Genomic DNA, 1,153,433 nt, shown 5'->3' with positions numbered 1-1,153,433 from the left:
CAATACAAATCTCTTTGACCTCTGCCTACAAATAAACTTCCAACTTTCTTGTGCATATTTTGGTATAGAACATACAGTGCAGAAGGAGGCCATTCGGCCCATTGAGACTGCACCGACCCACTTAAGCCCTCACTTCCACCCTATCCCCGTAACCCCTCTTGGTCACTAAGGGCAATTTATCATGGCCAAAAATCCACGTAACCTGCATGTCTTTGGACTGTGAGAGGAAACCGGAGCACCTGGAGGAAACCCACGCAGCCACAGGGAGAACTTTCAGACTCCGCACAGACAGTGACCCAGCAGGGAATCAAACCTGGGACCCTGCGATGTGAAGCCACAGTGCTAATCACTTGTGCTACCGTGCTGCCCATATCATACGCCCATCCTTCGAAGTAGTCCACATGCTGTGTGAGCAATGAGATCTGCTTATGTCTGCAAACAGGGGCTGTGGGAGAGCTGGATTTTTAAACCCAAGGGGTGCGCTGGACATCGAGGAGGTGACTGCGTTATGACAGTGGTGCACACTTGTAACAAATTGGCAGCCTGTTTTACACCAGTTTTTAAATTTTCTCGAGCTTTTAAATTGGAGAGAAATTATACCGAAATTGGTGTTTGATATAGAATTGCCGACCAATTTGCCGTTAACTTACTTCAGATCAATTTTAGCTTCTGAGGTTATAACCTGACATGAAAACCTGATGGGGCCAAGACCTTGGGCAGGCAACAGCTGTTGGAGCATTTTAAAGACACATATACTTTCAATGTAAGTAAATTAGGCCTTTTAAAAGCCCTTCCTGTGGCTATTTTTGTGTGGTCAGCTGGTTGTTGGGCTTTCAATAACCTTAATGCCAGCTGACGTTATTTATTTTTCCCCAGCTGGCATTATGGTATTCAAGGGGTTGGTTGCCATGACGAATCATTCACACTGAGGTTTTTGAAGGAAAACAGCAGACAGTGGAAGAATGCCAGGCAGGATTCAGCTGCCTGACAAACACCACCCGCCTAATACTCACGCCTAAACCCACTCCCGCAGCACCCCAACATCCGCAGACTGAGGAAGCATAACTCACTTTTGACAGGTGTTGTCAGTGGGGGCAGCTCTTCTCAATGGTGCTGCACCAGTAGATCTCCCAGTAGCTTCAATAGTAACACCAACAACAAATTATATTTATACAGCACCATCAGCATAATAAAAGGCCAAAGGGTATACGCTTGTGTATAAAACAAAATATAATGTTGAGCCACGTTAGGAGCTTTAGGAAAGATGACCATAAAGACCATGTCAATAAAGAGCAGGTTTTAAGCAGCGATTTAAAGGGGGGAAGCGGGGTGGAGTGATGCACGGAGGGAATTCCAGACCTTATGACCTTGCAAACTGAAGGCGTGGTCAGCAAAAGTGGAACAATTAAAATCAGGGGCTGGATTCTCCCCTACCCGGCGGGGCGGGGTGTCCCGCGGGATGGAGTGGCATGAACCACTCTGGCTTCGGGCCGCCCCAAAGCTGCGGAATCCTCTGCACCTTTAGGGGCCAAGCCCTCACCTTGAGGGGGTAGGCCCGCGCCGGAGTGGTTGGCGCGCCACTGGCCGGCGGGAAAGGCCTTTGGCGCCACGCCAGCCGGGGCCGAAGGGACTTCGGAAGTCCGCGCATGCGCGGGAGCGTCAGTGGCTGCTGACGTCATCCCCGCACATGCGCAGGGGAGGGGGTCATCTCCGCATCGGCCGTCGCGGAGGCTGATGCCCAACGCGGAAGGAAAAGAGTGCCCCCACGGCACAGGCCCGCCCGCAGATCGGTGGGCCCCGATCGCGGGCCAGGCCACCATGGGGGCACCTCCCGGGGCCAGATCGCCCCGCACCCCCCCCCAGGACCTCGGAGCCCGCCCACGCCGCCAGTCCCGCTGGTAAGGGAGGTGGTTTAATTCACGCCGGCGGGACCGGCATTACAGCAGCGGGACTTCGGCCCATCGCGGGCCGGAGAATCGCCGGGGGGGGGGGGGGGGGCGTAGACAGGCGTGGCGTGATTCCCACCTCCGCCGAATATCCGGTGCCGGAGAATTCAGGGGCCGGCGGGGGCGGGATTCACGCCGGCCCCCGGCGATTCTCCGACCCGGCGGGGGGGGTCGGAGAATCCAGCCCCAGGTTTGCTGAAGAGGCCGGAGTTTAATAAGTGTGGATAACTCTGGTGGTGTGGGGTTAAGGAGGTGATGGGGGGAGAGGCCTAGGTGAACTTTGAAAACAAACTTGAGAATTTTTAAATGAAGATGTTGCTTCACTGGGAGTCAATATGTGAGATTCTCTGGTGCCGTCAGCTTTGTAAGTAGCCTCCCCGTGTCTGCGTGAGTTTCGCCCCCACAACCCAAAAATGTGCAGAGTAGGTGGATTGGCCACGCTAAATTGCCCCTTAATTGGAAAAAATAATTGGGTAATCTAAATTTTAAAAAAAAGCTTTGCGAGTAGCCAATGTACTAGGTCGAGAACCACGTTTGCATCCATTTGAATATCGTGAACACTCATTAAAAGGGAAACTCAGCAGAATCATGATCCCCCCCCCAAACCCCCCAGAGCAAATGGCCACACCAGTGGCAAATTAGGCTGCCGTTATTCATCACCAGGTATGTGACCTGGCCAGCACCACTTCTGTCATGACTCAGGTACCATCGCCTACCTTTCCTTCTGCTGCGCTCATGGCTGATCTGACTCCATGTCAAGGTGGCGCAGGCAAGACCAGCAGGAACTCAAGGGATGGTCAGAGCCAAGGATTACCATGCAGGACCAGTGGGAAGGTGGGGTGGTGGAAGGACCTGGAGGGCTAAGGCTTGACTGAGGGGGGATGATTAGGGTGCAGAGCATAGAACATGACTGAGATGGGGGCTGAAATTAGTTGGGTCCATAAAGCTTAGATAGTCCTGTGCAATTGAGCTATGGATAGTCAGCGCCAGAAAACATAACCCTCTATGATCCTACGATTCAGTCCTGTGAACCGCATCATAATTTAGAGGAATGCGCCTGGCGTGCCTGCAGTTTTGTGTGGGGCGGGGGGGGAGGAAGGGGGGGTCGATTTCTGTGAAGTCCTGGTGAATATTGGGCAGGCATGCACGTGGCATGCTTAAAGCCACCAGCTTCTAAGAAACTGCCAAAAAGCTCATATGAGCCTCTTTATCCAGTGCCCTCCATGTTGGATCTACCGAACCACCTTGGTTGTGATCTTAATCAGGTCAACACAGCATGTCCATTTCTGAATGAGGAGTCACAATCTTGCATCACCATGACCTCGTCATTGAAAACTATGACAACCCTGGGAGTATGTGGTCTTCCTGTAATGGGATAATAACTGCAGCATGGCAGTTTGTATGCAGAGGTGAGATGGCGCATCGCGCCAACATTCCTCTGTCAACAGCAGCTTTCAAGAGGCTGGAGATGCACTGCAACCCTCAGTGTTCTTGTGGCAGTATACCTGCAGTCTAGCAAGGTGCCTCAAGGAGGACAATCAGCACTCAGTGGTTCTCACCTTCATGTGTGAGATTGATTCTGAATCTGCATTATGTTTTGGCTGTCCAGGCAATCATTCAGTCAAGGCAAATGTTTGGGGGTCATTTTCATACTCAGTCAAAAAGAACAAAGAACAGTACAGCACAGGAACAGTCCCTTCGGCCCTCCAAGCCTGTGCCGATCACGTGTCCTATCTAGACCAACCACCTGTATCCTTCTAAACCCCGTCTGTTCATGTGTCTATCCATAAAGATAAAGCAGCATAAATCCAGCAGAGAGCAGCAGAGCAGAGCTACTGATCAGCTGTTCTGGGGAAATTTGCATACGTGCAGTGCGGTCAGCCTAAGTTGAAGGTGAATCTGCAAAGGAGACCCGAGGAGTTTGAGTGAAGGCAATCATCCAGCAGAGGGCAGCAGAGCAGAGCTACTGATCAGCTGTTCTGGGGAAATTTGCATACGTGCAGTGCGGTCAGCCTAAGTTGAAGGTGAATCTGCAAAGGAGACCCGAGGAGTTTGAGTGAAGGCAATCATCCAGCAGAGGGCAGCAGAGCAGAGCTACCGATCAGCTGTTCTGGGGAAATTTGCATACGTGCAGTGCGGTCAGCCGAAGTTGAAGGTGGTTTGTGGAGAGGCTGTTGGCAAGTGACAGTTAAACCTGAAACACTTCGTGAGTGTTTCCCACCCTACCTCCTCCTCTAACCAACCCCCCCACCCCACGGTGGTTGGGAAGCGGGAGCAGGGGCCTGTTGTGAAGGTGAGTGAGTGCCTTTAAATTTGCTTACCTTTCAGCGGGAGCAGGGTTTGAGGTAATATCAGGTAAGCTCTTCCTTTCTTTTTCTTTTTCTTGTTTTTTTAAAAAAAAAATCTAGAGGTGATGTCAGGGAAGGCAGTACAATGCTCCTCCTGCAGAATGTTTGAGGTGAGGGACGCCGTCAGTGTCCCTACTGATTTCATCTGTGGGAAGTGCACCCAACTCCAGCTCCTCAAAAACCGTGTTAGGGACCTGGAGCTTGAGCTGGATGAACTTCGGATCATTCGGGAGGCAGAGGGGGTCATAGATAGGAGCTTCAGGGAAATAGTTACACCAAAGACTGGAGATAGATGGGTAACTGTAAGAGGGACTGGGAAGAAGCAGTCAGTGCAGGGACCCCCTGCGGTCGTTCCCCTGAGTAACAAGTATACCGTTTTGGATACTTGTGGGGGGGACGACTTACCAGGGGTAAGCCATGGGGTACGGGCCTCTGGCACGGAGTCTGTCCCTGTTGCTCAGAAGGAAAGGGGGGAAAGGAGTAGAACATTAGTAATTGGGGACTCAATAGTCAGGGGCACAGATAGGAGATTTTGTGGGAGCGAGAGAGACTCACGTTTGGTATGTTGCCTCCCAGGTGCAAGGGTACGTGATGTCTCGGATCGTGTTTTCCGGGTCCTTAAGGGGGAGGGGGAGCAGCCCCAAGTCGTAGTCCACATTGGCACTAACGACATAGGTAGGAAAGGGGACAAGGATGTCAGGCAGGCCTTTAGGGAGCTAGGATGGAAGCTCAGAGCGAGAACAAACAGAGTTGTTATCTCTGGGTTGTTGCCCGTGCCACGTGATAGTGAGATGAGGAATAGGGAGAGAGAGCAATTAAACACGTGGCTACAGGGATGGTGCAAGCGGGAGGGATTCAGATTTCTGGATAACTGGGGCTCTTTCTGGGGAAGGTGGGACCTCTATAGACAGGATGGTCTACATCTGAACCTGAGGGGCACCAATATCCTGGGAGGGAGATTTGTTAGTGCTCTTTGGGGGGGTTTAAACTAATTCAGCAGGGGCATGGGAACCTGGATTGTAGTTTTGGGGTACGGGAGATTGAGAGTATAGAGGTCAGGAGCACAGATTTGACTTCGCAGGAGGGTGCCAGTGTTCAGGTAGGTGGTTTGAAGTGTGTCTACTTCAATGCCAGGAGTATACGAAATAAGGTAGGGGAACTGGCAGCATGGGTTGGTACCTGGGACTTCGATGTTGTGGCCATTTCAGAGACATGGATAGAGCAGGGACAGGAATGGTTGTTGCAGGTTCCGGGGTTTAGGTGTTTTAGTAAGCTCAGAGAAGGGGGCAAAAGAGGGGGAGGTGTGGCGCTGCTAGTCAAGGACAGTATTACGGTGGCGGAAAGGATGCTAGATGGGGACTCTTCTTCCGAGGTAGTATGGGCTGAGGTTAGAAATAGGAAAGGAGAGGTCACCCTGTTGGGAGTTTTCTATAGGCCACCTAATAGTTCTAGGGATGTAGAGGAAAGGATGGCGAAGATGATTCTGGAAAAGAGCGAAAGTAACAGGGTAGTTGTTATGGGAGACTTTAACTTTCCAAATATTGACTGGAAAAGATATAGTTCGAGTACATTAGATGGGTCATTCTTTGTACAATGTGTGCAGGAGGGTTTCCTGACACAATATGTTGACAGGCCAACAAGAGGCGAGGCCACATTGGATTTGGTTTTGGGTAATGAACCAGGCCAGGTGTTAGATCTGGAGGTAGGTGAGCACTTTGGAAACAGTGACCACAATTCGGTGACCTTTACGTTAGTGATGGAAAGGGATAAGTATACCCCGCAGGGCAAGAGTTATAGCTGGGGGAAGGGCAATTATGATGCCATTAGACATGACTTAGGATGTGTTGGTTGGAGAAGTAGGCTGCAAGGGTTGGGCACACTGGATATGTGGAGCTTGTTCAAGGAACAGCTATTGCATGTTCTTGATAAGTACGTACCAGTCAGGCAGGGAGGAAGGGGTCGAGCGAGGGAACCGTGGTTTACCAAAGAAGTGGAATCTCTTGTTAAGAGGAAGAAGGAGGCCTATGTGAAGATGAGGCGTGAAGTTTCAGTTGGGGCGCTCGATAGTTACAAGGAAGCGAGGAAGGATCTAAAGAGAGAGCTGAGACGAGCAAGGAGGGGACATGAGAAGTCTTTGGCAGGTAGGATCAAGGAAAACCCAAAAGCTTTTTATAGGTATGTCAGGAATAAAAGAATGACTAGGGTAAGAGTAGGGCCAGTCAAGGACAGTGGTGGGAAGTTGTGCGTGGAGGCTGAGGAGATAAGCGAGATACTAAATGAATACTTTTCGTCAGTATTCACTCAGGAAAAAGATAATATTGTGGAGGAGAATGCTGAGACCCGGGCTATTAGAATAGATGGCATTGAGGTGCGTAGGGAAGAAGTGTTTGCAATTCTGGACAAGGTGAAAATAGATAAGTCCCCGGGGCCGGATGGGATTTATCCTAGGATTCTCTGGGAAGCCAGGGAAGAGATTGCTGAGCCTTTGGCTTTGATTTTTAGGTCATCGTTGGCTACAGGAATAGTGCCAGAGGACTGGAGGATAGCAAATGTGGTCCCTTTGTTCAAGAAGGGGAGTAGAGATAACCCCGGTATCTATAGGCCGGTGAGCCTAACGTCTGTGGTGGGTAAAGTCTTGGAGAGGATTATAAAAGATACGATTTATAATCACCTAGATAGGAATAATATGATTAGGGACAGTCAGCATGGTTTTGTGAAGGGTAGGTCATGCCTCACAAACCTTATCGAGTTCTTTGAGAAGGTGACTGAACAGGTTGACGAGGGTAGAGCAGTTGATGTGGTGTATATGGATTTCAGTAAAGCGTTTGATAAGGTTCCCCACGGTCGGCTATTGCAGAAAATACGGAGGCTGGGGATTGAGGGTGATTTAGTGATGTGGATCAGAAATTGGCTAGTTGAAAGAAGACAGAGAGTGGTAGTTGATGGGAAATGTTCAGAATGGAGTTCAGTTACGAGTGGCGTACCACAAGGATCTGTTCTGGGGCCGTTGCTGTTTGTCATTTTTATAAATGACCTAGAGGAGGGCGCGGAAGGATGGGTGAGTAAATTTGCTGATGACACTAAAGTCGGTGGAGTTGTAGACAGTGCGGAAGGATGTTGCAGGTTACAGAGGGACATAGATAAGCTGCAGAGCTGGGCTGAGAGGTGGCAAATGGAGTTTAATGTGGAGAAGTGTGAGGTGATTCACTTTGGAAAGAATAACAGAAATGCGGAATATTTGGCTAATGGTAAAATTCTTGGTAGTGTGGATGAGCAGAGGGATCTCGGTGTCCATGTACATAGATCCCTGAAAGTTGCCACCCAGGTTGATAGGGTTGTGAAGAAGGCCTATGGTGTGTTGGCCTTTATTGGTAGAGGGATTGAGTTCCGGAGCCATGAGGTCATGTTGCAGTTGCACAAAACTCTAGTACGGCCGCATTTGGAGTATTGCGTACAGTTCTGGTCGCCTCATTATAGGAAGGACGTGGAAGCTTTGGAACGGGTGCAGAGGAGATTTACCAGGATGTTGCCTGGTATGGAGGAAAAATCTTATGAGGAAAGGCTGATGGACTTGAGGTTGTTTTCGTTAGAGAGAAGAAGGTTAAGAGGTGACTTAATAGAGGCATACAAAATGATCAGAGGGTTAGATAGGGTGGACAGCGAGAGACTTCTCCCGCGGATGGAGGTGGCTAGCACGAGGGGACATAGCCTTAAATTGAGGGGTAATAGATATAGGACAGAGGTCAGAGGTGGGTTTTTTACGCAAAGAGTGGTGAGGCCGTGGAATGCCCTACCTGCAACAGTAGTGAACTCGCCAACATTGGGGGCATTTAAAAGTTTATTGGATAAGCATATGGATGATAAGGGCATAGTGTAGGTTAGATGGCCTTTAGATTTTTTCCATGTCGGTGCAACATCGAGGGCCGAAGGGCCTGTACTGCGCTGTATCGTTCTATGTTCTATGTTCTATGTTCTATCCAAATAAGTCTTAAAGGTCGCTAACGAATCTGCCTTGACTACCTCACTTGGTAGTGCCTTCCAGGCCACCACCACCCTCTGTGTAAATAACTTCCCCCGCACATCTCCATTAAACCTTTCCCCCCCTCACCTTGAACTTGTGCCCCCTTTGTAATTGTCATTTCCGCCCTGGGAAAAAGCCTCCACCCTATCTATACCCCTAATAATTTTATACACTTCTATCAGGTCGCCCCTCAGCCTCCTTCTCTCTCGGGAGAACAATCCCAGTTTATTCAATCTCTCCTCATAGTTAATACCCTTCATACCAGACAACATCCAGGTAAACCTTTTTTGTACTGTCTCCAAAGCCTCCACGTCCTTTTGGTAGAGTGGTGACCAGAATTGGACACAGTATTCCAAATGTGGCCTAACCAACATTCTACATAACTGTGACATAATTTGCAAACTTTTATACTCGATACCCCATCCTATGAAGGCAAACATGCCATATACTTTCTTTACCACCATTTCTACCTATGCTGTCACTTTTAAGGATCTGTGGACCTGCACGCCCAGATCGCTCTGTGTGTCTATGCTCCTGATGGTTCTGCCCTTTATTTTATAACTCCCACCTGAATTGGATCTACCAAAATGCATCACCTCGCATTTGTCCCAGTTAAATTCCATCTGCCATTACTCCGCCCAATTTTGCAGCCTATCTATATTCTGCTGTATTCTCTGGTAATCTTCATCACTATCCGCAACTCCTGCAATCTTAGTATTATCCGCAAACTTGCTAATCAGACCAGCTATGTTTTCTTCCAAGTCATTTCTACATATTACAAACAGCAGAGGTCCCAGTACTGATTCCTGCGGAACACCACTAGTTACAGACCTCCATTCGGATAAACACCCTTCTACTGCTACCCTCTGTCTTCTATGGCCAAGCCAGTTCTGAATCCCCAGTATTTAGATGGACAAGATCTTCCGGCTCTCCATGCTGGAGGGACCTTTCGCCCCACAGACGGCACACCCCTGCTGCAGGTTTCCCAGCGGCATGGGGTAGATTCAATGAGAAATTCCATTGAGAGTGGTGGCACGGTTAGCACTGCTGCCTAACAGTGGCAGGGAACAGGGTTTGATTCCAGCCTTGGGTGACTGTCTATGTCAGGGGTGGGCAAACTACGGCCCGTGGGCCGCATGCGGCCTGCCAAAGGTCTTTATGCGGCCCACCAAGATCAAGTCATTAAAAAAAATTAAAAACATTTTTTTTTTAAATTTAAAAAAAAACTTTTAATATTTTTTTTATAAGGTTAATGGGGGGGGGGGGGCTGTTGGGTTACTGGTATAGGGTGGATACGTTGACTTGAGTAGGGTGATCATTGCTCGGCACAACATCAAGGGCCGAAGGGCCTGTTCTGTGCTGTACTGTTCTATGTTCTATATGAGGCGCCCAGAATCATAACCGGGTGAAGCACCATTTTTGAAAAGTAGAGAAAAAGAGGGCTAAAGGCAGGATGCCACCGGGGGAAGCGCTGAGGTATATGCCGCACGCTAATTTGTTACAACCGGGACTATTAATTAATATACTATGCGGCCCTTTAAAATTGTGAATTTCTGAATGTGGCCCTTGCACTGAAAAGTTTGCCCACCCCTGGTCTATGTGGAGTTTGCATGTTCTCCCTTTGACTGCATGGGTTTCCTCTGGGTGCTGCAGTTTTCCCCCCACAGTCCAAAGATTTACAGGTTAGGTGGATTGGCCATACTAAATTACCCCTTAGGGTGGGGTTTCAGGAATAGAGCAAGGGAGTGTGCCAAGGTAGGGAGGTATTAACCACTGCGCCACTGTGCTGCCCCTTCCATGCATGTTTCTCTACACAATAATGGGTAACAATCCATGATGTTGCAGGAATTTTAGGATAAACAGGTTTATGAATCTCATCTTTAAATTGCCTGCAATTTTCAGTTTTATGTAACAGGACCTGGTGTGTTTATTCAAAATCAGCACCCATCACATGTAGTAGGTCAAGAGGGAATTTGTGTTTTTTTAAAATTTAAAATACCTAATCTTTTTTTCCCTATTAAGGTGCAATTTAGCGTGGCCAATTGACCTACCCTGCAAAGCTTTGGGTTGTGGGGTGAGACCCACGCTGACACGGGGAAAATGTGCAAACTCCACAAGGACAGTGACCCGGGGTCGGAATCAGACCCAGGCCCTCGGCATCGTGAGGCAGCAGTGCTAACCACTGCGCCACTGTGCCAGAATTCAGGTTTTGAACATATTATGAAAGCAACATTGAGCCAATATAAAGTTGAAGAACAACTATCAATAAGTTATCAAATCTTAACTACAATGTACTTCAATATTGTTTGACATTTGAATCTAAAGACTGATGCAGGGTGTGCATTTGATTTTTCAGACAGTTGAAAAGCGTCAAATGCTTAATGTATGTCTTTGTGGTGTGGGAAGATGAGTGGCGAATTTTAGCAAGAGATTTCACCAAGTTTAGATCTTTAATTTTCATTGTTTGAATCCTGTACAAACTTTTTGTCTGTTTTGGTCTTTTTAATTAAAATAAGCAACATGCTGGTAACCATATTGAGAGCAGGTTTGTGAAGTCAGCCAACCCAGCAGATGAATTGCTATTAATAGCTGCAGTGCAGATAGCAATGTAATGGGCATTAATATTCAGTTTGTTTAAATTCTTTCACACCTTTGATTTCAGCAACTACTTCAGAATTGCCTCAATAAGGGTTTATAAAATTCAGGAACAAAACTACCAAAAAGAGAAACATTGAAATTATCAGCTACATGATCATTACAAAGGTTATATGTAAAGTCTGCATTCATGTGTAGATTAGGTGGATTGGCCATGCTAAATTGCACCTCGCATCCAAAGATGTGCAGATTGGTTGGGGCTATGGGGATGGGAAGTGGGGTGGGGCTTGGGTGGAATGCCCTTTTGGAAGGGCGGTGCAGACTCCACAGGCCGAATGGCCTCCTTCTGCACTGTTGGGATTCTGTGAGTCTATGATTCTATGATCCTGCCACCGGCCAATGGCAGGCCAACTGCCTCCTGCCGCCAAGCCACATGCCGCAGGGAGGCCAGAGAATCTTGCCCGTGATTTCTTCAGGATGTAGTCATCTGTAACTCTCAGTAATGGATGTGAGGTTGTCCTGTGCTGCCTAGCCATGCACTTGTGGGCCCAAAGGAAAATGATGACAATCCATCTGGGCGTTAAGGACCCAATCATGGATAATAAAGAGCACAGATGTCTCTGATACTCGCTCTAATTCCATTTGAGACTTACGCATTTTCATTCCAACACAGAATGCACACAGAACCCAGGCATACTGATGCGATGGTAAGCTGCACATTACCATGTAATTTGACTATCTTGGAACTGGCAGAGGGTTAATATGATGCAAAGCGAGGGCAACACCGTGGGTTCAATTCCATATTGGCTTGGGTTATTCATGAAGGCTCTGCCTTCTCAACCTAGCCCCTCACTGATGTGTGGTGATCCTCAGGTTAAATCACCGCCAGTCAGCTCTACCCTTCAAAGGAGAAAGCAGCCTATGGTCATCTGGGACTATGGCGACTTTACCTTTTAAATGTGACAAAACATTTGCCAGACCTACTATCCCAGCGCTGCCTCCTCTCATATTTAAGTCAGTGATCTGGGCCTTTGTACACAGCTCCTAGCACAGTATTACACATCTAGCAAAAATTGCAAGGCTCAATATCTTTTAGTGAGGTCCATAGCTCTAAATCATGGAGGTTGCAAGGCGGTCACTAGTATTGGTGTGATGTTCAGATGTGCACGCGGATATGAGATAACACAGCAGGTAGAAAGGAGTGCATAAGAGCTCTGAGTATGGTTTCAAGTGTAAAGCTCACTCAAGGCTTACGGAAAGTACTTGGAGGCCAATGAAAGATGGACAGACTCCATGTGCATTGCCATTCAATCCTGTAAGATCCGCCTTGAACACTCTACAGTGCAGAAGCACCGGGGACTAAAGCAGTCTCCAGGTTCTATGGATTCTATGGATACTTTGCCTGTGAATCTGCAGATAATGGATTTATAGATAAGGGCGATTGCGATTGGTAAGACATTCTTTGGATCACCTGGGCGGATGGCCTCGGGGTGTCCAGCTGATGGTTCTCCACCCTGTGGGTGCCTGAAGGCACCTGCCTGGAGTGTGGTTAAGTTTCCACGTCCGCCTTTGCTTAGTCACTGATGGGTGCCATCTATTCCTAGAGTGATGAAGTGCAGTTACTGGCGAATATCAGGTTCAATATCCTGTACTAAGATCTCCATGATGGTCATCATCCTACCAGTGTTGACCTTGATGTGCTGGCATCTTGGCATAACAGTATTAGACTTAACGTCCATTGTAATCTGATGATGGCAGGCATCTGACAACCCTGCCTGTTGTTCCTGTGTTTAACTTTGCAGTTGCAACATCTGTGTTGAGGCCCAGTCAAGAGGCTTGTCAATTGACTCAGACTCTGCAGGAGCCTCCTCTCCAACAGTTCTCTGACAAGTCCTTCATCCCTGGAATCAATCTACTGAACCTTCTCTGAACTGCCTCTAATGCATTTACATCCTTCCACAAGTAAGGGGACCACAACTGTGCACAGCACTCCAGATGCAGTCTCACCAATGCAATATACAGTTGCAACAGCACCTTCCTATTTTTATACTCTATTCCATTAGCCTTCCTTATTACCTACTGCACCTGTACACTAACTTCCTGTGAGGGCGCCCAGAACCCTCTGCACTAAAGCATTTTGTAATTTCTATTCATTTAGATAATAAGTTTCCTTTTTATTCCTCTAATCAAGATCAATAACTTCACTTATCCATGTTAAATTCCATTTGCCAAACTTTGGTCCACTCACCAAATTATACATATTCATTTGTAAATTTCTCATTTCCTTATTGTAACCTATTAGTGTTGTCTGCAAATTTAGCTATAGTTCATTCTATCCCTACATCCAAGTCATTAGTATGGATTATAAATCGTTGGGGCCCAAAGACCAAACGGTGCACCAGTAGTTGCAGCTTGCCAACAGAAAATTATCCATTTATCCCCACTCTCTGTTTTCTGTTGGTTAGCCAATCCTTTATCCAGGCTAATATATTACCCCCACCCCTTTGGGATTTTACCTTGTAAATGAGCCTTCTGTGTGGCACCTTATCAAATGCCTTCTGGAAGTCCAGATATACTACATCTATAGGATCCCCATTATCCATTTGGCTTGTTACATCTTTGAAGAACTCCAACAAATTAGTCAAACATGATTGATCCTTCATAAAACCATGCTGACTCTGCTGGATTGCGTTCCGACTTTCCAAATGTCCCATTATTGCATACTTAATAATGGATTCCAACAGTTTCCCAACAACAGACGTAAACTAACTGGTCTATATTTTCAATTTTCTGCCTTTCTCCCTTTGTGAACAGGGGAATTAAATTAGCCTTTTTCCTATCCACAACCTTTCCGGAATCCAGTGAATTTTGGAATATTATAACCAATGTCTCCACTATCTCTGCTGCCACCCTTTTTTTTACAAACAATTTTATTGCGGTATTTTAGGCATATAGAAAAAATGACATTGTGCAGTACAAACAAGAAAAGAAGTCAAGACACAAATTCCACATTAAACATAATGCAAACCACGGCTCTGTTCACGCACGGACCTGCCTCAATTTTCCCCTACTCGACTCTACCCTAGCCACTCCCCCCCCCCCCCCCCCCCCCATCCCCCGTCCCCCCTGCTGACGCTTACTCCTCTGCGAAGAAGTCAATAAATGGCTGCCACCTTCGGGCGAACCCTAGTAGCGAACCTCTCAAGGCGAACTTGACTTTCTCTGGGCCAAGAAAGCTCGCCATGTCCGATAGCCATACCTCAGCCCTTGGGGTCTTTGAGTCCCTCCATGCTAACAGTATTCGTCGCTGGGCTACCAGGGAAGCAAAGGCCAGAACATCGGCCTCCCTCTCTTCCTGGACTCCCGTGTCCTCTGAAACCCCAAAGATTGCCAACTCCGGGCTCATTACCACCCCAGTTTTCAACACCCGGGACATGACATCTGCGAATCCCTGTCAAAACCCCCCCCAAGTTTAGGGCACGACCAGAACATGTGTACATGGTTAGCCGGCCCTCCGGCGCATCTAGCACACTTGTCCTCCAGCCCGAAGAATTTATTCATTCGGGCCACCGTCATGTGGGCCCGGTGCACGACCTTAAACTGGATCAGGCTGAGCCTGGCGCATGTTGCGGTCGTGTTTACTCTGCTCAGGGCTTCTGCCCAAATACCGTCCTCCAGCTCCCCCCCCCCCCCCCCCCCCCCCACCCGAGCTCCCCCTCCCACTTAAGCCTCAGGTCCTCGGTCTGCGTATCCTCAGCTCTCATTAGCTCCTTGTAGACGTCTGAAACTCTCCCACCCTCTCCCTCCTCTACCCTGGAAACTACCCTCTCCTGCCTTCCCTTCGGCGGGAGATGTGGGAAGGACGGCACCAGTCTGTGTACAAAATCCCTCACCTGCAAGTATCTAAAGTCGTTCCCCCTCGTCAGCCCAAAATTCTCCTCCAGCGCCCTCATGCTCGGAAAGCTCCCTTCCTGGAACAGATCCCCCATCCTCACAATCCCCGCCATCCTCCACAGTCGATACCCCCGTCCATGTTCCCCGGGGCAAATTGGTGGTTGCCGCAGATTGGGGTCCTCACCGATGCTCTTACCTCCCCAACATACCTCCTCCACTGGCCCCAGATCCGAAGAGCCGCCACCACTATTGGCTGGTGGAGTACCATGCCAGCGGAAGCAGCAGAGGCACCCTGACCAGGGCTGCTAAGCTAGTGCCCCTGCATGAAGCAGCCTCCATCCACTCCCAAACCGCACCCACCATCCATTTCCTTATCATTGCTATGTTGGCCGCCCAGTAATAGTTGTTGAGGTTCGGCAATGCCAGCCCCCCTTCTCCTCTGTTCCTTTCAAGTATCACCCTCTTCACCCACGGGAACTTCCCTGCCCATACAAATCCCAGAATAATTTTATTCAGCCTCTTAAAGAAGGACCACGGGACAAAGATGGGGAGACACTGAAAAACAAACAAGAACCGTGGGAGAATCATCATCTTAACAGTCTGGACCCTCCCCGCCAATGACAGCGGGAGCGCATCCCACCTCCGGACCTCCTCCCTCACTCGTTCCACCAGTCGGGACAGGTTGAGCTTGTGCAACCTGCCCCAGTCCCGTGCCACCTGAATCCCCAAATATAGGAAACTCTCCCCCACTAGCCTGAACGGCAACTCCTTCAGCCTACTGTGATGATATGATCTGCATACTTGTCTGCCATTGGGCCAGAACGTCGGCTTACCATTGGCCCTGGTCGGTCATGTGCCTCTCGACCGATTGGCCGAGAGGCTGAGTTAACCACGCCTCTATCAACGAGGTATAAATGCTCAGAAGCCTGACGATCGTCCCTTTCCACTGTAGACGATCGCCAGGCTGTGTTCTAGTTAATTAAAGCCTGACATTGGTAAATCACTCGCCTCGCGTGCAATCGATGGTGCATCAATTTAATTAACTACAACTTTGAAGATGGAGTTCCGCATCAAGCCCGAATGCCTCCGCATCAGCACGCAAACTCCGAACTCTACAGAACTTTTCAAACTCTGGCTGACTTGCCTCGAAGGGTTCCTGGCATCTACAACAACCCCCCCCCACCGGGGCACAGAAGCTGCACGTCCTCCACTCCAGCGTGGGTATTGCCGCTTACTCAATAATCGAAGACGAAACAGATTATGATGACGCTATACGGAAGCTAAAAGGACAATTCCTCAAACCGATCAACAGGGTATTCGCTCGACATCTGCTGGCCACCAGAAAGCAGGTCCCCGGTGAGTCTCTAGACCAATACGCCCGGGCCCTCTGTGCCCTGGGGAGAGGTTGCGCCTGTGAAGCGGTGTCCGCTACAGAGCACATGGAGCTACTCGTCAGAGACGCTTACGTGGCTGGGATGCTGTCTCCCGTGATCCGCCAGCGGATTCTGGAAAGAGACAAACTCAGTTTAACGGAGACACTGACTCTCTCCGCCTCCCTGGAGGTCACAGATCTAAGCGCTCGCACCTATGACCCTGGCCAGGCCGCCTCCTGGCACACTTCCCACCAGCTACCCACCGCTCCCGGCCTCCCTCAGGCTTGTGCCGCGGGGCGCCCCGATAAATCCGCGGGGCCCCGCTGCTACTTTTGTGGGTACGTTAAGCACCCTCGCTCGCGCTGCCCAGCCCGCTCCGCCCTCTGTAAGAGCTGCGGGAAGAAGGGCCACTACTCCACGGTCTGCCAGGCCAAATCGCTGGCTGCAGCGTTTCTGGAAGCTGCACAGCACTCTCCCCCCCTCCCCCAGGCCTCTGCAAACGGCCTGTGTGCCTCCCTCTCTCCCCCAGGGCCGCCCCAGCCACTCCCGACTCGCGCCCCGCCGGCCGACATGCGCACCTCCCCGGCCCCTCCAGGCCTCTGCCTGCCCGCCGCGCACGTTTCTCCCCCCCCCCCCCCGGGCCCCGGCGCCCGACCGGCTTGCCTCTCCGGGCCCCCCTGGTCCCTGCCTGCCCGCAGCGGCCCTGCTTCCCTCGCTCCCGGACCCCGGCTCCCCCCACCCCCGGGCCCCGGCGCCCGACCGGCTCGCCTCTCCGGGCCCCCCCGGTCCCTGCCTGCCCGCAGCGCGACTCGGCTCCCCCCCGCCCCCGGCCCCCCGCACCCGGCCCGCGCGCCTTACCTCCGCCCACAGCTGATGCACCGAGCCGGCGTCCTGGAGCCGGCTTCCGCATCCCCACAGCTGATGCACCTAGCCGGCGTCCTGGAGCCGGCTTCCCCATCCCCGCAGCTGATGCACCTAGCCGGCGTCCTGGAGCCGGCTTGTGCATCCCCACAGCTGATGCACCTAGCCGGCGTCCTGGAGCCGGCTTCCGCATCCCCACAGCTGATGCACCTAGCCGGCGTCCTGGAGCCGGCTTGTGCATCCCCACAGCTGATGCACCTAGCCGGCGTCCTGGAGCCGGCTTGTGCATCCCCACAGCTGATGCACCTAGCCGGCGTCCTGGAGCCGGCTTGTGCATCCCCACAGCTGATGCACCTAGCCGGCGTCCTGGAGCCGGCTTGTGCATCCCCACAGCTGATGCACCTAGCCGGCGTCCTGGAGCCGGCTTGTGCATCCCCACAGCTGATGCACCTAGCCGGTGTCCTGGAGCCGGCTTGTGCATCCCCACAGCTGATGCACCTAGCCGGCGTCCTGGAGCCGGCTTGTGCATCCCCACAGCTGATGCACCTAGCCGGCGTCCTGGAGCCGGCTTGTGCATCCCCGCAGCTGATGCCGGTCACTCACCTCTTGGAGCCGGCCTGCGCCCTTTCCGCTCACAGCGCCGGCAACGCTAGCTCCGCCTCCAGCGGCCACGAGGGCTTCCTGGGCGCCGCCATCTTGGGGTGCCGACCCCACGTGCGGGTCCTGGGCGCCGCCATCTTGGGGCCCCGACCCCACGTGCGGGTCCTGGGCGCCGCCATCTTGGGGAACAGACCTCACCTGGGGATCCTGGCCACCGGCTTCCACATCTGCCACGCAAGGTCCCTCCAGCATGGAATCGGACAGCGACGACGGATTTTCTCCACGGCTCGCGGCCGTTCACCCCACATATGGATCCAGGCCACCGACTTCCACATCTGCCACGCAAGGTCCCTCCAGCATGGAATCGGACAGCGACGACGGATTTTCTCCACGGCTCGCGGCCGTTCAACTCGACCAGTCTCATCCACGCACGCTCGCCAAAACGACTACGCTGATCCACCTCAACGGCCACAAGACGGACTGCCTGCTGGACTCCGGGAGCACGGAAAGCTTCGTTCACCCTGACACGGAAGTTGTCCTCCGGATCCCCTCTCCCGACGTGGCTGGTCACCCCCGGGCCCATCTTGCTCCGGAAGCATGTGCGGGTGCACAAGTCCGACCCGTTGGTGGAGCATGTCCAGTTACTCCACGCTAACCCGCAGTACGCGTATGTGGAGTACCCCGACGGTCGGCAGGACACGGTCTCCCTCCGGGACCTGGCACCCGCCGGCGTACAGCCCCCCCCCACCACAGACCCCCCCTCCCTTTTTTCACCCCAGCACCCCACTCAGCTTCCCCATCCCTTATCCATGGCGTCTCCGCGGCCAGCTCAGGTGACGGAGACTACTCGAGGTCTATCGCTCCCGGACTCCAGGACATCAGCAGGACCATCAGCCGATCCGACGACACCTCCTCCACTACGGCGCTCGGCCAGGACGTCAAGGACCACCAAACGACTGATCGAATCCTTCTAGAGTTCTACGGTCCCATGGACTTCCTTTTGTAAATATTGTTATGTCTGGGCCAGTGGCAAGCCCCCAAATTCGACAAGGGTACGGAGAGAAAATTATTCTCCCGACGGCTACTCATATCATCAGTTCTCCCCCCCCCCCCCACCCCGGGTCTCGTTCACACCCCCCCCCCCCCCCCCCCCCCCCCCCACCCCCGCCTTCCTTCTCCGTAAGGGGTGAATGTGATGATATGATCTGCATACTCGTCTGCCATTGGGCCAGAACATCGGCTTACCATTGGCCCTGGTCGGTCATGTGCCTCTCGACCGATTGGCCGAGAGGCTGAGTTAACCACGCCTCTATCAACGAGGTATAAATGCTTAGAAGCCTGACGATCGTCCCTTTCCACTGTAGACGATCGCCAGGCTGTGTTCTAGTTAATTAAAGCCTGACATTGATAAATCACTCGCCTCGCGTGCAATCGATGGTGCATCACCTACTCTCCCCTCGCCTGAATTACAAACAACTCGCACTTAGCCATGTTGTTTGTATCCGGAGAACCGGCCAAATTCCCTCAGGGTTGCCATAATACCGTCCATCCCCACCATTGGGTCTGATACATATAACAGCAGATCATCCGCGTATAACGAGACTCTATGTTCCATTCCCTCCCGGACCAGCCCTTTCCAGCCCCTAGAAGCTCTCAGTGCAATTGCCAGCGGCTCTATGGCCAGCGCAAACAGCAGTGGGGAGAGAGGGCAGCCCTGTCTTGTCCCACGGTGTAGTCTAAAGTAGTCTGATGTCGTCCTGTTCGTCCTTACACTCGCCTCCAGGGCCTGATACAATAGCCTGACCCAGTCGATGAACCCCGCCCCGAACCCGAACCGTCCGAGTACCTCCCACAGATAATCCCACTCGACCCGGTCAAAAGCCTTTTCAGCATCCATGGATACCATTATCTCTACCTCCCTACTCTCCGGGGGCATCATAATCACATTGAGCAGCCTTCTTAGGTTAGCCACCAGCTGCCTCCCCTTTCCAAACCCGGTTTGGTCCTCCACAATTACATCCGGTACACAGTCCTCAATTCTGGTCGCCAAGATCTTGGCCAGTAATTTGGCATCTACGTTGATCAAGGAGATCAGCCTGTATGACCCACAAGCCTCCGGGTCTGTATCCCGTTTCAGAATGAACGAGATGGTGGCCTGCGACATCGTCGGGGGTAAACTCCCTGTCTTTTGCCTCGTTAAAGACCCTGACCAGCACCGACCCCACTATACCGGCAAATATTTTGTAAAACTCCACCGGATACCCATCCGGCCCGGGGCTTTTCCCGACTGCATGACCTTCAGGCCCCCCAATACCTCTTCGATCCTGACCAGGGCCCCCAGTCCATCCACAAACCCCCTCCCCACTCTTGGGAAGGTCAGCCCGTCCAGGAATCGGCTCGTCCCCCCCCCCCCCCCCCCCCCCCCCCCGGTCCCCCGGGTGGTTCTGAAGTGTACAGCTTCCTATAAAAGTCCCTAAAGACCTTGTTCAGCCCTGCTGGATCACCCACTAGATTACCCCCCCCATCCACTACCCTCCCTATTTCCCTAGCCACTTCCCCCTTCCTCATTTGCAGCGCAAGCATTCTACTGGCCTTCTCCCCATGCTCATTAATCGCGCCTTTTACCTTTCTAAGCTGCTCTACAGCCTTGCCTGTAGTCAGCACCCCAAATTCGGCCTGCAGCCTCTGTCGTTTCCTGAGTAACTCTGGCCTCGGGGATTCCACGTAACTCCTGTCCGTCCGTAGAAATTTCTTAATCAGTCGGCCCGTCTCTGCCCTGTCTGTCCTGTCCCTGTACGCCCGGATTGAAATCAGCTCCCCCTCACCACTGCCTTCAGTGCCTCCCAGAGCACCACTGCCCAGACTTCTCCAGTATCGTTCACCTGCAGGTAATTCTGCATGCATTTCCTCAGCCTCTCACACACCGCCTCGTCCGTGAGTAATCCAACTTCCAGTCTCCATGGTGGGCGCTGAAAGCTGTCCTTACAAAACTGCAGGTCTACCCAGTGCGGAGCAATTGCCGAATATTCTACGCCCACCATTCCGGCCAGCAGGTCCCTACTCACCACAAAGTAGTCAATTCGGGAATACACCTTGTGGACATGGGAATAGTACGAGAACTCCCTCGCTGTCGGTTGGCTAAATCTCCACGGATCTGCTCCCCCCATTTGCTCCATGAATCCTCTCCGTTCTTTTGCCATCGCTGGCAACCTGCCCGTTCTTGAGCATGACCGGTCCAGGCTCGGGTCCAGGACTGTATTAAAGTCCCCGCCCATGATCAACTTACACGAGCATCCTCCTAATAAAATCCACATCGTCCCAATTAGGGGAATACACACTGACCAGGACTACTCTCACCCCTTCGAGCTTACCCCTCACCATAACGAACCTGCCACCCCCATCCACGACTGTGCCCTCCGCCTGAAATTGTACCCTTTTATTAATCAGGATCGCAACTCCCCTCGTCTTAGAATCAAGCCCCGAATGAAAGACCTGACTGACCCAACCCTTCCTTAACCTAACCTGGTCTGCCACTTTCAGGTGCGCCTCCTGCAACAAGACTATGTCCGCCTTCAGAACCCGCAGATACGCAAACACACACGCCCTCTTCACTGGCCCGATTAACCCTCTAACATTCCAGGTGATCAGCCTGGTTGAGGGGGCACTTCGCCCCCCCCTTTGCCGATCAGCCATCCCCTTTCCTTGGCCAGCCCCCCAGCCATGTGTCGTCCTTCCTCTGGCCCGCCTCCTGGCCAGCTCCACCCATAACCTCCTCACTGTTACCATGCCCAGTTTCCATCCCCGTCAGCAGAACAGCTCCACCCCTCCCCCCCCCCCCTAGCAACACTATCCTATCACCTAACCCCTGCCCTAATCTAACTATATGGACACCCCCACCTCGGCTTCCGTTGATTAGCTGCACTCAGCTAGCCTGGGGCTCACAGCCTCGGCACCAGCCCGTCTCCCACCCATTGTTCCCAGTCACCCCTCCCCCGACCCCTCCACACCACTTCCCCAGATCAGCCCTACTTAAGCAAACGCTCTATACAAGTCATAAACAACCCCCACAATAGCACAATTCAAGTTAAACAAGAAAAAAAAGAGATAAGAAATAACAGGCACTCTTCAGTCCTAGCCATACAGACGCAGAAAAAGATGGCACAAAGTTCCCCTGAAGCATCCATTTTAACCCAAACCGTTTAACTGTTTTCTTTATTAATTCCCCCCAGCCAAACTCCAACTAAGCAAAGAGCCCAAGCAGGAAACATTCAGGTAAACCACGCAAAGGGCACACAAAAAACAACCACAAAAAAAAAGATACTTCGCAAAACGGGAGAGACACCACATATACTGAAAAGTTCTAACATGAGTCCAAACGTCCTCAGCTCAGGGCCAGCCCTTGCTTCTTAACGAAGTCCATCGTCTCTTCGGGTTCCTTGAAATAGTGGTGCTTATACGTAACCCACAGTCGCGCTGGAAAAAGCAGCCCAAATTTCACCTTGTTTTATACAGTATCTTCTTCACCGTCCTGTCGCCTCCCCTCCTCCTGGCCACCTCAGCGCTCAAATCCTGGTACACACGGAGGGTGGTATTGTCCCAAATACAGCTTCATGTGCTCTTTGCCCATTGCAGCACCCGTTCCTTGTCCAGGTACCTGTGAAAGCGTACCACAGTCGCTCGTGGGCGACCCTCTTGTCTCGGCTGTCTCACCTGCACTCTGTGTGCCCTGTCCACCACCGGCAGGCGTGGGAACACCTCGTTCCCCAGCAACTTCTGAAACATACCCTCCACAAATGCGGCAGCGTCCAGCCCCTCTGCCACCTCCGGGAGGCCCACAATTCTCATGTTCTGTCGGTGAGATCTGTTGTCCAGGTCCTCCAGCCTTTCCAAAATCTTTATGCAAGTCCCTCAGCCTCTGAATCTCCACATCTGCCACCGTTTGAAAGTCAGCCTGCTCCTCCACTGACTTAATTTGTTGAACTGTTTATTGTTTAGAGGGTTAAATTGTTCTGTTTGGTTGGCATGTTGCCCTTTTCTCTTTGTATTATTTTCCTTTTTGGAGTGTTCTGTAAAACCTTTTGAAAAACTTTGAATAAATATATTTTTTTTAAAAGTCACTGTGAGTCTGAAGTCACATGTAGATCACTCTGGGATCAGACCAGGGGCGGCATTCTCCCCTACCCGGCGTGAAGGAGGGTGCTGGCTTTGGGGAGTAGCGCCAACCACTCAGGGGTCGGGCCTCCCCACAGGTGGGGAATTCTCACCTGATCATCCAGCCTTTTTCCCATCCGGTCAATCGACTTCTGAAGCGGCTCCAAGCTGTCACGCTTCAAAGCCAAAAAGCCCTCCTGCATAGTCTGCAGCAACTGCTCCTGTCGGCTCCTTGCTGTGAACACCAGCCATGCTGGTCTCTCTCACAGCCTCCACTGTGCCCTTACTCGACCACTTCTTCTGCTGTTTACGGTCCCTCCGGCTTCTTAGGCCCATGCAATTCTGTATGGGTCCAGTGCCTGAGCACTATTGCTTTCCAGTTCCACGCTCAAAAAGTCAGGGGAAAAGGTCCAAAAGTCCGACCGAAGTGGGAGCCACCAAATGTGCGACCTACTCCCTCATAGCCGCCACCGGAAAGCGCCACTTCCTTTAAGATCCTAGGATGGAGGCCACCAGGCCCCGGAGACTTGTCTGTATTCAATCCCAATAGTTTGCGCAGTACTTTTTTTAAAACAGAGATTGTTTTAAATTCCTCTTATTCAACAACTTCTACATTACCTATTACCGTTGGGATGGTTCTAGTGTCCTCCACTATGTAAACCAAGGCAAAATATTGATTAAATGTCTCTGCCATTTCTGTGTTCCCCATTATTAACTCCAGAGTCTCGTCCTCTATGGGACCAACGTTGACTTTAGTCACTCTCTTCCTTTTTATATACTTACAGAATCTTATGCTATCCATTTTTGTATTTTGGGCTAGTTTTTTTTTCATAATTTACCTTTGCTCTTTTTATTACTTTTTTTAGTAATCCTCTGTTGGTCTTTAGAAGTTTCTTAATCATCCAGCCTGCCACTGACCTTTGCCATATGGTACACCTTAGTTTTTGCCTTTATATTATCTTTCATCTCAGATGTATTTTCCCCTCCTAACAATCTTTCTTCCTTTCTGGAATACATTTTAGTTGGGAGGAACTGAATATCTTCTTAAATGTCTGCCATGGCTCATGAACTGTCCGACCTTTTAGTTTTTCAACCTCGTCCACCAGGGCCAAATCTGTCCTCATGCCTATGTAATTATCTTGCTTTACCATCAGATCACTAGTGTGGGACTCAGGTTCATTGCCCTCAAACCAAATTTGAAATTCAAGCATACAATGATCACTCATCCCTAGAGGATCCTTTATTACAAAATCATTTATTAATTCCATCTCTCTATTCAGTACTAAATCCAAAACAGCCTGTTCCCTGGTTGGTTCAACAAAATATTGTTCCAAGAAACAATCTCTCATATACTCTATGAACTCTCCCTTGAGGCCAACCTTGCTAATTTGATTAATCTAGTCCTTTCTGAGGGTGAAGAGACCATGCCATTCTTGGTCCTTGCTCTTATTTTAATTTTATGGGCAAACTGGAGCACACTAACAGGTCACTTGATTCAGCCTCTATTGAGGCTGCCGCTGACGTCACTGCCGGCGCATGCGCCGACCAACGAAAGCCTTTTGGCCAGCCCCGCAGCCGGGGGCTCCGGTTTTTTGCGCCAGTCTTCTGGTGCAAACCGCTCCGGCGCAGGGCTGGCCCCCAATGGTGGGGAGAATTCCCCACCTTTGGGGAGGCCCGACCCCTGAGTGGTTGGCGCTACTCCCCAATGCCAGCACCCTCCTTCACGCCGGGTAGGGGAGAATGCCGCCCCTGGTCTGATCCCAGAGTGATCTACATGTGACTTCAGACTCACAGTGACTTTTAAAAAATATATATTTATTCAAAGTTTTTCAAAAGGTTTTACAGAACACTCCAAAAAGGAAAATAATACAAAGAGAAAAGGGCAACATGCCAACCAAACAGAACAATTTAACCCTCTAAACGATAAACAGTTCAACAAATTAACACCCAACTCAAAACAAAATAGGGCAAGCGCCCCTTTCAAAAAGGAAAATAAATCAGCACCCCCCCCGGGTTGCTGATGCTGTTGACCTCCACCTAACATTCCGCGAGAAAGTCAAGGAGCGGTTGCCACCGCCCGGAGAACCCCTGCAAGGACCCTCACAAGACAAACTTTGTCTTCTCCAACCTAAGAAATCCCGCCATGTCGTTGATCCAAGCCTCCACACTTGGGGGCTTTGCGTCCCTCCACAATAACAAGAGCCTTCTCCGGGCTACCAAGGAGGCAAAGGCCAGAACTCCGGCCTCTTTCGACTCCTGCACTCCCGGATCCTCCGATACCCCAAATAACGCTATCCCCCAACTCGGTTTTACCCGAGTCTCCAAGACCTTCGACATGACCTTTGCAAAGCCCTTCCAAAACTCCGCAAGCGCCGGGCATGCCCAGAACATATGAGCTCCCCGAACACCTCACACATCTGTCCTCCACCCCAAAAAAACTTACTCATCCTCACCCCTGTCATATGTGCCCTGTGTAACACTTTAAACTGGATCAGGCTGAGCCTGGCGCAAGATGAGGAGGAATTGACCCTGCCCAGGGCGTCAGCCCACAGGCCCTCATCCAACTCCAAACCCAGCTCCTCCTCCCATTTGCCCTTCAAGGCTTCAATCCAAGGCTTCCTCCGCCTCCTGCAGCTCCTGATATATCTCCGAGATCTTACCCTCTCCAACCCACACACCAGAAATCATCCTGTCCTGTCTCCTTCAGGCAGGCAGCTTCCTGACGAACGCCCGAACCTGCATGTACCTGAAGGCATTTCCCGGGGGTAACCCAAATTTCTCCTCCAGTGCCTTTAAGCCGGCAAAAGTCCCGTCAATGAATAGATCCCCCAGCCTTCTAATTCCCGTCCGGTGCCAGCTTCGGAACCCACCATCTATCCTGCCCGGAGCAAACCTATGATTATTCCGTATCGGGGACCAAACTGAAGCCCGGCTCCCCCCATGCCGCCTCCATTGCCCCCAAATCTTCAGCGTCGCCTCACAGTGGCTCTGAACTACGCTGCGAAATACTCTAGCAAACCACTCAGATCAAGAGCAATTAGTGATGTGTAACAAATGCAGGCCTTGACAGTGATGCTGATATCCCATGAAAAAATAAAAATAAAGTATAAAGCAACATAATTGCCATTGATAACAGAAGTAGAAAATGCACTCATCAGATGAGGTAACATCTGTGGAGAGACCAAGCTATGGTTAGTATTTTGAAGCCAGTGATAATCGTTGTCATCTATCTCTGCTCTCTGTTGTACTGGAAAATTGTTGCTACTAGATGGCACTATGGATTAATATTCATTAAACTGATAATAGTAACTTTATTAAAGTTGAAATGAATTTTAAAAGCGAACAGAAAAAGTAAAGGCAAATTAGATATCCAGTATGAATGTCTCTGAATGGATTAAGAAACAGTCCAGTCCTTTTTGTTTGCTTTGTTTATTCTGCTAGCGAAAGGTGCTGTCTGGGCAGCTGGTATCAATTACTTAAAGATTGAGGCTTGGGGCAAATGTACAATGTCTGAAACATTCAGGCTGCTTCTAGTAATAATGGGAAGCAGCATCCAAACACTAGCACACTGCAGGGCATTCTCAGCACCTGGCAGATAACATTGATGCTCATAAGTGACGGCATGTTGTTAGATTCTTTTCAATTACTTGTTTGCTTCATGACATTTATTTTCTACTATTCAGTGGTATGGTGCCCTCTTAAGGTGGAATTTAACCCAGGGTAAATTTAAATTGTGTCTGTTTCGAGTCCCTTTGGCTGGCATTAACGGGGTAAAGCAGGGGTGGGCAAACTACGGCCCACGGGCCGCATGCAGCCCGCCAAAGGTCTTTATGCGGCCCACCAAGATCAAGTCATTAAAAAAAAATGTTTTTTTTTAAAAATGTTTTTTTTTTTATAAGGTTAATGGGGGGGGGGGGGGGGGGGGGGGGGCTGTTGGGTTACTGGTATAGGGTGGATACGTTGACTTGAGTAGGGTGATCATTGCTCGGCACAACATCGAGGGCCGAAGGGCCTGTTCTGTGCTGTACTGTTCTATGTTCTATATGAGGCGCCCAGAATCATAACCGGGTGAAGCGTCATTTTTGAAAAGTAGAGAAAAAGAGGGCTAAAGGCAGGATGCCGGCGGGGGAAGCGCTGAGGTATATGCCGCACGCTAATTGGTTACAACCGGGACTATTAATTAATATACTATGCGGCCCTTTAAAATTGTGAATTTCTGAATGTGGCCCTTGCACGGAAAAGTTTGCCCACCCCTGGGGTAAAGGCTTCCAAGTGAGTCTGATCGCCTTACTGCACTGTTAACAACAGGCGGGAGGCTGGTTCCATTTGAAAGGGGGTACTGCTGCATGGTCAAACTGCCCAACTGTTTCAGGCGACATACACCTTTTAGGAACATAAGAGCAGGAGTAGGCCAACTGACCAGATTGTGGCTGATTTTCTACCTCAAGGGCATCTTAAGTCAAAAACTTATGTGATTACGTATATAGGTAAGAAAACAAAAAGAAAACAAAAAACAGACATATAAATCCTTACATGGTCCAAGCAAAAAGTTTTGTCTTTGACTTTAGATCTACAAGTACTTTTTAATAGTACTTTCCATATTTATATCTCTGACAAGGTAATTTTCTACTGGCTGTCTGACCTCTCGGAATCTCTCCAAATGGAGAAAATCAAATTCGCCATCCGAGGGTCAGACGACGGCTTCCACAGAACGTGGGAGCCATTCACGCGACTGTTCCGGGACCTGTTTGTGGCCAACGAGCAAGGGGAAGAATAGCCAGGTAGCCAAGAATCAGGGGAAAGTAGTCAAGAATCAGGGGAAAGTAGCCAAGGCATAAAAGGGAGAGATAGACCGGGAGGGAGGGGAGGTGGGGGGAAGCTAAACCTGAGGAAATAAAGGTGAACCACGGGGGGGGAGGGGGGGGGGGGGGAGAGACAGCTAAACCTGAGGAAAGAGAGGCGAACCGTGGAGTGGGGGGGGTGGGGGGGTGGCGGGGGGGGGGGGGGGGGGGGAAACAAGAGAGGAGAACCAGTGAGGTGGGGGGGAGGCAAGGAATTGGGAGCCGGAAGGAAGGCACGGGATACCAAAACGTACATGACATCTCCAGGAGCGGGGAACGAGGAAAATAAATTTACAAAGGGCACACCCCAACATACCAAATAGGAACGTCCCCTTTAAGGCAGACAGGCCTTTACTTTAAGGGGGTGGGGTTTCCCCTTTGTTCTGTAATTTCCACTTTTGTGACATGCGTTCTGCTTACTGCGAATCCAACACTGGCAATGAGAATTCAGTGGAGCTGCCGTCAACACTGCTTGCTACACGCCCAGCCTATCTTGTCTAAGCTTTGGCAGGCCCCACTACTAATCACCAAAATGCCACTCAAAGGAAAACTGGACCCTTTTGATGCAGGTACAGACGATTGGGGGGAATATGTTGAACGCAGGGACTATTTTATTCAAACAAATGATATTACTGGTGATGCATGAAAAACTGTTATATTACTGATGGCTTGCAGAGGGCCCACCTACAGTGTGATGAAGAGCTTGACTCACCCAGATGCCCCAGATTCCCCGTCATTCACTGCCCTGGTGACCCTGGTGGGAGAACATTTTGACCTGAAACTAACGCTCATCGACCGCCGTTTCCGGTTCCACACGCCTGGTCAGGCTCAAGCCGAGTCAGTGAGTGACTTCCAGGCCCGACTCTGAATAACTGGCTGAGACTTGCGTATTCGGAGTAACACTGTATAAGACACTCAGGGACCGTTTGGTGTGGAGACTTCATGATGCGGCCACGCAATGTAAATTATTAGCTGAGGCCCACCTAGACCTGCAATGCACGGTGGCTACAGCTATCTCCAGAGAAGGTGCCGAACAAGGGGTCCAGGAACTCCAGGGACTGACAGTACTCAGTCTGGGACGCAATCACAAGCACCTATCTAACTTGGCTAGACCTGAGGAGGCTGGCCCCCGACCGGAGGGTCATGGACCAACGTAATAGAGGTCAGGACGCCTCTGGACATTCTCCCCAACCAGGAGGAACAAGAATATGACCACCAGCCAGTGTGGGCCGCAATAGGCCGCAGAAACCAGAGAGACAGGAGAAACCAGAGAGACAGGAGGCCCCCTGGAGGATCTACTCGCCCAATGACCCGCTAGGCACAATCACCCCCCACATGACAGGGCTTACTCCGCTACTTTGGTGGTATTGAATGCACATTCCTCCCAGAGTTTCTCTACGGTGGTCTTGGCCATCGTCACCTGTATCCTGATGACCTCCACCCACTTTGTGTGGGCATCGACGAGAATGAGGAACATTGCCCCTTGAAAGCGGTCAGCAAAGTCTATATGGAGGCAAGACCACGTTTGACCTGGTCACTGAAGCCACCAGCTACCCATACCCTGGGATGCATGCGTTGGAATTCCGAACACACTGCGTTTTCTGTGCACACCGCTCCTCCCTCAGGCATAGGCCGCTCATAACCGCTGGGAGCGGGAGAAGTCTGGACTGGGACCACCGGACCTGTTCTGGACTGGGACCGCCGGACCTGTTCTGGAGTGGGACTGCCGGACCTGTGGCCCCTCATCGCAGCAGGTCAGAGGGCCCTGGATGCGGTTGATTGGCCCAAAGAAGGGCTGTCGCTGGGGTGGAGGTCGGCATTTGGGAGGAAATGAAACCTCACTGAGTTGCAGCTCCCCATGACAAGTGTCTGGCCCGCCCACCACCCCCCCATCACTCCCACAACCAGCTCCACCACCACCGCCAACACATACCATAGCCTGTGATGGAATCATGCGTCTTGTGTCTTGCAGGAGCTGCTGGTGATGGGATGGGCCCTTCTGGTGTCCCCTGCCCTGGTCCCAGCCGCAGCCTGAACCCCAGGTGTCGATGAGTGATGGGAATGACACTGACATGGGTGGGAGCCTTCAACCCACATCCCAGGACACCCCGGAGCTTGAATCTGGGGATGACACTGATTTCCCGACACAGCTGTCTCCAACACCTCCACCATCCCAGAGACACTCACCTTGGTTTCCCCTTTAATGAAGAGGCTCCTGGGACACTATCTGGTGTACACCACACACATGCTCCAGTACATCAGGTGGAGGTAGGAGCTCCCGAGAGGGCGTGTGGTCGGAGGGCAGACTGACCCCAGGGACTAGCTGCCGTCCAGCCGGGTTTTGCGCTTCTGGAACGGACGGTCCCATCGATCGTGGAGATGCAGTCTCCGAGCCAGGGACTACAGGAGGGGGTGTCAGTGAACATCCAGCACCTGCAGGTGCAGTTGGAGGAGTCCAACGGTGTGCAGGATCAGGAGGTGGTGCCGACAATGCATGCCACCCAGGCCAACACCGCACGGGTGACATATGCGGTGGAGACCTTGGGGGAGAAGGTTTAGGCCATGGATCAACATCTCAAAGACCTGGGGCAATCTGTGCAGGCAGGGCTGAGGCCCATGACAGGGCTGCTCTCTCACAGGCAGCCATTTTCCAGAGTCACCTGAACGTTGCTGCGGGCTCCTGAGCGGGGCCCAGTCACAGCGGGCTATGGCTGAGAGCATCGGCAGCATTGCCCAGGCACTGGCCGACTTTGTACAGACACCAGGAGGTGACTCAGTTCGGGAAGGAGAGGGTGCAGTCATTGGCTGGTCGTAGAATCATAGAAGTCCTACAGGGCAGAAGGAGGCCATTTGGCCTATCAAGTCTGCACTGGTCCATGCTCGCTAGAGCACCCTACCTAGGCCCAATCCCTCGCTCCATCTTCGTAACTCCACCCAACCTTTGGACACTAAGGAGAAATTTAGCATGGCCAATCACTTAACCTGGACATCTTTGGAGTGTGGGAGGAAACCGGAGCACCCAGAGGAAACCCACGCAGACACAAGGAGAAAGTGCAAACTCCACACAGAGAGCCATCCGAGGTCAGAATTGAACCCGGGTCCCTGGAGTGTGAGACAGCAGTGCCAACCACTGTGCCACCGTGCTGCCCATGCAGGCGTAATGTAGCGCAATCCCAAATGTGGTGGCACAGTCACAGCATGATGTGGCGCCGTCCCAGAGGGAGGTGTGATCAGGGAGCGGTCACATGACTGGTCTCAACCAACCGGTCGAGAGGCACATGACCGACCAGGGCCAATGGTAAGCCGGTGTTCTGCACCAATGGCAGGCAGCTATGCTAATCATACCACCACAAGGTGGTCCACTCCCTGTGCTCCATGGCCGCGAGCATGCAGATCCTGGTCAACGTGGCAGCGGGCCTCCAGGACTGGCAGCGGCAGGTGACAGGGGAGTCTCAGAGATTAGGTCTGCTCGCACCCCCGATCAATGGCGTCATCTGGCGGCCATCGGTCACTCCGAGGGAGGAGAAGGTGATGGGGCCCGTGCTGGTGACTCCCGTAGGAAAGGTGCCGGAACACCGCAGCACCTCGGATTCCCCCCCCCCCCCCCCTCCTGTCCCTGGTGCATCACATGGGCAGCGGGCAGAACAGGACGGCACCACGCCACCCGGGACACGCAAGCAGCAGCCTGGCCTATCCAGGCCCTGTCGCCCCAGACAACGGCCGTCAAAGGGGATCCAGGTCACAGTGCGGGAATTACACTCCTGATGTACCATCTGGGAAACAACCTAGGATTGGCGTTAGGACCGTAATGCCAGAAAGGTAGACACCAGTTAAGTTGGTATGGGTGCAGGGCACAGTTTAACGAATAGGTCTAGGTCACAACATGTCCACATGTTGTCACGTTGAACACCTGTGCACGTTACAACCAGTCGGTGCTCTGTCAGAAAGGTGTGAAGGGTGCTGGTGGGTTGCTGTGGATGTGGGATGAGGTTTCTGTGCCCCTCCCTCGCTGGAGAGCCTGGGATGGACCCGATTGATTCCTGCTTCCTTCTCCCTCGGAGTGCTTGCTGGCCCCTGGGCATGGGAGGGCAGGACAGGTGGAGTAATCCCCAGAGGCCTCAACATAATCTTGAGCTGATTGGGAACCAAAAAGGGGATTTATGCATAGAATTGGGGACATGGCATCATTGAAAAGAATGATAGAGGACAGACAATGGCAGACATTCGAGTAACTAATAGGTGATCTCAAGAAGTTGTTTATTCCTATTTGGCGCAAGAGTAGAAGGGGAACTGTGGCCAAACCATGGTTTACATGGGAAATTAGAGATAGTATTCAATTCAAAAAAGATGCATACAAGTTAGCAAGAAAAAGCGAAAGACCTGACGATTGGGAACAGTTTAAAATTCAGAAGAGGCAACAAGGGATTGATTAAGAAGGGGAAAATACAACATGAAAGTAAGTTAGCAGAGAACATAAAAACTGGCTGTAAAGTTTCTATATGTGTGTAAAGAGAAAAAGATTGACAAAAATGAATGTAGGCCCCTTACAGTCAGAAACGGGGGAATTCATAACGGGAAACAACGAAATGGCTGAGCAACTAAATTCGGACTTTGCTTCTGTCTTCACAGAGGAAGACATGAATAATGTACCGTAAGTTCTGAGAAACACAAGTTTTAGTCAGGAGCTGAAAGACACGAGGCGAGATTCTCCGCAAATGCGGAGAATCGTAAAGGCTGCCGTGGGACAGGCCGTGACCCACGACAGCCTTCACGGCCACTTCCGGGGCCGATTCTCCCCCCCGGGCGGGGCTAGGAGCGCGGCCCCGTGCGTCACGGCGGAGCGGCCTTGACGATGGTCGTCAAGGCCGCACGTCAAGCGTCACGGCGGCTGACGCGGCCGATGACGTTAGCCGCGCATGCGCAGGTTGGACAACGCCAACCCGTGCATGCGCAGTTGGCGTCTTTCTCCAAAGCCGCCCGGCAAGACGTGGCGGCTTGATCTTGCCGGGCGGCGGAGGGGAAAGAGTGCGTCTGTTTTGGATGCTGGCCCGACGATCGGTGGGCACCGATCGCGGGCCTGTCCCCTCCCGAGCACAGTCGTAGTGCTCCCGTGCCAATCGGGCCCCCAGATCCCCCAAATGGGCATCTGGCACCCGTGTTACGATGGCAGCGAGCAGGTGTGTTTGCTGCCGTGGTGAAACGAGCGTGAAGGCCCGGCCGCTCGGCCCATCGGCCTCGGAGAATCGCCGCTCACCGTAAAAAACGGCGAGCGGCGATTCGCGCCGTGGATCGGGCGTGGGGGGGAATAGCGGGAGGGTGTGAAAAATGTCGGGAGGCCCTCCCGCTATTCTCCCACCCGGTGTGGGGGGGCGGAGCATCGCACCCACCAGTATTAGTAGAGAAATGTTTTGTGAAAACGTATGGGATTCAAGGCGGACAAATCACCAGGGCCTGATAATCTTCATCCCAGAGTACTTAAAGAAGTGGTCCTAGAAATAGTAGATCCATTGGTGGTCATTTTCCAAAATTCCTTGGACCCTGGAGGGGTTCCTATAGAAGATTACTATGTAAAGTTAAAGTGCATAGGATTGCGAGTAGTGTCTTGAGATGGATAGAAAGCTGGTAGCAGACAGGCAACAAAGAGTTGGAATAAATGTTTTTTTTTCCCCAATTGGCATGGGCGTGGAGTGACTAGTAGGGCAGCGAAGGGATCTGTTCTAGGATCCCTACTGTTCATTTAATATATTAATGATTTGAATCAGGGAATTAAATGTATTATCTCCAGATTTGCAGATGACACAAAGTGGGTGGAAGGGTGAGCTGTGAGGAGGATGCAGGGTGCTTCAGTGGGATTTGGACAGGTTGAGTGAGTGGGTACATGCATGGCTGATGTAGTATGATGTGGATTAATGTAAGGTTATCCACGTGGGTCGCAAAAATAGGAATGCAGATTATTATTTGAATGGGTGTAAATTGAGAGAGCTGGATACTCAGCTAGACCTTGGTGTCCTCGTGCATCAGTCGCTGAAAGTAAGCACGCAGGTACAGCAGGTGGTAAAGAAGGCAAATGGTATGTTGGCCTTCATAGCGAGAAGATTTGAGTAGAGGAATATAAATGTTTTACTACAATTGTATAGAACGTTGGTGAGGCCACACTTGGAGTATTGTGTGCAGTTTTGGTGCCCTTATCTGAGGAAGGATGGGTAGGATTCTCGTGTCTGCCAGCCGTGTTTTCCTGGATGTCGCGCCCTTACCGGCAGTGGGATTCTCCGTTCCTGCCACCTGCCAATGGGATTTCCCATTGTGGCCACACCACACTGCCGGGAAACCTGCGGTGTGGGTGCGCTGGCGGAGCAACGGAGAATCCAGCCTGATGTTCGTGCTGTGGAGGGATTGCAGCAAAGGTTTACCAGGCTGATTCCTGGGATGGCGGGACTGTCATATGAAGAGAGAGTAAGTCAGTTAGGATTATATTCATTGGAGTTTCGAAGAGTGAGAGGGGATCTCATAGAAATTTATAAAATTCTAACAGGATTAGACAGAGCAGATTCAGAAGGAATGTTCGCGGTGGTGGGGAGTCCAGAATTATGAAATGAAAAATGAAAATCGCTTATTGTCACGAGTAGGCTTCAATGAAGTTACTGTGAAAAACCCCGAGTCGCCACATTCCGGCTCCTGTTCAGGGAGGCTGGTACGGGAGGTTGGTTGAACCGTGCTGCTGGCCTGCCTTAGTAGCCACCGATTTAGCCCAGTGTGCTAAACCAGCCCCAGAACTAGGGGTCATTTGAGGGTAAGCAATAAACCTTTAAGGACTGAGGTGGGGTGAAATGTCTTCACCAAGAACATGGTGAATCTATGGAATTGACTATCACAGGAGGTAGTTGGGGCCAAAGCTTTGTGTGAGTTCAAGAAGGAATTAGATAAAGCTCTTGAAGCTAAAGGGATCAAGTGGTATGAGGGGAAGGCAGAATCAGGGTATTGAATTTGATGATTAGCCAGTGGTGGCACGGTGGCACAGTCGAGATTCTATTCTATCTTAATGAATGTTTCAGCAGGCTCGAAGGGCCTATTCCTGCTTCTAGTTTCTCTGTATGTTTCTGTGTATGACTAATGTATTCAATGAATAACACGCACTATCTTTACCAAGGCAGAAGTTGCTGCCCAGGTCATGGTGAAAGAGGAGGTGTTTCAGACACTTGAAGGGTTTAAAATTGATAAGGACGAGGTATTGAATATGCTGTCTGTGGTTAAAGCTGATAAGGCACCAGGACAGAATGAGATAGATCCAAGGATACTGACGGAAGTGAGAATGGAAATTGTACAGACATTAGTCATAATTTTTCAATCTCCCTTGTACTCCTGTGTCAGGATCTTACGGCCCTTCCCATTCGGCAGGATATTACAATAAACAGTAATTTATATGCCCACTGAATTTGCCAGGTTGTGGGGGTGGGGGGGGGGGGGGGGGGGGGGAGCGCACAGAATCCTGACCATGGTGGTGTCAGAGGTCTGGAGAATTGCAAATGTTACAACTATGTTCAAAAATTTGTAAAGATTAGGGCAGATTGGTACCACAGTGGATAGCACGGTTGCATCACAGCTCCAGGGTCCCAGGTTCGATTCCTGGCTTGGGTCACTATTTATGCGGAGTCTGCAGAAACCCCGTGTCTGTGTGGGTTTCCTCTGAGTGCTCCGGTTTCCTCCCACAGTCCAAAGATGGGCAGGTTAGGTGGATTCGCCATGCTAAATTGCCTTTAGTGTCCAAAAGGTTGGGTTGGGTTACTGGGATAGGTGTGGGCTTAAGTGGGGAGCTCTTTCCAAGGGCCGGTGCAGACCCGATGGGCCAAATGGCCTCCTTCTACACTGTAAATTTTATGATTCTATGATATGACGCTCAGCAGCTACAAGATCTATTTGTTAGTTTAACCTTAGTTATGGAGAGGCTTTTAGTAACGATGACATGGGACAAAATTAATAATCACTTGGGCAAGTACAAGTTAAGTAAGGAAAGTCAGCATGCATTTGTTAAGGGCAAATCATGTTTAACTAACTTAGCTGAGTTTTTTGATGAGGTAACATAGAGGTTTGATGAGAGCAATGCTGTTGCTGTGACACACATGGACTTCCAGAAGGTGCTTGATAAAGTGCCACATAACAGACTATTGAGAAAAGTTAGTACTCATGGAATGAAAGGGACAGTAGTAATATGGATACAAAATTAGCTGAGAGACAGCAAACAAAGAGTGGTGATGAACAGTATTTTTTGGGCTGGGGGAAGGTTTGTGGTGGAGTTTCCCAGGGATCAGTGTTAGTACTTGCTACTTTTCCTGATACATATTAATGTCCCAGAATTGCAGAGGGCACAATTCCAAATTTGCAGATCATACAAAACTTGGAAGCATTAGTGAACTGTGAGGTGGATGCTGTAGAATTTCAAAAGGACATAGACAGGTTGATGGAATGGGTGGAAAAGCGGCAGATGAACTTTAATGCAGAGGAGTGTGTAGTCATTCACTCTAGTCGGAAGAACACAGAGAAACAAAACAGTGCAATTCTAAATAGGGGGGGGGGGGCTGCAGGAATGGAGGGATCTGGATGTATCTGTGCACAAACCATTGGAAGTGGCAAGGACAGGTTGAGCGCAGTTAATAAAGCATATGGCTTGATCAGTAGGAGCATAGTGTACAAAGATAAGCAGTTATGTTTAATCACAATTATGTATTACTCACAGGTTTGGCCTGAACTGGACTATTGCATCCACTTCTGGGCAACACGCTTTTGGAAGGATGTGAAGGCATTAGAGAGGGTGCAGAAAAGACTCACAAAAATAGTTCCAGGGGTGAGGGACATCAGTTAAGTAGAAAATTGGAAATGTTGGGATTTTGTTTTGTCGAATAGAAGGCTGAGAGGAGGTTTGATGTAGGTATTCAAAATCACGGTGGGTCTGGACTGGAGTAGTTGGAGAAAAACTGTTCGATTAGTGGAAGAATTGAGAATCAAAAGGCACATTTAAGGTAATTGGGAAAAGAAGCAATGGCAATGGTTGCCAATGGCGATGTGGGTGCAAAATTCCGCACGAGTCGCAAAACGAAGAGTCGCTGGCAAGATTTTGTTTTGTGACTGTCCCTGCCCCTTGCCAGTGATGCACCGAGGTTCCTGCCGAAAAAGGGTGGGAATCCATTTGGATTGGATTGGATTGGATTTGTTTATTGTCACGTGTACCGAGGTACAGTGAAAAGTATTTTTCTGCAAGCAGCTCAACAGATCATTCAGTACATGGGAAGAAAAGGGAATTGAACAGAATTCAAGAAAATACATGAGAATACATAATAGGGCAACACAATATATACAATGTACTACATAAGCATTGGCATCGGATGAAGCAGACAAGGGTGTAGTGTTAATGAGGACAGTCCATAAAAGGGTCATTTAGGAGTCTGGTGACAGTGGGGAAGAAGCTGTTTTTGAGTCTGTTCGTCCGTGTTCTCAGACTTCTGAATCTCCTGCCCGATGGAAGAAGTTGGAAAAGTGAGTAAGCCGGGTGGGAGGGATCCTTGATTATGCTGCCTGCTTTCCCCTGGCAGCGGGAGGTGTAGATGGAATCAATGGATGGGAGGCAGGTTCGTGTGATGGACTGGGCGGTATTCACGACTCTCTGAAGTTCCTTGCGGTCCTGGGCTGAGCAGTTGCCATACCAGGCTGTGATGCAGCCCGAGAGGATGCTCTCTATAGTGCATCTGTAAAAGTTGGTAAGGGTTAATGTGGACATGCCAAATTTCCTTAGTTTCCTGAGGAAGTAAAGGCGCTGTTGTGCTTTCTTGGTGATAGCGTCGACGTGGGTGGACCAGGATAGATTTTTGGTGATGTGCACCCCTAGGAATTTGAAACTGCTCACCATCTCTACCTCGGCTCCGTTGATGCTGACAGGGGTGTGTACAGTACTATGCTTCCTGAAGTCGATGACCAGCTCTTTAGTTTTGCTGGCATTAAGGGAGAGATTGTTGTCGTTGCACCACTCCACTAGGTTCTCTATCTCCCTCCTGTATTCAGACTCGTCGTTATTCGAGATCCGGCCCACTATGGTCGTATCGTCAGCAAACTTGTAGATGGAGTTGGAACCAAGTTTTGCCATGCAGTCGTGTGTGTACAGGGAGTACAGTAGGGGGCTAAGTACGCAGCCTTGCGGGGCACCGGTGTTGAGGACTATTGTGGAGGAGGTGTTGGTGTTCATTCTTACTGACTGTGGTCTGTTGGTCAGAAAGTCAAGGATCCAGTTGCAGAGTGGAGAGCCAAGTCCTAGGTTTTGGAGCTTTGATATGAGCTTGGCTGGGATTATGGTGTGAAGGCGGAGCTGTAGTCAATAAATAGGAGTCTGATGTAGGAGTCCTTGTTTTCGAGATGCTCTAGGGATGAGTGTAGGGCCGGCCAGGGAAATGCCGTCTGATGTAGACCGGTTGCGACGGTATGCGAATTGAAGTGGGTCAAGGCGTTCCGGGAGTATGGAGGTGATGCGCTTCATGATCAGCCTTTCGGAGCACTTCATTACAACTGACGTCAGGGCCACCGGGCGGTAGTCATTGAGGCACGTTGCCTGGTTCTTCTTTGGTACCGGTATGACGGTGGTCTTCTTGAAGCAGGTGGGGACCTCGGAGTGGAGTAGGGATAGGTTAAAGATGTCTGTGAAAACCTCTGCCAGCTGGTCCGCGCAGGTTCTGAGTGCACGACCAGGGATCACGTCATTTCCATACATTATAATAATTTTCCATCTAATTAAAGGGCTTCCGCTACTTTTGTGATGGTGTGAAAGAGAGCCCCCTCTATACTTCCGTTGTTTTGGGGGGTGAGTGGATGGGACGAGCCCCTGATACCTCCATGGTGTGTGGGGGGGGAGGGGGGGGTCACCCCAATGCTTGTGCGGGGGGACCTCGATGTCCTTGGGGGGTATGGGGTGGTGGGGATTGGTGGGGGGGGGGGGGAGAAGTTGACAGTGCTGATCAAGGTGCCCTTTTAAGATGGCCTGGCCCTGCCATAGTGACGGCGTAAACAACTCCCCCAGTTTACCTATGCACTGAGTGCCAGAAAATCTGGTTTGAAATCTCAGCTGTGCATCTGGAGAGACCTGACACTGACAAACGTTTGTAAAATATCCCTCCTGCAAATCTTTACTATATAGTGAATATAATTATCCCTCATTGCAAAGGAAAGTAATGCTTCAGGATATCGAAGCGATATCGATTTCGATCCCTTTAGAAAAAATAAAAATCTGTGATGCTTGTGTGGCACTTTGAAAATGCAAGTAGCACTTTAAGTTGCAAGAAAGGCAGTTTTGTGATTGCTTTAAATTCTGTCTCCATCTTGCTATGTAATGATAGCACTAGACAGCGTACGATAGTGTTTTACACTTCAGTGCTTCAGCCTGTTTTTTCATACGTGATTCACTGGGCACTGCTTATGCATGGTTGACTTTAGGATTGTTCACCAGAGGTTGTTTGAGCTTTTGTTACATGACACATTGATTTTTGCAATGGTTTCTCATTTTGAAGAGGATGCTAAACTGCGTAGCTCCGGGAGGAACAATGAGGTAAACAATTTGTTTGATAGATGTACTAAATTATGCATATGTAACAATTTCTGTTTATTCCTTCTCTTATCTCTTCTTGTGACTGGCATTGTCCTCTGTCATTCATTTCTTCCTTCATTTGCGACCTTCACTCGTCTTCCAGCCTTTTACTTATCCATGGCTCCTTCGTTTAGCCTTTTGTTTTGACATCTTCCTTTCACCTGTTTGAATGTCAAACATTTCTACAAGCCGTGCTATTTCAGTGTAACTTTACTGCAAATATAATTTTATGTTTGATGGCTCTACAGATCAATGTTGAAGTAGCTGATATTCAAACTAATGCTGGGAAATGTTTACTGTGGTAAGTATATTGTCATCAATTAAGGATGTAGGAAAGAATATTTTATATTAAAAGGGATACTGCAACAAATGGCAGAATGTAAGGATCATAGTACTCCTGGTATTTGGTTAATTTGCACATGGAACAACAGGTACTGAAAGATTTAGTAAGACCCCATAAGCAGGCATGGGAATTGGGATGTGCTTATGCTTATGTCTGTTGATTGCAATTCAGGCATTATGCCAACTTCATGCAGCCTGCTCATTTCAATGATTTCCAGCCAGTGCTGAATGAGTGGTAGGGGATGATTATCAATGAGAGCTAGCCTGCACTTCTTAAAGGGGTGACTGAAGCATTGTGACTTAAGCTGCTGCTGTCTGCCAAGCAAGAAGTGACTTTGACCTGGGCAACATTGAAGAATTCCACAATATGGGAAAACATGGGAATCCGTGGTTTTCAAACGCTGCGCTGGAGATCTTGCTGGATGAATTGGAAAGCAGGAGGGTTGTCCTGTGTCCGCAGGGGCCCAGGAACCCCTCCAGACATATGCTCACAAGGTAGTGGGAACAGATAGCCATGTCACTAGTGTAGCACCAACGTCCTGGATGGAGTGCCATAAGAAGAGCAATGATCTCATATAAGTGATTAATGTCAAGGAATGTATCTTCAAATGCTAAATCCTACCACTGGTTGTAGTCATACTTAACAGAAAGGAAAATAGCTGTGGTTGTTGGAGGCCGATGATCTCAGTCCCAGGACATCACTGCAGGAGCACCTCAGGGCGGTGTCCTCAACCCAACCATCTTCAGCCGCTTCATCAATGACCTTTCCTCCATCGAAAGGTGAGAAGTGGGGATGTTCACTGATGATAACACAATATTCTGTACCATTCGCGACTCCTCAGATTCTGAAGCAGCCCAGCCCCTTATGCAGCAAGGCCTGGACAATATCCAAGCTTGCTAAGTGGCAAGTAACATTCATAGAACATAGAACAGTACAGCACAGAATAGGCCCTTCGGCCCTCGATGTTGTGCCGAGCATTGTCCAAAACCAAGATCAAGCTATCCCATTTCCTGTCATTCTGGTCTGCTCCATGTGCCTATCCAATAACCGCTTGAAAGTTCCTAAAATGTCCGACTCCACTATCACAGCAGGCAGTCCATTCCACACCCTAACCACTCTCTGAGTAAAGAACCTACCTCGGATATCCCTCCTATATCTCCCACCCTGAATCTTATAGTTATGCCCCCTTGTAACAGCTACATCCACCCGAGGAAATAGTCTCTGAATGTCCACTCTATCTATCCCCCTCATCATCTTATAAACCTTAAGTCGCCTCTCAGCCTCCTCCGCTCCAAAGAGAAAAGCCCATCTCCCTCAACCTTTCCTCATAAGACCTATCCTGCAAACCAGGCAGCATCCTGGTAAATCTCCTTTGCACCCTTTCCAATGCTTCCACATCCTTCCTATAGTGAGGTGACCAGAACTGCACACAGTACTCCAAATGTGGTCTCACCAGGGTCATGTATAGTTGCAGCATAACCCCCACGGCTCTTAAACTTAAGCCCCCTGTTAATAAACGCTAACACACTATAAGCCTTCTTCACGGCTCTATCCACTTGAGTGGCAACCTTCAGAGATCTGTGGACATGAACCCCAAGATCTCTCTGTTCCTCCACATTCCTCAGAACCCTGCCGTTGACCCTGTAATCCGCATTCAAATTTTTTTTACCAAAATGAATCACCTTGCACTTATCAGGGTTAAACTCCATCTTCCATTTTTCGGCCCAGCTCTGCATCCTATCAATGACTCTTTGCAGCCTACGACAGCCCTCTACCTCATCCACTGCTCCACCAATCTTGGTGGCATCAGCAAATTTACTGACCCACCCTTCAGCCCCCTCCTCCAAGTCATTGATAAAAATCACAAATAGCAGAGGACCCAGCACTGATCCCTGTGGTACACCGCTGGTAACTGGTCTCCAGTCTGAAAAAATTCCATTCACAACCACCCTCTGTCTTCTAAGTGATAGCCAGTTACTTATCCAATTGGCCAAATTTCCCTCTATCCCACACCGCCTTACTTTCTTCATGAGCCGACCATGGGGAACCTTATCAAATGCCTTACTAAAATCCATGTATACAACATCAACTGCTCTACCTTCACCTACACACTTAGTTACCTCCTCAAAAAATTCAATCAGATTTGTGAGGCAAGACTTACCCTTCACGAATCTGTGTTGACTATCCCGGATTAAGCTGCATCTTTCCAAATGGTCATAAATCCTATCCTTCAGGACCTTTTCCATTAACTTACCGACTACCGAAGTAAGACTAACTGGCCTATACTTACTAGGGTCATTCCTATTCCCTTTCTTGAACAGAGGAACAACATTCGCAACTCTCCAGTCCTCTGACACTATCTCCGTGGACAGTGAGGACCCAAAGATCAAAGCCAAAGGCTCTGCAATCTCATCCCTTGCCTCCCAAAGAATCCTTGGATATATCCCATCTGGCCCAGGGGACTTGTCGACCCTAAGATTTTTCTAAATTGCTAATGCATCCTTCCTCAGAACATCTATCTCCTCCAGCCTACCCGCCTGTATCATACTCTCATCCTCAAAAACATGGCCCCTCTCCTTGGTGAACACTGATGCTTATATGTTTTAAACCTCTCTTGTTGACTGAGTGTAATTCATGTGAGCTGCACAGTTCCATGGAGAAAGAAATCTTAAATTTCGATTGCACCTTTCATGACCACAGCATGTCTAATATTCCTTCACAGCCAATTCAGTACTTTTGCAGTAGGGTCACTGTTGTGATGTTGACACTTTAGCAGCCAATCCCCACACTGCAAGCTCTCTCAAATAGCAATGAGATCATGACCAGATCATCTTTTTTTGTAATGAAGGTTGAAGGATAAACATTGCACACCAGGGAGAACTCACCTTCTCTTCAAAGAGTGCCTGGGATCTTTTATACCTGCCTTAGAACAGATGGGCCTGCTAGATGCTTATAGTTTAAAAATGGAGTTCAAAGATGGAACATTAATACATGGAACATGGAAAATAGAATCAGGAGGAGGCCATTTGGCCCTTTGAGTCTGCTCCGCCATTCATTATGATCATGGCTGATCATTACATTCAATACCCTGATTCTGCCTTCCCCCCATATCCCTTGATCCCTTTAGCCCCAAAAGCTATATCTATTTCCTACTTCAAATTACACAACGTTTTTGCCTCAACTACTTTCTGTGGTAGTGAATTCCATAGATTCACCACTCTGGGTGAAGAAATTTCTGCTCGCCTCAGTCCTAAAAGTTTACCCTTTATCCACAAATTATGACCCCTAGACTCCCCTGCCATCGGGAACATTCTTCCTGAATCTACCCTGTCTAATCCAGTTAGAATTTTGTAAGTTTCTATGCAATCCCCTCTCACTCTTCTGAACTCCAATGAATATAATCCTAACTGATTTAGTTTCTCCTCATATGACAGTCCTGCCATCTCAGGAATCAGCCTGGTAAACCTTCGCTGCACTCCCTCCATAGCAAGAACATCCTTCCTCAGATAAGGACGCCAAAACTGCACACAGTACTCCAGGTGTGGCCTCACCAATGCGAATACAATTACAGTAAAACATCCCTATTCCTATACTCAAATCCTCTCGCTATGAAGGCCAACATACCATTTCCCTTCTTTACTGCCTCCTGTACCTGCGCACTTACTTTCAGTGACTGATGTATGAAGACACCAAGATCTCGCTGAGTATCCACCTCTCTCAATTTCCACCCGTCCAAATAATAATCTGCCTTCCTATTTTTGCTACCGAAGTGAATAACCTCATCGGAACAACATCATGGACCGAAGGGCCTGTTCTGTGCTGTATTTTTCTATGTTCTCACACGTACAGTGACCCAGGGCCGGGATTGAACCCCGAATCAGCGCCATAGGCAGCAGTGTTAACCAGTATGCCACCGTGCTGCCCCAGAGCATCACATTCTCAGAGACAGTTGGTGGTGGACAACAAATGCTGGCCTATCCTGTGATGCCCACATCACATGAAAGAATAAAATGAACTTGTAGCATCAATCTTTTAGTGCTCAATGCACCAAACCTTAATTACCCATTTAGCAAAATCTATATTAATCAGGAATCGTACTTGAAATACATATTTCATTGTATTTTCACATGATCAGCACTGCTGCAAGCCTCAAACCCACACCTTACAGCTTGCACACACTGCCAGCTATTCAACCATGACAGACACATCACCCAAACAGATTGAACTACACTCATTGAGAAACCTCCCACTCTCTCATGCAGGAACAATGGATGTATAACTGAAGGGAATGAAGGCATCCGTTGATCTGGAATAGATAGTCAAGTAGTTACGATACCTTGAGTTAGTACGCGGTCTGTTTCAGCCCCATTTAACCCAAAGTTGCAATACAGTTGAAATCAATTCTTAATTTAAAAAATACCTTTTGGTCTTTGGCTGCCCAATAACTACAGTCACCAGGTTTGCAAATTTAAAAGCAATTAACTTTTATTAATAACAATAACTAAAATTAAATAGGTACCAAATATACCTGGTTAATTATTATCTAATTCCTAACCACGCCACCCCCCCCCCTCCCCCCCCACCTTTCACTAGCCTGGCCCTCTACACACACACACACACAAGCTAGACAAACACAGAGAGAAAAGAGAAGTGCAACAAAAAAAACTAAAAGTAAAAGGATAAAAGTCTCTGTTTCAAATGGACATCTTCCAGTTCGCTTTTTCTTCAATTGAGGCCTCCAGTTAGATGTTGTCGCTTTCAGTCTGTAATGATTTTCACTATAGATTCATCAGTGTCTCGAGACGTCTCTGCAGAAAACACTTGAGAGAGTGAGGGGGAGGGAGAGAGGGAAAGAGTGAGTGAGTGAGTGAGTGAGAGAGTGAGATAACAAAACACAACCCCTCCTCTCAATGTCCAGGAGCTTTCCCTTGGGTCCTCTGAAAACCCCCACTTGGCAGAACCCAATGATTGTCTGTTGCCGGGCAGAATATGAGGCTGGATTCTCCAATTTTATGGCTATGTCCGGAAGAAGTGTCTGGTCTGACGACCAAAACGTCACGGTGCCCCCACACCAATGCCCGGTGGGGGGCTAGCACCCATGCCATGTGGCTTTACCTGCCGATACGGACGCAGAATGGCCGGGTCCATGGCCGTGCATGTGCACGGCAGCTGCCTGTACTGGCCGTGCTGTACAACATGGAGCCGGCCGTGTGCGGACCCGGAGTGCCAGATAGTGGCCCCTATAACCCCTTCGTCACCCCCGGACCACCCTCCCACCAGTCCCTGCAGCCCTCACCGAACCCCCCAGTCAGCAGAACGGCTCACCCCCTCCCCCTCGACTGTGGTGGCACTGGACACAGTCAGCAGCCGCCACGCCAGATTCATGAACGTTGGGAGCACACGTGTCCCACGCCATCAGGAAGTTGGCCCATCGGTGCAGAGCATTTGGGGAGGGCCTCAGGTGACGTCCTGAGGCCGTCCCAATGGTGTGCGCCGTATACGTCAAGGATGCCATTTTTGAGTGGGCGGAGCATCTGAAAAACAGTGCCAACCCTGATTTTGGCGTAAAAACGGATTCTCCGGCCAATCACCGAAAGCGATTTCGGCATCGGCAATCGGAGAATCTTGCCCATTGTTTTTGGCAAATCCATTGGCCTCCAGCCAACCAATTGAACCAAATCCATCAAATCTCTCAGGTGCCATAAAGCCAGAGTTCGTCTGATCAAAGTCTATATCTTCATAGCACAATGTACTATTTTGCAACTTTTGACTTGCTCACTCGCTCTGCTGAACTTAAAGGTATATGCCCATTAAAGATCCATTAAAGATCCATGGACCAAAAATGATAACAACAAAGTAAAAGAAATAGGAGAAAAGGGAATCCATAGACCCTCAATCGTATGACTGTCTGCCGCTCGTTCTCCGCGATGTTGTTGGCCCGGAAGAAGTAATGCATCTCTTTAGCGTATCGGTTCCAGTCTTCAACACTACCATCAAATGTACCTAATCCCTCAAACAAAGGCATGGCAAATTAATTCAAATTCAGCTCCTAAGCAGGTGTTGGTGGTTGGAGGGGCTGAGCGGGATTGCGAATTGCATGAAATCTGAAAGCAAAGTTAACGAGCTGGATTATCTGAGTGACTGATTAAAATTTTCCTTCTGAGTTGCACGTCTCTTAGCTTTCATCTTCCTATACACTATCGCATGCAGATGCTGACTTACATAGAATTTACATAGAATTTACAGTGCAGAAGGAGGCCATTTGGCCCACCGACTCTGCACCAGCCCTTACAAAGAGCACCCTACTCAAGCCCACGTCTCTACCCTATCCCCGTAACCCAGTAACCCCCACTTAACCTTTTTGGACACTAAGGGCAATTTATCATGGCCAATCCACCTAACCTGCACATCTTTGGACTGTGGGAGGAAAACAGAGCACCCGGAGGAAACCCACGCAGACATGGGGAGAACGTGCAGACCCCGCACAGACAGTGACCCAAGCCGGGAACCAAACCTGGGACCCTGGAGCTGTGAAGTAACTGTGCTAACCACTATATTACCATGCTACCCTCACCTTCATCCCTGCCTCAACACAGAATGGGAGGGTCCCCAGCCCCCCTTCCAAAACCCACACCAGGCAACCCCAGCCCGATCACACTTGTACACAAATGCCAGCTTGGCACCTTGGCAGTGCCAACCTGGCAGTGCCCATCCCATATGGCACCAGCAATGCCAAGAGCACCACCCTGCCCAAATTGATCACTTTGGGAACCCCAACAAGTGTTGTTCCGTTTAGTTCCCATTTGTGGGGGCCGGTGCCAAGCAGCGCTCACCCAAGGTGTTGAGGCTTATTTAACATTATGTGAGTCAGCTCCTGATTAACATATGAGACAATAGGTCCCATGCGACCTGGCAACAGCATAAGATTGTAAAAGCTGATGTTCCATTGAATCGCTAATGTGCAGAAGGAGTCTGCACCGACCCTCTGAAGGAGCACCCTATCTAGGCCCACTCCCCCACCCTATCCCTGTAACCCCACCTAACCAGCACATCATTGGACACTGTGGGGCAATTATATCATGGCCAATCCACCTAACCTGCATATCTTCGGACTGTGCCACCATGCCATCGTTCAATGGCATGTTACCTTCTTTGGAAGGCAGGGTACCTGAGACACTCGGACATAAATCAGCATTCATGCTTTGCCGTCTTTTTGCTGTAGTTTGAATGGAATGCATGGGACATACCTTCTCCACTGTCCTGCGAAGAATTGGAATAAATTCACGTGACAGCTCCAAGTAAGTCAGCATCTACCATTGTCTGTGGTGGGAAGGTGACAACATGTGGGCATGGTCGCTATGAAAGTTGTCATGCTCCCCGACGACCTTAGGCTGCTCTCCCCTTTTTGAGAGAGAGCTGACTGGTGGTGATTCAACCTGAGGGTCACCACACCTCAGGCGAGGGGTAAGGTCGAGAAGATGGGGACTTCATGGATAACCTCAGCTGGAAGGGAATTGAACCCGGACAGTTGGCGACATTCTGCATCACGTACCAGCCATCCAACCACTGAGATAACCAAACTCATACAACTGGATAACTATAGTGACAGATGCCTATCATCATTCGTTGTCTTACTGCTCAAAACATCAAAATTGCAAAATTTCTGCAGGTAATTGTTCACACGTCCAAAACCATTACAAAATATATACAATGGCTGAAATGAGTACAGAGTTTTATCAGCAACTAAATGGTTACAGAAGACAAGGAGCAGAACAGAAGTGCAGAAATGCTAATGATAGCTCTTAAACCTCCATTATACGGTCTTTTGGTTCTTTAAATTTTAAAAGCTTTCTTCAGATGCAGCTGAGCACTTCTTGTGCTTGGGAGTAATTATGATCCATTTAAAATCGGCATAAATGGCCTAAAATTGTGGTGCAATCTAAATTATGCTATTTATCCTCCATTAACATCTGGGAATGAAGCTCCCACCTATTTCCAGCAGGGGCTAGAAGCATATGTTGAATACAAAGTAGATGAAATGTAGGTGCATAGGAGCCTCTGGGGGCAAAGAGTATGGGACAACTGGGGGAGTCAGAGAGTGCTTGCAGAGGAACCTGCTCAATTCTCTTCCATTTAAATTAATGATAAACATCTCACTCCAAATGTGACTGTTGTAAAACTATTTGTTGGATGATTACTGTTAAATGGAGTTTGTGTCCAAGCACAGCTAAGCGACCACATAATAACAACAACAAATAGTGCATTTATGTAACGCTTTCAATGTAACAAAATGTCTCAAGGAGCATTATCAAACAAAATTTGGTCAACACTGCTGTGGAATTGCACATTGGTATGAACTCCAATATCAGAGTGTTCCGAGGTTGTACTCCTCATTTATTCTTTTCTGGCTGAATATTTAAAAATCATTTGCCGGGATTCTCCCTTCTGGGGACTAAGTCCACAGGCCGGTGGGAAAACCGGCACCAACCACTCCGGCATCAACAGCCCCTGAAAGTGAGAAATTCTCCGAACTGTCGGGGGCTAGGTGGACGCTGGAGGGGTTGGTGCTGCACCAGCCAGCGCCGAAGGGCAGGCGCGGATTCGCGCATGTGGTGGAACAGCCGGCATGATCTTGTGCATGTGCGGAACGGCCGGCTTATTTCCGCGCATGCGCAGACTGGCCGGTGTATTTCCGCGCATGCACAGGGGTTCTCTTCTCCGTGCCGTTCCCCAGGCAATATGGCGGAGCCCTACAGGGGTCCGGCATGGAGGAAAGAAGTCCCCCCACGGAACAAGCCCGCCTGCAGATCGGTAGGCCCCAGTCACGGGCCAGGTACCATGGGGCCCCCTACCCCACGGTCGGATCCCCCCGTGCCCCCCTGAGGACTGCCTCCGTACACTTACCTGCCAGGTCCCGTCGTGCATGAGGTGAGTAATTCACACCGCCAAAACTGGGGCCCGGAGAATTGCCGGGGGGGGGGGGGGCAGCGTGGTGGGAATCCCGTCGCTGCCCGAAAAACGGCACCTGAGAATAGGGCAGCCAGCATCACGGCGGCGGGGTGAGATTCATGCCTCCCCCCGGGAATTCTACGACCCGGCAGAAGGGGTCAGAGAATCCCGGCCCACATCTCCCATTGGCTGTACACTATTTTGAAACATTGCAAATGTTTTTGAGATGAGACATCAAAATATATTTACCTGTTCTGAAACAATGACGACAACAAACATAGACTAATATAATTTCCCGAGAACATTCAACTAGCAGGGTACTTTAAGAGTTTAAGGGATCTTTACCAAACAGGAGCGAGATCAAGTTCGTGCTATACTGAGACAGGATGAAGCTGTTGCTCTCTGTCTGTCCGTCTCTCTCTCAGAAGTATTGAGCAAATTCTCCCATCCCCCTGTGTTGAAGGCAAGTCAGAAACTTGCTGGTGTAAAATCACGTGGTAATTCTCCCAATGTCAAGTTAATGGCAGGTCAGTCTTCCTGCTGGCTGGTGATGCGAATGCCATTTTCATTCATTTGTATCTCATGAATTCTCATTAAAAGAGCTGCCTGGACTTCCGGTGGAGGCCATGGAGTGAAAGTTCGCACATTTGACAGCTCCCGCTCTTGGTGGTCTTTTTGTGGCTTTTAAGCTGGATTTCCGCAGGAATTTTTCAAAATAAAAGTATAAAATCAAGAGGAGAAGGCGGTGACCCCATAGTTTATGGAGTTGCGCCCGAGGAAAAATCGGAAAAGGAGAAATCAAAAGTTGGTTGGAAGCGAGGATCAGAGTTTGAAGGAGGCAATGGCGGGGAAGCAGGGTTCAACCTCGCCAGCTCAATGGTCGATGGACCAGTTGGTTGACTTCTTGACTGACAAGTTTACTCAACATTGCAAGGAGTGTGCGGAGGACCTGGCCCGGGCGGTGGACTTGATCAGGGCGGTGGTTGACCGTGTGGAGGAGTGATTGACGACCCAGGGGCAGGCGATCCAGAAGTTGGAGGAGCTGATGGGGAGCATGAGGAGCAGTCCACTGCGATGGCAATGGAGATCGGGATGCTACACGACCAACAGAAATGGCTGCTGGAGAAGGGGAGGACTTGGAGAACTGTTCTCAGAGTCAGAATATCCGGATCGTTGGTCTACCAGAGGGGAAGGAAGGATCGGATGCCGGTGCATATGTGGGGAACATGCTAGAGAAGCTGATAGGGGAAGGTTCATTCCCCAAGCCATTGGAGGTGGGCCGGGCCAATAGGGCGCTTATGCGTAAACCCCAGGGGAGTGAGCCCCCAAGGGTGATGGCGGTACGGCTGCATCAGTTCCTAGATAAGGAACGCAGCATGAGGTGGGCCAGGCAGATGAAACGGTGCATGTGGGAAGATTCTGAGATCCGGGTGTGCCAGAACTTGGGAGCAGAACTCGCAAGGAGGAGGGCGTGTTTAATAAAGTCAAGGCGGCCCTTTACGAGAAGCAAATAAAGTTTGGTCTGCTTTACACGGCCTTTCTTTGGGAGACCTATGAGTGTCAGGAACTGTACTTTAGCTCGACGGAGGACGTGGCGCGCTTCATGAAGGCCAAAACTTGGTAGACAAACAAGGATCTTAAACCTTGACTGTGGAGAACTGAGTTAGAAGTTATGTGTTGCCCTTTTAAAAACCCTTAGTCTTTTAACACTGTAATTTAAGTTGCGATGTTTAAAAAGCTGTTTGAGTTTTTACATGTATAATTCCTTTTTCTTTGTCCAGTCTTTCTTATTTGGTCCTGCTTGAGGATGTTAGAATAGATAATATTTTGTTAAGGGAGGGTTTGGAGGGGGGAGAGCAGATGACGGTAGCAAGAGACGCACTTGAAACTGGGAGACCAAGTTCAACTGAAGAAGGGATGGGTCGGACAGGTGTTCCATTCGGGATTGTACTTTAAAACAAGGGGGTGGCAATCCTGGCTAATAATAAGGTGGCATTCAAGGTGGAAAAGATAGAGGCAGACCCAGGGAGTAGATTTATTTGGTAAGTGGGAAGCTGGGCAGAATGGCAGTGGTGTTGGTCTGTATATACGCCCCAAACTGGGATGATGTTGCGTTTGTCAGGAGGGTGCTGTGGAAGATTCCGGACCTCGACTTGCACCGGCTGATTATAGGGGGGATTTTAATATAGTTCTGGACCCGAGGCTAGACCTGTCGCGTTCCAGGTAGGGAAAAGTATCAGCAATGGCGAAAGAACTACGGGGGTTTGTGATGTTCATGGGGGGGCAGGATTCGTGGAGATTTGGGAGGCCAAGGAGCAAGGAGTATTCATTCTACTCCCATGTGCACAAGGTATATTCCAGGATAGACTTTTTCATACTTGACAAAACGCTGTTCGCGGGTGTGAGGGAGGCTATTTGGGGGTACATAAAGAGTAATGACATGGGAGAGACCGCGGCAGTGATGGTTTGGGAAGCATTGAAGGCGGCTATCAGAGGGGAATTTATTTTGATTCGGGCCCACAGAGAGAAGACTGAACGGGTGGAGTTGGACAGGCTGGTAGGTGAAATCTTACAGGTGGACAGGAGATATGCAGAGTCTCCGGACGAGGAGCACCTGAAGGAGCGTCAGAGACTCCAAATGGAATTTGGTCTCCTGTCCACAGGTAAGGCAGAAGGGCAGTTGAGGAGGGTGAAAGGGGCAATATACGAGCATGGGGAGAAAGCCAGTAGGATGTTAGCACATCAACTGAGGAAGCAGCAGGTGGCGACAGAAAGTGGGAAAGTAAAGGATATGAGGGGGAAGGTAGTGGTGGACCTGGGGGCGATAAATAATGTGTTTCGCGAATTCTATAGTCAACTCTATGAATCGGAACCCCCAGCCAGGGAAGAGGGTATGAAGCAATTTTTAGAGAGGCTGGAGTTCCCGAAGGAGCTGGTGGAATACCTGGTGGGCCCGATTGGGCTCGGGGAGGTGATAGACGGGTTGAGGGGCGATGCAATCAGGTAAGGTCCCGGGATACCCAGTGGAGTTTTATAAAACGTTTCCTGGGTTACTGGGGCCGCTCCTGGTTAAGGCCTTTAACGAGTCTAAGGAGCTGGGAGTGCTCCCCCCAACGTTACCACAGACATCGATCTCTCTCATCTTGAAGCTGGACAAAGACCCGGAGAGCTGTGGATCGTACAGGCCGATTTCCCTCTTGAACGTAGACGCTAAATTGCTGGTAAAGATCTTGGCCACACGTATTGAGGATTGTGTCCCGAAGGTAATCGGGGAGGACCAGAAGTGACTTGTGAAGGGTAGGCACCTGACGTCCAATATTAAACGGCTCCTGAATGTTATAATGATGCTAGCAGAGGGGCGCGAGGTTGATGTGGTAGTAGCCCGCTCTCCCCACTACTGTTTGCCCTGGCCATGGAGCCCTTGGCAATGACCCGTGAGGGATAGTGAGGGGGGGGGAGGGGGGGGGGGGGGGGGGGGGGGGGGGATGTGGGGGGTGGAGCACAGTGTCTTCCTCTACGTGGAGAAATTACTGCTTTGTATCACCGACCCGCTGGGGGATGGCTGGAATTATGGAGACACTGGAAGAATTTGGGCGGTTCTCAGGCTACAGGTTAAACTTGGGAAAGAGCGAGGTGTTTGCGATTCAGGCACGGGGGCAGGAAAGGAGACTGAGGGAGTTACCTTTTAACGTGGAGGGGAGGAGCTTTAGGTATCTGGGGATCCAGGTGGCTAAGGATTGGGGACAACTCCACAAGTTAAATCTGGGTAAAGCGGTCGAGCAGATGAAAAGGGATGTCTGCATGTTGTACATGCTCCCGCTGACACTGGAGGGGAGGGTGCAGACGGTAAAGATGACAGTCCTCCCGAGACTGATGGTTTTTTTTCAATGTCTCCCGATTTTTGTCCTGAATGCCTTTTTTTAGGAAACTGAATGCGGCGATCTCGGGTTTTGTATGGGCTGGTAAAACCCCCGAGGGTGAAGCAGGCACTCCTGGAATGGGGCCGCGGGGAGAGGGGCTTGGCCTTCCCGAGTTTTATTAATTATTACTGGGCGGCCAACATTTCGATGGTCAGCAAGTGGGTAGTGGGGGAGGGGTCGGTTTGGGAACAAGTAGAGGCGGCATCCTGTAAGGGTACAAGTTTGGAGGCTTTATTGACGGCACCCCTGCCGTTCTCTCCGGCTTGGTACTCCACAAGCCCAGTGGTAGTGGCAGCCCTGAGGGTGTGGGGACAATGGAGACAACACATGAGAGTGGAGGGGGCGTCAGAATAGTCACCGATCTGTGACAATCATCGTTTTGTTCCGGGGGGTGGGGGGGAGGGGGGGGTGCTGGATGGAAGCTTAAGGAGATGGCAGTGGGCAGGGATTGAGAGATCTGGGTATCTCTTCATTCAGGAGGGATTCCCGAGCCTGGAGGCATTGGAGGAGGAGTTTGAGTTGCCGGGTGGGAATGGGTTTCGCTACCTACAGATACAGGACCAGAGGCAGGTTCCAAGCTTTCCTCGCCTCCCCCTGAGGGGACTACAGGATAAGGTAATGTCAAAAATGGGGGTTGGGGATGGGAAGGTCTTGGAGATATATAAGGAGTTGATGGAGTGGGAAGGGGTCCCTATCGGGGAGGTGATGAGGAAGTAGGAAGAGGAGCTGGGAGGAGAGTTGGAAATAGAATTAGGGAAAAGGCTTTGAAGAGAGTTAATTCATTCTTGTCTTGTGCCAGACTTAGCCTGATCCAGTTCAAGGTGGTTCATAGGGTCCACATGGCTGTAGCCCGGATGAGCAGGATTTTTGAGGAAGTGGAGGATAGGTGCGGACGTTGTGGGGGAAACCCGGCGAATCATGTACATATGTTCTGGGCATTCTTAGGGAATTCTGGCAGGGATTTGCAGACGTTATGTCAGACATCCTGGAAGGGAGGGTAACTCCGAGTCCAGAACTGGCAATATTTGGGGAATCAGAAGATCCGGGGGCCCAGGGGAGGAGGGAGGCCGATGTTCTGGCCTTCCCCTCCCCGGTGGCCCGGAGACGGATTTGGCTGGGATGGAGAGACTCGGAACCCCCAAAGTCAGGAGTGTGGGTCAGCGACATGGCAGGGTTTCTCAAGCTGGAAAAGATTAAGTTTGCCTTGGGAGGATCGATTCAGGGGTTCGCCCAGAGGTTCATCGACTTCTTCAAGAAAAATTGAATGGCAGCAGTAAGGGGGGGGGGGGGGGGGGGGGGGGGGAGAATGGGAGGCATTGTAGTGTAAGACAAGGACAGGGAACTTAGTACACGGGTAATTAGGAAATAGGGCGGGGGTAGTAGGGATGTTGTTTTTAGGGTTTTTGCGTGCGTCGGCCCGTGCAATTGTTTATGGAATGTTGAAATGTTAAACCGTAAACTGTGAAAATTACAAATGCTTCAATAAAATATTTTCTAAAAAAAAAAGAGCTGCCTGTAAGGGCAGCACGGTAGCGAAGTGGTCAGCACTGCTGCCTCACGGCGCCGAGCCCCAGGTTCAATGCCGGCTCTGGGTCACTGTCCGTGTGGAGTTTGCACATTTTCCCTGTGTTTGCGTGGGTTTCACCCCCCTAACCCAAATGATGTGCAGGGTAGGTGGATTGGCCACGCTAAATTGCCCCTTAATTGGAATGAATGAATTGGGGACTCTAAATTTATATTTTTAAAAAAGAGCTGCCCGCTGGCTCCCCGTCAGGCCTTCCAATCTTGCGTCACGTCAGTGTGAAATTATGTTGGTCTTTAACCCGATTGCTAATTAATGGCATACACAAAGCAGGCCTCAGTTCACAAGATTCCTCAGGTTGAGTGCCGCACTACCATGGTGATGCACTGCTCCTGATGCACTGTTCTTCCATGCTGAGCTGGTCTTCATTGACAGCACCATGCTGTTGGACTCATGGACCCTCTTGTTACTGTCTTGATTAGTACTGTGCCTGGGGTTGGGGAGTACAGGGGTCTCTTTCTCACTGGTGCCACAAATCAATGCCAATATGGACAACACTGTGCTGAGGGGCTCATATCGCCACCATTACAAATATCCAAAGTTCGACCAGGAACAGAGTGAGGTGTGAGGCAGGGGTGGGGAAGGCGGCCAGATGAAGACAAGGGAGGGCAGTGTGGAAGGAAGGGGGAGCTCATAATGGCAGGCAGATGGACAAGGAGATCGTTGAAGAAGACCAAGGGAAGACAAAAAGAGGAATGAGGGGAGGAAAGCTGCAAGTAGGGCAGGGGCACCTCGCAAGTGGTTGCCCCATAGGGAGGGTGGTTGAATCTTGAGGCTGCTAACATTTTCCCCCAGGGTTGCTGACATCTGGCACGGTCTGGTGAAGATATGTAGACTGGAAAGAGCGATATGTGTCTGTTGGGCTGGAATTCAAATGTGACACTGTGGCGTTCGGACCCGCCACCCGATTGCAGGCCAACAAATCCGCTGCCAGGCTGCCAGCTGACTTGGAGGAGAACTCACCTGTGCATAATTAATGAGGTTCCAAGTACAGAATCTGGAATGGGATCCCACCATTCTGGCCAAAGGAAAGGCACCGCTGAAGCCACCCACCACCACACTAAGTCTCAAAATGGTAGATTTACCATTATTGTGTCTGGATTTGCAAAGAAACCCGCCAGGGAATGGCGATCATAGAATAGAATCATAAAATCCCTACAGTGCAGAAGGAGGCCATTCAGCCCATTGGGTCTGCACTGACTCTCTGAAAGGCCACTGCACTCAAGCCCAGTTGCCTGTCCCAATAAACCCTTGACCTAACCTACACACCCCTGGGCACTAAGGGGCAATTTAGCATGGCCAATCCACCTAACCTGCACATCTTTGGACTGTGGGAGGAAACCGGAGCACCTGGAGGAACCCACACAGACACAGGGAGAAAGTGCAAACTCCATACAGTCACCAAAGGCTGGAATTGACCCCAGGGCTCTGGTGCTGTGAGACAGCAGTGCTAACCACTGCTACTCCAAACTCAGATCTTTTGGGAATAAAATGTGGAAATTTCCTTCATACTACTACACCCAGGAAGGCAACTGGCCATAACTTGGTATCACCACATTGAGCTCAGCCATGGACAGCTAAAGGTACACTCCTTCGTTTAATCTTCTCTACCAAATCTAAACAATCTTTATGCCTCTCCACTTACTTTTCCATCTGTGTGTGTGTTGTGAGTATGTCTGTGGACCCAGGGGAGTGTGTGTGAGTATGTTGTGAGTGTGGGCCCAGGTGAATGTGAGTGTTTGTGAGCGGGTCCATGTGTGTATTAGTGTGCACATGTGTGTGTGTGAGTGTGAGTGCCGGTGTGTGTGTGTCAACCTAGGTGACTGTGTGTGAGTATGTCTGTGAGTACGTGGGCCTAGGTGAGTGTGTGGGCCCAGGTGAACGTGTATGAGTATGTGTGAGTGTGAGTGTATGGGTCCAAGTGAGTGTGTGTGTGTGTGTATTTGAGTGTGAATGGGCCCAGTTGAGTGTGTGTGAGTGGGCCCAGATGAGTGTGTGATTGTGAGTGTGTGAGTATGGTCCAGGTGAGGGTGTGTGAGTGTGACAGACAATGTAACTGTGTGTGGGAGTGAGTGTGTTGGCTCAGGTGAGTGTATGTGAGTGTGTGGGCCCAGGTGAGCGTGTGTGAGTGTGTTTGAGTGTGTGCATGTGAGTGTGTGGGCCCAGGTGAGTCGTGTGTGAGTGTGGGCCCAGTTGAGTGTGTGATTGTGTGTGTGAGTGGGCTCAGATGAGTGTGTGTTATTGTATGAGTATGGGCCCAGGTCAGTGAGTGTGAGAGACAATGTGAGTGTCTGTGAGAGCGAGTGTGCGTAATGTATGAATGGTGTGAGATTTACTCAGACTTTTTTAATTACGAAAGTAGTTTCAATAAACTTATCCTGTTTTTTGATTAAACCTCAGAAAAACTGCCTGACTAATCCTTCAAATTGGAAACATAATGGCATTCCTACAGTATTGTTGAAGCAGATCTTCTCTACATTCCCCAAAACCCATGTAACAGTCGAATCTGGAATGGGAGAATAGGGGAGTCATTTCACCCCTCCTCATATGGCTGTCACATTGGGGAATACAACAGATATCTGTGACTTCTGATGGATTGCTCACTTCAAATGAACATATTCCAAATGCCTCAAAGTTTAGATCCTTCTAACTTTCCAGGTTTCACCCTGGATTCATGGCAACTTGTGGTCTCAATCACTGGATGTACTATTGTTCAGTCTCAATCTATGTTATTCTGTGCAGGTCTATACAGGCTTCCTGGGTCCTCTCGGTTGTGCGTCACATTAAATTGTGATTGCTCATTGTAAATCTGCAATTACGAGGGTTAGATTGAATGTAGATTACATGTTTTTATGGAACAAAAATGTACCTGATTGAGTCATGGCAAGAAATCTCAGGGAGTTAATTCAGATAAGTTCTAAAAATTGGCTCAGGGATCAGGATACATGATTAACCTGTGCCTGTTGATTGCATTGCAGGCAGGATGCCAATTTTGTGCAGTTTACTTATTTCGATGATTGCTGTGTTGTGCCTGCACTCCCTGTGGCTGCATGCATCAGCAGGAGACTAAATAGAGTGAGTTGTTTTTTCTCTCCTAGTGATGCACGAGGCAAATTTTCATCTTATTCCATAGAGAGTTTTTCCTGGAACAGATCGCTATAGCCTGTCACCAGATGCTTAAAGCTTTAGGGCACCACTCAACACCAAGCATGGTTGACCAAGAATCTCTCTCACACTTTATGCCTGCCATTGACATGATGGAAGCATTTTCTAGGTTGATACTTAACCTGTTGACCATGCTATTAACACACATCCTTGGTCATCAAGTCCTGGGATGGCACTCAAACCCAAAGCTTCTGGAGACAGGGATGTTACCCATTGCGTCACAAGACAACCATAATACAATTGGCCGGGATTCTCCGATCCCATGGTCAAGTTCTGACGACAGTGTCAAAAGCGGCGCGAGCCACTCCAGCGTCAACAGGCCTCCAGACCCAGATATTCACCCCTTCCCAGGGGGCGAGTATGGCGCCGGTGTGGTGTCCGCTGTTCCTGCGCTCGAAAGCTGGCCCGCCACAACTGACGCAAGTTCGCACGTGCGCGTGGGTTCCCGTCTCCGCGCCGACCCCCGGGCAATATGGCGGAGCCCTACAGGGGTCCGACGCGGAGGAACATAGGCCCCCCCCCCACGGAAATAGTCCGCCCGCCGATCGGTAGGTCCCAATCGTGTGCCAGGCCACTGTGGAGTCCCCCTCAGGAGTTGGATCCCCCCGCCCCCACCAGGATGGCCCCTGCAGACAGAACTCCGAGATTCTGCCGGGTGTGACCATACATAACCCACGCCGGTGGGACTCGGCCGAACTCGGCAGGCACTCAGCTCGGAGAATTGCCGGGGGGCTCTTTCAATGGCCCCGACCTGCCCGGTGGCAATCCCGCAGGTGCACGAGAATTGGCGCTGGAGAATTGGCGGGCTGGCATCCGGGCGGTGTGGCGCCATTCTCGTGCCCCCCCCCCAAGCAATTCTCCGACCTGGCAGGGGATCGGAGAATCCTGGCCAATGAGTTCCTACCCCTATTTGAAGTTAGCCTGTACCTCTTAAAGGGAAGGTGTGGCTGCTGGTGGCGTTGAGATGATTTTGAACATTGTGCTGTGAAAAGTTCAACAATGGTTGATCATGAGTGAAGGTGTCCATCAAGACTTTTGAAAGCTACATTTGAGAACTTAGTGGAAAAGAGGGAAAGAAGGAAAGATGTGTTGCATTGTCATGAGACGGCAGCGGAAAGAGGTGGTCCCACAAGTGAAATATGGAGTGTAGCCTTAAGGGCATGAATGCAATGGGAGGAATTTTAATATACATCTAGCTATGATTGACAGCCTCTGACCACATCAAAAGCAGTTAAATGCTTTCTGCTGACAAAAAAAAGAAGTGAAAGCACTTAACTCCTATATGTTTATAAATGTTGTGGTTCGGTTCAAAGCAGGGTACTTGAGATGCATTCAAGCATGAGGGAAATGAAAATAAACAATCCAGATGCCTGGACGCTATTACCCTTTCAATTACAGCCTACTAAAAGCTTGCAGATGAAAGGATCGGGTGGATGGGGGGTTTAAAGCTTTGGATGTGGATTTAGCTTTGTATGAAGTTACAGCTGCTGCTTTCAACACTTCTGAGGCAGCAGGTGTAAGGGATAGGTGAGTTAAAAAGCAGTGATTTTTCACTGTTTCTGCCTGGACTGCTCTCTAGTTTCCAGGCAGGGGTGACTGATGCGGGTGGGGTTGGGTGCTGTGTTGGAGGGTATATGATATGGGGGGGTGTCTGATATGGGGGGCTCTCTGAGATGGGGGTCACTGAGATTGTGTGTTTCTGTTATTGGGGGGCCTCTTATGGAGGGTCGCTAATATGGGGGGGTCTCTGGTGGGGGCATCTCTGATATGGTGGATCTCTGATGGAGGTCTCTGATATTGGGAAGCTCCCTATTGGGGGGGGGGTCTTTGATATGGGAGGATCTCTGATCGGGGGTCCCTGCTATGGTGGGGGGGGGTCTCTGATATGCGGGTCTCTGTTGGGAGGGTCTCTCTGATCATGGGGGTCTCTGATGGGGCAATTTAGTGTGGCCAATCCAGCTACCCTGCATGGGGTGGAGGGGGGTACCATTTAAAAATGGCATCCCGATCTCTGAGGCCCACAAAAAAAATCCCAACCTCCCCCCCCCCCCCCCCCCCCCCCACAATACCCACACAGGGCAACCCCGGCCCGAACACACATACGCATAAAATGCAAGCTTGGCACCCCAGCAGCTCCAAACTGGCACCCTGGCAGTACCCCTTCCAGCTGGCAGTGCCACCTGGGCATACTTGCAGTGCCATGCAGGCACACAGGCAGCACTGCCAGGGTGCCAGACTGGCTCCGCCAGGGTACCCAGGTGGCAGCAACAGTGCCAGGGCATCACACTTCCCAAAGGGCATGCATCTCAGGCCTGGTGCATAACAAAGCTTAAAAACTGATCTGTTATACCTGATCCAAACCATAATATAAATATAATATTAATATAATGCCAGCCTCTGTAAAGCTCCGCCATGGCCGGCGCAGAGAAGAAACCCCCTGCGCATGCGCAGCAATCACGTCAGCGGTTCTGTGCATGCGCCACAACACGCTGGCGCTCCCGTGCATTCGCCAACATGGCCTGCAGAGGCCCTTCGGCGCCGTTGGTGCGATGCCAACCATTCATGTGCTGGTCTAGCCCCCGGAAGTGCGGAGGATTCCACAACTTCCGGGCGGCCCGACGCCGGAGTGGTTCACGCCACTCTTTGGCGCCAGTACGGCCCGCCCCGCCGGTTGGGGGAGAATCCCGGCCAATGACTCAACTTGTGATTTATGGTGTAATCTGACCCATGGCTTTGCACTCTCAGTGGTTATGAAGGCCAACTACCCCCCCCCCCCCCCCCCCCCCCCCCCCCCCCCCCCCCTTTAGACATGCTATACTACTGCCCATTTGGAAGGTGAGGCTACCATGGAGTGTCAAAAAGGGTGACCAATCTCATCTACCTCGGTAGCATAATATTCACTTTGTCAGCCATAGAACAGAGGGTTCATTACTTGGCCCCAGACTCTCAATCATACCTCCAGCTTAACTTACCTTTCCTGTGACCTCGTTCCCTAATTTGGCATTTTCGCCGTGACAAGAATTGCTAATGGGTTGAAATGCTTTGTGAAGCTTTCTAAAAGCTGTGGTATGTCACTTTAAATGTTACCGGTACAACTATTTTGTAGTCTTCCCAGTCAGGTACCTCCCTATACTTATGCTTTTCTGAAAATGTTCTTATTATAAATTGCCCTTTGCGGAGATCCTTTAAATTTTATTTGCGTTATCCATAATTGTTTCCTTTATATGCTCACGGGACGTGACCATGTGGGGTAGGTCATCCTAACACAATCTACCCACCCTCCCCACAGGGACTTTCAAACATTTGCACAATATAGGACTTATTCTGCCGATATATGGATAAAATGAAGAAAAAAAGCACAAAGAGCACTCTTGCACACTATTATGCAAATATTTCCTTCCCTGAAGGGTATTTATGGAGGGTATTAATAAAGCAGGTAGGATTTTACAACAATTTGGTACTTTTGTAGTTACCACAAAATTTTAACCTAGTTAAATTCATTGAATTGAAATTCTTTAATTACCTGATAAGACTTATCGTTTTGTCCTCCAGATCATTAATCCAGATTTCTGGGTTACAAATCCTGTGACATAACAGATGTTTATGTACCCGAATTTGCAAAGGCTTAATATTGTGTGATATTCAGTTGGCATTCATACTATGGGTCCAGGATGTTTGTTATTTTCAACATGGATGCAAAGAAGTGAGGACAGTTTGGTGCTTTAGATCCTAACAGACTAGGAATTTGGTTGAGCCTTAGGGCTGGATTATCCATCGGCGGGATTCTCCGTTGCGCCAGCAGCGCACCCATGTCTGCGGGTTTCCCGGTGGTGTGGGGTGGCCACAATGGGGAATCTCATTGGCAGAACATAGAACATAGAAAAATACAGCACAGAACAGGCCCTTTGGCCCACAATGTTGTGCCAAACCTTTGTCCTAGATTATCATAGAATTTACAGTGCAGAAGGAGGCCACTCGGCCAATCGAGTCTGCACCGGCTCTTGGAAAGAGCACCCTACCCGAGGTCAACACCTCCACCCTATCCCCATAACCCAATAACCCCACCCAACACTAAGGGCAATTTTGGACACTAAGGGCAATTTATCATGGCCAATCCACCTAACCTGCACATCTTTGGACTGTGGGAGGAAACCGGAGCACCCGGAGGAAACCCACGCACACACGGGGAGGATGTGCAGACTCCGCACAGACAGTGCCCCAAGCCGGGAATCGAACCCGGGACCCTGGAGCTGTGAAGCAATTGTGCTATCCACAATGCTACCGTGCTGCCCTTAAGAACAATTAATCTACACTCCATTATTCTACCATAATCCATGATCCTATCCAATAGCCGCTTGAAGGTCCCTAATGTTTCCGACTCAACTACTTCCACAGGCAGTGCATTCCATGCCCCCACTACTCTCTTGGTAAAGAACCTACCTCTGACATCGTCAAAAATCAAAAAGGGCGACAGTACAAGGTACAGTGACTGAGGGGAGCTCAGTGAATAGGCCCAGTAATACTAAAAGGACTAAAACTGGAGATGTTAAGATTCAAAACAAAGGTAAAAAAGACAACATAAGTGTACTTTACCTGAATGCTCGTAGTATTCGGAATAAAGTAAATGAGTTGATGGCACAAATCATCGTGAATGACTATGATTTAGTGACCATTACTGAAACATGGTTAAAGGATGGTCACGACTGGGAGTTAAATATCCGAGGGTATCAAACTATTCGGAAGGACAGAGTGGATGGTAAGGTGTTGCTCTGTTATTTAAGGATGACATCCGGGCAATAGTAAGGGATGACATCGGTGCTATGGAGGATAAGGTTGAATCCATTTGGGTGGAAATCAGGAATAGTAAGGCGAAAAAGTCACTGATAGGAGTAGTCTATCGGCCACCAAATAGTAACGTTATGGTGGGGCAGGCAATAAACAGAGAAATAACTGATGCATGTAGAAATAGTACAGCAGTTATCATGGGGGATTTTAATTTACATGTCGATTGGTTTAACCAGGTCGGTCAAGGCAACCTTGAGGAGGTGTTTATAGAATGTATCCGCGATAGTTTCCTAGAACAGTATGTAATGGAACCTACGAGGGAACAAGCGGTCCTAGATCTTGCCCTGTGTAATGAGACAGGATTGATTCATGATCACATAGTTAGGGATCCTCTCGGAAGGAGTGATCACAATATGGTGGAATTTAAAATACAGATGGAGGATGAGAAAGTAAAATCAAATACTAGTGTTTTGTGTTTAAACAAAGGAGATTACAATGGGATGAGAGAAGAACTAGCTAAGGTAGACTGGGAACAAAGACTTTATGGTGGAACAGTTGAGGAACAGTGGAGAACCTTCCAAGCGATTTTTCACAGTGCTCAGCAAAGGTTTATACCAACAAAAAGGAAGGACGGTAGAAAGAGGGGAAATCGACCATGGATATCTAAGGAAATAAGGGAGAGTATCAAATTGAAGGAAAAAGCATATAAAGTGGCAAAGATTGGTGGGAGACTAGAGGACTGGGAAATCTTTAGGGGGCAACAGAAAGCTACTAAAAAAGCTATAAAGAAGAGTAAGATAGAGTATGAGAATAAACTTGCTCAGAATATAAAAACAGACAGCAAAAGTTTTTACAAATATATAAAACAAAAAAGAGTGGCTAAGGTAAATATTGGTCCTTTAGAGGATGAGAAGGGAGTTTTAATAATGGGAGATGAGGAAATGGCTGAGGAACTGAACAGGTTTTTTGGGTCGGTCTTCACAGTGGAAGACACAAATAAAATGCCAGCGACTGATAGAAATGAGGCTATGGCAGGTGAGGACCTTGAGAGGATTGTTATCACTAAGGAGGTAGTGATGGGCAAGCTAATGGGGCTAAAGATAGACAAGACTCCTGGCCCTGATGGAATGCATCCCAGAGTGCTAAAAGAAATGGCTAGGGAAATTGCAGATGCACTAATGATGATTTACCAAAATTCACTAGACTCTGGGGTGGTCCCGGTGGACACCACTGTTTAAAAAAGGAGGTAGGCAGAGAGCAGGAAATTATAGGCCAATGAGCTTAACTTCGGTATTAGGGAAGATGCTGGAATCTATCATCAAGGAAGAAATAGCGAGTCATCTGGATAGAAATTGTCCCATTGGGCAGACGCAGCATGGGTTCATAAAGGGCAGGTCATGCCTAACTAATTTAGTGGAATTTTTTGAGGACATTACCAGTGCAGTAGATAACGGGGAGCCAATGGATGTGGTATATCTGGATTTCCAAAAAGCCTTTGACAAGGTGCCACACAAAAGGTTGCTGCATAAGATAAAGATGCATAGCATTAAGGGTAAAGTAGTAGCATGGATAGAGGATTGGTTAATTAATAGAAAGCAAAGAGTGGGGATTAATGGGTGTTTCTCTGGTTGGCAATCAGTAGCTAGTGGTGTCCCTCAGGGATCCGTGTTGTGCCCACAATTGTTCGCAATTTACATAGATGATTTGGAGTTGGGGACCAAGGGCAATGTGTCCAAGTTTGCAGATGACACTAAGATGAGTGGTAAAGCGAAAAGTGCAGAGGATACTGGAAGTCTGCAGAGGGATTTGGATAGGTTAAGTGAATGGGCTAGGGTCTGGCAGATGGAATACAATGTTGACAAATGTGAGGTTATCCATTTTGGTAGGAATAACAGCAAACGGGATTACTATTTAAATGATAAAATATTAAAGCATGCCGCTGTGCAGAGAGACCTGGGTGTGCTGGTGCATGAGTCACAGAAAGTTGGTTTACAGGTGCAACAGGTGATTAAGAAGGCAAATGGAGAGACGGCGCTGGTGACCCCCGCCCCGCTCGGGTCACAGGGGTGCTGACGTCTGTGGGAGTGATGGCGGTTTGAGGCCCGCGGCGGCAGAGTCTGACAAGAATCCAGAATGCCAACAGAGGGAGACCCTACTGCCCTGGTTAAAGCAGCCCACCTGATTATACTGTCTACCTCCTGGGGCATGCAGATATGGGTGTCGTTATCGGGTTTTGTTCTGATTAACACCGTTAGCAGACATAATTTTGGCTTAGTTCAAAGAAGTTTGTTTCCTTACTATTTCTACACTGTCCTGGGAGGCTCATTTCTCAACCTGGCTCTTTATGCCTTGTATCATCCACACGAGTTACTCAACAATGATGAAGCTGTTCAGATAACATCGTTTTTTATCTGCGTGATCCTCTGCATTTAATGCCCAATGGTTCAGTGAAACCACGACACAGATTATGTTGGAGATGCACCAGATCGAGAATGAGCACCACTTGGGTCAGGAGGTGGGGTTTGGAAGCCACCGGGAACTCTACAAGAAGCTGAAGAAGAAAGACCCTAAATATCAGAAACTGAGCCAGCGCTTTGTCAAGTACCATGTCCTCTCCATGGTGTGTAACCTGATCTGTGTTTTCTGTAATGGACTCAATCTGCTTTACACTGCAGCCAACCTGAAAACTATCTAGAAATTCTCGGTTACCTTCCTCTTGAGTCTGCCAAAATATTTCGTTTGGGATTTCACGATACTGTGGACATTGTCATCTCCTGTGTGTTATCTCCATTTTGATAATTGTGTTTTAATTATGCCAATCACTGGTGATCAACAGAAAGCAGTCCAACTTCTGAAAGCTTTTTACTGTGTGGAGCATTGACTTGTTCCAGCCCCCCCCCCCCGGTCATGTCAAAGGTAGCAAGTCTATCCCTCACTTGTAAGGAGGCTACATGAGCTGGATTTCTGACACTTCAGCTCCTTATGAGGGCGAGTCCACTGCACAGAACCCTAGTTAACGTTGTGTTGATGAAGTTGTCACGCCCCTGACATTGCAATCTTCTCTTGGGAACATTCACTGTAACTTGTTTTGCAATTCCAGCCTTCTTTTATGTGAAGTGTGACTTGATTCACCAGCTTCAGTTTGGCTCAGGATCTGACAGGGATCAGCACTGGGTAGTGATGTAAAACAGGCTGGTAGAACAGCTTGCGACTTCGAAACACCATCAGAAAGTGTATGGGGATGGTTAGTGCAGACAATGGAAACGTGGGGCACATTCCAATGAAGTTACGGTTAATGCACACGATCAGAGAGCTTTACTCTGACTCTAATGTGGTCTGTATCGTACATGGAACTGCTTGATAAAATTGACAAAGTTGAAAAGAGTTATATCCTAAGGTGCTGATATTCCCTCAATTGCCCAGGCGAGTTGCTTTGTTATTAAATGGTTGGATACAAAAAAAAAAAAAAAAAAAAAAAAAAAAAAAAAAAAAAAAAAAAACAAGAAGGCAAATGGAATGTTGTCCTTCATTGCTAGAGGGATGGAGTTTAAGACTAGGGAGGTTATGTTGCAATTGTATAAGGTGTTAGTGAGGCCACACCTGGAGTATTGTGTTCAGTTTTGGTCTCCTTACCTGAGAATGGACATACTGGCACTGGAGGGTGTGCAGAGGAGATTCACTAGGTTAATCCCAGAGCTGAAGGGGTTGGATTATGAGGAGAGGTTGAGTAGACTGGGACTGTACTCGTTGGAATTTAGAAGGATGAGGGGGGATCTTATAGAAACATTTAAAATTATGAAGGGAATAGATAGGATAGATGCAGGCAGGTTGTTTCCACTGGCGGGTGAAAGCAGAACTAGGGGGCATAGCCTCAAAATAAGGGGAAGTAGATTTAGGACTGAGTTTAGGAGGAACTTCTTCACCCAAAGGGTTGTGAATCTATGGAATTCCTTGCCCAGTGAAGCAGTTGAGGCTCCTTCATTACATGTTTTTAAGGTAAAGATAGATAGTTTTTTGAAGAATAAAGGGATTAAGAGTTATGGTGTTCGGGCCGGAAAGTGGAGCTGAGTCCACAAAAGATCAGCCATGATCTCATTGAATGGCGGAGCAGGCTCGAGGGGCCAGATGGCCTACTCCTGCTCCTAGTTCTTATGTTCTTATACCCCCTATACATTCCACCATTCTCTTTAAATTTATGTCCCCTTGTAATGGTTTGTTCCACCCGGGGGAAAAGTCTCTGACTGTCTACTCTATCTATTCCCCTGATCATCTTATAAACCTCTATCAAGTCGCCCCTCATCCTTCTCCATTCTAATGAGAAAAGGCCCTCAACATTTCCTCATAAGACCTACTCTCCATTCCAGGCAACATCCTGGTAAATCTCCTTTGCACCTTTTCCAAAGCTTCCACATCCTTCCTACAATAAGGTGACCAGAACTACACACAGTACTCCAAATGTGGCCTTACCAAGGTTTTGTACAGCTGCATCATCACCTCACGGCTCTTAAATTCAATCCCTCTGCTAATGAACGCTAGCACACCATAGGCCTTCTTCACAGCTCTATCCACTTGAGTGGCAACTTTCAAAGATCTATGAACATAGACCCCAAGATCTCTCTGCTCCTCCACATTTCCAAGAACCCTACCGTTAACCCTGTATTCCGCATTCCTATTTGTCCTTCCAAAATGGACAACCTCACACTTGTCAGGGTTAAACTCCATCTGCCACTTCTCAGCCCAGCTCTGCATCCTATCTATGTCTCTTTGAAGCCGACAACAGCCCTCCTCACTATCCATAACTCTACCAATCTTCGTATCATCTGCAAATTTACTGACTCACCCTTCAACTCCCTCATCCAAGTCATTAATGAAAATCCAAGTCATTAACAAACAGCAGAGGACCCAGAACTGATCCCTGCGGTACGCCACTGGTAACTGGGCTCCAGGCTGAATATTTGCCATCCACCACCACTCTCTGACTTCAATTGGTTAGCCAGTTCATTATCCAACTGGCCAAATTTCCCACTATCCCATATCTCCTTACTTTCTGCATAAGCCTACCATGGGGAACCTTATCAAATGCCTTACTAAAATCCATGTACACTACATCCACTGCTTTATCTTCATCCACATGCTTGGTCACCTCCTCAAAGAATTCAATAAGACTTGTAAGGCAAGACCTACCCCTCACAAATCCGTGCTGACTATTCCTAATCAAGCAGTGTTTTTCCAGATGCTCAGAAATCCTATCCCTCAGGACTCTTTCCATTACTTTGCCTACCACCGAAGTAAGACTAACTGGCCTGTAATTCCCAGGGTTATCCCTATTCCCTTTTTTGAACAGGGGCACGACATTCGCCACTCTCCAATCCCCTGGTACCACCCCTGTTGACAGTGAGGACGAAAAGATAATTGCCAACGGCTCTGCAATTTCATTTCTTGCTTCCCATAGAATCCTTGGATATATCCCGTCAGGCCCGGGGGACTTGTCTATCCTCAAGTTTTTCAAAATGACCAACACATCTTCCTTCCTAACAAGTATCTCCTCGAGTCTGTTTCACACTGTCCTCTCCAACAATATGGCCCCTCTCGTTTGTAAATACTGAAGAAAAGTACTCGTTCAAGACCTCTCCTATCTCTTCAGACTCAATACACATTCTCCCGCTACTGTCCTTGATTGGGCCTACCCTCGCTTTTGTCATTCTCATATTTCTTACATATGTATAAAAGGCCTTGGGGTTTTCCTTGATCCTACCCACCAAAGATTTTTCATGCCCTCTCTTAGCTCTCCGAATCCCTTTCTTCAGTTCTCTCCTGGCTATCTTGTATCCCTCAAGCGCCCTGTATGAACCTTGTTTCCTCAGCCTTACATAAGTCTCCTTCTTCCTCTTAACAAGACATTCAACCTCTCTTGTCAACCATGGTTCCCTCACTTGACCATCTCTTCCCTGCCTGACAGGGCCATACATATCAAAGACACGTAGTACCTGTTCCTTGAACAAGTTCCACATTTCACTTGTGCCCTTCCCTGACAGCCTATGTTCCCAACTTATGCACTTCAATTCTTGTCTGACAGCATTGTATTTATCCTTCCCCTAATTGTAAACCTCGCCCTGTTGCACACACCTATCCCTCTCCATTACTGAAGTGAAAGTCACAGAATTGCGGTCACTGCCTCCAAAATGCTCCCCCACTAACAAATCTATCACTTGCCCTGGTTCATCCCACAGTCCAAAGATGTGCGGGTTAGGTGGATTGGCCATGCTAAATTGCCCGTAGTGTCCTAAAAAGTAAGGTTAATGGGGGGGGGTTATTGGGTTACGGGTATAGGGTGGATACGTGGGTTTGAGTAGGGTGATCATGGCTCGGCACAACATCGAGGGCCGAAGGGCCTGTTCTGTGCTGTACTGTTCTATGTTCTATGTTCTATTACCAAACCAAATCCAATATGGCATCCCCTCTGGTCGGATAATCTACATACTGTGTTAGAAAAGCTTCCTGGACACACTGCACAAACACCACCCCATCCAAACTATTTGATCTAAAGAGTTTCCACTCAATGTTTGGGAAGTTGACGTCACCCATGACTACTACCCTGTGACTTCTGCACCTTTCCAAAATCTGTTTCCCAATCTGTTCCTCCACGTCTCTGCTGCTATTGGGGGCCTATAGAAAACTCCCAACAAGGTGACTGCTCCTTTCCTATTTCTGACTTCAACCCATACCACCTCAGTAGGCAGATCCTACTGGGGCAGCACGGTAGCATTGTGGATAGCACAATCGCTTCACAGCTCCAGGGTCCCAGGTTTGATTCCGGCTTGGGTCACTGTCTGTGCGGAGTCTGCACATCCTCCCCGTGTGTGCGTGGGTTTCCTCCGGGTGCTCCGGTTTCATCCCACAGTCCATCTTTGCAGGTTAGGTGGATTGGCCATGATAAATTGCCCCTAGTGTCCCAAAATTGCCCTTAGTGTTGGGTGGGGTTACTGGGTTATGGGGATAGTGTGGAGTTGTTGACCTTGGGTAGGGTGCTCTTTCCAAGAGCCGGTGCAGACTCGATGGGCTGAATGGCCTCCTTCTGCACTGTAAATTCTATGATCTATGATCCTCCTCGAACTGCCTTTCTGCAGCTGTTATACTATCCCTAATTAACAATGCCACCCCCCCCCCCCCCCACCTCTTTTACCATCCTCCCTAATCTTGTTGAAACATCCATAACCAGGGACCTCCAACAACCATTTCTGCCCCTCTTCTATCCATGTTTCCGTGATGGCCATCACATCATAGTCCCAAGTACTGATCCATGCCTTAAGTTCACCCACCTTATTCCTGATGCTTCTTGCATTGAAGTATACACACTTCAACCCATCTCTGTGCCTGCAAGTACTCTCCTTTGTCAGTGTTACCTTCCCCACTGTTTCACTACATGCTTTGGCGTCCTGAATATCGACTTCCTTAGTTGCTGGACTACAAGTCCGGTTCCCATTCCCCTGCCAAATTAGTTTAAACCCTCCCGAAGAGTACTAGAAAACCGCCCTCCCAGGATATTGGTGCCCCTCTGGTTCAGATGCAACCCGTACAGGTCTCACCTTCCCCAGAATGCGCTCCAATTATCCAAATACCTGAATCCCTCCCGCCTACACCATTCCTACAGCCACGTGTTCAACTGCACTCTCTCCCTATTCCTAGCCTCGCTATCATGTGGCACCAGCAACAAACCAGAGATGACAACTCTGTCTGTCCAGGCTTTTAACTTCGAGCCTAACTCCCTAAACTTGTTTATTACCTACACACTCCTTTTCCTACCTATGTCGTTGGTACCAATGTGGACCACGACTTCTGGCTGCTCACCCTCTCCCTTCAGGATCCAGAAGACACGATCCGAGACATCCCTGGCCCTGGCACCCGGGAGGCAACACACCTTCCGGGAGTCTCGCTCGCGACCACAGAATCTCCTATCTATTCCCATGACCATTGAATCTCCTATTACTATTGCTTTTCTATTCTACCCCCTTCCCTTCTGAGCCCCAGAGCCAGATTCAGTGCCAGAGGCCTGGCCACTGGGGCCTCCCCCCGGTAGGTCATCCCTCCCAACAGCATCCAAAATGGTATACTTGTTTTGAAGGGGAACGGCCACGAGGGATCCCTGCACTTCCTGCCCGTTCATTTTCTTTCCCCTGATTGTAACCCAACTACTCTTGTCCTGTACCTTGGGTGTGGCTACCTCCCTGTAACTCTTCTCTGTAACCCCCTCTGCCTCCCGGATGATCCAAAGTTCATCCAGCTCCAGTTCCCTAACACGGTCTCTTAGGAGCTGGAGTTGGGTGCACTTCCCGCAGTTATAGTCAGCGGGGACACCGATGGTATCCCTCACCACATCCTACAGGAGGAGCATGCAACTGCCCTAGCCTCCATCCCCTCTTACTTTACAGAATACAGCTGCATTGTGGACCAACTGGAACTCCGCCCTCCGACTCTGCTCTCAGCCAGCTGTACTCTCTGTAAACTCCCAGTTCCCTTCACGCTCTGAGGAAATGTAGGAAATGAAATGAAAAGGAGCACCTTACTCCCTCCTCACCCAACTCCCTCAGTCACCAAACTCTCACTATAGCACTCAAATGCACCAAATTCAGCACTCCCTCAGTCACCAAACTCTCACTATAGCACTCAAATGCACCAAATTCAGCACTCCCTCAGTCACCAAACTCTCACTATAGCACTCAAATGCACCACATTCAGCACTCAGTGCAAACAAAGTCTGCACTGTAGCTGGATCCTTTAATACTGTGAATCTAGCGTCTGAAAATTGGCCTAATCCAATTAACTAATTAACAAGCTCCAGTTGCAAGTACCTACAAGTAGAACCTTGTTTAAAGCTGATTGAAAATTCACCTTCTTCTGAACCAAACAGCAATTTTTAAGTTAATTACCTAAATCAAAGATAGACTAGACTTTAGATAAAAATGAACCCTGATACTCCCTCAGTCACCAAACTCTCACTATAGCACTCAAATGCACCAAATTCAGCACTCAGTGCAGGTGGTGGGAATGGAGATTCCCGCTGCCAGTGAGGGAGCGCTGCCCCCTAATCTTTCAATAGCGCACTAAAGGCTTTTGCAGTGAACAGGGTAGGTGGAAGTTACATTTCATCAGCCTGGGCAAAATTTTTATTCAAAACTGCAAGGCCTATGTCTAACCCACTGCCACCCCAGTTAACAAGCAAAAGTATTCTAAATATGCTGAATTTTTACAGCTGCCTTCACCAAAACTGCACAACAGTCTAATTTTGATCTATTGTATCATCATATCATCATTAGGATGTTGGTTTAGCTCAGTTGGGCTAGACAGCTGGTTTGTGATGCAGAACCAGGCCAGCAGCGTGTATTTAATTCCCGTACCAGCTGAAAATTCTGAATTCTCCCTATGTGTACCCGAACAAGCGGCGGAATGTGGCGACTTAGGGTTTTTCACTGTAACATCATTGCAGTGTTAATGCAAGTCTACTTGTGGCAATAAAGATCATTTACATTTAAAGATTCTCTTCCTTTTCTACAGAGAAAGTATGTGCAGAAAGTGCAGAAAGTGTGCACTGCACTTGCGCCGAGTGTGCAGTGCGCTGAAAGCATGCAGTCGACTGGAAACTAGTTTGTGATTGACCGGTCGACTGTGATTGGTGTCTGGGGCACCTCTGGTGTAGGTGCATCCTCAGTGCTGTCAGGGAGGAAGTTTCATGATTTTGCCCCGGTAACAGTGAAGGAACGGCAGTATATTTCCAAGTCAGGGTGGAGTCTGGCTTGGAGGGGATCTTGGTGGTTCCATTCATCTCCTGCCCTTGTCCTTCTAGATGGTAGTGGTCCTGGGTTTGGAAGGTGTCATTGATGTGACTATCAATTCACTCAAGGACACGAGTAGAAGTAAACTGTAGTTTTAATCGACTTACAACTGAGCCTGCCTGTGACTAGCTGAACTGAAGGCAGGCTCGCAAGACCGCAGCACTTTATACTTCCGGTTGTGGGTGGAGCCATGGGTGGAGCCATGGGCGGAGCCAAGGGTGGAGCCATGTACATGCTCCTCATCTCCCCCTGTGGGCAGAGCCATGCAACGGCTCACAGATGGAGCCCACAGGGACACAGTGATACACAGTGTGAATTTATATTATACATTCACCACATTCACCCCCTGTTAAAAAAGCAAGTCCGGCGGGGGTGACGGGTCTATAAGTTGAGTCGGTCCGGTGCTTGAATCGTTCGCTGGGACCGGCGGAGCACCGGAGTTGCGGCCGCTTCGGATGGCTATGTGCTGATGTCCGGTGTGAATCCGAAGGTGGACTCCGGGGGTGGTTCTTTCCGAGCTACGTTCCTGACCAGTGTGACGGGTGAAAGGGGGCGCAGGAAACCTGTAGGCACCGGGGCGCAGGGCGTGGGGGGTTGGGTGGGGTATGGTGTGATGGGTACCTCGGCGGTAGTGGTAGTAGTAGTGGTAGATCCTGCAGGCGCCAGGTCCCGGAGGGAAACGGTGTCCTGCCGGCCATCGGGGTGCTCGATAAATGCGTAGTGGGAGTTTGAATGTAGTAGTAGGACCCTCTCTACCGGCGGGTCTGTTTTATGTGTCCGGACGTGCCTCCAAAGGAGGAAAGGGCCCGGTGTCCTCAACCAGGATGGAAGCGAGTCCCCCGTGATAGTGCCCCTAGGGAAAACAAATATTCGCTCTGATTAGTGGCCGTACACAGGAGGGACCTAATTGCATGGAGCGCATCGGGGAGGACCTCCTGCCAGTGGGAGGTCGGGAGATTCCTGGACCGTAGGGTCAGTAGGAAGGTCTTCCAGACCGTCGCGTTCTCCCTCTCCACCTGCCCGTTCCCCCTGGGGTTATAGCTGGTAGTCCTGCTCGAGGCGATGCCCTTGTCGAGCAGGTACTGACGCAGCTCAACGCTCATGAAGGACAAACCCCTGTCGCTGTGGACATAGGGAAACCGAACAGGGTGAAGACACTGTGCAGGGCTCTGATGACTGTATGGGAGGTCATATCGGGGCACGGATGGCAAACGGGAAGCGAGAGAATTCATCTATGATATTAAGGAAGTAAACATTACGGTTGGTCGAGGGAAGGGGCCCTTTGAAATCGATACTCAGTCATTCAAAGGGCCGGGATGCCTTCACCAGGTGGGCCTTGTCTGGTCTATAGAAGTGTGGTTTACACTCCGCGCAGATCGGGCAGTTCCTGGTGACAGATTTAACCTCCTCGGTGGAGGAAGGCAGATTTCAGGCCTTGATGTACTGGGCGAGCCGGGTGACCCCCGGGTGGCTAAGGTCATTGTGGATAGCCTGTAATCGGTCGTCTTGCGCGCTGGCACATGTCCCGCGGGATAGGGCATCTGGGGGCTCGTTGAGCTTCCCTGGACGGTATACAATATCATAATTATAGGTGGAGAGTTCGATCCTCCACCTCAAGATTTTGTCATTTTTAATTTTGCCCCGCTGCGAGTTATAACATAAAGGCAACCGATCTCTGGTCGGTGATGAGGGTAAACCTCCTACCTGCGAGGTAGTGCCTCCAGTGCCCTATGGCTTCCACAATGGCGTAGGCTTCCTTTTCGACAGAGGAGTGTCGAAGTTCCGAAGCGGAGAGGGTTCTGGAGAAGAAAGCCTCTGGGCTACCTGCCTGGTTCAGAGTGGTGGCGAGAGTGACCTCTGAGGCGTCGCTCTCTACTTGAAAGGGAACGGATTCATCCACCGCCCGCATGGCGGCTTTGGCGATGTCCTCCTTAATGCAGTTGAAGGCTTGGCGGGCCTCGGCTGACAGTGGGAAGAGTGTGGCCTTAAATAGTGGGCGGGCTCTGTCCGCATACTGGGGGACCCACTGGGCGTAATAGGAGAAAAATTCGAGGCACCTCTTGAGGGCCCTGGAACAGTGAGGGAGAGGGAGTTGTAAGAGGGGGCGCATACTGTCAGGGTCAGGCCCTAGGACCCCATTTTCCACAACGTAGCCGAGGATGGCTAGTCTGGTTGTGCGGAAAACGCATTTCTCCTTATTGTATGTGAGGTTGAGTTTTTAGGCGGTTTGGAGAAATCGGTGGAGGTTGGCGTCGTGGTCCTGCTGGTTGTGGCCGCAGATGGTGACGTTATCCAAGTACGGAAACGTGGCCCGCAGCCCGTACTGGTCCACCATTCGGTCCACTGCTCGTTGGAACACCGAGACCCCATTCGTGACGCCAAAGGGGACCCGGAGGAAATGGAAGAGGTGGCCGTCTGCCTCGAATGCCGTGTAGTGGCGGTCCTCCGGGCGGATTGGGAGCTGGTGATATGCAGACTTCAGATCCACCGTGGAGAAGATGCGGTACTGGCCGATCTGGTTGACCATGTCTGCAATCCGGGGGAGGGGGTACGCATCGAGGTGCGTGAACCGGTTAATAGTCTGTAATCAACCACCATCCGGAACTTTTCCCCGGTCTTGACGACCACCACCTGTGCTCTCCAGGGGCTATTACTGGCCTCTATGACTCCCTCACGTAAGAGCCGCTGGACTTCGGCTCTAATAAATACCCTGCCCTGCAGGCTATACCTTCTGCTGCGAGTGGCCACGGGTTTACAGTTAGCGGTGTGGTTAGCGAAGAGTGGAGAGGGGTCGATTTTTAGTGTTGCTAAACTGCATATAGTGAGAGGGGGAAGGGGTCCACCAGTGTTAGGCTCCTGAGGTTACACTGGAAATCGAGCCCGAGTAGGAGAGGGGCGCCGAGGTCTGGGAGTACATACAATTGGAAGTTGGAGTAGCTGGCACCCTGTATCGTTAGTGTTGCAATCGTGCGCCCTTGTATCTGGACAGAATGCGACCCCGAGGCGAGGGAGATAGTTTGCCGTGCTGGAAATATCAGGAGCGAGCAGCGTCTTACCAGGTCTGGGTGAACGAAGCTCTCGGTGCTCCCGGAGTCGAAGAGGCACGGTGTCTTGTATCCGTTGACTTGAACGGACATTATGGAGCTTCTGAGGTGCTTTGGCCGCGACTGGTCCAAAGTGACTGCGTTGAGCTGCGGGTAGTCGGTGGCGTGGTCAGCGATGCTGGAGCGGCCCCATGATGACTGTTCGCAGAGGTCGTAGTCATCGATTTGCATATCGGGTGATGGCCAAGATGGCGGCCCCCGTTGATCACACGTGGCGGGCGGCGAGGAAGATGGCATCCAAGCTGGCCGCCCCCATTGATCGCACGTGGCGGTGTAGCCATGCTGGCCACGCAAAATGGACACTGAGCCAAACTAAAATGGAAGGCTGCTGGGAAACAGACAGTTCAGCCAGAACAGCAGTCTGCAAAGAGCAGTTTGCATTCTGCAGCAGCAGGAACCAGTTTGGGCTCAGGTGAAAAGACCTTAGCTAGGTGCAAATGGCAAAACGCTTTGCATGCTAATGAGGCCATCAGACTTGAACACCCACACAATAGATACATTTGGTTCTGAATGGACACATTCCAATCAAGACCCAGACATCGAGGCACCAGAAACCTCCAAACAAAAGGACATAAGAAACGCCCCCTCCATCACGGAGACCCCCTCGCATTGGGGAATTAATCCAGTATCGATAAGAAATTGATCCAATAGGTAGAGCCCGCCCGAGAAGAGGGAAGGACAACGGAACCCCTATAAAAGATAGGGACCTCGTGTTGTCCGGTCTGTTAAACCCGTGCTCCGGCTCCGACTGACACCTGGTATCCTGACTCCAGCCGTTGAGCACCAGCCGCCGAAACCGTAAGTTCAACGCTCGCTACGCGATCCAAGCCCGCTAGACTCCCAAGTGCCAGAACGCTTGCTGAAGGCTGCAGACAAAACCAGGACGAAGGCCTCGTTCTCTGACCTTGCCTGTTCCTGTTAGATAAGTATTCTGTTTGCTTATGTTTAGTTGTAGCTTAGTCTCTTAGTGTGTGCATGAGTATTTATTATTAACTGTATAATAAATATTGATCGTTTGAACTTGACTAATCGGTGTATCGTCTTTATTACTTTGAACTTGACCTTGGAATACTTGTGACGTTGCCTATACGGCAACTGGCGACTCCAGAGCTAAATAATTACATAGAACAGAGCCTAGCAGTGTTAAGCACACGTCGAACTCGGAGGCGTGTTAATACACTCCAATAAACGCGTTTTACGCCCATAGTAAAACGTGCAACATTTAGTGGCGACATCCGCCGGGACCCTGTTGTAAGTGGAAACACCACAGTGTCCAGGACCCTGAAATTTGAATTAGAACTCCAAATTGCAGAGAAAGAAAGAGATCACAAGTATTCAAGGTGTTCAAAATAATAAGCGAAATTCGGAAGTGTGTTTAGTGCATGCGTACTAACAGGGCTGTAAGGTAAAACTGAAAGCTTTTTGTTGCGACAAACTTTCGGTAGTTTTGTAATCGGAAAATAGCGTAAGCCGTACCCTTTTTACGAAACACCACCCCAACAACCCCCTGTTCCAAATTATAAAAAGAGAGTCAGAGAAAATGGCCATGCAGGCAATGGAACGTCTGATGGATCCAGCAAAGTTTGTGGTCGCAGCGACCAGCAGCAGTAGCAGAGTAGGCCAGTGTCCCACGTGGGAGCTGGAACTCCGCAAATATCTGCAGGGAAAGGGATGGCCCCTTTGGAAAGAGTTTTGTGCAAATGAGGAGACAGGTCCCGGGAGTATAGGTCATACTTGGTGGGAGAACCTCTCTCAGATACACAAAAAGAGTTTAGGTAAAGCACGCAAGCCGATGGCGATTGTGTCCTGCTTGGCACAGTTGCGAGGCGCAGAGGAGGTCATCAGGACGCTCCGGGCAGATTTAGAGGAAAGGAACCGAATGAGTAAGGTCGATGTCAGGGACATCGAGAAAGAAAACCTGGATCTTAAAGGGAAGTTGGCAGAGAAGGGTAGAGAGGTGGATGATGCCAAGAGGGCTCACCAGTCTTGTCTAGCTCATCTGAACAGTTCCCAGACCCAGTATGAGAAAGCCTATCAGGACGTGCAACGTGCCGTTCTGATAAGACAGGAATCGGAAAAGCAGGTGGAGGCATTGCAGAGGCAATGTTCCGATCTCAAAGCAGCTTTGAGAGCACTCCACGCTGCAACGACCGAACAAAGACAAAGCACAGTTGACCACGCGAAATGCAGGAAACAGATTGCGGAACTGCAATCTCTGCTTTCGGTGCAGAATGGCTTCCAAAGCACCTTTGGAGCTCAGTTAGATGGGGAAAATGCCCCAGATTGGCAGGAATTAAGCGAGACAGCGCAGCGTTATGTTCAGGGAACATGTGCGCCAGCAGCTCAGCAGAAACGACAGGCACCCCAACCCCCCACAGCTCAGATCATAAACGCACCCATGAATCCCGTAACCACACAGAGGAAAGCCGAATCAGAAGGCGCCCCAGACATAACTTACACCACCCCTTTAACAGTAACCCAGCTAAGGGACGCTTGTGAAAAGATCACTCCGTTCCTCCCCACCGCAGACCCCCACCAGTTCTTTGCTAAAGTAAAACAGCAGGCTACCATGTACGGCCTGGATGAGAGAGAGCAGGTTAAGCTCACCGTGCTGAGCTTAGACCAGAGTGTAGTGGCAGCCCTCCCCGACCCACAAAACGTGGCAGGAGGCAGCCTAGAGGAGATGCACACTGCCATTTTAGATGCCATCGGGTACAATAGAGGTGACCCCGTAGAAGGATTGAATAAGTGCAGGCAGAAGAGATCCGAACACCCCACAGCATTCGCAGGAAGGCTGTGGATTCATTTCAGCGCAGTTTTCGGACAGCTAGATAGAGCGCATTTAACCCGCGAAAACATGGTTAAGTGGACGCGCACAATAATCTCACACGCAACAGAAGCAGGACAGAGCGCTTGCAATAATTACGACCCCTCAGAAGAGGCCCATAACGAAAAATGGGTCCTGAAAAGATTGTCCCGCGCTTGGGAGCAATCGCTTCAGGCAAAAGGAAAGGTTAGATCCCCAGAAGAGGCTCAGGCTGCTGCAGATATCCAAGCAGTCAGAGAGCACCAGAAGCCCGCATGGGTAAATGAAGGCAAGAGCAGCCCTCAACAGAAAGGACAGGAATGCTATAACTGTGGACAGTTAGGGCATTGGGCAAAAGAGTGCCAAGCACCCCAGCGATCTCAGAGAGGCCAGCAGACAGGCACTCTGAACCGCAACAAGGCAAAACCCATCCACAATGTAGCAGTACAGTCAGGACCCACCAATGTGGACGAGACGAACTGACGGTGTTCGGGCTCCCCCACTTGGGTCTGTGACACACTATGGGACTCATCAGGGAGGCCCGTAGTCACGGCAAAAGTCAAAGGGAAGCCCATAGAGTTACTGTGGGACACAGGAGGATCCCGCACCACCATTAACTCCACAACCACGGCACACGCAGACACGTGGCCGACCACCTCCACCATCACACTTAGCGGGTTCACCGGACACTCGCAGCAGGGACATATCACAGCACCCGTAGCGATCCAGCTAGGGAACATTAGCACAAGGCACCCCGTAGTTTTAGTAAATCTTCCCCGGACAGCAGAGCACATCCTGGGGATAGATTTTATGAACGCTCATAGCTTGTCGTTCGACCCAGTGAACCAGTGTGTCTGGCGAATGGCTAGATCAGACAGAGCCCCAGCCACCCTCACAGTAGGAGACTACGCTAATAGGATTAGCGCAGTGGGAGAGTACTCATTCGACCTGACTACACTCCACACCGACAGACAAATTAAGGCCCTACTAAACAAACACAGGACAGCATTTGCAAGTCACCGTCATGACTGTGGCAGAATGACTGGACAAGTTCATGTTACCGGACAGGACCCCCGACCGCAAAAGCAGTATAGATTTCCCCTCGAGGCAGAGGTGGAAATAGAAAAAGTTATAGGCAGCTTGTTGGACCAAGGTGTACTGAGAACGGTAGCCTCCACCAACAATGCCCCTATTTGGCCAGTGAGGAAGCCCGATGGATCATGGCGCCTGACCATCGATTATCGGGAACTCAACAAAGTAACCCCCGCAGTAGCCCCAACGGTAGCTACTAGTCCCGAGACCATGCTCAAGCAGGGTCTCAACGCCAAGTACTTCACGGTATTGGACATCAGTAATGGATTCTGGTCAATACCATTGGCAAAAGCGTGCCAATACAAATTCGCATTCACTTTTAAAACACAGCAGTACACGTGGACATGCCTTCCACAAGGATTCCACAATTCCCCCTCCATTTTCCACCGACAGCTGGCAAGTGGATTAGAGAAATTTTCCCGACCCGATTGTCTGGTACAGTATGTAGACGACCTACTACTGCAGACAGACACAAAGGCAGAGCACATTTCGCTTCTGGCCGAACTCCTAGAACTCTTAACTGAAATTGGCTGTAAAGTTAACCCGAAAAAGGCCCAAATATTGGAAAGTAAAGTGATGTATTTGGGATCAGTCATCACGCACGGCCAACGCGAGATCGAATTCAAAAGAATTGATTCGATCGTCAAATTGCCCCTTCCCCAGAATGTTTCAGCCCTCCGGTCGTTTTTAGGACTGGTTGGCTATTGTCGGAACCACATCGACGGATTCGCGACAAAAGCCGCCCCACTTTCAGACCTCCTTAAGAAAGGAGCCCCCTGGGAATGGCTTCCGCAGCATACAGGCGCTGTGGAAGAGTTGAAACGAGCCCTTAGTGCAGCACCCGCGCTGCTAGTCCCCGACCAACTTTCACCGTACGCAATCGAGGTAGCGAGCACCGATCTGACCCTCTCGGCCGTGTTGCTTCAGGAACGGCACGAGCAGCTAAGACCAGTGGCTTATGCCTCCCGACTGTTAGACCCAGTAGAACAAGGATTTTCAGCCTGTGAGAGGCACCTCCTTGCTGTCTTCTGGGCAGTACAGTACTTTTCATACATCACCGGACTAAACCCCATCACCATCCTAACCGAACATACACCCACACAGCTACTACTAGACGGTCGACTGAAGGACGGTTCAGTTAGCCAGATTAGGGCAGCTAGGTGGACCCTACTTTTACAAGGACGGGACATTACTGTAAAACGGACACGCACACACACATACTTAGCCGACAACCTCCAATACCCCGGACAGCCCCATGACTGTGAAATTGTAGCTCCCCTGGATAACACAGGACCCTTTTTAGCAAAAACACCCCCCAGGAAGATAGGGAACCCAAAACAAAGCCCCCAGCCCACAGACACGTGTGGACCCTTGAGGATTTATGTAGACGGTTCCTCCACAGTTTTAAATGGTGAGCGTATCACAGGATGCGGCATCTATGTAGAGGACGCGCAGGGGCGCGCTCTCGAAGAGATAGCTCTTAAGTTACCAGGTCACTTAGGCGCGCAGGCAGCAGAGCTAGCAGCCATAGCGTACATAGTGGACCACCCCGATTCTTTCCCCAGCCCAGCAGACATATATTCAGACAGCTTATATGTCTGCAATAGCCTGACAGATTTTCTGCCCCTGTGGAGGACACGAGGTTTTGTCTCCGCAGACGGAAAACCCCTTCCATCAGCCCCCTTACTCCAGCATATTTTAGCAAAAGCGAAGGACAGGACCTTCGGCATAATAAAAGTAAGAAGTCACCATAGGTCATCACCCCCTGGGAATGTAAAGGCCGACGCATTGGCTAAGGCAGGTTCCAGGAGAGGACACTTATGGACCCCCCCAGCTAGCGCACCAGCTAGCGCCCCTGTGAGCGCAGTCCAAGTCTCACAGACTGATATTAAAGATCTCGTGGCAGCACAGAAACAGGACGGAGACCTCAGGGAGGTTTTCAAGGGAAACTTTGTGCCTGCTTACGAGCACTTTAAACACGCACTGACCACACATGAGGGTGTGATCATTAAGGACCAACTTTATGTGGTCCCACAGCAGGACAGGAATCAGATGATTGCCTTGTTCCATGACGGACACGGGCATCAGGGAATTGATGCAACAACGAGGCACCTCAGGCAACTCTGTTGGTGGCCTAATCTCAGGACTGATGTAACGCACTACATAGAGAATTGCCTGATTTGTGCTCAGAATAACCCGGAGAGGTATTCTAAGAAAGCACAACTTCGGCATACTCGCCCAGTTAACGGCCCTTGGACAAACCTCCAGATCGACTTTATAGGTCCATTGCCCCCTTGTAGGAATGGCTATAAATACGTTCTGGTGGTGTTAGATACCTTTACCAAATGGGTAGAGGCATTTCCCTCGCGAACAAACACAGCTAAGACAGCTGCAAAGATCCTGACCCACCACATCTTCACGAGATGGGGTTTACCCCGAAGTATCGATTCGGACCAGGGATCTCACTTTACAGGACGGGTCATGAGGAACGTCCTGACAATATTCGGCATCAAACAAAACTTCCACATTGCGTATCATCCACAGTCCAGCGGGATTGTGGAGCGCATGAATCGGACCCTAAAAACTACCCTTAGGAAAATGGTTCAAGAGAACAATTCCACATGGGATTCAGTGCTCCCATTTGCACTTATGTTCATAAGGAACACTGTCTCCACATCTACAGGATACACACCACACACACTCATGACCGGACGCCCTATGAAAGGTACAGAATTCCTTTTAGGACTGGACATGACAAGCCCCGAAGTGACGGCCCTCACACATGAAAAGGCAGTTAAAGAACTAGTTGAGACTGTGAGGTCTGCACAGCTCGCAGCCGCAGTCCAGCTAGGGAAACGCCGACAGCAACGTACTGCCTGTTTCAATAAGACCGTACACACCACAGAATTCCAGGTTGGGCAACAGGTAATGTTATCTGTTTATAACCCCAGCAGTTTTTTGGCTCCAAAATACTCCGGACCCTACTCAATTTCGGACAAAATTAGCCCCTCCGTTTACAGGATAAAGTATCCTAATGGGAAGACCGCGTGGTTCCATATCAACCAGTTAAAGGCATATGGAACACAGGCCAACCATGCTCACCATGTCCTGCTAGATGCAGCAGAACACTTCACCCCGCCCACCAGAGACACTTTTCCACCATCCCCCTCACAGACCAGTTCATCAACGGACTCGCCCACGACTCCGCCCCCAGACCACTACAGACCACGCCCCGACACGCCCACAAGCTGCCACAGCAGAGACAGCAGGACTGACACTGCCTCTGAAGACAGCGACACCACACAGCCATACAGCCCACACTGCACCAACTACGACCCCGACTCCAGTGACCCCATGGAAGTCACCTACCTCAAATATCCAGAACCACCACCCGACCCCGACTACCCCGACAACACACTCGACGCCACACAATGGCACAGGGACAATTCCTACAGACTTGTCCGCAATGATGAAAGTGACCCCCGGTCACACAACTCCAAAATAGCATGCCTGATCCACACAAGGGTGTGGGATCCGGGAGAGCAGGACGACACGGTGTCTGACTCCCGACACGGCAACCCCTTTGTGACCCTGTTCACAGAGGCAGAATCAAAGTGAGGTGTCCAGATGATGTAAAATAGGAATCGTTTGAGGGAAACGATGTCCTTTCTGATGGAACCTGCACGTATATTTGTCTTCGTTTCATGTTTGTTTGTCTCAGGATTGTACATTGTTCAGCTGGAGGATGGACATCTTCTTTTCAGCTGAAAAGATTGTGACCACCTCACATACACGTTAGCTTGTCCGCAGATATCTCTGAGAACTTCAGTGATGTCCTCAGTTGGAGCATCTTGGCTCCCTTGGTTTTTTTTTTTTTTTTTTTAGGTGCCCCTCTATTCGGCGAAATAGAGGCTGCAAGTCATGGTAAACACATTCGTACCCGTTTTCTCCAGGTTACTCAGGCAGTGGACAAACGGCACTGAGGACCCGCCCTGTCTGAGAACCAACCCTTGGTCAGCCAAGCTCGGGTATGGCACAACACGCCCTACCCGGGGATCCCATCCAACTCGTACCCGTAGCGGCCCATACGCAACTCATTTGGATGTTTGTTTCCAAGTTTGTTTTCATTTTACGTTAGGTAGCCCTTCGGCCGCCATCCCACATGCTATTTACATCCGGGAACATTCGGATGGTAAATCAGCAAAGCCTGCGAGACGGCTCGCAGAAGGAAGGATTGTTAGGTGTATGCTGGTCTTTAAATTCGCTTTTTGAAAAAAAATGAGGGGAGTCACAGGGTGTGACTTAGCCAGTCATTTTAAAGGGTCAATTGGGTTTTGAAAGACAGATGCACTAACAAGTAAAGGTCTTAAACTGTGTATTGACAGATACTGTGCTTGATCCCAAAGGTTTCAAAGGACGAGACAGAGGTCGAAGCCAGGATTGTCAATACCGGAGGAAGAAGGAAGAGAAAGAAGAAGAACAGCAAAATGATGGAAGCCCACTTATTACTATTTAATGTCATATGTATATGTGTGGAAACAAGACACGTTTCCCCCACAACCCCCACCGTAAATGTGTCCATTACAGCAAACCCCCAGTGCTCAGCTCTGATCAGCGAGGTTCAGACCTGGTGTACTAAATTCATGACGTGGTACTCCATGTCCTACATAATCGAATCACTGTTGGTGATCGCGATCCTCATCATCCTAGTGCAGACCCTCAGGTTGAGGAAATGGAAGAGGAGAGCCTCTCGTTCCAGCACCTCACCCATCTATAGAGTGCAATCCCCCATCTTCGGATTCCACCAAACCCCTCAACCCCTCACTGATTACAACACTCTGTAAATAAAATTCAGCCATGTATTATATTGTTCCATACTCGACTGCCGAGTTGGGAAGTGTGATGTTGTGGTGTGAATGGTTAAGATTTTAGAGTGATTAAATGTTTAAGTTAAGGTTAAGGTTAATAGTGATAGGTAGAGGTTCCCAATTGTAGTAATGCATGTCCCTTTTGACATAGGGCCAAGTAGAGATGTTAGTTAAAAAATTTTTTCTCTTCTTCCCATAGTTTAGAACAGAGTAGAACAGGAACTGGCAAGAGGTCAGAACACAAGGAGGCAAAGTACATAGGTGATCCTTCACAATAGTATGATTGTGAGGATCACAAGGAGGGAATGTAGCCATGCTGGCCACGCAAAATGGACACTGAGCCAAACTAAAATGGAAGGCTGCTGGGAAACAGACAGTTCAGCCAGAACAGCAGTCTGCAAAGAGCAGTTTGCATTCTGCAGCAGCAGGAACCAGTTTGGGCTCAGGTGAAAAGACCTTAGCTAGGTGCAAATGGCAAAACGCTTTGCATGCTAATGAGGCCATCAGACTTGAACACCCACACAATAGATACATTTGGTTCTGAATGGACACATTCCAATCAAGACCCAGACATCGAGGCACCAGAAACCTCCAAACAAAAGGACATAAGAAACGCCCCCTCCATCACGGAGACCCCCTCGCATTGGGGAATTAATCCAGTATCGATAAGAAATTGATCCAATAGGTAGAGCCCGCCCGAGAAGAGGGAAGGACAACGGAACCCCTATAAAAGATAGGGACCTCGTGTTGTCCGGTCTGTTAAACCCGTGCTCCGGCTCCGACTGACACCTGGTATCCTGACTCCAGCCGTTGAGCACCAGCCGCCGAAACCGTAAGTTCAACGCTCGCTACGCGATCCAAGCCCGCTAGACTCCCAAGTGCCAGAACGCTTGCTGAAGGCTGCAGACAAAACCAGGACGAAGGCCTCGTTCTCTGACCTTGCCTGTTCCTGTTAGATAAGTATTCTGTTTGCTTATGTTTAGTTGTAGCTTAGTCTCTTAGTGTGTGCATGAGTATTTATTCTTAACTGTATAATAAATATTGATCGTTTGAACTTGACTAATCGGTGTATCGTCTTTATTACTTTGAACTTGACCTTGGAATACTTGTGACGTTGCCTATACGGCAACTGGCGACTCCAGAGCTAAATAATTACATAGAACAGAGCCTAGCAGTGTTAAGCACACGTCGAACTCGGAGGCGTGTTAATACACTCCAATAAACGCGTTTTACGCCCATAGTAAAACGTGCAACAGCGGGCGGTGAGGAAGATGGCGGCCCCCATGAATCGTACATGGCCGGCCGCATGGGGGAGGATTGCCATGGTGGCGGCCCCCATGAGTCGCACATGTCGTGCGGAGGTGGAGTCGGCAGACACACTGCCACATTGTGGGGTCTGCGAGCCTGTGAGTTGGAGGGGCGATTGTTCTAGGTAGCGTTCGAGTTTGAGGTTTTGGTTTTAGCCAGGCAGACCTTCGCAAAGTGTCCTTTCCGCCCGCAGCTGCTGCAGGTCGCGTTGCGGGCCGGGCAGTGCTGCCGGGGATGCTGGGGCTGGCCGCAAAAGTGGCACGATAGCCCTCCGTGGTGGGTGGGTGGCCGCGCGGCGCAGGCCTGGAGTAGTCTCTGGTCGGGGGTCCACGATGGGGTCGCGTGGTCGGCTGGGAACGAGTTTAAGCTTTGAAAAGCGACCTCTAACGAAGTCGCTAGTGTTACTGTGTCCTCCAGGTTCTGGGCCCCTTTTCCGAGGAGACGCTGGCGCACATAATTGGACCGGACCTCTGCAACATACACATCTCGGACGGCGAGTTGCATGTGCTGGGAGGCTGTCACAGCCTGGAAGTTACATTCCCGTGCCAGAGCTTTCAGGTCGCACAGGTAGTCTTCTAGCGACTCTGCAGGGTGCTGGCGGTAGGTAGTAAAAATATGCCACGTGTAAACTTCATTTACGGGCCGCACGTACAGGCGGTCGAGTATCGCGAGGGCCTCGGTGTACGAGTCGGTACTATCAAGTTGAGTTGAAATATGATGGCTCACCCGTGCGTGTAGAAGACTGAGTTTCTATTCTTCAGTAACAGCGGAGGTAGTCGACGCAGCCAGGTAGGCCTTGAAGCACCGAAGCCAATGCAGAAATATTTCCTTCGCTTCTGCGGCCTGTGGATCGAGTTCCAGTCGATCAGGTTTGAGGGCTGATTCCATGGTAGTTTTTAAAGTTGATTAAATTGATGCGACCGTCAATTCACTAAAGGACACGAGTAGAAGTAAACTGTGGTTTAATCGACTTACAACTGAGCCTGCCTGCGACTAGCTGAACTGAAGGCAGGCTCGCAAGACCGCAGCACTTTATACTTCCGGTTGTGGGTGGAGCCATGGGCGGAGCCAAGGGTGGAGCCCTGTACATGCTCCTCATCTCCCCCTGTGAAAGGTGGAGCCCACAGGAACACAGTGATACACAGTGTGAATTTATATTATACATTCAACATTCACCACAGTCATCAAAGGAGCCTTCATGAGTTCCTGCAGTGCATCTTGTAGATGGTGCATATTGCTGCCACTGTGTGCCGGTGGTAGAGGAAGTGAAAGTTTAATGTGATGGATGGGTTACTGATTAAGCGGTCTGCTTTGTCCTGGATGGTGTTGAGTTTCTTGAGTGTTGTTGCATTTGCACTCATTCAGGCAAGTGGAGACTATTCTGTCACACTCCTGAGTTGTGCCTATTAGATAGCGCCCCGACTTTGCAAAGTCAGCTGGTGAGTTACTTGTTACAGAATTCCCAGCCTCTGACCTGCACAGTATTGATCTGGTTGGTCCAGTTTTATTACTGGTCAATGGCAAAGTCCTAGGATGTTGATGGTGGGGATTCAGCACAGGCAATGCTGTTGAATGTCGAGGGAAGATGGTTAGATTCTCTCCTGTTGGAGATGGTCCTTACTTGCCATTTGTGCGGCTTGAATGTTATTTGCCACTTGTCAGCCAAGCCTGAATGTGGTCCAGGTCTTGTTGCATGCAGACGTGGACTGCTTCAGTGTCAGAGGAGTTGTGAATGGCACTGAAGACATCCCTACTTCTAACTTTAGGATTGAGGGAGGGTCATTGATGAAGCAGCTGAAGATGATTGGGCTAGGATACTACCTTGGGGAACTCCTGCAGCAGTGTGCTGGGGCTGAAATGATTGGCCTCCATCCAGCAACCATCTGCAGTTTCCTTTGTGATAGGCATGACTCAACCCAAAGGAGAATTCCTCCAAGTTCTCATCAAATTGCTAAGGCTCCTTGATGCCACACTTGCCTGAATGCTGCCTTGATCTCAAGGGCAGTTGTTCTAATTTCATCTGCAAGTGTTTTTTATTTTACAAGTGCTCACTTACACTACCCTTATATCTACTTCACCAGCAGATCAAGATGAGTAATATGAAAAGTCCTTTGATATTTGGAATGGATGTCTGCGTTTTGCACAGGTGTACTCCACCCATCTAAGTTAAGTTAATGTTAGATGAAGTAAAATTTGGTTCAAATTGTAAACTACTTTAATATAAAGTGCAATTTATACAGCAATGACTATGATCAAAATGCATATCTGGATCAAACATACCTATCATATACTTGCTTCCTTCATGCAGTTCAGCTTGTATACACATGATACAAAAGAAAGAATATGCAACGCTCTGCCACTCTGGCGGATCACCTTAATTAATTTGAAACACAATGATATTTCTGCAGACTGTCCTGTACCCCTGGGCGGAGCCTCTCTGCTTGTAGTCTCCTGTCTGTTTAAGCATCCTGCTGCAATTGACTGCTTGACAGCCTGTGAAGCACCATTTTCAAGAAAAATAGATTGATTTCCTTAATATCTTTGTGTTTGCAGGTCTTGTTTGTCATCTGAGGTGATTTTGTGAGGGCCACAAGGAGTCCAACATAAGTTTGTAGAGTCAAACAGAAAGTAACATTTATTTACAACAATATTTACACAGCACCACTGGTTCTCTCTCTAGCCCAGGGGTGGGCAAACTGCGGCCCGCCAAAGGTCTTTATGCTGCCCACCAAGATCAAATCATAAAAAGAAAAAGGTTAATGGGGGGGCTGTTGGGTTACTGGTATAGGGTGGATACGTTGACTTGAGTAGGGTGATCATTGCTCGGCACAACATGTGTTTCATGTGAAGTTTCTACTTTAAAATATTAATTAATAAAAATTAATTGCTTTTTTTTCTTTAAACTGAGTTACTTTGTTTTTCAAATAAATGTGTTTCATGTAAAGTTTCTACTTTAAAATATTAATTAATAAAAATTAATTGCTTTTTTTTCTTTAAAAACCTTTTATTTTGGCTATTTTAAATATTAATTATTTTACTTAATATACTATGCGGCCCTTTAAAATTGTGAATTTCTGAATGTGGCCCTTGCACGGAAAAGTTTGCCCACCCCTAGCCGGTTCCACACTGGCCAGCCCTATTTATACAGCTGAAAGGTTAGCGATTGCCCTACCCCCTCACTGGGAGAGCACAAGTTCCCCAAAAGCCATGGGGTAACTACCCCTTCGTACTGCATGGAGGCGTTTCCTGTACGGGCTGCTGTTGCACACCTTTCACCTCCTAGCCCTCACCCGTTGCCATCCGGTGGCAGAGGTCCTCAGTAGAGGTTCCTCTACAGAGGTGCCCTCCCCCTCAATCTTGGGAATCTACACATTCTCCCCGTGTCTGCGTGGGTTTCGCCCCCACAACCCAAAAATGTGCAGAGTAGGTGGATTGGCCACGCTAAATTACCCCTTAATTGGAAAAAATAATTGGGTAATCTAAATTTATTTAAAAAAATAAAAAATAAAAAAAAATCTTGGGAATCTGGGCTGGAGGATGATGCACGCAGCAATACCGTGCTGCCAGCACCTGCACCGGTTCATGGACTCCCAAGAATCCTGCCATTTTTGTGGAGTCCGTGATCCATGTCGATGTTGAATGTTTTAGGCTGCACTCCCTTTTTAGTTTCTTGTCCATCCTTTTTTTGTAGTTTTGTTTGCATTTCAGCCACACGTTCCTGATCTGCAGGCATCTGGTGGGGAAAGTGGGTGGAGAAGGCAGAGGATCTGCTCGTGAACCTGCTCCTGGGCCTGGTGAAACTGGCCATTAACAGGTCCAGGTAGCGGGCGACTGAGGGGGTCATCCAGCTGGACAGTCTGCCACTCTTCCATGGCTATGTTCACAGCCGGGTGTCCCTGGGCAGGGAGCATGTCAAGAGGACAGTCAAGAAAGCCCAACAATGTCTCTACTTCCTAGGGAGGCTAAAGAAATTCGGCATGTCTGCATCGACTCTCACAAACTTCTACAGATGTGCCATAGAGAGCATCCTATCCGGCTGCATCACAGCCTGGTATGGCAACTGCTCAGTCCAAGATCGCAAGAAACTGCAGAGCGTGCTGAACTCAGCCCAACGCATCAAACAAGCTTGCCATCCTCCCATTGATTCTGTATACACCTCCCGCCGCCTCAGGAAGGCAAATAGCATTGTCAGAGACCCCTCCCACCCAGGCATTGCCTTCTTCCTGACCCTTCCATCAGGTAGAAGATACAGAAGTCTGAAGACCCCCACATCCAGACATGGGAACAGTTTCTTTCCCACAGCTACCAGACTCCTCAATGACTCTCCCTTGGACTGATCTGTTCCCTGTAAGAACACTATTCACAACGCCCTATGCTGCTCTAGTTTGGCCCTTGTTCCGCACTGTAACCAATCACTATTTGTTTTTTTTTAAAATAATTTTTATTGAAATTTTTTGGAAAATATATATCAACAAAACAATACAATAATAACAATAACAATAATAATAATAAACACCCCTCGGCACCCGTAACAACGCATATAACAAACCCCCCATCCCCCAACCCCAATAAACAACAGAATAAATTAACAATAAGCAAATTAACTTAAACACTATCCCCCTAAACCCCCCCCCCCCCCTTACCCCGCTCCCCCCCAGGTTGCTGCTGCTGCTGACCTAGTACCTTATCGTTGAGCCAGAAAGTCGAGGAAAGGCTGCCACCTCCTAAAGAACCCTTGTATCGACCCCCTCAGGGCGAACTTGACCCTTTCCAATTTAATGAATCCCGCCATGTCATTAATCCAGGTCTCCACACTCGGAGGTCTCGCATCTTTCCACTGCAGCAAGATCCTCCGCCGGGCTACGAGGGACGCAAAGGCCAGGACATCGGCCTCTTTCGCCTCCTGCACTCCTGGCTCCACCCCAACCCCCAAATATCGCGAGTCCCCAACCTGGCTTGACCCTGGATCCCACCACCCTCGACACCGTCCCCGCCACCCCTCTTCCAGAACTCCTCCAGTGCCGGGCATGCCCAGAACATATGGGCATGATTCGCTGGACTCCCCGAACACCTGACGCACCTGCCTTCGCCCCCAGAACCTACTCATCCTAGATCCGGACATGTGGGCCCGGTGCAACACCTTGAACTGGATGAGACTAAGCTTCGCACATGAAGAGGAGGAGTTCACCCTCTCCAGGGCGTCCGCCCATGTCCCCTCCTCAATCTGCTCCCCCAGCTCCACCTCCCACTTAGCCTTCAGCTCCTCTACCGATGCCTCCCCCACCTCCTGCATTACCTGATAGATGTCAGACATCTTCCCATCCCCAGCCCACCCCCCCCGAAAGCACCCTATCCCTTACCCCCCGTGGGGGCAACAAAGGGAACCCCTCCACCTGTCGCCTAGCAAACGCCTTGACCTGAAGGTACCTGAACATATTCCCGGGGGGAGCTCAAACATCTCCTCCAGTTCACCAAGGCTCGCAAACCTCCCGTCAATAAACAGGTCTCCCAACTTCCTAATGCCCGCCGCGTGCCACCCCAGGAACCCCCCATCCATGTTCCCTGGGACAAACCGGTGGTTCCCCTGCAGCGGGGCCTCCACTGAGCCCCCCACTTCCCCCCTGTGTCGCCTCCGCTGCCCCCAAATTTTGAGGGTGGCCGCCACCACCGGGCTCGTGATGTACCACGTTGGAGGGAGCGGCAACGGAGCCGTTACCAGTGCCTTCAGGCTTGTGCCTCCGCAGGATGCCATCTCCATCCTTTTCCATGCTGCCCCCTCCCCCTCCACTACCCACTTGCGTACCTTCGAGACATTAGCCGCCCAATAGTACCCAGAGAGGTTGGGCAGCGCCAGCCCCCCTCTATCCCTGCCCCGCTCCAAAAAGACCCTCCTTACCCTCGGAGTCCCATGCGCCCAAACAAATCCCAGAATGCTGCTGTTCACCCTCCTAAAAAAGGCCCTCGGAACGAAAATGGGGAGGCACTGAAACAAAAACCTCGGGAGCACCGTCATTTTAACGGACTGTACTCTACCCGCCAATGACAACGGCAGCATGTCCCACCTTTTAAATTCCTCCTCCATCTGCTCCACCAACCTAGTAAAATTGAGCTTGTACAGAGTCCCCCAGCTCCTAGCCACCTGAACCCCCAGGTACCTAAAACTACTCACTGCCCTCTTTAGCGGGAGCCTACCAATCCCCTCCTCCTGATCTCCCGGGTGCACGAAAAACAGTTCACTCTTGCCCAGGTTCAATTTATATCCCGAGAAACTCCCGAACTCAGCAAGAATCTCCATCACCTCCGGCATTGCCCCCACCGGGTCTGCTACATACAACAGCAAGTCGTCCGCATACAGCGACACTCGGTGCTCCTCCCCCCCTCGCACCAAACCCCTCCACCTCCTCGACTCCCTGAGAGCCATGGCAAAAGGCTCTATTGCCAGCGCAAAAAGCAAGGGGGACAGGGGGCACCCTGCCTCGTCCCACGGTGGAGCCTGAAATACTCGGACCTCCTCCCATTTGTCGCTACACTCGCCATCGGGGCCTCGTACAGCAACCTCACCCATTTAATAAACCCCACCCCAAACCCGAACCTTTCCAACACCTCCCACAAGTACCCCCACTCAACCCTGTCAAAGGCCTTCTCCGCATCCAATGCCACCACAATCTCCGCCTCTCCTTCTGCTGCTGGCATCATTATCACATTTAGCAGCCTTCGCCCGTTAATGTTCAGCTGCCTCCCCTTCACAAAACCCGTCTGATCTTCATGTATCACCCCGGCACACAGTCCTCTATTCTAGTGGCCAAGATCTTCGCCAGCAACTTGGCGTCTACATTCAGCAGTGAAATCGTCCTGTATGAACCGCACTGCAAGGGGTCCTTATCACGCTTCAGGATCAGGGAGATTAGTGCCCGAGACATCGTCGTGGGCAGAACACCCCCCTCCCATGCCTCGTTAAAGGTCCTGACCAACAGGGAGCCCAGCAGGTCCGCATATTTCTTATAAAATTCAACCGGGAATCCATCCGGTCCCGGCGCCTTCCCCGACTGCATGTGGCCAATCCCACTGATCAGCTCCTCCAACTCGATCGGCGCCCCCAGTCCCTCCACCTGCTCCTCCTGCATCCTTGGAAATTGGAGCCTGTCCAAAAAATTGTCCATTCCCCCTCCCACCGCCGGCGGCTCCGACCGGTACAGTTCCCTATAGAAGTCCCTAAAGACCTCATTGACCTCTGCCCCCTGCCGCACTACATTCCCATCTCTATCCTTCACTCCACCAATCTCTCTAGCCGCGTCCCGCTTACGCAGCTGGTGCGCCAGCATCCTGCTCGCCGTCTCTCCATACTCATAGACCGCTCCCTGCGCCTTCCTCCACTGTGTCTCCGCCTTTCTGGTGGTCAATAAATCAAACGTGGCCTGCAAGCTACGCCGCTCCCCCAGCAATCCCTCCTCCGGGGCCTCCGCATACCTCCTATCCACACTCAACAGCTCCTCCACCAGTCACTCCCTCTCCCTCCTCTCCCCCCTCTCCCTATGGGCTTGGATGGAGATCAGCTCCCCCCTAATCACTGCCTTCAGAGCCTCCCACACCATCCCCCCCTGGACCTCCCCAGTATCATTGACCTCGAGGTACCACTCGATACATTCCCGAACCCTCCTACACACGTCCTCATCAGCCAACAACCCCACGTCCAGACGCCAAAGCAGGAGCCGGTCCCGCGCCTCCCCCATCTCCAGATCCACCCAATGCGGAGCATGGTCCGAAATCGCGATAGCCGAATATTCGGCCTCCTCCACCCTCGGGACCAGTCCCCTGCTCAGAACAAAGAAATCAATGCGGGAATAAACCCTGTGCACATGGGAGAAAAAGGAGTACTCCCGAGCCCTCGGCCTCCCGAACCTCCAGGGATCCACTCCTCCCATCTGGTCCATAAACCCCCTCAATACCTTGGCCGCTGCTGGCCTCCTGCCTGTCCTTGAACTAGAACGATCCAGTAGGGGATCCAGCACCGTATTGAAGTCCCCCCCCCCCATGATCAAGCCCCCTACCTCCAGGCCAGGAATGCGGCCCAACATACGCCTCATGAAACCAGCATCATCCCAATTTGGGCCATACACATTAACCAACACCACCCTCTCCCCCTGCAGCTTACCGCTCACCATCACATATCTGCCACCACTATCAGCCACAATCTCAGACGCCTCAAACGCCACTCTCTTCCCCACCAGGATCGCCACCCCCCGGTTCTTCGAGTCGAGCCCTGAGTGAAAAACCTGCCCCACCCACCCCTTCCTCAGACGGACCTGGTCCGCCACCTTCAGGTGGGTCTCCTGGAGCATGGCCACGTCTGCCTTCAGCCCCTTCAGATGCGAAAACACCCGGGCCCGCTTAACCGGCCGATTCAATCCCCTCACGTTCCACATAATCAGCCGGATCAGGGGGATCCCCGCCCCCCTCCCCCGTCGACTAGCCATAACCCATCGACTGCTCGCCCCTGGCCATCACCCATTCGGCCCGTTTCCCACGGCGATAGAACCTCACCCCGACCCCCCCAGAACTCCTCCCTGGCCAATCCAGCAGCAACCCGGTATCCCCCCCCCCCCCCAGGCTAGGACCCCTCCTAGCCGCGACTCTCCATCCACTGTACTCCCGTGAGCCAGCTGACTTCTGCTGACCCCGGCAGCTCCCGCTCTAACTCTGACCCCTCCCGATATGAGGTCCCCCCTCCTCCCCTGCATCAGCTCCTGGGCACCGCTTCAGCGCGGGAAACCCAGTCTAATAGCCACGCCCCTCGCCACCAGCTCCACCCCCTCACCCCGCAGCGCGGGAAATCAGAGAAAAGCCCACGCTTTCACACAGCCCCACCAACGCAGCTCCCAAACCAACCACCAACTCCATACAAACAAAGACACAGATCAACCACAAACCCCAGCACAAACCCCAACAATGATACATGAATAGAATAGAAAAACTCCCACAGCCCCCAATCTCTAGTTCAAGTCCAGCTTTTCAGCCTGCACAATGGCCCACGCTTCCTCCGGGGACTCAAAGTAGTGATGCCGGTCCTTGTAGGTGACCCACAGGCGCGCAGGCAGAAACATGCCGAACTTCACCTGCTTTCCATGGAGCACCGCCTTCGTCCGGTTAAACCCGGCTCTCCGCTTGGCCACCTCCGCACTCCAGTCCTGGTAGATACGCACTACCGAATTCTCCCACTCACTGCTCCTCACCTTCTTGGCCCATCGGAGAACACACTCCCGGTCGCTGAACCGATGGAACCGCACCAGCACCGCCCGCGGGGGTTCATTCGCCTTAGGCCGCCTGGCCAGCACTCTATGGGCCCCCTCCAGCTCCAGGGGCAGATGGAAGGATCCTGCCCCCACCAGCGAGTTCAACATCACGGCCACATAGGCCGGCAGGTCCGACCCCTCCAGCCCCTCCTCGAGGCCCAGGATCCGCAGGTTCTTCCTCCGTGACCGAAGCTCCATCTCCTCAAACCGATCTTGCCACTTTTTAGGAAGCGCCTCATGTATCTCCACCTTCCCCACGAGGGCCGAAACCACCTCCTCGCGCTCAGAGGCCTGCTGCTGCAACTCGAGTATCGCTGCACCCTGGGTTGTCTGGGTCTCCAGCAGCTTACTCGTCGTCACCTTCAGGGATTCCAACAACTCCCCTTTCAGCTCCATGAAATAGCACAGAAGGGCCGCGTGCTGCTCCTCAGCCCACTGCCTCCACTCCTCAGGGGCTTCACCGGCCGCCATTTTGTCCACCTTCCCCCGCTTTTCCAGGGGAGCTGCTGCCGTTTTTCTCCTCACCCCCCTTTGAGTCTGAACCATAAATCCCGGGGGTTTAGCTCCAGACCCCTTTATCCACTGGGAATCGTCGAATCAGCGCCGTTTGGGGCCCTTAAAAGAGCCCACAAGTCCTTTTAAAGTGGGAGCTGCCGAACGCATAGCCGCAACCGGAAACCCCAATCACTATTTGTTGATGTACCATTGTCAATGTACTCTGTCGATTATTCTTTTGTCTCCAATGTATGTGCTGTGTACGATCCCTTGGCCGCAAAAAATACTTTTCACTGTACTTCGGTACATGTGACAATAAATATCAATCAAGCAATCAATGCGGTGTCCACAAGCACCATCGAGGCCTTCCGTGCCCAGAGGGCACTGCAGGGGCTGAATTGCTTTATCGACCGCATTAATCACAATTTAATTTGATGTTTGGCAAGTTTCCGTTGCTCTTTATTATGCTTGGCCAGTGTCCGCAGCAGGAGTGGCTCTTTTTAATTTGTCCCTGAGTTCCTTGCTGTTAGTATATTATGTTGACGGGACTCTATAAAAATTCATGGGATAACCAATTGTCCTCAGCCAATAGGATCTGGACAGGTTATATAACAGGTGAAGATGGCTATGTTCGCCATTGGGGTTGTTTGGTATGTTTCCTGTGGCTATGCAGGTGACTGTTGAGATCATTCTGCGCCTGGAAGGTTCTGCGGCAAACAGCACAGGATGTCACAAATGATTGAATTTTGGACAAGTCGCTGGCTCAGGATAACCTCTCCTTGTCTTTTCTATCTATCTCTGTTATGCGCTTGCTTTTGAAAGAGACTGCACAATTTGCAGGTGGGAAGAGATCAAAATCCGTCCAACATAATAGTGTTTATTTCTTACAAAAGTAAGTGGCATACTGTCTCATTTGGCACCAGCGGGACGCCAATTTGAATAATTAATTACCCATTTGCAGCTTAGTTGGAGATACAGCTAGCATGCTCCTGACAGGGAATGGACTGAGACTGAGGGCCTAGCCAGGAGAGACCCATGAGGTCTTGTGTTCTTACTCCCGCACATCAATTGGACCATCAGTGGACTACTGCTGTGGCCACTGAAGGGGTAGTGTGACCATTGTTTATTGTATTAAAGTGAGTAACTCTTCAGAGGGCGCCACAAGTTAGAGGCGCCCTTGCAGTCCCCCTCCTGCAATGGCTGGAACCACTTCTGCCTTTGATGGGGCCTGTGGTCCCAGGAACCTGCCTACCTTCCTTAATTGGATGGTGGACTTGGAGGTGGCCTCTTAATTGATTGCTGCCAGGCAGATCTTATAGGTGGACATGCTGACGGCCAGTGTGGGATTGAGACCCCAAAATGATCCTGACCCCTGATTATTTGTATACACAGGGAGAAAAGAAATTCAAATAATAGTGAAAATGTTCAGATTTTTCCATGCTAATTTTAAATACTAAATGTGCATGTGTAAAAAACTGTGATATAGGATGTGGAATGCTAATATGTAGTAGAAAGATGGTCAACATGCTGAGATTTTGAACTGCATAACAACTTAGTCAATTTAATAGATAGAATAACATTGATCGCTGCAGGATTTCACAATTACTGGACCTCAAAAAGTTGTAATTGAATGTATTTGACAGCAAATTGATCTTATAGCTCAATGTATCCGTACCAAATAGTTTAAGTACTTATTCAAATATACAATTCAAAGTCTCTCATATTGTATTCTGGACTGTGTGCTGCGTTAACTCTCAGCTAGAGCTGATGAATGATGGATGTTTTTGTGCATTATTTTCTTGCACTGCTAGAACATCCCTGAGGTGGCAGATAGCTAATGATTAATTCAGAGGATGGGCATTTCTTCTTTTTCTATAAAATTGTAGCATTTCACAGCACAGAGGGAAGCTAATTGACCTATCATGTCTGTGCTGATTCCCCAAAAAGACCTATCCTTCTATTCCAATACCTCAGGCTTTTCCCTCAAACTTTTAAATATTTATTTTCTTTAAATTCTCATTCATTTTTCTTCTAAAGGTTTTGCTGATTCTGCTCCCATCTGCCCCTGCTTGGCAGGACATTCCCTCTGCACGACTTATCACTTCTGCTCTTTACTTATGTTTATGTCCTCGGTATTATTTGTAAATTATTATTTTTTAACTGTATGCTGGTGATGGACATTGACTGGGATTCACTCGTGCCCCTGTAGATAATAGATGCAGACTAAAACCATGGTTGTTCGATCACGGAGTTGTGGTGAATGCAGGATTTTAGATGTTAGATATATTGGATTATAAACAGTTGGCAATTTAAGGGTTAATAGCCTGGAATGTGTTTGACTGCAGTAGTCATGTTTTAAAAAAATCTTCTTTTGCAAGACCAGAAAGCTTTAATGAGCCAGATGTGACATTGACTAGAGTCAAGACTAATGTTTGACTAGGGGGAGTCCCTGGGGAGTTAATGTATTTTCAGCCTGGGGAGTTATATTGTTTCCAGCTGGGGAGATGATGTCATTGCTGGATGGAGCTGAGGTATTCAGACATTTGAGAAAGCTTTTGAGTTGAGTCCTGATCTGGCTACCCTTTAGACCACAAGGAAAGTGTTTTGCTCTCACAGTAGGATAGTTAAAAAGGATTGATAGTATGTAAAGCAGAGCAGACATGTTTGAGGACAAGGGGGAAGCTGAAACAAATAAGTTGAAACAGCTTTTTGAAGACATCCAGCCAGAGTCTGCAGGGGATCTAACAGGAGCTAAATCTGTTCTGGAAAGCAAGTATTACTCTCTGCAATTGGAATTTGGGATGGATTCAGAGCTCTATGTTTTATTTTCTTAATGTTTAATTGGGACTAGAGATAGTAATCAAGGATATTGTATTTCATGTATTTAGTAGTACTGTTTAAGGGTAATTGTCAGCCATGACAGGGTGTAAGGTTTGATGCACTTTCAATTATGCAAAGACCAAAGTAGGATGTAATCGAGGCTTTATTACACTGAGATGTGTGGCCTCCTACAGCAGCTGACGAAATGGCTGCTGTACAGGGAGCACACATATTTATACTCCGTCTACTAGGCGGAGCCAGCAGGCAGGGATCTATCCCGTACATGTAGTACAGGGGCCTTACCGTAAAGCACCTATATCAACATCCTCTATATACAATATATACATCAGTGGTGACTACCACATTCACCCCCTGTTAAAAATGAGTCCAGCAGGGGTGGTGGAGAACTATATACAGGAAATTGGGTTTTAAAAGTACAGAGAATATTACAAATTGAGGCGGTCCGGTGCCTTGATCTGTTGTCGAGAGCGCCGCAGTGCTGGTGGTGACTCCGGTGGCAGTCTGGTCTTCGTTGACTCCGGGAGCGTGTCAAAATCCTCTTCATCCCTGGGTGTGGGCAAGGGGAGGACGGATTGTCCCGGAGCGGGGGCTGCGGTGGGGTGCGCCGCGGGAAGGGAGGGTGGCACCGGGTCGGAGGGGGGGTGTGTAGGGAACCAGCTGGTGCCAGGTCCCTGAGGGAGACTGTGTCTTGGCGGCCATCGGGGTACGCAATGTAAGCGTACTGCGGCTTGGCATGAAGTAGCTGTACCCTCTCAACCAACGGGTCCGCCTTGTGGAGTCGAACGTGTCTACGGCGGAGAATGGGTCCTGGAGCTGCCAGCCACGTTGGGAGCGATACCCCGGAGGTCTTCCTGGGGAAGGCAAAGAGACGTTCATGGGGTGTTTCATTATTCGCGGTGCACAGGAGCGACCAAATGGAGTGAAGTGCGTCAGGGAGGACCTCCTTGGGCGGCATGTGGCACAGTGGATAGCACTGGGACTGCGGCGCTGAGGACCCGGGTTCGAATCCCGGCCCTGGGTCACTGTCCATGTGGAGTTTGCACGTTCTCCCCATGTCTGCGTGGGTTTCACCCCCGCAACCCAAAGATGTGCAGGTTAGGTAGATTGGCCATGCTAAATTACCCCTTAATTGGAAAAAAATAATTGGGTACTCTAAATTTATTTTTTTTTAAAAGGGAGGACCTCCTGCCAACGAGAGACCGGGAGATTTCTGGACTGTAGGGCCAGCTGGATGGACCTCCAGACCGTCACATTCTCCCTCTGTACCTGCCTGTTTCCCCTGGGGTTGTAGCTGGTCGTCATGTTCGAGGCAATGCCCCTGTTGAGCTGGTACTGGCGCACCTCATCGCTCATGAATGAGGATCCCTGGTCGCTGTGGACGTAGGCGGGGAAACCGAACAGAGCGAAGATGGTGTTGAGGGCTTTGATGACGGTGGCAGACGTCATGTCGGGGTCTGGGACGGCAAAGAGGAATCGGGAATATTCATCGACCACACTGAGAAAGTACGTGTTGCGGTCGTGGAGGGTAGGGGCCCTTTGAAATCCACGCTGAGGCGTTCAAAGGGGCAGGAGGCCTTCACCAGCCGTGCACGATCTGGCCGGTGGAAGTGCGGTTTACACTCCTCGCAGACCTTGCAGTCTCTGGTGATAGCCCTGACTTCCTCGATGGAGTAGGGCAGATTGCGGGCCTTGATGAAATGGTAAAAACGGGTGACTCCTGGGTGACAGAGATCATCGTGCAGGGTCTGGAGTTGGTCCACTTGTGCGCTGGCACATGTACCTCGGGATAGGGCATCGGGGGGTTCATTGAGCTTACCGGGGCAATACAAAATCTCGTAGTTGTAGGTGGAGAGCTCGATCCTCCACCTCAAAATGTTATCGTTTTTGATCTTGCCCCGCTGTGTATTATTAAACATGAAGGCAATCGACCTTTGGTCAGTGAGGAGAGTGAATATCCTGCCGGCCAGGTAATGCCTACAGTGCCGCACAGCTTCAACAATGGCTTGGGCCTCCTTTTTGACGGAGGAGTGCCGAATTTCGGAGGCATGGAGGGTGCGGGAAAAGAATGCCACGGGCCTGCCTGCCTAGTTGAGGGTGGCGGCTAGAGCGACATCTGATGCATCGCTCTCCACTTGGAATGGTGATGTCTCGTCGACTGCGGCCTTGGCGATGTCGGCCTTGATACGGTTGAAGGCCTGGTGAGCCTCGGCCATCAGTGGGAAAACGGTGGATTGGATGAGTGGGCGGGCCTTGTCCTCATAGTTTTGGACCCACTGGGCGTAATATGAAAAGAACCCCAGGCATCATTTGAGGGCCTTGGGGCAGTGGGGAGGGGAAGTTCCATTTTTTTTTAAAATGTTTTTTTATTGAGTTTTCATATTTTATATATGACAAATTACAAGTTATTAGAGAGAGAGAAAAAAAAAAAGGAAAACACAAAAATTTAACATGAATATTTACAGGTAAGCATCTTCATAACAATAATTGTGGCCGCCCCCTTTAGCCAGCATACATATTTTACATTCCCCAATATGGCCGAGGCACATGTTTATAGGCATTTATTTATAGTTTGGTTTTGGGCCTTGGCTTGCCATCAAACCCCCCTCCCGAGCCCGTAGCCCCCCCCCCCCCTCCCCCCGGCTACCTTCCCCCGATTCCCGCCCATTTTCCCCTGGCTCTTGGCCACCCGACTATTCTTCCTCATGTACGTTGGCCACAAACAGGTCCCGGAACAGTTGCATGAATGGCTCCCACGTTCTGTGGAAGCCGTCGTCCGACCCTCGGATGGCGAATTTGATTTTCTCCATTTGGAGAGATTCCGAGAGGTCGGACAGCCAGTCTGCAGCTCTGGGTGGTGCTGCTGACCGCCAGCCAAACAGGATTCTACGGCGGGCGATCAGGGAGGCAAAGGCAAGGGCGTCCGCCCTCCTCCCCAGGAATAGATCTGGCTGGTCTGAAACCCCGAACACCGCCACTATCGGGCATGGCTCCACCCTCACCCCCACCACTTTGGACATAGCCTTGAAGAAGGCTGTCCAGTACTGCACAAGTCTGGGGCAAGACCAGAACATGTGGGCGTGGTTGGCCGGGCCTCTTTGGCACCGCTCACATCTGTCCTCCACCTCCGGGAAGAACCTACTTATACAATTCTCGTTAAGTGGGCTCTATGTACCACTTTTAGTTGCGTCAGGCTGAGCCTTGCGCACGTGGAGGTGGAGTTGACCCTATGCAGTGCTTCGCTCCAGAGTCCCCACCCTATCTCCATCCCCAGGTCGTCCTCCCATTTCCTTCTTGTTGCGTCCAGTACGGTGTCGTCCCTGTCTACCAGTCGGTCATACATGTCACTACAGTTCCCTTTCTCTAGGATACTTGCGTCCAGTAGGTCTTCCAATAGTGTCTGTCGTGGCGGTTGTGGGTACGTCCTTGTCTCCTTTCGTAGGAAGTTTTTGAGCTGCAGGTACCGTAGCTCGTTCCCCCCAGCTAGCTGAAATTTCTCTGTCAGTTCGTCCAGTGTTGCGATCCTGTCGTCCGTGTATAGGTCCCTGACTGTCAGTGTCCCCCCGTCCTGCCTCCACCTTTTGAAGGTGGCGTCGGTCAGTGCTGGTTTGAACCTATGGTTGTTGCAGATGGGAGCCTTGTCCAACATTTTGTACAGGCCAAATTGCTGCCGCAGTTGGTTCCAGGATTGGAGGGTGGCTGTCACCACTGGGCTGGTGGAGTGTTTTTTGGGTGGGGATGGGAGTGCTGCCGTGGCGAGGGCCCGGAGGGAGGTTCCCATGCAGGAGGCCTCCTCCGCACGCACCCACTCGGCTTCTGGCTCCTGGATCCATCCCCTTACTCGCTCGGCTGTTGCCGCCCAGTGGTAGAATTGTAGATTCGGGAGGGCTAGCCCCCCCACTGGATTTTGTTTTTTGTATGACCTTCTTTGGGATCCTAGCATTTTTACCCCCCCATACGAACGCCATGATATGTTTGTCCAGCGCTTTGAAAAAGGCCTTGGGGATGTAGATCGGAATGGATCTAAACAGGAAAAGGAACCTGGGCAGTACGTTCATTTTGATCGTCTGGACTCTCCCCACGAGGGAGAGCGGGAGTGTGTTCCATCTTTGCAGGTCCTTTTTAACTTCCTCCGTCAGGCTGGTGAGGTTCCATTTGTGGATCCCTTTCCAGTCATGGGCTATTTGGATCCCCAGGTAGCGGAGTTTATTTCGGGCTTGTTTGAACGGCAGGCCCATTAGTGCTGCCCCCCCCCCCCTTGCGGGTGTACTGGGAAGATCTCACTTTTGCTCATGTTGAGTTTGTAGCCCGAGAAGGCTCCAAACTCTTTCAGGAGCGCTATGATTCCGTCCATGCCGCTTTGTGGGTCCGAGATATAGAGGAGCAGATCATCCGCATAGAGTGAGACTCTGTGCTCTCTACCTCCCCTTCGGATCCCCCTCCAATTTTTTGCTGCCCTGAGCGCGATTGCTAGCGGTTTGATTGCTAGTGCGAACAGCAGCGGGGACAGTGGGCATCCTTGTCTGGTGCCCCTGTGCAGCTGGAAGTATTGGGAGTTGGTATTGTTGGTCCGTACACTCGCCATGGGAGCGTTGTATAGGAGCTTTACCCAAGAGGTGAACCCTGTTCCAAGCCCGAACCGCTCCAGTACCTCTATGAGGTATTTCCATTCGACTCTGTCGAAGGCCTTTTCTGCGTCCAGGGAGACGATCACCTCTTGTGTTCTCTCCCCGGAGGGGGTCATTATCACGTTCAGCAGGCGCCTGATGTTCGCGGTAAGCTGTCTACCTTTGACGAAGCCCGTCTGGTCCTCTGTGACCACCTCAGGTACACAGTCTTCTAGCCTTTTGGCTAGGATTTTGGCCAGTATTTTGGCGTCTGCGTTCAGCAGAGATATGGGTCTGTATGACCCACATTCCGTTGGGTCTTTGTCTTTCTTAGGTATCAGCGAGATTGAGGCCTGTGCTAACGTGGGTGGCAATGTGCCCCTAGCTAGCGAGTCTGTGAACATCTCCCGCAGGTGCGGGGCCAGCGCTGTCGCGAATTTTTTGTAGAAGTCCGCCGGGAATCCGTCCGGTCCCGGCGCCTTCCTCGTCTGCATGGAGCTAATGCTCTCCATGATCTCTCCCAGTGCTAGTGGTGCTTCCAGATCCCGTTTTCTGCCCTCTCCCACGACTGGTATGTCCAGTCCATCAAGAAACCGGTTCATCCCAGCCTTCCCCGTTGGGGGCTCCGAGGTGTATAGCTCTTGGTAGAAGGCCTTGAAGGTTTCGTTAATCCTCTCTGGTTCTGTTTCCCACGTGCCTCTGGTACCTCTGATTTGCGCAATTTCCCTGCTGGCTGCCTGCTTTCTCAGCTGGTGTGCCAACAGGCGGCTGGCTTTGTCTCCGTGTTCGTACAGGGCCCCGCGTGCCTGGCGGAGTTGGTGTACTGCTTTTCTGGTGGAGAGCAGGTCAAAGTTCCTTTGTAATTCTTTTCTCTCCGCCAGGAGCTCTACGGGGGGAAGTTCCATGAGGAGGCGCATACGATCGGGGTCGGGCCCCAGAACTCCGTTCTGGACCACATAGCTGAGGATGGCTAAGCGGTTCATGCTGAACACGCATTTTTCCTTGTTGTAGGTAAGGTTGAGGAGTTTGGCGGTGTGGAGAAATTTGGCAAGGTTGGCGTCATGGCCCTGCTGATCATGGCCGCAGATGGTGACATTGACCAGGTACGGGAAGGTGACCCGCAGTCCGTACCGGTCAACCATTCGGTCCATCTCCCATTAGAAGACCGAGACCACATTGGTGACGCCGAAGGGAACCCTAAGAAAGTGTTAAAGGCGGCCGTCTGCTTCGAACGCAGGTTATCTGCGGTCCGCCTTGAGGATGGGGAGCTGGTGGTAGGCAGATTTCAGGTCCACTGTCGAGAAGTCCCGATACTGTGCAATCTGATTGACCATATCAGATATGCGTGGGAGGGAGTACGTGTCGAGCTGCGTGTACCGATTGATGGCCTGACTGTAGTCAACGGCCATCCTGTTTTTCTCCCCCGTTTTGACCACTACCACTTGGGCTCTCCAGGGGCTGTTGCTGGCCTCGATGATGCCTTCCCGAAGCAGCCGCTGGACTTCAGACCAGATGAAGGTCCTGTCCTGGGCGCTGTACCGTCTGCTACTGCTGGCGACGGGTTTACAATCCGGGGTTAGGTTTGCAAAAAGGGAAGGTGGGTCGACCTTAAAGGCCCCGAGGCCGCACACAGTAAGGGGTGTTAGGAGCCCGCCAAATTTCAGGGCTAGGCTCCGGAGGTTGCACTGGAAGTCCAGGCCGAGCAGCAAGGCAGTGCAGAGGTTGGGGAGGACGTAGAGGCGGAAGCCTCTGAACTCCACACCCTGGACAGTGAAGGTGGTGATGCAGTACCCACGGATCACCACGGAGTGGGATCCAGAGGCCAGCGAGATTCTCTGGTTGGCAGGGTGAATCGCGAGGGAGCAGTGCCTTACCGTATCAGGGTGAATGAAGCTCTCAGTGCTCCCGGATCCAGGAGGCAAGAGATCTCATGTCTGTTGACTTTCACTTTAGTTGAAGCGGTCGCGAGGTTGTGTGGTCGAGACTGGACAATTGTGACCGAGGCAAAACGTGGCTGGTTGTCAGTGGTTGCAGGCGATGATAAGGTGCCCGACGGGGTCCTGAGTCGGGCAAGATGGCGGCGCCCATGAGCCGCACGTGTCGTGGGGGAGGCAGGATGGCGGCGCCCTGGCGCTGGATGCGTCGTGAGGAAGGCAAGATGGCGGCACCTGTTGGTCCTGGGAGGAGCAACATGGCGGCCCCCATGGTCCGCATGTGTTGTGAGTCGATGGCGGCGTCCACTGGCCGCACATGGGGGGTGCCGGGACAATAGTGGCAATTGAGCGGGCCTGGCACACTGCAGCGAAATGTCCCTTCTTGCCACAGGCCTTGCAGAGGGCGCTCCACGCCGGGCAGTGCTCTCGGGGGTGTTTTGACTGCCTACAGAAGTAGCATTTGGGCCCCCCAGGGTTAAGAACAAACAACAAAGAAAATTACAGCACAGGAACCGGCCCTTCGGCCCTCCCAGCCGGCGCTGATCCAGATCCTTTATCTAAACCTGCCGCCTATTTTCCAAGGATCTACTTCCCTCTGTCCCCCGCCCGTTCATATATCTGTCCAGATGCATCTTAAATAATGCTATTGTGCCCGCTTCTACCACCTCTGCTGGCAAAGCATTCCAGGCACCCACCACCCTCTGCGTAAAAAACTTTCCACGCACATCTCCCTTAAACTTTCCCCCTCTCACCTTGAAATCGTGACCCCTTGTAGTTGACACCCCCAGCTTGGAAAAAGCTTGTTGCTATCCACCTTGTCCATACCTCTCATAATTTTGTAGACCTCAATCAGGTCCCCCCCTCAACCTGCGTCTTTCCAACGAAAACAATCCTAATCTACTCAACCTTTCTTCATAGCTAGCACCCTCGATACCAGGCAACATCCTGGTGAACCTCCTCTGCACCCTCTCCAAAGCATCCACATCCTTCTGGTAATGTGGCGACCAGAACTGCACGCAGCATTCCAAATGTGGCCTAATCAAAGTCCTATACAACTGTAACATGACCTGCCGACTCTTGTACTCAATACCCCGTCCGATAAAGGCAAGCATGCTGTATGCCTTCTTGACCACTCTATCGACCTGCGTTGCCACCTTCAGGGTACAATGGACCTGAACTCCCAGATCTCTCTGTACATCAATTTTCCTCAGGACTCTTCCATTGACCATATAGTCCACTCTTGAATTGTAACTTCCAAAATGCATCACCTCGCATTTGCCTGGATTGAACGCCATCTGCCATTTCTCTGCCCAACTCTCCAATCTATCTATATTTTGCTGTATTCTCTGACAGTCCTCCTCGCTATCTGCAACTCCACCAATCTTAGTATCATCTGCAAACTTGCTCATCAGACCACCTATACCTTCCTCCAGATCATTTATGTATATCACAAACAACAGTGGTCCGAGCACGGATCCCTGTGGAACACCACAAGTCACCTTTCTCCATTTTGAGACACTCCCTTCCACCACTACTCTCTGTCTCCTGTTGCCCAGCCAGTTCTTTATCCATCTAGCTAGTACACCCTGAACCCCATACGACTTCACTTTTTCCATCAACCTGCCGTGGGAAACTTTATCAAACGCCTTACTGAAGTCCATGTATATGACATCTACAGCCCTTCCCTCATCAATTAACTTTGTCACTTCCTCAAAGAATTCTATTAGGTTTGTAAGACATGACCTTCCCTGCACAAAACCATGCTGCCTATCACTGATAAGTCTATTTTCTTCCAAATGTGAATAGATCCTATCCATCAGTATCTTCTCCAACAGTTTGCCTACCACTGACGTCAAGCTCACAGGTCTATAATTCCCTGGATTATCCTTGCTACCCTTCTTAAACAAAGGGACAACATTAGCAATTCTCCAGTCCTCCGGGACCTCACCTGTGCTCAAGGATGCTGCAAAGATATCTGTTAACGCCCCAGCTATTTCGTCCCTCGCTTCCCTCAGTAACCTGGGATAGATCCCATCCGGTCCCGGGGACTTGTCCACCTAAATGCCTTTTAGAATACCCAAAACCTCCCCCTTCCTTATGCCGACACGACCTAGAGTATTTAAACATCCATCCCGAGCCTCAACATCCGTCATGTCCCTCTCCTTGGTGAATACCGATGCAAAGTACTCATTAAGAATCTCACTCATTTCCTCTGACTCCACGCAAAAATTCCCTCTTTTGTCTTTGAGTGGGCCAATCCTTTCTCTAGTTACCCTCTTGCTCCTTATATACGAATAAAAGGCTTTGGGATTTTCCTTAACCCTGTTAGCCAAAGATATTTCATGACCCCTTTTAGCCCTCTTTATTGCGCGTTTGAGATTTGTCCTACTTTCCTGATATTCCTCCAAAGCTTCATCAGTTTTGAGTCGCCTCGATCTTAGGTATGCTTCCTTTTTCATCTTAGCTAGCCTCACAATTCCACCCGTCATCCATGGTTCCCTAATCTTGCCATTTCTATCTCTCATTTTCACAGAGACATGTCTGTCCTGCACTGTAATCAACCTTTTTTTAAAAGACTCCCGCATTTCAAATGTGGATTTACCCTTAAACAGCTGCTCCCAATCCACATTCCCTAGGTCCTGCAGAATTTTGTTATACTTGGCCTTTCCCCAATTTAGCACTATTCCTTTAGGACCACTCTCGTCTTTGTCCATGAGTATTCTAAAACTTACAGAATTGTGATTGCTATTCCCAAAGTAATCACTGACTGAAACTTCAACCATCTGGCCGGGATCATTCCCCAATGCCAGGTCCAGTATGGCCCCTTCCCGTGTTGGGCTATTTACATACTGCTCTAAAAAACTCTCCTGGATGCTCCTTACAAATTCTGCTCCATCTACGCCTCCAACACTACATGAGCCCCATTCAATGTTGGGGAAGTTAAAATCTTCCATCACAACCACCCTATTGCTCCTCCATTGTTCTATAATTTGTCTACATATTTGTACCTCTACTTCACGCTCGCTTTTGGAGGCCTGTAGTAAAGTCCCAACAATGTTACTGCACCCTTCCTATTTCTTAACCCTATCCATATTGCCTCAGTGCTCGAAACCTCCATCGTGCCCTCCTTAATCACAGCTGTGATATCATCTCTAACTAGTAATGCAACTCCTCCACCCCTTTTACCTCCCTCTCTATCCCTCCTGAAGCATCTATACCCTGGGATATTTAGTTTCCAATCGTGCCCTTCCCTCAACCAAGTCTCAGTAATACCATATTAATATCATATTTCCAGGTAGTAATCCAAGCCCTAAGTTCATCTGTCTTACCTGCTACACTTCTCGCATTAAAACAAATGCACCTCAGACCACCTGTCCCTTTGTGTTCATCATCTCTTCCCTGTCTACTCTTCCCCTTAGTCACATTGAGTTTATTATCTAGTACCTGACTGGCTTTAGTTGCTGCCTCTTTACTGACCTCTAACTTCCTAATCTGGTTCCCATCCCCCTGCCACATTAGTTTAAAACCTCCCCAACAGTGTTAGCAAAAGCACCCCCGAGGACATTGGTTCCAGTCCTGTCCAGGTGCAGACCATCCGATTTGTAATGGTCCCACCGCCCCCAGAACCGGTTCCAATGTCCCAAAAATCTGAACCCCTCCCTCCTGCACCATCTCTCAAGCCACGTATTCATTCTGACTATTCTTGAATTTCTACTCTGACTATCTCATGGCACTGGTAGCAATTCTGAGATTACTACCTTTGAGGTCCTACTTTTTAACTCATCTCCTAACTCCCTAAATTCTGATTGTAGAACCTCATCCCGTTTTTTACCTATATCGTTGGTGATTATATGCACCACGACAACTGGCTGTTCACCCTTCCCCTTCAGTATGTCCTGCAGCCGATCTGAGACATCCCTGACCCGTGCACCCGGGAGGCAACATACCATTCGGGAGTCTCGTTTTCGACCACAGTAACGCCTGTCTACACCCCTTACGATTGAATCCCCTATGACTATAGCCCTGCCAGTCTTTTTCCCGCCCTTCTGTGCAGCAGAGCCAGCCATGGTGCCATGAGCCTGGCTACTACTGCCTTCCCCTGGTGAGTCATCTCCCCCAACAGTATCCAAAGCGGTATATCTGTTTTGGAGGGAGATGACCGCAGGGGACACCTACACTGCCTTCCTGCTTGGTTGGCTGCCGCACGGCATAGGCGTGGGGCTGGCTGAGGGCGGTCGCTGATGGGGTCCACGATAGGGCGGCCGTCTGCAGAGGGTGATCCTGTGCCATAAACGTGGCCACCGCGGTCAGGCGCAACTGTCGTGATGTGGGCATCGCCGTTAGCGCTGTGGGGGCACACCCCACGTACTGGAGAGCAGTGCCGCAAGAAGCTCCATGACCTGACGAGGTCAGCCAGGGTAAGTACACCGAGAGTTCCCCTGGGCCACCCCTCCAACACATGTCGCGCCCCCCCCCGCCCACGCAGGAGGGGGGGCACCACGTTCCACCCGACCCACATGGGCATCACACCACCCTTGCGAGCCGTCGTACCCCCCCCCCAGCCGTTATGTTGCCAACATCTGCCCATCTTGCTGATCGCGTAACTCTGATGCTCTCCCCCCACCCCCCCCCCTCCCCCCCCCCCGCAGGATAAGACAGCCCACAACCATCGTGAGCGTACAAAGGGGGATCACTTGTTCTGCAGCCCCTCACTGTCCATGAGCAGAGGGCTCCGGACCTCACTGAGGGAGCCGCCACCCGGGAGGTAGCGCCATGCCAGATCGGAGGCGCAGCAGCAAGTGAGACTCCCCTGCCTGGCTACACTCCCTCAGCCCCTCACCTCTGCCCTCCACCCCCCCCCCTCACACTGCACCCCCACACACTGCCCCCTCCACACCCTAACCCCCTCTCTCATCCCACCCCCTCACACTGCCCCCTTCACCCCCTAACTACCCCCTCACACTCCACCCCCCCACACTGACCCCCTCCACCCCCCAAGCCCCCCCTCACACCCCCTCACACTCCACTCCGCGTGGCTAATGATACATGCTTTATTATGTATTCCAGGGGCAGCAGATGATTGTCCCGGCACATCTCAGACAAGCCACCGCCGTCCAGGTCCACGTCCAGCCGCCCACAGGGACGCACGCTAAGGAGGGGAAGGAAGATGGACAGGGGGGCCCTCGTCCGAAGCCGGGGCACAGGAAATGGACGCACAGAGGACAAACACTAACGACAGTGACGAACAGAGGACGGACAGTCAGGACACTGACGGCCATGAAACGGACGAAGAGAGGACAGGGAGCCAGGACAGTGACGCACAGAGGGCGGCCAAACAGATGTTGGACAGACCGGACAGGGCCCCTCACATGGGCCGGAAACAACATCCATCGGTTCAAGACTCGACCCAGGAGACCCCAGACCTGGGGTCCGATGAGGACATGGACCTTGCTTCACTGCTGTCACCCACACCCTCCACCACCGCAGATACCCTCAGCTCGGTTGGGCACATTAGTGATGAGGCTTCTGGGACACTGACTGGTGCGCACCACACATCTGAACCAGTACAGCAGGTGGAGGTAGGAGCAGCCGAGGGGCTGAACGGTCAGAGGGCAGCCCAGCCCCAGCACCCAGCTGCCGCCCAGACAGTTCCCGGGTTCCTGGACATACCAGACCCACCCACAGACCCGATGTGTTTGGAAACCCAGGGAGTGGACAACAAGATGACGGCCACCTTCCAGCATCTGCAGATGCGGTTGGAGGAGTCCATCCATGTCCAGGAGCATGGAGTGGTGCCGGTCATGGCTGCCACCCAGGCCGACACCACACAGGTGGCGTCCGCGGTGGAGGAAATGGAGGCAACAGTTTCGGCCATGGGTCAGGTTCTGCAAGGCGTGGGGCTTCATGTGCACACGTCATCCATGGCCCAGGACAGGGCTTCCCTCTCACAGGCAGTCATGTCCCAGAGCCAGCTGGATATTGCCGCCGCACTCCGGGGTCTGGCCGAGTCTCAGCAGGCCATGGCCCAGTCTCAGCAGGCCATGGCCCAGTCTCAGCAGGCCATGGTCCAGTCTCAGCAGGCCATGGTCCAGTCTCAGCAGGCCATGGCCCAGTCTCAGCAGGCCATGGCCCAGTCTCAGCAGGCCATGGTCCAGTCTCAGCAGGCCATGGCCCAGTCTCAGCAGGCCATGGCCCAGTCTCAGCAGGCCATGGTCCAGTCTCAGCAGGCCATGGCCCAGTCTCAGCAGGCCATGGCCCAGTCTCAGCAGGCCATGGCCCAGTCTCAGCAGACCATGGCCCAGTCTCAGCAGACCATGGCCCAGTCTCAGCAGGCCATGGCCCAGTCTCAGCAGGCCATGGTCCAGTCTCAGCAGGCCATGGCCCAGTCTCAGCAGGCCATGGCCCAGTCTCAGCAGGCCATGGTCCAGTCTCAGCAGGCCATGGCCCAGTCTCAGCAGGCCATGGCCCAGTCTCAGCAGGCCATGGCCCAGTCTCAGCAGGCCATGGCCCAGTCTCAGCAGGCCATGGCCCAGTCTCTGCAGGCCATGGCCCAGTCTCTGCAGGTCGTGGCCCAGTCTCAGCAGGCCATGGTCCAGTCTCAGCAGGCCATGGTCCAGTCTCAGCAGGCCATGGCCCAGTCTCAGCAGGCCATGGCCCAGTCTCAGCAGACCATGGCCCAGTCTCAGCAGACCATGGCCCAGTCTCAGCAGGCCATCGCTGAGAGCATCGGTGGCCTTGCCCATGTGCTGAATTGCGTCGCACAAGCCCACAAGGAGGTGGCGCAGTCCCAGACTGGGATGGCCCACTCCCTGAGCTCCATCACTGCGAACGTTCAAATCCTGGTCGATGCCACAGCGGGCCTCCAGGACTGGCAGCGCCAGGTATCAGTGGTGCCAAGGGGCTTGTTTCCACTCGCACCACCGTCCCATAGCGAGGCCCAGGGCACACTGGGCACCCCGAGGGAGGAGGAGGTACTGCGGCCCATCTCGGTGACTGCTGCAAAGGAGGTCCCAGAACACCGCGGATCCTTGGACTCCCCCCATCCCGTCCCTGGTGCATCTGGTGGGCAGCGGCCAGAACAGGGTGGCACCATGCCATCCAGCACGCCCGTCGAGCAGCCTGGCCCATCCAAGCCGGGCCGCCCCAGGAAATGCGCGCCGACGAGGAGCCAAGTCGCAGGGCAGGTGTCTCAGCCGTCCGCCTCCACTCCTGCTGTACCATCTGGGGAAACACCAAGGCATAGTGGTAGGGCCCGTAAGTCAAAGAAGTTTGACACATAGTAAGTTGGTACGGGTGCAGGGCACAGCTTAGTTATAGGGGCTAGGGCACTTGCAAGTGAATGTCACGATTAAAGTCACTGTTACACCAAACCTAGATGCCTCTGTGCTATGTCCGGTGCCTGAGAGATCGTGAAGGGGACCAAGTGGCGCTGGGGTAGAAGGTCGGTACAATGGTGAGGCTGGGTGTGTGTTCCCCCCCCAACCCCCCGTCGTCCTCGGAACACCACCGCCAACTACCCCAAATGGCCATGTGGTGGAGTGTCCATGACGCATACAGGGACCACCCAGGTGGAGGGTGTAGTTGTGGCCATGAATCAGACATTGTCTAACAATCTGGAGCTCACAGCTCATCGCAGAGCGGGTTGTCATCATTCAACATGGCACGGATCACACCCACTTCCACAAGCAATCGTGTGAGACCATCCCACTGTGCTACAGGTGTAGGGTGCTGTGTATGTGGTAGTGTGGGAGCTAGGGTTATCGGATGGTGTGGGAAGTGTTGGGTGCTGGGTGGTGCGTTTGGGCGGAACGTTGGTGCAAGTGCCTGTGCTCAGCGAAGCCCTCCCCCCTAGTTGGTGAAACGTGCGACGATCAACGCCTCGCCTGCTCGCTCGTCAAGCCGGTGGCGTCATGTATCATCCCGGCCATATCCAGCCCCCATGCCGCATCTGTGCCCTCTCCCCTGCTCCCCATCCTCCTCTTCCTCATCTAGAGATGCGTCACCCTCATCGGGCTCCCCCGTGCCTCCTCCTGCTCCTCCTCCAGGACATCGCCCCTCTGCTGGGCTATGTTGTGCAGGACGCAGCAGACAACAATGATACGGCCGACCCTCTCCGAAAGGTACTGGAGGGCCCCTCCAGAGCGATCCAGGCACCTGAAGCGCATCTTCAAGAGGCCAAAGCACCTCTCGACCACACCTCTGGTTGCTGCATGGGCCTCATTGTAGCGGATCTCCGTGTTGGTCTGAGGCCTTCATATAGGCCTCATCAGCCACGACCGCAATGGGTAACCCCTGTCGCCCAGCAACCAGCCCCTCAGCCGGGGGAGGTGTCCCTCGAACATGGCGGGGGTGTTGGATTGCGCCAGAATAAAGGCATCATGATCACTGTCGGGGTACCTGGAGCACACGTGCATGATCTTCATGCGGTGGTCGCAGACCACCTGACTCTTCATGGAGTAGGTCCCTTTTCTGTTCATGAACATGTCTCTGTTTTCCGCTGGTGGACGCATGGCAACGTGCACCCCATCAATTGCCCCCTGGACCATTGGTATCCTGGCCACGGAGGCAAATCCCGCTGCCTGGGCATCCTGGTGGGCGCGGTCCTCTGGGAACACGATGTACCGGTCTGTGATGGCATATAGGGCGTTGGTGACTGCTCGGATGCACCGGTGCACCGATGCCTGGGAAATACCAGACAGGTCCTCGCTCGGTACCTGGAACGACCCCGTTGCGTAGAAGATGATGGCCACCTTCCAGCATCTGCAGACACCGTTGAAGGAGTCCATCTGCGTCCAGGAGCAGGGAGTGGTCGGTCATGGCTGCCACCCAGGCCGACACCGCACGGGTGGCGTCTGCAGTGGAGGCAATGGGGGCAACGGTTTGGGTGGGGGAGGGTGAGGTCCACAGAGAGCCGTTTACGCAGATCAAAGAACAAAGGGTGGGGGGAGGGGTGGAGGGATAGATCGGAGGAGCCTTCGGGCAAGAGCTGCCACGTTGGCAGGTAATGATGACGAATGGAATTAAGGTGAGGGAGATGGCTGTGTCGGTTGGCCGTGGAGGGGATGGAGAGGAGAAGGGGTGGGGGTGGAAAGAGGTGCGACTTGGCAAGTTTGGAGGAGAAGCGTGGTCATTGGCGGAGAAGATGGCCGTCTTCGATGGGCCCGGTTTAGGATGAAATTAAAGGGGACAGAATCGGTAGCGGAAGATGGTGAACAGTAGAGGGGAATGGAGGCTCTAGCCTCTGGTAAGGCTCATAACATTGAACATGCGGGGGCTGAACAGGCAGTGAAGAGGTCTCGGGTTTTCACGCACTGGAACATAAAACATAGAACATTACAGCGCAGTACAGGTCCTTCGGCCCTTGATGTTGTGCCGACCTGTGAAACCACTCTAAAGCTCATCTACGCTATTCCCTTATCATCCATATGGCGCCAGAATGTGGCGACTAGGGGCTTTTCACAGTAACTTCATTGAAACCTACTCGTGACAATAAGCGATTTTCATTTTTCATTTCATGTTTATCCAATGACCATTTAAATGCCCTTAATGTTGGCGAGTCCACTACTGTTGCAGGCAGGGCATTCCACACCCTTACTACTCTCTGAGTAAAGGATCTACCTCTGACATCTGTCCTATATCTATCTCCCCTCAATTTAAAGCTATGTCCCCTCATGCTAGCCATCACCATCCGAGGAAAAAGGCTCTCACTGTCCACCCTATCTAACCCTCTGACCATCTTTTATGCCTCAATTAAGTCACCTCTTGTTCTGCATTACAAGCCAGCTGTCTTAGCATCAACTGTTTTCCCCTCGTCCACCTGTTTGGTCACCTTCTCAAATAACTCAATAAGGTTTGTGAGGCACGACCTACCCTTCACAAAACCGTGTTGACTATCTCTAATCAAATGATTCCTTTCTAGATGATTATAAATCCTATCTCTTATAAACCTTTCCAAGACTTTGCCCACAACAGAAGTAAGGTTCACTGGTCTATAGTTACTGGGGTTGTCTCTACTCCCCTTCTTGAACAAGGGGACAGCATTTGCTATCCTCCAGTCTTCTAGCACTATTCCTGTAGACAATGACGACATAAAGATCAAAGCCAAAGGCTCAGCAATCTCCTCCCTAGCTAAGGCGGGGTGGTCTTTCTGCAGGAGGCGCACCTCCGGGTGAGGGATCAGGTTAAGTTGAGAAAGGGATTGGTGGGTCAGAAATTTCACTCATGGTTTGACTCGAAGTCGCGGGGGGTGGCTATTCTGATGAGTAAAACAACAAGAGTTTTTAAGTGCCAAGGAAGTGCGGGACCAGATTGGAGATATGTGATAGTGAGCGGTTATAGATGTGTTGGAGGGGACGCCGGTGGTGCTGGTGAATGAATATGCACCGTGAGGGGCTGCAGGGAGTGATTCCGGACTAGGCCACAAATCAGTTGATTATGGGAGGGGACTTTAATTGTGTGCTGGAGGCGAGGGTGGACAGGTCGAGCCCCAGGTCAATGGGAAGGCTGCGAATGGTGAAGGGGCTGGGAGGGTTTATGGAAAGGATGGATATGGTGGACCCTTGGAGTTTTAAGATCCCGGAGGAGAGAGAGTACTCCTTCTTCTCAAATGTGGAGGCATGACTTGGGGCTGTTAGCAGACAGAAGATTCTGCAATAAGGTGAGGTCGGTGATTAAGGATTACCTGGAGTTGAACCAAAATGAGGAGGTAACGGCGGCCACATTTTGGGAGGCACTGAAGGCGGTGGTTCCAGGAGAGATTGTCTCGTTCAAGGTGCACGGAGATAGGAAGAGAAGAGAGGCGTGTGAACAATTATTGGGTGGGATAGATGAGGCAGGCAGGGAGTATTCGAGGGCCCCAACCATGGAGGGATTGGCAAAGAGAATGAAGTTACAGAAAGAAGCAGTTCAATAGGCTGATGACTGAAAGGGTGTTGGGAAACTACAAGGGCGATGGGGTGCAGTATGAATATGGAGAGAAGGTGAGCTGTATGCTAGCCCATCAGCTACGGAGGCAGGTTGCATCCATAGAAATCCTGAGGGTACAGGCAGGGAAGGGGGGGGGGGGGGGGGGGGGTTAGTGTTGGAGCCGGGGAGGATAAATGAGGTGTTTGGGGAGTATTATGAGGAATTGTACAGGGCCGATCTGGGCGGTGAGGAAGGAATATGGGGCAGTTTTTGAATGGGCCGGAATTTCCAAGGCTGGATGAGGAGAGGAGGTAAGCGCTAGAAGAGCCTTTAAGGTTGAGAACAGTAATGGAAAGCATAAGAGGGATGAAGTCGGGGAAGGCTCCGGGGCTAAACGGTTACCCGGTGGAGTTTTATAAAGAGTTTGTGGCGCAGTTGGCATCATATCTACTGGGGGCATTTAGCGAGGCGCTGGAGAAGGGGCAGCTGCCGGAGACAATGACAAAGGCGACAATTACACTAATACCAAAGAAAGGGGAGGACCCGTTAGAGTGTGGGTCATACAGACCCATATCAATATTGAATACAGAAGTGAAAGTGTTGGTTTAGTTAGTGACGGGGAGGATGGAAGGATGCATTCCGGGCAGTTGCAGAGGATCAAACGGGCTTCATGAAGGGCAGGCAAATCTCGCGTAATATAAGGAAACTATTGAATGTGATCATGACTCCATCGAGAGGCCGGGCACTGCAGGTAGTGGTGTTTCTGGATGCGGAGAAGGCATTTGACCGGGTGGAGTGGTGGTACCTGTTCGAAGTGATGGAAAGGTTTGGATTTGGGCCGAAGTTTGTGGCTCCAGTCCAATGAGATGAGCTCAGAGTGTCGGGTTGCATAGGGGAACGTGGCAGGGTGCCCGTTGTTGCCGCTGTTGTTTACGCTAGCGATAGAGCCCTTGGCAATGGCCCTTAGGTGGTCAGCAGAGTGGCATGGGATTATAAGGGGGAATAGGAAGTACCGGGTGTCGCTGTATGCGGACGACCTGCTGTTATATGGGGGGCTGGTTTACCACAGTGGGAGAAACAGCTTGCTTATAATGCAGAACAAGGCCAGCAGCGCGTGTTCAATTCCCGTACTGGCCTCCCCGAACAGGCGCCAGAATGTGGCGACTAGGGGCGTTTCACAGTAACTTCATTGAAGCCTACTTGTGACCATAAGCGAAGATGGTGATGTTGATGATGGTGATGATTATTTTTATTATATGCGTCATACCCACTGGAGAGTATGGGGAGGATTATAAGAGGTTTGGGGCTTTCTCGGGTTATAAGTTGAACGTAGGAAAAAGTGAGGTGATCCCGGTGAACGAGGTAGGTCGGAGAGCTAATTTAGGGGTGTTGCCATTTAGGGTAGTCAGGGATAGGTTTAGGTATCTGGGAATCCAGAGGATGGGGGAGTGGACGACATTGCACAAGTGGAACTGAACAAAGTTGGTGGAGGAGATAAAGGAGGACATTAGGAGGTGGGATACACTGCTGGCGGGAGGGTCCAAGTGATGAAAATGAATGTCCTGCCAAGGTTCCTATACGTATTCCAGACACTTATGATTTTTATTCCAAAGTCCTTTTTCCGGATGTTGGAAGCAGCAATTTCGGAGTTTATATAGGCGGGAAAGGTGCCAAGGTTAAAGAGGGCCCTGCTTCAGGGGCAGAGACAGAAAGGGGGATTGGCATTACCGAACCTGCTACACTACTATTGGGCAGTGAATGTGGAGAAAGTGAGGCAGTGGTGTGAAGGAGAGGGGGTAGAATGGGTTAGGATGGAGGAAGAGGGGGTCCAGTCTGAGGGTCATGGTGATGGCGGAGCTACCGCGATCACCGAGAAGGTATACCAAGAGCCTGGTCATGCAGTCCACGATTAGGGTGTGGAACTGTGAATTGCGCTTTCACGTATCTGATCGTCAGTCCAGAAGTAAAACACTCGAACACGTCAGTAACGAATATTCGTTTATTTACGGCCGGGACAAATCTCTAAGCAGTCGGGTAACCACCTTCAAGAAGTGCCAAAATCCCAGAATAAGGACGGTATCTTTATACATCTTACAGCTTAGGGGTGGTCCCCTTAAATTCCTAGATACACCTATGATTTGGCAAGGATCCAGAACATGTACATATATGGAATTATTCTTCGAGGTCGGGAGGTTATTTTTGACATAATCATTAGCACAAGTCACTATCAATATTAATACAAAGGTTTTTGTATCCCATGGCCATCTGGCTTATCTCATTCCAAGGCCCTTCCTTTTACATTTCAATGTTTATTTGTTCCAACTGGTCAAACGAGCTTAATTACGTTATCTCTGCAATAAAGTAACGGTTCCCATTCATTCCATTCTTTGCCTTTTTGACCTCTCTGCTTTCACAGATTTGGGTCAGGCCATTAAATGGAGCCAAGCTACACTCCCTATATTCCATCCCATAACCTTCTGACATCTTTGCTTTCACAGATGCCGGTCAGACACACTCCCTTTATTTCATCCCTTGACCTGTTGACATCTCTTTCACAGAGCTTTTCAGAACTGTTATATTAACCCTATCAGCGAAGTTCCAAATGAAATCCACTTCTACATTCCCCCCTTTGATCATTCCTTGATCACATAACACTCAGGATACTTTAGATGGAAATGAGAGCGAGGCGGAGGTACTCCTCCTCTACTAGGCTCCGGCAGGATGCCACTTCCTCATATAGGTCAGGGGTAGGTGGAACCAGTTTTTTTTTTTCGTCTAGGGCGGATCTCTGAAGCATCTGTGGTAATGCAGTGGCACCCAAACGGTTGCATAGGCATTTCACACCAGTAGCTATGATACAGAGCAACAAACAGATGGTAACGAAGATAATGAGCCCATGGAATAGGTAAGTGGCCCAAGAATTGGACCACATCCAGCTCCACCAGTCAGCCTGACCGGCGAGTCGCAAGCGCTGTACTCCATCTCTGATATGGGTTACCAGACGCGTGATATTCTCTGAACTGTCTGGAATATAACCCATGCAGCCGTCTGTTCGATCGAGAAAGGAACAGATATCAAGGGAACGCCTCCATGGGCATGGGTCGGGACCTGTGTACATACCCAGCAAGAGGAGACACCCACTTTCTTAGCATAGACATAGGACATAAACAGAAATGAATTTGCCGTTACATGGTGCGTTGCCCGCTTCCTTCTGGAAGGCGAGTAGGGGTGAGTAGTCCTTGATGGTAAAATTTGTACCCTGTCCTTATCAATGCACCGGTGGTTCCACCTGCATGTGCGGCGATCGTACATTAGAACCATGTACGTAATCAGGAATCGGCGCTTCTGGTCGTCGGGAGGAACGGTGGTCGGGCAGGTTTTGATAGCGGTGGTGATCCATCGGAGATCTGTCGTTGTTCCACATCGTGGGGTTCCTTCCCGGCACATGGGTGGGTGTCGGCTTCCGTACAGGCATCTCCTTCTTTCGGATGCAGCGAGAGAGAGCAGGGTGGCGAGTATTGTGACGGCGAAGAGGGGCCTCATCCTGGTACTCGTGTTCCTAGGACTTAAAGGAAAAGTTTAGAACATCATGGATACTTAATTAACTTACAATGGTGCATATGTACCCATGCGTTTCGTCCCTCCACTTTTACTGCAGTGGGGGTAGTGAGTAGAACCTGGAGGGGATCCTCCCATCGAGGTTCCAAACCTTTACGTGTCCAATTTCGAATTAGGACATAATCCCCAGGGTTGATGGAGACGTCATGAGTAATGGAGGGGACTTCTTCCTGGGTGGCACGAACTCGGGAGTGTAATCCTTTCAAAATTCTAGTTAGTGTTAATATATAATTAGCCACCTCGGTAGTCATGTAATGGAATTGAACATTCCGTGGAACACTGCTGTCCCAAGGCGTTCGAAAGGGTCTGCCATATAGTATTTCCGCTGGGCTTAGGCGAGTTTTTCCTGCGGGGGTGGCACGTAGCTGGAAGAGTGCTAAAGGCAGGAGTTTGAGCCAAGTGGCCCCAGTGTCTGCTTGTAGTTTAGCGAGTTTAGTCTTTAGAGTCTGATTAGCCCTTTCCACCACTCCAGCGGCTTGTGGTCTGTAGGCACAATGAAACTGTTGCTTTATTCCAAGCAGAGCACAGAATTCCTTATTGATTTGACCTATGAAGTGGGGACCATTGTCAGAGCTCAGCCGGGCTGGAATTCCAAATCGCGGAACAATTTCTCGCATTAACACCTTAACTACTGTCGAGGCCTTGTTATCCGTAGTCGGGTAGGCCTCGATCCATTTGCTAAAAGTGTCCACAATGACTAACACATATTTATAGCATTGACATCTTTCCAACTCAATGTAATCCATTTGTAGGGTCTCAAATGGACCCTCAGGTAAGGGGGTTGTGCCAGGATCACAGGGGACGGCCTTACCGGGGTTGTGCTGTTGACAGATTAGGCACCGACTGCTAATTTGTTGGGCCATTTCTTGCAGTCGTGGGTGCCACCAGCTTTTTAACAATATGTCCCCTGTGGCACGAGCTCCACAGTGAGTTGCAAAGTGTACACATTCGGTCACCCAGGCTGCTAATGCATCGGTCATACATGTTTGTCCTACCGGGGTGACCCACAGCTTATTTTCGATATCATATATACATCCTAAGTTTTTCCACATATTTACAGCAGTTGCAGGAGCGTCCTCCTGCATTTGGATTATGTCAGCAATGGTTGGCATAGGTTTTTCAGAGGGGGACTTTCCCGAGGGGGTTTTAGTCTGCCTCATCATTCTAGGCACCATTAGTTTGCCAGATTTAGAAATTTCTTTTGCCTTCTCGTCCGCTCTCCTGTTGCCCGTTTCCACCAGTCCTGTGCCTTTTGTATGCGCTGCGCATTTTATAACGGAGTAGTGACTGGAGCAGCCACTGCGGGCGCTCCCCTGCCCCGTCCTCCCCCTCTACGACCCCCTCCGCCGTGGTTAGGGTGCGTGGGACAGTTACGAGCATAATGCCCTGGCTGACCACAACTATAACAGAGCCTTGCCTGTTGTGGTGGTTGTGCGGGGGTAGGTGCTACCTGGGTCGGCGCTGGTGAATAATAGGGAGATGGGGGAAGGGGGGGGTACTGGTAGGGTGTGGCATAGGGATAAAAGGGGGGTAGCGCGTAGGCTGCCGCTGCTCCCGGGGGGGGCATACGGAGGCCCATAGAGCGGTGCTTCGGCCTCATATACACGAATTGTGCATTGGAGTTGGTCAACAAAGGCACTAGGGGACACTTTCCTATCTGGTATTCCAGCCAGTAGGGACATGATCTCATTGGGTTTCCACGGAAAATAAATATTCATGGTACGTTCAGCATTAGGGTTGCCCGCGTTTGCATTAGGGTCATAGGCAGGATTTGGCACCTGGCGCATTGGCATCTGTCGTGGTGGGGGTGAGGGATGGTCGAGGGCTGGTGGAGGAGGAGGAGGAGGAGGAGGTACCTCCTCGTCCTCATCCTGGTCTTGGAAAAGACTATCTAATTGTTTTCCCAATTCCTCCTTTAACTGGACTAATTGCATGAATGGTCTCCCTTTTCCCCTTGTTCTCGACCTTGTACTCATGGCCGGGGGTTGATATGCTGGTTGGGGCGGTGGTGCATAAGGTGGTGGATTCTGAATGGGCACGTTAGGTGGAGACTGGGGAGGCTTCTGACGTCCCCCGCAATTGAACAGATGTTCCTCATCCCCATCGTCCCCTTCCTCCCAACCTTGCTTCGCATTGCTGACCGGCGCCGGGGTAGGAATAGCATTCTTACGTTCTTTATATTCTTTACATTCCCTCTTTAAGACCTCTACTGTTTTAACAATTCCCCCTTTGGTGAGGCCAATACCCAATTTTGAGGCATTTGCCTGCCAGCTAGCCAGTATAGAGGCATCTTTCACTGACTGACAGTATTCCCTCCACAAGGCAATTAATTTCTTTGCGGTGGAACCGCGATTGGTTTTCCAGATTACTTGTTGGGCCTCCAGGACAGGACCCAAATCTTTAGGTCCCCCCAGAGGCCATTTATCTTCGCCTAGGCTCTTATGGAGGGCCCCCGACAATTGTCGGAGTTGCTTAGAATGTTCAGGGTATTGTTCACACAGAGTTTGGAGCGCACTGCCCGAGTCATTACAAGTGTCTACCGTATTACCCATGGTGGAAATCTAATTCGGTAGACAATTGGAAAATTAAACGATTTGTAATCACAGAAATAAAAGTTAACTATTAAAACTAAAGCAATTTTTAAATCAAATCTGTGAGGAGACGATATGCCTGAAATGAATAATTAGTTGTAGTAAGATGTTTACATCAAAGATACTTTTAAACTATCAAAGTGAAACAAGCCCATATACAATACAGTCGTTAAAACTTAATAACTCTTCGAAAGAGAATATAAACCCAGGGAGCAGAAGCAGCAGCACTCTGTCACAGCAACAGGAGAGAGAGAGAGAGAGAGAGAGAGGGAGAGGGAGAGAGACGCAGCCTGCTGGAGAAAGACAAGGAAAGCAGCCGAGTTTAAACAGCTAATACAACTCAAGAAGACCAGATTTTAAGTGGTTATTAGCTTACTTTACTTCCTTAATAACGCAGGACCCAGGACACCAATGCTATTAAGGGGTAAGTAGGTAAAATTCTTCGGTGAAGGTATGGGTTATACCGGGGGATAGGCTCCGAGAACCCCGCCCGTAACTTCCAGAGAACGCTGCCTGGAATCACGGCGGCAGTCCCGTCCGGAGCCCACAGCCCGGAATCGTCCCCTAGCAGTCCTGAGAACCCCGCCCGTAACTCCAGCGAACGCTGCCTGGAATCACGGCGGCTCCTCAGGCTGCCCCTAGCAGTCCTGGCAACCCCGCCCGTAACTCCAGCAAACGCTGCCTGGAATCACGGCGGCAGTCCCAGGCTGCCCACAGCCCGTTAACCGTCCCCTAGCAGTCCTGAGAACCCCGCCCGTAACTCCAGCGAACGCTGCCTGGAATCACGGCGGCTCCTCAGGCTGCCCCTAGCAGTCCTGGCAACCCCGCCCGTAACTCCAGCGAACGCTGCCTGGAATCACGGCGGCAGTCCCAGGCTGCCCACAGCCCGTTAACCGTCCCCTAGCAATCCTGAGAACCCCGCCCGTAACTCCAGCGAACGCTGCCTGGAATCACGGCGGCTCCTCAGGCTGCCCCTAGCAGTCCTGGCAACCCCGCCCGTAACTCCAGCGAACGCTGCCTGGAATCACGGCGGCAGTCCCAGGCTGCCCCTAGAGACGATAACCACAGGGTTCACTCACTTACCCTCTTTAAAACGGGTTCGCTGGACTGACCTGGATCTCGCAGAGGCTTCTCGACAAACCAACGGCAAGGCTGAGCAACGATCAAACTAGTAGTAGGCGAATACCAAGGTGGAAAAGAAATTTTTACTCACGTTGGGGGCCAAATTCGTCCTCTGCTTTGAACGAGCTCAGTCAATTACGCCGGTTAGTTGCGCAGACCCCTCTGGAGATCCCCGTACGGGCCACCAAATGTGAATTGCGCTTTCACGTATCTGATCGTCAGTCCAGAAGTAAAACACTCGAACACGTCAGTAACGAATATTCGTTTATTTACGGCCGGGACAAATCTCTAAGCAGTCGTGTAACCACCTTCGAGAAGTGCCAAAATCCCAGAATAAGGACGGTATCTTTATACATCTTACAGCTTAGGGGTGGTCCCCTTAAATTCCTAGATACACCTATGATTTGGCAAGGATCCAGAACATGTACATATATGGAATTATTCTTCGAGGTCGGGAGGTTATTTTTGACATAATCATTAGCACAAGTCACTATCAATATTAATACAAAGGTTTTTGTATCCCATGGCCATCTGGCTTATCTCATTCCAAGGCCCTTCCTTTTACATTTCAATGTTTATTTGTTCCAACTGGTCAAACGAGCTTAATTACGTTATCTCTGCAATAAAGTAACGGTTCCCATTCATTCCATTCTTTGCCTTTTTGACCTCTCTGCTTTCACAGATGCGGGTCAGGCCATTAAATGGAGCCAAGCTACACTCCCTATATTCCATCCCATAACCTTCTGACATCTTTGCTTTCACAGATGCCTGTCAGACACACTCCCTTTATTTCATCCCTTGACCTGTTGACATCTCTTTCACAGAGCTTTTCAGAACTGTTATATTAACCCTATCAGCGAAGTTCCAAATGAAATCCACTTCTACAGAACCAGCTGAGGAGACACTTTAGGTTGGAGGGAACGTTGGTGTTAATGCTGTTGTGTGAGAACTATGGGTTTAAGCTGGGGGAGATGGATGGTATCTACAGGAGGTGGAGAGAGGTAGGGTTCATGAGGGCAAGGGATTTATATTTAGAGGAGAGGTTTGCAAGTCTGGAAGAGCTGCAGGAGAGGGTAGCGCTCCCAAAGGGAAGTGAAGTTAGGTATTTACAAGTGAGGGACTTTGCATGGAAGGTGTGGAAAAGGTTTGCTGAAATATGCCCTTTTGGAACGGTTGCTGCTTCCCGACGTGGAAGGGGAGGGTAGGATAGGGGACATATATGGGGGAGCAGGAGGGAGCGCAAGTGTGCGGATCAAGGAGAAAAGGGAGGAGGAGTTGGGGGAGATAGGATGGGGAGTGTGGAGTGAGGCGCTGTGCAGGATGAATTCGACCTCCTCATGTGGGAGGATGAGATTGATACAGTTTAAGATGATACACAGGGGCAAATGACTCAGACGAGGATGAGTGGGCTCATTCAGGGGTTAGCAGATGAGTGTGAAAAGTGTGGGCAAGGACCAGTAAATCACACATATTATGTTCTGGGTCTATGAGAAGTTGGAGAGATACTGGGAGGAGGTGTTTGGGATGTTATCAAAGATTGTGAGGATAGAGGCTGGGCCGGACCCTATGGTGGCAATTTTTTAGGGTATTGGAAATGCCGGAGCTGATGGAGGGGAGGAAGGCCAATGTCGTGGCCTTCACCTCTCTGGTTGCCTGGCAAAGAACCTTGCTGGAATGGTGGTCGACACCGCTGCCGGGGATGGTGGCCTGGCTGGGGGATCTTTACGACTTCCTCTGGTTGGAGAAGATTAAGTTTGAATTGAGGGGTTCAGCAAAGGGCTTTGAGGCATGGTGGGGATTGTTCATGACCATGTTTGAGGAATCGTTGTGGGGGGTGGGTGATGAGGAGCGGGGAGTGGGTGAAAAAGGGGGAAAATTTGTATGGACTGTAAAATTGTGAGTTGGGGAGATTCCCTAGATTATTTATATTTTTGTATTTTTGAATATGTTTGGAACAGAATACATTTTAAAAACTCCCTTTTAGAAGTCCACATACGCCACATCAACTGCATTACCGTCATCAACCCTCTCTGTTGCATCATCCAAAAAACTCAGTTAAGTTAGTTAGATGAATTTGAAGATCTTGATATCTTGCTTTTAATTACATAAAATTACATGACAAATAATAGGCATCCGGTCTAACTAATCCATACTGGTGTTTACAAGCACATTTTTCTGTTCACTATTCTCTCAAGTACTTGCCTAATTTACTGTCAAAAGCATCCAAGCTATTTGCCTCAACTGCTTCCTGTGGTGGCAAATTGCACATTCACATTCTAACCACTCTGAATAAATTTATTGTTGTATGGAAGTAATAGTAATAATTATCTTGAATGGTTCCTAGTTTTAGAATCTCTCCACATCTGCAACTGCCATGTCGAACCCATTGAGAATATTATAACTTCAACCAGGTCTCCTGGTTGAGCCAACCTGTTCAGTGTTTCCTGGTAGGTGTAATCTCAGCCCTGGTACTATTCTTGTAAATCCTAAAGCACTTTCCTCGGTGAGTGCATGTGCTTTTTATCATATGAAGACCAGAACTGCACATTTGCTGAAAACCCCTTTGCTAGACTCCAATTCCGTTTCTTCTTATGTCATTTGCTCCGACAATGAATTACAATTCATCACTACAAAAAGAACAAAGAACAAAGAAAAATTACAGCACTGGAACAGGCCCTTCGGCCCTCCAAGCCTGCGCCGATCAATATCCTCTATCTAAAACTGTTGCCTATTTTCTAAGGATCTGTAACCTTCTGCTCTCTGCCCATTCATGTATCTGTCTAGATACATCTTAAATGGCGCTATCGTGCCCGCCTCTACCACCTCCGCTGGCAATGCATTCCAGGCACCCACCACCCTCTGCGTAAAGAACTTTCCACGCATATCTCCCTTAAACTTTCCCCCCCTCACCTTGAACTCGTGACCGTTAGTAATTGGGTCCCCCACTCTGGGAAAAAGCTTCTTGCTATCCACCCTGTCTATACCTCTCATGATTTTGTAGACCTCAATCAGGTCCCCCCTCAACCTCCGTCTTTCTAATGAAAATAATACTAATCTACTCAACCTTTCTTCATAGCTAGTGCCCTCCATACCAGGCAACATCCTGGTGAACCTCCTCAGCACCTTCTCCAAAGCATCCACATCCTTTTGGTAATGTGGCGACCAGAACTGTACGCAGTATTCCAAATGTGGCCGAACCAAAGTCTTATACAACTGTAACATGACCTGCCAACTCCTGTTCCAATTCCAAAATAGTTTGTGCCTACTCCCTAATATCCTCTCCCTGGGAAACAATATTTTGGAGCCACTGCAAAATCATCTGTTTACTACCCTGTTTGGGAGCCCCCAATTATGACTGTTTTTCCCTTCCTGCTTCCTGACAGCTACTTGCTCCATGGTGTTGCCGTTTTTCTTGTCATTTCAATCCCCAGAGTTATTATTATTGTCACCGGTATTCAGTACTCAATGCCTGTTTTCAGTTCAATACTCTCTTGAGATTCCAGCACTGCCTCCTGTCTATATTTAAACTTACAAGCACTTAGCAACCTCAGAAAGACATGAAATGTGTTTGAAGAACAGTTTTTTGCCTGTAATGACTCACGGTCTTTCCTTTCACAGTGCTCTGTGTGGTGGATACTTGTTATTGTTTGTTTGCCGGGGGCGTTGCGAGGCTGAATTACTATTGTCCTTGAAGATAAATTGTTATTTGCTGGCAAATGAGTGAATAACTGCCTTTATTAATGCTAAGATAAATTTTCATATTGGTTGTGAGTATAACTGATCACAAAATTGGCTGATGACTAAAAGCATGGGATTCGCCCATCGCCCATTTTCTATCCCTTACAATATTGCATTTGAACTTCAGATGACCCGGTAAAGTATGCATTCATTTGAGGCAATATTTTTAAGTTGATGCATCATGCTGTTATTCCATTGATTTTTCACAACTTTCGTCTATCCACACTTTGTTTTACTTGCTCATGTAAATTGAACATGCTGAACTCTGTTTAAGATTAGTCATTAGACTGCAAAATCATCAGGCTAATTCTGAGGTTTTGTCTCCTTTCTGTCGCTACTGAGATCTTTAACAAACCTCTTATGGCAATTGCTGTGGGAATATCTTTTTTTAAACTTCCCTTAGTGATGTACCATCAATTCGACTCAAGACACATTTAGGATCCGAACTGTGGCTTTAATCAGCTAGTTGTTAGCCCGGTGGTCAACTACAGATAATGGCCGACCGCCGGGAACTCTGGGTACTTATACCCCACCTACTTGCCTCTCGACCAATTGGAGAACAGTCACATGACTAGTCCCAACCAATCGGACGAGAGGCACATGACCAGCCAGAGCCAATGGGAAGCCAGTGCTCTGCACCAATGGCAGTGCTCATATCCATACCACCACACTTAGTAACCCAGAATAAGTATTTTACAGAATAATCATAGAACCATAGAAAAGTTACGGTGCAGAAATGGCCATTCAGCCCATCGTGTCTGCACTGAGCCAAAAAGGGAAAAAAGAAACCCCCTCTTCATGCCTCCCCAAATCCCTTTACAGCACCCCCTCCCATCTAGGAACCCCACCTATAACGCCCCCCCCCCCCCCAACCATCCGGTGGCCCCTACTTACCTGCCCTGCACTCCCTCACCCTTCAACCCCCCCATCTACCCTTATTTCATGGGCATGGCCCCCTCACCCCCTGACCCTTGCCACCTTGACAGTTGGGCATGCTTGCACTGCCACCCTGGCACCCAGACAGGTTTATATTTTGCTAGCCTCACACAAATGTGTGTCTGCTGCTGAGGAATGCAGCCACTCAGCAGCATGCTCAGTGTTGGAATGTATGGCATTATCATATAGATTAGGAGGCTGCACAATGTTTGCTCCACTTTGATGTTTAACAATATTACCATTGCTGAATTCCACATTATCAACATCTTGCAGGTTATCATTAACTAGAAACTTAACTAAACTAGCCATATAAATCCTGTAGCTACAAGAGCAGGTCAGAAACTGAGAATTCTACTGCATGTAACTCACCTCCTGATTCCCCAAAACCTGTCCACCATCTACAAGGCACACGTCAGGAATGTGACAGAATCCTCTCCCATTGTATGGATGAGTGCATTTCCAACAACACTCAAGTAGTTCAATGCCATCCAATGCAAAGCAGACTGCTTGATTTGCATTCCACCCAGAAGCCCAAACATTCAGTCACCACCAAAGCACACTGGCAGCAGCTTTCTTCAACACCCGCTGGGTGGGAGAATCGCGGGAGGGCCGGGGGAATCACGCCACGCCGCCCTGGGCACCCCCCCGTGATTCTCCCACCCCCCCAAAATGGCGTGTCACGTTTTGCGACAGGCCGCCTGGAGAATCGCGCTCGCCGTTTCTCACGGCGACTGGCGATTCTCCGGCCCGGATGGGCCGAGCAGCCTGCCGAACCCGACTGGTTCACGCCGGCGCTAACCACACCTGGTCGCTGCCGGCGTGAACAGCGTGCGATCGGTGAGTGTGGGGCCTGTGGGGGGGCGGAGGGTAGACATCAGCAGATGTCTGGCCCGCGATCGGTGCCCACCGATCGTCGGGCCGGCGTCTCTAAAAGATGCACTCTTTTCCCTCCACCGCCCCGCAAGATCAAGCCGCCATGTCTTGCAGGGCAACGGAAGGGAAGACGGCAACCGCGCATGCGCGGCCGACGTCACTTCGGCGCTGCCGGCCGCGTCATTCCCGGCGGCCGTTTTGACGCAAGCATCAAGGCCCGGCGCGCGGAATTCACGCACCGCAGCTCCTAGCCCCCGGGGGGGGGGGGGGGGGGGGGGGGGGGGGGGGGGGGGGGGAGAATAGGGGTCGAGGAGCGGCCTCCGACACCAGAGTGAAACACTCCAGGTTTCACTCCGGCGTCGGCTGTTTGTCTCCCTTTGGGAGAATTGCGCCCATGATCTCCACCACCTGGAAGGACAGGGCAGTAGATACATTAGAACACCATCACCTGCAAGTTCCCCTCCAAGCCACACACCACCCTGACTTGGAACTATATCACTATTCCTTCACTGCTGCTGAGTCAAAATCCCAAACTCCCTTCCTAATAGCACTGTGGGTGTAATTGCAAAACATGACTTCAACAGTTCAAGAAAGTGGCTCACCACCATCTTCTCAAGAAGAATTAGAGATAAATAAACTTGTGCTTTATGCCTTGGAGATATGCAGAGATGATACACTTCAGGATCTTTTTGTGCAGGAAGAGTTTTATTTAATGCTATAAAAGTTATGCTTTCGTGCTTTTAATATCATGACTACAATTTAGTTTCCACACCCAAGCTTAACTAACCATGCACAGACCACAGCTGCCAGGTGCACACAATCAAACACTGGACAGTTGAACAGTGCATCTTTTCTCCCTTAGAAAATAATTCATTGTAAATTAAAACTTCCTAAACATCAAATATATATCCCTTGAGTCATTTCTTAGAGCTCAGCTTATCCATTTTCTCCAAGAACAGAAATGGTCTTTCAGATATGAAGGGTCTTTGATGACAGTGTTGCGATCTATGAATTTGAGGTTGTGGTTCCATGTAGTCAGCTTGATGAGGTGGATAATCAACATCATAGATAGCCACTCATTAGAAAAGGAAATTAGGGTGGCACGGTGGCGCAATGGTCAGCACTGCTGCCTCACGTTGCCGAATACCGGGTTCGATCCCGGCCCTGGGTCACTGTTCATGTGGAGTTTGCACATTCTCCCCGTGTCTGCGTGGGTTTCAACCCCACATCCCAAAGATGTGCAGTGAAGGTGGATTGGCCACGCTAAATTGTCCCTTAATTTAAAAAAAAATAATCGGGTACTCTAAATTTATTTAAAAAAAGAAGGCCCATGCTACCGTGGGCAGCACGGTAGCATGGTGGTTAGCATAAATGCTTCACAGCTCCAGGGTCCCAGGTTCGATTCCCGGCTGGGTCACTGTCTGTGCGGAGTCTGCACGTTCTCCCCGTCTGTGCGTGGGTTTCCTCCGGGTGCTCCGGTTTCCTCCCACAGTCCAAAGATGTGCGGGTTAGGTGGATTGGCCATGCTAAATTGCCCGTAGTGTCCTAAAAAGTAAGGTTGGGGGGGGGGGGGTTGTTGGGTTACGGGTATAGGGTGGATACGTGGGTTTGAGTAGGGTGATCATGGCTCGGCACAACATCGAGGGCCGAAGGGCCTGTTCTGTGCTGTACTGTTCTATGTTCTATGTTCTATGTATGCTTATAATCACTGTCCTCAAAATATCCTTGTCTGCTTGCTATCAGGTATTCCACTTTGTGTCATCATCCAACAGATAAGCATTGGTACCAAGCAACCACTTGATCTGTTTTGGTCCAGATGGAGATGGTGCAAGTTTGTGGTCTTGATTTGGCCGTCTGCTATATAAACCATGAACAACAAGCAAAACGTGTTGATTGCTCGGGGCTGCTAGCACTTTTCCAGAAATATCTGCCTGGAGTTGTTACCATGGTTTTGTTGGCCCTGGGGACGGTTGTAGAGGAGTGGGTCATTGTTCAACTTATTTTTGCACTTGAGTATATAAGCTACAAAATTTCTAATAGACTCTTCTATCCAGTGTTCTATTACTGTTCCACTGGATCATGTTTCACCTTAGTAACACCTGGATGTCTTTCATGAGAAAGGTGCAATACACATTGCTGTAGCACTTTTGGATTAACTCCCAGGTTCCATGTGCAACAAACTTGTGTCAAATAATGGAAGTTCAATGTGTACTCTGTAGGGATCAATTCCTCTTTTACTTCATGAGCCCACTTGTTTTTTTTAGGTACAGGCTTACTCTCTGCAGTTATCTTGCACTCATTGGGACAATTTGCAAGAATACCAAATGTAAAGGGAACAAAAGTGATACTTCATCAGAAAAGAGTGCTGCTTGATTGGCAAGTGGACACTGATTGTTAGAGTCGTTGTCATGCTGGATGTACCAGTTCAGTGATGACTGCCAAGCTTTAAATTCAAACCATGCAGGTTGACTCGGAATAATTAAGGCATTACCCTGGGGAGTGAAGTAGAGAAGGGCTGGGTTTTGAAACTACTCTGATTGACGCATGCCATCAGATTGCCTCTGGAGGCAGATATCCTAAGAAGTTCAATAAAGCCTCCCATTGAGAAACCCTGATGAAGCACTGCTGTTTTTATACATGAAACATGGTGCCAAAAGTGGGAAATAAATAGACCTTTTAATGATGGAGATGATGCAGAGAAGACACTAAGAAACCAGGAACACAGAAAGGTTCAAATCTGCAAACAAAAAGCTACTGAAAAAAGACAAAAAGAAAATCTGAAGTAAAATACTGGCTGCGGCAAAGACACAAATAAAAAAGGCAAACAGAAACCGACAACAACTTCAAAAGGACAAAGGATAAGCAGACATGAAAGGACAAAAGGAACGCAGACAACAGTTGCAAGTAAATTACAGAATGAGTAAAAATTGCTGCAGTAAATTTTCCACTCTCATTTCCAGTTGAAATGGATGGTGATATGTGGAAAAACTGGCAGTTTTTCCTACAATGGCAAAACTATGAGATTGCAACAGACTTAATTAACAAGCCTGAACTGATAAGAGAAGCCTTATTTTTAACACTGTTGGGAAGAACTACAACAAAGTGTATACCCCTTTAAATCTAACAGATAAGCAAAGAAAAAAGATGACAGAGATTTTGAAAGCCTTGAACACACATTTTGAATGCCGAATGAATCTTACAAATGAATGTTATGTATTCAATACTAAAGTTCAGAGTGAAAATTAGACCATTGAATGGTACGCAATGACAGCAATGCAACTTGCAGAATCACATGAATTCAGACAGCTAAAAGATTATTTGATTTAAAATAGATTGGACTTAGGCATGAGAGACCTCTCAGCGACAGCAATTTTACTGATAGATGAGAAACTGACTCTGAAGAAAGTGATAGATGTGTGTCAAAATGTGGAAGTTGTGAAACACCAGTTCGAAAGTATATGGCAGAGCAAATAGGAAATACATTATGCTGCGAGACAGTCTAAGCTGAAAGAGCTGAGCAATTGCAGACAAAGGGCAGAGTGCAAATACCATGGAGCACAGCATGCACAGGAAAAGAAAGCTTGTCTAGCATGGGCAAAACAGTGTTTTAATTGCAAGAAACTGAATCAATGTTTACGCAAGTGCTTGGCCAGGAAAAAGCAAAACAAGTCTATACAGTTGGCCACTGGAAAGCCACCAGCAGATGAGTCTGATGAGGACCTATACAGGGTACAACAAGTTGGTTCAGTCATGACCATAGGCAGTAAATGGTTTGTGACTGTTGCAAAGGTGACTGCAGAGGGAGAGTATTAAGTGAACAATAAATGCCAATTAAACACTGGCGCATCATGCAACATAATGACCTTCACAGATCTGTGTGAAGTAGCCCAGTTTGGCAATCTGAGAATGATCCTGAAAAGTAAGTTTGAGACTATATGATGGCACAAGATTCGTACAGTGATGATAAATTAATCTGAGAGCCCAATGCAATGGCAAGCAGGAAGATCTCGAGTTCCAGATCATAGATGGGACACAAAGGTCACACATCTCAACTTGAGCAAGTTTACAGCTTGGTCTGGCTGTTAACCCTGACTGTATCACCAGAAAAAAAGGAAAGAAAATATTTTAGAGCGAGGAAGACCGAAGATATCCCAGATAGAGGAAACAAATATTTAAGTGAACCACAATATGATTGCAGACATGAAGGTAAATGGTTCAGTTCGACAGGAGTATGTTCACATCAGAGCAGAACTGGAAGATTTGAAGCACAAGATTCAAACTGAGCATGCACCTTAAAAGTGCATGATAAACTGAAATCTTCAATGAGCCAAACTGTGCGAGATCTGATCAAACACATTTCAGAGGCAACTCAAAGGTACCAGGAGGAAATAATGATCGTCCATTTCAAAAGTGGTAACTCAAAGCAGCAGCTGAAAATAATCAACCAGCTGAATAACCAGGCAAAACTACAGGCAGAAAAGGCACACAAAGAAGTTGCAACCTTGAAAGACTCTTTGAAGTCTCATATATCCATGAAAAACATGAGGAGCCAGTCAGGGTCCAAACCCTCAATGCTCTCAGGACTCAGCCCATGTGTAAATTTGAGACATGTGTAGAGAAATTGTCACCACGATTGTATATGGTGGAAGTGAATGACCAAATATTCTGGCGCAACCACAGGTGTTTTACAAAAACTAGCAAAGCTGTTCCTTCACAGAAATCAGCCGCTCAGGGAGAAGGGATCTCGCCAGCTGTACCATCAATACCAGATATCGCTGTGCCCCATCAACCCCAATGGAATAACAACAGTTGCCCCAATGCAACAAGTGCTTGAGGAATGACACTCTCCAGACAAATAATAATAATAAGCGCTTATTGTCACAAGTGGACTTCAATGAAGTTACTGTGAAAAGCCCCTAGTCGCCACATTCGGACGCCTGATCGTGGAGGCCAGTATGGGAATTAAACCCGCGCTGCTGGCCTTGTTCTGCATTACAAGTCAGCTGTTTAACCCACTGTGCTAAACCAACCCCTCAAAGAACTGTTATGGGCCAGAGTTTAGAGAATCCCAAAGTGTATCATGGAGTTCACCTGACCCACAATTTTTAATACATTGTGGTATGGGGAGCACACGGCTTACTCTACAGTATGGTACAACAGAAAATGGACATGTGGTTTTCAAAACAAAAGAATGTTTATTCTATGAACTCAAGTTAACCTTTCTAAAAAAAACAGTGAACATCTCAGCAACCAGTAAATTAAATACACCCCCCAAAGAATACAACACTAAATAACCTGTATGCTGTCCTTTTTACCATCCAAAAGACTTAACAAACCTTCAAACAGGAGCACATTAGATTTATATTCAATACTGAGAGCTTTTTACAATTCTGAGTTCTCTAAATCATCCACAGATAGTCTTTGGATGGCATAGATCAACAGCAGTGCAGCTCACAGACACACCCAAGCTTTTCTCAAACTGAAACCCAAAAAGCAGAAGTAGAGCTCAGCTCCACCCACACTCTGACATCACTCCAGTAACATGAGCAGCACTATTTCTTAAAGGTACATTTCTTAAACACCCATTTCTTAAAGGGTACTCTCACGTGACAGAACAAAGAACATCATCCAATTACAACATGCACATGTTCCATTAAGAGACCTTCACGAATTAAAGACTATAGGTGCATAAATTACAGTGATTGATTAGTCGAACAAGCAGTTGGTAATGCATTAGAACAGAGGGTGTATAGTGGGTAACTTGGGTGACTCAAAGGATCGGGCATGCAAGTATGTCTTTTGTTCACTAGGAAAAGGAAGATGTTTGTATCTTTTGTTCAATATTAAATATAACCAGTCTGATTGACACATCTGGCTTTGTGTAGTCATGTGACTATGCCATGAGGCTGCCTCTGGAGGTAGACATCTTAAGCAGCTCAATAAAGCCTCTCACTGAGAAGCACTAATTAGGCACTGCTGTCCTTATATATAAAATGCAAATAACTTTCTGCACTACGCTATCTGCCATTGATTCTGCTTTCTACTCATCCTGTCTAAACAGATGCATGGTTGTGTGCAAAATCACAATGATCACGTAGCCTTCAATGTCATAAGTCTATGGACAGTCTATGGGCATTCTAAAACGCCGATAAGGGCATTCTAAAATGAGAGGTCATAATCTTAGAATAAGAGGTAGCAAATTTAAAACAGATTTGAGGAAAAACTACTTCTCCCAAAGTGTTATGAATCTGTGGAATTCGCTACCTCATAGTACGGTGGATGCAGGGTCAGTGAGTAAATTTACGGATGAGTTTAACGGATTTTTAACTGGTAATGGGTTGAAGGGGTATGGAAAACAGGCTGGATGGTGGAGTTGAAGCCAGGATGGGAGCAGCCATGATCACATTGAGGGCGTTGGGCTCAGGAGGCTAAATTGCCTACTCCCGCTCCTCGGTCATGTGTTCTAGGGAGGAGATGCTCTGCATTATTTTGCAACCCAGCTCTGAGGAACATATCAACCATGATAAAATGGCGGAGCAGACCTGATGGGCCGAATGGCCTAATTCTGCTGCTATATGTTATGAACCTATGAACTTCACTATCACTAACGCTGTCTTGTGATAGTAGCACAGCTAAGCATGCTAGCTACTTAGTTGAATGAGCCTGTGGGTTTCTAAACCTCAAAGTTGTACTGATAGAGATGATCTGAGCATCTGTATATGCCTAGATCCTGATGTGACTAACAATATAGTTAGTGCTTGGTTATTAGTGTGGAAGTGAACTTTCTACCATAGATATACATGTGTCAACGTTCATACATGTAAATGCAGGCGAGTGCTCCCTTCACTACAGTAGAGTATTTGTGTTCAGTTTCTGATACCAGGCATGACACGTGAACGATTGGTTGTTCACTTCCTTCGTTGTACTGTGAGAGTACAATTCCTGTTGCATTTCCTTACGCATCTCTTGTGTCATGCGTTTCCTCATGTGAGTGGAAATGCACAAGGATTAGCAAAGATGCCATTCTCATTGTGAATTTTTATGTAGTTGCTTCTGAAGAGACACCATGATCTCTGGATAATTAGGAACAAGTTTGTGATAAAGGTTTGTAGTACCATAGAACTATGTCAACTCTTTCACATTAAATGGGGTTGGAAGCACATGAATGGCTTTGCCATTGTCTTGTGTAGGCTTTACTCCAGCTGCGGGCACTCTGTACCCTAGAAAGTCTGTCTCAGGTTCTGCAAACTTGCAGTTGTCCTTGTTGAGCATCAAATTGTGTTATGCAAGTTAAGTGAGCGCCATTGATCATGTTCTGCTCTGTACATTCCATGGACAATTACATTAACAAATAGATTGAGCATCCCCGCAATGTCTGATGAGACTATTGTCTAGAATGCTCGAGGTGTTGAATTTAGTTCATTGAGTATTCTATGGGACTGAAGGGCACCTTGTGAGTAAAGAAAGGTGTAAGATATCAGCTTTGCGGACTTCCGATGGCAGCCATGGAGTGAGTGGTCGCACACAGGGCAGCTCCGGCTCGAAGACATTGATTTGAGCTCTTTTTACCCGAAAGCATGGTAATTTTGACTGGAAAGTGTAGCTGAAGGTGTGGAGGAGAAGAACCCCACGGGAGAGGCATGTCTGCTGGTCATCAGACCCGCAGAAGATGTGTGAAGAATCAGACCAGATTGAGAAAGGGATCGGTGGATCAGGTATTTCACCCGGGTTTGATTAAAAGTCGAGGGGGGGGGGGGGGGGGGGGGTGGAGAGAGGGGTGGCCATCCTGCTGAACAAAAGGAACATCTGCGTGCTGAATTGGGACGGCGTGGGGTTTGTGAAGGGGTTGCTGGGAGCGATTCCGGACCTGGACACATGTTAGTTGATTATGGGGGGCAATTTTAATTGCGTGCTGGAATCGAGGGTGGACTGGTTCGGCCCTAAGTGAATGGGGAGGTTGAGGAACGAAGAAGCTGGGAGGGTTTATGAAAAGGATGGGAATGGTGGATCCACGGAGGTTTAGGAACCCGGGGGAGAGGGAGTATCCCCTCTCCTCACACGTGTACAATGTTGATGTGCTATCTGTGTTGGTCTAACAGCGACTGCAACTGCATGCAGTAAAATGAGAAACAGGCTTCCGACACAGGAGATGGTCCAACACTGTTTTATTGAACCTGTTGATTGCTGTACATAATCTGCTGTGGGTTGACACTCTATTAACCTAACTGATAACCTCCTACTGGCTTGACCAGACTAGCTTTCTACCACTTGGTGATGATGTTCATTGGCCTGTGCACTGTGACTATCTCCCTAGCCGTGTCCTGTGAGAGAGGGAGAGCCTTAATGCCCTGTGGGCTTTATAGTGGTGGTGTCCTGTCTGATGATTGGTTGTTCTGTGTCGTGTGTGTTCAGTGGTTATCCTGTGTGTCAATCACTGCCTGTCTGCATCTCATGATATACATGAGTGGATATTATGACAAAGGTATACTCCAGAATTGACTTTTTTGTAGTGAGCCGAGCAATGTTGGTGGGTGTGATGGGGGCCACATTTTGGGAGGTGTTTAAGGAGGTAGTTGTGGGGAGGTTATCTTGTTCAAGGCACACAGAGATAGGTGAAGGAGGGGGGAGAATGGACAATTGTTGGCAAGATAGTCGAAGTGGACAGCAAATATTCAAGTGTCCCCACTAAGGAGGGGTTGGCAGACAGAAAGAGGTTACAGGGTCAGTTCAACAGGCTGGCAATGGGGAAGACAGTGGGGTAGCTATGGAGGGTGAGGGGGCACAGTATGAATATGGAGGAAAGGCTATCTCCATGCCAACCTATCAGCTGTGGAGGTAGGCCATATCTAGTGAAATTCTGAGAGTACGGACAGGGAAGGGGGAGGTAATGTCGGAGCCAGGGAAGATTAATGAGGTGTTCAGGGAGTATTATGAGAAGTTGTGTATGTGACGTTGTGTAGGGCCGATCTGGTGGTGAGGAAAGGGATATGAAGCGGTCTTTGGACGAGTACCGGAGGTAGTGGTCTCTATGGTCGTGGAGAAGGCTTTCGACTGGGTGGTTTCGAGGTTCTGGGAAGATTTGGGTTCAGGTTGAAATTTGTGGCGTGGGTGCCATGTGGCCACGGTGGCGAGCGTATGGACAAACAAGATGAGTACATGGAACTTTGGGCTGTAAAGGGGAACGAGGAAGGGGTGTCCGCCTTCACCGCTGCTGTTCATGCTGGCAATAGAGCCTTCGGCGATGACCCTTAGGGGGTCAGCAGAGGGCCGGGTATTACAAGGGGAGTAGGGTACACCGGGTGTCACTGTACGCAGGTGACCTGCTGCTGTTCGTATCGGACCCATTGGAGAGTATGTGGAGAATTATGGACATACTAAAGAGGGTTGGGGCCTTCCCGGGCTATAAATTGAATGTCGGAAAGAATGAGGTGCTTCAAGTGAATATGGCGGGTCTGGGAGCCAAACTTGGGATGCCGTTTAGGGTTGCCAAGGGACAGGTTTAGGTATTTGGGGCTCCAGGTGACAGGGGAGTTGGCGACAATGCATAAATGGAACCTGACAAAGTTGGTAGAGGAGGTTGGGGAGGACTTTAGGAGATGGGATACATTACACTTGGCACTGATGGGGAGGGTCCAGGTGGTAAAAATGAATGTTCAGCCAAGGTTCCTGTTTGTATTCCAGATCCTCCCGATCTTCATTCCGAAGGCCTTTTTCCAGAAACTGGACGCAGCGATTTCAGAGTTTATATGGGCGGGGAAGGTATCTAGGTGAAGAGGGCCCTGCTGCAGAGGCAGAAAGGGGGTTGGCGTTACCAAATCTTTTTTTTTGTTAATCTTTGTTATGTACATTTACCGTTCGTTTTCATTCATTTTTTTTCTCCCCAATGTAGAAAAAAGGCTTTGTCCTACTTTTCTTTACTTTATTTACATACTGTTGCCGCCTAGTTTGGCGTGTCCTCCCCCCTCCCCACAAGCCCACCCCCCAGCCCCCTTTCCCTAACCCGTCCCCCTCTCACCCCGCCCACCTCCCCTGATGTTCTCCTTGGTCGATCCAGGGATGCGTGCCCCTTTCTCCTTGTTTCCACCCCCCCTTTGCAAGGTACATGGAGAGCCTGGTGGTACAGTCCATGATTAGGATGTGGAAGCGGTTGAGGAGCCACTTTAGATTGGAGGAGATGCCGATGCTAACATCGCTGTGCGGGAACTATGGGTTTAAGCTGGGGGAGACGGATGGCTTGTATAGGAGGTGCAAAGAGGTGAGGGATTTATATTTGGAGGAGAGGTTTGCAAGTCTGGGAGAGCTGCGGAAGAGGGTGGAGCATCCGAGGGGAAGTGAGTTAAGGTATATGCAAGTGAGGGACTTTGCGCAGAAGGAATGGAGAGGCTTTCAAAAGCTGCTGGAGTATGCCTTATTGGAACGGTTGCTGCTCCCGGATGTGGAAGGGGAGGGTAAGATCAGGGATATATCCGGATGGCTGGGGGAGCAGTGGGAAGCGCAGGTGGTGGGAATTAAGGCAAAATCGGAGGAGGAGCTGGGGGGAGATAGGATGTGGTGTGTGGAGTGAGGCACTGCATACGGTGAATTCAACCTTCTCGTGCACGAGGATGAGCTTGATTCAGTTTAAGTTGATGCACATAGTGCATATGATCTGGGCGAGGATGAGTGAGTTCTTTCAGGGGCTGGCAGATGAGTGTGAGAAGTTCTGGTGCTGTAAGAAGTTGGAGAGATACTGGGAGGGGGTGTTTGGGACCCTATCGAAAATTGTGGGGGTAGAGGCCGGGTCGGACCCTGTGGTGACGATTTTTGGGGTATTGGAAATGCTGGAGCTGATGGAGGGGAGGAAGGCTAACATTGTGGCCATCGCTTCACCAGTTGCCTGGCTAAGAATTCAGCTGGAATGGTAGATGGCAACACCGCCGGGGATGGCGGCCTGGCTGGGGGATCAGTACGACTTTCTCCAGTTGGAGAAGATCAAATTCAAATTGAGGGGATCAGCAGAGTGCTTTGAGACACGATGGGGACTGTTCATGACCATTTTTGAGGAACTGTTTGTCGTGGCAGTGGGGGGAGGGGGTGCCGGGGGGAGGTGAGGAGGGAGGGGAGGGGGTAAAAAGGGGGGAAAACTTGCCAACTGAACTGTGAGGCGTGGAGAATGTTCTTTGATTTATTTATGTTTTTGTACCTTTGAATATATTTGGAATAAAATATATTTTAAAAAGAGATAGCAGCTTTGCTCTGCAAAAGGTATTTGGCAATATCACCATCATATATCAAAATTTGTGAAGTCTGTGGAGTCATGGAATTATGCCAATTGTTCTTACAGCAGAGGAAATGGATACTTGTCTGGAACTTTATTGACTGCCTTAGAACATAGAACATAGAACGATACAGCGCAGTACAGGCCCTTCGGCCCTCGATGTTGCACCGACATGGGAAGTCAAAAACTAAAGGCCATCTAACCTACACTATGCCATTATCATCCATCTGCTTATCCAATAAACTTTTAAATGCCCTCAATGTTGGCGAGTTCACTACTGTTGCAGGTAGGGCATTCCACGGCCTCACCACTCTTTGCGTAAAACACATACCTCTGACCTCTGTCCTATATCTATTACCCCTCAATTTAATGCTATGTCCCCTCGTGCTAGCCACCTCCATCCGCGGGAGAAGGCTCTCACTGTCCACCCTATCTAACCCTCTGATCATTTTGTATGCCTCTATTAAGTCACCTCTTAACCTTCTTCTCTCTAACGAAAACAACCTCAAGTCCATCAGCCTTTCCTCATAAGATTTTCCCTCCATACCAGGCAACATCCTGGTAAATCTCTTCTGCACCCGTTCCAAAGCTTCCACGTCCTTCCTATAATGAGGCGACCAGAACTGTACACAATACTCCAAATGCGGCCGGACCAGAGTTTTGTACAACTGCAACATGACCTCATGGCTCCGGAACTCAATCCCTCTACCAATAAAGGCCAACACACCATAGGCCTTCTTCACAACCCTTTCAACCTGGGTGGCAACTTTCAGGGATCCATGTACATGGACACCGAGATCCCTCTGCTCATCCACACTGCTAAGAATTTTACCATTAGCCAAATATTCCGCATTCCTGTTATTCTTTCCAAAGTGAATCACCTCACACTTCACTACATTAAACTCCATTTGCCACCTCTCAGCCCAGCTCTGCAGCTTATCTATGTTCCTCTGTAACCTGCAACATCATTCCACACTGTCTACAACTCCACCGACTTTAGTGTCGTCTGCAAATTTACTCACCCAACCTTCTGTGCCCTCCTCTAGGTCATTTATAAAAATGACAAATAGCAACGTCCCCAGAACAGATCCTTGTGGTACGCCACTCGTAACTGAACTCCATTCTGAACATTTGCCTTTGTCTTCTTTCAACTAGCCAATTTCTGATCCACATCTCTAAATCACCCTCAATCCCCAGCCTCCGTATTTTCTGCAATAGACGACCGTGGGGAACCTTATCAAGCGCTTCACTGAAATCCATATACACCACATCAACTGCTCTACCCTCGTCTACCTGTTCAGTCACCTTCTCAAAGAACTCGATAAGGTTTGTGAGGCATGACCTACCCTTCACAAAACCATGCTGACTATCCCTAATCATATTATTCCTAGCTAGATGATTATAAATCGTATCTCTTATAATTCTCTCCAAGACTTTACCCACAACAGACGTGAGGCTCACCGGCCTATAGTTACCGGGGTTATCTCTACTCCCCTTCTTGAACAAAGGGACCACATTTGCTATCCTCCAGTCCTCTGGCACTATTCCTGTAGCCAATGATGACATAAAAATCAAAGCCAAAGGCTCAGCAATCTCTTCCCTGGCTTCCCAGAGAATCCTAGGATAAATCCCATCAGGCCCCGGGGACTTATCTATTTTCACCTTGTCCAGAATTGCCAACACTTCTTCCCTACGCACCTCAATGCCATCTATTCTAATAGCCTGGGTCTCAGCATTCTCCTCCACAACATTATCTTTTTCCTGAGTGAATACTGACGAAAAGTATTCATTTAGTATCTCGCTTATCTCCTCAGCCTCCACACACAACTTCCCACCACTGTCCTTGACTGGCCCTACTCTTATCCTAGTCATTCTTTTATTCCTGACATACCTATAGAAAGCTCATGTCCCCTCCTTGCTCGTCTTAGCTCTCTCTTTAGATCCTTCCTCGCTTCCTTGTAACTATCAAGCGCCCTAACTGAATCTTCACGCCTCATCTTCACATAGGCCTCCTTCTTCCTCTTAACAAGAGATTCCACTTCTTAGGTAAACCACGGTTCCCTCGCTCGACCCCTTCCTCCCTGCCTGACTGGTACGTACTTATCAAGAACATGCAATAGCTGTTCCTTGAACAAGCTCCACATATCCAGTGTGCCCAACCCTTGCAGCCTACTTCTCCAACCTACACATCCTAAGTCATGCCTAATGGCATCATAATTGCCCTTCCCCCAGCTATAACTCTTGCCCTGCGGGGTATACTGATCCCTTTCCATCACTAACGTAAAGGTCACCGAATTGTGGTCAGTGTTACCTTAAGGTCAATAAAGAGTTTAGGTTTGCCATTTGTTTTACACAGTGACTGGATTCAATATCTATGGCGTTGAGCTGATTTGCTCAGTGATATAGTCTGCTTCAAGTCATTTCAGTCCTGTGGCATTTGGCATGAATTTCAAATGGCAACTATCTGAACTGGCAAAATTGATGTGTCGACGCAAGGAGTGTGACAGATCTCTCCAAATCCAGTAAATAAGGAAGGATACTGGTGTCTACAGTTTAAGTTATCAATCACATCAATACATGCTCCAGTGGGGTCTTTAGGTTTGAAGCCAGGCCTATGAAAAAGATTTAGTGCGATAAGGATTCTGCCTTTCTTTACTTCGAACGATAACCTGTCTGGCGTGAAGCTTTTGTAGCATATTGAAACTCTGATCGTTCCAAAAGCTGGAGTAATTGGACTGTCGTAAGCTTGGAGAGTGTCAATCACAGGAGTGAGAGAAAGTTACAAAGAACACCAATGGCAGAGTTTGTCATTCGACTGAGATGCCTGCAATCTTGACTGAGTATTCCTTAAAAAAACCCAGGTGCTTTACCAGTTGTGATGGTATACACATACCGGGGCAACACGGCAGCACAAGTGAGCACTGTGGCTTCACAGCGCCAAGGTCCCAGGTTCGATTCCCGGCTGGGTCACTGTCTGTGCGGAGTCTGCACGTTCTCCCCATTTGTGCGTGGGTTTCCTCCGGGTGCTCCGGTTTCCTCCAACAGTCCAAAGACGTGCAGGTTAAATGGATTGGCCATGCTAAATTGTCCTTCGTGTCCAAAAAGGTTAAGAGAGGTTATTGGGTTACGGGGATAGGGTGGAAGTGAGAGCTTAAGTGGGTCGGTGCAGACTCGATGGGCCGAATGGCCTCCTTCTACATTGTATGTTCTATGTTCTATGTTCCATACCTCACTTTCAGGAAGAGATTCCTTTACATCTCAAACTGATGAAGTTTTCTTCTTCGATCAGCATAGCTTTGCAAAGTGATTCCACTTTAAGCATCAGTATTACATTTTTTTTAGCTCAATTGTGAATCAATCCCTATAATGAGAAAGTAGATTGTGAACCCCAAAATCCATAGATCCCACGACATGGGTGAACTCCTGGTGAAGCAAAGGGAAGTGCAGGAGTTGGTAAATGTAAACTTTTCTTTATCATGATCATTGCCTATGTCTCAGGGATAAGCAGAGATGAGGCAGTCCAGATTCTATATGTGCAGGAAGAGTTTTATTCAGTAGCACAAAATGTCTGCTCTCATACTTTCATACTTTCTTTTTCTAGGTGATTACATCCAACCTCAACTAATCACATGCAGAGAACAGATAACATATACCAGACACACACACTCAAACACCAAACATTTAAACCCTACAGATAACAAGTGCTTGCTTAGCCAATAATGCTCACATCTCTATGAAAGAATAAATTAAAATGAAATTACTTCGAACAGGCATGGGCCAGTTTGATATTCAATTTCTTTAAGGCTAATTTGACACATGTCTTCCAAATTTAGCCTGTGCAGACCAGTGAATACCTCTGTTAATTACTCTCAGTTTAACAAGTATGGAGCAGATTATTGTTGGGCTGGAACAACACTTCTTCTGCCTTCTAATGCCTGGATCACTTGGGAGGAGAGTTCAGTATTCAGTGGAGTATGTCTCTAAGTTTATGCTGGTCCGCTGCATCCTCCACAACACTGCCATCACGGAGATGCAGCTAAGACTGTCAGAAATCCTGAGGCCACCCTCAGGTAGAGCAGGAGGAGGCGGAAAAAGAAGAGGAGGAAAAAATGAGGAATCCAGGAAACCTTCACCACAGACTGGCTGTCTGAGGGTGCCCGCTGAGAATTTTCTTTCCATTGGACAATGTCACTTCACTACTATGGTCCCACAATTCCCACCTCCCCATTTATCGGAGCAGCACTTTGGCAAAAAACCTAAAGTAAAGGCCATCGACAATAACCTTTCCTTTACATTTTTATCCAAAAAACATCCATTTTTACAAACAAAAATGTATTATTCAAACTTCAAGCTTGACATTTGAAGGTTGATCATTTTTACTGGTGGAGACTGTAATTAGCTTTGCGGCTTGAGCTTGAGGGTACAGCTTGCGACAATGCCACAGCAGTCTTGGTTGGCTTGCTGAGAGGAAGCAGCAAGAGCACCAGTGGAGTGGCTGTGGCCGACCACAAGATTACTGACATTCTGAGACAAGACAGCAGGTTCAAGCTCCACCCAGCCACTGCCCGTGGCAGCATCTCAGCAATCCCAGCAGACTATTGGAGGACGTACGTGAGAGCCCACATTCCCCTTTGAGCACTGAGATGCCCGCAGTGTGTGTCATAATATCCACTCATGTATATAATGAGATGTAGACAGGCAGTGATTGACACATAGGATGACCAATGAACACACAACACAGAACAACCAATCACCAGACAAGACACCACCGCTATAAAGCCAACAGGGCATTAAGGCTCCTTCTCTTTTCGGGACCCAAACACTGTCAGAGTGCACAAGTCAGTGGGCATTATTGCCATGTGGTAGCTAGTGATGAGACCATCAATTCACAAGACACGTGATTGGAAGTGAAGAGTGGTTTTAATAGTCTTACAACTGAGCCTGCCTGCGACGAGATGAACTGGCAGCAGGCTCACGACTGCAGAGCTTTATACTTCCGGTTAGTGAGAGGAGCCATGGGCGGAACCATGGGCGGAGCCAAGGGTGGAGCCCAGTACAAACTCCTCATCTCCCCCTCTGGGCAGAGCCGTGCAACGACTCGTATACAGAGCCCACAAGGACACAATACATATAATACAACACAGTGTGAATTACTACGTTTATAATTCACCACATTCACCCCCTGTAAAAAAATCAAGTTGGGCGGGGGTGATGGGTCTACAAATTGAGCCGGTCCGGCGGTCGAGTCGTCCTTTCGGATCGGCGAAGCACCAGGGTTGCAGCCTCTTCAGGTGGCTGGTTGGTGACGGTTGGCGAGGGTACGATAGTGGACTCTGGGGGTGATTCGGTCTGAGCTTCGTACCCGACTGGTTCGACAGGCGACGGGGTGCGCCGGAAACCTATAGGCGCGGGGGCACAGAGCACGGGCAGTGAACCTGTCGGTGCAGGGGCGCAGGGCGTGGAGGGTTCTGTGGGTTGTAATGTGAGGGGTACCTCGGCAGTAGTGGTGGTGGAGCTGGATCCTGCAGGTGCCAGGTCCCGGAGGGAAACAGTGTCCTGACGGCCGTCAGGGTATTCGATGAAAGCGTATTGGGGGTTTGAGTGGAGTAGGAGCACTCTTTCTACGAGTGGGTCAGTTTTGTGTGCCCGGACGTGCTTCTGGAGGAGAACTGGGCCCGGTGTCTTCAACCATGCTGGGAGCGAAACCCCCGTGGTAGTGCCTCTAGAAAAAACAAATAGCCGTTTACATAGAACATAGAACATAGAACAGTACAGCACAGAACAGGCCCTTCGGCCCTCAATGTTGTGCCGAGCCACGATCACCCTACTCAAACCCACGTATCCACCCTATTCCCGTAACCCAACAACCCCCCCCTTAACCTTAATTTTATTAGGACACTACGGGCAATTTAGCATGGCCAATCCACCTAACCCGCACATCTTTGGACTGTGGGAGGAAACCGGAGCACCCGGAGGAAACCCACGCACACAGGGGGAGGACGTGCAGACGCCACACAGACAGTGACCCAGCCGGGAATCGAACCTGGGACCCTGAAGCTGTGAAGCATTTATGCTAACCACCATGCTACCCTGCTGCCCATGTTTGTGAGGGGTCTGGTTGCTGGCTGTGCATAGGAGGGACCTAATAGCATGGAGCGCGTCGGGGAGGACCTCCTGCCAATGGGAGGTCGGGAGATTCTTGGACTGGAAGGTCGGTAAGACGGTATTCCAGACCGTCGCGTTCTCCCTCTCCACCTGCCCGTACCCCCTGGGGTTGTAGCTGGTAGTCCTGCTCGAGGCGATGCCCTTGTCGAGCAGATATTGACGCAGCTCGTCGCTCATAAAGGACGAACCCCTGTCACTGTGTACGTAGCTGGGGAACCCGAACAGGGTGAAGATACTGTGCAGAGCTCTGTTGACTGTGTGGGAGGTCATATCGGGGCACGGGATAGCAAAGGGGAAGCGGGAGAACTCGTCGATGACGTTCAGGAAGTACACATTTCAATTGGTCGAGGGGAGTGGCCCTTTGAAATCGATGCTCAGGTGCTCAAAGGGCCGGGAAGCCTTTACCAGGTGGGCCTTGTCTGGTCTATAGAAGTGCGGTTTGCACTCTGCGCAGATCAGGCAATCCCTGGTGATGGCTTTTACCTTCTCGGTGGAGAAAGGCAAATTTTGGGCTTTGATGTAGTGGGCGGGCCGGGTGACCCCGGGTGGCAGAGGTCATTGTGGATAGCTTTCAGGCGGTCATCTTGCGCGCTGGCGCACGTGCCGCGGGACAGGGCATCTGGGGGCTCGTTGAGCTTCCCCGGTCGATACATAATATCGTACTTGTAGGTGGAGAGTTCGATCCTCCACCGCAGGATTTTATCATTTTTAATTTTGCCCCCTTGTGAGTTGTCAAACATGAAGGCAACCGATCTTTGGTCGGTGATGAGGGTGAACCTCCTACCTGCGAGGTAGTGCCTACAGTGTCGTATAGCTTCCACGGTGGCTTATGCTTCGTTTTCGACAGAGGAGTGTCGAAGTTCTGAAGCGGAGAGGGTTCGGGTGAAAAAGGCGACTGGTCTCCCTGCCTGATTTAGATTGGCTGCGAGGGCAACCTCTGAGGCATCGCTCTCCACCTGAAAGGGGACGGATTCATCCACCGCCCACATGGCCGCTTTGGTGATTTCCTCCTTGAAGCAGGTGAAGGCCTGGCGAGCCTCAGCTGACAGAGGAAAGAGTGTGGCCTTAAATAGTGGGCGGGCTTTGTCCCGAGGGACCCACTGGGCGTAATACGGGAAGAATCCCAAGCACCTTTTGAGGGCCCTGGGACAATGAGGGAGAGGGAGTTGTAAGAGGGGGCGCATACAGTCCGGGTCGGGGACTAGGACTCCGTTTTCCATGACATAGCCGAGGATGGCTAGCCTGGTCGTGCGGAAAACACATTTCTCCATGTTATACGTGAGGTTAAGTTTCTGGGCAGTTTGGAGAAATCGGTGGAGGTTAGCGTCATGGTCCTGCTGATCATGGCCACAGATGGTGACGTTATCCAAGTACGGAAACGTGGCCTGCAGCCCGTACTGGTCCACCATTCGGTCCATTGCTCGTTGGAACACCGAGACCCCATTCGTGATGCCAAAGGGAACCCGGAGGAAATGGAAGAGGCGGCCATCTGCCTCGAATGCCGTGTAGTGGTGGTCCTCCGGGCGGATTGGGAGCTGGTGGTATGCAGACTTCAGATCCACCGTGGAGAAAATGCGGTACTGGGCGATCTGATTCACTATGTCTGCAATTCTGGGGAGTGGGTATGCATCGAGGAGCGTGAACCGATGGTTTGGCTATAGTCCACTACCATTCGGAACTTTTCCCCGGTCTTGACGACCACCACCTGAGCTCTCCAGGGGCTGTTACTGGCCTCTATGACACCCTCACGTAGGAGCCTCTGGACCTTGGTTCTGATAAACACCCTGTCCTGCAGGCTATACCGCCTGCTGTGAGTGGCTATGGGTTTGCAGTCCGGAGTGAGGTTAGCAAAGAGTGGAGGGGGGTCGATTTTTAGCATCGCTAGACTGCAGATAGTGAGTGGAGGTAGGGGCCCGCCGAAGCTGAGCGTGAGGGTTTTGAGGTTGCACTGGAAGTCGAGTCCCAGTAAGAGTGGGGCGCAGAGTTCGGGGAATACGTACAGCTGGAAGTTCGAGTAGCTGGCGCCCTGAATCGTTAGAGTCGCGATGGTGCGCCCTTGGAGTTGAACAGAGTGTGAGCCCGAAGCGAGGGAGATAGTTTGCCATGCAGGGAAAATAGGGAGCGAACAGCGTCTTACCAGTTCTGGGTGTACGAAGCTCTCGGTACTCCCGGAGACGAAGAGGCACGGTGTACTGTACCCGTTGATTTTAACGGTCATCATAGAGTTGCAGAGGTGTTTCGGACGCGACTGGTCCAACGTGACTGCACTGAGTTGCGGGTAGTCGGCGGCTCGATCAGCTGTGCTGGAGTGGTCCCGTGGTGACTGTCCGCTGAGGTCGTCGTCTTCGAGGTGTTTCAGAGGGTGAAGAGGATGGAGCCCAAGATGGCCGCCCCTGTGGATCGCACGTGGCGGGCAGCGAGGATGATGGCATCCAAGATGGCGGCCCCTATGAGTCGCACGTGGCTGGCCGCGTGGAGGAGGGTTGCAAAGATGGCGGCCCCCATGAGTCGCACGTGTCAGGTGGGGGCGGAATCGGCATACAGGCTGCAGCATTTCGGGGCCTGTGAGTTTGGGAAGCGAATGCTCTGGGCTGCGGGAGAGTTTGGAGTAGGAGTTTTCTTCGCCAGGCAGACCCGAGCATAGTGTCCTTTGCGACTGCAGCTGCTGCAGGTCACGTTGCGGGCCGGGCAGTGCTGCCGTGGGTGTTGGGTCTGCCCACAAAATTGGTACGCTGGAGCTGCGTAGTGGGTGGTTGGCCGCGCGGCGCAGGCCTGGGGCAGTCGCTGGTCGGGGGCCCATGCTTGGTCCACGGGGAACGAGATGAGGCTGCGGAACGAGACCTCCATGGTTGTAGCTAACTCTACATTGTCCTCCAAGTTCTGGGCCCCTTTCTCAAGCAACTGCTGGCGCACATAATTGGACCTGAGCCCTGCACTTATACATCTCGGCCAGCGAGCTCCATATGTTGGGCGGCTGATACAGCCTGATAATTGCAGTCCCAAGCTAAAGCTATTAAATCACGCAGGAATTCGTCCAGTGACTCCGCGGGGCGCTGGCGGCGGGTCGTAAAAATGTGGCGCGCGTAGACCTCATTGGTGGGCCTCACGTACATTCGATCGAGCATGGCCAGGGCCTCCGTATACGAGGTAGTACTGTTAAGTTGAGTAGAGATACGGTGGCTCACCCTTGCGTGCAGTAGGCTGAGTTTCTGCTCCTCCGTAGTTTCTGAAGTGCTTGATTCGGCCAGGTAGGCTTTGAAACATCTGAGCCAGTGTAGAAAGATTTATTTAGCCTCTGCAGCCTGCGGGTCGAGTTCTAGTCGGTCAGGTTTGAGGGCTGATTCCATAGTAGTTTTCTACAAGTTTCCTAAGACTATTAAATTGATGAGACCATCAATTCACAAGACACGTGATTGGAAGTGAAGAGTGGTTTTAATAGTCTTACAACTGAGCCTGCCTGCGACGAGATGAATTGACAGCAAGCTCACGACTGCAGAGCTTTATACTTCCGGTTAGTGGGAGGAGCCATGGGCGGAGCCAAGGGTGGAGCCCAGTACAAACTCCTCATCTGCCCCTATGGGCAGAGCCGCACAACGGCTCATATACAGAGCCCACAGGACACACTACATATAATACAACACAGTGTGAATTACTAGGTTTATAATTCACCACAGCTCGTAAGTCTGGTCGAGCCAGTAAAAGGTCATGAGTAGGATTAGTAGAGAGTCAACCCACAGCAGAACATGTACAGCAGTTCATAATTAAATAAAACAGTGTTGGATCATCTCCGGTGTGAAATGTTTGTTTCCAGCTTCCCTGCATCCAGTTGCAGTCGACGTCGAACCAACCTGCCGAACACATCAGTGTGTGTCTGCATGGCAACAAACACTCATCTCATGACCTCCAGCTTAGTATCCACTGCAGCACTTCAGCACTGGGAGGATTCTGCCTGTGCTGCAGTGGAAGCTAAGATTGTGGCTATTGGACATGCATTGTAGCTGGGTCTGAAGGTGCTTCCTTGGAGTTGGCCATCACCTCCACTTTGGGAAGGATGGCATCCAATCACTATGATATTCCCTGTGCCACATTGGAGCCGGACTCCTCTATACTCCTTAACAATGACACAAGGCTGACTGGTAGGTCTGCCAATACACCTGTGAGGGCCATGAAGAATCCAGCACATGGTCGTAGAGTCAAACAGAAAGTAACTTTATTTACACAGCACAAGTAGTTCAGTACTAGTTCTCTCTCTAGCTGGTACCATACTGGCTAGCTCTATTTATACAGCTGAAAGGTTAACGCTTGCCCCCCCCTCCTGCTCATTGGGGGAGCTCATTCCCCAAGAGTCATGGAGTATCTACCTTTTTGTACCATGTGGAGGGGTTTCCTGTACGGGCTGCTGCAGCACACCTTTCATCTCCAAGCTGTCACCTGGCGTCCCTTGTTACTGTTCATCAGCGGAGGTCCCCACTGTAGGTCCCTCTACGGAGGTGTCCTCCTCCTCAATCTTGGGGACCTGGGGTGGAGCAGTGCCATGCTGCCAGCGTCTGCACCAGTTCATGGACTTCCAAGAATCCTGTCTCTTTTGCGGTCTTTTGGGGGGGGGATTCTCTGATATGGCGGCCAAGTGTTCGTGCCGTTGTGAAGGCCGTCGCGTTTCACGACGGCACAAACAGGGCCCGGGCACGTCCTATTCTGGCCCCCACAGCACGGCGCTGGAGCGGTTCACGCCGCTCCAGCCATTTGGCGTCGCGCCAACCCGCACATGCGCAGTTGGGGCAGCTCAATCCTGCTCATGCGCAGTTGGGCCGCGCCATCCTGCGCATGTGCGGGGAACTTCTTACGTACGCCGGCCCCGACGCAATATGGCATGGGTGTTCAGGGGACGGCCGTGGTGGAATGTAGGCCCGGGGGGGGGGGGGGGGGGGGGGGGGGGGGGGGGGGGGGGAGAGGCCGGCCCGCCGATTGGTGGGCCCCGATCGCGGGCCAGACCCCTTTGGAGGCCCCCCCCACCCCCGTGAAGGAACCCCCCTCTCACCCTCACAGGCCCCCCCGAGCCTACATTCAGGGGTGGATGGTGCCGGTGGGACCCTGTCGTGTCGGAGCGGCCGCGCAGCCCATCCGGGCCGGAGAATCGCTGCTCGCCATTTGCGGCGATTCTCCGAGCGGCCCGGCGCGATTTGTGCGGCGCTGGTTTCGGGGGGCTGGGAGAATCACGTGCGGGGGTCGGGGTGGCGTGATTCGCGCGGCGCCCTGGCGATTCTCCCACCCGACAAAGGGGGGGGGTTGGGGGTGGGGAGGGGGGAGAATACCGCCCATGGAGTCCGTGATCCATGTCTATGTTGAATGTTTTAGGCTGCAGTCCCTTTTTAATTTCTTGTTCATCCTTTTTTTGAGGTTTTGCTTGCACTTCAGCCACAAGTTCCTGATCTACAGGCACCCGGTGCGGGAATGGGTGGAGAAGGCAGTGGACCTGCTTGTGAACCTGCTCCTGGGCCTGGTGAAACTCGCCATTAACAGATCCAGGCAGCAGGCGACCGAGGAGGTCGGCTGGCCGGACTGTCACCCTGATGTATTGTCAATTACCCCGAGACGAGAATAGTGAAACAATCGAGGCTTTATTGCACAAGATGTTGGGCCTCCTGCAGCTCCCAGAATGGAAGTAGTGCAGGAGAGCATACACTTTTATACAGTGCCTGCTGGGAGGAACCAGCAGGCAGGGATTTACCGTTGTACCTGTAATATACGGGCAGTGCCGTAATACATACAATATATCACAAGTGGTGTTTACCACACCCACCCTCTTCCACAGCTATGTTTACAGCCGGGCATCCTTGGAGAGGGAGCGTGTGGTATCCACAGGCACCATCAAGACCTTCTGTGCCTGGTGGGCGCTGGGGGGACTGGATTGCTTTACAGACCCTCTTAACCACATTTTGATTGAATGTTTGGTAAGTTTCTGTTGCTCTTTGTTTTGTTTGGGCAGTGCCCCTATCAGGAATGGACCCTTTTAATTTGTCCCTGAATATGTTTCTTTTAGTATAATTAGTTGATCAAAGCTAACAGACCGTCATGGGGTAACCAATTGGCCCCAGTCAATAGGATCCGGGAAGGTTATAACAGCACCCAATGCCTCAATGTGCATATTCCTCAGATTTCTCCCTCATAACACCCCATCAAAGTGTTCATCTGAACTCCTTGTGGAAGACATGTCTACGACCTAACCCTCCAGTATGCAGGCAGTCAAGCTACCCAGCAGTGGTGAAAGGAGGTCCTTAAATGCTCATTAATTAGTTACCTAAGGGTCTCAATTCGTCCACTGGCAAGGGGGATGTCCGATGCTCCCCCCAAAATACCCTCAGGGTTGGCAGGGGTTGGATGCAGAAGCAAAGGTCATGGTGCTGCTGCTATCGTTCTCAATGTAACACCATCCCCATGTGTCATAGAATCATAGAATCTCTACAATGCAGAAGGAGGCCATTCAGCCCATTCAAGTCCAAAGGTCCCTTTGACACTAAATGGCAATTTATCATGGCCAATCCACCTAACCTGCACCTCTTTGGACTGTGGGAGGAAACCGGAGCACCCGGAGGAAACCCACGCACACAAAGGGGGAGAATGAGCAAACTCCACAAAGGTAATCACCCAAGGCCGGAATTGAATTCAAATTCCTGGTGCTGTGAGACAGCAGTGCCAACTACTGTGCCACTGCACTGCCCTTGCCATTGACCCCTGCTTGGGGGGGGGGGGGGGGGGGGGGGGGGGGAGGGGGGGGTCTTAAACTTGAGACCATAAGCTCATGAATTTCCTGTCTAACTGTCTCTGAACCGGTACCTCGCTTTTCCCCTTTAAGATGTCTTTGAGCAAGATTTTAATCATCTGAACTGGCAACTCCTTTTGTGACTCGAAGTCAAATTCTGTTTGATATTGACTTTGTGAAGCCCTTGAAAAGTTTTACTGTGCTAAAGATGCTATTTAAATGCACGTTGTTGTTGTTGCTTTGCTGTTTTTATGCTGCATAGAACTGTTATCCATTTATATGAGTTAAATATTGTGAGTAAATATTCTATCAAAAAAATGATATGGTACAGTGATTGTTCAGAATTTATATTACAGAGAGATAAACAAAAAAGTTCCTGAGTGCAAGTTGCATAACATGTGCAAACAGCATTTTGCAATCTTAATGTTATTAGCAACCCCAGCCAGTGTCTTATTAATATATTGTCATCCTGGAACTGTGAAACCTCACTGCCACTTTAAGAGGCGTATAGCAAATTGTTTCACTGATTTAGCTCCAATGACACTGTCTTTCTGAATAAATTAGGAAAATAGAACTGTGCCGAGGTTTGAAGGCACGGTGTCATCCACAAGAATAAAAATTCTGAAATCAAGAAATCATTCTGAACTGAAATTATTTTAATGGTCACTGAGATCAACTTGGATTACCTCGAAAGTCAGTGGAGAATTTGTGTTCCATCGACTGTGAGCCTCGCAGCAATGCCATACATGCAAAAGCCAGGCAGGCTGCTCTGAATGGAAAATGTTTTCCCAGAAGACACTGAGGAGGCTGTCAGCAAAGGGTTTTACTACATCACCTGAATTACAAAGCTTCAGTTGATATGTGGGGACTGTCTCCTTGTTGTATGTTTCCAGCGCTGAGATCTGCTTGGAATATTGCGGGAAGAGCCTGCTCTGCACTTCATGGCCTACTCAATACAAGCTAATGCAATAGATAAACACCACCAAACTAGGTTATTCCAGCTCTCTGGAGCCTTTGACTGCTGAAGCTGCTCTGAAAAAATGGAGAGCTTAGCTGATTCAATTTATGCTCATTTCTATAGTGGTCTCATGCGTCATGGCTTTACTAAGAACTGAAGAGACATCAGGGACATCTTCACTGACAGGTAAAGGGGTTTTGTAATTGATTCGAATCAGATTATTTTGTCAGAACTCATCTTGTAATTTACAGTATTTTAATTGTGATGTACCATTCAGCATAACAGTTTTTTGTAGCAGACTGCCACTTGATGTGAATTGATGACACCATTTCTTTTTACAAATAATAAACTTCTGATTCTTACTGATTTTGCACTGGCAGAGGTCATACAACTTAAATATTCCTGTGAGCCTGTATCTGTTATTCCTTGACAAATCCTTGACAAAAATAATTTGCACTGCTCCTGTGCTAAGGACCACAGATGCTCTTGCTTCACACTAGTCAGTTTTATTCATGATATTTAAAAGGGCACTGTTTTCGTGAAGAAGTTTGTAATAAATTGTTTAGTGTTAGCTTGCAAATATGCAAAATAGCAACATAGTGTGTAAAAATGCTTCAATATATTAATTGTGCGTGTTATCACTGTGGCATAAATGATGTGCAACTGATTTTATTCTTCTCCCACTGGAAGCTTTACAATTTTTAATGAGGATGTTTCTGTAGATTTGGTATCTGTAAATGCACAACCGTGATCTCTCGTAATCAACTCACTGAAAAACAAAAGGGACAATTGCAAAAAAAACCCCTCAATTTTTAAGTCAGTAAAAGATGTATTTGCCAACTGAGTAGTGAAAAGAAATATGTTGGAGTGCCTTTTTGTTGAGAACCTCTTTCAGTAATAACATTATGGTGTTAACTTGAGGTGATTGTGTTAGATATTAGGGTAAGTGGGGCAGCAGGGTGGCACAGTGGTTAGCATTGCTGCCTGTGGCGCTGAGGACCCAGGTTCGAATTCCGGCCCTTGGTCACTGTCCATGTGGAGTTTGCACATTCTCCCCGTGTCTGCATGGGTTTCGCCCCCACAACCCAAAGATGTGCAAGTTAGGTGGATTGGCCATCTAAATTGCCCCTTAATTGAAAAAATAATTGGGTACTCTAAATTTATTTAAAAAAGAAAATAAAAGATATTAGGGAAAGTGGCATATGAAGTTGGCTGAGTGACAGGAATCAGAGAGCACTGATGAATTCTTGACCAGGAGGAAGGTATGCAGCGGGTCAGTACTAGCAATAAAAGCAAAATACTGCGGATGCTGGAAATCTGAAATAAAAACAGAAAATGTCAGAAAGTGTCAACAGGTCGGGCAGAATCTGTGGAGAGAGAAACAGAGTTAACTTTTCAAGTCTATATGACTCTTCTTCTGAACTGAAAACTTTTTTATTTCAGTACAAGGAACACTCCTTTTCTTGATCTGTGTTAATGGTCTAGATTTTGTGTACAAGGCACAATTTCAAACACGGCACTAAACTTGAAAGTATTGTGAACACTGAGGAGGATAGCGATAGACTGCATAGGACATATGCTGCTGGAGTGGGTGGACATGTGGCAGATGGAGTTTAACACAGACAAATCAAAGTGGTACATTTTGGTAGGAAGAATGAGCAGTGTCACGTGTGGCCTCAACTGGAGCATTCTGTCACTTCTGTGCAATTCTAGGATGTGAAGGCTTTAAAGAGGGTGCAAATAAATTTTATGATAACGGTTCCAGGGATGAGGGACTTCAGTTGCATGGGTAGATTTGTTTTCTTAGAGAAAGGTGAGAGGAGATTTAATAGAAGGTGCTTAAAATCATGAGGGGTCTGGACAAAGTAGAGAGAAATTAACGGCAGGGCTGAGAACCAGAGCACACACAGTCTTCCCACCAATCAACTATACAGTTTGTACATATTTTCCTCCTTTTTCGCCCCCCCCCCCCCCCCCCCCCCCCCCCCCCCCCCCCCCCCGTACCGAACAGCTCTTCAAACACGGTCACAAACATCCCCCACCTTTTCTCAAACTCCCCTGCTGAGCCCCTTATCTCATACTTTATCTTCTCTAACCGCAGGAAGTCGTACAGGCGACCCAACCATGCTGCTACCCGCTGAAAGAACCCACTCATTCTCGCCCGAGTCATATGCACCCTGTGCACCACCTTAAACTGTATCAGGCTCATCCTTGCACAAGAGGAGGTCCCGTTTACCCTTCGCAGTGCCTCACTCCATACTCCCCAATTGATTTCCATTCCCAACTCCGCTTCCCATTTCTCCTTGATCTTCACCACCCGCTCGCCTCCCTGGTCCCCCAGCCACTTATATATATCCCCAATTCCTCCCTCCCCTTCCACATCCGGAAGCAGCAGTCGCTCCAGCAGGGTGTATCCCAGCAATCTAGGGAACCCCTTCCAGACCTTTCATGCAAAGTCCCTAACTTGCAGATAGCTGAACTAACTACCTCTTGACAGTCCCACCCTCCCCCTTAGCTCCTCCAGACTGGCGAACCCTTCCTCCAAATACAAACCCCTCACCTTGACCAGCCCCACTTCCCTCCACCTCCTGTATACACTATCCATCCCACACGGCTCAAACCCATGATTCTCGCACAGCGGCGTTAGCACTGACATCCCTTCCACCCTAAAATGCCTCCTCAGCTGATTCCATGGGCTGGATTCTCCGACCCCCCGCCGGGTTGGAGAATCGCCGGGGGGGGGGGGGGGGGTAGCGTGAATCCCGCCCCCGCCGTCTCCCAAAGTCTCTGGCACCAGAGATTCGGCGGGGACAGGAATTACGCCACGCCTGCTGGTGGGCGCCCCTCGGCGATTCTCTGGCCCGTGATGGGCCGAAGTCCCGCTGCTGTAATGCCGGTCCCGCCGGCGTGAATCAAAACACCTCCCTTACCGGCGGGACTGGCGGCGCGGGTGGGCTCCGGGGTCCTTGGGGGGGGGGGGGCGTGCGGGGCGATCTGGCCCTGGGGGGTGCCCCCATGGTTGCCTGGCCCGCGATCGGGGCCCACCGATCGCCGGGCGGACCTGCGCCATGGGGGCACTCTTTTCCTTCCACGTTGGCCATAGCCTTCACGATGGCCGACGTGGAAGTGACCCCCCTCCCTGCGCATGAGTGGGGATGACGTCAGCAGCCACTGACACTCCGCCGCCTGCGCGAACATCCTCCGGCCGGCGAAGTCCCTTCGGCCCCGGCTGGCGTGGCGCCAGAGGCCTTTCCCGCCGGCCGGCGGAGCGCCAACCACTCCGGCGCGGGCCTAGCCCCTCAAGGTTAGGGCTTGGCCCCTAAAGGTGCAGGGAAATCCGCACCTTTGGGGCAGCCGAACGCCAGAGTGGTTCACGCCACTCCATCCCGGCCCATATCTTCACCGTGGACTGCACCACTGGACTCCCTGAATACCTACTCGGAGCCATTGGCAATACTGCCATCACCATAGCCCTCAAACTAGACCCCTGCACATGTTGGCGGAGAGGGTCCAAGTGGTGAAAATGAATATTCTGCCGAGGTTCTTGTTTATCTTTCAGGCTCTCCCGATCTTTATACCAAAGGCCTTTTTTCGGAATGTGGACACAGTCATCTCTGACTTTGTATGGGCGGTGAAGGTGCCGAGGGTGGGGAGGAGGTGGGGACGACCCTGCTACAGAGGCAGAGGCAGCAGGGGGGCCAAAATGGTTCATTATTATTGGGCGGCGAATGTGGACAAGGTGTGGCGGTGGTGGGAAGGAGAAGGGGTAGAGTGGGTTAGGATGAGGAACTGATTCTATGTTTCGATGTCAGTGTAGCACCCTTGCCTTTGTGACAGGAGATTCTAGCTCAATTTCTAATATGGCATCAACGCATTGGGCTGGGTCTTCAGCAGAGATAACATTGAGGGTGCTGGAAAATAGGAGCGAGCTTCATTGGGACCTCTCCTTGATGCATTCTCACTGCCAGGGTACTTTTACCGGGCTGGTAACTGGTTTGGCTCACTGCTCCATGGGTGCGGGCAAACAATTAGAGTAGCCCAGCCTCCAATTTAGAGTGACTTTATACCAAGGCTGGAAGGATTCTGCAGGCAGAATCATATGGGCACTTCCTGTTCAATTGAGGTGGCCTCCCTGTGGCAGGATGGCATGGGGGAGGACTAGAGATGTTGCGGGAACCAAATTCAGAGGCTCCATGCCCTAATGGTGAAACAGTGTGAATGGAAGGCTGAAATCATTGGTGTGTTTGATCCTGAGCAGGAATTTCCCCTCTATTCCGATGCCCCTGCTGACAATGGAGGATGGAAAATAACCATGAGGGCATCCTCTTACATGGGTCAGCATAATCAAGAGAGGGGAGGATTTGAAGTAACACCCAAAAAATAAATGTAAACGTTTTGTGGTGATTGTCCCTTTAAGGGGAACACAGTCAAGTAAGGGTCACCTGGTCTGGGTGACCAATCAGGACTCAGAATGGAAATCACCCCAGGGGGAGGAGTTCTCTTTGACAGATGCATTCCAGAATCAGCTACAGCCATGCTGCTGCTCTTGTCGATCACTAATGAAGTCTCTGAAAGTGCATCATTACAGGGATCTAAAATGAAGGACAGAAAGTCCATTCACAGCCACAACCCTGAAAGGTTTCAACATGCTGCTCCAGCCAGTGCTATCAGAATCTCATGTGCTGTTCAAATAATTTCCTAATTCCCAAACCCTCTTATATCCTCACACTGCTGATTCTTTATTCTGTGCGGGCCAGTCAGGATGCCACCATGTTGAGGTGCCGTGCAGTCCCTCAAGCTGCCTCAGCAGTGGCTGCCTCTCCCAATGGAGCTGTTGGTCCTCTGAAGCGTTGATAGCTGCCCACCGTCCTGAATTGTACGGCAAGTGCAGAAGTGGCTAACTAAGTAACCGCCTTCCGAAGTTTTGGTGCCAGTCTCGTTGCTGGAGTGTGTGGGCTCAGGACCCTCATTTGGTCCTGACTCCGGAATCCTGATGCCCGTTGGAAAATCTCGAATTGAAGTTGACAATTCAGTGTAGCCTTGTGGGAGTCCTATATTCTCCGAGGTGGCACATTTCAGATAGAAGTGAGACCCCTGATAAGGAGTTGCAAAAGATTTAGTGGCTCTGTAGAAATAGGGGTTTCTCCCAATACCACAGCCAGCGTTTACATTGAAACAACATCACTAAAGTCCAATTATCTCATTGATGGTTGTTGGATTTTGCTGTATGGAAATTGACTCCTGTGTTTCCTTACATTCCAAACAGTGATTTCATTTCAAAGTATTTCATTGGCTGTGGAGCAGCTTGGATGTCATGAATGGTGCTGTGCAAATGTAAATTCTTTGGTTACTTTTGTAATTTAATGGAACCACCTTCTATGATGGTCCTCCGTGTGCAATCGTGTGATTGACACTTGTGCTAGTGAGTTAGAGGAAACCAAACCACAGGACAGAAACTTGGTTGCTCTTCTCCTTTCTGCACAGAAGAGAGATTGAAACCTGCCCCACTGGTTTGAGGATACAAGAGGATTAGGAAAATCTTTGAACAGTACATCAAAATCTGAAAGCATTGGCCGGAGCAGCATATTGCATGTGTGAGCTGTGAATGGATTTTCTCCCCTTCATTTTAGATACCTGTAATGATGCACTTTCACAGACTTTGACTGGAATTCTCCGGCCTTTGCGGTTCACCGTTCCCGCTGGCAACACCCCCCCGCCTGTGGATTTTCCGGTGACGTGGGGTGGCTTCAATGGGAAATCCCACTGACAAGTAGCGGGAGTATGGAATCCCGCCACCAGCGAACGGCGAGCCACTGAGAAACACACAGCTGGGGGAACGGAGAATCCAGCCCTTTATTAGTGAACAACAAAGGATTTATTTACAAGGATCTATAAGAGCAGCAGCATGTCCGTAGCTGCTTCTGCAATGCCTCCTCCCCCTGAGGTGATTCCCCACTCGGAGTCCCGATTGGTCACCCAGGCCAGGTGACCCTTACTCTGTGTTGCCCTTAAAGGGAAAATCACCACAAAACCTTTCCATTCTTTGTTTGGATGTTACTGTAAACCCTAGATGTCACTGCCTTTCTGGTCCCCTCTCCTGAATATGCTGAGTAATGCAAGAGGATGCCCTCATGGCTATTTTCCATCCTCCAGAGTGCCTTAACTAAATTACTGTTCTTTATGTGGAGACTCCATAGTGAATATTAGTAGGCCCTTTCAAAGTGGAGAGACTGTCCTTGCCCTTAACCAATGTTGACACACACACACTTTCCAGTAGGCTTACCGGATAGGAATCAGCGAGTAACTCAGAAGTTATTTGGCCAATCATTGCATTTGCTATTGCCAATTGGCTTAAATCAATAGGCCAGCTCATGTGGGGTATTTCAATAAAAAATGTAGCCTTGAGTTATCACTTACACTGGTCAATACTGACACAATGCATGATCCCAGTGAGTCTGTTGCTTGGTTGTCTGTTTCGCCTTTGCTTGTTGCTGCACTGATAACCCTTTCATTCTGTGTTTAAGATTTCATTGCATTACATTTCCTGACTGCCAGACAGATGTAAAATTGAACGGACTGCACAAACAGAAGGAGCCAGCAATGAAAACAGACACCCACATTAATTGCACTGCAGGAAACATTTCATTCAGACCAAAGAGTAGATTTGTACTTGTGAATGGATTAACCTTAAACAGCAGCTGAACAATTTATTGCAACATTTTAGTCCACTTTCAATTTAATTAGGTAATTACACAGTTCACATGGTTATGCTCCTTCTCAGAAGCACGTTATACATCTCTCCAGTGATATTGTTAAATTAATAGAGCGAACCAGCATGGGACAACCTAGTAAATGGTTTTGTACAGAATACTTTTGCAAAAATGTTCCATCTTTCACAATTTTATCTGGCTTATTTTAAACTTTAGCGAATAAATTGATGAACAATTAGAACAATTAACTTTAAGCCCTTCAGAGGTCTCCTTTGCATGCCTTAAGATTTGTGCACCAAAAACGGGTTTTGGGACCATCCCAGCACTTTACTGAGGTAAATGCACCACTTGATTAAACATCAAAGATTTCATACTTTGTGTTGAGTTAGCCGATCACACACAGCAGGATTACAAACACCATGTCCTTAGATTAAGGAGAGGAAAAATCAGCTAAAGTTCCTGCTTCTGATCATTAACCAGTGATCCAAGCCTAAAAGTGGATTTGCAGTGAGACTTGTTTGTGCTTCCCACTCTCCAATAGCCTGATAATAATCACAGGCACAGTTAATGAATAGCTACTTTATTAATATTGATATCTGTGCACCTGTAATACATCGCTGACTGGATAATCCTTATTGGAGAAAATTGCTTTCAGTGGATTTATAACAAGGTGACGTCAAATGCAAGATTATGCCTTTTAAACATTCTGGCAGATAATCAGGAAGACAACAACTGGAGAATGGAAATGAAAGTTCGATGCTCAAATAGAAAACTATGTTGTGATGAAAGTAAGAAATTGTCATATTTGATATTTTTTTGCAGTAGCGTTGTTAAAACTGGCGTTACGATGCATACAGACGGACGGCATGTGGCACAGTGGTTAGCACTGGGACTGCGGCACTGAGGACCCGGGTTCGAATCCTGGCCCTGGGTCACTGTCCGTGTGGAGTTTGCACATTCTCCCCATGTCTGCGTGGGTTAAACCCCCACAACCCAAAGATGTGCAGGTTAGGTGGATTGGCGATGCTAAATTGCCCCTTAATTGGAAAAGAAAAATAATTGGGTACTCTAAATTTAAAAAAAAAGATGCAGACAGACAGCATGATTATTAGAGCAGCAATTAAGGTATAATCGTGAGGTCATCATTGATTTGTAGGTGAAGTGTTCTGCTAATAGATCTTGAGAACCATTTCCTTGTTAACAGATAGCTAGCTAATTGAATATTATTTATTTTTAAAAATTAATTTATGGCATGTGGCTGTCGTTGGTCAGGCCAGCTTTTATTGCCCATCCCTAACTGCCCTTCAGAAGGTGGTGGTGAGCTGCCTTCTTGAACCGCTGCAGTCTCTGAGGTGTAGGTACACCCACAGTGCTGTTGGGAAGGGAGATCCAGGATTTTGCCCCAGCGACAGTGAAGGAACAGTGATATAGTTCCAAGTCAGGGTGGTGAGTGACTTGGAGGGGAACCTCCAGTTGGTGAGTTTCTCAGGTATCTGCTGCTCTTGTCATTCTAGAATCTTCTAGATGGTACTGGTCATGGGTTTGGAACATTTTAACATTGCTGAGTTAGTGCAGTGCAACTTGTAGATGGTACACACGGCTGCCACTGTTCATCGGTGGTGGAAGGTTTAATGTTTGTGGAAGGGGTAGCAATCAAGTGGGCTGCTTTGTCCTGGATGGTGTTGAGTCAAGCTTCTTGAATGTTGCTGGAGCTGCACTCACCTAGGCAAGTGGAGAGTATTCCATTACACTCCTATGCCTTGTAGATGGTGGGCAGGATTTGGGCGGTCAGGAGAATAGAATTCCTAGTCTTTGACCTGCCCTGGTAGCCACAACATTAATATGGCTAGTTCAGTTCAGTTTCTGATCAATGGTAACCCCCAGGATGTTGATTGTGGGTGATTCAGTGATGGCAATGCCATTGAATGTCAAGGAGCCGTGGTTAGATCCTCCCTTGTAGGAGATAGTAATTTCCTGGTACTGTGTACCACAAATGTAACTTGCCGTCCAAGCCTGGATATTGTCCAGGTCTCATTTGGACAAGGACTGCTTCATTATCTGAGGAATTGTGAATGGTACTGAACATTGTGCAGTCATCCGCAAACACCCCACTTCTGACCTTATGTTGGAAGGGGTGTCATTGATAAAACAGCTCAAGATGGTTGGGCCTAGGCTACTACCTTGAGGAACTCCTGCAGTGATACCCTGGAGCTGAGATGGCTGACCTCCAACCACCACAACCATCTTCCTTTGTGCCAGGTATGACTCCAGCCATGATTCCCATTGACTCCAGTTTAGCCAGGGCACCTTGATGCCATTCTCGGTCAAATGCTGCGTTGATGTCAAGGGAGTCACTCTCACCTCACATCTGGCATTCAGCTCTTTTGTCCACACCCCACCCCATCTCAAGCCTATGTGCATGGTCACACACCGAGGAGAACCCACTTCCCCAGGAGAGTTTGAATACCCATCTCTGCCTTACGTATTCCTCCTTTACAGGTTGCAAAGATCTCCTTGAAGCTTGACCATCCCATTTACAGCCCAGTACCAAGCCAATCAAGACCAAGGCTAGTGTCTGTAGGACCATGACCACTCAATTCCCACCAAGCTGTGCATTATCCGAGTTGGGCACACAGGCTTTGCCCCTCCCTGGATAGGGACTACACTGTACATGCCATACATAGCCCTGTAGCATGACCCGCAAAACCCCAGGACTGCCGTTAATCTCCCATTCCGACCGCTTGGCCCAAGGGCTATGATTGTCTTTCAATGACGTTTCCCGTTCCATCTTAACGGATGAAAACACAGTCTCCCTCCTTCACCCGCTCCATGAATCTCTGTGCATCCCATCCCTCATATATCATTTCCACTCCCCTACCGCTCCATAAGCCTCTGTACAATCCACCCCTTTTGTGCCACACTAACACAACCACCCCTGGGTCTGCGTGCGTCCCCTCCCATTCATACAGTTCAATTCCCAACCACTCTCTTCTGTGGTCTGCATTCTAGTCTTTCATGCCAGGCTTCAGCTTCCCCACCCTTGGTCTCCTCTCTGTCTGCTGTTATCACCCCTCCTCCTGGAGGGGCTGGTTTAGCTCACAAGGCTAAATCGCTGGCTTTTAAAGCAGACCAAGCAGGCCAGCAGCACGGTTCGATTCCCGTACCAGCCTCCCCGGACAGGCGCCGGAATGTGGCGACTAGGGGCTTTTCACATTGAAGCCTACTCGTGACAATAAGCAATTTTCATTTCATTTCACTTCCTCCCGCCAACCTCACCATAGCTCATTGTCCCTTATGCTTCCTTCCTCCACTACAACCCCACCATTGGCAATTATCCCCCGAGTTTCCTTCCTCCTTCCCACATTACAACCCCATCATTGGCAATTAACATAAAATCCCTACATTGTAGAAGGAGTCCATTCAGCCCATCAGGTCTGCATCGACCCTTGGAAAGAGCACCCTACTTAAGCCCGTGCCCCCACCCTATCCCCGCAATTCAGTAACCTTACCTAACCTTTTGGGCACTAAGGTGCAATTTAGCATGGCCAATCCACCTAACCTTTGGACTGTGGAAGGAAACCGGAGCACCCGGAGGAAACCCACACTGGGAGAATGTGTAAACTCCACACAGTCACTCAAGGCCGGAATTGAACCCGGGTCCTGTCATAATATCCACTCATGTATATCATGAGATGCAGACAGGCAGAGATTGACACACAGGATAACCAATGAACACACACGACACAGAACAACCAATCACCAGACAGGCACCACCACTATAAAGCCCACAGGGCATTAAGGCTCACTCTCTCTCTCACAGGAAACGGCTAGGGAGATAGTCACAGTGCACAGGCCAATGAACATCATCACCATCTGGTAGAGAGCTAGTCTGGTCAAGCCAGTAGGAGGTTATCAGTTAGGTTAATAGAGTATCAACCTGCAGCAGATTATGTACAGCAATCAACAGGTTCAATAAAGCAGAGTTGGATCATCTCCTGTGTCGGAAGCTTGTTTTTCGTTTTACTGCATCCAGTTGCAGTCAATGTTAGACCAACACAGATAACACATCAGGTCCCTGGAGCTGTGAGGCAGCAGTGCTAACCACTGTGCCATCATGCCGCCCATGTCTCCGCCTTGGATTGGATTTGTTTATTGTCACATGTACCGAGGTATAGTGAAAAGTACTTTTCTGCGAGCAGCTCAAACAGATCATTTAGTACATGAAAATAAAATAAAGTAAAAAGAAAGTTCATAATAGGGCAACACAAGGTACTCAATGTAAACACATAGACACTGCCATCGGGTGAAGCATACAGGAGTGTAGTATTAATCAGGTCAGCCCATAAGTGTCTTTTGGGAGTCTGGTAACAGCGGGGAAGAGGCTATTTTTGAATCTGTTCATGCGTGTTCTCAGACTTTTGTATCTCCTGCCTGAAGGAAGAAGTTGGAAGAATGAGTAGCCGGGTGGAAGGGGTCTTTGATTCCTCTTTCCCCTACTACAACCCCACCATTGGCAATTATCACCCATTTCTCCTTCCTCCTTCCCCCTGCCCTCTCCATCTCCACCATTACCCATTCTTACCCTGTCTTCTGTCTCCCCGCCTCCCCCGGCTCCACCCTGATCACAATGCTGGTCTATGTCTGATATGCAACTCTGCCTAAGCCCAGGTGATGCAGTTCTGAGGAACAGAGGAAGCCTGTGAGCAGGGCAACCCTATAGCGGCATACCTGTAGCATCTCACCGGCATTGGTATAAACCTGGAGGCAGCTCTGAATATTGCACTCACCCCAAAGTCGCGAGTGAAGAGAGGGCCACCAGCTGTATGCCACTTGTTTCAAAACAGTCTAATTTCCCACTGACGTGACAATATATTGGGAGGGGCTTTGTGATGCCGGCAAGTAACCATTTCAATGAGCAGTCATGAGATGGTAATATATGAAAATGGTGTTCCTGCCAAGGATAAGTGGGAAACCCCATCCACCATCAACCTGTCATGAAAGTAGGGAAGGGAAAATTCCAAATTTTTCCAGCTGACGGAATCTGATTTTTGGACTCTCCCCAAAGCTTCCCCTCCCAGTCAGCATGAAAACCACTGCAGGCAAGGTGGGAAAGTTTTGGCCAAGCGATGTCAAACTGTAGAATAAATCAATCAAGTTTCCAAGTACCAACTGGCATGACAGATGCCATGTAATGTGGATAATATGTGGCAGATGCAGTATAACGTAGGTAAATGTGAAGTTATCCACTTCAGTAGGAAAACAGAGTAACAGAGTATTATTTAAATGGTGATAGATTGGGAAGTGTTGATGCACAAAAGGGTCCTGGGTGTCCTTGACATTGTCATGGTCGAGACGTGAAAGAAAAAAATATGTATAAATATTTTGTCAGCTGGCCTACTTTATAAAGTCATTTTTTGAACTTTTCAAATTGGACAGTTGCTGAGCTGAGAATATGGTTGCGGATATTCACACACTGCCATCCAGGAATTTCAAAGTTAACAAAGACTAAAACCTCAAATGTTTGGAACGTAATGCTCCTTGCATTGCATCAACATTCCAGCCTAGCCAGTGTCTTGGCCCAGCAGACGTTCGGTCTGCTCCAGCCAATTTCGAACAATGACAAACCTTGTCTCCTAATCTCAGTCCAAAGTGGCCTACCCCGCATCCACAGACTGTGACCTCTTGTTCTACACTTACAAGCCAGAAAAAACATCATCCCTCATCTAGTCTGTTCAGCCCTGTCTGAACTTTGCACATTTCAATTAGATTTCCCCTCATTCATCCAAACTCCAGTCAATATAGACCTAGTTGACCTCTCCTCTCCTCATATGACCATCCTGCCAAACCAGGATTCAGTCTGGTAAACCTTTAGGACAATCTTAATCTCTGATAATTGTACTCATGGCCTAAGCATTAACTGTTCTAACACAATGGTTTTGACATGAGGACCTTGTTTAACAGCCTAAAACCCATATCACCTGACTGAGACTTGGGCTTGATGTGTTAGGCAGGTTGGATGCAGTGAAGCTAGAAACAGACGTCTGATTTAGGAGATGATCCAACTGTTTTATTTAACTAGTGGACTGCTGTACATGTTCAGCTGTGGGTTGACACTCTACTAATCTACTAATCTAACTGATGACCTCTTACTGGCTTGACCAGACTTACTAGCTACCACATGGTAATAGTGCTCACTAACTTGTGCGCTCTGACTGTCTCAGTAGCTGTGTCCTGAGAGAGGGAGAGTCTTAATGCCCTGTGGGCTTTATAGTGTTGGCGTCCTGTCTGGTGATTGGTTGTTCTGTGTTGTGTGTTCATTGGTCATCCTGTGTGTCAATCACTGCCTGTCTGCATCTCATTATATACATGAGTGGATATTATGACAGGGCTGTCTGAATTCCTTTTGACTTCCAATAAGAACAGAACTCCAGGTGACAGTCTGTGCATCTGACCATCAAGTCAATGACAGCAGAAAGAGTCTCGCCCTTATCAAAAATTGTAACCTGCTGGATGTCCGGTGGTGACATGTACGTGGAAGTAGCACATTGGGTGGCTCCCGCTAGAGCTTTCGTTTTTTTTGTCCCTTTTCAGCCAGTTGTGGGGGAGATTTTACATGAACGGTCTCCAGTAAAGTTGTGGTAATCAGAGGATGTTGAAAGCCCAATGAAAGAATATGGCATGAAAAGGAAAGAGCGCTAGTTTGCCTGAGAGCTCGGGTTCGGTGAAGAGTGCTGTGGGAGGAAAGATGGCGGGGGCAAGCTCGCTGGGTGGGGCTGCGCCCATTATGGTGGACAGGCTGGCCGAGCTGATGGTGGTGGCATTTGAGCGGCAGTTTGTCAAGCATTTTGAGCGGCGTGCAAAGGCAATGATGGGGACGTTCAAAACGTTGGTGGACGATACATTGGCCCCAATAAAGGAGGCTCTTGGAAAGATATTGACTGCGGTGAGGTAGCAAGGAGAGGTGTTGCAGTGGGTGGAGGAGGCATTGTTGCCTCACAGTGACCAGCTCGCCTCGATGGGAAAGGAGCTGCGGAAGGTGGAGGAGAGTAATAAAGAACTGGAGGCCTGGGGAACTGGTCACGGCAGAAGAATCTTTGGATCATGGGACTGCCTGAGGGGTTGGAGGGCCGGAGGCCGACAGAGTACTTTTTGGAGATGTTTGTCAACTTGTTGGGGGAGGAGGGGAACACCTCCCTCTCTGGATAGGGTTCATCGGTCGTTCTGGCCAAAGCCAAAAGCGAATGATCCACCAAGAGCTGTGATAGTCCATTTTTGCAACTATTGGATGAAGGAGGAGGTCTTGAGATAGGCCAAGCAGAATGGGTAGGTGAGGTGGGAAGGCAGTGTTATACGTATATACCAGGACATCATGGTGGAGCTGGCAAGATGACGGGTGGCCTTTACTCGCAAGATATGAGTACCTGTGGGAAACGCTGGGGAGGTTCGAGTTTGGTGAGGCCTTTATTGGCTGGGTGAAATTGCTGTACCGGGCGCCTGTAGCAACTGTATGTACAAACTGGCTGAGGTTGGGGTACATCGAGCTTCACCGGGGAACGAGGCAGGGGTGTCCCCTCTCCCCATTACTATTTGCCCTAGCTGTAGAACTGCTAGCTATGGCGCTGAGAGCCTTGAGGAACCGGCAGGGACTGGTTGTGGGGTGGGGGGGGGTGTGTGTGTGTGTGTGTGTGTGTGTGTGTGTGTGTGGAACATCAGGTCTCTCTATACGTGGATGATTTGCTCATGTACATTTCAAACCCTGTAGAGGGGATGAGCGAGGTTCTGCGGATCCTGAGGGATTTTGGTAGTTTTTCAGGGTACAAACTGAACATGGGAAAGACCGAGTTGTTTGTGATCCAGGCCAAGGGGCAGGAGGAGAGACTGAAAGAGCTGCCGCTCAGGATGGTAGAGAAAAGTTTTAGTTATCTGGGTATACAGGTGATGATGGAACCATCAATTCACTAGACACGTGCTTTAAGATATGAACAGTGGTTTTAATCTACTTACTACAGAGCCAGCCTGTTACCCGTTGAACTCTCGATGAACTGCAGGCTGGCTCTGGACAAGGGTATTTATACAGCAGTCCAGGGGGAGGAGTTGTGGGCGGAGGCAAGGGTGGAGCCCTGTACAAACTCCTGAGCATTCTCAGAGCTACTCCCCCTAGTGGTCGGATAACGATTCTGCGCTTACAATGGTATTGGTAAATACGTGTGAATTACTAAGTTACATTCACCACAGGTGGCCAGGAAATGGGATGCCCTGCACAGGCTCAACCTGATCCAGTTAGTGGAGCAAATGGAAGGGGACTTTAAAAGGTGGGACATGCTCCCGCTGTCACTGGCAGGGAGGATGCAGACCGTGAAAATGACTGTCCTCCTCAGATTTTTGTTTGTCTTTCAGTGCCTCCCCATCTTCATCCCTAAGGCCTTTTTTCAGTGGGTGAGTAGGATCATTACGGGCTTTGTGTGGGCGAATAAGACCCCGCGAGTAAGGAGATCGCTGTTGGAGCGCAGTCGGGGGGGGGGGGGGGGGGGGCGGGGGTTGCTTTGCGCTGCTACTGCTGGGTGACCAATATAGCTATGATTAGGTATGGGCGATTGGAGGGGGGGGGGGCGGGGGAGCAGCTGGAGGTGGCGTCATGTAAAGGTACTACTCTGGGAGCTTTGATAATGGCTCCTTTGCCATTCTCGCTGACCTGTTACTCCACAAGTCCGGTGGTGGTGGCGACACTGCGGATCTGGGGACAGTGGAGGAGGTACAAGAGAGTGGAGGGAGCGTCGGTCTGGACCCCGATATGCAACAACCACAGGTTTGTCCTGGGTAGGATGGATGGTGGGTTCCAGAGCTGGCAGAGAACAGGCATCAGAAGGATGGGAGATCTGTTCATAGCCGGATGCTTTCCCAGTTTGAAGGCGCTAGAGGACAAATTTAATCTGCCGCCAGGAAACGCCTTTCAATATCTGCAAGTACGAGCCTTCCTGAAAAAACAGGTAGGGGCCTTTCCGATGCTGCCACCACTGAGGATACTGGACAGGGTGGTCTCCGGTACCTGGGTGGGGGACGGGAAGGTGTCAGATATCTACCAGGAACTACAGGAGGCGGAGGAAACCCGGTGGAAGAGGTCAAGGGCAAGTGGGAGGAGGAGCTAGGTGAGCAGTTGGAAGTGGGTCTGTTGGTAGAGGTCCTGGTCAGGGTTAATTCCTCCTCATCATGTGCCAGGCTCAGTCTAATTCAATTTAGGGTGGTCCACCGGGCACACATGATGGCAGCGAAAATGAGCAAGTTTTCTGGGGTAGAAGACAGTTGTATGAGGTGCAAGGGCAGCCCTACAAACCATGTCTACGTGTTTTGGGCATGCCCGGAGCTGAGAGAGTTCTGGCAAGGGTTCGCAAGGGCAATGTCCAAGGTGCTTAACACACGGGTGGTGCCGAGTCCAGAGATAGCGATCTTTGGAGTGTCAGAAGACCCAGGAGTTCAGGGGGCAAAAGAGGCCGACATCTTGGCCTTTGTCTCCCTAGTAGCCCAGAGACGGATTTTATTAATGTGGAGGGACTCGAAGCCCCTGAGTGCAGAGATTTGGGTTACCGACATGGCTGGGTTTCTCAGCCTCGAGAAAATAAAGTTTTCCTTAATAGGGTCTACGCTAGGGTCCTCCCGGAGGTGGCAGCCGTTTGTCGACTTTCTCGGGGAAAATTAAAATTTCAGCAGTAGCATCAATCCATAGGTGGGGGGGGGGGGGGGGGGGGGGGAGTGTGAGTGCTTCATTGGGATGGTATGGGAAGACTGAGTTGCGTGGGGTAATGTATATTTAATTGTTATTGTATATTCTCTTTTTGCACTATGTTAATGTGCACTCTAGTTTGTTTTGTTATTATTGTTACTACTGTTTTATTATGAAAAATTGTGCAAAACCTTAATAAAAATACTTTTTTTAAAAAGAGAATGCGGTAGCTGAAGGAGTTCTTCTGGAGAAGATGGAACAGGCATTTATTTTGCTGTCGTTAAAAAAGAATAAGGGCCCAGTGGAGTGTGGGTTGTATCAGCCAATATCCCTGTTAAATGTGGATGCCAAGATTCATGCCAAAGTGTTGCCATTTAGGTTGGAAGAGTGCCTTCCGCAGGTGATTGGGGAGGATCAGACGGGGTTTGTAAAGGGCAGGCAGTTGTCTTCAAATCTGCGGCGCTTGTTCAACGTGGAGCTCTCCCCATCAGAAGGGGGGGAACTGGAGGTGTTGGTGGCACTGAATGCGGAGAAGGTGTTTGATCGAGTAGAGTGGAGTTATTTGTTTGCGGTGTTAGAGCGTTTTGGGATTGGGCCCAACTTTGTGGCGTGGATCACATAAGGAACCAAAGACGAGTGTTTGTACAAATGAGGTGAACTCAGGTTATTTTCAGCTGCAGAGCGGAACGAGACAAGGGTGTCCATGTCCCCCCTTTTTTTTGAGCTGGTGATAGAGCCCTTGGCCATTGCACTAAGGAGATTGGATAAACGGAGGGGGATGGTGAGGGGGTGGGTGTCCCTATAGCTGGCGACCTTTTGCTGTATATTTCTAACCTGGCCCCACAGTGGGGGATATAATAGGACTGTCTAAGCGATTTGTGGCTTTTTTGGGATACAAATTGAATTTGGAGACGAGTCAGTGCATTTTGGTTTCCTTTCTGGAGGTGGGAGCTGGCTTGGCTGAATTACGTTTTGTGTGGTGACTACTCATTTCAGGTACTTGGGGATGCAGGTGGCTCAGGACTGGGCCCAGTCCGTAAATTGAATTTTATGAGCCTGGTAGGTAGGGTCAAGGCAGAATTGTTGAGGTGGGACAGCCTCCCTCTATCATTGGCAGGCCGGGTGCAGGCAGTAAAGATGGATATCTTGCCGCGGTTTTTATTTTTATTCCAGTGCTTGTCGTTTTTGTTAAAGGCATTTTTATGAGGGTGGACTGGTTGATATGGTTGATTTAGTCGTTTTGTATGTGGTGAGGATTCGGAAGACGGTGCTTCAGAGAAGGCGACAGTCCGGGGGGGGGGGGGGGGGGGGGTTCTTCCGAATCTGATGTATTACTATTGGGCAGGGAATGCTGAGAAGTTCCAATGCTGGGGTAGGGAGCCAGAGGCAATGTGGGTGAGAATGAAGAAAGGCTGAAAGGCTCGTGTAGGAGGTCGAGGTTGCGGGCACTGGCTCCCGTTTGCCCCTGGGAAATGATTGGGTAGTTGGATGATGGTAGCCACGCCAAAGATTTGGAGGCAATTTCGGCAGCATTTTAAGTTAGGGGCGGGATGGAATCTGATGCCGGTTCAAGAGAATCATGATACGTTTGAGCCGGTGAGACAGGATGCTAGGTTTCGGGGATGGGGGGAGCGGGGAGTGATGGAAATGAAGGACTATTTTTGGAAAGGTGGTTGAAGTTTGGAGGAGTTAATGAAGAGGTTTTGAATTCCGCGGGGGGAGGCCTTATGTTGGAGACATTTTAGGGGTCTTTTATCAGCACCATGTCGGCGGCCTTGCACTTGGATTTGGAACCCAGTCCCCGGGCCATATTTGGGGTGTTGGACTTGCCGGAGCTGCAGATGGGAGCGGGGGCAGATGTTTTAGCCTTCACCTCGCTGATTGCTCATAAGCGGGTTCTCTTGAGGTGGAGATAAGCCTCTCCACCAAGTGCCTCAGTATGGCTTGTGGACCTGATATAGTTCCTGTATTTGGAGAAGGTTAGGTTTACCTTGAGGGGACTGATTGAGGGGTTGCACAAGAGATGGGATTTGTTTATTCTTCACTTTAAAGAATTGGTTATCGTCAGCTGCTAGGAGGACGGGGGTTGGTGCAGGGCTAGGGATGGGAGGTGCATTTTTTGAGTTATTGTGGTATCGGTTGGGAGAGTGGGTGTGGGGGGGGGGGGGGCGGGGGGGGGGACAGTTTGTTGTTCTTGCTATTTTACATTGTTTTTTTTGTTTTATGTATAAAATGACAGAGGGTGATGATAGACGGCTGCGTTGGTGTCTGGGAGCCAGTGACCAGTGGCATACCACAGGGATCCATCTTGGGCCCCCTATTGTTTGTCATTTATATAAATGACATAGATAACTATGTGGGGGTAGGATCAGTAAGTTTGAGGAAGACACAAAGATTAACCGGGTGGTTAACAGTGAGTTTGATTGTCTTGGGTTACAGGAAGATATAGACGGGATGGTCAAATGGCAGATAGAATTTAACCCTGAAAAGTGTGAGGTGATACACTTTGAAAGGAGTCATTGAAAAAGGAAGTATACTATGAATGGTCTGACACTGGGAAGTTCTGACAAACAAAGGGACCTTGGCATATTTGTAAATAGATCTTTGAATGCAGACTTGCAGGTTAATGGGGTGGCGAAAAGGCATATGGGGCACTCGCTTTTATCAATCAGGGCATTGATTACAAAAGCAAGAAGGTCATGAGTGGAGCTGTATAGAATTTTGATGAGGCCAGAATTGGAATACAGTGTGCAGCTCTGGTCACCACATTATAGGAAGGATGTAATTGCACTGGAGGGGGTGCAGAGAAGATTCACCAGAATGCTGCCTGGGATGGAACATTGAAGTTATAAACAGAGGTTGGATAGGCCTGGGTTGTTTTCTTTGGAGGAGGTGACCTGATTGAGGTGTATAAGATTATGAGGGGCAGAGACAGGATGGGTAGGGAGCAGCCGTTTCCCTTAGTTGAAGGGTCAGTTCAGAGGGGACACAAGTTCAAAGTGAGGGGTGGGAGGTTTAGAACATAGAACATAGAACAGTACAGCACAGAACAGGCCCTTCGGCCCTCAATGTTGTGCCGAGCAATGATCACCCTACTCAAACCCACGTATCCACCCTATACTCGTAACCCAACAACCCCCCCCTTAACCTTACTTTTTAAGGACACTACGGGCAATTTAGCATGGCCAATCCACCTAACCCGCACATCTTTGGACTGTGGGAGGAAACAGGAGCACCCGGAGGAAACCCACGCACACACGGGGAGGACGTGCAGACTCCGCACAGATAGTGACCCAGCCGGGAATCGAACCTGGGACCCTGGAGCTGTGAAGCATTTATGCTAACCACCATGCTACCGTGCTGCCCACCCTTTAGGGGGGAGTTTAGGAAAACCTGTTTGGTGATGGTCTAGAATGCATTGCCTGGGATGGTGGTAGAGGCGGGATGCCTCACATCCATTAAAAAATACCTGGATGAACACTTGGCATGGCATAACATTCAAAACTATGGGCCAATGCTGGCAAGTCAGATTAGGTGGCAGATTAGGGCCTTTCATGCATCGGTGCAGACTCGATGGGCCGAAGGACCTCTTCTGCACTCTAGTATTCTGTGATTCTGAAAATGTGTAAAACTGAATAAAAATATTTTCATAAAAATTGCATCCTGCTGGAACATTTGAACTTGTGCCTTCAAGACTAACTCACTCTTTGTGCCTTCTCCCATCATGCTAGTCTCACTCCAGACAAACAGATCACCCTATGATCAGTCAACCTCCCCTCGGAATAAACCTTCCATTGGTGTTCTCGAGGCTGGACACATGTAAAACACTAATTGGTATTTTATTGTAGTTGTGTCCTGAACCCTCTTCCTTTTTCCTTATCCCCTGTTTATTGTGAGTGTGAAAATGGGTGGACGTTGAGAAACTCCTCTCATGTGTATGTTAGAAAAATAAACCAATCCTTTATATTTGATCTTCACTCAAGTTTGCTGTGCAACTTATTCATAGAGGGTTGGAACAATCTACATTTAAGGGTTGGGAAAATATGCGCTTGTTATAAAGGGGGAAATCAGAATTTTTAAAAAACCTTTCTCTTTATGGATGGGTAGAGAGCGGGGAAATCAGGGCAGTTCAAATTGACCCCATCTCCTGTCTGTGCCAACACCAATCATTGAAAGCAACAATGCAGGCTCAGCAAACAGGAAGGCAAATGGTATGTTGGCCTTCATTGCAAGAGGATGGGAGTACAGGAGCAAGGCTGTCTTACTGCAGCTGTGTAGGGCCTGGTGAGACCACACCTGGAGTATTGTGAGAAGTTTTGGTCTCCTTATCTAAGAAAGGATACACTTGCCAAAGAGGAAGTGGAGCAAAGGTTCACCAGACTGATTCCTGGGATGGCAGGATAGTCATATGAGGTTCGGTTGGGTCAATTAGGCCTGTATTGACTGGTGTTTAGAAGAATAAGGAGGACTCTAATTGAAATGCGCAAAATTCATACAGGGCTGGACAGACGAGATGAGGGATGATGTTTCCTCTGGTTGGTGGGCCTAGAACAAGCGGTCTCAATCTGTGGATTCGGGGTACGCCATTCAAGACTGAGATGAAGGGAACCTGTGGAATTCTTTACCACAGAAGGCTGTGGAGGACAAGTCACTGAATACATTTAAGAAGGAAATAGATAGATTTCTGGACTCTAAAGGTGTTAAGGGATATGGGGAGAAAGCAGGGGTATGGTGTTAAAATAGAGGATCAGCCATGATCATATTGAATGGCAGAGCAGGCTTGGAGGGCCGATGAACCTACTCTTGCTTCAATTCGGTTTTATAAAAGCCAGTAATGAATCTTACCCGAACTGAAATCTTAAATATTTATAAAGCTGCCAATGACATTTAGTTCTCAGAGAGATAAAATATATCCTGGAAAAGCAGACGTAGAATATTGAATGTAAATGTTAAAGCCCTTTCTGACGTGGAACTTACATAGGACTGCAGGTAAGCTGTAAGATCAGTTGCTATTTTAGGTCTGTTTACATCTAAATAAATAAAGCGGCTGATGTCAGAGTATGGATTTAGCTCAACATGACTATAATGAGGCCCTACACTCCCTGTAATTGGAAGAGTCTTTCATCTCCAATCTATAATTAGGATTGAATATTTAATTTCACTGCTGGAAATGTATAGTTGATGTATTAATTTGAGGCCTGAGTGAATTAGCGTTTAGTAAAGCACATCCTTCAGGTAGCTTTTTCTCTTTTCAATTCCATGCTCTCTTGCAAATTTGTAACGTCATCTCGAGGTCTTATTCCGTTTCATACAATGACAACAACAATTTATATTTATATAGCAGTTTTGATGTAACAAACCGTCCCAAGGCGCTTCACAGGAGTATGATAAAACAATGTCTGACACCGAGCCACATGTGAGATGTCAAAGAGGTAGGGGGCAATTTTGAACCCGTGTTAGCCACCAGTGGAAACGATGACACAGGCAGAAAATTCAGCAAGAATCGGAAAACGCGATTCTCACTGGCGAGATCCCGGGCGCAATTCTCCGCACTCACGACAGTGCGGAGAATAGCGGGGCTCGTAAAATTTTACGGCCACGCTAGTGCAATGCCCTCCCGCTATTCTTCCCCCCCCCCACGCCCGACTCCCGATACGAATCACTGCCGCCGTTTTTTTACGGCCAGCAGCGATTCTCAGCTGTCCGATGGGCTGAGTTCCCAGCCCTTTACGGCTGTTTTTACGAACGGCAAACACACCTGGTCTGGCCGTTCGTAAAAACGGCCGTAAAGTGCCGATTTTTAAAACCATGGCACGGCAGTACCACGGCCGTGCCAAGGGTGCCATGGTGCCCACCGATCGCGGGCAGCGGGTCCGATACCCGCGCACTCTTTGCCCCTCCGCCGTCCCGCTGTATCACTTCGCGGGGCGGCTGAGGGGCATCCCGGCCCGCGCATGCGCGGGTTTCGCGCAAATGCACGATGACGTCATCCGCGTATGCGCGGGTTGGAGTCTTCCAATCCGCGCATGCGCGGCTGACATCATATGACGCGTCAGCCGGCGCAAACTCTGGCAAGCGGGCTTAACGAAATTCGTTAAGCCCGCGATGCCGGAGTTTACGGCGGCGGCATGCTAGCCCCAACCGGGGACCAGAATCGGTTCCCGGTCGGGGAGGGCGGAGGCTGGCGTCAAACCCGCCCGGATTTGACGCCAGCCTTACGATTTCTCCCTCTCTGGGAGAATCGCGCCCCCCCGTTTTCCGATTTTCCTGGCACCTCGCAGGTAGTGTAATGAGAAAAACACCACGGAAGACCGGGAACCTTATTTGAATAAATTATAATATAACTAGCGAGCTATCCTGTTGGGACTCTCCCCCCCACCTATTGAATATTCATTTGTTGCCGGTGTAACGTCACACCAGTGCGATTTACAACGATATAAAAACGAGAACCTGGTTACCTCAGCTCTGAAGGGGATATCGGAGGTGAACCCTGAGGTGGCCATTACCCTCCAGGGTGTCAGTTTGCTGAGAGGATGCGGGGACCCAGATACGTTCAACTCAGGGCCGGTGGGGCTGGGGTGGGGCTTGGGGGGGGGGGGGGGGTTCAGTATGAACACCTCCGGGGGTGGAGTTACTCTTAAGCCTTCATACCTGTGAGCTGCTAACTTTAAAGGGGTCTGAAAGCTGGTAAGTAGGCAGTTCTTTCTGTGTCCTGTGTACTGGGCTTGTGGCAATATAATCGCAGAGGGATTGGAGAATGGGTGGGAGCAGATGAATCCACTGGGAGCAACTGGGAGCTTCTTGGGCGGGATTCCATGAGAAGCCAAGTTGCATGGACAGAGTGGTAACACTGACAGAGGGGGTTTTCCAGCCTCACAAGGGATGAAGACTCTCACACAGTGGGGAAGCCGACTGCAGTGGGAAAGAACGCCTACACTCAGGCAGCACTGTGAAGCCAGAGGGCTAGAGCTGGATGAAGTTCAAGACCACTGGTTATTGAGGCCAGGTTGTCAGGGATTAGTGTTTGGGTGGCTGTTGGAATACTCATTTAATTTGCAGCCCATGAGAGCTGGGGGGATGTGGGCACCCTCTAAGAATGATGTTGACATCTTGCAGTCTTCAGACGCATCAGGTTGGCCTTGTCTGCTACAAGGGGAAGCCAGTTCCTAATCAGCTCCTTGACCCTTCCTTGATGAGCTGATTGTGCTAATTCAGTGAACATTGCAATGCTTGAGTGTGCCACTGATTCGAGCCCAATAAGTGTGTGTTTCCCTCCCATTCTCATTGGGCACTGACCACAGGGACTGGGGTTCCCTATCACCCCCGTTAATGATATTTTTGTTTGTTTTTTTAAGTTTCATTTGTGATTTGCTTTTTGTTTAAGGGAGGTTCCCTTTTAGGGCCTGCCCCTTTAATTTGTCCTTCAGTCTATTTGATTTTGTTTGCTTGATTATTTGTGTTGATCAAAATGGTTGGAAGCCAAGCCCCAAGCATTGAACTCCAAGGCTCACACTCACATCTACATAGAGAGATGACATAGATGCAGCCCCCAATGCAAGACATTATGGTGAGGTTGCTCATCAGTCACCCTGTTCAAGGGATGTTTGGGGGTGGGCAGCATCTTGTTCCCCTGTGAGGTTAAAAGCGTTTAATTTAGAGGGGCAACTGTGGTGAAGAGGCTATGTGTGACAGGGGAAGGAGGTGACTCAGTGGCAAGGCGCTCATGTAGGTGGATACACATGGGTAGATGTCCCAGATCCTGAGAGGCCTGAGGGGTAAGGCTTTGTCAGGACTTCTCATCGCTCACTTGATGTTCTCCTCCTTTTAGTTTGTGATTCTGGAGAATCAAGAAGACAGTCAAGCTGGCAATCTTTTTGATTGCAATCGACCAGCAGCAGTGACATCCGTGTGCTGATGCACATGGCCAGGACAAGCATCCTACAGAGAAGAATGTAGGGTCTGTTGATCTTCTGAGAGCAGGGCCACAGATGGAGGAGCCTGGGAAGAGACACTAAATAAAAGCTGGCCCAGCCAGTGATGCCCACATGCAATTAATGAAGAAAAAAACCTCCGGATGTCAGTGGTCCAGTGCTGGCGAAGACTATGTCTGTGCCTGGGGACAGTGGACCACCTGTGCCAGGTAACACAAGAGTTGGCACAACATGGACTGTGAGGTCACCCTTTGGCTGTGGCCCTGAATGTTCCACTGCTTGGATGTCTGTGCCTGTGGCTTGTTTCAGGGCAGCACAGGTGACCTGGTGGCATACCTCAGTCAGCAGCGCACAAGTGCATCAGGGAGGTCACAGATGTGCTATTGGGCCCACATGGACATCAACTTGGACCGGGGCTAGGTGAACCAGGATGCCAGGGCCATGGGCTTCGTACACATGGCAGGCATGCCCCTGGCGCAAGGTGTCATCAACTGCACCCACATGGCCCTGTATTCCCCCTGGCGCTGGGGGTGCCATCAACAAAGGATTCCACTCCCTCAATGTCCAGATCTTCTATGACCACGCGATGTGTATCCTGCAGTGTATCCTGCAGTTGTGTGTGCATTTCCCTGGGTGTGTTACATCTGTTCTGGGCAGCATGGTAGCATTGTGGATAGCACGATGGCTTCACAGCTCCAGGGTCCCAGGTTCGATTCCAGCTTGGGTCACTGTCTGTGCGCAGTCTGCATATCCTCCCAGTGTGTGCGTGGGTTTCCTCCAGGTGCTCCGGTTTCCTCCCACAGTCCAAAGATGTGCAGGTTAGGTGGATTGGCCATGATAAATTGCCCTTAGTGTTGGGTGGGGTTACTGGGATATTGGGATAGGGTGGAAGTGTTGAACTTGGGTAGGGTGCTCTTTCCAAGAGCTGGTGTAAACTCGATGGGCCCAATGGCCTCCTTCTGCACTGTAAATTCTATGATCTATGATCTCAGGGTGCTCGCAGATCCCACTTGTTTTTGAGGGAGAGCAGCAGCTGGAGGGATGGCTCCTCAGGTCACAGGGCACCTACTCAGGAGGTGGCTGATGACAGCAGTGGGGAGGCCACATACACCCGCTTGAGACTCGCTACAGTGACGCTCGTGTGACAACGCGTGCTCTGGTCAAGTAGGTGATTGGACTGCTCAAGATGCAGTTCTGGTGTTTAGACAGATCGGGGGTAACCCTCTAATACAGCCCCCAGAGGGTGCCTGCATCCTAGTGGTCTGCTGCGCTCTGCACAACCTGGACTGCAGTAGGGAGAGCAGTAGGATCAGGAGGCCATGGAGGAGTGCCACATCTCCTCGGGTGTTGAGGATGTCAAGGAGGGTGATGAGGGGTCTTTTGCGATGACCAGGGCCCATATGGTGCACAGGGCTAGGGATGCTCTTATTGACTCGTGATTTGGTGATGTCCAGGATTAGGTTGTGAAGAGCTCATCCACCATGGGGTCTGACATCCACTCACTACTAAGATGCCTGTGGGAGGTCATCATGATGGTGGCTACATTTATGGGCAGGGTGCTAAAGCAATTGGTCGGATGCTGCAGGAGATGATGATGACTTGCAGTGAGGACAGCGCAATGCTCCTCATCCTCAGTGATATGTCTGACTCCTGCCTGACTGAGAGCTGAACGCATCCTGGCAATGAAGGGGCTTATCATGGGGCCCAGAGACGCTGGATGACAAATCTCAGCTGTGACTGCCTCCTCCGAGGTCTGGGGCGGTCCTGGTGTTTCTCTCCACCTACTAACAAACTGGACAGACTCTCAACATGTGTTCAGCCCTTGGAAACCTCATTACTAGATGACGTTGAGAAGGGGGGAGGGGCGGTGTTGCATGGAGTAGGGTTTTGGGGAGGAGTGTGTGGCGAGTGGGCCTGTGCTAGCAGCGGAATCCCTTTACTGTATCATCCATGTGAGAGTGGGAGAGACAGAGCACTGCCATTGTCCCACTCCAGAGGGATAAGGTGCCGAGTGTACCTGGGGGTTTGCGGAGCATGGACCATGACATGACAGTGTGGAGGATCTGTATGGGTGAACAAGCAGATTTTTAATGTGTGCGATATTACAATGGTGACACCTCTACCAGTGCCTGGGTTCACTCCTGTCCACTAGGTGCCTGTAGTTTCATACTAGTCCTCATCCTCCCACTATGTCCAGGTGTAACCCCAAGATCCTCAACTGAGTTTGGGGTGAGCTGCTGAGATCCACACCCTATTGCCCAAGATGATGTTGGCAGGTGTCCCCTGGGGGCCTGGACCTTGAACCTCTGGGCCTACTTTTGGGCTGTGTGGGTGTCGCAGTGCTGCCCTCATTGGTGTTCAGGGCTAGAGGTGTGTCGCTCACTGGGTGGGGGGTGTCTGATGGGCTGGATGCCCCCAGGGCTCCTGGGTCCAAGGCCACGCTCTTGTCAATCCTCTTCCCTTCGGGATCCTGGTGGCCCCTGCCCCCCTCCATGGGATAGAGGGGTAGCTGGAGTGAGATCCAGAAGCCTCGCTCTCCTCTGGTGCTGACACTCGTGGATTCCCACCTGTGCCTGCACCATGCAGTTGAAGCCCTGCACCATTGACCTGCCCTCAGCAATGGAGTTCACGGGCTGAGCCATGGAGCGGATGTCTCCCGCCATGGAGTGCACATCCTGCGCCGAGGTCTCACTGCGAACGTCACCCTCAGTGTTGGCCTCATTGTGTCAGACTGATGGCACCATCTCCTGTAATGAGATAGAGGAAAGAAGATGATGGGACTCCTCCAGCCGGCCTTGCAGTCCGAGGAGGGATGTTGACATCCCTTCCTGATGCTCGTGCCTCTGCCTTTGTCGCTCCAGCAGCTGTAGGATGACTGGATCCAGGGGCATGCCATCGGCCAGGAGCTCGGCAGTGCACAGGTCCCTGGGACGTGCCTTCCTCTGCCTGCTGTGGATTGTCAGCTGTGAGGTGCTCACCAGTGAGTGACCCAGAAGCCTGTCTACTAGTTAATCCCGCTAAGGTGTGAGTATCTGCACTGGTGGAGGGTGTGAGTGACAAATGTGAAGCCTCCTCGGTGGCTCCCTTGGAGATACTCGGTTCTGTGGTGTTCAGAGGTTGCAAGGATGGTCCGGGCTGGTCGACAGATTTATCTGCAAGAGAAGTATCATGGGAATAAATAATGGGAGAAAGTTAACACATGTGAGGCTTGCTCCATGGCTGCATGTCTTGAAGCTTCTTATTTTTGTTTGCTGCCTCCACCTTTCCCTCTACAGATGCAATTCTGCTCCTCACCTGTAAGCCAAGGGCCCTCTCCTCATCGGGTGGTAGGTTTTCAGCTCAGACATGACTTTGGCAGACTGTGCCCACTCACACCAGCTGTTCTTGAGATGGTCCTGCAATGAGACAGATTGTGAGTGTGTAGACGGGGGTCCCGCTGGTTCAGATGGTCAAGGTGGCTGGCATGCGTGGGACTTGAGTGGGAGCGGGGGATGTGAGGGGCAGAGTAGCTACTGGGGGACCATGGGGAGTATGAGGTCAGCGGGTGGGAAGGGGTTAGAGGGGGATAGGGTGCCATTAAAAGTGATGGGGTCCCATGAGGTAGCTGGGAGAGAGATCACCATGAAGGTGTAATGGGTGTGTAGGGGTGCAGCGGTACACATCAGGGGCTGGTTTAGCACACTGGGCTAAATAGCTGGCTTGTAATGCAGGACAATGCCAGCAGCGCGGGTTCAATTCCCATACCGTCCTCCCCGAACAGGTGCCGGAATGTGGCGACTAGGGGCTTTTCACAGTAACTTCATTGAAGCCTACTTGTGACAATAAGCGACTATTATTACTATTATTATTATTATAGGATACAGACTTACCCTGGCTGCACGATGAAGGCCAGTCATTTTCTTTCAGCACTGTTGCCCACCTTATGGAGCAAGTTGCACTGACTACCCTTGCCACTGCCTCCTAAACCTTGCTGGCTGGACCTCTGGCCATCACGGATTCAGAATGGCACGCCTTTCTCGGCACCACCTAGGAGTTTGGTGATGGCTCCCTCTGTGAATGATGGTGCAGTCTTTCTGGTAGCCATTACCCCAATTGGACTTGGAAGAGTGCGAGGGAGGAGTTTAAAAGGAGCACCCCACTAATTATAGAGATTATGTTTTCCTGTTACAAGTGTACCAAGTGCGGATTGAATCGCGTGGAGGAAAGATTTGTGAAAGAGGTCGAATATTCGGTGAGGTTTCCTGCCATTGCCAAGGGCATTCTCCCCGGTTTTCTCACCGGAACTGACACGGAAAAGATATAGTAAGATGGTCCCACCAATGGCGAGATTTGTGGTGGAGGATTGAAGCGATAAGTCAGATTCCCGCCAGCAGAAAAAACATTCAGAGGTTTCCCCTTGCCACTTTCTCAGTGGGTTTGATGGCAGGACAGCTTCCTCGCTGACCCATGTCAGAAACGCCATATGCATGCGTTATGAATACTCATTAAAAATGCTACTTCGCTGGAAGAATGTTGCCAGCCAGCAGAAGATTAGACCAACAATCAGGACCAGATAGAAGTGACATAAAGCTGTCCATCTCCACTGTACTCATAACTTTGAACGGAGTGCAATATACAAAACCTACCTGCAACAATGCTGCTTTGCATTGTTAGTGATGCCAGTGTTATCCCACTTTGCTGTGGGTATATGATAGGGCTCGGGTGATGAGCCGGGATGTTCACTGTGTCCATCTCGGGTGTTGAGCTGGGATGTTCACTGTGTCTCGGGTGTTGAGCTGGGATGTTCACTGTGTCTGTCTCGGATGTTGAGCTGGGATGTTCTGTGTCTGTCTCGGGTGTTGAGCTGGGATGTTCACTGTGTCTGTCTCGGATGTTGAGCTGGGATGTTCACTGTGTCTGTCTCGGATGTTGAGCTGGGATGTTCTGTGTCTGTCTCGGGTGTTGAGCTGGGATGTTCACTGTGTCTCGGGTGTTGAGCTGGGATGTTCCCTGTGTCCGTCTCGGGTGTTGAGCTGGGATGTTCACTGTGTCTCGGGTGTTGAGCTGGGATGTTCCCTGTGTCCGTCTCGGGTGTTGAGCTGGGATGTTCCCTGTGTCTCGGGTGTTGAGCTGGGATGTTCACTGTGTCTCGGGTGTTGAGCTGGGATGTTCACTGTGTCTCGGGTGTTGAGCTGGGATGTTCTGTGTCTGTCTCGGGTGTTGAGCTGGGATGTTCCCTGTGTCTGTCTCGGATGTTGAGCTGGGATGTTCACTGTGTCTCGGGTGTTGAGCTGGGATGTTCCCTGTGTCTGTCTCGGGTGTTGAGCTGGGATGTTCACTGTGTCTCGGGTGTTGAGCTGGGATGTTCACTGTGTCTCGGGTGTTGAGCTGGGATGTTCACTGTGTCTCGGGTGTTGAGCTGGGATGTTCACTGTGTCTCGGGTGTTGAGCTGGGATGTTCACTGTGTCTCGGGTGTTGAGCTGGGATGTTCTGTGTCTCGGGTGTTGAGTTGGGATGTTCACTGTGTCTCGGATGTTGAGCTGGGATGTTCTGTGTCTGTCTCGGGTGTTGAGCTGGGATGTTCCCTGTGTCTCGGGTGTTGAGCTGGGATGTTCACTGTGTCTCGGGTGTTGAGCTGGGATGTTCTGTGTCTGTCTCGGGTGTTGAGCTGGGATGTTCACTGTGTCTCGGGTGATGAGCTGGGATGTTCACTGTGTCTCGGGTGTTGAGCTGGGATGTTCCCTGTGTCCGTCTCGGGTGTTGAGCTGGGATGTTCACTGTGTCTCGGGTGTTGAGCTGGGATGTTCACTGTGTCTCGGGTGTTGAGCTGGGATGTTCCCTGTGTCTGTCTCGGGTGATGAGCTGGGATGTTCACTGTGTCTCGGGTGTTGAGCTGGGATGTTCACTGTGTCTCGGGTGTTGAGCTGGGATGTTCACTGTGTCTCGGGTGTTGAGCTGGGATGTTCCCTGTGTCTCGGATGTTGAGCTGGGATGTTCTGTGTCTGTCTCGGGTGTTGAGCTGGGATGTTCACTGTGTCTCGGGTGTTGAGCTGGGATGTTCCCTGTGTTTCGGGTGTTGAGCTGGGATGTTCACTGTGTCTCGGGTGTTGAGCTGGGATGTTCCCTGTGTCTGTCTCGGGTGATGAGCTGGGATGTTCCCTGTGTCTGTCTCGGGTGTTGAGCTGGGATGTTCACTGTGTCTCGGGTGTTGAGCTGGGATGTTCACTGTGTCTCGGGTGTTGAGCTGGGATGTTCCCTGTGTCTGTCTCGGATGTTGAGCTGGGATGTTCTGTGTCTGTCTCGGGTGTTGAGCTGGGATGTTCCCTGTGTCTCGGGTGTTGAGCTGGGATGTTCCCTGTGTCTGTCTCGGGTGTTGAGCTGTGATGTTCCCTGTGTCTCGGATGTTGAGCTGGGATGTTCACTGTGTCTCGGGTGTTGAGCTGGGATGTTCCCTGTGTCTGTCTCGGGTGTTGAGCTGGGATGTTCACTGTGTCTCGGGTGTTGAGCTGGGATGTTCACTGTGTCTCGGGTGTTGAGCTGGGATGTTCTCTGTGTCTGTTTCGGATGTTGAGCTGGGATGTTCTGTGTCTGTCTCGGGTGTTGAGCTGGGATGTTCTGTGTCTGTCTCGGGTGTTGAGCTGGGATGTTCACTGTGTCTCGGGTGTTGAGCTGGGATGTTCCCTGTGTCTGTCTCGGGTGTTGAGCTGGGATGTTCCCTGTGTCTCGGGTGTTGAGCTGGGATGTTCACTGTGTCTCGGGTGTTGAGCTGGGATGTTCCCTGTGTTTCGGGTGTTGAGCTGGGATGTTCACTGTGTCTCGGGTGTTGAGCTGGGATGTTCACTGTGTCTCGGGTGTTGAGCTGGGATGTTCCCTGTGTCTCGGGTGTTGAGCTGGGATGTTCACGGTGTCTCGGGTGTTGAGCTGGGATGTTCTGTGTCCGTCTCGGGTGTTGAGCTGGGATGTTCCCTGTGTCTCGGGTGTTGAGCTGGGATGTTCACTGTGTCTCGGATGTTGAGCTGGGATGTTCACTGTGTCTCGGATGTTGAGCTGGGATGTTCACTGTGTCTCGGGTGTTGAGCTGGGATGTTCACTGTGTCTCGGGTGTTGAGCTGGGATGTTCTGTGTCTGTCTCGGGTGTTGAGCTGGGATGTTCTGTGTCTGTCTCGGGTGTTGAGCTGGGATGTTCACTGTGTCTCGGGTGTTGAGCTGGGATGTTCACTGTGTCTCGGGTGTTGAGCTGGGATGTTCTGTGTCCGTCTCGGGTGTTGAGCTGGGATGTTCTGTGTCCGTCTCGGGTGTTGAGCTGGGATTGCCATGTTTCGTGTCGGCACCCTCAGCTTGTAAATGGGGAAGGTTACTCAAATGTCCACAAGCATCCAGGTGAATTGAGAGAGGCTGGAGAATCACCTGAGGGTGATTTACCTGCATATCATGAGGCTCTAGGGAGATCGGCGGGATCCAATCTCTGACAGGGAGAATTGAAACTGGCTCAAATTGAAAATGCACCACCACCATCTTGAGATCCAAAGTTATGATGCAGTTTAAAATCAAAACCAGAAAGGATTCTGCAAGGTAGGAAGCTGAGGCAGTGTGTGAGGAGCTGACAGCTAGACTCAGGGGCTCTAACAGAATCACCAAATAATACAGTGCAGAAGTGGCCCAGCGAGCCTGCACAGACGCATGAAAGACACCTGACCTGCCTGCCCAATCCCATTTGCCAGCACATGGCCCATAGCCTTGAATGTTATAATGTGCCAAGTGTAACGACAACAATCAACATCAGCAAAATATTGACTTCAGGAAGCAAAGTATCGTACACACCCCTTTCTGCATCAATGGTGCCGAGGGGGAGATGGTCGACAGCTTCAAACTCCTAGGTGTGCACATCATCAACAATCTGCCCTGATCCACCCACATCGACACTACAACCAAGAAAGCACAACAGCGCCTATACCTCCTCAGGAAACTAAGGAAATTTGGCATGTCCACATTGGCTCTTACCAATTTTTACAGATGCACAATAGAAAACATCCTATTTGACTGCATCGCAGCCTGGTATGGCAACTGCTCGGCCCAAGTTCGTAAGAAATTACAGAAAGACAGCCCAGTCCATCACGCGAACCCGCCTTCCATCCATTGACTCGGTCTACACCTCCCGCTGCCTTGGGAAAGCGGGCAGCACAATCAAAGACCCCTCCCACCCGGCTTACTCACTCTTCCAACTTCTTCCATCGGGCAGGAGATACAAAAGTCTGAGAACACGCAATAACAGGTGCAAAAACAGCTTCTTCCCCACTGTTAGTAGACTCCTAAATGATTCTCTTATCGACTGAACTGATCTCTTCACACAACTTCTCTACTGAGTAGTACTAGACCCTGTAAGCTCACCCATTGCCTGGGCCTATGTATTTACATTGTGTATTTATGTATTTACATTGTGTATTTATGTATTTACATCGTGTATTTATGTACGTCCTATGGTTTTTTTTCATGTATGGAATGATCTGTCTGGACTGTACGCAGAACAATATTTTTCACTGTACTCGGTACATGTGACAATAAATTCAATCCAATCCAAATCTAATCCAGGTACTTTGATGTGGGGCATCCTTCCTCTACCACCCTCCCAGTCACTGCATTCCAGACCGTCACCACCCTCTATAGTAAAAGCTTTTCCGTCAAATCCCCCTACACCTCCTGCCCCTCACCTTGAACTTGTGTCCCCTTGTAATTGACCCTTCAACAAAGGGGAACTGCGAGCAGCACGGTGGCGCAGTGGGTTAGCCCTGCAGCTTCATGGCGCCAAGGTCCCAGGTTCGAACCCGGCTCTGGGTCACTGTCTCTCCGTGTTTGCGTGGGTTTCGCCCCCACAACCCAAAGATGTGCAGGCTAGGTGGATTGGCCATGCTAAATTGTCCCTTAACTGGAAAAAATGAATTGGGTACACTAAATTTAAAAAAAAAACAAAGGGGAACTGCTGCTCCCTATCCACCCTGTCCATGCGCCTCATAATCTTGGACACCTCGATCAGGTCGCCCCTCAGTCTTCTCTGCTCCAGCAAAAACAACCTAAGCCTATCCAACCTCTCTTCATAACTTCAATGTTCCATTTCACAGTAACTTCATTTGAAGCCTACCTGTGACAATAAGCGATTTTCATTTTCATTTCATTTTTCATCCTGGTGAATCTTCGCAGCACCCGCTCCAGTGCAATTACATCCTGCCTATAATGTGACGTTCAGAATTACACACAGTACTCCAACTGTGCCTCACCAAAGTTCTGTATAACTCCAACATGATTTTTCTGCTTTGTAATCTATGCCCCAATTGATAAAAACAAGTGTACCATATGCCCATCTTGCCACCCCGTTAATCTGCCCTTCTGCCTTCAGAGATCTATGGCCAAACACACCAAGGTCCCTTTGTTCTTTGGAACTTCCCAGTGTCAGACCTTTCATAGTATACTTTCTTGTTTAATTACTCCTTCCAAAGTGTATCACCTCACACTTTTCAGGGTTAAATTCCATTTTTCTGCCCATTTGACCATCCCGTCTATATCTTCCTGTAACCCAAGACACTCAACCGCACTGTTTTTTTTTTTATGTTTTTATTAAGGATGTTTAATCTTATTCAGAAGAAAGCTAAGTGTGAGCATAAATCGAAAATTAAAATAGATGTACATTGGTTACCTTCCAATATTTACATTGGTTGTCTTTCGTTATTTACAATGATTACAGCTTGTTTTATGTTCTCCAGTCGGCGTTTAGTTCTAGTTGGGTCCTCTGCCTCTCTCCCCCTTTTCATTCTGCCCCCCCCCCCCCCCCACCCCTTCTAGTCATCTGGTTCTTTTATTCTGATCCTGTTTGGTTGGCGTGACGCCCTGTATTTTATTATATGCTGGGCATGGTTGGGCGCCATGCCTCTTTATTCCCCCCTCCCCTATCTCTCACTGTTATACCGTGATTACCCTCTCCCTTCCTCTGGCCTATTGGCTGTTGGCCACAAACAGGTCCTAGAACAACTGAGTGAATGGCTCCCATGTTTTGTGGAAGCTCTCTTCAGATCCCCGGATGGCAAATTTAATTTTCTCCAACTGGAGACATTCCAATAGGTTGGACAGCCAGTCTGCAGCTTTGGGTGGTGCTGCTGCTCATCAGCCGAGCAGGATTTTCCGGCGGGCAATTAGGGAGGCAAAGGCAAGGGCGTCAGCCCTCCTCCCCATGAAGAGATCTGGCTGTTCTGAGACCCCGAAGACTGCCACTCTTGGGCAAGGCTCCACCCTCACCCCCACCACCTTGGACATTACCTCAAAGAAGGCTGTTCAAAACCCAATAAGTCTGAGGCAAGACCAGAACATGTGGGCGTGATTGGCCAGACCCTCTTGGTACCGTTCACATCTATCCTCCACCTCCAGGAAGAACCTGCTCATTCGGGTTCTGGTTTAGTGGGCTCTTTGTATCACCTTCAGTTGCATTAGGCTTAGACTTGCACATGTGGAGGTAGACTTGACCCTGTACAGTGCTTCGCTCCACAGTCCCCACCCTACTTCAGACACTAGGTCTTCCTCCCACTTTTCCCTTGTTTCATCCAGTCATGTGTGTGACCTTCCTATTAGTCACCCATACATGTCGCTGCAGTTCACCCTCCCAAAGATGTCCATATCCAGTAGGTCCTCTAGCAGCGATTGGTGTGGTGGTCATGCATATGTCCTTGTTTCTCTACATAAGAAGTTTTTAAACCTGCATGTATCTTAAATTATTTCCCCCTGTCAGCTGGAATGTCTCTGTTAGTTCCTCAAGTGTTGTCAGTCTGTTGTCAGTGTAGAAGTCCCTAACTGTCTGCGTTCCTCTGTCCTGTTGAAGGTGGCGTCCATTGTCACGGGCTTGAACCTGTGGTTGTTGCAGTTGGGCCCTAGTCAGACATTTTGGTTAGCATAAAATGCTGTTGTAAGGGGTTCCACGACCCGAGTGTTGCTATCACCACTGGGCCGGTTGACTGTTCGGTGGGGATGGAAGTGCCGGCGTGGCCAGGCCCTGGAGGGAGGTCCCTCATCAGGAGCCCTCGTCCATAAGCACCCACTCAGTTTCTGGCTCTTTTATCCACCCCTTTACACAGTTTCCACAGTTGCAGCCTGATGCACTATCAATTATGACAAGACGAGAGTAGAGAGTAATTGAGGCTTCATTTCGCAGAGATGTGGAGCTTCCCACAGCTGCTGCTGAAATGGCTACAACTCGGAGAGCCCACACATTTATACTCCACCTACTGGGCGGAGCCAGCAGGCAGGGCTCTACCCCCGTACCTGTAGTACAGGGACTTTACCGTAATACACCTTATATGTGATATATATCTGGCTGGCTGGGGCTGGTTTAGCTCACCAGGCTAAATCGCTGGCTTTTAAAGCAGACCAAGCAGGCCAGCAGCACGGTTCGATTCCCGTACCAGCCTCCCCGGACAGGCGCCGGAATGTGGCGACTAGGGGCTTTTCACAGTAACTTCATTGAAGCCTACTCGTGACAATAAGCGATTTTCATTTCATTTCATTTCATGTGATATATATATACAACAGTAGTGACTACTATATTCAAACCCTGTTAAAAAAGAGTCCAGCAGGGGTGGTGGAAAAACTAGTTACATGCATAGGTTAACATTTTAGGAAAAGTTTACAAATTCAGACGATCGGGCGCCTTCATCCTCCGTTGTGAGCGCCGCAGTCCTGGTGGCGATGCAGGCGTCGGTTCGGTCACCGGTGACTCCGGGAGCGTGTCGACCTCATCTTCATCCCCGGATGGGACCAAGAGGATGACAGATTGTCCTGGAGCGGAGGCTGCGATGAGGTGCGCTGGGGGGAGGAAGGGTGGTGCTGGGGCGGGGGGGGGGGGGGGGGCGTTGTGAGAACCCACCTGGCGCCAGGTCCCAGAGGGAGACTGTGTCTTTGCTGCTGTCAGGATACGCCACGTAGGCATACTGCGGAGTAGTTGTATCCTCTCAACTAACGGGTCCGCCTTGTGGAGCCGCACATGCTTGCAGAGGAGAATGGGTCCTGGAGCTGCCAGCCATGTTGGGAGCGAAACCCCGGAGGTGGACTTCCCGGGGAAGGCAAATAGACATTCATGGGGCGTTTCATTAATCGCCTTCCAGACCGTCCCATTCTCCCGCTCCACCTGCCCGTTTCCCCGGGGGTTGTAGCTGTGATGGAACCATCAATTCACCAGACACGTGTTTCCGATGTGAATATAGGCTTTAATCTACTTACTACAGAGCCAGCCTGTTACCCGTTGATGAACTCTCGGTGAACTGCAGGCTGACTCTGGACAAGGGTATTTATGCAGCAGCACAAGGGGGAGGAGTCGTGGGCGGAGCCAAGGGTGGAGCCCTGTACAAGCTCCTGAGCATTTCCAGAGCTACTCCCCCTAGTGGTCGGATAACGCTACTGCGCTTACAAAGATACAGTGTGAATTACCATGTTACATCCACCACAAGCTGGTCATCTTGCTCGACACGAAGCCCTTGCTGACCAGGTACTGGCGCAGCTCATCGCTTATAAATGAGGATCCCGGTCGCTGTGGACGTAGGCGGGGAAACCAAACAGAGCGAAGATGGTGTTGAGGGCTTTGATAACGGTGGCAGACGTCATATCGGGGCATGGGACGACGAAGGGGAATCTGGAGTATTCGTCGACCACGTTAAGAAAGTTCATGTTTCGGTCGGTAGAAGGGAGGGGCCCTTTGAAATCCCCGCTGAGGCTTTAAAGGGCCGGGAGGCCTTTACTAGGTGCATCGGTCTGGCCGGTAGAAGTGCGGTTTGCACTCCGCGCAGACCTGGCAGTCTCTAGTGATAGCCCTGACCTCCTGAATGGAGTAGGGCAGATTGCAGGCCTTTATGAAGTGAAAAAACCGGGTGACCCCTGGGTGATAAAGATAGTCGTGTAGGGTCCGGAGTTGTTCCACTTGTGCGCTTGCACATGTACCTCGGGATAGGGCATCGGGGGGCTCGTTGAGCTTACTGGGGCGATCCAAAATCTCATAATTGTAGGTGGAGAGCTCAATCCTCCACCTCAAGATCTTAGCATTTTTGATCTTGCCCCGCTGTGTGTTGTTGAACATGAAGGCAACCGACTGTTGGTCAGTGAAGAGAGATAATCTCCTGCCAGCCAGGTAATGCGTACAATGGCTTGGGCCTCCTTCTTGACGGAGGAGTGCCGAATTTCAGAGGCATGGAGGGTGTGTGAAAGGAATGCCACGGGCCTGCCTGCCTGGTTGAGGGCGGCGGCCAGAGCGACGTCTGATGCATTGCTCTCGACTTGGAAGGGGAGCGTCTCGCCAACCGCCTTGATGTGGTTGAAGGCCTGGTGAGCCTCGGCCGTCAGTGGGAAAACGGTGGAGTGAATGAGTGGACGGGCTTTGTCCGCATAGTTAGGGACCCACTGGGCGTAGTACGAGAAGTACCCCAGGCATTGTTTGAGGGCCTTGGGGCAGTGGGGAAGAGGGAGTTCCATGAGGGGGTGTATGCGATCGGGGTCGGGCCCTAGAACTCCATTTTGAACCACATAGCCGAGGATGGGTAAGCGGTTAGTGCTGAACATGCACTTCTCCTTGTTGTACTTGAGGTTCAGGAGTTTGGCGGTGTGGAGGAATTTGGAAAGGTTAGCGTTGTGGTCCTGCTGGTCGTGGCCGCAGATGGTGACATTATCCAGGTACGGGAAGGTGGCCCACAGTCCGTACCGGTCAACTATTCGGTCCATCTCCCGTTGGAAGACCGAGACCCCATTAGTGACACCGAAGGGAACCCTAAGGAAGTGGTAAAGGCGGCCGTCCGCTTCAAACGCGGTGTACGGGCGGTCCGCCTTGCGAATGGGGAGCTGGTGGTAGGCAGATTTCAGGTCCACTGTCGAGAAGACCCGGTACTGTGCAATCTGATTGACCATACCAGATATGCGTGGGAGGGGGTACGCGTCGAGCTCGTGTACCGATTGATGGTCTGACTGTAGTCAACAACCATCCTGTTTATCTATCCAGTTTTCACAACTACCACTTGGGCTCTCCAGGGGCTGTTGCTGGCCTCGATAATGCCTTCCCATAGCAGCCGCTGGACCTCAGACCTGAAGAAGGTCCTTTCCTGGGCACTGTGCCGTCTGCTCCTGGTGTCGATTGTGTTGGTCTGCTAAGTGTAGTTCTCCTTCAGTATCGCCATGGCCTCAGCGTAGGTAGGCGCGTCCCGGATGAGGGGAAAGATATCTGAGCTCAGCCGCTTATACAGGATCTGGAACTTCTGTGCATCTGAGGGTGGTTTTGTCTCAGATCCGATGAATGCTACAAAGCAAGCTAGCCAATGTGCGAAGGCCGACTTGGCATTGTCTGCTTGAGGGTGCAGCTGCAGGCGATCTGGCTTGATGCGGAGAGCCATCATTGTAAAATCTCTGCGTAATAAATTGATCCACTATCAATTACGACGAGACGAGAGTAGAGAGTAATCGAGGCTTTCTTACACAGAGATGTGTAGCCTCCCGCAGCTGCTGCTGAAATGGCTGCAGCTCAGAGAGCCCCCACATTTATACTGCGCCTATTGGGCGGAGCCAGCAGGCAGGGATCTACCCCCATACCTATAGTACAGGAGCCTTACCGTAATACAATCTATATCTAGATTTATATACAACAGTGGTGACTACCACACAGCCTAGTGGTAATATTGCAGGTTTGGAAGTGCTGGCCTCCCCTTGTCTCTCGTTCTCTGCATTACCTTTTCGGGGATCCTATGGTTTCCCCCACACAAACGCAATGATCAGGTTTTCTGATGAAGGCCTTGGCGATGTAGTTCGGTATGGATCAGAACAGGAAGAGGAACCTGGACAGTACGTTCACCTTGATCATCGGCACTCTCCCCACCTGGGCAAGTAGGAGTATGTCTCACCTCTGCAGGTCCTTTTATGTACTTCCTCCATTAATAATAATAATAATAATCTTTATTCTCACAAGTAGGCTTACATTAACACTGCAATGGAGTTACTGTGAAAAACCCCTAGTCGCTACACCCCGGCGCCTGTTCGGGTACACAGAGGGAGAATTTTCATAATGTATAATTCACCTAACAGCTCGTCTTTCGGGACTTGTGGGAGGAAACCGGAGCACCCAGACGAAACCCACACAGACATGGAGAGACCACACAGACTCCACACAGACAGTGATCCAAGCTGGGAATCGAACCTGGGACCCTGGAGCTGTGAAGCAACAGTGCAAACCACTGTGCTACCGTGCCGCCCAGGCTGGTCAGGTTCCATTTGTGGATCCCCCGGTCGCGGAATTTGTGTTGGGCTGGTTCAAATCGCATTCCCTCCAGCTCTGCGACTCCCCCTTGCGGGTTCACCGGGAAGATATCACTTTTGCCCAGATTGAGTGTTTAGCCCGAGAAGGCACCAAACTCTTTCAGGAGAGTCATGATTCCTTCCATGCTGCTTTGCAGGTCTGTGATGTAGAGGATCAGGTCACCCACATACAGCGAGACTCTGTGTTCTCTGTGTCCTCTCCGGATCCCCTTCCAATTCCTTGCCGTCCTGAGCGCGATTGGTAGTGGTTTGATCACGAGGGCAAACAGCAGCGGGGGCAACGGGCATCCCTGCCTTGTGTCTCTGTGCAGCTGGACGAACTTAGAGCTAGTGGTATTTGTCCATACTCTTGCCGTGGGTGTGTTATACAGGAGATTCACCCAAGCGGTGAACCCTGCTACAAGCCCAAACCGCTCCAGAACCTCAATGAGTTATTCCACTTGACTCTGTCGAAGGCCTTTTCTGCGTTCAGGGAGATGATCACCTCAGGTGTTCTTTCCCCAGGTGGGGTCATTATCATGTTCTGCAGGCGCCTGATGCTTGTTGTTTACCCTTGACAAAGCCCGTTTGGTCTTCTGCTACCATCCCTGGCACCAGTATCCAGCCTCCTGGCTAGGATCTGGGCCAATATTTTTGCATCCCCATTTAGCAGCAAAATGGGTCGTTAGGACCTGCATTCTGTTGGGTCTTTGTCTTTGTTGGATATCAGGGAGATTGAGGCTTGTGCTAGCGAGTCTGTGCGGGGCCAGTGCTGCCGCAAATGTTTTGTGGAAGTCCAGCTAGTTTAGGCACCTTCCCTGCCTGCATGGAGTTAATACTTTCCATGATTCCTCCCAGTTCTAGTGTTGCTTCCAGTCCCCGTTTACTATCTTCCCCCACAACTGGCATGTCCAGTCCATCCCCAAGTTCCCTGCTGGGGGCTTGGAGGTGTACAGCCCCTGGTAGAAGGTCTCGAATGCTTCAGTGACCTTTTCCGGCTCCACTACTAGTTTGCCTTTGCTGTCCCTAATTTGGGCTATTTCCCTTGTGGCTGCCTGCTTTCTCAGCTGGTGAGCCAGCAGCCGGCTGACTTTGTCTCCGTGCTCGTACAGGTGCCTGGTGGTGGTGCCAGGTGCCCAGCTTGGCTCCACCGTGCCTGGTGGAGTTGGTGCACTGTTTTCCTCGGAGAGAGCAGGTCAAAATCCATCTGGAACTTTTTCCTCTCCACCAGAAGCTCTATGGTTGGGGCTGTGGAGTATCGCCGGCCTACTCCCAGTATGGAGTTGAATAGTTGCTGCTGAGCCACCCTCTCTTCCATGTCAATGATCTGGCGGTTGCAACCTCAAACAGACCATTGTTTGCAGAAAACTACCCAGCCTTCAGAACAGCGACCATGACACCACACAACCCTGCCAGGGCAATCTCTGCAAGACGTGCCAGATCATCGACATGGCTACCACCATTACACGTGAGAACACCACCCACCAGGTACGTGGTACATACTTGTGCGACTCGGCCAACGTTGTCTACCTCATACGCTACAGAAAAGGATGTCCTGAAGTGTGGTACATTGCCGAGACTATGCAGACTCTGAGACAACGGATGAACGGACATCGCGTGACGATCGCCAGGCAGGAATGTTCCCTTCCAGTTGGGGAACACTTCAGCAGCCAAGGGCATTCAGCCTCTGATCTCCGGGTAAGCGTTCTCCAAGGCAGCCTTCAGGACGCACGACAACGCGGAATCGCTGAGCTGAAACTTATAGCCAAGTTCCGCACACATGAGTATGGCCTAAACGGGGACCTTGAATTCATATAACATTACATGCATCCCCCACCATCTGGCCTGGGCTTGCAAAATCCTACCAACCGTCCTGGCATGAGACAATTCACACCTCTTTAACCTGGGATTATCCCTTTCTCCAGTTGCTCCATCTGGACCTGTAAAGACTTAATTACCTGCAAAGACTCGCATTCAGCGTATTGTCTTGCATCATTGAATTTGTCTATATATATGTTTCTGGAACCTACCTCTCCATTCACCTGAGGAAGGAGCAGTGCTCCGAAAGCTAGTGATTCAAAACAAACCTGTTGGACTTTAACCTGGTGTTGTAAGACTTCTTGCTGTGCTCACTCCAGTCCAACGCCGGCATCGCCACATCGTGGCTACCATTGATATAGTTATAGCATATCTTTAGATTTTCCCTACTTTTACCAGCCAGAACTTTCTCATATTACATCTTTGCTCTCCTAATTGCTTTCATAAGCTCCCTCCTACACTTTCTGTACTCCACTGATGCCTCCGTTGATTTGCTCCCCTTGTACTTGCTAAAAGCCTCTCTTTTCCATCTCATTGTATCCTGAATGTCTCTGGTCATCCATGGTTCTCTGGGCTTGTTATTCCTTCCTATTACCCGAGAGAGAACATGTTGGGTCTGTACCCTCCCCATTTCCTTTTTGAACGCTCCCCACTGCTCTTTCCAGTCTACTTTGGCCAGATCCTGCCTTATTTTACTAAAATCCGCTCTCCCCAAATCCAAAATCTTTTTTTTTTTTTTGCAGCTTGTCTATTATTTTGTCCATAACAAACTTAAGTTGTACCATGTTGTGGTCGCTATCACCAAAATGCTCCCCATCAACACATCAATACCCTTCATTCCCCAGAATTAGGTCCAGCACTGCATCATCCCTTGTTGGATCCTTTGCCTGTTGAGCTAAAAAGTTCTCCTTGTATACATTTTAAGAACTCCACTCCATCTGAGCCCTTAACACAATGACTATCCCAATTAATGTTGGGAAAGTTGAAATCACCTAATAAAGTTACCTATTATTATTTTTACACACCCTGTGTGAACTGCGCACATATTTGCTCCTCAATTTCCCACTGACGATCTAGGGGTCTATAATAAACATCTAACAATGTGGCTGTCCCTTTTAAATTCCTAAGCTCTACCCTCAAAGCTTCGTTTGATGCCCCCTCCAAGATATCATCTCTCCTCACCAGAGTAACTGACTCCTTTAACTAAGAATGAAATGTCTCCTCCTCTTTTATCCCCTCCTCTGTCTTGCCTGAAGATTCTATATGCCGGGATGTTGAGCTGCCAATCCTGCCCCTCACTCAACCATGTCTCTGTGATGGCTACTAAAGCTCACTTTCACGTGTCAATCATCGCACCTAACTCATCCGTTTTACCTGTAGTACTCCTGGCATTAAAGTAGAGGCCATCCAGTCTTGTCTTACTGCCTTGAAACATTCTACCGCTGTATTCCCTCTGACTTAATTGCTTTTCTGTGTTCTGCGGTGTCCCTATTCTGCTAACAGTCTGCGTCCCTTCTCCCGGTCAAATTAGTTTAAACTCCTCCCAAAAGCACTAGCAAACCCGCCCGCAAGGATGTTGGTCATGCTGTGGTTCAGAAGAAGGCCATCCTGCTTGTACAGGTCCCACCTTCCCCAGAAACAGTCTCAGTGGTCCAGGAATCTAAAAGCCTCCCTCCTGCACCAACTCTTAAGCCATGCATTCCTTTGCATTATTTTCCTATTCTGTACTCGCTAGCACTGTGACACTGGGAGTAATTCAGAGATTACAACCCAGGGGGTCCTGCTTTTTAGTCTACTGCCAAACTCACTGAATTCTTGATGCAAGACCTCACTTATGTCATTGGTACCAACATGTGCCATGACCTCTGCCTTTTCATCTTCTCCTTCAGGATGTCCTGCAGCTTTTCAATGAGATCCCGGACCCTGACACCAGGGAGATAACACATCATCATGGAGTCATGTTGATGGCCACAGTGGCATCTATCTGTTCTCCTGACTATAGAATCCCCTATTGCTATTGGTATTCCTCATTTCCCCCTCCCCTGTACAGACAGGCTGCTTGTGGTGCCAGAAGCTTGAGTCTGTCTGCACTCGTTGGAGGAACCGGCCTCATCAGCCTCAAAAATGGAAAACATAGAAACATGAAAATAGGCCATTCGGCCCTTCGAGCCTGCAACACTATTCAATATGACCATGGCTGATCATGCAAATTCATATCTCACTCCTGCTTCCTCTCCATACCCCTTGATCCCTTTAGCCACAAGTGCCACGTCCAGCTCCCTCTTGAATATATCCAACGAACTGGTCCCAACAGCTTTCTGTGGTAGAGAAGAAGTTGGGGGCAGCAGGGTAGCATGGTGGTTAGCATAAATGCTTCGCAGCTCCAGGGTCCCAGGTTCGATTCCCGGCTGGGTCACTGTCTGTGTGGAGTCTGCACGTCCTCCCCCTGTGTGCGTGGGTTTCCTCCGGGTGCTCCGGTTTCCTCCCACAGTCCAAAGATGTGCGGGTTAGGTGGATTGGCCATGCTAAATTGCCCGTAGTGTCCTAATAAAAGTAAGGTTAAGGGGGGGGGTTGTTGGGTTACGGGTATAGGGTGGATACGTGGGTTTGAGTAGGGTGATCATGGCTCGGCACAACATTGAGGGCCGAAGGGCCTGTTCTGTGCTGTACTGTTCTATGTTCTATGTTCTAAGTTCTTCCTCATCTCAGTCCTGAATGGCTTACCGTTTATTCTTAGGCTGTGACCCCTAGTTCTGGACGCTCCCAACATCGGGAACATTCTTTCCGCATCTAGCCTGTCCAGTCCCATCAGGATTTTATATGTTTCTGTGGGATCCCTTGTCATTCCTCTAAACTCCAGTGAGTACCAGCCCAGTCGATTGCGAGTGGGACCCACGGGGTTGGGGGGGGGGGGGGGGGGGGGGGGGGGGGGGGGGGGGGTGGGGGTTCCTTCACACTGCTTATACAACATGGAACAACATGGAAATGGAGTCTGAGCTGATAAAAGTCAGGAAGAGTTTATTGAGAAGACGCAATTGAAGCCACTGATATTTGGACCGCTTCATCGTGAGGCTGTAGGAGGTATTGGGTTCACAGTGAAATTGATCAGTTTGTGCATTAACAGAGAGGAATGTGAGAATGGAAGATGCAGCCAACCAAGATGGGAGCGTGGCTGCTGGATGTCTGCAAGATGATCATGAAAGCCTCGAAGTTGCTTTCTGCAATTGGCATGATTAACAGGCCAAAGGGCATCCAGCCATTCCCAAAGTGCAGGTTAAGCATAATCAGTATACCACATCAGACATAGCAGGAGTATATTAGGTAAGATTGAACATATTCTGGATGTCCTCGAGCTTCTTCCAAACTCTGGGATTAAAATGTGAGGAAGGTGAGGTGGTATCTTGGTCACCTAGATCTGTGATGTTGTACCTCAGCTGGAACGTTGGATTAGGGAAAGGCACTTCACGCAGACGCAGCTCTAGGGCAATACAGTGGCTTTCTGGTTGCAATTGGGAGGTCTACTGTTGTTGGTCATTACTCCTTAATTTGTTGGAACTATTTGTCCACAGTGCAAATGAGGATTGAGTAATGGAGCCCGTGCTCAATGCTGCCTTCTTGGTGGCAGTGATCTGATTGAGGAGAAGAAGGGCCCGGCACCACCAGGCACAGCTTTGAGAGGAGGCCTGACCTGAGGTCCATAGTCCAGGGGACCCCCTGCCAGATCCAGAGGATGGGGAGGTCAGACTCATCCCATGGATACGACTCACAGGACAAAGGGTCTACTGAAGACACCGTTCTTATCTGGAGATGAGTGGGAGGAAATGATGCGCCTGTCCGCATTTGTCAAGCAAGGTGGCAGCTCATATCTGCCACTTTCTGTGGGAAGATCTAATGCCACATGGATTAAGGGAACATCCCCTGCCAGTGCCCCTAAAGGTCACAGCCATACTCAATTTCTTTTCCAGCGGATTGTTCCAGAGATCCACAGTGGTACTGTGTAGCATCTCTCAGTCCTCAACACATAAATGTATAAAGGAGATGATGGAGTTCCCTCTACAGTGAGGCTCATCATTATGCAATGTTTGTACTGGATGAAGCTAACCAGGCTGCTAGATTTCTGGGTTTTGCGTCAATCCCTGGCTTCCCTAATGTGCAGGTTGCAATTGATTGCACACATGTGGCTGTGGCTTTGAGAGCCTCATTAAGCAGTCCATGATGTTCATTAACAGGAAAGAGTTCCACTCATTAAATATTCAGCTGATATACGATCCTCGGAACCACATAATGCATGTTTGTGCTAAGAACCTGATGGTTCCCATGACTCCTGCTTCCTGAGGAACTCCCAGATGCCTCAGATATTTGAATATTGGCAGCACGTACAGGGTTGAGCACTGGGTGATAAAGGGTACCTGCTGAAACGGCACCCATGTGTCATCCTCAAAGTGCCTCGGAGGAAAGATACAACATGATGGATAATTCAACAAGATCCATCATAGAGGAGATCATTGAAATCCTAAAGAAGCACTTCTGATGACTGGACTGCTCTGTTCGGGCTCTGCAGTGTTCTCTAGTGAGTTTGTCTCATGCCATCGTGGTGTTATACCCAGCACAAACTGGCGCTTCAAAGGGGAGATCACTTGTCAGAGGGAGACATGGAGGAGGCTGAAAACTCCTCAGATGTTGAGGAAATGGAAGAGCAGGAAGTGACGATAATTGGAGGCTTCCACATGAGGATGTGATCAAAAGCTGCAAGACGTGGAAGATGTGGTGCTAACATTGAAAACAAATATGCAAGTAAAGCAAGCTCCTAAGAAGACATATGATATGTTGGCCTTCATTGCAAGAAGATTCAAGTACAGGAGCAAAAATATCTTACTGCAGCTGAACGGGGGCTTTTTAAGTCCACGCCTGGGGTTTCGTGTGCAATTTTGGTCTCCTTACCTAAGAAGGGTTATACTTGCAATAGGCAGAGTGCAGCAAAGGTTCACCTGACTGATTCCTGGGAAGGCAGGATTGTCATATGAGGAGAGATTAGGCTTACTAGGCCTGAATTCACTGGAATTTAGAAGAATGAGAGGGGATCTCATTGAAACGTGTACAATTCTGACAGCGCTGGACAGACTGGATGCATGGATGATGTTTCCCCTGACTGGGGTGTCTAGAAACAGGGTCACAGTCTCAGGATATGGGGTAGGCCATTCAGGACTGAGATGTGGAGAAATTTCTTCACTCAGAGGTAATTCTGTACCACATGAATATATTTAAGAAGGAATAGATAGATTTCTAGATGCTAAATGTGTCAAGGGATATGGGGAGAGAGTGCGAATATGGCATTGAGAGGAGCAGACCTGGAGGGCTAAATGGCCTACTCCTGCTCCTATTTTCTATGGTTTATAACCACAAGATCCCAAGAAGAGTAAACTATAGACAAAATATCAAAGTGCATTTCTTCTGTTGCTTATTGGCATGCCTGTGATCAGAAAGACGTTTACAACCGCTATCTTCAAGAACATTGCCAACATTGGGCCTTGGGCCTCCAACCCTCGTGTTTCCCCAGGCCCTAATCTTTGGGAAGGTAGGCAGTCCAAGCTGTATGTAGTTGGTCTGGGAAGTGAAAGGCAGCATGCCAGCGGAAAGCTTGTGTCAAGTGGACTTGATGCAGTTGTGGTCTCCTGAATGAGACACTTTGCTGCCGCAGAGATGTGCGCATGGCTCAAGAGACCATCATGGCTGCAGGACGTGTCCTTTGGCACCTACAATGAGGACAGCCATTTGATAATGAGACAACGTGAGTGGCAACCCTCCAATACAATTGACCACACATAACTCAATGGTGTCTTTAATAAATATTACTGCCTAATGACATTTTCAGTCACTTTCAATACAGAAGTTAGTACATCTCCCTAACATTCGACAAAGCATGATTAACTAACAGAAGTCAGCTAGACATCAGATGAATGTGAGGTTCACAAAAGAAGGCGATCACCGAATCAGAGCTTTGGTCACCCTTGCAATAAGAGGTGACATAGATACATATGCATATACACAACACATTCAAATGGCGAGACAACTGTCACGAACAGCAAATGTATTTACAAAGGTGCCTGATATATACAATGAGTGAACACCCATGACCCAAACGTGGTGTCAAGGTTTCTTCATCTTTCTAACCCTATCATTGCATTTTGGTGGATCCCGAATATTCACAGCAGAGATGGAGGCAGCCTGCTCGTTGCTAAGCCTTGTTGTCTTTGATGAGTTTGGCAGGGGTCTTTTAGAGATCTGAGGATCGGCGGGCCCAGCCTGCATTGCACCTGCCCCAAAGCAAGAGATCTAATCTCCTTGGCCTGTGCAGCTGGAGGTGATGGATCACAGGCAGAGAGGATTGGAATTGGCTAAACTCTTGCAGAGTCTCCTGAGTGGATGGCCCTGGGGTGTCCAGCTGCTGGTGCTCTATCCTGTGGGTGCCTGAGGGATGCACCCTGACTAGTTGAGGAGAAGGGGCATTTGGAGAGAGGTCTAGGTGCCCTGCCCACTCTCGCTTAGCCACTGATGGATCCCACTGATGGAGTGCAGGTCCGAGCACAAATTCAGCAGGATCTGCTGGGCTAACATCTGCGCAGTGGGTTAGCCCTGCAGCCTCATGGCGCTGAGGTCCCAGGTTCGATCCCGGCTCTGGGTCACTGTCCGTGTGGAGTTTGCACATTCTCCCCGTGTTTGCGTGGGTTTCGTCCCCACAGCCCAAAGATGTGCAGGGTAGGTGAATTGGCCACGCTAAATTGCCCCTTAATTGGAACATATTAATTGGGTCTCTAAATTTATTTTTAAAAAGACAGAACACGGATGGACTTCTCCATCCTTCGCTCTAGAATGTTGACCGCTTCTCTCAGCTCTACTTGATGTTGCACCGCCAACTATCTTTGCATCTCCAACATGTTTGCCATGACCACTTACAGAAACTGATCATCTGACTCAGCTGGTGTCTGTCCTCGAGCAGTCCCCCGTGTGCCAGAGACTTGGGCTGTCACTGTCTCTGACTGCTACGGAGATATGTCAGTGTTCCCCAGGATGTGAACCTGAGACTAATCTAGAACTATGAGCCATCGAGATGTGTGCCTCTGCGCTGGTGGAAGGTACAGGTGAATGCTGTGATGGGACTTCTTCAAGTGGCTACTCAGTGTCCTCCTCTGAGGGGTTCATGTGGTCTGGTCTTACGTTGCCTGTGTAAGTCTGTCCGGACCTGCTGCTGTCTGTAAAAGGGAGAAGATAGATTTAGTTCATGAACAGGCTGAATACAACATTGCATGTCACTCACTGGGAATGTCAGGATCTGATCAACTCATGGAGGGGTCATCCATACTGGCTTGCTGGGATACGGCGATCTCTCTCATTCCTCAAAGAGTGAACTTTGACCTCCCCAACCAACTCGGCGGCATCCTCCTTGAATTTGAAGGGCTCCTGGATGTTGACTGTCCCTCCCCCAGTCAGTGATCTCTCTCTCTCTCGTTGTGGAAAAGCTTGGCCTGCATGAAGAAACATGGGTGGGATGTGATGAGAAGAGATGGAGTAGAGGTTGGGAAGCATGGCTTAGTTCTAGATTAGTCTCAGGTTCACATTCTGGGGAACACTGACATATCTCCGCAGCAGTCAGAGACAGTGACAGCCCAAGTCTCTGACACACGGGGGACTACTATAGAACAGACATCCGCTGAGTCCAGATAAGATGATCAGTCTCTGTAAGTGGACATGCCTAATGAATGCTGAGCTCCCCTAGTGAGGGCTGAAGATGCTGTTTGTGCAGGATGATAGTTTTGATGCTGGTGAATAGGCTTTTGGTGCTGATATCTCTCCTGCTAATATTGTGCAAGATTCCTGAGCTGTGTGATGCTTTGAGAGTGTAATGCCAGTCTGGGAGTGAGAGTTTGGAGTGAGCTGATTTTATCTAGATGGTGTGGATAAGATCATTTATCCTCTTCCTGTACTGGATGGTATTTTTCTGGCGGTTTCCTGCAGAGCTGACCTCCTTTGCAACCAGCTCACAGGCTGGCCAGGTGAGGTCAGCGGACCTCCTGGGTCCATCCCTGGGAAAAAGAACCTCAAATTAAAGCCTCATGGCTAAACCTTAACACATTCTTCTTGTTCCTCGGGGCCACCCCTGCAACATTTGACCATACAACTGTGCTGCAGAAAGTAATGTGTGTGCTCGGGGGGCATTTAAATATGGCACCAGAAAATTGAACCCCAGGAGGTGATGTCGGGCGGACAGATCATGTGACTCAACAAGCAGCTTGCCTATGCATAATTGATTATTTGATGAGGCTTCACACAGAAGATCGGGCGTGAGAAGCCAACCCGCCGATCTGAGGGAAACTCACCCCAAATGGCCTGTGCACTTGGTCTCCATAGTGGAAAATTCTGCCAGTCGGCTGCAAGAATTACAGGAGGAAAGTGAGGGAGAGAGATATAGGGATGGAATTCCAGATCTATGGGCAAAGGCAACCTAAGGCATGGCCACCAATGGTGGAGAAAGTAAAGAATACTCACAAACACCAGAATTAGAGGAGCACATATATTTCAGAGAGTTGTACGGGATGGAGGAGTTTACAGAGATAGGGAAGAGTGAGGTCATGGACCGATCTGAAAACAAGGATGAGAATTTTAAAATCAAAATGTTGCTGTAACTAAAATTAACTACGCCTTCAGAACTACGACATTGTGCTGTAATTGGATCCCAACATTTTTTTTCCAAGAGCTTAATGATGCCAACACTGAGGAAATATAAAATCAATACATTACGGAAAATTATAATGGACACAACCATAGTTCTTATGGAGTAAGTAGTAATTGGCGGCTTTGGATTATTTCGGGACTAAAACAAGATTTGCATCGACATAATTATTTTTATTTTCCATGCTGTGGGCTGTATTTTATACTTTGGTTTTCGCAGCAGAGTAGGTATACGTAAAAGGCTGTGCAATGTGAGCAGAATGTTCTAAAGGTTATTATTTGTGTTTGGTCCTGCTCTGACAGCTGCTCCTACTTAAACATGGGTTCAGAAGCATTAGCAGCAAATCAATAGGAGCGATGAGGAGAAACGTGTAATGCAATAGATCATTCTGATCTGGAATGCACTGCAGAAAGGATGGGGAAAACAGATTGAATGGCAACTTTCAAAGGAGAATTGGATATATTTGCAGTGCTTTGGGGGAAAGGGTAAGGGTATGGGCCTAATGAATAGTCCTTCCCAAGAGTCAATACTGGCACGATGGGGAAGGTATTCCTGTGTGCTGAATGCTTAGGGAAAAAGATAGTTTCCATTTCCTGATCTACTTGATTCCACATTCAAGTAAGTATGATTTAACCACTTGTTTTGTCGATTGTGTCTTGCAGGCGTCCCTTCAAGGGCCACTTATTAGATAGTAGGTAGGCGATCAATATTGAGGGGGACAAGTCTCTTACTGTAATATGTATAGAGCCTATCCTCTGTTTCAGGTGTGAGCCCTCAACACTGCTTTTTGGGGCTGGGAAGCAGGGGAATGGAACATGATGTTGATGCGTTATCGGAGGAGGCAAAAGGATCTATTATCTCGGATATAGTGATGGAAGCTGGGTCATGGAATAATCATGGGTGAAGGACTTTGGGAGATAGGGGACCTGAGAGCATTTACCGAGACTGGATGACGGAAGTATTCAGAGAAATTAATTAAGAAAGACTTTCATTTATATAGTACCCGTAACAGCCTCCCCGAACAGGCGCCGGAATGTGGTGACTAGGGGCTTTTCACAGTAACTTCATTGAAGCCTACTCGTGACAATAAGCGATTTTCATTTCATTCATTTCATCACAGGACAAAAGCACTTTACAGCCAAGGAATTATTTTGGAAATGTAGCCACCAGTGTAATGCAGTGGTCAGTTTTGGAGACAGTAAATCTGTTTTAGCGAGGTTACTGGAGATATAAATATTGGCCACTGGGCAGAACTTTGTTTTTCTTTCAATGGGATCATGCGGGGATTTTTGAGGTTCACTTGAGAGAGTACATGGACCTTGGTTAATATCTTATTTGAAAGATGAGGGAAGACATGAGCAGGATGTTCAGCTGGGGGTCGGCAACACAATGCCAGAAACATTTCTGTGCCCTGACCCCACACGGGGGGTAGGGAAGTATGCACAGCCTGTGCCTTTGGCTCAGGTTGGCGACACTAGAGGGCAGGTTTGCCAACCAATTAGCATGAGTGGGTATAGGATGGAGGTGGTACTCTTAAAGTGCTGGCCTGATTGAAACGAATGAATGAAAATGAAATGAAAATCGCTTATTGTCACAAGTAGGCTTCAAATGAAGTTACTGTGAAAAGCCCCTAGTTGCCACATTCCGGCGCCTGTTCGGGAAGGCTGGTACGGGATGACAGCCATTAACATGCGAGTTGTCTTGTAGAGGTATGGTAGGCCGTGGCTTCACAGATGTAACTCTTGAGGTGAAGTTGGAGGCAGCGAGAAGCAAGTGGTCTTGTTCCCGGATAGTGTCATGAATGGCTGGAGAAGGCCACACAGCTAACCAAGCTGGCCTAGCTGGAGGTGGCAGAAGATCTGAGTAGCTGCAGTGTCACCTGGAAGACCTGGCTGCAGTACGCAAAACCTTAATGACCTTTGCCCTGGCAAGGTGAGTGCCCTCATTACAGCCTTAATTTAAACATGGACAAAAGCTGAGCACAAGAAGTGAGTTGAGAGTGACTGCACTTGACATAAAGGCAGCATTTGACCAAGTCTGACATCAAAGAACCCCAGCAAAACTAGAGTCCATGGGAATCAGTGGAAAACTCGCCTCTGGTTAGAGTCATACCTGGCACAAAGGAAGATGGTTATTGTTGTTGGATGTTAATCATCTCAGCTCCAGGACATCACTGCAGGAGTTCCTCAGGATGTGTCCCAGGCCCAACCATCTTCAGCTGCTTCATCAATGACCTTCCTTCTATCCTAAGGTCAGAAAAAGGGATGCTCGCTAATGATTGCACAATGGTCAGCACCATTCATGACTCCTCAAATACTGAACCACTTTGTACCCATATGAAGCAAGACCTGCACAATATCCAGGCTTCGATTGACAAGTGGCAAGTTACATTCATACCACACATGTGCCAGGCATTAACTATCTCTTAACAAGAGAAAATCCAATCACCTCCCCTTGACATTCAATGGCATTAATATCACTGAATCCACCACTATCAACATCCTGGGGGTTACCATTGACCAGAAATGGAACTGGACTAGCTATATAAATATTGTGGCTACCTCAGAAGGCTGGACTTCTATCAAAAGTTACTCACATCTTACTCACTTGTCCACCATCTACAAGGCACAAGTCAGGAGAATGATGGAATACTCTCCATTTGCATGAATGAATGCAACTGCAACAACACTGAAGCAGCTCTACATCTTCGAGGGTAAAGTAGCCCACTTGATTGCACCTCATCCACCAGATCCAGCATCCATTCTCTCCACCATCGATGCAGTGTTTAGCATGTACAACATACACTGCAGCAACTTCCGAAGGTTCTTTCAACAGCATCTTCCAAACACGTGACTTCTACCACCTAGAAGGAAAGAGTAGCAGATGCATGGGAACAGCACCATCTGTAAGTTTCCCTCCAAGCCGCTTACCATCCTGACTTGCAACTATAATGCCGTTCCTTCTCTGTCACTGGGTCACAATGGGGCATGGGGTTGTGGATTCTGGTCAGGGAAGAGTTGGGAGCATTCAAGAAGCCTTGCAGTAGTGATCTGGAATCCTTAGGGTCAGTGAGGGTCTGTGAATGTTCACAAATTTGTAGGTTTAGGTGCACTGCTTTAAGGGTGGTGCAGGTGGATTGGCCACACTAAATTGCCCCCTATCTGGCGTGCATTATCCTGGGGGATGTTCCTGACCTCTTGCTGGAACTTAGGCAGGGGATACGTAGAAGCCTCCAAAATATAGGCCAGGATTTTATGGCCCCGCCTGCCCACTGGAATATTATGGTTCGGCTGAAGTAAATGGTAATTTAAATGTCCTGCCACATCAGCTGGGGGGGGGGGGCACAAGGTGGCAGGTGATGTGTTATCTGTGTTGGTCTAACATCGACTGCAACTGGATGCAGTAAAACGAGAAACAGACTTCCGACACAGGAGGTGGTCCAGGACTGTTTTATTGAACCTGTTGATTGTTGTACATAATCTGCTGTGGGTTGACACTCCATTAACTTAACTGATAACCTCCTACTGGTTTGACCAGACTAGCTCTCTATCGCATGGTGATGATGTTAATTGGTCTGTGCACTGCAACTATCTCCCTGGCCATGTCCTGTGAGAGAGGGAGAGCCTTAATGCCCTGTGGGCTTTATAATGGCGGTGTCCTGTCTGGTGATTGGTTATTCTGTTATTCTGTGTCGTGTTTGTTCATTGGTTATCCTGTGTGTCAATCACTGCCTGTCTGCATCTCATGATATACATGAGTGGATATTATGACTGCAGGATCATAAAATCCTGGCCATGATGCGAACAGTTCATGGGCTGTTTCTCCAGGAGGAAACAATCTGATTCTAAAGAATTTTTGAGGCGCTTTAACTGCAATAAAATTTCTTGACCTGCAATGTGCCTTTGAAATGATTGCATTACAAATAGAGATAATTGAGCATTGATTACAAACAAGGTATAGGAGGCACTGCTCATAGAGTTAAAAGAGAAAAATCTTATTAAAGGGTTACAGAAAATGCACTGGTATGGTATTATTCAGAACTCCAGTTTCTTTGACACAGGATGGAATTAGAAGCCATTCAGCTGGAAGAGGCACACGTTCATAATGTATATAAACAAACGGCACCATACTTCATCGAACTTCGAAGCAAGGCTTGGCCTAGTGTCCGCCAGTTCCTCATGGACCAAGAACCAGGCAGCCTCATTGCTGATGTTGGTAAGATATTACAATAAATCTAACATTTACCAATGTATTAATAAGTGGGATTTTTCTAAGTATTGTTTCATTGCCTTGCTTTATATCGTTTGCTCATGTGAAACATCTTGCAAGCTACATAAAAGTAAGTTGTTGTTCTTCATATCCTCGTTTCTGTTCAATTGGTGCTCGCCCTCCCGAGAGTTGGTGCCTATCATGCAGCCGGCAACTCCCTAACTCCCATTGCCATTTAACACTTATTCGAGCATTGATTGGCAATGTTTGGGACTTCTGTCCACCCTTGGAAGGAAGCTCTGCCCGTGAGAGCCGGCACTTCAATCTGACAGGCTCAGCGCTGATTTGGCAGATGCGGTACTGCAGCGCTCCACCTGCGGCTAAGTACCATGTGATGTAGGAACGGTTTCAAGACCTGTCAGCTTCCATGTGGGGTTATTCCCTGTGGCTCAGCTCAGTACAGAGAGGAACAAACACGACAACCTGGACAAGATGGCTATTTAATCAAGCTTGTTACGTGTACACGGAGAACAGAATGGATATCGGCCAAGACCTGTTCTGCCGAACAGAGACCCGAACACAGTATTTATACAACGTTCAAAAATCAATAGCCCACCCCAGTTGAACGCGATCCAATCCCTGAAGTTGCTTCTTTTAAACTTATGCAATAGAATTTCAAGCAGTGTTTAAACTTCACCCAATAGAATCGCAAGCAGCGCATGATTGATCCTCATCCTGACAGCTGCGTACAATCCCAGCAGCCTGTGCTGACTGTTTGTGAGAAGCAGAACAACAGAACCAGCACCCTAAATTGTTTCACAAAGACAAGATGTCAGAAGTAATGTTCTTTTGGTCAAGTTAGTTATCCTAAATCCCATTTGATTACTTATTACTGCTATGTCCTAAAAATACATGTTTAATGGTTAATAATGATTACTCAGTCCGATAATTCACTCAATCCTTAATAAAACAACTTATGTAAAACTACTCTAGTGGCGTGCTGACTTCAGTTTTAAGAGGTATCATCGCTGAACCCCTCCTTTAATCACCCCTTTTGGCCCTTGGCTAGCCCAAGAATAGGCCATTAAAGAGACATACTGAATTATTTGGAGTCCAGCTGATGTGTGGAATATTGAACAGATAAGAGCTGTAACAGTTCCTCAGTCTGCCATTTCTTAATGCGGCGTCTGAGGCAACAGAGCATAATAAAAAGACGAACAATATAAACAGCTGCAAAAGTACAACAACATGCAATATAATACGTATCCATGGATGGATATTGGCATTCAGTCCCCAATTCCATATTGTAGAGAAAAAGTTCTGTGACTGAAACAGTTCCGCAGCCTTCTCGGCGTGAGTCTGGATGATCTCCCGCTCCTTGTTCCAGAGGTGGTCAATTAGCGTTGCCTCCTCCCGAAGTCCTTCCCAATTGGCCCGCAAGCGCGGGATGCATGGAAGCCCCTTCTGGACATATCGGCGAATCCACTGGTCATCGTCAGTTCGCTCGAGGTCATCCGCGTTCACAATGGACACATCCCTATATGGAGTCAGTTCATGTCAGCCAATGGTAATAGACTCAGATAAATTGGTTAGAACAACATTATGTCCAGGCAATTCACACACAATGCCTCGCTTGGTATAGTTGTTATACAAAGTAACTTATTAATTGTTGTCTGATATGGCTACAACTGTTTTAAGTGCCTTACACACAAGTTGATTGACTTGCTGGCTAAGGGCTGTAGCCATTTCGGCATCCTGGTATATATCCTGAACTGCTGCTCTTATTTACCCTTTCATAACCTCAATCCCTTCGCTTATCTCCGCAATGTCAAGGGTGTTCAGTTCCACTATGTCTCTCTATTGTTGCTTACGTATTTTCCATCAATTCCCATCCAAAATCCCTCTCTCCAAGGCTACAAACAATCCTAGACCACAGCAATAGACTGGTAAGTGTAGATTGGCAACATCAATCATAACTCTTACATGTCCATATCCTATAATTCATCAGCACTGATTCATCATCGTCACTGATTCATCAGTAAGGGTCAGAACTAACCCATGTCCCACAGTGTGGCGAATGATATGCTCATCACATTCAAGCTTAGGGGTTGTCCTTGGATTCGTGGTTGTAATCGAGCCAGAGCTCGCCAGTGTCACAGTGGTGGTGGTAGGCTTCGGCCTGGTCCCCACCCATACCCTGTGGAGTCCTTGCTTCCTACAATATCCCACCCAATTCTCGGTCTCCTTAGCTGACTGGCTGCCTACCTCACATCCCCGATACAAAGCTGTTAATCTATCACATATCAACTCATGATTGTCAGTATGGTTAGGTGCCTGGCAGGGATCCATACAGCGAATTACCAGACGGTCCCCCATAACTTACTAGTTCACAATCGGGTGATTTGGGCCATCGATGACATGTAGCATTCTCCTGCCTGTGGGCAAAGGTCCTGCATCCCAGCTTTCTGTATCACCTGTAACTCCCATGATCCTGGGTTCCCAACTGATATAGGGCCCAGGTATTTTGGAATTGCACGTAATTTGTAAAAGCCGCCCCACAGGGACATACAGAGTCCTCTTTGTGCATGCATCCTGCGTGTCATCATAATAAAAACCTGTACCACTCCTCCCATTTGCATCTCTCATAACATTAACAGTATCCAACGCACCCGGGTGAAATTAGTATACATGCGATCACTGGACTTGGCTTCAGCAATGTCCAGCTCCATCCTCGTCCCTGGCGAGGTGGTCGATGTTGATGGCTGCAACCAGAGATGAGATGGGATTCAGAGGTGTGCCTTCGTTAGAGCTATCAATCCAGCTATTTGTGCTGAGTGGTTCCCGGGGATCTGTTCTCCTGAAATCAACTCAATCAACTCACCTTCTGTATCCACTATGGCCCATGCCGTATGGGACTTCCCTCCCTCATACTTCCTTGCTCCATCCACATACAAGTTGCTCACTCCCTCTCCCACCAGTGGCTCTTCTGTCAAGCCTCCACTAGTGCCCTCCTCTACGTCCACAGCACATTCATGCTTCGTTCCTTGGATTGTTAACCCTATCGTCGGATTTTCCCTCATACCTTTACAGATTTCCACATGTCTGCCCCCAGGTAAAATATTAGCTTACCACTTTGAGCGTCTACTACCCGAGACACCCATCAGTCTTCCAGCCTCTAAGAGTTGAACAATAGTATGAGGGCTATGGAGGATTATCTTACCCATCAGGGCGATGGGTTCTGATGCCCATGAAGCGCACGCCAAGTCCCGCACACATCAGTGCATGCCTGTGGCTGCTACATTTGGGCAGAGTAATATCCCACTGGTCGTAATTCATCCCCATGTCTCTGGGCTACTACGTTGGCCTATATTCCACTAGCCCTCTGACAGGAGATGTGGAATGGCTTACTGAAGCCCAGCCACCCCAGGGTGGGCCCCTTCACCATTACTTGTGTAGATTGGAAAAGCCTGCATCTTCCCCGCACTCTACTTTGTCTTTGCTAGCCTTCCCCCCCCCCCCCCCCCCCCCCCTTTGCTAAATCTTGTAGGGGTTTCACAAGAGTTGCTTACCCCTCCACTAGATTTTAAATCATGCTGGCTATTGCTGCACTACTGAAAGTCACTTAGAAATTCTCAAATCCTTGAAGCTACTGCAAATCTTGCTCCACTGGCAGTTAGCTAGAAAGTAAAACACAAAAGATCCATTTGGACAAATCAATATTAAAATTCGCAATTCCTGTTAAAAGTAAACCTCTTCAGCTGTCAATTCAAAGTTAAAATTCTTAATGCCTGTAAAAAAAACATCTTCAGCTGTGATATACCTTCAATTCACAATGAGGCAGAGAGAGCAAGTGAACAGTAGGCTTTATTAGTCATGGGGCGCAATTCTCTGACCCCCAACGCCGGGTGGGAGAATCGCGGGAGGGCTGGGCAATTCCCGCCACGCCGGCCTGGCACCCGCACGCGATTCCCCCCCCCCATAACGTTTGTAGCAGGCGAGCGGCGATTCTCCGGCCCGGATGGGCCGAGCGGCCTGCCCAATCCGACGGGTTCATGCCGGCGCCAACCACACCTGGTTGCTGCCAGCGTGAACAGTGGCGAACGCTGCGTGTGCAGCCTGTGGGGGGGGGGGGGGGAGGGAGGATCGGGCACCAGGGGGGCTCTCAGTAGGCGGCTCTAAAGAAAGCACTCTTTTCCTCTGTCGCCCCACAAGATCAATCCTCCATGTCTTGCGGGGCGCCCACGGGGAGGATGGCAACCGCGCATGCGCGCGTTGGCGCCGGCCAATCTGCGCATGCGCGGGTGGCGTCATTTATGCGGCGCCACTCCTAGCCTCCTGGGGTGGGAGAATAGGGGCGAGGAGTGGCCTCCGACGCAGGAGTGAAACACTCCGGTTTTCACTCCGGCATCGGCACAAAGGGCGAAATTCTCCCAAAACGGGAGAAATCGTAAAACTGCCGTAAAACCCGGGCGGGTTTTACGGCAGCGCGCCCGTTCCCGACGGGGGACCGATTCTGGTCCCCCGTCGGGGCTAGCAGCCCGACGTCGGAGGCTCCGACAAGTCGGGCTTAACGAAAATCGTTAAGCCCGCTTGCCGGAGTTAGCGCCGGCTGACGCGTCATATGACGTCAGCCGCGCATGCGCAGGTGGGAAGACTCCACCCGCGCATGCGCGGGTGACGTCATCGCGTTTTTGCGCGAAACCCGCGCATGCGCGGGCCGGGTTGCCCCTCAGCCGCCCCGCGTATTGATACTGCGGGGCGGCGGAAGGACAAATAGTGCGCGGGCATCGGGCCCGCTGCCCGCGATCGGTGCCCACCGATCGCGGGCCCATGGCACCCTTGGCACGGCCGTGGTACTGCCGTGCCAATCGGTGCCATGGTTATTTTTTGCGAGTTTGTCACGACGTTTTTACGAACGGCAGGACCAGGTGTGTTTGCCGTTTGTAAAAAGGTCGTAAAGGGCTGGGACTTCGGCCCTTCTAACAGCTGAGAATCGCTGCCGGCCGTAAAAAAAACGGCGGCAGCGATTCTTGTCGGGATTTCGGCGGGGGGGGGGGGAGAATAGCGGGAGGGCGTCAAAAAAGTCGGGAAGGCCCTCCCGCTATTCTCCCACCCGTCGTGGGGGAGGGGGAGAATTTCGCCCTTAGTCTCTGATGGGAGAATTTCGCTCATGAACTTGCCTAGCCAGAGTCAGTAGTACAGAATGAATGCCGCCCACAAGAGGCCGGCTTATATATGGCCATGGTGTGGGCGGAGCCATACCTTGGTTACAGCACAGTTGGCGCAGGTGTTAACTCCACGGGCGTTGTGTCTGGAGCTTGAGCCTCAGTCCGGGGTGTCGGAGATGTTTGGGATGCGGGGGTAGGGTGGGGGGGCGATGGGTGGCGGCAGTGTTGGCGCGGGACAATACAGGAGACCCAGGGGAGCGTATGGGGCGCTGTGAGTAGCGGTGGGCAGCGGGGAGGGGGGTATGTGGGTGGGGGGGGCGCGTTGGCGGGGGAACCAGCTGGCGGCAGGTCCCATAGGGAGACCGTATCATGCCGTCCGTCCTGGTGCGCGATGTAAGCGTACTGGGTGTTGGCGTGCAGCAGCTGGACCCTCTCGACCAGAGAATTGGTCTTATGGCTCCTCATGTGCCTCCGGAGAAGGACTGTTCCCAGAGTTTTCAGCCAAGATGGAAGCAAGACCACAGAGATAGACTTCCTGGGGAAGATAAACAAATGATTGTGAGGGGTCTCGTTCGTGGCCGTGCAGAGGAGCGATCTGATGGAGAGAAAAGCGTCAGGGAGGACCTCCTACCAGCGGGTGATGGAGCCTTCTAGACCCAAGGGCCAAAATAACGGCCTTCCATACCGTTGCGTTCTCCCTCTCCACCTGCCAGTTTCCCTGCGGGTTATAGCTCGTAGTCATGCCTTTGTTGAGCAGGTACTGATGCAGCTCATTGCTCATGAACGATGTGCCCCGGTCACTGTGGACGTAGGCAGGGAAACCGAACAGTGTGAAGATGCTGTGCAGTGCCTTTATTACGGTGGCTGTGGTCATGTCGGGGCAGGGGATGGCGAAGGGGAAGCGGGAGTACTCATCGATGACGGTGAGAAAGTATATATTTTGGTTGGTGGAGGGGAGGGGCTCTTTGAAGTCAATACTTAGGGCCGGGAGTCCTTTACCAGGTGGGCCTTGTTTGGCCGGTAGAAGTGTGGTTTGCACTCCGCGCAGACTTGGCAGTCCCTGGTCATGGCCTTGACCTCCTCGGAGGAGAAGGGCAGATTGTGGGCCTCAATGATGTGGGATACCGGGTGACCCCCGGGTGGCAGAGGTCATTGTGGATAGCACGAAGTTGGTCATCTTGCGCGCTGGCGCATGTGCCGTGGGACAGGGCATCTGGGGGCTCGTTGAGCTTCCCAGGACGATACTTGATATCGTAGTTGTAGGTGGAGAGTTCGATCCTCCACCTCAAGATTTGATCATATTTTATTTTGCCCCGTTGTGCGTTGTCAAACATGAAGGCTACCGATCGTTGGTCGGTGACGAGGTTGAATCTCCTACCAGCTAGGTATTGCCTCCAGTGCTGCACGGCTTCCACTATGGCTTGTGGGCGTGACCCACTGGGCGTAGTAAGAGAATAGCCCTAGGCATCATTTTAGGGCCTTGAGGCTGTGGGGAGGGGGAGGTCTGTGAGGGGGTGCATACGGTCGGGGTTGGGCCCTAGGACTCCGTTCTCTATGACATAGCCGAGAATGGCTAGTTGGGTAGTACGGAAGACTAATTTTTCCTTGTTGTATGTGGGATTGAGGGATCGGGCGGCCTGGAGGAACCTCTGGAGGTTGGCATCATGGTCCTGCTGGTCATGGCCGCAGTTGGTCACATTGTCTAAGTATGGGTATGGAGCCCGCAAACCTTACTGGTCCACCATTCGGTCCATTGTTTTCTGAAAGACTGAGACCCCATTAGTGACGCCGAAGGGGACTCTGAGGAAGTGGAAGAGCTGGCCGGCTGCCTTGAAAGCAGTGTACTGCCGCTCTACCGTGCGGATTGGGAGCTGGTGGTAGGCCGACTTCAGATCGACCGTGGAGAACATACGGTACTGCACAATCTGGTTGACCATCTCCACTATGCGGGGGAAGGGTACGCATCGAGTTGCGTAAATCGGTTAATTGTATGGCTGTAGTCCACAATCATCCAATTCTTTTCCCCGGTCCGGACGACCACCACTTGCGCTCTCCAGGGGCTGTTGCTGGCCTCGATGATCTCATCACTCAACAGTCGCTGAACCTCCGACTTGATAAATGTCATGTCCGGCAAACTGTACCATCTGCTCCTGGTGGTGATGGGCTTACAGTTAGGAGTGAGGTTCGCAAAGAGTGAAGGGGAGGTGACCTTGAGGGTTGGGGGGCTGCACACCGTGAGCGGGGGGAACTATAGGGTCAGGCTTCGGTGGTTACATTGAAAGTCCAATCCGAGCAGTAGGGGGGGCGCAGAGGTGTGGGACGACGTAGAGCTTAAAATGCGCGTACTCTGTGCCCTGCATCGCGAGACTGGCGATACAGAACCCCTGGATCTGAACCAAATGGGACCCGGAGGTAAGGGAGATTGTTTGGGAGGCTGGGTAGGTGTGGAGGGAGCAGCGCCTTACCGTGTTGGGGTGGACAAAGCTCTCTGTGCTCCCGGATTCGATAAGGCAGGGGGTCTCGTGCCCGTTGACCCTGACGACCATTATGGAGTTCTTCAGCTGTTTTGGCTGTGACTGGTCGAGTCTGACTGCACCCAGCTGCGGGTAGTCTGTGTGGTCAGTGGAGTCACAAGATGGCGGCCCCCATGAGTCGCACGTGTTGGGCTGGGGCGAAGATGGCGACCAAGATGGCCGCCCCCATCAATCGCACGTGTCGGTCGGTGTTGGGGCTGGCAGCCAAGATGGCCGCCCCCATGAGTCGCACGTGTCGGTCAGTGTTGGGGCTGGTGACCAAGATGGCAGCCCCCACGAGTCGCACGCTGCCGATGACGCATCTGACGGGGTCGTTCAGGGCAGGCACGCAGCCGTATTGCGGGGTCTGTGGGGCTGCGAGTCCATGGGTCGGGCCTGGTGTGCTTTCGATTTCTGGGCCTTAGGCTGGCCCAGACAGACCCTAGCAAAGTGCCCCTTTTTGCCACAATCGCTACACGTTGATGTGCGGGCTGGGCAGCGCTGCCGGGGGTGTTGGTCCTGGCCGCAGAAGTAGCACTGCGGTTCCCCGGGCTGGGCTGGCAGATGTGCGGCACAGGCCTGCGACATAGTTGGGTCCGATGGGGGTCGCGACGAGGGCGTGCACAAGGGGTTCGGCAGGCCCGTGGGGAATGCGCTGAGGTTATGGTCAGCCACCTCCAGTGAGGTCGCTAGCTTTACCGGTTCCCACAGGTCAGAGGTCTCGTTTTCCAGCAGGCGCTGTCTGATATAGTTCGAGTGGACCACCGCCACGTAGGTGTCCCGGATCTGTGAGTTCATGTGTTCCTCCACCGTCACATCTCGATAGCTGCAGTTCCTCGCGAGTAGAGTAAGGGTTTCCAGGTACTCGTCCAGCGATTCTCCGGCGCGTTGACGGCGAGTAGTGAGGAGGTGTCTAGCGAACACCTCATTTACGGGCTTCACGAAGTGTGCCTTGAGAGTTACGACCGCCGCCTCGTATGCGGTCGCTTTGTCGATCATTAAGGAGATTCGATGGCTCACCTGGTCGTGGAGGAGTCGCAGCTTGAGAGTCTCTGTGGGAGGCGTTGTGGAGGACACGAGGTAGGCCTCGAAGCATCGGAGCCAATGTTCGAATATTTCCTTGGCTTCGGACGCGCGGGTATCGAGTTCAAGCCTGTTTGGCTTTAGAGCGGCTTCCATAGTGCTGTCTATGACTAATAAATTGATATACCTTCAATTCAGTGAGGCAGAGAGAGCAAGTGAACAGTGGGCTTTATTAGTCATGAACTTGCCTAGCCAGACCACAAGAGGCCGGCTTATATATGGCCCCGGTGCGGGCGGAACCAGAGGCGGAGCCATACCGGGGTTACAGTACGGTACCTTGAAGCAGTTCATATCACCACTTCCAGGTCACAGGTTACAGGTTATGGTATCATGCATACATTATGGTGAATACATTCACCATAAGCTGTAAACCGGCAAGGGTTAATTATCTGCTGTATGAAGAGAGGCGGGGTATAAGCCTTCAACTGGATGTCATTATGTCACCACCTTCCTTTGTTTGACTTAACCAGAAACACGAGGAGGGATTTTTATCAGTCTCTAATCTACACCCATTTTTGGTCCCTCAAACTTTGTTTCCTTTCTTCCATCCAACATTAATTGTGTCAGGAATAATTATTTTTGAAACTGACCCAAAGTTTTAACACAAAATCAATCCAATACAGGATCGGACATAATCAATTTAGATATCTCAAACTCCAATCAATCCTGTTAAATTAAAATGGCCTCATTCTTACATGTGTGAATTTATATCCGGATTAAAATTCCGGATTAAAATAATCCTGGAATCATGGGCAGGATTCACCCCTACCCGGCGGGGCGGGGGGTCCCGGCGGGACGGAGTGGTGTGAACCACTCCGGCGTTGGGCCGCCCCAAAGGTGCGGAATCCTCCGCACCTTCAGGAGCAAGGCCCGCCCCGGAGTGGTTGGCGCCCCGCTGGCCTGCGGGAAAGGGGCTTGGCGCCACGCCAACTGGCGCCGAAGGGCCTACGCCAGCCGATACAAGCCAGCGCATGCGTGGGAGTGCCAGCTCGTGCTGGCGTCATCCCCGCGCATGCGCAGAGGGATTCACTTCCGCACCGGGAATGGCGGAGGACCACAGTGTGGAAGGATAGAGTCCCCCCACGGCACAGGCCCACCCGCGGATCAGTGGGCCCCGATCGTGGGCCAGGCCACCGTGGGGGCACCTCCAGGGGCCAGATCCCCCCGCGCCCCCCCAAGAACCCCGGAGCTCGCCCGCACTGCCAGGCCCCACTGGTAAGGGACCTGCTCCAATTTACGCCGGCGGGACCGGCAACAGACGTGGGCCAAAGATTTCGGACAGCCCCAGCGCCCATTGAGTCATGCTGGACTCTGCCATTCCCCAACGCGGGCGGCGTGACTCACGCCAGGCTGATTTCTGGGGGGGGCGGAAGAATTAGGAGGACGGCGGGGGCGGGATTCACGCCGACCCCCGGCGATTCTCCCACCTGGTGGGGGATCGGAGAATCCCGCTCCATAAGTCTGGCCAGAAAACATGACTTCAGCTTTTTGTCAACTGTTTGGACTTGAAGCACTTAAATGATTAAACATTTTTTAAAAACGCAACTTCTCTCAGCAAGAGTTTTGAAATGAAAATAATCATTCTTCAGAAAGATAAATCTTAATAATAACATTACTTCATGTGGTGGTATGATTAACATAGCTGCCTGCCATTGATGCAGAACATGTGGTTAGCATAAATGCTTCATAGCTCCAGGGTCCCAGGTTCGATTCCCAGCTGGGTCACTGTCTGTGCGGAGTCTGCACGTCCTCCCCGTGTGTGCGTGGGTTTCCTCCGGGTGCTCCGGTTTCCTCCCACAGTCCAAAGATGTGCGAGTTAGGTGGATTGGCCATGCTAAATTGCCCGCAGTGTCCTAAAATGTAAGGTTAAGGGGGGGTTGTTGGGTTACGGGTATAGGGTGGATACGTGGGTTTGAGTAGGGTGATCATTGCTCGGCACAACATCGAGGGCCGAAGGGCCTGTTCTGTGCTGTACTGTTCTATGTTCTATGTAACACCGGCTTACCATTGGCCCTGGTCGGTCATGTGCCTCTCGACCGATTGGTTGAGACCAGTCACGTGACGGCTCCCTGATTGGTCGAGAGGCTGAGTTAACCCCACCTCCAGGGCAAGGTATAAATACCCAGCACGGCCTGCAGTCGGCCATTAACTGTAGTCGACTGCAGGGCTAACATCTAGCTTATTAAAGCCTACTTTTGTACAGCAACTCGTCTCGCGTTCAATTGATGGTTCATCACTCCACGAATCACCTCCAAACAAACAAAACATGATACTTCTGCCTGTAAAGTTCACAGCAGGCTTTTGTTCTTGTTGCACCGCAAGCTGACACTCTTTCTGTTAAAGCAATGAACAAGGTTCACTACCCTATTTCATTATAAAACTTAAACTGTTTGTTTTATTCATTTATCTTTCTTTTCTCCATTTAATCCAATCCTCAACACCTGATTTCATAGGCATCACCAATCCTTTAGTAAATTTAAATCTCAAAAGCATTTCACTCAAACACATTATGAGCGATTAAACCTTTGTTCCCTCACAGGGGTGATGCACGCTTAGAATTTCTACTTTTAACTGGCATTATTGAATTCCCATACATCCACAATTTAATCTTGTATCAAGTAATTTACTTATTACTGCTATGTCCTAAAAATACATGTTTAATGGTTAATAATGATTACTCAGTCCTATAATTCATCTCAATCCTTAATAGAACAACTTGTGTAAAACTACTCTAGTGGCATGTGGACCTTGAAAAGTTTCTGGGAATGTGAGGGTAGAGGACTCCTGGGGGGGTGGTGTCAGGAGGGGAGTGATCTCGGCATCAGGGGGTAGGACAGGTGGGAAGGGGCTCTTGGTGCTCCAACATCCTGGAGGGGAGGGCGCCTCAACGCTGAGGAGGCCTGCAGAGTGTAACACCCCCCACATTCCTCCCATTGCTTTCCGCCTGAGATGGGGAGTCGTTTCATTGTCACTTTCCCACCTAGCCTACACCCACTCCGGCCAGCCTAAAAATTGAGGCTGGGCAGAATAAGACCCCTAGGTGGCCATTAAGTGACCACTTAATGTCCTTAACTGGTGAATGGGCAAATTTCCTGCCCAAGTCTCTGCCCGCCAAAGCATTAAATTGCATCTGGATTTGGGCAGGCGGATTTCCATCAATTCAATTTTACCCTCCTGCCACCACAGAACCCACTTTGGGTGCATGCATAAAATTCTGCCCAATGAGTTGGATGGTATTTATATGGCTTGGACATTCTAAACGTGAAATTTTTAACAGTTTACCTATATTTATCACACATATTTCAATGTTTAACAGGGATTTTGAAGTTTCTTGCCAATTTCCCCCACCTCCCGCCCCCCCCCCCCCCCCCGCCTACTTCACTGAAGGCAATGACTTTCTCCTGAATATCCCCATAGCTCTCCTGAATAGAAAAACTGCAGTGCAGAAGGAGGCCATATGGCCCATTGAATTGGCACCGACCCTTCAAAAGAACACTCTACCCAGGTCCACTCCCCCATCCACCTCGCCCTACTCTCGTAACCTAACCAGCGCATCCCTGGCCACTAAGGAGCAATTTAGCATGGCCAATCCATCTAACCCCCACATCTTGGAATGAGGGAGGAAACTGGAGTGCCCGGTGGAAAGCCCTGCTGACACGGAGAGAACATGAAAACTCCACGCAGACAGTCACCCAAGGCGGGAACAGAACCATGGCACTGTGAGGCAACCACTGTACCACTCTACCACCCGTGGATTTGGATTCATACTGGTAGTAAGAACAATGATGCTGGAAGACTAGTCAACCACTAAATGAGGGCAAAAGATCACACAAATGAGCAAAGTGCTGTTCGTACTTGGCTTCCACACATGGGATAATTGGACAATAATTTAAAACATAGCTGATTTCTGTCTTACAGAGCCCAGGGACATGGTGAGCAATTGTAGCACCTCTACTGTTTCCTTGGCTGATATCAGTTAAGAATGAGGACTAAATGTGTCATTGTCTAGTTTCTAGGTTACAGACTGCCAATTTTAACTAACGAATGACACAACTGTAACCTGTTGCTGCTCAAATTCACTGGAGAACTATTCAGTCAAGTCTTGAATAAAAGGGACAAATAAAATGTGATCAGTCTTTAAAAACACCAAAGCTCTTATTACTGAAAGGTTCCCCTTTGGCTAGTACTAAGGCCTAGGAAGCCCAGTGGTAAGGTCGATTCATTTACAGTGGTCCTCTGAAGAAGGCTCTCGTCTCTTAAGATGGTCGATGTGCTTATGCAGGGTCTTGACCTTATAAGATACAGGACCTGCTTTCTCCAACGCCATTCCTGGGTGTCAAAGAGCATCATCTCCGAAGTTTCGGACATAAATAGCGTCCCCCAGTTGAAAGTTTTTCTCCTGTGTTCTGCGGTCATGATACCTTCTTTGCATGACTTGTTGCAGCTCGACCTTTCTGCCCAAACTTGGGAAAATCAGACTTAAATGAGTTCAGAGGCACCAGCCCATCAGCTGCTCTGCTGGTGCTACCTCTGTGATGACATGTGGCATGGTCATATAATGAAAGATGAATCCCGCCAGTCACGTGTCCAGGAAGCCCGTGGTTTACTTCCGCATGCCCCGCTTGAATGTTTGCGCCGCCCGTTCGGCCAAGCCATTTGAGGATGGGTGGTACTGGGCGGGGCAGGTGTGTCTTATCTTGTTTGTGTGAACAAATGTGGAGAACTCCTCACTTGTGAAGGGGGTCCCATTATAAGTGACCAGCATCACTGGAACCTCATGGATGCTAAAGACGCACCTCAATTTCTCACCTAAGGTTCTTGATGTGTTGGAAGTTATCCTATGTACATCTAGCCACTTGGAATTATCATCCACCAGGATTAAGAACATAGACCCCATGAAAAGCCCAGCGAAGTACACAAGTAGCATTACCCAGGGGCATGCTGGACATTCCCAGGGGTGAAGGGAGGCTGAAGGGGAGAGTTTCTGATGTTCTTGACACACCAGACAACCTTTCACTACCTGCTCGATGTCACCATCAATCCTTGGCCACCGGACATTGCCAACATCTTCATCTTTGAAGCCCATGGTGACTGCTGTGCAGATCCTATAGGATCAATTCCTGGCCTGGCTGTGGGATTACCACATGAACTCCCCACAGGAGGATGCCGTCTTTGACACTCAGCTTCTGCTGTTTCAAACTATAGACCTGCAGGGCTGCTGGGGCGTCTCCTGTAATCCGCCATGCAGTAAAATGTGGTGAAGCTTCACCAGGGTGGAACCTCTCTGTGCCCACGTCCGTATCTGTTCAGCTGGTACTAGCAGAGTATCTATGAATTTTAAAGTTTCCACGACTTCATCCACCACTGGTGGAGGCAGGGGGCTCCCAGGTAGCAGGAGACGGCTAAGGGCATTGGCATCGGCTATCTGAACCCATGGGCAATGCTGAAAAGTGCACTCACATGCTGCCAGCAAGTCATGAAGAGGTGGCGGCAGGATGGCCAAGTTTGGAATAAACCTCCTATAATTTATGAGTCCTAGAATTGATCTCAATTCCCTGGCATTTTGTGGAGTCGGGGTCTCTTTTATGGCCCGAAGGATTTCCTCCAATTGGTGCAAGCCGTCTTTATCCATCCGATAAACCAAGTACGTCACAGCCTTTGAACTTTAGAACCATAGACTTCTTACAGTGCAGAAGGAGGCCATTTGGTCCATCAAGTCTGCACTGACCATCTGAAAGAGCACCCTACCTAGATACGCTCTCCCACCCTATCCCATAACCCCTAATCTGTAAATCTTTGGACCCTAAGGGGCAATTTAGCATGGCCAATCCACCTAACCTGCACATCTTTGGACTGTGGGAGGAAACCGGAGCACCCGGAGGAAACCCACGCCGACACGGAGAGAACATGCAGACTCCGCACAGGCAGTCACCCGAGACCAGAATTGAATATGTGCTGTGAGACAGCAGTGCTAACCAGTGTGTCCTTTGGAAGGCAGATTTGCCTCTCTTCAGGCGGACGCCTACTTGGGAAAAGTGTCTGAGAACCTCTTCTTCATTGCCCATGTGTTCTTTTTCAGCGGTGCCCGTGATGAGTACGTCGTCTAAATAAACCGCCACATTGGGTAGCCCCTGGAGGATGCCTTTCATCACCCTCTGAAAAATTGCACAGGTGGAAGAGACACCAAAGGGAAGGAAAGTGTATTTGACTAGCTCCCTGTGGGTATTTATAGTCACATACTTCCAAGGTGCAGTGTCCAATTCTAACTGAAGATATGCACGACTCATATCCAGTTTGGTGAATCAGCTTCCTCCAGCCAGTTTCATGTACAAGTCCTCCAAATGGGGTAACGGTCCAGGCGGATGCCATGTTTACAGTCAGTTTATAATCTCCACTGATGTGATCTGAGTTGTTTGGCTTCATAACTGGGATCACTGGTGCGGCCCATTCAACAAATCCAACGATGCCTAAACTCTCCAGCGCAGCAACTCAGTATCCACTTTTGTGAGCAAGGCATAGGGGACCAGTTGTGCCCTGGAGTCTCTGGGCCCGGCCTCTTGGTCCACGTAAATTCATGCCTCGGCTCTTTTTACCTTGTCCAAACCCTCCTGGAATACCTCCAGATATTTTCCAAGGACCTCATACAGGTTTCCGGTGCCCATTTGGAAAATCTGCTGCCACTCAAAGTGGAATATTCGCAGCTAATCACGGCCCAACAGGCTGGGTCCTGATCCTTACACCACTATAAAAGGCAGCCTGACTGTTTATTGCCCATGGGTCACGGGCTCACGGGGTTTCAATGATGCGCAATGGTTCCACAGTTTACGTCACCAATCTGACCTTGGTTTTGTGCAGGTTCAATGGCAGGATTCCTGTGCGGAGATGGCAGCCCTTGTGTCAATCTCCGTCACTAGGGCGTGTCCATTTACTTGTAGCTTAACTCTGGTGGGAGCATGTGCAATGCTCTGGCTCGAGGCGACCTTATCACCTGTCCAGGGTGCCGCATTCTCTGCCAATTCTGGTGGCCTTGGTTGCTGCGTGTTCTATGCCCGCAGGCTTGGCAATGTTGCCGAACTCCTCCTTGTCCTCTAGGAAGGGTCCCGCTGGTCCATGGTGGCCTCGATCTTTGAGTCCAGAGGGGTTTTGTACTCTTGGTTGTGATTTCAGTTGTGACCTGGCCATTCACGTACTGCCCTGGGATGCTGCTGGATTCCAGTCTGGGGGGTCGATCAACACTATGGACACTGTAGTCTATGTAACCCAAGAGCTCCTGAACTCCCTTTTCCGTGTTCTCACAGGGCAGTGCTAGCTCTCTTCAAATCAAGCATAGACTTTGCCAACAGTTTCTTTTGTGGGCCATGTTATTAATTCTACAACCAGCCAATCCCTCAAGAAAGGGATGGCCCAAACCCGTAATACACAGCCAGCCTTCAGAGTCGAGTCAAGAAATCTGCAACAGACTTCCCTAGAGTCCGCACGGCAGTGTTGAAATGGTACTGTTGCATGAGTACAGATGGTTTTGGGTCGTAATGTTTGGACACCAGCTCTACCATTTTGAATCGGGAGCAGACGGGTACATGAGGCTTCTTATAATGTCGAAGGTTGGGGCCCCCCAGGCAGTCAGGAGAATTATTTTCTGCCGGTCTTTTCCAAGGATGCCGATGCCCGCAAAAATGTACTTCATACGCTCTGTGCACTGAGCCCAATCTTCCAGGCCTGCGTTGAAGACCTCTAATTTCCTGAAGAGTGGCATAATTAAAAGTCAGTCCAATGTACAGCCATCCCCAGAGCGGATGGGATGTCCAGAATCGGAGTTAGTTTCTTTTACCTCGTCACCAGTATTAAATCCCAGGAAGCTGAGCGGTCAGGCGCATGTCAATTTATTTAGAAAGTCTGCCATGGCAGCGAATATATTTACAGATTAAAGTCCCGTTGGGACAACCAACATACCTGTCCCTGTCTGGGCCGGCCTTTATACTGAGTTCTCATGAGCCCCAGCTGGACAGGCCTTTGTCGACTAGCAGGGAAGCTCATATTCCATGAGTCCGATGGGGCGATCTATCAGGATATCTCCGTGGGCCTCGTGGGGGCTTATTATAGCTAATATTGTGGAAATGCTGCCATTCAACACCAATTAGCAGAAGTAAATCTTCGTGTAGTTCAAGAATGAGCTTAATAAATGAAGATCACTAAGGAACAAAAGCTATCACAGACCTCGCAGGAACTTAGCAAAGCTGCTTTTCCGATTAATATTTTCACTTTTGGAAACTAGTTTTATTTTCGTAGGTCACAATCTGTTTCTATGAGTAGACTTTAGTGTGTTTGTCGTGAACTTTTCTCTGAGTTCCTCTCTTACTCTAACTCATTGGCTGATGCAGGACTATCAATAAATACTCTGCCTAAACTTTTTTTCCAAAACATATACTTATTTCAGAGAAATTGGAAAGGTACATTACATAACAGTTCAAATTTGACATTACATGCAGGTCAGTTTCTTACAATAAAACTAATGAGTTGTCTCATTATGATTGCCATTACAGATTTACAATGTATGCTTTCTGGTGCACGCTGGCCAGAAGTGTTTTACTCTGATTTGAGCCACTTCGGGTTTACTATGGCGAGAAGGTCTTTTAAACAATGGTTTGTTTCCATTGAACCTTTATAGTGGCTGCCCCCAGCTTTAGTGTGCCCCTCAGCATGTAATCCTGGACCTTGGAAAGTGGCAGTTTGCAGCAATTGGTCTTTAACAGCTTTGCTAAAAATGGATTTGACCCAATAATTAAGTATTTTGTTTATTATGTCATGGGATGTGGGCGTTGCTTGCAAGGCTAGCATTTGTTGCTCATCCCTAATTGTCCTTGAACTGAGATCAAGAGTGGTTTGCTAGGCCACTTTTGAGGGTTGTTAAGGGTCAACCACATTGCTGTATGTCTGGAGTCACAAGTAGGCCAGACCGGGTAAGGCTGGCAGATTTCATTCCCAAAAGGATATCAGTGAACCCAGATGGATTTTTACGACAATCAATAATAGTTTCATGGTCACCATCAAAAAACCTTATATTCCAGATATATGAATTGAATTTAAATTCCACCACCTACTGCATGGTGGGATGTGAACCTATGTTCTCAGACCATTAGCCTGGGTCTGTGAATTACTAGTCCAGTGACATTACCACTCCACCACCACCTCCCCTGTATATATGTAATAAATGTGTGAACCTTTCCTTTCTGTATCAGTCCTAAAGCCATGCATTGACCTTCTTAAATTTACTGTCTTCATCTTCGGTGTGAAACATGTGGAAGGAATCTGGAATTTGTGACCCTTGACGTTTTTAAAAGCCTGGTCGTTAACATGTTAGACTGGCCCCTACTTCCTTATAGGTAATTGGGTCTCGGAATCTAGGGAAGACTGAAAGATTACGGCCAGAGCCCCTGCAATTTCCACTCTTACTTCCTTCACCTCCTTGGATGTATCTCATCCGGTCCCGGTGCCTTGTCCACTTTAAATGCCGACATTTATCCAATGCCTCCTCCCTATCAATTTTGAACCCTTCTAGTGACAGAGATTCCTCCTCTGTCATGATGGCCTGCAAAGTATTAATTTAACACGTCAGCTGTGCCCCTGCCTCCATGTGTAAGTCCCTTTTTTGGAACCAAATCGGCCCTACTCCTTTTTAAAAATTAATTCATGGGTTATGGGCATAGTTTTCTAGGCCAACAGGGCAGCACGGTAGCATTGTGGATAGCACAATCGCTTCATAGCTCCAGGATCCCAGGTTCGATTCCGGCTTGGGTCACTGTCTGTGCAGAGTCTGCTCATCCTCCCCGTGTGTGCGTGGGTTTCCTCCAGGTGCTCCGGTTTCCTCCCACAGTCCAAACATGAGCAGGTTAGGTGGATTGACCATGATAAATTGCCCTTAGAGTCCAAAATTGCCCTTAGTGTTGGGTGGGGTTACTGGGTTATGGGGTTATGGGGATAGGGTGGAGTTGTTGACCTTGAGTAGGGTGCTCTTTCCAAGAGCCGGTGCAGACTCGATGGGCTGAATGACCTCCTTCTGTACTGTAAATTATATTCTATGATTTGTTACCTACCTCTAGTTGACCTTCAGAAACATAGAAAATAGGAACTGGAGGAGGCCATTCAGCCCTTCGAGCCTGTGCCAGCATTCATTATGATCATGGATGATTATCCAACTCAGCATGATCCTGCCTTCCCCCCCCCCCCCCACTCCCCCAAATCCTTTGATCCCCCTTCTCCCGAAGTGTTATATCTTGAAAACAGTTTGTTTTTGGTCTCGACTACTTCCTGTGGTAACAGATTTTACAGGCTCACCACTCTTTGGGTGAAGAAATTTCTCATGGAATCACAGGATCCCTACAATGCAAAAGCAGTGCACTCGGCCCACAGCGACCCTTAGAAATAGCACCCCACCCAGGCACACATCCCTGCCCTATCTACGTAACCCCACCCAAGCTACACATCTTTGGACAATAAGGGGCAAATTTATCATGGTCACTCCACTCAACCTGCCCATCATTGGACTGTGAGAGGAAGCCCGAGGACCCGGAGGAAACTCAACAGACACAGAGAGAGAGTGCAAACTCCACACAGTCACCCAAGGCCAGAATCAAACCCGGGTCTCTGGTGCTGTGAGGCAGCAGTGCTAACCATTGTGCCCCCGTGCTGCCCCTTCAAGAACTGCTGCAATCCTTGAGGGGTAGGTACACCCACAATGCTATTAGGGAAGGAATTCCAAGGTTTTGACCCAGCGACAGTGAAGCAATGGTGATATATTTCCAAGTCAGGAAGGTGAGTGACTTGGAGGGGAACCTCCAGGTGGTGGGGCTCCCAGTACCTGCTGCTCTTGTCCTTCTAGATGGGAGTGATCGTTGGTTTGGAAGATGCCGCATAAGGAAACTTGGTGAATTCCTGCAGTGCATCTTGTAGATGATACACACGGCTGCCACGGTTTTTTGGTGGTGAAGGGATTGATTGTTTGTGGAAAGGGGGGCAATCAAATTGGCTGCTTTGTCCTGGATGGTGTCGAGCTTCTTGAGAGTTGTTGGAACTGCACTCACCCAGGCAAGTGGAGAGTATTCCTTTATACTCCAGACTTGTGCCTTGTTATCGCCACAACATCATAATTCCACATGGCAGTCTGCGCCTGTAACTCCCCAGTTATATTAACTATACTCCATGCATTCACATAGATGCAGTATAACCCTGATTTAGCCGTCATTACTTTCTCCCTTACTCCGAATCTACCTATTAACTTTCTATTCTCTACTCTAGTGTTGCTTTGTACACCTTAGTATTACTCTCTAATATTCTCTCCTGGTTCCCACAACCCTGCTGAGTTAGTTTAAAGCCCTCTCAATAGGACTGGCAAAATGCCCCACAGGGAATGCAGTCCTGACTCTGTTCAGGAGCAACCTATCCATTCGCCTCCACCAGTGCCAGTCCCAGTGCATCATCTTTCCAGCCACACATTGATTTGCCTTAACCTTCTATTTCTGCACTCACTTACTGAGATACCCTCAATTACGACACAGGAGAGAAGATAGATGATTCAAAGGCTTTAATCATCTGAGAACTGTACAGCAGCTGAGAAATGTGCTCATCACATGTTGCCTGAGTGAGCCTTATCTTATATACCGTTTCCTGGGGGCGGAGCCAGAAGCGGAGTCCCCCAGGGTTCCAAACCCGGTCTTAAAGGGCCAATGCATTAAAGGTAAGGTACCATTATATCAGCTACTGATAACATTCATCACACTTACACATGGCAGTAATCTGCAGATTGCTACTTTTGAGGTCCAGTTATTGTCCACTTCGCGTTAAGGCACAGACAGCCCATTGTGAGCTGTTACCCCAAACTCTCCACTCTTTCAACATCCTGTGAGCAATGTGCTGGGAGTAAAATTCAATATTTTGATGAGGTAACCTTCCATTATCATGTCAGGTGGGCTAATGCACAGACAGGAAATCATGTTTGTTTGACATTTTCTTAAATGTATTCCCTGCCACCACGCTGAATGCTGGGTGTACTGGATTTTGGCATAATTCTCCCTGTCTGTCATATTTAGTCCTAATTCCTCAAGTGTGTTTGTAAGAAGCAATGAACTGGTATTAATGTTGGTCTTTCTCTACTGCAGGATGTGGGATTGGAAAATATCTTGGTGTAAACAGCCAGGTTTATAAGCTTGGCAGCGATTATTGCAGCCCATTGGCAGAGATTGCTAAAAGGCATGGACATGAAGTCATGGTGTGTGACAACCTTATTCTCCCCTACAGGGATCAGTGTTTTAATGCTGTCATCTCAATTGGAGGTAAGAGAAGAAATCACACGGTCACATGCAAGAAGGACTGATTATTTCAAGCATGCATCCTGAACACCCCTATGTGTTCTTATTATTTCTGTAACCAGGATTTAAGGCCACAGTGGGATGACATTTTCTCTGTGCATTAATTGTAGCAAAATTGTAAATCCTTCATTATAAAGGCAGTCCTGATTTTGTTATAGCTTATGCATGGAGGAAGGGCACACTGGATATGTGGAGCTTGTTCAAGGAACAGCTATTGCATGTTCTTGATAAGTACGTACCAGTCAGGCAGGGAGGAAGGGGTCGAGCGAGGGAACCGTGGTTTACCAAAGAAGTGGAATCGCTTGTTAAGAGGAAGAAGGAGGCCTATGTGAAGATGAGGCGTGAAGTTTCAGTTGGGGCGCTTGATAGTTCTAAGGAAGCGAGGAAGGATCTAAAGAGAGAGCTAAGACGAGCAAGGAGGGGACATGAGAAGTCTTTGGCAGGTAGGATCAAGGAAAACCCAAAAGCTTTCTATAGGTATGTCAGGAATAAAAGAATGACTAGGGTAAGAGTAGGGCCAGTCAAGGACAGTGGTGGGAAGTTGTGTGTGGAGGCTGAGGAGATAAGCGAGATACTAAATGAATACTTTTCGTCAGTATTCACTCAGGAAAAAGATAATGTTGTGGAGGAGAATGCTGAGACCCAGGCTATTAGAATAGATGGCATTGAGGTGCGTAGGGAAGAAGTGTTGGCAATTCTGGACAAGGTGAAAATAGATAAGTCCCCGGGGCCTGATGGGATTTATCCTAGGATTCTCTGGGAAGCCAGGGAAGAGATTGCTGAGCCTTTGGCTTTGATTTTTATGTCATCATTGGCTACAGGAATAGTGCCAGAGGACTGGAGGATAGCAAATGTGGTCCCTTTGTTCAAGAAGGGGAGTAGGGATAACCCCGGTAACTATAGGCCGGTGAGCCTCACGTCTGTTGTGGGTAAAGTCTTGGAGAGGATTATAAGAGATACGATTTATAATCATCTAGATAGGAATAATATGATTAGGGATAGTCAGCATGGTTTTGTGAAGGGTAGGTCATGCCTCACAAACCTTATCGAGTTCTTTGAGAAGGTGACTGAACAGGTAGACGAGGGTAGAGCAGTTGATATGGTGTATATGGATTTCAGTAAAGCGTTTGATAAGGTTCCCCATGGTCGTCTATTGCAGAAAATACGGAGGCTGGGGATTGAGGGTGATTTAGAGATGTGGATCAGAAATTGGCTAGTTGAAAGAAGTCAGAGGGTGGTGGTTAATGGCAAATGTTCAGAATAGAGTTCAGTTACGAGTGGCGTACCACAAGGATCTGTTCTGGGGCCGTTGCTGTTTGTCATTTTTATAAATGACCTAGAGGAGGGCACAGAAGGGTGGGTGAGTAAATTTGCAGACGACACTAAAGTCGGTGGAGTTGTAGACAGTGCGGAAGGATGTTGCAGGTTACAGAGGGACATAGATAAGCTGCAGAGCTGGGCTGAGAGGTGGCAAATGGAGTTTAATGTAGAGAAGTGTGAGGTGATTCACTTTGGAAAGAATAACAGGAATGCGGAATATTTGGCTAATGGTAAAATTCTTAGCAGTGTGGATGAGCAGAGGGATCTCGGTGTCCATGTACATAGATCCCGGAAAGTTGCCACCCAGGTTGATAGGGTTGTGAAGAAGGCCTATGGTGTGTTGGCCTTTATTGGTAGAGGGATTGAGTTCCGGAGCCATGAGGTCATGTTGCAGCTGTACAAAGCTCTGGTACGGCCGCATTTGGAGTATTGCGTACAGTTCTGGTCGCCTCATTATAGGAAGGACGTGGAAGCTTTGGAATGGGTGCAGAGGAGATTTACCAGGATGTTGCCTGGTATGGAGGGAAAATCTTATGAGGAAAGGCTGATGGACTTGAGGTTGTTTTCGTTAGAGAGAAGAAGGTTAAGAGTTAAGAGGTGACTTAATAGAGGCATACAAAATGATCAGAGGGTTAGATAGGGTGGACAGTGAGAGCCTTCTCCCGAGGATGGAGGTGGCTAGCACGAGGGGACATAGCCTTAAATTGAGGGGTAATAGATATAGGACAGAGGTCAGAGGTGGGTTTTTTACGCAAAGAGTGGTGAGGCCGTGGAATGCCCTACCTGCAACAGTAGTGAACTCGCCAACATTGAGGGCATTTAAAAGTTTATTGGATAAGCATATGGATGATAATGGCATAGTGTAGGTTAGATGGCCTTTAGTTTTTGACTTCCCATGTCGGTGCAACATCGTGGGCCGAAGGGCCTGTACTGCGCTGTATCGTTCTATGTTCTATGTTCTATGTCCTATATTTAATTTCTCGTGTCCAGTCTCCGAGTCCTGCTGCAAGTCCAGCAGATGGCATTGGAAATGTACTACCCATCTAGCTGCTGTAATGTTCTTATTGATGTCCTGGACTATTAGAATGTGCAGTGCCTTCTGCCATGAAATGGAGACAGAATCAAGAATGCAACTATAGACCAGGCTTCTGGTTTCTGACCTTCTCTGCTTGCTGTTGAAGCACAGAGGCCCCAAGGCCAGAAGACCAACTTGGTGCCTGAAAAGAAATGTAAACCGACCATCAACAGTCTCTTCACCTTGTTTCTGAGCTCTCCATGATCTTCTGGTCTGTGCGGGCCCCAGACACAAGTTTCAGCCCCAACCTCATGGAGCACCATGGACATTACCAAGCAGGATGTTGAGGTTGAAAGCCCTGCTTTGTCTATTTAGGCAAGCAGCAAAAGTCCTGCATAAGAGTAAAAAAAGGCAGTGACCTATTATAATTGGATTCCTCCACTCCTGCCACTACCCCACCACCCCCTACCCCTGCACCCGAAAATTTTCCTCTCAGCCCTGTTAGAAAATTGAATACTCCTCAGGCACAGCATAGAATTGTATCATTGTTGAAATCATCTCCTAGTATGTGTGACATTGTAGAATTCTTTCACACAGGCAAATATGGATAATCATACACACATTCTGAACATAAAACTCTTAGAAATGTTTTATCTTAGGTATGTGCTTTACATAATTGAAGATGTACTGAATTCATGCAATATATGTGTGGCGCTAACAATCGCACACAAAGACTCGAGTGATGTACAAGAGAGGCTTTATTACAGTGAGATGCTACTCCTCCGGTGGCAGCTGTAGGAGGGCATCTCAGTGAAGCTTATGAATATTTATACAACACCCTGTGGCGGAGCTAGGGAGAAACCTGTAATACAGGTACACACATATGTATAGTGGTTGGATCACCACATTCACCCCTTGTAAAAATGAGTCCGGCGGGGGTGACGTGGAACTATAATACATAAAGTGATCTATTTACAAGGGCAAAACAAAAGAAAACCAAGAGTCCATCAGGCAATCCGGTCACAGGTTGAGTCGGATCGGCGGTCGAATGTTTCTTTGCGAGTGATGTAGCTGTGGTGGCGACGTCGGCACAGGCGGCGTTGGGGACAACGTTACGGGTGCTGGTGGTGTTGGTGCTGGCCAGTGGCGGGATGACTCCGGGAGCAAGCCAAAATCTTCCATGTCCTCCAGCGTGGGCAGCGGAACAAGGGATGGACCTGGTGGGGACGAATACGGGGGCGCCGGGGAAAAGGAGAGTGGCGCAGGGGGGGAAAGGGGCGTGGGCATGGGATCGGCACCCGAGGGAGCTAGGTCCCGGAGCGAGACTGTGTCCTGGCGACCATTGGGGAACTCCACGTAGGCATACTGGGGGTTCGTGTGGAGCAGGCGTACCCTGTCCACCAGGGGTTCCGCCTTGTGGTGCCTGACATGCCTATGAAGAAGGACTGGGCCCGGAGTCGTGAGTCAAGTCGGGAGCGACACCACGGATGTAGACTTCCTAGGAAAGGCAAAAACACGTTCATGGGTGTGTTGTTAGTTGCGGTGCACAGTAGTGACCGAATGGAATGGAGCGCGTCAGGGAGGACCTGCTGCCAGCGAGCGGCTGGGAGGTTCCTGGACCATAGGGCCAGCTGGACGGCCCTCCAAACCGTCCCATTCTCCCTCTCTACCTGCCCATTTCCCCGGGGGTTGTAGCTGGTCGTCCTGCTGGAGGCTATACCCCTGCTGAGCAGGAACTGATGCAGCTCATCGCTCATGAATGAGGATCCACTGTCACTGTGGATGTAGTTGGGGAAACCGAACAGAGCGAATATTCAATCAAGGGCCTTGATGACGGTGGCAGACGTCATATCCGGGCATGGGATGGTGAAGGGGAACCTAGAGAATTAATCGACCACACTAAGGATGTAGGTGTTGGGGTCGGTGGAGGAGAGGGGCCCTTTGAAATATATGCTGAGGCTTTCAAAGGGGCGGGACGCTTTCACCAGGCGTGCGCGGTCTGGCCGGTAGAAGTGCGGCTTGCACTCCGCACAGACCTGGCAGTCTTGGTGACTGTCCGTACTTCCTCGACGGAGTGGGGTAGATTGCGGGCTTAGATTAGGTGGTACAAACAAAAAACCCCTGGATGGCAAAGGCTCTCGTGCAAGGCACGGAGCTGGTTCACTTGTGCGCTGGCACATGTACCTTGGGAGAGGGCGTCTGGGGGCTCGTTGAGCTTGCCGGAGTGATACAAGATCTCGTAATTATAGGTGGAGAGCTCGATCCTCCACCGCATGATTTTTGATCTTGCCCCGCTGCGTTTTGTTGAACATGAAGGCTACCGACCATTGGTCAGTGAGGAGAGTGAATCTCCTGCCGGCCAGGTAATGCCTCCAGTGCCGCGCCGCTTCAACGATTGCCTGGGCCTCCTTTTCAACAGGCGAATGTCGAATTTCGGAGGCATGGAGGGTGCGGGAAAAGAATACCACGGGTCTGCCTGCCTGGTTCAGTGTGGCGGCAAGTGTGACATCTGAAGCGTCGTTCTCTACTTGGAAAGGCAGTGTCTCGTCTACTGCGTGCATCCCGGCCTTGGCTATGTCAGATTGAATATGAGCGAAGGCCTGTTATGCCTCGGCCGTGAGGGGAAATTGTGCGGACTGGATTAGTGGGCGGGCCTTGTCCGCATATTGTGGGACCCACTGGGCGTAGTAAGAAAAGAACCCCAGGCATCGTTTGAGAGCCTAGGGGCAGTGGGGGAGGGGAAACTCCATGACGGGGCGCATGCGGTCAGGATCGGGCCCCAGTAGTCCGTTTTGACAATGTAGCCGAGGATGGCCAAACGGCCTGTGCGGAACACGCACTTCTCCTTGTTATACGTGAGGTTAAGGAGAGATGCGGTGTGGAGAAATTCAGCAAATTTGGCGTCATGGTTCTGCTGGTCGTGGCCGCAGATGGTGACAATGGCCCGCAGTTCGTACCGGTCACCCATTCAGTCCATTTCTCGTTGAAATACCGAGACCCCGTTAGTGACGTCGAAGGGAACCCTAAGGAATTGATACAGGCGACCGTCCGCCTCAAAGGCAGTGTAGGGACAGTCCGATTTACGGATGGGGAGCTGGTGGTAGGCGGATTTCAGGTCAATTGTAGAGAAGACCCGGTACTGCGCAATATGATTGACCATATCAGAAATGCGAGGGAGGGGGTACGCGTCGAGCTGCGTGTACTGACTGATGGTCTGACTGTAGTCCACGACCATCCTGTGTTTCTCCCCAGTTTTAACCACTACCACCTGGGCTCTCCAGGGGCTATTGCTGGCCTCGATAATACCCTCCCGAAGCAGCCACTGGACTTCCGACCTGATGAAGGTCTTGTCCTGGGTGCTGTACCGTCTGCTCCTGGTGGCGACGGGCTTGCAATCTGCAGTCAGATTGGCAAAGAGGGAGGGAGGGTCAACCTTGAGGGTTGCGAGGCCGCAAACGGTGAGGGGAGGTAGGGGTCCGCCGAATTTGAGGGTGAGGCTCTAGAGGTTGCATTGAAAATCCAGGCCTAGTAAGAGTGACGCGCAGAGGTTGGGGAGAATGTACAGGCGGAAACGGTCGAATTCCACGCACTGTACAGTGAGTTTAACCAGGCAGAAGCCCCGGATCGGGACAGAATGGGATCTGGAGGCCAGGGAGATCTGCCGGTTGGCGGGATGGACACCAAGGGAGTAGCGCCTTACCGTGTCTGGGTGGATGAAGCTCTCGGTGCTCCCAGAGTCGAAGAGGCAGGAGGTCATGTGGCCATTGACGAGCACCGTCATGGAAGAGGGTGCCAGGTTGCGAGGACGGGACTGGTCGAGCGTCACAGAGGCGAGTAGCGGGCGATCGGCCAACGAGTCTGACAAGTCCGACGAGTAGCGGCAGCGGACCGGGTCCCGTGGTCCCGTCCTGAGGGGAGGACAAAATGGCGGCGTCTGGAGTACCTGTGAGGAAGAAGATGGCGGCGAACATGATGGCGGCGCCCATGGAGAGCACATTGTGGGGGCGGGACAAGATGGTGGCGGGAAAGATGGCGGCGCCCATGAAATGCACATGGAGGCGGAGGGTGAAGATGGCGGCGCCCATGATCCCCACATGGCGGGGTCGGCGAAAGATGGCAGCGCCCACTGATCGCACGTGGGGTCGGGGGCAGTGGACGTCAGGGCCCATTGTGTGATCGCGATCGGCTGAGGCGAGGGGGGCGATGACGGGCGCGATAGCGCCAACCGTTCGGGACTGGCGCACCGCTGCAAAGTGGCCTTTCTTGCCACAAGCTTTGACGGTCGCGGTGCGGGCTGGGCAGCGCTGGCGGGGATGCTTCTGCTGACCGCAGAAGGTCCACAAGGCGTAGGACGGGTGGGCCGGGGGGGACCGGTTGCGGAGTCCACGAGTGGTTGGACGAGTAGGCCGAGTGGCCAGCTGGGTAGGATCGCGCATTACGGGAGGCGGCCGTCATTGATAGCACCAGAGTCTTTGTAGCCGCGAGTTCGAGAGTGGCATCTTCCAGCAGTTGTTGCCGGATGGGGTCCGATGCAATACCCATAACAAAGGCATCCCGCATGAGTAAATCTGAATGTTCAGTGGCCGTGAGGGCCTGGCAGTTGCAGTCTTATATTAGAGGTATAAGGGCCCTCCAAAAATCCTCAATTGACTCACCCGGCTGTTGGACGCGAGTAGAGAGTAGATGTCTCGCAACAGAGTGTTGGTCGACTGTGTGTAGTTCTCCTTGAGCAGTTCCATGGCCCGGGCATCTCGAATTAGCGGAAACACAATGGAGCTGAGTCTTGTGTAAAGAAGCTGTCGTTTCTGAGCCTCCGAAGGTAGAGGGTCTGCCGAAGAGATGTAGGCCTCGAAAACTGCAAGCCAGTGAACAAAGTCTTTCCTGGCATGGGGCGACTGCGGATCCAGCTGCAGGTGGTCAGGTTTAATCCTGATGTCCATGGTGTAAGGAAAATCTCACTGTAATAAATTGTGGCGCTAACAATTGCACACAAAGACTCGAGTGATGTACAAGAGAGGCTTTATTACAGTGAGATGCTATTCCTCCGGTGGCAGCTGTAGAATGGCATCTCAGTGAAGCTTACGAATATTTATACAGCTCCCTGTGGGCGGAGCTAGGGAGGAACCTGTAATACAGGTATACACATATATACAGTGGTTGGATCACCACAATATGCATAATATTTTATGATGATGTGATTGAATTATCCTTGCTCGGACTCAAATTTTAAACCTGAAGTGAATATATTTTATTTTGAATTTAAAAGTGCAATCTTATTGTTATTGGAGATGGATAGAAAAGTCACAATATTTAATGTGGGTGACAGTTGTATCTTAAAACTGATCCAAATTATGACTCTTCAGACTTATTTCAAATAAAATCTAATCTGATTCAATTTGAGTTCCAATATAGTTGTCACATTGGATAAAAGAGTGCATGAGTACATATTTTGGAATCAGGGCTGCAAATCTTCTCTATTATGGTCACCAAAGACAGGTAAAATAATTTTGCAGTGAGATAGTTAATCTTTAATAGATGTGCAACCATTGTCATTGTCAGGAGGAGGGATATGGATTTGGGCCAATCTAGAATTCAACCTCTGCTTTTACATAATAGCTACAATAAAAACAATGACTGCTGGAAATATACAGCGGGGTTATCAGCAGCTCAGAGAAAACGAATATGCTAACATTTCAGGTAGCGACACGAGAGGAGATTTTTCACTTTGTGCCTGGAGAAACTGGACCAAAGACCCTTTGTGCTTGAACTGCTGCAAATGCATATAATTGGGCCTGTGCCTTGACTACGAGCATTATAAAATAACATACCACTAGCATTATGAGTAGGAAGGGGCTTCTTGTCTGACTAGGCATTTTATCTGCTTATTGCACACCCACGTGGAGAGAAGTGCGTAGTGAGCTTTTTGGAAGGACTCTCAACAGATCATAAAACCTCCTGGGCTCCCGCGAGCAGCCCATAGACAGATAAATGTAAAATCAGCCATGATTTTAGGGATTCCTCTCATTCGCCACTGATCTATAGAATCCATAGAAATTCCTACCATGCAGAAGGAGGGCATTTGGCCCATTGGGTCTGCATCAATCCTCTGAAAGAGTGCCCTATCTAGGCTCACTCCTCCACCCTAACCCCACTAAACCTACATATCTTTGGACACGAAGGGTTACTTTTAGCATGGTCAGTCCACCTAACCCAATTACCTTTGGACATCTGTGGAAACTGGAGCACCCTCAGGAAACCCACGCAGACATGGGGTGAATGTGCAAATTCCACACAGTCGTCCAAAGCCGGAATTGAACCCAGGTCCCTGGCACTGTGAAGCAGCAGTGTTAATCACTGTGCCACCATGCCGCCTCTTCGTGTTTTTTTTTCTGATTGCTACTCTGCCATAGCAGTGAAAAAAATCCTAATGTTGCCAGCCAATCTTGCCTTATCCTTGTCAAATCATTAAATGTGTTCCTGCATTGTATTATTGATTCTGGGTTATGAAGGTGGTCGTTAATTCAACAGTTGCCACATTCTACTAAGCCCTCATCGTGACATGTGTTAGTCTGTTATCTGGATGTCAAGTAAACCTTATATACTCCTAACTCATATTCTCCAAAGGTATCTTGAACTCAGCTTTAGACATGTTGGAGAGTAGACATCAATGTTGTGAGGGATTCCACTGCTTCCAATGCACTGGAATGCATTACCTGAAAGGATTGTAGAAGCAAATTCAATTATAACTTTCTGATGGGAATTGGTTATATACTTGAAAAAGAAGAAAAATGCAGAGCAGTGGTGAAAGATTAGGGGAATGGACTAATTAGGCACCCAGTACAAAAAGGCCTCCTTCTATGCTACATGATTCTATGAGACACCATTGCATAAGAAATATGAAAGAGATTAGCTTGGCAAATAGTGTTACCTATCTTCCACAGTGTTGATGAAGTTGTTGAGTGTAATTGTATAAATTTGTAGCTTACAAGCCATGCAATCCTGACCAAAGTGCTCACATTTGTTTCAGTTCCTGTCCATCTTGTGTTATGATCCCAGTTGATGCAACTGAACTGGAAAATTGCAGAATGAAATCCTGGCCCAAAAAGCCGTAACTTACTTTTTTTTATAAAACATGGAGGAACAGAGTCACAAGACCACTAATTAGTCTTAACAAGAAAAAACATTTATTCAACATGAAAACTTGGATTACAGTACAATACTCCCTTACTCCATCCCTCAGCTTAACGAATACACACGGATTTAAAGATTAACATGGAACACAAAGTACATCTTAAACTACAATGGTCACATTAAAATAAAAAGTCCCTTTTAAGCACACAAGATGTGGTCAAATATATACTCTGCTCTGACCCCAAGTTAGTGTCTGTAATTTTCTCAGAATCTCCCCAGATGATTGCCACATAAGAATTGCCAAACTCCACTCCCAAAACAAACTTTAAATTATTCTCTCCTGATAATTTGTTCCCTCAGCGGTTTGCATTCTGAAATCTAATCTAAATTTTACAAATGAAACTTTCAGCCAAAGCTTCTGCTCACTTTTAACAGTGAATCCAGTCCAGGATTTCACACAAACCCCTGTGGAATTGTTTTGCCTTGACTGCTGTATCAACTGTTCACAATTGCTTTAACTCTCAATTCCCAGACTGTATCAAAATGACATCAAATGTTTCCTCTACTTTTGAACTCCACGTCCCACTTTAAATCTAATTACTGCGTTTGTCTCTTTAACTCAGAACAGTTGGTTTACTCTTCCTTAAATTCTTTTGAACAATACTTTGTCTCTGTTCACCTAACTCCAGACTTAGACACTCTTTCAGTCCCAATTACCTGGTTATCCGGACAGTAACTTGTATTTTAGGAAGCCCGGCTCTTTGCATCTCCCACCCTGTGCAGTCTTGTTTCTGGCAGATTGACAGATGTTCACTCCCATGATCCTGGCTGGGATCTGGTCTGCTCATGGCCGCAGGATTCTCCGGTCCCACTGCAGTGAATGGGAGATTTGGTTGAGTGCCATATTCTTCGTCCTCGCTAGCAGCAGTAGCGGGGCGGATTGCAACAGAGAATCCTGGCCCCTGTCTCCAACTACTCTCAAATTACCTAAACTAAAAATTAAAAGCTTTTTACCTTACAAGGACCTCCAGTTGCTAAGCAGCAACCACATGCTTATGCCTTTTATCTTGTTTCACACTGTCCTTCTCTATAAACCCGGAAACAGTTAGAGCTCAACCAACCCTACCACATACAAACACCTTTGCTCAGCATGAATCTGGCTATAGATTTTACCCTTCCAGAACCAGAACATTAAATTAATTATGCCTAAAATTAGACCTTGGCCGGGATTCTCCCGCAATTGGCGGGACGGCCCGGCGCTGGCTCCAAGAGCGGCGCGAACCACTCCGGCGTCAGGCTGCACGGAAATTGCAGAATCCTCCGCATTTCCAGGGGCTAGGCCGGCGTGAGCGAGGTTGGCGCCACGACAACCGGCGCCAAAGTGCCGCTGTGGGCTGGCGCGAGTTGGCGCATGCGCAGAACCGCCGGCGTGTTTCCTGCGCATGCGCAGCGGGTTTCTTATCTGCGCCAGCCATGGCGGAGCCTTACAGAGGCCGGCGCAGAGGGAAAGAGTGCCCCAATGGCACAGGTCCACCTGCAGATCGGTGGACCCCGATCGCGGGCCAGGCCACCGTGGGGCCCCTCCCGGGGCCGGATCTCCACTCCCCGAGGACTCCGCTAGCCGCTCTCCAAGCCAGGCCCCGCCAGGGTGGACCATGTCTATCTACGCCGGCGTGATGGCCGCCCGATCCATCGGGGGGGGGGCTGCTGCCAACCCCACGTCGACCGGCACGGCGTGGTCCCCGCCCCCACCCGGAGAATTCGGCAGCTGGGACGGAGCGGGGGGGGGGCGGAATTCACACCGCCCCCTGCCAATTCTCCGACCCGGCGGGGAGTTGGAGAATCCCGCCCCTTATCTCTAATTTTTACCAATGCAAATAAAAATCTCTTAAACGTACTTTTTTCCCCCTAAAATTTGTTTTTTGGTGATTAGTGATCATAGAATCATGGAATCATAAGGCTCAAAAGCAGGCCATTTGGCCTAATGTGTTTGTGATGGCTCTTTGAAGAGATATCCAATTAGCCCCATTTCACTGCCCTTTCCCCACAGCCCTGGAAATGTTCTCCAATAGTGATAATCATTATGAATCAATTCTATCATTTTTTTCTTGTAGTGATTCACCATTTCTCGACTAAAGGCAGACGTATTCGAGCAATAAAAGAAATGACAAGGACTTTGCTCCACGGAGGACAAATGATGATTTACGTGTGGGCGATGGAGCAAAAATACCGTCGTTTTGAAAAACAGGACATCTTTGTTCCTTGGAACCGATCCTTGTGTTCTCGACCGTCATCGGAATCTGGCCATAGCAACAACAAACCCACGTTTGTGAGCGCAGTCAAAGCACAAGATAAAGACAAAATGAAAACAGCCCCAAGTGAAGCCAGTGCGACATTGTCTCTCAGGCAGGATCAACGCACATTACTTCAATACAGAACCAACAATCACTCTTTGTTAGAGAACTGCTGCTCCAGGATGTCCAAAGATCAGGAGCACCGATTTTACAAGAATCTGGGGAAATCACTTTGCTCGTGGTTCTTTTCCAAATCACTCGACGAGGCCGCAATGCAGACACACATTGATCACCTTAAATCAATGAGGGATTCTCCAGAGCTGGAGAACACATGGAGAAACAACACAGACCCCACACAGCGAGTGGGGAAATTAAGGATATCTTCTAGGCACTGCAGTTTGGACGGAGATTGTCCACCATTAGTAAAGGGAGACAGTTTTGAAGATGATGAAGTTTTTGCTGAAAATCCAAAACATCAGGAAGTACAGTGGTTAGAGACCAGAAGCACTTTGAAAGAAAAACAAGGAAGACATACCAGTGAATGCAACGGGCAGGGATGCCTAAATCTTGATCAAGCTAACTCCATAGAAGACAGACAGATCTTTCAGAAAAATGAAGAAGCACAGAAATCTGAGGGAAGTGCAGCTCGGGCTTTTAAAAGGACTTCCACAACAGAATCAACAGATTCTGTGATTGACAGTATCAGAGCTGTGGCTTTAGACGATAAGCAGGAGGAAATTGCAGATGCTACAGAGTTCATGCGATATTATCATGTCTTCAGGGAAGGCGAATTGGCTCAGCTAATTGAAGAGAATGTACAGGAGCTTCACATTCTCAGTTCCTCTTATGATCATGGCAATTGGTGTGTTATAGCAGAAAAAGAATGATATGCGGAGATTATTCACTGATGTATACATTTAAATATAGAATCAAAGGTAACAGCTCTTTAAGCCATTAACTTTCAACACCAAGTTATTTATAACTCCTTTATGACTGTGGTAAGCACAATATTGAATATGTAATGCTAAAATATCTATTACATGACCCAGGTATTTGTACATTTGAATATTACAGATATAATTGGACAGCATTTCCAGCATTAATTCTCATTGGTGCCGCTAGAATTGAAGCAAAGCACAAGTGAGGAACATGGTAATGGGATTTAAAATGACCATTTCCATTTTGGTTACTGGAATGTTTTTAGGAGCAAAGTTTTAAGGAATGTCATAAGGACACTAAAATCTACCACCTCATCGGGACCAGGACACTTTGCACACTAACAGTCATGCTATACTAACCTTGTTCCACAAGGAGCAATGGGAGCTATTTCCCTCCTACGTTGTGTGAATGCAACCTACCTCTGCTAGGTCCCTCTCCATAACTTGATTGTCCCACACATTGAGGCACCAGTGTGCTGCACTATTGTGACACTCCATTATATTATCTATATGTTTACCAGAAGGTGAGTGGTAGCTTGCTGCTTTTGGGGCCAAAAACCTTTGTGAAGTTTTGGCGATATTGGTGACCTCTGACTCGGAATTCGCGGGAGTTTGCACGATTTGGGGAAAGTTAGCTTAGCGGGTTCCACATTAAGGGAGGCCTTGGAATCTCTCACTTGCCTTGAGCTGCTAAGAAATATGGCAACTTTTTCCAGGACCAGAAAGCGTGCCAGAGCATTGGCCCTCTTCCAGCTGCTCCCTTTATCAAGATATAAATACAGATACCGTGTGAGCCCCAGCCTTGATTGTGACTTGAATCTCTAAGTGGGTTCCAGCACCAGACTTTTTCTTCTTAAGGACTAAGTTCTCTACCGTGGACAGCATGGTAGCATAGTGGTTAGCACAATTGCTTCACAGCTCCAGGATCCCAGGTTCGATTCCCTGCTTGGGTCACTGCCTGTACGGAGTCTGCACGGTCTCCCCGTGTGTGTGTGGGTTTCCTCCGGGTGCTCCAGTTTCCTTCCACAGTCCAAAGATGTACAGGTTAGGTGGATTGGCCATGCTAAATTGCCCTTTGTGCCCAAAATTGCCCTTAGTGTTGGGTGGGGTTACTGGGTTATGGGGATAAGAACATAAGAACATAAGAACTAGGAGCAGGAGTAGGCCATCTGGCCCCTCGAGCCTGCTCCGCCATTCAATGAGATCATGGCTGATCTTTTGTGGACTCAGCTCCACTTTCCGGCCCGAACACCATAACCCTTAATCCCTTTATTCTTCAAAAAACTATCTATCTTTACCTTAAAAACATGTAAGGTGGAGGTGTTGACCTTGGGTAGGGTGCTCCTTCCAAGAGCCGGTGCAGACTCAATGGGCTGAATGGCCTCCTTCTGCACTGAAAATTCTATTATTCTCCAGAGTATTGAAGCTAGAGGTATCAATATGAGCTAGTTACAAATAAATCAAAAAGAGAATTCAGTAGAAATTTCCTGAATCAAGAATTTAGATTGTGGAATTCACTACCAGATGGAGTCATTGAGGCAAATAGCATGGCTACATTTAAGGGAAAGCTAGATAAGTATATGAGGGAAAAGGAATGGAATGGTTATGCAGACAGATTAAAGGATGGAGGAGGCGTGTGTTCAAAAGCAAAGCTCTTTCTTGACTGTATCTTCTTGGTAGTTCTTTACATCATGCACTTGTTTTTATTTTTCCTTTTTTTTTAAATAATTTTTATTCAAGATTTTCAATAACAAATTTTCTCCCCACAATTTAAAACAAACAAGGCATGTTTCCACACCAACACAAGAAAAGGACTCACTCCCCCAAAATAAATAATAACAAAAAACCAACAGCAATACAAGAAAGAAGAAAATAACAACATCGCAAACCCACCGCCGCAAAAACAAACCCCCTAACCATCCCCAAACCCTCCCCCCCTCCCCACAAGTTGCTGCTGAGACTGACCACTCTCTACCCCTTCGCCAGGAGGTCGACAAAGGGCTGCCACCACCGACAGAACCCCTGTACCAACCCCCTCAGGGCAAACTTCATCCTTTCCAACTTGATGAACCCAGCCGGGTTTGCCGGGCCTCCCGAACACCTCCCGCACCTGTCTTCCCCTCCGAAGAACCGGCTCATCCTTGCCCCTGTCATGCAGCACCTTCAGCTGAATGAGGCTGAGCCGCGCGTAAGAGGAGGAGGAATTCACCCTCTCCAGGGCGTTCGACCACGTTACATCTTCAATCTCTTCCCTTAGCTCTTCCTCCCACTTCGCTTTGAGCTCTTCTACTGAGGCCTCCTCCTCCTCCTGCATCAGCTGTTAAATAGCCGAGATCTTTCCTTCACCGACCCATGTCCCCGAAAGCACCCTATCTTGCACCCCCTTGGCGGCAGCTGCAGAAACTCCGTCACCTGCCTCTTAACAAATGCCCTGACCTGCATATATCTAAAAGCGTTCCCAGGGGGGAGGTTGCACTTCCCCACCAGCTCCTCCAGAGTCGCGAACTTCCCATCCAGGAAGAGGTCCCCAAACTGTCTGATGCCTCCTCTCTGCCAACTCCCAAATCCCCCACCCGTTCTCCCCAGCGCAAAACGGTGATTGCCCCGTATCGGGGCCCAAACTGAGGCCTTCACTTCCCCCCTATGCCGCCTCCACTGTCCCCAGATTTTAAGAGACGCAACCACCACTGGACACGTGGAGTACTTTGCCAGGGGGAGTGGAAGTAGGGCCGTCACCAAAGCCTCCAGACTCATACCCGCACAGGACGCCACCTCCAATCTCTTCCATGCGTCACCCTCCCCTTCCGTCATCCACCTGCAAATCATCGCCACGTTCACCGCCCAATAATATCCACACAGGTTGGGCAGCGCCTGGCCCCCTACCTCCCTTTTTTACTCTCGGGGCCTTCCGCGCCCACACGAACCCCAGAATCGACTTATTCACCCTTCTGAAAAAAGCCTTCGGGATCAATATGGGGAGGCACTGGAAAAGAAACAAAAACCTCGGGAGCACCGTCATCTTAATCGACTGGACCCTCCCCGCCAATGAAAGCGGTGGCGCGTCCCACCTCCTAAACTCCTCCTCCATCTGCCCCACCAGCCTCGAAAAGGTAAGCCTCTGCATGGTCCCCCCAGGTACTAGCCACCTGGATCCCAAGATACCTAAAGCTCCTCTCAGCCCTCTTCAACGGGAGTTCACCTATCTCCCTCTCCTAATCCCCCGGGTGCAGGACAAACAGCTCACTTTTCCCCACATTGAGCTAATAGCCTGAAAAGTCCCCAAACTCCTCAAGTATCTTCAGCACCTCTGGCATCCCCTCAGCAGGATCCGCGATATACAACAGCAGATCATCTGCGTACAGCGACAACCGGTGCTCCCCCCCCCCCCCCCCCCCCGCGCACAATCCCCCTCCAACTCTTCGAGTCCCTCAGCGCCATAGCCAGGGGCTCAGTCGCTAACGCGAAGAGCAGGGGAGACAAGGGGCACCCCTGCCTCACCCCCCTGGAAAGCCGACAGTCAGCCGAGCTCCTCCCATTCGTCACCACACTCGCCACCGGGAAGCTGTACAGCAACCTCACCCAGCTGATTAACCCCTCACCAAACCCAAACCTCCGCAACACCTCCCACTCTACTCCACTCTAACTCCACTCCACCCTATCAAAAGCTTTCTTTGCATCCATGGTTGCCACTATTTCTGACTCCCCAGCCGCCGGCACCATCATCATGATATTAAGGAGCCTCCGCACGTTGGTATTTAGTTGTCTCCCCTTTACAAACCCCGTTTGATCCTCATGAATTACCATCGGGACCACATCCTCCACCCTCCTGGACAGCACCTTTGCCAACAACTTGGCATCTACATTAAGGAGTGAGATCGGCCTGTAAGACCCACACTGAAGGGGGTCCTTGTCCCGCTTTAGGAGCAAAGAGATAATTGACCTGGACATCGTTGGGGCAGAGCCCCCCCCCCCCCTTCCGCCCCCACAGCCTCATTCAGGGTCCTCACAAGCAGAGGGCCCAGCAAATCTGAAAATGTCTTGTAAAATTCCACCGGGAACCCGTCAGGCCCCGGCGCTTTCCCTGTCTGCATACTTCCCAATGCCTCCAAAAGCACCTCCAACTCGATTTGGACCCCCGAACCCTCCACCCACTCGTCCCCTACTCTTGGGAACTCCAGCCTATCCAAAAAGCGGTCCACCCATCTGCTTCCCTGGGGACACTGCCCGGTACAGCCCCTCGTAAAAGGATCTGAACACCCCATTGATGTCCTTTCCACCCCGCACCAAGCTCCCTCCTGCATCCGTGACTCCCCAATTTCTCTAGCTGCCTCCCGCTTCCAGAGCTGGTGAGCCAACATCCGACTTGCCTTCTCCCCGTACTCATATACCGCCCCCTGCGCCCTCCTCCACTGCGCCTCCACTTTCCGGGTGGTTAAAATGTTAAATTCCGCTTGGAGGTTGCGCCGCCTCCGGGGTGTCTGCATATCTCCTATCCACCCTTACCATTTCCTCCACCAGCCTCTCCCTCTCGGCCCTCTCCCCCCTCTCCCTGTGTGCCCGAATAGATATCAGCTCCCCTCTGACTACTGCCTTTAGTGCTTCCCAAACCACCCCAACCTGCACCTCCCTGTTATCATTGGTTTCTAGATACCCCTCTATGCCCCTACGGATCCGCCCGCACACTTCATCCTCTGCCAAAAGCCCCACATCCAGCCTCCACAGCGGGCATTGACCCTTCCCCTCCCCCAGCTCCAGATTCACTAAATGTGGGGCATGATCATAAATGGCTACGCCGAATGCTCTGCCCTCACTACTCTCGGGATTAGCGCCCTGCTAAGCACAAAAAAATCAATCCGGGTGTACGCCTTATGAACATGGGAGAAAAAGGAGAACTCCCTACCTCCCGGCTCCAAAAACCTCCAAGGGTCCACCCCCCCCCCCCCCCCCCCCCATCTGATCCATGAACCCCCTCAGCACCGAGGCCGCTGCCGGCCTCCTGCCCGTCCTAGACTTCGAGCGATCCAGAGCCGGATCCAGCACCGTGTTAAAGTCCCCATCCCAGAATCAATTCCTCTGTCTCCAGGTCCGGGATCAGGCCCAGCATTCGCCGCATGAAGCCCGCATCGTCCCAGTTGGGAGCATAAACATTAACCAAGACCACCCGCTCCCCCTGAAGTCTCCCACTCACCATCACATATCGACCTGCACTATCCGCCACCACTTTGGACGCAACGAACGGCAGGCTCTTACCCACCAAAATTGCCACCCCACAGTTCTTCGCATCAAGCCCTGAGTGAAACACCTGTCCCACCCAACTTTTTCTTAGCCTCACCTGATCCGTAACACTGAGGTGCGTCGCCTGGAGCATAGCCACAGCCACTCCCAACCCCCTCAAGTGAGCCAAGACCCGGGATCGCTTCACCGGACCATTCAGCCCCCTCACGTTCCATGTGACCGGGGGGGGGGGGGGGGGGCATCCCCCTCCCCCTACGCCGATCAGCCATAGCCCTTCCTCAACCCGCCACGCACCCAGGGAACCCCCCAAGCCCGCTCCCCACGGCGGCAGACCCCCCTCCCAACCCCCCTTCACCATCCATTCCCTCACAGTCCCTGCAGCAATAACCCAGTAACCCCCCCTTCTTCCTCCCCCCCAAACCCCCCCCCCTCCCCTCCCAAGCTAGGGCCCCCCCCCTAGCTGTGTTACCCCTAACATTGTGCTTCCGTGAGTCATCTGACTTCTGCTGACCCCGGCTACTCCCGCCATAACCACGACCACCCCCCCCCCCCCCCGACGCAACACAGCCACCAATCCCTCCCTACCAGCGCTGGCCCCGCCCCCAATTCCTCCGGCGCGGGAAGAAAGCCCACGCTTCCAACCCGAGCTCCGCCCCTCAACCCAACACGCGGGAAAAAGACGGACACATGACCCATCGGGACCCCAAACTACTCACCAACCCACCAGTGGACAAAACAAAAAAAACACCACCATAAATAAACAACAGCCCAGAAAACAACCCCGAAAAAACCAAAATAGCGAAAACGAACAGGCAACATCAATCAGCAAACACAGCCAATATAAACGACAGGATACCTAGGAGGGCAAAGCCTCCAAACAAAGTACATCTTTCCCCAGCCCCCTAGTCCTCAGTTCGAGTCCAAGTTCTCTGTCTGGGCAAAAGCCCAGGCCTCCACCGGAGAGTCAAAATAGAGCTGGCGGTCCTTGTAAGTGACCCAGAGGCGAGCCGGCTGTAGAAGGCCAAATTTCACCCTCTTCCTATGAAGCACTCCCTTCGCTCAATTGAAGCCAGCCCTTCTCTTCGCCACCTCCGCGCTCCAGTCCTGATAAATCCTAACGTCCGTGTTCTCCCACCTGCTGCTCGTCTCCTTCTTCGCCCACCTCAACACGCACTCCCGGTCAACCAAGCGGTGAAAACGGACCAGTACCGCCCTGGGCGGCTTGTTCGGCCTCGGCTTCCACTGCAGCACTCGATGGGCGCCCTCCAGCTCCAGGGGACCACAAAATGACCTCGCACCCATCAGCGAGTTCAACATTAGGACCACATAGGCCCCCAAATCCGAGCCTTCCAGCCCCTCGAGAGGCCCAAAATCCGCAGATTCTTCCGGCGGGAGCGGTTCTCCATCTCCTCCATCCTCGCCAGCCATTTCTTGTGCAGTGCCTTGTGCGACTCCACTTTCACTGCCAGGCCCAAAAGCTCATCCTCATTGTCCGAAGCCTTTTGCCGCAAATCCCGAATCTCCACGGCCTGGGCCGTCTGAGTCGCCACCAGCTTGTCCAGCGAGGCCTTAAACGGCTCCAAGATCTCAGCTTTAAGCTCCTCGAAGGAGTGCTGAAGCAGCTCCTGCTGCTCCCGCGCCCACTGCTGCCACGCTGCTGCTGCTTCCCCGCCCGCTGCCATCTTGCTTTTTCTGCCTCTCGCCTTCCTCTGCTGTAAAGCTGACTTTTGGACCGCCCCACTGCGAGTCCAGTTCATCCACCAGCCGCTGGGCACACTCGCTGTGTTTCCCCCCGGGGAAAAGTTAAAACAGTGCCGTTGCGGGCTCTTTGTCCGAAAAAAGCGGGAGCTGCCGAACGTGCGGCTTAGCTCCGCATCGCCGCCACCGGAAGTCCTCTTATTTTTCCTTTTGACTGAAATCCACCACCCCACTGTTCATGGAATTATAGAATGATTGCAGCACTGAAGGAGGCTCTTTTATTACACTCCTGTATTATCTTGATATACGACAGAGTGTAATATGTTACACAAACCTTGGTTGCTGATGAGGTCTTCTGAATCTCAATGAAGAAGACTCAAACTCGCCCGGGAGTAACAAAAGGTTTATTGAGTAACTATAACAATAATTGTGTGAGTTCTTTACTTTAACATTGATCCTAGTGATAAGGTTAACAAGATCAAACTACAGTAACTGCACTTGATTCCACTAACCATCTGAGCTAATCTGATCCTCCTGTCCTGGTCACAGACAATCCCAAAGAGATAGAGAGAGACCCAATGTGGTTGCCTTTATACCTCTGTTGGTCCGGCCCTCCAGTGATCATGTGCTGCTACTGATTATACATTAACCCCTTATGTACATGCACATACTGAGATCACTAGATCCCCACTTTTTTCTTGTGTTACATATTTTCTGTATGTTGTAAAGAAAATTACAACCATAATGGATGCAGTTTGCAAATGCATTGCATAAAACCTATGGGTTAATCAGTCAAATGTTAATACATTTAGTCTCTTGGCTTTTTTTTCTCGTTTGCTTGAAACAGGTAGATAAATGATGTTTTGTACAAGTTGTGATGATATTGATGATTATACGAAGCCAATTAATATTTATGAGTCCAAACTTTATGAATTTATTTGGTTGAGTTGCTCTCTTCTTCTGTTGTTGAAGTGATGATGTTGATGTTGTCATTTCTTTGTGAAAGTCATCAGTGTTTTTGTGTTTAAGTAACCAACAAGTCATCATGAGTTGTTCGAATGGTCGAATCACTTTGTTGCCTGATTTTTACTTTTTTTTCCCTCTGCTTGTGGTAGCGATTTTGTGTTACATCTTTGTTGTCTGACCTGGACTTTTTCCTGTGTTTACAGTATTGATTCTGTATGTCATCTGCCTTGAAAGCTGGCTTGCTTGTTTGTTGTGGAGCAAATATGAATTTGTGAGATTTGTTGTCATGCCATGGTATGTTTGTACTCTTGCCATTGTTTTGAGCTGTGCTGTTACATTGTCCTTCATGTGCAGAGTTGTACCATGTCGTACAAGTTGTTGTTTAATTGTAGTTGTTTTTGTCATTTCTGTCTTTGTTGTTTCAGTTGTTGTTCTTGTTGTTTTTGTCGTGCTTGTTGTTGCTGTTGTTGCCTTTGTTATGCTTCTTGTTGTTGTTTTTGTTGTTGTTCTTGTAGTTTTGTTGTTGTGAATGCAGTTTTTGCTGTTGTGCTTGTAGTTTTTGTTGTTCTTGTGCTTCTTGTTTTTTAAAAATTATTTTTATTCAAATTTTTATCAAAACCTAATTTTTTGCATAACCATGAACGACATTTAACATAACAAAATAAATGTTAACTTATAAACAGAAAAAAGAACAATAATATGTAACCTCCCTCCTCCCCCTTGCTCCTCCTCCCCCTTTCCCTTAAGTTCCCCCACTGGGGCTTCCTCCACCTCCTGAAGTTCCTGGTAGATGTCCGACACCTTCCCCTCCCCTACCCAGGTGCCGGAGACTACCCTATCTTGTATCCTGCGTGGGGGTAGCAACGGAAATGTCACCACCTGTTTTCTGAGGAATGTGTGTACTTGAAGGTATCTGAAAGCATTTCCAGGGGGCAAACAGAATTTCTCCTCAAGCGCTTTCAAGCTATGAAAGGTCCCGTCTATGAACAGGTCCCCCATCCTTTTGATATCTGCCCTATGCCAGCTTTGAAACCCTCCGTCTATCTTGCCTGAGACAAATCTGTGATTGTTGCGTATCGGTGTCCAAACTGAGGCTCCCTCCACCTCCCTGTGTCTTCTCCACTGACCCCAGATCTTTAATGCCGCCTCCACCACCGGACGTGAGGAGTAGTGCACCGGCGAGAATGGCAGAGGTGCCGTTACAAGTGCCCCTAGGCTGGTGCCTTTGCATGAGGCCGCCTCTAACCTCTCCCACGTCGACCACTCCCCCAATACCCATTTCCCAATCATGGCTATGTTAGCCGCCCAATAGTAGCAGCGTTAGCCCACCCACCCCCCCCACCCCCACCCTCCCCACCCGACTGCGCTCTAGATACAGTCTCTTTACTTGTGCGGTCTTATTTGCCCATACGAATCCTGAGATGATCTTGTTCACCCGCTTAAAGAAGGACTTAGGGATGAAGATGGGAAGGCACTGGAAGACGAACAGAAATCTGGGAAGGACCGTCATCTTAACGGTCTGCACCCTCCCCACTAGAGAAAGCGGGAGCATGTCCCACCGTTTAAAGCCCCCCTCCATCTGCTCTACCAACCGCGATAAATTAAGCTTGTGGAGGGCATTCCAGTTCCGAGCCACCTGTATACCTAGGTACCGAGAGCCCTTCTCCACCATCTTAAGCAGAAGGTCTCCCAGTCTCTTCTCCTTCCTTTTAGCTTGGATCACGAACATCTCGCTTTTCTTCTCGTTTAACTTGTACCCCGAAAAATTGCCAAAGTCCCTCAAAATCTGCATGACCTCCCCATCCCCTCTAGTGGGTCCGAGATGTACAGGGGCAGATCATCCGCATAGAGCAAGACCCGATGCTCACATCCCCCCCCCCCCCCCCCCCCCCCCCTCCCCACCACCGGACCGGCCCCTGCCAGTTCTTTGAAGCCCGCAGCGCTTTGGCTAACGGCTCTATTGCAAGGGCAAATAATAACGGGGAGAGGGGGCACCACTGCCTTGTCCCCCGGTGGAGCCTAAAGTATTCCAACCTCACCCTGTTCGTGCAGACACTTGCCACGGGGGCCTGGTAGAGTAGCTGGACCCAACCTATGAACCCCTCACAAAATCCAAATCTTCTTAGCGTTTCCCACAGGTACTCCCATTCCACCCGGTCAAAGGCTATCTCTGCATCCATCGCAGCCACTATTTCTGCCTCCCCTCCCTCTGAGGGCATCATAATGATGTTTAGGAGCCTCCGTATATCGGAGTTCAATTGCCTGCCCTTAAAAAAGCCTGTCTGATCCTCCCCTACCATCCCAGAGACACAGTCCTCAATTCTAGCGGCCAAAATCTTGGCCAGCAGTTTGGCGTCTATGTTCAAGAGCGATATCGGTCTATAGGACCCACGTTGTAGCGGATCTTTCTCTCTTTTGAGGATGAGTGAAATTGAAGCCTGTGACATTGTTGGGGGGAGGGTCCCTCTTTCTTTAGCCTCATTAAAAGTCCTTAGCAGGAGTGGGCTCAGCAGCTCCAAAAATTTCTTGTAGAATTCTACAGGATAGCCGTCTGGCCCCAGGGCCTTTCCCAACTGCATGCTCCCTAGACCCTTAACAATCTCCTCCAGCTCTATCGGCGCCCCCAGTCCCTCCACCAGATCGTCTTCCACCTTTGGAAACCTCAATTGGTCCATGAATTGCTTCATCCCTTCCCCTCCCGCCGGGGGCTCTGATTCATACAGTTTAACGTAAAACGCTCGAAAGACTTTGTTCACTCCCTCCGGGTCTGTGACCCTGTTGCCATCCTTATCCCGAATTTCCCGAATTTCCCTGGCCGCCTCCCTTTTACGCAGTTGGTGCGCCAGTATTCTACTCGCTTTCTCCCCGGATTCATAGACAGCCCCTTTAACCTTCCTCAGCAGTGCTACCGCCTTCCCTGTGGTCAGCAGATCAAATTCTGCCTGCCGTCTCCGGCGTTCTTTCAGTAGCCTCATCTGGGGGGTCTCCATGTAACTCCTGTCTACTCTGAGTATCTCCTCAACTAGCCTCTCTCTCTCTGTTCTTTCTTTCTTCTCCCTATGGGATCTGATAGAGATTAACTCCCCTCTGATAACTGTCTTCAGGGCTTCCCACACCATGGTCGCCGTTACCTCACCCGTATCATTAGTTCCCAAGTAATTTTTAATGTTCCTCCTTATCTGCCCACTGTTGTCAGCTAGCAGCCCCTCATTTGTTGTTGTTTTTGCTGTTGCTGTTGTTGTTCTTGTTTCTGTTGTGCTTCTTGTGGTTTTTGTTGTTCTTGTTGCACTCAATGACTGTTCCATGTGGATAATTCGAGTCATTTTCAAAGTTATTTGTGTCAGTGTCCTTTGTGGTACCTGATGTTTCATTGAGCGTTTCTTCTTGAGGATTGTGAGAATGATCTGATGTTGTATTGATCTTGGTGACATCACTCCTTTGTGGTTGATGTGATTCCTCTTTGATTCCTTGGTGCTTCTCTTTTGGAGTCATTTCTGGTTCACTTGAATCATCGTTGATTTCTTGGTGCACCTCTTTTGGAGTCATTTCAGGTTAATTTGAATTATCTTTGGTTTCTTGGTGCTTCTCTTTTGGAGTCATTTCAGATTCACTTGAATCATCTTTGATTTCTTGGAGTCAAAATCCTCTAGATTTCATTTTCTTGTGGGTAGTTTAGAGTGGATGAGGTTTTAATTGATGTGGTCTCTCTGGACTCAAGAGTAGTGTCACTTTGATTGTTGAGTGCTTCTGTACATACGAGCTGAGATCTGTCAGTCCCACTGTGATCTTGCACATCCTGTATGTCGATCGTGATCACATTGTCACTATTCTCACATACAGTGGGTAGACATTCAGTGTCTTCTTGGTGGTTAAATGAGCTGGGTAGACTTTCATAGTCTTCTTCTGGTGGCTCAAATAAGCTGGGTAGACTTCCATAGTCTTTTTGTTGTTCACATGAGCTTGATAGACTTTCATAGTCTGCTGCTGGTTGCTCAGATAAGGTGGATAGACCTTCATAGTCTTCTTCGTGCACAGTTGTTGCTCTGGATTGCTTCCATTCTGGAGTCTTTCAACGAGCTCTCTGTGGAGTCTTGCATCGCTCTCTCTGTGGAGTCTTTCATCACTCTCTGTATGGAGTCGTGCAGTGCTCTCTCTTTGGAGTCGATCTGTGCTCTCTCAACAGAGTCGTTCTGTGCTCTCTGTGTGGTGTCGTTTTCTTCTTGGCTGATTGACAGTTTACTGTCATCAAATGTTTCAACGATCCACCATTGCATCATGGTATTTGATTCATCTACCATGAGTAGATTCGTATTGAGCTTTTCAACCACGTTGCTGATGCTATGATCATCATATCTGAAGAACTCAGCCATGTCTGAGTAGTATTCTTCAATATACAAACCATCTCTTTTTGTTCGCATTCGTTATTGTGCTCTTCATGTTCGTGATAAGGTTAACAAGATCTAACTACAGTAACTGCACTTGACTCCACTAACCATCTGAGCTAATCTGATCCTCCTGTCCTGGTCACAGTCCATCCAAAAGATGCCTTTATTCCTCTGTTGGTCCGGTCCTCTAGTGATCATGTGGTGCTACTGATTACACATTAACCCCTTATGTACATGCACATACAGAGATCACTACAGAGGCCATTCAGCCCACCATCTCTGTGCCCACTCACTGCAAGAACAATTCATCTAGTGCCACATCCTGCCTTTTCACCATAGCCCTGAAAATTCCTTCACTTCAGATAATGGTACAATTTCCTTCTGAAAGCCATGATGGAATCTGCCTCGACCACAAAACCAGGCAATGAATTCCAGATCCTAACGCCCTCTGCCCAAAAAACATTTTTCTTTATGTTGTTTTCATTTCTTTTGCCAATTAACTTAAATCAGTGTTCTCTGGTTCATGATCCTTCCATCAGTTTCTATCTATCTACCCTGAGCAGATTCCTCATGATTATGAACACCTCCATCAAGTCTCCTCTAAACCTTCTCTTTTCCAAGGAAAACCAACCCAACTTCTCCAAATTATCCTGGTAACTGAAGATCCTTATCCCTGGAACCATTCTAAACCCTCTCTGATACCATCACATCTGTCCTAAAGTGCAAGACCCAAAACTGGATGCAATCTTCCAGTTGAAGCTGAACCAATGTTTTATGCAGATTTATCAGAACTGCCTTGTTTTTGTTCTCTGCACCCCTATTTATAAAGCCTGGCATCCATGCTTTATTATAAGCTTTCTTAACCTATCCTTCAATTATTTCTGCAATTATTTATTCATTATATACACCAAGTCCCTCTGCTCCTACACCACCATTAAAATTGTACCCTCTATTTGATATTGTCTCTCCCTGTTTTTCCGACCAAGATTAATCACTTCACATTTCTCGACATTAAATCTCATCTCCAAGTTCACCACACTTTCTGCCAGACTGTCATGTCTTTTTGACTTCCTCGTGGTTACCCTACTCCAAGTCTCCCGGCGCAGACACAATGGGCCAATTAGGCTCTGCTGTGCTGTCAGCTTTCTGTGATTTTTGTGTCACCCCAGAATTTTGAATTTATGCCCTGTATGCCAAAGTCTAGACCATGCCAAAGTCTAGACCATTAATATATATCAAGAGTAATCCTCCTGAGTCAATATAGCAGGAAAGTGGGGGTTGGTTTCCAAGTCTCAGTGATAGTCCTAATCGATTGAAATTAAATGAAAATGAAATTAAGTGAAAAATTAAATGAAACTCGCTTATTGTCACGAGTAGGCTTCAATGAAGTTATTCTGAAAAGCACCTAGTCGCCACATTCCGGCGCCTGTTCGGGGAGGCTGGTATGGGAATTGAACCCGCGCTGCTGGCCTGCCTTGGTCAGCTATAAAAGCTAGTTATTTAGCCCTGTGCTAAACCAGACCCTAATTGATTGATTGAGTTCACTATCAATATGCAAGGCTCAAGTGAGACCCTATTGAAGCACAGTAATCGGGAATTGAATAGTACAAGTGAGACTGTTCATTAGGAATGTTTCAAGGCCAGCTCCCCATTTTGTGCTGGCCTGTTTCAGAAGCACACAGTTCTTGGATTTCACTTTACTTTTCAACACTTTGAATGTCAACTTTTGGTCTAATGTAGCTCCAAGGTAAACCAAATATACATAGTTCTCTATGATTGTACCATCAATGCAGGACAGATAAACTTTATTTCTAGCTCCCAGCACTCCCAACAACATTTTGAAGAATTCTTGGACCAGCACTGTTGAGGAAGGATTTAAGTATAAAACAATCTTTCTTTTTGCACTCAGAAATAGTGGCAACACCCTCATCATGATACCAATACAACTTAACAGTGGCATAACTTTAAGAAATACATGTCAATGTGAGAGAATCCAGAATTAGGAGCCATTAAGAACAAACAACAAAGAAAATTACAGCACAGTAACAGGCCCTTCAGCCCTCCAAGCCCGTGCCGACCATGCTGCCCGTCTAAACTAAAATCTTCTACACTTCCTGGGTCTGTATCCCTCAATTCCCATCCTATTCATGTATTTGTCAAGATGCCCCTTCAATGTCACTATCGTCCCTGCTTCCACCACCTCCTCCGGCAGCGAGTTCCAGGCACCCACTACCCTCTGTGTAAAACAACCTGCCTCCTACATCTCCTCTAACCTTGCCCTTCGCACCTTAAACCTATGCCCCCTAGTAATTGACCTCTCTACCCTGGGAAAAAGCCTCTGACTATCCACTCTGTCTATGCCCCTCATAATTTTGTAGACCTCTATCAGGTCGCCCCTCAACCTCTGTCGTACCAGTGAGAACAAACCGAGTTTATTCAACACTCCTCATAGATAATGCCCTCCATACCAGGCAACACCCTGGTAAATCTCTTCTGCACCCTCTCTAAAGCCTCCACATCCTTCTGGTAGTGTGGCGATAGATAGTTACCCATAAATCTAATAGAAAACTCAGCAGGAATGTCTTTGCCCAGATATCGGTTAAAGGGTAAAATTCACTACCACGAGAAGTAGTAGAGGTGATTGGCATGAACGCATTTAAGGGACTTCTGATTAAATATATGAGAAAGGAGTAAAAGGTTTTCCTAATAGAGCTAGTTGAATAGGGATTGGAAAGAGGTTCATGTGGCTTATACTGGGATTGACCTGTTGGACCATATGGTCTGTTTTAATGCTGTAAATTATACATTATGTCTGTAACAAATGGACAAACATAAGCCTGGAACTCACTGACAACAATGCCATAGTACAAATATATTTAGTGGGTTAACAGCTGTATTTAAAAATAAATTGAAGCAGACTCGAAGTGTTTCTACAGTAACCTCTTTCATTCATTTCCAATGTATAATTTTGAATATAAAATTTTAAAAGACAGCATGCAGGTTTACCTAAAGATTAAATTAGTGATAAAGACACATTGTATGGAACCAACAGCAGGGAGATATCCCCATCAGTTCCTTTATTTAAGCAATATTAAAAATCTTTATTGGGGACAGCATGGTGGCACAGTGGTTAGCACTGCTGCCTCACGGCGACAAGGACCTGGGTTTGATCCTGGCCCCGGGTCACTGGCCATGTGGAGTTTGCACATTCGCCCATGTCTGCATGGGTCTCACCCCCACAATCCAAAGATGTGCAGGGTTGGTGGATTGGCCACATTAAATTTCCCCTTAATTGGACAAAAAATTTAAAAATATATATCTTTATTGGTAATTCCTCATAAAAATGTCAGCTGTCTTACACAGATTCAGTCTTTTTGTAAGAGCGACTAATGGGGATCAATCAATGTTACTTCAGAAAGGTTAATATTTCTAGGAGCCACATGATAACATTCCAATATTTTAGTTATTTTAAATAATAAGTATGTTATCATTGATGTTGTGTTGATTTTGTTTGTAGTTAGACCCACAAAGGGATGATACTTTAAGTAATAGTATACAACAATAAGTATTTTATATTTTTTTCAGTTAGGTCCAGTTGAAAATTGGAAGATCGAACATTAACAATTTACATAGCATATCTTTATTTATTGATTAATAAGGGGATCGTGGGTTATGGGGAGAAGGCAGGAGAATGGGGATGAGATAAATATCAGCCATGATTGAATGGTGCAGCAGACTTGATGGGCCGAGTGGCCTAATTCTGCTCCTATGTCTTATGGTCTTACATCACTCTTGTTGTGTTATGTATTCTGGGATAACACAGGCTGGAACTCGATGCAGCTTTGACCAAAAGACACTCCAGACTTTGAAGTAAGTTCAATGTGATTTATTGAACCATTAGCACAGTTCTATATGAGTTCGACTCTCCTGCTAATCTTGCTATAGTAACTCAGCCTAACTAACCAGTCTGCTCGAAGCCATGTGGTGGGTGTGATGCTTCTGATCTGCCCCTGTCCTACTCTCTGTGTCGCCTGTGGAAAGAGACAGGGCATGTGTGCCCTGTGCTTATATCTGGGTTGTGTAATGCCCCCTTGTGGTAGTGTCACCTCTGGGTGTCTTGACTGTCCATTGGTCGTGTCCTATTTTATGTGTTCATTAGCTGTATGTCTGCATGTCATGACATCTCTGGTGCTCCCTCTGGTGTTTACTTAGTCATAGTGTATTTACATTAACCCCTTGTGTATTTACAGTGATGCATATCGCCACAACTCTTATTTGAGTTTAAAGCTAAACACCTTGCAGTACCATAGGCCATGGCAGATAAGTCGATCTTTGCAAGCTTGCAAAATTCTCCCAAAAAGTTGGTCAACTAAACGCTGAGTGTAAAATGTAAACCAGAGTTGGTGTGGGTCGCCATTTTGAAGTCTGAGCAATAAAAGACACATAATTCAAATTAAATCAATGTGACGCATTTTATTAAATTAATTAATTCTGCAATGCTACCTTTACCTGCAATCAAAACATTTTAAAAACCATCAAATTCATAGGGTGAGATTTTTCCAAAATTTGCCAGAATGCCAGATTCTGACTGAAAACCGACGTACTTCTCTCCAGAAACATAGCTGAGTTTTCAAGACCAGGGGTGCGATTCTCCGCTCCCCACGCCGGGTGGGAGAATCGCGGGAGGGCCGCTCTGGCACCCCCTGCGATTCTCCCATCCCCGCTCGGAGAATCGACACTCGCCGTTTTTCACGGCGACCGGCGATTCTCCGGCCCCGATGGGCCGAGCGGCCTGACGACCCCAATGGGTTCACGCCGGCGCCAACCACACCTGCTGTCGTGAACATCGCGCGAAAGGTGAGTTTGGGGCCTGTGGGGGGTGGAGAGGGGATTGAGCACCACGGCTGTGCTTGGGAGGGGACTGGCCCGCGATCGGTGCCCACTGATCGTCGGGCCGGCGTCTCCAAGAGACGCACTCTTTCCCCTCTGCCGCTCCGCAAGATCAAGCCGCCACGTCTTGCGGGCAGCGGAAGGGAAGACGGCAACCGCGCATGCGCGGGTTGGAGCCGGCCAACCTGCGCATGCGCTGCTGATGTCACTTAGGCGCTGCCGCCGCGTCATTCTCGGCGCGTCGGAGGGGGGGGGAGAATAGGGGGCGAGGGGAGACCTCCGAAGCCGTTGTGAAACACTCCGGGTTTCACGTCGGCATCGGCCGTTGCGGAGAATTCCGCATTTAGTGCGCAGAAAATCTGGGGACGTGGTTTACCCCTTCACTCTGGCAGTGCAGAGCCAGCTCCACAGAGATCGGGCGCCATTTTGTTTTTAATTTTTCCAATTAAGGGGCAATTTAGCGTGGCCAATCCACCTACCCTGCACATCTTCGGGTTGTGGGGGTGGGACCCATGCAAACACGGGGAGAATATGCAAACTCCACATGGACAATGAAACGGGACCGGGATCAAACCCAGATCGGCACTGTGAGGCAACAGTTCTAACTGGTTGTACTGGATGCTGGTTTGTACAGTAATAGCATCACTCAATTCAGTGACAAATCACGCAAACATTAAGCGGGGTAGGATACGTATTTTCGCTCTTTGTGAAGATTTTTTCTCCATCCACCTATTCAATTTGACATGAACACGATGGCTTGTTGATGCACCACGGATCCAAATGTTAAATTACGGATGTTAGGCCTCCTGGTACAACTGCAATGTGGGTTTTATTTCTTCACAGGTGCCTCTTGATCTCATTACTTAAATGAGATCTGAAAATGTCCCACACGAATAAGCTGTGTTCTTTGCGCAGGCTCCTGGGACACGTATTCCACACATTATCGATCCACAGCTTCGCTCCATCCTCATCCATCCACCCATGTCACAGACATGCACAAAACCTCCTGCAAGAAACTTGATATTCAGCATGGTTCTATGTCTATCATAGGCTTTAATTTCATTCCATCGGCCATGCAGGCTCGTACCGCCATGAATCTTGTTTTCTCATGTCCTGCGGTTCTCACTACAACTGTTTGTGAACCTTTCCACTCCCCAGTTTGACTGCTGGGCATATCGAAATTCATGTAATGGAATTCTCCATCGCTGGGATCCTCCTCCTTCTTCCATTCTCACACTAATTTCTCACAAACACCAAATTCCATCACAACACAGTTTCTCGATGAGTAAGCAAATTGTTTTAAGCGTTTTGCTTTTACTTCACAGTAGAGATAAAGGATAATCAGGTTGCCGCACTGTAGGTTACTTAACCAGTTTTCAGAGTTTATTGCAGAGGTGTTGCCTGCTTACATTCCTCGGTGAAAGAGAGGAAAATCTCCCAAGTGTCTCTGGTGATGTCATCACTTATCACATGACATACTATACAGAGGGACATTGGGTACAATACATAACACAAATGTTACAACTTTCAGCCTGAAACCAGTTTCATACTTTGTTCTTTTTGTTGGAGGACCATTTCTGTTTGTCATCCACCATGCACGCGGCCTGCTCTTAAACTCCCATGCGTCTTCTTGGCAGTGTGGCCCATATCACCTGCTTGATCTCATGTGCTGACTGAAAAGGTGGGTAATACATACATTTCTGAGGTGATAAATTGAGACCAACTCTAAGGTGAGCATAGCATTCCTTAGCAGAAAAAGAGAATCGAATTATATGCTGAGTACTAGGTCTAAATATGATCTTTGGTGCTAGAAAAACGAGGTCACCTTATTGGATTGGATTTATTGTCATGTGTACCGATGTACAGTGAAAAGTATATTTCTGCGAGCAGCTCAAATAGATCATTTAGTACATGAAAAGAAAAGAAAATACATAATAGGGCAACACAAGGTACACAATGTAAATACATAGACACCGGCATCGGGTGAAGCATACAGGAGTGTACTAGTAATCAGGTCAGTCCATAAGAGGGTCGTTTAGGAGTCTGGTAACAGTGGGGAAGAAGCTGTTTTTGAATCTGTTCGTATTCTCAAATCTATGCACCAAATCGACTTACGATCTATGATGGTTACTTTAAAACTATTAATGGCATGTAATTTATTAGAAAACTGCTAGCAATATGTATTAGTCTTGGAAGGGATATAATGCAGGTTCACGAGAATGATATCGGAGTTCAAGGGTTAAATCAGGAGAACAAGCATAAGCTTGCTTTGTATTGCCCTGAGCTCAGGAAGTTGAGGGGTGATATAAACAAGGTGTTCAAAAATGTTCAAAAAATGGAGTTGTGACACTCATGATCTAATTCGCTGTGTGCTTAATTCTGTTCCTATGTTCCTAAATACGTGACAAATACAAGCAACTACTAAAGAGGGTTTGAGGAGCAAGCATGAATGTGTGTTGATTAGCTGAACTGTTAAACCTCATCAAAGAGAGATGATCCCACCGATCTGACTAAAGTGCCTAATTTACCTTTCAATGATCAACACCCCTGACTTGGGCACCAGTGTTCCAAACGTGGTTAAAGTGGCACTGCTGCTGATGGAGCCATAAGATTCATTTAAAGAGTTGACATTTGCTGGGACCTCGACAAACACATCTGCCTCATCCTGTTGGGATTTAATCACTTCTACAAGAAGGAAAGGCCTAAATTTGTTCTGATACTGGGAAGGTCAGCAGCCGATCCTGATTGGACAGGCCCAGAACAGCAGTTTTGCCGTCACAGGACTGTTTGGATTTTCCCAGCTATTTGGAATTGTGACAGCCAAAACACAAAAGATTTTTTATGTTTCTTCCATTCAATTTTCTGGAAAATTCATGCTTCTTTTTATCACTTCATTCCACACATTTCATGATAAAATATTATTCTGCTTTCTGTTTGATTTTCAAATATATAAACACAATTGTAAGAATTTAGGCAAAATCGTCAGGACCTGTTCGCCGTGGACGCAAATCCCGTTAATCCACTAATTATGGTGAGAGGGCCATGATGGGATTTGCAGCGGCAAGATCTCAGTTTGAGGTCTCCCCGCACCCTCTCCGGTGATGTAATCAGGTTCACCCCCAGCGAGTGAATTAACCTGATTAACATTAATTTGCATGCTTTTTGATATTCATAAACAACTTAATGCCCTTGCTTCCGGGGTCGTCAGATATTCCCACCACTGGCTGACGTAATGCCAGTGGTAATCACTACTGGTTTCCAAAAACGGAAACAAGTCATGATGACCACGTTGGGGGCTTAGAGGTGAATATAGTCCCCGGATGGTGAGGGACCTGATTGGGCAGTGCCCTGGCACAGCCCACAGCACCCAGGTTGGCACTGTCAGATGGGCAGTCCAATGTGGCCAGTGGCAGGTAGACAATGCCAGGTTAGCAATGCCAGGTTGACAGCGCCAGGTTGGAAGGGCCAGCTCTGTGGGGCCAGGTGTATGGCGGGGTCCGGCAGCAGGATCTGGGGGAAGGGGGTGGGAGGGGAAGGCCTGTGGAGAACCCCACAGTGGGGCATCCAAATACATTGGTGGGGGGGAAACGATGGTGGAGAGGGTGTGGATTGTTCCTACATGGCCGTGGGTTGGAAGGGAGTGGAGACTTTGAATTGGGGGGTGCCCCGATGCCCGCGACAATGAGGGAGTGGGGTTTGGGTCATTCTGATGCCTACGTGGTGCGGAGGGGGAGAGTGACTTGACCATTTAGTGGTGGCGTGAGAGGTTGGCACTCTCTGTTGGAAGGTCGTGTGTGTTCCCCTTGTCTGCCGGGGGTCCCAATGTCCGGGATGGGGGAAAGGGAGGGGGAGAAGGAGGGGGGCTCACGGGGGGGCCTTTAACTTCACTTTGTCACAGGGGCGCCCTTTAACAGCAGCACCATGATCTCTGAATCCCGGCTTTGCCGGAGAGTTTAGGCCACGTCCCATTAACTGGCTGTGTGATCCTCACCAGCACTTTGAAATTGCAGAGAGCAGTTTGATCTGGCTGGGAACGGTGTGCACGAATCCTACGAGTTTCACATTTCTGGCTTTACTTGCCAGATCCAGCACTCTGCAATTTTGGGAAAATTCTGCCCATAATATTTTGGTTGCCTCAGTACCTTCCATAAAAGCATAATCTAAATATTCTAGCCCTCCAGTTGGAGGGTTGGTGGGAACCTATAAAGACCACCTTCTTTCTCAGGATTCTCTCTGTAACTGTGGTAAAAATTTCAAATCAAAATCTCATTCTGGTAAATTTGAAATATTAAACTTCCAGTAATTTTCAGAACCTAGATAACAAATACACCTATGTCAGACTCCTATTTATCGACTACAGCTCAGCCTTCAACACCATCATTCCTCCGAAACTCATCTCCAAACTCCGTGGCCTTGGCATCGGCTCCTCCCTCTGCGACTGGATCCTGAACTTTCTAACCCACAGGCCACAATCAGTAAAGATAGGCAACACACCTCCTCCACGATCATCCTCAACACCGGTGCCCCACAAGGCTGTGTCCTCAGCCCCCTACTATATTTATACACCTATGACTGTGTGCCCAAATTCCCCTCCAACTCAATTTTCAAATTTGCTGATGACACCACCGTAGTGGGTTGGATTTCAAACAATGACAAGACAGAGTATAGGAATGAGATAGAGAACCTGGTGAACTGGTGCAATGACAGTAATCTCTCCCTCAATGTCGACAAAACTAAGGAGATTATCATCGACTTCAGGAAGCATAGTGGAGAACATACCCCGTCTACATGAAATGAAAATGAAAATGAAAATCGCTTATTGTCAGAAGTAGTCTTCAAATGAGGTCTCCACATTCCGGCGCCTGTTCGGGGAGTCTGGATACTGGAATTGAACCGTGCTGCTGGCCTGCCTTGGTCTGCTTTAAAAGCCAGCGATTTAGCCCTGTGCTAAACTGTTCAATGGGAACGAAGTAGAAAGGGTCGAGAGCTTCAAGTTTTTAGGTGTACAGATCACCAACAGCCTGTCTTAGTCCCCCCATGCCAACACTATAGTTAAGAAAGCCCACCAACGACTCTACTTTCTCAGAAGGCTAAGGAAATTTGGCATGTCAGCTACGACCCTCCCTAACTTCTACAGATGCACCATAGAAAGCATTCTTTCTGGTTGTATCACAGCTTGGGATGGAGCCTGGTCTGCCCAAGACCGCAGGAAACTACAAAAGGTCGTGAATGTAGCCCTCTCCATCACACAAACCAGCCTCCCATCCATTGACTCTATCTATAATTCCCACTGCCTCAGAAAGGCAGCCAGCATAATTAAGGACCCCACGCACCCCGGATCTACTCTCTTGCACCTTCTTCTATCAGGAAAAAGATACCAAAGTTTGAAGTCACGTACCAACCGACTCAAGAACAGCTTCTTCCCTACTGCCATCAGACTTTTGAATGGACCTACCTCGTATTAAGTTGATCTTTTCTCTACACCTTGCTATTATAACATTATATTCTGCAGTCTCTCCTTCCTTCCCTATGTACAGTATGCATTGTTTGTACAGCATGCAAGAAACAATACTTTTCACTGTATACTAATACATGTGACAATAATAAATCAAATCAAATCAAACTATATTCTGGTGCATTCGCCTCCAATGCCTCAGCATCAATGTTCAGCTGTGTGGTACTGCACTCACCTGATTCCATTCCTATCTATCCAATTGTATCCAGAGAATTCCTGTGAACAGCTTCTCATCCCACTTTGGCACTGTTACTGCTGCTATCTCCCAAGGCTGTGCCCTATTTTGCACTTCCATGTTGCCCCTTGGAGACATCATCCAAAATCTCACTATTAGTGTCTATCTGTACACTGAGGACACCTTCCTATTACTTCTCTTGAGTTCTCTAAATTGTCAGACTGTTTGCCCAGCAATCTGAAGAATGACAATGAGCAGAAATTTCTTCCAACTAAATATTAGGAATACTGACGTCGTATGGGGGGATTTTCTGGCCCTTCCCGTTGGCAGCATCTTCTGGTCCTGCCGAAGGTGACCCCTTGCGGTGAGTTCCCTGGCGGCAGATCGATGGGCCACTCAAAATGTCGTGGACATTGATAGAACCAGAAGATCCAACCAACGGCGAATGACTGGCCGCTTCTTCTGCTGGAAAATACGCAGCTGGGAAATTCCGTCCATCATCGTTGATTCCTGTGACAAACTACTTTCCCTCGGCATGGATCCCATTCCACTCCTTGACACCGGTCTGAGGCTCAACCAGGCCGTTTGCAACCTTGGTATCACATTTGACCCAGAGAGCAGTTTGAAACACAAGTCCACGCCTTCACTAAGCTGCTAATCTCTGTAATATTGCCCAACTCCGCCCTTGCCTCAACTCATCTGCTAAAACCCTCACTCGTATCTTTTTGTTTCCACTTTACTTGACAATTCACAGCACACCTTGCTGTCTGTTATGTTCTACCCTCCACAAAGACAGTGTCACCTAAAACTCTACTTCTTGTGTCCTAACTCGTACCAATCCTGTTTACCTGTCACCCCTGTGTCACTGACTTTAATTGGCTCTCCATCCAGCAACACCTTCATTTCAAAATACTCATACTTGCTTTCAGGCACTCATTCCTCCCTACCTCTGTAATCTCCTCCAATCCCTCCAACCCCTATCTGGTCTCTTTTAACATCCTCCATTTTACTGCTTGATCATTGGCGGCTGACTGGAACCAGAGTTCTAATATTCCCCCCTCCCCTCCAAACCTCTCTCCCTCTCTTTCCATTTTTAAAGTACTCCTTAAAACCTTTGATCAAGCTTTTGGCCATCTGTCCTGATATCTCCTTCTACAGATTGGAGCCTTATTTTGTTTGATAACCTTCCTGTGAAGCACCTCAGAATATTTTACTATTATAGAGGCCTTATATAAATATGAAGTCCTTTTGTTGTTGAAGTGTATAATGTGATGTTCGTTTTACTGTTACCCCAGGCTGTTGAAAAATCAAGATTTTCCGATTAAAAATGACAATATTACAAGTCTCGCTGTGATTTTGATGTAATATCACATCCAAGCCCTTGTTTCACAATGTATTTCTCACAATTTATCAATCCGTAGCTGATGCATTTACATCTTATATTTATGTAACATTAAACACAAGAGAGATAACAATATTTTTGATCTTCGTTGCATTCTTTGGCTTTCCGATCCATTTCCTATCCTGTTTATATTATGATATTTATGCTTTGTTCCCTTTCCGGTTAGTCACCATGCAATGGATAAAATGTAGATTGCCCTGTTTCATACTTCAGGCACCCAACCTGGTCCAGGGGTTCACAACCAGGAACTGCAACCCCTTACTGGGTCTATGTGAAGGATTCAAAGAATCTGCCAAAAATAATTCCTATAGTCACTCTGGAAAGATCACTGAATTACATTGGGATCTGCGTGGAAACTGCCTTTTGGCCCCAGAGGTTCAACATCAATAGCTTGCATTGTCAAAGTGTACATTACTTGGTTTATTAGTAACAGATGAGAAGTGAAATGTGGTAGTCATTAACACAATCGGTCTCATCAGCACTCTATCAGCTGACACTTAGTAACAGTCTATTATTTTCGGTAAAACTTTACAAATCTTAGTGACAGTCTTTAACTTCAGTACAACTCTTAACAAACTCAACAGTCTACTAACTTAAGCAGTATTCCATCAACATTGATGGCACTTTCAATTTTATAAGAACTCTAGGAACCTCAGCTCCAACCTGCTAACTAAAGTAGCACTCAGGGTAAATGAGCAGGAACAAGATAAATTATAAAGAACAGGAAGAAATGTGGATGTAACTCATAAGTTTGATAAAGGAAATCAATAGATGTAGTAAACTTGGACTGTCAAAAGGCATTTGATGAGGTGCCACACGACAGGTTAATAGACAAGAAAAAGGCTCATGGAGTTGAGGGTAATTTTTTAGCATGGACAGAGAATTGGTTAACAGTGGAAAACAGAGTGGGGGCATAAATAAGGCTTTTCCTCAAATTGGCAGTCAGTACAGATTAGTGCAGGGGCCTCGGCTATTTACAATCTATATTAATGACTTATGAATTAAATGAAGAGACAGAATAATGTAACTAAGTTTGCTGATGATACCAAGCTAGGTGGGAAGGTAAATATGTGGTCAGGACGCAGAGAGCGCAATTCTTCGCTCCCCACGCCGGGTGGGAGAATCACGGGAGGGCCCCCCTGCGATTCTCCAACCCCCCGCTCGGAAGAATTGGCGCTCGCCGTTTTTCACGGCGACTGGAGATTCTCTGACCCGGATGAACCGAGGGGCCTGCCGTTCGCCACCGTTTAACGACGGCGGCAACCACACCTGGTCGCTGCCGTCGTAAAATAGCCGTGAGATGCCCGTTTTGGGGCTTGTAGGGGGCCTGGTGGGGAATGAGCACCACGACTGTGCTCGGGAGGGGACAGGCCCGCGATCGGTGCCCATCGATCGTCGGGCCGGCATCTCAATCGGACGCACTATTTCCCCTCCGCCGCCCCACAAGATCAAGCCACCACGTCTTGCGGGGCGGCTGAGGGGAAAGACGGCCACCACGCATGCGCGGGTTCGAGCTGTCAGCCGTTGTGACATCAGCCGTGCATGCGCAGGTTGGAGCTGGCCAACCTGCGCATGCGCGGCTGACGTCACATAGGTGCCGCCGTTGCGTCATTCTCGGCACGCCGCCTTGACGCAAGCGTCAAGGCCCGGCGGCCGAGAATAACGGAGCGCAGCTCCTAGCCCCCCAGGTGGGGGTGAATTCGGTGAGAGGAGCGGGCTCCGAGGCTGTCGTGAAACTCGTCCGAGTTCACGACAGCCTTCACGATTTTTCCCGGGAGAGGCTGAAAAGAGATATAGTCAGATTAAGTGAATGGGCAACAAGATGGCAGAAGGAGTATACTGGAGGGAAGTGTGAAGTTATTCACTTTGGTTGTTAAAATAGAAAGAAAATATTTTTTTGAGTGGGGTGAAACTTGTAAGTGTTGATGCTCAAAGAGACGAGGGTGTGCTCATTCACGGAATATAGAAAGTTCAGGTGCAGCAGGAATAAATAAGTCTTGTTACAATTATAGAATCATAGAATCCATACGGTACAGAAGGAGGCCATTCAGCCCATTGAGTCTGCACCAATCCTTCGAAAGACCACCCTACCTAGGCCAAATCCCCCGCCCTATTCCTGCAACTCCACCCTAAGGGGCATTTAGCATGGCCAAGCCACCTAACCTACACATCTTTGGACTGTGGGAAGAAACCAGAATACCCAGAGGAAACCCATGCATACACGGGGAGAATGTGCAAATTCCCAAAGCAGAAATTATACACAGTTTTGGTGAAGTAGTATGTGCAGTTTTGGTCTCCCCATTTAAGAAAGAATTTACATGCATTGGAGGTTGTACTGAGAAGGTTCAACAAATAGGACACTGTGATGAGAGGGTTGTCCTATGATGAAGGATTGGATTGGATTGGATTTGTTTATTGTCACGTGTACCAAGGTACAGTGAAAAGTATTTTTCTGCGAGCAGCTCAACAGATCATTAAGTACATGAAAAGAAAAGGAAATAAAATAAAATACATAATAGGGCAACACAAGGTACACAATGTAACTACATAACACTGTCATCGGCTGAAGCATACAGGGGTGTAGTGTCAATCAGGTCAGTCCATAAGAGGGTCATTTAGGAGTCTGGTAACAGTGGGGAAGAAGCTGTTTTTGAGTCTGTTTGTGCGTGTTCTCGGACTTTTGTGTCTGCTGCCCGATGGGAGAAGTTGGAAGAGTGAGTAGGCCGAGTGAGAGGAGTCTTTGATTATGCTGCCCGCTTTCCCCAGGCAGCGGGAGGTGTATGGAAAGCAGGTTCGTGTGATGGGCTGAGTAAATTAGGCTTATATTCACAGGAGCTTAATAGAATGTGAGGTGATCTGACTGAAACCTACAAAATTCTGAGGAGGCGTGATAGGCTAGAGGTTGAAAGATTGTTTCTGCTGGTCGGGGAATCTAAACCACAGGGGCATGGTGTCAGGATAAGGACCTGAATGAGGAGAAATTACTTCACTCAGATGGTTGTGAATATTTAGAATTCTCTTCCCCAGAGGGTTGTAAATGCTCCATCGTTGAATATATTTAGGGCTGGGACAGACAGATTTTTTGGGCAGGATTCTCCAGTCTCCGACGCCAAAATCACGTTCAGCGATTGGCCAGATAACTCTCTTTGTTGCCGAAATCGGGGGCGGTGCGCTTTTACAATGCCCGCCCCCTCCAAAACGGCGTACTCTAGGACGTTACCTGAAGCCCCCCCCCCCCCCCCCCCCCCCCCCCGATGCTCCGCCCTCAATGGGCTGAGTTCCCGACGGCGTCAATCACTCATGGTATTTATTTTCGGGAACTTGATGTGGCAGCTGCGGACGAAGTCCAGCGGCGCAACAGGCGGGGGGAACCGATCCGCAGGCGGAGGGGCTTTGGCAGGGACTAGTGGCACTGGTAGGAGGTGGTCCGGGGATGGCGAACTTGGCCAAAGGGGTCACTGCTTGGTAGACCTGGTCCGTGTGCGGCCAGCACCATGTTGTATGGCACGGCCGCAGCAGGCCGTGCTGTGTACATGTGCGGCCACGGACCCGGCAATTCTCTAGCCCTATCCACAGCTAGAGCCGAGAGCTCTACGCTGCGTGCCTGCTAGCCCCCACCAGATGGAGGATCAGTGGCCATTTTGCGCCGTTAGTTCGTTCATAAAATGCTACTGTTCCCCCGTCAGCATCAGCGCTTAGTCTCAGAATCGGAGAATCCAGCCCTTGGCCTTTCAGGGATTTATGGGATATGGAGAATTGACAGGAAAATGGATTTGAAATCCAAGATCACCCACAATCATATTGAATGGTGGAGCAGGCTCAACAAGTCATAAGATCAACAGCTGCTCCTATTTCTTGTGTTTTTGTGCGTGCTTTTCTTGCAGTGAATGTCTCTGCCTCAATGTAAGGCAGCTCCTCAATGGCTGACCTTTGCCTCAGAGGCCGGGTCTCGCCTGATACTGGAGCTTTTTAAATGGTCACGGATTTCATGGCTCATGATCACGGTAGCACAGTTGCGCTTGGGGAACCATCTGAAAATGTGATTTAAATCACAAACGTTGGATGGTTCTGACAGAGTTGCACCAACAACAACTCTTGAGAAGAATTCGAACCTCTTCTAATTCCTGTGTAACCAATGTAAAGACCCAGACCGGCAACCCCACTGGACTCTCCCCTCACCCCAGAATCCTCACAAGGCTCTCCCCAGTAACATAATTCCCCAAAGGAATTCCCCCCTCCCACTGTCCCCTCATATCCCGACGAACCACCCTTTTTCTCCTCCCCCCCCAGGATTCTCCACTCCCCTGGTCCCTGTGGGCATCCCCTACTTGGATGGGGCTTGCCCCTCCCTCCCGGCAAGCTTACCCGTCACACCATACCGTCCCCAAGCTCAACTACCCGCCTAGAGAATATCAGTACATCACTCGAATCCTCTCGCAATGAAGGCCAACATACCATGAGCCTTCTTTACCGCCTGCTGCACCTGCATGCTTACCTTCAGCGACTGGCGTACGAGGACACCCATGTCCCGCTGCACACTCCCCTTTCCTAATTTATGGCCATTCAGATAGTCTGTCTTCCCGTTTTTCCTATCAAAGTAGATAATCTTGCATTTATCCAAATTATTCTGCATCTGCCAGGCATTTGCCCACTCATTCAACTTGCCCAAATCACACTGAAGGATCTCTTCATCTCCCTCACAGCTCACCCTCCCACCCAACTATGCGTCATCTGCAAATTTGGACTTATTACATTTTGTTCCCTCATCTAAATCATTAATATATATAATCGCACGGCGGAGAATCCTGCTCGGCTGGCGATCGGCAGCACCACCCACAGCTGCAGACTGGCTCGCTGACCTTTCGGAATTTCTCCACCTGGAGAAGATTAAGTACGCCACCCGAGGGGGGAGGAAGGCTTCCTGGATACTAGGGGGCAGTTTGTCGGTCTGTTCCAAAACCTCTTCGAGGCCAGCAACAAGGAGTAACCTAATAAGAATTTTTAAAAACACCCAAGATAGATGAGGTACCAAAAGACTGCACAACCTGGGTGGGGAGGCGGAAGGAAGGCGGGGAAACCACGAGAGGTGATTCCATTCTGCCCGGAAAATAAAAGAAAAGCACAGCCGAAGCCAAGGGTGGGCGGGGTGGGGAGGGGGTGGTGCAGGGAGGCGGGGAGGGGGGGGGGGAAATGGGGAAGGGGGAGGAACCATAGACCAACCCACAAGACAATGAAATGCATGTATGGTCAGTTAAACGCAGGACAAACTAAACCTCTCTGTGTAATAAAGGAAATTAGCGCGGGCGTGAAAAATGTGATGTGGAGATATACAACTCCTTATAAATATGGGAAATGCCAATAAAAAGATTGAAAAAAAAAATGAATATATATAATGGGTTTCTTGTGTCCTAGCTCCGATCCTTGCGGTACCCCACTAGTCACTGCCTATCATTTGGAAAAAGACCCGCTAATTCCTTTACTTTGTTTCCTGTCTGCCAACCAGTTTTTTTTATCCATCTCAATACACTACCCTTAATCCCATGCTAATCTCTTATGTCGGACTTTGTCGTGACTTTTTGAAAGTCCAAATACTACATGCACTGGCTCCCCCTCTGACTGCTTGCATAGGTTCCCATCTCCCTGTCTTTTTAGTTGAAATCCTCCCCAGCCACTCTAGCAATTATTCCCCTTTGGACATCAGTTCCGGTCCTGCCCAGGGTGCGACCCCTCCATTTTGTAGAGGTCCCACCTCCCCCAGAACCGGCCCCAATGCTCCAGGAACTTGAAGTCATCCCCCTCACATCGTCTGTTCAACCATGTATTCATCCAATATATCCTGCTATTTCTACTCTGTCTAGCGCATGGCACTGGTTGTAATCCTGAGATCATTATCTTTGAGGACCGACTTCTCAACATCCTTCCTAACTCCCAATTTTCTATTTTTAGGACCTCATCCCTTTTTTACCTATGTCGTTGGTACCGATGTGTACCACGGTCACTGGCTGTTCAACCCCCTCCCCCCACAATGCCCTGCAACTGCTCCGAACATCGTTGACCCTGGAGTCTTATTTGCGGCTACAGAAATGCCTATCTATTCCACTTACAATTGAACCCCATAACCATTGCATTCCCACACGTTTTACTCCTCCTCTCTGCAGCAGAACCAACCACAGTGCAGTGAATTTCACTATTGCTGCTTTTCCCTGAGAGGTCATTCCCCTCAACAGTATTCAAAGCAGTATATCTGTTTTGCAGGGAAATTAACAGAGGCGATTCTTGCACTGCCTGCCTAGATCTTTTACTCTGCCTTCCTGCCTGTGGAGTCTGAGCCTGTGGTGTGACCACCTTGCCATACGTGTTATCCATGACAGTCTCCACCTTGCGGTCGCTCCACAGTGTCTCCAGCCGCCGCTGATTGATATTGATTGATATTTATTGTCACATGTACCGAAGTACAGTGAAAAGTATTTTTCTGCGGCCAAGGGAAAGTACACAGTACGTACATAGTAGACAAAATAATAATTGACAGAGTACATTGACAATGGTACAGCAACAAATAGTGATTGGTTACAGTGTGGAACAAGGCCCAAACAAGAGCAGCATAGGGCGTCCTGAATAGTGGGCAGGATTCTCTGAAATGGAGGCAGATTGTCCGCGCCATCATGAACACCGTCACATTTCACGACGGCACAAAACGGGCGCGGGCCCTACCAATTTTGGCCCCAACAGGGGGCCAGCACGGCGCTGGAGCGGTTCACGCCGCTCCAGCCTCCCTGCCCGGCGAAAACTGGGCACCGCGCCAAGCCGCGCATGTGCAGTGGTGCCGTGCCAGCCCGCGCATGCGCGGGGGACTTCCTCAACACGCCGGCCCCGATGCAACATTGAGCAGGGGTTTAGGGGCCGGCCATGTAACAAAATAGGGCCGGGGCCGGAGAGGCCGGCACGCCGATTGGTGGGACCCGATCGCGGCCAGATCCCATCAGAGGCCGGTACAGAACATAGAACATACAGAGCAGAAGGAGGCCATTTGGCCCAATGAGTCAGCACCGATCCACTTAAGCCCTCACTTCCACCCAATCTCCGTAACCCAATAACCCCATCTAACCATTTTTGGACACTAAGGGCAATTTAGCATGGCCAAACCACCTAACCTGCACGTCTTTGGATTGTGGGAGGAAACGGAAGCACCCGGAGGAAACCCACGCAGACCCGGAGAGAACGTGCAGACTCCGTACAGACAGTGATCCAGCGGGGAATCGAACCTGGGACGCTAGCGCTGTGAAGCCACAACGCTATTCACTGTGCTCGTGCTGAACCCACACTGTTGGCGTCACTCCGCAGCACAAACCAGCCGTACAGCCAACCAGGCTAACCGACCCCTCAATGTAACACATAGTCCAACAAACAAGAGGTTGATTTGTACCTCAAGCTGAAATTAAATTCAAGAAGTTTATTTATTTCTTCTTCCCATTTCCTGGTCTTACGGTGCTGCCTGCACGACATGGTCTGGTAGGAATTAATCTGGTCGGAATTTACGAGCAGAACTTTAATTGGTCCCCGATGCTCCCTGCCCTTCCCCCCCCACTGCCACCTGTGGGGAAACCCTAGTACCTCACAACAATAAGATTTAGATTAGATAAGAATGAGTCGAGTGAGAAACAGCAAACAGAAGTTAAGGGTGTTACCGCTCCATACCACAATATCTTGTTTTCAGAAAGGTACACCCGCACCATGAAAGTCAAAAGAAGTATCGTATATATTCACAATTAAGTAAATAATGAACAAAAACATTTTAAAGCCTAACTCCGGCAGTGCTTTCTTCAATGAGAGGTTTTTACAAAATAAAAAACTTTACCCAAAAGATATTGCAACAATCTTTTCATGCAACATAATCAGTGACTACATAATCACTTGAATCCGTCCTGTGATCAGTTTACAGGTCTAGGCCAAAATGCTAGTGGACAAATCTTACGGTGGTGGAGGAGGAGTTTCAATGAGCCATCTCATCTTCCAGCTGCACATTAGAAATTGGCAGCATGTATAGAACAGTATTGGCACTGGAATTGTACACAAGTATGTAGTGCATCCTAATGCCTGATGAATGTTAATACATAATTAAAGGCCCCCCCGGTGAAGGAGCCCCCCTCCACCACCCCCCACAGGCCGCCCCCCGACCCAGCATGCAGAGTTCCCGCCGGCTGCGAGCAGGTGTGGACGGCGTTGGCGGGACTCTGCCGTTTCCGTTCAGCCGCTCGGCCCATCAAGGCCGGCCAGGCCGCGGACAGTGGACTGCGACCGGCGCCGCGCCAAAAGCGCCGGCGCAAATGGCTCCGATTCTCCGCTCCTCAGAGAATCGCGTGCCGGCGTCGGGGCAGTGTGGTGCGGTTGCGTTGATTCTCCTGCCCGGAGCAGGGCTCGGAGAATCCCGCCCAGTGTTCTTACAGGGAACAGATCAGTTCAAGGGGGAGTCTTTGAGGAGTCTGGCAGCCGTGGGGAAGAAGCTGTTCCTATGTCTGGATGTGCGGGTCTTCAGACTTCTGTATCTTCTGCCTGATGGAAGGGTTTGGAAGAAGGCAATGCCTGGGTGGGAGGGGTCTCTGATAATGCTATCTGCCTTCCTGAGGCAGCGAGAGGTGTATACAGAATCAATATGAGGGTGGCAAGCTTGTGTGAAGCGTTGGGCTGAGTTCACCACACTCTGCAGTTTCTTGTGATCTTGGACCGAGCAGTTGCCATACCAGGCTGTGATGCAGACAGATAGGATGCTCTCTATGGCACATCTGTAGAAGTTTGTGAGAGTCGATGCAGACATGCCGAATTTCTTTAGCTTCCGTAGGAAGTAAGACGTTGTTGGGCTTTCTTGAAGTTGCATCAACCTGAGTGGACCAGGACAGACTGTTGGTGATGGTGACCCCCCAGGAACTTAAAGCTATCGATCTTCTCTACTTTGGAGCTATTGATGTAGATGGGGGGCAGGAGAGTGGGGGGGGTCGGTGTCGTGCTACGCTTCCTGAAGTCAATGATCTGTTCCTTGGTCTTTCCAACATTTAGAGAGAGGTCGTATTCGGAGGTTTAGAGCTTTAGCTGGAGACATTTCCTGCACACATGTTGTTCCTGGGTACTGGAAATATTCCCGGCTTCCCACATGGAGCAAGAGGAGCAAACCATTGCTATGAGCTCTCCTGCCATGACTTACCCCTTTAAGTTAAACCTTTGGAAGATGCTTGATATCAGAATATATCCAATTCTCTAGGGCCCTTCTTTTCTGGTCCTTCTTACTACCAATTATATCCCTTACAGATTATACACCCCAAAAAGTATTTTCAAACTATTAGTGATAAAAGTTGTAAAGACTTACCCGACTGTACCCACTACCTACCAATCAGCTCTTTTCCTTGTAACCTCAACTGCTGCAGCTGGACAAGACCACTCTGAAGATTTAAATAGTTACAAAGCAAGGAGAAAAGGCAAAAAAACACATCTTCCTGCTCTGCACTGAATTCCCATTCTGTTTCAAATTCCCAATACCCACACTCACTTCTGGCTATGTCTCACTCAAGAAGTGTTCTCTCCCCCACTGCTTATACACAAAGTTCACTGTGAATGCTCTTTGAAACCCCTTCCTAAAATAAAGCTGAGATGCCTCAGATGACTCAACACCAGTTAAAATTCAGAAGTATGTACGCAACACCTATTGAGGCCTCATCAGGCTTCAGGTGATTGACAGTTAACTGCCACTCAGTTATCTGGTTGGGTCAGCTCCTTATTAACCTTTTAACTGGACTACTGAACTTGCAAAAAAGGAAAGACTTATCAATTCAATTCCCACTCTGTTTCAATTTGCTGAAACCCACACTCACTTCTGGCTGTGTCTCACTTAGGAATTGTTCTCTCCCACTGCTCATGCGCAAAACTCACGGACTTGGAATTGGTGAGGAGGAATTGAGGAGCCATTTGGCAGGCACCAATTTTGGGGCCAATAACTTGGACTATTTTTTGGTGAATAGCACTCTCTTGCCAGTTTCCTTAACACATGCCATCTTCTTCTGCATCAGTGCCCAGGATTAGCAGGTAGTGTATACAGTCCTGAACCCTGCCTGCTGCCAGGTTGGTATACTGATGTCACCTGGAGAAAATGGCCTGAAGGACAACTCTCGTAACGGTCTCATTCAGCAGCATATCCACTCCCCATGCCCTTAAACTCCATTCTAGTAAGGGTGATCCTTGTTTGCTGACTTTCCTGGAAATCTGAGACTTCATGGCCCTGAAGCAAGTTGAAGCAATACCTTCAATATTAATGAGACTTCGAGGCTTAGACTCAGTAACAAGCACATGACAGTTTTACCACTTTTCAGAGAACGTCTGTCCTGTACAGCAAGCTGAATAGTGGAGTCTAATTGAAGATATTTGAATCCGCTTTGTATGACTTTCTCTAGATTCTTTTTTTCAAAAAACATTTGTCCCAGGTTCGATTCCTGGCTTGGACCACTGTCTGTGCGGAGTCTGCATGTTCTCCCCGTGTCTGCGTGGGTTTCCTCCGGGTGCTCCGCTTTCCTCCCACAGTCCAAAGATGTGCAGGTTAGGTGAATTGGCCATGATGAATTGCTCTTAGTGTCCAAAAAAAGGTTAAGTGGGGTTATTGGGTTATGGGGATAGGCATGGGTTGCAGTAGGGTGCTCTTTCCAAGAGCCGGTGCCGACTTGATAGGCCGAATGGCCTCCTTCTGCACTGTAAATTCTATGAATCTATGAAACCCAAAAATCCCCTCTACATTTCAAATTCAACAAAAGAGAAAAGATCAAAAAGGAATCAACGGTCATCCCATACACAATAAGCGATATGATCAAACCCCCTCAATAGCACCCCCTCCCCCCTTAATATTCAATGGCATCAAATTCTTGAAAATGCAAGATAAGCAATGCCCATGGATTGTCGAACCCTTCCATCCTCCCCCTCAGCTCAAACTTCACCTTCTTGAGCATTTTAAATTCCAGTAGATCCCCCCGCCAATCCAAGGCACAGGGTGGAGAAGTTGACCTCCACCCCAGCAGGACCCGCCTCTGAGCACTCAGCGAGGCGAAGGCTAAGACATCTGCCCCCACACCTGCCTGCAGCCCGGGTTGGTCCGACACCCTGCAAATGGCTTCCAGGCTCCCTGGCTTCAAGCTCATATGTCCCACCCCCAAGATGACCTTAAAAATTTGCATCTAATGCTCCCCCACTTCAGGTAGGACCAAAATATGTAAACATGATTGGAGGGGCTCCTCCCACAATGTTCACAGGCATCCTCCACCCCCTCAAAGAGATGGCTCATCCTCGCCCTTGTGAGGTTCTCCCTATATACCACCTTCAGCTGTAACAGCCCCAACCTCGTGCAGAAGATTGAGGCGTTTACCCTTCAGAGCATCTCACATCACAGACCATCTTCCATACCCTCCCCCAACTCTTCCTCCCACTTGGCTATAATTCCCTCCAAGGATACCTTGTCCTCCTCCAGCATCTTCCCATAAATCGTTGACACAACCCCCTTCTCCATTCCCCCAGTCGTCAATACCTCTTCCAACAGCATGGAAGCCGGCGCCATTGAGATGCTCTGAACATCCTTCTTGGCAAAATCCCGGAGTTGCAGATATCTAAATACTTCCCCCTGCCCCAGTCCATAATTCTCCCCCAGCTCCTCAAGCCTCACAAAACGACCTCCCAGGAACAGGTCTTTTAATACCCTGACTCCCCTCTCCTCCCATCTCCGGAACCTCCCGTCTAACTTTCCTGGCTCAAATCTATGATTCCCTCGAATTGGCATTTCCACTGACCCCACACACAGCTTAAAGTGCCTCCTCAACTGCCTCCAATTCTTCAGCGTTGCCACCACCACCGGACTACCAGAATATTTACCTGGGGCCATTGCAAACGGCGCTGTTGCCAATGCCCTCAGCCCCGACCCCCTGCACAGACTCTCCTCCATTCTAACCTACTGGGACCACCCTACACCCCCCCCCCCCACCCCCCACCCTCTGACCCAACTCCTCACCTTTTCAGCACTCGCCACCCAGTAATAATACAGTAGATACGGGAGTCCCAACCCCTCTGCCTGCCGCCGTCCTCTCTGCAGAAGTACCTTCCTAACCCAAGCTACTTTCCTCGCCTCGCAATAAACGAGGTAATTAACTTCTCCATCGACTTGAAAAGTGCCTTTGGGGAAAAGATCGGCAGTCACTGAAATAAAAACAAAAAACGCGCAACACATTCATTTCAATTGCCTGCACCCCACCTGCCAGCGACAGTGGGAGACGATCCCATCATGCCAAGTCCGCCTTCACCCACTCCACCAAGCTGGTAATGGAGCCCCCTCCCCCCCCCCCCCCCCCCCCCCCAGTCCTGCACCCCCAGATATCTAAAGTGAGTTATTGCCCTAAGGAATCTTCCGCGTGTAAAGACACGGAGGGCGAGATTCTCCGCACTCCCGACGGTGCGGAGAATAGCGTGGCTCGTAAAATTTTACGGCCACGCTGTTCCGACGCCCTCCCGCTATTCTCCCCACCCCCACGCCCAACTCCCGACACAAATCGCTGCCGCCGTTTTTTTACGGCAGGCAGCGATTCACAGCTGATAGATGGGCCGAGTTCCCAGCCCTTTACGGCTGTTTTTACGAACGGCAAACACACCTGGTCTGGCCGTTCGTAAAAACGGCCGTAAACACTCGCATTTTGTAACCATGGCACCGATTGGCACGGCAGTACCACGGCCGTGCCAAGGGTGCCATGGGCCCGCGATCGGTGGGCCCATGGACTATTTGTCCATGGGCCCACCGATGCCTGCGCACTATTTGTCCTTCCGCCGCCCCGCAGTATCCATTCGCGGGGCGGCTGAGGGGCATCCCGGCCCGCTCATGCAAATACGCGATGACGTCATCCGCGCATGCGCGGGTTGGAGTCTTCCAATCCGCGCATGCGCGGCTGACGTCATATGACGCGTCAGCCGGCGCTAACTCGGGCAAGCGGGCTTAACGAAATTCGTTAAGCCCGTGATGCCGGAGCTTACGGCGTCGGGCTGCTAGCCCCGACCGGGGACCAGAATCGGTTCCCGGTCGGGAAGGGGGGGGCTGGCGTCAAACCCGCCCGGGTTTGACGCCAGCCTTACGATTTCTCCCGGTTTGGGAGAATCGCACCCCCTATGTTTCACCCCCCACACCCCCTCCCCCGCACTATACCCTTCCACACCCCTGAACTCCACAGCATGATAGCCAAAGGCTCAATCGTTAGCGCAAACTCACATTGTTTGTGCGGAAACTCACCCTTGACTCCCTATCCAATAACTGTACTCACTCCACAAATCTCGGACCAATCCCAAACCGCTCTAACACAATAATCAGATACCCCCATTCTACGCGATCAAATGCCTTTTCTGTATCCAGTGCAACCAGCACCTCTGTCTCCTTTCCCTCAGCCGGCGTCATAACCACATTTAACACCCTCCTAATATTTGAGAATAGCTGCCTCCCTTTCACAAACCCCGTCTGGTCCTCCCCTATCACCTTCAGGAGGCACCCCTCCAACCTAGCCGCCAGGAGCTTCGTCAATATCTTCGCTTTCACATTCAGTAGCGATATAGGCCTGCACAACCTAAAACTTTTGGATGCTTAGCCTTCTTCAGCAGCAAGAAAATCGTAGTCTGCCCCAACGTCTGTGGCAGCACCCCTTTCCCCATCATCAGCGGAGACAACTTATCCCTAAATTTCTTATCATACTCCACTGGGAACCCATCCTGCCCTGCCACCTTCCCCGCTTGCATACTCCCAATTGCCTCATTTATCTCCTGCTCCCCTACTGACCCCTCCAATGTGGCATTATCCTCCTGCCCCAACCTTGGGTAATCCAGGCAGTCCAGGAATTCCCATATCTCCCGGTCCTCCCCCTGTGGTTCCGACCTATATAAATTTGCATAAAACTCCTTAAACACCCTATTTATCTGGTCCGGGATCACCACCAATTTCCCTGTCCTATCCCACACCTGGACAATTTCCTTCGCTGCCGCCTCCCTCTGAAGTTGGCCTGCCAACATGCGCCCCGCTTCTCCCCATATTCATAAACCTCTCCCCTTGCCCGCCTCAATTGGCGCACCGCCTTGCTTGTGGACAACCGATTAAAACTAGCCTGTAGCTTCCTGTTCTATCCAAAAATGCTGGATCAGCATCCCCACATACCGCCTAGCAACCTCCAACATCTCATCCACTCCACCCTCTCCTCCTCATCCACCCTTGCCTTAAACAATATCACCTCCCCCCTAATGCCAACTTCAAAGCCTCCCATACCACCCCCTGCGATACCGCCCCCATGCAATTAAAACCCTCAATTACCCTCCCGATCGTTTCACAAAAATCTCGATCCCTCAGCAACCCCACATCCAATCTCCATCCCGGTCTCTGCACTATTCCCTTTACCAAGACCATGTCCACTCTATGAGTGATCCGAAATCGCTATCACCGAGTACTCTGAACCCCTAACCAGCCAACAGCGCCTTCCCTACTACAAAAAACCTGCCGCAGTGGGTTAGCCCTGCTGCCTCACAGCGCCGAGGTCCCAGTTTCGATCCCGGCTCTGGTTCACTGTCCGTGTGGAGTTTGCACATTCTCCCCGTGTTTGCATGGGTTTCGCCCCCACAACCCAAAGATGTGCAGGGTAGGTAGATTGGCCACGCTAAATTGCCCCATAATTGGGAAAAATGAATTGGCTGCTCTAAATTTATTTTTTAAAAACTTAGCTGGGTGCACTACGTCAAACCACATCCCGCTGTTACACAGTGCCGTCTTTACTCGGCCAAAGGCCGCCCGACTCCTCGCCAGTTTCATCATTAAGTCCTGGTAGATACGGACACCAGTTCCAGCCCACTGCACCTCCCGCTTCTGCTTCAACAAATCAGGACCTTCTCCTTCACATGGAAGCAAACAATCACTCTTCTTGGTGGCTCATTAGTTTTCGGTTTAGGCCTCAATGACCAATGGGTCCGGTCCAATTCACAACAGGAGGGATCCTCTCCCTCCCGCACCAACTCCGCCAACATCTTGGCAAAGTACTCCTTCGGCCTTGGGCCCTCCACCCCCTCAGGCAGGCCCACGATCCTCAAATATTACTGCCTCGATGAATTCTTCAAGTCCTCCAATTTTGTTGGCAGCCCTTTGTTGGCCTCGACCACCCTCTGCAGCTCCTCCCTCATTCTGGTGAACTGATCGCTGCGACATGGCCTTCTCCACTCTCTTCATTTTCTCACCCTGCTCCCGCACCTCGGCCAATGCCTTCAACATAGCCACCTTCACCGGGGCAATTGCCTCCTCCACCAGGAGGTTGCCATTTCAACAAAAGACCCTGCTCCCATGCCCACATGTCTGTCCTTGGCCTGCTGCAATGTTCCAGTGAAGCACAACGCAAACTGGAGGAACAACATCTCATCTTCCGGTTAGGCACACTACAGCCTTCCGGTCTCAACATCGAATTCAACAACTTCAGATGATCAGCTCTGCCCCACCTCGACCCATTTGTTATCATTTCATTTTACCTCTCTTTTACCATTTCTTTCTTTCTTAATATATATTTAATTTCCCCTCCCCCCCAATCTTATCCACCTTTCCTTCACCTTTCTCCTCTTTGCTCTCCCCTTCCCCTCCCCCCCACATCTACAGGTCACCCTCTGATGTTAGTTTCCCTGCTGTTTGACCTTTCACACAGTTTGTTCTTTCTGGGGACTGCCATTCGCACTCTTTGCCCTTGGTATCTGTGGCCATTACAATCCGGTTTCCCTGGGTTTCTGTTGCTGTGACTCCACAGTATAAATATTTCCCACTTTCTCTGTCTGTTAGCTTTGACAAAGAGTCATCAGACTCGCAACGTTAGCTCTTTTCTCTCCCTACAGATGCTGCCAGACTTGCTGAGATTTTCCAGCATTTTCTCTTTTGTTTGCCTCCTCCACCAGCACCTTCAACGTCACCGTCATCTTCCTCTACACCTCCATGTGCTTTGCGAACTGCTTTTCCAATTCCAAAGCCATCACCTCGGTCATCTTTTCTGCTGTAGGAGGTGCGGCCCCATCCAACGACCCAGCCTCCACCATCTTGCCAGCTCCCGGGCTGACTCTTTCACTCGATGAGAACCCTCATTCCCTCCCTTATCCACGGCGGCTTTCTTCTGATTTTTCCACATCTTCCTCCTTCCTTATGCCTTTCTACACTCGATCATCAAAAAACTGACCCTGCGACCGGGCATGAAACCCCCAAAATACAAGCCTCGAGCAGGAGCCATCCGACGTGCGACCTCCCGCTACATGCCGCCACCGGAAGTTTGACTTTCTTGAGACTCTAAGTTGTTTCTCTGTTCTTACTTTGGTGTGCTACCATAGTCACAGCCGTCCTTGTTTGGTTAACCAGGTACGTTTGATCATTCAGTTAATACATCCAGGTTACATTAAGATGAACAAGGAACAGAATAACATGGAACACTGAACTGTGACAGGAGTCAAGTAAAGACATAATGGGCAGAATTCTCCGCAGGGGGCCGAATGCGTGAAGGCTGTCGTGAACTCGGCCGAGGTTCACGACAGCCTCGGAGTCCGCTCCCCGCACCTAATTCACTCCCGCCCGGGGGGCTAGGAGCGGGCCTCCGTCTTTCTCGGCAGCGACCTCGTTATGCCGAGAATGTGAAGTCATCCGCGCATGCGCGTGTTGCCGGGTCCAACCTGCGCATGCGCGGATGACTTCAACGCGCAGACGGCACGAACCCGCGCATGTGCGGTGGCCGTCTTCCTCCTCAGCTGCCCGGCAAGACATGGCGGCTTGATCTTGCCGGGCGGCGGAGGGGAAAGAGTGCATCTGTTTTGGACGCTGGCCCGATGATCGGTGGGCACCGATCACGGGCCTGTCCCCTCCCGAGCACAGTCGTGGTGCTCCCGTGCCAATCGGGCCCCCTAGATGCCCCAAACGGGCATCTGGCGCCCGTTTCACGAATGCAGCGACCAGGTGTGGTTGCTGCCGTGGTGAAACGGGCGTGAAGGGCCGACCGTTTGGCCCATTGGGCTCGGAGAATCGCCGTTCGCCGTGAAAAACGGCGAGCGCCGATTTTTCCGAGCCGGGGGGGGGGGGGGGCGGATCACTGGGGGCGCCAGGGGGGCGTAAAAAATGTCGGGAGGCCCTCCCACGATTTTCTCACGCCACGTGGGGAGCGGAGAATTCCGCAATGACCGATAGAATTTTGTATTATTTGATAGGGCAATCGAATGGACATAGAAATTGGGTGAGATCTAAAATATCCTGTTGATTCACAATTACTCCTTTTACACTGTTGCATAAAATCTAGATCTTCACCAATTATCTAGTGGAATTATTTTCATTCGTGACTGTGTGTGTGTCGAACTTGCTTCATTGTGTTAATGCTGCCATCTGGTGGTTTTCCTGGGACTTGCTGGCTAACTGGAACTGTACATTTAGAATGCTACAGAGATCTTTAAAGTTTGCAAAAATTATTGTGTGTTACTTATCACAATAAATTTCCTTGGATTTAGCGCCACAGTCCACCCTTTTTTAGGGTGCATTGCTACCATTGTCCAGAATGTGCCTTTACTGCCAAGTGTTTAGGTAAATATAGTGAGGCCCGGGATGAGAGAACCCTTGTCAAGCACCTTTCTAGATTACACCCTGTGCCACTACTTGATTTCCTTCCTGTGCCACTACTTGATTTCCTTGCTTTTGGTAGGCAGTAGAATAAATGCTTTATCAAACCATGAGTTCAGACTTTAAACTACCAGATCAATTTATTGAACATTAAAAAGACGGCCAAACAGTCGTCAGTACACACCTCAAACTGCTGAAAATGGGCATGAATTGAGAATCACAACTATGATGTGTGCCCAGTAACCCTAACAGCTTCATTGGAAAAGGTAAGGCAGGAGTGAAGGGGTGCTGGAATTGGAATTGGCACGTAACCTCCCAATTCTGTTCATTGCTGGCCTCCTGCTGGAGGCAAGTCATAATCATTTACTATCTCTTGCTAAATATTTATTTCGCAACCATAGCAATTTTCTCAACGACTTAAGCATTGTTAGTTCTTTGGCAGTTGCTCTCAACCAACCTCCAGTGTAAAACGGCGTGTGGGCAGTTTAAATTGAAGTCAGTGGAGGGCACGCATGCTCCACCACTGACTGAAGAATCAGAGCCAAAGTGTCTTTTAACTAAGTGAGATGTACAAATTTGGATCTACCTCTATCTAGCTACCTCTTTCTTCACCTCAGTCATGGATAAACATGGTGAAAATTGAGATCACTGGGGAACCAATGACCACAGTGGAGATGGCTCAGAGGAGGTTCACAAGAATGATCCCCGCAATGAAGGACTTGTCGCATGAGGAGCGATTGAGGACTCTCGATCTTTAATATACGTAACATGGAATCCCTCCAGTGGAGAAGGAGGCCATTTGGCCCATCGAGTCAGCACGGCCCTTGGAAAGCACACCCTACATAAGCCCATGCTTCCACCCTATTGCCATAACCCAGTAACTCTACCTCACCTTTTGGACACTAAAGGGCAATTTAGCATGGCCAATCCAACTAACCTGCATATCTTTGGACTGTGGGAGGAAACTGGATAACCGGTAGGAAACCGATGCAGACACGGGGAGAAACTGCCAACTCCACACAGTCACCTGAGGCTGGAATTGAACCCGGGTCCCTGGAACTAGCCACAGCGCTAACCACTGTACCATTGTGCACCCCGTGTGCTCGATGGAGTTTAGAGGGATGAGGGGAGATCTCATTGAAACTTACAGAATACTGAGCAGCCTAGATAAAGTGAATGAGGAGAGGATGTTTTCACAAATAGGAGAAGCTAGAACCCGAAGGCACAGAATCTCAGACTGAAGGGATGATCCTTTAAAACTGAGATGCAGAGGAATTTCTTCAGCCAGAGGGTGGCGAATCTATGGAGCTCTTTGCGGCAGAATTGGCCAAGTCACTGAGTGTCCTTAAGACAGAGATAGATATGTTCTTGATTAATAAGGGGATCAGACTTTTGATAAGACTATATGAACACCATCCAATAACACCCCTACCCATCATGTGAGTAACCTCCACAAACATTCACTGCATTAGTCAAATATGACTTACCCTTCACAAATTCATGCTAACTGTTCAGCCCATACACGCCCGTCAATTTGTTCCTGATGATGAATGTCAGTGACTCCACCATAACTAATGTTACACTGACAGACCTGTGGTTACCCTATTGCTATCTCTCCCTGTTAAATAATGGAATGTTGTTCACAATTTACCAGCCCCAAGGCACAATTGCGATCTTAATCAACACATCTAAAAAGACACACTATAAGTCAATGTAACTTGTTTTTAGTCATACGTGGGGCATGGGCTTTGCTGGCTCAGCCAGCACTTATGATTGTCCATCCCTAATTGCCTTGGAGAAGATGGTGTGAGCTGCCATCTTGAATCTCTGTAGTCTCTGTGGTGTAGGTACATCCACAGTGCTGCTATGGAGGGAGTTTCAAGCTTTTGACCCAGTGATACTGAAGGAATGGTGATACATTTCTAAGTCAGGATGGGGAGCGACTTGGAGGGCAACCTCCAGGTGGTGGTGTCCCCATGTCTACTGTCCTTGTCTTTCTAGATGGTGAGACTTTTACCTTTGTAGACACGGGGAGAATGTGCAAACTCCACAGACAGTGACCCAGGGCCAGGATTGAACCCCGGTCCTCAGCGCCGTAGGCAACAATACTAACCACTGCGCCACCATGCCATCCTTGGTGTCAAGTGTCTTGAGTGTTGTTGGAACTGCACTCATCCAGGCAAGTGAAGAGTATCCCATTACATTGCTGACTTGTGCCTTGTAGATGGTGGACAGGCTTTTGGGGGGGGGGGGGGGGGGGGGTTAGGAGGTGAATTACTCACCGTAGCATTCCTAGCCTTTGACCTACTCTGTTAGCCGCAGTATTAATATGGCTAGTCCAATTCAGTTTCTGATCAATGGCAACCCTCAGGATGTTGATTGTGGGGTTTCAGCTATGGTAATGCCATTAAATGTCATGGGACAGTGTTTAGATCCTCTCTTGTAGGAGATGGTCATTGCCTGGTACTTGTGTGCTCAAATGGGGGTGAACGGGGTGTTCTAAGATTTTTACTGCAGGTTATATGATTCGGAACCCCCAGCCGGGACGGAAGAGATGAGGCAGTTTTTAGAAGGTTTGGAGTTTCCGAGGGTGGAAGAAGAGTTGGTAGACGGCTTAGGGGCCCCAAATGGGCTGGTTGAAGTGATGGAGGGGTTGGAGGCGATGCAGTGGAGCAAGGCCCAGGGCCGGATGGGTACCCAGTGGAGTTTTACAAAAAGGTCTCGGGTGTGCTGGGACCCTGTTGGCAAGGGCATTTAATGAGGCTAGGGAGCGAGGGGTGCTCCCCCTGAAGATGTCACAGGCCTCAATTCCTCTCATCCTGAAGTGGGAAAAGGAGCAGGAACAATGTGGGTCACACAGGCCAATCTCCCTTCTAAATGTGGACGTCAAGCTATTGGCCAAGATCTTGGCCTCGAGAATAGAGGATTGTGGGCCGGGGTGATGGGGAGGACCAGACGGGGTTTGCGATGGGGAGACATTTGGCAGCGAACATTAGAAGGCTGCTAAATGTGATAATGGTGCCCTCCAAAGGACGAAAGGTGGAGGTAGTGATCGCCATGGGTGTGAAAAAGGCCTTTGATGGGTGGAGTGTGAATACTAATGAGAGATCCTGGGGCAGTTTTGGTTTGGGCAGGGTTTTATGGAGTGGGTCTGGTTGCTGTACTAGGCACCGGCAATGAGTGTGCAGACGAACCGAGTAAGCTTGGATTATTTTAGGCTGCACCGGGGGACGAGGCAGGGATGTCCACTCTCTCACCCTGCCGATGGCGTTGAGAGCATCGAAGGACTAGCAGGGGATAGAACAGGGGGTGAGAGCACAGGGTCTCGCTATATGCGGACAACCTGCTTTTATATATTTCTGACTCACTGGGGGGATTGGAGGGATTGTGGGGATCCTAGAGGATTTTCAGGGTATTAATGGAATATAGGTAAAAGCAAGGTTTTCCGATTCAAGCAAGGAGACAGGAGAGGAGATTGGGGGAGATGTGGTCATGGTAGTTGGAGGGGGATTTTGGTATCAGGTGGCATGGGAATGGGAGCAGCTACACAAGCTGAATCTGGCTCAGTTGGTGGATCAGATGAAGGGGATGTGGGATATGCTCCCGTTGTCAATAGCGGGGAGGGTGCAGACGGTGAAGATGTCGGTTCTCCCGAGGATTTTGTTTATATTTCAGAGCCTGCCTATTTCTATCCCCAAGGCTTTCTTTCAGAGAGTGAATGCGGTGATCTCTGGGTTTGTGTGGGTGGGTAAAACCTCACGGGTAAAGAAGGTGCTGCTGGAGCAGGGTTGAATGGGGGTGGGTGGGGTGGTAGTGGTGCTGGCTGTACCGAATTTTAGAAACTAGTATTGGGTGGTGAACATAGCAATGGCCAGGAAGCGGGTAGTGGGTAAGGGGTCAGTGTGGGAGCGGGTGGAGGCGCCCTCATGTCGGGGCACAAGTTTAGGGCACTGTTAACGGCACCTCTGCCATTCTCGCTGGCTTGGTACTCCACAAGCCCGGTAGTAGTGGCTGCCCTGAGGGTGTGGGGTCAGTGGCAGAAGCATGTGGGAGTGGAGGGGGCATCGGTATGGGCACCAATTTGAGGAAACCACCAGTTTGCACCGGGGGCGCTGGATGGGGGGTTTCAGGTGTGGCACCGAGCTGGGATCAAGCGGCTTGGGGACTTGTTTAGTAATGGGGGCTTTCCATATTTGGAGGAGTTTGAGCTTCCCAGTGGGAATGGGTTTCGCTACTTGCAGGCGAGGGACTTTGTGCGAAGGCAGGGTTCGATCTTTCCGCATCTGCCACTCCAGGGGGTACAGGACAAGGTAGTGTCAAAAATGGGAGTTTAGGGAGGGGAAAGTCTCATAAATTTATAAAGAGTTCATGGAGTGGGAGGGAGCCCCGATAGGGGACGTTGATGCGAAAGTGGGAGGAAGAACTGGGCAGGGAATTAGAGGCCGGGTTGCGGGAGGATGTCCTGAGTAGAGTCAACGGGTCCTTGCCGTGTGCCAGGCTTAGCCTGATACAATTCAAGGTGGTCCACAGGGTGCATCTAACTGGCGAGTATGAGCAGGTTCTTTGAAGGGGTGGAGGACAGGTGTGGGCAGAATGGGGGTGGGCCCGTAAATCATGTCCATATGTTTTAGGCATGTCCAAGGCTTCGGGGATGTTGGCAGGAATTTACCAATGTCATGTCCACGGAATTGAAGGTACGGATGGTTCCGAGTCCAGACGCTGCGATTTTTGGTGTGTCGGAAGACCCAGGAGTCCAGGGGGAGAAAGAGGCTGATGTTTTGGCCTTTCCGTCCCTGGTAGCCCAGAGACGGATTTTATTGGCGCGGAGGGACTCGGTACTTCCGAAATTGGGGGTATGGGTTAGTGACATGGCCGGGTTTCTCAGGCTTGAGAAGAACAAGTTCACCCTGAGGGGATCGATGTTAGGGTTAGCCCGGAGGTGGCAGCCGTTTATCGACTTCTCTGGGGAAAATTCAGCTGTCAGCAGAGGGGGGGGGGGGGGAGAGCAGGTGGTAAACGGAAAGAGCGAGGCATGGGGTGGGGGGGGGGGGGTTGGATGAGGCTTGGAGGGCCGAAGGGCCTGCTCCTGTGCTGTGTTGTTCTTTGTTCTTTGAGGTGGGAAATAGTAGGAAAGGGGGATTCGGGAATTGTGTATGTAAGCCATGTTGGCTGGGTTTGGTTATTGGTTGAGTGGGTGTTATTTAATTTGTTGTTTTTCCTCTTGAAAATTGTTAAAATTATATATGCCTTAATAAAAGTTATATTTTCTTAAATGTAGCTTTCCATTTGTCAGCCCAAACCTAGATATCATCCATGTCTTGGTGCATTTGGACATGGACTGCTTCATCATCTGAGGAGTCGTGAATGGTGATGAACATTGTGCAGTCATCCACAAACATTCCCACTTCTGACCTTATGTTGGAAGGTCCAACATAAGATGAAGCAACTGAAGATGGTTGAGCCTAGGACACTACCCTGAGGCACTCCTGCAGTGATGTCCTGGAGCTGAGATGATTGATCTCCAACCACCACAACCATCTTGCTTTGTGCAAGGCACAACTCCAACCAATGGAGAGTTTTCCCCTTGATTCCTATTGACTCCAGTTTTGCTAGGGCTCCTTGATGCCATATTCTTTTTTTTAAACTTAGAGTACCCAATTAATTTTTTTCCAATTAAGGGGCAATTTAGCGTGGCCAATTCACCTACCCTGCACATCTTTGGGTTGTGGGGGCGAAACCCACGCAAGCACGGGGAGAATGTGCAAACTCCACACAGACAGTGACCCAGAGCCGGGATCGAACCTGGGACCTCGGCGCCGTGAGGCTGCAGGGCTAACCCACTGTGCCACCGTGCTGCCCTTTTGATGCCATACTCGATCAAATGCTGCCTTGATGTCTAGGGCAGTCATCCATTGATTGGGCTCCTATCCACTGACTCTGTCTGTACCTTCCATTGCCTTGGGAAAGCTGGCAGCATAATGAAAGTCTCCTCCCATCAGGATTATTCTCTCTTCCAACTTCTTCCATCGGGCAGGAGATACAAAAGTCTGACAACATGCACCAACAGGTTCAAAAACAGCTTCTTCCCCACGGTTACCAGATTCCTAATGACCCTCTTATGGACTGAACTGATCTCTTCCCACATTTTCTCTATTGTGTAGTACTACACTCCCTATGCTTCACCCGATGCCTGTGTCTATGTATTTACGTTGTGTATTTATGTATGTCCTCTGTTTTTCATGTATGGAACAATCTGTCTGAACTGTATGTAGAACAACATGTTTTACTGTACCTCGGTACACATGACAATAAATCAAATCAGGACACACCTGGCCAATTTTCCACATTGCCGGGTAGATGCCAGTGTTGCAGCTGTACTGGAACAGCTTGGCTAGGGATGTAGCAAGTTCAGGACCACAAGGCATCAGTACTATTGCCGGAATATTGTCAGGGCCCATAGCTGGGGTCGAACCTGGGACCTCGGCACCGTGAGGCTGCAGGGCTAACCCACTGCGCCACCGTGCTGCCCTTTTGATGCCATACGGAATATTGTCAGGGCCCATAGCCTTTGCAGTATCCAATACCTTCAGCCGTTCCTTGATATCGCATGGAGTGAATCATATTGGCTGAAGACTGACATCTGTCATGCTGGGGACCTCTGGAGGAGGCCGAGATGGATCATCCGCTCGGCACTTCTGGTTGAAGATTGTTGTGAATGCATCAGCCTTGAACTTTTGCACAGATGTGCTGGGCTCCTCCATCATTGCGGATGGGGATGTTTTGGAGCGTCCTCCTCCAGTGAGTTGGTTAATTGTCCACCACCATTCACGGCTGGATGTGGTAAGACTGCAGAGCTTAGATCTGAAGCATTCATTGTGGAATCGCTTAGTCTTTGCTTGCTGCTTATGCTGTTTGGCACTCAAATACCTTGCATTTTAGCTTAACCAGGTTGACACCTCATTTTTTGGTATGCCTGATGTTGCTCCTGGCACGCTGTCCTGCACTTTTCATTGAACCAGGTTTGATCCCCTGGCTTGGTGGTAATGGAAGAGTGCATTGGCAGTGGAGGCTGGATGTGGGTTTGCTGGCGAATGAGGAAGTGTGTAAACAGGTACAGGTTGCCATTCGGGGATACGTGGAGCTAAATGATATGGGGAGGTCATGGCCGCCATGCTGTGGGAGGCACTCAAGGCGATGGTCAGGGGGAAGTTTATATCAATCCAAGCGCAGAGGGAGAAAACGGAGTGGGAAGAAAAGGCCAGACTGGTGGACATGATTTTGAGAGTGGACAGAAGATACTCGGAGGTGCAGGAGAAAGGGCTGTTGAAGAAGAGGCAGAGGCACCAGATGGATTTTGGGCTTGTTTCTACAGGGAAGGTGGTGGGGCAGTTATGGAGGGTCAGAGAGGTAGTGCATGAGCACAGACAGAAGATGAGTAGGATGTTGAGCCTTCAGTTGAGAAAGCAAGAGGCGGCGAGGGAGATCGGCAGAATTTGGAATGATAAGGGTAAGGCGGTGATGGACCTAGATGGGGTGAATGTGGTGCTTGAGGTGTTTTATGGAAGGTTATTTGGAAGGTTGGAACCCCTGACCGGGATGGAGGGGATGCAACGGTCCCTGGATGGTTTGGAATTTTCCAACCGGGATGGGATTCGAACCAGGGTCCCCAGATCATTATCCTGGGTCTCTGGATCACTAGTCCAGTGACAATACCACAATCCACCGTCTCACAACATGGTGCCCTTCCCCCTTAACCTCTACTCTCTACTACACCTGTGCCAATTTAAAGAGTCATTTATCTTTTGTGGCCTAACGCTTCTTCTGCGTTTACCCAGACAGCACATCAGAAGTGGAGGCGGGCTGCTGCTTGTCTCACCCTCTGCCCTGTGATGCCCTTGGTGGGTGTCCTCAGGAAGGCTGAGGCCTAGATAGGCTTGGCCAACCTTTGGGCATCATCGGTGATCGCGCGTCACCCTGTTCTGCCCATTGCCAAGCAGATGTGCTAGTGTCAGGTGGGGGAGGGGGAATTCAGAAGGGTTGGGGTATTCCAGCACATACCCTGTGGATAGGCCCCATCACTTCCCCCTCCCTTGGGGTGCTCACTGGCTTCTGGGCAACTCAATGGGATACGTGGGAGGGTGGAGTGAGCTCCAGCGCAACATCTGCCTGGGTGACAGCTGTTCCCTGGGATTGGGCAGCTCCCCGACTGTCCACTCCCTTGGGAGTCCCTGCCTCCACCTGATGCGTTGCAGCACGTGTGTGGTGCTCACCAGAGGGTGACCCAGGAACCTGGGGCGGGATTCTGCCGTAATCGGCGGGGTGGGCAACTACGGCAGGACGGAGTGGCGTGAACCACTCCGGCGTCGGGCCGCCCCAAAGGTGCGGAATCCTCTGCACCTTCAGGGGCTAGGCCTGCCCCGGAGTGGTTTGTGCCCCGCCGGCCGGCGGGAAAGGGGCTTGGCACCACGCCAATGGGCAACGGAGGGCCTCTGCCAGCCGGCGCGAGTTGGCGCATGCGCGGGAGCGCCAGCTTGTGCTGGCAACATCCCTGCGCATGCGTAGAGGGCTTCGTTTCCACACCGGCAATGGCGGACTGCTACAGCCGCCGGTGCGGAACAATAGAGTGCTCCCACGGCACAGACCCGCCAGCGGATCGGTGGGCACTGATCGCGGGCCAGGCCACCCTGGGGGCACCTCCCGGGGCCAGATCGCCCTCCCCCCAAGAACCCTGGAGGCCGCCCGCGCCACCAGGTCCCGCCGGTAAGGGACCTACTCCAATTTACGCCGGCGGGACTGGCAAAAAACGGGCGGGACTTCGGCCCATTGCGGGCTGGAGAATTTGGGTAGTCCCGGGGCCCATTGAGCTGTGCCAGTCCCTGCCATTCTCTGAGGCGGGCGGCGCAATTCAAGGTGGGCGGCGCAATTCAAGGCGGGCCGATTTTTGCGGGGCCGGAGAATTTGGAGGACGGCGGGGGCGGTCACGCCGACCCCCGGCAATTCTCCGACCCGGTGGGGGGGTCGGAGAATCCCTCCCCAGATCACTAACAAAGAACAAAGAACAAAGAAAATTACAGCACAGAAACAGGCCCTTCGGCCCTCCAAGCCTGGGACAACCATGCTGCCCGTCTAAACTTAAATCTTCTGCACTTCCGGGATCCGTATCCCTCTATTCCAGTCCTATTCATGTATTTGTCAAGATGCCCCTTAAACGTCATTACCATCCCTGCTTCCACCACCTCCTCCGGCAGCGGGTTCCAGGCACCCACTACCCTCTGTGGAAAAAACTTGCCTCGTACATCTCCTTTAAACCTTGCCCCTCGCACCTTATCCACCTTGCCCTTCACAACATTATCCACCAAGGTGATGGTCTCTGCCATGGTGGATGGTGTAGGTGAAGGCAGTGCCGGAACGCAGTGTATTCCCTGGAATGGTGCTCCGGGGTGTTCTGAGGGTTTGAATGGGGATACCGACCCCCCACAATCCGGCTCCGTCTGATAGGGATTCTTCAAGACAAATGACAAGGTCTGGGCTGATGGCAATGACTGGTCTGTGGGACAGGGGTGACTCACTTGTTGTAGGGACATGTGTGTTGCATTGGACTCTTTGGTGCATGCCAAACTCCATTCCTGCCACTGCCCTCTTTTCAGTCTTCCCTTCGAATTGCAGGACCCTTTCCTCAGAGTGCGTGTGGACCCGAATTTCTGCGATGCCCCCTCCTATCATCTGGTACTCTTGGTGATTATGGCCTGCTTTATCCTTGGCGACACAGAAAGGACATAGTGCGACACTTGTTTTATGTGGAGTTTGTAGCTGGTGGCATGCGTGTGCAAGGCTCCTGGCCAAAGAGGACAAGACATGTGTTGAGGGTTCATAGAGGGTGGGTTTTAAGGGAAGTGCAGGCAGGTGTTGTTGGCCTCTCGGGGATTGAGGGAAATCTGAGGAGTGAGGGACAGGGGTGATGCCAGGAGCACATAGGTGGTTACTCGCCGAGTTGCTCGAAGGAGGTTGCTCCATCTTCTTACGGCATTGCATGCCAGTCCCCTTGGTGAGACTGCCAGCACTCACAGCCTCTGCCACCTCATTCAGGATCACAGGCTTTTCTGCCCCACCCTAGGTAACAGCGTGTTGCTCTCCTCACTAGTGTTCAGCAGTCAATTACCCACTCCAGAAACCTTGGTGCAGGTCTTTTAGCAGCCACCTTCTCAGTTGGAATGACAGTCTGTGCTGAGTGGATCGCTTCAAAGCTGCTCCAGCTCGTCAGGCTCTGAACACCAATCCTGACGCCAGTGAATCAGATGCCAGTGGGGCTGGGACTCGGGCGGGCTGCATGTAGGCTGCGGCTGGCCCATTATATGGCATGAATCTCTCCTCACCGGCACGCCGTGCGGCAGTGTGCCCTTATCGTGATTATTCACCCGCAGCAGCATTAAGCCTCCAGGACGGTGAATGCAGACCAGCAACAGCACAAAGTCCTTTCCAAACTTCCATTGCAACAAAAGCCAAACAAATCAGGGCAACAAATACCCAGATCAAATTGAACAAGGTTGCCCAAATTGCCAGTGTGTGGTCCATGAGCTCGGTTTCAAAATCTTTACAGTGCAGAAGGAGGCCATTCGACCCATCGACTCTCCACTGGCCCTCTGAAAGAGTATTCTACCTCGGGTGACGCTATCTATGATCTAGCTCATCCCACTCCCCTGGTTTATCCCTGTCACCTTTGGATGCATCTGCTGTAACATGCAAAGAACAATGTCCAGAAACAAAGAATAATTATTCTCATTTAACACATTTAATAGTGCACTTGACGGTTATAACTGTACAGACACACAAAGATATAAACACTTTCTTGGTTCTTTATGTCTTAGCATTTAGAGAGTAAAATATTTACAATTTGAAAAGAGGTACAAAAAAGTATAATTGAGGTATAAATATGTGAATATTTAAATAATTAATAACATGCGTTATCCCTGTTTGGCAGTATGCAGCTAAACATGTATACACGTTTACAATGCAATGGTATACACAGTGACATCAAATACTACAAATACCAATTAAATTCTTGTATAGACACACAGAATGGTAAGCATTTTAAAGTGAAGGGATAACACTGAAATAATTACTGATAAAATTGATCTTATTGCCACAAATTTCACTAAAAGTTATTTACATAACACTGAACGGTAAATATTTTAAACAATATTAGATAAATCCTTCTTTTAACTTCTGCTCATTAAGGGCTCCAGCACCCACATATTAAGAAGGTTCATTGAGTTCCCAATGGCAGTTTTGTATTAACTACCATTCCATTTAAAGCCTCATACAAACAGTAATGTTACAGTAAAACCTGTATGAAAGACCACCTTCCATGAGAGGCCCACTTGGCAAATAGCATCCTAGCGATTGTTAGCAAAATTATAAGAACTGGCAAAGTGAGGATGAAAAACCAAAAAAGTAAAACAAAAAGAGAAGCAAAAAAAAAAATGAACAGCAGAAATCATTTTTAACATGTCAGAATTGTTTCATGAACAGAGCTGGAGATCGTCCGATGCACACCATTATAAATGTTATCCGATACCATGTACCAGTGAATATTCGCTGGGACCTGAGGAAGGTTTGATTCTATTATGAAAAGTACTCTGCACTCAATAGCACCTTGAGAACCTTAACAGTGTTATTCACATGTGATATAGGCACAGCTCGGCCCCTATTGTCTTGTGATTTTCACCACAGGTGTACGTTCAGTGACAGTTTTTGAAGTGGAGAAATTATTTTGTATGATAGAAAAAAATGTGGAAGTTGCCATAGTCCCAGAGGACCATGGGCTGCTCTCACCTTTTGAGAGAGCTGACTGGTGGTGATTTAACCTGACGCCAGTTCGCTCAATAAAACCTGCTGAGCTACCCACCAGGTGAGGGGGCGGGATGAGGCATTGAAGTGGCCACTGGTTGGTGGATGGGAAGATGGCAGGCAGGCAATGCCCTGCATTTTACACAACCCTTCTCCATCTTCAAACCTAATAGCGGGGAATAGTAAAATTTCACCCATGATTACTATGACCTCAGGATTGCTATGACCTCGGGATTGCTGGTCAGGTACAAACATCACTACGTTGCCTATAACCTATTTGCCAGGGGGAACATGGTATGCCCCACCTTTCATCTGATGCCAATTGCGGGTGCCCCAGATGCGCCACTGACATCATGGGCACGCACTATCATGTTAACTGAGGAATCTCGCCCAAGCCCATGAGCTTTATTGGGGTCAGTTGCTGATGGGGACAGGTGCATTTCAGCACTTTAACCAAACTACAGCTTCCCGTGATTTTTCAGTCAAGTGGCTTTTCAGCAAAATCTGGGGTGGGATTCTCCATCCAGCCAGCCCCGTTTTCCGAGAAGCCCCCCCCCCCCCCCCCTCCACCGGGATCCTCCGTTCCGGCAGCCAGCCTTTGGGGTTTCCCATTGTGGCCATCCATGCCATTGGGAAACCCGCGGACGTGGGTGCGCTGCCAGAGAAGCGTAAGATCCCGCCGACGGAAAATGCTGCAGCTGATCTATTCGAATATAGACAGGAAAATACCAAGCAGACAAATCATTCTGCTTCAGAGGGAGACAGAGGAAGGGCGACATTTTACTCTAAAACTATTTTCAGATTAGCCATGCAAGTCGCCCAATACATAAAAAGCTAACATTGGCACAATACATAACACGTTTGGCTATTAAAAACCAGCAGGACCAGTCCCCTTTAACTTTCTCTGTATAGGCCCAGAACTTTCTGTTTCACAGCAGTTTTCAACATCACTTTTAAGAGACACAACACCTTTGCAACAACAGCAGTTTTGCAATGTTTTTCCCTGCCTTAGATCGAACAAACGCCACATTGATTGTTAAAAATGCAGCATAGCATAGATGCATATATTAATGTTCTGTAGCATTAAACACCACTTTTGAAATTATGTATTTTTGTCCCTGCAAACTTATAGAACCACTGAAGGGTCTCATCTAGTGAAAAATATAACGGATATGGGTTTGTTCATCAAAAAACCCAGCTTCATCAATAAAAACAGTCCTTCTCCTTTGGAAATGTAGTTGGAGTCCAGTTAGTTTTCAAGATACATTGAGAGGGATCATCAAAGCTGTTACATTATTCCAACCAAACCCTCTTCCAATCCCTGGCAGTTGGGACTGAGTTTTGGTAGAAAAGTTACGAGGCTGCCAAGAGACAAAATCCAAACATTGGTGGGGAAAAAAGTGGCCCTAAAGTGGTCTCCATTGTCTTTTACATAAATACTATATTGAAGGTTTAGCTGTACGGGAAACGCATTGATTAACGTATATAATTCTGCCATGCCAGTGCCTTCTGAGCAAACAGTGTACCAGACACCGTCCCTTACCCAATCACTCATATTTCAGTTCCTTAGAAACACACGCTCAAGTACACACTCCCACAGATGCACCATGCTAAATGGATAACTGAACCAAACAAACATGACTCAAATACAGAACTCCGGAAAGTATAGCAATAGTTCATAAACTATGAAGATATAGGATGAAATATAAAAAAATAGCAAATGACGTGAACACACCAGGTTATTATTTTACATACACATGATCTATATTACACAAATTGCTTGATGCTTCATAGAAGCAATTGTGGCCCCTAAACAAGGAAGTACAATATATTTTTTGCACCTCACTTTTTCAAAGAGCCACTAGTCCCATCCTAGTATTCCAGTAAAGGCCTATATGACAGCCCTCGTGTACGAATTAAGCAGCTTTTTAAAAGTATGTCGCTACAGTCATAATTAGGAATTCTATTAAAAATAAAATAAAATGATTCATTTCAACGGTCTAAATGTGCAGGCCTCCATTATAAATGTGTTCATTTGGGTCCACCACAGTTTCCTTTGATGTACATACGGTTGCTCTTTGAAGCTCTGTGCTTCAGAGTTAACATACAAGCCCATTGGAAGTAGTGCCCTAATGCTTGCTTTCTTGACTGTCGGAGCCAGGAATATTAAAAGAGTCTCGTATTCTACCAATTTCGGCTGCGCACAAGTGCCCAAATGCTTTATTGTACCATTCTGGCATCCGCCCTCTGAAACAAAAGATAGAAAATGTTAGATTGAATTTGTAATGCTGATTGAAAAATTAAACAAACGTGTTTGATTATTAACAATATATATTGCGCTGGTTAAACTCTACAGTCGAATGATGTGGAGATGCCGGCGTTGGACTGGGGTGAGCACAGTTTAACGTGGTGTAGTAAGACTTCTTACTCTACAGTCGAAGTCAGAAAACTATTCCAGGGCCCTACCTTTGTAGTTTAAGACAGTTCCGACTCTGGTTGCAGGGTCATTATATAAACGAGGTTGCACTCTCGAGCCTATGGGAAGCCCAATTCAGTAGTGGTTCCTATCCTCCTTGCTGCAGTTTCACCACTACAGTGCTGTAGAAAAATGATGCTGCTGCGATAGCTGAATGCTGTAGGCCAGAGGTTTGTACTGGTTTTGGGTGAGCAGTATTTGTCAGGAAAGACCAGCAATGCAGCTTTGCAATGGAACTTTTATGGGAGCAAAATTTGTTGGGTTGAGTTAGTACATTATTTATTATGCTTCACCATGGATTTTGTTGTTTCTCATTTTTTAAAGTGTATCTTCACACCCACATTCTGTCTTGGCATTTGGGGAATAGTAGGGAAGTGGTGGAAGGATTCCTGAGTTGATTATAGCCCATTAAACTGCATGATGAACATTCCTTCCCCGTGGCCATAGGGTCCTGCCATTGCTTCTGCAGGATTTTGGTCCAGAGGTAGGGATGCTTTCACTGTGACGCAATGCCTCCTTGTTTCTCTTGGTGCCACCATAAGCAATAGTGCTTCTAACGGATTGTACATTTACTTAAACCATGTTAGGATTCATTGAAAATTGTGCCTGTAAAAATGCTAAAGTGCTTGGATCTTCAAACTGTTATCTACAGAATGTGATCAAATTTATTTTGGATGGTAAGGCGTTGAAATCGTTTACATTTTGCGTAGCGTGTCATGTCACTTTTGCATTCATATGGGAATGTGTTTTCTTTTCAATACGGTAGCTGCATGAATATTTCATTGCTGCATTTTAATGTAGGAGGAAATCAACTTCAATAATGTGTGTTTAAAGGAAGTGGACAGCAAGGTTTAGTATGATTATCTAAAGCATGCGTACAGCACTGGTCAGAAATATAATATAGTACATATTACTAACTAATACTAAGAAAAAGACACCCCTAATACCTTGTGTCTATTCTACACAAGTACGTGAGTTTGGATTTTCCTGACCCAGAAGGCTCGATTAGATATCGTGAGGTTAGAGCATTAGCTCGGACTCCTCCAACCACAGGTGTCTCATTGTGCTCCACTGAGGTGGCCACCAACGCACAGCTTCCCTTGGGCAAGTTGGTCCTCCAAGTCCTGAAAAAGAAAATAAATATGTTTGAAATGTAGATTTTGAACAGAAGAATGCAAGGTAAAAAATTCAAGAGAAATGAACTTTGATAAACTACAAATATAATCGACAGGATCTTCTGACATCCACAGTGGCGAATGTTGAGATGTCAACCACTGTTGTGCTTTAGGGCCCATCGGAGACAGGGTTGGAGAGGGAAACATCTGATGCTCCGGAAGCAAGAAGTTATGCCATTTAGGCATATTTGAATTCATGTAAATTAATTGCAAAAAGGTTCATGCCCAGATTACATCGCTGGTGGAGGGGCGGGGAAGATCTCTTATACTGAGATCTCCCTGTCGCAAATCTCATTATGGCCCTGTTGCGAGAGTTATCAGCCATAACGGGATTTGCGCCCATGGCAAATGGGCCCAGAGATTCTACCCCCCCCCCCCCCCAATAGAGTCCAAATATGGTATACCTACTGTCGCTAAAATGAGACTAGCTGATTATCACCAAGATCCAAACAAGTCACCTTCCTACTTTGTATGGGAATTTGTAACAATGGAGGCAATGCTGGCTAATCTAAACCTTGGCGCGATTCTCCGCTCCCCACGCCGGGTGGGAGAATCGCGGGAGGGCCCCCCGACTAATTTCACGACCGCCTGGCGCCCCCCGTGATTCTCCCACCCCCCGCTCGGAAGAATCGGCGCTCGGCGTTTTTCACGGCGACCGGCGATTCTCCGACCCGGATGGGCCGAGCGGCCTGCCGTTCGCGACCATTTCACGACGGCGGCAACCACACCTGGTCGCTGCCGTCGTGAAATTGCCGTGAGATGTCCGTTTTCCCCCCCCCGCTTGTAGGGGGCTTGGTGGGGAATGAGCACCATGACTGTGCTCGGGAGGGGACAGGCCCGCGATCGGTGCCCGCCGATCGTCGGGCCGGGGTCTCAATCGGACGCACTATTTCCCCTCCGCCGCCCCGCAAGATCAAGCCGCCACGTCTTGCAGGGCGCCTGAGGGGAAAGACGGCCACCGCGCATGCGTGGGTTCGAGCTGTCAGCCGTCGTGACGTCAGCCGCGCATGCACGGGTTGGAGCCGGCCAACCTGTGCATGCGCGGCTGACGTCACATAGGCGCCGCCGTCGCATCATTCTAGGCACGTCGCCTTGACGCAAGCGTCATGGCCTGGCGGCCGAGAATAACGGAGCGCCGCTCCTAGCCACCCGGGTGGGGGTGAATTCGGTGAGAGGAGCGGGCTCCGAGGCCGTCGTGAAACTCGGCCGAGTTCACGACGGCCTTCACGATTTTTCCCGGGAGCGGAGAATCGCGCCCCTTATCTTTACCCTACGGACAATACTTCAGAATTTAAAAATGCTTACCTTAAGAGCACATAATCTCTGGTCGGGTGTGGGGCCATGCTGCTTTGCACATAATGATAGATATCTGTTTGACTATTCAAATTTTCAATGACCTTTGAACTAAGAAGGTCATCATCCCAGAGATGACGGTCCCGTAGTATCCGCCACAGAACATCCTCTGGTGCAGCAGGAATCTCAATGCAAGCCTTCCACAATTTTAGAGGTGGTCCATCACAAATCTGGTTTAAAAAAAAGAATTGCCCTTTAAATCTTTTTATTCCTCAAAGATGCAGCCAAAAGAGGTGAAATGTTTTGTGCTGTATTTGCATACAAATGGCTGAGAAATGACACTAAGGTGTGAATTTTCATTTCTGTGCCTTGTGCGCAGGATTGGGAGAATTCCCAGTTCTGCAAACATGGTTCCTGAGAAACTGCCTCAGAAGCCTTAATTTCCATTCCTGGAAGAGCGGCTTTCATGGAAGTGGTGCCTCCGGAAAGGGTTTGTAGGCAGCCATAGGAGTTGCTTGGTGCAGGTTGGCTGAAAGGCAATTCATACCCTCCATGACAATTTATGCCCTCCACTCATCCCCATGGCCATTTATAGCCCCTGTGCGAACTTAATGCCCACTCATGTCAACCCATGCCCCACCCACCAATCTTTGCCCTTACACCCTCCCATGTTAGTTCACCCAGTATCCAGCATGAGCAGACATCAGGATACAGGCTGAGATTAAGTCAAAGTCTTAAGCGTCAATTGATGAATTCACTACTTACAAAAACACTCATTGATAAAAATCCATCCATTCATTGCATTTAACTCCCTTTAATCCCTTTGCAGAGATGGTGGTATAGTGGTAATGTCACTGGACTATTAAACCAGAGACCTAGATAATAATCTGAAGACACAAGTTTAAATCCCACCATGGCAGTTGGTGGAATTTAAATTCTGGAATGAAAAGCTGGTGCCCGTGAAACCATTGTCGATTGTTGTAAAAACCCATCTGGTTCACTAATGTTGTTCGGGATGAAATCTGCCACCCTTACCCAATCTGGCCCACATGTGACTCCAGATTACGGCAATATGGTTGACTCTGAATTATGCTTAAATCTGGCAAGAAAGTGAGAAAGATGGGCTCGTGCAGTACATGGATCTGCTGTTCTATGTAACTGGTGGTCAGAAGTCTCCCAAAAAATGACTAAATGTCAATTTGAGTTTGAAAATCTGAGCAAATCAGCGTGTCTCCGACCACGATCTTCCCTTACAAAGTAATTTTTGGAGCTGGGGTGATTTGCGTTGTAATGAAATGTGCGGGACCCAAAGATGCTGGCAAGGCTGGATTCTCAGAGAATGGGGTGCCACTTTTAAAGGGTGCTCTGATCTCACAGTAACGGCTACCGGCACCCCCCTTCTCGCCGGGAAAGACCCCCCCACCCATCACCAGCAAAGACACCCCCACAATCGCCAGCATCAGGAGTCCACCCCCTCGGATCATAGATACCAGCAGCCCCCCAGGAGTGGCACCCCACTACGGGATCCCCAAAGGTCCTGTCCCCATCATGCTCATGCTTCCTCTCCATTAGGGCTCATCCCCATAAGGCCCCACCCCTTCACATTGCCCACTGACACCTTGGCAGTGCCAGGAAGCCAGGGGGCAGTGCCCAGGCACTGCTCTGCCATGGCCCCAGCCACCCTGGGATTTCAATTGCCTCCGAACTCCCAGTGTGGTCATCACATCTGATCTTTATTTGTGGTGACCAGTAGTGATCCATGCTGGCTTCACGAGCGCTGGTGGGTGGGAAAATTGCAGGAGCCAGAAGGATTCGCCTTAAAGCCAATCCTGCATTATTTAAATTAGAATTTTAATGTGCTAATCTGGTTCACGCCCAGCTAGGGAGGGCTTGTGATGTCAAATCTCTTTGGCACCCAGCACGAATCCAGTTTCGAGCCTCTCCTGAAATTCTCCCGACATAGCGGTTTCGCTCCTGGTGACTCACTGTGAGTTACATTTTAGTTCTGTGCAAGGGGATGAGGTTTGCATGGATTGAGTTCATTGGGTCTGAACTCCAGTGAGGGTCAGCGATGGAAGGCTGAAAGCAAAATCCTTCCATTGCCATCAGGACTTTTCCCTGTGGAATTCCAGAACCTTCTTCCACTCCTTGCTGAAAATGGCTAATTCACTTCAAATATTCATTTACATTGCCTGTACTCTCCACCTTTGAAACGATTTTCACTGTCCATCGCCTTTTTCTTTTTAAACAAAGCTCTGACACAGAGACATACACACTATATTCACATAGCCAGTTTGTGCTGCCAACGTTGACCATGATTGTAGTCTGCTGCGGCATTCCATTTTAAACAATTGTAATCACCTTTTTGTAGGCCAGCTCCGCCGATTCTGATGTTGAACAGTTGACCCAGCCTTTAAACTTATCTTTGGCCTCCTTCAGCAGAACATTGATGTAGTTCTGCAGATGAGCTCGGAAGTCAGAGGATTCACCCTGACTGGTTTTGCCCAGCTCTTCCAAACTGACTGGCTGCAAATCCTGTTCCATGTAGGAGTTGCGGCAATGGCTCATCATTTCCTCCGGAATCTAAGGAATAAAAATTTGGCCACACTTATAATAGTGTCAAAAAATATCCCTGAATTTATATTACTCCTGTTTAGTTTCACATTGGATGTTCAGCATCTATGACCAGTTTATACTGATTAAACTGGCTCCCTTGTCCCGATGGTAAGCTATCAACACTGAGTCTAGGAATCTGCTGACAAGGTAAGGAAACTGGACTCAGCTCCTGCAATCCAAACTAAATGTTGCCAATGTAAAAGCAGCTTGTCAATATAAAAAAGGCATCCTTTCAGAGTGCAGTTACATAATAATAATAATAATAATAATAATAATAATAATCTATATTTTCCCAAGTAGGCTTACATTAAGACTCCAATGAAGTAACTGTGAAAAACTTAGGCCTGGGTTTTCGTTCCCAGGTCGGGAGCACAGAGTCGGGACAGCTCCACAAACCCCTCCTGGAAGTGTGATGTTTGTTCCAGGGTGGCGGGGGTTCTGTGGGAGTCAGGCCATGTTACCCCGGAAAGAATGCAGAAGATGTTAGCTGCAGGGGTCGGCTGGGCAGAAAGTCTGCCTCTGTTCACCGGCCCTGTGTCCAAGGTGTATTTTTAAAAAACTTTCCGACACACACCCACTCCCAAAGACAAATTATTTACACAGCAACTTCGAAAGCTTTTGGTAATTCTTGCAAATGTTCTTAACATAAGAGTGGTTCATCACAGTCTAAAAGGAGTTTCAGAGAGATTGGTATAGCCTTGCATGGGATCAGGGAACAGGAAATCTGTGATTCTGGTGACTGGTATTGTGACTGTCAGACTGCTGTTGTAATGTCATGGAGGTTGGTGCACAGGTAAAATATTCAAAAGTCCTATTATTTGTGGAAATCTTTAGGATGTTCCTGGAACCCTGCTGCCAAATGCCAGATTTTGGGAGCACCTCTCCGTTTGGGAGAGGGTCAGAATGGCCTATCCTGTCACATCTGGCATGGTTACATTGGGATTTCACCCATGGCAGTTATGCCCATTTCTGTCTACTCTAGAAAACCCATGGGCAGCATATATAGGGGACGTCAGGCTCAACAGGCCTCTGCCTACATTTTGGGATTTGGGCATAGTGAAGAGCAAAATCTAACATGTCATGTTTCAAACACTTGACCAACGGCGAGAGTGTCTGGCCATCCCATGGTATGTTTTCCAGCAGCGAAGGAGGCCTGCCTTGGGCCAGCTCTTCTGGTCCTGCTGATGGTCACGCCGTTTTGTGTGGCTCACCCGCCCCGGGGAACCCACCATGGGGGGGGGGGGGGGGGGGGCACCTTTCGTGGGACCACAAGATCCTACCAGCAGGAAAGGCCAGAAAACCCTGCCCCGAGTATTTACTGGGTCCGAAATAAAAATGAACAATGGCAAACAAAGCACACCTTGAAAAGCTTCTTGCACTCGGCGATCATGTGGGCAAGGCCTTGGGTAGCAGCCAAGTTTTCATTCAGGTCCTTCTGATCAGGTTTTCCTAAACTTTGTTTCCTCTGTATCACTCTGGATTAAAAAGAAACAAGGTCTCATTAATACATAAATGACTAATGGACAATAGCACAGACACTTCGGTGCCAGCACAGGTATTTGTGGAGTTTTACAAAAGGATCATTAAACAGCAGCAAACCTTGTAAAACTTGCACAAGGATCAACGATGAGGGCACGCAATTTATGGCACACACTTAACTTGCATGGGAGTAAAAATCCTTTCACTCCAGTAAGCAAACAGCAATTTGTCTCTGCTTTAGGAGCTGTGCTGAATGCGACTTGTCTTTAAATTAGATAGTAGACTGCGTGGCAAGGTCAAGGTTTTTTTATAATTCAGGTCTTTGAGGCAGTGGTGCAGCACGAGGAGAGTACTTAAAGTGACATTGTGGAACGGGTCCTCATCAGGTCTGCCCATTGATAGATGACAACTTTACACAATAGTTCCACACAACAAATAATTAGAAGGACACCATATAAAAAGGCACTTTTACACCGGTGCTGTGTTAATTAGGGAGTCTGACAGCTATTTCCTGGTGTTTACATAATGAATTTTCCCGATCTCTCGATGGTGCATTGAAAACCAAAGAGGTGAATTTCCACATTTATGCTGTTTGTTTTGAGTTTTCTGCAACTCTTCTGCAGAAATTATAGTGCAAAATGAAAATCACCTGCAATTCTGCTGCAGGGATTACTGATCTTCCCTTGTATGTGGATTTGTGTTGCTGGTCTCCATATGCATCTTTTGAAATATTTCACTGACCTCCCCTTGCAAATGTGCAGTGGGTTTATTACTGGCCTTGCTAGCCAGTTTAATGCGGCTCATGATCTTTATTTTGATTTAAGTCACCCATTTTACACAAGTGCACATAATCAAGGTAAGATCTATCCCGATCTTATCTGTGTGTTACCTGTCTCCTGTGTATCTGTATACATCAGATCTTCCTGTGTGTATGTGTGGGTGTGTATTATTCATCTCCTATCCTTGTGTCCAGAAAACTAGTTACTCTCGGAAGAGTATGGCAGATGCAGAGAGGCAGCCAAAAGTTTACTGACTTTGGTGGGATTGGAAGTTCCTGCCAGTAAGAGGAGCTGCAAAATCTTGCCCAATTTTTACAAAAAATTTAAAATACATACAACCCCTGTGCCTCGGAAGGAAGCAGTACCTGGGAGAGGAGTTTTCTCTCTTCAGAGTATTGAGGTGGAACAGCGAAGGGGCCAGGCACACGGCGAGGTTTGTAGGTGTCATCTGGTTTTCTTCCACAACAGCCACGACATCACTCAGGAAATAGAGGAGAGTCTGCAGGGCCTCGCGATTCTCATCAGGCAGTAGCATGATGCCAGCTTGAATTGCTTGGAAACGTTGATCCTTTGGGACATCTGCAGAATAAAATTATTCTCATTTTACTTTTCAGACTTGGAGGAGAAAAAGTTGACGGTGCTTTATGGTCTAAGAAAGAAAACTTGCATTTTATAAAGCCCCTTATTGGAATACAGTATCTCCACGGGCTTCGTGTACAATGAACCAACTTGAGATACAATGCCAGCTGCTCAGTGCACATTTACTAATCGGCTTGAGCGCAAAGTTATCCAAAGTTCGTAACTTGGGCAATGACACCAGCAAGTCTCCACAAGGAGGTCTGGTGAAGGAAATGAAAATGGAAACCGATGCATCCTTTTCAAGCTGCAACCAAGCCACTTTGAGTCTAAGTTGGTAAATGCAGTGCCCTGTTGGAACTGAAACATTGCACCTAGAAAGTACCTGCTTTAGAAATAACAACTGGAATGTGCATAGCACCTTAACCAAAGCAAATAAAAAAATACACTGTTCAGGTAGAAAAACATTTTGATTTCTGGGCCTTCAAAATGAGCTGATCTCAGTCAGGCCAAGTCGGTGAAAAACAACATCAACCACTTTCCTGCTTTTGACTTCAGGAGAGGAGACAGGGAACAGAGTAGAAAGCAAGAAGTATTTCTATCATTTGATGCAATTTCAACAGTTACCTTATCTCGTGCCTTTGTTAACATGATGTTTTATTTTGAACAGAAAGGGAAGCCAAGATACCCTTTTACCACAGAGCTCAGAATAAGCTCAACTGAAATTCAACTTATGTTAGTTTATCCCAAACAGAATGAAACAACTTCCTTCTCAGTTCTTAAACGCACGATTAGTTTATGTTTCTGTCAGGAGGCCAAGGGTGCTGAAGCACATGGTGATTGATGGGACATGTAGGGTTACTTTGTTTTCCTTGTGCTATGAGCTGAGCGGAAAATACATGCAAACTCTTTCAGGCAGAACACTTCAACAATGTCCTGATACAGAGAGCAATTATCATCAAACCAAATATTATCACAAAATGTAAAGGTTCCTCAAAATACACATCTTCGTAACATGCACCAGCTCAAAATAGAACACTCTCGGAATATTTACATGGGAATGGAAATGAATCTGCAGGGTCATTTAAACAATGACCTCTAGGATCTTTACACCCATAAATTGTTTACGAAATCACACCACCCTGAACACCCTCGGAAGCGGTCATCTTCGCAGACTTGTCAGAGAGAACTTATCAAATTATGAAATGGCAACTTTTATGAATTTCAGAAATACCAGGATAAATGTTTACTTCTAGCAGCACATAAAATAAATTATGTTCAGGAAATGATTGTGTAGAAAATAAAGCATGGCCTCTCCATTTCTACAAAGAAAACACTGAATCCTAAGACAGTAGTCCCAGAATTCAGCTGGACCCAGGCAAAGTTTGCACGGTCAGTGAAGGTCCTATGATTTCAATATCTTTGGCAGGCTGGAATTGCATATGGATGTCCCCTCCCAAAGATGCCTGTAAATCCAACTGGAGAGTCCCCACAATGAGACTACTGCCATTTCCCGCAGCACCCTCTTTCTACAAGGGAAAACGCCATCAAACCATTAACCAAAATCAAAAACAAATTACTCTCCAGAGGTCCAGGCTCTCGGGGAGAGAGAGAGGGAAAAACCATACACCATGTACTAAAGCACGTGCATGTTGTTGAACTATGACCTTGCCCCCCCCCCCCCCCCCCCCCCGAGCCTCGTGTTGAAAGCCTTGTAAGGGGCAGGGAACAGTCTTGGGTTTTCAGAGCTTATGCCATATAATGTTAGTATCTCCTGATTTAAAATTTGCTTTCAGCCACTAATCAAAGACAAAGACAATCCAGTGTATTTAGATCTGGAAACTTCTGCTATTACTTACATTGGTAGATTTGTAGAAATGTTTCGGAGAGTTTACTGGTCATCAGTGGCTCAGGCAGATCTCGAAAATACTGTTTAAGCATGTCTGCTACGTCATATGCGGACTGGCCTTCATAGTTCACACTATCTGTACAAGTCTCATTCATCTGCCGCAAGGCTTGGATTCGAGACTTTACTCCAGACTTTCGGAATAACCCAACCTGTTTATTAAAAATATTAAAATGTTACTTTAAACTAATTTGTAAAGAACAGCCGACAATAACTTCAGAATAAAAAGCGAGGGGCATTCTATCAGCAAAGCCCTTTTGTCAGTCTTAAGTATACATTGCAGGTGCAGATTGCAACAAGATAAATCCCTCCAATAAAATTAAACGATAACTATCACACATTAATTTTCTTACTGCAAATACTTACAATAATACATACAGCAATCCACTGTTGCCAACATTAAGAATAATGGACTGGATTTTGTGGAGCCTGCTGAAGCAGGCAAAATGGCAGACACGTACAGAGATTTTCATGGGAGGGCACGCATTATACTGCCAGCGGCGGGACACTGTAAGTGATTAAATTAGAGCTGGGAAGGTAACAAAACTGAAAACTCACTAGTTAGCTGCCGGAAGCTCATCTACATGCTTAATTTCCCACTTGCATTCAAGTTAAATACAATGCTGCCTTCTTGATTTAGTGAAACTCACAGGTGTCTCTCGAGCCTTCAGTAACCTGTCCAATGAAAGCCTGTTACTGATATGTGACTTCCTTGACTCACCTTGAGAGTGCCTTGCACTTCCAGGAGACTGAGTCACAGGGCATTGCCGTGATCTTGGGAGACGCTTTCTCTCTGCAACACCTTGCTGAGCTGACTCTTCGGGCAGGAAATTCAGAACCCATAAGCACTGGGTCCAAAATTTAAAGGGGGAGAGCACGACTGAGGTGCAGAGAAGCCATCCCTTAAAGAGGCATCGCAGGAAATGGCAGCATGGGATTCATCCACCCTGTCCTTCTTATCCTCAAGCACTGATGGGGATGTGCTGACTGGACTGTGACATCTCAGACTTCAGGTGATTCATTGATGCCACTGAACGATCTTGTGTGACGGCAAAGGCATTTTCTCCCTGGACTCGGGACTGTCTATGTAGAGTCTGCACGTTTCCCTGTGTCTGCGTGGGTTTCCTCTGGGTGCTGCGGTTTCCTCCCACAGTCCAAGGATATGCAGTTAGGTGGATTGGCCATGCTAAATTGCCTCTTAAGTGTCCAAATGGTTAGGTGGGTTACTGGGTTACGGGAATAGGGTGGAGGCGTGAGCCTAAGTAGGGTGCTCTTTCCAGGGCTGGTGCAGAATGGCCTCTTTCTGCACTGTAAATTCTATGAAAACTAAATAGTGGGTCGTTCTCGGCACCCAAAACGGGACTTTCTTTTTTTGCACGTTAAATCGGGCCTCCTTTTTCACAATCTCTACAGTACGGCACTGACCTGGTCCAAACACTGGTTGCGGAGGTAGCGCATGGCCTGCTGAATACTCTGAGGGAGAGGGTGTCCTGAACGTTGGACATTCACAAGCAGAGGAACCCCAAAAACATTCCTGTCCTTGTAGTCTGGAACCTTGATCCTCTTCATGAACTTGGGCACAGCCCTGAAAAAAAGTGTACAGGGACCAGAATGAATACCAATGCATCTCTTACACACTTGCAATTGAGCTCAATTGATTGGGCATAAAGTTGCATCTATACTGGGAGTGCAGGAGGCGAAAGAGGCCAGTGTGCTGGCCTTTGCGTCCCTAGTAGCCCGGCGAAGGATTTTGCTACAGTGGAAGGACACGAGGCCCCCAAGCGTGGAGACCTGGATCAATGACATGGCGGGCTTCATTAAGCTTGAGAAGGTTAAATTCGCCCTGAGAAGATCAGTGCAAGGGTTCTTTAAACGGTGGCAACCTTTCCTCGACTTTCTGGCTCAACGATAGGTACTGGGACAGTAGCAGCAGCAACCCGGGGGGGGGGGGGACGGGGGGGGGGGGGGGGGGGGGGGGGGGGGGGGGGGGGGGGACGTTGATTATGTTGGCTTATTTTATTTAAATTTGATTTATTTAATTTTAATTTACGGTTAAGTTCTCTTGTTTGGGGGTGGGTGGGGGGAGTGTGATACATGTGATGTTACGGTATGGGGGGAATTGTGGGTGTTATGGGGCTGTTAGTTGCATATTACTGCTTTTTGCTATACTTGTTATATTTTCTGTAAAAAATTCCAATAAAAATTATTTTTTTAAAAAGTTGCATCTATACAAGCAGTAACCTGGTTCAATGCTCGAAGACCCTCAGAGAGAGAATGGAGAAAATTATATTTGACCATTGCCAGGCTAATTATTTCGGGCAGTGCATGCTTGGCCTGCAATTCTACAAGTTATGCATTGTAGTTCTCCTGTCATCTGAAGGGGTTCAGTGGGGACAAAACTCTTCACCACAGTGAAGACCAGTATCAACATGTTTGGCCTTGATTTAAGAAGCTGAGCCCTTACTCGAGCATGGTTTCACTAGCACTTGTACACCCCTGAGATCACCCAGTGAACATTATCATCGGAGAGCCTTGACACAAAATGCTTTTTTTAAAAAAAAATGACAGTACCCAATTATTTCTTTTCCCAATTAAGGGGCAATTTAGTGTGGCCAATCCACCTAACCGGTACATCTTTGGGTTGTGGGGGTGAAACCCACACAGACGTGGGCAGAATGTGCAAACTGCACATGGACTGTGACCCAGGGCCGGGATCCGAACCCGGGTCCTCAGCGCTGTAGTCCCAGTGCGAACCACTGTGCCACAGGCTGCCCTTACAAATTGCTTTTTAACTACACAAGCTGTGACAGTCAATCCTGGTACTGCCCTCACTGAATAATTGCACATTCTGTCAGCAGGTGCAGTCATTAATGATAAGCTATTTTTAGCTTGGATGCTGCCAGGATGAGACAGCAAGACATTTATGTCTTGATTAATTTGGTAACAGGATGAAAGAGAGGGAATGACAAAAGAACAGGATCAGGTGGAGTATCGATAAATCGCTTGATACTCCAGGTCTTCAGTTAGTGTAAAGTTCAGGCAGAATTTAGCTGCCAGTAGAGATGCAGAGCAGACGGTAGCACTGAAGTAGGTGAAATAGAAAATTGGTCAGGATGTATAATAATGTTAATTCACAGCTGTCTGTTTGCCCTACCAATAAAATTTACCTGGTTACATAGTTTAGGGTGAATTGCTGTTTGAGTAACTTTATCACTGTAACATCAGTGTTTAGTTCATCGTCATAGAGCACAAACTATAAATAAACATTGAATTAGCCCCAGGGATACTGGAATTTCCCTGAACTTATCAGCAGAGCAAGGGTTAATTGGAATTTTTCTTTTACTATTTGAAATGACCTGGCAGGCCTTCCTTTCATTATACCACTGCCAGGATCAGATTCTCCCTGACATCTTCTGTGAAGTACCAATATCCGCTTTGATTCTCTAATTGTCAGTAATCCAATCTGATACTAATTTTTTTTTAAAATCTGAAACATCAAACAAGCACCAGGGCCTGTTGGCCATACTACTGACATGTTCCACTGTCAATGAGAACATTGAGCTCTGGGCAAAAAACAAAATAAAGTAATCTCTAGTTGATTTGTATCCCAGGCAAAATGACACCTAATGTTCTTCTACCTCACGAAATGATGCCACTTCTTTGTAGCCCTGGATTGAACAGCCAAACCGACAATGTGGGGTTTGTGTAACCAGAGCTCCATTCCGTTAATGCTCGAGGCAGCCAGAATGTTCACTATCGTTTATGACAATATGAAACTGATGTGAAAGTTCAGATGTTGCCAGTGGGAAACACAGTTTGACAAGCAACACCGGTGAAAAGAACCAAACATCCACCATTTGTGCGTGCGCTTCATGTATTTCGTTAAACTGCTGGTGTATTAAAATGCTCCACGAATTGAGGATGCATTGAGGATGCAACTTGAATCATTGAATCACTTGTGTGGTCTAAAAAAGAAACACACTGGGCATCTTTCCATTAGATATACAAAGTGCTACTGTTAAAGAAAGAGGAAGGATAGAACCATACTTGAAGCCATAAACATTTCTTAGAATAGGCTGGACAATGAGAGTATTGCTGAACATTGTGAACAATACACCATCATTTTAAAAGGATTTTGAAACAAAGTTACCATTTTTGGTATGGTTCATGGAGAACTGGTCAAGTAATTCACTGCAATAAAATGGATGAAACTACTTATTCCTAAAGGGGTCATGTACAACATTGGGTCAGGTGGGCAGGGGGATGGCAAAGAGGTTAATTTGAGGGTAGCATGTCCCTAATTGTTTGACAAAATTCTGTCCCAAACCCTAGTTTTGTCTCCGATATCCTCCCCACCACAGTTTATACACTGTTGTGCCTCTGAAATGAATGGAGGGAGCATTAACATTATCGCTTGACAAGTGTGTGAATCCATCCATTGTTTATTTTCATATCTTTAAAATCTTTCCTTTTGCAGAATGATGTTGAGTATTCGAATGATTCTCAGCCTGAATAACAATCTGATTGGCTACAGAACACCCCTTCCATGGCAAAATTAAACGATCTGGTGCAAGATCGCTGAAGATTCCAAGAGTTTCCAGCATTCAAAACAAAGGCTTAAACACAACAGCACCAAACTGTTTGGCTTTGGTGATTTATAAATTCAAATGACCTTCTCGTAACGCCCCCCACCCCACCTGTTAACAAGCTCCTCAAGGGGCTTAATAAGATGTTAATTGGAGGTGCGTGAGGTGCCCCATTTCTGTTCAATGTCATATCGCCGCCAACCCACCAAAGCCCGTAAACTTGATTTTCAAATTGTTCCTGCAGTCATTTCCATCCCCACTTGCAATTGAAAAGTCCCCCTATTATAACCCTCACGGGGAAGGAATGATCCACTACTCTGTGGAGCTTGTAGAATACGAGCTCCCCCGATAAGGGGGCGGGCGACCCTTCACATGCCTTTCTCTAAATAGAGTCGGACAGTCAGGCACCGAGTAGAGAAGACCCAGTAGAGACCTACTGGCTGTACGTAATAGTTAAGGTGTTACATAAATAAGTTTTGTTTTTCTCTACAACACAGTGTGCACTCTTTTCATTGCCCCTTACAAAACCGCCCAAATCTTGATAGATATTAAGGACAGCAAGAACTTGACAATGTGCACCTGCAACAATGATTCCATAAAGTTAGGCTTGACCTCAGAATGCTATAGATACAATTGGTTACTGTGGAAAGGAATTTGAGATTTAAACACTTGGCTATTACACATTAGACCATTTTTTAGCTATCAATAAAAATTTAACTATTTTTACTATTGAGACCAGGAAATATTCTTGGGAGATCTTTGGTACAAGGCCCTTCCAATTGGCCCTATGTTTTTTGCACTTATAACACAAGATGACACCAATTTACAATGCATACATTCCAAAGTTTACTGTCTAGGTCAGGGGTGGGCAAACTTTTCCGTGCAAGGGCCGCATTCAGAAATTCACAATTCACAAAGGGCCGCATAGTATATTAAGTAAAATAATTACGTCACCCGGTTATGATTCTGGGCGCCTCATATAGAACATAGAACAGTACAGCACAGAACAGGCCCTTCGGCCCTCGACGTTGTGCCAAGCAATGATCACCCTACTCAAGTCAACGTATCCACCCTATACCAGTAAGTAACCCAACAGCCCCCCCACCCATTAACTTTTTTTAAAAAATTAAAAAAAAAAAAAAAAATTTTTTTTAAAAAAAAATTTTTTTTTTTTTTTTTTTTAATGACTTGGTGGGCCGCAGAAATACCTTTGGCGGGCCGCATGCGGCCCGCGGGCCGTAGTTTGCCCACCCCTGGTCTAGGTCATGACTTCAATAACTATCAATTGGCATTAGATTATCACCTAGTGGTCCATATACATTATCCATTTCATTCTGCTATGTTCCAACACCTACCAGTTAAATCCATGCTTGTTGGAAGGTGAATATTTCTCCATTAGGGCTGTAAGCTTAAGCAGCGAGAATTTCTGCAGCAGGTTCATCTGTGCCACCGATTGGCTGTTGATTTGCAATGAGGCTGAATTTAAACTTGGCCTATGAGAGATCTGGAAACTGCCCCATCGCAATCTCTGTCGCCTATTTAATTAAACAATAATAATAATTAAGTCAATACTTTGATTACTTTTGGGTAATAGTCTTGCAACCCATTTATGTAATCACTCAAACAGGATTAAAAGAATTACTGACATGCATGAAACTGGAAGTGAACAATCCTACATTAGTTTAAAATATACTTTTATGTATTAAAACAGCTTCAAAATCTGTTCAAAAGTTCTGTAAATGTACTCGGGATTGCAGGAAGCAAAGTAGATTATTGCAGAAGATGCCTTTAGTGGCAATGCTTTCAGATTAATTCCATACAATGTAATTTGGCCATATTTTAAAAATGGTTTTAAAATTACCAGTTATTATTTAATCAATTCAGCCAGAGTGAATTCTGGATTCAGAATTAAAATTAATTTTTCAATTTATACTGAAATATTCTCAGAGTCAATATACAGTACTGTACAATATTCATGGAAAAGGAAATGCGTAGCATCAGAAAAGATCATTTAGTCAGTTCCAAAGTTAAATGTGCCAACAATACACAATGGCCAGGACATTCCGGGTTTTGCCAAAGGTGACCCCCTGTGGCGGGTTCCCTGGCGGCATGATCGGCGAGCAACGCGAATGACCATGGACTTCGGTGGGGGACTGGAAGATATTGGCGACGGCCAATGGCGAGCTGCCCCCGCAGCTGGAAAATCTGCCTCGGGGTCAGGGGGGAAGGGGGCTAGAACATTCCAACCATTTTTGAATGTGGACGACACTACCTGCTTCCATCGTTTGTTCCAAACTTATTTCTCTTTTGTTTCTCTTTTGGTCTTGTTTAATTTCTTTACTGCCATGAGAGTCTCAATGAGGTACGAGGCATCCACCAGCACCTTGAGCTCCTTCTGTTGTGCTGTGTTCTTGTGAACTACCACTGTTCCTCATATATATTCATTGAATATTCCTCTGCTGAAGACTTATCACCTCGTCTCAGTCACTGTTAATATCTGCCAGGTGTCTGCCCAGTTTCAATGTTAACATTATGTTCTTCTTGCTGGAGATAAAACTGCAATATTCATGGCTAAAGCCTGACTTGACGTACAGCATAAATGGGTGCACTAATGTAGTGATTATGGTACTAATAATCCACAGAATTAAAAAAAAAATTTTAGTGTACCCAATTATTTTTTTCCAATTAAGGGGCAATTTAGCGTGGCCAATCCACCTACCTGCACATCTTTGGGTTGTGGAGGTGAAACCCACGCAGACACGGAGAGAATGTGCAAACTCCTCACAGACAGTGACCGAGGGCTGGGATCGAACCCGGGTCCTCAGTGCCGTAGGCAGCAGTGCCAACCACTGTGCCACATGCCGCCCTATAATCCAGAGAATTTTATTGCAAATCCCACAATCACAGTTTGAATCTGGAAACATCAGTAAAAAAAAGTGATCATGAAGTTACTGGTTGTTCTTCGAAACCCGACTGACTCACTAATGTCCCTGCCACTCTGAATCAGGTTTGCATGTTGCTCCAGTCCCACAAGAACTTGGGTTGATTCTTATCCGCTCTCTAAGCATTTTAGCAAGTTTCTCAGTTGCATCAAACTGTAACAAAGCTTTCATGACAATCACGGATGGGTAATAAATGCCAGCTATATCAAGCAGAGTTAAAAAGAAAGTTGGCAGTGTACGGTTGTAGGGCGCCAGGGAATACCAAGGGAGCAAGAGGGAGAAATATGAGGAGGCTGGAAATGGCACAGAGTGATACAGAATGAAGGTACATTTAAACAGCAGGAATTGACTTGGGGAAGTACATGAGATGAGACAGCCGGGAGGAGTATGAAACTCAAGAATGAATGGGCTCTGATTATATATTTTTCAGCATCATTGCGGGAAAGGTTGGAAGCAGGAGATCCATCTAGTTGAAGGGAATGGGATTTACAGAGTGAGTGCAACAGGTTTGGCAGGCTACTGCGAAAAATATAAATTAAAAAATAATCTTCAAGCTTTTATGTTAATTTTATATATATATTTGTTTTGAAAGGATTACTCAGAATTCACCAAATTAAAGCATTCGTAATTGTGTCAAAGTGTAAGGCTGATTTCCTTTTTAAAAATAATTTAGAGTACCCAATTTTTTTTTCCAATTAAGGGACAATTTAGTGTGGCTAATCCACCTACCCTGCATATATTTTGGGTTGTGGGGGTGAAACCCACGCAAACATGGGGAGAACGTGTAAACTCCACACGGACAATGGCCCAGAGCCGGGATCGAACCTGGGACCTCGGCGCCATGAGGGAGCAGGGCTAACCCACTGTGCCACCATGCTGCCCTGTAAGGCTGATTTCCTAGCGCTGAGGTACCTGGACATAACCTAACAGCATAGGAGGATGTTTTTGTATTTCTTTGCCAAAAGAAAGCTGCCATTTGTCTATGCATGCGCCAAAGGTAAGTGAGCTAAAACAATGTCATTTACTACCTGGGAACTGCAAATACAAATGATTTTACTGACCTGTTAGACCTTGTCAGTGATGCCCCAACACCGGAGTCCCTCCTTTCTCGGATTACTGATCGATCCTCTGTCTCATTGATAGAGTTCCCAGTGCTGTCAACGTCACTAGGTGAGGCCCTGCCATTTTCAATATCCAGGTGTATTTGTTTGGGTGAAGATGGGCAAGGAGAAATAGAATCCATTGCTGAATCGGAGTCTCCCTCGTCAGAGAGCTTTTCTGACCACTGGTTTACAATCCTTTGTAGTCCATTGACATGGTGCAGAATGTCATCCAGTTCTGGGAAAATGTCCTCCTCATTCCCAAGATCTGCCAGATCACCAGTGCTGGAGTAAAGCTGGGACCCTGGCACATTGTCATAGATACTAAGGCGGCTGCCGGAAGAACTGCATGAGTTTCGTCTCCGTCTAAAGCTAGATTCCTTTGCGCTGTCGGCACTGCTCTCTCTGGTAAGGCTACGGTGTCTGTGTCCATGAAAAGTTCCATTTCGCCAGCTTATTGAGGTGCTGTCTGGGGGGAAAGAGTTACCATTAGAAAGTGCTTTAGGAAAGGTGCCTGGCTTGTGATCTTCTGGTATATAGAAGATGATGTCCTCTTCTATACCCTTCTCATTTTTTAAATTGTGCTCTCTGGTGTCATTCAGCATCGATTGACTGAAAGGGTCAAAGCCTTCTAAATACATTCCACTTCGCTTATTGCAAGTGCTGTGGCTGCGAGTTCTGGTGATGGGACTGGGTGTGCTGACTGCGCTACTTGTCTCAGACTGACTGCTGCTGCTACTTGTTTGCGTAGAATAAGAAACACTTTGGTTTCGTGCCGTGGAAGATGTCATATGGTTGCCATTGAGTGCAGTTATCTCAATGCAGTTCAGGCGCTTCAATTTTTCCTCATCAATGCCTTCCTGGAGAACAGGTCCACTGATGACCAGGTTATTTTTTGAAGGAAGTTTCTTCTTGCTGTGAGAACTTTTGATGCGCAAGCTCTCCATTCTCTTCAAGAAGCTCTTAGCCTTGGATTTTGTGTTCCTTTCAGTTTTTAGGTTGAAAGTAAGACCAGAGAGGTCCTTTGGTGAAGGGAGAGTACCAAATGACTCAACGTGAGTCACAGAGGTCCCCGTGGAAATCACATTGATTTCAGAATTTGTCCTTCTGTTCTCTACATTCTTTGGCAAGTTTGCCCCATTGCTCTCTGTGCTGCTAGCACTGTGAATTGATGCCACTTCTTGCCGTTCGCTGAGGTCAGTTAGTACGCTTTCGTTGCTCACGGCGTTCCTGAGCAAAGCTTCATCAGCGGAGATGCCATTTGTAACTTCTGCTGGTGAGAAAACGTTAAATTCCTCCAACCGTGACCATCGTTTGCTGTCCCTCTGGAAGGTCCATCTCCCACTGATAGCACAAGGCTCATCTTCATCAGAATCTTCACTCTGAAAGGAAATGTGAGCTGTTAGGGAGAGTTTGTAGCAGATATTTTACATGCACAAGTGCCGAGATAAATTTAGATGTAAATATGCATACGAACATTAGGAGAAGTAGGCCAATCGGCCCCTCGAGTTATACATATTATTAATATACAGCCTTATTGTTAGAAAACAAATTAAACCCAATTTACTGGGTCCCTTGTGCTGAATAAACAAAATTGAGTGAATTTTTATACTTCTGGGGTGGGATTCTCCGACCCCCCACCGGGTCGGAGAATCGCCCGGGGCCAGCGTCAATCCCGCCACCGCCGTGTCCCGAATTCTCCGTCACCCGAGAATTGGCGGGGCGGGAATCGTGCCGCGCCAGTCGGTGGGCCCCCCCGCGGCGATTCTCTGGCCCACGATGGCCCGAAGTCCCGCCACTGACAATCCACCGGCCTGAATTAAACCACCTCTGGTACCGGTGGGATTGGCGGCGCGGGCGGGTGCTGGGGTCCTTGGGGGGGGGGGGGGGGGGGGGGGGGCACGGGGCGATCTGACCCCGGGGGGTGCCCCCATGGTTGCCTGGCCAGCGATCAGGGCCCACCGAACGGCCGGCGGGCCTGTGCCGTGGGAGCACTCTTTTTCTTCCGCCTTCGCCATGGTCTTCACCATGGCGGACGCGGAAGAGACCCCCTCCCCTGCGCATGCGCCGGGATGACATCAGCAGCCGCTGACGCTCTGGTGCATGCGCGGACTTACGCCAGCCGGTGAAGTCCTTTCGGCCCCGGCTGGCGTGGCACCAAAGGCCATTCATTCAATGTGAGGGCTTGGCCCCTAGGGGAGGCCTGACGCCGGAGTGGTTAACACCACTCCAATATGCCTGACCCTCCGCCCCACCGTGTAGGGGAGAATCCCGCCCCTCATCACTGCACTTTATTTTACACATTACTTTTGGATGCCTAAATTGGGAATGTCCTTCGTTTGTCTCTGTAACTTCAGCGGAAACCTGGTTTATTTCAGGGCGAAGTTACAGCAATTCCAAGAAAACTCGTCTCCAGAGAGACTTGCGGAGATAAAGACAACAGCCGGAATTCTCCGGCCGTGTGATTCACTTTTCTCGCCGGCAATGCACACCCGCCCACGGGTTTCCCGGCACCGTGGAATGGCTACAATGGGAAATCCCAGGACAAGCGGCGAGAAGATAGAATCTCCCCGCCTGGGAGCCGAGCGGGGCTGAGAAACCCATGGCTGGAGGACTGGAGAATCCTGCTCAACCTAGTAACTGGTTTTGATGAAAGGGTCCTGTATAAAATTTACAGTTTAGATCCAGAATGGCAGCTGTGCATTTTATAGCATTCTCTTTTCCACTGAATTCCTGATTGGACCGGAGTCTAATAAATGGGGTTGTGTTTCTGAGGCTTGATGCTGTTTGTCACAGCAATTGCCACAGACAGTCAACATTTTAACATTTTGACTGCCCCAACTATAGAGAGAAAACATTTCTCATTCCCCAGCACTAATGAATGCTAGTAAGGGAACAAAGTACTGGATGCAGTTTCACAAATTACCCAAGCCCCTTCTAACAGCTACCTTGTTTTATAATTCCCTGAATGGTAATTACGAACGTATCTCAAAGCCTTATCCAATTTTGACTATTATAGCGCTTGTCTCAGGACTTCTGTATCTTCCAACTGTGACTAATGAGATGGCGACACATGGCCATTAAATCTCCACAGTTCGTGCCCTAGGGTCCTCCCCTGTCGCCTGTTACAGATGACACTGCAAAGCTAACCTGGGGAGTTTCAGATCTGACCCAGTGCTCTGTAATTTAACACTGTGTCTAATTACCATTCTCAGACATCAAGCACCAACAATTATGAAGCCAGGTTTCTATAAATTGTAAAGCGACTTACTGGCATTAAATGACTTCTAATTTAAAAATCTATATTTTGCTTGAGGTTTAAAATAGTTTAATATTGTCAACTATCTTTCTAACTTCTAGCGTCTACTCGTTTATTGACAAGAGGCTGATGCTACAGACTAAATCGCCCCTAGTCTCGTTACAATTTTATGTTCATGTTACGCCCAGCCAAGGCTCATATGGCCACTTCAACAAGGGAGTGGAAGTCAATTTCTACTTTTGAAACCAAACTCACTAAAATATTAATCAATGTATTCAGGAATAGAGAAATGAGAAGAAAATTGATGAGGAAAAACAAATGGAAAAAATTCTTATCTAAATATCATTTGGGACTAAAAATGGCAATTAATAAGGATCAGATAAATACGTCATGCATTGGCATGACATTATTGTTTTTATTGAAGTTTCTACATTTTACACATTGTACATTCAACAAGGGTATATGCGGTGGTTACAATATGCAAGTCATTTCCCTCTGAATTGATTCCCTATCCCCCCACCCCAACATTATTAAAGTGAATGATTGAATTATTCTGTTAAAATATTGGACGGATGGTATGAATTTGTCAAGTACTATTGATTTAACTGTCTTTTTAAGATTGTCAGTATTCATATAATCATAGACTACCTTTGACAATCTGCTCTTTTTCTTGGTCTATTTATTCTTCAGAACAAAGTGATTGCTTTTATATTTAGCTCACAGGGCTAATCGCTGGCTTTGAAAGCAGACCAAGGCAAGCCAGCAGCATGGTTCGATTCCCGTAACAGCCTCCCCGAACAGGCGCCGGAATGTGGCGACTAGGGGCTTTTCACAGTAACTTCATTTGAAGCCTACTCGTGACAATAAGCGATTTTCATTTCAAATCCAGGAATATTTCAAGATGTCAATTCGAGGACTTTGAGAAGCACAACGGTAAGCATTTCTCCAGTAATGTTTTAAATGCGCTAGGAAGACAGAGGCTACAAGGTTTTTGAATAATGTCACGTCCAGCAAACAGAACTGCAATGAGGTACACATTCTTTTTTTCAAAACCATCCTTTATTGATGTTTACACTGTGTAAGAAGTAATGAGGACCTTAAACTGAGATAGAGCTTTGATCTCAGAATCTGTATGTACTGAAGTTAGATGGTAGTTCAGATTACATTATGTAGTACACTTGTTTTACAAAACTATATTTACAGAAGCAAATACCTATGTGCTCTTTTATCTGCCCCAATCTCAAATCACAGTAGCTTGCTGATGACTAAATACCATAATCTGACAAGAGAAAGACAGAAGGCCAAGAACTTTCAAGCACGCTAAAATGCATTCCTATTTGAGGCAGGGCGGCACCAAAAGGAATGAGCAGGCAATCGCTTTCCCTCATCCATTTACACATCAGCAAGGGCGTTTGTTGGTCCCCTTGGCCCACTGAACACTAGCTTCACTATGGAAGTAGTCAAATTCACAGACTAAGAGCAGGAGCAAATTAAATTAAATGTGCAGAATGGTAATTCTTTGTTCCAACTTCTGATCTTCCACTCTCCCTGAACCTGAGGTCACCCAAAGCTTTGCTGCCGTACCCTAATTCACAGCAAGTCCCATTCACTTACTCTTCCGCTTTTGTTGTGCTACATTGACTCCTGGTTAAGCAACTTGAGAAGTCTCGTCCCTGTTTTTAAAGCCCTCCATTGCCTTGGCACTCCCTATCACTAATTAGTAGTGGACTGAAGAGTTATGGGATGGTGGCAGGAAGGTGTTTTGAGGTGCAAAACATTCCAGAACAATTTGATGGGGCATTGACTGCTTTTGATGAGCTCACAAAAAGAGAGGTATTTCCAACAATGTAATCTTGGTTGCGCAGTCCTTTGGTTCTTCATCTTTTTGTGGGTTTTTTTCCCCGTCTTACTCCTCGTTGCCGGCCTCGAACAGGTTTTGGAACAGGCCGGCAGCAGGGGCAGCAGGGTAGCATGGTGGTTAGCATAAATGCTTCACAGCTCCAGGGTCCCAGGTTCGATTCCCGGCTGGGTCACTGTCTGTGCGGAGTCTGCACGTTCTCCCCCTGTGTGCGTGGGTTTCCCCCGGGTGCTCCGGTTTCCTCCCACAGTCCAAAGATGTGCGGGTTAGGTGGATTGGCCATGCTAAATTGCCCGTAGTGTCCTAATAAATGTAAGGTTAAGGGGGGGGGGGGGGGGGGGGGGGGTTGTTGGGTTACGGGTATAGGGTGGATATGTGGGTTTGAGTAGGGTGATCATGGCTCGGCACAACATTGAGGGCCGAAGGGCCTGTTCTGTGCTGTACTGTTCTATATGATTCTATATGATCTGCCCCCAAGTATCCAGGACGCCTTCCTCCGACCCTCGGATGGCGTACTTGATCTTCTCCAGGTGGAGAATTCCGAGAGGTCAGCGAGCCAGTCTGCAGCTGTGGGTGGTGCTGCCGATCGCCAGCCGAGCAGGATTCTCCGGCATGTGATTAGGGAAGCGAAAGCGAGGGCGTTGGCCCCCTTCCCCATGTGTAGCTCTGGCTGCTCTGACACCCCGATGATTGCCACTATTGGGCATGGCTTCACCCTCACCCACACAACCTTGCACATTGCCTCGGAGAAGGCTGTCCAGAACCCAGCAAGCTTGGGGCAAGCCCAAAACATGTTGGTGTGGTTGGCCGGGCCCCTCTGACACCGTTCACATTTATCCTCCACCTCCGGGAAGAACCTGCTCATTCGGGTTCTGGTCAGGTGCGCTCTGTGCCCCACTTTGAGCTGCATTAGGCTTAGCCCTGCGCAGGAGGAGGTGGAGCTCACCCTGCTCAGTGCTTCGCTCCAGAGTCCCCATCCTACTTCTGTCCCCAGTTCGTCCTCCCATTTTTGTCTGGTCCCGTCCAGTGGGGTTCGGGCTCTGTCCAGTAGCTGTCCGTATATTTTCTCACATAGCCCCCCCCTTCTCACTGCTTGTGCCTATCAGGTCCTCTAGCAGTGTGGTTTCTGGGGCCCCAGGGTATCCTACTGTCTCTTTGCGGAGGAAGTGCTATATTTGGAGGTGTCTCAATTCCTGTCCTCTTGCTAGTTTCCACTTCCTGTCAGTTCGTCCAGTGTCGCCAGTCTGCGCCCTATGTAGAAGACCCCGACCGTCTGTGTGCCCGCGCCCCGCCTCCATCTTTTGAAGGTGGTATCTAGAATGGTTGCGGAGAATCTGTGATTGCTGCAGATGGGGCCCATAAGGGACATTTTGGTTATCCCGGAGTGCTGTATCAACTGGGTCCACGTTCTCAGCGTGGCCGCTACCACTGGGTTCGTTGTGTACCTTGTTGAGGATGGGAGTGTTGCTGTGGCCAGGGCCCGGAGGGTTGTTCCTTTACAGGATGCCTCCTCCGTTTGTACCCAATCTGTGTCGGGTTCTTGTACCCATCCCCTCACTTTTTCTGCCGTTGCTGCCTAGCGGTAGTATTGTAGGTTCGGTAGAGCCAGGCCTGGGAATTCTCGGGTTCTTGCCTCCCCCACACAAATGCCATGATTAGACTGTCTATGTTTTGGAAAAAGTCCTTGGGAAGAAGATTGGGATGAATCTAAACAGGAAGAGGAACCTTGGCAGTACATTAATTTTGATCGTCTGCACTCTTCGCGCCAGGGAGAGTGGGAGTGAGCCCCACTGTTGAAGGTCTTTTCTTACTTCCTCCACCAGGCTGGTCAGGTTCCACTTGTGGATCTGTGTCGAGTCTCTGGCTATCTGGATCCCCACGTAGCGGAACCTGTTCTGGACCATTTTGAACGGGAGCCCCTTCAGCTCTGTCCCTCCCCCTTTTGGGTTTACTGGGAATGTCTCGCTTTTGCCCAGGTTAAGTTTGTAGCCCGAGAAGGTTCCTAACTCTTTCAGTATTTGCAGTATTGCCTTCAGTCCCTCCTGTGGCTTCGAGACATAGAGGAGTAGGTCATCTGCATAGAGTGAGACTCTGTGCTCTCTGTCTCCTCTCCGGATTCCCTTCCAGCTTTTTGCATCCTGAAGGGCTATCGCCAGGGGTTCGATCGCTAGCACGAGCAAGAGTGGGGATAGGGGGCAGCCCTGTCTTGTCGCTCTCTGTAGCTAGAAGTATTCAGAGCTGGTGGTGTTAGTTCGGACATTCGGTTTGGGAGTATTGTACAGGAGCCTCACCCGGGCAGTGAATCCCGTTCCTAGCCCAAACCGTTCCAGTACCTCGAGGAGGTAGCTCCATTCGACTCTGTTAAAGGCCTTTTCTACGTCCAGGGAGACGATCACCTCTGGTGTTCTCTCCCCGGTGGGGAGGGGGGGGGGGTCATTATCACATTCAGCAGCCGCCTGATGTTCGCTGTGAGCTGCCTACCCTTGACAAAGCCCGTTTGGTCCTCTGCGACCACCTCTGGTACGCAGTCCTCCAGCCTTTTGGCCAGGACCTTTGGGAGTATTTACGCATCCACTTTCAGCAGTGAAATGGGTCTGTATGATCCACATTCCGTCAGGTCTTTAGCTTTTTTGGGTATCAGTGAGATTGTGGCCTGCGCTAGCGTGGGGGGCAGGGTGCCCCTTGCCAGTGAGTCCGCGAACATGTCCCTTAGGTGTGGGGCCAGGACTGGTGGTAATTTTTTGTAGAAGTCCGCTGATGCTCTCCATGATTTTTCCCAGGTCTATTGGTGCTTCCAGCTCCCCCCATCTGTCTTCCCGCACCACTGGTAGTTCCAGTCTGTCTAGGAACTGTTTCATTCCCACATCCCCGTCGGGTGTCTCGGATGTGTACAGTCCACGGTAGAAGATCTCGAATGCCCGATTGACCTCCTTTGGCTCTGTTACCAGTCTGCCTTTGCTATCCTTAACCTGCGCTATTTCCCTTGTGGCTGCCTGCTTTCTCAGCTGGTGAGCCAATAGGCGGCCAGCCTTGTCTCTGTGTTCGTAGAAGGTCCCCTGTGTCTGGCGGAGTTGGTGCACTGCTTTCCTAGTGGATAGCAGGTTAAGGTCCATTTGCAGCTTTTTCCTCTCCACCAGCAGCTCTATGGTCGGGGCCTCGGAGTACTTTCCATCGACTTCCAGAATGGAGTCCACTAGCTGTTGCCTGGCCACCCTCTCTTCCCTATCTCTACTTGCATTGTAGACTATGATCTCTCCTCTGATCATGGCATTCAGTGTCTCCCAAAATATGGAGGGTGAGACCTCCCCGTTTTGGTTGTTACTAATGTAATCGCCTATGGCCTGTGATATTTTTTGGCAGAAAGCCTTGTCGGCCAGGAGGTCCGTGTCCAGCCTCCATGTGGAGCGCTGGGCCCGGCCTGTCTCCAACCTCACATCCATATAGTGTGGACCACGGTCAGAGATAACGATCGCAGAGCAATCCGTTCCCATGATCCCTCGAAGCACCGATTTCCCCACTGCAAAGAAGTTGATACGGGGGTATACCTTGTGCATCTGTGAAAAGAACGAGAACTCCTTTTCTCCCGGGTGCAGGATCCTCCAAGGGTTCACCGCCCCCATCTGTTCCATGAAGGCCCCAAGCTCCCTAGCCAGGCCAGACCTTTTCCCCATTCTGGGGTTTGATCAGCCGGTCAGTGGGTCCAGCACGCAGTTAAAGTCGCCCCCCCATAATCAGTCGGTGTCTGTCAAGGTTGGGGATTTCCGCCATGGTCTTCTTGATTAATTCTCAGTCCTCCCAGTGGGAGCGTACACATTTACCAGGACGACAGGTGCCCCTTCCAGGACACCGCTGACCATGACGTCCCCCTGGGTTCCCGTAAACCTCGTCCTTTTGCTAATTAATATTGCTACCCCCCGTAGCATGAATGGTACGTCTGTCCCACCAAGCCCTTCCTTACCAACAGTCGGTCCTTCTCCCTCAGGTGCGTGTCTTGTAGGTAGATTATGTCTGCTTTTAGGCTTCTTAGGCGGCGAACTCTCTGGATCTTTTCACTGGGTCGTTACATTCCCCTTACATTCCAGGCAACAATCCTGGTGGGGGGGTTTCAGACCCCCCAGTCCTGTGGGATCACCCGTACTTACCTAGTGGACGTGCCCCTGCACTCCGGGGTTTCCTTTTGCTCGGGGGTCGTCCAAAATGGCCCAGGTCACCGCTCTCACCATGGGGTTGGGCCCCAGCACTCAGGGGTACCCCTTTGCCCAGGGGGCACCCAATGCGGCCATGTGTACGCCCATGGGTGCGCCCCTGCACTCCGGGGTCTCCCTCCGCCCTGATGCCCTCTCGAGTGGCTGTTTGCGGCGCCCTCCTGGTTACTCCCCTTGTTCTATACCCGCCGAGGCCTATGTCTGTACTGCTTCACTATCTCACCCTTCTCTTTGCTGCTCTTTTGTTCTGCGTTCTCCCCCAGACTCCTTCCCCCCCAGCCCCTGTACCTTTGTCACCCCCCCCCATGTTCTCCCCCCCAACTTCTGCCCCCCTCCTCTTCTTGTGCCAGGCGCTCCCCCTCCCCCGAGAGGGCCGCCGCAGCCCTCCTTCTTTCCTGCCCTCCCACGGTGGCCCTCCTGGCTAGTACGGTGGCCCTTCTCCCAGTATTCGCCCCTACTTTTACCTTACCTTTGTGCAGTGCTGATTGCGCCTTGTTGAATTCAGCACTTTGTTTTGGCCAGGTCCGCCCCAATGTCCTGATGCGGCCTTATGGTCTTCCCTTCCCACGTGCTCTGTTACGTTTGCCGGGCCCCTTTTAGGATTCTCTCCTGGTCTTGGAACCGGTGCAGCTTCGCAATAATCGCTCTGGGCTGGTCCCCGGCTTTGGGCTTGGGTCGGAGCGACCTGTGCGCCCTGTCTATTTCCGGTGAGTTTGGGAATACCTCCTTTCCCACTAGCTTGCCCATCATTTGGGTGATGTAGCCTGTTGGGTCTCCGCCCTCTATCCCCTCTGGCAGACCCACTATTTTAAAGTTCTGCCGTCTGGACCTATTTTCCTGGTCCTCCACTTTTCCTCTAAGGCCTCCTTGGGCCGTTACTAACCTTTTGGCCTCGGCTTCTTGGATTATCACCCTGTCACTCTGGGCTGAGGTGGCACTCTCCAACTCCAGAATCGCTTTTTTCTGCTCCTTCACTTCCCTTTCCAGGCCTTCGATGGTCTGCTGCATTTCTGGGTCGTCTCCTTCATCATTGCTTGGAGCTCCGACCAGAGCGCCTTCTTTATGCTGGTCACTGCGTCCTCCTCACGCTCTTCTGCCTGGTCCACCATCGTTTCCCCTGAACCTCCGTCTCGACTTGTGGGACCGCCTGCCTGCGCGTCTGCCGGTCATGCGCTTTACCCTCGCTGCTGCTGCTGCTTGCGTCTCGCTGTCCCTTTACCTTGATGTTTTTCTTTCCTCCAGCCATCTGTCTGTCTCTCTTTCTTTCCCCACTGATGTTCCTTCCCCTGAGGTTGCTCTCACTTCCCCCGCTCCTCTGCTCTCGCTGAGTCTGTCTTGGGCTTCGGGTTTCCTTTTTTTTTGTTGGGGAGGGGCGTTGTGGTTGATTCCCTTCCTCCCTTTCCTTGTTTCTTTATTTATTTATTTAATTACTTCTATGTTTCCTTCTTCTCTTTTTTTCCCCTTCCTTCTCACTGGGTCAGGATGGTTTGGGAGAGGAGTTTCCTGGTGCAGACGGGAGTCCCTCTTTGTCTCGCCGCTCGCCACGTGGTCGTCGCCGGTCCCGTTGGGGGTGTTTCTCTCTCTCCTGGGGTTTGGTCCCACTGGCTCCGCTCCCGGGCGCTTATGTCTCTGGCTTCGCAGTCCGGGCTGCCGCTTCTCTTCTGCCGCCCATGCTCTGCTGTGCGGGGGGGGGGGGGGGGGTTGCTTGGTCGGGTAGGCCCGCAGGCTTGCACTCTTAGCCGCTAGTTCTGTTCCGGGACGCGACTCTCCACAGTCGCTTCTGAGCCTCTGGCTTCGGTTCCTCCCGCACGTTTTTAAAAAAATTCTCCAGCTCCTCGTGCACACTTATTTCTCCCACGGGCCTCAGCTTACTGTCAGTCTGGACCCTTGAGGCTTTTTTCTTCCTGCTCGTACCTCCGGGTGAGCGCTGCTAGAGCGGGGGAAGTGAGATGCAACCTCAGGGGCAGGAACATCAGTGGGGAAAGAAAGAGAGACAGACAGATGGCTGGAGGAAAGAAAAACACCAAAGCGAAGGGACAGCGAGACACAAGCAGCAGCGAGGGTAAAGCGCATGACCGGCGGACGCGCAGGCAGGCGGTCCCACAAGACGAGACGGAGGTTCAGGCGAGCCTGAACGGGAAAACGATGGCGGACCAAGCAGCAGAGCGTGAGCAGGACACAGTGACCAGCATAAAGAAGGCGCTCTGGTCGGAGCTCCAAGCAATGATGAAGTTTTATATATGAGTTTTATATATATTTAAAAAAACAAGAATAAAAATACCCCCAGGACGAGACAAACAAAAAAAACCCCTGAAAGTTTAGTCCTTTAGCAGGAGCTGCCCCGCGCACGTCTTCCCCCAACAGAGCTCTCTTGTAAAACCTGGAATTGCCTCTTTGGCTTGCAAAACGGGAGCTGAGAGTTTGGAGATACAATGGTGGTCCACAGCCTAACTGACAAGTATTACAAATGAAATGTAGTATTTCCCCAAAACACAAGCTAATCCCTAATAACATTTTCCCAAAAATAAATGTAGATTAGAAATATTTTGATAGTAATCTCTCTGTCCCCAACACTTTCCACTGGAACTCTGCTCTTGAATTAGTAATACACTTATCGAGGCTCTGCTGTACTCACACTTTCTCAGATTTTAGGGTTTTGTTTTTATTAATTATATTTATCACTTTCTTTAGGCTATTCGGTCCATGTCCCAGGTGAGTGGCTAGCCACTGCAGGTTGAGCGTCCATTATTCAAAATGGTTGGGGCCAAGAGTGTCTCGGACTCCAGAAGTTTTTGAATTTTGGAATACCAAGCTGCAAAGACTCTCAGACACTGCTTGGAGTCCTAGGTTAATGCTGTGTCTGACACAGCTTCCCGCCTGACAGGGAATCAGGTACCGGGTTCAACTCTTTGGTGCAATAAACTTGTGCCGTCAATTGGAAGGATACACACACGCACGTGTGTTTGGTCACAGGAACGGGACACAGTGCTAGGAACAGCCGACGCTGAGGATTCGGAGTTGTGAAACATCGCATAGCTAGCAGATCTCGACCATATAATTTTTACTATCAGCATGATTTTGGCGCTCGAAAAAAAGTGGAAATTTCAGAGCTTTTCGAATTTCAAATAAAGGATACTCAACCTGTACTAGCAACTCTGTCCCATACCAATGTTGCGAAGAGGTGCTTGATATTTGCCCACAAGGACGTGACCTTTGATTTTCTGCCCTGTGGGGAAGTGCCTGAACAATACCACACTCAAACAATACAGCCACAATCGAAAATTAGTGAACACATCAGGCCACCAAACTATTAATAGAATACGTCACTGCCACTACTGGAACCTTGAATAATTTCTCGATAAACAGGAACCCTATCACCATTAAATGTTGACTGCTCCGACTAATGAAAATCTAAACAAACTTGGAAGATCTAGCGTGTGATTAACAATTCTTCTGAAAGGTTAAACTTACTCTTTTTCTCTGTGGGCTGATTTCTAGTTTCATCACTGCACACTTATTGAGGGTGTTCAATCGTCTAAAAGGAAATAAAAAATAGAATAATATTGACCAGCTGCACCAAATGACACAACCTTTCCCCAACCGCTTCCCAAACACCCTCCCCCCACCCCTCACAGCCGTTTCCCTCATGATGAATATGCTCTATACAGTGCCTTTTGGAACTCATCTACATAAAAATGTGTATGTGAATGGGTTCAATTAGTATCCATTATACGCAACAGATAATCATTGTGCTGTAGTGAAAATGCGGAACAAAAGGACAAATGTAGAACCCTGATTACAGCACATATTTTACATGTTCCCCTAGCAACTTTGTGGCATGTATACTCACTTTGTTTTGAAAGCTGTGAAAAAAAACTCAATTTCACCCCGAATCAATGCATTATTAAAGTACAACAGAATTCAATTGACTTATTTCATGAGTGCAGTGATGATATTTCCAATACAGCTCGTCCATAAAATATCAAAATTCTAATCTTTATAAATTATAAAACAAAATATACATGTTTCTTCTTTCTGCATCTATTGAAATTGAGACTGGGCACCGTTTTCTATTCTCACTCATTCCTCCCCCCCACCCAACACACAAACTCTCTCTCCCGATATACCTTTTCTTGTCTTTTTATGCTTTTCAACCTTGTTGATATCCTGCACCCGGAATCTTGGCTCTTTGTTCAGGTTGCTCAATAATCATTTCCATTGTACAAGTCAGCAGATTAAAAGTTATATCAATCCACCTCTTTATACTGTCCTTGCTCATGCCTTTCTTTCCATTGTACCACATCTCAAAGTCTTCTCATGCCAGAATGAAGGAATTACATATTAACTGTTTCCAGATGGTCTGTTGAGGATTATCTCACTTTCAAGTGTCCCTGACTAGACCCCTTCTGTTTTCAGGTGTGACTTTTGGCTGCATTAGGGTATATTTACTCTAAGTCTAGCGCTTATTTCAGATGAGGAGCAGAATATTGAAAGTTCATCAGCAATGGGAATCTTTAAGCAAGGGCTAAGATCCTTTCTTACATAATAAGAACAACAATCAGCTCCTTCTTCCTGACTAGTGTCTACTGTCTCCTCGCCTTGCGCAATCGTGCTCCTTTGGAGCCCCAGTTACTTTGATGTGGGAAACAAAAAATGAACAGCCTGCCTGATAAGAATGCCTTTGATAGTTTGAACATTTTGTTGTGCATTTACGTTCGCACAAACCTCCTGTCAGCTGCGACAGATAAGCCAAGTGTCTACAGCAATGGAGGCAAAAAGGTAAACAAAATAAAAAGGTATGGCGCAGATGGGGTACATTCCTCTAAAAGCCAGGTGAGCAACACATGCAAAAATGTATACCCTTATCCAATGTATCACCTTCTCTTGTAAAATGTTACAAAGTATCTAAATTGTTACAAAGTATCCAAGTGCTTTATCATTGGAATCTATTTGACCAATCTTTTGACAGAATCATTAATTCTAAAGTGTTCCAGTTAATTTCTCACATATTTTGACAGCAAGACAAATGTTATCACTACAATCTGATATTGTGAAAATAATGTCAGACTGTTAATAAAGAAGGTGTGTGTGTGTGCGCACTGGGAGTTTTAATGTAAATTACTCCTCCATCTTGCTTATAAATCTCCGATTTTGTACATTGAAATTAATCTCTCCCTACAACTCCAGAGATTTACGATTTTCTGTCCCTGAAATTCAAGGATTGAATTTGAAGACCAATAGATTTGCGTTTCCCTGAAATTCGTGTTCTCATCAGACAGCCATTCTACTAACATCAGCTATCAGCTCTGTCAGTTAGTGGCTGGTTCCATACAATCACCAGAGATCAACAATCTTTTTAGTCCTGGCTACAGATCAAGAGACATCAATAGTTTAAAATGGCTGAGTATACAGCAAGGGGTGTGGGGGGTGGAGATTTAATGTTAGATTCCACATATCAGGTAGGAGCCAAACTAGGTGGGCAGTGGTAACAGATGGTGGGGGAGGGGCATATAACTTGCATTCAAAAATTCAAAATGCTTCTTCAAACTGACCTTCTCTCCTATTAAACCCCAACCATTAAATTAGTTTTACCTCACTGATGACATGAAATGAATACTTAAAAGAAACATTGTTACAATTACGAATCTTAAACAATATATTGTTGAATTGATTGGGCAGGACTTGTAGAATCTACGTCTGAGTGTTAATAGACTCAGGTATACACTTCTAGGACACACTAATCCAGCATGAAGACACAGTAATTTTTTTTATTTTTTTAAAAATAAATTTAGTGTACCCAATTCATTTTTTCCAATTAAGGGGCAATTTAACGTGACCAATCCACCTACCCTGCACATCTTTGGGTTGTGGGGGTGAAACCCACGCAGACACGGGAAGAATGTGCAAACTCCACACGGACAGTGACCCAGAGCCAGGATCGAACCTGGGACCTCGGCGCCGTGAGACAACAGGGCTAACCCACTGCGCCACCGTGCTCCCAAAGACACAGTAATTATCGTTATTATTTCACAAAGCCTCCCTGAAAAAGAGTCACATTCATCTCAAAGCATTAACTCCGGGCTGGATTCTGACTCCCCAGCCGTGTATTTCTCAGTGGCGCGCCATTCACTGGCGGTGGGATTCTATCTTCCCGCTGCTTGTCAATGGGATTTCCTATTGTAACCACCCCATGCCACTGGGAAACCCGCTGGTGGGGGTGTACTGCTGTCAGGAAAATGAATTGCAATGATTGGAGAATTCTAGCCTCTGTTACTCCCTCCATGGGTGTTGCCAGACTTGCTGAGCATTTGCAGCACTTATTTTATCATAAAAACCGCTCGCCCTACCAATTTTCCCAGAATATAGACATTTGAATATACTGATTGTTCTATCCCACAGCTTTGGTAAATGCAGTTATATAGTTTAACATTTCTGAAGATCAAAAGATGCTCACAGAGATTTTGAAACTCTTCATCCACCACAGCTAAATAATCTGACTGCACATTAGGAAAGCAGAAGCCTACAATAAATAGTTGTGCCACATACTGGACAAAGTAGGGGATGATGTCAAGCAATCATTGCCTACCTGCAAAGAGATTCAATTGCATCTCGATCCAGAAAGTCATGGTCCCTCTTCACTGATGAAATGTCAATGGGGAACAGCGAATCTGTTGTATAATCAAGACAGATGGATTCATGTTAAAAACAAAAGTCGTACTGATCAGAGCTAGCTTTCTATAATAAAGCCAGTTGTTTCTTGGTCTATAAACAGGGAAAAATTAACCCTGCCAAAATAAGTAGTATAAATTCTAGTAAAACACGAGCAGAACATTGCTTTCTTGTGAGAACAAACTTTGTGTGAAAGCAAGATAAAAGATTGCACTTTAAATCTGAGGAATTCATGGAAAGCATAAGAAGTAGAGACAAACAAGTACAATTATAGTAAGTAGTCTTAAAGTCATTAGATTCAGGTGCAAGCAAAGAAATTTAAAATCCTCAGTCTTTCTGACCCTCCCACTTCACAGTCATTCAATTGAAATGTCAATCCACAATTACTAAGACTTCTTCAATTTAGTTTCACAGCCAATCATGGCACAATTTGAACTTAAGAATTTGGGCAGTACCTTAAAGGAGATACCTCTATACTACCTTTACACCACTGATAAATGCTACATAGATTTACCTCACTGTGGTGAGGGGGAAAAGTTATCATTAAGTGAAAACTATTCCCGGTGGTGTTTACTTGCTTTTTGTTTTCATAATTGCACCAGATAAATCTACACTTATTATGGGATCACTTTCCATCCAGTATAGTTCTTTTAGATTCAGTTAGGGCATTAGAAAGACTGAACGACAATGGCAAACACAAGAAGCAAATCATGCAAGTAAAACGGAAATTAGGCTTTTCTGCCAAGAAGAATTTTCGTACACAGCAAACCTAATTTAAAATATGTTTTTCATAATAACCGAATTATCTTTCAGAATGAGTCAATTCTGTGCTTTTCATAGGTACAGTACCATAAGAATTAAAGGTTTCTGTTGAATATTGCGTGTTTTCTCATTTCCCCAGCCAGTCACATAAGCACACATTATCAACTTATTTAAATGGACAAGAATCTCGCATCCTTGTTGGTGGCTGGGATTTTCCGGTACGCTAAGAGTGAATGGAGTATTGACTGGATCGCCAAATTTTCTGTTCTCGCTCTCAATGGGTCCCACCACGGGTGAGAGCAGAGAATCATGCCCAATATGTTTTCTGTCAAACTATTTCTCTTCAACCTATTCATTCACACTAGCAGTCAACAAATCTCTTAATTCCCAAGAAAAATGTTTTGTGAAAAATGTGTTTGTCAATTTTCCCCTCACCTGAAGCATTGATACCTCGCCAGGCTATGGTTTCTCTGACACATTCGTTTTACGTGATTCGAGATTGTGAGAGTTAGGAGGCTTTCAGCTGTGGTGATCATCATAAATGAGCCTGATTGGTCTCAGCCACTTTTTTTCCAAATTCTCAATTTAAACCACATTTAAAAATCTACCCTTAACAATTTTACTTTGATCGTTTTGTGAAGCTTTAAACATCTGGAATACCACAACTTAAAAATGCAAACGTTTGATGGACGAGCCTGCTAAAAAAGATATTCAAAAGTAAACTTCAGAAATTTTCCACAGGCAGTAAAGTAATGGCGATCTATGTGTTGTGGTTTTCAGTGAACTGAAATAGAAGAACTGTGGTTGGTGCAAAGTGAGAAACTTCACCTGTCTTCAAGGCATAAACTTAATAGTTACCACAAGACACAAAAATATTTTTTTCATGTCAACGTTCTTCTGATGGTGCGCATCAGTTTCTATAATAACTATGGGACGTGTTGCCTCACCTTCATACAGCTGGGCGTATTGGGGGAACCCTGCTGCCCGCAGCCAATCACAAGCCTCCTTGGCCTCAATCTCTAAAAGGAAAAGAAAAAAAAAACATTCCATAGTTAGTTAACAATGACGCTTGAATTGATATGGTGCCTTTAATATAGTAAAATATCCTAAATGCTTCACAGGAGCAGTATCAGGGGAAAAATTGACATGGTGCACCTAAGACAATATGAGGTCACATGACCAAGAATTTGGCCAAAGAGGTCAGTCTTTAGGGACCAGAGATGGAACGCCAGTGAGATTTAGGGAATAGCAGAGCGTAAGACCCAGGCAGCCCAATGCTGGAACAATGAAAATGAGGCATAAATAAAGAGCCAGAATTGGAGCAGCACAGAGATCTCAGCTAGAGAAGGTTACAACGGGTGAATTGAGGTAATGGAAGAATTTTTTAAGCAGGGATGAGAATTTTAAACTCGAGGCATGACCATACAAGAGCCATTTTATGTTGAACATACAACTTAGGAGCAGGAGTAGGCCACTCAGCCCCTCAAGCCTGCTCCGTCATTAAATAAGATCATGGCTGATCTGATAGTAATCATCACTCCACATTCCTTCCCAAGAAATTGGTACTTGTCCGACATTAAAATTAGAGTTTGTACAGCCCTTCCACTTCTTGAAGCTGCGCTTGAATATAACCCACACTAATGGATTGATAGTCTCCTCTCTTTAGCAGCAGAAAAACATAAATCTAGTTTATAGAGATACTCAATTTAGAGTATTGGCTATCAGGCTGTAGTAGCTGATCAACACTTGGACATTTATTTGTACTAAATAATAATAAGAATCTTCACTAGTGTCACAAGTAGGCTTACGTTAACACTCCAATGAAGTTACTGTGAAAATCCCCTAGTCGCCACACTCGGGCGCCTGTTCGGGTAAACAGAGAGGGAATCCAGAATGTCCAAATCACCTAACAAGCACGTCTTTTAGGACGTGTGGGAGGAAACCGGAGCACCCAGAGGAAAACCACGCAGGCACAGGCTGGGAAACGAACACGGGTCCTTGGCACTGTGAAGCAACAGTGCTAACCACTGTGCCATCGTGCCACCCCCATATTCTCATATGCATTAATTGTCAACTTAGCTCTGTTGGTAACATTGCAGTTTCTTGGGCAAAAGGTTGTGGATGAAACCTAATTTCAAATTTGAATGCATAATGTAAACAGACAATTTAATGGAGTAACGAAAGAGTGTTGCCAATTTAGTGGTGCTGTCATTCAGAAGAGATAATGGGCAGGATTCTCCAGCCTCCCAGCAACATGTTTCTCACCGGTGGGAGGCACTGCGCCATTTGACAGCAAAACCAAATCTCGTGATTTTTAAAAAATTTATCTCTTGATTTATGGGATGGTGAAGTTGGCCTTGAGATGAAGCTGGCATGTCTAGGTGCCTGAAATAAAGGAAGGACCACATCAAGCATGAAAATGTTCGAAGAAAAAAGTGAATCTGACTGTTTTCAGTGTTCACAGGGCTATAATCCTGTGCTGATCTCTAATACTGTACTGCTAGTGCGTACAAACACAATATCATGATTGGGGATTTGTAATCTTTTAATACATTATTATAGCGAAGCCCTAATGGTCCTTTCACAGATCAGGGAAACTTCCTTCTTGAGGCTGTAACCAGCATTGACAGTCTGCATACAAGGACTTAAATCATTAAATCACACAATCCCTTGGCAGTGCTAGTCTCCTCAAATGGAATGTCTAGTAAGCATAATACCCTTGGTGTTACAGGCCACCGACAACCAGGACACTGAGACACTGTTGAATCTCTGCATTAGACATCTATTATAATATATCTTTGATCTCAAGTACGTCATCAATGGAATTACATTCACATTTTGATACAGTCAGTGTTCCTGCATTGAGTAATAATGTGATGATGACACATTATTTGAACATTCTTTTGAAATAATATAGCTTCATGCATTCAATTTTATTCCCTCATTCCTCTAATATCCTCATCTCATTTCTTTTTACGTACAATCCTTACAGTACAAAAAGAAACAAGAACATTGGAGTTCATTTTATAATAAAATTTTGCAATTATGCATTACAGTGTGGGTACTCTCTCTCCATTTGACTATTTCAGTACAATGTGATACTTCAGCTTCATTCTGCTTTGACCTAAGCTAATTAAACAACAATTACAGGCCACCAACAGCATCAATTCAACACTCTGAAGTAAAATTTCCAGCAGTTAATAGTTCAGTGGTAAATATAGTGGCTTCACAGAATAAACTGAGTGTAAGGAATGAGCCTGCATTGGATTACCTCAAGCAGATTTGCAGTGTGCTGCCAAATGATCATAGCTTACTCTTTCACACATTGTCAAATCAAGATTACAGGTGGCAAGCAACTATGAATTCCTGGCATTCAACCAGGCTTGACCACATTTAGTCCTCCTGTTGGAGCAGAACACACAGCTTCATTAGACACAAGCAAGTGGAGCATTTTGCCACCTACTTCAACCATATCTCCTGCTTCACAGCCCCTGCATTCTTCAAAGCTTTGCTCTGAAGATAATGCGACTTGTCAATCAGTTGGCCAACTGCAACATTTTTGGCATTCATTTTCTGCCTTATTGATACTGCCAAATCTGAAGAGCCATTCACTGCTATGCTTAAATGGATACTATACCCAATTGGGAAGTTTTCCGGCATTCAGTTGCATGACAGTTGCTCTGGAAAGTTTGCCAAATTGTCAAATGCTATTTTGCTGGAGTTTAAGCTCCAGTAATGTGGTTTTTCGTGCTGATACTTGATTCTAAATTTTATTTTCTCCCACATGAGGTATTGCCTCTCAACACCTGAAGATGGTTTTTCATGCTGGGATACTTGTTTTATGAGCACTAGAAACTCTAGTACAAGTCTCGATTCAGTTTGTGAGAGCCAGCAGGTTTTTTTGACCATGGGGGCAGGGGAAACAAAACTGAACCAGAACCAGAGTCAGAAAGCAGACATGGGCACATGTTCTCAACTGAAATGCAACATTGTCCACTTTCTGACAGGGCCTACTGGATGGTGATCAGGAACTGGAATCCTGGCTCAATTCACCCCTCCTAAGCCCAAGGGTATTGAGGCCAATTGAAAGAGTCACTAACTGGACAGATGAGAAGATGGATCAGAAGCCATTTTTTCCTCTTAAACCCAGGGGCATGCAAGCCAATTGTGACTGCAGTTGAAATCAGCTAACTCAGCACACATTACGAGTGTACCAAGTTCTATTGGTGTACAGAATTGTGTTTGGGGATATCTGGTGGGAACAGATCTGAGTTCGGCTGTGATTTGCCAAGTTGAAAAGTCCACTACCTTTCACTGACCAAATTACATTTTTTGAATGGTCATTAGGACAAAATACGAGGGGTTGGAATGGGAGGGGTGGGTGGAGGGATAGTGGAGGGTTGAGCATTTTTGTGCGTTCTGGAGTGATTTGCTTAGAATTTTGCTGGTTTTTTATCTGCTCCGAAAATCTCTCAGTAAATCGTGTAAAAGTCAGGGTAAGTACAGAGCAAACAACCCAAATCTGCATAGCTCTAGCCAATCGCAGAGCAATCCTGGCATGGCAAAACCAGCAATCGGAAGTTTAAACTTCCCACATTGGTACCGGGAATGTGCTTACGTTGAGACTTCTAATGCATCCCGCGCAAACCTAACTTCTCTGGGCATTAGCAGCAAGGGAGGGTTGGAGGGTGGGTGTTTTCGAGGCACAAATCGGGGTATGATCTTGGGGTGGGGTGAATCTGATGATTACAGGGCACCCCCATACATGGTAATGTCCCCTTCCTTTCTGACAGGAGCCTGCACTGCAATAGCTGCCGGGCTGAGTGCTTTTCTTCCACCTTACCCCACAGGTCGAAATATTACAGCAGAGATGGAATAAGGCCCTTAAGTGGTAGTTAATTCTCCACTTAGGGGCTACAGTAGGTCTATGGGCATACAGAATGCCTGACGCCTTACCTAGCCCCCATCTAATATGGGGGACAGGTCGGGGGTGGGTGGGAAGTTTGTGGATGGCCACCCGCTTTATTTTGCATTCCCTCACCCCGCTTTAAAATACTCTGAAAACAGGGGCTGGATTCTCCCCTACCCGGCGTGACGGAGGGTCCCGGAGTAGGGGAGTTGCGCCAACCACTCAGGGGTCGCGCCTCCCCAAAGGTGGGGAATTCTCCCCACCTTTGGGGGCCAGCCCCGCGCCGGAGCGATTGCCACCAGAAGACCGGCGCAAAAAACCTGCGCCCGCGGCAGCGGGGCTGGCCGAAAGGCTTTCGCCGGTCCGCACATCCGCCGGCAGTGACGTCAGCGGCAGCATGCGCGATGTGGCGTTCTCTTCCGTTTCCGCCATGGCGGAGGCCGTGGCGGACGCGGAAGAAACTAGTGCAGCCAGGGCACGGGCCGGACTCTGAGGGGGGGGGCCCCGATCGCGGGCCAGGCCACCGTGGGGGCACCCCCCGGGGTTCGATCGCCCCCCCGCCCCCCCAGGACCCCGGGGGCCTGCTCGCGCCGCTGAGCCCGCCGTTCCAGAGGTGGTTTAAACCTCGGCGCCGGGAGAGGCCTCCCAGTGGCGGGACTTCGGCCCATCCGGGCCGGAGAATCGCCGCAGGGGCCTCTCCGATCGGAGTGGCGAGATTCCTGCCCCCGCCACTTCCCGGGTGGCAGAGAATCTCTGCCACGGCGGGGGCGGGATTTTAGGCGCCCCCAGGCGATTCTCCGACCCTGCTGGGGGTCGGGGAATTTCGCCCCAGACCATAAAAGCACTCCTAAATTTCCAGAAGAGTTCAATGGGCGCGATTTATCGGCTGTTCACGCCGGCAGGAAGCGGCGGTCGCACAGCAGAGCACGAGTTTCACGGTGACGAGGGGTGCTGTCAATGGGATTTCCCGGTGATAACGGCGGGACCAGTAGATCCCACTGGCAAGCTGCTTCCGCCACTGAAAAACACGCTTCGGGCTGGTGGGAAAATCCAGCCCAATATTGTCAAGGGAAAAATACTGCAAAGAATAAATAATTACTGTTAAAATTCAATTTGCTAGTCTAAGACAGTGGCAGGCAGAAAGAAAGAATGTTCACTGTCTTTGTCATCTGGAACTGAAAAAGAGTCATTCGGAGCACAGTTAGCAAGGTTATAGCTAAGAATAGTGGAAAGATAAGGGACGGGATTCTCCAGTTCCCCAGCCGTGTGTTTCTCAGCCGCAAGGCATCATCTGGTGGCAGGATTCTATCATCCCGCTGCTTGTCAATGGAATTTCCCAATGTTACCACTCCACGCTGCTGCGAAATCGCTGGCGGGGGTGCGTTCCGGCAGTAGAACTGAATAGCAACAACCGGAGAATTCCAGCCAGGGTTAAAAATTCACATGAGGAATCAGGGCCGGGATTCTCCCCCAACCGGCGGGTGGGCTGTACCGGCGTCAGAGTGGCATGAACCACTCCGGCGTCAGGCAGTCCAGAAGTTGCGGAATCCTCCGCACTTCTGGGGGCTAGGCCGGCACTGGAGTATTTGGCGCTGTGCCAACCGGCGCCAGCCGACGTGAGTTGGCGTATACGCAGGAGCGCCAGCATGTTCTGGCGCATGCGCAGAACCGCTGCCGTGATCCCTGCGCATGCGCAGTGGGTTTCTTCTCCGCGCTGGCCATGGCATAGCTTTACAGAGGCTGGCGCAGAGTGAACGAGTGCCCTCACGGCACAGGCCCGCCCGCAGATCGGTGGGCCCCGATCGTGGGCCAGGCCACCTTGGGTTTATTTCATGAACTGGATTGCTGTGAATTATTTCACAAGTATCATTGGACTACATCAGCACAAAGTGAAATGTTGTTTGTCAAATGTTAACATATTTGTAAACCCTTCTTTAATTGCCTCAGTAGATTTGCTGTTGTGGAAGAAAATCAACACTTTTAAAAAGTCCGTTGACATAGGCTTTCTGCCTCAAACCTCTCCATCTCGCTCTCCACTTATTTTCATGAAGGCATTCCTTAAAATCCATTATATTGGCCAAGCTTTAGGACATCCTTCTTAATCTCTCCATATTTAACTTAAAGTCCCAACTTTTGATTGCAGCTCTGTGAAGCACCCTGGACCATTTCCTATATTACAGAGATAGTTGTTGTGGTTGTAGTCAGCACAGTTATGCCAGTCATCAGTCGCTCCTAGAATCTTCTGCTTGCTGAACAAGATCTCAAATCTGCATTTGTCTAATGGCCAATTTGTGCCTTTCCTCCCCATGTAATATCTGAGGTTAAGTGTGTTCCTAAATGACATTGTGGAAGTGCAGAACCAATGCTAAACGTGTCATATCCTGCAGAACACTGTCAATAACTTGAACAAGCAATCTGCCTCAGTGATTGGACCTGGAAATATAAATCCATCATGGGAAGTTTGACCCTTCTTACTCTGCTCCACTTAACTCTGTAAATAGAACTCTGTGCTGAGAGGCTGCAAGATTTTAATTTGTTAAACTTCAGTAGTGCCACTTGTACACTTGGAGGTTGAGCTTTTGACTCAACCAATCTACATCTTAACTTTCGGGGGCAACATGGTAGCACAAGTGGCTAGCACTGTGCTTTCACAGCGCCAGGGTCCCAGGTTCGATTCCCCGCTAGGTCACTGTCTGTGCAGTGTCTGCACGTTCTCCCTGTGTCTGCGTGGGTTTCCTCCGGGTGCTCCAGTTTCCTCCCACAATCGAAAAACGTGCAGGTTAGATGGATTGGCCATGCTAAATTGCCCTTAGTGTCCAAAAAAAAGGTTAGGTGGGGTTATTGGGTCCCGGGGATAGGGTGGAAGTGAGGGCTTAAGTGGGTCGGTGCAGACTCAATGGGCTGAGTGGCCTCCTTCTGCTCTGTATGTTCTATGTTTCCTGAAACCATGTAAAGTGGGGTTGGGAAGTTTGTTCTTATGATGGAGAACAGTGTGCAATCAATCTGCTTAACAGAAACTCTACCTGTGTGAATTACTGAATGTTTTTTTTGGAGACTTTTACATTCGACAATGGGCCTCTGTCTTTCAGTTATAGCTGACCAAAAAGCACATTGTAAACCAAAAAACCTCAAAGAAGACAACAATCAGCAATATATCCACCATTTAGTAACACAAAGCATAAACACTATTTCGGATGTGTTGTGGTATGTCGCAAGTTTTTATAATAACCATAAGTATATGTTTCAATGACGGACACAAAGATAAGGATGTACAGTAGAGCAAATCCTCAGCAAGTCCAAGTTTCTGAACATTCATGATACACAAATTGATATCCAAAAAATAAATTAATTGAACACAAGCTATACCTCTTAAATCTACGACAGCTACCTCAACTATAAATATCCAGTGGGATCCTGGTTCAAAAGGGAAAGATACTGGCCCTTCTAACTATATTTGGTGTGAAAGTACTTTAATTTAGTACAGTAAAATCCACTTATAAGACCATGTACACCATTTGTACACAATTATATATTTTTTTTTGACAATCCAGTTTTATCCATTAACCCATATGTTAAGCAAGTGCAGGCACATCTTGACTATAAGATCATTATTATGGGCAATAGAAGCATTCCTGAAATTTAAACCTCTATGTTATTTTCATATGTTGCTAGCAGTTGAAAGTCAGCCTAATTGTATTACTTTAATTTTCACTGTGCTTCAATATTGGCAATGGTTTTGTCAGGGAACAACATTCTTTAAAGACCAGAAGCTTTAAGGCTGACATAAACAGAAGAATTCAGGGGAAACATTCATTTTGAGCAGACATGCATGAGTTCTGTGACTCAAAGCCTGTACCAGCCTATGTTAAATCTATTCTGACCTTGTCACCTGCTGTTCTATTTTAGTTTCTGAAATTAGGAAGCACACTGGAAACATTCTGATTCCTTTGGGCACCTTTAACCCAAGGCTGGCCATTTCTGTATTCAAGAATATAACTTTTTAAATTGTCGATCATGTGACAATGTCCTCTTGCAGATTCACTGGACAATGAATTAATGTATGATTTCTTTATTGTAATTTGAATAGATATATACTTTTTCCTGAATAGATATTAATCACAAGTAGTCTCCGTGCAGACAATGACTATCTAGATATTTATTGGCAGTGTGTAATACATCAATGTGCAAAGCTGACCTTAATTCATGTAATCATAATTGTTTTACCATAAATACTGCACTTAACAATAGGTAGTTCCAACAACTCATTGTACAGTGCCAGACAAAAGGCATCAGGTCATTCCAAATTAACAGACGTTTCAGGCTGGGATGTGGTTTGCCAAGAATGTCTGCAATTGTTTAAACCGCAACATCCTCAAGTTAAACTACTGTGTCTATGGGACATTTCCGAGATTTAACACCATCCCGTCAACTCTACAACAACAGAGCATCAGGCATTTGGAAAAACTGTGCTAATGCTAATGAATCCTTTCAGAAACTGTATCTCTTACACTATTGCGTGTGAAAAGATTAACTGGTAGGCAAACATAACAAATACATCCTAATTTTGATCTTCGCCACGACAAAGTGTATACAACAGTTGGGATACAGAACAAGTTTAGGATAAATTATTGTTTTGAATTGTAACAACTGAAGAATCCATTAACTGTGACTGAAAATTATCACTCACTTCAATCTCTTCTTTCAATTACTGATTTAAATATAGTTATTTTGAATAACTAAACATTTTAAAACAATAAGAGTCAAGAGGCAAATAACACTGAACACAAAGTAAACTGAGGTACATTGTTTAAATATCAAAATAAAGCCATTTTAAGCAATTTAAGATGACAGGCAAACAACGTAGAAAATAATTAGGATCAGAAGAGTATTTATGAGCAGCACGGTAGCGCAATGGTTAGTACTGCTGCCTCATGACGCCGAGGTCCCAGGTTCAATCCTGGCTCTGGGTCACTGTCTGTGTGGAGTTTACACATTCTCCCCGTGTTTGCGTAGGTTTCACCCCCACAACCCAAAGATATGAAAGTTAGGTGGATTGGCCATGCTAAATTGCCCCATAATTGGAAAATATTAATTGGGTACTTTAAATTTATTTTAAAAAAGAGCATTTATGTGTAGTTTAGCTTAATACTATACAATGTTATGCTTTATATTTTTGTCCAGGTGCAGAAAATCATTGTAACTTGCTGCTATATTCTAAAGAATGTTATTGTTAGTGATCACTAGCAATTTTTGATAATGTAGCAATATAACTGTCTAGCCTTCAGGATAATGTCATTTCTCAAATATGACAACTGTCATCGGTAATGTTATCGGCAGCACAACATGAGTTAGTGAGCTGGCGTGTGTGCGCACTCCTGCTATATTTAGTCTGGAAGACTAAATTAGGTGTGGTGCAATCTACGTAAAACAATATAAGGTGGGTTCCTGGTACCATCTGAGTCTAAAGTGAAACTAATTACCTGTATTTACATACAAGAAAAACAATGAGTGAATCGACTGTTATAGTACTTATTTTGTTCCATGTTATTTATAGACATGATGAGTCTGGCATGTTGTATGGTGAGTTTAATATTGCTGGAGCCACTCAGGATCTTTGCTGTACCTTCTTTCCTGTGTTCTTTTCCTGTTGCTAAGAAGCAAAATAAAGCATGGGAGTCCTGTTTACAATGCTGGACCATCCTGTAGAAAAAAAAGCCCTCTATTGCAAGCAGAGCCCAGCAGATGTATCCTGAACAAACACAAGTGATCAGGCCTGACATCAAACCGCATCTACTGAGCTATCTTGCGCATGTGTAGGACTTTTAATCTGTCTCAAAATTCTTCTAGGAGACTACAGGAGGCCACAGCCATCTGTTACATACTGAAATAAGACACTGAAAACAAACTGGAGAGAAATAATGGAGATATCTATTGCTAATTATCTGCACTATGGAATACTAATGCCTGCAGGTGTGCCCACTGAATACATACAGGCCAATGGAACTTTTTATGGTGGTGACAGATTTATACACACCAGCTTTGAACTGATCTGTTTGCCTGCTCAATGTTAATTGTTACAGTACTGAGAGCCAATGCATTTATCCACTCTGACTGAAGGCATGTTCACCAACTATTTTAGGACTACCCCATCATGTGGCCCAGTGGTTAGCACTGCTGCCTCACGGCACTAAGGACCCAGGTTCGATCCCGGTCCCAGATCTCTGCCCATGTGAAGTTTGCACATTCTCCCCGTGCCGGCGAGGGTCTCACCCCCACAACCCAAAAAGATGTTTGGGGCAGCAGGGTAGCATGGTGGTTAGCATCAATGCTTCACAGCTCCAGGGTCCCAGGTTCGATTCCCGGCTGGGTCACTGTCTGTGTGGAGTCTGCACGTCCTCCCCCTGTGTGCGTGGGTTTCCTCCGGGTGCTCCGGTTTCCTCCCACAGTCCAAAGATGTGCGGGTTAGGTGGATTGGCCATGGTAAATTGCCCGTAGTGTCCTAATAAAAGTAAGGTTGTTGGGTTACGGGTATAGGGTGGATACGTGAGTTTGAGTAGGGTGATCATGGCTCGGCACAACATTGAGGACCGAAGGGCCTGTTCTGTGCTGTACTGTTCTATGTTCTATGTGCAGATAGGTGGATTGGCCATGCTAAATTGGCCCTTAATTGGAAAATAATAATTGAGTACTCTAAATTTATTTTTAAAAAGGGCTGCCCCATTAGCTGATGTCACCACTATTCTGTCCATTTAAATGGAGAATTTACAGTACAAAAGCATAATTACTTATTTTATATCATATTGACATAGCCAATATAGTGGAATATTTGTTATATGCCATAGTAGCAAGGACCATCAGCAGATGATAGAGATTGGAAAACAGTCAAAAGTTCCCAAATCTTACACAATATTACAGAAATATCTGAAGCACAGTGATTGAGCCAAGTAGCCAATAAATAACAAAACATTATACATCAACTTTGACAAAAAAGATAGAATTGAAAATTCCAAAACCAGTTATGCAATGAGATGAAGTCTCATGGTTTGTTCTGTGCAATTTCCTGCAACATTGACTCTAATTGTGATGTGGACAATGCAGGTGCTACTACAGATGACATTTACCATTAATACTTACATTACTGATACATTATTCTTAACCAATTTACAATTAGTAGTTTTTAAAAATCATTACTGCGATCTAACAAAATCAAACCTGCTACCTATTAGCAATCAGATTAGTGAGCTGTGAAAATGTTTTATACACACACTTCTCTAACAACTGACCTTTTTCCCACATAGTTAATTACAACTTGCTATTGTTATTGTCAATGGTGGAGATTTATTTGTCAAATGCTGCTATGTGTCAAAGCATCCATATGTAAGTGCTCTTTGATTGCTGATTCAGGTAGGGATAGAGTCATCTGATTGGCTGATCATTTCTATAATGAACCTGTGAAAAATTACAGAAATGAACTTGCGCAGTGAGAAACTTAACACAATGATACTGGCACCGCTTGTGGGGGGATCATGAAAGCTTTGAAGAGTTGACTGATTTTATCACAGTGACTTCACATGGACCTGATGTGATGCTGAACTCTGCCGCAATTTTAAGCATAAGTATACAGATTTGCCATCTAATTACAAGAAATGAGAAAGTACTTGACTGACATTTTTACAGAGATGGTAATCCCACTTTAATAGCCAATTTTGCACTAATTGCAGTGTTAGGCGTGTGTTTCATACTTGCCTATTTCCATTGCATTGGAGTGGGGTGACGGCAGCATTCTGTGTTTGCACATAGAAATCCAGGCTTAATAGGGCGGCACGATGGCACAGTGGTTAGCACTGCGGCCTCACGGTGCCGAGGTCCCAGGTTTGATCCCAGTTCTGGGTCACGGTCCATGTGGAGTTTGCACATTCTCCCCCACAACCCAAAGATGTACAGGCTAGGTGAATTGGCCACGTTAATTTGCCCTTTAATTGGAAAAAGTAATTTGGGTACTGTAGATTTATTTAAAAATAAAAATAAAAAAATAAAAGAAATCCAAGCATAATGCACTGCCTGCTTGTTTCTGATTGTCAGTGTAATTTCTGATGGCAAAAAGATCTTCCCTAAACATCTGAAAAGAGACAACCGCATCAAAATTTCAAAACATTGCACTACTATTACAATTTATTTTTAAATTTAGAGTACCCAATTCATTTTTTCCAATTAAGGAGACATTAACATGGCCAATCCACCTACCCTTCACATCTTTGGGTTGTGGGGGCGAAACCCACGCAAACACGGGAGAATGTGCAAACTCCACACGGACAGTGACCCAGAGCCGGGATTGAACCTTGGACCTTGGTGCCGTGAGGCAGCAGCGCTAACCACTGCGCCACCGTGCTGTGCCAACACTAATATTACAAGAGCATCTCTTTCAAATAAACAAAATATTACCAAACTGAAATTTCCTAGTAATTTTCTTTGCCCTTTATTTCTGCCAATTTTGTTCCCACCTCTCCCGAAAGCTTTGCCTTGCACAGTTCCGCAAACATCGGTCAGCATCCAGTACATGGACATCAGCCTAGGAAGGGAATGGGGACGACTATTTGACCACAAGGGAAGAGAAAGAATCAAATGTACTCTGGGCCGAACACAAATTGGGCTCATCTGCACTTTCCAGCGGCCAAGACCACCTGGCACAATTTCCTCTTGCACAATCAGGGTGCAAAAGGCGAGTGGTTATGGTTCTACCGTCCTTCCAGCTGAGACCAGCTAACTACCAGGAACTGATAGGAGTTGAGCCTGGGGCTCTCCCAATGGGGGAGTCACCAATTTCTATAAAATCTACAATGTACCAGATGTTTGCACTGAATATGGTACAGAACATCCTTCTGTGCCAAACCCAAAGGGGCAATTAAGCTGAAACATATCTTTCATTCGGCATTGGGATGTATGTGCAGAACTGTCAAGTTTGCACTTTGAATGAAGACATATACTCTTCGGAAAGGTGGATAAAGGGCCACGGGTTTGCTGTCAGATATTGCTCCAAATGGCCGAGCTGAAGGATTGATCGGCTGCAGGTAGTGCTGCAGATTCTGAGCACCCATTGGTACCCGTGTCAATGGGGGGGGGGGGGGGGGCAGGAAGGCTGGAGCTTGCGAGATAATGATGCAAGCGGCCTGTTTGTTTGTTTTGCCTCTTTCTCCTCGTGTCAGTGCTGAGGCAGCTGGCGGCAGGAGGCTGGCGGGGGAGTGCCGGGGGGCAGGGGACGGACACCCTGGGATCAAAAGGGGGGGGGGGGGGGGGGCACTGATCTCTCAGCGCTGCTGGCCAACAGGCAGTTTCCGCTAGGTCCTAGCTCCGCCTGATGCCACCCTGCTCCCATTGGCAACTCCAACCCCGAGTAGCACACATGCCTCCTCCACTGTGCGGCTTCAAAGCAACCAATTGGAGGCTCCCTGAAACTATTGCACCATTCAAATATAACCAGATCGATCGCTCTTCCAATTAATAAAAATGCAGCAATGACATCCTCTCTTCCCTCATTTTGCAAGGACGGAAAAATGTGGTTTCCTGCAGGTTTTCTGCTACATCTACAACCGCCTTTTTAATTTAAAAAAATCACGTCAATAAAAGTCGAAGCGAAATACTCGCTTTCCCCCGAGTGAATGGCAACCCCCAGAGGAGGCAAACAGGGGCACACAGCAGAGAGTCTGTGTGCCCCCGGGACGCGCGGGAATGGGAGGGAGAGCTGGGCTGGCCGGGGCGAGGGAGACGTGCGGCTCCACTCCTTCTTATCTCACATCTTTCGCCGCAGGTAGAGTTTGCTGAGGACCCCCCACCCCCCACACCCCACACCCCTCACACACACACAAACACATCAAGCCCACTAACCCCATCAGCAAACCAAACAAGAGGGAGAGAAAAAAAACATAAATCTCAAAACAATTTGCCTTAAATATCAAAACTCCTGTCTGCCTCGTTTCTCCATCGCATTTGGGCGCTAAGTATATACTGTGAGCAGGAATGCGTTTGAAGTGATATCTCGGTATAAAAATGTAACGCTTGCAGCTCGGAGCATTTTGGAAATCTGCAGCAGATTGAGATTGAGGCGCCTGCTTCTGATTATCTTTCTCCTTCGCAATGAACCCCACTCGTATATATTGTAAACAGCACAGTAAAGATCAAACACTCAGCTATTCACACACTCCACACCAAATATTAATGATTTAGCTCACTGCAAATTAATCTGCCAACTCACTATCTTCATTTCATTGTAAGAAGTCTTACAACACCAGTTTAAAGTCCAACATGTTTGTTTCAAATCACTAGCTTTCGGAGCACTGCTCCCTCCTCACTCATTCGCCTGAGGAAGCAGTGCTCCGAAAGCTAGTGATTTGAAACAAACCTGTTGGACTTTAACCTGGCGTTGTAAGACTTCTTACTGTGCTCACCCCAGTCCAACGCCGGCATCTCCACTTCATTTCCTTGGGGGAGAGGGGAGGCAAAGGAAAACACTTTCATACTTACGTGTTAAAATCATCGTTTCCAGCTTTCACATCAATGTACAACTCCAGCCGAGGAGGACAAGCACACTGGCTTGTTGGCTTCTTCAACAATCTATCCAAAACAAGACCCTGGTCTCCCAAATTGGGGGGGCGGGGGGAGCAAATGGTGCCCTGGAAAACTCGAACAGTGTTCAATATTCAACAAAGTTCTCGGCTTTCCCGAAGTGGTTAAACGTTCCCAGTAATCACGAATTGATGCGAATCCATATTCTCAAAGTCCCAGGCGTCACTTTTGTGTGTACCCGAGGAATGCTGGAGTTCAGCCCCGTTCCTGCACTGGTTCAATAAAGCTCCGTGGAAATCTCGCTCTTTTTGCACAGAGGATCGGAAGAACTCACATTGCCTCTGATCCGCAGTGAGAGCAGTGCTGAAACCCAGCGGAATAGCCACTCCTCCCCTGTGCTGCAGCCACCTCCCACACACACACACAGCCACTGGACGACCTTCCAAACCACATACTGTACCACTCAGTTTAGTCACTGACTGTTATGAATGTTATGACACAAACAACGGCAAAATATTATAATCCTCTCTTAAATACCCACATTCCACATAGTTTATCACGTCATCTGCTCTTTTCGACCTCTAATCTCAGGCAATAGCACAAAATTATATATTTTTAATATTATTCTTTCATGAGATGAGAGTGTTACCGTATTGCCCATCCTCATTGCCCTCAAGAGGTTTGCTTTGATGCTTGCTTAACTTGATGACTGACTCCATTATTAGCGTTTGCGACTCTACTGAGGGAGGGATACCATATTTAGGTACTGTCGGGTCTGTTTGCTCAGATAAATGGAAAATAAATGGAAATGGAAAGGTGGGCAGCACGGTAGCACAAGTGGATAGCATTGTGGCTTCACAGCACCAGGGTCCCAGGGTCGATTCTCCGCTAGGTCGCTGTCTGTGCGGAGTCTACACGTTCTCCCTGTGTCCACGTGGCTTTCCTCCGGGTCTCCGGTTTCCTCCCACAGTCCAAAGACGTGCAGGTTAGGGGGATTGGCCATGCTAAATTGCCCTCAGTGTCCAAAAAGGTTAGATGGGGTTATTGGGTTACGGGGATAGGGTGGAAGTGAGGGGTTAATGTGAGTCGGTGCAGACTCGATGGACTGAATGGCCTCCTTCTGCACTGTATGTTCTATGTAAGATGCCAGTAGACTATACAACGATGAGTGGGGTTGTTCTCCCCAGTTTCCTTGGCAATATGTATCCCTCAAATACGTAACAAAAACAGATTATCTGGCTATTAATCTAGTTATTGCTTTTGGGGCCTTGCTGTGCACAAATTAGCTATTTCCTAGATCACAACAGTGGAAACAGTTTGAAAATATTTCCTTAGCTGTGAGATACAAAAAGGAGCACGACATTGGGAGGAGGCGTATTGTCTTCAGCCATATGATTCACTCCACATGATATCAACAAAAGGCTGAAGAAACTGGAAACTGCAAAAGCTATGGGCCCTGACAATATTCCAGCAATAGTACTGAAGACTTATGCTCCAGAATTTGCTGCACCCCTAGCCAAGCTGTTCCAGTAAAGCCACAACACTGGCATCTACCCGGCAATTTGGAAAATTGCCCAGGTGTTCCTTGTACACAAGAAACAGGACAAATCAATCCAGCCAATTACTATCCTATCAGTCTACCCTCCATTATCAGTAAAGTGAGGGAATGAGTCATCAACAGTGCTATCAAGCGGCACTTACTCAGCAATAACCTGTTCATGGACACTTGGTTTGGGTTCCGCCAGGGTCACTCAGCTCCAGTCTTTGTTCAACCATGGACAAAAGAATTGAATGGCAGAGGTGAGGTGAGCATGACTGCCCTTGACATCAAGACAGCTTTTGACCTAGTATGGCATCAAGGAGCCCTGGCTAACCTGAAGTCAATGGGAATTAGGGGGGAAACTCTCTGCTGATTGGAGTCACATCTGTCACAAAGGAAGATGGTTGTCGTGGGTGGAGGTCAATCATCTCAGTTCCAGGACATCACTGTAGGAGTTCCTCAGGGTAGTGTCCTAGCCCCAACCACCTTGCTTCATCAATGGCCTCTCTTCCATCATAAGGTCAGAATTGGGGATGTTGGGCAGCACGGTGGCACAGTGGTTAGCATTGTTGCCTACGTCGCTGAGGACCCGGGTTCGAATCCCGGCCCTGGGTCACTGTTCGTGTGGAGTTTGCACATTCTCCCCGTGTCTGCGTGGGTTTCGCCCCCACAACCCAAAAGATGTGCAGGATAGGTGGATTGGTCACGCTAAATTGCTCCTTAATTGGAAAAATAATTGGGTACGCTAAATTTATAAAATATAAAAAAGAAAAAAAAAAAGAAGTGGGGATGTTCGCAGATGACTGCGCAATGTTCAGCACTATTCGCGACTCCAAAGGTAATGAAGCAGTCCATGTCGAAATGCAGGAAGAATGCAGGAAGTCCCAGGTTTGATCCCGGCTCTGAGTCACTGTCCGTGTGTAGTTTTCACATTCTCCCCGTGTTTGTGTGGGTTTCCCCCCCCAACCCAAAGATGTGCAGGCTAGGTGGATCGGCCACGCTAAATTGCCCCTTAATTGGAAAAAATGAATTGGGTACTCTAAATTTAAAAAAAAAAAAATGATCTAACCATTGCCCCTTGACATTCAATGGGATTACCATCGCTGAATCACCCACAATCAACTTCCTGGGGGTTACCATTGATCAGAAACTCAACTGGATTAGCCATATTAATACTGTGGCTACACTGGTAGGTCAAAGGCGAAGAATCCTATGGCGAGTGACTCACCTCCTGAACCCCAAAGCCTGTCCATCATCTACAAGGCATAAGTCAGGAGTGTAATGGAATACTCTCAACTTGCCTGGATGAGTGCAGCTCCAACAACTCAAGAAGCTCAACACCATCGAGAACAAAGCAGCCCGCTTGATTGCTCCCCCTTCCACACACATTCACTACCTCCACCACTGACGAACAATGGCAGCCGTGTTTACCATCTACAAGATGCACTGCAGTAACCCACCAAGGTTCCTTCGACAGCACCTTCCCCCATGACCACTACCATCTAGAAGGAAAAGAGCCAATAATACCTGGAAACCCCACCAACTGGAGGTTCCCCTCCAAGTCACTCACCACCTTGACTTGGAACTATATCACTTTTCCTTCACTGTCGCTGGGGCAAAATCCTGGATCTCCCTTCCTAACAGCACAGTTGGTGTAACTACACCTCAGTGACTGCAGTGGTTCAAGAAGGCAGCTCACCACCACCTTCTGAAGGGCAACTAGGGATGGCCAATAAATGCTGGCCTAACCAGCGTGCCCACAACCTGTAAATGAATAAAAATATTTTTTTAAAAGAACACAAAGTTTAATGAGGTAAACCAACAAACACAGCTAGATAGAACAAATAATAAAGAGGATGGCTACTCTGGGAGAAAATCTGACAAAGCTGCCTCTCCATGTGATGGGAGATGATACCTGAGGGCGACTGCTCTCACCCAAGAAGAATAGCAGAGAAAAGCCAATCATCCAATGAGGTCAGGCAAAATAAAACAATGGCTACTGTCCCTTTTCTTTCGTGGGCAACATGAACACCATCCATAGAGTGCCAAAGTATTTCACAATACATCAATTACTTTTTTAAAAGCCTTTTGAGCCTATAGCCTCAGGAATCCCCATTGTCCATCCTTAATTGAGTGGACTTCCTGGAAGCAGCCTAGTAAATGGTTATCCCGAGGCAGGTTGTGCAAGTGGGCAGGACTCGGGGGTTAGGATCCATATTTGATTTGATGGAAGAATGTTTCAATGGTGGTAAAAAGATTCAGCTCACAGTCTCTGTTGTTAAGTGAGCAAACATATGCGCGTGCATATATGTGCGTGCCAAATTTCAGTAAATCTGTTGTGTCACTGTAACAGTTCTCTGATCTTGCTCTTGAGGCAACAGTTGGACAACGGTAAACAACAAAAGCTGCGCTCTAGATCCTTGTATCTATAAACAATACCCAGGTGATCTTCTTGTGTTATATATTTCTGTTATACAGCGAAGAGTTAAGAATATTTGGTGTGGATGGAAATTTTAGTCCATTAGCTTCTGAAAAGACTATTGTGTGTGAAAAATATAATCATATCTGGTTCAGCATAGAGGGATTAGTCAACATAGTTATGGGAGAGAATGACCACTCCTTGTTTCCACTATTTTGATTCTTAGCATCATTCATCCATTGGGGCAATGGCATCATGGCAATGGGAATCAGTGATCAGCTGCAACATAACCTCATGGCTCCGGAACTCAATCCCTGTACCAATAAAGGCTAACACACCATAGGCCTTCTTCACAACCCTATCAACCTGGGTGGCAACTTTCAGGGATCTATGTACATGGACACCGAGATCCCTCTGCTCATCCACACTGCTAAGAATTTTACCATTAGCCAAATATTCCGCATTCCTGTTATTCTTTCCAAAGTGAATCACCTCACACTTCTCTACATTAAACTCCATTTGCCACCTCTCAGCCCAGCTCTGCAGCTTATCGATGTCCCTCTGTAACCTGCAACATCCTTCCACACTGTCTACAACTCCACCGACTTTAGTGTCGTCTGCAAATTTACTCACCCAACCTTCTGTGCCCTCCTCTAGGTCATTTATAAAAATGACAAACAGCAACGGCCCCAGAACAGATCCTTGTGGTACGCCACTCGTAACTGAACTCCATTCTGAACATTTGCCATCAACCACCACCCTCTGTCTTCTTTCAACTAGCCAATTTCTGATCTACATCTCTAAATCACCCTCAATCCCCAGCCTCCGTATTTTCTGCAATAGACGACCGTGGGGAACCTTATCAAACGCTTTACTGAAATCCATATACACCACATCAACTGCTCTACCCTCAGCTACCTGTTCAGTCACCTTCTCAAAGAACTCGATAAGGTTTGTGAGGCATGACCTACCCTTCACAAAACCATGCTGACTATCCCTAATCATATTATTCCTATCTAGATGATTATAAATCGTATCTCTTATAATCCTCTCCAAGACTTTACCCACAACAGACGTGAGGCTCACCGGCCTATAGTTACCGGGGTTATCTCTACTCCCCTTCTTGAACAAAGGGACCACATTTGCTATCCTCCAGTCCTCTGGCACTATTCCTGTAGCCAACGATGACATAAAAATCAAAGCCAAAGGCTCAGAAATCTCTTCCCTGGCTTCCCAGAGAATCCTAGGATAAATCCCATCAGGCCCCGGGGACTTATCTATTTTCACCTTGTCCAGAATTGCCAACACTTCTTCCCTATCCTAATAGCCTGGGTCTCAGCATTCTCCTCCACAACATTATCTTTTTCCTGAGTGAATACTGACGAAAAGTATTCATTTAGTATCTCGCTTATCTCCTCAGCCTCCACACACAACTTCCCACCACTGTCCTTGACTGGCCCTACTCTTACCCTAGTCATTCTTTTATTCCTGACATACCTATAGAAAGCTTTTGGGTTTTCCTTGATCCTACCTGCCAAAGACTTCTCATGTCCCCTCCTTGCTCGTCTTAGCTCTCTCTTTAGATCCTTCCTCGCTTCCTTGTAACTATCAAGCGCCCCAACTGAAACTTCACGCCTCATCTTCACATAGGCCTCTTTCTTCCTCTTAACAAGAGATTCCACTTCTTTGGTAAACCACGGTTCCCTCGCTCGACCCCTTCCTCCCTGCTTGACTGGTACGTACTTATCAAGAACATGCAATAGCTGTTCCTTGAACAAGCTCCACATATCCAGTGTGCCCAACCCTTGCAGCCTACTTCTCCAACCTACACATCCTAAGTCATGTCTAATGGCATCATAATTGCCCTTCCCCCAGCTATAACTCTTGCCCTGCGGGGTATACTTATCCCTTTCCATCACTAACATAAAGGTCACCGAATTGTGGTCACTGTTTCCAAAGTGCTCACCTACCTCCAGATCTAACACCTTGCCTGGTTCATTACCCAAGACCAAATCCAATGTGGCCTCACCTCTTGTTGGCCTGTCAACATATTGTGTCAGGAAACCCTCCTGCACACATTGTACAAAGAACGACCCATCTAATGTACTCGAACTATATCTTTTCCAGTCAATATTTGGAAAGTTAAAGTCTCCCATAACAACTACCCTGTTACTTTCGCTCTTTTCCAGAATCATCTTCGCCATCCTTTCCTCTACATCCCTAGAACTATTAGGTGGCCTATAGAAAACTCCCAATATGGTGACCTCTCCTTTCTTGTTTCTAACCTCAGCCCATACTACCTCGGAAGAAGAGTCCCCATCTAGTATCCTTTCCGCCACCGTAATACTGTCCTTGACTAGCAGCGCCACACCTCCCCCTCTTTTGCCCCCTTCTCTGAGCTTACTAAAACACCTAAACCCCGGAATCTGCAACAACCATTCCTGTCCCTGCTCTATCCATGTCTCTGAAATGGCCACAACATCGAAGTCCCAGGTATCAACCCATGCTGCCAGTTCCCCTACCTTATTTCGTATACTCCTGGCATTGAAGTAGACACACTTCAAACCACCTACCTGAACACTGGCACCCTCCTGCGAAGTCAAATCTGTGCTCCTGACCTCTATACTCTCAATCTCCCGTACCCCAAAACTACAATCCAGGTTCCCATTCCCCTGCTGAATTAGTTTAAACCCCCCCAAAGAGCACTAACAAATCTCCCCCCCAGGATATTGGTGCCCCTCAGGTTCAGATGTAGACCATCCTGTCTATAGAGGTCCCACCTTCCCCAGAAAGAGCCCCAGTTATCCAGAAATCTGAATCCCTCCCGCCTGCACCATCCCTGTAGCCACGTGTTTAATTGCTCTCTCTCCCTATTCCTCATCTCACTATCACGTGGCACGGGCAACAACCCAGAGATAACAACTCTGTTTGTTCTCGCTCTGAGCTTCCATCCTAGCTCCCTAAAGGCCTGCTTGACATCCTTGTCCCCTTTCCTACCTATGTCGTTAGTGCCAATGTGGACTACGACTTGGGGCTGCTCCCCCTCCCCCTTAAGGACCCGGAAAACACGATCCGAGACATCACGTACCCTTGCACCTGGGGGGCAACATACCAAACGTGAGTCTCTCTCGCTCCCACAAAATCTCCTATCTGTGCCCCTGACTATTGAGTCCCCAATTACTAATGTTCTACTCCTTTCCCCCCTTCCCTTCTGAGCAACAGGGACAGACTCCGTGCCAGAGGCCCGTACCCCATGGCTTACCCCAGGTAAGTCGTCCCCCCCACAAGTATCCAAAACGGTATACTTGTTACTCAGGGGAACGACCGCAGGCGGTCCCTGCACTGACTGCTTCTTCCCAGTCCCTCTTACAGTTACCCATCTATCTCCTGTCTTTGGTGTAACTACTTCCCTGAAGCTCCTATCTATGACCCCCTCTGCCTCCCGAATGATCCGAAGTTCATCCAGCTCAAGCTCCAGGTCCCTAACACGGTTTTTGAGGAGCTGGAGTTGGGTGCACTTCCCACAGATGAAATCAGCAGGGACACTGACGGTGTCCCTCACCTCAAACATTCTGCAGGAGGAGCATTGTACTGCCTTCCCTGACATCACCTCTGGATTAAAAAAAAACAAGAAAAAGAAAAATAAAGGAAGAGCTTACCTGATATTCCCTCAAACCCTGCTCCCGCTGAAAGGTAAGCAAATTTAAAGGCACTCACTCACCATCACGACAGGCCCCTGCTCCCGCTTCCCAACGACCGTGGGGGGTTTTTTTTTGGTTAGAGGAGGAGGTAGGGTGGGAAACACTGATGAAGTGTTTCGGGTTTAACTGTCACTTGACAACAGCCCCTCCACAAACCACCTTCAAATTAGGCTGACCGCACTGCACGTATGCAAATTTCCCCAGAACAGCTGATCAGTAGCTCTGCTCTGCTGCCCTCTGCTGGATGCTTTCCTTCACTCAAACTCCTTGGGTCTCCTTCGCAGGTACACCTTCAAATTAGGCTGACCACACTGCACGTATGCAAATTTCCCCAGAACAACTGATCAGTAGCTCTGCTCTGCTGCCCTCTGCTGGAACAGCTTTCTACAGTATCAAGTCTTTTGTGACTGTCACAAGCTTTATTTTTTTGCTTTATCTTGTCCTGTGTGCTTCTGGATAACTGGGGACTCTAGATTTGGCAGTATCGTCTTTTGTTTGTGTGAGGACTAGTTTTCACAGTAACTTCATTGCAGTGCCTTTCAGTCAATAACTAATTCTCCATCTTCTGTTCCCTGCTCTCAATTTACCCTCAGGTTGTAACCCCCTGCCAATCTAGTTTTGGGGTCTATAGTACACTGTGCCTTTCGAATTTTGCCTGTGAATGCCTCCCAAGGATTTAACATGTTTTTTTCTTCTAATAGCTGTATCCAGTCATCTCTGAGCTTTGTAAAATTTGTCTTTCCCCAATCTGGAACTTTTGCTCCTGTTCCGTCTTCATCCTTTTCCATAATGGCGCTAAATCTAACGATATTGTTGTCGCTATCTCCATAATAATAATAATCTTTATTGTCACAAGTAGGCTTACATTAACACTGCAATGAAGTTCCTGTGAAAAGCCCCTAGTCACCACATTCCGGCGCCTGTTCGGGTGCACAGAGGGAGAATTCAGAATATCCAATTCACTCAGCAAGCACGACTTTTGGGACTCGTGGGAGGAAACCGGAGCACCGGAGAACCCACGCAGACACGGGGAGAAAATGCAGACTCTGCACAGACAGTGACCCAAGTCGGGAATCGAACCTGGGACCCTGGCGGTGTGAAGCAACAGCGCTAACCACTGTGCTACCATGCTGCCCTATGGTCCACATCGTCCACTTTCCCAACTTCAGTTCCTAAGACTAAATCTAAAATTGCAACCCATCTCATTGGGCTGGTTACATGCTGGCTACAGCAGTTTTCTAGGGCACCATGTGGCACAGTGGTTAGCACTGGGTCTGCGGCGCTGAGGACCCGGGTTCGAATCCCGACCCTGGGTCACTGTCCGTGTGGAGTTTGCACATTCTCCCCATGTCTGCGTGGGATTCATCCCCACAACCCAAAGATGTGCAGGTTAGGTTGATTGGCCACGCTAAATTGCCCCTTAAGTGGAAAAAAAATAATTTGGCACTCTATTTTATTTTTAAAATAAATTTAGTTTTCTTAAATGTAGTTCAAGAATTTTATGCCCTCTGTGCCCTTCACACTGTTCATATCCCAACTGATATTAAGGTTGTCGAAGGCCCCAAAGCTTATTGCCCTATTGATTTTGCACTCAGAAATCTGTCTATATATTCGCTTTTCTAACTTACTTCCACTATTTTGGGGTCTATAGTACAGTCCTAGCAGTGTGTGCGCCATGTGTCTATCTGTGCCCTCAGCTCATTGGATTTATTTACAATACTCCGTGCATTTATATATATATATATATATATCTTTTAACACTGTCAAATTCCTGTACTGCACATATTTTAACCTGTGCTGCTTTTGCCTTTCAGTCAATCTAATTCTCCATCTTCTGTTCCCTGCTCTCAATTTGCCCTCAGGTTCTAACCCCCTGCCAATCTAGTTTAAACCCCACCCAACAGCACCAGCAAATCTCCATGCTATTCATTCCAGTCTTGTCAAGGTGTCGACCATGGCAGCTTGTCTATGTCCCACCTTCCCCATAATCAGTCCCAATCCCTCAGAAATCTGATGCCCTCCCTCCTACACCAGTTTTCCAGCCGAATGTTTAATTGCTTAATTCTCCTGCTTCTATACTCGCTTGCACATGGGACTACAAGCAATTCTGCAATTTAGAGATATTCACCTAAGAACAGTGACTGAACTTTGAAACAATTTATTGTAGTGGTTTAAAGCATTTTGTGATGTTTATAATGCTTAGAGCATGATATAAGTACAATGATGACATGATCATATCGGTTACCAAGCACAACCTGGGTTTTTAGTCATTAGATAAGTAAATAGGGGGCAGCACGGTGGCACAGTGGTTAGCATTGTTGCCTACGGCTCTGAGGACCCGGGTTCGAATCCCAGCTCTGGGTCACTGTCCGTAAGGAGTTTGCACATTCTCCCCGTGTCTGCGTGGGTTTCACCCCCACAACCCAAAAGATGTGCAGGACAGGTGGATTGGCCACGCTAAATTGCCCCTTAATTGGAAAAAAATAATTGGGTACTCTAAATTTATTTTTAAAAATAAGTAAATATAAACATGGTTCACATCATTTCAAACATCTCAATGTAAAAGTCTTAAAATTTCTCAAACTATTATATAAATGTTATATTTTTTGTAAATTAAAATCATATTCTCTAATTGATCTTGTGGCATAATTATGACACATAACATTTAACCTGAACCATGCGGACTACAGCACCGTAAGTCTTAAAAAGAACATGTTTTTTTAATTAAATGTTTATCATCTTATAGTTTATATTTAGCTGATAACATTTTCACCTAACTACTTTTGACCCCTACAAAGATTATCTGGAACTGAATTTGATATTCACACATTTACACTCAGAGAGGCCCATACTCAGTTCGCTCACAAGGCAGTATTGAATTACCAGCCTGACATTAAAGCTCTTTTCCCACAGAAAAGGCAGGAGACCCGAATCAGCTGTTTGTACAGTACCAGCATTATGGCAATCTCCTGATCCTCAACCCAAGCCATCTTGAAGGTCAAGATGTGAGAGCCTTTACTCTTTGTTCCAAGTGGATTAAATAACTCTGCATTGTGTGAAAACTGCCTGCCTCACTTTCTACATTATTACAGTGATTACACTTTAAAGGCAATGTGCTCTGGGGATGTCTTGGGGTTCCAAAAGGCGCTGTATCAATGCAAATTATATGCCTCAAGAGGCCTGGTGGACACCTCTTGTTTACTAAAATTATTTAAATGAGGCCTGAGGTACATTTTCAGATAAATTCAGGCCTCAGGTTTTTGCCATGCGCTGTGAGCATGCTGATCATTGCAGACTCAAAAATGACTCTAAATTACTTTCTTTGTTTAGTAAGGATGTCCACTGGAACAATAATAACGACTTGTGTTAATGAAGGTGCTTTTTTGTCATTCTTTTGCCATTGATTCTTGCAGCCGTATCAAAAGCAATTAAAGCTAAATGAGGCTAAAATTGCCAGATTTTGTTAGCTAAATGGCTAAAAAGATTTATTATCTTTTGCTAGTCTATTTGTCTAGTTAAAGCAGTGTTCGCATTATGATGGAGACCCCATCGTCATCCACCCTCCACCTTTGCTGACATCATCATGTATATTCCCCTGTCTTATACATGTTTTGCATGGTGTAATGTAATGATGCATTTACAGAGCAGCCTGTTTATAACATCTACTCTGTTACGTGTTTCTTGTTTGCTATCGGTTCGCAGAAAGACTGACAATTCAGAAGTAAATAAGGGATAGTCGTCGTCATAGTCTGCAAGATTTGGCGATAATATTAGAGGCTGTTTCAAAATTACAGAGGGGAGGCAGTGGATTAAAAGTAGACACTGAGGGCTGCACGGTGGCACAGTGGTTAGCATTGCTGCCTACGGCGCTGAGGACCCGGGTCGAATCCCGGCTCTGGGTCACTGTCCGTGAGGAGTTTGCACATTCTCCCCGTGTCTGCGTGGGTTTCACCCCCACAACCCAAAAGATGTGCAGGATAGGTGGATTGGCCACACTAAATTGCCCCTTAATTGGAAAAATAATTGGGTACTCTAAATTTATTTTAAAAAAAGTAGACACTGAACAGGAACAGGAATGGGCAAAGGGAATAAGTGGGATGGGAGGTGTGAAAGCACAATCAAGAAAATAATTTGGAGGATGCTTTTGAAAACTGGGATGGAGAAAACATATTAGAGGTGTCGGAGGCAAGAGCTCCAGGCAGTGGAGGGAGGCTACACTGCCTGAGGGAGTGGCCACTGATGGCGGAATCTGAGGGACTAAGAAACAAGGAATAGGCTGATGTCAGAACAGCTGACAATTTTTTCCTTGTTCTTTCATGAGATGTGGACATTGCTGGCAAGGCCAGCATTTGTTGCCCATCCTCAATTTCCCTTGAAAAGAGTGGCTTGCTCCGCATTTCAGAGGGCATTTAAGTATCAACTACACTGCTGTCAGCCTGGAGTCACATGGAGGTCAAACCAGGTGAGGTTGACAGATTTCCTTTCAGTGAACCAGATGGGTTTTGACAAATTATGGCTATCATGATTACCATTACTGAGATTAGCTTTATTTCTAGATTTATTAACTGGAGTGGGATTTGATCCCACGCCCCCAGATCATTAACCTTGGGCTCATGATTATTAGTTCAGTGACATTACCTCTTTCCACCATCTCCCCTTATCTCCACTGAGGTGGGGCAGTGCAAGGCCTTGAAGAGAATTGATTCCAAATTATTACCGGGAAGTAAAGTAACGATAATTTACAGTTCAAATGTGGATACTAAAACTGTGTAAAAACTAAAGATTGCTTAATTATATAAAAATCTATTACAGAATCAGATTATCACATTCATTAAACTTCTAATAAATCAGCAGAATAGCCATCTGTTAAACTGCTGTGGAGTTGCACATCCCTCCCATTAGATTCGCTCTGATGTTAGTACCCATATGCAGGGTGGACAGACATTCTTCCCACCCAGGTCCCTTACTGCATTTGCAGCCATTGGGAATCTGATCAGCGATTAAATATTAGGAGAGATGGTGGCCTAGTGACACTGTTGCTGGACTAATAATCCAGAGGCCCCAGATATTGCTCTTCAAATCCCACCACGGCAGCTGGTGGAATTGAAACCTAATCTCAGTAATGGAAACCATAAAACTATCACTGATTGTCAGAAATGGGCAGCACGGTGGTGCAGTGGTTAGCACTGCTGCCTCACAGCGCCGAGGTCCCAGAATCGATCCCGGCTCTGGGTCACTATCCGTGTGGAATTTGCACACTCTCTCCGTGTTTGCGTGGGTATCGCCCCCACAAACCAAATATGTGCAGGGTAGGTGGATTGGTCACGCTAAATTGCCCCTTAATTGGAAAAGATGAATTGGGCACTCTAAATTTAAAAAAAAAATTGATTGTCATAAACACCCATCTAGTTCACTAATCTGCATCCTTAACTGGATTGGCCTATATGTAACTCCAGACCAACAACAATGTGGTTGACTCTAAACTGCCCTCTGAAATGACCAAGCAAGGTCAGTTCAAGGGCTTTTATGGATGGGCAACAAATGCTGGCCTTGCCAGCAACACCCTCATTCCACGTCCATCTAGATTTTCCACTACTGCCTTGTCTGCCATTGGGTGTGAGATTTATTTGGCCTGAATTGCTTAGGGCATTGACACTGACCTTATCTTAACCCTATACAGTGATATATATCACATAATGAAACATCAGCATATACTGGACAGATGCATATCCCAGGTAACTGAAATAAAAGCAATAGCTTGAAAAATATTTCAGATAGTGGATTACTTTTTCATTTTATTGCTGATTGATGAAGAATTAGACAAGGATATATTAGGAGACTGAGTGATAACGATTCACGGGATCAGCTGCAGAGTGCAAGGCACTGGAGGTAGATTTGTACAATACTGAAATAAATTAAGTTGGTATTTTTCATTTGACTAACTTTGAAGTAAATACTTCTGGCAGGATTAACAAATGGGTAGCAACAGTGTGAAGCCTATAAAGTTGCGGGGAGGGAAAAGCAAGTTACCAGGATTAAGTACAGGTCCTACTCCCACGTTTTAATCTGGGTTAACGTGTTCCAATATGAAATATCAATATGAAAACTGGAACCCTTATTCTCATAAATACTTTTCACTTTTCAAATCTCTGAATGAGTGCAGAGCTATTCCAAAGTGTCTGGAATGAAAACTGGTTTCAACTTTATTTTCTTTCCTACAAATAAATGCTTTGTTATTGATCATGTAATACCAATCTTTGCTGTCAAGTGCATTCATGATGTGCTCTTAATCCAGATATATGAGCCCTAGAACTTCACTACATGCCTGCCATGATGCTTTTATAATGGTAGGTTTCAATATTTCGAGTGAAGTGGCACCATCCTGGGGCTGCTAATCTCACACACCTGAAAAAAGTGGCTGCCAAAGGCTGAACAATCAATTCCCACAGATTGTCAGCTCTCTTCACAGTGCCAATTAGATACAGTCGGGATGACTCTTATCCAAATTCAATTGAATCTCCGGAGTATTTACACAGGAACACCTCTACAAGTGCTCTTACATTGATGCTTTCCCACATATACCGATTGAACATTTTCTTTCTATGTTATCAATGCTAAATTCATCCCCGTAACCCTGACCCTAAAATTCCGGACTCAAACTGTTATGGCCGAAGATTGTTCAGTTGGGATAGGGCTGTCGGCTTTGATAGATAGTGGAAGTGTAGGAAGCCCTGGCATAGACACTGCCCCCTCCTGATTCCAAACCAAACAGGTGACTACTAACAAATAGCTTTACATTTCTGTCCAAAGTCTCAGGCCAGACCCTAGTCTGGATTCTAATCTAATCCATCTCAGTGAAATTATTCCTTTCATTGGGCTCAGCAGGTCTGGCCTGGGGAGAGGACAAAAACCAGCCTGGATGTTATCGAGTGGCCACTCCTTGGCCATTAGGGGTAATTTTAAAAATTGTATTCTCAGCCTCACCTGTAGAGACCAAATATTGAAAGCTGCAGTGCGCTCTTCGTGAGATTTTCCAACCGTTAAAATAGTGGAAAAGCATGTGCAGAGGTTGCTGAAGTTTCTGACGTGCTCGTGGGGAGGAAGGGCAGGAGGTTGCTACAGTCAGTGCAAAGTCAGAAAATTATCTTAAGGTCATAAATTAATACATTTATTGTAAGGATCGGATCAGACTAATTAGTGATGCCCCTCAATGTCAAATAACCCCACTAATAAAGCCAATAGATTATTCTTGACCAGTTCAGTGGGATTCAAAGGACAATGTATTCCTTCAGGGGCGGATTGTCGCAGTGATTAGCCATGCTGACTACAGTGCTGAGGACTCGGGTTTGATCCTGGCCCTGGATCACTATCTGGTTTATCTGGTGGCTGGTTTAGCACAGTGGGCTAAATAGCTTGCTTGTAATGCAGAACAAGGCCAGCAGCACAGGTTCAATTCCCGTACAGGCCTCCTTGAACAGGCACCAGAATGTGGCGACTAGGGGCTTTTCACAGTAACTTCATTGAAGTCTACTTGCGACAATAAGCGATTATTATTATTATTATTATACTATCTGTGTGGAGTTTACACATTCTCCCCGTGTCTGAGTTTGTTTCACCCCCACTATCCAAAGATGTGCAGGTTAGGTGGATTGGCAACACTAAATTGCCCCAAATAATTGGATACGCTAAATTCATTCTAAAAAATTTTTAAAAAAAGACTCTGCTCAATAAAAAAAGACAATGGGTGCGATTCTCCGACCCTCACGCCGGGTGGGAGAATCACGGGAGTGCTGGGATAATCATGCCATGCCGCCCTGGCACCCCCACACGATTCCCCCACCCCTGCCAAAATGGCGTGTCGCGTTTTGCGACAGGCCACTCAGAGAATCGCCGCTCGCCGTTTCTAATGGCGACCGGCAATTCTCCGGCCCGGATGGGCTGAGCGGCCTGCCGAACCCGACCGGTTCACGCCGGCGCCAACCACACCTGGTCGCTGTTGGCGTGAACATCGCGCGACCGTTGCATGTGGGGCCTGTGGAGGATCGAGCACCAGGGGCGTGGTCAGAAGGTGTCTGGCCCACGATCGGTTCCCACCGATCGTCAGGCCGGCGCCTCTAAAAGACGCACTCTTTTCCCTCCGCCGCCCTGCAAGATCAAGCTGCCATGTCTTGCAGGGCAGCGGAAGGGAAGACAGCAACCGCGCATGCGCGGGTTGGCACCGGGCAACCTGCGCATGCGCGGGTGACGTCACTTAGGCGCCGCCGGCCGCGTCATTCCGGCCGCACCGCTTTGACGCAAGCGTCAAGGCCCGGTGCGCGAAACTGACGCGCTGCCGCTCCTAGCACTCCGGGTTTCACTCCGGCGTCGGCTGTTTGTCTCCCTTTGGGAGAATTTCGGCCAATGAGCGGGATTCTCCGGTCTCCGACGCTGAAATCGTTCGGCGATCGGCTGGAGAATCCCTGTTTGCGTCGGAATCGGGGGCGGCACCGCTTTTACAATGCTCTGCTCCCTCGAAAATGGCGTACTCGCAGAGTACGCCACATGCTGTCGGGACGGCCTCAGGATGTCATTTGAGGCCCTCCCCCGATGCTCTGCCCTCGATGGGCCGAGTTCCCGACAGTGTGGAATACTTATCCTATTTTTTTTCATGAACCTGGCACGCCAACTGCGGACTGAGTCCAGTGCTGCCACAGTCGGGAGGTGGGCCTTTGGGGAGGGTTGGGGCCTCTGGTAGAGGGTGGGCCGGTGGTGGCGAACCTGGTCAAAGGGGGGCAGCTTTTGGCAGGCCGGGTCTGCGTGCGGCTGGTGCCATGTTGTATGGCGTGGTCGCAATTCTCCGGCCGTATCCGCAGGTAAAGCTGGGGGGCTTTATGCTGCGTGCCTACTAGCCCCCCACCAGGCGGAGGATTGATGCAGCTTTTGTGTCATTTTTCTCAGGCATAAAAAGTCACTGTTCCCACGCCGGCGTCAGCACGCAACTCGGAGAATCCAGCCCTATATGTTCCTTCAGGAGAAACAAATGTAGAAAAAAAACTAAAGTCTGACGCTTGAGTGTTGCAATTCAGGGCTGATGATTAATTCAATTGCTCTCTTTTAATTCAATAGCATTTCCTGGATTGAATTGATAACTTAGTCATTTTTACTCTGCAGTAACAGCTGAGTCAATTATTGCTGTTGTTCTTTCATTTGTATCTAGAGTTACGTTTGGATCTTCCTCAAGTAGAGATCTCGTACGTGGTACATCAGCGCCACAGATGACATTGCACAGATGCCACGGCTGCTCTCCCTATGCTTTGCATTAATGTTCCCAAAGCAGCAACAATATGACATGGGATTCTCAACAGGCTCAGTTTAAAGAGGCTTCTGTGGGATAGATTCCTTCTGGAACTCAAGATCCATCTGAAAACTGATAAAGAAAGCCCAACTTGTCAGCTGCACGTAGCAGGGTCACAGCTGGTTTGCGGTTGCTCTGGCCTGCAGGGGTCACAGCAAGGGCCTGCTTTAATCAGCCATTCAAATCTGCTGCCTTCAACTTTGTTCCATGAAAAATAAACACTCACCAAGCTCATGCACCTTCAGGATATCATGACATTTTAATTAATATTTAGAGTCTATGTACAGCAATGCCTAAATATTTAAGAGGGCATTATTCCGATCACAACATTGTCAGAGATACATTCATTGCTCTTTAGTTTTAAGAAAACACTTTGCAACATTAAATTTGAGTTTCTAAAGGTGTCTGACAGTGGTACACTTTTGGTAGATATTTACTGTATTTATAACCATTTGGAGAAGTTCTGAAAATGCATTTGCTTCAATTTACTTCTAGGTTTCTCCAAGCAGTTATTATAATAAAATATTTGCAGACCCATGAGTTTTATAAGTGGGGATCACATGGTCTGGAGTACCATCAATACTCTTTTTAAAAAAATAATTTTTATTGAGATTTTCACAAAATATCAAAAACAGAAAATACCATCAATACTCTATGCGTGTCTGATTAAAATCACACTTTGCCTATTCTGACAAGCGATCAATTGGATTTCACCTATCCAAGATAATCTACACTACTTGTCATCCTTCAAAAAGATTTAAATAAGAGACAGCGGAAATTTTAAGTAAGTTTTTTGGGGTACACATATTTCAGAGATCAGCTGCTGAGATTCTCCTCTGTTCAAATATGCAAATCTGGAGAACTGGTTCTTAAAAGGTTTTTGCTACCTAAAGAATGACAAACTGCTTTTGGGGGAGTCGCCCTGAACCTAATCTCAATAGATGAAAAGTTAATGAATGAGCATCAGGGTCTGTGAGTCCCTGAGTTCTCTCTATCACTGTGAAAAATCAGATAACAAGCATGCAGAAGCCGTCCTCATTCTCAGTGAAGAAGGAACTATAGCCTAAGGCTGTGACCTTCATCGTGATAAACATGTGTTCATTATCGCAGCCATGCCATTTTAGAAAGTATTAGGCATTGAGCAATGTTCTGGAACTAAAAATAATGAATGTTTTCAGACCTGGACCCCATGAAACCAAGTGCCATTCTAACCATTGATTACTGACCGGTATATATCCCAGAGGTGTTGCTGTACAAATGCTCAAAACGCTCACTGCCAGCTTAATTTCTGTTTTTAAACAATGCATACATGGGGAAGGGCGAGCTGGAAAGTAGAACAAGCAATGCGTAAATCATTTTTTCTCCTGCCCTGCCCCCAAGTTAAGAAATGAAACCCATCCTTTAAATTAGCTCCAGAATCACGCAGCAACATTAGTTCCACATTCATTAAGTGCCGTTTCCTGTGGCTAGACAGGACAGCTCCAGCCACCTGAGCTAACTGACCAAAAGTCATCAAGCTACTCCCATTATACCTCAGGGGACACTAGTGTTGACAGGAAATCATTTTGTACTGGTCAGTTGAGAAGCATTCAAATAATGTAAGCTGCAGTATGGCTCTCAGTGGATTATACCTCATCAGCACAATAAAACTTGTGACTTGGAGGCACTTTGTTTGGTTCAAGAAGGATGAGTGGGGGAGGGGAATTTGTTCTCAACAAACAAGTCAACATTTGTGTTCAACAATAAAAGACAAGTATTCATCTCAATTTACAGCGGAACCTGACCTTTAGCGCCGCATCTACATCAGTTCCCAAAAAAGTGTTTGACAAATCCATTCCAGTTTGTTTGCAAACATGCAACTTACTAACGTAGATCATGTTGAACATCTCACACTGCATTACTTGTAAATGAATACCATTGGGGTGAAAAATAACGCACAATTCTTCTGATTTTTAACAAAAATTGCCAATAGCTTTTTTCCATGTAAATGCAGCTTCAATGCAGTGCCATTTGACTGTATTTTGTAAAGAACAATTTGCTCCTCACGTAAAATATAAATTCTTATGTTTAAAAGGATTTGAGCCCTAGACAGCTCTGAAATTGGTGGGCATGATCCCATGGCAGGCCCAATTTCACTGTTGAACCCTGAGTGGCACTGACAATGGCAGTGAGCCCTGAACAGGTTATGCTGTCAGCTATGAGCCCAAGATAGAACTGATGGTGTATCAGCGATGAGCACAAGGTGGGGCGGGAGAGGGGGAGTGGGTTAGTAGCTAGGAATTGTTTTCACATGTATACTGACTCAGCTCCATTTCACCACCACCTCTGGACTCCTGCACTGATGTTACATGACCAGACTGCTCATCTGACATCTATTACTTGAGGAGCAGAAAAGTCTTCTGGTTAAGTATTGGGAAGACTGAAACCATTGTTTTCAGTTCCCGCTCCAAACCCTGTTCCCTAGCTTCCAATTCCTTCACCATTCCTGGCAGATTTTTCACAACATTGGAGTCACATATGATCCTGAGATGACCTACCAACCTTACCTATGCCAACACTAAGACCACCTCTTTCCACTACGTGACATTGCTCATTTCGGACCATCTCATCTGCTGCTGAAACCCTTATACCTTTGTTACCTCTGGGGTAACACGTGAATGGTACTTGTTGTGAAGGTAAGGACATAAGGGGCAGAATTTTGGATTCCAACACATTCTTGGCTGGTCTCTCACATTATATGCTCTGCAAACTTGTGGTCATACAAAATTCTGCCCCTTATGTCCTTACCTTCACAACAAGTACCATTCACTTCTCACCCCTGTGCCCATTGTCCAGCATTGGTTCCTAGTCATGCAATATCTTGATTTCAAAATTCTAATCCTTGCTTTTAAATCTCCTCATGGCCTTGCTAGTCTCAATCTCTGTAATCTCCTCCAGGCCCACAATCCTCTGAGGTATCTGTGTTTGTCCAAATCTGACCTCCTGGCCATCCCAAATTTACTCCCTCTACCATTGGTGGCCATGTCTTCAATTGCCTAGACACCAAGTTCTGGAACTTCCTCTCGATGCCTCTCTTCCAATCCACCTTGCTTTATTCCTTTGGGATGCTTTGACCAAGCATTTGCTCCATTTGGGAGACCGGGGCGCGATTCTTTGTCCCGCCACACCTGCTTTCTGGTGCGGCAGCCCTCCCCTTCCCCACCAGAAGTGGGATCCTCCAACCTGCCAGCCGGCCATTGGGGTTTCCCATTGTGGGCACCCCCACGCAATCAGAAAATCCACGGCCGTGAGTGTGCTGCTGGCGAAACTGAGGATCAAACCAACGGAGAATCCAGCCCCATGTTCTCCCGCTGGGGCTGAATCGCACCTGATTTGCAAATCAGGAAGCGAGTTACAATCTTTAACCATGCAAATTTATGCAAGGCGAGGATTGCGAGGGAATCCCGTGCGAATCCCTCTATCAGGCCGCCACCTTGAGCAGGTGGCCTGATAACAAGGTCCAGTGGCCGGGTCTCCCTCCCCTCCTGCAAGGCAATTCAGCCCACCCCCCCCCCCCCCAAGTATGAGGATGACTCAACTCGCCCCCAATGACCCCCCCAGAGACCCCCAAGTGGGAGACGCCCACGAGAATCCCCCTAATTAGAGAGACTCCCACCAAAGACCTCTCTCTGATAAGGATGACCCCCCACCAGAGACCCACTAATTAGAGAGACTCCCACCAGAGACCTCCCAAGACCCCTGCCTGGAAACTCCCAATAAGAGAGAACCTTTCTGGAAGTTAGAGAGCAACCCAGAGAGACAAAGGCTGCAAAAAAAAATAAAAATCACTGCTTTAAAACTCATCTGTGCAATACGCCGGGTGCCGATTCAGTTTTTTGCCCGATGCTGGATTCTCTGACCTATCACGAATCGTCCTTCCGGCGTCACAAAATGGAGAATCCAGACCAATAATATGCTTAAATAAATCAGTGTCAAATTTTGCTTTGTAACGCTTTTGTAAATGCCTTGAGAATTTTATGTTAAAGGTGCCACATGAATACAAGCTTTTGTTGTTGTTGGGTGAAGGGGAAAGGTAGAAATATGGCAGAAAATGTTTAGGGGGCTAGGAGAAACAGGAATGCCTGTCTTACAGAAATTGAAAAACTTACTTTAAGGCCCACACATTTCTCTGTGAAACATCTCTTGGTGTCATACAACTGGCATTGGATCTCAAGCTGCATACCTGAACACCACCCCTCCCCCACCTGCCTTTTGGGTCTGAGCACTGAGCTCCCATTTAGAGGTCTTTTGGAAGATTGAATCAGGCCAATGGACATGCTATCTAACCTTCCACAGTCAATCAAGCAGCACGTAACAGGTAAGTAAAAAAGCCTCTGGTACCCCATGATCTCTATCAGCTGGAAAACATTTCCATGCAAATATATTGGGCTGGATTTTGTGGAGCAGGCAGGATAGCGGGCTCCCTGGCAGGAAGAATTTTGTGGAGGCTGTGCAACAGACTGCTGACGGTATGTTTAAGTTAGCGGCGGGATGAGGCAACACGGTGGCACAGTGGTTAGCACAGCTGTCTCGCAGCGCCGAGGTCCCAGGTTCGATTCTGGGTCACTGTCCATGTGGAGTTTGCACATTCTCCCTGTGTTTGCGTGGGTTTCGCCCCCACAACCCAAAGATGTGCAGGTTAGGTGGATTGGCCACGCTAAATTGCCCCTTAATTAGAAAAAATGAATTGGGTACTCCAAATTTATTTTTTTTAAAGTTAGCGGTGGAAAAGTAACAAACCGGAAAGCTGACGGAAGCTCGTTTACATGCTTAAAGGCCCAGGTGTGCATCATCTAAATACAATGCTGCCTCCCTGATTTAGTGAAACTCACAGGTGTCTCTCGTGCCTTCAGTAACCTGCCCAGTGAAAGCCTGTTATTGATATGTAGCTGTGAGAGTCCTTTGAACATCCAGGAGACTGAGTCACAGGCCATTGCATTGATCTTGGAGACGTTTTCTCTGTGTAAAACCTCTCTGCGCTGACACTATAGAGTCCATACAATCCCCACAGTGCAGAGGAAGGCCATTCAGCCCCATCAAGTCTGCACCGGCCCTCTGAAAGAACACCCCCCTTCGGCCCACTGCCCCGTTCCATCCCCATAATCCCGTTCATTGATCAAGGCCAATTGATCTAACCTACACATATTTGGACTGTGGGAGGAAACTGGAGCACCCGGAGGAAACCCACACAGACACTGGGTGAACGTACAAATTCCACACAGTCATTCAAAGCCGGAATCAAACCCAGGTCCCTGACCCGGTGAGGCAGCACTGCTAGGCCCTGACACACAGCACCATCCACTCGAGTGCTGATTCTTCAGGCAGGAAATTCAGAAACCATAAGCACTGGGTCCAAAAGTTAAAGGGGGAGAGAACGACTGAGGTACAGAGAAGCCATCCCTTAAAGGGCATTGCAGATCCGAGTCCCTGAAGGGAGGACACTTGGTATTTGCCTGTAAGGAAACGGCAGCATGGGAATCATCAACCCTGTCCTTCTTCATCCTCAAGCCCTGGAGGGAATCTGCTGACTGGACTGGACTGTGAGGTTCAGACCTCAGCTGAACCCATTGATGCCACCGAATGATCTTGTGTGATGGCAGGGGAATTATCTCCCTGGGCTCTGGAACAACTCTTTTGTGCTGGAGCAACAACATTTCAGATGCTGGAGATCTAAACTGCAGAGCTTTCTTTAAAAGTCTGCAAGATTTATTCCAGCTCTAGCACAGGGCTTTCTGTCTTTTAGATATGGTGCCAGTTCCTGCATGGCCATCAGGTGATGTGGGATTCTCGAAGTCAGAGTCACCCCCTGCCACATGATTTGGCAGCAATCCCACGTCGCCCACATCCATGAGGTTTCCAGCATGTGATCCTGTTTAGCCAACAGCCACCGACATGTTCCTGACCCCCGATGACCTTCAGGCCTGCCTGTGGGTGCTGTGATATTCTGACTAAATCCAAAATATTGTTTATATACAAGAATTGCGAACCAGCTATTTTAAGTATGTATAAAAGGGCTGAAATTCAGTACAATCAATTTCACTTGTTATGGGCCAGGGTTTAGAGAACCCCAAAGTGTATCGTGAAGTTCACCTGATCCACAACTTTTACTAGATTGTGTTATGCGGAGCATATTGCCCACTCTGCAGGTATGCTACAGTACTACGGCGCTGAGGACCCAGGTTCAAATCCCGGCCCTGGGTCACTGTTCGTGTGGAGTTTGCACATTCTCTCCGTTTCGCCCCCACAACCCAAAAGATGTGCCGGATAGGTGGATTGGCCACGCTAAATTGCCCCTTAATTGGAAAAGATAATTGGGTACTCTTTTTTTAAAAAAGGTATGCTACAGTAGAGATCGAAAAGTATTTTTTTAAACAAAACAATGTTTATTCTATGAACTCAAGTTAACCTTTTTAAAACACACAGTGAACATCTTAGCAACCATCAATTCAAATACAACCCCCAAAGAATACAACACGAAGTAATCCTTAAAGTTTCCTTTTTTTAAATAAATTTAGTGTACCCAATTCAATTTTTCCAATTAAGGGGCAATTTGGCCTGGTCAATTCACCTACCCTGCACATCGTTTGGGTTGTGGGAGCAAAACCCACGCAAACACGGGGAGAATGTGCAAACTCTACACGGACAGTAACCCAGAGCCGGGATCAAACTGGGACCTCGGCGCCATGAGGCTGCAGTGCTAACCCACTGCGCCACTTTTAACATCCATAACACATTAAAAAAAACCTTTTAACAGAAGCTCATCAGGTTTAAATTCACTACTGAGAACAGTTATCACTCTGAATTCACCAAATGATCAAGAGACAGTCTTTACAAGGCAGAGAGAACAACATTACACCTTCTGCGGCTGGCTGCAGCTCCAATACTAAAACAAAACCAAAAAACGCAGACACACCCAAGCTTTTTCTCAAAGCTCAGCTCCACCCACACTCTGACATCACTGCAGTAACTTGAGCAGACAAACCTTTCTTAAAGTGACATTCTCATGACACACTGTTAACTTCACTGTATTGATTAAAGTTATGACCTCGGGTGGGATTCTCTGGTAGCGTTCGCTTGGCGACCGGAGAATCCCACCCAGGTGTCAATGGATTTTTCCATTGTTGGTGTCTCGCCCGTGGCGTTTATGCGGCGGGTAGGGCGGAAGACTCCAGCCCAGATTATGTATTGGAATTCCTAAATTCTTGGGCTTCCTCTGACACCTCTGTAGTAGCTCACCCCTTTAAAGGGGGGGGGCATGCACTGGAAGGGTCATGTGACCTGATCGGCCAATGAGGAATTACCACGGGGATCTTGGTGCAGGGCATAGGCTTTTTCAGCCAATTGTGATCCCAGTACTGAGACTGAAGGCATTGATACTTTGTGCTCTGTAAATAATTTGCTAATAAACCCTTTGTTGTTCCTTTGCATACTGGTGGTCACCAATCATTGCATATACTACAGCTTAATTCCTTTATCACCATCCTCTATCACTGCCCTGTACATCATTTCATGGCAATATTTTTTTCTTACGTAACTCAGCAAACATGTACACATATAAAAGAGGTGAATTGCATCATGTTTAGCTTATCCCATAAGCTTGTTTGGACTCGAAATACATTTTGGAATGCTTCCTGTCATTTTCAGAGCTAATTGAGCATGGATGGATTTCCAGTATTTTAGAGTGTTCAACAAGTTTGAGCAACTATCATCAGGGTGAAAAATCATTCACAGTTCTTCTGCTTTCCAGGCACGAATAGTCTTCATCTATGCTGAATTATTCTAGCTATCCATTTGAATCATTCTGTTGGGGCTATTTGTTGTATATCATTCCCTAGTGGTGTTAATCTAAAACTTAACACCCCATGGCTACCTTTAAATCCCTTCTTTTCGTTTTTCCAGCTTTCACTCAACTCAGAAACAGGCAGCATGGGCACAGGCTTCTTAGGTTTGGCAAGACACAATGTTGGTGGTAATTTGGCAAGAGGTATATTGCTGAAATATTAAAGTATTCTTTTCTCAGCTCCCATTTAAATCACAGAATCACAGGAAAATACAGTGCAGAAAAGGCCCTTCGACCCATCGAGTCTACACCACTGCACAAAAGGCACCTGATCTGCCAATCCTAATCCAGCTCTTGGCTCACAGCCTCAAATGCTATGGCGTGCCAAGTGCTCATCCAGGTACTTTTTTAAAAATATAAATTTAGTGTACCCACTTCATTTTTCTTCCAATTTAGGGGCAATTTAGCATGGCCAATCCACCTACCCTGCACATCTTTGGGTTGTGGGGGCGAAACCCATTCAAACACGGGGAGAATGTGCAAACTCCACACGTACAGTGACCCTGAGCTGGGATCGAACCTGGGACCTCGGTGCCGTGAGGCAACAGTGCTAACCACTGTGCCACCGAGCTTTCCAGGTACTTTTTAAAGGCTATGAGGCAACCCCCCCCCCCCCTCTACCATCTTCCTAGGCAGTGCATTCCAGACCATCACCACCCCCTGGGTAAAAAGGTTTTTCCTCAAATTCCCCCTAAACCCCCCGCCTCTCACCTTGAACGTCTATCCCCTCGTACACGACCTTCAACTAGGGGGAACAGGGGCAGCACGGTGGCATAGTGGTTAGCACTGCTGTCTCACGGCGCCGAGGTCCCAGATTCGATCCCAGCTCTCGATCACAGTCCCTGTGGAGTTTGCACATTCTCCCCGTGTCTGCATGGGTTTCGCCCCCACAACCCAAAGATGTGCAGGGTAGGGGGATTGGCCACACTAAATTGCCCCTTAATTGGAAAAAATGAATTGGGTACTCTAAATTCAAATAAAAAAATCTAACTCATTTATATAAATGAGAAATAATGGGGGACCCAGCATAGATCCTTGTGGTACGTCACTGGACACTGGCTTCCAGTCACTAAAACAGCCGTCTGTCATCACCCTCTGCTTCCTCCAGTTCAGCCAGCTTTGAATCTCCCTTATCAAGTTCCTCTGTATCCCATGTGCCTTCTTTATAAGTCTCCCATGGGGGACCTTGTCAAATGATTTGTTGAAATCCATGTGTAGTAATCCACGGGAGACAGGAGTTCCGTCACCACACCAATATTTATTTACAATAACGATATTACAGGAGCAGCTACAAACAGTGCTGCTAGCAGTCCAGTCAACTTAAGACTGGCTCACAAAGCCTACACAGGTGATTATATGGGCCCCCTCAATGAGCTATCATTGAGGGAGCTCATACTCCAATTGGCCAACCAATAAAGCCAATTGGAGTTCATTACACCATGTAAACTACATCAACTGTACTACCCTCATCTACACACTTAGTCACGTGCTCTAAAATTCAATCAAATTTTGCATGACATCCCTCTGACAAAGCCATGCTGACTACTCCTGATCAAACCTTACCTCTCCAAGTGGAGATAGATTCTCTCCTTCAGAATCTTCTCCATTAATTTCCCCACCACTGATGTGATACTCTCTGGCCTTCCCTGGCTTATCCCTACAGCCTTTCTTAAATAGTGGGACCACATTTGCGGTTCTCCAGTCTTCTGGCACCTCTCCTATGGCCAGAGAAGAATTAAACATTTGGATCAGGGCCCCTGCAATCTCCTCCCCCGCCTCCCACAGCAATTTGGGACACAATTCATCCGGACCTGGAGATTTCTCCACTTTTCAAAAAATAAATTTAGAGTACCCAATTCATTTTTTCCAATTAAGGGGCAATTTAGCATGGCCAATCTACCTATCCTGCACATCTTTGGGTTGTGGGAGAAACCCCGCAAACACGGGGAGAAAGTGCAAACTCCACACGGACAGTGACCCAGGGCCGGGATCGAACCTGGGACCTTGGCACCATGCGGCAGCAGTGCTAAGCACTGAACCACTGTGCTGCCAGATTTCTCCACTTTTAAGCCTGCCAATACCTCCATTACCTTCTCCCTCCCTATGACAACTTGCTCAATAACCTCACAGGCACTCTCCCCAAGTTCCATATCTGCCTCCTCATTCTCTTGGGTGATGACAGATGCAAAATATTCATTTAACACCCTACTCCACCCACAGATTCTAACTACCTGCAGATTGCCCCCATGGTCCCTAATGGGCCTCACCTTTTACCTAGTTATCGTCTTCTCATTGATATGCTTACAGACTATCTTGGGATTTTCCCTACTTTTACCAGGTAGAGATTTCGCATATCCCCTCTTTGCTCTCCTAATTGCTTTCTTAAGCTCCATCAAGCACTTTCTGAACTCCACTAATGCCTCTGTTGACCCACTCCCCTTGTACTTATTAAAAGTCTCTCTCTTCCTTCTCATTGTATCCTGAATATCCCTGGTCATTCATGGTTCTCTGGGCTTGTTACTCCTTCCTATTACCCTAGAGGGAACATGTTGGGCTTGTACCCTCCCCATTTCCTCTTTGAACAACCCCCATTGCTCTTCTATAGATCTCCCCAACAGTAACTTGTTCCAATCCAACTTGGCCAGATCCTGCCTTATTTTACCAAAGTCTGCTCTCCCCAATCTAAGACCTTTTTCCGCAATTTGTCAATTTCCTTGTCCATAACAAACTTAAATTACACCATGTTGTGGTCGCTATCATGAAAATAAATAAAATAAGTACATAGATCTGTTGATGATTAGGCAAATACCTTGGTCAAACATGCTCAATGAGAGTAACTGAATGTTTGAAGGTCCTTAAAGGATGAGCTTTCAATTACTGATCTCTGAGTACAAAATGCTAGAGCTACTTAATGAAGCAAATGCTGCATGTTATTAGAAAACTCTTCAACACTGGTTGCATGGGGGAAGCACGGTGGCATACTGGTTAGCACTGCACCCTCAGATTGCCGAGGACCCCGGTTCGATCTCGCCTCCGGGTCACTGTTTGTGTAGAGTTTGCACATTCTCCCTGTGTCTGCGTGGGTCTCACCCCCACAACTCAAAAAGATGTACATAAAAGATTCACCATGGGTAAGTGAATCAGCCACGCTAAATTGCCCCTTAATTGGAAAAAAAGAATTGGGTGCTCTAAATTTTCTTTAAAAAAACTGGTCACACTAAATCACACCTCACTGGAACTAGTTAGAAAATTCTGCTACCTTGGGTCCACGGGGACAGACAACCTGTTCCTTTTTGCAGAATATGATACATGTATGGGGAAAGCAGATACCACCTTTGGCCAACTCACAAAATATCCCCCTTAAGGATCAGGCAGGTGGTTTATGGGGCAGGCGTTCTCAGAACTTTGCTGTAAGGCTGTGGAACTGATGACTTACAGCTATCAAAAGAAACTCAATCATATCCATCGTCGGTGTCTGCGATGCGTCAAGGGTAAAACCCGACACTGCACAATCACGAACGTGGCAATGCTCTCAAAGGCACAGCTTCTAAATGTGTTGGCACTAATTAAACAGAGGTGGCTTCGGTGAATCAGGCACATCCGTAGGGTGGAAAACATTCACAAATCTAAGCACCTTTTGGGTAGCGAGGTAGCCAGAATCTGACAGCCAGTGGGACACCCAAAGCTCCGCTTCAAGGATGGTTGCAAGCATGACATGAAGGCCCTAGTCATTGATTATCGCACCTGGGAGTCACTAGCTGATGACGGAGAAATTGGTGACATTCTCTGTGGACTGGCATGCTCCATGTTGACTAGTGGCTGCAACAATTTGGTAACACTGAAAACAACAGCCAACAACAAAACTTGGCAGCTTCATGTACACAGCTTGTGGCAGAACCTGCCTCTCAAGGATTGGCCATCATCAAAGGTGCACCATATGAAGAAACCCCCATCTGAAATGGGTTGCTTGCTGAGTGTGCAATATACCCTTTGTAGATTGAAGGATGCTGACCAACGTTTCAACAGTGGTTCTGCTGTAAGAAGATTGAATTTGGCTGTTAGTCTTTTCAAATGACATTTTAACTACATTATATTTTGCTACAGTTTGTATAATGTAAACTACACTCTAATCTGTGCAAAATGTTTGCTGCCTGAGTTACATTTTTCTCTTTCAACTTCTTCTCCCTTTCTCCTTTACAATACAGCGGCACTGAATTTTCCCCCAATCCACATGCACTCACTTTCTAAAGGTTGTTATTTAAAAAAATACTAGCTGAGAAAGTTTTCCCTTCCTAATTAAGACCACATTTTGGAAGGCCAATTGTTACATTTCCTACAGCCAACCTTGGCAGAGATCAACTAACTCAATACAGTCCAGAGACTGAAGCTGGTATCTTTCTGAAATGTAGGGCTCAATATCACACCATATGTTGTGCAAACTCAATGAAACATCAAACGAGAAAATTAAGTATCATAACAAGAGTAAGAGTGACCACAAGCAACAAGTCAAGCCCCTTGACATCAAAGAGAAAGGCAATCAGTGAGACAGCTCACTGATACCTGAGGCGGGATTCTCCCAACAGGAGTCTAAGTGCCGACGCCGGAGTAAAAACCAGAGTGTTTTACTCTGGCGTCGGCACCCGTTCCCCGATTTACGGGGGTGGGGCCTCGTCGCGCGCAGCATCAGAGACCCGGCACCACGTAAAAGACGCGGCGCCTTGGGTCCCGCGCATGCGCATTTGGGCCGGCATTAACTAGCGCATGCAGGGTGGCCATCCTCCCTCAGGCCGCCCCACACAAAAATGGCGGATGGATCCAGGCTCACCGGCGGAAGAAAGGAGGCCCGCCGACAGAGAGGCCGGCCCACCGATCAGTGGGTCCCAATCGCGGGCCAGGCTACTCCGGAGGGCCTCCCTGGGGTTGGAACCCACCCCCTTCCCCCTTAGGCCGCTCCCAGCCCTTGAAGCCCCATGTCCCGCTGGCCCGAGAGCAGGTTAGAATGGCATTGGCGGGACTGTCAATTTTTCGCTGGCCGCTCGGCCCATCTGGGCCGGAGAATCGGCGCTCGCTGTTTGCGGCGATTCTCCGAGAGGCCTGCCGCGTTTCGCGCGGCGCTGGTTTCGAGGGTGTGGGAGAATCGTGTGCAGAGGTCGGGGCGGCGTGGCGCGATTCGTGCAGCGCCCCAGCAATTCTCCCACCCGGCGGGGGAGGGTAGAATCCCGCCCGAGACCTTTTTAACATGATGTATGCAGAAGCCACATCAGCAACATTTTGTTTTAAGTGATCAGAAGATATTACAGAAAAGATTACTGCCATTAATGTAGAAGCACGTTGATGAATATTTCAGGAATGAATTACATTCGAATGAAAGGCTCTGCTGATTTACTTTTAAAATAGCCATTTAATAGCACAGAACATGAGCTGAAAAATAACACGTTATCAAAGCTTTTAGTCTTGTCCTGATGCGTGCAAGACAAAAAGTTTCAATAACATGTGTCTTTTTTCAGCAATACTTTTAAAATGTAAAATCATGATCCTATTGTAAAAATCTGAGGAAAAGGAGGGGAGGGGAAAGAGCGAACAGCTGAACCTCAAGGGAAAATACAGGACGTAGTGTTTCTTGTTTTCTGTTCCAGGATGAAAATAGCTGTCTCCAGACATGATGACCATTTCTTTTAATCTCTGTTTTCCTGACTGAGGTTTCAGACACATTTGCAGCAGTTCGTTCAATTAAAGTTAAATTAATTTGACATTAAATCAATGACGTTTCCTCGGTTAAATTCAATTTTAAAAGTGCTTTGAGTAATTTTAAGAAATTTTCCGTGTTGATTGTTAAAATACTTGTAGGTTTTTTCTCTTGATTTCCTCATGATGTTGACTTAAATCAAAGCCACAATAAGGTGGACACTGAAGGTATGTATTTTTTACACTGACGTTTTGTAATATTCTTGGAAGCCACAGAATTTATAGTTTTAGTTCAGCAAGGAGGATTCTCTCAAAAGAAGTTACAATATTTATGCTCAGTGCAAAATATGTTTTGAAAAATGATTTGTGTAGTTAAAAATTTTTTTTAGAGTACCCAATTAATTTTTTTACTAATTAAAGGGCAATTTCGTATGGCCAATTCACCTACCCTCAACATTTTGGGTTGTGGGGGTGAGATCCACGCAGACAAGGGGAGCATGCGCAAACTCTTGGAATATTGCACACAATTCTCCACACTACCAGAAGGCTTTGGGTGCAGAGGAGGTTTACTGGGATGTTGCCTTGTCTAGAGGGTGTTAGCTATGCGGAGAGGCTGAATAGACTCAGACTGTTTTCATTAGAACAACGGAGGTTGAAGGGTGACCAGATAGAGGTCTACAAGATTATGAGGGGCATGGATAGAGTGGATGGGCAGGCACTCTTTCCCAGGGTGGAGGGGTCAGTCATCAGGGGGCATAGGTTTAAGATCTGTGGGGCAAAGGAGATGTGTGAGGCAGGTTTTTTTTACATAGAGGGTGGTGAGTGCCTGGAATGCATTGCCAGGGGAGGTTGTAGAAGCAGATACATTAACGGCGTTTAAAAGACATCTCAACTAATACATGGACAGGATGGGTATAGAGGGATATGGCACGAGGGAGTGCTGAGCGTTTTAGCCAAGGGTGGTATCATGACCGGGACAGGCTTGGATGGCCAAGGGCCTGTTCCTGTGCTGTATTGTTCTCTGTTCTTTGTTCCACACGGACAGTAAACGGGCCAGGATCGACCTCGGTGCCGTGAAGCATTTGTTTGTGTAATTTAACACTCCAATAAACATTTAGAAAATTACTTGATTACCCACACCTGCTGTCTAGATACAAATTACAGTTTGCCAAACAAAGCTGATTTGTTAAAAACCTCACAATACTAATATTTTAAATATTTCACAACCACCAAAAATGTTAAAGTATTGTTAGGAAAAACCTTTCAGTAAATGTCCTTGGGGAATTGCATGCATTTCAAACTCTTTGAACTTCAAACTCTGTCAATGCAAACTGACCGGTGGCCAATCGCTGACTGAATTATTTCAGCACTGTACATAGTTCATTCTGTGTTAGTGTGGAGCAGCTACTTGATTGCAAGTGCACATTTTTGCTAACTCCCAATATTCTGTCCAGGTGGAGTTTGCACATTTACCCCGTGTTGGCGTGGGTCTCATCCCCACAACCCAAAGATGTGCAGGGTAGGTGAATTGGCCACGCTAAATTGCCCCTTAATTGGAAAAAAAGAATTGGGCACTCTAAACTTATTTTTAAAAACTGATCTCCAGTACGCCTTACAAATCATCCAGGAGGATCCAGAATACCTTGCGTGATGCTCACTACGACTCTCAATGAGAACAATGCTAATAATGGGCTGTTATAATGGAAGCATGGAGAATAATGAAATGTAGAGTGAAACAGACTGTTTCCAGCAGTTGAAGGGTTTAAAATGAGAGACCATAGAAATAACATTAACTGTGAGAGAGTTAGAATAGAGAGCAAGAGGAATGTTGTCATGCAGAGAGTTGTGAATCTATTCATGGTTGAGGCTGAAACTCTGTCAATACTCAAGATCAGACTGGGTATATGGATTTAGAAAAAGGGAATAAATGGATATAGGTAAATATAATTAGAACTATTTGCTTGTGTGGAGGGGAAATGCTGACACAGACTCTTATTGTGCCAAATGTCCTATATCTGTGTTGCAACTTTAATGCATTTCTATGTTGCAAATCTTCCGACTGGACAATGTAGTTGGAAAGTGTGGAAAATAATTAGGGTTGGTGCCAAGGTGGTTCCTGGGGGAATAGGAGTCATTTTGAGTTTGAATAACAGTGTGAAATTAATGTTTTTTGCAGTCAATGGAAATTCAAATTGGGAGAGAAGTACAACAGGCAACTGATCTGTTATTGCCTGTTTTGCAATATCATCCAAACTCAAAATTACCCCCATTGAGTTTATATTTTAAATCAGTACTGGTCTGGATAAAACATATTTCAGGAATTGTTCAGAATTGGACACACACCAACATATCCTGGCACGTAAGTGAATAAGGAAACATGGGCCTGGATTTTCGCTCTCTGATTGGGAGCTCAGAGACAGGACATTTCCCTGCTCCATCAACCCGGCCCGGGAAAAAGTGGTCCAGAAGGTCGGAATTTTGTTTCAGGATGAACTAGACTAGCAGTTGAGCCCACTGCCCCCAGAACAAATGTGGAAGCCACTGGCTGTGGAGATGGCTATGCAGAAGGCCTCTATGTGTGCTCAACACTTTGTTGAAGCTATTAAAAAAATATATGAAACAAAAAACAGCCCTCCTGTCCTCACTGCTCACCTCTCCTCACACACCTCATGTCCCAACCAAGCCAATCCTATGCCACCTCATGCCCCCATCCACTCCTGCATGGATCCCCCTATCCTCCATGCCACCCTATACACCCTATAACCATTTACCCAAATCCGCATGGTCCCTCATACCTCCTATGCCACCCTATGCCTTTCTACCTCGCCCAATGGACCCTCATACCCCCGAAGTCGCCATATACTCCACTACCCACCTCCCATGGGCCCACATACCAATCATGTCCACCCATGCCCCATTCATCTCCTGGCCCTTAATAGCTCCTATGCCAACTTTGTACAAATTCATGCCAACCCCACTCACCACCCTTTGCCCTTATCCATCCATGCCAACTCACCTAGTATCCACCATGGGCAAACATCATGAGGATCCAGATATAATATAAATTTATCTGTCTATTGATGATGTCACAATTTAAAAAAACTAACAAAAAGCATTCAGTGCATTGAAATTCCTTCAAGTACTTTCTTATGAAAACAAACTTAACCACACAGAGTTGCCACTTAATGGACATCCCAATGTGATAATTCTAGGTTGTGAAAGCAGACATACATCACAAATCCGATAATGATAGACCTTGGGCCTATGTCAACAGACATAGTGAAATAGTAGACACTGTTTATTTCAAAACTCCATCTATCTTTTTAAAATTTAAGGCCCAGCAGAGTTAAATCCCTTGTCAGCTTGACAATTCCAATGAGCATTGAGGTCCAATGATATTTGACATTTCTTTGACAGCCTGACTGTTCTTTGACTGCACTGAAAATTCATTAACATGACCATACACACACATGGTCATTTTTATCAATTACTCTTTTTTAACTTAATACCTCAATTTATCTTTTTGAAATTCTGTTTATTATTGTGCCAATGCTTATCTTTCTGAAATGTTCTCATTGGCATTTTGAGTGAGAAATAGTATACACTGATATCCAATAGCTTGACTTACTCCTCCCACTGGAGCATCACAACCAAGGAGGAGAATTACAAAAGGATTTAGAAGACAGATTCAAAAACCGTGACCAAGGGAAAACACTGGGGATTAACATTATTTTTTTAAAATATAAATTTAGAATATCCAATTATTTTTTTCCAATTAAAGGGCAATTCAGCGTGGCCAATCCACTTAACAAACACATCTTTGGGTTGTGGGGGTGAAACCAACGCAGACATGGGGAGAATGAGCAAACTCCACACGGACAGCAACCGAGGGTCGGGATACGAACCCGGGTCCTCAGCGCCTCAGTACCAGTGCTAACCACTGCGCCATGTGCCGGCCCCGGGAGAAACATTAATGGAATTAAATTGGCTACACTTTATGCCGACAATCTCCAGAGAATTTACTTTAGTTGGCCTGGAATAAAATATTAGCAAATTAAAAAATGGGTAGAGGTGATAATTTAAAAAAAAAAATTTAGAGTGCCCAATTCATTTTTTCCAATTAAGGGGAAATTTAGCGTGGCCAATCCACCTACCCTGCACATCTTTGGGTTGTGGGGTGAAACCCACGCAAACACGGGGAGAATGTGCAAACTCCACACGGACAGTGGCCCAGGGCCGGGATTCGAACCTGGGTCCTCAGCGCCGTAGGCAGCAATGCTAACCACTGTGCCACCGTGCTGCCCTGGTAGAGGTGATAATTAAATGGTTTAGAGGAGAATGGTGAAGGGTGCACTGGACCGATCATCTTATACACAGGTTGGGCAGCATGGTGGCGCAGTGGGTTAGCACTGTGGCCTCACGGCGCTGAGGTCCTACGTTCGATCCTGGCTCTGGGTCACTGCCGGGTGGAGTTTGCACATTCTCCCCGCGTTTGCGTGGGTTTCACCCCCACAACCCAAAAATGTGCAGGGTAAATGGACTGGCCACACTAAATTGCCCCTTAATTGGAAAAAATGATTGGGTGCTATAAAAATTTTTTTAAAAATCTTATACACAGGTTGGACTGTTTGAGCACAGGGCTAATTGACCACTTATTTGACTGCATTGTGTATTCGAGCCATATTTGATCCAAACTCTTCCAGGCAACAAATGCAGGATATTTTCTAGTTCATTATCAGCGTCATTGCTTTGGCATTGATTGTTAATAGGCTTCTTTATCCACGTTCTCCATAGCAATGCCTCAATGTAGAGAAAAGTTAGGCATCTTTGTGACCTCAGTCAGATTATACTGCAGAAGTCCAATCTATCCAATCATCAGAGCATAGCTTTTGTGAATTATCATCCCTGACACTCAGCTTCATTATGGAAAAGTGTATTCTGGGAATTTAAATTAAAAAATCTAGATTTTACACGGAATTTACACATTGATAGCTAACTAATGGAATGACATGCTCCACAATTAAAGTTCACCCGTCAACAAATTGAAAACCCACTCTTCTTTTAGTCACTTTACTTGTGTACCCCATATAAAATTCTGCTTTCTTTCTTATGGCTGGGTCAGACAGGGCTAACAGAAATATCAACTTTTCAATAAATTACTCACCAGCTAAAATAAGACCCAATATTTTGTAAAACTGGCTCTTTAAATTATTAGTTATAAAATTACCTGTGTGTTTCTGGGGCAGACATATATCATCGTTAGGCCCATTACTGATATATTATTTCAAATGAAATGCTATGCTGTTGCAAATGTTCTTAGTTTGGGAGAAATAATGCAGGCCCTACCATGGCAATGTTGTGATATTTAAGTCTGGTTTGGTTAGCCAAATTTGTCTTACACCTGTAGATTTAGCAAATACTGAAATTAGTACAACAACATGTTATTTTGTTTGCTGCCCTTTTTGTTTCTGCCAAGTATCAGCAACTCGGCATAAAGGTTATTATTACACAAATTAGGTGCATCATGTTTTGATCTGTAATACCCCACATGTGTGGATTAATTTTTCTGCTTTAGTTACGGGGATTGTAGTTGTCATGTGTAATAAATACTCCACGGGTCTTGGTATCTGTAATGTTTGATTACAGTATTTTAAACTTATAACACTTGATAAAGAAAATCTATGCTGAAATATTACAATGTGGCAGCGGGTCTTAGCAACACTGACAGAAAGTGTTTTCACCATGAAATACTCCTCAATATTATTTGCCTTTTCCGTGACTCCCTTTCTGAGGTTCTACATTACACTGAGCAAACTGATGCCAACATTAATTTCATTCAAGCAAGACTACTTTACTTATTCGCTTCAGTCAATATTACAGTTATGCACCATATAACACTTATAACACCTTCACATAAAGCATGAAGTCTGCACTGTGAAGTCAAGGCTGGCCAAGGCATATTTCATAGCTGAACATGCCAAGGTGAGTAACCAGCATCATTGAATAATGTCTAATCTTGCACACTGTGTTACTAACACTGCTGGAATGCTCAGTTGGCGCAACAGATTTTCATATTATGTTCATAGAGATCTGTGAGCTGCATCACATTTCAATGGACTCACTGATCTAATCGTGTTCGTATCATCTCAGGCTTACACTTGGATCACATCCAACATTTTTGCACGTGGTGCTGAGAGTGTGTCTCAACACACCACTTCACAGTGCACCTGAAGTGCTCAGAGGGTTGACACAAAATGTTGGCAAGCAAAAAGAAAAAATGACTTGTAAGAAAGCCAGCAAAAGGCTTTATTCCAGCAGTGTGCTGGGAGAAGACTCTGTTAGCCCCTTTCATGAACACATCTGGGAAACATTGAAGAAAGCTATGTGCTTTATTCAACTTTAACAAGCAACTTATATACGTAATACTTTTATTGGTCTATTGTAAAGCAGTTAAAAAATATAACAAGATAGTAAAACGACTAGTGTGGATAATAAGGACTACTATTTTTCACTGTTTGGTATAGCTTTGAATAAGTCCTGAGTCCAATATTCCTTCACATTTGAGCTATGTAGTATTATGCTCTGTTATAACTTGCAATCTTACAGGGTGGGAACAATTTAATTCTCCATGAACTTTGCAGAATACAAGCTCCCCCGTTATAGTTGTAGGGCATATAAAGCCAGCCAGTTGGGCACCAGCAAGGCAGGCCCAGATGCGATCTACCGTGTGATGTATATAATATTGATTGTAGATAAACTAAGTTTCTTTGAACTACTCGGTGTGGACTCCTTCGTGACCTGATAAAATGTTCCAACACTGGTGTCTGGAGTAACCATTTTGCATGTCAACTAAAGTACTTTTTCTTACCATTTTCTCCCATCTCCCAAAGGTATCTCATTCTCGATGAGTCAATGATCAATACCTCGTGCAAGTGGCTATTAGTTTCTGGTTTTCATGGTAAAGAGGGCCCCAGACAAACCCAGTTTTGTCTAACTGATGTCCACACATATTCTACTGGAACTCTGAGTGATTTTCATGTCCTGTAAATCAATCAGGGACAATTGCTACCCCAGCTGTGATCAGTCAACTCAGCATTGGCCAGGATCAAACCTGGAGCCCCTCTGGTCTGTTTGACGCAGATTCCTGCCAAACCTTTACGAACATTTTTTAAATATATGTTTTTATTTGGGTGGAGGTTGGTGGAGTTCTGTAAACGTAAAAAGCCAAAATGTAAAATCCTGTTATCAAGCATTTCTGTGTACCAGGTGAACAAATAAAGGGAATGAATAAGTTTGGTTTAATTATGCTAATTATGAATAAGACTCGTTGAAAAGTAGTTACTTATTGCAATATAACTTTACGTGCTATTATCCCATCTTCACTTTAGCACAGGAAATGCTGTATAAGAAAACTGAGAAATCAAAACAAATATAAGTGTTTTGTTTGCACCAGGTTGTTATGAGGTTTCGTCGTCCTCCTCCTCGGAATTCCATATATTTGACTTTATATGGAAAAGGAGCACTGTTCTAACTTCCGAACAGGAATGCTGCTTCATTTCATAAAAGTCATTTAGTGTGTCTACACAAAGTAGATGCATTGGCTCATTTCCCACACTGTCATCGTACTGTAATAAAAATCAAGTAAACACTTTTTTTGCCTCAGTCTAGTTTCAATGCATTTGGTTCACGTGGGGTAAATCCTACGCTGCTAAGTGAATTAAGTAATATTACACCCACCAGACATAAAGAAGGGAATTTTAATCTGCAAGGTTGTGGGGGTGGGGGGAGGGGTTCAGTGGAGAGGGGACAGGTGATCAGATGCTCGTGAATGGGGGGATTTACAAAGGAGCACAACATTCATATTGGCAACTTGGCAGGAACCCATCAGTTACCACACTTAACTGGGGCATATTATGAAACACGCGGGAACCTCATCCTCCCTTCTCCCCCCACTGTGGAACCAGCAGGTCTGCAACTGTAATTGAAATATTTTAAAAGCCATTTAACGCAACTTAAACTCTGGATTCTGGTGTGAATTGCCAGTTTGCGGGTTTTCCAGGCTGTCTGAATCTCACCAGGTTCATCAAGGTGAGAGCAGAATAGGGATTGATGGGGCTGTGTGATTGACAGATTGAAAAGCCTTTAAATCCAAAGCTGTGACAATGCCTTTGTCCTAATAAAAGGTTTTCAATCATAGTGTGGATGGTTTCCAAGACTTTGGAGACACCTTGGGCATTTTTGTCTTTGGTCTGAACTGCCAGCACAGACGTAAAAGGCCGAAATGTCTCATTTTATACCGTAAGTCTTCTGTGTAAATCATTCTCTGTTTTCCAGCTATCGGTATAGGAGCAGAAAATGCAACTCTACCATGTACCTCTAATGAGTTACGAGTGAAGTTGCACCAGAAACAGTACCAGCAGCCAAAGCAACAACAGGAGGAGCAGCAGCTTCATCTCCAGTCAATTGTCTTTCCATAAAACAAATTGAATACACCCAGAGCTTCAGCTTGCAGGAAGCTATACTTCCAACACACGCTATAGAAAACCATCTTTCGAAACCTGACAGAGCAACAGTGCCTCAGGAGACATATGGTCACATCAGGTCACTGTTGACATCTGAAGCCTCCTTTCAAGTGACCCAGGTGGGCACGAATGGCAAATATCCATCAAGGTCATCTCAGCCCTGAATTCCTACTGGCTTCTTCCAGGTATCTACTAGCTACTTCTGCAAGATTTCAATCTGTGGTCACAAGTGCATCTCCCAAGAGCCAGCATGCTCCTGCTTGTGTGTGGCTCACCATGTGACAACTCAACTACCCGTATCGGAGATTGTGTACCTGAGATAGTGGGGAGGGTGTATTTGAGTCATGTGCTGTGTTTTCTCAGGGTGCACAGACTCCTCTGAGAAGTCTTTCTGCTCCTCCTCCACTCGCCCTGTGTGACATTTACAGGACCTGTGGGAGATTAAAGACAATGGAATTGACAGGATGAAATGGTTCAAAGGCATCAATCTGCAGATCATCAAATCGCATTGGCTCCTGATATCAAATCAATATATGAGTGAGAATTGTGTGTAATGTGGCTGTGCGATATTGAATTCTACCACCCGGTATCTCTCCAACTCTCCATCTCCATTGATGCTCTTCTTATTTTCACTTCATTGTGCAGCAGTCAGGGTGGTGCTGACTGATGGATCATTCCTGGTTGTCTGTCTCTTCCTGGTGTTCTGCACTCTCTTCTGCAAGGAAGAAAGTTCTAAATGTGAGAAATGGTATATGTTGAGATGACAGAAGGACATCTGTGTCGGGTGATTATGAGCAATTGGTGGAAGATGGCACTGAGATGAGGCTGTGTGTCAATGCTGGATGTTCAGATGGGAATGTGATGAGGTGCCTTAAGAGGTATGAATGGGGGCACCTGCAAGGTGTGTTGGTCTGAGGAGTGTTGTACAGGAGAAGGCTGGAGAAGTCAGGGGTGCCATGATGTGCAACCGTACTCCTGTCCCAATGAAGTTATTGAATGTCTTGTGGCATGGATCCACCAGACTCCTGTTGCTCACTTCCTTAGCAATTTCCAGCCACACCAGCTTTGTTTCAGAGATTGTTTGCCTCCTCTCATCCATGGAGAGTAGTATTTTCTTATAGCCACAGAATGATCCCTCCGAGAAGGACCACAAACTTCCATCAGTATAGTTGCTGCTCCTTTACTGAGCATTGCAGAATTAGGTGTGACTGGGAAGCCCTGCAGATGTTAATACCGTGCCTGAGTTAAAAAGCCTCAGCCAAATCTCGCTCCCTGTTCTTTTAAGTTCCTAACTTGCTGCTGGGCCTCTTTGGTTGTGAATGGGTCCAAAAAATCATATTCAGCCTGAAAGCATGTTTAGCAGCCAAAATCTCTCAGTCGGTTTAAAGGGTGACTTGAAGAGGTCATGTAACTTTATTCTTAAAGTTTGTCACATATGGTGGAAATACTGCCGAGCCAATGGTGAGCCTGACTGGGAGCGAGAGCAAGGAGCCTCAGCTGGGTGTAACATGCGCTTGCTGATCCGAATCCAATCCCCAATCATTAGTATTTGTGGGAATTAAAAGTCAGTTTTGACCTATCAATGTGCCATGACTGATGCCTGGTCATTGTTGCTATAAAGGATGCAAACCTAATGCTTCGCAGAGTTGGAAGGATCCAGATTTTCATGAATGTTGCAAGCTGCCGTCTGAGATAACACAAATATGTGCTGGATTGAGCATGTGTGGTTTAAAGAATTTAAGCAATTGGTTTCCTGAGTTGAAATAGAAGCCTATTACCCTTCATTCATTGAGGATTTGTGAACTTCTTAACTTTTTCCAGAAGACAACAAAATAAACCGGAGACTGATTTTTCAAAACGTTACTGTTGCAGATTTTACTTTCAAAATATCAACAACTGCTCATGTGAACAATTCCATTTTTCATAGAACATACAGAGCAGAAGGAGGCCATTTAGCCCCTCGAGTCTACACCGACCCTCTTAAATCCTCACTTCCACCCTACCCCACTAACCCAATAAGCCCTCTTCACCTTTTGGACATTAAGGGCAATTTAGCATGGCCAATCCACCTAACCTGCACGTCTTTGGACTGTGGGAGGAAACCGGAACACCCGGAGGAAACCCACGCAGACACGGGGAGAATGTGCAGACTTCGCACAGACAGTGACCCAGCAGGGAATCAAACCTGGGACCCTGGCGCTGTGAAGCCACTGTGCTATTCACTATGCTACCGTGCTGCCCCAAATTTTCCTTTGCAAATTGCTAAGCAAGAATGAATTAAATGGATTTCGGATCTCTTTTGTTGACCGTTGAACTCTGATTTTGGTTTGGCGAGAATTTGGGCAGGATTCCCATTCTATATCCCTCTCAATTTTACACTTGATTGATTTCATTGGACCGTTTCCGGCAGGAAAGCTAGGTTAAAATCCAGGCTCCGAAAAGCAAAACACAAAAAGAATCTTTCTGTGAGAAAGTATTGATTTTTCTCAATGGGAACATCCAAATATTTCAGCTCTTGTTCCCGCAACTGACTTAAACCGAGCTGAAAAATAAATTGGAATGATCAGGCTCCTCCGAAACGAGTTACTTTTGTCATTAGCAGCAAGCCCCCATCCCCAAACACCCCCCCCCCCCCCCCCCTCCTCCACCACTACTTTATTTTGACTTCAAATTCAGTTAAAATACTTCACTTCTGGGAAAGAAAATCAACTTTTGGCTCACAGGCAAATTATTTTGTGTGAAATCCCGGAAAAAGCAAATACAATGACCTTTGGGAAAATCAACAGGACAGTCTCTGGGCACAAACTAGTGAGGGTGCATCTCCCACTCCCACTGTATGAGAAGCGCAGTGCTCGAGAGGTTGATCATTCCAGCTGCCCCCATGAAAATGATTACACTAATGCCCATGCAACGCCCCTTTTCCATTGAAAGGAGTGAGGAAGGTCTGAATTATGACAGGCTCCCCATGACGTGCACTTGCCGAACAAAATCCACCGGAGGTGCACAGATGAGTTCAGCCCATGTGGGGGAGAGGGTCAATCTTGGGCAGTGCCCAGACCGTGCCTAGAGGTAGTCTTTGGGGAGGTGTTCCATTGTGAGGGAGGGTGTTGCATTTTTCCATGATTTTTCCGTGGCGGGGGGATTCCATTGGGGAGGTGGTGGTTGGGCAGTTTTTGTCTGTGGGACGGGAGGCTCTCTGGAGGTGGGGGTGGTGGGCAGGGAGAGTCTTATAGGGCAATGCCTGGGGGTGGGGGGAGTTCCGTGGTGGATGGGGGGCTAGTTTTGTGGTGGGGGAAAGGGGTTGAATGGGTAGAGCAAGGTTCCATTTTTATTTTTAAAAATTGGGGCGCCCTTTAAAAAAATCTACGTTTCTGACGGGGCAGGCTCCATCGGATTGTGGGACCCGCCGCTTTTTTTTGATTAAGTGGCTAAAAATATGATGGAGGACGCCGTCCTTGGGGCTGGTGACTGCCACCCATTTTTCCCGCCCACTGCCCCACTGCAGAAAAATGAAAAAATTCCACCCACTGTTTTTCTATGCAACTGAAAATAATTAATGTATGACTAAAAATCAAGACAGCAACTTAATATTCATTGGATTCAGTTCTAGAAAGAACAGAGCAAGCCTTGATTGCAAATTTACCATTGAAGTTAAATAGAACTTCTACTTTGATGTTGTTGAAACTGAGGTGGGACACTCCCCTCAGGAATGTATTATTAGTCCATTTGGTTATCCTTCCTCATTAGCAAACAATCCCGGTATGAACCAGAACTGAGCAGCTATTAAACTGAATTTACAGAGGACGAGAAAGGTCACGCAAGCGATATTTGTTAAGTAAAAGTGATAAGTAAAATGATACTGTAGAGAAACGTAGCATATTTACTAGATTCTGTTCAAAGTCTTTCTGTCACGAGCTTTCCAGCAGTGCAAGTTTAAACAGTCTGTAAGGTGAAGCTTATCTGCTTTTGACCTTTAGAGACTGCATTAAAGTAACATTTGCTGATTCGCATTGAGAGGGTCACTGAAAAGGCATTGAATATCTAAGTCCCTTCATGTCTTTCCGCAATAAATCAACTGTTTGTAATTTATGAAGCGAGATGGGTGGACGAATTTGAACATTTTGTCCAAAGACCGATTATTACCTTGTCAGTCATGTCAGAATTTCACAATGGTGATCTATGATCAGTTTGAGATATGTGGATTGATGCCTTCTTTCCTAAGCTAATTTGATCATTTCTCAATAGTTTAGTCATTTATCTTTGAGCTGCGAACACAAGGAAGGACTCGCAATGTTGCTCAATTTTCATGGGGTTGGGCAAATGGTCTTAGCTAGCGCTGACTGGAATTGTTCCAGTAATGAGGTTAAAAAAAAATGTAACATGCAGAAATTTTCATTTGGAAGATAAAAGCTATTATTTTATTAATCAATTAAAAGACGTTTCTCCAAGGTGGCAGGGTGGCTGTCTGTGTGGAGTTTTAACATTCTCCCTATGTCTGCGTGGGTCTCACCCCCACAACCCAAAGATTTGCAGGGTAGGTGGATTTCCCCTCAATTGGAAAAAAATAATTTGGTACTCTAAATTTTTTTTTTTAAAGATGTCCATTTATGGGCACCAGTGTCCCTGTGCACTGACTTGAAAGTTGGGGCAACTCCACTTTCAGCAGGGCCTGGGAGTTCTGACTTGATTTCATGCACAGCGAGCAGTTAAATGCCATTGGGTTCCTATCCTTTTCAGGCACAATGTCTCACCCTCAAGAGCTGCTGTCAAATTGGAGGGTTGGCAGCTCTTCAGTCCCAGCAACCCAACTAGAGTGGCAGCCACTGCTTAGACTTCAGGCAGGAGCACACAAATGGAGCAGGCCATGGAATGACCTCTTGACTCAGCCAAGAGAGTGACGGATAGTTGATGAAAATGGGTGGGGAAGGAATGTGGGTGTTGTTGTCACATGGGTGGCCCTAGCCACTGGGGTGACCCTCAGTGGTCGATAGGGTGCCTGATTAGGAGGGGTCCTCGGGACTGCAAGGAGGCCGCAGGGTATGCCTGCAATGTTCTCATTACATGATGGTTGGTCTACTAGCTGCTGGTAAAATACTACTGGCAGCAGAAAGAGGCCCTTAAATGGCCCTTAAGTGGCCACTTAAGGGCTTTATAAGATCATTATAAGATCATAAGAAATATGAATAGGAATAGGTCATTCAGCCCCTTGTGCCTGCTCTGCCTCTTAGTAAGATCATGGCTGATCAAAAATTAATTGGCCTCTGGGTGGGAGGGCCTTCTGCCACCATCCTGGCTGCTGATAAAATGCCACTGGTGATAGAAAGGTGACCGCCATCCCTCCACTCTCCCACCCGATCTTACGTCCCACTGCTTCTCATAACATGTCCTGAGGCCCTGTAAAATCCTGGTTCTGGCATGCAACTATCTTTGCTGTTCCTGCAGTAATTGAAATGAGAGATTACCATCCAGATTTGTACGTCTTGTAAGACTCCAGATCAATCTGGGAGAATACAGTCACTGTGTGTGTGGGCTTTGCCATCTCCCAGTTCATGGTAATGCATCCAAGCCTCCTGACTACACTGCTTCATTGTCCTCGTGGTAAGTGTGCAGTCAGGAGGTTTGCCTGCACTATTGGGAGTTGGAAATTCAGTGTCGGGCAGTTGAGATACTTCTTGGAATGTGCGTAGAAACATGCTGCCGACCAGGATGTGCTGGCAGCTGACAACATCGGGGGTATCAAAACTGCTGAAAGGTTGGGTCTCGCTGGGACGGTGAATAATTTCCAATGTCTTCATTCTATTTATTTTCTGCACAAGATAAATATATTATAAAGCACAGTGAGAAAAGGTAATTTGATCCAATGAGCCTGCTCCTTCCTACCAACTATATACTATTTAACCTCTTGTGTGCTCCAAACAATTTATTCAATGCCCACGGGCAGGTAAAGAGTACACAGGTAAATGTTTCAAGAGGACAAAACCTAAATTTTGTACTGACCTCAGGATATCGGTCTAACATTACAACCTACATTCTTCAGCCCTGACTGGTTGCATTCCATAGATGTCATTCCATAGTCCCAACAGAACTACAACTCATAGCTAAAAACCTTGGCAGGAATCAAAACTGCTGAAAACTAATGAGCAGAGACAGTGCAAAATTACCAATATCTTCATTATCTGTTTTCTGCACAAGGTCAACTCAATGTGAAACATTGGGATACATTTTTCTTACCCCTGATGGATGCACTTTTAGCAGGGGGTGGGGGGTGGGGGGGGGGGCGGGTTAAATAGGGTAGGTGTCCATCCCACCACCACCATTCTGCCCATCCCAAAGCTCACCACCATAATAAAGAAAGTGGGGAGGTGCAGAATTGGCAACCTGCTTGCCGTATTTAAGTAGATGATCAAGGATCAATTGGGCTTGTGAACAAACCAACTGACTGCAATTTTATGCTGCCCATGCCATAAAATGGTTGGCGTGGGCAGTCGGCGGGAGTGGGCACCCCGATTTTTAAAGCAAATAGCTCAAAGAATTGGCTGACAGGTCCAAAGTGTGGGACGTGCTTGCCAAGTATATCTGTACTTATCCTTATAACCTTCAATTCACCCTTAAACCAGATATGAATTTGTTCCTTATTAAGGACACCAGACAATATGATAATAATTGCTTTTGATGGAAAGATGATACCTTAAAACCTACAACCATACCTTCTGATTATTTGCAATTGGAATGCAATTACTACTTCTTTAGTTGTGACTTCAGTTCAGTTGGCTTTCCCTATAATTCGAATTTCTTAAATTAATTAGTAATTTTAAGAGTCAAATATACTTTTCAAATTCATTGTTATTTTCAGATTGCATCTCGGTGTTCGAAACCCTGTGTGTTTACAAGGGGAAAGAGATGCTAATGTTCTACAACAAAATAGTACGGTCTTTACTTGACTATTAGCTGGGATAAAAAAGAATAATTGGAATAATTATTCTTCATTCTTAAGAAGCAACTCTTCTAAACAGATCAAATACTGTGAAACCCAATGATAAGCAGTTCTACTTCTTGGAATAGTGACATTTTTACAGTGTAGAACTACTTGTATTTGAAGAGGTTCTGAGAAATGCTGGGGATTCTATTGCTGTGGAATTCATCCTCTTTCTCTTGAGGGATGGATTCCACATCACTGGCAGGAACATTGCTTCTATTTGTTTCCAGTTCTTTAAAAGTCCGAAGGAAAATTTCACATTTTCAGGTGCTTGTCTTCCCCAATGCAAAATAAAAGAAGCATATAGTAGTCACTGTGGGGTACTTCAAGACCATTAATGAGCTGGTACACTATTACGAGGTATCAAAATCATCAAGGCTGGCAAATTAGTCCTGTTAGACAGATTTTTCAATTTTTTGTCTAATGGAAGTTTCAAATGCTCGGAATACCTGGTGGGAATTTGAAAATGGAAGTCTGCAGGTTCTACATGGTTTTCATCCATCACAATTAAGGGATGGAAAATCCTGTCGGGTTTTATACAAATATGTGCTTTTGGCATGGGAAGTTCCACAGTGGATATATGTATCCATAAAACTACCCAGTACACTGCAACTTCATCTACAACTACTACTTATGTTTATATAGGATTGGATTTTGTGGGAGATGTATTTCTTATGGCCCATTAGTCATGAGTCTGCCGGCTCAGAAGTCGCTGCTCTGTGGCGATAATACGGCAGAAGTAACCCACGGTGGCACAGTGGTTAGCACTGTCGCTTCACAGCCCCCGGGTCCCAGGTTCAATTCTCGGCTTAGGTCACTGTCTGTGCGGAGTCTGCACATTCTCCCCATGTCTGCATAGGTTTCCTCCAGGTGCTCCGGTTTCGTCCCAAAAGACATGCTGTTACGTAATTTGGATATTCTGAATTCTCCCTCCGTGTACCGGAACAGGTGCCGGAATGTGGCGACTCGGGGCTTTTCACAGTAATGTCATTGCAGTGTTAATGTAAGTCTATTTGTGACAGTAAAGATTATTATTATATCATATAGCCCTGTTCTGGGAGGAGGTCCAGCCTGAGAGCGCTGCTGGCCAATCTGACTGTAGTCCCAGCATCACCAGGATCAAGCAATGGTCACTGCTGGGACTACAGCCAGTCCTTGATGAAGACGAGTCTTAGAGCCTGGCTCAGAGTCAAGCCTGGCTGTGGGGCCCTGGGAGGGTGTGGGGAACTGGGTTAGAGAGGCTAGGGAGGAAGGGTTGTGAGTTGATAGGCAGTGGGTTCCCTCTGATGGGCACAAGGGAGACGCTAAAGGAGGCAGCACTTCTTCCTGGCATTAGCTGTGTAGTGAAAGCTGCTGGGCTACCCACCTGGCCACCATCTGTCTCTGCCATTTGTAAAACAGCAGCGGAAGTAGAATGAGGCAATGGTCAATTAAGGTCCCCATTAGGCCTAAGGTTGCTTGATGTCTTCCCTGCTCAGTGTAATATGGAAGATCAGTCAGTGGTTGGCAGGAAGGTGGTGGGAAGGCCAGCCACTTTATTTTAGAAGCTCCTGCCTTCAAATATACTGGCAGTGGCTGTGAAATCCAGACCACTGTGTTTATTGCGTAGAAAAATCATCCTGAATGCTTTCAAATGGATGCTGAGCCAAAGGACATATTAGGAGAGGTGATTAAAAGCTTGGTCAAAGAGGGAGGTCTTTGGAAGAAATTTTAATGAAGGATCCCGAGATGGATAGACAGTAGGGTTTAGAGAGGGAATTCCTGAGATTATGACTGGCCAACTGAAGACATGTTCACTGATGATGGGGTGAGAAAGAAAACCGCACAAAAGACCAGAATTCAAAGAACTGAGTTTGGGTTGCAGGGATGGAGAAGGTTAGAGAAATAGAGCGGACCAAGGCCCTGTAATTATATATCCATATATCTGCATGGTTTATGAAATACTGCAATTCCTAATGTAAAAACTAATTTAGAATAGACAGTTGAGGAATGTTGGAATGTCAGTGTGACATTAGATGTACAAAAATATGTTTTTTTTTCCTTTATTATTTTGGGCTCTTTTTATGACAAGCTGGATAATAGATGCTAGAGTAATATAAGAAGATATTGCTTATTTCTTCAAGAAAGCATTATTATTTAATTAAAAAGGCTCTGTCACACACTGAAATATATTGGTATATATTTTCCTGTGTCTGTAAGCCAGAGTATGAGCAGCAACAACTGTAACTTGTATGTTTGCTTGACTACTCGTACATTAAACATCTCAGAATGTTTTATGGGGCAAAAGAGGAGAGGGAGATAAGCAATTAAGGGAGAAGCAAAATGAATGATAAGTCGAAAAGATTTTTTGGAAGTATTATTGTGAAGCTTTCAAATGGAGGGGGGCAGGTTGCAAAGAGGTTCTGCATAGGAGCAGAAGTAGGCCATTTGGTCCATCAAGTATGCTCTGCCAGTCAATGAGATCATGACTGATCTGATATAACCCCCAATTCCACTTTCCTGCCTTATCCTAAAACGCTTGATTCCCTTGCTGATTAAAAATCTGTCTATCCCAGCCTTGGACATATTTTTGTTTTATAAAATTAGAGTCCCGATTATTATTGATTTTTTCCAATTAAGGGGCAATTTAGCGTGGGCAATCCATCTAATGCACATCTTTGGGGTTGTGGGGGTGAAACCCACGCAGACACATGGAGAATGTGCAAACCCCACACGGATAGTGACACAGGGCCGGGATTCGAACCGGGTCCTCAGTGCCGTAGTCCCAGTGCTATCCACTGCGCCACCGTGCTGCCTTGTTTTGGACATATTTAACAGCCTAGCCTCCACAGCTCTCTGCGGTAAAGAATTCCACAGATTCACTACCCTCCGAGAGAAGACATTTTTCGTCATCTCTGTCTTAAATGGGCGACCCTTGAGTCTGAGATTATGCCCTCTGGTCCTAGGCTCTCTCATAAGGGGAAACAACCTCTCAGCACCTACCTTGTCAAGTCTCCTACGAATCCCATATGTCTCAAAAAAGTCACCTCTCATTCTTCTAAACTCCAATGAGTAAAGGCCCAATCTACTCAACCTCTCCTCATAAAAAAAATCCCTCCATTTCGAGGATCAACCTAGTGAACCTTCTCTGGACTGCTTCCAATTTCGATATATCTTTCCTTAGATAAAGGGATCAAAACGTTTCACAGCATTTCAGGTGTCTTCTCACTAGTTTTTGTATAGTTTTAGCAAGACTTCCCTGTTTCTATACTGGAAACATAGTGGGGTTGTAACAATTTCTCCAATGCCAACCTTGGACAGGAAATGTGAATCAGCTCACTGGAGCTGGAGAGATATTTTCTCAGAATTCCGGTTAGTTTGGAGATAATATTCGATTAGATTGTGTGCCAAGCAATCACAGAGGACCTTTCTTCAGAAGGTACAATGTAGAGACAACAGGCCATTCATTCTGAGTACAACTGAACAAAGTTCCTGACTTTTCTGAAACGGTTGAATTTTAGTTTTGATTATTAATTTCCAGGAACTATGGTTGAACCTGGATTTCAGGGAGCTTTTCTGCAAATCAGGACTGCAGCCATGAGTACACTCTGTTTCTATTGTGAGATGCTGCCTGCAGTGTAAAAGTTACATTTATTTAAACAACTGTCCATTAACTTTTCATAACATAATTCAGGATAGGGATGTAATTTAGCCCATTTAATTAATTAATTCTGAACAATAACAACTTGTAGTTATATAGAGATCCCAAAGTCCCAACATTTTCCCACATTTGTTTCTTCAAACATCCCATGGATTTGCCTCAAATGCTTTCTCTGGAACATGTATCGGATTTTTTGTGCATGAGGTTTTAATTCATTCAAAACCCATCGAATTGGGAGGCATGGTGGCACATTGGTTAGCACTGCTGCCTATGGCACTGAGGACCTGGGTTTGATTCCGGCAACGGCCCACTGTCTGTGTGGAGTTTGCACATTCTCCCTGTGTCTGCGCGGATTTCACCCCCACGGCCCAAATATGTGCAGGTTAGCTGGATTGGCCACATTAAATTGCCCCTTAATTGGAAAAAAAAATTGGGTACTCTAACTTTATTTTTTTAAAAACCCATCTAATTAAAATCGGACCCTTTGTGTGAGAGGAATTCTCTGATGTCAGTCACCTTTTGCTAATTAAAACCCATGTCTCTCATGAAAGCTGCCATTTTAAACTGTTTCTGACTTATCACTGGGAGCCGCAACATTCCTCAATGTTTGGGATGGTCCATAGTTACCATTGAAAGCTGAACTGCATCACTTGCCTGAGTCAGCAAAAACCAATGGCAAGTGTTTATATTATTGTTGCTTTTAAGATGTGTGGGTCAATACAACCTCTTTTAGTGTTAAGCATTGCTTCACATAGCATTGCTGAAGTTAAATGAGATACCGTTGATGCATAAGAAGCAAAATTATTGGGCTATTTTCAACTAAGTCTGCAGGCTTGAAGACAGCTGTACTAAAACCTTCTTTATCAACCAAATTTTGAACATTGGCCCTATTTACTTGAAACTGTTGAATGTCTGTGCTAACCAGTTTAAATTAGTCAGCAGTGTTGTAGTGATCTCTGTATATGTTAATACATGATTAGTTAATGTGCATTCAGTACACTCAGATGATCACTAGATGGCAACACTAACAGGAACTATATAAGGAGTTTCCCGCTCTTTCTTAGTGTTAGTGTGTGTGTGTATTGCAGCTAGAGGATAGACATGACCAGCTCAGAGTGTAGTGTATTATATTAACTGTTAATTTAATCTACTCTTAGTTAATTCTATTACTGGTCAAAATATTAAAGTAAAAGAACTCACACATATATTATTTTGCTACTCAATAAATAATTTGTCATCAACTGGAAGACTTCAAGTTATCATCAAGTTAAATACAACTCGGCAAGACAAATGAGTAATATATATATTGCATCTCTGTAATATAACAAGTGTAATATAAAGTACTCTCCCCATTATAAGCAACTGATGTTGTGTGCGTTAGTTTTGTGTTGATTGAGGTTTTATCAACCTTCTGCATTTCTATACTCCGGTCTTGACCATTTCTTGACATCTGAGGCTGGATTCTCCAAAAATGGGGCTATGTCCCCACGCCAGCGTAAATATTTTTATCATAGGATTTACAGTGCAGAAGGAGGCCATACGGCCCGTCAAGTCTGCACTGGCTCTTACAAAGAGCACCCCATTTAAACCCACACTTCCAACCTATCCCCGTAATCCCAACTAACCTTTTTGGACTATAAGGGCAATTTAGCATAGCCAATCCACCAAACCTGCACATCTTTGGATTGTGGGAGGAAACTGAAGCACCCGGAGGAAACCCACGCAGACATGTGGAGAACGTGCAAACTCCGCACAGACAGTGACCCAAGCCGGGAATCGAACCTGGGACCTGGAGCTGTGAAGCAACTGTACTACCGTGCTGCCCACTGGCGTTTTACTCTTGACTTTCCTCAGAAAGATCTACAGCCATTCTCTTACCTTGCAGGGGCTGGCAGTGCCCCGGAGTGCTTCTCGCTGCTTCAGCTGCAGATACGGGTCCCCGCACCTCCGGTCGCGAGTCCGCGCACGCACACGGCAGCGGCCTGCAGCAGCCGCGCCGTCCACGATGGCGGACTCAGACCGTGGAGGTAGCTGCAAGATGTAGGCCCCCCTGAGATGACATGAGCCCGTGGATCCGAGCCACCCGATTGCTGCCCTGGCTGCCCATGAGGCCCCCTTGCCCCCCCACCGGGGCGGCCGCAGACTGAGTCCGCAGCTACCCCCGAGGTATCTCGGCTAGTTTTGCCAGGAGAATCGCGCGGGGGGGGGGGGGCGCTCTGTCAATTGCCCCCTAGCCGTGCCGCGTAAATCGTGCGTGAGCTCCGGGGATTGGAGAATCATGGGAGCGGCAACGGCTACAATTTCGGCGTAAACGGGGATTCGCACATCCTTTGGTTTGTGGGGCTGAGATCCACGCGGACACGGGGAAATTTGGCTGCCACTTTGTCTTGGTAGTGGAGGGACAGCATATTTATCGATGGAGTGCCAATCAAGTGGACTACTTTGTGCTGGATGGTGTCAAGCTTCTTGGGTGTTGTTGAGGCTGCAGACATCCAGGCAAGTGGGGAGTATTCCATTACACTCCTGACTTGGACCTTGGTAGATGATGGATAGACTTTGGGGAATCAGGAAGTTAGTTACTCACCGCAGGATTCCTAGCCTCTGAACTTTCCTTGTAGCCACAATATTTATATAGCTAGTCCAGTTTAGTTTCTGGGCAATGGTAACCCCCAGGATGTTGAAAGTGGGGGATTCAATGGTGGCAATGCCATTAAATATCAACGGTTGTTGGTTTGATTCTCCCTTGTTGGTGATGGTCATTACCTGGCAAATGTGTGGTGTGAATGTAACTTGCTACTTGTCAGCCCAGGACTGGATTGTCCAGATCTTGTTGCATTTGGACATGAACTGCTTCAGTATCTGAGGAGCCTCGAATGGTGCTGAACATTGTGCAGTCATCAGTGAATATCCTCGTATCTGACCTGGAAGGAGGGTCATTGATGAAGCAGGTAAAGATTGTTGGGCCTAGGAAACTACTCTGCAGTGATGTTCTGGAACTGAAATGATTGATGGTGACACAGTGGTTAGCACTGCTGCCTCACAAGGCAGCGATCTGGGTTCAATTCCGATTTTGGATAACTGTGGAGTTTGCAAGTTCCCTCATGTCTGCATGGGGGCGCTCTGGTTTCCCCCACAGTCTAAATGTGTGCAGGTTGGGTTGGTTGGCCATGTTAAATTGCCCCTTAGTGTCCAAGCAGGTTAGTTGGAGTAATGGGGTGTGTGGGCAGAGGTAGGGTGCTCCTTTGGAGGGTCGGTACAGACTCGATGGGGTGAATGGCCTCTTTCTGTACCGTAAGGATTCTACGAAACATGAGAAGCAATTTTCTTTGGACAAATCTGAATATCTATTTTAGCAATTAGTTTTCACAATGTTCTCTGATAAACAGAGACTAGGAATGTGATTTTGTTTCTTTATTTAGTATAAATTTAGCGTACCTAATTATTCTTTTTCCAATTAAGAGGAAATTTAGCATGGCCAATTCACCTATCCTGCACAACTTTGGATTGTGGGGGTGAGACCCACACAGACGCAGGGAGAATGTGAAAACTCCACATGGACAGTGACCCGGGGTTTGGATTGAACCCGGGTCCTTGGTGCCGTGAGGCAGCAATGCTAACCACTGTGCCACCGGAGGGTGCGCGGGGGGGGGGGGGGGGGGGTGGGGGGGTGGGGGGGGGGGGGGCTGCGGTGGCAGTGGTGGACGCGATTTAACTCCCAAAAAACGGAGTCTTTTTTTGTGGGTATAGCGGGTGTTTCTCGACCCCACTATCAAACGGGACTGGTTTTTTTTGGGCCTCGGTGAGGAACGCCCTGCGAAGGCTGCACTTACCTAAATTCCTTCACTGACGAGCTCAGTCCTGCTCGTCAGTGCAGAAAGAGATCGGGGCGTCATTTGTAAATGCTGCCTGATCTATTGCCCCCACTTGGGCATTCCACTGCAACCTGCGGATGCCCCCGCCTCAACTTACCTCTTAGGGAGTCCTTGAGCCCCCTCCCTCATCCTTTCTTAGGGTAGTGCACCCCTGAGTCCAATCTCTAGCATGGACAGCCTGGCATCCTGGCAGTGCCCATGCCATCCTGGTACTGCTGACAGGGCACCCTGGCAGGGTGCCATTGTCAGGTTGCCTGGTTGGCAATGCCAAGGTGCCAGGCTGGCAGTGCCAAGGTGCCCCGGTGCCAGTAGGAGTGCCAGGGTATTACCCTGCCCAGAGCCCGACAATCCTTGGGCCTCGATAGGCCTTGGAGACCCCTCCAGGTGTCATTACGACTGGTCCAGGTTTGCGTGGACCAGTGCTAAAAGACACCATGGCGAGGTCTCCCAGGCATGTGCGATAGTTGCCAGGCCTCGGAAGAATCAGCGCAGACACACTTAAATGAGCCTAATGACTCACTTAAATATATTAATCTGGATCTTTCCCAGCGAGGGCGACATCCAGATCGCGTTGCCTTGTGAGATCTCGTTAGATCTTACAGGATTTACATTCTGAGTGTTGCCAATCCCGTGAGAGGCCTCTGACGAGAATTAACGGCTTTGTTGCATCACTGAGTCGGGCACAACGAGGCCATTTGATCACAGCCAAGGTACTGATTGCATTAGCTCACCTGCAGCTTTCAAAAAATGCTTTCCGAAATAAGAAATCTCACTGCACACTATCATGTTCAGTACAGGAATATCATACTAAAAAAGTCAATACTTTTAAAAGCTGGACACAAACAAGATTTTAAGTTGTTTGGCACAAAGCATGTGACTTTTGGCATTTGGAGTGCAGACAATATCCCGTCTCTGGCCCACACCTAATTAAATGCGGACATAGATGAGGGCACCTCACAGCCATTCATGAAATTTACACATCTCATTGTTTAAGGATGGGCCAACACCTAAAGACAATGGGGTTTCCAAACTGACTGTCTCCATGTTGCATACTGGACAAAAGGGAGGATCAAAACTAAATGGCCAATTTCCCATTGTAACACAATGGCCTGCGCCATCCAAACAAAACTAGATGGGCCTCAGAAGGGTTAACACGGCAGCCATATGATCATAACAGGGTTTAGGGACTGGACCTTTATTATCTCAACACCCAGCAGCTCCATCAGAACAATCAGTGATCACTCATTCTGAGAATCGTACTCTGAAACCAGATGTCATCATGTACCCAAAGTACCTGTTCCAGTTTCACCTGAGAACCAACCTCCTAGATGTTTGACTACAAGAAACCTCACAACCTGCGTGAAACCTTTGCTTTACAAAACCCCCACTTCAACTTTAAGTCATCAAACCCATTCAAGAAACCAGAGGCCTGCCACATAGGAGACAAGAAACTGTAAATCAGAGACTGAATTAACTGTAATCTGTAAACATGCATTATCTTTATCTGTATTCAATCTTCGGATGCGTAAGCATGTATGTGTGTGTCTGCATGTGTCCATACGCGTGAGAGAGAGACGTAGTATGTGACATTGCTTTAATTCAGGGTAAGTGCTTGTGAATTTCAACTCACAAAAACCTGATGCTGAATTTTTAATTGGAATACACACTGCAAGGGTAAGAACTTGCTGATCGTGGGCAAAAGAAATTCAGTTTATAAATTTATTTGAGACATTTCAATAAGGTACCATATAAATGCAAGCTTTTCCTCCCCCTTTACCAATAGCAACAGATGTTAGTTAACATTAAAATGATTTGTAATATAATGGTTACATCTATGTGTTCTATTATCACACTTAAATGGCTAAAGCACATTAAGCAATTGATTATTTTTGAAGTCCAGTGACTGATTACTATTTGCTGTTGTGACAAAGTGAATTTACACTATTCAGTGTAGGTGAAATCAATCAGAAAGGTTTCTTTATATTAAATTTTCTGAAGTGTTAGAAATGCTGATTCCAGATACTGGTGGGATCAGACTATTTTGACCAACAGTGTCATCTTTTTCAACCCCTTGTTTTAATAGTATAAACAGGATAATGATGGAGGAACTCCAGACATTCAGAGACACTAATGTGGCTCAGTCGCATAAACATTGCATCACAAATGTTGCCACATTCACTTGATCCTTATTTTCATGAGAAATGCTTCCCACAGTACTTCTCAGAGGTTCTGAAAACTATTCCCAGATCAAACTGCTTTTTTCTGTTGTGCATTTGTTATGCATTCTACACATCAAAGTTTTTCAGAGCTGTTGGCCCTGTGATTATACATTCTGTCATGTACAATGTCAGTAATTTGGCCATAAAGATTCAACAATGTAGTGTAGCTCACTGGGAGGATACAGTCACTCCCTACACGGTGTACACATCAGCATTCCATGGTGACGTCTTGACTAAGACCAACTAATGCATATCTCGCACTGAATGAAAGCACATTGTTGCTATGGCATGTGCTGTCAACATGATCTATGGTTCAAGTAAGAGAGTAACAGCCATGGGTAAGGAATTACAAGGCTGCCAAACAAATAGAAACTACTTGCCAATCACTGGAAGAAAGTAATATTAAGCCAATGAGTGAAACTACTAATAATTATACAATCCATTTTTAAAGCTTTTTACAGACTCCTGTTGCTCACTAAAGGGATGTTCCTGAATAATGTTCACAGCTGGCCCTTTCCAAGACTTAACTTAATATATTTCATCGCCACTTTAAATTGTGTCATGTCATTTATTAAAATCAATATTTTACATATTCAGCATTCATCAAACCATTCAGTCAGTTCCATAGAGTTCCCTGACATACTGTTCAGGCGTGGAACAAACTCAAACCGGGCGAAGGCAAAGAGAGCTGGGCATCCAGTTCCGGATTCTCGACCCCAATCCCATTGCCTGTCATTTTTGCGAGTGTGGGTTTCAATCCTGCACTCAGTATCCCCGACACTGGTGGCCCCATTGTGGGGGGTAGTGATTTCCGATCCCCTATGATTCTCACAGAGTTGGGCCGCTTCAGAAAGCTTCTAAAGGAGACTTGATTCATGCCAGGTCTGACAGGTCATGAACCATAGGGCAAGTCGGTTGGAGAGTCTGAAACCTTTTAACAGGTACGTTTAAAGGGTGTTGCCAACTTTGAGCCTCGCGGCATCTAGCCAAGTCGCCCCGAGGCATCGGAAAAGAGGTGGGACAAAAGCCTACTTAAGGCCCACCTCCCCAGGATCTACTGGCCTCCCTCGATCTACCAGCCTACCCAGGGAGGCTGCAGCCAAACGCCGATGAGGACTAGTCCACAAGAACGTGGACCATGCGGAACGGCACCCATGGGGGTCTCCTGGGCCATTGAAGGCCCCGGGTGGTCAAGGATAGTGCAGGATGGCTCCCTGGCCCTCCCCCTGGAACGAAGGCACCTTGGCACTTCCAGCTGGCATCTTGGTGCTGCCACCCTGGCACTGCCAAGGGCCTGACTGGCACTGCCAAGTGGCAGGAGCACTGACATTGTGCCAGATTGGCAGTGCAATGGTGCCCAGCTGCCACTGCCAACTGTCAGGCCCCGAGTGTCCCGTGGCCATAAAAGGAGGGTAGAGAAGGGGTTTGAAGGGTGGCGGTGTGAAAGGAGGTACGTAGGGGCCTCGGCGAGGTTGGGGGAATGACGAGTGGGGGTCCTGGAGGGGGGGTGCTGTAAAGTGGCTTGGGGCGGACTGAAGAGACCTCGGGCGAGCGCCTTTCAGCACTGGTCCCCAACCACACCTCTTCTAATGTGGATATTTGGGGTGCAGAAGACTGATTCCTTGGCCTTTCCTTGCATTCCTGTTAGAATCTGGTGGAGTGCACAAGGAAGCCCATTGAAATTCGGAATGCCATGTGTTCAAGGCAGCTGTGTAAAGTCTCAACAACCTTGTAATATCACTGAGTTGGAGCAATAGCAAAGCTATAATCATATAACCATGATAACTATTTTTTTTCTGCGGCACATAATTAAAATGTTGGTATTCACTGACACTTCCCTTTAACTATTAGTCTTCTTGTAAATCTGTATTCACATTCACCTATCCATTATGTAGGCAATATTTGGAACGTTTATCTTTAACTAAAACAGTTAGACTTGTTTATTTATACAAGCAGTAATGAATGCGTGACATTGGATGTAACTCAGTAAGCTGACATTGTTTATGTGAAGTGTGCCTTTAGCCAAGCCTGCTGCACTACCTGGGTTTGCCAGCTGCAGTTCTTTTACAGCACATGTGTCAGGCACATACCCTCCAAACTATGCTATCTTTACCAGATTTACATATGCTCTGCCCATTAAAATATAACAGCTTAATATACGCACAAAACCGGACAGCACGGTGGCACAGTGGTTAGCACTGTTGTCTCACGGTGCCGAGGACCTGGATTCGACCCTGGCTCTGGGTCACTATCCATGTGGAGTTTTCACTTCAATAATGCACCTGATTTTTCTCGATCTGAAATTTTAAATGCTCAGCAGAGAGTCAGCACCCTTAAATGCATTCCACTGATCTTATTTTTAGCTTTACATTTTTTTCTGCCTATCAGCAAGGTTTTGTGATGTGGGGTGTGATTCAGTGACATCAGGAGTGTCAGGACGTGGTGTCAGGACGAAGTTTTTGAATCTCGCGAGAGGCCTCTTGTGAGATTTGCGATGCTCAAAACATCGCATGAGACCCAACAGAAACTTACGAGATATCGCGATCTGGAGCTCGCTCTCACTGGGCCTGACCACGTTCTGGACATTTAAATGAGCCGTTAGACTAATTTAAATATGCATTCGCAGGATTCTCCCGGGGCCCAGAAATTAATGGCCGGGCTTGGGAAACCTCGCCAGGATCCCATTTAGTACTGGTTCACACAAACGTGGAACCAGTTGTAATGACATCTGGGGAGGTGTCCCAAGCCATTGGAGGTCTCCAATGCCAGGCTGGCAGTGTCAGGATGTTTGGGTGCCAGGCTAGTACTGCCAGGGATCAGGCCCGGGGGGATGGGGGGGTCTTGCAGATGGAGTGGGGTAAGGAGGTGTTCCCTGCTGAAAAACACCCCGCTAAATGCACCAAAACTGGACATAGAAATATTTCAGTTGAACTGCTCCCGTGTTTTTTTGTTGTTGTCTGAAAGGCCAGTGTTTTCAGTCATGCGGCACAGAATTTTAGATCAGGGGCGGGATTCTCCCCTACCCGGCGGGGCGGGGGGTCCCAGCGTAGCGGAGTGGCGCCAACCACTCCAGTGTCGGGCCTCGTGCCAGAGCGGTTGGCACCAAACCGACTGGCGCCCAAACCGATTCCAGCAGCCTTTGACGCCCGGCGCCCGGGGTTGGCCGAAAGGCCTTCGCCGGTTCGCGCATGCGCCGGTGCGTCAGCTGCCGCTGACGTCACCACCGGCGCATGTGCGCTGGGGGATTCTCTTCCGCCTCCGCCATGGTGGAGGCTGTGGCGGCGGCGGAAGAAAAAGAATGCCCCTTCGGCACAGGCCCGCCCACCGATCGCTGGGCCCCAACCGCGGGCCTGGCCACCGTGGGGGCACCCCCCGGGGTCCGATCGCCCCGCGCTCCCCCAGGACCCCGGGGGCCCGCTCGGCCGCCGATCCCGCCGCCACCAGAGGTGGTTCAAACCCCGCGCTGGGAGAGGCCTCCCAGCGGCGGGACTTCAGCCCATCGCGGGTCGGAGAATCGCCGCAAGCGGTTCGCCGATCGGCGGGTGGTGTTTCAAGCCCCCGCCAATTCTTGGGTGGCGGAGAATTTCTGCCACGGGTGGGGCGGGATTTGCAGCGGCCCCGGGCGATTGGGTCGGAGAATTTCGCCCATTGAGGGGCTTGGCCCATGCCGGAGAGGTTGGCACCACACCGACTGGCGCCCAAACCGGTTCCAGCGGCCTTTAACGCCCGCCGGCGGAAGAAAAAGTGTGCCTCCACAGCACTGGCCCGCCGGCTGATTGGTGGGCCCCGATCGCGGGCCTGGCCACTGTGGAGGCACCCCCCCAGGGTCCGATTGCCCCGCGCCCCCCCAGGACCCCGGGGGCTCGCTCGTGCCGCCGATCCCGCCGCCACCAGAGATGGTCCAAACCACGGCGGCGGGAGAGGCCTCCCAGCGGCAGGACGTCGGCCCATCGTGGGCCAGAGAATTGCCGTGGGGGCACGCCGATCGGCGGGTGGTGTTTCCCGCCCCCGCCAATTCCTGGATGGCGGAGAATTTCTGCCACGGCGGGGGCGGGATTTCCTGCGGCCGGGGGCGATTCTCCGACCCGGCAGGGGGTCAGAGAATTTCTTCCCAGATCTGAGAGAAAAACTGATTTAAAGCTTGTTACAATCCTGTTAGGAATCGTTAACATTTGAAGAGAAATTCAAATGCCAGTGATTAACTGAAAGAAATTATGCCACTCGATTCACTGGTATAAAACAAATGAATTTTACTGTACACGAGACAAGTAAACCAGCATTACAAAACCTCGGTGAATACCTATACTAAAAATAAATGATCATTGTACTTAAAAGATGAATTCCTCAAATGAACCTTTCCCTTTCCACTTGACTTCTCGCTGAAAGGCTTTAGCTACTTTACATGCTCTTGGAAGTTCTTTCATTCCCTGGGACCAAGCCACAGTTCTCACGAACGTCTAGTTCCTCACATCTAGTTTCATTCGTGGTCGTGCTATCCTCTGAGGTCAGAGCTTCCTTGGAGTCGTTCCACTAGCCTCCATGTAGCTAAATGACCCTCCCATCTTCCTTAAGTATCCCATGATTGTGGTCACTTCAGTTGAAGTGTGGGCTTCTCTGCATTACTGCTTAGCATCTCCACCTCAGAAATACCCTTAATTCCACACAGTCCTTTTGTTTCTGGTCTACAGCTACTTTTGGGTTCTTAGCAGGCTCTCTCTTTCTCTGTCTGCCTGAACTCAGGGATTACACCTATCAACTCGGGTGTGTTTAGTTCCAACCCCTCAGACCTTCTGGTTAAATCCCGCAGACAGATTTTCAGAATTGTAACCAAAGTCTCACCCTGAATCACTCATATCTATGGCAATGTGACATGCTTTGGGATATTCAAACAGGAATGCAAATTAATTTTATTTACCTTCAACTCAACTCTTTGATTCTGCAACCCATATAAATAATTCATATTTCTAATAGATGCAGTTGCCTTCTCCCTACTCTCCCTGATTGCAATAAGAAGATCAGAGATGGGTTACCCATTTTTAAAGTTTCTTTTCACAATTAACTCTGATTTTATAAGGCAAAAATGGGTTACTTAAATCTGGGCTTTGTTTTAATTGCCGTTACACTGCGGTGTTTATCAGCCCCTTAATTGGACCTCACTCATAACCAGGGATTATACAGTGACTAGTAACTCAATCACCAATCACATTTATATAAATACTATAGAAGAACTGATGCATTGTTGACTGACACTGCACTACACATCTTATGATGAGGCAGAATAAAGGCAAGTGGTTATGCAATAGAGAAGCTAAAAGCATAAGAAATTGCATAATCATCACAGACTGCCATATGTCACTTGGAGGATATGTTGCCAAACCAGCTGCAGCTCGTGTAACCAATCACGGCCCAACAGTCTAGAGCCATGATAATGAGGGAAAGACGAAATGATTGGCACCCATAAACAACCGGAGTAAGGGTCGTTACCGCAATATACATTCACTCTGCAGTATAAGTGGCCAAACGAGCGGCCATGTGCACACTCTGTTTAATAAGATCAATAGTGAGAAGGCCAGCAGAATGCTTGCACAACAGCTTAGAAAGAGGGAGGCAGCCAGGGAGATAGGGAAAGTAAATGATGGAGATGGGAACCTGGTTGGAGATTCAGCAGGGGTGAATAAGGCGTTTAGGGATTTCTACAGTCGGCTGTATAGGTCGGAACCCCCTACGGGGCCAGAGGGGATGAGGCACTTATTGGGGGGGGCTGAAGATCCCAAAGGTGGATGGGGTGCTGGTAGAAGGGCTGGGGGCCCCGATCGGGTTGGAAGAGATAGTGAAGGGTCTGAAGGCCATGCAGGCGGGTAAAGCCCCGGGGCCGGACGGGTACCCAGTGGAGTGTTATAAGAACATAAGAACATAAGAACTAGGAGCAGGAGTAGGCCATCTGGCCCCTCGAGCCTGCTCCGCCATTCAATGAGATCATGGCTGATCTTTTGTGGACTCAGCTCCACTTTCCGGCCCGAACACCATAACCCTTAATCCCTTTATTCTTCAAAAAACTATCTATCTTTACCTTAAAAACATGTAATGAAGGAGCCTCAACTGCCTCACTGGGCAAGGAATTTCATAGATTCACAACCCTTTGGGTGAAGAAGTTCCTCCTAAACTCAGTCCTAAATCTACTTCCCCTTATTTTGAGGCTATGTCCCCTAGTTCTGCTTTCACCCGCCAGTGGAAACAACCTGCCCGCATCTATCCTATCTATTCCCTTCATAATTTTAAATGTTTCTATAAGATCCCCCCTCATCCTTCTAAATTCCAACGAGTACAGTCCCAGTCTACTCAACCTCTCCTCATAATCCAACCCCTTCAGATCTGGGATTAACCTAGTGAATCTCCTCTGCACACCCTCCAGCGCCAGTACGTCCTTTCTCAAGTAAGGAGACCAAAACTGAACACAATACTCCAGGTGTGGCCTCACTAACACCTTATACAATTGCAACATAACCTCCCTAGTCTTAAACTCCATCCCTCTAGCAATGAAGGACAAAATTCCATTTGCCTTCTTAATCACCTGTTGCACCTGTAAACCAACCTTCTGTGACTCATGCACTAGCACACCCAAGTCTCTCTGCACAGCGGCACGCTTTAATATTTTATCGTTAAATAATAATCCCTTTTGCTGTTATTCCTACCAAAATGGATAACCTCACATTTGTCAACATTGTATTCCATCTGCCAGACCCTAGCCCATTCACTTAACCTATCCAAATCCCTCTGCAGACTTCCAGTATCCTCTGCACTTTTCGCTTTACCACTCATCTTAGTGTCATCTGCAAACTTGGACACATTGCCCTTGGTCCCCAACTCCAAATCATCTATGTAAATTGTGAACAATTGTGGGCCCAACACGGATCCCTGAGGGACACCACTAGCTACTGATTGCCAACCAGAGAAACACCCATTAATCCCCACTCTTTGCTTTCTATTAATTAACCAATCCTCTATCCATGCTACTACTTTACCCTTATTGCCATGCATCTTTATCTTATGCAGCAACCTTTTGTGTGGCACCTTGTCAAAGGCTTTCTGGAAATCCAGATATACCACATCCATTGGCTCCCCGTTATCTACTGCACTGGTAATGTCCTCAGAAAATTTCACTAAATTAGTTAGGCATGACCTGCCCTTTATGAACCCATGCTGCGTCTGCCCAATGGGACAATTTCTGTCCAGATGCCTCGCAATTTCTTCCTTGATGATAGATTCCAGCATCTTCCCTACTACCGAAGTTAAGCTCACCGGCCTATAATTTCCTGCTTTCTGCCTACCTCCTTTTTTAAACAGTGGCGTCACGTTTGCTAATTTCCAATCCACCGGGACCACCCCAGAGTCTAGTGAATTTTGGTAAATTATCACTAGTGCATCTGCAATTTCCCGAGCCATCTCTTTTAGCACTCTGGGATGCATTCCATCAGGGCCAGGAGACTTGTCTACCTTTAGCCCCATTAGCTTGCCCATCACTACCTCCTTAGTGATAACAATCCTCTCAAGGTCCTCACCTGTCATAGCCTCATTTCTATCAGTCACTGGCATGTTATTTGTGTCTTCCACTGTGAAGACCGACCCAAAAAACCTGTTCAGTTCCTCAGCCATTTCCTCATTTCCCATTATTAAAACTCCCTTCTCATCCTCTAAAGGACCAATATTTACCTTAGCCACTCTTTTTTGTTTTATATATTTGTAGAAACTTTTACTGTCTGTTTTTATATTCTGAGCAAGTTTACTCTCATACTTTATCTTACTCTTTTTTATAGCTTTTTTAGTAGCTTTCTGTTGCCCCCTAAAGATTTCCCAGTCCTCTAATATCCCAGCAATCTTTGCCACTTTATATGCTTTTTCCTTCAATTTGATGCTCTCCCATATTTCCTTAGATATCCAAGGTCGATTTTCCCTCTTTCTACCGTCCTTCCTTTTTGTTGGTATAAACCTTTGCTGAGCACTGTGAAAAATCGCTTGGAAGGTTCTCCACTGTTCCTCAACTGTTTCACCATAAAGTCTTAGCTCCCAGTCTACCCTGGCTAGTTCTTCTCTCATCCCCTTGTAATCTCCTTTGTTTAAACACAAAACACTAGTATTTGATTTTACTTTCTCACCCTCCATCTGTATTTTAAATTCCACCATTTTGTGATCGCTCCTTCCGAGAGGATCCCTAACTATGAGATCATGAATCAATCCTGTCTCATTACACAGGACAAGATCTAGGACCGCTTGTTCCCTCGTAGGTTCTCTGGGATATTGGGGCCGGTGTTGATGAGGATGTTCAATGAGGCAAGGGAAGGAGGGGTGCTGCCCCCAATGATGTCACAGGCCACGATTTTGCTGATTCTGAAGAGGGACAAGAACCCGGAGCTGTCTGGATCCCACAGGCTGATATCCCTGTTGAATGTGGACGCCAAACTACTGGCAAAAAATTTTGTCCTCCAGGATTGAGGATTGTGTTCCGGACGTTATTGGGGAGGACCAGACGAGGTTTGTTAAGGGTAGGCAGTTGGTGGCCAATGTAAGAAGGTTGTTAAATGTGCTCATGATGCCCCCGGAAGGTAGGGAGGTGGAAGTAGTGATCGCAATGGATGCAAAAAAGGCTTTTGATTGGGTAGAATGGGATTATCTCTGGGAGGTACTGGGACGGTGTAGCCACCTGGGTTGGCCACTTCCCGACTTAAAATGGAGATTCGCAAAGAACGCAGGGAAAATTGGACAGTATGAGAAAACAAGCAGTTTGCAGAGTTCTTCTGTATACAGTAGTCCCCCGTTATACCACGCCCCACAATACTGCGGTTCGCGATATATGGCGGGGGTGCTTATGGACCCCAACTTTTTTCACTCTTTTTGAAACAACACCTTTTTAAGCCGGTGAACTTGTTTGTCATTCCGATTAGCCGCGATGATTAGCCCGATTAGCCGCGATAAATAGCCGTGATGATTTGTAAGGACCCCAGCCCACAGTTGCAGCAAAGAGCCACTTGGATGCCATCACCCACCTGAAGTGGCTCATAGAATACACAGAGCAACAGGACTTCGACCCCATATACATACTACATCTGAGAACCTCCAGAGGCAAGCACAAGTCAAGATGAGGAAGGGGATGTGCCAGAAGAAACTCACAGACTTTTTCATGTGATTTAAATGATTTTTAAAAATATGCTTGTAAGTGCTACTTTAAGTATTATTGTATATATTTTTGAGTGGTATTTTTTAATAAATTTAAAACTTGAAAGAACTTTGATGTTTTTTATTTAAAACGCCCTTCCATTCTTACATTGTAAGGCTATTACATTCACAATACCTGAAACTACCCTGATAGGTTCACTTGTAATTATTCTTTCCCACAGCAAAATATTATCTGGCCATGTGTTGCTCTTTCAAAATTTTCGTAGGCTATCCCCGGCTCGGATGCAATGCGGGTGGCTGTCTTGGATCCCAACACCCGCGATATAACGGGGGACTACTGTATTCGAGTTGCAGAAAGCAGACAGCATTGAAACCAGCAATCTGAATATTAATGAGCGATTCCCAGACACAATAGCAACAGTTAGGATAATCGAGGTAAAACCAGACTTCTCGTCGCCAGCAGGAGTCCAAGACAAAAGAGGCTAACGAGCACCCAAGGACCGCCCAGCGATCAGGAAACAGCCCCAGTATTGGGGAACTCAAACCGATCGATTGGTACGTGATCCAATCGATTGGAGTCAGGTACGGGGTCCACCCAAAAGGGCGCAAAGCTTCTGGGGCCTATAAATTAGAGGCCCCAAGTTCAATTCGGTCTCTTGGCAGTTTCTCTCGATAAACTTCTCGACAGGGTCAAGCAGCAGACCGAAACAACACTTGACACTGAACTGCCTTGCAGCTGCACCAACAAGTAAGTGTCCAGTCAACATACGCTACGAGATAGGCGCTCCTGACCCTTAGTCCGTACCAGCTGCACGCCTGCAGTCTCAGGATTAAACAAGAGGCCATTATTCCCTGACCCAGTGGGTGCCTTTTCCAGAAGATAAGAAGATAACCACCTGTAGTGGTAGAGTAGCTTAGTTGTAGTATTTATGCATGAGTAGCGATTGGCTGTGTATATAAGTGTGTTTTGATTTGAACCTTACTAACTGGTGCAATGAGTTATTGATCAGCACTTGAACTTGAACCTCATGGTGGTATCATAAAGATACCTGGCGACTCTAGAGCAAGGGAATAAAACAGAGCCAATTGAGTGTAAAGCACACTCACCAGAACGAGCAACAACGGTTCGGATTTGGGCGCTGCTTTATTGACTGGGTCAGGTTGCTGTATCAGGCTCCTGTGGCAAGTGTACGGACAATAGGACAACATCGGACTATTTTAGACTGCACCGGGGGACGAGACAGGAATGCCCCCTCTCCCCACTGTTGCTCGCGCTAGCTATAGAGCCATTGGCAATTGCTCTGAGAGCCTCAAGGGGCTGGAAGGGGTTGGTCCTGTGGGGAGTGGAGCACAGAGTCTCACAGAGTCACAACCTGCTTCTGTATGTATTGGACTCATTAGAGAACATAGAACATAGAACAGTACAGCACAGAACAGGCCCTTCGGCGCTCGATGTTGTGCCGAGCAATGATCACCCTACTCAAACCCACGTATCCACCCTATACCCGTAACCCAACAACACCCCCCCCTAACCTTACTTTTTAGGACACTACGGGCAATTTAGCATGGCCAATCCACCTAACCCGCACATCTTTGGACTGTGGGAGGAAACCGGAGCACCCGAAGGAAACCCACGCACACACAGGGAGGACGTGCAGACTCCGCACAGACAGTGACCCAGCCGGGAATCGAACCTGGGACCCTGGAGCTGTGAAGCATTTATGCTAACCACCATGCTACCGTGCTGCCCTAGGGGGGATGGAAGAAATCATGAGGATTCTAGGGGAATTTGGTCGGTTTGCGGGGTATAAGCTAAATATGGGGAAAAGTGAGATGTTTGCAGTCCAGGGGAGGGGACAGGAGAGGCGACTGGGGAGCTGCCGTTTAGTAAGGGGAAGCTTTAGGTAACTAGGCATTCAAGTGGCGCGGGAATAGGACCGGCTGCAGAAATTAAATCTGGCCCGGCCAGTAGACCAAATGAAGGACGATTTTCGGAGATGGGATGCGCTTCCGTTGTCAATGGCTGGGAGGGTGCAGAAGGTGAAGATGACGGTCCTCCCGACATTCCTGTTCGTGTTTCAATGTCTCCCCATCTTTATTCTGCAGTCCTTTTTTAAACGGGTCAACAAAGTGATCACTGGCTTTGTTTGGGTGGGCAAGACCCTGCGGATAAGGAAGATAATGCTTGAGCAGAGTCGGGGGGAGGGCTGGCGCTGCCAAAATTTAGTAACTATTACTGTGCGGCGAATATAGCCATGATCAGGAAGTGGTTGGTGGGGGAGGGGTCGGCATGGGAGCGTATGGAGGCAGCTTCATGCAAGGGCACCAGTCTGGGGGCGTTGGTAACTGCCTCTGCCATTCCCACCAGCACGGTACTCCACCAGCCCCGTGATGGTGGTGGCCCTGAGTGTCTGGGGGCAATGGAGGAGACATGTGGGAGCAGAGGGAGCATCGGTCTGGTCCCCAATCTGCAATAATCACTGGTTTGCCCAGGGAAGTATGGATGGGGGGTTCCGGATATGGCGGAGAGCAGGGATTGAGAGGATGGGGGATATGTTTATAGAGGGGATCTTTCCGAGTATGAGGGCGCTGGAGGAGAGGTTTGGGTTGGCGAGGGGAAATAAATTCAGGTATCTGCAGGTGTGGGACTTCCTACGTAAACAGGTGGCAAACTTCCCCACTCCTACCGCTAAGGGGGATTCAGGACAGGGTAGTTTCCAGAGGGTGGGTTGGAGAAGGGACGTCTCGGACATTTTCAAGGAACCTATGGGGTCAGAGGAGACGCAGACCGAGGAGCTTCTGAAGCGCAAGTGGGAGGAGGAGCTGGGAAGAGAGATAGAGGATGGTCTATGGGCGGACGCGTTGAGTAGAGTCAACGCATCCGCAACATGTGCCAGGCTCAGCCTGATACAATTTAAGGCTGTTCACTGGGCTGACATGACAGTGGCCCGAATTAGCAGATTCTTTGGGGTGGAAGACAGGTGTGCAAAATGTGCGGGAGGACCAGCGAACCATGTCCACATGTTCTGGGCATGTCCGAAGCTAAGGGGATTTTGGCAGGGGTTTGCAGATGTCATGTCCACGGTGTTAAAAACAAGGGTGGTACTGAGTCCAGAGGTGCCGATTTTTGGGGTGTCGGAAGACCCGGGAATCCAGGAGGAGAAAGAGGCAGACATTCTGGCCTTTGCTTCCCTGGTAGCCCGAAGACAGATACTATTAAATTGGAGGGACTCAAAGCTCTTGAAGTCGGAGACCTGGCTATCGGACATGGCTAGCTTTGTTCACCTTGAGAGGGTCACTGTTAGGGTTAGCCGGGAGGTGGCAACCGTTCATCGACTTCTTCGCGGAAAATTAATCGTCAGCAGAGTTTAGCTTAGTTTAGCTTAGTTTAGTTTAGCTTAGAGTAGGGGGTTCATAAAGGTGGGACCTGTAAGGGAGGGAGACAGCTTTTGCACTCTATTTATAGTTTCATGTACATTGTTTATTGTGTTATTGTTATAATACCCAAAATTACCTCAATAAAATGGTTATTAAAAAAAAAGATCAATAGTATTTTGTGCCACCAGAGAAACGGTAGCTCCTGTATCCAATCCTATCTTCGTTGTCAGTTTTTTTTCACAATTGAGGGGCAATTTAGCGTGGCCAATCCACCTACCCTGCACATCTTTGGGTTGTGGGGGTGAGACCCACGCAGACGTGAAGAGAATGTGCAAACATGGACAGTGATCCGGGGCCAGAATCCAACCCAGGTCCTCGGCGGCGTGAGGCAGCAGTGCTAACCACTGCGCCACCATGCTGCCCCTTCGTAGCCAGTTTAATAAGGACACGGGGAGTCCATGCTGAGTAAGAATAATGAACTTTGGTTAATTTATTGCAACATTATATACAAAGCGTGGTAGATCCCGACCGGGTCTCTCCACGGTCAGTGTCTTACCGGCTGACCTTTTATAGATCGCTGAATTGAGTTCACCTGCCCCTCAGCAAGGGGAGCTCGTACTACGCGAGAACCACGGGGAAGATAATCATTCCCACCCCACAGGACGCGTGCGAGATGACACTGAAGAAAGGGACAAGGATGAAGCATCAATGTGTCCCATTCTAACTGTGGTCCTGCCACCTTGCGTACAGTGCTAAACAACACAAGGAGATGTGGGATCATGAGTTCTGTTTGTAGTCTGGGCTAGCACTGAGTTTCAGAATGCTCTGTCAGGAAGTTTGACGTTATAACCCTCAAGGGGGACCATGATATCAGGACAATTAGATTCCACGTGACCTCCTCTGAATAAGAGCTCCCCCGTTAATGAGGGGCGGGTTTCCCCTTAACTGGGGGAATCAGACCTCTAGAATAAAAACCCTGACCTGGGAGCAGGTCTTTTGGATACCAGTCTGTAATATTGTGATGATTATGCCATTTCTTATGCTTGTAGCTTCTCTGTTGAACAATCGCGTGCCCCTACTCTGCCTCACCATAAGAGGTGTAGTGCAATGTCAGTCAACAATGCATCAGGTCTATAATATTTATATAAATGTGACTGGTGATGGAGGTACTAGTCACTGTACAATCACCGGTTATGAGTGAAACATTCCGTTAGCAGCTGTAGCTGCAGTCATCCTGAAAATCTTCTATTCGGACAAAGGGTTGAGCTCCCCCCCCCGGTATTACAGATTAGTCACACAGTGAAATTCCACATGTAAGGCTGCATTTTTCCATTTGTCATGGGTGGATCAAATACTGAAATAACCCAGGTGCAAATGAAGGTTCTATTTAGGTCGGTATGTTTTTATAACTTTGCCTGTGACTCTCCTACATAGTAATTAACAGGTCTATGAAGAGATGAGAACAAACAGCACAATTTTTTTTTTTTTTTTTTTTTTTTTTAAATTTAGATTACCCAATTATTTTTTCCAATTAAGGGGCAATTTAGCATGGCCAATCCACCTACTCGGCACATTTTTGGGTTGTGGGGGCGAAACCCACGCAGACACGGGGAGAATGTGCAAACTCCACACGGACAACAAACAGCACAATTAATGATTTCATAAGATCATGGAAATAGACTACACAGAAGGAGGCCACTTGGCCCATCATACTTCTGCTGGTTCTTTCTCTATGGCCTTGCCTTGTATCTTTTCAAGCATTTATTCGATTCCCTTTTGAAAGTTATGATTGAATCTTTCAAGAATTGTTTTCCACATCACAACAACCTGGGGGCGGGATTCTCCCCGTGACGGGGGATCCCGGTGTAGGGGAGCGGCGTCAACCACTCAGGGGTCGGGCCTCCCCAAAGGTGGGGAATTCTCCCCACCTTTGGGGGCTAGCCCTGTGCTGGAGCGGTTGGCACCAGAAGACTGGCGCAAAAAAAACGGCGCCCCCGGCAGCGGGGCTGGCCGAAAGGCTTTCGCCGGTCGGTGCATGCGCCGGCGGTGACGTCAGCGGCCAGCCATGGCGGTGGCCGTGGCGGCCGCGGAGGAGAAAGAGTGAACCCAGGGCACTGGCCTGGAGTCTGAGCGGAGGGCCCCGATCGTGGGCCAGGCCACCGTGGGGGCACCCCCCCGGGGTCCGATCGCCCCCCGCCCCCCCAGGACCCCGGGGCCCGCTTGTGCCGCCGATCCCGCCGCCACCAGAGGTGGTTCAAACCTCGGCGACGGGAGAGGCCTCCCAGCGGCGGGACTTCGGTCCACCCGGGCCGGAGAATCACCGCAGAGGCCTCGCCGATCGGAGTGGCGAGATTCCCGCCACCGCCACTTCCCGGGTGGCGGAGAATCTCTGCCACGGCGGGGGCGGGACCTTTGGCGGCCCCAGGCGATTCTCCGACCCTGCTGGGGGTCGGAGAATTTCGCCCCTGATGCCGTCATTGCATCAGGGACAGCCGCATTGGCTAAAATAATAGAAAAGGATTTGATGTGACCGAAGCCAGTATGACAATTTCCTCAGCTGAACCTTTTCTTACTACCAGTATGGTGTTTAGTGCTATGCTTGCTTTACAGTTGCGGATACTAACAGATTATTGTAAGATAAAGCCCATTCTGTCTTCATTTTAAAAAGGATATTTTTAAAAATTTAAATAAGGGTGTTGCACATTGGTTTACTTACTTCAATCAAATTCTACCTATGCACTGATCATAGAGCCTGCATCTTGTCATCAGACAGACAAAAACTAACTGCCGTGAACTTTCAATCTTGGATCACGATTTAGGCACTTTTATCTAAAGTCATGCCCTGACTGTAGACATATGCTTCTCCCACTATTGATGGGATTCTTAACTATAAATAATATGACTATTGGAGAACAGAAATCATCACAGAGTCTTGTTTTCTATCTGTCCTAGTCTGAACATCCAAAGTGCATTTTGTGAATTTGTATCCCAGTACAAAACTAACCATGCTTCAATTCCAAGCTTATGGCATTATGATATGCAATTGCCTCAGGATATGATGTTCTCAAGCCTCCTTCGCTCTGCACTAGTTGATTTGAGCCAGGCCTAGGCCAATAGGGCAACAGGACGTTCTGCACATGCACTGCATAACAGGTCAATGAGCCAGTCACTCGGATCAGCAATGTGATGGAAGGGGTCATCGATAATGCAATTAAACGGCACTTACTCAGCCATAACCTGCTCAATGGCGCTCAGTTTGGGTTCCGTCAGGGCCACTCAGCTCCTGACCTCATTACAGGCTTAGTACACGCATGGACAAAAGAGCTAAACACAAGAGATAAGTTTTTAAAAATAAATTTAAAGTACCCAATTATTTTCCTTTTCCAATTAAGGGGCAATTTAGCGTGGCCAATCCACCTAACCAGCACCTAAACATCTTTGGGTTGTGGGGGTGAAACCCACGCAGGCACGGGGAGAAGGTGCAAACTCCACACGGATAGTGACCCACGGATAGTGATAGGCCGGGATTCAAACCCGGATCCGCAGCGCCGTAGTCCCAGTGCTAACCACTATGCCACATGTCGCCCTCACAAGAGATAAGTTGAGATTGATTGCCCTTGACAGCAACGCAGCATTTGACCAAGTATGGCATCAAGGAGCCCTAGGAAAACTGGAGTCAATGGGAATTAGGGAGAAAACCCTCCACTTGTTGGTGTCATACCTGGCACAAAGGAAGATGGCTGTGGCTGTTGGAAGACAATCATCTCAGCTCGAGGACATCATTGCAAGAGTCCCTCAGGGTAGTGTTTCATGCCCAACCATCTTCAGCTGCTTCATCAATGACCTTCCCTCCAACATAAGGTCTGAAATGGTGATGTTTGCTGCTGATTTTACAATGTTCAGCACCATCTGTGAAGCAGTCCGTACTCTTATGCAGTATGCTCTGGACAATATTCAGGCGTGGGATGACAATTGGCAAGTAAAATTCATGCCGCACAAGTACTAGGTAAAGACCATCTCCAACATGAGAGAATCTATCCAACTCCTCTTGACTTTCCATGGCATTACCATCGCTGAATCCCCCTACTATCAACATCCTGGGGCTGCTATTGACTAGAAGCTGAACTAGAACCGCCATATAAATACTGTGGTTACAAGAGCAGATCAGGGACTGGGAATTCTGTGGCGAATAACCTACCTCCTGAATCCCCAAAGTCTGTACACCATCTACAAGGCACAAATCAGGAGTCTGATGGAATATTCCAGACCATGGTGAGTGCAGCTCCAACAACACTGAAGAAGCTCAAGACAAAGCAGCCCACTAGATTGGCAGCCCATCCACCATCTTCAGCATCCGCTCTCTCCAGCACTGATGCACAGTGGTAACAGTGTGAACCACCTACAAGATGCACTACAGCACCTCACTAAGACTCTTTTGACAGCAGCTTCTGCAAGCTGGATCACGTTGAAGAACATGGGCACCTAGATGCATAGGAGAAGCACCACGTGCAAGTTCCCCTCTTAAGCCACACACCCTCCTTCCCAACAAGACTGTGGGTGTACCTACATCACATGTACTATGATGTTTCAAGAAGGATGGGCAATATATGTTGGTCTAGCCAGTGACCCCTACATCCAATTAAGTTAAAAAGACGCGGATACCTATATTCTAATTCATGCTAAGGTCTGTTTACCCAAGCTTGCTGATTGACTTTTAGTCTGGCAATGCCACGATTTTAAAATTAACAGCCTCGTTTCAAAATCCTCTATGTCATGGCCCCTCCTCATCTTTGTAACCTCCTCTATCTCTTCATCTCTCTGAGAACTCTGTGCGCCACCAATTCAACTTGTTTTTTAAATTAAGGGGAATTTAGTGTGGCCAATCCGCCTAACCTACACATCTTTGGGTTGTGGGGGTGACACCCACGCAGACACGGGGAGAATGTGCAAACTCCACACGGACAGTGACCCAGGACCAGGATCAAACCCGATTCCTCATCGGCACGACTCTTGCACATTAATGAAGGGAGAATTGACTTCAGCTGTCGAGACTTTAAACTCTGGATTTCGTGCCCTAACTAAACCTCTCCACCTCTCTGCTTTCTCTCAGCTCCTTTAAGATGTCCGTTCAACCTACCTCTTTGACCAATCTTTGGTCAACAGTTCCAATATCTTCTTATGTGGTTCCATGTCAGGTTTTGTTTAATAATGCTGGTGTGAAGTTCCTTTGGATGCTTTAACAAGTTAAAGGATATTTAGACAACAATTTAGCAGGTGCATGTGGATTTTCATGTGTGTTTGTCCACAAATGATCAGGTGCATTAAATTCTTTTTTTTTAAAAATAATTTTTATTGGAATTTTTTGAAAAATATATATATCAACAAAACAATAATAACAATAACAATAATAGCAATAAACACCCCCCGGCACCCGTAGCAACACATATAACAAACCCCCCCACCCCCCCAACCCCAATAAACAACAAAATAAATTAACAATAAGCAAAATTAACTTAAACACTATCCCCCTAACCCCCCCCCCCCCTTTCCCCCCCGGGTTGCTGCTGCTGCTGACCTAGTACCTTATCGTTGAGCCAGAAAGTCGAGGAAAGGCTGCCACCTCCTGAAGAACCCTTGTACCGACTCCCTCAGGGCAAATTTGACCCCCTCCAGCTGAATGAATCCCGCCATGTCATTAATCCAGGTCTCCACGCTCGGAGGTCTCGCATCTTTCCACTGCAGCAAGATCCTACACCGGGCTACTACCAAATATCACGAGTCCCCAGCCTGGCTTGATCCCACCACCCTCGACACCGTCCTCGCCACCCCCTTCCAGAACTCCTCCAGTGCCAGGCATGCCCAGAACATATGGGCATGGTTCGCTGGACTCCCCGAACACCTGACGCACCTGTCTTCGCCCCCAAAGAACCTACCCATCCTAGATCCGGACATGTGGGCCCGGTGCAGCACCTTGAACTAGATGAAACTAAGCCTCTGTAGAGTAAACGGACTGTACTCTACCCGCCAACGACAACGGAAGCATGTCCCACCTTTTAAATTCCTCCTCCATCTGCTCCACCAAGCTAGTAAAATTGAGCTTGTGCAGAGTCCCCCAGCTCCTAGCCACCTGAACCCCCCAGGTACATAAAACTCTTTAGCGGGAGCCTACCAATCCCCTCCTCCTGATCTCCTGGGTGTACGACAAACATCTCACTCTTGCCCAGGTTCAATTTATATCCCGAGAAACTCCCGAACTCAGCAAGAATCTCCATCACCTCCGGCATTCCCCCCACCGGGTCTGCTACATACAACAGCAAGTCGTCCGCATACAGCGACACTCGGTGCTCCTCCCCCCCTCGCACCAAACCCCTCCACCTCCTCGACTCCCTGAGAGCCATGGCAAGAGGCTCAATTGCCAGCGCAAAAAGCAAGGGGGACAGGGGGCACCCCTGCCTCGTCCCACGGTGGAGCCTGAAGTACTCGGACCTCCTCCCATTTGTCGCTACACTCGCCATTGGGGCCTCGTACAGCAACCTCACCCATTTAATAAACCCCACCCCAAACCCGAACCACTCTAACAGCTCCCACAAGTACCCTCACTCAACCCTGTCAAAGGCCTTCTCCGCATCCAATGCCACCACAATCTCCACCTCTTCTTCTGCTGCCGGCATCATTATCACATTTAGCAGCCTTCGCACGTTAGTGTTCAGCTGCCTCCCCTTCACAAAACCCGTCTGATCTTCATGTACCACCCCCGGCACACAGTCCTCTATTCTAGTGGCCAAGATCTTCACCAGCAACTTGGCGTCCACATTCAGCAGTGAAATCGGCCTGTATGAACCGCACTGCAAGGGGTCCTTATCACGCTTCAGGATCTGGGAGATTAGCGCCCGAGACATCGTCGGGGGCAGAACACCCCCGTCCTAACCAACAGGGGGCCCAGCAGGTCCGCATATTTCTTATAAAATTCAACCGGGAACCCATCCGATCCCAGCGCCTTCCCCGACTGCATGTGGCCAATCCCACTGACCAGCTCCTCCACCTCGATCGATCGCTCCAACTCCAACCCAACCACCAACTCCGTACAAACAAAGACACATATCAACCACAAACCCCAGTACCCCCCTTAGAACACAAAACCATAACCCACATCGTCCGAAAGCGAGAGAAAAAACAGAAACAAACAGAATAACACGCTACAGCATAAACAATGATACAGAAATAGAAAAACTCCCACAGCCCCCAATCTCTAGTTCAAGTCCAGCTTTTCAGTCTGCACAAAGGCCCACGCTTCCTCCGGGGAGTCAAAGTAGTGATGCCGGTCCTTGTAGGTGACCCACAGGCGTGCAGGTAGCAACATGCCGAACTTCACCTGCTTTCCATGGAGCACCGCCTTCATCCGGTTAAACCCTGCTCCCCGCTTGGCCACCTCCGCACTCCAGTCCTGGTAGATACGCACTACCGAATTCTCCCACTTACTGCTCCTCACCTTCTTGGCCCATCGGAGAACACACTCCCGGTCACTGAACCGATGGAACCGCACCAGCACCGCCCGCGGGGGTTCATTCGCCTTATGCCGCCTGGCCAGCACTCTATGGGCCCCCTCCAGCTCCAGGGGCAGATGGAAGGATCCTGCCCCCACCAGCGAGTTCAACATCACGGCCACATAGGCCGGCAGGTCCGACCCCTCCAGCCCCTCCTCGAGGCCCAGGATCCGCAGGTTCTTCCTCCGTGACCAAAGCTCCATCTCTTCGAACTGATCTTGCCACTTTTTATGAAGCGCCTCGTGTATCTCCACCTTCCCCACGAGGGCCGAAACCTCCTCCTCGTGCTCAGAGGCCTGCTGCTGCAACTCACGTATCGCTGCACCCTGGGTTGTCTGGGTCTCCAGCAGCTTACTCGTCGTCACCTTCAGGGATTCCAACAACTCCCCTTTCAGCTCCGTGAAATAGCGCAGAAGGGCCGCCTGCTGCTCCTCAACCCACTGCCTCCACTCCTCAGGGGCTCGACCGGCCGCCATTTTGTCCGCCTTCCCCCGCTTTTCCAGGGAAGCTGCTGCCATTTTTCTCCTCGCCCCACTTTGAGTCCGCACCATAAATCCCGGGGGGTTTTGCTCCAGACCCCTTTATCCACCGGGAATCGTCGAATTAGCGCCGTTTGGGGCCCTTAAAAGAGCCCACAAGTCCTCTTAAAGCGGGAGCTGCCGAACGTGCGGCTTAGCTCCGCATAGCCGCAACCGGAGGCCAGGTGCATTAAATTCAATCTCATAACCTGCTCTGATAGGATTGGAACGGGCAGAATCTGAGTTGCCCGGCCCAGTACCTTAAACACTTTACAAATGCAAGTTAGAACATAGAACATACAGTGCAGAAGGAGGCCATTCGGCCCATCGGGTCTGCAGCGACCGCCTTAAGCCTATCCCTGTAACCCAATAACCCCTTCCAACCTTTTTTCACTAAGGGCAATTTATCATGACTGATCCACCTCACCGGCACATCTTTGGACTGTGGGAGGAAACCGGAACACCCGGAGGAAACCCACGTACACACGGGGAGAACGTGCAGACTCCACACAGACAGTGGCCCAGCGGGGAATCGAACCTGGGACCCTGGCACTGTGAAGCCACAGTGCTATCCACTTGTGCTTTACTACTCCTTAAAGAAGTTGTCATTGTTACTCTCCAGGATTTAAGTAAGAGGCCATTTCAATAGACACAGTCACCCGTTTCGGTTTAAAAATCTATCCCATCGATGTACACACTCCTAAAACTAAACACAGATCTATATAATTAAATAGGTTTGTACTTTGTGTCACTTTGCCAGTCAAGGCTGAAATACAGCTCTTAGTTATTGCCAAACCAGCAGAGCTTGAGCTACAGTGAGCTATATTTCAAGATACAGTCATATTAAACCTAATGTCAACTGTACCCTTTATTTATGGATTCTAATTAATTTCTGTTTTCCTTTTATGGGAAAAGGAAAGTTTTAGACCCTGCCAAGGTTTTGACAGACAATACCAGCAGTTTACTTTCAGGTCGATTTTGCTTTGGAAACTAATCTCCTTTCATCTATGGAAAGGAGGTCCTTTTCATCAAAGGATTACAATATAATTCGACTAATCTGTTATGGAGCTGTTGGGCATGAGGCTCACAAATGTATTCCAATCCGCCACATTTGAAAAACTCTCAATGTGTTCTTGACCACTGCAGGGCACTGACTGTGGGACACAAAGTGAAGCTGGTTTAGAAAGGACTGTTGGCACAGAAAGTAGTCTGTCAGCAACTGGCAATGGTGGGGTGGTGGTGGGGACGACAATGGCAGAGAAAGGTGATCCTTACACTTTGGGCAGCACGGTAGCACAGTGGTTAGCACTGTGGCTTCACAGCACCAGGGTCCCAGGCTCGATTCCCCGCTGGCCACTGTCTGTGCGGAGTCTGCACGTTCTCCCCGTGGCTTCGTGGGTTTCCTCCAGGTGCTCTGGTTTCCTCCCACAGTCCAAAGACATGCAAGTTAGATGGATTGGCCATGCTAAATTGCCCTTAATGTCCAAAAGATTAGGAGGGTTTATTGGGTTACGGGGTAGGGTAAAAGTGAGGGCTTAAGTGCGTTGATGCAGACTAGATGGGCTGAATGGCCTCCTTCTGCACTGTATCTTCTATGTTCTATGTGCTGCGGTTCAGGAAAATGCTCTGTTCTGATCACCGCTGGGTGAGAACTGAATGACAGTGATTATTAAATTTTGTTCTTGGTACATGGTCACTGGCAATATTTATTGTCCATTCCTAGTTGTTCTGAGTACATTATGAGTTAACCACTTATTGTGGAATTGGATTCACCTATAGTTCAAAACAGATAGGGGTGGCATTGTCGCGAAGGACATTTATACAACAATATAGCAGCTTTCATGTGGACTTTATGTGTGTTAGTCCACAAATTATCAGATGCGTAGCATTCAATCTCATGACCTGCTACAGTGGTATTTGAACTTGCAGCATCTGAGTTACTAAGCCTAGCACCAGAAATACTCAAGCTGCTGAATTAATGGATCACATGAATAATGTTTTTACTGTGCTTTTATATGTTGAGAAGCAGTTCTCTATTATAATCTCCTTGCAGAAGAGATTGGTTCATTTGTATTGTACACCTATTTTACACAGCGGTCAGAATCACCCTAAAAACCACTCCCTTCCTCAGTCACTGTGAAAGGGCCGCTCAGAACAATAAAACAAGGGGGAAAACGTAAGAAAATCTGAAATAGGAGTAGGAGTACTCCATTGATTTTCAGTTGACACGAGATTCTCCACCCAATTGCATTTTCTGTTTCCGAAGTTGGCCGAAGGAGTATTCCGCCCCCTGTCGTTTTTAAATCAGGTGACCAAAACTGCATACCACTCCAGATAGGGGGCATGATTCACCGGAAAAATGTTAAAATTCAGTTTTGGGCGGTGTTTGGCAGGTGTTTCGCTGATGGCTGCATTGCCGCGATTCACACTGCTATTCAATGGCACTTAGAAATTTTGTGGAGCTCGGGAAATTTCTCCCCGTCGAGGCCATATTTTGAAAGTTTTCTACCACTGGGGAGCTGAGCTTGTCAGCAGGACGGGCTCCTCAGATATTGGAGCGCCATTTTGAAAGGCTTCCCCGATCTCTACACCCTCCCCTTTCATGAACCCCCTCTTTCAGCCCCCCCCCCCCAGCTTAAACCATCCCCCCTCAACCCATCTTTCATTGGCGTGGCCCCCAGGCCCCAACCCATGTCAGTAACAACCTGGCACCCAGACGCCGTGCGCTCCCAGCCTGGAAGTGCCCCAGGCACCCTGGTAGTGCCAACTGGGCACCCTGGCAGTGCCCAGATGGCACTGCAAGGGTACCTGGTGGCACTGCCAGGGTTCCAGTCTGGCAGTGCCAAGATGCCCAGGTGTCACGGGAGTACCAGGGTGCTACCCTGCCCTGTCCCCGACCACCCAAGGGGCTCTACTCACCTGCAAGACCCCTCAAAGTGCCATTAGGCCTGGTCCACAATTGTGGAAACCAGTACTAAACGGCACTAGGTTGAGGCTTCAAAAGCGGCAAGTGAATACGGCATTGGATTATTTAAATGAGCCATTCATTATCTGAATCATGCCCAGCAGGGGTATGATCCAGATCCCGCTAGTCATTCCGTGAGCCACGTGAGGTTTGATGCCCGGCACAAAGCCTGATTTGGGGCTCTTGCATGATTCATCAGTTGCCCCGATGCAGTGGGAAAATCGCACCCATGGTCTCACCAAGGCCCTATACAGATACAGTAAAGCTTGTCCGCTTCTGAATTCCATTACTCCTGCAGTAAAAGGCAACATTCCATTTGCCTTCCTAATCACTTGCTGTTCCTGCACACCATCTTTATATCATTTATGTTCCAGGACACCTAGATCTCACTGTAACACTGAGTTCTGCAATTATTCTCCAATTAAATAGTGTACTGCTTTTCTATTCTTCCTCCCAATGGAACAAGTTCACATTTAACCACATTATATTCCATCTGCTTAATTATTGCCCACTCACTTAACCTGTCTATTTCCCTTTGCAGACTCTATTACCTCTTGACAACTTACCTCTCTACCTATTTTGGTGTCATCTGCAAATGTAGCCACTGTACATTCTTTCCCTTCATCCAAATCATTGATATAGATTGTTAATAGTTGAGGAACTGGCACTGATTCCTGTGGCACTCCACTACTAACAATTTGCCAATCCAAAAGAGGCCTATTTATCTACGCTGCTTCCTGTTAACCAACTAATCCCTTATCCATGCTAATTTGTTACCGTCACCAACCCCCTTTCCACACCAAGTGTTCTTATCTTGTGTAGTAACCTTTGATGTGGTACCTTATCAAATTTCTTTTGGAAATCAAAGTTCACTACATCTGCCGGTTTCCCTTTATCCCGCTTGAATGTTTCTTCATCAAAAAAAATCTAATAGATTAGTTAAACACAATTTCCCTTTCATAAAGCCATGTTGTCTCTGCCTGGTCACATTGTGATTACCTAAGTGTCCTGCTATAACCTCATTAATAATAGATTCTACCACTTTCCATATGACAGATGTTAGGCTGGCATGTGGTTTCCTGCCTTCTGCTTTCCTCCTTTCTTGAACAAAGGCATTACATTAGCTATTTCCCAATCTGCTGGAACCTTTCCAGAATCTAAGCAATTTTGGAAGATTGAGCAATGCATACCTGCCACCAGTTCTTTTGAGATCCTAGGATAAAGGCTGGGAACTTGTAAGACTTTACGTCTAATAGTTTTCCTGCCACTCATTCTCTTTCCCTGGTGATGGGATTGTATTAAGTTCATATCCCTGCCAATCATCTCATGACTTTCAAAAATCTTTGGGAAGCTTCCTAAACCTTCTACTGTGAAGATTCTTCGTCTATGGCACCATAGACAGAGGCCTCCGCGGCGATGCTCCAAGGACAACTGGCTGAGTTCCCGACAGCGTGGTTCTAACCATGTTTTTCCTGTCGGGAACGGCCGGTGGTGGCTGCGGATTCAGTCTGTGGCCGCCCTGTTTGAGGGCGGGGTATCCTTCACCCGGGGGGGGGGGGGGGGGTGAAGACCCACAATACCTGTTCAACAACTCTGCCATTTTCTTGCTCTCCATTATCAATTGCCCAACCTCACGCTCCAAAAGACCAACACTAGCTTTAGTTACCCCATTCACCCTAAAATTAGTATAGGAACGTTTACTATTTGTTTGCCTATCATCTCTAAATGATTCAAGCGTTTCAGCGTTGCCGCTGGCCAGAACACACGATTGCTTCAATCTTCAATTTTTAAAAATAAATGTTTCTTATTGGGTTTTTGAACAAAGTATATTTACCGTTATGTACACAGGATAAGAAACATATATATATATACACATATATAGAAGAGAAGGGCACACCCAAGCATACCAAAAAAAAGAAAATAGTAATTTAAAAAAAGTACAATAAAAAATAAAATAGAATAACTGGTAGGGTATTGTGCACCAGCTCAACAGCAGCAACTCTGTACACATGGCAAAATTATTTACAACACATAAGTAGGCGACTGTTTGCGGGGGGAGGGCTGGGTGGAGACTGGGGAGGTGAATATACATTCGGGTGCCGGAGAAATAATTACAGTGGGCAATACTCGAATGGGTTTGATGTTGTTGTCGCTTGCTTCTCCCGGATGAATCTCGCTGCCGTCTCGCGTTCGCCTCCGCTTCTGCCGTTCCTCCCGTCTTCCGTCTTTATTCTCCTCGTTCCCTGCTCCTGGAGATGCCATGTTCGTTATTGTATCCTGTGCCTTCCTTCCGGCTCTCATTTCCCTGCCTCCCCCCACCTCCCTGGTTCTCCTCTCTTGTTCCCTATCTCTTCCCTTTCCCGCCCTCCCTCCCCCTCCCGTGGTTCGCCTTTCTTTCCTCTTAGGTTGAGCTGTTCCCCCCCCCCCCCACCCCACCCGAGACCCCAAAGACCGCCACTTTCGGGCATGGCTCCACCCTCACCCCCACCACTTTGGACATTGCCTCAAAGAAGGCTGTCCAGTACTTCACAAGTCTGGGGCAAGACCAGAACATGTGGCCGTGGTTGGCCGGGCCTCCTTGGCACCGTTCACATCTATCCTCCACCTCCGGGAAGAACCTACTCATACGGGTTCTTGTTAAGTGGGCTCTATGTACCACTTTTAGCTGCGTCAGGCTGAGCCTTGCGCACGTGACGGTGGAGTTGACCCTATGCAGTGCTTCGCTCCAAAGTCCCCACCCTATCTCAATCCCCAGGTCTTCCTCCCATTTCTTTCTTGTTGCGTCCAGTACGGTGTCGACCCTTTCTATCAGTCTGTCATACATGTCACTACAGTTTCCTTTGTCTAATATGCTTGCATCCAGTAGTTCTTCCAGTAGTGTCTGTCATGGCGGTAGTGGGTACGTCCTCGACTCTTTTCGTAGGAAGTTTTTGATCTGTAGATACCTTAGCTCATTCCCCCTGGCAACTGGAATTTCTCTGTCAGTTCGTTCAGTGTTGTGATCCTGCCGTCCGTGTATAGGTCCCTGACTGTCAGTGTCCCTCCGTCCTGCCCCCACCTTTTGAAGGTGGAGTCAGTCAGTGCTGGTGTGAACCTATGGTTGTTGCAGATGGGAGCTTTGTCCGACATTTTGGTCAGGCCAAATTGCTGCCGTAGTTGGTTCCAGGATTGGAGGGTGGCTATCACCACCGGGCTACTGGAGTGTTTTTTGGGTGGGATGGGAGTGCTGCCGTGGCGAGGGCCCGGAGGGAGATCCCCATGCAGGAGGCCTCTTCCGCGCGCACCCACTCGGCTTCTGGCTCCTTGATCCATCCCCTTATTCGCTCGGCCGTCGCTGCCCAGTGGTAGAATTGTAGGTTTGGGAGGGCTAGCGCCCCCCTGGATTTTGTTTTTTGTCGGGCCTTCTTTGGGATCCGAGCATTCCCCCCCCCCCCCCCCCCCCCCATACAAACACCATGATTAGTTTGTCCACTGCTTTGAAAAAGGCCTTGTGGATGTAGATCGGAATGGATCTAAGTAGGAAGAGGTACCTTCTTCAATTTTTAATGGTGTCATAGACATCAGTATTAGTGAAGCCTCAAAAAGAGCCACATAATGTATTTTTAAAAAATAAATTTAGAGTACCCAATTGTTTTTCCAATTAAGGGGCAATTTAGCATGGCCAATCTACCTATACTGTACATCTTTGGGTTCTGGGGGTGAAACCCACGCAGACACGGGAAAAATGTGCAAACTCCTTACGGACAGTGACCCAGAGTCGGGATTCGATCACATAACGTATTTTGCTGTGTTTTGGATTTTCGAGAGATCACCTTATTTCTTTAACTTTTCTGCTGACACCATTAAATGCAGCATCAGAGTAGCAGTTCCTGAAGCGAACTTAAGTTATATTTGTGAGGTGAACTCAACAATTTCTACATCCTACTTATGCCAGTACATTGTGTGTGGTGATTTGTGGTGAATGTCCCTTTAAGGGAGCACAGCAGCGTAAAGGTCATCTGGCTTGGGGGACCAATTTGAACGGAGAGTGGGTAATCACCACAGGGGATGGAGTCCTCTCTTGTACTAAGGGCAGCTGTGTGGCTGTTGTACTGCTGCACAATTTTCTGTTTAATAAATCATTTTGTGCTCTAATGAAGTCTGTGAAAGTGCATCATTACAAAATCAATTGGTTTAAGCACTTTTTGAGCACAAGATAATGAATGAAGAAAGAATACTGTCGCTCACTTCATCTCTTATATTGTTGCATATCATGTTCCAGCTTCAAATCAGCATCGCAGATTCAAACTACGATTGTCAATGGAGCAAGACTTCTGGGGCGGGATTCTCCAATAATAGGGCGATGTCTAAGGGCAGCAGGGTAGCATGGTGGTTAGCATAAATGCTTCACAGCTCCAGGGTCCCAGGTTCGATTCCCGGCTGGGTCACTGTCTGTGTGGAGTCTGCACGTCCTCCCCCTGTGTGCGTGGGTTTCCTCCGGGTGCTCCGGTTTCCTCCCACAGTCCAAAGATGTGCGGGTTAGGTGGATTGGCCATGCTAAATTGCCTGTAGTGTCTTAATAAAAGTAAGGTTAAGGGGGGGGGTTGTTGGGTTACGGGTATAGGGTGGATACGTGGGTTTGAGTAGGGTGATCATGGCTCGGCACAACATTGAGGGCCGAAGGGCCTGTTCTGTGCTGTACTGTTCTATGTCTCCACAACAGCGTCAAAACGTGGGCGTTTTACTCTGGACATTTCTTAAGAAAGTCCATAGCGATTCTCCAGTTTGCAGGGGCTAGAAGGGCCTTGGAGTGCGTCTTGCAGCTCTGCCTGTGGATAAGGGGCCCTGCATTTCCGGTCGGGAGTTCATGCATGCGCACAGCGGCGGCCTGCGGCGGCCGCCCCACATGACATGGCGGACTCAGCCCACGGAGAGGCACCAGGAATGTAGATCCACTTGAGATCACGTCCGTCCACAGATCAGTGCCGCCCGATCGCTTGCCTGGCCGTCTGTGAGGCCCCCCTGGGTGAAGGATTTCCCCGCCCTCAACCAGGGACGGCCGCGGACTGAATCCGCAGCCGCCACCGGCCGTTCCTGACAGGCAAAACGTGGTTAGAACCACGCTGTCGGGAACCCGGTCAGTTGTCCTTGGAGAATCACTGCGGGGGCCTCTGTCAATGGCTCCGTAACGAGGTGCGTAGTCCGCGTGTGCGCGATTCGTAGCGATTCTCCGGGGACCGGATTTTGGCGTCAAAGCCCATTCTCCGCCCCCGCGCCGATCGCGATTTTGACGCGGAGGCTCGGAGAATCACACCCGAGGAATTTCAGCTTCAGTCTTGTCCAGATTTAAAACATTTTAAATTGTCAACATATTGAGGGAAGAATTGTACGTATTTATAGTGTATGCCAGAAGCTGCAGGACAAAGCTTATCCCAAGTTGGGCCTTGAATATTGGACTAATTCTGTCAAGCTGCGGGCATCAATTGAGCGTTCGGAGGATTTGGCATAATAGCTGGGTATTAATTTGGGTCAGCTATAGACTGTAAGATAGGCCCGAGGAAGGGAATGATATTAGGGGAGAGATCGGAGGTTGAATAGAGTGAGCACCTGATGGCAGTGGCCTGCTCTATTTCTGTGGACCCTCTGCTCTTCCTGTTTCAAAATCGGCTGTCGGCAGGCAGTCTCCCATGGAGGGCCTTTTGGTTGGGCTGCAAGACCTGACCTGAAAGAAGGAATGGAGCATGCCTGACACTTTCAGTCCTGCTAAATTTCAGAGTGGAGTAATGAGACTGGCATTAGATCTCTTGTAGCCTCTGCAGCCTCCAGAGACACTTAAATCTCACCTGACTCAACACAAATTTGGACATAGCACTTACGTTGTTTGGGTTTGTGAAAGCCCTTAGAAATTATACTTTCTCATCTCGTTCAGTACCTGAGAAACAGTTGCACAGATGGCAATTCCGTGGGCAGCATGGTGGCACAAGTGGTTAGTACGGTTGCCTCATGGCGCCGAGAACCCAGGTTCAATCTGGGCTCTGGATCACCGACCGTTTGCACATTCTCCCTGTGTTGGCGTGGGTTTCGCCCCCACAACCCAAAGATGTGCATGGTAGATGCATTGGCCACGCTACATTGTCCCTTAATTGGAAAAAATGAAGTGGATACACTAAATTTATAAAAACAAATAATGGCAATTCCACCCATAATATTTTGCATACTTTGGGATGATTTGGGTTGAATTGTACAAGCTTTTCCTTACAAAAAAATATAATAAAGTATACTTTGATATCAGGCTATGCTTTCAAATGAAAAAATAATGCATAGCTAATTGTTAATGCACTGCACTCCTGCCCTGACCCCCACTTTCTATGCTCTGTAAGCTTAATGTCACCCAAAACTCAGCAGCTTGTGTCCGAGCTCCCACCGAATCCTGTTCATCTATCAACCCTATGCCCCTTAACCTACATCAGCTTTTGGTTAAACATAGTATCGATTTGAAGATTTTTGGACGGAATTTTCTGGCCATTCCTGCCAAGGGAAACGTTTGAGCCTGCCGCTGGCAACTGCTGCTGCAAGTTCCCCGATGGCAGAGGATGTGCACAATGGGAAATGCCGTTGGCAGACACGGGACCGGAAGATCCCACTGCCAGCCCATGGTGGGTGCCCTCAGCCGCTGCCATTGCACAACACGCTGCGAGGTGGGGGGGGCGATGTGGAAAATCCCAAACCATATTTACAAATTTTTTACGGCCTCGCTCCCTCCTAATCTCTGCAACCTTCTCCAGTCCCACAACACTTATCTGTACTAATTATGCCGTGTTGAGCATCTCTAATTTTATGTGCTCCACCACTGGTGGTCATGCCTTCAGTAGCCTGGGCTCTTAAGATCTGGAATACCCTCCCTACACCTCTTCACCACTCTACCTCGCTTTCTTTAAGACAATCCTTAAAATTTACTTCTGATACCAAACTTTTTTTGAAGTTTTTTTGAAGACCAGACTTTTGATCATCTGCTCGAAAATTGTTTTGTGTTTTGTTTTAGAATGGTGCTCTGAAGCACCTTGGGATGTTTTATTACATTATAAGAGCTAGATAAATGCAAGTTGTTGCTAATTGCTTTGTGACAATAATATCTTCTGTTTGATTAGTGAGAGTCAGTGCTTTGAGCGTCATCAGCACCTTGGGACTGGTACCAGATTTCAGTCAGCCAGCCTGCTAATTGTTGATTAAAAATATTTCACCAGGCAAAGAGATAGATTTAGAGGGATAACGTGTTTCTGTGTGGAATTAAATACAACAGCCAACTAATGTTACTGATTCTTCAAGCAGAAGGGAGAGGGAAAGGTGCTCTGACACTGCGAAGCAGTTAATTGACAGTAAAACGGAACATCATGTTCCACTTTAATGCTTTATTCCAGTTTAATGGAGCCTATGGTTGCAGATTCACTCTGCTAAATACTCAAAGCACAATTTGCAAAAGTGTCCATGCAATTGCTTTTCAGTGAAAGCATTGCAGGAGAACATGAAGCTCAGGAATGACTACTTCAACTGACTGCTTTTCAGGTCAGATCTTTTGAATGTTTTCTGCCCTTAGATACGCTTGACGGCACTTTAGGTTACAATTTATGCTGAAATACATCTATTTCCTTCTGGTTCAGGAATCTCTCCAATGTTTTGTGAAGTGCACTGAATGAAGAAAGAATTCTGCCGCTCACTTCATCCTTCATATTGTTATATATAATGTTCCAGCTCCAAATTGGCATCGCAGATTCAAACTACAATTGTCAACGGAGCACAACATCTGGAATTTCAGCTCCAGCGAAAAATATTCTGAGAAGGCCAAATTACATTTCACACTGATGTAAAAGCAGGGAGCAATTGTCCCCTCCCCCCATTAGTAATACCCAATATTGGACCTGTGTGGCATCTTGCAGGCTACAGCCCACAAGTGCATTCGACAGATCATTGATGCCCTGTTTGCCTGGGCAGAAAACTGTATCAATACAACCTCATTGTAATAAATTAAGATCTCAGACCCATACGCCGGAATCATACCCCCATGCCAAAAATTCCATCTAGAGCGGTGTAATGTCAAAATGGTGTGAAGCATGGCTGGTCTCCGAAGGCGTGCACTGGAAGGCCAGCACTCCCAGGGACAGGCGAATCAGAGGCTGCCAACCAGCAATCTGTTGTCCAACCCAGCCCTGCAATTTCTTTTCTATATGGTGGGAAAAACCATTTGCCTTCTCTGGTAGCAGAGAAAGACTTGCCCGTAGAAAGATTTAGGGCACAGAAGTGACCATAAACCCATTCTGTCCATTCTGGCTGCCCTTTGCTTGGAGACAGTTTGTGTGTTCGAGAGGAGGAAGGGGTCCAATATTTCAGGCTTTCAGAATGAGCTCCAAAAATCTCCTTGTCTCTGACTTAAATGGAAGCCTCCTTATTTTTAAATTGTGCCCCGCAGTTCTAGATTCCACCACGAGAGGAACATCCTCTCAGCATTTATCATGTCATGCCTCCTCAGAATACCATATGCTTCAATAAGATCACCTCTCATTCCTCTGGACTGCAATGAGTATAGGCCCAACCTACTTAATTTTTCCTCACAAGTCGATCCCTTCATCTCAGGAATAAACCTAGCGAAGCAAGGGCAGCATTGTAGCACAGTGGTTAGCACTGCTGCTTCGCAGCGCCAGGGACCCTGGTTCGATTCCCGGCTTGGGTCACTGTCTGTGCAGAGTCTGCACATTCTCCCCGTGTCTGCGTGGGTTTCTCCCGGGTTCTCCGGTTTCCTCCCACAAGTCCTGAAAGATGTGCTTGTTAGGTGAAATGGATATTCTGAATTCTCCCTCTGTGTACCCGAACAGGTGCCAGAGTGTGGCGACTAAGGGCTTTTCACAGTAACGTCATTGCAGTGTTAATGTAAGCCTACTTGTAACACAATGAAGATTATTATTGCTTCTCTGAACTGCTTCCAAAACAAATTGTCCCTCCTTACGTAAGGTGACTAAAACTGTACACACTACTCCAGGTGTGGTTTCACCAATGTCTTGTACAGTTGTATCAAGGCTTCCCAACTTTTATATTCCATCTCCATTCAATATGTGAAAACATTCCGTTTGCCTTCCTGATTATTTGCTTTACCTGCATTGTACAATGGTACCCAGACCTGGCCACAGTGCAGAATTCTGCAGCATCTCTCGATTTAAACAATGTTCAGTTTTTCTGAAGTGGACAACCTCACATTTTCCAACATTATATTCGATCAGTCAAATTTTTGTCCCTTTACGTAGCCTATCCACATCCCTTTCCAAACTAATTGTGCCTTCCTCATAATTTGCTTTCGTGCCTATCTCTATATTGTCAGGAAATTTGGCTATACTAAGTCGGACAGAACATCTAAGTCATTAATATAGATGGTAAATAGTTGAAGACCCTGCACTGATCCCTGTGGCTCTCCACTCATTACAGTTTGCAGTCCTGAAAATGGCCCATTTATCACAGTATTGTTACAGTGTAGAAGGAGACCATTTGGCCCATCAGGGGCGATTTTCCTCTCGTGTTAGCTGACAGTGAAATCTGTGACACAGGCTCAAAATCTCACGAGAACCGGGAAAGAAGATTCTTGTCGCTGAGATCTTGTTTCCCGATTTTCCCTGCCCCTCGCCATTGGCATTACGAGGTTAATGCATTTGAATGCATTTACATATGTTTAAAGGGGCTCCCCTCCACATTATCCCTTCCTCACAGAATATTGAAACCTTGCCGATGTGATGTCACATTGGTGAGGTTCACAACCGGTTTGTGAAGACAGGAAACAGGACTTACTGGGGGCACCAAGGTTAGTATAGCCCCAAAGGGGGAGAGGGATATGCCCAGGCAGTACCCTGGCACTAGCTCAGCATAGGTTTACACTGCCCCGGCACAGGTTGGCATTTCAGGCTGACACAGATTGACAATTCCAAGTTGGCACCAGCAGCAGCGTCTACAGAGGCTTGAGGCGGTACATGTGCCAGACCCCACCCCAGACCCTGAGGATCCGCCTGTGTTATGCCCTTGCGAACTTGGCACCATGTGGAGAAGGAGCTCACCCACTCTCTGTGGCTGTCAGGGTAACCGCAGCCTTAAACTTTCACACCTCAGGAACATTCCATGGCTCAAGCGAGGACCTGTGTGGCATCTCGCAGGCTACAGCCCACAGGTGCATTCGACAGGTCACTGATGCCTGGTTTGCCTGGGCAGAAAACTGTATCAATTTTGACATGGACCAAGCCCAACAAGATGCCTGGGCAGCATGATTCTCCAGCATCACCGGGATGCCCCAGGTCTAGGGGCTGATAGATTGCATGCATGTCACCTTGCACGCTGCAGGCCAGCTGGGAGTACCCTACATTAACGGCAAGGGATTCTACTTCTTGAATATCCAGCTCATGTGCGACCACCGAATGCAGATCATGCATGTATATGCACGCTTCCCATAACATCCTGGGACAATCAGACATCCCTGGACTCTTCACTCACTACCCAAAGATGGCCAGTTGGCTCTTGGGGGACAAGGGGTACCCGCTGAGGACCTGGCTAATGATGCCTGTGTAGAGGCCAGAGATGTGGAGACCCAATATGAGGTCCATGTGGCCACCTGGGCTATCATTGAGTGGTGCATTGGACTCCTCTAGAAGCAGTTCCGATGCCTTGACCATTCTGGTGGTGCCTTGCAGTACACTCACCGGAAGGTCGCCCGCTTTGCGGCGAGGGCCCAGCAAGCCCGGAGGGCGAGGGAGTCCCTCATACCCACCCGCTTTACTTAAGACATGGCCTGGTCTGTCACTGCTACCCCCCCCAACCGCATCCCCTCCCCACTCCCCATTTCCCACCCTCCCAGGGTATGTCCACCATCACTTCAGGGTGCTGGGACTGTGTCAGCATCGTCAGCTGGTCACTGTCGAGGGCAGTGGGGTGATTATATCCCACAGAGAGCTGAATGCCAGTGCTCCTCAATCTATGCCATAGTCTGACTCCTGCCTGTCTGCTGAGTGCTCGCTCACACCCATTATCTGCATGCGGTGTGCCCAGGTGTATGCCTGGGTTTGGAGGTCGACCGCATTGTGGCAGCAAGTGACAGAGGCGTGATACTTGTGATGAAGGGTTTTTAATGTGTCACAAGTGTCCAACAATACCCCACTCTCCGGATGGTGCCGCCCCACTCTCCCCATCATCTCCTCACCTCGGGGAGGAGGGGGGGGCAGTCTCACAGGTCACTGGAGACCCCTGGGTGATCATGGACAGGGCAGGGCAGAATCCCGGCACTCCCCATGGAACCTGGGCACCTTGGCACTGCCAACCTGGCATTGCCAATGTGCATGAGTGGCGCTGCCAAGGTGCGAGGTAAATTGCCAGACTGCTAGATGGCAGAGATAGAGTGCTCTGGTGACAGGTTGCCACTGTTATGGGTCAGGCCCAGGGGGGGTCTTGCCAATTGGAGGGGGCATTCCAGGGGCCTCAACAAGGTTGGGGGGGGGGGGGGGGGGGGGGGTCAATAAAGTGGGGAAAGGGGAGGTGACCTGAAAGGAGGGGGTGGAACGGGGCTGTCGATCAGAACAGTGCTCCAATCTCCGAACACACTAAAATGTGGCCTTGGCGGGGAGAGACTCCACCAGGCCAAAATGAATGGCAAAGTGCTGTTGAATAGTGGGATGAATCTGCGCTGCAGCTGCCGAGAAAGACCCTGCGAAACATGCCCAAAAGCTAACTTTAACATTTGTGCACTGAATCGCGTCCTGTATGTGTAATGTGACAGGCTGAATTACAAAGAAGTGGGAAGGCTACTGCAAGCACACTGCTGATTCTGGAATATGAGAGACATCAGCTAGAATGGAGTTAGGCAAGGGGAGATTTGGAGAGTGTAATTACTCTGGGGTATATCCTTTGATTATTAGATGACTAATGTGCAAAACTATATTACAGAATCGTTGTGTTTTCATAGATGAGTAACAATCACAATAAAAATGCAGAAACAAAGCTTATTTCAAAGCAGCTTTTTGTTAAAGAATTCTGTGTCACAGAAACAAATGGGAGTCAGTGATTATGTGGAGGAAACATATTGTTAGCTTGAGCTGCCGTATCAAAATATCACTTTTCAAACCCACATAGGTCTGTCATACATTTTGTTGTAACTGTTGCATTCATATCTAACAACGTTTTGCTTATAATATGGAAATGACTGGACAGGGCCAAGGGAAATATGCCAGGCCCTTTCAGTTATTGTGATTCAGAGCAAAGGACAGTAAAAAGCATTATAAGGAAAAAATGCAATAATGTGCACATATTTTTTTAAGGGAGTTGAACCAACATATCAAATGGATGAATACTATTCCTTATCTCAACTTTCAACTTCAGCCAAATGCTGAAGAATCCACTATTGAGAAATCTACCACCTCCCTCCACATTTTTCACTGTTTGGACAATTGTCCAGTTATTTCAGGATTGCATTTTTTTTTGCTTCTGGTAAAACACAAATACTTTAGAATGCGTAGAGAGGGCAATTCTCTTCAGGGGTTATTCCAAAGTCGGTACAACCCTTTTGTCATCATCAAACAGAAAAATGACAGAATATGCCAAAAGCAATTTTGACAATTAGGTTTGACGAATTTGCAGCACTTAAAATCAGATCGCACAAACTCTTGTAGCATAACAACTAACAGGTTTCAGAAAATATTGGGTTCAGGTTTGTGAAAGTAGTGTTAGCATAAGTTCTTGGAAATTAGTACTTCCATTGATCACAATTTTCTCAGACCTTACTCCTGCTTCACCACCATAACTTTGTCAGAGTTCTCATGTACTTAGACGTATGTTACGTGAGGGAGATATTAGAATGTTGGTTCCAGAAATGATATCGCAAATGTAGCAAGCAATTTAGAGGTAAAACAGACTGAGAGGAAAAAAGTCTGCTAGCGCAGAGTCAGAGGGTTACATGTCCCAGTCAGACTTAAATGTGTTAGTGGGAATGCACAGGATGCCCCAGAACCATTGTCCTTTGGACCTCCTGTCTGACCAGACATTAGGCCATTACAGAGTCTGATGACCTCTTTGTCCCTCACCGGGAGGTTATTTGCATATAGGCGGGAGTGGGCAGTCAAACAGCCAAGATAACGCTGATGGGTTTAACTCTCTAAACCCCAGCAGAGGACCTTTGTTTGAGGGGCTGGGCAGAGCTTAGAGAGAGAGAGGGAGAGAGAGAGGGTGAGAGAGAGAGAGAGAAATGGCTGCTCTGAAAGTTACAGATCAGAAGGCTTTGGAAAAGGGCCCTGAACCAATGTCCCTAACAGAAGAAAAATTGTTTTGTAAATGTAAGTATTGGCTTTGTCTGCCTGTGTAAAGGTTTGTCAAGGCCCACGCCATCTGACCTTTGCGACACACATCACGTTCTGCTTAGTCCTTGCGATTGCACTTTAATCAGGTTCACAGGAGGAGAGGGCAATGCGCATATCAGGTGCAGACTCAGCCAGTTCCTTTGTGCCACCTTCATCTTTGTGAGAATGGAAAATCTAACCTCGCACATGGAGGTCTTTCTGAAGGGCAATAGCAACAAAATGCTTGTTTTACTCAGCACAGGATACTCCTGGAAGATATACTCCAGACTGCTGACAGTCTCATGGGCTTTTGGTGTGTTTTTAATGTGCTATCATAGGTCAGGTACAGCAGTGTGGTCTTTTCATTTGTAGTCAGCTGTAAGCTAATAACTGATGATAGCATTTCAACCTCAAAAGGAATTTTTCATCCACTATTTAGCTTTCAAAATCTGAAACTACACCTTTCATTTGTCAATACTTCCCTTCAAATAACACACATGGGCTTTGTATCCTTATTTGCGTTGGCACAATTGACAAAACCTTAACTCAAGAAATCATCCTTATAATGCTTTGTTCCTAAGTTTCATTTCTTCTTTGTAGGTTGTTAACCAGAGGCCCCGGAGCTCTGCACAGAGCTTTTTTTGTTCTTTTTAAAATTTAAAGTACCTAATTCTTTTTTTTCTAATTAAGGGGCAATTTAGCCTGGGCAATCTACCTACCTTGCGCATCTTTTGGGTTGTGGGGGTGAGACCCACGCAGACACGTGGAGAATGTGCAAACTCCACATGGACAGTGACCCGGGGCTGGTATCGAACCTGGGACCTCGGCACTGTGAGGCAGCAGTGCTAACCACTGTGTCACCGTGCCGTCCTGCTCTGTATAGAGCTAACATGAGCACTGCTCTGGACTGCCCTGGACTCTCCTGATCAACTCTCTCAAGCTGATTCAGTTGTGAGATCCTGGGGAGTAGGTACACTGCCTGTTTTGTGTCTCTGGCTGTCTCTTACTTGCAAGAAAATGATTAATCTTCACAGTCCTCTTGCCATGCTTACCAGCAGCTAGAAAATTAAATAAACACTCGTCTGTGATTTGATGCCAAAGGCATGTACATGCAGGGCACTGGAAATCAAGTGTATGTGCAGGGTCTGTAACCTGCTCACTGCTGCTGCTTCTGGCTGGAAGACTGCGCACAGCCTTATTTTCTTCTTAGTTAAAAGGCAGCAGTGGCGGCCACTCTCAATATAAATGTCGGTAGTGGCTGTTGCCGCTTCTCTTGCGATCGGGACCACCGCGGGAATGCTGCCACCCTCCCATCACCCACTCACGACCCACCTGTGGGTCATGACCCGCTCTTTGAAAACCCCTGCTGCAGGCAATGGTATGAAATCTTCCAGCAGAGTCAGGTTAGCCGAGAAAATTGCTCTGCCTGGAAGATTATGCTTCTTTCTGGCTTACCAGTTGGATGTTAAAACTGCAGAATGGCTGTGAAGACCAGAGATGTGATACTAAACTGTCCAAAGGTCATAGGCTTGGGTTGTGTGACCTTCCTTCTCCATATGACTTCAAAGGAAAGTTTATCCAGTGTCTGGAATTGGATTTGGTTTCAGGACTGACAACGTCGCAGCCATTGTTGTTGAAAGAGGGTCTGGCATTTGGAAAGCCATTGTCTCAGCAGACCCACTGATTCCACTGGTATGGTTAGCTTATCAATGCATCTGATATCTCCCTTTGAAATTGGTCTGAACGGTCTCAGGTATGATGTGAGTCTGTTAGGATCTTTCTAGAGGTAATGAGTTGTGGCATTCCAGCAACTGAGAAAATAATTATTTTGTCCTTTAATTTCCTGGGGTTAGGTCCCAGTCAGAGAATCAACCCTGTGATCAGGTGACCTGTAGCGGCCATCTTAATTTCCTTTGTTCAGCAGAAAAAGACCAGTTTTAGAAATAAAAAGCAGTAAGGATAAAGTTTTTGAATTCATAGTGGAGCATTTCTTTCCAGGTCGTTGGAACTCAACAAAAGCATGGAATGAGAAAACACCATTCAACAAATCAAGCCTGCTCTTTTCCCAGATCATGCAGCTGTTGGTGAGCACTACATCATTCGTTTAATCGACTGAGCCCCACGTGCAATAATTGCAATAAGATGACTTTTCATAGAATAATCTCAAATGAAAAATATTTCATCTGTTTTCAGATTTATTGCATTACATCTTTTAACTCTCTCCTGAATTTAAATGAGGAATAAATCGATTCCAGTAACACTAATGTTAAGCCTGGAGACACACTCTTGGAATTAACTTGGCTGATGTAGTTCCAAAGGGCCCGATTCCTAATTTATCCAATGAAATGGAGACTACCCTTTCCAGATGGACTGGCACTGTTACTGCAAGATATTTGACTCTGATCACGGTGTAATGCCTTACATCCAGCAGATCATGGTTTTCCACAATTGACATTTATATGTGCAAGTCTGTAGCAGAATCTTCCCATCTCTAGGTTGTTTCTGGAATGAAAGGCATTTTGCTTTGACAGGGCGTTAGCATGGCCCAAATCTCATCTCCTACCTTTCAAACTGCCTGACATGAGTGATCCTAGCTGAAGTAATACTTACAACAGCAATGCCCTCAGGTCATGCAAGACTTCCAAGTCAAGGCGCAGTCCCCTGTGAAACCAAGCTGGCATAAACATGAACCGTACCAGCCTCCCCGGGCAGGCGCCGGAATGTGGTGACTAGGGGCTTTCCACAGTAACTTTGTTGAAGCCTACTCGTGACAATAAGCAATTTTCATTTTTCAACCGTGATATATTAATGCCCAGTGACACCATAAGTGTAGAAATAAAATTGGCCAAAATCAAACCCCTAGGATCAAGATGGCACGTTGCCTAGAAACACTATTGATATTTTACCAGAGGGATCCCTTTCTATTTGGACACCCTGCGCCAAATGGAGGCCATCCCCAATGGCAAACATCATCACTGATAGTTACTCATCCCCACTCATCCTGATCATTGCACATATACCCGCCCCTCACCAGGACCTGCCTGGCTCCAGGGAAGCTATCCAACTTAACTGATTATCCAGCCTCCATCGCTGTTCTTTGTCAGTTGGCTAAAAGCTCTTGATGGTGGGACATCCTCTCACATGAGGATGGATGCCATGACATCAGGCAACTAACTGTCTGGTTGTGGTTTCTTGGGACAGCAGAGATGGGATTAGCCCTGACATTTCAGCCAGTGGGTGGAGCGACTGCCTCTGCGAAAAATTCCAGCTGCTATGTGGCTTTGCAGATCACTATAACAATGTACATTAATGACTAAGACTTTAGGATTTGGCAGCGACACAAAACTTGCAAATATAGTGATCTGCGAGAAGGATAGTGATAGACTTCAAGGGGACATAATTCAGACTAGTGGAATGGAAGATTGGGGGCAGATGAAATGTAACATTTCAAATATGAAGTGTTGCATTTTGGTTGAAGAACAAGAAGACTGATAAGTACAATTCGAAAGGGAATGCAGGAACAGAGACCCAGGAGCACAAATTGTGTGCACAAATTGATGAAGATGTCAGGGCAGATTGAGAAAGCAGATAAGAAGTCATACAGGAGGATCCTGGACTTTATAAATAGAAATATCGAGCATAAAACAAGGGAGTTATGATAAATCTTTATAAAACACTGGTTTAGTCTTAACTGGAGTATTGTGTCAAAATTCATTACACTCATGGAAGAAGATGAATACTTCAGAAAGGGTGCAGAAAAGATTTAAAAGAATTACCCTCGAGGATACACTTCAGTTCTCTGGATAAATTGGTAAAGGTAGGATTATTCCCCTTAAAGAAGAGAAGGGTGAGAGCTGATTTCATAGAAATGTTCAAAGTCGTGAGGTGATTAGACAGAGCTGATAGAAAGAAACCGATCCTTTTGGTGAAAGGGTCAAGAATCAGAAGACACAGTTTTGAGGTGACTGGCAAGAGAACCAAAGGTGGCATGAGGAAAGTACACTTTGGCATGTACTGCCTGAAAGGGTTGTGAAAGAAGATTCAAGTGTGGCTTTCAAAAAGGAAAGCATTTGAAGGGAAACAACTACAGGGCTACAGGGAAGTTAGATTATTTGAATTGCTCTTGCAGAGAGGCGAACTAGCTCAATGGAAATGGAAAGGTCCGTCCAATTCTCTGCCATAATCATTCTATGATGAATACCTGTAACATAATCTGTTAATGTGGCTCCACTACAGTGGGCTGCAGTGTAACAGACTGCAGTGCATTTACTGATGGTGCACATTGGGGCGAGGTTTTCTGGTCCGACCTGTCCCAAGACCAGAAATTTCCATCCAAGGTCAACGGACCTTATGCGTGTCGATTGAATTTTCTGCCCCACCTGCAATGATTCCCACGGTTGGCGGGACCAGACGATTTAGGCCTGGGTTTTTCAACATGACATTTCAAAATACCTCAGGTGGTTGGCCAAGGAATTGGGCTGGACAGTGCATGGCTTCCTGATACTACATGTTCTCCTGAATCTCCAAAATGTCAGACACCTAGCTGTCCATCATGACCTCCCCCATAGCACCGTTGATAGGAACATGAGGTCTGAGGCCATTTATTGAGGGCTCAATGGACTGTAACATTTATGAGCAGGTTAAATGTCCTCTGCTGAATATTTCTAAGCCATTATTTTTCATTTTGATTTTTTCATTCCAAAATTGTTGTCAGCCTTTTTTAGCCTGAAGATATTTTATTTGTAGCAAGAATCTATTCATTTTACTTGAATGGACTGATATTTTTCCCAATGAACGCAAAACTAAAAGATGTTTTTTGGCTTGCAATGTAATGGGAGCTTTTCAGGCTACAGCAGGCTCCGAATACCTGCAGCATATGCCATCACACTATATGGTTGCTCTATTGAATTACAGGTGTAGGGCATGGCAGCTATCCTTTATTCATTAATCACTGGTACTGAAAAATGTGCTGTCGTAAAGACTAACCTTACTTGTTGCCGTCAGTAGGTCTATAAAGGAAATGAATGGTTATTAACACCTCGGGCTTCCCTGACCATCACCACTTACATTCCACACAAAAGACGTTCTGAGGGTGTCAGTGTAGATTGCCTTTGTAATTAATTGGTTGACTGTGTTAATAATGACCATTTATTGTGCAGCTATTTTAACATACAAAGACCGGTTGCTTCCAATAAAGAGCATCAACTGTGAATGCTGAGCAACTATAATGACTCTGATGCAGTGGATAACAGAATGGCATTATCCCATCACAGATTTCCTCAAAAGTACATGTTTCCTAATTTAAAAAAAAATCTTAATTGAATTTATCATTAGAAATAGAGGAAGTAAACAGATAGATTTTGCACTATGGCAGGTAGAGTCCATTTTTTCAACAGAAAAATGCTTGTTCCTGTACATAGCCTCGTTCATGGCTGCCAGACTTCTCAAAACGTGTCACAGTTTTTGAAGTACTTTTTAAAGTGTAGCCATTGTTGTCATGTATGAACACAGCCAACGTACACACACCAAGATCTCAAAAATAGCAATGTGATAATGACCAGCTAATCAGTTTTTTGTGTAGTTAATTGAGAGATAAATGTTGGCCAGCCTTCTTCTTTGAAACAGTTGTATGGGATCTTTTACACCCGCCTAAAATTATGCCTTAGTTTAATAGTTCAACTAAAAGCTATTTCATATAATGGCCCCATCGGCTCCCGTGCTGCTCCATCAGCTCTTTAAACATTTCTTACAAAATTACGACAAGAGCTGTGCTAATGGCCACTGGCTTCCCACAAACAGGCCTTGTGCAGATAACAGTAGCCCCAAGGTATATTTATTGGATTGGCAATGGCTACCTGCTGAAAAAAACCAAGTCATCCTGGCTGCCGGCCTTGGCAAATTTGACAAGTTTACTCAGGGTCACGCACAGTATAAAAGTAGTTTATTCAGTACAGGATTTGATTGAAAAACTTGCCTGTGAAATATTTTCAACGGTATTGGGAAAATTTTAATTAAAAGTCTAATGCTTACTTTTCTCTCTGCCGTGGGACTAAGCAGGGGTGTCCTATGCCCCCCCCCCCCCCCCCCCTGCTGTTTGCACTCGTGATTGAGCCGTTGGCCATCCCGTTAAGATGTTTGGGGGTATGGAAAGGGATGGTGCAGGTGGGGATAGAGCATAGGGTGTCCTTATATGCCGATGACTTGTTATACGTGACAGAACCAAGTGTGTCAATGGAGGGAATATTGGAGCTGCTTCGGGTGTTCGGGTCTTTCTCAGGGTACAAATTAAATCTAGACAAGAGTGAGTATTTTTGTGGTGCCTCAGCTGGGTGTGGGGGCAGGGGTAGGGGGGGGGCTGCCACTCCATAGGGCAGGGACTCACTTTAGATACCTGGAGGTACAGGTTGCTCGGGATTGGGGGGGGGGGGGCTCCGTAGGTACAACATTTCTAGTTTGGTGAGGAGAGTGAAAGCTGATCTGGCAAGGTGGGATGGTCTCCTTCTGTCACTGGCAGGTTGGGTACAGGCAGTTAAAATGAACGTGTTGCCACGATTTCTGTTTATTTTTCAGTGCCTGCCGATTTTCCTGCCAAAGGCATTTATTAGAGAGATTGAAGGAGTGATTACCTCGCGGGGGAGGGGGGGGGCATTCAAATCCTGTTCATATGTTTTGGTCCTGTCCAAAGCTGGAGGATTACTGGAAGGAGGTTTTAGGGTAATCTCTGAAGTGGTGCATGTGAAACTGGAACCGGGACCTCGGGAGGCCATACTTGGGGTGTCAGACCAGCCGGGGTTGGAAACCGATGCGGAGGCAGATGTTGTAGCCTTTGCCTCGTTGATCGCCCGAAGGCAGATCCTCCTGATTGGATGGATAGCAGCCTCTCCACCCTGTGCCCTGGCGTGGTGGGGGGACCTGTTAGAATTCTTGACTCTTGAGAAGGTTAAGTTTGAACTGAGTGGAAGAATGGAGGGGTTCTACAATTCATGGGTATTATTTATTTTGCACTTTCAAGAATTGGATAACATCGAACATTAGTTGGAGTGGGGGGTTGGGAGGGTTGGGGGGGGTGGGTGAATTTATGTGTTAATGGTGACTATGGGCGATTCCTGATTCCTTTTTGTTATTTGTTTACGTTAACATAAGACCATAAGACCATGAGATATAGGAGCAGAATTAGGCCACTCGGCCTATCGAATTTGCTCCGCCATTCAATCATGGCTGATATTTTCTCATCCCCATTCTCGGCCTTCTCCCCATAACCCCTGATCCCTTATTAATCAAGAACCTATCTATCTCTGTCTTAAAGACACCCAGTGAATTGGCCTCCACAGCCTTTTGCCAAAGAGTTCCACAGATTCACCGCCCTCTGACTGAAGAAATTCCTCCATATCTCTGTTTTAAAGGATCGCCCCTTTAGTCTGAGATGGTGTCCTCTGGTTCTAGTTTTTCCGACAAGTGGAAACATCCTCTCCACGCCCACTCTATCCAGGCTTCGCAGTATCTTGTAAGTTTCAATAAGATGCTCCCTCATCCTCCTAAACTCCAACGAGTACAGACCCAGAGTCCTCAACCGATCCTCATACATGTGGGCATTTTTTGGGGGGTTGGTGGGAGGATGGGATTGTTGTTGATATGGGGGTTGACATTATATCCGTTAGTGCTTATTGTTTATTGTTGGTGGGTGCAAATTTGGGAGAAAATGTGAAAAACGAGGAGAATAAAAATATTTTTTTTAAAGTCTAATGCTGACGATGACACCATTGTTGATTGTCATAAAAATTCATCTGGTTCACTAATGTCCTTTGGGGAAGGAAATCTGTCGTTCTGACCTGGCCTGGTGACTCCCGATCTACAGGAATGTGGTTGACTCTTCAATACCCTTCAGCCACTCATTGCCCTTGAACCACACAGTTCAAAGGCAATAAGGGATGGGCAATAAATGATGCCCACATCCCATGAAGAAATAAAACATATATGATTCTGGGGAAGGATACAGGGAACCAATAAGATCACGGAGAATCTAGAAGATTGGTTTACATTATGGCTCATGTAGGCCGCACAATAACCTTCTGTGACTACAAAGTCATATGTTTCACTTCAAATTAATTAATAATAATTCCATTATTTATCACATGAAGCCATGTTAGAAGTGTTTCACACAATACGTTATTGAGTCACTACAGTATGTTCTGTTATTGCCCCACCTTCAGTCTTGCCCGGTGGCAGTCCTGGTGAAACCAAATTACATTATCAATGACATTAAAATTGAGGAAAACAGCTCCAGCTTGGCAGCCCTGGTCACGGCTCCTCTACCGCTGCCGCCGGCCAGGTACTCCACCAGCCCGGTAGTGGTGGCGACCCTGCGGATATGGGGCCAGTGGAGGAGGCATGTAGGGGAGACTGGGGCGTCGGTTTGGGCGCCAATCTGCGACAACCATCGGTTTGCCCCCGGGAGTATGGATGGGGGGTTTCGAGCGTGGCGGCGGGCGGGGGTGGGAAGGGTGGGCGATATGTTCCTGGAAGGGAGCTTTGCGTGTTTGAGAAGCTTGGGGGAGAAATTTGGGCTGGTAAAGGGAAATGATTTTAGGTACCTACAATTGCGGGACTTTGTTCGTAGACAGGTCCCATCTTTCCCATGCCTCCCACCAATGGGGATCCAAGACAGAATAGTCTCTAAGGGGGAAGAAGGGGAGGGTAGAGTCTCTGATATTTATAAGGTGCTCATGAGGGAGGAAGGGTCCCAGACGGAGGAACTGAAACTTAAATGGGAGGAGGAGCTAGGCGGGGAAATGGAGGACGGGCTGTAGGCAGAGGCCCTGAGTAGGGTAAATTCGACCGCGACATGTGCCAGGCTCGGGCTGATTCAATTTAAGGTCGTTCACCGGGCCCACATGACGGTGGCTCGGATGAGCAAATTCTTTGGGATAGAGGACAAATGCTCTAGGTGCGCGGGAGGACCAGCGAACCACGTTCACATGTTTTGGGCATTCCCTAAGCTGAGGGGGTACTGGGAGGGATTTGCGGTCATCATGTCCCGGGGTGCTAAAAACAAGGGTGGCGATGGGTCCAGGGGTGGCAGGTTTTGGGGTTTCGGAAGACCCGGGAGTCCAGGGGGAGAAAGAGGCCGATGTTTTGGCCTTTGCTTCCCTGATAGCCCGGCGACGAATACTATTGGCGTGGAGGGACTCAAAGCCCCAGAAGACTGAGTTGTGGCTTGCGGACATGTCGAGATTCCTGGGTATGGAAAAAATTAAGTTCGCCTTGAGGGGATCGGTGCAGGGGTTCGCCCGGAGGTGGCAACCATTTATTGACTTCTTTGCAGGAGAGTGAGCGTCAGCAGGGGGCCGGGGGGGGGGGTAGAGTAGAGTAGGAGGGATAAATTGGCGGGTAGTACCGGTGGGAGAGGAGCGGGCTTGTGCAGTATGTTACGATTGAAGTATTGAATGTACGTGGATGTTTGCACATTTTTGCCTTTTTTGCTTTCTTTCTGTTGATGTCTGTAACTGTTTACAAAGCCAAAAACTACCTCAATAAAATTGTTTATTAAAAAAAATAATTGAGAAAACAGGCCTCGGTCATGTTTCTGTTTTACCTAGTCGGAAGGGAGGGCTATTTAATGGTGTCCTGAGACCCGGAAACATAAAGAATTAAGCCCCCCACCTCATGCCCATGAAAACTGATGAAAGTATCATCTTGCATCATTGACTTTGTCAAGGGTTTGTGGAACCCACCTCTTCACTCACCCGATGAAGGAGCAGTGCTCCGAAAACTAGTGATTCCAAACCAACCTGTTGGACTTTAACCTGATGTTGTAAGACTTCTTACTGTGCCCACCCCATATAAACCTGTAACATTCTATCTCCACACCCTGGTACTGAGGATGCTCCCTGTAATCATGTGTCTGAGTACAACCTTCCACACTTGTACCCTGTAGCCATGCAGCCCTTTCGCTAGCCTGAGGCCAGGTCCAGTACAGCCCTAACCGTGCAGTCCTTTGCCGCTGGTCTGGTAGATATGAATCTGCCTGTGAGACCCCGCTGAAAGAAATATGGTGCTGTCTGTGAAGCTTGCCGCTGGTTCCTGTGAGCGCTGTTCGATATAAGGCAGGCAGACTAACCTCAAAGTTATGAATGAAGTGCAGGTTACTGGGTACACATTGCTTTTGCTCTGTTGTGAAATTCTTTGTTCTAATTGCATGCCAACATGGCCTGATGATCCAGCATGGGGGGAAATGGGGGAGTGAGTCCATTGAGGAATCCTTGCAATGAGATGAAAATGTAGTAAAATTATGTTCTTGATGGGTCATGGCGGAAGCTCAGCCCACCATTGATGGGCAGAACGGATGATCGCAAGCTGGTTTATGATGATGTAAAGCTGATGTTTCTCTTTTTTCCAATATTTTCCTCTCCAGCCCGCCATGCTGTCCGCTGTAAACTGGGTCAGAAAATCCTGGCATTGGTTTTATTAACGAACCCCTGAGAACTTTGACTAGGAAGGTGCCAGCTTTGATCATTCGGTATATGAAGAGCTCTTTCAGTAAGGGCATCAGTGATTGTGTGACATCTTTTGCCAGCAGATGGATGAGACAAATCAGCCAGGATTTCCACTTGTGAGTCTAGAATAGGATTCAACTGTGATGTCGCAGTACATCTGCACAACTGATAACAAAAACTTTCATTTAACTTCTTTCTGATAGTAAAATATCCCACGCTGCTTCATAGGAGAGTTATGAAACAAGAGTTAACACTAGCCACGTGTCACATGAGGAGACCTTTGGACAGGTGACCAAATATTTGGTTAATAATGTAGGTTCTAAGGAGCAGCTGAGGAAGAGAGGGAGAGCGATGGTATAATTTCAGGGGGGAATTCCAGAAATTGGGGCTAGGCAGCTAGGAACAGGGATCAATGGTGAAACAGTGAAAATCTGGGACTCCTGTCAGTAACACCTGGCCTGATGCAAGGCCTCCGTGCCTTAGCCAAAATGATGCCAAAGCCCTAATTCTGGAAGTCCGCCCTCCAAACCGATAATCCACAATTTAACTGGCAGAGAATGGGGGTGGGAGATATTTTATACATTCAGTTCACGGAAGAGCAGCGCGTTTAAACATGCAAGCTAATTTTGGTCACCCAGGTTTCTGAAACACAATTGATGGGCTTTACGAAACAGAGGAAAATGATTAGACCTCCTGGAGTGTTTTGAGAAATCAGGCACCCTTTTGGAGAGATTCAGGTATTCTTTTGGATTGTTAACAGTAGACATGAATGTGCATACAAAGTAGATAATGATCTGGGGAATTGTCAAGCTGTTATGTAGTTTAAATTCCCTGCTCTTTAAATTTTGAAAATCCCAGCATCCTGTGACTCTCAGCTGAGAGAAATGCTGCTTGCAATTTTAATAGATGTTTGTTGACACAAGCTGGAGGACTATCATTATAGAATTATTACTGCTTAATTGTTTCCACAACTTATCATTATCACAATGGGAGGCCTATAAGTTCACAGTTTGATTAACAGCTCCATGTGAATTTAAAAGGATTAGCTCTCTTTGATGTGGACCAATGAATACAAATGTTTGATGGGTCTTTCATTTCTTGGATAGGCTTTTATCAATGAAAGTGTTTATTTAATATATCAAAGTATGCAATCAATACATGGAACTTGATTTAATTCCATCTCAACATTGCCCCTGAGGTCTACACATGGTGGATACTGGTTCAGTCAGCATGGAAGCTGTAAGAGCAAGGGTGGTGAGTGGGGGGCATGGGTTGGCCTCAGTCGGCATTAAGTTGGCAGAAGGGCTATAAAGGTCTATAGGGAATGAGTGGGGGTCATGAGTTGGCAATACTTTGGTATAGAGGCTACGATGGCCAGTGGAGGTGGTTATAGGATGATGAGGTGGCATAAGTGGACATGAATGGACATGAGTGTGTGAAAGATGACGGTTTGAGGACGTAACTGCTTTTATTATAACTCGGACAAAGTCCAAGAGCACTGAGCCAGACCTTTCAACCAGGCCACCCTGGCATTCACCTGCCCCTGTAGCTGCCTCTGCACTATTTCTTAAGATGGTGGACCTGACTCCATTTCGCCCAGCCCGAACCCCCAGAGCAAAAATCTGACCTTTCGCAGAAGTTTCTTCCGAGATCATTTTGGAGAGTCAGTAATTTTTCCAACTGCGCACCCGAGATGGGAAAAAAAATTTGGCCCCTACAGCCTAAATTTCCACATGGAGGATGGTAACCTGGGCAATGAATTGGAGGGCTGACCTCAGAGGAAAAGAAGATGATTGTGAGGAGCGAAATAACTCACTTGTTTAATACCAGCATTTTGCATTCTGAAAATATGCAAATTCCAAAACTGCCGGAATGTTTTGTAATGAATAACAGACAAGCAGGTGACTGTGATGGAACGTCATGTTGTGGTTAAATAAATCACAGCTGGAAAATCTTTGAAGTCACTAAACAACAAGAAAATAACATGTTGGTTTGAGAAACAGATGGGCAGACAATACTGACACACAGCAAGAACTCCTTTGATCCCATCTGTTGGTGCTGCTCAGACTTTTCACGAGCAGCGGCTAATTTGACGGCTACTGCCAGCACCCCCATAATAATTTCGACATTCAGTCGCAACTGGGACAATGCAGAAAACGCTGCATTTCTTTAGCTCTTCTTTGATCAGTGTTGTGTTGAGCTCAGACCTTTGTTTCTATACAGATATCTTCCTCAACTTTTCTGCATAACTAACAGTTTACAGCCTACCCGCCTGCTGCACTGTCAGATGTGGGATAATGAGGGTGGCCACATTTACTGGGTGCAGAAACATTCTTTCCCACTTTTTTTCAGAGAGGCTGCTTTTTAAGAGCAGTAACTGCAGCCTGTTAATCCCAGTGGCACTGACAAAGCACACATCATTATAAATGCCTCCCCTATTAATCTACTGTTGGAGACAGTTCATTCTGTAGAAGGCACTTGACACGATAGAACTATGCACACAAGAATTTGCTGAATGGCAAATCAGACTGATACACTTTGATTATTTGGCTAATCTGATGTTAGACTTACATCATATAATGACAGAAAAGTCACCGATTTCTTTGAGGTAGAAATAAATGATAATGTTTGTGTGTGACCTTACATCAAGACACTGGACACAGGCTGAAGCCCGTCTGCAAGTCCTTCAAGCAGGCTCCTTTTACTGTTACTGTCAGATGGAGCAGTTCAAACTCCCTGGGCTTTGAGATTTAGAACAGTTGTTTCTTGATTGGTTCATTTAGACCAGGGGTGGGCAAACTTTTCTGTGCAAGGGCCACATTCAGAAATTCACAATTTTAAAGGGCCGCATAGTATATTAAGTAAAATAATTACTTCACCCGGTTATGATTCTGGGCGCCTCATATAGAACATAGAACCGTACAGCACAGAACAGGCCCTTCAGCCCTTGACGTTGTGCCGAGCAATGATCACCCTACTCAAGTCAACGTATCCACCCTATACCAGTAAGTAACCCAACAGCCCCCCCCCCATTAACCTTAAAAAAAATAATAAAACATTTTTAAAAAAAAAATTTTTTTTTTTTTTGTTAATGACTTGGTGGGCCGCATAAAGACCTTTGGCGGGCCGCATGCGGCCCGTGGGCCGTAGTTTGCCCACCCCTGATTTAGACCAATGAAAGAGCTGCATTTTTGCACCAATAAGCTTCTTGGCCAAGAAAGTTTCAGCAGTTTGGGAGAGAGTCAATCTAGTGAAGGTCAAGGTGCAATGGAGTAAACAAGGTGTAGAAGAGCCAAAGGTAAGTGAAGTTGTTTTTTGGCAGGTGTTGCATTTTGGCTGTTGTATTAATTAGTCATAGAAATCATAGAATTTACAGTGCAGAAAGAGGCCTTTCGGCCAATCAAGTCTACACCGACCCCTGAAAGAGCACCCTACCTAACCCACAACACCACCCATCCCCGCAAACCAGCAACCCCACCTAACTTTTGGACACTACGGGGCAATTTAGCATGGCGAATGCACCTAACCCGCACATCTTTGGACTGTGGGAGGAAACCGGAGCACCTGGAGGAAACCCACGCAGGCACGGGGAGAACGTGCAGACTCCGCACAGACAGTGACCCAAGCCGGGAATCAAACACGGGTCCCTGATGCTGTGAAACAACAGTGCTAACCACTTTGCTACCGTACTTTAAAAAAAATTTAGAGCACCCAATTATTTTTTTCCAATCAAGGGGCAATTTAGCGTGGCCAATCCACCTACTCTGTGTATCTTTGGGTTGTGGAGGTGAAACCCATGCAAACACGGGGAGAATGTGCAAACTCCACATGGACAGTGACCCAGACCCGGGATTGAACCTGGGACCTCGGCGCTGTGAGGCAGCAATGATAACCACTTTGCCACTGTGCTGCCCCCTGTATTACCGTGCTTATTGGCTTTTAGTTTTAGGTCCTCCAGAATATTCTCATATAAGAACACCAAACACAATCAAGCAAGAACTTGGAGTGCAATTGCTGCCATGTGCTTACTCCCACCATGGGGCCATCTACTGTTTAGTTAACGGTCTAAAAAGTCCTTCCACTTGCCCCTGGAGCTTGAGGGAGCTCACAGAGTGCTGGCCAGGAGGCCTAAGGCAAATGAACCCCCGCGGGCGGTGCTGGTGCGGTTCCATCGATTTAGTGACCGGGAGTGTGTGCTGCGCTGGGCCAAGAAAGAGAGGAGCAGCAAGTGGGAGAATTCGGTAGTACGAATCTACCAGGACTGGAGTGCGGAGGTGGCAAAGCGGAGGGCCGGGTTCAACCGGACGAAGGCGGTGCTGCATGCCAAGCAGGTCAGATTTGGAATGCTGCAGCCTGCGCGCCTGTGGGTGACATACAAGGACCGGCACCATTACTTCGAGTCCCCGGAGGAGGCGTGGGCCTTTGTACAGGCGGAGAAGCTGGACTCGAACTAGGATCTGGGGACACACTATGGCCGTTGCTGTTTTCGCTGTTGCTGTTCTTCAATTTTGACACGTGTTTTTTTTATGCTGCTTTTCTTTTTGCTCTGTTTCCGGGTGGGTTTGTCTGTTGGGTATGGGTGTGGGTTATGTGGGGAACATTGGGGGTATGTGCTTTATATGTTCTCTTCTGTACGGGGCCGGGGGTTGGGGTGAAACTGGATTTTGAGGAGCTGCGTCGGAAGGGTGGGGTGTGGCAGTGTGAAAGCGCGGGCTTTCCTCTGGTTGTCCGCGCTGCGGGGCAGGGGGGGCGGAGCTGGAGGTGGGGGCGTGGCCTCTACTGGTTTTCTTTCCCGCGCTGAAGCGGTGCCAAGGAGGTGTGGCAAGAGGGGGATGACCCCATGCCGGGAGGAGATGGGTTTTGGCAGGAGCTGCCGGGTCAGCAGAAGTCAGCTGACTCATGGAAGTACCATGGAGGGTGCGTCGCGGCTAGGTGGGGTCCTAGCCTGGGGGGGTGGGGGGGGGGGGATACCGGGTTGCTGCTGGAATGGCCAGGAAGGAGCTGCCGTGGGCCGGGGGGGGGGTAGAGGAGAGGCGTTATCGCCATGGGGAACGGGTCAGGCGGGGCGAGCTGGCCTGGGGCGAGCAGTCGATAAGCTATGGCTAGCCGGCGGGGGAGAGGGGCAGGTTGCTCTCTGATTCGGCTGATTACCTGGAACGTGAGGGGGCTGAATGGGCCCGTTAAGAGAACCAGGGTATTTTCTCATCTGAAGGGGCTGAAGGCGGACGTGGCTATGCTCCAGGAGACCCACTTGAAGGTGGCGGACCAGGTTCATCTAAGGAAGGGGTGGGTGGGGCAGGTTTTTCACTCAGGATTGGACGCGAAGAACCGGGGGGTGGCGATCCTGGTGGGGAAGAGGGTGGCGTTCGAGGCGGCTGAGGTAGTGTCGGACAAGGAGGGCAGATATATTATGGTGAAGGGCAGGCTGCAGGGAGAGAAGGTGGTGCTGGTTAATGTATATGCCCCGAATTGGGATGATGCCGGCTTCATGAGGTGTTTGTTGGGCCGCATTCCGGACCTGGAGGCAGGGGGCCTGATCATGGGGGGAGACTTTAGCACAGTGCTGGATCCCCCACTGGACCGGTCCAGTTCAAGGACGGGTAGGAGACCGGCGGCGGCCAGAGTGCTGAGGGGGTTTATGGACCAGATGGGAGGGGTGGATCCCTGGAGGTTTGGGAGGCCGAGAGCACAGGAGTATTCCTTTTTCTCCCATGTCCATAGGGTCTATTCCCGAATAGATTTTTTCATCCTGAGCAGGGGATTGATCCCGAAGGTGCAGGATGCAGAGTATTCGGCCATAGCGATCTCAGACCATGCTCCGCACTGGGTTGATCTGGAGATGGGGGAGGCGCGGGACCAGCGCCCGCTCTGGAGCCTGGATGTGGGGCTGCTGGCTGATGAGGAGGTGTGTAGGACGGTCCGGGGAAGTATCGAGGGGTATCTTGATACCAATGATACGGGGGAGGTCCGGGTGGGGATGGTCTGGGAGGCTCTGAAAGCAGTGATCCGGGGGGAGCTGATCTCCATCCGGGCCCATAGGGAAAGGAGGGAGAGGAAGGAGAGGGAGAGACTGGTGGGGGAGCTCCTGGATGTGGACAGGAGATACGCGGAGGCACCGGAGGAGGGGTTGCTGGGGGAGCGGCGCAGTTTGCAGGCCAAATTTGACTTGTTGACCACCAGAAAGGCGGAGACACTGTGGAGGAGGTCGCAGGGTACGGTATATGAGTATGGGGAGAAGGCGAGCAGGATGTTGGCGCATCAGCTCCGCAGGCGAGATGCGGCTAGGGAAATTGGAGGAGTGACGGATAGGGGTGGGAATGTAGTGCAGAAGGGGACAGAAGTAAATGGGGTCTTTAGGGACTTCTAAGAGGAACTGTACCGGTCAGAACCTCCGATGGGGAGAGGGGGGATGGAGAGCTTCATGAACAGGCTACGGTTCCCAAGGGTTCAAGAGGAGCTGGTAGAGGGGCTGGGGGCGCCGATAGAGTTGGAGGAGCTAGTCAGGGGGATTGGACAAATGCAGTCAGGTAAGGCGCCGGGGCCGGACGGGTTCCCGGTGGAATTTTATAAAACGTATGCGGATCTGGTGGGCCCCCTGTTGGTGCGAGCTTTCAATGAGGCATGGGAGGGGGGGGCTTTGCCCCCGACGATGTCGCGGGCACTGATCTCTCTGATCCTAAAGCGGGATAAGGACCCCTTGCAGTGTGGATCATACAGGCCTATCTCGCTCCTCAATGTTGACGCTAAGTTGTTGGCGAAGATCCTGGCCACCAGGATAGAGGACTGTGTGCCAGGGGTGATACACGAGGATCAGACAGGATTTGTCAAGGGACGGCAGCTCAACACGAATGTGCGGAGACTGCTAAATGTTATTATGATGCCGGCAGTGGAGGGGGAGGCGGAGATAGTGGTGGTGCTGGACGCAGAGAAAGCGTTTGATAGAGTTGAGTGGGGGTACCTATGGGAGGTGCTGGAGCGGTTCGGATTAGGGGAGGGATTTATCAAATGGGTGAGGCTGCTCTACGGGGCTCCGATGGCGAGTGTAGTTACAAATGGAAGGAGATCGGAGTACTTTAGGCTCTACCGTGGGACCAGGCAGGGGTGCCCCCTGTCCCCCTTGCTCTTTGCACTGGCGATTGAACCTTTGGCTATGGCGTTGAGGGAGTCAGGGAGATGGAGGGGTCTGGTGCGGGGTGGGGAGGAACATCGTGTATCGCTGTATGCGGACGACCTGCTGTTGTATGTGGCGGATCCAGAAGGGGGAATGCCGGGGGTGATGGAGCTGTTAGCGGAATTTGGGGGCTTCTCGGGCTATAAGTTAAATTTAGGCAAGAGTGAGGTATTTGTAGTACACCCGGGTGATCAGGAGGAGGGAATTGGGAGACTCCCATTTAAGAGGGCAGTGAAGAGTTTCAGATACCTGGGGGTTCAGGTGGCCAGGAGTTGGGGGACTGTCCATAAGCTTAATTTTACCAGGCTGGTGGAGCAGATGGAAGAGGAATTTAAAAGGTGGGACATGGTGCCGCTATCGTTGGCGGGTAGAGTGCAGTCCGTCAAAATGACGGTTCTCCCGAGGTTCTTGTTCCTTTTTCAGTGTTTGCCCATCTTTATCCCTAGGGCCTTTTTTAGAAGGGTTACGAGCAGCATCATGAGCTTTGTTTGGGCGCATGGGACCCCGAGGGTGAAGAGGGTCTTCTTGGAGCGGGGTAGAGAGGGGGGGGGGGGCTGGCGTTACCCAATCTCTCGGGGTATTATTGGGCGGCCAATGTGTCGATGGTGCGCAAGTGGGTAATGGAGGGGGAGGGGGCAGCATGGAAACGGATGGAGAGGGCGTCCTGTGGAGATACAAGCCTGGGGGCCCTGGTAACGGCGCCGTGGCCGTTCCCTCCTACGAGGTATACCACGAGTCCGGTGGTGGCGGCTACCCTCAAGATTTGGGGGCAGTGGAGGCGACATAGGGGAGAAGTGGGGGGCTCGATGGAGGCTCCGTTAAGGGGGAACCATAGGTTCGTCCCTGGGAACATTGATGGGGGATTTCAGGGTTGGTACAGAGCGGGCATCAGACAGCTGAGGGACCTGTTTATTGATGGGAGGTTTGCGAGCCTGGGGGAGTTGGAGGAGAAATTTGGGCTCCCCCTGGGAACATGTTTAGGTATCTGCAGGTAAAGGCATTTGCTAGGCGGCAGGTGGAGGGATTCCCTTCGCTTCCCGCGAGGGGGGTGAGCGACAGGGTGCTTTCGGGGGTCTGGGTCGGAGAGGGGAAGATATCTGATATCTACAAGGTTATGCAGGAGGCGGAGGAGGCGTCAGTAGAGGAGCTGAAAGCTAAGTGGGAGGGGGAACTGGGGGAACAGATCGAAGACGGGACATGGGCTGATGCCCTGGAGAGGGTTAATTCTTCCTCCTCGTGTGCGCGGCTTAGCCTCATCCAATTCAAGGTGCTGCACCGGGCCCACATGACTGGGACAAGGATGAGTAGGTTCTTTGGGGGTGAAGACAGGTGTGTCAGGTGCTCGGGGAGTCCAGCGAACCATGCCCATATGTTCTGGGCATGCCCGGCGCTGGAGGAGTTCTGGAAGGGGGTGGCGAGGACAGTGTCGAGGGTGGTGGGATCCAGGGTCAAGCCAGGATGGGGACTCGCGATTTTTGGGGTTGGGGTGGAGCCGGGAGTGCAGGAGGCGAAAGAGGCCTGTGTGCTGGCCTTTGCGTCCCTAGTAGCCCGGCGAAGGATCTTGCTACAATGGAAGGATGCGAGGCCCCCAAGCGTGGAGACCTGGATCAATGACATGGCGGGTTTCATTAAGCTAGAGAAGGTCAAATTCGCCCTGAGAGGGTCGGTACAAGGGTTCTTTAGGCGGTGGCAACCTTTTCTCGACTTTCTGGCTCAACGATAGGGTACGGGGACAGTAGCAGCAGCAACCCGGGGGGTGGGGGGAGGGGGGGAAGGGGGAGGGAAAAGGTGGGGGGAAGGGGGAGGGAAAAGGTGGGGGGGGGGGGGCGGACGATGACTATGTTTGTTTATTTAATTTAAATTTATTTTGAAGTTCTTTTGTTGTTCATTGGGGGTGGGGATGGGATACATGCGTCGATACGTCTGGGGGTGGTACGGTTATTATGGGTTATTTTGTTGCATTTCATTGTTTGTCGTTATGTTTTATATTTTCTGTAAAAAATTCCAATAAAAATTATATTAAAAAAAAAACAGTCTAGAAAGGAGGCTTCTGAGAGTTGTTCAAATAGAGGTATGTAGGATAGGAGTTGGTATGGAAATGGTAAATGCTGAAAATTACTTGGAACTAGATTGTGAGAGTAGGAAATGGAGATACAGGGCCCAAATGATAAAATGAAAATTTCTGATTGATATTAGGAAAGAGATGCCTGAGGGGGTGACCTGATAGAGGTATTTAAAATGATGAAAGGGTTCATTATGATAGCTGTAGATAGGTCCAAAGTAGTGGGAGTCCAAACATATGGGCCATAATAATAAGTTTGTCTTGAATAAATCCATTAAGGAATTCAGGAGAAACTTCAATATACACAGACCAGTGAGAATGTAGAACTTGCTACCACTTGTGGTTGATGGGATTAGCATGGATATATTCCAGACGTGGTTAGATAAGTACATGAGAGAGAAGGATAGAAGAATATGCTGATAGACTGAGATGAGGTAAGGTGGGAGGAGGCTTGTGTGGAGCATAGGCCTATTGGGATTAATAGTTTATTTCTGTGTTGTAAATTCAATTTATTTACGTTCTTCACACAATGACTGATAAATAGGCGGATTGGGGTTCCAAATAGCACAGTAACACAAAAGAAATACCAATGGGCCATCAGGTACCAGTGCATGTCACAGTGATGGAACCATTCGGTCTTTCTGGGTGAAAAAATTAAAAAGGACCAAACCACCTCCCCACGCTTATCCTTAGTAATCACTACCCAGCTCGATCATGATCCAATCTAATGCCTACGAACACGTATTTTCTAGGAGCAATATGGATTGATTTTTGCCTGCCTCAAACCCGAGACAATGAGATCAATTGTGGCACCCCTGCCATTGCCCAAGAAAACATCAGGAATCAAACTTAGGAACCCCCTGGTCTGTGTGGATCTTTTCCCTTTGTGGCACATTTAGAATATAACAAAAGAGAAAACCGATGATGAGGATTGAGGCAAGGGAAAACTGGTGGGGCACTAAAATTGTTGACGAGAAAAGTGAAAACGGCGACAAGAGTGGAGATGAAGATTATCGGGGTCGGGCACAAACATCAATCGAAGGAAAAGCCGCCAATGCCGAAAGGTTTGAAAAAAAATGAAGCACAACCGTGAGTAAGCAGAACAAAAATGTTGTTAACGTGCTTGCCATTGGAATTGGGTAGATGCTAGGCTGCAAGAGAAGTGAAATGGGCTGCGGGAACAGGGATACAAAGTTTTTCCGATTCTGTGCAAGCTACTACATGAATTAGGCAAATAATAGTCCAGGCAAAAGAAAAAAATTCTTATTTTGCATTGAGGATTAGGAGACCACTTGTTTCACACATTAAAAAAGAAGCAGCAGGTAGAAAGGTTGAAATAAATATAGACCCTAGGAGCCAGCAGATGAAATGGCAGCAACGTTGCTGCTATGGATGCATTTGATGAAGATGGTGAGACTGGGTGGCAGGGTGGCACAGTGGTTAGCACTGCTGCCTGACAGTGCCGAGGTCCTGGCTTTGATCCCGGCCCCTGGTCACTGTCAGTGTGGGGTTTGCACATTCTCCTCGTGTCTGCATGGGTCTCACCCCCATCACCCTAAGGTGTGCAGGGTAGGTGGATAGGCCGCGCTAAATTGCCGCTTAATTGGAATTTTAAAAAAAAGATGGTGAGACTTGGGACTCTTACGAGGAGAGATTTCAACTTTATCTGATAGCTAATCAAAAACTGGAGGACCCAAAGGTTGCAACTATTTGGTAGGACGTAAAACTTTTATGCTACTGCAAAACTTAGTCCATCCAGCAAAGTCAGGAGATAAGACCTACAAAGAATTGGTGAAGATTCTCGAAGGGTGTTTCTCACCAAGATCACTTACAGTTGCAGAAAAGTTTTGGTTCCACCGCCATAGTCAGGAAGAAGATGAAAGCATCTTACAGTTTGTGGTGACCTTAAGAAGGTTAGCAAAATACTGCAAGTTTGGTGCAACACTAGACAACATCATTCCTGATAGGATTGTATATGGACTCCGCTACAAAGCTATTCAGAGGAAGTTCCTTACTGTAAGCAACTTAACCCTTAAATTAGCTGTACAAATTGCAATGTCAATGGAGCTAGCAGCAAAAGAGGCTTCACAGATAGGAGCAGGAGAGAGGATCCACAAGATGGAGACCACAAAAACAAGTCTGTCAGGGTACAACCATGTTATTGATGCGCACAAGTTCAACACTCAATGGGGGGATGATGAAGTAGAGAAAATAAGTGTAAGAACTGAGGCAAAAGGGGCCATATTGTCAAAGCATGCTGGCCACGGCAAATTTTACCAACGCCTAAGATGTGTACGAGAAGAAAACATCTAAGCCTAGAAATCTTAGAATCGCCATGTCCTGAAAATGTGACACAACTAATAATAATAATAATCTTTATTAGTGTCACAAGTAGGTTTACATTAACACTGCAATGAAGTGACTGCGAAAAGCCGCTAGTCACCACATTCCGCCATCTGTTCGGGTACAGAGAGAGAAAATTCAGAATGTCCAATTCACCTAACAAGTAGAACTTGTGGGAGAAAACCGGAGCACCCGGAGGAAACCCACGCAGACATGGGGAGAACGTAAAGGCTCCGCACAGACAGTGACCCAAGCCGGGAATCGAACCTGGGTCCCTGGTGCTGTGAAGCAACAGTGCTAACCACTGTGCTATCGGAAGTAGCAGTCCTGTAGCAGTCCCTTCTCACACACCAGTTGTGGGGAAAGCAGCCTCAGTGATGACAATCTGCCATTATCTGGGTCTCAAAGCCAACCTTGACTGATAGCCATTCCGTGTACTCTCATCTCGTAAATGTTTCTCCCACAGACTTAAAATGCATGGGGCTGTTACAAATCAAATATGGTCATCACGTGGGTGAGTGGGGTCTGAACACAGGTTCCGGGGCTCCCTGGTCCCTTTTTACAGTTAACAGCCTGGATTGGGGAAAGGGAAAACAGAGTAGAAAAAATGCGAATGTATTTTTTGGGTCATTTGGTCCACACCAGCGCTTGGGAATCTGGTTGCTGCCGGTTACCTTCTTGCATGTTTGATCTCTGACTGACTCAGCCGGCAGCGTTAAAGTGAGCAGATAATTAACCATCAACTCATTTTAGTTCCAATCAAAGATGTAATTTGGCATTGTTTCCAGCACAGGCCTTTCGCCTCAAGGTGGCAACTGTGCAGAACAAGCAGTGGCTGTGAGTAGTAAGCAGCCTTCGTGGGGAGGGATTAGTGGGGGCTGAGTGAAAGGTGCTGTTCTGCTGGGGAATAGGAATGGACACCCCCCCGCATCACTGAATCCACATGGTGCATTAGTAGGAACAACCTTTGAACGATGCAGTAAAATCCATCGTACAGATTGTCTCTCAAACCTTACAACCATTAGAACACAAATTGTTTCCTGGCACCCCTGGTCTGGCCCAAGAGTTCTGGACAGGGTGGCATGGCCCCTTTGAAGGGTATCTGCGAATTGAAAAAAACCTTGAAGGAAGTGCACAGTGGTCAACTGAGGCTGTTTCATAAAAATACATTATTGTGATAAATTTGTCTCACTTTTTGCAATGCGATTGAAGCATTTACACACTTTGTGCCAATTAGGTATGGCACTGGACAGAAGAATGCAAAAGTGCATATAAAGAGGTAAAAGAAGTCTTAACGAAGCCAGAGCTATTGGTTCACTACACTCCCAAGTTGAAGTTGCAACTTGCTTGCGATCCATTACCATATCGGGTTGGTACAGTTGTATTGCACATAATGCCTTCAAGAGAGGATCAACCGTTAGCATTCGCGTCATGAGCTATTGCTAGTGCAGAAATGACTTACACTCAGAGTTAATTTTTTCAGTTAGAAAAAGAGCTTTGAGTATCATATTCCGAGTAAGAAGGTTTCAGCACTAACTTTACAGATGTCATTTTACTCTCTTGACAGATCACTGTCCCTTGGCAACAACCTTCGGGCCGTATAAAAGTATTCCGTCTTTAGCAGCTAGTAGGTTACAAAGATGGTCTTTGATATTATTGTCATGGGTCAAAAATCGGAACACACACGTTTTATGCCATTCATGGCCTCCCCACACCAGGGCAGAAAAGGCAGGAGTCTGAGGAAAGCAGATGGGGAGCGATTCTCCGCCCCCCACGACGGGTCGGAGAATAGCGGGAGGGCCTTCCCGACATTTTTCCCGCCCTCCCGCTATTCTCCCCCCCCCCCCCCGCCCAACTCCCAACACGAATCGCTGCTGCCGTCTTTTTACGGCTGGCAGCGATTCACAGCTGATAGATGGGCCGAAGTCCCAGCCCTTTACGCTGTTTTTACGAACGGCAAACACACCTGGTCTGGCCGTTTGTAAAAACGGCGGGAACAACTCGCTTTTTATAACCATGCCACCGATTGGCACGGCAGTACCACGGCCGTGCCAAGGGTGCCATGGGCCCGCGATCGGTGCCCACCGATCGCGGGCAGCGGGCCCGATGCCCGCGCACTATTTCTGCTTCCGCCGCCCCGCAGTATCCATTCGCGGGGCGGCTGAGGGGCATCCCGGCCCGCGCATGCGCGGGTTTCGCGCAAATACGCGATGACGTCATCCGCGCATGCGCGGGTTGGAGTCTTCCAATCCGCGCATGCGCGGCTGACGTCATATGACGCGTCAGCCGGCGCGTCAGCCCGTGATGCCGGAGCTTACGGCGTCGGGCTGCTAGCTCCGACCGGGGACCAGAATCGGTTCCCGGTCGGGAAGGGGCGCGCTGGCGTCAAACCCGGCCGGGTTTGACGCCAGCCTTACGATTTCTCCCGTTTGGGAGAATCGCGCCCATGGTGTTTCCAAATTTGAAGCCAATAGAAAGAATAAAAAAGTTATTGATTTTCTACCTCCCATTTTACACTGTGCGTCTATGTTCATCCCTATGTATATACGTTACTAGATTTCTATTTGTCCTCTCATTTTCAAACTTATTTGTGGGAAAACTAATATAATGAATATTGTTTGATTCAGGAACTGTATTGTATCGGTTGGGCTGACTTATCAGCATTCATGCATTCTGGAACCATGCAAGTGCTCAATCTCCAGATTCTGCCTTCAACTGGAAGAGTCATAAGCTTGAGGAAAAAAATTTTGGTTTAGTCGTTAGATGGTGCCATGGCCATTTTGAGATATTTTGAGATAAGCCTCTAATATGGCAGGTAGGAAGAAAATAGTAATTACAGACTGAAGCACGATCTGACCATATTGGTATAGGCAAAAAAAAACACGCACTCTGAAACAGACATTTCCATATTCAGATTAAGAGTTTAACACATATTTGATGTTCCTTTCGACAATATTGGGTATTCAGAAAACCAGATAAACGTGCACATGACAGACGGTGTTTACAAGGGAAGCTCCATAAAAATAAAACAGTACATGGTAAAATGTTCAAATGTATTAAATAACACAAGCAGAATTAGTCAATTATTCATTTTCAATTGTGATAGTGGCTCAGTTAGGTCTATTTTTCCAAGCAGCATTTTAGTAATAACAATTTGTGTTACTGCCATTTTTAAAGTACTAATTGGGGAAAAAGAACTAGTTTCTGCCTTTGCTCATTCCGATGAACAGTCTTGAGCCCTGCCCCCAACCCTCCTCCATCCCCAGTCCATAACGAGAGGAAACAGAAGTTTGACACATGCAGACAGCTTCACAAGCCCGTGTGACCACAGCTATGAACTACCTAGGGTATATGCTGCCATGCCGGCACCATACTGGCACCACAGAACTGTTTCAGAGACTGTCTAGGTTCCTTCTGTTGGAAACAAACTGTTCTGCTTCATTCCCTTGCCAATTCAAACAGTTTCCAAAGTGCTTACTTTGTTTATTGAGTGTTTAACACAGGCAGTCAAGTGAACGCTGTCTTTAGCTGGTCTGGAAGTGAAAGGGTAAATAGAGAGATCTGTCCAGGTTATTGTGCATACACTTTCCAAGCACCCTTTGAGCAATCAGAGCAAATGCCACCATTCAAACAAAAGACAGCTCAGGAGCAGGGAATGGGAGAAATGAGACTAGCTGAGTTTCACAAAAAAAAGTTAAAAACTCACACATTCTGGCTGGACCAGCTGTAATAATAGTTTAATACAAAACTCAAAACATTTTCCAACTTCAAATTAACTTGATCTTTTCTTTGCCCTTAAATATATTTTCACAGTTCTCGGGTGACAAAAATAAACTCGAGGTTCCATTTACAGGAATTCAAAGATCAGCTGAATGTAAAATCAATGTTATGTCGCACTAAGTGCATTTTGATGGATTTAGAATGATTAACCCAATGACTAACACAGCACCAATGACTTGCTTCATCAATAAGGAAGATTTGCAAATGCTTTATTTCAGGTACTGTTTCATTTCTTCCCACAGTTACTTTGCTCGGCATAAGTGCCAACCTGAAAAACAGCAGCTGACCAGCAGCTTGAGAAAAATCTTACAATTGCATAAAGACTGACAATCCAATATGAGATGACATCAGAAACCATACACTCAAAGGGGCCAAATCTTCATCTTCGGGTTGCGAAACGTGAGGTGGGCCATCTTGCGACTTGCAGACTGCACCCATGAAGGGGGTCTGACTTCACCTGCTATTTCCAATAATTTTCAGAAGCAGTGAGTTCTGGATGCAGATTGTGGGCCTTGACTGGGTTCAGGTTCACACTCAGGGCTGAAACATGTCGGAGGAGGAGGAGGGTTACTCCTGTCCTCTGCCCATAAAAGGGCATCAAGCGACTCTTGCAGCTGATCCAGATCAGCCCAGATATAGCCCTGACACCTTGCTGGAGGTGGCCTGTGACACATGAAGTGTAGGTATTATACATTTGTTTGCTGGCTGACACATTATTGTCCTGTGTGAGATGGCCCATTGACTGTTTTCCTTAGTTATACAGGTGTTCATTGTTTTATGCCAACGTTGAGACTCTACTCGATCGTATCACTTCCGTACTGCATCAGTCTTGTGATGCTTACCACTGTTAGCCTCTGGCTTTTAAACACACACTTTGCAGCAGCTCACAAAACTCTGCAAATTACCCCAGCAACACAGTTCATCTGCTGCGTCCCCCATTCCAAATCAGACCCTCTCACACCAGCAGCAACCATCTCAAGGCATTTAACCCTCAAAGATACAGCAATCTGAGCATCTCCTGGCCTACCCCCAGAGCACCACAAGGATGTCACTTAATCTCCATATCCCTTGAGCCCTTACAACATTTGGGACCTGGATGTGGTTTGCCACCCTCTCACTAGCCATGCAATAACTAAACTACCAATCCTCTGCCAGCCGTATCATACCTACCCACAGAGTGACATCGTCCCCTCAGGATCGTTACCCCCCCCCCCCCCCCCCCCCCCCAACATGACCTAAAGGGCATTGTTAGAAATCATACATGCACATGTGCCTCATGTGCCCCATGTGCCTCATCTTACCACATTCCAGGATGTTTAGAGCAGCCAGGAGTCCTGGATAGGAGCTGCCCTATGGTCTTTGAGCATGGCCTGGATATCCTCAGAGAAATGTTCTATTCCCCCCAAGGCCCATGCAGCCTCTCAGCTCCACCAAGACAGCCTGAGTCAATATTTCCGAGGTGACAAGTGCCTCAGGAAAGTGAGAAGCTGGATCCAATGCCTTAAGTGCTTTTGTGACCTCTGCACTCTGATAAGGTGAATGGAATGCTCCTTTAACACATAACATTTGGCCTCACTGCCTGCAGCATGAGTGTCCTCATATGTGCACAGTGCACATGATGACCTGCATGACCTTCACCTGAGGAAGGAGCAGTGCTCCGAAAGCTAGTGTTTGAAACAAACATGTTGGACTTTAACCTGGTGTTGTAAGACTTCTTACTGTGCTCACCCCAGTCCAACGCCCGCATCTCCACATAATGACCTGCAGTATAGCAGCAGCAAATGTCCATGGCCAAGGTAAAACTAGTTATATGTTATGAACAGAGGAAATTGATGGAGAAACATGGGAGACACCTTGGAGTACCTCCCAGTTCCCTGCTTTGATGAGCCTACACTTCATGTTTCCATCTTTGCCCCTCGAGGAGATGGTGAGGATTGGTGGTTGAGCAGCCAAACATAAAGGACAGGACAATGGTCATCATAGGGGCAGCACGGTAGCATTGTGGATAGCACAATCGCTTCACAGCTCCAGGGTCCCAGGTTCGATTCCGGCTTGGGTCACTGTCTGTGCAGAGTCTGCACATCCTCCCCATGTGTGCGTGGGTTTCTTCTGGGTGCTCCGGTTTCCTCCCACAGTCCAAAGATGTGCAGGTTAGGTGGATTGGCCATGATAAATTGCCCTTAGTGTCTAAAATTGCCCTTAGCGTTGGGTGGGGTTACTGGGTTATGGGGATAGGGTGGAGGTGTTAACCTTGGGTTGGGTGCTCTTTCCAGGAGCCGGTGCAAACTCGATGGGCCGAATGGCCTCCTTCTGCACTGTAAATTCTATGTATAAGAACGTCAGCGATGGAACGTGTGGGTGTCAGCAAGTCCCTCCTCCCAGGTGCAAATAGCTGTGGGAATCATAAAACTGCGCAGTAGGATGCATTTACTGCTGTAGCGTGATGGGTGGAAGGGGGATGGAAAACACTCGGAGATGACACATGGCTGCTAAGGGTGTTTCTTCAACCCTTAATGTGCGCAAGCTGGGAAGCATCGACTGGAGGCAGCACCATGTCAAGGGTTGCTGGGTGTGAAGGTTATTGGGAGGGGGCTGACAATGTGTAGAAACTCATGTCATGACTTTCTTATGTCTCCCTTACAGACCCATAAGCTGCAGTCCTACTCGTAGGAAAGGAGTCTGATCTCGGATATGAGGAAGAGACCCTATTGTCCTGTGGTGCACCATCAACACCTTATGAGGTTAGTAGGTAGTGGGGAGCGGCCTCTTGCAGGGGTGCGAGTTTCGGGGTATTGTTGGCTGGCCAAGTACTGCACGAGCCCAGTGGTGGGGGCGGCCCTGCGAGTGTGGGGTCAGTGGCGGCAACATCTGGAGTTGAAGGTGCCTTGGTGTAGGCACCGTTTTGCGACAATCACAGATTTTCACCGGGAGGGTTGGACATGAGGTTTTGGGGGTGGCGACAAACGGGGATCAAGCAGTTTAGGGACCTACTTGTGGGGGGCAGCTTTGTGGATTTAGAGGACTTGGAGGAGGAATATGAACTGCCCAGTGGGAATGGGTTCAGATACTTACACGTTCGAGATTATGTGAGGAAGCAGGAAACTTTCCCGGTTTGCCGCCCTTGGGATTACAAGGTAAGGTGCTAACGAGGTATGGAATGGGTGAGGGTAAGATGCCCGAGATCGACAAGGAGCTGATGGACTGGATAGGAGAAGTCAAATGGAAATGGGAAGACGAACTTGGGGGGAAATGGAGCGTGGGTTGTGGGAGGAGGCTCTGAGGAAGGTGAATGCGTCCTCGTTGTGTACGAGGCTCAGCCTTATCTAGTTTAAGGTAGTTATAGGGCACACGTGATGGTGGCTAGGATGAGCAGGGTCTTTGAGGGGATAGAGGACAGGTGTGGCAGTGCGCGGGGAGGCCCACGAACCATGTTCACATATTTTGGCATGTCCGAAACTGAAGGGGTTCTGGCAGGGGTTCGCGCAAGTAATGTCTGAGGTGTTGAGGGCGAAGGAGGTCCCAAGTACAGAAGTGGCGATATTCGGAGTGTCAGAAGACCCAGGAGTCCAGGGGGTGAGAGAGGCCGATGACCTGGCCTTTGCCACCCTGACAGCCTGGGGGCGGGGGGGGGAGATTATTTTTTAAATACTCATCTTTGTGATGGGCAGCACGGTAGCATAGTGGGTAGCACTGTGGCTTCACAGCTCCAGGGTCCCGGGTTCAATTCCGGCCACGAGTGACTGTCTGTGTGGAGTTTGCTCTTTCTCCCTGTGCCTGTGTGGGTTTCCTCCGGGTGCTCCTAGGGGACATAGCCTCAAAATAAGGGGAAGTAGATTTAGGACTGAGTTTAGGAGGAACTTCTTCACCCAAAGGGTTGTGAATCTATGGAATTCCTTGCCCAGTGAAGCAGTTGAGGCTCCTTCATTACATGTTTTTAAGGTAAAGATAGATAGTTTTTTGAAGAATAAAGGGATTAAGGGTTATGGTGTTCGGGCCGGAAAGTGGAGCTGAGTCCACAAAAGATCAGCCATGATCTCATTGAATGGCGGAGCAGGCTCGAGGGGCCAGATGGCCTACTCCTGCTCCTAGTTCTTATGTTCTTATGTTCTTATGTATGTTCTATTAGACCACATTCACTGAGCCAGAGACACACAGTCTAGTGGGTCTAAGCAAAGAGATACACCGGGAGTACTTGCTGAAGACTACAGCACAAGTATGCTAGAGGAGATTCATGAGGCAGGAGTGTCTCTACACAGCTCATGCCGAATAGGGGAGGGCAATGGCAGAGTTGTTCCATGGGCAAGTGAGGAACAGTCTCTGGGATCCCTCTATGGGACTGTGTATTTGGAACTGCAGCGACAGATCGGTACTGATCGAGCAGTGTTTACTGAGGCATTGCGAGATCATGTACTCTGAATGGAGATACCTGTCATTGTCATAACCTCTATAATGTCCCAGGGTGGGGAGCGTCGGAAAGGGAGATCAGAGGCAAAGGTAGCAAGTTGCCCCACCACTTGCCTCCTGGTGCTGGGTCTCTCGATTGAGTACTGAGTACCTGACTATGATGAGTACCTGACTATGAGGGATGTGCCCCTCTCCCACACCCCCAATAAATGCCAACAGGGTTTGCTGGTTGGCCTTCAAGAGGTGGGGGGGGGGGGGGGGGGGCATATGCAAAAGGCCGCAATTTCCTTCAATTGCTGAGCCATCACTAAATTCTGACAGACTCAAGGATAAGTGTTGACGCCGATGTCAAAACCGGTGTGAGCGACGCCGGCGTCAATGGGCCTTCAGGCCCACGCATTCACCCCTTCCTCGGGGGCTAGAATGGCAGCAGAGAGCTGTGCGCTGCTCCGGCACCAAAACCCAGCCCACCACGGCCGGCGCGGGTCAGTGCATGCGCGCCACGGCCGGTGCAGGTCTATGCATGCGTGCCGCAGCCGTCTACGCACCGGCCCTCGGGCAATATGGCGGAGCCCTACAGGGGCCTGTCGCGGGGGAACATCGGCCCCCCGGAATGAGCCCACCAGCCAATCGGTTGCCCCTGATCGCGGGCCTGGCCACCGTAGAGGTCCCCCCCGGAGTTGGCTCCCCCTGCCCCCCCACCAGGATGGCCCTCGCAGCCAGAACGGCAAGATCCCGCCGGGTAGGACTATACGCAAACAACGGCAGCGGGACTCGGCGGGCTCTCAGCCAGTCGAGTGCAGAGAATCGCCGGTGGGGGGGGGACGCTTTCAACGGCCCCCGACCGGCGCCGCGGCGACCCCGCCGGTGCGATTGGCGCCGATTCTCCGGTCGCCGAAGAATCGGCGGCCTGGCGTCAGAGCAGCGTGGCGTGTTTTGCGCCCCACCCACCCAGGCACTTCTCTGATCCGGCATGGGATCGGAGAATTCCGGCCCATGTCTTCAATTGGTTCATTGCTGAGTATAATTGACATCATTCCATGAGTGGGTAAGTTTTTTGCACTGGCCCATTCCTACCTAGGACTTAATCGTGGGAGGCAAACTGATGCATGCAATTAGGTGGGCCCAACCGCCATGTTTCGCACCATGATTGGCTGGATTAAAGTCCGCCCAACATTATCATGCCTTCTGATCCTTGGTGTCAAATCCCAAGACTTCGCAACACTACCGGCACCTCAGTAATTCTCCACTCTGGATACTGTCCTGTCAGTTTTTATGGGGTCAATATTTGTCTTCGAGGCCTGGGGCCTGGGTGTAATCTAGAGGAGGGGATGGTGTGCCGATTGTAGGAATTGCCTGATGTTTATTCTATTGAAATCGAGTGGCAGATCCACTAATATATATTAATGCCCAGGCACTAAAGAGAATCTATAGTTCCTACAGCCTGTCTCCCATCTCAACGTAATTTAGAACATCTTCCCACAATCTTCCTCTGTATCGAGGCATTCAAAAACAGAAAGTTAAGTTTTAAATGTAACTTCATGGTCCAATACTGATCAAAGTCAGTGGATTGTATTCTCCACACAAAAGTGCACATGATCATAGAAATATACTCCAAAAATATCATCACTATTGGGCAGCAGGGTAGCATGGTGGTTAGCATAAATGCTTCACAGCTCCAGGGTCCCAGGTTCGATTCCCGGCAGGGTCACTGTCTGTGTGGAGTCTGCACGTCCTCCCCCTGTGTGCGTGGGTTTCCTCCGGGTGCTCCGGTTTCCTCCCACAGTCCAAAGATGTGCGGGTTAGGTGGATTGGCCATGCTAAATTGCCCGTAGTGTCCTAATAAAAGTAAGGTTAAGGGGGGGGTTGTTGGGTTACGGGTATAGGGTGGATACGTGGGTTGAATAGGGTGATCATGGCTCGGCACAACATTGAGGGCCGAAGGGCCTGTTCTGTGCTGTACTGTTCTATGTTCTATGTTCTAACACTCCTACAATGCCTTGTAAGGAAAACAGTTTGACTTAATCAACCGGCATAACATATCACAACAAACCATTTAACATATCAGCTTGTTTTATTGAATAAAATAACGTATCTTGCGACTCACAACTTGTTTACTCACAATTATAAATGTGACACTCATTGTCACTTGATTCTGCCATATTTTGCAGATGAAATGACACAGAAATTAGAACTGAAGAAGTGAGGAACGTATGAATCAAACACAAAGATAATGCCAAGACTGAATAACCAAATCAGGAGAACAGTAGCAATTGAAGTAAAAGCTGAATGAATCAAATCGTTCAAAAGAAAATTCAAGATTGTCCATCTGCTACTTTTTCTTGGTATTTGAAACTTGTAATATGCGAAACAAAGATATTAATGATAAAAGTGGACACATTTTGCAGCTAATTAAATGTACATATAGTATTGTCATTTGTGCCTTTTTAACACCAGAAAGATTTTACTCTAAGGCTTCAGCTATTTCAGAAGGTCAAACTAACTTCCATTGGAAATACTTCCCCTACAACAGTAACTTTCATTTGTAAGTCATCTTTAACACGGTAAAATGAGTAAAAATTCTCAAACCACGTCACAGGATCATTATCAAACTTTCTCAAGTCTAGCAGTGCCCCACCACACTTCTTCACTTCTGCCACTGGGGAACATTTTACTCCAGTAGTGACAGATCTTAGTACTTGCCTAAGTGTTTCAAGTCAATGAAACCTTGCCTCCTTCACGACTGTCATCACCCAAGACCCTGTGACTGCTGCTGGCCCTCCTGTGTGCCAGGCTTTCAGGATGCCAGTGTAGCCCCCTGGTGGTCAGCGACATGGCAGGGGAGTGTCCTGGCACTGGCAGTGCAAAGGGTTGGGGCCTGAAGGGTGGGACATATAGGCAGGACCATTGGGAGGGCCACAATGCCAGCGATCCTTGTGAGGGTGGAGTGATGCCAGTGCATTTTGTGTCTGGGAAGTCTTTAACTTCATATTGAGATCAGGACGCCCATTAAAAAGGTCCAGTTCTTTACAATGACGGCACAAGACATAGCCCCTCCTTCTAAAAAATGGCAAAGTGTGGGAAGATCGCGATGAAAATCATGCCTGTTTCTCCGGGGAGAAACATACAGAAAGAAAATGGCATTTGACATTTTTTGGGAAAATTCCACTCCCACTGAATGATATACCTCTATCATCTGCTTCCCATTGTAATATGTGAACGAAAGGGCAGCACGATGGTCCAGTGGTTAGCCCTGCTGCCTCACGGCGCTGAGGGCCCAGGTTCGATCCCGGCCCCGGGTCACTGTCCGTGTGGAGTTTGCACGTTCTCCCCGTGTCTGCGTGGGTTTCGCCCCACAACACAAAGATGTTCAGGCTAGGTGGATTGGCCACGCTAAATTGCTCCTTAATTGGGTACTCTAAATTTATTTTTAAAAATATGTGAACGAAAATATCCTGACATCATTTTCAGTGAAAAATGCCAAAAGGAGTGGTGAGCAGGGAGCAGGTGAAGTGCCTCCCAAAGAATTTTCCGCCACATTCCAGTTATATTGCACAAGTTACTCAAAATTCTTCTGAGCTAGCACCTAAGTTTGAGCAGGAATTTCTGCCCAACATCTGCTGCTTGCTTTAGTTTGAAATATAAAATGCAAGTAATGCCCATAACATCTTGTCTGATACCTATACCACACTTTCTTGAAGAAAGAAAACACTTGAATTTATAGAGCACATTTCATGATCATAGGACATCACAAAGTATTTTCTCAGTCAAAATAGTTTTCCAAGTATAGTCACTGTCACAGTGTGTGGAAACAATCCATCCCATTTAGGTTTCACAAAAGTCAGTGATCATGGAGCTCAAAACGGGCATGCATGAAGCACTGTGAAGCATCAACAGCAGCAGAATTGTAATTAACGACAATCTCCAAGCTCATGGCCTGGCACATCGTTCACTCTACTATATATCAAGCTGGGAGACCAACCCTGGTTCATTGAGAAAGGTAGGAGAGCAAGACTATGGGAACAGCACCAGGCCTACTTAAAAATGAGCTGCCCAGGGTGGCACGGTGGCATAGTGGTTAGCACTGCTGCCTCACAGCATCTAGCACGGGGTTCGATCCTGCCCCGGGTCATTGTCCTGTGGAGTTTACACATTCTCTCTGTGCCTGCGTGTAACACACCCCCACAACCCAAAGATGTGCAGGGTATGTGGATTGGCCACGCTAAATTGCCCCTTAATTGGAAAATTTGTAAAAAATCAACTGCCCACCTGGTGAAGTTAGGACCCAGTGGTCATCGCGCAGGACTACTTGCTTGTTAAACAACAGAAGCAGCATGCAACGGACAAAGCAATCCCACAATCAACAGAACAGATCACTCTTCTGAAGTCATGCCACATCCTTTTATGAATTGTGGTGGAAAAGTAACAATGCGCTGGAAAGGGATGCTCCATGAAGTTACTCACCTATGCCCAGCACGTCAGTGTAAAAGACAAGGCTGAAGTATATACAACCACCTTCAGCCAGAAATGTGAAGTGGTTAACTCATTTCAGCCTGCTCCTGGGTTCCTCAAGCATCAGAGATGCAGGAGCGCGATGTAATGTGTAAAAACCAGAGTCCCATTTTGGGCGGATATAGTGGGGTGTTGCTCGGCGCCTGCAATGCCGAGAATGATCCTGCTATCTAATAGGACTCTGCCGGCTTTTTTTGGTCTCGGTCGGGAATGTCCCACTGAGGCAGCACTTACCTCAATTGCTTCCCAATGCAGGATGATGATTTGCGAATTGGGGCACCAAATGTAAATGCTGCCCCCGATCCTTCAACTCCTCATCTGCTCCTCCACTGCAGAGCCCCCCCCTACAATTGCCCCAACTTACCTCTTCGGGGTCCTTGAGCTCCCCCCTCACCCACCTCTAAGGGCAGGGCACCCCCAGGGCCGATCCCTGGCAAGTGCAACCTGGCACCTGGACATCTGGCACTGCCAGCTTGGCACCCAGGCAGTGCCAAGGTGCCAGGCTGGCAGTGCCAATGTGCCGAGGGTGCCACCCTGCCCAGAAGCCCTACCACCCGCGGGCCTCCAATGCCCTGGGAGAACATCCCAAATTCTGTTATGCCTGGTCCACACTTGTGTGGACCCGTGCTAAATGGTGCCATGGCACAATCTCCCAGGCCAAGTCATTAGTTTCCGGCTCATGGCTCACTTAAGTATGTTAATCTGGATATCGCCCTGGGGAGGTAGAGATTCAGATCACAAAGTTTAATGATCCACAGTGATGTAAGTTTCCCAAGACAGTGCTCTCAAGCGGTATAACTTGCTTACTGATGCTTTGCTTGAATTCCATGGGGACCACTTGGAGCCAGGCCTCATTACACGATTGTTCCCAAACATGGGTAAAAGAGCGGAGTTCCAGAGGTGAGATGATGGTGATTGTCCTTGGTATCAAGGCAATATTTGGCCAAGTGTGGCACCAAGAAGTCCCAGCAGAATTGAAGTCAATGGGACACAGGGAAAAACTAGCCACTGGTTTAAGTCATTAAAAGCACAAAGGATGTTGGTTGTGGTTGTTGTTGGCCAATCATCTGATCCCGAGGTCATTGCTGTCAGAGTTCCTCAGGGTGAGGTCCAAGGCCCAACCATCTTCAGATGCTTCATCAATGACCGTTCTAACGACATAAGATCAGAAGTGAGGATGTTCACTGAGGATTGCACATGTAAAGTGCCATTTGCAACTCCTCAGATTCAGAAGCTGCTCGTGCCACATTCTAATAAGTGGCAAGTAACATTCATTCCACACAGGTGCCGGGCAAAGGTCATCTCCAATAAGAGAAAATCTAACCACTTCTCTGTTATGGTTTGTGGGATCACTATTGATGAATCGGCCAACATCAATATCTAGGGTATTACCTTTGACAAGAAGCTTTACTGGTCTATAAATACTGTTGCTACAAGAGCAGGTCGGAGGCTAGGTATTCTGTGGTGAATAACACACCTTCTGACTCCTCAAAGCCGACCCACCAACAACAAGGCACGAGTCAGGAGTGTAATGAAATTCTCTGCACTTGTCTGGATGACTGCAGCTCCAACAACACTCAAGAAGCTCAACATAATTTTGAACAGCTGGCTTGATTGGTACCCCAGTCACCAGCTTAAATATTCACTCCCTCCACTACTGATGTGCAATGGAAGCAGTGCATACAATCCACAAGGTGTACTGCAGCAACTCGCCAATGCTCTTCAACAACACCTTTCGAACTGGCGACTTCTACCGCCTAAATGACATGAGCAGCAGGCGTTAGATAACACCATTATCTGCATTGTTCCCTCTAAACCACACAATATTCTGACTATTTCTTCACTGTTGCTGGGCCAATCCTGAACCCCCCCCCCCCAAACAACAACACTGTGGGTGTACCTACACCACATGAGCTGCAGCAGTTGAGGAAGAAAGCTTACCACCATCTTCTCATTGTCAATTAGCAAGGGCAATAAATGTTGATCTTTCTCACAACACTCATATCCCTTTAATTATTTTTTTGAAGGAACTAAATGAATAGATGTGTTGATGGCAGACATGTAAACGTTAGCCTGGACATCAAGAATACACTTCCAGAACTTCTTGTAATAGTGTAAGGATCCTCCTGTTAATCCTTTGTTTTTCAGTGATGATGGACTTGGCTTGCGGCTGATGAGCTGTTTTACAATTGCCGGGACTTCACTGACATTTGATGCTGATTGGTGCTGACAGTTCTGGAATGTACCTTACCTTGTGGGACCAGTTTTTGGTTTAGTTTCATATTGAACAGAAGCTGAAGGGTCATAGCTCTGATTTCTCTTTCACCTGTTAGATTCTTTCTGAGGTTCAGAATAAAGACCTTTCTCTCTGCACAACCAGTTTGAGCTGCAAAGAAAATCCAGTCCAGCACCAGCTGCAGGTAGTGTCACTTGTTTAAAAACTGTTTTGAAATCTTGCGTGGGGTACTCTGCTATTATCTCAGGAAGGCTGTTGGACATTCTGGTGCAGGTGGGCACAGATAGGAATTACACAGGCCTGCGGCTGTACTTTTGTAGTGAAGGACCAGGTTAATAAAAGTTAAAGTGACTCCCCAGAGGAAATCCTACAGCCTGTGAATTCTGATTGAATGTGCTGTCAGAAGATCCTCGTTAACAATCCAACCGCTGTTTTCAATCACTCCATGTTCTGGAAGGACAGCTTGCTGCTGCAACGACTTCAACATCCAAAGCAAGGACACTCATCTTCCATTCCATTTTTAAATTCCTATTATTTTTACCCTCCTCTGTGTGTGTCTGTCTTGTGTATGTGTTTGGGGTAGAATGTAGGATGCTAAAAGGGCTAGTAGTTGATTAACTGGCCATTATTTTATGATCATTATTGCATGTCTTATCTCTATTTTTGTGAGAAACCAACAGTTGTTGTGTTTCACTTACAAATCTGGTGCCTGTAAGTCATTGGAGCAGTCAAAGCCCAAAGATCTCAGAAACTTTATACAAATTATTGGTTCATTCACTTGACGATCCTGGCCCCGGTCATTGTCCGTGTGAAGTTTGCACATTCTCCCTGTGTCTGGGTGGATCTGACCCCCACAATCCAAAGATCTGCAGGATCGGTGGATTGGCCACACTAAATTGTCCCTTAATTGGAACAAAAAAAATTGGATATTCTAAATTTATTTTAAAAACATTCACTTGAGTTGGGACACCGGGGTCTGTGGAGGTGGAATAGACTGCACACTACCCCAGGGTGTAATACCAATAGGAGCAGGAATATGGCATTCTGCCGCTCAGATCTGATCTCCTGTGATAGCTGACCTTTACATCACTGTATTTACCTGTCTTTGATATAAATTCCTTGATCCCCTTACCAAGTCTATCAGCAGAAGTCACAAAAGCTTTCGCTGATCCAGTATCCACAACCATTTGGGGTGAAAGTTCCAGATTTTCACAGTCCTTTGTCTCATAAACATGGCATGGACCATTTCTGTCTACCATTATGTACTGAAAAATGGTTCTGTCTGGCCAAATAAGAACTAAGAACTTCAAAGAATACAGCACAGAACAAAGAGATGTGTAAATTGTTTGAAGTCAAATTTATAGCTACCAAATCAGTAGCTGGCTTAACATATTTTATTAATATTAGGTTAGTTTATGGAGATAACTTGAACTTTTTTGTGGTGACTAAACACACCTCCTAGCTTGTTGCCTATTGAAACAATAATCTTGTGTGTGCCATTTGAGGATTTAGGCACTGGCCCAGAAAATCTAGGTGAAAGGTTAGCTGTTAGCAAATTCAATGCTCTTTGGGCCCATGTCAAGTGTTTCTTTTGATACTGTTTGAACTTTGATGGTCTCTGGGCTCTATTCAAGAGCTACACAGCCCAACAAAAGTCAAAGCACATCAAGCATTTTTCAGCCAAAAGGAAACATTTACACTTTCTGAGACCACAGTCTAATGACAATTTAGAATTGTGAATTTTCAAGAGATTTCCCCAACGTGTTGTAAAAAAATGACTTGCACACAAATACGTTGGCCTGTCATAGGATATGGAAGTACACAAACATATGAAACAGATTTAAATGTAGTCTGCACTGTTTGGTCTGTTCTACTGCTCTTACACTTGAACTTTAAATCATTTGTATTCTCAAGGAAGTGCCCTACTGACTACTTGGCACCAAGTGCAACCTCCGTTAGATCTTAACAACAACATTCACTAATTGGAAGGACCCTTCCCAGACAGATTTTCCTTCCCAGTTAGTCAAGTTTTATCTTTGATCCCAAAAATATCTAATTTGAAAGAAGTGTATTCAATGGTCATTGGTCAAATGCTCTATATTTTATGTCTGGGATCACTAGTCTCAGCATCTATTCGCAAGTTTGGACATAATAATACACTCAGCCAGGAGATTAAGGGGGAAAAATGATCAGTGTGATGTGTTTTTTTGGCTGCACAACCTCTGCCAATTTTCTGGGAACAGGCAGTGGCGGGGGCCAATACTTGTGCAATTTTTGCGGCAATCCTCATTGATATCATTAATGTGCAAGCAGCCCATAGCTCTTCCTAACCCCATGGATAGACACAAGTCTATGTAGCGCCGCTAGAAACACATTGCTAACATGTTTTTCTCCCAAGTCTTGAAAACCAGTGGATGTCAATAATATAAAATAATCATGGTTGTTGAAGCACAATTTCTAAATTTGCGGGTGACACCAAATTGAGGACGACTGCAATAAAGTAAATGAGGACATTAATAATCATAGATTATCATAGAATTTACAGTGCAGAAGGAGGCCACTCGGCCCATCGAGTCTGCACCGTCTCTTGGAAAGAGCACCCTACCCGAGGTCAACACCTCCACCCTATCCCCATAACCCAGTAACCCCACCCAACACTAAGGGCAATTTTGGATACTAAGGGCAATTTATCATGGCCAATCCACCTAACCTGCACATCTTTGGACTGTGGGAAGAAACCAGAGCACCCGGAGGAAACCCACGCACACACAGGGAGGATGTGCAGACTCCACACAGACAGTGACCCAGCTGGGAATCGAACCTGGGACCCTGGAGCTGTGAAGCAATTATGCTATCCACAATGCTACCGGGCTGCCCCAATAATAAATTTGCAGAATGAGTAAATAATTTATAAATGAAGTTCAATACAGATAACTGTGAGATAGTACATCTTAACAGGAAGTATAAAGATGTTGCTTATTGCCTATAAGGTGAGTCTAGGTCCGGTAGAGAAACAAAGGAGTACAACTATACCCATCACTGAATGTTGCATCACAGAAGGCAATAAAACAAAAACAAGCACAAGGCTTTATTTTTAGAGGGATAGAATTGAAAAATAGAGAAGTTATGCAAAACCTGTATTGAACCTTGGTTAGACAACACTTAGTACTGCATGCAGTTCTGGTCACCATATTATTTTAAAGGTATAGAGACAAGGAAAGGCTACAGATAAGATTTCCAAAGGTAATACCAGAAATGAGTGGGTATACATTTCAGAAAAGGCTGAACAGGCTGTGTCCCTTTACTCTTATAAAAAAAGAAGGCTGAAGAGGAATCAAATGAAGCTCTTTGTAATTATTAACGATTGTCACAGATTGAATGCAGAGAAAATATTTTCACTTGTGGGGAAGAGCGCAACTAGTGGTCATCAATATAAAATAGTCATCAAGAAATCCAATGAGGAATTCAAGAACCTATGTAGCCCACAGAGTGGTGAGAATGTGGAACCCACGACCACAAGGAGCAGTTGAAGTAATACTGTGGATGCATTTAAGGGGAAACTAGACAAGCATTTGCATTGCCTCTCAATACTCAATATCCTCCATCAAATTTACAGATGTTCGGAAATGCTTCCTCCCATAATGTGTTGGCAACGTTGAGAAAGTATTATGTGGGATCATAACCTGTCCCCTTTCCGACACCGATGTAAATTGCTAGTAAATTGAGGCAGAAATCATGGATTCGAATCCTGCACCCATGTTTAAAATCCACCTACGCACTTCAGTCTCATGTTGTGAAGAGATTATCCGGCCTTGTGTTTTGATAAATTGGCCCAACAGCCAAGAGTCAAACTAAAAGTATTCAGAATGATGTCTGTTAAGCAATTCCGATGTAATTTTAATTAGCATGGGTACATACTGCACATTCTATTCTTTGAAATATTATTTTACACTAATCACAAGTAAATCAAGGGATCCGACATGTAATTGAGAGATACTTTCAAAAGACTATCTGCTTCTTTTAAAAGTCATCCATAATCACATATCTTCCGCTCCCCACTTTACAGAGCACTAGATTATAAGGAGGGTAGGTTAGGAAATAGATATGAGTCACTATTCTCACTTTTTATTTCAACATGAGGTAAAATCCAGATTATAATGATACGGGGTTAGATTTTGACCTTTGCTGCTTGGACAGTAAGTTGCAAAGTGGGTTGCCAGTCCATGGAGGTGGGTGGGGTGGGGGAGGGTGGGGGGTCAAATGCGGTAGCGTAATAGACAAAATTAGTTTGCAGATAGAATTATGGAATGTGTGGGGTGGAACACATTTTAGATGAGGGAAGGAGCAGAGATCAAGTCAATGGCACTGCTTTCTCATTTGGGTACAAAGAAGTCTATTTAAAATGCAGATGAGAGTTACTGCTGATCATAGCACAATAATTTAGAGTTGATTTCACTCTCCAAAACAACTTCTGAGCCGACAAATATTGATGGCGAGAGAGACCAAATTCAAATTATGAGATGTTCATGCCACATCTGTCAATTGCATGGCTGGTATTCTGAACTGATCATTTGTTGGTTATTTTTCAAGAAGGAGATGACAATGGAAGAGCAGGGCCAGGATTCTCTGAGCCCGCGCCAGGTTGGAGAATCGGCGGGGGGGGGGGGCAGAATCCCGCCACGCCGCTCCGACGCCGGGCCGCCGATTCTCCCGCGACCAGCGAATCGGCGCCAATCGCGCTGCGGCACCGGTCAGGGGCCGTTGAAAGCGGCCCCCATGGCGATTTTCCATGCTCGACGGGCTGAGTGCCGGTCGAATTCCGCTGAGTCCCGCCGCCGTGGTTTACATATGGTCAAACCCGGCGGGACCTCGCCGTTCTGGCTGTGGGGGCTGCCCAGGGGCGGGGGGATCCGACTCCGGGGGGAGGCCTCCACGGTGGTCAGGCCTGCGATCTGGGGCTACCGATGGTGGGCGTGTTCATTCCGGGGAGGGGCCCTATGTTCCTCCGCCTGTGGCGCGCATGCACGGACCTTCGCTGGCCGTGGCGCGCATGCACGGACCTGTGCCGGCCATGTAGGGCCAGCTTTCAGTGCCGTAGCAACACACAGCACTCCGGCGCCGTTCTAGCTCCCGAGGAAGGGGAGAATGACCGGGCCTGGAGGCCTGTTGATGCCGGCCTCGCTTGCGCCGGTTTTGACGCTGGCGTCAACACGTGGCCGGGATTTTGGAGAATCCCGGCCCAAAAATCTGAAGAAGTGGGCTGGTTAATGAAAGGATAAAACATTCAGAAAGGAAGAAAATTCATCATCAGTCAGTCTCGCAGTTACTTGGAGTTAAGGTATGCCATTTCTCCCATTCTCTCCCTATTCCTTGGTCATCAATTCATGTCAAAACAAAGCTAACCTTTTACAAGAATGAACAACTATGCGTTAAAAATTGGGCTGTATGGCAACTGCTCGGCCCAGGACCGCAAGGAACTTCAGAGAGTCGTGAATACCACCCAGTCCATCACACAAACCTGCCTCACATCCATGGACTCCATCTACACCTCCTGCTGCCGGGGGAAAGTGGGCAGCATAATCAAAGATCCCTCCCACCCGGCTTACTCACTTTTCCAACTTCTTCCATTGGGCAGGAGATACAGAAGTCTGAGAACACACACGAACAGACTCAAAAACAGCTTCTTCCCCACTGTCACCAGACTCCTAAATGACCCTCTTATTGACTGACCTCATTAACACTACACCCTGTATGCTTCACCCGATGCCAATGCTTATGTAGTTACATTGTATATCTTGTGTTGCCCTATTATGTATATTCTTGAATTTTGTTTAATTCCCTTTTCTTCCCATGTACTGAATGATCTGCTGAGCTGCTTGCAGAAAAATACTTTTCACTGTACCTCGGTACACGTGACAATAAACTAATCCAATCCAATATGTATGCATTCTTAAAGAGACTAGTGAAACCAGTAGCATTTCAGTAACTAGTAATGTTTTAGTTTACATAGCATCTTATCATTTTGAAACATCTCCAAGCACTTCACATAATGAAATGTGTCTAAAGTGGGGTGATTGTTGCCACATGGGCAACCTCCCAGTAGAATGTGTGGAGTGCACTGTAAGCTGTTGTAAAGAGTGAATACTGATCAGTGTTCAAACTTTGGTCAAGATCGTTTGCTAAAAAAACTCAGGAGTCAGAGCACACTCCAGAACTTTGCATTTCCTCTATGGTATGTTCAATTTGTGTGTTTGGAGACTGTTCCCACACCGAACAAAAGGAAACATTGACAATATTGTTTCTGGCATTTTGTAAAAATGTTACTACCACTTTATCTGTGGAAATATTTGAGTGGGTAAAAAAACTGAAGTCAACCAGTAACAACAGTCTTTGAACTACAGATACTGTATTCACACTCTAAAGAGAATGCAGTTTTTAATCATTGACAAAAACATTTAAATCTCTTTAAAATGACCAATTTTATCACCAAACGGACAAAAGAGTAATTGCCTTTAAAAGTTAATCTCTCTTATCCTAATATAAATATTAGTTCTGGAGGATAGCTATGATCCTTCAAATGGTAACTTATTTCACCCTTTTCAATTGCCTCAATAATTCTACTACCTATCTGGCACATCACCTATGAGGGGTTTATTGGAGCATAGTTTTGTGTAAATCATGCTTTAATAGAGGCACAAATCGAACATTATTTGACCTAATTTAGGCTGATAAATTTCAAATCGGATTTCTAACAGCTGAAATAAATGGTCCTGGTAAATGTCCCTGTACCAGTCTCATTGTACTTCAAGTGCAGCTATATTCAAAAGAATAGTACCCTTTTTTGTGTCTTCGCCTTTCCTCTGTTCGTGTCTACATCTATCCTTCCTCCTGGCAAGAGAACAGCATGGTGGAGACAAAATAAAGAAACACAGCTGGTTTGCAGCTAGTTCTTAGAGACCATTGTCTTGGACAGCATGAACCCCAGAAGGTACAGCCTCAAAAATCTCTTGCTGAATGAAGGATACGTTTTCACAGGAAGGGCCATATATCAGGATGGGACTCAGCTCCTACAATTTTCCAGTCCCTTCATGTAGAACTAAGGTTTCTTGATGAGCGGAAAGCTTTAAAAACTGACATTACCGAAGGAGGTGAGACTGACAGAATGACAACATCTGCCTGAATGCCTTTGTCTGGCCCCAGACTTTACACGAGCATGAAGTACCTTTGAGGTGGTAAATTTGGATCCGTCACATTTCGAAAGTCATCAACAGCTGTAAGGATGACAGCTTTTCTGGGAAATTGCCATCCCTTCATTATTTGGTGGGGCTACCTGCAGTTTTTACTTCAGCGGTGGGCCACTGCACTATTTTCCATCCGCCATGCACCTATGCTGCCTTTGGAAAGTATGCTTGCCCACTTTATTTGAATCATCTGACCCCTGAGGATTTAATGTCATCAGGTTTGTGAATGACCATTTGAGTGTTGGTTTTGAGGCCATATGTTAAGAGGGTGGCACAGTGGTTAGCACTACTGTCTCAAAGGACCATGGACCCAAGTTCAATTTCCAGCCTTGGGTGGCTGTGTATGTGGAGTTTGCACATTCTCCCTGTGTCTGCATAGGTTTCCTCTGGGCGCTGGGCTTTCCTCCCACAGTCCAAAAACATGCAGGTTAGGTGGATTGGTCATGCCAAATTGCCCCTTAGTGTTCAAAGTTGCACAGGTTAGCTGGGGTTATGGGTTTATGGGGTGGGCCTAGGTAGAGTGCTCTTTCAGAGGGTCAGTGCAATGGGCTGATTGGGCTTCTTCTGCACTGTAGCGATTATCTGGAATTCTTTTAAAAAGGTACAACTGGGACAATTGAGTTGTGGTCTACTTGTGAGATACCCTCCACGGCACATCTGTAACATTGATCTCACTCTCTCACAAGCATCCAATGAGTAACTATGCATCCTAATTGATTTAAACTTCCACATAATTCCAAAGCCTTCCTACTGAACAGGTGTTGCTCGAAGACCAAAGGAGAAGGAGACTTCAGGTGCAAATATTGTGGATTTAGGTATATATTTGTCTGTGAATTTAGGGCAGATTTTACAAGTCCTCACCTTTTGTGAGGCAGTTTACTGCAAAAAAGGATTGCAAAATTGTTGAGATAAAGAGGAGACATTAGCTAAGATTAAGTCTGATTTATATTTCAGGATTAGTTTTCATCCCAGCTAAGGAACAGTTTAATGATCATCTCCTGCTCAGATGACAGAATGGCCATAAAAATGTCAGCTTGTGCTCCCTTTATGTAACATTACTTTGCCAGCCAACTGGAAATGTGCACAGCGGCTGTCAGAGACAGTGGAACATAGAAATAAGAGTAGGCTATTTAGCCCCTTGATCTGCAACCTAAGTCCATGAGGACAGCAGAATCAGCCTTGGCTGAAAGACCTCTCCCTCATAAGATCAGAAGAGCAGGAGGACAGGCGGCATGGTGGCGCAGTGCTTAGCACAGCTGCCTCATGGCGCCAGGGACTCAGGTTCAATCCTGGTCCCTGTCCTTGTGGAGTTTGCACATTCTCCCCGTCTCTGCGTGGGTTTCACCACCACAACCCAAAAATGTGCAGGGGAGGTGGAAATGAAGAAAAAATGATTGGGTACTTTAAATTTATTTAAAAAAAGAAGAGCATGAGGAGGCCATTACACCGAATTGAGCCTGCACCACCACTCAATAACATCATGGCTGAACCGCTTGTGGTCTTAATTCCACTTTCCTGCCTGTCCCCCATAACCCTTGACTCTTTGGTAGATCAAAATCATTGTCCAATATTTTCTGGTGCCATTCACTGTTGAGATACAAAGGAGAATAGGAACCAAGAAACACATGTCATCCTGCATGAGATACAAGAAAGTGACTGAAACCCATGGAACTGTACCTTTGCCACCTTCAGGTTCGGAAGAAATGGTGCTAATGTACACACCCAGTTTCTGTAAGAAATGTTATCACTTAGCTTTCGGACAGACTATTTATCCTGGTCTGACTCACAAAGCCTGTCTTTAGTTCATGTGGAAAAGTACCCCAATCCCTCATTTTTCCATCTCTAAATCTGTTAGTGATGCTACAAGGTTCAGCAACGTGATGAAACACAGAACATAACTTCAACCATTAAGACTTTCCGATTACATTAATGATTTTCACACAGCTCTGTTTTCTGTATGGCTGTTTTCATTCACATTATTCTTGGCATTTGTTATCAATAACCTTTCCCCTTTCACAGCTGCATTGGTTTGCCTATACACTCCCACAGTCCTTTACCACATTTAACACCTCTGCTCAATGCTGGCAAAATATTATGGGAAAAGTTTATTGATTTCAGTTCTGCTTTCGTCGCAATTACTCTTCAGTAGCCCAACTACCAAATATAATGTGTAAAACTGAGCTGGGGCTGTCCGTTTATGGTTTTTGAAACCTCAGATTAGATGTTAATCGTTTGGAGATTTTAAGTACCACCTGCTGTTTGTGGGACTCAGAGAACGATATTTCAGAATGTGGGTCGCAAGCACATAAATGTTCTGCAGAAACAGTTACACACTGTTTCCATTCTTCTTTTTACCTTAGCTGGCCTTTTGGATCTCATTGCCCAGATTGAACCACGATTTAGGCATGGGACAAAAAACCTCAATTGGAAACGCACTAGTTTCTGCCAACGTCACTCACAACTTATTTTCCAAGAGTTTTATATAGATGCAGTAATAAACCAATAAAATAACATAACTCACAATCAGGCTTACAAAGTATTGTAACATATTGTCACAAATCATATAGCCAAGAGTTTAAAAAAATACTATTGGCTAAAATGTTAAAAGCCAAGCTATTCATCAGAAGTGCTTTAACTTCCAAATTCTGATTATGCTACCCTTCTTAAATGGTATTTCTTTAGTTGAACATTTGATTGACAGAGTTTAAAGAATAATGCCAGAACAGCTTTCAAAACGTTTTCTTTGATGGTTTCATGTAAGTTTATGCCACTATTGTTAACTCTGTCACAATGGTAGGCTCCATTACCAAGTAAGGGAATTCACCACAGTAAAACCACCTCACCAGGATACATGCTGCTCTCAGCATAAATGCTTTCACTAGGGTGGGATTGGCTACCTGGATAAGCCATATCATCATGAGGGGCATTATCATCATGTAAACCTTATTATCTTGTTCAGCTGTGTTTCCAGGTCAGAACCTGTCCTTGGATTAAGCTCCATTACGAAAGTAAACGTCTGTAATCAAGTCAGCCTAGCCATATGTGGTGATACTGAATTTCACGTGGTATCAGCAAGACATCATGGGGAATGCATACAGCTACATGGGTTTCTTGGAAGGCAAGAACATTGATCCCTTATGTTCTCGGTTCCCTTGACAAGATTTCATACTTTGCTGTGTATAAAGCTTCAGCGTTGAGTTGATAAATGTGGACTGCTGGGCCAGTTACCTTGGTTGATGTTGGTCCTGAAAGGGACCTTTGATTGACATGCTTTTTCGACTGGAAGGCCACTTTTGGGAATTTGGTTATCTTCTTGATAGCATTTTCTGGCAGATTTACAATGCACACGCTGAAAGACCAAGTAAAGGATATTATCAGCTTGTCATTGACAAAGGTACAAAGGCCTGCTGCTAAATTTCCAACAATCATTCAATGTGGTAAATGTCATGGACAGAGTTTACTAGTCCAGTGACAGTACCACTGTGCCACTGCCTCCCTTGGCTACTCACTCAGGTCCGTATTTAATCAGGTATTTGCCTCAGGACCTATTGTCTAATCGTTCAAATGCCAACAAAGTGACATGATATGTTGCAACCATCTTAAATTTTTGTGCCTTTGTTTCAACCATTGTTTTAAAATGTGATGCCTTCCTGCCTGTACTAGGCATGACGCAAAACTCTTAGGCTCAACAGTATCTTAACGAGTTCCAGATTTATGTTGATGGCGAGGCCAGCCAGACACAGATGCACAACAATGATCTGTCACAGGAGTTAATCCTCAATGGGGAAAGCAGCCTATGGTCATCTGGGACTATGGCGGCGACTTTACCTTTACTTTCGCCAACTTTTTTCATCATCTATACTTCAGACATGCCAAGGAGAAATTCTGAAAGGACAATATGAGAGGAAGCAAGTAGAACACTCCTGGACCTACTGGAATGCTGCTTCTGGACCTGGTATCTCTGCTTATTCCAAAGAATAGTAAGAAGTCTTACAACACCAAGTTAAAGTCTAACAGGTTTGTTTCAAATCACTAGCTTTCAGAGCGCTGCTCCTTCCTCAGGTGAATGGGAAAGGAGCAGTGCTCCGAAAGCTAGTGATTTAAAGCAAACCTGTTGGATTATAACCTGGTGTTGTAAGACTTCTTACTGTGCTCACCCCAGTCCAATGCCGGCATCTCCACATCATTATTCCAAAGAAGACAGCTGTATCAGCGTTCCATCTGAATAATAATACCACTGGACAAAACATTTTCTTCTGTGGAGGTTGGTTTACCGATAACCTCCACCCATACCTGGATCTTAACCTGTTCAGGGACTCTCATATATCAGCCTCACCTCATCAACACCAGGAAAAAAACAGGGGGACAATAGTGTGGAAACTAATCATGGCAGAGCACAGCCATATCTCATTACAGCAACAATGATTCAGGTGCAGAACGATGCTCTGCCTCGTGATCCTGCAGTAGCCACATAAAGATGGCAAACCTGCAGTTAAATGCTGCCATGTGGACAGTGTCAGGGAAGCTTAAATCTATTCCAACTGGGTGGTTTCTAACGCTAACCCACATTGATCCACCTGTCATTTGCTGTGACATCATCATGTTCTGTGAGATGAAAAAAGTCACGAGGAGCACCGACGTTCCAATTCATGAAGGCCAGAAAAATCTACCAAGAAAGCACTTTAAATCATGCCAGCTGTTCTGGGAAACATCAGCTTAATGTTCAGGAAACTGGTACCAACCCCTATCCAGATGCAAGCAACTTAAAAGAACCATCACCTCATTAATGACCTAACAGCAAAGATCCCTGTCTCTGACCTCCTTCGAAGACAGTGGACTGTGCTCAATTGAATACACACACTTCATGGTTAATGTGTCCATTTGATCTATAAGTGTAAGATGAGAGGTGAACCAGAATGATTTATGCCAATGAGTCCAAGACCACGCAACACATCACATTAATCTGCCCACTAAGATCAGTTGAAGTTGATGCCCGATTTCTCCTTGGCATCTCAGAAGGCCACCAAATGATAGCCAAACCAGGCATTTCATTATACTTGTGCTGACATAATAAAGTAGTAGGACTAAAGTAACCGTTGACATCAAGATAAACCTTGTTTATTAGGTAAGCAAGGCTGTCGATTAAAGTTAACTAACCCAGAGGTGTCCCATCATGGTCAAGATATTTGGGAAACTCTGGGCGGGATTCTGTGATCCTGAGGCTAAGTGTTGACGCCGCCGGAAACGCTGTTGAGACACGGCCTCAGGATCAGCAATTCCGGCCCCTACAGGGGGCCAGCAGGGCACTGGAGCGGACCACGCCACTCCAGCTGCTGATCCTGGTGTTAATTGAGTGCCGCGGGGTCCGCGCATGCGCAGTGGCACTGGCACCAACGTGCACATGCGCAGTGGCACTGGCGCCAACGTGCACATGCGCAGTGGCACTGGCGCCAACGTGCACATGCGCAGTGGTTCCATTCTCCGCGCCGGCCCTGACGCAACATGGCAGAGGGCTACAGGGGCTGGCGCGGAAGAAAGGATGCCCCCAGGCAGAGAGGCCGGCCCGCCAATTGCTGGGCACTGATCGTAAGCCAGGCCACATCGCACATCGGATGCCCCCCCCCCGGGGATCGATTCCCCCCCCCCAACGCCCCCACAGGCCGTCCCTGGACCCTTCAATGTTGAGGTCCCACCGGCTCAGAGCAGGTGTGAACGACGCCGGCGGGACTCGGGATTTTTGCGAAGGCTCACTTGGCCCATCCCGGGTCGAGAATCAGCGGGGGGGGGGGGCGCGTAGAGTGGCCCCTGACCGGCGCCGTGCCAACACGCTGGTGCCACTGGCGCCGATTCTCCACTCTGCAGAGAATCGTGCCCTGGCGTCGGGGTGGCGTGGCGCGATTTGTGCCGGTCGCGGGGATTCTCCGGCCCGGCCCCGGTCTGAGAGAATCCTGCCCCAAATGCTTTTTAATAATAAAATTTATAGTATCCAAATATTTTTTCCCAATTAAGGGGCAATTTAGCGTGACCAATCCACCTACCCTGCACATCCTTTGGGTTGTGGGGGTGAGACCCACGCAGACACAGGGAGAATGTGAAAACTCCACACGGACAGTGACCCAGGGCTTGGATCGAACCCGGGTCCTCAGTGCCGTGAGCCAGCAGGTGGCAAACTCTATGCTGACAACTGCACTGCAGATATTATTTTTGCAATGGTTTTTGGGATAGTTTAATTTTAACGTTCAAGGTAAATAATTTTAAAGCAGCTGGCATAATCACTGATGCAAATATATCACCATTGCACTAATCCTGTCACTCCATACACCTCTAAGGGACACAGCAATGATCAACTAACAATTTAGCTTGAATTTCATGAGCTCCAATACACTCAGTTCACTAAAAAATGAGATGTGGAATCCTGAGGTGGCCTCAAGTTTACTTTGGCTTGGGATATGTAGTGAGTTAACTGCACTAACAGTAAACGTCATTTGATTACCAGCCAAGCATTTGGCCAGTATACCTCTATGTATGTGCATACTCTTCATGAGAAATTTCAAATAAAAACAGGAATCAAGGCTGAACTCCTCCACACAGACTGCACATTCTATAAGATTGCATCATTTTCACTGCTAATGATAAATATTAGAGATCAGTTACACTGGCATCAGGCCAAGAAGAAATTTCTCCTTTGCTGTTTTAATAACACTCATTTATTAAGAACGTTCAGTTCACAAACAAAGAGAAATGGCAACAGCACAGAGAACTCAACTAAACAGGTCCAGCAACATCTGGAAGTCATCATTCCTGTGAAATGCCTTCCACTGACGCAATGAAGTTCTCCAGATGTTAACAAAACCAGAGCAATTTTAATTACTAGAAAATAGCCTTAAACGCAGTAGTGAAGGGTAAACTGCCTCTTGTAACGTAACCGCATGGGAATGCAATAGTTTTGCTTATACAATTTATACATTTTGTACGCCAAAAAAAAGAAAAAACTGTTTTATTGTCGTTCCTGTCTCTCCTAAGCATCCCAAAGTTCTTCACTTCTATGTGATTGTTGTTATGTTGGTAAACATCTGTCATTTTCACACAGCAAAGTCCCATAAACAGCAATGGGATAAATGACTACCTACCTAATCTATTTTTGGTGATGGTGGTTGAGGGAGGAGTGTTAGCCAGGGTATGTCTGTTCATCTTTAAATAGTGCACGGATCAACCAATTAGGCCTCAGCTTCCCATCTCAAACAAAGGACAGCAATTCCAACATTGAAGCCCTCCAGTACTAGAATATCAGTCGACATTATGTACTCAAGCGTTGCTAAATTAACACATTGATTATTAGACATCCAGTAATAGATGAGCAGCAACGTTCTCCAATTAAACATTGAGAAGACTGAAGTTATTGCTTTCAGTCTCCACCACAAACATTTTCCCTAATAACCGACTCAACCATTGTCCCGAGCAACAGTCTCAGATTAAGCGGGTCTATTCACAGTCATGGTGGCACATTTGACTGCAAGATGTGCCTCTCATTTTTGTGCCATCACAAAGACCTCCTAATTCCACCTCTGTAACATTGCTTGGCTTCACCCTGTCTCAGCTGATCTGCTATTAAACACTCATTCTTGCTTTAATTACCCCCAAATTTGAATATTTCAATTCACTGCTGGTTGGCCTCCTATCTCTACCCTCTATAAACTTGAGATCATCCAAAATTCTGCTGCGCGTGTCTTAACTCACACTAAGTTTTGTTCACCTATTGCTCCTCGTGCTTGCTGACATTGGTTCCTTGTCAAAGAACATGTTGACAGTAAAATTTGCATCCTTGTTTTCAAATCCTTCCAGGACCTGGCCCCTTCCCTATCTCTTTAATCTCCTTTAGAACCACAAACCTCTACTCTAACATAGCCATGCTTCTCTAATTGTGACCACTTGTGTATGCCAATTTTAAACTCTCCACCATTGGTAGTCACACCTTCATTGGCTGACCCCTCAAGCTCTGAAATTCCTCCCTCAACCTCGCCAATCTCCTTCACTTTCCTCCACCAAGGCCCTTTGACCAAGATATTGGCGATCGGCCTTAATATCTCTTTATGTGGGACAGCATGGTGGAGCAGTGGTTAGCGCTGGGACTATGGCGCTGAGGACCCGGGTTCGAATCCCGGCCCTGGGTCACTGTCCGTGTGGAGTTTGTACATTCTCCCCGTTTCTGTGTGGGTTTCACCCCCACAACACAAACATGTGCAGGTTAGGTGGATTGGCCACTCTAAGTTGCCCCTTAATTGCAAAAAAAAAATTGGGTATTCTAAAATTTAAAAAAAATACCCCTTTTCTGTGGCTTGGTGTGTCATATTCTGCTTTATAATGCTTCAAGCAAACACATTAATCACATTATAAATTGTTGTTGTTGAAATTGCAGAATGAATTTCATCCATAATTCTCTGAGCCACAGCTGAGAGTTCTATCCACTGAGCCAAGCAAACACTGACACAGTGACAGACATCTAAGCTTACGTAATGACTGTCACTACATGTTTGGGATACTTCTAGATTATTACAAATCCGAACAAATTGCTTTTTATTTGCTACTCATAGTAAGTTACATGATTACAGAGGATGGAGATTTTTGGGTGACTTGGTGGCTAGCACTGCTGCCTCACAGCACCATGGATGTGGTATTGATTCCAACCTTGGGTGACCGTGTGGAGTTTGCACATTCTCCCTGTGTCTGCGTGAGTTTCTTCCGGGTGCAGTTTTCTCCCACAGACCAAAGATGTGCAGGTTAGGTGGATTGGCCATATTAAATTTCTCCTTAGTGTCCAAAAGTGTGCAGGTTGGGTGGGGTAATGGGGATAGGGCGAGGGAGTGGGCTCTTTCAGAGAGTCAATACAGATGGGCTGAATAGCCTGCTTCTGCACTGTAGTGATTCTATGGAGGGGTGGATTGTTGCGGTAGGTGGTGGCTAGAGTGTGGAGAAATGAAATGCTTAATCATGATGCTCCAGCCATCATGGGAGATCATGAGGCAAGCTGCATAGAGCAGTTGATCTTTCCCTATCCATCATTATCTATAGTGACACAGTGGTTAGAATCGTTGCCTCACAGCGCCAGGGACCCGGGTTCAATTTCGGCCTTAGGTGACTGTGAAATTGCACATTCTCCCCTTGTCTGTGTGGGTTTCCTCCAGGTGCTCTAGTTTCATTTCATAGTTCAAAGATGCACAGGTTAGGTGATTGGCCTCATTAAATTTCCCCTTAGTGTCGAAAGATGTGCAGGTTAGGTGGGGTTACGGGGTTATGGGGTAAGGCGGGGGAGTGGGCTTTGGTTAGGATTCTCTTTCGGAGGGTCGGTGCAGACTCAATGGGCTGAATGGTTTCTTTCTACACCCTGGGGATTTAATAAAATGATTAATTCCAGAATGACCATGTCTGCACTCAGGAATTCTGTCGAGAATGTTCACATCAAACTCCAGCTACCTCAATTGCTATGTAGCATTGGGCACAGAACTGGTTGATTACTGTGTCATCACTCTACCTGACACATGCAATCATGGGGTTGATGCGGGTTGGGGGATGAGGTGAATGAATTTACCACAGCTGTCCTAAAGTTACAGCATCCCATAATCCAATAATCTCTTAAATAAAAGAGAAAGAATACAAATGCTGAAAACCGGAAATAAAAACAGCAAATGCTGGCAACACAAAGGAACCAGCTTGCATCTGCTAAGAGATAGATTATAATGTTTTAGAATTGTACACTTTCTCAAATAGGGCTACAGACCTGAAACATTATTAGGGCCCTAAATATGTTGTATTGACTCCTATCCACCTCAACTTTGGTGAGAAATTAGCAGAACTTTGGAAACATGGTATTCATTTTTAAAAAATGTTTTTTTTAAATTTAGAGAACCCAATTATTTTTTCCAATTAAGGGGCAATTTAGCGTGGCCAATCCACCTATCCTGCACATTTTTTGAGTTGTGGGGGTGAAACCCACGCAGACACGGGGAGAATGTGCAAACTCCTCGCGGACAGTGACCCAGAGCCGGGATTCAAACCGGGTCCTCAGCGCCGTAGGCAGCAATGCTAACCACTGTGCCACCGTGCTGCCCTGAAACATGGGGCGCGATTCTCCGCTCCCCACGCCTGGTGGGAGAATCGCAGGAGGGCCGGGCGACTCACGACACGCCGCCCTGGCACCCCCCGCGATTCTCCCACTCCCCGCTTGGATGAATCGCTGCTCGTCATTTTTCACGGCGACCACCGATTCTCTGGCCCGGATGGGCCGAGCGGCCTGACGTTCCCGACCGGTTCACGATGGCCTGGTCCCTGCCGTCGTGAACATGGCGCCAAAGGTCTGTTTGAAGCTTGTGGGGGTGCGGAGAGGGGAGTGAGCACCATGGCCATGCTCGGGAGGGGACTGGCCCGCGATCGGTGCCCACCGATCATCGGGCCGGCGTCTCCAAGAAACGCACTCTTTCCCCTCCGTCACCCAGCAAGATCAAGCCGCCACGTCTTGGGGGCAGTGGAGGGGAAGACGGCAACTGCGCATGCGCGGGTTGGAGCCGTCAGCCGTTGTGACGTCAGCCGCGCATGTGCGGGTTGGAGCCGGCCAACCTGCGCATGCGCGGCTGACGTCACTTAGGCGCCGCCGTCGCGTCATTCTTGGCGCGCCGCCTTGGCGCAAGCGGCAAGGCCCAGCAGCCAAGATTTACAGTGCGCCGCTCCTAGCCCCCTGGTGGAGGGGGTGAATAGGGTGTGAGGAGCGGCCTCCGAGGCCGTCGTGAAACTCGGCCGAGTTCACTAAGGCCTTCCCGATTCCGCGCGGGAGCGGAAAATTCCGCCCATGGTATACATTACTGAAAAATGGCATTCATGTTCACTCTGATTTCCTGCGAACCTATGACAGATTGGACCACGCTCAAGTTAATTTAGGACAAACCTACCTTATCTCTTTACAGATGCGGATTGTCAGCTTTTCCGCTCTTCCTTTTTAACAAAGTTGTTAAAAGGTTGATACATGTTTTACTTCACACAATCTCTTATCAATTTTTCAGATTAGCAGCATCAGCCCATCCTGGTTTGTAGAGTTAGAAGTTGGACAGTTGCATTGCTGCCATAAAGATTACTATAATAACTTCTAAAAGAAAGCAATTAGAATGAAATACTGTCAGGAATCCAGATACAAGCAACATTCTCTTCTATTGGTATCTGCTTACGAATGCCTACAAAAACTGAGTCTGCAGAGCAAAGTCACGTCCAGACCAAGTGAGACCATTTGAAACAAAACCATATTTCATAAGTTGGCCAGTGACCCCACTTCATTTTATCACATTTATGAGAGCTACAGGATTAGGTTTTTACATTTTAAATTCCACAAAAGTGCTTGGTTGTCACATGCCATGTGTAATCTATGCCCCTCCACTCCTGTGTGCTGGCTACATAAATCTCGGGTTTCATCTATTTGTCAAAATCTCTGCACCTTCCAAATAAACTCTGGGTTTTGCGAAAATGTCACGTACGACCACACACTCCATGGGGCATCTGTCTTTATATATCAGGTGATTTCAGTCTCATGCTGGTTTTGCAAATAAGTTGTGCCACATGTTTCTGAATGAAATCCTGTAAATGCATTGCAGGAACATTTGGACAGCTAGTGAGTAACAGTAACGAACAATGCCTTGTTACTCATCATGGTGAATTAGCTGTTTTACTGGAATTCCTTCAGAGTGAGATGCTACAATAATACAAAGCGATTTGGGACTGTCAAAATGGTCAGTACTGGCAACTCATTTCACAGCGACATCTGTCTGCCATTTTACACAGTGAGTTTCGGCAGCACGTTGTGTGATACCAACGGATGTGGATTTTTATTTATAATTATCACTTTGTTATTTCTTTGTGATTTTGGTGTTCCATTTGAATGTGAGCAGAGCTTTACATTCCACATCCCTATCTATCCAGTTCCAAATATTAATAAACATTAAGCGGGAAGAAAATCGCAACATTTTGGAGGTGAGGAACAAGAAACAAATCAAAGAAAAGATGTGGCAATTACTATTGATCATGGGGCAGCACGGTGGCGCAGTGGGTTAGCACTGCGGCCTCACGGCGCCGAGGTCCCAGGTTCGATCCCGGCTCCGGGTCACTGTCCGTGTGGAGTTTGCACATTCTCCCTGTGTTTGCGTGGGTTTCATCCCCACAACCCAAAAATGTGCAGGCTAGGTGGATTGGACATGCTGAATTGCCCCTTAATTGGAAAAAATGAATTGGATACTCTACATTTATTTTTTTAAAATATTGATCATGTTGCTCAGTGTTTGTTAAACCAGGAAACCTCTGATTTCAATCCTTGAGACTACAGTGCGTTTGCGGGTCCCAGTTGACGGGCGGGATTCTCCCATTCGGCAGCAGAGTGTCCACGCCGTCGGAAACGCTGTTGCGCTGACTCACGCAGTTCACGCCGCTCCAGCCTCCCATCCCGGCACAAACTGTGTGCCGCGGGATCCGTGCATGCGCAGTGGCGCCGCCACCAACCCGCACATGCGCGGTGGCCTCCCTCAACGTGCCGGCCCTGTGCAACATGGCGCGGGAGTTCAGGGGGCGGCACGGAAGAAAATAGGCCCGGGGAGCGAGAGGCTGGCACGCTGATCGGTGGGCTCCAATCGTGGGCCAGGCCCCATCAGAGACCCCCCCCCCCCATCCTCCGTGCAGAGTTCCCACCGGCTGCAACCAGGTGTGTACGGCGCCGGCAGGATTCTGCCTTTCGCTTGGCCCATCCGCGTTGGAGAATCAGTGACCCAGCCGCATACAGCGGCCCACGACCGGTGCCGTACCAAACGCACCGGCACCAATGCCGCCAATTCGCCGCTCCCCAGAGAGTCACGTGACGGCGACGGGGTGGCGTGGCCCAGTTGCGGGGATTTTCAGGCCCTGCCCCAGGCTGGAGAATCCCGCCCAATGTGTTTGTGGAACTTCTACAATGTGCCTCAATAATATGGGGTTAAAGAGTGAGAAATCAGATGTGATGTTTGTTCCTGGTCATTATCAAGTGATTCCTGATGGAATTACACTTGTGTGGACAAGCTCTGGCTCAGCTGTGATACGGTACACTGTCCAATTGCCTGTAAAGACCCACTATCAAGATATGCATGTGAATAATTGACAAAGCAATTACCAGGAGAATCAAGATTAAAATGCCGAGAAAAAACGAATTTTTGTGGAGAAAAGGTAAGAAAAAGGTGGCACAGTAGCACAGTGGTTAGCACTGCTGCCTCACAGCGCCAGGGACCCAGGTTCAATTCCAGTCTTGGGTTGCTCTTCCGTGTAGAGTTTGCACTTTCTCCCTGTGTCTGCGTGGGTTTCCTCCGGAAGCTCTGGTTTCCCCCACAGTCTAAAGATGTTAGGTGGTTTGGCCAACGCTAAATTGCCCAAAAGGTTAGGTGGGGTCGTGGCCATGGCCTAGGTAGGGTGCTCTTTCAGAGGGTCGGTGCAGACTTGATGGGCCAAATAGCCTCCTTCTGCACTGTCGTGATTCTATGATTCTGTGATATGTCAGAACGAGAATGAAAACAAAGGATCAAATCTGTCTTGTTAAAGTATGAACTGCAATAGGATTATAATGAGACTTTGAAACACTTTGGGCACTCAATGACTGTACAAAGAAAGAAGTATAAACTAGAATAGCTAACAGAAGTAATGGGCGCAATTCAACTAAACGGGAACAAAGTCCCACAGCGAGCATGTTTAGACACGTAATTCCCAGAGCTCCCAGTGCCGAGAAACACATGGCTATAAAATGCCACCCGCGTTAGATAAGGGGCCTAAGTGGAGACGCGCGGCCAAGGCCGCACATAGTCCTGTTTTCGGCACAGAGGTCCTCAATGCAGCGGGTAATTGGGATGCCAGTTTTACATGGCTTCTTGATCTCCAAGGCCCGGACGCAACCCCACAAATCAAAGATGTGCAGCGTAGGTGGATTGGCCACGCTAAATTACCCCTTAATTGGAAAAATTATATGGGTACTCTAAATTTATTTTTTTTAAATTCTGACCGTCCATCAATAGACATTTAAGCACTGACCTGGAACACGCTTAGCAAATGCGGATGCTCTGAGTCATCTACCCTTGCAAGAAAGTAGCATCTGTACTCCAGTACCACAAGCAATTATCAGGGTATTAAATCTTTTAGACACATTACCAGTTTTGGCAAAGTAGATCAGGAGCTGGACCAATTGAGATCCACTTCTGTCCAAAGTGGGAGACAAAATACTTGAGGATGGGCAAATGAGCCAGTTTCTAAGGAAATGAAACCATTCTTTACGCGCAAAAAATAATTGAGTTGTCAGGATGGCGTCATACTCTGGGGAGAAAGAATAGTAATTCCTGTACCAGGCAGAGAGCTGTTCCTAACTGAGCTACACAGCTCCCATCCTTCCATTTCTAACCAGGAGTTTATGTTTGATAGCCTGATATTAATGCTGATATCGAGAAGCTAATTGCAACAAAGGTTGCCAGCTTTAGCCCCACTGCACCCTTGGGAATGTCCTGCACAGCCATGGGTATGAATCCATAGGCGGCACGATGGAACAGAGGCACAGAGGTTAGCACTCCTGCCTCACAGCACCAGGGATCCGGGTACGATTCTGACCTCAGGTGACTGGGTGCAGCTTGCACATTCTCCCCATGTCTGCTTAGGTTTCCTCCAGTTTTTTTTCCACAGTCCAAAGATGGGCAGTGTAGGTGGATTAACCACCCTAAATTACCCCTTAGTGCCCAAACATTATGTGGGTTTACAGAGTTGTGGTATTGGGTGGGGGATTGGGTTCAGGTAGGCTTCTCTCACGGATTACCTGAAGTCATGGTACCAGAAGTCATAATTGTGCCTTACCGCCCAACATCAAATGGACTATGGACTAGCCAAGAGAGCCGTCCAAACGTTCAGGTCTGGCTTAAAGAAACTGTCAGTAGGCTCATTTAAATATGTAGACGCACGATTCTCCCAAGGCCCGGGAATGGACGTCCATGCTTGGGAGAACCTCACCATGGTGCTGTTAAGCAGTGGTCCACACAAACATGGACCAGGCATGACCGTACCTGGGAGGGTCACCCAGGCCATCCTGCTGGCTCCTGGACACCTTGTCACTGTCACCCAGGCATCCTGGCAGTGCCACCCAGGCACTTTGGCAGTGCCAGGGTGCTGGCTGGCACTGCCAGGCTGACAGGGGCACTGCCAATGTGCCAGGTTGGCAGTGTCAAGATGCTAGGGTGCCAGGTTGCCCATGATCAGGTCCATAGGTGCCCTGCCTTTAAGTGGTGGGGTGAGGGGGCCCTTGTGGTTTGTAAGGGGGGGGGGGGCGGGGGTCTGGACATCATGGTGGAGGGTCTGAAGGAGTTTGGGAAATTGGGACGGAATTTTAAAATAGTGCCCTCATCTCTTCTGTGGTACTGGGAACAGGCTGACAAGACCCATAGGCTCAGAACAGAAACTGCCAAATGTGGCCATGGCTGGAATCGATACTGGCCATTTGCAAGAGCACTCAAGTCATCAAATAAACTCATTATCGCTATATGGACTTTGTGATTACCCACTAACGCCTACACAAAACAACAAGATCATGGTATGCATATGGACCCAACTTCCAGACACAGGTGATCAACTTTGTAGCCGGACAAAGTGGCTATCAGACTCCACAGTGGGCTAATAGCTATCAGACAAGTGTTTCAGAGGACAATGGATCTTGATTGAATCATCCTGGCTGAACAGGAGTATCCTGTTTATTCCCATTAACGGGTTTAAATTTGGATGGAACAATAGAACTCAGGCCATGTATGTGCGTATACTTATTTTTCTTTTTTCTTTTTTATAAATTTAGATTAGCCAATTATTTTTTCCAATTAAGGGGCAATTTAGCGTGGCCAATCCACCTACTCTGCACATTTTTGGGTTGTGGGGGTGAAACCCATGCAGACACGGGGAGAATGTGCAAACTCCACACGGACAGTGACCCAGAGCTGGGATCGAACCTGGGACCTCAGCGCCGTGAGGCGGTTGTGCTAACCACTAGGCCACCGTGCTGCCCTATGTGCATATACTTATGACTCAGTGCTAGCCGATCCAGCTGTAGAACTGGTATAAAAGAAGGAACATTGGAACAGATCTGAAGCGATGACCCGGGAGTCTCCCAGGCATAATCATCACAAGAAGAAGGAGCCCTTGGTTCAAAACCCAGAGAAGATATCCACATTGACTGGCCAGCCTCCTTTACTAAGTGTTGTTAACACCTAGAGCTCAGCTATGAGCCTGAGTCATATTCCATTTGAGTGAGAGAATAGTGAATAGAATTGGGTTCAAACCGTGAACCCTGTTTGTCCTTTATTCATCTTACAAAACGTTTTAGTAATGGGCTCTTCAGTGCAGGTAGTGAGGTAATTGTGGCCTCAGCAGGACATTCCTCACCGAGGCATAAAAAACAGAGTCCCGTTTGATAGCAGCGTCGTTCTCAGAACGGCAGGTGCCAAGAAACACCCCACTATTCGCTCCCAAAATCGCACCCGCCGTTTCAGAAGAGACTGAGCCTACTGTTTCCAAATTTGCCAGGGAGGTTAGAAACCAGCCAAAGTGATCAGAAAGCAGAAACAGAAAATGCTTGAAAATCTCAGCAGGTCTGACAGTATCCATGGAGGGAGAACAGAGCTAATGTTTGGAGTCTGGATGACTCTCCATCAGAGCTAGAGAGAGCTGGAAGTAGAATGAGATTGATACAGTAGTTGGGGGGCAGGGTGGAGCAGTAAGGGCTGGATAGAGGGCCAGCGATAGGTCAAGCCGTATATATGAGAAACGTGATTTTTAATAATGAATTAATAATAATACTAAGAAGAATCTTTAATAGTGTCACAAGTAGGCTTACGTTAACACTGCAATGAAGTTACTGTGAAAATCTCCGAGTCACCACATTCCGGCGCCTGGTCTGGAACACTGAAGGATTCGCCAAACAAGCACGTCTTTCGGAACTTGTGGGAGGAAACCGGAGCGCCCGGAGAAAACGCATGCAGATATGGAGAGAATGTGCAGACTCCGCACAGACAGTGACCCAAGCTGGCAATTGACCCCGGGTCCCTGCCGTTATGAAGCAACAGTGCTAACCACTGCTCTACTGTGCCACCCAGTTGGGTCCCCGGAATTTGGGTGGGTTTCTCCGTTAGTCGACGCTGAATTTGGGAAATGATTGGGCGGAGAATAGCTTCCAACGCCAAAAATCACGGCAGGCGCCGATTTGACACCAAATCATGATTCTCCATCACCTCGAAAATGGCGTCAAAGCGTTTCCCTCTGCATGTACATTAGAAACCGTTTGCATGTCACCCGCGGGCCCGACCCGGTATTCTCCAGGACTTCAACGATTCTCCGCCTCTAATGGGCCGCGTTCCCGACGGCATGGTTCATTTGTGCTTTTAAAAATGGTGAAACCGGCATTGCGGCTGCTGAACAGGAGAGAGGGGGTACGGAAGGCTTCCAACATCGCCATAGTTGTGCCGCTGTTGTTCGTAAACATGTGAACCACTTGAGAAGTAGAAAGATGAATTCTGATGAATGTAAAAGTGGGTGTTCTCCCAATATCCTGGTCAAGATTTATTTCTCAATGGAGTGGCATGGTGGCGCAGTGTGGTTAGCACTGCTACCTCACGGCGCCAAGGACCCGGGTTCGATCCTGACCCTGGGTCACTGTCCGTGTGGAGTTTGCACATTCTCCCCGTGTCTGGGTGGGTCTCACCCCCACAACCCAAAGATGCGCAGGGTAGGTGGATTGTTCACGCTAAATTGCCCCTTAATTGGAAAAAAACAATTGGTTACTCTAAATTTATTTTAAAGAAGTATTTATTCCTCAACTAATATTGGTCATTTGTTTTATTGTTGTCTCAGCGTTTGCTGAACTCAAACTATTCTGTGCATCACAACAGTGACACCAATTCATAAGCGCATCAGTAGCTGAAAAATGTTTTGCGGCATCCTGAGGTCAGGATAGGGATGGGGCGCAATCTAACTGCCTCATTGCACCCGACCAGGGACGCGATGGGGTCGGTTGCGAGATTTAAAAAGCTTATTATGTCTCGCGAGATACAACGAAGTCTCATGAGATGTCATGATCATAATCTGCCCCTAATGGGTGGGATACAGATTTGCATATTTAATTATGCAGTTAAACTCACTCAAATATGTTTGCGGCAGAGTTACTCAAGGCATGGGATCTCTCGACCTTGCCTCAGAGACCCTGAGCAGGCGCTGTTTACCACTGGTTTCCACAAACGCGGACCAGGCACACCGGCACTTGGAGGGGGGGGGGGGGGGGGGGGGGGGGGGGGGGGGGAGTACCCCAGGCGATCAGAGAGCCCTGGGTGGCCGGGCTATGGCAGTGTGGTACCCTGGCATATCTGATGCCACCCAGACACCCATGGTAATGCCACCTAGGTGGCACCCTGGAATTGCCAACATGTTAAAGTGGTACTGCAGGCTGGCCGGGACACTGCCAGGGTGCCAGGCTGGCAGTGCCAAGGTGCCCAGATGGCATCATGCCCCTTCCAGGGATGGGGCCCGGAGGTGCCCTACCCTTATTGAGGTTAGGTGCAGTTATTGGTAACTTGGGGTGTTGGGGCGGTCCGGAGGCTGCGGTGGGTGTCCAGAGATCGGGGCGCCCCAATCTCTCCCAGAACTGGCTCGCAGTGCAGGAAATGAGTAGTGCAGGAAGTGTGGCTCGGTGGGGCCTTCCTCACTGAGGCCCAAATATGTAGCAGGTTCTCATTTAATAGTGGGGTCATTCTCTGCTGCAAGCGCTGGGAAGCATCTGGCTAAACGAGCCCAAAACGAGACTCTGTTTCATTTCCATTAAATCGTGCCCACAATGTTATTAATTTAATAAAAATCTTATTTCAATTTATTTGTGGAAGGGTTAAGCATGCTAGCCAGTAAATGGTGGTGTTCACTGAACCGCACTGTTAGCTGGCTAGGCCAGTTATAATGCTGAACTAGTGTTGGCTGCTTTAATTCCTGCAGTTGTTTTGCGGCATCCTGAATTTTGCAGGGTGAATTCCTGCAGTTACAAATCCAGCAATGCACCTTAGATGAAGTGGGAAGGCGGTCATTATAGGCTTTACGCATATACCTTCTTCCTCACCGCCCTTGTCGAAGAGTTTATAGTTTATCATTGTCTTTTTTGGACTCAATAACATCAAATCTAAAGTCTTTAATGAATGTTCTGCTCATGTTGCCTTACAGAGGCATCTCAATCTGATTTAAAGGATTAGTTCTGCCCCCTTCCCAAGTTTGAGGACGGATAAAAGTCATTTATAAACCACCAGATACTAATTTCCCCAAAATATTTAGTAAATCCACACTGACTTCCTGGATTTATCTAAAATGTATGAAAATTATTCATCCTCAGCTTGTGAAGTGTGAGTAACTGTGTTCCTGGAATTTTCCAAAACAAATCAGAGCATTTCCTGACAATTTTGACTTGTTCCGGGCAGGAAATACAGAAGACGAACAGAGTGCAGTTGGACATGTGCCACTGATCTGTTGATTTTAACATGTTGGTTCCAAAAAGATTCCAGAAACCAACAAATGGCGATTGAGCACAGCCTGCTGTGTTTTGTGAATTAAGGTTCCAAGATATGAAGACAGGGTTGATTTGGAATTTTTCGAACAGGTGAGAAGTAAGAAAGAACAATTATACATTATTAATATTTTGGTCTGTAACTGCCTCAGAGTGGCAATTCCAGTCGCATTGCCACTCTGGCTGAACTTGCTCCCTCTATAGTTCCGGAGCCTCCATCTTGTCCAAACTTCCTCACTCAGGCTGGGTGCGACAGGAGCAGTGAAGCGTGCCACCGGCTGCATCGGGTGCAGAGAAGGGGAGGAGGGTGATGGGCAGGGCAGATTGGAAGGGAGTGAGTCTGGTGGACCACATGGGAGTAGGCGGGGTGGGGTGGACTGGACAGGAGGGGCGCCAGGTGGACTGGACAGGAGGGGGTGGGGCAGACAAGACAGGAGTCGGTGGGGTGGATGGACCGGAAAGGAGGGGGCGGGTGAATCAGAGGGAAGGGGAGGGCCTGAGCTGGAGGGGAGTGAGCAGGGCGGTCTGGAGAGGAGGGGTTGGGCTGGAGCGGAGTGAACAGGGTGGACTGGACAGGAGGGGGTGGGGCAGGACGGAGTGGACAGGAGGGATGGGTGAATCAGAGATGTGGGGAGGGGCTGGGCTGGAGGGGAGTGAGCAGGGTGGACTGGACAGGAAGGGGCGGGGCAGACTGGACAGGAGGGATGGGCGAATCAGAGATGTGGGGAGGGGCTGGGCTGGAGCGGAGTGAACAGGGCGGACTGGACAGGAGGGGGTGGGGCAGGACGGAGTGGACAGGAGGGATGGGTGAATCAGAAGGGAGGGGAGGGGCTGGGCTGGAGGGGAGTGAGCAGGGCGGACTGGACAGGAGGGGGTGGGGCAGGACGGAGTGGACAGGAGGGATGGGTGAATCAGAGATGTGGGGAGGGGCTGGGCTGGAGGGGAGGGAGCAGGGCGGACTGGACAGGATTGATGGGCGAATCAGAGGGATGGGGAGGGGTTGGGCTGGATGGGTGTGAGCAGGGCGGACTGGACAGGAGGGATGGGTGAATCAGAGATGTGGGGAGGGGCTGGGCTAGAGGGAAGTGAGCAGGGCGGACTGGACAGGAGGGGGTGGGGCAGGGCGGACTGGACAGGAGGGGGTGGGGCAGGGGTTGGGCTGGAGCGGAGTGAGCAGGGTGGACTGGACAGGAAGGGGCGGGGCAGACTTGACAGGATTGATGGGCGAATCAGAGATGTGGGCAGGGGTTGGGTTGGATGGGAGTGAGCAGGGCGGACTGGACAGGAGGGATGGGTGAATCAGAGGGAAGGGGAGGGCCTGGGCTGGAGGGGAGTGAGCAGGGCGGACTGGAGAGGAGGGGTTCGGATGGATGGGAGTGAGCAGGGCGGACTGGACAGGAGGGGGTGGGGCAGGGCGGAGTGGACAGGAGGGATGGGCGAATCAGAGATGGGGGAGGGGCTGGGCTGGAGGGGAGTGAGCAGGGCGGACTGGACAGGAGGGGGTGGGGCAGGGCGGAGTGGACAGGAGGGATGGGCGAATCAGAGGGAAGGGGAGGGGCTGGGCTGGAGGGGAGTGAGCAGGGCGGACTGGACAGGAGGGGGTGGGGCAGGGCGGAGTGGATAGGAGGGATGGGTGAATCAGAGGGAAGGGGAGGAGCTGGGCTGGAGGGGAGTGAGCAGGGCGGACTGGACAGGAGGGGGTGGGGCAGGGCGGAGTGGATAGGAGGGATGGGTGAATCAGAGATGTGGGGAGGGGCTGGGCTAGAGGGAAGTGAGCAGGGCGGACTGGACAGCAGGGGGTGGGGCAGGGCGGACTGGACAGGAGGGGGTGGGGCAGGGCGGAGTGGACAGGAGGGATGGGTGAATCAGAAGGGAGGGGAGGGGCTGGGCTGGAGGGGAGTGAGCAGGGCGGACTGGACAGGAGGGGGTGGGGCAGGGCGGAGTGGACAGGAGGGATGGGCGAATCAGAGATGTGGGGAGGGGCTGGGCTGGAGGGGAGTGAGCAGGGCGGACTGGACAGGAGGGGGTGGGGCAGGGCGGAGTGGACAGGAGGGATGGGCGAATCAGAGGGAAGGGGAGGGGCTGGGCTGGAGGGAAGTGAGCAGGGCGGACTGGACAGGAGGGGGTGGGGCAGGGCAGAGTGGACAGGAGGGATGGGCGAATCAGAGATGTGGGGAGGGGCTGGGCTGGAGGGGAGTGAGCAGGGCGGACTGGACAGGAGGGGGTGGGGCAGGGCGGAGTGGATAGGAGGGATGGGCGAATCAGAGGGAAGGGGAGGAGCTGGGCTGGAGGGGAGTGAGCAGGGCGGACTGGACAGGATGGGGTGGGGCAGGGCGGAGTGGACAGGAGGGATGGGTGAATCAGAGATGTGGGGAGGGGCTGGGCTAGAGGGAAGTGAGCAGGGCGGACTGGACAGGAGGGGGTGGGGCAGGGCGGAGTGGACAGGAGGGATGGGTGAATCAGAGATGTGGGGAGGGGCTGGGCTAGAGGGAAGTGAGCAGGGCGGACTGGACAGGAGGGGGTGGGGCAGGGCGGACTGGACAGGAGGGGGTGGGGCAGGGCGGAGTGGACAGGAGGGATGGGTGAATCAGAAGGGAGGGGAGGGGCTGGGCTGGAGGGGAGTGAGCAGGGTGGACTGGACAGGAAGGGGCGGGGCAGACTGGAAAGGAGGGGTGGCCGAATCAGTGGGGAGGGCTGGGCAGGAGGGGAGTGAGCAGGGCGGACTGGGCAGGAGGGGGTGGGGCAGGGCGGAGTGGACAGGAGGGATGGGCGAATCAGAGGGAAGGGGAGGGGCTGGGCTAGAGGGAAGTGAGCAGGGCGGACTGGACAGGAGGGGGTGGGGCAGGGCGGAGTGGACAGGAGGGATGGGTGAATCAGAGATGTGGGGAGGGGCTGGGCTAGAGGGAAGTGAGCAGGGCGGACTGGACAGGAGGGGGTGGGGCAGGACGGACTGGACAGGAGGGGGTGGGGGAGGGCGGAGTGGGCAGGAGGGATGGGTGAATCAGAAGGGAGGGGAGGGGCTGGGCTGGAGGGGAGTGAGCAGGGTGGACTGGACAGGAAGGGGCGGGGCAGACTGGAAAGGAGGGGTGGGCGAATCAGTGGGGAGGGCTGGGCAGGAGGGGAGTGAGCAGGGCGGACTGGGCAGGAGGGGGTGGGGCAGGGCGGAGTGGACAGGAGGGATGGGCGAATCAGAGGGAAGGGAGGGGCTGGGCTAGAGGGAAGTGAGCAGGGCGGACTGGACAGGAGGGGGTGGGGCAGGGCGGAGTGGACAGGAGGGATGGGTGAATCAGAGATGTGGGGAGGGGCTGGGCTAGAGGGAAGTGAGCAGGGCGGACTGGACAGGAGGGGGTGGGGCAGGGCGGAGTGGACAGGAGGGATGGGTGAATCAGAAGGGAGGGGAGGGGCTGGGCTGGAGGGGAGTGAGCAGGGTGGACTGGACAGGAAGGGGCGGGACAGACTGGAAAGGAGGGGTGGGCGAATCAGTGGGGAGGGCTGGGCAGGAGGGGAGTGAGCAGGGCGGACTGGACAGAGGACGAGGTGGGGTGGCTAGAAAGGAGGCTTTGGGTCGGGTTGGACTAGAGGAGGAGGTGTCGTACAAAACGGGGAGGGGGGGGGGGGTTTGCTTGTCAGTGTTCAGAGCCAGTTAGCGGTTCTGGGGAATTGCCAGGTAAACCCTTATAGATTCACAGAATTTACAGTGCAGAAGGAGGCCATTAGGCCCATCGAATCTGTGCTGGCTCTTGGAAAGAGCACCCTACTTAAGCCCACGCTTCCACCCTATCGCCCTAACCCAGCAACCTCACTGAACCATTTTCGGACACTGAGGGCAATTAATCGTGACCAATCCACGTAACCTGCACATCTTTGGACTGTGGGAGGAAGCCGGAGCACCCGGAGGAAACCCACGCAGACACGGGGAGAACGTGCAGACTCCGTACAGACAGTGACCCAAGCCAGGAATTGAACTTGGGACACTGGTGTGTGAAGCAACTTTTTTTTTTCAAAAAAATATACTTTATTCATAAAATTTATAATAAACTTTACAGAACATTTGAAATTGTCTTGACTGTACATTCCCATCTAAGTTACATTCATTTGTCTTTCTTCAATTCAATTGGGATAACGTTACACACGTATCCTACAATAAGTTACAGTTCTTTCTTAAATATTTACATTGCTTTGTTTCTTTCATACATTGTGGTATTGAAGATCCGGTCCGAGGGGCTTTACACTTTAACCCACCCCTCGGTGTACATTTGCTGGTAAGACCTTACACAGTGGTCTTTCCCCATTGCGCCTTAGCGGCAGCTGCCCCAAGCTTGAGTGCGTCCCTCAGCACGTAGTCCTGGACCTTGGAATGTGCCAGTCTGCAACACTCGGTCGAGGACAATTCTTTGCACTGGAAGATCAGCAAGTTTAGGGCAGACCAAAGAGCGTCTTTCACCGAGTTGATGACCTTCCAGCAGCAGTTGATATTTGTCTCGGTGTGTGTCCCTGAAAACAGTCCATAGAGCACAGAGTCCTGTGTCACAGAGCTGCTCGGGATGAACCTTGACAAATACCACTGCATCTCACTCCAGACCTTCTTTGCAAAGGCACATTCCACAAGGAGGTGTGTGACCGTCTCTTCTCCCCCACAGCCACTCCGAGGGCAGCGTGCATTGATGCTGAGCCTTCGGGTGTACATGAAGAATCTGACAGGGAGGGCCCTTCTCACCACCAGCCAAGCTAGGTCTTGGTGCTTGTTTGAAAGTTCTGGTGATGAGGCATTCTGCCAGATGGCTCTGACAGTCTGCTCAGGGAACCATCCAACGTCCTCCACAGTCTCCTTTTCCCTGAGGGCCTCGAGGACATTACGTGCTGACCACTGCTTCATTGCCTTGTGGTCAAAGGTGTTTTCCTTCAAAAAATTTTCCACGAGGGACAGGTGGTACGGCACGGTCCAACTACTTGGAGCGTTCCGCGGCAATGAGGCCAGGCCCATCCTTCGTAACACCGGGGACAGGTAGAACCTCAGTATGTAGTGACACTTGGTGTTTGCATACCCGGGGTCTACGCACAGCTTGATGCAGTTGCACACAAAGGTGGCCATCAGGATGAGGGCGGCGTTGGGTACGTTCCTCCCTCCTTTATCTAGAAGTTTGTACATTATGTCTCTTCGGACCCGGTCCATCTTGGATCTCCAAATGAATTTGAAGATGGCCCGGGTGACTGCTGCGGCGTAGGTCCGAGTGATGGGCCAGACCTGCGCCACATACAGTAACACCGAGAGTACCTCACACCTGATGACCAGGGTTTTGCCCGCAATGGAGAGGGAGCATTGCTCCCACCAGCCCAGTTTCTGTTTTACTTTGGCAATGCGCTCCTCCCAGTTTTTGGTGCACGCCCCAGCCGCTCCGAACCATATCCCCAGCACCTTCAGGTAATCTGACCTGACCGTGAAGGGAACAAAGGACCGGTCGGCCCAGTTCCCAAAGAACATGGCCTCGCTCTTGCCGTGGTTTACCTTGGCTCCTGAGGCCAGTTCAAACTGGTCGCAGGTGTCCAAGAGCCTGCGTACAGACGCGGGATTCGAGCAGAAGACGGCGACATCGTCCATGTACAGGGAGGCTTTGACTTGCACGCCTCCGCTGCCTGGGATCGTCACTCCTCTCATACCCGGATCCTTCCTGATGGACTCAGCAAAAGGTTCTATGCAGCACACAAACAGGGCCGAGGAGAGAGGGCAGCCCTGCCTGACTCCAGTGAAGCAACTGTGCTAACCACTGTGCTACCGTGCTGCCCTTATGTGGGCACTCCGTCAAAGGACTCCCAGCACATCATTGGGGTACCCCCTAAATACGACACTAGGGAACCAGGAAATTATTATAACTTCAGATTGCACTAGTACATTAACCAATATGGTCTGGAATTTAGTGATTCTATTAAACTGGCAAAATAAGGAATGTCATGAGATTTGTGAGTGTTAATCTGCTAATATCACCAACCCATAAATTGCGAATTTACATTCCACATGTCCATTAAAGTGTACTGCAAATAAACAAATACAGTTTTCTGTTTATAATAAATGTTAGTCTGGAATATATTTAATGGAAAATAAATACAATCTGCATTTGTGCAAACTGTTGGAAGACTGTCTTCTGGATCTGGCTGGAACTCACATGGCCAAATAGGGAGGACGGTAAAGCGAGGATGGGGGTGTAAAGTGCCTTCTGGGAAACCATACAAATGACAAGATCAGGCAATTAAACAAAACTGACTAATTAGAAAGATCATTTTTAAACTAAAATATTTGTGCGTTTTGATTGGACAGTCACGATAAATTTCAATTGAAGTAATCCGGTAATCCGACATAAATAATAAATCTTTTTATTTCTACTTGAAGAAGTTCAGCTATGTGTTGCAACTTGTGCTACTGTAATATTTGTTGCTTTTAAGGTTAATAATTTACATAGAAATCACATCATGGAAAGAGGCTGCTGGTCCCAAACAGTTCATGTTGGTACATTTCCACCACATGAACAGTGGCGCTAATCCCTACCTGGGTGTCAAAATGGGGTCACGAGCTGCTCCTCCTCCCTGTACCAGCAAAGTCTGGCCCTACCTTTCCCTTTTCAAAAAAATTTAGAGTACCCAATTCTTTTTTTGTCAATTAAGGGCAATTTAGCATGGCCAATCCACCAACCCTACACATCTTTGGTTTGTGGGGGTGAGACCAACGCAGACATGGGGAGAATGTGCAAACTCTACACGTATAGTGACCCGGGGCCTGGATCAAACCCGGTTCCTCGGCACCGTGAGGCGGCTGTCCTACCACTATGCCACCGTGCCGGCCCTGGCCTACCTTTGCCCCGATTATCTATCAATATCTCTCTTCAGGCCAAGGGTTCATGCCTGTGACCCCTTCACTGAGTCTTCTGTCACCATGGAATATGGAGAGCTTCTCTGAAACATCAGAGGCCAGTGACTGTCACATGTTATGCTCTGTGCTATTCAGAAGCATTCTACGTTTCTCATAAAGCTCTGCCCCAAACATGAACCCAATATTAATGCCTCCACTGCTGAACTGCAGTTTATCTGAACTCAACCCTGGCCCGCTGGCAGATTGACCTATGCTCCAAAATCAGCCCTTCAAAACAATCAACCTGTGCTTCTGCTGCATCCTCGCCTAGATATATAAGCTGGGGCCGTCAGATGAAGGAATGGACATGTGAATACAAAAAATAATAAAATTTTTACAAAGGACTTTAAAATCACAGATGTTCATATTTATATCATGGTATTACATCTTGGTCATAATACAGAAACTTTAATTATATATTGAATGGGCAGCATGGTAGCACAGGGGGCAGCACTGTTGCTTCACAGCTCCAGGGTCCCAGGTTTGATTCCCGGCTTGGGTCACTGTTTGTGTGGAGTCTGCACGTTCTCTCCGTGTGTGCGTATCCGGTTTCCTCCCACAGTCCAAAGATGTGCAGGTTAGGTGGATTGGCCATGATAAAATTGCCCTTAGTGTCCAAAAAAAAGGTTAGGCGGGGTTACTGGGCTACGGGGATAAGGTGGAGGTGTGGGCTTTAGTGGGTGCTCTTTCCAAGGGCCGGTGCAGACTCGATGGGCCAAATGGCCTCCTTCTGCATTGTAAAATCTATGATTCTATAAAAATTCTATGCTTGTTTAATTACTGTTTTGTTTTTGTTGACATGTAGGGTCATGTTACTTTTTACTCTTAAAATGGGGTCATACTGAAAATGGTTCGGAAAACATTGCACTAGTCCCCTTTGCATGCTTGGTTCCTTTTTTTACTCTTTCCTTCAACTTGCGAATAATATAAATATTTATATTTCAGCGTACATGACACAGCATGTGCAGCAACGAAGAAAGAACAGTGTGGAAAATGCACCGTTGTTCAATAAATCTAGCTTTAATTTTCTAGCCATGGACCTAACATCAAGGTATTGTCAATAGAGTTTAGTCGTGTGAAACACCATTGCTGGCCTGCACAGGCGGTTGAGCATGCCCAGAAGAAACACTCGCTTCAACACCTGCTGCAGCCATTTGCATTGTGGTGTTAGTGGTACTGCTGCCTTTGGTGGATCCATAGAAAATCAACTCCTTCTGTGGGTTTATGGGTCCCCAGATGCCAGTAGCAACGTCATATTTATATTACAGTGTTGCCATTGATATCAGAGCTGCCATACCTGCTGCAACGTTAAAAATGGACATTATTTACTACCCTTGTTTTCTTAGTGTCTCTTTATGAACATAAATCTGCTGTGGTTAACCAAAACCCAAACTGATAAAGTGCTGCATTTTACAAATTTGCTCTATGTTCTAATGATTGTCGCATTTGGGGAATTAATGCACTTGTAAAAAATGGTGACCTGTGCCTCAGTATCCCGCATATGCCATATGAATCACATCTGTTTTTCGTGTTGTTTAAACAAATGAAATATGTATAAATATCTTACAGAATAATGTCTCTGTACCTTAAGCAACATAACTGCACCCAAAGGGAGCTTATTGGCCACAGATGGCTAAATTCCTCCAGTACCGGCATCTCCAGGAATTATCTGTATCCGCTTTTTAAAAAAAATGAATTTTCCCAGGTTGAAGGAAGCAGAAAAATAGACAAGATGTTCCTGCTCTTGATCATTATCTTGCGACAGAGTACATATAGAAATACATACAAGTTGCAACACAGAAATAGGCCATTTGGCCCAACCAGTCTGTCAACGTGTCACCTCCAAGCAAAACAATAGTCCTACTCACATTTATCCACTCTATTTCTATATCCCTTCATCCAATCTAATCTTGAATGTTGAGTTTCTGTTTCAATCACAAACTCGGGAAGTGAATTCCTCATATGGATGTTGGAGGCAGACAGGATTGGACTTGCCTACAACCTCTTCACACTCATACTTAAGGTTCACAGAGCAGGATCATGGGTAAGATGTCAACACACTGCCAGGGGCCTTTGGAACTGCACAAGAGAATTCATTCCCTGCAGAGAAAATTGTGGTGATGCAGGGCACGTGGAATGAAGCCAGCATGTTGTTGATTCAATTTACAATCATGGTAAAGTGTCCTGTAAACACAGGCTGAAGCTTTAGGTCGCATAGGTGCATATTATGGAGCCTCATCCTACATTTCCTACAGTGACTACACTTCAGAAATGTCCTTCATTGACAGTAAAACTGCTTTGAAATACCTGGTGGTCATGCAAACAGCCACAAATAATGAGAAAATTAATGCCTTCATTAATTTGCACTTAGCTCAAGTTGTTAGTGGATCTCAGTACACTCTCATCCTTGTTTTCAGATCCCTTCATAGTCTGGCTGCTCCCTATATCTGTAATCTCTTCCAACCCCACAACTCTGTGAGAAATTTGCACTTCATCTAATTCTGATCTCGAGCATCCCTTATTTTAATTTCTGCCCCATTGATGGGTGTGCGGTTAGCTGCCTAGGCCCTAAGTTCTGAAATTCCCTCGCTGAATCTCTGTCTCTCTCCCTCTCGTTCCTCCTTTAAGACACATCTTAAAATCTATCTCTGTGACCATCTGCCCTCATATCACCTTATGTGAGTTGGTGCCAAATCGTTTGCTTGACACTCGTGTGAAGTACCTCGAGATGTTGTGGGTGGCTCGGTGACACAATGGTTAGCACTGCTGCCCCACAGCACCAAGGACCGAGGTTCAATTCCGACCTCGGGTGACTGTGGAGTTTGCACTTTCTCCCCATGTCTGCATGTGTTTCCTCCGGGTGCTCCGGTTTCCTCCTGCATTCCAAAGATGTGCAGGTTAGGTGGATTGGCCATGCTAATTTGGCCCTAGGTGAAGTTATGGGGATAATGTGGGGTTTGGGCCTCGGTAGGGTGCTCTTTCAGAGGGTCGGTGCAGACTCGATGGGCCAAATAGCCTCCTTCTGCACTGTAAGGGTTCTATGATTCTATGATTTTTTTATTACATTAAAGGCACTTCATAAATACAGGTTGTTGTGGTTTGCTATTCTTCATTTAACAAATGAAGCAACATGGCTATGAACATCCCTTTCCAATTTTCTGGGAATATTTTAATTCAAATGGAATAAACTGGAAAGAAATAAAAGTTTCCTGAACTTAAATGGCTGGATTGCCAAATCTTAGTGGCTGCATGTGACCTTACAACCACAAACTGGACATCCCTGCTGTAAAATCCTTTACCCAACTGCCCTGCCTCGCTATCAACCACACTCCTCCTCCAGGTTCCATCCTCGAGAAGTGCATTGGGGACCATGGACTTCCACGATTATGCTTGCCAAAGTACTGCAGTGGCTTGTCCATGCCGCTGCACGATGGCTCACCAGGAGATTTGCCTGCTTTTACCACCTGACATCAGTTGTACTGGAAGGATATTAAAAAAAATTTAGAGTACCCAATTCATTTTTTCCAATTAAGGGACAATTTAGCATGGCCAGTTCATCTACCCTGCACATCTTTGGGTAGTGGGGGCGAAGCCCACGCAAACACAGGGAGAATGTGCAAACTCCACATGGATAGTGATTTTGAGCCGGGATCGAACCTGGACCTCGGCGCCGTGCGGCAGCAGTGCTAACCACTGCACCACCGTGCTGCCCTACTAGGTTGATAATCAACCTATTTGGTCATGTTATGAACACACCTTCTGTCGCCATCAAGTCCTGGAATGGGAGTTGAACACAACGTTTCTGGCCCAGAAGGCATTTAATAAGATGACACATCAAAGGTCATTGTGGAAAATTAAAGCTCATGATGTATGGATATCAGTATGGATTGAAGACTGACTAGCTGACAGGAAACAGAGGGTTGGCATTAATGGTTCACTTTCTGGGTGGCAGGATGTAATGAGCGGTGTGTCACTGGGATCAGTGCTGGGGCCTCAACATTTTAAATTTATATAAAAGACTTGGATGAATGGAGATAACCAGTGGGATTCTCCATCAGTGGGATCCTCTGCTTCGCTGGCAGCGTACCCACGCCTGCGGGTTTCCTGATAGCGTGGGGTGGCCCCAATGACCAGCTGTGGGAAAAGAGAATCCCGCTGCCGGCGAGGGGAAGCCGTGCCAAAATCAGGGTTGGTGGAATGGAGAATCCCGCCCAAGGTATATTTGCTAAATTTTCCAATGACACAAAGATAGGTAGGAAAGTAAATTGTGAAGAGGACGTTAGGAGGCTAGAAAGGGACGTAGGTAGATTAAGTGAATGGGCAAAAATCTGTCAAATGGAGTATAATGAGGGCAAATGGGAAATTGTGCATTTTGCTAAGAAAATCTAAAAAGCTTATTATCTAAATCATGAGAGATTGCAGAACTCTGAGATGCAGAGGGATCTGGGTGTCCTTGACAATGAATCACAAAAGGCTAGCATACAGATACAGCAAGTAATTAGGAAAGCTAATAGAATGCTATAATTTATTGTGAGGGGAATTGATTACAAAAGTAGGGAAGCTCTGCATCAGTTGTACAGGGCATTGGCGAGACTATGTGCAGCACGGTTGCACAGGAGGTAGCACTGTTGTTTCACAGCGCCAGGGTCCCAGGTTCGATTCCCGGCTTGGGTCACTGTCTGTGTGGAGTCTGCACGGTGGCCTAGTGGTTAGCACAGCTGCCTCACTGCGCTGAGGTCCCAGGTTCGATCCCGGCTCTGGATCACTGTCCGTGTGGAGTTTGCACATTCTCCCCGTGTCTGCGTGGGTTTCGCCCCCACAACCCAAAAATGTGCAGGGTAGGTGGATTGGCCACGCTAAATTGCCCCTTAATTGGAAAAAAAAATGGGCAATTACAGTGTACATGTACTGTACATATTACTGGCAGTAGGTACCAAATGTAAATACAGAATGTTATAATTGAATTTTTTATTTATTTTTTAAAATTTTAAGTAATTGGTTGATAATTTTAAATAGTTTACTGCACAATTTACACATTAACAGATAGTTCAAAAGCACAATAGAGCATTGCATGCAGTCGACTATATTATGAGCAATCGTTTGTGTTCGCTAGATGATTGTGCGAATCTGCCAATAATTGCTTCTGCATCCAATTCATCTAACAATTCCTTTTCAATGGATAGCAACATGTATGATTCCAAATTCTCCTCAGACAGCGAATTTCTTAACCTGTTCTTTATGATCTTTAGCTTTGAAAATGTCCTCTCACATTGGACTTGAGTAACTGATAGTGTGCAGATGACTTTATAAAGTTCATAAATGTTATCATATGCCTTGTCATGAAGTCTGTTGGATGCCAGCACTTTTAGTACACATGATGGGCAAGTACTGCAAATTTTACAATTGTTGCAACTGGAATCCATATTCTCACCATCATTAAGCAATAGCTTTAATACATCAAAGTTTGAAGCAAAAGAAAACAATTCCAATATTACATGATCTTTGCTGATTTGTGGAAACAGCTTAATAATACCTTCCAATGCTTCATCTTCAAGGCCCTTCTCTGCAATAGTTTTAAACTTTGCTGGATCCAAGCAGGACAAATCTTTATACAACTGTTTGTGTTGTACAAAGCGTGATTCTAGTGACTGGACAATGCGATCCATTATTAGGTTAAACACATTTACTCGAAAATCAGTTAGAGAATCTGAGGAATTTCTTTCATCATCAATAAGCTCATCTGCCATTCTTTTCTTCTTCCTCTGCCTCTCAACTGGCAATGCTGTTTCCAACGCATCAATTTCCAATGTTTGATTTTCATCCATATTCATCTGTGAAATCCTGTCATTACATTTATTTACAAATTCCAAAGCCTTGCTGTGAACGTTATCAAATGTTCTTGTCTGTTCCTTCAACTTTGTTGTAGCTGAATCTACCAAACTCCATGCAGTAAACATATCTAAACCACTTGTCTGTAGATAACTTGATAACGGGGTTGTAGTTTCAAATATATACAAGTAAGTAAATGTTGTCAATATGGTTTCAAACTTTAGAAGACTTTGAAGTAAAACATTTGCTTCATGTTTTGTTTTTGCATCAAACTTTTCTGAATCTTGTATCATTGATAAGCATGTCAATAGATTTACAAAAGTACTGGCAGCGGCATAGAACATAGAACGATACAGCGCAGTACAGGCCCTTCGGCCCTCGATGTTGCACCGACATGGAAAAAAAAACTAAAGGCCATCTAACCTACACTATGCCCTTATCATCCATATGCTTATCCAATAAACTTTTAAATGCCCTCAATGTTGGCGAGTTCACTACTGTTGCAGGTAGGGCATTCCACGGCCTCACCACTCTTTGCGTAAAAAACCCACCTCTGACCTCTGTCCTATATCTATTACCCCTCAATTTAAGGCTATGTCCCCTCGTGCTAGCCACCTCCATCCGCGGGAGAAGGCTCTCGCTGTCCACCCTATCTAACCCTCTGATCATTTTGTATGCCTCTATTAAGTCACCTCTTAACCTTCTTCTCTCTAACGAAAACAACCTCAAGTCCATTAGCCTTTCCTCATAAGATTTTCCCTCCATACCAGGCAACATCCTGGTAAATCTCCTCTGCACCCTTTCCAAGGCTTCCACGTTCTTCCTATAATGAGGCGACCAGAACTGTACGCAATACTCCAAATGCGGCCGTACTAGAGTTTTGTACAACTGCAACATGACCTCATGGCTCCGGAACTCAATCCCTCTACCAATAAAGGCCAACACACCATAGGCCTTCTTCACAACCCTATCAACCTGGGTGGCAACTTTCAGGGATCTATGTACATGGACACCGAGATCCCTCTGCTCATCCACACTACCAAGAATTTTACCATTAGCCAAATATTCCGCATTCCTGTTATTCTTTCCAAAGTGAATCACCTCACACTTCTCCACATTAAACTCCATTTGCCACCTCTCAGCCCAGCTCTGCAGCTTATCTATGTCACTCTGTAACCTGCAACATCCTTCCGCACTGTCTACAACTCCACCGACTTTAGTGTCGTCTGCAAATTTACTCACCCATCCTTCTGCGCCCTCCTCTAGGTCATTTATAAAAATGACAAACAGCAACGGCCCCAGAACAGATCCTTGTGGTACGCCACTCGTAACTGAACTCCATTCTGAACATTTCCCATCAACTACCACTCTCTGTCTTCTTTCAACTAGCCAATTTCTGATCCACATCTCTAAATCACCCTCAATCCCCAGCCTCCGTATTTTCTGCAATAGCCGACCGTGGGGAACCTTATCAAACGCTTTACTGAAATCCATATACACCACATCAACTGCTTTACCCTTGTCTACCTGTTCAGTCACCTTCTCAAAGAACTCAATAAGGTTTGTGAGGCATGACCTACCCTTCACAAAACCATGCTGACTATCCCTAATCATATTATTCCTATCTAGATGATAATAAATCGTATCTTTTATAATCCTCTCCAAGACCTTACCCACCACAGACGTTAGGCTCACCGGCCTATAGTTACCGGGGTTATCTCTACTCCCCTTCTTGAACAAAGGGACCACATTTGCTATCCTCAAAACGTCCTCAAAGCATCTTCAAAACGTCCAAATATAGTTGTTGCTGCATTGGATTTTCCTGACCATCTGATCTCACCAATTAGCTTTAATCGTTTCATTTTTTCTTGTCCTAGATGTTTTCCAACAACTTCTATCCATACAGCCATTCTCTTGTATGATGCTTTCACAAAAGTTGCTATATTCTGGAGCAAATTGAAGGCACACAACATTTTGTTGTTTCAGTTATCACCAAATTCAAGACATGGGCATAGCACCATATATGAACATGTTGATCAGCCACACCAGCAATTTTACTTTGTAAACCATTATACTGGCCATGGTAGCTTGCAGCACCATCTGTGCTATCAGATAAACATTTTTGGAGGTCAATTTTAAGATGCTGTAATGTTTCAATCAATAGATCAAAAAGTCCCTGTCCTGTACCATCATTACTTGGCACAACTGAAAGTAGTCGCTCACAGATAATATCTTTAAGCACATACCGAATAATAATGCTAAACTGATCGATGAATGAATTATCTTGTGTTGAATCAACCTGAATAGAATAATATTTTGCTTGAGAAACTTCATGACTAATTCTTTCTTGTATCATATTCTTCATAATTTTGATTAACATGTTTATAGTTGTTTTACTCAGGTATGTAACAAGTCCACCACGGCCTTTACTTTGAGCCTTTCCTTGTTGCTCTAATCGTTTGATTCTTTGTTTAGACTTGTTTTGCACTGCAGAAACGTGAGCTGCCATAATGGGGTCATATTCTGCCATCAACTGCACTGCAGCTAAAAAATTGCCATGATTCAGAACCTCATTATCTAGAGTGTAGGCCGATTCATTTCTGTGACCTCGAAAAGGAAGTGCTTGCTTGCCTAACATCTTTCTGATGTCTATAATCCTCATGACAATACTTCTCTGCTTCAATACTTCTTCTTTCCTTTTAATTAGTGATGCTGCAAAAAATTTATCTAAGGTGCCATCATTAACCACACTGATATATTACTGAGCATTTCTGATATGTGTTGTTGTCGATTCATGTAAAGTCAAGCTCTGGCTAATATGCCTGTAGTCACTAAAGCCACATACAAAGGGTGATGGATTACAAGTGTTGGGAAGCTCAAAGGCTAAGCAGTATGAACAATATAAGCATCTATTTTGTTTGTTATATGTTAGCCATTTTCTCGGGACTGAGTCATTCATAATTTTCCTCTCATCCAAACGAGCATCAAATGGCAGATCATCAAGTGGCTGAAGTGGATGTTCAGCAAAAAACTGTTTTAGCTTTGCTCGTGATGAATATTGGAAGATTCCAGTAATTGATCTTTCATTTTCTTGCGTAGGTTCATTTACAGGATGTGCTTCAGAAACCAAGTCATTTATGCTTGAAGGAATATCTGATTCCCTGTCACTAGTTGAAGCTATGTGTTCAGATGTTGCAAATACAGGCAGTACAGATACCGGAACAAGGAAGCCAGAAGAAATATTGGGCCTGGATTGATTAGTAATGGATGCACTTCTTTTTGTCTCTACATTCAAAGTAACTCTTCTCTGTTCTTGTAATTCGCATGTCATTGCATCATCACCATGAGCATTGTTTCTTGCTTCTTGATTATTTGTTGCAGAACTGGATATTGATGTGGATTGTGCTTGTGGTATTATAAACTCTGTAATAGGCCTGCATCGCTTGGCTGATTCCTTCCTTTCTGCTTCTTTTTGTTCTTTGCGTTTTAGTGACCCAGATTTATGCTTTTTCTTTTCCATGCTGGTAGGGGTAATATTCCTGAAATAAAAACTTAATTAAAAATAGCCCACATTGTGAAAAATGAATATTGATGATTGCAAGAATAACTTGAAGGAACGCCAGATAAACCCCTACTTGATAAAAAATATAAAATAACTTACTTACACTTCAATAGGCTATGTTCATTAGTCAATACTACTGTGGCCTATGCAGCTTCAGAAGAGGAGACAATCCACTGTCCAGTGTTCACACCCGCAAGCAACTGAGACAACTGTTGAAACTTAGAAGTTTGGTCCGACTATAGTAAGACATTAAGAATGGTCCCACGACCAAAGTTAACATGTCCAGTTTGATACCAGTGTAGTTTTACAAGTCGCAACCCTTTGAGTTTCCCGATCATGGCTTATCACTTCAATATCTTTGACCTCATGATTCACGGTCAAAGGTACCGCTTCTCCTTTTCGGTGACCTCACAACCCTATGTACTGCTTGATATCCTATCAAGTTGCCGACCATCTCAAATCACGAACTGTAACTTTATCTTTAAATTCACACAGTCTTGCTGAAAACGTGGATTTCCAACTATGTCCGACCCAGGTGAACCAGCCCCCCCCTCCACTCCTTTCACATCCGTTTAACACTGCTTCGTTCCTTCATACACTGAGTGATTATTTGTTTGTTTCTTTATTGCATTTTTATTTGGTATTGCTCTTTTTAAAAACAATTATATTTTATTAAGTTAGAATACAAATCTCAGGAAAGAAGTTGGAGATTTATTTATCTAATTAATTATAATTTTTAAGGGCCCTTCAGAGATTCACGGGCCCCTTCTTGGCTCTCCGGGCCCCGGACCGATGTACAGGCTGAACCAAGACTACTGCTTGATATCCTTTGAAGTTGCCGACCATCTCAAATCACGAATTGTAACTTTATCTTTAAATTCACACACTCTTGCTGAAAACATGGAATTTCCTTAATTATGCCCGACCCGGGCCCCCCTATTCCACATCCTTCCACTATCTCCCCTGCTTCGTTCCTTTTCATGCACTGCTTATTTGTGTCCTGTTCTCTTTTTTTTCTTATTCCTTTTTATTACTAAAACAGTTGTCTGTGTTTGTTTCTTTATTGCATTTTTATTTGATATAGGAGGACTACTTCATCAGGAGCCCACTTGCCATCGGGCAAGCTGACACCCTGGCCAGTCCACCACTGATTCTAAAGTACTTCCCAGAGGACATAGAACATAGAACAGTACAGCACAGAACAGGCCCTTCGGCCCTCAATGTTGTGCCGAGCCATGATCACCCTACTCAAACCCACGTATCCACCCTATACCCGTAACCCAACAACCCCCCCCCTTAACCTTACTTTAATTAGGACACTACGGGCAATTTAGCATGGCCAATCCACCTAACCCGCACATCTTTGGATTGTGGGAGGAAACCGGAGCACCCGGAGGAAACCCACGCACACAGGGGGAGGACGTGCAGACTCCACACAGACAGTGCCCCAGTCGGGAATCGAACCTGGGACCCTGGAGCTGTGAAGCATTTATGCTAACCACCATGCTACCCTGCTGCCCCTAAGGAGGGAAATAGATACTGAGCATAAACGGGTGAAGTTAAGAGGTGATCCCAGACACAGTCGAATAGGGAGGTTTTGAGAAGGCATTTAATGGTGAGGTGGAGAGAAATCAAATTGGAGTGGTTCAAAGAGGGTGACCCAGAGAGTAAAAAGACTTTTATGTTTGATATAATTTGTCACGTCAAGCAGCTGCTCATTACTGAGTTTCATAAAAAATCCACCTGGTAATTTACAAAATGACTTGAGACTCAGCTCTCATTTGGGACTGTGCTGAATGCTGCTGATAGCCTGCTGTTGAAATCTGCACTTGCATTTCCTGCCTGAACCATAAAGAGAAGGGCCCATTGCAAATGTTTACAGTTTGACCAGAATGAAAAATATAAAACAAATCCTATCTGCAAAAGTTCTGCTTCAGTACATCCCAACAGATCAGTGTTTTACTAATGTCCCTGGCCTTCTTCAGTGGGACATATTAATAACATTGCGGATTATTTGGGGCTTCTGTTAACTACACTTAAAACAATTAGCGAACACAAACTCACTCCTACTATCTGTGACTGCATCAGCAGAATTTTCCAATTATGAGGAAATGAGGTGTAATTATGGAGGTCTGGTGGCACAGGGGAAAGGTTGAGTTTAAAGAGGGAAGGAAGTCATTAAACTTTTCATTCGATTCCATTAGGCCATCTGATGTGCCAATCTGTAGCAGTGTGTAAAGCATATAAAATTACATGTTAGAGTGTAATAAACTTTGTAAGAAATAAGGATTATCAGCAGATCCTGGCAGGTACCTTTGTCTGTGACGATGCTGAGCCATCTGCCTTTGGACCTGGAGACAGACAATTGAGCCAGTTCTCTGGGGAGGAGAGGGAGATCTGCCAAAGACATCTGCCCTGGGTATCCTTAACCCGAGGGTAGAAGTTGTAAAGTGCAACATGTCACTCTCCTGGCTCATGTATTCTGAATCCAGCTCCATGGGGAACACACGTTGTTTAAAAGTTACACTGGGTGAAAGTCAGATTTGTAGGCTGCTCTTCAGAGATCATTCCATTTCTGTTGACATTATGACTTCAAGAGCGTGACCAGGGACAACAATCACTGATGAAAAAGAACAACTGATCCCATTTAGTGCAAACTTTAATATGTTCACACCTTCGGAAACGGAGCAGTGGAATGTTGGGGGTGGGTGTTGGCGGGGGGGGGGGGGGGGGGGGCGGTGAAGAACATTTAATATTCAGATATTATCAGAAACAAAGAAATGAGATTAGCTGCATTTAAAAATAATACAGAACTTCCACAACATTAGGAAAATGCATTTTTACTGCCGAAAAATTAAATGAACTGCAATTGCAATTATTTTTACATACTAACCTTGTTCGCATAGTTGAAAAAAATGCTTCAGAAATTAGCAAATTATTCAACTACCATCAGGTATGCTGAAAAATGTTCTTTTTTTTATTAAGTACCACTTCTTGCATTGAATGCCACCGTAAACATTAATTCCCTCCATCACAGACGCACAATAGCAGCTGTGTGTACCATTTACATGATGCACTGCAGGAACTCACCAACGTTTTTCTGACAGAACCTTCCAATGTGATTCTGTGAAATCCACGACCTCTACCAGCTGGATGAACAAGGGCAGCAGATGCATGGGAACATCACCACCCGTTGGTTCCCCTCCAAGCCACATGCCATCCTGACTTGAAGTTATAATGCTGTTCCCTCTCTGTCGCTGGGTCAAAATCCTGGAACTTTACAGCACTGTGGGTGTACCTACACCATATGGACTGCAGCTGTTCAAGAAGACAGCTCATCACCACCTTCTAAAGAGAAATTAGGGATGAGTAATAAATGCTGGGTATTGCCAACAATGTCCAAATCTCATGAATGAATAGAAAAAGATTTCATGCAGCTTCAGTCTTTCTAAATTAAAAACAATTCTGGGTGTAATCCCTCAGAATGGATAGAAACTAGGCCAGTTCCTTGTATGCTGAGTTGTAATGTTTTTCCTGAATCTTTTCTTTTCACATGGCCTCTTGTGGAACACAGCTTTAAATGTGATCATTGGCATTGTCATGAGCAGCGATGAGTACTTCTTGCATCAGGTATCCCCACACATCCAAGCTGTCAGTGAGGCCTGACATACTATCTGTAAAGATGCATCTAGTCAAACCAATCATCTTCCCAACAACCTCGATACAAAGGAAGGTTGTCTGAGGCATAAAAGATAATTTTCTATTATCTGTCTTGTGTTATTCTGGAAGACTAGTCTCACCTCTATAACCTTTCCTCAGTATGCTTCAACATGGACAAAAGAGCTGAATGCCAGAGGTGAGGTGAGAGTGACTGCCCTTGACATCAAGGCAGCATTTGACCGAGTATGGCATCAAGAAGCCCTAGCTAAACTGGAGTCAATGGGAATCAGGGGGGAAACTCTCTGCTGCTTGGAGTCATACCTGGCACAAAGGAAGATGGCTGTGATAGTTAGAGGTTAATCATCACAGCTTCGGACATGGCTGCAGGGGTTCCTCAGGGTACAAAGAACAAAGAACAATACTGCACAGGAACAGGCCTTTCGGCCCTCCAAGCCTGTACTGGTCATGATACCAACCTTTGCCAAAACCCTCAGCACTTCCTTGTGCCGTATCCCTCTATACCCATCCTATCCATGTGTTTGTCAAGATGCCTTTTGAACCGGAACTTCCGGTGGCGGCTTTGAAGGAGTAGGTCGCACATTTTGGTGGCTCCCGCTCGGGTCGGACCTTTGGACCTTTTTCCCCGATTTTTTGTCTGATTTGATTCGGAAAATTGATGGTGGAGGCAATTGTGAAGAGGAATCCAACATCAGTGCATGGAGAGACGGACCAGAAGCGCTCCCAAAGGAAGAACTAGGCGAACGGAGATGGCTTGGGCTGAGGCTGCAGCAGGAGAAAGCATGGCGGACGACCAGAGTCCTGTCTTGTCAACCCAGCGGTCAACAGAGCAGCTGATGCAATTCATACATGCGGGCTTTGCCAAGCAGAAACAGGAATGCTTGGATCCGATTAAGGAATCGATTGCGCGGCTGGAACTTAGACTGGATGCTCAAGATCGGGCGACCCAGAAAGTGGAGAAGGAGCTGGCTGACCAGGAGGAACATCAAACAGCAGTGGAGTTGGAGGTGGGACTGCTGAGGGACCAGCAGAAAAGGCTCCTGGAGAAGGTGGAGGATCTAGAGAATAGGTTCTGCCGGCAGAACTTGAGAATCGTGGGTCTCCCTGAGGGTCCGAAGGAGCGGACACAGGGGCGTACATAGTGGGAATGTTTGAGAAGTTACTGGGGGTGGGACGTTCTCCCGACCCTTGGAAGATTAGAGGGCTCACAGAGCGCTCACGAGGAAGCCACGTGTGCCCCCCCTCCCCCGCCGAGGGCAATGGTGGTGAGATTTCACAGGTACCTGGACAAGGAGCGTATTTTACAGTGGGCCAGACAGACACGGAGCTGTAAATGGGAGACTAGATCCATCCAGGATCTGAGTGCGGATGTGGCCAGGGGAAGAGCAGGGTTCAACCAGATAAAGTCGACCCTTTTCAACAAAAAGGTTAACTTTGGACTGCTGTATCCAGCCCGTCTTTGGGTCATGTATGAGGAGCAACATTTTTACTTTGAGTCCCCGAGGAAGCGATGGTCTTCGCTGGAAGGAAAGGGCTGGTGGCGGACTGAGGTCTTTGAACTTTGCTGCAGTGCTCATGTTAAAAAAGTTTCTTGTTTTTGGACGTTATTTGTAATACCTGCTGTATTGATTTGGGGCCTGCTACAGAGCTGTGTGAGTTAAAGTTTGCATTTGCACTGATGGGGATGGAGGTGTGAATGTTAGATGGTGGATCTTCTGTTTGATCTTTTTTTGTGATTCTTGTGGGCAATTGTGTTGGGATTGTTTTTATTTTGCATATGTGTGTCTGAGGGGGGGGGGGGGGAACAATAGGTGGGAAAATGTCTGGTGCCATGGGCGGGGGTCACCAAGCTAGCTGGGCGGGCTAGCTCACGGAAGCTCGTGAGCAGATGTTAAACTTGTTGAAGGGGGTGGTTTGCATAGCACTGTTACTAGAGGGGGAGGGGGGAAATGTTCTGCTGATGGGGAGGGACTTTTGCTGTGGGACAAAAAGGAGGTCAGGGGGTGGAAGCTGCCTGCGGTTGTGTGGGGCATGGGCTGGAAACTGGCACATGAAAGGTGATGGCTGATTGGCCGGGGGGGGGGTGTGGGGGGGGGGGGCCATGAGAAGCCCCTCAACCAGGCTGATCACATGGAACGTAAGAGGGCTAAATGAGCCGGTTAAGAGGGCAAGCGTGTTCACGCATTTGAGAGGACTGAAGCCGGACGTGGCAATGTTACAGGAGACACACCTTAGAGTAACTGATCAGATTAGATTAAGGAAGGGATGGGTCGGACAGGTTTTTCACTCAGGTCTGGATTCTAAGACTGGAGGGGTCGTGATTAACAAGCAAGTGTCACTCGAGGTGGGAAGAATAGTTGCAGCTGTGAGAGGCCACTACATGATGGTTAGTGGGAAGCTGGAGCGGCTGCCGGTGGTACTCGTGAATGTGTATGTGCCAAATTGGGATGATGTGGAGTTCATAAAGAGGATGTTGGGGAAGATCCCGAACCTGGATTCGCACAAGTTGGCCATGGGGGGGGGGGGGGGGGGGGGGGGACTTTAACGCAGTCATTGACCCAGGGCTAGACCAGTCGAGCTCAACTACAGGCAGGGTGCCAGCGATGGAAAAGGAGCTAAAGGGGTTTATGCAGCAGACGGGGAGTGTGGACCCATGGAGATTTGGGCGGCTGAGAGTGAAGAAGTTTTCCTTCTACTCGCACGTGCATAAAGTGTACTCTCGGGCTGACTTTTTTAACCTAAATAGGGCTTTACTGATGGGGGTAGTGGACACAGGGTATTCAGCGATCACGATCTCGGACCATGCCCCGCACTGGGTTGACCTACAGGTGAGCAAGGAGGGTGGCGAACGCCCGCACTGGAGACTGGATGTTGGACTTATAGGGAATGAGGAGGTGTCTGTGCAGCTGAGGAAATATATACAGAACTACCTGGAAGTTAATGACACAGGGGAAGTCTCGGCTGCAATGGTCTGGGAGCGCTGAAGGCGGTGGTTGGAGGGGAGCTGATCTCGATACGGGCCCACAGGGAGAAGGTAGACAGAGCAGAAACGGACCGATTGATAAGAGAAATACTACAGGTCGACAGGAGTTATGCGGGGACCCCAGAGGCAGGGCTTTTAAGGGAACGATGGAGGCTACAGGTGGAGTTTGGCTTGTTAACTACAGGGATGGCGGTGGAGCAGCTGAGGAAGGCGAGGGGGGCGATTTATGAATATGGAGAGAAGGCCAGCAGAATGCTTGCGCAGCAGCTCAGAAAGAGGGAGGCAGCCAGGGAGATTGGGAAAGTAAGGGACGGGGATGGGAACCTGGTCGGAGATTCAGTAGGGGTTAATAAGGCATTTAAGGAGTTTTACAGCAAGCTGTATGAGTCAGAACCCCCAGCTGGGCCAGAGGGAATGAGGCAATTCTTAGAGGGCTGAGGTTCCTGAAGGTGGATGAAGGGTTAGTAGAAGGGCTGGGGGCCCTGATCGGGTTGGAGGAAATAACAGATGGGATGAAGACCATGGAATCGGGTAAAGCCCCGGGACTGGATGGGTACCCAGTGCAGTTTTATAAAAAGTTCTCTGGGACATTGGGGTCGCTGTTGATGAGGGCATTTAATGAGGCAAGGGAGAGAGATGGGCTTCCCGGACGATGTCACAGGCCACTATCTCATTGGTCCTGAAGCGGGATAAGGACCCAGAGCTATGCGGGTCCCACAGATCGATCTCCCTACTAACTCTAGACGCCAAACTGTCGGCCAAAATCTTGTCCTCTAGGATTGAAGACTGCATTCCGGATGTGATTGGGGAGGACCAGACAGGATTCGTTAAGGGTAGGCAGTTGGCAGCCAATATAAGAAGATTGCTGAATGTGATCATGATGCCCCTAGAGGGTAGGGACATGGAGGTAGTTGTCGCAATAGACGCAGAAAAGTCATTTGATTGGGTGGAATGGGAATATCTGTGGGAGGTACTGGGGCAGTTTGGATTTGAACGGGGCTTTATCGACTATCAGGCTTCCATGGCAAGCGTACGGATGAACAGGTTAACATCGGACTATTTTAGGCTGCACCGGGGGATGAGGCAGGGATGCCCCCTTCCCCACTGCTGTTTGTGCTGGCCATAGAGCTGCTGGCAATTGCATTGAGAGCCTCAAAGGGCTGGGAGGGGCTGGACCCGGGTGGGGGGGTGGGGGTGGAACACAGAGTCTCGATCTACACAGAAGACCTGCTCCTATATGTTTTGGACTCACTAGAAGGGATGGAAGAAATTATGGGGATTCTGGGGGTATTTGGCCGGTTTTCGGGTTCTAAATTGAACATGTGGAAAAGTGAGATGTTCGGGATCCCGGCAAGGGGGCAGTAGAGGCGATTGGGGGAGCTGCCGTTTAGAGTGGTAGGGGGAAGCTTTCGGTACCTCGGCATCCAGGTGGCGCGGGAATGGGAACAGCTACACAAGTTAAATCTGGCCGGACTAGTAGGCCAAATGAAGGAAGATTTCTGATGGTGGGACGCGCTCCCGTTGTCACGAGCTGGGAGGGTGCAGACAGTGAAAATGACGTTCCTCCCGAGATTCCTGTTTGTGTTTCAGTGTCTCCCTCTCTTTATTCCACGGTCCTTCTTTAAACGGGTCAATAAGGTCACTGGCTTTGTATGGGCAGGTAAGACCGTGAGTAAAAAAGGGGATGCTGGAGCGGAGCTGGGGGGAGGGAGGGCTGGCGCTGCCGAACTTTAGTAATTATTATTGAGCAGCGAATATAGCCATGATCAGGAAGTGGGTGATGGGGGGAGGGATCGGTGTGGGAACGAGTAGAGGCGGCATCATGCAAGGGCACTAGTTTGGGGGCATTGATAATGGCGTCTCTGCCGTTCCCACGGCACGGTACTCCACCAGCCCCATGGTGGTAGCGGCCCTGAGAGTCTGGGGGCAATGGAGGAGACATGTGGGAGCGGAGGGAGCATCGGTCTGGCCTCCAATCTGCAATAATCACCGGTTTGCCCCGGGGAGGCTAGATGGAGAGTTCCGGAGATGGCAGAGAGCAGGGATCGAGAGGATGGGAGATCTGTTTATAGAGGGGGACTTTTCCAGCCTGAGGGAATTGGAGGAGAAATTTGAATTGACAGGAGGGAATTTGTTTAGGTACCTACAGACGCGGGACTTCCGACGCAAGCAGGTCTCAAACTTCCCGCTCCTACCACCAAGGGGGGATACAAGGCAGTTTCCAGAATGTGGGTGCGAGAGGGGAGGGTTTCGGACATTTATAAAGAAGCCATGGGGTTAGAGGAAACGCAAATTGAGGAGTTGAAACGCAAATGGGAAGAGGAGCTGGGGGGAGAGATAGAGGATGGTCTCTGGGTGGACGCGTTGAGTAGAGTCAATGCATCCACAACATGTGCCAGGCTTAGCCTGATACAGTTTAAGGTTGTTCACCGGGCCCACATGACAGTCGTCCAGATGAGCAGGTTCGTTGGGGTAGAAGATAGGTGCGCAAGGTGTGCGGGAGGGCCAGCGAACCATATTCATATGTTCTGGGCGAGCCCAAAGTTTAGGTGATTCTGGCAGGGGTTTGCAGATGTCATGTCCAAGGTGTTAAAAACAAGGGTGGCACCGAGTCCAGAGGTGGCGATTTTCGGAGTGTCAGAAGACCCGGGAATCCAGGAGGAGAAAGAGGCAGACGTTCTGGCCTTTTCTTCCCTGTTAGCCCGGAGATGGATGTTATTAGCTTGGAGGGACTCAAAGCCACAAAGTCGGAGACCTGGCTATCTGACATGGCTAGCTTACTCTGTTTGGAGAAAATCAAGTTTGCCCTGAGAGGGTCACTGTTAGGGTTCATCCAGAGGTGGCAGCTGTTCATCGACTTCTTTGGGGAAAATTAATCGTCAGCAAAAAGTGGAGATGGGCTGGGGTTTAGTTTAGCTTAGAGTAGGGTGTTAGAAAAGGTGGGACCTGTGAGGTAGGAAGACAGCTTTTGCACTATGTTTATATTTGTGTGTACATTGTTTCTTCTGTTGTTATAAAACCATAAATACCTCAATAAAATGTTTATATAAAAAAAAGATGCCTTTTGAAAGCCGTTAATGTATCTGCTTCCAGAACCTCACCTGGCAACACGTTCCAGGCTCTCACCACCCTCTGCATAAAAAAACCTGCCTCGCACATCTCCTCTAAACTTTTCCCCATGGACCTTAAACCTATGCCCCCTGGTGACTGACCCCTCTACCCTGAGAAAGAGTGCCTGCCCATCCATTCTATCCATGACCCTCATAATCTCGTAGACCTCTATCAGGTCACCCCTCAACCTTCTAATGAAAAGACTCCGAGTCTATTCAGCCTCTCTGCATAGCTAACATCCTCCAGACCAGGCAACATCCTGGTAAACCTCCTCTGCACCCTCTCCAAAGCCTCCACATCCTTCTGGAAGTGTGGCGATCAGAATTGTGCGCTAGATTCCAAGTGCGGCCTTACCAAGGGTCTATACAACTGTAGCATGACTTGCCAGTTTTTATACTCGATGCCCAGTCCAATGAAGGCTAGCATTCCATATGCTTTCTTGACTACCTTGTCCACTTGTGTTGCCACCTTCAAAGAGCTGTGGACCTGCACGCCCAGATCTCTCTGACTTTCTAAATTCCTAAGAGTTTTACCTGAGAGTGTCCTAAGTCCAACCATCTTCAGCTGCTTCATCAATGACATCCTTCCCATTGTATGGTCAGAAGTGGGGATGTTTGCGGATGACTGTACAAAGTTCAGAACCATTCCCGACTCCTCAGATAATGAAGCAGTCCATGTCCAAATGCAGCAAGACATGGATAATATCCAGGCTTGGGTTCACAAGTGGCAAGTTACATTCATGCCATACAAGTGTCAGGCAATGACCATCTCCTACAAGAGAGGATCTAACCCACCCTCCTTTGACATTCAATGGCATTACCATCGTTCAATCCCCCACAATCAACATCCTGGGGGTTACCATTGATCAGAAACTGAACTGGACTAGCCATATTAATACTGTGGCTACCAGGGCAGTCAAAGACTAGGAATCCTATGATGGGTAACTCACCTCCTGACCCCCCCCCCCCCCCCCCCCCCCCCCCCCCCCCCCCCCCAAATCCTGTCCACCACCTATACGGCACAAATCAGCAGTGTAATGGAATATTCTCCACTGGATGAGTGCAGTTTTAACAACACTCAAGAAGCTCAACACCATCCAGGACAAAGCAGCCCGCTTGATTGCTCCCCATTCCACAAACATTCAAACCCTCCAACACCAACAAATAGAGTCAGCCATGTGTACCATCTGCAAGATGCACTGCAGTAACTCACCAAAATTCCTCAGACAGCACCTTCCAAACCCACGACCACTACCATCTAGAAGGACAAGAGCAGCAGGTACCTGGGAAACCAACCACCTAGACGTTCTCCTCAAAGTCACTCACCACCCTGACTTAGAAATATATTGCCATTCCTTCACTGTCGCTGGGGCAACAGTCTGGAACTCCCTCCCTAACAGTACAGTGGATATACCTACACCTCAAGGACTGTAGCAGTTCAAGAAGGCAATTCATCACCATCTTCTGAAGAGAATTAGGAATGGGTGATAAATGCTGGCCTAACCAGTGAGGTACACATCCTGTAAATTAATTTTTGTGCAAAGACTTACCATGAATAATTCCGTAGGACATCTGCTAATATCTATGGTAGCATTTTCTCAGAACCCCTTTATCAAATATCAGCTGGTGTGACCAGAAAAATCTAACTGCTTTTTGCTTGAAATGCCTACTTCGAGTGATGTTGAACTTGAAAGAGATGAGAAAAGAAAGCTAACGACAAATCAAATCAAGCAAACATTAAAAGAATTTCCGTGTAAAGCATTGCCTTAATGGCTTTGGTTGCAGAAGTTTGGGTCAAAAAGGTCACTGCTGTCTTTCACAATCCAAGCCTCCTCAATATATACAGTTTGTTTCATGTGCAGCCCCAAACAATTGATTGCATGCTTTTTGTAACAGTAAAAATAATATTCCTTAATTAAGTATATAAAACTTGAATACACATTTGAAAGTCTGAACTGTGTTGATGATGTGGTATGAGGGTGGTCCCAGTGCTGCAATGTTAAAGAAATATCAGCTTTTCCAGGGGACTGTCTGTGTGCAGTTTGCCTGTGTCCGTGTGGGTTCCCTCCAGGTGCTGTTTCCTCCCACAGTCTAAAGATGTGCATGTTAGGTCGATTGGCCATGACAAATTGCCCTTTAGTGAGCAAGAGGTTAGGTGGATTTATGGGACTGGGGCGGGGAGTGGGCCTATGTAGGATGCTCTTTCGGAGGGTCAGTGTAAATTTGATGGGCTGAATAGCCTCCTTCTGCACTGTAGGGACTCTATGATTCTATTCTATAAGTATTTATGCGCTGTGCTATTACATGGATATAATGCCTTTCTCTCATTTGCCATTCGTTGGTCTCTGGGAGTAAGAAAGTAAGTCGTCATAGTCCCAGATGACCAGAGGCTGCTTTCCCCTTTGAGGGGGAGAGCTGACTGGTGGTGAATTAACCTGATGATCACCACACCTCAGGCAAGGGGTAATAATAATAATAATAATAATAATAATCGCTTATTGTCACAAGTAGGCTTCAATTAAGTTACAGAATTTACAATGCAGAAGGAGGCCATTTGGCCCATTGACTCTGCACCGATCCTTGGAAAGAGCACCCCAGTTACGTCCATGCCTCCACCCTATCCCCGCAAACCCACCCAACATTTTGAACACTAAGGGGTAATTTAGCATGGCCAATCCAACTAACCTGCACATCTTTGGACTGTGGGAGGAAATTGGAGCACCCGGAGGAAACACACGCAGACACGGGAAGAAAGTGCAAACTCCACACAGACAGTCAGCCGAGGCTGGAATTGAACCTGGGACCCTGGAGCTGTGAGGCAGCAGTGCTAACCACTGTACCACTGTGCTACCCCACGGTTGAAAAGGTGGGACCTTCATGAAGGCCTTAGCTGGTATGGGAATGTGCTGTTGGCCTTGCTCTGCATCACAAACCAGCTGTCAGTCAACTGAGCTAAACCGGCTCCCTCTGGGAGTAAGATTGGGGTTTATTTCCAAATTAAGCCAGGCTTCTGGCCATTGAATTAAAGCTGCTCAATCTTCTCTCATGTAGGATCTTTTCCAAACAGCTGATGAGCAAACTTTGGGCTGGATTTTACCAGCTCTTTGGGAATGGGTTGGAAGGTGGAAAGGCATGTAAATGGCATGGAAAGGTGATGGGTGGCATTCCTCTCACCGCCCCACTGGCATGTCACCTTGCCAATGGTAGGCAAGCTGGCAGGTGGTCTGCCTGCCGGAATGCAATTGAACCAATTAAGTGGCCAATTAAGGCCATCTTCTCATCCCCACTTGCATTTTTCTGCTTGGGTGCCCTCTACCACATAGGGAGTCTGCCAGGTAAACCATGGCAACCTTTGACAGGCTTCAGGGTGGAGGGTTGTCCTTTTTGGGCACTCTCTGGCCCACAGATGGAGCCCCCCCCCCCCCCCCCCCCCCCCGGCCCCAGTAACAATACCCTTGTGGAAATGGCAAATGGCATCATCTGCTCTCAGTAACCATGTTAGATACTGTCTGCCTGGGCCCAGTGTCTCTCGACTCCACTCATCAGCCTTTGAGAGTGCAAGTCCATTGCTGAACCCTCACCTTGCAAAATGCTGAAGCTGCTGATCTGCCAGCTCTCATTGGTCGGGGGCTCTTGGGTTGGATCTCCTCTTTTTAGTCCTGATGGGAGCCATTTAATGGCTGCCGCTGGCAAAATGGGGACTCAGGTCTCGTTGACTGACAAAGTGGATTTGCCCCCGCTTTTGGCTCTGTTGGTGGAATCCCTGATGCCTCCATAAAATCCAACCCTTTCAACCCATCAGAATGGGCAATTTGTGAACATGGGCCTCAGAGGTAACTCATTACCCAGCCAATCCATCCAGAGTATATTTCCATGTGGACTGAAAGCCTCTTAGCTCAATCACATAGACATGTTGCCAGCCTAGAAAACTAAACTCTGCCCAATCCTGTCCTTATCCATAATCCTTTAATGTGCACTTTCCAGTAAAAGTCATCGGATAGAAATTACAAAAAGAAAAAGAAGCAATTTGAAATGAATACAGTCAATACACAACAGATCAGTCTGGATTTGTAAAAGAAAACAGGTTATGACATTTTAGGTTTGTATCCTTCACTAGACTGAACTAATTGGCTCGCTATGTTCTTCTAACATTTTCTGTTTTTATTAGGCGTGGGAACCCAAGTGATTTTTTCATTTCCTTAGCCCGCAAGAGACACCCCTGCCAATTGTCGCACTTCTGCAGCCACTACAGGAGAGAGTTGCTAATTCAACAAAGACTTTGTAGCCTGTAGGGCTCAGTTTGCACAAATTGGCTGCTGCGCTTCCGACAACACTGACCACACTTCAAAGTACTTCATTGACTGTAAAGTATTTTAGAACATCCTGAGCTCATGAAAGATGCTCCATAAATGCAAGCTTTTCCTTTCTTTAAATGTTGCCTTTAAAATGTTAACCAAAGGAACTCTGGTGTATTACATTTTATATTCTATCCCACTGTCTCTGGAGGTAACACATCTTCAGAGACAACAAATGATTCATAATTTGTGCAGGAAGCATTCCACTGAAGTGGTTTCAATGCCTGCCTTAAGAGCTAAGTGCTTGTGGCAGAAAAGGTAATGACCCAATGCTGAAGTCACCATTTTGTTCCAGCTGCACTCAGTCAGCCTGCGCTCTCAGCCCACATTTAATATACCTGGCTGAAGCAAACCTTCTCCACAAGTCTGCCAGGATTGCCTGCCCTGAGTTGTGAACTTGCATCCAGAATGCAAACAGCCAGACCAGATTGTAGAATTGGTGGACACTCTCCTAGAATACATTAAAGTTCTCACCATTTCTGTCATTGGATTCGTGAAGGAAGATTTTCAGCATCGGAGCTCGTGGTACACCCCAGGAGCCCATATCAGGAAATTGCATTCCCCAGCTCATGATTTTCCACTCATTAATTTCACTGGACAAAAAAAATTATGGGCTTGGTGTACACAATTTTTCAAAAATGCATTCCTCGTGTGTGCCAGACCCACTGCAAAGCAATAAATCTCCCTTTTAATCTTGTAAAATTCACTTTAACGGTTACATTTAGTTTGTAGCACAACACTTGCCACTGCTTTTTGTATCATGGGAGATAATCGTAGCATTATGTTTCCATAAGTCAGATTCACATTGAAATTCTTAAAGGACAAAATTGTATACATGGTACAACTGCCTCAGATTGTGTTATAGTCAGCTCCATGTGTTTGCATTTAGAACTGCCTTGGATGTCATCTGAACCTATCCAGGCTTCAAACTTGCCTCCCTGCCAACCATTCCTTATATCTCCTCCATATGACACAAACAGTACTTGGGGGCAGAACAGAAATTGCATCTCACAATTGCTCTGAGCTGTTCTGTTGTAATTACTCTCTCTTTCTCCCACAAATCTGAAACATATATGATTACAATTGTTAAAAGATATGGGAATCTAGCTCCATGCTTTCAGCTGCTTAGAAACCAGAGTGTTAAAGATATTTACTTAAAACATGTCACTAGCATCACTTCAAATGTAAAAATATTATGCTTGCCAGCTAGAAACTCATCAGTGTGTGTCGGTTTCTGTTTATATATCAAGAGTTTAGCCTCCTTTGACATGACCTGGATAGGCAAACACCACCACCTGCAAGCAAGTCCCCCTCACCAGCCTGACATGGAACTATCACTCTTCCATCACTGTCGCTGGGCCAAAATCCTGGAACTCTCTTCCTAACAATACTGAGGGGTGCACCCACACAACATGGACTGCAGCGATTCAAGAAGGCATTTCACTACCCTAGTTTCTCAAGGCAATTAAGGAAGGGCAACAAATGTTAGCCTTGCCAGCAATGTTCACAATCTTTTAAAAACTTACCATAATCTGCATTTGTGAATGTAATAAGCATGGCTTTTTTTTAAAAATTTAGATTACCCAATTATTTTTTCCAATTAAGGGGCAATTTAGTGTGGCCAATCCACCTACTCTGCACATTTTTGGGTTGTGGGGGCGAAACCCACGCAGACACGGGGAGAATGTGCAAACTCCACACGGACAGTGACCCAGAGCCGGGATCGAACCTGGGACCTCAGTGCCATGAGGCGGTTGTGCTAACCACTAGGCCACCGTGCTGCCCTAGCATGGCTTTTTAAAGTAAATCCAGAAACGTTCTGAGAAATTATTAAGTTAAATGTAATTATATTACATTTAGTCTTACAGATGATTGAATCTGTGAAAAAGCGCTGAATATAATACTGAACAATTTCTGGATAGACAATTCTGTCTGGCAATGGATTTGGAACAAGATTCCTCTATGTCTTCGAAATTCAAGAATCTGTCAACAAATCAGGAAGATTGAACATACAATATGTAGCATTTAATTAATTGGGCTTGAATTAATTAGGGTTCACCTCATTGCCTAAATTAGAGTTATTAATCCATTTTACTCCAGCTAGAATTTTAATAATAACTATTTACTAGAGTGTATTTAAGAAAGCTTAAAAATACTGCTAATAGGGCGACAAGTGGCGCAGTGGTTAGCACTGGGACTGCGGCGCTGAGGACCCGGGTTTGAATCCCGGCCCTGGGTCACTGTCCGTGTGGAGTTTGCACATTCTCCCCATGTTTGCGTGGGTTTCATCCCCACAACCCAAAGATGTGCAGGTTAGGTGGATTGGAAACAAAAAAAATAATTGGGTACTCTAAATTTATAAAAAACAAATACTGCTAATAACAATAGAAATCAAGAAAATTTGAATACCATTACTGCAGAATGTTGTTGTAGCTGACATGGCGTTAGGAAGAGAACTACATTACATTGTTGGTTGGCTCAGTTTTATCGACTCATAAATTGATGAATCACACAGTTGGTATAACTTATAAACCGACAATGGAAGAAACAATTTTCCAGTGCTTGGTATTGCGTGGTGAAAGTTTATAAATTGGCTTTTATTGAAACGGAAACACTGAATGAACAAATTAGATTTCTGTATTGTACTTAAAAAGGGATAATGGAACACCATTTCCTGACATTAATTTGTTTTTGTGAGTGATATTTCCTGAAGCATGCCAAATACCCACCATGCTGATTCCCCAGGAGATTGTTTTAAATTTTCCAGGCAGCTTTTTGCATCCCATTATAGACGGCGCACATTCGCTAAACTGAGTGTGGTGCTGAACTAGAAGTTCATATTTGTTTACAAATGTGTAAAACAGCATAGAGAAAGTGAGTATACCACTTGAACAAGACAGGTTAAAGTATTGCCCCATTCTTGGTTGAATGCAAAAACAAGATACACGGTTCTGCTGGAAAGCAATATTTATCAAAGCGGAAAATAAAGGGCCCAGTGTCAAAATCCACTTGTTAAATGTATGTAAATTTTCCAATTGGTGTTTTTTCAAGTGGGTTATTGCCAGCAAAGTAACACCAGTTGAAAAATTCACACTATTATGTCCAGTGGGAGTCAAGCAGGTACCGGGATGGTCCACCTGCCATCAACCTAGGCATTGAAATGACAATGGCGCACTGTGCCCAATTGGCCCTGCAAAGTCGTCCTTGCTGACATATGTCTGTGCAAAATAGGGAGAGTTGTCCCACAGACCAGTCAAACAACAGCCTGACATAGTCATGCTCAGTGAATCATACCTTACTGAGAATGTCCTAGACACCACCATAGGTGGTGGCACAGTGGTACCATCAGAAGGAGGTACACTGAAAGTTAAGATTTACTCTAGACCAAATTAAGTCTTGTGGCATGAGGGCAAAGATGGGCAAGCAAACCTCCTGCTGATTACAAGTTATAACCTTCTGTCAGCCATCCCATCCATGTTGAGCACCACAGAATGTACTTCGAGTTGCGGACTACAAAGTCCACCCTGAAGTGTGTCCTGGTAGCAACAGTTAAACAATTATCCAATTCTCAATCCATACAAGTAAATTACCCCAATCCATGTGCCCCAATTTTGTTTACTGACATCCTGAGGTTATCAAAAAGCCTTCGAAAAATCCAAATACATTGCACACACTGGTTCTTCTTTATCTATGCTACAAGTAACATCCTCAAAACTCTCCAACAGGATTGTCAAACATGATTTTGCTTTCTAAATCTGTGTTGACTCTGCCCAATCATTTACTTTATAATAGATTGTAATACTTTCTGTATTTGTGACGTCAAACTAACAGGCCTGTAGTTCTCTGTTTTCTCCCACTCTTCTTAAAAATTGAGGTTACATTTGCTACTTTCTAGTCTGCAAGAACTTTTTCAGGATCTGTAGAAGTTTGAAAGATAATCACCAATGAATCCACAAAATCGATAGCCATTTCTTTCAACCCTCTGGGATGTAGCTCATCAGGGTCAGTGGATTCATCAACCTTCAATCTAATTAATGTTCAATCCTATCTCTTTATTAATGCTAATTTCTTTCAGCTCATTTTCACAAGCCCTTTGGTTCCTTAGTATCTTTGGTAGATCTTCTGTATCTTCCTCCGTGAAGACACAAAGTAATTGTTTAGTTTCTCCGGTATATTCCTATTCTCCATTATAAATTATTCCATCTCCACCTGTAATGGACCAATATCTGTCATTGTTAGTCTTCCTTTACACTTATCTAAAGGAGATTTTACAGTCCGCACTTATGTTACTCGCTAGCTTCCATTCATGTTCTCTTTTCCCTTTATCAGTTTCCTCGTTCTCCTTTGCTGGATTCTAAATTCCTCTCAATCTTTGGGTTTATCCCTTTTTTTGGATCCTTATGAGTCACTTCCTTTGATCTAATGCAATCGTTAACTTATATTTTTTTAGCCATGGTTGATTCACCTTTCCTGATGGGATTTTGTGTCCTAGAGGAATGTATATTTGTTGCAGACAATGTAATGCTTCTTTAAATACTGGCCATTGCCTAATGACCATCATTAGGGGCAGCAGGGTAGCATGGTGGTTAGCATAAATGCTTCACAGCTCCAGGGTCCCAGGTTCGATTCCTGGCTGGGTCACTGTCTGTGTGGAGTCTGCACGTCCTCCCCCTGTGTGCGTGGGTTTCCTCCGGGTGCTCCGGTTTCCTCCCACTGTCCAAAGATGTGCGGGTTAGGTGGATTGGCCATGCTAAATTGCCCGTAGTGTCCTAATAAAAGTAAGGTTGGGGGGGTTGTTGGGTTACGGGTATAGGGTGGATACGTGGGTTTGAGTAGGGTGATCATGGCTCGGCACAACATTGAGGGCCGAAGGGCCTGTTCTGTGCTGTACTGTTCTATGTTCTAAATCATTTAGTGTATTTTCCCAATCCACCATACCCAACTTGCCCCTCTTACCTTCGTCGTTTCATTTTTCAGATTTAAGATCCTAGTTTCTGAATGAACTTTAATACTTTCAAACTGAATATAAAATTTGATTATATTAAGGTAAATATTTCCTAACGGCTCCTTTATGACAAGGTTATGAATTTGTCCTTTTTTATTACATAATACTAAATGTAAAATAGCCTTATCTCTAATTGGTTCTTCAATGTACTGTTCCTGAAACCCATCTTATCCACACTCCAGGAAAATGTTAGTGTTGTAGCTGTACTGGAACACCTTGACAGAACTAGTTCCGGAGCAAAAGCCTTCTAACCATAGCTGCAATGTTGTCTGGACCCATACCATTTACTGTATTCACTTTGAACTGTTTCTTGATATTACATGGAGTGAATTGAATTGGCTGAAGACTGGCATCTGTGATGGTGAGGGGTTCAGGAAGGGGTTAAAATTAAGCATCCACTGAGAACTTCTGGCTAAAGATGGTGGTATATGCTTCAGCCTTTCCTTTTGCACTCATTGAGGAAGGGAATGGTCTCATTCATTGTTTGTCATAATTGTCTGTTGTTATTCATGACAACATGAGACAGGACTGCAGAGCTCAGGGGCGCAAACTTCCCAAAAGGGAACAAAGTCCCAAGCAAGCGCATTTAAACGTGTGTTTCCCGGCACTCGTAGTGTGATATGAGGCCCGTATTGTACAATGAGGAGCTCTGCTCGCCGGAACTCCCCATTGTACCAAGAGATTGAGACGCCAATTAAAAATGGTACCCTGATCTCCGAGGCCCCCAAAAGAATCCTTGACTTCCCCCCCCCCACCAGCCTGAAAGCAACATGGTAGCTGGCAGTGCCACCTAGGTGGCACAGCCAAGGTACCCAGATGGCACCAGCAGTGCCAGGGCACCACCCTGCCCAAAAGGCATGTAGCTGGAAGCCTCCAATCCCCTTGGAGACCCCCACAAGTGGACGATTTGTGGGGACCAGTACCAAACACTGCTCACCCGAGGTCTTTGAGGGGAAAGGATTGAATACCAAAGCCTCAGGTACGTCAGGAATCTGCACATTAGAGTAAGGCTTATTACCTTGCTCCAAGGTGCAGATTTGCCAAAAAGTGATCCCGCTCATTGTGGGCGGGATTCATCTTGCAACATCTTGCGAGATTGCATTGAATCTCGCGAGGCGTTGCGAGCCGAGTAAATCCCAGGAGTTGGTTCTCCTGGCTTTCAACAGCTACGCTGCTTTTCCGGCACAGCGTGGCCGGAGGATTGCGCCCCAGATCTCAGCTGTTGATTGTGGGGTTGCTTAGCTTGGTCTAAAGCGTGCTGCTTTTGTTGTTGAATGTATATGTCGCCCTGTGTACCCACACCAGTTTGGCTCCCCATTTTTAGTTACATCTTGTGTGTACCTGTCAGGCACTTCGGTACTACTCATTGATTCAGTATTAATCCCCTGTCTCCATGATCATGGCAGATTGAGGGATATGCCAGAGCACCAAGCTGTAGATTGTGTTCAATACAATTCAGTTATTCAGTTGCTGGGCAGCACGGTGGCCTAGTGGTTAGCACAACCGCCTCACGGCGCTGAGGTCCCAGGTTCGATCCCGGCTCTGGGTCACTGTCCGTGTGGAGTTTGCACATTCTCCCCGTGTCTGCGTGGGTTTCGCCCCCACAATCCAAAAAAAATGTGCAGAGTAGGTGGATTGGCCACGCTAAATTGCCCCTTAATAGAAAAAATAAATGGGTAATCTAAATTTTTTAAAAAAAGTTATTCAGTTGTTGTTGATGGCCCACTATGCCTCATGGATGCCCAATTTTGAGTTGCTAGATCTGTTATGAATCTATCCCATTGACCACAATGCAGCATGACATAGACATAGACATAGAACAGTAAAGCACACTTCATTGTAATATGAGACTTTCTCTCCATGGACAAGTAGATTGGTAAAGATGAGGTCAAGTAGGTTTATCCCCTCACCACCTACTATAGGCCCAGTTGAACAGTTATATCCGTAATACACTGCCAGCTCAGTCATTTTGTGGTACTAGAAATCAATGCTTGGTTTTTGGACATTGTACAATTTTTGCCCTTGTCTATCCCCTACTTCTTCCAAGTAATCTTGGGCATTCCCTGAGCATCGAGGATGACTTGCTTCCACTCCAGGGAGGTGGGTTCTGCGGTGGCTGAATAGTCCGATCCTGGATCCGCGGACTCTGCCACTGGTTTGGCAGCTGGTGCTTGATGATGTGGTTGGGTGGAACGCTCTGGATTCTGCACTCTCTTTCCACTGTTTCAACTTAGCCTCCGTGTGCTCCACCATGTGATGCTTGAAGTGATTGGCGCCTTCGCGGAAACTTTTTCTCTAGCTTGTGCATTCTAAGGCAAGCGATTCCCACACGTCAGCATTTATTTTTAGGGAGGTTTCCAGAGTATCCTTGCAGCGCTTCCTCTGCCCCCCCTAGTGATTGCTTGTCACTGCGGAACTCGGAGTAGAGCCCTTGTTTTGGGAGTCTTTTGTCGGGCATGCGGACAATGTGGCCCACCCATCACAGCTGGTCATGCATGACCAGTGCCTCGATACTGGAGATATTGGTCTGAGAGAGGACCCTCACATTGGTACACCTATCCTGCCAGTGAATTTGCAGGATTATACAGAGACAACATTGGTGATATCTCTCCGAGGATTTGAGGTGTCTGCTGTATATTGTTCATGTTTCTGATGCATACAGGAGGGCAGGGACCACGGCTGCTCTGTAGACCAGGAGCTTGGTGCATGGTTTGAGGTCTCGGTCTTCGAATATTATACTCCTCAAGTGTCTGAAGACTGCACTGGCACATTGGAGTCAATGTTGGATTTTGTCATCAATGTCTGCTCGCACTGAGAGGAGGCACCTGAGGTAAAGGAAATGATCCACATTGTCCAAGGGCTCACTGCAGACCTCGATAGTCGGGGGGCAGGTTTGTGTGACAAGAGCGGATGGTAGTGAACCTTCGTTTTCCCGATGTTTAGTTTGGGGCCCTTTCTCTTCCAAGCCTCGGTGAATGCAACGACGACAGTTTGTAGCTCGGCCTCTGAATGTGCACACACACAGACGTCTGCATACTGCAGGTCGATGACAGAAGTTGGGGTAATCTTGGTTCTGGCGGGAGGTGTCAGAGGTTGAACAATTTCCCGCCTGCCCGGTAGGTTAGCTCCACTCCAGTGGGGAGCTTAAGGTGATGGGATGGAGTGTTGCTGAAAGGAAGATGGAGAAGAGCATTGGTGCAATGACACAGCCCTGTTGACTCCAGTTTGCACATGCATTGGTTAGTTGGTGAGGATCACAGCTTGCATGTCATTGTGGAGCACAGTAAGAAGTCTTACAACATCAGGTTAAAGTCCAACAGGTTTGTTTCAAACACGAGCTTTCGGAGAGCAGCTCCTTCCTCAGGTGAACGAGCTGCCTTCCTTCACCTGAGGAAGGAGCTGCGCTCCGAAAGCTCGTGTTTGAAACAAACCTGTTGGACTTTAACCTGGTGTTGTAAGACTTCTTACTGTGCTCACCCCAGTCCAACGCCAGCATCTCCACATTGTGGAGCAGGCAGAGGACGGTTGCGAATTTCTGCAGGCAGCCGAGTTTGAGGATGATGCTCCACAATCCCTCACAGTTGACAGAGTCCAATGCCTTTGCGAGATTGAAGAAGGCCAAGTGCAGAGGTTGATGCTGCTCCATGCACTTTTTCTGGATTTGTCACATGCTGAAGATCATGTCCATTGGGCCTCTTGATGGGCGGAAACCACACTGAGACTCAAGGAGTAGCTCTTCCGCCACTGGGAGGAGGCGGTTGAAAAGTATTCACAATTAAGGCTTCTCGGAGATCATCCGGCATGCTCTCTTCCTTCCAGACAAGGGTGATGAGGTAAGTTCAAATTGGAGAACTTACCTTTTGGTTTGCAGCTCCCAGCTGTGCTTTTAAGGATAGTTTAACCACAGCAAGAATCTGAAAAAAAAATGAGGTGAGTGTACCCTGCATGTCGACCAATTTCTGATAAAGGCACCGGGCCCTTCATTAGAACATGCATGGGATATTTCAGGCAGCTACCACCTGAGCTGCTCTGGTATCAGACATATTTAAGGGCACTTTGCACAGGTACTTATTGAGTATGGTGTTGTTGTACACCTGACAAAAGTGTGATGGCCTAAACCAATTTCTCCCTCAAGTTATTTTTTGTTCCCATTCTCCTCATATGGATTTTTCAGTGCGTTGGTATGAAGACTCCTGAGGGACAGTGATGAGCCTTTGAGCATATTAGGCACTGGGCTACTCAAAAAGGATAAAGGCAAGCTTAAACGAAGCAACCTGCTAATGGTCCCAAGATCAGGCAGCATAAAGATAACCAAATAATTAACAGCAAATTCATACGGGCTAATGTGATCCAATTAGAACTGCAGGTTGTGCTGTGGATGAATGAGGATGTGTCATTCATTGCAGGCTGCAGTGGGTTTAATAGTGAATGGAACAGTGGCTGCAGATCATTAACATTAAATTAGTGAGGAAGTGCTGAAAGGCAAAGTGTGAAGCAGGGAGGAAGGAGGCAATTATTTTCTGTATGCTAATTATTACTCTGATTGGCTTAGAGCAATCATGAATAGCCCAGCTGCAGCAGTCAATAACAAGTATTTAGGGAGCAAACTGGTAAGTGGACAGAGAGAAAAAAAATAAGTTACAAGAAAATAATGAGTGCTTTCCATTTCAGAGGAAATAAGGGTGGAGAGAGTGACATTTAAAGAATCAGTTATCAACAGCCTTGCTTTCAACAAGTATTTTGTTGATGAATAGTTTTGTTGGAAAATTTAGACACAGATAACATACAGCCTCTGATGAGCCTTATGGTTTATATCAACTTGCTTTTATTTGCTAATTGTCTTCCTAAAAAAATTATCCCAGCTGGGATATATTTCCACGGTTATCCTCCATTACCTCTCCTTTGTGAGAATTATTGACAGCAGCTAGTTTTACCAACTGGTTCGGTTGTGGGTTGTTCCCATAATTCAACAATAATTTCCAGCAAATTATCAAAGCCCTTTACATCCCATTTCTATCTCTACCTCAAGATACACACAGAGATAATTGGTAGTGGACCAATTATTTCAATTTTCTCCTGTTCCTCTTCCTAATTTCTTCTTATCTTGATTTGATTTCCCAACCGCCTCAACCCTTCCTCTGACCAGAGAGATTGGGTGGAAAAAGCCTGGGGTGATTCTCCGATATGGCGGCCAAGTGTTTGCGCCGTCATGAATGCCACTGCGTTTCACGAAGGCGCGAACAGGGCCCGGGCATGACCTATTCTGGCCCCCACAGGGGGTTCACGCCGCTCCTGCCACCTTACGCGGTGCCAAATGGGTGCTGCGCCAACCCGCGCATGCGCAGTTGGGCCAGCTCAATCCTGCGCATGCGCAGTTGGGCCGTGCCTTCCTGCGCATGTGCGGGGAACTTCTTACACACGCCAGCCCCGACCCAACATGGGGTCGGTGTTCAGGGGCCGGCCGTGGCAGAATGTAGGCCCCGGGGGGGAGAGGCCGGCCTGCTGATCGGTGGGCCCCCATCGCGGGCCAGACCCCTTCGGAGGCACACCCCCCACCCCGGTGAAGGAGCGCCCCGCCGCCCCCTGAGCAAAACCGCAGAGTTCCCGCCGGCAGCGACCAGAGGTGTATTTCTAGTTACCATGGCCCCCCCTCCCCGTGGTTGGATTCCCCCGCGTCCCCCCGAGGACCGCCCTCGCATACTCACCTGCCAGGTCCTGCCGTGCATGAGGTGAGTAATTCACACCGGCTGGCCAAAGATGGACGGCCGCTCGGCCCATCGGGGCCTGGAGAATCACCGGTGGGGCCGCTGTCAACGGCCCCCGACCATCATGGGCAGGAATCCTGCCCAAAAAACGGCGCCGGAGCATAGGGCAGCCGGCATCGAGGCAATTCGTGCCTCCACTGGGGATTCTCCGACCCGGCGCAGGATACGAACTTCCCCCAGTAAAGGGGCGGGCTTCCCCTTAACAGGTGTAGCCCCTCTAGTATGAAAACTCCAACCTGGATGCAAGCTGGGAAAGGAAACCCTCCGGGGAGTGATAGTGATTTGATTGTAAACAATAATAAACCTCTTTGCGCTCTAACCTATGGCTTATGCTTGCCTACTTACCTCGGATTGAACAAAGCCCTGAACCATGCCTTTGTCATTTCTAGATTTGGCTATGCCAGTGCATCCCTGGCTGGCCTCCCATGTTTTTACCCTCAGTAAAACTGAGATGGTCCAGAACTCTTCTGCCGATCCCTAACTCGAACTAGTCCTGTTCACCCATTGCCCCTATCCTCACTGACCTACATTGGCTCTTGGTTGAGCAACACCACACATTTAAAAAATCCTCAACCTTGTTTTCACACCCCTATCCTCTCACTATCTCTGTCATTTCCTCCAGCTCTACAGCCCTTTGAGTGAACTGTGCTCCTCCAATTCTGGCCTTTCGTGCATCCCTGATTTTAATTGCTCCACCATTGGTGGCTGTGCTTTCAGTCAATTTTAATCTCTGGAACTTTTTTCCTAAAATTCTCTGACTCTCTCTCCACTTTTAAGATGCTCCTTAACACCGTTGGGCTGAATTCTTCGATTCTGGGGCTATGCCCCCATGCCGGTGTGGGAACGGTGGTGTTTTACACCAGACAAAATGGTGCAAAACGGCCACCGATTCCCTGTTTTGATGGGGGCTAACAGGACGCAACATAGAGCACCCGGCCCTAGCTGCCGACATAGCCGCGAAGAAATGCCGGGTCCGTGGTCGCGCATGCACACGGCAGCGGCCTGCAGCTTCTGCGCCGTGCTACATGGCGGAGGCCGCTCGCGGACCTGGCCCGTGAAATAGTGCCCCCCCTGTGGCTGGCTCGCGCGCTCTGGACTACCCCCCACAGTGCCCCCAGCCCATAATAAAGTCCCCCCCCTGCCCGCGGATCAGCCCTCCACCACTGTGGCAGCACTGAACTGAGTCCTCAGCCGCCACGCCGAGTTCCCGGTGGATGAGACCATGAGAGACCCACGCCATCGGGAACTTGGCAGGTCAGGGGCAGAGATCGGGGAGCGGGCCTCAGGCAATTTCCTTAGGCCGTCAATACGTGGCGCGGCTTACTCCAAGAGTATGCCGCTTTGGAGGGGGCGGAGCATTGCGAAAGTGGCAACCCCCCCCGATTTGGTCGGGAACTCGGATTCTCTGGCCAGTCGCTGAATGCGATTTTGGCATCGGCGACCGGATAATCCAGCCCTAAAACTTTGACAAAGTTTTTGGGTCTGCAGCCCTAAGGTTTCTTTGGTGTCAAAGTTTGCTTCATAGTTCTTCAAAGAAGCACTTTCGGACATTTTATTAAAGATGCTATATAAATACAAGTTGTTGTTTTATGACTTGATGCTTCTATCATTGCCATGCTGTTCAAACTGAGAATTTTGAGGCCAGCAACAATATGTGATATTGTACACTTGCTAATGCAGACGATGACATGTACCTTTAAGAAGATGCACAGTGATATCACTATGACATCACCATGCGCAATCCTGGACGACAAAGATACAACCTCCGTGTTCGATGTTCACCATTGCCTAGGAACCCTGCTACAGATGTTCACTACTGTCTGTGACTCTGTATCAGTGAGACTCTATATATGTCTTATGAGTCAGGCATATAGTCACACAAACAACCTATGAACTGTTCGGACTCAAGCCAGATCCAGGCCTGTGCAGAGCTTATATCGTTGTTCTAGTAATAAATGTCATGTCATTGTGTTCAGCCAGAACCCTCGTCATTCTCAATATCTTGCTTCGCATTGATAGCAGAGACACAGATCCTTTGAGGTCCACATCGAGATCCTCAACTGATATGGTGGCAGCAGACCGTAAGAGACCATGACAACATGTTTTTCCTGATTGTGTGAGCTTGTCCTGTCTCACTCTGTCTTCCGGTGCAACAGAACGAATGGGAAAGGGAGCATGTAATACAGGGTTTCCCAAACTTTATGAGCTACGGAACTCCTAGTGACATCCCAAGATCATCGGGGAACCCCAAAATTCTCCATAATGTTGATGCCCCATTCCTTGCCGCAAAATAGGTGCGAAAACAGAAATCAAATTTAAGCAAATCTTTTCTTGCTATATCTATACATATATTAGAAATTAGGAAGTCACAAAAATATTCGCCAGTGACATGGCCCCCTCACATTAACCCTAGCCGATCCACCCTCCCATTACCATATAACATTAACCCATGGAACTAGTACTCACTTTAGGAGTGGGTAAGCTGGTAATAATTAAAAAGATACCTTATTTAAAAAAAATCTTAAGTCTTACCTTTTGTCATTTTAATGAGAGGAATGATTTTGGAAAGCTGATTCTCATGTTGGACACAAGCACTTATCTCTCCCTCCCACACATTCACCTCAGTCCCTCACACATACCTCTCTCTCTCTCTTTCTTTCTCTCTTTCTTGCACACACGCACACATACTCATCCCCTCTCTCTCACACACACTCAACACTTTCTCTGTCACAATACACTAAACCCCCTCAAATACACAATCACCCCTCCTCACATACACACTCACCCCCCCTCACATACACATTCACCTCATCCCACACACATTCACCCCCCCCCCCCCCCCCCCCCCTCATGCATGACTCTCTGGGGCCTGAATCTCCATCTCTCATACATGCCTCTCCAAGGTCTGAACATCCCCTCTCTCTCACACTCTCCAAGGCCTGTGCACCCTCCACTCTCTCTTCACACGCCTCTCTAAGACCTGCATCCCCCCTTTCGCATGCATGCCTCTCTGAGGCCTGAACCCACTCCCTCTCATGCATACTTCTCTGAGGCCCAAGCCACCCCTCTCTCACACTTACCTCTCTGAGGCCTCTCACTGGTTATTGTTGCCTGTTTTGCTGCAGGCTCTGTTCTCAGCATCAATCCTTGCTGTTGGCTGTGGGCTTTTCTGCCCAGCAACATATGGCCATATTAATATTGTGGCTACAAGAGCAGGTCAGAGGCTAGGAATCCTGTGGAAAATAACTCGCATCCTGACTCCCCAAAGCCTATCCACCATCCAGGGCACAACTCAGAGTGTGATGGAATACTCCAACAATACTCAAGAAGCTCGACAAGTTCCAGGACAAAGCAGCCCGCTTGGTTTGCACCCCTTTCACAAACATTCAATCCCTCCACCACTAACGCACAGTGGCAGCTGTGTGTACCATCTACAAGATGTAAGCAAAAACTCACCAAGGCTCCTTAGGCAGCACCTTCCAAACCCATGACCGTACCATCTATACATTGGAACACCACCATGGAAGTTCCCTTCCAGTGGTTAGCACAGTTGCTTCACAGCTTCAGGGTCCCAGGTTTGAATCTTGGCTTAGGTCACTGTCTGTGCAGAGTCTGCACGTTCTCCCCATGTTTGTGTGGGTTTCCTCTGGGTGCTCCGGTTTCCTCCCACAGTCCAAAGATGTGCATGTTAGGTGGATTTGCCATGATAAAGTGCCCTGAGTGTCCAAAAAGGTTCGGTGGGGTAACTGGGTTGCAGGGATAGGGTGGAGGCATGGGATTAAGTGGGGTGCTCTTTCCAAGGGCTGATGCAGACTCGATGGGCTGAATGGCCTTCTTCTGCACTGTAAATTCTATAAGTCACTCACCACCCTGACTTGGAAATGTCTCGCCGTTCCTTCACTGTCGTTGGGTCAAAATCCTGGAACTCACTCCCTAACAGCACAGTAGGTGTAGCTAAACCACATGGACTGCAGCGGTTCAAAAAGGCAGTTCAGCATCATCTTCTCAGGGGCAATTAGGGATGGGCAATACATGCTGGCTTTGCCAACGAAGCCCACATCCTGTAAAAATTAAGGTAAAAAAACAGCAAGACTGTATGAATCGAAAGGGCCAATCAGAGAAAAGCCTCTCATTACTCGATGCTGAGAGGCTGACTACTAGTTCTTGCTCTGATTGGCCTATTTTATTGCATTAATTATTTTTGAAATTGGCCAGTTGCACGTTTCAAACTGGAACTTGCCAATCCTGTGACAGCCATCAGTTCCGTGGACTCCCTGGACACCCTTCATGGACCCCCAGGGACACAAGGACCCCAGTTTGGGAACCTCTGATGTAGTGGATTTACATCCACTGAAAATAACTTCAGAATATAAATGGGATGTTATTGCCATTATTTTGCAGTTTTCACAAAGCAGTAAGTCATGTGATAAAATGCAGATAATTAAGGTTTTAATTTTTTAAAATTTAGAGTACCCAATTCATTTTTTCTAATTAAAGGGCAATTTAATGTGTTCAATCCACCTACCCTGCACATCTTTGTGTTGTGGGGGCGAAACCCACGCAAACATGGGGAGAATGTGCAAACCCCACGTGGACAGTGACCCAGAGCTGGGATCGAACCTGGGACCTCGGCACCGTGAGACTGCAGTGCTAACCACTGAGCCACCGTGCTGCCCTCAGATAATTAAGGTTAAGCATTAATCAGCAGCTTACACTCTCTCTTCACTGAAGTTCATAGAATTATAGTACAGTGCAGAAGGAGGCTATTCGGCCCATCAAGTCCACATCAACTCTCTGATAGAGCACACTACCCAGGGCCACACCCCATCCCTATAACCCCACCTAACCTAAGGAACACAAAGGGACAATTTAGCATAGCGACTCCACCTAACCTGCACATCTTCAGACTGTGGGAGCATACTGGCACACCCAGAGGAAACCCACACAGACATGTCAAGAATGTGCAAATTCCACACAGACAGTGACCCAAGGCCAGAATTGAACCCAGGTCCCTGGCGCTATGGAGCAGCAGTGCTAATCACTGTGCCACTATGAAGTTGTGTATCATTCCATAATTTTGAGATGATTGAAGTTATTTTCTGGCATTATGTTTATATTCATACAACTTCTGCAGAAATAAAACGGGAAGTAAAGTTGGAAAAAAAGCCAAATATTACAAACCACCTGAAAATTCAAACATGAAAACATTCACACAATACTGGAGCACGGCAGACAGTAAGAAAATATCTGAAAGAGACGCTGAAACAGAGCTGGCACCAGGAAACGCAGGGACAATTGCAACCAACATAATCCTAGTATCGGTGAATAAAGTGGGAAGCCCTTCAGACTTCAGAAAACCCATAAATTTCTTTCAGATGTGACATGAGCCAGAAGACCCATGGGTTACTTTAAAATCAGGGTTAGATCGCCTGCAAGAGGCATTATGACAGGTTTTGCAGCAATTTACATTGCCATGTTGTGCATTTGCCAACAATATGTTCACACATGTATATTAATGACTGGCAAGTCTCTGTCATTGTATCCACAAGCACATATCAGATGAGTTCTCCTCTTTAATGAGATGACTTAATGATGTGTATGCAACATTAGCAGGAAGATCAATGGAAGGAAAGTAACACAATTTATTTTCACAAGTTCTGCTTTAGTCTAAAAGTGGGGATCTGAACGGCCTCTCAAACTGACAACAAGCCATTGACTGGAGCCAGGGAGGCTTAAGATTTCTTGAGAGCCTTGATATACATCTAATAATAGGCTGACCCTCAGTGATCTTCTTGAGAATTGCTGCAGTCATGTGAAAGACAGGACAGAGGTACGAACGAGGCCTGGGAACTAATGCTGAATTAATCAAGCCGTGTAAAAGTTGCAGCTGCAATAAAGATGTTCCAGATGTGAAAACATTTTGAGAAATCAGCAAAGTCCACCGGCTCCATTGATGTCAATGTTATTGCAGCTTACACTCCGAGTAGGAAAAAAATGACCCATCTTTTTCTCCATATTAAATCTGCCAGAATGACCTAAGAATGCAAACAAATAGTTGTGTTCTCCTGCACAAAAGTAGTCTCCTGCAGTGTTTTTGCCAATTTAAAAGAATATCATAGAGACATTCACTTGGATTTTGGTCACAAAATGGGGCGTGGGTGGGTAAGCCTGGCATTTCCTGGTGCTGTCAGGCATGCTGGTTCCATCTGAGGGTCCCAACTTCTGGCTATATTTGAGGAGGCGGTATTGGATATGTAATGGTTACCTGCTTTTAAATATTAATTAATGGGATGTGGGCTTCACTGGCTAGGTCAGCAATTGTTACCCATCCCTAATTGCCCTTGAAAAGGTGGTGGTGAACTGCCTCCTTGAACTGCTGCAGTCCATGTGGTGTAGGTACACTGACAATACTGTTACGGAAGGAGTTCCAGGATTTTGACATGGCAACACTGAAGGAATGGCAATATATTTCCATGTTAGGATGGTAAGTAGCTTAGAGGGGAAAGTCCAGGTGGTGGTGTTCCCATGCATCTGCTACCCTTGTCCTTTTAGATGTGTTTGGAAGATGCTGCCTAACCTGGGGATGCTGCCTTGGTGAGTTTCTGCAGTGCATGTTGTAGATGGTACACACAGCTGCTACTGTGTGTCGGTGGTGGAGGGAGTGAAAGTTTGTGGAAGGGTGTGTCAATCAAAATGGCTGCTTCCTCTTGGATGGTGTCGAGCTTCTTGGGTGTTGTTGGAGCTGCACTCATCCAGGCAAGGGGAGAGTATTCTATCACACTCCTGACTTGTGGCTTGTAAATCGTGGACAGGGCTTTGGGGAGTCAGGAGGTGAGTTATTCACTGGAGGATTCCCAGCCTCTGAACCTGCTCTTAGAACATAGAACATAGAACAGTACAGCACAGAACAGGCCCTTCGGCCCTCGATGTTGTGCCGAGCAATGATCACCCTACTTAAACCCACGTAACCCGTATACCCGTAACCCAACAATCCCCCCATTAACCTTACACTACGGGCAATTTAGCATGGCCAATCCACCTAACCCGCACATCTTTGGACTGTGGGAGGAAACCGGAGCACCCGGAGGAAACCCACGCACACACGGGGAGGACGTGCAGACTCCACACAGACAGTGACCCAGCCGGGAATCGAACCTGGGACCCTGGAGCTGTGAAGCATTGATGCTAACCACCATGCCACAGTATTAATATGGCTTGTCCAGATCAGTTTCTCATCAATGGTAACATACAGAATGCTGACAGTGCAGGTTGGCCAGGAATCTTTCCCACTCTTACCTTTGACCATTGATGTGTGCTGGCAGGATTTGCAGATTGACACTTTGGCTACATTTTAAACCCACCTTTCTTGGTTTCTTGGCCATTAAGTTCTGGAGTGGTACTTGAACTTCAAGCTTTTGGCTCTGAGGCATGCACCACAAGACGTCTCACATATTTACTTTAATTAACACGTTTTTAACAAACACATTTTTAAGGTACACAAAAAAGCCAGAGTAATGGAATAAATCTGCTGATCATTTGTACGTTTGTGCTGGGTTGCACAGCTTGCAAAAATGATTTAGGGGGCTCCCGCTATTTTGAGCCGGTGCATGGCAGAAGAACTCACAGCTGTTCCACCTGAGGTCCTACCCAGGTCAAAGATAAATCCACTTTTTCATCTCCAAAGGGAGAATTTGCCTGCAGGGCAAAGGTAACCAATCCCAGCCATCCGGAGTTGATTACCTTCGTTTGAGCAATGTCTGGGGCCTTTCAAAAGGTCTCAATGGTAATTATGTCAGCTCTCTGCTGATGTGGGGGAGGGCAGGTGGAGGAATAAAAGAAACGGGAGTCCTTACAAAACCAAATTACATTTGTCAATGGGAGATTCACACGCTCTCCTCTTTTTGTCGTTGGCTGGAGTTTTGGGTCCATCATGTCACAGCACATTCCGCCCAGATGGGATCGAAAGTAGAATCCTTGAGGAAATAATTAAGGAAATAGATCACATTCTGGTGAATATTTTTTAAGAGCTCTGGTATTACAGGTATGTGACTGATAACTAAGCTACAAAACCCTTGCAGCCAAAAAGGTCAGAGATATAGATGAGCAGATTTGAGATTGGTTATCTTCGGCAATAGGAAAAGTATTTGGCAACGCTCTGCAGAATACTGGCAATTGTTTGTTTTTTAAATGAAAATTGAAATTAAGGATTGGATTTTAAAGGATTTGCTGATGGGTTTTCAGGCAGGGGCAGACAGGATCGGGCATGCCTGTGACAGTGCATGGGTGTCCTTCCTGCTGCCTGACCTCCTGCCCCTGATCTTCCTGAAATGTTACAGAAGACCTGTCTACCCTTGCCCCAACTGAGGCATTTAGTGGCCACTAATGGCTGCTTCCTGCTCAGCCGCAATTTTGAGGTCGTGGAGGGGAATGTGCAGCAGGTTGTGCTCCCTCATCCCCTGGCTTTGCCAACACAATTGCTGCCCTCCTTGGCACCGTCCCCACCATGGGGTCACTCATCCAGTTCACATTGTCAGAGTCCCACATTTATCCGATCATGGGCTCCTGGCACTTGGGATATGTGGACTACCAATAGTTCCAGCAGTGGTCACCAATCCTGGTTGTGCTGCTGGTATTTACCAATCTAACTGGCTGGAAGCTCTGGGACACAGGATTTCCTTCTGAATGAGGGGCAGAAGTCCTGTATCCAGCCTGTCAACATGGCTGTTATCTGAAAAATGCTGCCCATTTTTCTGCAATAGTTTGTGTTTTATGAGTCTTCTAGAATTAACTAAGACTGCAGGCTTGAAGACAGCTGTACTAAAACCTGATTGTTTATCAACCAAAGTGTTAAAAAAATTTAGTATGGCCAATCCACTGACCCTGCACATCTTTGGGTTGGGGGGGTGGGGTGAGACCCACGCAGAGACAGGGAGAATGTACAAACTCCGCACAGACAGTGGCACGAGGTCAGGATCGAACCCGGTCCTCTGCGCAGTAAGCAGCAGTGCTAACTATTGTGCCACCGTGCTGCCCCCTCTGGCATTCTTTGAGGAAAGATCTAAAATGGTGGATAAGCTATTACCTTGAAGGAACGTTTGGTGTATGAGGATTATAAGGAAGATAACCAGTGAGATTTAAAATTAGGTTGATAATAGAAAGCAGAAAATGCAGAATGTTCTATATGGGTCTGTTCCATGTCACCTCCTGTTGCTATGAAAGATGTCATTTTTATTCCAGAAAACTTGCTGATGACACGAGCCACTTTGGCCAGATGATTGGAGAAGGGGACATTGGTGATGCTGTGACGAATGTAAGAAATTGTCATATTTCATATCTTTGTTTTTGCAGGAGTTATTAAAACCCGAGTTAAGATGCATGCAGATCATGCCGTCCACACCTGCTCTCAGCCGGCGGGAACGCGGCATGGAAGGGTCAGGGGGCGGCCTGTGGGGGGGGGGGGAGGTGGCGTCCGACCCTGGGGGGGCCTCCGATGTGGCCTGGCCCACTGATCGGCGGGCCAGCCTTTCTGGCTTGGGGCCTTGTTTATTCTGCGCCGGCCCCTGTAGTCCTGCGCCATGTTGCGTCAGAGCTGGTGCGTTGAAGGAAGCCACTGCACATGCGCGCGTTGGTGCAGTGCCAGTTCGTGCCAGGATCAGGAGCTGGAGCAGTGTGAACCGCTCCAGTGCCGTGCTGGCCCTTTTTGTGGTCTAGAATTAGTCGTTGGGTCGGCCCGTTCACACCATCGTAAAATGCGATGGCGTTTACGACGCCGTGGACACTCTGCAGCGGGATTAGAGAATCCTGCCCAATATTACTGCTAGAGTGATGATTAAGATAAAAGTGATGTGATCATTGATTTGCAAGTGAAGTGTTCTACTAATAGATATTCAGAACCATTTACTTGTATACAGATAGCTAGCTAATGGAATATTGTTTAGGTTTGAAGGACCCCCGGGGTGTGGATAATATATGAGGAGTATTGTGTTTGGTCCTGGCTAAACAAGTCAGGGTGCATTTCATTACATAAGAGACAAAAGAATGCCTTATGCTTTGGGTACAGATGGTGTCGTTAATGCAAGGAAATATGTCTGTCTGAGGAGTCAGAATGTCCTAGAACTCGAATCTGACCAGACGTGCTTCAGTTTCATCCTAAAAGCTTCTCTCTCCAATGATTCTGCACAGAGAAAAGCAAGGAAAATCTTTGTTGTTAATTTTATTCAGGGGTGGTATTTAATATATATTGATTTGCTTATTTGAAATATAGTGGCAGGTTTCAGAAGTACATTAAGGCTTATTCTTTTACTTAAGAACTGTTGTAACTGTTAATTGGCCATGGCGTTAAGAGCATCTAGGGCTGGTTCGGTGGGGTGGGGGGGGGAGGGGGGGGGGGGGGGGGAGGAAGCACCTGGCCTCGCTTTACGCAGATGACCTGCTCTTGCACATTTCCGACCCGTTGGAGGGGAAGGGGAAGTAATGCGAATCCTGGGGAAATTTGGCAATTTTTCAGTGAATAAATTGAACACGGGGAAAAGAGAGATGTTCGCGATCCAGACAAGAGGACAGGAGAAGAGACTGGGAGAGCTGACGCTTGGAATGATAGGGAAGAGCTTTTGGTATCTGGGAATTTAGGTGGCCAGGGAATGGGAGGCACTGCACGAGTTAAACCTATCCCGGTTGGTAGAACAAATGGAAGGGGACTTTAAGAAAATGGACATGCTCCCGCTATCACTGGCGGGGAGGGACCGTGAAAATGATGGTCCTCCCTAAATTCCTGTTTGCCTTTCAGTGCCTCCCCATCTTCATCCCAAGGGCCTTTTACAAGTGGGTGAATAAAGTTATTTCTGGCTTTGTGTGGGCGGGTAAAACCCCGCGAGTGAAGAAAGTTTTGCTGGAGCGCAGTCGGGGAGAGGGTGGGTTGGCGCAGCCGAACTTCTGCAATTACTACTGGGCGGCTGATATAGTTATGATTAGGAAGTGGGTAGTGGGGGAGGGGTTGATGCGGGAGCGAATGGAGGCGGCGTCATGTAAAGACAAGTTTGGGAGTGTTGATAACAGCACCCCTTCTGTTCTCACCAGCCCGATACTCCACATATCCAGTGGTGGTGGCAGCTCTGAGAATCTGAGGGCAGTGGAGGAGATATAAGAGAGAGGAGGGAGTATCGGTTTGGACCCCGAATTATAATAATCATAGGTTTGTACTGGGTAGGCTGGACAGTGGGTTCCGGAGTTGGCAAAGAGCAGGAATTAGGAGGATGGTTGATCTATTTATAGACAGGAGCTTCCCAAGCTTGAAAGCCTTGGAGGATAAATTTGAATTACCATCAGGGAATGGGTTTGGGTATCTGTAGCTGCGAGACTTCCTGAGAAAGCAGGTTCCGGCCTTCCCACTGCTGCCACCATGGGGGATACAGGACAGAGTAGTCTCCAGTACCTGGGTGGGAGAGGGGAAGGTTTCAGATATTTACCAGGAGCTTTCAGAGGCGGAGGAAACTCCGGTGGAGGAGCTTAAGGGCAAGTGGGAGGATGAGCTAGGAGGAGAGATAGAGGCGGGTCTATAGGCGGATGCCCTAAGCAGGGTTAATACATCCTCATCATGTGCCAGGCTCAGCCTGATACAATTTAAGGTAGTCCACCGGGCACACATGACAGCAGCCCGGATGAGCAAGTTTGTTAGGATAAGTGTGCGAGGTGCGCGGGAAGCCCAGCAAATCATGTCCACGTGTTTTGAGCATGCCCGAAGCTTAGAGGGTTTTGGCAGGGTTTTGCTAAGGCAATGTCCACGGTGCTAAAAACACGGGTGGTGCCGAGTCCGGAGGTAGCGATCTTTGGAGTGTCGGAAGGTCTGGGAGTTCAGGGGGCAAAAGCGGCTGACGTCTTGGCCTTTGCCTCCCTGGTAGCCCGGAGACGGATCTTGTTAATGTGGAGGGACTCAAAGCCCCCGAGTGCAGAGACCTGGGTTAGTGACATGGTTGGGTTTCTCAGTCTCGAGAAGATAAAGTTCGCCTTAAGAGGGTCAATGGTCGGGTTCACCCGGAGGTGGTAGCCGCTCATCGACTTTCTCGGGAAAATTAAAATGTCTGCTGAAGCAGAATTCCAAAGGGGTGGGGGGCAGAGGGCCGGATTGTTGTTTTATGGTTGGGGTGTGTGAAGATTTGGATGGGGGTGGAAATGTTTATTTTACTATGTTTATGTCATTTTTATTATTATAAAAACTTTTAAATACATTTTTTTTAAAAAGGAAGGGAATTCCAGAATTTTAACCTAGAGAGAGTGAAGAAACGGTCATGTAATTCCAAGTCAGGATGGTGTGTGGTTTGGAGGGGATCTTGCAAGTGGAGGCGTTTCTATGTACCCGGCTCTCGCTCTTCTAGGTGGTAGAGGTCACAGGTTTGGAAGGTGCTGTCGATTGAGCCTTGGTGAGTTGCTGCTGTGAATTCTGTAGATGGAGCAGATTGCTGCCACGGTCCACTGGTACAGAGGGAATGGTTGAGGCGGACACCAGTTTAAGGGATGCTGGTTAAGCTGCAGAATAACCTGAAATACAGCAGAGCATGCCCAAATTCCTGTGGGGGTTCACCAGCTAGGTATTAGACTCCTCACCAGCAGATGCAAAGCGCTACACCCAACATTGATTGACCCAACATTGCATAATTCTTACACCTAGCACTGTTTAGGCACAAGGTACAGCCCACTTAATTGTTACTTTTGCTGCCTTTTTGTTCTCAAAAAAGGCATTTGTGAGGGTCACAAAGAAACCAGCACGAGTCGTAGAATAGAAAGAAATAACATTTATTTACAATAACATATATGTACAACAGCAGCAGTAACTCTCTTGCTGCTCACTCCTCTCTAGCTGGTTCCATAATGGCTAGCTTTATTTATGCAGGGACCTGCTAATGATTTCTCCGCCACCCCCCTCAATGGGGAAGCTCATACTCTCTAAGGATTGTGGGATTGTCATTAGCCCCCAGCCAGTGGTAAGCAGGCAGGTTATAATACCCCCCCCCACCAAAGTCCAAGGAGTCCACCGAAGACCCTCGTGAAGGAGGGCGTCGGACTCATTTTACCACAGGCCGGACACCATTTGCACGAGCCGCTGGATTGGGCGGCGTGTAACGAGTCGGAGAACGGCGATTCCATGATGAATGGCGTAACGGTTGTACATCCATGGCCCGTGGGCCAGAGGACTCCCCCTGAGGTCCTGTGTCTCCATCTCGGAGTTGGAGTCCACTGCCTCCGTCTCTATCTCCATGTGGTTCTGCAACGACCTGCGCAGGCTTTAAGTGCGGCACCAGAGGAAGATTGTGAGGAATACTCTCCAATGTGTCTGGTCTCTGTGGTCGTAGAAGTGAGCTCCGGGGTTGGGGAGTCTTTGGAAGAAATGGTCTTCTGGACCGAACGTGGTCTACATGCTTGCGCTGGAGCCGACCCTGGGCTTGCACCTGGGAAGAGTAGGGCCTGTTCAGCGAAAGATAACGCCAGGGACCCACTGGGCACCGCCAACAAAATTTTGAACAAACACTGGGTCACTCGGTGCAAACAGCCGAATCAGCCGATGCCGTTCTGGAGTGTAGCGTACTTTTGCGTCAATATCCGGGAGAACCATGCTAAGGCGGGTGTGAAGTTTCCGGCCCATTAGGAGTTCTGCAGGAGCCACCCCAGTCATCGCTTGTGGTGTGGTCCTGTATGAAAACAAAAAATGAGCCAGTCTCGTGTCCATTGACCCGGAAGACTGCTTCTTTAGGCACCGTTTGAATGTCTGCACTGCGCACTCCGCCAACCCATTGGAAGCTGGGTGGTATGGAGCGGTGTGTATATGGCGTATGCCATCCACCTTCATGAACCTCGCAAATTCTTCACTTGTGAACGGAGTGCCGTTGTCCGTGACCAGCACCTCGGGGAGGCCATGCATACTGCAAGACAAACGCATCTTGTTGATTGTTGCACAGGACGTTGTGCCTACCATCTTATGCACCTCTAGCCATTTAGACTGGGCATCGATTAATAGAAGGAACATGGATCCTTGAAAAGGGCCGATGAAATCCGCATGCAAGCGTGCCCATGGCCGCCCTGGCTATTCCCAGTGATGTAGGGGTGTGGCCAGCTGAAGCTTCTGATGCTCCTGGCAAATGGAGCAGTTTTGGGCCACCTTCTCAATGTCAGTGTCGAGGCCTGGCCACCAGACATAATTTCGGGCCAACATTTTCATTTTGGTCACACCCAGATGCCCATTGTGCAAGTCCCTTAGTATCAGCACCTATCCTTTTTCTGGGACAATCATACACGTCCCACACAAGAGGATACCGTCTTCTATGCTAAATTCTGACAGCTTGGAGGAAAATGCCCGCAATTCGCCTGGGAGCTGTCTATGTTGCCCACCATACAAGACTATGTGCCAAACCTTTGACAGGACTGGCTCCATCTGGGTCCACTCACGGATCTGTGACAGGCAAGGAGTCCATAAAATTTAGGGTTGCAACCACCTCACCAGTCATGGGGGTCAACATGGGGCCGGTCGACAAAGGCAATCGGCTCAGTGCATCGGCATTCGCTATCTGGGTCCCTGGTTTATGCTCCAGAGCATACTCGTAGGCAGCGAGCAACGAAGCCCAGCGCTGGATCCGTGTGGAAGCAATGGGTGGTGTTGGCTTATCCTCTTGGAAAAGTCCCAGCAGAGGCTTATGATCAGTCACGATGGTGAAGTGGCGGCCATACCCATACTGGTGGAAGCGTTTCACGCAAAGACCACCGCCAGGTCCTCCTTCTCGATCTGCGCGTACTTCTTCGGGGAGGGACGTCCGGCGGCCACTGGTGCGATCTGGATGCCACCCTGCCCAAGGTACCGCAGGGGTGCGGGAGACGCCTTTGGACGGAAGGGGTTGCGCCCCAAGGCATGGACCTCTATTCCCTGTAGCTCCTGCGCTCCCCATTCTGCGCTCTCTCGGGACAATACTATTTGAATGGCCTTTTGAAAAGTCAATGTTGGCTCAGCTAACAACTTTCTCTGGGTGGCCGCATTGTTAATACCGCAAACCAAACGGTCGCGTAACATTTCTGACAAGGTCTCACCATAGTCACAGTACTCAGCAATCCTGCGTTGCCTGGATAGAAACTCTGCAAGGGATTCTCCTGTGGTCCTCTCAGTGGCATTAAACCGGTAACGCTGGACTATCGTGGACAGAGTTGGATTAAAATGTTGCCCCACTTAGATCACAAGTTCATCAAACGTCTTGGTGTCCAGCGCAGCTGGGTACGTAAGGCTCCTAATCACCCCAAACATATGCGGGCTGCAGGCGGTGAGCAAAATGACCACCTGGCGCTCGTTTTCAGTGATGATGTTTGCCCGGAAATAGTAACGCATCCATTGTGCGTACTGTTTCCAACTCTCCAGCGCAGCATCAAAGACATCCAAACGTCCATACAGAGGCATGGTGTAACAGAAAAAAAACTTCCAACCAGTATCCAACATAAATCCAGGGAGGTGGCTTCAGCAACATGGACAGCTATCCACTTTAACCCTCGTCGCCAGTTTTGTGAGGGCCACGAAGAATCCAGCACGAGTTGTAGAATAAAAAGAAATAACATTTATTTACAATAACATATATATATACAACAGCAGCAGCTGCAGCAACTCCCTTGTTGCTCACTCCTCTCTAGCTGGTTCCAAACTGGCCAGCTTTATTTATGCAGGGAATCTGCTAATGATTTCCCCGCCCCCCTCATTGGGGAAGCTCATACTCCCTAATGATTGTGGGATTGCCCTTAGTCCCCAGCCAGTGGTAAGCAGGCAGGTTATAACAATGCACAATGGGATTCAAGTTCACTTATTTTACATTATAAACCAAATTAGTTCAAAATATTCTGCCTAGCTCTTCCGATAGATTATTTAGCAAGACAATCTTTAACAAAGCCATACAGAGCAGGAGCTCCCCATATTTTGATTCGTGGACTGTGCTGAGTTCTTTTAAAATCATAGATGCTAGTAACACAGATGCCAAAACATATCACGCCAGGGAGTGTACAAAGCACGCAGTGTTCCATTTCCTGATTGCTTTTTCCTCATTCCCTGGTAGAATAAGAGGGGAAGTTGACTGTGATAGCCCCAGAGTTGAATACACAAAAATATAGACGTGCAATAAGAATGTACACTGCTGGGAGAAGTGGCCCATTTTGAAGGCTGAGTTTCATTTGGAACAGGTAATTTACTTGGCCAGAAACCAAGCATTCCCAGGCAGGCTGCCGGCTCTGGGCCAGGACAGTATCAGGATGCCCGTCTAGCCTCCATTAGTGTGAAGCAGTCCCAATTTTTCAAATCCTGGTAGGTTGAGCTGCCAATTAATAATGGGCAGAGTGTGCGCAGTGCTCTGGTCAGTTAAACTCTAAGGCAACATTGACGCCAACTTAAAAAAATATTCTCTTCAAGTGGGCACTCACCCCAACAAAATGGTGGGACCCACTTCGATAATGGCAACAGGGTGGTACGCTTGAACGTGCCATTTTCCGGCTGCTGCAGCTCCATTTCTGCTGGCAGGTGACTTGAAAATTCAGCCCATGCACCCGATCTGATTCTTACAGTTTGGTCAGCATTTTATCCGTTAATTAGGTGTCATTTGCTGGCAGCGTGGCGCATGCTGCACTGTTGTGCGAACGTGACAATTGTGCAAGCATTGGAGATCAGGGGCGGGATTCTCTTATAATGAGGCTATGTCCCCACGCCGGCGTGAAAACCGGGGCCAATGACTCCTGTGTCAACGGCCACCGAAAGTGAGGAATTCTCCCCTTCCCCGGGGGCTAGGTTGCTGCCGGAGTGGTCCCCGCAGCTCCAGCCGACGCGGAATGGCCCACACGGGTTTGTGCCATGTGTGGAACAGCCGGCGTATTTCTGCACATGCGCGGGGATTCCCTTCTCCGTGCCGGCCCCCGGGCAATATGGCGAACCCCTACATAGTCCGCAGATTGGTAGACCCCAATCACGGGCCAGGCCACAGTGGGTTGCGGGCTAGGCCACCGTGGGCACATTAAAGCCGTTTAAAAGGCATCTCAGCAAATACATGGATAGGATGGGTTTAGAGGGATACGGCACAAGGAAGTGCTGAGGGTTTTGGCAAAGGATGGTATCATGACCGGTACAGGCTTGGAGGGCCGAAGGGCCTGTTCCTGTGCTGTATTGTTCTTTGTTATTTGTAATTAACAGTGAAATATAAAACAATCTTTTCAAAATGAAGCATTAGCATATTATACAAAAATAGAACTTCAAACTCTTTACAATCTCTTTTTCAGTATCATTAGAAATGGTAGTACAACATAGATTAAAACATTCCATTGAATATAGAGACCAGCTAGGCTTTGATGTCTCACATTCGCTGATGAATCAACCTGCTGTTAAAGGTCATTGTGTTGTGATCTCTATCCTATAGGGGCGCATGATACCCTTCCATCCCCATCTTGTGCTCTGACCCTTAGATCATTCCACCCTGCCATGAAGAAACGGAAACCCTTTATTCTAGATTATAGTGTGAAATAAAAGTGTTCTGTCATTTAGATTTCTTTTACATTTGGTTTTGCAGTTATTAAATTCCATAAAGGGGCAGTCTTCCCCTGCAGCAAAATACCCCGAGCGCTTTTCTGAAGTAACTGTGTTCTTTTGGTTCTTTAATTCAAACCCTCAGTTGAAGTATCACTTGTTTGAATCAATTGTTTAGAGCATTAAGTGATCAAATACACACAAACGTTCTATTTTTCACTATAAGGGGCATCATGGGGGCGCAGTGGGTTAGCCCTGCTGCCTCGCGGCGCCGAGGTCCCAGGTTCGATCCCGGCTCTGGGTCACTCTCTGTGTGGAGTTTGCACATTCTCCCCGTGTTTGCGTGGGTTTTACCCCCACAACCCAAAGATGTGCAGGCTAGGTGAATTGGCCATGCTAAATTGCCCCTTAATTGGGGAAAAAAAAATGAATTGTGTATTTTAATTTTATAAAAAATATATATATTTTCTCTCTGTAAAAAAGGAAGCCCATATTTTTGCATGCCCTGCAGAATTTGAATCAGGAAATGAAAAGCTGGAATCGGTTAAACTGAGCACGGTGCTGGTGTATTGCTGAAAACATCGAATGCCCTGTATGGAAGAAAACCTGCTGTCCTTATCCAGTCTGGTTTATGTCTGTCTTCAGTTCTACACCAATGTGGTTGATTCTTAACTGCCCTTTGAAGTGGTCTAGCAAGAAAACCAACAATGAAACCACAGAGACCACTCGATTGTAACCTAGGCATAAAATCGGGACGTGGCAAAGGCACACCCAGCTCAGACAGCTAGGCTGTAACATTCTCTCTAACATCTGGGTACTGTTGCCAAAGTTGGAGAGCTGTCTCACAGACAAGTCAAATAAAAACTGCTCACAATCATGATCCTCTGAGTACAACTAACAGCCAATGTACCAGATTGTTTCCTCATCATCCTGGATGATATAGAATCGGTGTTAGTGACGCTGGAAGTCTTCAACTTTCACTTTGTCACCATTAAGTCTTATACGGCTGTTGGTGAAAAAATGGACAAATAAGCCTTCTGTTGATTACCACTTCCTGATGAATGAGTACTGTTCCATGTTGAGCACCACCGCTTTTATAAACCACTGAGGATAGGTTCATTAGTTTAGTTCCAGAAGATGAGAGAGCTGTCCTGTGACGAGAGGCTGAGTATGTTACACCTCTACCATCTGGAGTTTAGAAGACTGAAAGTGACTTGATTGAAACATAAAATACACTAAAGAGGCTTGACAGAGTAAACACTAAGTGGTTCCTTCCCTTCGTTGGGGGATTTGAGCACGATGCACAGTCTCAGGAGAAGGACTGTGACAAGGGGAAACCTCTTTAACTTTAGAGGTCTTTGAATCTTTCGAATTCTCTGCCCCTGAGGGTTGTGGATGCTCTAACGTTGAGTATTTTTAAGGTTGGGGTGGATAGAGTTTTGGTTCCCCAGGGTATGAAGAGATATGGATAACAGGCAGGAAGGTAAAATTAAGGCAGGTCAGTCACGATCGTATTGAATGGTGGAGCACACTCAAGATGGGTGTACCATTGACTCCCAGAAATGTAGGATATAGGACTTAGGACCAGGAGAGAGCCATTCAATCATTTGAGCCTATTCCACTATTCGATAAAATCATGGCTGATCTGTTCATGTCTCGATTCCACTTTGCTGTCTGCCCCCCAAAATCCTGGCTCACCTTCCTATCTAAAAACTTTAAAACTCTGATACAATGACCCAGCCTTCATTGCTTCCTGTGGAAGAGAATTCCACAGACTGATGACCTTTTGAGAGTGATTTCTCCTCATCTCCATCTTAAACGATAGACCCCATGGGCAGGATTTTCCTCCCCCTCCACGGTGTGATCTGCAGCAGTGGAGGGTGGCTGGTGGCAGGATCTTCTGGACCCGCTGAGTTTCTCATTGAACGCACCCCTTGCTGCAGCAAAGCCCACAGCAGAGGTGCACTGTAGGTGAGATTGTAAGATGCCGCCAGTATGAACGGCCAGAAAAATCATGCCACTTATTCTTAAACTGTGTCCTCTGTTTCTAGACTCCGACACAAGTGGAAACATTCTCCCAGGATCCACCCTATCAAATCCTCTCAGGGTCTTTTATGTTTCAATAAAATCACCTCTCACTCCAGTGAGTATGGCAACCTGTTCAACCGTTCTTCATAACATAATCCCCTCATCCCAGGAAAGAGTCCTGTGAACTTTGTCTAAACAGCTTCAAATGCAATTATATCCAGCTCCTATTTCTTATGTAAGAGCACAGAACATGCTCTGGATGGGGAACCACAGTATGATGGACATCACTGTCATGTGAGAGTACCTTTAATAAATGGATGTTTAAGCAATGTACCTTTAAGAAATGGAGCAGCTCATATTACCGACGTGATGTCAGAGGGTGGGGAGAGCTGAGCTGAGCTCACTTCTGCTTTTTGGGAGTTTTAGTTTCAGTTTTGAGGAAAAGAGCTTGGATGTGTCTGTGTTTTTGCAGTGAGCTGGATCTGATGTGATCTCTGCCATGAAAGACTATCTCTGAATCATTTGGGTGATTTAAACTCATAATAGTAATGTCTTTAACCTGATGTGTTTCTGTTGTTAAAGGTGTTAAGTCTTTTGGAGGTTTGAAACATTGTTTTGTGTTTAAAAACCCACGTGTCCATAATTGTAATACCACACCTGGAGACCAAGCCGTGTGCTTCAAAAGCAACAATACATTAAAGGGAGAGGTTGGTTGAACTCCATGATTCTGAAAATGCCGCTCCCATAACATCACTGACTAAGTCCTGAAGTAAATAATAGTGAAGTTTGCTTTATACCAGGTATGAGAACCAGCAAGAGGGAATATAGAGAAATACAGCACAGAACAGCACAGAACAGGCCCTTCGGCCCACGATGTTGCGCCGAACTTTTGTCCTAGGTTAATCATAGAATTTTGGACAATTTTTCATGGCCAATCCACCCAACCTGCACATCTTTGGACTGTGGGAGGAAACCGGAGCACCCGGAGGAAACCCACGCAGACACGGGGAGGATGTGCAGACTCCACACAGACAGTGACCCAAGTCGAAATCGAACTTGGGTCCCTGGAGCTGTGAAGCAATTGTGCTATCCACAATGCTACCGTGCTGCCCTTAAGAAGTTAACCTACACTCCCTTATTCTACCCTAATCCAAGTATCTATCCAATAGCCGCTTGAAGGTCCATAAATTTTCCGACTCAACTACTACCACAGGCAGTGCATTCCATGCCCCCACTACTCTCTGGGTAAAGAACCTACCTCTGACATCCCCTCTATATCTTCCACCATTTATCTTAAATTTATGTCCCCTTGTAATGGTGTGTTCCACCGGGGAAAAAGTCTCTGACTGTCTACTCTATCTATTCCCCTGATCATCTTATAAACCTCTATCAAGTCGCCCCTCATCCTTCTCCGTTCTAATGAGAAAAGGCCTAGCACCCTCAACCTTTCCTCGTATGACCTACTCTCCATTCCAGGCAACATCCTGGTAAATCTCCTTTGCACCTTTTCCAAAGCTTCCACATCCTTCCTAAAATTAGGTGACCAGAACTGCACACAGTACTCCAAATGTGGCCTGACCAAGGTTTTGTACAGCTGCATCATCACCTCACGGCTCTTAAATTCAATCCCTCTGCTAATGAACGCTAGCACACCATAGGCCTTCTTCACAGCTCTATCCACTTGAGTGGCAACTTTCAAAGAACTATGAACATAGACCCCAAGATCTCTCTGCTCCTCCACATTGCCAAGAACCCTACCATTAACCCTGTATTCCGCATTCAGATTTGTCCTTCCAAAATGGACAACCTCACACTTGTCAGGGTTAAACTCCATCTGCCACTTCTCAGCCCAGCTCTGCATTCTATCTATGTCTCTTTGAAGCCGACAACAGCCCTCCTCACTATCCACAACTCCACCAATCTTCGTATCATCTGGAAATTTACTGACCCACCCTTCAACTCCCTCATCCAAGTCGTTAATGAAAATCACAAACAGCAGAGGACCCAGAACTGATCCCTGCGGTACGCCACTGATAACTGGGCTCCAGGCTGAATATTTGCCATCCACCACAACTCTTTGTCTTCTATCGGTTAGCCAGTTTGTTATCCAACTGGCCAAATTTCCCACTATCCCATGCCTCCTTACTTTCTGCATAAGCCTACCATGGGGAACCTTATCAAATGCCTTACTAAAATCCATGTACACTACATCCACTGCTTTACCTTCATCCACATGCTTGGTCACCTCCTCAAAGAATTCAATAAGACTTGTAAGGCAAGACCTACCCCTCACAAATCCGTGCTGACTATCCCTAATCAAGCAATGCCTTGATTAGGGATAACCTACTTGAACTTGTCCTCATCCATCTACCTGCCACAGATGCAGTTGTCCATGACAGCAATGGAAAGAGATTACTGCACAATGACCTTCTGTTGCTAAAGTGCTCCCACTGAGACAGAGGCTACTGTTGCAGAATGGAACTCAGTCAATTTCAATCTAGCACAGTAATCTCCTAAATTGATGTTCATCAAATCTTCCATTGCCTTTCTGCAATTTCCCCCAGTCCCATAAGTCTTTCCAAGAGCCTCTTCTCTGCTTTATGTCCTCTGTGCATTCTTTCTCCCTTTGCCCCATCACTGAAAACTTAAGCAACCTCAGTTTGAAACACCCCTGTAAATGTCCCCACATCGGTCCATCTATCTCGGCCATCACACTCTTCTGATGTAGGCCAACCTTTCCATTTGTGTTCCCAATTTCATCCTACTAGGCTCAATGCCCATTTGCATTCCACTTGCACCGTGGAAGGGTTTTTTTCTCTTATAAATGAAAAAAAAAAAATTTCCATGTAAGGGGAAATTTAGCATGGCCAGTCCACCTACCTGCAGATCTTTGGGTTGTGGGGGTGAGACGCACGCAGACACGGGTAGAATGTGAAAGCTCCACACGGACAGTGACCCAGGGCCGGGTTCGAACCAGGGTCCTCAGCGCCGTGAGGCAGCAGTGCTAACCACTGTGCCACCATGCCACCTGGGGTGAAGTTTTTTAATGTTTCTATTTCTCTCAGTGATTTATAAATATAGTTCACCTGGCCATGTTGCTACAGTTGTGCAAGTTAATTAATCTATCGTAGATTTTTTTAAACTGTTCAGAGAGATCCCAAATATTATTAAACATATGTAAGCACAGTTGTTTGACATTCTAAAGGATTGCATGTACTAAAATAAATGCGATGTTGCCTCATGGTTGCAGTAGTGGTACAACTAAAGTTAATGTCTCCAAAGGAGGTTCAGAGATCATAACCACCAAAGGATAAGTACAACCTTTGACCTTTTTATCCTATTTCCATAACAGGATTTATGCCATCATAGAATGAGAGGGCATGAGGGTTCAATCAGTACCAGGCATGTGATTCTCTTGGAATAACTAACTAATTTTAAGCAATTTAACTGTTAAAATACTGCCCAGGAGTGTGATACAATGATATTTATAGTTAAAATACTGCCTCCAAGACAGATGTTTAAACCCATCTCCATCATGGAAAGTAGGATCACTTACATGAAGAAATACAATTCAATCACATTACCTTTTACAAATTGTAATGGATGCTTCTCCAGACACAAGTTCCAGCTTTGAGAAAGTGAAACCTTTGTACTTTTCCTACCTTCCTGCAAAAAAATAACTAGCACTTATGTAACACCTTTCACAATTGAAGCATTTTGAATTATAGTCACTGTTGTGTAAGAAATGCAAGAGGCAAGTTTTTAAATATTCTTTCATGAGCCGTGGACATCGCTGGCTAGGCCAGCATTTCTATTGCCCTTCAGCAGGTGATGGTGAGCTGGCTTCTTGAGCTACTGCTGTCCATGCAGTGTAGGTACACCCATGGTGCTGGCAGGATGGGGAGCTTTTACAATCCGACTGAATTTGCCTCCACCACACCCTCAGGTAGATCATTCCTGATTCTAAGCACGTGCTGTCTTAGGATGCTCTTCCTCATGTCACCTTCTCTTGCCAATCATTTTAATTTAGTGTCCTCTGGTTCTTCATCCCTCCCCCTAACCGCACTGTCCAGATTCCCAGGATTTTATAAACCTCTATCAAATCTCCTCTTAAGCATCTCTTCTCCAAGGGGAACTGCCCCCGCTTTTGTGATTGGTCCATGGAACTGAAGTTCCACACAACTGGAACCATTCTCATGAATCTTTTCTACCGTGCCTCTAATGCCGCCATATCAAAGAGTTGAATCATTACCAAAAATGGCGAATTCAATAAAATAATTTCTATTCAATGAACATGAAGTAGGATGTACAGGAGGATGGAACTCGACCAGAAATTAAATACCAAACAATTACCACAGACACACACACACACACATTCAGTCAGTTGCCAATGTGAGTCTTTCAGTTCTTGATCAGTATTGAGTTAATTAAGGAACCATGGAGATGTGGAGATGTTTTGTTATTTGTGTTTACTCATCTGCAAGCAAAAGGATAAAGTTATTTTTGTCATTGTTTTGAGTCCTGAGCTTCCCACCAACTGATTAAATGGAAAGAAATGTCAAGGGAGGGGATGATTCGAAACAGATTATTAACTGATGAAACACAGTCTGTACAGAATGTATTTTGCATTTTGCACTGAAGTGTTTTTTTCCTCAGTGAGATGCATGTTTTTTTGACCAGTTCATAATGTTCCATATAATGAAGCAGAGAACAAAACTATTATAAAGCACCCTGAAATCACAGCTTCTAAACTCTGTAGAACATTTTGTTCAACAAATGTTTGTGATTGCTAATAATTTGGGCATTTTTAATTGATTAAGCTATAGTTGGTGCTCAATAAAACCAAATGCCCAATTAAAAAAGTGAAAAGCTATATGGTGTATTCTGCATAATATATAAAACAGGATTCCCACTTGTAGGCCACTATTTCTATTAGACTGATAATTCTTCAGAATATTGGGAACAATATTGTTTTATGATTTTGTTTAAAAATTTCACTCACCGAAGTTCTAGGAAAGGGAACTTTTCCCATTGTTGATACCAGTATTATTATAAGCAATAGTGTCAATGTAGTACAGTTAAAGGTCCAAGAATATTGTCTACTATGCCCCAATACCTCAGCCCTATGCACTGAAGAGCGACGAGTTTTAACAATTTCCAAAAACCAATATGGTGTATTGAAAAAAATTTCTCACAACTGAGTGATATTTCATGCTCGATTAGAATTAGTTTTCTACTTTGTGCTCCATATGCCCTCAACTAAACTGAGATTACCCCAAAATCCTCACAATTCAGATCTGAGAGCCAGAAGTCATAGATCATAGATCATATAGATGAGTCATTTAGTCAGATGAGACTAGGTTTGATCCTCATGCAGATTTTAGGGATAGGATTAGAATTAAGCAGTTTGAAATGGATACTACTTCAGTAAACTCTCTATGAAAACTCCAGAAGTGGGTTAAAATGGTAAGAACTGCACACAGAGAGGAAAAATTCACAATTTTTTGATGTATTGTTTTTGCTGGCTCCATATAGAGAATTATAGAATCCTTATAGTGCAGAAGGGGGCCATTCAGTCCATCATGTCTGTACCGCCCTTCTAAAAAAACACCCCACAAGGCCCACTCCCCCGCCCTATCCCCACAACCCCACCTAACCTGCACACCATTGGACACTTAAGGGGCAATTTAGCATGGCCAATCCACCTAACCTGCACATCTTTGGATTGTAGGAGGAAACTGGAGCACCCAGAGGAAATCCATGCAGACATGGGAAGAATGTGCAAACTCCACACAGTCACCCAAAGCTAGAATTGAACCCTGGGCTCTGGTGCTATGAGGCACCAGTGCTAACCATTGAGCCACCTTGCAGTGTATCTCATACCATGGCCCAATCTCATATATTTTTATCTTTGTTCTAAAGTTTGAAGAACCACTGTACACTTCCAACAAATTCTCAACCGGAGCTGTGTGCAACCTAGGATCTGCATAATTTGAATGGCTTAGTATCAAATGGGCAAAGGGATTCATTTACTGTTATCAGGACAACCATGACTGGAGGCTTCAAAACAGGTTATCCTGTTTTTAATGAAAATGGTCCATTATATCAGGAATCTAAAATATTTCCAATTCCATCATCCACAGTATTTGGAATCTGATTTTTTTAATATGAATGAAACTTGAGTGAGTACTTTTTCCTTCAGATAACCAAAGCCCAGCTACAGGAAAAATACCTCATGCATATAAATTCTACTCGTGGGGAAATAAAGGCAAGGAGACAGTTTGTGATAAATAATCATTGTGCATGGAAATTTTCGATGAAAAGAAAGCAGAAAAACAGCATCAGAAAAAATGCAAAAGTATACACATTTTGCTGTTTATACGCTAACATCCTAGCAATGTGGCATTTGTTCCTCCAAAACAAAACAACATCCTTTCCCACACAGCAATCTGGCACGGTGACTGACGAATTAAGAAAGCTCTTTCGGAATGTAAATCTTCACTAAACTCTGCACCCAAGAATACGTCTTTGACCATCAAAGATTTGCATGCGGAGAATAAAGGACCTAAAATGCATTCTTTGAAGTCCAAGCTTGGAATCCTTGACCAAGTAGAAACACCCCACACATGTTAATTTGAAAGGTTAGCCACTTCTACAGAATTGATGAGAAACGCGCAGTGAAATGAGCCAACTTTATTCACACAGAGACAGAATCATTTATAGCTGATAGATATAAACTCCGCGCACCTGCTGATATGATGGAATAATGTGCACACTATGAGGTTATGCAATAAACTAAAAATGCCTGACAAAAGTCCAGTGAAATGTCATGCATTCCACACAAAAAAAACCCCACAAGCTTCCAAATGTGCTATTTATCGACTGTTTGTAAAGCAAAGACTGAACAGGCGAAGTGTGTGAAGGAATATCTCAAGTTCTGAAGAAAGATATAAGTCTACTCACCAGCCTTCCCTTTTTCTGATATCAACGGCATTGCCTACAGAAATATATGAAAATAACACAATAAATAACATTGTAAACTACTCCAGTTGATTGTTTACAGTAAGGTAAACCGTGTAAAGCACTGCACATATCGGAGTGAAACTTGCACTAATGTTGTGAAGGTTGGAGAATGTACCTCCAAATTTGGCAGATTCCTATTCAGTTATTTTGATTTTTAGGTTTGAATTCATTAAGTGCACGAAGTGAGCTCTGAGTGTCAATTCATTTTGGCATGGGATTTCCTGCACAGTCCGAACAACTTAAAGGTAACGTTACTTGCTTTGAAGGGAAACTATGATACATCAATAACAACAGCTTGCATTTTGATAGCACGTGTAACATAAGAAAAAGTCTCAAGGCGCTTCATAGAGACAATTGTTTTTTTTTACATTTTTCCAATTAAAGGCGATTTAGCGTGGCCAATCCACCCATCCTGCACACCTTTGGGTTGTGGGGGTGAGACCCATGCAGGCAAGGGGAGAATCTGAAAACTCCACACAGACAGTGACCTCGGGCCGGGATCAAACCTGAGTCCACGGCACCATGAGCAGCAGTGTTAACCACTGCGCCACTGTGTCGCCCATCATAGTGACAATTCAAACCAAAATTTGACACTGAACCATATTAGGAAATATATGAGCAGATGATCAAGCGTTTGGTCAAAGGTGTAGGTTTTAAGGAGCTTCCTTGTCTTAAAGGAAAAAAGTGAGGTAGAGAGGCTTAAGGAGGGTGTTCCAGAGCTTAGGAAAGAGAGCATAGCTACCAATGATGGAGTGACTAAAATCAGGAATGCCCAAGAGACTGTAATTCGAAGAACATTAATATCTCAGGAGGTTGTAGGGTTGGAGGAGATTTCAGAGATCATAGAATCCCCACAGTGCAGAAGGAGGCCATTTGGCCCATTTAGTCTACACTGACCCTCTTTGTACCTAGGCTCACTCCCCTGTCCCATTCCCGTAACCCCACCCAACCTTTTGGACACTAAGGGGCAATTTATCATGGCCAACCCAGCTAACCTGCACATCTTTGGACTCTGGGAGGAAACCAGAACACCCAGAGGAAACCCAGAGGAAACTATAAACTTTCTGCATAGTTGCTAGGGAGAGATGGAGTTGGTAGCTCGGGAGCAGAGCCTGTAGTTGAAGACAATGGCTTTGGCCTTTTCAATTGGGAGGGAATTTATTCTCTTCCGGTACTGGATGTCAGATAAGCAATTTGACAATGTGAAGACAGCATAAGGGTCGAGAGAGGTGGTCGTGAGGTAGCGCTAGATGTTGTCAGCATACATGGTGAACCTGATATTGTGTTTACCCAAGATTTTGCTGAGGAGCAACACAAATGAGAATTAGGAAGGGCCAAGGATTGATCCTGAGGGAACACCAAGGTAATGATATGGTAACAGAAAGAAATGTTATTGTTGACAATTCTCAAGCAAAATGATTAGAGGGGATATGGTGGTGTCGCGGTAATGTTATTGGATTTATAATCCACAGACTTAGCTTAATGTTCTGGGTCATTGAGTTCAAATCCCACTTTGGCAGCAGGTGGAAACTAAATTAAATTAATTAATCTAGAATTAAAAGCTAGTTCCAGTATTGATAACCAAGAAATGAAAACTGCCATTGATTGTCATTAGAAAATATCTAGTTCACTGTCAGGCTGATGTATTTGTAACAATCTTCAGCCAGAAGTTCCGAGTGGATGATCCATCTTGGCCTCCTGCTAAAGTCTCCAGCATCACAGATTGCAATCTTCAGCTATTCGATTCACTCCATGTGTGATTTAGAAATAACTGTAGTCACTGAATACTGCAAAGGCTGTGGGGCTGTGTCAACATTTGGCAGTATCCAGTTCCATCCAAGACAAAGCTGTCCATTTGATTGGCATCCTATCCACCACCTTCAACATTCAACCCCTCTAACACTGACATATAGCAACAGTCGTGTGTACCATATACAGCAACTCACTGCAGCATCACACCAAGACTCTTTCCTCCCAGTCGGTACCTGTCGGGCTCTGGAGGTTACCTTGGGATGGAGAGGGAGCTGGATTGAGCTAGAGCCCTGGTGGCTCCCCAATGCCTGCAGCAATGTGCTTTCAATAGGGCTCCTTCAGAAGCACCATACAAACCCACAACCTGTACCTCCTAGAAGAATAAGGGCAACAGATGCAAGGGAATGACCATTTCTGCAATGAAGGAGACCGGGACAGGAGTGAAGGAGAGAGAGCCATTAACAATGTCAGCTAACATGGAAGCACCCTTCATGTATGGTGAGTGTGGTGAGGTGCAGTATAGACAGGCTTAAGCAGTGGAGAAAAGAAGCTGGAATTATTCCTGCATTCTGGAATGATCCAGGGTTTGGTTTGATAACTGCAGTAATGTCATGGTGAATGGAGGATCAAATTCTAGGCAAATGGGTATTCAATGGGGCAGTTCCAAGTGAAAGGTGATGGAGTCAATTCAAGCGAAAACTTCACATTCGGCTGGTTTGGCCCTGCTGCAAGAGGTGTAAATAACATCCCAGTGAATACCGGCAGCACTACCAAAGGGTGCATGGGGCAGATGGAGGTGTTTTCAGACATCAGAGTCAAGGTCACTTGATGTTAACCTTTTAGTGTCTCTGAGGAAACAGTTTGAGGTTGTTCAATTTCTGTCAGTATATAAAGCAGAAGGATGGGTTAATTTGGGGATTTTCCCCAACTCGATGGCTAATCCTTTCCAACTTAATTGTTTTCACAAAGGGGTTTAGACCCGAGCACATACACCCATGTAAGTTATAGTGTGTTCTAAAGTGGGTTCCCCTTCTGTTTCGGTCGTGATTCTTTCCATGTAGCAGCAAGAACCAACCAGTCAGCATTACTTGCTCCTTGCTCACTTCACTCTTGCAAGGTTGGAAAATTTACATACAGGTAGTCAGTTTGAGGAGGCCACACTGGATGAGATCACAAAAATGACTGAGGAAATAAGTTGCATGGTATTGTAGGAGTGAAAACCTGCTGATCGGGGTGCCAGCTTATGAAATTTATTGATGACAATGCTCAAGCTTTAGTATGCATGTGGTCTGTGTATAAAGGAGTTTGATATCTAGAATGCTCTGGGATTCTTTGATACTGCATTTAACATTTCACACAGGCTGGCGATGGTGGTGGACCAAACCAGTAACTACATCCGTACCATTCTGCTCCATCGCCTTTTGGAGCTGCAGTTAACCTTAAAAACTCATGAATATGTTTGTTCTGGTGAACTAGGTACACTGACTAATATCGGAAATGTCCTCTGTGGTAGCTGGGAAAGAGTTAGAGGCATAAACGTCAAGGTCACTTTGATCATGACTGCAGTTTGGTCCTTGTGGTTGTCTGCATGTCAGATTGCTGTATTGCTTGCTCACTGCCTTTGTGCACTTCAGCCTGTGAATACAATTCCCGTCAGACATTCCCAGGTGTGCATGCGTTCTTAAACACAGGAGGCAGGTGTAGGTCTGCCTCTGGTGTAAGCAGGCCTGCACCACAATTCTTCTCTTCCATCTCCAATCCATTTTGCCAATGTTGGGTGTGGGAACCTAAAGTACTTCAGCTTCCCTTTCAAAACATACTTCTTTGACCAAACCTGTTTTCAAGAATCAGTTAGATGTAGCACTTGGGGCGAAGGGGATCACAGGATATGGGGGAAGGCGGGATCAGCCTATTGAGTTGGATGATCAGCCATGATCACAATGAATGGCGGAGCAGGCTCGAAAAGCCAAATGGCCTCCTCCTGCTCCTATTTTCTATGGTTCTATGAACAACCCTGAGATGTAACTGTTTAAGGCTGAGCTGTGTGTGCAAAGAACAAAATTTAGTGCCTGCCAATTTTATTAACACTCAAACCGGTTCATCTTTTTTAAACTTATCGTGTGTTAAATTGCTTTATAAACAGGGTCATATTTTACTTCCATTAATAAAGATTTAAAACCCTCTTTCAGACTTTGAAGCTGTGGTATTTTTAAAGGATAGGCTTACAAACCATGAACATACAAACAAACAAGAGCTTTATTGGAAAGGTGTTTAATCGACAAGCTACCCATTTGCCCGTGCAAATGGCTGATGATGTCATCCAATGTCATGTGATCAGATGCTTAATATGACCTTGTTCCAACTAGGAACAAACATGAGTAGACAACAGAAGCAACAGTCATTTGTTGGTGCCAAATTGCCCTTGTTAAACAGCGGTGAGGGATCATTTTTGACTTCGGCTCCAATCGCCTGTGATCGTTGCTGAAAGCGAACAAAACTGGTATTGAAGATCAGTATCTAATGGAAATGCTACCACCGAAATATCTTGCCAGTTGTTGTGTCAGAAATTGGCAAACAGGCCAAAATGTTTTTGAGGGCTTACTGCTGGATCTACAAAAATAAACAATAAAAACATTTTCAGGCTGCATGAGTGGCCTCCAGCTGCCCTTTAAGGGCTGTCAGTTAAACCACTCAATGCCTGGTACAAATGGATGAAGCACATGGTATCAGAAGCTAATCTGCATATGTCAGCCGCTCCCAGCAGAAACTGGGAGATGCCTGTATCCATTGTTCCCCATGAAGCTGATGGTGGATGTTGCACCTGGGGTCACCTCAGATCAGATAGTCCAAGAAAATCAGGCACAAATCTAAAGAAGTAAACCCATGTACCCACTGGAACTTGAAGCCTAGGTAACGTATGGCGGCTGTTGTCCAACAGCAGATAGAAAACCCGGAGGCCCGCCTTTCTTTGCCCTGATTTCTGATGAAAACCGCTGCTAAGGCTCCTTGTGGAAGGGCCTAACGGACCGTGGCAGTACTGTTACTCTCCACCTATTCAGTCTTTGGGTCCAAGAGGGTGGAGTCATACTGATATTCTATTGCATATAAAAACAGATTTAATAGTAATAAAACTATTTTGTTAGTTCAGTGTGGTGGAACAGCTTCAGCATTATAACCATTTTAGTTAAAAAGTACCATATTAGCTTATCTATAATAAAATAAATAAATTAGAATGAGAATAGAAGCTACAGATAATTTCCACACTTGCACTAACAGTTTCTATTTACCTTCATGCTTCCCTTAAAATGCTACCTTACGTTGGTAAATTATTTCATTATTTATATGTGAGTTCACAAGTGTTCACTGCCAATGCCGTGCACACACAGTTATATTGTTTTACTCTGTGATGCCATTGCGATGCCACCCTGAATTTAATTGCACTTGCCAATATAACTACAAAATGTTTTCCTTAGAAATGTGTTGTTGAATCTCATTTAGAAGGTAATTTGAATCATCATATCTGCCACTTCCCTGGGACACTTGAGTTAAGAAGGATTGATTTTCAATTTAGTTTTGAATGACTTTGTCTAGCTGATCTCTGCCGAAAACATAGGAGCATCCGGGTGATTTGCTCGTTCAGATTTCATATCCTAGCCTCAGTTCAGTATCCTGAGGGTAAAAGACCAATTCTGATCCTATTTCTCTCCCATATCAAAATCTGAATGATGAACTACACACAGCAAAAAAAAGGTTTTTATTCAGGATCACGGGTCAGAATCAGCTCTGCAAGTAAGGTCGCAGACTGGGGTTAAATAAATCAAAGACATACACTGGGGTGCAGCATCACTAGTTTTCTGCATATGCGCAGAAGTGTACTGGCAGCTATCGTTGAGTGCATCTCGCATTAGAAGGCGACACAGTGGTTCAGAAAATGACTCTTAGCAGTGTGCAGCCAATGAAGGAATAAAGAAATGACTGGCGTGGTCAAAAAGAAATGAGGAACACTTAAGAGCTGGAGTGAGCGTGGAGAAGATCCACAAGGCTGATTTTCTGTGTCCGGAAAGAAAGGAACTAAGTGGCCTTGCCAGCAGTTCACAGCATCACAGAATGATTACAGCACAGGATGCAGCTATTTGGCCCATTGTGTCAATGCCGGCCCTCTGAAGGAGCAATTCACCTAGTGTCGCTTTACCATCTCCTCTCCGTAGCCCTGCACACATTCTTGATTTTCAGAAAATAATCCAACACTTTTGAATGCCTCGATTTAAGCTGCTTCCACCACACTCTCAGGTAGCGTATTCAGATCCTAACCATTCTCGGCCTAAAAACGTTTCTCGTCATGTCACCATTGCTTCTTTTGCCAATTACTTTTAATCTATGCCCTCTTGCTCCCAATTCTTCCATCAATGGGAATAATTGTTCTCAATCTACTCTCCTCTTGATTCTGAGTATGTCTATCAAAGCTATAAAATCTTTCAAGCTGTCTGAAAAGTGATATTATTGAAGCATATGTGACTGTTAAGGGCATAAAGAGTATTAATCATTAGTATTATTTTGAATTAAACTACAGGGACAAAACTAGGGGAAGCGCTAACTTTAAACTAGCAAAAGATAATTGAAGCAAAAACCCGAGAATCATTTAAAAGACAATATGATACTCTTGTGGGAGAAGGGATTCTAGGATCTCTTAGAATGGATGACTTAAGATGGGCTGAATGGCTTTCCTCATCTGGAAGTATCTTGTGACCTTTTAATCATTTATTTCTGTAGCCAAGCTGCGGGCAGATCAATAGGATGGGCAATACTTTTACATTCCCTCAGGTCCCCAGCATGATAGTCTGATACCAGTTAAAAAAACCTAACCCTCTGGTATCAAAGGAAATGCCTAGTGACATGCTGCAGTGCTCTTTTGATCTTCCTGCATTTCTCCAGGCTACAAAAGATCAACATGAAGGCAAAATGACCCGTCTGGTGTCCATGCTCCACATGTGTTTAATTTGGATTTCACAGGTCTAAGGTTTGCAGTATTGGGAATGTTATGAGCCCAGACTGCAAACAGAGTAAGCTGGTTCCATTTCTTTTTAAAAATATAACTGGAGGTTGGGGTTTCCTTGTGTACCTTGTGTAAGAGAGAATGGCTTCCTGGAATAGTTTTCTGGTGCTGACTTTATTCGCTGCTGTTTAACTAGTCCAATGGTTTCCATAGAAATGGAAATACAGAACCATTATGCTTGTTTTTGCATTGAATAGTAATTTTAAGGCTGCTGTTTGAAATTATTGTTATTTACTGTGGTCCCTTCTTAAAAGCTGGGAGTGTTCTTGTCGACCGATGATTGTAAAACAGCTTTGTTACAGAGGAACAGAAGTAGGCCATTCAGCCCCTTGAGCCTTCTCCATAATTACATCAGATCATGGATACTCTTTGTCTTAATAACTCCATTTACCTACCTATTCTGCATAATCCAACAAACATATATCAGTTTTATTCACAGATTTGGGGGATGAGGTCAAGACTACCCTTTGTGTGAAAGAAGACTTCATTTTATTCCTAACTGTCCTAGCTCTAATTTTAAAATATTATGGATGAAATTGGTCTTGAACAGTGGCTCCAAATGGCCAATAATGAATCATCAGCCTATTTACATCCTTCCCAATATTATTTTCTATTTAAAAAGTTTCACCGCACCTTCGATTTGGATTCTCCACATAGGAGGAAGTATTTTCTCTGATTCACCTGAGGAAGGAGCAGTGCTCTGAAAGTTAGTGTTTGAAACAAACCTGTTGGACTTTAACCTGGTGTTGTAAGACTTCTTACTGTGCTCATCCCAGTCCAACGCCGGCATCTCCACATCATCTTTCCGAATGGATCACTTTAAAGCTCCGCTTGCAATCTTCGAAACTCATCAGAATATGAACTAAGTTTATGCAACTTGGTCTCATAATTTAACCCTTTAAGACTCAGTATTATTTTGGCACCCCCTTCAAAGCCAATATATCCTTTCTGTATGTAGGTGGATGGGATTTAGCTGCTGTTGGCCTAGTTAAATGAAAGCTATATTTTTGAATGCTTCGAGGTAGGAGTGAAAATACCCACTTTATAGTGTTCCATACACAAATCTATTCTGAAGTAGTGTCATTGACCTATTAACTTCATTTCTCTCTCCGTAAATGCTGCTAGACCAGCTGAGCATTTTCTGATTTTATTTCAGATCTCCTGGAGGGTTTTGCTTTTATTCATTATTTCTGTTTATATTTTATTTCTGTCAACTGTTGGCAGTAAATGCTCAATAACAAATTGGATTTTCCATAGGCAGTCATTTAAAATATATATTTTTGTTGGAGTTTTTAATTTTTGACAGGTGAGTTTAAGCATCATACTGTTCAATTGTACAGTTGCATTATAACTGAGGTTATAAATAATTTATACCCTTTTACTATACAGTGCCATTGATGCCTTCAGCTGTCAAGTTCCTAAACTCTGAAACTTCTTCCCTAAACATCTTTGTAATTCTACCCTTTTCCTTCTTTTAGATGCTATTTAAAACATATCTCCTTGACCAGCTTTTGGTAATCTGCTCTCAAAATTCTTTCTGTGACTTTCTGTAAAGTATTGTTTGAGAATTCTCCTGCAATGCTTCTTTGGATGTTTTCTTACATTAAAAGGTAATTAAAACTTACATGAATGCAAGTTGTTATTGTTGCTTAGATGCAAGTCTCTCAGATGCAAGTCTCTCATGATGCAAACTAAAGAAGCCTCAAACGTAGAAGTTCTTAAAATGGAATGGAAAATATTTGTGAAATCCTCTCACCTAATGATTTGCAAGTGAGTCATTAGTACCAAAAAACGACAATTCTTTGTTACAGAGATTTGGCAAACAGTGGACTGTGTCTGACAGTCTGCTCGAGTTGTCCAAATGAAAACAAATAGGATGCATTCAGAACAGTCAATTAAGTGAGATTAACACAGCATGGAACATATCAACTACATTGTACAAAAGTGACTTACTAAGGAGATTTTACGTCGCAAAACATTTCTGTCCAATCAGAGTAAAGAGAAATGTGACTGCAACTGAGACAAAGGCCTACTTTTTTGTATAAATGAAGTTGTCCACCTGATTTGATGCTAACACTCTGTGGCTCCAAACCAAATGGACAGACGGATTTATCTCTCAGCAATCTATGACGAATGCAACTTTAGCTGGTTACCAGATAAAAGAAGAGCATGTTTTTTTTAAAAGGGCGACAGAATAGAAATACCACTTACCAACTGTTAATCATCAGTCAAGGCACCTTAATTAGGCTCCTATAAAATCAGGGACAGTCTTTGTGTTCCAAGATAAATGGTACAAAAAGAATGAGTAACAGGAGTTACATTCTGAGTAACAACAGAGAGAGAAAGGATTAATCTCTCTCTGTCTTGTGTGATCGCATCACTGATAAGAGCAGCGTCTCACTCTTAATCTGTCTGGCTACAGCCCACCCCCTGAATTTCATTGAAAATAAATTGACGTTTATCAATGCCATTCCAACATTTGCACTAAATCCAAACAGACCTGTAAACTGCATGTTGATGGAATCTGAATCAATAAAAGTTGATGAGATGAGAATGGTTTACAACATGATAATGCATTGATTTGAAAAGTGACAAGCATTCATTATTTCCTTAATTGACTGGCAACCAGTTTCAATTCTAATGATAGTTATTAATACTATCTTACTGGTGTTTTAAAAAAGCATCTTCTTTAGATTTATAGGTTTCAATTTATAGATTTCGGAAAAGATCACATGGATTCCAACAACCCCGGCCTGAACCTGGCAAAGTAAACTCTACACTTTGGCTATTTACCATCATCCTTTTCAGTAAGGTTTCCCAGTCCATCATAGCCAACTCATGCCACATACCACCATAGTTTCCTTTATTTAGATTCAGGACCCCAGTTTCAGAATCATCAATGTCATTCTCTGTCTTGATAAAGAATTTTATCATATTATGGTCGCTCATCCTCAAGGGGCCAATTATTCCTTTCTCATTACATAATACACAGTTTAGGATGGCCTGTTCTCCAGTTGGTTCCTCACTGTACTGGCCCAGAAAACCATATACTCTCCGGGATTTCCTCCTCTACAATATCGTTAATCATTTAATTTGCTCAATCTACAAGCAGATTAATTACAGATGTTCCTTCATCGCATGGGTCTCTAATTGCCTGTTTAATGCCATTACCAACATAACCACTACAGTTTGGGGGATCTATATACCAACTAACATTGTTGTCCCTTAGGATTTCCTCTACCCATACAGATTCCACATTGTTGGAGCTAATATCCTTCCTCACTATTGCGTCAATTTCCACTTTAACCAGAAATGCAATTCCACCACCTTTTCATTTTCGCCTGTCGTCCCTAAATACTGAATACCCCCGATGTTCAGTTCCCACCCCTGGTCACCCTGCAGCCATGTCTCTGCAATATCAACTATATCGTTTCAAACCATTACAAGGGGACATAAATTTAAGGTAAATGGTGGAAGATATAGGGGGGATGTCAGAGGTAGGTTCTTTACCCAGAGAGTAGTGGAGGCATGGAATGCACTGCCTATGGTAGTAGTTGAGTCGGAAACGTTAGGGACCTTCAAGCGGCTATTGGATAGGTACATGGATTAGGGTAGAATAATGGAGTGTAGATTAATTTCTTCTTAAGGGCAGCATGGTAGCATTGTGGCTAGCACAATTGCTTCACAGCTCCAGGGTCCCAGGTTCGATTTCGACTTGGATCACTGTCTGTGTGGAGTCAGCACATCCTCCCCGTGTGTGCGTGGGTTTCCTCCGGGTACTCCAGTTTCCTCCCACAGTCCAAAGATGTGCAGGTTGGGTGGATTGGCCATGATAAATTGCCCTTAGTGTCCAAAATTCTATGATTAACCTAGGACAAAGGTTCGGCACTATATCGTGGGCCGAAGGGCCTGTTCTGTGCTGTATTTCTCTATTTCTCTATAAGACCATAAGACATAGGAGCAGATATAGGCCACTCGGCCCATCAAGTCAGCTCCGCCATTCAATCATGGCTGATATTTCTGTCATTCCCATTCTCCTGCCTTCTCCCCATAACCCCTGATCCCCTTATTAATCAAGAACCTATTTATCTCTGTCTTAAAAGCATTTAGTGATTTGATCCCCACAGCCTTCTGCGGCCAAGATTTCCACAGATTCACCATCCTCCGGCTGAAGAAATTGCTCCTCATCTTTGTTTTAAATAATCGCCCCTTTATTCTGAGATTGTGTCCTCTCGTTCTAGTTTTAGTGGAAACACCCTCTCCACATCCACTCTATCCAGGCCTCGTAGTATCCTGTAAGTTTCAATAAGATCCCCCTCTTCCTTCTCAACATCAACGAGAACAGACCCAGAGTCCTCAACCATTCCTCATACGACAAGCTCTTCATTCCAGATCATTCTTGTGAACCTCTTCTGGACCCCTTCCAAGGCCAGCACACCCTTCCTTAGATATGGGGCCCAAAACTGCTCACAATACTCCAAATGGGGCAAATGGGATCTGACCTGAGCCTTATACAGCCTCAGAAGTACACCCCTGGTCTTGTATTCTATGCTAACATTGCATTTGCCTTCCTAACTGCCGACTGAACCTGCACAACACCTTAAGAGAATCGTGACCAAAGACTCCCAAGTCCTTTTGTGCTTCTGATTTCCTCAGCATTTCCCCATTGTGAGATTAATCCGTCAACTTTATTGTGAATGCTACGCACATTATGGCTTAAGCCGTGTCTTTTTTAACATTCCTTGTCCCATTCCCATTATTTTTCACTGTGGCCCTGTTTGACTCTGGCCCTTGGTTCCTCTGCCTGTCACCTTTCTTATTCCCTTTTCTGTCTTTTTTTCTTATCCTTGGTCCATCCTTCTCTGATGGACTCCCTGCCATTTAGTTTAAACCCTCCCTCACCACTCCAGCAAATACTCACCCTAGGACATCAGTCCTGGTCTTGCCCAGGTGTAACCTGCCCAGTTTGTGATGGTCCCACCTCCGCCAGAATCAGCCCGATGTCCCAGGAATCTGACACCTTCCTCTTGCATTACCTCTTCAGCCACTCTGCTCTGTCTAGCATGTGGGACTGGTAGAAATTCTGAGATCACTACCTTTGACCTCCTACTTTTTAGCATGCTTCCGAACACCCTATATTCTGCTTTTAGGATGTCATCCCTTTTTACCTAGATCAATTTGTACCAATGTGTTCCATGACTGCTGGCTGTTTACCCGCCCCCTCCAGGGCATTCTATAGCTGCTTCGAGACATTCTTGACCCTCCCACCAGGCAGAGAACGATCCTGGATTCTTCTTTGCTGTCCTGAAATACCTATCTATTCCCTTTACAATGTAATCCCCTATAACTATGCATTTCAACACTTTTTACTCCTCTCCCATGTAGCAGAGCCAACTGTGATGAAATAAATTTGGTCGCAACTGCTCTTCCCTGAGAGGCCATTCCCCTAATGGTATCTAAAGTGGTATATCTGCTTTGCAGAGGTATGGCCACAGGAGGTTCCTGCATTGCCTGTGTACTCCTCTTGTTCTGACGGTGGCCACCCATTCCCATTATGTCTACGGAGTTGTAGCTTGTGGTTTGACCAATTTTCCAAACCTGCTATCCATGATACTCTCCCCATCATGGATTCTCCACAGTGTCCCCAGCCACCAGTTCAGCTCCAAAACCCAGGCTTCGGGAAACTGCAGCTGGAGACACTTCCTGCACACATGCTAGCCCCAGGTACTGGAAATGGTCCAGCTTCCCACATAGAGCAGGAGGAGCATACAACTGCTCTGAGCCCTCCTGCCATGACTTACCCCTTTAAATTAAATCTGTTGGAGGATACTTAAAATCAGATTTCCTGTCCTCATTACGGCAGTATATAGCCCTTAAAAACCAGAGACAACAAAATATAGTTCGTACAAATTACAAGCAATAAAACTACGAAATACTTACCCAACCAATCAGTTTATTCAGCTTGACCCGCCCCACTTTTGAAGTCTGATGTCACCTCTCAGGAGGTCAAAACTTCAAGCTAGCACTCTGCTCTTAGTCTCGCTCTTTCTTGCATTCTTTTATCCTTACAGTCAAAATGTCCCTTATTTTGCTTCATAGGAGTTAGTCTTCCTGGGGAACTGCTCCACTGGGGATTCTTCAGCACACCTCAATCTATCAGTGACAGCTAAGTGGAAATAAGTTCAAACGTTCTGTGTTGGGATTACCAATCCCCAACCTCAATAGTCAGCTGTAATTCCCCCTCCCATGAGGTACCTGAGAGCAAACTATATGGCCCCACATGTAAGCCTTTGCTGTGGAATAATGGAGGAGAATTCTATGGTCCCCTGTGGGTGAATTCGGAGGCTGGGCCTAAACAATGGGGCGGGATTCTTCGTTTTGCCGGCGCTCGGGGGTTTCCTGACGGCGTGGGGCTGCCCCACAATGGGAAACCCCATTGACCGGCCGGCATACCAGAGAATCCCGCTGGCAGGTCGAGGCAGACATGTGGCGTAGCAGGGCGGAGAATCCAGCCCATTATTCTTGTTAACAATGGATTCTGGCAAAGTTGTCTCGAGATTGAAGTTAAACCTAGGCCTACTAGTCTGCAGACTTCCCTTTTGGCATTTCGAGAACAATTACTACTTAAAGCAACTAGAAGTGAGGCAAGCTAAGCAGCATGGTGGTCCAGTGTTTAGCATTGCTGCCTCATGGCGCCGAGGTCCCTGGTTCGATCCCAGCTCTGGGTCACTGTCCGTGTGGAGTTTGCACATTCTCCCCGTGTTTGGGTAGGTTTCACCCCCACAACCCAAAGATGTGCAGGGTAGGTAGATTGGCCACGCTAAATTGTCCCTTAATTGGAAAAAAATAATTGGGCACTCTAAATTTATAAAAGAAAAACATTAAAAAAGTGAGGCAAGCAGAAAAATATGAAGATTATTTTTAAAATAAGAACAGCCATTCCTACCTCTTAACTGACAACTCACAGACTCCATCCATGCATTTGCATTTGAAAATTGCTTCTGAGGCCAGGAAAGTGTATCACGTGCGTATTTAAATTTGAATTATGAACTAACTCCCTGCGGAGCCAACAGAGGAAATTACAGTTCTGTGTTCCAGCAGACGGAACAGCAGAATTTACTGCAAAATATATTTTATTGATTACAATCTGCAGTCAATGGGTCCATATACATATTTTATTTTCATTGTAGAAATTAGTGAGGATTTATTATTCACTCCACATTAGGAAATCACAGCCTTGTTTTCCCATAAATGATGAGTGAAGACTGCTAAGCCAAAATACTTTAAATGTTATATATATATAAGGCAGGGAAACGTCCTCCTGAATATGGTCATTTTAGATCGAGCAGTTTAAATGCTATGCCGGGAGATATAATAATTCTGTTTCAACAACCACCCGCCCCCAACAAGAAAATAAACTAAAATACATCACTGGAATTGTGGAAACTCCCCATTATTACAATAGGAGGAAACATGCTCACTCTAAAGGATATAAACATTCAGACTGGCACTTCCGAAAACTTTGCTTTTGATCTTCAAATATAATAGTTATCAAATGGAAAAGACATTTTATGAAATCTCTTCAAAGGAGATGCAGAATTTGTGCCACAGTTGAAGTGGTTCTCATTATTTTGAATTGAGGTGTCATTTTTTAATATTGCACCATACCACTTGGCAATATGATGATTCAAACACCAAGGAGCGATTTGTGTGCAACCACACGCCATGGCGTTTCTGTACTGTAACCCAACTGGGGCGGCACGGTGGCACAGTGTTTGGCACTGCTGCCTCACAGCTCCAGGGATCAGTGTTTGATTCTGACCTTGGGTGACTGTCTGTGTGGAGTTTGCACTTTCTCCCTGTCTCTGCGTGGGTTTCCATTGGGTGCTCCGGTTTCCTCCCACAGTCCAAAGATGTGTAGGTTAGGTGGATTGTCCATGTTAAAATTGCCACTTAGTGTCCCAAAATGTGCAGGTTAGATGGATTGGTCATGATCAATGCACTGGTTTACGGGGATAGGGTGGGGAAGTGGGCCTAGGTATAGTGCTCCTTTGAAGGTCGGTGCAGGCTCAATGGGCTGAATGGCTTTCTTCTGCAGTGAAAGTCTTCGATGGATTTTAACTCCAATTTGAAGTAATGGTCTATCCCAAACATAGGGAAGCATGGTAGCACAGTGGTTAGCACAGTTCTTCACAGCTCCAGGGTTCCAGATTCGATTCCCGGCTTGGGTCACTGTGTGTGTGGAGTCTTCACGTTCTCCCCTGTCTGCATGTGTTTCCTCCGGGTGCTCCGGTTTCCTTCCACAGTCCAAAGATGTGCAGGTTAGGTGGATTGATCATGCTAAATTGCCCTTAGTGACCAAAGAGGTTAGGTGGGGTTACTGGGTTACGGGGATAGAGTGGAGGGTGCGCTTTCCAAGGGCCGGTGCAGACTCAATTGCCGAATGGCCTCCTTCTGCACTGTAAATTCTATAATTCTATGGCAGATAATGCTCCCATCGGACATGGCCAGGATCCTTGAACACATGCCATTTGTGTTTCTTTCGGGCTGAATGCTGCCAGTTTCTGCAGCACCCCCTGATTGTGAGTGGTCCAAGTTAGGATGCAGCACTTGGAGCGACATTTGTGTTGCAATCCTATTGATGTTATAACTGAACGGGAAGATTCCAACATTGAACCCTGGCTGAAAAGACTGCAACTTTTATTTTTATTTATAAAACGTGGCGGGGCAGCACGGTGGCCTAGTGGTTAGCACAACCGCCTCACGGCGCTGAGGTCCCAGGTTCGATCCCGGCTCTGGGTCACTGTCCGTGTGGAGTTTGCACGTTCTCCCCGTGTCTGCGTGGGTTTCACCCCCACAACCCAAAGATGTGCAGAGTAGGTGGATTGGCCACGCTAAATTGCCCCTTAATTGGAAAAATGATTGGGTACACTAAAATTAAAAAAAAAAAAATTTAATAAAACGTGGCGGAACAGAGTCACGGGACCGCCAATTAATTTTAACAACAAGAAAAAAACGTTTATTAAACATGAAAAGGTGGATTATTATACTCCTTTACTCCCCCCTTCTTTAGCTAACAATTACACATGGATTTTTAGATGAACACAGATTACAAAGTACAATGGTCCAATTAAACAAATTATTTTTTAAGAATACAGATTAGCTGTGGTCGAATACACACACTCTGCTCTGAACCCAAGTGAATGTCTGTATATTTCTCCTCAAAATCCCCCCAGAAGATTCTTTGTCTCACAGAACTCTGGCTTCCACATGAGTGATTTCAAATTACGCTTTCAAAAGTCACACTTTCAAATCTTTTTTTAAATTATGCTGCTTCCATCAAGGTTTTGCTTTCGGGTTGTACACCTCTCCCTGCAGATTTCAATTGTCTTCAAGGCTTTAACACAAACACCAAGGATTTAACACAACAATAATGTCTCCCAAACTGTCGTAATATCTCACAAACCTAACACTGCTGCAAATATCTTTCTGGCCTCTCATGATCCAATGCCTTTTCAACTCTCTGAGACTTTACCGAAGAGTAATCTGTCCTGGTTCCCAGTTTCCTCTGTTCTATTAGCTCCAGATTTCTTGGAAACATCTCTTCAGCTCTCTAGTTTTCTTAACCAGTTAGACTTTAGATTTCCAGCATCTGTTTTCTGAACCATTACTCCATAGTATGGTTTTTCTTCTAGCAAAGCTGAGAAAGATGTTCCCTGCTTCGCCTTCTAAAACCAACTGTTTTCAGAGGTGCAGTGAGATCTGCCTTCTCTCTCACTACATATCTCCAACTGCAATCAAATTAGTTAAATTAAAGCTTAAAAGCTTCTCTGCCTTACAAGGCCCCAGTTGCTGAGCAACCACTGCTGGCCATTTACTGTTCATGGCGTAACTCTCTCTAAGCACAATAGAATTAGAATTGGTTATATGTTTTACCCTTCCAGGCACAGAAACATTAAATCAAACACATTAAAAAGTATCTTATTTCTAATGTTTACCAATACAAATACAAATCCCTTAAACCTACCTTTACTTTCCTAACATTTATTTAAAAAATATATATTTTTATTAAATATTTTCCATTTTTTACAATACGTTTTACATCAAAACCCATATTCCCCCATAATAGATGATAAACAAAACCCACATATCAAAAACACGAACCAACCATACCCACTCATCCACCAAAATTAAAAACTACAACCAACCAAGCAAACAATATAACTCCAGACCCACAAACCACCACCTCGCAACTGATGTTGATTAATTCCTTAAGAACATAAGAACATAAGAACTAGGAGCAGGAGTAGGCCATCTGGCCCCTCGAGCCTGCTCCGCCATTCATTAGATCATGGCTGATCTTTTGTGGACTCAGCTCCACTTTCCGGCCCGAACACCATAACCCTTAATCCCTTTATTCTTCAAAAAACTATCTATCTTTACCTTAAAAACATGTAATGAAGGAGCCTCAACTGCTTCACTGGGCAAGGAATTCCATAGATTCACAACCCTTTGGGTGAAGAAGTTCCTCCTAAACTCAGTCCTAAATCTACTTCCCCTTATTTTGAGGCTATGCCCCTAGTTCTGCTGTCACCCGCCAGTGGAAACAACCTGCCCACATCTATCCTATCTATTCCCTTCATAATTTTAAATGTTTCTATAAGATCCCCCCTCATCCTTCTAAATTCCAACGAGTACAGTCCAGTCTACTCAACCTCTCTCATAATCCAACCCCTTCAGCTCTGGGATTAACCTAGTGAATCTCCTCTGCACACCCTCCAGTGCCAGTACGTCCTTTCTCAAGTAAGGAGACCAAAACTGAACACAATACTCCAGGTGTGGCCGCACTAACACCTTATACAGTTGCAACATAACCTCCCTAGTCTTAAACTCCATCCCTCTAGCAATGAAGGACAAAATTCCATTTGCCTTCTTAATCACCTGTTGCACTTGTAACCAACCTTCTGTGACTCATGCACTAGCACACCCAAGTCTCTCTGAACAGCGGCATGCTTTAATATTTTATCGTTTAAATAATAATCCCGTTTGCTGTTATTCCTACCAAAATGGATAACCTCACATTTGTCAACATTGTATTCCATCTGCCAGACCCGCGCCCATTCACTTAACCTATCCAAATCCCTCTGTAGACTTCCAGTATCCTCTGCACTTTTCGCTTTAACCACTCATCTTAGTGTCATCTGCAACTTGGACACATTGTCCTTGGTCCCCAACTCCAAATCATCAATGTAATTAAGGTAGGTAATGAATGGCTTTAAACTGAACGTCTGATGGTATACTTGACTTTCTCCAAGTAAAGAAATTCCATTAAGTCCCCCAACCGCACCGAGACACTGGGTGGAGAAGAGGACCTCCACCCAGCCAGAACTCTTTCTCCGGGCAATCAGCATGGTGAAGGTGAGGACATCCGGCTTCTCTCCCATCTGCAGCCCTGGTGAGTCCAACACCCCAAAAGTGGCCACCAAAGGGCAAGGGTCGAGCTCAATATTCAGAATCATAGTTTCATAGAATTTGCAGTGCAAGAAGAGGCCATTTGGCCCATCGAGTCTGGAAAGAGCACTCTATCCAAACACACACCTCCACTCTATCCCCACACCTCCACCCTATCCCATCCCAAAACCTCAACTAACCTTTTTTGAACACTAGGGGCAATTTAGCATGGCCAATCCACCTAACCTGCATATCTTTGGACTGTGGGAGAAAACTGGAGCACCTAGACGAAATGCACGCAAACACGGGGAGAATGTGCAGACTCCGCACAGACAGTGACCCAGGGCGGAATTCTCCGACCCCCCGCAGGGTCGGAGAATCGCCCGGGGCCGGCGTAATACCCGCCCCCACCGTGGGCGGAATTCTCCGCCACCCGGGAATTGGCGGGGGCGGGAATCGCGCCATGCCGATTGGCGTGCCCCCCGTGGTGATTCTCCAGCCCGTGATGGGCCAAAGTCCCGCCGCTGAGAGGCCAATCCCACCGACGTTGTTTCTACCACCTCTGGTGGCGGCGGGATTGGCGGCGTGAGCGAGCCCCGAGGTCCTGGGGGAGGCGCGGGGCAATCGGGTCCGGGGGGTGCCTCCACGGTGGCCTGGCCCGTGATCGGGGCTCACCGATCGGCGGGCGGGCCAGTGCCGTGGGGAGCACTCTTTTTCTTCCGCCGCCGCCACGGCCTCCACCATGGCGGAGGCGGAAGAGAACCCCGCTACCGCACATGCGCCGGTGGTGAAGTCAGCGGCCGCTGACGCACCTGCGCATGCCCGAACTGGCAAAGGGCTTTCGGCCAGCCCGATGCCGGGCGGCGGGGCGTCAAAGGCCGTTGGCGCCGATTTTGGCGCCAGTCAGCGTGGCGCCAACCACTCCGGCGCAGGCCTAGCACCAAAGGTGCAGAGAATTCCGCACCTTTGGGGAGGCCCCGACGCCGGAGTGGTTGGTGCCACTCCGCTACGCGGGACCCCCCGCCCCGCTGGGTAGGGGAGAATCCCGGCCCCAAGCCGTGAATCGAACCTGGGACCCTGGAGCTGTGAAGCACATGTGCTATCCACCATGCTGCCGTGCTGCCCAAATCATTGACATGGTATTGCAGAAATAGACTTTAAAGCTTACCAATTTGGGGCAAGACCAGAACATATATGTTTTGATTGGCCAGACCCATGGAACACCGTTCGCACAATATCTTGTATCTCAGGAAATAAAACCCTCATTCTAGTTTTGGTCAGGTGCACCCTGTGTACTACCTTAAACTGGATCAGACCAAGCTGCACATGAAGACCTGCGAAGGGCTTCACTTCAGACCTCAGAATCTCCTATAGGCCCCGGCTCCCTCTCTCATTTCACCTCCAAACCCAAGTCCTCAGACACTATTCGTCCATAAATACCAGATGTTCTACCCTCTTCCAACTCCACCAGCGAAAGTATCCTTTCCAACAGAGACATCCGTGTGCCTCAGGGAATGTTGAGAAGGCCACCCGCACAAAATCCCTTACCTGGAGGTACCTAAATGAATTTCTTTCACCCCCTAGCTCAAACTTCATCGTCAATTCCTCCAACCTGGTAAACCGTCCCTCAATAAACAGATCCCGGAATCTCTCCAGCCCTTCCCTTCCCACACCCTGAACATTGCATCCAATCTCAACGGCTGTGTTAAATGATTGGCACAGATAGGGGCTAGCCTAGACACAGTTCCAAGCTTAAAATATTACCTGAATTGTCCCATATCCTCAAAGTAGTTGCAACCACCCAGTCGAAGGAGTACCTAGCTGGAGAAAACGGAATCGAGGCCGTCACCAATGCACTCAGGCTAGAACCCATGCACGATCTTGCCTCTATCTAGCCCCATATGGAATCTATGTCATTGCACGACCTCAGCACCTTCTAAGCATAGGTAGCCCAATAATAATAAAGCAAATAAAAAATTAAATCAACCTATTGACTCTCCGCAAGTCATTGAAATGTAAACAAAAACCTAGGAAGAATATTAATTTTGATAGATGGGACAGAGGAAGGTTGTCCCATTTTTGAAGTTCAGTCTTAACCTTGTCTATCAGACTTTCAAAATTCAATTTATGCAACCGAGCCCACCCAGACTCCCAAATACCTGAAGTTAGAGCTGGCCAAGCAAAATAGCAACACACCCACGCTGGCTCCTCTCATTGGGAAAGTTAACAGGAAACCATTCCCTCATTTCCAGATTTAACCTGTAGCCCGAAATTGAACCAAAGGTCATCACCCATAGTGGGAACCGAGCCCGTGACATAAAGCAACAGATTGTCAACATATAGGGACAGGCTGTGCTTCACTCTGTTCTCCACCCCTCTCCTCTATTGCCTTTCACTTACCTGAAGACCATAACCTATGGCTAAGGGCTCAATCGCTAATGCATCTAAGAGGGGAGACATAGGACACCCCTGTCTACTCCCTTTTTCAAATTAAAGTACCCTGAAACTCAAGGTAATAGTGCAAACAATAGCCAAGAGGGCCCCATATAACATACCCATTAAATCAATTTTGGCCCAAGATCGAACCTCTCCTGGACTTTGATTAGGTATCCTCACTCCACCCTGTCAAATGACTTCTTGGCATCTAAAGTTACTATTACCTCCAGTGCAGGCTCCTTGGACGGGGACAGAGCCACATTCAACAGACTCCAGATATTGTCTGACAATTGCCAGCCCTTGACAATGCCTGTCTGAGCCTCCACAATCACATCAGAGAGACAGGGCTCCAGCTTTATCGCCTATACCTTAACCAGTATCTTGGCATCCATATTTAACAACAAGATAGGCTGGTATGACCTACAGTCTATTGGGTCCTTTTCCTTTTTCAACAGTAGTGAAATGGAGGCTTGTGAGAGTGTAGCATCAGGGACCCCAGGGACAGTGGGTCATTGAACAAGTCTACCAACAACAGAAACAACTGATCCACAAACGTCTAGTAGAATTCGACTTGAAACCCATCAGGCCCAAGAACTTTACCCGTTTGCATCGGCCCAATACCAATCAAAATCTCCTCAGGGTCTAGCGGGGTCTCCAACTCTTCCCGGCGCTTATCCCCTACTGTCTGAAACTCCAAACTGCCTAAAAACATCGACATGTCCACTCCCCTTATCGAGGGTTCTGATTTATAAAGATTCTTGTAAAAAGCCTCAAATGCCGCGTTAACTTTTTCTGGGGCAGAAACTAACTGCCATTCAAATCCCTAACCTGAATAATGTCCCGAGAGGCCACCTGCTGCCTCAGCTGGTGAGCTAACATATGGCTGGCCTTCTCCCCATACTCATAAAAGACCCCCTCGAATGCCGCAACTGTGTCACCACCTTCTCTGTAGATACCAGATCAAACTGTGTCTTCAGTGTTTTCCTGCTCGTCAAGAGCTCTGGGATAGGTTCAAATGAAAAACTGTGGTCCACCTCCAAGACCTCATCAACCAACCTCTGTTGTTCCACTCTTTCTTCCCTCTCCATATGCACCTTTTAATGATATAATCACACCTCTAATCACCGCTTTAAAGGTCTCCCAAAACGTGGAGGACGAGACTGAATCATTCTTATTGAATTCCACATACTGTCCATTGGCCTTGGACATGCGCCCACAAAACCCCAAATCCGCCAAACTCCACATCTGAACTACACAATGGCCGCTGAACAGAGCATGACTCCAGAACCAAATCTACCAGATGAGGGACATGATCTGGGATGACAATGGCCAAGTATTCTGCCTTCCTCATCCAAGGTAGAAGAGACCTACCTACCAGAAACAGGTCAATCCTTGAGTACACCTTATGTACAGGGGAGAAGAACGAGAACTCCTTACCCCCAGCATGCATTAACCTCCACTGATTTGCCACCTGTCCCATAAATGCTAACATCATCTTCGCCATCCCCAAGAGCACCAAGGATTTCTGCCTAGAATGGTCCATCTCCAGATCTAGCACACAATTTAAATCCACCCCCAAAAATCAGTTTTTGTGTATCCAAATCCGGAACGGCAGCCAACAGCCTCCTAATAAATGCTGTATCGTCCCATTTCGGGACGTATATGTTAACTAATACCACCAAACTACCTACCAAAGCTGTCACAACACCGACCGCATGTGTCTGCTATCACCTTGTCCATCAAAACAAAAGCCGTTTGTTGATTAAAATTGCCAACGTCCGAACATACCATCAAAGCCCAAGTGAAAGACCTGGCTCACCCACTCCTTCTGCCGCCTGGTCTGATCCCACACCCGCAGATGAGTGTCCTGCAAAAACACCACATCAGCCCTCAGAGTCTTTAGGTGAGGGAAAAACTTGACCTTTTACTGACCCCCCCCCAATTCCCTTACATTCCAGGTGGCCAACCGGCTTGGAGGTCTCCTCTCTCTTAACCCAGAGTCAGCCATTTCCACCGTTAAGGATTATCAGGTGCCTGCCCAGAGGGTGTAGGCCCACTAGTACAAAACAACCCCATCCCAACCCAGAAAACAAAGAAATAGCAACAAATATATAGAAAGTACATAATACAAAATATTCCCAAACCACTTCCCATTGACAACCAGAACAAGTTCACACAGAGTTTATTTAACTTGGCCCCAGTCCATGCTTTGTAACAAACGCTTCTGTCCCCTCCAAAGTATCAAAATAATGGTCCTTTTACCTGAAGGTAACACACAACGTCGCAGGGTACACCCCTCCAAACCTCACTCCGCTCTTCTATAACGTCGCTTTGGCCTTATTAAGACCCGCCACTTCTTTGCCAGCTCTCCACCAAGATCCTGATATATTCTAACATGGCTTCCTCCCATCACAGGTTAGGATTCCCTTGGCCCACATCAGGACCCACTCCTTCTCCTGGAATCTGTGGAATTTGGTTATCATCGCTCATGGTGGCCTGGTCACCTGAGTTTTTGTTGGAGTATTCGGTGGGCACTCTTGAGGGGACACCAGCACACCCTCCCCCACCATCTTAGGAAAATTCTGAGGAAAGTACGCAGTTGGACTCAGGCCCTCCACGCCCCCGGCACCCCAACGACCCTAAGGTTTTGTCTCCGCAACCGATTCTCCAGGTCATCTACCATAGTCCTCAAATTCTTGTTCTTTTCCACCACCACCGTGATCTCAGCCTCCAATGTGGCGATTTGGTCGCTGTGCCTTGACAAAGCCTCCTCTACCCATTTCAACACCTCATCATGTTGTTTTACAGCCTACAAAGACCTCTCCAACTTCTCATGAACTTGTCCCAGCACCTCCTCAATCGACATACACAGAGTGTTGAGCATCACCCTGCATTACCTCTCAAAATGCTTCTCAAACTGTTTTTCGAACTTGCTAGTACCCCCGTTAGCATATCTGCTATGATCGGGTCGGCCCCGACTGCCTGACCCACCACCGTCTTCTTCCCTGCTGAGGCTCGACACAAAGCCTCCAAGTCAGTTGAAGGATTTCCAGCTGGAGACTTCTTAGTTGATTTGATTTATTGTCACATGTACCGAAGTACAGTGAAAAGTATTTTTCCGCGGCCAAGGGAACGTACACAGTACGTACATAGTAGACAAAAGAATAATCAACAGAGAACATTGACAAATGGTGCATTGTGAAACAGTGATTGGTTACAGTGCGGAACAAGGGGCCAAACAAAGAAAACAAAGCAAATACATGAGCAAGAGCACAATAGGGTGTCGTGAATAGTGTTCTTACAGGCAACAGATCAGTCTGACGGGGAGTCGTTGAGGAGTCTTGTTGCAGTGGGGAAGAAGCTGTTCCTATGTCTGGATGTGCGAGTCTTCAGACTTTTGTACCTTCTGCCTGATGGAAGAGTCTGGAAGAAGGCAATGCCTGGGTGGGAGGGGTCTCTGATTTGGTCTTTTTGTGGTCTTTTTTGACATAAGCCTCCTCTAGGACTCCTCTACTTTCTTATAGGAAGAGATTGCCCATCAAAAACCCGGGTAACTGGACAAAAAAGGCCAAAAAAACAAATGTCCTCGCGGGAGCTACCTGATGCACGACCTCCTCCCAAATGCAAACACAGCAAGTTCACCTTCCTAACATTTGTTTAAAGGAATCTCCAGCTGGATGCCAGGAAAAGCTGGATGAAGTCACCACAGAAATGTCTGTGGCAGTTGCTAGTTTTTAAAGGCTTTTCCATTTGAAATGAAATGAAATGAAAATCGCATATTGTTACGAGTAGGCTTCAATGAAGTTACTGTGAAAAGCCCCTAGTCGCCACATTCTGGTGCCTGTCCGGGGAGGCTGGTACGGGAATCGAACCGTGCTGCTGGCCTGCTTGGTCTGCTTTAAAAGCCAACGATTTAGCCCAGTGAGCTAAACCAGCCCCAGTGAGCTAAACCAGCCCCAGTGAGCTAAACCAGCCCTTAATAATATATAATGCAGAAATGTATTTCACTGTATTTATTTCATACATTAGATGGCTTTGCTGGATAGATGACTTGAAGACATCTGGGATAAAGCTGTTCTTCCCATTGAAATAGAAGTTCCCAAGTGTGAAGCTTCTGTGCTACTAGATCTGTCCAGGTCATGCAAGAGACATCTACTTTATCAGGAGTTTGCAGTATCCAGAGGTATCAAACAAATGGCAAGCATGTGGTTTGCAAACCTCTGAAGGTATGTTGATTAAATTCATGCTTTAATTTTATGAAGTTAACCTACATTTTTTAGATTAACTGAAAAATGTACCTTTGAAATAATGCATAGATTATCAGGCATTATTAAGAATTTCGCAGCTTCACCCAGCATTGCAAAATATTCTTACATTTGCAGGGGAGTCGGGGGCAAGTACATTTCTGTAAAACACTTTGACAAGGGCAGGTGACATTTTTCTTCAGTTGATCACTTCTGGTACGTATAATTAATTGTCAAATTGATACACTATAGATATGTCTATACATAGTTTATACGTATTTGCCAGGCAATCAATAAAGCACACCATCTATCATCTCATCTGGCTAACACACCTGCAACATTTGCTGACACCAAAGGCTAGAAAACTGACAAATAATTGGCACAAGCATACGAAAAAGATTATCTCTAAATGCCTCACAAACTGAGTTGTAATTTGGCCTGACCTCACAGTGAACCGATAAAGTGAATTCTTCACAAGCATAACAAAAACAAATTCATACACATTGAATTCCATGTCGGTTTCTCAGAGATAGTTCACTCAAAACAAGCCAAGAGAAATTTCTCTTCGTCATGTGTATATATTTTTGATGAAAAGAGAGCCAATTCTGGGCCAACAATCCTGCCAGTTTCTAATGTGGTTAAAAAAACCAAAAGGTTGATCGTTGCAACTTTCTTCACCGTGATTACTTTGCCAGAGGAAAATGAGCTCTCTTGAATACTTGCAACAAAACGTTAAGAGGTAAAAGCAGTATTGGAACTAACGTTGTTCAGTTGGCTGGACAGCTGGTCTGTGATGCAATTTCTGTCCCAGCTTTGGTTATTCATGAAGGCCCCGCCTTCTCAACCTTGTCCCTCACCTGAGGTGTGGTGATCCTCAGGTTAAATCACCACCAGTCAGGGCAGCGCAGTGGCGCAGTGGTCAGCACTGCTGCCTACAACACTAAGGACCCGGGTCACTGTCCGTGTGGAGTTTGTACATTCTCCTAGCGTCTGTGTGGGTTGCACCCCCACAACCCAAAGATGTGCAGGATAGGTGGATTGGCCACACTAGATTGCCCCTTAATTGGTAAAAAAAAAATTGGGTATTCTAAATCTATTTAAAAGAATAAATCATCACCAGTCAGCCCTCCCCCTCAAGGGGGAAGCAGCCTATGGTAATCTGGGACATGGCAAAGTTACTTTACTTATCCTTTCAATGAGATACTTAGTAGGATAACCAGAATTAATCATGCCTTCCGCTGATGTCATTGGGTAGTAACAGCAGAGGACCTCACAGCAAATCTGCTGAAATTGACCCATTTGGTATGAATTGTGATGGGTGGGGAAACTCAATATTTTGGTCAGTATTTCCCATTTACCTCCATGCTCCAATGAAGCCTCATTTCCCCGTTCCCCTCATCCAACCATGTACAATTTCATCCTAGAATCCTGGTTAAATCTCTTGAGATAACACATTGATTAATTTAAAAAAAGCCATACAAGAACCTCCATTACAGTTTCCGTACAGAAGTATCTTGGGTATTTAACCAACCAGAGTTCTGTTAAGGCCGGCATTAGGCTGGCTTTTTGTACCATTTTTGAAAAACTTCGTACTTGTATGAAATCATCAGAAAAAGCATTCTTGAATTCCACCAGATTGACATAGAAATTAATCAAAGGAGGCCATTCAGTTAATTTTGCCTTGTGACACCACAGCTATCACGGTAATGTTATTTGCCAGCTCCTCATCCACTCACTTTAATATGTTTCTTCTCACAGTTTTGGCCAAGCCCTTTTTAAATACTGTGTTTGCCTGAGCCACAATAGTTATTTGTAATAATCACATATTTTGCCAATGCTTTTCATAAAAACATTTCAACTACCTCATCTAGTTCCAATCCTAGATTTATGTTCCCTTATTACCAAGGCATTGTTCAGTGGAAACAGCATGTACAAGTTCATCACCCCTCATATGCTCATGTCCCGCATCCAAAATTCTATTTGTGTTACTGTAGTATTTTTCACCTGTAATCCACTTTTAAAATTTGTGTCACTGTGGCCTTGGATTGTTCTGTTCCTCTCTTCCACTGAACATGTTGCTCTTTCTCTTCAAAATGTCGTTATGACCCCAGCTGATGTTACCACTGGATTAATCAGATCCCAGGGCGAAACATGGCTTGATAGATCCAAACTTTTATTTTTTATTTAGATACATGGAAGGCAGTTACGGAACTGAGTTACAGGACTGCCGATGACTTTATAGCAAAAGGATAAAAATGTTTATTCAACAAGAAAAAATGAATACACTACTCCTGCATCCCAGCTACGCCTTTATAGATATATAGAGATTTGTAAGGACAAACACAAGTTACATAATCAATCTTACACTCAAAGCACACCAGTCCATGTAAACCAATAGGTGAACTGTAGTCAGACACCCGACTTTCTGAAACCAGAAGACAGGTGTCACACAAAACAGGTTCAATGGATTTCTCATCAATTTCCCCTTCAAACCTTGTCGCACTGTGAAGCAATTGGTTTCCCACAAACCTTGTCCGGCACATCAGAGCTTACAATCTCCAGTTTTGGAATCCTTCCCAAAGCAAAACTTTTTCGTTGGTATCTTCACCAAAGATTCACCTCCAGGCTTTCAATCTCCCCTTCCGGTATTTCTCTGCCCTGGATCGCCACATGCATTTGAGGTCCCACGCAATCTCTCAGATACCCAGCCGCTAACCGAACCACTGCTTCACAGGCTTATTAGGGTGTCACCAACCTTTGGGTCACCTCAGATCTCAGCTTCACGCAGGCATATCACTTTACCTGTGATTCCTGCAGCTTTGCCTTTTAATTTGGAGTCCTTCACTGCTCCTCACTCACAACTTCACTGAACAGAACTTTTTTTCCCCCGATTCCTGTCTTTCTTCTTTTGACTTCACAGTCTTCCTGGAACTTTCTTCTGTCCCATTCCCTGGTTCTGGAAATTTATGTTCTTTAGTTTGGGACCTGCTCTCTGCAGTCTCCTTTCATTCCTGTTCCAGCAGTTTGGTGAAGAGCTGCTTACTTCTGCGATATCTCCGAAGCACTAACTGGCTCCGACTTTTCTGTGTGGGCCCCTGGTTGTTAAGCACAGCCTAGTTTTTTTATACCTTTTGCTTAAGGGGTTGCAACAACCTCATTACCATGCAGGCATCTAAACAAGCACACAGACGTACAGACAGCTTTTTAAAAATGAAACCAAATCCTAATTTCTTAACACTTTCTCAATAGACAATTCAGAAACACAAATTACACTTAAACTTAAAGTCATATCTTTTCCCTACACACAGAATGCAAATATAAATTACTTAAAACTATCCCTATGTCCTAACTATGTACTGTTTACATTTATGCACATCAAACTTTATTTATTATGCCTTATTCTTTCAATGGCCTCCTGTAGTGTTTCTCATTTCATGGGTGGAATTCTCCGCTCCCGCGATATATCGGGAAGGCCGACGCGAACTCGGCCGAGTTTCACGATGGCCTCGGAGGCCGCTCCTCTCACCTTATTCACCCCCACCCGGGGGGCTAGGAACGGCGCTCCGTAACTCTCGGTCGCCGGGCCTTGACGCGACGGCGGCGCTTAAGTGACGTCAGCCGCGCATACGCAGGTTGGCCGGCTCCAACCGGCGCATGCGCGGCTGACGTCATGACGGCTGACGGCTCAAACCCGCGCATGTGCAGTTGCCGTCTTCCCCTCCGCTGTCCTGCAAGACGTGGCGGCTTGATCTTGCGGGACGGTGGAGGGGAAAGAGTGCGTCCCTTTGAGACGCTGGCCCAACAATCGGTGGGCACCGATCGCGGGCCAGTCCCCACCCGATCACGGCCGTGGTGCTCACTCCCCTCTGCGCCCCTCACAAGCTTCAAACCAGCTTTTGGCGACATGTTCATGACGGCAGCGACCAGGTGTGGTTGCCGCTGTCGTGAAACAGTCGCAAACGGCAGGCCGCTCGCCCCATCCGGGACGGAGAAATCGCCGGTCGCCGTGAAAAACGGCGAGAGCGGTGATTCCTCTCAGCGGGGGGTGGGAGAATCACGGGGGGGCGCCAGGGGGGCGTGTCATGAGTCGCCCGGCCCTCCCGTGATTCTCCCACCCGGCGTGGGGAGCGAGAATCGCGCCCATGTCTATCGCAAATTATGATGTTATTGCTCTCTACCCCTTGGGCAAATCTTGAAACTCTATCATTTTGCACAATGCACTTGCTCCTGATTAGAATGTTTCGGGTATTTCACACTGCTAATATTTTTTAATCAGCCGACATTTATTGGTCGCATGGACATACCCATAAATGCAAAATACCCAGATTGTTAGGGGAGTCTCTGGTACAGCTGCATATGCAAGAAAACCTTAGGTAAGACCCTAAACATGTAGTAGTTCAGAATCAGTATCAACTTTGGCTCAATGGTAGTACACTTCCCTCTGAGTCAGGAATTGTGGATTCAGAGCCCACTCCCAAGATGTGAACACATAATGTAGACTTCAATGTAAGATTAAGGGAGTGTACTGTTGTCAGAGGTGCCAGCTTTTCAATGCACTATTAATCTGAAACCCTATGTGCCCTCACAAGTGGATGTAATAAATCTCATGGCACTAAATGAAGACCAGCAAGCAGCTCTTCCAGTGCCCTCGCTAACTTTCATTCCTCAACTAACATTGACAACAGATGATCAGGTGAATTATTTATCTGCTGTTCATGGGAGTGTGCTATACACATTGGCTTACAAATTTCTGACATTGCAACATTAATTACACTTCAAAGCTACTTCATTGCTTGTAAAACACATAGTGATGGTCTGAGATTGTGAAAAGAGCCAGATGTGTGCATATCTTCCTCTTTTAGAACTATCCTCAAATGACGAGTCTGGTCTTCGCATCAACATTCAGCTTTCTGTCACTACCTACCTTGAGAGCTGGAGCAAGCAAATGTACTAATCAAGATTTGGTTGCTTCTTCCTACAGATATGGGTATACGGGTATCAGTGAGGGGGAGGACACTGTAGTGTATTGAAAAGTGTATTGTGCATTTTGTCCATTTAAGGCTTCCATACATGTGTACCAGTAGAGGGAGTCAGAAAAGAGAAAAAAAATCAATTGTTGCAACAGCACGTGCAGTTCTGCTTCTAACTGAATTAATATCACTGTTCCTTCCCACAAACCTCACAGGAACAGAGCAACTCCAGTGCAACCAACTTTGGTGCCCTTTTAGTAGTCTTTTCCTTCTCAGCACCTTAGCCAGGGGTGTTCTATTGGGAAGCTCATTGGAGACAGCAATAATGCTGCAGGTGAAAACATTAAAACAACTGGCAAAAAGTTAACTCCAAAATCCCTAAGGCAGAGACAGAGGTTCACAATTATATTGTGGCTTGAAATTTAATGGCCGGGATCCTCCCTTCTGGGGACAACGTCCCCACGCCGGCGGGAAAACCAGCGCCAACGACTCTGGCATCAACGGCCCCCCAAGGTGAGGAATTCTCACCTTTCTGATGCAGAATGGCCGTTGTGATTCTGCGGATGCGCGGATCGGCCGGCATATTCTGCCCGCAGATCAGTGGGCTCCGATCGCGGGCCAGGCCACCGTGGGGGCCTCCCTCGGGGTCGGATCCCCCCGCACTCCCCCGAGGACCACCCATGCATTCTCACCTGCCAGGTCCCGCCGGTGCGTGAGTTGAGTGATTCACGGCAGCGGGACTGGGCAAATATGGACGGCTGTTTGGCCCATTGGGGCCCGGAGAATCGTCGGCGGGGGGCTGCCAACGGCCCCCGATCGGCGTGGTGGCGTTCCTGCCCCTACCCACAAAATGGCGCTGGAGAATACGGCAGACGACATCGGTGCGGCGGGGGTGGGATTCACACCTCCCACCGGGGATTCTGCCACCCGGCCCGGGGGGGGGGGGGGGGGGTTGGAGAATCCCACCCAATATCTCTGATTGACTTGCTTTCAGTTCTCAGGTCACTCATTTCAAACTATGTTGGAATGTCAGAATAATGAATGTAGTCAACATTTATTTGGGGTGCATGTTAGCACCTCTTAATTTATTTGCCAGGTTGGATTGTCTATCCACTTTTGCCTAGTCTGAGAGCTCTCAGATATTCATTAAATTGATCTTTTGCACATGTATAATTCAGCAGTGCACACCGGTCGGCTTTTATTTACTTTGGAGGGGATCACAACCAATGGAAATTCCCTGCTCAAAAATGTATTTTCCAACAGGAGAATGAGAATCCAGGTTTCATCAGAAGTCAGCGTGGCTCAGTACCAGACCACATAGCGTTACCCAATAATCCACTGATAAGCAAGGAAACAGCAGTGACAATTTGCATTTCATAGTACCTTTAACATCATAAAGCATCTCAAAGCCAAGATTTGGTTCTTCTGTAAAACTGTTTGCTCTTGCAATTGTGTTTATAAAATTAAAATGATACACCATTAAGTCTAAACTATGATATTTATAAGTCAGCACAACTTTGCCACAAAACCCTGGGTGTGAATGAATTACTGAGCCTGCTTAATCTTTTCCATATGCTGTGCATGTACAGTGTTCTCAGGAAGCAATTCAACATTTTTAGTGCTGAAGCAATAAGATGTGATTTCCTTCCTGTATTGGGACAGTTTCACTGCTGGTTAAAGACTTTTGCACTAAATTGGGCACCAAAAGGGTGACCATGATGTGCCCGCTTTTTTTCCTTAAATTTAAAGTACCCAATTCACTTTTCTAATTAAGGGACAATTTAGCGAGGCCATCCACCTACCCTGCACATCTTTGGGTTGTGGGGGGCGAAACCCACGCAAACATGGGGAGAATGTGCAAACTCCACACGGACAGTGACCCAGAGCTGGGATCGAACCTGGGACCGTCGGCGCCATGAGACAGCAGTGCTAACCACTGCGCCACCGTGCTGCCCTTGATGTGCCCGCTTTTGGTGGAAGTCATGTCAGATGCCATGATTGTGATTGTGAACACTGATCTGACTGTAGTGCCACTTGGAGCTCAACACTCCAACTAATGCCTTTTCTTCATCTCGCCATTGACCACATGCTCAGGAATAGGAATTGGGACCCCTCTCCAACATTATTTAAAGGGATCATTAGTTGCATACAGAGATGGTGGGAAAACCATGCTCTGTATATCTAGCCCATGGGAGTTTTCCATCCAGCCCTTGAACTGCATTGCATTATAGCAATTATTGAAGTAGTTGAGCTAAGAATCAGAGACTTTGAGAAGAGAAGAGAGTGAGATTATCTGCTTTTCTGTATAGAGTAAAATGACCTTTAATAAATGACCACAGGAAGTAGTTCAAGATAAGCCAATGAGCAGTAAATGGAGGCTGGCTGTTTGCAAGCTAGAAATGGAATGCAATAGCCACCTGGGAAAAGTGGGGAAGGGCTGAATGGATGGTGTGACTAGTGGTGTTCCACAGGGATCAGTGCTGGGGCCTCTGTTGTTTGTAGTGTCCATAAAAATTTGGAGGAAAATATAGTTGGTCTGATTAGTAGATTGGTGGATGACACCAAGGTTGGTGGAGTGGCAGATAGTATTGATTATTTCCAGAGGATACAGCAGGACATAGATGGGTTGGAGACCTGGGCAGAGAAATGGCAAGTGGAGCTTAATCAGGACAAATGTGAAGTAATTCATTTTGGTAGGTCTAACATACAGGGGAAATACACAGTAAATGACAAAACTCTTAGGAATATAGGAAGTCAGAGAGATCTGGGCATTCAGGTCCACAGATCTTTGAAAGTGGCAAATCATTTGGACAAGTTAGTCAAGAAATCATATGGAACTACCTCACGGCGCCGAGGTCCCAGGTTCGATCCCGGCTCTGGGTCACTGTCCTTGTGGAGTTTGCACATTCTCCCCGTGTTTGCGTGGGTTTTGCCCCCACAACCCAAAGATGTGCAGGGTGGGTGGATTGGCCTTGCTAAATTGCCCCTTAATTGGAAAAAATGAATTGGGTACTCTAAATTTATAAAAACAAATAAAAAAGAAAGCATATGGAATGCTTGCCTTCATTAGACGGGACATCAAGTATAAAAACTGGCAAGACATGCTGCAGTTGTATAGAACCTTGGTAAGGCCGCACTTGGAATATTGCGCACAATTCTGGTCGCCACACTACCAGAAGGATGTGGAGGCTTTGGAGAGGGTGCAGAAGAGGTTTACCAGGATATTTCCTGGTCTGGAGGGTGTTAGCTATGCAGAGAGGCTGAATAGACTCGGACTATTTTCATAAGAATGACGAAGGTTGAAGGGTGACCTGATAGAGGTCTACAAGATTATGAGAGACATGGATAGAGTGAATGGGCAGGTACTCTTTCTCAGGGTAGCGGGGTCAGTTACGAGGGGGCATAGTTTAAGGTCCATGGGATAAAGTTTGGAGGAGATGAGCTCGGCAGGCTTTTTACACAGAGGGTGCTGAGTGCCTGGAACGCGCTGCCAGGGTAGGTTGGGGAAGCAGATACATTAACGGTGTTCAAAAGGCACCTCGACAAATACATGGATAGGATGGGCATAGAAGGACACTGCACTAGGATGTGCTGAGGATAAAGATCAAGGGTGGTATCATGACCGGTACAGGGATTTGGAGGGCCAAAGAGCCTGTTCCTGTGCTGTATTGTTCTTTGAATTACTTCCCATTTCTTTTACTATGTGGTTATCATTTTGATCCATGGATATTTAATGAACATATAGCTTGAAGTCAAGCAGAGGAAGTGAGGAATTAAAAAGTTGCAAAATAGTACATTGGGCTACGGAGGTTGAGGTTCTGACCAGAAAAACTCAGACATTTTAGCACCCGAGAGATCAGAGAGATTCAGTTTGATTGATTGGTTCGTGGCAATGAATTGGCAAAAGGACGTATTCTGCCCAGCGACAGGTGGTGATTGGGTCCTACTGAATTGGGATGGTTTTCAGAGGATGCAGGAAATGACAGTCGGACGCTGTGAGAAACAGCGAATGTCAGTCTCAGTTCCTCTCTCTCCAGAAATACTGCCTGTCTGCTGGTTTCTGAAGCTGAAGAGAATCTAGATGAATTTACAGTGAAAACCATTACAGACTGAAAACCAAAATGTCCACCTGAAGGCCGAGATTGAAGAAAGGTGTACTGGAAAATGTCCACCTAAAACAAAAACTCTTATCCTTTTACTTTCATCATTATTTTTGCACCCCTCTTTCCCCTGTGTTTAGCGAAACCATAGAATTCCTACTTGCAGAAGGAGGCCATTTGGCCCATCAAATCTGCACCAACCCTTTGAAAGAGCACCCTACCTAGGCCCACTCACCCACTCTATCCCCGTAACCCCATAACCCCACCTAACCTGCACATCCCTGGACAACAGGGGGCAATTTAAGATGTCCAATCCATGTTACCTGCACCTCTTTGGAATGTGGGAGGAAACCAGAGCACCCTGAGAAAACCCATGCAGACACAGCAAGAAAGTGCAAACTCCACACAGTCACCCAAGGCCAGATTGAACCCTAGTTCCTGGCGCTGTGAGGCAGCAGTGCTAACCACTGTGCCACCATGCTTTGTTTGTCTGCTGTGTGCATGTGTGTTCATGTGTGTGTGTGTGTGTGTGTAGAGGGTGGGGACGAGGTAAAGGGGGTAATTACTCAGAATTATTTACTAACCTTAATTCGTTTGCGATTCTGGGTCACATGGAGCTGGAATTGACCCTGCCTAGCCCAAGGTGTCGTAACAACAGCAAGAAGGTTTATAATGTGTGTAAACTTTGAATTTTCTCCTTCTTTCTGCGGACTTTGTGTTCAACACTGGAGCAGATTTAGAGAAGAGTTTTAAAGTGCCATTAAACATAGCTGAAGCAGGTTATTTACTGTGCCTACCAAATCTTTTCATTGATCAGGCAGCAAACATTTATGATGTTCTGTTCAAATATTTTAGAGCAGATATTTAATTGTTAGTATGTTACTTCTCTCCTATCTACAATTGTTAAAATGCTGTCTACTGAAAACTTATAATTTATTTTTGTTTCACAAAATTTTGCAGCTGTACTGAAGTAACCAGTTTCTCAATTTTAATAATGTCATAATAATATCAATGGTTGAGAAAAGTTTGGGGTAAATCAATAACATGTTCATTTGCGAGTTAATATGTCATTTGTCATAAGTGTGGAAATGTCATGAAGGTTCTTCATGTAATAAATGTCATAAATTTCAATGGGAATTATTAACACAATTCAACAGCTCAACAAAACCTCTCAAGTGGCCCTCCAGCCCAAATAATTGCCCATCACTGGATTGCAGATTAGTTGCTGGTTGATTTCTTCTGGCTGTTGCTATGATTCAACAAGTGTTTTCTGCTTTGTGCAGTTGCTTAACATTGCTAAAGTCTACAGGGGATTGTGTGGCAAATGCTGAAGAACTTTAAGCTGATTTCAAGGCTTCTGCATCATCCAGTTGCTCTCAGACATGGACACATCAGTAGGGATCCCCCTTGGAATAAGCATGAATAGAGGCCATGCAGAGCAGGACAAGCTGCTGTAAGAAGGAGGAGGGGGAGGGGAGGGTCTCAGAAAGAGGTGGCATCCATGCAGGCTGTTCAGGAAACAATTCTGCTACCTGAACCTCAGCAAGAAATAATGAATGGGATTTACCAACCAACCCGCCGCATGTTTTTCGGCAGCAGAGCGGCCCGCCAGCGGGATTTTCTGGCCCCACCGTTTTCAATGGAATTTCCCATTTACTGCACCCCTCGTCGTTGGGAAACCCGTGTGCTGTCGATGGGATCGGAATAATCTTTATTGTTACAAGTAGGCTTATACTAGCACTGCAATGAAGTTACTGTGAAAATCCACTAGTCGCCACATTCTGGCGCCTGTTCGGGTTCATGGAGGGAGAATTCAGAATGACCAATTCGCCGAACAGCACATCCTTCATGAGGAAACCGGAATACCTGGAGGAAACCCACACAGACATGGGGAGAACATGCACGCTTCAACATCCTTATCCTTACTGAAATCTGCTACTTCCTGCAATCGTCAACTGCTATCTCAGAGCAGGGCAAGGATCACAATTCTGGTGGCTATGACGGTGACTGTGGTGATGAACATTTATGCATGTGACAACTTCTAGACTAAAGTTAGAAATATTTGTAATATTTTAGTTTTCTATTGGCAGTTGCATTAGGTCATCAGGGTATCATTAGGGGCAGCAGGGTAGCATGGTGGTTAGCATAAATGCTTCACAGCTCCAGGGTCCCAGGTTCGATTCCAGGCTGGGTCACTGTCTGTGTGGAGTCTGCACGTCCTCCCCCTGTGTGCGTGGGTTTCCTCCGGGTGCTCCGGTTTCCTCCCACAGTCCAAAGATGTGCGGGTTAGGTGGATTGGCCATGCTAAATTGCCCGTAGTGTCCTAATAAAAGTAAGGTTAAGGGGGGGGGGGGTTGTTGGGTTACGGGTATAGGGTGGATACGTGGGTTTGAGTGGGGTGATCATGGCTCGGCACAACATTGAGGGCCGAAGGGCCTGTTATGTGCTGTACTGTTCTATGTTCTATGTTCTATGTCATCAAGACTCTCAATTCTAGTTTTGTTACCAGGTGGAGTGAACACCTTGCTAGGATTGTGGGAACCACATGTCAACCTTTCCGTACATCAGAACTGAAGAGGATTGCACTCCCATAACCTCCACCTGGAGCACAACTATAGGTAGAGAAATACACAAGGCAATGCTCAGGTGTTCTGGCAGCAGTCATGAGGCTTTCATTTTGTGGTAATCCCCTTTGTCAGCTGCATTTGAGCCACTATAGCAAATCAAAGGGTGACTACTAGGTAGAAAGGGTTAATTGCTGATAACGTGGCTGGTGCCTCTGCTGTACATTAAAATATACAATAAAAACCATCCTGCCACACAAAACAGACCAGATCATGGGTGTTCTAAAAAAATACTTCTGCTGCCTGCAGAGATGGCATCATGATTTGTGGTGTTTGCGGCATGCTGCACAAGTTGGCATCATAAAGGTCAGCCCTTGCCACCAGCTGTATGTCAAACAGCTCAGATGAAGGAACATGAGGAGGAAAGGGAAGAGCGAAGGCAGTCTGCCCCTTTCTGCCTGTGCTGTCCTTGAACAATTTGTTCATGTGCGATCACATTTCACCATTCACCAACAGTCCTGCAGCTCACCTTTCCTCTGTCACAACATCCAGTTGACCACAATGCAAACATAAAAGCCAACACAAAACAAATGTCCCAAACCAAATTTATAGAAGGAATAATGCTGCAATGTAGGCAAAAGTCAATTAATCTCTCTTGTTCTTTCTTCCTGCCTTCAGTGTGCCTGATTCACTTCACTACATATCACTTCTTGTGGAGTTAATGGTAAAATATAAATGTTCGCTCCTACTCAGAATTTTAGTTTTCAGAAAAACCATTATACTTGTGAATTACTGCCGAGCACAAAAGTTAGTACAGTAGTGGGAACGTTAAGAAACAAAATGCTGACATGCAGAAAGCTGGAATGCAAAATGTTTTGACATATATAGTTTCCATCATCAGTGCAAAGCCCATGAGTGGCTCATTCCAACTCTGCAGCTGCATGTTCAGCATCTGCACCTAACCAGATGGAAGTATCAAATGTACAGTTTCCAGAAAATTCCTCGTAAAATATCCATTGTTGTTGCTATTACCATCGGGAGGCATGTTTAAGGAAGTGCTCGTCACCAGCTGAGGTTCCCCAGCATTCCAGCTTTGCAGTGTGGGAAAATGTTTCCACATTTCTGATTACAATTTGGATATGTAGGAGATAGTTTTGACTTCACACAACAGGGTAAACTGGACCACACTTAATCCTGGTTAAGCAACATTCCTCTGTACAAATCTTGCTACCTTCATTGGGGCATCTTGTAACTCTTACCCTTGAACTGGTGAAAACATCCGAGTTGCTTTAGAATCTCAATAATCTGTTCAACGAGGATCCTAATTGTGCATTTACTTTTATTAATTATCGGGATGTGAATGTCGCTAGTAAAGCCAGAATATATCATCCATCCCTAATTGATGACATTAATGAATTGGCCGGAATTTTAGCACAATCCAACAATTTAATCCATGCATCTGCACATAATTATGTCAATTTCTGTTGGGATGATAAAAGTTGTGCAAAGTTCTATCGACCATAAATTAACTATGTAGCTTCTATTGCAAGGGAATTAATTCACCCATCCTTCAGTTACCATAGGATCATAGAATTTACGGTGTAGAAGGAGGCCATTCGGCCCATCGAGTCTGCACCAGCCTCTTGGAAAAAGCACCCTACCTAAGCCCACACCCTATCCCCGTAACTCCACCTAACCTTTTTGGACAAAATTTCGCATAGCCAATCCACCTAACCTGTCTTTGTGTCAGATTTTATTGCTTCAAAATGAAAGCATCATGTGCACTATATCCTGTAGCATAGATTTCATGGCAGTGGTGTTCTTCATCTCTCATGGCAAAGATTATCCTAATCTCCTTATAAATCAGCACTCTAAATTTCCAGGTAGCTGCATTTTGTTGAGGTAGATCTCCTCAGGGGAATATCTTCAGACTTTTTCGACACAAATGATGCTGTTCCATACTTCCTGATACCATCTCCTTGATCGCTTGCTGCACACTGTATGAATTAGCAATGATTATTGCTCTATTGCTATGGAGATGAAAACATTCTGAATAATATTCCTTTTTCTCTGCTCTGAAACGTTGCCCTTGTCTCATATAGGTCTGATGAAATAATTAACTGTTTCTTTAAGTTTCTCCTGTTTTCCTTTATTTAAGAAGGACTTAAGCATTTTAAAACAATTAAATTTAGAGTACCCAATTCTTTTTTTTTCCAATTAAGGGGCAATTTAGCATCGCCAATTGACCTACTCGGCACATCTTTTTGGGTTGTGGGGTGAGACCCACACAGACATGGGGAGAATGTGCAAAAACTGCACAAACAGTGACACGGGGCCAAGATTGAACCCGGATCCTCGGTGCCTTGAGACAGCAGTGCTAACCACTGCGCCAGCTTGCCGTCCTTTAAGCATTTTTTCTTTCTCACAGCCTAACTTCTACAAATTATTTTAATGCAGAAGCAGGACAAGAGTCGGTTAATGCTTTCTTACCACACTCCCTTATATTCTTAAACCCATAGCTGCTTTCTCATTAAACTTTATACCTGAGGAAAATACAGGCTTATAATTTACATCCAAAATGAGCATGAAGTGGTCAAGGTGATGCTTTGTGACCCAATGTTGTCAGTGCGAGGCGTGAATACTTTTAGGATTTGTACCTCGCTTTAGTTTTGTAAGGGAACGGTCAACAAAAGCTCTGCCAGAATGGGTATCTCACCATCAAGGGCAGGATTTTGGGTGATATCAGTTCCCGCTGGTCTGCTCCTCAAAAGGGACAGCCTCATATTGAGAAGCTGAGCTTAAACTGAAGCAGATTCCTGTACACATTAAGGCAAAAATGTCCACAGGCGATGTGCTCAGATTGTTGGACAATGCCCTGGAGACTTTTGTGGTGTAACTAAGGAGATTCGGAAGAATGCCTTATTTCTAGCAGGTGGAAGAGGGTAGCCCACAACAGGGAAGCATAGTTTGAGTCAGCTCACTGTGTGTCCACTTGTAGTTGAACCCCTTGGACTTGGAAGCAGTCTTGGAAAAAGTCCTATACTGATTTCTGGCTCTGCATATTTGTTTGGGGCAGAGCTGTCTGCAACGATCCCACCTTCTGCTTCTCCTTTTGGCAACTGCAAATCCCTGGACCTCTGCTGACCTTCTCCCTCCTTTCCAGCCACATTGACAGGATGAGGAGCAAATCCACTTGGACACTTCACAGACAACCATTGGTCAGAAAGACCCTCAGTTAGGTTATCAAATGACTTGCACAGACATTTAGTGTCAGTTTCAGGGATTTTCGTGGAGACAAAGTGCGGTGGCAGGTGAGATAGTCGGCATGGAATCCCCTGGGCAGGGAGCACTTGTAATCTACTGCTTTGAGTTCATACATTATGCATCTGCGAGGAGCTTAGCAATCTCATGGTGGGGCGGGCAGGAAGCACCCACCTCAACTATTAACTCATGGGGTAGAAGGTTCTGGTGCCATAAGACATTCAGTCTTTGCAGACCAGGAGCTCCGCATTCCTCCTCTAACATCCCTGCGACTGCAGCTCGTACTGGAGAACCTCTCAGATGTGACAATTACACCCCAGGACATACAAGGGCACCCACGGAGTTGCATTTGCTCATCTCTAGATAAGAACAACTGTACACCATGGTCAAGCCAATGTTCGCTCTTGTCCTGTACCAGGCTCTCTTGATCTAATGGAGGCCACGCTGCCTCTTTCATTCAAGCCTTGTTCCTCCTGGTCCTGCGTCAACTGACGATGGGCCTTCATTTTCCTCTGGATGACAGTCATTACCAAGGCAGAATTGCCGGCAGCCTGCATCACCCACACCTTAGTGGATGTGAGAACAAATTGAAGTGAAACATTCACTAAGCATGTCCTTTACAGGTGTCCTTCCATCTCAAAGAAGCAGGCAGTGCTAATCATTCACATTTAGACGTGGTATCCCCACCCTACCCCTTTCATGTCAAGGACATCCTGGAGGGCCAGGGATCAGTGTTCCTTCTGTTCATATATGAATACATATGGAGACATTGTTCTTTGACAAGCGCGATGAGAACCATGTACAAGAAGCCTCAGTCGGACACTTTTCTGCTTGTCTCCACAGCACTCAAAACTCTTTAGAGAGCCTTTGCCTTGGCAGCATAGAAAGACTACCCACATGATCTCTTGGTGTTGCGATGGGATCTCCAGCTCTCGCAAACAGCTTTGTTGGATTCCATGAGAAGTGTGCCTTTGATGGAATGACACCTAAACTGCTACTCCTTGCATATTTCTGATGTTCCAGCTGTTTGTTAGATTTAAATCTACAGCTGCATGCAATAATTCCCTTACACATCATAATGGGCTTCATCCTGCACTCAAATTCATCTTTGAAATGGATCAGTCAAATTAACTCCATTTCCTTGATGTACTAATTGAGGAATCTTCCAGGAATTCTCTATCATGGTCTACCGCAAACCTACCTTAACTGGTCAATATACAGGCTGGGATTCTTACAGTTCCATCAGCACTATGAGATTGGTCTATTGGCACCTTGTAAATAGGGCCAAGTCATTTGTTCACCATGCAAGCATGATGTTGAAAAAGGAATGTATCAAGGCATCCTGCAGGACAATGGCTACCTGATCGGATCATTTTGAGGTGTATATTGCACCAGCTTATGAACGGGCATAAGGCTGTCGCTTTCAACGTGAAAATGTTCAGTCTAACTTAGATACCCTGAAAGGGCAAGGTATTGAAATAAATTGAGCAACAGGTGAAGCTAGCTGTTTCATGCTGCTACTATTCAGTCGGGACACAATTCTGCCGTCAAGTCAAAAAGACATTCTGCCTATGGCACAAATGAGTCATGTGATATATGAATTTCAGTGCCAGTGTGATGCTAGATATGTAGACCATTTGTCCCAAAGACTGGTGGATCATACCAAACAGAATGTCCATTCCATGTTGCAATGGGCAAGGTGCAGATGGTAGTCAACCAGCACGTGCTTGCAAACTCAAGCAGGTGTCCAACATTAGACGCCATTCCTCGATTGGACACATTGTTAAATGATCTTCAGGTGATCAGAATTATGCTGACAACCAATTTACAATTGTCAGTCAAGTTTACAGTGTGGTGTGATTGCTTGTATTGGAAGTTAAATATATTAATAATCTTTGCAGACACAAAGAACATGTTCACACATTGCCACCTGTTTCAGCTAAACAAAACAAGTGACAGTCATTTGGTAACAATTTCATCAGGACAATGCCTTGACCAATCAGAGTCAACTGCCTGGTTAAATTTAAAACAACGCTTGGCAGTTAACTATCAGTCACCATCAACTAGTATATTCTCCATGAGAATGCCTTTTACCAATCAGAATTTACTTGGCAACCAATGAGCACTCTCTTCTTCATACAGTATAATTGTGTTGATTTCCCTTGTATTGTATTCTTGCAAATATTCTGAATGTCTGGTTTAACAATATATATATTTTATTAAGACATTCGCAACAAAATTTGTCAGTTGTTCTTGTGATATTGCTTCTCTAAATACAAAAAGTGAATTAGATAAAGCATTGGCAATGCATTCACCAATCTGATGAGTTTTCTCTTTTCAGTGGGGTCTGATGATAGGTCACTGACCTGCATTGTTAACTCTGTTGCCGTCTTCACAGATGCTACCTGATCTGATATCAGCATGGTCGCACAGTGGTTAGCACAGTTTCTTCACATCTCCAGGGTCCCAGGTTCAATTCCTGGCTTTGGTCATTGTATATGTGGAGTCTACACGTTCTCCCGTGTGTGCATGGGTTTCCTCCAGATGCTCCGGTTTCCTCCCACAGTCCAAAGATGTGAAGGTTAGTTGGATTAGCCAACTAAATTGCCTTTAGTGTCTAAAAAGGTTAGGTGGGGTTACGGGGATAAAGGGTGGAGGCGTGGGGCATAGGTAGGGTGCTCTTTCCAAGGGCTGGTGCAGACTCGATGGGCTGAATGGCCTCCTTCGGCACTGTACATTCTACGATTCTATGCTATGTATTTCCAGCATTTTCTGTTTTTTCTCAGATTACCAGCATCTGACGTTTATAACATACCTGTCCTAGGCCCTAATTGTTGATGCTGATTTCTGCTTCTTTTATGCTGCTGTTTCTATCCTGGCATATGCAATACTATTCCTGGGAAATTTAAGCATAAATTGTCGATGGCAATACTGATGCAAATTTTAGCATGAATTATGGTGTAAATTGCTGGTTATTTTATTACAGTAAATGTTGGGCCTATATATACTTTCTTGGAAACTCATGTATTCAAAGATCCACTATTGATGGCGGGTCTGTGGATTGCTCCTTAAAAGATGTGTTCCATTTGTTTACTGCTGCATATTTACCAATGTCGCAGGTTCCAAATTCTTTCACCAGGGAGCTCATTTGGCCCCACTTAGATATCTTAGAAATCATAGAAGGAGGCTGAAGTAAACAGCAAAGGGGAGTCCAAAGAATTCACAAGAAAGACTTTTATTCAGTATAACAGCAGTATTTACACAGGACCCAGTTACACATCTCAGGGTCCTCACTCCTTTCCGTCAGCTACAGCAGCTGACCTATTATACTAGTGCTGGTTAACTCACAGTACATTCAGCACCAGGGAGCAATCATGCCCAGCTGGATGAGTCCCTTGCGGGCTATAACAGAGGCCATTCAGTCCATTATGCCTGTGCTTGCTGTTTGAAAGAACTAACCAATTAACCCCACTTCCCTGCTCTACAAGCTGATGGGCTGCAAAAAACAGGAGTGGAAGCCAGACAGCAGGTCTCCTGGTTATTAAATTGATCTTGTCATTGGTTTTGGAAGCAGAAGAAAGGGGTCAGAAAGCAAGGGAGAAAACAAAATGAATTAATGGAGAAGATATCGAAAAAATAGACGAGGAACAGCGCAGATAATGCAAACAACTTTGGCTCAGCCAGAAACATACACTCCAAGAATCTTCAGCTCTCTAAATCTCTGAGAACATTACTGCTCATGTGTTTCTCCATGTGTTTCTAATTGTATTTGTGCCCGTCAACTGATTACAGGCAGATTTAGATGAAGTATCTTCACACATTGAGTACAAAATGTTAACAGCTGTGGGAAATGTTGGTTACATCATATAGATGACCAGATTCCAGCCTGATTTGTATCAAATGGTCAAAGCCAGAAATGAGGCAAAACTTTGATAGAAGCCAAGTAAATAGAATGCATAGATTACAAGCAAAAAAGATGAATCAGTATACTTCTAGTTGTAATCAATCAGACAAATATGGCATACACCACACACAATGATGTTCGTTTTGTAAAATGGTTTTCATATTTGTTGGAAATAAGATCAATATTGAGACTAGCTGGTGATGGGAGGTGACATCAAGAAAATCATTCCAATATCCATGTTTCCGTGAATTTATATTTGAAATTATTATTTCCACTTTACGTCTATGGTTTTTATTTCAATTACTTTTCAACGGTGTACAGGGATTAGACATTGGGATGAAATTTTATACTGCTGGATCTCATTTGCCCCTCTGCGGTGTCAGATCCGGCCAATTATGGAATGTCGCTCACATCACATGGTTCCTCATCACATTCTGTTTATATATTGTGTGTCGATGTTCTGGACAATCAGACACATTAAATTTTGTATCTTATTTTCCAATCAGCAGTCCCGTTGGGAGAACAAAAAACAAAGAAACGTACAGCACAGGAACAGGCCCTTCGGCCCTCCAAGCCTGCGCCGACCATGCTGCCTGTCTAAACTAAAATCTTCTACACTTTCGGAGTCCGTATCCCTCTATTCCCATCCTATTTATGTATTTGTCAAGTTGCCCCTTAAACGTCACTATCGTCCCTGCTTCCACCACCTCCTCCGGCAGTGAGTTCCAGGCACCCACTACCCTCTGTGTAAAAAAACTTGCCTCGTACATCTCCTTTAAACCTTGCCCCTCACACGTTAAACCTATGCCCCTAATAATTGACCCTCTACCCTGGGAAAAAGTATCTGACTATCCACTCTGTCTATGCCCCTCATAATTTTGTAGACCTCTATCAAGTCGCCCCTCAACTTCCTTTGTTCCAATGAGAACAAACCAAGTTTATTCAAACACTCCTAGCTAATGCCCTCCACACCAGGCAACATCCTGGTAAATCTCTTCTGCACCCTCTCTAAAGTCTCCACATCCTTCTGGTAGTGTGGTGACCAGAATTGAACACTATACTCCAAGTGTGGCCTAACTAAGGTTCTATACAGCTGCAACATGACTTGCCAATTTTTATACTCAATGCCCCGGCCAATGAAGGCAAGCATATTCCCTACCTGTATTAGACCTTCCAAAATGCAGTACCTCATATTTGTCCAGATTAAACTCCATCTGCCATCTTTCCACCCAAGGATCTAGCAAAATTCATCCTTATTATTCAGGAATTCAACTTGTGAACTAAATTATTAACAGTGAACAATAATGAAGGAGCTGAAGATTTATTGCATTGTGTGTGTCCTAACTTTATTTTTAATTGGTCGGTTCCAGGGTTGAGCCGGGCTGGGGGCTCGCAATATTTGGGGTGGCAGTGGAGGCGGGAGTGCAGGAGGCGAAAGAGGCCGGTATTCTGGCCTTTGCGTCCCTGGTAGCCCGGCGAAGGATTCTTCTACAGTGGAAGGATACGAGGGCCCTGGGCGTGGAATCCTGGGTCAACGATATGGCGGGGTTCATCAAATTAGAGAGGGTCAATTTGCCTTAAGGGGGTCGGTGCAAGGGTTCTTCAGGCGGTGGCAACCGTTTCTAGACTTCCTGGCAGAGCATTAGGTGATGGTCAGCAACAGCAGCAACCCGGGGGGTGGGGGGGAGTGGGGGGATATTGGGGTGGGTGGGGGGCTGGTGAGGGTCTGTTTGTTTTTCTTGATTGGGCGTGTATATTTGCCTTCATGTTAATTATTTCTGTTAGTTTATTATTTGTGTATACGGGGGGGGGGGGGTTCTTATTTCTTTGTGTTTTTGTTGGTGAAAATTTTAGAAAACTTGAAAACAAATTTTTTTTAAAAAAAACTTTATTTTTAACCCCTCAACTATGTTCACTGAGCTATTTACATAAAGAAGCTCCTTCTCAACTATGTTCACTGAGCTGCTCCTTAGGAGAAAGTGGAAAAGAAATGGCAATATTGCAGGTTGAAATTAAATAACATTTTTAAGTATCCACTGATGAATTCCCTTTTTAAAAAATAAATTTAGAGTATCCAATGTTGTTTTCCAATTAGGGGACAATTTAGCGTGGCCAATTCACCGAGCCTGCACATCTTTTGGTTGTTGGGGGTGAGACCCACACAGACATGGGGAGAATGTGTAAATTCCATATGGTCAGTGACCCAGAGCCGGGATCGAACCTGGGTCCTCAGCACCGTGAGGCAGTAGTGCTAACCACTGCACCACCATGCCACCCCCATGAATTCCCTTGTCAAACAAAACATTCCCATTGATTTAAAAAGGCCATTTATATAAATTCCTTCAATCCCTTATGAAAACAAGCATTTGTATTCATAGTCCCATTGCAAAGAGTTTGTAACCACTTGGAACTGTCAGTCAACCTGTGAACTGGCAGATATCCCACTGCAATAAAGAAAGGTTGTGAAATCAATCATTCATCATTACTATGTAATGATAACCCTCAGGCTTATTTCAACAGACAGTAATTTTTCAAGCTCTGATTTTGTTTAACGCGGTAGATGCTATTTTCCAATTTAAAGGGCAGAAGACTTTAAACTTCTTTGCCAGCTTGGAAACTATCTTGTCAGTTCTCATGTCGGCTATCTTGACAGTTCCAATATGCTTGTCTGTTCCCATGAACATGACAGTTCGAATGAGTTTATGCACTTCTTGCGCACATTCATGTCTACTTTTAATAATCACAAAGAGCACCTTACTTCTTCCAAAGGCCATCTTACCACTATCTTAGGGCACTGAACTTCCCTCAAAGGTGTCTCAGGACCATATCAAAAATGGTACCTTACCTCCAAAAGGGTACCATACCCCTGCAAAGAGCTTCAACAACTTCAAACCTCCTCCTATCTGGTCGAAAGTGCACAAGTCATGCTTTGGACATCCGCTCAGAAAAATCAGATCATCTTGAGGCAGCTGCACTTCAACACATGCAGTTGTCTCCATGAACACTGATGCACAAGTTAGAGCCCTCCCGATTCCCATCCACCCCCCCCCCCCACCCACCCCCCACCCATGACAATGGTAGGTGCATGTTTCGAGGTACACCCAGATTTTCACCTCTGCTTAGATTTTCATGAGGACGGAAAGCCTCTCCATCTTTGTGAAAATTCAGGTCTTAGGTTCTATTAAGATTGGACTTAATGAATTTCTAATATAAATAAATGCAAATGAAAATAAATATTTTCTAATACAAAATTACAAGTAGGAAAATTATGACATACAAACCAATTCCCACATCCTGTGTGACAATGTAAGTGATGTGAATAATTTGCATTAACAATGCATATTCCACAACTGCCTCACGGCGCTGAGGTCCCAGGTTCGATCCCGGCTCTGGGTCACTGTCCGTGTGGAGTTTGCACATTCTCCCCGTGTCTGCGTGGGTTTCACCCCCACAACCCAAAATGTGCAGAGTTGGTGGATTGGCCACTCTAAATTGCCCCTTAATAGAAAAAATAATTGGGTAATCTAAATTTAAAAAAAACAAAAAAAAAACAATGCATATTCGCAGTAATCAATTCCAAATGGGTGAAAGTAGCGTATTACTGTAAGAAGACCCTTGACTTACAACTCCTTGACTTTGATTATTGAAAAGTAAAGATTGACAACATGTTTTTTAAGATCACTAATTGGCAATTTCTTTCATGGGATGCGAATGTTACTGGGCAGGCCAGCCTTTGTTACCTATCCCTAATTGCCCTTGATAAGGTAGTGGTGAACTTCCTTCTTGAACCGCTGCAGTCTATGTAGTGTAGGTACATGCATAGTGCTGTTAGGAAAGGAGTTCCAGGTTTTTGACCCAGCATCACTGAAGAAATGGCAATATAGTTTTAAGTCAGCATGGGTATATGATTAGGAAGGAAATTTGTAGATGATGATGTTCTTATGCGCCTGCTGACTTTGCCTATCTATGTGGTATACGTTGCGGGTTTGGAAGGTGCTATCAATAGAACCTTGGTATGTGGCTGCAGTGCATCTTGCAGGTGATATTCACCACAGACACTGTGAATCAGAATGGTGAAGGGAGTGAATGTTTAAGGTGGTGATCAAATGGGGCTACTTTGTCCTGGATAGTATTGATCTTCTTTTAAAAATAAATAAATTTAGAGTACCTAATTCTTTTTTTTTTCAATTAAGGGGAAATCTTAGTGTGGCCAATCCACCTGCGCTGCACACCTTTGGGTTGTGGTGTTGAGACCCACACAGATACGGGGAGAATGTATAAACTCCACACGGACAGTGACCCGGGACCGGGATTGAACCCGGGTCCTTGGCGCCACAAGGCAGCAGCGCTAACCACTGTGCCACTGTGCCGCCCTAGTGTTGAGCTTTTTTAGTGATATTGGAGCTGCACTCATCCAAACAAGTGGACAATATTCCATCTTGTGCCTTGGAAATAATGGACAGGGTTTGGAGTCGGAAGGTGAGTTGCTTGCCACAGATTTCCCAGTCTCATAACTTATATCATATGGTTGCTGAGGCTTGCTAGAAAGTGGAATGCATGGAATGTGACTACAGCCCGGCATTTTTGTGGTGACGGATATTGTCTCGTTGTGGAGAGCTGGGTCACTTAATTCAGATGTTCAAATTGGCCGCCCACAGTGCAATTAAGAGCCCAATTTGAAATTTACTGCTGTTGTGTAGTTTTTCTCAGGGCTCAAGAAACCTGTCAGTGAAATGGAAGCACGAGCTGCCAGCTCCCCAAGGTAACTGTTTCTTTCAGCTCTTCTTGTAGGTCAAGAGGAGGAGGAGTGCTCCCTTCGGGCCTCACACGGAAGCCTATGGCCTCATTCAGCTCTCCTGATTGTCAGTTTCCCACGCCCTCGCGATTGTGGACCTCTCCCCACACTTCCCAACTGCAAGCCTCTCCCCAGTCCTTGATTGTTGGAGATGGTGTCAAAGCAGCCTGTCCATTTGGCTGGTTGCCAGGGGGTGGAGGTGAAGGTTAATGAGGTCTTGTCATTAGATTTGAGACTCTGAACTCTGATTCAGAGGCCCTGAAGCCTATTTTAATACCGCAAATTGTCATCCCAACTGGGACTAGTTTGTCAGCATAGCTCGGAAATCGAATCCACAGCCTTCCTGATGAGTCTCAATATGCTTCACATCATTGCACAGGAGATTTGCAAACAAAACATTTTGACATGAAGTGTGGGCCCCTTTAAGTGTATTTTCAAAGTCACTGTTTTGTAGATTCGCACAAAAAATGATGGAATCATGAAATTTAATTCCAAAACACTGAGTGGAAAAATATCTGGAAAATGTGATAATTCTCTGTAATAAAAATGGAATTTAACTTATTCAGTTACTCTGAACTAAGTGACCCTGAATGGTGTTAGAAAACATTTGGTTTTGACTTAGCATTGAGATTGGGTTGTTGTTGCACATTTTCATCTTCTCAGGATGTATTAAATGGCTTCACATTCATTCAGTTCCTCTTGAAACGTTACCGCTGTTCTAGGAAAATGCAAAAAAAAAACAAATTACTTACCTCAGGATGTTACAAACAGGAAAGGGGATGAATGACCAGTCAGTCTGTTCCTACTGGTATTGCTTAAGGAATGAATATTGGCCAGGACATCAAGAGAGTTTCTTGCTCATCTTTGAACAGTGACATGGGCAATCGTTACATTCAGCTGAACAGATATTAATATCCCACCCTAAAGACTGTGGGCTGGATTCTTCCAAAATGTCCCCATGCCGGCATAAAAACGCTGGGGTTTTACTCTGGAGATTCCTGCAAAAAAGATCACCTAATTCAATGCCCTGCAGGGGGCCAGCAGGGACCCAGAGTAATTCACGCACCTTTAGCTGTGGATTCAGGCCCCCTGCACTTCCGGTTTTCAGTCCGCGCATGCGTACGGCAGCGTCATCCATTAGCTGCGCCAAATGCCATGGTGGACTCGGATCGTTCAGGCAGATTGAAAACGTAGCCCCCCCGATTGACCGCGTGCCCGAAGATCTGACCTCGCGAATATTAACCCCAGCCACCTATGAGGAAAACCCTCCCCGGTTCCCGACCCCCTGCCTCCCACCAGGGCGGCCGTGGACTGAGTCCGCAGCCACCACCCGAGCATCCCGACAGCGACAGGCAATAGCAGGTTAGTTCCACATCGTCGGGAGCTCGGCCGGTCGGGAGCGGAGGATCGTTGGGGCCCCCAGCCATGCGGAGTACTCCATGATCACGCCGATTCTCAGGTCCCGGAGAATCGCTGAACCGGCACCGGGCCCGATTTAGGCATTTTCGGAGAATCCAGCTCTGCATTTCTGACAGTGGAATCAGTACTGCAGCAAAGAATGGGATGGTCAAATCTGGAAGTGGATTTTTTAAATCTGAAACCACACGCTCAGATGAGCCGGGGCTGCACCAATGAATAATGATGTAAACCAGTCAATCATTACAATAATTGGAATATTCCTCTGAAATATCTTTCTTATGAATTATAGATGATAAAAATCCCATTCATTTGTACATTCACTTTTGTTTGTGATTACCTCACTCTACCCAGAGTGGATCTTGCTAAAGTGCCTTTGACATTCTCCTGCTCCATATGCCTCTAATTCACCCCGTCAAGCAAATCATTGTTTATATCCATATATTGTAACCTAACAATTAACAGGTGTGGGTTTTGTAGCTGATCCAACGGTCAAGTGAGTCAAGTGAGAAAGACAAACTTGCATTTATATAGCACCTGTGAGAGAAACAGAGTTAATGTTTCAGGTTGTTAGCCCTTTGTCAGACACATCTGACAAATGGTCAGCAATCTGAAATATAGGTCTGGATTTTTGCAAACCGGGAGAGGGAGCCACACCTGAGTCAGAATCTTGCAAGATCCCCGATTCTGGAAGTCCTGCCCCCATATTGGGCACTCGCTATTTCAGGTGGACGCATTTCATATATCTACGATTGTCCAGAGACAGCTTCACATAAGTTTGCAGCTACCTTCAAACAGAAACAATTTTCATCAGCTAGCTTTCTGAAACATGGCCTGTGCGCTTTACACATTTGAGAAAAAGGTCTAAACCTTATGAAATTCTTTGAGAGGTCAGCTATCCTTTTGGAAAGATAAATTACAACTCTGGGAGAGGTTAGGTACTTTTTGGGATTGTTTAGAATAAACATGAATGTTCTTAAAAGATAGATAAGATAGATAAGTTCTGTGGACCTGTCAGGCTGTCTACTCTAAATCCTCTGCTCTTTAAAAGTCGGGTCTTGAAATTTCACAAGCTGTTTGTTGACATAATCTGAGGGCTAACATTATAGAATTAGTGCTGCTTGACCGCTTCCACAATTTATCATTATCATGGCGAAGGTGGGGAGAGCTGCAAGTTCACAGTTTGATTGACAGCTCCAAGTGGTAATAAAAAGATTAGCTGTCTTTGATGAAGGGTTATGAGTATAAATAAGTGATAGAGTAGAGGCAGGAACATCCAAGGGAGTCAACAGTTGGAGGTGTACTGGATCCCAGGACACAGTTGAGTCCCAGTCAGATGCCGAGCAACTGGACAAGATTATCTCAGCGCTCATACAGACGATAGGACACAGTCCTGAGATTCATGAGGGGATGTCAGTGACATTTCAGATAGTGCACAGCCGATTGGAGGAGTCCCAAAGGCTGTGGGTGCAGGAGATGATGCCTATAGTGCGTGGCACAGAGGAAAACACTGCTGGGGTGGCAACCGCAGGGGAAAGGCTGGTTCAGAACATCTGCATCTTGAGTGGCAGTTTCCAAGGCATGGCTCAGTCTGTGACAACCATGGCTGAGAGCCTCAACATCATGTCCGAGTCAATGAGGGATGTGTCCCAGATGCAGGTAGACATTGCTGAGGCATGGCAAAGCACGTTCAGTCTCTGAGGGACGTGTCCCAGATGCAGGTAGACATTACTGAGGCACGGCAAAGCATGTTCCAGTCTCTGAGGGACGTGTCCCAGATGCAGGTAGACATTGCTGAGGCATGGCAAAGCATGTTCAGTCTCTGAGGGACGTGTCCCAGATGCAGGTAGACATTACTGAGGCACGGCAAAGCATGTTCCAGTCTCTGATGGACGTGTCCCAGATGCAGGTAGACATTGCTGAGGCACGGCAAAGAATGTTCCAGTCTCTGAGGGACGTGTCCCAGCCACAGGTGGACATTTCCAGGGCACTGTAGAGTGTGGCCCAATCACTGAGGAGCATCACTGAGTGCATTGACACCCATGATGCAAAGAATGAGGAGGTGCCAGGATTGGCAATGCCAGATGGTCCAGAGGCCTCTCGAATACACTCCAGCTATTCTTCCATCCCTTGGAGCCCCCCAGTGCCCTACAGGCACTGGTAGGGAATAGGAAGCGCTGGAGGCCAACCCAGGGCCTTGCACCATGGAGACAACAGTGGTCTCCAGTTCTTCCGAATCCCCCCCTCCTGACATTGGCGCATCTCAAGGACAGCGGGCCGAGCAGACTGCACAGCTACGCCTGTGATACTGGTAAGGCGGCCTGGACCTCCAGCTCCAGGCCTTCCAGAGGACTTCCATCAAGGGCATGAAATACCAGAGGTTGCGGAAAGCAGCAGGCTGCCTCCCCTCTGACATGCATCCTGGGGACACACTGATACATGTCAGTAGACCACGTAAGTTCAAGAAGAGAGAGGATCATTGAGTAGGTGCAGTGTGGCACGGGGGGATGGGGGAGGGAGGGTGGAGGGAAGGTCACTATGTGTAGCTAGGGGAAATGGAAATGTCAAATGTTCCCTATTAAAACAAGTTATACCTGATAACTGTGCAGCTTCTGTCACATTAATCTTCACAGCAGCCTGCCAGCACCCCCACGATTTTGGCTTATTTAACCGGCGCGCCCAGATCCACGCTGGGCGCAGAGCAGTGGCGAAATCGTGCCCTCTGTTTTTCTCTCTCCACAGATGTTCCAGTCCTGTCGAGTATTTCTTGAAGTGTTGGGCAGTGTAGACTTGTGAAGCTAACATATGCCACCAACACTGAAGAAGGTTCAACTCTATTTTATTAACTACTAATAAAATAATAGACAAACGAGGAGGACTTCCGGTTGCGGCTATGACCAGCTAAGTCGCACGTTTGGCTGCTCCTGCTACAAAGGTGTTTTCGGGCCGATTGGAGGGCCCCAACGGCGCTGTAAGGACAAATCCCGGTGGGGGAAGGCTCCCTGAAGAGAACCAGACCAACTTTATGGTCGGTACCCGGAGTGGGGTGGTAAAGAAAGCAACAGCAGCTCCCAAAAAAAAGCGGGGGAAGAAGACCAAAATGGCGGCCGGTGGCGCACCCGAGGAATGGAGGAAATGGGCGGAGGAGCAGCAGGCCGCTCTCCTGCGCTTCTTTACGGAGCTGAAAATGGAGCTCTTGGAGTCAATGAATGCGACGACCACCAGGCTGATGGGAGCCCAGGCGACCCAAGAGGCATCGATTCGGGAGCTGCAACAGGAGATGACTGTGAGGGAGGAGGAGGCCACGGTCCTCGTGGGAAAGGTAGAGGTGCACGAGGCACTCCACCTGAAATGGCAGAGCCGTTTTGAGGAGCTGGATACCCGAATGAGGCGGAAGAACCTGAGGATCCTGGGCCTGGCAGAAGGCCTGGAGGGGTCAGACCTCCCGGGATATGTAGCAGAAATGCTGAGCTCCCTGATGGGGGCAGGGGCCGTCCCCTCGCCCCTGGAGCTGGAAGAGGCCTACAGGGTCATGGCTAGGAGGCCAAGAGCAAATGAGCCCCCGAGGGCGGTGCTGGTGCGGTTCCAGCGACTCAGCGACCGTGAGAGAGTGCTGGAGTGGGCCAAGAGGGAAAGGAGCAGCAAGTGGGAGAATTCGACGGTGAGGGTCTACCAGGACTGGAGTGCGGAGGTGGCAAAGCGGCGGGTCCGGTACAACCGGACGAAGGCGGTGCTACATGCAAAACGGATCAGGTTCGGAATGCTGCAGCCAGCGCGCTTGTGGGTCACCTACAGGAACCAACACCACTATTTTGAGTCCCCAGAGGAGGCGTGGGCCTTTGTACAGGAAGAGAAACTGGACTTGAATTAGACCCAGGGGATACTTGGCGGCCGTAGCCGCTCGGGTACTTTCAGCTGAATTCTCTGTTTGGATTTTGAACTCTTGCTGTGGTTTTTCTTCTGATGTTTTTTCCCCCTTTGCCAACTTCCCTTAGTTATTGTTATTGTGGTTATTCATGGTTATTTATGGTTATTTATGCTGTTTGGTAGAGGGCGACTGTTAAGTACATCGTTATTTGTTATTTATCTGTTATTTATAATGTTAAGTTGGGGAGGTGGGACGGGGGGGGAGAGCAGATCGGGGATATGGGCCCCTAGGGGGTTCTTTTACAGGCATGGACGGGGACGGGGGTGGAGCTGAAGATGGCGGGGTGGGGTGTGGCAGGGCGAAAGCGCGGGCTTTCCTCTGTTTTCCCGCGCGTGGGGCAGAGGAGGGGGGGGAGGGGAGGAGTGCGGGGCCTGGCTAGCAATGGCGACCTTTCCCGCGCTGGAGCGGGGCCAGGGAGGAGTGGCAAGGGGGGGGAGGCCCCCCCCCGAGCCGGGGGGAGTCGGAGTGTAGCAGGAGCAGCCGGGTCAGCGTGAACCAGCTGACTTACGGGAGTACGATGGAGGGTACATCGCGGCTAGGAGGGGTCCTAGCCTGGGGGGGGGGGGGGGGGGGTTAGGGAGGGGACACCGGGTTGCTGCTGAAAGACCAGAAACGGGAAGGGGAGGACTGGAGAGGTGGGGGGAGGGGGACATCGCCATGGGGAGCGGGTCAGAAGGGGAGGGTCGACCCGGGGCGAGCAGGGAACAGGACATGGCTAATCGGCAGGGGAAGGGGGCGGGTCGTCCCGCGACCCGGCTGATCACTTGGAACGTGAGGGGGTTGAATGGGCCGGTCAAGAGATCAAGGGTATTCTCACACCTGAGGGACTGAAGGCTGATGTAGCAATGTTACAGGAGACCCATTTGAAGGTAGTGGACCAGGTTCGCCTGAGAAGGGGGTGGGTGGGACAGGTGTTCCACTCTGGATTGGACGCAAAGAACCGGGGGGTGGCGATTCTGGTGGGAAAGAGGGTGTCATTCGTGGCGGAGGAGGTGGTGGCGGATAAGGAGGGTAGGTATGTGATGGTGAAGGGTAAGCTGCAGGGGGAGAAAGTGGTGATGGTCAACGTATATCCCCCGAACTGGGATGACGCGGGTTTTATGAGGCGCCTATTGGGCCTCATTCCGGGACTGGAGGCAGGGGGCTTGATCATGGGGGGGGACTTTAACACAGTGCTGGACCCCGGGCTAGACAGATCGAGCTCAAGTACCAATAGGAGGCCGGCAGCGGCAGAAGTGCTGAGGGGGTACATGGAGCAGATGGGAGGAGTAGACCCATGGAGGTTTGGTAGGCCGAGGGCGAGGGAGTATTCCTTTTTCTCCCACGTCCATAGAGTGTACTCCAGAATCGATTTCTTTGTGTTGAGCCGGGGGCTGATCCCGAGGGTACGGGAAGCTGAGTACTCGGCCATTGCGATCTCTGATCATGCACCGCATTGGGTGGATGTGGAAATGGGGGAGGCGCGGGACCAGCGCCCGCTGTGGCGGCTGGATGTGGGGCTGTTAGCGGACGACGAGGTGTGTAAAAGGGTCCGGAAGAGCATTGAGAGCTATCTGGACTTGAATGACACGGGTGAGGTGCAGGTGGGGATGGTCTGGGAGGCCCTGAAGGCAGTGATCAGGGGAGAGCTGATCTCCATAAGGGCGCACAGAGAAAGAAAGGAGAGGCAGGAGAGGGAGAGGCTGGTGGGGGAGCTATTGGAAGTGGATAGGAGATATGCGGAGGCACCAGAGGAGGGGCTGCTGGGAGAACGGCGCAGCCTGCAGGTCAAGTTCGACCTGCTGACCACCAGGAAGGCAGAGACGCAGTGGAGAAGGGCACAGGGCGCGGTCTATGAGTATGGGGAATAGGCGAGCAGGATGCTGGCACACCAGCTTCGCAAACGAGATGCGGCTAGGGAGATTGGGGGAGTGAAGGAGAGGGGCGGGAAGGTAGTGCAGAAGGGGCAAGAAGTGAACGGGGTCTTCAGGGATTTTTACAAGGAGTTGTATCGGTCTGAGCCGCCGACGAGGAGAGGGGGAATGGAGGACTTCCTAAACAAATTGAGGTTCCCAAGGGTTCAGGAGGGGCTGGTAGAAGGGCTGGGGGCGCCAATAGGGCTAGAGGAGCTAGTCAAGGAAATAGGTCAGATGCAAGCGGGGAAGGCGCCGGGGCCAGATGGGTTCCCGGTGGAATTCTATAAGAAAAATGCGGACTTGGTGGGACCGGTACTGGTACGAGCCTTTAATGAGGCGCGAGAGGGGGGGGTTCTGCCCCCGACAATGTCGCAGGCTCTGATCTCCCTGATATTGAAGCGGGATAAAGACCCCGTGCAGTGCGGGGTCCTACAGGCCTATCTCGCTTCTGAACGTGGATGCCAAGTTGCTGGCAAAGATCCTGGCAGCTAGAATAGAGGATTGTGTGCCAGGGGTAATCCATGAGGACCAGACGGGTTCGTGAAGGGGCGGCAGCTCAACACGAACGTGCGGAGATTGCTGAATGTAATTATGATGCCGGCAGTGGAGGGGGAGGCTGAGATAGTGGTAGCGCTGGACGCGGAGAAGGCATTCGATAGGGTGGAGTGGGTAGTACCTGTGGGAGACGTTGGAACGGTTTGGGTTTGGGGAAGGGTTTATTAAGTGGGTGAAGTTGCTCTACTCGGCCCCGACGGCGAGTGTAGTGACAAACGGGAGGAGGTCGGAGTATTTCGGGCTCCACCGAGGGACCAGGCAGGGATGTCCCCTATCCCCCCTCCTTTTCGCACTGGCGATTGAACCGTTGGCGATGGCACTGAGGGCTCAGGGGGGTGGAGAGGACTGACTAGGGTAGGGGAGGAACATCGAGTATCGCTGTATGCGGATGATCTACTGCTGTACGTGGCAGACCCAGAAGGGGAATGCCGGAGATAATGGAACTATTAGCAGAGTTTGGGGACTTTTCGGGGTACAAACTAAATTTGGGCAAAAGCGAGGTTTTTGTGATACACCCGGGGGACCAGGGAGAGGGTATTGGGAGACTCCCCTTCATGCGAGCAGGAAAGAGCTTTAGGTACTTAGGGGTGCAGGTGGCAAGGAACTGGGGGACCCTCCACAAGTTGAACTTTTCCAGGCTGGTGGAACAGATGGAGGAGGAATTTAAGAGGTGGGACATGGTACCGTTGTCGCTGGCGGGGAGGGTGCAGTCAATCAAAATGACGGTCCTCCCAAGGTTCTTGTTTTTATTTCAGTGCTTGCCCATCTTCCTCCCTAGGGCCTTCTTCAAAAAGGTGACGAGTAGCATCATGAGCTACGTGTGGGCGCATGGCACCCCAAGGGTGAGGAGGGTCTTTTTGGAGCGGAGTAGGGACAGTGGAGGGCTGGCACTGCCCAATCTCTCGGGGTACTACTGGGCGGCAAATGTGTCAATGGTGCGCAAGTGGATGATGGAAGGGGAGGGGGCAGCTTGGAAACGAATGGAGAGGGCGTCCTGTGGCAACACAAGCCTGGGGGCCCTAGTAACGGCACCATGGCCGCTCCCCCCCACGAGGGTACACCACGAGCCCGGTGGTGGCGGCCACCCTCAAGATATGGGGGCAGTGGAGGCGACATAGGGGGGAAATGGGAGGTCTGTTGGCGGCGCCAATAAGAGGGAACCATAGATTCATCCCGGGGAACATCGACGGGGGATTTCAGAGCTGGTACAGGGTGGGCATACGGCAGCTGAAGGACCTGTTTATAGAGGGGAGGTTTGCGAGCCTGGGAGGGCTGGAGGAGAAGTTTGAGCTCCCCCCGGGGAAACATGTTCAGATATTTACAAGTGAAGGCATTTGCTAGGCGGCAGGTGGAGGGGTTTCCCCTGCTCCCCAGTAAGGGGGCGAGTGATAGGGTGCTCTCGGGGGTCTGGGTCGGAGGGGGGAAGATATCAGACATCTACAAGATAATGCAGGAGGCGGAAGCAGCATCAGGGGAGGAGCTGAAAGCCAAGTGGGAAGGGGAGCTGGGAGAGCAGATAGAAGACGGGACGTTGGCGGATGCACTGGAGAAGGTCAACTCTTCCTCCTCGTGTGCGAGACTGAGCCTCATTCAATTTAAGGTGCTGCATAGAGCTCACATGACGGGGACAAGGATGAGCCGGTTCTTTGGGGGTGAGGACAGGTGTGTCAGATGTCTGGGAAGCCCAGCGAACCATGTGCATATGTTCTGGGCTTGTCCGGTGCTGGAAGGGTTCTGGAAGGGGGTGGCAAGGACGGTGTCGAAGGTGGTGGGGTCCAGGGTCAAACAGGATGGGGGCTTGCGATCTTGGGGTCGGGGTAGAACCGGGGGTACAGGAGGCTAGGGAGGCCGGAATACTGGCCTTTGCGTCCCTAGTGGCTCGACGAAGGATATTAATTCAATGGAAGGACGCGAGGGCCTCCAAGCAGTTGAAACTTTGGAATAACGATATGGCTAGCTATATTCAGCTAGAAAGGATCAAATTTGCCCTGAGAGGTCGGTACAGGGATTCGCCAGGCGTAGGTGGCAACCTTCCTGGACTTTTTAGATCAGAGATAGACGTTCGGGGTCGTGGCAGCAGCAACCGGGGGGGGGGGGGGGGGGGGGAGGGAGGGGGGGGGGGGGGGGGGAGGGGGGGGGGGAGGGGGGGGGGGGGGGGAGGGGAGGGGGGGCAGCAAGGGTCGTGGGGGGACATGCACGACTGTAACGCGGGCAAGTCTGCTCGCTGCTCATGTTCTGAAACTGTTAGGCTGCCTTGTTTTTAAGGTTGCCTGGGGGGGGGGGGGGGGGGAGGACTGGTGCGCGACGAGGAGGGCGGGCGAGGGAGGGACATTGCCTAGAGGGATTGTGTTGTAAATAATTTAAAAATTAGTAGGGGTAAATGTCTGTATGGAAAAACTCTTTCAATAAAAATTATTTAAAAAAAAAAAAAAAATAATAGACAAACGAGAACTGTGGGTTTAAACGATGCTAGTTTAACTAGAGACCTGTGCCTGTCCGAACCAGTTGAATCTCTCAGCACGTGGTGTGAGTCTGTACTAAACTTGATGAGCTCTTGTGCTTCTGAGAGGCTGCATCCAGAATGAGCGGGAAAAGTGATGCCCTCTGCCTTTATAGTGTGTGTGTTCTAACTGGTGATTGGCTGCGGTGTTTGTGCATGTTGATTGGTCCTAGTGTATGTCCCTCAGTATGTGTCTGCACCGTGATACACTGGTGTATATTATGACATTTCTTACACCTTCTGTTTTTATTTCAGAGTTACAGAATCCGCAGTGCTATGCGCTCACATTTATATATTGCTTTTTGTGATCACAGGACATCCCAAAGTGCTCCAGGCCCAATGTAATATTTTAAAACCGAGGTCACCATTGTAATTTGCAGTGCCAATAAACAGCTGTAATCTTCTTTCTTCCTGGAGAGAATGCTGTTGGATGGAATGGCACTCTGACTATAAACATGAGATTTCCTTAAAAATGTTTCTTGCGATAACTGAAAAAACTGTAAAAGTGACTGAATACTCTTCATAAATTAGACATCTGTAACACAGTCCTGTAAAAATAAGGGGAAGGTTTCACACAATCTTTTCACTAATGCCCTGGATCATGCATCAAACCACTTTGGAGGTGAATTTCGACAATGTTTTCCAACTTATACCCTGTATCTTCGGCTAAAGTGCTGCTGAAGCCATAGAAAAAAGTGGAAAGGCCTGTCAAGGCCATTCTCTGGAGTTCAACCTGCCTCTGCAACCACAGCAGCAGCAGACAATTGAGGGGGCTGCTCTATGAAGGTTCACACATTGTTTTCTTTTTGCTTCTTATTGTGCAGCATGTGATGGGATGGTTGCTTGGTTCTACTCTCCTTAGGCTGTGTTGTGTGCTGCATCAGTTCTTTTCTTCATGGGTCAGTACTGCCAATAATCGTGAATGTTCAGGGGCAGCTTTGTTAAGTGAGTTTTTTGTGGTTACAATTGGCATTGACCCATAGCGAAAATGGACACAATCTGTTGCTTTTATTATGAGATAATGGTGGGTTTGTTGGTAATGAGTTTTAATTGGGATGTTATGGAAAATAGAATTAATTCCGTCACATGCGAAATGTTACTTACTGTCATGTGCTACTTTAACTTTACCAGGAATGAATGTGACCCATTCAAAGATGAACTGACGAACATCTTGATATTCTCCTTGCAGCTTTTACAAGTGGCTTAATACAAGATGTAGCTGGAGGTGAATGTAATACAAACTCCTCATGACATCAACTAAGGTGGTGAATGAGAACTTCCCAACTGGTAAGAAGTAGCAGCACAGAATGATTTCACCCCAATTAAAATTCTGACAGGAATTGGACCAGAGAACCTATGTTGAGGCTCAGAACAATTAGGATAGAATGAGGGCAGCGACATTTCAAAAGGCAAATAAATGTATGTAACACATTTAAGGCTGCACATTAGTAAAGGACTTGCTAACTACTTTTTTCAATTGTTGGGTAAGAATTTACTTTTAGAATCATACCAGAGGATTGAAATAAAATGACAGAAAGAGATTGTAAAGGAACTTCAGTTACCCAACAATGAAACCAACCAGTTCCAATATCAGTGCCATCAATTGCTAATGGACTAAGATAATGAAACACATCTCTTTGTAAAGATACATTTAAGGCTCAATAATCTGACTAGACATAATTGCTGCTGTACAGTAGCTGACACCTTTATCTGTGATTGCTTATTGTCATGGAAATAATCAACATGATTGTAAGCTGCAGTAAATATGGGGAATCATTACTTAAGTGGCATAATATGTTAGAATTATCAGCATACAGATGAAACTGAACAGAAACATTTGAAGATTATCAATAACTTCCATGTGATGATATTAATGACGTGCATTACCTCAACATGATTTGCAGGGCCTTGGCTGTAGGAAGCACTAATACATGAAGGAACAGCAAATTTCCAAGTTTCATTTTGCAACTTCTAAATTATGAGTAAATTTCATAGAATCATAGAATTTACAGTGCAAAAGGAGGCTATTCGACCGATCGAGTCTGCATCGGCCGTTGGAAAGAGGGCCCACGCCTCCACCCTATCCCCGTAACCTGACCTAACCTTTTTTGGACACTAAGGGCAATTTAGCACAGCCAATCCACCTAACCTGCACATCTTTGGACTGTAGGAGGAAACCAGAGCAACCGGTGGAAACCCACAAAGACATGGGGAGAATGTGCAGACTCCGCACAGACAGTAACCAAGCCGGGAATCGAACCTGGGACCCTGGAGCTGTGAAGCAACTGTGCTAACAACTGTGCCACCGTGCTGCCCGTTTCTCTTACTGAGGAGCTGTAACTGCTATTTTCATATTGGTACTTGCAGAGAAACGGATTTCCCTATATTCTGGAGATTCCTTTATGTTATTCAGTCAAATACTTACACGTTATTTTTAATTATTTTCCTTTCTATTGAGAAATCGCTCTCTAAAAGGTCATTCATGAAAATCCTTCTTTTCTTCAAAGAAAAGCAACAAAAAATGTTCTTGGGATGTCATGGAAAATAATTTGTTTAAATTACGGGATGTGAACGTTGCTGGTTAGGCCAGCAATTAATATCGAACCCTAGATGCCCTCGAGAAGGTGGTGGTGAGTTGCCTTCTTTAACTGCTGCAGTCCTTGAGGTGTAGGTTAGGGAGGAAGTTCCAGATTGTTGCCCCAGCGACAGTGAAGGAATGTCGATATATTTCCAAGTCAGGGTGGTGAGTGACTTGTAGGGGAACCTCCAGGTGGTGGGGTTCCAGGTATCTGCTGCTCTTGTCCTTCTAGATGGTAGTGGGTTTGGAAGGTGTTGTCTAAGGAATCTTGGTGAGTTCCTGCAGTGCATCTTGTAGATGGTACACACAGCTGACATTGTTCGTCGGTGGTGGAGGGTTTGAAGTTTTGTGGAAGGACGAACATTCAAGCAGAGCTGCTTCTTCCTGGATGGTGTTGAGCTTCTTGAGCATTGTTGGAGCTGCACTCATCCAGGCAAGTGGAGAGTATTCCACTACACTCCTTACTTGTGCCTTGTAGATAGGAGAGAGGATTTGGGAGGTCAGGAGGTGAGTTACTTGCCATAGGATTCCTAGCCTTTGACCTGCCCTGGTAGGCACAGTATTGATACGGCTAGTCCAGTTCAGTTTCTGATCAATGATAACCCCCTGGATGTTGATTGTGGGGGATTCAGCGATGGTAATGCCACTGAATGTCAAGGGACGATGGTTAGATCCTGTTTTGTAGAAGGTGGTCATTTCCTGGCACTTGTGTGGCGCGAATGTAAGTTGCCACTTGTCAGCCCAAGCCTGGATATTGTTCAGGTCTTGTTGCATTTGTTCGTGGACTGCTTCAATGTCTGAGGAGATGCGAATGGTGCTGAACATTGTGCAGTCGTCCGCAAACATCCCCACTTCTTTTTTTTTTTTAATAAATGTTTTTTTATTGAGTTTTCATATTTTATATATATGACAAATTACAAGTTATTAGAGAGAGAGAAAAAAAAAAGGAAAACACAAAAATTTTTTACATGAATATTTACAGGTAAGCATCTTCATAACAATAATTGTGGCCGCCCCCTTTAGCCAGCATACATATTTTACATTCCCCAATATGGCCGAGGCACATGTTTATAGGCATTTATTTATAGTTTGGTTTTGGGCCTTGGCTTGCCATCAAACCCCCATCCCGAGCCCGTAGCCCCCCCCCCCCCTCCCCCCGGCTACCTTCCCCCGATTCCCGCCCATTTTCCCCTGGTTCTTGGCCACCCGACTATTCTTCCTCATGTACGTTGGCCACAAACAGGTCCCGGAACAGTTGCATGAATGGCTCCCACGTTCTGTGGAAGCCGTCGTCCGACCCTCGGATGGCGAATTTGATTTTCTCCATTTGGAGAGATTCCGAGAGGTCGGACAGCCAGTCTGCAGCTCTGGGTGGTGCTGCTGACCGCCAGCCAAACAGGATTCTACGGGCAATCAGGGAGGCAAAGGCAAGGGCGTCCGCCCTCCTCCCCAGGAATAGATCTGGCTGGTCTGAAACCCCGAAGACCGCCACTATCGGGCATGGCTCCACCCTCACCCCCACCACTTTGGACATAGCCTCGAAGAAGGCTGTCCAGTACTCCACAAGTCTGGGGCAAGACCAGAACATGTGGGCGTGGTTGGCCGGGCCTCTCTGGCACCGCTCACATTTGTCCTCCACCTCCGGGAAGAACCTACACATACGGTTTCTCGTTAAGTGGGCTCTATGTACCACTTTTAGTTGCGTCAGGCTGAGCCTTGCGCACGTGGAGGTGGAGTTGACCCTATGCAGTGCTTCGCTCCAGAGTCCCCACCCTATCTCCATCCCCAGGTCGTCCTCCCATTTCCTTCTTGTTGCGTCCAGTACGGTGTCGTCCCTGTCTACCAGTCGGTCATACATGTCACTACAGTTCCCTTTCTCTAGGATACTTGCGTCCAGTAGGTCTTCCAATAGTGTCTGTCGTGGTGGTTGTGGGTACGTCCTTGTCTCCTTTCGTAGGAAGTTTTTGAGCTGCAGGTACCGTAGCTCGTTCCCCCCAGCTAAACATCCCCACTTCTGACGTTATGATGGAAGGGAAGTCATTGATGAAGCAGCTGAAGATGGTTGGGCCCACGCCACTACCCTGAGGAACTCCTGCAGTGATGTCCTGAAGCTTAGATGATTGATCTCCAACTACCACAACCATCTTCCTTTTTGCCAGATATGACTCTAACCATCGAAGAATTTTCCCCTTGATTTCCATGGACTCCAGATCAGCTTGGGCTCCTTGATGCCATACTCGGTCAAATGTTGCCTTGATGTCAAGCTCTCACCTCACCTATGGCACTCAGCTCTTTTGCCCATGTTTGAACCAAGGCTGTAATGGGGTCAGGAGCTGAGTGATCCTGGTCGAACCCAAACTGAGCGTCCGTGAGCAGTTTATTGCTGAGTAAGTGCCACTTGATAACACTGTTGATGAACCGCCCATCAGTTGCCGATGATCGAGAGTAGACTGATTGCGCGGTCATTGACTGGGTTGCATTGGTTTTGTTTCTTGTGTACATTGTCTGTAAGGTATGATTCTGTGATTATGACTCTGTCAGGCTGCTGCTTAACTAGTCTGTGAGATAACTGACCCAACTTTTGCACAAGCCCTCAAACGTTGCAGGGTCGACTGCTGGGTTCACCTGGTTCGATGCTGGCTGGTGTCCAGTTTCATCCCTTTTTTGTGTTTTCATAGTGGTTGAATACAACTGAGTCGCTTGCTAGGCCACCATTTCAGACGGCATTTAAGAGTCAAACATGTTGCTGTGGGTTTGGAGGCCAGACCAGGTAAGGCTGGTAGATTTCCTTCCTTAAAGGGCATTAGTAAACCAGATGGTATTCATATTTATGGCAATCAAGAATGGTTCCATTGTCATCAGTAGACATTTAATTCCAGGTATTTTATTGGGTTTAAATTGCATCACCTGCCAAAGTGGTATTTGAACCTAGGTCCCCATGTCACTATCCATTACTAGTCCAGCGACAATATCACTACACCACTGCCTCCCCATTGAAGTAATAGTTTTTGATGCTGTCTGTGATATTGCATCAAAATGGATAAGCAGAGAACATGGAAATAAAGAAAATCAATTTGTAAGAAATAGTAAAGGAAAAAGAAGCACAGATGATATTAAAACTAGAGAATAAAAGAATTAGACTACTAGAGAATAAAAGAATGAGGCTATCAAGAACCAGAGAATGCATTGTGGGATTTGGTATTATAATAAAACCTAAAGGGGCAGCACGGTGGCCTAGTGGTTAGCACAACCGCCTCACGGCGCTGAGGTCCCAGGTTCGATCCCGGCTCTGGGTCACTGTCTGTGTGGAGTTTGCACATTCTCCCCGTGTCTGCGTGGGTTTCGCCCCCACAACCAAAAAAAAAAAAAAATGTGCAGAGTAGGTGGATTGGCCACGCTAAATTGCCCCTAAAATTGGAAAAAATTATTGGGTAATCTAAATTTATAAAAAAAAAAAAATAAAACCTAAGGGTGAAAACCATGCTTAGAGAAGAAGTTTGAATTTCCAAGGATAAAAAACTCAAATGAAATGAAAATAGAGTTTTTGAACAATTAATTTAGGAAATATTCATTAGTTTGCAGTCTGATTGTGGTAATACAATGGATATCCTGTAAGATTTTGACATCAATGTGGCAAAGGTATCTTAAGTGAGAAAAAGGCTCACAAATCCTCTGGGGAAGATGATGTATCATCCAGGGTATTGAAGGAAACTCAGAAAGAAATTAGTGGGTCATAGTCAATAATTATGAGCATTCATAGGAGAGCTACTGGTCTCCAGCCAGTAAACGGAATGGTTTCCAGTCTGGCAGAACCTTCTCTGTTTCCGAATCAAGTTCTCAGGCCGGAGGAGAGATTTGCAGGTGAGAGCACCTTCGTGCACATGGGTCCTGTTTTGGATGGTAAATTTGATATGTCTTGGCATGAACAGCAACACTTTGAAAACATTGAGTGGGATTTTCCGCACCACCCCCACACGGCATGTTTTCCGGCAGAGCAGGTGCTTTGCTATGTTTGTTGGCCATGCCATTGGGGAACCCAGGGGGGGGGGGGGGGGGGAGGAGAGGGGGGGGTTGGGGGGGTTTGGGGGTGGGGGGAGGTTGGGTCTGAAGTCACCTTCGACAGGACCAGACAATCTTGCCCGTGGGAAGGACCGGAAAATTAGGCCCAAAACAAGGCCGTAACACAAACGTGCTCTCTGTCGGAATCAAATTCGTGCAAGTCACACCCAGCTCTTATAGACCTTGATTTCAACTTTGCTTGTCCAAAGGACAGGAAAGGGCTGATCAGGAATTTAAATTCTTGAAATTCAAAATCTTCCTTTAAACTAACTGTGTTTCCAATCAGGGTAATATTAAGAGTGACGATTCAGGCCCTCGTGGGGTGTCCCGTTAAAAGATGCAAAATCTGTGATCCAATAAATTCATCATCTTCACAACACAATGTTAAAATCAAGGCAGCAAGTCCCACATGCTTGCCAGTTGGCAGCAGAAATGTGACCAGAGAGGGCTGTTTGGCCAGAGAAGTTCATGGTAAGATTATTTAATATCCTTCATTTTGAACTCCTCGGTCTGTTACTGTGCCTTCCCCTGCTGCCTCCTAATTATTCAACATGAGAAAATCCCCAGCCTCCCATTCCCAACATGAGGGAATTCCCAACCTCCCCCAAACCCAACATGATTTCCCAAAACCTCACATTTCACTCATCTCAAGTTGTAGAGCCTGAGACTAAATTCCTCCTCCTGCTTCCTGGCCAGATAGCGCATCTGGCTGTGTGTTGGGCTGGAGCCCGTGAAGTGTTATCCTTGTCATTAAGATTAGCAGGGCCTCTGTGAACCCAAGCTGTTTGGGTGTGTGTCCCTCCATTGAGTTTACCCAAATGCTACACGACTCTCTGTAAAAATCTAGGTCACATTGTCACTTTTGCTTTGATATTACGTAACGACCACAATGCTGAGATAGAAAAATGTCAGTATTCTTGCACCTAGAAATGTAATGGATAATGCAAATGTACTACACAGCTGGAAATAAGAATTAAAGGAACACGTTTGATCCAGACAACTACAGGTCCATTTGTCTTTCAATGGTGGATAAATTAATGGAAGGGTACTAAGAAATAAGCTGAAGAAATACCTATACACCAATAATACAATAAGAAATAGGCAGCATTTATATGGAAGCCCTACCGACCAACGTCTCAAATTCTTTTAAGATGTGAAAGTAAAATTATGTTAAATAAAGTAAATAGTGCAGCTCCCTATGATTGAGTTTTAGCGACGAGGTCGATGGCAGCATTTTAAATGGTGTTCTGATCTCAAGGCCTGAAAAGATCCCCAACCTCCCCCCAGCCCGCATCCCTGGTCCGATTGCGCGCATGCAAAACTGCCAGCTTGGCACTTTAGCAGTGCCAACCTGACATCTGGTAGTGCCCATGCCAGCTGGAAGTGCCACATGGGCACATTGGCAATGCCAGGCTGGCACCCAAGTGGCACTTCCAGGGTACCCAGGTGGAACCAGCAGTGCCAGGGCACCACCTGCCCAAGGGCAGGCAGCTGGGGCCTCCCATCACCTGGGAGACCCCCACCTGTGTTGCTTCGTCTGGTCCCCGTTGTGGGGACCAGTGCTGAACGGCACTCGCCCGAAGTCTCTGAGGGGGAAGGGATGAATCCCAAAGGCTCAGGTACATTGGGAATCTGCACATTAGAGTGAGGCTTACTGTCTCGTTCTAATATGCAGAATCTGATCCTGCCCACAATGGGCGGAATTCACATTGCAACGCCTCATGAGATCGCATTTGACCAAGCGAAGCGTGACGAACCGGGTCGATCCTGGCAAGCTGCTTTTCTGTCGCAGAGCAACTGTTGGATCGCGCCCAAGAACTTTCTCTATTTCCGAACCTCAATCATCGGGAAGGACCAACCAAGCTGAAAAATTAGGCTGGTAAAATGGCCACTTGGGCCATAATAGGGGCAAGGGCTGTCATCCTGTCTGAGGCCCTACCCCTCCACACACCCCCCCCCCCCTCCCCCCACGGGCCTGTGCCAACTGAGATCCCAGTGGGAATCAGATCCATGCAGTTTTATGCTTCTGTCACCTCCTGCCATGTCCCACCCCCAAGTTCAGGTCCTGGATAAAGCCGTAATCTGTAAGTTTAAGCTTGCGAACAACTAAAGCACAAAAGATAGAAATGAGAATGCAGCCAACATTTTAGGGAAGGATTTATATCTGTGCTGCAAATAAGCCATAAATCAAATTAATCATCAACAAATGGAAATTAATGCAAATTAATCATTAACAAATGGAAATTAATGCAAACCATAATGAGTCGGGAAGAGTTGTGGTAAATTAACACAGGGTGGTTTCAATCTTAAAGCAACTTAAGATCAAATTAAAAAAGCAAACAGCATTGGAATATATGGCCAGAATAATGGAGTAGATGACTATACAAAGCACTGGCTGAACTACATCAGAACAATTTGTTTCATATCTTCACACACACTTTCTTTTCCTTTTGTGAATATAGTGGGGAAGTGTTGGATTATCAACCTGCTGCAGCACAGCCTGAATACGATTTCCATGGCAACCAAGCTCTAGAGTGGGACTTAGAACCTAGACTTAAAAGAAGCAAGGGGCACTATGACTGGGCCACATGCCTCCTTCACTTGGAGCAGTAAATAACTTTTCTGAACTCGTGTTCTTGGTGCTTTCTCAGTGACCATTAGATATCAGGAAATTGACAATAGAATCATAAAATCCTTACAGTGCAGAAGGAGGCCATTCGGCCCATCGAGTCTGCAAGGCCCTTTGAATAAGAACGCCGCCCATTTATGAGTGTTCACTTCGCCCTTTCCTTGTAATCCCACAACCTATCCTGCACATCCCTGGACTTTAAGGGGCAATTTAGCATGGCCTATCCACCAAACCTACACATCTTTGGACTGTGGGAGGAAACCGGAGCACCCGGAGGAAACCCATGCAACCACAGGGAGAACTTACAACCTCCACACAGACAGTCACCAGAGACCAGAATCGAACTCATGTCCTTGGCGCTTGAGGCAGCAGTGCCAACCACTATGCCACCGGATGCCCTTGGGATTTTATTCATAAAATCTGATATGCAGAAAATTATAGTCAACATATCCCACCATTTCCTAATATATGCAACTGCGAGAGAGACTCCACAATTGCCGGATGCATTCTGAACATTTCTCCAGTGTGACACAATGAGACAAATGTATGTGCTAGGGTATAGCAAAGAATAACAAGACGAATTCTAAGAACAATAGCATATGCTATGAGGAAAGATTAAAGTACATTAAATTAGGGCGGTCCCAGAGAGAAGAATGGAACTCCTGGAAGGTTTATAATTAGAATACATTTAAAAAAAAAATATTTAGATTAGCCAATTATTTTTTCCAATTAAGGGGCAATTTAGTGTGGCCAATCCACCTACTCTGCACATCTTTGGGTTGTGGGGGCGAAACCCACGCAGACACGGGGGAGAATGTGCAAACTCACTACGGACAGTGACCCAGAGCCGGGATTGAACCTGGACCCTCAGCGCCGTGAGGCGGTTATGCTAACCACTAGGGCCACCGTGCTGCCCATAATTAGAATACATTAACAGCAAAGGAAATAAAACTCAGGAGAGGTGTAAAAAGGACTATTTGTTATCACCCATTACACTTGCGCAAAGTCAAGGTATCCCTCTTTGTATCCATGTCATATTACTGTCTAAATTGCAGCAGAACACCCTTGAAGTCCCAAGAATGTTCAGGCTTCTGAACTTGAAAAGTTAGAAATACATCTGAAACTGCACAGTAAGTGTAGAAGTTATTTCGTCTTGTGCCTTTATTGCCAAGCACAGTCAGATTTACTGATATATCTGAAGATTTAGTGAACAAAGGGCTCAGTTAAGGTGAGGCGACAGGATGTTTGTCGTTATTATTAAACTGCTGTCGCCGTACAGGAATGAGGAAGGGAAGGACCACAGACTGCTCTGAGCTCCTCACGCAAACACCTACCCCTGAATCCCTTTGGGACTTTGATGTCAAGTACTTCCAGGCGACTCTGCTGCATGCCCTGCAAACAGATTTGTAAATAGCACTATGACGTGGGGTGCATAAAACAAACTCCTGGTTGATTCCTAAACTTTGAAATGTAAACACAGACCAAAGACTATCGAGCAGGTGCCTTGCCCTGATTTATTTTTTATTGGAATTTAAATGAGGCTCAGTAGAAGACGGTGATCCTCCCTTATTCCTATCTAGCAGCATCTGTTCCTTAGTATAGTTCATAATTGCAAAACAACGTCCACATACCTTCTTGAAAATTTGCTCAAATTAAGACAATTTATGGCATCATAAAATATCTAGATATTCTTTGCAGCATTGGCTGTTGTCATGTTTGTCCAATTTCTTTTCTGTTCCTATGTATTTTATCCCCTCTGTGTCAGCAGTGACTCAGTTGGTACCACTCTTGTCTCTAACTCAGAATGTTTGGGGTTTAAATTACATTCTAGGACCTGGGCACATCCAGTGGAGTACTGAAGGAGAGATGCACCTTTGGAGGAATTGCCTTTTGAATGTGGCATTAAACTGAGGTCCTTCTCAGGTGGGCATAAAATACCCCATGCCATTATTTTGAAGAAGAGCGGAGGGCTTATGCCCTATCTCCTGGCCAATATTTGTGCCTCAATCACATCACAAAATGGATAATCTGGTCACATCATACTGCCGCTTGTGGGAGCTTACTGACGACCAATTGGCTGCTGCATTTTCTAAATTACATCAGTGACTGCACTTAAGAAGTGCCTCATTGACTGTAAGGTGCTTTGGGATATCCTGTAGTTGTGAAGGGCATATATAAAGATAAGTCATTCCTTTTTTTCCCCCTCTTTGGGACATTAGCTGATACTGGCATATGCTTCTGCCCGTATCAGCCTTCACAATCTTGTTCGAATGACCATTCTTCAAGGGCATGTTGAGCCAATTGCTGACAAATTCAAGTTGTGTCCAAAATGTCTCAAAGTCGTCAATGCAATGATTGCATGCAGAGATACAAGGAGGCTTGAGGCTGCTGGTAAATCCACCTTCAGGTTTAATTTTAATGCTGGCAACAGAACCAACAAGTACAGCAGCAACTTCCATTTATAAAGTGATTTTACCACATAAAATATACCAAGCTGCTTCAGAATAATGTTTTAAAATAAAATTTGACACTGAACCACAACTTGGTCAAAAATGTAAGTTTGAATCAGCATCCTAATGGAAGGGAGAGAGAGGTTTTGAGCAAATTCTGGAATTTTGAGTCTAGGTAGCTGAAGGTACAATCATCAACAGTGAAGTGATTAAAATCAGGAGTGGACAGGAGACTGGAATTAGAGAAACACAATCTCGTGCACTATGAGGCTGGAGGGATTTGCAAAAAGGGACAAGAATTTTAAAATTGAAGGGCAGCACGGAGCATGATGACACAGTGGCTAATGGCGCCGAGGTCCCAGGTTCGGGCCCGGCTCTGGGTCACTGTCCATGTGGAGTTTGCACATTCTCCCCGTGTTTGCGTGGGTTTCGACCCACAACCCAAAGATGTGCAGGGTAGGTGGATTGGCCATGCTAAATTGTCCCTTAATTGGAAAAAATGTATTGGATACTCTAAATTTATAAAAAAAAGAGAATTTTAAAATTAAGGTGTTGTCTGACTGGGAGCCAATGTAAATGAACCCCAAGAGGGTTACAGTGCATGGAAATTAATGCAAGTTGGATTATAGGCAGCAGATGTAGAGCAAGGACAGCTGATACTGATATAACTACTGATGTAGCTGTGTTGCAATGGCACATGATTAAGAGACTGAGATCTGGTGAGAAGCGAAGTACACCTCATGCAGAATCGCTGAGATGTTTTATAGATCTGTAAATAAACAATAAACAATAATCCATTTAGCAGTTAATGTCCATGGTTCTCTGGGAAACAGGCAAATCCATCGACATCCTGACCGTAAGAAAAAACAGCAGAGTTTTGGATGCTATCAAGTTTACGTGGGGTACAAGAAGAGAGACTGCCCAGGAGTGTATTGAAATAGTCAAGTGAAGAGGTAACAAAGACATGGATTGGGGTTTTAGCAGCAGATGAACTGAGGCAATGGACAATATTACAATGTGAACATAGCTGGTCTTAGAGATGGTACGGATATGTGACTGGAAGCTCATCTTGGGGTCAAATATGATGCCAAGGATGCCAGTAGTATGGTTGTAGCTCAGATAGTTGACAGGGTGAAGCATTGCCAAGGGGACGGAATTTATGGGATGTATGTATCGCTGGTTAGGCCAACATTTATTGCCCATCCCTAGATGCCCTTCAGAAGGTGGTGGTGAATTGCCTTCTTGAACCGCTGCAGTCCTTGAGGTGTAGGTACACCCACTGTGCTGTTAGTGAGGTGTGGTGAATTATAAACCTAGTAATTCACATTGTGTTGTATCATATGTATTGTGTCCTTGTGAGCTCTGTATTCGAGCTGTTGCGCGGCTCTGCCCATAGGGGGAGATGAGGAGTTTGTACTGGGCTCCACCCTTGGCTCCACCCATGGCTCCTCCCACTAACCGGAAGTATAAAGATCTGCAGCCGTGAGCCTGCTGCCAGTTCATCTCGTCGCAGGCAGGCTCAGTTGTAAGACTATTAAAACCACTGTTCACTTCCAATCACGTGTCTTGTGAATTGATAGTCTCATCAGGAGGGAGGTTCCAGGATTTTGCCCCAGAGACAGTGAAGGAGCAGCAATATATTTCCATGTCAGGGTGGTGAGTAACATGGAGGAGAACCTCCTCCTGGTGGTGTTCCCAGGAATCTGCAGCTCTTGTCCTTCTAGATGGTAGTGGTCTTGTTGTTTGGAAGGTGCTGTCTAAGCGACCTTGGTGAGTTCCTACAGTGCATCTTTTAGATGGTACACATGGCTGCCACTGATCGTTGGTGGTGGAGGGTTTGAATGTTTGTGGAAGAGGGACCAATCTAGCTGGCTGCTTTGTCCTGGATAGTGTGGAACTTCTTGTCTATTGTTGAAGCTGCACTCAACCAGGCAAGTGGAGAGTATTCCATTACATTTCTATGTCTTTTAGATGGTGGGCAGGCTTTGGAGGGGACAGGAGGTGAGTTACTCACCGTAGGATTCCTAGCATTTGACCTGCCATGGTAGCCACAGTATTAATATGGAAAGTCCAGGTCAGCTTCGGATCAATGGCAACCTGTAGGATGTTGATTGTGGGGGATTCAACAATGGTATTGCCATTGAATGTCAAAGGGTGGTGGTTAGATCCTCTCCTCTCAGAGATGGTCATTGCCTGGCACTTGTGTGGCGCGAATGTAACTTGCCAGTTGTCAACCCAAGCCTGGATATTGTCCAGGTCTTACTGCATTTGGACATGGACTGTTTCATTATCTGAGGAGTCGCAAATAGTGCTGAACATTGTGCAGTCATCCGCAAACGTCCCCACTTCTGACCTTATGATGGAAGAGAGGTCATTGATGAAGCAGCTGAAGGTGGTTGGACCTAGGACACTACCCTGAGGAATTCCTGCAGTGATACCCTGGAGCTGAGATGATTGATCTCAAAGCACCACAACCATCTTCCTTTTTGCCAGGTATGACTCCAACCAGTGGAGAGTTTCCCCCCTGATTCCCATTGACTCCAATTTAGCAAGAGCTCCTTGATGCCATACTCGGTAAAATGCTGCCTTAATGTCAAGGGCATTTACTCTCACCTCACCTCTGGCATTCAGCTCTTTTGTTATGCAGCTCATCATCTGGCATAGGTAGGGGAGATATGTACTGAACACACCCTGACATTGATGTTTGAGGTCTGTCATGGTGATAGCTGATTGTGTGTGGGTTGACATGAGTATTAGATACTATACTGTACTTGATCAAGCTACTCTGTACTACACATAGGGCCACCTGACCTGGGGATGGAAGGTCAGAGAGCACATATTCAGGGGTTAGCCAGCATGGCAGATTAATTTATGTTGCTCTTGACGTTAACTTTATGACTTTGAGCATTGTTCTTGCATCCCAGGGTGAATCTGCATATTAATGAAGTCTGTTTAAGATGCAATAGGTGATGAAATCTAACTAGAAGCAATATGGCATCCAGGGCACTTTTGGTGGGGTTAATAAATTTCGAGCTGTAATGTTGAATTCAACTGGGTAAATTGGTGAGCAGGAATTAACTTTCTCCCGTGTACAGGCAATCTATTTGATATTGTAATCAGGTAACTTTTGGGATCACTGAATGTCCAGCAGTTCGTCACTTGAAATGAAAATCACTTATTGTCACGAGTAGGCTTCAAATGAAGTTACTGTGAAAAGCCCCTAGTCGCCACATTCCGGTGCCTGTTACGGGAATCAAACCGTGCTGCTGGCTTGCCTTGGTCTGCTTTCAAAGCCAGCGATTAGCCCTGTGAGCTAAACAGCTCACTTGACTGGCGATTAGGAATGGAAAGCCTACATTTGTTTCCCTGACAGTGAAGACAATTGTAGCAACACAGCCACTGTGCTGAGATCAGCAGTAACGTGAAACAAACCTGAGAGCTTCCTGGAATCATACAGAACAGAAGGAGCCCATTCAGCCCATCATGTCTATGTTGGAGCTTTGAAAAGAGCTCTCTAATTAGTCGCATTCCCCTGTTCTTTCTTGTAGCTGGCAAATATTTATTTTTGAAGTACTTATCCAACTTTCTTTTGAAGATACAATTGAATCTGCTTCCACAACCCCCTCAAGGTTTTTTTCTGGGCGTAAATAGCTCAAAAAGAACATGACTAAAAATTTGAGCAGGAGGTGTCAGGGACTGAGGGGTGATTGGGGGTTGGAGGGTTGGGGGGCGGGGTGGTCTGAATGAGCTGCCAAACAACATTAACAGGAAAACAGGGCAGTCAACAGCTCTGCGTGGAGCTGAGACTCCTGAGGAATAATGGTATCCCATGCCAACCCAAGCACAGTATCTTAGAGAACATCAGGCCTCACTGCTATAGTCAATCGGGGCGTTCAATCAGATTAGTAGGGCAATCTCAGAGAAGAGATCAAGTTATCTTTCAGTACTAAATGTGAAAAGAATAAAGGTTTGGGTTACAGGAAGAAGCAATATTTAGATACATGAGCATCAGTCAATGGCTTCAGAAGTAGATTTAAAGAAGTGAAAAAGATTTATTAATAAAGATGTGTTTACTAGCATCTCTGCTGAAACTCAGAAATTGGATAAATGGACACTTGTTTTCTTCAACATTCTCTATTACATCTGGACTCGATCCTTGATACTGTTAATACAAAAAGTTTCCATAAATGAATCTCAGGGCCAAGTGGTTAATCACTGTAATTTGTGTCATTTTTCAAATATTAGACACAGCACAGCGAAGAAAATTAATACGCTATTCCTACTTTGACAAATGCTATGTTGGAGCTCCCTCTAGTTAAACAGCACAGTCTGCAGGCGAGATTGTGTGAACGAGAATGTTTCATGAAGTAACTTTCTATGACATGAAAAAGTTGATTCGTAAAATCACCTCACAAAAGGAAAATGTAGGTTTTCTCATCTCTCATCTCTTCGCTATTACTGAGAGGTACCCTTATAAGCTGCTGCAGGGAGAGTAGATGCCTGCCAATCTAAACTTAATGGCTTGCTTTAGGAAGAATATCAATGGCATTGACTGCATACAGATGAGATTCACTGGAATAATATCAAGTATGAAAGGTTTCCGTTGTTCAGAGAGTAAAAAACTGGGACACTTTTAATTTGAATAAAGATGATTTGGGGGAGGTCTGATAGAAATTTGAGATTGTAGAAAATTGTGATAAGGCAAAAAGGAAAAAAAGATTTTTACTAGTCAATAAGGTGGTCAAGTAGGAGGCTTAAATTTAAAATGGTCACCAAGAGAAGAAAGAGTTCAAGAGAATATATTTTTGCTAACAACAGTTAAGATATGAAGCGGCCTATAAGGAACAGTATGGGAGCAGACTCCATTATAGTGGAGGAAGTGGCATACTGGTATTGTCACTAGACTAGAGATCATGGGTAATAGTCCGGGGACCTGGGTTCAAATCCCACAATGGCAGATAGTGAAGTTTGAATAGAAGTCTGGAATTAAACGAGTTTCTGAGTTTGAACAAACAACAAGTTTATTGACCCTACTTTCTGAATTTAAAGAAAACTAGGTAAATTGCAACCACTATTCATATATCATACATTCCCTAGGCCCACACATGCACAGGTGCCGATGTTGAATAAGAGGATACGCTTAAAGGTTTTCTACAGTCTGCGAAGAAAATAAACAATCAAAGGAATATATGGTTAACTATTCTTTGGCTGGACTCAATGTAGTGTTCCCACATTGCGGCTGTTTTGTTCAGTTGTGATCCTGGATGTAGTTGTATGGAACTCATTTCCACATTTTATCTCCAAACGATCCTGATCTGCAGTAGATTTCTCTTTTCAGGAAGGTTACTTTGTTAAATCGTGGCACAATACTTGAGAGAGCGAGATAAACAGCTTCTTTTCAACCTTTCTGTATAGCATTCTGATCTGATTAGGGGCTGGTTTAGCACACTGGGCTAAATAGCTGGCTTTTAATGCAGACCAAGGCAGGCCAGCAGCACGGTTCAATTCCCATACCAGCCTCCCCGAACAGGCGCCGGAATGTGGCGACTAGGGGCTTTTCACAGTATCTTCATTTGAAGTCTACTTGTGACAATAAGCGATTTTTATTTCATTTTCATTTCATCTCTCCTGATCTCTCTGGCTTAGTAACAGTTCTCAAAAATCTTGCTGGCTGTATATTCCAGAGAAAATCAATTACTATGTCTGCTGTGTTCATTGATTTGTAGAACTGGTAATTGCATTCTGATGGTTCAACTCAGAAACATTTGAAAAGTTCCAAGATAGTTTGAAAACCAACAGTTGATACAGCCTTTCACGCTCCTCAGGGGTTTTTGGAAATTTTTTCCCTTTTCATCTCACTTGGGGGCAATGCAAGTTGCATATTCTGACTGGCTAGCAGTTCTGTAGTGTCTTAACAGGATTAGAGTATTTAAAAAAAAAAGTAGCCAAAAAAAGAGAAGTAGAAATTTTATATATATGTTCAAAAAACATGGCCGGGATTCTCCCCTACCCGGCGGGGCGGGGGGTCCTGGCGTGATGGAGTGGCATGAACCTTGAGGGTCTAGGCCCATGCCGGAGTGATTGGCGCTCTGCCGGCTGGCGTGGACGGCCTTTGGCGCCACACCAGCCGGGGCTGAAAGGACTTCGCCAGCCGGCGTAAGACCGCGCATGCATCGGAGGGTCAGCGGTTGCTGACGTCATCCCCGCGCATGCACAGGGGAGGGGGTCACTTCCGCCTCCGCCATGGTGAAGACCATGGCGAAGGCGGAAGGAAAAGAGTGCCCCCACGGCACAGGCCTGCCCGCTGATCGGTGGGCCCCGATCGCGGGACAGGCCACTGTGGGGGCACCTCCCGGGGTCAGATCGCCCCACGCCACACCCCCCCCCCACCCCCCCCCCCCCAGGACCCCGGCGCCTGCACGCGCCGCCTGCTCCTGCCGGTAAGGTAGGTGGTTTGATCCACGCCGGCGGGAGAGGGTTGACAGCGGCGGGACGTCGGCCCATTGCGGGCCGGAGAATCGCCGGGGGGGTGCCCACCGACCGGTGCGGCGCGATTCCCGCCTCCGCCGAATCTCTGGTGGCGGAGAATTCGGGACACGGCGGTGGCAGGATTGACGCCGGCCCCCGGCGACTCTCCGACACGGCGGGGGGCGGGGGGGTTTGGAGAATTCCGCCCCAGATCCTTGTAAAACCATGCCGGCCAAATCCACTGCAGATAGCACATAAACTTCATGCTGCCTGCTGAATTAGCTTTGTACGGTCAGTGTTGAACGCACTGCTGAGTGGGTGCGTACCTTACCAGGTAACCCAGGTTTGTGCAACGCTTGGACCATTTAAAGATAGTAAGATGTCTTACAACACCAGGTTAAAGTCCAACAGGTTTGTTTCAAATCACTAGCTTTCGGAGCACTGCTCCTTCCTCAGGTGAATGAAGAGATAGGTTCCAGAAACATATATGTAGACAAAGTCAGTAAGCAAGACGATACCTTGAATGCGTGCATTTGCAGGTAATTATGTATTTACAGATCCAGAGAGAGGGGTAACCTCAAGTTAAAGAGGTGAGAATTGTCTCAAGCCCCGACAGTTGGTAGGATTTGGCAAGCCCAGGCCAGATTGGTGGTGGGGGGTGGGTGAATGTAATGGACATGAATCCAAGGTCGCGGTTGAGGCCGTACTCATGTGTGTGGAACTTGGCTATAAATGTCGGCTCGGCGATTCTGCGTTGTCGCGCGTCCTCAACCAGGACCTTGGATTCATGCACTCAATAGCACCTTGCACCAATAGTAAGCCCACAATCCTCACAAAGCTGCCCACTTGCTCTGCCTGCTTTTCTCTGGTAAGAAAGAATGAAATGTCTTCAAGTTGTGTGAAATCAAGCACCTCTGTGACCTCCCGGGTGCAACTGCAGTGAGTGAACTGGGAGACACTGCAAGTACTTCCAGATGCAAGCGGAGGAACCAGATGCATAAATGTTCACCACCATGGCCACTTTCACAACCATTAGCAACACTGCTTTCTCCCTGCTCTGAAGTTGCAACAAGTGGCAGATTTCAAGATGATCTCCTGAGTAAAGTGGAGATGTCTGACACATTGGGGGCAATACCGCAAACAAAAGTTAAAGTTCGTTTTTGGGCAAGTTAAAGTATCCTTTCCAGCAAGGTAGACGGCGGTACCTCCAGCAATGTCGGAAATGTACGCCGAAGAAAATCTCGCACCTAAAAATACCTGAACGCATCCGATCCCCCAAGTTCTGCTTTCTCATTCAACTCTTCCCAACTGACAAACCTCCCCTTCAGAGACCAGTCCCTAACCCACTCCAGCCCTTTACCTTTCCACATTCCAAATGTAGCGTCCAATTTTGACGATTCCTACAGATGGTGCCCACCTTGACACTGCCCTCAATTTAAAATGGTGATGGAGCTGCCGCAATATTTTTAACGTGGAGACTACTACCGGGTTTGAACAGTATTTCGCTGGAGCAAACGGCAGAGATGCTGGCACCAGCTCCTCCAAGCCCATCCCTTTGCAGGACCCCAACTTCAGAAAAATTCCTGATCCCCAAAACACCCCAACATCTTCTCTGCATTGGCCACCCAATGATAATACATAAAACTCCCCGCCTGCCTCTCCCTCTGTCGGACCCCCGCTGTATCCAAGGAATTCTCCCCACCCACATGAAACCCGTTATGTGCCACTCCATCTACCGAAAAAAACGACTTCGGCAGAAAAACTGGGAGGCATTGAAAGAATAACACGAATCGTGGCACAATATTCACCTAAATAGATTGAACTCGACCCACCAACGACAATGGGCAGCTGTCCCACCTCTGTAGATCCGTTTAACCATACCCTCCAGGCTTGTAAAATTTGTTTCCGGGTATTTACATTAAGTATGCACTACTGGATGTCGCTCAGCATCTTGCGCCGGGTGGAGTGACGGGTGACTCGCGAGAGCCCGGCGCCTGGCACGCAGCCCGATTTAGAGGTCTTGTGTGATTTGCCCGGATTGGTGTCCACTGTTTCTGACAGAGGTTCTGGTGGGAGAATTGCTCCCTGAGAACTCTGGAGGATGGCCTCCTGATGGAGCTCGACTCATCCTCCTTCTCCTCCCTCCTCTAGCAGTTTGCCCTCCTCTGTGTTGCTTTTGCTCATTCCTTCTGTCATGCTGTAGTCCAAGGGGAGACACAAACTATTGCAACCATGTCTGGGAGCAAGTAGTTTTTCAGTAGTTGGTGGCACAGTGGTTAGCACTACTGCCTCACAGCACCAGGAACCTGGGTTCACTTCAGGCCTGGGTCACTGTCTGTGTGGAGTTTGCGTATTCTCCCCACGTCTGCGTGGGTTTCATTTGGCTGCTCCGGTTTCCTCCCACAGTCCAAAGATGTGCAGCCTAGGTGGGTTTACGAGGTTATGGGGAGAGGGCGGAGGAATGGGCAGAGGAGTGGGCCTCGGTAGAGTGCTCTTTCAAGGGGTCGGTGCAGGCACGATGGGCCCATGTACGGTCTTCTGCTCATCCAGCTCTTGAGTGTTCCTCGTTATTCACATGCATGAATATGAGATTCATGTGCAACTGTAAGGATTCTTTGATTCTACAGTAAAAGCCCAATCACTACCTGCCACGTCATTCCTGTAGACTTCAATAACTTTAAACAACTCTAGAAACCATCAAACATTTCTACTACTGCAGCAACAACCAGAAAAAAAATCATCCAGCATTAAACCTGAAAATGGTTTGTGATCCCTCCAATTGGCCCTGGGGTTCAGCTGTGCGAAATTAACAGTGCTTGTTAGCTGGAGTATTAAGCTCCAAAATGACACTACTGGTATCAAATCAGCTTCACACACTGATATCACAATCTGCCAACCGCTACGAGACGTGTGCATGTGTTTCCCAGACACTGCTTTGTTGGTAACACTCAGTGTTAAACAGTGAAGTTACTCACTGATGGCTTCGGAATTCTCACTTCTTCTAAACATACACAATATTTTATTTTATATAGGGAAGGAAATTAAAGACTAAAATAACAAGAGATCTTTCTCCTGCTCGATCTGTCTAGTTGCTCCGAACAGCTGTTGCAGCTGTACATTCTCCAGATGTTTACCCAAACCTTAAATTTATCTCCAGTCAGGGAAAAAAATGATCAGATATAATTAAGCCATCAAAATATTAAACCAAAAGCTTTTTCTTTTGTTCCACTTGGACTGTTGATGTGTGATGTGCTAGAGTGACATTTTTGCCTTGTGCTTGGCCTAGCCCCTCAAGGTTCATGCCACTTCATCAAGCCGGGACCCCCCGCCCCGCCGGGTAGGGGAGAATCCCGGCCATGTTTTTTGAACATATATATAAAATTTCAACTTCTCTTTTTTTGGCTACATTTTTTTAAAAACAGTTAATTTACTTCATTCCATTTTGCTACTTTTCTCCTCCTCTTCACATTTTGCTTCGATATATGCCACCTTATTTCAGTTGAAGGCTAGAATTATCCATCCACATAAATATGTATGGAAGCCCTAATATCCTTGGCTTTTCCTCAAGAGGGGGTGGATAAATGGGGGCCACTCCCAATTAATTTCCATTCTTGCATCATACTCTTGGCTTGAGTGGGTGTTTCACTTTTTCCAAACTGATGAGTCAAATTCAATGAAGACCAATCTGGATTGCAAAATTTCCCATTTGCGATCCCCTTTCTTTATTTGTCAATGTGCCGTAAACAGCAGTTTCACTTATTGGAATCTTCACATTCTGACAGTGACTAAAGTTCAGAAAGGCGTACTTCACTGGCTGTAAAAGGATTTTGGGCATTCTGGTGCTGCGAAAGACGGGGGGGGGGGGGGGGGGGGGGGGGATTCTCCGCCGGCACGATTCTCCGTTTTGCCAGCGCCTGGGGGTTTCCCGACAGCGTGGGGCTGTCCCACAATGGGAAACCCCATTGACCCGCCAAGATAACGGAGAATCCCTCCGGTGGGTCAGGACAGAAAAGTGGCACGGTGGGGCGGAGATCCAGCCCATGATATAAATTCCAGCCTTTCTTTTAATGCAGCAAATTGCCCTAATGTGCTTCATGGAAAGCAGCAGAGTTGTACATGGATCTCACATTCATGCTTGTGAATAACGAGGAACACTCAAGAGTTGGATGAGCAGAAGACCGTACATGGGCCGCACGATGTTCAACGATGACATCTTGAACAACAGGCTTAGAGCTGCAGCAGCCCTGCAGATTATTAATAGCATTTGATGTTTTCACGGACTGCAGTGTTAAGTTCTGCTCACAGCAGTGATAGAACTCAGATAAAGCATTTACAGTTTTATTTTTACGTTAAAGTGGTATTAAATTCAATGCAAGGTTCACTTAGTCTCCTAAAACCTTACTCATTTTATTCATATAGGTGAGATTTTAGGGGTTGTTTTCAGTCTCCACATTAACACTTGCTACTGCATTATTCATTCCTTACAGGTTTTGACTTGCCACTGTGACTGCGCAAATGGAAAATTCAAACCGCGAGGTATTTTTTGTATATATACTTAGCTGCTATTAAACTTGTGACTGCAGTTCAACATAAACAACTGATAATGTTGCAAATAGTGCCTGGAGTTTCTCTGGCATGATTTATGAGTTCATAATTATTTTACGGTGACTGACCTTCACTGTTTAAAACATAAAATCATGATCAATTAATTAAAATGCATCTTAACCATGAGATCTTCATTAGCTGCATTAGGTTTACCACTCAAAATTCCTGTAATTCGGTCAAAAATGTTTGCTCTGCTCTATATACTGGTATTAAATCAGTGCAACATTTACAGTGTTGTTTTTTTAGTGCCTCAAATAGCTTTCCACCCAGATAATTTATTCCATAAATTGCACCACCCTTGCTTCTTCCAAGTTCTCCTGCAAATTAAACTGAACACAGAGAAATGTGAAGTGGTACATTTTGGTGGGAAAGACAAGGAGATATAATAGAAACAAAATTGTACAATTTTAAAGGGAGTGCCGAAACAGGGTTGCATGTACATACATTTTTGAGGACACAGCATAAGTTGAGAAGGCTGTAATGCTTCTTGCCTTATCAATAGAGGCATCAAATACAAAAGGAGAACATTATGCTAAACCGTTATAAAATGTTGGTTCGACCTCAGCTGCAATATTGGGTTCTGGTTTTACACCAGAAGGATTTCATTACTTAGCGAGGTTGTGGAAGAGATTGACTAGAATGTTAGGGGCCTCACGGTAGCATGGTGGTTAGCATCAATGCTTCACAGCTCCAGGGTCCCAGGTTCGATTCCCGGCTGGGTCACTGTCTGTGTGGAGTCTGCACGTCCTCCCCGTGTGTGCGTGGGTTTCCTCCGGGTGCTCCGGTTTCCTCCCACAGTCCAAAGATGTGCGGGTTAGGTGGATTGGCCATGCTAAATTGCCCGTAGTTTAAGGTTAATGGGGGGATTGTTGGGTTACGGGTATATGGGTTACGTGGGTTTAAGTAGGGTGATCATTGCTCGGCACAACATCGAGGGCCGAAGGGCCTGTTCTGTGCTGTACTGTTCTATGTTCTATGTTCTATGTCTGTTTTGTGGATAGACGAGAGATTCTGGAGTTGTTCTTAGAACCAAATCATGAATGATTTTAACTAGAATAAATAAGGAGAGACTACCGTTGAAGAAGGGTCAGTGACCGAAATACAATGGTGATCAGAAAAAGAACCAGAAACAAGATGGGGAGAAGTATTTTTCCACAGCAAGGTGTTATACTCCCTGAAAGTGGTAGAAGCAGGTCCAATAACAGCTTTAAAAAGTGAACTGGATAAATACTTAAAGAGAAAACATTCATAAACATATGGGGAAAAGACTGAAGTGTGTTTCTCACTGGATTTCTCTTTCAAAGAGTCAGAAGAGACATGGGGCGGGATTCTCCCCTACCCGGCGTGACGGGGGGTCCCGGCGTAGGGGAGTGGCGCCAACCACTCCGGGGTCGGGCCTCCCCAAAGGTGGGGAATTCTCCGCACCTTTGGGGGCTAGCCCTGCGCCGGAGCGGTTGACACCAGAAGACTGGCACAAAAAACCGGCGCCAGCGGCCTTTCAGGCCCGCCGCCCAGCAGCGGGGCTGGCCGAAAGGCTTTCGCCGGTCAGCGCATGCGCCGGCAGTGACGTCAGCGGCCAGCTGCCGCTGACGTCACCACCGGCGCATGCGTGATGTGGGTTTCTCTTCCGCTTCCGCCATGGCGGAGGCTGTGGTGGCGGCGGAAGAGAAAGAGTGCACCCAGGGCACTGGCCCGGAGTCTGAGCAGGGGGCCCCGATTGCGGGCTGGCCACCGTGGGGGCACCCCCAGGGGTCCGATCGCCCCGCGCCCCCCCCTCAGGGCCCCGGAGGCCCGGTCGCGCCGCCGTCACCAGAGGTGGTTCAAGCCTCGGTGGCGGGAGAGGCTTCCCAGCGGCGGGACTTCGGCCCATCACGGGCCGGAGAATCGCCGCAGGGGCCTCGCTGATCGGAGTGGCATGATTCCCGCCACTGCCACTTCCCGGGTGGCGGAGAATCTCTGCCACGGCGGGGGCAGGATTTTCGGCGGCCCCAGGCAATTCTCCAACCCTGCTGGGGGTCGGAGAATTTCGCCCATGATAAGTCAAATGGCCTCTTTCTGTACTATATGATTCTATGATATGATTTATTCTGGAGCTTCCATTGGTCTCTTATATAACTCAATTGATCAACTTTATTGCAAGTGAGGAATAATGAGACAGATCAGAAATTGAGAAAAAGTCAAAAGGCTGTCATTGCCAGCAGAATGATGGAGTTAACTAGATGAGCTGAAATGTCAACTAATGTCCCTATGTTTACAAATATTCGTTGAACAAGTTTGAGCTCCCAAGGTATGTCCATTTGCTCATACTTAGGATTTGTCAACCATGCTTTGCTTGGCCACTCAAGGTCATTCCTTCAAAGAGCATTTTCCCAAAGGCCTTCATTCACAAAGCCTGTCTGAAGCATGATAGCCAATCTACTTCACCACCTTCCATTTCCAACACACCAGACTGCTTACCCATAAATGTGCTGAATTGCATGGTTATATCGGTTGCATGTAAAGTCATAAGCAGCAATTCTGCCTGTTAATCGCAATAGAGATACTTTGGATTTGAATTGGTGAATACTACAATATTCTGGTTCTGGCATGGGATTAAATCCAAAGGTTGTAAATTCAATCCCCACCATAGGAAGTTATGAAAGAGAAATTCAGATTATTAAATAATTTGTGGCCTGGCAGCAACATTGCCATCAAAGTCCAACCGTCCTTGCCCTTCAGAGATGCAAACCTATTATTGCCCCCTCTTGGTCTGGTGTGTTGTGATCCAATTCCAAAATGTATGGGTGACTCTTAATTTAAAATGGTCCAGCAACAACACTCACTGATACAGATAGCCAATAAAAGCTTGTACATCATGAAAGTAAATAAGAAAATCCTCTTTCTCGGAAAGTTTTCTTTCAATCCACACATCATCCTGACTTGGAACTATATTGCTATTCCTTCATTGGCGCTGGGTAAAAATCCTGGAACTCCCTCCCTAACAACACAGTGGGTGTACCTACACCACATGGACTGCAACTGTTCAAGAAGGAGGATCATTACCAACTTCTCGAGCATAATCATGGATCGGCAATAAGTACTGGTCTAGCCAGCGACGCCCACACCCTGTGAGAAAATTAAACATGGGGACTTAAGGTCTACTTCAGTACCTAGTGAGTATGGAAGAAGGAAGCCAGAGATGGTAAGGAGCAAACTTTCCAGTGCTCATGATCCTCTTGATCATCTGTGTGGAAGAATGATCAATTCACCTTTGTACAAATCCAGTTCCCCTGTCAAAGGGGGCATCTGTCACCTGACTGATTGAGAATGTAAGGCTAATTGCCTGACCTGGCAAAGGTCTACTGTGGTTTCTGGAATTATTATTATTTTTAGCATGTGCAGTAATCATTAAGCCAGGCAACAGCTTCTGCAGTGGATAATTAGAGCTCCCTGAGCACTCCTCGGAATTTTGTCAGGGGGCAGTATTCAATAACATGAGCCTTTGATGTTAACTCTGCTTCTCTCCCCGCAGATACTGCCAGACCTGCTGACATTTCCAGCACTTCCTGCTTTTATTATGACTGAAGTGCAGCCTCCTGAGGCAGAGCTCCAGTCCAGTGACAGGTCCGAGAAAGTGCACCCATACTGGATTGGTAGCGCTGCGATAACTTGGTCCTCCTCTAGTGCTGATTGATTACTAGGCTTTTCTTACAACTTCCTGCTGCTTTTCATTTTCTGGCATTTAGCTCATGTGCAGTGTAATTCTATTGCGAAGTCCATGCCACCACTTTAAGATGAGAGCACAGCAATTGTCCTCAAATAGAATGCTATCCAAGGGTACTGTAACTTATTGCGCTTTCTGAGTACAAGAATGAATTCTCTTCAGGACAGAGATGAGTTGTGATTTCTTCACTCGGAATGTTGGGTATCTTTGGAAATCTCTACTGCATCGGGCAATGGATACTCGGTCATTTAGTATAATTAAGGCTGTGGTTGATATATTTTTTAACACTGAAGGGATATGGGGAAGGCACAGAAAGTGGAGTTAATCTCATTGAATGGCAGAACAGGCTTGAGGAGCCGTAAGGTCTACTTCTATATTCTATATCTATATTCTATTCTATATCTATATTCTATTTCTTATGCTCTTAACCTCTTTTGGTAATACCTGCAGTGAGTCTCAAGATATGACCAAAGGTCTCAACCAGTAGTCTTAGTGAGCAGTGTTTCTTTAATAAATCACTTCCATCTTGATGAATGGTTGCTGACAAACAGTGCCCTTTAATCAAAGGTGCACCATCTTGAGGACTGAAAGGAAGACGAAAGTCCCAAAATGATTCCATTATGTGTGCGTGCAGGAGACAGTGGGATTGTTAGAACAGAAAAAATAGTTCAGCACAAGTGGTCATTCGATGCATCAGGTTTGCACTGATGGAATCATTTTAGTAAATCCTTTGTATATTCTCACCAAAATCTTCACATCCTTCTTAAGTAGTGGACCAGAATACTAACCGAGGCTGAACCAGTATTTTATTTAGGTTTAGGGTTAGGGTTCTCGGATTTTGTATTTTATACCTCTATTTACAATGTTCAGAATCTCATATATTTCATTAACTGCTTAATTAACCTGTCCAGTGATCAAAGGTTTGTGCACAGGCACCCCTTGGCCACTCTCTGCACACCCTTTACAACTGTACCATTTAGCATCTATTATCTCTCCTCAATCCTCTTACCAAAAATATATCACCTCAAACTTTTCTGCATTGAATTTCTCTCTGCCCATTCCACAAACCTGTCACTGTCCTCTTGAAATCTAGCCAGAGAGGGTCAAGAGGACATTTGGTTGTGGTTTTCAAAACAGTTTCCAGTGGTGACATGAGGCAGCAATTTTTCCCCTACCGAGTTGTGATCTTGAATCCACTGCTGAAAGGGTGGTGGGAAGCTGATTCAACAATAACTTTCAAAAGGGATAATACCAGGGTGAACAAAAAGAAAAGGCTGTGGAGTAAGAGCAGGGGAGTGGTACTGAATGGGTAGCACTATCAAAGAGCTGGCACAGTATGATAGCACGAATGGACTCCTTGGTGCTGGATGATTCTATGAATTTATGAATTTAGCATGGGATTACCATGTGGCTGCTGCTGTGAGGATGGACACTTCCTCAGCCTGGTGTGAGACTGCACAGAGCCTTTGCCTTCATCGATGAGCTCCAACAGACAACCTCTGTCCCATAAACCCTGATTAGTGCCCTCTCCCAATCCAATAATTTCAGGACTGCAGCATAAGACCATAAAATATAGGAGCAGAATTAGGCCACTCGGCCCATCGAGTCTGCTCCACCATTCAATCATGACTGATAATTTTCTCATCCCCATTCTCCTGCCTTCTCCCCTTATTAATCAAGAACCTATCCATCTCTGTGTTAAAGACACTCAGTGATTTGGCCTTGATCCCCTTATTAATCAAGTGGAATAAAGAATAGGCTTGCAGATCACGAAGGTACAAACAAACAAGTGCTTTACTGGAAAGGTGTCCACTCAACAGACTGTAAAGATAGACTGGCCATTTGCCCACACAAAATGGCTGATGATATCATCAATATGTTACGGCAACATCTCTTAAAGTGACCTTGTTCCAATTTGGAACCAACATGAATACTCAACAATTTCCTCCCCCATTACCTTAGTAGTTCCTGCAATGAAACAATACAATGTTTATAATCAAAATGTACAATATTTACAATGAACAAACACAACAGTCAATAAATTAGACATTCAGGAGGATGTCAATTTCTATGTGGTTGTTAGCGAATCTCAGGGGTCTGCTTTTATGTGTTGGCTGCAACCTCTGATGTTTTTGGTTTAGTTTAGATGTTATCAGTAGTTGTTTCAACCGGAGTCAATGTAGTGTTTAGAGCCTGACTCGGTGTTGAAGTGTCCTCAACTGGGCACTGTCTTCCACAGTTGCTTCTGGTATTGCCAGGTTCTAAGGAATGTTTATGTCTTCACTTGGCACAGTTTGCTGTGGACTCTCTGGCAAGTTGTAGTTGCTAGAAGCTAATCAATGAGTCTTCTCCACACTACATTGTTCCACGTTTGAACAGTAGGAGGCCGGTCTGTCTGTTCTAAGACGATGGGAGGTTTCCACTTCTCACTGGTGGTATAGCTCCTTGCCAATACTTCCTGACTTTTGTGAAAACATGGTGCTTATCCCTGTTTTCATGTCACAATACCTGACTTTGCTGTTTCCTCTCAACATTCTCTCTTGCCTTAGGTGGCTGAAGCAAATCAAAGGCTGTGCATAATTGACATTTTATCAGGAGTAATACCGGAGAACTTTGGGTTGTCGAATGTTCCAGTATGTCATCAGGAATTGACTTAGTTGTTTAGCCAATGATCTTTGCTAACCTTCAAAGAATGCTTCCTTGTCTGAAAAAATCTTTCAGCCAGCTCACTTGTGGCCAAATAATGAGTGGATCGGATGTGTTGGATTCCTTCTCCTTGAGATAATTTGTGAATTCTTGTGAAATGAGCTGTGCCCATTTTCACAAGCAAGTTGTTCAGGGTAACCGAATCGTGCAAAAATCTCACCCAGTCTTTCTATTGTTCTCTCCATGGACGTAGTCTTCATAACGGCGACTTCAGGCCATTACAAGTGCGCATCTACCACAATGAAAAACATTTGTCCTTTGAACAGTCTGGCATAATCGAGATGAGCTCTTTGCCATGGTCCTTCTGGCCATTCCCATGAATGTAATGGTTCTAGTGGCAACAGGTTTCGAGCCTTCGCACAAGCTGAACACATGCCCGCCTTCTACTTAATTTTGCTATCAAGCCCTGGCCACATTATTATCTCCTTCATCCTTACTATCATGAAGTTGGTTTCCGAACAATGGCAGAATGATGACCCTCATTCCCCAGCTAGCCTGTATGGATTGTTAAGTTTTTGGGTAACATATGGCTTTAGCTCCGGATTTGCTCCTGCGGTCACAAGCCAGTTGCACTTCGGATCAAAGTGTGTCAGGACTTTTAACTTTACTAGTGCCACGTTAGCTTGTATGACGGCCTTCTTGCACTGATCCACTCATTTCCCTTTCCTGTTTTGACACAACAAGTTGTGTAAAGGTTTGAGGATAAGGGACAAACCTTCAATAATAGTTTAATAAGCCCTAAAACGATCAAAGTTGATTTATGTTTTGAGGTCCAGGTTCCTCAGCTATGGCTTTTACTTTTGACGGTTGATTTGTGCAGTCCCTTTGCATCTGTAATGGCACCAGGTATTCAATAGAATTCACATTTATCCTTCCATACCCATCATCCGTAATCTTCTAATCTCTAGAGTGTAGCATCTAAATTTTGAAGAAGCTCTTCTTCATTCTGTCCAGTAACTAATGATTGTTTAAGTAGCTCTGGACTCCTTGTAGTCAGCTTACAATTTGATCCATGGCATGTTGGAACAACACAGGTGCAGATGTGATGTCAAATGGAAGTCTTTTATGTCTGAACAGCCCTTTGTCAAATATTGGGCGGAATTCTCCGACCCCCCGGGGGGTCGGAGAATCACCCGGGGCCGGCGTCAATCCCGCCCCTGCCGTGGCCCGAATTCTCCGCCACCCGGGAATCGGCAGGGGCGGGAATCGCGCCTCGCCGGTCGGCGGGCCCCCCGCGGCAATTCTCCGGCCTGCGATGAGCCGAAGTCCCGCTGTTGCCAGGCCTTCCCCGCCGGCGGGAATCAAAGCATGTCTGGTGCCGGCGGGATTGGCGGCGCGGGCCGGCGCCGGGGTCCTGGGTGGGGCGCGGGGCGATCTGGCCCCGGGGGGTGCCCCCAAGGTGGCCTGGCCCACAATCGGGGCCCACTGATCGGCGGGCGGACCTGTGCCGTGGGGGCACTCTTTTTCTTCCGCCCCGCCATGGCCTTCACCATGACGGGGGTGGAAGAGACCCCCTCCCCTGCGGATGCACCGGTATGACGTCAGCAGCCGTTGACGCACTGGCGCATGCGCGGACTTCCGCCGGCTGGCATAGGCCTTTTGGCCCCGGTTGGCGTGGCGCCAAAGGACGTTCGCGCAAGTTGGCAGAGCGGCAACCACTCTGGTGCGGGCCTAGCCCCTAAATGTGCGGAGAATTCCACAACTTTGGGGAGGCCCGACGCTGGAGTGGTTAACGCCACTCCGTCCCGCCGGGACTCCCCGCCCCGCCGGGTAGGAGATAAACCCGGCCATTGTTTATTTAAAATTTAGAGTTCCCAATTATTTTTGTCCAATTAAAGGGAAATTTAGCATGGTCAATCCACCTAACCACACAGCTTTGGGTTGTGGGGGTGAAACCCGTGCAGACACGGGGAGAATGTGCAAACTCCACACAGACAGTAACCTGGGGCCGGGATCGAACCAGGGTCCTCAGCGCCATGAGGCAGCAGTGCTAATCACTGCACCACTGTGCTGCCGTGGATTGTCAAATATTGTTGTGAATCTGGATCCACATATATCTGGAGATAAGCTTGACTAAGGTCAACTTTACTGGAATGCTGGCTTCCAGCCAATCCAGTAACTAAATCATCAATTAAAGGCAGAGTGTACTGCTCTGAACACAGTACTGGATTGATAGTGACTTTAAAATCATCACATAAACGTACCAAACCATCTTTCTTCATCACAGGTACTATCAGTGTGGCCCAATCGCTTACATTAATGGGTTCAAGGACGCCATCTTGACCAGTCTCTCTATTTCTGCCTTGACCTTCAGCATATTGGCGTAAGGGACTGTTTAGCACAGGGCTATTTTGCTGGCTTTGAAAGCAGACCAAGGTAGGCCAGCAGCACAGTTCAATTCCCGTACCAACCTCCCCCAGAACAGGCGCCGGAATGTGGTGACTATGGGTTTTTCACAGTAATTTCATTTGAAGCCTTCTTGTGACAATAAGCGATTTTCATTTCATTTCATAAGAACTGACCTAGCCTTTAGCACCTTGCTTCACTTTCATCCTTAATCTTTAGTATAACTGAGATCGCTTTCATGCTTCCCAGCTCTCCATTAAAGACAATGGCACTTTCCTTTCAGATCTTTGGTAGAGGGACAGCACGGTGGTGCAGTGGTTAGTATTGCTGCTTCACGCCACTGAGGACCCGGGTTCGATCCTGGCCCCGGGTCACTGTCCGTGTGGAGTTTGCACATTGTTCCCTTGTCTGTGTGGGTCTCACCCCCACAATCCAAAAAGATGTGCAGGGAAGGTGGATTGGCCACGCTAAATTACCCCTTAATTGGAAAAAAAAGAATTGGGTAATCTAAATTTATTTTTAAAAGATCTTCGGTAGACCTGCTTCAGACACCGATATGTAACTCACCTCGGCCCAGTTTAGTTTGATTCTCTCCAATCAGGTTCCCCCCATTAGGGCTGGATAGCTATCTTTAACAACATGCAGGAACAAGTCTGTGCTCTCCGTTTAGCTGTACATTTACATCGATACAGTTTCTCAATGGAACCACTTCCCAATATAGTCTTTTAGTATTATCTTTGAGGGTTTTAGGGCAATATGTCGTAGTTTCTCTCAGTAAAATTTCTGGTACCAACGAAATTGCTGCTCCAGTGTCCACCTTCATTTTCATCGTTTGTCCATCCAGCAAAGGAGTAACCCAGTCACAGTTTGTCACGTCTGCAGTGGTCAGTACGTTTAATGACAGTTCATCATCTGCTGTAACTCTGGTCCTTTATGGCACCCTTGAAGTACATGGATTCTTTTCCTTCTATTCAGCTTCCATTTTTATACATTTGGTTCTTTCTTTTTGTAGTTCTTGTTTGTAATATGTTTCTTTCCCCAAATACATGTTCGATGTGCCCCTTTTTACCACAATTCCTGCATTTTGCATCTTTGCACCAGCAGTCTGCTGTAACATGCCCAGTTTTCGCACATTGGTGGCAATTTCAAACGTGTGTCTGTCCTGTTAACATTTTATGGATTCTAGTGCTCCAACCTAATTGTTGGGCTTCCTTAGCTGTTAATTCCATAGAGAGTCTGACTTCTAAAGCCTTCTTTAGGTTTAAGTTCCTTCCAGTTAACATCCTTTATTGGATAGCTTCGCTGCCTAACACACACACTAGTCCGTCTCTAACGGTGTCCTTCAAAATATCTCGCAATTCACAGTATTCAGCTAATTTCTTCAAAGTAGCTACAAATTGCGTGATTGATACACCTTCTTGGTCGTTATGTTTATGGCACCCAAACCTCTCGGCGATGACCAAATGACTACTTGCAATGTGGCCCTGAAATTCTCCAGAACCCCATCATAGGTTATTGAGCCTAGTTTTTCTGGCTGTACCAGACATTGCTGGAGGTTGAATGTACCCCCCACCCCCCGCATTGTACTTAGGAAAGTTGGGACTACAATATCTGCTGCAATTTTATTGACTTGAACAAAATAATCAAAACTTTCAATGTATGAGTTTCAATGCTCGGTGTTCTCGTCATGCAGTCTGACAGTGCCAAAGATTGCTCCCATTTTTACAATGGAAAGTGCTTGCATAAGCATGAAGTTCCACAGAATCTTTAGCAATACCTCACTTATTTTTTCAAACAATGTACCCTTGAGCTCAGCCTGTTGCCTTCCATGTTTTGGACCCCACCCATCCCTAAACTATTGTTGCAGGGTCCTTGCTTTTCAGAGTGCTCCGTGTACTCTTCCAGATCTTTCCGGGTAGAGCACGTGGCATGCTTCTTTTAGACATTGTTTCCCCTGAAATCTACATTTAAATTTAAGATCCTTCAATGGCTGCTACCAATATTTGACACCCCTCCATCGTCAGCTGCCATGTAGCAGAGTTTTTAGCTTCTTGATCCTTTTTGGATGTCTTCATACGGATTGATGATTTTTCTATTCTTTTTTTTAATTTTCCCGGGAGTCTGCCAGTGTAGTTCCGATCTCCCCGTCAGCAATTATTTTTGTGGTATTTTTAAAGGATAAGCTTGCAGAAGGTACAAACAAACAAGAGTTTATTGGAAAGGTGTTTACTCCACAGTCTTTTAGGATAGACTGCCCATTTGCTTGCACACAACGGCCGATTATGCCGTCAATGCGTCACATGATCAGACTTTTAAAGTGACCTTCTTCCAACTAGGAACAAACATGAATACACAACACTACACTTTTGATCATTAACTTGGTCTCCAAGAGGGCAGCATGGTGGCGGAGTGGTTAGCACTGCTGCCTCACGGCGCTGAGGTCCTGGGTTCGATCCTGGTCCTGGGCCACTGTCCGTGTGGAGTTTGCACATTCTCCCCGTGTTTGCATGGGTTTTGCCCCCATAACCGAAAGGTATGCAGGTTAGGTGGATTGGTCACGCTAAATTGCCCCTTAATTGGAAAAAATGAATTGAGTAGTTTAAAATTTTTTTAAAAAGAAAAAAATTTGGTCTCCAAAAATAAAGAATATCCATGAATACCCTTCACCAAAGGAGAGGACTCCACCAAACGGGAAACAGGAACTAAACACCGAGAAGAAAAAAAGGCTAAAAAAAGAACAAAAAGACTAGATAAGCAGGAAGGAAATCACTGAGCAAGAAAAGATCATTTCACTCACCAAGCTCACTCTTTTGAGCAGAGCTTTTAGATCCTGAAATAAATATATCTTAACCCTCCATGGAAAGTGGATGAAATTTCTCTGTAACCACTGAATATAGCCAAGTGAGAAAACACCCGGACATTGATTTAACATTATTCCCTGAATGATTCAACCCTGACTAGTTACATTCCACAGATAAGAATTCCATAGTCCGAACAAACCTGAAACCAGTGCTCAAAACAGCATTTGTTCACTTATGTCAGCAATTATTCCATTTCTAACCAGAGGTTTATCGTGTTCAATTTAAGAATTTAGCTAACATTGCAAAAACTAGGGGCTGGTTCAGCACAGTGGGCTAAACAGCTGGCTTGTAATGCAGAACAATGCCACCGGCGCGGGTTCAATTCCTGTACCGGCCTCCCCGAACAGGCGCCGGAGTGTGGGGACTAGGGGCTTTTCACAGTAACTTCATTGAAGCCTACTTGTGACAATAAGCTATTATTATTATGATTATTGTTAAAAACTACTTTCAATGGCCATTTGGCTTCTTTCTTCAGCTTTGCCTTGGTCTCAATCTTGTCACTGTGACACGAGGGCCTGAGTAATCATCGGGTATTAATTTCCGTTCCAGTTTTTCTTGAATCTTTAGCCCACAGACACTGAAGCCAATTGCCTCATCGCAACCACTGAGGTGGCTGAGCACAGACTGGAGGTCAGATCTGTAGTCTTCCTGGCTCAGTAATACAACCTATTTTACCAATGAGCTAGTGATAAAGATTGTTGGGCTAGCGTCTGACTTTGCATGATAATGTAAAATGGTGACGTTGGATAGGATTTTCCGGCCGGTTCTGTTGATGGCGAGCCCTGCCATGGGTTCCCCGGAGGCTAGGAACAACGGGAAACCCTGACCAATGGCAGGTCACCACCACTGCCACAAAACATGCCGCGGCGCAAGGGGCAGGAGGGGGAGGAGGAAGAGAGGGTGAGTTCAAGTCCCATTCATGGGCATAAAAAACCTGACAACCTCTGTGGAGACTGTGCCATTTTTGGATGAGGCATTAAACAGAGGCTCTGTCTAATCTCTCAGATGGATGCACACGATCCCATGATATTCACCGACGTGCAATCTTGATGAATGCTTTACTCTGAATCACCACCACCCAAACAAACCATTTGTCATGTATCACATTGTTGCTTACGGGAGCTTGCTGTGTGTAAATTGTCACAATTCCGATGTTTCAGTCATGGAGGCGCTTCAAAGAACACTGCCTGTGAAGCCATTTAGAATGTCTGAGGTTGTAAACGGTTCTATGTAAATGAAGGTCTGTCTTTTCTACCACTGTAACTTTGGATTTCATGAAGTAATGGCCTTTACTGTCAGCTCCACTATTTCTTCTCAAGACATTTTCCACTCAATTGTAAAAACAATTCCCAATTCTACAGGCAAGTGGAACTTAGCAAATGAAAATGATTCCATTTAGTGGAAAAACAAACAGTAAGTATACGTGCAGAACGTGCAGTGCTCTGAAACATGATTCCTTCCCTGTAGTCTGTAACATATTGCAACATGGTAGGTCAAAGCAATAAAAATCCTGGGGCATTTACACTGACTGGGCAATGATAGTGCTCAGTACCTCAAATGATCTCAAGCAGGAAAATGCTCAATTACACATCGGATAGAAAATCATGGTGCTACAGCTGAGGGTCATATTCGGTTTCAGTTTTTTTATATAATGCTGATGAACTTGTGCTGGCACCTATTAACTGCTATCTGATGACTTGTAAATAATTTCCTTGGCAACATGTTCACAATTCCAACACATTTCGCTCAAACTTATTCAGGAATGCAAGGCATATCTTTCTGATTTGGTCCACTAAAGTTACCTAAAAGAAATTCTTAGTTGCGAAAGAATGCCATGAACTGCAATCATTGCATAAATTAATATAGAGCTAGTCACTGCACTCTACCTATCTGACCCACAATGGGCAATCAAATGCATGCATTTAACAATCTAATTTTCTTACTGTATATATGTTGCTTAATTATAATGTATTTGCATTAGGATTGGATATCAATTAATACTGTCAAATGGAGATCATGGAACAGCATTTCTAATTCAACCATAAACATAAAGGTGGCATTATTCCTGAAATGCAACAAGTGTGGGAGTGAGCGTGGAAATTGGTGTTTCTCCCGCCAGGTGCCATGGCATTCATGCATATGAAACCTGTTGGATTGTTGGCGGGCGGCTCTGATTTGTCTGCCCCAATATGGCCTCACTGCTTCCTCAATACGGATGCCAAATGTAATCAGGCATAGTGTGCACATGTCTCAATGCTTGTAGCGCAGCAGTGCTCCACTGAAGATACGGCCCCAAAGGCAAAGGACTGAGCTGTCCCAAGATTTAGTGATGCCTGCTGGATGCCCTGGTGGCCTTCCGCGATGTTCTCTACTCCTGTTCTGGCCACGAGAAGGGGTGCAATGTTACAAATCTGCCTGGGAAAGCATTGATAGTGGTTGCCAGTGCGAACGCTGCCCAGAGAAGGCCAACCACCCAGTATCGAAAGAGGGTGAATGATGTCATCTGGCCCCCAGGGTGAGTCAATTACTCTCAACTCACATTATCACAAGCCCATTGCACATCCGCAGGCTCAATGGACATCACCACTCACGCTCTCACACATATTCTTACATCTAGCCCCATCCCTCTGCTCATCTCACTCTCATTCCTTCCATGGCTCCACTAACGACCCACAAATGCCAGCCTTCCTTATCATCTGCTGTGCTAGGCGTCTTGCTTACACCTCCATTTGCTTTGAGCAGGACAAGATTGTGCACAATAAAAAGGGAGAGATCCTGGACAGTGGGGGGGGGGGGGGGGGGGGGGGGGGGGGTGTAATGGATATTAAGTGACTTTAAAAACAGAGCCAGCGTCTGGAGATGATGTTAACCATTCCTTGGTGGCGGTGAGGTCGGTGATATACACCCTTGTGAGGGTCCTGCACCAGATCATCCCTCTGTCAAGGCTACTCTGAGTGTACTGTTCTGTGTGTTACACGGTTGCCATGCACTAATATTCTCCATTCTCTCTACTTTGCACATCTTTTTTCAGGGCAGAATGGTTAGCACTTCTGCCTCACAATGCTTGGGACCCAGGTTTGATTCTGACCTTGGGTGACTGACTGTGTGGAGTTTATACATTCTTCCAGTGTCTGCGTGGGTTCTCTCCTGGTGCTCAGGTTTTCTCCCACAGTCCAAAATGTGCAGGTCAGGCCTGGGTGGGGTGCTCTTTCGGAGAGTTGATGCAGACTTGATGGGCCAAATGGCCGCCTTCTGTACTGTAGAAATTCTATCTGCCACGAACCCGATGCTCTCAGGCAACCCTAACCCCGATTCCAGAGCCAAGAGCACCTCGGATGAGGATGCTGATGTCCGTAGCCTATAAGACCCATCACCTATACCCTCTAGCAGCACAGATACACAATCTTGGTGGGACCGATATGTAGGGCAGTCTCGGGATCTCGATCTGGTGAGCATAGCACATCTCTGGTCCACAGCAGGTGGAGGCAGGATCACTTGCACTCGGAGGACTACTGGAGGCCAGGAATCTGCTGAGTCTGAGTCCGATGGTGAGCCTCTGGACTCGCCGTCAATCAGTTGAAGCTACAGCAACAACCATGGGAGCATCAGGAAGGGATGCCAGCTGCACTTCTCAGATTGCAATGCATGATGGAAGAGTCCATTGTTGAACTCCATCACTGAGGCCTTAGCTGGCCTCCAACAATGTCAATGTGAGAGGGGTGAAGGGTGGCTCGATCTCACTCCAACTTCCCCTTCTCCTCACGGAGTCAGCCAAGGGCCCACCCAGAGGGAGGAGGACCAGCAGTTCGACACCCCAAGATCATCTACCTAGGTGGCTCCAGGAATATCCGGTTGATCCAGATCCTGTCTTCCTGTGACCACATCAGCTCCAGCTTCATGGGCTGATTAAGGTGCACCTGCCCCACTGCAGGAGACCTAAAGCAAGCTGGGGCCCACCAGGTTTTGGCCCTCCAGAGAATGTCAACCAAGCCCATCACAGACAATAAAGCATAGCAGTCAGCAGGCTGCCTTCACCTCCTCTATGCATATTAGGGTAGCACCAAGATGTAGCAGTATGGTTAACTATAGAAAAGGAAGAAATATTACGAGCACAATGATGGCATGGGTGTTAACAAGATGTATACAATGTTTACAATTCTAAGTAGAAAATGACCCATTCTGCATCTCCTCTTGTGTTTCTTATTGGTGCAGTCACTCAGGTGTTGTGATTATGGACATTCATTTATTTCGGCAAGTTCCATGTTCTCACAGTGTTTGGCCATTTTCAACATTTGTGATATGGCCTCCATGATGTTATCTGTTCTTACAGAAGGGAGGTCATTCAAATGTTTTTCAGGGTCATCTTTTCAGTGTTGGCTGGGTGACATAAAGACAGAGGTTTCTTCCATGTCGTATGCATGCCTTATAGGTGAGAGTGTAGTGTCAATACGTCTGACCTTCCACACCACAGGTGTAGGTGAAAGTGTGGTGTGGAAGGACCAATTTAAGTGCACAAGTGACCCTCTCAGCCAAACTAGGGTCTTTACACTCAAACCCACAGGCCTGAGCATTTATTTATTTATTTTAACAGATACTACACTTGATCTTAGCCAAGAAGCGATGACCTGAGCATTTATAAATGTGGAGGCCTGCGTGTTGAGGCCATAAGGCTCTCGTTTGAATGGACGGTTGCAGCGTTCTGCATCCCCTCACCTGATTATTGGTCATGGTTACGTTGTTCTGTTACTTTGAGTAACATAAGCTGCTACTTGGTGTAGGCGCTGTTGAAGAATACTCCAGACCTCGAGGTAAGTTGAATGTATTTATTGAGCAATTAACAAAGCTCCTAAATGAGTTCTACACTCTGCTGATCTGACTCTAGTAACACAGTACAGTCTACTAACTATATGAACTTACTCTAGACTACATGTGGTGGTGTGAGGGGCTTCTTACTACACATGTCTTGCTCTCTAGGTTTCTGCCAGTGAAGGGGTAGAGGGCCTGTGTGTCTTGTCTTTTATAGTGGTCGTGTGATGCCCTCTTGTGGTGATGCCATCGCTGGGTGTTCTGACTACCCATTGGTTGTGTCTTGTTCTGATTACCCATTGGTTGCATGTCTGCATATCATTACAATGTTCATCAATGCTGCATCAAAATGGTCACATGTTTTGAGCTTTGGATCTGACGAGCATGATCAGGAACCACCAGTCGTGCTTTCAGACAGTTGACGGGAGAAATGGGGTATAAGCAATATAAAACTGAAGCTTCAGTTTGTTCCATCTTGGAAGCTACACATCACCCTGGGGGCTTCCTGGTGTCAGAGATCCTTCAAATCGCCAGGGCCAGCATTTCCCATGAGGGTACAATGTATGTGAGCAAGAGGACGCATGACTGGCAAGCAATTAAATGAATGGCATCAGCCTCAGGTCGTCGACATGAATCGTAAGGTGGCGAGACATGAAGGTCGCCATCCCTGATGAAGAGGGTCAGATACCAACGGAACTGACTCATGTCCATTTCTCAGCTGCCTTGGCCCCAATCTCACCCATCAGTTGACCCATCAACATAACTCAGAGTACGTTATTGCATTAGTGGATATAGATGGCCTTGAGGAGTGCTGCCCAATTGAAAGCTACCACTTACAAAGCCACTGACGATATCGTATCAGCTGCTCCATCATATAGGCTGCTGTTGCAAATGGAATGCTGCAGAGACGCTTGACGAGTCAGCGCCTGCGGATCTTTGCTGCCAACATGCCTTCCTCCAGGCAGCATCTCATTTCAGTGGGGAAGCAGCTCCGAAGGCTTCATACATATTCAAAGGATAATGCCAAAGGGAGCGTTGTGGGAACTACATACTCTAATTTTGAGTTGAAATGACAGGGATCGCAATGCTCCACTTCATGTAAGCCCCTTATGCAGGCCACTTTTCCAACAGGATTCTCACTCCATCTTGTCATCCTCTTCCTGGAATCTTGTGGCGATGAGGCACTCCTGTGCTCACCTCCCTCAACTGGCCTGTGTTATGGCCTCTTCATTTGTGACATTGGCTTCCTCAAACATCTTTGTCATCCCCTTCACATCCCCCACATCAAAGGAGTCATGCAGCTCCACCATCCCATCATCAGACAAGTCATCCCCTCTGTACAGCATGAGATTGTGTACTGCGCAGAAAGCCATGGTGATCCGTGACACACTCTGAGGAATGTACTGGAGTGCTCCACTGTCCTGGTACCAGAATCACATCTTCAGCATTTCTTGGCCAATGTCCGAATAGTGAGCCTCATTGCACCTTCCCTCTTCAGGAGTCGGAAGTCACTGTATGGGTGTCAACCTTGTGGGTACCTTTTGTCCCCAAGGAGACAGCCCTGGATTCTGTGTGGTCTCTTGAAAATCTTTGGGATCTGTGGCGCGAGATTCTCCCATATGGGGAGAAATCGTAAGGCTGGCGTCAAACCCGGGCGGGTTTGACGCCAGCCCCCCCTTCCCGACCGGGAACCGATTCTGGTCCCCGGTCGGGGCTAGCAGCCCGACGCCGTAAGCTCCGGCATCACGGGTTTAACAAATTTCGTTAAGCCCGCTTGCCGGAGTTAGCGCCGGCTGACGCGTCATATGACGTCAGCCGCGCATGCGCGGATTGGAAGACTCCAACCCGCGCATGCGCGGATGACGTCATCGCGCATTTGCGCGAAACCCGCGCATGCGCGGGCCAGGATGCCCCTCAGCCGCCCCGCGAATGGATACTGCGGGGCGGCGGAAGTACAAATAGTGCGCGGGCATCGGGCCCGCTGCCCGCGATCGGTGCCCACCGATCGCGGGCCCATGGCACCCTTGGCACGGCCGTGGTACTGCCGTGCCAATCGGTGCCATGGTTATAAAATGCGAGTGTTTACGGCCGTTTTTACGAACGGCCAGACCAGGTGTGTTTGCCGTTCGTAAAAACAGCCGTAAAGGGCTGGGAACTCGGCCCATCCATCAGCTGAGAATCGCTGCTGGCCGTAAAAAAACGGCGGCAGCGATTCGTGTCGGGAGTTGGGCGTGGGGGGGGGGGGGGGAGAATAGCGGGAGGGCGTCGGAACAGCGTGGCCGTAAAATTTTACGAGCCACGCTATTCTCCGCACCGTCGGGAGTGCGGAGAATCTCGTCCGTGGTCTTCTAAAGTTACACGAGTATGGGTGATTCCTGGATCTCTGGTGCAAACCTGCAGGGTTTGCCTGTTTGGTCACACACCAGCTATACATTGAGTGAATGGAAGCCTTTCTGTTTATGCATATGCCTGCTGCCAGGGAGCTTTGATAGCTACATGAGTGCCGTCGATGGCACACTGCACCTGTTGAAGCCTGGAAATCTCAGTGCTGTGGAGTCCTGGCATGCTTGATCTCTGTCGAAGCTGCTATAATTGTGGGCTTTGGCAAAAAGATGTCTGTGACCTCATGTATGAATGTGTTTATGGATGTCTGAGAGATCCCACAGAGGTCCCCAGTCGAACCCTGGAAAGAGCCAGTGATGTAGAGGTTGAGTACAGCTTTTATTTTCACAGTCACTAGCAAATGATGTCTTCAGAATTCACATGGTGCCATATCATGCAGAATGTGGTAAATTTGAGTTGCCAGATCCGTGGACATTTGAAGGCATTGGTGACACTTGGTAAGGCAGGCAATGTCATTACAATCTACATGCAAGGTACACGCATTACATTTCTGTTTCCCTGAATCTCTGTGTCCAGAGGGGGCGCTGCTGGGCCTTGGTCTTCAGCATTTTGTTTCTGTCTTTGGCAACAATGCAGACAGCGATGATTGCAGGCTCTATCTGTGGCCTACTCACTGTATAATAGATGAGAAATACACAGGTATTCTTGTTCAGCATCGTAAGATACATTGTTTTGAGTACACTTGCGTGTCAACTTCTACACAGGCACTACAAAATATCGAAGGTGTCCTGAGGCTTGGCTTCTTGGAGCCATCCAGCAACTCACCTCAAAAGCTTATCTGCGTGCTCATTGGCACTTACCTTCATCACCACTGTGGGGAAATGCCATACTGCGAGAAAGTGGTTAAACCCAGGAGATCCAATTAGTGTTGTATGACGGTACATCATTGCTTCAGTTTGGCGATTTCCTGTATTACCATTGAGAGATCACTAACAACTCTGAGTGGTGCCTATCTGTTCTTGTGGGAATGCACAGTTCAGCTGAGTGGTCCTTTAATCACCTCACCATTCCAATGCAGTCAACTGGAATCCTAGGCTCCTCCAGAGGTCTGATGTTGGTGGTGGTTGGACCCCTGACCTGACAGTCTATCCCAGCACAAGCTCCTCTGACACCCACCTCCCATGAGGGACCCTCCTCGCCACCCTAGAGGCAATTGCAGGGAGGGTACTCACCCACTTACCACCCCTCAGTCTGCAAACTGCCAGGTCCATGTTTCTCAGGACTTTCACCAATTCATGCCAGTAGGACTGTCAGGTGGGTGTGCTGGAGCACCCCAGGAGGCTGGTGAATCAGGCGTCCTGCTCGTAAATTAGATTCAAATCAGCTCCAATGAACTATTTGCATGTTCCCGCTGGGACTGGGCAGGAACCTCGTCAGGGACGTCGGGAAGACCGTCGGGGCTGGTGGTGCGGCTGGGAGGCTCCCAACGGGAATCACGACCGGCATGAATTCCATTTTTCGTCTGATGCCCATCTCATGAGGCCATGGGGGGGGTTCTCTCTGCTGGTAGACTGCCGCAGAGAATCCGGCCTAACAGTTCAGTTGTCATAACCACTGCACCATCTGAACCATGGCTTTTGTGCCTTCTGATTTTCTTCATTCTTCTTCGGAAAACTCTAACTCAGATTAGGATATAATTTTATGATTGAAAATCATCGGGCGCGATTCTCCGCTCCCGGGAAAAATCGGGAAGGCCGTTGTAAACTCGGCCAAGTTTCACAACGGCCTCGGAGCCCACTCCTCTCACCGAATTCACCCCCACCTAGGGGGCTAGGAGCGGCGCTCCGTTATTCTCGGCCGCCGGGCCTTGATGCTTGCATCAAGGTGGCGAGCCGAGAATGACGCGACGGCGGCGCCTATGTGATGTCAGCCGCGCATGCGCAGGTTGGCCGGCTCCAACCCGCGAATGTGTGGCTGATGTCACGATGGCTGACAGCTCGAACCCGCGCATGTGCGGTGGCCGTCTTCTCCTCAGCCGCCCCGCAAGATGTGGCGGCTTGATCTTGCGGGGCGGCGGAGGGGAAATAGTGCGTTCGATTGAGACGCCGGCCTGATGATCGGTGGGCACCGATCGCAGGCCTATCCCCTCCCAAGCACAGTTGTGGTGCTCATTCCCCACCAGGCCCCCGACAAGCCCCACGGGCATCTCACGGCGATTTCACGACAGCAGCGACCAGGTGTGGTTGCCGCCGTCATGAAATGGTGGTGAACGGCAGGCCGCTCGGCCCATCCGGGTCGGAGAATCGCCGGTCGCCGTGAAAAACGGCGAGCGGCAATTCTTCTGAGCGGGGGGTGGGAGAATCGCGGGGGGCGCCAGGGGGTCGTGAAATTAGTCGGGGGGCCCTCCCGCGATTCTCCCACCCGGCGTGGGGAGCGGAGAATCGTGCCCCATGCTCTTTTCTTTTATTAGATCCTAGTTATAAAGAGCTGGACAGTTATTCCATCATCAGGACATCACAAGCACTTCAACATTCATTCTACTTTTTCATTTCCAACACAATTCAGAAACCCTGGTGGATTATTTTTCCACCTTCACTCAAGGACATTAAGACTGCTTATAGAAGACATACTGCCATTCTGGATGAGGTCAGTTCACTTCACATCGTCCAGGAATCAAACCTCTTTCTTTCCTGGACCTGCATTACTCAGTTAGAATAGAATAGAATTGATAGAATTCCTACAGTGCAGAAAAAGGGCATACAGCCCATTGAGTCTGAACCGAACCTCTGATAGAGCACCCGGTCAAGGCCCACTCCCCTGCCCTATCCCACCTAATCTGCACATCTTTGTACACTAAGGGGTAATTTAGCATGGTCAATCCAATTAACCTGCATATCTTTGGATTGTGGGAGGAAATCGGAGCATCCGGAGGAAACCCACGCAGAGAGTCACCGAAGACCATTATTGAACTCAGGTCCCTGGCACTGTGAAGCAGCAGTGCTAACCACCGTGTCACACAATTAATAGTGACTTTGCCAACTGAGCCAACAAGTGAGCCCAAAACCATAGGCCGGAACATTCCGCTCCATTTGCGATGGACATCATGACAGGCAGGAGTGGAACATTTTGAGAGATTGCAAAAAGCTGTTTTACATAGTTGGAAAAACAGTTTGTAATCATCTATGCTTGCTGCTGACGGCAGGTCACACTTTCCGCCCTCAGTGGAGCATGAGGCCATGTCGGTGTGCAATTACACTGATAGGTTTTATAATGGTACATTAGAGATGTGCACCTGGCAACCTGCACGTCACTCCTCCATTTGAGGGCGATTTGTCTACCTTGTCTAGGGCAATGCTGACACGATTCAAAGCCAAGCATCTGTGGTAGCCCCACGTTGGTTTCAGGGGAGCTATCTTGGAAGTCCGATCTCACAAAACCAGTGGTAAGTTGGGAGTGTCATTTGGGTGGCTGCAGAATGAAGGCTTGCTTGGTGAAGGGTAGAAGTGACGTTAGGCAAGTTCAGAGGCTGCAGAGTGAGGGCTGACTTGGCAAAGGATCAATGGCCCGGATATGTTCTGAGGCAACAGGACAAAGGCTAGCTTTGCAAAGGAGGGGAATGCCAGGATGTCTGGGGGAGGAGTGCAAGTGGCCTCATGATTTTGAGGACTAACGTGGACATGTAGCATAGGCTCTTCAACCTCAGAATGTCCATGAGCTAACTTATGGATAAGTATCACAAGAGCAATGGGTCAAGCGATACAGGAGGAGGGGCGAGAGGTTTTTAAGGGAGAGTAATCTTAATGTTCATTTCTGTGGTGGCACAGTTGGCAGGGGATGTCCATTTTCATACATGGAGGGTCCAGGTTGGTCTGGCAGAGACTGCTCACCACCAACAACATCTCAAGGGCTTTCAGGTGTTGAGAACAAAGAGACAGCCTCTTAAAAAAACTGTAGTTAGAAAAACAGCTTCTCCTCTGAGCTCCTGGAACCCATGTAGAGCAATATAAATAGACATCCTTAATCCTCCCTTTGAAATTGCCTGGACCTATTAATCAAATAGTTTGATAAAGACAATGGTTCATGGGATTGAATGTAAACAATGCAGTTCAAAGCTTTTAGTCGGCTAGGCAAACAAACAGGCTGAAAAAGTTAAAGGGTACATGAATCATAAAAAGTTATGATTTAGGATGTAAAAGTTAGTATGCATGTAAAGCAAATGATAATGAATGCAAATGGAATGATGTAATTTATTGCAAAGAGAATTGAATATACAAGTAGGGAACTTTTGTTACAACTATGCAGGACGTTAGTGAACACACACCAGAAGTATTGTGGACAGTTTTGGCCTCCTTACTAATGCCTGGGATGAAGGGGTTATCTTATGAGGAAAGGTTGAATAGGTTGGGCCTATACCCATTGGAGTTTAGCAGAATGAGAGGTGATCTTATTGAAACATACAAGGTGCTGGGGGACTTGACAGAGTGGATACTGGGAGGATATTTTCATTTATGGGAGAGACTAGAATGAGGGGACATAATTTGAAAATGAGGGGCCTCCCATATAGGATGGAGATGGGGAGAATTTCTTTCTCTCAAAGGGACTTTGGATGTTACTTCCTCAAAGAGCAGTGGAGGCTGGGCCATTGAATATAACCAAGGTTGAGTTAGATAGATTTTTGATTCATAAGGCAGTCAAATGTTAAGCGGGGGGGGGGGGGGGGGGGGGGGGAGCAGACTGGAAAGTAGAGTTGAGGCTACATTCCGATCAGCTATGATTTTATCAAATGGCAGGGCAGGCTCAAGGGGCCGACTGGCCTACTCATGCTCTTAATTTGCACGTTTGTAATGAAGAGCACGTTTTCCATTAAAGAAAGTGAAACTTTTACATGAAAGCAAGCTCGAAGTTGACTGAACCACTAAAGATTTTCCATGCACGGTTTCAATAATTATCAGACACAGAGATAAAATCACCAATTATCCTGAGCATCATGTCCTCTTGTTTAAAGTGATGGGCGCTGAACATTTTAATCTTACATAACCCTGAAAGACTGGTGGAGTGTAGGTTGAATGCAAGACACATGCTTGAACGCAGAACAAAAGTTTCATTACAGCAACAGAAGAATGGACAACAACCCTTACCACAATAAAAAGATGTACAGTAACTAAAGTAGCATTTACAAGGAATAAGTGGCAATTATAGAAACAATTACCCCCTCAAAAAAGGAAGATAAGCACCCTGCTCTGGCAAACATTTGTATGTCAATCATTTGACAATGAAAGTTCAGATGATGTTGTTTTAAACTAGTGGCAACACCACAAGATAGACCACAGCCAAGACTCGAAAGACAACAAAACAAACACCCAGGAATGAACATAGTTGGAAGACATTATGCTTCAGACAAGCTGTGGAGATTGCTATTCTTTCAGTACAGATAGAGTCACGGAGTCATAGAATATTATAGCACAGTAATAGGCCCTTCGGCCCACTGTGTTTGTGCTAGCCATTAAACATCCATCTATTCTAGTCATATTTACCAGCACTTGGTCCATAGCTTTGCACGATACAGCTTTTCAAATGCTCATCAAATTGCTTCTAAAAAGCTGTGAGGGTTCCCGCCTCTACCACCCATTCAGGCAGTGAGTTCCAAATTCCCACCACCATCTGGGTGAAAATGTTTTCCTCAAATCTTGTCTAAATTTCCTGCTCCTACCATTGACCTCTCTGCTAAGGGGAAAGATTTCTTCCTATCCACCCCATCTAAATCCCTCATAATTTTGTACACTTCGATGAAGTTCCCCCCTCAGCCTTCTAGAACAGAGAGCAACACAGGCTTATCCAGCTTCTCTTTATAGCTGAAACTCTCCAGCCAGGCAACATCCTGGTGAATCTCCTCTACATCCTTTCTAGCACATCCTTCCTATAGTATGGCGACCTGAACTGCAAACAGTACTTCAGCTGTGGCCTAAGGAGTGTTTGATACAACTCCATCATAACTTTCCTGCTGTTATATTCTATGCCTCCCTAATAAATGATGTGGAGATGCCGGCGACTGGGGTGAGCACAGTAAGACGTCTTACAACACCAGGTTAAAGTCTAACAGGTTTGTTTCAAACCACTAGTTTTCAGAGCACTGCTCCTTCCTCAGATGAATGAAGAGGTAGGTTCCAGAAACATATATATAGACAAAGTCAAAGATGCAAGACGATACTTTGAATGCGAGCATTTGCAGGTTAATTAAGTCTTTACAGATCCAGAGAGAGGGGTAATCCCATGTTAAAGAGATGTGAATTGTCTCAAGGCAGGACAGTTGGTAGGATTTCACAAGCCCAGGGGATGAATGTAATGCGACATGAATCTAAGGTCCCAGTTGACGCCGTACTCATGTGTGCGGAACTTGGCTATAAGTTTCTGCTCGGCGATTCTGCATTGCCGTGCGTCCTGAAGGCCGCCTTGGAGAACGCTTACCCGAAGATCAGAGGCTGAATGCCCTTGACTGCTGAAATGTTCGCCGACTGGAAGGGAACATTCCTGTCTGGCAATTGTCACACGATGTCCGTTCATCTGTTGTCGCACTTCTGCATGGTCTCGCCAATGTACCATGCTTCGGGACATCGATGTATCAGGCTTAGCCTCGTGCACAAGGAGGTGGAGTTTACTCTGTACAAGATTTTGCTCCAGAGTCCTTCCCCTAGCTCAAGTCCTAGTTCCTCTTCCCATGTCTCTCGTTTCGTCCAGTGGAGTTTTTCAAGAAAAGATGATGAGAATGTTATGAGCAGTTGTCATTGAAATCATCAATTGAATCAAGTTGAAAGTGCTGTTGAAGTCCAGGACAAGTGGGTGGCACGGTGGCACAGTGGTTTGCACTGCTGCCTCACAGCGCCAGGGACACGGGTTTAATTCTGGCCTCGGGTAACTTCTGTGTGGAGTTTGCACTTTCTGCTGCACTTTCTCCCTGTGTCTGCGTGGTTTTCTTCCGGGTGCTCCAGTTTCCTCCCACAGTCCAAAGATGTGCATGTTAGATGGCCACGCTAAATTGCTCCTTAGTGTCGAGAAAACAAGGTTAGGTGGGGATACTGGGTTACGGGGATAGGGTGGAAGCGTGGGTTTAAGTAGGGTGACCTTCCCAAGGGCCGGGGCAGACTCGATGGGCTGAATGGTCTCCCTCTGCACTGTAAATTCTATGTTTAAGTACAAGGAGACGGATACGTTCCAACTTTAATGCTGCTGTGAAGTGGTTTCCATTTCACAGTAACTTTACATTTGGAGTATAAATGTGAAATCAAGTACACCATTAGTTGTTTTCCTCGGTACTGTCCGAACAATGAAAATTTAACTGGTGGGTCAGGGGCTTTACCCTGCATTATCACTTATCCACTGGAAGTGGTATTCTGCCTGGGGCAGTGTTGCAGGGCAGTGTCAGAACATTTCCATCTCCCTCTGACGTCTATATTTACCTTTGTTTCCCCAGCTAATTCCACTCAACTGTTTCAAGTTTTTCTAAACCTGTTGCTGTCACAACGATGAGGTATGAATATTCATTTAGGGGGGGACATATTATGGAGAAGCCCTGCAATGATGTTTAAAATGATTAAAACTTATTGAAATAAGATTCCCGCCCCTCGCCCATGAGGTTCACAGAAAATTGGGAAATGAAATCTCGCAGGCGAGAATCTAGTCTCCCAACTCTCGCAAATTTTTGGGCCTGTGTCGCTGTTAATGCTGACAGCTAACGCGGGCTCAAAATCGCCCTCTCTGAGTGTGTAAAGGAATTCATTGCTGCAAGTCAGCCATGGGTGCCTGTGTCAGATCCTCAACCACAGCTTATTCAGTTGCTTCCTTGGACTCCAGTCTGAAAAGTAATTGATAATTAATTCTGCTTTTAGATGCAGGTACTTGGGAGTGGATTCACACTTTGTACGTCAGTGGAAAATGGGTGTTTGAGAATTGGCAGACCTTTTTCACAACTCTCTCGGATTTTATTTCCATTGAGGACAATATCGACCCTTTGAGGGGTTTCCAGTTGTCAGTAACCAAGTAGAATTCGGCAAGTCAAACACAGCCATTTCTCAAAAATAGAAGCAGCATACGTTGACTCTGTAGATTACAGGCAGAGGTTATCCGAATCACTAAGAGTTTTCTTTCAACCCAGTCACGTTGGTGCAAACAATGATCGTAATTTATAACTTATCTTTTTTTTGAACTATTCTGAGAATTTTTCCTTGATGAAAGCTTCTGCTTTGCTTGGATGCAGCTTGCTAAAAAGGCTGCTTTCACTAAGATTAAAGATGTTTTGAGGCTTGTAACAAGAGGAGATTTCAGGAATGCTATCACGCACTCAGTTGTCAACACTTTTTGTGGGAAGAGTATCCATAGAATCCCTAAAGCGCGGAGGGAGGTCATTCGGCCTATTCAGTCTGCACCTACCCTCCGAAAGAACACCTTACCTAGACCCACTTTTCCCGCCCTATCCTTGTAACCCCACCTAACCTGCACATCTTTGGAACTAGGGGGCAATTTTTTAGCTTGGTCAATCCACCTTAACCTGCACATCTTTGGACTGTGGGAGGAAATCATAGCACCCGGAGGAAACCCACGCAGGCACAGGGAGAACGTGCAGACTCCACACAGACAGTCACCCAAGAATGGATTAAATCTGGGTCCCTGACACTGTGAGGCGACTGTGCTAACCACTGTGCCGCCATGCCACCCTTGCCTCTCTATGTCTGGACCTGGATCGAATAGCTTGGTAGCTTTTAAACAGCTGACCCATGTGGAAGGACCATGGCGGTTTCAAAATTCTTCAGCAAAATTCTTCAGCAAAATTCTTCAGCAAAATTGGCACTGCCAAGATATTTATGTCGTCTTTGTCGACAGGAATAGTGCCGGAAGACTGGAGGATAGCAAATGTTGTCCCCTTGTTCAAGAAGGGGAGTAGAGACAACCCTGGTAATTATAGACCTGTGAGCCTTACTTCGGTTGTGGGTAAAATGTTGGAAAAGGTTATAAGAGATAGGGTTTATAATCATCTTGAAAAGAACAAGTTGATTAGCGATACTCAACACGGTTTTGTGAAGGGTAGGTCATGTCTCACAAACCTTATTGAGTTTTTTGAGAAGGTGACCAAACAGGTGGATCAGGGTAAAGCTGTTGATGTGGTGTATATGGATTTCAGTAAGGCGTTTGATCAGGTTCCCCACGGTAGGCTATTGCAGAAAATAAGGAAGTATGGAATTGAAGGTGATTTAGCGGTTTGGATCAGTAATTGGCTAGCTGAAAGAAGACAGAGGGTGGTGGTTGATGGCAAATGTTCATCCTGGAGTTCAGTTACTAGTGGTGTACCGCAAGGATCTGTTTTGGGGCCACTGCTGTTTGTCATTTTTATAAATGACCTGGAAGAGGGTGTAGAAGGATGGGTTAGTAAATTTGCAGATGACACGAAGGTCGGTGGAGTTGTGGATAGTGCTGAAGGATGTTATAGGATACAGAGGGACATAGATAAGCTGCAGAGCTGGGCTGAGAGGTGGCAGATGGAGTTTAATGCGGAAAAGTGTGAGGTGGTTCACTTTGGAAGGAGTAACAGGAATGCAGAGTACTGGGCTAATGGCAAGATTCTTGGTAGTGTAGATGAACAGAGAGATCTTGGCATCCAGGTACATAAATCCTTGAAAGTTGCCACCCAGGTTAATAGGGCTGTTAAGAAGGCATATGGTGTGCTAGCCTTTATAAGCAGGGGGATTGAGTTTCGGAACCACAGGGTCATGCTGCAGCTGTACATAACTCTGGTGCGGCCACACCTGGAGTACTGCGTGCAGTTCTGGTCACCACATTATAGGAAGGATGTGGAAGCTTTGGAAAGGGTTCAGAGGAGATTTACTAGGATGTTGCCTGGTATGGAGGGAAGGTCTTACGAGGAAAGGCTCAGGGAATTGAGGTTGTTTTCGTTAGAGAGGAGAAGGCTGAGAGGTGACTTAATAGAGACATATAAGATAGTCAGAGGGTTAGATAGGGTGGACAGTGAGAGTCATTTTCCTCGGATGGTGATGACCAACACGAGGGGACATAGCTTTAAATTGAGGGGTGAGAGATATAGGACAGATGTCAGAGGCAGTTTCTTTACTCAGAGAGTAGTAGGGGTGTGGAACGCCCTGCCTGCAACAGTAGTAGACTTGCCAACTTTAAGGGCATTTAAGTGGTCACTGGATAGACATATGGATGAAAATGGAATAGTGTAGGTCAGATAGGCTTCAGATGGTTTCACAGGTCGGCGCAACATCGAGGGCCGAAGGGCCCGTACTGCGCTGTAGTGTTCTATGTTCTATGTTCTATGAGGTTCTTCGGAGGTAACGGCTCTGTTTTGCTTTTGAAACAGTTTGAATTCAAATTGAGCAAAGCATTTCACTTATTATGACCCATTTCTCATGGAAAATTAACTCAAACAAACCAACAAATTGAATTTAGTAGTGTCGATTAAGCAACAGATTTCCTGTGCAATTTTATAGGAATGAGAGTTCTAGCAACTTGAATTAAGAAGATTAGATTTTTCTACAATGTAAAAAAAAAGCTCCACTGAAATGGAATAGACAGAACGGTTAATGTCCAGCTGTTCAAAATAAACAGGAAGTTCTTTTTCTTGAGGTAAATATAACAAAATTCATGAAGAAAAGTTTGCATTTTCATCATTCTCTTGTGAATTGCAACAACAATCATAGACAGGGGACAAAAGAGAAAATGCTGGAAAATCTCAGCAGGTCTGGCAGCATCTGTAGGAAGAGAAAAGAGCTAACGGGCTCCAGCTTTGACAAAGGGTCATCTAGACTTGAAACGTTAGCTCTTTTCGCTCCCTACAGATGCTGCCAGACCTGCTGAGATTTTCCAGCATTTTGTCTTTGGATTCACATTCCAGCATCAGCAGCAATTTGCTTTTATAGACAGGGGACAGTTAACTGGTTTAATAAAAGTAAAATGCTGCAGATGCTGGATAGCTGAAATAAAAACGGAAAGGGCAGGATATATTCAGTAGGTCTGGCTGCATCTGTCGAGGGAGGAACAGAGTTAATGTTTCGAGTCGAATATGAAACTGCTTTTATTTAAGTCAATTATTTTCCTCCCAAATGTGCAATTGATGAGCAAGATTATTTTCCCTTTGTTATTTTGGTGTTTTTTTTTGCTCTTTCCTCTCACTCTGCTTGCTGCAGCATGATTCACTCCATGCCAATGTTTTCCATTCGGGAGGCTTTTCCAGTCTCTGTTATTTAGACTACAGTATTCAAGTTTTCCACAGCACAGACTTCAGCCCCACCTCTGCCTGCTCCTGCCCAGTTCCAGGGACTCCTCCAGTGTTTCACCAAGTTACCTGAACTACTGACCAGAAACACGAACTCACACAGAGTGACAAAGAACACAACCTGATGTGACAGCTGCACAACGTCAAACATTTGATAATGTGGCTTAGACGTAGAGTCCGGTGTCAGTTGTTCCAGGAATATTTTGCTAAGCCACTGTCATATAACTTTCTCACGTACAGCTTGGGGGTCAATTTCGGAGTTTTTTGCTGGCAGTGGAATCCCCTTCTGTCTGACAGCGCATCTGGGAAAAAGAATCAGGGCCAAGCTGCCCACATTTTACAGATACTCGCTGCTACTAATTGTGATTCACTGTTACTAGCACATTCCTGGAGAATTGTCTCCTCACAAAGTTACTCAGTTGATAATAACTTGGTTTCTTAAATACAGGTTGAAATGGAGGGTATGAGGGGCCATAGGGTGGGTCGAGGGTCATAGGCTGCATTGGCGGGTATGAGGGATTGCGGAGCTGGGTGGAGAGCATGAGCTGGTATATGTTGGCATAGATGGGACATGGGAGTCTGCGGGCAGGTGAGGGCCAAAGGCTGGAGGGGTACTTCGTGTTTTATTCTTTATTTTTAAATTTGGATACAGTGCAGGCCTTCCGCCCAGCCTGCCTCTGCATTTGGCATCCTTCTTAGTTCTTCCTGGGTCACGATCCCTGACATCCAATCCAATCCATCCCACCCTACATTCCGAACATCTGACAACCAGAGAGACATTTTTCAAGGCCGGGTTTGCGGAGTGAGGAATTCTCCCATTTCTGGGCACCCAACCTGAGAGTGAAAATCCAGCCACTAGAATACTTCCATTGCCCCATTGACATTCTTGGGGTTGTTGAGGTGGTATTGACTGCCCGAGTGATCTCATTCTGATGGGATTTCTTGTCTGATGTGTCAAAGAGCCTGTCTTTCCTCATGCTTACCTCTGCCAACATCATCTCTATGGAAGCTTCTGAAAAATTTGGGGTTTCAGCTACAACAGATATCTCAAATACTACTTCTGTTGCCATTTGAAGCCTCTCAAACAATTCTCTTTCATTCATACTCAATTTTTTGTGCTTTGGGTGTGTAAACTGCAATTAAACTCCATTCCCCTTCTTCCCTAAGTGGAGCACTAGACAGGAGTAGGAATCCTGTTTGCAACTAATTGGTCCACATAAAATGCTTAATTGGATCTTGCAGAGACTGATACTGGGACTAAAAATGTTAAACCATGAGCAACGGTTGCATAGTCGGGGCATGTACTCCCCTGAGTATAAAAGGCCTAATCAATTGTTTAAAATCCTGAAATTATTTTATAGATTAGATAGAGAGAAATTATTTAATCTGGAGTGGGGATCCAGAACCAGGGGCCATATCATGAAATTAACTGTCAGAAAGCACCTCTTCGTATGAACGGAACTGGAAAACTAAAATTCTCTCCCCAAAAAACTATTGAAAATGGGTCAATTGTAAATTTCAAAACTGAGATTGGTGGATTTTTGTTGGCTAAAAGTTGTAATGCTTGGGGAACCAAAGCGGATAAATGGAGCTAAAGTTCCGATAATCCATGATCAAAGCTGAGGGGCTGACTGGTCCACTCCTGTTCCTATGTTCCTTGCTAGGCTAATAAAAAGGCAGATAATGATCAAATATATTTTAGATTGGTCCTGGGATGTAGGTTTTGTGGTATAAGGGTCTGGTATTTACAGAGTAAATGTTGGATTGAGTATAGTGCTACCATATGACCTTGAGCTAGGGTAGGTGTGGTGTTGAGCAGAGACATATTAAGATCTAGTCACAGAGCTAGCTCCTTGCCTCTACCCTTTATTGTATATATGTACATAGTTACATGTAATTAATTAAGCTCACTATTAACATACAGAAAACTATGAAGGCTTCCTGAATGGACATGTTCTGTAACTAATACCATTGCAACAGGTGTCACTGGCTAGACAAGCATTTATTACTCATCCCTAATTGCCACTGAGGTGATGGTGAGCTGCCAAAGAAGGTGATAATGAGCTGCTTCTAGAACCACTGCTGCCCATGTGGCGTAGGAACACACACAGTGCTGTTAGGAAAGTAGTTCCAGGATTTTGACCCAGCAACAGTAAAGGAATGGCAATACAGTCCCAAGTCAGGACGATGTGTGACTTGGAGGAGAACGTGCAGGTGGTGGTGTCACCACGCCCGGGTACCCTTTTCCTTCCAAGCGGTAGAGATCATGGGTTTGGAAGGGGCTGTTGAAGCAGGCTAAAATCTTGATTGGTAAAAAGCATCCTAATACTGAAGAGTTTGTAGCTGGCACACACAACTTTTATCATTTAATATAATGCTATTGACAAGTTTAAAGTAAATCTGACCTTATGTTGTAAGGAAGGTTATTGATGAAGCAGTTGAAGATGGTTGGGTCTAGGATGCTACCCTGAGGAATCCCTGCAGTCACGTCCTGAGGCTGAGCTGATTGATCTCCATAACCATCTTCCTTTAAACTCGGTATGAATCCAAACATTGGAGAGTTCCCCTTCCCCGATTCCCATTGACTCTAGTTTTATTCGGCTTGCTTGATGCCACACTCCGTCAAGTTTTGCTTTGATGTCAAGGGCAGTCACATGTAAAAGTATTGTAGTCCTCAATGGATCAATGAAATGCACACTTTGTTTTTATATTTTAAACAATCAATACTGAGACTTTATTATTTCGATTGCTGGAAGGAAGGCAATTCTTTTTGACGCGCCTCCTTCCTTGTGCTGCTTGTTCCAAAGACACAGCCTGGTCAAAGTTTATTGCTAAGATTATTGGCTGGAAAGCTGTTTTTTATAACTCATCTTCAAGGGCTACATTTTAGCGACAGGCCTCCTAATTTCAAAATGGAGCACATAGTAGTGGCAGCTGAATATAACACGGAGGACTGCATTCTCAAAATGAAAAGTAAAAGAAATGGGGCAAAATAAAGATAAATTTAATGGAAGGTAAGGTAGAGCAAGCAATGGAAAAAGCTGTGAGAGGTTTATTTAGAATTTTGTTAACATAGACATTTCATAAGTGACATTGAAATTATCATCTGGATTAGCAGTGTCAAACACCACCAGTGTCATCCTAACACAGTCATACACAAGTCAAAGGATGTCACTCTTACATACATAGATACATAGAACATACAGTACAGAAGGAGGCTGTTCGGCCCATCGAGTCTGCACCGACCCACTTAAGCCCTCACTTCCAATCTATCCCCATAACCCAATAACCCTCCTAACCTTTTTTTGGACACTAAGAGAAATTTAGCATGGCCAATCCACCTAACCTGCGCATCTTTGGACTATGGGAGGAAACCGGAACACCTGGACACGGGGAGAAGGTGCAGACTCCGCACAGACAGTGACCTAGTGGGGAATTGAACCTGGGATCCTAGTGCTGTGAAGCCACAGTGCTAGCCACGTGTGCTACCATGCTGCCCCTGCATTATCTTGTCTTATGAAAGATAACGCTTTGCAGAATAAAGGTATTAAGATACCAGCATATTGTTTATAACACAGGCCTCCTTGCATCCTAACCACCTTCACACAGTTAAAATGAAATAAATCAACATTGTAATTGCAGTCACTAGCAAAAAGTTTTAGTGAAAATGTCTTGTTATGGCCGGGGTTTAGAGAACTCCAAAGTGTATCATGTAATTCACCTGACCCACAACCTTTAATAGATTGTGGTATGGGGGGCACAAGGCCCACTCTACAGGTGTTGTACAGCAGAAATCGAAAAGTATTTTTTTAAAGCAAAACAATGTTTATTCTATGAACTCAAGTTACCCTTTTTAAAACACACAGTGGACATCTTAGCAACCATTAATTCAAATACAACCCCCAAAGAATACAACACTAAGTAATCCCTAATAACTTCCCAAACAACATCCAGAAGACTAAAGAAACACCTTTTAACAGAAGCACATCAGATTTAAATTCACTGAGAACATTTATAATTCTGAATTCATCAACTGATCAAAAGATAGTCATTTCATGGCAGAGAGAACAACAGAACCCATGCTTTGTCTGGCTTCAGCTCCAATACTGAAACTAAACCAAAAAAATACAGACACACCCAAGCTTTTCTCAAAGTGAAAGGAAAAAGCAGAGCCAGAGCTCAGCTCCACCCACACTCTGACATCACTGCAGTAACATGAGCAGACAAACCTTTCTTAAAGTGACATTCTCATGACAGTCTTCACCACTGAATTACAGTTTTCAACAAGTGAAGAGTGCACTCAGCAGAGCGCATACTTCTTCCATGCTCAATACCATTTCAATTATTCAACTCATCTTTGAGGCTTCCACCTGCGAGGTTGATGCACTATAACTACAAAACTAATCTTAAAAAGTCTTTCTATTAAGAGGTCCCTTCACACTGAGAAGGCTTGGGGCCAATCCACATCCATCCACCTGCTCTGAAAACCCTGCTCACATTTTGTCAGGGGTGACAAATCTCAGCACAGCAACTGAAACAATCCATAACATTCTAAAACATGCAACATTCAAAGGAAAAGTCAATTTGCCGTATCTTGCAATGTTAATGGATTCATCTGGATCCACATCTTCTCCAGAAATGAATCCCTTCTTCCTTGGGCCATATACCCCACCAGATTTTGTTGAAATCCATCCATTAGATTTTGAGAAATATTGTTTACAAATACATAATTGGTCTAACAAACAAATGAAAATATTAACCCTGCACACCTTCAATGGGGGAGGTATTTACAGTTTCAGGAACTTTGAAAACCCCCAGGTTTAGAGCGAATAAAACAAAAATATTATAATGGCTAGTCAAACACTGCCAGCAGGTACAGAGCACAAAATCAGCCTTCTGAGTCTATACGTTTGGGCTCTTACAGCAGCTAATCATAGTGCTGGAATTTTATTAATTGTACAGCAAAGGTAGTGAGAGTTGGCTAAGAGTAGTGTAATTAATGCTTCAACATAGTTTTAGACAAAAAGATTTGAAAATGAAATGTAATGAAAATCGCTTATTGCCACAAGTAGGCTTCAATGAAGTTACTGTGAAAAGCCCCTAGTTGCCATATTTATGTTTCTTCAAACTTTAATCCCATCATAATGTCCCTGTAAATGTCACCACATGCACTTAATGTTTGCATCACTTCACACATTTTGATCTTGGCAGATTCTGGGACCATGTCTGCTTTTCTTGGATAAGGTTAACAACAATTCCTGTGCTGGAGCTGAGAGTGCGGGAACAACCAGCCATTTCAGATCATTAACGTCATTATTCTTGTACAGACAGCGTATGTTTCTTCACTTTTTAATAAGTATCTTTCCATCAAATAGAGAGAATGACATGCCTCGTTGTTAGATTTTTAAAATAGAGCACAACGAAATAACAAATGGAAAAATAGCAGACCGAGGTTCACTATTCAATGACGGCCGCCGTATTTTTAAGAAGCACAATAAACATGATAGAGAACAATTCTTTTTCATTTTAATCGTCATTTCCTGTTCTGAAGGCATTGCCATGTACAGGATTAATTCAGGACTAATTCAGTTAATCCTGATAACTGCCGTGTTTAAAACCAGAACATACATGATTGGCATGTGCAAAGAGGCTTGGGTTGGGGCACCTACATTTTGCTAAGCATGCTGATCTATTGCGCTAGCATGAAAATAACCTTCCATAACGGTTAAAAGTCTGTGTAACCTGTAAGGCAGTATGGTGTGTGCCAGCGCAGTGTTGAGGATTCTCCCTTGTGCTGCATGGTTTGCAGATTCTGGGGTCACTTTTGTGTTGGCATTTGCGTTGAGTGGTGCATCATGTGATCCTGGATCGGCTCGGAACCCTGGACTGACTCCCAGGATTCGTCTCCCACAGGCTGTCCTAGAAATAAGGCCTCCCTTATTTCACTCCACAAAGAGTGAAAATGTGGGGCAATCCATTAAGATGTGAGACTAGTTGGTCATCCACTTCTCTACACTATGAGGCTAGGGTTGCCAACCCTCCAAGATTAACCTCCAGTCCTCAGGAATTGAAGACCAATCTCCAGGACACTGTTCAGTGCAACCGTGGAGAAAATTGATTGGAATGTTGGAAAGATTATGGGTGGGACTTTCTAGCCCTTCCCGCTGGTGGGATTTTCTGGTCCCGCCAAAGGTGTCACCTGTGGCGGAACAGGCGAGCCATGCAAAACGGCATAGATATTGGCAGGACAAGACAACCCCACTGATAGCAAATGATCAGCCACCTCCTGAAAACATGGCCCGTGGGGGAGGGCATGGCAGGAGGAGGGGGGCCGGGGGGGGAGAGGGGGGGGGGGGTTTGGGTGGGGGGGAGGGGGGGGCGGTGCTGCGGGGAGAATCCCACCTAGTTTACTTTTGTCATTTTCTTTGATATAAAAATATTGAAAATACAAAAATGGCTATCTGATTAACAGTCAAGTAACATCCAATTAGGTAATTAGTCTTCTTGTTTGCCAATTGGCCTAGGAAGACAGTGCGTCACAAGAATAGATGTTCTAGCCAACAAATGGTTGGAGAATGTGGGAACGTTATGCGACAAAACCCACAGGAATATATTTAATCACACAACCCTGTGTGAGACTGCTGGCCCTCTGAACTCCTGCCTCCTCTCTTTAACAGAGCAGCATCAAGCACCACCATGGCTGCCATCTGCCTTTGAAGATTGTGCCCAGCAGTCATCTCCTGCCCCTTGGCAGCATTCAGTGGCACTAACTGGGCGTTAAGCTCACCGTCGATCGAATAAGTCATTGGCATATGAAGATAGCATCACATGAGCAATATACATGAAGCAGGGGGTTGCATCCTGGGAGTTATCCAAGTGTGGAGTTAATAATAATAATACTAATCGCTTATTGTCACAAGTAGGCTTTAATGAAGTTACTGTGAAAATCCCCTAGTCGCCACATTCCGGCGTCTGTTCGGGGAGGCCGGTATGGGAATTGAACCCACGCTGCTGGCCTTGTTCTGCATTACAAGCCAGGTGTTTTGCCCACTGTGCTAAACCAGCCCCGCTGGAGTTCAAGTGTGGATTTCCTGAAGGCAGATGAAAGTCTCAGCCATGGTTTGGTGATTAATCCCTTACTCATGATGTGGGGATGGAAAACTGGAGTTTAAGTTATCACTGGGAAACACTCATCCGTTTCCCAATGGTTGGTTAAGATTAGTACGCCGACAAACAGCTGAAAGCACATTGCCGACCTGCTCCTTAACCACATTTGACATGTTGCCATCTGACACCACGCTAAGAATGAAAATGGAGGAAAGCAATTTAACAACCAAAACTTACAGAAATAAAAAATAATCTTCATTGTCATAAGTAGGCTTACATTAACACTGCAATGAAGTTACTGTGAAAAGCCCCTAGTCGCCACATTCCGGCACCTGTTCAAGTACACAGAGGGAGAATTCAGATTTCTCAGCTGGTACAGGAATTGAACCCACGCTGCTGTCCACGTTCTGCATCACAAACCAGCTATCTAGCCCACTGAGCTGAACCAGCCCCAATGCTTATAACGTGTCCCATTAAAGCACTTCACGGAAGCATCATTTAAAAAGATGAGATAAAGAAAACCCGAAGTATTCTATCACCAGAGGAAGAATAAAATTTCCATCTAACATATCTAAAAGCAGATATTCATCACACAACAAATTTGGAATTTATTTGTTGATTTTCTCAAAGACTTCTACAACTGAGGCAAGGCTGACAGCCAAAAAGCTGCCTTAACTGTTACCTTGCTGGAGAGCCTTTAACTGGAGCAGTGATTGTTTTTTCTCTATTTCACACCAATCATCCTTGTAAAGCTCTGTGTCTGGGATTAATGTTAAAAGATTAATGTTGGATGCGATTTAACAGGATAGAAACAGAGTCCCATTTTGGGCAAGTTGAGCAGGTGCTTCTCAGCACTGCAGTGCCGAGAACAACACAGCTATTTAATGGTACTCTGACGTATCTTTTGGCCTTAACGCGGAATGCCCCATTGAGGCTGTACTTATATCATTACCGCCAATGCAGGAAGAGTATTCACGGGTTGGGGCCCCATTTTTAAACGCCGCCCTGATCTTGCAACTCACCGCCAGCACCCCCATCATGGCCTCCGGACTCCCCACTGCATCCAACTTACTCTTACGGGGTCATCGAGCCCCCCCCCCCCCCCCCCCCCCCCCCCGCCTCTCACCTCTTAAGGGCAAGTCACCCCAATCCCTGGTGCAGGTGACCAGACACCCGGGCAACTTGGCACTGCCAACCTGTCACCCTGGCAGTACCACTGCCATCCTAGTACTGTCATCGGAGCAAGACTGCCAAAGTGTTTGGGTGGCACTGCCAAGGAGCCAGGTTGGCAGTGCCAAGGTGCCAGCAGGAACATGAGGGTACACCCTGCCCAGAGTTCGACTGCCCAGGGGTATCGAATAGCCAGGGATTCCCTACCCTGGTACATTTGTCAAAACCAGTGCTAACCGGCACCACGGCGAGGTCTCCCAGGCGAGGCTGTTAGTTTCTGGCCCCCAAGAGAATCTGACCCGAATGGCCACTCAAATATGTTAATCTGAATCTTTGCCAATGAAGGCGAGATCTAAATCGCAATGTGTCATGAGATTTCGTTGAAACTCCACGCCGTTTCAAACGTCGCGAATCTTGCGAGATTCAATGGCCTCGTCATGTCACCAATGAGGCAATTAAATCATGCCCAATGACTAAATATGCCAATGAAGCCAGAAAAAAATCAGATTATCTTAAACAAATACTATGGGCGCGATTCTCCAGAAAAATTTCTAAGTGGGTAGTGAATGGGAATTGCTGCGAGTTCCCTGGTGCTTGAACAAGAGAGGCCGGCAATGCAATTCAATGTTAATTGGTCCACTTAACGAGGCCGCACGAGAATCTCGCCACAAATGAAGGCTTCATAGTGTCATAGAATTTACAGTGCAGAAGGAGGCTATTCGGCCCATCGAGTCTGCACCGGCTCTTACAAAGAGCACCCTACTGAAGCCCACGTATCTACCCTGTCCCCCTAACCCAGTAACCCCCACTTAACATTTTTTGGACACTAAGGCCAATTTAGAATGGCCAATCCACCTAACTTGCACGTCTTTGGACCATGGGAGGAAACCGGAGCACCAGGAGGAAACACACGCAGACACGGGGAGAACGTGCAGACTCTGCACAGTGACCCAAGCCGGGAATCGAACCTGGGACCCTGGAGCTGTGAAGCAATTGTGCTAACCACTATGCTACCGTGCTTGCCAGCTGATTTGCCGGGACCGCGCTCGCTAGCCCCCCGCTAACAAGGTCAAGCAGCACTTAAGCTGTACTTGCTCAGACAACTACAGCCAGTTTTCAATAATGTGCCAAGGAGACCAGCCCCAAGATTCGGGGACGCAAATCTGGGGAGGCTCCTAGACAGCGTGGAGGGATGTCCTGTTCCACTAAGGGTCTAGCAGAGTCAGCCACAGGGCAGCCAGTGCTGCCTAGGATGAGATGGAGCTGTGAGGTTGGGAGTGTGACCAGGAGGTCTGGCCTCCAGTACCTTAAGAAGGCCAATGACCTACACCGGGCAGCACGAGTGAGTAGACACCAATGCCCCCCCCCCCCACCCTCTCCCCACCAAGGGAGCATCCACCTCCCAACTCCCGTGCAACCCCAACCCTCCCTCCACTCCCTCCCCTTAAACCCCCCCAACACTCCCTTCATACACCCCCTCCCACTACTGTGAGCCATGCGTGTGGCTAATGACCCCCCCTCTGTGTCTTCTTAGGAAAAGTTCTCCCATAATCGTCAGGAGAGGGCCCGGACTGGCGGAGGGGTACCGGACTTAAGAATCCTCACCTCCTTCCAGGAGCATGCCCTGACGGTGACCGGGGTGGCCGAGGACAGATCGGTCACCCACGCGGACGCTGGCGGACACCGCAGAGGTGAGGATCCAGTGGGCTCCATCCAGAGGACCAATAACACGTGAGTTGTTATTGTCTTAAAGACTGACCCATCTCTTCCACTGACCACATGTCCATTCTCCCGCAGGTCCTCCAGCCGACTCATCCTGGGTCTCCTGCCTCTGAGGAGAATACCTCGGAGGATGCAACCGTTACAGTCGCGGCAGCGCTGTCACCCCCCACTCTTCATCAGCGCAGAAATACATGTTAGTGGACAGGCTTTTGGGGCACCATGTGGTGATATGTCTGTGCACAGTTCTGCATGTAGTTAGCAATATGACCTCCAACCAACTGGTGGTGATAGAGATCTATCATGTGACTCAACATTCCCGCCAGTTGGTAGTAAGACGTAGAAGAAGATTTGCACTTTGAGTAGCTCCACGAGAATTCACAGAATTTGTTTCGTAGCCATCGTCTGTATTGTAGTTCCTTAGTTATCTCTTCCATGTGTTTATTAATAAATAATCTTTATGGTTAAACAACTATGTGTTCTGTGTAAACCTATACAGTGGTTACATCGCAGAACACATCATGAGACCAGGACACTGACAAATAGCAACGTGGAAGACGGGGCGAAATAGGCTGAAGAACGAAAAGAGAAGATTCTTCAGTGACCTTGTGAACTATGGATATCTGCGTCTCAACACAACAAAGGACTGCAAAGTTAGAGAAGGAAGGGTTGAAGGCACCCCAACAGCTTCAAGTCTCGGCTAATTTAGATTCTATGTTAGAGTTCCTAGCCTACAGGCAAAGCCTTTTAGAGGCGTAATACGTTGCTGCTCACGGTAGCAGATCCTCAAGCAATAGAAATATACAATACCTTCGCCTTCGTCAACGAAGAGGAAAGGAAGAGCTTCACTGCAGTAATAAAGTACTTCTATCAGCATTGCTCTCCAAAGAAAAATGAAACGTGTGAATGTCATATATTTTGTACGCGTACCCAAAAAGAAGAGCTTTAATCAGAAAATCCGATCAAGATTTGTCATGCAAGTGAGCTAGCTGCATTGCAGATTAGTATGTTCAACCTGAAACAGTTTGGCACCAATTTAGAAGACGCCAGCACCATCAGCACTGTGATACAGTTCAATAAAAAACATGGGGCGGGATTCTCTAATCCTGAGGCTAAGTGTTGATGCCGTCATCAACATGGCCTCAGGAGCAGCAATTCTGACCCCTACAGGGGGCCAGCATGGCACTGGAGGGACCCACGCCTTTCCAACTGCTGATCCCGGCGTCAGATGGGCGCCGTAGATCCGCGCATGCGCAGGAGGACCGGCGCGATTTCCGTGCATGCGCGGTGTCTCACTTCTCCGCGCCAGCCCCAACGCAACATGGCGTAGGGCTACAGGGGCCGACACAGCGAGAGGCCGGCCCACCAATCGGTGGACCCCGATCGCGGGCCAGGCCACAGGCCGCCCCGGATCCTTCCACGCTGAGGTCCTGCCAGGTAAGACCAGGTTAGAATGGTGCCGGCGGGACTTGGGTTTTTTGGTACAGCCCATCCCGGGCGGAGAATCGGCGGAGGGGGGAGGGGCCCCATAGAGCGGCCCCGACCGGCGCCAATGGTGCCTATTCTCCACTCTCCAGAGAATCGCGTCGGGGCGATGTGCGGTGATTCACATCGGTCGCAGCTATTCTCCGGCCCGTCCCTGGGGTGAGAGAATCACGCCCATGGCCTCAGTGTGGGCGGCCATTTTAAATGGCCGACCGGGTCCAGCATTTTGTGCCAGCGATGCAGCAATTGTCATGGGCCACGGCAATGTCCAGCATTTTGGAAATTATGTTCCAAGTTTGGCCATACAAATCATTATGTGAAGCATTGGTTTTTGCTGTTTTGTTACCTGTAGTGATGGTAATCTGTGCTACTCAACTCAGTTACAGTAGATGCTCTGGAAGGAGGCTAGAAGCCGTCCAGAAGTTTGCTAGAAGGTTTATTGAGCAACACAACTTAAATAACTGCGTGAGCTCTTACTTAAAGAAGTGCACTAATAAACAAGATTACAACTTTTCTATTCTCTGCAACTAGGCCTGACCACATTAGCAGCCCTGAGCTAAATTTCTGTTCCTGTTCCCCTCACAGTCAGATCAGCCAGAGAGGGGGAGGGCTGCCTGCGTCTCACTTTTATACACGCCGGTGCTGCCCCCTGGTGGTCTTTCCATTACCCATCAGCCCCTTCTGTACATACCAATGTAAGGATCACTACATTTGCATCCTACAGTGGACCAAACAGAGTCAGTCAATGCAGTTGATGAGATACCCTTTGAAGAATTGTTTTTCATTGATCTGATCTCGACTAAGGAAATGATGAGCCCGGATACGAAAAGTGAAGATGTCATTCTGACCAGTTGTGACAATAGTCCTGATGAAGCTGATACCATCAAAGACAGATGAACTATTCCAATGATGTTGAACGCCACACTGATAAAATGGAAACTCAACACGGGAGCGAGGGCCAACCTCCTCAATTTGTCCGAATTGAACGAGCTTCGGGTTAAACCAAAAATTGTCAATCAAACGAGACTGCTGACAGACATCAGTGGGAATGAGAGTGAGATGCTGGGAGCATGTGATCTCTAAGCATGGGTACACCATGGATGTCACATCATACCATTTTCCATTGTGGACATGAAACGCGAGTACATCATAGGAGCTGACGTGTATGAGGCCCTGAACCTTGTTGAGCGGCTGTACATTCCAGATAACGCTGTGACGGAGAGCCATTGCAATTGGCAACAAGGTATAATGGTGCAACTATCCGAACAGATACAAACGACATTTAAAGTGGATGAAGATAAACCGATGAAGAGATGGAGGAGGCAAAGAGAACTTCAGAATTCTGGTTATCAGTCTTCGAAAATGTGGATGTGCTCAATTACATGGGCCCATCCTAAAGCATTTACAAGAATTAGAGGTGACATGTTCAGGTCCAGGGCAGCCAATGAGTTTCACTCTGCAGTTTAAGTTTGCCCCAAGTGAAGCATTGATCAAGAGATACGCAATGAAGGCCCAGCCTGGTGAGTCAGATTTTTTCTGTTTTGATGGACCACAAATTACAGGAATCATAGGATGACAAATCTACTGGAAGGAAAAGAAAATGTTACCATGGAGACCATTAAAACGAAGCAGAGGCAGAAGAGTCAGCGCACTGGTAGAAAACGGTACCAAATGACCCTTTCTTCAATCTTTTTAGTCCTCCTGACGTTCCAGAGAAGGAGAAACTGTGGTGCGACTTGCTGCTGACTTTGCTCCATAAACTCATTATTCCAGCAGCAATATCACGCTTTGCAGGAAACGTGGCAGACGGTAATGCTGATTATGATGAGGGTGAAGAAGCAGCTGATGAGCCAGAAGACGAAAGCCCTAAAAATGTATTTAGCTTATTTGGCATTGGTTATGATAAAAGGTTAGTTACTTTATTTGGAGGGAGTGACAAGGTGATCACAAGGAATGCCCAGTCTGCGCAGGACGACAATAAGTGTGAAAGCTCTAAGATGGCGAATGCAGAGGCTGAAAGCGAGATAGCAGGCACAGACATATCAGATGAGGCCAACTCAACTGCGAACCGACTGGTAACTGAAGAAACAATCCCATTCTGGAGAAACTGGCCCTAGAGGCAGATGGGTGAATCATCTCATGCCCATGAAATGGTTCCCGCAGTGGACTTCCCAATACTCGAGGCCACTCCACCATGGGCAGCACAGTAGCACAAGTAGATAGCACTGTGGCTTCACAGCGCCAGGGTACCAGGTTCGATTCCCCGCTGAGTCACTGTCTGTGCGGAGTCTGCATGTTCTCCCCATATCTGCGTGGGTTTACTCCGGGTGCTCTGGTTTCCTCCCACAGTCCAAAGACGTGCAGGTGAGGTGGATTGGCCATGCTAAATTGGCCTTAGTGACCAAAAAGGTTCAGAGGGGTTATTGGGTTATGGGGATAGGGTGGAAGTGAGGGCTTAAGTGGGTCGGTGCCGACTCGATGGGCCGAATGGCCTCCTCCTGTACTGTATGTTCTATGTTAAGGGACGTGCTAGGAGAGCAGATAGATACACCTGCGCGCAGTTCCACAATGACAGACAAAACATATATCATCCTGTCGAGTGAGGATAAGCCACCAATTGGGCTCAAACACAAAATGAAGAAGCAGCACCCAATGTTGGGGACGTCGATTCAACCCAGACATAAGAGTGCGAGGCTTTGCAGACTCCTCCTGAAGTTGTAGACTTGCCTGCGACCAGCTAATATCGATGCAGGCGCACAGGAGGAAGGTGGAGAGAGCAGAGATAGATAGGTTGGTTGGGGAAATATTCCAGGTAGACAGGAGATACGTGGAGGCCCCGGAGGCAGGGTTAATGAAGGAGCGGCGGAGGCTACAAATGGAATTTGGTCTGTTGTCTACGGGGAAGGTGGTGGAGCAGCTGAGGAAGGCGAGGGGGGCGATATATGTGTACGGAGAGAATGTCTGCAGAATGCTTGCACACCAGTTAAGGAAAAGGGAGGTGGCCAGGGAGATAGGTAGAGTGAGGGACAGAGCTGTGAACATGATCTTGGACCCAGCAAGGGTGAACGGGGCATTTAAGGTGTTTTAGAGCCAGCTATATGAGTCGGAGCCCCCAACTGGGGTGGAAGGTATGAGGCAGTTTCTGGGAGGGCTGGAGTTTCTGAGGGTGGAGGAAGGGTTGGTGGTTGGGCTGGGAGCTCCGATCGGGATTAAAGAAATAGCAGAGGGCTTGAGGCCCCGGGACCGGACAGCTACCCAGTGGAATTTTACAAAACGTTCTCTGAGATGCTGGGCCCACTTCTGGTGAGGACATTTAATGAGGCTAGGGAGCAGGGGCTTCTTCCCCTGACAATGTCACAGGCCTCGATCTCACTGATCCTGAAGCCGGAGAAGGACCCTGAGCTATGCGGGTCATACAGGCATGATGAACGTTGATGCCAAACTGTTGGCTAATATCTTGGCCTCAAGGATAGAAGATTGTGTCCCAGTGGTGATAGGGGAGGACCAGACAGGGTTTGTTAAAGGCAGGCAGTTAATGGCTAATGTTAGAAGGCTCATAAACGTGATCTTGATGCCCCCGGAGGGGAGGGAGGTGGAAGTAGTGGTTGCAGAAAAGGCCTTCGACCGGGTGGAATGGAACTATCTGTGGGAGGTGTTGGGGCGTTTTGGGTTTGGGCGGGGCTTTATTGATTAGGTCCGGTTGTTGTACCAGGCACCGGTGGTGAGTGTCTGAACGAATTGATTGACGTCGGACTGTTTTAAATTGCAATGGAGGACTAGGCAGGGATGGCCCCTCTCCCCACTGCTGTTCACTTTAGTCATAGAGCCACTGGTGATGGCACTAAGAACTTCAAGGGACTGGAAGGGGGTGGTCCGAGGGGGGTAGAATACAGGGTCTCGCTATATGCCGATGACCTGCTCCTGTATATTTCTGATCCGTTAGCAGGTATGGGAGAGGTTATGCGGATTTTAGGGGAATTTGGCCGTTTTTCGGGGTACAAATTGAATATCAGGACAAGTGAGATGTTTGCAAGGGGGCAGGAGAGGAGACTGGGAGAGCTGCCGTTCAGAGTGGTGGGAGGGAGCTTTCGTTATTTGGGAATCCATGTGGCACGGGACTGGGGGCTGTTAAATAAACTAAATTTAACCCGGCCAGCAGAACAAATGAAGGAGGACTTTCGAAGGTGGGACATGCTCCCGCTGTCACTGGCAGGGAGAGTGCAGACCGTGAAAATGACGGTCCACCCGAGGTATCTGTTTGTTCCTCAGTGCCTCCCCATCTTTATCCCAAGGGTCTTTTTTAAATGGGTAAACAAGGTGATTTTGGGTTTTGTGTGGGCGGGTAAAACCCTGTGAGTGAAGAAAGTGTTGCTGGAGCGTGGCCGAGGGGAGAGTGGGTTGGCACTGCCAAACTTTAGCAACTATTACTGGGCGGCAAATATAGCCATGATGAGGCAATGGGTACTGTGTGGGGGGGAAGGGGGGGGGGTGGGGTGGGTCGGTGTGAGAGCGAGTAGAGGCAGCATCATGCAAGTACACAGGTTTGGGGGCATTGGTAACGGCACCTCTGCCGTTCTCGCCGGCCCGATACTCCACAAGCCCGGTGGTAGTGGCGGCCCTGAGAGTCTGGGGGCAGTGGAGGAAGGATATGAGATAGGAGGGAGCATCGGTCTGGGCTCCAATCGGCAATAACCATCGGTTTGTACCGGGAAGGCTGAGTGAGGGGTTTCGGAGATGGTAGAGAGCAGGGATTGAGAGGATGGGGGATCTATTTATAGAGGGAAGCTTCCCCTGTTTGAAGGACGTAGAGGAGAATTTGAATTGCCAGCAGGAAATGGATTCAGATATCTGCAGGTGCGGGATTTTTTTTGCGAAGGCAGGTTTCGACATTTCCGCTCCAACTGCCACGGGGGATGCAGGACAGAGTAGCTTCTAGAACAGGGTTGGGAAAGGGGAAGGTTTCAGATATTTATAAAGAACTCATGGAGTCGGAGGAAATGCAGACAGAGGACCTAAAGCGCAAATGGGAAGATGAGCTGGCGTTAAGCAGGGTCAACATGTCCTCATCATGTGCCTGATTCAGTTTAAGGTCGTTCACCGGGCACACATGACAGTGGCCCTGATGAGCAGGTTTTTTGGGATAGAGGACAGGTGTGTGAGATTTGCGGGAGGGCCAGCAAACCATGTCCATATGTTTTGGGCATGTCCAAAGCTTAGGGGACTTTGGCAGGGTTTTACAGATGTCATGTCCACGGTGTTAAAAACAAGGGTGGTGCCGAGTCCGGAAATGGCGATTTTCGGAGTTTCGGAAGATTTGAGAGGCCAGGGGGTGAGAGAGGCTGACGTCTTAGTCTTTGCCTCCTTGGTCGCCTGGAGACGGATATTGTTGGCATGGAGGGACTCGAAGCCCCCAAATTCAGAGATCTGGCTCAGTGACATGGCTTGGTTTCTCAGTCTGGAGAAAATAAAGTTCGCCCTAAGAGGGTCAATGCTAGGGTTCGTCCGGAGGTGGCAGCCGTTTGTCGACTTCTTTGAAGAAAACTGTCAGCAGAGGTGGGGGTGGGAGGTGGGGGAGGTTAGATTATTGTTTAGAAGAGGTGGGACTTGTGAGGGAGCGAGGTGGTCGTTGCACTATGTTTATATTTGTATTTGTTCATGTTATTATTCTAAAAGTATAAATGCTTTAATAAAATGTTTTTAAAAAAAAGACATGCCTGCGACCACGCAGTCATCCAAAAGTATGGCAACACTGGACATTTCACCAGGTGATGGGCATGCGACTCAGCGTGTGGACACAACCATGGATCAACCAAAACTCATTGATCCAGCTAAGGCTCTGAAGAGCCAGGCTCAGCCTGCACAGCAGACGAAGATGATATACATTAGGTGGAGGCAGGAACCCCAGGCGAGATAGCAGTCGCAGGGCTGCTGGATCCCAGGGCCCAGCATGATCCCAACCTGATACTGAGCCTCCAGGCATCCCCTCTCCCCATGGCACCCACCCACCCTCCGGCCATGGATATGTCCCCGGAGCAGTGTCCCATCCCCTGGGTGTTCGGGTGTTGGCTTCTGCGTGTGTGGTGTTGCCTCCCGCAATGTACAGGCAATGTATCCAGGCATCAAAGTGTGATTGGAATGATAGGCAATGACACTCACATGCGACATGACCTTCCCACCCATGGGGATCCGCTTGGGATGTGTGACGTGTTCACTTAACCACTATTACCAATTCCCTATTAATAATAGCCTTCAGCTGCACGGCCAGTCGGTGGGGGTTATGGGTGGTCGTTGGGGGCAGAAGGGCATGGACAAGGGTTGCCCCCAGAATGGGTAAATGATCCAGGGGATGCCATGGCCTTAAGCGGTTGCCCCCCGATTTCCCGCCAGCGCCCCCCACTTCCTATGGCGGCCCATCCCTGAGGAGAATTCCCTCACCCCCAGCCGAGGGTCCCTCACCCCCACCGAGCACTGGGGTGGCAAGCCCAGCGTCGTGGGCTCTTTGCCTGTGAGTAAAGATGGCTTCTCACCTCCTCGGCTCACCACAGAAGCCCTTCCACTAGGTTCACATTTTTCGAAAGGAGCACTAGTCAACACCAGCCTGACCACTTGCTGGGGAGACCGCTGGATGACAGGAGGCCGTTGGATAAGGGATGGCTCCCGTTAATTGTATGGAAATTGGGCATAAGTGGTAGTAATTGGTTTCTCGCCATGCCATGGTGAGATCCCGATTTCGCCTATGGGAGCAGGCCGGTTGCATCGCAAACTGTTTGGCGCCTGGGGGGCTTTTCGTTTTTGGCCTCTCCCACTGGTCACTGGCCTTGATTTGCTTGAGCGAGAGCATAATTAGGCAGGAAGATTGCACCCAATGCTACTGGACAAAAATCAAAGTTTGAATTCAATTGCAGTAGTTCATACTCCAAAAAAGTGAATTAATTTCTCGGATGCATTTTTATATTCAGCACTCTTCGAGGTCTACTTACAGTAGGTGAAAACTGATGTTTTCTGCCCTTCTGGTCCAATATTATTCTTACTTTGTTGCCTTTAGTTCACAATCGGTTTTATGGGTGTGTGTGTATTTTAATTATATATTATAATAAAAATGAAACATTTCCAAAAGATTGTGATCAGATTTTTGCACAGATTGGGGGATTGATGTTGGGATGTTTTTTCAGGTTTTCATTGAGGTATGGGATTGGTCTCAATAGATGTCATGAGCCTTGAACAGTTTAGCATTATTTAAGGCATCAGTCTTTTTATTAGGTAGCAGCTGGTGAGTAATTGTTGACTTTAATCTCAGTATACATTGTTTGAGGAATCCGATAAAGCTGACCACCCAAGGCTTCAGTAAAAGTTTGTCTTTGGAATGTAATCTCTTCTAAAGTGGACTCAAGTTTTTAATCTGCTGCTTATCACAATTGCTTGTTCTACTAATGCTGACAACACATTAAAATGTCCACCTTGTGACACAGGCATTGTCTGTTTTATTTGGTAATGCTGTGTTGTATAATTACTTTTGTAGACACAGGGATATAATATGAAGCTCACCTTTTTCATGAGCCTTAGAAACAGTGTTGCCTTGTGAAATAAGGGCCGGAATTCTCCAGCTTTACTCACCGGACCAGGAATATAAATCGTCATCGACTTGCCATATAACAGGCTTGCAAAAGTACCTAAAACTTTCTGTTCACTCGGGACTAGAAAGGATGATATCCTTGAGTATGTATTGGCCGGAATCCTCTGGCCGTTGGGATTCTCTGTTCCCACTGGCAGCGCACCTAGGAATTTCCTGGCGGCATGGAGTGGCTTCAATGGGAAATCACATTGACAAGCGGCAGGAGTATAGAATCCCGCTGGCAGCGAACTGCGCACCGCCCATAAACATACGGCTGGGGGACTGGAGAATCCAGCCCATCTCCAGGAAAATGCACTTCTACCGATGTGTCTCAGAGATTCTGGAGGACAGCATCTTTTCTAACACTTCCACCAGTGTGTCGCAACACAAAATAATGGGAGCATTGGTCATCCACAATAAAGGGTAGCCATGATTTGGAGATGCCGGTGTTGGACTGGGGTGAGCACAGTAAGAAGGCTTACAACACCAGATTAAAGTCCAACTTTAACCTGGTGTTGTAAGACTTCTTACAATAGAGGGAGCAGGGCAAAACTGCTTTTTGAAACAATGATGCAAGCTGAGACATGAGTATCATGTCATCGACGGTTTGCAACTAGGTACATTTTTATTTCAGATAGATATTTTAAAACTGGATAGACGAAGCCTGTGGGCTGCAGCAGCAAGCATATAAGAATAGCTGAAAAATGGATAGATTAATATTTGTTCCTAAAATGAAAGCAAAAGACCGAGGATGCTGGATATCTGAAATGAAAAGAGAACTCTGCAGATCCATAGAACGGTTCTGAATAAGAGTCAATTTAATCTCAAAACATTCACTCAGTTTCTTTCCTCACTGATGCTGCCAGAACCGATCCAACACTTTCTATTTTTATTTAATATATGCTTCTCATGAACCTGCCCAAAAACTCCTCAATGTCCTGATGCTGTTTGAGTACAACACTCAAAAACTATTTAATACCTGTGACACGTCATGATAGTTTAAGTTAACAGTTCACTCAGTAGACATATGCATTGTACCCATTTATAAGGATTAAAACTACAACATTGGCAACTTTAACAGTGCAACAGCTAACACATGATCTTAATGTGTATTCACGTCACTGCTAAAGGAACCAGGGTTTTTTCTGAGCTGACTCGCAATATTGAAATGAGGGTCTGCCCCATTTCATGATCCATTAGCTATATTCCTTAAGACTAGACGGAGCTTGTGCTGTGAAAGCACCAGCTAATTTTACCACAGCGGCCCAATCAACAGTCATAGAATTTACAGTGCAGAAGGAGGCCATTCAGCCCATCGGGTCTGCACCGTCCCTTGGAAAGAGCACCCTACTTAAGCCCACACCTCCACCCTATCACCATAACCCAGTGGCTCCCCCAATACTTTTTTGGACACAAAGGCTAATTTATCATGGCCAATACACCTAACCTGCACATCTTTGGACTGTGGGAGGAAACCGGAGCACCGGGAGGAAACCACAGCAGACATGGGGAGAACGTGCAGACTCCACACAGGCAGTAACCCAAGACGGGAATTGAACTTGGGACCCTGGAGCTGTGAAGCAACACTGTGCTACCATGCCACCCATTTCTGGACTGTCCTTACGGTGCAGAAGCCCATTGCAAAAACCATCAAGAAACTTCTTCCTACGTTCCTCAATGTGGAGACATGATGAGCAAGTGCCCTCCGACTGAACTACGATAACTGCCCTCCAGTTCTCCTCACCTGCTCGTCCTTCCTTCATTGATGGCCATTACCAGCAAGACATGTGACAAATTGGTTATCTTTGTCAGAGTGCATTGCCCCTGGAGACACGACAGACCTCAGACGCTTGCCCCAATTATTACTGTGAAGGTCACAGATCAATTTCAGCTAACTTTATTGGACATGTGCCTCAGCCACCTCTCCAATCTTGCCCACTGTCAGACTCTAATTTATACCCCCAGGTTTTGCATCATTTTTTAATACATTTCTGTATCTCGCCTTTGAGGAAGACAATTAAAACTCAAAGCATTTTACGTGTTGGTGGATTTAAACTGACGCCAATCAAAAGAGAGAAAAGGATAATATGAGATCCGAGTTGGAGGAGGAGCAGAAAGAAGGGACAAAGAGCAGCCTTTGGAAAGCAGAGATGGCGGTGTTATATTACACTTTGTGGTAATATGCCATTATTCTTTGCCTTGTGATCCAGAATGATCGGATGAGTTCATGATAAAGAAACCATCAATCTTTAGATTGAATAACGATTAAATTAAATAGAGTTCACACACTACACAGAGCTATAACTATTAATAAATAAGATTGAGTCTGTTAAACAGTAATCTATAATCTAGAATTAACTAATGATGTCCTTGTGCTACTTCTCTCTAATCTAAACTACTCCCTGAACCGTGATCAATACTTCTCCTCTGCTAACACTACCCAAGATTCCCTGAGTTCTGATATTTATACTGGGAACTAGTGGTGCCCTCTAGTGTTTGAATTACACTGAGATGTAATAATTAACCCTTCACTGGTGTACCTATATACATACCATTACAGGTGGCAAGGTAATTGAATTTAGGGAGGTAATATGAGAGAGCAGAAACACAGCTGAAACACTGGTGAGTGAAAATGGAGCGGAATAAGAAGAATAACTTGGTGTTGGAGGAGCAGTGGATATGTGCCAGGACTCGAGGCAGGAGCAAATCACTATGGGTGAAGCGATAAAGAGATCTTTAAGCAATAAAGTCATTGAGCTGAGATAAAGTGGGTGGAATTTACCGGCCGTTCACACTGGCGGGATATTCCGGTCCCACCAGCAGCAGACGGGTTTCTCAATGACAAGGGGTGCAGTGAACTGGAAATCTCATTTATCAGAAGATTTGGCTGCTCAGTTTTGATTTGCTTAGCAATCTGGCTTGTTTAGCATGGTGTGGTCATGTGGAAACAGTTTGGCTGCTGACGTCATACCGGCGCATGCGCAGGGGAGGGGGTCTCTTCCGCCTCCGCCATGGTGAAGACCATGGCGAAAGCGGAAGTAAAATAGTGTCCCCACGGCACAGGCTCGCCCGCCGATCGGTGGGCCCTGATCATGGGCCAGGCCACCGTGGGGGCATCCCCCGGGGTCAGATCTCCCCGCGTCCCCCCCAGGATCCCGGAGCCCGCCCGCGCCACCACTCCTGCCGGTCAAGTAGGTGGGTTAATCCACGGTGGCGGGAGAGGCCTGTCAGCGGCGGGACTTGGGCCCATCGCGGGCTGGAGAATCGCCGCGGGGGGCCTGCCGACCGGCGCGGGGGCCTGCCGACCGGCGCGGGGGCCCGCTGACCGCCGCGGCGCGATTCCCGCCCCCGCCGAATCTCGGGGGGGTGGAGAATTCGGGACACGGCGGGGCGGGATTGATGTTGGTCCCGGGCGATTCTCCGACCCGGCGGGCGGGGTTCGAGAATCCCACCCTTTATCTTCAATAAGACAGTTATTCTAGTTACTGTAGCCTAGGTACCGAAAAACGCACGGCGGAGTTCTCGGTAAATCCTGCCGTCGAACCCAGCTGAGTTTAACATTAACAGCAGCGATGACCATGCAGCTCACAATTGTTCCCCATTTCTTTTTTAAAATAAATTTAGAGTACCCAATTCATTTTTTCCAATTAAGGGCAACTTAGCGTGGCCAATCCGCCTAGCCTGCACATCATTGGGTTGTGGGGGTGAAACCCACGCAGACACAAGGAGAATGTGCAAACTCCACACGGACAGTGACCCAGAGCCGGGATCGAACCTGGGACCTCGGCGTCTTGATGCAGCAGGGCTAACATTTCCCCATTTATAGCAATTGATTTTAAGGGCGGCGTGGTGGCGCAGTGGTTCACAGCGTCGAGGTCCCAGGTTCGATCCCGGCCCTGGGTCACCATTCATGTGGAGTTTTCACATTCTCCCAGCGTCTGCACGGGTCGCATCCCCACAACCCAAAGATGTGGGGCAAGATTATCCGCAAATGCGGAGAATCGTAAAGGCTGCCGTGGGACAGGCCGTGACCCACGGCAGCCTTCATGCCCACTTCTGGGGCCGATTCTCCCCCCCGGGCGGGGCTAGGAGCGCGGCCCCATGCGTCATGGCGGCGCGGCTTTGACGACGGTCGTCAAGGCCGCATGTCAAGCGTCACGCCGGCTGACGCGGCCGATGACGTCAGCCACTCATGCGCAGGTTGGACAACTCCATCACACGCGCATGCGCAGTTGGCGTCTTTTCCTTCAGCTGCCCTGCAAGACATGGCGGCTTGATCTTGCGGGGCGGCAGAGGGAAAAGAGTGCGTCCGTTGCAGACGCACAGCCCGTGAACGGTGCCCACCGATCGCGGGCCTATGCCCCCCTTGGCATGGCCGTGGTACTGCCGTGCCAATCGGGTCCCCAGATGCCCCAAACTGGCATCTGCCGCCTGTTTCACGACGGCAGCAAGCAGGTGTGTTTGCTGCCGTGTTCAAACGGGCGTGAAGGCCTGGCCGCTCGGCCCATCGGCCTCGGAGAATCGCCGCTCGCCGTAAAAAATGGCGAGCGGCGATTCGTGGCATGGGTCGGGCATTGGGGGGGGGGAGGGGGGAGAATAGCGGGAGGTCGTGAAAAATGTCGGGAGGCCCTCCCGCTATTCTCCCACTCGGCGTGGGGAGCGGAGAATCGCGCCGTGCAGGCTAGGTGGATTGGCCACGCTAAATTGCTCCTTAATTGGAAAAAAAATAATTGGATACTCTAAATTTATTAAAAAAGCAATGGATTTTAGTTCTGGCACATGAATCAGAATGTTTTTCTCTCCTGTTTCCTTGACTAGAATCAAAAATAGTCTCACAACAGCTCATCTGCTCTGAAACTTGAAGTACCTAGGCTTCAGGAACTAGAATAACTGTCTTAATGAACATAAACTGTTTCCACATGACCAGCACCTGCTAAACAAGCCAGATTGCTAAACAAATCAAACTGAGCAAAATCTTCTGACAGAGAGAATTGAAATCTGAGTTTCAGATGTGGGAGAGGGACAGTGGGAATTCAGCTGATTTTGAATTACCTTTAAAAAGCCAGTGTTACAACATTAAGATGGACTGATATACAGCCTCAACAGCAATGCCAACTCCTTGGTCATTGTACTACGCTTTTGCTGCAATGGATCACCTGGGCTGGATTCTCCGTCGGCGGGATCCTCCATTTCGCCGGCAGCGCACTCACGTCCGCGGATTTCCCGGTGGCGTGGGGGTGCCCACAATGGGAAACCCCATTTGCTGACTGCCGGAATGGAGGATTCCGCTGCCTGCGGGAGTGGGCCACACCAGAAAACGGGACGGTAAATCCTGCCCTATATCCTTTGCATTACGTTTCAGTTTCTAATCAAAGCTTCCTCTGGTATTGAAGATAGTCAGTTATTTTGAGACTGGGAGGGGGGGGGGGGGGGGGGGGGGGTTGTTGGGCCGCTATTGGTGGTGGGGGTGTGGGGGGGATCACTTTACAGCCACTTGGCCATTAGATTGCGGTAGGGGCCAAAATTGTGAACCGCCTGAGTGTCGATTGGTTTGTGATCTAACTGGCCGGTCCCCGGTGCAGAAATCAGGATCCTGCCATGGCGGGGCGACAAACCAATAATCACCACATAAAGCCAATCGGCATACAATTAACAGGAATGGGACAGCATGGTGGCGCAGTGATTAGCACTGCTGCCTCACGGCGCTGAGGTCCCAGGTCCGATCCTGGCTCTGGGTCACTGTCCGTGTGGCATTTGCACATTCTCCCCGTGTTTGAGTGGGTTTCACCCCCGCAACCCAAAAATGTGCAGGTTAGGTGAATTGGCCACACTAAATTGCCCCTTAATTGGGAAAAAATTAATTGGGTACTCTAAATTTATTTAAAAAAAAACAATGTACAGGAATGCCCCCCTCTCTAATGGCCTCCTGTAATCTAAACGCCTCCCCAGCAATTGGTCATGAAGGCGTCGATTAGTAAACCTTATTAAAAACGTGAAGCTCGCGGAATTGCTGCTGTGGGATCTGAGGAGGTGAGTAGCCATCTTCACTCCCGGGCAATGATTCCGGGGCACTGGGGTTGCTGTCTCAGTGCTCGGCGTCTGGTGGGGGAGTACCCATGGGGGGCAGCTCGGTGGGGGGTTGGGGGTTGTTGGGCCGCTATTGGTGGTGGGGGGTGGGGGGGATCACCCCTGGGCTGGGGATGGTGGTTGGTGTCTCAGCACCCACCGGTCTGCCATGCCACCTCCTGCATCATGCGTACCCATAATGGGGGCAATCCCAGCCCCTGCCCGTCTGTCCCACCGACCGCCATAACTCCCACTGAAGGTGGAGGCCTCTGATTAGATACAGCCATTTCTACACTGTCACTGATAGGTTACTGTAAGAAAGGGATTAGTGGATTGACTACAAGTTCAGAACAATATTTGTTCTAATAAAACAGGATGGGTGTGTTGCAGTGACTATGCTAAATTGAAGAGAACAATTTGCAATGGAATAATTTACACTGAAGTAGAACAATTAATCGCAGCACACTGTTTGACACCAGACAGGTAATTACAGCAAGTTCAGAAGAAATCCTATTTGACTAAGTCAACACAGAACAGTTTAGGAATACATTAACCAATCAACAGTAATCCATCCACCTAACTAACCAATCCACATCCAGAAATGGAGTGTGCTTGATCACTCTTACAATATATATTCTGTATGTAAACCCCTGAGAAAAACCCACACAATAGGGCTCAAAGAAAGAAGACAGAAGATATGTATCAATGGGAAGAATCTTGATGAATCAAGCAAGATGATTTCAGTCAAAGATCACTCTTAAGTGACCTATAGTTATGTCAGATGGACGACCTGAGGGGTAACTATATGATTTAATTTTAAACTGTATAGTAGCAACTAGAAAAGTCCTAGTGAACCAAGCAGGAAGATCTCGGTAAATGATCACCCCTAAGCAACCTTCAGTCATCTCAGATGGACCACTGAGGAGCAACCATTTGGTTTGATTGAAACTTTTGTTAAAATTCTCAATGAAAGCATTGGATATGATGGACATTGCATCAACCATAATTCTCAGTCTCCAAATTCAAGAAAGAAGCAAAATCACCCACAATACACAATACATGAAATACAACCAATTAGATTTCCAAATTTCTACATTGTCATTGATTGAATACACCCATTTCTACAGTGTCACCAATTGGATATACCCATTTCTACACAATCATCGATTGGATATACCCATTTCTACACCATCATTGATTATTTCTACACCATCACCGATTGGATACACCCATTTCTACACTGTCAGTGATTGGATACACCCCTTTTTACTCTGTCACTGATTTGATACACTCATTTCTACACCATCACCGGTTGGATACGCCCATTTTTGCACTCTCACTGATTGGATATGCCCATTTCTACACCATCACCGATTGGATACACCGATTACTACACCATCACCGATTGGATATGCCCATTTCTACACTGTCACTGATTGGATATGCCCATTTCTACACCATCACCGATTGGATACACCCATTTCTACACCATCACCGATTGGATACACCCATTTCTACATCATCACCGATTGGATACACCCATTTCTACACTGTCATTGATTAGATATACCCATTTCTACACTATCACTGATTGGATAAACCCATTTCTACACTGTCACCGATTGGATATGCCCATTTCTATACTGCCACTGATTGTATACGCCCATTTCTACATCACCAATTGGCTACACCCATTTCTATACCATCATTGATTGAATACACCCACTTTTACACAGTCATTGTTTGGATATACTCATTTCTACACCATCACTGATTAGCTGCACCCATTTTTACACCATCACTGATTGGTACATCCATTTCTGTTTTGTCACCTATCCATTTCTACACCATCACATTTGGATGCACACCATTTCTACAATATTACTGATTGGATAGACCCATTTCTGCACCATCACCAGTTGGGTACACCCATTTATACACTGTCATTGATTGGACACTATTACAATCCCAGACGAGACCCCAATTTATATTAGGAAACCGGATGAGACCCCAATAATTTTCTTTAATTTCTAAAACTGTGAGGAAAAGAATATTTTGCTCCAGGAGTGATTCCATCGCAAATAAGGATAGGGTGTATTAAAGTAAACTTTATTATTACCACAGTATTAAACTATCGCAACATCATAAAAGAAATGGCTCACGCTTAACAGTTAAATAATTCTTAACAGTAAAAGGAAACCCTGTTTTTGAAAATTTAGAGTACCCCATTTTTTTTCAATTAAGGGGCAATTTAGTGTGGCCAATCCACCTACCTTATGCATCTTTTGGGTTCTGGAGGTGAGACCCTCGCAGACATGGGGAGAATGTCCACACGGACAGTGACCGGGGTTCGGGATCAAACCCTGGCGCTTGGCGCTGTGAGGCAGCAGTGCTAACCACTGAGCCACCGTGCGCCACAGAAACGCTGTTTACTACTAACTTATACTTTCTTTACCTCCAATAAGCAAAGCCCATCTCAAGTCAAAAGCCATCTGTTAATAATTTTAGTGAAAAAGAAGATACTTTCTGCATAGAGATGTCTTGGAAAGACTGCTTGAAGAGAAAGAGATCCTTCTGTCTATGTTAGACTTGCTTATCCTCACAACTTTTAGCAAAAGCTGCTGTTCAGCTAACAGCTTCTGGTAGAACTGACGGCAAATCTCACTGCCACCGACCTGGCCACTCCAATTACTACATCATCTTTATCCCACTCAAATCCCAGGACCTGATTACTTAAGATTTAAACACAACGAGGCAAATGCTCGGTTTGAAAGACTAAGTGGCGCAGACATGATGGGCCTAAAGGTCTCTTTCTGCGCTCTAAGACTCTAAGGCTCTAGCTGCTGATGCCAGGACTGAATCACCAGTGTTCTACATGGACGAAAGTGGTGCCAGTCCTGGAGCAATTTAGGTCATGTTAATGGGCTAGCACTGACGCCATGTAGAACTTGTGCAATTCCAATGCATGCTGACTCTCATCCCAGCCAAGATGACGGCACTGGTTGCACTGGAGCAGCCTCGTCCCTTTAATGGGTTGGCTGGGATCAGAGGGTGCCTGGGGGCGGGGGTAGAGGGCAGGGGGCATATAATCCAATATATATAAAAATTCCTACATTCAGCAATGTTTCCACAGCATCACCAATTGGGTACATCTATTTCTACACCGTCACCGATTGGATACACCCATTTCTGCACCATCACCGATTGGCAACACTCATTTCTCCACCATCACCAATTGGATACATTAATTTCTACACCATCACCGACTGGATACATCCATTTCTGCACCATCACCGATTGGCAACACTCATTTCTCCACCATCACCAATTGGATACATTAATTTCTACACCATCACCGACTGGATACATCCATTTCTGCACCATCACCGATTGGCAACACTCATTTCTCCACCATCACCAATTGGATACATTAATTTCTACACCATCACCGACTGGATACATAATTTACTACTGGGGGTCTGTCCAGTACCCACCTTGTCATTCTATTTGTGGTTAGATCTATATCCAATCAGGAATTGTAACCAGCAGAATTCTATGAAAAGACATTGCAGAAACACAAAAATGGTGTCTACAATTTTGGTTCCAGTCACAGTGAGCAGCAACTGTTGTGGCAATACTTTGTTCTTCGTAATTTTTTCATTTGAATAGCGCAATGACTTATCAAAAAATGGAAATGCCAGGTAAATAAATGCACTTCTTGTCATGACAAAAATATAACAGGTCTCCAAGTAAATAAAAAATATTACTGCTCTCAGTTCTCATTGATAAAATGTCACTGTAAAGAGACATTCCGTATTATCACCTCTGTGTGGTCTGACCTAGGTCTGCTGGTGCAGAGCAGAGAGCAAATAATTCAAGACATTAGGAACAATGTGAAAGGTTAAATTAAATCACACAGCTGGTTACATCTGAATGCCTTTAATTCTTCCCCTTGTCAATGCAACCCTGGTAATGTAGTAATCAAAGTGTAATGGGGTCATTACTCATCGTCACAAAACCTACTCCCCACAAACCAAATCCTGGCAAGAGAAAGAAGCACTAGCCTTTTCAGACTTACTCATGCCACACACTCCCTATAAGCTTCAGTTGCCATGAATTTCAAAACTATAAATTCTAGCTGTGCACTCAGGCAGAAACTTGAAACTTCTTCACGGTTTATTTTCTAGGCCAGGCATGCTAATTCAATCCCTACTCCGTTGGACAGCTTTGTTTACTGCCTTTACCCTTGTTGTTTACATGCAATGCACTTCAGCACCAGTTCCAGTACGTTTTTATGTCAAATATTTGCACCTGGTCAAATCCATACCTTGCATGGAAATACTGTGCTGGATTGTAAACCTAGAGTCAATTAAACAAATGAATACGTTTGCCTTGTATTTTAAGCTGCAGTTTTGGTGAAATTCAGCAGCTTTCCTGTGTGATGCCTATTCTCTCTCTGCTGCCTTGATGTTGAAGCATTGGCATCCAACATAGAACATAGAACATAGAACAGTACAGCACAGAACAGGCCCTTCGGCCCTCAATGTTGTGCCGAGCCATGATCACCCTACTCAAACCCACGTATCCACCCTATAACCGTAACCCAACAACCCCCCCCCCTTAACCTTACTTTAATTAGGACACTACGGGCAATTTAGCATGGCCAATCCACCTAACCCGCACATCTTTGGACTGTGGGAGGAAACCGGAGCACCCGGAGGAAACCCACGCACACAGGGGGAGGACGTGCAGACTCCACACAGACAGTGACCCAGCCGGGAATCGAACCTGGGACCCTGGAGCTGTGAAGCATTTATGCTAACCACCATGCTACCCTGCTGCCCGCATTCTCAATGCAGTAGTGAATTGGTGAATATTATGGCTGAGCACAAAGTGGCAAGGATCAAGTTTGGCCCCGAATCCTGTGTTGGATTTATGACAATGTTTGGAGCATAGTTGGGAGGCTAAAATTGGTATCAGCGCCTTTCAGCTTAGGAAAGAGTTAAATCAGCAAGGGTAACGATTTCTATCTTGTGACTCCTTCCAGTTAGTGAAGATGTGTGTGCATCAGGTAAAGAGTAGCTTTATTACCTTCAACTGTGTGAAGGATCATATGGAAATACAGAACTTGGTTTAGTTCCGTAGGGCTGCTGGTGTGTTTGAAGCCATACACTGAAATACGCAGCTTCAGAAGAGTAAATGGGAAGAGACAGATTTGGGGGAAATTAATTACCGGTGACCTCAGGCCACAGCAACAACACTATAATAATACGTCAGAATTATTCTTCAAGAATGCACATCTCCCGAAGCAGTGCTGCAAGCAGACTTAAACAACTGAGTAAAACCTATAATATGAAGAACATGAAAGCTAAGAGAGTGATTTTTAATGAAGATTTCACATGAGTTTCGCTACGTCTAATAATAAATTAAATTGACAATCAGAAGTGGAGTGCATCAGACAAACAGAACTTGGCATCCAATCTGATCTGCATAATTGTCCTGCAAAATAGTGCAAAGTCTTGCACTAAAGGTAAAACCTCACAATTTATTTTATTTCACTCCCAGACCAAACCCCAACAGTGGCTGGGATACCGGACAGAAACTCCAATATTTTATTTTAAATTTTGAAGACTGTGAGGAAAAGATACCTCTGTCCAGGGGTGGTTCCATGCAAAATAGGGATATGGTATATTAAAACAAACTTTATTGCTAACAAAATATTAAAATATCTTCAACATCACACAATAAAAAAACCTAAAATTACCCCTTACACATTGCTAATCAATACAGAGACACAAGAACCCTTAATTGCTACCTTTACTTTCACTCATACAATGGAACCATTTCATATCCCATTCCACTTTTAAATACAGTTAGTACTCAGGAATACTTGCTGAAGAGAGATATCTTGAAACTCCACTTTTAAAAAGAGAAATCTCTTGAGAACTGCTCACAAGAAAGAGATCTGGCCCTGTCAGAACACTGCAGGCCCTCGAGCAGCAGTCTTCAAAAACTGCCTTCAAAGATTGACTTCCAGCTCCCAACTAAACCCCTGATCTGCTTGGAAAGAGACTGCTAGTCTGGCTCCAGACAGATCTTCAACTGGACTGTATTGAGAGCAGATGCTTGACTTCTGTTTGCATCCCAATCTAAAACCTAACATCTGACTGCTTCAGCCCTTGGCCTCTCCCATTAACGGCATCAGATTATCAAGCTGCAATACAATGCGCTGGATTCTGCAGTCCATCTGCTACGTTTTCCAGCTCGGCCCCTCCGGCAGCAGGATTCTCCCTTCCCACAGCTGGCCACTGGGGTTCCCCAGTGTGCCCACCCCACATCATCAAGAAACCTGGGGTGGGTACACTGCCAGCGGAATGGAGGATACCGCTGACGGAGAATTCCGTTGAATGTCTCCAATTAACTACTCTACAGGAAACCCTCTTAATATAAAAAAAACATTAACCCAAGCTTTTATGATGTTTTAATTGCATCTCTGACTCCCAAAAAACCTAAATTTTAAAAATGCAACATTTTATGGAAAAGTGGCACACATTTGATTTTTGTTTGTTTTCTTAAATATTGGATGATTGTTTTAGAGATTGATAAATGGCTAATGATGTTCTGGGTGAAGTACTGATAATCAGAATGATTATTAAGCCAACATATCCCTGGATTATTTTTATTTAAATGAATGCCAGTTTAGTAACTTATATGCAGCACATTAATTCATTGGAGGAAAAAGGTTTATTAAATAAATTGGATTGTGAAAAGATTACTTTAGTTACTGTCTGCATTGAAATTGCACATATATATTTTCTGAATGAATTGGCAAAATTGCTGAATGTAGTAAACCGTAATTGTTCCTTCAATTTTGCCAAGTTTGCCTTGTGGATTGGAAAAATTTGTACACCGTCGATGCAAAAGAGTCACTACTTCAGTGGAGAATTTGAATGCCTAGAAACCAATGACTGTACTCTTATGGTAGACTTTGTGAGTTCTTGAAAGGTCACTGTGGCATCAAAGTTGACAACAGTAATGACAGCCTAAGGTGGATGCTTGACTCTTCTTACAAGACTCGATGGCCCAAATGGTCTACCATAGTTAAATCTTCTCTGTATGCCTGAGCCTTCCTATGCCCTAGCCCTTCATCATGCTTGGTGAACTGACTCAACTTAAAGAAGTATCAGTTGGAAGTATCTATGCCTTCTGCTCTCCTGATTGTTCAATGTGATGCATTCATCAATGACCACAACCAAATGCTCTCCTCTAATACTAACCTTATTTCGCACTATATAATTCAGCATTTGGAAGTTTTCCATTCATTTAACTTACCTATGCCAGAACTGACTTGGAAAAAGTCTCGGTTTTCATTTGATTCTGTGGATGACTGCATGAGTTCATCATCACCCTAATAAGGCCTCAACAAGTATAACTCGTATTTTATCATGTTTCACATCCTTTTTGTAGGGCTAGGGACCATTGGAACTGTGCTGAATATAGGCATCTAGTCTGTTCGTGCTTTCTACCAATATTAGGCCATTTTCTTCTGCATTTTCTCACTGAGATCATCAGAGGAAAGAAAGTATGGTACTTTGGAAAAAAATTAGCACTGATAAAATTATATTCCTGGCATAAAAACTGCTACAATTCATAATCATCTGTCTGTTCTAAGAATTATTTGGTTTGATTAAAAGTTCCAAACCTACCCCAGCCTTTGGTTTAGCCCCCGGACCTGCCATGGGGGATGTGGATCCAAGTGGTGAGTGGACAAGATGAACCTTCTGGTTTTGACTGATTGCAATCACATCTGCTCCATTTTCTGAATCAGACTCCAACTCCTGCCAATAGACCGTGGGAAACATCACAATGTTAACCCTTACAAAGCAATAACAAAATAAAGCAAGAAAGACTTGCAGTTATTTAACACCTTTCACAAGATGCACCAAAGCATTTTATAGCCAATGGAGTACTTTTGACGTGCAGTCACTGTTGTACTATAACTCCTCAGAAAGGAGTATGCCAGTGACTTGCAATCAAATCCCATGCCTCTGATTGATCTCGGGATGTGTTTTGGAAATATTTTGTATAAAACAAACTTCATTGTGGGAGTGGCTGTAGGTAGAGCTTACACAAAACACAGATGGAATAAAAGGGGATTCTCAGATTTTGGTTTGTTAAGTACTGTTTATTGAGGAATGAATAAGCAAAATTTAGCACAAGTACAACTCGAACAGTTTTTAAAAAAAGCTTCGCCAAAGGAATTAGTTGGAATCACAGATTTGTAATCACTTTAAATTTAGAATAAGCATGGCTAATCTAAAGAGTGTTGCTTACTATCAAGGCTATTGTCAGTCCCAGATCTCTAATATTTGGGAAAATCTATGGTGATGATTATGACTTTCTTATATTATTCTGTTCCATGGGTTATTACGCACTCTCTCTGGTGGATATAAAAAAATCCCATGACACAAATTCAAAGAGGAGCAGTGAGATATCCCTAGTGTCCTGGCCATTAGTTCTCCTTTAACATCACAAACGCGGATTATTTAGTCATTATCGTGTTGATGTTTGTGCAAACTGTGCGCATGTTGGCTGTCATATTTCCTACATCTGCACTTTGGCAGGGGGACTTTTGGGGGAAACAGCTTCTGTGATGAAATACACAATGAAGGGCTTTGGAAGAATGTATGTCACTTGAAAGTTCAATTTATTCCAGTTCAGAAGTGCAGAATGGAGAATTCTTTTCAACATATCAAGTCCTGTTAACAGCACGTTCCACTTATGAGGGCACAATTCTTTGAGAATTACAGCATTGTTAGAACAGCAGCTAGCTCATTATGTTGACTAGTAAATTATCTTATTTCCCAAGTACAGTTTGCTCATTGATATTCCTAAAGGGACTGATTATTGCTAGGATATATTTTCACAGTTACACCACTCAAGCAACTGGTCTTCAGGTGTGCCCCGAGACAGTGAATGATGTCAAACTGTTTAATTCTGCCAAGTACTAAATCTAAATACAGTCCAGGAAAGAAACAAATACATGTAATGTACACAACTCCATTTTTTATTTGTAGGGTTTTTATTTATTGTAAGGTCCTTTAAATTTTTTTTTTTAATAAAGTATTTTTATTAAGGTTTTGCAGAATTTTTCAATATAAAACAGTAGAAACAATAATAACAAAACAAACTAGAGTGAACATTAACATAGTGTAAAAAGAGAATATACAATAACAATTAAATAGACATTACCCCACGCGACCCAGTCTTCCCACACCATCCCACTGAAGCACTCACCCCCCCTCCCACCCCCTCCCCCTCACGGATTGCTGCTGCTGCTGACATTTTAATTTTCCCCGAGAAAGTCGACAAACTGCTGCCACCTCCGGGAGAACCCTAGCGTAGACCCTCTTAAGGCAAACTTTATTTTCTCGAGGCTGAGAAACCCAGCCATGCCGTTAACCAAAGTCTCTACACTCAGGGGCTTCGAGTCCCTCGGCATTGCGAAAGTGCGGTAGCGCAAACCCACCCCACCCCCCGACTGCGCTACAACAGCGATCTCCTTACTCGCGGGGTCTTATTCGCCCACACAAAGCCCGTAATGATCCTACTGACCCGCTTAAAAAAGGCCTTAGGGATGTGCAGGGCATCCCATTTCCTGGCCACCTGTATACCCAGGTAATGAAAACTTTTCTCTACCGTCCTGAGTGGCAGCTCTTTCAGTCTCTCCTCCTGCCCCTTGGCCTGGATCAGAAACAACTCACTCTTTCCATGTTCAGTTTGTACCCTGAAAAACTACCAAAATCCCTCAGGATCCGCAGAACCTCCTTCATCCCCTCCACTGGGTCCGAAATGTACAGGAGCAAATCATCCGTGTATAGCAAGACCCGATGTTCCACCATCCCGCCCCGAACCAGTCCCCGCCAGTTCCTTGAGGCTCTCAGCGCCACAGCTAGTGGTTCTATAGCTAGGGCAAATAGTAACGGGGCGAGAGGACACCCCTGCCTCGTTCCCCGGTGAAACTCGAAGTACCCTGACCTCAGCCGGTTTGTACATATACTTGCTACAGGCACCTGGCACAGCAATTTCACCCAGCCAATAAAGCCATCACCAAACCCGAACCTCCCCAGCATTTCCCACAGGTACTCCCACTCCAACCGGTCAAAGGCTTTCTCTACGTCCATCACTGTTACCACCTCCGCCTCCCCTCCCTCTGAGGGCATCATAATAATATTCAAAAGTCTCCGGACATTGGTATTGAGTTGTCTGCCTTGAACAAACCCAGTCTGGTCTTCCTCTATCACCCCTGGGACGCAATCCTCAATTCTTGTGGCCAGAATCTTAGCTCGCAATTTGGCATCCACGTTTAAAAGCAAAATCGGCCTGTATGACAATGTTCCGGGTCCTTCCCTCGTTTAAGAATGAGTGAGATCAAGGCCTGTGACATTGTTGGGGGGAGGGTTTCTTTCTCTCTAGCCTCATTGAAGGTCCTCATCAGGAGTGGGCTCAATATTTCCAAAAAATGTCTTACAGAATTCTACCTGGTAACCATCCGGCCCCGGTGCTTTACCCGATTGCATGCCCTCTATATTCTTGAAAATCTCCTCCAATTCAATAAGGGCCCCCAGCCCCTCCACCACCAGGTCCTCTTCCACCTTTGGAAACCTCAACTGGTCCAAAAATTGCCTCATCGCTTCCTCTCCCGTCGGGGGCTCTGACTCGTATAGCTTACCATAGAACTCCTTAAAGACTCCATTCACCACCACCCCCCCCCCCCCCCCCCCCCGTGTTACCCTCCTTATTCTTTACTCCCCCGATATTTATTGTAAGGTCCTTGTGGGACTCAGTAAGACCTAATTAATTGAGCCTCTAATGTGTACTGAGCATACGTAGCATTGGTGCCCAGTATGTGCTCAGCAGAACAAACCTTTTTTTGACCCAAACAGATTGTTGGTACTGAGGAGGAGCTAAGTGCCCTTTCTGAAAAAGGCACCACTAATGTACCCTCAACTGCCTCAGGTTTCCATTGGTCTCAGAAGACTTGAAATGTCCTGGTACACACTGTGTGCTCTCTCCCCAGGGACACCAGGATGCAGAGGTAGCTTTGGAAGAGAGACAGGCATCAAGGCCAAATGACACCCGCCGCCCCCAAACACTCGTTGCCTGGACCTATTGATGGCCACCATGACCAGATCCAGGAACAATCCCAGGATGAGAACCCCAACATCTGCTGGCTCCCTAATACTCTGGGTGGCCAAGGATCAGAGGATGCAGCCAGAAACTGGGGGGCAACCACCTCAGATGATGGAAATAGAGTTCCAAGATGTGAAACATTCCCCTCTCCCCCCACCCTTGCTCTCTCTCTCTCTCTCTCTCTCTCTCTTCCCCCCTACAGAGGGAGGTGGGGAATTAATGAGAAAAAAGAGGTAGGGGTTAGGAATGAGAGGCAGGCGAGAGACATTTTTCAGAAAAGCAAGCTGCTGCAGATGCTGGAAATCTGAAATGAAGTACAGCAGTTGGAAAACTCAGTAGGTCAGGCAGTACCATGGAGAAAGAAGCAGAGTTAGTACAGGTATTTCGAGTCCACTATAACCTCTTCTGATCTCATTAGTAGATATTAGGGAAATTATTGGTTTGTTTGTCCCTTTTAGTTTATTGTTAAAGTAATTGAATTGTTTATTGCATTTTGTGAAAAATGATATCAATTCATTCTTTATAGAGTCATAGAGGTCTACAACACTGAAAAGGCCCTTTGGCCCATCGCATCTACATGGTCAAAAACTCCCAGCACCCTCTGGGTGAAAAAGATTTTCCTCAAATCCCCTCTAAATGTCCTGCCCCTTACCTTAAATCATTCCCCGGTCATTGATCCCTCCACCAAGGGGAAAGGTTTTTCCTGTCTACTCTATCAATACTTTTATACATCTCAATCATACCCCTTATCAGTCTCCTCTGCTCCAAGGAGAACAACCCCAATTGATTTCATATTTTTCTCAATCATTGTTTGGAAAGAGTGTGGACAATTTGTTGTTTATAATCTTAAATCCACCCATATCAACGTTCCGACTCTGGTCATTAGGAATCAGGAATGCTGGGGCCATGTGTGGCCATTGCCCCCATCTCCGTTCGAGCTGAGATCAGGAAACATGCCATACGTTAAGAATTATGCTAGAGATCTTTCTGATCTGTACAGCTTAGCTATTCACACAGTGAACTCATTGAACTATTGGATTGGCTTGCAGGTTTATTACTCTAAGCTACTTCAGAGCTTTAATATTTTTACATTATTGCTCCAAGAGTGTACCGTTACTTTGGAATCACAATATCAGTGTGTTTTCAAAATTCATTCAAATAAGCCACTGTTTTCCTGCATGACCACCAGGTATCAGTGGGAGAATATTGGAGAATTTGTTAAAAGTTACATTTTACCCACACAGTACAATAGCGTACAATATATTTTGCACAAACAGATTTCCTGTAATGTAGAAATAATTTTGAACAGTGTATTGACTACGGTTAACATTGCTTCCATTTACTAAAAGTTTCCAAGTTCAGTATTAAATTTCTTATGCTCCTTGAACATTTAAATGTTAAGAATAATTACTCTTGAAATGCCCAACATTGTAGGAAAATAAACCCCCTTATAGCCCAACCCAGTTGAGGAAAAGTGTGAAAAAATGTAATCAATAATTGAACAATTTTCACTTCCATGACTACAAGAGCACACTACAAATAATTGTAACAAAGAACAGAGCAGGGGTTGTCTGTTAGAAGAGTTCTCCTTTATTCTTCTTCTTTACAAAATTTTGAACACTGTGCAACATATGCTTTACATTTGGCATTCTCATCCTTGCTGAATTTGCTCTTGATTTTAGCTTCAGTAATGACAGATGGATTTTGGAATTTCACCAAGTACTATGTGTTCTGCCTGCTCCTGTGCTAATTCCTTCCCTTTCGTCTGCATTCAGGACAGATGGTGATGTCCAGTTCAGGGCCTGAGAGAGATTTATTGAATTATTAAGTTTGCAATGGCTTAATTTATGTTTGATTGCATTATACCAAGATAGGCTGATCAGAGATGTACCTGCAAGAAACACTAATGTTTTACGTGACTTAAAATTATAACAAATGTAAAAGGATTTAGGACCATACCAAGAAAAAAAACATGAAGGCCTAAAAATCAGGGGCTCCCTCTTCGAATGCAATGGCCTGTTTGCTAGACCCTGTCTGAATGAAGATGCCGTCATTATTGGGTAAGGGTGCCACAAGATGGCAGCCAATGGATCAGATCTAACCTCTGCATTCATTCCTGCCACATCCAGTCGTGAATGGTAGTGGATCACTGGAGGAGGAATCTCCGTGAATATTCCCATCCTCAATGATGGAAGTGCTCAGCATATCAGTAAACAGACAAGGCTGAAACATTTGCAATCATCTTTAGCTAGAGCAGCCGGGTGGATGATCCATCTTGGCCTCTATCTGAGGTCCCCAGTATCGCAGACGCCAATTCAATTTACTCTATGTGATATCAAGAAATGGCTGAAGCGGTTATCATTGACCAGAAGCTAAACTGGTTAGAAGGGGTTATTGGGTTATGGGGATAGGGTGGAATGAGGGTGTAAGTGGGTTGGTGCAGACTCGATGGGCCGAATGGCCTCCTTCTGCACTATATGTTCTATGTTAAACTGGATAAGCCATATAAATACTGTGGCTACAAGAGCTAGTCAGAGGCTGGAAATTCTGTGGGGAGTAACCCATCTCTTGACTCCCCAAACCTGTCCACTACCAACAAGACACAAGTCAGGAGTGTAATGGAATACCCTCCACTTGCCTGGTTGAGTGCAGCTCCAACAACACTCAAGAAGCTCGACATTATCCAGGGCAAAGCAGCCCACTTTACATACTTACTCCCTCTACCACTGATGCACATTAGCAGCAATGCCTACCACCGTCAAGGTGCATAGCAGCAACTCAGCAAGGCATCTTCAACAAGACCTTCCAAACCTGCAACCTCTACAAATTAGTAGAACAAGGACAGCAGATGTATGGGAACACCACCATCTGCAAGTTCCTCTCCAAGTCACACACCATCCTGATTTGAAAATATATCGCAGTTCCTTCACTGTCGCTGGGTGAAAGACCCAGAACTCCCTTTCGAGCAGCATTGTGGTTGTACCTACACCACATGGACCACGGCAGTTCAAGAAGGTAGCTCATCACCATGCTATCAAGGGCAATTAGGGATGGACATAAAATGCTTGCCTTGCCAGCAATGCCCAAATCCCATGAAAGAATAAGTAACAACTCCTGATTTATAAGCTGCAGATGCACCCATTACTTACTCCTCTCCCCTCACCATAATATTACCCTTCTGCCATTTTCCTTTCAGATACCTAAGAGAAGTAAACTAATACAGCAGTGGAGGAACAGCCAGAAGAGAATGATGATGGAGACACAGGAGAATCATATGATTTCACAATAGCAGAAACCAGCTCAAACAATATCACTGTGCGTAATCTGTGGAAAAGGTTCTAAGTGTAATTTCAGGAGGGTTGCCTGGGACTTTCTCCCCGGCTCTGTTAGCGTGTTCCCCACCTATCTAACAATACTTAGTCACATTCTCGAACCTTGGGGAGATTACCACTGGGCTAGCCCATTCTTTCCATCACTGTGGAGCTGAACTCACTGCTCAGATTGGCTCCTCAGAGATTGGGTTTACAATATGAAAGGGCGCCCCAATCTCGAGGTGAACTTGAGGGTCCCCCACATCCTTACCAACAGGCAATGATGTCATCCCCCCACACACTTAGGCATTACCCCCCCCAAGTAATGACACCCCTCTTTGAGGTTGCTGGGAGGCCCCCTTCTTCAGGCCCTTAGCACGCCACCTTTTGGCTCCCCCCTTCAAGGACAACTAGCCTTCACCCCAATCCTCTGAAGGTCCTTTCATTCCCGCCATAGCCCTCCTCATCACACCCTTCATGGGCATGGTCCCCCTCGGGCCCTGAACCTTGGCAGTGCCACCCTGGCACTTGGACACTCTGACACTGCCACCAAGGCACCTTGGCAGTGCCAAGATGGCAATGCTAAGGTGCCCGGGTACCAGGAGGAGCCAGGATACTACCCTTCCCTATCCCTGACCACCCAGGGGCTTCCAATGACCTGGCATACCAACCCCCCCCCAGCCCCCCCAGGTGCCATTCTACCTGGTCTACGTTTGTGTGGACCAGTACTAAACGGCGGCCGGCTGGGGTCTCCCTGGGGACAACGGTAGATGCCGGGAGCCGGCTGGTAGATGCCGGGAGCTGGTTAGATTTGGCGTCAGCATGGTTAAGTGGGTTCTTAAAACCACTTAGCCCTGCAAGGCTGGTCCTGCCTATTGTGGACAGGCCCAGATGGCTATGCCTCGTGAGATCTAATCAGATCTTTCTAGGCATTCTGGCTGTTGGAAAGCCTTGGTGTGGCATCTACCGGCTGCATTGTGCCCCCGTTCAGGCAGGACAAGGCCGGTAGATTACGCCCACTATCTAAGAGAATGGATTAGAGTTGAGACCTACATGTAATGAGACGCTGGGCATAGGCGGCCTGCACCCAGACAAGGGGGCAAGTATAATGCAGGTGCCACTGTGCTGGAGGTTGACATCACAGTAGGGTTCAGCTGCAGAAGGTTTAGATGTGAAAAGCTGCAGGGCAGCCTGCAGAAAAAGTCTAATGCACAAAAAATACTTGCTGCATTAGAAAGTCTGCATAAGCCTATGGTTAATATCAAGGAGCATGGTGTGGGCTGAAACCCATCATTGCCAACATGGAGGTGGTGGCTATCTCCATTTGCACCTTGTGAACCTAACCATATGACATCTGACATCTTGCCAGTTTCTGGGCATCGACTTGAATAATTCTCTACGGTCCTACATCAAGGGAGTGGAATCCCGTTTGGTTCCTATATAGAGCGGAGTTGACATATGCGGAATAATGTGAATCAGTCATTAGCATTTTGTACCGTGGGGAATCCTACATGTCTAACATAGTCACATGATTACTTTGCTCGGGCAAGACAGAATGGGTATAGTTAGCTGTCATTGAATAGGGAGCCTCAGTGCCTTCACTTGCACAACAATGGACAACATTTTGCGAATGCTATAAATACCTTGAAATCTAGCCTGGAAGAAGCCAGACACACAAATGTTCAATGCCATGGTCCCATGTGCAGTCTTTTTTCTACTCGGGGATTGCAGCTGTGACTGAAGCAGATAGTGGATTTTGGTGGAACTTCCTTACTGGAGCACAGGCATCTTGCACATTGTTTGTTGCTGAGATTCAGGTCGGAGAATTGCTCCTTCAACACTCTGGATGATAGGGCCCCCTGCTGAATTTTCTTCTCCCCCACCCACTTCCAGCAGTTTGTTCTGCTCTGTGTGGCCCCTTTTCATTATCCAAGTGATGTTGTATTTCAAGGGAAGGTTTATCAGTGCACCCAGTGCAAATAGTTAGTGCAAAAGACTTGAAATCAGCAACATCACCTTCGGTGTCTGCTATAAAACTTATTGTGCAACTTTAAACATATATAGAGGGCACCAAGCATGAGTGGTAGAACCATCGCAACAGGTAGAAGAAATTAGTAGGTATTAGCATGCTGTTAACAGTTGATGATCCCTTGATAGTGGGTGGGGTGTCATTCCTGCTGCTAAATGCACATCCAGCTGCGTGAGGTTAAGAGGGGGAATGTTAGTGGAGCCTTGAGCTCCAATTGGCATTGTAAGTGTCAAATCGGCATAGCATTCTGATTGACAACATGATCTGCCTGTTCTGCATACTTCTGGCAGAAGTACATTACACGTCCTAGCACCCTCATTAATATCACATCCACAAATCCATCCTCACTCTGCGGAAGCCATTTTAGAGCTTTGAGGGCATTGAGTGCTAACAAACCAAATTTCCCGCCATTATTTTGGATATCTGATAACATTGCAGATATTGTGATAATGTTAAAATATTTAAGTTTAAAGCTGTGTGCGTGCAGCTGGATGTAAATGAGTATCACGATTACTTGTGTTTTTATAAATCTTAGTCCATGTTGATAGAAACTTCACTGTTGGCAGTGGTAGAGCTGGGGAGTGTGTATACTTTAAATGAAGGGAACTTCTGTTTGATTTTGGCGCCTACTCAATGGAATCGTTTTCTACAAACCTAAATGTCCTCACAAATGAGTTCTGTCTAGAATATGCAGTAGAGATTTTTATTTCACTGGCAGTAATGATAGTAAAACCTGTAGCAACATCAGCCTGCATTTAGATAGTACCTTTAACGTGAATATGTCCCAGTGTATTTTGAAAATTGAAAGACAGGGAAATGGGGGTATGGTAGCACAGTGGTTAGCACAGTTGCTTCACAGCTCTCGGGTCCCAGGTTCGGTTCCCTGCTTGGGTCACTGTCTGTGCAGAGTTTACACTTTCTCCCCGTGTCTGTTTTCTCCGGGTCCTCCGGTTTCCTCCCGCAGTCCAAAGATGTGCAGGTTAGGTGGACTGGCCATGCTAAATTGCCCTTAGTGTCCAAAAAGGTTAGTTCGGGTTACTAGGTTACGGGGATAGGGTGGGGGTGTGGGCTTAGGCAGGGATGCTCTTTCTAAGGGCTCGTGCAGACTCGATGGGCCGAATGGCCTCCTTCTGCACTGTAAATTCTATGAATCTATGATTCTATGGGTGTCAAGTCATGAAAGGATAGATTAGTGGGAGTGTGGGGTGGGTGCAGGACAAAAAACTGGTTTTGAGAAGGCTCTTAGTGGAGGAAAATGGGTTCAAGTGATGAAGATGTCAATGGATGAAATTGCAGACAGCGGTGCTAAGATGTTTAAGATCACCAATGGTGATATGAAGCAAGGAAAGATATATAAAGTCCTGAGACCAACAATGAAAGTTTATGGCAGGGGATTTAAGTCTGAAAGTGGGGTAGTCAATAGAGAGATGAGACTTTCATGTAACAGATTTAAAATTCAATAAAACTATGATTCCTTAGCTAGAGGCTATATTTTTCTCTGACTTACTCATCAATTGCTCTTGACTTTCTGTGTCATAACTCTGAAATTCGGCATTCTGATCAATCTGATAGATTGCTTCTCGCACCATCTCTGCTGTTGGAATCCATGACCATAAGTGGTCTGTGGATATTTGTATGCATAATACTCAACTGTTATGTGACAGAATCCCACTATTAACTGCGCTTTTTTGTGTTCACCATGTTATGTTCCTTGTATTGTTCTCCAAGATAGCTAAAGTCATTGTATTTACTAAGAACGTAAAGCTATATGTTTAAAGCTAGTTTATTTTACACTACTTGAAATGGTTTGCACACTCTACTGAGTAACAGCTAACAAAATAATAGTATTGAATCTATGTTACAGCAATTAATTATCTCTCTCTAATACAACCTACACTCTAACTAAACGTCACACTAGCCTTCTTCATCAACTTCTCCAACAGATTCTCCCGGAATGCTTAGAGATGCAGCCTTTCATAAGACTACTCGGTGATGCCATCTAGTGTTGATACACATGAACATCATCTTGTTAATCCTTTACTCTCCTTAGATTATACATGTCATTCCACACCATGGTTCTTTGCTGGCCCGATTTCTCTACCCCAGACCTTTAGAAGTACCCACCTGCCCTTAATTTAGCTTAATTTTGCTTGCTGTGTCAGAAAGGCAATGTTGGACGTGTGCTTTCAAGCCATTTCTTTTTTTTTTAAATTTAGAGTACCCAATTACTTTTTCCAATTAAGGGGCAATTTAGCACGGCCAATCCACCTAACCTGCACATCTTTTGGGTTGTGGGGGCGAAACCCACGCAGACACGGGGAGAATGTGCAAACTCCACACGGACAGTGACCCAGGGCCGGGATTCGAACCCGGGTCCTCAGCGCTGTAGGCAACAATGCTAACCACTGTGCCACCGTGCTGCCCCCTTTCAAGCCATTTCATGATCCTCCTCTTGTCAATCCTCTCACATGAGAATCATTACTACCCTGTTAAAACCCTCCCAACATTGGCTGACAGCAAGTTACTGCCTTGCTTAGATGGTTTGTTGCTATCATTTCCAGCTTCCTCTTCACATAAGAACATAAGAACTAGGTGCAGGATTAGGCAATTTAGCCCTAGAACCTTCTCCACCATTCATTACGATCATGGCTGATCTCATTTTAGCCTCATCTCCACTTTCCTGCTGGTTCTCCATAACCCTTCAACCCATTATAAACTAAAATGCTGCCTGTCTCCTCCTTAAATATACTCAAAATCCCAGCATCCATCTCACTCTGGGGTTGTGAATTCCACAGATTCACAATCCTTTGAAAGAAGTAATTTCTCCACATCTCTGTTTTAAATCTACTACTCCTTATCCTAAAACTATGACCTCTCATTCTAGATTGCCCCACAAGAGGAAACATCCACTCTACATCTACTTTGTTAATATCTTTTATCATCTTATATACACCTCTCATTCTTCTAAACTCGAGAGAGAGTATAGCCCTAAACTTCTCAATCTTTCTTCATAGGTCAGACCCCTTATATCTAGAATCAATCGAGTGAACCTCCTCTGAACCACCTCTCATGCGGAAGCCCAGACTGCGAAGCCAGAGACACAAGCGCTCGGGAGCGGAACCAGCGGAGCCAGTGGGGCCAAACCCCAGGAGAGAGAGAGCGAGAGAGAGAACCCCCTCCCCCCCCCCAAACGGGACCGGCGGCGACCACATGGCGAGCGGCGAGACAAAGAGGGACTCCCGTCTGCACCACAAAATTCCTCTCCCAAACCCTCCTGACCCAGAGAGAAGGAAGGGAAAAATAAGAGAAGAAGGAAACATAATAGTAAATAAATAAATAAAGAGACAAGGAAAGAGAGAAAGGAAGGAAGGGAAGGAGGGAGCCAACCACAACAACCCCCTCACCCACCAACAAAAAAAATGGAACCCCGAAGCCCAAGACAGACTCAGCGAGAGCAGAGGAGCGGGGGAAGTGAGATGCAACCTCAGGGGAAGGAATATCAGTGGGGAAAGAAAGAGAGACAGACAGATGGCTGGAGGAAAGAAAAACACCAAGGTGAAGGGACAGCGAGACGCAAGCAGCAGCAGCAGCGAGGGTAAAGCGCATGAGCGGCGGACGCGCAGACAGGCGGTTCCACAAGTCGAGACGGAGGTTCAGGGAAAACGATGGTAGACCAAGCAGCGGAGCGTGAGCAAGACGCAGTGACCAGCATAAAGAAGGCGCTCTGGTCGGAGCTCCAAGCAATGATGAAGGAGACGACCCAGAAATGCAGCAGACCATCGAAGGCCTGGAAAGGGAAGGGAAGGAGCAGAAAAAAGCGATTCTGCAGTTGGAGAGGGCCACCTCGGATCAGAGTGACAGGGTGATAACCCGAGAAGCCGAGGCCAAAAGGTTAGTAACGGCCCAAGGAGGCCTTAGAGGAAAAGTGGAGGACCAGGAAAATAGGTCCAGACGGCAGAACTTTAAAATAGTGGGTCTGCCAGAGGGGATAGAGGGCGGAGACCCAACAGGCTACATCACCCAAATGATGGGCAAGCTAGTGGGAAAGGAGGTATTCCAAAACCCACCGGAAATAGACAGGGCGCACAGGTCGCTCCGACCCAACCCGGGGACCAACCCAGAGCGATTATTGCGAAGCTGCACCGGTTCCAAGACCGGGAGAGAATCCTAAAAGGGGCCCGGCAAACGTAACAGAGCACGTGGGAAGGGAAGACCATAAGGCCGTATCAGGACATTGGGGCGGACCTGGCCAAAACAAAGTGCTGAATTCAACAAGGCGCAATCAGCACTGCACAAAAGCAAGGTAAAATTTGGGATGTTATTCCCGGCCAAACTCTGCGTAACATTTGAGGGGAAAGAGCTGTATTTTAACATCCCAGCGGCAGCTGATGAGTTCAATAGAGCGAACAAATTGGGGGAGGAGCAGACACAACCACAATGAAAGACATGGGGATGGAAAAGGAAGTTCAATCCGGAACAAAGAGCGGAGGACAGACCGCAAACAAGGACAATGGACTCATGAATTGTGCACATGTGTTTTATGTCTTGTGCGGGACTGTGCTGTCTTGTCTCAGAGCTTGTCTCCTCTCTCAATGCAATGGGGGGGGGGGTGTGGAGCGAGGGAAATGAGGGTGAGAAAAGCAAACAGGAGGGCGAGGCAAGGGCCTGCAGGAGAAAGGTTAAACAGGGTGAGAACTGGGCGAATACTGGGAGAAGGGCCATCGTACTAGCGAGGAGGGCCAGCACGGGAAGGAGGGCCGCGGCACGCCTCTCAGGGGAGAGGGAGCACCTGGCACAAGGAGGGGAGGGGGGGCAGAAGAGGGCAGGAGGGGGGGGAGAACGTGGGGTGACAAATTGTCAGGGGCTGGGGGGGAGAGGGGATTCTGGGGGGGAGCACATAACAAAAGAGAAGCAAAGAGAAGAGTGAGATAGTGAAGCAGTACAGACATAGGCCTTGGCGGGAATGGAGCAAGGGGAGTAACCAAGAGGGCACCGCAAACAGCCACTCGAAAGGGCATCAGGGCGGAAGGAAAGCCCGGAGCGCAGGGGCACACCTGCGTGGCGTACTCATAGCTGGTGGCTACATTGGGTGCCCCCTGGGCAACGGGAAACCCTGGAGCGCTGGGGCCCGACCCCATGTTGCGAACGGCGACCCTGGCCATTTTGGACGGCTCCCTAGCAAAGGGAAAACCTGGAGCACAGGGGCGCGACCCCCAGGTAAGTATGGGTGATCCCACAGGACCGGGGGATCAGGAACCCCCACCAGGATTGATACCTGGAATGTAAGGGGACTCAACGGCCCAGTGAAAAGATCCAGAGTGTGTGCCCACCTAAGAAGCCTAAAAGCAGACATAATCTACCTACAAGAGACGCACCTGAGGGAGAAGGACCGACTGTTGGTAAGAAAGGGCTGGGTGGGACAGACGTACCACTCATGCTACGGGACGAGGGCTGAGGGGGGGTGGCAATATTAATTAGCAAAAGGACGAGGTTTACGGGAACCAAGACAGTTACGGACCCAGGGGGAATGTACGTCATGGTCAGCGTTGTCCTGGAAGGGGCACCGGTCGCACTGGTAAATGTGTATGCTCCCAACTGGAATCAAAATTCATAAAGAAGACCATGGCAGAAATCCCCGACCTTGACTACACCGACTGATTATGGGGGGCGACTTTAACTGCGTGCTGGGCCCACTGACCAATCGATCAAACCCCAGAACGGGGAAAAGGTCTGGCCTGGCTAGGGAACTAGGGGCCTTCGTGGAACAGATGGGGGCGGTGGACCCTTGGAGGTTCCTGCACCCGGGAGAAAAGGATTTCTCGTTCTTTTCGCAGATGCACAAGGTATACACCCGTATCAACTTCTTTGCAGTGGGGAAATCGGTGCTTCGAGGGATCATGGGAACGGATTGCTCTGCGATCGTTATCTCTGACCGTGGTCCACACTATATGGATGTGAGGTTGGAGACAGGCCGGGCCCAGCGCTCCACATGGAGGCTGGACACGGACCTCCTGGCCGACAAGGCTTTCTGCCAAAAAATATCGCAGGCCACAGGCGATGACGTTAGTAACAACCAAAACGGGGAGGTCTCACCCTCTGGACATCAATATAAAATACTCCGAGGCCCCGTCCGTAGAGCTGCTGGCGGAGAGGAAAAAGCTGCAAATGGTCTTTAACCTGCTATCCACTAGGAAAGCCGTGTACCAACTCCACCAGACACAGGCGACCTTCTATGAACACAGAGACAAGGCTGGCCACCTATTGGCTCACCAGCTGAGAAAGCAGGCAGCCACAAGGGAAATAGTGCACGTTAGGAATAGCAAAGGCAGACTGGTAACAGAGCCAAAGGAGGTCAATCGGGCATTTGAGACCTGCCACCAGAGACTGTACACCTCCGAGTACCCGACGGGGATGCAGGGATGAAACAGTTCCCAGACAGACTGGAACTACCAGTGGTGCGGGAAGACAGATGGGAGGAGCTGGAACCATCAATGGACCTGGGAGAAATCATGGAGCGCATCAGCTCCGTGCAGGCGGAGAAGGTACCGGGACCTGACGGGTTCCTGGCGGACTTCTACAAAACATTCGCACTAGTCCTGGCCCCACACCTAAGGGACATGTTCGCAGACTCACTGGCAAGGGGCACCCTGCCCCCCACGCTAGCGCAGGCCACAATCTCACTGATACCCAAACAAGATAAAGACTTGATGGAATGTGGATCATACAGACCCATTTCACTGCTGAGCGTGGATGCAAAAATACGCACACAGGTCCTGGTCAAAAGGCTGGAGGGCTGCGTACCAGAGGTGGTCGCAGAGGACCAAACGGGCATGGTCAAGTGTAGGCAGCTCACAGCGAACAACAGGCGGCTGCTGAAAGTGATAATGCGGCCCACCCCCCGCCCTCCCGAGGAGAGAACACCAGAGGTGAGGTGATGTGATCGTCTCCCTGGAAGCAGAAAAGGCCTTTAACAGAGTCGAATGGAGCTACCTCCTCAAGGTACTGGAACGATTTGGGCTAGGAATGGGATTCACTGCCTGGGTGATGCTCCTGTACAACGCTCCCAAACTGAGTGTCCGAACTAACACCACCAGCTCTGAATACTTCCAGCCACAGAGAGGAACAAGACAGGGCTGCCCCCTGTCCCAACTCTTGTTCGTACTAGCGATCGAACCTTACTGACTGAACGATCCCTCCCACTGACCTCATGTCCATTCTCCCGGAGGTCCTCCAGCTGACGGCACCGGCCCGCTTTCCAGTCTCCCATGATGCCACCTCGGAGAGCTTCGAGGATGCCACCATAATAGCTGTCATCCCTACCCTCCACCAGCACAGATACACCTCGGTGAGAAATGTTAGGGGCACAATCTGGTGAGCACCACCGTACTGGTGTACATGGGGCGGACGCAGGAACCCCCAGGCAAGACAGCAGTCAGGCGTCTGCTGGATGCCAGGATGCCTGTGGAAGAGGTTTTTCCGGAGCTGCTAGAGACGTTAGGATGCGGCCGGAACATTCAGAGGGAGATGTCAGCGTCACTCCAGCTGGAGATGACACTGGCAATGCGTGGCACCGAGGCCAACACAGCTATGGTGGCAACCACAATGGAGAGCCTGGTACAAGAGGTCGGCACCATGAGTGACAGTGTCCAAGGCTTTGTGCAGTTGGTGAAGGCCATGGCTGAGGGTCTCGACAGAATGTCCGTCTCGCTGGGGGATGTGACCCAATACCAGGCTGACCTTGATGAGGTTCTGCGGGACCTGTCCCGCTCTCAGATGGGAATGGCCCAGTCACAGGTGAGCATTGCCGAGGCACTGCAGAACATGGCCCATTCGCTGAGGGGCATCACCGAGGGCATCAACACGATGGTGCGGACCATGGGGAGCTGCCAGGGCTGGCAGAGCCAGATGATGCAGGGGCAACTGGGGCTCGCACCAGCTGCTCCTCTTCCCAAGGTGAACCCCAGGGCCCTATGTGCACCATCTGAGATTAGGGGCAAAGGGAGCCAACCCGGACCTGAATTGTGGATGGTGGTCATCACCTTCGGAAGAGTGGGAATTGTGAAACACAATAAACACCCTTCAGCACAACCAGTATGATGCCTCTGTCACTTTCTTCCACAATGCAGATCGACCTCCGAACCCTTGGCTCATTTCTCCACGCATCTCCCCAACCCCCCCCTTCTCTGGGAGTGATGGGACACGTACACTGGGAGGGGGCTGGGAAATGGTAGTGAAGGGTGATGGATCAGGCCACGTCCTAAGTGAATTGGGCGAATATGAGGGCCTCCCTTGCCCCAGTCTGTCCTTAGATTCCTCCCAGGCCTCGCCTTCCAGCATTGTTGGTCCAATGCTACCGCATCATCCTCGTTCTCCTCTTCCTACTCAGAGGTGGCCACATGTTCCTCATCCCCAATCTCCAGCACATCTCCCTGTTGCTATGCCAGATTGTAGAGGGCAAAGCAGACCACCACAAGGCGGGCCATGCTCCGGGCAGTGTACTGGAGTGCACCTCTGGAGCGGTTGAGGCATTGGAACCACATCTTGAGGAGTCTGATGCACCGTTCAATGACGGCCCGGGTGGCCACATGGGCCTTGTACCGGGTTTCTGCTTTGGCCACCGGCCTCCATACTGGCGCATTAGCCAGGTCCTCAGCCGGTACAACTTATCCCTCAAAGGCATCCACCCATCCTGCGGTGCTCCTTGAAGAGGCCCAGGTTGACCGACTACCCCAGGATGTAGCTGTCATGCACACACCCTGGGAAGCAGGCACACAAGTGCATTATCTTCATCTGGCGGTCACACATGAGCTGTATGTTAAGGGAATGGCACCCCTTTCCAGTAACATCACGCACTACCAGATAGCCTGGCGAACGCAGGGTGACATACGTGGCATCTATTACCCCCAGGACCTGGGGCAGCCCGCCGATGGTGGAGAAACCTTTTGGACACTAATGGGCAATTTTGCATTGTCAATCCATCTTGTTGAGTTTGCTCCATGTCAAAGATGATGTAGTTTTCTGCCCAGGCAAGCAGGGCATCCATGACTAGTTCGATGCACCTGTGGGCTGTGGCCTGCGAGATACCACACAGGTCCACCCTTGAGCTCTGGAATGATCCCGAGGGGCAAAGGTTCAGGGCTGCGGTGGTGACCTTGATGGCCACTAGGAGATAGGTGTCCTCCTCCTCCACGTGGTGCCAAGTCCGCGAGGATATGGCACAGGTGTCGCACCGCCTCCTTGTTGAGGCGGAGCCACCTGTGGCACGTGCTGTCCATCATCTGGTCAAAGGACCAGCAGCACCTGTACACCTTGGTCCGCTGCGGGAGTCCCTCTCTGGGTCCATCCCTGGCCTGTTGGTGGCCGGGTCTTCAGGGTGTGGGGCGGGGGCCAGCACATGGGCCGCTGCCATGATCATCTGCTGATGCTGCTGCTGCCGCCGTCTCCACGTCTGGCCTCCCAGACAACCAATAGCACCACTTGGGCACGTTCTGGGTCCAATATCCCTGACACAGCGTCCAATATCTGTAAGGAATTGGGAGAGGGTGTTCGACTGACAAAGAGAGTTGGCTCCCATCCCGGGACCTCCAATCCCACATTGATCCCTGCCCCCCCCCCCCACCTGGAACCCCCAGCCCATGCACTCCTGGCTACAACGAGCCCCAAACCCTTTACCCCAGATGCCTGCTCACGATGTCACCTGGACCTGGTGCTGGTCCCCTCCCCGTGGCAACTCTCTGGCTGTGGAAACATCTCCGGAGCTGTCTCACATCCTCTGGGTGTTCGGATGTTTGCTACTCCGTGCGTGGTGTTGTCTCCTGCAGTGTTCAGGCAAGTGTCCACGCATCGCGGTCTAATTGAGATGCTAGGCAATGACTGCCAAATGCTACATGGCCCGCCCACCCACGGGAATTCACTTGGGTTGTGTGAGGTGCCACCTAATCATGATTGCCAATTTCCTATTATCAATAGCCTTCAGCCGCACAGACAGAGACCTCAGCAGTTGGTGGGGGTTGTGGGTGGTCGGTGGGCCAGATGGACAAGGACAAGTGTTGCCCCAGAATGGGTAAACATGATCCAGGGGTTGTCATGGTGGTGCCGCGAGTGGTTGCCTCCTGGTTGCCCCTCCAGCGACCCCCTCCCATGACGGCCCAACACAGCCGGATCTGTCTCCCCCCAACCCAGCTGAGGGTCCCCTACCCCCAGTCGAGCACTTGGGTGGCAAACCCTGCGCCCCTGGGCTCTTTGCCAGTGAGCAAAGATGGCTACTCATCTCCTTGACTCCCCACAGAAGCTCTTCCACCAGGTTCATATTTTTCAAAAGGAATACTAAATGGTGCCAGTGTGACCACTTGCTGGGGAGGCCGAAGGATGACAGGAGGCCATTTGATATGGGGTGGCTCTCAGTAATTGTGTGGAAATGGGGCTTAAGTGGTGATAATTGGTTAATCGCCACTTTACGGCGAGATCTCGATTTCGCCTACGGGTGCGGGCTGGTTGAATCGGCAACTATTTGGCCCCTGGCCCGATTCTCATTTTCGCCCTCGCCCTCTATTCACCAGCCTCATTTCACTTGAGCGAGAGTGTAACAAGGCCGGAGAATCGCACCCTGAGTCTCTGAAATGGAGAATTCTGGCCACCGACTTTCAGTCAGGACCAGACCCTAGTCATTTTGTGCGAATATTCTGACCATTGTACTCCTAAAGCCTTTTTACCTGGAATTAACATCCATGTAATTTCAATTCTTCAGGCATTTCAGACTCCACTCTACTGTAGAATGCTTGAGCTGTGCTTCCTGCATTGGTGTCTATGGGATCAAGAACCCATTTAATAGGGAAAGCATGTGATGAATTGTGTCTTGTAAAGTGAGAGAATTTTAAGAGAAAACTACTTGAAGCCAGCGGCAGTAAGCATATTTCCATTGAGCAGCAGTAATATGGTACAGTCATGAAATAATATCACTGCACTCAATGCACTGTGTAGCAAAGATACTTAAGGGATTAAGAATTTAGTGGGAAAATATATATATAAACTGTGGGACTGTGTAAAACTTGATCATGGGTTGAATGTTCCAGCATACTTTCATAATGATGCCACATGTGCTTTAAATGCTACATTCACTCCCATTTCCTTTCCCAGGAGACATTGCAAGGTTTATGTCAACATCTGTAAACAATCTATCTGCAGTGACATCATCCCTCACCAGCATGTAAGTTCAACACTGAAGTCATGTTACAGTTCTACCTTTTGGAACACGGTTAAAATGCTACCTTTAAAATCTGACACAGTCCACTGGAATTATTTAATGCTCAGAAAATGAGACCTATCCCTTTTGAAGAAAATGTCTGTGCTATTTTACTTCAAAGTAACATACATAGTATGGTAATTTAGAACAAATAATCTCCACAAAATACCCTTTGTCAGAAATCTTTTTATGTGCAAGAGTAGTGTTACGATCTTTATCAGAACATAAGCTTGCAACTCAAAGCATAATGCCAACAAAATTACAGTGATATTATCCCCTGAAAATTTAATACACTCACATCAAATTTTTTTCTCCAGTACCGTAATATTGATTTTAACCTACTTGTTTTAGATAAATGAATATTTCCATTAAAACAGACAATATAGTTTAATAAAAGGTACTAAAGAGCACATTTACCAAGTCTGTGCTTTTGTGAGCAGAGCATCACCGAACAGTAACACAACTTGAAGAGAGGGTTAATTCTGTGGCTCTGATTCACTGCTCTGTGTTGCCATCTGGTGAGATTTAGATCTGGAAGTGCAAACATGCTGAATTTGCCTCCAAGACTTTGTACGATAAAACTGCACAATGTAATTTTGAGGCTATTAAGGATTAAATGTTATTTTGAAGAATTACAACATGATAACATTATATGTTTCCCTTCCACTCTCTGAAAATAAAATTCAAACGATTTACGTCACAACATTCTGAAAGTTTCCCCTTGCCCCACTATGTTCCAATTTTTTCTTATTCATTTAGGATATGTGGGCATCGCTGCCTAGGCCAGCAATCATTGTGCATCCCTAATTGCCTCTGATAAGGTGATGGTGAGCTGTCTCCTTGAGCCGCTGCAGTCCATGTGGTATATGTACTCCAGGAGGTAGGGAGTGCCAGAATTTTGACCCATTGACAGTGAAGGAAAGGCGATATAAAGGCAATTGGGACGGCAAGATGGCACAGTGGTTTGCATTTCTGCCTCACAGCTCCAGAGTCCTGGGTTTAATTCCGGCCTTGGGTAATTGCGTGGTGTTTGCACTTTCTCCCTGTGTCTGCGTGGGATTTCTCTGGGTGTTCTTGTTTCCTTCCACGGTTCAAAGATGTGCAGGTTAGGTGGATTGGCCATGCTAAATTGCCCCTTAGTGTCCAAAAGGTTATTTCGGGTTAGAATCATAGAATTTACAATGCAGTAGGAGGCCATTTACAGGGCAGCACGGTAGCATTGTGGATAGCACAATGGCTTCACAGCTCCAGGGTCCCAGGTTTGATTCCGGCTTGGGTCACTGTCTGTGCGGAGTCTGCACGTTCTCCCCGTGTCTGCATGGGTTTCCTCCGGGTGCTCCGGTTTCCTCCCACAGTCCAAAGATGTGCAGGTTAGGTGGATTGGCCATGATAAATTGCCCTTGGTGTCCAAAATTGCCCTTAGTGTTGGGTGGGGTTACTGGGTTATTGGGATAGGGTGGATGTGTTGAACTTGGGTAGGGTGCTCTTTCCAAGAGCCGGTGCAGACTCGATGGGCCAAATGGCCTCCTTCTGCACTGTAAATTCTATGACCTATGATTCGGCCCATCGAGTCTGCACCAGCCCTTGGAAAGAGCATCCCACTTAAGCCCACACCTCCACCCGATCCCCGTACCCCAGCAAACCTTTTTGGACACTAAGGGCAATTTAGCATGGCCAATCCACCTAACCTCCACATCTTTGAACTGTGGGAGGAAACTGGAGCACCCAGAGGAAACCCATGCAGACATGGGGAGAATGTGCAGACTCTACACAGACAGTGGCCCAACCCGGGAATCGAACCTGGGATCCTGGAACTGTGAAGCAACTGTGCTAACTACTGTGCTGCCATGCTACTGGTTTACAGGGATAAGGTGGAGGCGTGGGCTTAAGTAGAGTGCTCTTTCAGGGCCCATGCAGACTCGATGGGCCGAATTGCCTCCTTCTGCACTGTAAATTCTATGAATCCACGATTCTATGAAGTCAGGATGGTGATTTGGAGGGGAACTTGCAGGTGGTAGTGCGACAATGTGCCTTCGGCCCTTACCCTTCAGGATTGCAGTGGTCATGGGCGTGGGAGGCACGGTAGCACGGTAGTTAACACTGTGGCTTCACAGCACCAGGGTCCTGGGTTCGATTCTTGGCTGGGTCACTGTCTGTGAGGAATCTGCGCGTTTTCCCCGTGTCTACGTGGGTTTCCTCCAGATGCTCAGTTTCCTCCCAAGACCTGCTGTTAGATAATTTGGTCATTCTGAATTCTCCTTCTTTGTACCCGAACAGGTGCTGGAATGTGGCGCTTGGGGGCTTTTCACAGTAACTTCATTGCAAGTAAGCCTACTTTTGACACTAAAGATTATTTATTTATTTATGGGTTTGGAAGGAGCTGTCTAAGGAGCCTTGGTGAGTGTATCTTGCAGTTTGTACAGACCGCTGCCACTGTGTGTGCTGGTGGAGGGAGTGAATGTTTATGGAAGGTATGCAAAGCCAGCGGGCTCCTTAGTCCTGGATGGTGTCAAGCTTCTTGATTATTGCCCAGGCAAGGGAAGAGTGTTCCATCACACTCCCTATTTGTGTCTTGTAGATGGTGTACAGGGTTTGGGGGTCAGGAAGTGCGTTACTCACCAGAGTATCCCAGCTTCTGCTTTTGTAACCACAGTATTTATATGGCGAATCCAATTGGGTTTCTGATTGATTGTAACCCCCAGGATGTTGATAATGGGTGTTTCAGTGATATCAAAGGTTACATTGTCTCTTATTGGAGATAGTCATTGCCTGACATTTGTGCCATGAATGTCACTTGCCACCTGTCAACCCAAGCCTCGATTTTGTGCATTCATCAGCGAAAACCCCACTTCTGACCTGATGGTGGAAGGACATTGATGAAGCAGTTGAGAACTAGGACTCTCCCCTGGAGAACTCCTGCAGTGATGTCCTGGAGCTGACCTCCAACAACCACAACCACCTTCCTTGTGCCAGGTATGACTGCAACCTGTGGAGAGTTTTCTCCCAATTTCAGTTTTGCTAGGGCTCCTCAATGTCACACTCGGTCACTCTCAACTCACCTCTGGAATTCAGCTCTTTTTTTCATTTTGAACCTGGACTCTAATGAGGTCAGGAGCTGAGTGACCCTAGCGGAACCCAAACTGAGCGCTAGTCAGTAGGTTATTGATGGGGATGTAATTGGCTGGGGTGGATTTGTTCTACTTTTACCTGGGTCTCTGGATTACTCGTTCAAAGACAATACCACAATGCCACCCCTCCCCTCATTCTTTCAGTTTGGGGAGAGGTGTGACAACAAGACCAGTTGACATATTCATAGGTCTCGTCTTATGCTGCTTTTCAGGTGTTGCAGCTTTACTTTCCTCATGCCTGTGGAGCACCTTGCTTCTCTGATAAATTTTACAGAGGTTACTAATTTGGAGCTATTTTGAAACTATTCAGCCATAACCATCAATTAAAGTCTGAAGGGACCTCCTACTTTTAATTACAATGTCAGAATATAGGAGACTATCTTCTGCCCTTACCATCTCAATCAGTTTCAATAAAATTAAGTTTTATTTAAAATTTCTCTTCTTGACTATTGGCTTGAAATGAGACTATTCCCCAAATCTGTCTTTCCTATATCAGTCTTAATAAAGATTTGTACAATATTCAGTTTTAGTAAACAAATCATACAAAAAAGAATGTGATTGTAAGTAAATGTGCTCACAGGAATGTGTCTTCTCTGAACAGTTGGCGTACTGGATGGAGAGGAGTTTGCACTGAGGGCATTTTCAATGTCTTGGTCAAGTTGGTCCAATTTCATAATGAGCAGCACCATGGAATCCAGCCGGGCCCGATCTCGATCTTCCCGCATTTCCTGAGGAAACACATCGTTCAATTACAACTTGCAGACCTAGAATCATAGAATTATACAGCGCTGAAGTAGGCCATTCGCTCTATTATGTCTTTGTCAGCTCTTTAAAAAAGGCTATCCAAATGTTTTACTTTTACAAACAGATTCTGAGAACTGCCTTGTCTCAGAATGCTGGAGGGAAATAGAAGTCAAAAGCTTTCCCATTTTGCAGACCCCTGTTTTAATTTGAGAGTTTGAGATAGTAAAGATGTGGAAGAGTGTCATATGTTGTTACTTCTACGCTGCACTTGGTTAGGATGCCATAGCAACTCATTGTGATTCTTTGTTTTAAGTTTGGTTACGTATGTAGCGGCTGGTGATGTAGCCAAGATAAACCTTTCTATGAATATTGAGGGTTAGAATTGGAGAATTGTTCATATCTGTTCCAACTGCATGAGTCAGCCTAGTTAAATTGGAAGGTGTTCATTTATTCTGGAGGTGCAACTCGCGATTCCACTTGCGGTATAATCTATGGTTCACGTATGTGAAGATCCCAAGGGGTGAAAAAAGCAATTACAATTTGGCAGCAGTGTCTTGCATTCCAGAATTAACAACAATGGGTTTATAATTCTACCAGAAGAAGTGCAGACATACATACACATATCAATATTATTTTTTAAAATGAGTAATTTGCCAGTGATCGTGAATTCCAGACATTATTTCAAGTGTGTGAAAGAGCATAACTCATATGTGGCTTTGGCTCCCATGAATTAAGGTTCTCTCAGACTTATAAAAGAGCTATCATAACTCATTGTCCCTGTTGAGATATCTTGTGTTACCATCATCTGTTTCAGTTTGTCTGAGTAGACGGCAAAAGCCTCTTTTCTGGGGATTATTACAAGATACTCAATTGACTATACACACATATGCTGCAAAAATGGAAAGTATGGTTTTCCAGCCTGTTTAAAGGGGTTGCAATTTTAATGTTTTTCACTTATGCATGGCGAGTAACGTAATGTTACTAAATTTGACACAAAATTAAAATTGAAGATGCTCTTCGAATATAAGAGCCTGAATCAAGGGATCAGCAATGGCTAATCAGGCTGACAGCTTCCACAGACAATTAGACACTATTTCAACCCTTGAGGGAAAACTCCACATAAATACTCTCTGACCTCCCAAAGCAATTAAACCAAACTCCAGTATATTCTTTCATCCACATAGTTCCCCTCAACTACACCTGCTGTTCTCCGTAAAAAATATCTCACCCATTCCAAAAGCACAGCAGACATCAAACCCCATTATATGAATTATATAATAAAACAGAAAATGGATTTGGAGTTATATGATGGCCAGGCCAGGTACTGACAGCAGATTTCCTCCCCTAAATAACATCAGCGAACCAGATGGGATTTACATCAACTGATGATGGTTTCATGATCCTCATTAGTGAGATGTGCTTTCAGTTCCAGGGGCAGGATTGTCCATTCCCCCCACGCCATGTTTTCCAGTAGTGGAGGCAGCACACCATTGGCTGCCAGCAGGATCTTCCAGCCCCGCCGATGTCTATGACATTTTGAGTGTCTCACCTTTCCACCCCCTAAATCTCCCCTCCACCTCCCACAGATCCCTAACTGCGCCAACGTGGCAACCGGGAACCCGGGCACTCTGGCTATGCCCCTGACAGCCTGGCAGTGCTACAAGTCTGGCACTTCCAGGGTGCCCAGGTGACACTGTTAAGGTGCCAGGGTGACAATGCCAAGGTGTCTGGGTGCTGGATGGAGTCCCAGGTTGCCACTGTGCCCTGTCCCCATCCACCCGGGGCCCTCTAATGGCCTGGCACACCCCCAGGTGCCATTCCGACTGGTCCACATTGTATTAAACCAGTATTAAGCTGCGCCCTGGTGAGGTCTCCCAGGCATGGCCGTTAGGTCCCTGACTCCGGGATAATCCTGCGACCACACACTTAAATTACCCTAATAGCTCATTAAAAAAATAAATAATTTGGAGTACCCAATTCATTTTTCCAATTAAGGGGCAATTTAGCGTGGCCAATAAACCTACCCTGCACATCTTTGGGTTGTGGGGGGCGAAACCCACGTAATATACACAGGGAGAATGTGCAAACTCCACACGGACAGTGACCCAGAGCCGGGATCAAAACTGGGACCTCGGCGCCGTGAGGCAGCAGCACTAACTACAGGCCACGTGCTGCCCTCCTAGTGGCTCAATTCATTATGCTGATTGGGATTTCACCCAGTGAGAGCGAGATCCAAATTGCGAAGTCTTGTGAGACTCTGTTAAATCTGGCAAGGCATTTCAAGCATCGTAAATCTCCCCACAAGCCTCTGGTGAGCTTCACCGGCCTTATCCTGACACAAAGCTGGGCACAACAAGGCCATTAAACCGCACCCAATGCGTAGAGTCCCTGTGACTCTTCTCCAGAGCTGAAGCAGAGTCATACGGACTTGAAATGTTACCTCTGCATCACCCTCTCTGGATGTTGGCAGACCTATTGAGATCTTCCAGCATTTTCTGGTTTTATTTCACGTTTACAGCATCCACAGTATTTTGTTTTTGAGAAAAGACATATCTCTTTTCCATCCAAATCATACCGATTGTGGGCTGTGAGACAGCACATACAGACTGTCTATGACATTACCAGTGGCCAATAGCTTAAAATGTTTTTCAAGGATAGGTAATTGATCTGATATTCTAACTTGTTAGAGTGCTTTTACAAGAGTATTTTATTTTCTTCACTTTCTTTTCCCTCCCTCCTCATTCTCCTCATATGAAATTGGAGTGCTCACGTCAAATAGGAAAGCTCTCTTCCATCCTGTCAATGAAATCATCAGCATAATACAGATAACCATATTGTAGAGAGTACAAAAATAAGTAGAGTAGTTACAGCAAAAGTGACAAACAAAAGATGTGGGCCAAGATTCTCCCCTACCCGGCGGGGCGGGGGGTCCCGGCATGTCGGAGTGGCGTGAGCCACTCCGGCGTCGGGCCGCCCCAAAGGTGCGGACGTCTCCACACCTTTAGGGGCCAAGCCCTGACATTGAGGGGCTAGGCTCACGCCGGAGTGGTTCCCTCTCCGCCGGCTGGCGTGAACGGCCTTTGGCGCCACGCCAGCCGGGGCCGAAAGGACTTCACGGCCGGCGTAAGTCCGCGCATGCGCCGGAGCGTCAGCGGCTGGTGACGTCATACCGGTGAAGACCATGGCGAAGGCAGAAGAAAAAGAAAGCCCCCCCCCATGGCACAGGCCCGCCCGCCGATAGATGGGCCCCGATCGTGGGCCAGGCCATCGTGGGGGAACCCACCGGGGTCAGATCGCCCTGCACGCCTCCCAGGACCTCGGAGCCCGCCCGCGCCGCCAATCCTGCCGGTCAGGTAGGTGGTTTAACTATGCCGGCGGGAGAGGCCTGTCAGCAGCAGGACTTCGGCCCATCGCGGGCCAGAGAATCGCCGCGGGGCGCCCGCCGACCGACGGGGCGCGATTCCCCGGGGGGGCGGAGAATTCGGGACACGGCGGGGACGTGATTGACGCCGGCCCCGGGCGATTCTCCGACCTCCCCTGTTGGCGGAAAGACATCTTCAGGGCAGAAGGACAGTTTCAGATGTTTTGCTGAAATCAGAGTTTTATATACTGACACACAGAATATAAAAAGTAAACTGAGTGAATTAGAGGCTTAATTACTGATTACAGAGTATGGGTGGAATCTTATTTTTTCAAAATGTCAAACTCAGACTAAAATCTGACGTGTAGCTCTCTCTTTGAACAGACCAGTTTTCTCTCCAGGTCCTGAGCCTTTTTGAGAAAAAAATAGTGGGAGAGGTTTCAGCCATCACTCTGGTGGTGGGGGGGGGGGGGGGGGGGAGGGAGGGGCGAGGGGGGGGGGGGTGGGTAGGGGGAAGGGGCCTGATAAAGACCTTTAATGATGGTGCCCCAATCAGCACTGAGATTCTGAGATTTAACTCTTCCCTCTGCCCATCATGGATGTATCGGGGGCTTTCCCATCTCCCCCACCCCACACAATCAACAGACCCCCCCCCAGACAATTATCAGGGGATTGCCCCCCCCCCCACCAATGCGGAAGTATCGCTGGTGTTCCCCCCCCCCCCGCCTCAGTACTCAATCCTCCCCAATGTGCAAGTTCCCCCTTCACTGTTCGCTCTCCACCCACTGCCACACAAAAATGGACCCCCCCTCCCCCCATGGGGCTCCCTGAGGGGTTGGTCCTGGCACTGCGCCTTGGCAATGCCCTGGCACAGTTTTGCATGGCCAGTTTGGACACTGTGTCATCCTGGCAGTGCCAACCTGTGCAGGCGACAGTGCCAGGTGGCAGTGCCGGGGTAGTTCCAGGTCATGTCCCTGGGGTGAGAGGGTGCTGGCTAATCATATTTAAATTTATTAAAATTATGTTCTCGCCCTTTGTGGGCATGAAACTCATGACGTCACCTGCGAAGGATGGGGAAAATCGGAAAACATGACTTCACTGGAGAGAATCGTATTTCACAATTCCCTCCAGATTTTCCTCCCACGTCGCTGTTCTCGCTGACGGCTACCGCAAGCTGAATATCACCTCCTTGGTGACCATAAGATAATTCCCAATGATAATTTTTAAAAGAACAAACCCATCACAGTTAATAAGGCTTTAGATTTTGGAAAGGTTAACTTCAGTGGGGTGACACAGAAATTGACAACCGCAAATTAGTCAATACTGCTATTGTATAAAACTTCACATGAATGGTGGGATGTCTGTAAAAGACAATTTTACCTCACACTGGACCAGTGTACCCGTAAGGGGCAAGAATTGCAAAAAGGAATATGAAACAAAACTTGTTACGAAGAGTAACACAAAAAGAAGGAACAAGATAGTCAAGGGTAATATGGCCTATTTAAAAACAGATGTGAGAAACTGCAAATGAAAATAAAGAAATTGCAGGCTGTTAACTAATTATTTTATGTCAGTAGAGCAATAGGATAATATACGTGAATTTGCAAGAAAACAAAAGATTCAAATCTTGAAACTCACTAAATTTAAGGGGTGGGATTCTCCGACCCCCCCATCAGGTAGGAGAATCGTCGGGGTGCGGCATGAAACCCGCCCCCGCCGGCTGCTGAAATCTCCGGAGCTGGAGTTTTGGTGGGGGCGGGAATCGTGCCGCGCCGTTCGGCGGCCGCTGGCAGCGCCCCCCCCCCCGCGATTCTCCGGCCCGCGATGGGCCGAGTGGCCGCCCGTTTTAAGCCGGTCCCGCCAGTGCAAATTACAACAGGTCCTTTCTGGCAGGGCCTGGGTCTGAGGGCGGCCTCCGGGGTCCTCAGGAAGGCACGGGGGGATCTAGCCCAGGGGTGTGTCCCCACGGTGGCCTGGACCGCGATCAGGGCCCACCGGTCCGCGGGTGGGCCTGTGCTGTGGGAGCACTCTATTCTTCTGCGTTGGCCACTGTAACAGTCCGCGATGGTCGACGTGGTGAAGAACCCCCCTGCGCATGCGCTGGGATGACGCCAGCACACGCCAGCCTAGCCCCTGAAGGTGCGGAGGATTCCGCACCTCTGGGGTGGCCCGACGCCGGCGTGGTTCATGCCACTCCTCGGCGTCGGAGTGGCCCGCCCCGCCGGTTCGCGGAGAATCCCGCCCAAGATAAGCAAGAAAATAGAATCAGAAATTTTTTTTACAAGAGTGACTGACAAACCCCCAGGATTTGACTGTTTCCACTCCAGGGTTCTAAATGAAGTAGGAAAGGAAATTGTATGTACATTAGCTATAATCTTACAACATTTTCGTGATTTAGGAATAACCATTTAGATTTGAAAATTGCAGGTTTAACTCCATTCTTTAAGAAACCTGAAAGAGAGAAACAGGAAAATTGTAGACCTATTAATCTAACATACATGGGGGGTGGGGTGGCAGGGCTAGTTATTCAAATCTATAATTAAGTCCAGAGTTACCAACCACTTAGAAAATTTGAGCTGATTAGAGAGAAACAACTGGATTTAAGGGCAATTGATGCATAACACATTTGATTGATTTTTTTGAGGAAGCAATCAAAGTTTTTGGACTGCCAGTCGATACAAGACAAGAGACTGTTTAATGAAAGCTCATGGAATTGAAGGCTAACTAATGACCTGGTGAGGTGAATGGGTAGATGGTAAGACAGGAAATCAAATGTCGCAGTCAGGCATAAAAAATAATTTAAAAGTCTAATTGAATGTTAGCTGTAATAACTTGAGAACTAGAATATAAAGTGCAGGATTTCTTTTCCAGAGCTATCTAAAGCCTTGGTTTGGTTACATCTGTGCACAGAGTTTGGGAACCACAGACGGGATTCTCCCAAATCGGCACAATGGCCCGACGCTGGTGTAAAAAATGGTGCGAACCACTCTGGTGTCTGGCTGACCGGAAGTTGCGGAATTCTTCCGGGGGCTAGGCAGGCGGTGGAGGGGTTGGCGCTGTGCCAGCCGGTGCCGAAGGGACTGCGCGAGTTAGCACATGCGCAGAACCGCCTTGCGTGGTTCAGCGCATGAGCAGACCAGCCGGCGTATTCTGGCGTATGCGCAGGGGGGTGACTTCTCCGCACTTGTGTGGAAGAAAGAAGTGTCCCCACGGTTCAGACCCACCTGCAGATCAGTGGGCACCGATCGCGGGCCAGGCCACCGTGGATCCCCCCCCCCCCCCCCCCCCCCCCTCCCCCCGAGGGCCGCACCAGCCAACTTACCTGCCAGATCCCGGCGTTTGGGACCATGTCCAATCCACGCTGGCGGGACTGGCCAGAAACCGACGGCCGCTTGGAGAATTGCGGGGGGTGCCAGTACCAAACGCCCTCGACCGGCGTGGCGTGATCCCCCCGCCCGAAATCCGGTGCCGGAGAATACGGCAGCCGGCATTGGAGCGGTGGGGCGGGATTCACGCCGGCCTCCAGGAATTCTCCGACCCGACAGGAGTCGGAGAAATCTGCCCCCCACCCTACAAAGGATATATTAGCCTCAGAAAGATTCACCAGAATATTATCAGGGCTCTGAGTATCAGATTTTGAGAAGAGATTACAAAATGCAGACTTGTATTCCCTCGAATGTGAGAAGTTGTAAATGACAATTCAGGGGCGGATTTCTCCGACTCCCCGCAGGGTCGGAGAATCGCCCGGGGCGGGTGTAAATCCCGCCCCCGCCGTGGCCGTAATTCTCCGCCACCCGGGAATCGGCGGGGGCGGGAATCATGCCGCGCCGGTCGGCGGGCCCCCGGCGGCGATTCTCCGGCCCTCGATGGGCCGAAGTCCCGCCGCTGACAGGCCGATCCTGCTGACGTGGTTTAAACAACCTCTGGTGCCGGCGGGATTGGCGGCATGAGTGGGCCACAGGGTCCTGGGGGGGGTGCGGGGCGATCTGACCCCGGGGGTGTCCCCACGGTGGCCTTGTCCGCAATCAGGGCCCACCGATCGGCAGGCAGGCCTGTGCCGTGCGGGAACTCTTTTTCTTCCGCCGCCGCCTCGGCCTCCACCATGGCGGAGGCTGAAGAGACCCCCTCCACCGCACATGCGCTGGGGTGACGTCAGCGGCTGCTGACGCTTCGGCGCATGCGCGGACTCAGTCCGGCCGGCAAAGGCCTTTTGGCCAGCCGTGGCGCCGGCTGGCGGGGCGCCAAAGGCCGTTCGTGCCGGTTGGCGGAGTGGGAGCCACTTAGGGCCTAGTCCCTAAAGGTGCAGAGAATTCCGCACCTTTGGGGAGGCCCGACGCCGGAGTGGTTCTCGCCACTCCGGTACGCCGGGACCCCCCGCCCTGCCGGGTAGGGAAGGATCCCGGCCCTGGTTTCAAGATTTTGAAATGAATTGTCAGGCTGGATAGAGAGCACCTTTTTCTGTTGGTGGAGGAAGTCGAGGACAAGGGCAGACACTTCAACATCAGAGCCAGACATTCAGCAGAGGTGTTAATAAACAATTCTGCTTATAAATAAATAATAATAATCTTTATTGTCACAAGTAGGCTTACATTAACACTGCAATGAAGTTACTGTGAAACTCTCCTAGTCGCCACATTCTGGCATCTGTTTGGGTACACGGAGGGAGAATTCGGAATGTCCAATTCACCTAACAGCACATCTTTCGGGACTTGTGCAAGGAAACCGGAGCACCCGGAGGAAACCCACGCAGACACAGTGAGAATGTGCACACTCCATACAGACAGTGACCCAAGCTGGGAATCGAACCTGGGACCCTGGCGCTGTGAAGCAACAATGCTAGCCACTGTGCTACCATGCCGCCCCGTGTTCAGATAGTCAAACTCTTTTCCACAAAATGTAGTAGACTCTAGCTCAATGATCATTTTCAAATCTGAAATTGATAGATTTTGTACGAGGCAAGGATATTAAGGAAAATGAAAGGTGAATGGATGAAGTTAGGATACAAATCAACCGAGACCTTATTGAATGGAGCTAAATGGTCTACCCCTATACTTGTGTTTCCACTATTTATATGGTCTGGGCCTTGAGATTATTGGTCCTTTTGCACTAGAATCTCTCTTACGTGCAAGTGTGGAAACATATCTAGGTGAACACGAAATGCAACTCAGATGGATTGATTGATTGTGAGCTTTTTGTGGATTATAGTGTATTCTAAATACACCAAATTAATCAGAAAATGCATCAGAAAATAATTACTTCATTGAAAGTATTTTCTACAAAGTTTCCTGGTGGTCCTTATCTGGATGAGATATGTCATACAGCAATTACAAGAACTATATTGTGTTTATGCAACGGTATTTAAATATTCTTTGTAAGGATCCTTTGCAAGTTGATTGTTTATGTAATTGCTAAGCAATTGTATTCAGTCTACTATTTGAATTCAGCAGCTCATGCACTAATTCTTTGATTTACCTTTCTCCAGCACCATCCATCAAGGCTTCGCATATTTAGGCAATCAGAGGTGGAAATTGTTTTGGATTCCACTCACTGTATTTCTCCCTATTGTTTCATTCTCCTAGTGCTGTGGGCAAATGTAAGTAGGAGAAATATATCCTTCAATGTCCTGTCTCTCTTTTATGCATTAGCAGTATTGGATGCAAGAAATTCCTTTTTTTTGTAAATAATTTTTATTGGAATTTTGAAAAATAAATATCAACAGAACAATAATAGCAATAACAATAATAAACACCCCCTGGCACCCGTAACAACGCATATAGCAAACCCCACCACCACCCCCAAGCCCAATAGACAACAAAATAAATTAACAATAAGCAAATTAACTTAAACACTATCCCCCTAAACCCCCCCCCCCCCCCCCCCCCCCCCCCCCCCTGGGTTGCTGCTGCTACTGACCTAGTTCCTTATCGTTGAGCCAGAAAGTCGAGAAAAGGCTGCCACCTCCTAAAGAACCCTTGTACCGACCTCCTCAGGACGAACTTGACCCTCTCCAACTTAACGAATCCCACCATGTCATTAATCCAGGTCTCCACACTCGGAGGTCTCACATCTTTCCACTGCAGCAAGATCCTCCGCCGGGCTACTAGGGACGCAAAGGCCAAAACATCGGCCTCTTTCACCTCCTGCACTCCCTGCTCCACCCCAACCCCAAATATCTCGAGTCCCCAGCCTGGCTTGACCCTGGATCCTACCACCCTCGACACCGTCCTCGCCACCCCCTTCCAGAACTCCTCCAGTGCCGGGCATGCCCAGAACATATGGGCATGGTTCGCTGGACTCCCCGAACACCTGACACACCTGTCTTCGCCCCCAAAGAACCTACTCATCCTAGACCCGGACATGTGGGCCCGGTGCAGCACCTTAAACTGGATGAGGCTAAGCCTCGCACATGAAGAGGAGGTGTTCACCCTCTCCAGGGCGTCCGCCCATGTCCCCTCCTCAATCTGCTCCCCCAGCTCCACCTCCCACTTAGCCTTCAGCTCCTCTACCGACGCCTCCTCCACCTCCTGCATCACCTGGCAGATGTCAGACACCTTCCCATCCCCGACCCACACCCCCAAAACCACCCTATCCCTTACCCCCCGCGGGGGCAGCAAAGGGAACCCCTCCACCTGTCGCCTAGCAAATGCCTTGACCTGAAGGTACCTGAACATATTCCCCGGGGGGAGCTCAAACTTCTCCTCCAATTCACCAAGGCTCGCAAACCTCCCGTCAATGAACAGGTCTTCCAACTTCCTAATGCCCGCCCTGTGCCACCTCAGGAACCCGCCATCCATGTTCCCCGGGACAAACCGGTGGTTCCCCCGCAGCGGGGCCTCCACCGAGCCCCCCACTTCCCCCCTGTGTCGCCTCCACTGCCCCCAAATTTTGAGGGTAGCCGCCACCACCGGGCTCGTAGTGTACCTCGTTGGAGGGAGCGGCAGCGGTGCCGTTACCAGTACCTTCAGGCTCGTGCCTCCACAGGACGCCATCTCCATCCGTTTCCATGCTGCCCCCTCCCCATCCATTACCCACTTACGTATCATCGAGACGTTAGCCGCCCAATAGTACCCAGAGAGGTTGGGCCACGCCAGCCCCCCTCTATCCCTGCCCCGGTCCAAAAAGACCCTCCTTACCCTCGGAGTCCCATGCGCCCAAACAAATCCCAGAATGCTGCTGTTCACACTCCTAAAAAAGGCCCTCGGAACGAAAATGGGGAGGCACTGAAACAAAAACAAGATCCTCAGGAGCACCGTCATTTTAACGGACTGTACTCTACCCGCCAACGACAACGGCAGCATGTCCCACCTTTTAAATTCCTCCTCCATCTGCTCCACCAACCTAGTAAAATTGAGCTTGTGCAGAGTCCCCCAGCTCCTAGCCACCTGAACACCCAGGTACCTAAAACTCCTCACTGCCCTCTTTAGCGCGAGCCTACCAATCCCCTCCTCCTGATCTCCCGGGTGCACGACAAACAGCTCACTCTTGCCCAGGTTCAATTTATATCCCGAGAAACTCCCGAACTCAGCAAGAATCTCCATCACCTCCGGCATTCCCCCCACCGGGTCTGCTACATACAGCAGCAAGTCGTCTGCATACAGCGACACTCGGTGCTCCTCCCCACCTCGCACCAAACCCCTCCACCTCCTCGACTCCCTGAGAGCCATGGCAAGAGGCTCTATTGCCAGCGCAAAAAGCAAGGGGGACAGGGGGCACCCCTGCCTCGTCCCACGGTGGAGCCTGAAGTACTCGGACCTCCTCCCATTTGTCGCTACACTCACCATCGGGGCCTCGTACAGCGACCTCACCCATTTAATAAACCCCACCCCAAACCCGAACCTCTCCAACACCTCAAACAGGTACCCCCACTTAACCCTGTCAAAGGCCTTCTCCGCATCCAATGCCACCACAATCGCCACCTCTCCTTCTGCTGCCGGCATCATTATCACATTTAGCAGCCTTCGCACACTCGTGTTCAGCTGCCTCCCCTTCACAAAACCCGTCTGATCTTCATGTACCACCCCCGGCACCCAGTCCTCTATTCCAGTGGCCAAGATTTTCGCCAGCAACTTGGCATCTACATTCAGCAGTGAAATTGGCCTGTATGAACCGCACTGCAAGGGGTCCTTATCACACTTCAGGATCAGGGAGATTAGTGCCCGAGACATCGTCGGGGCAAAACTCCCCCCTCCCATGCCTCGTTGAAGGTCCTAACCAATAGGGGGCCCAGCAGGTCCGCGTATTTCTTATAAAATTCCACCGGGAACCCATCCGGTTCCGGCGCCTTCCCCGACTGCATGTGGCCAATCCCACTGACCAGCTCCTCCAACTCGATCGGCGCCCCCAGTCCCTCCACCTGCTCCTCCTGCACCCTTTGAAATCGGAGCCTGTCCAAAAAATTCTCCATTCCCCCTCCCACCGCCGGCGGCTCCGACCGGTACAGTTCCCTATAGAAGTCCCTAAAGACCTCATTGACCTCTGCCCCCTGCCGCACCACATTCCCATCTCTATCCTTCACTCCACCAATCTCTCTAGCCGCGTCCCGCTTACAAAGCTGATGCGCCAGCATCCTGCTCGCCTTCTCTCCATACTCATAGACCGCTCCCTGCGCCTTCCTCCACTGTGTCTCTGCCTTTCTGGTGGTCAATAAATCAAACTTGGCCTGCAAGCTACGCCGCTCCCCCAGCAATCCCTCCTCCGGGGCCTCCGCGTACCTCCTATCCACGCTCAACAGCTCCCCCACCAGTCTCTCCCCCTCCTCCCTTTCCCCCCTCTCCCTATGGGCTCGGATGGAGATCAGCTCCCCCCTAATCACTGCCTTCACAGCCTCCCACACCATCCCCACCTGGACCTCCCCAGTATCATTAACCTCGAGGTACCTCTCGATACATCCCCAAACCCTCCTACACACCTCCTTATCAGCCAACAACCCCACGTCCAGACACCAAAGCGGGCGCTGGTCCCGCACCTCCCCCATCACTAGATCCACCCAATGCGGAGCATGGTCCGAAATCGCAATAGCCGAATACTCGGCCTCCTCCACCCTCGGGACCAGTCCCCTACTCAAAACAAAGAAATCAATGCGGGAATAAACCCTGTGCACATGGGAGAAAAAAGAGTACTCCCGGGCCCTCGGCCTCCCGAACCTCCAGGGATCCACTCCTCCCATCTGGTCCATAAACCCCCTCAACACCTTGGCCGCTGTCGGCCTCCTGCCTGTCCTTGAACTAGAACGATCCAGTAGGGGATCCAGCACCGTATTGAAGTCCCCCCCCCATGATCAAGCCCCCCACCTCCAGGCCAGGAATGCGGCCCAACATACGCCTCATGAAACCAGCATCATCCCAATTTGGGGCGTACACATTTACCAACACCACCCTCTCCCCCTGCAGCTTACCGCTCACCATCACATATCTGCCGCCACTATCAGCCACAACCTCAGACGCCTCAAACGCCACCCTCTTCCCCACTTGGATCGCCACCCCCCCCGGTTCTTCGAGTAGAGCCCTGAATGGAAAACCTGCCTGGGCCACCGGCCGTGTGAACTCTGAACTCCTAGGTTCCTTCTGCTCTGGTGCAGTCACAGGGCTACCCAATGGCACCCATTGGCCCCATTTGCTCCAGGAAGAGGGTTGTTGCCCCCCCTGCTTCTCATGTAGGTAACATGCTTCCCCTCAATTCTACCACATTTGAGACTAGCCCAGACCTGGACACAATCCGGCCTAATGACCAAAGTAGGCCTGAGGCGAAATTTCTGACAAGAATCAGGTTGACCACTTGGAACAACCTATCACGTTTTTGTGAAACATGCTGTCTCCTCCGGGAGGCCTGATGTGTCTCCACCTTCCCCGCCAAATTTTGGAAAATTAAGTCGAGATGGGTTCGGACACAACAGCCCATAAGCAATTCCACTGGTGTGACCGATTATAAGTCGAGAGAAGGTTGACTAGCCTCTGGCGTATTGGGTGGCCGACTACTTCTTCATGGCACTCTTAAATGTTTGCACAGCTCTCTCAGCTAACCTGTTTGATGTGGGGTGACACAAGGCTGTTTTGGTGTGGTGGATTCCATTAATCTGGACAAAGTGCAGAAACTCCTCTCCAGTGAAAGGAGTGCTGCTATTGGACACTATTGTTTAGGGGAGGTTGTGGTGGCAAATAGCCAGCGCAACACTTCTACTGTGGACAACCATTTTATAATTTTAAAAAAGTTGTCACTCCCAGCTCTTGAATTGGCAGCCATTTTATAATTTAAAAACTATTGTTTCGGGGAGGCAGAATGTGGGAAATTACAGACCAGTTAGTTATTAGAATCATTATAATATTAGAAAATTATTAGAATCAATTATCAGGAATGTAACATCAGGACATTTGGACAGCCAAAGCGCTATCCATCAGAGTCAGCATAGTTTTGTGAAGAGCAAATAATGTTTGACTAATTGGCTTGAGATCTTCGAAGATGGAACAAGCAAAGTGTATAATGGGGATTCTGTAAATGTAATATATCTGGACGTCCGGAAGGGGTTTAATAAGGTGCCGCACAGAAGTTTATTCACAAGGTGAGATCACATGGGATTAGGGATAATTTATTAGCTTGGATAGAAGACTGGCTGATGAACAGGAGACAGAGAGTCGGGATGAATGTGATTTTCTGGATGGCAAGATGTAACTAGTGGACTGCCACAGGGTTCAGTCCTTGGGCCCCAGCTATTTAAAATCTATATTAACGACTTGGATGCAGGGATAGCCAAATTCGCAGATGATAGGTGGGTCAATAAAGTGCAATGTGGAAATAAGCACCTTACAAATGGACATCGGTTAGGAGAGTGGGCTGAAGTGTGGCAGATGGAGTTTAATGTGGATAAGTGTGAGGCCATGCATTTTGGTCAAAAATTTGAAAGGCAACATATTATCTAAATGGGGAGACACTTTGGGATGCTCCGATGCAGAGGGATCTGGGTGTCCTCGTGCATGAGTCACAGAAAATGAGCATGCAAGTGCAGCAGATAATAAGGAAAGCAAATGGAATATTGGCATTTGTAGCAAAAGGAATTGAGTATAAAGGTAAGGAAGTGTTGTTGCAACTATACAAGGCATTGGCAAGACCGCACCTGGAGTACTGTGCACAGTTTTGGTCACCTTATATGAGGAAAGATGTAGTAGCATTTACGGCAGTTCAGAAGAGGTTCACTGGATTGATTCCAGAGATGAGGGGTTTGTCGTATGAGGGAAAGCTTGAACAGTTTAGGCCTATACTCTCTTGAGTTTAGAAGAAAGAGGGGAGATCAAATTGAGGTATACAAGATGCTAAAAGGTATAGATAAAGTAGACATGGAGCTGATGCTTCCTCATATTGGGCATTCTAAAATGAGAGGTCATAATCTTAGAATAAGAGGCAGCAAATTTAACATAAATTTGAGGTGAAACTACTTCTCCAAAATGGTTGTGAATCTGTGGAATTTGCTACCCCAAAGTGCGGTGGATGCAGGGACAGAGTAAATTTAAGGAGGAGTTAGACAGATTTTTAAATGGTAATGGGTTTAAGGGTTATGGAGAATGGGCAGGACAATGAAGTTGAGGCTAGAATGGGCTCAGCAATGATCATATTGAAGGTGTTTAGGCTCGTGAGGCTAAATTGCCTCCTCCTGCTCCGAGGTCATGTGTTCTATGGAGGAGATACTCTAGCTGATTTTGAAATCCACCTCTTGGTCTGTAGCATTGTAAGTAGCAGATGAGAGAAAGGTACAAATGAGGTAGCAATCTTTGGATATTACCATCCAATCGTGCATCTGCTCCTCACCTAAAGTTGCTGAATCATTTAAATATGAAGAATGATAATTGCTATTACCTTCACCATTATTTTAGCACCACATTTTGACCCATTAGTGGTCTCAACCATAATCCCCGGGAGACCCACCTAAAATTGCACACTCACCCGGACACAACTCCTGTAATGAGTACTCAACGTTTTCTAACTTGCAGCTAATTGCTCATTCAGAAACATGGGTTTGTTCAGAAAAAGCTTCACCAGCGAGAGAAGGAAGGTTCCGGATAGGGAGAGCTTTGATGGGTCAAATTGCCATTCTCAGTCTTGGTTTCTTCTGAAACTCTTAAAATGAGCACAAGTTTTTACAGGGGCTATTTGTTATTTTTACTGCAATCTGATCTTTAGGCTGAGTCCAGGCCATTTTATGCCACTCAAACGTGCCCCACGGTTTATGGATCATTTGAGCCTTCAACCAGATTATTAGCCGTGTACTCGCATCTCCACTGCGTATGGTTAGAAAAGTCTCCTAGATCCTTTTACAAATACTTAACTCTTGTACTTGCTGAAGTTTAGGAGGAATCTCAATGTTAGCCTTTGCTTCTCATCTTTACCATGTTTATAACTCCATGAATATCCACACCAAAACGGCAACTGTGTTCTGCCGCTATTATTTTCAGAGGTTAATTCTTCTAAACATTCTCATGACATTGGTGGAATTCTGGTTATTTGTGGGGCACGAGTGTAAAAATACCATCACACAGCCTACAGTGGCTCGATTCTAGTCATTTCCAAATATGCGCTATTTAAAGGCCTCAATGAGAGGTTTGTTCAAGAATTATAGATGGCCCCCGCTCCCCCTCCCCACCCCACCACCCCCTTTTGCTCTTTCATAAACTTAAAGTCCCTGACTTATAGGGTAGAATTTGAAATAAAGAAAAAAACATCCAGCAGCTGAAAGAGCCTTTTGTACTCTGATACCTAGAGGAATGCTAGCCATCTTGACATATTCCTGTGAACCACTATTGAAATACATTTCTAATATGACCGCAGGGTCAGATAGCTACCACAAGGGCTTCCAACGATATACCACATGTTTTCGTAAGAGTTTCTAGAGAACTTAGTATTCAAATGGTGGTTTCGCTTCACTCAAGTTAAATGAAAATGTTGAAATGTAATCCGAATTAAACATGCAAATTCCAATTCTCTCAACCATCTCATCATGGATATTGTGAATGATGCATATTGCTGTTTCTCTATTCGACACAGAATAAAATATGACAAGAATGTAGTTACTGTTGCTACAAACTGACTTTCATATGCCTAACTGCCAGTTTAACTTCTCGCCTTCAATGATACATGTGTTTCGATCTGTTGTTATTTATCTGTATCTGGTCTGTTATATACTCTCATTAGATTTACAGTGACAACAAAATAAACTAACAGAACCATTTTGGTCACAGCCTGAGTAAGGCCTTTCAAGAAAACATGCAATCAGATTGTGTGTTATGTGTTTAATTTTGTGTTGGATTTTCGATGGAGGATTGTTTCTCTATAATTAATGTCTTCCCTCCGTAGGTTCCCATGAGGCGTGACACACTCGCCTCTAGAGAGGACAACACAATGATCTGGATAAGGAGCTCCTCACAGCTATGCACTGTTATCCTTCAGGATTTCACTCAGATCTGCATTTATAATTTTTAAGACTCCGTTATTGTATTCAGTGAGTCAAAATGTAGGAACAAACTAAAATGATTGCTGGTGTTCTGTCGCAAAATAACTTTTCTCATTTTTAATGTACTCACTCTTCTTGGGAACTGCATGCAGCTCTCTAATACTTATATTCACCCACCCATTTGTCACGTCAGTACAAATGTTGCATATCAGAAGGCAAATCTATTAATAGGACCATAAGAACCAAACTACATTGTGATGTCTACACTATTTTCCAACTGGGGACAGAGGCTGCAAGACTCAGCTCCTTAGCACCCATTTATCTCAGTGCTATGCATGTCATTTTCACTCCAAAATGGTATTTGTTGCAGGAGTGTACAATTTTGATGTGAGAGGTACCAGCTGCCATTTGGATTTGTTTATTGTCACGTGCACCGAGGTACAATGAAAAGTATTTTTTTGCAAGCAGCTCAAACAGATCATTTTGGCGAGAGCATCACCGTGGCCACAGGAAGTGTCTACCAGGGGTATGTGGAGTTAATACATTGTGACGTAAATAAGAATGTAACACAGATTGGACGCCAGTACTGCCACTTCGGAGCACAACATTCCAGATATCAGTATTGTGGTGATATGCCTGTGCACAGTTCTGCATATAGTTTTTTTTTTTTTAAATAATTTTTATTGAAAGAGTTTTTCCATACAGACATTTACCCCTACTAATTTTTAAATTATTTACAACACAATCCCTCTAGGCAAATGTCCCTCCCTCGCCCGCCCTCTCGCGCGCACCAGTCCTCCCCCCCCCCCAGGCAACCTTAACAAACAAGGCAGCCTACAGTTTCAGACATGAGCAGCGAGCAGACTTGCCCGCGTTACAGTCGTGCATGTCCCCCCACGACCCTTGCTGCCCCCCCCTCCCCCCCCCCCCCCCCCCCGGGTTGCTGCTGCCACGACCCCGAACGTCTATCTCTGATCTAAAAAGTCAAGGAAAGGTTGCCACCGCCTGGCGAATCCCTGTACCGACCCTCTCAGGGCAAATTTGATCCTTTCTAGCTGAATATAGCTAGCCATATCGTTAATCCAAGTTTCAACGCTTGGAGGCCTCGCGTCCTTCCATTGAATTAATATCCTTCGTCGAGCCACTAGGGACGCAAAGGCCAGTATTCCAGCCTCCCTAGCCTCCTGTACCCCCGGTTCTACCCCGACCCCAAAGATCGCAAGCCCCCATCCTGGTTTGACCCTGGACCCCACCACCTTCGACACCGTCCTTGCCACCCCCTTCCAGAACCCTTCCAGCACCGGACATGCCCAGAACATATGCACATGGTTCGCTGGGCTTCCCAGACATCTGACACACCTGTCCTCACCCCCAAAGAACCGGCTCATCCTTGTCCCCGTCATGTGAGCTCTATGCAGCACCTTAAATTGAATGAGGTTCAGTCTCGCACACGAGGAGGAAGAGTTGACCTTCTCCAGTGCATCCGCCCACGTCCCGTCTTCTATCTGCTCTCCCAGCTCCCCTTCCCACTTGGCTTTCAGCTCCTCCCCTGATGCTGCTTCCGCCTCCTGCATTATCTTGTAGATGTCTGATATCTTCCCCCCTCCGACCCAGACCCCCGAGAGCACCCTATCACTCGCCCCCTTACTGGGGAGCAGGGGAAAACCCTCCACCTGCCGCCTAGCAAATGCCTTCACTTGTAAATATCTGAACATGTTTCCCGGGGGGAGCTCAAACTTCTCCTCCAGCCCTCCCAGGCTCGCAAACCTCCCCTCTATAAACAGGTCCTTCAGCTGCCGTATGCCCACCCTGTACCAGCTCTGAAATCCCCCGTCGATGTTCCCCGGGATGAATCTATGGTTCCCTCTTATTGGCGCCGCCAACAGACCTCCCATTTCCCCCCTATGTCGCCTCCACTGCCCCCATATCTTGAGGGTGGCCGCCACCACCGGGCTCGTGGTGTACCTCGTGGGGGGGAGCGGCCATGGTGCCGTTACTAGGGCCCCCAGGCTTGTGTTGCCACAGGACACCCTCTCCATTCGTTTCCAAGCTGCCCCCTCCCCTTCCATCATCCACTTGCGCACCATTGACACATTTGCCGCCCAGTAGTACCCCGAGAGATTGGGCAGTGCCAGCCCTCCACTGTCCCTACTCCGCTCCAAAAAGAACCTCCTCACCCTTGGGGTGCCATGCGCCCACACGTAGCTCATGATGCTACTCGTCACCTTTTTGAAGAAGGCCCTAGGGAGGAAGATGGGCAAGCACTGAAATAAAAACAAGAACCTTGGGAGGACCGTCATTTTGATTGACTGCACCCTCCCCGCCAGCGACAACGGTACCATGTCCCACCTCTTAAATTCCTCCTCCATCTGTTCCACCAGCCTGGAAAAGTTCAACTTGTGGAGGGTCCCCCAGTTCCTTGCCACCTGCACCCCTAAGTACCTAAAGCTCTTTCCTGCTCGCTTGAAGGGGAGTCTCCCAATACCCTCTCCCTGGTCCCCCGGGTGTATCACAAAAACCTCGCTTTTGCCCAAATTTAGTTTGTACCCCGAAAAGTCCCCAAACTCTGCTAATAGTTCCATTATCTCCGGCATTCCCCCTTCTGGGTCTGCCACGTACAGCAGTAGATCATCCGCATACAGCGATACTCGATGTTCCTCCCCTCCCCTAGTCAGTCCTCTCCACCCCCCTGAACCCCTCAGTGCCATCGCCAACGGTTCAATCGCCAGTGCGAAAAGTAGGGGGGATAGGGGACATCCCTGCCTGGTCCCTCGGTGGAGCCCGAAATACTCCGACCTCCTCCCGTTTGTCACTACACTCGCCGTCGGGGCCGAGTAGAGCAACTTCACCCACTTAATAAACCCTTCCCCAAACCCAAACCGTTCCAACGTCTCCCACAGGTACTCCCACTCCACCCTATCGAATGCCTTCTCCGCGTCCAGCGCTACCACTATCTCAGCCTCCCCCTCCACTGCCGGCATCATAATTACATTCAGCAATCTCCGCACGTTCGTGTTGAGCTGCCGCCCCTTCACGAACCCCGTCTGGTCCTCATGGATTACCCCTGGCACACAATCCTCTATTCTAGCTGCCAGGATCTTTGCCAGCAACTTGGCATCCACGTTCAGAAGCGAGATAGGCCTGTAGGACCCGCACTGCACGGGGTCTTTATCCCGCTTCAATATCAGGGAGATCAGAGCCTGCGACATTGTCGGGGGCAGAACCCCCCCCTCTCGCGCCTCATTAAAGGCTCGTACCAGTACCGGTCCCACCAAGTCCACATTTTTCTTATAGAATTCCACCGGGAACCCATCTGGCCCCGGCGCCTTCCCCGCTTGCATCTGACCTATTCCCTTGACTAGCTCCTCTAGCCCTATTGGCGCCCCCAGCCCTTCTACCAGACCCTCCTGGACCCTTGGGAACCTCAATTTGTTTAGGAAGTCCTCCATTCCCCCTCTCCTCGTCGGCGGCTCAGACCGATACAACTCCTTGTAAAAATCCCTGAAGACCCCGTTCACTTCTTGCCCCTTCTGCACTACCTTCCCGCCCCTCTCCTTCACTCCCCCAATCTCCCTAGCCGCATCTCGTTTGCGAAGCTGGTGTGCCAGCATCCTGCTCGCCTTTTCCCCATACTCATAGACCGCGCCCTGTGCCCTTCTCCACTGCGTCTCTGCCTTCCTGGTGGTCAGCAGGTCGAACTTGACCTGCAGGCTGCGCCGTTCTCCCAGCAGCCCCTCCTCTGGTGCCTCCGCATATCTCCTATCCACTTCCAATAGCTCCCCCACCAGCCTCTCCCTCTCCTGCCTCTCCTTTCTTTCTCTGTGCGCCCTTATGGAGATCAGCTCTCCCCTGATCACTGCCTTCAGGGCCTCCCAGACCATCCCCACCTGCACCTCACCCGTGTCATTCAAGTCCAGATAGCTCTCAATGCTCTTCCGGACCCTTTTACACACCTCGTCGTCCGCTAACAGCCCCACATCCAGCCGCCACAGCGGGCGCTGGTCCCGCGCCTCCCCCATTTCCACATCCACCCAATGCGGTGCATGATCAGAGATCGCAATGGCCGAGTACTCAGCTTCCCGTACCCTCGGGATCAGCCCCCTGCTCAACACGAAGAAATCGATTCTGGAGTACACTCTATGGACGTGGGAGAAAAAGGAATACTCCCTCGCCCTCGGCCTACCAAACCTCCATGGGTCTACTCCTCCCATCTGCTCCATGTACCCCCTCAGCACTTCTGCCGCTGCCGGCCTCCTATTGGTCCTTGAGCTCGATCTGTCTAGCCCGGGGTCCAGCACTGTGTTAAAGTCCCCCCCCATGATCAAGCCCCCTGCCTCCAGTCCCGGAATGAGGCCCAATAGGCGCCTCATAAAACCCGCGTCATCCCAGTTCGGGGCATATACGTTGACCATCACCACTTTCTCCCCCTGCAGCTTACCCTTCACCATCACATACCTACCCTCCTTATCCGCCACCACCTCCTCCGCCACGAACGACACCCTCTTTCCCACCAGAATCGCCACCCCCCGGTTCTTTGCGTCCAATCCAGAGTGGAACACCTGTCCCACCCACCCCCTTCTCAGGCGAACCTGGTCCACTACCTTCAAATGGGTCTCCTGTAACATTGCTACATCAGCCTTCAGTCCCTTCAGGTGTGAGAATACCCTTGATCTCTTGACCGGCCCATTCAACCCCCTCACGTTCCAAGTGATCAGCCGGGTCGCGGGACGACCCGCCCCCTTCCCCTGCCGATTAGCCATGTCCTGTTCCCTGCTCGCCCCGGGTCGACCCTCCCCTTCTGACCCGCTCCCCATGGCGATGTCCCCCTCCCCCCACCTCTCCAGTCCTCCACTTCCCGTTTCTGGTCTTTTCAGCAGCAACCCGGTGTCCCTCCCTAACCCCCCTCCCCCCCCCCCCAGGCTAGGACCCCTCCTAGCCGCGATGTACCCTCCATCGTACTCCCGTAAGTCAGCTGATTCACGCTGACCCGGCTGCTCCTGCCACACTCCGACTCCCCCCCCTTGCCACTCCTCCCTGGCCCCGCTCCAGCGCGGGAAAGGTCGCCATTGCTAGCCACGCCCCGCACTCCTCCCCTCCCCCCTCCTCTGCCCCGCGCGCGGGAAAACAGAGGAAAGCCCGCGCTTTCGCCCTGCCACACCCCACCCCGCCATCTTCAGTTCCACCCCCGTCCCCGTCCATGCCTGTAAAAGAACCCCCCCTAGGGGCCCATATCCCCGATCTGCTCTCCCCCCCGTCCCACCTCCCCAACTTAACATTATAAATAACAGATAAATAACAAATAACAATGTACTTAACAGTCGCCCTCTACCAAACAGCATAAATAACCATAAATAACCATGAATAACCACAATAACAATAACTAAGGGAAGTTGGCAAAGGGGGAAAAAACATCAGAAGAAAAACCACAGCAAGAGTTCAAAATCCAAACAAAGAATTCAGCTGAAAGTACCCGAGCGGCTACGGCCGCCAAGTATCCCCTGGGTCTAATTCGAGTCCAGTTTCTCTTCCCGTACAAAGGCCCACGCCTCCTCTGGGGACTCAAAATAGTGGTGTTGGTTCCTGTAGGTGACCCACAAGCGCGCTGGCTGCAGCATTCCGAACCTGATCCGTTTTGCATGTAGCACCGCCTTCGTCCGGTTGTACCGGGCCCGCCGCTTTGCCACCTCCGCACTCCAGTCCTGGTAGACCCTCACCGTCGAATTCTCCCACTTGCTGCTCCTTTCCCTCTTGGCCCACTCCAGCACTCTCTCACGGTCGCTGAGTCGCTGGAACCGCACCAGCACCGCCCTCGGGGGCTCATTTGCTCTTGGCCTCCTAGCCATGACCCTGTAGGCCTCTTCCAGCTCCAGGGGCGAAGGGACGGCCCCTGCCCCCATCAGGGAGCTCAGCATTTCTGCTACATATCCCGGGAGGTCTGACCCCTCCAGGCCTTCTGCCAGGCCCAAGATCCTCAGGTTCTTCCGCCTCATTCGGGTATCCAGCTCCTCAAAACGGCTCTGCCATTTCAGGTGGAGTGCCTCGTGCACCTCTACCTTTCCCACGAGGACCGTGGCCTCCTCCTCCCTCACAGTCATCTCCTGTTGCAGCTCCCGAATCGACGCCTCTTGGGTCGCCTGGGCTCCCATCAGCCTGGTGGTCGTCGCATTCATTGACTCCAAGAGCTCCATTTTCAGCTCCGTAAAGAAGCGCAGGAGAGCGGCCTGCTGCTCCTCCGCCCATTTCCTCCATTCCTCGGGTGCGCCACCGGCCGCCATTTTGGTCTTCTTCCCCCGCTTTTTTTTGGGAGCTGCTGTTGCTTTCTTTACCACCCCACTCCGGGTACCGACCATAAAGTTGGTCTGGTTCTCTTCAGGGAGCCTTCCCCCACCGGGATTTGTCCTTACAGCGCCGTTGGGGCCCTCCAATCGGCCCGAAAACACCTTTGTAGCAGGAGCAGCCAAACGTGCGACTTAGCTGGTCATAGCCGCAACCGGAAGTGTTCTGCATATAGTTAGTAATGTGACTTCCAGCCAGCTGGTGGTGATAGAGATCTATCACGTTACTCTAGACACGCGGCAGTTGGTAGTAAAACGTAATGAAGATAGTCGCACTCAGAGTAGCTCCAAGAGAATTCACTGAATTAATTTAGTAGCCATCGCCTATACTATAATTCTTTAGATATCTTTACCACGTGTTTATTAATAAATCATCTTTATAGTTAATCGACTATATGTTCTGTGTACATCATTACAATGGCTACATCACAGAACACAATAACCATCTTGAGTCATACATAGCTACATAGCTGAACATGTGATCAGAAAGAAGACAAACCATCAACCAGTGTGATTTAATTCCACTGGTTAGTTGCTGATTGATTTATACTGGCTGCTACAGTGTTTGTAAAGTGTTTGTGATTACTGGAGTACTTTAAAGTTGCTGAAGTGTAAAGGGAGTGGTGTGGCACATGTTGACTGACTTTGCCCTGACTTCATTGTTCCCGAGACTTGGTGTTGATGCCTGGTCAGGAATTCATGCAGTTCTACGATAGCAAAACTGACACCGCACCTGGACCGATTCAGCGAGCATTGAGAGGCCGAGCATTGGCGCTACATGGAACACGATTGATTCCAAAGGACAATGCTGTCGGATTGACCAAGGTCAGGATTGACACTCGAGAGGCTGACAAGCAGCAGTCGGATAGTAGCACTCCACTCCCCCCACACACTCATCCCAGCCAACAAGATGGCACTGGTTGCGTTGGAGCCTGGACATCTCGTTGATGGGTTGGATGAGGCCAGAGGGTGGCCTTGTGGGGTGGGGGGGGCACCCATACGACCCATGGCACTAAGTTCACAATGGGCAGTCAGTGGCGCAGCCACATGGCTGCCTGGCAGGCTGCGCCAATGGTTTTCCGTGCCCATCCACCTCGACCGGTGACTGCTCTGCTGTCCAATAAACTGCATAGTTTCCCAAATAAGGTTGGATCCTGTGGTGTAGGCCTTCATGTCAGCTGACTGCGAAAAACATTAACCAATCTTGGCAAATGTCCAAATGCTCAATGTTGTTTAGGTTGGTTCCTGTGAAGATCATAAGACCATAAGACATAGGAGCAGAATTAGGCCACTCAGCCCATCGAGTCTGCTTGGCCATTCAATCATGGCTGATATTTTTCTCATCCCCATTCTCCTGCCTTCTCCCCATAATCCCTGATAACCTTATTGATCAAAAACCTTCTATCTCTGCCTTAAAGACACTTTGGCCTCCATAGCCTTCTGCAGCAAAGTGTTCCACAGGTTCACCACCCTCTGGCTGAAGATATTCCTCCTCATCTCTGTTTTAAAGGATCGTCCCTTTAGTCTGAGATTGTGTCCTCTGCTTCTAGTTGTTCCTACAAGTGGAAACATCCTCTCCACATCCACCATATCTAGGCCATGCAGTATCCTGTAAGTTTCAATAAGATCCCCTCTCATCCTTCTAAACTCCAACGAATACAGACCCAAAGTCCTCAACCATTCCTCATACGACAAGCTCTTCATTCCAGGTATCATTCTTGTGAACCTCCTCTGGATCCTTTTCAAGGCCAGGACACCCTTCCTTAGATACGGGTCCCAAAACTTCTCACAATACTCCAAATGGGGTCTGAGCAGAGCCTTATATAGCCTCAGACGTACATCCCTGGTCTTGTATTCTAGCCCTCACAACATGAATGCTAACATTGCATTTGCCTTCCTAACTGCCGACTGACCCTGCACGTTAACCTTAAGAGAATCGTGAACAAGGAGTACCAAGTCCCTTTGTGTTTCTGATTTCCTCAGCATCTTCCTATTTAGAAAATAGTCTATGTCTCCATTTCTCTTTCCAAAGTGCATAATCTCACACTTTTTCACATTGTATTCCATCTGCCACTTCTTTGCCCACTCTCCTACCCTGTCCAAGTCCTTCTACAGCCCGCCTGCTTCCTCAATACTACCTGCCCCTCTGCATATTTATGAATAATCTGCAATTTAGCAACAGTGCCTTCAGTTCCTTCCTCCAGATCATTAATGTATATTGTGAAAAGTTGTGGTCCCAGCATCGGCCCCTGAGGTACACCATTAGTCAACGGCTGCCATCCTGAAAAAGATACCTTTATTCCCACTCTCTGCCTTCTGTCAGTCAGCCAATCCTTTATCCATGCCAGGATCTTACCCTTAACACCATGGGCTCTTAACTTATTTAACAGTCTCCTATGTGGCACTGTAGAAATTACACAAGAGCGAAAGAGGCTATAGTTCCCATCGCTAACTCCACAGCAATGCCTCAGCCAATCAGAGTGGATTTGCCAACCAATCAACAATCATTTCTCCTGTAGGACATATTGTGATTGTTTGAAATTTGGCATCCTTGTACTTGTCCTGATGAGTGCAACATGAAAAATTTGGCAATCTATCTCTCCTTTCAACAATATTCAGGTTCTGTGCCACCAAGTGACGGTTTAAATAGCACCGTGTTAACCAACACATAACATATTTATACAAAATATTAAGATGCAATCTGCTGCTAGAACATCAATAGTGCATCTCAGCATGATTCTGCATCCTGTATTCCAATGGGTGGATAGGATTGCAGCTACAATAATATAACCCTAACTCTGTGAGTGCATACCTTCTCTAAATCACTGATTCTAATCTATATTGGGAGTGCGGGATCGGTGATTCACTTGACTATAAGTCTTTACAGGAATCAACCTGAAAAAAATTGAGCATTTAGACATTTGCCAAGCTCGGTTAATGTTTTTCCCAGTCAGCTGACATGAAGGTCTATACCACAGGCTCCAACCTTATTTGAGAAACTATGCAGTTTATTGGACAGCAGAGCAGTCACAATGAACAGCTGTTAAAAACCTGTATCAAAAGTAAACATCTCAAATGTATTTTATGTGAGTTTCCAATATAAAAAAAAGATTGAAACATCTGTAGGCTATAAAGTATTACCATAACTCTATCTCCCACTTTATGAAAACTGTATGGTGGAATACAGTTTGAGATAAAGCTGAAGGTCATCAAGTATGTTAGTCCATACATGGTTGCCAGCTAGAACCCAGCAAACGCTTGAGTGTTGTTACACATATTAGATACAAACTGTGGTTTCCGCATATCTCTAAGGCAGAGGGGGAGCAAGCAGTGGTTAGCGCTGTTGCTTCACAGCACCAGGGTCCCAGGTTCGATTCCCGGCTTGGGTCACTGTCTGTGCGGAGTCTGCATGTTCTCCCCGTGTCTGCGTGGGTTTCCTCCGGGTGCTCGGTTTCCTCCCACAAGTCCCAAAAGACGTACAGTTGGGTGAATTGGACATTCTGAATTCTCCCTCTTTGTATCCGAACAGGTGCCGGAATGTGACAACTAGGGGCTTTTCACAGTAACTTCATTGCAGTGTTAATGTAAGCCTTCTTGTGACAATAAAGATTATTATTATTCTGGAAAAGTCATTTGATGAGACAAAGAAAATTCAGCTAAAATCACACAATCCGTCTGTGACACTAGTATGGAACCCATATTTTCTATGCACATAAAAAAATCATTGTTTTCAATTAATGTTCATGGCAAGCAGTGGGGCTGGTTTAGCACAGGGCTAAATTGCTGGCTTTGAAAGCAGACCAAGGCAGACCAGCAGCACGGTTCAATTCCTGTACCAGCCTCCCCGAACAGGTGCTGGAATGTGGCAACTAGGGGCTTTTCACAGTAACTTCATTTGAAGCCTACTTGTGACAATAAGTGATTTTCATTTCAGCCTGTAAGCTGCTTTCACCTTTAATTCAAACAGAAGAATCTAAAAGGATGTGCTGGTTTAAACTGGAGATTGACCAGTGACAGAGAGATGGGTGGGGCCTCAGTTTGACCGATTGGCTGGTGGCCAATGAACTGGCCCAAAAGGCTGTGCTCTGCCCGGCAACAGGTGGTGATATGATCTGATCCCACTGGAATGTTTGCAGTGTCACAAGGGTTCCAGTTTGGTTTCAATTTTTATTCTGGCAACCTGATGGAGGGAGCTAAGTAACATTCTCCAAAGAGATCCAAATAATTATCTTCAGGAGGCCACGGTGTGGGCTGAATCTCTCCAGCAAGTCTGGGTGCTCTTGCCACTGTAAACAAGGTTTTATGGGAAATAAAGTGTCTCTCCAGAAAGATATCGGCCTGAATGTGAACCGTGAGTCCACGGCTCAGTTTGATGAGAACTGAAGTGTCTCTCAGAAAGCCTGCTGTCTGTGAGTACTGCATTTTATAACCTGTGTGAACCCTGAATGAATAACTCTGCAGAGAAGACCATTTCTGGCTGGAAACCAGAGACTTTATTCAGCAAGTGTGCTGTGAGGAAAGTGTGCTAAAGAACCACCATTTGAAGCAAAGACTCTCATCTTTCGATCTTCATCCTTATTATTTTTACCCCTTTCCACCCCTCTCTGTTTGTCTGTCTTGTGTGTGTGGGTAGAGGGTGGAACAGTTAAAGGGGGTATTGGTATTAATGATGTCATCCAAATGTATTTACTGCGTATTTCATGATAGTTCTTGTTATAAACAAACGGAAATCATGTTTACATTTACAAACCTGGTGACTGTAATTATTGGGGTGCCAAAGGCGATGTACTTAGGGTAGTTTTATATGAATTCTTGGTTAATTCACTTCTGTTGTGACTCAGGGACAAGTGGGGCTGGAACTGACCACAAACTTGCCCAGCATGTCGTAACAACTGCCATTGATTCAAGTTTTGATGTGACAATAGGTATTGGATTTTTGCCATCAAGTCAGGAGGTAGGGTTTACAATTGGTTCCGATGTTACCAATTTGGGAAACAAGGTAAAACCATGGGTCCAGCTCCCAACTATCTTCACTAAATTCATTGAAAGATCAATGTGAGGTGGTATTCGGTGAGGTTAAGATCACATTTAGCTTTAAAATGTTTGTGGTATTACGATGTCCATGGAAATTGATAGCCTTTAAATATTAGGTGAATTTCCCAGAGACTTATGGAAATAAACTGAAGGATGAAATGTCCTGTTTTCACACTTTTAATGTAAAAAACAGTAAAATCAAATATCAAACATCAATTAATAGACTGCCGATACCAAGCTAAAGAATGGTTTCATGAGAAAGGAGCTGTGCTCCAAAAGCTAGTGATTTGAAACAAACATGTTGGATTTTAACCTGGTGTTGTAAGACCTCTTATTGTGTTCATCCCAGTCCAATGCCTGCATCTCCACATCACTTATTAAGTGATTAGAGATTCCCTTGGCTTTCAATAAGCAAAAATAAACTTTACTGTACAAGGTTAGTGAGATAAAACAATTTACCATTATTATCTTATACTCTAACATCCATGTGAAGTAAGAGGCATAAGTGACTTAACAGGCAAACTGTGGTCAGTCACGCCACACTACATAATAAATTACAGATGCAACCAAAACAGATTCCATGGATTTCTAAATACCCAGACATTAGTCACGCTGTGAGTTAACCAGTTTCACTGAAACTCTTTTGCAATGGTTCCCAATCTTTACATTTGAAGACCTTGCCTTGGAATTCTCTCCACCTGCCATTCTAACTCAGTCAGTTTAGACAAGAGCCCATCTTGCAGGATTTCAGTCCGAGATATAATTTCATTGGATTTTGGAGTACACTCAAACATGAACTCACAAGAACAATTTCAGCTCTTCAACCACACTAAATGGACACCATTACACCAAAGGGATATTTCCCCACGGCATGAAGTCAGCAAACTTCGACTGCCTTTGTGGATTTTGCATATCATTAGCGGGCCTGATCCGGTATTCTGCGGGGCCTCCGTGATGCTCCACCTCCAATGGGCCGAGTTCGCAATGGCGGGGTTCACTTGTGCTTTTAAAAATCGTGAAACCCGCAGCGTGGCTGCTGAGGGATTCGCAAAGTGTCCAACATCACCATAGTTTGCTGACAGCTGTGCTGCTGGATGGGGGGCTCCTGCCAGGGCTGGGGGTAACAGTGCGTGTGGCCAGGACATGGGTTATGGGGTTGGAGTGGACGGGCACGGAACACCATTGCCACAGGCGGCAAGGCAGTCATGCAAGTGCGCACACTGCTAACAGCCCACTGTGGACTTAGTGTCACGGGTTCTATAGGTGTCCCCTCAGCCACCCTGGGTGCCCACTGACCCCAGTTGACCATCAGCTGTATGGCCGCGCTCCAGCACAACCAGTGCCGTCTTGTTGGCTGTGTGTGGGGATTATAATGTGTATGTGCGGCTGTAGCTTGTCAGCTTCCAAGTGTCAATCACAGACCCGGCGACTTCCGCACTGTTTATTATTGGAATCGATTGTGTTCCACACGGCACCAGTGGTAGCCCCTTAATAGTAGTGGAATCGGTCCATGTGTGGCGTCAGGTTTTTTTCGTGCAAGTCCACAAATTCTGCGTTGGCATCAACATTTTGTCTTAGAAACGGAGAATTCCGCCCAGTGTCTTTCGGAGAGTAATGTTAAAGGAGAGAACCAGTGAAAATATACATACATAGCAAAAAAAGGGGCGAAAAATTACTAAAACTACAAACTGTTCAATGGTTCAGGAACCATCTGTGTTAATAATATTGACAGAGAGAAAATACATTTTACACGGTCATGTGAAAGAAAAGCTGCCTCCATTTAAAAGGGAAACACGCCTTTCACATCACAAAACCAAAATATAAAATGAAGACTGATTCATATCAACCCAAATGTTCAGAGTTTTAATTACTATATTTATTTATTGCCAGAAAACAGTTAACCCACATTATCAGACCAGCAACTGTTTGGCCAAACATTTTCCAACTAATAAAATTTACATAAGAGTTTTTGACTGCTTTCAATGAGAATGTAAATGACAGCATATGTACTCTGATCTGTAAGTTTTTATGATACTGCTGGACCATAATTAAAGTAAATATTATATAGAGTGTGATATAACGAAAAAGAGTCCCACTTTGGGCGCGAATAGCGGGGTGATTCTCAGAGCCTGCAGCGCCGAGAATGACCCCGCTATCAAATGGGACTTCGTAGTTTTTTGGCATCGATCGGTAAGCTCCGCCGAGCTGCATTTACCTCACTGCTGAGCTCATCAGTGCAGGGCGAGATCAGGGAACCATATTTAAATGCCTCCCTGATCTCTTGAACCCCTCAGCCTCCCCACCGCGGCCTACAGACCCCCCCCCCCCCCCAACTTACCTCTTAGGGAGTCCTCGAGGCCTTCCGCACCCAACCTCTTAAGGGCAGAGCAACCCAGGCCCGATCCCTGGCACAGGCAATCTGGCACTTGGGCACCTTAGCACTGGCAGTGCCCGGATGGCATGCTGGCAGTGCAAACATGCCTGGGTGCCAGGGTACCACCCTGCCCTGAGGCCAACCACCCAGGAGCCTTCAATGGCCTGGGCGACTCCCCCAGGTGTCAATACACGTTTGTGTGGAGCAGTGCTAAATGGCACCATGGCAAGTTCTCCCAGGTAGGGCGCTTGCTCCCGGATCTTAGGATAATATGTTAATCTGGATCTCACTCAGTGAGGGTGAGATCTAGATCACAACATCTCGCGAGGTCTTGTTAGATCTCAGGAGGCGTTCCGAGCTTCTTAAATCTCGCAAGAGGCCTCTTGCGAGATTTAACAGCCTTGTTGCATAACAGAGTCGGGTGCGACTAGGCCATTCAATCACGCCCTTCATGTGTGAGTATTGCTTCCCAGCAACAGTAAAGCTGGGAATTTCTGAGGGATGTAGACAGGGGGCGGGATTCTCTGATCCTGGGTCTAAGTGCTGACGCCGTCGTAAACGGCGGAGCGTTTTACACCGACTTCATCTGGCCCCTGGGATCAGTGATCCTGCGCCGCACAGGGGTCTAGCACAGCACTGGAGAGCCTCCTGCTGCTCCAGCGGCCAATACGGGTGTCAGAACGGGCGCCGCGGGTCTGTGCATGCACGCCATGGCCGCGCGAGTTCGCGCATTCTGCTACGGTCGGCGCGAGTTCACGCTTGCGCGTGGGTTCCCTTCTCCGCGCCGGCCTCGATGCAACATAGCGGAGAGCTACAGAGGCCGGGTGTGGAAGAACATAGGCCCCCACCAGGATAAGCCTGCCCGCCAATCGCGGGCCAGGTCACCGTGGAGGCCCCCCTGGGGCCGGATCACCCCCCCCCACCCCCCATGAGGCTGCCCCCCCCGTGACATGAACGCCGAGGTCCCACCGGGTCAGACCATAAGAGAATGGCGCCGGCGGGACTAGGCAGACACTCGGCCCATCGCCCGGGGAGAACCGTTGGGTGACGGGGGTGGGGGCCGTGTTGAGCAGCTCCCGACCGGCAGTGCAACAACCGCGCTGGCGCCAATGGCGGCGATTCCCCAGTGATCGGGGAATCGGCTGACCAGCGTCAGAGTGGCGTAGCGTGAATCGCCTCCCCCCCCGGGCATTTCCCTCACACGGCCCAGTGTCGGAGAATCCCACCCAAGGTTCCTGTCAAACCTCCAATAAAAATTACAGTGATGGAGTGGGGCAGACCTGAGAAAATGCCTGACCTAATTTTCTGGTCTAACTCTGGATTCTGATCCTGACCTAATCCAAGTGAAATGCGCTGCATGACCTTCTGAAGGGGTTACTTTCATATGGCTTGAACGGGACATACCATATAAAATATATATCTAGTGCTAAGTTTAGTTAAGTAAGTATCCAAGGTCCCTTGAAACCCATGTGCATTTTCCGTATATCTGTGCTTAGATAGTATGACATAGGGGTAGTATGGTGTTGGGGGTGTGCCGGTGGAACGTTTACCCCTATTATATACTGAAATAAGTGACTAAATATAGTTTATAAAATGAAGGCCTTTGTAGTTTTAATGATTAGGTTGCACAAAATGCGAATTCATTATATTTTTGATTTAGCCTGTGAAATATGCCACTTGTTCGATTCCAAATGTATTTGACTCAATTATGGCTCTGCTGAATGATTAGTGGACCTGGCTAAGACAGGAGTTGGCACAATCTTGTTTTGGGTGGTGATTGCATGGCATGTGGTACTGCATTTCTACCAGCCAGGTTTTGTGTCTCAACAAATCTCCTTTATTTTACTAAATCATGTCAGAAACATTACAATGAGTGGGAGGAGAAATGAATCTGTGTCCCGAGCAGCAGTGTGTTTCTATTACCAACTTCTGCATGGAGAATGATTCACTTCTGTGGAAGACACTCTAGTTTTGTCTCCCAACCCAACCTTTGGTTTTATCACTTGCATTGAGACAAGGCAGCTTCTTTAAAGCTATTACACGTATGGTTTCTAAACATATATTTGGCATGATCCCTGAAATCCAGTACATATTGGCATCTTGATTACTGAAACTGGGGAATTCTACTCAAGGTGGAGTCTGACCAGAACCCAAGGCTGTTTGAGGACAATATCCTTTGACTTATACACTAACAGTTTATCAATTTAATTTAGCATTCTCTTTTCTTTGTTGGTTGCTGCTCTGCATCAATTGGACATTTGAGCACTGGAAATACATACATCCCTGGGAAAGCTTCAGGCAGAGAGACTTAAAATGGAGCTCGGAACTATGCAATTTTATTTTAAAACTGACAAGTCACAAAATGTCACAAATCTGTTCTCAGGTATATTGAGTTTTAATTGTTACTATGGGTATATAAAACAAAAGTTATATTTACATTCATGTAATTCCCCATGTCAACTTTAATTCAAGAGAAGTGCAGGTTTTTAGCGACCCCAGCTGGCGCTGTTTTGCAACTGCAATCTATTAATTCTTTTGGACAACAATCCTGCCAAATTAAAGACATGGAGGGTATTTTTCAGACCCAGTTGGGGGGTGAAACCGAGCAGTAGCGGAGCAACTGCCCATTATACAGCCCCTGAATTTCCATTACTTTGCAAAAAGAAAAGTCAGGTAAGGTGTAAATGGATGATTCCTCTGCCAATCCCACATTTCAACCCCCACCAAAGTCAAAATTAACCTCCGCAGTTTTGGCACGGTGACAATACATAATGGGCACACTTCTAAATTGTAATATAAATTCTTGGCACAAATTGCAAAGTGTTCAGTGATTAATAACGATGCATATCATTTTAACGGAAATCCACTGCACTTATTTATTCACGGGTGAAATTTCTCTTTGTGAATGAAAAATGGCAGAATCCATTTATCCAAAATGAATGAAATACTAACAACATAATATGGAGAATAGCGCATTTCAGAACAAGGCAAACTTATGAATTCATTAGCAGGCCATTCATTTTAATGAAAAACAGGCCGTCCACCATTTTCAATAAGAAGAATTTTATGTTTGGCTTCTGTTTATTCTGATAGGAATGCTTTACCTCATTGTGACTCTTCCCATATTGTCACATTCTCGCCATTTAATGTTTCATACATATTTTTCAGATCACGTGATGTTGGTGATTATGAAAAGTCGGACAAGTCCAAGAATAATATCCGTTTCATTACCCCAAGCCAAATCATGCTAATGTACTTCACTGTGACAAGAGGTCACCCTGGAATACATTATGCTTCCTCTGTGAATCTGTGTATTTTACTACATATTTGTGAGAACAACACTTTAGGGTTTATTTCACAGGAACTGAGGAGCAAGGCACATCAATATTGAAGGCACAAAGGAGCACAGCAAAAGCTGCGGGTCTCGTCTGTTGGACGGCAAAAGTCTGTCCAGACTCACAGAGCACATGTTGCATTGCTAGCTTGTATAAAGTGGGCTGAGAGTTCATTTTAATTTACACCAAGTTCCATTCATCCATTACTCTTGTGTTTGGATCTACATTGGCTGTCAGTCTAGCAATCCCGTGATTTTAAGATTAACATCCAATTCTGGCCTCTTGCAAATCGTTGATTTTCATTGCTCCATGTTTCATTGCGGCCAATCTTCAGCTGACTAGGCCCTAAGCTCTGGAATTCCCTCCTTAATCTTCACCACCTCCCTGCCTCTCTCTCCTGTTATGTCACTCCTTAAAACCTCTTTGACCAAGCTTCTGGTCACCTTTCCTAATATCTCTTTGTGGTAACACAGCTGCTTTTAGGGGGCTGACTCCACGGATCACGTGACCAGTTTGGGGCCAATCACGCGGGAGAACCTGAACCCTGGCACTAGTGAGTTTGCGCTGGGCATTGGGATCAGAACCCGGGGCAGTGTGAACTCTGGAGCCAAAGAATTTAGATCTGTTGTATAGTGTTCTGTGCCTGTTACTTAATTGCCTTGCCTTTCATCAATAACCCCTTTGTTAACTACTCAAAGTCTCCAGTGTATGTCTCGAGCTCTTTATGTGGCTAGGTATCAAGTTTTGTCCGATAGTGCTCCTGTGAAGTGTTTTGATATATTTTACTACTTTAAAGGCACAATATAAATGCAGTGATTGTTACTTTTTTTGTTGTTGTTATTATACTTCTGTTCATAAAAGAAGAAAGAGAAAGATAAACCAGGTAATACAGGCCAGAGAGCCAAATGTAGGTGATGGGAAAATCATTGTTTAAATAACATTACTTATCATTTGGAAGAAAATCAGACAGCCAACATGGATTTGCAAAAGGGGTAAGTCATATCTGACAAACTTGCTTGAGTTCTTCAATTAAACAAGAGAGATGGTTGATGAAGGTAAGGTAGTAGATGTTACATATATAGAGTTTCAGAAGATGTTTGACAAAGTTAATAGACTCGTCAGCAAAATGAAAGCTCATGCGTTAAAAGGAACCGTGACCGTGGAAATATAAAATTGACCAAGAGCTAGAAAATGGAGAGTAGGGGTGAACTCCCCTTCCTGATGAAAGTTTGTCAATGTGAAACATTGGCCTGAAATTTTAGGTCCTGACAGACACAGAGAGAGGCAGTTGTGGTGTGCCAATTGCCTGGCGTCTTCCCACCACTTGGCCACTTGCCTGGAGTCGGATGGCCCGGGTGGAAGGCCCACCTCCTTCAAAGTGAGTGAAATTGTTCAGTCAGCTTCTAAGTCTTTAGAAGTGTCAGGGAGTAGCGCAGGTGCCTAAGATCCCAGTGGCAGCCCTTAGGAGGTCATTATTCCAGGCGGGTTTAAAGACTTTCCCTTGCTGCCTGGCTTCAGCTGCAGGCCACCCTGTTTAGAGCACCCCCCCATGCGGGGGCCTGGTGGCCTGGCTGCTGAGGCCATTTTCTAATTTGAAGTTAAAAAGGGTGGCGAGATTATTCCTGCATCTTGGGATAATCTCCTTCTCATCTCCCTTGGGCTCATTAAGAGCCATGTGAAGGGCAGTTAAAGGAGGCATACTGGGTGTTTACCCTTACCTCGGGTTTCCCAGTATGACAGGGTTGCTGGTTTAATCATCTAGAAGCGTTCCAGCTGACTGACATGATGTGTGACTCAACATATTCCCAGCATGCCCTTCTAACACCTGACCCAAAATGGCATCCTAGGAGATGGAACTACATATGCTTGGCATAGACGTCTTTTTAGGACAAAAAGATGCCACTATTGGCACTACAGAACTGAATTCTGTAACCAAAGAATCTATACTGAGCAGAATTCTTTTAAAAGATTGCTGAGTGTAAGATTCTGACTGAAAACTGGCATGTTTCTCTCCAGAAACACAGCCAAAATTTCTAACCTTCTGATCTTCTGACACTCTGTCAAAAAAATTAGGGGGCATGGTTTGCACCGTCATTGTTAAAAGGTTGGGCCTAGGGCAGCACGGTGGGCAGTGGTTAGCATTGCTGCCTCACAGCACTGAGGTACCAGATCCCGGCTCTGGGTCACTGTCCATGTGGAGTTTGCACATTCTCCCTGTGTTTGCGTGGGTTTTGCCCCCACAACCAAAAAAAGATGTGCAGGGTGAATTGGCCATGCTAAATTGCTCCTTCGAAAAAATGCATTGGATATTCTAAATTTATTTTTTTAAATTTAAAAAAAAGGTGGGGCCTGATAGAGCCGGCAAGGCCTGCTCCACAGAGATCGGGAGTGCCCTTTAAAGATCTGCCAAAATAATAAACTCACTCCCAACCTCCGCCCCCTCACCCCTCCCCCCACACAAGTGTTGGGGCAACACCCCCTCACCATGAAGCATTGAGGGGGTGCACTCCCTTTCTACCCCCGTGCTGTCATCACCATGCACCCCACTCATCCACCATACTTAAGGGGAAGCCCTTTCCCCAATGGAGGAGGGTTGCCCCTCTGGCATGGCCCCCTGGCAGTGCACAGCTCAGTACCTACCTCAGTGCGCCCGGTACCATGTGGCACTGCCATGGTGCTAGGGGGCACTGCCCAGTGTTGGCCCTCAACCCCATGGTGTCCAGGCACCTACGTACCTCTGGTGTGGTCATCACCACTAGGTTTCATTTTTAAAAACAAGTTGTGATTCACGCCAGTGTGATGTCACGCTTCAAGAAGGGGGAACATTCAATGGGGCCGGACGCTATAGTGCGACGCCATTTAATTATATTTAAATTGAAGTGCCGTTCTGCCTGGCCCCCGTTTGTGGGGACCAGTCCTGAGCGACGATCGCCTAAGGTCCCCGAAATGATTAGATCCGAACACTTTGGGTAGATCAGTGCCTCTGTATATTAGAGAGAGAGTAGCTACTCACTCTGATGTGCAGATTTGTCAAATACTGATCCCGCGGGATTGCGATGTCTCGCGAGATCCCGTTAGATTTTGTAAGGCATGGCGAACCAGTTGAATCCCGGAAGAGGCCTCTCTTCCAGAGGCTACTGGCCACGTTGCGCCCCCATTCGGGTGGGACGTGGCTGGCAGATCGCGCCCATCGTTTACACTGTGAAACAAAATATGGTGGTAAAACTGCCTTTTAGCTTGTGCCTGCTTCACGGAGGGTTGTTAAATGAATAGCATCTTTGCAGAAAATATTCAGAAAACCCCAGGTTCATTTGTTTATAAACATACGATGTAATGACATCAATTCATGAAATTCTGCCTGCAATCGAAGGAGGCAGATGTGCCTTCTCCTTCTGTCAACAAAATCAGATTTACTAACCATTTTTCCTTCATGAAGACAGTACTCTTTTCAAAGAGGTTACTTCACCTCATTGGGGACTAGAGACACAGCACAATGTTTGCACGGTTCAGATGAAGCATAAGCTTTACTATCGTGAAGGTGGTTGTGCATGACATCATCTTAAGTGTTTCCACACACAAGAGTCAAGACAGTCAAACATTGTCCATTCGGTGACCAGCCCTGCAAAGTATGCACATGGCATTGCAATGAATCATAGCTTCTAATGCCCTGATGTCGAACAAAGTCCCATTAACGGCAGTCATAGAACAGTCTCGCATGCCTGCAGTGTTAGCGAAATGGGTTTAACTTTCACCTTTGGCAGAAAATGATAGAACTGCCAGATTGTACTGTCATTTTATCTTTTTTGCACAGAATTACACAGAAGCGACTGTGAGCTATTTGGTGGAATGGGTGTCTGCAAATGGTTATGCTTCCCATGAGCTTCTTCTCATTTTAATTACCTCTTCGCACCCTATCTCCATATCTTTCTATTCCCTTCATCCTCCTGAATGCCCCTTTAAATGCATCAACATTTTCTGCTTCAATCTCTCCATATGACAAAGGATGCAATCCAATGGAAAACCAACAGAGTCCCATTCTGGGGCGGGATGTTGTGCCGGGAATGACCCAGCTATCGAACGGCAGCCTGTTTTCTTTCCGGGCCTCAGCGGGGAATGACCAGCCGAGGCCGCGCTCAGTTAGTGCAGGAAGTGATTGGGACACCATTTCAAATGGAGCCCCGATCTCTCGATCCCCCGGCGTGACCCCCAGACCCCTCAATGCACCAGCCCACCTGTTGGGGGGGGGTCCTCCTGCCCCCCTGCACCCCACCTCATATGGGCAGGGCTCGCCCAGGCCCAATGCCCAGTGCAGGCAAAATGTCACCTGGGCATCTTGGCACTGCAGCATCACACCATGACAGTGCCCCCACCAGCCTGGCAGTATCACCTGCCAGGGTGCCACCCAAATGGTACTGCCAGGATGCTAAGGTGGCACTGCCAGGGTACCATGGTGTCAGGCAGGCAGTGCCATGGTGCCCTGGCATCAAAAGTGCCACGGTGCCACTATGCCCAGAGACCATCGACCTGGGGGGTCTCCGATCCCCCCAAATGCCGTTCCGCCTGCTCCCCATTTGTGGGGACCAGTGCTAAATGCCATCCGGCTGGTATATCCCAGGTGCCAGCTAGAACTGGCATCGGTATAGTTAAGCACCTGGGGCCTCATGGTAGCATGGTGGTTAGCATCAATGCTTCACAGCTCCAGGGTCCCAGGTTCGATTCCCGGCTGGGTCACTGTCTGTGTGGAGTCTGCACGTCCTCCCCGTGTGTGCGTGGGTTTCCTCCGGGTGCTCCGGTTTCCTCCCACAGTCCAAAGATGTGCGGGTTAGGTGGATTGGCCATGCTAAAATTGCCCGTAGTGTAAGGTTAATGGGGGGATTGTTGGGTTACGGGTATACGGGTTACGTGGGTTTAAGTAGGGTGATCATTGCTCGGCACAACATCGAGGGCCGAAGGGCCTGTTCTATGTTCTATGTTCTATGTCCACTGACAATGCTTCATGCGTGAGTCCAGATAATATGTGTAAACTATTTGACTGTGGAGGACCTCACAACCTAATTCCATCCTCCATCAAGAGCACATTTCCAAGCACAGGTCACAACCTGAGAAAAACCCTGACTAATCTACTTTTCCAACTGCAATTAACGGGTGCTGAGGCCATTTATATGGATGAAATTACATCAAGTTTTATTTAACGAGTTAAATGCACAACCGCACAAATGCATTGCAAGAACATAAATAGCAAAATACAGCTTATGCTGCAACTGAAAACAGAAAGTGCTGGAAAAACTCTGCAGTCCTGGCAACATCAGCAGAGAGAGAAACAGATATAATTTTGAGTCCAATATATCGCAGAAATGTTTTAGGTTTTATACTGTTGAAAGGGGGGAGGGGTGGAAGAAGAAAAGAATGCCTGAGAAAGGTGACAGGGCCTTGTGGACTCAACGTTGAGTTCAATAACTTCAGATCATGAACTCTATCCTATTTCATTTTTTCCCAGCCTGTATCTTATTTTCCTGTCTTTGCTTTTGGACCAATCTCTCTCTTATTCTTCCATTCAAACTAACTCTGGACCAATGGTATGTGTTTTTACTACACCCATTACCACTTTCTTTGTTCATGTCATCATAGTTATTCAGGGCACGATTTAACCAAAAGGTTTCTAAATGTGGCTGTGAGCAGGAGCGCTCGGACTGGGGAGGCTGTCACCGCTATAAAAGGTTAATTGGTCCCCTTAACGAGGTTCCACAGGCTTCACGCCGCAAATGATGGCCCCACTGGCTGATTCGCCGGGACTGCACTCGCCAGCAACCCCCCCACCCCGTCAACAAGTGAGACCAGCAGTTCAATCGATATTACACAGTCAACCCAACTCTGATGGTAGCCATGCCTCCGAGAAGATGAGCCCCATGATTTGGGGATGCTGATCAGATTACTGGATGCGGTTGAGTCTAGATGGGATGCCCTGTTCCCTCGAGGGTTTCGGAGGGTCAGCCACAGGGCAGCCAGTGCCACCTGGGAGGAAGTGGCGGCGGCTGTCAGCTCAGGAAGTGTGACCAGGAAGACCGGCACCCAGTGCCAACAGAAGATCTTGGACCTCCAACGGGCTGTACGCGTGAGTTGGCACTGGGCCCCTGACAACCCACCCCACCCCAGTCATGAGCATGCGCCTGGCACCGCCCCGGCCCAGCACTGTTCCATGCCCTGGCACATCCAAGTTCAGCAGTGCCGCCTAGGCCCCTACTCCCATACTCCCCCCCCTCCCTGCCCCACCCAAACAGGCCGTCTCCCAGAGGCACCACCCCAGAGCTCCAAGGATGCCACCTTCGAAGCGTCACAGCTGTCATCACCACCCTCCACCAGTGCAGAGACACACAGCTCGGTGGGAAATGTTAGTGGTCAGGCGTCTCAGGTACAATCTGGTGAGCACCACACTGCTGATGATGCTAATCTGGTGGAGGCAGGAAAGCCCAGGCGAGACAACAGTCAGGGGTCTGAGAGACTGACCAACCAATGGTGTCTTCCACCCGGGATCCTCCAGTCCCCCCACTGTTCCTCCCCCCACCCGGCATGCCCTGCCATCGCACCCCCAGCTGCAGCGGGGGCCCCAGTTCACCGGACCCCACAACCTGTACCCCAGACACACGCACGTAACGCTACTTGGACCAGTTGCTGGTCCCCTCCCCGGTGCACACACCCACCCTCTGGTTGTGGAAATGTCCCCGGTGCTGGCGTCCAGCCCGTGGGTGTTTAGATGTTGTCCTCTGGGTCCGTGGTGTTGCCTCCCACAGTGTCCAGACACAGTGTCAAAGCATCACGGTCTGATTGGGATACTAAACACTAATCCCCACATGCTACATGACACGCCTACCCATGGGAATCCATTTGGAATGTATGAAGTGCTCACTTAACTACGATTGCTAATTCCCATTTCGCAATCGCCTTCAGCCGCGCAGCCAGAGGCCTTCGTGGTCAGTGGGAGTTATGGGTGGTTGGGGGGGGCAGGCGGGCATGAGCTGGGGTTGCCCACATAACAGGACCACATGATCCAGGTGTTGACATGGTGGACCCGTGGGCGCTGAGACACCCATCTCCTCTTCCCCCAACCCAGCCCAGGCCATGGGTGGCCATCCTCCGGCTGCGCGTGCCCCCCCCCCCCCCCCCCCCCCACCAATGGCATCCCACCTCTCCGAGCACCGGTGCAGCAACCCCAGTGCCCCTGGGCTCATTGCCTGGGAGCGAAGGTGGCTACTCACCTCCTCAGGTCCCTGCAGCAGCCGTCCGTCAACTTCACGTTTTTAAAAAGGAGTACTGATCAGCGCCTGCATGACCACTTGCTACGGAGGCCGTTATATCACGGGGAGCCGTTAGATTGCGGGGGGGGGGGGGTCGCTCCTGTTAGTTGTATGAACATTGGGTTTAAGCGGTGACTATTGGTTTCTCGCCACGCTAAGGCGGGATCCTGATTTTGCCAATTGGAGAGGGCCTGTTAGATCACAAACAGATCGGGGCCCGGTATGGTTCTTGATTTTGACCTCTCCCGTGATTTAACGGCATCGACCCACTCTCGCTTAAGCGCAATGTGGGCATAAATCGAGCCCTTAATCTCTCCCATCATTTAATGTATGCTTCCAGATTTTCCAGAACATTCTGATTTTAATTTCTCATTTTAATCCCAGCATCTGCAGCATTTTGCTTTTAGTTTGCAGCTGATGCTGCAGCCTGTTTTATCACCTTTAAATCAATAGCCTTTGTGAAACGATGCCGGTATCATGTGAAGCTGGTTGAGGTTCAATTCCAGAGGTGAGGGAACAGCATTAGCATAATGTCCCATCTACTTGACGGAGCTAATTCTGTCACTCCACACTTCCAGAGAAGCAGAACTGCAACATTTTAATCCAACTCCATTCCATCTCACTGCTGGAAGTGCAGAAATCAATTGTGGTTTTCTATCTAATGACATACCTTTATCCTGAGGAATAAAGATATTCCAAAGACATATCACCAAAGACAATGAAACCCTGCTCTGTGGTATTTAAAAATATTGGTCAACGTGTTTATGTAAAACTCTTGTGCACATTAGTATCAAAAGGTGTTGGACTTGGCTCTTGTAGACACACTCTGACCTCTATAGGGTTTAATTCCAATCCAGACTGACTCTTCAATGAAGTACTGAGGAGTACTGGATATATTTAAGGCGGAGGTTGATAGATTCTTGTTCGACATGGGAATCATAGGTTATTGGGGGTAGATGGGAATGTGGAATTCAAAATATAAACAGATCAGCCATGATCCTATTGAATGGTGAATGGCCTCGAGGGGACAAATGGCCTACTTCTGTATGTTCTTATGAGAAGCAAACCTGCAGCGCTTTGGATGAGACATGAAACCAAATGTCTACCTCCCCCCGACAGGTGAATGTAAGTGATCCCAGGACACTATTTGATGAAGAACAAAGGAGTTCTTCTACTGTTCGAGTGAACTGTTATCCCTCAACCAACAGAACCAAAATATACAAACAAAATGTTGCAAATACTCAGCAGGTCTGGCAGCATAGTTGGAGAGAATCAGTTACTGTTTCAGGTTGATGATCTTTCGTTAGATCTGAAGAAAAATGGGAATGCAAGAGTTTTTAAGCCCGCGGACGAGGGAATGGGGCAAAAATGGTGTCGGGCAGGGGAGATTAAACAACACGCAATATCCAAAGAGTGCGGTAATGGGTACAGTATGAAACAAAGATTGTGCTCAGATGAGGCATGAATGGTTAGACAGAAATCATCTAAATGCAACATGAAAGGATTAAAAAAGGAAACAAGTGGCAAAGACTCTCCAAAAACATGTAAAACAAGATGTAGGCAGAGGTTATGATCTACGGTTGTTGAACTCAATACTGAGTCCAGAAGTCTGTAAAATGCCAAGATGAAATAGGTGTTGCTCCTCCAGTTTGGATTGAGTTCCATTAGAATACCACAACAAGCCATTGACAGACAGATCAGAGTGGGAGCTAAGGGAGAATTAAAATGAGAGGTGACAGGAAACTCAGGGTTATGCTTACAGATTGAATGGAGGTGTTCCACAAAGTGGCCAGCCAGTCTATGTTTGGTCACCCCCAAGGTAGACAAGACCACATGGTGAATTGTGAATGTACTATACTATTGAAAGAAGTACAAGTGATCGCGCTTTCATCTGGAAGAAGGGTTTGGGGCCATGGATGGTGGGAAGCAGGGGTGGTGAAAGGTCAGGAGTTGTATCTCTAGTGTTTGCATGAAAAGGTGTTGTGGTGAAGGAAGGGGGTGTTAGGATTGACTGAGGAATAGACCAGGGTATCATGGAGCGAACAGTCCTTTTGGAATGCTGAAAGGGAAAGGCAGCAGGAGATGTGTTTGGTGGTGGAATCACACTGGAGGTGACAGAAATGGCAGAGGATGATCCTTTGAATTTGAAGGCTCATGTATACTTTAACAATCCCAAAGGCTGCCTTACCACTCCTAAATATTTATTTTTGCATTAAAAAAAAATAAATTTAGAGTACCCAATTCATTTTTCCAATTAAGGGGCAATCTTTTAGCATGGTCAATCCACCTATCCTGCACATCTTTGGGTTGTGGGGGGCGAAACCCACGCAAACACAGGGAGAATGTGTAAACTGCACACGGACAGTGACCCAGAGCCGGAATCGAACCTGGGACTTCGGTGCCATGAGGCAGCAGTGCTATTCGCCGCGCCACCGTGCTGCCCACCACTCCTAAATATTGCCTTACCTATCCCCAAGGTATCCAGGGACCACACCCAAAGGGACACCTTACCTCTCCAAAGTGGTGCCCTGACTATCCAAATGAATCCAGGCCAACTCTTACCTGGCCTCCCAAAATCTCAATTCAGTGGAGGCAGCTAATGATGCAAATGACCAGCTGTCTCCGAAAATTGCACCTGCGCAAACCTCGGCCCAACTCCCACCCCACCCCTACAAAAATAGGGGACCGGATTTAGGATTTCAGGGCTCATTAACCATTTGTTGAAAATCTGGGCGCTTATCATGGTTGTGGGAGGGAGGGGAAGGGGTGAGAGCAGAAGCGTGTGAAGTGGATTTGACACGATGGAAGGCCCTTACAACCACACTGGGTTGACAATCCTCCGTTGAGGGAAAGGGAAGACTTATCAGAAGTCTAGTGTGGAACATAGCATCATCAGAAAAGGTGTGAGGGAGATGGAGAAACAAAGAATAGAGTGGTGTCCTTACAGGAAGCAGAGTGGGAGGAAGTCTAGTCAATGTGACTGTGAGAGTCTGTGGCTGTAGTGAATATGAGTTGATAGCCTATCTCCAGAATTGGAAGCAGAGAGGTTGAGGAATAGAAGAGTGGACCAGGTGGAAATGAGAGAAGGGTGGAAATTGTACAACTGAAACGGATTGTTTGGATATTTGTTTTATTGCTGTTTGAAGGCAAATTGATTGTCACATTTTTCTACATTACAATAATGATTGTACTTCAAAAAAGTACTTAATTGAATGTAAAGCACTTTAGAAGTCCTGAAACCATGAGAGATGCTATTTAAATGCACACTCTTTTTTACTTTCTTTAAGCAGGTAGTGTTAGATAAAGGGAATAATCCTTTCATTTTGAAAAGGATTATGATCTTCAAGGCAAACACATATGAATCATTAGTAGAAGCAGTGGCCTAGTTGCAACTAGACGAGTATACCAGAGACCCACAGTAATGCTCTGGGGACCCAGGTTTGAATTCCACCACTGCAAATGGTGAAATTTGAATTCAATAAAAGCAAAAGTCTAATGATAACTATGAAACCAATTGTTGATTGTTGTAAAAACCCATCTGGTTCACTAATATCCTTGACCTGGTCTAACCTACATGTGACTCCAGATCCACAGCAATGTGGTTGACTCTAACTACCCCCTCAAGGGCAATTAGGGATGGGCAATAAATGCTGGCAGAGCCAGCGATGCCCATGTCCCATGAACTAAAAAAATAATAATCTCTGATAAAAATCTGATAGATTTTAAACTCAGCTCCAAACACAAACTATTATAGATTTTATTTGGCAATGCTTGTTCGTCATGTTCTATTTCAATAATGTAATTATATATTTTATATCAATCTTCTCAACTGAAGAAAAACATTGGCTGTTAAATGACTGTATTTAAACACAGTTTACTTACAGTCACCTACTTACTTTAGATGCCAAGGTTTTTTCCATGCCAGTAACTGTGCACCACGTTGCATGTTATACCCTTACGCATGCATTTTTGATCAGTTTGAATGGTCCTACCAATGTTTCAGTATCCACCTTCCTGAACACTGTTACTTCAAAGCAATGTAGAAAACTTAGCCAGCCATTAAGGACCAATCAGAGTAATAGTCAACCTTATCAATTGTGCCCCACCCAGACCTCTATTCCTCCATTGGAGCAAATGTTGTCACTTCGATTTTCCCATCTGTTATAACTGTCTCTGAAGTGCTGTTTGCTCCACCACACTTGGAATGGAAATTGGAGGGGCTGGAGTTTCAGGGGCAATTTGTTTGTGAACTTGGTAAATTAATACCAGAAGACCTTGAGACTGAGGAGCAGCATTAGGCCACTCGGCCCATCGAGTCTGCTCTGCCATTCAATCATGGCTGATATTTTCTCATCCCCACTCTTCTGCCTCCTCCCCATAACATGACAATCCATCTTAACCGGTAACTGCTCTGCTGTCCAATAAACTGCATAGTTTCTCAAATAAGATTGGATCCTGTGGTAAAGGCCTTCATGTCAGCTGACTGCAAAAAACATTAACCAATCTTGGCAAATGTCTAAATGCTCAATGTTGTTTAGGTTGGTTCCTGTAAAGACCATGGGCGGGATTCTCCGACCCCCCGCCGGGTCGGAGAATCACCGGGAGGCGGCGTGAATCCCGCCCCCGCCGTCCGCCGAATTCTCAGGTGCCAGTCGGTGGCCGCTCGCAGCGACACCCCCGGTGATTCTCCGGCCCGCGATGGGCCGCAGACCCGTTGTTTCTTTGCCAGTCCCGCCGGCGTAGATCAGACCAGGTCCATTGCCGGTGGGATCTGGTGGGCGGGCTCCGGGGTCCTGGGGGGGTGGGGGGGGGGATCTGGCCCTGGAGGGTGCCCCCAAGGTGGCCTGGCCTGCGATCGGGGCCCACCAATCTGCGGGCGGGCCTGTGCCATGGGGGCACTCTTTTCCTACGCGCCGGCTGTGTCAGCCTCTGCGATGGCCGACGCGTAGGTGAACACCCCTCTGCGCATGCGTGGGGATGTCATAAGCAGCCGCTGATGCCCCCGCACTTCAGCGGACTCTCGCCGGCCAGCGGCGTCCCTTCAGCCCCGGCTGGCGTGGCGCCAAAGGCCTTCCACACCAGCCGGCGGGGCGCAAACCACTCCGGCACCGGCCTAGCCCCTGAAGGTGCGGAGGATTCCGCACCTTTGGGGTGGGCCGACGCCGGAGTGGTTCACGCCACTCCGTCCCACTGGGACCCCATGCCCCGCTGGGTGCGGGAGAATCGGGCCTTATAAGACGATGAGGTATAGGAGCAGTATTAGGCTACTCGGCCCATCGAGACTGCTCCGCAATGGAAAAATCAATGGCTGATTTTTTTCTCATCCCCATTCTCCTGCCTTCTCCCCATAACCCCTGATTCCCCAATTAATCAAGAACTTATCTATCTCTGTCTTAAAGGCACTCAGTGATTTGGCCTCCATAGCCTTCTGCGACAAAGAGTTCCACCACCCTCTGGCTGAAGAAATTCCTCCGCATCTCTGTTTTAAAGGATCGTCCCTTTAGTCTGAGATGGTGTCCTCTGGTTCTAGTTTTTCCTACAAGTGGAAACAACCTCTCCACGTCCACTCTATCCAGGTCTCGCAGTATCCTGTAAGTTTCAATAAGATCCCCCCTCATCTAAACTCCAACGGGTACAGACCCAGAGTCCTCAACCATTCCTCATACGACAAGTTCTTCATTCCAGGGATCATTCTTGTGAACCTCCTCTGGACCCTTTCCAAGGTCAGCACATCCTTCCTTAGATACGGGGCCCAAAACTGCTTACAATACTCCAAATGAGGTCTGAACCCATCATATTCAAAAAATGCTGTGTTGTCACTTTAATAGATGGATATTCAAAGCCCTCTGTCATCACGCTCCTAATGTAGAATTTCTAAAGTTCCAGAAAAAGCACAGGCCACAAGAAAAGTATCAGTTAGCTTTTGTTGGGTGAATTTTGTGCTGATCAAGGTGAGGAATGTTTGTCGGTGAATTTCAGCCAGCTAGTGTTGCCAATCCCTCGCCATACGCAGAAAGTTTGATGCCAGGTACAACTCCTCTGCAACAATACCTTTCAGTCCTTACCATAAAAAACCTCCTTGTTACACTAGTGTGACATTTCTATATTCCACATCACCCATGCTCACTCTGTGAATGGGGTCACTAGTTTTGTGCTAAATTTAAGAGCAGCTTTGTGCTATTGATTTTAATGTAAAAAGGCTCAAAATGAAAACTATCCTGCAAAGCAACAAAGTCATGAAGAAGAATGAACTCATAACATGATGATGTGATTTGTTCTGTTAAGTTCTCTATTGGCAAAACTAGTTCTCTGTTGGCAAAGTGTAGTTTATAATCAGTTTATACAAGAAGGATGAGGGGGGTAAAATCACTTCTTTTGGCCACCCCTAGCTGTGCTGAAAAGGTGGTGATGAGACATCTCCATGAACAGTTACAGTCATTGCCAGAGTGATGCTTTCACAATAGTGTTAGCTGGAAACTCCAGGATATTAATCCAGTGAGATTTAAGGAACAGCAATATATAGCTCAGTTTCCTGGACAGCTGGTTCGTGATGCAGAGCAAGGTCAACAGCAAATGTTAAATTCCCGTACCAGCTAAGGTTATTCATGAAGGCCTGCCTTCTCAACCTTGCCGTCGAGGAAAGATTGCACAACAGACATTTGCATCAGTAGACGTTTGTGGCTGAATGTTACCTGAATTGGTATGTTGCAGGGAGTTTACATTTGATGGGCGGCACGGCGGCATTAACACTGCTGCCTCACAGTGGCATGGTTCAATTCCAACCTTGGGTGATTGTCTGTGTGGAGTTTGCACGGAGTTTTCACATTTTCCCCGTGTCTGTGTGGGCTTCCTCCGGGTGCTCCGGTTTCCTCCCGCTGTCCAAAAATGTGCAGGTTAAGTGGATTGGCCATGCTAAATTGCCCCTTAGGCGGGAATGCAGGAATAGGATGGGGGATTGGGCCTAGCAGGGTGGTCTGTCGAAGGGTCGATGCAGATTTGATGAGCCGATAGGTCTCCTTCTGCACTGTCAGGATTCTTTTCCATATTTGTCCAAATGAAAATGGTGCTTGATTTGGGGGGCAACTTGGAAACATTATTCCTTTTGTCCTCAGAGGTTAACAGTCCATGAGAGTGAAATGCCATGGAGGTAGAATTAATATTGAGTTCAGCAGTAGGGCACCTTTATCCCAAATGTTGTCAAGTTGTCAAGCTTCTTGAATATTGCTATGGCTATTGTCATCCAGGTTAACAGTGAATCGTCCATCTCACCCCTGGCTGACTTGAAAAGTGTCGAGAGGGATTGAGAGGTCAAAAGATGAACCAATTACCAAAGAATAGTGAGGTAAGCCATTCTCTGCAAAATGCCCAGTAACAGCAGCATTTAGTGGCAATTATGTTGGTTCCTTTCGTGCTCAATCTGATCCTTTAAACTACAGCAAAACCAATTGCTTGCACATTTGCCGACTTATTTTTTTTCTGTTTTGGAGCCTTTCCCACAATGGGGAAAGTTTGCATCAGCTGGCAATGTTGGAAGCCCCTCAGGCCAACAATATCTCAAGGTATGCTTGCTGCTCGGAATGCCAAACTATAGAATCACCCCTTGGATTTGGCTTTCTTCTGAGGTGAATTGAGTCGACTGGAAGTATGATCGGACAATGTTAATCTCTGCATGAAAGTTCTCTCTCCACTACTTCAGCAAAGATGTTAGTTAATTTAAACATGCTGACAGCTTAGCTAAAAACAAGGGAATTCATACAAATGCACCAACATACCCAGATGGAAACAACACACATTGCAGCTTCACCTTATTTATCTGTCCACTACCAGCATGCCTGCCACGTAAACTAGAGAAGAAAAGTGGAAACAAATTTCAGGCAAACTTTATGAGTAACTTGTCTTAGTGTGCATGTAAATAGTTCAGCAGGTTTCAAGTAAGCATCTGGAAAAGCAAGTGACAAGGTTGTTCCTGGTCACATGGCTTATACAAATGAGCTTGATTTAAATTCCATCTCGAGCAAGTTCAAATAGCTAATAATTAATTTCACGAATTTTCATTGTAGCATGTACGAGGTTTATATGAACATGTATTATAGAACTGTAAGGAAATGCCATTCATTGCCTGTTTTTGTCAATCAGAGTTGTCTTCTCATTTTTTGTTGATCAACATAAATCAATGACTGTTTTCAGAACAGCAGACACGAACATATTTTATGGGGAAATAAGAAATAGTTTATTGGGGAGATACTCCTGGACCTGCATCCATGGGCATGGATTGCCGGGGCATTATAGGTGTCAGAAATCACCGATACAAAAACAAAATCCTGCAGATAGTGGAAATCTGAAAGAAATGTAGAAAATCTGGAATATTCAATCGTTCAGGCAGCATCTGTGCAGAGAGAAACAAAGTTATTTTCAGGTCAATAACCATTCAGCAGAGGTGGAAGCAGTTAGAGATGTAACAGGAGTTAAGCAAGTGAGAGGTTGTAGTGTGGGAAACAACAAAAGGGAAGGGCAGTGATGGGGTGGAAGGCAGGAAAGATTAAATGACAAAAGAGTTGGTGGTGCAAAACCCAAGCTTGTCAATGCTCTCCGTTAAGTTCAGGATATTTATTTATGTCGCAAATAAGTGTAAAGACTGAGTAATAGCTTTTATTCTATTTCTCCTCAATGCTCTGTGCATCCCATTCATAATATTTCTACATTTCCAATAGTCTTGTCCATGAATACTGAAGCAAAGTACTTCCTGAGTCATTTTGTCATTCCCTCAGTCTCCACAAGCAAGTCGCCTATATCTCTCAGTAGAACATAGAACATAGAACAGTACAGCACAGAACAGGCCCTTCGGCCCTCAATGTTGTGCCGAGCCATGATCACCCTACTCAAACCCAAGATTTACATTGATTATCCACTTACTATCACTGTGCCTATAGAAAGCCTATTTATTGCTCTTAATCACTGCTGTTAAGTTTCTCATGTACATCCGTTTAGTTTTTTTAAAAATCGCCCCTTTTTAAAAATAATTTTTATTGTCACAGTAGGCTTACATTAACACTGCAATGAAGTTACTATGAAAATTCCCTAGTCGCCACATTCCGCCGCCTATTCGGGTACGCTGAGGGAGAATTCAGAATGTCCAATTCACCTTACAGCACGTCTTTCAGGACTTGTGGGAGGAAACCGGAGCACCCGGAGGAAATCCACCCAGACACGGAGAGAACGTGCAGACTCTGCACAGATAGTGACCCAAGCCGGGAATCGAACCTGGGACCCTGGCACTGTGAAGCAACAGTGCTAACCACTGTGCTACCGTGCTGCCCCTGTGCTACAGAGCCACCATGTTGCAACTTCAGATCCTGGCCTGCAGTTTCATTTTCTTGCCTGTAAGCAGTTATTGTTTCTTTTGTAAGTTTTAAATTTGGTTTAAATTTCCCCTAAACGCAACCTTTGGTACACTCTTTCCTGACTGAAATATGCATGGTTTATATCCTTACCATCTGCTGTCCAAACATGTGCCAGTTGATGATATATGGTTTTTCTGTTAGTTGACCACTGCATTTAAGCTGGGCGTTGAAGTCAATAGAAATAAAATTGGCAAGCAACGTAAATTAGGTTGCTGATTCAACATTATGACACAATCTTAAAGGGCGGAATTCTCCATTTCAGAGTTTACGTGGATTTCTAACAATTCATTTCCAGGATGTGGGTGCTGCTGGTTAGGCCAGAATTTATTGCCCATCCCTAGTTGCCCTTCACAATGTAGTGGTGAGCTGCCTTCATGAGCGGCTGCAGTCCCTGATGTGTAGGTACACCCAGAGGGCTGTTAGGGAGGGAGTTCCAGGATGTTGCCCCAGCGACAGTGAAGGAGCGGTGATATATTTCCAAGTCAGGATGGTGAATGACTTGGAGGGGAACCTCCAGGTGGTGGGATTCCCAGGTATCTGCTGATCTTGTCCTTCTCGATGGTAGTGGTCATGGGTTTGGAAGGTGCTGCCTAAGGAACCTTGGCGAGTTCCTGCAGTGCATCTTGTACATGGTCAACACTGCAGTCACTGTTCATCGGTTTTGGAGGGTTTGAATGCTTGTGGAAGGAGGAGCAATCAAGTGGGCTGCTTTGTCCAGGATGGTGTCGAGCCTCTTGAGTGTTGTTGGAGCTGCACTCATCCAGACAAGTGGAGAGTGTTCCATCACACTCCTGATTTTTGCCTTGTAGATGGTGGACAGGATTTGGGGGGTCAGGAGGTGAGTTACTCGCCATTGGATTCCTAACATTTGACCTGCTCTGGTAGCCACAGTATTAATATAGCTAGTCCAGTTCAGTTTCTGATCAATGGTAACCCCCAGGATGTTGATTGTGGGGGATTCAGCGATGGTAATGCCATTGACTGTCAAGGACGCTGATTAGATCCTCCCTTGTAGGAGATGGTCATTGCCTGGCACTTCTGTGGTGCAAATGTATCTTGCCACTTGTCAGCCCAAGTCTGGATATTGTCTTGGTCTTGCTGTATTTGGACATGGACTGTTCCTGCCAGCGGAGAATCAGGACTGGGCTCCTCTGGTGCAAGGTGCAGCACCCAGGTGCAAGTTACAGTCCTCTGGCATGCAAATATATGCAGGATGACAAGTGGGCCAGATTCCCATCACTTTCAGGCTCAGACCACCATTCGGAATGGGTACCTGAATCCTAATGTCCAGCGGCAGGCCCCTTCCCCTCCATAGCATAAATTTTGACCCCCCCCCACCCCTGACTGACAAGCAGGTACCCAACCCCTCATCAAGAAGGAACACCCCCCCCCCCCACCACAGGAATAATGGGTAAGCCCCCCGCACACTACGCACCCATGAAGGTGACCCAAACTCCTCAGACCTCCCCTTCAGCGACCTCCCTTCAGCCACTACCCTCCAGCCCCTGCCCCCTAGCATTTCCAATGGTGCATTACCCCTTGGCACCATGGCACTAACACTCTGGCAGCTAATTGGTTTCACTTCCTCTGTTGTAAACGCAGAAAGAACCTAGCATTGTTGAAGTGGTCAGGAGCTGTCAATCATAGCAAGAGTGTTTATAAACATTGTGGTTAGGACCAATGGAGGGTATTTAAGATACATTCAAGTATGAAGGGAAGGATAAATAGACAAACCTATAGCAGCTGTGTTTGAATCATTAAGCTGTCAATCACAGGCTAACAAAAGGTATTTCGCTGTGAAATTGAATGGGTGCTTAGTACTTCAAAGGATCTCTGTTGATTTTAAGCCTTTTCAAGGGTTGCACTTTCTACGAAAGCTCTGACACTTCAAAAAGCTGCATTTTCAAAGACCTAGGGCTGAGGGAGCAGATGTGAGGAAACTGTTCTTGCATTGATTCTTCAGTGACTGGACTTCTTAGCAGCTGTCAGGCACAGCAGTTCAGGCTGAGGAGGCATCTGCAGAGTTTCAAAGGACTGACCAGGAAGATGTTGTTGAACAGAGGGCTGCCTGAAATCGTCATGCCAAGGGTGATCTTCTGATTGCCCAGGGCTGGAAGGGACAGTCCAGACAGGGGACTCCATCCTGGGAGAGGGTCCTGGTGTCAGTCCCTTACCCAAAGCTCTCACGGGCCCAAACCCCAGGAGCTCTGGGGACCCCCCCCTGCAGCCTGGCAGTGGCAGGGGGGCACATTAGCAGTAGGATGACCTCCTTGACTACCCCTCAGGGTCCATCATGCCAGGACTGCACTTGGCAAAGCCCGCCGGTGGATTTCCCGCTGTGGGGGTTGGAGCAACACTGTGGGGGGAGCAGAATCGGGCTTCCAGCCTATTAATTAAATCAGCACTTTGCATGTTCCCACTGGCATGGGGAAGGTAGACCACTACCGTCGGCGGCATGGGAATGGAGATTGGGGACGGGTCTGCTGCCCAGTGCTGATTCTGGGCGGGATTCTCTCAGCCCATGCTGGTTCAGAGAATCCCTGGGCTGGGTGTGATTTGCGCGACGCCGCCCCGATGCCGGTCTGACGATTCTCCGGTGACCGGAGAATGGGCACCTTTGGTGCCGGTGGGGTGCCGGTCGGGGGCCGCTCTACGTGGCCCTCCCCGTCGATTCTTTGCCCGGAATGGGCCGAGTGGCCACCAAAGAAGCCCGAGTCCCGCTGGCGCCGTTCACATCTGCTCTTACCTGGCAGGACCTCAGCGTCCATCCTGTCAGGGGCGGCCTGGTCGGCGGGGGCCTCCACCGTGGTGTGGCCCGCGATCGGGGCCTACCGATCGGCAGGCCAGCCTCTTCTGGTGGGGGGCTCTTTTACTCCGCGCCGGCCCCGTAGCCCTACACCATGTTGCGTCGGGGCTGGTTCGGAGAAGCAAGCTACTGCTCATTTGCGCTGGTCGTAGTGTGCATTTGCGCTGGTCGCAGCGCACATGCGCAGAGCCGTGCGCCCATTTGAGGCCGGTATCGGCAGCTGGAGCGGCGTGGGTCGCTCCAGTGCCGCGCTGGCCTCCTGTAGGGCAGAGAATCACTACACTTAGTGGTTCGATGGCGCTGTCGTTAAACTCTCCAGTTTTTATGAAGGCGTCAGCACTGCCGTCAGAAGTGAGAATCCCACCCCCTTTTTCTGTCCAATGCTCCATTCTCCACCCGAGCTGGATTTTTGATTGCAGCAGTGGAGGACGGAGAATCCTGGACAAAGTTTCCCGCAATATATCCTACTCTCATAGATCTATCTTATAGTTCACTAACTATCAAGTCTAACTGAATTCCAATACATAATTATTTGTTGTTGTATGATAGCTCCAGTTGGTCGACTTAAGTACACACAATGGTAATTCACGGCTAGACCATCGCTTTGTGGTAGGCTTGAGTAGAGACAATCCAAGTTAAATGGCAACCAGATTCAATGCCGCTTTGTCATCATTTTTTAACCAAATTTGCACTTATTGTATATTGTTAGAGCATTGAATTTGGCATGACAGATGAGGGTATCAGATGTTCTGCTTACATTTATTACTTTTTTTTTCCATTTTTGTGCTATGAAACAGGTCATGTAACTTTATCGCATATTTGAATTATCGCTAAACATGCACAGTAACAAAAGCAGTAGCTCTTCATCAAGCGCTCTTGGCTTAAACATTTTCCACTAACATTTCAGAAACTATTTGATACAAAATGTAGCTCTACATCATGTCTAAAGTGGTTGCCAAGATCTGTTTTTGTATTTTAGTTACTGTATCCAAGCTCACTCCTTCAAATATGTGCTCCTTGTATCAGAGGCTAGGCCAAGAGTACAAGGATTTCATTTGGAAAAGCTACACTAAAGTACGTGGGAATGCAAATGTTCGCCAGAAAAACAGCTTTTGTTTATCAAAAAGTTAGCGACTGTTTAAGATTTGCTTTTTCAATTAAATTATGACGTGGCAAGCAGGCAGGCTTTAAAAGAATCTGCTGCTATTTTAGGTAATATTTGAGGTAATTTTGCAGAGGAACTAATCTCATGGGCCTGCTCAAAACAAGCTGAATTCTCCTGAATGTCAAGATCAATGGGGCGTACATGAAAATCTGAAAGGAGCAATGGAACAATGGATTGAAATAGCTTGTCTGAGGAAAATACAAATGTTGCCAAGCAAAGACAGTTTAAGCTCCAATTTGGCTGCAGTATAGCTCAACCATCTTGATAAAACACACTCAAACCGAAATACCACATGAGTTCCCTGATCACCTGCCATAACACTGGGGGACACCAGCTGAATGCACAGGAAAATGAGGCAATTGGTTATTGATCAGTGTTATAACCCGCACGAGACCTCCAGGGTTGGAGCAATCAATCTCCCCATGAGGCTTGCCGAATACGAGCTTCCCTATTAAGGGGGCGGGGAACCCCACATCATTCATGTTTGAGATCTGTATAAAGTTGGCCAAGTTTGGAACTGACAGAGCAGACCCCGCTGGGATCTGATGTATGTTATAAATATCATTGCTTTGCAATGAAGCAAATTTTCTTTTTACTGACTCGGTTCGGACTCGTTTGTGGTCTATAAAACTGGCAACAAGGATACAACTGGATTACTGCTGACTCTGCTCCACCATCGGGTGAACCATCACTTTTACTCTGCTGGACCAAGGCTGGAGAATTCTTTTTACAAATATGCCTTTGCTCAGAAGATTGGACATGTTCAACACAAGCTTAGAGGATTAGCCATAGTACACAGAGTGGATGAATTACTTTTTCCGGACAAACACTATCACAGATGTTGATCTATAGATAGTAATATTGTTGACTTTCTGTGGAGCACATACTTATGGAGTGGTAAAAATTCTTACATATCCTGCCGCTCTGGACACTAAAATCTTTGAACAATTGGTAACCCTTGTGGCCCAGCACTTCAACCCTAAACCATCCGTTATAGTGCAAAGATACCGGGCGTGATTTACTGGGCGCGTCCTGCTGGAAGCAGATTGGGACGTGGCCAGTAGATCCCGCAAGAGGCCTCACCTGGGATTCCCAACACGCTTTGCAAAATCCTATTAGAACTCGCGAGACATAGCGATCTAGATCCCACCCACAATAGGCGGGACCAGACTCGCAAAGTTAAGTGAGTTTAAAAACTCACTTCACGATTCCTTCACCAGATTGAACTGGCTCCTGGGATCTACCAGCCTTGCCAAGGAGACCCCAGCCAGGAACCAATTAGTGCTGGTCCCCACAAATGGGGACCAACTGGAACAGCAGTTGGGCGGGGGGGGGGTCTCCTCGCCGATTGGAGGCTCCTGAGTGGTTTGCCTCTGGGCAGGGTGGCACCATGGCACAGCTTATGCCACCTGGGCACCTTTGCATTCTAGGCCTGACACCCGGGCAGTGCCACCAGGGCAGTGCCACCACGGTACCCTGACAATGCTGCCCAGGTGCCAGCCTGGTACTACCAGGGTGCTCAGGTGGCAGTATCAGGCTGTCACTACAGGGCATCCAGGTGGCATTGTTAGGCTGGCATTGCCAGGGTGCCCAAGTGGTATTTTTCCCACACCTGGGATCGGGCCAGGGGTACCATGCTCAAGGACCCCCCTAAATAAGTGAGTTTCGGCATGGTGGGGGGGGGAGGCCCAGGGGCCAATTCGGGGGATTGAGAGATTGGGCCACTATTTCAAAAAGTCGAATATTCTGAATACAGAACATCCCTTTCCGACATTCTGCACAACTGTTTGATGTGCGGCGTAAATAACATGGCTACTCGAAGGAAGTTGCTAGCCAAACTTTTCATAGATCTTCAGCAGGCTGTACAAATTTTGTATTTCTGTGAAAATGCTGAGAGAGGAAGAGATCCAGGGGATGGAGGTAAACATCCTGGGACACACCCCCTCCTGGCGAGCGGCCCCTCCCAGGACTGATACCCCACCCTGGACTGAGTACCATAGGGGCCAGGTCTGTTGGTCAAGGTCCGAGTCATCCCACTGCGATATCCCCTGGAATCTATACAGGGACAGCCCGGATCTTGTGGGGAATGTGGACGTGGGGGGAAAGAGAGTGCAAGACACAAGCCAGCCAGACGCCAACCAAGGGTTCACATTTTCCACCTGGAGTAACCAGCGGAGGAGTGTATGCAGCTGAATTGTGTGACAGCACTCGGCATGGCCCCCATCAAGATAACTGTGCAAGTTAATGGTCATCCATTAGATATGGAACTAGACACGGGAGCTGTGGGGCGGGATTCTCCGCTCCCCACGCCGAGTGGGAGAATCGTAGGAGGGCCGGGCGAATCACGCCACGCCGCCCTGGCACCCCCCGCGATTCTCCCAGCCCCCCAAAATGGCGTTTTGCGTTTTACAACACGCCGCTCGGAGACTCGCCGCTCACCGTTTTTCCCGGCGACCGGCGATTCTCCGGCCCGGATGAGCCGAGCGGCCTGACGACCCGGACGAGTTCACGCCGGCGCCAACCACACCTGGTCGCTGCCGGCGTGAACATCGCGCAATGGTCGGGCCGGCGTCTCTAAGAGACGCACTCTTTCCCCTCCGCCGCCCTACAAGATCAAGCTGCCACGTCTTGCGGGGCAGCGGAGGGAAAGACGGCAACCGCGCATGCGCACGTTGGCCGCAACAACCCGCGCATGCGCGGCTGACGTCACTTAGGCGCCACCGGCCGCGTCATTCTTAGGCGCGCCGCTTTGATGCAGGCGTCAAGGCCCGGCTGCCAAGTTTCTCGCAACGCCGCTCCTAGCCCCCCCGGGGGGGGGGGGGGGGGGGAGAATAGGGGGCGAGGAGCCGCCTCGGACGCCAGAGTGAAATATTCCGGGTTTCATTCCGGCGTCGGCACTCAGTCTCCCTTTGGGAGAATCGTGCCCGTGGTTCCAACTGTTGGAAAGCAGACTTTTGATAGGATAAAGTCGGGGGTGCAGCAGTTGTATTTGTGGGACACTGAGGCAAGATTAGCAATGTATACTGGTGAAACGCAATGACCCCGGTAGTTTATGGATAACAGTCGGTACGTCACCCGTTGATCATAGTCATGGGAAATGACACCAGCCTGCTAGGCTGCGATTGGCTAAAGCACCTGGACTGGCAGGAAATTTTCTAAAGAGGATACAGGAGTCTTTATGAGGTTTTCCAATCTGGACTGGGGATAACAAAAGGGGCCATGGCAAAAATTCAAGTCAACTCGCAGAAACAACCAAGGTATTTCAGAGCATGCCTGGGCCATTATGCTTTGTCCGCAAAAGTTGAGGCTGAACTCAACTGGCTTGAAGGACTTGGGATCATTAAGTTGGTATATTTTGCTGATTGGGCAGCACCGGTGGTCTCGGTGTTCAAACCTGACAAGAGGGTCATATTCTGTGGCAAATATAAGTTTACAGTCAACAGGGCCTCCCGGTCCAATCGTTACCCGATACCCCGAACTAAGAACGTATACAAAATTGGCCGGTAGACACTCATTCACCAAGCTCTATACAAGCCATGCATTTTTGCAGTTAGAGTTGGACTTTGTCTCCCATAAATACGTCATTAAAAATACTCGTAGTGATCCGTACGAATACACCAGACTACCTTTTGGCGTGTTGGTTTCCACCTCTACAGCAACCATTTAAAAATTCCTCTTGCCCTTCAGCACACATGGTATCCCAGAGGTGTTGGTTACCAACAATGGAACATCTTTTACAGGTGAGGAGTTCTCAGGACTCCTGAAAGCTAATGGGGTACAGTACATCCGTATGGCCCTGTATCAACCAGCTTCAAGCCGCCTGCAGAAAGAGTGGTGCAAATGTCAAACGTGGACTAAGAAAGCAGTCTTCATGGTCGATGGACACAAGACTGCTATAGAACCACTCTATGCCGTGGCCGGGGTGGCGCCAACTGAATTGCTAATGGGCTTGGGTATTTGAACCGGTGTTAGTCTGGCTTTCCCTGATATTGGCGGGAAAATACGCCACAGCCAAGAGCTGCAAGGGCGTTGCCCTGTTTGATGAAAACTTCCCAGACACTTTGTACCAGGTGATGCAGTCTATATTAGAAACTTTGCAGACAGCTCCCAGTGGTTCTCCAGGATAATTGTCCTCCAGACAGGATTGGCATCTTATCAAGGAGAGGCACAGGAATCATGCAACAGCACCTTGGTCACATACGGTTCAGATGGCCAGTTTTAAGCAGAATTCCTTGGGAGAGGAAAGTTGCCGTCAAACCAAATCTGATGCCCGAAGAGGCTAGAGCATTACCCCAAGCCAATCAAGGTGTCAAAATAAGAGGGGTCATAGATATGGGGCTGGATTCTCCGATACTGGGGCTAAGTCCCCACACCGGCGGGGGAACTGTGGTGTTTTATGCCAGATAAAATGGCTTAAAATGGCCACCGATTCCCTGTTTTGCTGGGGGCTAGCATGCCTGCAGTATTGTAGCACGGTGGTTAGCACTGTTGCTTCACAGCGCCAGGGACCTGGCCTCGATTCATTGCTTGGGACAGTGTCTGTGTGGAGTTTTCACGTTCTCCCCGTGTGTGCGTGGGTTTCCTCTGGGTGCTCCGGTTTCCTTCCACAGTCCAAAGATGTACAGGTTAGGTGGATTGGCCATGCTAAATTGCCCCTAGTGTCCAAGAAGGTTAAGTGGGGTTACTGTGCTATGAGGTTAGTGTGGAGGTGTGGGCTTAAGTAAGGTGCTGTTTCGAAGGGCCGGTGCAGACTCGATGGGCCGAATGGCTTCCTTCTGCACTGTAATATCTATGATCTATGACCCGGCTCTAGCTGCCGATACGGCCCGGAGAATTGCTGGGTCCGTGGCCGTGCATGCGCACGGCGGTGGCCTGCAGCGTCTGCGCTGTGCGAAATGGCGGAGGCCGGTCACGGACTCGGCCCGCAAAATAGTTCCCCCACCTTTGGCCTGCTCACGTGCCCCGGACAACCACCTCACAGTGCCCCCAAACCCTAATAAAGTCCCCACCCTGCCCGCGGATCGGCCATCCCCCAACTGTGGTGGCGCTGGACTGAGTCCGCAGCCACCAGGCTGAGTTCCCGACAGATGGGGCCACACGCGACCGACGCCGTCGGGAACTCGGCCGGTCGGGGGCAGAGCATTGGGGGCGGGCCTCAGGCAATGTCATGAGGCCCTCAATACGTGGCACAGCGTACTCTCTGAGTTCGCCGCTTTGGAGGGGGTGGCGCATGGCGATAGCGGCGCCGCCCCCGATTCGGTCGGGACCTGTGATTCTCCGGCTGATTGCCGAATGCGATTTCGGCGTCGGCGACCGGAGTATCCAGCCCATGGATTCTGAAATGGAATCCCAGGTGGCAGATGTGTCCGATGTGGATCAAGCAGTGCAACAGCCTCGGACAGTGCATCGACCAAGCATCGACCATGGCGTTTTGATCGGACGCGGCGTTCACTATCCGGATATATGCCACCAGATCCAGCACCACGAGCAGTGGACTCACAGCCAAGTGCGAAGAGAATCCGGCACCGTCCTATTCCACAGTCGTCAGAAGAATCTTCGGACTTTGGCGGGGATGGATGTTATAACCCACACAAGACCTACAGTCACCCCATGAGCCTCACCCAATACAAGTTCCCCCGCTAAGGGAGTGGGTAGCCCTAGATCATTCATTTTAAAAAGAAATTTAGAGTACTCAATTATTTTGTTCCAATTAAGAGGCAATTTAGCGTGTTCAATCCACCTAGCCTGCACATCTTTGGGTTGTGGGTGTGAAATCCACGCAGACATGGGGATGGTTTAAAGTCGGCCAGGTTTAAAGTCTATATAAAGTTGAGCAGACCTGGCTGCGGTCTGATGTATATTTTAAATATAATTGCTTTGCAATAAACTAAGATTTCTTTTTACCAACTTGGTTTGGAGTTCTTTATGATCCACAAAAATCAGCTAACAATGCTGTTCTCCTGAAGATTCACTGGTCGTCCACCAGATAATAAACATCATGGAATTTCAGGCCCTTTATAATTACAATTTTAAAAAACCTTTTGTCAGTGCTCTGAGCAATTTTTACATTATTAGTTCTGGTCTATATGCAAAGTCTATCAGCTGTTGCTGTCTTCACCTGTTTGACTTTTTGAAAGGTGGCCATTTCATGTCTGCATAGTTATCTGTTGTACATTCTAACAAGGTTGGGTAGCCAGATTGCCGATCTGCATGGCTTTCTCTAGTGCGGTCAAAATTGAATTGTTCTGATTGGAACACCTTAGTCTTTCACGCTTGCCTTCTGTCCTTTGTTGCCTGTATTCTTGGCTGTCCGAAGGATACAACGCCACTAATTGGGATTGCTCCCTAGGTAGTTCTTCCTTGTGTATTTTTATCCCAGTCTGTGGTGGACATTTCTTGAGGTTCAAGGAGTCCTGAATTTAAATCTCGGCCTACCGCGCAGGCAGTGTCCAATTTTAGGTTGTGAATACATTAGGGATTGACTCATCAGCCATACATACTAGAAAAGGCTTTTTCCGGGCCCACTGAAGTCAGCCCCTGCCACGGGTTCCCTGGCGATGGAACAGCGAGCCATGTAAAATGCTGCATCCTTCGGTGGGACTGGAAGATTCCATTGGCAGCCTCCACCATGGAAAAGCCCGCCACGGGGGCTGGAAAATTCCGGACTCCGTGTCCACTCCAACTGAGCTGGGGTCGGATGATAAGTGTCCCAATTCCAGATATTTCTGCTCTTTGAAGTATCTCAGTGTTTGACACCTTTTCCTCCCATTTGATGCCAATGATGGTCTGAATGCATCTCAAGTGCAACCTGTCCAACTTATGTCTGGTTAATGATTAATATGTCTGGAGTAGGTAGTTATCTCACAGGCACACTGGAGGGTACCATAACATTTCTACAGTACAGGAGAGGCCATTCGACCCATCATGTCTTCACTGACCCTCCGAAAGAGCATCCTACCTCGGCCCAATACCCTGTCCAATCCCCGTAATATCTGCACATCTTTGGGCAATAAGGGGTTATTTAGCATGACCAATCCAACCTGCATATCCTTGGACTGTGGGAGGAAAATTCAAACTCCACACAGTCACCTGAGGCCGGAATTGAACATGGGTCCCTGGCACCGTGAGGCAGCAGTGATAACCACTGTGCCACAGAGAACTGTGCACAGTGATTTCTGGGTGAGGGGCAATAGAAGGTACATGAGCTACATAGAGGAGTCAATGGGAATGTGAGGTGGAAAGGGGTTGAATTTTATCCCAATTTTAAAATGGGGAACCAAAACTCAACAGGGTGTGCCTGTTTTGCACACAAGGCATTCCTGACAAGGAAAAAGATCAGAGGAAAAAGGTGCAGTGCCAGGAATGCAGAGGAAAATTGAATTTCCTCCAAAAAAAAAATCAAAAGTGTGGCTATATGTGCACTGAAGCATCCCTCCACACCTAGAGGAATATTCAACCCCTCCTTTCCTTTAGAATTATTGGGCGGGATTCTCCGACCCCCCCGCCAGGTCGGAGAATCGCCAGGGGGCGGCCTGAATCCCGCCTCCGGCTGCCGAATTCTCCGGTGCCGGGGATTTGGCGGGGGCGGGAATCACGCCGTGCCGGTCAGTGGCCGCTGGCAGCGAACCCCCCCCCCCCCCCCCGCCGGCGATTCTCCGGCCTGCGATGGGCCGAGTGGCCGTCCGTTTACGCCCGGTCCCGCCGGCGTAAATTACAACAGGTACTTACCAGCAGGACTTGGCTCCGCGGGCGGCCTCGGGAGCGGGGGCGCGGGGGGATCTGGCCCCAGGGGGTGCCCCCACGGTGGCCTGGCCCACGACCGGGGCCCACCGATCCGTGGCCGGGCCTGGGCCGTGGGGGCACTCTATTCCTCTGCGTCGGCCGGTGTAACGGTTCGCGATGGCCGGCGCGGAGATGAATCCCCCCTGCGCTTGCGCTAGGATGACGTCAGCACGCGCTGACGCTCCTGCCCATTGACTGGATCAAATTTTACCATGTTTTGGGTTAAAGTGTTCCAGATCCCAACAATTCTGAGTGAAGCCAAATTCTCCTCATCTCTCGTCTAGGTCTTTTGTCATTGATTTTGAAAATGTTCTCTTGTTATTGATCCATTCTCCAGATGGAATAATCTTCCTCTATTTACTCTATCATAATCGTTCCATCATCCCAAAAAGCTCTCAGAGGTCACCTTCTTGGGTACAAGGAGTACGTGTTTAACGTTTCCCACCTCTCCTCATAACTGAAATCCCTCATTCCTGGTAAACTGCTGCTAAACTTCATCTGTACCCTTTCTAAATGCTTTCCATCTTTCCTGATGTATGATGCCCTGAATTGTCCACACTCCTCCAGCTGAGACCTAACCAGTGATTTGTAAAGTTCTCGCATAATCTATCTGCTTTTTTGTTCTATTCCTCTATTTATGAACTCAAATGTTCCGTAGCCGGGATTCTCCGAGCCAAAATTGCGGTCGGCGCGTGGGCAGAGAGTGGGGCGTCAGACCCGCAATCGGGTCTGACGCTGGGACGTGAACCTCAGACGACTGGAGAATCGGCGGCTGTCGCGCGTTCGCAGTCGACACGGTGCCGGTCAGGGACCATTGAAGGAGACCCCCGTTGCGATTCTCTGGTTGACCGGCCGAGTTCCCGCCGGCGTGGTTCACGTATAGTTCCACCTGGCGGGAGCTTAGTGTCGCAGCTGTGGTGGCCGTCCTGGTGGGGGGCAGGCGATCAGTCTCCAGGGGCGGGTCTCCACGACGGCTAGGCAAGCGATCAGGGGCCTACGACTTATTGGACTCGAAACGTTAGCTCTTTTCTCTCCCTACAGATATTGCCAGACCTGCTGAGATTTTCTCTTTCCTAACTATTTGCTTCTTGCCACTGAGCCAATTTTATTTCTACACAGCCACTTCTCCCATTAACTTCATGGACTTATGTCTCTTAATAATCCTCCAATGTGACACCTTGTTGAATGCCTTCCAAAAGACCCTACACCACATATATTATACAACCTTGATCAATATCCTCTGTTGCCTCTATATTATTTCTTATGTCCGAATAAACTCGTAGTCTTCCAGTTGAAGTAAGTTCTTTATTGAGTAAGTTTGTTCTCTCTCCAGAGCTTATAGATGTTACATGTGTCTGTCTGTCTGTGTCTGGTCACGAGCTGCCGTTATTGTGAAGAGTGAGATCCTGGATCCCGTCTGTCTATTTTATACCTCTCTAGTGCTCCCTCTAGTGATTACTTAGGTGGAGTGTATTTACATTAACCCCACATGCAGATGTGCAGATCACTACAGCCTCATCAAATAATGTAATGAATTCCGATAGACTTTTGATAGACTGCGACGGCGCTAGACACAGTCCGCAGCCGCCATGCAAGGTTGAGGAAATCTCAGCCCTCAAGTGATCCACGCCATCGGGAAGTCGGCCCCTCAGCGACGGAGCATCAGGGGGAGGGCCTTCAGGTGACGTCCTGAGGCCATCCCAATGGCGTGCGGCGTACTTACCGATCACGCCATTTTGGAGGGGCGGAGCATCCGAAAACAGGCGCTGCCCCTGATTTCAGCGTCAAAAGGGATTCTCCGCCCAATCGGCATTGGCAATCGGAGAATCCAGCCCATCGTGTTGATGCCGGGGCAGGATTCATGGACTTCCACGATGACAAAAGTGGCGCTGCACCTGGACCGAGCGAGCAATGGCGCCAGGCAGAACATAATTGATTCCAATGAGAATCGGTGCCGGATTCGTGATTGACACTCAGGAGGCAGACAAGGTGCAGCCTTCTATACACACTGGGCACGATTCTCCCAGATCCGGGCGGGTTTGACGCCAGCCTCCCCCTCCCCGACCGGGAACCGATTCTGGTCCCTGGTCGGGGCTAGTATGCCGCGGCCGTGAACTCCGGCATCGCGGGCTTAACGAATTTCGTTAAGCCCGCTTGCCAGAGTTTGCGCCGGCTGACGCGTCACATGACGTCAGCCGCGCATGCGCGGATTGGAAGACTCCAACCCGTGCATGCGCGGATGACGTCATCGCGCATTTGCGTGAAACCCGCGCATGCGCGGGCCGGGATGCCCCTCAGCCGCCCCGCGAAGTGATACAGTGGGGCGGCGGAAGGACAAAGAGTGCGCGGGAATCGGACCCGCTGCCCGCGATCGGTGCCCACCGATCGCGGGCCCATGGCACCCTTGGCACGGCCGTGGTACTGCCGTGCCAATCGGTGCCATGGTTTTCAAAATCGGGACTTTACGGCCGTTTTTACGAACGGCCAGACCAGGTGTGTTTGCCGTTCGTAAAAATGGCCGTAAAGGGCTTGGAACTCGGCCCATCGGCCAGCTGAAAATCGCTGCTGGCCATAAAGAAATAGCGGCAGCGATTCGTATCGGGAGTCGGGCGTGGGGGGGGGGGAGAATAGCGGGAGGGCGTCGGACTAGCGTGGCCGTAAAAATTTACGACCCCCGCTATTCTCCGCACCGTCGTGAGTGCGGAGAATTGCGCCCACTATCTCAGCCAACAAGATGGCACTGGTTCCGCTGGAGCATGCCCATACTGTTGGGTCTGCTGGGGCCAGAGGACACCTAGGGGGGGTGCCTTGAGGGGATACCCATATGATCTGTGCTCCAAATTTCACAATGGGCAGTCAGCGGCGTGCGCAGATGCATGGCTGCCTTGCAGACTGCAACAATGATGTTCCATGCTTGCCCAACCAGACCCCACAGCCCACTTCCTGGCCAGCCCGTGCTACTCCACCCAGCCCTGGCAGAAGCCGGCAGCAAAACTGATACCAAACTATGGCGATGTTGGACACTTTCCGTATCCTCGCTCTCCCTCAGCAGCCACAGCGCGTGTTTCATGACTTTTAAAAGTACAAGTGAACCGCACCGTCGGGAGTTCATCCCATTGGAGGCGGAGAATCGTGGAGGCCCTGGTGAATACCGGGTTGGGCCCGCTAATGATATGCCAATGGTGTTTACTGTACATGCAGAGTGGAATGCATTGATGCTGCTGTCGAGGCAATGGAGAATTGTGATTTGGCGTGAAATCGGCAGCCGCCACGATTTCAGCAACGAAACCGATTCTCTGCCCAACTGTGATTCCCGATTCCCGCGTCGGTCCACAGAGAATCCCGCCCCCAGTCTTTTATCGGGGTCAATTGGCTGTGAACACACTCAATTGACCCGTAGTCATTTTTTAAGCATAGCGGGTGGCGGGCTGCTGATTTCAGTGCCTGTCCACCTACCATGTTAAGGGGGTGAGTTCGGTGATGGTTGGAATGTGATGGACTGGGCAACCGCCCTATTTTACATGCCCTCCTTCCCAGTGGGGCGCATAAAATCCAACCTACGATTGCACTTCCAGAGCATCAAACAATCCTTTTAAATCCTATAGTTAATTGACAAAGATCTTTAAATGTGAAATATTCCTACTGAATTTTCTGCATCTTAGTTTGAACTTCAAAGAGAATTGTATTCTTGTCAGAAGTCCTTGGTTCTTTCTGTCCAGCTGAACTGTAGCAATAACAGGAGGTGGGAATATGGCAGTGGAATATGATTTTTTGTTAAAATGCAGGTCCGAATTTAATATCATTAAGAATACGCGAGGTGTGACGTATTTCTATAAAATTAAAAGTTCGACAATCAAGAGAAACCAGTACTGATTTTCTGCTACTGTTTTCATTCAATAAACCTGATTCATGGCCTATCCATAAATCACACAGTTGGATAGAATATTACATCCTATGTTTTCCGAAAGCTACAGGATTTATGCCAATTCTAGTGAGCAACTGGAAGTAATAAAGAGGTTCATTTTGACCCTTAGACACAGCTACATTGCAAGATATTGAACTTCTAATACAGTGTAATCCAATAGAAATCGCTGACTAACCACAAAACTGTCGACTGCAATACTATTTAACCACATACACATATTTTAGTCAAAAGAATCTTGCACACAATATTGGTGAATACACCTCTCATATTTTACTTACAAACATTCATTGTCGTTCAGTGCAGTGCGGAACTTTCCAGTCCTTCTCTTTCACCAGAGTTTGGAATTCTTGTATGAACTTATCAGTCGTATTATCATCATTCAATTTACACAGGCTCTCAATCCAGTGCTGTCAATTTGGAGAACGCCAATAAATCATACGGCCCCCATTTGCTCTTTGTACTCCTGTGAATAGAGTGTTATTCAGAGGCAGAGAAAGAAAATTCTTCCCAAAATTATTTTGCGTGAACCATTATGAAAGTGCTATTATCTTACACCTATCCGCATTCATAATAAATAGGGGTAGATTGACTATATTCCAAATCATTCTCTCTTGTCTGTCTTTAGGCACTGTGAAATTTTTAAGGTGTCCTCTTTAAATGTTCAACTTTGTTATAGCAAATACACAGAGGAAAACCTCCCTCCCTGCTATAGCGCATTTATTTTAGTATCTTCTAAGTATATAATTTTGTACATATAACCAAGCTTCCTATCTGGATTTATATTTTGCATAAAAGGGTATCAATAGAAACACCTACCCAGCTGCATCTGAAAAGGCCGATTATGACCATAAACAGGACTAAGGGCAAGATTCTCCTACCCCCCACTGGCTCGGAGAACTGCCGGGGGTCGGAATGAATCCCGCCCCCGCCGTCCTCCCAATTCTCCCGCCCCCCCCCAAAAACCGGCCCGGCGTGAGTCGCACCGCCCGCCTCGGAGAATGGCAGGGTCTGGAGAGACTCAATGGGCGCCGGGGCCACCCGAATTCTATGGCCCGCGATGGGCCAAAGTCCTGCCCGCCTGTAGCCGGTCCTGCCGACGTAAATCAGAGTAGGTCCTTTACTGGCGGGACCTGGCGGTGCGGGCGGGCTCTGGGGTTCCTGGGGGGTCGCGGGGTATCTTGCCGCGGGAGGTGCCCCCACAGTGGCCTGGCCCACAGTCGGGGCCCATCGATCCGCGGGCGAGCCTGTGCCGTGGGGGCACTTTATTCCTTCCGCATGGCTGTTGTGGTCCTCCGTGATGGCTGATGCGGAAGTGAATCCCTGTGAGCATGCGCGGGGATGACGCCAGCACGCGCTGGCGCGGCCGCGCATGCGCCGACTTTCGTCGGCCGGCGGAGGCCCTTCGGCGCCGGTTGGCGTGGCGCCAGGCCCCTATCCCGCCGGCCGGCAGGGCGCCAACCACTCCGGAGGATTCCGCACCTTTGGGGCGGCCTGGCGCCGGAGTGGTTCACGCCACTCCGTCCCGCCAGGACCCCCTGCCCCTCCGGGTACAGGAGAATCCCGCCCTAAGACTCTGAAATTCTCTGTTTCTAAAAGATTGACAAAAGGCAACAGCTTAAATTAAAATATTTGAAACATAGGTAAATAAAAGTAATGATGAAAATGATTCCCTTGACATACATCAGGTTATATATCGTGATAGTCAAAATATTTTTCACAGGAACTTCATTGCAGTGTAAATGTAAGCCTACTTGTGACAATAACAAAGATTATTATTATTATAAATATGCTAGAACTGAAGCAGTTAGGATATTTCAACACTACACCAGTCAAAACATTTTACTCCTTAATTCTTTCTAATGAATTTGAAGAGTTCTAATATGCTTGTAACTAGTGTTAGATAAATAAGCATGAAAACATGAGTGCATAATTAGGTTAAAAAGGGTCAATGGTGCATAAATACCAGAAAACATTCCCATGAGATTTTCAAAGAGTTTCCAACATTTGTGTTTATCAGGAATGTCTCTGGGACAGGAAATAGAGGGTGCCATGGTGACCTCATCTGGATTCCTCCCAGTGTCAGAGGTGGTGTATTCAGAAAGTCTGGGAATCCCTGTCTTCTGATAGCCTGGTCGGTAAATACGTTCAGTTCTACTTTTCACAGCTTGAAAAATTAACTCCTCAAGAGAGTTAATTAGAGACAGTCGGTTTTCTTCTTAAAAGAATAAAGGATCTTTATCTCCATGTCTGCCGGGATTACTTAACAACTCATTTTATCAGTGGATATTTGCTAATCATTTGATGAAGGCTTTTGCAGTTCAAAGCACAATATCGTGCCTTTTTGAAAACCAGCTTTATTATTATACAGTGCATTGCAAAATAATTATAATGGATGTTATTACAAAGCAAGTACTGACTCGTGAACTTTTAGAGAATAAGGGCAGAGCAGACATTGCCTTTTGAGATATAGATAAGGTGAATACATAGAATACTTCATTGCTAATTCCTTACATGTAGAAATTGAGGTCAAACTGATAAACCACTTTGACAGAGGTGGTTAGTTTATTGTGATGTGCAAGTCAACCCCTCACTCAACCATGGGGGTCACATCAGCTGAGCAGCTCATGAGCGGTCGGTTGAGAACCTGATTGGATCTTTATTTCCAAATTTGGCGGGGAGGGTGGAGGCACAGCAGGCCTCCCAGAAAAGCGGTTGGAGCAGAGAGATGACAGGTTGTTCTGGAGGGGAGACTCTGTTTTGGTCTGGGATTTAGCTGCCGGTTTGCCTTGATTAGAAGGACAGGTTCTGTCCCAATCAAAGTTTTGTCCTATGTGGTCGATGTTAATGTGACGACTGTCAAAAATCATGTTGACCATCTGAGGTTTAGGGTTAGGCCTAAACCCTAACCCCAGTGTGGAGTCGACAAGTCCAGCTAGCGTCGGGAATACTCCTGTAACTTGATCCAGCAAAGGGGAACCAGGGGCTCCCATTTATGTTCAACCTACTACGTCGGGCAAGGCAAATGAGGCTAGTTCCCCAGTGGTCAGAGTGGTCCCTCGTGAGGTGGCATCAACTGTTGACCACTTGATCACTTAAAAAACTACCAAGCTTGTGGCAAGAATATGGAGGTCCGGGATGATCCGGAGACCTCCAGACCGATTGATTTTTTGATGGACTCTCTTTCCTTGGTTGTCCCTGTTAACCATTATAACTTTATTACATAATGTCAAGGGACTTAAGGGAAAAGAGATGTGTTAACATGGCCCCTTTAAGGGGGTGGTGTACATGTACCATTTGACTAGCTCGGGGCCAATCGTGCAGGGGTGTGTGAACCCCGGCCAATGGGGAGTTTGTGCAGTTCCCTGGGAGCAGGACTCCGGGCAGTGCGGATCAGGGAGCTGAAGCGTAAATTAATTTTGTACAGTAATCTGTGCCGGTTATCTAACTGCCTTTGCTTTTCATCATGGGAAGGGTGGGCAATGGGGAGGTGAGCGGGGGGGGGGGGGGAGGACCATCCATGGCAACAGCATGCCAACCCCTGGATCGTGTGTACCCGTTCCTCGGGCAACCCTAGCCCCTGTCCGTCTGCCCCACCTCTCAACCGTTATCTATTAATCGGCGCCAGCATGACAACTTGCTGGGGAGGCCGCCGAAGGGAGGCTGTTGGATATGGGGTCACTCCTGTTAATTGTATGGAACTGGGGCTTAAGTGGTGATAATTGGCTTCTTGCCACGCTGCGCGAGATCCCGATTTCGCCATGGGGAGTGGACCTGTTGCGTCGTCAACTGTTTGGTGCCTGGTTCTCATTTTTGGCCTCTCCCGCTATTCACCGCCCTCGTTTCGCTTGAGCGAGAGTGTAACCAGGCCAGAGAAACGCGCCGACATTTCAGGTCAATGATTCTGGTGAAAGGACATCGATCGCAAATGCTAATTCTGCTTTTCTCTCCACAGATGCTGTCATGCCTGGTGAATATTTCCAGCATGTTCTAGATTCGTTTCAGATTTCCAATAGCTGCAGTATTAAGCATTTAGTCTATATTTGGGAGTTTGCCATCTGTTCCAAACTGCATTTGGCAGAATTAGAATGTGAATCCGGCATTTATTTGAAATAGATTAGGAAACTGGGCTGAAACTCTACTTACTGAATAACTGGCCTGTTTAAAATAAAGATATGGACACAAGGCAGTATTGACAGGCAGGGAAGTAATTAACTTAAAGCTCCTTTCATTGAATTTAACTTATTTGTATAATTAAGATTTTCTAGAGTACTGGTCTATACTCTATGATTTTTCAATTACTTTAAAATACTTATTATTCTGAACATATACCAATGTAGGGAGATTTGTCAGGCTTCAGACATTAAGGTCCTTTGTGAAGTTATATTCTGCACCAGCTTCCAGATTGCAGCACAGACAGCAACACAGCAGGGATGATTCTCTGCCACATTACACCCAGCATGCAACCCACTATGCCTGGAGAATAGTGGGAGAGACAATGGGCTCTGTGCCGGGCCCCAAACAGAGCACAATGCTCCAGGCCTGCTGCAGGTGATAAAATCTGGTTCATGCCCTCGCTGGGCCTGAACCAGATCAGCATATTTAAATTAACTTTTAAATATGCCGCGACTGTTTGAAGCCAGATTCTCCCGACTCCTGGTATTCTCCGCCCCGTCGGCGCAGTGTGAGGCTGGTGGGAATCAGGCCCGGTCTTCAACACCGGGGACCAGACGTGAAGATCTCATTGGAGGCGACTTAGAGGATATTGGAACCCCTGTGTGGTTGGGGACATGGCAGGGCAGTTGTGGTAGTTTGGCTAGAGAGATCATATTACCGGAGAACCAGGCTGCCATTGGTACAGCAGCCTCACTGCCCATTGGCCCAGGCAAGTCATGTGCCTCTCTGCCAATTGGTTGTGGCTGGTCATGTGACTCCCCCCCGATTGGCTGGGAGGTTGGTAGCTCCGCCTACAAGGTGGGGTATAAGAGCTCGTGTTGGCTGGCAGTCGGCCTTTCTCTGTACGACCACTGCTGGGTTCACATCTAGCGTATTAAAGCCTGTTGTTTGGAACTTCACTGACGCCCTGTCCCGCGGTACCTGCGCCAGCGCGCAGATTGACCGCCTCCGCACCCTCCACGCGGACCTCTGCCATCCAGGAGTAACCCGCTTCTTTCATTTCATTAAGACCCGCAACCTGCCTTACTCCATCGAGGAGGTCAGGACCGTGACCAGGGATTGTCACATTTGCGCAGAGTGCAAACCACACTTTTACCGCCCCGAGCAGGCGCATCTGGTAAAGGCTTCCCGCCCCTTTGAACGTCTCAGCATGGACTTCAAGGGTCCCCTCCCCTCCAACAACCGCAACATATACTTTTAAAATGTGATTGACGAATACCCCCGCTTCCCTTTTGCCATCCCCTGCCCCGACATGACCACTTCAACTGTCATCAAAGCCCTCTACTCCATTTTCTCCCTGTTTGGTTACCCCGCGTACATCCACAGCGACCGGGGGTCCTCCTTTATGAGTGACGAGCTGTGTCAATTCCTGCTTAGCAGGGGCATCGCCTTTAGCAGGACGACCAGTTATAACCCCCGGGGTAACGGTCAGGTCGAGAGGGAGAACGGTACGGTCTGGAAGGCCGTCCTACTGGCCCTGCGGTCCAGGTGTCTCCCAGTCTCCCACTGGCAAGAGGTCCTCCCAGGCGCCCTCCACTCGATTCGGTCCCTCCTCTGTACTGCCACGAATCAAACACCCCATGAACGTCTTCTTGTTTTCCCCAGGAGGTCTTCCTCTGGGACCCCACTCCCGACCTGGCTGGCCACCCCCGGGCCCATCCTGCTCCGGAAGCATGTGCGGGTGCACAAGTCCGACCCGTTGGATGACAGAGTCCAGTTACTCCATGCGAACCCGCAGTACGCGTATGTGGAGTATCCTGACGGACGACAGGACACGGTCTCCCTTCGGGACCTGGCACCCGCCGGAGCACGGCCACACCCCCAACGCCAACACCCTCCCCCCAGTTCCGACCGCCCCCGGCACCCCCAGCGCCCCCGCAACCCAGCGCACAGGAACCCCTTCCCCCGGCCCGGCTACCACCAACTCCGACCAGTGGTACAGACACAGGACCACGACCACAGCTCCCGGAGTCACGGACGACCACCGCTCCAACGTCACCAGCGCTGCTGTGCAGGTCCGGCAGGACACCGAAAGCACCCATCCAGCTGATTGAGTCAATTTGATGGACCCTATGGATTTTCATGTTCTGCACATGTTCCTTGCCGATATTTTTTTATTATTATTACTATGGTTATTGTTGTTTTTTTTCTCTCTTGTACACTGTGTATAGCATGGTTTTCTTGCACGTTTGTCACGGGCCAGTGGGCAGCCATAGTTACCTCAGTACTACCCGAGAAGGTCTCCAGACATACTACCAGTTTTATGGGCCATACACCCCCCCCCCCCCTGGTCTCTCCCGCCACTCCTTCCCACACCCCCAGTCCACCCCCGCTTCTTTCTCCACAAGGGGTGAATGTGGTAGTATGGCTAGAGAGATCATATTACCGGAGAACCAGGCTGCCATTGGTACAGCAGCCTCGCTGCCCATTGGCCCAGGCAAGTCATGTGCCTCTCTGCCAATTGGTTGTGGCTGGTCATGTGACTCCCCGCCGATTGGCTGAGAGGTTGGTAGCTCCAACTACAAGGTGGGGTATAAGAGCTCGTGTTGGCTTGCAGTCGGCCGTTCTCTGTACGACCACTGCCGGGCTCACATCTAGCGTATTAAAGCCTGTTGTTTGGAACTTCACTCCGACTCGAGTCCAATTGATGGTGCATCAGCAGTTCCTGGCACTCTGGCAGTGCCAACAAGACAGTGCTAGATTGGCATTGCCAAGGGTACCAGGGAGCACTGCCAGGTTTGGGCCTAAAAGGAGTGGGGCCAAAAGGGGTGGGGCTTGAAACAGGGCAGCACCTGAAAGGGGCAGGGCATGAAGGGATGGGGATTCTGGCACGCCCATAGCAGGGTGTCGCTCATTTGAGGGGGACAGGAGGGCATTTGTACCAACGGTTGGAGGGGGGGCTGATTTTGGCAAGAAGGGGTGTGGTCTGAAAGGAGACCCATTGGGGGGGAGCCCCGATGCCAGTGGCCCTTGGGAGATGGGTGTGTGGTGTTGGGAGGAGTCCTTCATTGTCACTTAAAGAGATCGGGGCACCCTGATTGCTTTGAATCTGGGCTTGCTGCTGTGGTTAGGCCCTGCCCTTCTCAGTGCCAGTACCAAACTCACCCCCCCCCCCCCGCCGTCAAAAATACTTCTCTGTGGATTGTGATCTTGATTGTGCCCAACCACTTGGCAGGAATTGCATCTCATTTCCCACTGGAGACCACACCAAAATTTTTCGTGAGAATTCTGCCTGCATTTTCTGATTGAGAACGGCAAGGTGGGCGTGGGGTTGAGGAAGCCCTGCTATCTAATTAGATTTTACCCCCCCGTAATCACAGTTCATCACCTTAACAAGCAGGAAAGAAGCCTCTTAGCCCATGTAATAAGGCAATAAACCAGATGTCCTTTATCTGATATTCCCAAAGTTACTTAACATAATACAAGATGTAAACAGAAAAGTGAATGGCTGTCATTGCGAAGAAGGCACCATCAAGGTGAGTGCTGATCTTTGGCAAGGAGCAGAGCCTGGTTTCCGAGAAAGAGCAATGCACTTCAATGCTGTCTCCACTAATCGAATAACTTTGTAAGAACGTCGAGGATGTGCTTAGCAGTGTAAAGAAAAGCAGAACACAATGTTGCTTTCAACTTCCAGGCCTTCAGAATCACCAAGGAAGGCCCAACGTAATTAAAAGCAGAAATAAAAACAAGTGGGGGAACTGTGGAAATGAACAGCCAAGACTGTAAAGATGTTCTCCACCTCGGAATCTGGCACGGTTTCCAACTCGGAATCCCACATATTTTTTCCTTTGCTGTAATTCTCACACATCAACCATTGTCAAGCACAGCCTGCAATAATAGTTGGAAAATGGCTGATTATCTTTGTTTGCATTATGTACAACATGTATCTCTGCTTTGATATTAAAGTTTATCTTTTCAATGGCCATGCATGTGAATTATTTCTAAATGTGAGACAAAATCCCTGTAATACTCTACACAGAGATACATTTTTACTTGGAGTTACCAAACACGATTGCCTCATATACACAGATGCACGGCAACTGTATCAGTCTCCAGCACACAGCAAGCAATCCTGGTTCTGACAATAGTTTTAACAATATGCTTTTGACTCCAGATAGCTATGTGGCAGGTAGGACCCGAAAGATAGAATGACGGTCCAGGAGCCTGTAACTTTGGAGGTTGATTGACATCATGAGTCAGAATCTGTTGCAGAATGAAAGGACAAGGTTGAAACTTTGGAGTTCGATGCTGTCTTCTTAATGTTTTCTGCCTCTTTAGGTTCGGAAATGCAAAGCCAACTACAATTTAATGGCACTTTTCAGCCCGCTTTCGTCATCAGACAGAACGGTGACTGGGGCAGAAAGTCCGGAGAGAATTGTGTGCCCTGATCCTCCCCGCTCCTTGCTGGTGGCATAACAAGGTTCCTGTCCACAAAGGGCAAGAACCTTATTTAAATGGATCTTAATCAATATTAATATTATTAACGGGCCTTCCTGCCACATGATCCTCCCCTCACTAAATATTCAAACGTCGCTGACATTATTACAAGTTTTTAAAAATAAAATTCAGTTGAGGGGACCCCTTCATGGGCGCAAATGTAAGCATAGCCCCTGGAGGAGAGGGATATGCACAGGAATGCCCCCTGATTGTGCAAACGTGTACTAAGGGGCAGTGCCAGGGAGGGCACTCATGGGAGCCCAATGGGGAGGGGTTCCATTTATGTGTGTTGGGGGAGGACAGTTTACAGTGAGGGGGGACTTGCAGGCACAGGGGAGCGGGCACTGAGGTGGGGGAATGCTGGCGACACTTCGACGGTAGTGGTGGGGGGGAGCCCCCGATGATTGCCCAGTGGGGGTGGTGGGAGCTCCCGATACCTCCATCGGGGAGCACTGTAAACGTGGTGCCCCGATCTCTGTGGAGCCGGGTGCCAGCTCTCTCAGGCCGCACCCTGCCAGAGTGATGGCATAAACCACGTCCACTCATTTTCTTTCTTTAAAGTGGCTCAATATCTGGAGAGAAAACTGGTATGTGCAGCTGGAGAGCTACTGGTCGGTTTTCAGTCTGAGTCTGACGCATCGAAAAATATATCCCACCCTATGTCTGTGTTAAATGTTAAAAGGATGTCATATGAGTAGGTTAGCCATATATAGCCACCATGACGGCAACGGTTTTCAGATCTAAAATCAGCTCAAGTAATCTTATAATTTATTGTAATCCTGGAGCCATTTAAAGAGTAATTTTCCAAGTTTAGGATACATGGTCCTTTGTACTTGAAGACTATGGCTTCAACTGCAAAGAGATTTGTTCTTAACGAGGGTGAGATAATATGGCGCAGGACCAGTTTTGCATTGCTTTGAGCATGGTTCATTTATTCCCATGTGTAAAGCAGAGTAAAAAAGGGGAGAGATCAGGGATGTGTAGGCAAGCATTAAAATCAGATATTAATAAGATGGGAGTGACGTGTCATTACTTCTCATTTCATTTTCCCTTGTTTCTGTGGAGTGGTGCCCATTTGGCAAGCACCCAGAAGAGATTGGCTCTCGTCCTGGCTCTTCGACCAGCTCAGATTGAAGGAGATTGGGCAGCAAAGGCATGAAGTGTCCATGGGGATAAATGCTCTGTTTAATTTCACAGGAGCTGCAATGGGATCTCTGTTTTTGGACATCACGGTGGCACTGTGGTTAGCAGTGCTGCCTCACAGCTCCAGGGTCCTGGGTTCAATTCCGGCCTCTGGTCACTGTGTGGAGTTTGCGCTTTCTTCCTGTGTCTGGGTGGGTTTCCTCCGTGCTTCAGTTTCCTTCCACAGTCCAAAGATGTGCAGGTTTGGTGGATTAGCTATGCTAAATTGCCCCTTAGTGTCCAAAAGGTTAGGTCGGGTTACGGGAATAGGTGGAGGTGTGGGCTTAAGTAGAGTGCTCTTTCTAAGGGCCAGTGTAGACTCGATGGGCCAAATGGCCTCCTTTTGCACTGTATATTCTATGATTCTATGATGTGGAGCACCAGAGTTCATTGCAGAGCGGGTTGTCATCATCCTCCATCCCATAGACCACGCCTGGAGGCAATCAGAGCATACCATAGACGTTGGTCCTGGCACACACATCGTGTGACCTCCCATGCCTGCCTGGGCCTGATGTCATGCCCATCCTCCCCTCCTCTGCATCTTCCTCATTGGAGGAAGCCTATCCTTCATCCTCCTGCTCCAGCATGCCACTCCTCTGCTTTGCGATGTTATGGAGTACGCAGCAGGCCACCACAATGTGAGCATCCCTCTGAGCACCATACTGAAGGGCCCCTCCAGAGCAGTCCACGTGGCAGCACGGTAGCATTGTGGATAGCGCAATTGCTTCACAGCTCCAGCGTTCCAGGTTCGATTCCGGCTTGGGTCACTGTCTGTGCGGAGTCTGCACATCCTCCCCGTGTGTGCGTGGGTTTCCTCCGGGTGCTCCAGTTTCCTCCCACAGTCCAAAGATGTGCAGGTTAGGTGGATTGGCCATGGTAAATTGCCCTTAGTGTTCAAAATTGCCCTTAGTGTTGGGTGGGGTTACTGGTTTATGGGGATAGGGTGGAGCTGTTGACCTTGAGTAGGGTGCTCTTTCAAAAAGAGCCGGTGCAGACTCGATGGGCCGAATAGCCTCCTTCTGCACTGTAAATTCTATGAATCCTCAGGATTCCGAAGCAATGCTCGATCATGCTCCTGGTCCCTGCGTGGGCATCATTGTAGCAGGTCTCTGCATCAGTCTGTGGCCTCCGGATAGGCATCATCAGCCATGACTGCATTGGATTAACCCCTGCCGCCCAGGAGCCAACCTCCTGGGGGTGTCTTGAACATGTCAGGAATCGTCAAGTGTGCCAGGATGAAGGCGTTGTGCACACTGCCCGGGTAGCGGACGCAGACGTGCATGATGCGCATCTGATGGTCACATCTCACCTGCACGTTCATCAACTGGAACCCCATCCAGTTTATGTAGAGCTGCCTGTCACCTGCAGGTGCGCATAGGGGGACATGCATCATGTCATTCACCCCCAAGACCTGGGGCATGTCTGCGATGGCGGCGAACCTCAATGTCTGGGCATTCTGGTGAGCTCAGTCCACACTTAAATGGATGTATTGTGCCGGCTGGGCATATGGGGCCTCCGTGATGACACGGATGCATCTGTGCACCTAGGTCTGTGAGGTCCCGGACAGGTCCCCACTCGGAGCCTGGAAGGACCCTGTGGCAACTGCCACCTTGATGACTACCCATTCCCCCGCGAGGTGCACCATGATCTGGCAGATATGCCGCACTGTCCCCCTGCTCAGCCGGAGTCTTTGACGGCATGCCCGGTCCGGCAGATTCTCGAATAACAGGTGCTGCCGGTACACGCAAAGCCTAATGCAGCTCCCCATGGCACCTCTTCCTCGGCCTGTTGGGTGGCCAGCTCTCCATCCTGGGCGGCTGTCCCCTGTTCCTCTGGGGGCACACTCCGCTGCTGCATACTCTGCTGCTGCATACTCCATGGTTCCAGCTTCCTCTTCCTCGAGCAGCAGCAGCTTGTACAGCCGCAGGGCATCCCCCAGGAATGCGGTGACTAGGAGGAAGGCCAAATTGCTGGTTGAATTCCAATTTCCATTGTCTGCAGGGGGTGAAAGGCCGACATGTTGATATGGTACATACCCCCGTGCCCAACCAGGTCCAATGGGCTACACGGTGCCCCTGATTGGCACTTCCCCCCCATCCCCACATGCCTGGCCCTGTCAGAGCCCAGCAGTGGGGGCTTCTGGACCTGGCACCCTTCTATGATGCCAGGGGTACCAATGGTTGGCACTGCCCTTGCCAGCAGTACACTCCGCGGCCTCCGCCCGATGACCCTGGAGGGGCTAGAGTGGGTGTTGCCCTTGAGTGGGTCGCATGATGCCCCGATGGTGGGTGGAGGCCAGTTGGATGGTGAGGAATGTGGCGGAGGGTGGGGTGCGGGAATGGGAGCTGGGGTATGGGGTTGGGGATGTGGGGGCACCCATATGGCTGGTGCCACTCTGCAGAACCAGGGGCCAAGGTGGGTGGTCAGTGGGGTGCACAGCAAGATGGTCGCCTTGTAGACCACGGCAATGGTGGTCTGTGCCTGGACACCGCCCGAGTCCTGCGGAGGCCCCGAAGAATACCGGATCGGGTCCGGTAATAATATGCAAACGGTGGTTACTGTACGTGCGTTCCGTAATGCATTAGCGCCGCTGTTGAGGTGCTGGAAAATTACGAGCTGCCGTCAAATCTGCACCGGCCGCGATTTCGGCCTCGGAACCGATTCCCCGCCCAATCGCGTTTCCCGATATTGGCATCGGCCGACAGATAATCCCGCCCCCTAAGTTTCATGAGGGGCTGGTTTAACACAGGGCTAAAGAGCTGACTCTTAAAGCAGACCAAGGCAGGCCAGCAGCACGGTTCAATTCCCGTTCCAGCCTCCCCGAACTGGCGCCGGAATGTGGCGACTAGGGGCTTTTCACAGTAACTTCATTTGAAGACTACTTGTGACAATAAGCAATTTTCATTATTCATTTCATTTTTTCATTGTAAGAGTAGGCTTTAGGAAATGTCTGGGCCAAGAGTCAGTCCCTCTCTCTTTCCCATTCTCTCAATGTGCTCTTTCTCCTGAGCAGGCTATTTGAGGCAATGATAAACACAGCTATCTCACTAATTCTGCAGAACTACATCAAAGTAGTAGAGGAGTAATAACAGAGAAGGAGGCCTTGAGACCCATTAAGTCTGTGCTGGTTCTTTCCAAGAGGAAACCATCAATTTTACTCCCCACTCTTTTTCCATATCCTCCTAATATTCTCTTTCAAGTATTTATCGAATTGCCATTTGAAAGCTACTATTAATTCTGTTTCCACTATCCTATCACACTGTCGCCACGCATTGTGTGAAAAAAAATTTTCTTCTGTTGTTTTTTCAACTAGTCACCTGAAATCTGGTTGCCAATTTCTCGTTATCGACCCTTCAGCTATATTTGTAAATATTACATATTACATATTCATCCAAATACCCAAATCCCAAAAAATGTTATCCTTCAATTTTGCTAACAAACATATGAGCCTGAATTTTTCGAGCACACCCACTTACCGGGCATGGAAGTGGGTACGGAATGTGCTTCCAATTGGAATCGGCCCCGAAACACAATTTCAAACTGACCGGCCAATTAATTGGTAGCCCATGTGAAATGGGTTCTGGGAAACATTCTGCACTGCCAGGTAGGGCGGGAAGAGGGTAGACATGGAGAAAAGGCAGGGCGCAGGCTGATGCTTGTACTATGCTTGCTCATGGGGACAGTCGATGCAGAGCTGTCTTGGAACAAAGAACAAAGGAAATTACAGTACAGGAAATTTTGGCCCTCCAAGCCTGCACCGACCATGCTGTCCGTCGAAACTACAACACTCTACTTTTCCAGGAATCATGGGCGGGATTCTCCAATTGCCGACACCGAAATCACGTTTGGCGATTGGTTGGAGAATCCATTTTCATGGCCTAATTGGGGCGGTGGCATCTTTCGGATGCTCCGCCCCCTCAAAAACAGCAAACTCAAGGAGTATGCCGCACGCCTTTGTGTCGACCTCAGGATGTCACCTGAGGCCTTCCTCCGATGCTCCTCCCCGATGGACAGACTTCCTGACGGCGTCGGTCACATGTCCTCTCAGTTTTCGGGGACCTCGCCTGGCGGCTGCGGAATGTGCCCAGCGCCGCCACAGTCTGGGGGGGGGGGGGGGAGGGGGATGGGAGCTGTTCTGCAGGCAGGGGGGCTTCGGCGGGTGCTGGGGGGGACTAGTGGGGGGCGGTCTGGGGGTAGTGAGGGGGTTATGGGGGGGCACTATCTGGTAGGCCAGGTCCGCGCGACAGCCGCAGGTTGCCGCTGTACTCATGCGCGGCCACGGACCCGCCCATTCCGCATCCGTATCTGCAGATCATGGCACTGGGTGCAGCATCAGTGCGGGAGTGACGCCGACATTTTGGTCGTAAGGCCAGACGCTTCCTCCGGACACAGGTGCAAAATCGGAGAATCCAGCCCAAAATCCCTCTATTCCCATCCTATTCATGTATTTGTCAAGACACCCCTTAAAGGTCCCTATCGTACCTGCTTCCACTACCTACCCTGGCTGCAAGTTCCAGGCTCCCACCACCCTCTGTGTAAAAACACTTGCCTCATACATCTCCTTGAAACCTTGCCTCTCGCACCTTAAACCTTTACCCCCTAGTAATTGACTCTTCCATCCTGGGAAAAAGCTTCTGACTATCTGAGGGAGCTGTAGACCTGAAAAAACAAATTGCAATAGAGACACACTGCAAAGAGTGACTAGACAGCATATTCAAACCCAAGACACTTCTATCCCCCAACATCTTTAAAATTCTATTTCAGCCCTGACGTTTCACCCTGCCCTCGATTGAGGTTGCAGCTAATGTTTAAAGGCCACCTGGGAAATTGGCCTGCCCCTCCACCATAAAAGCAGATGAACCACATAAAATTGCATTCAAATGGCCCCTTAATTGGCTAAATTGCCTGCTTGATTGTTGGCTGGGGCACATGCCCACCGACCGAAATATTGCATGAGTACGTGATGATGTCAGGATGGAGTCCAACATCCTCTCGCGTGATTTCACACTCTTCCATATCAGGTGCAGGTTTGCCTGAGGAACATAAAGTTCTGGCCATTATTTTATCAAACACCATCATACATTACGGGCTGGATTCTCCGACCCCCTGCCGGGTCGGAAAATCTCCGGGGGCTGGCGTGAATCCTGCCCCCGCCGGCTGCCGAATTCTCCGGCACCCGATATTCGGCGGGGGTGGGAATCGCGCCGCGCCTGTCGGCGGGCCCCCCCGGCGATTCTCTGGCCCGCGATGGGCCGAAGTCCCGCTGCTATTATGCCGGTCCCGCCGGCGTGAATTAAACAAAGTATTTACCGGCGGGATTGGCGGCGCGGGCGGGCTCCGGGGTCCTGGGGGGGGGGGGGGGCCGCGGGGCGATATGGCCCCAGGGGGTGCCCGCACGATGGCCTGGCCCGCGATTGGGGCCCACCGATCCGTGGGCGGGTCTGTGCCGTGGGGGCACTCTTTTCCTTCCGCGTCGGGCATCAACCTCCGTGATGGCCGACGCGGAGGTGACCCCCCCCTGCGCATGCGCAGGGATGATGTCAACAGTTGCTGATGCTCCCGCGTATGCGCAGACTTCCGCCGGCCGGTGGAGTCCCTTCGGCCCCGGCTGGCGTGGCGCCAAAGGCCTTTTCCGTCGGCCAATGGTGGGCCAACCACTCCGGCGCGGGCCTAGCCCCTCAAGGTAAGGGCTCGGCCCCTAAAGGTGCGGAATCTCCACACCTTTGGGTTGGCCCGACGCCGGAGTGGTTCACGTCACTCCATCCCGCCAGAACCCCCCGCCCCGCCGGGTAGGGGAGAATCCAGCCCTATATATCTATATTTGTATATGCATTGCAGGAACTCACCAAGCCTCCTTCTACAGCATCTTTCAAAGCCATGACCACTAACAGCTAGAAGGACAAGGGCTACAGATGCAGGGGGCAAGTTTTCCTCTAAGCCACAAGCCATCCTGGCTTGAAATTGCATCACCATTCCCTCACTGTTGCTGGATCAAAGTCATGGAAATCTCTTCTTAACAAAGCTGTGGGTGTTCCTGTAACACAGCTCACCACCACCTTCTTAAGGACAATTCAGTATGGGAAACATCTCAGGGAAGAATAAAAACATACATACATGTATAAAATCAATTGTAATGCTGCTTGATTTATCATTTATAAAATATCAATCAGGTTTGTCACACAATATTTGCCATTGACAAAATCATATTGGCTCTCCTCTATTAGTCCATATGTTTTAAAATGGCTGTTAAATTTATCCCTAATTATTTTTTCTAAACCTTTCCAATGTTCTTGTTAAACTGATGGCACGTGATTGCCAAATTTATCTTTCTTTCCTTCTTTAAACATTTGCAATCCTCCAGTCCTCCGCTACTATTTCTTATTGAAGGAGCATCAGATGATTGTGGCCATCACCTCTGCAACATCTATCCTTTCTTCCTTCAGAATTCTAGGAGCATCTGATCCAAGGTGAGTGACCTATCCAGTTCAAATACTGTCCAGCTTTCTAGTACCTCTTTATGTATTTCCATCTCACCCAGTATCCCATCATCTCCAGTGCCTGTCACAACCTGTGATCAGAGAGGTTCGGTGCCATTTCATCTGTAATAGTAGAAGAGCTTAATAGACTATACTATGGTACGAGAAGCAGTAATATATATATATATATATATAAAAAAATAAATTGAGAGTACCCGATTCATTTTTCCAATTAAGGGACAATTTAGCGTGGCCAATCCACCTAACCTGCACACAATTGGGTTGTGGAGGTAAAACCTGATGTGTTGGGTTCTCTGGATCTGTGGAGACTGCATTTACCTAAGCAGTAACATGGACAGGCTACCACACTTGTAATAGTACAACTCTATTTTATTTACTTAAGAGCTGTTGAACATATTTGCACTGTGGGTCGATACTATGTTAGATTGATTGAAGACCTATGCCGAATCTGACCAGCCTATACTGCTAGCACATGGTGGATTTTTGTGCTACTGCCTACAGGCTCTGTCTGTCTCAGAGACTGCATCCTGAATGAGCGGGAAAACTAGTGCCCTCTGGCTTTATAGTGACCGTGCCCTAACTGGTGATTGGCTGCTGTGTTGTGTGTGTTGATTGGTCTTGCAGTGTGTCAGTCAGTGTGTGTCTCTGCACCATCATATACTGATGTGAATATTATGACATCCCCCCTTTTTAAAAAACAAGGTGTGTTCGTGGTAATAAATAATGTATGATGTGAATTTTCCTAACTATGTGTGGTATATGTGAGCATATTTACAAGATTATGTACATAAACTCTAAGATATTTACAGTGGAAGGTGTCTAGTGCAGATGGACAGTGTGTAACAGAAAAATAACTAGAACAACAGTATGTACAAACCAGTAAGTCAATCAAACAATGCAATGAAACAATCAGTTCATGAGTTCAGAGAGTCCATGAATTCAGGCAGTTCATAAATTCAGTCTCTGAGGTAGGCGATGAATTCTGGTTGACCGCCTCAGGGGTGGGTCAGGGGCCGCCTGGTCTGGAATGGGCGGGACTGTGTCAGACCCACAGGGTGGCAGAGTGAAAGGGAGATCTGCAAAGACCGTAACGGGTTTGTCATGATGGCGAGGCAGGACATGATGATCTGGTGGCGAGCGAGGAAGGAGCCGTAGTGCCCCCCTATTTTGGCGCAGAAGAGAGCCGTCTGGTAGACAAACCAAAAATGACCTGGGGACCACTTGTCTGAGCACCACAGAGGTGGCAGACCAGCCACCATCTGGAAGCGCGACACGGACCTTGTCATCAGGAGCCAGATCAGGGAGATCCGTGGCACGGGCGTCGTATGCCGATTTGTGTTGGGCCCGAGACAGCTGCATTCGGTGAAGGACTGGAACGTTGTTCAAGTCTGGGACATGAATGGCCGGCACTGTCGTCCGTAGCGTGCGATTCATCAATAATTGAGCCGGTGACAGGCCGGTGGACAATGGAGCGGATCTGTAAGCAAGCAGGGCAAGGTAAAAATCGGATTCTGCATTGGCCGCCTTGCACAGGAGCCGTTTTACGATGTGCACCACCTTTTCTGCTTTGCCATTGGATTGGGGGTAATGGGGACTGGACGTGACATGCGTGAAGTTGTATCGTTTGGCAAAATTGGATCACTCCTGACTGCAAAACACGGGCTATTGTCGGACATGACCGTGAGCGGGATGCCATGGCGGGCGAAGGTTTCCTTGCACGCACGGATGACCGCAGTTGAGGTGAGGTCATACAGCCTAACTACCTCTGGGTAGTTTGAGAAATAGTCCACTGTGAGGATGTAGTCCCGGCCAAGACATGGAACAGGTCGATGCCCACTTTGGTCCAGGGGGACGTGACCAACTCATGGGGTTGCAAGGTCTCCCTTGGCTGAGCAGGCTGGAATAGCTGGCATGTTGGGCAGTTGAGAATGGCGTTGGAAATGTCCTCGTTGATTCCAGGCCAGTACACTGCCTCACGGGCCCGTCGGCGGCATTTCTCCACTCCCAGGTGGCCCTCAAGGAGCTGCTCAAGGACGAGGTTGTGCATGCTGTGCGGGATGACGATCCTGTCTAAACTGAGTAGAATTCCATCTACCACCGCCAGGTCCTCTTTAACATTGTAGAATTGAGGGCATTGGCCCTTGAGGCACCTGTCTGTCAGGTGGCGCATGACACGTTGGAGCAGGGGATCGTGGGCCGTCTCGCGAAGAATTTGGATGAGTCGTTCATCCGTGGCAGGCAGATTGGATGCGGCGAATGCCACATGAGCATAAATCTGGCACACGAAGCCCACTGGGTCGCAAGGTGTGGTGACAGATCGGGAGAGTGCATCGGCGATGATGAGCTCCTTACCCGGGGTGTAGACTAGTTCGAAGTCGTATCGCCTGAGTTTAAGGAGAATACGCGTCATGTCGTTAAGATCTTTTTGAATGATATTGACCAGTGGCCTGTGGTCTGTCTCGACTGTGAACTTTGGGAGTTCATAGACATAGTCATGGAATTTGATGACTCCGGTAAGAAGGCCCAGGCACTCTTTTTCAATTTGCTCATAGCGCTGTTCGGTGGGCGTCATTGCACATGACGCGTATGCAACAGGAGCCCATGAGGAGGCGTCATCACGTTGAAGGAGCACTGCTCCAACACCGGACTGACTGGCATCCGTGGAAATCTTTGTTTCTTTGGCCGGATCGAAAAATGCCAACACCGGGGCCTTGGTCAGCTTCGCCCTGAGTTCCCGCCATTCTTGTTCGTGGGCGGGGGGCCTTTGGAACTCTGTCGTCTTCTTGACCAGGTTCCTGAGAGCCGTGATGTGGGAGGCGAGGTTAGGGATGAATTTCCTCAGGAAATTGACCATGCCCAGGAGCAGAGGACCGCCTTCTTGTCCTCCGGTGTCTTCATGGCCCTAATGGCAGCTACCTTGTCCGCATCCGGCTGCATGCCAAACTGTGAGATATGGTCTCCGAGGAATTTAATTTCCGTTTGACCAAAGGAGCATTTGGCCCTGTTGAGGCGGAGGCCATGCTCATGGATTCGTCGGAAGACGCGTTGGAGGCGATCAGTGTGCTCCTTCGAGGTGGTAAACCAGACGATTATGTCGTCCACATATACGCGAACACCTTCGATGCCCTCCATCATCTGCTCCATAATTCTGTGGAACACTGCCGATGCAGAGATGATGCCAAACGGCATCCGGTTGTAACAATAGCGGCCAAATGGGGTGTTAAAGGTGCAGAGCTTCCGACTGGATGCACCGAGTTGGATCTGCCAGAACCCCTTGGATGCGTCTAACTTGGTGAAATATTTGGCGCGAGCCATCTCGCAGGTGAGTTCTTCACGCTTTGGAATGCGATAGTGTTCTCTCATAATATTGCGGTTGAGGTCCTTGGGATCAATACATATAATTGAGCTGACCCAGTCAGTCGGTTCCGTAACTTTTGAAATTACGCCCTGGTCCTGGAGGTCCGGCAGCTGCTGCCTGAGGCGGTCCTTGAGGGGTGCTGGTACCCTGCAAGGTGCGTGCACCACAGGCGTGACATTTGGTTTTAACAAGATTTTATAAGTGTTTGGGAGTGTGCCCATGCCCTCGAATACACCGTGGTATCGGTTGATGATGGCATTCAGCTGTGCCCGAAAGTCACCGTCCTGAGATGCGGCAGCGTCAGCGGGTGACAGGGAGTGAGCCCTTTGGACAAGGTTTAGGAGTTTGCACGCTTCAGCACCAAGCAGGGAGGCTTTAGAGGATCCCACTATTTCGAATGGCAGGTTAGCCTTTAATGACCGGTGCGACATTTCAAGCTGGCAAGAGCCACTGGCAGCAATGGCATTACCATTATAGTCCAGAAGCTGGCAGGTTGATGGCAGGATAGTAGGCTTGACATGGAGGCTTTCGAGGTCAGACCGCGCAATGAGGCTGGCTGAAGCGCCGGTGTCCAGGCAGAATCTGATGCGGGATCGGTTGACCATGAGGGTGGCGCACCACTCATCATCCAGATCAATGCTGAATATTGGGAGAGACTTGGCTTTTGCCTTCGGGAGCAGCTTGTGTTTGGTGATGATGCCCACCTGAAATGGTGCTTTAGGGTCCTCGGTGTCAAGGTCCGGAATCAGGTCGGAGTCGGAATCGTTGACCAGTGGCTGGATGGCTTGGACATCCCTGCGTGGCTGGTTGGAGCGACGAGAGGTAGTAGGTTGAGCAGACCTGCATAAGGCAGCATAGTGGCCAAGCTTGCCACATTGGAGACAGTGTCGGGATTTTGCAGGACATTGCCGGTTTAAATGGGAGGAGCCACAGTTGCCGCACGTTGTGACATCAGAACGTTCAGTGCGCCACCGCGCATGCGCGGTGCGGTCGTACGTGGTGCTCGCCTGCGCAATGCAATCTTCAGCATCGCCGTCCCCTCGGTCAGTGCGCGCATGCGCGGGAGCCCGCGAAAAGCGGGCGAAATGGCCGCCCTCATCCAGGCTTAGGCCTTGGAGTTGTTTAATGGCTTGCACCCGCTCTGCCTCGTGGGGACATTGACCCACCGTTTCAGCTGCTTGAATGTGCGAGTATCGGTTAGCGGCGTGTTCATGCAGAACGCAGGTCTCGATGGCTATCGCAAGGATGAGCTGTTTAACCTTGAGGAGCTGCTGGCGAAGGGGGTCCAATTGAACACCGAAAACGATCTGGTCACGGATCATCGAATCAGAGGTGGAGTCATAATTGCAGAACTGCGCGAGGATGCGAAGGTGGGTGAGAAAAGATTGAAAAGGTTCATTCCTACCCTGCAAACGCTGTTGAAAAAGGTAGCGCTCAAAACTTTCATTTACCTCGATGTCACAGTGACTCGAATTTGAGCAGGACCGTCTTGAATTTGGACTTGTCTTCACCTTCAGCGAAAGTGAGAGAGTTGAAGATATGGATGGCGTGGTCCCTGGCCATGGAAAGGAAGAGAGCAATCTTCCTGGTGTCTGAAGCAGCTTCCAGGTCTGTAGCTTCGAGATAAAGCTGGTATCGTTGTTTAAAGATTTTCCAGTTTTCACCGAGGTTGCCGGTGATGCGGAGCAGCAGTGGAGGGCGGACGCTGTCCATACTACCGGATGGCTGATTGCTGGTGGAAGGCTGGTGATTGGCTGCTGTGTTGTGTGTGTTGATTGGTCTTGCAGTGTGTCAGTCAGTGTGTGTCTCCGCACCATCATATACAGATGTGTATATTATGACAAACCCATGCAAACACGGGGAGAATGTGCAAACTCCACACAGACAGTAACCCAGAGCTGGGATCGAACCTGGGAGCTCATCGCCGTGAGGCAGCAGTGCTAACCACTGTGCCACTGTGCTGCCTTTAAGAAGCCGTTAACAGCCCTAACCCAAATTGACTGGTTTTCACTATGAAACTGAACTCTGTTGTTATGTACTTCATGTCAAATAGACCTGTACATTGGTTTACAGTTGACCTCTCCACGCTGGAATGCTTTTCAATCTGCCTTTAGAGCATCAGGCGCTTGCAATAAGACTGTATTGTTATGGTCTCTGGTCATGCTTCATACAGGCTCTCTTCAGGAGTATAAGCTAACTGCAATAGTCAGGTCGAAATATTCCTTTCCTCAATGGACAACTGATGAAACTTGCAGTAGTCATACCTGACACAAAGGAAGATGGTTGTGGTGGTTGGAGGTCAATCGTCTCAGCTCCAGGGCATCACTGCAAGAGTTTCTCAGGGTAGTGCCCTAGGCCCAACTGCTTCATCAATGACCTCTGTTCCATCATAAGGTCAGAGGCGGGGATGTTCGTAGACGACGGCACAATGTTTAGCACCATTCTCTTCTCCTCAGATAATGAAGCAGTCCATGCCCAAATACAACAAAACCTGGATAATATCCAGGCTTGCATTGATAAGTGGCAAGTTACATTCACACCACACAAGTGCCAGGCACTGACCATCTCCTACAGGAGAGGATCTAATCATCGTCCTTGACATTCAATGGCATTTCCATCACTGAATCCCCCACAATCAACATCCTGGGGGTTACCATGGATCAGAAACGGAACTGGACCAGCCAGAGTAATTGTGGCTACCAGGGCAGGTTAAAGGATAGGAATCCTGTGGCGAGTAACTAACCTCCTGACCTCCCCAAATGCTGCCAACCATCTACGAGGCACAAGTCAGGTGTATAATGGAATACTCTTCTCTTGCCTAGATGAGTGCAGCTCCAACAACACTCAAGAAGCTTCCAGGAAAAATCAGCCCACTTGATTTCTCCCCGTTCTACAAACATTCAAACACTCCACCGCCGATGAAGCGTGGCAGCCATGTGCACCATCTACAAAATGCACGGCAGGAACTCACTAAGGTTCCTTAGTCAGCACATTCCAAACCGACGACCACTAACATCTAGAATGACAAGAGCAGCAGATACCTGGGAATCTCAACTCCTGGAGGTTCCTCTCCAAGTCACTCACCACCTTGACTTGGAAATATATCGCTGTTCCTTCACTGTCACTGGGGCAACATCCTGGAACTTGATCCCTAACAGCACAGTCAGTGTACCTACGCCTCAAGGGCTGCAGCTGTTCAAGAAGACAACTTACCATCACCTTCTGAAGGGCAACTAGGGATGGGCAATAAATGCAATAAATGGGCTTCCTCAATGCAATAACCAGCGACGCCCACATCCCATAAATACATTTTTTTAAATTTACATATGGATCCATTGTTTTCCAGTTTAAATTTTTATGTGTTTTAACATGAACCTCATTCTTTAAGTGAACATTCATTTTATTGCTCTCAGGGTGTAGTTATTCGACTAAATGTTTCCCTTCATTGTGCCAACTGTGGTTTGAATTGCATACGTATATAAAAACACAGCTTATTTTATTCTCAGTTTAATTGAAATAGAACTCTAACAGGAGTTAAAATTTACCCCTGTAATCTACAGTTCCTTCTATCTAATTTGTCATCCATCATGATAATGAAAACTCAAAGCTGGAGCACTCTATGGCTGGGATTCTCCGAGCCCGTGCCGGGTCGGAGAATCAGCGGTCCCACCGGAAATTCCCGCCATGCCACTCCGACACCGGGACACGATTCTCGGCACCGGTCGGGGTGATTCTCCGCGGTCGACCAGCCAACTTCCCGCCAAATTCCGCTGGTGTGGTTCCAACCTGGTACCACCCGGCGGGAGCTCGGATCCGCGGCCACGGTGGCCGTCCTGGTGGGGACGGCGGAGGGATCAGGCTCCGAGGGGGGCCTGCACGACGGCCAGGCCCACGATTGGGGGCTACCGATCGGCGGGCGCGGGCGATCTGGAGGGGGCCTACCTCCTTATGCGTGGGTCCGCTGTGTGGCTCCGCCATGTTGCACGGTGCCGGCGTGGAAACGACCACCTCGCGGATGCACGTACCCGCGCTGGCAGTGCAGGGCTGCATATCGGCGTGGGAGCAGCATGCAGCACTCCAGCGCCGTGCTGGCACCCCACGGGCCACTGAATTGCTGGACCAAGAAGCCGCTGGCGCTGGCATGAAACACTCCGGTGTTTACGCCAGCGTCAACACTTAACCGGGATTTTGGAGAATCCCGGCCTATATCTTTCAGGTTGAGGCTGCGAGCTAGAATTCACTGTGTCTTTCAGAGTAATGCTCAGAGCTGGAGCACTCTGCATCATTCATCCTGATGTTCAAAGTCAAAACACTTCCAATGTCAATCTGAGGGGCATAATTTCAAGAACAACTAGTTGTGTTTATATTGTGCCTTTAACATAAAAGAAATGTCTCAAGTTGCTCTAACCCCAAGTAAAAAGACCAAGTTAACTTTGGCTAAAAATTCCATTCCAATATGATTCAGTATCTTTGGGAAATGAGCAGATTGCCCAGTAGCATCCTAAAGCAGGACCTCCTCGTCAGGTGGGTGCTGAAGTATTTTCCTAATCAATTAATGCCCCACCATGCAAAACTGTGGAGCAATTAGTTTTCTTGTGGTTGGGCTCCAGAACCACTTTCTAGCATTGCTGAAAAAAGTGGCATGGGATGGGGTTTTCCAGCCCCTCCTGTGGAAGGTTTTCCCACGATGCAGGCAGCTTGCCATTGATCATGGGAGGGTCTTCCAGTACTGCTGAAGTCAATGGCAAATTGCAAGCATTGCCCATCTGGTTGCAGTTGACTTTGGTGGGAACGGAAGATCCCGCCCATGGGAAGGGCTGGAAAATCTTCCCCATGGCATTGAAGCTTTCATCCTGCACTCAACAGGGCACATTTGCAAGAATAACCTGCCTGGCTTGAATTTTTTTTTAATTCTAGCAGTTAACTGTTCCCTTATGCATTCCCCAAGGCATCACCTCTACCACTCAGATTCCACTGCAAACGAATAAGCACTCTCTTCTCATGCAGTACAAATTGTTGTTCCCTTTAGCTTTTTTAATTGGGGAAGTGACGAGCAGGGAACACAATATCCTGTAAAAACCGGTCCCTGGTATTTATTACATATGTTCATTGCTGCGCAACTTCCATCATTGCAATTCCAAGTAAATATTATTCTAACGATAACTAGGCTCTATTTTTAAAATGTTTAAAAATAAATTTAAAGTTTCCAATTCTTTTCTTTTCCAATTAAGGGGCAATTTAGCATGGCCAAATTCACCTATCCTGCACACCTTTGGGTTGTGGGGGTGAGAACTATGTAAACACGGGGAGAATGTGGAAACTCCACACGGACAGTGACCCGGGGCCGGGATTGAACCCGGGTCCTCAGCACTGTGAGGCGGCAGTGCTCGCCAGTGCGCCATCAATAGGCTCTATTGTAGAGAATTTATTCATTGTAATAGATGTAAATCGAGAAGTTTTGTTGTGTGATATTAGCACATGAGTGCTTAATCCAACATTACTTTGCTATTTTTAACAGGTTGAGGCCTCTATAAAATAATGCACAAAGTAATGCTCTCCAAGTATGTTAAGAATCCATTCACTAATATTGCTCACAGTAACTTCAAAGCTACATATTTTTCTGATAATTAAAAGGAGATCGTTAGCTAGAATCTAAGATATGATAGATGATGCAAGATAAATTAGAATAGGTTACTTCAATATATAGCGAAATGAGCTGGGATCAGTACCACCGTGTTGTAGACTGAGAGTAGTTTGCACGATAAATCTCAAACTGGAGGCATTTCTGAGACTAATCAAATTTTAGAAAATTCTGAACTTGAAAGAACAAAGTTAAAACTGCAGCTGCTTTCCAAGGTCTTCAAGCTAAAATGTGGAAAATATCCATTTACTTCAGTCTTCAGTGAAGTCAAATGGAAAATCTTTAACTTTATGCAGCTGGAACGTTCTTTGCGAGTGGCAGTGGTTTTCATATAGCTGCCAGTTTGAAGCATCACGGGGAAATTACTGATTAATATAGCAACTGATGTTACTATAAAATTCAAATAAACCTTAAACATTCTTATGCATGGGTGTCACTGCCATAACTCCCAATCCCATCCAATCCATCTGCAACAACTTAACATCAACCGAAGACCAAATCTATGCTCAAAAATAGTGCAATGCAACATTGATTAAATGAGAGATGATCTAACAATGCTGATAAATACAATAATTTTCCTCGAAGCAAATTCTTCCTTCATGGAACAAGGTTCATTGCACTATATGGGTGTTTAAATGTAGTCACGTCCTCCAGAAGCTTAGCTTCTCACCGAGACTGCCAAACAAATACAAATTCGAATCAGCTCTTCTGCTGCATGCTGATTGATGTCTGCTGGATCGGATTGCCTGAGGTCAAATATTTTATAAGTCTCTGAGGGAAGAGCAAATGGTTATTTCCCATGGCTGATCAAGTACAGAGCAACAGCTCCTTCGAACTATGACCAGTTTCTGATGAATGGATTGGTCCACCGCCACGTGCTGGGAGAAGGATAGATTTTGTTTCCTTCAAAGTGCTAGTGGCAACAGGGCATATTGTAAACATGGTGGCAGGCCAATAAAGCAGAGCCGTCTGTGGGCATTAGGCAATATTTGTAGCGACCATCATGAAGTTTAATTTTTCTATTACAGGTGACACTCAAAATACTGCACCTGAAACTGCTTGGGGATGGGTCTCAGCAACTACGAAAGGAATTCCAGCACCCTCCAGTGCTGCCCTCACCACGGTTTGCGGGATCAAAAAGAAGGCACTAAATTGGCCACTAGAGGCGCATATCAAGAGTTTTCAAACCTACGCAGGCCGGATCCAGGTTCTAGTTTCTGATAGTTCCAGGGGTGTGGGGAAGTGGTTAGAGGGGAGGGTGCCCATTCCACAAGAAAGATGATTTTGTGTCCATAATCACAATAAAAAAAAACAAACAACTCTTTAATTACAGGGTCCAGATTTTCCCTGGTCTGGATTCCCTGATGAGGCCCACTTCCTCGAAAGTGAGAAAAAAAGATAATTTGGTAAATATTGGATTTCCCCGAAAAAACAAAATTACAAGAAACTTAAAAACACACACAAATTCCCCCCCTCCTTTTTTTTCCTTCAATTCATTTATGAGGGGAAAAAACAGTCACAGTAACAAGCTCATTAATGTTCAAAGGTTTCTGCGAACTAGCCCCTCTCTTCGTAAAATAATCGGATAGCTGATAGCTACTGTCAACCCATTTTTTTCTGCTATCTCCCCTTTGTCCAGCATCTGCTTCAAACTGGCGATGTTTATCCTTAACCTTTTCCCATTCACACTTTTTGTAGAGTGTACATTTTCCCACAGAGATTTATTGTCAAAGTGACACTCAATGGGTATTTTACCCAAATCCCCTAATCCCAAAATGTCTGTCAATATCTGGGATATATAAAAGGCCATATGCTCCGCCTCTACAAGGCTTAACATCTCAGCGGCCAAAGTGTTTTTGACCACTCTCTTTATTTTCTTTGTTTCCCATACAAAGGGGGAACATTCACCATTGTTCCCCAAAAGGAAAATTATAAAACCTCCTGCACTTGAAACCTCATCACATGAATTTACATAGGATGCATCACTATAAACTATGAGCTTCAAGTGCCTGAGATCATCTAAAACCAGGAACCTCAAAACACACTCCTGCATCTTTAGTTTGGCCAACACTTTATTTGCTCTCATTCTGACTTCCACTTTAGGATCATTCATTTTTGTATTCAATTCTAGGACATCAAAACTAACATCCGGTCTAGTCTGTCTATCTAACCAATTCAGTTAAACTTCGCAGTTGCTCTTTTACTGTCTTTGAAACCACCACATCTTCTTGTGAAACCCGACCACGACTAACTGCTATTGGGCTTATGCTCTCCAAATAGGATTGCTTACGTAAAGTTTCACCAAACTCAGTCTGTCCGATTTCCAGTCCAATATATTTAAATGTGCAACGGAAGTGTGCTGGGTCCATAACCCAGAGGTCAAGGGATCAGAACCATCTTCTGCTACAACTGTTAGTTTGAGGCTGCTGTTGAGTAAAGAGTCAAGAGGTCTGCTTCTTTCCCAACCACCTTTATATTTCCTTACACTCCATATAAAACTCGATCACCACACCAAGTGCCATCTGTAACCCCTTTACAGTGTCAATTATTGGATACTTAACACCAATTTGATATGTAATTGGACTGTCTCTTAACCCATTCCTCTTGCACAGCCCTCTGATAAGTGAGCTGAAAGGCTATTTTTCTTGTTTCACCTAGACAATGAGGATCAGACAAATATTTTACTACCGGTAGCATCACAATTGGGACTGAATCTGTCCTCATTCATGGCCGGCACACACTTTCACAACCCTTGCTTTTACTTCACTGGGCCCTTCGCATATTGGGGAATTTAAGACACACTCATACCCTTTGACTGAGTCATAGAGGAAGTAGCAGTACACCTGTGGATCTGCAGCTATGCTTGGGCCATTATAATTGAGGCTTTTAGGCTGATGCTGCTTCATCATTTTGCCTCTCAGCCTGGGCACCCAGGTAACCCTCATTTTCATCAGTTGGGGGGCCTGCCTTGGCATCTGATTTGCCAAATACGTGATCGATCCTGAGGCTGTGTCAAGGAAATTCCTGGCCACAGTGTTTCCTCAAGTCTGCCACACTGCCGCTTGTATGTGAGATGGATGGCTATTGCATCCTGAGCAATGTCCCAGAATCTGAAAAGTCACGCCAGAGCCCAGTGTTACGTGGTTCTAGCCCAGATTGTGAGCTCTGCCCTCATTGACCGTAAGAGTACCTCAGAAGGCCCGAGGATTTTCACAGATTATTTAACAGAGAAAAAACAGCGAGACCAACCTCAAGGATGGAGGTACTGTTGGATTGAATAGAATCAGCTGTTCACAAGTTTATTTATTTAATCAAAAACAGTGGTAACCCATTGGTTTTGCCTCTTGCCAAAATAAGCACTGACCTGATAAAACCTTGGTGTTTGCATGCCCAGGGGTTTACTGCTGCTATTAGGTCACAAGACTTCTTCATCAGATTCTGGTATATGGTTTCTTTTTAACAAAGTAAGTCAGGCAATGAAAGCAAACTTAACCAGAAATTGGAAACGAAGCAAAGAGTAAGTGATAAGGCCAAACCAAGTTAAAGAGAGCTTTCAGTTTTCACCTCTCTCAGAAAAGAAGATTTTGTAATTTTTTTAAGGTTTCTATAAAAGCTGCAAGTGCTTGTAAAACTGCGGCCTCTTGAGATTTGTAACATCACAATCCTGGAGAAGTTGAATAATATCCAGGAATAATGTGCGTGGTTAGTTCTGTGATTTGTGATCATAGTGTGGTCAAGACAACATAGTTAGGATTCTCACATGTTTATATGCAATGGCAGTGACACAAATTATAGACGGGAGAAAATATTAAAAGGCCACTTTACTGCTGAATAGAGATCCTTGTTGGAAGCATTATTTTGCAAACTTTGGGGGGCTATTTTCAATCCGAGTCAGCCGTTAGCGAGAATGGCGATGCAGGTGCCAAATATGGCATGAATTGGGAAAGAAGGGGATATTGGAGGTGAGCACTCAGGTTACCATTACCCTCCGAGTTGCCAATTGCTGAGGAAGCACTGGAGACCACGCAAGGGACCCAGATAAGTTCAACTCTGGGTGAGGGGGAAGAAGGATTTAAATCACGGCATCTTGGGGCGTGGAATCGTTCACAGATCTCAGCGGCCCTTCATGTCTGTGAGCCTCTAGGTGTAAAAGGGTCTGGCAGCTGGTACGCTGCCCTCCATGCTGGGCTTGTGGCAATATCACCACTGAGGGGTTGCCCTTCCAGAGTGGCTGCTGGAAAGTGAGTGAGAGCAGATGAATCCACAGGGTCAGCACAGGGGGTGACTGTGAGGTCCATGCGTGGGGTCCCGTGAGATGCCAGGGCACATGGGCAGAGTAGGAGGACTCTGACAAGGAGTGGTTTCCAGCCTCATGGGAGGTTGAAGACCCTCACACTGGGGGAGTACGACTGCAGTCAGAATGAAGTCCTCACTCAGGCAGCACTGTGAAGCCAGAGGGCAAGAGCTGTATGGAAATTCAAGCCACTGGTTACAGAGGCCAGGCTGTCAGCGATTATTGTTTGGGTGGCTGACTATCCAAGTTGGAAGGCTTGTTTGATCCACAGCCCATGAGAGCTGGGGGAATGAGGGTGCTCTCTAAGGAGAAAGTTGACATGTTAATTCCAGTCTTTACACATATCAGGTGTGCCTCACCTGCCACAAGGGGAAGGCAGTTGCCTAATTAGCTCCCTGGCCCTTCCTTGATGAGTCAGTTAGAACATAGAACAGTACAGCACAGAACAGGCCCTTCGGCCCTCGATGTTGTGCCGAGCAATGATCACCCTACTTAAACCCACGTAACCCGTATACCCGTAACCCAACAATCCCCCCATTAACCTTACACTACGGGCAATTTAGCATGGCCAATCCACCTAACCCGCACATCTTTGGACTGTTATGCCAACTTAGTCAGCATTGCATGCGTGCGCCACTAAATGGAGCCCAATTGTTAAGCCTTTGGAAGCCTAGCTACCAAGCATTGAACTCCAAGGCTAATATTCACATCTCAGTAATAGACAAATGGCACTGATGTGACCCCCAATGCAAGGCGTTATGGTGAAGTCACTCATCAGTCACCCCATTCAGGAGCTGATGGGTGGTAGCATCTCGTTTCCCCATGAGGTCAGATCACAGGTTCATTGAATGCACTCAACTGACTCACTCCTCACCCTTGGGGGAATCATGCAGTCTACTCAGGCTCTCAAGGGTCAGGGCCCTTCATTTAGGTGCAATTGAGAGAGCAAATTGCAGTGAACAGGATGGGGAGGAATTAAGGCTTAGCAGAAAGGTGCTCACATAGGGGATGAGCATGGGTGGATATCCTCGATCCTGAGAGGCTGTGGGTCAGGGCATTGCCAGGATTTCTTATCGCTGACTTTAATGTTCCCTCCCTCTCATGATTCTGCAGAAGTACAGACCTGGCAATTCTTCTGATTGCGATCGACCAACAGTGACATCAACGTTCTGCTGTAGGTGACCAGGCCCACCGCCCTGCAGAGAAGAGGGAGGTATGGCCTGTTCACCTTCTGGGAGCAGGGCCACAGATAGCGGAGCCTCAGAGGAGACTCTGCTGGCCATGCATATTCCGAGTAGGACTCCCTACTCCAGATGTTAGAGGCCCAGTGCCAGAGAAGACTGCGTCTGACCCGGGGAATGGTGGACCACCTGTGCCAGGTGATGAAACAGTTAGCACCATATGGACTGGGAGATCACAAATCGCCTGCGGCCCTGAAAGTTACTGCTGCTCTGAACTTCTATGCCAGCACCTTGTTTCAGGTTTGGATGGGTGGCCTGTGCAGCATTTCCCAGACAGCAGCACACAAGACTTGAATCTACACCTCCTGCTGCCTTGGGAAAGCGGGCAGCATAAACAAAGACCCCTCCCACCCGGCTTACTCACTCTCCGAACTTCTTCCATCAGGCAAAAGTCTGAGAACACGCACGAACAGATTCAAAAACAGCTTCTTCCCTGCTGTTACCAGACTCCTAAACGATCCTCTTATGGGCTGACCTGATTAATACTACACTCCTGTATGCTTCACCCGATGCCTATGTCTACGTATTTACATTGTGTACCTTGTGTTGCCCTATTACATATGTTCTTTTCATGTACTAAATGATCGGTTTGAGCTGCATGCAGAAAACTACTTTTCAAGGTACCTCGGTACACATGACAATAAACCAATCCAATCCAATCATTATCTGAGGAGTCGCAAATGGTGGTCAACATTGTGTAATCATCAGCGAACATTCCCACTTCTGACTTTATGAGGGATGGAAGGTCATTGATGAAGCAGTTGAAGATGGTTGGGCCTAGGACACTACCCTGAGGAACTCCTGCAATGATGACCTGGAGTTGAGATGATTAACCTCCAACCACCACAACCATCTTCCTTTGTGCCAGGTATGACTCCAATCAGTGGAGAGTTTCCCCTCTGATTTCTTTTGACTCCAATTTACTGGGACTCCTTGATGCCATACTAGGTCAAATACTGCCTTGAAGTCAAGGGCATTCACTCTCACCTCACCTCTGGCATTCAGCATTTTTATCCATGTTTGAACCAAGGCTGACATGAGGTCAGGAGTTTTGGAGATGTAAAAGGGGTGGGGTAGTAGCATTACTGGTTAAGGAGAATATTACAGCCATATTGCGGGAAGACACCTCAAACAACTTATATAACGAGGCAATCTGGATAGACCACAGGAACAGGAAGGGAACAATCACAATGTTGGGGGTTTATTTCAGACCCCCCAACTTCCAGAGACAGATAGAGGCTCAGATAGGTACAGAGATTTTGGATAGGTGCAAAAGTAACAGGGTTGTTGTGGCAGGGGATTTTAACTTCCCCTGTATTGACTGGGACTCACTTAGTGGATGGGGCAGAGTTTGTCAGGTGTATCCAGGAAGGCCTTTTGATGCAACATGTAAATAGTGCAACTCGGAAAGGTTCAATACTGGACCTGGCATTGGGGAATGAGCCTGAACAGGTGATTGAGGTTGAAGTAGGGGAACATTTTGGGAGTAGTGACCACAATTCTGTACGTTTTAGCGTACTTTTGGATAGGGATGAGGGTAACCCTCGGGTTGCGATGCTAAACTGGGGAAAGGCAAATTAGACAGGAATTGAAGAATTTGGATTGGGTGTGGCTGTTGGAGGGTAAATCAACATCGGAAATGTGGGAGTCTTACAAGCGACAGTTGATTAGGATTCATGATAGTCACGTTCCTGACAGAACAAAGGATAAATATGGGATGTTCAGGGAGCCTTGGATAATGAGGGATATTGTGAACCTCGTCAAAGAGAAAAAGGGGGCTTTTGTAGGGTCTAGAAGAGTGGGGACAGACAAACCCTTGAGGAGTATAAAGAAAGTAGGAAAGTGCACAAGTAACAAATTAGGAGGGCTCGGAGGGGTCATAAAATGTCCTTGGCAATTAGGATTAAGATGAATCCTAAAGCTTTTTATTCATATGTAGAAAGCAAGAGGGTGACCAGGGAAAGAATTGGACCACTTAAGGACAGTGGGGGGAATCTATGTATTGAACCAGAGGAAATGGATGAGGTGATAAATGAGTATTTTGCATCAATGTTCACCAATGAAAAGGGCTTTGTGGAAGATGATTCTTGGGTATGATGTGTGGACAGTCTGGGTTATGTTGACATTGAAAAGGGGGTATTGGGTGTCTTAAAAGACATTAAGGTTGATGTCTCCTGGGCTAGATGGGATTTACCCCAGAATACTGAGGGAAGCAAGGGAGGCAATTGCTGGAGCCTTGACTGACTACTTTGTATCCTCATTGGCTACAGGTGAGATCCCAGAGGACTGGAGAATAGCTAATGTGGTACCTCTGTTTAAGAAAGGTAGTAGGGTTAATCCAGGAAACTATAGGCCGGTGAGCCTCACATCGGTAATAGGTAAATTATTGGAGAGAATTCTCAGCGGCAGGATTTATATCATTTGGAAAAAATTGGACTCATTAACAATAGACAGCATGATTTTGAGATGGGAGGTTGTGCCTCACAAACTTGATCAAGTTTTTTGAGGAGGTGACAAAGATGATTGATGAGGGTTGGGTGGTGGATGTTGTTTACATGGTAAAGTCTTTGACAAGCTGCCTCATGGCAAACTGGTACAAAAGATGAAGTCACACAGGGTCAGAGGTGTAGTGGCAAGATGGATAATGAATTTGGCCCTCAGAAGGCAGAGGGTAGCAGTTGTCATGTGAGAGTAACTTTGAATTGGTATACACTATCTGGAGTCACAAAAGCTGAAATCCCCTTCGCCCTTTCGGATAAAGCTACCTGCCAGTCACCTTTAAGTCAATCCAGTTGAGAAATAAAAGCTGATTGTCCCACTTTCTCAATGCAATCCTCCAAACGTGGGATAGGATAAGAGTCCATATCTGTAAATGCATGAACCTTTCTATAGTCCACACACAACCGTTGGGTACTGCCTGGCTTAGGTACCATCACTATGGGTGAGCTCCATTGGCTGCAACCAACATCAATTCTGCCATTTTTAAGCATACTCTCAATCTCTTTGTTCACCTGTGCCAATTTTAAAAGGTTAAGTCTGTATGGATGTTGTTTGATTGGAACAGCATTTCCCACATCTACATCATGCAGAGCCATTTTAGTACTTCACAATTTATCTCTACAAACTTGCCCACGTGATATCAATAACTCTTTCAGGTCAGTTTGGTTTTCGTTGGAAGGTAACTCAACAACCTATCCCAAATTTTAAGAACATCCTTGTTTTCCAATTTAATTTGAGGTATGTCAAATTCACAGTCATCTGGATTTGGTTTGTTACTTTGAGTTAGAATCATTGAAACTTCCTCCTTTTTCTCTCCTTCCCTTTCAAAGTACCTTTTAAGCATATTCACATGACACACTTGGTGAGTTTTCCTTCTATCTGGCGTATTTACCACATAATTCACCTCACTTAATTTCCTTTCAATCTGATAAGGTCCACAAAACCTTGCTTTTAAAGGCTCATCTACTACTGGTAACAATAGTAAAACTTTATCTCCACTGGCAAAACTATAAACTTTGGATTTCTTGTCCGCGACCCGTTTCATCACATTTTGTGCAACTTTTAAATGTTGTCTAGCCAATTCACTTGCTCTATTTAATCATTCCCTAAAATATGACACGTAATCCAATAATGTAATTTCGCTTTCTCATTCACCAATATTTCCTTAATCAATTTAAGTGGCCCTCTTACCTCATGACCAAAAATTAGTTCAAAAGGACTAAATTTGGTTGACTCATTAGGTGCATCCCTAATTGCAAACAGTATGAATGGAATTCCTTTATCCCAATCCTCTGGATAATCTTGACAATAAGCCCTCAACATTGCCTTTAATGTCTGATGCCACCTTTCTAATGCTCCCTGCAATTCTGGATGGTACACAGTTGATTTAAATTGTTTTATTTCTAAGCTATCCATAACTTCTTTGAATAGCCTTGAGGTAAAATTTGATCCTTGATCCGATTGTATTTCTGTGGGTAGTCCACATCTAGTACAGAATTTAAGTAACTCCTCCACAATGTTTTTAGCTGTAATATTATGTACTGGAATGGCCTCTGGAAACGTAGTAGACACATCCATTATAGTCAAAAGATATTGGGCGCGATTCTCCGCTCCCTACACCGGGTGGGAGAATCGCGGGAGGGCCCCCGACAAATTTCACGCCCCCCCTGGCGCCCCCCGCGATTCTCCCCCCCCCCCCCCCCCCCCCCCCCCCGCTCGGAAGAATCGGCGCCCGCCGTTTTTCACGGTGAACGGCGATTCTCCGACCCGGATGGGCCGAGCGGCCTGCCATTCGCGACCATTTCACGATGGCGGCAACCACACCTGGTCGTGAAACGGGAGTGAGAAGCCCGTTTGGGGCTTGTAGGTGGCCTAGCAAGGAAGGAGCACCACGACTGTCCTCGGGAGGGGACAGGCCCGCGATCGGTGCCCACCGATCGTCGGGCCGGCGTCCAAATCGGATGCACTATTTCCCCTCCGCCGCCCCGCAAGATCAAGCCGCCACGTCTTGCGGGACGGCTGAGGGGAAAGACGGCCACCACGCATGCGCCGGGTTTGTGCCGTCAGCGTCATGACCTCAGCCGTGCATGCGCGGGTTGGAGCCGGCCAACCTGCACACATGGGTGGCTGACGTCATTAGACGTGCCGGACGCGTCATTCTTGGTGCGACGCCCTCGCGGCCGAGGGTTACGGAGCGCCGCTCCTAGCCCCACCGGGAGGGGAGAATAGGGGGCAAGGAGCTGCCTCCGAGGCCGTCGTGAACTAGGCCGAGTTCACGATGGCCCTCCCGATTTTTCCCGGGAGCAGAGAATTCCACCCCTGGATTCCCACTTTTTGTTTCAGAAAGCGGTCCTACGCAATCAATTAGGACCCTTGTAAAAGGTTTCTCAAATGCTGGAATGGGTATTAAGGGCACTAATTTTATCACTGCTTGAGGTTTCCCTATCACTTAACATGTGTGACATGATTGACAAAATTTAACTACATCTTTATGTCGTCCAGGCCAAGAAAAATGTTTCTGGATTTTAGCTTGAGTTTTCCTTATTCCCAAATTACCTCCCACTGGTAATTCAAGTGCAACTCACACCACCACCTTTCTATACCCTACCGGCAATACTACTTGATGAACTTCTGCCTACTTTTCATCCGCTTGCAAATGTAAAGGTCTCCATTTTCTCATCAAGACATCACTTTTACGGTAATAACACTCTGGTATGCACTCAGATTCCTCTTCCGTGTATGCTTTCTGGTACATCCGTTTTATTTCTACATCTTCTTGTTGTAACTCCGCCAATTTTCCTGAACTAAAAAAATCCGCCTCATCCTCCAGCTGTTCTTGTTCTTTTTCAACCATCTGATTAAAAATTGTTTCTGATAATTGCACTTCAACTTCATCTTCACTCTTTGATTTCTCCTCTTGTCTTAACCTCTGACCTTTATCTCTTGAGTATTTCTCATGTCGCCAGTTTCTATCCCTCACAGGCTGAAACTGATGTCGGAAACCAAGCTTTGATTTATGAACTAATTCATAATCATCTGCCATTTCTGCTGCTAATCTCACAGTTTTAAACCCTCTGCTCTTCCACATGAGGTCTCACTACATCAGGAATTGAATTTTTAAATTCCTCCAAAAGTAAAATTTCTCTGAGAACTTCATACGTTTGGTCTATTTTCAAAGCCCTTATCCACCTATCAAAATTACTCTGTTTGAACCTTTCAAACTCCATGTGTTTGACCAAACTCTTTCCTTAAATTTCTAAACCTTTTGTCTGCAGGCTTCAGGCACGAGTTCATATACACCTGAGATGGATTTTTTTTCACCTCCTCATACGTCCCAGATACCTCCACTGGTAGTGATGCAAACACTTCACTTGCCCTACCTACGAGCTTTGTTTGAATCAGTAATACCCACATGTCCTGTGGCCATTTCATTTGTTTAGCTACCTTTTCAAATTAAATTAAAAAGACTTCTACCTCCTTCTCACCAAACCTTGGCAATGCTTAGACATATTTAAGTAGATCCCCACCATGCCTTCGACTTTGACGCTCTTTCTCACTATCATCCAACTTTACATTTCCCTTTACGTCTGCCAATTTTAACTGACTGTCATGTTTCATGGCCATTTTCTGAAGTTCAAACTCTCTCTCTTTATCTTTTTCCCTGATCTGTATCCCCCTTTCTCTTTCTTTTTGTTCTGCTGGGGCTATTCTTTCTTTTCTCCTTTCTTCTCCTCTCTCCTTTTCTTTTTCCTCTCTCTCTCTTTCTTTTTCCTCTCTTTCGTATTCAAGCTGCTTTAATTCTTTCTCATGTTCCATTTGTTTAATTTGTAACTGAATTTTTGCCATTTCCAATGAGTCAAACTGTATCTCAGGCAACTTTAAATGCTTATCCACCACCATAATTACCTCATCTTTTCGCATTTTGTCAGGTAATGTTAACTGCAATATTTTCGCCAAATTTAACAGTCTGCTTTTAGTCTCTGTCCGTAAGATACTGAGTGTGACCGTCTCCACCCCCAAAAACTTCAGAGCATCTGAAAGAGCCATTGTCCACAACACACTCCCCACTTAAACTGGAATACCACACCTGAAAAGCAACAACATATGCTCACCTCTCACTGTCTTTAAGTTCATTAAGGCAATCCAATAGATAGACTTTTATTCCCCTTGAGCCCCCAATTTGTTATGGGCCAGGGTTTAGAGAACCCCAAAGTGTATCATGGAGTTCACCTGCCCACAAATTTTAATATATTGTGGTATGGGGAGCACACGGCCCACTCTACAGGTGTGGTACAGCAGAAATGGAGAAGTATTTTTTAAAGCAAAACAATGTTTATTCTATGAACTCAAGTTAATATTTTTCCAATATACAGTGAACATCTTAGCAACCATCAATTAAAATACAACTCCCAAAGAATACAACACTAAGCAATCCTTACTTTCCTTAAGACTTAAAAACACCTTTTAACAGAAATAAATCAGGCTTAACTTCACTACTGAGAACAGTTACCACGTTGAAATCAGCAAATGGACACTCATAAGCTTGCAGAGATTCACTCACATCCTGCTGTGATTGCAGCTTCTCCAAAACTAAAATGAAACCAAACCCACCCTGCAGCAAAAAGCCTAAAGCAAAAGTAAAAAGCTGACAGACAGCCCAGCTCCGCCCAGTCTCTGACATCACTGCAGTAATAAGCACCCATTTCTTAAAGGTACTCTCACTACAGATATTTATATACACACCCATTTATAAACACCCATTTCTTAAAGGTACTATCACATGACACAGTAGAAGGGTTTTTCTGAATGGAAGGTCATGACTAGTGGTGTTCCACAGGGATCTGTGCTGGGATCTCTGTTGTTTGTAGTATACACAAACAATTTGGAGGAAAATGTAGCTGGTCTTATTAGTAGGTTCGTGGATGACACCAAGGTTGGTGGAGTGGCAGATAGTGGTTGAGGATTGTCAGAAGATACAGCTGGACACAGATAGGTTGGAGACTTGGGCAGAGAAATGGCACATGAGTTTAATCCAGACAAATGTGAGGTAATGCATTTTCGTTCGTCTAACACAGAGGGGAAATATACCATAAATGGCAAAACACTTAGGAATAGAAAGTCAGAAAGATCTGGGCATACAGGTCCACAGATCTTTGAAAGTGCTAACACAAGTGGTCAATGTAGTTAAGAAAGCATACGGAATGCTTGCGCTCATTGAACGGGGCACTGAGTATAAAGACTGACAAGTCATGCTGCAGTTGTATAGAACCTTAGTAAGGCCACACTTGGAATATTGCGCACAATTCTGGTCGCCACACTACCAGAAGGACGTGGAGGCTTTGGAAAGAGTGCCGCGGAGGTTTACCAGGATGTTGCCTGGTCTGGAGGGTGTTAGCTATGCAGAGAGGCTGAATAGACTCGGACTGTTTTCATAAGAACGATGGGGGTTGAGGGGCAACCTGATAGAAGTCTTCAAGATTATGTAAGGCATGGATAGAGTGGATGGGCAGGCACTCTTTCCCAGGGTGGAGTGGTCAGTCACTAGGGGGCGTAGGTTTAAGTTCCGTGGGGCAAAGTTTAGAGGAGATATGTGAGGCAGGTTTTTTACACAAAGGGTGATGAGAGCCTGGCACCCACTGCCAGGGGCGTTTGTGGAAGCAGATACATTAACGGCGTTTAAAAGGCACCTTGACTAACACATGGACAGGAAGGGTATAGAGGGATATGGCATGAGGGAGTGTTGAGGGCTTTAGCCAAGGGTGGTATCATGACCGGTACAGGCTAGGTGGGCTGAAGGGCCTGTTCCTGTGCTGTATTGTTCTTTGTTCTAACCCAGAACCAAAACTGAGCGTTTGTGAGCAGGTTATTGCTAAGTAAGTACGTCTTCATAGCACTGTTGATGACTCCTTCCATCACTTTGCTGATGATGGAGGGTAGACTAATAGGGTAGTAATTGGCTGGGTTGGATTTTTCCTGTTTTTTGTGTGTAGGACACACCAGGGCAATTTTCCACATTGCCGGGTAGATGCCAGTGTTGTAGCTGCACTGGAACAGCTTGGCTAGAGGTGCGGAAAATTCTGGAGCACGTCTTCAGTACTATTGCCGGAATATTGTCAGGGCCCATAGCCTTTGCAATATTCAGTGCCTTCAGCTGTATCTTGATATCATGTGGAGTGAATTGTGAAAACTGATCACTGTGATGCTGGGAACCTCAGGAGGAGACTGAGATGGATCATCCACTCAGCACTTCTGACTGAGATTGTTGCAATGCCTCAGCCTTGACTTTTGCACTGATGTGCTGGGCTCCTCCATCATTGATGACCAGGATATGTGTTGAGCCTCCTCCTCTAATGAGTTGTTTAATTGTCCACCCCCATTTGTGGCTGGATGTGACAGGACTGCAAAGCTTAGATCTGATGCATTCATTGTAGAATATAGCTACAGTGTTTATAAATATTGTGGTTAGCATTAAAGCAGGATAATGGAAATGAATTCATGCGTGAAAGGAAAGATAAATGAACAATCCATCAATCACCAGTCTCTGGAGTAATAAAACTTTCAATCAATGAAATGTATTGCTGTGTGAAATTAAATGTAAGATCTGCATTTCAAAGGCTGTCAAGGGTTTTTAAGCCCTTTGAAATGTACTGGGCTTGTAGAAGCCTCTGACATTTGAACCAGTTGCTGCTTTGAACACTTTTGTCTGAGGCAGCAGATCTTTGGAAAGGGGAAGCAGTAGCCTTCAAGCAGGGGCATCTGTTGGGGGGGATCTGCTGGCAGGGTCTGATGGGGGTGTCTGATCAGGGTCACTGTTGGGCGTCTCTGTTGGGGCTTTGTTGTTGGGGGTGGTCTGATGGGAGGGTCTGATGGGATGGTTTTGATTGGGGTCTCTGATGGGAGTCTCTGATGGGTTGGTCTCATGGGGTTCCGTGATATCGCGGATCCATCTGTGCACCGTCGTCTGCAAGATCCCAGACAGGTCCACACTCGGCACCTGGAAGGGCCCCATGGCGTAAAAGTTCAGAGCCACTGTGACCTTGATGGCTACCTGGAACCACGGTGTCCTCCCCAAAACCCCCACGTTTCCAGGTGCGCCATGATCTTGCAGATATGCTGTACAATCCGTCAGCTCAGTTGGAGTCTTTGATGACGTGCTCAATCCGGCAGGATCTCGAATGACAGGTGCTGCAGACACACACAAGGCCTTAAGTGGTGTCTCCATCCCACTTCCCTCTCGGCCTGTTGGGCCGCAGGTTATCCATCTTCACCATTTGCCATGAGTTCCTGTGAGGCAGGCTCCACTGCTGCAGGGTCCACCCCAAGCAGCTCCTGCTCGTACAGCCTCAGTGCATATCAGAGGGCTGCGGCGGCTAGGGTGAAGGCCTCCATTCCAAGTTGGATTCTGAAGTCTATTGTTTGCAGCGGGTGAAAGGCAAATATGTGAGCATTGCACATACCCCTGTGCTCAACCAGGTCCAACGGACTACACAGTGGTCCCGGCCTGCACTTCAATTTCTGCCCCCGCAACTGCCCATACAACCCTTCCTCGTCTCCCATCCCCATCCCGGCTGTCCCCTCTGGCACTCTGGCCTCCACACCGTATCACTGGCCACATCAGTGCCTGGCACCGTGGGGGCCTTTAGCCCCGGCACCTATCTCTGCCAGCAGGTATACCGGTGGCTGGCGCTACCCATGCCAGAGGTATGCGCCGTTGCCCCCATCCGGCACCGTCCTGTAAGAGCTACTGTGGGTGTTCCCTTGGGTGAACCACGTGCTGCCCCGCCAGTAGGTGTCGTTCAGTTTTGGGGGATGGGACTTGGTGGTGTGTAGGTGGGCGTAGAGTGCGGGGGTGAGATGGCGCCCTTGGGAGGCCATGGCAATGACAGTCCATGCCTGGACACCCTGATCCTAGGGAGGTGATCCCGGCTCCAGAGCCCACCCCTGCTACTTCCCCCCCAGCCCCCAGCCCCACCCTCCCCCGGCCCTGGCAGACACCCCCTCATTGCTAATTCCTCCTGGCAGAGATGAATTTGCGGAGGCCGGAGAATACCGGGTCGGGATCGTTAATGATATGCCAACGGCAATTACTGTATGTGTGGAGTAGAATGCATTGATGCTGCTGTCGAGGTACCGGAGCATGGCATTCCGTTGGCCACATTTTTGGCTCACACGTTTCGCGATTCCGGTGTCACTAGACCGCGTATCCCGCCCTTAGGTCTCCAAATTTTTCCTGAATTTCCTGTTGGATTCATTAGTGACCACTTTATATTCATGCCCCTCAATCTGGTCATCCTTGCAAGCAGAAACACACCCGATAAATTTTTTTGTTAATATTTAAAATGGCTCGCAGCTTATCCTTCAGTCTTCACTTTTCTGGAGGAAACAATCCAATTCTGCTCATTCTTTCCTGCTCGGCCTAACCACTAGTTTCTGGAATCATTCTAGTAACGCCTTACTTGCATCTTCTCCAGTGCCTCAATATCCTTTTAACAATATAGGAACCAGATTTGTGCACAGCACTCCAAATGTGTTCGAACCAAGATTCTAGACAAATTTAAAACATAACTCTGCATTTCAATTCTATTTCTGTTCAAAAAAGAAAATTTGTTTTGATTGATCGCTATATCTAATGAATAAATGTTGAGTCAATGCTCAATCCAACAAACCAAAACGATTGAGGTTTTGAGAAGTTGGTTTGCAATTTATAGGCTGCCAGAGTTGTTGGTGCCAGATGATGGTCTCCAGTTTAGGTGAGGAGAATCTGAAATATCTATGAGTAAGAATGAATTTAAACGTGCCCTGATACTACCATATCATTCAATATCAATTGGCACCACAGAAAGAAGTGAGCAGATTCGGAAGATATCTTTACAGAAGTATATGTTCAGTGACAAGTTAGGCAGTAATTTCCACTTTTCTCTTTGAAAAGGCGAGACCATTTTCTGTTCTCTTACAGAATGATCCCATAATCTACAGGTTACTCACCTCATCAGTTAGTGTTTAAATATGTTCCTTGGAGGAGGTTTTGTTTGCTTTTTTTAAGAAAATATTTTATTGAGGCATTTATAATTTTAACATTTTTAAAAGGCTTTGTTTGCTTAATCCTGATGTCATTGGCAAAGTAAGAGGAAACCAAGGGTGAGAAAGACGTAGCTGTACAATGCGACTCGTGTCGCACATAACCCCGTTTTGCTCACCGGAACGCCCCAGTGTAGTGAGAGATCGAGGCACCCAAAGCGATCCACGAACATACTGGGAACATACTGGCTCCACGTGCACCCCCGCACTAACACCCACGCAGGGCACCCGGCCCGATCGTGCGTGAAAAATAATTGCCAACTTGGCAGTGCCCATGCCAGCTGGCAAAGCCACCTGGCTTGGCATTGCCAAGGTGTCCAGGTGGCACCAGTAATGGCAGCGCACCACCCTGCACAGAGGACATGCAGTTGAGGGCCTTCGATCCCCTGGGAGACCCCAACAAGCGCCATTCCGTCTGGTCCCGTTTGTGGGGTCTCGGAGGTGAAGGCGATGAATCCAGATTGGGAACTTGCACATTAGAGTGAGACTAGCTGTCGCAGTGAGGGTATGATCCAGATTGCACCAGGTGTAGCGAATCAGGTGCATTGCATTTGGTGTCCGTCACGAAAACCATTTTTGGCCTTTCCTGCTAAGCGCCTGGTGCAACGCGATTGGCGCTGGGTGTAATTGGGGTGGGACAATTATGTCCCAAGGCAACGTAGAGGCATGATGCAAAAGGCATGAAATGTTGTTCATTGCTGGTTAGAAGGTCATGGTGAAAACCATCAAGTGATAAGGGAATTGTGTGATTAGAGTTGCTAAAAAGGAACGAGGTACATTCATGTATCTAGTGAGGATTGGAAAGAGACTCTCATGTAAAGACAGTGTTATGTAAATCATTTGTTTGAAAGAGAAAATCTGACAAAGAGGGAGCCGGGTAACCCTCTGTAGTCCAAACACCCCCCTACAGTACCAAGTGCAAGGCAGAAAGAAATTGAAAATTTGTCAGAATCCACCAGTATAGTGAGTCAGGGGGCTGGATTCTCCCTTTCTGCGGCTAAGTGCGGGCTCGAATGGAGAATCCGTGGGAGGTTTATGTTAAAACAATCAGCATAACCCCTCACTGATTCTGAAACCGGTGAGAGGCTAGCACCGATGCCGCATGAAATGCCCGCGTCCTGCGCCAAAAATGGTGGGAGAATTGCCGGGCCCCAGGCCGTGCATGCGCATGGCTGATGACCTGCAGCGGTCGTGCTGGCCGTGTGCAGACCCAGCCCGCCATCCACGATCCCACAGACCACCCTCTGGCCATCCCCTGGTCATCCCCCACTAGTCCGCCCAGCCGTCACAGAAGCCCCCCCCCCCCGGCCAGCAGCATGGAGCCCGGCCGAGTGGGCGCCACTGGACACAGTCCGCAGGCTGCACATCGATTGTGTCACACAAATCCCGTGCAGTCAGGAACTCGGTCCATCGGGGATGGAGCATCGCGAGTGGGTCAGCGGATGAGGCGCCAGCGGCATTGCGATTGCGCGTGGTGCAAGTCACGATGATGCCATTTCGGAGGGGGCGGGGCATGGCATAACACGCAGCCCTAATTTTGTGGTCAGAGTCCATTCTCCGTCCAATTGGCGAACATGATTTTGGTGTCGTGCAACGGGAATCCCGCCCAGGGTCTTTGATTGAGACAAGTTCATCAGTGTCACAGTCCAAACCATTAAGGGGAGTTAGCAGTCAAAGTCAAAGTTCACGGGCTGGATTCTCCTATTCTGGAGCTATGTCCCCATGCCGGCATGGGAACGGTGGTGTTTTATGCCAGACAAAAATGGCGCAAAACAGCCACCGATTCCCTGTTTTGCTGAGGGCTAGCAAGTCGACAGCGTAGAGCACCCGGTTCTAGCTGCCGATACCCTGGAGAATTACCGGGTCCGTGGCCGCGGCACAGTGGCGGCCTGCAGCGGCCACGACGTCTACATGGCGGAGGACGCTCGCAGATCTGGCCCGCAAAATAGTGCCCCACCTTTGGCCAGCTCCCGCACCCAGGACCACCCCCTACAGCACGTCCCTTCTGTTGGCAATATGCAGAGTACTGTCCATACTCAACCAGCTTGTGGCTTGCAAAACTTAGAATGTAATGTCAATGTTAGATGTGATTTTGCAATTGGACAGTACCAGCTGAATAATGCAAAGTGTGCTTTGAATCACTCTCACAAACAATTTAAGATTATCAGTTGGATTGACAATGTGGTTCACCCACACTTACTAGAAGCTATGTACGTTCATTTTTAAGGATCTATCCTCTGCAAGCAAAAGGAACATGTCCAGGCATTGCATATTTTTGAATTATCAAAAGCTTGGGTGACAATAGCCCCTGGTGCATTCTCCATGGCAATGTCTCAACCAGAGTCAAATTACCAACCAATCAGCACACTTTTCTCATGCAGTATAAATTATTGTTCCATTTGAAATTTAGCATTCTTACATCTGTCCTGAAGAACGCAAGAACCTTCAACAGCATGTCGCATTTTCAGCAATTCTCAAGTTCAGTATTACAAAATGACTATTTCTGCTAGGGCACTGGTCTCACTTTACTTTAGGTGGAGTCTGTCACAGAGTATTGCTCCCATGTGCCACATGCAAGAGACCCCTCCCTCCCTACCTTGCCCACAACCTTTCAATTTTATTCTTTCCCTGCCTTGGACTACATTCCTGTTCCATGCTGTCACAGAGGAGGTGGTGGTGCATAGGTATTGTCACTGGACAGGTAAGCTCAAGGCCCAGAACAACACTCTGGGGCCCATGGTTCGAATCCCACCAAGTCCTCTGAAAGGAAACAGAAGGCAGCAGGCATAGGCTACTCAGTGTGAGAGCCATCAAACCACTCAGAAATGTCACTTGCCCTGTTTGGGGAAAGCAGCACGGAGACTTTCATCAACTCACCAACTTCCATCTCACTACCACAATTAGGGAACTTTGCTAGCCAATCCCCACCCCCAACCAACCTGATTTCGTCCTATTTCCCTTCCTCCAGATTGCTATTCGTCCCAGTCGCCTTCCCTTCTCACCATTCCTCTGTAAATCTTTTAAGTACATCAAATACATTTTTTAATCAATTTACTTTCTTAGAAATCTAATAATAAAGATACATTTACTTCAGAAGTTAAATATATTTAGTTTGGAATATGGAGAACAATGGGGCTAACGAATCAATTTTACATCCATGTTCTGTACTCAGTAACTATTGTATTCTGTGCTGGAAATCTGTGCATTCAAACTTAATGATTGAGTTACAGGCTTTGAACACAACTAGCCTGAAATACCTGCCAAATTCTTAAACCTACATTGTGCCTCGTCTCAAATGCATGCACATTCACCCACAACCTCTTTCCATTTTACTTCGCAGAAATGGCTAAATTAGAATCAGGATCCTGAATAGAAACGTTGTCCAGTGGCTGACTGTTTCATATTTGACTGCAATAAAATCTGTGTGGAGCGAAAGTTTGCGTAATTCTTTTACTTTTGTCCACAGTTAATGTCAGGAACCATTTGTCCATCTTTTCACTTTTTGCAACGATTGCTCTGAAGCCAGGTGTAGCATAAGCTACATGCAAAATAAAGCTCCCTCTACTGTGCCCCATTAGTATGTCTCAGCCTCATAAAGGAGTACTGAGAATTTTTGAATTATTTGTCCCAAGCTGTTTTTATGGCTTATCGGATGCTTACTGTTAAGTTATGCCAGAATATGGGCAGAGTTGTCAAATGCAGGAATGCCTAATATAAGATAGGTTGACACATTTATTTTACATTGTGTCGATAAAGTTGGCACAGAGTGGAGGTCATCGCCCCAATAATCATGCCAGGAGTAAAAGATATAAACAAAAGTTGCAAAGTTAACATGCTAATTTATTATGCCACCAGGTCTGTATGACAATTGGATAGGAAAATAATGTGTTATAGTACATTCTTCATGTTTTCATTTGAATATTTAGGATGTGTTTTGTAATTTTCCATCAATGTAGATCAAGTTACAGAGGATGATTGTTCAATCATTAATTAATTGTAACATTCTACCAGAATTACAATGAGGCATGAGCTAAATTAGTGCAAGATGCTTGTTTTCAATTGTACTGCAGTTGGCACATTAAAGATCCACCAGTAATTCAGCTCTTTCTGGGGGTCTCACTTCTGCCAGTACTAACAAGATTGAAACAGCACCAGAGGCTTCATAATACATTTTCGTTGCCAGAATTTGGCAGATCTTGATATGACTATGGTACTGAAAGTGCATGAGAAAAGTATTAATTTTCCCTGACTTTGCAGCCCCTGCTGTATTTGCTTAACATGTGTGCCACCATTCCATTCTTTGTTCATTATAAAGGCAAAGCAGGCACATGTAAAGATATCATGGAAAATCTCAGCAAGTCTGGCAGCATCTGTAGGGAGAGAAAAGAGCTAACATTTCGAGTCCGATGACTCTTTGTCAAAGCTAACAGACAGAGAGAGTGGGAAATATTAATACTGTGGAGTGAGAATGAAAGGTGAGTCATAGCCACAGAAACCCAGGGAAAAGTGGTGCTAATGGCCACAGATACAAAGGGGAAAGAGTGCTAATGGCAGTCCCCAGAGAGGACAAAAGATGTGAAAGGTCAAACAGCAGGGAAACTAACATCAGAGGATGAACTGTAGGTGTGGGGGGAGGGGAAGGGGGAAGCAAAGAGGAGAAAGGTGCAGGAAAAGTGCAGGAAAGAAAGAAATGTGAAAGAAAGGAGTGGACTAGATACTGGGATGGGGTGGCACTCCTCCACCATACCCAGTACCTCTCCCATCACCCATGGCACATTCCCATGTAATCGCAGAAGGTGCAACACCTGCCCCTTTACCTCTTCCATGCTTAACATTCCAGGCCCAAAACACTCACTCTAGGTTAAGCAGCGTTTCACTTGCACCTCTTCCAATCTGGTCTATATCGGAGAGACCAAACGCAGATTGGGTGATCGCTTTGCTGAGCATCTTCGGTCTGTGCGCATTCAGGATCCTGACCTTCCTGTTGCTTGCCATTTTAACAAAAGACCCTGCTCCCATGCCCACATGTCTGTCCTTAGCCTGCTGCAATGTTCCAGTGAAGCTCAGCACTAACTGGAGGAACAACATCTCATCTTCCGGTTAGGCACACTACAGCCTTCCGATCTGAACATCAAATTCAACAACTTCAGATGATCAGCCCCACCTCGACCCATTCGTTTTCATTTCATTTTAACTGTCTTTCTTTCCTGCACTTTTCCTGCACCTTTCTCCTCTTTGCTTCCCCTTCCCCTCCCCCCAAACCTACAGTAAGAAGTCTTACAACACCAGGTTAAAGTCCAACAGGTTGTTTCAAACACGAGCTTTCGGAGTACTGCTCCTTCCTCAGGTGCTACCCATCATGGCTACCCACACCTACAGTTCATCCTCTGATGTTAGTTTCCCTGCTGTTTGACCTTTCACATCTTTTGTCCTGTCTGGGGACTGCCATTCACACTCTTTCCCCTTGGTATCTGTGGCCATTAGCACCCGCTTTCCCTGGGTTTCTGTGGCTATGACTCATCTTTCATTCTCACTCCACAGTATAAATATTTCCCACTTTCTCTGTCTGTTAGATGACAAAGAGTCATCGGACTCGAAACGTTAGCTCTTTTCTTTCCCTACAGATGCTGCCAGACTTGCTGAGATTTTCCAGCATTTTCCCTTTCGTTTCAGATTCCAGCATCCGCAGTAATTTGCTTTTGTTTTGTAAAGATATCATAGAATTTACAGTGCAGAAGGAGGCCATTCGGCCCATCGTGTCTGCACCAGCTCTTGGAAAGAGCACCCCACTTCGGCCCACACCTCCACCCTATCCCCGTAACCCAGTCTAATCTTTTTGGACATCAAGTGCAATTTATCATGGCCAATCCACCTAACCTGCATATCTTTGGACTGTGGGAGGAAACTGGAGCACCCGGTGGAAACTCACGCAGACAGGGAGAGAACGCACAGTCAGTGACCCAAGTCGTGAATCGAAACTGGGACCCTGGAGCTGTGAAGCAACTGTGCTAACCACTGTACTCCCATGCTGCTCTGAGCAGCATAATGTTGGAATAAAGCATCACTGACCAAATTAGCTAGTTTAGCGCTGATTTTAACCTAGTAACCCTTCAAAAAGAAAATTTGAAAAAGTTGACAAAAACAGAGAATTGGTACAGATATTTGCTCTAAAAACTTTGAGTGCCAACAATTCTGCAATTGTACAACATTCCACAGCTGCATCAGCTTTTGTGGATTTGTGGTGATTTGTAGTGCCTGTTTCTTTCCCCGACATACTCCATAATCTTGTTTCACAATGGACGTTTAATAGTGCATTTAATGGCCTCGTCTTCATAGAATCATAACATCCCTCGAGTGAAGGCCCATCGAGTCTGCACTGATCCTCCGAAAGGGCATCCTACCTAGGCCCAATCCCCCACCCTATCCCCGTAACCCGACCTAACCTTTGGACACTAAGGGGCAATTTAGCATGGTCAATCCACCTAACCTGCACATCTTTGGACTGTGGGAGGAAACCAGAGCATCCGGAGGAAACCCATGCCGACACGGAGAGAATGTGCAAACTCCACAATATCACCTCTTACTCTTCGAAACTCTCATTGATACAAGGCCAGCCTATCCAACATTTCCTCATAAGACAACACGCCCATTCCAGTTAGTTTCTCTGAACTTCTTCCAATGCTTTAACATATTTCCTTAAATAAGTAGGCCACATTGTACACAATATTCCAGATGTGGTCTAACCAATTCCCTGTACAACTGAAGAATAAACTCCCTACTTTTGTACTCAATTTTGCTTGCAATAAACAACAACGTTTTATTAGCTTTCCTAACTACTTGTTGTGCCTGAAAACTAGCCTTTTACAATTCCTGCACCAGGATTTCCTACACTCTGAGCGGGTATCTACGACCCCACGCCGGGGTGGAGAATTGCCGGGGGGGGGGAGGGGGGGGGGGGGAATCTCGCCCTGCCGGCTGCCGAATTCTCCGGTGCCGGGATTTTAGTGGGGGCGGGAATCATGCCCCGCCGGTTGGCAGCCGCTGGCGATTCTCCAGCCCACGATGGGCTGGGCGGTTGCCTGTTTTAGGCCAGTCCCGCCGGCGTAAATTAGATCTGGTACTTACCGGCGGGAACTGGCTCTGCGGGCGCCCTCCGGGGTCCTCGCGGGGGGGGGGGGGGGGGGGCGGGGGGCACAGGGGCATCTGGCCTGGGAAGGTGCCCCCAACGTGACCTGGCCCACGATCCGGGTCCACCGATCTGTGGGCGGGCCTATGCAGTGGGGGCACTCTTTCCCTCTGCACCGACTGCTGTGGACCTGTGCCATGGCCGGTGCGGCCATGAACACCCCTGCCCCTGCGCATGCGCTGGGATGACGCCAGCACTCACTGGTGCTCCAGCATATGCGCTAACTGGCGCCGGCCGGCGGAGGCCCTTCGGCACTGGTTGGCGCGGCGCCAAGCCCCTTCCGAGTCGGTTGGCACAGCGCCAACGCCGGCCTAGCCACTGAAGGTGCGGAGGATTGCGCACCTTACGGGTGGCCCGATGCCTGAGTGGTTCATGCCACTCCTTGGCGCCGGGACCGCCCGCCCCGCCTGGTAGGATAGAATCCCACCCTCTGCCTCTGGGGGTCTGCAATCTCTCAGGAAATGATTTTTTTTTATCCTTCCTGCCGGAATGGACAATTTCACATTTTGCCACATTATATTCCATTTGCTAGATTGTTTGCCCACTCACCTCGTCAAGTTATATCCTTTTGTAGCCTCCTCATGTCTTCTTTAGAACTTACTATCCTACCTATCTTTTTGTCATCAACAATTTAGCAACCATACCTTCAGTCTCTTCAACTAAGTAATTTATATAAATTGTAAAAAATTGGGGCCTCAGCACTGATCCCTGTGGCACTTGTTATTATTGGTTCATTCTGATTCAGATTTTTAGTCTTGTCCTCTTTTTGCCTTATTGGAAAGGTTGAGATGAGGCAGATAGAATAGGAGGAAACTCATCTGTGATGAGTTAACTAATCTCAGTCAGGTCAGCAGTGGGACACGACAGAAAAGTCAACCAGTTTTACTGTTCCTGAATGTTGAAAATAACTCCTGCTGTGGAACAATTGAGCTAAGTTCATAGAATCATAGAATTTACAATGCAGAAGGAGGCCATTCGGCTCATCGAGTCTGCACCGGCTCTTGGAAAGAGCACCCTACCCAAGGTCAACACCTCCACCCTATCCCCATAACCCAGTAAGCCCACCCAACACTAAGGGCAATTTTGGACACGAAGGGCAATTTATCATGGCCAATCCACCTAACCTGCACATCTTTACAACTGTGGGAGGAAAGCGGAGCACCTGGAGGAAACCCACGCACACACGGGGAGAGCGTGCAGACTCCGCACAGACAGTGACCCAAGCCGGGAATCGAACCTGGGACCCTGGAGCTGTGAAGCGACTGTGCTAACCACTGTGCTAATGCGCTGCCCATTAAAAACTGAATTCAAATTGCACCACCTGCCGTGGTGGGATTTGAATCCACGTCCCAAGAGCATGACCGTGGGTAGCTGGATTACTAGTCCAGTGATAATGCCACAGCGCCATCATCTTCGCTGCAAGCTGTAATGTTCTCCATAAATAAATCTCCTGACATTGTCACGAAGGTACTAATGATTTGTTGGCAGAGGCAGGATGTATTAGACATATATAGAACAGAATTTCCTAGGTTTGATTCATGGTCTGTGTTCAGTTAACTAAGGTTAACTGGGCTGGCTGGGTGGGATGAGGAAGTGAGGGCAACGGCAATTAGGTATAGTGAACTCTGGAATGGGCCTGGTCATCGTCTGGGCTCAAACATGTGGAATAGTCTCTTGACCAGTACATCAAAGACAAATAACAGCTTTGGAGCTTTACACCCAGCAAATAACCAATATCTTCAAATGAGGAGGAAAGAGGAAAAAGTTAAATGCAGTGAGAAAAGGAAATTGGCCGAAAAGTAGTGTACTGTTCTTTATCTGAAATAATAAAACAGTTGAAATGAAGTTGTTTATAGGTAGCTGAATGAACAAATGATTAAGATCCTGTTCACTGTTCTAAACATTCTGACTGGAGAAAATGGCTCAACTGAAGCTGTTTTAGTGGGCTCCCAAACGCTGAGGGCAGGAGGTCCAAATGTAAATTGCAATGGGAGAAATATTAAATGGGCAAAGACTACAATAGAAAATGACTTGTTGTTCATATTCCCCAAGCCTTCCCATTTCTTTCTTTCTTGTTCCCAGTTCTTGTGGCTCCTCGAAAGACCATTTCACCACCATGGGCAAAAATGTTTTTCGCGATGCCAGAAACGTAAATCGTGATGGGGTGAGAATTGCGGGTCATCAAAAAATTAATTGAGCTTCATGTCTGGCGCTGATTCTGACGCCATGCTCTGATCCCTCGCCGGCGGCCATATTAATGTTTGTGCCCTGCGCCACTGGATCCATGCAAAACCGTCATTTTCATGGGTTTCAATATCATTAGTGGCTTGGGCACTTCATGCTCTGCTCCTCCATGATGTTCTGCCCCACTTAGGCAGAAGTCGCGTGGGTACGGACTAGGGCCTGGGCGCCATGGGTGCCGAGGGGGAGCGGGAGGCTGAAAAACCCAAAACAATTGTCGGGCTTGCTGGGTGGTGGCTGCCCTGGCTGGGGCAGTAGTGGGGGAAGTGACTTGGTGCCAATTCAGTGGATTCAATGTGTCGCCTCAGGATCAGGGTGTCCTAGTTCAGACTGCACTCCTTTGGAGCTCCTAACAGGCTCCTGGCTGCTCACACTTCTGAGTATTGCCTGTGTTCTTTGAATGCTCAAAAGGCATCTGATCATCTGGTAGCCCACCCAGCCGCTCCCCTGGACACCCTCATACCCCAGCTCTGGGCATGGCCAAGTTCATTCAGCGATCACCAGGTACTCCTCAGAAGCACTGCCCAATTGCAGAGGAAACAAGGTTCAGCAGAGTTCACCCCAACCAGAGGACACCTGCACAGTGGCCTTTGGAACCCTCGCTGGTTCTGGGCCCCTCTCAGGGCAGAGACCCCACCAATGAACCATCCCCCTCTGCATCACCAGCTGCCTCCTCCTGGTGAGGCAAGCAGAGTTAATTACCTTTGCCACCATCTCCCAGGTGCTGTTCAGGAGGGAAGGCTCGAGTCTGCAGCCCACCCTGGGGAAGATGGTGTCTCTCCACTCCTCACTGGCATGGAAATTTGGGTCTACCTCGGCCTCCCGAACTGGGGGGGGCAGGTCTTCTGTATGCCATCTTTGTGGTTGAGTGAGTTGTGGTAAGTGGATTGCTTAAAAACAGCTCCAGCTATCAGGTTATTTGGCACTAACTCAGCCCCAGCGGTTACAATGCCCACAGGACCGGGAATTGATCTGAATTCGACCGGCAAAGTGCTAGCCTATTTGCATCTCCTAACTCGCTTACCAAATAGCGTTCCCAATGGCCACAGTGTTTTGACCTAACCTCTTTCTGCGGTAGCTAATTCCACAGGCCGACCACTGTCTGAGTGAAGAAAATGCCCCTCATCTCAGTCCTAAATGGTCTACCCTGTATCCTCAGATTGTGACCCCTGGTTCTGGACACACCCATCTTCCGGAACATCCTTGCATCTTCCCTGTCTAGTTCTGTTAGAATTTCATCAGTTTCTATGAGATCCCCCCTTATTCTTCTGAACTCCAGCGAATACAATCCTAACTGATTCAATCTCTCCTCATACGTCAGTCCTGCCATCCCAGGAATCAGTCAGGTAAATCTTCTCTGCACTCCCTCGATAGCAAGAACATCCTTCCTCAGGTAAAGAGACCAAAACTGTACACAACATTTGAGGTGTGGCCTCACCAAGGTCCTGCATAATTACAGCAAGACACCCCTGCTCCTGTACTCAAATCCTTTCGCTATGGAAGCCAAGATACCATCTGCCCTCTGTCATGTTATTCACCCTGGGGTAACACGAACTGCAACTGGATACAGTAGTACTGGAAAGTAGACTCCAAACTGTGATGTTAGGTTAATACGCTTTATGGAACTGTTAAGCAGTGCACATAGTTCGCTGTGGGTTTGACACTCTACTAATCTAAGCGTACTTACTATAATTAACTAGATCAGTCTAGCTCTGAGCCACGTGTCGAAGGTGCAAACTGATATATACACCTTGACTGTCACTACAGTTGTCACCAGTGGAAAGAGGCAGAGTGCTGATGCCTTGTGTGTTTTATAGTGGGAGACCCACCTTCTAGTGTTCTGCCTGGTGATTGGTTGTGTTCTGTCCTGTGTGTTGATTGGCTGTACTGGGTGTCTGTCACTGCCTGTCTGTATCTCATTATGTGCAGGAGTGCACATCATGACATCCACCCTTTATTAAAAAAAATGTTCGTTGCTTAGAGCATGTGCAACTGTATTTACATGTATAACTATTCACATTAAATGGTGAGTGGATGAATATATACATGAGAGGTGTCTAGCGTGCAGATACAGAACAAAATTTACAAGATAAATGTCTATAAGTCCAATCTTTGGGGCTTGCGTTGGATCCTTGTCGACCGTCTGAGAGGTGGAGGTGGGGACGACGGTGCCTTTACAGGCGGGATTGCAGATTGGTGACCTCATGGTGCGAGGTGTCCGGAGGAGGCATAACAACGTCTGGAAAAGTAAGATCTGGTGGTGGCCAGGTACCTTCGCGCAGTGCCTTTCTGTTGCACCTGACAATGGAGCCATCAGCCATATGAACTACAAACGATCTGGGAGTAGCCTGTCGAGCCAAAAGCAGCTGGAGCTGACCAGCCTCCATCATGTAGCTTGATTCGAACAGTATCTTCCGGAGATAGTAGAGACAAATTGGTAGCATGAGCATCGTACGTCAGCTTTTGTTGGTTCCTGAGTTGCTGCACCTTTTGCAGCACTGGGAGGTGATCCAGGTCTGGTAAGTGTATGGCTGGAACAGTCGTTCGCCGGTCTCTATTCATGAGGAGTTGAGCTGGAGACATACCGGTGGATAGAGGGGTTGCCCTGTTCGCCAACAGCGCAAGGTTGAAGTCAGAAGCAGAGTCCGTAGCCTTGCCGAGCAGTTACTTCACTATATGGACCCCTTTCTTGACCTTCCCATTGGACTGCGGGTAGTGTGGGCTTGAGGTAATGTGGTTGAATTGGTACGACTTGGTGAAATTGGACGACTCTTGGCTGTGGAAGCAGGGACCATTGTCAGTCATGACAGTGAGTAGAATACCATGACTGACAAATGTCTCCTTGCAGGCCTTGATGACTGTCCTTGATGTGAGGTCTGACAGCTTCACAACTTCCGGGTAACTTGAGAAGTAATCTATGATGCGCACATAGTCACGCCCATTGGTGTGAAAAAGGTTGATTCCCACCTTGGACCACGGAGATGTGATGATCTTGTGTTGCTGGAGTGTTTCTTTTATTTGAGCAGGCTGGAAATGCTGGCAGGTCACACAATTAAGGACCATGTTTGATATATCCTGGCTGATTCCAGGCCAATAGACAGCCTGCCGGGCCCTGCGCCTACACTTTGACACCTAGGTGTCCCTCGTGGATTTGTTTGAGCACTAAGCTCTGCAGACTGTGAGGAATAACGATACGATCTAGCTTGAGGAGGATCCCCTTGACGACTGTCAGGTCATCCTTCACATTATAGAACTGAGGGCATTGCCCTTTATGCCAGTTATTTGCAAGGTGGTGCATTACAGGCTGCAGAAGTGGGTCTTTGGCAGTCTCTTCACGACTGCTGATCACTCTTTCATCTGAGGCCAGGAGGTTGCTGGCACACAGCTGCACCTGTGCCTCAATCTGGCGGATGAAGTCAACCTGTTCACAGGGCGAGGTGATGGAGCGGGACAGGGCATCCGCAATTATCAGCTCCTTGCCTGGTGTGTATACCAACTCAAAATCGTACCTTCGGAGTCGATGGAGAATGTGCTGAGGCCTGGGCGTCATGTTATTCAAGTCCTTATGAATGATATGGACCAAGGGCCTGTGGTCAGTCTCTATTGTGAAGGTTGGTAGGCCGTAGACGTAGTCATGGAACTTCACAATGCCGGTTAGGAGGCCGAGGCACTCTTTTTCTATCTGGGCGTACTTCTGTTCAGTAGGAGTCATGGGCCTTGACGCATAAGCAACTGGACGAGGAGTCATCCCTCTGGAGGAGCACCACATCAGTGCTGTCCTGGCTTACATGGGTGGAGATTTTTGTTTCCCTGTCCGAGTCAAAAAACGCTAGTACCGGAGCCGTGGTGAGCTTTGCTTTGAGCTCGAGCCACTCTGCTTGATGTGTGGGTAGCCACTGGAATGCAGTGACTTCTTCACCAGATGTCTGAGAGCCGTGGTGTGTGAGGCCATATTGGAAATGAATTTTCCCACGAAGTTCACCATTCCGAGGAAGTGTAGTACCGCCTTTTTGTTTTCCGGGGTCTTCATGGTGTTAATGGCCTTGACCTTGTCCGAATCTGGTTGCACTCCCTGCTGGGGTATGATCTTGTAGCAGTATGGCAGAGTACCCATTCCATCAAACACATCCGAGTAATGAACAAGGATGTCATGCAATGAAAATGAAATGAAATGAAATCATCAATGTCAGCCTGATGATCCACATTGGAAGAAGACATGGCATGGACTCGCTGTACGAGGTTGAGTAGCTTGCATGCATGGGTACCAAGCAGGTCCCTTATCAGGCTTGACAATTTTGAATCACAGTGTGACATTGATGGTCTTGTTGGAGATGAATAGATGATAAGATCCTAGTGCAATTATGGCATTGCCATTATAATCAAGGATCTGGCAGGCTGGCGGAAGAATTTTGGGTTGCTTTTTAATGCGGTCAAAATCAGCTTGAGAGATGAGATTGGCAGAAGCACCAGTGTCCAGCTTGAACTGGATGCTGCATTGATTTATGTGTATGACAGCACGCCAGTCTGCGGAATCCACATTGAGGACAGATAGGCGTCTTGCTGAATCTGAGGAGGCATACTCACATGTAGTGATGATGCCCACACGATAGGGGGACTCCAGGCAGCCGTCCTCTGGATCTGTAGTGCTACCAAAATCAGAATCCAGTAAACCTTGCTGTACACATCGAACGCGCATGCATTGGAAGTGGGATCGCTGGCCCTTGACTGGTGGTGCAGACCGCACAAGGCTGCGTAATTGTAGCCACCTAAAGTGGACACTGGGCTAACAAAATGGAGAACTGCTAAGGCTGTAGGGAGAAAACAGTCTTAGCCAGGACAAGCAGTCTGCAAAGGCTAATTAGCATTCTGCACGTATCGAAACTAGTTTATGGCCAGGTGAAAGATCTCAACCAAAGGTGTAAATAGCAAAACGCTTTGCATAGTAATGAGGGGATCCAGATCTGGGCCCACACAATAGCAACATTTGGGTTTGAATGGATACTTTGAGTGGACGCCCAGACGAAACGGCACCAGAAGTATCCATCACAAAAGACCCTAGAGACCGCCCCACCCATCGAGAAGAGACCCTCAGATTGGGGGATTTGTAAGACATCGATTGGGAAATGACCCAATCGATACATGGCAGGTAAAGGCCCGCCCTGAAAAGGCACGGACATTGGGGGACCTATAAAGATAGACCCCGCACATGGTTCTGTCTGTTTTGCTCCGGCCTCGCTGTCTGTTTTTGTGCTCCGGCTTGGACTGCTGCTTTGACTCCGGCCCAGATCTGCTGTTGTATCCTGACTCCGACTCCAGCCGTTGATCCTGTCTCCCATCACCAGCCGTTGAGCACCAGCCATCGTTCAGTAAGTGCCAAAACGACGCTCGCTACGTGAACCCGGCATTGCTTATACATTATTTGACTATTAGCGAACAGAAGGTGCAGCCCAGGAAGGAACAAAGGCCTTGTCCCCGACCTTGCTGGTTCCTACTTAGATAAGTATTTAGTCGTTTAATAGTAGTAATAAGTATTAGTCTTTAGCGTATGCATGCATATTTATTATATTTGTATAATAAATATTAATCGTTTGAACTTACTAATCGGTGTATAGTTTTATTACTTTGAACCTGACCTTGAAATACTTGTGAGGTGTCTAAATACGGCACCTGGCGACTCCGAGCTGAAAATACACACACAGAGCTGTAGCAGTGTTAAGCACACGGCCTTTAAACGGAGGCGTGTTAATACACTCCAATAAACGCGTAATACACTCAAGTAAAACGTGCAACATAATGTCCAGGCTACCCGCAATTTAAACATCGCCTGCATTTTGCAGGGCATTGCCACTTTAAGTGGGCGGTGCCACAGTTCGGGCACGTCATGATGTTGACGTCGTTACGCTCCATCCGTCATCACACATGCGCAGTGCGGTCAGCTGATGTATGCACCTGCACAGTTTGGTTTTCGGCCACTTCATTCACCCATTCATGTTGCGCATGCGTGGTGCCTCGGGAAAAGTGCACGAAATGGCAGCTTTCATCAATACTGAGGCATTGCATCCGGGTGATGGCCTGTACACTCTCTGCCTCGTGGGAGGCAAGTTTTTTGTATTCTGCCAATTTGAGACGGGAGTACCGATTTCTCGCGTGCTCATGCACAATACACATCTCGATTGCGACTGGCAGGGTCATGTGCTTAATTTTGAGGAGTTGCTCCTGCAAGGGATCGGTGTGCACCCCAACGCGATCTGATCCCTGATGATGGAATCAGCGGTGTCACCATAATTACAGGACTGTGCTAATATATGGAGATGAGTTAGAAAGGATTGGAAAGTTTCATCCTTACCCTGAAGGCGTTGCTGGAAGATATAGAGCTCAAAGCTCTTGTTTGTTTCAACTTCACAGTGACTGTCGAAGTTCTCCACAACGGTCTTGAATTTGGTCTTGTCATGGCCATCGATAAAATTAAGTGAGTTGAAAATCTGGATGGATTGGTCCCCCGCAGTTAATAGGAGCAGCGCGATTTTTCTGGCATCAGACGCTTCCTCGAGGCCTGAGGCCTCAATGTAGAGAAGGAACCTTTGCTTGAAGACCCACCAGTTGGCTCCGAGATTGCCGGATCATTAATATATATTGCGAATAGCTGAGTACCAGCATCAGTCACTGTCTACCATTTTGAAATAAAACGTCTATTCCAACTCTTTGTTTCCTGTTTGCCAACCAGTTTTCTATCCATCTCAATATACTATTCCAATCCCGTGCACTTTAATTTTACACGCTAATCTCTTATATGGGACTTTGTCCCTTCAGAAAGCCCAAATAAACCAAATCCACTTGTTCTCCATCATCAACTCTACTAGAAGAATTCTGATAGATTTGTCAAGCATGATTTCCCTTTCATAAATCCATGCTGACTCTGTCCAATCCTGCCAATGTTTTCCAAGAGTTCTGCTATAAAATCTTTGATAATGGATTCTAGAATTTTCCCCATTTCTTTATAGACCTGGCTTACTGGTCTTTAATTCCCTGTTTTCTCTCTACCCCCAATCTGTAGGAACTGGTCCAGAGTCAATAGGATCTTGGAAGTTGACCACCACTGCATCCACTATTTCGAGGGCGACTTCTGTAAGTACTCTGGCATGTAGATTATCAGGCCCTGGGGATTTCTTGGCTTCAATCCCATTAATTTCCCCAACACTATTTCCCTACAAATACTAATTTCCTTCAGTTTGTCCTGTTTACCCCACCATTTCTGGTATGTTAATTGTGTCCTCTGTGCAGACAGGACCAAAGTATCTATTTAGTTGGTCAGCCATTTCTTTGTTCCCATTATAAATTCCCCTGCTTCTGTCTGCAAGGGACCTACATTTGTTTTCACCAATCTTTTTCTCTTCACATACCTGAAGCAAGGGATGAGCTCACTTCAGCAGTGAGCAGGACCTGTTGAAGCATTTTGTCAATGGCAGCAAATCAGTCGCAGTTGCTGAAGCTGGCCCAAGCGTTGCTGGCCCATTCAGAGGGTCAGCAGCTCAGTAGCACCATCAAGAGCAGTGGCCACTGCTGGGGCTGTATCTGCAGGGTGAGGGTGCATGGATGGCCCTGTACTCTCAAAGTCAAGTAGGGTTAGTTTGGAAGTGATGCAGCTTGTCAGGCAGGCTGGGAAAGAGTGCTAGTCACTGAGTACAGGATGCGCTGTTGCCTGTTGTAGCCATTGCCTCTCAAAGAGCCCCTTCATGCGCCAAAGAGTGCCTAAAGATGAGGACGGCCTGGAATCTGCTGGGAGACCACTAGGGGTTACCTAGTCATCTCCACACATGGTGGAGATTTCGCAGCAGTTGGTCCAGTGCCAGCAGAAGAGAAAGAGGCCCTGAATGGCCACTTAAGTGACCCAGTTGCATTCTGGGTGGGCAGTCCATCTGTCATCTTTCCTGCCATGAACAAAATTGCATGATGGTGGAAAACAATGTGCATGTCTGTCTGCCTTCCCACCCAACCCATCCCTAAAAAGTTGATCAAATTCAGTCTGGAATACTGCATTTGCTCAGCCTGTATCTTGTCATGATTTGTATTTATTCCTGCTTCTGTACTGGGGCCCTTGGGGTGATTTTATGGCCTTGCTAAAGCAGGCTCAAATCATGTTACGGCCGAGGACTCTTGCAAATGGGCCATAATGCGATTTGCGCAAAGGAGGACCATGAGAGAGCCTCTTGGTGGTCAGGGGCAAAGCTGTAAAGTGCCTTGGCACTCCTCACTGGCACTCTGGCTGTGTCAGGTAGGCACTGCCAAGGGACAAGGCCTGAAGAGGGTCTAGGGAGGGCTGAGTGGAGGGTGCTGGGGGGGTGCATCCTCAAGGGAGGGGGGCCTTTGACGACCCCATAGCGGGGTGTCGCTCACTTGGAGGTGTCCTGGACTTGATGACAGCGATTGGGAGGGGTCATTGTCGTCTATTGTAGAATTCTATAGGGTTGTCTTAAGATGGGTGCCCTGATCTCTGATGTGTCGGGCTTGCTAATATCTTTAAGTCTCACATGCTTCACTGAGGGCACAAGTCACCCCAACCTCCAAAACAAAGTGTTGAAGTGTGGGTGGATTGTGATCGGAATCATGCTGACCCACCCGAATTGGGTGAATTGCACGCCTTAAGTTACATCAAACAGTATAATGAGTTAAAATAACATGATTCGACTTTTAAAACATCTTCCTGCAAATCTGCCATGTTGGCTATAATATTTTGTTGAAGGCCACAGTTTTGGGCCAGTGCTGTGTGACGATGTCCTATTCGGCCATCTTCAGTCTTTCCAACTGAGCTTTCTGCCAGTCACTGTGAGAGCACTGTGTAGTAGCATGGGTTAGATATACAGAAAACAAACACACAGGAAATGTGCAAGGTGATAAGGAAACTTTTTTACGGAATATTGGATGCTTTGCTTGATAATCTTGCTTCGGAATGTTTGGCTTGCGGTGGCTTTGATTTCAGAATTGTGGCGAAGAGGATGTTGTAATAGTCATTAACATAGGGGAGGTAAAGTGTGGAACTGTTGTTAATTGGAGAATTGAGGCTGTGATCACTGAAACCTAAATTGGATGTGTGGTTGTGGACAGCCTGATTAGAAAAAGGATGCCTCCATGGGTGGTACGGTGGCACAGTGGTTAGCACTGCTGCCTCACAGCACAACCCAGGGGCTGGTTTAGCTCACTCGGCTAAATCGCTGGCTTTTAAAGCAGACCAAGGCAGGCCAGCAGCACGGTTCGATTCCCGTAACAGCCTCCCCGGACAGGCGCCGGAATGTGGCGACTAGGGGCTTTTCACAGTAACTTCATTGAAGCCTACTCGTGACAATAAGCGATTTTCATTTCAAGTGACCCGAGTTCTGTTCTGGCCTGGAGTCTGTCTGTGTGGACTTTGCATGTTTTCCCCATGTCTGTGTGGGTTTCCTCTGGGTCCTCCAGTTTACACTCACAGTCCAAAGACGTGCACATGATGTGGAGATGCCGGCATTGGACTGGGGTGAGCACAGTAAGAAGTCTTACAACACCAGGTTAAAGTCCAACAGGTTTGTTTCAAATCACTACCTTTCAGAACGCAGCTGAGGAAGGAGCTGCGCTCAGAAAGCTAGTGATTTGAAACAAACCTGTTGGATTTTAACCTGGTGTTGTAAGACTTCTTACAAAAAGGTGCAGGTTAGGTTGATTGGCCATGATAAATTGTCCCTTAGTGTTCAAAGATGTGCAGGTTAGGTGGATTGTGGGAATAGGGCGGGGAGCGGCCCGAGGTTGGGTACTCTTTCAGAGGGTTGGTGAGAGACTCGATGGGCTGAATGGCCACCTTCTGCACTGTAGGGATTCAAAGATTCTGGGATGCAAAAAACTACCATGAATCCCAACATATGCACTAGGGAGTACTGCAGGGCTCCTCCAGACTAGTCCAGGTATTGTTAAAGCACCAGAAATGTCTGCTCAATCACATTTTTTGTGGCAGGATGGTTTTGATCATATAAAAGCTGACCACAAGTGCGTGAGTTGCACACTAGAGTCATGAGACAGGTGGTCAATGGATACCCTTGTTAACAGGTAGTGAGGTTTTCTCATGATGGCTGAAATGCTTATCAAACAGTAGGTTATTAAAAAATTCATTGATGGGATGTGGGCATCGCTGGCTTGGTCAGCATTTATTTCCCATCCCTCGTTGCCCTTCAGAAGGTGGTGAGTTTCCTTCTTGTGCTGCTGTACTCCCTGAGGTGTAGGTACACACACTGAAATGAAAATGAAAATCACTTAGTGTCACGAGTAGGCTTCAATGAAATTACTGTGAAAAGCCCCTAGTCGTCACATTCCGGTGCCTGTCCGGGGAGGCTGGTACGGGACACGAACCATGCTGCTGGCCTGCTTGGTCTGCTTTAAAAGCCAGCGATTTAGCCTAGTGAGCTAAACCAGCCCCTGATACTGTGCGGTTAGGGAGGGAAATCCAGGATTTTGCCCCGGCGACAGAGAAGGAACAGCAGTATATTTCCAAGTCACTGTGGTGAGTGACTTGGAGGAGAACCTCCAGGTGGTAGGGTTCGCAGGTATCTGCTGCTCTTGTTCTTCTGGATGGTAGTGGTCGTGGGTTTCGAAAGTGCTATCTAAGGAACATACCGAGTTATTGAAGTGCATCTTGTAGATGGTACACACGGCTGCCGTCGCTGTTGGAGGGTTTGAATGTTTGTGGAAGGGGGAGCAATCAAGACGCTGATTTGTCGTGGATGGTGTTGAGCAGCTTGAGTGTTGTTGGAGATAGAACACAGAACAAAGAACATACAGTGCAGAAGGAGGCCATTCGGCCCATCGAGTCTGCACCGACCCACTTAAGCCCTGACTTCCACCCTATCCCCCTAACCAATAACCTCTCCTAACCTTTTTGGACGCTAAGGGCAATTTAGCATGGCCAATCCACCTAACCTGCACGTTTTTGGATTGTGGGAGGAAACCAGAGCACCTGGAGGAAACCCACGCAGACACGGAGAGAACGTGCAGACTCCGCACAGACGGTGACCCAGCAGGGAATAGAACCTGGGACCCTGGCGCTGTGAAGCCACAGTGCTAACAACTATGCTACCATGCTGCCCACTCGTCCAGGTAAGTGGAGGGCATTCCATTACACTCCTGGCTTGTGCCTTGTAGATGGTGGACAAGCTTTGGAGGATCAGGAGATTAGTTACTCGCCGTTGGATTCCTTGCCTTTGACCTACCATGGTAGCCACAGTATTAATATGGCTAGTCCAGTTCAGTTTCTGATCAATGGTCAACTCCAGAATGTTGAAAGTCGAGGATTCAGCGATGGTAATGCCATTAAATGCCATTCAACGGGCGATGGTTAGATCCTTTCTTGTAGGAGGTGGTCATTGCCTGGCACTTGTATGGCATGAATGTAACTTGCCACTTGTTAGCCCAAGCTTGGATATTTCCAGGATTTGCTGCATCTGGACACAGACGGCTTCATTATCTGAGGAGTCGCAAATGGTGCTGAACATTGTGCAGTCATCCGTAAACATCCCAACATCTGACCTTATGATGGAAGGGAGGTCATTGATGAAGCAGCTGAAGGCGGTTAGGCCTAGGACACTACCCTGAGGAACTCCTGCAATGATGTCCTGGAGCTGAGATGATTGACCTCCAGCCACCACAACCTGCTTCCTTTGTGCCAGGTATAACTCCAACCAGTGGAGAGTTTTCCTCCTGATTCCTATTGGCTCCAGTTTAGCTAGGGCTCCTTGACGCCATAGTTGGTCAAATGCTGCCTTGATGTCAAGGGCAGTCACTCTCACCTCAACTCTGGTATTCAGCTCTTTTGTCCAAGTTTGAACCAAGGTTTAATGAAGGCATCATGACAGCTGCCCAGATATCGGGCACTGATTTGTATGATGTACTGAGCATGGTTCCACATCAGCTACAGCATTGAAGGAGTGGCGATCTTTGCAGTTGTGATAGGTCTCAGAATTTAGATGCAGTGGCCACAAGCAAGATACAAACATGCGAAGAATGAGCAGGAATGGGCCATTCAGCCCTTCGAGTCTGCTCCGCCATTTAATATGATCATGGCTGATCTAATGGTAACCTCAAATCTGCATCCCACCTATCCTGATAACCTTTCACCCCCTTGCTTACCAAGAATTTATCCACCTCTGCCTTAATGACATTCAAAGACTCTGTTCCACTGCCTTTTCAGGAAGTGAGTTCCAAAGACTCACGATCCTCCGAAAGTAAAGATTTTGAATAATCTCGGTTTTAAATGAGCGAGGTCGTTTTGTTAAACAGAAACCCCTAGTTCTAGATTCTCCAACAAGGGGAAAGATCCTCTCCATGTCTATCCTGTCAGGATCTACACACGATGTGTACGTAGTCAGTGGCACACTGCACTATGAAGAAAATAGTTAACCTAGAGAAGCCAATTTCATTTTCAATCTTCTTCTCTCCGGAAAGGGAGAAGATAGTGTATTCCCCTTTTTATCCACACACATTAATCAGCCTCATATAACAGTCTTCAGCCAATTTGATTAATTCCAATTGATATCAAGGAATGTTTGAAGGAATTGGCAAAGGCAATGGGCCCTGATAACAGCAGTACTGTAGTACTGAAGACTTCTGTTCCAGAGCTAGCCATGCCCCTGAACAAACTGTCCCAATTAAGCTACAACATTTATCTAGCAATGTGGAAAATTACCCAGGTATCTCCTGTCCACAAACAGCAGGGCAAATCCAGTCCAGTTCATTACTGTGCCATTAACTACTCTTGATCTTCAGCAAAGGGATAGAAGGTGCTGTTAATAGTGATATCAAACCGCACTTACATAGCAATATCCTGCTCACTAACGCTTTGGTTTCCAAGCACGTCATTCCGCTCCTGACTTCAATACAGCCTTGGTCAAAACATGGACAAAAGAGCTAAATTCAAGAGGGAAGGTGAGAGTCCCTGACCGTGATATCAAGGCAGCATTTGTCTGAATATGACATCAAGGTGCTCAAGCAAAACTGGAGTCAATGGGAATCAGGGGAAAATACCTGGCTCAAAGGAAGATGGTTGTACATTTGGGAGGTCAATAACTCAGCTCCAGCACATCACTGCAGGAGTTGCTCAGGCTGGTGCCCCAGGCCAAACCATCTTCAGCTGCTTCATCAATGACCTTCCTTCCATCATAAGGTCCGAAGTGGGGATGTTCGCTGATGACTGCATAATGTTCAGCACCATTTCGAACTCCTCTGATACTGAAACAGTCTTATGTCCAAATGCAGCATGAGTTGGATAGAATTCAGGCTGAATCTGATAAGTGTCAATTAATATTCTTGTCACAAAGTGATCATGGAATGGCCATCTCTAACAAGAGAGGGTCTAACCATCTCCCTTGATATTCTATTTTCATGTATGGAACGATATGGCTAGACTGTACGCAGAACAATACTTTTCACTGTACCTTGGTACATGTGGCAATATATCAAATCCAATCCAATCCAATTGCTGAATCCCACCCACTTCTCCCCCAAACCCGTCAACCTCCCAGGGGTTATCATTGACCAGAAACTGAGCTGGACCAGTCATGAACCAGTCAAATGTATATACTGTGAGTGCAAGAGCAGGCCAGAAACTAGTAATTCTGCAGCAAGTATCTCATCTGTTGATTCCCCAAAGAGTGACCACCATCAACAAGGCACATGTCAGGAATGTGATGGAATGTTCTCCATTTGTCTGGGTGAATGCAGCTCTAAAAGCACTCAAGAAGCTTGACACAATCCAAGATATGCAGCCTGCTTTATTGGCACCCTATTCACTACCTTAAACATTCATTTGCTCTATCACCAATGCACAGTGGTAGCAGCATGTACCAACTGCAAGATGCACTGCAGAAATCTGTCACGACTCCTTTGACAGCATTTTCTTAAAACCTGCCTAAACCCATGGCCATGACCACCTAGAAGGAGAAGAGTAGCAGAAGAAGGGTAGCAGATGTCTGGGAACACCACCGCCTGCAGGTTCCCCTCCAAACCATGCACCATCCTGATTTGGAATTGTTGCTGTTCCTTCACTGTTGCTGGTTCCAAAATATTGAACTCCCTTCTTAATGGGGTCTATCTATCCCGGATGGCGTGCAGCACTTAAAGAAAGTGGTTCACAATCACCTTCTTAAGGGCAACTGGAATGGGCAACAAATGCTGCCGAGCTAGCAGTGACCCATCCTGTGAATGAATACAAAACATTGACAATGAACTGCAAGGTATTGGTGCTGTCCCCTGTTCCAGCTTGGAAGGAGCCCGGATGAAAAAAAGTCCATGGCCATGTAACTTTTGAAACCACTGTCAGCACCTCCTCACCTAACTCTGAGACTGCAGATCTGCCAGCAATAGGTGGCAGATTTTAAAGACATTAATGATTTTAGTGAGTCAACGATGTCACACACATATCGGACACATTTTTCCTGGTTTAAATTGAGGAAGGGAAAGTACTCCTTGAAGACTTTGAGTGGACATGGCCTTTTGCTGCGAGCCCTACTCCCTCTCCTTTGTCTTTGAGCAGTTTTTCCTCCTCTTTGTTATGTCCATTCATTCTCCTTGTACGCTGCATGCCAAGGTGGATAGATTCCATAGTATCCATGACTGGGAGTAAGTGGCGTGGGTGGAATCCTTCAAATGAGAACCAAAGCCTTTATTACGTGCCATACCACTCCCTGCAAACTTCACCAATTTTGAGTAGCAGAACAAACCACCAAACACATTTACTAACTCAGAAAAAACCAATAGGAATCAACCAGTAACTAACCTGAATAGTGATCCTTTAAATAGTACTGGTGTGGGTTCCATCTTTCTGCTCAATGTGCATTCAGTTCTGGAGGTTCAGAAAGGGGGTTAGCTGGAGCGTTCGGGTCAGAAATGGCACCGCTGCAGTCAAATTATATCTTCACCATATAACTACCCTCCACATGTCCAGTGCAAACCGCCCCCCCCCCCCCCCCCACCACTAACAACCTCACCAAATTGGCGTCTGATGCATCCGCAACAAAAGTGCACAAGTCTATCTGGATGCTGTTTTGGAAATGGCACCTGTAGTGCTAAAAATACAATTGCTATGCATCTGACTTTTGTGGTTGATCGTTCTATATATGCAGCCAGCCATAAATACAAAAAATAGCCGACAAAACTGATTCATGGCTGACAGCTCGAGTGCATGATCTTCCGGCCATGCTGCACTGGAAAAGCAGCTCACCACGGCGCAGCATGGCCGGTGAAAGCCGGAAGACCCTGTTCCCAAGATCGACAATGCTTTGCGAGATTCAGTGCAATCTCATGAGACGTTGCAAGGGGAATCCCGCTCACAATGGGCAGGATCAGTTTTTGGCAAATCTGCATATTAGAGCGAAGCAGTAAGCCTTACTCTAATGTGCAGATTCACAAGGTACCTGAGGCTTTGGGATTCAATCCCTTTGTCTCAGGGACCTTGGGGGAGTGCTGTTTGGTAATGATCCCTACAAACAGGGACCAGATGGAACAGCACTTGTGGGGGTCCCCAAGGGGACTGGAGGCCCTTCTGCATGCCCTTTGGGCATGGTGGTGCCTTGACACTTCCAGCCTGGCACTGCCAACCTGCCATGCAGGATATGCCACCTGGGTGCAAGCCTGGCACTGCCAATGTTCCCTTGTGGTGCTGGCAGGGGTGGTGCCAGGTTGGGGATTTTTTTGTGGTCCTTGGAGACAGGAGCTCCCTGTTGTAAAACAAATAGGGCTATGTGGTGTCTTGGCTGCACGTACCCCATTTTGGCCCCTTATTCAAAGCGAGTCACGTTTAATAGCCATGTTTTTCACGGCACTACGAATGCCGGGAAACACGTGCTCGCTCGGGAACTTTGTTCCCTTTTGGGAAGATTGCGCACAAAAGTAGTCACCCATTAAAAGTTTGAAAAATATGGTTGACAATAAAGATTATGTTCAATGTTCCATGTTGAGAAACTTCATAAGGTCATATTTGTCCTTATTTTATAAGTATTTTCTAAAATAATAGGTTTAAAATGATGAGACATAACAAATTCAGTAACGCATCATTCTAATAGATCAGAGATAGAGAAAGTTGATTAGAATATGAAGCCCCAGAGTCTTAATCTGAACACTGTTCAATTTGAAAAAGGAACCAATTTTAATAATTGCATTATTACTGGCTTGATAAAATGATTAAACTCTAAGTTTGTAACTTCTCGGTAAGAATAGAATACATAACATAATTTAAGATCAACTTTGTTTAAACAGGAAATGAATTAATACCTGCAGTTCAAGCAATACATGCAAATAATTTCCAGATAAGCAGCAGCCTTTTACTTCATTTGCAAATTGGTAAATGCAGTATGTGTTAGATTGCAAACAACACTTTTGCATTCAAGGATTTACTGTTGAAATAAATTTGAAAAGTTGAAAGTATGTGTGATTTTTAAAAAATAACAATATAACTGTTATAAATCAATAACATGAATTCACACAAGTCTAAATATGCACTGTGCTATTACAAAGAAATACATATGAAGTATTGAGCAAGGTAAGACCATTCATAGTGTCATAGATGTTTACAGCATGGAAACAGGCCCTTCGGTCCAGCTTGTCAATGCCGCCCAGTTTCTATCACTAAGCTAGTCCCCCTTGCCCACATTTGGCCCATATCCCTCTATACCCACCCTGCCTATGTAACTGTCTAACTGCTTTTTAAAGGAAAAAATTGTACCTGCCTCTACCACTGCCTCTGGAAGCCCATTCCAGATGCTCACCACCCTCTGTGTGAAGAAATTTCCCCTCTGGTCTCTTTTGTATCTCTCCCCTCTCACCTTAAATGTATGCCCTCTAGTTCTAGACTCCTCTACCTTTGGGCAAAGATGTTGACTATCTAACTCATCTATGGTCTTCATTCTTTTATAGACCTCTATAAGATCAACCCCTAAGCCTCCTATGCTCCTAGGATAAAAGTCCCAGCCTATACAGTCTCTCCTTATAACTCAGACCATCAAGTCCTGGTAGCATCCTTGTAAATCTCTTCTGCACTCTTTCTAGTTTAACAATATCCTTCCTATAATAGGGTGACCAGAACTGTCCACAGTGGGCTATATTCTTCCCCCCCCTCACCGCCGGGTGGGAGAATCACCGGGGCGCCGCGCGAATCGTGCCGGGCCGCTCGGAGAATCTCCGCAAACGGCGAGCGGCGATTCTCCGGCCCGGGTGGGCTGAGCGGCCGCTCCGACACGACAGGGTCCCGCCGGCGCCGTCCACCCCTGGTCGCTGCTGGCGGGAACTCTGCAGGAATGCTCGGGGGGGGGGGGGGGGCGGCCTGTGGGGGTGGGGGGCCTCTTCACCGGGGGGCCTCTGAAGGGGTCTGGCCCGCAATCGGGGCCCACCGATCGGCGGGCTGGCCCCTCCTCCCGGGCCTACATTCCGCTGCGGCCGGCCCCTGAACACCCATGCCATATTGCGCAGGACCGGCGTGCATAATAAGTTCCCCACGCATGCGCAGGATGGCGCAGCCCAACTGCACATGCGCAGGATTGAGCTGCCCCAACTGCGCATGCACGGGTTGGCGGCACCGCGTAAGGACGCTGGAGTGGCGTGAACCGCTCCAGTGCCGTGCTGACCCCTTGTGGGGGCCAGAATAGGTCGTGCCCGGGCCTCGTTCGCGCCATCGTGAAACGCAACGGCGTTCACGACGGCACGGGCACTTGGTCTGCGGAGCGGAGAATCGCCCCCAGTATTCCATGTGCGGTCTTAGCAATGTCTTGTACAACTTCAAAAAGACAACTCCTGTAATCAATATTCTGACCAATAAAATCTAGCATGCTGAATGCCTTCTTCACCACCCTGTCGACCTGCGACTCCACCTTCAAGGAGCTATGAACCTGTACCTGCTAGATCCCTTTGTTCTGTAACTCTCCTCAACTCCCTACCATTAACTGAGTAGGTTCTGCCCTGATTTGATCTACCAAAATGCATCACCTCACATTTACCCAAATTAAATTCCATCTGCCATTCATCGGCCCACTGGCCCAATTGGTCAAGATTCTATTGCAATCTTATATAACCTTCTTCACCGTCTACTATGCCACCAATCTTGGTGTCATCTGCAAACTTACTAACCATGTCTCCTACATTCTCTTCCAAATCATTCATATATATGACAAATAACAGTAGACCTTGCACCAATCCCCGAGGCACACTGCTGGTCACAGGCCTCCAGTTAAAAAAAATAACACTCCACAACTATCCTTTTGTTTTGGTCGCCAAGCCAATTTTGCATCCAATTGGTTACCTCACCCTGGATTCCGTGAGATTTAACCTTTTGCAACAACCTACCATGCTGTACCTTGTCAAAGGCCTTGTTAAAGTCAATGTAGACAACGTCGACTGCAGTGCCCTCATCTGCCTTCTTGGTTATCCCTTCAAAAATCTAATTCAAATTTGTGAGACATGACTTTCCCCTTACAAACCCACGTTAACTTTCCCTAATTAGCCCTTGCCTGTCTAAATGCCTGTAGATCCTGACCTTCAGAATACCTTCTAACAATTTATCTAGTAGAGAAATAAGGCTAACCAGTCTGTAGTTCCCAGGCTTATCCCTACAGTCCTTCTTAGGCCATACAGCATGTTGTCCACGTAAAATGTAGCCAATTTTCTTACAACCAAATTGACTCACCTAATTTGGGGGCTGGAGGTGAAAAAAATCATAGGTAAAACAGCTATGCAGTCAAAGTGATATGAAGTTGCTCATTGACCTATTAAGATAGCCAAATGGAACCGCAAAAATTGAAGGGCGTAAGAACATCTGGTGTCAGGAAAATGCTATTTGTCCCAACAAGCATTTCCCTTTTCAACTGCTCTTAACTTCCCCTATCTGCCTTCTTGCCATGCCAACAAATCCCTGTTCACTTCAGAAATGGAATGTGTTTGACCTTGAAGTCATTTATGCTGTTTACTAAAATGTCTTTCTCTGACAACTTACTGCAAGAGCCTGTTAACTTCTGTTATTAAAAAAAACTCGGGTGCAAGTGAGGAAACCCTGCCATGGGGTTACCGAGGACCCCACCCCCACCTTTTCAGGCCTCCCCATCCTCCTTTTATGAGGCCCCTTCATACCCCTCTTCCTGCCCTCCCCACTCTTAATACCTCCTCAGCCCCTTTCATGGGCATGGTTCCCCTCAGGCTCTGATTCTTGGCAGTTCCAATCTGGCATCCAGGCACCTTGGCGTTGCAAACCTAGCATCCTCTGACTTTCTTTTAAGTTTTTGTCAATCTAGTATAACAATCTACATCATTGATTATTAGTATTGAATTTAATCGACGCTCAAAGATTTGAATGAATGTATACATTTCAAATCAAATAGATGGATACAAGGATTGAATTATCAGTGACCTGTGTTTAATATTGTTTAATTTTAGAAATTACAGTGCTAAAGTGTCACAATCTAGACAATGATCATTATAATTATTTAGTGAAAAAAATTGATTATAGATATACCACAATAAAATACATTCTTCATATTTTATAAAAGTCACATATTAAGATATCAAATGCCACAAATTCCATTTTGACTGGACCATAACAGAAATAATGTTCTAAAAGAGTACATCACATGTCCTTTACTGTTATTAATTTTGGTTTAAGTGTCTAGACAGTGCTGGCAACTTCATAACTTTATTGCCTAATATAACTAAAAAATGTGCTCCAGATTTGCATAAACACTGGCTGTAAATTGGCCAGAGGAAATTCAAAGAGCAAATTCAAAGTGACAATTATGCTGTTTTCAACATTCTCAAAATGAGTATCATCCTTCATTTTGACAATTGCCAATGGAAAGAAAATCACTTCAAAGAAAATATTTTGATACCGTTAGCAATCTGGCAAACAGAAACACAACCCAAAAAGGAAATGTTATCAATTTATTTGATCTGAATAACCAATGCCATGCCATGGCCAAGAGATTCTATTTTGGGCAACTGCTGATCTGGACGCAAATTTGTGCTAATTTTAAGATGTGTATTTTTTGCTTAGGTTCCTACTTAAACTTATTTGTGAAATCTCCGATGACCAATACATGATCTCAGAAAATACAGTGCAGAGGACGCCCTTCGGCCTAATGAGTCTGCTCCAACACATGAAAAACACCTGACCTATCTACCTACTATTTGCCAGCCCTTGAGTGCCATGACGTGTCAAGTGCCCAATCAAGCAAAGTTTTAGAACATAATTTCTCTTCAAAGTTTGTGCATTAAAAAAAAACTTGATATATTTAAGAATATTTACCTGGTGCAATTTTATTTCTACAGCTGAAAAGAAGTTGATCCGAAAAAATAAGCTTTTTTAAAATCAGAGGCCAGTATTTCCGACCCTTCCTATCAGCGGGATCTTCCGCTCCTTCTGAAAGAGACCCCCATAGCTGAATCCCTGTTGGCGGACGTGTGAGTCATGCAAAACAAAGTAGCCATCAGTGGGACCGGAGATTCCGTCGGTGGCCGGAGGCAAGCCGCCTCCACCACTAGGAAACATGCCGTGGAGTGGGGATGGATGGAAAATCCCGCCCTCTGTGTCTAGTTCTGCACTTATAAGTAATCCAATTTTAAGTAACTGAAATGACTTTCAGAAAAACTACAGAACTGTTTTTTAGTGCATTGGTTTACAGGAGTCAGGTGCTTTGAAACATGGCTGTTGTGGTCTTGGCACTTAACAGTTTCTTCAAAGGTCTGCAAATGTGTCCAAATAGAGATAGTTTTAATGGTGATTCAATCAATCTTGGGGCACAACAGCTTTAGGACAGAGTCAGCTCCCAGCTAAATACTTTTTAAACTGCTGCCAAAAATTGCAGAAACTACATTTGTGCGAGTCATAATTTATACTAGAAATTCCTCAACTTTCTGCACTAGTTTGGTCACTCATTGCCGAATTCCACTTAAAATAGCAACACAAGTTAGCAGGAACTCCAGGCCCATCTGTAATATTGTCCCTGACATGAGTGCTTTGATATGTTTCTTTTTCAAAAGGCAATATTTAGGCTCGCTATTTTAAAGACATTTTATTTTCCGGTATGCTTCTCATGACTTGGACTAGGATTTTAGTCTTTGCGTGAGAGAGAAAAGAAAAATAAATGTACAGTTTGTAAACATTTGGATGAGTGCTGAAGGGGAGAGAGATTTTTGATGAAGTTCAGTGATATAACTTTGATGTAGCTGAAGTGCAGCTGCAATAAATCTCAAGAAGATAACACCATTCAGGACAAAGGAGTCTGCTTGATTGATGCCTGGGTTGAGTTTAAACATTCATTCACTCCACCACTGGTGCATTGTGGCTGCAGCATGCCTTATCTATTGGATGCACTGCAGCAACTCACAAAGGCTTCTTTGGTGATACCTCCTAAATCTATTACCTCTACCACCCAGAAAAACAAGGGCCGCAGGGATGTGTGGACACGACCACCTCCAAATTCCATTCCAAGCTATGCACCATTCTATTTTGGACATATATCGCCATTCCTTTATTGTAACGGGATCAAAATTTTAGAATTACCTACCTTATGGCATTGTAACAGTACCTCCACCACACAAACTGCAGCAGTTGAAGACCCACCACCTCTCAACAGAAACTATGGTTAGGCCGGTCTTGCCAGTGATGCCAAAATTCCAAAGAATGAGAAAAACTGTTCAAAACAGCTGAGAAATGTGAAATGATTGATCTTGGTAGGAATAATGTGGGAAGGCACTAGAAGCTAAAGGGCACAATTGTAAAGCAAGTGAATGAGCAGGGGAGGATGGGTGTATACGTGCACAAGTCACTGAAGGTGACTGTTGTAACTCTCATGAAACCCATGGGGACGACCCGATCAATCTTTTTGGACTGGATTCTCCGCTCCCTGACGGCGAAATTACGTTTGGTGACAGGGCAGAGAATCCGTTTCGGTGCCAAAATCAAAAGCGGTGCCGGTTTTCAAAATTCTCCCCCCCTCCAAAAATCGGCGTTCTCGTGGAGTACGTCGTGCCAAATATCCACCGCCTCAGGCCATTGCCTGAGGCCCAAACCGCAATGCTCCGTTGCCGACTGGCCGGATTCCCGATGACGTGGTTCTCTTATGGTCCCACCATCTGGCGTCCTCACGTGGTGGCTGCGGACTCAGCCTGGGGCTGCCACAGTCAGGGGAGGGCCGATTGGCGGGCAGCGGGGGGGGCTTTATTCGGGACTGGGAACAATGTGGGTGGGCGGTCCGGGGCGCGTGTGCGGCCTATGTAGGGCACTATTTTGCTGGTCCAGGTCCACGGGCTGAGTCTGCCATAGAGCACGGCACGGTCGCTGCAGGCCACCGCCGTGCATATGCGCGGCTTCTGACCTGGAAGTACTGGGAGCCGTATCGGCTGCTAGAGTGCAAGCTCTATGACGGCTGCCTGCTAGCCCCCAGCAGAACGGGGAATCTGTGGCCTTTTGATGCCAGTTTTCCTGGCGCAAAAGAGACAGTCTTCCTGACGACGTGGGGACATAGTCCCAAAAACGTAGAATCCAGACCCTTGTTGGGCTTGTGGAACACGAGCTCTCCCGCTGAGGGGGCAGAGGCCCAACACCAGGGCTTGTTAATTCCCCGAAATAAATGCCGGCCAGAAGGGAGCTGGTGTCTCAGGGATGGTCCCGGCTGGGACCTGGGGAGTTGTTGGCTGCTGTATTTCCTTTCTGCCAATAGGAAATAAACTACTTTTGACTTAACTTTTCAGGACTCCTCTTTGACTATAATAGTAACATGACAGGTTGAGAGAGCAGGTAATAAAGTGTGCAGGATCTTGGTCCTAACAAATCAGGGCATAAAGTACAAAGCAATGTAAAACTTTCTAAAACACTGATTCCTCTAGTTCTGGGCTCCACATTTTCGGAAGGATATGAAGGCATCAGAAAGGGTGTAGAAAAGATTCACAGGAATGGTTCCAGGGATGAGGAACTTCAGTTCTTTAAAACCTATCTCTTGGACCAAACTGTAGTCATCCACATCGTCACAGCTTCTTAGGCTGCTATTACTTTGACCTGTAAACCTCAGTAAAGCAGGGGCATTTCTGCTTTGAAGGGCTAATTAAAGGCAAGTTGATATTGTTGATACAAACAGCTAACCAGCAGAAGAACATTGTTTCCATTTAATCTGTTTATGTGACTGAAGCACAAGTTGTTACTAAAAATATCTCATCATTGTTTTGAACATTAGATTGCATTTGAACAGCTTGTTAACAGATGTCAACAAAAAAGTGTTATAATCCTGAACAGTTGTAGACTTCAATCCAACCCTCATTTGGTCTCCTACCTAACCTTGTGTAGTACAGGAACATAAGAAATAGGAATCGGAGTAAAAATACCTTCTCCTGAGGCTGCTTTTCCAGTTAATAAGCTAATGGCCAATCTTCCATACCAATCCTACTTACCCAGCCTACCCTCATATCCCTAGATTTCCTTAGGATCTATTGACCTCGGCTTTGCATAAATTCAATTACTGAACATTCACGGCCCTTTGAAGTATAGAATTTCTAAGATTCACAGAACTCTGAATGAAGCAATTCCTCTTCACTTCAATCTTAAACCATCAACCCCTTGTCTTGAGTTTTCCGCCTAGTTCTAGACTCTGCCTCTCAACATCTACCTTGTCAAGCCCTCCAGAATAAATTTTTGTTTCAATGAGGTCACCTTCATTGTGTTCAACTTTAGGTCCATCCCACTTACTCTCCCCTCATAAGACAGCACTCTCTTCCCAGGAATCAATCTATTGAACCTTCATTGCACCTCCTCTACATTCTTCCTTAGACACAGAGACCAAAACAGTACTCCAGATGTGGTCTCACTAAATCTCTCTACAATTGCTGCAAGACATCCTTACGGTTGAAATTCAATCCCTTTTCAATAAGAGCTTTTTGCTTTTCTAATTGCTTGCCGTACCTACATAACTTTGTGTTTCATGCACACGGACACTCAAATTTCTAAACATTAAGGGAGCAATCTAATGGAACATTTCCGAAGTGTCATTTGCGCAGAGCAGGGGTGGGCCTGTGGGTCCGCCATGCCAGCCCCTGGATCATGTGGCCTCTGGCCATGCGACTGAATGCTATTGCTAATGTGAATTAGCAACCGTAGTTAAATGAGCACTTCACAACTCCCAAGTGGTTCCTGTGGGTGGGCGGGCCATGGAGCAGGTGAGAGTTATTGCCAACAATCATGCTTATTCACTTTTTATTTCAAGATTTAAAAATTTTTAATACTTTTCAAGTCCCCAGCACCACTCCCCCCCCCCCCCCCCCCCCCCCCCCTTCCGCAGCTGGTAAGGCCACTCGGGCCCAATCCCTGGCAGCCACCGAGAAACACCCCACTAAATGTGCCCAAAGCCGAACATAAATGTTTTCCCATTGAATTATGCCCCTTGCTTTCTTACTTTCCAGCCCCCCCACCAGTGACATGGGTCCAGAAAGGTCATGAACCTCATTCAATTAATTAACATCTTATTAAAAGGACCTCCCCACCATGTTGTTCCCCCACATTAGGAAATCCCCCCTCACTAGCGTGGCAGCAAGTTGGCGAGGTTCACAACAGGTTTTGCAAAATGTGAACCAGGCAAAGGGAACTCACTTGGAGCACACAAGTATAGTCCCCAGGGAGAGAGAGACATGCCGAGCAGTACCTCGAACTGTCCCATTGCACCCTGGCACTTTCCGGACACAGCCCCATGGCACTTCCCTCTGGCACCTTGGCATTGCTCCCTGGCACTGGCACTACGCCTGACACTGCCTGATAGCCTGGAACTGCACCCTGATACTTCCCCCTGGCAATGAACCCTGGTACTCTGGGACTGCCCTTTCACCCGGGCAGTGCCCACTGGGGCAGTGCCAGTGCAGTGCTAGCATGCCAGGGGCCGGTTCCAAAGATGGGGGGGGGGGGGGCTTAGTTCACCTCCATTGGCGGGGTCCCCTTATCTGTGGGGCAGTTCCCCTTAATTATGGTGGGTGTCTCCCTTGTGTGTGTGGGAGGGGCGTCTCCGTGTACATTGTGGGGACAGGACTTCCTTATTTTGATCGAAGGATTCCCAGCATTCCTGGCTTTTTCAAGCCCATGTCACCAACTTGACAGCAATGGCCTTGCCTGCAGATTCCTTTTGAACAGAGTGCTGCACTATCTGGTGAGAAAAGGGAGCTGTGCTGCCGCCGAGCTGCACACCGCTTTTCTTACCTCAGCCAGAACTCTGTGCAAAACTAGGAAAATTCCGACCTATGTCTCTGCATTAATTAGTCTTAGCCACCAGTAATAGTGCTATATCCACTACGCTATCGTACGCTTCTTTTGTGACATTCATCTCATTTCTGTGTAAGGTTTCTAGTACCATACTCATGGCAGAGTGATTTTCTGACACAATAAATTATCTCTGCATTGACTAAAAGAAGGCGTTTGAGTTCGAAATTTGCTCATTCATATTGTTTAAAAGCAACTAACTTTGTCAATAATTGTAACTATTCCTTCTCTTAATTCATTCTTTCCCAGAACCTTAAAACTGTAAATTTCTTTACCACCCATGTTAAGGACCTGGTGACTTTTAAAACCTAAGCTTGATGTCACCTAATCATTACTTCTGGACATACCTCATTTGCCCTAAGTACTGCACACTTTTCAATTTTGGTGCTCTGCGCCTCAGCCCTTGATCAATTTGTTTCCATCAAAAACAGCTGTTTGAATGAATCAGAACCAGCTGTAATGTTCTCTGATAGGCTACTATTAATTAATATTGTCTGCTGCTAAAATTGCCATATGGGTTACTTATTGATTACATTAATCATTACTAATGATTTCCTGGCAGGTTCGATACTGAATGATTACTATATGCCTATTACTAGGCTTTGATGTAATCAGGAAAATTGAACATCCGAAAATACCCATTGTGATGGTATTAAGATAATACTATAGGAAAAGATACAAATTCACAGAATGTATTTTGTTTCAGTTTCTTTGGATGTTAGAGTCATTTAATGAATCAAGCATCTGTGAAGCTGCTAGCTTGGAAAACCATCTGTTTTATACTGCAGTTAGTTTGTCGAGATGAAAGGTTGGTAGAAATAACCAATACTGCAGCAACTGTTCTAACTACGATAGCCCGCTTGTCTTACCACACAACTGATTGCTGTAATTTACATTAGTCGCAGGGGTTGTCCCAAAATACCTGAGATTTCTTTCAAGGTTTAAAAGCAGTACTTAATGCGCAACTTTGTCAAAGAGGATCAAGTTCTGTCACTGGGAATGACATTGGAACATAGGAATTAGGAGCAGAAGTAGGCAATTCAGCCCTTCGAGCCTGCTCTGCCATTCAATAAGATCACGGCCGATCTCTTCCTGGTCTCAAATCCACCTCCATGCCTGTTCCTCATATCCCTTTAACTCTTTTTTAAAATCAGAAATATATCTATCTCTTTCTTGAAACCGGTTCCACCGCACTGTGGGTCAGTGATTTCCACTAATTCACCACCCTCTGCGCGAAGTACTTTATTTTCAACTCAGTTTTAGATCTACCACCTCTCAAACTGTATCTTGTTCCAGATTGCCCCACAAGGGGTCTACGTTTACTTTATCAATCCCTCTTAGTATTTTATACACCTTGACCAGATCACCTCTCATCTCAACTGGGGTTACGGGGATAGAGTGGAGGTGTGGGCTTGGGTGGTGCTCTTTTCAGGGGCCAGTGCAAATTCGAAGGGCCAAATGGCCTCCTTCGGCACTGTAAATTCTATGATTCTAAACTCCAGCAAGTGTAAGCCCAAACTGTTCAATCTCTCCTCATATGTCAACACTTTCATCCTCAAATAAGGAGACCAAAACTGGACATAATACTCCAGATGTGGTCTCAAAAACACCCTGTACAATTGCAACAACACTTCTCTACTTTTATGACAGCTGTACTTGCTCCAGGAGATGGAAGGATCCTGCAACAGCATTCAGCAAGTATTGCCCATTTGAACAGGCTTCTGTTAGGGCTGCTGTTCAATTGAGGATGAGGCTGGCTCCCCCTCACCCCACCCCACTCCATAACCTCTGGGGCAATCAGAGCTGGTTTTTTGCAAGCTCCAAGATGCCACTGCTAAGATGCCTCAACGTTGGCGGGACCTCGGATACTAGTGAGTCTTTTCAGGAAGCCATGACCAGGAAGCCCTATTGATCAAGCTTTGCATGTGAGGGGTGACACTGGCACCTTGACATGGAGGGGGCAATTGTGCTGTAGGACCTCTGTGGACCTGGAGCACCCATCTGGGAGAGTCCCCTTTTTTTGCTTTTCCAACACTAACTGAACAAAATCATCATATTACTCTACATCATAATGCCATCTTGGCCATTGGCTGCTGGAAACGTAGTTCTTTGATTGTTGATTCGGAGATATCATAATAGAGTAGTGATTTGTCATGCTAAGAGAGAACAGACTTGCATTTGTGCAGCAACCTTATCACATGTCCCCAAACACCCCAAAGCCCTTCACATGCAATTAATTATTTTAAAATTGCAATCATTTTTGTTCTATGAGTAACCGCTGAAAATGGATTTGCACACAATGAGGATCTACAAACAACAACATATGACTGACTAATGCAGCTGTTTTTATGTTCTTTGCTCCTTTCCCTCCTTGAGATGAGATCTTCCACTTTTGTTAATAAAACTCAGTTGAGTGACCCCACCACAATCGCGTGGAACTCTGACGCTGAGCGGAGGTGAGCTGAAGTACCTCTCAGAGTTAAATTTAATCACTGTGTTTGGAAACCCAGGATTCCACTACTGGTCCACCTTTTAGGTGATATATACCTTTTGACATAATCCCAGTGTCTCAACATTCGCATCAATAGAATAAAGATAAATACACAGAGATGGGGCCTGTGAAATCTGCACAGAATGGGATAAATTTAACATAGCGGCGCTCGTGTTGCTGTCTGTTAACCTCAATTACTCTTTCCATTAAAGTCATTGGTATAGAAAACACAGCAATTCAATGGTGCCATTTTATACCATCATTTGGAGTTAAAATTACTCCCAAAATGCATGCATATGCATTTTCTTTGTGTCATAAAATGGACAAATACATTCCTTGTTGAATCCCAAATATTTCTTCACTCTTGATTGACTATAACGCAGATATGGCAGCAAATATAGTTAAAATGAGGATCTCAGTATTAAAATTGTTTTAATATCATTCATCTATCAATCAATAAATCAAGTAGAGTAAATTAAAATATTATCTTACCTTTCTTTTTCGGAGTTTTATGGTGCAATCTGCAGGATTAACATTATTTGTATTTTCCTGTACATTTAATATTTGGGAACTCTGCTTTGAAATATTTGTAGTATTATTTCTGGTAACAGAATCATTTTCAGCTTGTGCTACAACTCGACTGAATTCCTCCAGAAAGGTTTGATCCAAACTCTCCCTTGAGCACGTCTGAGATGCAATTATACAATTCACAGGGGTGCCCTCTGATGTCGTTTGTACTTCACCGTTAGTGACAAGACACTCAGCCATATTCTGAGTAACCTCCCCATCACATTCATCTCTTGGTGTGTCATGCTTTCGACGCTGCTGTGCAACTACTGCAGTGTGGAGAAGCTCCTCTGTTGCATTAATTACATCCAAACTCTTATCCAGGTCTTTCTTTGGTAAATCCTTCGGAACTAATTCCTCTGAAGTTTCCGAGTGTTCAGGATCACTTGTCTTCTCATCGCTCTTTTCCTCTTCCTCAGGAACCGAATCATAATCAGGGTCATTATCTATTCCAACATTCTCCGATATATTCTGGGTCGCCTGCTCGATCTCTTCGAATCGCGATATTTCAATAGGCGCTCGTTCATTCCCCGAGGGCTGCAGTTCTCCTGCAACACAATCTTCCTCACAACTAAAATCTGAGTTTTCATCAGATACATGGACTAAAGTCTCTGTGCTTGCTTCTAATGGCAGAATGTACTCCTCACTTTCATGATTATCATTTTCATCGACTCCTCTTCTACGGTCGCACAGTTGCTTTGCCTCGAGGGTGGATAGATCAGAGTTAAGACAATATTCTGGTAAAGAAATACTGGAGAATCTTTCCTTCTTGTCTGCTTTTGATATTTCATTGCTTTCCATACTTGGTTTTAGATTATCTGCCACAAGTCCATGACAACAGACTGCACCAGAATCAACAGAATCAAATGAAAAGCCAGGCCAATTGGTCACATGATCTTCCCAGCTTCTTTTCTTATTAGTTAAAGACATGTCATCACAATCCAGTTACAGTTTTTTCCAGGCGTACATCAGAGAGAAAAGAAAAGAATCAGGGAGACCCATTGACTTTCTCCATGATAAAGAGCACTTGCCGGTTTCTGTCTCTCAAAGCCATGTTAACAGAATCTGTGTCACAAAGAAAAGAACAGCTTCAGAGATTTGGCAATAATGCATCTATACAGACCTCGCTATATTCTGGCCAAGATTCTTTCCATCACAGCAACATAGGAAATATTGCCTTTTCTTAAACTTATATATGAATGTCAAGTTCACTAGAATGACTGCTGACATTTAAGTATTAAAATGGATAGAACAAAAATATTTGGAAGTACTCACTGAAAGAGTCTCATGTACTTACATATATGAATAGCAACATACATGAACTTCATTGAAAATATACAAGTTAGATTTAGTACTTGTATTTGATTCATATAAACTTTACTGAGAAACAAAAGTGATAAAATGCGAGCTCCTGTTGTGAGCATAGTATATGGTGCAATTGATAGATAGATAATGTTGCCAATACTAACTCTTCCCAGTACAATTTAATAGCTGTTTCTTAAAGTCACAGTGGACAGATATTTTTTATTTATTTAATGGGATATGGGTGTGGTTGCTAAAGACAGCATATGTTGTCCTTCCCGAAATGTACTTGGGGAAAATGGGGAGCTGCCTTCTTGAACCATTGAATCCATATGGATTATAGTTTTTTATAGCAGGTTGCTTTGCAATTTGGATTAACATGGAGGTTACTTGTGGTAAGGAAAGCAGATTTTCTCCCCTGAAGGACTTTAGTGAATGAGATGTATTTTTATGACAATCTGGTAGCTCTGTGGTCATCAATACTTGATTCTAACTTTTCATTATAGATTTAAGTAATAAACTTAATTTAAAGCTCCTCGCTGCCATGGTGGCTTTTGAATTCCCATCCCCAGATTATTAGTCTATGGGGTAGATTCTCCATTGCCTGATGTTGGTATCGGGATTCCAAATCAGGCAGAGAATGGACTATAGCCCGAAAAATGAGCTCGGTGACGGGCACCATACCTGTTGCGATGCTTCGATCTCCTGACAGCGACGGCAGCGAGTTAGCCGCCCCGTGCCATTGCCGGAAAACAAAACAGATTTGCATGTATTTAAATCTGATTAACAGGCTGGAAGCCTGATTCTCCAACCCCCCATTATGCTCCGCCCCTCTCAGCTGAAAATCATGCGGGCGTGATTTGGTGGACGTGTTTGCAAGCAGGGCCCAGGCGTCAGGGCCGTTGAGGGGGAACGAGGAGGAAAACAAACTGTTGAAACCTTTTGGGCTTGCTGGGGGGTGTAAACCTGGACCTGAGGGAGTAGTGGTGAACGATTTGGTGGCAGTGCGTGGACATGGGGTGCCCCCTTGGGATCGGAGTGCCCTGGCTGAGACCCCCAATGCTGCATAAATTCATTTAAACCCATCCCCTGGCTGCAACTTACAGGCTGTTGAGACTGCTGACTGCTCACAGAATCCTGCAAATTCTCTGAGTGTTACTGGTCACCACCCAGGCCACCTCTCTGAATACCCTCAGACCCCTGCAGTGTCATCATGGGGATGGGTGTAGCCATGCTCAATTGCAGGCCCACCAGATGTTGGCACTCCTCAGTGCACTCCTTAGAAGTGCGGCTCCACAGTCGAGGAAACAGGGGATTAGCCCAAACAAAGGACACATGAACTGGTGCCCTGGAACATCACCCCCCCCCCCCCCCCCCAAAGAGTAAAAGCCTCACCAACTTTCAGCTATCCCACCCCTCAGGTTCATGAGCTGTCTTAAAACACTGGCTGCCCATCATGCCCCTGATCTCATCCATCCTGTCCCCAGCGAGGAAACATGACAATCTCCCCACCACAACCTACGTGTAGAACCCAGGTTCCACATCACAGTGCAACAAAACTCCCAACAAATGCCCATATTCAGCTCCATTTGTAGGACCTGTCCAAGCACCAGTCCCTTAGCTTAGAGCTGCATACCTGAATAGTATGAACATTTCCACCATAGAACAAATTGCCATCCTTCTGGTGGGACAGTACAACGATCTCCCAGTGAGGAGACCCACAATAGGCTGCACTGGGGCAAACAGGACAGGGGCCACAGAGCCTATCACTAACGGCCACCGGTACTCTAGTTGGCAGGAGTAGATGGTGAGAATAAGGTCTTTCTCTGGTAAATCATTCAGATATGAATACGTCAGAGACGCTAAAGAGCTGGGTGTTTCCCCAGTAGTCAAAACAGGAATCGGGGTTTTGTCACTGGTTAGTTGGTTGAACGGAAACTTTTGAAAGTTACACCATCAGAACTATCATGACGCAAGGGTGAAAGGGTTCATAGAAATGTGCCTTGCTAACAGTAATTGTACCTGAGAAACTCAAAGGTTAAAGCTGTTGTAAGATAGGACTTCTGACCTATCCTGCATGAATAAAGAGAATATTGTAGTCCGATGTAGTTATGCGGTGCCACGTTTGTATGGGGAGTAATGCGGGTGCTTGTTGTTCTGTAAGATATACCTTTGTTACCTTTGTTATATCAACTATTTAAAGTTAAATTTACCTTTTTATCTGAAGTATCAGTTGCCTGTTGATTTATGTATAATTTGCAGAGGTTCTCATTTGTATGATAAAAAGTGGAAGCTTGTTGGTAATTTGTTCATCTGGATGTCATTCAGTAAATTTGATTATTTTGGTTTGCAGTTTCCCCATGGAGATTGAATTAGGTGATTAACAACATTATTATTTATCATTGAATATATCTTGGAGACCTTTTTCATAGTCATTAATACAATAACCAGCAATTTGTCCAACTGTCTGGTGAAGCACCTTGGGATGTTGACTGTGTTAAAATCATTGTATAATTGGAAGTTGCTATTGTATCTTAACAAACGAGAGCCTGCCCAAAATTAATTGGGGACAACTACAACCCAATTGGCCAGTTGAAAGCCCTTCACTATGGTGTACCTTGACTTTTAAAAGACTTTTAGATGAAATTCCAACGTGAAAACCTGGGTTTGCTGCCAGAAACCTAACTGGGCCAGCCATTTTTTTACTGTGACTACAAGAGCAAGTCAGTGCTAGGTATTTTGTGATGAGTAATTCATCTCCTGACTCCCCAAGGCGTGTCCACCTACAAGGCAGAAGTCTGGATGAGCATGGTTCCATCAACATGCAAGAAGCTCGATACCATCCGGGAGAAAGCAACCCGTTTTGCAAACAGACTGGACAGAAATGAGCTTTCTGGCCAAAAATAGACCTCTGAGATTTGACCTTAATAAGGCACATCGGATGATAATATTAATGAAAAAGTCAATCTAGAATAATGCTTTATAGGTCACTAAAATTAAATTCTATAAGAATATCTGGAGACACGGGGGTCTCAGTTTCGAACGTAAAGTCAAAGTAAGTGCACTCCATTGAATGCAGGAATATATTCATGCAGAACCATATCAATATAAGCAGAGACATTTAACATGAATAAACATTCCTGTGAGAGTTCAGTACATGCCAGCACTTCCTTACAAGCAAGTTCCTTGGCTGGTATATGTGGTTATAGGCTGCGCATACCAGAATGCTGTTGAAGGTTTATCATTTGAAAAGAGAATGGAAAAAGTATAAAACACTAATCTAAACAGACGTTCTTAATGGAAGAGAACTCAACTCAACTCGACCAGTACTATACTGACTCCTGCTCTGTTTCCTGCTTCCTATTCCTGGGACTGGTATTTCAAAATGATGGGATGTATGAGAAATGCAACCAACCCTGTGAGACATAAAATACTGTAACAAAAAAATCCCAAAGCCATACAGTTCACAGATCACAAATGTATAAATTCCATAAGGATTATGCAGGCTTTTGTTCCCCCAGCCAACACAATTTGCATTATGACCTTTTTCACAAAAAGGAGTGCCACGTTGATTGCAATGATTTATGAGGGCTTTTACAAATTTGGCATTCTCGCTCACGAAAGAATTGATTTTACTTGGTCCATAGTCTTTTGAACATTTGCCTCATAAAACTTCATGAAACTTTATTTTTGGATATATATTTTCATCTTCATGTATTTTGTTACCGTGGTGATTTCTTGCTATATGGGCGGGATTCTCCGTCCCTGGATGCCCGGATTGCTTCCCCTGATGATATGGAGAATCAGGTATTGGGGCAAAATTGGGATCGACGTGGACGCTGAACCGCCCGCGATGCTCTGAACCACCCGCTGGTGGCAGGAATGAGGTCCATACTGTCGCCAGTGGGAGCATGCAAATAAATGGGTCTTACTGACTCATTTGCATCCATTTAGTGGGCCCGGGCCCTATGCTCTGGTCTCCCGTGGTTCTCTGGTGCCCATCTTGGGGATCACGTGGGTGGGGATCACTTGTGGTCTCTACCAACGTGGTTCTGGTGTGGTGGACCTAATCAGAAAAGAGACCCCTGACTGGAAGCTGAGGTGCAGTCCATACATGGGCTGTGAGAAGAATTACAGCAGTAACACTTACCTTGCAGCTCCACATATCCATTCCTATAAGGAGAGCAGCTGTGATCTACATCTGGTTTCCACATATCCATGCGTTGCAAGCCATTCATAGCTTTTTACTAGTGGTCTGTAATTGACAGCTTCTACAAACTATCTGCAACATTGATTTCTTCATCTCCCTTCATGGTTCCGTGGCCTAAGTGGTGAAAGCCCAATGTTTGTTAAATTTGACAACATCAAAGAGAGATAAGTGCAGTGAAACCACACTCTTGAGTCATTGGAATGCACTTAGTGCTTGGAATGCACTTAGCTCTCTTTGATGTGGTCAATGTTTACAAACATTGGGGTTTCATCACTTTGGCCACTGAACCACGGAGGGAGATGAAGAACTCAAAGTGGCAGATAATTTGTAGAAGCTGTCCCTGCGTGGTATCCCTCTTTCATTGTTCTTTATGGGGGGTCTCCCTATTATAGGAGTTCCTTTGGGGGACACTAACTATTACAGAGGTCCCTGGGGGCATACCTGGGGGTAAGGGGGTTACCAAGCAAACCAGGGGGCAGAGGGCTGCTGTGTGGTGCAGTGGAGGGTGCGTTTGGTGCTAATTTGTGGTGTGGGGGGTGGTCGGCCGTGGGACCTCACTATCCGGGATGGCTCAAGATTGTGGTCCAATAGCGGATTCCCTGGAAATCCCTTGTAGTCCATGCCAAGCTTATATCTGCATGGCAAGGAATACAGAATTGATTATTGGTTTGTGCTCCCAGGGGGATCGTAAACTTGTTGCAATTCAGCTCCAATGAGAGAACAGAGCCTCCCAAATGGAGAATCCTGCCTAGTAAATCTATATATCATAAATTGAACATAATTACACCCTATGAAATGAAGAAACCACTGGAATGTTTACCCTTAACAATTTCCAGCATGAAACAGTTTTAATAAAGATAAAATGTATCGTTTTAATAAAATATGTATCATACTCTGACCCAGAAAGTGGGATAGTGGGTTCAAAGACCTAGGGTGAGATTCTTCCATCGGGAGACTAAGTGCCGACGCTGGAGTGAAAACCGGAGTGTTTCACTCCGGCGTCGGAGGCCGCTCCTCGCCCCCTATTCTCCCACCCCTGGGGGGCTAGGAGCGGTGCCGCATCATTTACGCGCACCGGGCCTTGGCGCTGCGTAAAAGCGGCGCCGTGTAAATGACGTCACCCGTGCATGCGCAGGTTGACCGGCACAAACCCGCGCATGCGCGGTTGCCATCCTCCCCACGGGCGCCCCGCAAGACATGTCGGAGTGATCTTGCGGGGTGGCGGAGGAAAGGAGTGCATCCTTCAGAGAGGCCGGCCCGCCGATCGGTGGGCACCGATCGCGGGCCAGACCCCTTTTGTGTGCCCCCCCCGGTGCTGGATCCCCCCTCCCCCCCACAGGCCGCTCCCGCAGCGTTCCCGCGCTGTTCACGCCGGCAACGACCAGGTGTGGTCGGCGCCTGCGGGAACACGTTGTATTGAGCAGGCCACTTGGCCCATCCGGCCGGAGAATCGGCGCTCACCTGTTACAAACGCTGAGCGCCTATTCTCCGAACGGCCAACCATAAATCCCGCCGCGCCGGTTTGGGGGGGGGGGCTGGGAGAATCGCGTGTGGGTGCCGGGGCGGCGTGGCGGGACTCGCCCGGCACCCCTGCGATTCTCCCACCCGGTGTGGGGGGGGGGGGGGGGGGGAGAAGTGCGCCCCTAATGTGAAACAATAGGGATTAGTTAGAGTCTTTAAAAAAATAAAATACTATGCAGAGATGGCACTGGGAAGTAAAAGTTTAATCATGGCCCAGAACATTAATGAAAAGAAGACATCAACCATCTTTCCACAGGGCAGATGGAAAATCAAATGGAGGGTACCCATTGGCTGCTCTCAAGTTCCTCTTGGCAAATCAGGTAGAACAACATTGAATTGGTTCTGAGAGCTACGTTCCTGCTTGGGCAGAAGATAGGTTTGGCCAAAAGGTAGGAAGGAAATGGAAGAGAACTTGTAAGGTGGGAATAAAGGGACAAACAAGTGTAGGTGCAGAAGACAATCTATGGTCTCAAAATTATTTTACAAATTTTTCAAAATGATTTACCATCGAGCTTATAAGAAGAATATGAACAACAAACTGCTTAAGCATTCATTATCATGTCATGTAACTTTGACTGGAGCAAGTTGAGTTATGATTCAAATTGTAACTTTTCTTTTTGCCATTGACATTCCCTCAACCCTAAATCTGTTCAGCAAAAAGGCCTCCATAAATTATAATTCAGCATTTGGAAATGATTGAAAGAAGGAATTTACGGGAGTATTCTGTTGGCAGGGGAGAGGTGCGTCTGCATTAAGCTTTTGTCTGCTAGTATCCAACTGTGGAACTTGTAGGCTATTGTCTCTCCAAAATAAATCACCAACTGGAAGATTTTTTAACAAGAAAAGTATCCTCCAAAGAGATCAATGTTTTTCTTTTACTGAAAACACACTAGTATTTGGAGGCAGAAGTAATGTCTCCTCACTTTTCCATGCTGAGTTCAGTTTCTCCACCTAATGTAATGCAAACAGTGGTGACCTTGGCATCTGAAAATTAAGCTGCATTGTCATAACATTTACAAATGCTGCAATTGAAGCTCAGGGAAGGTCCAATGTACATTTGAATATCCACTGAGTTGATGAAAAATCATTTAGCAAGATATTTTCTCTTAGACCTTGAAGATTTAAAGATCTTCGATTTATGTTGAGTTAACTCATCTCAGCCAGGTCAGCTCCCAAATGCCAAAATTAACTTCATGGTCTCCATGAGAGGGAAATCAAAAAACAAAATGGTAGCATTTCTGGCTCCTGACAACTACCCACTAACTTTTGCCAAGGATACATTTATGACTGTCAGTCAGAAGACAATAACATTGTGCTCAGCAGTGGAGTCCTCCACAACTAACTAACTTAATATGTTGACACAGGTCACACGGCTCACACATGCAAATAATGGCTATTTGGCTAAAATATTACAGCCACTGGCACTTACATGTAATCATAGGCTGGATTTTCACCAATTTGGGATGACTCGGGAGCCGTTTAAAAATGGAGGACAGGTCCCGATTCTGAGCTGTTTGATTTTCAGGAGTGCCTTTTTAAGGGTTATTCATAGAATTTACAGTGCAGAAGGAGGCCATTCGGCCCATCGTGTCACCACTGGCTCTTGGAAAGAGCACCCTATCCAAGGTCCACACCTCCACCCTGTCCCCATAACCCAGTAACCCCGCCCAACACTAAAGCCAATTTTGGACACTAAGGGCAATTTATCATGGCCAATCCACCTAACCTGCACATCTTTAGACAGTGGGATGAAACCGGAGCAACCGGAGGAAACCCACGAGCACATGGGGTGAATGTGCAGGCTCCGCATGGACATTGACCCAAGCCAGGAATCGAACCAGGGACCCTGGAGCTGTGAAGCAATTGTGCTAACCACTATGCTACCGTGCTGCCCAAATGGTTGGGTATGGGTTGGTTTGGGTCAAAATCCCCCACCTGACACAACTGACTTGGCTGGCTCCATTCCAAAGATCGACATGTTCCACTTCTCCAAAATGTTTGTAGTCAGGCCAGGACATTTGGGGAGGGGAGGGAGTGGAGTGCCGTAGTAATTTGGCATAGGATCATGAAGTCACTTTTTAAAAGGTCCCACTATGCAGATTGCTTTTGCAACTCCTCTGAGGGGCCGCAAACCACAACTCTTTACAACTCCACCGGGTAGGGGAGAATAGGGGGCCGGGAGAGGCTTCCGATGCCGTCGTGAACCTCTCCAGGTTTCACGATGGCGTTGGGCCTTGCGGAGAAAGCCCCCTGCCTTTGTGTGGACTTTCCCCCGAGGTGGGCAGGCTGAGCTGTGAATTTCCCCAACTTAAAAGTGGATAAATTCCCAGGTCCAGATGGGATGTATCCCAGGCTGTTGTGTGAGGAAAGAAAGTAGATTTCCAAGTCTCTGACATTAATTTTCAAACCCTCTCTGGCCAAAGAGAGGTGCCAGAGGTCTGGAATGGAGCTAATGTGGTACCATTGTTCAAGAAGGGAAGTAGGGAAGAACCAGGAAATTATCAGCCAGTGAATAAGTAAGGAAATTATTAGAAAAAGTTCTTCGGGACATAATTAATCTTCAGTTGGAGATGCAAGGGTAGTCAGCATGACTTTTTCAGGGGCGATCATGTTGAACAAATTTGAATTTTTTGAGGCGGTGACTAGGTGTGTAGAAGAGGGCAATGTAGTTGATGTAGTCTACCTGGACTTCAGTAAGGCTTTTGACAAGTTCCCACATGGGAGAATGATCAAGAAACTAAGAGCCCATGGGATCAAGGGCAATTTGACAAATTGGATCCAAAATTGGTTTGGTACAGGAGGCCAATGGTGTTGGTTTAACAATGGTGTTGTTTTTATTCTTAGCTACTTTAACTGTTTATTCGAGCTCGGAAGTACAGAGGATCAGAGGGATCCTGGCGTGCATATCCATATGTCACTGAAGATAGCTGGCAGGTACATAAGTTGGTTAAGAAGGCACATGGGATAATTTCCCTTATTGGTCAAAACATAGAATGTAAGAGCAGGGAGGTTATGATGGAGCTGTATGAAACATTTGTTAGGCCACAGTTAGAGTACTGTGTGAAATTCTGGTTGCCACACTGTAGGAAAGATGTGATTGCACCAGAGAGGTTGCAGAGGAGTTTCACCAGAATGTTGCCTGGGCTAGAACATTTTAGTAATGAAGGGATGGTGGTTAAGCTGAGGTTGTTTTCCTTGGAGCAGAAAGGCTGAGCAGGGACCTGATTGAGGTGTACAAAATTATGAAGGACATAGATTGGGTGCGTAAGAAGAAACTTTTCCCCTTATTTGAGGGGTCAATACTCAAGGGGCATAGATTTAAGGTAATAGACAGAAGACTTAGAGGGGATTTTCACCCAGACATTGGTGGGAATCTGGAACTCACTGCCTAAAAGGGTGGTAGAGGCAGGAACCAAAGCATTTAAGAAGCATTTAGATGAGCACTTGAAACATCATAGCATACAAGGCGAACAACCAAGTGCTGGAAAATGAGATTAGGATAGGTGCTTGATGGCCAGCACAGACATGATGGGCCGAAAGGTATCTTTCTGTGTGTAAAACACCCTGACATATGTCTAACTCCCACTAGCCACCTCGGGGATGAAAATCCAACCTCATATCTCAACAGGAGGTACAAGGTTACAAAAGTAAACAAACTTGCTCTAATAAACAGTTAAAGTAGCTGAGAAGTTATTTCTTCTGCCCACTAATCTGTCCATAAGAACTGTCAACACTTATTCTTCAGGAGACTAGTCCACACAGAGCAACACCTTAATAGAGCAGAGACATGGCTCTGCTTGACCATGGGACTGCAGGCTCCTTACAGCAGGATGCAGACAGGAGGCCTAACAACCAGCAGCTTGAAAGGAAGACAGAGATATAGCCATGCGCCATTATCTGCTGCAAAACAGAAGCTGTAATGCATTCACAGATGTGGGATTCTAATACATCTAAATTACTTAACATTTACTCTGCATAGCTTTTGTCTATGTGTACTTGCACATATGCTATCACTTTGCCTCTCACAGACTTCAAACGTTTGATCAGCATATGTATGAACTAAGTTCCAGGCTGGGTTGGATTGTCTGGTAATTAACTCTCCCAGCTCTGAAAATACTGTGCAATTTTTGTGTACACATTTTGCTTGTTATAACAGTATAAATGATTGTATTAAATTAGTGAGTCCAAAATTTGTAAAGAAAATTTAGGGCAATCTGTGGAGTATCTCTCCAGCACTCAAGAGTCTGGTCTGAATTTTCAGGATGGAGGGGGTTTGAAGAGGTAATGGAGAACCCCCCCCCCCCATCCACTGACAAAGTCCCACAGCCAATTTACACTCAAATAAGTGTTGATTGGTATTAGGCAGGACTTCCGCCCTCACTTGGGAGGAAGTCCTACCTTGGATAGCTGCCAGCTAACCTGATTGGCCTGTAACTCTCCAGCTCCTTTAGCAACAGCGCTGCAGTGTCTGGAGGAGGAACTGCACTGAATCGCTTGAGTTTAAGACCCGGGAATTGGAGCTCCAGTTAAGTGTCAGGAATCCCGAGGCAGGGAGGGTAGGGAAGGCCTGAGGGATTTAGATTCCCGGGAGATAGGCTGAGGATATGTGGAGGGGGTTCGGAGGTCAACAGGTCTTAAGGGGAGGACACGCTCCCCCAATTAGAATGTGGCATACGATGGAGTTGCCCCCCCCCCCCCCCCCACCCCACCCCACTAAACCCCCAAGCCCTTCCCACCCGAGATCTAATTTTATTTTTGTGTTTCCCCTATGGAGATTCAATCCACCTGCCAGTCAAAAAGTTAAGACTGTAAGTGGCCATTAATTGATTCAATGAAGAGTGCTGGAAGGCATGTCAGACGCAGTGCCAAGCACACTTAAAAATGAGGTGCCAATCTGGTAAATTTACAACACAGAACGACTTGCATGCCAAACAGCAAAAGCAGCATAAGATAGACAGTGCTAACCTATCTAACCAACAGATTAGTCCAAAGTTCTGCAGTCCTGTTACATCCAGTTGTAAATGGTGGTGGACAATTTAACAACTAACCAGAGGGGGAGGCTCCATAAATATCGCCATCCTCAATGATGGGAAAGCCCAGCGCATCAGTACAAAAGCCAAGTAATGAATGGACGATTCACCTTGGCTTTGTCCAGCATCATAGATGTCAGTCTTCAGCCAATTTGATTCACTCCACATGATATCAAGAAACGGCTGAAGGCATTAGATACTGCAAAGGCTATGGGCCCGGACAATATACTGGCCATAATATTGAAGACTTGTACTCTAGAACTTGCCACATCCCTTGCCAAGTTGTTCCAGTACAGCAATAACACTTGTAACTATGAAATGTGGAAACCTTCCGAGATACATTCTGCAAACAAAAAGCAAGACAAATCCAATCAGGCCAGTTAGTCACATCAACCTGCATCGATCATCAGCAATGTCACTGCTGTCAAGTGGCACTTACACAACAATAACCTGCTTTAAGGCAGGGTTTGCTTTCCCGCAGACCCCTTCTTCCCAAAGTTGGGTTCCTTGATTGGGCACATGGTGCTTTTAAACAAGGGGCTGCCTCCCTCGCCAACAGTAAGCTGGCAAACCCAACAAGAATTACTGAGTTGTCTTCCAGTATGGTAAGTTTCCCACTTTAAGGCTACTTTGAGGGCCAATTAGCCGAAGAGGGGAATGACACCCTCCACTCTTTACACCCGGAGCTTGATTAGAGAGTTGGCAAGGGCGGATGTCCCCATCACGCATCATACTGCCCAATTAAATGGAGTGCCCCAATACGTTTCCGAACTTGCCTTCAGAGGATGGCGGGGGGTAAACATTAAATTCAACCTCTCATTCGAAAACTGAACGTCCGCTCACTTGATGTCGACAAATGTGCACATTCCTGGAGGTTTAATTGATAGCAATCTGGAATGGGAATCCCAGCTAAATTGTTCACTTCCTGGACCAAGGATACTGGAGACTTTAGTCTCCAATATTACCTCAGCTGACATGTACAAAGAGTAAGGACTGAGGATATGGATTTTATTCCACATTGGGCAAGAAATCTTCGAGTTGAAGCAATGCATTTGTTTTAATCAAAATTGACAACGTAACTTGTCCCCTGAGACTCTGGTTTAGAACACAAACATATGAACACACGCCAAGGAGAAGAACAATAAATAATAGAGTAACGAAACAATTCACCTCTCAAATGTCATCTTCTTTATCTAAATATCTCAGAAATGCTAATCACAGATTTCAGTATCAGCAAACTATCAATCTTAAGATAATTAGTCTTCTAAAGGCTGAGTTGCGTTCTTCTTTTCTGAATGACCTGGTTGATATGGCAGAGATAAAGCACTCATTCTCAGATAATCCATTAGATGCACTAAGATGCATAGACACAGATACAAAACTGATTTGTTACAGTTGAACAGCAGTAAAAAAATTATATAGCATGCTGAAAGCACCCATTGTGACAATAATGTACTTTACCAAATGTCAGCAGCTTGTAAAATAGAAAAAAACCAGAGAACAACTGGAGCTTCAAACATAGAGAAAAAGTACAGAACAGAGTAAATGTGGCATTGTACTCGGGTATCTGCATCTGTCGAGGTATGGACACCTTATTGTAAATATTGTAACAGACCATGCTACATCTTTATTCATTTATAACTCTAAAATATGTCTATTTTTATAGAGAGAGCCATGCCACGAAGCTACAATTATTATCGTGGTAGATTGATGGCATTTTAATTTGTAAACAGACTTCCTCACAGATTTTGAACGAACTGTGGATGAAACCTGAACACCTCAACCTTGCTAATGTTACTGTGATTAGTCTGAGTAAGTATTTTTTCCCCCCAATATCATTTCTTAACTGTACAGTGCTCCATAATGTCAGTCCATTCAGTAAAATATATTTCACTCTCAGCCTCCTCAACATCTTGGGCTGTAACCGGCTCCTACTACACGAACTACTTCATAACAGAAATTTAAGTAAGATCTTACCTACATTACATACATCCAGACAAATGACTGACAGCTTTATATTCCATAATCTGATCGTAATTCTGCTGCAGAAGGTTTAAAGGCTTTCCCTTGTTTGCCTTACTAAGATCAATGACCTACTCCAAGCAGTTTTGTTCAGCGTGTGATACTGAAAGCGCACATACTGTAGCAGAATGAGACTGAACTGAACTGAATCCTGGTAAGTTATTCCCAGCGTCTCCTGTCTCCGAAATTCAGACGAAACTAATGTTTTGTGAAGGGGCCCAATGACCAGGCCCAGACGGGCTGGAAACTATTTCCTGCCTCTAAGAAGTATATACATGTGCAAGCGAGTGAGTAAGTGCATGAGAAAAGACGCAAAAAAGTAAAGGAATACAAATGGGGGGGGATACCGCAATGGCAGGATATGTAGTAATTAAATAGTGTATAGCTACCCAATTCAGTTTCTTTCTTATTCTACCCAGTTCTAAACAGACTGGATAAGCGCAAAATCCATCTCAATCTCAAAAGGTTTGCTTAAAAATAGGAACTGATTTTATCTTATTGTAGGAGTTGCATTCATTTATTTATTTAACATCTTGGTTTATTTTACGGCTAACGGATTTTAAAGTAGATAACATGCATTATTACCTTTCCTGAGAATCCTCCAGAGCAACAGATAACCACAAACAATATAAATTCGCAAGGGCAAATTCCATCTTGAGCATATTAGAATTGTGCTGACATAAAACACACAGCAGCAGAGCTTTCCAGTTTGACAGAGTGCCTGAATTGGATCACTAGGACTGCCCACCGCTTATGCATCCAGATTTATGAAAAGACTTTCTTGAACCATCATCTGTTTATCTTTTTTCCCCATTTTTTCCTCCCTGGAACAACTTCCTCTCTGTTTCTCCAAGCGGCTCACCATTTGGTCTTGATTAAAAGCAGACAAGTACCTTTGTAAAAGCCAGAACCAAGCTATTGCAGATCACAGGTTTAAAAAAAACTCTAATTAGCATGTGGTTCAGTAGCCGTGTGTGACTAAATAAGCGCACCACCATTATATGTCATGTAAAGGACACAACATGCACTTCTTAACATAAACTATGAGGTTACATATGCGCTGTTCTTTTTTTCTCTTTAACTATGATCGTGGCTTTGATTTTCTTTGCATGTCATATGATGTTTTGGAATGAAACACAACATCACGTAATACACATTCCTGTTTTTAATTCATAAATGCCATTATCACACACGTGAAAACTGCGTGGCTCTAAAATTAACAGGCTTGTCAAAGGTATTATGAAATTATTTGATGCTTTAATCTTGTTTAACTTGTTCTGCCTAAAATACCATATGCTGTAAGATTTAGATAAACACGTGTGGAGAGAGAGAGGGGGAGAGCAAGTGTGTCTGGAAAGAAAGATGATAGAACAGAATATTAATATTTCACTGAAACTTAGATTCACTTTAGCCTTCCTAAAATCTCGCAAAGTTTACAAAGCCTCAATTTATTTAATACATATCAATCATAATGTATTTTAATCAATAAGTGGGGAATTATATGAAATGTAATTTTAAACATGTAGATTATGAATTTCACAGCTGAAGGTAATGGCAGGCTGTATTTTAGGATACTGTTTTTTTTTAAGCAGTCCTTTTAATGTAAACACTGTTTGGATCATTTTACCATCGGGGTAGTTTTTGATTCTTTTTTCCCCCAACATCAATTGAATCTGGCAACGGCAATGTATTTCATAACGTGTGGGAGGAAGGCAAAATATAACATAGCCCAGATGGCCCAACATTTACAGAAGATGTAAGTGACTTCTGGACATAAGAAAAGGCAAAGTTCTCACTCAGCTAAAGCCAGATCCTCTGCAAAAATTGGCAAAGTGATGAGAACATTAAAAAAAATATGCAAATAAACTGCACAAAGACATTTTAAAATATTACTCTTTTTCATTGAAGGATATATATTTATGTACATGCATATTTATGTAAGTATGGGGGCCAGTTAGCTCAGTTGGCTAGTCAGTTCGTGATGGATCAGATTAATGGCAACAGTATGGGTTTTGATCCCCGTTCCAACTGAGAGGCCTGCCTCCTTACCCTACAAGTTGTAAAAAGACATCACTTGCTGTGTTTTGGCAAAGAATTGCCAAAGACCTGCCTTCAGGCAGAGAACTGAAGAAGAAGATATGTAAGATATTAACTGGCAGAATTTCTGTGAGAGGTGGAACTGAAGTGCACGTGTTTTGACGATTGCACTCCTACAAGGCACATCATTGTCCCAAAGCCTCTGGGACGTGCTAGAACTTTCAAAGTGCAAGCGAGGGGGTTGCTGGAAACCCACCCAACTCTGATAAATGGCTCCTTGAAGAGGTTGTTAATGGACCGATTTCAATTTGTAAATCGTTGAACCCGAACTGCCTGATGCATGTTCGTCCACAGCTGTCACGTTCAATGTGGGCAGAAGTGAGTTTCCCTTTATGCTGAATAATTTGCGGACCTGAGAGATTTTTCTCCTGATTGAGTGCATTATCTTTCATTTGGCCACTTGGCCACTTTTGAGGCTGCTGTCTGTCTAAGGTCATCTTCTGTAAGGAAGAAGCAGCCCCCATCTTGGTTGCTGTCTGCCTTTACCACTCAGCAGGCAGCTCACACCTCCTGGTAACAATTGGCACGATTAATTGCGCACTGAGCTCATTGCTGATCCAATTCAGACATTTAAATTTGACAATAGTGTTGTGCGAGTGAAGTAGATGCGGGAGAAGATTCGGATCTGGAATTATCGGTGTTGGTTTCCTGTGCTGAATTGGAAATATTACCCATTATGCATTTTCACCATGCAGCTTAAAAATTATATGTTGAACACAGGCCCACGGGTTTCATAATAGTACCAGGAGTTTTACTCAAAAAAACAATAGTTACCCATGCATAAATCTCACCTTCTTGAAAACCTGAAAGAGTAACGCTGATGGAACCAACCTCCCTAGATCCACCCCCCCCCCCCCGGCCATTCCACTCCAAAGACTTTCTTTTCCAATTCCACTGTGCTTGAATTCCTGGAGCAGCAAATGTTTGATGCCACAGTCTATAGTAACCTTGAATCAGACATATTTCTTATACCTCCAACCTAGCGCAGCTTTCATACTTCAGCACAGTAATTGTAGGTGCAGAAACTCCTCATGAACAGTGTACTTAAACACTCCATGAGATAGTTCGAACACTTACATAGAACTTCTGATCTTCAGATAGTCATTTCCCAGAAGTAACCCTCCAAGGTGCATTATGGAACCCCTTGGAAGTCCTGATATACTGACTATTTGGGAACTACCTAATTCCCCTGAGCCTGGAACCCTCTGAAACTCTGAGTTAAATTAGGAGACTTCGGATGGTTCTGATTTACTTACCAGTGTAGTTACACAGGAAATGTTAAAGGGTCGAAACCACTTCTAATTCATTGGGAACTGAACTACTGATCTCCTTACTCCCGACTGGGGTCCCCAATACACCCCCCACAGGAATATGTCCCTTACCCCCCCCCCCCCCCCCCCAACCTTCACCTGACCACCCTACTCCCTGGCACCCCTGACTAGTTCTATGAACCATCAGCTACATTCCCGATTGCCAAACTACCCTCCTGACCACCCAACTAACCACTGATCATCCAGCTATCTCCTTAATGCCCAACCCAACCTACCCGCTCACCCTGCCACCATACCCCCTCATCCACTGCCACATACAACCTCACCCATCTGCAACCCTACCCCCTCACCCACCCACCTTTCACCCTACCCCCTCTCCACCCACCTGCTTTCCTACCCATTTATCTGCTTGCCTAACACACGCTTAGCTTTCATCGTAGGTTCTCAAAGTGACTTTGGGACATTTAGGGGATGATCGAATGGCCTTATTGAGCCAGACTTGGTGACGTTACAAGGCCATTAAGTCTCGCAAGAGGCCTCTCACGAGATTTGCGATGCTCGGAACGCTTAGCAAGGTCTAATGAGATCTGATGAGACGTCGCAATCTGAATATCGTCCTTACTGGGTGTGATTCAGATTAACATATTTAAATGAGCCATTAGGCTCCTTTAAAAATGTTGCCGCCCAATTCTCCCGAGCGAATGCCTGTGCCTGGGAGACCTCGCCATGGCGTCATTTATTATTGGTCTACACAAACATGGACCAGGTGTAACAGCACCTGGGCTTCTCCCAGGCCATTGGAGGCTCCCAGGCGGTCGGGCTCTGGGCATGATAGTACCCTGGCACTGTTCAGTTCACAAGGGTGCTTCCAGGTTGCCCATGCCAGGCATTGGGGTTGGGGCTGCCCTGCCTTTAAGAGGTGGGTGAGGGTGGGCTTGAGGATGCCCAAAGAGGAAAGTTGTGGGGGTCCGGAGGCTGCCGTTGGATAGCTGAGGGTTTGGGAGTTCAGGGCAGCATTTAAAAATGGCGTCTCTGTCTCTTCCTGCACTGACGAGCAAATTAAGTAAGTGAGGCCTCGGCGGGGCATTCCTCGCCGAGGCCAAAAACACACAGAATCAATTTTGATAGCGGAGTCGTTCACACGCTGCACAAGCTGAGAAACACACTGCTATTGACGGCCAAATCAGGACTCTTTTTGTTTTGTTAAATTGCGCCCTTAAACTCTCAATTTACCAGAAGACTTCTATAATGATTCTCTCCACTGCTCCCTGAGAGGCTTGCTGCATGGTTTGAGTTTGGAAGGGCCGTGCGTTGGAAGACAGGCGTGAAAAATTGTCAGATGATAAGTAGCTAACATTTTGTCTGCTCTGGGTCAGAAATAAGGATTCCATCCCGGGTGGGAGGTTCTGGGCCAGTGTATCTCTGATAAACTCCTCCACTTTCTCAAATAATCAAAGAGTTCTTCATATTATTTGAAGGAGACACAGGATTAGATTCAAAAAGATGTCTAAAATACTGGGGGCAGATTCTGGTGAATCATCATTTGTGCTCCTTCAAATTAAGGCTGGTAAATCCTTTCTGAGGTTCGGTGCCCAAAGCTGAATTCAATCCTTCAGGTTGGGTCTGACTAAGATTCTGTACAACTAAAGCATCACTTCTGCTGCTGTGTATTTTAGCTCCCTTGAGATAAAGGCCAAAATTCCATTAACCGTTTTGATTCCATTAATCTCGTATTTAAAAATGTGCACATGGGAATTTTGGTTTGTGAGCAGTGACTGTAGGACAGTGGAACCCTGCTGCCGGCAGTAGAACGAGATGAAGAAATCAAAATCAAAGACAAAGAATGTACCAAGACTTAAAAGAACTGCCCACTCTCTTGTTATGAACAAGGGGAAAAGGAATCTATGTAATGATGCACCAGGCCTCTAAAACCCTTTGTTTTCCCTTTCCCTCAGGTGGATTTTCTGACAGAGACCAGGAGGTCTGCATAATCAATCCACTAGCCATGAGGCAAATAATAGTCCCCCGGGATAAGAGTGTTGATTTGTGATGGGTGCAATTTCCAAAATGTCAAACAAGCAAACCCCCCCCCCCCCCCCCACCGCAACCCATTCCAGTTTGACAAAAGCAGAATATTTGGGCTAGTAGCTTCAGGATTCGTATGGCTCCGTGGAGAAACTGAGATAGAATGCACTTGAAGGATGAAGTGCAGAACACTGAACAAACAGTCTTCCGCATGCAACTATCTAATTACACTTTCAACCCCAATTTAGGTCCTGACAAAGCTGATCCTCCCCTTCGTATGCTTTGGAAATGGATCACAATCTTTTTATTATCACAGACTTATGTCACAAGTGTGCCTGTTTTCTTCAAGAGCAATTTATCCCATCCCATTCCTCCAACTCTTTATCTATTGTCCTGATTTTTTTTTCCTTTGTGTACTTTATCCAATTCCTTTTGGAAAGCAATGATTGAATCTGACCCCATAATCGTATCAGGCAATATATTTCAGATTCTAAACGCCCACTACATGAAAAATGTTTTCCTCACACTGCTTTTGGTTCTTTTTGTCAATCACCTCAAATCTGTGTCCTCGGGATCTCGGCCTATCCACCAAGTGGAACAGTTTCTCCCTGACTACTCTGTTCAGACCACTTGTGATTTTGAATATCTCTATCAAATCTCCTCTCAACCTTCTCAGTTGGTCTGAGCTAGAGTCTGAGTTACAGACATTAAGGAGCATCAGGAGGGGCAATTTTTCTTCTCACTTTGTTGCAGGAGGCAGTCACAACCATTAGGTTAAGTACACCTTTAAAGTTTGATCAATGGTCAGGGATAGGAGGAGGTCACTGTGATTAAGGCAGGTACAGAGATCCAACAGGTAGAGATGGAGGAGCCTCAGCCCTTGACTTTGACCAACAAGTACAAGATGCTTGCTACCTGGGTGAATGACAACAAGATTGCAGCATGAATGAGCAAACTGGCCATAGCACCAGAATAAGGATGCCATTCAAGTGCAGGTGGCGAAAAGTAATGTGATACTGAAAGGGGACAGTATAGTCAGGGGGATAGCGCCATCGGACTCGAAACATTAGCTCTTTTCTCTCCCTACAGATGCTGCCAGACCTGCTGAGATTTTCCAGCGTTTTCTCTTTTGGTTTCAGATTCCAGCATCCACAGTAATTTGCTTTTATTATTTATTATGGGATAGATACTGTTGTCTGCAGCTGCAACTGTGACCTCTGATGGCTATGTTGCCTGCTTGGTGACATGGTGAAATTCATCTCTATGTGGCTGGAGTTGAACTTAGAGTGGGTAGGTCCATGAGGGAACCATAGATAGTATTATATCCATTCAGCACAAAAGAACTAGGAATTAAGTTCTGCTTGGTGTATTTGGAGAGTTAGATGCAGAACATCAAAATAAATAATAGTTCGGTTGTTATCTGAGCCATGAGCCAATTAGCATAGGGTATTTCAGATTAGAGAATTAAATCCAAAGAGGAATGTTGAGGTGCAGAACAATGCAGAGGCGCAGGTGAAGACAAAATGATTGGAGAAGAAGGGCAGAATGTTTAACGGTAATTATTCATCTGTGAGTACAAAGAACAAAGAAAAGTACAGCACAGGAACAGGCTCTTCGACCCTCCAAACCTGTGCCGACCATGCTGCCCATCTAAACTAAAATCTTCTACACTTCCGGGGTCCTTATCCCTTTATTCCCAGGTCCACACCTGGTCAGGTCCACACAAGGATAATAGCAGAAAAATGAAATTAAAGGCTCAATATCTGAATGAACAAAGCATTCGCAATAAGATAAGTCCACGAGTGGCACAAATGGTTAGATCTAATCGTCCTTACAGAGGCATAGTTACATGGGCAGAATTTTCCCATAATTTGTCAGCGACAGGCTCTAACTGAAAACCGGCCATGTATCTCTTCAATGCACAGTCAAAGTTTCAGAAGATCTTTAGCCACTATAACAATCGGGGGGGGGGGGGGGGGGGGGGGGGGGGGGGGGGGGGGGGGGGGGGGGGGGGGGGGGGGGGGGGGTGGGGGGGGGGGGGGGGGGGGGGGTGGGGGGGCGTGATTTGTGCCATCAATATGGTGGTGTGAAGCCTGATAGAGCCTGCAAGACCGGCTCCACAGAGATTAGGGCGCTGGTTTTAAAGTGCATCCTGATCAGCACTGGCGTGAAACTCTCCCCACCGCTCATCACCATCACAAAGGTATCAGGGGCTCTACCCCTCACGGCAAAATGATTGGGGCTTCTCCCACCCCCACCCCCCTACAAGCACTGTGGCAGTATCGCCACCCCGCCCCCTCCCATGCAATTTCCTCCCCGTCAATGTACGGTTCCCCTCACCTCAATGCCCGCTCCCCCCCCCACAATGTATAGTTCAAATCGAGGCCTCCTTTAAAAATGGCACCGCAATTGCTGTGGAGCTGTCTTGTTGATCCCATCCCATCACAGTAATGGCATAAACCATGCTCCCAAATTGATTTTGTTCAGTGTCAAAAGATCTGGTCTAAAAACTTGGCTGTGCAGCTGGAGAGCTGCATGTTGATTTTCAGTCAGAGCCTGACACTCTGACAAATTATGGGAAAATTCTGCCCATTAATGAGAAAAGATCTTGGCCCAGAAGATCATGAAGTGGAATCAATATTGGTGGAGATCGGGCGAGAGTCAGAAAATGCTGGTGGGAGCAGTTTATAGGTCCCCTACGGTAATTATAAAGTTGGACAACGCATTGGATTGTGCAACAATGGCAATGTAATAACTGTAAGGGACTTTAATCCTCATATTGAGAGGGAGTTCCAAGATTTTGACCCAGTGACAGTGAAGGAATGGCAATATATTTCTAAGTCAGCATGGTGAGTGATTTGGAGGGCAGCTTTCATGATGGTGTTCCCATGTGTCTGCTGCCCTTGTCCTTCGAGATAGTAGTGGTCGTGGGTTTGGAGGGTGCTTTTGAAGGAGCCTTGGTGAGTTCCTACAGTGCATCTTGTAGATGGCATACACCGCTGCTTTTGTCTGCCGACGACTGAGGGAGTGAACGTTTGTGGATGGGCTGCTTTGATCTGGATGATGAGATTATTGACTGTTGTTCAGGTTGCACTCATCGAGGTAAGTGGAGCGTATTCCATCACACTCTTGACGTCTTGTAGATGGCGGACAGGCTTTGGGGAGTCAGGAGGTGACTCTTGATGAAAAAGGTATGAATGTCAAGAAACCATGGGAAACATTAAGAATTCAAAATGTTTGCAAAAAGTAAAATGCATTGAGAAACTAAGGGCGCAATTTAACTAAATGGGTACAAGTCCCACAGCAAGTGCTGAGGAACACAATGCTACCGAACGTAACCCGGGTTAGATCGGGAGTCTCAGTGGCAAGCGTGCGGTCGAGACTGCTGCACACAGTCCTGTTTTCTGCAATGAGGAGCTCCATTCGCCGGAACTCCTCAGTGTAGTGAGAGACCAGGACGCTATTGTTAACTGGCATCCCGATCTCTCGAGCCCCTGACCTGACCTCCTATCCCACCAAGTCCCAACTCGCTATGGGATGATCCCTGGTCCCCCCTCCTCAAAACCCCAACACCCGCGTGGGGCAACACCCCACGTCCGATCGCTGCCACGTGAAAAGTGCCAGCTTTGCACCTTGGTGGTACCAATCTGGAACTCTGGCAGTGCCCATGCCATCTGCCAATGCCATGTGGGCACCTTCGTGGTGATCACTACTGAACAGCACTCGCCAGAGGTTTCCAAGGCGAAGGGGATAGATCCCAACACCTCAGGTGCCTCTGGACTCTGCATATTAAAGTGAGAATAGCTGTCTCGCTCTAACAGGCAGATTTGACAAAAAGTAATCCCACCCACAATGGGTGGGATTCATATCACAATGTCTCGTGAGATTGCATTGGATCTCGCGAAGTACTGCAAGCCGGGTAGATCCTGGGAACGGGGTCTCCCGGCTTCTATCGGCCACATTTCTCCACGGCGAGCTGCGTATCAGGCGCAACATGACTATTCGATCGCACCCTAAAACTCAGCCATAACAGTCCAACCTGGGTTTATACAGGAAGTTAAGGGTAGCATGAGATTAAAAGAAGAGGTGTATATGGGTGAAAAGAATAGTAGCATAAGAGCAAGTCTGGCAATTTGTGAATGTTTTAGAAACCAGCAAAGGGCCACCAAAGGGTTGATAAGAAGGGGAAAATTATAATACAAGAACAAAACTATACAGGAACATAAACGGCCCATTGTGAAAGGTAACTTGGGTCTTGTTTTCTGGGGGCAGCACGGTAGCATGGTGGTTAGCATACATGCTTCTCAGCTCCAGGGTCCCAGGTTCGATTCCCGGCTGGGTCACTGTCTGTGCGGAGTCTGCACGTCCTCCCCGTGTGTGCGTGGGTTTCCTCCGGGTGCTCCGGTTTCCTCCCACAGTCCAAAGATGTGCGAGTTAGGTGGATTGGCCATGCTAAATTGCCCGTAGTGTCCTAAAAAGTAAGGTTGGTTGGGGGGGGGGGGGGGGTTGTTGAGTTACCGGTATGGGGTGAATACGTGGGTTTGAGTAGGGTGATCATTGCTCGGCACAACATCGAGGGCTGAAGGGCCTGTTCTGTGCTGTACTGTTCTATGTTCTATAAACGCAGATTGCAAAAGCTTTTCTAAGGATGTTAAAAGGAAGAGAGACAAGTGTTGCTCGTGACATGAGATATCACAATGCACTCTACAAGCCGTGCCATAGATTGTTTTTAAATTAAGGGGCAATTTAGCATCGCCAATCCACCTACCCTGCACATCTCTGGATTGTGGGGGTGAGACCCATGCAGACACAGTAAAAATGTGTAAACTCCACACGGACAGTGACCCGGGGCCAGGATTGAATATGGGTCCTCGGTGCCATGAGGCAGCAGTTTGAACTATTGCGTCATCGTGCTGCCCAGTGCCATAGAAGTTTATATGTCCATCTGGCCCATTGTGAAAGGTAACTTGGGTCTTGTTTTAATGTTTCATCTGAAGGACAGCACTTCCAACTGTGCAGCTCTCCCTTATGCAGCAGTGGAGTACCAGTTTAAATGACCAGGTAATGCTTGTAAGTGAGTCATAAGAACATAAGAACTAGGAGCAGGAGTAAGCCACCTGGCCCCTCGAGCCTGCTCTGCCATTCAATAAGATCATGGCTGATCTTTGTGTGGACTCAGCTCCACTTACCTATCCACTCACCATAACCTTTTATTCCTTTCCTGTTCAAAAAACTCTCTACCTTTACCTTAAAAACATTTAACGAGGTCGCCTCAACTGGTTCACAAGGCTGGGAACTCTACAGATTCACGACCCTTTGGGGTTAACTCAGTCGTAAATCTGCTCCCCTTTATTTTGAGGCTATGCGCCCTAGTTCTAGTTTCACCTGCCAGTGGAAACAACCTCCCTGCTTCTATCCTATCTATTCCCTTCATAATTTTATAGGTTTCTATAAGATTCCTCCCTCAATCTTCTAAATTCCAATGAGTATAGTCCCAGTCTTCTTTGTCTCTCCTCATAAGCCAATCCTCTCAATTCCGGAATCAACTGAGTGAATCTCCTCTGCACACCCTCCAGTATCAGTGCATCCTTTCTCAAGTAAGGAGACCAAAACTGTACACAATACTCCAGGTGTGGCCTCACCAGCAGCCTATACAGCTGGAAAATAATCTCCCTGCTTTTAAACTTCATCCCTCCAGCAATGAATTCAATTTGCCTTCTTAATTACTTGCTGCACCTGCAAACCAACTTTTTGAGATTCATGCACAAGGACACCAGGTCCCTCTGCACAGCAGCATGCTGCAATTTTTACCATTTAAATAATAGTCCATTTTGCTGTTATTCCTACCAAAATGGATGATCTCACATTTATCAAAATTGAATTCCAACTGCCAGACTTTTGCCTTAAACAATCTATATCCCTCTGAAGAGTTTCAGTGTCCTCTGCACACTTTGCTCTACCACATCTTAATGTCATCTGCAAACTTTGACACATTGCACTTGGTCCTCAACTCCAGATCATCGATGTAAATTGTAAACGTAAACAATTGCGGACCCAACTGAACCCTAAGGCACACCAAAGCCACTGATCGCCAACCAGAAAAACACCCATTTATTCCCACTCGTTGCTTTCTGTCAGTTAACCAATCCTCTATCCATGCTTATGCATGACCCTTAACACCATGCACCTTTATCTTATGCAGCGGCCTTTTATGCGGCACCTTGTCGAATGTCTTTGGAAATCCAGATACACCACATCCACCGGTTCCTCGTTGTCCACCGCGCTCATAATGTCTTCAAAGAATTCTACTAAATTAGTCAAACATGACCAGCCTTTCGTGAGCACATGCTGCATCTGCCCAATGGGACAATTTCTATCCAGATGTCTCGCTATTTCTTCCTTGATGATAGATTCAAGCATTTTCCCCACTGCAGAAGTTTATGCTCACTGGCCTATTGTTTCATATATTTGCAGAAGCTTTTGCTATCTTTTTTATATTCTGAATATAGAATATTCTATATATTCTCTGGGCAGCACGGTGGCGCAATGGTAGCACTGCAGTCTCACGGCGCCGAGGTCCCAGGTTCAATCCCGGCTCTGGGTCACTGTCCGTGTGGAGTTTGCACATTCTCCCCATGTTTGCGTGGGTTTCACCCCCACAACCCAAAGATGTGCAAAGTAGGTGGATTGAACACGCTAAATTGGCCCATAATTGGAAAAAGTGAATTGGGTACACTAAATTTATTAAAAAATATATTCTGAGCTAGTTTACTTTCATAATCTGTCTTACTTTACTTTATAGCTATTTTTGTGGCTTTCTTTGACCTTTAAAGGTTTCCCAATCCTGTAGTTTCCCACTAATATTTGCCACTTCATATGCATTTCCTTTCAATTTGATAGCCTCCTTTATTTCCTTAAATATCCATGGCTGATTATCCCTTTTCCTACAGTCCTTCCTTTTCACTGGTATATACTTTTGCTGAGCACTGTGAAAAATCACTTTGAAAGTCTTCCACTGTTCCTCAATTGTCCCACTTAAAACGTCTTTGCTCCCAATCTACCCTAGCCAACTCCTCCAGCATCCCATTGCTGTCTCCTTTGTTTAAGCACAAGACACTGGTATTGGTTTTACCTTCTCATGCTCTATCTGTATTTTAAATTCAACCATACTGTGATCGCTCCTTTCGAGAGGATCCCCAACTATGAGATCATTAATTATTCCTGTCTCATTACACAGGACCAGATGTAGGATAGCTTGCTCCCTCACAGTTTCCATTACATATGTTCGAGGAAACTATCGCGGATACAATCTATGAACTCCTCCTCAAGGCTGCCCTGACTGACCTGGTTTGACCAATCGACATGTAGATTAAAATCCCTCATGATAATTGCCGTGCCATTTTTACATGCATCAGTTATTTCTTTATTTATTGCCTGCTCCACCGTGATATTATTTGATGGCCTATAGACTACGCCTATCAGTGACCATTTATAATTTCCATCCAAATGGATTTAACCATATACTCGAGAGAACCTATATCATCTCTCACTACCACCCTGATGTCATCCTTACATATCAGAGCTGCATAACCTCCCTTACCTTCCTGTCTGTCCTTCCAAATAGTCTGATACCCTAGGATATTGAACTCCCAGTTGTGACCACCCAGCAACCATGTCTCTGTAATGGCCTCTAAATCATACTAATTTGCGATGATTTGTGCCGTCAACTCATTTACCTTGTTTCAAACACTATGAGCATTCAGGTAAAGTGTCCTTGTGCTAGTTTTATACCTTCTTTTTGAAACCTAACACCTCCATTAATAACATCTCCTGAGTTCTTCACTTTATCTTTTTTCATAATTTTCCATGGAGTTGAACCTCCATGTGCTAACCTGCTGCTTTGCCGCCCAATAACCATTTTACTTCCCATAGTGTTACACATCTCTTTCTCTCACTTGCTAGTTTAAATAACTTGTGACCACCCTGTTTATCCTTTTCTTTCAAATACTGGTCACAGATTGGTTCAGGTGAAGACCGTCCCAATACTGATGCCAGTGCCCCATGAAATGAAACCCCTCTTTCCGGCACCACTCCTTTCGCCACCTGTTCACTTCCCTAACTTTTCCATCCCTATGCCAATTCGCAAATGGCTCAGGTAGTAATCCAGTGATTATGACCCTTGAGGACCTTAGTGTTTAATTTAATTCCTAGTGCCTGATAATCCCCCAACAGGTCCTCTTTCCTTGTCTTGCCTATATTGTTTGTCCCAACATGGACCACAACAACTGGATCCTCCCCCTCCCACTCCAATATCCTTTTAAGCTTGTCAGATATGTCCCTCACCCTGGAACAGGGCAGGCAACATACCATGCAGTCAATGTAGTATCTCTTGTACTTTCTTGAAATAAGGAACATTTTTGTTGGCATCAGGAAGGAGGTAAAGATAATAGATACCCTCAATTTTCTGATATTGTGTGGGATCCATTAACCAGAACAGAAACCTAATTTGGGAAGTACCTGGGTGCTTCGCTTACCACTGCATAATGTACTTTCCTTACAGGTGGATGTGACAACCTAGGAACAGATACTGAGACATCCAGGCCAAGAAGCTCTTCTGTCAAGAGATTTCTCAATGGGACCAGCAGTCATGGATGCAAAGGACTGATGTCTTCTCCTTTGACATATCCACCCTGTGTTTCTTTGCCTAAAAATAATATGGGCTATGAACATTGCACAACAAATGCATTGTGGGTGTGTGCTGGATTCTAGTAACTGTTATGGTGCAAGTCTTTTCTGCTGATGCAAGCCATGAGGTTGATAAGAAGAACCATGATGCCCAAGTGGGTGCCAGATGCTGTGTACCGCAATGGAAGTGCTGCCTTTTGCAAGTGTAGCACCTATCACTTGTTTAGCAAAGGCATGCAGTGTGGATGGCCCTAAAGTGACAGTTGTTCCTTGTTGCCAACAGGGAGGATGCAATGGCATGGCAAGTGTATGCTGTGGTAACCTCATATTCTGTGGACAATGTTGTTCTTTTGTGAACCGTCAAGGTTGGAGCATACAAAATGGTGGCCAATCCATTAATGTTCGTTTTCTACCCAGTGGTAAAGAGTCACATCAACTCCTTAGTTTTTTTTTAAAGTTTACCTAACTCTTCTTAGGTATTTGGCTCTCAGATCATGTTAAACTTTAACATTCTGAGGCTGTTGTGTCCCAGATGTACTACAACTTCCATTTCATGTACATTTTATGAGACTTTTATGAATAACAGATAAGCTTTCTTCCAGCGATTTCCTTGACACATTGGGTGAAGATTCATAGAATCATAAAGTAAAACAGCACAGTAGGCACCCATTTTGGCCTTTGTGTCTGTTGCAGCTCATTGATGAAAATATGTATTCCCCTGCTCTTCCCCTGCAAACATTTTTTTCTACAGGTATTTATCAAATTTTATTTCAAAGTTCAATTAAATCTGCTTCCATCACTCTTTTAGGCCATACATTACAAATCATAACAACGACAGGAAGTTTTCCTGATGTCACCTCTGGTTCTTGTTCCTTAAATCTGGGCCCCTCAGATATCAATATTTCTGCCACTCAGAACAGGGGTGAGTTACATTCGCCAAACCTGCCTGTACCCACTTCAATCAATTTACTCTCCCGTATTCGGTGCTCACATTGATGTCTCCTCCACACCTCTGGAACACCTCTGCTCATTCACCAAGCTTGATGCCAACTGGTTGCTTGCCATTTCAATTCAACATCTTGCTCTCCATGCTCATATTCTGTCCACGACCTGCTATAATATTCCCGTGAAGCCCAGCGCAATCTGGAAGAACATCACCTCTTCTTCCGATTAGGCACCTTGCAGCCTCCTGGACTCACCATTGAGTTCAACAACTTCAGAACATGAGCATTATTTGGGGCAGCAGGGTAGCATGGTGGTTAGCATAAATGCTTCACAGCTCCAGGGTCCCAGGTTCGATTCCCGGCTGGGTCACTGTCTGTGTGGAGTCTGCACGTCCTCCCCCTGTGTGCGTGGGTTTCCTCCGGGTGCTCCGGTTTCCTCCCACAGTCCAAAGATGTGCGGGTTAGGTGGATTGGCCGTGCTAAATTGCCCGTAGTGTCCTAATAAAAAAGTAAGGTTAAGGGGGGGTTGTTGGGTTAAGGGTATAGGGTGGATACGTGGGTTTGAGTAGGGTGATCATGGCTCGGCACAACATTGCGGGCCGAAGGGCCTGTTCTGTGCTGTACTGTTCTATGTTCTATGTTCTATGAACTCTGTCTGCCATTTTCTTTTTCTTTTGCCAAGTGCCAATCCATAACTTGTTTTTTATTTTGAATCTGGGTAGCTCTTTACTTTGCTGTGGACACCTACTATAGACCTATGCTTTATTTCTTGACTGCAACCATTACCACTCTCTTTGCCTTTTGTTCCATTACATAATTTGTATTTAATCTCCCTCGCCTTCCAACCTCCCTGTTTCTTCCACCTGACTCTCTCACCTTTTTCAACAATATAAAACCCAGATATGTCATGGACGGAAGTTACAGCGCAAAGCCCTTTAATTATATTTAAATATATTTAAATTCATGAAAATAATGCTCACAGTATTTAATGGCCATATGTGATTTGCGCCCACAACAAACAGGGCCACTAGATCACACCCTATGTTTTTTCCCAAGCTACATCAGATGACCTGTCAATGTATGCAAGCAGGAATTGATTGTTTTTTTTATATCAAAACTGTCGACTCCTTTAAATTCAATGTTAAAGAGTGGGGGATTTAAATTATGATATTTACCAGTGTTTCCTTCAACTTTGCACTTTGTCTGAATGGGAAAGTACTCCAATGTATCTCAAAACTTACACAACACTGATGAACGCAATAGTCAACTTACCTTTTATGGGAAAATCCCTGAAATAAATCACTGTAACAAAAACATTTTTAACTCACAATACAGGATCTAACTATTGAAACTGAAAGAATATTTTTCTCATATATTTCACATCCTTTCAATGAAAGATTTTGAGGAGCAGCTGACTTTGTGTTGGTTCCTCAATTGGAAATGGGGTTCCGCCATGGTACAGGACTCCTCTGTGGTGCCACACACCGCATATTCCTGAGGAATGGGTTTGAGCCACAAAAGCTGCAGGGGTTTTTAAACTGCCTTCCCCTGAAATGCAGCTGACAAGGGCAGTAGTGCTATATATCAGAGTGTTGTGTACGGGAGGGTTACCTGCACCCTTATCCCTCTCAGATGAAAATTTCCAGCAATGGAAATGGGACAGGAATCAAGGTCCCCTCCACCATTGTTAAAGGTGTCCCGAGTAAGTGTAAATTGTTGTGAGGAATTGTTTGTGTAATGACCTCACAAAGAGGTCTGGAGGCTCAAATGGCTTAATGTCAAGTGTTTATTGGTAATGTAGCTGTATACATCTCCGGGATATATCCCAAACAATGTACTACATCCAAACTGGCTTCTGCGAGACTCCAAAAGAGAAAATGCTGGAAAATCTCAGCAGGTCTGGCAGCATCTGTAGGGAGAGAAAAGATTTGAGTCCAGATGACCCTTTGTCAAAGCTGACTCCACTGCAATTAGTCCACTATCATGTGACTCTCAACAACATACTGTGGGCTGTACTGTTCTCGAGTCATAAATAAACCCTTGCTATGGGGATATCCTCATACTACACCTCCACGCAAATCTACACCCATACATGTTTATAATACAATCTTTCCATGATACCCATTCTCCCCACCCTAAGTCTTTGACTTCATAAATTCACATGGTCTGGGGTTTACACTACGCTCCAAGGTATCATACTTGTCAAGTTTGGAGGAGCAGCGTTGTTGGTTGCTTGGGACAGAATTTCTTCATTTGGAGTTGAAATCGTAGGAATCTGTGTTTTCGGTACTTGGTTGTCTCAATTGGATTTGTTTTTTGCGCTGCTTAGAGTTGAATCTTTCTTCATCAACAACATGTTTGCTTTGTTTGGACTCCATGGGTTTGTTCCACTCCTTCCAGAGGGAATATTGACTCTGTTTATTCTTAAAGTGGATTCGGGATTTCTTTTTCCATGTAGTCCACAACGTTCTTGCTGGAAGTTGACATTTCAAAACTGGAACTTTCATATCCACCTTTCTCACAACTTCACCTAAATATTTGTTTACTCCCTTATTTTCCAGTTCTTTTTTTCAAGTTTATGAATCTTTTAATTCTGCTCAGCAACTAATCTGGTGAGTTCAGTTGTCTTTGTTTCAGAGTGAGCCTGGTGAGCCATCTCCCCCAACAGTATCCAAAACGGTATACCTGTTTTGGAGGGAGATGACCGCAGGGGACACCTGCACTGCCTTCCTGCTTTTTCTCTGCCTTTAGTAAACATTGCCACGGGGGCATCAGTTCCATCCGGTGAAGGTGTAAACTTTCCTTTTTGTACGGATCCCACTTGCCCCAGAATCAGTCCCAACACCTCTGAAATCTAAAGCCATTCTTATTACTCTATTTCTCCAGCCACATATTGAATTGTTCAATTTCCCTCTTCTTATGCTAACTAGCACATGGAATTGGGTGTAATCCTGAGGTTACTGTTTTGCACACAATAATATATGGAAAATACTACGGATACTGGAGATCTAAAATAAAAACAGAAAGTGCTGGAAAAACTTAGCAGATTTTTCAGAATCTATGGAGAGAAACAATTGAGTCCAATGTGACTCCTCTTTAGAATCATGCTGGACCTGAACAAATCATTGTTACCTCGGCTGGTTGCCATGTACCTTCTGTGGGATCCTGGATGTGAGTTTGCTGTTGCAACTTGAAACTTGGCAATTCTATTCCTGCATTGCTATCATGCAAATTGATCATCTGTTGCAATTTTAAAAGCTGCTCTCTAGTTTGAGAATGAGAGATTTCACTGTGTGAGTCACTCATTCAGTTAGATCATTAGATTTTGGCTAATGAGGAGAAGAAGTAGTGTTACTGTTATAAATAAACAGTTACTGTGTTCAAATTACAAACTTGGTGGCTATAACATATTGAGCAGTCAAGAGGCCATAAATTCTGCAAATTTTATACAACTTATTGGTTAATTGAATTGTGTTGGAGCTGCGGGGTCTGTGGGGCTGGGATTGATGTGCTCTAGCCCAGAGTGTCGTAACACTAGGTACACATTATAAACTGAAATGAGCACTTTGAGTATGCACAACAATTGTATGTATGTATTTTGCAATTGTCAAATAATAGAGTACTTGGTAAAAAAGTCAATGATGATGATAAAGTCAATGCTATGGACATGACGAGGTCAGAAGTGATTTTGGACCAAGGCTGCAGAGAAACTTAATGTGGAATCTGTGGGCCTGGATTTTCCGATCCTGCGGCTATGTCCACCAGAAAGTCGGTGCCGCCCCCGCACTGACCCTCCGTCGGGTGGGGGCTAGCAGCCGTGCAACATAAAGCCCCGGCTTACCTGCAGGTATGGCTGCAGAATGGCCGAGCTGCGCAAGTGCATAGTGATGGCCTGCGGCGACCACGCCATCATCGTGGTGCCGGCCGCACACAGACCCAGCCTGCCACAAACTGTAACCAGAGTCGCCACGCCCCAACCACCTCCCATCAGTCTCCCCAGCCTCCAGCGAAGGAACCCCTGCCAGAGGAACAGCTCCCCCCTCGACTGTGGCAGCACTGGACTCAGTCCGCAGCTGCCACGCGGGGTCCCCGAATGGTATGAGCTCACGTGTCCCACGCCATCGGGGACTCAGCCCATCGGGGACGGAGCATTGCGGGAGGGCTTCAAGTGACATCCTGAGGTCGTCCATACGGTGTGGGGCGTATTCCCTGAGTACGCCGTTTTTGAGGAGCTGGAGCATTGACAGCGCCGATCCCGATTCCGGCGAAAATGCAGATTCTCCCACCGATCGCCGGACGTGATTCTGGCGTCAGCGATCGGAGAATCCCACCCATGATTCTTTGTACTGCCTTTATGCTCTTGACATATCTTGCACTTCTTGATGATGACTTCAATGTCGTTGTTCGTTCCGGCCAATAGACTGTCTCTCCTCAAGTCTTTATGTCCAACCTATACTCAAATGTGTGTGAGGAAGGTGTGGAAGAATATCGGATTCCAGTATGATGACCTGTTTTGCCTTTCAAAATGATTCCCTGGAAGATGCCTTGATCATCCTGATCAGGTCAAAATGGTCACTCACTTCTTTCAGATTTTAATCAGATCATCATTCAATGATGGTTTTCTACACTTTCTGTATTGTAGAATCTTTGCCATTTCTTTTTGTAACTGCTGATATTTTCACTGCGCAAAATATATTAGATCAATTGATGGATCTGCATTCTCATGCAAGTGCAACGTTGCAGCTCCCTTGAAGCTGACAATTTCATCAATAGGTTGTTAACAGAGTATGGTAGTTTCTGTGGTTGATCTGCCTTGAGAGGTTTGACTAATTCCATAAATTGTTTCTAGTGCGAGGCATACCGGTTGTCCTACCATCATCAGGCCTTTAGTTATCATGATGTAGAACATCTTTGGCTCCCATTATAAATCCACTCCAGGATGATGGATCCTGTGCATGGAATTAACTAATCATTATCCGACGAAAATCTGTGGAAACTTGCCTTTTAGAATCCACAGGGTGTAGTATGTTTTTTTTCATAAATTTAGAGTACCCAATTATTTTTCCAATTAAGCGGTAATTTTAGCGTGGCCAATCCACCTATCCTGCACATCTTTGGGTTGTGGGGGTGTAACCCACGCAGACATGGGGAGAACATGCAAGCTCCACATGGACAGTAACCCAGAGCCGGGTTTCGAACCTGTGTCCTCAGGGCCGTAAGCAGCAATGCTAACCACTGTGCCACCGTACTGCCCTACAAGGGTAGTATATGAGCACTTAACCCTCTGTAAATCTTGGCTAACAACATAGTAGTTGCCACTTTTCTTAGGGCAGACAATTTGAATCTTGGCAAACATTTTGAATGGTGTAATGGCACCTATGTTTTCCACAAGACTGACAGAGTCAAACCTGTGTTCACACTCTTCGTTTCATCATGCAGATCATCATCATTTTCTGGTTTGTAAATCACCTCAAGTGAATGTTTCTGATGGGATACCAGATGGTCATTCTTATTGCTTGAAGGTACCATTGTGTATGGTCTGTTTGCATTTGTGCACCGTTCTTTGTAACTGCATTGGCATTTGCCCGAGCGTACAACTGTTGCCAATGGCCCTTTCTGCCACATGCCTTGTAGAATTGTTGAATAGCTGAGTATTTCCTTAGTTCATGCAGAAGGCCACACTTTCCACATGTTTGTTAGATTTGGGTGCTATAGTGAGGTGTGTTGACAGTTGGGGTTGCACTTAAGACCTGTGAGCTTTGTCAATCTGCGAGGATCATTTCACGGTTAAATTCATCCTTTATTAGGTCTTCAATGCTTTGGGCATGTCTAGCAGATTCGACTAGAATACTTTCAAGGAGTGGGTGTGATCGCCAACTCAACAATTCTGTCTGCTAGCTCTGCACCTGAAAAATCACAGTACATACCCTTTGCTTTGCATCTGCTGACAAAGTGGTCTGTGGATTTTGTAGGACGCTGGTGATACATTAACTTTAGCTGATAAATATGGAAGTTTAACCTGATTCTGAGCTTGTTTTCTAATGTAGTCCATGGGCTGGATTCTAAAAAATGGGGCTATGTCCCCACGGTGGCGAAAACTGCAGGCGTTGCACTTCCGAGTTTCCTGGAAGAAATACAACCCGATTCACTTACCTTCAGGGGGCTAGCAGGGACCCGGAGTGCTTCACGCAGCTTTGGCTGCGGACATGGGCCCCCGCACTTCGGGTTTCAAGTCCGCGCATGCGCACGGCGGCGGCCTCCAGCAGCCACGCCGAGTGCCATGGCGGACTCGGACTGCGGACTCATCCAAAGAAACTAGGCCCCCCCCCCCGATCGGCCGCGCGCCCGAGGATCCGTCCGGCCCAATCACTCTCCCGGCTGCCCATAAGGCCCCCCCGGTGCTCGTACCCCCCTCCCCCAGGGCGGCCGCGGACTGAGTCCCGACCGGCCATACCATGTTAGCTCCATGCCGTCAGAACTCAGCCGGTCGGAAGCAGAGTACCGCTGGGCGGGCCTCTGGCAATGGTCCCCCAGCTGCATGGCGTCATTCGCGAATGTGCAGTTATTCAGGGCCCGGAGAACGGCGCCGGCCCCGATTCCATCGGGAAATTTGATTCTACGCCCCCACGCCAAACGCGATTTCGGAGCGGGGCTGCGGAGAATCCAGCCCCATTTCTTTTGAGGATCCTTTAGCTTTTCTGCTATTCATCCTGATGTGTTCAGCCTGTGTAGAACTACATTCCCAACTGTGTATGGTTTATTTGTCTGGTTCAGACAAATCAAGAAATGAATCAAGAAACCATCGCTCTGTATGCTAATTAAACATTTTTGAATTTGGATAGTAGGTTAGATGCATCCCTATTCAAACTGGGGAACTTTGTGGACATGTTGACAATATCACTTTACCTTCTACCTTGCTTTAATCAATTTATTGTTCAGCAACTCCTGAAGCCGCACATTATAATCACAACCTTCTCTGGCCAGATTTTATGATGGTTTTGTTTGTTTTCTTTATGTTTTGTTTGACTCATTCTTGCTCACTATCACATTAGCCCACATCCTGGTCACTCACCTTTCTTGACTAAGCTAACCAGATGCTAGTCCTCCAGGCTGGTCCCACTCACTGAGCTGACAGGCTATGTGCTACAATTTCACGAGAAGTACACATCTGTTTACCAGCTCTTTACTTGAGCATTATCTCATTGCGTCTTCCAAGATTTTCTATGCAGTTAGCACACTTCAGTTTTAACACCCACCGATACTGGGAACTTGTTGCGGGCTGACCAAAAAGTCAGAAGCCGTTTAATGCCATGTAACATGGTCTAAAGATGTTTATCATGTCGTACTTGAGATTAATCTTTCTGTTAACATAGAATTTACAGTGCAGAAGGAGGCCATTTGGCCCATCGAGTCTGCACCGGCTCCCGGAAAGAACACCGCACCCAAGGTTAACACCTCTACCCTATCCCCATAACCCAGTAACCCCACCCAACACTAAGGGCAATTTATCATGTCCAATCCACCTAACTTGCACATCTTTGGACTGTGGGAGGAAACCGGAGCACCCGGAGGAAACCCACGCACACACGGGAGGATGTGCAGACTCTGCACAGACAGTGACGCAAGCCGGAATCGAACCTGGGACCCTGGAGCTGTGAAGCGATTGTGCTATCCACAGTGCTACCATGCTGCCCTTAAGCTGAACAACAAGTTGTATTTTTCTAATGATATGAAGGCACTAATCACTTACATGGTATTTTACAAACACGTTGTGGGTTAATTTCTTTAAACTAGGCAGATGAGAAGAGATAAACATGGACAGAAAACTTGAAGGCATCCGCAGCAGGGCTGCGTTTCTTGTGTTCTGCTCACAGGCCAAAATAAAACGGAGACAGGATCACATGATACCCTCCCTTCTAGTGATGGTACACTGCTATTCCTTAAAGGCACGTTACAACTGCAGTCATCCACTCCCTTTCTGTGTTCATGCTCCTAATCTTCAACGTGATCATTCACCTTAACATACTGTCCACATAGCTCTCTACCTCACGGATGCATGACAGTGACTCCAGCCACCATGCAAGTTTCAAAACCTAGAGCTCAAGCACCTGCAGCTGGTGAAACTTCCTGCAGATGTGTTTGTTTGGGACACATCCAAGACTTTCCACATTACACAGGATGCACATTTCACTCAGCTGAGTTGCCCTGCCATATCTTAACTTTACAAACTATTCTAAGTGGAATAAGAAGGATAACTTAAATGTTACTCACCAATCAGCATCTTCGCCTGTACCAAAGTAAGAACCAAATACTGGAGGCTGACAAAGGTAGATAGAGAAAGGAGCACCAACCTTCACTCGTCTCCAAACTGTCACACTCACCAAACGCCCAAATGCTCACTCTGTGAAGTCGCTCTCAGCGCATGTTGTACCCAGAGTCAGTATTTATAATAGCTGAGTCAGATCTACAAGAGACCAGATTAAGCCAGTTATTGACTAAATATAGGTGCTAAGCAGAGGGCTCAGTTTTATCCCCTCCATCCCCACCTCAATGAATTTCATTCGGCAGAATGTTGACCACTGGTTCCATCACCTTTGTCTCCGTGCTCACTTCTTTGGGCAGGAATCCATGGACCATTCCACCTGCCTCCAGTAGTTGCCCTCCATTTGGATCCCATGCTCTGGTCTCTTATATGAACTTTTCCTTGAGAACTGTCAGTGTGACATTGTCTGTTTTCATTTCTTTGTTCTCCTCACACACTCTGACCTGAGTCCCTTTGAACTTGCCGCACACCGCTCTCACGGGTAAAACCCTGACTTTTATTATCAAACAGTTCTAAAGAAGCGTCATATTAGACTTGAAACAGTAACTTTGTTTCTGTCTCCACAAATGCTTCCAGGCCTGCTAAGATTTTCCAGGACTTTCTGTTTCTATTGGGTGACATGGTGGCACAATGGTTAGCGCTGCTGCCTCAAAGCTCCAAGGTCCTGGTTCAATCCCGGCCTCGGGTGACTGTGCAGGTTATGTGGATTGGCCATGCCAAATTGCCCCTTTGTGTCCAAAAGGTTAGGTGGGGTTACTGGGTTACGGGGAGAGAGTGGAGGCGTGGGCTCAATGAAGGGTGCTCTTTCCGAGGGTCGGTGCAGACTCGATGGGCCGAATGGCCTCCTTCTGCACTGTAAATTCTATGATAATATGATTCTATCCCTTTGCACACTTATGGACCCAATGACGATGTGACATTTTGATGATCAATGTCACAGGTTGATGAACTATGCACAAGCAGCGACCATCCAATGACTACATTCTGCAGGAGACGTTCAAACTGCTGTAAAGCAAAATCCGCTTCCTGGCATGAAATCTCAGACTGCTACCATCCTGCCTGTGGATTCCAGTGTGCAAGGTGCCAGAGCACTTCAGTAATCTGTGCTCCAGTGGGTTACGAGGAGACACTGCCCCTGTGAGTTTCAGTGGCTCAATGGAGCACACCTTTTGTTCTCTCAGGATGACAATATTCATCCCCCCACCACTGCCACTCTGCCAGTCCACTTGCAGTCACCTCTCAGTCAGCCAGTCCCAATGTTGCACATGTGAATATCCACCGAATTAGACAGCAGCAGACATTCTGATGATTCACAACTGTTCCATGACTTACTCTGTGCGCCCCCCCCCCCCCCCCCCCCCCCCCCCCCCCCAGCCTAAGAAATTCCGCTAGGTCGGACCGCCAGTCTGCAGCCTTGAGTGGTGCTGCCATCGCCAACCAAGCATGAGTCCCCAAGGGGCGATGAGGGAGGCAAACGCTAGGGCATCAGCCTACTCCCTGTGAAGAGTTCTGGCTGCTCTGCTACCCCGAAGACCGCCACTAATGGGCATGGCTCCACCTTCACTCCCACAACCCTGGGCATAGCCTTAAAGAAAGACGTCCAGTACCCGACCAATCTGGGGCACGCTCAGAATATATGAGTGTGGTAGCCTGGCCTCCCCGGCACCATTCGCATTTGTTCTCCACCTCGGGAAGAACCCACTCATTTGTGTTATCGTTAGGTGCGCCCTGCGCATCACCTTTAGTTGTGTTAGGCTCAGCACTGCGCATGTGGAGGTGAAGTTTGCCCTGTGCAGTGTTTCGATCCACAATCCTCTCTATCTCCCTCCCTAGCTCTTCCTCCCACTTCTTTGTCTCATCCAGGGGTGGGTGCATCTCTTCTACCAGTTATCTATACAGGTGCAAACAGTTCCCCTCTCTCAGGTCACCCGCGTTCACTAGTCCTTCCAGGATTTCCTGGAATCTGGGGGTACTTCATTGTTTCCTTGCAGAGGAAGTTTTTAACATATGCGTACATTAGGCCATTCTCACTCGGGAGTTGAAACTTCTCCGTGAGTAACCCCAGGGTCATTACTCTACTGTCTGTATACATGCGCCGAACTGTCAGTGTCCCCTCGCCCCATCTCCACCTCTTGAAGGAGGTGTCCATTGCTGTGGGAGTGAACTAATGATTACGCAGATGGGGGAATTGGTGGACATTTTGGTTAGTTTGAAGTGCTGCCTCATTTGCGGTTTGGGATGCTGTATCCGGCCAAGCTCTGGCTAACCTCCCAGGGATGGAGCATTACCACCACATCAGCCTAAGTGGACTAACCCATGCGCCAGCACGGACTGGGAAGGCAGCAGCAACAGCACTGAATACGAACTTTTAGCAAAAACAAAAGGGCAATTATGTGGGATAGAATTGCCTTGTTTTCAGTCTGCTATGAGTCCCAGGGAGGAGTGGTGAGAGCAGTAAGGTACAGGAATAGATGGAGAGAAGGAGGAAGGGGGGAATAAAGACAACGGGTCGGAGAAGGTGCAGATCGCTCCCCAGGGGGAGGGCGGGAACCACACTAGCGAGCAAGCTAGCGCAGGAAAGTGCAGGAGTAGGGGAGGGTTGCAGCACAGCTCCCATGGGGGAGAAAATGCCTGGCAGAAGGGGGTGTGTGAAAACTCTAGATGGGAAGAGGAAGGGGCAGGAAAAGGGGAGACCCACAGAGACTTGGGAAGAGTCAACAGGGAGAGAGACAGGCCCAGGGGGGACTGAGAGGTGGGAAGGGGTGAGGTGGGGGGGGGGGGGGGGGGGGGGGAGAGGGGGCAGAGCACTGGCTGCAGCAGGATGCATATGGCAAAAGCAGAAACAAATACACCAAGAACGGCCATCTTGGATGACCCCCCAAACAAAGGGAAACCCCAGAGTGCAAGGGCCTTTCCACATGACAAATATGGCAACAATGGCCATCTTGGAGAGCCCCTGGACAAAGGGAAACCCCGGAGTGTAGGGGCCCAACTGCATGGGGAATATGGTGACATCGGCCATCTTGGATGGCCCCCCCAAACAAAGGGAAACCTTGGAGTGCAGGGGCGCATCCACATAGTAAATATGGTTGACCTTGCAGGAGGCGGGGGATAGAAACAAAGAACAAAGAACAAGAATATTAGAGCAGCAGAAACAGGCCCATCAGCCCACCAAGCCTGCGCCGATCCAGATTCCTTATTTAGACCTACTACTTATTGTCAAAATGACCTGGATCACTCCATTACCCCCCACCCGTTCATGCGTCTATCAAGATAAATTTTAAACGTTGATATCATGCCTGCCTCCACCACCTCCTCTGGCAATACATTCCAAGTACCCACCACCCTCTGTATGAAAAACATTCCACGCATATCTCCACTAAACATTCCCCCCTCTCATCTTGAACCTGTGCCCCCTTGTAATTGAGTTTTCTACCCTGGGAAAAAGCTTCTGACTAGTCTATACCTCTCATAATTTTATGGACCTCATTCAGGTCTCCACTCAGCCCCCATCTTTCCAATGAAAACAATCCATGTTTATTCACCCTCTCCTCATAGCTAACACCCTCTAGACCAGGCAACATCCTGGTAAATCTTCTTTGCACTCTCTCTAAAGCATCACGTCCTTCTGGTAGTGTGGCGACTAGAACTGCAGGCAATATTCCAAATGTGACCTAACTAAAGTTTTATGCAACTATAAAATTATCTGCCCACTTCTGTACTCAACGCCCTGGCCGATGAAGGCAAGCATGTCATACATCTTCTTTAAAAAAATTTTTTTAGAGTACCCAATTATTTTTTCCAATTAAGGGACAATTTAGCATGGCCAATCCACCTAACCTGCACATCTTTAGGTTGTGAGGGTGAAACCCACGCAAACACGGGGAGAACGTGCAAACTCCACACAGTGACCCAGGGCCGGGATTCAAACCCGGGTCCTCAGCGCCGTAGGCAGCAATGCTAACCACTGTGCCACCGTGCTGCCCGTCATATATCTTCTTGGCCACCTTATCCATCTGTATTGCCACTTTCATGGAACTGAATGCCCAGCTCCCTCTGAATGTCAATGCTCCAAAGTCATTTACTGTATAATTCACACCTGAATTTGATCTTCCAAAATGCTTCACCTCGCATTTGTCCAGATTGAACGCCATCTGCCATTTCTCTGCCCAACACTCCAATCTATCTATATTCTGCTATATTCCCTGTCAGTCCCCTTCACTATCTGCAACTCCACCTATCTTAGTATCACCTGCAAACTTGCGAATCAGACATCTCCATTTTCCTCCAGATCACCACAACAACCCTGCTATTTTCACATCTTTCCAGAATCTGAAAACATATCTGTTCTTCTGTATCCCGCTGGCTGTTGGGAGGCCTACAGTTCAACCCCAATATTGTGATTGCAAACCCCAAATTATGGGTGGGATTCTGTGCTAACCGGCGGGATGTCCCCTACCGGTGCAAAGGAATGGCGTGAACCACTCCGGCGTCAGCCTGCCCCGAAGGTGTGGAATCCTCTGCACCTTCGGGGGCTAGGCTGGCGCTGGAGTGTTTGGCGCCACACTAACCGGCGCCGAAGGGCCTTCCGCCAGCCAGCGCGAGTTGGCGTATGCGCAGAACTGCTGGCATGATCCCAGTGCATGCGCAGGGGGCTTCGTCTCCACACTGGCCATCGCGGAGCTTCACAGCGGCCAGCACGGATGGAAAGAGTACCCTCACGGCTCAGGCCCGCCCGCGGATTGGTGGGTCCCAATCGTGGGTCAGGCCACCGTGCCCCCCCCCCCCCCCGACCCCCCCCCCCCCCCCCCCCCAGGGCCAGACCCCCTCGCGCCGCCCCGAGGACCCCGCAGGCCACCTGCAGAGCCAGGTCCTGCCGGTAAGAACCTTGCGTCATTTACGCCGGCGGGATTGGCTGAAAACGGGCAGCCACTCGGCCCATCGCGGGGTGGTGAATCACCGGGGGGGGGGGGGGCGCTGCCAGCAGCCGCCAACCGGTGCGTCGCGATTCCCGCCCCTGCCAAAAACCGGGCGCCGGCGGTGGGGGGGTGGGAGAATCCAGCCCCAGGATAGTCACTCGAACATCAGTGGACTGAACGGCCCAGTGAAAAGATCCAGAGTCTTCGCCCACCTGAAAGGTCTGAGGGCCGATGTTATCTTCCTTCAAGAGACACACCTGAGGGAGAAGGGCATGACTGCGGGTAAGAAAGAGCTGGGCAGAAGACATATCAGTCATGTTACGGGCCGAGGGCTGGGAGGATGACCGTACTGCTTAACAAGAGCACAGCCTCTCAACGACAAAGATGATCACAGACCCAAGGGGATGGTATGTCCTGGTTAGCGGTGTTCTGGAAGGAGCACCAGTGATCCTCGTAAACGTGTATGCTCCCACTGGAACAACGCAACATTTCCCCACGTACTCCGTAGGGCTCCTGCCCTCAATGCCCTCTGGTAGGCTCACAATCTGGAGATTCTGGCATCGAAACCAGTTCTCCTGGTCCTAAACCTTCCCTTCACTAAACCTTCACTTAAAGACAAAAGAGGGAATTTATGCGTGGACTCAGATGAAATGGGTGAGATTCTTAATGAGTACTTTGCATCGGTATTCACAAAGGAGAGGGACAAGACGGATGTTGAGGCTAGGGATGGATGTTTAAATACTCTCGGTCAAGTTGTCATATGGAAGGGGGAAGTTTTGGGTATTCTAAAAGACATTAAGGTGGACAAGTCCCCAGGACCGGATGGGATCTATCCCAGGTTACTGAGGGAAGCGAGGGTCAAAATAGCTGGGGCCTTAACAGATATCTTTGCAGCATCCATGAGCACGGGTGAGGTCCCGGAGGACTGGAGAATTGCTAATGTTGTCCCTTTATTTAAGAAGGGTAGCAGGGATAATCCAGGGAATTATAGACCTGTGAGCTTGACGTCAGTGGTAGGCAAACTGTTGGAGAAGATACTGAGGGATAGGATCTATTCACATCTGGAAGAAAATAGACTTATCAGTGATAGGCAGCATAGTTTTGTGCAGGGAAGGTCATGTCTTACAAACCTAATAGAATTCTTTGAGGAAGTGACAAAGTTAATTGATGAGGGAAGGGCTGTAGATGTCGTATACATGGACTTTAGTAAGGCATTTGATAAGGTTTCCCATGGTAGGTTGATGGAAAAAGTGAAGTCGAATGGGGTTCAGGGTGTACTAGCTAGATGGACAAAGAACTGGCTGGGCAACAGGAGACAGAGAGTAGTGGTGGAAGGGAGTGTCTCAAAATGGAGAAAGGTGACTAGTGGTGTTCCACAGGGATCCGTGCTCGGACCACTGTTGTTTGTGATATACATAAATGATCTGGAGGAAGGTATAGGTGGTCTGATTAGCAGGTTGGTGGAGTTGCAGATAGCGAGGAGGACTGTCAGAGAATACAACAAAATATAGATAGATTGGAGAGTTGGGCAGAGAAATGGCAGATGGAGTTCAATCCAGGCAAATGCGAGGTGATGCATTTTGGAAGATCAAATTCAAGAGCGGACTATATGGTCAATGGAAGGGTCTTGGGGAAAATTGATGTGCAGAGAGATCTGGGATTTCAGGTCCATTGTACCCTGAAGGTGGCAACGCAGGTTGATAGAGTGGTCAAGAAGGCAAACAGCATGCTTGCCTTCATCGGACGGGGTATTGAGTACAAGAGTTGGCAGGTCATGTTACAGTTGTATAGGACTTTGGTTCGGCCACATTTGGAATACTGCGTGCAGTTCTGGTCGCCACATTACCAGAAGGATGTGGATGCCTTGGAGAGGGTGCAGAGGAGGTTCACCAGGATGTTGCCTGGTATGGAGGGTGCTAGCTATGAAGAAAGGTTGAGTAGATTAGGATTGTTTTTGTTGGAAAGACGGAGGTTGAGGGGGGACCTGATTGAGGTCTACAAAATTATGAGAGGTATGGACAGGGTGGACAGCAACAAGCTTTTCCCAAGAGTGGGGGTGTCAGTTACAAGGGGTCACGATTTCAAGGTGAGAGGGGAAAAGTTTAAGGGAGATGTGCGTGGAAAGGTTTTTTACGCAGAGGGTGGTGGGTGCCTGGGACGCTTTACCAGCGGAGGTGGTAGAGGCGGGCACGATAGCATCATATAAGAAGCATCTAGACAGGTATATGAATGGGCGGGAACAGAGGGAAGTAGACCTTGGAAAATAAGCAACAGGTTTAGATAAAGGATCTGGATCGGCGCAGGCTGGGAGGGCCGAAGGGCCTGTTCCTGTGCTGTAATTTTCTTTGATCTTTGTTCTTTGTTCTTTCAGTGTCCCCTGCATCGTCACCAACCTTGCCATCAATGAGGCAATCCGGTCGCTCTGGTCAGTTGCTGCCTTCTCCAGCCCCCTGATGGTTGCCCCCTTTGCCTTCACTTGTTGCTCCGTTTTTTTCAGCGCCACCTTGAAGGAAGCTAGGGTGTCCGCAATCACCGCCCTCAGCGTTGTCATCATCTCTAGTTTGATTAGGTCTCTTTAGGTGCTTTAGAAGCTCCTGCGCTATGAGGACCATCCACTCACTTATCGGGGGATAGTCTGGCATGTGCCTCGGTGATGTGGCCTGTTCTGGTACATCTCCGTCCCACCCTGCATGCATTTCGTCGGCCCATCCTTCCTTTGCATGCTCTTACTGATCCTGCCGACATTTTGGTCTCGAGAATTGTTTACGGCATTTTTCGGTAGCTTTGGTGGTTGTAATACATCGTTACTCTTTTGCTTACTTCCAGAATGGTCTGATGGTTGTAGTTCAATGAAACTATCAGTCTTCATATTAAGCAAACAACATGTAATGAATAACAAATATAAATATCAATGAGTTTGTTCACTCTTCTACAACGAAAACTGATGATTAAGGAAATAAGAAGTATAAATAATGTTTACACGTGCCAACTAAGCTATGTAACACTCTGCTATCGAGTCACTTCTGATACGAAGAGGCGAGAAGCACCTCTGAGTTCAGTTTATATACATGGGTCTGGTGCTGCCATCTAGTGGTTGTATAGCACTGTGATACAGTTGTTAACCTGTTACATACCAGCAGATATACAGATCATTCCAGTGGTCAAACGTTAGTCGCCTAGTTTGGGGCTAAAGTGCAGAAATCCAACTTCCAGGAGGAGAGCCACCTTTCCTGTGTCTGCTCATCACGCCCTCATCATCAGAGGAGGGACCTGCATTTGTAACATTGTCAGCCCATACTAAGATGTAGGGTGGGATTCTCTGATCCTCCGCCGGGTCTGAGAATCGGCGGGGAGGGGGGACGGCGTGAATCCCGCCCTGTCACCCCGCAGCCCCGCCGCCGGCTACCGTATTCTCCAGTGACAGGTTTTTGGCAGGGCGGGAATCGTGCTGGCCAGTCGGGGGTCATTGGCAGCGGCCCCCTGACCATTCTCCGCTCAGTGATGGGCCGAGCGGCCTCCCGTTTTTTTCGGCCAGTCCCGCCGGCATAAATTACACAAGATCCTTATCGGCGGGATCTGGCTCAAGGGGGCGCAGGTTATCTGGCCCCGGTGGTGGGGGGGGGGGGGGCCACAGTGGCCCGGCCTGCGATCAAAGCCCACCAATCTGCGGGCGGGCCTGTGCCGTGGGACACTCTTTCCCTCCACGCCGGCCGCTGTGAAGCTCCGCGATGGCCGGCGCAGAGAAGAAACCTCTGCGTATGCGCTGGGTTCATGCCAGCGGTTCTGCGCATGCGCCAGAACATGCTGCCACTCCTGCGCATGCGCCAACTTGCGCCGGCCAGCGGAGGCCCTTTGGTGCCGGTTGGCGTGGCGCCAACCAATCCAGTGCCAGCCTAGCCCCCGAAGGTGTGGAGGATTCCGCACCTTCCGGGCGGCCCGACACCGGAATGGTTCACGCCACTCCTTCGCGCCAGTACGACCTGCCCCGACGGTTAGCGGAGAATCCCGCCCCTGCAGTCTGAAGCCAGGACTTCTCGGCCCAGAGCTACTCCAGGACATCCTCCTAGGCCATTTTCAGTCTTTACACTGAATGTCAGCTGCCCTTCCACCAGGAATGTTGCATCCACAGGTGTCGGGGAGATGAATTCGGGGAGGTAAAGGCAGGTAAAGAAAGGCAGGCAACAAAGGAATACGCAAGATTGATATTTGAGTGTTGTGAGCAATATGACATGATTGCATTCATAAATTTGGTGTGGAATGTTTGATTTGTGTTGGCTTTTGTTTTTGCATAGTGGCCGAAAAGACACTGTGATGGTTAGTGGCAGAGTAATGGTAAGGTATGGGACTGTTGTTGAATGGAGAATTGGGTTGTGGTCACTACTGTTACACTTGGATGAGTTTTTCATGGACAAAATGGTCAGAAAAATCTGTCTAGGTTGCTTCTGCCTCCTTCTTCTGCTTCATACTCCTGCTCCTCAGCTGCTTGCCGTCCAATTGGTTGCTGCAAGCCGTTGCCTCATAATGACGAGGTTGTGAAGCATGCAACAGACCACCATGAATCTTGACCCTGCTCTTCTGGGTGTTGAAGGATTGCACGAGAGTAGTCTAGGCAATGGAAACAATATTTCAGCACACAATGATCTGATCCATCACATTGCTTTTATTGTACGCAGGCTATGAATTTATGCGTCGGATGTGTTCTGCAGTCATCTGACCTGTCGGCAATGGATAGCCATTGTTGCCAAGTAGCCTCCCTTTGATTTTCCGCTGCGGTTCAAATGCAGCTGATATCTTGGACTGCCGCAGAATTAAGACAATTGTATCTGCTGGCAGGATAACCACAATCAAGCTGCATGTTTTGCGAACTATTGTTGCACACCGGCTGAACACTGGGCAAGTGGAATTACTTTTGGTTCCAGCATAGGGCAGAGTTGGCATGCAGCGCTCACAAAGAAACATACAGGCAACCGAAGGTACCTGCACCACGGGGAACCTGCAATCGAGGCAAAGGCAGACATTCCCTCTGGCAAGAGAGAAAGAAATGTAATTGGCTGTCATTCAGTAGAGAGCCTGAATGACCTCCCATAAAAACAGTGGATGGCAAACTGGCAGAGTTGCAAATACCTCCAGTTCCAGCCTGGAAGAAGCCCAATGCATAAGGTTCACCACCTGGTCAATATTGCAGCCACTGGCAATGTGGTCCTTGCCCTGCTGCAAGGTTGCAATTGTGGTTCCAGCAGGTGGTAGATTTAATTGAGGCCACCCTTACTGAAGTGAGCTATTTCACCCATTTTTCCTCACTAAGGTTCATGTGCGAGTTCCGCAGATACGGCCTCCTGCTAAGAAGCCTTTCTCCTCCTCCCAACCCCTCCAACTGTCCATCCTGCTCTGCACGGCCTCTATTCATTCCCTCAGCTGTGCTGTATTCCAAGGGGAATCCCTGCTGGCATATTCATGTCGAGGAGTAACTGGTTTTTGCAGGAGCCTTGAAATTGGTATAATCACCTCATTCCATGTAGACTTTGTCAACTGTAAAAACCAAAGAAAGGACCAAACAGCAGTGTGGGATAGGAGTGGGAGTGATGGGAGAATGGTCCTTTGTGCTGCTGAATGCACGGTTAGCTGTACAAGGTTAATAAAGGGCATTTGAGTTGGAGTGAGCTCCAAAATGGCACTGCCGGCAATCTGCGTTGCATAATTCCAGTGGCCAATCTGTGCATGTGCGCTGACAACCTTACCGAACAGGCTTTCATTTACAGCCTGAAAATGTAAACGTGCATCATGGATGTCATTTAATGCTGAAAAAAAATGAATAAACGCTCCTTATTTCTTCACCTTGAATTTTCTGTGCGACGCAACATAGTTTAAAAAAAAAAAATTTTTTTTAATGTTAAACTATAAACAATACACAAACACCCCATCATACATTTAATTCCAGAACTTAAGTTGTAAAGTGTATTTTGATTTAAGATTTTTAAATTTTACACTTAAATAATTTTTATGTCGAAGTAAGTGTTGGAACCAATAATTCTACGGACACGTACTTGTAGGATTAGAATAGCGGTTTTAATATACTCACAACAGAGCCAGCCGGTTAGCCATTGAACGTTCGATGAACTGGCCGGCTGACCATATGGCACTGATCTTTATACAGCAGCTCCAGGGGGAGGAGTCCTGGGCGGAACCAAGGGAGAAGCCCAGTGCAATTCTCGAGCATTCCCTGAGCTACTCCCCCTGGTGATCAGGTAGTGCAACTGCACCTACAATATAGGCACATGCATATACAAATTATAATCCGGTGTGAATCACATTCACCACAGTAAGTTTACCATATCTGGTTAAAAGTGTCTACAATTACTGTGCTGGTTAAGTTTCTTTTTAATGTGACAATTATTTGCTTTTCAGTAGTTCTGAGCATATTTTAGAAAGAAAAATTGGAGGTTTGCAAATTACAATTTGCAAATGTTCCCCATTAAATTTTCCTCCAGCGACTGTTTGATCATCACTGTGATTATGTTGAGAGCTGTCCTTTGTGTTTTTTATTCTCTACATATTAATTATTGGATTAAAATGTAATGTGACATATTGCGTAAAGGCATCATGAAATTTTCCTTACTTCACCTGAGCTTAAATTAAATGAAAAGAATAACATGGACTATATTTGAATGTTAATGAGTTGGCCTTATGAAAAGTTGGTCAGATCTCCACATGACTATTTCTAAGTCTAACAGCAAAAACAATTACCATATAAAATTTAATACACGCGTAATGTATCCAAGTATGTATGACTATTCTGACCACCTTGCTTGAATTAACTGTCTGATATTAGCCACCCGGGGGAGATTTCCTCAGCTGGCTTTGTGTTACAATTCCATAGGGATAACTTTTCTTCCAGTTAGTAGCAGGAATTGTGCAAGAGTTCATTTTGGCTGCCCTTGCTCCAGTGAGTCGGTCCGCAAGAATATTTTCTCACAGACAAAAATATGATTGACGCCAAGTCACTATTATAGGGACTGTGCTGGAAAGCGACAGTAGATCTGTGGTTTTCAAGTTAACACGCAAATATGGAGCTCAACTGCATAACATGTTTAATACAGTCAATTAGTGGTTTTAACATATATGGTTAATACCAATAGGAATTGTCAAGGCTTGAGAACTCAATAACCAATTTTGTATTGCCTGAAATGACACTGTCAAAATCCATCTTTCACCCAATGAAATGTATGAATTTAGTTGCAATGAGTCAGATTCATGCAAATGGATTTCCTTCTCACATTTAAAGGCTTCTGGTTTGATAATTACCGATGTTTGGGTCGCATTAAAAAAATAATTTCACATCCTCATTGATACCTCACGGCAAATTATCCAAAAGGGCCATATTATAATGATGGTATTAATAGTGGGGTTGTGGTGGGTGGAAGTGTTTTTGTATACTTTGACGGAGCTAGATTAATGAAGACAATTGTAATATAAAGGGTTAACAGATGGGATATACTAATGTATGACAGAGATGATGATGTATCACTGACATCAGGCAGTCATGTGTTAGACTCTCAAGAGAGAGGTTGGAATCATGCCAAGAGGATACATGTCTACACTGCAGCCTTTTTAGATGTGGTACCAATAAACAAGTATTAAGCAGATACCAGTGTATGCTTACAATGTCTAAGAACGTCTCAAGCCTAGAGTCCAAGATGGAAGAACACATCTTAGTAATCTTCGAGGATACAGAAGGATGCTCCCTGGATGCATTAGAGGTGTCATTAGACACAAATCTAGTTGATAACTCTGGTCCATTCTTTGGTCTGGCTTAGAGGCCATTCAGCCCATCGTGCCTGCGCTGGCCAAACAAAAAAGAGAAATGCAACTAGCCACTTATTTTAATTCTACTTACCAGCACCTGGTCCATAGCCTTGCAGGTTACAACACTTTGGGTGCAGATTGCGGTACCTTTTTAAATGAGTTGAGAATTGGTCCCTAAACCATCCTTGGAGAAAGTAAGGAAATCACTGGTCCAGCAGGAAAATCCATGTGCCAACTGCATGATGCATCCATGTGCACCTTTGGAGAATTGTCACATATCTTGTGCTGCTGCTTTGCAAGAGGCACAGAGAGCGGTAGCCACCTTAACAGTTGTGATGTCACTATCCTTGATATTTTTTCAAAGTTTGGCTGCAGGAGATTGTAAAGTCCTGCCACAGGGTTCTCAGGTAAATTCTAGTTTCCACATGCAGATCTTTTTTGGGCAGGTGCAAGCATGAATACATCGGCCTGTCTGCACAGCTTCATGAGGATGTCAGGGTAAAGATCTATTTCTTCTAAGTTCAAGCTTTTTTGTAAAGATCTCTCAGAAGCAGGTCTAAGTATCTGAAACGTAAGGCCAAAGGTTTATCTGCCCATTACCTGTAATGAAATCATAAATGTGAGACTGAAGGTCTTTATCATGACTTTACCAGCCCATCCCACACCAGGATGGCCTGAGAGCTCTTTGCTTCTTTCTCGAAAAGAGACCTGGACAGTTCCCTTCCACCACCACTCTCCTCCACCTGGCTGAACTCGTTCTATCTCTCAACAACTTTTCCTTTAACTCATCCCATTTTCTCCAAATCAAAGGTGGAGCAATAGGTATCCTCATGGGTCCTCGCTACGCTTGCCTTTTTATGGGGTATGTGGAACATTCCTTGTTCCAGGTCTGTCGTGATATGCAGACATGCACATAATGAGATACAAACAGGCAGCTAATGAATACAGAGAACAGGACATAACCAATCATCAGGCAGAACACTTGGGGGTGGTTTCCCACTATAAAAGGCACGAGGCACTCACACTCTGCCTCTTTCCACTGGTGACATCTACAGTGTGAGTCAGGGTGTAGATATCATATAACTCCTACAGCATGTGGCTAAGAGCTAGTCTGGTTCAGTCAGACAGATTAATCACACTAGGTTAGCAGAGAGTCAAACTCACAGAGGATTGAGCTGTGTGACAGGTTCAATAAATCATATTGAACTAAAGCATCTCTCACGTAAAGCTGCATCCATGTTATCTTACTGTGCTTAACACAACATGAAACCAGGAGGCTGCAATCCCTAGGTGATTTACCTCAATCTGTTCCATGACAACCAGCAAATGTATCCCGGCACCATGGAGAAGATCCAGGCTCCTCAACAGTTGCGGACCTCCGGCAATCTCGGTGCCAACTGGTGGACTTTCAAGCAAAGGTTTCTGCTGTACATTGAAGCTTCAGACCTCGAGGGTGCGTCTGTTACAAGGAAGATTGCACTTCTCGTCTCAACTGCGGGAGATCAAGCCAACCAACTCTTCAACTCGCTGAACCACACCGAAGGCCAGGACAAGACAAAGTTTCAGACCGTCCTGGACAAGTTTGATAGTCTTCGTGAAGTGGACACCAATGAAATCTTCGAGCGCAATATGTTCAAACAACGCCTCCAATGTAAAGATGAATCTTTCAACTCCTTCCTAAAGAATCTCTGTCTACTAGCGCTGTCCTGCACCTTTGGTGATCTTGCTGACTCCATGATCAGGGACCAAATCATTTTCAGAGTTTACTCTGATCCTCTGAGAGAGCAGCTTTTAAAAATCAAGAATATGACCCTGCCAATCGCGATTGAAACAGGTACAGTGCATGAGCACGCCAAAAACCGGTATTCCCAATATAAATCGGCTGAAAACGAGAAACTTGCCTCCCACGAGGCAGAGCGTGTACAGGCCATTGACCGGATGTAGCGCCTCGGCCTTGATGAAAGCGGCCATTTCCCGCGCTCTTCCCAGAGCCCATGCATGCGCGATGCGACTGGGTTGATGAAGCGGCCGATTACCACTCTGCGCAAATGCGAACGTCTGCCGACCGCATTATGCAGGTGCGATGGCGCACGGAGCGTAATGACATCATGACGTGCCCGAACTGCAACACCGCCCACTTAAAGAAACACTGTCCTGCAAGAGGCAGGCGATGTTTAAATTGCAGAAAGCCTGGTCACTATGCAGCCGTGTGCAGGTTTGCATCACCAGTTAAGGGCCAGCGCTCCCAATTCCAACTCAGGCGCGTTCGGAGTGTACAGCAAGGTTTACAGGATTATGGTGCTGGCCGTACAACGGACCCAGAGGACGACTGCCTGGAGTCCCCCTACCATTTGGGCATCATTACCACAAGTGAACATGCCTCACCGACATCATCACGGAGCCTGCCCATCCTCACTGTGGATTCTGCGGACGAATGGCATGTGGTGATGCAAGTAAATCAATGCTCTATCCAGTTCAAGCTGGACACAGGTGCGTCTGCCAATCTTCTTTCACAGGCGGATTTCAACCACATCAAGAAGCCACCCAAGCTCCTTCCAGCAGCCTGCCAGCTCCTGGACTATAAAGGCAATGCCATCACAGCACTGAGATCCTGCCATCTGCTCGTCTCCAACAAGAGCAATCACGCAAGGCTACGGTTTGAGATCTTCAAGCCAGACAGGGCCTCCCTGCTCGGCGCACATGCATGCAAGCAGCTACACCTTGTGCAGCGGGTCTACACAATGACCTCCCCCAACAGGGATCTTCAAGCCAGCATTGACGACATCCTAGCTCAGTATCTGGATGTGTTCGACAGCCTGATGCCACGCCTGTGGTCCACACACCACGCCGGGTCCCGGCTCCACGGAAGGAGTGCCTGAAGGCACAGCTCAAGGCTCTTCAGGTCCAGGCATCATCTCTAAAGTTACAGAAACGACTGACTGGGTGGGCTCGATGGTATGTGTGAAAAAGCCTTTGGGGGAGCTGCGCATCTGTATTGATCCCAAGGATCTCAACCAGAATATAATGCGGGAACACGACCCCATCCCGAAGCGGGAGGAACTCACAAGTGAGATGGCACACACCTGGTTTTTCACAAAGCTAGATGCGTCACAGGGATTCTGGCAAATTCAGCTGGACGAGTCCAGCAGAAGGCTCTGCACTTTCAACACACCATTTGGCAGATAGTACGACAATCATATGCCGTTTGACATTGTCTTGCCCTCGGAAATCTTCCATAGAACCGTGGAGCAGATGATGGAGGGCATTGAAGGGGTTTGTGTGTATGTAGACGACAAATTATCATTTGGTCCACAACCCCCGAAGACCACGTCTCTCGTCTCCAGCAGGTATTTCGCCGTGTCCATGCCAATGGCCCCAAGCTGAACAGGGCCAAGTGTTGCTTTGGCATGTCGACACTTAAGTTCTTAGGTGACCAGATATCTCAACAGGGTGTGCGCCCGGATGCAGTCAAGGTCAAGGCCATCAAAGCCATGAAGACCCCTGAAGGTAAGAAGGCGGTACTGCCTTTTTTAGGCATGGTAAACTTCTTGGGCAAGTTTATCCCAAACCTGGCCTCACACACCACGGCCCTCAGACACCTGGTGAAAAAGTCTACTGCCTTTGAGTGGCAGGCAGCTCATCAAGCAGAGTGGTTGGAGCTGAAAACCAAGCTCGCCATTGCACCTGTATTGGTATTTTTTGACCCTGACAGGGAAACAAAAATCTCGACAGATGCGAGCCAGGACGGCATCGGTGAGGTGTGGCTCCAGTGCGATGACACCTCATCCTGGGCACCGGTTGCCTACGCATCACGGGCAATGACACCCACCAAGCAGCGGGAGGCCCAAATTGAAATCTAATGCCTGGGCCTGCTTACTTGAATTCTCAAGTTCCACAATTATGTCTACGGCCTGCCGACATTCACTGTTGACACGGACCACAGGCCTCTGGTCCACATTATTCACAAGGTCCTGAGCGACATGAATCCCTGGCTACAGCACATGCTCTTCAGACTCCGGAGGTATGACTTTGAACTCATATACACGCCTGGCAAGGAGCTCATTATTGCGGATGCCTTGTCCCGCTCCATAACCTTGCCTGCCGACCCACCGGCATTCATCCAACAGATCGAATCACAAGCACAGCTGTGGGCCAGCAACCTCCCGGCGTTGGATGAAAAGGTGATTCGCATTCGCGATGAGACGGCCAAAAACCCTCTTCTGCAGCGTCTCGCACCACCTCGCCAATGGCTGGCACAAAGGGCAGACCCCTCAATTCTTCAATGTGAAGGACGACCTGACGATAGTTGATGGCATCCTCCTCAAGCTGGACCATATTGTCACTCCACTCAGTCTCCAGAGCTTGGTGCTCCGGCAAATCCATGAGGGACATCTGGGTGTCGAGAAGTGCAGGCGCAGAGCCAGGCAGGCTGTCTACCAGCCTGGGATTAGTCAGGATATCTCAAATATGGTCCTCAACTGTCCGACCTGTCAATGCTTCCAGCCAGCACAGAGCAAGGAGACGCTTCAACAGCACTAAATCGTGACCTCCCCTTGGTCCAAGGTGGGCATCGACCTCTTTCATGCCAATGGTCGTGATTATGTGTTAATCATTGATTGTTTTTCTAACTACCCAGAAGTTGTGAAGCTCTCGGACCTCACATCCAAGACCATCATCAAGGCCTGTAAGGAGATGTTCTCCAGGCATGGTATTCCACTCACTGCCATGAGTGACAACGGTCTTTGCTTCAGCAGCCAAGAGTGGTCAAAGGTTGCCCAGGTATAGCAGTTACATCACGTCACTTCCAGCTCACATTACCCGCAGTCCAACGGGAAGGTTGAGAAAGGGGTGCACATAGTGAAGCAGCTTATCTGCAAGGCTGCGGATTCTGTTTCTGACGTCAGCCTTGCGCTGCTTGCGTACAGGGCAACCCCTCTGTCTACCGGCATGTCACCGGCTCAACTCCTGATGAAAAGGGACCTGTGGACAACTCTTCCAGTCATACATTTACCTGACCTGGATCACCTCCCGGTTCTGCAGACGGTGCAGAAGCTCAGGGACCGGCAAAAGCAGAGCTATGATGCTCATGCCACTGATTTGCCTGTGCTACTCCCGGAAGATGCTGTTCGAATCAAGCCACCTGATGGAGGCTGGTCAGCTCCAGCTGCTGTTGTTCGACAGGCTGCTCCCCGATCGTATGTTGTGCGTATGGCTGATAGCTCTGTTGTGCAGCACAACAGGCGGGCACTGCGTACAGTTGCCCGCCTGCAACCACACTCTTCATTGTTTCCATCCCTTATTGTGCCACCTCCTGATACCTAGAACCACGAGGTCACCAGTCAGGCTTCAATTCCGCCTATCAAAGCGCTGTCCCCATCACCACCTCTCCGGCAGTCGACCAGAATCAGACGCAAGCCCCAGAGACTGGACTTATGAACACTTGTTTTATTTGCTATGTTCTGTTTTCGCACCTTAGACACCTGTTTTTACATGTACATATGTTCCCATCTGCTACTGTATGTAAATAAGTTAGTTTTTTGGCCTACACATGTTAATACTTTCACATAGGCCATAAAAAAACATTTCAAAAGGGGAGATGTCAAGATATGCAGACATGCGCATAATGAGATACAAACAGGAAGCTAATGAATACAGAGAACAGGACATAACCAATCAGCAGGCAGAACACTTGGGGGTGGTTTCCCGCTATGAAAGGCACAAGGCACTCACACTCCGCCTCTTTGTGATATACATAAATGATCTGGACGAAGGTACGAGTGGTCTGATGAGCAAGTTTGCAGATGATACTGAGATTGGTGGAGTTGCAGATAGTGAGGCGGACTGTCAGAGAATACAGCAAAATATAGATAGATTGGAGAGTTGGGCAGAGAAATGGCAGATGGAGTTCAATCCAGGCAAATGCGAGGTGATGTATTTTGGAAGATCTAACTCAAGAGCAGACTATATGGTCAATGGAAGAGTCCTGGAGAAAATTGATGTACAGAGAGATCTGGGAGTTCAGGTCCATTGTACACTGAAGGTGGCAACGCAGGTCAATAGAGTGGTCAAGAAGGCATACAGCATGCTTGCCTTCATCGGACGGGGTATTGAGTACAAGAGTTGGCAGGTCATGTTACAGTTGTATCGGACTTTGGTTAGGCCACATTTGGAATACTGCATGCAGTTCTGGTCGCCACATTACCAGAAGGATGTGGATGCTTTGATGAAGGTGCAGAGGAGGTTCACCAGGATGTTGCCTGGTATGGAGGGTGCTAGCTATGAAGAAAGGTTGAGTAGATTAGGATTGTTTTCATTGGCAAGACGGAGGTTGAGGGGAGACCTGATTGAGGTCTACAAAATTATGAGAGGTACGGACAAGGTGGATAGCAACAAGCTTTTTCCAAGAGTGAGGGTGTCAATTACAAGGGGTCACGATTTCAAGGTGAGAGGGGAAAAGTTTAAGGGAGATGTACGTGGAAAGTTTTTTTACGCAGAGGGTGGTGGGTGCCTGGAACGCTTTGCCAGCGGAGGTGGTAGAGGCGGGTACGATAGCATCATTTAAGATGCATCTGGACAGATATATGAATGGGTGGGGAACAGAGAGAAGTAGACCTTAGAAAATAGGCAACAGGTTAAGATAAAGGATCTGGGTCGTCGCAGGCTGGGAGGGCCGAAGGGCCTGTTCCTGTGCTGTAATTTTCTTTGTTCTTTGTTCTTGTTCTTTCCACTGGTGACATCTACAGTGTGAGTCAGGGTGTACATATCATATAACTCCTCCAGCATGTGGCTAAGAGCTAGTCTGGTTCAGTCAGACAGATTAATCACACTAGGTTAGCAGAGAGTCAAACTCAGAGGATTGAGCTAACGATGTGACAGGTTCAATAAATCATATTGAACTAACTTCAAGGTGTGGAGTATCTCTCAGGTAAAACTACATCCAGTTGCAGCCCGTGTTATCTTACTGTGCTTAACATGACAAGGCCTACCTAGCTCCGCTCCCACAACTCCTTTACCGGTACATTGATGACTAATTTGGTGTAGCTTCATGCTCTCGTCCGGACCTGGAAAAATTCATCAAATTTGCTTCCAGTTTTCACCCCTCCATCACTTTCACCTGGTCCACGTCAGACACTTCCTTTCCCTTCCTTGACCTTTCTGTCTCCATTTCCGGTAATCGACTACTAATATCCATTACAAACCCACTGACTCCCACAGCTATCTGGACTACAGCTCTTCGCACCCTACACCCTGTAAAAAAAGCTTTGACAAAGGGTCATCTGGACTCGAGCTATTTTCTCTCCCTACAGATGCTGTCAGACCTGCTGAAATTTTCCAGCATTTTCTCTTTGGTTTTGCCATGACTATTTGCTCCCTGGAGTCCGTTCAGCCATCTACATCGTATTTTCAGGTATAAACTGCTGAATTCAAGGAGTCAAAGTGAGCAAAAGCAGAATTAATTGATGGCATTTAATCTCGGATGCCTTTGGAATAATTTGCAAATATATGTATTTATTGACGCGCTAGTGACATCTAATGGAAGAAATTCAACAATGCATCAATCTCCTTTTTATGATTATTTTGACAGGCTGTTCTCTTTTCACATATTAGATCCTTTTTCATGTTATTAACTTGAAACAGCAATTGTCCACTGGATATATGCAATGATGTTGCCTTGGTAAGATGGATGAATATGCCATTCACATTACACCCCTTTAAACAATCTGCCAAATCTACGGATGTGGTATATCTAGACGTCCAGAAGGCGAAGGCGTTTGACAAGGTGCTGCGTAAAAGATTGATCCAGAAGATGAGATTGCAGAGGTTTGGGGGTAGAATATTAGATTGGATGGAGGATTGGCTGACTGATAGAAAGCAGAGGGTCAGGTTAAATGGGTCCTTCTCTGGCTGGTGAACTGTAACCAGCAGGGTGCCGCAGGGATCAGTCTTTGGACCTCAACTGTTTACAATCTATATAACCGATCTGCAGGTAGGGACAGAGTGTAACATATCAAAATTTGTGGATGATACTAAAATAGGTGTGAAAGCAGGCAGTGAAGAGAAGGTACAGATTTTATACATGGGTATAGATATGCTGGGAGACTGAGCCAAAATTTGCAGATGGAGCTTAATGTGTGAGGTTATCCATTTTGGACGAAAAAATAGTCAGGCAAATTATTATCTCAATGGAAAGCAGATTCAAAATGCGTCTGGGCAGAGGGATCTGGGTGTCTTTGTTCATGAATCGCAGAAAGTCTGGATGCAGGTACGAAATGTAATAAGAAATGCAATGGAATGTTAGCGTTTATTGCAAAAGGACTTGAGTATAAAAATAGAGAAGTATTGTTGCACTTGAATAGGGTGTTGGTGAGCTCGCACCTCACCAGTTTTGGTCTCCTTATTTGAGGAAGGATGTGGTGGCATTGGAGACATTTCAGAGGAGGTTCATCAGATTGATTCTGGGGACGAAGGGGTTGACATATGAGGAGAGATTAAACAGTTTGGGCTTATACTCACTGGAGTTTAGAAGGATGAGAGAGGATCTGATCGAGGTAGAGAAATTGCTAAAAGGGGTTGATAAAGTAAATGTCGACCAAATGTTCCCTCTTGTGGGGCAATCTAGAACGAGAGGTCACAGATATAGGTTGAGAGGCGGTAGATTTAAAACTGAGTAGAGGAGACACTACTGTTCACAGAGGGTGGTGAATTTGTGGAACTCGCTGCCGCATAGTGCGGTGGAGTCCGAATCGTTAAATGGTTTCAAGAGGGAAATAGATATATTTCTGATTTCCAAAAATGGGTTAAATGGATAAGGTGAGGAGGCGGATTTGAAACCAGGAAGAGATCAGACATGATCTGATTGAATGGCGGAGAAGGCTGAAGGGCTGACTTGCCTACTTCTGCTCCTAATTAGTATGCTCCTAAGTAAGTCCAGTGGATACCAACAATGAACAATTGTATTTGTTCTCTTTTGCAAACGTACAAATATACGGAAATGCCAGGCAGGAAAAGGCTAACCCATCCATCCAATTTGTTCCATCATTAGTTGTTATATTCTTTACATTATGATATATATACCCATCTGGGGCCTTGCGAAAGGCTAAAAATCCAGGTCAATTGGGAAAAATGTTCTGGAAATATCTTTCTCTCATCCTTTAGGTGATCAAAACTAATCCAGAATCCTGACTTATATTACAGGGTACATAATTCTTGAATGACATGATATCCTTCTCAGCTGAAAACTGTTCCAGCTCTTTCAAAGAAAAAAGGAATGTATCAGCATTCACCACATAAGGCGGTAACCTGTTCCACGGCTCTACTGTTCTACAGAGAAAGAACAACCCTAAAATCCAATCTTGTTCCCCCTTTATGCCATCTGAACTGGTTCCCGATCTGGCCTCCTTCTGCACTGTAAATTCTATGATTTTATCTAGCAAGTTGAAATAATTTGTCTGCATAAGCATAATTCAGTATATAATATATAAGGTCCCATCTGTTAAAAATCCATCAGTGCAGCTAAAAGTGTGTGAAGTTGGGAATCAATCACATGGCCCTTCACTGCACATTTTCCAAAGCCTTAATATCGTCCAACACAAAAGGGAACCATATTCTTAAAGAGGCCTAACCATGGATCTTGTACAAGGACAACATGTCTTCTTTTGCTTTGGAGTGTCTTCTTCTATGAAAACAGCAGTGACATCAAATTGTTTTCATAATGCACCTTCAATGTAATAACATCTGACAAGTGAATTCATAGAAGCTATATCAAACAACATTTGACACTGAGTTACATAAGGAAACATTTGCTCCGTTGACTAAAAATGTGGTGAAAAGGCGAAGTTTTAAAGAATGTCTTAAAGGAGGAAAGTGAGGCAAAAGGTTTAGGGAGGAAAATCCAGAGTTCAGGATCGTGGCAGCTGGAACACAAACTAGAAAGTTCCCTGTCTGCTGTTGTTTGTTGGGTCAGTGTTGGATACAGAAATCTGTTTCTCAAAAAGTCTTCATAGTCTTCAGTAGGTTAACTGTAAGTTTTTATTAGCAAGTAGAACCATTTACATATGTATTATAAGGGTGCAAGCTTGGAGCTACCTCCATGTTTACGTCTTCACCCTTCTCTGCTCAACACCTCACAGACCCCTCGGCCTAGATCATATGCCTTCTTACATTACTGAGAGTGCACATTAACCCTATATATGTCAGACCCTTGTACTACACTCCACCCCACCCCACATCCCAAGTCTTCATCCAATGTACATGGAGTTACAGTAGTTTACTGTATGTCTTACATTGTTATCAGTCTCATATATTTGCTTTGTTTTTAACCACATTATTGCTAATACTGCATAATTGCTGTTGCTCTATAAGCACTACTACAACATTCTAACTATTTCATCTCCCCTCTTCAAGTCCTTGAATTTACAGATTCAGGTGGTCTGGAGGCCTTCGATACCTTTCCATGTCAGAGGAATGCTGGGCTCTGATGTTTCTGGTTCTTCCTGTTGGCTTGGAGGTTGGACTAGCATTTTGGTAGGTTTTCATTCTTTTCGTCCATTGCTTCATTTTGAACGACAATTTGTCAGCTGAGTGATTACGTTCATCTGTGGTTGTTGCTACTCCAAATTGTTTCTTATGGGGCATAAGAACATTCTCCGCGTGGGCTGTCTCTAAGATCTCTGTCAGTGGAAGTGTGTTCCTGTGGCGAGGAGAAGGTTTTGTGGTACGCTCACATCTGCTTCTTGTCAATATTGGGAGACTGCTATCAGGTTTCAGCATCCCCTGTGGTTCTAGCATGCTGGCTGGAAGCGGCAGTCTGTGCACAGTTGTGGTGAGCAGCTGTACCATTGTCGACGCAGCAGGTAGAGGTGTCTCGGACTGCTGGTCACTCTCTTGTATCATTTCCACAGGAAGCACTGTGGTAATCTCACTGATGCTAGGCTGGTTTGACCACTGGGGCTTTCTGGGACCTGCAATGATAATGGACAAACCTGCTCCGTAAAGGGAGTAGAGAGATCCGAGCTAAAGTCCGAAATTGAATACACTCTAGTGTTTGAGTACTTGGAACTATACAGTCCTCGTTAGCTAATGACAATGGTTGTCTGGACATCCTCTGCCGTATGGAGGAAATCCAGGGCTATGTTGGCATCCCTGCTCAAGAGAGGGAAAGGGTGGTTACAGATGAAGTAAATTAGCTCAAAGATCTGTTTTCCACCATACTGAGTTGTTCCAGGATCATGCCAATAACTGTTAGTGGGATTTCTCCTACTCCATAAAGTGGAGTACCAGTCATGCTAAATCAGATCTCTTTCAGCCATGGTTCTTTGTCTGACGGGACTGTCACGCTGGTTGACACCTGAATCTAATTTAACATTTACTAGATGGCCATTGACCAAGATATCTGCTTTCTAAAATGAGGAACCACAATCCTTGACCTCATTCAAGAAGCATGACTGTGTGTCTTCTGGGTTTTCGGTCTAGATCTTGTGGATTACCATTTGAGCCTTCTGTGCATTTCTGGGGTTTTGACTTGCAGTTTGCCATAGTGTCCCGCCCTGTTACAATGGAAGCACTGGGCTGTACTCACAGGACACTGATCTATCCTGTGAGGCACTTCACACCACAGAGCTGGCAAGGTTGTTCTGCTGGCTAGTTCGGGAATTGCTTCGATTGTGCCTGTGGCATGAAAAGTTGGGCTGAGGGTTGAATATTGCCCCACGTTTTATTTTCTCCCTTAAGATTATTCTGTGGTGCTCATTGAGTTCAAACAGTTGAACTATCAGGATTGTCTTGTTGAGGGTTATATCTTTTTTAGCTTGCAGGGGGTTAGAGGGGCTGGTTTAGCACAGTGGGCTAAACAGCTGGCTTGTAATGCAGAACAAGGCCAGCAGCGCAGGTTCAATTCCCGTACTGGCCTCCCTGAATAGGCGCCGGAATATGGCCACTAGGGGCTTTTCACAGTAACTTCATTGAAACCCACTTGTGACAATAAGCGATTATTATTATTGGAGATTGTATCACTTGTTACACCCAGAATTATTCTGTCTCTGAAGGGATCAGACTTTAAATCCTTATTCACACCCTACTGCTGTCCTGTAGAGATCAATTATAAAGGAATTGATGTGTTCTCCAGGCATCTGGGCTCTCTTATTGAATTTAGCCCTCTGCAGTATTTTATTGCTTCGCCAACTAAAACGAATGCCAAAATATTTGAAAACGTCCTTGAATTTAGCAGATTATTCATTCATACATTGTTTTACCATGATGTTGGGCTGGATTCTCCATCCGGGACCCCCGGGATGTGTTCCACGGTGGGGTGCAGAACCGGACGTTGTGGCAAAATTGGGATTGGTGCCGGGCGCCGACTTTAAAGCGATTCTCCAATCCCCTGCTGGTGGAACAGGTTTCATGGCATATGCTAGCGGGAGCATGTAAATAAACTAAATAGGCTATAATGATCCATTTGCATCTATTTAGTGGGCACAGCACCCTATGCACCACCCTCCCATGACTCTCTGATCCCCTCGGCCAGGAATCACATGGGAGCGGTTCATTTGTGGTCTCTACAATTGTGGCCCTGGCATGGTGGACCACGCGGTGGGCCAAGGGGGCAACGGTTGCCATTGGCCCACCACAAGATCCACCATGCCATGGCCATAAGAACATAAGAACATAAGAATTAGGAGCAGGAGTAGGCCATCTGGCCCCTCGAGCCTGCTCCGCCATTCAATTAGATCATGGCTGATCTTTTGTGGACTCAGCTCCACTTTCCGGCCCGAACACCATAACCCTTAATCCCTTTATTCTTCAAAAAACTATCTATCTTTACCTTAAAAACATGTAATGAAGGAGCCTCAACTGCTTCACTGGGCAAGGAATTCCATAGATTCACAACCCTTTGGGTGAAGAAGTTCCTCCTAAACTCAGTTCTAAATCTACTTCCCCTTATTTTGAGGCTATGCCCCCTAGTTCTGCTGTCACCCGCCAGTGGAAACAACCTGCCCGCATCTATCCTATCTATTCCCTTCATAATTTTAAATGTTTCTATAAGATCCCCCCTCATCCTTCTAAATTCCAACGAGTACAGTCCTAGTCTACTCAACCTCTCCTCATAATCCAACCCCTTCAGCTCTGGGATTAACCTAGTGAATCTCCTCTGCACACCCTCCAGCGCCAGTACGTCCTTTCTCAAGTAAGGAGACCAAAACTGAACACAATACTCCAGGTGTGGCCGCACTAACACCTTATACAATTGCAACATAACCTCCCTAGTCTTAAACTCCATCCCTCTAGCAATGAAGGACAAAATTCCATTTGCCTTCTTAATCACCTGTTGCACTTGTAAACCAACCTTCTGTGACTCATGCACTAGCACACCCAAGTCTCTCTGAACAGCGGCATGCTTTAATATTTTATCGTTTAAATAATAATCCCGTTTGCTGTTATTCCTACCAAAACGGATAACCTCACATTTGTCAACATTGTATTCCATCTGCCAGACCCGAGCCCATTCACTTAACCTATCCAAATCCCTCTGCAGACTTCCAGTATCCTCTGCACTTTTCGCTTTACCACTCATCTTAGTGTCATCTGCAAACTTGGACACATTGCCCTTGGTCCCCAACTCCAAATCATCAATGTAAATTGTGAACAAATGGTAGAGACCATCCAAGGCCCAATCACCACCTACCCCCGCACGCATATTCGTCATTCATACATTGATGTACAGTGATGTTGGGCTGGACACTCCGTCCAGGACTCTGGGGGGTCGGACACCTTTGATATGGAGACCCCCCCCCGCAGGGACCTCTGTGATAAGGAGATGCTCCACTGGCTAAAGGGACCTCCAGGGACCCCTGATTAAAGGGACACAGCCAGGGACCCCTTGACTAAAGAGGCCCCCCAAGAACACCTTGACTAAGGGAACCCACCCCCTCAGACCTTCGCCTACCCCAGAAATGAGTCCCCTGTCTGGAAGCTAGAGAGAAGTCCAGAAAAGGACTTGGGCAGCATTATAGCTGTAATACTTAACTTGCAGCTATCTCTACGTGTCCATTCCTCTAAGAAGAGCATCTGAGCCTCCATCTGGTTCATCAAGTGATGATCGTCCTGCAAGATGATTAAAGAGCGATTGCAGAAACAAATGTAAAGCGAGGTGATGTCATGCCATCATGCATATATCTTTATACAATGCTCAGTGCAGCTTCACTGCTGCTTCTCAGAAATCAATGTAAATACACAATAGCTTAATTATCGAGAGAAATAGTCTGAGGAAGCTTGCTACACATGGGAATGGGATTCTTTTCCACTTTTGGCATCAAGTGAGAGCCTTGAGCACTGCCAGGTCAGCACAGATTAAAGTGAACCTCAGAAATGCATCCTCTGCTTTTCCACACCAGCCATCCTTCTGGCCCCTCTGACAGTTTGGTGTCAAATTATGGGCAGCTTGCACTGTTGAATTGGACAAATTAAAGTCATAAATGACCTTCACGGCATGGAGGGAATGAACAAACTATCATCCTGTCAGTGTTATGTTTGACTGGAACCCATAACCCACAAGTGAAAGAACCAAATTTTCACTCGACACATAATCAGCTTTCATACTGTATGAGGAGCAAGTTCCCCGAATTGGCTCATAACTGAGATAAAATAACTCAGCATTTAAAAGAAAATAATTTCAGCAACAAGTGGTTTGTGCAGACTGAACACCAAGATACCGATGCATCAATAGTCCAAACTCCATTTTCTTTTGATGATCTGTATATTTAACATTTAGAGCTGTAAATTTTATGAAAATGTTTCCATTGAAAGAGCTTCCAGATGGTAGATGGTTGGACTCTTTCAATGGGAAAAGGTTAAGCACTCACTGTTACTGCCAAGTGGTTATGTGTAGTGTACTTTCCAGTGGTACAGTCACAAAATAAAATTGGACTCAGAGGCTTACTAAGGAAATAGTTCATCACTTCAAATCCCACAGGAAGTTTTAATGAACAATCTATTTTACAGTATCTTCCCCTAATGAAAACCAGAATTAAATTGTAAACCATATTTAGAACTGCTTAAGTGCACTGATAATGCTAACAGTTTTAATCAGATTTTTAAACTGCATATCCTTGACAATTGCCTCTACAGTTGTCATACCCTTAAGTTTCTAATTAATCAGCATTTCAGTCACAACTTGGCTTGAGTTTCAGTTATATTGCATGTCACAGAAATATCTACATTTCCGGTTAAGAATCCCACAGCTTTATTATTCAAGATGGCCTTGCATGTTTAAATCTGGACAAGTCACCAAGGGATATTGTGAAAAAACATATGTACACCCACACAAAATCCTGTAATCATATAATGCATGCAGTAATCTTAAATATGGTAACCAAGTGGAAGAAAATGACATACATTTACACAAAATCTACCCTACAGGAACAGAAAATTCAACCCAACCAGTCCATGTTTGTGCTGTAATTTTCTTTGCTCTGTGCTGTAATATTCTTTGTTCTTTGCAACAGGTTTAGATAAAGGATCTGGATCGGCGCAGGCTGGGAGGGCCGAAGGGCCTGTGTGGTGAATACATACTGTATTGTAATTCACACTGTATTGCATTACATAGCATTATGTCCTTGTGGGCTCAGTATGTGAGCCGTTGCACGGCTCTGCCCATAGGGGGAGATGAGGAGCTTGTACAGGGCTCCACCCTTGGCTCCGCCCATGGCTCCGCCCATGGCCCCTCCCACTACCGGAAGTATAAAGTGCTGCAGCCGTGAGCCTGCTCTCAGTTCTTCTGTTCACAGGCAGGCTCAGTTGTAAGACTATTAAAACCACAGTTTACTTCCAATTGTGTCTCTAGTGAATTGATGGTCACATCAATTTAATAGTCTTAGAAAACTTGAAGAAAACTACTATGGAATCAGCCCTCAAATCTGATCGACTAGAACTCGACCCGGAGGCTGCAGAGGCGAAGGAAATCTTCCTACACTGGCTTCGATGTTTCAAGGCCTACCTGGCTGAATCAAGCACATCCGAGTCTACAGAGGAGCAGAAACTCAGCCTACTGCATGCACGGGTGAGCCATCGTATCTCTACCCAACTCAATTTTACCACCTCATATACTGAGGCCCTGGCTATGCTCGACCGATTGTACGTGCGGCCGATTAACGAGGTCTAAACGCGGCACGTTTTCACAACCCGCCACCAGTGCCCCGCAGAGTGGCTAGAGGACTTCCTGCGTGATTTAAAAGCTCCTGCGTGGGACTGCAATTATCAGGCTGTAACGGCCTCCCAGCATATGGAACTCGCTGTACATGATGTATAAGTTGCAGGGCTCAGGTCTAACTATGTGCGCCAGAGATTACTTGAGAAAGGGGCCCAGAACTTGGAGGACACGGTAGAGTTAGCTACGACTACGGAGGTCGCGTTCCGCAGTCTGAACTCATTCCCCGCGGACCAAGCGACCCCATCGTGGGCGCCCGACCAGCGACTGCCCCAGGCCTGCACCGTGTGGCCACCCACCCACTATGGTGCACCAGCGTGCCAGTTTTGTGGCCAGCCCCAACACCCATGGCAGCACTGCCCAGCCCGCAACGCGACCTGCAGCAGCTGCGGTCGCAAAGGACACTATGCCCGAGTATGCCTGGCGAAATCGAAACTTTCTAACTCCCCCACAGTCCAGAGCACTCGCCTCCCAAACTCGCAGGCCCGCAGATCCCGTAATGCTGCAGCGTGTCTGCCGACTCTGCCTCCACCCGACATGTGTGACTCATGGGGGCCGCCATCTTGGCAATCCTCCTCCATGCGGCCGGCCACGTGCGAGTCATGAGGGCCGCCATCTTGGACGCCATCTTCCCCATCACTCGCCACGTGCGATCAACGGGGGCTGCCATCTTGGCCATCAACTGAACCTCAACTCGACGACTACGACCTCAGTCATCATGGGGCCACTCCAGCACTGCTGATCGAGCCGCTGACTACCCGCAACTCAACGCAGTCACGTTGGACCAGTCGCGTCCGAAGCACCTCCAGAGCTTGATGATGTCCGTTAAAATCAACGGGTACAGGACACCGTGCCTCTTCGACTCCGGGAGCACTGAGAGCTTCGTACATCCTGACCTGGTAAGACGCTGTTCGCTCCCTATCTTCCCTGCACGGCAAACTATCTCCCTTGCCTCGGGCGCGCACTCGGTTCACATACAAGGGCGCGCCGTCACGACCCTAATGATTCAGGGCGCCAGCTACTCTAATTTCCAGCTGTATGTACTCCCCGACCTCTGCGCCCCACTCTTACTCGGGCTCGATTTCCAATGTAATCCAAAAGCCTCACACTCAGCTTCGGCGGACCCCTACCTCCACTCACTATCTGCAGTCTAGCAACACTAAAAATCGACCCCCCTCCACTCTTTGCTAATCTCACTGCTAACTGCAAACCCATGGCCACTTGCAGCAGGCGGTATAGCCTGCAGGACAGGGTATTTATTAGAGCCGAAGTCCAGGAGTCATCGAGGCCAGTAACAGCCCCTGGACAGCTCAGGTGGTGGTTGTCAAGACCGGGGAAAAGTTACGGATGGTTATAGCCAAACCATTAACTGGTTCACGCACCTCGATGCATACCCCCTCCCCAGAATTGCAGACATGGTCAATCAGATCGCCTAGTACCGCATATTCTCCACGGTGGATCTGAAGTCTGCTTACCACCAGCTCCCAATCCGCCCGGAGGACCGCCACTACACGGCATTCAAGGCAGATGGCCACCTCTTCCATTTTCTCCGGTTCCCCTTTGGCGTCATGAATGGGGTCTCGGTGTTCCAACGAATAATGGACAGAATGGTGGACCAGTACGGGCTGTGGGCCACGTTTCTGTACTTGGACAATGTCACCATCTGCGGCCATGATCAGCAGGACCACGACGCCAACCTCCACCGATTTCTCCAAAACGCGCAGAAACTCAATCACACCTACAATACGAAGAAATGCGTTTTCCGCACTACCAAACTAGCCATCCTCGGCTATGTCATGGAAAACGGAGTCCTGGGCCCCGACCCGGACCGTATGTGCCCCCTCTTATAACTCCCTCTCCCTCATTGTCCCAGGGCCCTCAAGACGTGCCTGGGATTTTTCTCCTATTATGCCCAGTTGGTCCCCCAGTATGCGGACAAAGCCCGCCCACTATTTAAGACCACTCTTCCCACTGTTAGCTGAGGCCCTACAGGCCTTCAACTGCATCAAGGAGGACATCGCCAAAGCCGCCATGCGGGCGGTGGATGAATCCGTCCCCTTTCAGGTGGAGAGCGATGCCTCAGCGGCCGCTCTCGCCGCCAATCTGAACCAGGCAGGGAGACCAGTCGCCTTCTTCTCCCGAACCCTCTCCGCTTCGGAACTTCGACACTCCTCAGTCGAAAAGTAAGCTCAAGCCATTGTGGAAGCTGTAGGAGGTTTACCATCATCACCGGCCAAAGATCAGTTGCCTTCATGTTCGACAACTTGCAAAGGGGCAAAATTAAAATGATAAAATCTTGCGGTGGAGGATCGAACTCTCCACCTATAATTGCGATATCATACATCGACCGGGGAAGCTCAATGAGCCCCCAGATGCCCTGTCCCGCGGCACGTGCGCCAGCGTGCAAGACGACCGCCTGAAGGCTATCCACAATGACCTCTGCCACCCGGGGGTCACCTGGCTCGCCCAGCACGTGAAAGCCCGAAATCTGCCTTTCTCCACCGAGGAGGTAAAAGCCACCACTAGGGATTGCCCGATCTGTGCGGAGTGCAAACCGCACTTCTATAGACCAGACAGGGCCCACCTGGTAAAGGCTTCCCGGCCCTTTGACCGCCTGAGCATCAATTTCAAAGGGGCACTCCCCTCGACCAATCGAAATGTGTACTTTCTTAACGTCATCGACGAATTCTCCCGCTTCCCCTTTGCCATCCCGTGCCCCGATATGACCTCCCACACCGTCATCAGAGCCCTTCACAGTGTCATCACCCTGTTCGGTTTCCCCAGCTACGTACACAGCGATAGGGGTTAGTCCTTCATGAGCGACGAGCTGCGTCAGTACCTGCTCGACAAGGGCAACGCCTCAAGCAGGACTACCAGCTACAACCCCAGGGGGAACGGGCAGGTGGAGAGGGAGAACACGACGGTCTGGAAGACCGTCCTACTGACCCTCCGTTCCAGGAATCTCCCGACCTCCCATTGGCAGGAGGTCCTCCCCGACGCGCTCCATGCTATTATGTCCCTCCTATGCACCGCCACCAACCAGACCCCTCACAATCGACTATTTGTTTTCTCTAGGGGCACTACCACGGGGGCTTCACTCCCATTCTGGTTGAGGACACCGGGCCCGGTTCTCATCCGGAAGAACGTCCGGACACACAAAACGGACCCGCTAGTAGAGAGAGTGCTACTGCTTCATTCAAACCCCCAATATGCTTTTATTGAATACCCCGACGGCCGTCAGGACACCATTTCCCTCCGGGACCTGGCGCCTGCAGGATCCACCACCACCACCACCACCGCCGACTCACACTACACCCCACCCAACCCCCTACGCCCTGTGCCCCCGCACCTATAGGTTCCCTGCCCATGCTCAGCGTCCCCGCGCCTATAGGTTTCCTGTGCCCCCTGTCGCCCGTCGCACTGGTCAGAAATGAACCTCGGACTGAAACACCCCTGGAGTCCACCCTCATACCCACACCGATCGTCACCACCCAGACACCCGAAGAGGCTGAAACCCCAGTGATCCGCCGGTCCCAAAGAACGACTCGGCCACCGGACCGCCTCAACTTGTAGACCCGTCACCCACGCCGGACTTGATTTTTTACAGGGGGTGAATGTGGTGAATTCATACTGTATTGTAATTCACAATGTATTGCATTACATTGTATTGTGTCCTTGTGAGCTCTGTATGTGAGCCGTTGCGCGGCTCTGCCCATAGGGGGAGATGAGGAGCTTGTACAGGGCTCCACCCTTGGCTCCGCCCATGGATCCGCCCATGACCCCTCCCACTACCGGAAGTATAAAGTGCTGCAACCGTGAGCCTGCTCTCAGTTCTTCTGGTCGCAGGCAGGCTCAGTTGTAAGACTATTAAAACCACAGTTTACTTCCAATCGTGTCTCTAGTGAATTGATGGTCACATCAGCCTGTTCCTGTACTGTCATTTTCTTTGTTCTTTATGTTGGTGTTTATTTTCCTCTTGGGACTCCTCCCATCTTTCCCCAACTAAATCTATCACTGAGGGCCAGAATGCCCCCAATGAACACTCGGAAAACAGGGACAGATAACCAAGGAGGTCAGCTCCCAAAGTCTGCCCCTTGGGACCTGCAGCAGTTATGTAAGAAGATTAATGACCTCATTAATTCATCTTGACATCTCATATTAACCTCTAATGTTGTTCAATGCATGAGCACTGAGAACTTGTGCCTAAACAGTCAGATACTCATCTCACCCTCACATACCTTCCAATAATGCTGGACTCATACCCACTTCCAGCTATTCAACTATGGCAGGCACTCCACCCAATCTCAGAGGAACACAGAACACAAGATGGCATGAAATGCAAGGGGGCATCATAGAATAGGAAGTGTGGGGATTTGCAAGGTGCTAGCACATCTTCAACACCTGAGCTCAATGGTTGAGATGATGTTCCACCTCCTTTGGTCGGCTACACAAGAGCCCTAGCATCCAACATTACTAAAAGCATCCAGGATAATGGAATGTGACTGGCTTAGGTCACATTTCAACTCCCACTTCACCCTCATCCTGTTCTCTGGCATGAAGTCTAAGCTGTTATGGTGTGACCTTGCTTCCCACCCCCCTCTCTCCCTCCAACACTCCTTTTCTTATTTTATCATTTCAGAAACTCTAGAATATCACTTGGCTAGCCACATCAGCCCTTGGAGGAAGAGAAAGAGCTGTGCCATACCTCTGAGGAAGAAGTAACATCCCTTGATCTGACCATCAAAACCACCAGCTCAGATACTGGCACTGTGTGAACATCAAAGGTTTGTCAGGATCATCAACAGCGAGACTTCCGATGGAGCCATGGCAGCCATGGAGTGAATGGTCGCACATAGGGTGGCTCCGGCTTGAAGGCGTTGGTTTGGGCACTGACAGAAAGAGCTGCAGAAGGTGAAGAGGTGAGGTTCTCCCCAAGATTAGTATGCCGGCTAGCGACCGGACCCGTCAAAAATTGGTCAAATACCCGGCAAAGAAATTGGAGGGAACTTGTGGCGCAGCAACAAATGAGAAAATGGTGGAGGGGGAAGGCGTGACGCTAGTAGGAAAGGCTCAGATGGAGTTGCTGATGGCTTCGTCAGAGATGAACTTTGGCAGCAGAGGAAAGAGATGCAACGGGACTGGTCGTAGGCCATCCAGGGTGCATTTGCACCTCTGGACCATGTGGAAAAGTGCCTTGAGGCACAAGAGGTGAATTTGCAGGAGGTGGAGGCAGTGGTGGGGGCCCTGGGGGACCGGTGTAAATCATTCAGAGTGCGAGTGGAGGAACAAGAAAACCGGTTCAGACAGCAGAACCTTTGAATCGTGGGGTGATGTGGAAGGGATGAGTGCCACAAAATATGTGACAAAGGTGTTGGCCAGGTTGGTGGAGCAGGGAGTTCTGGACAAGGCCCCAGAAGTAAATAGGGCATACATGTCCTTAAAGAAAAGGCTGAGAATGTGGGAGCCGCGGCGGGCGGTGATTGTGTGGGTGGGGGGTGTGGGCGGGGGAGGTGGGGGGAGAGCGCCTTCGAGTATGCAATGCTGATGAATGGAGGTGTGCAAGGGAGGAGGCAAAGAAAGGTGGCCAGAGAGAGAGGGGGGAAGGGTGGGGGGCGAGGGGTGGGGATGGGGGAGGGAGGATTGTGATGCGGCAAAGGTGGAGAATAAATGTGGTCATAGGCGAAGAGGGGGGCCATCTTAGATGGGCCCGATATAGGTCAGTATTATAATAGGCAGAGTTGGAAGACAATAATGGCGGATGATAGAGGGGAATGGAGGCATAAGCCCCAATAAGATTTGTAACTTGGAATGTTCAGCGGCTAAATGGGCCGATTAAGAGATCCTGGGTGTTTGCACACTTGAGGTGTTTGAAGGCGGAGGTGGATCTTCTTAAAGTAGATGCACCACCCGAGTGAAGGACCAGATTAGGCTCAGGAAGGGATGGGTTCAATGCGGGGTTTGACTCAAAGTCTTGGGGGGTGGCCATTTTGCTGAATAAGAGAATGGGGTTTATGGGAGCTAAGGAGAAATGAGACCCGGTGGGGGGAGATATATAATAGTGAGTGGGGTGTTGGAAGGTACGCTGGTGGTGCTCGTCAACATATATGCATCAAACTGGGATGATGTGGGGATTTGTCTGGGGTTTGCTGGGAGCGATCCTGAATTTGGATGTGCATCAATTGATTATGAGTGGAGATTTTAATTACGTGATGGAACTGTCGTGCTCCAAGTCAATGGAAAGGTTGAAGATGGCAAAGGAGCTCGGAGGGTTTATGGAGCGGATGAGAATGATTGATCCGTGAAGGTTCAGGAACCGGAGGGGAGGGAGTACTCCTTTTCGCACGTGTACAAGGTGGACTCGAGAATTTATTTCTGCGTGGTGAACTGAGTGGTGCTGTTGGGGGTGGTGGAGATGGAGTATGTGTGAATCGTAATATCTGATCATGCACCGCATTGGATGGAGTTGAGGCTCAGTGAGAGGCAGGTGAAAAGATTGGGTTGGAGCCGGCATTCAGATATTTTGGCAGATAAGGGGTTTGCGAAAAGGTGAAGTCAGCAATTGGGGATTACATGGAGATTAACCAGAATGGGGAGGTGTCGGCAGCCACATTTTGAGAGGCGTAAAAGGTGGTGGTCCGAGGGGAGATGATTTAGTTTAAGGCGCATGGGACAGGAGGCGGAGGGAGGAGTATGAACAGCTGTTGGATGAGATAGTCGAGGGGGATTGGAGATAGTCGCGGGGGCCCCCACCAAGGAGTTGTTGGCGGTGAGGAAAAGATTGCAGGGGCAGTTTGATAGACTGATGGTGGGTAAGGCAGTGTGGCAGTTAAGGAGGGCGAGGGGGGTGCAATATGAATATGGGGAGGAGGCGAGCCGTATGTTGGCCCACCAGCTGAGGAGGCAGGCTGCCTCCAGAGAAACTTTGAAAGTAAGAACCGAGAGGAGGGAGGTAGCATCAGTGCCGGGGGGAGATAAATGAAGCGTCCTGGGAGTACGACGAGAAGTTATATAGGACGGTGCCAGGTTGAAAGGAAGGGGACATGGGACAGTTCCTGGACGGCTTGGAGTTGCCAAAGGTGGAGGAAGTGAGGAGGCAAGCATTGGAGGAACACCTGGGTCTGAAGGAGGTGATTGATAGCATTAAGGGGATGAAGTCAGGTAAAGCTCCGGAGTCAGGTGGCTTTCCGGCAGAGTTCTACAAGGCGTTTACAACAGAATTGGCACCGCTCTTATTGGGGATTTTAATGAAGCATTGGCGAAGAGCTGCCAGAGACAGTGAAGCAGGCGTTGATTAAATTAATCCCAAAAAAGAGGAAGGATCTGCTGGAGTCATATCAGCCCATTTCGCTGTTGAATACTGATGTGAAGATGCTGACTAAGTTAATGGTGGGAAGGATAGAGGGATGTGTGTCAGGGGTGGTGGCAGAGGACCAAATGGGTTTTGTAAAGGGCAGGCAGCTCTCCAGTAATATCAGGAGGCTGTTGAATGTGATAATGACACTGTCGGGGGGCAGCTACCGGAGGTGAAAGTCTCCATGGATGCAGACAAGGCCTTTAGTCCTGTGGAGTGGAGGTATTTATTTGAAATTTTGAAGTTTGGGTTCGGACTGTAGTTCACGGCGTGGGTGCGCTTATTGTATACAACTACGGTGGCACGTGTAGTCACGAATGGAACAAGCTCACAAAGGTTTGGGCTGCACAGAGGTACGAGACAGGGATGTCTACTGTCGCCATTGATGGTCGCGCCAGTGATTGAACCCTTGGCGATCACCCTCCAGTGGAGTGGCGGGGAATTGTGAGCAGGAGTAGAGAACACCGGGTGTTGCTGTACAAACCCTGCTGTTGTTTGTAAAAGACCCACTAGAGAGTATGGGTAGTATCATGGACATACTGGAAAGGTTTGGGGCCTTCTTGGGATATCAGTTGAACATTGGGAAGAGCGAGGTATTTCCAATGAACGTGGTGGAGCTGAGGATCAACTTAGGGATGCTACCATTTAAGGTGTCTAGGGAAGGGTTTAGATATTTGGGGATCCAGGTGACGAGGGAATGGGCTATGATCCATAAGGGTGATTTGACAGCATTGGTGGAGGAGATTAGAGGGGACATTAACAGATGAGCCGCATTGCATCTGACGCTGGAAGGGAGGGTGCAGGCTGTAAAAATGAATGTGCTACCAAAGTTCCTGTTTGTTTTCCAGTCCCTCCTGATCTTTCTCCAGAAGGCCTTCTTTTGGAAAATGGAGACGGTGATCTCAGAGTCTATATGGGGATGGATGGTGGGTGGGTAGGTCGGGATAGGGAGGGAAGCAGGGAGGGGGCAGTGTGGGTTTGGATGGATGAGGAGTCCTGTAGGGGATCCAGCCTGAGAGCCATGGTGACGGCTCCTCTAACATTTGCTCCAGGGAAGTACACAGAGAGTCCGGTGGTATAATCGACGGTGAAGAACCAACTGAAGAGGTACTTCAAATTGGAAGGGATGTCGATGTTGATGCCACTGTGCGGGAACCATGGGTTTATTCCGGGGGGAGATAGATGGGATGTATGGGAAGTGGTGGATGGCGGGACTGGAGAGGGTGAGGGACTTATATCTGGAAGGGCAGTTTGTGGGTTCGGAAGAGCTGCGGGAGAGGTTTGAGTTGCCATGGGGGAGTGAATTTAGGCATATGCAGGTTCAGAACGAATGGTGACCGTTTCCCAGGTTGCTGGGGTTTACCCTGCTGGAGTAATTGCTGCTCCCAGATGAGTCTGGTAAGGTTAGGATTGAAGATATATACAGGTAGCTTGGGGAGCAAAGTGATGAGGATTAAGTGTAAATGGGAGGAGGAGCTGGGGCGGGGGGATACATTTGAGTCTGTGGTGTGAGGCTAGGCATAGGGTGAATGCTCCCTCCTCCCAGGCGTGGATGAGCCTGATCCAGTTTAAGATTACGCACAGAGTGCACATGACTCGGGCAAGGATGAATGGGTTTTGTCGTGGGGTGGCGGACGTGTATAAGAAGTGTGGGCGGGGGCTGGCGAACCATGTGCACATGTTCTGGGGCTGTGAGAAGCTGGAAAGATACTGGGAAGCAGTGTTTGGGACATTGTCCAAAATTGTAGGGATACAGGTCTGGTCGGACCCAATGGTGGTGACCTTTGGGGCATCGGAAATGCCGGAGCTGATGAAAGGGAGAGGAGTGATATTGTGGCCTTCGCATGTTTAATTGCCTGGCGGAGGATCTTGTTAAACTGGAGAGCGGATACACCACTGGAGGTGGAGACCTGTCTGGGGGACCTGTATGACGTTTTACGATTGGAAAAGGTCAAATTTGTGTTGAGGAGGGTCAGAGGAGGGATTTGAGGCACGGTGAGGGCAGTTCATGACAATGTTTGAGGAACTGTTCGTCATGGGGAAGGGGGAGTGGGGGGAGGGTAGGGGGTAAAATGGGGAAAACTGTGAAAACTGTAGGTTATTGAATGTATTGCTGTATATGTTACTGTTCTTGTTTGTACACGTTTTGTAATAACATATATTTTAAAAAAGATAAGTGCACCACAGCTTGGCCAGAAGGATAAGATAGCATCATCTGATGAGGACTTCAGTGGGGTGGCATACAGGAAAATGCTCATGATCACGTGCACCAAATGTTTGGTGCATTGGAAGATCTATGAGACAGCTTGTTGTCTAGGAATATGGAGGAATCTGGCTGCACTCTACTCCGATAATACAACATATCCTTCCCAGCATGGAGGTGAAGGCCAAATCCATGGAAGCATTGACCATCCCAACCATGACGTAGCATCAGCTTCCACTGCAGCACAGGCAGAGGCCACCCAATGTCTGGGCACTTCAATGGAAACTCAGATGAAATTCATGAGATCAATGTACGTTACCATGTAGGCTCAGACTGCTGCTATCATGGCTGTGAATAGCAAGGCTCAATGGAGCATGTTGGTTCTCATCACAGTCCAGCAATCTGCGAACGGGAATCCCAATCGGGCAGTGAATGGAGCATCAGCAGTAAAACAAGATGGGCGCCAGGCCCATTGCCATTTTACGCCCCCGCCGTAGTGCACTACCCACCCTGTGCCGATAGGAAAATGCAAATTCATGATAAAGGTGCACAGACATGCAATTAATGACTATAAGCTTGATTAGCCTAATAATGTGCCCCTCTGCCACTGCCAGGCTACAGAGGGCATTTCCCCAAAGATCCTGGGAGTTGGGTGGGCTTGTGACTTGGACTATGGGTGAGGGGTTAACCCCAGGACTCCCCATCACCATATCTGGTCTGGTCTGGCCCTTCCAGCCCTGGACAACCTGAAGATCCTGCTTGGTATGCTGATCTCAAGGAGCCCTCTGCTCAACAGTATCCTTCTGGTCTGAGGTATTTAATTCTGATGTGGCCTCCTCAGCCTGACCTGCCCTGCCTGACAGCTGAATAGCAGTCCAGGCAGATCAGTGACAAAAGCCTTTAAAGCAGAAGCTATTGTGTCAGAGGCTTCCTCAAAAGCCCACAACACTTGAATAGGCTTCCAATACATTTCACTAGCCTGTGATTGACAGTTTAATTGTGGACTGGGAAGGTACGTGTGTCTGAAATACAGCACATTGCACAGCGGTTAGCACAGTTGCTTCACAGGTCCCAGGTTCGATTCCCGGCTTGGGTCACTGTCTGTGCGGAGTCTGCACGTTCTCCATGTGTCTACGTGGGTTTCCTCCGGGTGCTCCGGTTTTATCCCCACAGTCCAAAGATGTGCAGGTTAGGTGGATTGGTCATGATAAATTGCTCTTTGTGTCCAAAAAGGTTGGGTGGGGTTACTGGGGTATGGGAATAGGGTGGAGGTGTGGGTGTGGGCTTGGGTAGGGTGCTCTTTCCAAGGGCCAGTGCAGACTCAATGGCCCGAATGGCCTCCTTCTACACTGTAAGTTCTATGATTCTATGATTCTGTGATACTTCAAGATATCCATCTTTCAATATTAATTGAATTGTTAAACAAGGTGGTTTGTCGCTCTGCACATATTTGAGGCAGTTTACATTTTGACACGAGTAATAAATGTTCTTCAATACCTGCTTTCTTTCTCTTCTTTGTTTTTTAAAAATTCACTTATGGGATGTGGGCGTCGCTGGTTATGCCAGCATTTATTGCCCATCACTAGATGCCCTTCAGAAGGTGGTGAGCTGCCTTCTTGAACCGTCATAGTCCTGGAAGTGTTGGTCAGGGCCGGCCCAAGGTACCGGCAACTCGGGCAGTCGCCCGGGGCGCCATGTGCTCGGGGGCGCCAGAGACTCGGGTTCCGCGCATGCGCAGTTGGGGCGGCGCCAACCAGCGCATGCGCGGTGGCCGCCCTCCCCCAGGGCGGCCCCTTCCGCCCCCCCCTCCGTTCGCCGCCCCCCCGTCCCCCTTCCGTCCGCCCTCCCCTCGACCCGCCCCCCCCCTTCGGCCCGCCCCCTTCGGCCGGCCCCCCCCCCCCCCTCGGCCCACCCCCCCCCCCTCGGCCCCCCCCTTCGGCCCGCCCCCCCCCCTCGGCCCGCCCCCCCCTCGGCCCGCCCCCCCCCTTCGGCCCGCCCCCCCCTTCGGCCCGCCCCCCCTTCGGCCCCCCCCCCTTCGGCCCGCCCCTCCCCTTTGGCCCGCCCCCCCCTCGGCCTCGGCCCAGCCCCCCCCCCCCCCCGGGCCCGCCCCCGCCCCCGCCCGAAGGGCGCCGAAGTTCAGCTTGCCCGGGGCGCCAGCAACCCTAGGGCCGGCGCTGGTGTTGGTACACTCACAGTGTTGTTAGGGAGGAAGCTCCAGGATGTTGCACCAGAATCTCACACACTCCCCCGGTTATGCACAGTGGTGAGGGCACATCACATTTAAGTTACAGTTACCTGACATCCTCCCCTTCCTGCCACTCTCTTCGTCGGAGGAGGAGTTCCCACCAGCTATCTCCAGTAGATGAGATGCAGGGGACCTGTGCTTTGCAAATAAAAGTGCACTGTCCTGTAGTTCTGAGGCAAACCTTGCAGGGAAGTTGAGATTTTGAAATCCAGCAAAGAGCGCATGACATGCTGCTGAATGGAAAATATATTCTGGGACAATTCTGTCATCACAGTGTGACAAACTCACAATATAGAAAGAACATAGAACATAGAACAGTACAGCACAGAACAGGCCCTTCGGCCCTCGATGTTGTGCCGAGCAATGATCACCCTACTCAAACCCACGTATCCACCCTATACCATACAACCCCCCCCCCCCCCCCCCCCACCTTACTTTTTAGGACACTACGGGCAATTTAGCATGGCCAATCCACCTAACCCGCACATCTTTGGACTGTGGGAGGAAACCGGAGCACCCGGAGGAAACCCACGCACACACGGGTGAGTGAAAGTTCTTCTGCTCTGGGTGCCTTTTATCACTCCGCGGAATGAGGGTTTGATCAAAATATATTTTGCCTGTATGAAAAGCTGAAAATTGTACAGGCAATGGCTTGTTTGGCCTTAATTGGTCCTTTAATTTCCAGTGCTGATATTGCATGCATGCTCAATTATGTCAGGAAGCACGTCTGATGTTATTTGGCGCCATTTTATGTTCAATCGGGTTGAGCGTGCATCTGCCCTCTGAAAGTAAAATTCAGGCCAATGAGTTGTTTGGTATATACTGTCAGGTATTGTAAGGGGTGATTCCAAGTGGCCTCGATACCCTAGTCTGTTCATACTTGAAGAGATTAGAATGCCTTCCAGAGATTTTGTAGGGAAGCAATTATAGAAAAGAGGGAATAAATTATCTAAATTGTTTCCCAAGGTGAAATTGGCGCACCTAAAACTCTAGTGACTTACTTTTATTGAACAATATTTGCTCATTTAAAAATAACAATAATTTGAATATATTACAGATGGGTATATATTACCTTGCATGTGAATAAGATGGTTTTACAAACAGGGATATTTTTGAATGTGCTTCTTTGAGCCGCACAGAATTTGCTGATGGGAAAATAAAGATTTTAAAAAAGAACTAGATTCACCATGGGTACACTTTTCCTTTGAAAGTCCCCAGAGTTTAATCCTCAGAAGTCATCAATCTCAAAATGCAAGGTTTTTGCAAAAAATCTGTCTTCAGGGATTAGCTTTACTGCAGCGGGTGGGCCGCCTCCATTTTTAACTTTTTTGGCTTCTCTGTTGTTTGTTATCTCTGTCATGAATTTGCATATTTTCTGAGTGACGCTTTTGAAAGTTGGTTATTCTTTCTTTGAAAAAGATTTCTCTTGTCCCAGTTCAAAGATCTTGGGTAAATTGAATGTTAGCCTTTATCTCAAGTGGTCTGAAATTGAAAATTAAGGAAGTGATACTTCAGTTGTACAGATCCTTGGTCAGATTCCATCTGGGGTTAGCTTTTAGGTACTGGACCTCAAGAAAGAAATATTGGTCTTGGAAGGTACAGTGTGGATTCATGAAAATGATATGGGATTTACTGTTGTAAGGTTGTTTGGTGTCTCCCTAAGCGGTCTGGAAGCTTGTGTAGTTCGACGTAAACCATTCACTGTTAACCCATGTCAAGATACTGGAGTAAAAGAAAGATTCAAGAATTTAATAAAATCAAGATTAAAAATTAAATTGGGATAAAATAAAGTAAAGAATTAGATGAAGGGGAAATCAATGAGTGCAGCTATCTGAAGATGAATGAGTAGAGCAGTAGGAAAACAAGAGTTGACCTAAGTGACTAGAGGGTGTATAGAACATAGAACATAGAACATAGAACAGTACAGCACAGAACAGGCCCTTCGGCCCTCGATGTTGTGCCGAGCCATGATCACCCTACTCAAACCCACATATCCACCCTATACCCGTAACCCAACAACCCCCCCCCTTAGCCTTACTTTTTAGAACACTACGGGCAATTTAGCATGGCCAATCCACCTAACCCGCACATCTTTGGACTGTGGGAGGAAACCGGAGCACCCGGAGGAAACCCACGCACACATGGGGAGGACGTGCAGACTCCACACAGACAGTGACTCAGCCGGGAATCGAACCTGGGACCCTGGAGCTGTGAAGCATTTATGCTAACCACCATGCTACCGTGCTGCCCCGGTATAGAAATAGGTGTAGAAGAGATGAGTTCAAAGTGGACCGATAAGGAAGTAATTTGCACCTATATGCTAAAATCCTGGTCCATGGGGTTATCGGGACAGGGTAGCATCAAAGGAGGAAACCGTATACATGATGAGAGAGACAGCCACCACCATACCCAGCTGGAGAAAACAGGGGCTGGATTCTCCACTGCCCCACGCCGAAATCGCTATGGTGCGGGAGCGGAGAATCGACTTTTATGCCTGAATCAGGGCTGGTGCCGCTCCAGCAAATCAAGCCACACGGCTGGGGGCCATTGCCAGAGACCCTCCCAGCGATACACCGATCCCAACCGGCCAAGTTCCCTACGGCATGTTTCTAACCACGTATGGCCAGTCGGGACACACGCGAGGCGGCTGTGGACTCAGTCCGCGGCCTCCCTGGTGTGGAGCCGGGGGGATCCAGAACTGGGGGGCTGCCTAATGGGTGGCCAAGACAGCGATTGGGCGGGTCAGATGAAGCGACGCGGGCTGATCGAGGGGACCGTCTTTCTTAGTACTGGTCGGCTGGAGGCCGCCGCCGTGCGCATGCGTGGACTTGGAACCAGAAAAGCGGGGTCCCGTATCCGCAGCCAAAGCTGCATGAGCACTCCGGGTCCCTACTAGCTCCCTGAAGGTAAGTGAATTGCTCTTTATTTGTTGTGGGAAACTGGGGAGTGAAACACCAAAGTTTTTACGCCGGAGTGGGGGCATAGCCCCATTTTTGGAGAATCCAGCCCCAGGTTTTTCTGAAAAGCTGCTGTTTTAAAAATACCAAAGAGAAGAAGTGCAAAACTGAACTGAAGAAAGCATTTCCCAGATTGGAAAAGAATTTATGAGTGATAACTATATGCTGGATTTAGCTCATAGAGCTGAATAATATTGGATGTTGTTTGGGAAAAGGCACATTTCTCAGAGTTCAGGAACTGTAGGTAGCTGTGAACAAGGGTCAAATTCATGCGATACTGTGTGTGCATAGCCATTATGGAGGTGTGGGCTTACGTAGGGTGCTCTTTCCAAGGGCCGGTGCAGACTACGGCTGAATGGCCCCCTTCTGCACTGTAAGTTCTATGATTCTATGATTTTAGTTGAGTGTAGTGCTGTAATGTATGTGTGTTCCTTTTAAGTTAATTAATATTCTTTATTAATTGATTACATCAAGACTGGACTATTCCACCCTGGCTTGCATTATACCAAATTGAAAATATACACTACATGGAACCCGTGTTCCAAGTTACCCTTCTGGGTTTTGGTTTACAGTCACATTTAACATCAGTGGGGCTCTTAACACCCATAACTATCGGTTCGAACGGTTCGAATTGCTTATTGTCCCGAGTAGGCTTCAAATGAAGTTACTGTGAAAAGCCCCTAGTCGCCACATTCCGGCACCTGTTCGGTGAGGCTGTTACGGGAATCGAACCGTGCTGCTGGCTTGCCTTGGTCTGCTTTCAAAGCCAGCGATTTAGCCCTGTGAGCTAAACAGCCCCTGCTATATACATATCTCCAAGTTTTGGTTCTAAATTGATACTCTGATCATGCCAACATTTCTCAGATTCTCACTGCACCACCCTGTCTCCTGTCTACTGTCATGTATGTACGATATTATTCATGTAGGCCCCGCCTTCTCAACCTTGCCCCTCGCCTGAGGTGTGGTGACCCTCAGGTTAAATCACCACCAGTCAGCTCGTCCTCTCAAAGGGGAAGCAGCCTTTGGTCATCTGGGACGATGGCGACTTTACCTTATCACATTATACAGTGGCCGTACTGTTCAACGCTCCCACATTAATCTGTGCTATGCCAAAGACACTTATGCTACACGTCCCCCATGTATTTACAGTACAACCTATCTTTACCTGGTACCCCTTCTCCCGGCCGTCCCTTAAGTCTCTGACTTCAAATTCAGATGGTCTGGAGGCTTTACGACTTTTCCAGGGCCTGTTCACTTCCCATTTGGAGAAGTGGTAGTTTTGGTTGTTCCAGGTTGACTTTGTTTCAGAATTGAAATTGTCGCACTTGATGTTTCAAATACTCGGGTTGCAACATTAGTTTTACTTGATGCGCTCTTTCGTGCTCTACTTTTCTTTGTCGACAATCTGTCCTTTTGATCAGGTATCATGGGCTCCTCCCACACCTTCCAGAGTGAACGTTCGCGCTGTTCATTCATTGAGTGGACTTGAGTTTGCTTTTTCCATCAGATTTGCCATATTTTTTCTTGCATATATTTCAAAAATGAAAACTTCTTTGCCACTAGTTTCACAATCATAACCAAATATTTGTTTACTCTTTTGTTGTCCAATTAGTTTTCAAGCTTGTGAATCATTTAATTGAGCTCAGCAAGTATGGTGAGTTCAGTTGTCATTGTTTCAGAACTATCAGTAGAATCCTTATACAAGCTTAACAATTTCACCTGGGAATTCAGTTGCTTTCAGAGTCTTTCTTCCATGGTCATTGAGTGCACCTGAGACTCTTTCAATTCACACATTAGATCTTCAATCTGTTTCTTATAAATTTCCTTTTCTGTTTGTAAAGCCTGAATTTTTCCTCCATCCTGGACATCCCATCATTTATGTTCTTCACATTGGATCAATGTTCAAGAATTTTGTTGTCTTGTGAAGTTCCAATATTTAATCAGTTGTGGTTGCTAATTCTGCACTGTCATTCGTTCTTATTCACCAGTAATTCCTTCTCCTGTTCCAGGCATTTTTCATGATACTTAATGATAATAATAATCTTCATTGTCACAAGTAGGCTTACATTAATACCCCAATGAAGTTACTGTGAAAATCCCCGAGTCGCCACATTCCTACGCCTGTTCAGGTACACTGACGGAGGATTCAGAATTTCCAAGTGACCTAACAGCACGTCTTTCGGGATTTGTGGGAGGAAACCGGAGCATCCGGAAGAAACCCACGCAGACACAGCGAGAACGTGCAGACTCTGCACGGACAGTGACCCAAGCCAGAATTGAACCGAGGACCTTGGTGCTGTGAAGCAACAATGTTACCCATTGTGCTATTGTGCTGCCCACAACAGTGTTGATAGATCTATCTACTTGAAGTTGAGCAAATTCAATTTTTTCACCAGCAAACTCCTCTTTCGCATGTGAAAGTTGGTTCTCTACACTGAACGGTTTTCCCTTCGCAGAATCTATTTCTTGTGTGCTCTCCTTCAAGTTCAAATTTCTGAATTTAATTATTTCTGCTAGTTGTTTCTGAGACTCTTCACATTCCTTTGTGAGAACTTTTACTTTTCTTTGCAGTTCAACATTTTCTTGACATTCCCCACCCTTAATTCTTATTCCAGCCATTTCAACTTGAAACAACTCAATGGTTCTCAGTAAGTTTGAGGCATCCAGTGCTTTTCCTTCTCGCTCATTGATCTTCAGCACCAGATTTATATTTTCCGACCGTATTTCTGTCTTTTCTTTCACTGCCTGCTGCATAACTTGGATAAATACAAGGTAATGTACTTGGTAGCAAAAGCGGGAATGCAGGCTATTACCTGAATAGCCATGAATGAGGAAAGGGGGACGGGCAATGAGACTTGGGTGGCCTCTGAACCAGTCACTGAAGGTAAGCGTGCAGGTACAGCAGGCGGTAAAGAAGGCAAATGGTATGTTGGCCTTCATAGCGAGAGGATTCGAATACAGGAGCTGGGATGTCTTGCTGGAATTATATAGGACCTTGCTGAGGCCACACCTGGAATATTGTGTATAGTTTTGGTCTCCTTATCTGAGGAAGGATGTTCTTGATCTAGAGGGAGTGCAACAAAGGTTTACCAGACTGATTCCTGGGATGGCGGGACTGTCAGATGAGGAGAAAATAAGTAGGTTAAAATGATATTCATTGGGGTTTGGAAGAGTCAGGGAGGATCTCAGCGAAACCTATAAAATTCTAACAGGACTAGACAGGGTATGTGCAGGAAGAATGGTCCTGATGGTTGATGTGTCTAGAACCAGGGATCACAGTCTGATCATATAGAGTAGACCATTTAGGACAGAGATGAGGAGAAATTTATTTTCCCAGAGAGTGGTGCGCCTGTGGAATTCATTGCCACAAGAAGTAATTAGGCCACCACATTGTCTGTTTTCAAGAAGCAGTTAGATATAACACAGGGTGAAGGGGATCAAAGGATATGGGGGGAAAGCAGGATGAGGCTATTGAGTTGGATGATCAACCATGATCATAATGAATGGTGGAGCTGGCTCGAAGGGCTAGATGATCCCCTCCTGCTCCTATTTTCTATGTTTCTAAGAGTCCTTTCATTTCATATGCTCTTAATTGAGCTTCATTACTCTTCTCGATGGTCCACCTTTCACAGCCATATATTATCACCAGCCATACAAGGGATTTCAAAAGATAAATTTTATTTATAATCGAGATATTCTGGCTACTCCATTCTCTATTAAGTGAGTTCACAATTCCATAATCCTTATTAAGTCTAACCCAAATTTCTTTGGTAGACTTTGCAACTTCTAAGATGAGTGACCAAAGATCACAAAATGTATCAAACTCTGTCAATCAGAATCTTGCAGGTCTTTCCACCCAAGCCCACAACCTTTCTCTTGTCAACGTTAATCAGGAGACAGTGGGTGGGATTCTCCGGCTGCATTCGCCTGGTGACTAGAAAATCCTGCCTGAGGTCAATGGAGTTCTCCATTGTATGCGGCTCACCTGTGGCATTCTTGTGGCTGGCGGGGCGGGAGAATCCAGTCCAGTGTTCCAGTCTAACTTGAACAAGAGGATCCATCAATTCCTATAGTTCCTCCACTGTATTAACAAGCAGAATAAAGTTGTTAGTATTTTGAAGATTCAAACCTCCCTGCCTGTCAATCAATATCCCTTTGTATCCATCAAGTGTCTTTCTCATAGCCATTTCTGCAAGGACGCTGAATAAATGTTGTGAAGACAAACCTCTGTCGAACAGCCTTTTGACACTGAATCATTCTGAGAGAGTGCTGGCAATTCTGACCTGAGGTTCATGCTTGCAATAAAGCTTGGCTAGAAAGTAGATTCAACGTGGTGGATATTCCAGGTCTAACATTTTCAACCAGAGCTTCTCATATGAGATCCAATCAAATGCCTCCTCAAAATCATTGAAGTACATGTATATTGGCTGCTTATTGTCTTGGAATTTGCACATTATGATTCTAAGATTAGTGACCACATTTCTGGGCCGGGATTCTCCCCCACCCGGCGGGGCGGGGGGTCCCGGCGTATCGGAGTGGCGTGAATCACTCCGGCGTCGGGCCGCCCCACAGGTGCGGAATTCTCCGCACCTTTAGGGGCCAAGCCCTCACATTGAGGGGCTAGGCCCGCGCCGGAGTGGTTCCCACTCCGCCGGCTGGCGTGAACGGCCTTTGGCGCCATGCCAGCCGGGGCCGAAAGGACTTCGCCGGCCGGCGTATGTCCGCGCATGCGCCGGAGCGTCAGCGGCTGCTGACGTCATACCGGCGCATGCGCAGGGGAGGGGGTCTCTTTCGCCTCCGCCATGGTGAAGGCCATGGCGGGGCAGAAGAAAAGGAGTGCCCCCCACGGCACAGACCCGCCTGCCGATCGGTGGGCCCCGATCGCGGGCCAGGCCACCGTGGGGGCACCCCCGGGGTCAGATCGCCCCGCGCCCCCCCCCCCCCCCCCCCAGGACCCTGGAGCCCGCCCGCACCACCAATCCCGCCGGTCAGGTAGGTGGTTTAAACCACACCGGCGGGAGAGACCTGTCAGCCGCGGGACTTCGGCCCATAGATCGGCGCGGGTGGCCCGCCGACCGCCGTGATTCCCGCCCCCGCCGAATCCCGGGGGGGGCGGAGAATCCAGGACACGGCGGTAGCAGGATTGACACTGGCCCCGGGCGATTCTCCGACCCCCCGGGTGGTCGGAGAATTCCGCCCCTGGTTCCTCATACACGTCAAAATTCAGCTTGCACATCGGCAGTCTCACTCTCTGTGCAGGATTCTCCAGTCCCCCAGTCATGTGACTCTTGGCGGCGCGCCATTCGCGCCAATTCTCTCTTACCCCAACTTGTCAATGGGATTTCCCATTGAATCCACCCTACCCCATGGGAAAACCCGTGGGCTGCCAGCAGGAAAAGAGAACACCCAGCGACCGTGGAATTCCAGCCTCTATCTTTTCCTGGATCCATTTCAGGACGACCCTGAACAAGATTTTACTAGTATGGGAGATCAAAGCAATTTTTCTATAATTTGTGCACTTTTTCCGGTCGCCTTTTTTCTGAAGAGGGAAAGAAGTAGAATCAGTCCAGTTCTTCGGCCAATCGTCAGTCTCTCACAGCACCACACATACTCTATGCATCATGTCCATTACTGATTCTCCTTCCACCTTAGGTAATTCTGCCGGTATATTGTCTAGGCCCGAAACTGTACTACCAACTGGTAATTTTTTTATAACCACACCGGAATCAAAACAGTCCAGAAGATGTTTTTTTTAAAACTCTCACTAACAGGTTAAGCCTTTTGCATTGAAGTTTAAAGAGCAAGGGATTTTAAAAAAAACCTTCAGATCATGACACAGGGCAGCACTGCAGCATAGTGAGGGCAACACGGTAGCGTGGTGGTTAGCACAGTTTCCTCACAGCTCCAGGGTCCCAGGTTCAATTCCCGGCTGGGTCACTGCCAGTGCGGAGTCTGCACATTCTTCTCGTGTCTGCGTGGGTTTCCTCCGGGTGTTCCGGTTTCCTCCCACAGTCCAAAGATGTGCGGGTTACGTGGATTGGCCATGCCAAATTGACCTTAGTCGGCTTTAGTATGGTGCTCTTTGTAAGGGCTGGTTCAGACTCAATGGGCCAAATGGCCTCCTTCTGCACTGTAAATTCTAAGATTGTTGATTAAACAGGTCTTATCTGCCTTTCAAGGCCAATATTTTGACTCCATCAATTCATGGATTCCATAGGTTAAAGTCGATAAACCAGCCAAAATGGGATCTAATCAAACTCAGCATAGGTTCAAATAGCCCTGATGAGTTGGGGTTTCTCTGCCCCTTCCCCTTGCCCACAAAAATTGGACCTGTTGGAAATGGAAGTGGAACTTTTGCATCCAGGTCACAACCTCCATGATCCACGGAGTCTTGTGCAAAAATCCAGCCCGAGGTTTTAGGCAGCTGAATGTATGGCTACCAACATTGGAGCAATGAACATCGGGCATATAAGATTCTGCTGCTTCTGACCTTATCATTGCCTCAATGTCTTGCTTTTTCAGAAGTTGTTCTTCTAAGTCAAGCAAGACACCATTCTCTCTTACCACCTGCATCAATCTGCAGGGTCTCATTAATAAAACAGTCCTTTGCCTATTTTTTTCTTTCTGTCAGTGTCCAATTCTTGGACTTCACAACTGAATTGACTCAGTGACATTTATTTATACAATGTATCTACCTAATAAGGGGTTTAATTACTGCAGCAGATATTTCCTGGCTGGTCAGAGGATATATTATATAAATTCTAATATGCTCAAGCTTCAGCAATATGTTGCTGTTAATGGGGAGAAACAAATAACAATCATTTGACGATCAAGCAGTGTCCTGGTGGTGAATTTAAATCCTTCAAGCAGCTTTGTTATGAAGTATGGTTTAAAAGAACAAAGTATGTCTTGAAGGTGAGAAGCACCACTGCTCGAGAGAAAATGAACAAAAACCTATTTCACACATATTTTATTGAACATGTATTTCAGAATTAATTGCTGCAACAAGATATTTACTTGAGTAGAACTGAATATTTTTTACTACAAAAAAATTTATATGCAATAATCTGTGAAAGATATTTAGTAATGAAACAGTTAAGCATCAAGAAGTAAAGATGCCAAGCAATCATCCATGCCTGCCTAAAGTACCAGAGATGTGTGGTATTTGGAAACGAACGCCTTGTGCATTGTGAATAAAAAACGTGTGGCCTGCAACATGCAGACAAAAGCTGCCATTGTCAGAGACTGCTGGCATGATGCTCAGGTTTTTAGTTCAAGAGAGCTTTGGTCACTACAATATAAAGGATGTGTTTCATCGTTTTCTACGATGCATGTTGCTCAGTCTCTGACCACATGGCTGTGCATGGCAGCACCCACATGGTCGGGAAGAATGAGCCATTCACTCCATGCTCATAATCCCGTTCTGTTTCAGCCCCCTGGGTTGACAACACTTAGTGGTGAGCTGTGAGCGCTGAGGAAACTTTATTACATTCCTCAGTGTAGTAGCTTATTATTGGAAAATTCCAGTCTAAAGTCATGAATGCAACAGATTTGAAAGAGCGAGCAGACTGTAAGCAGTTCTTATATCTGTGATCTTGCAGAATCCTCATGAAAAGAACTTTTTAACTTCTAAGATCCTTTAAAAAGGAGCTTATGCATAGCCTGCATAACATTACTCCCATAATATATGTATGTATGCAATTCCTTAATCAATTTCTAAATGAAGTTTGTAACTTCCGTCCTTTTCAAATTCGGCCTTTTGATTACAAATCCAACATTGTTCCTTCCATAGAAAGTAATGGAATTTCAAGCGCTCTTGCATATTTTAACCTCTTAGTCATGGTTTACAAAGAAATTGTGTTGTTTGAATTTAAGGGCAAAATAGAGACAGAGACAAATTGAAACCAATGCCCACACTTCAATATTATTTGAAGTTTGCCTTCAAACAGTCAATACAAAAGATTATGAAAATTCTCAGGCCCAACAGTGCTTACCCAACTAATCGAAAGTGTGACCATATTTGCTACCTTCTACCACTTGTAATGCTAACTCCTGGGAGGGGCAGAAATATGTGAAAACAATGACTGGCCAATTTCAGAAAAAACTCTTGGAAATTCTTCCCTAACATTGTAAACCAAAATATTGTATTATAATAGACCACGGTTATGCATCACACTCCAGTTAAATTACCCTGTCCCTCACTGTTCCAACTCACTTAAGGTTGTAGAATTATGCAAAATCAGATCATTTCCATCCATTAGGCTTGCCCGAAGCATTACAGATCCCTTCTCCCACTTCAACTCTGATACCCATCAATATCAAAAATCTATCCATCACCTTCTTCATATCTCTACTCCCAAGCCAGTCCTGGGGCAGATGTGCTTTGGCAGCATCTGTGAAAAGAAACATAATTAGCTTCCAAGTCCCTATGACCCTTCGATAGAACTGAAAAGGTATATAACTGAAAAGGCTTGAAAGGGGGATGAGGCAGAATTGAAAGATAGTGATTGGTCGGAGCTAAGAAGAAGAATGATGCCTCATCTTCGGATTCGGAACATTACCATCTTCTGGACTCAACATTGAGTTCAACAATTTTAGGCTGTGAACTTCCCCCTCCATCTTGACCCTTTTGTTTTGTTTTTTATTATCCAGTTTCCCTGGTTTGTCCCAACACAACCCACTGCTCTCCCACATGGTCACTGTCCCTTGTTGTTAGTTTTACTCCCACTGAACACTGACCTCTATTCTCCTATTAACACATTCTGCCATCCTACCTTTGCCACTATCAACACTCTTCAGTCCCTAATGGCATCATTGCAGCCCCTTTGTCTCATGCCCATGACACCTTTGTCAATCTCACCTTGCCTCCAACCTAGCACTGACTTTCCATTTTGCCCCACCACCTCTCCAACTATACAATTCACCATGTTTCTATCCCTTTTCTGTTCTGTAGAAGGGTCATATGGACTCGAAAGATTAACTCTGTTTCTCTATCTTCAGACCTGCTGAGTTTGTCCAGCAATTTCTGTTTTTGTTTCAGATTTCCAGCATCTACAGTATTTTTCTTTTATTTAATAGATTTGTTTTGACTGTGTAGTTTCCTTTTCACCTCTAAATTTGAACCCATGAAGGCTAAATTTGTTCTTGAAGGCAGTAGAAAATGGTCAATATCAAATCAGCAGCCTATTTTAAATGCCACTTGATTTACTATCAACTACCTTACATGACCAGTAAAGCCATATATCATCTCCCTTATCTGTTTTTTCATGCCTTGTGTTAATACTGAATATCATTCTGAAACCTAATGGAACTCAATCTAATTCGTCAGTTTGTATTTTTCTTCACATTACATCCAAGCCATTCCTTGTGGCAAATTGCCAAGAATACCATACTCCTGATGGAACTACTCATAACCTCAACCTCTATGACTCTATGAGTGTCTGGAACAAGCTGCAAAGGCAGGAATAGAGGCAGGTACAATTTTGCCTTTTAAAAAGCATTTAGACAGTTATATGGGAAAGCTGGGTGGAGAGGGTTATGGGCTAAATGCGGGCAATTGGGACTAGCTTAGTGGTAAAAACTGGGCGGCATGGACAAGTTGGGCCGATGGGCCTGTTTTCATGCTATAAACCTCTGTGACTCAAGGTGAGATGTATTTTTACTCATATTTATTAAATAGCAACATTTTCAACTTGGCATATAAAAAATTAATATTCCTTCCTTTAAAGAGCTGAGGACATCAATTAAGGAGAGTTCCTGCTGAACTGTCTTAAAACTTCCATACAAATTGAGCATGATCTATACATTTTTTATAAAGAACCCAAAGATGAAGAAATTTGAAAAGCTACAATCCCAATAATTAATAGTAATTCCTTAAAATTGAATATTAAAATGTTTTTTATGTTAAAAAACAAACTCTATTAAATTAACTTAGTCTTTCAATGTACTAATGGACGTCATACAATGCTTTGCTTGATCACATTTATTTAAGTTTTGAAAATATTAAATATCCCATTTACTTCCCTTTATTTCTTAACTCCCCCAACCACAATCCATGCTTGTCTGTCCACAATCCCCTTTAAACACTATTCCCAAGTTTATCAGCTATATGTGGAGAATTTAATTAACGGATCTTTATTTACTGTTTGAAAACTTATGAGTTGGATCTTGCTGGAGCAGGTCATCTCACGTCAAGACGCTTTAGACAGATTTTTTCCTGCACCCTTCAGCTTGAACTTTGGTTGTGCCATTACTTGCTGGTCTGTGTGGGCTGATAACAGTGTGGAATGGAGTAACTGGGAGCTTAGTGAACTGTCATTAAAGCAGTTTATCTCCTTGACCAATGAGATTAAAGAATTAAGAAAGAAATAGAGGAAGGACTGAGAAGGTAGGTTAATTAGAGTGGCTGATTTAGAGTTGGATCGGATAGAAAAAGAAAAAGAAAGGAAAGACTGGATTTTTTTTTAAAGGGGAAAGGACAAGCACGAGTTAAATAAAATGTAATTTTTAAGATCTCTAAGAACATTTACTGTGTGAAAGAATGAGACGCCACATTGTATGCTCAATTTTGTACCAATGAGGTTAATTTGTGTTAATTATATATTAATTTTGCTTACTTGTACACAGGTGATGGGCATTAACTTGAAATTCACTTGAACCCCCTGTAAACATACTCAACTCCTCTTTAAGGGGCAATTCCTTTAATTTGTTGTTTTGATCTTTTGTTAATGTAATGAACTCCAATTGGCTTTATTGGTTGGCCAATTGGAGTATAAGCTCCCTCAATGATAGCTCATTGAGGGGGCCCATATAATCACCTGTGTAGGCTTTGTGAGCCACTCTTAAGTTGACTGGACTGCTAGCAGCACTGTTTGTAGCTGCTCCTGTAATATCGTTATTGTAAATAAATATTGGTGTGGTGACGGAACTCCTGCCTCCCGTGGATTACTACAGTGGCGACGAGGTAAACTATGAATTTTGCGGAGACCAGCTGCCGCACTCGGAGGGTAAGCCTTGCCATTTTAAAAATTCAGTTTTTTGGGAGGTTAGAGGCATTCGACCCCGCTATTGAGGACTGGTCCCAGTATGTGGAGAGAATGTGTTACTTCTTCCGGGCAAATGATATACTGACAGACGAAAGAAGACGGCTTATCCTGCTCTCGGCGTACGGACCCTCCGCTTTCGCCATTATACATAGTCTGACTTATCCCGATGCACCGGACACAAAAACTTTCCAAGAAGTAACGGAATTGGTGAAAGAGCACTACAACCCAAAACCACCCCTCATTTTGCGTAGGTACAGATTCTACACAGCGAAGCGGGAAGACAGGGAGTCAGTCACGAATTTCTTGACCCGCCTGACAAGGCTGGCGGAAAAATGTGAGTTCGGCCCGATGCTAAATGAAATGCTTCGGGACTGGTTAGTGTGTGGTATAAACGACCTCACAATATAGAAACGCCTGTTGGCGGAAACGGAGCTAGACTGCAGGCAGGCGTTACAGCTCGCACTGTCCCTAGAAAAGGCAGCAAGTGGGGCGCAGGAACTACAGGGCACGCCAATGGAGGTAGATACCTGTGAGAGGGACTACCACAACGGGTCCTGCTACCAGATAGCCGCTCTCAGGAAAAACCTGAGGAATAGAGGGAAAAAGGAAAACCCCAGAACTGCCCCAAGTCTTCCAGGACTAACTGGAGACAGAGGGAAGTACCGGCTGAGGCTCCCCCAACAGAGAAGGACCGTTTCTGGCACCAGACAGAGTGGGGTAACAACGACAGAAACCCAAGAAGGAGGTGGCAAAATTGATATAGCAGGTGGGGACGCAGGGAAGTACACAACCTAGATACCCCATCCTCCTCCGAAGGGGAACAATTATATAATATTACAACGAAGAAAGCAGAACCCATTAGGATTACCCCACAGGTGAACGGGCGGCCGACAATAATGGAAATAGACACGGGTGCGGCCGTATTAGTAATGGGAGTGGCAGCATTTAGAAAAATCAAAGATGGACTCCAGCCACTAACCCTAAAAAAAACATCGACAAAACTTAAAACCTACACGGGGGAACCCCTGGAAGTTCTAGGCACGACTCATGTACCTGTGGAATATGAGAAAGAATTGCTCAGATTACCGTTGACGATAGTAGAGGGCTCCGGACCGAGCTTAATTGGACGAAACTGGCTGAAAGACCTAAAATAGATTGGATGAAAATTTTCCAGAGTGGAAGCGGGCAGTTGAGTGGAGTACTCCAAAAATACACGGATGTCTTCCAGGAAGGTTTGGGGGAAATCATAGGCGCCAAAGCAACTTTGCACGTAGACCCAGGAGCCCATCCGAAATTTTGTAAGGCCAGGCCGGTACCTTTTGCATTAAGGAAGAAAGTAGATGACGAAATAGAAAGGTTACGGCGCGACGGCATTATCAGACCAGTACAATTCTCGGAATGGGCAGTGCCGGTGGTACCAATTTTGAAGCCAGACGGCTCGATACGTCTCTGTGGAGATTTCAAACAGACAGTAAACAAATACGCACTGCTGGACAAATACCCAATCCTGAAAATAGATGACCTATATGCCAAATTGGCAGGTGGGCTTTTGTTCACGAAACTAGACATGAGCCACGCCTACCTACAATTAAAACTGGACAAGGGCTCTCAGAAGTTCGCTACGATCAACACCCTGAAGGGCCTTTTTCGTTATACTAGGCTACCTTTTTGAGTGTCACCAGCCTGCGCTATATTCCAGCGTACAATGGAAAATATTCTGCAGGGACTACCGCAGGTGGCAGGCGTACGGCTAAAAAGGGAAAAATGTGTTTTTCTGGCCCCACAAGTGACGTACCTGGGATATAAAGTAGACGGGTCAGGCTTACATCCATTAGAAGACAGAGTAAGGGCAATAAAAGAAGCCCCAGCTCCCACCACGGTCCAGGAGTTACGATCATTTCTAGGGTTGGTAACCTATTATGGAAAATTTATTGAAAATAGGGCGTCCATCCTAGAACCCCTCCATCAGCTACTAAAAAAGGGGCAAGAATGGAAATGGAAATTCCAAAAGGAAAACGGAGTCCGTCACATCAAAACGGCCCCTTACCATCCAGCAACCAATGGCCTGGCAGAGAGAGCGGTCCAGACACTTAAAGCGGGACTCAAGAAGCAGCCGGCAGCGTCAATAGACACAAAGCTCTCCCGCTGGCTGTTTGATTACAGGACCACACCGCATTCCACAACGGGCATACTGCCAGCTGAACTCTTAATGGGAAGGCGGCTGCGAACGAGGCTGAGTCTCCTTTTCCCAAATTTAACGGGGAAAGTGGAGAAACATTAGGAGGCCCAACGCAGGGGCCATGATAATAGTCGGCAGCAGAGACATTAGTCGGCAGCAGAGACATTTCCAGGTGGGGGCACCGGTTTGGGTCAAGAATTATGGGAATGGACCAACGTAGGTCAAAGGCACGGTAGAGTCCCAAACAGGGCCCATATCCTATGAGGTTTAAATAGAAGGTAAGGTGCTGAAGAAACACCTAGACCAAATAAGGGCAGCGGAACCACACCTGGAGGCAGGCGAAGCAGGACCGCCTCAAGCTGGGATAGCCCAGACGGAAAGGATCCCCACCCCCGAGCAATTTCTCCAGATCCAGTCATCAGAGCCGGAGATGGACACACTCGACGAGGCCGCCGCGACACCTCTCCCCAAGGAGGAGGAAGAACAACTTCCAAGGGGGTCATCAAGGAAAAGACGGGCACCTATAAGGTACACCCCGCCCACTTCGGAGAACGACCCGGCGGACGACAGAGGTGACAGACCCAAACATGAGGAGCAGGAAGAAGCTCAGAGGAATGCCAGCTGGCAGGAATTCCTCGGACCTTGGGGGGAGGGGTGTAATGAACTCCAATTGGCTTTATTGGTTGGCCAATTGGAGTATGAGCTCCCTCAATGATAGCTCATTGAGGGGGCCCATATAATCACCTGTGTAGGCTTTGTGAGCCAGTCTTAAGTTGACTGGACTGCTAGCAGCACTGTTTGTAGCTGCTCCTGTAATATCGTTATTGTAAATAAATATTGGTGTGGTGACGGAACTCCTGCCTCCCGTGGATTACTACAGTTAATTTGTTCTCTTTAATTGTTAATTTATTTTATTTGAAAGAATATAAACATACACAAACTAAAACTGTGGGTACCTGAGTTTGTGTGAGTACATTTGTAATCTGTAACTCTGTAAATAAATATGAAAGTGCATAAAGTTAGGGCAGCATGGTAGCCCAGTGGTTAGCATTGTCGCTTCACAGCTCCAGGGTCCCGGGTTTCATTCCTGGCTTGGGTCACTGTCTGTGCGGAGTCTGCACATTCTCCTTGTGTCTGCGTGGGATTCCTCCGGGTGCTCCGGTTTCCTCCCACAATCCAAAGACTGAGGCTGAACCAAGTCATTCACAACCATTGTGTCATGTGAATATCACAAAGAGGCTCAACTGGGACATTATTCAGAAGCACACCAATCACAGCATGCCATACTTTATCTAGTGCTATGAAAGATAACATGTCAGGGTAATCAGGATCCAGCGTTTCTTATTGACTGCACTTGCCAGGAAGATTTCCAAAGGTCCTAGTAAGTCCTTTGAGGAAGGAACATGGGGAACTACCTTTTCAGTATCCAGGTGAGCATTTTCCGAATAATACTATGGAGGAAATGTTGCCCAGGCAGGGGCAGTAACAGTCTGTTGTGGTTTAAAGTAAGGCAGCATTGCTGCATTGGTGATCAATGGGATAATGCTATAATGAGGCAGATGACAACTCATCTCACAAGCAGCTCCTGCGTCAGCATATCGCCTTTGGCAGACGTCAAAGATGAAGTCAGGAGCTGGGTTTCATCCTTAATTATCAGCTTTGCATTTAGACTTGCACCTCGGGCTTTCTCCCTTCAACTTGGCCCAATACTTATTAATGGGGACAATTCTCTGCCAATGTTGCACCTGAAGCACTTCCCGCTATTCCTGGAGAGTAGCGGGATAGCCCCGAAACGGGGTTTGCCCTGGGCATCAAACAGAGCGCAATGTTCCTGGCCTTGCAGCACTGGATGCAAATTGGTCCATGACCTCACTGGGTGTGAACCAGACTCACATATTTAAATTAGTATTTAAACTAATTTAAATATGCACTTCTGGGTTTTAGCCGAAGTCTCCTGGCTCAGCCGCACAGCATGAGGTCTGGGGGAATCACTACTGTTCTCCATCAACGGAGGCAAGGGCTGGATTCGCCAGTCTGGAGACTAGTGATAGAAACTGGGTGGCATGGACCAGTCACGCTGATGGGCCTGTTTCCATGCTGTAAACATCTATGACTCTATGACTAAGTGCTGCAGGCGTAGCAGAATCACGAGAACTGCGTGATTCCGCAAGGAATGCCAGCCAGGAGAATTTCAAGTCACGCAAATGGGCCAGCACACAGCCGACATGCAGCCCGCATGTCTCCCTGTCCTCCTGCCTCTGATTCACTATGATCGCGATTCACATTTTGACCCAAACAAGCTGGGGCATCTTTTAAGCACTCCACTCAGCACAGACTGCCATTCCAGCCAAGAATCCCGCTGGTAATAGACCAGCTCCAAGGTTCCTGGAGTCGGAGATGGACTGGATGCTAGATGCCATTGAGGAGAAGAGGGACACCCTCTTCCCCAGGGTGGGGCGAAGACTTAAGCCCTCCCTTCTTAACAAGGCCTGGGATGTGCTGGCAGACTGTCAATGCTGCCAGCTTCACCAGCAGGACTGGCGCGCAATGCCGTACGAAGATGTATGACCTAAGAGTAGCTTGGGTGAGTAATCACCTCTGTGTCCCTTGCATCACTCATGTACTTCATTCCTCGCATTTTCCCCCAATTCCCGAAGGCCAACAACAACAGACCTGCTTGCATCTCCTTACAATCCATTGTCCACGAACCCCTCAACACTTGTATTATCCTCTTTGGCCAGGAGCCTTGCATGAACATGCCACCAGTTACAGCACCTCCCTCCCTCACCCACAAACCTCGCCTGCCAGCATCTCACTTTGTCCTTTCTATGTTCCACGGATAAAGAGGGCCATTATCATTGGGGGGGTGCCAGAAGATGGGAGGGGGCATCCCAGAAATTCGGGTCCACAGCTCCTCTGAGAAAAGGCCCTGCAGATCACAGGGAGGCTGAGGAGAGGGAAGTGTTAGCTATCAAGCTCCTGGGTCACCTCTTGTGAGCGCCATACCTGTGCTGCAGCACATCAAGTGGAAGCAGGAACACCCAAAGAGGCGGATGTTTCGCTTCTGGAAAAGGTGATCCCATCACTGTTACAGATGCAGAAGCAGAGCCAGAATCTACAGAATGGGGTGTCAGCAACTGGAAGTACAGCTGGAGGACTTCAGCCACCTTCAGGTGAAGGAGATGGTCTGATAATGCATGGCAGCCAGGCTAACACTGAAAATTTGGCATTTGTGGTGGAAGGCCTGGGGCAAGATGTCAGGGCCATATGTCAGGACATCCAAGGCTTGGGGAACACTGTGCTGTCCATGGCTGAGGCACAGGACAAGAGAGCATAGCCACAGGCAGACATGTCTCAGGCGCAGATAGACATTGCTGCGGTGCTCAGGGATTTGCCCAATTTACAAAGGGTGAATCCCGCCAGTGTGAAGTGATGGAGAATTCTGGTCTCAAGTCATTTTTTTGGGAGAATTCCACCCAATCTCTGCTCCTTCAATCTTGGCAAAGGCTGCTGTCAGAAAAATGTGTTTATCGTGCCAAAGATCTACATTGTGCTTACATATAATTGTCCTTTCCTACCACGGACACCATCTCTTCCAGCATCTGACTTTGGATCTGGAATTGTATTTGAGCTCAGGCTGCACGACTGACTGCCACTTACACTTCAGATTCAGGCAGGTTTGAAACAGTGATAATCAAATTAGAACTTTGTTGCATCTGAAGGTGCATATTGGTTTGGCCCTACATATGCAAATGAAGTGCTTACTTGCTTGAGGCACAGCACTGGTGACATTCCAGTAGAACAAACTCCCACTCATTTTCCACAGCCTGACTGCCAGATCTATTTCAGTACAATAGGCAGTCACAAGAGAAAAATTCAAACAAATTATTTCACAAGTGATTCATAGGCTGGAATTTTATGGTTCTCTGGGGGAAGGATGGCAGGTTGTGTGGATTGGGCCCGGAGGGGAGGGAAGGGGGGGGGGGGGGGGGGGGGGGAGAGGCAGAGGGGTGGGTAGCCATATCAGTTGCAAAATAGAGTGAGATAACAGTGGCGCCGTGCCTGCTGTGTAGCTGCCCCACGTACCTCATTATTATTTTACCAGTGGTGGAAGAGGTGTTAAGTGGCACACTCGGCATGGACCAATTGAGGCCCTTAAGTGGGTAATTAATAACCATTTAAAGCCGTAGTCCTGTTACTGCTGGGATTTTACCCACAACAGGGGAGCTTGGCACCAAGTTACCAGCCCATCTGGTGAAACCTGGTGCCAGACAAGAGGAGGAAGTTCCCCAATTTTGAGCTCCCTGTGCCCCTCGGAAGCTTTCTCAAAATAATTCTCCACTCCATTATGCGTCCTCCCCAGCACCCCACCCCATCACCCCTGGCTTCCCCTAGCACCCAACCCTTCCAATTACTTTGCCAATCCCAGACCTCGAGATCCCTCACCGGGGCCAGCTAATCTGGCTCAGGCAACATCCTGGACAAACCTTTAAGTCTGGTACCACCGCCCTCTTCGGGACTGACATTAGTCGCAACAGTGGCCACTATTCCAGTGATACTGCTGGTACAAGGGAGCTACCAGTTATTTGAGTGGCCTTCTTGATGGGGCACAAAGCTTGTCCAAAGCCAATTAATGGCTCGAGAGCAATAAATGGACTGCAGAGAGCACTGACCAAGTGAAGGTGGATTTGATCTCCACCTTTATGCTGGAGGTGGGAATCCAACCTCAGTGTAAAGTTCATCCTGTAGAATCATAGAATGATACAACTGCGATGAGTGTCGGACATTTTTTATATATATTATATATCTGTTGTAGTAATGTTATTAAAAGCTTGGGTTATGTACATTTATCTGTTGCAGTAATATTTTTGAAAATTCCTGGTCTAACCTACAGACAGGCGGTATATCTTCAAAGGGTGCAATTAAGATGTTATAAAAGTGAGATAATTATTCATTCCAAACATGGATGTGTTCACAAAGAGAGGTCTGATGGAATTCAGTTATGATTACTGGAGATTCCCTGGATAGTAGATAATTTGAGACATTGGGCGGGGTTCTCTGTTAGCCAACGTCAAAATCGGGAAAAGCGATTGGGCGGAGAATCTGTTCTGACGCCAAAATCGGGCAGGTGCCAATTTGACGCCAAATCGTAATGCTCCAGCACCTTGACTGCGGCATCATGCGTTCCTGAACGCACGTACAGTAAACCGTTTGCATATCTCATTGGGTGTCCTCTGGCCCCAACCAACCCATTAACTGTATTGGTGCACTCCAACATAACCAGTGCTATCTTGTTGTCTGGGATAGTGTGTGTGGGGATTGTAATGTATATGTGTGGCTATGGCTTGTCAGTCTCCCGAGTGTCAATCATGGACGGGGGGGGAATCCCGGTCCATTTTTCATTGGAATCGATAGTGTTCCATGCGGCACGGGTGCTAGCTCAATAGTAGCAGAATCGGTTCAGGTATGCCGGCGGTTTTTCTGTCGTGGAAGTCCAAAGGCTGGATTCTCCGCTGTCAGGCTGACCCACAATGGGAAACTCCATTGAGCAGCCGGTGAAACGGAGCATCCCGCCAGCATGTTGAACCAGGAATCTGGTGTGGCGGGATGGAGAATCCAGCCCCATGAATTCTGCGTTGATGTCAACACTTAGTCTGAGAAATAGAGAATCCCGGGCATTCGCGAACGGAGCGGCCGCAGCAAAGAGGCTCCCGCAGATCCACAAAATCGTGGCTTTTTTCAGGGGATTTCCCGGCGGGTTCTTAAAAAGCATTAAAGCCCCATGAAATCGGCCCTGCCTCCCTCGCCCTGACCAGGTGCCAAAGCTCCGTTCCACGGAGCTGAAGAGAAAAAGAAGAGGAGAGACTGGTCCTGGTCAGCGGAGCAGCTGCACGTGGAGGAGGAGTGGGGATCGCAACAAGAAACTGCCTGAAAGTTGGAGCACGGAGAGGATAAGACAAAAACAAAATGATAATTTTTTTATTCAACATTTTTTTCCCCTCTCCTGAAAATTTTAAAAACTTTTTTCAAAAAATCTCTTTAAAAAAAAATTAAAAATTCCTTTTTAGAAAATAAAAATCATTTTTAAAAGGAGAAAAAACCCTTGGGGGGGTTTTGGGGGGGAAAAAAGGAATCTCTTTTTCACACCAAAACCCAGGGAATAAAAGAGAAAGGCACACGACAGGAATATGCCTGTAAATAATAATAAATCGGGGGGACGGCGAGATGCAAGAAGGAGCAGCAGCGAAGGCGAAGGTTAAAAGCAGGAACTGCGGCCGCGCAGGGAGACAACACCATGGGCCGAGGCAGAGGTTCAGGCGAAGCAGGAAGCAGAAAAACTGGCGAGCCGAGTAGCAGAGCAGGAACAGGACGCGGCGACCATGCCGCCGCCCCACACAGGGGGAGGAATGGAGAAGTGTGCTGAAAACGGAGATAAACGCCATGGAGGAGGCACTCAGGACGGAGCTCCGCCAGCATCATTGTGTGGAGACAACGGGCAAAATGCAGCGAACCATCAATGGCCTGGAAAGGAAGGTGGAGGCGCAGGAGAAAATTAATCAGGAGTTGGAGAGGGCCGCCTCAGACCAGAGCGACAGGATGGTAACTCAGGAAACCGAGGTGAAAAGGCTGGGAACAACCCAGGAGAGCCTAAAAGGTAAAGTGGAGGACCAGGAAAATAGGTCCAGACGGCAGAATGTTAAAATAGTGGGTCTGCCAGAGGGGATGGAGGGCAGAGACCCAACAGGCTACATCACCCAAATGCTGGGTGAGCTAGTGGGAAGGGGGACATTTCCAAACCACCCCAGAAATCGACAGGGCGCACAGATCGCTCCGACCCAGGCCCAAAGCCGGGTAACAGCCCCGAGCGATTATTGTGAAGCTGCACGGGTTCCAAGACAGGGAGAAAATCCTAAAGTGGGCCTGGCAGGCGATATCGAACATGTGGGAAGGGAAGATCATAAGGGCATTGGGGCGGGCCTGGCCAAAAGAAGGGCTGAATTCAACATGGCCAAATATGTACTCTACAAAAGTAATGTGAAATTTGGGATGTTATTCCCAGCCAAACTCTGGGTAACATTCGAGGGGAAGGAGCTGTTTTTTAACACCCCAGCAGCAGCGAACAAACTGGGGGAGGGACAGCCGCAACGGCCATCATGAAAGCAACGGGGATGGAAAAGAAAGGAAGAATTGGAATAAACAACGGAGGGCAGACCGCAAACAGAGACAATAAGATCACGAACTGTACACCCGTGTTTGGTGTACTGCGCGGGACTGTGCTGACTCGGTCCCAGGCTCGTTACATCTCACAATGCAATGGGGGAGAGCAGAGCAAGGTGAACGAGGGTGAGAAAGGCGGACAGGAGGGCGAGACAAGGGCTAGCAAAATGAAGTTAAAACAGGACCAGAGCAGGGCAAGTACTGGGAGGGGGGCCACCGTGCTAGTGAGGACGGCCAACACGGGAGGGCAGGAAGAAAGGAGGGCCGCCACGCGCCTCTCAGGGGAGAGGGAGCACCTGGCACAAAGGGGGGGGGGGTGGGCAGGGCAGAAGAGGGGGAAGAACACAAGGATGGGGGGGCAGGGGTGCAGAGGGACAGGGATTATGGGGGGAGAGGAGTCGGAGGGAAAAGCGCAGATCAGAAGAGCAGCAAAGAGAAGAATGAGGTAGATAAGCAGCATGAACACAGGCCTCGGCGGGCATGGAGCAGGGTGAGGAACCAAGATGGCGCCACAAACAGCCACTCGGGAGGGCTTCAGGAGGAGGGAGACCCTGGGGTGCAGGGGCGCAGCCACTTGGCGTACACAAAGCTGGTGGCCATGTTGGATGCCCCCTGGACAAAAGGAAACCCTGGGGCCCGACCTCATGACGAGATGGCGAACGTGGCCATTTGGGACGGCCCCCTAACGAAGGGAAACCCCGGAGTGTAGGGGCGCGCCCACCAGGTAAGTATGGGTGATCCCGCAGGACCGGGAGTCGAAAGCTCCCCACCAGGATTGTTACCTGGAACGTAAGGGGAGTCAACGGTTCCACTGAAAAGCTCCAGAGTCTTCACCCACTTAAGAAGCCTAAAAGCAGATATAATCTACCTGCAAGAAACGCACCTGAGGGAGAAGTACTGACTGCTGGTAAGAAAGGGCTGGGTGGGACAGACATACCACTCATGCTACGGGACGAGGGCTAGGGGGGTGGCAATATTAATGAGCAAGAGGACGACGTTTACAGAAACCAAGACAGTTACGGACCCAGGGGGACGGTACGTCATGGTCAGCGGTGTCCTGGAAGGGGCACCGGTCGTACTGGTAAATGTGTACGCTCCCAACTGGGACGACATAGAATTCATAAAGAAGACCATGGCAGAAATCCCCGACCTTGACACACATCGACTGATCATGGGGGGGGGGGGACTTCAACTGTGTACAGGACCCACTGACCAACTGATCAAACCCCAGAGCAGGGAAAAAGACAAGCATAGCCTGGAAACTAGGAGCATATATGGAGCAGATGGACCCATGGAGGTTCCTGCACCCGGGAGAGAAGCAATTTTCAACTTCTCAAAAGTACATAAGGTATACACCCGTATCGACTTCTTTGCAGTGGGGAAATCCGTGCTTCCAGGGATTACGTGAACGGAGTACTCCGCGATCGTTATCTCTGACCACGCTCCACACTATATGGATGTGAGGTTGGAGACAGGCTGTGCCCAATGCCCCATGTGGAGGCTGGACACGGACCTCCTGGCCGACAAGGCTTTCTGTCAAAAAACATCGCGGGCCATAGGCGACTACGTTAGTAACAACCTGATGTGACCATCAATTCACACGACACGTGGTTGGAAGTGAACAGTGGTTTTAATAGTCTTTCAACATAGCCTGCCTGTGACAAGATGAACTGGCAGGCAGGCTCACGACTGCCAAGCTTTATACTTCCGTTTAGTGGGAGGAGCCAAGGGTGGAGCCCAGTACAAACTCCTCATCTCCCCCTATGGGCAAAGCCGCGCAACTGCTCGTATACCGAGCTTACATAGACACAGTACATCATATATAATACCAGTGTGAATTACACGGACTGTGATTCACCACATAACCTCTCACGGGGAGGCACTGAAGGCCGTGATTAGAGGAGAGATCATAGCCTACAAGGCAAGCAGAGATAGAGAAGAAAGGGTGGCCAAGCAACAACTGGTGGACTCCATCCTGGAAGTCGACAGAAAATACTCCGTGGCCCTGACTGTAGAGCTGCTAGTGGAGAGGAAAAAGCTGCAAATGGATTTTAACCTGCTGTCCACTAGGAAAGCCGTGTACCAACTCCGCCAGACACGGGGGACCTTCTACGAACACAGAGACAAGGCTGGCCACCTATTGGCTCACCAGCTGAGAAAGCAGGCAGCCACAAGGGAAATAGCGCAGGTTAAGGATAGCAAAGGCAGACTGGTAATAGAGCCAAAGGAGGTCAATTGGGCATTTGAGACCTTCTACCAGAGACTGTACACCTCCGAGCCTCCTGACGGGGATGCAGGGATGAAACAGATCCTAGACAGACTGGAACTACCAGTGGTGGGGGGAGACAGATGGGGGGAGCTGGAAGAACGAATAGATCTGTGAGAAATCATGGAGAGCATCAGCTCCATGCAGGCGGGGCAGGCACCGGGACCTGACGGGTTCCCAGCAGACTTCCACAAAAAATCTGCACCAGTCCTGGCCCCACACCTAAGGGACATGTTCGCGGACTCACTGGCAAGGGGCACCCTGCCCCCCCTATGCTAGCGCAGGCCACAATCTCACTGATACCCAAAAAAGCTAAAGACCTGACGGAATGTGGATCATACAGACCCATTTCACTGCTGAACGGGGATGCAAAAATACTCCCAAAGGTCCTGGCCAAAAGGCTGGAGGGCTGCCAGAGGTGGTCGCAGAGGACCAAATGGGCTTTGTCAAGGGTAGGCAGCTTACAGCAAACATCAGGCAGCTGCTGAATGTGATAATGACCTCCCCCCCCCCCCCCCCCCCCCCCCCCCCGGGCCCCCACCCCGGGGAGAGAACACCAGAGGTGATCGTCTCCCTGGACGCAGAAAAGGCCTTTGACTGAGTCGAATGGAACTACCTCCTCAAGGTACTGGAACGGTTTGGGCGAGGAGCGGGGTTCACCGCCTGGGTGAGGCTCCTGTACAACGCTCCCAAAGTGAGTGTCCGAACTAACACCACCAGCTCTGAATACTTCCAGCTACAGAGAGGAACAAGACAGGGCTGCCCCCTGTCCCCACTCTTGTTCACGTGAGCGATCGAACCCCTGGCGATAGTCCTGTGGGACGCAAAAAGCTTGAAGGGAATCCGGAGAGGAAACGGTGAGCACGGAGTCTCACTCTATGCAGATGACCTGCATAGGGTAGGAGAAGGGGGAGGAACTATAGACCGATCCAGAGGGCAACGAAATGCATATAGGGTCAGTTAAACAAAGGACAAACTAAACCTCGCTGTATAATAAAGGAAATTAGCGCGGGCGAGAAAAATGTGGTGTGGAGTCATACAACTGCTTATAAATATGGGAAATGCCAATGAAAAGATTTATTAAAAGAAAGAAGATAATTTGGTGGTGGGAAGTCCTGCATTAGTAACCTTTGAATGTAAATAAAAGGTTCACTTTGTAACTATGTACACCATTGGAAATAAGGAAACATGATTATGAAAACTATGGTCACAGATGCGGGGACAACCTGTGATAGATATGTTGTTGATGTGCTTGTTGTTCTTGTTCTGTTTTTTTAAATTTATGTGTTATGTAAATTTTGATTTTGTGTTAAAAGTCCAATAAAAATACTTTGAAAAAAAAAGAAATGGAGAATCCCGCCCCAAGTGTTTGGACTGAGGGAAGCAGGTCAGGATATTTGAGTGGGATAAAGATTAAGGACGCGATTCAGTGGCCTTATTGTGCTCGAGCGAGAGTGTGACGAGCGAGGCACTTAAATAGTGGGAGAGGCCAAAAACGAAAATCGCTCCAGACGCCAACCATTTGTGATCCAATCGGCCCACTTCCGTAGGCGAAATTGGGATCCCCTCGTACCATGGCAAGAAACCAATATTCGCCACTTAAGCCCAATTTCCATATAATTACCGGGAGCCACACCCTCCCTATCTAATGCTCTCCTGTGATCTAATCGCCTCTACACAAGTGGGCACGCAGGCACCGATGAGGAGAACAGTGGGGGGGCTGAAGGGACCCAGAATGGAAGAGATCGCTGTTTGTCAGTTTCACACCTTCTCCCAATTCCTTATAGATTTCAAACGGTACGGATAATATTCTGCACCCCGCGGTACTTGCCCTGGTGCTGCTGCTGGCAGTCCGGGCAACCAGACGCTGGAGAAGATGGTGGCCGCAACAGCGTTGCCAGAGGATCGAGGGGGCAGCCCATGTACAAGACCACGCACCACACCCTGAGGACCACACCGCCCATTATGCCAGGGTGAGACCCAGAGAGGAAGGCCTTTGAAGGGCTTTCGAACAGATGAGGGACAGGGCACTGCGGGAGGCACCGCCTCAACAAGCAGACAGTGCAGCACCTGCGCCATGTCCTCGATGGCCGTCAATGTTACTTTTGCCCTGAACCTCTATGCCTTGGAATCATTTCAGGGCTCGAGCAGGGACTTGTGTGGCATTTCACAAGCCCAGTCCACAGGTGCATCCAAGAGGTTACGGATGCCCTGTTTGCCTAGGTCAATAAACTTTGACATGGACCAAGCCCAACAGTGTGCTTGGGCAGCTGGACTCTCCACCATCGAAGGGATGCCCCAGGTCCAGGGGGTAGTGGATGGCACGCATGTCACCTTGCGTGCACCGGACAGCCTAGGAGTGCCTATGTCAACAGGAAGGGGTTCCACTCATTGAATATCCAGCTCATGTGTGACCACCACCTTGGATCATGCATGTGTGTGCATACTTCACAGGGAGTGTCCATGACAGCTACATCCTGGACAGTCAGATGCCCCTGGCCTCTTCGAAGATTACCCCAGGATGGCTGGTTGGCTCTTGGGGGTAAGGAGTACCCACAGGACCTTGCTGATGATGCCAATTCAGAGGCCGGTGTCAGATACAGAGACCCGGTGCAATGAGGCCCATGCAGTCACTCGGTCTGTCATTGAGCGGTGAATCAGGCTGCTCAAAATGCGGTTTGGATGCCTCGACTGCTCTGGTGGTGCACTGCAGAACACCCCCCCCCCTCCCCCCCGTAGGGTCGCCCGCTTTCTTCTGGTCTGCTGTGTCCTCCACATCTGGAACAGCAAGGGGTGATGTGCTGAAGGTGGAGGAGGAGAGATATGTGGCCACCTCCGAGGAGGATCAGGAGACACCGGACCAGGAGGGACTGGAGGATGATCCTGGGGAGGACCAGCTGGAGGTTGGAGGACAGGCAGCAGCAGCGAGGGTCCGGCATGCTCGGAGGGCCAGAGAAGCCTGCATAGTCACCCAAGTCACATAGAATAATGCCTCCTCCATCAATGCACCGCCTCCCTCCTCCCACTTTCCCCTTCCTCAACCCTCTGCAACCACCCCTCACCATCCGCACCTCCTACCCCTCCAACCACACCCCTCCACCTCCACCCCCCCCACCCCCCGCCATTTCCCATCCTCCCTGTGTCTGTGTCACATCACCTCAGCGCCCCTCCCCACCTGGCATACTGGTCACGGTGAAGGGTTTTTAATGTCTCTCTCACAATAGTGTCCGCCAGTTTCTCGATGATGCCGCCTCACACTCTGCACCACCACTTCACCCGCCTCTCCCCCTTCCTCAACGCACACTCTCCCCTTACCTCTTACCTACCACCTCTTCTCTCACCCCAGTGCTCTCTCAATGATCCTCTACGTGCTTAGCCTTCTGTGCTCTATCGCTGCGTCGAGGTCTATCCCCAGCATACACATCAGAGGTAGAGGCAGCCAACTATTTTCCATGTCCAATGGTCTTCAATGCCCTTGGCAGGCATCCTTTGGGGCCCTGGGGCTGGAGGGTCCAGGCGACTTGCACAGCTGTGCCACCCTGTTCCGGTTGCTGTCTGCAAGAGGGGTGGTACTCGGGGAAGCTGGTGACCAATGTCACCACTCCATAGGATGGGTCCGTGTTAGCACACAGTACTCCTCCCGGTTGATGCCGATAACCCTGGGATTCAGCTCGAGATGGATGGGTAGCTGGTTCGAAACATTTTCGTTGAATCATGCCCGAAATAATTAATGGGAGAAGCCAGGTCTGTTTAAGGCAGTTTCATTTTTGGATTCTGTTAGGAATTTTAAACTGAGCAGCAGCTTTTAAAACCATAAGACCAGAGGACACAGGAGCAGAATTAGGCCACTCGGCCCATCGAGTCTGCTGCGCTATTTAATCATGGCTGATATTTTTCTCATCCCCATTCTCCGGCCTTCTCCCCATAACCCCTGGTCCCTTTATCAATCAAGAACCTATCAATCTCTGTCTTGAAGACACTCAGCGACATTGCCTCCACAGCCTTCTGTGCCAATAGGTTCCACAGAGTCACCACCCTCTGGCTGAAGAAATTCCTCCTCATCTCTGTTTTAAAGGATCATCCTTTTAGTCTGAGATTGTGTCGTCTGGTTCTCGTTTTTACGACAAGTGGAAACATTCTCTCCATGTCCACTCTTTCCAGGCCTCGCTGTATCCTGTAAGTTTCAATATGATCCCTTCTCATTCTTCTGAACTCCAACGAGTACAGACGTAGATTCCTCAACCGTTCCTCACACGACAAGATTCATTCTAGGGATCATTCTTGTCAACCTCCTCTGGACCCTTTCCAGGGCCAGCACATCCCTCCTTAGATAACGGATGGGCACCGATGTCATGGGTGGATGGTTTGCTGGAGCTCTTCGGGAAGGTTTAAACTACTTTGGCAGGGGGATGGGAACCAGAGCTAGGGATCAGAGGATAGAGCAGCTGTTGAACAGGTAGAAATAGTATGCAGCGAGTCTGTGAGGAAGGATAGACAGTTGATAGGGCAAAGTTGCACTCAGTGGAATGGGTTAAGTGTGTCTGTTTCAATGCAAGGAGTGTCAGGAATGAGGGAGATGAACTTAGAGCATGGATCAGTACTTGGAACTACAATGTTGTGGCCATTACGGAGACATGGATTTCACAGGGACGGGAATGGTTGTTAGATGTTCCGGGGTTTAGATGTTTTCAGAAGATTAGGGAGGGAGGAAAAAGAGGAGGGGGCGTGGCACTATTAATTAGGGAGTGCTGTAGTCATGACCTCCTCCGTCAATGCACCCCCTCCCACGTTCCCCTTCCCCATCCCTCTGCAACCACCCCTCACCATCCGCACCTCCTCCCCCTCCAACCACACCCCTCCACCTCCACCCCCCCTCCCCCGCCATCTAAGATGGCCACCTGCAAAGGACCATGGGAATTATGGCCAACCCAGGACTCAGACACATACACAGCCTATGTGTATCTAAAACACAGGTAACCAGACCTGATCGAAAACCCCACTCGTTTGCATTTTAATGGCCCATTTTCCTAGGAAAATAGAACTCCAATCAAGCAACCGTTACAGCCACAGACTGTTCGGCGCCATTCCCCGTGCTCAGAAAGCACAACTGTCAAGGTCAATGACTGCTAAGGACCCGCCTAGCCACCAAGGCATCTGCCTCTTTATTGGCCGAAATCGAAGATAGTGATCAGAGCCCTGTCGAACTATTGGATCCAAGGTTAAGGGCTGCCCCAAAGAGCGTGAAATCCCAGAGGGATAAAAGAGAGTGCAGCCATGTGTTCTGTCTCTTTTGAATCTGACCTGTGCCAACCCAATTGTAGCAGGAACAGCCAGCTAAGTTCAAGACCAATGGTTACTACCTGACGGCTGAACCCAGCAAAGACAGAGCCACTTTCTTCGAACCAACCAAGTGAAATCCAGATAAAGGTCTTATCCATTTGCACAACACCGGTCACCCTGAAGTTAAGTATAGGTTATTGTAGCTGATAGGTATAGTTTAACTCGTAGTAGATATGGTGTTTGCATGTTGAGATAACTTTTGTGTATGTAAATAAACCATCTTTTGAACTAACTAACTGGTTGTGTGGTCATTTTACCGATATAAGTGAAGGCGTGTGGTTCACCAAGATAAATAGAAATACCCACAGTATTGGCGACACTGTTGGGACCGAAACAGAGCAACAGTGCATCACAGCTACAGAAAAGCTGGTAGTTGAGGAGGGTTTGTCTACTGAGTCAGTATGGGTGTAAGTCAGAAACAAGAAAGGAGCCGTTTATTGGGAGTTTTCTATAGACTGCCCAATAGCAGCAGAGAGATAGAGGAACAGATTGGACGGCAGGTCTTGGAAAAGTGCAGAAGTAACAGAGTTGTTGCCATTGGTGACTTCAACTTCCCTAATATTGACTGGAACCTCCTTACTGCAAATGGATTGGATGGTGCAGATTTTGTCAGGTATGTACAGGAAGGTTTCCTGACTCAATATGTAGACAGGCTGACTCGGAGGGGAGGCCATATTGGATTTGGTGCTCGGCAACGAACCAGGCCAGGTGTCAGTGGGAGAGCATTTCGGTGACAGTGACCACAACTCCTTGACCTTTACCATATTGGTTTGTTCTCATGGGAACGTAGAAGGTTGAGGGGCGACCTGATAGAGGTCTACAAAATTATGAGGGACATAGACAGAGTGGATAGTCAGAGATCTTTTCCCAGGGTAGAGGGGTCAATAACTAGGGGGCATAGGTTTAAGGTGCGAGGGGCAAGGTTTAGAGGAGATGTGCGAGGCAAGTTTTTTTACACAGAGGGTAGTGGGTGCCTGGAACTCCCTGCCGGAGGAGGTGGTGGAAGCAGCGACGATAGTGACATTTAAGGGGCATCATGACAAATACATGAATGGGATGGGAATAGAGGGATACGGACCCCAGAAGTGGAGAAGATTTTAGTTTCGATGGGCAGCATGGTCGGTGCAGGCATGGAGGCTGAAGGGCCTGTTCTTGTGCTGTACTTTTCTTTGTTCTTTCTTCTTTATTCATGGTGAGGGATAGGAACAGATAGTATGGGAAGGTATTTAATTGGGGGAGGGGAAATTATACTGCGATTAGACAGGAGCTGAGGAGCATAAAGTGGGAACAATTGTTCTTGGAGAAATGCACAACAGTAATTTAGAACAGTACAGCACAGAACAGGCCCTTCGGCCCTCGATGTTGTGCCGAGCAATGATCACCCTACTCAAACTCACGTATCCACCCTATACACGTAACCCAACAACTCCCCCTGAACCTTACTTTTTAGGACACTACGGGCAATTTAGCATGGCCAATCCACCTAACCCGCACATCTTTGGACTGTGGGAGGAAACCGGAGCACCCGGTGGAAACCCACGCACACACGGGGAGGACGTGCAGACTCCACACAGACAGTGACCCAGCCGGGAATCGAACCTGGGACCCTGGAGCTGTGAAGCATTGATGCTAACCACTATGCTACCGTGCTGTGGGAATTGTTTAAGGAGCACTTGCTGCGAGTGCTGAATAGTTTTGTCTCACTGAGATGAGGAAGGAATTGTAAGGTGAAGGAGCCTTGGATGACAAGAGAAATGGAGCTTCTAGTCAAGAGGCAGAATGTAGCTTACATGAGGTTGAGGGAGCAAAGATCTGGCACGGCTCTAGAGGGTTACAAGGTAGCCAGGAATTAACTCAAAAATGGACTTAGGGAAGCTAGAAGGGGCATGAAAAGCCCTGGTGGGAAGGATTAGGGAAAATCCCAAGGTACTCTCCACTTATGTGAGAAATAAGAGGATGATCAGAGTGAGAGTAGTCCCAATCAGGGATAGTGGAGGGAACTTGTGCCTCGAGCCTGAGGAGATGGGCGAGGCCCTAAATTAACATATTTCTTCAGTACTCATGAGAGAGAGGGACCTTGTTGCTCATAAGAACAGTGTGAACCATATTAATAGACTCAAACAGGTTGATATTAAGAAGGAGGATGTGCTGGAAATTTTGAAAAGCATCAGGATAGATAAGTCCTCTGGGCCTGACAGGGTATACTTAAGGTTACTATGGGAAGCGAGGGAGGAGATTGCCATTGGCAATGATCTTTGCGTCCTCACTCTCCAGTGGAGTAGTACCGGCTGATTGGAGGGAGGCGAATGTTGTTCCCCTGTTCAAGAAAGGGAATAGGGAAATACAGGGAATTACAGACCAGTCAGTCTTCCGTCTGTGGTGAGCAAAATATTGGAAAGGATTCTGAGACATAGGATTTATGATTATTTAGAAAAACATAATTTGATTAAAGATAGTCAGCATGGCTTTGTGAGGGGCAGGTCATGCCTCACAAGCCTCATTGAATTCTTTGAGGATGTGACGAGACACATTGATGAAGGTCAGGCAGTGGATGTGGTTTATATGGATTTCAGTAAGGCATCTGATAAGGTTCCCCATGGTAGGCTCATTCAGAAAGTTAGGGGGCATGGGATACAGGGAAATTTGGCTGTCTGGACACAGAATTGGCTGGCCGAAAGAAGACAGCGAGTGGTAGTGGATGGAAAGTATTTCATCTGGAGGTCAATGACCACTAGTGTCCTGCAGGGATCTGTTCTGGGACCTCTGCTCTTTGTGGTTTTTATAAATGACTTGGATGAGGAAGTGGAAGGGTGGATAAGTAAGTTTGCCAGTGACATGAAGGTTGGGGGAGTTGTAGATAGTATTGATGGCCATTGCAGGTTACAACAGGACATTGACAAGATGCAGAGCTGGGCTGAGAAGTGGCAGATGAAGTTCAACCTAGATAAATGTGAAGTGATTCAGTTTGGCAGGTCGAATTTGAATGCTGAATACAGGGTTAAAGGCAGGATTCTTGGAAGTGTGGAGGAACAGAGGGATCTTGGGGTCCAAGTACATAGATCCCTCAAAGTTGCCAGGTTGATAGGGTTGTTAAGAAGACATATGATGTGTTAGGTTTCATTAACAGGGCGATTGAGTTTAAGAGCCGCGAGGTTTTGCTGCAGCTTTATAAAACCCTAGTTAGACCTCACTTGGAATATTGTGTCCTGTTCTGGTCGCCTCATTATAGGAAGGATGTGGATGCCTTGGAGAGGGTACAGAGGAGATTTACCAGGATGCGCCTGGACTGGAGGGCATGTCTTCTGAAGAAAGGTTGAGGGGGCAAGGGATTTTCTCACTGGAGTGAAGAAGGAAGAGACGTGACTTGATAGAGGTGTACAAGGTGATGAGAGGCATGGATAGAGTGGATAGCCAGAGACTTTTCCCCAGGGCGGAAATGGCTGTCATGATGGGACATAGTGGGCGCGATTCTCTGCCCCCCACGCCGGTTGGGAGAATAGCGGGAGGGCCTCCCGACATTTTTTGCACCCTCCCGCTATTCTCCCCCCCCTTGCCCGACCCACGACACGAATCGCCCGCCGCTCGCCGTTTTTTACGGCGAGCGGCGATTCTCCGCAGCCAATGGGCCGCGCGGCCGGGCCTTCATGCCCGTTTTTTCACGGCAGCAAACACACCTGCTTGCTGCTGTTGTAAAAACGGGCGCTGGATGCCCGTTTGGGGCATCCAGAGGCCCGTTTGGGGCGGGAGCACCATCGTTGTGCTCGGGAGGGGACAGGCCCGCGATCGGTGCCCACCGATCGTCAGGCCTGCGTCCAAAAGGGACGCACTATTTCCCCTCCGCCGCCCGACAAGATCAAGCCGCCACATCTTGTCGGGCGGTGGTGGGGAAATGCGGAACCGCGCATGCGGTCGTTAAGGCCGCGACGCCGTGATCCCGCTCCTAGCCCCGATGGGGGGGGGGAGAACCGGGTCCCAGGAACGGGCGTGAAGGCTGCCGAGAAACACAGCCAGTTTCACGGCAGCCTTTACGACTCTCCGCATTTGCGGAGAATCTCGCCCAGTATTTTTAAGGTGAGTCGAGGAAGGTATAGGGAAGATGTCAGAGGTAGGTTCTTTACACAGGGTGTGGTGAGTGCGTGGAATGCACTGCCAACAGAGGTGGTGGAGTCTGAGTCATTAGGGACATTTAAGCGACTCTTGGACAGGCACATGAACGGCAGTAAATTGAAGGGGTGTAGGTTAGGTTGAACTTAGATTCGGATAAATGGTCGGCACAACATTAACCTGTACTGTGCTATGTTCTATGTTCTATATGGGGCCCAAAACTGCTCAGAATGCTCTAAAATTGGGTCTGACCAGAGCCTTATTCAGCCTCAGAATCCAGCTCTTGTATTCTAGCCCTCTCGACATGAATGTTAACATTGCATTTGCCTTCCTAATTGCTGACTGAACCAGCACTTTAACCTTAAGAGAATCGTGAACAAGGACTCCAAAGTCCCTTTGTGCTTCTGATTTCCTAAACATTTTCCCATTTAGAAAATAATCTATGATTCCATTCCTCCTTCAAACTTCACACTTTTCCACATTCTCTTTCATTTGCTACTTATTTGCCCACTCTCCTAGCTTGTCCAAATCCTTCTGCAGACTCCCGCTTCCTCAATAATATCTGTCCCTATACAGACTTTGTATCATCTGCAAATTTAGCAACAGTGCCTTCAGTTCCTTCTTCCGGATCATTAATGTATATTGTGAAAAGGTGTGGTCCCAGTACAGACCCCTGAGGCACACCACTAGTCACTGGCTGCCATGCTGAAAAAGACCCCCTTATCCCCACTCTCTGCCTTCTGCCAGTCAGCCAATCCTCTATCCATGCCAGTATCTTACCCTTAACACATGGGCTCTTAACTTTTTTAACAATCTCTTATGTGGCACCTTGTCAAAGGCCTTCTGCAAATCTAAATAAATCACGTCCACTTGTTCTCCTTTGACTTACTTCGTTGTTACCTCTTCAAAGAACTCTAACAGATTTGTCAGACATGACCTCCCTTTAACAAAGCCACACTGACTCAGTCCTATTTTATCATGCACTTCCAAGTACTCTGCCATCTCATCTTTTTTAATGGACTCTAAAATCTTACCAATGACCAAAGTCAGGCTAACTGGCCCATAATTTCCCATCTTCTACCTCCCTCCCTTCTTAAACAGTGGTGTTACATTGGCCACTTTCCAGTTCCCTGGGGCCCTTCCTGCCTCCAATGATTCCTGAAAGATCATGACTATTGCCTTCACAATCTCCTCAGCTATCTCGTTTAGGACCCTGGGGTGTAGTCCATCTGGTACAGGTCCTGGTTTCAGTTTCCCCAGAACCTTCTCCTTAATGATGGCCACACCACTCACCTCTGCCCGCTGATTCTCCTGGAGCTCTGGCATCCCACTGGTGTCTTCCACTGTGAAGACTGATGCAAAGTAATTATTTAGTTCCTCTGTCATTTCTTTGTTTCCTATTATTACTTCTCCAGTGACATTTTCCAGTGGTGCAATGTCTATTTTTGCCTTTGTCTTACTTTTTATAATTTGAAAAAAACTCTTCCTACCTTATTTTATATTATTAGCTAATTTGCACTCATATTCCATCTCCCCCCCCCCCCCCCCCCCCCCCCCCATTGCATTTTTAGTTGTCCTCTGCTCGCTTTTAAAGGCAGGCTCCCAAAGAACCCTCAAAAACTCCTACCTTGCTGTTCCACTGTCTTCCCTGCTAGGCTCCTTCTCCAATCAACTCTGGCCAGCTCCTCCCTCATGTCTTTGTTGTTACCCTTATTTAATTGTAATACTGTTACATCTGATTGCAGCTCCTCCCTCTCAAACTGCAGGGTAAATTCTATCATATTGTGGTAGCTGCTCCCTAAGGGTTCCTTCACCTTAAGTTCCCCAATCAAGTCTGCCTCATCACACATCACTAAATCCACAATTGCCTGTTACCTACTAGGCTCTGTCACAAGCTGCTCCAAAAACATATTTCTTAGACATTCCACAAATTCCTTTTCTTGGGATCCACAACCAACCTGATTTTCCCAGTCCACCTGCACATCGAAGTCCCCTATGATTATTGTGCTATTGCCTTTCTTACATGCTTTTTCTATCTCCTGATAGATTTTGCTAAAGGCTATCAAGTTAAGCAGTAGTCTGACACAGACAGAAGGATCTCAAACTGTTTAGTGCCATGTGAGAGTACCTTTAAGAAATGGGTGTTTATAAAATGGGTGTGTATAAACATCTGTAGTGAGAGTATCTTTAAGAAATGGATGTTTATTACTGCAGTGATATCAAAGAGTGGGTGGAGTTGGCAGTCTGTCAGCTTTTTACTTTCGTTTTAGATTGTTTGCTGCAGGTTGTGTTTTAGTTTCTTTTTCAGAGCTGGATAGCTGCAATCACAGCCAGAAGGTGTATTAGAGTCTCTCTCTGAAATCTAAAGACTGTAAATCGATCCTGATGATTTAAAACTAATAACAGTAGTGACTTTAACCTGATGTGCTTCTGGTAAAAGGTGTTTTAAGTCTTATGGTTGTTTAAAGGAAAGCTTAAAGGATTACTTCGTATTGTATTCTTTGGGGGGGTGTGTTTGAGTTGATGGTTGCTGAGATGTTCACTGTATGTTTTAAAAATGTTAACTTGAGTTCATAGAATAAAAATTGTTTTGCTTTAACAAATACTTTTCCATTTCTGCTGTTCCTCACCTGTAGAGTGGGCCATGTGCTCCCCATACCACAATCCATTAAAAGTTGTGGGTTAGGTGAACTCCATGCTCCACTTTTGGGCTCTCGAAACGCTGGCCCATAACATTTGTGGCAGGATCTCTCACTCTCTTCAAGCAGTCTTTCAAGAAATCTCTATACAAGTGTACAGCAATAAACCTGGGTTGGATTCTCCGGTCGCTGATGCCGAAATCACTTTCGGCGATCGCCCAAAGAATCAAAGTTCCAAATCGGGGGTGGCGCTGCTTTTGCGATGCTCCGCCCCCTCCAAAGCTGCATATTCGGAGAGAACGGCGTGCCACATATCAACAGCCTCAGGATTTTGCCTGAGGCCCGCCCCCGATGCTCTGCCTCCGATCGGCCGAGTTACTGATGGCGCAGGACATGTGTGGTCTCATCCGTCGGGAAATCGGCGTGGCGGCTTCAGACTCAGTCCAGCTCTGCCACAGTCGGTGGAGGATCACAGGCTGGGGGTGGGGGGGGGGGCGACTTCATCAGGGGCTGGGGGCACTGTGGGGGTGTGGTCCGGGGCGCGCGAGCTGGCCGAGGGGCGGGACTATTTCATGGGCTGAGTCTGCGAGCGGCCACTGCCATGTAACATGGCGCGGCCACTGCAGGCCGTCGCCGTGCGCATGCACGGCCATGGACCCAGCAATTCTCCAGGCTGTATCGGCAGCTAGAGCTTGGTGCTCTACGCTGCCTTCCTGCTAGCCCCCAGCAAAATGGGGAATTGGTGGCTCTTTTACGTCATTTTTTCAGGCATAAAACGCCACCGTTCACATGCCAGCATGGGTCATAGTCTCAGAGTCGGAGAATCCAGCCCCTTGTGTTTGCAGACTTTATTTATAAGTGGCTTTTGACCTGTGATGGGCTTTCTATCACTAGAGATAAATTGGAAGTTAGTGGAATAACTCCTGGAACAAAGTATCCTTTCCTCACAGTTGAAAACATAAAGTAGAAGTATTTAGGTTCCTGTCCAGTATCCTGACAAATGTTGGGGGTCTGATCCGAAATCTTAACACAGCACGTTGTGCCCCTGATGGAACTTTCGTAAAGCTATCCTATCAGTTCCATTCACCAGCACATTCCCATTTCCCAGTGCTTCTCATTCCCTGATGCTTCTCATTCTCCAGTGCTTCTCATTCCCCATGACTTCACATTTCCCATTGCTTCCCATTTCCCAGTGCTTCAGATTCTCCAGTGCTACTCATTCCCTGATGCTTCCCATTCCCCAGTGCTTCCCATTCCCCAGGGCTTCTCATTCCCGGTGCTTCCCATTCCCCAGTGCTTCTCATTTACCGGTGCTTACCATTCCTCAGTGCTTCTCATTCCCCAGTGCTTCCCAATCCCCAGTGCCTCTCATTCACCAGTGCTTCTCATTCCCCAGTGCTTCCCAATCCCCAGTGCTAACCATTCCCCAGTGCTTATCATTCCCCAGTGCTTCCCAATCCCCAGTGCCTCTCATTCACCAGTGCTTCTCATTTCCCAGTGCTTCCCAATCCCCAGTGCTACCCATTCCCCAGTGCTTCTCATTCCCCAATGCTTCCCAATCCCCAGTGCTACCCATTCCCCAGGGCTTCTCATTCCCCGTTGCTTCCCATTTCCCAGTGCTTCCCATTCCCCAGAGCTTCTCATTCCCCAGAGCTTCTCATTCCCCAGTGCTTCCCATTCACCAATGCTTCCCATTCACCAGTGCTCCTCATTCCCCAGTGCTTCCCAATCCCCAGTGCTACCCATTCCCCAGTGCTTCCCAATTCCCAGTGCTACCCATTCCCCAGTGCTTCTCATTCCCCAGTGCTTCCCAATCCCCAGTGCTACCCATTCCCCAGGGCTTCTAATTCCCCGTTGCTTCCCATTTCCCAGTGCTTCCCATTCCCCAGAGCTTCTCATTCCCCAGAGCTTCTCATTCCCCAGTGCTTCCCATTCACCAATGCTTCCCATTCACCAGTGCTCCTCATTCCCCAGTGCTTCCCAATCCCCAGTGCTTCCCAATCCCCAGTGCTTCTCATTCCCCAATGCATCTCATTCCCTGGTGCTTCTCATTCCCCAGGGCTTCTCATTCCCCAGTGCTTCCCAATCCCCAGGGCGTCTCATTCCCCAGTGCTTCCCATTCCCCAGTGCTTCCCATTCCCCAGTGCTTCTCATTCACCAGTGCTTCCCATTCCCCAGTGCTTCTCATTCACCAGTGCTTCCCATTCCTCAGTGCTTCTCATTCCCCAGTGCTTCCCAATCCCCAGTGCCTCTCATTCACCAGTGCTTCTCATTCCCCAGTGCTTCCCAATCCCCAGTGCTACCCATTCCCCAGTGCTTCTCATTCCCCGTTGCTTCCCATTTCCCAGTGCTTCCCATTCCCCAGAGCTTCTCATTCCCCAGGGCTTCTCATTCCCCAGTGCTTCCCAATCCCCAGGGCTTCTCATTCCCCAGTGCTTCCCATTCCCCAGTGCTTCCCATTCCCCAGTGCTTCTCATTCACCAGTGCTTCCCATTCCCCAGTGCTTCTCATTCACCAGTGCTTCCCATTCCTCAGTGCTTCTCATTCCCCAGTGCTTCCCAATCCCCAGTGCCTCTCATTCACCAGTGCTTCTCATTCCCCAGTGCTTCGCAATCCCCAGTGCTACCCATTCCCCAGTGCTTCTCATTCCCCGTTGCTTCCCATTTCCCAGTGCTTCCCATTCCCCAGAGCTTCTCATTCCCCAGTGCTTCCCATTCCCCAGGGCTTCCCATTCCCCAGAGCTTCTCATTCCCCAGTGCTTCCCAATCCCCAGTGCTACCCATTCCCAGTGCATCAGATTCTCCAGTGCTACTCATTCCCTGATGCTTCCCATTCCCCAGTGCTTCCCATTCCCCAGGGCTTCTCATTCCCGGTGCTTCCCATTCCCCAGTGCTTCTCATTTACCGGTGCTTCCCATTCCTCAGTGCTTCTCATTCCCCAGTGCTTCCCAATCCCCAGTGCCTCTCATTCACCAGTGCTTCTCATTCCCCAGTGCTTCCCAATCCCCAGTGCTACCCATTCCCCAGTGCTTATCATTCCCCAGTGCTTCCCAATCCCCAGTGCCTCTCATTCACCAGTGCTTCTCATTCCCCAGTGCTTCCCAATCCCCAGTGCTACCCATTCCCCAGTGCTTCTCATTCCCCAGTGCTTCCCAATCCCCAGTGCTACCCATTCCCCAGGGCTTCTCATTCCCCGTTGCTTATCATTTCCCAGTGCTTCCCATTCCCCAGAGCTTCTCATTCCCCAGAGCTTCTCATTCCCCAGTGCTTCCCATTCACCAATGCTTCCCATTCACCAGTGCTCCTCATTCCCCAGTGCTTCCCAATCCCCAGTGCTACCCATTCCCCAGTGCTTCCCAATTCCCAGTGCTACCCATTCCCCAGTGCTTCTCATTCCCCAGTGCTTCCCAATCCCCAGTGCTACCCATTCCCCAGGGCGTCTAATTCCCCGTTGCTTCCCATTTCCCAGTGCTTCCCATTCCCCAGAGCTTCTCATTCCCCAGTGCTTCCCATTCCCCAGGGCTTCCCATTCCCCAGAGCTTCTCATTCCCCAGTGCTTCCCAATCCCCAGTGCTACCCATTCCCAGTGCTTCCCATTTCCCAGAGCTTCTCATTCCCCAGTGCTTCCCATTCCCCAGGGCTTCCCATTCCCCAGAGCTTCTCATTCCCCAGTGCTTCCCAATCCCCAGTGCTACCCATTCCCCAGTGCTTCCCATTCACCAATGCTTCCCATTCACCAATGCTTCCCATTCTCCAGGGCTTCTCATTCCCCATGGCATCTCATTCCCTGGTGCTTCTCATTCCCCAGGGCTTCTCATTCCCCAGTGCTTCCCAATCCCCAGTGCTTCCCATTCCCAGTGCTTCCAATACCCCAGTGCTTCTCATTCCCTGTTGCTTCTCATTCCCCAATGCTTCTCATTCCCCAGTGCTACCCATTCCCCAGTGTTTCCCAATCCCCAGTGCTACCCATTCCCCAGTGCTTCCCATGCCTCAGTGCTTCCCATTCCCCAGGGCTTCTCATTCCCCAGTGCATCTCATTCCCTGGTGCTTCTCATTCCCCAGGGCTTCTCATTCCCCAGTGCTTCCCAATCCCCAGGGCTTCTCATTCCCCAGTGCTTCCCATTCCCCAGTGCTTCTTATTCCCCAGTGCTTCTTATTCCCCAGTGCTTCCCATTTCCCAGTGCTTCTCATTCCCCAGTGCTTCCCATTCCCCAGTGCTTCTCATTCACCAGTGCTTCCCATTCCTCAGTGCTTCTCATTCCCCAGTGCTTCACAATCCCCAGTGCCTCTCATTCACCAGTGCTTCTCATTCCCCAGTGCTTCCCAATCCCCAGTGCTACCCATTCCCCAGGGCTTCTCATTCCCCTTTGCTTCCCATTTCCCAGTGCTTCCCATTCCCCAGAGCTTCTCATTCCCCAGAGCTTCTCATTCCCCAGTGCTTCCCATTCACCAGTGCTACCCATTCCCCAGTGCTTCCCATGCCTCAGTGCTTCCCATTCCCCAGGGCTTCTCATTCCCCAGGGCATCTCATTCCCTGGTGCTTCTCATTCCCCAGGGCTTCTCATTCCCCAGTGCTTCCCAATCCACAGTGCTTCCCATTCCCAGTGCTTCCAATACCCCAGTGCTTCTCATTCCCTGTTGCTTCTCATTCCCCAGTGCTTCTCATTCCCCAGTGCTACCCATTCCCCAGTGCTTCTCATTTTCCAGTGCTTCCCATTCCCCAGTGCTTCTCATTCCCTGTTGCTTCTCATTCCCCAATGCTTCCCATGCCTCAGTGCTTCCCATTCCCCAGTGCTTCCCATTCACCGGTGCTTCACATTCCCCAGTGCTTCCCATTCCTCAGTGCTTCCCAATTTCTTAGTGCATCCAATTTCCCAGTGCTTCTCATCACTTAGTGCTTCTCATTCCCCAGTGATTCCCTTTCTCCAGTGCTTCCAATTCCCCAGTACTATCCATTTTATAGTGCTTCATATTTCCCAGGGCTTCCCATGCCTCAGTGCTTCCCATTCCCCAGGGCTTCTCATTCCCCAGTGCATCTCATTCCCTGGTGCTTCTCATTCCCCAGGGCTTCTCATTCCCCAGTGCTTCCCATTCCCCAGTGCTACCCATTTCCCAGTGCTTCCCATTCCCCAGTGCTTCCCATTCCCCAGTGCTTCTCACTCACCAATGCTTCCCATTCACCAATGCTTCCCATTCACCAGTGCTACCCATTCCCCAGTGCTTCCCATGCCTCAGTGCTTCCCATTCCCCAGGGCTTCTCATTCCCCAGGGCATCTCATTCCCTGGTGCTTCTCATTCCCCAGGGCTTCTCATTCCCCAGTGCTTCCCAATCCCCAGTGCTTCCCATTCCCAGTGCTTCCAATACCTCAGTGCTTCTCATTCCCTGTTGTATCTCATTCCCCAGTGCTTCTCATTCCCCAGTGCTACCCATTCCCCAGTGCTTCCCAATCCCCAGTGCTACCCATTCCCCAGTGCTTCCCATGCCTCAGTGCTTCCCATTCCCCAGGGCTTCTCATTCCCCAGTGCATCTCATTCCCTGGTGCTTCTCATTCCCCAGGGCTTCTCATTCCCCAGTGCTTCCCAATCCCCAGGGCTTCTCATTCCTCAGTGCTTCCCATTCCCCAGTGCTTCTTATTCCCCAGTGCTTCCCAATCCCCAGTGCTACCCATTTCCCAGTGCTTCTCATTCCCCAGTGCTTCCCATTCCCCAGTGCTTCCCATTCCCCAGTGCTTCTCACTCACCAGTGCTTCCCATTCCCCAGTGCTTCTCATTCACCAGTGCTTCCCATTCCTCAGTGCTTCTCATTCCCCAGTGCTTCCCAATCCCCAGTGCCTCTCATTCACCAGTGCTTCTCATTCCCCAGTGCTTCCCAATCCCCAGTGCTACCCATTCCCCAGTGCTTCTCATTCCCCAGTGCTTCCCAATCCCCAGTGCTACCCATTCCCCAGGGCTTCTCATTCCCCGTTGCTTCCCATTTCCCAGTGCTTCCCATTCCCCAGAGCTTCTCATTCCCCGTTGCTTCTCATTCCCCAGAGCTTCTCATTCCCCAGAGCTTCTCATTCCCCAGTGCTTCCCATTCACCAATGCTTCCCATTCACCAATGCTTCTCATTCCCCAGGGCATCTCATTCCCTGGTGCTTCTCATTCCCCAGGGCTTCTCATTCCCCAGTGCTTCCCAATCCCCAGTGCTTCCTATTCCCAGTGCTTCCAATACCCCAGTGCTTCTCATTCCCTGTTGCTTCTCATTCCCCAGTGCTTCTCATTCCCCAGTGCTACCCATTCCCCAGTGCTTCTCAAATCCCAGTGCTTCCCATTCCCCAGTGCTTCTCATTCCCTGTTGCTTCTCATTCCCCAATGCTTCCCATGCCTCAGTGCTTCCCATTCCCCAGTGCTTCCCATTCACCGGTGCTTCACATTCCCCAGTGCTTCCCATTCCTCAGTGCTTCCCAATTTCTTAGTGCATCCAATTTCCCAGTGCTTCTCATCCCTTAGTACTTCTCATTCCCCAGTGATTCCCTTTCTCCAGTGCTTCCAATTCTCCAGTACTATCCATTTTATAGTGCTTCATATTTCCCAGTGTTTCCCATTCCCCAATGCTTCCCATTCCCCAGGGCTTCTCATTCCCCAGTGCATCTCATTCCCTGGTGCTTCTCATTCCCCAGGGCTTCTCATTCCCCAGTGCTTCCCAATCCCCAGGGCTTCTCATTCCCCAGTGCTTCCCATTCCCCAACGCTTCCCATTCCCCAGAGCTTCGCAGATCCCAGTGCTTCCCATTCCCCATTCCTAAATATTTCCCAGTGCTTCATATTTCCCAGTGCTTCCCATTCCCCAGTGCTTCCCATTTCCCAGTGCTTCCCATTTTTCAGTGCTTCCCATTCCCCAGTGCTTCCCATTCCCCAGTGCTTCCCATTCCCCAACACTTCCCATTCCCCAGTGCTACCCATTCCCCAGTGCTTTGTATTTCCCGGTGCTTGCCATTCCCCAGTGCTTGCCATTTCCCAATGCTTCCCATTTCCCAGTGCTTCCCATTTCCCAGTGCTTTCCCCATAGCCCTGTAATTTTTATCCCTTCAAGTATTTACCTAGTTCCCTTTTGAAAGTTATCAATGCATTTGCTTACACCACCCATTCAGGCAGGGTATTCCAGATCACAATTACTCATTGTTTAAAATAAATGTTCATTGTGTTGCCCCTGATTTGTTTGCCCATCGTGTTCAATCGGTGCCCTCTGAATGCTGACTTTATTGCTACCAGAAACAGTTCTCCTTATTTACTTTAGCAAACCATGACATGATTTTGAACATCTCTCCCTTCTTCACTTACTGCCCTTAAGAGAACAATCCCAGCCTATCCTGTCTCTCTACATATTTGAAATATTTTATCTCTTATTAACCACTCACGTAAATCTCCTCTGCACCCTAGACGTTATTGCTTAAATATGGTGCACAGAATTGAAGAGGATATTCCCGCCTGACCAATGCATATTTGCTTGCTTTCATATAGAATGACTATTCATAAAGTCAGGAACCCAATAATCTTCTTTAACAGCTTTCTCAACTTATCCTGTCACCGGAAGCAGGACTGACTATGGACCAGGAAAAGTTCCAGAGGATAAGAAAGTGCAGACAGCTGCTTCAAAATTAAGTCCTTTTTTTTCCTTTTGGGACATCAAGCCAGGAATTTACTAGGCCAGATAAGTCTACCCACAATGGGCTTGGAAGCCTGCATCCACAGTTGACTTCCCTCCCCCGATTCTAAGTGCTAGTCACTAGGTACCACGACAGATGGGCCAGTGCTTGGAGGTGCAGGGGGTGGGAAGGTTGAATGAGGAGTCACTCGGCCATTCAAATAATCTGATCATGCAAACATTAGCAGGTTCAGACTATGACAAGGAATACACACTTTGGGAGCAGGGCTATATCTCAAATTTGTAACTTTGATCCATTTAAAACACTTCTGGCACGTTCCATGAGTTCTAATATAGTTGTTTATGCAGAAATATTGTTCTTTCTGGAGGCATTAGATTGCTGCTTAGATATGAAAATTTTAACAAGATTGGGAAACGGGAGGCGTGGCACTTGTCAGAAGGAATTGAACGTCCCTTTGAATCACTTGAAATGGTAAAGCTAGGCCATGGTTTAATCTGGGATGTTTGATCTCTTGCAACCCAATGGGGCATATATTGGTGTATATTTTTTTTTCTAACACCTTGCGATCATGTGAAAGGAAGCCTTTGTGGTTTATTTTGCCAAATAAGCTTTGTGGGTTGGTTTGTGGTTTCTAGGATTGGACATTACACAGATTTTTGGATCTCCAAATACCAACCCTAAATTCAAAGGCTTTCAGATTAACTGAGATGAAATATTGTAAAGCCTCTATACCAAACATTTACTTGGTCTCAAAAAAGAAGCTATTCATGACTAATACCTGAGAGGAGCATGTTTATTGCATGTCATTGTTATCATGCATGCGTGCTTCTTTTGTAGTGTCCATATTGAAAGTAACTGGGCTGACTTGCTTTGATATTGCTTTGCAGAAATACGCTTATTCATTGAATGTGATTTCTTCCTAAAATGGGCATTGACTGATGACTGAATACTGCAGTTTGCCAGTTTACTGAGCTATTGTTCAATGTAGCACAGAATGATAGGCTAAAGTGCACTTTTGATATCTGCCTATGAGATTCAATGTGAAGTAAATCTGGGCACTTAGTACAGAGGGTTATTAGTATAGAGTGCATTATCAATGATGTCAGATGATGTCAGCTTACATCCAACTTTAGCCTGAGGGAAGAAGCTTCTAATGGAGTCCCACTAAATCTGTCTCTGTAAATAGTGGAAATAGTCAATAAATGCTCACTAGTTTGCAACAGAAAGGTTTTCAGTTCTCTTCTATCGAAAACACCTCAAGTGATCTGCAAACCACGTTTTAAAGGACCCCGATCATGCTTGCAAAGGTAGGCAAGTGGAAAAGCTGTGAGCTTAACAGCGCACACCCAAAATATTCCCCGTAGCAGCAAACAGAGCCACAAATTGTTACTGGAGTCCCAAGACAGCCGAAAATATGTGCACAGAGTTATGGAGAAAGCCTTACACCCTTCCTAAGCCCCTTAGCCTCAGAGGGGACCTTTACCAATGGAGAAGCTGGCGCCGCCAATCTATCAATAATGGACTGACTCCAGACTCACTCAGAAACCAGATAACGAGCAGGTTAGTGTCCTCCTTTATGCAATTGTCAGCTATGCCGGCGACATTGTAAAAAGATGTGGACTGATGAAGAAATGGCCAAATACGAAGAGTTCATCAAGGTCTTTGATTCTTTCTTTAGCTTACGGGGCAATATTATAATAGACTGGGCAAAATTCAACCAGTGGAGCCAGGAACCTAGAGGGAATATTTTAATAAACGAGTTGTATCGCTCAGCAGATAACTGAATTTGGGACATTGAGAGCGGAACTCATCACAGACCACGTATGGTGGGGGTAGTCTATGCAGCATTGCTGGATTTCTTGCAGTGCAGAAAAGATCTTACTTTGTCCAAAGTAGTAGTTTGCCAGGTAGGCTGATCTTTGCAAGCAAAACAGGCTATTCATCCAGGGAGATAAGGCGTATTCTTGTGGGCAGACCACTGACTTGATCCAATCGATGACCCATAGGGCTCTCAGTGCATCTGGTCGACCACAGAGCCAGTATGAAGAAGGCCTATTTGGCACCACTGTTGTCTGCATTGTGGCAGGAAAAATCCTTATTGGCGCAAAGCATACCCAGCCATTAGCGCCGAGTGCTATACCTGCCTCAAGCAGTATGTTGCAGCAAAGGAAACTTCCATTTTTAGGTCAAAATTTAAAGTCAAACCATTCCAATCTGCAAGTATCCAAAAAATATAGGATACTGACAAACAGGAAGTATTCTTCTTAGGTGAAGTGGCAGAGCCACAAGGTTCCTTCTGCTATGCAGATATCGTGACTAATGGCCGGAGGATGAATTTTAAACTGGATGCAGGAGCATGAGTATCTGTTCTTTCTGCTACCACAGCATTGCGGAGGGCTGAATTTCTCCAGCTAGCTACCATTCAATTTCACGGCATAGAAAGTATTTCACTCAAGGTGCAAGGAGAGATGACTGCAATATTTAATTCTAATGGTATAGAGCTCACTAATACTCTTTATGTCATTGCTGGTCAACATTGTTCTTTATTGAGCAGAGAAATTTGTGCAGATTTTACATATTTTCTATTCACCAGTTACAGAAGAAACTGTGAATCAATCTTCATGAATAAAACTCCACCCTTATGACCTTGGGAGGATATCGTAGATATTTCATTTCTTTTTGAGGAGAGGCCAGATGAAGTCGGAGACAGGTAGTAATAATAATAATCTTTATTAGTGACACAAGTAGGCTTACATTAACACTGCAATAAAGTTACTGTGAAAATCCCCTCGTCACCACCTCGGACGCCTGTTCGGGTACACTGAGGGAGAATTCAGAATGTCCAATTCAGTTAACAAGCACATCTTCAGGACTTGTGGAAGGAAACCGGAGTGCCTGGAGGAAACCCACGGCAACACGGGGAGAACATGCAGTGACCCATGGGGGGAATTGAACCTGGTCCCAGGCGCTGTGAAGCAACAGTGCTAACCACTGTGCTACCATGCTGCCAAGGTGCCCCAAGGATGAAGGTGACCAGTGCAACGTGACACTCTAGAGCTTAATTTGCTCTTCTGGGAAAGAATGGAAGAGGATGATAATCAAGATGCCACTGAGATTGATGATTTTTCACGGGAAGATATCCTGAACATTGTTCTATTTTTTTGAAGATAATGTAAACGTTGACAAGGACAATCCAGATACTTCTGCTAAGGGGGGTTCAACATATTATTGAAGAAGGTGTTAAAGATCATCCTGCTGAAAACACCAGTGACAAATGTCATGTGAGTGTCCCTTTAAGAACTATTTTTGTCTTATCACATGGCTTCAGTGATGTCATTGTGTGGGTGAAACTGGGCTGTGGCACTGGGACTTTATTTTGGTTTTTGAGTTGGGAGTTGGCTGTGGCTCTGAGTTTTACTTTCGCTTTGAGTTTGAACTGGTTTTGTTCTGCACAGGGTGAAAGAAGGTTTTTTTCTCTATCTGAATTTCCAGACTGCTTGATAACTTGAAAAGAAATGACTGTTTTCTGGAAGGAATTCAAACCTGCTGTTTTGGAAAGGACACAAGAGTATCCTTACCACAGTCTTATATACCAGGCCTTGAGTGTCATGTGCTGGGCCACACCTTTGAAAAGGGCTTTCTAGTTTATTCATAGATTCATAGCAATTACAGTGCAGAAGGAGGCCATTCAGCCCATTGAGTCTGCACCGGCTCTTTGAAAGAGCACCCTACCCAAGGTAAACAACGCCACCCTATCCCCATAACCCCATAACCCAGTAACCCCACCCAACACTAAGGGCAATTTTGGACTCTAAGGGCAATTTATCATGGCCAATCCACCTAACCTGCACATCTTTGGACTGTAGGAGGAAACCGGAGCACCCGGAGGAAACCCACGCACACACGGGGAGGATGTACAGACTCCGCACAGACAGTGACCCAAGCTGGAATCGAACCTGGGACCCTGGAGCTGTGAAGCGATTGTGATATCCACAATGCTACCGTGCTTTACGGGACCTTGTTATTAAATTGGAACAGCTAAAAGGGGAAAGTTATTAAGGGTTATACATAGAGTACTGTAGCTGTGTGGGGTATTTATGTTGGTAGTTGATAAAAATGTTTATTGTGTGTGTTTATTAAAATCTTAACTAGATTCGTAGAATACATTTTGTTTTTGATTAAAAGTGCTCAAGGCCTTTGTTGAATAACACCTGAAAGGCAGGCCCTTGTTCTCATCTTAACCAAAATCTATAAACAGTTGTAGGTTAGGTGAACTCCATGATATACTTTGGATTTTTCTAAACCCTGGTCCATAACACAAATAACAACCTGATGAAGCAACTCTTTTGTACAATGAAAAACTGAGACCGAAGTTCTTATTATTGCTATTCTAACCATTGCATAACAAATCCCTCTTATCATTGAATTTCAAGTTATATCTGGAGATCAAAAAACTACAGAGGTGCTTCGTACAGATCTTCCCAATAAATGGACAAGAAAGCGTAATTGTTTTGCCTCAGCATGTTTGTTTCACTGCTAATCCTGGTGAAAGCATATGTTCAGAAGAAGTTCCAGAGATATCAATGTCTACTGAGGAGCAAACACATTCTGAAGAGAGTGTACAAGTTATGCCAGTAGACAGAAAAATAAATTCCTACAGTATTCGCAGGAAAATCATAATTTGTTCTTCCGAAAATTCTTCATCCTCCTCTTCATCCATCAGATTCATTCATGGATGAGGCATTGCATCATACTTTATTGCAGCAGTAGAAATTTGTAGATATTCACCCCTGTACAAATCTTCATAGGAGTTGAACGAGCTTCATTCTTTCAAGCAAAAGAAGTCAGCAATCTAACCCTTCCCAAAGTACTAAGAAGAAAGGAAAGAAAACGAGAAGAAAATGAAAATCTTTGTTCTTTGGCCTTTATACTGTGGGCCAGAAGCCCAAATCCCTGCCTGCAGAGGTTGGTGTCTTCCAAGTAGAAGATTCTGGAAAACATACATCCTACATGTGTTGGTGGGGCAGGATGTGTAAATAGTTAAAGTTAATGGGTAGATCAAATGACTTGGAGAGGGCGGTGTAGGGTTAATAGCTATTATGCAAATTGCCAAAGTGCATCATCCATGATGTCAGATGATGTTTGATCACATGGAAATGGAATCTGAGGGAAGACGCCCATCAAAGAGGACAGGCAGGGCTTCAGTCTAATATCTCATCGGAAAGACAGCACTGAACATCCTCAGTGCTGTTCTGAAGTGTCAGCTGAGATGGTATGCTCACGTATTGGAGTGGAGTTTAACTCCATGATCTTCCGGCTCAGGTGTGAAAAACTGAGCCAAGTCTGACACTTTCTCTGGAATGCTCTCCCCACCTAGTGTTGCACAAAGCAATGGAGCATTGTGGATAATAATATGCCACCTTTTTCTCCTGAGAGAGAAACAAGTGTCACGAGGAGTTCAAGGCAAACCTCACAGATGATCACTGAGATGAAAATATGTGAAGTGCAGTGCAAAATTCCTCCTCCACCATATTGTTAAAAACAAACTTGCTATGAGGTTACCCGAACACAATGAGGCATGAGGATGGCGAACGCTACTTTGACCTCCCCTCATTGCTGGAGTAGTTTTTCTGCCTTTACTATTTCCATTCTAATCCCCCTCCGAACATTTTCCCCAATGACCAACCTTCCCCCCCTCCACCCCACATCTTCCTCCCACTATATTGTTCTTTTTGTTTCCTTTGCTGTCTCCTGGATGGCTTTATTTCAGCGCAATATCACTCGGAAAGAACCATGCCCCTGGCCCCATTATGCTCCCTTTAATCCTGTAATTGCCACTCTCTTTGTCTCCCATTCTGATGCCCTCCACTCCTCACTTCTCTCCTTCCTTTATCCCCCCTCAAACACCACTCACTGCCCCTCCCAGCACCCCTACATTATGCCCCTTTCTCCTTTCCCTTCTTCACCCTTTTGATCCCCACTTTCCTCTCTCGCTCCCAATTCTGCACTGTCTCATCCCCATTCTGCTTATTAAAAAACTTTCACACTCACCAAACATCTCAAAGCACTTTACAGTCACTGGGTTTGATTCTCTAGACTCCCAGCCATGTGTTTCTGAGCGGTGGGAGGTGGCGGGATTCACTGGTCCTGCTGTTGTCAATGGAAATTCCCATTTAAGCCACCGGGAAAACAACAGCCGGGATGAGCTGCCGGCGGGGCCAGAAAATCCGCCAGCATAAACAGCCGGAGAATTCCAGCCAGGAAAATACTTTTGAAGTGTGGTCACTGTTGTAATGTAAGAAACACAGCAGCAAATTTGTGCAAGCTCCCATAAACTGCAATGTGATAACAATCAAATGAATCCATTTTTTGTGATGTTGATTGAGGGATGAATATTGGCTGGTGCTCCAAGAATAACTCCCCTACTCTTCTTCAAAATAGTAACTTGGGAGGATAGATTGGGCCTCGAAGGTTTCATCTGAAAAATGCCATGCTTAACACTGCAGCACTCCTTCTGTACTGTGCTGAAGAATCAGGCTTGAATTGTGAGTCTAAGTTCTGAAGTGAGACTTGAATCTAAAATTTAATGGCAATTGGTGCCACCAACTGAGTCACAGCTGGCACTTTGCCATGCAGCCTGTTGCTGTTATGTTCGTTGTAGTATCTGCAAGGAGAAAGACTCAGAGGTTGCACATGTCGAATTTGTTTGATAGTGCAAGGGGTTTATTTACCAGATGCTGCTCAAACAGTGTACAATGGTGAACTCCACAAAATCCCTCAAAACACTCTGATGACATAATTGACGTCAATACACCGGATGAAACACACGGCGTCCTCAGGTAAAGTGAAGGGTGGAGGGGTTTGCCTCCTCATCAAGTCCTCCTGGTGCTCGGACATGGTGATCCTGGCTAACTACTGCTCCCCGGACCTGAAACAACCGACTGTGAAGTGCCGCCCATACGACCTTCCATGGGAGTTCACTTCTGCCATTATCATGGTGATCTACATCCCACCCAAGGCGGAAGTGATGAATTGTACACTGCTATAAATAACAGTGGAACAGAATATCCGGAGGTCTTTTTCATTGTGGCCAGAGAGTTCAACCACGCCACCCTCGCGTCTACTGCCAAAATTCCACCAACACATCTGTCCCACCAGGGGCGCCAACAACCTCGACCACTGCTGCACAAACATCAAAGGCACCTACCGCTCCATCCCCCGATTGCACTTCTGAAAATCGGACCATAAGACGGTGTTCCTTCTCCCGGCATACAAGCAGAAACTTAAGTGGGAGAACCCAGTTAAGAAGGTCGTGCAATGCTGGTCCGAGGCAACAGAAGAGCTTCTACCTGACTGCTTAGAGTTAGTGGACTGGTCCATATTTAAGAACTCAGCAGCCAACCTAAACGAGTATGCCACCACTGTCACAGACTTCATCAGCACATATTTAGAAGATTGCGTGCCAAAGAAGGTAGTGCGTACGTTCCCCAACCGGAAACCATGGTTTAATCGGGAGATTCACTCCCTTCTGAAGGCCCGGTCTGAGGCATTCAAGACAGGCGACCCTGACCTACACAAGAAATCCAGGTATGGCCTCTGCAAAGCCATCAGGGATGCCAAGAGACAATACCAAACTAAACTAGAGTCACAGATGAACGACAGGAACTCTTGTCAGTTGTGGCAAGGCTTAAACAACATGTCAGGTGGATGTACCTTTAAGAAATGGATGTTTATCAAATGGCTGCAGTGATGTCAGTGTGTGGGTGAGCTGGGCTTTCTGTCTTTCACTTTTGTTTTTTGAGCTAGCAGATACAGTGTGTTTTTGTTTTTGTTTTCAGAGGTGGATAGCTGCATTCAAAGCATGCAGCTGTATAATGATCTCTCTCTCTCTGCAAGCTAAGGAATGTCTCCAGATCATTGATGATTTCAAAGTAATGCCTGTTTCTGTAGAGCATTTAAATCTGCTGTATTTATTTTAAAAAGGATTTAACTTATGGATGTTGTTTGGGAAGTTATTAACGGTTACCTATAGAATATTGTATTTGGGAAAGTATCAGTGTTTGTAGTTGATAAGATGTTTACTCTGAATTTATAAAATGTTAACTGGATTCATAGAATAAATATTGTTTTGTTTTAAACATACTTTAGCTCTCTGTTGCACCACACCTGTAAAATGGGCCCTTGTGCTCCCCATAACCAAAATCTATTGAAAGTTGTGGGCCAGGTGAACTCCATGATATACTTTGGAGTTGTTCTCCAAACCCTGTCCCGTAATAAACATAACGACTACAAAGCAAAACCGTGTAGAATCTCCAGCAGCAGCACATCCCTCCCTGATGAACTCAATGCATTCTATGCTCGGTTTGAGCAGGAAATCACAAACCACCATCAACTGCCCCAGCAGCATCGGACACACCCATACCTATCGTTACAGCTTCCAAAGTCAGATTGCCCTTCCTAAAAGTGAGCCCTCGGAAAGCGACAGGTCTGGACGGGGACCCTGGTTCATGCACTCAGATTCTGCATGGGTGTGTTCTCTGACATCTTCAACCTCTCCCTGCTCCGTTCCGAAGGTCCCACCTGCTTCAAGAAGCCCACCATCATACCAGAGCCAAAGAAGAACCAGGCAACATGCCTCACCGGCTACCATCCAGTCGCCTTGAAATCTATCATTTTGAAGTACTTCAAGAGGTTGGTCATGACACACATCAACTCCATACTCCCAGAATGCCTTGATCCACTGCAATTCACGTCCACAACCCGTTCACAGCGGTCACCATCTCCATTGCTTATACTCATCTCTGGAGCATTTCGACAACAAGGACTCCTATGTGAGACTCCTATTCATTGACTACAGCTCTGCCTTCAACACCATAATCCCTGCCAAGATCATATCAAAACTCCAAAACCTAGGACATGGCTCCTCCCTCTGCAATTGGATCCTCGACTTTCTGACCCATTGACTACAATCAGTAAGGACAAACAACAACACCTCCTATCAACAGGGTGAAGTGGCAATAAATACTTGATTATACTCCACACAAGTCCACCCCTCCCCAAAAAAAAAACTTAAAAGGCCGGAATTTTAAATGCCTTGATAGTTTGACAGTTGTTTTTGACAGTTTGATGGTTTTGACAATTGCTCTTGGTTGTTCCTATTGACACTTCTGGCAGGATTGACAGATTCGCCTGAAAACTCTCTTGACAGTTGCAGTAAATTTGTGCACTTTTGTGTGCAGATTCATGTCTACTTTTATAAACCCAAAGGCCACCTTACAGCTTCCAATGGACAGCTTACCTCTTTCAAATGTGTTCCAGGACCATATCCAAATAGGTACCCATTTCTCCAAAGGACTTCATAAAGTTTAGGCATGCCCCTAACAGGCCACATCTGTACCATTCATGTTTCCCTTTCCTGGCTAATGACAATCAGAAATGCCTTGAGGTATCTGCTATTTTTTATGCACAGTTGAAGCTGCAAAGGACACATGCACAAATCATGTATGTGCCGCCTTTGGGCTTTCTTCACCTTTTTCACACTAGCCTCGAGGCTCTGTTGCGGAAATTCAGGCTGAGAGCATAAGAGCAGAGGTGGGTTGGAGTTTGTGACATGGTTCTGCAAAACAAAACAGATGTCAGATTCAGACAGATATTACACAGACTTCAATCTGTTTTTGACTAAACAAAATTTAGGCAGTGCAATGGTTTGTCAACGAAAAGGAATGAGTGCTCTGGTGTTCAAAGAGCTGAACGGAATTCTTCTAAATTAGGCTAGTTTTGATTAGTTCGCATTTATTCAAGAATGAGCTGATTCAAATTAATTCAGATGCAAATGGATTTTGACTGGTTCTTCTTTTAGTTAAATAAATTGCCATTCAACATGGCCAAGAAGGTCAAGGGTCAGGCAATCTGCCTCCAGCACCACTGGTTCCGGTGGTACAAAATCCAAAAATTGAAACAATGCCGGCTAGATTGCTTCCAGCCACTTCTGCACAACCCGTGCAGAGCACACTAACTGAGGTAATGAGTGTGCCATGCGTACAACAGAAGTAGGCAGAATAGCTTCTGGTGCAGATTGGCAGTTTCAGTTAATATCCTCTGTCTTACTCCCAGCTGAACATGCGTTCACATGAGGGGCATCTGGGCTCTCAACAGCCTCCCACTAGATTTATTTAAAAAGCTAACCATGTGACTTTAAGTTACTTTTGCTTATATAGAGTTAGTGAAGTTTGGCAAATTATGGGGATTTTCAAAGGAGCGATAATCTTTTATAAGGAGATCAGTGTAAGGACACCTCTGCTTAAACCTTGTTTACCCAGCTTAAACACTGCTTTTCCTTTGTAATCCCCTTTATACTCCGTTATGCTGGCTGCTACAATTCTGTACACAGTGATCTTAAACTGAACTAACTCAGTCTAATGTGCTATTTAGACTTGTCCAAAGACTCCTCTCAGTGCAGTGTACTATTTGGCATGGTCCAATGATGTCACATTTTGATGGACTTGGCTAGCAGGCAATAAACTCTTTTGGGATCCCAGAACATGTGTGGCTTTCAGTTTTGATTGGCCGAGAGCTCCAGAAGCATCTGGCAGAATGAGGGCAGATCCCATTTTGAGTTTAGTTCTGCTTCGTCCAGGAGAGAGCAGGGACACAGATTTGAACCCTCTTTCACCGAAGACTGGCAATTAAAACTCTCTCCAGGCAGCCTGTGATAAAGTTTAATTTCTGATGAAAAGATTGTAAGCAGACTCTCACTGTAGGCCGCCTGTGAAAGATTAACCCCTGTTTGAAAGATGGAGGAAAGCCTGAGATCTCTAGAAGTCTTGAAGAAAATACTTTTTTTCTCTCTTTCCACAACAGTTAGTTCTGACCTGCAGAAAGAGCAGGCCAGCGGCTAAGAGGCTGAGTGGATGTCAAGCCCCTCTCAAGCAGAGAATTCTAATTTTATCTCAGTGAGATTGAGAGTCAATCAAATGAAAGTGACTCCCCAGAGGTCATTCTACAGCATGTGGGTTTTAATTGAAGGCACAAACCACAAGGTCTGATCCAACTGATAGGTTTCAATATGTCGCGTCCTGGGAAAATACAATCATCATAGAATTTACAGTGCAGAAGGAGGCCATTCAGCCCATTGAGTCGACACCGGATCTTGGAAAGAGCACCCTACTTAAGCCAATGCCTCCACCCTATCCCCGTAACGCAGCACTGTGGGAGTAGAGAGGAACAGCACTGAGAGCGCAGCGATCAGCAGCACTGAGAGAGCAGAGAGCAGAAGCACTCTGAGAGCAGCGATCAGCAGCACTGTGGGAGCAGAGAGCAGCAGCACAGTGGGGGTAGAGAGCAGCAGCACTGAGAGAGCAGAGACCAGCAGCACTGAGAGAGCAGAGAGCAGCAGCACTGTGGGGGCAGAGAGCAGCAGCACTGAGAGAGCAGAGAGCAGAAGCACTCTGAGAGCAGCAGCACTCTGAGAGCAGCGATCAGCAGCACTGTGGAAGCAGAGAGCAGCAGCACTGAGAGAGCAGCAGCACTGTGGGAGCAGAGAGCAGCAGCACTGTGGGAGCAGAGAGCAGCAGCACTGAGAGAGCAGAGAGCAGCAGCACTGTGGGAGCAGAGAGCAGCAGCACTGAGAGAGCAGAGAGCAGCAGCACTGAGAGAGCAGAGAGCAGCAGCACTGAGAGAGCAGAGAGCAGCAGCACTGTGGGGGCAGACAGCAGCAGCACTGAGAGAGCAGAGAGCATCAGCACTGTGGGGGCAGAGAGCAGCAGCACTGTGGGAGCAGAGAGCAGCAGCACTGAGAGAGCAGAGAGCAGCAGCACTGTGGGAGCAGAGAGCATCAGCACTGAGAGAGCAGCAGCACTGAGAGAGCAGAGAGCAGCAGCACTGTGGGGGCAGAGAGCAGCAGCACTGAGAGAGCAGAGAGCAGCAGCACTGAGAGAGCAGAGAGCAGCAGCACTGAGAGAGCAGAGAGCAGCAGCACTGAGAGAGCAGAGAGCAGCAGCACTGAGAGAGCAGAGAGCAGCAGCACTGTGGGGGCAGAGAGCAACAGCAAATGTGGGGGCAGAGAGCAGCAGGTATGCGGGAGGAGAGAGCAGCAGCACTGTGGGGGCAGAGAGCAGCAGCACTGAGAGAGCAGAGAGCAGCAGCACTGAGAGAGCAGAGGGCAGCAGCACTGAGAGCAGAGAACAGCAGCACTGTGGGAGCAGAGAGCAGCAGCACTGAGAGAGCAGAGAGCAGCAGCACTGTGGGGGCAGACAGCAGCAGCACTGAGAGAGCAGAGAGCATCAGCACTGTGGGGGCAGAGAGCAGCAGCACTGTGGGAGCAGAGAGCAGCAGCACTGAGAGAGCAGAGAGCAGCAGCACTGTGGGAGCAGAGAGCATCAGCACTGAGAGAGCAGCAGCACTGAGAGAGCAGAGAGCAGCAGCACTGTGGGGGCAGAGAGCAGCAGCACTGAGAGAGCAGAGAGCAGCAGCACTGAGAGAGCAGAGAGCAGCAGCACTGAGAGAGCAGAGAGCAGCAGCACTGTGGGGGCAGAGAGCAGCAGCACTGTGGGGGCAGAGAGCAGCAGGTATGCGGGAGGAGAGAGCAGCAGCACTGTGGGGGCAGAGAGCAGCAGCACTGAGAGAGCAGAGAGCAGCAGCACTGAGAGAGCAGAGGGCAGCAGCACTGAGAGCAGAGAACAGCAGCACTGAGAGAGCAGAGAGCATCAGCACTGAGAGAGCAGAGAGCAGCAGCACTAAGAGAGCAGCAGCACTGAGAGAGCACAGAGCAGCAGCACTGAGTGAGCAGAGAGCAGCAGCACTGAGAGAGCAGAGAGCAGCAGCACTGTGGGGGCAGAGAGCAGCAGCACTGTGGGAGCAGACAGCAGCAGCACCGTGGGAGCAGAGGGCAGCAACACTGTGGGGGCAGAGAGCAGCAGCACTGTGGGAGCAGAGAGCAGCAGCACTGAGAGAGCAGAGAGCAGCAGCACTGAGAGAGCAGAGAGCATCAGCACTGAGAGAGCAGCAGCACTGAGAGAGCAGAGAGCAGCAGCACTGTGGGGGCAGAGAGCAGCAGCACTGAGAGAGCAGAGAGCAGCAGCACTGAGAGAGCAGAGAGCAGCAGCACTGAGAGAGCAGAGAGCATCAGCACTGAGAGAGCAGCAGCACTGAGAGAGCAGAGAGCAGCAGCACTGTGGGGGCAGAGAGCAGCAGCACTGTGGGGGCAGAGAGCAGCAGGTATGCGGGAGGAGAGAGCAGCAGCACTGTGGGGGCAGAGAGCAGCAGCACTGAGAGAGCAGAGAGCAGCAGCACTGAGAGAGCAGAGGGCAGCAGCACTGAGAGCAGAGAGCATCAGCACTGAGAGAGCAGAGAGCAGCAGCACTAAGAGAGCAGCAGCACTGAGTGAGCAGAGAGCAGCAGCACTGAGAGAGCAGAGAGCAGCAGCACTGAGAGAGCAGAGAGCATCAGCACTGTGGGGGCAGAGAGCAGCAGCACTGAGAGAGCAGAGAGCAGCAGCACTGAGAGAGCAGAGAGCAGCAGCACTGTGGGAGCAGAGGGCATCAGCACTGAGAGAGCAGCAGCACTGAGAGAGCAGAGAGCAGCAGCACTGTGGGGGCAGAGAGCAGCAGCACTGAGAGAGCAGCAGCACTGAGAGAGCAGAGAGCAGCAGCACTGTGGGGGCAGAGAGCAGCAGCACTGTGGGGGCAGAGAGCAGCAGGTATGCGGGAGGAGAGAGCAGCAGCACTGTGGGGGCAGAGAGCAGCAGCACTGAGAGAGCAGAGAGCAGCAGCACTGAGAGAGCAGAGGGCAGCAGCACTGAGAGAGCAGCAGCACTGAGAGAGCAGAGAGCAGCAGCACTGTGGGGGCAGAGAACAGCAGCTCTGTGGGGGCAGAGAGCAGCAGCACTGAGAGAGCAGAGAGCAGCAGCACTGTGGGGGCAGAGAGCAGCAGCACTGTGGGAGCAGAGAGCATCAGCACTGTGGGGGCAGAGAGCAGCAGCACTGTGGGAGCAGAGAGCAGCAGCACTGAGAGAGCAGAGAGCAGCAGCACTGTGGGGCCAGAGAGCAGCAGCACTGAGAGAGCAGAGAGCAGCAGCACTGAGAGAGCAGAGAGCAGCAGCTCTGTGGGGCCAGAGAGCAGCAGCACTGAGAGAGCAGAGAGCAGCAGCACTGAGAGAGCAGAGAGCAGCAGCACTGAGAGAGCAGAGAGCAGCAGCACTGTGGGGCCAGAGAGCAGCAGCACTGTGGGAGCAGAGAGCAGCAGCACTGTGGGGCCAGAGAGCAGCAGCACGGAGAGAGCAGAGGGCAGCAGCACTGAGAGAGCAGAGAGCAGCAGCACTGAGAGAGCAGAGGGCAGCAGCACTGAGAGAGCAGAGGGCAGCAGCACTGAGAGAGCAGAGGGCAGCAGCACTGAGAGAGCAGAGAGCAGCAGCTCAGTGGGGGCAGAGAGCAGCAGGACTGCGGGAGGAGAGAGCAGCAGCACTGAGAGAGCAGCAGCACTGTGGGAGCAGAGAGCAGCAGCACTGAGAGAGCAGCAGCACTGAGAGAGCAGAGAGCAGCAGCACTGAGAGAGCAGCAGCACTGTGGGAGCAGATAGCAGCCGCACTGAGAGAGCAGAGAGCAGCAGCACTGAGAGAGCAGAGAGCAGCAGCACTGAGAGAGCAGAGAGCAGCAGCACTGAGAGAGCAGCAGCACTGACAGAGCAGAGAGCAGCAGCTCTGTGGGGGCAGAGAGCAGCAGTACTGAGAGAGCAGAGAGCAACAGCACTGAGAGAGCAGAGAGCAGCAGCACTGAGAGAGCAGAGAGCAGCAGCACTGAGAGAGCAGAGAGCAGCAGCTCTGTGGGGGCAGAGAGCAGCAGCTCTGTGGGGGCAGAGAGCAGCAGCACTGAGAGAGCAGAGAGCAGCAGTACTGAGAGAGCAGAGAGCAGCAGCACTGAGAGAGCAGAGAGCAGCAGCTCTGTGGGGGCAGAGAGCAGCAGCACTGTGGGGGCAGAGAGCAACAGCAAATGTGGGGGCAGAGAGCAGCAGGTATGCGGGAGGAGAGAGCAGCAGCACTGTGGGGGCAGAGAGCAGCAGCACTGAGAGAGCAGAGAGCAGCAGCACTGAGAGAGCAGAGGGCAGCAGCACTGAGAGCAGAGAACAGCAGCACTGTGGGAGCAGAGAGCAGCAGCACTGAGAGAGCAGAGAGCAGCAGCACTGTGGGGGCAGACAGCAGCAGCACTGAGAGAGCAGAGAGCATCAGCACTGTGGGGGCAGAGAGCAGCAGCACTGAGAGAGCAGAGAGCAGCAGCACTGTGGGAGCAGAGAGCATCAGCACTGAGAGAGCAGCAGCACTGAGAGAGCAGAGAGCAGCAGCACTGTGGGGGCAGAGAGCAGCAGCACTGAGAGAGCAGAGAGCAGCAGCACTGAGAGAGCAGAGAGCAGCAGCACTGAGAGAGCAGAGAGCAGCAGCACTGTGGGGGCAGAGAGCAGCAGCACTGTGGGGGCAGAGAGCAGCAGGTATGCGGGAGGAGAGAGCAGCAGCACTGTGGGGGCAGAGAGCAGCAGCACTGAGAGAGCAGAGAGCAGCAGCACTGAGAGAGCAGAGGGCAGCAGCACTGAGAGCAGAGAACAGCAGCACTGAGAGAGCAGAGAGCATCAGCACTGAGAGAGCAGAGAGCAGCAGCACTAAGAGAGCAGCAGCACTGAGAGAGCACAGAGCAGCAGCACTGAGTGAGCAGAGAGCAGCAGCACTGAGAGAGCAGAGAGCAGCAGCACTGTGGGGGCAGAGAGCAGCAGCACTGTGGGAGCAGACAGCAGCAGCACCGTGGGAGCAGAGGGCAGCAACACTGTGGGGGCAGAGAGCAGCAGCACTGTGGGAGCAGAGAGCAGCAGCACTGAGAGAGCAGAGAGCAGCAGCACTGAGAGAGCAGAGAGCATCAGCACTGAGAGAGCAGCAGCACTGAGAGAGCAGAGAGCAGCAGCACTGTGGGGGCAGAGAGCAGCAGCACTGAGAGAGCAGAGAGCAGCAGCACTGAGAGAGCAGAGAGCAGCAGCACTGAGAGAGCAGAGAGCAGCAGCACTGTGGGGGCAGAGAGCAGCAGCACTGTGGGGGCAGAGAGCAGCAGGTATGCGGGAGGAGAGAGCAGCAGCACTGTGGGGGCAGAGAGCAGCAGCACTGAGAGAGCAGAGAGCAGCAGCACTGAGAGAGCAGAGGGCAGCAGCACTGAGAGCAGAGAGCATCAGCACTGAGAGAGCAGAGAGCAGCAGCACTAAGAGAGCAGCAGCACTGAGTGAGCAGAGAGCAGCAGCACTGAGAGAGCAGAGAGCAGCAGCACTGAGAGAGCAGAGAGCATCAGCACTGTGGGGGCAGAGAGCAGCAGCACTGAGAGAGCAGAGAGCAGCAGCACTGAGAGAGCAGAGAGCAGCAGCACTGTGGGAGCAGAGGGCATCAGCACTGAGAGAGCAGCAGCACTGAGAGAGCAGAGAGCAGCAGCACTGTGGGGGCAGAGAGCAGCAGCACTGAGAGAGCAGCAGCACTGAGAGAGCAGAGAGCAGCAGCACTGTGGGGGCAGAGAGCAGCAGCACTGTGGGGGCAGAGAGCAGCAGGTATGCGGGAGGAGAGAGCAGCAGCACTGTGGGGGCAGAGAGCAGCAGCACTGAGAGAGCAGAGAGCAGCAGCACTGAGAGAGCAGAGGGCAGCAGCACTGAGAGAGCAGCAGCACTGAGAGAGCAGAGAGCAGCAGCACTGTGGGGGCAGAGAACAGCAGCTCTGTGGGGGCAGAGAGCAGCAGCACTGAGAGAGCAGAGAGCAGCAGCACTGTGGGGGCAGAGAGCAGCAGCACTGTGGGAGCAGAGAGCATCAGCACTGTGGGGGCAGAGAGCAGCAGCACTGTGGGAGCAGAGAGCAGCAGCACTGAGAGAGCAGAGAGCAGCAGCACTGTGGGGCCAGAGAGCAGCAGCACTGAGAGAGCAGAGAGCAGCAGCACTGAGAGAGCAGAGAGCAGCAGCTCTGTGGGGGCAGAGAGCAGCAGCACTGAGAGAGCAGAGAGCAGCAGCACTGAGAGAGCAGAGAGCAGCAGCACTGTGGGGCCAGAGAGCAGCAGCACTGTGGGAGCAGAGAGCAGCAGCACTGTGGGGCCAGAGAGCAGCAGCACGGAGAGAGCAGAGGGCAGCAGCACTGAGAGAGCAGAGAGCAGCAGCACTGAGAGAGCAGAGGGCAGCAGCACTGAGAGAGCAGAGGGCAGCAGCACTGAGAGAGCAGAGGGCAGCAGCACTGAGAGAGCAGAGAGCAGCAGCTCAGTGGGGGCAGAGAGCAGCAGGACTGCGGGAGGAGAGAGCAGCAGCACTGAGAGAGCAGCAGCACTGTGGGAGCAGAGAGCAGCAGCACTGAGAGAGCAGCAGCACTGAGAGAGCAGAGAGCAGCAGCACTGAGAGAGCAGCAGCACTGTGGGAGCAGATAGCAGCCGCACTGAGAGAGCAGAGAGCAGCAGCACTGAGAGAGCAGAGAGCAGCAGCACTGAGAGAGCAGAGAGCAGCAGCACTGAGAGAGCAGCAGCACTGACAGAGCAGAGAGCAGCAGCTCTGTGGGGGCAGAGAGCAGCAGTACTGAGAGAGCAGAGAGCAACAGCACTGAGAGAGCAGAGAGCAGCAGCACTGAGAGAGCAGAGAGCAGCAGCACTGAGAGAGCAGAGAGCAGCAGCTCTGTGGGGGCAGAGAGCAGCAGCTCTGTGGGGGCAGAGAGCAGCAGCACTGAGAGAGCAGAGAGCAGCAGTACTGAGAGAGCAGAGAGCAGCAGCACTGAGAGAGCAGAGAGCAGCAGCTCTGTGGGGGCAGAGAGCAGCAGCACTGTGGGAGCAGAGAGCAGCAGTACTAAGAGGGCAAGTGTGGACCTGTCTGGGACCTCGCAGATGTTCTTTCACAGCTGCCTTATATGCCCAGGTGCCACAGCATATCAACTTTAGTCTGGACCGAGCCCACCATGTTGCCCGGGCAGCGGGATTCGCCGTCACCGCAGGCATGCCCCAGGTCCAAAGGGTAATAGATGGGACACACTTCCCCTACGAGCATCGGCATTTGAGGGGATGTCATTTATCAATAGGAAGGGCTTCCACTCGATGGATGTGCAGTTGATGTGTGATTACTGGCTGGACATTGTGCACATCTGGGCCCGGTATCCAGGCAGTGTGCACTGTGCTTTCATCCTGACACACTCATCAGTGCAGTGTGCACTGTGCTTTCATCCTGACACTCTCATCACTGCAGTGTGCACTGCGCTTTCATCCTGACACACTCATCACTGCAGTGTGCACTGCGCTTTCATCCTGACACACTCATCAGTGCAGTGTGCACTGTGCTTTCATCCTGACACACTCATCACTGCAGTGTGCACTGTGCTTTCATCCTGACACACTCATCAGTGCAGTGTGCACTGCGCTTTCATCCTGACACACTCATCAGTGCAGTGTGCACTGCGCTTTCATCCTGACACACTCATCACTGCAGTGTGCACTGCGCTTTCATCCTGACACACTCATCAGTGCAGTGTGCACTGTGCTTTCATCCTGACACACTCACCACTGCAGTGTGCACTGTGCTTTCATCCTGACACACTCATCACTGCAGTGTGCACTGTGCTTTCATCCTGACACACTCATCACTGCAGTGTGCACTGCGCTTTCATCCTGACACACTCATCACTGCAGTGTGCACTGTGCTTTCATCCTGACACACTCATCAGTGCAGTGTGCACTGTGCTTTCATCCTGACACACTCATCAGTGCAGTGTGCACTGTGCTTTCATCCTGACACACTCATCAGTGCAGTGTGCACTGTGCTTTCATCCTGACACACTCATCAGTGCAGTGTGCACTGCGCTTTCATCCTGACACACTCATCAGTGCAGTGTGCACTGCGCTTTCATCCTGACACACTCATCAGTGCACCTTCGAGACGCAACCTGGTGAGGAGTTGGCTTTTGAGCAACATGAGTTGTCCACTGCAGTCGTGGCTGATGACACCTATCCAGAGGCTCCAGACTGACACAGAGAACCGCTATAACGACGCCGATGCAGCCGTCATCGAACGGGGCACTGGCATCCTCAAGATGCGGTTCAGGTGCCTTGACTGCTCCAGTACAGCAGAGTCTCTCACATCATGGTGGCCTGTTGTGTCTTTCACAACACCGCGCAGCAGAGGGGCGACATGCTGGAGGAGCAGGAGAAATGGCAGGCCTTGTCCGATTAGGAGTATGCGGAGCAGGGCCAGGATGGGCAGGACATGGGACCTGGGCAGGCACAGGAGGCCGCACGACGTGTGAGCGTGGACCAGTGTGCACAGGACAGCCTGATCACCTCCAGGTTCACCGACTAGGGGGCCTGGCCAACGTCAGCTCCACTGACCCATCCCACCCCCACAAACCCCACTCTCCATGTCCCCCCTTGCTGCACTCCAATCCCCACATCACAGCACCTCCACCCTGCTCTGTGCTGCCGAACAGCTTCACCACAGGTTGTTGGCCCTGGGTCATCAGTAATGGCGGGTTTAGTCCCTGGGATTGAGGATGATGATGACTCACTCCGTGTTGCGCTCTGGGGCCCCTCATCATTTGACAGTGTCTGACTCCCCCCCCCCTCCGCTGTCACATTCCACTGTCTGCCCGGGTGATCCCTGCATGCGTGTTCGCCATTCCATCACACGGCCCACAGACCTTCTGGGGATGCGGGGGTGGGGATGGGGTCCGGGAGTGGGGGCAGAGGGAGGTAATTATGGAGGCGATGAGTGGTGATGGGTCACCCACCGGGGATGCCCTACCAAATGACAACACCACATCATCGGCCTCCCATATGCCCCCTCCCACAAGTCCCACCCCCCTCACCCGGCACAACCAGGGACACGATGCTCTTGGCCATGGAGGACAGGGACTGTGCCACATCACTCAGCGACTGTGCCAGCTCCCTTTGTATCTTGTTCAAGTCAACCAGTGCCCAGCCAATGCTCTCAACACCCACAGCCAGAGCCCGTTGTGATTGGGCTGTGCACTGGAGCGCTGCGGCAATGTCCATGTGGCTTGGTACATGGCTGCCATGACCCAAGGCCATGACCCTCACACCCGACGCCTCCATCGCAAATGCCACCCATCTCCGGCTCTATACCGGCAACTCCAACATTGACGGGACCACTCTTTTTAGAAATGGAAGACCTGTCTGGACAGCAGCTAGTCTCTGGGGTTGGGCTGCCCTCTGACCGTCTGCCCCCTCGCGGGTTCCTACCTCCATCTGCTGTGCCATTGTGTGGTGCGCACCAGATAGTGCCCCAAGAACCTCTTATCTAAAGTGCCCAAGCGAGGTGAGTGTCTCTGGGATGGTTGAGGGTGTTGGAGAGTGCAGTGACAAGAAATTGATTTAGTCCCTGGACATGTAATCCAGTGTGTTAAGGGGTTGCAGTGTGGAACGAGGGATCCCGGACCGTCGCACCTCATCGCCGGGTATCCGTGGGGTTGTAGCGGGAGGCATGGGACATCAGCCAGACCCATGCAAGACACAAGACAAAATGCACAGTGGGATCGCAGATAGGCAGGGTGTTGGGGGAAGGGCTGCCTCATGTGCAAAGCATTGTGGGCTCACTTGATTGTCCCATGTCAACTGCCACCTCTGTGAATGCCTATTCTCCCACCCCGACAACCTTCAGTCCCTCTGCTCCATGACGGTGAGGGACCGCAGGTCGGGTGGGCCCCCTCAGCCTTCTCCCTCTCCCGGCGGTTGTGGGCCGCCTTCTCCTGGGTGGGACCGATAATGCATAGTGTGAGACACTCTGATGCTGGCAGTACAGGGGGTCAGCAGCTGGTAGCCTGTGTCTGCAGGGCACCTGGCCATGGCAGGCGGTATGGTTGTTGGCATGTGGTGGAGGTGGGGTGTGGGTGGTACTGCTGGTGAGTGAGGTCTGATCGCATTCTGGGGGGGGGGTTAGGGGAGTGTGGGTGGTGGGTGGTGCCAGGGGCACAAAGCTGGTGACTCACCCAAGCCTTCCTGAGGAGGTCATGCAACTTCTTTCTGCACTGCTTTCCGGTCCTCTTGGTGGGGCTCACGGTGCTCACTGCCTCTTGCACCCACATCCGCCCAGGCCCAGTTGACGAAGGCGGGTGGCAGCCTCCTTCCCACCGCATGAAACAGGGTGTCCCACCTTTCCTCCATAGCATCCAGCAGTATCTCAAGCTCTGTGTTCAAGAATCTCGGGGCCCCTCTCCGGGTTCCACCTTCTTGGCTGGACTGACAGTGTGTGGGGAATTAAATGCTTATATTTCATAGAATTTACAATGCAGAATGAGACCATTCGGCCCATCGAGTCTGCACCGACTGTTGGAAAGAACATCCTACCCAAGCCCACACCTCCACTCTATCCCCATAACCCAGTAAACCCATTCAAAATTAAGGGCAATTTTGGACACGAAGGGCAATTTAGCATGTCCAATCTACCTAACCGCCACATCTTTGGACTGTGGGAGGAAACCGGAGCACCCGGAGGAAACCCACGTACTCACGGGGAGAATGTGCAGACTCCGCACAGACAGTGACCCAAGCCGGGAATCAAACCTGGGACTCTGGAGCTGTGAGTCAATTGTGCTAACCACTGTGCTACCGTACTGCAGCGGCTTGTCAGGCTCTTGAGTGCCGTTCCCGACCCCAGCAAATCTCACGCCAGTGTGCGTTGGGATTGCACAAGTTCTACATTGTGCGAGTGCTGGCCCATTTTCCATGTTCCGAATGGCTCCTACAGTCACACCCATCGGGACCGTGGAACACCCCCCATTCAGTCCCGGCGCCAGTACGTAGCCTCTCAAACAGAGAATCCCGCCCAATAAGTTTCCGCCTTTAGTCTACTTGCACAGTCCTTTCCAGTTACTGCTCATTACAGAATGGGCTAGATTTTACAAGAAGAAGGTTAACACTTTAAACTCCCTCACTCACCAAACTCTCAGGTTTGCACTCTCACCCATTGTGTTTAAACTGGACTGGATATGCATTCGTTAACTGGCAGTTCCGGTCAATAATTTCTGCCAGTAAATTTTGTTTTGATCATAGGGTGACTGAGGCTGTGGTGTTCTCTAAATTACAGGCCTAACCCAGGCAGAGTGACCTCTCAACTCTCTTCTGCCTTTACTATATTCCAGTCATATGCAACTATCTCATTAATTTATCAGAGTAATCAATTCCACCAGATTGAACAAGAAACAAACATATTCAAAACTGCCCTCCCAGTTGCAGACTGAAATTCTGACATCCACAACTCATGCAACAGCACATTTGCAGAATCACACTTGTGATGGCAACAATGTTGAGAATTTGCAAGGGATTTCTCGTCAAAATAACCAAAATTTCTGATCATCTAGTGGGGGAATGCATGGCAAGGAGGTCCATAGCTCATGAGTCAATCATGTAGTTACCTAAGTTCCTCATAATCGCTTGCAAATATATATGAACCCATAGCAAGTTCATCCAATTTTTCATGCAGCACTCACCCTGATTAAGCATCATTAATTCAGTGAATTAATGTGTTTGAATATCCAAGTATACCCAAATTTCATACATGGTGTGTGGATATCACAGACATTAACATAGAGGGACTATGAGTCCTAATTTGATGCTTCACATGTATATATTTTTCTATATCAATGCTCCAAAATCTAAATGCAAAAATAACTAAATTTTCACTGACTGTCTTGATTTTCTTTCCACTTTCTTTGCCTTGTTTCTGGGCCTCATTTCAATATTGTTTTCTGTCATATCTGCACAATTTTCCTGATCCTTTATCATGGAATTTGGGAAAGAGCACCCTACTTAACCGCACACTTCCACCCTATCCCCGTAACCCTGCAACCCCATCTAACCCAAGGGCAATTTAGCATGGCCAATCCACATAACCTGCACGTCTTTGGACTGTGGGGGGAAACCGGAGGAAACCCACGCACACACGGGGAGAAGGTGCAGACTCTGCACAGACAGTGACCCAAGCAGGGAATCGAACCCGGTACCCTGGCACTGTGAAGCCATAGTGGTAACCGCTATGCCGTGCTGCCCACTTTAAAAATAAAATTGAGATGACTTTAAAGGAGAAAAGTTGAAAAAAATATAAAAGTAATATTGGTTTTAGAATGAGGTTTTATTGCCGAACAATTACATTTGAACAGTCTTGCTTCCAAAAAAAAAACTAGACCGTGATAAAAGGACCCCAAGTTTTTCCGATGTCTTAATATCAAAAACTGGTGTCAAATGTTCACACTGAGCATGCGACTTGTATGTGCCACACAAAAGGAATGAATGAACCATTCATTCAGTACTGACACATTTCTAGTCTTACCTTCCTGTTATTTTTCTTGGCGGCCCACTGTTCATACCAGATATTTTTAAATCTGTATTTGTTTCTATAGATTTTGCTTACCAAAACGTTTCAGATGCTCATATTTCAAACTTCTTCTTCCTACGGTGACTGGAATGTTTAACTAAATGCTGTGTTGGCTCGAACAAGAGTGGTACTAATGTGGTGCTTTTTATAGTCAATGCGACGTGAACGTAAATGTTCATATTTACATCTTGAGAGTCAAATGAAATCTTATCATTTATATTCCCTTCCACATTAAAAGTTTTAAGGATAGGCAGCACGGTGGCGCAGTGGTTTAGCCCTGTCGCCTCATGGCGCCGAGGTCCCAGGTTTGATCCCGGCTCTGGGTCACTGTCTGTGTGGAATTTGCACATTCTCCCCGTGTTTGCGTGGGTTTCATCCCCACAACCCAAAGATGTGCAGGGTAGGTGGATTGGCCACGCTAAATTGCCCCTTAATTGGAGAAAATGAATTGGTTCTCTAAATTAAAAAAAAAAATTAAGGATACGCTTAAGGCAAGAATTATGTTACTAAATCCAAAAACTAAGCAGATACACTTGAGTCAGTGATTGTCCTGTGCATATAAACTTTCAGTTAAAATGTATTATTATTTAAGGTAGACTGAATGACATTTTACCTTTCGGTTTCTACCCTGTCTTATGCACATGTAAATTCTATACTACTTAAGGCAAAAAGATAAATGCAACTTCTGTCTTTTCAATCCCACAAACAGCATCAAAAATCTTTGGCATCGGCGAGGTACCATTCACTCCTTCTATAATCCAATAGAATGCTTTAATCCTAACTTCAATGTAGCATCCTAAACTCTGCCAGAAATAACTTCATGACATTTCTCTGTCCCACACATTAATTTCATGGTTTTACACGAAATTTCATTTATCTAAAGTTTTTCTACAGAACACTGGAATAATCATAGATTATACATCGATGCTCCAAATAGCTGTGATGACCTGACTAAATTATGATGTTAGGTTTCAGCTTGATATTTTGCATTTTGAACTATTCAAGCAGTTCATTGAACAGATTTCTTTGCAATAAGATAATGGGCGCGATTCTCTGAAAACATTTTTTAGTGTGGTAGCGAGCGGGAACTGCAGCAAGATTTCAGGCGCTTGGCCCAGCGAGGAGGGCAATGCTATTCAATGTTAATTGGTGCACTTAACAAGGCCCCACGGGCTTCTTGCAGCAAAAGAAAGCTCACCAGACGATTTGCCCGCACCACGCTCACCAGCCCCCTGCTAACAAGGTCAAACAGCACTTAAACTGGGGAGGCAGTGGCGTAGTGGTATTGTCGCTGGATTAGTAATCCAGAGCCATGCTCTGAGGACCCGGGTTCAAATTCCGCTATGGCAGATGCTAAAATTTCAATTCAATAAAAAATCTGGAATTAGAAGCGATCGTCGATTGTCATTAAAAAACCCATCGGTTCATTAATGTCCTTTAGGAAGGGAAATTTGTTGTCCTTACCTGGTCTGTCCTTCATGTGACTCCAGACCAACAGCAATGTGGTTGACTCTTAAATGCCCTCTGGGATGCCCAGCCAGCGACACCCACACCCCGTGAACAAATTTTTTAAAAAGCAGCCGTTGCTCAGCAAACCCAGTCAGCTTGCAACAATGGCGGTGAGGAAACCAACCCCAACATTCAGCAATGCAGTCCTGAGGAGGCTCCTAGACACAGTGGAGGCCAGGAGGAGATGTCTTCTTCCCCCAAGGGTCACAGAGGATGAGCCATAGGGTAGCCAGTGTTGCCTGGGATGAGGTGGTGGCGGCTGTAAACTCCGGAAGGACTGAACTCCACTGCCAAAAAAAAGGTCAACGACCTACACCAGGCAGCATGAATGAGTAAACACCAATGCCCTCCCCCCCCCCCACCCCCCCTGAGACCTTTCCGCTCCCATGTGAGCATCCACCCCACCCCACCCCCTGAAAATCTCCATGCGGTCCCCAACCCTCCCTTCACATCCCCTCTCTTCAACCTTTCCTTTACCCTCCCTCACCTCCCCAACCCTTCCTTCACACACCCCCTCCCACCACTGTGAACCACGCATGTGGCTAGCTATGCCCTCTCTATGTCTCTTCAGGAAAAACTCTCCCACAATCGTCGGGAGAGAGCCTAGACTGGCGGAGGCGTGCCGGACTTAAGAATTCTCACCTCCTTCGAGCAGCGGGCCCTGGAGGTGACTGGGTTGGCCGAGGACAGGGCGGTCACCGACGCGGAGGCTGACGGACGCCGCAGAGGTGAGGAACCACCGGGTTCCACCTGGAGGACCTGTCACACATGAGTTGTTATTGTCTTAGTGACTGACCCATCCCTCCCACCTCCCAGTGACTACATGTCCATTCCCCCGCAGGTCCTCCAGCCGACGCCGGCCCCTCTTCAGCCTCCCAGCTGACCACCCCGGACGTGAGCCCGATCGAGGCATCACACTCACCTTGGTGGGAAATGTTAGCGGTCAGGCTTCTGGGCACAATCTGATGAGCACCACCCAGCTACTGGGGGTTCCTGCCTCCACAGACAGGTGAAGGCAGGAACCCTCAAGTGAGAGAGCAATCGGAGATCTGCAGACCTCCAGCCTGATGCTGAGCCTCTGGTATAGGGTTACCCAGAGCTGATGGAGACGATAGGGAGCAGTCAGGATATTCAAAGGGAAATGTCAGCGACACTACAGCAGGTTCACAGCCGATGGCTATGGGCACTCACAATGTGTAGCACCAAGGCTAACACTGCTAGGGTGACGACTGCAGTGGAGAGTCTGGTGCATGACATTGGCACCATTAGTGAAGCTGTCCAAGGCATCACATTCGGTGTGGCCATGACTGTGGGCCTCGGCAGACTGCCTGACTCGCTGTTACCCAGTACCAGGCTGAGCATGGTGAGGGATGTGTCCCAGAGAGGTGAACATTGCTGAGGAACTGCAGAACATGGCCCAGTCACTGTCGACCATCACTAAAGGTGTCGACACTATGGTGCAGACTATGACAAGCCTCCAGGACTGGCAGAGCCAGAAAACTCAGAGGCTTCAGGAGCTCACTGCAGCTGCTCTTCCTTTCCATGGAGCCCCGCAGGGCCCTACGGGTACTGTCCAGGAAGGAGAAGTGCTAGAGCCCAACTCGGTCCTGCCACCAAGGAGACTATGGTGTTCTCCATTTCTGCTCAAATCCCCTCCTGGCCACCGGTGCATCTCAAGAGCAGCAGGCATAACAGGATGGCATGGCGATGCCAGTGACACCGGCAGGTCATCCAGGGACCTCCAAAGATCATCCGCCAAGGGCATCAAAGGCCACAGGATGTGGAAAGCAGCAGGCTGCCTCCACCTCTGATGTGCATCATAGGGACACACCTAGACATAGCACTAGACTACGGAAGGTCAAGAAGAGTGAGGAGCACTGAGTGGGCACTGGTGAGGTCAATATCTGTAGCTGGGGGGAATGGATATCTGTCACAGTAAAATGTTCACTATTAAAACATATCACACCTAATACATGTAAAGCCTCTGTTATTTTAGTTGGTGAAGAGTCACTGAGGAGAATTCTGGGAAAAATCAGCTTGGTCACAATAGCTGAGGAGAGGATTGCAGAGGACCTGGTGCCCAACTGGAAGAAGAGCAGTCAACAAACGTCGGTTCAGAAAATGATGTGCGGCCAACCAAAGCAGCTGATTGGTGCGTAAGTCCCGGTGAGCATTTTCAATCTATTTAAGTAATTCATTGCTTAATGCTAAGGTGGGGACTAAAAAAAAGGAGTACAGAATAGTACTGTATAATTATAATGGAAGTATTTGGTTGCTAGCTAACGTAAATTAGGCCCCTAGCTAACGTTTTATTTAAAGGGAGTAACTAGCATAATCGAGTGCGACATCATTTAAAAAAAAAAATTTTTTCTTTAAATTTAGATTACCCAATTATTTTTTCCAATTAAGGGGCAATTTAGCGTGGCCAATCCACCTACTCTGCACATTTTTGGGTTGTGGGGGCGACATCATGGCAGGAGAGTTCAGATCCACGGTATGCTTCTCCTGCACAATGTGAGAAATGAGGGACGCTACCATGTCTGCAGAAGGTGTGTCCAAATGCAGATTTCAGAGCTGGAGCCACAGGTGGACTCACTCTGGAGAATCCGAGATGCTGAGGAAGTCGTGGATAGCATGTTTATCAAGGTGGGCACATCATAGATGAGGATTGCACAGGCAGAAAGGGTATGGGTGGCCATCAGGGGAGGTTGTGCGGGAGACTCCTGTGATTACCCCCTCTCAAACAGATATACTGCTTTGGATACTGTTGAAGAGACGGCTTCTCAGGGGAAAGCAGCAGCAGCCAAGTTCATGGCACTGTATGTGGCTCTGCAGCTAAGAAGGACAGGAGGAAAACGAATAGCTGGGCTGTAGATTCAATAGTTAGGGGCACAGACAGATGCTTCTGTGGCCGCAAATGTGAATCAAGGATGGTATGTCGCCTGCCTGATGCCAGGGTCCGGGATGTGATGGAGTGCCTCCTGGGGAGGGAAGGTGAACAGCAGTCATGGTACACATTGGTACCAATGACATAGGTAAACTCAGGGATGAAGACCTGCAAGCTGAGTACAGGAAATTAGGAGATAAATAAAATATACTAATCTCACAATTACACCCACATGCTAGCAAGAGCAGGAATAAGAGGATAGAGCAGATGAACACGTGGCTGGAGAGATGGTGTAGCGGGGAGAGCTTTGTATTCTTGAGGCACCGCGACCAATTCTGGGGAAGGTGGGATACAGTCCAGAAAGATTGCACCCAGCCAATGCTGGGAACAATGATCTTGTGGGGGAATTTGCTATTTCTGTTGGGAAGTATTTAAAATAGTGTGGCGGGGGGGAGGGGGGGGGGGTGTGGGATCTCAGGAGTAGGATCAGATAGGTCAAATTCAGAATAGGAAGATGGAGGTAGAACATTTGTTAGTGCTGTAGAAGATGTAGTGATAGTTATTGAAATACATGGGAGCACTAATGGTTAAAGAATCAATTCCAGTTGTGAGAACGGATGACAAACTAAACGGGTCAACAAACAAGGCTTGAGCTTAGAAGTAAAGAATGGGCAGTCACACTACTGGGAGTATACTACAGACCCCCAAATAGTGAAAGGGAGATAGAACAAAAATGGAGGCACATTTCTGCCTGTAAAAACAAGAGGGCAATGACAGTAGGCGACTTGGGCACGATTTAATGGAAATGAAACAGAGTCCCATTTTAGTGTGTTTAGCAGGGTGTTTCCCGGTGCTTGCAGTACCGATAACAACCTTGTTTTCAAACAGGACTCTGCTTCATTTCTGGGCCTAGGTGAGGAATGTCCTGGCGAGGCTGCACTTAGGCTCATTTCCTGCATGAAAGAGCAGGAAGAGATCGGGGCCAACATTTTTAAATGACGCCCTGATCTCTGGACCCCCTCACCCGCCTCCAAACCATCCCAACATACAAGTTAGGGGGTCCTCAAGTTCCCCGTACCCCACCTCATAAGGGCAGGGTACCCCTGGGCCTGATCCCTGGCACAGGCAAGGGGCCACCTGGGCACTGCCAGGGTGCCTGAGTGACACTGCAAGGGTGGTAGGCTGGCAATGCCAAGGTACCCAGGTAGCTTTGGGGTGTCAGGGTACCACCCTGCCCAAAGCCCAACCACCCAGAGGCTTCCAATTGCTGCAGAAGCTGGCATTTTTCCCGCAACAGAGATCAGGCCTGGGGTTTCCCTGTGCGGCTGCAGCAGGGGAGGGGATGGGCAGAGGGGCCTCAAGACCCCCTTATAGGTGAGTTGGGAATTTTGGGGGTTCGGGGATCGCATCAGGGGTTCAGGAGATCAGGACACGATTTTTAAATAGAGTCCTGATCTCCTTCTGCACCGAGGATTTCCTGCGAGCCGAGTTCCTCAGTGCAGAAAATGACACTAAGTGTTGGCTCGCCGGGGACTTCCCTGCTGAGGCCCCAAATCTATACAAATGGGAATAAAGACCCATTCGATAACGTAAGGTTTCTCGCGCTCTGCGTGCCGGGAAACACCCGGCTAAATGCGCTCGTTATGGGATTCTGTTCCCATTCAGGTAGCGTAGATCACGTCCACTGTCTACAGACAAATAGACTAACAAATAGCGATGAGAACATTCCGCTCATCCACCTCCAGTGAAGGAGGTAATCATGGGACTGCATCCAAATTCCCAAAATGTGCTTCCTATGGGTGAGACTCTGCACTGGAAGCATGATTTTGTGAATTATGGACCTGACTACGGAGCAATTCATCGATACAAATCAATAAGGAAAAATGGTCGACACTTTTGTATCACACAGAGCATGCAATCTGCAAATATTTCAAGCAGTTCAAGTAAACCTGAGTGCATTGCTGGCAACAAGGATTAAAATTTTACACCGGAAAATATTCAATAAGGTAACATTGGAGATGGAATTCATTTTTGACATTGTTGTGAACTGTGTAATAATGAATCCTCAGCCCATTTTTCCTCACGCTCGAATTTCTGCTTCATTGCACTTCAGAAAAAAACAAGCTCAGGTGATTCACTATCGCCTGTTTTACATGATGGATAATGATCAACTAATTCCCATTGTGCCATCTTTCAGGATATTTCTTACCCTTTGCGTTTATCAGAACTTCTTTGTTTAATTTCATTAACAGAACATATATCTGGTGTTTTTCTCAAGCTGTTGGACCTGACCTTAGAGTTATGTTGATCCCTATTAACCTCACTGAACTTTTGCTCCAAGATTAATGGATTCATTGAGCAGGGCCACCCATGAAACAGGCACTTCATACAAAAAACCTTAGAAAGGAAAATCACTATGGAAAATAGATTTGTTCACCAACTGGCTTATTTTATTGATTTTTGTTCCATTTGCGCTACCCATTTTATGGAGTTAGGTTTCACTGACTATTGAAGAAGAAAAAAATGAAATAAAAACAATGGATTAAAATTAAATTAAATTGAGATTTTTTTTTGTTCCTGAACTCTTGTCATAGATTATTTTGAACTATTTTGTAAATATTAAATGATCCTAGCCTAATTTAAAACTTTTTTGTCTGCATTTTTTTAGCAGATCATCCATCAATCTGAGGTATAGTACAGAAGGAGGCCATTCACCTCATCGAGCTTACACTGACCCTCCAAAAGAGCACTCCACCTGGCCCCATGCCTCACCCTATCTCTGTAACCCCCACCCCAGCTTTGAACACTAAGGGACAATTTATCAGGGCCAATCCATCTAACCTGCACATCTTTGGACTGTGGGACGAAACCGGAGCACCCGGAGAAAACCCACGCAGACAAGGAGGGAACATGCAGACTGCAGACAGTCACCCAAGGCCAGAACTGAACCTGGGTCCCTCGCGCTGTGAGGCAACAGTTTTAACCACTGTATTGCTTCTGTTGATGTATTATAATGTAATTACAGTAGGAAGTGCATATTTATTTATCAAACTCTTGATCAGAATCACATGCATTGAATCACCCAGCCTTATTGTCCTGTCCAGAGGAAAGGTCAACAAAGTGTTCAAAGGCAGGACACAGATATGGGTAAAGTTTTTGGGTTTAGTAGCATCAAATGGTCCTGTAAATAGTCTGGACAACTCCTGTTTATGAAAGTTGTCTCACGTTGCTTAATATCTATTTGCACAACAGCAGAACTGTGGTGATTGTCCCTTTTGGGGGTAACAAAGCAGAGTAAGGGTCACATGGCCTGTGTGACCAATCAGCATATTATGAGAGAAGCTCCTAGGCAGAGACATTTTGGAAGCTTGTTACACCCATGAGACTGTTGTACAATTCTTATTAATAATAACTACTTTTTGTGTTCACTAACAAAGTCTGTGAAAGTGAATTTTTACATTTGGCGATGAGATTCAATTATCCTGACATTGCCTCTGCCCAACAACAATAAGAATCCTGTTTAAATCAAAGCCTGAAAAAAAAAGTACTCCCAAGAATGCCTCTGCCTGGGTGTCGAGGCCCATTTGACCTCTCTACGGAGGACGGGACACAGTATGGGAGTGCCTTGTGTATTATTTCCAAGCAAACAAAATGGGGAGATGGTGAAACACAAAGCAATTCTCCTAAGTGTTTGTGGAACATAGACTTACAACCTTATTCGCAGTCTTACATTTCCAAGCGTGCCCTTCCTCAAATCATTTAGTGAGCTTGTGGATTTAGTGAAGGTTCAATTGCAACCACAACCATCAATCATATTCCGGAAATTAAAAGTTAATTCGAAGGTGTACACTGCAGAAGAATCGATTACATTGTCAAACTGAAGCAATTATCAGAGTATTCTGATTTTGGAGCCACCCTAAATGACATGTTAAAGGATCGGTTAATCTGTGGCGTGAACAACGATGCTATTCAAAGCAGATTTCTTGCAGAGGTTGGCATTAATTTTAAATGAGCAATGGAAAAGCGCTGGCCATGGGAAGCATTGAAAAAGGTGCACAAGGGCTGCAGAGCGCACAAAATTATGCTGTTCACCAGTTATGGCAAGAACCTGCAGTCAGCTGTGGCACCAAAACTGCTGAAGCAACTGAAAAGTGGGAAACAATTTCAGCCACCAACAAAACAAAAAGGTACAGAATAAGCAATCAGTCGGTAATGCTTAAAGGGGAGTGTTACTGATCTGGGGGTAACCACACTCCTCAATCATGTTGATTTGAGGAGATTGAGTATTTTTATTGTCACAGAAGAGGACAATGATAAAGCAATGCAGAGCGAAGTCAAGATTGCCAAATAATCGATCAACCAAAATGTTGCGAAATACACAAAAGAGCATAGCACCAGCGATTCTGGCATTCATTCTCTGTTTAATTTAAAAATAAGCAAGCTGTACCCTATTACTGTAATGACGGGCAAAGGGCAGTGCCTTCTCTGCCGCGATTGGTTTAACAAAATACCAGATTGTCTTCTGTGATGAATTCGGCAAAACCCAAGGAATATGTGGATCCAGAGGCGGCTCAATGGAGTAAAGCAATTGCTGCATTGCTCAAATCTGTTTGTACACTTGACCCATTTAAAGAACAATTATTATTCTGTGGCACCTGTCCACATGGTGTTAGTGTTGGCCCATGAGATGGATAACAGCTCTGAAAGGTTGATAGGGTATATGTCAAGAACCCTCTCAGAGGCCGAGAAAGGCTACTCACAAATCAAGAAGGAAGGACTATCAACGGTATTTAGCATCAAGAAATTTCACCAGTACTTCCATGGTATACACTTTACCATTATTTCTGATCACAAACCGCTCTCGGGTCTCTTCAAGACAAGGCAATCCTGCCGATTACCTCAGCAAGAATTCAACGATGGATATTAATTCTGTCCACCTGTGAATATACTTTCAAGCACCAACCTGGAACACCCGTAGTGATTGCGGATGCTCTTCGCCACCTACCCGTGCAAGAAAGTATCACCTGTACTCCATTATTGCAAGAAATATCAAGGCATTACATTTTTTAGACACATTATCAGTCTTGGTGAAGCAGATCAAAATCTGGACCAATCACTAGCCACCTCTATCCAAAGTGAGAGATAAAATATTTATAGAATGGGTAAATGAGCCAGTTTGCAAGGAAATGAAACCTTTCTTTACCTGGAAGGATGAATTGAGTTGTCAGGATAGCATCATACTCTGGGGAATAAGAATAGTCATTCCTGTACCAGGCAGATAGTTGTTCCTAACTGAATTCCACAGCTCCCATCCTGGTATCTCTAAGATGAAGATGTTGCCAGGAGCTATGTGTGATGGCCTGGTATTGATGCTGGTATCGAGAAGCTAGTCAAGCACTGTCAACAGTGCCAACTGCACAAAAGGTTGTCTGCTACAGCCCCACTGCACTCTAGGGAATGGCCTGGCTGGCCACTCGATTCTGTTGCTCATGATTGATGCACACTCTAAACATATGGACATTTTTGAGGTATAGTCACCTCCATCGCATGCTACCATCATAAGACTAGGACACTGCTTTTCAACTCAGGGATTACCTGAAGCCATGGTATCAGACAATGGAACCATATTCACAAGTGCTGAGTTTTAAAAATTCCTTGCTCTTAATGCTATTAAACACATTAGAACTGTGCCTTACCACCCAGCATCAAATTGGTTAGCCAAGAGAACCATCCAAACTTTCAAGTCTAGCCTAAAGAAACTATCAGGAAGGTCATTGCAGGCTAAAACTCATGATTGCACCTGAGCTATTGTATCAGTCCACATGCAAAAACAGGAGTTCCGCCAGCCGAACTGCTCATGAAACGTCTGAGAATGAGACTGAGCCTCATGTTTCCAAATTTATCAGAGAGGGTAGATGCCTTCCAAAGTAATCAGAAAGTAAGCCATGATTCACAGAGTACAGTCCGATCATTTATGGTAAATTAAGCCGTATATGTGAGAAACTTCGGTAGTGGATCAAGTTGGATCCCTGGAATTCTTGTCTCTAAAACCGGACCTCTTTCACACCAAGTAGATGTGGAGGAATGGATCATCGTGAATACATGGATCACTTGAGGAGTAGAGAGACACTCCCAACAGTCAGTGTTGCCATCAAGAAACGTTTTTGAACCTATAAGCACCCAAGTACCTGACCAACCTGTTATTGACATTACTGATTTCTCCGTGGAAACAAATAGTGATAAATCGCCTGTGCCAAAAAAGGTACCCATTATTAAGTTCCTGTTAACATTGATCTCAGACAACAGAATTATGTCACTCTACAGAAAACCCTCTCAAAGACACAATTTATAATGATCCAATTCAAGTACAGAATGTTCGGATAATATTCCGGACAGAGTGAACGAGTTTTGAGGTTTGTGTCAAGGACTTAAAGGGGAGGGATCATCTGTTTAAGTGCGAAACAGAAGAGTAAGGGTCACATGGCCTGAGTGACCAATCGGTTTTCAGCATATGGAATCACTCCATGGTGAGAGAGGCTGCTAGGCAAAGATATTTTGGGAGTTAGCTACAGCCATGAGGCTGCTGGACAACTCTTATTGAAAAATATCTTTTGTACTCACCAATGAAGTCTGTGAAATTGCATCTTCACAACAGGGGTAACACAGTGGCACAGCAGTTCGTACCTGAGTTCAGTTCCGGCTTTCGGTGACTGTCTGTCTGCAGCTTGCACTTTCTCCCTTGTCTGAGTTTCCTTCAGGTGCTCTATTGTCTCCCACAGTCCAAAGATGTGCGGGCTAGGTGGGGTTATTAGGTTACGGGGATAGGGCAGGGGTGTGGGCCTAATAGGGTGCTCTTTCAGATGGTCGGTGTAGACACGGTGGGCAGAATGATCTCCTTCTGCACTTTAGGAATACTAATTATAGGAAGTAACAATGACATCCTTTTGTGATATTGTCAGTATATTTATAGCTTTTACTAAATGCTTCCTCAAACTCTCTAAATTCTGAAGAAGCACTTAGCGAATTGAGTTTGATACGGATCAATAAGCTGTTTTAGAGTGAACACACAGAATGGCAGTTAAAATTGAACTAATTTAATGCACACAGTACAAATTATCTTTGTGTAATGACACAGAATATCCCATGACTCTCCACAAAGTGGATCATCTTACTTGACTTAATTACAATGACATCAAAATGTTCCCTCAGCATATTTGGCAAATTAATTAATTTTCAGTCTCAGGAATAATCACTGCCTAATGAATGCCTAGTCTAGAACAATAATGGGGAGGCCAAGCTGATTAAATCAACATTCCCCTGTCTGACGTCCGAAACAAGTTGGTAGCAAGGATCTCCCCTATTTATATAGTATCTTATGTACCCATAAAACATTCCAAAATGCTTTACAGCCAAGCATGGTCAAATGTAGGATACAATTTGCAAATGTAGCAGACAATTTGCAACCAGTAAGCTCCCAGAAAAAGTAATGTGATAATGGCTAGATGAAGTGTTTTTATTAAGTTGGTTGAGGGATAAATATTGGCAGAACACCAAGGCTCACTTCCCTTCTCTTCCAATTAGTGAACAGGCTCTTTTTTGTCCACATGAGGAAGCCAACCAGACCTCAACTTCACTGTTCATCTGAAAGGCAGCATCGCTGACAATGTAGTACACCCTCTGTACTGTAATGAGTGTTAGTCTTGACTTTTGTGCCAATCTTTCCCTTCAGTTTTGCATTGCTGCGAATCATGTTTCAGGGTGGTGAAGATTTTACCCTCTCTGTGGTGGTGTTGACATTCTCACACTAGAATATTGTTGGAGGCTCAGTGGTTTTATTGCCCTGGCTGTGCTCCTGTTTGTTCACCTTGCTCCTAACCTTGGATGACTGACCGGCTGCACTGTGGCTGGTGGCAAAGGAAGGCAGTTGTGGTTTTGATCTGCAGCATTTCACAAAATGATCCCATTTGCCACATTTATTGCCGCATTTACCAAATGCAGAACATGCTGTTCTGTCCTGAGGGTGATGGCCACGGCAATTGGGGCAAGGCATACCCTGTATCACAAAAACTTTTATTTTCTGCCTCAAGTCTTTGCAGCTTTTTTCAGACTTTTCATGCAGCATGCAGTTGCTAATGGCTATTTTTCGTGTTAAATCTTTCTCTTGCAACAGCTGTTTGCAGGCAATATTACTGTGGATACCGTGGACGATTCAATCCCTGTCTGACTCATCAGTAAGGGTGCCAAATGCACATCACTTCACCAAGGTTTTCAACGTTGCTGTACAGGATCTGCGATTTGTCATATTTTTGGTTTGTCGAGTTGAACTTGTGCCTGTCAAGTGTTATATTCTTCACCGGAGGACAAATGTTTTCAAACGGTCTTTGTAATTATTTTGGGGTCATCTTTCCCCTCCAAATGATTCAAACTTTTCGGGGCCCGTTAGATTTAGTAACATGTAAGCTTGTACCTTTTTTGATTTGTCAGATAATCCAGCACCGCAGTGGATATGCCATTCCTTTTGAAATGAAAATAAAAATCGCTTATTGTCACGAGTAGGCTTCAATGAAGTTACTGTGAAAAGTCCCTAGTCACCACATTCCGGCGCCTGTTCGGGGAGGCTGGTACGGGAATTGAACCGTGCTCCTGGCCTGCTTTGGTCTGCTTTCAAAGCCAGCGATTTAGCCCAGTGTGCCAAACCAGCCCCAAAGTTTTCAAGCTTTGTCCAGCTCTCCACAATGTTTTGGACGAAAATGAGTGGGTCGATGTGGCAAAGTCTTGTGCCATATGGCCAACTTCTGACATTATGTAGAGCTGATGGTTCCCAAAGACTGACGACCAAGGACGTGTAACAAACAGTAGTTTATTCACTAGTCTGAGCAGCTTGCACTGTGCCCGAGCTGCAGGAGGAATTCCCATGCTCCCATCACGTGACCCTAGAGTAGCTGCATGGATCTCGTTATATCGGGTCTCCTCTTCGGTCTTCAGCCTCCGTACCAGCATTATTAGCTAAGTCCTCGGCAAGTGCCCCTAATCCACTAAGAGCCATCCAGTTATCTTGGGCTGTCCCTCGAAGGGATCTCCGACTGCTCCAGGATGTAGCTGCAGTGCACACTCGTGGGGAAGGGTGCACATATGTGCATGATATTGAGGTGGTGGTTAATCTACTCTGGTCAATTTGGTGTGATTTCTTTGTTTACGTTTTGCAGTAAAACCCACGTTCATTAGGGATGAGATTGAGATTGCAGCCAGAGGGTGATTTTCAGTAGGTTAACTTTGTGCTTTAGAGGTGAAAGCACATTATGTCACCGGACTAGATTCCACAGTCATTATGGAAAGCACATACTTCCCTTTCCATAAACACATGAATTTCATCAACCCAAATTGCTTTGGCTTGCTTGGTCACACCATTGGTACAAGTCTAGCCCCCGAGCAGGGCTCAGCCCACGGAAATAGGGGGGAAATTCTCCCTCTATATTTACCTGAGAGGAAAAGAGAGAAATATTAGAAGTGCCACTGTCTGTCTCTGTCACATCTTTATATTGGAAAGGGCTGAAGCCAAAAGAACGTAGGAAGTTCTTCCTCTGGGTACCCTTGGAAAACCCTGTCAGTGAAAGTACAGAAAAGTGAGGCAGGTGGGATGGGATTACATGGAAATATTGTGATCATGCCGATTTTCTCAGAAGTATCAAACATGTAAAAGGGGCAGAGAACTAGCATCACATCTCTGTTCTCTGCCAATACGGCTCAAAGTTTCTCATGGGCACTCATAATGAGAACATCAGCTGACAATCGGCTGTTCAACTATGTATGGCAGCACTGATCCACACCTAGGGGAGGTAAAACTATTTGTAGTGGTATGATTGATGTTTAACAAATGATAGATTGACTACTTTCTGTATTGGCTATTTGAGCTGGATAGAGGTGGGAGAACGAAAAAGATAAAACAAAGAAATGTATTAGTTTCAGTGCTAGAAAACAATCCGTTTCACAATCAATCAATAACCTCCGGAACAGATTGCAGAAACATGCAGTAAGTATGAATTTCCTCCAGACTTTTAAAATGAACCCTGACAAATACTTGAGAGAAGAAAACATTCTTGGTCATGAATGGGCAAATTGCAGAGTAGCTGCAATTAGAAATGTTCCTCAGTTTTTATGATCTTTCTGGAACTTGCGTGATTGTCTTCACGGGGTCAGATTTGAAATTCCTAAGAGCTTTTCTAAAGCTGACCTCAGTTCTTTTCCCTCTGCAGTTTACCTCACTGAGGAGATTGCATGAGTTGGAATGGATTGATGTGCCATTCATAGACTGCACTATTTCTTGGGGATGTGGCCTTGTCAAACCACATTGCGTTTTCCCTGATTATATGCTCATCTGTTTATACATTTCTCGTTGACTACCTTAAGCCAAATATTAGATGCTATGGAAAGATACTGTAATGCAAGAGGAAAGAATTTCTAGCCTCGTGTATTTTCAACAAATTTTTAGCACTCACGCTAAAGAACATCTCAATTAGGCTAAATTAAAGCAAAATACTGCAGATGTTGGAAATCTGAAATAAAAGCACAAAATGCTGGAAAAAGCTCAGCAGGTCTGGCAGCATCTGTGGAGAGAGAAATTGAGTTAGTGGCCACCTGACTCGGTTACGCGATGAGGCCGTTAAATCTCGTGAGAGGCCTCTTGTGAGATTTACGAGGCTTGGGACATCTCGCGAGATCTCGTGATCTGCATCTTGCCCTCACAGGGCGGGATCCAGATTTGCATATTTAAGTGACCAGTTAGCTTCCCTGAAATATGTCTTCGCAGGAGTACCCCGAGGCACAGGATCGAACGTCCGTGGCCGGGACACTTCGAAGTGGCGCGTTTAGCACTGGTTTCTACACAAACGTGGACCAGGTGTAACGGCACTTGGGGGCATCTCCCAGATGATCAGAGGCCTTCGGGTCATCAGGCTCCCCGATGCCACCTTGTTTCACCGCGCACTTGTTTCAAGTCCGTATGACTTAGAAGACATGTGGACTCTAAATGTTAACCCTATTTACTCTCTCCAGAATTTCTCCAGCATTTTCAGTTTTTCTATTTCAATTAGGCTGACTAACATGAGATGTAGATACAGTACAGAAGTAATAGGATTTGAAAATGAAAGACCAAAGAGCAAAGGTCAGAAATCAGGAATTGTCAGATGAAACGGTTTTGGAAGCGAATTCTGGGTGGGAAAGATGGTGGAGTAGAAAGAGCGAAAGGCAAGAATGAGACAGAGCTGGAGGAACAGAGCCGCACAGTTCAAAATTATTTCTTGAGAACGGTGGATAAGCCTACTGAAACAAACAACTTGACTTTTATTTTCTACTGCTCCGAATAACTTTGAGGAATATTAAGCTTACTGGTTTTCGTCTCGATTCTTCCTGTATGGATGAGTTAAACCTATCAAGCGACACTTTATAGCAATGACCTGCTCACTAATGTTCAGTGTATTCCGCCAGGGTCACCCAGTGTGGTGAATTATAAACCTCGTAATTCACACTGTGTTGTATTATATGTAGTGTGTCCTTGTGGGCTCTGTATACGAGCTGTTGCGCGGCACTGCCCATAGGGAGAGATGAGGAGTTTGTACTGGGCTTCACCCTTGGCTGCGCCCATGGCTCTGCCCATGGCTCCTCCCACTAACCGGAAGTATAAAGCTCTGCAGTCGTGAGCCTGCTGCCAGTTCATCTTGTCACAGACAGGCTCAGTTGTAAGACTATTAAAACCACTGTTCACTTCCAATCACGTGTCTTGTGAATTGATGGTCTCATCAATTTAATAGTCTGAGGAAACTTGAAGAAAACTACTATGGAATCAGCCCTCAAACCTGACCGACTAGAACTCGACCCGCAGGCTGCAGAGGTGAAATAAATCTTTCTACACTGGCTCAGATGTTTCAAGGCCTACCTGACTGAATCAAGCACTTCAGAAACTACGGAGGAGCAGAAACTCAGCCTGCTGCACGCAAGGGTGAGCCACCGTATCTCTACTCAACTTAACTTAACAGTACTACCTCGTATAGGAGGCCCTGGCCATGCTCGATCAAATGTACGTGAGGCCCATCAATGAGGTCTACGCGCGCCACATTTTTACGACCCGCCGCCAGCGCCCCGCGGAGTCGGTGGACGAATTCCTGCATGATTTAAAAGCTTTAGCTCGGGACTGCAATTATCAAGCTGTATCAGCCGCCCAACATATGGAGCTCGCAGTCCGAGATGTATACGTGGCAGGGCTCAGGTCCAACTATGTGCGCTAGCAGTTGCTTGAGAAAGGGGCCCAGAACTTGGAGGACAATGTAGAGTTAGCTACAACCATGGAGGTCTCGTTCCGCAGCCTCACCTCTTTCCCCGTGGACCAAGCGACCCCATCATGGGCCCCCGACCAGCGACTGCCCCAGGCCTGCGCGCGCGTCCACCCACCCACTACGCAGCTCCAGCGTGCCGTTTTTGTGGGCAGCCCCAACACCCACGGCAGCACAGCCCGGCCCGCAACGTGACCTGTAGCAGCTGCGGTCGCAAAGGATACTATGCCCGGGTCTGCCTGGCGAAGAAAACTCCTATTCCAAACACTCCCGCAGCCCAGAGCACTCGCTTCCCAAACTCGAAGGCCCGCAGGCCCAAAATGCTGCAGCTTGTATGCCGACTCCGCCCCCACCTGACACGTGCGACTCATGGGGGCCGCCATCTTGGTAATCCTCCTCCACGCGGCCGGCCACGTGCGACTCATGGGGGCTGCCATCTTGGACGCCATGTTCCTCGCCACCCGCCACATGCGATCCACGGGGGCGGCCATCTTGGGCTCCATCCTCTTCAACCTCTGAAACTCACCTCGAAGACTACGACCTCAGCGGACAGTCACCACGGGGCCACACCAGCACAGCTGATTGAGCCGCTGACTACCCGCAACTCAGTGCAGTCACGTTGGACCAGTCACGTCCGAAACACCTCCGCAACTCTATGATGACCGTTAAAATCAACGGGTACAGTACACCGTGCCTTTTCGTCTCCGGGAGCACCGAGAGCTTCGTACACCCTGATCTGGTAAGATGCTGTTCGCTCCCTATTTTCCCTGCATGGCAAACTGTCTCCCTCGCTTCGGGCTCACACTCTGTTCACCTCCAAGGGCGCACCGTCGCGACCCTAACAATTCAGGGCGCCAGCTACTCGAACTGCCAGCTGTACGTACTCCCCGAACTCTGCGCCCCACTCTTACTGGGACTCGACTTCCAGTGCAACCTCAAAAGCCTCACACTCAGCTTCGGCGGACCCCTACCTCCACTCACTATCTGCAGTCTAGCGACACTAAAAGTCGACCCCCCTCCACTCTTTGCTAACATCACTCCGGACTGCAAACCCGTAGCCACTCGCAGCAGGCGGTACAGCCTGCAGGACAGGGTGTTTATCAGAACCGAGGTCCATAGGCTCCTACATGAGGTGGTCATAGTGGCCAGCAACAGCCCCTGGAGAGCTCAGGTGGTGGTCGTGAAGACCGGGGAAAAATTCTGAATGGTAGTGGACTATAGCCAAACCATTAATTGGTTCACGCTCCTCGATGCGTTCCCCTTCCCAGGATTGCAGGCATGGTGAATCAGATCGGCCAGTACTGCATTTTCTCCATGGTGGATCTGAAGTCTGCTTACCACCAGCTCCCAATCTGCCTGGAGGACCGCCATTACATGGCATTCGAGGCAGATGGCCGCCTCTTCCACTTCCTCCGGGTCCCCTTTGGCGTCACGAAAGGGGTCTCGGTGTTCCAACGAGCAATGGACCGAATGGTGGACCAGTACGGGCTGTGGGCCACGTTTCCGTACTTGGATAACGTCACCATCTGCGGCCATGATCAGCAGGACCACGATGCCAACCTCCATCGATTTCTCCAAACTGCCCAGAAACTTAACCTCACGTATAACACAGAGAAATGTGTTTTCCGCACGACCAGGCTAGCCATCCTCGGCTATGTCGTGGAAAACGGAGTCCTGGGCCCCGACCCGGACTGTATGCGCCCCCTCTTACAACTCCCTCTTCCTCATTGTCCCAGGGCCCTCAAAAGGTGCCTGGGATTCTTCCCGTATTATGCCCAGTGGGTCCCTCGGGACAAAGCCCGCCCACTATTTAAGGCCACACTCTTTCCTCTGTCAGCTGAGGCTCGTCAGGCCTTCACTCGGATCAAGGAGGACATCGCCAAAGCGGCCATGTGGGCGGTGGATGAATCTGTCCCCTTCCAGGTGGAGAGCGACGCCTCAGAGGTCGCCCTCGCAGCCACTCTAAATCAGGCAGGGAGACCAGTTGCCTTTTTCTCCCGAACCCTCTCCGCTTCGGAACTTCGACACTCCTCAGTCGAAAACGAAGCATAAGCCACCGTGGAAGCCGTACGGCACTGGAGGCACTACCTCACAGGTAGGAGGTTCACCCTCATCACCGACCAAAGATCGGTTGCCTTCATGTTTGACAACTCACAAAGGGTCAAACTTAAAAATGATAAAATCCTGCGGTGGTGGATCGAACTTTCCACCTATAAGTATGATATTATGTATCGACCGGGGAAGCTCAATGAGCCCCCAGATGCCCTGTCCCGCGGCACGTGCGCCAGCGCACAAGACGACCGCCTGAAAGCTATCCACAATGACCTTTGCCACCCGGGGGTCACCCGGCTCGCCCACTACATCAAAGCCCTAAATCTGCCTTTCTCCACCGAGGAGGTAAAAGCCATCACCAGGGATTGCCCGATCTGCGCAGAGTGCAAACCACACATCTATAGACCAGACAGGGCCCACCTGGTAAAGGCATCCAGGCCCTTTGAACGCCTGAGCATCGATTTCAAAGGGCCACTCCTCTCGACCAATCGGAATGTGTACTTCCTGAACGTCATCGACGAGTTCTCCCGCTTCCTCTTTGCTATCCCATGCCCCGATGTGACCTCCCACACCGTCATCAGAGCTCGGCACAGTATCTTCACCCTGTTCGGTTTCCCCAGCTACGTACGCAGCGACAGGGGTTCGTCCTTTATGAACGACGAGCTGCGTCAGTACCTGCTCGACAAGGGCATCGCCTCGAGATGGACTACCAGCTACAACCCCAGGGGGAACGGGCAGGTGGAGAGGGGACATGTGACAGTCTGGAAGACCATCCTACTGACCCTCTGGTCCAGGAATCTCCCCACCTCCCATTGGCAGGAGGTCCTCCCCGACGCGCTCCATGCTATTAGGTCCCTCCTATGCACAGCCACCAACCAGACCCCTCACGAACGGCTATTTGTTTTTTCTAGGGGCACTACCACGGGGGTTTCGCTCCCAGCATGGTTGAAGACACCGGGCCCGGTTCTCCTCTGGATGCACGTCCGGGCACACAAAACCAACCCACTCGTAGAAAGAGTGCTCCTACTCCACTCAAACCCCCAATACGTGTTCATCGAATACCCTGACGACCGTCAGGACACTGTTTCCCTCTGGGACCTGGCGCCTGTAGGATCCAACTCCACCACCACTACCGCCGAGGTACCCCTCACACTACACCCCACCCAACCCTCCGCGTCCTGCGCCCCCGCACCTACAGGTTCACTGCTCGTGCTCCGCTTCCCCACGCCTATAGGTTTCTGGCGCTCCCCGTCGCCCACGAACCAGTCGTGTACGAAGCTCGGACCGAATCACCGCCAGAAGCCAGTATCGTACCCTCACCGAGCCACCCGAAGAGGCTGCAACCACGGTGTTTCGCTGATCCCAAAGGACGACTCGGCCGCCGGACCGGCTCAATTTGTAGACCCATCACCCCTGCCGGACTTGATCTTTTTACAGGGGGTGAATGTGTGAATTATAAACCTTGTAATTCACACTGTGTTGTATTATATGTAGTGTGCCCTTGTGGGCTCTGTATACGAGTCATTGCGCGGCACTGCCCATAGAGGGAGATGAGGAGTTTGTACTGGGCTCCACCCTTGGCTCCGCCCATGGCTCTGCCCATGGATCCTCCCACTAACCAGAAGTATAAAGCTCTGCAGTCGTGGGCCCGCTGCCAGTTCATCTCGTCGCAGGCAGGCTCAGTTGTAAGACTATTAAAACCACTGTTCACTTCCAATCACGTGTCTTGTGAATTGATGGTCTCATCACCCAGCTAGTGACCTCATTACATCCTTGGTTCAAACATGAACAAAAGAGCTGAACTCAAGAGGCAAGGGGACAGTGGCTGCCCTTGATATCAAGGAAGCATTTTGCCGAGTACAGCATTAAGCAAAACTGGAGTCAGTCGGAATCGGGTAAAACCCTTCACTTGTCAGAGTCATACCTTGCATGAAGGAAGATGGTTGTGTTGGCTGAAGGCCTATCACTTCAGTTCCATTCTTTTTCTTAAATAAATTTAGAGTACCCAATTTTGTTTTTCCCGATTAAGGGGGAATTTAGCATGGCCAATCCACCTACCCTGCATATCTTTGGGTTGCGGGGGTGAAACCCACGCAGACATGGGGAGAATGTGCAAACTCCACACTGACAGTGACCGAGGGCCAGGATACAAACCGGGTCCTCAGCGCCGTAGTCCCAATGATAACCACTGTGCCACATGCAGCCCCTTCAGTTCCATTTCTATGGCAGGGGTTCCTTAGGGTAGTGTCCTAGGCCTAACCATCTTCACCTGCTTTATCAATGACCTTTCTTCCATCATAAGGTCAGAAATGAGGATGTTGGGCAGCACGGTGGTGCAGTGGTAGCCTTGCTGCCTCACGGCGCCGAGGTCCCAGGTTCGATCCTGACTCTGGGTCACTGTCCATGTGGAGTTTGCACATTCTCCCCGTGTTTGCGTGGGTTTCGCCCCCACAACCCAAGGATGTGCAAGGTAGGTGGATTGAACATGCTAAATTGCCCCTTAATTGGAAAAAATTAATTGGATACTCTAAATTTAAAAAAAAGAAATGGGGATGTTCGCTTATGACTGCACAATGTTCAGTCCCATTCACCACTCTTTAGATACTGATGCAGTCATGTTCATATGCAGAAGGACCTGGACAATAGCCAGACTTGTGCTGACAAGTGGCAAGTAACATTTGCACTACACAAGTGACAGGCAATGACCATCTCAAACAAGAGAAAATCTAACCATCACCCCTTGGCATTCAATGTCATTCATTTTTTAAAATAAATTTAGATTACCCAATTATTTTTTTCCAATTAAGGGGCAATTTAGCGTGGCCAATCCACCTACTCTGCACATTTTTGGGTTGTGGGGGCGAAACCCACGCAGACACGGGGAGAATGTACAAACTCCACACAGACAGTGACCCAGAGCCGGGATCGAACCTGGGACCTCAGCGCCGTGGGGCGGTTGTGCTAACCACTAAGCCACCGTGCTGCCCTCTCAATGTCATTCATTAACATATGTTGCTTCCAGTATATAACCCAGATATATATTAATACACAGGGCCCTGTTCTTTGCAGACAGAAAGAACATGTAGACACTTTGTGCCTGTTTCAGCTAAAAATAATACATGACAGACATTCTCTAGTTCATTCCTCAAGGCAACATCTTGACCAATTAGAGTAACGTTGCTTGGCTTAAATTTCAAACAATGCTTGGCAGTTGATTGTCAATCACCAACAACTGGTGCATTATCTGTGACAATGCATCTACAAATCAGAGTCAACTTACCAACCAATCAGCACTCTCTTCTTATATAGTATACATTTTTGTTCCCTTTACATTTGGTATTCTTGTGAATTGCCCTGATGACTGCAAGACGAAAAACTTTGACAAAACAAGTTTCTTATTTCAGTTGATTCAAGTTCTGTACCACCAAACAACTATTTCTGTATCCATCTTCTAATTTTGTGAACCAAAGAATGTAGAAGATATAAAATGCCATCTAAGTCATTGGGGTCATTTAGTCATTCAGATTCTGACTGCTATTCATCATTTTCTTACTGCAAGCATAAAATTCTTTAACCTTCTCTTGTATCAGAAATTAATCCAGTTCTCTTTGAATGCTTCAATGCAGGTGCCATAAATTTACACTCTGGACTTGAAGATGTTATTCTTGCACACTGTTTAACTTTTGGCTATCTGTTGATTAGACTCATCTGTGCGGTGTTCTTATGAACACATCTTTTGAGTAAGAAAGAGTTTTTATTTATTGCTTTAAGCCAATTCTCTAACCAGCATGCCATGTTACCCTATACAGGTAATCCATAACTCAATGGCTATTAATCTCGAGTTAAACCTTGTCAAAAGCTTTTTGAAAATCTAAGTATAACATTCATTGCCTTTCATTTATTCATCAGGGTAGAACGATATTTGACAAACTGCAGCAGGTTATTTGAGCACAGCTCCTTTTCCTAAGTCAAGCTGGCTCCCTATATCAAGCTGTATTTTTCCAGGTGTTCCCCACTAATGTCTTTGAAATTATTTTGAAGATTTTCCACTTCAACTGATCCTAAATGAACGAGCTGTGGCTTCCAGGTGCATTACCTGATCTCTTTTTTAAAATAAAGTAACAAAGTGATATTTTCCATGTTCCATCCACAGCGATGTTTTCCAGCTTTCTGATAAAACCTGCATCATTTTTCAAATAAAGACATTCTCATTTTAATATGATTGCGAAAGGTATTTGTAAATGCGTGCTAAATTCCTGTGTCTGAACACAGTTGTAATGTTTACCGACTTGGATGACGCTGTTTTCAGTATGGTCTGTTCGTTTTTAAGGTCAAGTCTCAGATACAACCTATGGGGACAATGTCTAAATAAGTGAACCCTGAGATCAGCTAGAGACTAATTGATGATGAAAGACTATAGACTGGTAGTTGCTTATAAATTCCTGGCCCCAGCTCTTGAGTGAAGGTCAGACTATTAAGTATTAGAGAAAAAATTAAAGGAAATGACTGGATTTTCTTTCTTTTTTTATATGCCTTTGATACTTTGAAGTTCGGTATCTGAAATACAAGACATACATGGAATTTAGATATAAATAGAATGTGAATAACCATGGTTAAATCTTGAGGCAATTCCCTGGCCACGCATCTCCAATTAGACTTGCAGAATAAATCACTTCCCCTTGTTTCTCATTATTTAGCCAATTTATTAGCCAATTTACTTCTTCCTCCTTTATCCCAAGAGCTTTTGCCATGGCTACAGGTTGTCTGTGAGGAACTTTATCAAACGCCTTCTGATAGTCTTAATAAATAACATACATTGCAGTAGTTTAAGTCACAAAGTCCAACACAACCTCAAAGACTTCTATTAAACTTATCCGGCATACTTGCAGAAACTTTTCTGGCTTGACTTATTGCTCTTTACTTTGTAATTGCTCCTGATTTGTTCCCTTTAAAACAGACTCCAATGTTTTTCTTACAATGGACTTCAAGGCAACAGACCTAATAATTCCCAGGACGACTTTTCTGACCTTTTTATTTAAAAAAATGGAATGCCAGAACTTGTCCAGTTAATTAGTCGAATTATTATATGCAACTAGGCACATTTGTTTTCCATTTCTAGTCCCTAACCACTTTTCAATGTTCTCCTATTCTTGTATCTTCTTTAATATTCAAACATTTCCTACTGCGATAATCACTATTTTATGTCAATTTAGGCAGTCATTATAAATTAGTGCGAAACTATAATTTTGTAAAGTGGCATGCTTAGCAGGGACCCTTAACCAGGAGCAGGACTTTGTAAAATTACTTAGATAGAATGATCTTTATTCTTTGATGATTGTGGCCACCACATCCTCTACAGTTTTCTGCCTGCAGGCAGGTCCTACGCAAAACACCACAACCTCCACCAGGGAAACGCGTCCTGATTCTCCCAGCAAGAACAGGGATCAAATCTTATTCTATTGGCACAAAACTGATCCACACCGGATGTCCGGCCAGCTGAGCCAAGCTATCGGCTAAGGAGTCCAAGTTGCTGCGGCACATGCACTTTTACATGAGCTATGAATATGATGCTAAAGGCTCTAATTTGCTTTCGATTGTCTCCAAGTACACCGGGCAACAGTTATTTCGATAGACATGAGCAATGGCATTACACATAGGGGTAAACCATTGCTTAATTAGAACATAGAGAGGAAAATCTGATGTGGAGGAGCCGAGGTGTGATTTTAGTGACCTGCTGTTCTTCTGTGGTCGTTCTTAAGATCAGGTAAAGAAGATAAAAATAAACCCTTCAGACTTATTTCGGATGGATTCTGGATTGCACTACAACATTGCACATACCATCAAATGTGGTTTCCTTTGGACAACATGGTATATATTTAATGCTACCACTGTTATTATTGACTACAACTATTGCAGATAGTTGTAATGCTTCAAAATGTCCATAATAGATGTGATCACATTTAAGTCTGGTTGCTCTTTTTCACTTTAAAGTGTCTTTTTCCCTCTGTTTTTATTTTTTTCATCTCGGTTTTGGTTGAAAGGGCACTGTTTCAAAGTCTAACCTACAGCTGATGTCTGGGGCAAAACATAGTATGAAGTAGGTGTGGTGAATGTCACTTAGTAATTCACACTGTATTTACCAATACTATTGTAAGCGCAGTAGCATTATCCGGCCTCTAGGGGGAGTAGCTCTGGGAATGCTCAAGAGTTTGTACAGGGCTCCACCCTTGGCTCCGCCCATGACTCCTCCCCCTAGACTGCTGTATAAATAATCGTGTCCAGAGCCAGCCTGAGTTCATCGAGAGTTCAACGGGTAGCAGGCTGGCTCTGAAGTAAGTAGATTAAAACCACTGTTCATATCTGAAAGCACGTGTCTCATGAATTGATGGTTCATCAATTTAATCTACTTAAGAACAGTCAGGATCGATCATGGAATCAGCCCTCAAGACTGGACGCCTAGAACTCGACCCACAGGATGCAGAGGCTAAAGAAATCTTCTCCCACTGGCTGCGGTGCTTTAAGGCCTACCTGGCAGAAGCAAGCTCAGCCAAAACAACAGAGGAACTGAAGTTAAGTCTACTGCAGGCGAGGGTGAGCCACAGAATCTCTATGCAACTAAACACGGCCGGTTCATATACTGCAGTGCTAGCGATACTCAATAAGATGTATGTAAGGCCCATTAACAAAGTTTACGCATGCCATGTGTTCACGACTCGCCGCCAGCGGCCTACGGAATCACTCGCCGAATTTCTAAGAGAGCTCAATAATTTATCAAATGACTGTAACCATCAAACGGTTACCGTGGCTGAACATAGAGAACTTGCTGTATGCAACATTTTTGTAGCTGGCCTCAGATCTAATTATGTGCGCCAAAGACTGCTGGAAAAGGGGGCCCAAGACTTAGAAACAACTGCGGAAATTGCTACCACGATGGAGGTCTCCTTCCGCAGCCTCACCTCGTTCCCCGCGGACCCCGCGACCCAATCACGGGCCCCCGACCAGCGACTCCCCCAAGTCTGTGCCACGCGGCCAGCCAGCCACCATGCTTCCCCAGCCAGCCACCATGCTGCCCCAGCCAGCCACCATGCTGCCCCAGCCAGCCACCATGCTGCTCCAGCCAGCCACTATGCTGCTCCAGCCAGCCACCATGCTGCCCCAGCCAGCCACCATGCTGCCCCAGCCAGCCACCATGCTGCCCCAGCCAGCCACCATGCTGCCCCAGCCAGCCACGATGCTGCTTCAGCCAGCCACTATGCTGCTCCAGCCAGCCACTATGCTGCTCCAGCCAGCCACCATGCTGCCCCAGCCAGCCACCATGCTGCCCCAGCCAGCCACCATGCTGCCCCAGCCAGCCACCATGCTGCCCCAGCCAGCCACCATGCTGCTTCAGCCAGCCACTATGCTGCCCCAACCTGCCATTTCTGCGGCCAGAATCAGCACCCGCGGCAGCACTGCCCGGCCCGCAACACGACCTGCAGCAGCTGCGGGCGGAAAGGCCACTATGCGACAGTGTGCCTCGCTAAAAGGGCCGCAGCTTCCAACTCCCCAGTGGCACAAAGTAATCGCTCCCCACACCCGCAGGCCCGCGGGGCCCGAAACGCTGCGGCCTATGCCCCGACCCCGCCCCCTCCCGCCACGTGCGAGCCATGGGGGCCGCCATCTTGGAAAACCTCCACCACGCGGCCGGCCATGTGCAACTCATGGGGGCCGCCATCTTGGATGCCATCTTCCTCGCCGCCCGCCACGTGCGATCCACAGGCCCGACCTGCATCTCCACGATCGGACAACTCATCGGAAGAGTACGACTACGAACTCAGAGGGCAGTCATCACGGGGCCACTCCAGCACAGCTGATCGAGCCACCGACTACCCGCAACTCAGCACAGTCACCCTGGACCAATCGTGCCCGAAGCATCTGCCACCCGGGGGTCACCCGGCTCACCCACTACTCAGAGCCCAAAACCTGCCTTTCTCCAACGAGGAGGTAAAAGCGGTCACCAGGGACTGCCTGATCTGTGCGGAGTGCAAACCGCACTTCTATAGATCAGACAGGGCCCACCTGGTCAAGGCTTCTAGGCCCTTTGAACGCCTCGCGCTTAATTTCAAAGGGTCACTCCCCTCAATTATCAAGAACGTTTACTTTCTAAACATCGTAGATGAGCTCTCCCGTTTCCCATTTGCTATCCCGTTCCCCGACATGACCTCCCACACAGTCATTAGGGCCCTGCATAGTATCTTCACCCTGTTTGGTTTCCCCAGCTACGTACACAGCGACTGGGGTTCGTCCTTCATGAGCGACGAGCTGCGTCGGTACCTGCTCGACAAGGGCATTGCCTAGAGCAAGACTACCAGCTACAAACCCCAGGGGGAACGGGCAGGTGGAGAGGGAGAACGCGACGGTCTGGAAAACCGTCCTACTGACCCTCCGGTCTAGAAAGCTCAAGTCTCGCAGTGGCAGGAAGTCCTCCCAGACGCGCTCCACGCTATTAGGTCCCTCCTATGCACAGCGACCAATCAGACCCCTCACGAGAGGCTCTTCATTTTTTCCAGGGGCACTACCACGGGGGTCTCACTTCCAGCATGGCTGAGGTTTCCTGAGAAGACATGGCACACAAAACAGACCCCCTTGTTCAGATGGTGCGCCTGCTCTACTCCAACCCCCAGTACGCCTTCGTCAAGTTCCCTGACGGCCGCCAGGACACAGTATCCCTCCGGGATCTGGCACCCGCCGGATCCAGCACTCCCTCTACCCCCACAGAAGGACCCCTCATCCTACACCCCATGCTGCAGCCCCCTCGCACTCCCGAGCCCACGAGCTCGCTCCACCAGTTCCGTGCACCCGCGCCGGCCAGCCCCCAGCGCCCCCAGTCCCCAGTCGAACCAGAAGAGAATGAAGCTCGGACACAACCCTCCCTGGAGTCCACCATTGTACCCCAGCACACAACACCCATCCAGCCACCGCAAGAGGCTGCAACCCCGGTGCTCCGAAGATCACAGCGGACAGTTCGACCACCGGACAGACTTACTTTGTAGACCACCACCCCCGCCGGACTTGATTTTTTTTTGGATTGGACAACCAAATTTTTGATAAACTGATATCTTTGTTGCAAGATCAAAGATTTCTTCTCTGAAATCTAAGAACCCTGCTTGCTTCACTCACTCACCTGATGAAGGAGCTACGCGCCAAAAACTTGTGACTCCAAATAGACCTGTTGGACTTTGAGTTGGTGTGTGAGACTTCTTACCCTGCTTGCTATGGTTGTTATCTGCTGAGTGTGGAAACCCACTGAAAGTTGTTTTTAAAATAGACATGGTTACGTATCTACCTGTTGGAGAACTTTGGACCTCAGGATGTGTCGACCCACTTCACAACCAAAGAAGTACTTTTGAAATATAATGACTTATATAATGTGGTGAAATACAGCATCCAATCGAATGAGGCCCCACAAGCAGGAATGAATAATAACGAGAAAATCTGTTTCTTTATTATGTTGTTTAACCGAGTGACCAGAACAGCAAGGATAACTCCCATTCTTCAAAATACTGCTGTGGGATCTTTTACATCCAGCTGAGAGGGCAGAGGAGGCTTTGGTTTAATATTTCATCTGAAAGATGGCACCTTCAACTGTGCAGCAATCTCTCAGCTGATACACAAGATTCTGAGAGGGTTTAAAGGATAGATGTTGAGAGGATGTTTCCCCTCGTGGGGAACCGGAGGGGAGGTGGGGGAGGTGCGCGTGGGGTGGTTTGGGGGGGATTGGGAGAGGAGGTTGGGGCTGTATAGGTTCAAAATAAGGGATCTCTCATTTAAGAGGGTGGTTAATCTTTGGAATTCTATCTCAATGAGTTAGACACAATTTGATCCACAAGGAAGTCAAGGATTATGGGGAGCAGGCAGGAGTGTGGTGTTAAACCCTCAATCAGTTCTCTTTAGAATAGCTGCGGTGTGGTTTAAATCAACTTCGGGACTCTTGTATGCTGTCGTCTTGTTATATGTCGGGACAGTGTTACTAATAGAGAATGGGACATTTAATGTTACCACATTTTTATCACCTCATTTAAGTATATCTGCCTTTCTTAGAAAAGGCACTTTTGGTTCCCAACTGGAAACTACTAGAAAATTGGGCAAAGAAAATAACTTGGGTACATCATTGATTTCAATTCCATTTGCTGTTCACACATAACATTAAAAAGGTGGAAACATTTAGATTTATTTGTGCATTTATACACCTCTCTCTCACATCAAAAGATAACAAACGCAAATCCTTCCCAGAAAGCAAATTGGTTGCTATTATGTAATGTCTCCAGACAGAGCTGCATATTAATCATGTCTGCAGAATCTCAAGTTAAACAACCAAAAGAAAAAGTTGACAGAAAGCAGAACATTGCTGCTTTTCACATGATGAGATGCAATATTGTAGCAATAGCTGAAAACAATGCTGGCATTTGGAATAAAAATGATTTAAATGTTAACTTGTGTGAAGACCTATGTAAGCACCATAGGGTCTTCTTCCAAATAAAGTTCCAAGTGCAGCTCTGTAGATAACCAGATCGTACTTAATGATAAACTGTGAAAATGACACATGCCATAAATAACATGTTGCCTTTCATCACTCTCTCTCCTTCTTGCGACAGAACTTTTGGATTTTGCTTTGTGTATCCAACTTCCCTTTCCCTGACTTTGCGACAAAGCCTCTTGCCCAGTTTCTCAGGTTTGTGATCCATGAAAGAAAACCTTTATCTGCGCTGCAGGAATGAGTTCCAATAGGGAGAGATCTGATAATCTGAAGGTGTCTTGGTCAGTATCTTCTTAGCTGATGTAGCAGGTATCAAAACATCTGGGAAGGCTATCAGCTATGTATGTCTGAGAAAATCTTTCTCACCAATATGTGCCTTGCCAACCTCCAGATCTGTGAGGTGTAATTGATTATACTTTCAATGCTGACTGGAGTGTTTTGTCCAAAATTGAAAAAGCCATGTCCTGCCCTCAGTCAGAAGAGATCCTGCCCTCAATCCAACTCCCATAGTTAATTGGTGCTAGGAAATCAGAATTTGGCCAGGTTGTCCATTACAACATTATCTTGAGACACTGGTTCCTAGATTAGGGGAATGCAAGGGCAGTTTCAGGCAGACTCCAGTGCCAATGAAGGAAGGTCATAAGAGTAAATAGGATCAAGCTTTTCTGACTTTAGTCCAACCAGTGATTGTTATATTACCCTTGGTGGTAATATATCATTGTTCTTTGTCTGTTGATCCAGAATGATACGTTGAGTTGCTGACAAAGAATCCACCAATCATTAGATTGAAACAAAACTAATTTATTGGATCACGATTAATTAAATGAAGTTCGCACACACTACTGAGCCATAGTTAATAATAAAGTAATATTGAATCAGTCCAGCAGTAATCAATAATCTAATAGTCATGAATAATATCCTCGTGTTAACTCTCTAATTTAATCTACTCCTTGTGCTGTTCTCAGGTTTACTGCTTTGCTAACTACCCAGGATTCCATGAGGTCTGATTTATATACTGAGAATTAGTGGTGCCCTCTAATGTTTGAATTACAGAGATGTAATAATTAACCCTTCACTAACTTGCCTATATACATATCATTACAGTGATGAGAAACAATCTGTCAGAACAAAGGCAAATCTCAGGGATGTGGAGGTGAGGAAGGCTCCATGGTCTGCACAGTCTTCACCTACACAATCCATCGCTCTGCCAACTCACATTTCCATTTACCCTGCATTTGTCAATGTGAAACGGCAACATAGAATCACAGAATGGTTACAGCAGGGAAGGAAGCCATTCTCCCACAAGAGGAAATGTCCTTTCCACAGCCTTTCCTCAGGATCTTATGCGGGAAATTCTCCGATCCCCAGGCCGGGCCAGAGAATCGCCACAGCCGTGCCATGATGCCCCGACGCCAACGCACGATTCTCCGAGGTGCGGAATATCGGCGCCATTTGCACCAGTGCGTTTGGCGCGGCGCCGGCCGCAGGCCACTGAAATCAGTGGGGCCACCTATTCTCCGGCCCGGATGGGCCAAGCGGCCGCACGGATCCGACAGAGTCCCACCGGCGCCATTCACCCTGGTCGCTGCCGGCGGGAACTATGCGCGAACGGTTGGGGGGTGGCCTGTGTTGGGCGGGTGGGGGGGCTCCTTCACTGGGGGAGGGAGCCTCCAATGGGTTTTGGCCCGCGATCGGGGCCCACCGATCAGCGGGCCGGCCTCTCCCCCCTCGGGCCTAGTTTCTGGCATGGCCGGCCCTTGAACACCGGTGCCATATTGAGTCGGGGCCGGCACGCTAAATAAGTCCCCCGCATATGCGTGGGTTGGCGCGGCCCAACTACGCATGTGTGGGTTGGCGCGGTGCCCATTTGGCGCCGGGAAAGGAGGCTGGAGCAGCGTGAACTACTACAGCGCCATGCTGGCTCCCTATGGGGGCCAGAATAGGTCGTACCCGGGCCCGGTTCGCGCTGTTGCGAAACGCGATGGCGTTCACGACGCACGAACAGTTCGGCTGCATATTGGAGAATCGGCCCCTATATGTTTCAATCATTGAATCATAGAATATACAGTGCAGAAGGAGGCCATTCAGCCCATCGAATCTTCACCGGACTTGGAAAGAGCACCCTACCTAAGCCCAGACCTCCCCCCTATCCCTGTAACCCAGTAACCCTACCTAACCTTTTTGGACACAAAGGACAATTTAGCATGGTCAATCCACCTAACTTGCACATCTTTGGGCTGTGGGAGGAAACCGGAGCACCCTGAGGAAATCCACGCAGACACAGGGAGAACGTGCAGACTCCACACAGACAGTGACCCAAGCCAGGAATTGAACCTGGGACCCTGGAGTTGTGAAGCAACTGTGCTAATCACTATGCTACTGTGCTGCCTCTTACTCTTATAAGCCAAGCCTATCCAACTTTTCTTCGTAAGAAGTCTTACAACACCAGGTTAAATTCCAACAGGTTTGTATCAAACACTAGCTTTCAGAGCACTGCTCCTTCCTCAGGTGAATGAAGAGGTACGTTCCAGAAACATATATATAGACAAATTCAAAGGTGCCAGACAATGCTTAGAATGCGAGCATTTACAGGTAATTAAGTCTTTACAGATCCAGAGAGAGGGGTTAACCCAGGTTAAAGAGGTGTGAATTGTGTCAAGCCAGTACAGTTGGTAGCATTTTGCAAGCCCAGGCCAGATGGTGGGGGATGAATGTAAGGCGACATGAATCCCAGGTCCCAGTTGAGGCCGCACTCATGTGTGCGGAACTTGGCTCTAAGTTTCTGCTCGGCGATTCTGCGTTGTCGCGTGTCCTGAAGGCCGCCTTGGAGAACGCTTACCCGGAGATCAGAGGCTGAATGCCCTTAACTGCTGAAGTGTTCCCTGACTGGAAGTGAACATTCCTGCCTGGTGATTGTTGCGCGATGTCCGTTCATTCGTTGTCGCAGAGTCTGCATGGTCTCGCCAATGTACCACGCTATGAGGTAATATGAGGTAGTATGAGGTAGTACTGTTGGACTTTAACCTGGTGTTGTAAGACTTCTTACTGTGCTCATCCCAGTCCAACGCCAGCATCTCCACATCACAACTTTACTTCATACAACAAACATATCAGCCTGGTAAACCTTACCTGAACTCCTTTCAATGCATTTACACCCTTCCTTAAATAAGCTGACCAATATTGTATACAGTATTTCGGATATGTCCTCACTTGTGCCCTGTATAACTAAAACATAACCTCACTACTTTTCTATTCAATTCCCCTTGCAACAATTGATAACATTCTATTAGCTTTGCTAATTATTTGCTCTACCTGCATACTAGCCTTTTGCGATTCATGGACTAAGACACCCAAAAGCCTCGGCATTTAGAGCTCTGCAATCTCTCACCATTTAGATATTATGCATCTCTTTATTCATCCTGCGAAAAAGGAAAATTTCACATTTTCCTACATTACACTTAATTTGCCAGATCATTGCACACTCACTTAACCTATCTATGGGCATGATCTAACCGAATCGGAACAGAGTCCAGGGAGAGGCACATTTAGTCTGGTGTTTCTTGGTGCTCTCAGCACCGAGAGAGACCACGTTCTTTACCGGGACTCTGGTTTGATTTGGGGCCGCAACAGAGACCTCCCCGACGAGGCCACACTTAGTCCCGTTTTCTGCACTGAGGAGCTCCACTCGCCGGGGCCCCTGACTCACTCATAAGGGGGTCCTCTGGGCCCTCCAACATGTGCACAGGCATCTCCATCCCGTTCCCCGGTGTTGGAAAAATGCCAGCCTGGCACCTTGCATTGCCAGTCTGGAAATACCCCTGCCAGTTGCCACCTGGGCAGTGCCAGGCTCACACCTAAGTGATGCTGCCAGAGTGTCAGGCTTGCAGTGCCAGGGTTCTCAGATGGTACCAGAAGTCCCAGGTCCCACCCTGCCCAGAGGGCAAGCACCTGGGGGTGTCCGATCCTCTGGGAGGTCCCCATGAGTGCCCTTTTGTCTGTTCCTCATTTGTGGAGACCAGTAATGAACAGCAGACCTCAGTAGATCATGGGAGCGCATATTAGAGTGAAACTAACAGTCTCACTCTAATTTTCAAATTTGCAAAAGAGTGATCCCCACACAATGGGCGGGGTTCAGATCGCGATCATGTTAGATCTCGCGAGGCCTACGCCAGGTAAATCCCAGAATAGGGATCTCCCAGCATCTACCGGCATCTCCGCGCTGCCTTATATCTTATTGTACCGTTTTTATGCCTTACTCACAACTTATTTTCCTCCCTATTTTTGTGTCATCAACAAATTTGGCAATCATCCCCTCTAAACCTTCATCCAAGTCATCTATCTACATTGTAAAGAGTTGAGGTCCCAGCACTGACCCCTGTAGCACACAACTCGTTACATCTTGCCATCCTGAAAAAGGCCCATTTATGCCAACTCTCTGTTTCCTGGTAGCTAGCCAGTCTTTGATCCATGCAAATACTATATCCTCTGTGCTATGATCTGTTATTTTCTGCAATAACCTTTGATGTGGCACTTCATTCACTCCCCATGTATTGTGGCTTAATAGTCCATTATTATTTACTTTATGATGACCACTGATGAGCTTAGGTTGAGATTGAGGTGGAACAACACTGTTCACTCGTGTCGGTGAAGGTTAGATAATAATAATTGCCTATTGTCACAAGTAGGCTTCAATAAAGTTACTGTGAAAAGCCCCTGTGCTTGTGGCTGGCATCCTGGGCATTGAGGTACCAGGGGATGGGAGTGGGGGGGGGGGGGGGGGGATACTCCAGCAGGACCTCCAACAAAAAACAAGGGCCTGCCCTGGCACAATGGCTTTTCCTATAACCCTATGCTCAGGTTGTGTTTCCATTTGCAGATGAGTGGCAACCTCAGCAATGACTGGCACCTGCACTTTATGCCTCAGTCTTGCCTTCTTCTGATATCTGCTACCATTAATTGGGAGGTGAACATGATTTTGGGCTAGTTAATCGCTATTTGCAATTTAAAATTGCGATGCATAGACACTACTGTGTCCGTGCGGGCTCAGAACCACCACAAACTGAAATCCCAGCATGAATGTACATGCCAAGATGGGGCAATTCTCTGGTGGGAGTTCTGACAGATGGTTTTATGCCCAAGTCTTTTCTATTGACATCTATAAAGAATTGGTGCAGAAGCAAGTATTGCTCATCTCCACCCTTGCCCCCCTGCCCCCCCCCCTCCCCCTCCCCCACCCCGCCACTACTGAATGAACCGCACGGTATTCTGTTGCTGGTTATGTTATTTCAGTGAGATATGTTGCTCAAGACACAAGCAGAACACCCTACTCTTTTTTTAGTAGTGTTATGAATCCATCTGGACCCAAAAGCGGACAGCTAAGACCTTAGTTTAGGATCTCATTTGAAATACAGCGCCTCTAAAGTTACAGCATTCTTTTGGTTATGCATTGAAATATTATCCTGAATTAAATGCTCAGGTCCCCGAACGTCACTTGAATTTACTACTGTTAGAGGCAGAACCACCACAAAATGAAGTAAAGTAGAAAGGATGGTGGTACATGACTACTCTTAACTTTATCAGAATGATGTGACAGATTTTCCCACTTTCCAGTCAAGGTTCTAATCTTATAAGCTATTTGTCTAGTTAATGCATGGGAGGACGCTAATAAGTAAATATGTGAAAAAGTTAAACGCTGGGAATTAGTTCCACTTGATTTTCAGAGTGGGTAAATGGTACTACCAATTTTGGTTGCTAATGTTTCTTTAAAGATAGAAATGACTGTGCTGTTCTCCAGCAATTATTGTATGTATTTGAAACACTGGATTGAAATTTGGCAGAGGTGGCAGTAAGTCACATGGCTGGGGCTGAATGTGGTTGGGGGGGTAATTCTGCTTTGGTGGGTGGTGGGATCCGCTGCCATTTTATTAAGGACAACGCGGGCTGCCCTCAGGAGCTGCCAGCAGCTTAGCAGCCTCAGCAGACAGAGGTGACCATTGTTGGGACTGCACCTGGACGACGAGAGAGCATTGGTGGTCGTGTGTTCCTAAAGTCAGGAAGTGGTGAGGGTGCTTGGGTTAGTCTGGCAGACCCTGGCGAGTGGGGGTGCTGATGGCAGGTCATGCCGTTGCCCTGCGGATAGCCATTGCCACTACGATGCCCCTCCTTGGGCCAAAGAGTACCAAAAGAGAGCATTCACAACACCCCACCCCCTGCAAAGCCTTCCACCCCCCGCCTCACAACCACTGTTAAAGTGCCAGGGACAACAGGAAGAGGCCCTTAATTGTCTATTTAAGCAGTTCAAATGGGCATTGGACAGGTCGGCCATTTGCCACATTTCCTGCCACTGGCAAGATGCATAGTGGTGGAAAGATGATGGGCATGCAACCCAATACCTTTCCATATCATTTTGCCAACCTTCTGGCCTTCCAGCCCATCCTGAAAGAGCTGGTAAAGTTCAGTGAGAAACTGACCTGAAAAATAGCCAGCAGATGTCAGTTAATTTATTTTTGGAACAGACAATTGTTTCAAATTTTCAGAAGACATTCCATGGAATTTGGTTTAATTCAGTCATCTTAATATCCTATTCTTCTTCTGTCTTTTGCACGCTTCAGCATTAAACTTGGTATCTAATTTATCGAAAAACTTTGGATTTCCCACTAATTGCCAGTGTGTCATGTTGACATTAACTTGCTGTCTAATCCTGTGAGACTGCCTGCAATACTGCAATAGGAAATGAACCATTAGGAGCGCATGTGTCACCTGAAGCAGTGAACCATTTATTTACAGCTGTAAAAACACAGGCGAGCTCATGATTTAGTGCCCCAGTGAGATAATCCGTTCTTACTGGATGGTTTGCTTTCTTGACAGTTCCGTATGAAACAACAAGTTTTCGGTCACTTTAAAAGGACGCTTAACAAAGCGCTCAAAAAATGTTAAACAATACGTGAGATGCATTTAAGTTGTCGGATGCATACAAATGATATCGACCCATTCATGGTACAATTACACAGCATGATTGGTTCCGAGAATGTATCTAAATTGGAAAAGAACGACTTATCAAGAATGTTATGTATAGTTCAGGCCAGTGGCCTTGTGGTACACTGCGTGCCTCCACATTTTTAGTTGCAGGTTTCAATTCCTGTGGGACTAGACATTCCAAACTGTTTACTGAATGTTTGACAGTTTTTGTCAGTTGCCACACAGTGTGGTGTCCAATGCAAGGAAGTTCTGCTGAACTCTCAATGTTGGCTCATGGGCCTATTTAAGGTGGGATCCAATTAATCCAAGGAAGTGTAATATACCATAAAATAAACTCACATACAATGCGTAAAGCTGCATACAAATATAGAGTCAAGTAGTTCGAAGATACATCCAAAAAGGAATAAACATTTGAAACTGTAAACTCTCCTGCTGTTTCGAGCTCAGTAGAAATGCCCCATAAATATAAAATGAGAATGTGAGATTATTAACAGAGCAGACAGCGACAGGGTAACAAGAAACAGATGCTCATAATTTAACCCTGGGAAAAAGTGCACTTATGGGGAAGGTGGGGTAGGAAACAGGAGGCCTGGGCAATTTTTACTCCATATACGCTGTAAAATATTCAGATGTCGTTTCCCAAAGCAGGAGAGGATCATATAGAGCATATCGAGGCTGGTGGATGAGAATGGATTCTCCGTCCTGCCGTGCCAGATTTCTGGTTCAGCACGCTGTCGGGATTCTCCGTTTCGCCGGCTGGTCAATGGGGTTTCCCATTGTGGGGCAGCCCCACACCGTCAGGAAACCCCCGGGCTGCCAGCGAAATGGAGCATTCTGACGGCGGAGAATCCAGCCCCACATTTTTAAATTTCTTATTCATTTACAGGATGTGGGTGTCGCTGCTTCAGCCAGCATTTATTGCCCATCCCTAGTTGCCCTTCAGAAGGTGGTGGTGAATTGCCTTCTTGAACATCTGTAGTCCGTCAGGTGTAAGTACATCCACTGTGCTGTGAGGGAGGTAGTTCCAGGATTTTGTCCCAGCGACAACGAAGGAATGGCGATATATTTCCAAGTCAGGGTGGTAAGTGACTTGGAGGGGAACCTCCAGGTGGTGGGGTTCCCAGGTACCTGCTGCTCTTGTCCTTCTAGATGGTAGTGGTCATGGGCTTGGAAGGTGCTGTCTAAGGAACCTTGGTGAGTTACTGCACTGTATCTTGTAGATGGTACACAAGGTTGCCACTGTTCGTCAGTGGTGGAAGGTTTGAATGTTTGTGGGATGAGGAGCAATCAAGCGGGCTGCTTTGTCCTGGATGGTGTTGAGCTTCTTGAGTGTTGCTGGAGCTGCACTCAGCCAGGCAAGTGGAGAGTATTCCATTACAGGCTTTGGGGGGGTCAGGAAGTGAGTGACTCGCTGTAGGATTCCTAGCCTTCGACCTGCCCTAGTACCTACCATTTAATATGGCTCGTCCAGTTCAGTTTCTGATCAATGGTAACACCCAGGATGTTGATTGTGGGGATTCAGTGATGGTAATGCCATTGAATGTCAAGGGGCGATGGTTAGATCCTCTCTTGCAGGAGATGGTCACTGCCTGAAACTTGTGTGGCACGAATGTAACTTGCCACTTTTCAGACTAATCCTGGATATTGTCCAGGTCTTGCTGCATTTGGACATGGACTGCTTCATTATCTGAGGAGTCGCGAATGGTGCTGAACATTGTGCAGTCATCCGCAAACATCCCCGCTATTGACCTTATGATGACAGGGAGGTCATTGATGAAGCAGCTGAAGATGGTTAGGCCTAGGTCACTACCCTGAGGAACTCCTGCAGTGATGTCCTGGAGCAGAGATGATTGACCTCCAACCACCACAACCATCTTCCTTTGTGACAGGTATGACTCTAACCAGCAGAGAGTTTTCCTGCACATTCAGCTCTTTTGTCCATGTTTGAACCAAGGCTGTAATGAGGTCAGGAGCTGAGTGACCCTGGTGGAACCCAAACTGATTGGTTATTGCCGAGTAAGTGCTGCTTGATAGCACTGTAAATGACACCTTCCATCACTTTGCTGATGATAGAGAGTAGACAGATAGGACGGTAATTGGCTGGGTTGGATTAGTCTGTTTCTTGTGTACAGGCACACCTGGGCAATTTTCCACATTGCCGGGTAGATGCCAGTGTTGCAGCTGTACTGGAACAGCTTGGCTGGGGCTGCGGCAAGTTCTGGAGCTCAAGTCTTCAGTATTGTCGGAATATTATCAGGACCCATAGCCTTTGCAGTATCCAGTGCCTTCAGCCGTTTCTTGATATTAGACGGAGTGGATCGTATTGGCTGAAGACCGATATCTGTGACGCTGGGGACTTCTGGACGCGACAGAAATGGATCTTCCACTCGGCACTTCTGACTGAAGATTGTTGCGAATGCCTCAGCCTTGTCTTTTGCACATATGTGCCGGGCTTCTCCATCATTGAGGATGGGGATATATATGGAGCCTCCTCCTCCAGTGAGTTGTGCAATATCCACCACCATTCACGGCTGGATGCGGAAGGATTGCAGAGCTTAGTTCTGATGCTTTAGTTGTGGAATCGCTTAGCTGTGTCTATCTCTTGCTGCTTATGCTGTTTGACACACAGGTAGTCCTGTGTTGTAGTTTCACCAGGTTGACATCTCATTTTTAGCTATGCCTGGTGTTGCTCCTGGAATGCTCTCCTGCACTCTTCATTGAACCAGGGTTGATCCCTTGGCTTGGTGGTAATGGTAGAGTTAGGGATATGCCATGCCATGAGCTTGCAGATTGTGGTTGAATACAATTCTGTTGCTGCTGATAGCCCATAGAGCCTGTTGGATGCCCAGTCTTGAGTTGCTAGATCTGTTCAAAATCTATCCCATTTAGCACGGTGGTGCACTGTGGTGCTAAATGTTTGAGGGTATCCTCAAGGTGAAGACGAGACTTTATCTCCACAAGGACTGTGCGGTGGTCACTTCTACTGATACTGTCATGGACAGATGCACCTGCAGCAGGCAGATTGGTTCAAGGCTGTTTTACCTGCCTGCTGCGACACTCTGCCTCAAATTGGAAAATTTCCACCTAAGGCTGAAAAATTTGCAACTATCTTCAGCCAGAACTGTCGAGTATATGATCCACCTTGGCCTCTTCCAGACAACCCCAGCATATCAGACTTCAGCCAGTTCAACTCACTCCACGTGATGTCAAGTAAGGGCTGAGGGTACTTGATACTGTAAAGCTATAGGCCCTGACAACATTCCAGACATAGCACTGTTAAATTAGGTCCCAAAAATAGCTGTACCCATAGGCAAGTTGTTCCAACGCACCTACAACACTGGGATCTACCTGGCAATAAAGAAAATTGCTCAGGCATGTCCCTCTCACAAAAAGCAGGACAAATCCAACCAGGCCAATTACAATCCTAACAGTCTACTCCCAATTATCAACAAAGTGACGGAAATGTCATCAAGAGTGCTATCAAGTGGCACTTACTCCGAACACCATTACAACCTTGCTCCAAACATGGGCAAAAGAACTGAACTCAAGAGATGAGGTTAGAGTGATTGCCTTGACATCAAGGCAGCATTTGGCATCAAAGAGCCCTAGCAAAACTGGAGTCAATGGTAATCAGGGGGGAAAACTCCTGACTGGTTGGAGTCATACCTGGCACAAAGGAAGATGGTTGTGGTTGTTCGAGGTCATTCATCTTGGTCCCAGGACATCATTACAGGCATTCCTCAGGGCAGTATCCTCCACTTAACCATCTTCAGCTGCTTCATCAATGACCTGCCTCCCATCATAAGGTCAAATAAGGGATATTTGCTAATGTTTGCACAATGCTCAGCACCACTTGTGACTAATCAGAATAAAGCTATCCATATCCATATGCAGCAAGAATTTGACAAAATTCAGGATTGGGCATATAAGGGGAAAGTAGCAAGTGTCAACTCACCTCCTGACTCCCCAAAGCCTGTCCTCCATCTTCAAAGCACAAGTCAAGAGTGTTATGGAATACTCTCCACTTGCCTGGATGAGTGCAGCTCCAACAACACTCAAGTTTGACACCATCTAGGACATAGCAGCCCGCTTGATTGGCACATCAATCCATCAGCTTCAACGCCGATAATTTTCTAACACCACATATACATAGTGACAGCAGTGTGTATATACAACAAGATTCACTGTAGAAACTCATCAAGGCTCCTCAACAGCAGCTTCTGAACCCATAGCATTTGCCACATAGGAGGAAAGGACAGCAGATGCATGGGAACACCATCACCTTTAAGTTTCCCTCCAAAACCGCACACTATTGTTGCTTGGAACTATATTGCCTTCCTTCACTGCTGCTGGTTCAAAATCCTGGAACTCCCTTGGTAACAGCACTGTGGGTGTACCTACACCACATGGAGTGGAGTCAAGAAGAAGGCTCATCACCACGTTCTTAACGGCAAAGAGAATGGGCAATACATCGCTAGCTTAGGCAGCAATGCCCATATCCTGGAAATGGAAAAGAAAAGAGATGACATTGTGAAGGTCCCCGAGGTACAGGAGTCATCATCTATGTCTAATTTCATCATTTAATTTTCAAACTAGTTCATAAATAGGTATTCATTCAGCTCTCTTGTTGGTTCCAACTCCATCTACAAGTTTGCTGACGATGCGACCATAGTGGGCCTGATCTCGAATAATGATGAGTCAGAATACAGGAGGGAGATAGAGAACCTAGTGGAGTGGTGCAGTGACAACAATCCATCCCTCAATGCCAGAAAAACTAAGGAGCTGGTCATTAACTTCAGGAAGCAAAGTACTGTACACACCCCTGTCTGCATCAACGGGGCCATGGTGGAGATGGCTAGCAGTTTCAAATTCCTAGGGGTACACATCTCCAAAAATCTGTCCTGGTCCACCCACGTCGACACTACGACCAAGAAAGCACAATAGCACCTATACTTCCTCAGGAAATCTGGAAATTCGGCATGTCCACATTAACTCTTACCAACTTTTACAGATGCACCATAGAAAGCATCCTATCTGGCTGCATCACAGCCTGGAATGGCAACTGCTCAGCCCAGGACCGCAAGAACCTTCAGAGAGTCGTGAATACCGCCCAGTCCATCACACAAACCTGCATCCCATCCATTGACTCCATCTACACCTCCCGCTGCCTGGGGAAAGCGGGCAGCATAATCAAAGACCCCTCCAACCCGGCTTACTCACTATTCCAACTTCTTCCATCGGGCAGGAGATACAGAAGTCTGAGAACATGCAAAAACAGACTCAAAACAGCTTCTTACCCGCTGTTACCAGACTCCTAAACGACCCTCTTATGGACTGACCTCATTAAAAATACACCCCTGTACGCTTCACCGATGCCAGTGTTATGTAGTTACATTGTGTACCTTGTGTTGCCTATTATGTATTTTCTTTTATTTCCTTTTCTTTTCATGTACTTAATGATCTGTTGAGCTGCTTGCAGAAAAATACTTTTCACTGTACTTCGGTACACGTGACAATAAACAAAATCCAATCTAATCCAATCCAAGGGATAATTGATACAACATGAATTATTAGGAGTTTGCTCCACAAATCTAGGGCTCTGTGGGGAACAAATGAAAGGTCTCTAGTCTGTATTTAGCTCTAGTTCTGAGTTCACAGATTACTCAGTGACCTGCTGGAATCTATGTTATCTATATCCCTCATTATTTTAAGGACTGAGACCATGCTCCCACTCAATCTATTTTTTAAATAGTGAAAACAAATTGAGTAAGGCATGATTTATTTTTGGATGACTACTTCTCAGGAAAAAAATTAGTCCCAAAATTGTTTGGCCCTTTTGATGGATTCATGTGAAGATAAAACGTGTCGGCCGGGATTCTCCGAACCTCCGCACTGAAATGGTGCTTGGCGCGGGGACAGAGAATGGGGCCTCAGACTCATGATTGGGTTCAACGCCGGGACATGATTCTTCGGCCACTGGAGAATCGGCGCCAGTCGCATGCGCACGGTCGACGCGGCGCTGGTCGTGGACCGATGAAAAAGGCCTCCGCGGTCGACCGGCTGAATTCCCGCCGGCATGGTTCACGTATGGTTCCACTCCAGCGCTGTGCTGGCCCCCTGTGGGCTACAGAATCGCTGGACCAAGAGGCCCGTTAACGCCGGCGTGAAACACTCTGGTTTTTACACCGGCGTCAACACTTTAGAGAATCCCGGCCGTAGTGTCCAACGGTCTGCTTGGGGACAAGGCTTCCATCTGCTCTGAATAAGGTCACAAACATGGACTCTCTGACCTGTCTCTGTTGGTGGATACTTGAGATATGCATGGGTTGGTGGACATCAATAAGTTAATGGGCCATAACTTCCACCGAGTGGCAATCAGCGGTGGAATGCCACTCCTTACCAGTGCTAAATTTCTTAAGTGCCTGTCTCACTTGACCTTCCTGACTCAGACCTGGTGAGATTCAGGCAGCACAGCAGGTCTCCAGCTCCAACATGGAGCTTTTAAAAAAGATATATTTTTATTGACAGCATTTTCCATATATATAAAAATATGAAGGCCAAACTTTGGCAACAGGTAAGAAAACTAACAACCCCCCCCCTCATCTCCACACCCCCCTTTCACAAGCCCTCAATCACCCGTTACCGCCAAGCCCACCTCCTTCCTTTTCTTTTCTCCCCCGCCTCGCAAACAACACAAAACACTCATAACTCACTCCCCGGTGATGCTTCAGTTTGCTTTAAAGAAGTCAATAAACAGCTTTCACCTCAGGGTGAAATCCTCTTCCACTCCACATATGGCGAACTTGACTATTTCCAGGTGCAACCATTCTGTAAGGTCACTCACACGTTCCTTCACTTTTGGCAGCTCTGAGTCTCACCAACTCAACGGAATCTAATTCCGGGCTGTCAGGGAGGCAAAGGCCAAGACATCGGCCTCTCTCCCCAACTGAACTGCCTGATCTTCTGACACTCTGAATATTGCCACCTCCGGACTCGGAGCCACCTCTACGCCCAGAATTTCGGACGTTACATCCGAAAACCCCTTCCAGAACCCCCCCCAGCTTTGGACAGGACTAAAACATATGAAAATGCTTCGCCGGCTCCCGCGCACACTGCCCACATCTATCCTCCACCTCCCGGAAAGAACCGGCTCATCCTCAACACTGTCATGTGGGCTCTGTGCAGCACCTTAAATTGGACGAGGCTTAACCTCCCACATGATGAGGAAGCATTCACTCTCCACAGGGCTTCCCTCCACACCACCGCTCCTAACTCCACCCCAGCTCTTCCTCCCACTTGTGTCTGACCTCCTCCACAGGAGCACCCTCTCTATCCATCAGTTTTTCATATATATCCGCCACTCTCTCCTCCCCAACATCCTCCTCGGAAAACAGCTTGTCTTGCAGAACCGGAGGTGGCAGCTTCGGAAAGGATGGCGCTTCTTTTCTAACAAAATCCGTCACTGACAGGTACCTGAACCTGTTTCCCTGAGGTAACTGATGTCTCCTCAAACTCCTCCAGGCCTGCAAACTTTCCTCCCAGAAACAAATCCCTGAAGGATTTGATCCCCACTTGCCACCACCCCCGGAACCTCACGTCTGGCCCAGCCAGTGCAAACCGATAGTTGTCACACATCAGTGCTCACAAGGACACAGCTTCCAGTCTGAAGTGTTGCCTACACTGGTTCCAGACCCTCAGCATTGATACCACCACTGGGGTCACGGAGTATCAGACCGGCGAGAATGGCAGTGGTGCCGACAACAGTGCCCTCAAACTGATCGCCCTGCATGATGCCACCTCCACCACCCCAGACCGAATCCTCCTCCACCACCCATTTCCTAACCATTGTGAAGTTTGCTGCCTCGTAGTTATTCAACAGGCTTGGCAAAGCCAGCCCCCCGCCCCACCGATCCCTTTGCAGAAACCCCCTACTCGTCCGCCCACACGAACCTCAAAATCATCCCATTCACCTTTCTAAAAAAGGACTTAGGAACAAAGATTGGGACATTCTGAAAAGCAAACAGAAACTTGGGCAGCACCGTCATTTTCACTGTCTGCACCCACCCTACAAACACAAAGGCAACACACCCACCTCGTGAAGTCCACCTTCATACACTCCACCAATCGCAGTAAATTCAACTTGTGCAGCTGGCCCAATTCCGTGCCACCTGCATCCCGAGATATCGGAAACCCATTCCAATTATTCGGAATGGAAATTCCCCAGCCTCCTCTCCTGCCCCTGGCATTTATTGGGAACAAGTCGCTTTTCCCCATATTCAATTTATATCCTGAGAAAAGGCAAAACTACCCCAGGACCCTCATGATCCTATCAAAACTCCCCACCAGGTTGGAAATGTACAACAGGAGGTCGTCTGCATACAAAGAGATCTACCATTGAACTTTAGGAGGATATGCCCTTTTTAGATGACACTAACTGCTGTAAAGGTGGTGGGTTTAAATATCCCATTGAAAATAACTTATGGGATGTGGGCATCACTGGCTCCAGCATTTATTGCCCATCCCTAATCACCCTTGAGAAGGTGGTGGTGAGCTGCACCCCCCCTGCCAAATTATTCCACAATCCCCACTAACCAGCAGCGACCCACACCCCGTCACCAACTCAACTCCCTGAGCCCCATTCCCCCGATGTTACCCCTTTCAAAAACATTTAATCCCTCCACCACCGAACTGCTGTGGTCCCTGAGGTGTAGGTATACCAATTGTGCTGTTAGGGAGGGAGCTCCAGAGTTTTGACCCAGCAACAGTGAAGGAACGGCGGTATGTTTCCAAGTCAGGGTGGTGAGTGACTTGGAGGGAACCTCTAGGTGTTGGGTTTCCCAGTTATCTGCTGCTTGTGTCCTTCAAGAGGGTAGTGGTCTTGGGTTTTGAAGCTGCTGCCTAAGAAATCTTGATGAGTTTCTGTAGTGCATCTTGTCGATGGTACACAGTGCTGCTACTGTGCATTGGTGGTGGAGGGATTAAATGTTTTTGAAAGGGGTAACATCGGGGGAATGGAGCTCAGGGAGTTGGGTTGGTTGCGGGGTATGTGTCGCTGCTGGTTAGTGGGGGTTGTGGAATACTTTGGCAGGGGGGTGCATGATGTGGAATTCCCTGTTGGATCAGGATTGCAGGGGATGCCCTACGTGGGGACCAGTTTGGAAATTTCAAATAGTTACGCTGAAGTTAGAAGTGCTTTTATTTCTTCCAACTCTATCAGAATAACAACAAGAAGTTTTCCAACACCAGTAAAGTCAGCAGGTAATTAAGTCTTTGCCGGTCCAGACGGAGCGACTGGAGAGAGGGGTAATCATAGGTTAAAGAGGTGTGAATTCACAATTCCCTCTCTCCAGTCGCACCATCTGGATCTGTAAAGACTTAATTACTTTCAAAGAAACGCATTCAAAGTATCAACTTGCATCATTGAATTTGTCTATATATGTGTTTATGGAACCCACCTTTTCATTCACCAGAGGAAGGAGCTGTGCTCCGAAAGTTAGTGATTTGAAACAAACCTGTTGGAGTTTAACCTGGTGTTGTAAGACTTCTTACTGTGCCCACCCAAGTCCAATGCCGGCATCTCCACATTCAGAATAACAGTTAGCGTTATACTGGCAGTACCATCCGAAGTTAGTAATTCAAATCACTTTATCGGATGCTTCCCACACAGTGCAATTGTCCAGAGGAAGACAGCGCTTCTGGACAATTGCCACGTAAACTCTAACCTGGGAACTTTCTAGAGGGAATCTTCAGTGCATCTTTGGGTTAGCCCCACAAATCCAACTTGGGGCAGCCAGGGAGATCTTTCACTGACTCTGCATGCTATGACAGAATAAATGGCAGAAGTCCATATGAGACTTGAAACATTAACTCTGTTTCTCTCTCCCCAGATGCTGCCAGACCTGCTCAGTTTCTTCAGCACTTTCTGTTTTTATTGCAGATCTTCACCTGCCAGGGATGTACATCAATAAATTCTCACAATTTTCTATCTGTTGAGATCCACAGAATATCTCTTGATTATCAGCCATGACATCAGAAAATTCCGAGAAACCCCAGGGTTTAAACAGTAATCATGACATTTCCCCAGGGTTTCTGTGGTCCTCAGACAAAGGTACCGAGATGGATTTGCAAAAACCTTCACTTATATTCAACTGGATTAAGTTCAATTAACAGAAAAGCATGTCACACCATTTATGATAAGTACTTTTGGCATATTTAATTTAAAATCTTTATTGTCACAAGAGAGTGGTAGTTGATGGGAAATGTTCAGAATGGAGTTCAGTTACGAGTGGCGTACCACAAGGATCTGTTCTGGGGCCGTTGCTGTTTGTCATTTTTATAAATGACCTAGAGGAGGGCGCAGAAGGATGGGTGAGTAAATTTGCAGACGACACTAAAGTCGGTGGAGTTGTAGACAGTGCGGAAGGATGTTGCAGGTTACAGAGGGACATAGATAAGCTGCAGAGCTGGGCTGAGAGGTGGCAAATGGAGTTTAATGTGGAGAAGTGTGAGGTGATTCACTTTGGAAAGAATAACAGGAATGCGGAATATTTGGCTAATGGTAAAATTCTTGGTAGTGTGGATGGGCAGAGGGATCTCGGTGTCCATGTACATAGATCCCTGAAAGTTGCCACCCAGGTTGATAGGGTTGTGAAGAAGGCCTATGGTGTGTTGGCCTTTATTGGTAGAGGGATTGAGTTCCGGAGCCATGAGGTCATGTTGCAGTTGTACAAAACTCTAGTACGGCCGCATTTGGAGTATTGCGTACAGTTCTGGTCGCCTCATTATAGGAAGGACGTGGAAGCTTTGGAACGGGTGCAGAGGAGATTTACCAGGATGTTGCCTGGTATGGAGGGAAAATCTTATGAGGAAAGGCTGATGGACTTGAGGTTGTTTTCGTTAGAGAGAAGAAGGTTAAGAGGTGACTTAATAGAGGCATACAAAATGATCAGAGGGTTAGATAGGGTGGACAGCGAGAGCCTTCTCCCGCGGATGGAGGTGGCTAGCACGAGGGGACATAGCCTTAAATTGAGGGGTAATAGATATAGGACAGAGGTCAGAGGTGGGTTTTTTACGCAAAGAGTGGTGAGGCCGTGGAATGCCCTACCTGCAACAGTAGTGAACACGCCAACATTGAGGGCATTAAAAAATTTATTGGATAAGCATATGGATGATAAGGGCATAGTGTAGGTTAGATGGCCTTTAGATTTTTTCCATGTCGGTGCAACATCGAGGGCCGAAGGGCCTGTACTGCGCTGTATCGTTCTATGTTCTATGTTCTAAGTAGGCTTACATTAACACTGCAATTAAGTTACTGTGAAAAGCCCCTAGTTGCCACATTCTGGCACTTGTTCGGGTACAAGAGGGAGAATTCAGAATGTCCAATTCACCTAACAGCACGTCTTTCAGGATTTTTGGGAGGAAACTGGAGCACCCGGAGGAAACCCACACAGACACAGGGAGAACGTGCAGACTCTGCACAGTGACCCAAGCGGGAATCGAACCTTTGACCCCTGGTGCTGTGAAACAACAGTGCTAACCACTCTGCTACTGTGTCGCCCAATACGAAGCTGAGGAACATTTATTCCCTACCATCTCTGTCCTTCAGAAGCTTCCCATAAAATACTTTTGAATATTTCCCAAAACCAATTTTTATGTTGTATAAAATATCGAGATTCACATCTTTAGTCTTTATTATTTGGGATGTTAGCTTATCCTCCAGAGTCCTCAAGTATTTTTCCAGTTTCTAAATATAAAACTACTCAGAGTGTCATCAGTTTCCATCTGGTCCAGGAGCATTGTAGCTACTCAATTCTCTGTGTTTTCATATCATATCCTGTACTGACCTCTACAGATGTTACAAATTCTTCTGAAACTGCACAGGCTAAGGACTGAACCTGGGCTCTATCTGGTTTTCCTGGTTTCAGTACCACGTCAGGCAATGCATTTGTCAAATGATTCATCACGGAGCATGCCAACATTTTTCAACTCTTCGCACTTCAATCTTTCTAACATTGCTTAAATATTAATCCTCCTCAATCAAATATCTGGGGAGTCCTTAATCAAAATACTCAGCAAATTGTCCATTAACAAGATCGCAATATTAATTACTTGTTCCCTCATTGTCTGTCTTCATTATTTCATATATTTAAAGCTGATATTACAGGATATGCATTTTACATTTTCAACGGTTTTGAAGTTTAACATAAAAATTAATGATGTGCCTTTAAGAAGTTAGGCATCAGTGCCCAGATACACAGCTCACTGCATTTAAATTCACAATAGGAACCAATACAAATTTAAATAATCTCTAACCAATGTCCTACACATGGAGCTTTCTTGGAAGTAACACCAATTTTTAGGCATAGAGTGAAATATGCCTTTGGCCAGAATGATAAATGACTTCAGAAATATGCTCTTATGATTGTGAGAAAACTTAAAAAATTTTCTGGCTATCCAGTGGTAGTACCTTCACGAGGAGGAACTAAAATATATAGAGGGCGCAATTTAGAAGCCTCGTCGGGCCCAACTTGGTGTTGGGATGCGGCCGTTGAATCTGGCGAGAGGCCTCTTGCGAGATTTATGATGCTCAAAAACCCTCACAATGTTTAAGGAAATCCCGCGAGACGTTGTTATCTGGATCTTGTCCTCACTGGGTGTGATCCAGATCAGCATATTGAAATGATCCATTAGGTTCATTTAAATATGCGTTTGCGTGATTCTCCTGGCGCCCGGGAACTAATGTCCGTGCCGGGGAGACCTCGCCAGGGCGCCGTTTAGTCCTGATTTCTACAAACGTGGACCAGTCATAATAACAGCTGGCGTGGGGGGGGGGTTTCCGAGATCATTGGAGAACCTCTGGTGGTTGAGGACAGGGCAGGGTGGCACCCTGGTACTCCCTCTGGCACCTTGGCACTGCCAGCCAGGCAACACCCAGCCGCCGAGCAACACCCTGCCAAACACACCCAAAACTGGACTGGATTCTCCCGCCGCCATAACGCCACGGTCGAGCCGCCGACAATGGAAAATTCCATTGACCGCGGCCGGGCGAATGCGGCCAGAGAATCCCACCCTGTATTTTTCTGTTGTATCGCACCCAGAGGAAGTAATTCAAATTAAAGTCATTATTAACTATTGGTTTCGTGCAACAGAAAGGATACTCAGATTTCTGCTCCAGAAATAAACTCTGTGCCATAAAGCGTACTGATGATACCCATTGGTTTATGAGAATATATATTTGACCCTATCCACAAATTATAGCATAGTTTACTGTCATTGTAAAATGAATATTATTGGAATATGATCACAAGTAAGTTGCTATTTAAGAAATGCACATTATAAACTTGCCAGAATGACTACATTATTACTTTGCTTCTGAAATAGGACAAAGTATAGGCTGGATAGAAATGTCAACTTAATTCTATCTGAAGATCACTAATTATTGTGAAGTTTTTCAATTAAAGGCTGCTCAGTTACCTGTTTCAGTAATGATTAGTAAATTTCCAAAAGATCCCAACAGGAACTGGCTGATGTTTTGCGGTTGGAAGTAAACTTAGAAACATTACTGAAATTAGGAGCGAGTTATTTCAAATTGTCATTAACAATGAAAGACTGTAAGTTCTAGTTTTGCAACCTTTGATTCTGTTCACTCTGCTATTAGAGGATAGGCTGCCGGAAGTTAAAAGAGTGGGTCATTACCTTACCCATGATTAGAAATAGTATGATATATTTTAATGTCTCCTGTTTATAATACGCTTCTTCTTGAGTCTTTCCTCTGCAGTATTAACAGTTTATATCCTTTTTTTTGTTTTTTGAATGACCTAGTGGGAGGATTGTTTCTAATGTTACATGGTTTTAACTCTCAGAAAGTATCTAGTTGATTTATTTTTACGTGAGTGCTTTCTCATGTATTTGAATTTTTGCACAAAATTTGATCATGTACCAGAAGTTTTAACTTGTGTTCTGTTTGACTAAATGTGGTACTGCAGAAAATCAGTACGTTTTTCCAGACACCACCGGGTTGCCCTAGTGGGGTGGGGTGAATTGGTGGGAAGGTTTCTACTGTGTGTTATGTACAATAAAATTATGAACCTGTCCCTTAAAAATTGATTTTTTTTCCATGTAGCTCACAGAGGCATTCATGGAGTTTTTCAAATGTTTAAGCCCTTTGGTTTTGTTTTGTTTCATTTATTGCCTGGTGGAAATGTTGTATGGATTGGATTCAGAACATAACAATATAATTTTACTCGACTGATCTCTTCAACATGAATGCTATGAAAAATTGATGGATTTGAGACAGCATTGGGATGGCATTGGAGGCCAAATGCACAAATACAACCTAATTTCTATCTCTAAGGAGCTTTCTACATTAAATTCATTCAGTTACAAACAATGAACTCATTGGGTGCGATTTAACGGAAATGAATTTAGCCAGGTGTTTCCCGGTATTGGTTATGGCAAGAACCACCCCACTTTTAAATGGGACTTTGCTTCATTTCTGGGCCTCGGCGAGGAACGCCCCTCCAAGGCCGTATCGAGTCCTATTTCCTGCACTTATGAGCTCAGCTCCCCTAACCCCAGCTCATAAAGGCAGGGCACTCCCAGACCCGATCCTCGGCGTGTGGAAGATGCCACCCTGGCACTGTAGCTGTGCGAGGGTGGCCAGGTGGCATCAGGGGTGCCAGGATACCTGCCTGCCCAGAGCCCAACCACCCAGGGAGAGCCCACCCCCACTCCCAAGTACCAGTATACCTGGTCCAGTGCGAAATGGCAATCGTTCTGGGTCTCAGAGGCCCAGCGGTTAGATCTCGTGCCTTGGGTATCTCAGGCGAAAGCATATTCAAGAGAGCATGACTGCACACTTGAATATGCAAATTTAAGTCCCACCCAATGTCGGCGGGATCCAGATCATGGCGCCATAGATCTCATGAGGCATAACGAGGCCGTTAAAACTCGTGAAAGGCTTCTTGTGAGATCTAGCGGCCTTGTTGTGTCCCATATGAATATAAGAGCCTAAGAACTAGGGGCAAGTGTTGGCCATCTGGTCCCTCGAGCCTACTCCACCATTCAATAAGATCATGGCTGATCTTTTTGTGGACTTAGCTCCACTTACCTGCCTGCTCACCATAATACTTAATTCATTTACAGTTCAAATATCTATCTATCTTTGCCTTAAAAACATTGAATGAGGTAGCCTCAACTGCTTCACTGGGCAGAGAATTTCACAGATTCACAACCCTTTGGGTGAAGAAGTTCTTCCTCAACTCAGTCCTAAATCTGTTTCCCCTTATTTTGAAGCTATGCCCCATAGTTATAGTTTCACCTGTCAGTGGAAACAACCTCCCTGCTTCTATCTTATCTTCTCTCTTCATAATTTTATATGTTCCTGTAAGATCCCCCCTCATTCTTCTAAATTCCAATGAGTATAGTCCCAGTCTACTGAGTCTCTCCTCTTTAGCCAATCCTTTCAACTCCGGAATAAACCTAGTGAATCTCCTCTGCATCACCTCCAGCGCTAGTACATCCTTTCTCAAATAAGGAGACCAAAGCTGTACACAGTATTCCAGGTGTGCGCCCTATACAGCTACAAAATAACCTCTCTGTTTTTAAACTACATTCCTCCAGCAATGAAGGACAAAATTCCATGTGCCTTCTTAATTACCTGCTGCACCTGCAAACCAACCTTTCGCAATTCATGCACAAGGACACCCAGGCCCCTGTGCACAGCACAGCAGCATGCAGTAATTTTTTACACTATTTAAATAATACCCCATTTTGGTGTTATTCTAACCAAAATGGATGACCTCACATTTATCACATCTGCCAGACCCTTGGCCACTCACGTAAGCTATTTATATACCTTTGCAGACTTTCAGTGTTCTCTGCACACTTTGCTCTTCCAGTCATCTTACTGTCATCTGCGAACTTTGGCACATTACACTTGGTCCCCAACTCCAAATCATCTATGTAAATTGTAAACAATTGTGGTCCCAACACTGATCCCTGAGGCACACCACTAGCTACTGATCGTCAGAAAAACACCCATTTATTTCCACTCTTTGCTTTCTGTTCGTTAATCAATCCTCTATCCATGCTCATACATTGGGCTGGATTCTCCGCATCCCCACGACAAAATCACATCTGGCGTGGGGACAGAGAAGCCACTTTCACGCCGCAATCGGGCCCAGTGCCGGTCCGGCGATTCTTTGGGACCCGAGAATCAGCATGTTCAGGAGTACTCCGCGTGACTGGAGGGCGATTGCCAGGTTCCCGGCCAGCGGTCCTCTGCTCCCGACCAGCCGAGTTCCCGACAGCGTGGTTCTAACCACCTATCGCCATTCGGGAAGCTCGCGTGGCGGCTGCGGACTCAGTCGCCGGTTGCCCTGGGGGCGGGGGTATTGAACACCGGGGGGGGGTCCTTATGGGCAGCCGGGGGACAAATCGGGTAGGTCAGATCTTGGGGCGCGCGGCCAATCGGGGGGGGGGCCTACATTTTTTAGCTGCTTCCCCGGTCCGAGTCTGCCATGGCGCTCGGCACGGCCGCTGCAGGCCGCCGCCATGCGCATGCGCGGACTCAAAACCGTAAGTGTGGGGGCCCGTATCCGCAGCTAAAGCTGTGTGAATCTGAGTTTCTCTGGGTCCCTGCTAGCCCCCTGCAGGTGAGTGAATTGGCTGATCTTTTTTATAGGAAACTCCAGAGTCAAAAACCAGCGTTTGTACGATGGCGTGGGGACATAATCCCATTTTGGGAGAATCCAGCCCCTTATCTGTAATGCCATGCACCTTTATCTTAAACAGCAGCCTTTTGTGCAGCACCTTGTCGAATGCCTTCTGGAAATACTGATACACCATATCCACCAGTTTCCCGTTGTCCACTGTGCTCGTAATGTCCTCAAAGAATTCCACTAAATTAGTTAAACATGACCTGCCTTTCATGAACACATGCTGCATCTGTCCAATGGAGCAATTCCTATCCCGATGTCTTGCTATTTCTTCCTTGATGATAGATTCAAGCATTTTCCCCACTACAGAAGTTAAGCTGACTGGCCTATAGTTACTGCCTTTTGTCTGCCTGCTCTTTTAAACAATGGCATTACATTTGCTGTTTTCCAATCTGCCGGAACCATTCCAGAGTCCTGCGAATTTTAGTAAATTACCACGAGCGCATTTGCTATTTCCCCCGCCATCTCTTTAGTACCCTGGATTGCATTCAATCAGGGCCAGGAGACGTGTCTGCCTTTAGGCCCATTAGCTTGCCAACATTACCTCATTAGTGATAATGATCATTACTAGGTTCTCACCATAGCCACCTTGCCATCAATTATTGTCATGTTCTTTGTGTTTTCTACTTAAGGGGATGGTTTAGCACAGGGCTAAATCGCTGGCTTTGAAAGCAGATCAAGGCAGGCCAACAGCACGGTTCAATTCCTGTACCAGCCTCCCCGAATAGGTGCTGGAATGTGGCGACTAGGGGCTTTTCACAGTAACTTAATTTGAAGACTACTTGTGACAATAAGCAATTTTAATTTCATTTCACATAAATACCTGTTCAGTTCCTCAGCCATTTCCTCATTTCCCATTATTAAATCCCCCTTCCCATCCTCTGAAGGACCATTGTTTACCTTAGCCACTCTTTTTCATTTTATATATTTGTAGAAACTTTTGCTATCTATTTTATATTCTCAGCTAGTTTACTCTCATAATCTATCTTACTTTTCTTTATAGCTTTTTTGTGGCTACCTGTTGACCTTTAAAGATTTCCCAATCCTCTAGTTTTCCACTAATCTTTGCCACTTTGTTTGCATTTTCTTTAAATTTGATACCCTCTTTTATTTCCTTTATTGCCCTTATGATAGTTTTTATATCTTCTTTTTGAATCCTAACATCTGCATTAATAATATCTCCTGAATTCTTCTCCCTTTTAACTTTTTTCATAATTTTCTATGTAATTGAACCCACCTTCCCACATGCTAACCTGCTGCTTTGCCTCCCATTAACCATTATACTTCTCGTAGTGTGACACTTTCCTTCCCCTGCAATTGATAGTTTAAAACACCAGGTTAAAGTCTTTAACCTGGTGTTGTAAGACTTCTTACTGTGCTCACCCCAGTCCAACGCTGGCATCGCCACATCATGGTAGTTTAAAGTTCTTGTGACCACCCTATTTATCCTTTCCGCTGGAACACTGGTCCCAGGTCGGTTCATTTGGAGACCGTCCCAACAGTACAGATCCCTCCTGTTTCAATACTGGTGCCAATGCCCCATGAAATGTCGGTCCCCTCATGCAGATCAGGGTTCACAAGTCCTCTTGAGGCCATGAAACACGACTCTTTTAAAATTGTACGAAAATTGTGGATTAGTAGGAGATACCTATCTCTGCAATGGAATGGGCCAGGTCAGAAGTGCTGGATTTAGGCTTTTGATAGGAACCAGCCTGCACCCTTTCAAGGTGCTCCCAAAAATCAAACACACTGGGAATTAGATCGGGAATCCAAAATTGGGATGCTTCCATCATTTTTAAAGGGCTCCTGAATCAACCTGACTGAGTGAAAATTTAGGCAATAAATTCTGTCTGTGAAACTTGGCAAAACAATTAATCCTTTGTATAAAAAGAAGAACCCACCTAATTGATCCACTTTAGTCTGTATATTCTTTCATCTTGTATTGGTATCAGTAATGCACACAAAGTAAAATCTACTCACTTTGTTCATTTTGAGATATTAAGAACTGAAATTATTCTCTGACCAAAAGAACATGGCAAAGCGCCAACTACAGTTTCTAAAATTACCATCCCGCAATGGAAGGGAAGTTTAAAAAATTGTATTCTTTCAGAGGACGTAGGCATTGCTGATTGATGGAACCATCAATTCACTAGACACGAGCTTTAAGATATGAACAGTGGTTTTAATCTACTTACAACAGAGCCAGCCTGTTCCGCGTTGAACTCTCGATGAACTGAACGACTGGCTCTGAGCATTGGTATTTATACAGCAGTCCAGGGGGAGGAGTAATGGGCGGAGCCAAGGGTGGAGCCCTGTACAAACTCCTAAGAATTTCCAGCGCTACTCCCCCTAGTGGTCGGGCAACGCAACTGCATGAGACAAATGCATGGTCTCATGTATATACAATACAGTGTGAATTACGGAGTTACATTCACCACACTGATAATGCCAGCATTTGTTGCCCATTCTTAATTGCCCTTGAACTGAGTGGTTTATTGGGCCATTTCAGAGGGTAGTTAAGAGTCAACCACCTTGCTGTGTGCCTGGTATCACGTACCGGCCAGGCTGCATAAAGATAAGCGGCGGAATTCTCTGTTCCTGAGAATAAGTGTTGATGCCCGGGCAGAGTTCGCGGACTTCCACAACAGCAAAACTGATGCTGCACCTGACCGATTCAGCGACCATTGAGAGGCTAGCACCGGCGCCACGTGGAACACAATTGATTCCAATGAGAAATGGTGCACGATTCATTGGGTCTGTGATTGACGCTCAAGAGGCTGACAAGCTGCAGCCGCATATCCACACTTCACTCCCCACACACACCATCCCAGCCAACATGTAGGCACTGGTTGCACTGGAGCACGCCCATCCCGCTGATAGGTCAGCTGGGGGTGGGGTGGAGGGACACCCATATGACACGTGGTACTAAGTTCACAGTGGGCAGTCAGCGGCATGTGAAGCTGCATGGCTGCCTTGCAGGGCGTGGCAATGATGTTCCATGCCCATCCACCCCAATCTCACAGCCCACTTCCTGGTCATCCTCCGCTACTACCCCCGGCCCTGGCAGAAGCCCCCTGGCCAGTGGCACGACTGTCAGCAAACTATGGCGATGTTCGACACTTTCCGTACCCCCTTTCTCTCCCTCAGCGGCAATGACGTAGTTTCACGATTTTTAAAAGCACAAGTGAACCTCGTTGTCGGGAATTTGCCCTAGTGGAGGCGGAGAATCACGGAGACCTGAAGAATGCCGGGTCAGGCCCACTAATGATATGCACAGGAGAATTACGATTTGGCGTGAAACCGGCTACCGCCACGATTTCGGCGTCAAAACCAATTCTTCGCCCAATTGCATTTCCTGATTCTGTCGTCAGCCAACCGAGAATCCCGCTCAAGGGCCGTGATTTAACCAAAATGTTTTTAAGTGTGGTAGCGATCGGAAACTGGCAGGAGCTACCCGACGCTCGGACTGATGAGGCCATCACCCCTAAAAATGATCATTGGTCCACTTAACGAAGCCCCACGGGCTTCGCACTGCAGTTGATGGCCCCGTTAGCTAATATTCCGGGACTGTGCTCGTCAGTCCCCCACCAACAAGGAAGAGCAGCACTTACACCGATCCTGCACAGTCAACCCCACTCAGCTTGCAACCATGCCGCTGAGTGATCAGCCCCACGATTCGGGGATGTCAACTTGGGCATATTCCTGGACACAGTTGAGGCCAGGTGGGATGCCCTGTTCTCCCAAGCGTCTTGTAGGGTCATCCACAGCACTGTTCCGTGACCCGGTCCACCCACGTCCAGCAGTGCCGCCCATGCTGCACCACCCCCATACTCCCCATTCCCTGCCTCCCCATATGGGCCATTTCCCCAACACCCCTGCTGCCAAAACACCCACCCGAGCCCCCTCCATCCACCCGCCAAACCCCCCCCGGAGCCCCCGCACCATGCCAGCAATGAACGAATTGTGCGGCTAATGATGCCTCCTCTGTGTCCCCGTGGGAGAAATTGGGCAACAACAGATGGGAGAGGGCCACGACAGGCGGCGGGTGGGGTGTTGGACATCAGAGTCCTCACACCTATGAGGAACGGGCCCAGGAGGTCGAGAGTGGCTGAGGACAGATCCATAACCAGTGTCAAGGTTGGCATACAGTGCAGAGGTGAGGATCCACCAGCCCCCACCCAGATGACCTGTCACACGTGAGTAGTTAATGCCATACAGACACCCAGAGGACGTCTGCCAGGGGCATGAAGACCACGACGTGGTGGGCAGCAGGCTGCTGCCACCTCTGATGTGCATCCTGGGGACACATCCAGGCAGAGCGGTAGAGCACAAAAGATTAAGCAGCTCGAGGATCACTGAGAGGGCACGGTAGCACAGTAGTTATCACAGTTGCTTCACAGCTCCAGGGTCCCAGGTTCAATTCCGGCTTGGGTCACTGTCTGTGCAGAGTCTGCACATCCTCCCCGTGTGTGCGTGGGTTTCTTCCGGGTGCTCCGGTTTCCTCCCACAGTCCAACGATGTGCAGGTTCGGTGGATTGGCCACGTTAAATTGCCCTTAGTGTCCAAATAAAGGTTGGGTAGGGCTGCTGGCTTACAGGGATCAGGTGGAAGTGTGGGCTCAGTTAGGGTGCTCTTTCCAAGGGCCAGTGCAGACTTGATGGGCCGAATGGCCTACTTCTGCACTGTAAATTCTATAGTTCTATGGTTCCATGTTTCTATGGGGGGGGGGGGGGGGGGGGAATTGGTAAGGGGGCTTGAGTGCGTTGTGTGGGGAGAGAAGGCTAGGAAGAGGGTCTGAGATGGGTGGAGAAGGGGGGCACAGCACTATCGGGGGATTGGGGCAGTTTGGGACACATTTGTTAATTCATAAAAATTGTTGTTCTCAACCAATATGATGTCCCAGCACTTCTGCAATGCGGGCCGAGCACCAATCCCATATCCCATCTCCCTTGACATGGAGGTCCTACATGTTCCATGCACAGCCGCCTCTCGCACACCCCCCTCCTCGGGCACACCACGTGTAGGTGATGGGTGTGAGCGAGCACTCAGCAGATAGGCAGGGGTCAGACTTTGACATTGAATGAGAAACACCGGTACTCAGCTCTCAGCAGGTTATAAGTACCCATCTGCCATCGACAGTGCCCCGCTGCCAGTGCTGACATAGTCCCATCACCCTGGAATGACGTTACACAGAAACTGGGAGAGTGGGGTGGAGGGTGGGAATTGGGGATGATGGGGAATGGGGAGGAACATAGAACAATACAGCGCAGTACAGGCCCTTCGGCCCACGATATTGCACCGTCCTGTGAAACCCTTCTAAACCCCATCTACACTATTCCCTTGTCAACCATATGCCTATCCAATGACCATTTGAATGTGTTTAGTGTTGGCGAGTCCACTACTGTTGCAGGCAGGGCATTCCACGCCCTTACTACTCTCTGAGTAAAGAACCTACCTCTTACATCTGTCCTATATCTATCTCCCCTCAATTTAAAGCTATGTCCCCTCATGCTGGACATCACCATCCGAGGAAAAAGGCTCTCGATGTCCACCCTATCTAATCCTCTGATCATCTTGTATGCCTCAATTAAGTCCCCTCTTAACCTTCTTCTCTTTAACGAAAACAGCCTCAAGTCCTTCAGCCTTTCCTCATATGATCTTCCCTCCATACCAGGCAACATTCTTGTAAATCTCCTCTGTACCCTTTCCAATGCTTCCACATCCTTCCTATAATGTGGCGACCAGAACTGCACACAATACTCCAAATGCGGCCGCACCAGAGTTTTGTACAACTGCAACATGACCTCATGGCTCCGAAACTCAATTCCTCTACCAATAAAAGCTAACACACCGTACACCTTCTTAACAACCCTCTCAACCTGGGTGGCAACTTTCAGGGATCTATGGACATGGACGCCGAGATCTCTCTGCTCGTCCACACTACCAAGAACCTTACCATTAGCCCAGTACTCTGCCTTTCTGTTATTCCTTCCAAAATGAATCACCTCACACTTTTCTGCATTAAACTCCATTTGTCACCTGTCAGCCCAGCTCTGCAGCTTATCTATGTCCCTCTGTAACTTGTAACATCCTTCTGCACTGTCCACAACTCCACCGACTTTAGTGTCATCTGCAAATTTACTCACCCATCCTTCTACGCCCTCCTCCAGGTCATTTATAAAAATGACAAACAGCAACGGCCCCAAAACAGATCCTTGTGGCACACCACTAGTAACTGGACACCAGTCAGAGCATTTCCCATCAACCACCACTCTTTGTCTTCTATCAGCTAGCCAATTTCTGATCCAAACTGCTAAATCACCATTGCCATGCCTCTGTATTTTCTGCAATAGCCTACCATGGGGAACCTTATCAAAAACCTTACTGAAATCCATATACACCACATCAACTGCTTTACCCTCATCCACCTGTTTGGTTACCTTCTCGAGGAACTCAATGAAGTTTGTGAGGCACAACCTACCCTTCACAAAACCATGTTGACTATCTCTAATCAAATTATTCCTTTCTAGATGATTATACATCCTATCTCTTATAAACCTTTCCAAGACTTTTCCCACAACAGAAGTAAGGCTCACTGGTCTATAGTTACCGGGGTTATCTCTACGCCCCTTGTTGTACAAGGGGACAACATTTGCTATCCTCCAGCCCTCTGGCACTATTCCTGTAGACAAAGATGACTTAAAGATCAAAGCCAAAGGCTCAGCAATCTCCTCCCTAGCTTCCCAGAGAATTCTAGGATAAATCCCATCCGGCCCAGGGGACTTATCTATTTTCACACTTTCCAGAATCGCTAACACCTCCTCCTTATGAACCTCAAGCCCTTCTAGTCTAGTAGCCTGTATCTCAGTATTCTCGTCGACAACTTTGTCTTTTTCCTGTGTGAATACTGATGAAAAATACTCATTTAGCACCTCTCCTATCTCTTCGGACTCTACGCACAACTTCCCACTACTGTCCTTGACTGGCCCTACTCTTACCTTAGTCATTCTTTTATTCCTGACATACCTATAGAAAGCTTTAGGGTTATCCTTGATCCTACCTGCCAAAGACTTCTCATGTCCTCGCTTGGCTCTTCTTAGCTCTCTCTTTTGAGCCTTCCTAGCTAACTTGTAACTCTCAAGCGACCCAACTGAACCATCACGCCTCATCTTCATATAAGCCTCCTTCTTCCTCTTGACAAGTGATTCAACTGCTTTAGTAACCCATGGTTCCCTCACTCGACCACTTCCTCCCTGCCTAACAGGTACATACTTATCAAGGACACGCATTAGCTGTTCCTTGAACATGCTCCACATTTCCATTGTGTCCATCCCCTGCAGTTTTCCTCTCCAGGCGATGCATCCTAAGTCTTGCCTCATCGCATCATAATTGCCTTTCCCCCAGCAATAACTCTTGCCCTGCGGTTTATACCTATCCCTTTCCATCGCTAAAGTAAACGTAATCGAATTGTGGTCACTATCACCAAAATGCTCACCTACCTCCAAATTTAACACCTGTCCTGGTTCCTTACCCAGTACCAAATCCAATACGGCCTCGCCTCTTGTTGGCCTATCTACATACTGCATCAGGAAACCCTCCTGCACACATTGGACAAAAACGGATCCATCTAAAGTACTCGAACTATAGTGTTTCCTGTCAATATTTGGAAAGTTAAAGTCCCCCATAACAATTACCCTGTTATTTTCGCTCCTATCCAGAATCATCTTTGCAATCCTTTCCTCTACATCTCTGGAACTTTTCGGAGGCCTATAGAAAATCCCTAACATTGTGACCTCTCCTTTCCTGTTTCTTAACTCAGCCCATACTACCTCAGTATTCGAGTCCTCATCAAATGTCCTCTCAGCCACCGTAATACTGTCCTTGACTAACAATGCCACCCCTCCCCCTCTCTTACCACCTTCCCTGAACTTACTGAAATATCTAAACCCTGGCACCTGCAACAACCATTGCTCACCCTGCTCTATCCATGTCTCCGAAATGGCCATAACATCGAAGTCCCAGGTACCAACCCATGCCGCAAGCTCACCCACCTTATTCTGAATGCTCCTGGCATTGAAGCAGACGCACTTTAGACCACCTTCCTTCCTGCCGGTACACTCCTGCAACTTTGAAACCTTACTCATGACCTCACTACTCTCAGCTTGTTGTGTACTGGAGCTACAATTCAGGTTCCCAATTCCCTGCTGAACTAGTTTAAACCCTCCCGAAGAGCATTAGCAAACCTCCCCCCGAGGATATTAGTACCCCTCTGGTCCAGGTGTAGACCATCCCGTTTGTGGAGGTCCCACCTACCCCAGAATGAGCCCCAATTGTCCAGGAATCTGAAACACTCCCTCCTGCGCCATCCCTGCAGCCACATGTTCAACTGCTCTCTCTCCCTATTCCTCGACTCGTTAGCACGTGTCACAGGTAACAACCCAGAGATAATAACTCTTTCTTTTTCTATCTCTAAGTTTCCACCCTAGCTCCCTGAATTCCTGCCTTACATCCCCATCCCTTTTCCTACCTATGTCGTTGGTACCTATGTGGACCACGACTTGGGGCTCCTCCCCCTCCCCCTTAAGGATCCTGAAAACACGATCTGAGACATCGCGGGCCCTGGCACCTGGGAGGCAACACACCAACCGCGAGTCTCTCTCGTTCCCACAGAATCTCCTATCTATCCCCCTAACTATGGAGTCTCCAATGACTAATGTTCTACTTCTTCCCCCCCTTCCCTTCTGAGCAACAGGGACAGAATCTGTGCCAGAGAGCTGTACCCCATGGCTGACCCCTGGTAAGTCCCCCCCCCCAACAGTATCCAAAGCAGTATACCTGTTACTAAGGGGAACGACCACAGGGGATCCCTGTACTGACTGCTTACCCCAGCCCCTCTCACCGTCACCCATCTATCTTTATTCTTTGGCGTAACTACCTCCCTGAAGCTTCTATCTATGACCCCCTCTGCCTCCCGAATGATCCGAAGATCATCCAGTTCCAGCTCCAGTTCCCTAACACAGATTCTGAGGAGCTGGAGTTGGGTGCACTTCCCACAGATGAAATCAGCAGGGACACTGACGGAGGGAGAATGCTGAGAGATGGGGAAGGGGGGAGGGAAAGGGAGGGCTGGGAGTGGGAGAATGACAGAGGAGGCAACGTCCTATGTGAAACAGGTGAGGATGAGGGTCTCTCTGGCCCTCCAAGCTTGCAGGACCCTGGCCATTGTTGCCTATCCTCCATCCTCCGGCTGGTCCAGTGCATCTTCCCTGGGGTCGTCCTCCAGCCCCTCCAGATCTGGCGCCTTGTGATCCTCATCTCCTCCTCATGTTCCTCGTCCTCCACCTCCAGCACATTGCCCTGCTGCTGTGCCAGCTTGTGAAGGACACAGCAGACCACCACAAAATGGGAGATCCTCTGAGGGGTGTACTGCATTGCTTCACCAGAGCGTTTGAGGCATCAGAAGAGTTTCTTAAAGAGTCCCATCCACTGCTCAATGACAGCCTGGTGGCTTCATGTGTCCCGTTATATCAGGTCTCTGCACGGTCACTGGCTTCTGGGGCATCCTGTCGATGGCAGGAAATCCTGCTGCCTGGGCATCTTGTTGGGCTTGGTCCATGTTAAAGTTCATATAGCTTGCTGCCCGGACAAACAGGGTATCCGTGACCTCACGGATACACTTGTGGGCTGTAGCTAGTGAAATGCCGCACAAGTCCCCTCCCGAGCCCTGGAATGATCTCGAGGCACAGAAGTTCAAGGCCGCGGTGACCTTGACCCCACCGAGATCGGGTAAGCTTCTCCTCCATGTGGTGCCTAGTCCACAAGGACTAGTCCACAAGGTTCTGCCATACAGAACCTTGTCAGGGCGGATCCTACTGCAGCACATGCTGTCCGCATCTGTTCGAAAGAACAGAGATGCCTGTACATACACCGTGGACTGTCACCAGCCTCCTCCTTTGGGACCCTCCCTGACCAGATGGGTGGTCGGGTCCTCAAGGTGTGGGGCGGGGCCCTGCACATGGGCCGCTGCCTCATGCCTCTGTCCATGCTGTTGCCGCTGCCTTGTCCGGTGTCTGGCTGTCTGGCTGCCTGGCCTGCCAGCAGCACCACGAGGGCAGCCTCTGTGCGGTCTAAGATATTGTCTAGATATTGTGTAATATCTGTAAAATATGTCTGAAAATGTGGGTTAAGATAATCTAGCACTTGCTTGAAGAAAAAGAATTTCAGTCTCTTGTATCCTATCAATAGTGGGTGGGATTCTCCGGTTGCCGACACCGAAATCACGTTCGGCGATTGGCCGGAGAATCTCCATTCACATCCAAATCGTGGTCTGCGCCGCTTTCGTGATGCTCTGCTGCTTGAGGCCTGTCCCCTGATTCTCCGTCCCCAACCGGCCGAGTTCCCGGTGGTGTCGCTAGCGTGTGGTCTCATCTGTCGGGAACTCGGCATGGCGGCTGCGGACTCAGTCCAGCGCCACCACAGTCAGGGGGCACTTTGCCAGGAGCTGGGGGCACTGCTGGGGGGTGGTCTGGGGCGCGCAAGCCGGCCAAAGGGGGGGGGGGGACTATTTTGCAGGCTGAGTCCGTGAGCAGTCACGGACTTGTCAATTCTCCGGGCCGCATCGGCAGATATAGCCGGGTGCTCTACGCTGCGCCCTGCTCGCCCCAGCCAAATGGAGGATCGGTGGCTGTTTTAGGCCACTGTTTCTGTCACAAAACATCACCGTTCCACGCCTGCGTCTGGACATAGCATCAAAATCGGAGCATCCAGCTCAATATCTCTTTTCTGAACATATTCGCAACAAACCTCGAAAAGTTAACAAACAATCTGTGGCAGATACCGTAGCCAGAGATGAATCAGGCAGAGGCCATTTAAAATAAATATATATATATATATATATATATGGCTGCAGGAGGTGAGAATTGAAAACTCAGTCTGGATATCTAACAGTTGAACTGAATTGAAGCTGTGGCATCAGCCAGCAGGTGGAGGCATCAGGGAGGATAAGATGTTAGGTGAGCTGGTCCAATGTCTGCTGTTGGTCCTGGCAGGATCTTTGTAAAACTTGCTGTAAAAGGTTTTTCTGCACAGATTAACCAGTGATTGCCCGGGGAGAATACTTTTACTATTCAAACATCATTCTGCCATTACAGACTACTTAAGGGAACATACAGCAGAGTCCATTTGAATACCCCCACAAAATGCTTCTATTATGTTGCTGGCTGTCAAACTATATTTAATGTTAAAGCACAGAAGAAGGCTATTCAGCCCATTGACTCTGTGTCAGCCTTTTGAAATAGCTGTCTGATTAGCCCCACTCCTTTGCTTTTTCTCCTCTAGCCTTATATATTTCTAAAGTTCAAGTATTCAGCCAATTTCCTTTTTCAAAGTTGCTTTTGAATCTACTTTCACCAACCTTTTGAAGCACTGCATTCCTTGATCATAACTCGTTCTGAATTTGACAGAGGTAAGCTTATGAAATTATGACTGAATAGGAAAATGTTCACAATTCTATCATTTTTTGAACATGCATCTGACCAACATGCACCTCAATCCATCTCCAAAGGTAAGAGCCTCCAAACCGACGTGCTACGAAATCGACATGAATTAACTTTCCATTTGACTGATATGGAGTGCGTGATCTCCCCTATAGAGAGGCCTCTGGCCTCTCCCTCCCCATCTGCTCTTGCTGATCAAAATAGCTACCCCCCTCCCAGCCCTCATCCCATAGCAGGAATAGTAGGTCTGTCCCACCAGGCCCTTCCTTACCCGCAGTCAGTCCTTCTCTCTTAGGTCTCTTGGAGGAAGAGTATGTCGGCTTTCAATCTTCTCAATTTGGCAAAGACTCTGGATGTTTTCACTGGGCGTTAAGTCACTTGATGTTCCAGGAGATAATCCTGGTGGGGGGCTTTTGTTCCCCAATCCTGCGCGATCAACCATACTTACCTGTTAGATGCGGCTCGACAATTCGGGGTTTCCCTTTGTTCGGGAGTAATCCAAAATGGCCACGGTCGCTGTTCTTGATGTGTTAGGCGGGTTGGTTTGACGTTGACTGCAACTGGATGCAGGGAAGCTAGAAACAAACGTCTAATACGGAGATGATCCAACACGGTTTTATTTAAACTAAGTACGGCTGTACATGGTCAGCTGTGGGTTGACACTCTACTAATCCTACTGACGACCTCTTACTGGCTCGACCAGACCTAATAGCTACCGCATGGCAATAATGTCCACTGACTTGTGCACTCTGAGTGTCTCAGTGTCTGGGGCCCGAAAAGAGCGGGAGTCTTAATGCCCTGTGAGCTTTATAGTGACGGTGCCTTGTCTGGTGATTGGTTGTTCTGTGTTGTGTGTTCATTGGTCATCCTATGTGTCAATCACTGCCTGTCTGCATCTCATTATATACATGAGTGGACATTATGACAGTTCTCACTATGAGACGAGTTCCTTTGCTCCGGGGGCATGCAAAATGGCCGCCAACTGTGTGTACGCCACGTGGATGTGCTGCTGCATTCCAGGATTTCCATTTGTTTAAGGACCCTCCAAAGTGGCTGCTTGCAGTGCCATCTTGTTCCCTCAACTTGCACCTTACCAGCTGAAGCCAATTTGAACCCATCTTTCTCATCCTTGTATTCCCTTCTTGATCCCACTTCCCCCCTCTGTTCCCTTTTCTACCCCCCTCCCTATTTCCCCCTTACATTCCCCATCTCCGCCCCTGTGGTTCCCCCCCCCCCCCGACCCCCCCTTGCCAGACACTCTCTCCCACCGGGAGTTGCGCCGTGACCCTCCTTGCTGTCATGCTTCCTTTTAATAAAAATACTTTTTAATAAGGCATTTGTATAAACAGTAAATACAAACAAAAAACAAGAGCAAGAACCTATAGGAACATCTTAATAAATAAATAACTCGCTAACCAGCACCCACTCCGGGCAACACCATCGACTGACCCTCTTCAGTCGAACTTGATTTTCTCCAACCTTCAGAACTCTGCCAGGTCACTCACCCACACCCCCCGGTTTTGGTGACTCAGATGTCCCTCCACTCCAGCAAGATCTGTCTCCGGGCTACCAGGGAGGCAAAGGCCAGAATATTAGCCTCTCTCGCCCCCTGGACTCCCGGGTTATCCGACACTCCGAATATCGCCACTTCTGGACTCCGGACCTCCTTCACCCACAACACCTCGGACCCCTGCCAGACACCTTCAGTTTTGGACATGCCCAAAACATGTGGACATGGTTCGCAGGCCTCCCTGCGCACTGCCCACACCTGTCCCCACCCCTTCAAAAAGACATGTTCATCCTAGCCAACGTCACATGCACCCTATGAACTACCTTAAACTGTAAGAAGTCTTACAACACCAGGTTAAAGTCCAACAGGTTTGTTTCAAACACTAGCTTTCGGAGCACTGCTCCTTCCTCAGGTGAATGAAGAGGTATGTTCCAGAAACATTTATATAGACAAATTCAAAGATGCCAGACAATGCTTAGAATGCGAGCATTTGCAGGTAATTAAATCTTTACAGATCCAAAGATAGGGGTAACCCCAGGTTAAAGAGGTGTGAATTATCTCTAGCCAGGACAGTCTTTGAATTTGTCTCTATATATATTTCTGGAACATACCTCTTCATTCACCTGAGGAAGGAGCAGTGCTCCGATAGCTAGTGTTTGAAACAAACCTGTTGGACTCTAAACTGTTGCTGTAAGACTTCTTACTGTGCTCACCCCCAGTCCAACGCCGGCATCTCCACATCATACCTTAAACTGGATAAGGCTAAGCCCCACAGATAACGAGGACACATTCACAGTCCGCAGAGCCTCCTCCAACATCCCGGACTCCATTTCACCCCCCAGTTCTTCCTCCCATTTCTGTTTGACATTTTCCTATCGGGGGTCCCTCCCTGTCCATCAGCTCCTTATAAATCTCAGACACCATATCCTCACCCACTTCTTCCTTCGATAGCACCTTATCCTGTAATCCCAAGGGCGGCAAACTGGGAAAGGACAGTACCTGCTTCCTCACATAACCTCGAACCTGTAAGTATCTGAAGCCATTCCCACTGGGCAGCTTATATTCCGCCTCCAAGTCCTCTAAACCCACAAAGGTGCTTCTCACAAACATGTCCCCAAACCGCTTGATCCCTGCCACTCGCCGCCCCCCGAAGCCTTGTGTTTAACCCCCGCCCCCCTCCCCCCAGTGCATATCTGTAATTGTTGCAAATCGGTGCCCACACCAAGGCGTTTTCCAACCTCAGATGCTGCCACCACTGCCCCCACACCCACAGGGCCGCCGACACCACTGGCCTCATGGAGGCAAACTGCTCCTCATGCTCCCCCACCATCTCCTCCACCTTGCGATTAGCTCTTGGGTCTCCAGCCTCTGTTCCACACGGTCAATTCCTGCTTTTAATGGTTCCACTTCCTTGGCTAGGTCCTCCTGGGCTTCCCTCCTCTGTCGGCTGAACTTCTCATTTAAGAAGTCCATCAGCTCCCTTGACCACTGGGAAGACAGGGCTGACCCTTTATCCTCCGCCATCTTGACCTATGGCGCACAAAGATTCTCTTGTTCCAACGTCTCCCTTTTTGTCGCCCCACTTCCGGTCCGTGGATCCATCCACCAGCCCCATCAGTGGAGTTTAACTTTCTTCAGTCGCCGCCTACACCTTTTTTCACCGAAACATCCACCCAACTGGCAGGGAAAAGGTCCGAAAAAGCAGCCTCGAGCAGGAACTGCCAAATGTGCAACCACTCACTCAATGGCCACCACCAGAAAGTGCTTTCATGCTTCCTCGCGCTAGCTTTCCCCACTAGTGTGGTGCCCACCCCTCCTGGGGCAGATCTCTCCTCTTTCCTATGCCTGATGGATGACTGTCTCCTCTTCACTCTGTCCTGCGCTCCCCTGCCCTCGCCCTTCCCTGTGATCTCGTGTTTTTGCTCAGAGCGAGGCAGTTCTGTTCCACGCAAACATTGTTCAAGTCCATCACAGTTCTTTTCTCTTTTCTTTCTCTGCTTCAACGCTGCCTTGTCTGCCTCTTGTCGAGGCCGTTCTTCCGCACAAACCCGTCTGCCTTTGCCGGGGTGTTGAAACAATGTTCCTTCTTTTGGAATGTTACCCAGAGCATGGCTGTGAATATCATTCCAAATTTCACTCCACGTTTGTACAGGGCTAATTTTGCCTGGTTGAACTCGGCTCTGTGCTTTGCCAGTTCTGCCACAATACACGTGTATTTGAGTTCCTTCATCTGCATTGCACACCGCAAGATCTTTCCCCGATCCTGGTATCTGTGTAATTTGGCGATTATCCACCTTGGCTCCTCCCCTGCCTTGGGCTTTGGTCGGAGTGATCTGGCCAATCTCCGGCTGCTTGCAGAAGCTGTCCCTCACGACTAAGTTGTCCAGATTCTGGGCCACATCGTCTGTCGGGTCCTTGCCCTCAACCCCCTCTGGCAGACCCACTATTCGGATGTTTTGGTGCTGAGACCGATTCTCCTGATCCTCAACCTTCCCTTTCAGGCTCCCCTGAGTCACCACCAACCTTTTTCTTGCAGCCTCCAGAGCAATGATCCTGTCACTCTGGTCCACCAACACCTTTTTAAGCTCTAGGATCATCTTCCCCTGAGTTTCTAGTTTCTTCCCGAAACAATCTATCACCGTCTGCATGGTGACCAACTCCTCTGTCTCCGCCACCTTGACTGCCACCTGGATCTCCACTTTGATTGTCTCTCTCTCATCGCTGTCAATTCCTTTGTCAGGAATGTCGACCCGGGTGGGGCGGCGGGGGGGGGGGGAGCTGTTCGGGTCATGGCGGATGTAGTCAGACCCAATGCCCGTAACGATATTCGGGTCATCAGTCTTCCTCTCTCCGGGGTGGCCGCGGACCGCTCGCCTCGTGGGTCCTCTGACTTGCTCACCCGCAGCTCTTGATCTTTACCTCTGCTTCTCCCTTCTCTGCGGCCTCTTGAGCTCCCATTTGCTGGCATACTGTACCTATCTTCTACTTTTTTTGCTTTTGGGTGAAATAAGTCTGAATGTCTGGGCTAAATTCATCTAAAAATGCCTATTCGATTGTATTTGGAGGAGAGCCACTTGATGTGCAACTGCTCAGCACATTCACGTCAGTGGAAGTCCTGAGGAACAAGCATGAAGATCGGATTTGGAGAGGGTGCAAGGTCTCAGTCATCGGATTGGTGGTGGTGGGGGGGAGAGGTGGGTGGGGGGATATTTGGGACTTTGAGGCGGGGCAGGCAGTACAGATGCCAGGAGGGAGGTGGCAACTTACTTTTGCAGCTTGTTGGAGCTTGTTTGTCGCCTTCCAACATTGGATGGCTGCCCGCACTCACTGCAGCTACCATTGCCTCCTGAGTAGCATTGCTGACCCTGTTGCTTGTTCTCCGACCCCTCGGGGGAACAGAGTACCTCGCCACTCATCCACCACGTCGTGAAGCCTGGTCAGGTCGACATCGCCAACACATGCTAATGTGTTGACTGGGATTGAGTGCTGAGGGAGCGTTTCTAAGCAGCTCCCCTTGTTAGTGACAAGCAGCTGAGGCGAGAGTTGGGCGAATCAGACGGTGAGTGATGCACTATCAATTACGACGAGATGAGAGTAGAATGTAATCAATGTTTTAGTACGCAGAGATGTGTGGCCTCCACATAGCCGAAGATGGCTAAGCAGTTCGTTCTGAACACACACTTCTCCTTGTTGGAAGTGAGGTTGAGGAGAGTGGCGGTGTGGAGAAATTTGGAAAGGTTAGCGTCGTGGTCCTACTGGTCATGGCCGCAGATGGTGACGTTGTCCAGGCATGGCAAAGTGGCCCGCAGTCCGTACCGGTCAACCATTCCGTCCATTTCCTGTTGGAAGACCGAGACCCCATTGGTGATGCCGAAGGGAACCCTAAGGAAATGGTAAAGGTGGCCGTCTGCTTCGAACGCAGTGTATGGGCGGTCCGCCTTACGGATGGGGAGCTGATGGTAGGCAGATTTCAGGTCCATTGTCGAGAAGATCCGGTATTGTGCAATCTGATTGACCATATCAGATATGCGTGGGAGGGGGAATGGGTCGAGCTGCATGTACCGGTTGATGGTCTGACTGTAGTCGACGACCATCCTGTTTTTCTCCCTGGTTTTCACCACTACCGCTTGGGCTCTCCAGGGGCTGTTGCTGGCCTCGATGATACCTTCGCGCAGCAAAATGTCCCTTCTTGCCACAGGCCTGGCAGAGGGCGTTACGCGTCGGGCAGCGCTGATGGCGGTGTTTTGACTGTCCGCTAAGTAGCATTTGGGTCCCCCGGGGTTGGTTGGCTGCTGGCGGTGCAGGCGTGGGGTTGGCTGGGGGCGGTCGTTGATGGGGTCCATGATGGGATGGCTGGCGGTGGGGTCCACGATGCACGGGGGGGGGGGGGGCGCGCGGTCAGGGGCATAGGCCTGTACGTTGCGTGAGGCGAGCGTAAGCGCGAGAGCTAGTTTTTTGGTCGCTGTGCGGTCAAGCGTGGCTCCTTCTAAGAGGCACTGGCGGATGTAGTCAGACCCGATGCCCGTAACGAACACGTCCCTCATCAGCAGGTTCGAATGTTCAGTGGCCGAAACGGCCTGACAGTCACAGTCTCTCACTAGGGCGAGCAGGGCATGCCAGAAACCTTCCACAGACTCACCGGGAAGTTGGTGCTGCGTGGATAGGAGGTGCCTGGAATAGATTTTGTTGGTCCGCTGAGCATGATTCTCCTTCAGTAGCACCATGGCTTCTGCGTAGGTCGGCGCATCCTGGACGAGGGGAAAAACGTTGGAGCTCAGCCGCGTGTACGGAATCTGGAGCTTCTGTGCTTCTGGGATTGGGTCTGGCGCAGACCCGATGTACGCTTCAAAGCAAGCTAGCCAATGTTCAAAGTCTTTTTTTGCATTGTCTGCTTGAGGATGCAGCTGCAGGCGATCCAGCTTGATGCGGAGGTCCATCGCTGAAAAATCTCTGTGTAATAAATTGATGCACTATCAATTACGACGAGACGAGAGTAGAGAGTAATCGAGGCTTTATTACACAAAGATGTGTAGCCTCCTGCAGCTGCTGCCGAAATGGCTGCTGTACGAAGAGCACACATGTTTATACTCTGCCTACTGGGCAGAGCCAGCAGGCTGGGATCTACCACCATACCTCTAGTACAGGGGCCTTACCATAAAACCCATATATATAGATTATCAGTGGTGACTACCACAGTGAGTGAAACAGGATTAGTGAGATTCAGCGGGGGGGAGGGGGGGGGGGGGGGGTCTCATTTTGGCATTGAGTGCTGGTGAATACAGGCCACGTTCTTGCCAACGCGGCTGTAAACTGGACTTTCACTTTTTTCTGCTGAATCACACCCAATATTTCAAAAGAACCAATTGAAAGGCACTTGCCATTATTTTTCAGGAAGGGATAAAAAAATGAATTCTTGAGACGTTAACTGTGAGCATTGTTGGTTTGTGACAAGGAATATGATGTAATTTCACCATCTTGGGAAGTATTTGTAATGCAAGTGACATTTTCATAACAAATTATGATGCGCTAATGAAATATTTATAAATGGAGATCTGAAACTTTGCCTGCAGTTTTGTCAGACGGATTGTGGTCCTTTAAGCTGAAGTTGTTTTGATGTAAATTTGACATTTGTATATGGGTTGTGTTCTGGTGTGAGATTAAATTGATCATTGAGTTTTGTTGTGATGCAATGCAGAGTAGTAATTACATGAAGTGTAAATCAGCTGTCAAAGTGATTAACAATACAATGTCTGACAAGTTGCTCTTAGCATCACATAATATGATTGTGATAATGTGATTGCTCACAATGCTTCTGGCCTTCCAGCATTCTCTCCAGCATAAGTTTTATTTTGGCAATGGAGAAATAAATAAAATGTTTGGCCTGGATTTTTCAGTTTTAATGACTGCAAAACTGTCAATGTTCACCATCATTACTCCACGGAAATTGACAGCAACTTCTGGAGTCCGCACATGTACAGTGAAAAGGAGAAATCCAAAAGTCAGTGATTCACCGCAGGCTTTGCTGTTGTAGACATCCTCTCCCCACGCACGTTCTGCAATCAAGTAGAAATCACTAAACTGACAAGAAACTGCCCTTTAATGCTATTAGCATGACCGCAAAAATATTCCTTGAAAAGGTTAGACTTTGTTGTTTGAGGTGGAATTTGGAGTTTTAATCATGTATTATGTTCATAATTGCTGATGAACAATCTCACTGGTCCTGAAAATCTAGTTTTATATTTGTGGGGTGTCAAACTTCCCCATATGATAAGAAATTGCTCATAATTTAAATCGATGTTTTTAGAAAAAGATGTATTTATGATGCCTGGGTTTTCCCGTCAGTGATGTAGCAATGCCGTAAAACATTCCAAATTTCCTGGTTTGTAAACTGCAGCAAAATCTCTCTCCTCTTTAAGCAGCAGGGTCTAGCGTCAGAATAAATATTGGGGCCTTCCAACATGGCACATTGCTGGCTAAATCATGCCCCCTAGTGATGTTACGTGCTGAAGAAACTTCCCTTGAATTGAGAATTCAGCTCAATGCGCGGTGGAGGGGGTCTCTTCCGCCTCCGCCATGGTGGAGGCCGTGGCGACGGCGGAAGAAAAAGAGTGCCCCCACGGCACAGGCCCGCCCGCCAATCGCGGGCCAGGCCACCGCGGGGGCACCCCCAGGGGTCCGATCGCCTCGCGCCCCCCCTCCCCCCCCAGGACCCCTGGGCCCGCCGGCACAGAGGTGGTTTAAACCACGTCGGCGGGAGAGGCCTGACAGTGGCGGGACTTCGGCCCATTGCAAGCCGTAAAATCGCCGCGGGGGGCCCGCCGATCGGCGGGGAGTGATTCCTGCCCCCGCCGATTCCCGGGTGGCGGAGAATTCTGGCCACGGCGGGGGCGGGATTTACGAAGGCCCCGGGCGATTCCCCGACCCTGCGGGGTGGTCGGAGAATTCCGCCCTATATCACCGTTTCTTCATTATTGCTGGATTAAAATCCTGAAATTGCTTTCCAAATTGCACCAAATTGTGTGTACCTATTGCATGGACTGCAGCAGTTTGAGAAGAGTGCTCACCTCCACCTTCTCAAGGGAAATTGGGATTGGCAATAAACATTGGCCTATTTAGCAATGCCCACATTTTTAGTGCGATTAGGAAAAATGCGCTATGCCCATTGGGAGTTTTATTTTATCATTCAGTCACACAGGTCTGACTCCGCTGCAAAGTGCACTGTGTTAGAAATTATATTGGGCAGGACTGGCTTGGCCTGATCTTGAACTAAATCGAATTTGACTGTTTTTTTGTTTTATTTTATATTATTAATCTTAGTGAATGTAACAGATAATACACAATATATTCCCTATATTAAAATCCAAGCAGCATTGGTACTACAAACTGCTTGTGTAATTGTCACTAAAAGTCTCTGGGTTTCGCATTATCTTTATAACCCCAGTCGGAAGTGCTGGGGGTCACTCTTCCCCGAATGAACTAACCAGGCAGGTAAAAATCGTTCTTCAGGTGAATCAGCTCTCAATAATTTGACTTTGTGCTTGTTTCTGCCCGTCAGTTTAACTTTCAAACATCTATTTTAAACACTTCCAGACCAGAGACGCATTGCACTGCAATAGATCTTTACTCTGGCAATTGATTGCTTCACTCCTGATCCACCACTCTGTTGCTATGGAGCATTTTAATTCATTTTCCAGATGATTGTTTCATACATCTTCTACTGGAGGGTTGAGGAGGTGTTGCTCATTCTGGGTGAGTGTGCTTAACACTCAATTTGGCTCTGTTTCGTTACTTAACTCTGGAGTCGCCAGGTATCGTTAAGATACCGCCACAAGTTTCAAGGTCAAGTTCAAAGCAATAAAACCATACACCAATTAGTAAGTTCAAACAACTGAGTTTATTATAATACAATTATAATACTACCCATGCACACGCTAAGATGATTAAACTATTCCTACCACTAAATAAACCAATACTTATCTCAAAGGGAACTGCCGGATCAGGGGACAAGGCCTCTTGCTCTGCTCTGGTCTGCAGACTTCAGGTTGGTACGGGTTAAAAAGGGGTCAGGAGTGTCTATCTCTGGTAGCGATCCTTGTGAGACACGTATTTGCTGGCGGCTGCTGTCCCAAACCTCTCCTCTCTCTCGTTCAAGGTCTTCTTTGGCAAAAGCTGGTTGAGATGCTGGTCCAGAGAGGAGGGCTGGTTAAGAAGAACAAACTAAGTGTGGGACCTGTCTTTTATAGGTCCCAGGGCCCTTTTGGGCGGACCCTTTTCCTGCTGGGAATCCATTGGGTCTCTTCCCAATCAATATGTTTGAATCCCCCCAATACTGAGGCTATCTCTCGGCTACTGGGCGGGCCTTCAGGTGCTTTGTTTTCGAACCCCGCTGGTGCCGGGGTGTCTGGTTTCCCATACACTGTTGCAATCACTTCCCTATTTGTGTCCATTGTCCCTGGGATTGTTCCATTACTATGTTAACTATCCCAGAGATTGCCTCATTAGTATGCAGAATGTTCGTTTCGGTGCTGTCTGCTCTCTTAGCAGACAGAATACACATTGGCTTGGTGCAGCCTGCTTGTGCTGTTAACATTGTCCATTTTAACCTGTAAGCTTTGCGTTCCTTCATTTTGTATTTAGGGAATGGCCAACTTCGGTGGCTACAGAGGACAATGTATTGATTCAGTGACTTTGTCACCAAAATTGCCATTTCAGAGATTTCCTGTTCCTTGACTGTGGCAACTTGCAGTCCAAACTTCAGTAATTTGGTTGCTTCTCACTGCACGGTGTCAGGAGAACTGAGAGAAGCTCCCCCTGGCACTCAGTATAGCTGAAATAAAACACCAGCTTAGGTCACTAATGCGTCTCACTTTGCAACTAATTCTTAATCCTGGTGCCAAGAGGAATATGCAATGTAGAAACCCTTCAAATAGAGCACAAATGGGATAATCAATTCCATTCCAATGTCCCTTTAACAGGATCTTCAAAACCAAAGCTTCCATCTGATTCATATACCCTCAAGAGATGAACACAGGCCTTGAAAGGTATGGGGGGGGGGGGGGGGGGGGGAGGGTGGGGGGGAGGTAATTGGGGTGCGGTGAATCAGAGTGTGAGTCTCTTTTTCTGGATAAAAATAATTTCCCTCTTCCACGATATTTTTGTGAGGCCTTTTCATGGGTTGGGAAGGCCTTGGAAACAAAACACACATGCATCTCTTCCGAGGACCACGGTGTGGTGAATGTAATTCACACTGTATTGTATTGTATGGTATTGGGTCCTTGTGGGCTCTGTCTGTGAGCCGTTGCATGGCTCTGCCCACAGGGGGAGATGAGGAGCTTGTACAGGGCTCCACCCTCGGCTCCGCCCATGGCTCCGCCAAAGGCCCCTCCCACTACCGGAAGTATAAAGTTCTGCAGCCATGTGCGCCTGCCCTCAGTTCTTCTGGTCGCAGGCAGGCTCAGTTGTAAGACTATTAAAACCACAGTTTACTTCCATTCGTGTTCCGAGTGAATTGATGGTCACATCAATTTCATAGTCTTAGAAAACTTGAAGAAAACTACTATGGAATCAGCCCTCAAACCTGATCGACCAGAACTCGACCCGCAGGCTGCAGAGGTGAAGGAAATCTTCCTACACTGGCTTCGGTGTTTCAAGGCCTACCTGGCTGAATCGAGCACCTCCTAGACTACAGAGGAGCAGAAACTCAGCCTACTGCACACACGGGTGAGCCATTGCATCTCTACGCAACTCAATTGTACCAACTCCTAGACTGAGGCCCTTGCTATGCTCGATCGATTGTACATACGGCCGATAAACGAGGTCTACGCACGGCACATTTTCACTACCCGCCGCCAGCGCCCCGCAGAGTGGCTAGAGGACTTCCTGCGCGATTTAAAAGCCCTTGCTCGGGACTGCAATTTTCAGGCTGTAACGGCCTCCCAGCATATGGAACTCGCTGTCCGTGATGTATACGTTGCGGGGCTCCGGTCTAACTATGTGCACCAGCGACTACTCGAGAAAGGGGCCCAGAACTTGGAGGACACGGTAGAGCTAGCAACTACCATGGAGGTCGCATTCCGAAGTCTAAACTCATTCCCCGTGGACCAAGCGACCCCATCGTGGGCCCCCGACCAGCGACTGTCTCAGGCCTGCGTCGCGCGGCCACCCACTCACTATTGAGCGCCAGCGTGCCATTTTTGAGGCCAGCCCCAACACCCACGGCAGCACTGCCCAGCCGCAACGCGACCTGTAGCAGCTGCGGTCGCAAAGGACATTATGCCAGAGTATGCCTGGCGAAATCGAAACCCTCTAACTCCCCTGCAGTCCAGAACAATCGCTCCCCCAATCGCAGGCCCGCAGAACCCGTAATGTTGCAGCGTGTCTGCCGACTCCGCCTCCGCCTGACATGTGCGACTCATGGGGGCCGCCATCTTGGAAATCCTCCCCCACGCGGCCGGCCATGTGCTAGTCATGGGGGCCGCCATCTTGGATGCCATCTTCTTCATCACCCGCCACGTGCGATCAACGGGGGCCGCCATTTTGGCCATCACCTGATGTTCACCTCGACGACTACGACCTCAGCGGACAGTCATCACGGGGCCACTCCAGCACTGCTGATCGAGCCGCCGACTACCCGCAACTCAACGCAGTCACGTTGGACCAGTCGCTTCCGAAGCACCTCCAGAGCTTGATGATGTCCGTTCAAATCAACGGGTGCAGGACACCGTGCCTCTTCGACTCTGGGAGCACCGAGAGCTTCGTACATCCTGACCTGGTAAGACGCTGTTCGCTCCCTATCTTCCCTGCACGGCAAACTATCTCCCTTGCCTCGGGCTCGCACTCGGTCCAAATACAAGGGCGCACCGTCGCGACCCTAACAATTCAGGGCGCCAGCTGCTCTAATTTCCAGCTGTACATACTCCCCGACCTCTGCACCCCACTCTTACTCGGGCTCGATTTCCAATGGCAACTCAAGAGTCTCACACTCAGCTTCGGCAGACCCCTACCTCCACTCACTATATGCAGCTTAGCGACTCTAAAAATCGACCCCCCTCCACTCTTCGCTAACCTTACGGCTAACTATAAACCAGTAGCCACTCGTAGCAGGCGGTACAGCCAGCAGGATAGAGTATTCATCAGAGCCGAAGTACAGCGGCTCCTACGTGAGGGAATCATAGAGGCCAGTAACAGCCCCTGGAGAGCTCAGGTATTAGTCATCAAGACCGGGGAAAAGTTCCGGATGGTGGTTGATTATAGACAAACCATTAACCGGTTCACGCTCCTCGATGCTTACCCCCGCCCCAGAATTGCAGACATGGTCAACCAGATCGGCCAGTACCGCATATTCTCCATGGTGGATTTGAAGTCTGCATACCACCAACTCCCAATCCGCCTGGAGGACCGCCACTACACGACGTTCGAGGCAGATGGCCGCCTCTTCCATTTCCTCCGGGTTCCCATTGGCATCACGAATGGGGTCTCGGTGTTCCAACAAACAATGGACCGAATGGTGGACCCGTACGGGCTGCGGGCCACGTTTCCGTACTTGGACAATGTCACCATCTGCGGCCATGATCAGCAGGACCACGACGCCAACCTCCACCGATTTCTCCAAACCGCTCCGAAACTCAATCTCACCAATAATAAGGAGAAATACGTTTTCCGCGCTACCAGACTAGCCATCCTCGGCTATATTGTGGAAAACGGAGTCATGGGCCCCGACCTGGACCACAAGATTTTATCGTTTTTTATTTTGCCCCATTGCAAGTTGTCGAACTCTTACAACTCCCTCTCCCTCATTGTCCCAGGGCCCTCCAGAGGTGCCTGGGATTCTTCTCGTATTACGCCCAGTGGGTCCCCCAGTATACGGACAAAGCCCGCCCACTATTTAAGACCACACTCTTCCCACTGTCAGCTGAGGCCCGCCAGGCCTTCAACTGCATCAAGGAGGACATCGCCAAAGCCGCCATGCGGGCCGTGGATGAATCCGTCCCCTTTCAGGTAGAGAGTGACGCCTCAGAGGTCGCTCTCGCCGCCACTCTGAATCAGGCAGGGAGACCAGTAGCTTTCTTCTCCCGAACCCTCTCCGCTTCGGAACTTCGACACTCCTCAGTCGAAAAAGAAGCTCAAGCCATTGTGGAAGCCGTACGGCACTGGAGGCACTACATCGCAGGTAGGAGGTTTACCCGCATCACCGACCAAAGATCGGTTGCCTTCATGTTCGACAACTTGCAAAGGGGCAAAATAAAAAACGATAAAATCTTGCGGTGGAGGATCGAACTCTCCACCTATAATTATGACATCATATATCGACCGGGGAAGCTCAACGAGCCCCCAGATGCCCTGTCCCGCGGCACATGCGCCAGCGCGCAAGACGACTGCCTGAAGGTTATCCACAACGACCTCTGCCACCCGGGGGTCACCCGGCTCGCCCACTACATCAAAGCCCGAAATCTGCCTTTCTCCACCGAGGAGGTAAAAGCCATCACCAGGGATTGCCCGATCTGCGCGGAGTGCAAACCGCACTTCTATAGACCAGACAAGGCCCACCTAGTAAAGGCTTCCCGGCCCTTTGAACGCCTGAGCATCGATTTCAAAGGGCCACTCCCCTCGACCAATCGAAATGTGTACTTTCTCAACGTCATAGACGAGTTCTCCTGCTTCCCCTTTGCCATCCCGTGCCCCGATATGACCTCCCACACAGTCATTAGAGCCCTGCACAGTATCTTCAACCTGTTCGGTTTCCCCAGTTACGTACACAGCGACAGGGGTTCGTCCTTCATGAGCGACGAGCTGCGTCAGTACCTGCTCGACAAGGGCATTGCCTCGAGCAGGACTACCAGCTATAACCCCAGGGGGAACGGGCAGGTGGAGAGGGAGAACGCGACGGTCTGGAAGACCGTCCTACTGACCCTACGATCCAGGAATCACCCGACCTCCCACTGGCAGGAGGTCCTCCCCGACGCGCTCCATGCAATTAGGTCCCTCCTCTGCACCGCCACCAACCAGACCCCTCACGAACGATTATTTGTTTTCCCTAGGGGCACTACCACGGGGGCTTCGCTCCCATCTTGGTTGAGGACACCGGGCCCGGTTCTCCTCCGGAAGCACGTCCGGACACACAAAGTGGGCCTCCTAGTAGAGAGGGCACTACTGCTACACTCAAACCCACACTGCGCCTTTATTGAATAGCCCGACGGCCGTCAGGACACCGTTTCCCTCCGGGACCTGGTGCCTGCAGGATCCACCACTATCACCACCACCGCCGAGGTACCCCTCACACTACACCCCACCCAACCCCCCACGCCCTGCGCCCCCGTGCCCCTGCGCCTATAGGTTTCCTGCCCACGCCCCTCGCCCCCGCGCCTATAGGTTTCCTGCGCCCCCCTTCGCCCGTCGCACCGGTCAGGAACGGAGCTCGGACCGAAACACCCCCGGAGTCCACACCCATACCCACACCGACCGTCACAACCCAGCCACCCGAAGTGGCTACAACCCCGGTGCTCCGCCGATCCCAAAGCACGACCCGGCCACCGGACCGGCTCAACCTGTAGACCCGTCACCCCCGCCGGACTTGATTTTCTTTACAGGGGATGAATGTGGTGAATGTAATTCACACTGTATTGTATTGTATGGTGTTGTGTCCTTGTGGGCTCTGTCTGTGAGCCGTTGCGTGGCTCTGCCCATAGGGGGAGATGAGGAGCCTGTACAGGGCTCCACCCTCGGCTCCGCCCATAGCTCCGCCCATGGCCCCTCCCACTACCGGAAGTATAAAGTGCTGCAGTCATGTGAGCCTGCCCTCAGTTCATCTGGTCGCAGGCAGGCTCAGTTGTAAGACTATTAAAACCACAGTTTACTTCCAATCGTGTTCCGAGTGAATTGATGGTCACTTCACACGGGAAAATTGCATTTCCTTCCCCAGCGTGTCTTGTGCACTGGCATAGGTTTTGGAATACATCTCCTTGACGAGTTTGTGACCACTGGTAGAAGCCTGCTGAGGATTCGTGGACATTCGGAAAGTTCAATGTAAAATGTTTTGACGCGTTCAAATGTCACAAATAGATGCTGTATTGTAATGTATTTTTAATGCAGTGATTCATCATAGGGATCTGTCCTGCACAGCTAATTTGACCCTTACATTGACCACCATTCTCTAAATGTTGGCATGCATTACAGTACTCTTTCCATTGAGGGAATTGCCATAATGCATTCATTTTTTTTGAAGGCTTGTCAGCCTCTGCTGTTGTCCGGGATTCTCTGTTTGACACTACATGCTGGTGCCGGGATTGAACGGGTGGGTGTTCCGTGGTCCCGATAGGATTGCCAATACTGGAGCCATTCAGGACATGCTAATGGGCCAGCAATCATGACACGTGGAATCAGTGCAATTCCAACCGCTGGCGTTGGATTCACTGGGTCGGGATAAGCACTGGAGAGCCTGATAATGCAGAGCTGCAGCTAAGCACTCCACTCCCCTAAAACTCTCACTCCAGCCAAGACAATAGCACCACGCAGAGCGGTCCCAAGTTTCACAGACGCAGAGCTGGAGACACTGCTGGATAGTGTGAAAAAGAGGTGGGACACCCTGTTCACCGCGGTGGGAAGGAGGCTGCCACCCGTCGAGGTCAACCGGCCTGGGTGGAGATGGCAGATGCGGTGAGCGCCGTGGGCCCCACTGGAAAAGCTGCATGACCTCCTCAGGGTGGCCCGGATGAGTCACTACCTCCATGCCCCTGGCACCACCCCCTGCCCCACACCCCTCAACAACCCAGCCCCCATGCGGCCCCCAACAAACTGGTGGGTCGGCAGTGCCGCATGAGGATAGGCAACCCCCAGGCAAGCCAGGGTGAGTCCCCACTTATATGTGTGAGGCACCATCCCCGCACCACACCCCTCACCCCTCAAAACCCCCAGCCCCCAGCAGGCGGACAGGTAGGCAGTGCTGTGTGAGGATGGGCATCCCCCCAAGTCAGCCAGGATTAGTCACCACCTCCATGCCCATAGCCCAACTCCCGTCCCACACACCATATGTGCAATCGAACCCCACCCACTGGCAGCCTGCCGCACCCCACGCTGGACCATATGCCAACACCTATACCGGTCGCTATGGCCGGGTGCCCTGCACACAAAGTCCACTAGCCACGGACCCTTATGCTGCCCGGGTCTGAGTGTGTCTCACTGTGCATTATCTGGCCCCCCAGGTGAAGGCGGCCCAGAACAACCAGGAGTGGGAGAAGCCCAAGGGGGGCTGCCGCTGGACCTGCATGTCCTCACTGCCGCGTGGCAGAAGTTGATGACCTGGTCGGCGCAGTGGGAGAGCGGGCAGTTGCCGAGGCTCAGGTTGGCAGGTCGACAACCAAGTGAGCCCGCAATGAATTGCCATGTCCCTATGGCACGAGAGTCACCCTGCACCCCCACACCATGCATACATGAGATCTCACCATATGTCCTGTCTTTTGTCTTGCAGGGTCACCATCCAGCAAGGCAGGACCATCTGCTGTTCTTCGTCCCTAACTGCAGCCCACCTGCCGACGAGGCTGGACAGTCCCAGGTTCCACGACCCCAGCCACAACCCCATAACACCCAGATCACCCATCCAGGACAACACCAAAGTTTTGTCACTGCTGTCACCAGCACCCTCCACCATCCCAGAGACTCACACCTCGGTAGGTCATTTTAGTAAAGAGGCTCCTGGGCTGTCTCTGTTGCGCACGACACCCCTCAACAACCCATCCCCCATGCGGCCCCCAACAAACTGGTGGGTCGGCAGTGCCGCATGAGGATAGGCAACCCCCAGGCAAGCCAGGGTGAGTCCCCACTTATATGTGTGAGGCACCATCCCCGCACCACACCCCTCACCCCTCAAAACCCCCAGCCCCCAGCAGGCGGACAGGTAGGCAGTGCTGTGTGAGGATGGGCATCCCCCCAGGTCAGCCAGGATTGTTGCCAGGTGCTGCGGTACATCAGGTGGAGGTAGGAACCCCCGAGGGGGTGGATAGTTGGAGGGCAGCTGACCCCAGAGACAAGCTGCCATCCTGACGGGTCTCTCGCTTCTGGAAAAGGTGGTCCCTTCAATGCTGGAGATGCAGGCCCAGTGCTGGGGACTACAGGAGGGGGTGTCAGCAACCATCCAGCACCTGAAGGTGCAGTTGGAGGAGTCTAACCACCTACAGGAGGAGGAGGCAGTGCCTGCCATGCATGCTACCCAGGCTAATACCACACGGGTGGCATCCACGATGGAAGCCTTAGATGTGAGGTTCATGGCCAGGGGTCAGGGTGTCCAAGGCTTGGGGCATTCGGTGCGGGCGGTCACAGGCAGCTATGTACCCGGGCCACATGGACATTGCTCTGCACTCCAGGGTTTGGCCCAGTTGCAACGGGCCATAGCTCCAGGCTTTGAGAGCATTGAACTGGCTTTGGCAGACCTGAGCCAGTCACAGCGGGACCTGGCGCGGTCCCTGTGCTCCATGGCCGCAACCATGGAGACCCTGGTCGAGAAAGGAATAGGCCTCCAGAACTGGCAGCACCAGGTGACAGCAGAACCCGCGGAGCTCACTCTTGCATCATCCCATCCAAAGAGTAGCCCAGGGGCCATCGGGCAAAGCAAGCCAGGTGGAGGTGATGGGGCCTATGACTATGACATTTGCAGGGGGGGGTGCAGGAACACTGCACCTGTCCCTGGCGCATCCAATGGACAGTGAGCAGAACAGGGTGGCACCATGTTAGCAAAGTAGTCACCAGTTAATTCGGCATGAGTGAAGCACAGAGGTTAGCATTAGGGGCTAGGGCACAATAACTGTACAAAACACAATAAACACCTGTTCATCAAATTTCCAAACTGCCTCAGTGCTCTGTCCAAAGGGTGTGAGGGATAGGGTGGGCTGAGTTCAGAGTGTGTGCCGCGGTGGGAGGGCGAAGCGGTAGTGTGGGGCTGGGTGTGTGGGGCATGGGGTAGGGTCACCAGGTCAGCATGACGTTCCCCCTGGAGTTGTTTACATAGATAGAACATACAGTGCAGAAGCGGGCCATTCAGCCCATCAATCTACACTAACCCACTTTAGCCCCCACTTCCACCCTATCCCCGGAACACAATAACCTCTCCTGGTCACTAAGGGCAATTTATCATGGCCAATTCACCTAACCTGCACGTCTTTGAACTGTGGGAGGAAACCGGAGCACCCGGAGGAAACCCACGCAGACATGGGGAGAACGTGCAGACTCCACACAGACAGTGACCCAGCGGGGAATCGAACCTGGGACCGTGGCGCTGTGAAGCCACAGTGCTAACCAGTTGACTTTGGAGGTGGCAGGGTGCTGGGCCAGAGATGTGAGGGTTCCATGTTGTATGGCCTACCCGGTGAGTGACCCATCACCACACACGACCCCCATAACCTCTCTGCAACACGATGTTGTGGAGGACGCAGCAGGCCAGCACGATGTGGAGACCCTCCTAGGGTATATATTGGAGGGCCCCACCAGAGCAGTCCAGACACCTGAACCGCATCTTCAATATGCTGATGCATTACTCTATGATTCTCCTGGTAGTTGTATGTTGTATGGGTATTGTTACAATGGTTCTCCGTGTCGATCTGGGGCCTCCAAATAGACATCATCTGCCACGACCGCAGTGGATAATCCCAGTCGACCAAGAGCCAATCACTCTCCCGCCTCGGGCACCTCGGCAGTGTCCGACATTGTCGGGTGCGCCAGGGCGATTGCATTGTGCACAGGTATCACACGCAGACGTGAATGATATGCAGGAGGTGGTCACACATCAACTGCACATTCATGGAGTGGATGCCCTTCCGGTTTATGAAGGACACCCCACCCCCCTCATGCAACAGTGTAATAGGGGGACATGTGTCCCATAAATCACCCTCTGGACCTGGGGCATGCCTGTGATGGTGGCAAATACCATTGCCCGGGTGACCTGGTGGTCTCAGTCTGCATTGAAGTTATTAGTGTGCTGCCCGGGCATAAAGGCTATCCGTGGTGGCGCAGATGCACCTGTGTACAGAGATCTGTGAGGTCCTGGACTGGTCCCCACTCAGCACCTGGAAGGACGCCATGGAGTAGAAGTTCAGGGCGACCATCGCCTTGACGGCCAGCGGGAGCAGGTGGCCTCCCCACATACCCCCGCAGTTCCAAGAGCGCCATAAACCGGCAGAGATTTTGCATGGTTTTGCATGGTGACACGTTCGGTCCGGCAGGTCCTCGAATGTCAGGCTTACCGATATGCATGAGGATGATGTGGTGCTCCTTTTCCACCTCCTCCTCGGCCTGCTGGATGCCAGCTTTCCAGTGTCATTGGCTGGCCCCTGCTCCTCAGGGGCAGGCTCCTGTTCTGCATGGTCCTCCCCAAACAGCTGCTGTTCATTCAGCCTCAGTGCGTCTTCAAGGGCTACCGTGGCTACGCAAATGCCAACCATTGCTGGCTGAACTCCGAAATTCATTGTCTGCAGGGGATAAGGGGCAGGCATGTTAGCATGGTGAGTACTCTCTTGCCTCTCCAGGTCCACTGGGCTACACGGTGGTTCTGACTTGCATTACTGCCCCTGCCTGCCATGTGTAGGCACCTGTTGGGGCCATAGCTGTTGGTGTGCTGTGGGTCCTGTCTGCGACTCACGGGTTATGCCTACCGGTCTGGGGTAGGATGGATGGGAAAAGGGGCACAGTGGGCAGGTGGGCCTTGGTGACGGTCAGTGGTCCTGCGGGTTGGGCGTACTGATGGGGCATCCGCCCTGAGAGGGGCAGTCTGCCTGACTGGGTGCCGAAGGCCACAGTGCATGTGTCCGCACTTCCTCTACTCCCCTGCAATGGGGCAACACCTTGGATTGGTACAATGAGGAGTGCCAGTACCCGGTGGACCACTGGTTGTGTTAGACCGTGCCCATCCCGTTGATGGGTCAACTGGGGTCTGGGGGTTCCTGGGATGTGGACTGGGGCACCCATACTGTAGGGATATGTGTAAGAAATTGTACATGTAAATATGTTTGATCTCCGACCACTAGATAGCAGGCAAGCAATGCCATGTGACAATGTAACCTAGGGGGAGTCTGAAGGAGAGTTTGTCGGGGTTAGTTGTGTCTGTGATTTTTCCAATTTGTTAGCATTAGTTTCCAAATAAATTTGACTAGTCCAGACTAAATGTTCTTTGGCACGTGACTCAGTGATTGTGTCTGTACGTGAACACAACTCATAAGATCGGTGGGGCTCTGCACATTTGCAGGACACAGTGTGCAGTCAGCGGGGTGCGCTGCCAGATGGTTACCTTGCAGACTGCGGAAATGGTGGTCCATGATTTGACACCAGGTCCCAGGTGGACACCACGGCCCCACGGTCCATCTCCTGGTCGGCCCTCGCTACTCCCCCTGGCTCCCCAGACAGCGGCACAACTGTCAGCCCACTATTGCAGTTTTGGACACTTCTCTTACCTGCTCTGACTCCCTCAGCGGCCACGGCGCCTGGTCCCCACTTTTCAAGACCACAAATGAACCGCGCTGGCATCACCTGAGCCTGGGGGGGGCAGAGCGTCACGGGAGGCTGGAGAGTACTGGGTCAAGCTGGTTAATGATATGTTAGCGAATGCTACTATACGTTTTGCATGCCCATGCTGGTGCTGGGCGTGGAACCCGTTCACGTTGCCAGCGAGCTGCTGGAGCATGGCTGTCCGTTGAGCATCCATTGTCTGCCCCCATTTACTCCTGAACCCGATTCTCCACCCGATCGCGATTCTGGCATTGTTGGATGGGGAATTCACCCTGTCATGTTTGAAACTGTGATTTAAATCAACTGGCAGCTCTCGCTGTTAAAACATTACTGCCTTTGAAAGTTAGGTGACATCTAAGAAGGAATGCAAGTCCGCTGCCAATGTAAGACAACAAACGTACTGGGCAAAGTCCCACATGATTTAGTTGTGCATTTTGGAAGATGAGCAAATTTTTTTTGCAGTTCCTTTTGTAAATAGATTTACAGAGAATGTGATGTGATTGCGTTTGATTTCCTATAATAAAAAGATATACTTCTAGAAAATATTTTGTGCACTACATTTTGCAGTAAAAACCTCCTCTAATATACAATTTAAATGTTTTATCTAGATTATTCATCTATTAATTTTAATGTTACTTCTATTTCTTTAAGTTACTAGCTGTAGAATACAACCTTTCTTATATCCATATGTTTGAGGAAGTGATTTTTTCAATACTTAACCTTTTGCCCTCATCAAAATAATTGCAGCTTTAAATGGCTGCCTGCTTTAATGATACAAAGCTCGGTTAGAAAAAGAGTCGAGACCTTCTCAGTGGATAAATTAATGATCCTGTTATTAATTTTTTGAAATCAAATCAGTGATTATGACACTATAACCTATATGTGGAAAATGAATTAAAACATCTGATTTAAGTCTGCCTGATCTTTTATAGATTCCCAAGTGCAATAATAAAGTCAAGGATAAAATAGTATCTGAAGTGCACAGATGCGATGTGATTATTTTAGTAAAGTAAGCGTACTTCATTAGAGAAGGGAATTAAAGTCCATTTCTGAAAGCATTCGTCTGATCCAAGTTTGGCTCACCTCTTAGGATGGTTTTTAATCACTTGATTAAGTCTCAACTCCTCTTGGGATCATTCTTGTTTAACTAATGAAATTATTGTGAGCACAAAAGAGGATTTTTCATAAGAACATGAGAAATAGGTGGAGGGATAGGCCATGCAGCCTCCCGGGTCTGCTTCACCATTCAATACAATCAATTCTACCTCAATTTATTTCAACTTCAACACCTCTTCTCATTCTGTCCCCATATCCATTTATTCTCTTTATGTCTGAATATCTATCAATCTCATCGGCAGTACTCCGATGGGAACAGGGTGTCCAAACAGGAGGCAACCCACCCAGCCCAGCCACAAAATGTCGAGAATATCATTAACCCTCATTTGCATTCATTTCAATCTCATTAACGAGATGGAAGTTGAATGCAGCTGCCTCCCGGAATTACCCGACTCGCCAATGGGAAGTCATGCGGTCTTCATTTAGAACACCATTTCAAAAACGGGAACCTGACGCAGTGGCTACTGAGGAGGTGAGTAGCCATTTCTATTCTACGGCAAGCAGCCCAAGGACATCGGAGCTGCTGCCCCAGTGCTCGGTCAGGGTGAGGAGGAGGAGGAGGAGGGGGGTGGGGGTGGGGGGGGGGGGGGAGGGGGGGAGTGGGGGGCTACAAGGGGTTGGGCTCGGTCAGGGAGCTGAAGCATTCCAGGTCAGGTGCCGCCTCTGGGCCGCAGGGGTGAGGGGCTTTGTGTCTGTGATGCCTTCAAGCCATCTTTAAATATTGTGGAGACCCATAACAGGGGCAACCGCAGCTTCAGCCTGTCTGTCCTACCAAACACTTCCAGAACAGAGCCCTGCTGCGGCTTCTATCCTGAAATTCTATTTCACTCCCTTTGACTGTGAGCAGCCTCCAGCTTCACAACTGAAGGCTATTTCAAATGAGGAATTAGCCTTGTTAGTTGTGATAGCACTTCGCTCCTCAACTCCCAACTGCCTCCTCGAGGCCAAACATGCATTTGATGCACACCTAGGATTCTCATGTCTGTTCTCAAGCTGTGCATAGCATATAACAAAGTACTGCCAGAAGTAACCTCTCTATCATTTATGGGGCGGCATGGTGGCACAGTGGTTAGCACTGCTGCTTCACAGCACTAGGGACCCGGGCACAATTCCGACCTCGGGTGATTGTATGGAGCTTGCACAATCTCCCAGTGTCTGCATGTGTTTCCTCCAGATGCACCGATTTCCTCCCACAGTCCAAAGATATGCAGATTAGGTGGATTGGCCATGCTAAATTGCCCCTTAGGATGGGGTTACAGGAATCGGGAAGGGGATTAGGCCTAGGTTGTGTCGTCTTTCGAAGGGTCGGTGCAGCCTCGATGGGCCAAATGGACTCCTTCTGCAATGTAGGGATTCTATGCCTGAACTGTATGCCTGAACTCTAGGAGCATCAGCACCATCGAGGCAGCTGCCAACAATCAAACACTAAAGAGCAGAGTTTCAGCACTGTGGATCTTCTCGGGTAAATGTGTGGATGATCGGAGGGCAGATCAGCACAATCTCCCTAATGTTCCCAGAAGAGGTCTGGTGTCTATGGGCTCCTGTTGTGGCCGGGGTGAGTGTGCAGAAGAAGGTTTGCCAGAGCAATTGACTCACTGGATGACAATTTCAGAGAAGGCGGGACATGTAAGGGTGGGGGGAAGCTTGGGGGATTTGAGAGACCCGGGGTGGAAGCCCTATCTGATTTTCGTTCTCTTTCCTTCTACAATTTCTTACAGATATAACAATGTTTGCTGGAATCGGTACCGATGGAGGCTGCACTTCCACGGTAATTGTCATAGACTTATCCAAAAATATTTACTCTCCAGGAACCAATCAACATTACTTTATTTTAATTATCTCTAAAGCAATTTCTTAAAAAAAAGGCTTTTCCGACTTCTTTCAGTAGAATGTGCAAACATTTCCCACTTTTCTAGTCAGGAACTTTCCTCCCTTTGTAACAATGCAATTCTGACTAATTGAGAGCAATGGCTTAGAATATTTGCATGGGATCTTGCCAGATAAAATACAGTAATTCTACATTTGGTCACTTTTGGCCCTGGTCTCAATGACGTCTTTGAAAAAGCTCACTTAATTAGATCTGTCTCCATTTTCTGAATCCATGCTGACTGTCACTCAAGATTGTTCCAAAGCTTTTCTCTGAAACGGATATTAAATTGAATGAATTATACTTTCCAGGTACATATTTTAATTAGTTTATTTTTAAAGCAATGGAATGAGATTAGTTATCTTTCAATCCTCAGGAATCTCTGACGAATTGAGCGGATTTGGTGAAATAACCTTGGTACCATTTATCTGGACCAAGTATTGTTTCCTTTTGAAGTTCTCTGAGGCACCATCAAGCCTCATCAGGCAGATGTATGGATGGGCGATAAGACAGGGACACTGTAGGATCTGCTGCCTGATCGTTCAGTCCAATTTATCTGCACAGCATGAATCTTGCATTGTAAAGTTTACCTTTAATCTTTTTAATAGCAGAATTATTTTCCTGTCGCGGTTTCTGCCTGCAATTTATGGAAATTTAGCCTGAACTTTTATCCTCGAGACGGGTAGTAGGATTTGGGAAAATTCCCAGTTCATCACGGCCATCTTGGGAGAAAGTGCCCATGTATATGGGATCTCCATGGTGGGTGTGGCTGCAGGCTGGAGTCATGCCAGTCCACCCAGGATGAAATTCAAAGGCAGCCACAGGGGCTGCCAGGTACCGAGGTGAGTTCTTTAAAATACCTAAGGGGGCACGACGAGGACATTTTGAACTCACCTTTTAAAAGGTTCCCTTTCAGTCTAGGATTCACAATGCCTTTGAGCAACAGTGAGTCACGAATTTTAAAAGCCTGGAACGCCCCCCCCCCCCCCCCCCCCCCAGCCCAACCCCCTCCGCTGCATGTTTTGCAACGACAGAGGTGACCTGCAATTGGCAGTCAGCAGCATCTTCCTGTCACACCACTGTCAATAGAGCTTCCAGTGGTCTGTACTCTCCACTGCCAGGGAATCTGGAAGGGGGGGGGGAGGGAGTGGTCACTGTCAGTGGGACCAGAAGATTCCACCTGGAAAAACAACTGGAAAATCCCACCCTTTGTATTCATTAGAGTTATCGTTAAGCTGTATTTCCTTGTTATTTCTTACCAGCAAATAGCATGGGAGCTTCCTATAATTAATAACAGACATAAAGAGTTAAAACATTTCACTCACCTCATGCAATTATTCAAGTGATTTCTATTTACCAAAAGGACTTTCAGATTCTTTCAAAATGATGATTCCTGCTGCAGCTGCCACCACTCTCTGCATGGGGTCCCTTTAAATGAGTGGCTGTGATCGCCTTCTTGGTCATGTCCTGTCGCTTTTTCACCCAAATAATCAGATCACTGTACTTTTTAATTTATTGTTTTTTTTTTAAATAATTTTTATTGAAAGAGTTTTTCCATACAAACATTTACCCCTACTAATTTTTTAAATTATTTACAACACAATCCCTCTAGGCAAATATCCCTCCCTCGCCCGCCCTCTCGCGCGCACCAGTCCTCCCCCCCCCCCAAGCAACAACTTAACAAACAAGGCAGCCTACAGTTTCAGACATGAGCAGCGAGCAGACTTGCCCGCGTTACAGTCGTGCATGTCCCCCCACGACCCTTGCTGCCCCCCCCCCCTCCCCCCCCCCCTCCCCCCTCCCTCCCCCCCCTCCCCTCCCCCCCCTCCCCTTCCCCCCCTCCCCCCCTCCCCTTCCCCCCCCTCCCTCCCCCCCTCCCCTTCCCCCCTCCCCTCCCCTCCCCTCCCCTCCCCCCCCCTCCCCCCCCCCCTCCCCCCCCCTCCCCCCCTCCCCTCCCCCCCCCCTCCCCCCCTCCCCTCCCCCCTCCCTCCCTCCCTCCCCTCCCCCCCCCCTCCCTCCCTCCCTCCCCTCCCCCCCTCCCTCCCCCCCTCCCTCCCTCCCCTCCCCCCCCCCCCTCCCTCCCTCCCTCCCCTCCCCTCCCCCCCCCCCGGGTTGCTGCTGCCACGACCCCGAACGTCTATCTCTGATCCAAAAAGTCAAGGAAAGGTTGCCACCGCCTGGAGAATCCCTGTACCGACCCTCTCAGGGCAAATTTGATCCTTTCTAGCTGAATATAGCTAGCCATATCGTTAATCCAAGTTTCAACGCTTGGAGGCCTCGCGTCCTTCCATTGAATTAATATCCTTCGTCGAGCCACTAGGGACGCAAAGGCCAGTATTCCGGCCTCCCTAGCCTCCTGTACCCCCGGTTCTGCCCCGACCCCAAAGATCGCAAGCCCCCATCCTGGTTTGACCCTGGACCCCACCACCTTCGACACCGTCCTTGCCACCCCCTTCCAGAACCCTTCCAGCACCGGGCATGCCCAGAACATATGCACATGGTTCGCTGGGCTTCCCAGACATCTGACACACCTGTCCTCACCCCCAAAGAACCGGCTCATCCTTGTCCCCATCATGTGAGCTCTATGCAGCACCTTAAATTGAATGAGGCTCAGCCTCGCACACGAGGAGGAAGAATTGACCTTCTCCAGTGCATCCGCCCACGTCCCGTCTTCTATCTGCTCTCCCAGCTCCCCTTCCCACTTGGCTTTCAGCTCCTCCCCTGATGCTTCTTCCGCCTCCTGCATTATCTTGTAGATGTCTGATATCTTCCCCCCTCCGACCCAGACCCCCGAGAGCACCCTATCACTCGCCCCCTTACTGGTGAGCAGGGGGAACCCCTTCACCTGCCGCCTAGCAAATGCCTTCACTTGTAAATATCTGAACATGTTTCCCGGGGGGAGCTCAAACTTCTCCTCCAGCCCTCCCAGGGTCGCAAACCTCCCCTCTATAAACAGGTCCTTCAGCTGCCGTATGCCCACCCTGTACCAGCTCTGAAATCCCCCGTCGATGTTCCCCGGGATGAATCTATGGTTCCCTCTTATTGGCGCCGCCAACAGACCTCCCCTTTCCCCCCTGTGTCGCCTACACTGCCCCCATATCTTGAGGGTGGCCGCCACCACCGGGCTCGTGGTGTACCTCGTGGGGGGGAGCGGCCATGGTGCCGTTACTAGGGCCCCCAGGCTTGTGTTGCCACAGGACGCCCTCTCCATTCGTTTCCAAGCTGCCCCCTCCCCTTCCATCATCCACTTGCGCACCATTGACACATTTGCCGCCCAGTAATACCCCGAGAGATTGGGTAGTGCCAGCCCTCCACTGTCCCTACTCTGCTCCAAAAAGACCCTCCTCACCCTTGGGGTGCCGTGCGCCCACACGTAGTTCATAATGCTACTCGTCACCTTTTTGAAGAAGGCCCTAGGGAGGAAGATGGGCAAGCACTGAAATAAAAACAGGAACCTTGGGAGGACCGTCATTTTGATTGACTGCACCCTCCCCGCCAGCGACAGCGGTACTTTAATTTATTGTTAATCTTTAGATTGCACCCACTATCTAATAAAATAAAACTTGTGGGATAAAAAGTATTTATAGCACAACACTGCAAAGGATAAATTTCTCTCACATCATATTAATTAATATTGCCCCCCTTTTCTTAGCTTGTGTAACTTTATTATTATCATTTTTGATCATATTTACAATCCATGTATTTCAGTGACTATATTCTACACTAATCAAACTGTTTTTCAATGAAAGGGGTCAATGAAACTGGTCCAGATAAGTTATATTTTGGAGAATTACTATACATTGAGAATAGCACAAAGGAACAAAATGAAAAGTAAAGTGTCCTCATGACACATTGAGATTATTTTGGTATTAAATTAGTTGATTAAATGTAATACCTGTACAGCACAAACCTGACTTCAGACCAATTGAGACTTTGCAACTGATGAATAGAATGGGTTCCGGGAAATAGCAGACAGGAGGTACTACGTGGATGAGATTCCGTGGCCGGGATTCTCCGAAATCCCGGCGAAGTGTTGACGCCGGCGTAAACACCGGAGTGGTGTACGCCGGTGTCAACGGGCCTCCTGGCCCAGCAATTCACTGCTGTTCAGGGGGCTAGCACGGCACCGGAGAGCTGTGCCCTGCTCCGGCACTGAAAGGCGGCCCTGCACCGCCGGCGTGGGTCCGCTCCTGCGCACGATGGCCAGCACGGGTACGCGCATGTGCACAATGGCCGTCTCCACGCTGGCCCCCGTGCAAAATAGTGGAGCCATACAGGGGCCCAGCGCAGAGGGACACAGGCCTCCCCGGAATGAGCGCGCTTGCCGATCGGTAGCCCCCAATCGCGGGCCTAGCCACCATGGAGGCCCCCCCCCCCCGAGTCGTATCCCCCGGCGGCCACCAGGACGTCCCCTGCAGCCAGAACGGTGAGGTCCCGCCGGGTGGGACCACATGTGTACCACGCCAGCAGGACTCAGTGGGCACTCGGCCCGTCGAGCGCGGAGAATCGCCGCAGAGGTCGCTTTCAACGGCCCCCGACCGGTGCCACATCGCCTGCGCGACAGGCGGGTCCGCGGAAGCGCCATCTCGCTGGATTTCCGGCGTTAACGGCTATTCTCCGCACCCGCGCCGGGCACGATTCCGGCACGGAGGGTCGAAGAGTCCTGCCACTTATATTGAAACAGCCATACAAATATATGAATAGTTCAAAGTATTAATACAGAAATGCTCCCCCAGTTCCACCTCCCACTTAACCTTCAGCTCCTCTACCGACGCCTCCCCCACCTCCTGCATTACCTGGTAGATGTCAGACACCTTCCCATCCCCGACCCACACCCCCGAAAGCACCCTATCCCTTACCCCCCGCGAGGGCAACAAGGGAACCCCTCCACCTGTCGCCGAACAAACGCCTTGACCTGAGGGTACCTGAACATATTCCCCGGGGGGAGCTCAAACTTCTCCTCCAGTTCACCAAGGCTCGCGAACCTCCCGTCGATAAACAGGTCTCCCAACTTCCTAATGCCCGCCCTGTGCCACCCCAGGAACCCGCCATCCATGTTCCCTGGAACTAACCGGTGGTTCCCCCGCAGCGGGGCCTCCACCGAGCCCCCCACTTCCCCTCTGTGTTGCCTCCACTGCCCCCAAATTTTGAGGGTAGTCGCCACCACCGGGCTCGTAGTGTACTTCGTTGGACGGAGCGGCAGTGGCGCCGTTACCAGTGCCTTCAGGCTCGTGTCTCCGCAGGACACCATCTCCATCCGTTTCCATGCTGCCCCCTCCCCATCCATTACCCACTTACGTACCATCGAAACGTTAGCCGCCCAATAGTACCCAGAGAGGTTGGGCAGCGCCAGCCCCCCTCCATCCCTGCCCCGCTCCAAAAAGACCCTCCTTACCCTTGGAGTCCCGTGCGCCCAAACAAATCCCAGAATGCTGCTGTTCACCCTCCTAAAAAAGGCCCTCGGAACAAAAATGGGGAGGCACTGAAACAAAAACAACATCGGGGCATGGAATGGTGAAGGGCAATCTGGAGTGTTCGTTGACCACGTTCAGGAAGTACGTGTTTCGGTCGGTGGAGGGAAGGGGCCCTTTGATGTCCATGCTGAGGCGTTCAAAGTGGCGGGAGGTCTTCACCAGGTGCGCTCGGTCTGGCCGGTAGAAGTGCGGTTTGAACTCCTTGCAGACTGGCAGTCTCTGGTGACGGCCCTGACCTCCGTAATGGAGTAGGGCAGGTTGCGGGCCTTTACGAAGTGAAAGAACCTGGTGATCCCTGGGTGACAGAGGTCATCGTGTAGGGCCCGGAGTAGGTCCACTTGTGCGCTGGCACATGTACCTCGGGATAGGGCATCGGTGGCTCGTTGAGCTTCCCGGGGCAATACAAAATCTAGTAATTGTAGGTGGAGAGCTCGATCATCCACCTCAAGATTTTAGCATTTTTGATCTTGAAACATGAAGGCAACCGATCATTGGTCAGTGAGGAGAGTGAATCTCCTGCTGGCCAGGTAATGCCTCCAATGCTGCACAGCTTCTATGATGGCTTGGGCCTCCTTTTCAACAGAGGAGTGCCGAATTTCGAGGCATGGAGGGTGCGTGAAAACAATGCCACGGGCCTGCCTGCCTGGTTGAGGGTGGCGGCCAGAGCGACGTCCGATGCATCGTTCTCAACTTGAAAGGGGAGGGTCTCGTCGACCACGTGCATTGTGGCATTGGCGATGTCAGCCTTGATGCAGTTGAAGGCCTGGCGGGCCTCAGCCATCAGGGGGAAAACTGTGGAGTGGATGAATGGGCGGGCCTTGTCCGCATAGTTCGGGAACCACTGGGCATAATAGGAGAAAAACCCCAGGCATTGTTTCAGGGCCTTGGGGCAGTGGGGAAGTGGGAGTTCCATGAGAGGGTACATGTGGTCGGGGTCGGGCCCTAGAACTCCATTTTCCACAACATAGCCAAGGATGGCTAAGCGGTTGGTGCGGAACACGCACTTCTCCTTGTTGTACTTGAGGTTCAGGAGTTTGGCGGTTTGGAGAAATTTGAAAAGGTTAGCATCATAGTCCTGCTGGTCATGGCCACAGATGGTGACGTTATCTAGGTACGGGAAGGTGGCCCACAGCCCGTACCGGTCAACCGTTCAGTCCATCTCACGTTGGAAGACCGAGACCCCGTTAGTGACACCAAAGGGATCTCAAAGGAAGTGGTAAAGGCGGCCGTCTGTTTCAAACGCAGTGTATTGGCAGTCCGCCTTGCGGATGGGGAGCTGGTGGTAGGCAGATTTCAGGTTCACTGTTGAAAAGACCTGGTACTGTGCAATCTGATTGACCATACCAGATATGCGTGGGAGGTGGTACGCGACGAGCTGCGTGTACCGATTGATGGTCTGACTGTAGTCAATGACCATCCTCTGTTTCTCCCCAGTCTTTACCACTACCACTTGGGCTCTCCAGGGGCTGTTGTTGGCCTCAATGATGCCTTCCCGCAGCAGCCGCTGGACCTCCGACCTGATGACGATCCTGTCCTGGGCACTGTACCGTCTGCTCCTGGTGGCGACGGGTTTGCAATCGGGGTGAGGTTTGCAAACAGGGAAGGTGGGTCGACCTTAAGGGACGTGAGGCCGCATATGGTGAGGGGTGGTAGGGGTCCGCCGAATTTTAGTGTTAGGCTTTGGAGGTTGCACTGGAAGTCCAGGCCGAGTAACAGGGCGATGCAGAGGTTGGGGAGGACGTAGAGTCGGAAGTTGTTGAACTCTATGCCCTGGACGGTGAAGGTGACGATGCAGTACCCCCGGATTTCTACGGAATGGGATCCGGAGGCCACAGAGATTCTCTGGGTAACGGGGTGTACCTCGAGGGAGCAGCGCCTTACCATGGAGGGGTGGATGAAGATTTTCATGCTCCCGGAGTCACGAAGGTAGGATGTTTTGTGCTCATCGACTTTCACCGTCGTCGTCGCGGTTGCGAGCTTGTGCAGCCGGGACTGGTCGAGCGTGATAGAGGCGAGTTGCGGCTGGTTGGCGACGGTGGCAGGCGATGACCGGCCAGATGAAGTCCCCAACGAGCAGGGGTTCTGAGGTGCCGTCCAAAATTGCGCCGAAGATGGCGGCGCCCACAGGACACACATGGCGGGCGACGTTAAAGATGGCAGCGCCTATGGGCCGCACATAGTCTGCTGGGAGAAAGATGGCGGTGCCCGCGGGCCGCACGTGGTCTGGGGGGATGAAAATGGCGGTGCCCACGGGTCGCACATGGGGATGCAGGAACACTGGGCCTAAGGAGAGCAGCGATCACCCGAGCCTGGCACACAGCAGCGAAATGTCCCTTCTTTCCGCAGGCCGTGCAGGTTGCACTCTGTGCCAGGCAGTGTTGTCGGGGGTGCTTTGTCTGCCCACAGAAATAGCACTTGGGCCCTCCGGGGTTGGCTGGCAGCCACGCCAATGTGGTAGTGTAAATGTGTGTGCACACCGAGCTGTTCCCATTTTCTGGTAGCAGCTGCAGGAGCAACACATCTCTGCTTAATAAATTTATGCACTATCAGTGGTGATACCACACCTGGGAGACACCCCCAAGTGCTGTACCGCTGGTCCACGTTTGTGGAAACCTGTGTTAAACAGCGGCACAGAGCTTGATCTGTACTTTGGGTAACTCTGGTGTCGGCATATTCAAATGAAACTAACTGCCCAGTTGAATATGCAAATCTGGATCACGCCCATTGAGGGCAATCCTTACAAGATTTAACTGCCTCCCGCAACCCAAGTCGGGCATGACAAAGCCGGTAGATTGGACCCATTGTGTTTGACAAATTTATTTGTTCTCCAGATTGATTCTGGGGATGAAAGAGTTGACGTATGAAGAGAAGTTAAACAGTTTGGGCTCATACTTGCTGGAGTTTAGAAGGGTGAGAGGGGACCTAATCGAGGTCTATAAAATTCTAAATGGAATTGATAAAGTAAATGTAGACCAAATGTTCCCCCTTGTGGGGCAATCGAGAACAAGAGGTTACAAATATAGGTTGAGAGGCGGTAGATTTAGAACTGAGATGAGGAGGAACTACTTCTCGCAGAGGGTGGTGAATTCGTGGAATTTGCTGCCTCATCGTGCGGTAGAATCTGAGTCATTAAATGGTTTCAAGAAGGAGATAGATACATTTCTGATGAACAATGGGTTAAAGGGATATGCGTAACAAATGGGGAGGTGGATTTGAGACCAAGAAGAGGTCAGCCATGATCTGATTGAATGGTGGAGCAGGCTCAAAGGGCTGACTTGCCTACTCCTGCTCCTAAATCCTATGTTCTTATGTTGTTCCTTTTGGAATTTTCTGAAAATCTATCTGATAGTGCTGATAATGGTGAACCAATAGATGTGGCATACCTGGATTTACAAACGGCATTCAATAAGATGCCACAAAATACGCAAGACAGGGGATCAATATTGTGGGTTAAAATATTAGTGTGGATAGTGGACTAGTTAATGGAAAGGAGGCAAAAATAGTAATAAACATGATGGCATTTTCAGATTGGTAGGCTGTAATTATTGGAACCTCAAGGATATGTACTGTGGCCTCAGCTATTTACAAACTATAATAACGGCTGTGACAAACAGGCCAAGAGTAATCTATCTAAGCTTGATGATAACAAATAGATGGTGATGTAAGCTGTTAGGAGGATGCAAAGATGCTACAAAAAATATAGACAGGATAAGTGAATGAATAACAAGGTAGCAGAAGGAGCATAATAGGAGCACATTTTGAAGTTATTCTCTTTGGTTGTAAGTACAAAAAAGCAGAGGGCAAGATCGAACGGCCTCCTCGCACTTGACTCGTTGGCGTGACAAAGCCGTTATATCTCGCAGTTATGATATGTGAACGGGTGAAACTCAGACCCCATTATTTGACAATGGCGTAGCCATCAGAAACCAGTTGTGAGGACAATGGAAAGAAATGTTCTGGTCACTTGACAAAATTAGGTCTCTGATTGGGGGATTTAATAAGTCACATTTTGGTAGCAGAAAGGAGAGACATTTCAATCAATAAAGGAACAGAGTCCTTTGATCTCTTTATTTCAGGAACTGAACTGAACCCAGTTTCCACTACAGGCATTTGATTACACCTCAACTGGAGTGGAATATGGGAAATTTGCTGCTTAAGGCAATAAACTGCAGTGAATCAGTCTTCTTCAAACTCCTGACTCTTCTTCAATGGACCAAAATAATTACTGGACTGCATCATTTTCAAGTCCTCGCCCTGAGGAAGCGCAAGTATGACAAAGAACTCTTGAACTTGTAAACCTGAATGCATGCTACCTTTTGTAATTGCAATCTTTTCTCAAGTGAGTGTGGTTATGTATGTAGCTAGATGCTGAATAATAAAGTTATTTTGGTTTTAATACTTATGAGCAATTCTGGCTAATCCTGACAGTTACTGCACTCAAGGAGTTAAAATGTACTTTCATTTAAAAAATAAGCTGCCTTTGGTGAGCCGAGAGATGAAGAAGGGGAATCATGCCTGTCATCTCCCCTCTGTCCATATTAGGTGTACTTGCACAAGTTTCACAAGAAACCAACATGCAGGTACAACAAACAATTAGGAAGATAATTGGCACGTCAGCCTTTATTGCAAGGGGATTAGTGTACAAACATAAGGAAGTCTTGCTATAATTTGACAGGGAATTGATCAGGCTATATCTGCAGTACTGTGTACAGTTTGGTTTCTATAGCTAAGAAAAGATTTAGTTGTCTTGGAGACAGGTTCATAAGATTGTTGGAATGAAAGAGTTGTCCTGTGATGAAAGACTGAGTAACTTGGGTCTATACTCTCCAGAGTTTAGAAGAGTGAGAGTTGATCTCATTTAAAGTGATCTTATTGAATCATGCACAATTTTGAAGAGACTTGTCAGGATTTGGGATGGCACAGTAGCTCAGTGGTTAGCATTGCTGCCTCACAGTGCCAGGGATGCTGGTTCAATTCCAGCCTTGGGTGACTGTCTGTGTGGAGATTGCACATTCTCCCCATGGGTCTGAGTGGGTTTCCTCCGGGTGCTCCGATTTCCTCCCACAGTCCAAAGGTGTCCAGGTTAGGTGGATTGGCCATGCTAAATTGTCCCTTAGTGCCCAAGGATGTTTAGGTTAAGTGGGGTTACGGGGATAGGGTGGGGGAGTGGGCATAGGTCGGGTGCTCGTCCAGAGGGTCTCGATGGACTGAATGGCCTCTTTCTCCGCTGTATAAATTCTATGGTGATATGCAGTTAGAGACACAGGTAGTTTTCCTTTGAGATCATTTTGGACTATTATGAGGAGAAATGTCTTCACTCAAGGGATTATGAATCTTTGGAATTCTCTACCTGGAGGGTTATGGACACTCCATCACTGAATATATTTAAGGCTGAGGTAGACAGATTTTGATCACTCAAGGAATAAAAAGATATGTGCCTCAGGTGGGAAAATGGAGGGGAGCAGAAGATTAGCTCTGATTATATTGAATGGCAGAGCAGGCATGTGGGACTGTACAGACTACTCCTGTTCCTAATTGCTCATAAATCACTAATCCAAAATTCAACACTGGGATGTGTGTTTCTACCCTATAGTTTTAATGTTGCAATAACCTGAACAAATTTTATGACTCTGATGGTGATTTTTCCTGATGATCAATTCCTCTCTGCTCCATTCCACAGCCTTTCTCAAATGGGATAACTAACATCTTTGAAAGTGGTTGCTGCATTATGGATGAGCTACAGCTTTGGAATTAGTTCGACAACAGCATAACATAATAGTACTAAAATTCTGACTGTTTTTGGAGAATTGCCCACTGAACTGAATGAGAAGAATGAAAACCAATATCCACCTGGAAGGAGGTTTGTAAGCTATTAAGTAGATGACTTTAATTAAACTTGAGGGGGTGAAATGGATTTCTGTAGTGTTTATAATTTCTCCGTGCATTCTGTTAATACATTCACTGCTCATTTACTTTAATACCTTTGTTAAAAATATTGCTGATGAGGATTTCTTGAAAAAATACAACAAAGCCCAGTGGTTACGAGGAATGACAACAGAAAATTTAAATATGTTGTTATCCAAAATCTATAGTCAAATGAAAGCAGCCAAATGAAAAGGACAATGTAACAGCCTTCCAGGAAATATGGACTGGATTCTCTGTTCCCCCAGCTCTATGTTTCTCGGTGGCACAATGTTCGCTGGTGTCGGGATTCTATCTTCCCGCCCCTTTCCAATGGGATTTCCCATTGAAGCCACTTTAGGTAGTCGGGAAACCCGTGTGTAGGGGTGCGCAGCCCGTGCAATCCCAACGGCTGGAGAATTTTGGCCTATATGTGGATATGGTTCCATTTCTGTTGGCTGTCTGATACCCATATAATCCCATTGCCATATCTTCCGAAGGAAATTGTAAACACCAGCCTGTGAAGTTGGAGCTTGTGGTTCTCACTGATCTTATGCTCACTCAATGCATGTGCTAAACCCCTGACCTGGTCAAACTATTCTCATTATCAAAGCAATGCAAAAGCGTCATTATAAAGGGAGATCAGGAGGCAGCAGTGGATTACAGAAAATTCATCTTTCTTTTACCTTAATTCTATTGTGGTTTAACCGGAAATGAAAGCAAAATTACAACAATCTTCTAATCTATCTAGCTGCATTGCTCAGCAATTATTGCTGCCATTGTATTACGAGCTGTGAGGATTCCTTGCAGGAATTCAAGAAATAGCATGTAGATCAAATTACGGATGCTATGGTTCTCAAGTGTCCAATCCACAGTTTTGACCCCAGTTTATTTTAATGCCTAAAACTGGCAATGATGGAGCAGAGATGCCTCTACAGGCTCAAATCAGATGCTCGGGTGGCTGGAGTACAATGGCCGCATCTTGAGTGATGGTGCCCAAAGCTTGGCTCAGTCTGTGATGGCCATGGCAGAGGACCATGGCAGAGGTCCTTGACATCATGTCGCAGTCGATGAGGGACAGGTTCCAGATGCAGGTGGAAATTGCCGAGCCACTGCAGCAGGCCTGCCCAAACCACCAGTCCCTACTCCCCCTATTGCACCCCCCACCCCCGCACAGTGGTCCAAAATCAAAAGCCCCCGATCGGACTCCGTCATGAGGATGTGTGTGAGCGCGCTGTTAGCAGAGACAGGAGTCAAACTTTATCAGATCCTGAGGAGCATCAGAGCTCTCCTCACAGCGAGTGATCATCACTCTCCTGCCTTGTATAGCAACCCACTGACAGAGCCAACACAGGCCCATCATCCTGGAGTGACGTTACGTAGACCCTTGGAGGGGAAACAGGGTGGTACGGGATAGGATGGTGTGATGGGGGGAAGGGTTTGGCGGTGGGGGGAAACGCTGGGGTGGGAAGGGGGGGTTGAGATAACGATCACAGTCTGATCCTATGAAAATCTGGAGATGATGAGGGCCTTCTTGGTCCTCCTGGCATAGAACATAGAACAGACAGTGCAGAAGGAGGACATTCAGCCCATTGAGTTTGCACCGACCTACTTAAGCCCTCACTTCCACCCTAACCCCGTAACTCAATAACCCGTCCTAACTATTTATTTATTTTTGGTCACAAAGAGCAATTTATCATGGCCAATCCACCTAAACTGCACGTCTTTGGACTGTGGGAGGAAACCGGAGCACCAGGAGGACACCCAGGGCAGCACGGTAGCATTGTGGATAACACAATTGCTTCACAGCTCCAGGGTCCCAGGTTAGATTCCGGCTTGGGTCACTGTCACTGTCTGTGCGGAGTCTGCACATCCTCTCCGTGTGTGCGTGGGTTTCCTCTGGGTGCTCCGGTTTCCTCCCTGTAATGAACTCCAATTGGCTTTATTTGTTGGCCAATTGGAGTATGAGCTCCCTCATTGATAACTCATTGAGGGGGCCCATATAAGCACCTGTGTAGGCTTTGTGAGCCAGTCTTAAGTTGACTGGACTGCTAGCAGCACTGTTTGTAGCAGCTCCTGTAATATTGTTATTGTAAATAAATATTGGTGTGTTGACGGAACTCCTGCCTCCAGTGGCGACGAGGTAAATCAAGAATTTTGCGGAGACCAGCTGCCGCACTCGGAGGGTAAGCCTTGCCATTTTAAAAATGCCGTTTTTTGGGAGGTTAGAGGCATTTGACCCGGCTATTGAGGACTGGTCCCAGTATGTGGAGAGAATGTGTTACTTCTTCTGGGCAAATGATATACTGACGGATGAAAGGAGACGGCTTATCCTGCTGTCGGCGTGCGGACCCTCCGCTTTCGCCATTATACGTAGTCTGACTTATCCCGATGCGCCGGACACGAAAACTTTCCAAGAAGTAACGGAATTAGTGAAAGAGCACTACAACCCAAAACCACCCCTCATTTTGCGTAGGTACAGATTCTACACAGCGAAGGAGGAGGAAGAACAACTTCCAAGGAGGTCGTCAAGGAAAAGACGGGCACCTATAAGGTACACCCCGCCCACTTCAGAGAACGACCCGGCGGACGACACTGAGGTGACAGACCCAGACATGAGGAGCAGGAAGAAGCTCAGAGGAATGCCAGCTGGCAGGAATTCCTCAGACCTTGGGGGGGAGGGGGGGTGTAATGAACTCCAATTGGCTTTATTGGTTGGCCAATTGGAGTATGAGCTCCCTCAATGATAGCTCATTGAGGGGGCCCATATAAGCACCTGTGTAGGCTTTGTGATCCAGTCTTAAGTTGACTGGACTGCTAGCAGCACTGTTTGTAGCTGCTCCTGTAATATCGTTATTGTAAATAAATATTGGTGTGGTGACGGAACTCCTGCCTCCCGTGGATTACTACACTCCCACAGTCCAAAGATGTGCAGGTTAGGTGGATTGACCATGATAAATTGCCCTTAGTGTTCAAAATTGCCCTTAGTGTTGGGTGGGGTTACTCGGTTATGGGGATAGGGTGGATAGGGTAGGGTGCTCTTTCCAAGAGCCGGTGCAGACTCGATGGGCCGAATGGCCTCCTTCTGCACGGTAAATTCTATGATAATCTATGACATGTGGAGAACGTGCAGACTCCGCACAGACAGTGACCCAGCGGGGAATCGAACCTGGGACCCTGGCGCTGTGAAGCCACAGTGCTATCCACTTGTACTACCGTGCTGCCCTTTAAAAGAGGCATGCCAGATCCTTGCCGCAGCCTGTCATTCAGCCTTCAGCTGCTCCTCGGGTTCCTCTTCCAGCCCCTCCTGGTCTGCATCCTTCTCCTCAGATGAGACCACATGTCCCTCCGTCTCATCCTCCAGCATGTTGTCCCGCTCCTGTGGGGGCACAGCAGATCACCACGAAGCGGGAGATTCTCTGGGTGGTGTACTGAAGTGCACCACCACAGGGGTCCAGGCATTGGAACTGCATTTTCAGAAGGTTGATGCACTACTCAATGACAGAATGGGGGGGAGGGCAACATGTAACTGGTCTTTACCTCGGTCTCAGGCCTCCGCATGGCCCCTCAGCCATGTCGTCAGCAGGGATCCCTTTTTCCCCATAAGCCAATCGATCATCCTGGGGTGGTCCACGAAGACACTGTGGACCATTGAGTGCCCAAGATGTAGCTGTCATGCACCCAGGATAATGGGCACGCATGTGCATGAGTAGGAGGCACTGGTTGCAGACAAGCTGAGCATTCAGGGAACATTCTTCCTCCCAATATAGGGCACTCCCTGATGCTCTGGTGCTCGCAAGGTGAAATGCATGCCATCAATGACCCTGTGGACCTGGGGCATCCTAACGATGGCGACGAATCCTGCAGCCCGGGCATCTTGGTGGGCCTGATTCAGGACGAAGGTGATAAGTCTGATGCCCGGGCATGAAGAGCATCCATCGCCTCCCAGAAGAACTTGTGGGATGATGGCTGTGAAATGCCACACGAGTCCCCGCTCGAGCCCTGGAATGATCCAGTGGCAGAGAGGTTTAGGGCTGCAGCGACCTACATAGCCACCAGAAGCAGGTGTCCTCCTCTTCCATGGAGTAGCATGTCCGCGAGGACGTGGCACAGAGGCTGCACTGTCTCCATGTTGAGACGCAGTCTTTTACCATGTATGCTGTCCATCAGCTCACGGAAGGACCAATGATGTCTGCACACCTTGGAATGTCACTGGCTGCCCATTCTGACCTCCTCCTCAGCCTGATGGGCAGCCAGGTCTTCAGGGTAGGTGGTGGTCCTTTGCACAAGCGGTGCCACCTCCAGTCTGCCCTGGCAATGCTGCCTTCTACGGCGTCGGCCCACATCGGCTACCACAAGCACATCAAGGGCAGCCTCCACAAGATCAACTCCACCAAACATTTGTGTATCTGGAAGGAACTGGAAAAGGAGGGAGACCGACAATCAGTTAGGTCTTCCAACCCAGGACCCTCAAATCCCCCAGACCTCCCCCACTCTTACCATGACTCCCACTCTCATTGTACCATCCAGGAAGCCAGTTGTGCTGGCAAACCTTGCTCTGCACACTTACCTTATGCCAGATCAGGAGGCCCTGGACTCCAGACCTCTGCAAGCAACATTAAGCAGACCATTCTTAGCTGCCCTCTGCACACCCAGACACTTACCCTTTGTCCTCAGTGGTGATGCCTTGCTCTTTAGTATTTGATTGTTGGCAGCTGTGTCTATGGTGCTGATGCTCCTAGAGTTCAGGCGCACTAGTAAGAGGGAGGAATGAAGGTGATCAATAGAGAAATGTGTTGTGAATTTGATGCGATTGAAGGCTGATAAATCCCCAGTGCCTGATAATCTACTTCCCAGGGTACAATGTGGTCGCTGAATAGTGCCCATTAACTCTGTATCGCTCTCTTTCCAGGTGCTTGCTAACCTGCTGAATTTACTTTTCCGTCATTTTCTGTTTTTATCTTAAATCTGTGACCTCTGGGGCGGAATTCTCCAACCCCCCGCAGGGTCAGAGAATCGACCGGGGCCAGCGTAAATCCCGCCCCCGCTGTGGCCGGAATTCTCCGCCACCCGGGAATCGGCGGAGGCGGGAATTGTGCCGCGCTGGTCGGCGGGCCCCCCGTGCCGGTCAGCGGGCCCCCCGCAGCGATTCACTGGCCCGCAATGGGCCGAAGTCCCGCCACTGTCAGGCCTCTCCTGCCGATGTGGTTTAAATCACCTCTGGTGCCGGCGGGTGCAGGCCCCGGGGTCCTGGGGGGGGCGCCGTGCGATCTGACCCCGGGGGATGCCTCACGGTGGCCTGGCACAATCAGGGCCCACCGATCGGCGGGCTGGCCTGTGCCATGGGGGAACTCTTTTTCTTCCGCTGCCGCCACGGCCTCCACCATGGCAGAGGCGGAAGAGACCCCCTCCACTGCGCATACGTCGGGGTGACGTCAGCAGCCGCTGACGCTCCGGCGCATGCGCAGACTCATGCCGACAGGCGATGGCCTTTCGGCCAGCCGTGGCACCGGCCGGCGGGGCGCCGAAGGCCATTGGCGCTGGTCGGCGGAGCGGGAGCCACTCCGGCGCGGGCCTAGCCCCTAAATGTGCGGAGAATTCCGCACCTTTGGGGAGGCCCGACGCCGGAGTGGTTCTCGCCACTCCGGTACGCCGGGACCCCCCCCGCCCCGCCGTTTAGGGGAGAATCCCAGCCCTGGTTCCCAACACTTTTGGAAGTGGAAACTGAATCGATGTATAATTTAGAACACCTCCATTATATTTCTTTATATTTCTTAAATGATTCCGGGGTTTACCTCATGTGGCATGTTTTACATTGTACACAGTGAATCTCATCATGCTCATATCATAGGTCAGCTATGACATGTTCAAAACATTTTTTGATTTATAACAGCACTGATTATGTCAGTGCAGGATTATTAACAGTTTTGATTCAAATCAGCGAGTTTGTTTCTTGATATTTAAAAGCTGTGCACAACAGACTTTGGATCCAAGTGCATCCTACAGCTTTCACACAACCTTTTCACCTTAAAGTAGTAAGTGTAAAGTTTTAGCCAACTTCTTAATTTGTGTAAACATAATTTGGCCATAATTCTTTCTAGTTTAAGATCTCCTGTGATAAATGTAGCTGAGAGTTTGTTGTCATTTGCCTTGTGTGAGACCTCAACTTACTAAGTCTCGTATAAATGACAGACCATTGGAAAAGGGATACATTTTCTATCTGCTTATTAAACAAGCCATTCAGCTTTCAAAATACATAACTTTCAGTATGAATTATCTAAAGCAATGAAAATTGTTGTGATTATGAACCTTTCTTGTTTCACTAAAGTTGAGTTTCCAGTCACAGATGTATGGACTAAACCTGTGCTTAATGGATTGAACACCTATCCAACCCTGTTGCATATTTTTACCTCAAATTGGAAAGCTATTCCATGTCCATTGTTATAACTGGGTGAGGAGGGATGAATTAGCTTTGGTTTGTTCATTCTCCTCGCCTGGTCGCAACAAAGGATTTAAATATTTATTTTCCCCACAGATGCATTTTCCAATCCAAATGTATTTACTTTTTAAAGAAGGGGCCAATCAAACTGTCAATACTGCAAATCCAAGCTTCGAAAAGCCAACCATAAAAGTGGACAGACCACGTAAAATCCCTGACATTTTCGTTTATAATGGGCATAATTCCCTTGCTTAATGGTCCACAGGCAGTCGTCCGACTCCCGTGCACACCCGCTAATGCAGTGTTCTTCAAACTTTTTTTCCGGGGATCCATTTTTACCAACCGGTCAATCTTTGGGACCCAACCCAGCCGACCTTCGCGACCCACGCCGGCCAACCTTCGCGACCCACACCGGCTGACCTGCGGGATCCAACATTTTCTCTTACCTTGTTTGCTGATGCCAAAAATGGAGGAAATGGTTTTGGGTCCCTTTGGCCCTCGTGCACTCTCCTCCAATGGAACCTGTTGGAAGAAAATGAAGCTTTACGATGTCGGAAAGTATTGAGTCTCCATCTGTCCAAAGTTCTGAATTTTGTTCCTGTAAAGTTTTAACAAATAAACACCCGCCCCAAACTTGTAAAAAAAGAATAAAAAATATGAAAAGCCGGCTGCTGCGCGGGGATTTGCGCGATCGGAAGTGCCGCAGACAACGGCTCCGCGACCCTCCTGACACCCGTCCACGACCCACCTGCGGGTCGCGCCCCCGCCTTTGAAGAACACTGCGCTAATGTAATGTTGCACGGGAGTGCGATCATATTGGGACACGCATCCAACATCTTGTGTAATTTCACATAATTCTGGGGTGGGTGCGCGCCCACCTGTACTACATAAATTTCTGACTATTGATTCTATCTCAACTGGAGTATTGGGCTGAATTTTCATTCTGGGCTCTAGCAATTGAGCTGATATGTGGGCTGGGAGTCTACAACTGCTGGCATCTGGACCCAGAGGGCTATTGTTAGAGGTAAAGAATTAAGTGGCCACATAGCGGAGTCCTGTCCACTTGTGGGTTCCCAAGTCTAGGGCAGTCAATAGGAAGCCTTCCAACAGTCAAACATTGGTAACCAGCCTGCCAGAGGTGGGAGCTGCTGAAATAGGTAGGGATGTAGGGTTCTGCATTCCAGGTGCCCTGCGACAGATCAGGCAAGTGAGAAGGAGAGGAGGGTAGGGTCTTTCCTGCTCCGCCTGTTCCTCTTCCTTTTCTAGAGGTACGCACTGAATGCATGGTAGTAAAGGCTATGCCTCCATCATAGCCAGGTTTACAAGGATCCAACAGACCACCACAGAGAAAATTATCCACTCCAGCAAATGTTGGAAAACTCCTCCAAAGTTGTCAAGACAACAGAACTGTTGCTTCAGAACCTCAATCATCTGCTTGTGACAGCATGGCTCTCATTATATACTTGGCCACATGTGGTGGGCTACCAAGTGGAGTTGGATGCGGAGTGGCTCACCCTTGTCATCAAGCAACCACCTCCTTTTTTAATATGATGGCTGAACTATTGCTAGAACAGTAGACTGGTGCAAAATCAATGCATTATGACTGCTGCCAGGATATTGGGAATTCAATGAAATGAAATGAAATGAAAATTGCTTTTTGTCACAAGTAGGCTTCAAATGAAGTTACTGTGAAAAGCCCCTAGTCGCCACATTCCAGCGCCTGTTTGGGGAGGCTGGTACGGGAATTGAACCGTGCTGCTGGCCTGCCTTGGTCTGCTTTCAAAGCCAGCAATTTAGCCCTGTGCTAAACCAGCCCTGATGAGCTGGACAGAATCACACACAAACTGTACATGCATCGAATGGTGACTTTTGTGGTTGTGGTACATTTCAGCCTTGCACTGCGGTGCCTGTAAAGCCACATGTATGTAGTCAATGGCATCCTACACCATGGGGAAGTCTATTATCTGTATTTTCTGTCTTCTGCTTCTGCCTGTTCAAAAGGAACACAATGAAGTCTCCTCTCTTAGCATGCAGCAGTGCATGGAAAACTGGGACATATTACAGATGTCACATGCTCAAGCACGGAAGCATCCCAATGCAAAGTAACTCAGGGCCACAGTCACCTTCATAACCACTGGAAGTGTGGTCCTCATACTGCTGTGGCTACAAGAAGTGGCTACAAGAGTTCTGTGAGCATCTCCATTGTAAAGCACAGACAATGCACAGACACTTGCTGGTTCAGGCGGAGGTAAGAGAATTACTGAGGCCTGGGGTGGATAAGACATCCTGCTGAAACTCCTCTCCCCTCTCCTTTTCTTTTCTCTCTGCAAGCTGCTTATTTGCTGCTTCAGCTTCATCTCCCTCTCATGTCACAGTCCAATTTGGGTTGCAACTAAAACGGGTATGACTGGTGGGAGAAGGGGCCCTCTCAGTCACAACCAAGGCCTTCTCCACATACAAACAATTTCCTGCAGGTGTCCATAATTTGAACCAATTTTTCAGTTTCACAAACTCAAACAGAGCCAGTAGAAAGGAACCAGCAACTAACCTGGAAGTTGTTGATCCCTTTCAATAGCCCAGTTGGTCCAGATTTCTCATTGCTGAATGCATGCTCAACTGCATGTGTTTAAAAGGCGGAATTAACCGGGGCAGAAATGTCCTCAAATCTGAATTGCCGCTGACGGCACAAAGTGCCTACTCTGCATGCTTCCATGCTCATGACACTCATGGTAAAACCCTCACCAATTGGTGTTTGGCATGATTCCTCCTGGAAATGTGTACACCATGGGCGGCACAGTGGTTAGCACTGCTGCCTCACAGCGCCAGAGATCCCGGATCGATTCCGACCTTGGGTGACTGTGTGGAGTTTGCACATTCTTTCTGTGTGTGTGAGTTTCCTCCAGGTGCTCCGGTTTCCTCCCACAGTCTGAAGAAATGCACAGTAGGTAGATTGGCCACACTAAATTGCCCCTAGGTTCTAAATTGCCCCTAGGTGGGGTTATAAGGATAGGGTGGGGGATTGGACCTAGGCGGGGTGCTCTTTCAGGGGGCCAGTGCAGACTCAATTGGCTGAATGGCCTACTTCTGCATTGTATGGATCCTATGAAAGCAGAGGTGTTATTTTGATACCGAAACAACGCCTGTGACTTGTGAAGTCCAATTTTCCAACCTATAATTATCAGAAAATGACTTGGACTCTTATCTCTGAAAACTAAAAGACCGAGACATGGGCCAGGATTCTCCGAGCCTCCGCACCAAAATAGCGCTCAGCGTGGGGGCGGAGAATGGGGCCTCAGACCCGCGACTAAATCCAATGCCGGGACGTGTCAATCACACACGCACGGTCGACGTGGCGCCAGTCGGGGGTCGTTGAAAGAGGCCTGATGCACCATCAATTGGACTCGAGTCGTAGTGAAGTTCCAAACAACAGGCTTTAATACGCTAGGGGCGGCATTCTCCCCTACCCGGCGGGGCGGGGGGTCCCGGCGCAGGGGAGTGGCGCCAACCACTCCGGCGTTGGACCTCCCCAAAGGTGCGGAATTCTCCGCACCTTTGGGGGCAAGGCCCGAGCCGGAGCGGTTGGCACCACGCCGACTGGCGCCAAAACCGGCACCAGCGGCCTTTCAGGCCTACTGCCCGGCGCCGGGGCTGGCTGAAAGGCCTTCACCAGTTCGCACATGCAGCTGCCGCTGACGTCACCACTGGCGCATGCGCGCTGGGGGATTCTCTTCTGCCTCCACCATGGTGGAGGCCGTGGCGGCGGAGGAAGAGAAAGAGTGCCCCCACAGCACTAGCCCGCCCGCCGATTGGTAGGCCCACATCGCGGGCCTGGCCACTGAGGGGGGCACCCCACGGGGTCCGATTGCCCCACGCCCCACCCAGGACCCCGGGGCCCGCTCGCGCCGCCGATCCCGCCGCCATCAGTGGTGGTTCAAACGTTGGCGGCGGGAGAGGCTTCCCAGCTGCGGGACTTCGGCCCATCGCGGGCCGGAGAATCGCCGCCGGGGGCTCGCCGCTCCACATGGCGCGATTCCTGCCCCCGCCAATTCCCGGGTGGCGGAGAATTTCTGCCACGGCGGGGGCGGGAGTTTCGGTGGCCCCGGGCGATTCTCCGACCCTGCGTGGGGTTGGAGAATTTCGCCCCAGATGTGAGCCCGGCAGTGGTCGTACATAGCAAGGCCGACTGCCAGCCAACACGAGCTCTTGTACCCTGCCTTGTAGGCGGAGCTACCAACCTTTCAGCCAATCGGCGGGGAGTCACATGACCAGCCACAACCAATTGGCAGAGAGACACATGACTTGCCTGGGCCAATGAGCAGCAAGGCTGCTGTACCAATGGCAGCCTGGTCTCCGGTAATATGATCTCTCTAGCCATACTACCACATTCACCCCTTGTGGAGAAAGAAGCGGGGGGGGGGGGGGTAGGAGTGGCGGGAGAGACGGGGGGGAGGGGGTTGGGGGGGTGCATGGCCCAGAAAACTGGTAGTATGACTGGAGACCTTCTCGGGTAGTACTGAGGTAACTATGGCTGCCCACTGGCCCGTGACGAACGTGCAAGAAAACCATGCTATACACAGTGTACAAGAGAGAAAAAAACAACAATAACCATAGTAATAATAATAAAAGAAACAACGGCAAGGAACACGTGCAGAACATGAAAGTCCATCAAATTGACTCGATCAGCCGGATGGGTGCTTTCGGTGTCCTGCCGGACCTGCGCAGCGGCGCCGGTGACATTGGATCGGTGGTTGTCCGTGTCTCCGGGAGCTGTGGTCGTGGTCCTGTGTCCGTACCCCTGGTCGGAGTTGGTGGTAGCCGGGCCGGGGGAAGGGGTTCCTGTGCGCTGGGTTGCGGAGGCGCAGGGGGCGGTCGGGACTGGGGGGGGGGTGTTGGTGCTGGGGGGTGTGGCCGCACTCTGGCGGGTGCCAGGTCCCGAAGGGAGACCGTGTCCTGTCGTCCGTCAGGCTACTCCACGTACGCGTACTGCGGGTTCGCGTGGAGTAACTGGACCCTGTCAACCAACGGGTCGGACTTGTGCATCCACACATGCTTCCGGAGCAGGATGGGCCCGGGGGTGGCCAGCCAGGTCGGGAGTGGGGTCCCAGAGGAAGACATCCTGGGGAAAACAAGAAGGCGTTCATGGGGTGTTTGATTCATGGCAGTACAAAGGAGGGACCGAATAGAGTGGAGGACGTTTGGGAGAACCTCTTGCCAGTGGGAGACTGGGAGACACCTGGACTGCAGGGCCAGCAGGACAGTCTTCCAGACCGTACCGTTCTCCCTCTCGACCTGCCCGTTACCCCGGGGGTTATAACTGGTCGTCCTGCTAGAGGCGATGCCCCTGCTGAGCAGGAATTGACGCAGTTCGTCACTCATAAAGGAGGACCCCCGGTCGCCTGGATGTACGCGGGGTAACCAAACAGGGAGAAGATGGAGTGGAGGGCTTTGATGACAGTTGAAGTGGTCATGTCGGGGCAGGGGATGGCAAAAGGAAAGCGGGAGTACTCGTCAATCACATTTAAAAAGTATATGTTGCGGTTATTGGAGGGGAGGGAACCCTTGAAGTCCATGCTGAGACGTTCAAAGGGGTGGGAAGCCTTTACCAGATGCGCCTGCTTGGGGCGGTAAAAGTGTGGTTTGCACTCTGCGCAAATGTGGCAGTCCCTGGTCACGGTCCTGACCTCCTCGATGGAGTAGGGCAGGTTGCGGGTCTTAATGAAATGAAAGAAGCGGGTTACCCCTGGATGGCAGAGGTCCGCGTGGAGGGTGCGGAGGCGGTCTATCTGCGCGCTGGCGCAGGTACCGCGGGACAGGGCATCAGAAGGCTCGTTGAGCTTCCCAGGACGATACAAGATATCGTAGTTGTACGTGGACAACTCAATCCACCACCTCAAGATCTTGTCGTTCTTGATCTTGCCCCTCTGTGCATTATCAAACATAAAGGCCACTGACCGTTGGTCTGTGAGGAGGGTGAACCTCCTGCCGGCCAGATAGTGCCTCCAATGTCGCACAGCTTCGACAATGGCCTGTGCTTCCTTCTCGACCGAGAAATGGCGGATTTCGGAAGCGTGGAGGGTCCGGGAGAAAAAAAGCCACGGGTCTGCCCGCTTGGTTGAGGGTGGCCGCCAGAGCTACATCAGACGCGTCGCTCTCGACCTGGAATGGGTGGGACTCATCGATAGCATGCATCGTGGCCTTCGCGATGTCAGTTTTGATGCGGCTAAAGGCCTGGCGGGCCTCCATTGACAGGGGGAACATGGTGGATTGGATGAGGGGCGGGCTTTGTCGGCGTAGTTAGGGACCCACTGGGCATAATAAGAAAAGAAGCCCAGACAGCGTTTGAGGGCTTTGAGGGAGTTGGGAAGTGGGAGTTCCCTAAGGGGGCGCATGCGTTCGGGGTCGGGGCCTATCACTCCGTTACGCACTACGTAGCCGAGGATGGCTAGACAGTCGGTGCTAAACACGCACTTATCCTTATTATACGTGAGGTTAAGGAGTTTTGCGGTTCGGAGGAATTTACGGAGGTTGGTGTCGTGGTCCTGCTGGTCATGGTCACAGATGGTGACATTGTCGAGATACGGGAAGGTGGCTCGTAAATCGTATTGGTCAACCATTCGGTCCATCTTCCTTTGGAAGACCGAGACCCCATTCGTGACACCAAAGGGAACCCTTAAAAAATGGTAGAGTCGCCTATCCGCTTCGATCGCAGTGTACATTCGGTCACTCGTGCGGATGGGGAGCTGGTGGTAGGCGGACTTAAGGTCCACCGTGGAAAAGACTTTGTACTGCGCGATCCTGTTAACCAGGTCGGAGATACGGGGGAGAGGATACGCGTCCAGCTGCGTAAACCTGATGATGGTCTGACTGTAATCGATGACCATACGGTTTTTCTCCCCAGTCTTAGCCACCAGCACTTGTGCTCACCAGGGACTGTTGCTAGCCGCTATGACCCCTTCCTTCAGGAGCCTTTTTGACCTCGGACCTGATGAAGGTCCGGTCATAGAACATAGAACATAGAACATAGAACATAGAACAGTACAGCACAGAACAGGCCCTTCGGCCCTCAATGTTGTGCCGAGCCATGATCACCCTACTCAAACCCACGTATCCACCCTATACCCGCAACCCAACAACCCCCCCTTAACCTTACTTTTATTAGGACACTACGGGCAATTTAGCATGGCCAATCCACCTAACCCGCACATCTTTGGACTGTGGGAGGAAACCGGAGCACCCGGAGGAAACCCACGCACATAGGGGGAGGACGTGCAGACTCCACACAGACAGTGACCCAGCCGGGAATCGAACCTGGGACCCTGGAGCTGTGAAGCATTTATGCTAACCACCATGCTACCCTGCTGCCCCCATACCCTGCTGCCCCCAGGTCCTGGGCACTATACCGTCTGCTCCTGGTGGCGACGGGTTTGCAATCCGGGGTGAGGTTTGCAAACAACGAAGGGGGGTCGACCTTGAGGGACGCAAGGCTGCAAACAGTAAGGGGGGGATTGGGCCGCCGAATTTAAAAATTAGGCTCTGCAGGTTGCACTGAAAATCCAGCCCAAGAAGTGCGGGTGCGCAGAGGTGGGGGAGAACGAGGAATTTATAATTTTAAAAAACCCTCCCCTGGACCGTGAGGTCCGCTACCCAGCACCCGGTGATTTGGACGGAGTGCAAACCAGATGCCAGAGCTATTTTGTGCTTTGCGGGGTGAACGGGGAGCGCGCAGCGTCTTACCGTGTCGGGGTGGACGAAACTCTCTGTGCTCCCGGAGTCCAATAGGCAGCTTGTTTCGCGACCGTTGAGGTGGATCTGTGTGGTCGCCGTGGAAAGCGTGCGGGGCCGTGTCTGGTCCAGTGTCACCGAGGCGAGTCGTGGCAGGAATGCGGAGTCGTCATCCAGGACGGAGTAATCGCTTGCGGGGTCCTCCTTGCCGATCGAAGATGGCGGCGCCCGTCGGCCGCACGTGGTGGGGGATGAACAAGATGACGGCGTCCTGGGGTCACACGTGGAGTCGGGGGCACAAAATGGCGATGCCCGTGCCCGCACGTGGCGTCGGGGGCCCAAAATGGCGGCGGCCGTGGATCACTCGTGGCGGTGGGGGGTGGAGGCAGCCAGGTCCGTGGGCCGCACGGTGCTCTAGAGGAGTGCAGGTGGGGGCCCCACGGTCGCTGTCTGGAATGGCAGCGACCGACTTAGAGAGGCAGAGGGCTGCGAAATGGCCCTTTTTGCCGCAGTTCTTGCAGACTGCGGTGCGGGCTGGGCAGCGCGGGCGGGGGTGTTTGGCCTGCCCGCAGAAATAGCAGCGGGGGCCCGTGGACTTGTCTGGGCATCCTGCAGTGCAGGTCTGGGGGTCCGAGTCGGCGGGGGTGAGGGGGCTGTGCCACGCTGCCCAAGGGGCTGCCGCGCGGCCGGGAGCATACGCGCGTGCGTTGCGGTCAGCGACCTCCAAAGAGGATGCAAGGGTCCGTGCCTCAGTGAGACTGAGAGCGTCCTTCTCTAACAGTCTCTGACATATTTGGGGTGACTGCATGCCCGCCACAAAGGCATCCCTAACCAAGAGTTAGGTGTGCTCCGCAGCAGTGACCTGCGGGCAGGTGCAGTTTCTCCCTAAGACAATGAGGACGATAGAATTCATCGAGGGACTCACCGGGGAATTGTTGCCTTGTTGCCAGGAGGTGCCGCGTGTAGACTTGGTTTACTGGCCTGATGAAGTGTCCTTTTAGGAGATCCATGGCGATATCATCGTCCAGTTCGTCCTCTATCATCGAGTAAATGGCGGTGCCCACGTACGAGTGGAGGATGTGGAGTTTCTGCTCCTATGTTGGTTGATTTTCTGTAGTAGAGAGGTAGCTGTTGAAGCACGCCAGCCAATGTTTAAAAGTTGCTGACGCGTTTGCAGCATGTGGGCTGATCCGGAGGCATTCTGGCTTAATCCGTAGTTCCACTTTCAAAGTCTAGCATATTAAATTGATGCACCATCAATTGGACTTGAGTCGTAGTGAAGTTCCAAACAACAGGTTTAATACGCTAGATGTGAGCCAGGCAGTGGTCGTACAGAGAAAGGCCGACTGCCAGCCAACACGAGCTCTTATACCCCGCCTTGTAGGCGGAGCTACCAACCTCTCAGCCAATCGGCGGGGAGTCATATGATCAGCCACAACCAATTGGCAGAGAGGCACATGACTTGCCTGGGCCAATGGGCAGCGAGGCTGCTGTATCAATGGCAGCCTGGTTCTCCAGTAATATGATCTCTCTTGCCATACTACCACAAGGCCCTCGTGGCGATTCTCCATGGTCGACCGGCCGAGTTCCCGCCGGCATGGTTCACATATGGTTCCACCCGATGGGAGCTCGGTGTCGTGGCCGTGGTGGCCGTCCTGGTGTATGGAACATGTTTTCACGTGTGGGAAAGTCCAAAACTAGGGGTCATGAATATAACCAATTCTGATGAAAGGTTATTGACCTGAAATGTGAACTTTGTGTCTCTTTCCATACCTGCTGTTTGTAGGGTTTTGTTTTAATTTCTGATTTTCAGCATTTGCAGTATTTTGCTTTTGTAATAAATATAAGATTGTTACTAATAAATCCGAAAATGAATTCAGGAAAAAACCTTTTACCCACACCATCTTGCTATCACATGAATTAGGTGAGGTAAATAAGGTAAACATATTTCAGGAGAAGCTAGGTAAGAACATGAGAGAGAAAGAAAAAGGGAGTTATGCTGACGGGGTAATTTAAATAAGGTGGGAAGAAGCTTGTGTGAAACATAAACACTGGCTTTATTTGGCCAAATTGCCAGTTTCTTGCTATAGTTTCTGCAAGATTCTACGTACTCTGTAGAATTTGGTGGTAATGTCAATATTTGTAATCAGGAATTTGTTACGATGTCAAATATGTTAGAACTTAGCTTTAACGAAACTGCTTTTTCTCGGAAATGCTTATGTGTCTATTCTGCTGCTATCTTGCATTCCTCCAAACCACAGGAAGCCAAGGTCAGGCTGAGCTCAGCACCAGTGAGACATTAGAAAAACATGGAAGTATTTATTCTAAACCTAATGGGACTTCTCAAAGGGAAATTTGCAGGCAAAGAGTGGTAGGACTGGAATCTGAAAGGGTTGCTGAGTTTGACATCCTACATATTATCATACTTTCTTCAAAGGGTTTGTTAACAGAGAAATATTATTTTAGGCTCATTGACACAACCCTGGGTTCAGTTGGACAACAAGGCATGGGAATCTGGTCCAGCAACAATGTTGCAGCTACGTTTATGCTGCAGAACAATTGCAAACTTTCTAAAAATGATTTCCCTCTACAATGTCACTGTCTCCAGACAACAGAAGTTGCTTTGTAATTAAAAAGAGAACATAATTGAGCTGGAAACAGGATATTTTCCAGGGCAATGAGATAAATTAAATTAATCATTGCATGGATCCTTCAAACAGCTCCTGGACTTCATCTGCCTCTGAACATGGACAGCAGTATGTTGATATTCGAGGCTGACTCCAACGACCGATGTCAACTTTAACCCACAACTTTAATTTTGAACTCTCTTTTATTGGGCGTGATTCAGCAGTCTGAAGTTAAAGTCCGCTGAATGGTACGTTTAGTGGGGTGTTTATCGGCGGCTGCAGTGCTGAGACATATCCAAGTATCCAACGGCACTCTGCCATTTGTTTGGCCTCGGGGAATTCATCCCTGCCAAGGCCACACTTGAGGGATTTCCTGCTGGTGAGCTGAAGCTAACGAGATCCCGCGAGATGCTGTGATCTGGTTCCCCCCACAATAGGCGAGATCCAGACCTGCATAGTTTAATGAACTTAACTGCTCACTTAACTATGCTGATGCCAGATCTAACTGGCACCCAGGATCTATCGGCCTCTAGCAGAGATCCCAGCTAGATGCCATTTAGCACTGGTCCCCACAAATGGGGACTAAGCAGAACGGCACTTGGGAGGAGGGGGGTCTCCCAGGCCGAGGCCCTTGGCCCTTGAGGCCAGCTGGGCACCCTGACAGTGCCACCTCGCTACCACCCTGGTACTGCCAGGGTTCCAATTTGGCACTGCCGGGCTGACAGGGGCACTGCCAGGGTGCCAGGCTGACAGTGCCAAGGTGCTCAGATGGCATTTTGCCCATGACCAGACCCGGCAGTTCCCTGCCCGTATGAGGTAAGGTTCAGAGAGTTCGAGGACAACCCCCAACAGGTGAATTGTGGCTTGGGGATGCCCGGGGGTCACGTCGGGATGTCAAGAGATCGGGCCGACTGAGTGCAGCCTCAGCGGGGCGTTTCCCACTGAGGCCAAAAAATGTAACAGAGTGCTTTTAAATAGCGGGGCCATGTAATAATAATAACCATTTATTGCCACAAGTATGAAGTTACTGAGAAACGCCCCTAGTCACCACATTCTGGCACCTGCTCGAGTAAGCTGGTACGGGAATTGAACCCGTGCTGCTTGCTTTATTGTGCATCACAAAGCAACTGTCTAGCCCACTGAGCTACAAGCACTGGAAATAACCCCAATAACCCCACTAGTCACGCCTCGGCTGGGACTCTTTTTTTCTCATTAGATCGAACACCCAGTATCATCCTGGAATGTAAAGGTAACCGCTGGCTTTTTTCACGACTGAAAAATATCTTCTTGACACCTACATTCCTGCCTCCTCCAGTCACACCTGCAAACAAAATTGTGAGAAGCTTATGGACTTCTTTGTCGCAAAGATTGAGACCACTTGATCAGCCATTTTGGCCAATTCCCTCTTTTCTCCTACCGAGACCGTTGAGTTAAAATTCCTCTCAGGCTCCTCCCTGCCCTAGCTCTGAACTTATTTCTTTCTCTAGTGTCTCTCCTATCTTCCTTATGTACTATTCCCTTATTCATGAGACCCACATCCTGGTCTTTCGACCTGCTACCAACTAAACTAAAAGCCACCCAACTTCTCTTTCTTGCTCCCATGTTAGTTGACATTATTTTTTTTTATAAATGTTTTTTATTGGATTTCTGCACAGAGTATATTTTGCCGTTTTGTACACAGGATATGATATATCTATATATATGTAAGTAGACATCCGTTTGTGCCGGCGAGGCACTTCCGGAGGGCAGTCCTCGAGGGGGTCTGGTGCCGGTGTTGCCCCTCGCTTCTCCCGGTCGGATTTCGCCGCCGTTGTCTTCTCGTGCGTGCTGCTGCTTCAGCCGGCCCTCCCGTCTTCTGCCTGTGTTCTCCTTTTTCTCTGTTCCTGTGGATGTCAAGTTGGTTAATGTTTCCCTGTCTCCCCCCTCCTGCTTCCCCCACCCTACCTCCCTGGCTCTACTCTACTGTTCCCTGTCTCTTCCCTCCTCCACCCTCCCTGCGGTTCGCCTTTCCTTTCCTCCTCCCCCCGCCGTGGTTCGCCTTTCCTTCCTCTTAGACTGAGTTGTTCCCCCCACCCTCTTCTGATCTATCTTCCCCTCCCATGTTTTGGCTGCTTTCCCCTGGTTCCTGGCTACCTGGCTATTCCTCTGCTTGTTTGTTGGCCACAAACAGGTCCCGGAAAAATTGGGTGAATGGCTCCCATGTTCTGTGGAAGCCGTCGTCTGACCCTCGGATGGCGAATTTAATTTTCTCCATTTGGAGAGATTCTGAGAAGACGGACAGCCAGTCTGCGGCTTTTGGTGGTGCTGCTGACCGCCAGCCGAACAGGATTCTACGTCGGGCGATCAGGGAGGCAAAGGCAAGGGCGTCTGCCCTCCTCCCTAGAAATAGATCTGGCTGGTCTGAAACCCCGAAGACCGCCACTTTCGGGCATGGCTCCACCCTCATCCCCACCACTTTGGACATTGCCTTGAAGAAGGCTGTCCAGTACTCCACCAGTCTG

General features: G+C 47.8%; 3 protein-coding genes and 1 long non-coding RNA gene across 5 annotated transcripts; 3 read left to right on the top strand and 1 right to left on the bottom strand.

Annotated features, from left to right (window-relative positions):
* The first annotated feature begins 64,028 nt into the window (after window positions 1-64,028).
* Window positions 64,029-65,379, top strand: LOC119962892 (transmembrane protein 205-like). The gene is given in 2 exon segments (XM_038791127.1): window positions 64,029-64,414; window positions 64,416-65,379. Coding segments are annotated over 2 exon segments (561 nt in total). The 5' UTR covers window positions 64,029-64,127; the 3' UTR covers window positions 64,690-65,379.
* An 87,601-nt stretch (window positions 65,380-152,980) lies between these two features.
* On the top strand, window positions 152,981-242,244 carry LOC119962891 (probable tRNA methyltransferase 9B). The gene is made up of 4 exons (XM_038791126.1): window positions 152,981-153,275; window positions 207,335-207,489; window positions 228,400-228,573; window positions 240,190-242,244. The coding sequence occupies exons 2-4, from the start codon at window positions 207,336-207,338 to the stop codon at window positions 241,254-241,256; spliced, it is 1,395 nt and encodes a 464-aa protein (XP_038647054.1). The 5' UTR covers window positions 152,981-153,275; window position 207,335; the 3' UTR covers window positions 241,257-242,244.
* A 51,755-nt stretch (window positions 242,245-293,999) lies between these two features.
* dlc1 (DLC1 Rho GTPase activating protein) lies at window positions 294,000-901,653 on the bottom strand. Of its 2 annotated transcripts, XM_038791122.1 has the most exons (18): window positions 901,446-901,653; window positions 887,331-888,470; window positions 740,828-740,977; window positions 717,053-717,184; window positions 572,466-572,499; window positions 333,705-333,776; window positions 331,913-331,994; window positions 328,798-328,861; window positions 315,966-317,386; window positions 313,318-313,497; window positions 308,802-308,961; window positions 307,330-307,528; window positions 305,260-305,473; window positions 303,997-304,111; window positions 302,382-302,603; window positions 300,033-300,250; window positions 298,500-298,676; window positions 294,000-297,323 (listed from the first exon to the last, which is right to left on the bottom strand). In XM_038791122.1, exons 2-18 carry the CDS (start codon window positions 888,333-888,335, stop codon window positions 297,206-297,208), a joined length of 4,563 nt encoding a protein of 1,520 aa, XP_038647050.1. In that variant the 5' UTR covers window positions 888,336-888,470; window positions 901,446-901,653; the 3' UTR covers window positions 294,000-297,205. The 2 variants fall into 2 exon arrangements, with proteins under 2 accessions (XP_038647050.1, XP_038647051.1); XM_038791123.1 differs by lacking the exons at window positions 572,466-572,499; window positions 717,053-717,184; window positions 740,828-740,977; window positions 887,331-888,470; window positions 901,446-901,653 and adding an exon at window positions 348,185-348,612.
* LOC119962888 lies at window positions 467,036-473,540 on the top strand. The gene is made up of 3 exons (XR_005459986.1): window positions 467,036-467,170; window positions 469,410-469,507; window positions 473,342-473,540. It is a non-coding gene; the product is annotated as an uncharacterized LOC119962888 (long non-coding RNA).
* Window positions 901,654-1,153,433: the final 251,780 nt, after the last annotated feature.

The sequence above is a fragment of the Scyliorhinus canicula genome, chromosome 3 (assembly GCF_902713615.1).
Source record: "Scyliorhinus canicula chromosome 3, sScyCan1.1, whole genome shotgun sequence".
In the NCBI taxonomy this organism is placed as follows: Eukaryota; Metazoa; Chordata; class Chondrichthyes; order Carcharhiniformes; family Scyliorhinidae; genus Scyliorhinus; species Scyliorhinus canicula.
This window is presented reverse-complemented; position numbering and strand designations above follow the sequence as displayed.

What these genes read in the sequence shown, in the direction of transcription:
- LOC119962891 (XM_038791126.1), top strand. Translation starts at nt 207,336, where the DNA reads ATGGAATTAGAAGCCATTCAGCTGGAAGAGGCACACGTTCATAATGTA. An exon ending in CAGCCTCATTGCTGATGTTG is followed by an intron (nt 207,490 to 228,399) that starts GTAAGATATTAC and finishes TCTCTACTGCAG; the next exon opens with GATGTGGGATTGGAAAATAT. An exon ending in TGCTGTCATCTCAATTGGAG is followed by an intron (nt 228,574 to 240,189) that starts GTAAGAGAAGAA and finishes TTTTTCTTGTAG; the next exon opens with TGATTCACCATTTCTCGACT.
- dlc1 (XM_038791122.1), bottom strand. Translation starts at nt 888,335, where the DNA reads ATGTCTTTAACTAATAAGAAAAGAAGCTGGGAAGATCATGTGACCAAT. An exon ending in GGGCTAAACCAAAGGCTGGG is followed by an intron (nt 572,500 to 717,052) that starts GTAGGTTTGGAA and finishes ATATTTCTGTAG; the next exon opens with GCAATGCCGTTGATATCAGA. An exon ending in AGAGAAAACTCCTCTCCCAG is followed by an intron (nt 304,112 to 305,259) that starts GTACTGCTTCCT and finishes TTTTTAATCCAG; the next exon opens with AGTGATACAGAGGAAACAAA.